The following is a 1,083,431-nucleotide window of genomic DNA, read 5'->3' on the forward strand; positions in this document are numbered from 1 at the left end:
ATTTTGTAAATACCTAAATGATAGAGCATTTAATTTTGCGACAAATGACCTACTTAAATGTAAAAATCGGTGCAGCCGTTTGGCCGCAGTCAGTTGTCAAAATTCGATCATTTCTACAGACTTGGCTAAAAAGGCGGCTCCAACGCCTGTAACTCAAATACGGCTACTCCATATGAAAAATGTCAAGTTATAGAGTTGTAGAGCATGAAATTTCATGTTACAAATTCATCTAGTTTTTCTGTTTTAGACCTATTTAGCGTTCATATACCTGAAAACCAAAGTTTTTTCATTTTTTCATTTTTTTTTTTTAAGTCAGACTTATTCAATGAAACGAAATTTCCAATAGGAAGATATACATCTGTCCCAATTTCGGGTGCTGAGGTATTTCCCACAATTGACATGTCGTAAACAGCCGAAGCTGCCATCCCCTCCGTTATTGTTTCCATTGTTAGCCGCGCCCAGTCTTCCTGTGTTGTGTGAGGGACGCGTTCTTGCAAAATTCTCGTTTCCTCGTTTAGTTTACTTTCGTTGTGCGGCCAGTGCATTTAAAATGACTGCTCCAGATCGTACAGATATGTGTTTTATATGCGACGGCCATTTGGCAGATGATGATGCGGTTAAAGTGAATCAGAAAGGTGTGGAAACGCTACTACAATCCAGAAAGGATGTGAAAATCGCAGCACATCGTTAAGTTATTAACTGGCCTGACTGAAGCTGAAGTACATAAAGTTTGCCAGAAGAAGTACAATAACCCAAAACCGATTAGATCGTTTTTTGACAAGAGGCCCTGCCCTGTCAACATCGAATCTTCGACGTACAAGAAGATACTGGTACTTGATTTTAATAAACAATGCTTTTATAAGCGAAACATTCTTCATGAAGCGATGAAACTTTGAGAGACTGTCATTGGGTTTGCTGAAAGGCGAGGTGATGACTGGGCTCGTGAAACACTGCAACGTATCCGTGATGAGGACCTTTGTGCTAAAGATGCTCAATATCAAATGTCTTGTCAGAGGGATTTTTACCAGCCAATCTGAAGTTGTGGAAAACAAGGAAATCCTGGATCCACACAAACATACGAAGCTATGGGAATTATTTCTTCCTGCATCGAACATTCAGAAGAGTGACAGTTTACTTTGCAAGAGTTAAACGACCAAATCACGAATGGCTGGGAGGCAGATGTAAGGGTCATAGAAACCCGACTCTTCCGGAAGAATGGTGCAGAAATAATGATTGTTGACAAACATAAAAAGAACACAGCTGTGTTTTTCAAAAGTACGGGCTATAAGATACTGCCTGGTAGTTTCTATCACAGCAGGCTATCAGATCCACGAAAACAGCCTCCGAGAATTGTACGCACTGCTGAAGATGTACTTCGTAATGACATCCGTACACAGGTCTATGACACATCGCAATAGCCCCCACCTGACGATTTCCTGTCAGTTGCCAAATCAGTGATCCCTGAGTCATTGCTCCATTTCTTTGAGTGGTTGGTTTTGTGAAACAAACGAGGAACTCTATATATGTATGGGAAAAAAATTGTTGCTTTGTCACGTGCAGTAATTTCTGAGTAAGGCCATGGTCGTTTCTATCTTCACGATTGATTGGTCTCAGTACATCCATATAAAAAGATTCAGATGACGACTTATTGTCGATGCTCTTAGTGCAATTGGATTCGCAGCTCAAGTTATGGAAGCTTCCCCATTTGAGACATCCTCGTTTGCGCGACCTGAGTTTCCTAACATAATCAGTTAAGGATTCATCCAGTTCATCTCTTTGATAACGCCGATTTTAACATCAGCACAATTGACCGTTTGAATACTTTCCATTCCATGGAGAAAATCATGGCACTCACTCCGTACGCAGCTATGGAATTTGCAAGAACACTGATCGAGAAAGAAGACGTTCAACTTCTGAATTTTTGTCTACAGTTGATGTACCTCAGCTGAGCATCGATCAAAAAGCAAATGACGTTGGCTTAAACAAGGATCTAAATTTCGACGACCCTGAGTCATTGAAGGTATCGTTCTCTGAATGTGAGATCCTGTGGCTTTATGGAAAGTGGAAAATATTCCCTGATGTGCAGAGTGGAATGGATTCATGGAAGAAGCCACATATCACCGATAGTCGTTTCGTTCAAAAATAATGTTCCTCCCATTCTTAAATTATCCTCCAACTTTGTACGACCCAAGATATACATCTCTTCTAACAGCATTGAAAAAATCTATAAAACATTGTCAAAGGTGGTGTTTCGTCACTTTCGATTAGCTGCTTAATCTGCAGGCGATGGATATTGTAAGAAGCGAAGGCAGTGACTTGGAACATGTCATTGCACGAGTAGGTAGATTTCACCTTCTAATGTCTTTTTTTGGGTACATTGGTATACTAATGACAGGAAGTGGCTTGAAGACATACAGTCCACAATATTTGCTGAAAACAATTTGGATAAAGTTCTGAGTAGGCTTGCGTAAAGCTCATACACAGGTTCACGTGGTATTGTCGTATTACATGTTTCAGGACACTGAGTTCAAAGAAGATGATATGACAATAACTGCGGAATTGTTGCTTCCCCACTACAGACAGTCAGCATTCAAGTGCCACGAAAACGAAGATTACATGAATGTGATAACCAAGTTTGAAAATGCGGTCTGCAACACTGAAGAAAGAGGAAAAACAGCTAAATGACGTGTGCAATATTACCGCATGGTTACGCTCATTGAACAGTTGGGTTGGGTTGTTTGGGGGGAAGACACCAAACAGCGAGGTCATCGGTCTCATCGGATTAGGGAAGGACGGGGAAGGAAGTCGGCCGTGCCCTTTCAAAGGAACCATCCCGGAATTTGCCTGGAGCGATTTATGGAAATCACGGAAAACCCAAATCATGATGGCCGGACGCGGGATTGAACCGTCGTCCTCCCGAATGCGAGTCCAGTGCCTAACAACTGCGCCACCTCGCTCGGTCATTGAACAGTTCATTGAGGCTAAGCGTTCTGGAAACTGGAATCTTCATTTAAACACCATTAAGAAAATGCTATCATACGTTCATGCTGCTGGTCGTTTCCTGTACGCTAAAAGTGCTCGCCTTAACTTCAAGAGAGGCTCGCATTGGAAGACCGAATGGACGCTGCTGAATTCAACAAATGTACAACTGACGGCTACTTCACCATTAGCAGAAGTGATAACTCTTGGTGTGGCACATGGTCTGACAAGACAACAGAGCAAACTTTAATGACGACAATGAAAGTGAAAAGCGGTTTAACACACGGACGTGGGTTTTCAGAATCTGTGCTCACAAAGTGGACTTTTAGGGATGCCATCTCTGCATGATGTTTGTCAAAAAATTGAAGAATTCTGTGGCATATCATCAGGAAGAAGCAAGCAACATGTGGATTGAAGAGCTTCACGCAGAGATCGAAATGCAGCAGACAGTGACAACAAACTGAATGATTGGCTGTTAAAACATCCACCTTTTCCAAAATGCAACGTGCTTATGTCAATAAGCAGTGGAGTAATTGGTGATGAATCGGTAAATTGTCATGAGGCATTAGTAGAAGGAATCAAGAGGATCGCCAGAATTAAATGAGAAAATTTTAAAAACGTCTCATTTTAACGCAACTCAAGGTAATAACACTTGCGTCCTGCGCTATGGCTCTCAAGATAGAGAAGATGATTATCCCGCCATAAACTAACTAACACTGTTTCACAGACTGTGTGTTATCAAGAAATCTGATAAATATTAGAAGGTCTGGTTCTCATTTGAACTTTCCCCATATCCAATGTCGTTGTTCACAGTAGAAGGTCTCAATAAGGGTACAAAATTGCCTCTTTGTGACGCATTCACACCTCTCCAACAGAATGAAATACCCAACGTAAAAGCATTGTGGTTGATGGTGGTCACTTGCTCCATATTGTTTTTTAACACATCAAAGAAAAGTTTGGAGCGATCTGTATGAAATATGAAACCTGTTTGAGAAAACACTACGTATCATAAATAGCAGTTATATTCGATGGCTATCCAAGTGATTCTCCGCAGAGGGGAACAAAGTCTTCTGAAAGACCTCGTCGTTTAAAGACATCAGTTTCTTCATACGATATCATTTTCGATGTAGATACAAATGCTGCAGGCGCACAGGAGAAGTTTCTCGCATCAACAACCTCTTGATTTTGATGCTCATCCGGAAATTTGAGGATGGGGAGGTATTCGATCATTCCTTCACAAGATGTGATACTGCGTCCTCTTTTATTGGCCAAGGGAAAGGGAAATCACTAAATATTATGGAGCAACAGCCACATCTCAAAGGGCAAGCTGCTGAATTTGTTAACCCTTCAGTCTCTCGAGATGTAATAGTACAGCAGGAGAACAGCTGATGTTACCACTGTATGGGAATTCCAACTGCGCGACTTTGGACGATCTCAGGTACGAGCTTTTTGAAAAGTTTGACCCGAGAAAGTCTTTCAAACCTGAAAGGCTATCGCCAACATCGGACACAGCAAGGTGGCACTCATTGCGATCCTACCGTCAACTGCAATCTATGCCAGTGGGGCTGGAAGAAAAACTAATCATGCTTGTTTCCCGTGACGATAACGAAAGATGCGCCACCTTACACGCTACTGAAGATGGTTTCCTGCTCATATAAAACAAGATGCACAACAGTATGTAGTTGTCGCAAACCTGTACTGCACTGTTCCTCGACGTGCAAACACTGTTGGGCTTATCTTGGGACTCCCCAGAAATTGAGCTCGGCGAGGACGAGGAAGAGATCGAAGATACATTCAGGACTGGAAGTTGGTGAAGGTGTCGCAATGGATCCTGAATGTTGGATGCTGGACAAGGACCTGTCCCAGTATCCTAGACGATCTCGATGGAATTGAAATTTGATAAAATGTGACTCTCAAATATTTAAATTGTGTTTTTTTTAATACTGTCTTGCCCTTTTATTTGTTCAGTTGTACATGTTTTTATATTACTCAAAGGTAAATACATACTGGGCAACCGTGTGTCCTTGGTTTTCATTTTAGCAATCGACTCTTGTCAATTAAGGCACGGATAAAAATGAATAAAAATACATATGAATGAAGAAAATTAAAAAGATATACGTAGAAGCCTGAAACTGAAAAACTTGATGCTTTTGCAACATGAAATTTCTTGCTCTACAACTTCGATAACTTAACATTTTACGTTTAGAGTAGCCGTTCTTGAGTTACAGGCGGTGGAGCCGACTTTTTAGCCAAGTTGGTAAAAATGACCGAGCCTTGAAAACTGATAGTGACCAAACGGCTACACCGATCTTCACATTTAAGTGGGTCATTCGACGCAAAATTTAATGCTCAGTAGGAGTACAATTTCTGAGAAATACGCGTAAACCTGAAACAAGTGCCAAAATGTCTTCGTTCTTTGGCCACAAAAGTTGTCCCAAGCGTTTTGCAGGCATCATTTTATACACGGCCGTGCGTTTGTTACGCCCCAAGGATATAACGACCCTGTAAAGCGAACTCAGTATCGCACATTAAAAAGCGGCGTGAAAAGGTAGACCAGTAGGGAAGGGCGGCAGCCACAACGTCCATGCACGCACTGGCCAACCGACGACATCGCCCCCTTCACGCTCAGCTGTGCTTCGGTGTCAATCATTTTGTTATTCTGATCCGGATATACTTTTATGTGGTCGTTCCACCTAAAAACGCTCCATTCGCATACTCTCAGATATTTAGCTAATGGGCCGTCCGGAGTGGCCGTGCGGTTCTAGGCGCTTCAGTCTGGAACCGCGTGACCGCTACGGTCGCAGGTTCGAATCCTGCCTCGGGCATGGATGTGTGTGATGTCCTTAGGTTAGTTAGATTTAATTAGTTCTAAGTTCTAGGCGACAGATGACCTCAGAAGTTAAGTCGCATAGTGCTCAGAGCCAGCCATTTAGCTAATGGTAGTGACTACTTTCAGTTATTGTTCTGCATTCATGTAAACATACAATAGTAAAGTTGTCTGCTTATTTATGCGCATTGCAGTACATTTGCTTATTCTCGGCTTATAATTAAAACCTCGTATCTTAGAAAAGTTATGTGTGGTTTCCTCACTCAGTATGTTTGCCTAACAATAAATATGGTTTCTTTTTTTCTCACTAGAGCGCACTTAGGTCATTACCTATCACTGGCTTACTAATTGTTGAAATACGTTTTCTACCTAACAAAGCAATAAAAAAATTTTTGTTTCATTTTTTAGATAAGAGGTTCCATTCTAAGCTGACGTTATGTTGAGGATGAACTGCCAATCCCTGCACAATCGTCAATTCTCCAGAGGTTGTCTCAGATTTTGCTACTTTTTTCCGTCGTCCGATATGCTCATATTTTAACATGTTTTTTGGGTCGCTTTCTTGTCTGTGAGTCTGTGAAGTAAAAATTTTGCAACTGATATGAAATTATTATATTAGCCAGTCACACAAAATTTCAAACATAGCTCAGAACTGGATGACAATGCAATATTAACTCATTTTCTTGTTTTTCTGAGCCATCTAGCTCCCACAGAAGTGGGGGTGAAAAGGGTTGATAATGTCTGACATCTCTACTGCCCAGCAGGATTAGTATGTTGTGCTGGTAGCATCGGAATGTGCTCTAGGTGGTATGCATGGAACTCTATGACAGCCACTAGACGGCACTGTTATTTGCAAGCGTTAGCATCGCCTCGGCAGTGCTGGGCGACACCCATTCTTTCTTGCTGTCCTCCTGATCACACACTACTAATCACTGTTGACGGCCACTTTCATGTCAGCCAGACTCCGCTGGTTCTTTGAGTCCTTCCCAACCCTGGTCAGATTCCGGTCACACTATAATTTGCAAATAATAATATCGATAGTGAATAGTGCATTAGTATCAATTTCTTCAATGATCAAGGATACAGCGAATCAACGCAGGCGACGCCTAGAGAAGGTGAAGCTAAAACGACAATAGAAACTTCAACTGGAATCGGAATTAATTAAATTTTTAACAGTGGCCAAACGGCGTAATCGAGCTAAAGGAGTTCCCAAAAGCAGCGCAGTTTTAAACGAGCAAATGCCAAGGATCGAATGGCTCAAGCGAGATCGATCGAGGTGGTGGACGTACATTTCCATCAACTTGCCAATGACGCTCAACGACATGGTCAAGGAAGATAAATAAAACAACCAAAGAGCACATCCCTCACCTTGCCGGACGCATTTCGTCATGCACAAACAAGAGGGACTGAGACTAGTGAAGCGCGTATATCTCGACTGGAATCAGATGTATTGAGACTCTCTGAACTAAGGGCTGTATAGACAAGTCTGGAGCCTGAGGCGAGACTACGACGTCTACGTAAGGCTTGTGCTCAATGGGTAGCTGATGAGGCAGATTTTCAGTCTGCTATAAACATATTTTGTGACAAGTGCCAACACTAAAAAGCAGAAAAAAATTATTTAAATAAACATTAATTTTTAAAAGAACACGTTCTCAAAGCAGACTAAAAACATAAAATAATTTCTCCTAGCCTCATATAGATTCCTAAACCCACACAAATAGTTTTGAAAGTCTGTGAGTATGAATTTTTAATAGCTGTGAACGTACTTATAAGATTTATAACGAAAAACGTGGGACGCATGCAAAACATAATTGATGTATGAATAATTCACCATCTAACTACACTCCTGGAAATGGAAAAAAGAACACATTGACACCGGTGTGTCAGACCCACCATACTTGCTCCGGACACTGCGAGAGGGCTGTACAAGCAATGATCACACGCACGGCACAGTGGACACACCAGGAACCGCGGTGTTGGCCGTCGAATGGCGCTAGCTGCGCAGCATTTGTGCACCGCCGCCGTCAGTGTCAGCCAGTTTGCCGTGGCATACGGAGCTCCATCGCAGTCTTTAACACTGCTAGCATGCCGCGACAGCGTGGACGTGAACCGTATGTGCAGTTGACGGACTTTGAGCGAGGGCGTATAGTGGGCATGCGGGAGGCCGGGTGGACGTACCGCCGAATTGCTCAACACGTGGGGCGTGAGGTCTCCACAGTACATCGATGTTGTCGCCAGTGGTCGGCGGAAGGTGCACGTGCCCGTCGACCTGGGACCGGACCGCAGCGACGCACGGATGCACGCCAAGACCGTAGGATCCTACGCAGTGCCGTAGGGGACCGCACCGCCACTTCCCAGCAAATTAGGGACACTGTTGCTCCTGGGGTATCGGCGAGGACCATTCGCAACCGTCTCCATGAAGCTGGGCTACGGTCCCGCACACCGTTAGGCCGTCTTCCGCTCACGCCCCAACATCGTGCAGCCCGCCTCCAGTGGTGTCGCGACAGGCGTGAATGGAGGGACGAATGGAGACGTGTCGTCTTCAGCGATGAGAGTCGCTTCTGCCTTGGTGCCAGTGATGGTCGTATGCGTGTTTGGCGCCGTGCAGGTGAGCGCCACAATCAGGACTGCATACGACCGAGGCACACAGGGCCAACACCCGGCATCATGGTGTGGGGAGCGATCTCCTACACTGGCCGTACACCACTGGTGATCGTCGAGGGGACACTGAATAGTGCACGGTACATCCAAACCATCATCGAACCCATCGTTCTACCATTCCTAGACCGGCAAGGGAACTTGCTGTTCCAACAGGACAATGCACGTCCGCATGTATCCCGTGCTACCCAACGTGCTCTAGAAGGTGTAAGTCAACTACCCTGGCCAGCAAGATCTCCGGATCTGTCCCCCATTGAGCATGTTTGGGACTGGATGAAGCGTCGTCTCACGCGGTCTGCACGTCCAGCACGAACGCTGGTCCAACTGAGCCGCCAGGTGGAAATGGCATGGCAAGCCGTTCCACAGGACTACATCCAGCATATCTACGATCGTCTCCATGGGAGAATAGCAGCCTGCATTGCTGCGAAAGGTGGATATACATTGTACTAGTGCCGACATTGTGCATGCTCTGTTGCCTGTGTCTATGTGCCTGTGGTTCTGTCAGTGTGATCATGTGATGTATCTGACCCCAGGAATGTGTCAATAAAGTTTCCCCTTCCTGGGACACTGAATTCACGGTGTTCTTATTTCAATTTCCAGGACTGTATTATCAGTTGCACGCCTCCCATGTTTTTCGTTATAAACCTTACAAGTATTTTCATGGCTATTAAAAGCTCACAATCACACCTTTTCAGCACCTTCTATATAGGGTCAAAAATTTGCGTGGGATTACGAGAAATTATTTTAAACTTTATAATACGAGGGTGAGTCAAAGGAAAACCTTAAATATTGTTTAAATATTATTTATTGTCAGAAGTGGTACAAAGCTGCATCACTTTTCAACATAATCTCCCCCAAGCTCAATGCAAGTCCTCCAGCGCTTACAAAGTGCATAAATTCATTTAGAAAAAAATTCTTTTGGTAGTCCGCGCAACCACTCATGCACCGTGTGGCGTACCTCTTAATCAGAACGGAACTTCTTTCCTTCCATTGCGTCTCTGAGTGGTCCAGACATATGGAAATCACTTGGGGCAAGGTCTGGTGAGTATGGTGGATGAGGAAACACTCAAAATGCAAGTGTGTCATTGTTGCAACTGTTGTACGGGCAGTGTGGTGCCTTGCATTGTCATGTTGCTAAAGGACACCTGCTGAAAGCAATCCACGTCGCTTTGATTTGATTGCAGGCCGCAGTTGATTTTATAGGAGATCTGTGTATGATGCACTGGTGACAGTGGTCCCTTTAGGCATGTAATGCTCCAAAATGACGCCTTTTTCGTCCCACAAGAGAGACAGCATAACCTTCCCTGCTGATGGTTCTGTTCGAAACTCCTTTGGTTTTGGTGATGAGGAATGGCGCCATTCCTTGCTCGCTCTCTTCGTTTCCGGTTGGTGGAAGTGAACCCAGGTTTCGCCCCCAGTAACGATTCTTGCAAGGAAGCCATCATCTTATCGTTCAAAGCGCCGAAGAAGTTCTTCACAAGCCTCAACACGTCGTTCTCTCATTTCAGGAGTCAGCTGCCGTGGAACCCATCTTGCAGACACTGTGAAACTGCAGCACATCATGCACAATGTGGTGTCCTGACCCATGACTAATCTGTAAACACGCTGCAGTGTCATTGAGTGTCACTCGGCGGTTTTCTTTCACTATGGCTTCAACTGCTGCAATGTTCTGTGGAGTCACAACTCGTTGTGCCTGACCTGGACGAGGAGTATCTTCCACTGAAGTCACACCATTTCCGAACTTCCTACTCCATTCGTAGACTTGCTGCTGTGACAAACATGCATCACCGTACTGAACCTCCATTCGTCGATGAATTTCGATAGGTTTCACGCCTTCACTACGCAAAAACCGAATAACAGAACGCTCTTCTTCCCTGGTGCAAGTCGCAAGTGGGGCGGCCATCTTTATACTGATACTGCGACGGTAAGTGTGCATCTGCACTATGCTACCACCTACAGGCCATTCTGGACGCTGTTTGTAGCACGCTTACCAACTTACAGGATAAGGGTGCGACGTTTCGATTTGTTATTACAAATTTAAGGTTTCCATTTCACTCACCCTCGTACGATTTAAAAACGTGTCATATTAAGAATTTACTTTATTTTTATTTAAATAATTATTTCTCATTAGGTGACAGTGCGCAACTGTACCGAATTTCAAGAAATTAAGGGAAGTGTCATCCGGCTGGGCGCAGGTGGCTGCTGCTTCGTGCATCTCGTGAACGATCGTGAACGAACAGAGTGGGACTGCGTTCCGCACGATCGGGGTTTGCGAAATCCATATTATAACAGACTGGTGTCAGCGATGTAGGCTTTGTGCGCTTTATAGAGCTCGGAGCTTCTGATGTTGCTCAGTGTCGTCCCATCTGTGTTGCTCCTGACGCAAACTTCCTTGCCGATCTCCTCTCCAATGCGTACGTGCCGTGGCACTGCTTCAGCCTCCCGGGCTCATCCGTTCCGTCCGCTGTCTCCTGACTGCCTAGCTCAAATTGCAGGCGCGGGTCTCGATTCTGCAGACAGCCGGATGTTCCACAATCTCGCAACCACCCGCGGCTGAGACGGACGGGCGCTAATCAGTATAAGGGCGTGCCGCGGACTGCGCCGCCGAGGTTGGCAGCCCTCAGCCCTGAGCCAGCGCTGGCAGCGTGGCGGGTAATGAATGAGTGAGGCGCGCTCCCATCCGGCTAATAGCGCCGCGGCGCAGCCATCACTCCCCTGTCACGGCCCGCGGGCCCTGCCCCTGCGACCGCTCCACCTTACAAGGCTCCCAGATGCTGCTCGAGCCCCAGAAGGCAGTCCATAACGGGTGTCCCTCCTACAGTCGTCAGGCGATCTTCTCTGATATTTCGGCAGATATTTCCAGTTTTGCTTTTGCGATGGGTAGTTGGGATCAGCCCAAACAAATACTGCTCATCACGACCTTCGTGCGTCGGTTTGTTTTCCGCTACGAACAAAATGATTTTTAAGTGGAAATTTCAGTGCCTATTCGATAGAGCGGGCAAACGGCCTTGCCGCAGTGGCAACACCGGTTCCCGTCAGATAAGTTAAGCGCTGTCGGGCTGGGCTAGCACTTGGATGGGTGACCATCCGGTCTGCGGAGCGCTGTTGGAAAGCGGGGTGACCTTGTGAGGCAAACTGAGGAGCTACTTGATTAAAAGTAGCGGCTCCGGTCTCGGAACCTGACATACTGCTGGGAGAGCGGTGTGCTGACCACATGTCCCTCCGTATCTGCATCCAGTGACGCCTATGAGCTGAGGATGACACGGCGGCCGGTCAATACCGTTGGGCCTTCATGGCCTGTTCGGGAGGAGTTAAGTTATTCGACAGAGCGGTCCCAGGTTAGTCCATTGCGATTTTTTTGTTATCGATATGTATTAACGGGGAACGTAAAACAAAAAGAATAACCAACACTATTCCAGCAGCAATTGAGCAGTGCTGCTACATGGCGGTAGCAGTCGGCACGGGACAGGGTGCTGCTGTCCCTGCCGCGTTACTGATTCTTCTCCACGTTTTACTGTCCCTGTTAATACATATCGATAAAACGAATATCGCACTAGACTAATTACCGGTCGCTGTGGCCGAGCGGTTCTAGGGGCTTCAGTACGGAACCGCGCTGCTGCTGCGGTCGCAGGTTCGAATCCTGCCTGGGGCATGGATGTGTGTGATGTCCTTAGGTTAGTTAGGTTTAAGTAGTTCTGAGTCTAGGGGATTGATGACCTCAGATGTTAAGTCCCGTAGTGCTTAGAGTCATGTGAACCATTTGAACTAGACTAATTTGGGAGCGCTCTACCGAATGCGTGCATAAATTTCCGATTTAAAAATAATTTTCTTCGTAGCGGGAAAGAAACCGACGCTTTCCGTCGACACTGGGAGTCGTATGAAAGACGTTGTGAGCGGTATTTGTTTGGGACGACTCCAGCTACACATTGCAAAAGCAAAACTGGAAATACCTGCCGAAGCGCCAGAGAAATGCTCCCGACGTCTCTTAGTGTAAAAAACTTTCGTGTAGTAAACATCCATGCAGAATTTATTCGTCTAGCAAATCATGCGCTTGGGTTAAACTTTTTAGGACTATCTCTAAAACTTACACCTTCATATTTCAAAAAACTAATACTCACCGAGAGTTATAAAAATATTTTGTCACTTCTAGTTCATCTAAGTTTTACGATGCATTGATCACTATTCCCAAAATTATTCACAAAACAAATTTAGTTCTCATCTATAGTTCGCTTATAGACAGAGTTGTATTTGCAGGGGGTGGTGCCCCACAGCTCTTGTATATCTGGAAAGTGTCATATTACCGCCTTGAGCTGCTGGTAAAATACTTTACTTATAAACCGGTTACAGTCTTCTGAACATCATCAGATTCATAAAAGTATTCACCGCGTCGTGTTAGGTGAAATATAATACCTTTTTCTCCAGGTGATAAAACAATGAATAATACACTCTTATCATATCGTAATATAAATTGTAATATAAATTACGTCGTCAGTTTATGAAAACTGAATTAAACGTTCGTTCATGTTCATGTTAAAACCCCCATTACAATTTCGACATGAATGTGTACACTCCCTAGTTCATTATTTATAGACTGATGACGTAGTTTGTATAATAAAAAAATAATTACGTCGTCAATCTATAAGAGCTGTGCTAAGGAGTGTACACATTCATGTTAAAACGTCGGTTACAGTTTCAACACAGCAAATATGGGAACGTGAACGTTAACGAGATTTTTACTGCGAATATAAACGAGATGTTTACTGATTTTAGATGTATCTCGAAATGTAATAAATCAATCGATATTTTTGAAACGTAATCGTTGGATCTTTTTAAGCCCATCAACTTTCTCATTTAACGTTTTTCAGTCGGAGCTAAAGGTTTTTATTTATTTTTAAAAAAAAGTATTTTACAACTTTGCGGCCTTTTTTGGCCACGTTCGGAACACTGAATCGACTTCATGAAAACGAAACTCTATTCAAAATTTAATTTCTCATACGCTCGTATTTTTCGTTTTCAGGTAATAATTTTTGCACATTCCACATTAGGTCGTCTCAGAATGCTTGACCTAATTGTGTTGCCTGTCATTTGTATTATGTGAAGAAATTTCATTCACTTTATGTGCATGATGTAACAAAACGTTATGTTTTAAGCATTTCTTATCAGATAACCATTATTGTAATGATTTTGTATCATAATGGTAAGTTATTTATTACTTTCAATTAACAAAATACACATATGTGAAACAGTAAACTAAAAAGCAAAGAAATTGTGCACTTAAAAATAGAAAGTAACAATTTTAAACGTAAAATAAAAATATGTAAAAGGAATAATTAGAATAATAATGAACATTTAGATATTTGAATTAGGCACGTTGAAAATACTCCGACAGCAAATTGTGTACAGCTTATTTTCCACAAACGGTGTTTTAGAACCCACCTTTATTACACATGAACGGATGTGGCGTGAAAGTTTGTTTAAATTATGGCGTAACAAAAGTTTCCATATTTCGAAGTTAATTAACGGCGGTGGCGTATTCTGCAAAATTTCAAATTATTACAAAAGTTGATTATACATTATTCAAGAAAATTAATTAAATTTCAACTTTTACATGAAATGCATTTTTATATGTCATCGTTTTCAAAATATTTCCTCTACACCTATTATGCTAAATTCTTTTTTGGGTGTGTTTCACTCCTTAAATGTGAAAGTGGGCAAAACCGAAGATATATGTTTTGGATTTTCTGACCCCCCCTACATACCCGCCAAGAATGTTCCATTGTAAGAGAGGTCACGTTTTCACAATATTAAATTGTGTGTGTGTATATAGCTTAAATGCCGCTAATTTGGTTTCTTAGTGTTTTCAAAGAAGTTGCTATCTCATGTACTATGAAACTTAAAACTAATTAGGAAACGAAAATGCTTAAAATTAATAATTTATATACGAAGAGGACAGGAAGACAGGAAAAAGTTTAAATATGTAATCAGCCGTTACCGATGCTGTCCTGGAAGAAGTACCTACGAAAGATGTTAAGTCTCGCGCTAATAGGCAGCCACTGCCCCATCTATTTCTATTCGCTATCCATGAGTGATGACCTCAGCAATACTTTGAGCCTCTCGCCATTCGAAGTCCTAGCTCTATGTATAGGTAAAACTGTATTTTCTCATGTACTCTACAGGGTAGCGTGTGTTGCCCTCTATTTCTACATCAATCTTAAAATATTATCTTACTGTCAAACGTGTCCGCCCCCGGTAGCTGAGTGGTGAGCACGACAGAATATCAATCCTAAGGGCCCGGGTTCGATTTTCAGCTGGGTCGGAGATTTTCTCCGCTCAGAGACTGGGTGTTGTGTTGTCCTAATTATCACCATTTCATCCCCATCGACGCGCTAGTCGCCGAAGTGGCGTCAAATCGAAAGACTTGCACCCGGCGAACGGTCTACCCGACGGGAGGCCCTAGTCACACGACTGTCGAACGTGTACGTTTTCATGACCCTCCGATGACAGTCACCTGCCACATTTAATTATATTCCTATTTATAATTCTCCTATTCTATGTTTATTAAACTTCTACCGTTTCTATTTGGAAACGGTCATATAAAATCGTGATTGGATCCTGTTCCGCACTTTTCGCACAAGCCGCTTTAACCCGAGACCTGGCTGGGAAATTCAAAGCACCATCACATTTTGGATAAAAAGGAAATCAGTGTTCAAGAAATACGAGTGTCGCAGAAAATTCGGATTCAGTATCTCTTAAATTCCGCACTGTGGAACGTGTGCCGACAGGAAAGTTTGAACCAATCCCACTGTCAACTGATAACGAAGTTTCAGTCATACAGAGTGTCTTCATAAATATGAGAATGGCTCGAAGAATTTTCTTGTGATACAGCTTAGCATGGCGAATTGTTACATTGAATATTCCCAGGGAAAGTACCGTACTGACACAAAATGAGCCGCACTTTTTATCCAAACTTCACCTTCGAAAAATTCGGGTGCGGTTTGCATCCGCTACCCTGCCTTTTTACAAACAACTACTGTACAAAAGTTTAGCTCATTTGTAACAACACAACTAGCGGCTATAGCCGAAACTGGCGTCAAGGCATTTTATTACGCAACAATGCAAACTTTTAGCGGTGTTTTGTTGGTGTTAACATTGTGTAGGTGTACCGGTATTGCTTCGTTAGCTTATAATTCAGTTTCAGTTGGATACTGATAAGAAAGCCTGATTTATGACGACCATTTAGAGCTGAAAGTATCATCAAGCTAAGGAACTCGGCGTAGTTAGGAGCCAAGCTTCTACCTGAACAGTGGTACGTTATGCCAGAACCATAACCAAAAGCGAGGCCGGAAGAAAGTACGGGCTGGACCAATCTAATATGCGACGTTAGACTGCTTCGCAAGAAAAATGGAATGCGGCAGTTCCGACGAGAAAATCGTTCAGGTTACCAAAAGGTGGTTAAGTATCCGGATCTTGAAGGTAGAGTTTTCTCCCATTTGCAAGATAAGAGGAAAGATGAGATAAATATCTCGTGAGAAATTATGCAACTAAAGGCTTAGGAAATCGCAAAGGTCTTAAGCGCTCCGCAACGAGAATTTCGTGCGAGTGTTAGTTGGTGTCGTCTGTTTATGCGGAGAAATGGCCTTGCTCTCCGACGAAGTATTACACTAGCACAGAGAATGCCAACATATTTCGAGAAGAAGCTGATCGACTTCCAGCGTTATGTCACCCAGCTGCAGAACCGTCTCTCATGTCCTATTTATCAGACTGGTAATGCTGACGAAACGCCAGTATTTTTGACAACCCGAGTTGTACGACATTAGGCATGAAAGGGGTGAAAAGTATACCATTAAGAAGAACCGGGAATGAAAAAAGTATTAGGTCATTCCGAAGAGAAAAACCATGCCCAAAGACAACTTTCCTATGGACTTAGCGATTCGCTGCCAAGAAAATGGCTGGATGACAACGCAACTGATGGTTGACTGATTGTCTACTGACTCATCGGTCCACTGGCGTCGCGTCGGATAATGTTGTGGAAGCTGCGCAATATTTCGACGAGACAACTGCTCGTCATCCTCATCCTCAGGACCATTATCCGACGCGACGCCCGTGAACCAATGAAGCAGTAACTACGTCGCGAAAGTTGTAAACAACACATCTGGTTGTATACTGTCTGGAAACGCAGATCTGGAGCACTGCTTGCTAAGAGAACCATGCTTTTAAAGGATATCTAACTGCTGAAGCAAAAGCTGAACTTGCTGCACAAAAGGCAGATCTTGTACTACCTGGAGGAATGACTTGGAAACTACAATAAGGTAATACATGTGGCCATAAACAAACCGATTCAAGGGCAACCTTTGAAAAACGTACTCAGATTGGCTCCTGGAAGAAGACCATGTCTTTACACCGTCAGGTAAGCTTAAGAAGCCACCAGTCTCCTTTTTGTGAGAGCGGCTTCTTGATTCATGATCCTAACACTCAGTATCATCAGCGTCGATCATGAAGCGGTTCAAGAAATGTTTAAATTTTTAGACAACATAGTTGTGTGGAGATAACAGCGATTGGTTTACTTATAATTAATTATTCAAAATGACAGTCACAATCGCATTATTTATTTTGCTGCCAATCGGTTTCAACCCGCGATGGGGTCATCTTCAGGGAAATTTACACCATTTGGTGGCTCGCTGGAGTCGTCACCCTGCCTGTGCACGGTTGGTAACTGATAGCTACCAACTGTCCACAGGCAGGGTGACGACTCCAGCGAGCGACCAAATGGTGTAAATTGCCCTGAAGATGACCCCATCACGGGTTGAAACTGGTTGGCAGCAAAATAAATAATGCGATTGTGACTGTCATTTTGAATAATTGATTATTAAGAAATGTTGAATATCGAATGCGCTGGATGGGAGTGATGATGGCATACTGCGGGGAGAGAGTGAAGAAAATGATAGGAGTGAGAGTGATGAAGTGAAGACCGGTGCTGATAGCGATGAGAATAAATAAGACAAAATATGTTGACATTGTGTTGTGTCAAACGTTACAACAAATGTTTACGGTACATGCCTTAGTCTTACATGTAAATGCAAATAAACTGTTGATAATTTTTCTCCTCTACTAGTGTGCGGCTAATTTTCTCGCAAAAGCCTTTTTTTAAATTTCTTTCTCGAAATTTATGCGGTGGTAGATTATTTTCGGGCCCATACGGTAACAGTACCGTTTTCTCAATACATGAAAACAGTACTGGGCTAGATATGCAGCCCGCTGAGATAGTTCACTAGCAAGGCGAGACATAGTGTCCTAGGAGAGTTGTAAGGATATGCAGAACAGCTTATTCGGTACTTCGACTTTATGCACTGTTTACCTGTTGTCCTTTAATGAGGGTAAAAGCAGCGGTATTATATGACTACAATGTCAATGAATCACAACTGAAATCAGTCCACACATGCAACTACATACGTCCAACAATTTGTTGACGTATGAAATGGTGGAAATGATGATCGTTTATTTCAGTCAAATACTCGTGTAAAATTATTAGAAGCGTAACTGATTTTAACTGACTAGCCCAATAAGAAATAAAATATACACACATCAAAAAAAGTTTTGCATCACATAGGTTCGGAGAGTTCCGGAACCTGTACAAAAATTTGGAATAGAAATCAACATAAACATAATTTCCGCCCTTTTTATTGCCCATGAAGACCACACACTGCATATTGTACCATTATACAGCAGGACCTTCAGAGGTGGTGGTCCAGATTTCTGTGCAGTCCAGTACCTCTAATACCCAGTAGCACGTCCTCTTGTACTGATACATGCCCGTACTCGTCATGGCATACTGTCCACAAGTTCATCAGGCCACTGTAGGCCCAGACTGTCCCACTCCTCAACGGCGATTCGGCGTAGATCCCTCAGAGTGGTTGGTGGGTCACATAGTTCATAAACAGCCCTTTTCAATCTATCCCAGGTATGTTCGATAGGGTTCATGTCTAGAGAACATGCTGGCCACTCTAGTCGAGCGATGTCATTATCCTGAAGGAAGTCATTCACAAAATGTGCACGATGGGGGTGCGAATTGTTGTTAATGAAGACTAATGCCTCTTCAATATGCTGCCGATATGGTTACACTATCGGTCGGAAGATGGTATTCACGTATTGTACAGCCGTTATTCTGCCTTCCATGACCACCAGCGGCGTGCGTCGGCCCCACATAATGCCACCCCAAAACAGCAGGGAACCTCCACCTTGCTGCACTCTCTGGACAATGTGTCTTAAGGCGTTCAGCCTGACCAGGCTGCCTCCAAACACGTCTTCGACGATTGTCTGGTTGAAGGCATACGCGACACTCATCGGTGAAGAGAACGTGATGCCAATCCTGAGCAGTCCATTCGGCATGTTGTTGGGCCCATCTGTACCATGGACGTCAGGAGTGATGTTGCGCATCATCCAGTCTATTGCGCACAGCTTGAGTCGTAACATGATATCCTGTGATTGCACGAAAAGCAGTATTCAACATGGTGGCGTTGCTTTCAGGGTTCCTCCGAGCCATAATCCGTAGGTAGCTGTCATCCATTGCAGTATTAGCCCTTGGGCGGCCTGAGCGAGGCATGTCATCGACAGTTCCTGTCTCTCTGTATCTCCTCCATGTCCGAAAAACATCGCTTTGGTTCACTGCGAGAGGCCTGGATGCTTCCCTTGTTTAGAGCCCTTCTTGGTACAAATTATCAATGCGGACGCGATCGAACCGCGCTATTGACCAGCTAGGCATGGTTGAACTACAGACAACACGATCCATGTACCTCCTTCCTGGTGGAGTAACTGGAACTGATCGGCTGTCGGGGCCCCTCCGTCTAAAAATGGTTCAAATGACTCTGAGCACTATGGGACTTAACATCTGAGGTCATCAGTCCCCTAGACTTATAACTACTTAAACCCAGCTAACCTAAGGACATCACACACATCCATGCCCGAGGCAGGTTTCGACCCTGCGACCGTAGCGGTCGCGCGGTTCCAGACTGAAGCGCCTAGAACCTCTCGGCCACTCCAGCCGGCCCCTTCCGTCTAATAGGCGCTGCTGATGCATGGTTGTTTACATATTTGGGCGGGTTTAGTGACACCTCTGAACAGTCAAATCAAATGTGTCTGTGATACAATATCCACAGTCAACGTCTGTCTTCAGGAGTTCTGGGAATCGGGGTGATGCAAAACTTTTTTGGAGTGTATAGTATACAGATAGGCACATAACGACGTTACACTGCCGGCCGCGGTGGCCGAGCGTTTCTGGGCGCTTCAGTCCGGAACCGCGCGACTGCTACGGTCGCAGGTTCGAATCCTGCCTCGAGCATGGATGTGTGTGATGACCTTAGGTTAGTAAGGTTTAAGTAGTTCTAAGTTCTAGGGGACTGATGACCTCAGATGTTAAGTCCCATAGTGCTCAGAGCCATTCGAAGCTTTTTTTTTTTTCGTCGTTACACTACATCCTTTTTTCCCCTCGACATTCCCTTCCATTACCAAATTGACTGTGCCTTGATACCTCAGTATGTGCCCTACCAACCGATCCCTTCTTTTAGTCAATATGTGCCATACAGTCCCGTTTTCGCCAGGTTGATCCAGTACCTTCTCAACGGTTATTCGATTTATCCATCTAATCTTCAGCATTCTCCTACAGCGCCACTTTTCTAATGTTTCAATTCTCATCTTGTCTGGGTTGTTTATCATCGAAGTTTAAATTACGTATGAGGTTACATTACATACAAATACCTTCAGAAAAGACTTCCTAACATTTATAAATTCCTCTTTTTCAGAAATACGTTTCTGGATTTTGCAGTCTACATTTTATATCCTCTGTACTTGGTCTACGTCTCTTCTCTGCTGCCCAATTACCAAAGTCCCCCTCTACTTTTAATATCTCATTTCCTAATCTAACTCTCTCAGCTTATATCATTCGACTATATTCTGTTATCATTGTTTTATATTTACTGATATTTATCTTGACACTATTTATCCAGTTCAACTGTTCTCCATAGCTATTTGCTGTCTCTGGCAGAAATACAATGTCATCGACAAATATCGAAGTTTTTCTTTATTTTCCCTTTAAAAATGTCTCTTTGATTTCCTTTACTATTTGTTCAATGTACAGGTATGTGGGGACGACGGGTAATAATAAACGGACAGTAAACTATCACTGAAGTGCAGGGCGTAGCCTCCTGCCGCTCTAGTAGTGAACAGATGGGAGAAACATAAGGATGAGTAATAATATTAGGACAACAACAACAGAGAGAGGCGACAACCCTGTCTCACTCCTTTCCCAAATAGTTTCTCTTCCAGTCTTGAAATTGCAGCGAGATTACTATACAAGTTGTAGATAATTTTTCGCTCTCTGTGTTTTACTCTTGCTATCTTCAAAATAATTTAATAGAGTATTCCAGTCAACATATCAAAAGCTTTTTCTGAATCAACAAATGCTATTTACGTAGGTTTGCCTTTCTTCAGTGCCACGCGGAATTAGCCGAACGGTCTAGGGTGCTGCAGTCATGGACTGTGCGGCTGGTCCCGGCGGAGGTTCAAGTCCTCCCTCGGGCATGGGTGTGTGTGTTTGTCCTTAGGATAATTTAGGTTAAGTAGTGTGTAAGCTTAGGGACTGATGACCTTAGCAGTTAAGTCCCATAAGATTTCACACACATTTGAACACTTTCTTCAGTCTATCTACTAATAGAAGTCTACGGTCAGTATGCTCTCAGGTGTTCCTACATTTCTCCAGAACCCAAACTGAGGTAAAATAAAACATATTTTAAATCATACATACAAGCCAAACTAAAACGACTCTCACAATCTAGCCTGGCTGTGCAAAGCTAGTACCACTCAAAACTAGATTCAGTTTTTACTTATCTGTTCACCGTTAATCTGCACAGTGCCCAAATATAGCAGAAAGACTGCATGAATTCTATTACTCCAGCTCACCTTTAACGTGAATTCCACTTTTTTTTTTTTTTTGTCATCAGTCTGCTGACTGGTTTGATGCGGCCCGCCACGAATTCCTTTCCTGTGTTAACCTCTTCATCTCAAAGTAGCACTTGCAACCTACGTCCTCAATTATTTGCTTGACGTATTCCAATCTCTGTCTTCCTCTACAGTTTTTGCCCTCTATAGCTCCCTCCAGTACCATGGAAGTCATTCCCTCATGTCTTAGCAGATGTCCTATCATCCTGTCTCTTCTCCTTATCAGTGTTTTCTACATATTTCTTTCCTCTCCGATTCTGCATAGAACCTCCTCATTCGTTACCTTATCAGTCCACCTAATTTTCAACATTCCTCTATAGCACCACATCTCAAATGCTTCGATTCTCTACTGTTCCGGTTTTCCCACAGTCCATGTTTCACTACCATACAATGCTTACTCCAGACGTACATCCTCAGAAATTTCTTCCTCAAATTAAGGCCGGTATTTGATATTAGTAGACTTCTCTTGGCCAGAAATGCCTTTTTTGCCATAGCGAGTCTGCTTTTGATGTCCTCCTTGCTCCGTCCGTCAATGGTTATTTTACTGCCTAGGTAGCAGAATTCCTTAACTTCATTGACTTCATGACCATCAATCCTGATGTTAAGTTTCTCGCTGTTCTCATTTCTACTACTTCTCATTACCTTCGTCTTTCTCCGATTTACTCTCAAACCATACTGTGTACTCATTAGACTGTTCATTCCGTTCAGCAGATCATTTAATTCTTCTTCACTTTCACTCAGGATAGCAATGTCATCAGCGGATCGTATCATTGATATCCTTTCACCTTGTATTTTAATTCCACTCCTGAACCTTTCTTTTATTTCCATCATTGCTTCCTCGATGTACAGATTGAAGAGTAGGGGCGAAAGGCTACAGCCTTGTCTTACACCCTTCTTAATAGGAGCACTTCGTTCTTGATCGTCCACTCTTATTATTCCCTCTTGGTTGTTGTACATATTGTATATGACCCGTCTCTCCCAATAGCTTACCCCTACTTTTTTCAGAATCTCGAACAGCTTGCACCATTTTATACTGTCGAACGCTTTTTCCAGGTCGACAAATCCTATGAAAGTGTCTTGATTTTTCTTTAGCCTTGCTTCCATTATTAGCCGTAACGTCAGAATTGCCTCTCTCGTCCCTTTACTTTTCCTAAAGCCAAACTGATTGTCACCTAGCGCATTCTCAATTTTCTTTTCCAATCTTCTGTATATTATTCTTGTAAGCAGCTTCGATGCATGAGCTGTTAAGCTGACTGTGCGATAATTCTCGCACTTGTCAGCTCTTGCCGTCTTCGTAATTGTGTGGATGATGCTTTTCCGAATGTCAGATGGTATATTGCCAGACTCAAATATTCTACACACCAACGTGAATAGTCGTTTTGTTGCCACTTCCCCCAATGATTTTAGAAATTCTGATGGAATGTTATCTATCCCTTCAGCCTTATTTGACCGTAAGTCCTCCAAAGCTCTTTTAAATTCCGATTCTAATACTGGATCCCCTATCTCTTCTAAATCGACTCCTGTTTCTTCTTCTATCACATCAGACAAATCTTCACCCTCATAGTGGCTTTCAATGTATTCTTTCCACCTATCTGCTCTCTCCTCTGCATTTAACAGTGGAATTCCTGTTGCACTCTTAATGTTACCACCGTTGCTTTTAATGTCACCAAAGGTTGTTTTGACTTTCCTGTATGCTGAGTCTGTCCTTCCGACAATCATATCTTTTTCGATGTCTTCACATTTTTCCTGCAGCCATTTCGTCTTAGCTTCGCTGCACTTCCTATTTATTTCATCCCTCAGCGACTTGTATTTCTGTATTCCTGATTTTCCCGGAACATGTTTGCACTTTCTCCTTTCATTAATCAACGGAAGTATTTCTTCTGTTACCCATGGTTTCTTCGCAGCTACCTTCTTTGTACCTATGTTTTCCTTCCCAACTTCTGTGATGGCCCTTTTTAGAGATGTCCATTCCTCTTCAACTGTACTGCCTACTGCGCTATTCCTTATTGCTGTATCTATAGCGTTAGAGAACTTCAAACGTATCTCGTCATTCCTTAGTACTTCCGTATCCCACTTCTTTGCGTATTGATTCTTCCTGACTAATGTCTTGAACTTCAGCCTACTCTTCATCACTACTATATTGTGATCTGAGTCTATATCTGCTCCTGGGTACGCCTTACAATCCAGTATCTGATTTCGGAATCTCTGTCTGACCATGATGTAATCTAATTGAAATCTTCCCGTATCTCCGGGCATTTTCCAAGTATACCTCCTCCTCTTGTGATTCTTGAACAGGGTATTCGCTATTACTAGCTTAAACTTGCTACAGAAGTCAATTAGTCTTTCTCCTCTTTCATTCCTTGTCCCAAGCCCATAGTCTCCTGTAACCTTTTCTTCTACTCCTTCCCCTACAGCTGCATTCCAGTCGCCCATGACTATTAGATTTTCGTCCCCCTTTACATACTGCATTACCCTTTCAATATCCTCATACACGTTCTCTATCTGTTCATCTTCAGCTTGCGACGTCGGCATGTATACCTGAACTATCGTTGTCGGTGTTGGTCTGCTGTCGATTTTGATTAGAACAACCCGGTCACTGAACTGTTCACAGGAACACACCCTCTGCCCTACCTTCCTATTCATAACGAATCCTACACCTGTTATACCAAGGGAGCGTAACGAGCGCCAGAAAGATATTTTCATTTTTGGAAGTATAGGTGACACAGAAAATATCAGAACATCCACGATGAACAAGATCACTTCTAGTTCCCATAGCCTGTTATTTTGATTGTAACCGATTCTCTTTTTTTTTTCCGACCGTTGTGTTCGAGCGGTTCTAAGCACTTCAGTCCGGAACCGCGCGACCGCTACGGTCGCAGGTTCGAATCCTGCCTCGGGCTTGGATGTGTGTGATGCCCTTAGGTTAGTTACGTTTAAGTAGTTATAAGTTCTAGGCGACTGATGACCTCAGATGTTAAGTCCCATAGTGCTCAGAGCCATTTGAATCATCATACATCGAAGCTTGCAGTCTGTTCTTCGGATTTCCGTTGGTTCACGTTTCATCTCCAAATGCTGAGATCCAGACGTGCATCCACAGTAACTTCGTCATTTTCCTAACAGTATTGGATACCAGCAGAGCTCTTTTCTTGAATAATTCTTCGTCTGTGCCAATCTATTTCTGGTATCTTCCTTGTCTCGGCCATCTCGTGTAATCTCAGCTCTTAGGTAGGATAATTGTTTGACTTCTTCCAGTACTGTGCGGTTTCCAACTTCGTTTATAAGCAAATTATCATCCTCCTTGTTAACTCATGGTCTGTGCTAAGTATTCACTCCATTCTGGTCAACGGGTCTCCTATATTTTCCTAGCATGTGACCAGAATGACTACGTAATGAAGTCTCAATTTTTACCTCGAGAAAGTAAAGTAAGAAATTTATTTTTTGTTTGTTTCTACGTATGACGTTCGCAGTCCTGAAATCCCGCCACCACAGTATCGTAGCGCGCCGCTAGAAAAGCCGAAATAAGACGGCGCAGCCTATTTCCATTTTAGCAATGGGCTGCATAAAATACTAAATAAAACTAGAATGATTTGAAAAAAAAACTCTTAATTTTACTCCCTGGTATACAATATGTTATGGATGTTGACTACACTTCCCTCATCGTAAACTCAATCCTAACGTAAACAAACGCCGGTTCAGCACCCTTAATGACGGGTCCTCTATGTCGGATGTTGTGGCTCCACTGAAAATAATCCCTATTTACACTGAACAGCCAAAACATTAAGAATACCTGCTTGAAAGCAATTTGGTCCACTGTTGCAACGCGATGCACCAGCGATTCTGCGTGCCAAGCATTCGAAAAGTTCTTGCTAGGTTTTGAGAGGCATATGACACGAAATGTCTACGCACAGGTCACGCAATTGCCGTAAATTACGAGCCGGTGGATTTGGGCGCGGAGCTGGCGCCCACAAGCAACCCAGGTGTATTCCATCGGGTTCAGATGAAGCGAATTTGGTCAACAAATTCGCTTGATCAACGTGAGTTCATTATCATGCTGCTCAAACCACGGTACCACTATCCAGCTATCTCGCTAGAAAATATCATTGCCGTCTGGGAAGACATCAAACATAAACGCATAAATATCAATGCAACAATTTTCACGTATCTATAGCCGTCGTGATGCCTTCGATTACCGCCGCAAGTTAAGCGGAAGTCCAAACATGTGTCCCCCACAGCATAATACTACACCTACTGGCCGGCCTCCGTGGCGCGGTGCATGCTTTAACATCCGTCGGTCTGGATGACGGAGTATCTGGACACGACAATCGACCTCGTGTAACAAGGAACGAAACATAATTTATCCCACCAGGTGATCCGTTTCTATCGATCCACGGCCTAAAATAGATGATCCTGTGTTCACTGCAGTCGTAATCGTCCACATTGTTTGTTCAGCTTGTGAACACGCGAAGGTGGTCTGTTGCAGAGCCCCAGGTTAAACAATGAGCGCTGAAGAACGTGCCCCGAAACACTTGTGTCTGCACCAGCACTCTACTCTGTCGTCAGATCTCCCACATATCACTACCTGTCTTGCTTTACAGACCGGGCCAGCCTGAGATGAGACGTTTAGTTCGAAATCTAGATCGTTTTTCGGCCATTTTCCACAGATTCTCACGACAGTAGCACGCGAGCAGCCGACCAACTTAGACTTTTACGAGATGCTCGTTCGCAAGTGCCGGGCCATAACAGGTCTGCCCTCTGTCTGTCCAATATGTCAGTGGATTTCCCCATTTATGGCTCGTAACGTCAGTAGAATGGTTCCCCACTGGTCTCTGCTCTGCTTACATACTTTCCTTCCCGCGTTACGTGGATGCAACGCCACCAGGAGACACGTCACGCGGTGGCCAATAGTCACAATGTTGTGGCGCGTCTGTGTATGTAGTAGGTGTTTTGTTGTTACTATAGCGAAAATGACACAATGAAATTTTCCCACGTTTTGTCATCCAGAATGTTAAAAGTTTGTAACTCACGTATTTCTTGTCTCAAAGCTCCCTGGGCAGTCGCTTTGTCTTTCCCACCAGTCGCGCTGACAGCGGTGTTTTGCTTCGTATACGCTGTGAAAATGAGGGAATTTCTTTCGTCTTCCGCAGTGGAACACGGAAGCGAAAAATTGTTAAAAAAACAGCGAGAAAAGACTTTGCGTACTGTTTTCGAGAGGCCTTGGAAAAAAACGTCGCTACAAGAACGGACGATTTCAGAAATAATATCTGAGTTTACCGGAGTTTCTGTGTCGTGTGTATTACCTGCACGGAACGAAACGACAGAACACAGGTAAACTGTCCACTCCCGGCAAGACGAAAAGTCAACAATCGTCTCGTTAGTAAAAGAAGACGATTTTGTGGAAATAGTTGCAAAGTTACTGTAATAACCGTACCCAACTGCATTCGACGGGGCGTGATTTACGTACCGCGGGAATGAGACTTCAGAGAGCTAAAAACAAACGCGTGTTTATTTCCAGGCTAACTTACAATGTGCAGAGTATAAAAGTAAATATGATCAGAGACATCTATCGTGAAATCACGAAATTATTTCATCATTCTCCGGGATACTAACATAAGTTATCTCACACTGCCTCACCACCCCAAAATCAGACCCAGACACGCTCTTGGTGTTGTTCCTCCAGGCTTTAAGAACACACAGTAGGACCAGGAGTGTATCTAGGATTATGGTAGGGGTCACTGTCTGCACTGTCTGTTACTGTGTTACTATCTCCCCCCTCCCCCCCCCCCCCCCGCCCACAAATTTTAGCTTGCTGTCAGCTCCACTTTTATTGTGTCACATACCCTTATGATGATGATGATAACAATCACGATAAAATATGTAACATGTTTAATATACTAATTATGATAATCTTAATAATTTGTTTACATCAGTGTTTAATTCATCGCTTTAGCATAATAGTCAAGAAATTCCAATTCAGAACAATGCAGCTTTTGGAAAGCGCTCTTCCGAACTTTTTTGAAATAAACTGCCTATTGGCTTCTGTCTCGGGTTCTTCGGCCGACGTAGGTCTGATGATTTTACTGACGTTTCGCCAGCACGAGTGGCTGGCGTTGTCAAAGCTCCACCTTCCATTGCCTGTGGTGAACTGGAGCCGAGCTTGCGGCCGCAGACTATATGTACCCGCCGCGCCAACGTCCGAGGGCTTCTCCACGATCATTTCCGGTGCGGTTCTCCTCTTGCTACCTCCGACGGTCGTCGCTGCAGTACGGGAAGCCATGATCCGTTTACCTTAAGGCTTTGCTATTTCTTGTTGAAGCTCTTCCCGTGTTTGTGTATTTATACAGCTTCTCTGAACAAACGGGTGTGATAGCGCTTCTCTACAGCCAGAACTTCCGTGTCGGTGAATTTTATTACGTGGTCGGTCTCACTTAGCGCGTGCTCTGCCACGGCCGATTTCTCCACCTGCCCCAACCTAAGATCCATAAGAACAACGTTCCACTAAGATCGATTCTAAGCGCTCCTGACTCACCAACGTCTAAACTGGCAAAAATCTTGGCCTCTCTGCCCCAGTCGAACGTGGGGAAGACCGACACATACATAAAGGACTCAGGACGTTTCATTGAGAAGCTGAAGAAACTAAAACTTGCACTAAACGACATCCTAGTCAGATTTGATATTGTTACTTTGTTTACGAAAGTGCCACTCAGTGACGCTCTAGAGCACATCGGTTCCATCTTTCCGCAAGATATCACGAAGCGCGACTGCTACGGTCGCAGGTTCGAATCCTGCCTCGGGCATGGATGTGTGTGATGTCATTATGTTAGTTAGGTTTAAGTAGTTCTAAGTTCTAGGAGACTGATGACCTTAGATGTTAAGTCCCATAGTGCTCAGAGCCATTTGAACCATTTGATATCACGAAGCTCTTCCATGCATGTCTCACCACGAGCTATTTCACGTGGAGTGGCATTTTCTACGGACAGCTGGAAGTCCTCTAGTCCGGTGATGGCCAACTTCTTCATGGAAGATTTTGAAGCAAAGAGTTTGACTCAGGGACTTGTAAACTTAAAGTGTGGTACAGATATGTCAATAAAACTTTCGTTGTGTGGAGCCATGGTGAAGAACAGCTCGGTCATTTCCTGACCCTTGAACAGCCTCCACGTGTAACGCCGGAAATGCATATCCTTCTATTTCCATCTATTGTACTATAGATTTTTCCTTATTTTGTTACCCGAAGATATGACATTTCTGCGTCTTTATATATTGTAATTGTTTTACTATTTGTATATATTTATGCATTTATGTCGATTTATAATTGGTTTGTTTGGTAAATATTATTTGTATTTATACGCTGGGTCTGGCCTAGGGAAACTATGCTATCGAACCATTACATCGATAGGTCGTGTGGAGAACCAAAGTGTTTAGGATCTTTGGTAGTGAACTCTGTCGCGTGGAGCGCGGGCAGAGGGAGGGAGTCTGGCTGGGGTGGTGCAGTGGAGCAGGTGTGTCGTGTGAAGCTCCCGCGAGTTGCCGCGCTTTCGGGGTTTGGCAGCATGTAATTGCGCTCGACTTGCGATGATAGTTTCTGACATGGTGTCGCGGACGGGAAGCATTAGCTGGCGCACATCAAGAGCCCGTTTCGTCTGGTGACCGTGTCGAGAAGAAGGCGCGCCAAAATCCAGCTTCTGCAACAGCGACGGTCGACAATGAGTGACTGTCGCCACCTCCTCGATCGACGGCTTCAAATCTTCAATCAGCCAACAAGGAAGACTGGAAGCACGTAAAGTTTTAGAACTGTATGGCAGACCTCAGCTTTTCAAACTTTTAAAATTGTTGCATCACAAAATTACAGCAACTTAGCATGAACCTTTGTTGCTCATTGTCCCAATTGCATTGCCAAGCAGGGTCCCTTCCTCTTCCGAAATGAGCCCGAGTGTCGTTGAAATTCAAACGCCAGCATCATTCGATTTCACTGCTTTAATTTCAAAGTTCAGTTAAGGTATTCATAGCTGGCTACAATATTTAGATTGCACAAGCACAAATTAAGAGTGCCAGTTTTGTTACCGTATTTTAGTTACCTGTGACTGCAACTCAGCTTGGTACGTACTGAATTTTACTATTGTTAATTGTTCAGAATCATTTAATTCGAGTTCAAAGTTAAATCTCTTATTTCTAAATTGCGTAGATTCAAGTTGCTTTTGAAATGATTGTTGAGGTAGTCCAAGACTAACCGTATTTTACTGAATTTCGATGTGCATCAGAAAGAAAGCTCACTATTAACTTCAGTCACTAAATTAACTTTCGATTTTCCGGTTTTATTAATTCTTTTGCTAAATTAAGTCAGAGTGTAGCGAAATTTATTACTTCTGACAAACTTTCAGTTTTCACACTACACGTGTCAACCTTCAGTTGCCACGCTTCTAATTATATGTGTAATAACCTTTCTTTTTTCAGTTACTATAGTAATTGTCATTAGGACTGGCGACCGTAATTTCCCCCAAATCTCAAATATCTAATTACCGCTAGTTAATTGTTAACGTAACGGCCGCACATTTACTTTCTTTATTAACTTTACCCCTTTTCAAAATTAATTTCCACCAGTTTCATTTGCATTTTTCCTTTCATTTAGGTGTAAACCTTTCCTCCCTCTTTACCGACAAATTGACTTCGGTGACGATTGCTTTTCTCAAATTTCCATTAGGTACACGCGGTTTAATTTTTCACTGTCATTAAGGTCGATAAGTGAGGGGGAGGTTACACACGCCAACATAAAATTGATCATGGAAGTAGAAAAGGACAAAAAACTACAATTTCTAGATGCGCTGTTCACAAGGGATGGCGAAAACCTGGGACATAGCGTGTACTGAAAACCGACACACACGGACCGATACCTTTACAACCTATCAAACCATCACCCGAGCCAGAAAAGAGGCATGATTCATACGCTCGTAACGCGAGCAGGACGAATATGTGAGCCGCAGCACCTCGAACGCGAAATGCAACACCGGGAAAGTGTTCTGAGGAGCAATGGGTACTCCACAAATTATTTTAGAAGTTTAACAGAGCCAAACACTCTGCGAAGGAAGAAATCAGAAAAAGAAATGTCGGGTACGGCCTTTCTGCCATACACTCCCGGAGTGACGGACAGAATCGGCCGTATATTGCACAAACACGGCATAAAGACAATTTTCAAACTGACAAGGAAGATCAAAGAATGTCTTAGATCGACAAAGGATAAAGTGTACCCACTTGCAATGTCGGGAATATAGCGCTTACCATGCGAATGCGGAAAAGTTTATGTCGGAGTGACTGGACGCTCAATCAACACCAGGATCAAAGAACATAAGCGACACTGCAGGTTGGAGCAGGTGGAGGATTCGGCCGTGGAAGAGCACGCACTAAGTGAGACCGACCATGTAATAAAATTCACCGACACGGAAGTTCTGGCTGTAGAGAAGCACTATCACACCCGTTTGTTCAGAGAAGCTGTAGAAACACAAAAACACGCGAATAGCTTCAACAAGAAAGAGGAAAGCCTTAACGTAAACGGATCCTGGCTTCCCGTACTGCAGCGAACGACCGTTGCAGGTAGCAAGAGGAGAACCGCACCGGAAATGACCGTGGAGATACCCTCGGACGTTGGCGCGCCAGGTACATATAGTCTGCGGCCGCGAGCTCGGCTCCAGTTCACCATCGGCAATGAAGGGTGGAGCTTTGACAATGCCAGCCACTCGTGCTGACGAAACGTCAGTAAAATCATTAGATGAACGTCGGCCGAAGGTCCCGAGACAGAAGCAAATGACGGTTTGTCAACAAGGGGCAACAAAAGCCTTAACAATTTTGTTTTTGAAATACACGTGTCATGCAATAGTTTTGAGAACTATAGTAGCAACAGATTCTCGTCATTTTGACAATATCAAAAGTGTGCACTCATCATTATTAGTATTTCAGTTAGCATTACGAATGTGAAGACAAAGGCTGCAGACTATGGTTATGCTAGCGTGTGAATGAGCGTTCGAGGAAGTCAATCTTTCTCTTATACTTTCCGTGTGTGTGTATGAGGTGTGAGGGAGGCGATATCCTATCCCTTCTGTGTTGCTGTACTCAACTTGGTATGGTTTTCCGGACCTGTCCTTGAACTCTCCGAGTCGTGTTTGTTGTTGAAGGCAGAAGTGGTGAGCCTGCGTACAGCTGCTTTTACCTGTTTGGAATGTTCCCCACGATGGTCAAGACGCAAGCCCATCCACGTGGGGAAGAAATTGAAAAGCATCTGGTGTTATACCTAACTTGTGATTCTCTACAATTTTTAGCACTTTCTGAGACTCACGTGACTGTGTAACATTATTTAACTGGATTAGGTCATAATCGAAAACCCGGATAATCAAAAAAGAAAAAAAAACAGAAAAAATAGAATGACGTGAGTTAACTTCTCTAAACATACGCGTTATATTCATTTGCACATACATATGCCATTTATACTACGTTTTCACACAAATGTTTATTAGATATTGAAAAAAAAAACAATTATTTTACACATGGAAAAAATCAATAAATTTCTTTTGAGTCAGATTCGTACATCGTGTATGTGCAGCACGACCGCGTAGGCTTCTGACAAACGTTAGTTCAGCCAAACTTGTTATGCATATGAAGCATTATTTTGTACAAGCGGTGTTGTTGTTGTTGACTATATGTGTCATTCTGTCCTCAACGCCAATTTCGTCAGCTAATTGATTAGCACTATCGTCGTTCTCTGCAGAAGAACGAACGGCGATAATTTCGTATCACAAGTCATACAGTAGCCGGCACCATTGTCATTTTGCACCCAGTTATTTACGTCTGTAACACCTACGTCCCAATGTCCTGGAATCTTTGCAAATGCTTCAACATCAAATTCAGTAGCAATGTTTTTCAACAATTCTCCTTATCCAATGTACACGTGTATCTAACTTTTTGACCATGGACTATCATCTTCTTTCACTTTGATATCATTTTACGCTCGCAACAAACGGGGGAATATAGTAATGTACAACTCAGTATCAACTTGTTAGCTGAAACGTTGGCAGGATCGCATGGTGGATGGCTCAGTTTAATCGTTCTTGTCGTAGATTGTTACTGATAGTACGTATGGAGTATCAAGTACTACTCAGTTACTACACTTTAATAAATAAAGAAATAAAGATTTCTGCGTGCGCAGTTCGGGTCCGCTCAATGGGTTTTTGATGAAAATGTCCTTATAGAATCTAAACTAGTGTTCCGTATCAACATGTCATTTAACTATAGATCTCTTTAATGCAGTTGCTACATGAGGCAGAATAAATTGTAGACTAGACGAATCAGAAGCTTCAGCTGTCACTGAACGCTGTATGGCCGATGGCTCAAACTGTGTAATCGCTTTGCGGCGTTTTCTTTATTTCCTTTTCAACGTCGCCGTAGCTCTCGCATTCACTCAGCATCGGACTTTTTAGAATTTTTGGATTCCTTTCAGCACGATCTAACCTCTGACATGCATTATGTATAAATCCGGGCAAATTTATGAGACACCTTTCACTATTATGTAATTATCAATTTAATACTGATTATTCATTTATATTTCGTCGAATACTTTTATACATGAAGTTGCGAATACCGACAAGCATCAGCTGTATAATGTAATGACGACAACAAAAATTTGTGCCGGACTAGGATTCAAACCCGGATTTCACGCTAGCCGTCGCCTGAAGCGCTTTGTCTATCCGTGCAGCACTCACGGCCAGCCCCAAACTTCTACAACATGTCATCGTTCACTCGTCACAAACTGCACATTTTTATCGTCTGACTTTAGGTGCTAGCAGTGCTCCGCAAGCTCTTCGCAATGTCGCAGCTAAGGGCGTTTCCACGCTACCGCAAATTATAATGTTACACAAAGCTAATTACTAACAAGGACGCGCAAGAGCCTGCACTGGCATGGTGACGCCACAGACAAAACGTATACTGCGTGACAAATACGTACAGACACGATCGACCCGTCGTGGGCTCAACCTTTGTTTAGGCATTATTAGTCTGGTAGGTATTAGCGATTCAAATCCAACGGTATTTTGTCGCACGAGGAAGTTCAAGAGAGAAGGGAATAGCTGTCTTCCCATAAAATAACCGGACAAGTGCGAGTAGGGTTCGCACTCTAGAGGTACCGTACAGACGTTATTATTACGTAGATGGGTCATTCATAGGTTTTGATCAGTGAATTTCGAGGACCAAAATATGAGACATAAACGGCGGTATCTTTTGGTAGCATGATCTAGAGGCTTAAATTTTTTAAACCATGATGGGACGGTAGACGTAATTCTCAAACAGTTCTTGAGAAAAATGTGACTTGACATATGGACAGAAATACGGACAACAAAGTGATCTAACAAGAGTTCTGTTTGTACCGGTTGACGCACGAAACCCCAATTAACGCTCCAGGTGAAACCACAGATCCGGATTATCCAGGGCCAGATGAGCAATGTTCCACTGTACTTGAAATTAATGTAATATGTAAAAACAGAAATACTTTGATTGTAGTTTCCCCATAATGAGAACTGAGGAGGAGCGATCTGTGTGTACTTCAAAGAATTTTTATTATAGCCAAGGTCGCGTTCAAAACCATTTCTTACTGACCAATTTCGACGGGTAAGATTCACATTTTCGCATCTTCAAACACTTTTTTGGTTGCACGTCACGTTCTATTGTGCGTTCGTTACTCGAGACATGGTAACATTTTATTGGAGAGTATATTGCACATGCCACACAGGTTTGTCAAAAATAAAATTAGAAACAGATTTGTTACTAGAGAAAATACACACATCTCAAATCTACCTTATGGAACTTGGCATCTCTACATAAGTACCACTCCTTTATCGCTTGTCAAAAAAAATGGTTCAAATGTCTCTGAGCACTCTGAGACTTAACATTTCAGGTCATCAGTCCCCTATAACTTAGAACTACTTAAACCTAACTAACCTAAGGACATCACACACATCCATGCCCAAGGCAGGATTCGAACCTGCGACCGTAGCAGCGCGGTTCCAGACTGAAGCGCCTAGAACCGCTCGGCCACCTCGACCGGCTGTCGCTTGTCCACAGTAGACTGGGTTTCGGAAATTCCCGTTACCAACTCCTAGGAGTGGTAGAGGAGAATGAGTACATAATATTATGAGTAGGAGCCCTTGTCTGGAAACGTGCCGTTTCCGTTCTACAGCCACTCGAACATGTTTGCTAAGTAGGTATTATTTGGCCACGATAACTTGACGATTGCGATTGTGCTGGCACAAGGAGAAAATCGGCATTACTAGAAAGGTATTCATTTGTCTCCGATAGCTGCCAACGTTAAGCTGCCCATAAACGCGAAGTGGTACTGTACACATTGTTACGGGTAATGGTGCAAGCACTGTTGCAACCGACTGCTTTAATGTGGGAGCAAGGCCGTTCCTACCTGCCACCTCGCGAATCGTCAAGTTATCTTGGCCTTATAGTACGCAACGGAATAGTCATGATGAGGGAGGAGGTTGGTTACGTCGGTCGGATCGGCTGATGTCATTTGACATCTCTGGCCTTCTTCGAATCTCATTAACATGTCTGTGAGTGTTCTAGCAACATGACTGTTTACAGGTTTGCAGAATACACCGACATGATCCTTCTGAATGCCGAAGCTCACGGTAATGGAAGAGCTGCTCGTCGCCTCTTATCTTCCAGAACGTTCGACTCCATCGCATCCTCTTTTCACCAGAATTACACAACGGCTTCGAGAAAGGGGTACGTTCAACGCCAGCAGGCGTGACTGTGGTTCTCGGAGGAGACAACGCATACGCTAATCAGCAGAAACGGCACTGCATCACGTTGACGAAACCCGTCAACGAGTACACAGCAATTTCTTTGGCTATAAGTGAGTGGAACTACAAGCAAAGTGATGTACTGAGTCACGTCTGACCAATTACTTGTAAAAGTGGTCAGGTTAACAACATGTTTTTGCCGGCCGGTGTGGCCGTGCGGTTCTAGGCGCTTCAGTCTGGAACCGCGTGACCGCTACGGTCGCAGGTTCGAATCCTGCCTCGGGCATGGATGTGTGTGATGTCCTTAGGTTAGTTAGGTTTAAGTAGTTCTAAGTTATAGGGGACTGATGACCACAGATGTTAAGTCCCATAGTGCTCAGCGCCATTTGAACCATTTGAACAACATGTTTTCAAATGGTTGTAGCACTGAAACGGTACTTTTCTGGGCACAGGTTCTAATTGAAAATATTATCTACTGACTCCCCTCTACAAGTCCTAGAAGTCTGTAGTGGAAATTTCCGAACAACATGTACAGTGAAAGTCCACGTTTATGCCAATATTTACACTTACGTGACAAGTGAAACACGCCTCGAAACACTTTGTGCTACTCGAGTGAGAAGGTTCCAAGATGTACTTCACTCGTCACGTAAATGTAAACATTGGTGTAAATGTGCCCTTCTACTATATAATGCGGATTTTAAGAAATGACAAGCATCAAAGGAGTGCTACACATATAGGAGACTGCCTACACTACGTTTTTCCGTCCTCTCTCAAAATACTGCTGCGCGGTGTGGGATCCTTACCAGATAGGATTGACGGAGTACATCGAACAAGTTCAAAGAAGGACAGCAAGTTTTGTATTATCTCGAAACAGGGGAGAGAGCGTCACTGAAATGATACAGGATTTGGGGTGGACATCATTAAAACAAAGGCATTTTTAGTTGCGGCAGAATCTTCTCACGAAATTGTAATCACCAACTTTCTCCTCCGAATGCGAAAATATTCTGTTGACACCGACCTACATACGGAGAAACGATCACCATGATAAAATAAGGGAAATCAGAGCTCGTACGCAAAGATATAGGTGTTCGTTCTTCCCGCGCGCTATACGAGATGGGAACGACAGAGAATTGTGAAGGTGGTTCGATGAACTCTCTGCCAGGCACTTAAACGTGATTTGCAGAGTATCCATGTAAAGGTAGACATGCCAGTTCCGCAAGGTGCATTTTAGCTGCATATATTTTTGCAAGTGACAATCCTGTTAGTAATTTTATTCTTGACGAACCTGTGTGGAATGTACAATATACTCTACACTAAAATGTTAGCAGGGCACGAGTAATGAACGCAGAACAGAACATGGCGTACAACCGAAAAAGTTTTGAAGAGCTGAAGATTGGTTGGTTGGTTTGGGGAAGGAGACCAGACAGCGTGGTCATCGGTCTCATCGGATTAGGGAAGGATTGGGAAGGAAGTCGGCCGTGCCCTTTCAGAGGAACCATCCTGGCATTTGCCTGGAGCGATTTAGGGAAATCACGGAAAACCTAAATCAGGATGGCCGGACGCGGGATTGAACCGTCGTCCTCCCACATGCGAGTCCAGTGTCTAACCACTGCGCCACCCCGCTCGGTAAGAGCTGAAGATAAGAGTCTTACGTGTCGATACTGGTCAATAAAAAATAGTTTTGAGCGCCATCTTGGCTATAAAAAATTTCCATAATAAACCCTTTTCTATAATGTTACAATTTACACAGAAACCAGATGGCAGTTATAAGAGTCGAGGGGCACGAAAGGGAAGCAGTGGTTGGGAAGGGAGTGAGACAGGGTTGTAGCCTCTCCCCAATGTTATTCAATCTGTATATTGAGCAAGCAGTAAAGGAAAAAAAGAAAAATTTGGAGTAGGAATTAAAATCCATGGAGCAGAAATAAAAACTTTGAGGTTCGCCGATGACATTGTAATTCTGTCAGAGACAGCAAAAGACTTGGAAGAGCAGTTGAACGGAATGGACTTGTCTTGAAAGGAGGATATAAGATGAACACCAACAAAAGCAAAACGAGGATAATGGAATGTAGTCTAATTAAGTCTGGTGATGCTGAGGGAATTAGATTAGGAAATGAGACACTTAAAGTAGTAAAGGAGTTTTGCTATTTGGGGAGCAAAATAACTGATGATGGTCGAAGTAGAGAGGATGTAAAATGTAGACTGGCAATGGCAAGGAACGCGTTTCTGAAGAAGAGAAATTTGTTAACATCGAGTATAGATTTAAGTGTCAGGAAGTCGTTTCTGAAAGTATTTGTATGGAGTGTAGCCATGTATGGAAGTTAAACATGGACGGTAAATAGTTTAGAGAAGAAGAGAATAGAAGCTTTCGAAATGTGGTGCTGCAGAAGAATGCTGAAGATTAGATGGGTAGATCACATAACTAATGAGGAGGTATTGAATAGAATTAAGGAGAAGCGAAATTTGTGGCACAACTCGACCAGAAGAAGGGATCGGTTAGTAGGACATGTTCTGAGGCATCAAGGGGTCACCAATTTAGTACTGGAGGGCAGCGTGGAGGGTAAAAATCGTAGAGGGAGACCAAGAGATGTATACGCTAAGCAGATTCAGAAGGATGTAGGTTGCAGTAAGTACTGGGAGATGAAGAAGCTTGCGCAGGATAGAGTAGCATGGAGAGCTGCATCAAACCAGTCTCAGGACTGAAGACTACAACAACAACAGCAACAACAACAACAACAACAATGCTGTTAGTTATTTTATTCTTGACGAACCTGTGTGGAATGTACAATATACTCTCCACTAAAATGTTGAAAGGGCACGAGTAACAAACGCACAACAGAACATGACGTACAACCGAAGAAGTTTTGAAGAGCTGAAGATGACAGTCTTACGTGTCGATACCGGTCAATAAAAAATAGTTCGGAGCGCCATCTTGGCTATAAAAAATTTCTTTAATAAACACTTTTACTATAATGTTATCGAGGGTGTTGTGAGTCTGGCGACGCTACCTTCGTCCCCCCCCCCCCCCCCCCCCCCCCCCCCCACGATCCGCGACTGTGAAGAACTGTTTGTAGCGCAGCAGGAGTCGCGGGTAGTGTGAGGTGGATGCTGGGAGAGCGACGGTGGCGCCGGCTGGCGGGCCCTGGAGGCGGCGCTCCTCGGGGCCGAGATTCGGCGGCGCCCCGCGGGGGGCGTAACTCGCGGCGCAGCGCGGCGCGGCGCGCCGCCACTGCCTCCGCCGCAGGCGCCGGCGCTGGTGCACGGCGCCCTCAAGACGCCGGCCCAGCCGGCGGTCGCAGGGCGCGTAACTCCGGCCGGCAGGGCGCCCGGGGGCCTCTAGGCGCGCTAATGTCCCCCGCATCACCTATTCATGCTTACCGGCCCCGCCTTTCCGCCGGTAAGCAGGACGTACGGCCGCCGCCTTTACTGCCGAACCGCGCCGCCACCACGCTCCCTGGACACCGCACCGCGCCGCGCCGCGCCGCACAACGGCCCGCCACGCGAGCTCCGCTACCGGATGCGCGCAATAGTCTTGGCAATACTGGCTTTTTAAAAATCGATGAGTAATTAGAAAAATCTCTCGGCAATATTGACTGGCGTTCACTACCTCACACTATTTTTGAATGTCTTAATTTTATAAACCTGCTTATTCTATGGAACAATCACTATTGCACAACCGGTTTCAGTCTGAAATCGACCGTCATCGTCAGGCTGCAACGTGGTGTCACTCGGTTATGTGGCTTCGTCTTTTCTTTAGCATTGAACCACTTAAACTTACTTGGTCTAACGACTTCTCGCGACGAATAAAACAATAACACCGACTAACATACACCACATTTAACCGTTAAGGACGAAAGTAATTTTCGCATAATATGCCACTGACGAGTAACACACATTGATGAAACTTGGACCTTACATCCCCTACTGGCTATTAAAATTGCTACACCAAGAAGAAATGCAGATGATAAACGGGTATTCATTGGACAAATATATTATACTAGAACTGACGTGTGATTACATTTTCACACAATTTGGGTGCATAGATCCTGAAAAATCAGTACCCAGAACAACCACCTCTGGCCGTAATAACGGCCTTGATACCCCTGGGCATCGAGTCAAACAGAGCTTGGGTGGCGTGTACACGTACAGCTGTCCATGCAGCTTCAGCACGATACCACAGTTCATCAAGAGTAGTGACTGGAGTATTGTGACGAGTCAGTTGCTCGGTCACCATTAACCAGGTGTTTTCAGTCGGTGAGAGATCTGGAGAATGTGCTGGCCAGGGCAGCAGTCGAACATTTACTGCATCCAGAAAGGCCCGTACAGGACCTGCAACATGCGGTCGTACATTATTCTGCAGAAATGTAGGGTTTCGCAGGGATCGAATGAAGGGTAGCGCCACGGGTCGTAACACATCTGAAATGAAACGTCCACTGTTCAAAGTGCCGTCAATGCGAACAAGAGGTGACCGGGACGTGTAACCAATGGCACCCCATACCATCACGCCGGGTGATACGCCAGTATGGCGATGACGAATACACGCTTCCAATGTGCGTTCACCGCGATGTCGCCAAACACGGATGCGAACATCATGATGCTGTAAACAGAACATGGATTCATCCGAAAAAATTACGTTTTGTCATTCGTGCACCCAGGTTCGTCGTTAAGTACACCATCGCAGGCGCTCCTGTCTGTGATGCAGCGTTAAGAGTAACCGCAGTCATGGTCTCCGAGCAGCTAGTCCATGCTGCTGCAGACGTCGTCGAACTGTTCGTGCAGATGGTTTTTGTCTTGCAAATGTCCCCATCTGTTGACTCAGGGATCGAGACGTGGCTGCACGATCCGCTACAGCCATGCGGATAAGATGCCTGTCATCTAGACTGCTAGTGATACGAGGCCGCTGGGTTCCAGCACGGCGTTCCGTATTACCCTCCTGATCCCATCGATTCGATATTCTGCTAACAGTCATTGGATCTCGACCAACGCGAGCAGCAATATCGCGATACGATAAACCGCAATCGCGATAGGCTCTTATCCGACCTTTATCAAAGTCGGAAACGTGATGGTACGCATTTCTCTTCCTTACACGAGGCATCACAACTACGTTTCACCAGGCAATGCCGGTCAACTGCTGTTTGTGTATGAGAAATCGGTTGGAAACTTTCCTCATGTCAGGACGTTGTAGGTGTCGCCACCGGCGCCAACCTTGTGTGAATGCTCTGAAAAGCTAATCATTTGCATATCACAGCATCTTCTTCCTGTCGGTTAAATTTCGCGTCTGTAGCGCGTCATCATTGTGGTGTAGTAATTTTAATGGCTAGTAGTGTAGAAAGAACTGCTATAACATAGGACAGAAAATAGCTCACAGAAAAATGTAACGAAAAGAACAGACATTAAATGAAACAACAAGTTCACTGTTACCAGTCACCGTTGGCTGGTAACAGTGAACTTGTTGTTTCATTTAATGTCAGTAACAGTCACGGTAAAGCCTAACCTAAAAATGTTCGCATTTAAAGAAAAGAACAGAAATGACACTTTTATTCAAAGATAGTAACTACACTGAAGTCACCGCGATTTGTGATGGTCCATAGGACTTACCAGAGGGGGGGACGCGGTTTTTAATGGTGATAGTGTGACCGACACAGACAGCACTGCATGCTCCGCACCTTGTGCCCACGTTGATCACAAGATTGGTAAGGAGTTCTTGTGCCACAGCGTTCCATTGCCCCACCAACGCGGCTGACAACTGCATGCAGGCGTGCTGACACACGTCTCCCCAACGCACCCCACGCGTGTTCGACGGGTTTTAAGCTGGGGGAATCCGCAAGACAGCCAGTTCGCCGAATATTCTATCTTCCCAAGAGCTTTTCCCACTACGCCGTTCGATGGGGCACTGCACTGTCAACCAGAAAACTGATGTCAGAGCCGATTGCACCCATGAAAAGACTTACATGGGGAAGCAGTACAGTGTTAACAATAACTCTGACCGGTGAGTGTATCGCGTTCAAAGATATGGAGGTCAGTGCCGCCATACAGGACTGTGCCATCTCACACCAAAATGATCACGTTCGATAATGTGCCTAGATGTATTACGTGTTCCCACCTCTCACGTCCAGAATCGCTACTCAGACTGAACCTGCTTTCGTTCGAGAAGAGCAGGCGATCCCCTCTCCGTCAGTCGACTCCCTGTGCTGTTGACACTACCGCAGATAGTGCCGTCGACATGCGGGTGTCAGCGGAATACAACGTACTGCTCGTGAGCCAAAGACTCCACCCGATGCAGTCGCCGCTCAATTGTGGAGAGTGAGACTGCGAGGTTTCCAGTTCTGTTAAATGTCGTTGCAATTGCACCCGCTGTCTGACGTCAGCCTCTTCTTGCTGTTGCACAACGTAATGATTATCGTATTTTACGGACTATATGGTAATACGGACTATAAGACGGATCTTAATTTATAAGCAATTTTTTAAATAACGTTTTCACCATTTTTATTATTAGATTGGCCTCCTACGTAATTATTGGTAGTAATAGAAATGTTGTCTATTGCTTTAAAAAACTGCAAGACGCGAACGCCTAAAATAACGCGGCATAAATAATCTATCTCGATGCTGCTGCACGTGCGGCTGCTCGACGACTGACGCTGTCTTTCCAGATTCATTATTATATAGCCGTCAGTTATCAAACCACAACTTCCGGGCTGCGGCGCAGTGGCAGCGGAAGCAGAAGGGCGTTGACCGGAAGTTTTGATTTTAGTGCAGCGTCCGTCTTGTAAAACTAGAGACGGCCTGGCGCGGCAGATAGACAACCAGCTACAACACTTTCGAGACGAGATTTTCGTTAAAAAAATGGTTCAAATGGCTCTGAGCGCTATGGGACTTAACATCTATGGTCATCAGGCCCCTAGAACTTAGAACTACTTAAACCTAACTAACCTAAGGACATCACACAACACCCAGTCATCACGAGGCGGAGAAAATCCCTGACCCCGCCGGGAGATTTTCGCACATATGAACAAATATTAATGAGCATTTAGCATCACAGGGTGCCCCAGAGAGCTACAACATTAAGAATTATCGCTTCTCGGCTTTTGGCAAGATCAATGTGTAATTTTTTTAATAGATAAAGATTAAGGATAAGGAAGGGAACTTTATTTAATTTCTGTAATAATGAGTCAGATCACCAACGAGTGCCATCTTTTTACAGTTGTCAACACCTTTCACCCACACTGAAACAGATTCCGATTCATTTATTTTACGACGATCCCTGGTCCTGAGAACCAAAGGCATAGTCGACATGTAATACGATGAACTCTTATCTCTGTTGTAAACGTCACAAATCTGAAATGTCCGATAAGCGATGACATCAAGTGAATCCCTGAAAATCCCTGAAAATCGTCATCTGAACTTTCTTCTTCTTCGTCGTCGTCGTCATCGTTGTCCTCTTCATATATAAGATGGTCTTCGCTGCCATCGAGAGCGTTACTTACGCCGCACTTCTTTGAAGATTTAACAATAATATCTTCTCTCACTCTTGACCATGACTGTTTTATTCACCGACACACTTATTTGACTTCAGGTCCTTTCAAAACTCCCTTCAGCGTGAATTCATGTTCGGTTTCATCCATCATCCATTTGTTCCATTCCTCTTTCATATACGCTTTAAATGGTTTATTTATGGAGACATCAAGAGATTGCAGTTGTGAAGTAGGTCCCCCAGAAGTAACAGCAAGCTCTGTATTTCCCTGTCTCAATTTCTCTTTCACAGAATTTTTCAAATGACTCCTAAACTGATCTATCACAAGAAAAGAACTCTTCTTCAATAAGGCACTTTTCCTTCCCTCCCGCACTCCGTTATTCCATAATTTCATACCAGCCTCGTCCATCCAACCCTTGTCATGTACGTGAACACCACCTGGTGGTATTTTTTTTTTTTTTTGGCACTGTTTGAAATTGAAACTTATCATTGAATTAAGTTTACGATCATCAGCACAACATGAAAAGACAACAGTGTAGTGCATTTTTTCATGTCCACTTGTTTTTATAGCTACAGTTTTAGCACCTTTCATGGCAATAGGTCTGTTACTCAGCACATGAAATGTCAGAGGAGTTTCGTTCATATACGCTATTTGGCTTAGTCCCATACTGACTTTCTTTCAATGTTGAATAATAAAGCGATGGAAAGATAATACTTGCTCTTCATACTTTTGTGGCATTTTCTAAGATATTTTAGTCTAGGTTCGCGTGCTAAGTCCATGACGGTTCATAAATCTGTAGCATGAACCAACTACAGCCTTAAAGTCTGTTAATTTCCACAGTAGCGCTAGCTAACGAGCGTGTATTTGAATCATTTTTGTATTAATTCTAATGCCCTTTTGACGGTGTCCTTGAATCCATTTCAATACGTCATTTTTCCAGTTATGGGCATTTTACATTTAGTCCTCTATTTGCACATTTGGCCTTCCTCATTTTTTTTCGATTCTTCTTTACTAGCCCGCCAATCGCTAATGGTTTTTTCTCTTGGTGGAGGGCAGAAATGGCACCCAGCTCCTTTGTTTCCACGTTCTTCGGCATATGCCATTACTTTCAATTTATAGCCCGCATTATATAAACATCTTTTATTTTTTCCATTACGAGACTGGCTACTAACAAAATATTGTAATGTTACCGATAACACAAATCACTTTTAATTCAAGTTCATTGGCGCCGTAGACTGTAGTGACGCATCATAGGCTAGACAGTGTTCTGGGTTTGTGATGCCGGGCGGGAGATTCCCGTGGCATCGAATACATGGCCATATTTTAGACTGGTGGGAGTTTTAGATCAAACACTGGATATTTTTATGTTGATTTCGAGTGTAAGATGCATCTGAATATTGAAGGCAATTTTCCAAAGAAAAAATTGCGCCTTCTAGTCCGTGAAACACGGTGTATGCTGGTGTAGTTCACGGTGACCAACCACCTCCTCTCCTTTGGACACCAGTGCCTGGGATTCGGGACGCTCCCCATGCACGTGAAACAATGCCGTGAGCAGTAACAAACTCCTGGGCCACAGTCGTCGCACTCCGTCCTCCTTCTAGTTTCCAGATGATTCTTCCTGTGTAGAGTCCTTCACATGTTGTCTCCGGCCATGTTGTAACGAAGAATACTACCACCGTGCACCGTAACTGTTCGGTTATTGACAAACACTGTCTTTTCCTGTTTCTTCAACTGCCTCCTGTTACGGAAAGAGCCCCATTTGGTGCTATAATCACGCTGACATCACCCCCTATGACGTCCAGCTTTCTATACACGACTGGTAGACCTCTGCCAACATACAAAATTGACAAAATTAATATCCGGCCAATGCTGGATATGTCATTAGTATATTAATAAATACAATCTATGACAAGGTTACAGCACGATTGCTTCCAGACGAAACTCGTCCCTTATTTATCCGTCCTCTAGGTATTCTCGTGCATACACTGCGGAGTGTCGGTGCTCTTCCAGGTCGACGTCTCGCCCTCCAAGCAGACCACTGCTGCAGCTGGTTTCTTATTTCTTTTCGGAGTTCTTTTCTTTATAAATCCATCCCAGCGACAGCCGCCTCATTTTGAAGATGCCCGTTGGTCCCAAATACATCATTCCACATGCATATAAAAATACAAAGGTCGACAATACCTGGGAACTATATTTATCCTATTTCCGCTTCGAGCACCATTCGTCGCTGGCATCTACTGCCTTGCAGTGGTGCCTATCACTACAATATAAAGGTACTAAGTACTTTAATGAGCTGTGCAAATTGAATGTTCTCTTCTGTCGACCTGGAAGAGTCGAACCCAACTGTGGAAAGGCCTCCGTCACTATATCACAGAACTTAATGACATAAAAACCTTAAAAATATGGATGATGACTTACCTACCAAAACAAACATTAAGTCTGCCTTTGTTCTTGTACGCCACCTTTTTCCATACCATAAGTACTCTGCTTTCCCTTCATACCCCAAAGTCCAAAGCTACGGCAGTGTTTCTGAATTTCTCTCTCTTACAAGTCGCTATATCATATTACACTGCCCGACAAAAAGAGTGAAGCACCCAGAAGACATGGTCGTTTGTCAATGTGACGAACATAACATCAGCGAGTATAAATGAGTGGAGTTGCAATTCTCTGTGACAAGTCGAAAGACCATATGGATGTATTAGTGTGGTTCGTGTTTAGTGTTGTTACCGGTCCTGGTAGGGTACGCAAGTGGCACGAACAACGTCAGTCGTCGAATGATCACTGTGAAGGACAAGGAGATGCCACCTAGTGGTGTGAGTCAGCAGTGTCAGAGTTTGGGAAGGGCCTTACTGTGCGTCTCCAGCTGGCCGGCTTGCCAGAGCATGCTGCATCCAGATGTACGGGGGTTTTCGATGTGAGACGGCCATGTTGGAGTGCTGCCGTGGCCGGGAACGTGGACTGCGTGTCTGAAGCCACGGCGGTGGGTGCTGACAGAAGTAGCGAACACTAGCGGCACGTTAACTACAAACTTGAGAGCAGCACTCCAAGTGGGAAAAACAGACATGTCGGAGCTAACAGAGGCTGGTCACGAGTCCCAGCGATCTGAAAAGAACTAACTCCCTCTGAGTACAAAAACATTGGTTCTTAAAGAAACGTGGTGGCGCACTATTTCTCGCTTCCTACAATCGACCCATCAATCCACCGGCACTTAACAAGCTTCTGTCAACCAGGCGAGTCGCTCTCCACCTCCAGGGCGCCTCTGGCCAACCACATTTAGATTTCTCCTTTAGTCCTACTCGGTAGGTAGGGATGCTTCTCGATTTTAGTTAACAGATTCAAAGATTGGTATCAACAGCGTTCAGCTGAGAGCTAAACGTCACTGCCACTCCTATTATGGCCAGCAGCAACAGTGTAACAGTGTTTTACGTCACTTGGCCCCGCCCTCTGTCCTTTTGTAAGAGGGGGCTGCTGTAGTAGCCCTCTAAGCTGTTGCAGTTCTCAGGAGCAAGTATGAAGCTTGTTGCCTCTGCTAAGACGTGCCTTTTCGTAGCCGTCTTCTACTGTGACACCTTACAATAGCGTCTACGCGGTGGATGGAGTTCCTAGTTTATTCTCTCCCGTGGGACAGCTGGCCAGAGCGTCTGCAGTTTGCATGGCCTTGGTGTTACTCGTTAGCTCCGGTAACCTAAACGCTACAAGCTTTACCTGATCTCTGCAGTTTTGCATGGCCTTGGTGTTACTAATTAGCTCCGGTAACCTAAACGCTACAAGCTTTACCTGATCTCTGCATTGCGTCTCTGATTTCCTTGATAGCTCCCAACAGCCTTAGGCGTAACAACGATTTAATGACTAGTACGTTGTTACGTACTAGTCATTATGTCGTCAATATACGACATGCGGATGAATGGCAATACATTGTACTTATATGGATATGGTGTCCATATCCAACACACTCATTACTCGTGGAAGACATTCTTACCAAGTCCCGTACTGCCAGAACTATATACATGTCCGGAAGAACAGGCACCATTGATGACCTGCAGCCGTCTAGAACGTAATTAGAATTATATATTAATACCTTCAGCTGCTAACGGGCGTTGATATATATCAACGGGGACAGGTGAAAATGTGTGCCCTGACCGGGACTCGAACCCGGGATCTCCTGCTTAAATGGCAGACGCTCTATTCATTTGAGCCACCAAGGGCACAGAGGACAGTGCGACTGCAGGGACTATCTCGCGCACGCCTCCCGCCAGACCCACATTCTCACCTTATACGTCCACACACTACATTCGTAGTGTCCCTACCCAACACACTCATTACTCGTGGAAGACATTCTTACTTAGTCCCGTAAGAGTTCGGGGAATATGTGTGCATCCGTACGGAAGAAGGAGGTCATGGCCGGTATTGCCAGAACTATATACTTATATGGATATGGTGTCTGTTCTTTCGGACATGTCCGAAAGAACAGACACCATTGATGACCTGCAGCCGTCTAGAACGAAATTAGAATTACATATTAATACCTTCAGGAGATCCCGGGTTCGAGTCCCGGTCGGGGCACACATTTTCACCTGTCCCCGTTAATATATATCAACGCCCGTCAGCAGCTGAAGGTATTAATATACATTTCTTATTTGGCAGTACATTTTGTTCAGATATGAATTGTCGTTATGCACAACCAAGAATGACCACAGCTGGCGAGTATGGCGACGACCTTGGGAAAAGACCCATTCTTCCAATGTTTTGGAGAGTCACGGTCGTGATACCCTGGCGTCATGGTGTGGGCAGCCATCGAGTATGACTTCAGGTCACGACTCGCAGGGACTCAGGAACGTCTGGCAGGACAACGGTACGTCACGGACACCCTGCATCCTCGCTTGTCACCTCTCAGGCGACTGTGTTGTGGCTCGTCCAAACGTGGTACATCTCTCTATGGACTGTCTGCATTATGTTGAGATACTAACACGACCAGCAAGATCCTCAGGTGTTTCTGGTGCATGCATACAAGGCAGAAGGCGTGGAGCGTGATACTGCCAAGTGGTTTGTAAATTTGACTCGATTTTATAATCACTGAAATAACTTCATCGTGTATCCTCCCAACCCCGGCAGCTTCATTGCGTTTTCTCCTCCATTTCTGGGTCCTTCAATTGCTTGTGAGGCAGTGTATATCACTGTACAAAATACGGCGAACGAAAGGTTATCTACAGCTTGCAGACAAACCACATATGAAAGGAAAGCAATAACAGAGACGGGAACCCAGATGAAGCCATTCGTTGACGATTAGAGCTTTTAGTGATACCAAATTGTAGGGATGTTGATTGTTATGTTCCACCCGCTATTCCAAACAGTCCAAGACACTTTCTACGACATTATGATGAGATGATTCAACAGACCAGTGACTAAGTGTTCGTAAAACTAGGTATGTAAGCGCGCAAACCTGTGAACACTACTGTTGTAGGATTCTGAGTCGAGAGTATTCACAGAATACTCATCACGAAGATGCAGGAGAAACGGTGACTCTTGGTCACCGAGAATGTAGAAATAAATATCTTTCGTTCATGTTCACTGTAATCTGAATTAATGGGTCCAAGTTACTGTACGAAAGACAGTCCTAAAACGATCTGAAAATTAATATTTAAACTCCACATTGGGCCTTCGGTGAACACAACACACCTCCAGTTTCTGTGATGTTCGGTGTGTAGCTTTACGTGCCGCTGTGAGCAATGGTCTTCCGTGTGTTACTCGACTTCAAACGTCCATTGGACGCAGTTCGTTTCAGAATGTTCGATCGGAAACTTGTTGAGATATGCATTCACTGTCGTCGATTTTGAAAGCGACTGTCATTGACGAATTGTGACACTCGTTTCCGGTTATGATCTTTCCATGACCAATCTTCTTAAGCCATATTACATGGCTAGGAGTGGTACACCGCTATTGTAGACATGTTCGCATTGGTACATCACGAAATCTAGGAACTTCATTCGCGGTCAGGCCCCTGACTTGCAAAGACAACTCCCTTCTACTCTTCCCTGACGTCTCCACTTCGATATACCTTGACGTGCTGAAAAACGTACAATGGTCTAGCACACGCTACTACCATGATTTAAGTCTGCGGTGGAAGGTCACATGCCTGTCGGATACATCCTACAGCACTCCAAAGCGACCACTCTGCTCTTTCAAGGGGTGGCTAATATTTTATCCCAGTGGGGTTACGTTTGTTAAGGGCACTCAGGAAGATATAAAGGATTCATATTTGGAATCGATGGCTTTACACACAAATGGTCTGAATCATACTTAACAAACAGAATACAGAAGTTGTGCTTCATAATTCAACCAATGGTACAGGGGTACAAAATTTTTGTGACTGGGAAGAAATCACAACGGTAGTCCTACAGAGTTCAATTTAGGGCCCACTCCTATTCCTTATATATGTGAGTGACCTACCACTTAACGTTCAACAAGCAGAATTGACACGTTTTGCAGGCGATACTAGTGTTATAATAAATCCCATTACAGAGAGAGAGCAGCAGAAAAGATGATGAATGATATTTTCCAAATAATTATGAAGTAGTTCTCAGAAAATGGACTCTCCTGAAATTTTCAAAAAACACGCTATATCTAGTTCTGAACAACAAATGGAGTCCTATTAGCAACTGATGCAACGCATGAGCAGGAGTCAGCAAACAGTGTATAATGCTCCAAATTATTTGGTGTACTTACTGATCAAAACTTGAGCAGGAAGAAGCATATTACTGAGCTTTTCAAACAATTAAGATCAGCTACATTTCCTCTTCGTATAATTACTAGTCTTGGAAACATATGAATCACCTCTCACATATTCGTATATTTCGACTCACTAATCTCTTATGGGATAATTTTAGGGGTAACTCTTCACTTAAAACGAAAGTACTGATTGCACGAAACCGAATAATATGTGGTGTTAAAGCGCGATCGACATGTAGGTACCTCTTCAAGGAGTTTGGTATTTTAAGTGCAAACCGCGCGGAGTGGCCGCGCGGTTTAGGGCGCCATGCCACGGATTGCGCGGCCTCTCCCGCCGGAGGTTCGAGTCCTCCCTCGGGCATGGGTGTGTGTGTTGTTCTTAGCATAAGTTAGTTTAAGGTAGTTTAAGTAGCGAGTAAGTCAAGGGACCGATGACCTCAGCAGTTTGGTCCCTTAGGAATTCACACACATTTGAACTTTTTTTTTTAAGTGTAACGTCACAATACACATATTGGCTCGTAAGATTCTTCATAAATAACCCATTACAGTTTGAGAAGAACAATGATATTGATACCTAGAACACTAGAGGAAAAATGAGCTTTATTACCCATTATTAAAGCCGCCAATGACTCGGAAAGGAGTTCAATATGCAACGACAATTTTTTGTCGTTATTTGCCCATCAACATAAAACGTCTGACAGGTAGCAAAAGAAGTTTTAAATCTAACCTAAAACCATTCTGCTGTTCCATGGCCGAATTTGCATGTGAAAGCTGGTAGCCCGTAAAAAAATACTAGGAACCGAGCTATTAAGTGTAGTTGGATGAGTAAGACTATAGAAAACAACATGTTCATTAATGTCAACACTAATCATGCATACATATCGTGTATACTGACTCGTTCCACATCATTTCGATAAAAGAAACGTTCAAATTATCTATGGAACATGGAGCTAACTAAGTAACCGGCTAATTTGAGGCTTGTGAGTTGGTGAAGCACGATTTATATGTTCATGTTCTTTTAATATTGTGATTCTCTGTACTTCTTTTCATAAAAATGTGTTATGCGTGTAAAATATATAAAGCGTGCAGATGTGCCTTTTTAACTACTCATATATGACATAACTTTCTTCACTTTGCCGTAATTTAGATAAATATTCCAAGTTTTCAGTGGTCCCTTTCGCTTTGCATGGTGCTTGGTGACTCGAGTAAATGAGCAGATCGTTATCATTGACGGGGGCAGAGGCAGAGGCAGAGGCAGAGGCCAGGGCGCACAGCGCGCGGCTTGCGCGACACCAAGAGTGACGCGAGGCGTGACGTCCGCGAGTGCGGGGGTGGAGCCGGCGAGCTGGTGGCGCGGAGGGGCGGGGCGCGCGTGATTGCGCGCCACCGCCGCGACGAATGTGCCCACTATCCCGGAGATCAAACCGTTCAATTTCCCGGCAGAGCCCGACCAAAGCCCTCCCCGACCGCACGTAATTGTTTGAGTATTGCACAGCAAACTACGGCGTCGCGAAGCGCACGTCATTCGAGCCGGAGCGAGCTGAGCCGGCGATTTATAAACAGGCGGATTGCAATCTGCCGCATGTGACGCGCACTCCCCGCTGACCGCTGATCGCTGCCGCGTCGCGTCTGGTCGCCGAGCTCTGCCGACGTCATCGCCCGCCGGCTCGCTGGCCAGCTACACTCCCACTACCGCCGTGCACACTATCGCACACTGTAGCAGTCAGAATTAATCACCACAGTCTTTGACAGTGGCAGTCGAGCGATGCAACAAGAAAGTTCCTCTTCGTTATTCACCTATCTGCCGATAAAAAACAGACAATGAGGATAACCACTTCGAGATGTCAGTGGGGCTCTAGGCTGGATAGCAGGAAGCTGCCCGTAAGAAATGCCCTCAGTTTACCCCTGGGGTAAGGGGAGATAACTCACCGGTTATTATCGCCTCTTATTCCCACTCTCACACCATCCCACCCTCTCTCCCGCCCCCCCCCCCCCCCCCCACACACACACACATTTAACTTGCTGTCGCCCTCACTTTTACAGTGCTACAAATACATACGATTATAATGAAAACTACAATAAAATACATTCGAACGAAAAACATTGAACTCAACATCTCACCTACACTGAAGCGCCAAATAAACTGGTTTAGGTATGCGTATTCAAATGCAATGGTATGTAAACAGGCAGAATACGGCGCTACGGTTGGCAACTCCTATATAAGGTAACAAGTGTCTGGCGCAGTTGTTAGATTGGTTACTGCTGCTACAATGGCAGGTTATCAAGATTTAAATGATTTTGAACGTGGTGTTGTAGTGGGCACACGAGTGATGGGACACACATCTCTGAGGTAGCGATGAAGGGGGGATTTTCCCGTACGACCATTTTCACGAGCGTACGGTGAATATCAGGAATCTGGTAAAACATCAAATCTCCAACATCGCTGCGGCCGAAAGAAGATCCTGTAGGGCGGCACCAACGACGAAGAGAATCGTTCAACGTGACAGAAGTGCAACCCTTCCGCAAATTGCTGCAGATTTCTATGCTAGGCCTTCAACAAGTGTGTCAGCGTGCGAACCACTCAACGAAACGTCATCGACACAGGATTTAGGAGCCGACGGCCCACTCGTGTACCCTTGATGACTGCACGACACAAAGCTTTACGTCTCGCCCGGGCCCGTCAGCACCAACATTGGACTGTTGATGACTGCAAACATGTTGCCTAGTCGGACGTGTCTCGCTTCAAACTGTATCTAGTGGATGGGTGTGTACCGGTATGGAGACAACCAAATGAATCCATGAACCCCGCGTGTCAGCAGGGGACTGTTCAAGCTGGTGGAGGCTCTGTAATAGTGTGGGGCGTGAGCAGTCCATTGTGCATTCCGACGAACTTGCGCAATTCCAGCAGGACAATCCGACACCCCACACGTCCAGAATTGCTACAAAGTGGCTCCAGGAATACTCTTCTGAGTTTAAACGCCTCCGCTGGCCACCAAACTCCGAGACATGAACATATGAGCATATCTAGGATACCCTGCAACGTGCCGTTCAGAAGAGATCTCCACCTCCTCGTACTCTTAAGGATTTATGGACAGCCCTGCAGGATTCATGGTATTAGTTCCCTCCAGCACTACTTCAGACATTAGTCGAGTCCATGCCACGTCGTGTTGCGGCACTTCAGCGTGCTCGCGGTGGCCCTACACGATATTAGGCAGGCGTACCAGTTTCTTTCGCTCTTCAGTGTATAAGGTTAGGAAGAGGAAGCAAAAAGATCGAAATCAACCGCCTTGCACTTGCAGATGATTTTGCTATACTTTCCGAAAATGTGGCACCTGCTGTAACACAGATAAATCTCCTGGAAGAAATAGTCAGCAGAACTGCTTAAGAATTTCTGCAGAAAAAACAAAATTTGTTACTAACGTTAAGGATGCTCCAAAATTTATGTAAACGATATTGACCAAACAGAGAGGGTAAGAAAATTGAAATATCTAGGGAAGATAAATCAAGAAAATGGTTTGGAAAAATCTGCAATAGAGGAAAGGTTGCATAAAACGAGGAGAGCATATGGTATCGCCAAAGACCTCTACAATAAAAAGCGCCTATCCAAAAATACAAAAATAAGGCATTACGTAGTGAAGCCAGAATGCCTATATGCAAGCGAATGCCTAGCATTAAACAATAATTTAGATAAGTTAGAAGTACTACAAAGGCGAATTATAAGGAAAATATTAGGACCACAAAACACAGTGGAAGGCTGGAAATTACGAAGTAATGCTGAAATACATAAAAATACAGAAAATATTTCAAACGTAATCAGAAAAAGAAGACTCGTGTTTTTTTACATCTATTTCGAATGCAAGAGAGTGAATTAACTAATAAGATTTTCAAATGGTTCAAATGGCTCTGAGCACTATGGGACTTAACTTCTCAGGTCATCAGTCCCCTAGAACTTAGAAATACTTAAACCTAACTAACCTAAGGACATCACACACATCCAAGCCCGAGGCAGGACTCGAACCTGCGACCGTAGCGGTCGCGCGATTCCAGACTGTAGCACCTAGAACCGCTCGGCCACCCCTGCCGGCAAGATTTTCAAATATTTGTGGGGTAATAAGTCCACCACAAGCTGGGTCAACGAAGTAAAAAATGGTTCAAATGGCTCTAAACACTATGGGACTTGACATTTGAGGTCATCAGTCCCCTAGACATAGAACCACTTAAACCTAACTAACCTAAGGACATGACACACAACCATGCCCGAGGCAGGATTCGAATCTGTGACCGTAGCTGCAGCGCGGTTCCGGACTGAAGCGCCTAGAATCGCTCGGCCACAGCAGCCGACACGAAGTAAAAAAGGATTTAGAACGAAACAATATAAAAATAGAACACGTAAAAAACAGAGAAGCCTTTCGGGAAAAAGTTTTGATAATAGAAGGATTCCAAGGCAGGCTTGCTAAAAAGACTGGTTCAAAATGGTCTGAAAGCAGAAAGAAGAAACATAGTGAACAGATGGAGGCATACTGTAAGAAAAGAACAAAGAACGAATAACTGAAATTGGAACGTGGTCCTCAGATGGCCTATTCGCAAAAAAAAAAATGTGATTCAAAAGTAACTGTACACAGTTCATGGTTGTAATATATGCATCAAAACAAGAGCAAACCGTTAAATAATGTTTTGTCTGAAACTGCTTTATTTCAGAGTTATGCAAGAGAGCGGGGATCGCACATGCAACACAAACACAAAATTAATTCCTCTCAGAAAGTAACGACACGAAGGGACCCGAAAGACAACTTAGCTCAGGGCCCAGCTTTACACCAGGGCATGTTCAAAATGATGTCCATGTAGACGTAGACAATGAGGTGCTTCACTGTTGGAATGCTGCAGTGTCCATTCATCTCATTCTCCACAGTTGCACAGATATTTTCAGTTCGCTGCTGTAGTTGTGCTACATTCTCAATTGCAACACCAGTTACGAGCTCGTTGAGGCGTCCCCAAAGGTAGAAGTCCGGGGTTAAGATCTGGATATCTGGCGGGCCCAGCAACTGGTCCTGCACGGCCTATCCACTTGTCGGGATCAACAACGCTGAGATACTCTCCGAAATGTGCAGGGGTACCGTCGACCAAGCAACACCAGTCGATATGCAGGCGAACATGACACGCCAAAATCATTTATTGGTCCATGATGTAATGCCTACCATAAATGACATCATGCATCATAACTCGGAAATAAAGCAGATTCAGATAATACTTTATTTAACATTGTACTTTTATTTTGATCCATATATTACGAAGTGTGTACAGTTACTTTTGAATCACCCTGTATTAATTGATTAATACAGTGTGGTAAGAAGCACCCACCAGGTTAGCCGAGAGCGCTAATGCGCTGCTTGCTGGACTCGGGTAGGCGCGCCGGCCCCGGATCGAATCCGCCTGGCGGATTACCGCCGTCGGCCGGTGTGTCGGCCAGCCTGGATGTGGTTTTTAGGCGGTTTTCCACATCCCAATATGTGAATACCGGGCTGGTCCCCACGTTCCGCCTCAGTTACACGACTCGCAGGCATCTGAACACGTTCGCACTATTCCATGGATTACACTAGATGCAGACAGCTGGGGTACACTAATTCCGGGGGTTACGGGGTGGCGGCAGGAAGGGCATCCGGCCACCCCTTATAACTAACCTTGCCAAATCCGTTCCTAGCCGTGCCGAGTCTGCGAAACCGTAGGACAAGGCACCAGCAAAAGAAAGAAAGAAAGAACAGTGTGGTGAGAAACAGTCTAAAATGTTTGTAATAGTGTTGCAGGATACATTCTGCTGAGATATAATTAAGAAAAAAATTCGGTACGTAGTTCCGTTTCCCGTACAACTGTTTCGTTTTCGGTGGCTTGACTACATCACGCTCCGGAGAAAGTGGTCCGAGAGCTCGCAGCGAGCGTTGCGCGAGACGAGCAAGTGTCCGGGCCGGGGAGCGAAGTGCGGACGCAGGGCCCAGCGGACCTGCTCCCACAGCGGCTAGCGGCTCGTTACGGATACAAGCGGACGGCGCGGCCAACGGCAGTCGGAATAATTCATGGCGGCAATCATGGTGCGCGCTAATCAGCCGGAACGTAATCCTTCCGTCCGCTAATCCCAGTCCTCCCGCTGTGTCGCATCCTGCAGCCACTGACGTCTGTATATTTAATATGCGCCTCGACGCGCTGAGCCGCGGCCTGCGACCGGATCGAACGAAATGGCGTGCGCTTGTGCTTAACCAGACTTGGCAGTCGCTACGTGCGCTATGGACGATCGGCTCGGCTAACACAGTCGCGTACGCTTTGTCCTTGAGGGTACTACTACGGTGTGGACTCTCCGGACTTGCACTGACCCGTCCGTCGACCGATACCGCTTTCGTGTCTAGCGTAGGCCTACGTAGACTCTGCTTACAAGGGGTGACACTGGCTCTCCTGTTCTTATTATCTCAGTAAAAACAAAAGCGACAGCTTAATAATCAGCGATAGTTATCGCTTTTGCTAGGAAAAACAGCTAAACGTTTTTGAAAACCAAAGATAATACACTACACCACGAAGATGACGTGCTACAGACGCGAAATTTAACCGACAGGAAGAAGATGCTGTCATATGCAAATGATTAGCTTTTCAGAGCATTCACACAAGGTTGGCGCCGATGGTGACACCTACAACGTGCTGACACGAGGAAACTTTGCAATCGATTTCTCATACACAAACAGCAGTTGACCGGCGTTGCCTGGTGAAACGTTGTTGTGATGCCTCGTGTAAGGAGGCGAATTGCGTACCATCACGTTTCCGACTTTGATAAAGGTCGGATTGTAGCCTATCGCGATTGCGGTTTATCGTATTGCGATATTGCTGCTCGCGTTGGTCGAGATCCAATGACTGTAAGCAGAATATCGAATCGATGGGATCAGGAGGGTAATACGGAACGCCGTGCTGGAACCCAGCGGCCTCGTATCACTAGCAGTCTAGATGACAGGCATCTTATCCGCATGGCTGTAGCGGATCGTGCAGCCACGTCTCGATCCCTGAGTCAACAGATGGGGACATTTGCAAGACAAAAACCATCTGCACGAACAGTTCGACGACGTCTGCAGCAGCATGGACTAGCTGCTCGGAGACCATGGCTGCGGTTACCCTTGACACTGCATCACAGACAGGAGCGCCTGCGATGGTGTACTCAACGACGAACCTGGGTGCACGAATGACAAAACGTCATTTTTTCGGATGAATCCATGTTCTGTTTACAGCATCATGATGTTCGCATCCGTGTTTGGCGACATCGCGGTGAACGCACATTGGAAGCGTGTATTCGTCATCGCCATACTGGCGTATCACCCGGCGTGATGGTATGGGGTGCCATTGGTTACACGTCTCGGTCACCTCTTGTTCGCATTGACGGCACTTTGAACAGTGGACGTTTCATTTCAGATGTGTTACGACCCGTGGCGCTACCCTTCATTCGATCCCTGCGAAACCCTACATTTCGGCAGAATAATGTACGACCGCATGTTGCAGGTCCTGTACGGGCCTTTCTGGATACAGAAAATGTTCGACTGCTGCCCTGGATAGCACATTCTCCAGATCTCTCACCAATTGATACCGTCTGGTCAATGGTGGCCGAGCAACTGGCTCGTCACAATACGCCATTCACTACTCTTGATGAACAGTGGTATCGTGTTGAAGCTTCATGGGTAGCTGTACCTGTACACGCCATCCAAGCTCAGTCTGACTCAATGCCCAGGCGTATCAAGGCCGTTATTACGTCCAGAGTTGGTTGTTCTGGGTACTGATTTCTCAGGATCTATGCACCCAAATTGCGTGAAAATGTAATCACTTGTCAGTTCTAGTATAATATATTTGTCCAATGAATACCCGTTTATCATCTTCATTTCTTCTTGCTGTAGCAACTTTAATGGCCAGTAGTGTAGCTGCTCCACAACATCCGCGTTAGTATGATACAGGGTGGGGCAAATCAAAGTGACGCGAACGAGTGGATACGATTGGACGTAAATATATGCATATAACGACACCAACACCATCTTCCACCAGGAGATGGAGCAACTGCCCGTGCAGCCGATCGAACCCTGGAGCACATTCACGCAATCTTAATGCCTGACTGGCACTATTGATAGCAGAGGTCAGTCTGGTCGCGGCTCTTGCTCACCGCCCAGGTCATCTGATCTGTCAGCATGTGGTTATTTTGTGCGGGGAGCCTTGAGGGCTGAGGTGTATCGCAACAGCCCTCATAGTCTTAAGAACTGCAGCAGAACATTTCGGATGAGACTGCGCCAATTTCAGCAGTCCAGCTTCTATCCACCTTCAGAAGCTTGATGACCAGCACCCTAAACTACCAAGAGGTGAATGGTGGGTACTTTCAACATCTACTGTAGTCAGGTTAGTAGTGTTCTTCCTTTCCTCTGCTGTGTTTCTTCGTACCCAAGAACTCTGTTCTCTGGGCTAGATATGGGCACACTCGTTCATCTTAGGGAACTAGTTCACTAGTGATCGCTCTTTTTTTGGGAACCATTCATTTTTACTCGTTCACCGTTCATTTGTGCATGGTATATGGTTCTTACGAAAAATTGAAAATTTGTAGCATAGATGACTGAAGATGGAAGGCGCCAAGAGAGGGCACTTGCCTCCCCCCTGGAGTATAGAGTTTTTATTCATTACAGAATTTTATTGATTCCGCAAAACCTCTCTTTTAGCCAGCTGTAGCGTTTGCGGCTGATCGCAGAGGAATAATATAAGGTGGTGCACGAAAAACCGGCCCCGAGTACAGACTACTCGCCAACTACGCGCGATTTGTTGACCGCTTCGAGCAGAATAGATAAACATGTAATAACTTGGCAGTAAATAAATAACAAATAAGCTAATGCAAACAACAACTTCGAAACAATAGATGACGATTTGCAGGAGACAATAAGCAGTCTAGTACTCAGGAACGATTTTTCGGGCGCCACCCTGTAACATTGAAATAATACTGTAGAAGTTATTGTATTCTTTTTACAAAATGTGACACCATACACTCGATTATGGAGCGCGGGCTTCATTCGGTTGTTAAGTCGGTGTGCCTTCCATAACAATGAAAATGCTGTTTTACCTTGGGTGAAAAAAAGACGGAAAATGGCCACTCGTGTGTGCCGTGCCGTGCCGACTTCCTTTGCATGTGTAATAACAAGAAAACTTACCTCTTTATGTCTTCTGCTGTTTATTGAAATAGTGGAGTAAGCTGATATGCCCTTTCGTTGCCTGTAAAGATGAATGTATTACGTACCACGTAATTTTTATATAATTTACGTAATTATAAAATACATTTTAATTGCCGGTCGTGGGCTGCATTGAATACGAAAAGAACCAGAAATCCACAGTTCAAAAGAGGTTTGAAACAGATCTAGGGTGGGAGTGCGCAGCGAACGAAACGTAGAACTCGATACTGAACCAACTAGGAGCAGTCGGCAGTGGAACTGCGACGAGTGGCCACCCGAAGAAGAACGAGTACAGCAGGGGGAGACCGAGACAGACAGGAACGGGACCGGGGCTGGAACGAGACCGGCCGACGTGCCGTTCGGAACGAAACCGACAGTTTCCCGTTCCTAGGAACTATAAGTAGAAAGCCGTGACCGAAGTGAACTATGAAAGACCGTTCCTTAGAATTAGTTCCTCGCTCCTTCCGTTCATCTTGGTGAACCGTTCCTTTCGATCCGTTGGTTCGCGAACGACCCATCTCTACTCTGGGCCAATTTTATTCCCCCCCCCCCCCACCCCCCTACCCCCACCCACCTTCCTCATACATATGAGGACGGGCACAAAACCAATACACAAAAGAATTAATTTTTGTTGCTGTAATTTTAAATGCATCACACTTCCCTTTGTAAAATGAAACTAGTTTCATTCAAATCCGATCATTACAGGGTAGATATAATTAAAGTGCAATTACTCACGGAGTAATTGCACTTACAGCGTGGGCTGTAACTATCGTATGGCAGCGGAACTTGGTAGAAATGCTAATGCGATAATACTGAACCGATTTAAGCGGGAAAACAAATTAGTTCCAACTGTGGACACCAGGTGCAAATCTGGCGCTGTGGTACTGCTTCTATGACGGTATGACATCTATTCTGTCATTTGACAAGCCAGAACGTGAGTGAACAGCGTGGCTGTCGTGAAGTGAGACCGTGCGCTGTTAGTGAAACCGTTTTGTGTGAACGCCTACAATTACAGAGAGAAAGAATAGCCGACTGGAAGGTACGAGGAGAGACTCGATGTCGTTACACGATTTAAAGACGATGATAACGAAATTCGAAAACACAGGTGAGCTTGATGTGGCATTTCGAAGAGGAAGACGTCCTATACCGATGGAAGTTGCTGACAAGGTTGCTGCTCTTGTAACTGACCACGCAGCACGTGCCCCAGGTAGTGCCAGTGTCACGAGAATTGTCCATAACCATGATTAACAATACAGAAAGTTTTGCGGTATGTTTTAGACTGGTAGCCGTTGCAGGCTTTCAAAAACAAAAAATGAATGTGGTGGGCCTCAAATATGTACCCTCAGACTCAGAGTTGAAATATTAAATGTTTTGGCTGGTTTCGTTGTCTAGGGGCTGGGATACGTAGTTGCCGCATTACAAGCCAAATACTGCTGAGTCTACAGTATACAATATGCATATACACATGAATCGAATGGTCGAAGGTTCCTATCACTCGGCAATTGCGAATCTTGAATGTGACATAGAAATTCGTAAATGAAAGACTGCAATTAAATAAAATCTGCAGGTACTATTTTAACGGCTTTAAACGATGAGTACAATCGCAGAAGTACCTTCAAGAATGCTATTTATTACTGTAAAACATTTATTGGTGTCGATGGTCCAGAACTAAATAAAATATGAGTTGAATAACAGGGAAACAATAGATTCCTACTTCACGTAATTAATTGTGTACAACAACATAGCTCGCGAGATATTCACGTCTTCACTGCAGAAGCCACGGAAATCTCACAAGTGCACAAGTCGGCTTCTATGTCCCGTGAGCACGCGCAAAACTGCTCCACTCTCCAAGTATCTCCCGCGACCGTCCGTCGCGTCTCCCCGTCCAGTACTCCCTCCGTGTCCTGTGCGACAGTCGACCGTGTGTCGCGCCGTCCTGTGCAGCACTCCCCCGTGTCCTGTGACACCCGATGCTTCTATCCCATCTCCATACAGTCTCTCCATTCTTCAGTAGTCGCCTACCGTAGTAACGAGCACTGTGATTGGCTAGAGTGCTCCCGCCATGTCTCCTAGCCAACGCACACTCACAAACATATTGAAACACATACAGAATACTGGATTTAGATTCAAATAACTTGAAATTAAGTAAATATTCCTAGGGCTGGACGATAAACACGCTCTAACACATATTATTAAATAAATAAACAAATTAAATAAACATATATCAAAGGAATAGAAACAAAAACAGGAGGAGCCTAATGTCTCTCTGCTTCCTAAAAAAAAAAAAACAGTAAATATTTGACCAATTTCTTCATAAATAGTACGTATTGGATATAAATAAAGACATAGACGAATAAATACACTCCTGGAAATTGAAATAAGAACACCGTGAATTCATTGTCCCAGGAAGGGGAAACTTTATTGACACATTCCTGGGGTCAGATACATCACATGATCACACTGACAGAACCACAGGCACATAGACCAAGCAACAGAGCATGCACAATGTCGGCACTAGTACAGTGTATATCCACCTTTCGCAGCAATGCAGGCTGCTGTTCTCCCATGGAGACGATCGTAGAGATGCTGGATGTAGTCCTGTGGAACGGCTTGCCATGCCATTTCCACCTGGCGCCTCAGTTGGACCAGCGTTCGTGCTGGACGTGCAGACCGCGTGAGACGACGCTTCATCCAGTCCCAAACATGCTCAATGGGGGACAGATCCGGAGATCTTGCTGGCCAGGGTAGTTGACTTACACCTTCTAGAGCACATTAAGTGGCACGGGATACATGCGGACGTGCATTGTCCTGTTGGAACAGCAAGTTCCCTTTCCGGTCTAGGAATGGAAGACCGATGGGTTCGATGACAGTTTGGATGTACCGTGCACTATTCAGTGTCCCCTCGACGATCACCAGTGGTGTACGGCCAGTGTAGGAGATCGCTCCCCACACCATGATGCCGGATGTTGGCCCTGTGTGCCTCGGTCGTATGCAGTCCTGATTGTGGCGCTCACCTGCACGGCGCCAAACACGCATACGACCATCATTGGCACCAAGGCAGAAGCGACTCTCATCGCTGAAGACGACACGTCTCCATTCGTCCCTCCATTCACGCCTGTCGCGACACCACTGGAGGCGAGCTGCACGATGTTGGGGCGTGAGCGGAAGACGGCCTAACGGTGTGCGGGACCGTAGCCCAGCTTCATGGGGACGGTTGCGAATGGTCCTCGCCGATACCCCAGGAGCAACAGTGTCCCTAATTTGCTGGGAAGTGGCGGTGCGGTCCCCTACGGCACTGCGTAGGATCCTACGGCCTTGGCGTGCATCCGTGCGTCGCTGCGGTCCGGTCGCAGGTCGACGGGCACGTGCACATTCCGCCGACCACTGGCGACAACATCGATGTACTGTGGAGACCTCACGCCCCACGTGTTGAGCAATTCGGCGGTACGTCCACCCGGCCTCTCGCATGCCCACTATACGCCCTCGCTCAAAGTCCGTCAATCAATAGTAATTGGTCAAAAAAATGGTTCAAATGGCTCTCAGCACTATGGGACTCAACTGCTGAGGTCATTAGTCCCCTAGAACTTAGAACTAGTTAAACCTAACTAACCTAAGGACATCACAAACATCCATGCCCGAGGCAGGATTCGAACCTGCGACCGTAGCGGTCTTGCGGTTCCAGGCTGCAGCTCCTTTAACCGCACGGCCACTTCGGCCGGCATAATTGGTCACTTTCACCTCCAATAACTCATGTACAATTCAAGTTACATGCCTGCAGTTCATACCAATTTAGGTTTACACTAATAGCTTTCCAAAGACATGTCGATCGGCAAAATCGGATGAACCGTTTAGATTTCGGAAATTCACCGGTTGCCGACGAGCCTCGGCTTGCCGAGCGGCCCGTGCGGCCACGCCAACTCCGAACTTAGAATTATTTTCAGGGCGGCTCAACTTGATCATTACCTCACACCGTACAAGATTCAGACGGCACAGCAACGGAAACCTAATTATCCGCACGAACGTTCCGAATTTGCACTTTGGTCTCTGGCCCGCATCGAAGTTGATGATATGTGGCCGGGAAATATTCTGTGGAGTAACGAGACACATTTACACTATAGGTCGACAATGAAAGTTCTCATCAGAATAACACAGGCACTGCAATATCGTATTTATCTGCCAATACCTGGCAAGCGACTTCCAAGCACAACGTCTGATCTGTACGGGAATACACGTAATGGATGTGCGGAGGTTTGGTCCTGGCCATGAGTCGTGCATGGACAGCCAAATGGTAAGGTGGCCGCTCGCGATAAGCGGGACATCCGGGTTCGAGTCCCAGTCCGACATAAATTTTCATTGTCATCATTCCATTCTACAACTAATTGTGGTCATTTCTAGAATGAGATTTTCACTCTGCAGCGGAGTGTGCGCTGATATGAAACTTCCTGGCAGATTAAAACTGTGTGCCCGACCGAGACTCGAACTCGGGACCTTTGCCTTTCGCGGGCAAGTGCTCTACCATCTGAGCTACCGAAGCACGACTCACGCCCGGTACTCACAGCTTTACTTCTGCCAGTATCTCGTCTCCTACTTTCCAAACTTTACAAAGTGAAAATCTCATTCTAGAAACATCTCCCAGGCTGTGGCTAAGCCATGTCTCCGCTGTATCCTTTCTTTCAGGAGTGCTAGTTCTGCAAGGTTCGCAGGAGAACTTCTGTAAAGTTTGGAAAGTAGGAGACGAGATACTGGCAGAAGTAAAGCTGTGAGTACCGGGCGTGAGTCGTGCTTCGGTAGCTCAGATGGTAGAGCACTTGCCCGCGAAAGGCAAAGGTCCCGAGTTCGAGTCTCGGTCGGGCACACAGTTTTAATCTGCCAGGAAGTTTCAATTGTAGTCATAATTCGCACTTGCAAATTCGTCTGATGTATTTCGTAACGGCTGTGGTCGCCGCAGTGCATTGTCATCAGAATAACACAGGCACTGCAATATCGTATGTGACTGTGACATGCGGATTCACAAGCACCTTTATTCTCGATGCCAGAGGGCCTGTCAGGTGTACCGAGACGTGTGCACGTTATCGTGACATCTTTGCACAGCATCTGGTTCCTGCTATGGATGAGTGCAACTGTGTGGAAACCACTGATATCGTGCAACATGGGGCAACATCTCATGTCGCGCGCCCAGGGAAAAATTTGCTTAATGCAACCTTCCACTAACGTGTTATCTTAGTAGTTTTCCAGACGGATGGCCTGCAAGATCACCTGAACTGAAGCCGTGTGACTTTTGGCTCTGTGGTATCCAAGAGAACTTGTTTACTTGATCTGAAGACCAATGTACAGGAACACGTTGCTCAGATTCCACCGGAACTGCTGTTAGCAACTGTTGATCAAGTCGTTTTACAGATGCAGCATCTCGTCTACGTCTCCCGTGCTCATACTGAACGAGTTGTGTAAGCGGATGCTAGTAATAAAATCAACATTATAACTTTGTCACTTTTTTGACCTTTTCTGCCACGTCCCGTTCCTAATCTATTACATACGGAGACATTTCTGTACGTTCTTCTCGTATACACAGCGCCAAATTGGCACCTGTTGGCCAAAATTGGAACAAATTTTTTCCAGCGTAAATCAGTTCCGCATTAACACGTTAGAATACCTACCAAGTTTCGGTCCCTTGTGATAATTACGACCTACGCTGAACCTTTGTTAACAGCTGCACTTTAATTTCAACCACCCCGAATGCAGGGGAAGATGGGGCACAACGAAACATGGCGCATGAAACAAGACCACTCTTATGTTTAGTATTGAGATGTGAGTGGCGGAGCTCGTAATGGCTAGGAGGGGAGCGCTGAAAAGTAATGCCTCCGAATTTTTTATATGAAAACTCTTAAAGCTTTTTAAATAAAACGAACTTTAACATCCTACATCTTTATTCATCATCACTACATATTTATTCAACATAGTCACCCTGGCGACGAACACATTTCTCCCACAGAGAGACCAGTTTGTTGATACCGTCACTCTAGAATGTTTAATTTCGTTGACGAAGCCACAACCTTACCTCTGCTTGCACCGCTTCATTATTGATTATTAAGGCCTCGGAGCTGTTCTTTAAGTTTTGGAAATAAGTGAAAATCGCTTGCGGCCAAGTTGGGGCTATACGGAGGATGATCGGTAGCAGCGAATCCAAGACGTCAGATTGCTGCAGATGTCGCAGTGCTCGTGTCTGTTCTGGCATTATCATGCTGAAGGAGAGGGTGTACCATGTACGGACGAACTCTTCTGCTGTTTTCACCAGTGATCTCTAAACAACCTAGCTGCAGAAGTCTGGTATCTGAGTATAAAACAGCAGTGTGCCTGTACATCCATGTGCTTTGCATCGTCCACCGTGTTGCAGTTTGGCAAACAAATTTCCATCGGTCTGTACGTGACAAAGAATTGCAGACTGATTTCATGTTTTGAGCTTTACGTCAACATCTGATGTAATAGGCTGATGTGGGAGCGGACTCGAAAAATATTTTCTTTTCGTGTTCTAGTGACATTTCCTAACAGCTATGTTTTAGTTTGGCAAGAAACGAAATATGAGTACCTAAGGCAGTTCAAGTTCAACATCCAGGTAGTATAAAGGTCACTGGTTTTCATGCACCGACGTAGTTACATTACACACTGCCACGTTACACGTTACAGTTCGGAGCCCTCTGTTGGCAGAGATTTGCAACTTGCGCCGACAAAGCGGGAAAGTCAACCGAGTAATATACACGACATGTAATATCTCTACCGATACTGAGAACAGAATACAAAATTAGGAGGCATTACTTTAGCTGTTGTGGATCCACTGTCGAAATTCTTGCTTGTTTTAGCAGTGGAAAGTAAATTTTTGACGCGTCTTAATGTTTTCTCCTACGTAATTTTAGTCGTAATTTTAGAACATTTTGTTTCAACATAAACACAGATAAGTAGCGTTAAACTATCTCAATTGGTTATTGTGTTGCAACATAGTCTAGATTGGTCAATGGAACACACTGAAACGTTTCAATCTACGCAACTAGACTAAAAAAGTATGTTCTATACCAGTGACGTAAATTTTTAGACGAAATAAATGATTTGTTATTGTGAGACGTCTACAGACATAGCATCGTTCCCTACAGATGGAATAAAAGTCAACGTCAAATGTGTGCATAATGGAATGAGTATTCGTAAAGCAGCTAAAATGAAAAGAATGAAGCAACCAGACCTCTTCATGCATGTCCATAAACCAAAAATGCATACTGGTGAAAAGGGGCTTACGTTAAGTTACGATTGGTGTCTCAACTGAACGATGTAGAAAACTAGCATATAAATTAGTGACCCTTAATCAAACACCCCATCTCTCAAACTGGAATGAGCAGAAATTTGCATGGATTGAATGGTTCAGGAATTTTATGGCAAGGAATTCTAGGCTAAGCATTCTAAGAATTAAGAGCGAATTTCTTTATTGATAATGACCAATAATTTCGGTAATTCGTTCCTGGGTAAATACTGGAAGGCGATAAGGTCTTTACAGTTAAAAAATAATTTCATTGTGGCCCACCTATGGGACACAGTGAAACGAATGCACATTTACGTTAAAATCAAAATTAAAGGTAGCAAAAACAACTTCTAAACTCTAAAAACGGTCTACTGATACGTGCTACTAAGCACTTAATTAAACAGTGGACTGGCGTACTATGATTATAAATAAATACTGATAAACTTATTTCTTCGTTTCACTGCGCAGTTCTAAAATTTTGAGATGCTTGTCACGAAGTTTACACCTATATCCACGTACATAGTCAGCGAGCCACTGTACAGCGCATGGCGAAGGGTACTTCATAGCAATATTATGGGTATTTATGTCCCATTTCATTCGCGCCTAAGCCATGGAAAAATGACCGTCTATGTGCTTGTACACGAGGCCAGTCTCTCTTCTCTCCTTCTCAGGATATCTATGCTAGATTTATCGTGGTGTTAGCGTAAGGGTTAAACAATCTCCTCCGAATACAGGCTCTGTCAATTTGCCGAACAGTGTTTTGCGAGAACTATGTTGCCTTTCTTACAAGGATTCCGGTTTAATTACCTGAGCATTTTCGTTACATTATCCTATGGCGATAGAACGTAACGACTGATATTTACGTTTTAGAGTCACTTTTATGAAGTGGAAGTATTTAACAAGCCAAAACAAAACAAAAATTGCATCTTAAGTGTGATTTGTACTGAAAACGAAATATAATTAACGAATAATGCGGAAATAGGAAAATAGAAGAAGCGAGTATCAACTAAGTAATTTAAGGATTCTCGTGCAAAACGAATGCGAACATTTATTTATTGCTTTTACATATCAATCAGATACCCGGAGGCATGTTGAAATAGAGTATATGTTCTTATCTAGCGACGTGACAGCATACAGACCTCAAGGGCAAGCTTCATATGCCAAAAACAGTAGTTGAAGGAAACCTAAACTTACTTGTACAGAACGCAGATAATTACAGGTGATTGCTAGTTCTTATAATAGGATTTCTTGGGCTACTGCAACAATGGAAAACTAGATCAATAAAATACGACAAACTGCCAGCGTATGACTTCCTTTTGGCCGGCCGAAGTGGCCGTGCGGTTAAAGGCGCTGCAGTCTGGAACCGCAAGACCGCTACGGTCGCAGGTTCGAATCCTGCCTCGGGCATGGATGTTTGTGATGTCCTTAGGTTAGTTAGGTTTAACTAGTTCTAAGTTCTAGGGGACTAATGACCTCAGCAGTTGAGTCCCATAGTGCTCAGAGCCATTTGAACCATTTTTGAACTTCCTTTTAGGAGTTAATGACGCGACAAGCTACATGCGCATAGTGCCTGACATACGCATTGCCTGACGGATGCATTCGTGCATGACTGAATACAATGCCAAAATTGGGGTACAGGCCCTTGGTCTTGACAAGCCTGAAGCAAATAAATAAAGGGGGAAAAGCATAATAGCCTCTACAGGAAAGCCAATCAAGAGCCACTTAACTTCATTCAGTATCCCTCCTGGAAATCAAACACTTTGTGTGCGAGGCTTGGTTCAAATTCCAAGTGACTGTCACAGTTATATCCGCCAGTTCCCTCGAGAAGACAAGCCAAAGTTGGGTCAACGAAAAAGAGCTGTGCCACAGCTTCCCCTCTCCCGTCAGAAAGATCCCATGACCGACTTAGCACGAGACGGCATAACAGGCTGATGCAAGTAACTACTGTCCAGGGGACGATTAGTTGTTTTTGCATAAGATGCTGCAAGCGTATTACGATGACACCACGGAAACTGTTCCTGAAATGCGAAGTTACCACTTCATTATAGCACAGCCATGGCCGTGAAATCGCTGACATAAGAGAAAGAGAGGCTGTGATGTTGTGGTTGCCCAATGACTATGCCTTACACCTATATTCTGTTGTGACTTAGGAGAGAGAAGTGCTACCGTCTCTGAGACAATACCGGACCGAGTTCGAGTAAACACTACCCATTTTAGACAACCAGTATCAGTCAGCGCCAGGAGCCACTACGAGGGGAAGTCTATGTCCAGAAACAAGGTGCCATCACCATACGCTGTCTTCACTAGCTGCAGATGTGCTGCCCGTGCCAAGACTGATGGCTGCTGACGACGCTTTTCATCCCGCAGGCGACCTGCTGGTTAACTTCAATTAACTGCTGGCCGCCCGCCTTCGGGGACCATGGTTCACCCCGGGGGCACTTAGCTGTCCAGCTGTCATTACCTGTGCGGGCAAGCTCTGTTACTACTACTGCCTTTGTGTGCACACGTAACCACTGCGAGTCACCGTCCATGCTGAGAGCCACAGTTTGATTCCTGAGGCACCAGTACGTTCCAAACTGGACTCTAACAGTCGGCACGGCTGCCTACTCTGGCTGCTCCATATTGTCCTACTTTGTGGCCAGCTTCACTGCCATTTTGCATAAGTGTTGATTGCATCACATAGCTGCCCAGTGCGACCCAGGCTGCTGGCCGTGGAAAGAGACCGCTTGCTGATCCAAGCATGCTTCTCCGACCAAGTCCAGTAAGCATCTTGGAGGGGTTACCACCGCCTAGCACCACTGCAACATGCATTTTGTCTTGGAATTAAAGATCATATGCGATTGCTGCTTTTGTGATGATCCGTCGGGTACCAGCCTACTACCTAACGATCGTCCGCCCCCGGTAGCTGAGTGGTCAGCGCGACAGACTGTCAATCCAAAGGGCCCGGGTTCGATTCCCGGCTGGGTCGGTGATTTTCTCCGCTAAGGGACTGGGTGTTGTGTTGTCCTAATCATCATCATTTCATCCCCATCGACGCGCAAGTCGCCGAAGTGGCGTCAGATCGAAAGACTTGCACCAGGCGAACGGTCTACCCGACGGGAGGCCCTCGTCACACGACATTTCATTTCATTTCACCTAACGATCATACCACTGCAGCCACGCCCAGGTTGGTAAACTGGATATCTTCCTGACATCCAGTAGGTAACCCAGCTCCATCACCCACCGCAGAGGTCATTGATCCACGATCAGAAGTGTTCCTGCCATGGAAGGATGGCCGAGCGGAGACACATCTCTCAACCACAACCACTACTGGGGTAAAATAGAGGTTCGAGGTTTTTAAAATAAATAATTATTAATTATTTAGCACTTAAAATAAATCATTTTAAAGCAACATTTACGTAAACTGGTACTTGTCTTCTCAGTTAAAAATTTGAAAAAAAAAACGTGTTTCATTGTTTTTGGAGATTCTACCCCTAATGGGGTAGGACCGAGGACGAAAGCTCTTATGCAAATATTTCACTGCGAAATCAATTTTAAAACTAAATCCCTGAAAATTTATATTTGGTTTCCCAATTACAAATAAAAAATACAACTTCCACTCTTTTTTGGAAAATCAGCCTCCAAGGGGATGAATTAGGAGATGAAAATTTTTATGAAAATATTTCGTTACCGGTATGTTAAAACATTTTTACAGCAATATCTATGAAAATCCGTATTGGACTTCCAAGTAAATACCTGTTAGGGGTGAGAGTTTCTATGGAAATACCGAATGAGGCCTCCCGGTCAACAATGCCATACAACCATTTTCATTTACCACAAGAACTCAAAAGGCACGATTAACAAAGTCCTCTGACTGCGCTACCAGAATCGCTATTTGGCCAGAAGTACATTCGGAAAAGACCATAATCCTATGGCGTTAATTAGAACGAAAAGCTTAGAAGATGTTGCAAGTTGTAAACAATGTGAAAAATTGTTAAAGATAAACAAAAATCTGTGCAGATCACACAGTCTACACGAGCGAAGCAAGGGGCGCTAAGCTAGTTGTACATATTTCTGTGCGAGGGATGTATTACTTGTATGAATGGAAAAATCTATGTACGTATGTTAATATGTAAGAAGGACAAAGAAACTCATGTATTTATGTACGCATATGTGCACACCAACGTGCCTTGTACAGGAAAGAAGTACAAAAGAAGTGTTGTAAGATTTCAGGGGAAATCTTCCCCCAATGTTGGAGGTTTAATAGGCCGGCCGTGTGGCCGTGCGGTTAAAGGCGCTTCAGTCTGGAACCGCGTGACCGCTACGGTCGTAGGTTCGAATCCTGCCTCGGGCATGGATGTGTGTGATGTCCTTAGGTTAGTTAGGTTTAATTAGTTCTAAGTTCTAGGCGACTGATGACCTCAGAAGTTAAGTCGCATAGTGCTCAGAGCCATTTGGAGGTTTAATAACAGAATAATGAGGGGTTACTAGAAAAAAAGAAAAACAGACTATCGGTGCAAGCCGCTTTCGTCAGTCCGTTAAGTAGTCGCACGCATTGAGAAACAGCTAATTTCACGTTCACTGATTGCGAATTGGAAGTAAAAAGCGACGCAGTCACGTCCCATCTGTAAGCAAATAGCCCCAAATACCGAATATAGAGGCACTCAAATGTAAAGCAAGACACAGTTCCAGGGAGCAGAAGCGTCCAGCGAGCCAAAGAGTTTCAGTGACAAGAAGAAAAAAATGGTTCAAATGGCTCTGAGCACTATGGGACTTAACTGCTGTGGTCATCAGTCCCCTAGATCTTAGAACTACTTAAACCTAACTAACCTAAGGACATCACACATATCCATGCCCGAGGCAGGATTCGAACCTGCGACGGTAGCGGTCGCGCGGTTCCAGACTGTAGCGCCCAGAACCGCTCGGCCACTTCGGCCGGCGTGACAAGAAGAGTTCCAGCAACCTCGGATGAACGAGCGTACAGCAGATACTATGTGAGTGAGCATTATCTTCAGTTACGCTTGTACACTAAGAAGGACTTGCAAAGCGTGTCTGTGCGTACTCCTGGAGTAGGGTTATTGGTTTCCACCGTACATTTCTTTACATGTACCTATGTCTGTACGTCACTTTCATTGTGGCAAGAACGCGAACCTAAGGGCGCGACTCGAACAACGTAATATGGCACTTCCATGGTTCAAATGGCTCTGAGCACTATGCGACTTAACTGCTGAGGTCATCAGTCGCCTAGAACTTAGAACTAATTAAACCTAACTAATCTAAGGACATCACACACATCCATGCCCGAGGCAGGATTCGAACCTGCGACCGTAGCGGTCGCTCGGCTCCAGACTGTAGCGCCTACAGCCGCACGGCCAACTACCATGGTTCGCAATGTGCAGTATCGTACGTTAGTGGTAACTGGCTGGAGAATACAGTAATCCTGATCTATATTTTACACTTACTCAAGTTATAAAGTAGCGTCTATGCTCTTCTGCACATTCACTACAAACAAACGACGAAGCAATAAACAGCAGACCAGTAAGCCAGCCCGGAACCTCATTTCCCTGTCATCATCATATCTACCTCCTTAAGTCAATATCCGAAACACTCTGTACTGTCTCTAGACACAGAGATCTGAAAAATCCCTGCTCGCTGTTTCAGTCCTGTACGCAGCTGCTCGTGTACCAAGAAACGGATGACTTAAAATCCCGCGTCACCTCTAATCTGAGCGTGAGCTTCTAAATAGGTACGTTTCGACCCACGTCGGGGTACGACAGTGGACCCATCTTTCATTTATTATTATTTTCTGCAAGTACGGGAGAAGGTAAAATTCCTTTGTGATAAATTGGCGGGAAGACCGAATATTGTTCGATTACGTGATTCTCGAATACTCACTGGAAACACACTTTCATTAATACGTGAGAGTATGAGTACTGATATACTTCAAGTGGTACGACCACAGAAAACTAATCACAGACAGACGCCAGATTGAGACTCACTCGAAGCACGCCCTGGAAAGTAGTCCACTCGCCCTTCAACCGGTACTTTACTACAGCTCCTCAGTCTGGAATCCTTACCGGGCACCATTGATGCAAGACAAAGAGAAGATGCAAAGAAGAGCAGCACGCGTCCTCACGGGTTTAGTATGCGCGAAAGTATGATAGAGGCGCTCGTCCAACTCCAGTGCCAGCTGGTACGAGCTCTCTGTAGGACGACCCAGTGTGGTTCAAATGGTTCAAATGGCTCTGAGCACTATGGGACTTAACATCTATGGTCATCAGTCCCCTAGAACTTAGAACTACTGAAACCTAACTAACCTAAGGACATCACACAACACCCAGCCATCACGAGGCAGAGAAAATCCCTGACCCCGCCGGGAATGGAACCCGGGAACCCGGGCGTGGGAAGCGAGAACGCTACCGCACGACCACGAGATGCGGGCTGACGACGACCCAGTGTGTTTTACTCTTAAAATTCCGAGACCATACGTCTCTAGACGTCAATCAAACATATTCCTTCCTCCTACATGTATCTCGTGGAAAAGCCAAGAAGATAAAATTACAGAGATTCGAGACGTTACGGAGGCTTACCAACAATTCGCGACTGAAAAGGAAAGGGAGGGTGGTGGTGGGGGGGGGGGGGGGGGGGGGGGTTAGTGGCAATTGTCCACGAAGTAGCCCGTCACATACTGTAAGGTACCTTGCGAGGTGTAGGCGTCAGGTGTGAGTGCAAGGTATGTACACCGGCGTGATTTAGTAGTCGCATTTGCGCTCTTGTTAGAGGTCAGTGTTTCTCAATGTCCGTGTTATGACACATTAGTGTGTTGCGAATACATGTCAGGTGTCGCAATATTTTTAATGTATTATATATGACTATACGCATTTAAAGATGCATCATAATATATATTTGCATTCAGTTCTAAAACGAACGATTCGTCATTCCACAAAAAGGTCTTCGCCAAAAACGGCCCATTTTTTGCGGTGGGCGACTTCCTTTGACCCTTTGTCGGCACGGCTGCCTTTATCTTTGTGTCTTTGTCGTTATAATGGTTACGGCAGTAAATATGCCGGGGGGTAGTCAAAGTGAATTTCTGGATTGTTCCTCTTTCAACTGACATCAAATTCTCAGTCGTTTTGTTTTTTTGTTGATCAGTCAGCACGAGTCCTTTGTTTCGCTGCTCGGTACGACTTTGTACTAGCTTCGGTAGTTTCGTGCATTTGTTATAGGCCTATAGTCGCTACTGCACATTTATAGTGAGGAAAAATAAATCCATATAGGTCGACGGCTCTTCAACGTCTGAGGAGAGCCCAGATGCATATACAGTACTAATATGCGAAAGTGAACATAAGTTGCGCCGTCCTCGTCATCTAATGATCATTAAAGTATGAAAGCGGGTTCACGCAAAGACCACGGTAAGCGTCACTATAAGGAAGAACACACAAATTTCTGATTTACGTGGACAGGCGGGGAGGACAAACCTACACTGCGCGGCACTGTGTTGTCAAACGTGTCTATAGTACGTGACAAGCTGTAAAGGCATTTGGAACTAAACCACCTCGGCTTCTCTCAAAAACCGCGAGAGAATTTTTGGCGTCCGTATACTTCAATTCAAGCTTCTGTCATGATGGGGAAAGGAATAAAGCTCTTAGATAAAATCCTATTGACATTATTCAAAATTCTTGAAACGATTGCCTATAACATAACATCGCCAAGGAGCTTATTTTACCGTTATGTTAAAAAACTTCTAGTATGTTGGAACCGGAAGCAGTTGAACAGATTTCAAAAGTACCTCTGTCAAATGGTATAGTTCATCGGCGCATTCTGGATATGTCGCTTGACATTCACAATAACGTTATAAAAATTTAACAAGCACGCAGTGTGCTCTACATTTAGATGAAAGCACTGACATTCCCGGAAATGCTCAATTATTATCTTTTGTGAGATTTGTTCGCGGATCAGAAATTATTGTAAAATACATGTTTGTCGTGAACTGGAAACAACAACCACTGGAGTTAACACATTTGCTGCTGTTGACAGTTTCTTTCAAGATAGCGGACTCACGTGGACAGATTGCGTTGCTGTATGTATTAATAGCGTTACTGCACTGACAGGAAATATAAAAAGGTTTCTCTTTTGCACGAAATAAAAACCCAGCAGGAATAACTATTCATTGCTTTCTAAGTAGAAAGGCTTTATTGGTGAAGACGAAAAATCATTTGGGTGACGTCATTCAAATGACTGTTTTAGTGATCAGCTATGTAATAACTCGTCCTTTAAAATCTCAAGCGTTTGAGGAACGTTCAAATTTATAATAACTCGTCCTCTAAAATCTTTGTGAAGAAAAGGATTACGATAATGAAAGGTTGTTATTCCAAGGCAAAATTCGTTGGCTTTCAAAGGTTCAAATGGTTTAAATGGTTCTTAGCACTATGGGACTTAACATCTGAGGTCATCAGTCCCCTAGACTTAGAACTACTTAAACCAAACTTACCTACGGACGTCACACACATCCATGCCCGAGGCAGGATTCGAACCTGCGACCGTAGCAGCAGAGCGGTTCCGGACTGAAGCGCCTAGAACCGCTCGGCCACAACGGCCGGCCTTTACAAAGGAAAAATACTTACCAGAATTATAGAACTTAAAAACTAACTATTAGCATTTTCTGAAACTAATGATTATAATTGTGTGCCGGACCGAGACTCGAACTCGAGACCTTTGCCTTTCGCGCGCAAGAGCTCTAAGCAAAGGTCCCGAGTACGAGTCTCGGTCCGGCACACAGTTTTAATTTGCCGAGTAGCTTCATATGAGCGCACACTCCGCTGCAGAGTCAAAATTTCATTCTGGTAATGATTATAAGTCTGATCATTGTGAATATCTCAGAAATCCCGTTTGGTGACTTGAGCTGGCGTCCTTTCCAGTATTTTAAACAAACTTAATATTTTGAATACTAGTATGCAGGGGTAGCATGACATGGTCATATCGTCAAATGACAACAACAGCGCAGTTTCGAAAAAATACGTCCTTTGGATCCTTAGAAGAGAACGATGTAACTGCTTTTTCAGTTACGACTACCGTATTAAATGATTTGAAAACAGAAGAAAAAAGTCCGAAATGGAACTCTCAGAAGGGCACCTATCTGAATTGCAAGAAGGCATATCCAAATACTCTGCGCAACAGAACGGAAGGATCATTTGTTTGAAGCCACGTAATTTCCACTCATAGCGACGCTTAAGTTTGAAATTTAGCTCAAAAGAGCGTACAATCTTTCTCTGTAATGCGCCAAATGCGTGGGCGCCCTGGAACGTCACCTCAGGCTCGGCGACGCTTCAAACAGCAAGGTGTCGACACGTGCAAAAAAAAGGCCAGAGCTCAGGAGTTCACGTGCCGTGTAAGGTGGATTAATGATGCCACATTGGCACCAAATTTCACAACAGTTTTACCGATTGCCACCGAGGGCGTGTCACACGATCGTAAGGAAGTCACACTCACTCTTATACACATTTCACCAATTCTTTTGACGCTTCTGCGATTGAGACCAGAACCGCGACGCCCAATGTTGAAATCACGTGGTTTTCTTATGAGTAGTCGAGAAAAACATTCCAGACACCCCGCCTCTCAGAATCGGCGCGAAACAGCCACAGGGGGTGGCATAAATGGCTTCAAGAGAACAACCCCTTTCCCTGAGGCGTTGATTCCCACATATTTCGCGGTTTAACGCGACAGTTCGCAGTGCGGTGAGCAAAGTAAGACGTCCGTGACAGCCTTTGACGTTGCTGCCACCCTCGAGCGTTTCAGCCTTTCCTTAAGGACATTTATGGGGCTGCATCCCTGTCGTTGTTGTTGTTGTTGTAGTCTTCAGTCCAGAGACTGGTTTGATGCAGCTATCCGTGCTACTCTATCCTGTGTAAGCTTCTTCATCTCCCAGTACCTACTGCAACCTACATTCTTCTGAATCTGCTTAGAGTATTCATCTCTTGGTCTCCCTCTACGATTTTTACCCTCCACGCTCCCCTCCATCACTAAACTGGTGATCCCTTGATGCCACAGAACGTGTCCTACCAACCGATCCGTTCTTCTAGTCAAGTGGTGCCACAAATTCCTCTTCTCCCTGATTCTGTTCAGTACTTCATTAGTTATGTGATCTACCTATCTAATCTTCAGCATTCTCCCGTAGCACCACATTTCGAAAGCTTCTATTCTCATCTTGTCTAAACTATTTATCGTCCATGCTTCACATCCATACAAGGCTACACTTCATACAAATACTTTTAGAAAAGACTTCCTAATACTTAAACCTATACTCGATATTAACAAATTTCTCTTCTTCAGAAACGCCTTTCTTGCCATTGCTAGTCTACATTTTTTACCCTCTCTACTTCGACAATCATCAGTTATTTTGCTCCCCAAAGAGCAGAACTCATCGACTAATTTAAGTGTCTCATTTCCTAATCTAATTCCCTTAGCGTCACCTGATTTAATTAGACTACATTCCATTATCCTCGTTTTGCTGTTGTTGATGTTCATCTTTTATCCGCCTTTCAAGACACTGTCCATTCCATTCAACTGCTCTTGCAAGTCCTTTGCTGTCTGACAGAATTACAATATCATCGGCAAACCTCAAAGTTTTTATTTCTTCTCCATGGATTTTAATTCCTACTCCGAACTTTTCTTTTGTTTCCTTTACTGCTTGCTCAATATACATGTTGAATAACAACTGGGATAATCTATAACCCTGTCTCACTCCCTTCCCAGCCGCTGCTTCCCTTTCATGCCCCTCGATTCTTATAACTGCCATCTGGTTCTCGTACAAATTGTAAATAGCCTTTCGCTCCCTGTATTTGAGCCCTGCCACCTTCAGAACTTGAAAGAGTATTCCAGTCAACCTTGTCAAAAGCTTTCTCTAAGTCTACAAATGCTACAAACGTAGGTTTGCCTTTCCTTAACCTATCTGCATCCCTATTAAACGTTATCTGACTCCTTACGAGCGTAGCGCGACCGTAATTTTAGCTCTCGTGTGCAAGTTGGAACCACTAGAGAACATTCAACACAATTCGACGAAATTTGAAATTGATCCGAAGCAGCAAAGGGTGCTTATTCTTTTAGCTCCCAGCTATTTCGCATCGTCCTGTGGCGGGTAACGGAGGGTGCGACGTTGACACTTTCGTGAATAAAACGGCAAGAGGCCAATCTAAGAGCCCCAAGATAGGCGAAACCACCCGCCTAAAAAATGTACCTCTACATTCTGAATCCGTGACGAGAGCCCCAGGCACCTGGTGCCAGACAGCGCTGCTGCTCTTGCGTCTGGCAGTTGCCCATCTGGAATCGGAGAGTGTCGAGAGGGTTGCCGACCTGCAAGCGCCTAGGACGTCGTCACGGGTTCTGTCCATACAGGCGATTTTTTAAAATTCTCAGTAAAATTGGGAGGATGCCACCGATGGTTTAGCCGAACTGGGAGGGTCTTAAGAGGGACCCTTTGCCGTTTTATGCACGCACGTGTCACTATTTCATCCCGCTATGGTCATGCCGCAGAACACAAAATACACTCCTGGAAATGGAAAAAAGAACACATTGACACCGGTGTGTCAGACCCACCATACTTGCTCCGGACACTGCGAGAGGGCTGTACAAGCAATGATCACACGCACGGCACAGCGGACACACCAGGAACCGCGGTGTTGGCCGTCGAATGGCGCTAGCTGCGCAGCATTTGTGCACCGCCGCCGTCAGTGTCAGCCAGTTTGCCGTGGCATACGGAGCTCCATCGCAGTCTTTAACACTGGTAGCATGCCGCGACAGCGTGGACGTGAACCGTATGTGCAGTTGACGGACTTTGAGCGAGGGCGTATAGTGGGCATGCGGGAGGCCGGGTGGACGTACCGCCGAATTGCTCAACACGTGGGGCGTGAGGTCTCCACAGTACATCGATGTTGTCGCCAGTGGTCGGCGGAAGGTGCACGTGCCCGTCGACCTGGGACCGGACCGCAGCGACGCACGGATGCACGCCAAGACCGTAGGATCCTACGCAGTGCCGTAGGGGACCGCACCGCCACTTCCCAGCAAATTAGGGACACTGTTGCTCCTGGGGTATCGGCGAGGACCATTCGCAACCGTCTCCATGAAGCTGGGCTACGGTCCCGCACACCGTTAGGCCGTCTTCCGCTCACGCCCCAACATCGTGCAGCCCGCCTCCAGTGGTGTCGCGACAGGCGTGAATGGAGGGACGAATGGAGACGTGTCGTCTTCAGCGATGAGAGTCGCTTCTGTCTTGGTGCCAATGATGGTTGTATGCGTGTTTGGCGCCGTGCAGGTGAGCGCCACAATCAGGACTGCATACGACCGAGGCACACAGGGCCAACACCCGGTATCATGGTGTGGGGAGCGATCTCCTACACTGGCCGTACACCACTGGTGATCGTCGAGGGGACACTGAATAGTGCACGGTACATCCAAACCGTCATCGAACCCATCGGCATGTATCCCGTGCCACCCAACGTGCTCTAGAAGGTGTAAGTCAACTACCCTGGCCAGCAAGATCTCCGGATCTGTCCCCCATTGAGCATGTTTGGGACTGGATGAAGCGTCGTCTCACGCGGTCTGCACGTCCAGCACGAACGCTGGTCCAACTGAGGCGCCAGGTGGAAATGGCATGGCAAGCCGTTCCACAGGACTACATCCAGCATCTCTACGATCGTCTCCATGGGAGAATAGCAGCCTGCATTGCTGCGAAAGGTGGATATACACTGTACTAGTGCCGACATTGTGCATGCTCTGTTGCCTGTGTCTATGTGCCTGTGGTTCTGTCAGTGTGATCATGTGATGTATCTGACCCCAGGAATGTGTCAATAAAGTTTCCTCTTCCTGGGGCAATGAATTCACGGTGTTCTTATTTCAATTTCCAGGAGTGTAGAAGCGTTGAAAAAACATAAACACCCTTTGCTGCTTCGTATCACGTTCAAATTTCCTCGAATGGTTTTGAACGGTCCCTAGTGGATCCAAACTGCACACGAGAGCAAAAATTGCGGTCACGCTGCGCTCCGAACGGGTGCGATCACGTTCGATCGGGATGCAGCCCCACAAGGTCCTTAAAAAAAGGCTGAAACGCTCGAAGGTGTCATAAGTCTCAAAAGTTGTCACGAACATCTTCCTGTTCCTCATCGCACTGCGAAGTGTCGTTTCCGACCACGAAATGTAAGGGAATCAACGCCCCAGGAAAAGGGGTGGTTTCATTGACGCCCTATATGCCACTCCCTGCGCCCTATCCGTGCCGATTCTGAGCGGCGGAGTGACGGGAATGTTTCCTCGGTCGTTCATAAGAAAACTGCGTTATTTCAACGTTGGGCGTCGTGGTTCTGACCTCGATCTCACAGGCTTAGAAGGTTGAAATGTGGGCGTAATAGGGGTGTGACGACATTCACATCGTGTGACGCGTCCACCGTGCCACTGAGCATAACTGTAGTGAAATGCAGTGCCCATGTGACATCATTATCCCACCTCACACTTCACATGAACTTCTGAGTTGTGGTCTCTTTTTCGCAGGCTACAACATTACCGTTTGAAGTATCGTGTCCGAAGATAGCGGAGGATGGTGTCGCAGGGCACCACGCTTTTGCATCGTTACGCCCCTTTGAGCCAAAACCTAAGCGTCGCAGTGGATGGGAATAACACGGTTCCGGAAAAATGATCATTTAATTTTGTTCTGTTGTGTACTTTCCCTCTATCTCAGCTACTGGCTGAAGTGGTTGAGTGCACTTGTCAAGCAAAACGTATCTAAAGCGGAATTAAATAGCTCTGAACACGAACAACGCATCGAAATATCATCGAATACAGTCTTGAGGGCGAAATTTAAAGATCAGATTTTTTTGGATCTCAGTCATAAGTGAATAACCGGATATAGAGGATAAAGCAATATCCTTTTTATTGCCCTTCTCAGCGGCCTACTTGCGCAAGTCTAGAGTCTCTACATTTAAGAATATAAAATTTGACTACAAGTCGCGCCTCCTTGATGTGGACGACGTAATGAGGGTGTATCCTTCAAAAGATTGTCCACGCGTAGATTTACTTTGCAAAAATCGCCAGGGCCATGTATCTCATTAGTTTTATGTCTTGCTATGTAAATGATTTACATTTCTGATATTAACGTTTATTTTTTGTGTTCTCCTTAAGAGTCATAAGTTTCTTTTTATGTTTAAATGTTTCTCTTGAAGAGGCTTCGGTAATAAATTTGTAAAGTTTGTATCTCACAGTCGTTTCATTAAGAAATGGATCTACACAAATTATGTGTTTGCATCTAAATGATTGTCTCGAAAGTTTGAAATGCATTTTTGAGTAGGTTGTTAAATGTGATCATAGGTTTCTCAACATGCGCTTTCTCCTGTTTGACATTTTCGTCCCGTACACTTCAGTCACACTCCGCAGGAAGATGTGTTGTCCGTTGATTATCGTGACATTTCACTAGCGTTACGGCGCTCTATCACTCTTTGGTTGAAAACATCGTCAGGGTTACAGTCCAGGGCTGTTGTAATTTAACCCGAACCAAAAAATACCCATGCGGGTAAAATAACGCTAAAAACCAATTATATTTAATTAACATACAAAATGTTAAATAGTTAACCTTAAATAAATTAAAAACCGTCATCATAATTATTGATGATAACTATTTACTGTCACAAGAATTTATTTTATTAATATTGTGAGTTAACGTTTCTTGCAGTATAAGAAACACAGGTAAATACGATAACATTTACACATCCAGGGAAAAATTTTAACTTGATGTAGAATCGTAATGACTGTAATGTACAACTTACTACTTTATGGAAGCATGCAAAAAGTTACATATTTCACTAATTTAGCGGGTCTTTTCTCTCCTAAATTATTTCCTAATTGTGACCAAACAAGCCCGTAGGTGGAGAAACTCTCTAAATTAATGAAATTAATCATAGGAATTTACACTGAACTATTTAATCGTCAATACAAAAAAATAATACCACGCTTTACACACTGGGTGTGTGTGTGTGTGTGTTTTTTTTTTTTTTTTTAATTCCCGCTTTCTCTCAAACATGATTTATGTCATAAGCAGAAGCTTCATCGTGTTTGGAATAGAGTAATTCAGAATTATCATTGAGCCTTATGTTTCCTGATACTCACTGCGCCTTAAGAGCCAAATTCCAGTAAGGTCACTATCAACAAAATACAATCGAGTTACATCATATGGTGACATCTATTCCCGAACACTTACACTAGATGAATTCAGTGGCTGCTCCAAAACAACATGTCCGTTATCACATGGTACAGTTATGAAGGCTTACCTTTCCCGATAGCTCAAAGGTAAGTTTCACCCGACCACAGGATGTTATGAAATAAATTGGCATCTGTCCTGACCTCACGTCGTGTATTGTAAACGGTTGCGGCAACTATAGGCGATCAAACTTATTTCATGTGTACTTGATTTTGCTGTTTCCGTCTGTTTCACTAAATACTGGATCCTTAATAGTAGAAACAGAATCACAATTCCGTTGTAATGGGCGGGCATCGACGATGGCTAGCAGTAAATAACTGGACATAGTGAAAGATTACTTAGCAGGTCATATTTTCTTCCATCCCAATTAACTAGAATAGTGCATACTTTGTTTATAAGAGATAAACTCCTCTATCTGCTTTGTTGTGTAAAACATAGAACGGAAGTAACTTTCACATGATGCGATACCGCTAAGCAACTTAGCTCGATGAAACTTTGCACCGCACGTAGAAATAAATGCTACGGTATAGTACAGAAGGCCACTGAAAAAGATATGCAATGAGTCGAACAGAAATTACACGTTTATGCAGAGACAATATGTACCCCGAAGTAACCTTGATTTATGTTGGTCGCTGGACATCACGAAAGTCGGGACATGGTTCTTAATAGGCAATGCAAGCTTCGCTACGTGCTTGCATGCTGGCCACAGGGTTCATAAAGAGTTCATGTGGTAGTGCGTTCCATTCCTCCACCGGTGGGGTTGACCACTGCTGGAGGGTCGCTTGTACATGTGGACGTCCTGCAGTACGTCTTCCCAACGCATCCCACACGTGCTCGATGGGATTTACACTACTGGCCATTAAAATTGCTACTCCATGAAGATGACGTGCTACAGACGCGAAATTTAACCGACAGGAAGAAGATGCTGTGATATGCAAATGATTAGCTTTTCAGAGCATTCACACAAGGTTGGCGCCGGTGGCGACATCTACAACATGCTGACATGAGGAAAGTTTCCAACTGATTTCTCATACACAAACAGCAGTTGACCGGCGTTGCCTGGTGAAACGTTGTTGTGATACCTCGCGTAAGCAGGAGAAATGCATACCATCACGTTTCCGACTTTGATAAAGGTAGGATTGTAGCCTATCGCGATTGCGGTTTATCGTATCGCGACACTGCTACTCGCGTTCATCGAGATCCAATGACTGTTAGCAGATAATGGAATCGGTGTAGCCGGCCGCGGTGGTCTCGCGGTTCTAGGCGCGCAGTCCGGAACCGCGCGACTGCTACGGTCGCAGGTTCGAATCCTGCCTCGGGCATGGATGTGTGTGATGTCCTTAGGTTAGTTAGGTTTAAGTAGTTCTAAGTTCTAGGGGACTGATGACCACAGCTGTTAAGTCCCATAGTGCTCAGAAACATTTGAACCATTTGGAGCCCGCATCTCGTGGTCGTGCGGTAGCGTTCTCGCTTCCGACGCCCGGGTTCCCGGGTTCGATTCCCGGCGGGGTCAGGGATTTTCTCTGCCTCGTGATGGCTGGGTGTTGTGTGCTGTCCTTAGGTTAGTTAGGTTTAAGTAGTTCTAAGTTCTAGGGGACTGATGACCATAGATGTTAAGTCCCATAGTGCTCAGAGCCATTTAAAGTCTAACCATTTGGAATCGGTGTGTTCAGGAGGGTAAACGGAAAACCGTGCTGGATCCTAACGGCCTCGTATCACTAACAGTCGAGATGAAAGGCATGTTATCCGCATGGCTGTAATGGATCGTGCAGCCACGTCTCGATCTCTGAGTCAACAGATGGGGACGTTTGCAAAACGACAAACATCTGCACGAACAGTTCGACGACGTTTGCTGCAGCATGGACTATCAGCTCGGAGACCGTGGCTCCTGCTACCCTTGACGCTGCATCACAGACAGGAGCGCCTGCGATGGTATACTCAACGACGAACCTGGGTGCACGAATGGCAAAACGTCATTTTTTCGGATGAATCCAGGTTCTGTTCACAGCATCATGATGGTCGCATCCGTGTTTGGCGACAATGCGGTGAACGCACATTGGAAGCGTGTATTCGTAATCGCCGTACTAGCGTATCACCTGGCGTGATGGTGTGGGGTGCCATTGGATACACGTATCGGTCAACCTCTTGTTCGCACTGACGGCACATTGAACAGTGAACGTTACATTTCAGATGTGTTACGACCCGTGGCTCTGCTTTTCATTCGATCCCTGCGAAACCCTACATTTCAGCAGGATAATGCACGACCGCGTGTTGCAGGTCCTGTACGGGCCTTTCTGGATACAGAAAATATTCGGCTGCTGCCCTGGCCAGCACATTCTCCAGATCTCTCACCAATTGAAAACGTCTGGTCAATGGTGGCCGAGCAACTGGCTCGTCATAATACGCCAGTCACTACTCTTGATGAAGTTTGGTATCGAGTTGAAGCTCCATGGGCAGCTGTACCTGTACACGCCATCCAAGCTCAGTCTGACTCAATGCCCAGGCGTATCAAGGGCGTTATTACGTCCAGAGTTGGTTGTTCTGGGTACTGATTTCTCAGAATCTTTACACCCAAATTGCGTGAAAATGTAATCACATTTCAGTTCTAGTATAATATATTTGTCCAATGAATACCCGTTTATCATCTGCATTTCTTCTTGGTGTAGCAATTTTAATGTCCAGTAGTGTAAGTCGAGAGAACAGGCAGACCAGTCCATTCGCCGGTTATCTTCCCGTCCCTAGAGCTCCTGCATCTGCGCTGTTCGATTCGATCGCGCATTGTCAACCATAAAAATGAAGTCAGCACCAAACGCACCCCTGAAAAGACGCATATAGTGAAGGAGTACGGTGTCACAATAACGTTGCCGGTGAGTGTTCCGTGTTCAAACATTTGGACATCAGAACGTCCACGCAACATTATGCATCGCCACACCATAATACATAGACCACCAAAACGATCATGTTCGCCAACGTTCCTGAGAGCATAAACCCATGGAGCAGGTTGGGGAGACGTATCGCAGCACTTCCACGAGTAGCAGCAGCCATTCAGCAATTGTGGGGCGCGCTGGTTGAGGAATGGAATTCCCGGCCACATCAAGTCATTCCCAACCCCGTGGCCAGCTTGGCAGCATGTTGCGCGGCATGTACTGTTCTCCGTGGTGGTATCCTGCATGTTGTAATGTCTAGGAGACCATGGTAAATCGCGGTGACTTCAGGTGTAAGTAGGCTGTTTAGGTTTTTATGTTGGTAACGCCATGGTAGGCTGTTTAGGTTTTTATGTTGGTAACGCCACGTAGCGCTCTGTATGAAAATCACTGGCTGTCCTGTGTGCAGTCTGTGGCTGGTTTGCATTGTTGGAATATTGACCATTGTAGTGTTGGGCAGTTGAATGTGAACAGCGCGTAGCGTTGCTCAGTTGCAGGTAAGCCGCCAGCAGTGGTGGATATGAGGAGAGAGACGGCAGAATTTTGAGACCGGACATCCTGGACGTGTGTCCATCAGAAAGAGTAAATTTGTAATACTGTATATCGTGAACTTATATATATATATATATATATATATATATATATATATATATATATATATATATATGTGTGTGTGTGTGTGTGTGTGTGTGTATGATGACTTTTGAATATTATTAAGGTAAATACATTGTTTGTTCTCTATCAAAATCTTTCATTTGCTAACTATGCCTATCAGTAGTTAGTGCGTTCAGTAGTTAGAATCTTTATTTAGCTGGCAGTATTGGCGCACGCTGTATTGCAGTTTGAGTAACGAAGATGTTTGTGAGGTAAGTGATTCATGAGAGGTATAGGTTATTGTTAGTCAGGGCCATTCTTTTGTAGGGATTATTGAAAGTCAGTTTGCATTGCGCTAAAAAAATATTGTGTGTCAGTTTAGTGATGATAAGAATAAGTAAAGTGAGAAATGTCTGAGTACGTTCAGTTTTGCTCAGCTGTTTAAAATCAAATAACATAAGAGGTTTATCAGCACAGTAAATCATTAATTTTTCTAAGGGGACGTTTCACAGGGTAACTATTGTCATTGAATAAAAGTGTAATTTATATTCGTCTTATTGCGTATTCGTGTCAGTTACCTTTTGTACTATACTGTAGCAGTCCCTTCTATGTTCGCCTGATGTTTCATCGACACATACTATTTAGCAGCCACGCTTCATGCGAAAGTTATTACCGTCCTTAAGTTTTGCCGACCAATGTCTTAGACACGGATTCTCTACTTTTTCGTCAACGCACGACAGACCGACACGGTAACTCCCCACATCAATTTGTACATATATCTCGTAGGACTTACACTTTTTTGTTTTGCTTGTTACAGCACACATCGCTTCCTCAGTCTTCCTTGAATTCTTCTCCCAAATGGCTGAATCTTCTTATCTTTCGATATGTTCGTTCCAGTTTCTCCTATTTCCTTATACTTAATTGAGCATGTTAAATATATTCATTTCTTCCTTAATTTCAGAATATCGATATCTATGTGCCCTTGCGCAATCCCTTACCCCTCTTCGAAAACTCATCTCTGTTTCTGTATGTGACTTTCTTGGTGTTTATTTATAACTCACATTTCACTTCCGCAAACTGCCATTGTCTTTTAAAATTTCAGTCTTGTTTCTTTCCACGTTTTACTTTTTTTAGACACCTCTTTATTGTTCTACACATATTCCAAGACATTGTTAATTTCTTCTATGTGCGTTCTTCATACTCATGTATGATGCTACAAATAAATGTTTAAAAAGTATGACCCGCTAAATTTTTCTCTTACTAATGGTAATTTTTATCTGTACTGAGTGTTTTCCTTTAAAAGTTACTGATTTTGTCTTATTTTCTGAAATCGGCATATGATACTCTCTGATAGCATCATATAAATAAATGTTACAAAGTGTGGGGTGAAATGTTACTCCATTGCCTAACTCCTTTGTTTGTGGTTGTAGGTTGTGTTGGAGTACCATTTACAGACTGTTTAAAACGTTTATTAAGTGTTCCTGGCATCCTTTTTTCCCCAAAATACTCCACAGTTTCTTTCTGTCAGCATTATCGAAGGGCTTAATAAAATCAATAAACACTAAATGGTTTCTCTATTTACGCTGTTTTTTGATTATCTGCTCGCTATCGCTATCAAATATTTGTCTAATCTGAAATAGATCCCATGCAATTCGGTAGCATTGTAGAACAGCTTCAACAATTGTTTTGTACACATGCATACAGTGGCTACACAATATTTACCAACAGAAGAAGCCACACCCTTTGTCCACAAAAGAACATGATACGATCATTCCAATTCACACACTTACATATATTCGCCTGACACGCTTTATTTCAGTTGTTGCTTTATCTTTTAGTCAAGCTTACCACAGTTCCATGGTTTACTGAAGGGAATAGCTTCACAGTTAATCATTATCTTGACGTTAGGAAACAGTCAGAATTGCTGAAAGCAACTGCGGGACGAAATGTGTGGTTTGTGTACGATGACATTTGCGCGAGTTAAGTTTCTACTGATCTCACTGGCGGCGGTACACTAAATGCCACAATTTTAAGTACGGGAACACTGAAAGAAGAGAAGAAAATCGATGGCACAGCAAACACTTACAAATTAATTATGTTTGCAGCTTTGCACCAGTGATTTGCAGAAATTGGGGGCTTTTCTCTTTTCCTTTCAACGTTTTCACAGAAACTATTAATGACATAAATATAAGAGTACCTTTACTTTGCTTTTAAGTTAAGCTTAGTGCTGCAGTTATATTGAGTTTCAGTTATTAGAACAATCAGCAACATTCCAGGTGAGAGAAACGCACGTGGACGAAGAGATAAGCAATGAGTAAGGAAAAACAGGCTATTTTGACGAAGTGCGAAGCCGTAAAAAAGAGTACACTAAAAATACTAAAAAATTTTAGGGTCTACTGCAAATCTTCATCTCTACAAAATTCTCAGGATTCCTTCAGTTTCTATGCTCTAGAAAACAGTTTTGATCTAAGGCATAGTTAAAACATAGTCTCCGAGTATTTGGTAACAAACATCACTGGAAAAAAAAATATCCAGATTTAGTTGCTATGAACCAAACTTGACTGAATGTCGATGTGACAGACACAAAAAACACAGTGTTCGCAATATCGAGCACGTCATATCATATAAGGCGAAAGAGATATTGGAAATATATTGTATGGCTGTAAAAATAAGATGCAACTATCTTAGTTGCATTTAAATAATTTAACTGTATGTTTAGCTTGATCAAAAATATTACATTACTTTCCCAACGTGTTTCCATCAGAGATCATCAGCAAAAGGACATAAATTTATCTCGTCAACTACGAGATGCTTTGTAGCAATCTATTTTATGTCCTTTTGAAGATGATCAGTCATCAAAACGCGTCCCCGAAAATTAATCAAGTATTTGTGGACAAGACAAAAACACAATTAAACTATAAAAGTGAAAGGATTATTGCGGCAAACTTATTACAACGGAAATAATTGCTTGTACCTTCACCCACAGACACATAAGTAAAAACTATACAGGTAGGACAGCAGATTATATGATCCACTAGTACGCTGGTGTGAATTTATGATATCTTAAGTACCTAATAATCCTGCAAATGCTGTGAGCTGTTCATATACTAGCGTCAACAAAACAGCCTTGCTAAGATCTCTTAACAGAGTAGGTGGGTTAGAGAACTTAAAAAGGGAATGGACAAATTAGATACAATGAGAATTAGTGAAGTGCAGTCAGGCGAGTACCAGTTTATAAATACAAAATCAAATACGGGTAACGTAGGAGTAGGTCAAATAACGAATACGAAAATAGGAATGGGTGTAAGCTTCCACGAACAGAATAGTGAACGCATTATCGTAGCCAAGATAGGCACGACGCCGAAATCCACCACAACAGTAAATGTTTGTATGACAACTAGCTCCGCAGACGATGAAGCTGAAATCGAACGTATGATGCGATAAATACTGAAATATTTAAGGGAGACGAAAATTTAATGGTGACGGGGGACTGGAATTCGATAGTAGGAAAGGGAAGAGAAGAAAAATAAGTAAGAGAACATGGACTACAGGAAACGAATGAGAGGGGAAGCCACAGGGTCGAATTTTGCACAGAAGATAATTAATCAGTGCTAATACATTGTTTAAAAATCACGAAAAATAGTTGTACGTGAAGAAGAGACCTGAAGACACAGAATTTCAAATAGATAACATAATTGTAAGACAAGACCTGCGAAGTCAGATTTTAAACTGTAAAATACACTAAGACAAAACCTCATTTTATTGTCCGTCATGATAAGTCATCCTGGTCTTACGTTTCAGCAAGATAATGACTGCTCACATAGGGCGAAAGTTTCTACTGCTTGTCTTCGTGTTTGCCAAACCCTAACTTGGCCAACAAGATCGCCGAGTCTCTCCCCAATTGAGAACGTTCGGAGCATTGTGGACAAGGCCATCCAACCAGCTTGGAATTTTTAAGATCTAACACGCCGATTGGGCAGAATTTGGCACGATATCACCCAGGAGGACATCCAACAGCCCTATCAGGCTATGCCGAACCGAATAACTGCTTGCTTATGGGCCACAGGTGGATCAGTGCGTTACTGACTTGCTCAATCTGTGAAGCTCTTTCTTTTGAATAAATCATCCAATTATTCTTAAATTATAACGATTTAATAACTTGTTTTTCTGTGCTTTTACATCACATCTACCGATTTCTGTCGCATTCGGATAATTACTTCGTGGTACGTCGTTGGTTGCGAACTATAGATTAAAAGTGAAGAAACTGCAAGAAGGTACGAAATTAGGGAGATGTATTTAGATAAGTTGAATGAATCAGAAGTAGTTGAAATTTTCAGGAATACAACAGAAGACGAATGGGTAGCCTTGAAGGATGTAATGGTGCAAACGGAAGAGAATGAGTTAGGTAAAAAGACAAAGCCCAGTAGATATCCTCAGGGTAACGCACGAGGTATCTACAAGGCTAAATGACTAAAAGGCCATCTAGTTCCAGTTGCATGTTGCCTGTCTAACAGCTTCGAGGGGCAACAAAAATTTACTTTGGGTATTTCGTATAGTTATTGAACAAATTTAAAACACTGTCATAATCTACTCATTAAGAGACATGATCTTAAGTTATAGGTCTAACACAATAAGTCAGTTATTAAAATTAGAAACTGTGTACATGTCGTGAGGCAGCGTAACTCACAGTGCGTATATTAGCCACACCACATTCATTCAGTATTTGAGAATGAATGCACTTGGTGACTTCGAACCAATTTTACACATAACCTCAAACCTTTTCGAAACTTCTCCTCGCTGATAACTCGCGCAAAATAAAGAAAGAATCAGAGTTTATCGCTTACTACATTTTTTGCTATTCCTGAAGCAAAAATTCAGCATCAGACATGACATTTAAGTATATTACTTCTTTACTACTAACTCTATTCGCGCTACACTTTGCAGACAGTATCCGCATCTGAATGTATCGGCCAAATTGTGTCATTTCACGATAAATAATTCAGGAGAGGAGACGTCATGATCATTGATATGTGTGAAAATACAGGGTGAAAAGTATTTAAACCGATAAACTTTGGGAGATTGTAGGGTACATCAAAACAAATATTTTTCCCTAATGCAATTTTTTCCTATGAGGATTATTTAAACCGGTAGGGGAAGATTTCTCTGGCGGCAAATTAATTAAACCAACAAACACTTTTCCATTTTTTTATGACCAAGAGACAACATATTAACAAAACACAATTTCAATTACAGTAGATTTTCAAAAATGCCTCCATTGACACGTAAACAAAGGTTACACCGTCGGATCATGTTCTGACTGACAAGGGCAAAAACTCCAGGACTATTCTGAATTGTTCCTGCTGCTGCTACTATCCGGGCAACCAGATTCTCTTCTGATGCAACAGGAGTTGCGTAAACAAGGTTGCGCATCTCTCCCCGCACGAAAAAGTCCAGAGGGGACATATTTGGGGATCGAGCAGGAAATGGTACAGGACCACCTCTGCCAATCCACGTTTCTGGGAACCGTCGGTCCAGGAATCGACGCAAACGACGACTGAAATGTGCCGGTGCCGCGTTATGCTGGAACCACACGCGTTGTCTTGTAGGGAGCGGGACGTCTTCCAGCAATTCTGGCAATGCTCTAGCGAGAAAATTGTAATAGTGCCTGCCATTCAATGGCCTAGGTAGCAGAAACGGCCCAATTAAATAATCCCCGACCCCGCACTAGATGAGCGCTAGTAACTGTGGCATGTGGGTTATCCTCACTCCAATTGTGCATGTTGAGACTCCATCACGCCCCAACGTTGCTTCATCGGTAAACAACACAGAGGATGGAAATGTAGGATGCATTTCACACTATTCCAGGTACCACTGCGAAAACTGTGCTCTGGGTGAATAATCAACTGGTTCCATGTTGTGGACACACTGTCAGTGGAATGGACGTAGCAACTGCTTTCGAAGGACTGTTCTTACATTCGTCTGATTCGTCCCCATGTTACGTGGAATTGCACAAGTGCTGACTGAAGGATCCCGCTCCACATGCTGCAAGACAGCTTCCTCAAATTGCAGCGTTCTTACCGTGCGACGGCGTCCCTGACGAGATAATCTGCTAAATGACCCGGTCTCATGCAGACGTTGGTACACAGCTTCCTCAAATTGCAGCGTTCTTACCGTGCGACGGCGTCCCTGTCCAGGTAATCTGCTAAATGACCCGGTCTCATGCAAACGTTGGTACACAGCAGCAAAGGTCGTATGATACGAGATACGGCGATTAGGATATTGTTGATAAACCCGCTGTGCACCTCGTCCGTTGTGCTCTAACAACTGAAGAGCGTAATACGGCCTCGACCGGTTTAAATAATCCTCATAGGAAAAAATGACATTAGGGAAAAATATTTATTTTGATGTCACCTACAACCTCCCAGAGTTTGTCGGTTTAAATACTTTTCACCCTGTATAACCAGGGTTTTGCGTCTTCAAGCATACGACCGCCCGCGGTGGCCAAGCGGTTCTAGGCGCTTCAGTCCGGAACCGCGCGACTGCTACGGTCGCAGGTTCGAATCCTGTCTCGGGCATGGATCTGTGTGATCTTCTTAGGTTAGTTGGGTTTAAGTAGTTCTAAGTTCTAGGGGACTGATGACCTCAGATGTTAAGTCCCATAGTGCTCAGAGCCATTTGAGCCTTTTTTTTCAACTATACGGGCAACAACGCACTGGCCGCATGCCTTGGCTGCCAGTTTCCGTAGTCTTACACGTAGGAAGGACAAGGACACCGCTGTGGTTCCGCCTGACTGCTCGGTCGACGCTGCCGCCCGCGGAAGACTCGCCAACCGCCGCGCGGGCGACAACGCGCGTCGCCCCATTTCGCGCCAAACTTTTGCCGCGGTCACGCTGAAATGGATAACGACACAGTGAAAATTACTTTCGAAATGGAAAACAGTCCAGCCATCCGGAATGTAAAGGTGAACGAATACAATGAGAGAATTATAACGATTAAAATGCGGCGGGAGACAGTAGACGTATTACGAGGAAACGAATTGTCACAGGATGAAACGAAGAAGCTAGGTGAGTTTTACGGCTTTTATTTTTTCAATATAATTAAATTTCTGCATTTGCTTGAATCTGTTACATCAGATGTTAAGCGAATCGGTCTTACCATTGTAGTGGATTTAAATTTACAAAATAATCTGCTAGTGCATGTCTGTTGCTACGTAATAACTAATACGTTTCCTTTCTGAACTGTTTGTTTATCAGTGTCCCCCAACCCTTCTTGTGGCGTATATAAAGTCTGCTCGAAATTAACACACCGTCTTTCACGTGTAAATTTATGAAGAATACAAGCTTTTACCGTGTCTTTGCCAAAGTTATGTTATCATTTAGAGGGCGATGTAATATCCATCATTTACCCGGCAAAATGTATTCAATGTATCTATGCGGTCTAGTTAACCGATAGTTAAATATTCTTTTGTTTTCATTTGGATTATTTCCTACACATAGCCATAAAAGATCGCCTGATAGGCTGAATGCTTCATCACCAACAATGAAATGAGTAATTTTGTCTTGAATACCTTCTGTTCCTCATCGTTGGGTATTCCTAAATTCCTTTATGTCAGTTGTTTGTACAGGAACGAATATTTAGAAACCGACGAATGCCCCAATATCAACATATATGAATCTATAATTGCTATGACAATATACCATTAAAACTATTGAACAAATGTTACTAATTCTAATAAAATGGTTCCATGTTGCCTGGGTTTATTACAAGGATATGTGTTCCATCTGTTGTTATTGTTATGGTCTTCAGTCCAGAGACTGGTTTGATGCAGCTCTCCATGCTACCCTATCCTGTGCAAGGTTCTTCATCTCCCAGTACCTACTGTAACCTACATCCTTATGAATCTGTTTAGTGTATTCATCTCTTGGTCTCCCTCTACGATTTTTACCCTCCGCACTGCCCTCCATCAATAAATCAGTGATCCCTTGATGCCTCAGAATATGTCCTACCAACCGATTGTGCCACAAATTTCTCTTTTGCCTAATTCTATTCAATACCTCCTCATTAGTTATGTGATTTACCCATTAATCTTCAGCATCCTTCTGTAGCAGCACATTTCGAAAGCTTCTATTCTCTTTTTGGCTAAACTATATATTGTCCACGTTTCACTTCATACATGGCTACACTCCATACAAATACCTTCAGAAAAGACTTCCCGACACCTAAATCTATACTCGATGTTAACAAATTTCTCTTCTTCAGAAACGCTTTCCTTGCCATTGCCAGTCTACATTTTATATCCTCTCTACTTCGACCATCATCAGTTATTTTGCTCCCCAAATAGCAAAACTCATTTACTACTTTAAGCGTCTCGTTTCCTAATCTAATTCCCTCAGCATCGCCCGATTTAATTCGACTACATTCCATTATCCTCGTTTTTCTTTTCTTGATGTTCATCTTATATCCTCCTTTCAAGACACTGTCCATTCCGTTCAGCTGCTCTTCCAAGTCCTTTGCTGTCTCTGACAGAATTACATTGTTATCGGCGAACCTCAAAGTTTTAATTTCTTCTCCACTGATTTTAATTCCTACTCCAAATTTTTCTTTTATTTGCTTTACTGTTTGCTCAGTATACAGATTGACTAACATCGGGGATAGTTTCTCCTGTAACATGACAAAAATTTGCTCTCGGTCAAACTTTTCAGCTCTATCTAAAATTCTGTCGTCGTTTGAGGAAGACATTCTGCTTTCATGTTGATCCATATCGCTTCGCAAACCTGTTGCACAATTTCACAGACTATAGTTTTTCCCAAGTGACACACGTGGTGAACATCAGCAACACAGCATCCAGAAGCCAAGTACCTAAGGCGTAAGACACATTTCTTTTCAGGTCTGTCACTGCAAAAGAAACTGAAAATCTGAGAGATAGTGTTGCGCAAGAGTATCGGAAACTCAGCAGTTTGAAAAACGAATCAGGTGCTAAACGCAAATCCACGAGTCTACTTCATCCAGTTTCTGTTTCTTGTAAATGTAGTTGCAAGTAATAAAACGAATGACAGTTTTTAAAACTGGACGAGGACAGCAGAACACAGACGTTGAAGCTACTTAAGAACCACATGACCTCTCTACCCTGCCGTTGTGGCCGTGCGGTTCTAGGCGCTTCAGTCTGGAACCGCGTGACCGCTACGGTCGCAGGTTCGAATCCTGTCTCGGGCATGGATCTGTGTGATCTTCTTAGGTTAGTTGGGTTTAAGTAGTTCTAAGTTCTAGGGGACTGATGACCTCAGATGTTAAGTCCCATAGTGCTCAGAGCCATTTGAACCATTTTTGAGCCTCTCTACCCTGAAGAACACAAAGGCTAACGACACAGACTCCTAGGACGTAGGAGTACAGCTTGTTTGAAAATTAAAAGAAAGCCTGGCAAAAAATGACGATGACTCTGGCCGTCACTTTCTGAAGTCATTGCTAAACGATTTCAAACAAGTACCTGAGCATCTGAAAGCAATAACCAAAATTAATACGTAATGTTCGTAAATTATCTTTACAGTTTCAGACTTTAATAATTTTAAAACTATAGTAGATATTAACAAATGGTTTTCAACATGTGATAACTCACAAAGGATTTTTTTACGTTCCAGGAACGCGAAATTGAACGCGAAAACCTGATAACATGTGGACACCACAGGAGAAAGCTCAGTGTGTGGCCTGGTTCACACAAAAGCAACGAAACTTTCTAACACCGTATTGAAGGCCACCAGCGTCCCGAACAACTATTCCGGCTTGGCATACATCATTTCATCTTTTTTCAGACGCCCACGTGGACAGGGTACGGCAGGTCTTTGCAAGGAGTCCAACAAAATCGGTGCGTACAGCGGCTAAAGAGTTGGAAATGAGACGATCAACAGTGCACAATGTCTTGCATAAGAGGTTACAGCTATATCGCTACAGGGCGCAGCTGATTCAGGCATTAAAGCCTACGGACAAACCTCAGTGCAAACAGTTTGGAGTGGATATGTTAGGCAAGATTAACGAAAACAATGACTTTTTGGAAAATAATTGTTTCTCCGTGGCTCATCTGCCTGTGCGTAGGTGCTGGAGGCAAAAGTTCATCGTGGTCTAGTGATCGAGCTTGGGGGTGGCGGAATGGATAGCGTGTCTCGCTCGTAGATTGGAGACCCGGGTTCGAATCTAGACATCAGTAAAAATTTTGCCAGCACGGTAGCTCAGCGTGTTCGGTCAGAGAGCCGACTGTCCGCTGTAATAACAAAACTGAGCAAAAGAATCAACGATAAACTTGTACGGGTGTCATGTGACGTCAGTCCAGACCAAACGAAACGAGCAATACCGAACAAAGTGACTAGCGCTCGAGCTTCATAAGTCGAACACGTATGAGGTGACGGTTCGACTCCCGCTCAGACTTCATTATTAATCCATTTTTCCATCACTGTTCATAGTATTTAATTTATATGACACTTGAAAGATAATATAATAAAAAAACCACGTGTTTTTGCATGAAGTATTTCCATGAAATTTCAATTTATGTTTTCCATTTCTGTATGACTAATACCATCCTACAACGTGTGATGTCGAAAGCACATTCGATGAGTAGTTGTACATTACTCTTGTGGTCTGGCACATTGTGACCTACTATATTACTGATTGTGAATAACGCCATACGCATCATTATTTGTCGAGGTTTGACTTGGGCTTTCCAAGCCTGTCGCTCGTCGTTGAAAATTTAATTACAAATATTACATAGTCAAATAATATAAGAAATTCACTACAACTTCATGAAAATGCACTTGGTTTTTTTTTTCCTTATTATCTTCCACAGATATCATTTTGATTTATTATTTCCAACAATCCGAATAAATGAATTCTGTCCGTCCGTCGTATTGCGGTCTAAACGACTGAGAGAGCAAGAACTGCCACGGGAGCGAAGAACAGATTGCAGACCTAGGCCACACACCACGGCTTTCGGCGGGCCATGTGTTGTAACCTGCGGCAATCGCAGAACGGCATGCCGTGTGGCCGGGGCGTTTGTAGTTAGCGGAGGCAGCCGCGCACCGCGGCGAGCCAGTGCGCTGTGGCCCTAAAGGTTGTACTTGCTTAACGTCAAACAATTACCTTAGAAGTGAGTTAATGTGTTAATCAGTCATTTGAAGCAGTTTCATATATGGGAGTTTGTTCCTTTAAAGACTCGGGGGTGAGGGCTACTGATTAACTGGTGAAAGGAGAAAATATAAAAAATGCAGTAAATGAAGCGGGTAGAATTAAATGTGAACGTCTAAGAATGAGAGTGACAGGAAGTGCAAAATGGCAAAGTGGGAATGGCTAGACAAGAAACTAAAGGATGTAGAAGCATGCATAACTATGGGAATGAACAGATGCCACTTGTAAGAAAATTAAACAGACCTTTGGAAAAGGGAAGCAGCTCAGACTGCAAACCTGTGCTACGTAAAGAAAGGAAAGCTGAAAAGTAGAACGAAAATACACGATGTCCCAGGAAGAATGGCCAATATTCAGGGATATGACATGTACGCTCATTTGAAGCAAAAAACTTTCCATGGACGTATGCCCTATTCCGAATGGTTTCCGGGATAGGACGCATTTAATGTACATTTATTTTTGGGCTAGTGCCGCTTACGTGTTTGTCTTACCCATCCAACCTCTTTGATGTTTTATTCCAGCCCAACCAATCCCTTTGCTTACAATCTCTTTTGTCGGGATATCTTTCTGCCATTAAACTAGCACGTTGGACCGGCCGTTGTCCATGGGGTGTTACGAATGAAGTAGAGCAGGGTTTTAGAACGTATCAATGGCGTCAACTCTGTTTGTACATGCGCTGGCTAAAATGCCACACATGGTTCAAATGGCTCTGAGCACTATGCGACTCAACTGCTGAGGTCATCAGTCGCCTAGAACTTAGAACTAATTAAACCTAAGTAACCTAAGGACAGCACACAACACCCAGCCATCACGAGGCAGAGAAAATCCCTGACCCCGCCGGGAATCTAACCCGGGAACCCGGGCGTGGGAAAATGCCACACATCCACACAAATCGAGAATATGCGGATATGGTTTGTGTTTACCCCTTCCTCGACGCTAGTGCCCCTGCTGGTGTCGAAGACTGCCGTCAATGCATTCCGACACGTCGAATTCCTGATCGTAGAGTGTTTACCAGAGTTTTCAGCACATTGCATGCAGCAGTTATTTTTCCGAGTTCCCATTTTTCTTCCGAACATGTACTTCAACAACCTGTATAGGAAAAGCAGCAGTAATACGATCATTGTAGTTAAGTGTTGTAAAATGATTTTTCAGTTTAGTGTTTATTACCTTTTAAATGAAAACTTGATTAAAAAATTGATTATTTCATATTATTAGTAACGTGTTACACACATCAGCTGGTCCTCCTAACCGGTCAAACTTTTTATGGCTTCTGGTAAGTTATTGAAATTGTGTCACCCTGAATAATGGACACCTTTTTGGATAAAAGTACATTACTTTAAATCTTTGTGAAGACTATTCTTATTTCTAGTGCTGATTCAATGAGAGCTGTTGGTTTGAAAAAGTGATATATTTGGGTTGGTGCAACATGTCGATGATTAGATTAGCTGTACTTTCCGTTCCAATTGATCCATAGTGAGGAGATCCTCCAGGGTGTACAAAGTGTTCGAAAAACAAGAACACACAACAATGCAGCGTAGTCCTTGACTTTCAGCACGGATCAGTGCCCCATGAAAACGTGTATGGTGAACGTTACACGCGGAACACTTGGGTGACCCTAATTCACATACAGTGTGTGTACAATTCATATTGGCGATAATGCCACACAGCTGAATTTTGTCACTGAATACGCGGAATGGAATTAATAACACACTTAATAATCGTCGATGGTCAGAAAAATTCACACGATACAGTGGAAAACAATTCCCAGTTCGGTTTTGATCAATGTTTGGTGCCGCATGATCGGTAAGATACTGATGATTAGATTAGATGTACTTTTCTTTCCAATTGATCCACAGTGAGGAGATCCTCCAGGATGTACATGTCAAAAAAACGAGAATACATAAATAAATATTTAAAATGTAAAACAAATATGCTAATGTACTTTCCACAGATCCCAAGTGAAATGATTGTCATTGATATGGAATGAGTCAAGAAGCGTTTAAACATCTTTTCATTTAGAAGGTAATAAATACTAAACTGAAAAATCATTTTACAAAACTTAACTACAATGATCGCATTACTACACTGAATTTGTACAAAAGCCAGATTGTTCTAACACCCGCATTATTTAATATTATTTTTTTTTTTTAGTAACATAATATACACACATCAGTTGGTTCTACAAAGAGATTCAGCAATGGGGTGGGAGTTGGCCAACTACATATCCTTCAGGCTCCTCTTAAAATGAACTTTATTGGTAGTTAAACTTTTTATTGCTGCTGAAAATTTATTAAAAATGTGTATCTTTGAATAATGGACCAAAGTAAGTGACATTAAATCTTTGTGAAGATTATTGTTATTTCTAGTTTTGTTTTCATGAACTGAGCTGTTGGTATGTAAAAGAGATGTATTTTGAACGACAAATTCGATTAGGAAATAAAAATATTGGTAATCAGTAGTTAATATCCCTCATTCCGTAAACGGGCCTCTGCACCATGTTCCTGGGTTCAACGAAAAAAAATTCTTGTCACAGTTTTCTGGACCTGGAAAACTTTAGCTTGGCTTGATGATTTATCTCAAAAAATAATCCCAAAAGTAAGCATAATATGCCACCTTTTTCATTTTTTTTACACCCCATGTCTTACAAAATTCGCATTGCAAACAGAAGTGTTCAGGCGCATCAGGAGTTCTATGGTGTGCTCCTCGTTATTGAATTTACTCTCAAGCTGTAATCCTATAGGTCCCGTCATTTTAGAAGAGCGAACGTTGGGATAGAATTAGTTGCATTTACTTGAAAAGTCGTTTGTTGACCATCTTCAGAACGTTCCTTTGTCCACACGGATGGCAGTGTACTTCCAGCATGACACGGCTCCTCCACATTTTACCAGGCATGTGAGGGTGCATCTCAACCACACTTACCCTAAATGCTGGACTGGTCATGGTAGTACAACTAACTGGCCACCTTATCGCCAGACCTTACGCTATTTAATTTGTGTTTATGGCGTTTGATGAAGACTGTGGTGTACAGGGTTGGATGAGGACTGAGGCGTAAAAACGCGAGAAGAGCAGTTTGTTCGCTTCATGGATGCTGCTGCCCTAACGGATCGTGGGAGACCCTCACACAAGCAACGCATGGTCTCCCAAGAGTGCACAAATGCATTGAAGTAGACGGTGATATATCCGAACATTTATTGTGAACTATACAATAGCTGTAATGTGATGTGAACGATACTTCTTAGAGGTGAAGGGGTTAAAAATACTTGTTTTCCAATAGACATTTGGCAAAACGCGTGTTCACTAACTTGTATGCATATGTAAAACTGACAATGTTTTGAATAATACAGAAAATAAATTACTATAACTGAACTAAACTCCGTCCGAAGAGGCCTCAGAAGGCTATCTCAGCCGTTGTCAGTATTCGTGAAGGAGTCACTACTTCTCTTTCAAGTAGCTTCTTAATATTGGTCTCGTAAGGACTGAGTGCACTGCCCTTACTAACGGCGCTAGGCAGACCTGGACGGTCACCCATCCTCGGTGTCTGGTTGGACCGGAAACTACTCTGGGCGGACGACATTCAACACGTTACCAACAAAGCAAACGCGAGGCTCAAACAACTCCACCCTATGCTTAACAGACGTAGCACACTGAATAGGAGGGTGTCCAGATCCAAGTACACCACACTTATCAGACCTCTGATGACGTATGCTGCTCCCGTCTGGGAATGCGCTGCGCCCACACGCCTGCGTCGTCTGCAGCTCATACAGAACAAAGTACTCAGAATCACAAGCAATGCTCCGCGCTACACACGCACCGCGATCTTCGCCGGGAATATCGGCTAGATACCATCTTGAAGTTATTCCAAAAACTCTCCACACGACTGTACAGAAACACGAGACACTCGCGTAACCCGTTTATCCTTTCTCTGGGGAACTACAACCACAACCGTAGATGGAAACATAATAGACCAAAGACACTATTAGCAAGAAACTAAACATCTATGGTCCATAGCACGCTAACACGACAGTACTGGTGAGCCCCTGCAACACAGCTACTACTAGCAACCCCAGATGCTCGACCCGCCGAAAAACAGGCAATCGCAGGGAAGCCGTACTGTACACAACACGCAAACCAGCCACACACACACACCCTACACTGTGAGCTGATCTATGGTCTATCGCCCACTAATGTATGACGACCTGGAACTGTTACAGGGACGCAGCAGCTGCAGCAGGCCCTACAATGAGCACCCGCAACGACAAAGGTAGCGATACACGATACCTCACACTAACATAACCACATCTTGCATGCAATGTTGCAGCTAGCAAGCCGCTACTGCCCTTACTACCCGTCCTACTGTCGCAGAGGTTTTTTTTCCTCCTCTTGGCGCTTGCCTTGGCACTTTTTCCCTCTGCCCTTACAAACCGCTACCCTTCCATCGCTTTCGTCCACTTTCTGTCTCCTGATGGACCATGTCAATGAGTAATCCTACCCAGACGCATGGACAACATCACAGCCTGCATCCTGTGACTCCTGATTTGAAAACTAACATGTTATACGTACGGAGGTGAAAGTAGAACTTTTGGTTTGGTCACCACGTCGGTGTGGGCGTGGAAGGGCCCCATCCTTAGCAGAAACAAAAACATCCACGCGCTAGCCAAGCCCGGTAGCGCGTAGCTTCGATGATCTGACGGGAGCCGGTGCTATCACTGCGACAAGGCCGTTGGCGAGAATAAATAATAATGTACATTAGATGTGTTCTATCTCCGGAAACCATTAGGAACAGATCATTTATCCATATTAAATTTTCTCTTTCAAACGATCGATCCTGTCATACCCCTAAATTATGACCATTCTTTGGGGACCTTGTATAAAAGGGTTATGCAAGGGAAATGAACTTTAGGGGAATATTATAGGAAAGGAAGAAGATGTAGATAAAGATGAGAAGGGAGATACATTGCGAGAAGAATTCGACAATGCACTGACAGACCTAAGTTGAAAACAAGACCCCTGGCGGTAGACGACATTCCCACAGAATTACTGATGTCCTTGGGAGAGTCAGCTGTAACAAAACTCTACCATCTGAGGAAACTATTCCACCTTGTGTGCAAGATATATGAGATAGGCAAAACACCCTCAGACTTCAAGATGAAATTATAATCCCAATTCCAATGAAAACAAATGCTGTCAGACGTGAATATTATCAAACCGTCAGTCAAATAATTCATGCTTGCAATATACTGACACAACTTTTTGATGGAAGAATGGAAAAACTGGCACAAACTGACATCGGGGAAGATCAGTTTGTACTCCAGACAAATGTTGGAACATGCGGGGCAATACTGACCCAACGACTTACCTTAGAAGATAGGTTAAGCAAACGAAAACCTATGTTTACAGCAATTGTTGATTTTGGAGATAGGTTTTGACAATGTTCACTGCAAAACACTCTTTATATTTATGGCGGTAGCAGGGGAAGATACAGTAAGAGGAAGGTTGTTTACAACTCGTAGAGAAACCATGCGGTTATTAGAAGAGCCGAATGGCGTGAAAAGAAAGCTGTGGTTGAGAAAGGAGTGAGACAGGGTTATAGCGTATCTCCGATATTACTGAATTTGTACACTGAGCAAGCAGTAAGAGAAACCAAGGAGCAATTTGGAAAGGGTGTTAAGGCAAAGAACTTAGAAGAGCAGTTGTATGGAGTGGATTGTGCCTCGTCAAGAGGTTATAAGCTGAACATTGACAAAAGTAAAACGAGGGTACTGGAATGTAGTAGAATTAAATCAGGCGATGCTGAGGGAATAAGATTTGGAAATGAGACACTCACTGAAAGTAGTAGATCAGTTTAGACATTTGGGCAACAGAGTAATTGACTATGGCTGAAGAAGAGAGGATGTATAATGCGGACTGGCTATAGCACGAAAAGCACCGTTTGAAAAAGAGTAGGCTGATTTGTTAGCATCTACTATAAATTTAATTGTTAGAAAGTCTTTTCTGAAGGTATTTGTCTGGTGTGTGGCCTTTTTGGGAAGACAAACGTGCACGATAAGAGGTTCAGATACGAAGAGAATAAGTAGAAGCTTTTGAAAAGTGGTGCTACAGAAGAACGCTGGCCATTAAAAGAGGTAAAACGAGTAACTAATGAGGAGGTACTGAATAGAGCTGGGGAAGAAAAAATTATATGGCACAACTTGACTAAAACACAATGTTGATACGACACGTCGTCCGTTTGGTAATGGAGATGCCCTCGTAGTTATTCCAAGACGAACTGCCTAACAAAGGATGGATAGCGTGGAGAGCTGCACCAAACCAGTTCTCGGATTGAGACACCACCACCAACAACAAGAAGAAACAAAAGAAAACGAACTGTTATTTTCTTATCATTGCCTTGATCAATTCGTGCTCCTTGTACTTTGATCTGGTGCTTGTCGCATTTCAGATATTTTATCCGACGCATGAGAGAAGACCGGTATGGCACCTGAGCGCGAACTGTTGTCACAGTTTCCTTATTGCAACACTTCAACAATTTACATACCGGTATATCAAGAGTTCTGTTAGATTTTACCTACCTACAGGGGCTAAACGCTGTTTCCTTACGATATTAGTGCGTTAAGTCTCAATTTCTGTTTGAAGAAAAAAAAAATCTGTTTCAGTCCATCTCTCCATTTCCTGAAATTTTTTACCAAGGCTTCATCAACTTTTTGATATGTTACACCGTATTCAGCAACGTTCACTTGCACATGCCTACACACATGTTTCACACACACACACCCATTTTTATTACGATTCACGTATCATTATTTGTTGCCTCTAGTTGTGATTGTTACATTCATAAAAAAAGAAAATAATAGGATTCGCAAAAGGGGCCACTTCAGGAATTCTCCCCAAGGTCCCGTATGATAATTACATATTTGTTCGACAACTCTGATTATTTGAAATCAGCAGAAAGTTCAGAAAAAATACCGAGAATCCACCCAGACTTACTGATTTGTGATTTGACCCAATTAGACAAATCGTTTATAATGTTTAGCGGATGGACTACAACAGCCTGTTGTAATGGTTCACGTTTTACCTTAGCATTTGTGTATTGTTCTTTGTCAGAAAGAAGCAAATCATACGCCGATGAGCTTCGATAAGATCTTATTTATGTCTTCTTAGGAAAATGATATTCGCATTCCTTTCACCGAAATGCTGGTACAAGCTAATTGTCAGTTCCATAGACCACAACAGCCCGTTATAACGGTTCACATGTTCCCTTAGCACTTGTTTGTTATTTGGCAGAAAGAAGCAAATCATACGCCGATATGTTTTGATAAGATCTTATGTCTTCTTAAGAAAACAATATTCGCATTCTTCTCACCGAAATCTTGGTACAAGTTAATTTGCCAGTTCCATTCATTCAAATAACCTAGATTTGTTCTTCTGTGTTCAGCTAGATATGAATGTTAATTTCATTAACACTATAACCGCAGAAAAGCAGGACGCGGTCAATTTAATTACGTAAATCCATGAAACTCAGATAGCGTACTAAACTACTGACATTGTTTGAAAAACCATACAGGCTCCGCGATCGGCCAACAATGGGTTACTTCTGATTATACGATCACAAAAGCAATCAAGCGCTTTTCTATGTAGGCATGTTGCCACCATCACGAGGCAAAATACTTAAGAAATGTATCGTTTTCCACAATTCATTAAAACTGCTTCGGCAGTTTCTTGAGCGTCGGCTTTTGAAATCACTCTCCAAGGACAAATTTCCGTGACATTCGAAGAATAGGAAACCATAGTCTAGGACTACTCACTTTTGAGTGACCGTGGCTTGGCTTGTTTGCGACGTGACATCCTGAGGAAATGATGCGTTTCGGCGTCTTCTAATTGATCACAGCATCAGCATGCGAAAATAGCCGACCTGTTGTCACTGACCTGCATCAACTGACATCGCGCAATTCAGATGAAATTAAGGATATAATAAACCACAGTTTCTTTCACTCGCACGTTTTTCAGATGGGCATTTCCGAAATATGAAGATATCGCACTTCAGGTTTTGGTCGCCGCTTATGAAAAAGAATAACATCATTTTTACTGAATAGCATTTACTCATAGGCCATTTCATTTTAGCTCTTGAAAGTATTCATTGTTATTGTCTATTCAAATCGAAATCATACAGCTGTTTTCTCAAACCGAAGCTAGCCAACGCGACGCGAAATAACTGTGTGTACCACATAGGACCTACAGTCTGTCCGGAGCCAGACTGTCTGCTCAACTGATATAACTGAGGACTTTATTGTAGGGGGAGGTGCACACCCCAAGCTTCGCGCGCAGAAGCGAAGTAAGTCTATCGCCGACCGCACCGAACTGTGGAGCCACCCGTCGATGTATACCTTGCAGGCTTCGGTAAGTCGGGTGTTCTCTCGCACGAGAGCCATCTATGGCCGATTAATGCAACTAAATTTAGCCATCTATTGGCGCAAGAAGTAATTACAACGGATCAACTAATCCTGGATGCGCTAAGACTTCCTCGTAATTGTCAGTTAAGCGCTGATAGTGTGGAGAGTATTGTGTTAGGTAGATAGTCAACATAAAGTAAGATTGCTGTTCAAGTCGGACAGCATGGTAGCAGGCGAAAACGGTTAGTAACATTGCTTACTGTATAAGCAGTTGAGTTGTTTATTTTTGTGCGGTAATGAAGTGATGCGGAAGCTGCTACCGATTTTGTTGTGATTTTCTTCCCTAATATCTTTTGAGATTTTGAACAGACAAGGACTCAGGCCAACAATAATGACGAATGGTTTCCAATCCGTCCAGTTTCATCTTCCGATAGAGGTAAATAACAACGACATATTCATTTTAATTTCATGTGTCTTTGTTATATTGTGTGAACTTGATATTGACCTTGAAGTGCGCTATAAAATTACAAGATCTTATTACCACGTATTACTTAACTGATTAGACAAACAATGAGTAAAGTAATGTACAAATTCAAGGTTCCCACGTACTTAGTTTTCTTTATATCTATCGATGTATGTAATTGTGACGTAAAAGCCGAGCGGTGAACAAAGGAAATGCTTAATCATTTGAGTTGTTGGTACTGGCTCTGTAAATATTAATGTTTGCATTCAAACAAAACTATCCTAATATACTATCTAGTACTGTATAATTCTCTATCTTAAGACTATGAGCTGCTTCTGCAGAAAGTCGAGCTTTAATTTTTTCACACTTTGTTTCAGATCGTTATTCATATCATGAAGTACCTGCCACTTGCTGACAGAATATGTGCTAGTCAAGTGTGTCGTTTGTGGTATGAAGCTGCACAAGAATTCGGTCTTCACAAGAATGAAGTTGTTGTCTTGCATGGTGACTTAACTCGCCCACTGGAAGTTCTGGAAAGCAGCAGTGGATCGTTCATGCATTTTGTTTTTAAAGAAGTTGAACTTGGAAATAAGTTAAAGGGGTTTTGGGATAAATTTTGCCCACAAATGAGATCCCTAGCATTGCATAATTGTGATGTTTCTGAAAAAATGTTTGTTGATATACTACTGAAATGTGTTAAGCTCGAAAGCCTAAGCATTAACGGTTGCAGAGAGCTGTTAATGTCTGGGCGAGTGCTAGAAGTTGACACAGACATAAGTAGGCTCATTAAAACATTAAAGAAGCTTCGCAGGCTATGTCTCGCATTTAACAGATACTTGTCTGATGCATTGTTCAATAGGTTTGTAGCTGTAGCTTCAAATTTGGAAGATTTGTCATTGAAGGGTTGCTATATATCTTTTAACAGGGGGCTGTATAAGAAATTTTATCCTGATTTTATGATGAAGTCTGGCAACTGTGTTGCATCAGAGAGTGTCCTTACATTTCATAATATTCTGACTTATGTCACAAAGCAAGCAAAAATGTTACAGAAACTACGGTTTGGTTGTACACTAATTGATAATGCAGCTCTGATGCAATTGGCAACTGTGCCTCATCTTTCTTTGACTACTCTTCACTTACAGTCGTGTGATCAGCTAACTGATGCAGGTATTGTAAGTCTCGCAGAACATCAGAATCAACTGTTAGAATTAGATCTGAGTGCTTGTTCGCGTGTTGGAGATGTAGCAGTAAATTCAATCTCTGATAAACTCGTTCATTTAGAAAGCTTAAATTTAAGAAACTGTAGATCATTGACTGACTCCGGTGTTAGTACTTTAAATAAACTTAAGAAATTAAGGAATCTCAATCTGTCACATTGTGAGCAAGTTACTGGTAAAGGCATTGAAACTGCACTCTGTTGTAGCATAAATCCACGATTCCGAAGACTGTATTTGACAGCACTTGCTGTTGATGAACGTACTGTTTGTAAATTAGCTGAACATCTTCCAGGACTCACACATCTTGACCTGGGGTGGTGTTTTAATGGTGTTACTGACAAGTCATTACAGATGATTTGTAAATATCAGGTTCGCCTTCAGTTTTTGAAACTTGCTGCTTGCAATAAGATAACAGATGCTGGACTTACTGGTATGGGGCTTACAACTGAGCAAGATGGCACAACTGTTATGTCTGATGACAATTCTGAAGCAATGCAGTATCAAGAAATAATTGGAAGTGAACAAGTGATTAATGGTGAAAATGGGCATTATGGTGAAAACGTTGATCCAGGATTTAATATATCACTGAGAACTAAAGCCGAGCAAGAAATCATTAATGACGCCAAGAGAAAAAAAATTGTATCACAGCTATGTGAAGAAAATCTTACTAGTACGGATTCTAGTGGACATTCCCTCATCCATTTAAAAGGTATGTCTTATTTTAGATTATGTTGTTACATTTGTTACCATGTTAATAACTGTTAATCTGTAAAACTGTATAAAATCAATCAGTAATTTTAATGTGGACCTTTCAGCTTACTGGAGTAATCTATCTGAAGGCCCTGTAATTTTAAGAAGTGACCTCCAATCCAGTCATTTCCATGTCATCACATCTGTCTAGCCATCCATGCTTTAGTCAATTATCTGTATACCAGATGTCTTCCAGTTTTCAACATTAGGTATTTATATGACCAATTAATTGTTTGTGAGCCACTTTTCTCGTTCGTCCGTAATGCTCATGTATTTGATGCACATAGGCATTTCTTCTTTTTAAAACTTACTACTTTTAATAATGTAATAGGTTTATTATTTATTGGTATGGGAGCTGTCCTTTAAGAGCTGCTAATTGCTGCTAACAAAAAGTCTTTCTCCTGGTCTCTTCTTAAGGACTCTGGTCAAAGCATATTTAGGAGGCCTTGTCAGGAGCTCTTTGTAGTCTGAATGCCTCATTTTCAACCTTAGTTTTCTTCAGGTAGTTTCAATTGTTATCTTGTCCATCGTTGGTGGTAGTATGGATGGATTTCATATCTGCTGCCTTAATTGTGTTAAGTATTCCTTGCTATATCCAGCCTCATGTGTTCCTTACACATGAAAAATATTTGGTGATGCTGTATTATATAATTTGGAAACTTTTTGTGTGCTGTTATCCGTGCCTTTATTTATGTCATGAAAGTAAACAAAAATAACTTAAAACAAAGTTGCCCGCAATGGTTACTGTTTTTCCACTTCTATATGGAACTGCCGCTCAACACCAAACTTGGCATCATGAATGCTGGTTTTCAAGACTTGACTGTAATAAATTCTCCAAATTTATTTATTTATTACTGTTTGTGAAACTTTAGCCATTGTGATGAAGAGAAATTATGAAAGGTAGGTTCCTTGAATATTTTTTATCCTTATGTGTACTTCAGCACTAGAATACTAAAGGGGGATAATGTTACATTATTACTAAACCTTTTTAAATTTCACTGCTCCATAAGTCATTCAAAAGCAGTCAAAATTTATTGTTTATGCAGTAGTTAATTACAATTATAAGATATCCAATGGTGTCTCATACAAAATAAGTACAGCATGATCTGTTTTACGCGCTATACAGTCAATACCAGATTGGTGGGAACCATGAATTGGTACCATCTGCTATGATAAATTTTACATGGGTGTAATAATCTAAGGCTGAGTAAAGCAGTCATCAACTCTAAGATTGTTTTGGACACCACATCGCTTTGCTGGGCAAGGACCTGTTAGAGGTGGTATGCCTATTCCTTCCTCTGACTTTTGAATTGACTTACCCTGTCATTTACAGGAAACTCACAATTCATCGTGGATTCCGAACCACAGAGCAACTTGGCATTTTTCACACCAGGAAACATTATGTTGATGTAAAGAAGATGAATATTAATAGTAACTAGGTGTGAGGTATGTCCAGAAAGGAAGTACTTTTCTGAAAAAAAACTCATAAAATTGTTTTCTTCAAGCCAAAATTTGTTTCTACGAGAGCATTTCATAAACTGTTTTCTACAAAGTTGCTACCATTGTTCAGACATTTGTCGTAATGAGAAACCAATTTTTTATAAGCTCTTCATAGAAAGATGTCACCAATGAAGAACACTGTTTCTTGTGTTTTTTCTGCTTGTTGAGTTCCTTCCCAGCAGTAGACCTAAATCTCTCACTGTTGTGTGATACTGTGAAACATTGAGAAAACTTCGGTGCACAATTCAAAACAAATTGAGTGGAATGCTCGGTTAAGGCATCTTGTTGCTTCATGACAAAACAAGTACCCATTCAGCGGGTGTCACACAAAACCTTATTCAGCAATTCGGTTGGGAGTAGTTTGATCACTTGTTATCAGCCCTGACTCTGCACCTTCTGGCTACCACTTGTTCTTGACGTATGATTTTATAGGAAGACATTTTGACACATGACAATGCAAAGAAACTGTTCAGCAATGGTTGCCTTCACTGGCAGCATCTTTCTATGAGGGCTTTGAAAAGTTGGCTTCCAGATATGAAAAATGTCTGAACACTGCTGGTAACTATGGCAAATGCTCTTTCTTGGGAAATACAGAAGCGTCAGATCCCACCCGTCTGCTTTGATACATGACGTCACAAATATGGTGGAAACGACCATAAACCATGATTCCAATATCGCGTATACAAAGTTGTTACGTACACATTATGAGGACGAAAATACATCGAAAAACAAACACACACACGTTCCACAAAAAGCCTAAACAAATTTAGAAACCCACCCCCATACAAAACCACGCAAGACGATGAAAAAAACCGACAGCACAAAACTCCCCAAATACCACTAAACACAATATCATCTGGAATCGGACACTTCCCTTGGCCTACATAGCTCAACAGCAGCTCCCGATCTCATAAATTGGGATCGAACACTTCCCTTGACCTGTTATCCTTAAGATATCTCCACATACAGCCGTCTGTGGTGCAAGACGCCGGAAATAATCCTCATTTCTTCACGACATACTGAACACTTCACGACTTCATCCAAAAATCTGAATAGTTGAAGAAATTTTATTAGAGACAACGCACTGTCCCACATTATAGCCGACAACCGAAAACTGTTGACCCTGTCAGTCATATCCAAACCTACCAAAGACATAAAAAAAGCAATTTACCAAAATTCACACACGATGCCACACTCGCAAACTAAACCAAAAGCACCACCTAACACACCACCAGAGAGCACCACCAATCTCATCAAAACGACACCTACAAACACACCACTCTCACAAACTAAATTCCGCGCCGTTGTGACATCACACACCACAACAGCCTTACATCACGGGTCAAAGCCGACAGGTGGGATCGGACGCTTCGGTTGACCCCTTTCTTGTAAAAGTAAATTTTGGTTTTAAGAAAGTATTTAAAGAGTTTTATTTCTCCAAAACTGTAATTAATTATTTGACATGCCCTTTATGATGTTGGGGTTGCAATGTAAATTTTGTAACAAAAGAAACAATTGTTTAAGATACTCCGAATATTATTATAAGAACAGACAATGAAAACTGCTTGTAGCAAGGAATGACTATTATTGCAGAAAATCCTTTGCTGTCCAATCATTTGCCTCGCATAAAGATCATCCGCTTATGTCATAAATAACAATCATATAGGTCAAGATGTAACAGACCTATTTCCTTCCATTCATTAAGTTTTGATGTGGTCCTTAAGAAGACTGCTACATGTTATAAGTTAAGATGCACTCTATTGATGCTGTATCGTATGTGCCACATACAAGTAAATTGGATGGTTACAGTTCAAACAAAAATATGTGATTGTGGTGGTGGTGGTGGTGGTGGTTGTTGTTGTTGTGGTTTCCAGTCAGGAGACTAATTTGATGCAGTTCTCCATGCTACTCAATCCTGTGAAAGCTTCATCATCTCCAAATAACTACTGCAACTGACATACTTCTGAATCTGCTCACTATATTCATCTCTTGTCTCCCTCTATGATTCCTCCCCCCCCCCCCTCCCCCTTTCCTCCAGTACTAAAATGGCGATCCCTTGCTGGCTCAGAATGTTACCTATCAACCAATACCTTCTTCTTGTCAAATTGTGCCATATATTTTTTCTCCTCCCCAGTTCTATTCAGTACCTCCTCATTAGTTACGTGATCTACCCATCTAGTCTTTATCATTCTTCTGTAGCACCACACCTCAGGAGCTACTATCCTCTTTTTGTCTAAACTGTTTTTGTCCATGTCTTGCTTCCATGCGTGGCTACAGTCCATACAATAAGTTCAGAAAAGACTTCTTAACACATAATTTATATTTGATGGTAATAAAATACGTCTTCTTCAGAAACACTTCGCTTGTCATTGCCCTTCTACTTTTTTGATACTTTCTACTTTGACCATCATGAGTTATTTTATTACCCAAATAGCGAAACTCAACTGCTTTTAGTGTCTTGTTTCCTAATCTAATTCCCTCAGCCTCACATTATTTAATTAGACTACATTCCATTGTCCTCATTTTCTGTCTGTTGATGTTCATCTTACATCCTCTTCCAGGTCCATTGCTGTCTCTAACAGAATTACAGTGTCATCAGCAAACCTCAATGTTTTTATTTCTTTTCCAAGAATTTTAATGCCCACTCAAAATTTTTCTTTGGTTTCCTTTATGGCTTGCTCAATGTAGAGACTGAATAACACTGGGGATAGCCTACAACCCTGTTTCACTCCTTTCTCAACCACTGTAACCCTTGCGTGCCCTTCAATTCCAATAACTGACGTCTGGTTTCTGTGTCAAGTTGTAAATAGCCTTTCGCTACCGGTATTTTACCCCTTCAATTTTCAGAAATTCAAAAAGTGAACACTGTCAAAAGCTTTCTGTAAGTCTATAAATGCTATAAACGTGGGTTTGTCATTCCTTAGTCTGTCTTGTGAGATAAGTCGTAGGGTCAGTAGTGCCTCGCTTGTTTCTACATTTTTCCAGAATCCAAATGGATCTTCTCCAAGGTCGGCTTCTATCAGTTTTTCAGTTCTTCTGTATGGAAATTGTGTTAGTTTCTTGCAACCATGACTTGCTCATTATTCAAAACATTCACACCTGTCAGCACCTGCTTTCTTTATATTTGGAATTATATTCTTCTTGAAGGCTGAGGATATTTTGCCTGTCTTACACATCTTGCACACCAGATGGAAATGTTGTCATGTCTGGTTGTCCCATGGCTATCTGTAGTCCTGACAGAATGTTGTGTACTCCTGGGGTCTTGTTTCAACTAAAGCCTTTCAGTGCTTTGTCAAATTCTTCTCACAGCATCATATCTGCCATCTCATCTTCATCTGCACCCTGTTCCATTTCTATAATACAGCTCTGGAGAGTACATCTCCCTTTTATAGGTCCTTTACACTCTTTCCAGCTTTCACTTCTTTGCTAAGCCCTGATTTTCCATCTGAGCTCTTGATATTCATACAGCCGCGTTTTTTTTCTCCAAAGGCCTCTTTAATTTTACTTTAGGCGGTATCTATCTTAACCTTGGTGATATAGCTTCCAAATCACATTTGTTCTGTACATTTAGCCATTTTGCAGTTCCTGTCAATCTCATTTTTTGGATGTTTGTATCCCCTAATGCATTTTTATATTTTCTCCTTTCATCAGTTACATTCAGTGTCTTGTGTTATCCAAAGATTTCCACTGGGTCTTGTCTTTTTACCCATTTGATCATCTGCTGCCTTCACTATCATCTCTCAAAGCTACCAATTTGTCTTCTCTGTTCTCCTTTCTCGTGTTCTAGTCCATCATTGGCTAATGCTCCATCTGAAACCTTCAACAACCTCTGGTTCTTTAAACTTATCCAGGTCCCATTTCCTTAATTTCATATCTTTTTGCTATTTCTTCATTTTTAACCTGCAGTTCACAACCTATAAATTGTGGTCAGAATCCACATCTGCCCTGGAAATGTCTTACTATTTAAAATCTGTTTCTGATTTGAGATCTCTTCCATGTGTATGACCTTCTTTCATGATTCTCAAGGAAACATAAGGGGCTAAATAAAATCAAGCAGTTGCTTCTCTACATTGGTACCTAGAAACTAACTTCTTTGTTTAGTGTGCTACAGTGAACCTACAGTATCTGCTTTGGAAATGTGTGTGATGCAGCTGCACATCTCCTTTTCATAAGAAGAGTGTCCATATTTATTTGTTAAAAAGATTGCACAGTTAACAAAACTGAGCTGAGTGTGGCAATCACAACCTTGTACAATAGCTGACAATAGCTTACAGTAATATTAAGACACCACAGCAGGGAATTTTATTGCGTGTGTGACCATCTTCAGTGCATTCTGGCTTTAATTTTATTGCTGAAATTTTGTGTTTACTTTCAGTATATCAACATTAGAGCTATAATATATAAATATTTATTATTACTTCACTAAAATATCATGACAGCTCAAAAATTGACACAGGCTTTATAAAGGAAAATTGTTTCATATTTGACACAGTTGATTCAAATTGGGGGGGGGGGGGGGGCAGGACTTTTTCACCCTTAAAGAATTGTGCAGCATAGTCCAGAATGTTATGAGTCACCTTAATTTTTGCTTCTGTGTCCATAGCAATCACTTATTCCCACATTGTTAAGTGCTGCTTTAATGTAGATAATTTTTCCAATGTAGATGGCTTTTGGTTACCAGTTAAGTAGAATACATTGTGGTAAATCAAATACAGAGTGGAAAACTTCCTGCTTGCCAGGTAACAGCACACAGCAAGACTGCACAGTACACAGCGAAAATTCACAAACACAAATTCAGAAAAGACGTGCACATGATTATGTTCCAGAAAAGTATGAGAAATTTATCAAAGGCCAAGTGTAGGCACAAATAATAAATATTGAAATGCTAGCAACATTATAAGTGCATTTAGTAAGTAAGAGAGGAGGAAATCATTGAATTGAAATACATGCATTGAAAGTAACCAAAAGAAGAAGAGAAGGAAGAGAAACCACTGAGAAGAATCAGCTGAGGGAAGAAAAGACAGCAAGATATAAGAGAGAATGATTAAGTATGTGAAGTGACAGGAAGAAGTAAGGGAGGAAAGAGGGAGGGGAGAGGTTATTCACAGTGAAAAGAACAACTAGTATATGTTTAGCTAATGCTTACACTGCAGAGTCAGTGCCCCAACAGTGAAGTTCTGAGATACTGTTTCATTCACTCATTCATAATGTCTCAGCCGTATTATAAATGAGAATATGAATGAATCGGGTAGGTGATTGTAAAAGTATGCAATTTTGTTTTTACTACTAAATATTTAAAAGGAACCTGCAACAATATTTTATTAATGATGCACACACGCCTAGTTTGACATCTTGGTGACATTGAGTAAAAATTTCAGTGCCATCCAATAATTATTAGAAGGGTAATAAAAGGTTTCGTAAAAAGTAATTTTGCATACTGTTAACCTACACTGTGGGGTAAAAGTACGCAGGTCTTGAGCAAGACTGCACAGTACAATTTTTATCCCCAGCTACAGAAAATAAAAAAGTTTGCAAACAAAGACATGGAAAAATAAATTAAGAACTCTATTTAAAAAAAAAATCACATAAATGCAATTATATTGTAATTAGGAACAGCCTGTTATGCATTATAATTTCACAAGTCACTGAAACTAGTTTACTAGGAAGGTTTATTGCACCTAACTTTGAATAGAGACATAATTAAAATGGAAATGAAACAAAATACACATTTATCTTGTTGAACAGTGGAAAGTAACAGAAATTAGCCATTTTGAAAGTAAGATTCTTTAACCTGATGAATAGAAAAGGGAAAAGTGTAAAGATCAGAGGTTGCCTATCCTTACCTGCATTTGAATGACAATTCAGTAAATTGGTAAGCTGGACAGATCGTCAGCAAAAGTAACTGTATTCGCAGACCTTCCAGGGCGTTTATAAATTGGTCTTGGTAGCTTTTTAGAAATGTCTTTATTTTTGACATAACCTTCTTTGTCTGTTTCCCGAAATCTGGGTGTTTGTGAGAGACGCTTGTAAAAAAACTCCCTCCTAACCATGACTGAAGCAACAATGCTCTTTCAGTAGGTAAAGACGAAATGAAGTTCTGGTTTTTCCGTGGACCTGTCACTGGTTCAGCTATGTTATACAAGCTCAAGACTTGTGTGGGATGACATACATTCCACGAATCTACGGCCCTGTCGTAAGATGTCTTGTAAGGCTGGAAAAAGTTGCAGTCATGTGGCTGCATCTTATGGCTGCTATGGGGTGGCAAACTGAGCATGTGTATGTTACTATCTTGGACAAACAAAATGACCTCCAGGCTTGTGTGGGTGATAAGGTTATCCAAGATTAATAAAATGGGTTTGACGACTGTGGGATTTGTAAACTTTTAAATGATTAAACCATGTAATAGATGTTATTGTGGTCACGTAGCCTTTATCAGGTACAGCCATATCACATCCCGTTGGACCCCATTTATCAGTGAGGGATTACTTTGCTTCCATGCAAAAAGGAAGGATGGGTATGGTGTCCCACAGCACTCGTGGATTAGACAACGGTGACTGTTTGCCCCTGTTTTGCAGTCATGATTTCCCTACTTCTCTCTTCCCTGTTGGAATGAAATGTTTAGGGAACTTATTAGGACAGTTCAAATGCCTGTCTTGTTAATGTTGTAAATATGGTCGGGAGGAGACCCAAATTTCTTGAAGGCTGCTTCCAAATTGACCACCGAGCGAGGTGGTGCAGTGGTTTGCACACTGGACTCGCATTCGGTAGAACAACGGTTCAATCTCGCGTCCAGTCATCCTGAGTTAGACTTTCCGTGATTTACCTAAATCGCTCAAGGCAAATACTGGGATGGTTCCTTTGAAAGGGCACGGCTGACTTCCTTCCCCATCCTTCCCTAATCTGATGAGACCAATGACCTCGCTGTTTGGTCTCTTCCCCCAAACAACCCAACCCAAATTGTCAAAATATTTGTTTCAGCCTTGTAAACTCCATCATTCATGCCATGCTGGTTTTCCAGGCAATTCCAAGGAGCAATTTATTTCTTTTCGTAAACTTACAGGTGAATTCTCTACCAGCAAGTCGTTTTTCATCTGGGATTTCCCTCCCTCTCCCCTCCCTTCCTCCCTCCTTTTTTCCGCCGAATTCCAAAAGTAAATGTTGTAATGATCTGAGAGTAAACCCAAAAAAAAGGTTTATTGTGGGAGGTGCAATGCTGCACTATTGCTTGTTCTTCCTCCAATGAAAAAGCTTTTGTGAATCGGCCATGGTGCTTAGTACCTTTGCCAGTTGTAAGATGTTTTTGCAAGGCAGCCTCTGAAAACTTAATAGCTTTGAATGCTTGCCATATTGAGTTCCCATTTTTGACAAGACCAACAGTTTGGCGGTAGAGCTGCTCTGTTAAGGGCTGTTGAGTTGATTTTCTTGGTCAGTGTATGGAAAAAGATGCTGTTATGGAAGATGTGGTTGTATTAGAAGTGTATTTGAGAGGTATGTCTTTGAAGGGGGGGGGGGGGGGGGGAAGCACTTCCCAACAAAAGAAAAAGTAGAGAAAAGAAAAATTAATTTAAATTCTCTTAAGTGAATGACGAGGCATCCAAGGTAAATAAACATGGGCGAAATATGCTAGAATGCCCCGAAGGTACTGCACAAGTCAAAGTACTGATTATGAGGCAAAAGTTTGCAGATAGTTTCTTGATGGGTTGAAAGTGTGCACTGCAAACTTCTACCCCCATTACAGCTGCATACTTTTACCCCGTTCTGCTACTTTCTTTTTCAGCAATCTACACAACACATATAACTAAAGTCATGGAAATGAAAGTGGATTTTAGAAGCTAATAGCCACCAGTTCCACTAATCCTTTATCTAATTTTTAAATAGATTTAGGTTCATGTAACTTTCAATGAAAAGTAAACAAATTTTACATCAAAAACATACAAGTGACTTACCACATCTTCTCCAGCTGGTAAGCATCTGACTACCATGTGGTTCCAGATTAGAAATGAGGAAAGGACAACGTTTGCGCTGCCTGGTGGTAAAATAGTGAACTTCTGCTTTAGGGACATGAAAGATTGATGCGTACTCTTGCCCCATGCGTACTTTCACCCCCACCAGTGCTGTGGAGTGAGACAATGAATACATTAAAAAATGTAGAAATGTGTTTCAGAAACCTAATTCTGTATGCTAATTGACTGGTTTTTAATATTTGTAGTATTCTGTTGCAACAAAAAATAAAAATTATGAGAAACACGTCTACTCTGAAACAAGCTTATTCTATAGTTGTATTGAGTGCTAGGAGGAAAAACTGAAATTGCCCATATTGCGAAGAAGATGCCGTAGTCACAGCTGTCATTGCTGTGCCACTCTGTACTTGTTTGTCATCAAAATAGACTTTTTAACACAAAGCTATATCACAGTGATGAATATTTCATGATCAAAATAACAAAAAATGGAGAAAGGCCATCACTCTCCCATGGTTCATTTATGTGTGTCATGTGGTCACATGTAACAAGCTCTACTAGCTTTGAAACTACAATTGTTTCTCTAGCTTAAGTACACTGCCAAAAATGAGAAGATTTGGATGTCTGCATGCTGTTTTCTGGGAAAATTTGTACATAAACTAGGAAAAAAGAGCTGTTTTTAGAAGGTTAGTAAAGTCTGTACTTGTATTGATGTGCTATGTGTGAATAAATTTCAAGTGATTAGCTGCCTTTCCTCATTTTTGTTTATTGTGAGCACAAGCTGTTTCAAACATAATTGTCCCATTGTGTATTTGATGAAGTGTGTCAAGGTATATGTGAAATCAGTGTGGGAAGGAAGTTGAACTTTACACTATTATTTGCATGTGCATCATCCTTAAATCCTTAAATGTGCCCCCCCCCCCCCCCAAAACGTAGGAGAGCATTTGTGGATTTCACTCATGTATAATTTATAAACACTGATTTTTTTTGCAGACTAGTATGCTTTGAAAAAAGGCATCAGTGGATGTAAATGTAGATGGTAAGGTAACTGAAAATTTTGGGATCAATGAAAGCCAGATGTGTCCACCAACTTCTATAAATAGGTTTTTTAATGATAAAATTTGGTAAGAGGCTGGTCTGTTTGCTACTAAAAATACAGTCAGTAAATGCAAGAGTGTATTATGTGAAAACTATAGAATTGTGAGACAATTTTTGGTCCTTATCTACCTTCGGGAGGCAAAATATCTGTTCTGCCACGAGGCACATGTAAAATTACTCGACGCTATTTTAACTTTGAGAAGTAACATTTCCTTCTTTGGTGATTAGAGATGGATAGGTTAACACACTATTTAGCTTGAAGAATACTGCCTAGCAAGGCAGTCATCAGAAATTTGACTCACTTTTTCCAGAGCTGATTGGTATGATATCTGCACAAAATTTGACACAAATTTGCAGTAATCAGACTAGAGTCTCTTCAAATCTCTGGGTGCAGGAAGATTGTTAGTCACTTAAACATGGGCCTCAGACCATATTTGCCCAATATATGGTCAAGATAGTCAATGTTTTGTTGGAGAAAGACTACACTTTCTTAATTTACATTTGATCCAACCAGTTCTTCTTAATTTAATTTGGTCCCACTCACTCTGAAGTCTGTTAAATAGCTGTTATAAATTGAGTTGTGCTCCCAAATAACCTTGCTGACTATAATCTCATCTATATAATTCACAGATTAAGGTAACCCCCCCCCCCCCCCCCCCCCCCTCCATGTAAGATACACAGTTGTCTTAAAAAAATAATCTAAGAGCATTTTCTATGTCAAAAGGTCATCTAGTTTGGCATAAGCCAAAAAGAATATTGATCACCATAAAACATAACTTTGCCAGTAGCTGTTCCAGATATGGAATCAGATAAACCTCTATAATAGGTTGAGCTTCAATAGGTGATTTAAAATCATCACAAATCCAAGTTGTGCTGATCTGCTTTTCAGTTACAACCATAAGTGTCATCCATTGGATGGATATGATTGGTGTCACAAAACCGGATCACCATTAACTATTGAGTTCCACTTTTTCCTCCTTCATAACGAAAAGCATGGGTCTAGTTAGGTTTTACTAATATATGTGCTACAAAGTTTTGTGCACGGCTTCTATAAGATTCAAATAAAGCACAACATTCCTTATATAAAGCATCCAAATCACGAAACAGAATAATATTAGATAATATATTAGCTGAGTCTTGTATTTAAGTCCAAGACTGGTAAAGGCGTCCAGACCAAAAATTTTATTTGCTACTGGCACAAACACTACAAAAAAGTTTGATTGGTCTGCTAACATGTTTGTAGGTAATGGTTTTCTGTTAGTTTGCCTATTAAAGTAATATAATGGTTACTGTGTTTGAGCATATGTTGTTTAATTGCCTCAATAGGTGGTAATGGCTTATCTGTGTGTTTCATTGTTAATTAGGTAAAGTCCACACCCTCAGTGTTGCTGACTAATGGGATCATCAGTTTCAGTGAAATTTTGCTATAGGCTGATGGTTCGTGCCTGATGGTATACGATAGTGCCTTTGACAAGTGGTGGTCACATGGCCACATTTGTTACAAGAAAGATATGTAGGTTTGTGTTGTCTGTGACTACAGAAACACTCAGTGCACATTTCCTTGTTTTTACTACACTTTGTGAACTATAACTATGATAACTACTACTATAGTTTGTATTTATACCACATTACATTTTTCCTAGCACTGATGAGGAGGAATTTCTGACTAACTCATAATCAGCTTGCTTGCACATTCATGTGATGGTGCTGTGGAATCTGTAGATGATGACATTATTTTACCACAAGTTGAATTTAGAAAATAATGCTGTCTGGAATATACTTTTGCCATGTTTAAGTCAATGTAGGATGCACATTATGCAGCTGACACTTTGTGATGACTGAGCTATTTCAAGACCCTCATTTAAATCAGTATCCAACTCCCTAAGATAGATAGCTTGAATTTATTGGTCAGGAGCTAGACACTCAACCACACCGTGCAATAAAAGTTTACCGAGTACATGACTTGGTGCTGAAATAATCATCATTTGGATGTTGTGCATTTTTTTAAAAAGATCTTGCGTTGGACAGTGTCGCACTTTGACAACAAAAAATTGCACTGCAGGCTAATAAACTACAGGTTATACGACCAGGAGATATATAACTAGTCTGGTTTTTTCTGACACTGATGGAAGCTCAGTGTAGCAGCCACTGAATGCATTTGGACAAAAGCCACACAAGACTTTGAACTGCAAGCAGTGAGGATCTGTGAGTGGTCATAAATTGCGGACCAGCTCGTAAATGGGACTACTGAAGACAATAACAAAGCAGGCTTAACTTGAGTATCAGAAATTGTACTAGCCTTCAAAAACAGTGGAAACCATTGGATTAATTAAAAGTTTTCTTCAAATTGTCAAACACCAGAAATGTAGGAATTGACACTGCTTGTGTAGTGCCAATAGTGTTGATCAAAATATTGCCCCGCTTTGTTACACTTTCAACAAGTTGCTCTGCAATTTCTGTTATATCTGAAAAGTTCTGTATCTGAGTTTACTTTTGATGGTGCTGTTACTGTTACAGCATGAGCTGTGGATGTCACAATTAAACAAACTTTCCATTAACAATGCACTAATAACCCTTAAGGCTTTGATTTCACCTACATCTACATCCATACTCTGCAAATCACTGAAGTGCATGGCAGAAGGTACACCTCATTGTGTCAGTTATTCATGTTCTTTTTTTTCCCCATTCCATCACATATGGAGTACACAAAGAATGATTGTTTGAATGCCTCTGTGCATGTTGTAATTATTCAGATCTTGTTCGCATGACCACTATGTGAGCTATACGTAGGAGATTGTAGTATATTCCTAGAGTCATCATTCGAAGCTGTTTCTTGAAACTTTGTTGTTCTTGAAACTTTGATGCCTTGTCTTCAAGAGTCTGCTAGTTCAGTTTCTTCAGCATCACTGTAACAGTCTCCCATGAGTCAAACAAACGTGTGACCATTTGTGCTGCCGTTCTCTGTGTATGTTCAATATCCTCTGTTAGTCCTATTTGGTATGGTTCTCATATACTTGAGCAATATTCTCGAGTGATTTGTAAGCAGTCTCTTTCACAGACTCATTGCACTTCCCCAGTGTTCTACCAATAAACTGAAGTCTACCAACACCTTTATCCACAGCTGAGCCAATAACATAATTCCATTTCATCCATCTATAAAATGTTACACCCAAACATTTGAATGAGTTGGCTAGCTCCGTCTGTGACTCATTGATATTATAGTCATAGGATACTAGATTTTTTATGTTTTTTTAAGTACACAATTTTATATTTCTGAACATTTAGAGCAAGTTGCCAGTCTTTGCATCACTTTGAAATCTTATTGAGATTTGACTGAATATTTATGCAGACAGTATTTCACTGCAGGTAACTGCATCACCTGTAACTATTAATACTGTCTCCAAGGTTGTTAAAGTACTACATGAACAGCAGGTGTCTGAAAAAGCTTCCCTGGGGCACACCTAAAGTTACTACCACATCTGACAATGACTCAAAATCGAAGATAACTTGCTGTGTCCTCCCAACCAAAAAGTCCTCAACCCAGTCAGAAATTTCACTTGATACACCATATCACTGAACTTTCGAGAATAAGCTTAGGCGTAGCACTGAGTCATATGCTATTTGGAAAGCAAGAAATACTGCATCTACCTGATTGCCTAGATCCAAAGCTTTCAGTATGTCATGTGAGGAAAGTACAAATTGGGTTTCACATGATCATAGTTTTCGGAATCCATGCTGATTGGTATGGAGGAGATCATTTTGTTCAAGACACCTCATTATGTTTGAACTAAGGACATTTTTTTAAGATTCTACAACAAATTAATGTCAAGGATATTGGACAGTAGTCTTGTGTATCACTTCTGTTATCCTCCTTGTAGACGCGTGTGATTTGTGCTTTCTTCCAACTAGGGGGCACGGCTTTTTGTTCGAGGGATCTAAGATACATTGTAATTAGAAGAGGGGCTAAATAAACCACATAGTGATTCCATCAGGCCCTGGAGCTTTCTCCGGTTTTAACGATTTCAGATATTTCTCAACACCATTGAGACAAATGTGTATTCCACTCATCTTCTCAGTGGTAAGAGGATTAAATTGGAAGCATTTCAGCTTTTGCTTTGCTACCTCCAGTTTCAATTGCTGTTTCATTTGCTAGGGACTGGACACTTACATTTGTGCCACTAACAACCTTTACATATAACCAGAATTTCTTGGGGTTTTCTGAAATATCATTTGACAATATTATGCTGTGGTGGTCATTGAATGCTCCGTGCATTGCTCTCTTGACAACCAAATGCATTTTATTCATCATCTCCCTATCTGTAGTACTATGCTTTGTTTTAATCTGTTACGCAGCAGTCCTGGTTTTATTACAGTGACTTTATACCGCAGAGGGTCCATTCTATTATGAACTGTTCTACTGGGTTCATGTCTAACCATTGCTTGGTCAACTATTCTTTTATATGTGAGCCATAGTTCCTCTGCATGCTCATGCCCTGCGCTGAAAGTTTGAAGTTCCTCACTGAGACCAGACACTACTGATTTTTTTTAACCTACTTTACTGTATATAATCTTTCTAGTCATTTTAGTTATCCTCTGTATTTTGGTAATCATTATTGCCCATCATCACTTAAATATCATAGCCTGACACTAAATTGAGCAAGTTATTGCAACATGCCAAAGCATTTGGAAACAAGATTGGTGCTAAGTCAATAGTCAGAAATGTCAGAAGCAAATCATACAACTACTGTTCACAAGAGTGCGAATCAGAACCAACGAATGAGATTTGTCTTATCAGTAAACAAAAATATAAACTCCAACAGAGTTCAACACAACAGAGTTCAACACTCAAGCTCCAGGTCCAGAAAGCAAGGTAATAGCTGTATTCAAGAGTCAGTGTAACTAAGCTTTCAGCAATTAATTAAAACTGCTTGCTCTGCCTGCTGTGCCGGATATTTATTTTAGGAATAATGGTCATACCTATGTGATGTGTTTTCTGCAACCCGTAGGTTTGTGGCTGCCGAAGGCTATGAGCTGTACAAATAATATTGCTGGCAGTCTCTGAGCTCATGTCTTTATCATTGGGGAGGCAGGATATTAAGTATGGAATTGTAAATTAATAGGAAGAGAACAAGGTGTAGAATTTTATGCTTTCTGTTTTAACCCATTAGTGCCGGAATTAATTTTTTCGTGATTTTAAAAAAAAATTGCATTATTGTCTGTAAAAGGCATAAATTGCACAACAGATTTGTTTCGACGAAAGTCACTACCGCCATTAGCGAGATATTTGATGTTGCCATATGGCAACGCTAAGCGCTTTCACTACCTAAATTTATATGGATTACAACTTCAAGTAAAATAAGTAGGTTATTGAAATTTCTTATTACATATACAAGTTTTGTGCAGATTTATTATTCAGTCTTCATCGTACAATTGATACTTTATAACATAGTACAATTAATAATCAAAAGTCAAACCTTGAACTCGGCATTATTTTACATGAAATGGTATATAACAGTCAATACACAATCCCACATTACACTTTGAACACATTGTTCTCACAATAGATTTACAGTTCTTGTGTGCACACCTTTTCTTCTTCTTCTTTCCTTCTGTGTGCTGGACGAGGTGGTCAGTCTTATCAAACCTAATTGAATCTGATAAGTGACTGTCAGAACATGCCCTTGATGCAGGTCTCCTGGCTCCTTTTGGTAAAGCTTGGTGTCTTTGCAAGTACACTGTTGCTACTTCTCTCTTGAAATCAAGTTGAGAAATAGTTTGGTTTCTTGCTTTATTATACAAAATCCAACTGTTTTGTATGGCGACATCTAACATCCATGTAAAGAGACACCAGGGCCATTTCTTGCTTCTTATTGCAATGCAATAGCATGCTAGATTCTGATCCATCTGATCAGTACCTCCCATTATGTATTATATTTGGCTACCAGTTTTGGTCTGGGAATCATTATATTTCGCTTTTTTAGTTCCGAGAATCTCTTGACTTGGCCAACTTCTGGTACACCACATGAAGAAGAGATCATTGTGACAAATGAATTGTCCAGCCACAGCCCATACAATAATCCATCGTTCTTCTGTATTCGGATCTGGACACATCACCTTCAATATCGTCATTATAAAGAATCTCCAGCGCCTCAGCAAGCGAGAAAACTCTTCTAAAACAAAAAAGACAAAATTCGTCCTTTTACTGAGTACAAGCGCCTAGCGTTGCCATATGGCAACACCGACGTTCAAACGGCCTAAATGAACGTAATTTATTTCACAGCAAGCAGTAACCTCCAAAGAATATATATTTGAGTATTTAAAGCACAACCACACTAAAAAACCAAATTATATATTGTAAGTTGCTGTGCAAAACATACTTACTCAAACTTATACTCCATTTTTCTTCGTCGTTCAGCAAATGACGACTTCCAATACTGCTTACGTCGCAGAATTTAAATGTATTGTTAAAACTGTTGCATTGTAGTGATCTTTACAGTCTTGCGGAACGGAATCCAGTGCTGCTAACACTCTCGCTTCATTGATGTCATGGAATCAACAATTTTAAAAAAGTGTTACAAATGTTGCCATATGGCAATGCACGGCACTAACGGGTTAAATTGCATTTGATGTGCAGGGTAAGTCACTAGCTATTGCCACCAAGAATAACTCCAAAAGAATGATAGGAGCTGAAAAGTTTGTGGGACAAAAGTTACATGGGATAATGGGGGCCATAATATGACGTTGGATTTTTGTCGCTAGGTGGGGTCACTTCAGAGATATGAAGGCCAACTTTGTTTTTTTTTAATGGGATGCTATAGTTTAGTGCTTACTTCTGATAGTAGTTATCAAGATGCATCCAATGATGTGTAACAGTAAGGTCTTTGAAGGTCAATGGAGGTCACAAAGGTGGCATGAACATCCATTTACAGAAGGTGTTCGAAGTGATGACCGTTGGTATCAATGCAGTCCTGCAATATTCTTATCCTGGGTTGACTGATATTCCTTATCATACTGGCACTTATCGAAGCACGTGCTCTGACAATTCTCTCTCACATATCTTCAGGTGTAGATAGAACATCTTTATAAACAATGTCTTTTATGAATCCCCACAAGTTAAAATCCAGAGGCTTCAAGTCTGGTGAACAAGCTGGCCACAACACATCTCCTCCGCGTCCAATCCAACAATTTGGAAGTTGTCTCTGCAACTCATTTCTAGCCATTAGCAGAAAATGTGCCGGACACCTATTGTGTTGATACCACATTCTCTTCCTTGTTCCTGAAGGTATTTCTTCCAATAACAGACCTAATGTTTCTTGCAGGAATGCAGTGTACTTCCTACCATTAAGATTTCCTTCGGTGAAATAGGGGCTTATATGTCCTTCAGAGTCCCACACCGTACATTCACCGACCACGATTTTTGGTGTGCAACTTGCCGCAGCAAACATGGATTTTCAGTTGCCCAATAATGCAAGTTATGCAAATTAACATTTCCATTCTTCTGTAGCCTCATCAGTAAATAAAATCAAATTAATAAATGTGTCATCCTTCTGAATCTGAAGTTGAACCCATTGGCAGAATTCAGTGTAACGCATACAATCTGTACCAGTTAGTTCTTGGTTGAGACTGATATGGTAAGGATGATATTTATGGTGATGCAGAACACAAACAACACTACTCTGGCTCATGCCAGATTCCCTTGTGATGTGATGCAGACTAACACAAGGATCTCAAACCCCAGTGGCAGGAGTACCAATTTCTGTTTCCTCGTTATTATCTTTCCTTTGCCAGATATATTTCCGATGCGTTAAAAATCCAGTTGTTCACAATTTATCATACACACATTTAAATGTATGACGTTTAGGGTGAGTACATTGAGGATATCTTTCAGCGTATAAGTCCTTAGCTCTCACTGAATTTTGTTGGCATTCTGCTTAAATGAGAAGCATATTGACTTGTTCTTCGAAGGAATACATCATTCACATTCACTTGATTTCATGATACTAGTCTTACTGTTCCTGTTAGTGTTGCATTGTGAAACTGTTGAATGGTATTTACTCGTCAGTGGCACGTTAGATGGATATGCCGTATTCGATGAATATTTACCATTTGCACAATATACGAGAGAGAATAGTCAGAGTATGTGCTTTGATAAGTGCTGAAGTGATAAGGAATACCACTCAATCCACGATAAGAAGATTGCAGCACTGCATTGATACCAATGGTCATCACTTTGAACACCTTCTGTAAATGGGCATTCATGCCACCAAAGACCTTTGTTGACCTTCAAAAACCTTACTGTTACACATCATTGGATTTGTCTCAACAGCCGCGGTCAGAAAATGAGTACCAAACTATAGCATCCCTTAAAAAAAAAAGTTGACCCTCATATCTCTGAGGGGACCCCACCTAGCAACAAAAAAACAAACATCATATTATGGCTCCCATTGTCCCATGCAACATTTGTCCCACAAACTTTTCAGCTACTGTGGTGTCACCACCAGACACCACACTTGCTAGGTGGTAGCCTTTAAATCGGCCGCGGTCCGGTAGTATACGTCGGACCCGCGTGTCGCCACTATCAGTGATTGCAGACCGAGCGCCGCCACACGGCAGGTCTAGAGAGACTTCCTAGCACTCGCCCCAGTTGTACAGCCAACTTTGCTGGCGATGGTTCACTGCCTACGTACGTTCTCATTTGCCGAGACGATAGTTTAGCATAGCCTTCAGCTACGTCATTTGCTACGACCTAGCAAGGCGCCATATTCAGTTACTATTGATATTGTGAATCATACCTCACGCCAGTCTGCGTGAACTAAAACGCGTGCATTTCGGCCTCCTCTAGTAACACGGTGTTGGCTCTCCTGCCAACCACAACAGCTACTATCATACTTTCAGAGTTACTCTAGGTGGCATTATTACTTACCCTGTATACATGTAAGATGTAGAAATATTTTTGTGTGAAACTGATAGTAGCAAAAGTATCTAGACGAATAAAGAATATCCAGTTTCATTATATGCTGAGGTTGCAGAACAAATGCCACTTTTCTAGATTACATTTTTAAGAAGGGTTACAGAACTTAATGTAACCGTGTGGAACAGGTTCTAGTTTATCACTGAAATCAGTTTGATATTAATTTCTAGGACAGTATTTGTGCTGGAACTTGACATTTGCATTGTTGTTAAACAATGCACTGATGGAATTGGCACCAAAATAAACAGCTCTTTCTGTTCAGTGAATATAAATGCTGAATTTAACTTTTATTCTTCAAAGGGCTTTTAACATTCTTCTACATTCTTATCTACATGTTTTTCACTCTTCCATCCATTCTGTTCTCTATTACTCCTCACACATCCCCTGTTCTCTGCCACATGTGTCACTGCAAAAATGTCCAAACCTTCCTCTTCCCCTTTAGTTGTGCTTCTTTTTTGTTCTCTCTGAATTTATTGTTGCCTTTGTCTTGCCCTTACCTCTTTTTCTTTCATCTTTCTTTCTATGGCCACTATTTACTTTATTTCAGATTTGCATCACACATTTGTTTCTTTATTTTGACATTTTTTTTGTCTGCTGCCTTCTATAATATTTGTGTCTCCTACTGCACAGTGCAGTGTTTTCAGTTATTAACTATTTTCATGGGCCCCGAAATAACCATCATCATTTTCGTTTTTCATGTGTGGGCTTCTATCATCTGTCAAGTAGGTATCATAATTATTACTCTTTGTCAGATGTACACTTTACAATTGCCACTGCACCAGTATATCTGAAGTTTATAAAGGGGAATATGCTGTACCAAATTTTTTATCTGTATTGCACAATGCCTTTTTTTCCTCTCCCCAATCCAACATGTCCGGTCACTCAGTTCTAGGGAGTTACACATAAAATTAAGTCCTCTTCTCAGAAGACTTATGAAAAACTGTGTCTTCTCTTTTCCAGGGCTTCAAAGGCTTGATCTAAGTGGTTGCAATCGAATCACAGATGTCAGCCTGAAATATGCCTTTCGTTTCAAGGAGTTGAGGTATTTGGATCTCAGTCAGTGTCAGCAGGTTAGTGTCAACAAACAATTTCTATTTCGTGTATGCTTGTAATTTTATGTTTCTCTCTTGTTAAATATTGTTTTGTTCTGTTGCAGATAACGCATGTTGGTTTGTCCTACTTAGCTGTCCATAACCCCAGCATTGAAACATTGATTCTCAGCCATTGTTATAATATTGCTGATAGTGGTGTCCTCAGTTTTATTAAATGCCTATGCAGACTTAAGCATCTGGAATTAAAGGTATAGAACAATAATTTTGTGAATTAGTGATGAAACTGAATCTCATTTGTATTGCTGTTTGGTGCAGTGGACACTGTAAACAGAAATGATAAGTCTCACATTTCTTTGTCTTGCTTCTATAAGCTATTTCCTTTTTTTATCGTTTTGTACAAAATAATGTGGTGAAAGGTTTGTAAGATGTTAGGTGTGTCTTATCATCTAACTAAGGATATAATATAAGACATATGTTGGAGCAAAATTAAGCTAACAGTAATTTTTTATTGTAAATATGAGTACCTTTAATGTGACACTTTTTTATTGTGAATATTTGTGTTCACTAAAGTAGGCGTTGTTAGCAGATGTAGATATTTGTGTCATGTTTAGAAAAGTAACATTGTGTACATTGTTTCCTGTTGTGTTTGTTACATTAGTTACATGAACAAAGTTGTCTTAAGTATTTGGCTTTCTGTTTCTGTGTTTGTGTTGTGCATGTAACTTGTACTGGATGTGTGTGTGTCTAGAAATATTTTTTTTTTTACTCTGTCCTCCTCCCTGTGTGTTTTTTGTATACTTTGAACAGAACTGTTAAGTAAATAAACTACAAATGTGACTGTGGCTTCCATTTCTTCATATAAAATCCAAAACGGTTATTGAAATAAAGAGCAGGCAGATGACTGTATAGAATATATGCATATAACTTAATTTGTTGCCTCAAAATGTTTATGATGGGTAGTAGGCATTTATTCAACTGTTATGTTTTCCTGGTAGACCTAAGTAACAGCATTGGTAATTCCTTTATCATATCTCTCTCTCTCTCTCTCTCTCTCTCTCTCTCTCTCTCTCTCTCTCTCTCTCTCTCTCTCTCTGACCTCTTATTGTTTCACTTATTAAACTAAATGCTCCATAAGCACAGAGCAGTGTGTTTGCATGCTCATCCTTTGCCATGTTTTGAATGATTACTTTTATTCCACCTTTTGTTTCTGATGTGATCTGCAAGAGTCGTCCAGAAAATAAATTTTTGATTGCATCCAGAGATGGCATGGGTAGTCAGGCAGGGGACACGGGTCTATAATGTGGTGTAGTTTAATTGTTGGGATGGAAATCATTACATGGCATGTTCAGAATATAAATGAACTAAATTTATATATATTTTTTTCTTTAGAAAATGTATATTTGAAAAAAATTACGAGATGTTGTTGATATGCTTCTTAATTATTTTTGCACATAAGCATTAACCCATTTAGTGTATGTGGTGAGCCACGGCACAAGCTTCTTTATTCCCTCCTCATAGGAGGAGGAGGAGGAGGAGGTGGAGGTGGTTGTTTAGAACCTCCCAACTAAATCAGTCCCAAGGGTGCCTTGGTGGCTGTGGTCATGTGGTGTGTGGGAACCTGTGGTGTCATGAAACAAGTATACTTGTCTTGTCAGCACTCCCCTCCTCCTGTTTTGAACGTGCCTTCATGGTATCAAAATATCGTTGTGCATTGATGATGTCCACCTGAGACAGAAATTCGTCCAAAATGATGCCTTTTTGGTCCCAAAACACTGGGGCCATGATTTTTTTGCCCAAAATAGTGATTTTGAATTTTTTGGTAGGTGGGGAATTGATGTTATGCCATTGTGACAACTGTCTTTTTGTCTCAGGCATGTTATGATCCAATCATGTTTCATCTCCAGTCACAATAGAGTTCAGAAAATTGTTACCGTCCAGTTCAAGTCACTCAAGAAACTCACAGGCTCTATTGACCACAATTTTTCTTGTGGTGCTCTGTCAACTGTTTTGGGACCCATCTTGCACACAGTTTCTGGTATTCCAGCATTTCTGTAACTGACTGTCTTGTATAAGAGAGTTCTGGAGAGTAGTGGAAACATTGCAGAAATTTCATCCACAGTCAAACAGTGGTGTTTATGAACAGTTTCCTCCTTTTTTGCACCAACTCATCAGTCAAAATGGAAGGTTTCCCACACCTCTGTTCATCATGGGCATTTGTTCTGCCTCTACTAAACACTCTACACCACTTAAACACACTCATTCTGTTCATATCATATCACCTCCATTGTAAATGATTTTGATTCTTGAAAAAAATTGGGTGTTGTTCCTTCCATGAGTAGCAAGCAGTTCACGGGGATTTCTTACCGACTTCTTTCATGCAACAGGACATAACAACATGAGTTTACATACTACCTTGTTCCTGCGATGGTTGCTCTGACCAGGGGATCGCCCACTACCTGTCAGTGTTGTCACCCCTCAAAGAACAAAAAATCACAGCCCGTTATGGTCACAGTACATTTACTATCTGAACACGCCTTGTATTTCACAGGGCCAGGAGAAAGTGGCAGCACTAATATTGTCTTCCACCAACAGCAAAGCATAGTGATACTTGCAGTTCACTGAAAGTCAAATCAAGGAATGCAGTGAAGACATAGCCACAACATTTTCAAATCTTTGTTAATGTTTAAGTGTACCTGACAATATTAAATTTTTCTTTAATTGCTGTTTTTAGAAAGGTCCAGGTGATTAATTTTTTTCAGTGATGAACATTCATATGTGTTAGGAACACAAAGGAAATGAACTAGAAAAACATACAACAGCAGTATATACAGTATCTAAGATATAATACATCATCTTAGCATACTTAAATATAATGTCCACCTTAAGACACTGCCGTTGTACTTATTTCAAGGTGGTTAACTTTGTTTTAAAGAGATCTTAAGGTGTTCATTGGTGAAAACATTTAAATATCTAGATCTTTTTATTTTAAAAACTAAATAAGATAATAACAAAACAGATCATAGCGGCTGACCACTTCAGATGTTGCTAGAACTGATGAAACTTGTGCAGCAAGCAACTTCAAAATTACAGTACTCTTTGATTAATTTTTCCAGATCTCTTGATAATTACTGCGCAAAATCATCACTTGCTGGCTTGGTTTTCACGGAGTGTGTGCAAGATAGGTACCAATGTTGTTGAAAGTGAATGAAAACCAAACATTTGAGTGCAGCATTGAGATATCTCTGGTGGTATTAAGTGAAGATTATGAGTTTCTTGCTAGTATCGTCACCGTGGACGAAATATGGTTACCACCTTTCACACCAGAAATAAAACAACTATCTGTACATCAGCAGCACAGTGGTTGATCTGGGAGAAGCTAACCCAAGCAGACTGTATTCATTAAAATATTCATGTGCAGTGCCTTCCTGGGCCAATATGGTGTATTCCTGATTAAATTTTTACTGTGAGGAGAGGCTGTAAATGTTGATCAGCATCATAGGTGCCTGAATAGGGGGGCTGGGGGGCAGGCAAATGTGAGAGCATTTGCGCCCTCCTGGAATCTGGGGTACAGAATTCTCTCTCAGGTTGCTCATGGGAAAGTATGCCTTGTCTTTGGTGTAGCAGTGATTGTGGCCTTCTGCTGCAATCAAGATGGCTGCGAAGATTTACACAACATTGCCAAAATAGTTCCCAAACTTTTCTGTCCTTCCTCATATAGTCTCTATTGGGCTTTAGAAAGACTTCATCCCAACATGCTGAGGCACAAATTCTGGAGTGTCCCGGGATAAAATTAACATGGCTGATTGTAAGTGTCCACTATCCATCCCCAATTCCCACAAAGATGACTCCTTCTGCTGCTGCATAACTTAATCACAACATTAGTTAACCATTTGTCTGTGGTCAAGAAAGACACTTCATGACTTGCTGACACCACATTCACTTGTACAATCACAGAGAAATTGGTGTAGACTGTGGTCGTGTGTTCGTCTTTAAGTCCTCTGTTTACCAGAGTACATGAAATAGAAGCTCCTAAAATAAATTTTTTTTTTTTTTTTTTAATGACATCTTGGGTTGTCGGGTATTCTGCCGGATATCAGCGCCGTACTTGCACGATATTTTGGTCACGTAGCTCGTGGCCTTCATCAGGTACGACGCTGATATCCGGCAGAACACCCGACAACCCAAGATGTCATAAGATCACCGGGAAAGCCTGAAGAGTTACAACATTTTTAATGTTTATTTCCTCTTTCTTCATTTTCAGATGTGTTAATCAGAGGCAGGCTTGCTGGTTATTTTTGCTAATAAACAGGACATTCTCAAGTGTTATGATATAAAAATGACAGTTTTAAAATCTTGCCCTTCTAGTGTCAATTTCTGTGAGCATCCGCAATCGGTATTGTCAGGCATCATAAAATGTTTCCAGAATGAAATTTGCACTCTGCAGCAGAGTGTGCACTGATAGAAAACTTCCTGACAGATCAGAACTGTGTGCCAGACTGAGACTTGAACTCGGGACCTTTGCCTTTCGCGGGCAAGTGCTCTACTATCTGAGCTACCCAAGCATGACTCACAACCCATTTGAGTCTCGATCTGGCACACAGTTTTGATCTGCCAGGAAGTTTCATTGTAAAATGTACAAAGTATGACCTGTACAAAGAGAAGTGGAATGATAAATGGTGGCATTACTGTTTTCCTTGCCTTCATGTAACCCAGATTTCACAGAATCAGTTGATTCACTTTTGCTTGCATATCTTCAACCATCCATCCCGAAGTCCTGATCTTGCAGCATGTGACTTGCATTTGTTCCATCTCGTGTACTTTCTGGCAGGAAAAAGATTTCTACAGCTATTCTGTGGTAGAAATAGCAGTGATGTCAGGGCTCTAGGCTTGGCAGTGAAGTGACAAGGGCATATAGTTTTTGGTACACCACTAGTACAAAAAATATGTTAATAAAGGTGATGACTATGTGGTGAATCCCTGTGAATACTGAGCTGAAAGATCTTTAATCATTGATGTTTTTGTTTTCTTTATGAGACTTTCAAAATTAATCTCTGGATGACCTAATACTTAAAAACGAATGTAAAAAGTTAAGTATCAACATTATTTGAGACAGAAGAGAATCATCATAGTTGGATCTTGATGGACAAATACATAAATTAGAAAATACAGCAGAACACTAAGTTTGGTAACTTTTAAGAATGCTCAAAGCACGAGAAAATGATGCATTGGAAATCAGAAAAACAAGGGATAAGAATGGGAAAAGTTTCTGAAAAGAAAAAAAAAAGTTGCTGCATGCCATGGGCCACCCTCAGATGCAGTTTGAGAAGATTTTTCCACACAAGCAACTTATCATTTGGCCTCCCCTGCCCCTCTCTCAATCCCTCCTCCTCCCCCTTTTCCACTGTACAATTTCACACGTGGTGGTTTTCGCTGCAAAATATATACGGATCTTGCATTTGGGTGCCTCTCTCAGCTTGCGCACAAAGTGCCTGCTACTAACTGTGATATGTCCTGTTTAGAAATCTTACAGTTAAGGAGCCTCTGGTACACCTCTGTTTGATTTTGCCATTTATTGCAATATTTGTGTTATGTTTAAGTGTTATATATTGGTACCTGTTTCTTTCTGCTTATCTGTAACATATTGTTTATTCCTTCTATCATATGTTTTGTGTGGCTTTTAGTATGTTCTCAGTTACACATTAAATTTGTCAGATATTGTGAAATCCATTGAAGAAACAGAAAGACAAAGCTGTCCACATATCTGAAAAATAATTACTGCAACCAGTTAGCTCTTCATTTGTACTACATCTACATAGTTTTACTACATATGGTTGAAACATAATTTTTCAGTAGCCTGTTTGTTATGTAGTTAGCATATGTCCTTAATTTATTCTATGGTAAACCTGTTGGCATATTTGTATCAAAGTGATGTCCACTGATAATAGTACTTAGTTTATCTGTGCTTTCAGTAACTGTTGTTGCCAAACATTTCTTTAAATTAGTTCACATGGGTTTTTTGAAATATTGTCTTTTTGGATGCTAATAATTACACTGCTGTTCGGAAATAGATTCTTCATTGCAGTTTCTCATCACAGTTAAGCTGTCTTATGAGGTAAATAGTTCCTTCATTTCAGTTTATTTTCTTTTAGTCCTGCCAGTCAGGAGATTTGTCTTGAATTAGAGAATTACTTTTATTGACTAGATTTCTTGAGTGTTTTTCTCCAACATTTGAGACACAACAAATAATACGATTGGTGTATTCCTGCACTGCTATGCTGTTGCTTCCACACCAGTTGAGTGAAGTAGAAATCTGCCTTTGTCTTAAAAATTTTGTTGGCAGCAAACATTTAAATAGAATGTTGATGATGATACATAAGTAGGCCATGGTGTAAAGAGACAGTGTGTGCAAAGTTATTTCTGTGCTTTCACTTGATGTGGAAACAACTGCTACAACTTAGTTGCCTGCACTTGACTGAGACAATATAATCACCTGACTGAGATGACACAATCAGCTTGTTTTTAAATGAATAATGCTTTCAACAGACAAATTGTCTGTGTTTTTTCATTTAGTGGGTTTTAACTTCAGCCATTGCAATGAACAGCATACATAAAACTGGCAGCAGTTTCATTTTTTTGTTTGTGAAATGATAAAACGTGTCTTATGTATTGTAATACTAATAATCATATTCATCCAGTTCAAGTCATCTCCTCCAACTCTCTTGTGGTGGAACTACATGGGCAGCTGTACTAGGGAGGTGTGTGTGTTTTTCATATATTTGGGTTAATTTTTCTCAAGCTGAGGCAATATGAGGTTGTTGGTCCTCTGTCTATGCATGCTCAAATAAAGATTACTGAAAGTGGCAGTAATATATTGAGTGTTAGTCAGAGCATAGATGGGCATTTTGTTGCAAGATAATGAGGTCAGGTAAAAAAGAACACTCTCATTCTTAATGTGACATAAATTTCAAGGGAGTGAATTGACATTGAGTGAAACGTTAACCAATGTGAAACATTGCACAAGTTATACTTTTCCAACATCTGAGCAGAATTTTATTCCCCAGGCTGTTTTCAAAACTAACATTGACCCGAGAATCAACACTATAGTTGTGAAGTTGCTCTTAACAATTAACAACAAGACTAGTCCTGATCAAATTTCATGAAGAAGAGTACTAGAGTCATAATGCCTTTGTTCCAGTAAAATGGCTAGACGGCTTGTTTGAGAAAGTTCCTTCTAGTGTGTGTGTGTGTGTGTGTGTGTGTGTGTGTGTGTGTGTGTGTGTGTGTGTGAGAGAGAGAGAGAGAGAGAGAGAGAGAGAGAGAGTGTGTGTGTGTGTTACAGATTGAGAAATATGTTGCAGTGTCACATTAATGGTTAATAAAGATTTAAGTTTCATCTGTTGTCATTATACAAAATTGCATGAAAAAGGTTAATACTGCAATACTAATAACAGAAGACTATATATTGATTTTTAATTCACGTTTCTCACTTGTCTGCTTTGAAACACCACAAGTTTACCTTCATTCCTATTAAGTATGTGAATCAGTAAAAATACAGCTATAAACTCTGATTTCTAAAACACTAAAGATTCCTACATAGTGGTGTATGACTTTGCATGAATGAGGTAGAACATTTCAGTCTGCATTAATATTTTAACACAAAGGCTGTGCTGTATTTTTGTGCATGAAAAAGAAATAATTACTTGAGGCTGGGATATAGATGTTCCATGAAGACCAGCCCATACAATTTGCAACTACTTTTGGATCAGCACTGAGGACAACAGCAAAAATTGTGCTGGTGCAATCTACTGATGCACCCATTAACACATGTACATTAAAGCAATGTGCAAATGCCCTTTCTATAAAGTGTTTGTGAAAAATGGGTAATCACTCATATCTTGCTTGCTTGATTCTGGATTCGTGAAAAGGGAAAGCAGGTTTATATATGATGAAGGTTAAGTGTTGCAACAGAAGACATATAGAAGATGGCAACTGTGACTAGTAAATACTATTTAAAAAGATAAAAAGAATTGTAAGAGCATTGCAGATAAGGTACAGTTGTAATAGGGTTTAAAAGAAGAAAACACAATTACCAACTTTTTTGTATTTAATAACACTACTGTAAACTGAATCAGCTGAACCACATACCCCAGCATAGCTTGGACTATCCTGTATTGTACCCTAAAATGAGCGATGTTATCCTCAAAAATCTTGTCATCCATCCCAATTGGTATTCTACTGACTATTTCAAATACATAACCCAACCCATTCTCAAATCACACCAAATTATGCCCAGTGGGTGTAAATCTTGTGAAAGACATACGTGCTCAACACTCTAATGCATCTAGTACTTGTTCTACTTCAGTCTGATCAGTCACATACACTGAAGTCATATACCTACTTGATTAGAATAGATCCACAGTGTTCTGTGTGGATATGAACAGGCAAACCGCCACTTCATATGAATGAATGGGGGAAAATTTTATGGTAAATGATGTAATTAGGTCGCATAAGCTCACAAGAATGATATAGATGTTGTTTGATAAAAAGGAACTTCGTGTAATCTCGGAAGAGTCATAACAAATGCCAGGTATCATTTCAGTGATTAATAACTTGAGCATTGTGTTGTATCAGAAAGTAATATTTTGAGTTGGGACCTTTCAAGTGTGTAGTTAAAGTAGCAAAAAGGTAAGGCAGTTACTGCTCGTGAAAGTAATAGTCTAATTGGGGTTTTATGAGATATTTGGTACCTCTCTCTTGTCTCTCCATATGGAAATGCCATTTTCTGGAACCAAATCAGTTTTAGAACCTTGGCATGAAAACTTTTTCCATGTGACAAAATTTGATTGGACACCACATTCATAAACATTTCAGCTATCAGAGTTACTTGTTTGTACAGTATGTTGTACTTAATGTGGAACATGGAGATCTTCAAAGAACAGGGCCAAGAAATTGCTTCTTTTATACCTTTTTGCAATTTGTGAACATTAGATAAAGAGTTTTGGATATGTGTTACAGAGACAACTTGCAGCACACACATAGTGAATGTTACATGTGAGGCTTATAAACTACCTGACTGATTCATGTTTGCCCATGTGCTGCATTCTGTCACTCAGTTAATATAGGCAATACACATTACTGTCACACTGTAGGGACAACATTTCTCAAGTGACTGGCAAGGGGGTGCAGTGTTCAAGGCATTGGACTCGCACTCAGGAGTAATGGGATTCAAATACCTACACAGCCGTCCTGATTTAGGTTTTTCATAGTTTAATTTACTTGAGATGAAAAAAGGTATGGTCCATTAAAGGGATGAAGCTGTTTTCCTTCCTTGCCGTTATCATAACTGTGCTTGTGCCCTGTCAGTAATGATCTTTACATCCTAATAGTCCTTTCTTTTTTTCTCTTAAGGGCTTCAGCATTCATAAGAAATTTATGGAATAGAACAATGTCAGCAGTAAATCTGCTGTTCACAAAAGGAATATGCTGCTGTTGTCGTTAATTGTGTGTGTGTGTGTGTGTGTGTGTGTGTGTGTGTGTGTGTGTGTGTGTAGGAGGGGGAGGTCACTGGCACCTTTGATGATGACTACTCCTCCCTCTCCCCCTCCTTCCCTACCATCCTCCCTCTTAAAATAATCATCTTTAGTAGCGAAGACACTAGAAGAGTCGTACCTCAAAAACAAATCAACCATAACAATGCTTACAAGTAAAGTCCCCAGTGGCGGGATCAAGTTTTTAAATCATATATACGGTGATGTAGTTTAAGGTCCCAGGTATCGCTACTTGCAGCCATTCACTCTGGTGGACCCTCATTTGTGAGTAATCAATGAACAAATATTTAGCATTTTGCAAGGGGGACTGTAGTTTTATTAGACCAATATGTGACAGACTGGTTGTGTAGCATAATGGTGAAGGCATAGGCATCACAAACAAAAGGTTCTGGATTCAAATCTCATCCAGAGGTTCAAAGACTTTAATTTTTTATTGAAACGAGTTTTTTTCATTATTTATATTGAATTAATTGAGTGAAATGTAATTTTTTGTTTCTGTTCCTATGTCATTATTTTAATCACCATATTATTTTTTTCAGTTTCTCTCATTTTTCTTCCTGTCATTCTTTTCCATTTGGAATCTTTGTACATAGCAACTTAATACTTTTAATTTATCTATTGTAGTATTTAAACATTTGAAACTGCCGATGAACTGGCTGAAAAATAAACAGATTGGAAGGTGTCAGTCAGATTAACAGGTGCAGTAGAGATGGGAGGATAAGAGAACAGCATTGCCACAAAATAATAAAGACTGATGACTTCCAGAACAAAAATAAATACACGAAAACAGAGCAACAAATTGAAGGGCACTGTATTAAGTGATTGGCATTCAGACTTGTCCAGATGTGAGAAAGTAAATAAATTTCTTTTCCATCTATGGTACAAAAAACAGAAGATAATTGACTGAGGCCCTTTCATAGCATATTTAACTTAGATACATTTTCACTAACTCTGGCATTTACTGCGAGATAAAACTGGCTTCTAGACTTTTACACCCATTACAGTATGCAGCTACATGCAGCCAAGATGCCCTTGCTTATTTTCTAATGTTTTATGCCCACCTGTGATTTGTTCCTTGTCTCAGCCGTTTCTTATCTCTTCAAACCCAGCAAAAAGCTTTTTCAGTAATCAACCATGCAATTGATTGGCCCATCTCCATTTAATTTTCATTATGGTCATCATTAACTCTTCTGCCACAGACTGTACCCTTACTGGTTTGTTAGATTTCTTGTCTCTAGTAATTCCCATTATGCATCTCTTCATTGTTTGCCGAGCTTCGCTCTGGAAGTCAAAACCACCGATTATAAATTTCTCTTTCACGCACATCAGAAGCATCGTTTATACCAAAACGTCTCCATGTAAATTTTGCTCATTTGTTTATACCTTTGATGTCTGTTCAGTTATCTTCAGCTGCCATAAATCATCAACAGGTTGTTAAATTGTACACATTTTTTTTCTTTTTGGTGGGTTGATTTTTATATTATGTCAGTCTTGTTGATTTTCAAGCTTACTTTCAAACTTGCTCTATTAATTAAGTTCCTCCATCCCTTGCTGAAGTTCATTTGCACCAGAGATAAGCAGTACAGTGTCATCAGCAAAATAAATTGGTTCAGATATGTCGCACAAACACACATTCCTTCATTGTTTTTCCAGTTAAAGGGTCAGAAAGTTTTCTGAATGAGAATAGCTTTGATGATAAGGAACCTCCACCTCCTTTCCTGACTCCTATTTCAATTCCAGACTTCTTACTATCCCGAAGAAATCTAAGGGAAGCTTTTGCATTTACATGTATACTCTTTAGTATACTCATATATAAAAACAAAGATGAGGTGACTTACCGAACGAAAGCGCTGGCAGGTCGATAGACACACAAACATACACACAAAATTCAAGCTTTCGCAACAAACTGTTGCCTCATCAGGAAAGAGGGAAGGAGAGGGGAAGACGAAAGGAAGTGGGTTTTAAGGGAGAGGGTAAGGAGTCATTCCAATCCCGGGAGCGGAAAGACTTACCTTAGGGGGAAAAAAGGACAGGTATACACTCGCACACACGCACATATCCATCCACACATACAGACACAAGCAGACATATGTCTGCTTGTGTCTGTATGTGTGGATGGATATGTCTGCTTGTGTCTGTATGTGTGGATGGATATGTGCGTGTGTGTGAGTGTATACCTGTCCTTTTTCCCCCCTAAGGTAAGTCTTTCCGCTCCCGGGATTGGAATGACTCCTTACCCTCTCCCTTAAAACCCACTTCCTTTCGTCTTCCCCTCTCCTTCCCTCTTTCCTGATGAGGCAACAGTTTGTTGCGAAAGCTTGAATTTTGTGTGTGTGTTTGTGTTTGTTTGTGTGTCTATCGACCTGCCAGCGCTTTCGTTCGGTAAGTCACCTCATCTTTGTTTTTATATATAATTTTTCCCACGTGGAATGTTTCCTTCTATTATATTGATATCTTTAGTATACTCAAATAGATAGATTTAGTGCCATGTTTCTGTTTGGCTGCTCATTCATAATGAGTCAAAAAATGTTCTCAAAATCTATGGTTATACACTCTGCTAAATATACTTAATACGTCTGGTGAATGACACTTTTCTAATTTCTTAATATGATGTAAAAAAGACATAAAATTTTGCCATCAGTATTTCCTCCTTGAATCCATATTTCATAACAGAAGTTATTGTCCCTATCTTTCCCTATACGAGAATAAAATTTAATTGACCTATGGCTTGTGCAGCAGCTACAGTCGCCTGTTGCCCAATATTTGTAATTCTTGTTTACACATTTAATGTTTCATATTTTTGTAGTCTGTTTACTTTTAATAAGTCAGTAAGCTTTCTATACTCAAAAGTGAATTCATAAGCATTCTGTAAACATTTTGTGCCATTTCCCAAGATATTCTCTTCTTATGTTTTACATTAACTTTTCAAGTAATTACAATACTGATGAATATTGTGTCTCCAGCATGTACATGTGTTCTGTGTATTTACAATATGTGTCATTCTTGTGTTATAAAATCACAAATATACAGAATAGCTTGTCAGTAACTTACCTGTAGAGGTGAAATTCCAAGTACTGCTGATAGACATACTCATACAAAAGAAGAAAAAAAATTATGCTAGCATCTAGAACTGTTAGTTTCTTTCTCAAGGAGAAAAAGAGGACAAGATTGTGAAAGGCTGGAAAGGAGGTGCAGGTCATTCAGACCACAGGCTGAGGGATGCCTATTGTGAGGTTGAGGGGAGCTTGACAGGGTCTGCAGATACAAAAACATTTGTTGCTTGAACAAGGCTTTTAAGCAACACATTGGCTGGCACAAGGCCTCTGTCATTTGACTCTGTGAATATTCACCTGTAGTTTGTTTTTTCTGTTTTTGTTTTTGTGTGTCTATTGGGAGTATTGGGATTTTGCTACTATCGGTAAGACTTGGGTAGCCAAATCTTAAAATGATTTCGACATGAGCTGCACATTCAACTGTGTAGTTATTATAGGAAGTTTTATATACTCAGCAGGTTGTAATCTCTGTACTCTGTAACTCTGATAACATCATTTCAGCTCAGTGGCTGAACTGTATCAAGTGTTGTCAGCGTTTACTTTTATTGACATTACTTTAAGAAGGCCATTTTATGATTGACAAACAAAGCACTTATAAAATGAGTTATGGAATGATTGTCTTTACTGAAACCATATTACGCCATTTTTTCATATATTGTTTTGTACAAACTTGAGATACTTCTTTTGTTATAATTATTGTTTTCAGACTAGTATTATCATTCAAATATCATTAATGCATGCACACATTAATGTATTTCATCATCTTTCATACTTTAGGGCTGCACCCAACTAACAGACATCACTCTAGAAGGCATTGGGAAGCACTGTGACATCCTGAAATACCTAGATGTCAGTCTTTGTAGTACTATGACCACTGAAGCAGCAGAGGCTACAGAGCTGGCATTACCATCCTTGTACACTGTTCATAAGTTGGGATTAATATCAAAGAATAATTCACAGCCTAACACTGAGAAATTTAGTTGCCCTTCACCGCCTCCACCCCCAAGAAGATTTAAGTGTTCGTTAATGTGCTGAATAATGGATGGTACCTTCATCATGCAACGTAATCTGAGAAGAGTTTTCAGTGGCAGTAGTGCAAATTAATTAATAATGTTCTTGTTACTGTTGAAGTTGATTGTTAATTTTTTTTCTCTCGCCGTACCAAGATGACACATCATATTGTGTGTTTTAAATGCTGTTATATTTTAAAAATTGTTTGAGTGTAGTAGTCGTAAATGTTACAGAGTTAAATGATATTCAGTTTTCTTCACTCAGATTCTTGTTCATCTGTTGATTAAAATGCTGGGTATTGTCTGAATGCCAATCAATAAAATCGTGCAGAACAAGTGTTGTTTTAATCTTTTTTTAATTGTTGTTTTCATGGTCATTAAAATGAAAATACATAATTTAATGTCTCCAGTATTACTTGATCCAACATAAGTGTAAAGTGAAGTTATGTGGTAAGTACCAGTTATTGCTGCATGGATTATGCAACAAACAAAATAGGAATAAGCTCCTCTATGGTAATTTTTTAATTGTTGTTTGCGTGTGAGACCCATTTATAACATACATTTTTCTTTCAGATCTAAATAACTTGTTGTAATGTGAAGTAGAATAACGTTTACCTTGAGAAAAAATTAGATAATTTTTGTCCACCGAGTAACTGTGGTTCTGGAATATGTATAAATATAAACAAAGTAGAATATTGATGACAAAAATGATATTTCTTCTATAGAAAAATTGTTATCCATACAGTTCAGGGAGAGTAATTGTCGCAATTACCTTTAATGCCTTGTTGATTGACATGATGCACATGGTACCTGAATTTCAGTACTCTGTGCACTGCAACTGTAGAAAAAAGCATTTTTTCCCCCCATCCTTACATGTGGAATACCTGAAGTTGTGTACTGTAATCTGTACAGTTACCTTGCTTCAGCATATAACATGCAGATTAAAGGAAATTAATTTCTACATATTACAACAACATTATACTGTATATATTTTTGGTATAACAATTGGCCTAGTCACTTTTTAATACTGTTAACTTAATGTACAAACATATAAAAAAATATATATTTATTGGAAAACTTCCTTGTATTTTTTTATGTATCATAAACCATAAATGTTAGAAATTTGATTGATAGTGAAGAAAATAACTGTTTCTGATCTCACGAAGGAACATTGTCAGAGTTTCGAAAACAGTGGTATTAAAGTGTTGATTAAGTGTAGCGCACTCTTTGCAACAGTGTATGGAATTAATCCAAGATAAACAGTGCAAAAATTTTCTCAGAAGTGGTATAGTAGTTTGGTACACTGAGTTATGTATAAGAATGGGCAGTATGATGGTTTCTCACTGTCTGCAATAAATTCATGTATGTGCAGATCTGTGTCTTCATATTACAGCAATTAATTTTGAACGACACACGTAGCAAAAATCCTGTCACTTTACCGTGAGATCTCCAAATAACTGCATTTTATAAATACTAAAACCACATTTTAAATGTCTCATCTGTTTCTTGTTGTTTTAAAGTCCATTACCTTTTAAACCAGTATTAAGTGTTGACTTATTGCTACAACTTGTCTGTCCATCTCACTTTTTCAAGCATTTTTCAATATACATTCATATTCAGACATGGAATATAATGAAACCCTTTTAACAAACATTTTCCTCACAGTTTTGTTTTCTTTGTGCTTTACTAGAGCGCAGCTGGAACTGTACAATACAGTGGAAGCCCAATATACTGCGGATTTGGATACAACTCAATATAAAGTATGTCCCCCAAAATAAAATATCATTTATGAATGATTTTTACATTCTGTGTACTTTATAAACTGTAAAAAAATGTTATTACAGTCTACATGAGGTCTTTCTGCAGTGTAATTTACTGCTGCATTCTACATGCTCCCTAAACAGCAACCAAAACCGATGAACATGATTAAACTCAAGCTTTGGTTTGCCTTATTGACATCAGGATTGTTGCTGGACAGAAGCTTTGAATACATATCTCACAGTTAACATTGTGACACAGTTGATAGTGATTATGTGACAGTGCTGGGTGATAATTGAACACAATCATCATGTGAATCATAAATTATTCGTTGTCTAGATTTCTGTGTCCTTGTTGCGATGTACTAGAAATAGAAAGAGTACTCTGTGACTGATAAATTAAAAATTATTGATTATGTGAAGAAAGATGGAACTAAAGCAGGTTCATCCCATGAGTGTCGTGTATTGCTTTAAGAAGCATTCCATTGAAGAAAGTGCGACATAGATTTCAACAGCTGTGACATCCATTCTGCATGTGATGTTGTATAGTGCACCTTGATATTGAAGACTTGAACTGTTGAGTACTTGTTGACAATGAAGAATTGATTTCAGAGATCATAAATGACAAGGACATTGTTAATGTTGTCCTAAATGAGAGTAGTGTAGCTGTCGAGGATGAGGACGATGAAGTTGAAGAAGAAAGTATAGATGATAATCCCAGTAAATGTGTAATATTGAATGATATAAGTACAACGATAATGTAGATGGAGCAACAAAGTGAACCAAGCCAAAGTGAGTTGTTGCATTTGGTGAGCATAAAGCAATACACACCAAAGAAAATGCATGAAATGACCTGCCAAAGAAAGCTGGCGGATTTCTTTAAAGCAGTAGAAGAATGACTTGCTGCATCTTGTGTGTAAAGTTGTAAATTATCATACTGTATGTGATAGTGTGCTTTATCTACTGTATTGAAACTCATGTTACTGTTTGGTTAACATTCGAGTGAAGTTTGTCTAATTGATGTACCCTGTTTGGTAAATTTCTGAGATGTTTTTACCTCTAATGTCCTTTAAATTTAAATATAGCATAGTACAGTATGCATAATATTACATTATGTGTGCTTCCTAACTTTCCATGCATAGTTTGTCATGGTACATATCACTCGCAATGTACCAGGAGTAAAACATCTCCCCTGACAACTGCATTATATCAGGCTTTCACTGTACTAATAAAGGTATGTTAAATAAATTGCGATCCTATGTCCCATTCATTCCATTAGGAAGCATAGTACTTGCGTATTGTAGCAGACTAGTAATTTTCCATACCAATTTGGCAGCATATGATCTGACATATATGAAGTTAATATTGTGTAACTGAATTTCATACTCAACTTTTTGAAATTCATATTACTTATTTGGATACATACTACAGTTTTTTACATTCTGATGATTTTTGCCGTATAGTACCAACAAGTTTTATTTATTAGTTCTCCTGAGATGTCTTTTAGGAAATACTTTTCTATCTGAATGAGAATTACTAGATGTTCCAAAAAGATTGTCAGTGTTTTAAGGCTTTGCATTAGATATTAACATTGACATGCAATGATAAACAATTCAGAAAATGTTAAATATAGCTCAGTTTGGTCTAAAAATGTTCAACATTAGCATCACCTGTCACACATATACATTTCGATTCTGAGCAATTATCTCATGTCTGTTCACGGATGCTACATTGCGGAAATGATTGACAGTAACCATTAGTGTAAGCCTAAAGTACTGTAATTGCAGTGTTTTGGTCATTATGCAAGATACATGTTCAGGTACTACAACATGAACCATGGACCTTCCTGTTGGTGGGTGGCTTGTGTGCTTCAGCAATACAGGTAGTTATACCGTAGGTGCAACTACATCAGAGGGGTCTCTGTTGAGAGGCTATGCATATGTGTGGTTCCAGGGTCAGCAGTCTTGATGAGTGACTGGTCAGGTCATGTAACATCAACCAAAACAACCTTACTGTGCTGGTACTGCGAACAGCTGAAAGCAAGGGGAAACTACGGTTGCAATTTTCCTCGAGGGCATGCAGTTAAACTGTATGGTTAAATGATGATGGCATCCTCTTGGGCGAAATTTTGCAGAGGTAAAATAGCCCGCATTCGGATCTCCAGAAGGGTGCTACTCAGGAGGATGCTGTCATCACGAGAAACAAAATTTGTGTTCTATGAGTTGGAGTGTGGAATCCCTTAATCAGGTAGATAGGTTAGAAAATTTAACCCTTTTAGTGCCAAATACGATCTGATCGTGATCCAGATTTTCGGCGAAAAATGCCAGTAACGATCTGATCGTGATGCCTTTCTCATTCATTTTTTCCACGCTTGAAGGCAAAGTTGTTAGTATTTCCTAGCAAATGAGAAAGGCATCACGATCAGATCGTTACTGGCATTTTTCGCCGAAAATCTGGATCACGATCAGATCGTATTTGGCACTAAAAGGGTTAAAAAGGAAAATGGTTAAGTAGAAGTTAGCTATAGTGGGAATTCGTGAATTTCAGTGGCAGGAGGACCAAGACATCTAGTCAGGTAAATGATGTTGTTGTTATTGTGGTGCTGGTCTTCAGTCCAGAGATTGGTTTGATGCAGCTCTCCATGCTACTCTATCCTGTGCAAGCTTCGTCTCTGAGTAACTACTGCAAACTGCATCCTTTTGAATCTGCTTAGTGTATTCATCTCTTGGTCTCACTCTATGGTTTTTACCCTCCACGCTTCCCTGCAATACTAAATTGGTGATCCGTTGGTGCCTCAGAACGTGCGCTTCTTTTAGTCAGGTTGCGCCACAAATTCCTCAGCTCTATTCAGTACTATCTCATTAGTTACATGATCTACCCATCTAATATTCAACATTCTTCTGTAGCACCACATTTCAAAAGCTTCTATTCTCTTCTTGTCTAAACTATTTATTGTCCGTGTTTCACTTCCATACACAGCTACACTCCATACAAATACTATCAGAAATGCTTTCTTTGCCATAGCCAGTCTACATTTTATATCCTCTCTACTTGACCATCATCAGTTATTTTGCTGCCCAAGTAACAAAACTCACCTACTACTTTCAGTGTCTCATTTCCTAATCTAATTCCTTCAGCATCACTGATTTAATTCTACTACATTCCATTATCCTCATTTTGCTTTTGTTGATACTCATCTTATATCCTCCTTTCAAGACACTGTCCATTCCGTTCAACTGCTCTTCCAAGTCCTTTGCTGTCCCTGACAGAATTACAATGTCATTGGCGAACCTCCAAGTTTTTATTTCTTCTCCATGGATTTTAATTCTTTCTTCAAAATTTCCTTTACTGCTTGCTCAATACACAGATTGAATAACATCAGGGATAGTTACAACCCTGTCGCACTCCCTTCTCAGGCACTGCTTCCCTTTCGTGCCCCATAATGCTTATAACTACCATCTGGCTTCTGTAAAAATTGTAAATAGCCTTTTGCTCCCTGTATTTGACCCCTGTCACCTTCAGAGTTTGAAAGAGAGTATTCCAGTCAACATTGTCAAAAGCTTTTTCTAAGTCTACAAATGCTATAAACGTATGTTTGCCTTTCCTTAATCTACCTTCGAAGATAAGTCGTAGGGTCAGTATTGCCTAACATTGCCGACATTTCTTCGGAATCCAAACTGATCTTTCCCGAGGTCAGCTTCTGCCAGTTTTCCATTTGCCTATAAAGAATTCGTGTTAGTATTTTGCAGCCATGACTTAATGACTTATTAAACTAATAGTTTGGTAATTTTCACACCTGTCAGCACTTGCTTTCTTTGGGATTCGAATTATTATATTCTTCTTGAAGTCTGAGGGTATTTTGCCCGTCTCATACATCTTGCTCACCAGATAGAAGAGTTTTGTCATGGCTGGCCCTTCCAAGGCTATGAGTACTTCCAATGTAATTGTCTACTAGTGGGGCCTTGTTTTGACTCAGGTCTTTCAGTGCTCTGCCAAATTCTTCACGCAGTATCAAATCTCCCGTTTCATATTCGTCCACATCCTCTTCCGTTTCCATAATGTTGACCTGAAGTACATCGCCCTTATATAGACCCTCTATATACTCCTTCCACCTTTCTGCTTTCCCTTCTGAGCTCTTGGTATTCATACATGTGGTTCTCTTTTCTCCAAAAGTCTCTTCAGTTTTCTTGTAGGCAGTATCTATCTAACTCTTAGTGATTTGTGCCTCTACATCCATACATTTGTCCTCTAGCCATCCCTGCTTAGTCCTTTTGCACTTCCTGTCAATCTCATTTTTGAGATGTTTGTGTTCCTTTTCGTCTGCTTCATTTACAGTAATTTTATATTTTCTCCTTTCGTCGATTAAGTTCAATACCTCTTCTGTTACCCAAGAATTTCTACTAGCCCTCGTCTTTTTACCTACTTGATCCTGCCTTCCCTATTTCATCTTTCGAAGCTACCCATTCTTCTTCTAATGTATTCCATTCCCTTGTAATTGTCGATCATTCTTTAATGCTGTCTCTGAACTTCTCTACAACTTCTGGTTCTTTCAGTTTATCCAGGTTCCATCTCCTTGAATTCCTACCTTTTTGCCATTTTAATCTACAGTTCATAACAAATTGTGGTCAGAGTCCACATCTGCCCCAGGAAATGTCTTACAGTTTAAAACCTGGTTCCTAAATCTCTTATACCATTATATAATCTATCTGAAATATTCCAGTGTCTTCAGACCTCATCCACATATACAACAACCTTCTTTAATAACGGCAACGGCCTTGCCGCAGTGGATACACCAGTTCCCGTGAGATCACCGAAGTTAAGCGCTGTCGGGCGTGGCCGGCACTTGGATGGGTGACCATCCAGCCGCCATGGGCTGTTGCCATTTTTCGGGGTGCACTCAGCCTCGTGATGCCAATTGAGAAGCTACTCGACCGAGTAGTAGCGGCTCCGGTCAAAGAAAACCATCATAACGACCGGGAGAGCGGTGTGCTGACCACTCGCCCCCTCCTATCCGCATCCTCAACTGAGGCTGACACGGCGGTCGGATGGTCCCGATGGGCCACTTGTGGCCTGAAGACAGAGTGCTTTTCTTTAATAACAGCTGTCAGGTAAATAAAGGGTTGTAAATGAAAAGCTCAAATTTTCAAATGTGTGTGAATTCCTAAGGGACCAACTACTGAGCCCATTGGTTCCTAGACTTACACACTACTTAAACTAACTTATGCTAAGAACAACATGCACACCCATGCCCGAGGGAGAACTCGAACCTCCGGCAAGATGGGCCACGCAGTCCGTGACATGGCGCCTCTAACTGCGTGGCAAATAAAAATCAAATAGTGTTACTGCAGGAGTGAACAGCATAATGGACACATTGTAGTAGCCAAGGTAGACACAAAGCCCACATCTACGCAGTAGTGAAAGGTTACGTGCCAACTAGCTTCACAGATGATGAAGAATTGAAGAAATGTATGGTGAGATAAAAGAAATTATTTGGATTGTTAAGGGAGATAAAACTTTATGGGGGGGACTGGAATTTGATAGCAGGAAGAGGAGAAGGAAAATTTGTTGGCGAAAATGGACTGGGGGAAAGAAATGAAAGAGGGGTAGAACTTTTAGACAGAGCATAATTTAATCAGTGTTAGCACTTTGTTTAAGAATCATGAACAAAGGCTGCATATGAAGAAGAGACCTGGAGACTCCGGGAGGTTTCAGATTGATTATATAATGATATGACAGACATTTAGGAACCATACTTTAAATTGTAAGGCGTTTTTAGGGATAGATGTGGACTCTGGCCACAATTTATTGGTCATGAAATGTAGATTAAAAACCGAAGAAATTGCAAAAATTAAGAAGCTGGGACCAGAATAAGTTGAAAGAATCGCAATTTGTTGAGAGTTTGAGGAAGCATTAGGCAATAATTAACAGGAAAGGAATACAGTAGAAGGCGAAGGGGTAATAGCGAAAGCAATCAAGGATCAAATAGGTAAAGAGACAAGGCTTAGTAGAAATCCTTCGCTAACGTAGGAGATATTGTATTTAGTTGATGAAAGGGGAAATTATAAAAAAAGTGGCTAAGTGGGAATGGCTAGGGGACAAATGTAAGGATTTACAAGCACATTTCTCTAGGGGAAAGATAGATGCCTACAGGAAAATTAAAGAGGCAGCTGAACAAGTATCAGAACTCAGATGGAAAACCAGTCCTACACAAAGAGAAAACTGAAAGCTCAAAGGTGAAAGCAATACATAGAGGATCTATAAAGGGGAGAGAAAATTGAAGGAAATATTATAGAAATGGAAGGGATTATAGGTAAAGATGAGATGGAGATATAGTACTGCAAAAAAAAAAAAAAAAAAAAAAAAAAGTGGGGGGGGGGGGGGGGCGCAGAGTACTGAAAGACCTCAGTCGAAATGAGGCCCCAGGAGTAGACACTATTTCGTCAGAACTACTGATTGTCTTGGGAGAGCAAACCATGAGAAAACTCTTCCATCTGGTGTGCAGGATGTGTGAGACAGGTGAAATACCCTGAGACTTCAAGAGGAATACAATAACTGCAATCCCAAAGAAAGGTGTTGTCAGGTGTGGATATTACTGAATTATCAGTTTAATAAGGTGTTGCAAAATGCTGACACACATCCTTTACAGAAGAACGAAAAATCTGGTAGAAGCTGACCTTGCGGAAGATCAGTTTGGATTCTGGAGAAATGTAGAAATGTGTGAGGCAGTACTGAGCCTACAACTTAACTTAGAAGATAGGTTAAGGAAAGGCAAACTTATGTTCATAGCATTTATAGACTTTGAGAAAGCTTTTGACGGTGTTGGCTGTTTGAAATTCTGAAGGTGGCAGGGGCAAAATAGAGAAAGCGAAACACTATTTACAACTTGCACAGAAACCAGATGGCAGTTATAAGAATCAAGGGGCACAAAAGGATGCAGTGTTTGAGGAGGGAATGAGACCGGGTTGAAGGTTATCCCTTATATTAATCAATCTGTACACTGAGCAAGCAGTGAAAGAAACGAAAGAAAAATTTGGAGTAGGAATTAAAATTCAGGGAGAAGAAATAAAAACATTGAGGTTTGCCAATTACATTGAAATTCCGTCAGAGATAGCAAAGGACTTAGAAGAGAGCAGTTGAACAGAATGGACAAGGGGGGATATAAGATGAACATCTACAAAAGGAAAACAAGGATTAGGGAATGTAGTCTAATTAAATCGGTTGATGCTGAGGGAACTAGATTAGGAAACAAGGCACTATACGTAGTAAAAGAGAGTTGCTGTTTGGGCAGAAAAATAACTGATGATGGCTGAAATAGAGAGGATCTAAAATGTAGACTGGCAATGGCAGGAAAAGCGTTTCTGAAGAAGAGTAATCTGTTCACATCAGATATAGATTTGAGTGTTAGGAAATCTTTTCTGAAGGTATTTGTCTGGTGGTCTGTAGCCATGTATGGAAGTGAAACATGGACAATAAACAGTTTTGACAAGAAGAGAATGTAGTGCTACAGAAGAATACTAAAGATTAGAGGGAGTAGATCTTGTACCTAATGAGGAGGTACTGAATAGAATTGGGGACACAAGAAATTGTGACACAACTGGATTAAAAGAAGGGATTGTTTTATAGGAAACATTTTGAGACATCAAGGGATCGACAATTTAGTACTGGAGGGAAGTGTGGGGGTAAAAATTTTAGAGGCAGACCAGGAGATGAATGCAGTAAACAGGTTCAAAACAACGTAGGTTGCAGTAATTACTCGTCTTACACAGGATAGAGTAACATGGAGAGCTGCATCAAACCAGTCTTCGGACTGAAGGCCACGATGATACATGTTGAAGTAAAGAATGATTCTTGAATCATATTGGAATATGAATTCTCAGAAATTTTGAAAAAAAATTTTGTGATTTGTGACACCTTTCGTGTATGCCTCCCACTGGTGTTTAAGAATCATCATGTAGTTCTGCTTTGAATCTTCTTTATTTCTAACATTGACCTAACAATGGAAAGCCCTGGTTGGAATAGCAACAATATTAAGAAAAGGATAGATTGTTACTCACCATACAGGTGGCAGGGGTAAAATACAGGGAGCGAAAGGCTATTTACAATTTGTACAGAAAGCAGATGGCAATTATAAGAGTCGAGAGGCATGAAAGGGAAGCAGTGGTTGGGAAAGGAGTGAGACAGGGTTGTAGCCTCTCCCCGATGTTATTCAATCTGTATATTGAGCAAGCAGTAAAGGAAACAAAAGAAAAATTCGGAGTAGGTATTAAAATCCATGGAGAAGAAGTAAAAACTTTGAGGTTTGCCGATGACATTGTAATTCTGTCAGAGACAGCAAAGGACTTGGAAGAGCAGCTGAATGGAATGGACAGTGTCTTGAAAGGAGGATATAAGATGAACATCAACAAAAGCAAAACAAGGATAATGGAATGTAGTCGAATTAAGTCGGGTGATGCTGAGGGAATTAGATTAGGAAATGAGACACTTAAAGTAGTAAAGGAGTTTTGGTATTTGGGGAGCAAAATAACTGATGATGGTCGAAGTAGAGAGGATATAAAATGAAGACTGGCAATGGCAAGGAAAGCGTTTCTGAAGAAAAGAAATTTGTTAACATCGAGTATAGATTTAAGTGTCAGGAAGTCATTTCTGAAAGTATTTGTATGGAGTGTAGCCATGTATGGAAGTGAAACATGGACGATAAATAGTTTGGACAAGAAGAGAATAGAAGCTTTCGAAATGTGGTGCTACAGAAGAATGTTGAAGATTAGGTGGGTAGATAACGTAACTAATGAGGAGGTATTGAATAGGATTGGGGAGAAGAAAAGTTTGTGGCACAACTTGACTAGAAGAAGGGATCGGTTGGTAGGACATGTCTTGAGGCATCAAGGAATCACAAATTTAGCATTGGAGGGCAGCGTGGAGGGTAAAAATCGTAGAGGGAGACCAAGAGATGAATACACTAAGCAGATTCAGAAGGATGTAGGCTGCAGTTGGTACTGGGAGATGAAGAAGATTGCACAGGATAGAGTAGCATGGAGAGCTGCATCAAACCAGTCTCAGGACTGAAGACCACAACAACAACAACATTGGTGGCAATACCGACAACGTGACGTGGACAGGTATGTAAGATCTTGCCTGCCGTGTGCACAACGAGCACAAAATAGGCATCCGCGAGTGCCGCTGCAAACACTTCCTCAGGCATCTTCACCCTTCGAAATTCTTGCTTTAGGTTTCCAAGGTCCTTTTCCACAGTCGCAACAAGGTAACAAATACATTTTGTCTGTTATTGATCACTTTTCACGTTATCTAATTTTGGTTCCCCTCTCCGACATGACAGCTGAAACTGTGGCGAGAGAGTTTGTAAATCGTGTGATACTACCTTTTGGAAGTCCTGATGCCATTTTAACGGATCAAGGAACCAATTTCATGTATGCTTTATTTGTACAAGTTTGTAAATTGCCAAGAATAAAAAAATGGCGTACAACTCCCTTCCACCCTAAAGCCAAAGGTCGCGTTGAATGCACACCGTACAATTTGTAAAATGTTATCCTATTATGTTGCAAAAACGCACGCTGATTGGGACAGATATGTACCGTATATTTCTTCTGCATACAACACCCGAATACATGAATCCACGGGGTATACCCCTTACGAAGCTGTGTTTGGACGGCCGATGAATTCGCCGTTCGAAATAGACAAACTACCTCAAGGTGTAGAAATAAAGGAAGTAAAAGGTTTAGCCCGCCGGCTAAAAGCGATCTGGTATAAGGTAAAGAGGAATAATATCAAAGCTACTGATAAACAGTTGCACAGGCAGAACAAAAATGCTGTTTTATCGACTTATCAAACAGGTGATTTAGTGTTACTACGAAACCCGGCAATCAAAAAGGGACGAACTAAAAAGTTCTCTCGCCGCTTTGAAGGACCGTATCGGATTGTACGGTTGGCCTCACCAGTCAATGCAGAACTGCAATTAACCGATCGTACGGTGATAGTGCACTTTGACCGCCTGCAACCTTACCACGGTAGGGCTGTCACCACAACAGGTCGCAGCCCCCGATCCGCCTGTGTCACCTCCACCTCAAGTGGAACAAAGACGAAAGAAAAAACGGAGGAGATTACCTCCACAGGGTTGTAGATACCCTTTGCGGAATCGACACCCTTATGGGTTGAGGTCGCGTGATTAATCACGCCTAATTAGAGTTTTATGTTATGTTTTATTGCAGCTTAGTTTAAGTCATTTTCTCCAGGGACTTGGAAGCAAGAAATGCCTGGCCACCACGGAGTTCCCAGCCATTCTCAATTGTCAATTTCCAGTCCTGTCATGTATTTTTGCTCATTTTTATATGTATGATTATGTTTTATGTTTTGCAATCAATGCCACGCATTAGGCGTCACGCAACTAACTTGCTTCAAATGCAACCATTACACTTGGTGTTGGCAGTACCGCAGCTGCTAACTCCGAACAATATTCTTCAATGTCCTCTATTGCCATCTATTTGGCAAACCAGTACATGTGGAGTATTTTTACTCCGAGCTTCTCTTAATACTTGTTACGTTGACGACTAGTGTATTGTATTATATGTCGTGGTTCTGTATTTGCTGCAGCTAATCGTAAGTAATTGGAACAGATAAAGCCAGGACTTGAAATGCACACGCCTCGTATGCTTTGTTTACGGGACCAGCTGTTGGCGGGGCAACACATCAGCAGGCGCCCCCCCTCCTCTCAGCGCTGTCCCATCTCCTCGCCAAGAACCAACACCGACTCAAAGGAAGGCCTCGGCGCTTGTTCGTGACGTCACGTCAGCTAGGCATGGCGAACGCCAGGTCTGTTGCAGGCACACTCATAATGGTGGTGTCTCCCTCTCTGACACAGGAAAATGTGAAACTATTAGCGGTAGTTGACCAACACACTGTTCCGAGAGATTTCTGCAATCAATTAATTGTGCAATTCATTACACTTCTTAACAAATAGTGTACTCCTGAACTTAAATTTCCACCTGTTTTAAGGATTGACATACAAAAACAACTTCATGGTCCAGCAGCAACTGAATTCGTGCTTCTTTACCTTATTTGTAAACCTGAGGAAGTTACGTTTGTACTGGGTTGCTTTTACAAGAAACTGTGAACATATTGGTGCTCTTCTTTAGGTATCTTGGTTGACTATGGGGTGAGGAGCACTGAATGTTAATGAAATATCTTGCGATTGTACGCGTTGGGGGAGGGGGTGGGGGACAGAAGAAGAGGCAGAAGAGAGATACTTGTTTTACCAAATAAAATTTTTTTATGTTATAAAGTTTCTCCTTTCAGTTGCAAGAGGGGAATGTTTACCTTTTCTAATGTGCATGTTAAAAAAGTTTAAGCTCAGTAGTATTTTCGATGTATGAAGTTATTTTGTTTCCTGTTTAGAATTCCTTTCGTTGAAAACGACTGTAATCTAATGATTGGCAACAGTTGGACATTTACACGTCTAAATTAGTTCACATTTCCAGTGACGATGTCAAACGAAAATAAATAAATAAATAAAAGAAACGATTTCACTGTAAGGGGATTGGGTTAAGTTCCGATAACAAAATGGATCAAGTAAATATAGTTACTTGAATGTAACATTTCCAAAGCTTGCAATGGGGTAAAGCATCTTCTGATATTGATCTACGTTTGTTTCGACAGAATTCAGTAATACAGAACTATGATCTTCATTTGTAGCTTTACAATAGTAAGAAAATCTTTCATTTAAATAAAACTGCAGAATCCAAAACAATACCAAACATTTTGTCCAAAAATAAGAGATTTATAGTGATAAGCATGCCCAGGCATTTCTGCCTGCAACAGACCTGGCGTTAGCCGTGCCTAGCTGACGTGACGTCACCAACAAGCGCCAAGGCCTTCAAATGGCTCTGAGCACTATGGGACTCAACTGCTGAGGTCATTAGTCCCCTGGAACTTAGAACTAGTTAAACCTAACTAACCTAAGGACATCACGCACATCCATGCCCGAGGCAGGACTCGAACCTGCGACCGTAGCGGTCTCGCGGTTCCAGACTGCAGCGCCAGAACCGCGCGGCCACTTCGGCCGGCGCCAAGGCCTTCCTTTGAGTCGGTGTTGCAAGAACTGGCCAGCGGCCATCATTTTTTCTCAGCCAGTAACAGCGCTCCGCGCGATGACGTATCTTATCACCACGTGCGCTGCCGCCTCCAGCGTCTCAACACGCGGCGTGTCCGAGTAGTTACAAGAACAAACCGCAAATTACTGCCCTCCGTGTATGACAGACTGCAATGCACTTACCATCATTTTATATAACTAACAGCCTTTTTTTAAAAAAAAACTCTTATTCTAGATAATTAGCAATTTCTAATTCATCGTTATTTCTTGTACACGCTAAGCGCGTGATATTTGTGGCTGCAGTAGCGGCCGGTCTCTCGCGGCTACACGCCGTCTCACATAACCGCTGACGTGCCGGTGCCTACTCCGCACCTACGCGTGCGCTGCGCGCTCGCTAACAGCTCCAAGCTGGTTTCTTTCATGCAGCCGGAAGACACGGCAAACAAAATTCATGCAAACATCCCAATAAATCTTAACATAAATATTAAGTAGATGTGATTCATTGTTTAAATTCTTTTCCTTGTTTTGTTTCACATTAGCTGGATAAATCACACGAAGTTCTTAACGATTTACATTATTCTGCATACCTTAGTCCGTGAAGTTTCACTACTGCTTTGATTCATTGCATAAGCTACAAACTACAGCCCTAACCCTCTTACACATCGAACTATGAGGACATTTAACGTTATCTTCCTTGGACAAGGCCAGATATGGGCAAACCAATGCAATGCCACAGGTACAGTGTGCACCCATCTGCAGGTGGTCGCTCATGTCGGCACTAATGATGTGTGTCGCTATGGATCGGAGGAAATTCTCTCTGGCTTCCGGTGGCTATCTGATTTGGTGAAGACTGCCAGTCTCGCTAGCGGGATGAAAGCAGAGCTCACCATCTGCAGCATCGTCGACAGGACTGATTGCGGACCTTTGGTACAGAGCCGAGTGGAGGGTCTGAATCAGAGGCTGAGACGGTTCTGCGACCGTGTGGGCTGCAGATTCCTCGACTTGCGCCATAGGGTGGTGGGGTTTCGGGTTCCGCTGGATAGGTCAGGAGTCCACTACACGCAACAAGCGGCTACACGGGTAGCAGGGGTTGTGTGGCGTGGGCTGGGCGGTTTTTTAGGTTAGATGACATTGGGCAAGTACAGAAAGGGCAACAGCCTCAACGGGTGCGGGGCAAAGTCAGGACATGCGGGGACCAAGCAGCAATCGGTATTGTAATTGTAAACCGTCGAAGCTGCGTTGGTAAAGTACCGGAACTTCAAGCGCTGATAGAAAGCACCGAAGCTGAAGTCGTTATATGTACAGAAAGCTGGCTGAAGCCAGAGATAAATTCTGCCGAAATTTTTAGAAAGGTACAGACGGTGTTTAGAAAGGATAGATTGCATGCAACCGGTGGTGGAGTGTTCGTCGCTGTTAGTAGTAGTTTATCCTGTAGTGAAGTAGAAGTGGATAGTTTCTGTGAATTATTATGGGTGGAGGTTACACTCAACAACCGAGCTAGGTTAATAATTGGCTCCTTTTACCGACCTCCCGACTCAGCAGCATTAGTGGCAGAACAACTGAGAGAAAATTTGGAATACATTTCACATACTAAAATGTAAACTTTCACGGCCGGAAATATCATGTCCATTATAATTATTCGGGCTGTTATGCCGTGGTCGGTTAATGAATTCTGAGGTGATTCCCAACGTTTCGTCTCCGACTGCGGGAGATATCTTCAAGGGGGTCCGTAGCTTGATGGAAGGTCCAACACACACACTGGCTCGCTACTGACTGCCGCTAAATTCCGTGTCCGCGCGCCCCCGCGCCGCGGCGTGACGTCACGTGTTTTGAAAACGTCAGTACAATTGGCCGCTGTTCGTCGCCGTCGATCGCCGTTGCCATCACCCAGTAGTGGACGAGTGGTATACATCTTCTTTAACACCGGCATCCATATACCGTTTAATTTGACGCCCTCCTCCTTTCGGTTGAAATTATTTGGGTGTTTAGCGATTTCGATTGCCTCCCTGTAGAGCCTTTCGTAGTATCCTCTCGTGGCCGCTAGTACTTGCGTCTCCTCGAAACGAATATTATTGTTCCCTGGCTGGAAAGCATGGCCGGCCGAAGTGGCCGTGCGGTTAAAGGCGCTGCAGTCTGGAACCGCAAGCCCGCTACGGTCGCAGGTTCGAATCCTGCCTCGGGCATGGATGTTTGTGATGTCTTTAGGTTAGTTAGGTTTAACTAGTTCTAAGTTCTAGGGGACTAATGACCTCAGCAGTTGAGTCCCATAGTGCTCAGAGCCATTTGAACCATTTGGAAAGCATGCTCCGCAACAGCTGATCGTTCCGTTTCTCCTCTTCTACAATTTCCCTTGTGTTCTTCCAAACGTTTAGAAACAGTTCTTTTGGTGGTACCCACATAAACATCACCACAGCTGCATGGGATCCTATACACTCCAGATTTTTCCAATGGTTTGCGAGCGTCCTTGGCAGGCCTAAGGTATTCCTGTATCTTCCTGGTGGGCTCGTAAATTACGGTAATATTCCGCTTCGTCAAGATCCTCCCTATTCTTTCCGTAACATTTTTAACAAACGGCAGGAAAACCTTAGATTTTGCAGTAGCCTGTACGTCAGTATGATTTCTGCGTGGCTGCCTCAACACACGTTTTATTTCGGCGGACGAATATCCGTTCTTCGTTAGTGCATTGTGGAGATGTTCCATCTCAGCGTCGAGCAACTCAGGTTCACAAATATTTCTAGCTCTGTCCGCTAACGTCTTGATAACACCCCGCTTCTGTTGTGGGTGGTGGTTCGAATCCCGGTGCAAATAACGGTCCGTGTGCGTGGGTTTGCGGTACACTGAGTGGCCCAAACTACCATTTTCGTTTCTAAACACAAGCACATCGAGGAAATGTAGTTTGCCGTCTACCTCCTCCTCCATAGTAAACTGAATTCTTGAGTTTATACCGTTCAGATGTTCGTGGAACCGGCTTAGTTCCTCCCTACCATGTCTCCACAACACAAACGTGTCATCCACGTATCGGAACCATACATTTGGTTTCTTGCTGGCAGTACCTAAAGCCTGTTCTTCGAATTTCTCCATAAAGAAGTTTGGAATTACGGGACTTAGGGGGCTTCCCATAGCCACTTTATATACGAGTCCGAACGGCCCACATGTGGTTTTAACAGCGTAGTCAAAAACTTGGCTAACGAGTAGGTGGGCGAACCAATGGCACTTAGTATCGGTCTTAACGGAACATTTTCTTTATGAATTTTGGGCAATCCATAAAGCCTCGGTGGTAGCGCAACCGAACTGCAGAGACCTTTCTGTACACTCTCTTCAATGGAGGACTTTTTTATTAACCGCGACACAGTTCTGAGAACGTTGTTAGTGGGGTCCTTATTCAGCTTCCTATATGCTTGCGGATCCAGTAGATCCGTAATTTTTCTCTGATAGTCGGCCACATCCATAACCACCGTTGCGCTTCCTTTGTCAGCTGGGAGAACCAAAATACTATCGTCGTCATTCAGGAGTTTTAAAGCTCTTCTCTCACCCACAGTTATATTACTTTTCGGCGGTTTTGCATTGGCTAATATTCTCACTGTTTCTATACTGATTTCTTCAGCTGTTACAGAATCTACACTGCGAATTCCTGCTTCTACATTGGCTATAATTTCTTCCGTGGGCACAAAACGCGGACTAACAGCAAAATTTCCTCCCTTGGCAAGCACAGATGTCTCATCGTCTGATAACGAACGTTTGGACAAATTGATAACGGTCCGGGAAACGTCTAAATGCCGAACAGTCTGATTAGGTAGCAAATTATCAAACTTCTTCTTCTGTCTACTAGACGTCGTCAACATACGCTTCCCCATGGTACCATGCAGTAGTCTATCAATTTTATCCCAGTCACCGCTGCACAGTTTATTACTGATCGTAATATGGAGAGACATTAACTTACAGTTTGTGCTTGCCAAGTCCCGTCGGGTCTGATGAATGCGCTCTCGTAGTAAGGCCTCCTCAGTCCGTTTGAAAATGCGTTGTGCCTTTCCCGAATAGAACAGTCGCTTTATCTTCAGAAACTTCGGTATAACGCAGACGGCTCTGCAACGAGACAGGAATGTGAGGGAACACAAAAGCTGCACTCTCTTCTTCTGGAGTCCTTCCAGGCGTCGCACTTCTCTTGACATCTCCTCCCCGTAGAGGCGTCTGATACTAAAATGTAAACTTTCACGGCCGGAAATATCATGTCCATTATAATTATCCGGGCTGTTATGCCGTGGTCGGTTGATGAATTCTGAGGTGATTCCCAACGTTTCGTCTCCGACTGCGGGAGACATCTTCAAGGCATAACAGCCCGGATAATTATAATGGACACATTTCACATAAATTTTCTCACCATGTTATAGTCCTAGGTGGAGATTTCAATTTACCAGATATAGACTGGGACACTCAGATGTTTAGGACGGGTGGTAGGGACAGAGCATGGAGTGACATTATGCTGAGTGCACTATCCGAAAATTACCTCGAGCAATTAAACAGAGAACGGACTCGTGGAGATAACATCTTGGACCTACTGATAACAAACAGACCCGAACTTTTCGACTCTGTAACTGCAGAACAGGGAATCAGCGATCATAAGGCCATTGCAGCATCCCTGAATATGGAAGTTAATAGGAATGTAAAAAAGGAAGGAAGGTTTATCTGTTTAGCAAGAGAAATAGAAGGCACATTTCAGACTACCTAACAGATCAAAACGAAAATTTCTGTTCCGACACTGACAATGTTGAGTGTTTATGGAAAAAGTTCAAGGCAATCGTAAAATGCGTTTTAGATAGGTACGTACCGAGTAAAACTGTGAGGGACGGGAAAAACCCACCGCGGTACAACAACAAAGTTAGGAAACTACTGCGAAAGCAAAGAGAGCTTCACTCTAAGTTTAAACGCAGCCAAAACCTCTCAGACAAACAGAAGCTAAACGATGTCAAAGTTAGCGTAAGGAGGGCTATGCGTGAAGCATTCAGTGAATTCGAAAGCAAAATTCTATGTACCGACTTGACAGAAAATCCTAGGAAGTTCTGGTCTTACGTTAAATCAGTAAGTGGCTCGAAACAGCATATCCAGACACTCCGGGATGATGAAGGCATTGAAACAGAGGATGACACGCGTAAAGCTGAAATACTAAACACCTTTTTCCAAAGCTGTTTCACAGAGGAAGACCGCACTGCAGTTCCTTCTCTAAATTCTCGCACAAACGAAAAAATGGCTGACATCGAAATAAGTGTCCAAGGAATAGAAAAGCAACTGGAATCACTCAACAGAGGAAAGTCTACTAGACCTGATGGGATACCAATTCGATTGTACACAGAGTATGCGAAAGAACTTGCCCCCCTTCTAACAGCCGTGTACCGCAAGTCTCTAGAGGAACGGAAGGTTCCAAATGATTGGAAAAGAGCACAGGTAGTCCCAGTCTTCAAGAAGGGTCGTCGAGCAGATGCGCAAAACTATAGACCTATCTCTGACGTCGATCTGTTGTAGAATTTTAGAACATGTTTTTTGCTCGAGTATCATGTCGTTTTTGGAAACGCAGAATCTACTCTGTAGGAATCAACATGGATTCCGGAAACAGCGATCGTGTGAGACCTAACTCGCTTTATTTGTTCATGAGACCCAGAAAATATTAGATACAGGCTCCCAGGTAGATGCTATTTTTCTTGACTTCCGGAAGGCACTGTCGCCTGATAAACAAAGTAAGAGCCTACGGAATATCAGACCAGCTGTGTTCCTGGACTGAAGAGTTTTTAGCAAACAGAACACAGCATGTTGTTATCAATGGAGAGAAGTCTACAGACGTTAAAGTAACCTCTGCCGTGCCACAGGGGACCATTGCTTTTCACAATATATATAAATGACCTAGTAGATAGTGTCGAAAGTTCCATGCGGCTTTTCGCGGATGATGCTGTAGTATACAGAGAAGTTGCAGCATTAGAAAATTGTAGCGAAATGCAGGAAGATCTGCAGCGGATAGGCACTTGGTGCATGGAGTGGCAACTGACCCTTAACATAGACAAATGTAATGTATTGCGAATACATAGAAATAAGGATCCTTTATTGTATGATTATATGATAGCGGAACAAACACTGGTAGCAGTTACTTCTGTAAAATATCTGGGAGTATGCGTGCGGAACGGTTTGAAGTGGATTGATCATATAAAATTAATTGTTGGTAAGGCGGGTACCAGGTTGAGATTCATTGGGAGAGTCCTTAGAAAATGTAGTTCATCAACAAAGGAGGTGGCTTACAAAACACTCGTTCGACCTATACTTGAGTATTGCTCATCAGTGTGGGATCCGTACCAGATCGGGTTGACGGAGGAGATAGAGAAGATCCAAAGAAGAGCGGCGCGTTTCGTCACAGGGTTATTTGGTAACCGTGATAGCGTTACGGAGATGTTTAAGAAACTCAAGTGGCAGACTCTGCAAGAGAGGCGCTCTGCATCGCAGTGTAGCTTGCTCGCCAGGTTTCGAGAGGGTGCGTTTCTGGATGAGGTATCGAATATATTGCTTCCCCCTACTTATACCTCCCGAGGAGATCACAAATGTAAAATTAGAGAGATTCGAGCGCGCACGGAAGCTTTCAGACAGTCGTTCTACCCGCAAACCATACGCAACTGGAACAGGAAAGGGAGGTAATGACAGTGGCACGTAAAGTGCCCTCCGCCACACACCGCTGGGTGGCTTGCGGAGTATAAATGTAGATGTAGATGTTTTTCACGCTATTGACGAGGCACAAACGACCAATCGTCCGGGCTGCCGTATGTCGGTGGGCGATTGTTCCTTGGTTGCTACGCAGTTATTTTTGCCCTCCCCATTTATTTTACTCTACCGCCGTGGTCATTGTTCTATCCTGTTTTCCTTCTTCTGTCGATGAGGAGGCCCCTACAACATGTTAGGTACCCTCTTCCGACAGTACCGGTCTTTTAATCTTACCACCCATTTACACCGAGATATTGCTCTCCCTTGTTGCAGTCTTGCCCCAAAATATCGGCCGATGATCCATTGTGAGATACGTACTTTGCCTCTAATTAGCCGGTGATGTAAGCGCTATGGGAACTGTGCCTAGTTGTCCTTTCGGTTCAATTTGTTATCGTCAGTTTTAAAACTAACACACACGCAGCCTAGCAGCCAGCCCCAGATGGCCAGTGTTACATGTTAACGTTGAGCGTTCCGACTACTTACAGCGTTATTATTATACATCATTGTGTTTTTATTTTCCTGTCAATATATGTCTTTGTGTTTAATTATGTCATTATGCTAGCGCTAGTGATTTATAGTTAATGATTTTCATTTTATGTAGTGTTATGTACTGCGCGCACAAAAAGTGACGCTATTTATGCGTGTATGCTATTCTAGCTTCAGAGCTATTTTTATTGCTTGAACAGTCGACATTTTTCTAGTACAGCAGGTCGCTAATAACGTCGCTGATACTTTTATTCCATGTATCGCAGGAAACCCATGTGCCTACACTAATTCTTATTAAGTCAGACGGACGCCCTTAGGCCCGCTGAACCACGGTATCACAGATAGCTCCAATGCACTGCCTACCCCTCAATTATTAGACAGGTTGCCTTAGCACTGTCAAAAAAATGGCTCTGAGCACTATGCGACTTAACTTCTGAGGTCATCAGTCGCCTTAGAGCTTAGAACTAATTAAACCTAACTAACCTAAGGACTTCACACACATCCATGCCCGAGGCAGGATTCGAACCTGCGACCGTAGCGGACGCTCGGTTCCAGACTGTAGCGCTCAGAACCGCAGGGCCACTCTGGCTGGCTTTAGCACTGTCCGCAGGTTGCTCCAATGCACTGCCTACCCCTCAATTATTAGACAGGTTGCCTTAGCACTGTCAAAAAAGTGGCTCTGAGCACTATGCGACTTAACTTCTGAGGTCATCAGTCGCCTAGAGCTTAGAACTAATTAAACCTAACTAACCTAAGGACATCACACACATCCATGCCCGAGGCAGGATTCGAACCTGCGACCGTAGCGGACGCTCGGTTCCAGACTGTAGCGCTCAGAACCGCAAGGCCACTCTGGCCGGCTTTAGCACTGTCCGCAGGTTGCTCCATTGCCCTGCAAATTATATAATCATCAATCCAAGTCTGCAGATTGCACTAATGCACTGCTGAACTTATTAGTCGAGTCACTCGCAGGTAGCTCATTCGCACCGCGAACTTGTACTTACACATCTCCGAATCCTAGGCTCCTCGGTTGACCACAAAACAATTCATACATCAATTACCGTGAGACAATTTGCGCTCACACTACGCCTTTGGCACTCAACCACAAATGAGCTGAGCCCCAGACGGTCTTTTATTACATTTTATACAACGCCACTTTCTTCTACATGGCAATTCCATTGCAAAATCATCGGATTCTGCCAAAGATTCAGATACTGTTCCCCAAATGGTAGCCTTTTCCGTTGCTGAACGGATTCGTTGCTTTTCACCATCTGACAGTGCAAACTGCACTTTTAAGAACAATGTTGTTATATACACACACTGTCGGATTCTACTGACGTAGTCCCTTATGCACTTCGTCAACCGACTAAAAAACAACATCCCCTGACGGATTTCGTATCCGATTCGGAAGTTTATGTTCGGGAAATATTCCCTTTATTTTATTTCTTGTCAATTATTATTACTTCAATGTCATGCTTTATTGTTATCAATTTATAGTTATGATTAATGTTTGTACACTTTATGGTTATACGTTATTTTTGTGTCATATTCGGCATTCCCTTTTAATTTTCATTGTTTCTCGACTGGAAGTATCTCTGATAGCACCTATTGGCCTTCAATTCGTATCCGCCATCAGCTACCATTAGTCACACATTTACACAACGCTTCATACGCCCAATAACTTACAACACACTAACACTGTTCATATCCACACTACCTTGGTGTAACTTGTTGATGTTACCAGACCTCTATTGTCATATACTAAGTACATGAACAAGGCTTTTATCGTTTATGCCCTTCGCTCTTCGGAAGGGGAAAGGGAAGTACGTACGTATGTACGTTACGTTCAGTAGCAGTTTCTTTTAATCAACAACGTAATCAACTTACCTGTTGAACCCTTAAGTTGTTCTGTTAAAATGGAATCAAACGTCTTTGTGACATCAGCTATTTGTTTATTATTGCTTTGCAATAAACTGTTACTTTTAAGTTGCACTTAACAATGTCTTAGTCTCGGACGCAGAGCCACTAGCGCTCTCCGACGCTGTTATCTGAGCTCAGCACTCTGCCGGCTCAGCGCTGATTAAGCTGCGCTGCGCCGCCTCCACTGCTTCACGCCCAGCCTCTGTATTCACGAGCAACAGACTCGCTCTCGCTAACATTCATTTCCGACTTCAGTACAGTTAATCTCTCTATTGACCACTTCTGTAAGTAAAGATCCTATGATTATTGAGTTGTCCTACCCTCATTCGGGTTTTCTACAGCTGAAAAACCACTCAGTATTATTTCTGAAATTTATGAAGTACTTCACCTGTCTCGCCGTGTCGAGCCTTAGCGGGGTGGGTGCCCCTGTGTAGTGGCCAATGCGTGGGAGGTGCCTAAGCTGTGCAGGTTTACACCGCGATCACAGGATTCCTTCTCATTTTATTCATTAAAAAAAAAAAAAAACTTTCTTCGAACAAAATCTCAAATTAATTAACGACACTTGGCCTTCGTCCTGTAGCAGGTTGAAAATTTTTTCCAACGAGTTACGCTTAGTCTGCGCTGCGTAGTACTGCCTCCACGTTCAGCGTCTTTTTTGCTGACACGTGATTGATCAGCGGATACTCAGTGTTGAATTACACCATTGTCTTGCCGCCTTGTTACCCCCACGGCTGCCAAACTGTTGGTTGCCTGCCGTGATTCTACTTCGTGGCCTTCTTCATCAGTAAGCGTGACTGAACTGGTCCATCGTCGCTACTTGCCAGGTAATTATTGCTACAACGTTGTACCACCTCTGTCATCTCTGAATTACTCATCAAGTAAGCCAGGAAATTTTTACTTGTAGGGTCACTAATACTTTCTCTCGCAGTCGACCGTTATCAACATTGGAAGCTGAAAGCAGCCTCCATTCAAATGGCTGTCAATTTATCATCCGCAATGGGAAGCATGTTAACCTAAATGGTTGTCGTCGTCGCCGTTAAGGCGCCTCCATGTCACGTCTACCCTTCCACATCTGCCGTGCTTTTTGGACGTCGTCATAATCTGGTGCATACTCCACATTATGCTATTGTGTTAGCTGATGTCAACTTAACATTATTAGAAGAGGAAGACCGTGCTTTATTTGATACAGCTCAGCAATTGTCAAAATATGAAACCTTCTTGACGCAGACGAAGGAACACGAGCTTCTCCGATCTTTTTGGGAAGTGACTAGAATTATTTCATCCCTTCGAAGTCAATTGAACAGTATTAGGGATGCAGTACCACGGCCTCATTTCAAACGAGCCTGGTTGCCCGTTGGAGGTACATTATTAAAATCTCTCTTTGGGACTCCTGACGAAACAGACGCAAAACGCTGGGATTTGGACACACAGCAAGCGCTTTCGGAAACACCAGTTAATCACGAAGTGTTGGTACATCAACAGGTGCGCCTGACACATCTTGAGAATAACCTGTTAGCCACAACTAGACAAATAAAGTTGTAGCCAACAGATTAACACGACACTATGGTGCACTTGAACAATCCTTTAACCAAGAGGGGACTCATCTTCGCCCGGGATTACGTAATCTGACTATCACACTGGACATTGTGAAGACCACGCAGATTCTTTTATTTAATATACACACAGCACAGTTACACGTGCACATGTTACACTCGGCCATTCAACTCGGACTGCAAGGAAAGCTCAGTCCACATCTGTTACCCTCAGAGCCCTTCTTGCACATCCTACACCATGTGTCGTTGCAAATTTTGGCCCCTAAACAAATGCTTTATGCCGTGCGGGAAAGCAACCTCTCCTTTTACTATGCTGCGTTGGAGGTCTGACTTACCCGTAATTCGGATGCGAATGAGGTTGCCAATCACGTGCGCAAATTGCGAATACGAGTGCTACCCTTCACCACCATGTTGTTTGGCAGACTCAAGAATTTTTAATAGTTAGTCGGGATCGACAAACTCACGCCACACTTTCTCGCGCTGAACTATCCAGCTGCTTCCATACAACACATTACTTATGCTCCACGCTAATTTTACACACTAACACTACTGAGTGCGAGATGTCACTGTTTTCAGCTGAAACTACTACACCTCCATGTCCTCGTGTTCTAGTCTCACTTCATCAACCAATAATTCAGCCTGTTGGCAACAGTTTTCTGTTCGCTGTTCCACAGACTGTCACCGCCACCCTGGTGTGCCACCGTTCAATGTCAGAGACTGAATCGTACCGGGTAACACTGAATAATAGTGGCCTAGTGTATAATAGTTCAAGATGTGACGTATACGCTGCTTCTATGAGGATATCAGCTCAATTGCGCTCCACCTTTCATGTCACCATTCCCACATTTACCTTATACCTTCCTGAACTCTCTTTTAAACTCCATCACCATGAGAAGCTAAAGAATGTACCGAATACCAATGATTCAGATCTACTCCAATTGATCAATCATCTCCTTACCCAGGAACATAACCAAGTTACTCTTGACCGAGTGGCCTCACATATTGCTGATTGGCACCAAACAAAGTGATTAACCACTGTTGTATTACCCAGCGCTGGTTCGGTAATCATCATTGTAATGATTCTGATTATAGTATCCTGGATACTCTGTAAAAGAGGATTTTGCAAATGTTTCACTTCCTTCCGAGAAGTAGTACCACCCCCACAACCTGAAGGTGAATATCACACCTGAAACTACCTGCCAACCTCAGTGCATGCAATCAGGCATGATTCTCCTCCCCCCCCCCCCCCCCCCCCTTAGAATTAAGTTGTAGTCTAGGTGTCAGGTCAATGAACTAATTTTTTAATGGATTTGTATTTCTATGTAAAGTCTATGGAATCACAATTTAACTGTCGAGTCTTAACCCTCATGTAAGTCATTTTGTTTTCTCTTTAAATTTTTGTCATTTTGTAATGTTCTCATTCACCCACTTGGGCAATTGCTATTGTAATCCTAGATTTAAGAACTCAAAGTAATATTACGGGGAAAACCCCCTTGTGACTGTTAGGCCTGGGAGCATTCTCTCAACCCCACGAGGGTGGAGTGTTTCAGTGTGCTGTGCTCCGGTGCCCCTCATCATCGCCTGGGTACCCACCACCACTGATACCGCTGACACACTCACAGCATGGCGTCGCCCCACTGCCGTCGCACCAACTTCACAAGTTTGTTATTCAAGAGCCTTCCTTCAGGCCACTTTGTAACTTTTGCACTTATTGATATCACTATGTTATGGATGTTAATTTCTGGGACCCTTCATAATGATCATTTATTTTTTAAATGGAATAATCAATTAGAATAAGCTCATTCATTTTCATCCAGAGAGCCTTCTTCAGAAGGGGAAAGGATGTGCAGGGAGGAGACCCCCCAAGAGGGATCATTGCCAACAAAATTTTATTAAATAAATTTTCCATGCATAATGTTCGGCCGTAGCCGGCATGGGCATACTGTGGTGGAAGGTGCTGGCCGGAAGACCATGGTCGGCACATTCCTGCCACGTGCTCCTCGGTCAGACTCAAGTCCCACGGGTTGGTTGCGCTGACGGGGGTACGCTACTAGCATGGCACGTTGGCGGAATCAATCTTCCAATCAGAGACTAATCGTGTGATCACATGGGGACGCGGCCGGGAGGCGAGGGCGGCTTGGAAACAGCTCCGCGCTCTCTTAGCTTCAGACCTCGGCCCCGAGTAGTCGCTCCTCTAGCCTCTGCCTCTCTGACGAGCAGACGGTAAACCCTCTTGGGGCTGCTCAGCCCTACGTAGGCACCAATGTATCATCGTTACAGGAATAAACTGGGTCCATTCCACTTCATTACTTTTCATTTTACAACGCCCTCCGCTCCTGACCTCTATCCTGACGAACAGTTAGCACAAAGGACTCCCGACAGTTCATATCCGCATCCAAAAACCATCTTGATGTAGGTGTTTTGACATTTCCCTGAATCACTCCACGCAAATGCCAATGCAGTTTTTTTCAAAGGACAAGGCCAATTTCCTTCCCCATCCTTGAATCATTCCGAACTAGTGCCCTATCTCTAACGACCCCAGTGTCAACAGGATGTTAAAGCCGAATCTCGTAATCTTCCTTCCTTCCCAAATGAAAAAAACACCTACTCCATGATGTAAGTATGCAAGCAAATGGACAGTACCACACCCCACCAACCAATATGTGGAGCCATGGCTTACTGTAGCACAAGACAACATTATTTGGCAAGCCTCTAAAAGTGTTGGGCCCTGAACTAGCACAATTTTAGAAGTGTCTTAATGTCAGAAGTAATTATTCTAAGAATACATGCATAGGTTGCATAAACCAATATAAACTGAACTAACATAGTTCACGGCCAAGTTTGTTATCCAAAACAACCTGAATGTTCTTACAACTAAATTCTGACTAGGAGACCATGAGATTTTGTACCATTCCAACAAAACCGTTACGATTTCTTAGCAGTATTACAGGAAAGTACAACATTTTTAACTTTTGTTTCAATAATATTCTAATCAAATGCGAAAGACATGTACGATTTGTTGATTCACCTCTGTGGTCATCAGACACATGTTGAGTGGTGTGCTATCAGAGCCCACTAGAAACCATGACATGATCATTCAAACCATCACAGAACCTCCACTATTCTCTACAGATGAAATAAAATAGTATGGATTGGAAGCACTGACGGAATAAAATAGTCTGGCTTGGACGCTTCCCCTGATGCTTTCTAAATGTCAACAATGTAAAAATGACTCGTTCAACCACTTTACAATTTCCATTGATCAATACTCTAGATTTTGTGTTGCTTTCACAACTAAATACTCTTATTTCTATTCAACTGGTTTAATGCATGTCTGGCAAAAGCTAGTTATCCATGGGTGTTGTATACATGCTATAAATACATTAGTTCTAGTCACCTCTAGTATATTTGCTTGTGGGTGGATCACAAGAATGTTATGACGACTGCAGCTTTCATGTTAGATTATGAAACTTCCAGAGATGTTGCAGCCAAAGAGGGTACACAATGTCAGTGCATTATAGGTAAGTCAGGGAATAAACCCCTTGAAAGTATATAGGATGTATCTGAAATGAATGTAGAAAATGTGGGGGGGCTGGTGGAGTGGGTCATAAAAAGCATATTTCACATAAGAACCCATGTCCACATCCATTAGTGCTGGAACACACACACTCAACAGGCTTGTATGTTCAACAGCCACAATCAAAATGTGTGGGCGTAGAAAATCTGCACACTGTCTTTGTTTGTGGTCACCAAGATCGCTTTGCACTCAACATTTGGGCCAGGTTGGTAGGCGATAATTTGGTCAGTCCATCATGTCCCTCCAGTGAAAGAACGTAACCGGATACTTAATCTTTGTATGAGAACTCTGCCAGAGGTTTTGGAACATGTTCCACTCAACATGCAACAACGAATGTGATACCAACGTGATGGTGCTCCTAAGTAATTCGCAGATGCAATTAGAATGCATTTGGATGAAACTTTTGGCGAGTAATGGATAACGTGCAGTGGGCCAGCTACAGGGCCTGCACATTCCCACCCCAACTTGATGCCTATTGATTTTTTCTTCTGGGGCCACCTGATCTGTTGTATATGAAACACCCATTGATACTGATGAAGATAGCATAGTGTGTATTATAGCAGTCTCCCCTATAATTTTTACATTGCCAGGAGTGTTTGAAAGGGTGCAACAGTCACTCCAGTGTCATTGCATGGCACATATTCAAGCAGGAGGGCGTAATCTCAAGCACTTTTTGCAACCGTCTTCAAACAAAGGTTATAAAACTTCACTCCGACTTCTCATTTACCTTGGGGGCCACAAATACATTTGTTATAATCTTTAATCACTACTAAAGTGCGTGGAGATACAAAAGTAGAAACACTAGCGGGTTACATGTTACTAACTCCGTATCTGTCATTCGACTGCCGGGCCGTGACATGCGGCCGGCGCCGTTCATAACCAGGTGGCGCTCCCGCGCTCGGCCGAGCTGCAGAGCGCCTCTATCGCCGTGTTCGCGTACTAACGTAGCGGCACTTTTGAATGTCGTGGCACTGTCACAACACTTTTCCCCCCTTGAAAAAAAAAAACGCTCACTTTCGTGGAGACACGGACAGTGCGGAGACATCCATGGCCTCTTGGGAGGTCCCGAGAAGATCCCGCGGAGAAACACGAGAGTATGGTCGAAAATGTCCAGGACGGAAGCTGGCGCGTGGAACGTGCCTCCTGGACGAGATGATGGGTGAAAACTCCGGAGCAGCATCCATAGGTGTCGTGGACCTGGGGGTGTGCTCCAGCGAGATGGGTCCCGGAGAAGGCGGCGTCGCGACTGGGGCCGGTTCCGGCGTACTCGGAAGCGGTAGCGACGGCGGCGGCAGCAACACGCCCGGAAGATCGGCAGCAGCGACAGGACTGGCTTCTCGGGCTGGTGGAGACGAAAAAAGGGGCGGTGGTACCGGCGTGGCCACCACTCGTGGGCGCATCTGGTCGTAATGGCGAACAACCATGCCGTCGTCCGTACGTATTTCACAAAGCCGGCGGCCGCGAAGAGCCTGGACCACCCCTGGAATCCATTTAGGGCGAGATCCATACCCCCGTGCCCACACGTCGGCGCCCACCTGGTATTTTCCCGCACTAGGGGACACAGTACAAGGCCTGACAGGGTGAAGCAGATGCAGTAAGGTGCGCGGTTGGCGGCCATGCAAGAGTTCAGCAGGGCTGCGATCACCCAGAGGCGTGAAGCGATAAGAACTCAGAAATTGCAACAGAGCGTCATCTGTGGAAAAATCACTAAGGAATTTTTTCAGTTGGCTTTTGAAAGTGCGGACAAGGCGCTCGACCTCCCCATTCGATTGCGGATGGAAGGGCGGTGCTGTAACATGATGAATCCCTTGTCCAGTACAAAAATCACGGAAGGCCTGCGAAGAGAACTGAGGGCCATTGTCCGTGACAATCGTGGATGGAAGACCTTCTAGCGCAAAGATTTTTGACAAAGCCAGCGTCGTCGCCGCAGTGGTGGGCGACGGACAGCGAACAACAAACGGAAACTTCGAGAAGGCGTCAATCAACAGTAGCCAATAAGTGCCGAGGAAGGGGCCGGCAAAATCAGCGTGCACCCGTTCCCACGGCTGCGCCGGATCAGGCCACGGAGAGGGCAGAGTACGAGGCGCAGCCAGTTGTTGAACACACTGATCACACGCAGCGACCATGTGGGCGATGTCCGAATCGATACCGGGCCAATAAACGTGCCTGCGGGCCAGGGACTTAGTCCGAGAAATCCCCCAATGGCCCCCATGCAATAGTTTGAGAACAGCTTTGCGAAGAGAGGCGGGCACCACAACCCGTGGAGATGCGCCATCCGTGGCCAGAAGAACAACACCCTCACGAACAGACAGACGAAGGCGCAAGGCATGGTAGTTGCGAAGGGGATCCGACGCCCGGCCCTTGGTCCTGTCCGGCCAACCACGCTGAACAAAACTGATCACCTGACGCAGGACCGGATCCCGCGCAGTAGCCGACGCGACCTGCGAACCTGTAAGTGGAAAACCCTCGACCGCACGACGTTCTTCCTCATCAATGTGGAAACAGAGGAGTTCATCGCGATCGAAAACCGGGTCGGGGCCCATCGGCAAACGCGACAACGCGTCAGCGTTGGCGTGCTGGGCCGTGGGGCGATAGTGAATCTCATAGTGAAAACGAGACAAGTATAAGGCCCAACGTTGCAGGCGGTGAGCTGCCTTATCCGGAAGCGACGCCGAGGGGCTGAACAGAGAGACCAGCGGCTTGTGGTCGGTGATGAGGTGAAACTTAGAACCATACAAAAAAACGCTGAACTTTTTCAGAGCATAAATGATAGCGAGCGCCTCCTTTTCTATTTGAGAGTAACGCCGTTGGGCGTCGTTGAGGGTCTTGGAAGCGTAGGCGATGGGTCGTTCCGACCCATCCTCATACCGATGGGCGAGAACAGCCCCTAGGCCATACTGTGACGCGTCAGTCGCCAGAACCAAGTGCTGACCCGGACGGAATGTGGCAAGACAAGGCGCCGACTGCAAATGAGCCTTCAGGCGGACAAAAGCCTGCTCACACTCGGCGGTCCAACAGAAAGGAACGTTTTTGCGTAACAGCTGATGCAGAGGATGAGCCACCGCCGCCGCGGAGGGAATGAATTTGTGATAATAAGCAACAATGCCTAGAAACGCCTGAAGTTCTTTGACCGTAGACGGCCGGGGTAGAGCGGTAATGGCCGCAACGTGCTGTCGTAGAGGGCGTATACCCTCACGGGACAAGTGGAAACCAAGATACACAATGGAGGGTTGGAAGAACTGAGACTTGTCCAGATTGCACTTCAACCCTGCGGAATGCAGAACCCGAAACAGTGAACGCAAATTGCGAAGGTGCTCCTCAGTGGAGGCCCCCGTGACAACAATGTCATCCAGGTAGTTGATGCAGCCGGGAACGGAAGCCGTGAGCTGTTCCAAAAACCGCTGAAAAATGGCCGGCGCGCTAGCGACGCCAAATGGTAACCGCTGGTACTGATACAACCCACAAGGAGTGTTGATGACGAGAAATTCCTTGGAAGATGCATCCAACGGCAACTGATGGTACGCCTCCGATAAGTCAAGTTTGGAAAAGAACTGGCCCCCAGCGAGCTTGGTAAATAACTCCTCAGGATGGGGGAGAGGATAAGTGTCAATGAGGCTTTGAGCGTTGACAGTGGCTTTAAAATCACCACACAATCGCAGACTCCCGTTTGGTTTAGAAACCACCACGATGGGCGATGCCCATTCGCTGGAGGTAACAGGAAGGAGAATCCCCGAAGCTGTTAACCCGTCTATCTCAGCTTTGACAGGCGCACGCAACGCCATTGGAATAGGGCGTGCCCGGAAAAACTTAGGGCGAGCCGTAGGTTTAAGAGTAATGTGGGCTTCAAACTCCTTGGCACGACCCAGACCAGCAGAGAACACGGACGAGAATTCAGAACACAAGCCATCCAGCTGTGGATACGGAATGTCCTCAGATATGAGGTGCACATCATCATCAATGGAAAACCCGAACAACTGGAAAGCATCATAACCGAACAGGTTTTCAGTGCCCGCATGATCCACCACATAAAACGTGAGGGGCCTAACAACAGACTTGTAGGCAGTGGAAGCATCAAACTGGCCAACAATAGGAATTTTCTGCTTATTATAAGTTCTTAGATTTCGCGTAACTGGAGACAAGGGAGGAGAGCCCAACTTCAAATACGTGCGAGAATTAATGAGAGTTACTGCAGAGCCAGTGTCCACTTGCATGCGAATGTCTTTATCCAGAACACGAACAGTAACAAACAACTTATTCGTTTGAGAAAGCACACAGTTAACATCCATGTCCGATGCCTCGTCCTCGTCGACAGGAACTTTAGGGGACTGACACACAGAAGCAATGTGGCCTCTTTTCCTACATGAATTACACGTGGCCCAACGTTTTGGACACGCGGCTCTGTCATGCTGTACGAAACAACGTGGACAAGAAGGAAGGGCGGAACGAACCTGCTTCTGTGGTTGCTGTTTTCGCTGCGAGCGTGGCGGCCCAACGCGACGTTGTTGACGCGAGTGCACCGCCGCCACATCGTCGTTTCCCTGTGAAACAGGCACATTGTCTGCGTCGAAAGTGGTCTGGACAGCGTCTACATCACACCACGCGTCTATTTGCGCACCAGCAGCGTGAGACACTTCAAAGGATTGAGCGATGCTGAGAACTTCCGACAACGACGGGTTTGGCAATTGTAAGGCACGTTGCCGAACTTCTTTATCAGGAGCAAGCCGTAAAATAGCGTCCCGAACCATTGAATCAGCGTAAGACTCATGATGAGTGTCCGTGACAAACTGACATTTCCGACTCAGACCGTGGAGTTCCGCCGCCCAAGCCCGGTAAGATTGATGGGGCTGTTTACGACACCGGTAAAAAGCCACGCGGGCGGCAACGACATGGGTGTTTTTTCGGTAATAGTTAGACAATAAGTCACACATTTCTTGGAAGGACAGAGAGGCAGGTTCCCGCAGAGGGGCTAACTGAGATAGCAGCTGATAGATCCGTGGGGAAATCCAAGATAGAAATAACGACTTACACATAGGAGCGTCGACAACGCCGAAAGCCAAGAAGTGTTGCCGCAAACGCTTCTCATAATCCTCCCAGTCTTCAGCGGCCTCGTCATAAGGAGGGAACGGAGGTGGAGAAGATGAAGACAGACGATGAGTAAGCGACGTCGACAACGCCTGAATAGCAGCCGTCAGCTGTGTTTGTTGTTCAATAAGCGCTTGCATAAGCTGTTCCATGTCTGCCCCGACACGAACACACAAGTCCACAACGCAGGAAAAAAAAAATCCGACCTCGTCGCCAAAAAGTGTTATAACCTTTAATCACTACTAAAGTGCGTGGAGATACAAAAGTAGAAACACTAGCGGGTTACATGTTACTAACTCCGTATCTGTCATTCGACTGCCGGGCCGTGACATGCGGCCGGCGCCGTTCATAACCAGGTGGCGCTCCCGCGCTCGGCCGAGCTGCGGAGCGCCTCTATCGCCGTGTTCGCGTACTAACGTAGCGGCACTTTTGAATGTCGTGGCACTGTCACAACAACATTGAAAACGTTACCCTGCAGACCTGATACCACAACAGCTTACTTGGCATGTCTTAAGTCTATCCTCTTGGTGGTATGCAATGCTGTTCAACAATGCCCAGTGCTAAGTGAAATATGCTTGTTATGACCCACTCTATCAGCCCTCTCATTTTCTCCATTCGTTTCAAATACACCTTGTATATTTAGATTAGAATGTTAACATTATTTTATCAAACTGACCTATAGATACATCATATGAATAGTTTACAGTAGCGATAAAACTGTGGAAGTCATGTATGAATATCAGAACAAATCTAAAAAAGAAGGTCCCCCGTGTAACGTCACTGCCTGGTAGAAATAAGGTGTTACACAAAATCCATACAGAGGAGAATATAATCTTCCAAACAAGTTGTCAAAATAGGAAAAGGCAATTGGATATCAGTTCGAATGGCCTCAAAAGAGACATTCTATCTCCTTACACAGAACTCATGTGATTTTAGGTATTGTGAATAATAATATTAAAAGCATTCCCTACTCATACATCTAGTTGTTGTTGTTGGTTTAAAAGGAGAGAGAAAGGGACCGAGCTGCTTGGTCATCAGTCCCATATATCTAGTTCTCTCCATTAAACTTGTGCATGTAAAATGGATGCATTGTGTGTGTGTGTCTGTTGCATGACGAATCTGTCAGGTGTGATGAATTATTACTGCAAAGCTCAGCAAAATAACATCATGTACAGGGAAGTGAGCATCAGGCTGAAGCCCTGACACCATTTGACAAGAAGGCGTATTCAGAACAAAAGAGTGGTTATTCAGGGGTTGATGAAGTGGGAAAAGTTCGCCTACGCCTCTGAATGGTGACGTTAGGCAATAGTACAGCTCCGGCTAGGCTCTTGCAGAAGCTAGCTAAACGAGGAAAGCTGAACCCAATGCTGACACCTGTCTGCTATAGTCTGTTGTCTCTTCCGCAGTGGGGGTGCTACTGTTGGAGAAGTACTGGTCAGCTGACTTCCTATAAATACTCCCTCCCAAATCAGGTACTCATTCACAGATCCTTGCCAACCTGTAGATGACCGTATGAGAGTGGACATGATGCCAACCACCACTATCTTCATAAGCTGCTGCAAAGACTGCTGCAGTGCTAAATGAAGCATCTAGTCACCTTGTGAGGACTTTGTCTTCAGTAGCTGCAGGCAACTGCCTGGGCTGGCGACCACATGCAGACTTGATGCCTTCCACTGCTGCTTGTTCAAGCCTTGGTCAGGGGCTGCCCAGTCTACATTGATTCGTGAGGGCATTCATCACTGCCGACCACTATCCAGTGTGGGCTTGTGTCTTGAACTTTGGTGACGCTGAATGTTACAGTTTAAACATCGTGGTACATGGCAACCGCAAGTTAATCAGGCTGCCAGGAACTGTCTCTGAAATACTTTGGCACCAGTTCCATTGGTGTCAACATCCGGAGCTGCTAATGTGAGTTGTCCTCTGAGCCTGACCTATGAATGGCCAATTTCTCTGCCCTCCACCTCCCCTCCCCACACCCTTCCTGGGTTGTGTCCTAACCACGACACTTCTTTGACGTCAGTTTCCTGGTAAAGACAATGGTGGACATTGTCAAAAGCTTAGTAGTTTAGTAAGAATTAATGCAACAATGCTCTGACAACATTTAATACTACAAATCACATTCCTAAAGCATTTAAGAATACACATTTTTGTGCCTTGCAGATTAGCAGTAAATGTAGTACATTCATGGTACGACTATAACTGTGCATGTAATTTACGAATTCTAAGAACACTACGATTTTATCTTTGAAAACTATTTATTTGTTCATAGACATTCCACAGATTGCATTAGAAGGGATGGCATTTTAGGCTTCATGTACAATTTTAAATACATTAATAGAGAGAAGCACCTAATATATAAGGTTACGTCCAAAAATTAAAATTCTTCAAAGTAGTTACCGTTAGTATATACACATTTTTTTCTAGCACTTCACTCATGATTGGTAAGCCACCAGGAAGGCTTCAACCGGAACCTCATTTAAGATCGTTGTCACAGCCTTTTGGATGTACTCAGTGCTCTCAAAATGGCGTACTTTGAGTGCGGTTTTAGTCCCGGGGAACAGGAAGAAGCCATATTGTAGGGATGGCTGCAGCAGCATTGCCAAGTTATGCTTGGCCAGATACTCGTGTACGTGCAGAGACATGTGGCTGAGCACATGGTTATGATGCAGCTGCCAGGTAGCAGCAACATCTTTTTGCATTAGGAGGACCTTTTTTCTTAATGACGTAGCAAAGAGCATTAATGGTATGTCCTTCGGGTACAAACTCTGTGCTCCACACCCTTGCATTTGAAGAAGACAATCAGCATAGTCTTCACCTAAGATTTGCTCATTCTTGCCTTCTCGGGTTTTTTTAAGGTGTGCTATTCTGATCTTTCGTGTTTTATTTCCAGCTCATATGTGAAAGTCCTTGTCTCCTCACCAGTAACAAAGCTATCCAAATAATCCAGCTCAGTGTCCATACTTTCCAACAGTTCAGTCACAATCAACACTCAATTGGCCTTTTGCTTGTCAGACAAAATTTTTGGAACCAGCTTGGCACACACCTCCCCCATGTGCAACTCCTCCATAACAATGCTGAACACGGAACTTTTTTGAAATGTTCAGTGTGTCAGCTAAAAAGTGAACACTCACTCAGCAGTCAGAGTTCAACAATTCATGCACACGATTAACATTGTCTTCGTTTCTGCTTGTCAATGGTCTTCCAGTGCACGGGTCATCACTCATCCCTTCCTAGCCATCCTTAAACTCTTCACCCACCTTGTAACTTGCTTGTAACTCATCGCAGACTCCCTATAGGCTTGCTTTAAAATTGCGTGAGTCTGAGAAGGCTTTTTATGAAGCTTTGTGCAAAACGTGATGCCCATGTTGTTCAACTGAATCAACCATCATGCATTGTGACAAAGCCGCGAAACAGAGGTACACTTATTCAACTCTGCTGATGCAGACTGAGGTTTGGTGCACTGTAACCCAACTGGTCCAAGCTTGCTGTGATAAATAGCGACACAGCAAACAAATATAGTTCATGACTCTTTTTGAACACACCTTGTACAGTGCTTCACCATAAATTATTCTGGTCCGACCTGCCGGAGATGGCAGTTATGTATGCATGAGGTGTGCTCACTTGTGTGAATGAATTTGTGTGTTTCTTTTCTTGAGAAGGCTTTGACCAAAAGCTAAGTGCGTAACTATCTTTTCATTGTGCCTATCTACAACTTGTCTTCTTTACAGTGAGTAGTAATCTCTTTTTTTCCTTATATTGTTATTTACATTTAAAATACACACAGGATGTATACCTCATTTGGGGAAAAAAAGGACAGTGAACAAACGCTGCTGATTTCCAGATATAACATCCACCATTTTATTGACTATTGGATAATGTATATTTATGTGAATGCAGGGACACTTACTATAAATACAAGAAGCTATTTTTACTATATTACTCTATAAGTAGTAACTGGTCTTCATTCTCTCTGTTTAAATATTCAGATAATTTATAGAAGTCATTGACATAGCAACCTTTTAATTTATTTTTGCAGTATCCCAATTTCATGAGTTATGCCTATTGAAAACTTGTCAAAGGCTTCTGCAACAGAATGTAGAACTCTGCACAACCTTCAACATGAATGCATGAAGAAGGAAAAGAGAGGAGGGATTGACAAGAGCTTAATACAGTGCGTCTGAAAACTATTCTTCCTACAAGTCGCAAATTCTTCTACAGAAAATGTATTGATATTTTGGGTTTAATTACAACAAATGACATAACAACAAGAAAATTGTTTTCATTGTTTTGTGTTGTTGTTGTGCGTTAACAGTTTCCGGACAACTTACAGCAAGGGACAAGATCAAAAAGTATACAGAATGTGGTGGTAAAGGTATCACTTTCACTTTCTCCTTAGCTTTTACTTTCTCAGTGTGCAGTGTCTCATGATTTAGTTAAGTAAACCCATCAGCTAACAAGCCATTACAAACAAGAAACAGCCATGTCCACCAAAAAAGTGTGGAGCTCTTTTATAATAAAAGAAGAGGAGTACTACTACTGAAAGTCACACTGCGAATGTAAGAGGGATATTCATCCGGAAAGATCTGATGTATATGCCTTTCATGCTTAAGCTGCAGCATGCAACATCATAAGAGCCAAAATTAAGATGGCTGCACACTGCAATTTCCTTGAAGAATAAGACAAATGTTTGTTACGATGGTCTCCCCCCCCCCCCCCCCATTCCACGTGAAAAAGTCTTTACTGTGGATGCTATGGAGTGTCACAACAATGGGATTTGTTAGCTCATGATCATGAGGGTGTTCCTGATATGACCAAACCACGTTCCCAAGTAGAGTTTATCTATGCGGAGCTATTTTGAGTAACAGTAACATCATACTGCCTCAGTTTATTTAGAATTAATGAAAAATAATTCAACTGCTCTCTCTTATTAAAATGTAAGAAAAAAATCTACAGGACTGCATGTGACATTGAATTTTAAATGTTGAGAAAAACATATGAACAAATTTATGTATGTATGGATGATGATAAAATAGATTAATGTAATGGATAGAGGCATTTATTACCAGTGTAGCAACACCAAACAGCTCCAAAAATAGAACATGGTATGACATAATTTTGTAAAAAAGGACAACACTTAAGGATGCTAGAGAATAATTTAAGTTTTTTGTGCCTGAATGCAGAATCCTTACTTATATTCATCTGAATTGCAACAGTCATGGTCATTCCTACCGTAATGGATAAGATTTAAGTCGCAATTGAAACATCAAATTAAGTATTATGTTATCAACAGACTTTCAAGCAATAATCACTAAGCAGCTAGAATAAAATTTACTTTTTGGCGCTTTGCAAATATTAACAGCAAATTATAAATCTGAAAATTCCAGGAAAAAAAGGAGGAAAGGCAACCACTAACCTAAAGATGAATGGAAAGTGTCCCACACACTCTTATTAACTGGAGGAAAACACGACAAGCTTTTGTACTGTTTCTAATAACAATGTGCTCTTCATACACTAGTTCAAACATAGAGAAACGCAAATTTACAACTCTGCAGCCATGTGAGCTTCAAAGTGTGATGTGATCTGTGTGTGTGTGTGTGTGTGTGTGTGTGTGTGTGTGTGTGTGTTTGTGTGTGTTAAGAAGGGCGAAGGATCAAAAGCTTATGCAGTTTTCTGACCTATTAAAGTTGTTCATGTGCCACTTGTCATTAATCTGAGGGGTTGGTTAGCTTTCGTGCTTTTTGTTTTACTGAGCAGTATGGAAAAAAAAGGAAGATACATTATTTATAGACATAGGTTTACAGTATGAATATTTAGTCCCTATACAGCTGATTTTATACAGTATATCAATGTATGTTCAGATCCTGAGACATTCAAATTTTATAAGTTAAGGTACTATTTGTTGTTACTTAAATGAACTACGAAGCGAGTCCTAAATGAAATCTGTGAAACATATTTATACCATGATTCAAAATTACTTTTGTTACAAATTATAAAAACAAAATGTTCTAGCAGATTCCATGTAATGAGTGGAAATTAACTGCCAATGCAGTTCTACATAAACGTTGACGCAGCGCATCATGTTGCATAACCTTGCTACATAATGCATGAAACTCATCAATATGCAGAACAAAACTGAAAGAAACTATGTTAGTTTCTTAGTGTATCTTACTTTGTTGCTCTCAAGTGTTCAGTAAACTGTCTGTCATACCAGCTGCAGCAAAACACACACACACACACACACACACACACACACACAGACCTCACCTTCCCCCCCCCCCCCCCCCCCCCAATCCCCCCAACACATAGTAAATACTTTTACAAATATATTAAACAAATACAGGAAATTATATTACATATATTTAGGTACAATAAGGAGATTAGATTACTTAATATTTAACAAATAACAATGTATTCTTATTTCATATGACCCCATTATTCATATAAGCAGCTTCTAAGAACCTGTTAATAACACGTACTACAGCTTGATACTGTCACTTGTAAGAAGAATGAAACGATGACATACCTTGCTCATGACTTTTCTGAACAAGACTTCAGTCATTTAAAAATGAAACACAGAAAAGACGACTAAATGAAGCCTAATGTACCTCATATTTTTTGGAAAGTTAACAGTCTGGGCCAATGAAACACAAAAGAATACTGTTTACTTCACACTCACACATAGTATGATGAATGATTTTTGCTACATTGTAAGTCTCCATTACAAGAAGTAGTCTAGAAACTTCGAATTATTTTCACTTAATTCTCTAAGGAAGGATAACAATATACTGAAGAAATTAATGCTCAAAGTTTGTGCCAATTAGAATTTTATGAAAATAAAAAAGTAATGTGTGTACAAAATTTCATTTTAGTGAAAGCGCATGAACAAGATATGTATTATACAAAAACATCCATGTTTTCACCCATGTAATTGTACATGCTATTGTCATACAACAGCTTTCATAAATACATATGTGCAAGTAGTAGCTCCATTACTTCCAGAAGTATGAGTTTCTTTTTATACAATTATTTTTATTTACACTTTCTATGACCGTATCCAATACCAAAACTAGATTACAACATTAAATGCACATTTAAAAGCACAGAAGTAACACAGTTTCAATAACAGTCCTAGAACACTCAGCTGTTCCAGTAAACATTGTAGCTGGCTGAATATAATCGCTTATTCCAGATGCTTTTACATTTGTGTGTATGTTTACATATAAAACAATATTTGTTAAATGTATAGCAGCTAAGATCACAATCTATAAATAATACCAGGCAGACAAATTTTACAAGCAGAAAGTAAAATTCATTGACATATTTTAGGGGTGTTCAGACTCTGCGGACTAGGCGTTGCTAGATCTGTAGTTGTGTTGGCTGAAGGTGACCCACTATTGAAGTGAAAGTCTGGTGGTGATCCAGGTAAAATCCATTCTTCCTCTGAACTCTGGCACATATCAGAAAAGTCTAAAATGTCCCCAGGATATGTCATTAACTCACTTCCTGAAACGAGTGGATCTGCCATAAGAAAAAATAAATAAATAAATAAATCTTCATTACACAAGTGTATTTAATCACAGTAATGTCAACTCTACTTTGACTGCCTCAAATTCAGTAGTAACCCATTTAAAAATGACTAATAATCAACTAGAAATCAGTGACAGTAATGTCTCTGGAGCATTAATAAATTTCTTATTTGCACAAGAGTTGTTAGCATTACTGCTGATAAAACTGTAAATAATGTAAACATACTAAGATGGAGCAAAGTGATGTACAGAAAGACTTCATTAAAATTAAAATTTTGTCTAAATCCATAAACCCTTAATGGATGCACTGAACAGAGCTTGTGCAAAATGTGTAGTTTCTTACCTCTCAGTATGTTTATACTAACACATACTAATGAAACAATAAAATTTATCTGAATATTATTTGGCACATCCCTTTGAAATACGACACAAATAGCTTCAATTTATGAGATAAGATAGGAACTGAACAGATGACCTCAAAAAGTTATTGCAGGAAAATGGCACCAGTAAGTGACTCATGTTTAGACAATGGAAACAATACCCGACTTGTCTGCAGTACTGTTGAATGCAATGAAACACCATTTTCTCAATGGAACAATACAGAACTGTCAGTGGGTGGTGGTTCTTTCCAAACAGGAAACCATCAAAGTAACAATTAAATGAAAGTTCAGTTGACTACATTAGAAAATATGCAGGACAACCTTGTAAACAAAACAAAATTGCATACACAAAATTTAAAATCATTATGAATGGAGAAGCTTGAAAGAGGCTGAATGCCAAATAGTTGAAGGCGCACAGTACTCATGTATTTAGAAATAGTTCAAAATATTACACGATGATTTCTACTTGTGCCTTTAGTTATCTATTCTCTGGTAGCCCTGTGCCAGGCGAGACATCCGAGTTTTTGTGCTCGTTTTCACTTTCCTTTACGCATTAGTCCATAAAATGCAGAAAAATTGTAAGGTTGGATTGTAATAGTATACCTGTTTATGTCTTGGCGCAATTAACTTGGGGAATCCTGCTTAACTGTTCTGCTTTTCTTTCTGACAATTTAATTTGAGTGTGTCCATTCACTGTTACATTCATATTTCCAGAAATTAGCATAAATCTTAAATTTGCTTGATTTAGAATCTTTCACACTAGTCAGTCATTTACATGCAGTTTGCACACAATAAAGTTATATTCTGTCGTGAGTAACATAATTTAATGGATACTACAGTTGAGTACGACAACTTGTACTTACAGGCATTACTTTGCCCCTGGTGGGGTACAGTCTAAGCTGGGTTGCTGTTCCTGCAGTTAATTTTCTTTTAGGTCCTTTTTTATTCCTGGCTTTATGGATCGGCTTGTGATGTTATGTGGTATGGGTATGTCCTCTGGCTGGTGGGTGTAATTTTCACTCCCTCAACAGATCACACCATCTTGTTGGCCTATGGCGGACTGGATGTCCTAAATCCCTAATCAGCTGATTTGCTGATAGTTCTGACTTGGCATAAAAGGCCCTGGCAGACTGGCAGATGTGATTGTGCAACAGAGAAATGCCTGTATCCTCATGGAATAAATGTGTTGGATATTTGCGTGGAAGGCGTAGGGCAAGCTTGACAGCATGGACTTGTGCCCACTGGAGCATTTTGATATGGGTTGGGGCAGCTTTGCCTCACACCACGACCACATACTCCAGCAGTAGTCTGACCACTACCAGATACAGCGTGATGCTGTGGTGCAAAAGCATAATTGATTCTGGGTTGAGGAGTGGGTACAATGCACGAAGGTGCCCCAATGTCCTACCCCTAATGTGCCTGACATGCGGAAGCTTGGTTAATCTCAAGTCTTGGGTTACCCCAAGGTACTTCCCTGTCTTGCTCCATGGGATGGGGCATCACATAATGGTGACAGGTGTCAAGTCTGGGGGCAGCATCCTCCTTGTAAATACCATGCCTGGGTTTTTGTGGCATTAAATTTTGAACGACATTTTGTTGACCAGGCTCCTAATGCCTCGCACCCTGACTGGAGCCGATGGTGCATTGTTGTTGCATTCATACTCCAGGTATGCAACACAATGTTGTCGGCATATAGTGTCAACGACATGGACACCAATCTCAGAGCGTCAGCTGTGTACAGGGAGTACAGTGCATGGCCAAGGACTGACCCCTGCGGCACACTTACATGTATCAGCTGCCTGGTTGATGTGCTGTCGTTAGTCCTGACATGAAAGGTCCTCCCTATGAGACAGGATCTGACCAGGACCACATGTGCCTTCGGGACCCCGAGTACAAACAATTTGTACATGAGCTGGTGTGCCACATGGAGTTGAAGGCCTTAGACATGTCGAGCAGTACTGTCCCAAGGTGCTCTCAGATCTCCAGGGCTCTCATGGCTTCCTCCACTAGTTATAAGAGCTGGTGGGTGGTGGAGTGGCTGGGACGAAATCCGAACTGTTAATCCTGTAGCTGGTTTTCCTCTGTTATGTGACACATCAGGTGCCGGGCATATAATCTCTTTAAGACTTTAGAGAGAGACGGGAGCAAGCTGGTAAATCGGTAGTTCTCAGCCAGTCGTGGGTCTGTCTTTGTTTTTGAGACTGCTACCATTTCTGCACGTTTCCACGTCGAAGGGTAGATTCCTGAACACACAACCGATTTAAAAATGTCCGCTAAGGGGTGGTAGATCCCCGGCAGTAGAAGGAATAGCAGCATGTTATCGTCACCTCCCACTCTCGTAGGGACGAGCATTTTAATATATGTGCCTACTTCCTCGTTGGTTATAGGTTCAATGACGTCATCATCAGCCCCAGCCACCAGGAAGGTGGGCAGTTCCACAGCGACACGGTGGACGTAGTCAGAGTCGACGACGTCCTCCATTGGCCTGAGTCTACTGTGAAGGAACTGGCCAGGATGTCTGTCTTTGCGTCAGACCCACATAAGTATTCCTGGACTACTTGGGGTAGAGGGATTATCTGTCTGCGGCACAGGAACCGTTTTACTATCTGCCAGGTGCCGCCATCGTCAGGGGAGAGTGTGTCTACAAGGTCAGCCCATTCTCGACAACGGAATTCCTCGACCACTACCTTGATTTCCCACTGCATTGTGTTTAATCAATACTTCGTTTAGGGATGCTGCATTGTTCTCAGCGTGACCACATTGGCAGCTCACAAAATTTGCCGACTGAAGAATGCCATTTACACAGTCACTCACCAGATTGTACAAATACGAGGGTTTAAACTTAAATAGTGGCAACTATTTATTCACAATCGATAAAAGAGTTACATGTTTGCACCTGTTACTGTCCTTCAATGTAGTCACAAGCGTAGTGTAGAACCCGTTGCCAGCGATGTGGAAGGCGTAGTATACTGTTAGCAGAGGCTGTTCTGTTGACGGTGCGAATGGAGTGGTCTACTGCCTGTCGAATCTCTGGAGCAGTTCTAAAGCAAATGCCACCAAGTGGTTCCTTCATCTTCGGAATCAAATCAAAGTAACAAGGACTAAGTCCAGGGAGTATGGTGGATGGTACAGTACTTCCCAGTCCCATCGACTGAACAGAACAGCCACAGCTTGCACTGTATGCACCCGTGCATTGTCATGCAAAACAATGGGTGGGTTGCGCAGAAAGTGTCGGCGCTTCTTTCACAAAGGTGGTCGCAGGTGATGCTCCAAAAACGAACAGTAATACTGTGCACTGATGGTCTGCTGCGGAGGAATGTAATGCGTTAGGATAATGCCACCACAGTCCTACACGACAATCACCGTAACTTTCACCACACTGGGGCTCTGATGCACTTTCGACTTTGGCGTCAACCTGTAATGACGCCATTCATTGGATTGGCGTTTCAATTTTGGCTCGTACAATGTGGCCCATGTCTCATCCAATGTTATGATATGGCGTAAGAAAGCCTCTCCCTCGCACTCATTGCACTCCAAGTGCGTCTGAGCAGCGTCATAATGTATACATTTCTGCATTTACATCAAGTCATGCAGAACCCATCGTGATGCAAATTTTCGCATGCCCAGGCGTTTCTTCAGGATGTGAAGCACAGTCGTATGTGCTAATCTGGTTACATGGGCAAGCTCATGAATCGAATGGTATTGATCTACTAACGTGGCAACAGCATGCACTACTTCTTCAGAGACAATAGGACGACATACCCGATGCATGTCTGCCACAGTTTGCAAACCCTGTGTTGTAGGCTTTTACCCAATGTGCCACTACTCTGTATGCCAATGCTGATTCCCCACATGCCTCTTGAAGACCTAAATGACACTGTCGTGCTGTATGACCTCTGGCGCATTCAATCTTGATCCAACTCTGTTGTTCCTGTTTCAAAAACATAGTGACACCATTAAATTAGACCGCTCGCTCACAAATGACGGCGTTTCCCTCAATTGTGTGCACGCCGGTGTCATGGGACAGGTGAGTCCATTTGCTCGGAGGTAAGGTAGATATGTCAACAACGCGTGCTATCAGTGACAATAGTAGATTCCATTGCGTAGTGTCTGCACAGTAGTGTTGCCACTATTTAAGTTCCAACCTCCGTAAATAATAAAACACTGCTGGCTGGTATTTTCTGCAACTTTTCTAAGACATCTGACACTGTGAATCACAGTATTCTCCTATGCAAAATGAATTTTATGGGTTTGTTGTTACAGTCAATCAAAGGAATATGTCATATCTAATGAAAAGAATGCAGAAAGTCGTACATAATTCAAGCAATATAGTCCATGAACATAATTATGACTCGGGGGAAATCATGTATGGGGTTCCCCAACCCTCAATCTTAGGTCCACTACTGTTCCTCATATATGAAAACGATCTTAGCATACAAGCAGAATTATTTCTTTTTGCAGGTGACACTAGTATTGTAATCAATCCAAGTGTACATACTGAAATGGAAGAAATGGGAAACAAAGCTCTTAAAAGTATCATTGACCGGTTTTCTGGAAACGATTTCACCCTCAATTTTAGAAAGACACAACATTTTAGGTTCTGCACATAGAGGTACTACATCAGTGGTAAGAGTAACATATGGTGAGGAAATAATGAATAAGGTGGGAACTTCAGAATTCTTAGGGATCCATACTAATGAGAATTTAGATTAAAAAAAAAATCTGATCTTCTAAAACAACTTAGTTCAGCCACATTTGCACCTAGAATCATTGCAAATCTTGGGCAGAGACAAACCAGTAAGTTGACATATTCTGCATATTTTCATTCAATAATGTCTTAAGGAATAATGTTCTAGGGTAATTCACCTTTAAGAAAGAAATTCTTCATTGCACAGAAACATGCTGTAAGAATAACGTGTCGTGCTCACCCATCTTGTGGACATCTGTTTTAAGGAGTTGGGCATTCCGACTATTTCTTTACAGTGTATTCGTTCCCTCATGAAGTTTGTTTTAAATAATCCACTACAGTTCAAAAGGAACAATGAGGTGCAATACCAGAAGGAAAAATGACATTCATTACTCCACATTAAGGTTGCCTTTAGCACAAAAAGGGGTGCATAATGCTGCAACAAAAAGTTTTGATCACTTACCCAGTGATATAAAATGTCTGACATATAGCACAATAAAATTTGATAACAAACAGAGAAAGTTTCTCCTGGACAACTACTTCCATTCTGTAGAAGAATTTCTTTCCTTGTAATGTGTGAAAGGTAGTAGGTAGGTGTTACTAACTCACATCTATTTTTACAATATAGAAATGTTCAGAATGTAACCGTATGTACAAATTAATGCAATGCAAATGTAAAATGACTTATTCTACATCATTGTGATCTATCATGCCAAATAATCTCTGGAATATGTAATTAACTAACTAACTAACTAGTAACTAAAGCAGAGAGCACATACAAAAGCAGTCACAGTACTACCATGTACCATAAATGATGAAGTACGTGATCTGTCAAATTCATTCATTCTTCATTATGATTATCATTGAATCTGAAAATACTATGCAAATTAAGCTTACTATTTCAGGTATTTCAGTAATACAACTGATCCAAGTTTACTCATAATCTCATATTAACCCTCTAACAGTGGGTGATTTTCTAATTTTTCCATCCAAACTCAAGGAGCATTTTTATTTGATAATTAGAATGGTTTTAGGGATAGAATTACAGGACTTTACTTTAGATTTGATTTTTAATTAACATTTAACATAAATAATGTTGGAAACAGAAAAAATCATGTTCAACATTGCACAAGCAGAATAAACTTATTGATTAATGTTCTGAGCATTGTACATCTTAAAGCAAGATTCTACACACAAGCCTAGGAATTTGGATATGAATTGCTGCCACAAGAAGGTGTATGTGTAAGTATATAAGTGAAATGGGAGAATGTGTAAAACACAGCTCCCATGGCTTTAGGCAGGAAAATGGCAACCTCCAATGTTTCGGAGAAGAAGAAAAAGATCTGACAGGAAAATAGCAGTCTACAATAACCCAGAGCAACAGAAAAGTATTTGAGCGGAAAACTGCAACTTGCAAATAGAGCAGAAATTACATATGACGTGATAATCGCAGACCACAAAAATTGTCTAGAAAGAGTGGAATGCACACACCCGTGTTGCTTGTGGCTGGAGGGTTAAAGACAGATATACAAATGACTCTACTGTTTCTTCATTATAATGTCTACTGTCATCATCACAACCATTTTCTTTGATTTTCCAGCAATTGATATATCTACCTAGGTTTTGCTGATTTAATCAAATCAACATGAAGGGAACTCGAGTAGTACCGCAATATGAGCCTCCCAGAATATTTTTTACAAAAATGCAATTTAACAGAGATTTACTTAGCACAGTGGTCAATCAGTTATAATCAAGAAATATGACAATTGAAAAAAGGATAGTGGCATTTTGATATAGTTCTATTGAACTCACTGCTCTTTACATAAATCTGATTTCAACTGCGACCACTTGATCTATTTCAAACTGACTGCTTCATATGAAAACTCTTTTGCAAACAATAACCTAAAATTATATGTAATAAAAGTTGGTTCTGATTTAACACAAGACACACTATCAGCTACAACATAAATCTGCTTGAAATTATCCGGCCCTTTCCACATCAATCTTTATATTTGTTTCTACTTTATCAACTTTCTTTGTGTGGTTAAAGTATTTGTATTTGGTTTCTCTTTCAGAAATTATCCCCAGATTTACTTACATGTATTGGGATTCACTACCAGCTCTTATTCACAGTGACATAATAGAGTTTGGTGGTTTGCTACCCAGAACTAATTCTGCAAAGCCTGACACTCTTTTAAAAAAGCCTTTTGAAGCAATTACAGTATTTCAATTGAAGAAAAATATCAAAACACCTAAAATCGGGTGACTAGTTTTCCTTAAATGATGACACTTTAATTACTATCAGTTAGTTAAAAGACAGAGAAAGAATCATTCACATAATTCTTTTCCTAGGCAAAATTTAATTTCAGTTTTCTAATCCTCTGACTGAATGGAATTTTTTGAGATACGCCATGACAACATTCTGTTTGATTTTTGTCCCTGGCATTTTTCTAGTGATTTTTATTTTTGTATTTTTTTTTCCTCCCTTTCAACTCCCATTCAATTTGGTTAAACCAATATACAATAAACATGATTTGCTTGCAAACAGAAATGGCAGTTTGTGAGAGACTCCCAATGTCACCTGGATCTACCGAATTATCTGTATAATTATTCATCAGCATATCTTAAAATTATATTACATTTAAATTGATTCATAAGACACATTGTAATGCTGACAGAGGTCTTGTATGATGCCATGGCAATGATGTCACTAGCTACAACATAAACGTGTAACCTCAGGTGAATGTGGGCAACTGTGGGGACAGTATTCACAAAATCGATGGGTTTAGCAAGCAGACACTTTGATAGCTACATATGTAATATTTCAGTGCATTACAACTGTGTTATTGTTTTTGTACTTAACAATGATAAATGAACATTACACAAAGTTTAGTTGTTTGTTATTTATAAAGTTAAAAAACACTCCAATTGAAATGTGAAGCTGTGGACCTGCGACCCTGGACAACTAATAACCACACAATAAGTAAATCCACATGAGTTGTGGATTTGAGAATTTGCTGATGAAGTTTGTATTTTATAAACTAAACAACAAAACATAGGGAGCTCAGCACACCATTTTGTGGCACAATTTGTATTTAGAGTTCACAGCTGATTCCTGCTTCAACGAAATATCTTGAAGAAGAATGATTTTTTTGTTGTTGTTGCAAGACATTCAAATATTAAAGAATGTGAAGAATTGCTTAAGCCTTGAGGAAGATCTCCTGAATTTCTGCACAATGTTATTGTCATAAATGATTTTATGGCTTCTGCACACATCACTTTGTGAGCTACCTAACAAAATTGAACAAGTATTTTTTTCCATCAGAAAATGGTGAAATATATCATACTTTATCACCTGGGTAGGACTCACTACCAAATTGCAAGTGTATAATTTATTTGTATGTTTCAATATTTTATTTTTTCATAAATTGTATTAAGTTGTTAACATAATGGTTAATACAAACATTAACTTGCATATGTAAGTTATATTTTAACAGTGAATTACAGTCTATTATAATATTATAACTGAAAGAGAGCCACCAGAACAGATTAGCAAATTTAAGTCCATGGGCAGTACTATCACTGCAGAAGAGAAGAAGGAAGAAGGATTTATATTTAAAGCAGACGGAAGGGATATTAAAAGGGACAGATTAGCTGTATATAGATCTTACTACATCCCAAAATTAACCTAAGGATGCAAAAGTTGAACAGTGAGGAAGTGAACAAAAAAAATCTGATCTAAATAGTAGATGTGAAATACCTCTGAAAAATAGAAAATAATATTTGGAAGGGAACAATTAAAAAACAGCCATACAAAAAATTTGTAATGCAAATAAACAGACAAAAGGGACAATTAATAAATACTTCTGTAATTTGACAAGGAAGAATATATTTTTACTATTAATTAAGGGAAAAAAATTAATTTCGTACCCGTCAATTTTGAAAAGGGCTATCAGTAAAACTCAGGCACGACAAAATCTAACAGTTTTCAACATACTCCAGCTTGATAAAAATAATTCTTATGGGCTACAAAATACAATAATTCATGCATTACAAACAGGATACTTCAATGAAAACACATCTACTTAGATCATAGGCCAATGATTTGTAGATGAACAAAACAATCTAGAAGAAATGCATAATAACAGCAGCGGGCGTGGTGAACATTGATTTGGAGCTTTCTTGATGAATTAAGAAGATATGTGATAACTGGAAAAGGCTTTACACAATAAAAGTTGTTTAACATAACACAGACAAGAAATAATATTACACACTACAAATCACATGCTAGTTCAACTTTAAAGTCACACTTGTGGCCTTTTTAACTTCCTGCAAAAAGTCTTGAGAAAATGTTTTGTCATAAAAGGGACCAGAACTCCTGGGCTTCAAAACAGAATCAGAAATTCATTGTACATGGATGAGCTGAACTCTGTTCTATTTTTCTTCACACGGCTGAAAACACAATCACATTCTGCACTGCTATGGGGCATGGTGAGAATAGAGATCATTAATCTAGAAATTCTGTTATACTTAAGAAGCCTATCAGTTACACGAATTCTTGATATTTGTGCCCAACTGGAATCACTTGCAGCATGTTCATTTGCTGCCAAAGTGTCATCTACCTGAACAGCTGTGAACTGCCTCTGAAGCTCATTCACCACCTTAATTGTAGTTTCATTCCCTTCCTTGCATAACATGATACGAAACTATTCCAAGAGAAAAGGAATGGAAGAATACTGTGTATATTACATTTTGTATAATGTAGCAACTTGAGGATGCTTTAACACACCATCCTTGAGTGGAAACTTGTTGATGATGTAGTCACAGGGAGTATAAAAGTAGTTTCCCACTGATGAAAAGAAAAGGGATTGAGTCAACGGAAGTGACTAATTCTGTCTGCTTTGACCTGTGACGTAATGGTGTTGAGGGGTGTGACGTCATTATGGCGCAGAGTTTTTGAGTTGGTTGTGTTTGTAGATGTTGTGTTGTTTGTTTTATGTGCCAAAAGAGAATTATAAGAGCCATAGAAAATGCTGCATCAAGAAGCTCATGCAAGCCGTTATTCAACAAACTACATATTCTTCCGCTACCATGTCCGTACATTTTACAAGTAATCATATTTGTAAGGAAAATCTTAGAAAATAGCAACAATCTTGTGTCAACTAACCAGAGTATCCAACTGTATAACACAAGGAGAAAGCAGGACATACATATTCAACATGCACACACAACACTAAAACAGAATGGACCACTGCAAACAGGAAACAGACTATACAATAAGCTACCTACAAACATTAAAACAATAAAAGACACTTCAAAATTTAAAACTGCTATCCATAAATATTTATTGCAAAAATGTTATTATAGTACAGATGAATATCTTGAAATATAAAAAACATTGAATTACTTGGGTTAAATACAATGTATGGAAGCTGAACCTTCAGCTGTGATAAAATTAAGCCTAAATCAATGTAAATATTATTGTAAATCACAATTACTTGTCCAATATCATATTGTATACCTTGTACAACAAATGACCAAAAGGACCAATAAAAATTTAATGTAATGTAATGTATTTGATGGTACCCTCTGGTGGTGTGTGTGCGTGTGGGGGGGGCGTTTTAATTAGGTTTGATTAGTTTGATGTTTGCAGTGTGGAAAGATGTCTAAATTCTTTTTACTGCTTATCTGTTAGGTACAGATATAACAGTGAAGTTCACAAGTGTATCATTACGTTCTGAGATGGGTGATGATATGATGTCTACCATAAATTTGTATTTATTTATTCACACGTCAAGTCCGTAGGACAAAATTGTGGAGCAAATCTCCAAGGTCATGGAACGTGATTGCACATGAAATTACAATGTAAAAGTAATAACAGATAGAAATAAAATGTTTATGAACCCAAAAAAATTCAAGGTATAAGTAAATACAATCAACAATACGACATAAGAATGAGCTTTATTTTTCAAGGAGCTCCTCGACAGAATGGAAGGACTGACCCATGAGGAAACTCTTCAGTTTCAAATTGAAAGTGCATGGACTACGGCAAAGATTTTTAAATTCTTGTGTTAGCTTATTGAAAATGGATGCAGCAGTATACAGCATGCCTTTCTGCACTTGTGTTAAGGAGATCCAATCCAAATGCAGGTTGGATTTCTATCGAGTATTAACTGAGTGAAAGTTACTTATTCTTGGGAATAAGCTGATATTGTTAACAAGAAACGATAGTGAAGAATATGTATATTGAGAGGCCATTGTGAAAATACCCAGGCCAGTGAAAAGGATCGACAAGAGGTTTGTGAACTTACACCACTTATTGCCTGAACCACCTGTTTCTGAGCCAAAAATATCCTTTTAGAATGGGAAGAGTTACCCCAAAATATATTAACATACGACATAACTGAATGAAAATAAGCAAAGTAGACTAATTTTTGTGTCGAATGATCCCCTACTTCAGATACCATTCGAATAGTAGGCACCATTAAGTCATGGACAAGATCCTGAATGTGAGCTTTCTACGACAGTTTACTATCTACCTGAACACCTAGAAATTTCAACTGTTCAGTTTCACTAATAATATGCAACTGTTCAGCTTCACTAATCGTATGTCTATACCGTGAAATTAAAATGTAGGGTTTTGTTGAATTGTGTGTCAGAAACTGTAAAAACTGAGTTTTATTGTGATTTATCATTAGTTTATTTTCTACAAGCCATGAACTTTATGTCATGAACTGTACTATTTGAAACCGAGCCAACATTGCACACAACATCCTTTACCACCAAGCATGTGTCACCAACAAACAGAAATACTTTAGAGTTACCCATAATACTAAAGGGCGTATCATTTACATAAATAAGGAACAGGAGTAGCCCCAACACTGATCCCTGGGGCACCCTTCACTTGACCGTACCCTACTCGGACCCCACATCACAGCCATTCTCAGCACTGTGAATAATGACCTTTTGCTGTCTGTTGCTAAAGTAAGAAGTTAACCAATTGTGAACTACTCCCAATATTCCGTAATGGTCCAACTTTTGCGATCAACACAATTAAACGCCTTAGTTAAATCAAAAAAATGCCTAGTGTTTGAAACCTTTTGTTTAACCCATCCAGTACCTCACAGAGAAAAAGAGAATATAGCATTTTACGTTGTTAAGCGACTTCTAAAGCCAAACTGTATATTTGATAGCAAATCGAGTGATATAAAATGATCAATTATCCTTATACACACAGCCTTTTCAATAACTTTAGCAAACACTGATGGTATAGAAATAGGCCTAAAATTGTCTAAATTATCCTTTTCTCCCTTTTTACAAAGCAGCTTTACTACTGAGTACTTTAATAGTTCAGGAAACTGACCATTCCTAAAGGAAAAAATTTCAAATATGGTTAAATACAGGGCTAGCATGTGCAGCACAGTAATATTCTGCTAAGCACTCCATCATATCCATGAGAGTCCTTAGTGATTTAATTATTGACTCAATCTACCCCTTGTCTGTATCACTGAGGAGTCTTTCAGGCATCAATCTCGGAAAGACATTTGCCATAATTTGTAATTATATGTGACACTTGTTTGAGTACAAAAGTCTTTTAGTGTTAAAATTTGTGCACCATGGTCTGAAAGGCCATTCACCGTTTTGCTAATAGAATGTGCACCTAGTAATGAAGAACGAATAAAAATATTGTCTATGGCTGTGTTACTGTTGCCCTGCACCCTAGTTGGAAAAAACAGTCTGCATCAGATCGTATTACTTTAGGAGATCTACCAACATCCTTTTTCTTGCACTACATATACAAAATTAATATTGAAGTCACAACATATTATTAAACAACATATTATTAATTTCTGGTACTTTCTATAAAGTGAATCAAGAACCCTCTCTAGCTTGAGCAGAAATGCTCTGAAATCAGAGTTAGGGGACCAATAAACAACAAAAATTAGAAGTTTAGTTTCACTAAATTCAACTGCCCCTTCACAACATTCAAATATCTGTTCAGTGCAGTGCCGTGATACACCTATGGACTCAAATGGAATACTGTTTTTTACATACATGGCCACTTCCCCACTCCACAAGGAAGTCCTTGAAAAACAGCCAGCTAATCTGTATCCTGGTAAAGGAAGCCTCTGAACTGTCAAATTATTTAATTGGTGCTCCGATACACCAATAATTTCAGAGTCAATATCTTCATCTCTAATACTGCTTATATTTTAATGAAATATGCTAATTCCTTCTCTGCTTGGAAACATGACATCCGCTGAAGGCAATTCTTTAGTTAAAGGGACTTTCTTCAAGCACATATTCCTATCAGCTGACTTAATCTAAAAAAGGCGCAGCTCTAACACCAAGTATTACAGGAATTTTTCCGTAAGTGATCCCACCACCACCCATTACACTGTCACCTATAAGCTTTGCCAGCCTCCCCTTCCCATACCTACCGAGGTGCAAGCCATGCAGATGTTCGGTCTTTTGGCTACGTTGAGACTGACGAGAGTTCCGGTGGCTCAGACCATGGACAAGTATATGTGGAGTCATGTGTGTGTGTGTGTGTGTGTGTGTGTGTGTGTGTGTGTGTGTGTGTGTGTGTGTGTGGGGGCTGACATAGGTGGTATTGCCAGAAGCTTTTCTTGGCAAGTAGTTTTGGTTTTATTCTGTAGTAATTGTGAGGTTTTGTGTATATGTATGGTAGGTTGGTGGTTGTGTTTTAACTGATGTACTGAATATGGGATGTATGGGATATTTGAGTTTTTGAGTTGGTGCAGTTTGGCTCCACTTTTCAGAGTTGTAGGTGTTGTTTTTTTGGTATTGACAGCTGCAGTTGAGCTATATCGGTCAAGGTAAATGTCTGGTTCCACTTTTTGGGGTTATTTGTATTGTTTTTTTGATATCAATAGCTGCGGTTGAGCTACACAGGTCAAGGAAAATGTACAGTTCCTGTGGTTTTATTTTTATAGCGGAAAGCTGTAATTTAAACTGTTTTGGGATGGTGCAGTGTTTTTTTTATTGTTGTGTATTTAGCTTGCCCCCATCCTAAACCCCCAATTTTCTGCAATTGTCCTGTTAGTTCCATTTAATTTTTAGAATGAGACGTTACTGTGTCATTTTTATTTTTGTTTGCGTTTGTTGGCACGTGTATGCAGCGACATCATTGTGATTTTGTATATGTTGGAAAAAGCCATTTCCACCATATTGATGATGTCATGTGTCAAAGCAGATGTGTGGAATCAGATGTTGCTGTGATGCCAAGGGATTTATCTGTATCCTGGAGATCATTCACTATGTTCGAAGTCTGAATGCCAATGACTAACTCATCATCACTTCTTTGATTTTGAATCAAGTTGTACTCAACTTCAAGCAATGGGGAGATTTTGACATTTTTGGGCTTAACAAACATGGTGAACAACTGCTTTAGCAAATCTATAAGAAGTTCTACTAAAAAGTGAACTTGTGGGGAAGAAGTCAGAAGGGCAAAATTAAATTTGTCAAATACAGGAATAGTCACATGAAAGAAAGTGCAAAAGGTCTTGTTGAAGTTTGAGGACAGGAACATAGACAATTTTTTTTTTTCACATGTTATAGCAGAAGTCTTATTTTTACGCTGAGTTTTTCACATTTAGGAGAATATGCTGTTTTATTAGGGGCCTGTGTAGTAGCAGTATCAAGAATGCTCTTCTTCTGATACTCTTTGGACCCAGTTTGCTCAACTCTAAGTATTCTGAAAGATGTCATACTTCTGTAAATGTATTGGGTACTTCCTCCTTAAAGAAAGAAAGAAAGAAAGAAGCGGATCCCACTGGTTCAACAGTCTATCCACATATCTGCATAAAGATAACCACCTAATACACACATGCTTCAGAATTTTCTTTGCTTCTTTATTGCCCGAGTTCCGAAATTTATGAAGGCAATCTTTTCTTTTGACACTCTTCTTTAAGAAATAAAATATATCAACAAGTATCTCATCCACTTTAGGTAGTAATCTTCCAGCACCTTTCTCAGCTGCTTGATTATTAATCAGGTAGCAAATGCCACCTACGATAGCAATACCTCGTTGAAATTACTTCAGAACTGCTGAAACCCCAATTTTGGGTCCTATCATAACAGGAGTACTGTCAGAGTAGAAAGCCACACGGTTTTCAGTTAGTATGCTATGAAGATTCAGCTGCAGTAACATCAGGTTACCTATGTTTCGCCCTTTTGAGTCCCTGTCTAATGTTGGTGTGGACAGCACAGTGCTCACTACTTCTTCCTGCAGAATATCATAGAATGTAACAATAGGATACAACTTGCCACTTGTATCGCTGCTTCCATTTGTTGCCAAAGAAAATGGTCCATTCTGAAAGCACTTAACAACTTCAGCTGATGCATTTTTTGCGATTTCATTTACAATTCATGTTGTTTTTGTGTGACCACAGCTATATTTCCTTGCAACTTCTGATGTGGGAAATATCTTCCTAAAAAATGCACCAGCATGATCAGCTGCACTTAAGGGCCTATTGTGTTTCACCAAAAAGGAAGTAAACAGCCACACTGCCCTAATTACTTTACTGACTTGGCAAAAAATATGTTGATTTTCTTGTCATCTTCCTCTGATTTAACATAACTTACATGTTTACTGCACTTCACATGATTACTTAAATTGCTGCTTCCACCACATGCAATATTAATATCACAACCACATACCGTGCATAAGGCACATTTTTCTCCCTTTCTTGATTTTAGTATGCATGGAAAATCAACAGAATATGATCCTTTAAATGTCTGGAGGTACTGTTTCTTGTTGGATTAATTCATGAATCCTACAATAGGAATATAACGTATAAAAATGTCTGAAAACAAATGTCTTGGTATGTACTGAAACATCGAAAGGAACCTAGATCATTGAATGTCACATAAAATTATAACAAATAACCAATAAGTGAACATGATGTTTACCTCATGACAAAGAATATGCACATGGTACAAAACACACACACACACACACACACACAGGTGGAATGAATGTAATTAGCTCACACGTGGTCAAAGAACATGGGTTAGATCACAAGAAGCGAATGGAACGGAACAAAGAATTTGCGGAACAAAGCCTCTTGACACACGAGATTCACATGGAAAAGCTGTTATCCCAGTTTAAACTTCAATTCCAATGACAACATGGACATGATATCAAAGAATGAGTTATTGAGTATTGTACACTGGCCTTCAATCCATGTAAACTATCGACTGTACAGAAGTGGGCTGATTAACAAACGTCAAGGTTTCAAATTTTTGTCCACAAAGTCGTTAAATGACACCGTCCATCCTTAAAACCGTAAAATATAGCAATTACCATAAATTTTACGGATACATCATAAAAGTCGCTACGATAAGTGCCTTAATTTAAATGGCAACTATGTAGAAAAGTAGTATTTAAGTGTGGCTTTCATCTGTATATAATAAAAAAATTTCCAATACTTTATTTATTTTTAATTCCAAAACGTAACGTACTTTGTGGATAGCCCTCGTATTCCAAGAAAGACTGCTTACAAAGTTCCAAGAACCTATTTTAAATGATGACTCAAGGAATATATTATAGCCCTCTATGTATCGCTCCCATAAGCATCGCGAAGGGCAAGATTACACTAGTTCCAGCAAAAACAGAATTCTGTAAACAATAATTCTTCTCACACTCCATATATGAATGGAATGAGAAGAAGCCCATATAAATGGTACAGTGGGGAAGTATCCTCTGTTGTGCACTTTACAGGGCTTTGGAGAGTATGAATGTAGTTATAGGATGTAACCTAGTTGCTTCTCTTAATCTTCAAAAAAATTAGTAATCAAGGGCCCTTTCTCTAGTGGTGATAGTAGTGTGTGTGTGTGTGTGTGTGTGTGTGTGTAGGAGGAGGAATGTGAGGGGACGGGGGGGAGAGGGGTGAGAGAGGGGGGGGAGAGAGGGGTGAGAGAGGGGGGGGAGAGAGGGGGGAGAGAGGGGGGAGAGAGGGGGGAGAGAGGGGGGAGAGAGGGGGGGAGAGAGGGGGGGAGAGAGGGGGGGAGAGAGGGGGGGAGAGAGGGGGGGAGAGAGGGGGGAGAGGAGGGGGGGGGGAAAGGGGGGGAGAGGGGGGGGAGAGGGGGGGAGAGGGGGGGAGAGGGGGGGATATTGAGCCCAAATTTTACCTGGTGGTTTTTTTTACTCTGCTTATAAATATAAACTGTACAGATAAATCACTGATATTACAGCCCTTCCTAGTTTTTTCGGACTCTCTTTGTTTTACTGACGTGAACGCTTCATTCAGGTCAGAAAGAGGAGGGAGTGGGAGGAATGAAGGGAGCGAGTGAAAGGAAGGTCAGTGGAAGAGAGAATATCAATATCAAGGACTAAATGCTGTTATATCTATTATGCACCTTTGTTCACATATGCAATATGTTTATGACATGTTTCCCTCATCAAATGCCATCAAAAGAAGTGGCGAATGTGAAACTACAAATTTCTATCTGATCGATCACTTGGTTGTCACTGCATTTTCATAAAGCTAACACAAAAAGGAATATCTAATTAGGGATATATGTACATCTTTAGATTATTACATATCCCTTGTTTGAATCAATATTACTTATTAAATTTTACCTCTTTAATTAATTATAATTCAAAATAAATTTCTGCATTACACTCATACATTAAGCAAACTGTCTTCATAAATCTTATTTTCACTTACCAGCCACATTGTTATCTTTACGTTTTTGTTCACCTTCTGGTCCTGGAGCTAGATGAATACCATACGAAATAAGGTCATCTCCTCCAAATAGCTGAAAACGTAAATGATCATCAGGTTTGAAGTCTATAAATAAAATGTCTCTATCACATTTAAAAGTACGTTTATCCACTGGCTAAGATGCTACAAAAACACTGTATGATACAAATAATACCAATTATTAAAATATACTTGTTGACTCTTCTGCCAAAAAAGCTTAAGAACATTTATAAGCTCACCATTCACCTTTCTCATATGGGTACTGTACTCTTACGCTCACCTACCATCTCAAAATACTCAACGAATTTCCAAAGGAGAAAAGGCTGACCTAGTAAACACTATTAGAAATAAAACACAATAAAAGAGGTTATGTAGCACAAGATATTATAGTACTGATAGTTCACTTGATAGACAGGGGAAATACCCTCAGACTTCAAGAAGACTTGGGAAAGATCAGTTTGGATTCTGACAAAATGTAGGAATACATGAGGCAATAATGATCCTATGACTTCTCAATATAGGTCAAGGAAAGGCAAACCTATATCTATAGCATTTGTAGACTTAGAGAAAGCTTTTGATAATGCTGACTGGAATACATTCACTGAGTCTGAAGATAGCATGGGTAGAATGCAGGGAGCAAGACATCATTTCCAACTTGTACAGAAACCACACTTCAATTATGGGAGTTGAAGGACATGAAAAGGAAGCAACAGCTGAGAAGGGGGAGCAACATGGTTGTAGTGTATGTCTGATCTTGATGTTATTCCATCTGCATATTGAGCAAGCAGTATAGGAAACCAAACATACATTTCCATAAGGAATTGTAGTTCAGAGAAAAGAAATAAAAGCTTTGAAGTTTGCTGATGACACTGAAATTTTGTCATAGACAGCAAAGGACTTGGAACAGCAGTTGAATGGAATGGAAAGTGCCATGAAAGGAGAATACAAGATGAACATCACAAAAGCAAAATAAGGGTAATGGAATGTAGTAAAAATAAATCAGGCAATGCTGATGGGATCAGATTAGAAAATGAGACACTAAAAGTAATAGATGAATTTTACTATTTGGGCAGTATATAATTTAAGAGGAGGATATAAAATGTAGACTGTCAATGATAAGAAAAGAGAAAAGTGAAACAGAAAAAAAGAGAAATTTTTTACAACCAAATACAAATTTACGTGTTGTTATTGTTGTTGTTGATGTGGTCTTCAGTCTTGAGACTGGTTTGATGCAGCTCTCCATGCTACTCTATCCTGTGCAAGCCTCGTCATCTCCCAATACCTACTGCAGCCTACATCCTTCTGAATCTGCTTAGTGTATTCATCTCTTGGTCTCCCTCTACAATTTTTACCCTCCACGTTGCCCTCCAGCACTAAATTGGTGATCCCTCAATGCCTCAGAACATGTCCTACCAACCGATCCCTTCTTCTAGTCAAGTTGTGCCACAAACTCCTCTTCTCCCCAATTCTATTCAATACCTCCTCATTAGTTATGTGATCTACCGATCTAATCTTCAGCATTCTTCTGTAGCACCACATTTCGAAAGCTTCTATTCTCTTCTTGTCCAAACTATTTATCGTCCATGTTTCACTTCCATACATGGCTACACTCCATACAAATACTTTCAGAAACCACTTCCTGACACTTAAATTTATACTCGATGTTAACAAATTTCTCTTCTTCAGAAACGATTTCCTTGCTATTGCCAGTCTACATTTTATACCCTCTCTACTTCGGCCATCATCAGTTATTTTGCTCCCCAAATAGCAAAACTCCTTTACTACTTAAGTGTCTCATTTCCTAATCCAATTCCCTCAGCAACACCTGACTTATTTCGACTACAGTCCATTATCCTCATTCTGCTTTTGTTGATGTTCATCTTATACCCTCCTTTCAAGACACTGTCCATTCTGTTCAACTGCTCTTCCAAGTCTTTTGCTGTCTCTGACAGAATTACAATGTCATCGGCGAACCTCAAAGTTTTTATTTCTTCTCCATGGATTTTAATACCTACTCCAAGCTTTTCTTTCATTTCCTTTACTGCCTGCTCAATATACAGATAAAATAGCATCGGGGAGAGGCTACAACCCTGTCCGACTCCCTTCCCAACCACTGCTTCCCTTTCATGCCCCTCGACTCTTATCACTGCCATCTGGTTTCTGTACAAATTGTAAATAGCATTTTGCTCCCTGTATTTTACCCCTGCCACCTTCAGGATTTGAAAGAGAGTATTCCAGTCAACATTGTCAAAAGCTTTCTCTAAGTCTACAAATGCTAGAAAGGTAGGTTTGCCCTTCCTTAATCTTTCTTCTAAGATAAGTCGTAGGGTCAGTATTGCTTCACGTGTTCCAACATTTCTACGGAATCCAAACTGATCTTCCCCGAGGTCGGCTTCTACCAGTTTTTCCATTCGTGTTAGTATTTTGCAGCTGTGACTTATTAAACTGATAGTTCGGTAATTTTCACATCTGTCGACACCTGCTTTCTTTGGGATTGGATTTATTATATTCTTCTTGAAGCCTGAGGGAATTTCGCCTGTCTCATACATTTTGCTCATCAGATGGTAGAGTTTTGTCAGGGTTGGCTATCTCAAGGCTGTCAGTGGTTCTAATGGAATGTTGTCTACTCCTGGGGCCTTGTTTCAACTTAGGTCTTTCAGTGCTCTGTCAAACTCTTCACGCAGTATCATATCTCCCACTTCATCTTCATCTACATCCTCTTCGATTTCCATAATATTGTCCTCAAGAACATCGCCCCTGTATAGACCCTCTATATACTCCTTCCACCTTTCTGCTATCCCTTCTTTGCTTAGAACTGGGTTTCCATCTGAGCTCGTGATATTCATGCAAATGGTTCTCTTTTCTCCAAAGGTCTCTTTAATTTTCCAGTAGGTAGTATCTATCTTACCCCTCGTGAGATAAGCCTCTACATCCTTACATTTGTCCTCCAGCCATCCCTGCTTAGCCATTTTGCACTTCCTGTCAATCTCATTTTTGAGACGTTTGTCTTCTTTTTTGCCTGCTTCACTTACTGCATTTTTGTATTTCCTCCTTTCATCAATTAAATTCAGTATCTCTCCTGTTACCCAAGGATTTCTACTAGGCTTCATCTTTTTACCTACTTGATCCTCTGTTGCCTTCACTATTTCATTCCTCAAAGCTACCCATTTAAGTGTTAGGAAGTCTTTTCTGAAGACATTTGAGTGTAGCTTTGCACAGAAGCGAAATATAGGATGCTAAGCCACTGAGAAAAAAAGAAAATTGAGGCTTTTGAAATGTGGTGCTACAGAAGAATGATGACAGTTAAATGGGTAGATTAAGTAACTAATGAGGAGGTACTGAATAGAATCGGAGAGAAAAGAATTTTGTGGCATAATTTGAATAAAAGAAGGCACTTGTCGATAGGGCACATTTGAGTCATCAAGGAATTGTCAATTTACTATTTGAGGGAAGTGTGGATGGGCTACAAATTGTAACAGGAGATCAAGAGATGAGTACAGTGAGCAGCAGGTTCTAATAGATGCGGGCTGCAGCAGTTGTTCAGAAATAAAGAGGCTTGCACAGGATAGACTAGCATGGAGAGCAGCATCAAACCAGTCTTTGGACTGAACTGCAGAACAACAGTTAACCTGCACCTGTAAGAGTTGTGTGAGATTCTAATAATTAATTGAAGCTTACGAGGTTCAATTTCCTATTCCCTACTTCCCATTAAACAGGTGACAAAAAGAAAGCAAAAATTTTTAAGTTAATAGAATAAGGAAAAAGCTGCATACAGGCACAACAAAGAGACACTTACACATTAGCTTTTGGCCAAAACCCTTCATCAGAAAAGGAATTCCGAACACATTCATTCATTCATACAAGCAAGTATATCTCACACATACGAGATGGCCATCTATGGCAGTGCTGACTGGAGCTGCCATAGATGGGGATCATCTTTATGGTAAGCAGCAATCTACCTTCTTCCTTATATTGTTGGTATTCCAATCTGGAGTTTCCACTGTTTTAAATTAAACGAACAAAAACATATCTGCAGAAGAGACTGTTGTATCACAAGCTGCCATATCTTGCAGGTTTTCATCTGCCATTAGTGCAGCGAAGCTGACTGGCACAAGCCACCACTGCCATACACGCACTGATTAAAGTAATCAGTTGATACAGCATTTCACCATCACAGCCAGACTCAGTAGATTTGTAAGGCTACTTGGTTGTCAATCAGCAACGTTACCAAAATTCAGGACACTTCTGCGACAATGCTACAGGAGAGCTACGTGACACCTGAGGTATCTGCATGTCAACAATCTTGATCTTGGCATGTATATCCAGCTGGAAAAAGGGATAGAGTCAATGGCCATTGTGGAGTGGGCGACTGCCATGTGGCCTGGGAAAGCAGCGTCGGTCTACTGTTATCTGCTGGTGCAATCATTAAGTCTGCCATTCTGCAAGACCACTTGCTGTATTGTCCAACATCCTATAGGACATGATTCAAACAAGGATCCTTCCAGTCATTGACCTGCTTTGCGACTACCATTGCCATGTGCCATCAGCCACACATCAGTAGCCACAGTTCACTCCCTGGATGACACTCGCCCTCACTGCAAGTTTCTGCCTGGTTGGCCACAAAGACCAGCAGCGTCAGGTGTTGGTCCAACATGCAAGTACTACTACGAGTCATACTGCACTGCTGTTTACATGCTTGAACCAATATCCTGACAGGCACTGCTTCCAAGGAAGCAAGGAACGTGGGTTCAATCTCCACCACTGAATGTAAGCATTGTATTTCTGACATATATGCTGAACTAGAGACATAAATCAACTTTCACCAACCTGAGTGTGACTGGATATTCTCCTGCTCCAACAAAAAAAAAAAAAAAAAAAAAAAAACCATCCACATGTTCGGTACCACCTAATACCATTACTTTACACTGACTATTTACTGGTGATTACACTCCTCCTTTGTTTAACAACTTCAGACTTAATTTGTTTTTTATTTTCATTTGAGGACTACTAATGAAACATTTCTGTTTAGAATTGCTTATAATTTTTGTTGTACTGCTGACAGATACCGCTGATTACGATGAAGGAATGCTTAGACCTGCCTGTCCTTGGGATACAAATAATTTGCCACCACACTCCAGCAACACACTCCAACATTTTCAATTGTTGCAAATCTTTGTAACTCAATCAATCAATTTCGCAGTGCTGTCCCCAGACACCGAGAAATAATGTAATATTTTTTAGCTTACTCACTTTCAACACTCAGTTCCTGATTTGTCAGTAGTGTGGTAAGTCTCTAAGATGTAAGTTACATTCACCACAGATGTACTCTTCATATTGTGAACAAGCTAACTGCCACACTACTTACTTGTTCTAGCAATGTAAGCTATATGAGCAATTGCCAATATTTCCTCACATGATGTGTTTCTAGCAATCCACAACCACAATACTAGAAATATGATGGACAACCAACAAATGGACTGTGGAATGGTTCAATTCAAAAGTAACTGCCATACATATTAAGGCATTTAACCCCTTGGGGAGATGAGACAATCTATTTCTGTTCTTTAGAATGCAGTCAGCTGCTGATGGATCCACAATAGCACCCATTCTTACACTTCCTTGTCCAACATCCACCCAAATGTCACCAACGATATGAAAATCACACACTGAAAGATCTGGGCTGTACAGAGGATGCTGCAGTGTTTCCATCCAAATTGCTGGAGCGTAGCCTTTGTCAGACTGGCAGTGTGGGGCAGGCATTATTGTGCAACAGGATGACTCTGCCTGACGGAATTCTTGGGCATTTTGTATTTATGGTTTGTTGCAGATTCAGCAAAGTGTCTTTGTAGTGCTGCACACTGACTGTGTTTCCACGCTCAAGAGGCTTGACAACCACAGGGGGCCTTCAGTCAAAGAAGTAGTTCATCATGACCTTATTGGGACTAGTGTGTACAGCTTTTGATTTTTCTGGCAGGGGAGATGTGCAATGTTTCCACTGTTGGCTTGACCATTTGCCTTCAGGCATGAGGCACCACATTTTGTCCTCTGTGACGATATGGGCTAGAAACACATGTCCTTCCTCGTGGTACCACAGCAGATGACTCAGACTTAACACAGTTCTGTCCATCTTTTGTCCCTCTGTCAGGTGATATGAAACCCACTGTGCACAAACTTGTTGGTAATGCATATGGTCTTTGAAGATGGCATGCACAGAGGCATAGCTAATGCTGACCTGAACACAAATTTTATCGTCCGTGATTCATCAGTCTTCCAGATAAGGCCACCAATCCGCCCCATCAAATCAGGGGTAATGGCTTGATGGGCCTGTCCTGGGCTTAGATCATCTTGCAGTGATGTGCACCCTTCCCAGAACCTTCTCCGCCACTCGTGCACCAATGTCAGGGATGTGTAGTGTTCACCATACACAGCACACATATGACTTATGAATATTGTGTTTCCTAGCACTCACAGCCACCAAAAAATGAACCACACCTCAGTGCTGTTCTTGGCTTGCCTCCATGTCAATAGCTGGATGAAAATACTAGACTAGTCCACCAACAACCAAGGTCATAACAACAGTATGCACCTGTGGTGTGGCACTATGCCATTCCCCCTACAACAGCAGTAACAGTATCTAAATGTAACAACAGTGAGGCCACTTGTGCAGGCTGTACTCATATATTATGGTGGGAGTTCAGTTTTCATTCGACCGCCCCTTATAGAAATAATTTTCATATCGACTATGCATCCCTCTCTTGGATTCATAATAGAATTTTATATTATGATGTAGAAGTCTATAACCTGGTTGCCAGTAAACATCAGGCAGGAAACTGACAAGCCCCAAATATTTAAATATGAAGCAAAAGAATACCTCAGTAGCCACACCTTCTACAATACATCAGACTACTTGGACTCAAGAAAGTAAATTCTGTCAAACTCAATTATTTGTGTCGGATACATCCTGATTTTGACAGTACAAAGACAGTTAATAGTCATTTTTGTAAAGTTTTAATACTTCGTTTGAAGCATAAGATAATAATGACAGCTGAGTAGTACAGGAGAAGGAACAGTGGCTTTTTTCCAAAATTATTGTTTTTCTCCTAACAGAGACATATAAAGCAATATAGAAGTAATTATCACAACTATTAGTGTGAACAGATTAGCATCATCCGCATTTGTTGTGTGTATATGTTGCAGAAGTAGCTAGCAGTGATTGCATCTGCATGTTAATATACAACTTTGCTAATTCTATATATCTGAAGGGATGGGATTGACAAACACGATAGTGTGAATAAATGAATTTAAATAGCTTTGTATTATGTAAAATGAACATGATAACTATCTGTGGTGATAGGCCAGCAAATAATTTAGAGCTTCACTAGCTGTATCAATATCCACTACCCTTGTATATTCTATGTCCAACAAACCACTCTTTGAGGCTGCAAGCAACAATGTAAGTGTCCAGGTTCAGGTACGCTAACTGGTAAATACTACAGTTTCAAGGCAAACATCTCATTACCCACCATCTTGTTAATACCGAAACTGACCTACATCGTATAAAGCATTTCACCATTTACACTTTGCATGTGAAGAATTTTCTACCCTCTGCAGTGCAGTTACCAAACTTACACAGCCTGTTTGGTTATAGACCATTTCTATTATGTGAAGTCCCTCTTCCATTTTCTTGTATGCAACAAACTCAAAGTGGTCTTCCTCCCAGATAAAATGGGCGACAGAGCATCTACACAGATATAGATTGGCCTGTGTACTAAATCAGTGAGAGAAATTTGAGTGTTTAACAAAAGCTGTTGAAGCACGTTGCAAAACCATATTGCTTGCACATGAAGCAACTCAAAATAATTTTGCATATAGGATCTAATGGGTCAGAGAGTCAGAGAGAGAGAGAGAGAGAGAGAGAGAGAGAGAGAGAGTTCTCATCAAAACACTCATGGATCTCATGTAAGGAGAAGTTTCCCTTTCTTCTGCAAAGTTTCGTTCTTAACACACTACATTGTAACAAATTCTGCAGTTCTCACGTCTGAATTGCGCAGTCTTTTTACTGTGGCATACCGTAATTGTACAGTGTAATTTGAACAGCCAACTCCCAAAACACTTTAAAGTGACCATATATTGTGAGTTACTGATGATTCTTGATTTTGTTTAGGAGATGTTAAATACATTTGTAAAAAACAAGTATGCAGAAAGTAAATCACACAGACTAGCAAACAACTGCTTAACTAAGGTACCACTATCTAAAGATACTTTTGTTTAGTAGGCCTATCCAAGTTGCTTTATGAAAGGATGATATATTTCAACAGAGTTTCATACTTTCTTCAAACCCTAGGTAACAAAATGATGAGCCTCATTCTTTCAAATAGTTCAGTATCAGATCCTATTATATGAGGTGCTTTCAAATTATCCGTTCAATGTGAAGGCTTGTATCACCTTACTGGGAAGGCCTGTATGTCTGCATGGTGCCACATTTCCCGCTGACATCGGAGCCAATGTCTTGCTGCATCAGTAACCTCTACATCATCCACGTACTGCACGCCACAGAGTGCGTCCTACATTGGGTCAAAGAGATGGAAGTCAGAAGGTGAGAGGATCTAAGCCATAGTGTGGATGAGGAAATACAGTCCAATGACGTTCTGGGAATGCCTATGGGCTGTGCGGACTTGTGTGAGGCCTTGTGTTGTCATCGAGACAAAAATGCTGCAGTCATTTCTTCAGTTTCCTAAGGGTAGCACAAAACACTTCACTTCACAAATTGATCGCTGCACCATGAGGGAGATATAGAATAACCCTTCAGAGTCTCAGAAGATGGTTGCCGTGACTTTACTGCGAGAAGAAATTCCGCACAGACAGTCCTTTGTTGTTGTTTATGGTCTTCTGTTAGGCGGCGAGGAGCCCAGTGGGCATACACCTTAGAGAACCCCAACTGGTGGACAAGAGTGTCAGCACTACCAACAGAAGTGTACAGTTGAGCAGCGAGGTGTCTGACTGTGATCCATCGCTCACCTTGAATGAGAGCATCTGCACATCCCAACATTGCAGGAGTCACAGCCATATGTGCCCTGCCAGCTCATGGGAGATCAGACATGTTTGCGTGACATTTTTATTTTTGTTCGCTGCCACGTCTCCGCAGACATTCTGAAAGTGCCTAGGAATATCTGCAACTCTCTGTTTTTCCATCAAGAAAAACTTAACAACATCTATCTGCTTGGAACACAAATATTTAAAGGTATGTACAGTGCCACCACCTACAGCAGCTGAAGCAGGAATATTCCACGATGTCCCTAAACAAACTCCACATTTTTTCAACTGAAACAGGTTGAGAATAAAAGGTGTCACATTACTTATTGAACACCCCTCGTAGTTATAGGAATTTTCTCTTGCAGTACTGAAAGAATGCCAAAAGATTGCATTAATAAATGTCCTCAACATTAAGTTACAAATATTTACTTTTCAATACCCATGGACCATGGAGCTACTGACGAGGCTTTTGCGACTATGTTGGAGGTGTATCTGTGGAGAGGCCATGCGAGCATATGGTTCCTGAAAAGAGGCAAGTAATTTCCATGGAGTAGAATAACAAGTAATCCACACATCCAATTACTAATCGGTACAGACAATAAGAATGCAATACTGACAGTGAATAAGGCAGTATTTATCGGAGACCAAACGACAACCCTGCAAACGACAAACTCTCCAATAAAGAAAAGACTGCATAAGGTGTCATTGTAGCAGACCATTCGAAGTCACTGTCATTCACCTCACAGTATGTCCGTAGCCCCCACCCCCACCAATATTCTATGCTTTATGAAAACTTCCCAATTTTTAAAACTTTTAAATGTATTATACAAAAATATTGTAAAATATAAACATAAAATTATATGTGGTCTATAGTGTCATGGAGTTTGATTTAGTTTAGTTTATGATCAAGAAACGTTTTTGAACTTGTGCTGCCCTCCCCTCCTCCCCAAAAATGAGACCCCAAATTACACCCATGATCTTTACTGTTTTTCAATAAAATTATTCTTTTCACACAATACAACAAATAGGAGATGACTTTGACAACACAAACTTGCAGCTACAATGTGAACCACCTTTGAAGTATAATCCTTTAAAATAATTTTTATTTATTTAAAGTTTACATTTTAAAAAATACAACATTTATACTTTTGAAACTTCCTGGCAGATTAAAACTGTGTGCCCGACCGAGACTCGAACTCGGGACCTTTGCCTTTCGCGGGCAAGCGCTCTCCGCTGCAGAGTGAAAATCTCATTCTGGAAACATCCCCCAGGCTGTGGCTAAGCCATGTCTCCGCAATATCCTTTCTTTCAGGAGTGCTAGTTCTGCAAGGTTCGCAGGAGAGCTTCTGTAAAGTTTGGAAGGTAGGAGACGAGGTACTGGCAGAAGTAAAGCTGTGAGTACCGGTCGTGAGTCGTGCTTCGGTAGCTCAGTTGGTAGAGCGCTTGCCCGCGAAAGGCAAAGGTCCCGAGTTCGAGTCTCGGTCGGGCACACAGTTTTAATCTGCCAGGAAGTTTCATATCAGCGCACACTCCGCTGCAGACTGAAAATCTCATTCTGGATTTATACTTTTATTAGTAGCTTTTTTCCAGATATGTAGCTTATTTTCATTCTACACCAAATGTTTTTATAACTGACTTCTTTATTCCTGCTAGTTGCTTTCCTATATTGTTGATTAAAGTCCTATATCTCATTTTTTATAGGTAGCCAGCATCGTCCAAATTATGTACACATTCATTACACTTACGTCGATCATTTAGAAGAAAACCACCGATGGCCAGGCCTTGTGTCTCTCTTCTCACTGTAGCATCATATCTTCTAGTTCATGGTGTCACTGCCACCTTCTGTGGCATTGTATGTCATTATAATTTCATGCTTCTTTATTTCTGATAGTGATAACTTTTGTTGGTCATGAACAGAACTATGGACTTTAACAACTTTGTTCATCTTAGGAACGTAGAAGGCTATCATAACATTTGATAGAAGCCTAAACAATAGAGAATGTACTTTATGTCCTTTAGGTGTAATAAATTCGCTAGGCAGTTCACCTTTGTTTTTCAGATTAGTACCAAACAGTGTCAGATCTTTTGACAACAAATAGTGAGCTAAATAAAGCTCTGTAAAAAAATTATGACAGATGATACTATGTCCAGATCTTTCAAGTTCAATCACGTTTCCACAGCATTCTCTCCAAGTCACACAGCTGTGGTTTCTTCCTTCCTTCCCAAATACACTTTCCTATACCAGCAGTAGCTTGTTGCACTGTCACACACTGCCCAGAACTTTATTCGGTATACTCAGGATGAGGCAGAAGGGTTGGACCTTTTTTAGAACAGCTAGTATTCAGGCTCAGGCAGTCGGAGTGGGGCGGAGTGATATGGTAATGTGATCAGTAGCTCCTGCCATTTTGTTTAGTCAAGGTCATGGAGCCGCAATAATGAGTCTATAATTGCAGTGCAGTGCAAGTTTTGTCACCATTTCAATCTTGCTAGACATGATAGAGTTCCCACTCGTAACACTATTTTCTGCTGGGTAGAATCATTTCGAACACGAGGGACAGTTGTGAATAAAAAACCACCAGGAGCTCCTCGCTCAGTTTGGACACAAGAAAATGTGGACAGAGTTCGGCAAGCCATATTCCGTAGTCCTGGTTGATCTGCTAGAAGACACTCGGCTGAGCTGCACCTCAGTAATCACTCGGTAAGGCGTATTTTGCATACTATCCTAAAATTTCATCCCTACAAACAGGCCATTGTACAGAGATTACGAACAGCAGCTAAATTTTGCCCAAGAAATGGAAGCCATATTTGAGCAAAATGACAACATTATTTTGCTTGTTACTGGGCCAGTGAAAACCCAAAACTACTGGATGAGAAACCATTACATAGTCCCAAGGTGACTGTTTGATGTGCTGTCACAGGTACAGATGTTATTGGTCCATACTTTTTCCAAGCCAAGAACAAGAACACTGTAACCGTAACATCTAAACAATATAGAGAGATGATCACTGAATCCTTCCTACCGGAATTAAGAAGAAAACATATTCCTATCCAGCGAATGTGGTTTCAGCAGGATGGAGCTACAGATAAAATGGCAAGTCGACTATGGAAGCAATTAAGACTGTTTTTTGTGGTAGAGTTATTTCCCAGTTCCGGGACCACTCATTGGCCTCCTCGTTCCCCTGACCTATCCATGTGTGACTATTTTTTGTGGGGTTACCTAAAATCACGTGTGTACGTGCATAAGCCACGTACACTTGAAGAATTGAAGGAAGCTGTTTGTGTGGAAATCAGCCAAATAGACAGGGGCATGTCACAGAGAGTTGAAGCCAAGTTCCGAGAACGCCTTGAGCAGCGCATTGCTGAAAATGACCGTCACCTGGGAGATGTTGTTTTCAAGCATTAATTTTGTTAAATATCAACATTATTTGAGTATTATTATGTAGTTAAAATTTTTTTTGAAGCATTACTAACGATGTATTGTTCATTTGAAAACCGTTCATCCTTTATGCCTCACCCTGTACCAGGTCTCGATAGCATGTATTGTCAAAATGGATGACAACCTTGAAATGTGACCAACTGCTCATCCACAGTCATGCACCAACCTGAACACAGGCATCCCTCAGCGTAGTTTCACACATCACTTGACCTATATTAATGTTGGGGTGCTGCAGTGTCAAAGTGCAATGTCTTAGAAGAGCATGGAAGCGGTTGTGAGACATAAATTCACCAAACAGTGATCAGCCATCCTCAACACTCCATAGCTGACTGGTACTTCCATCACTGAACTTGTAAAACCACTCAGGATGAGAACATCAAGAAACTTTTTTATTTTATGCAAATCTATATCTTTTCAGTCTTTGTAAGAGATTTGACCTTCCTTGTTGGTCCACATACACATTTCTCAATGAGGGGAACACAAGAGAACAACAAGAAACAAGACTTTTCATTATCATAGTTCCTAATCAAGTACCTTTTAGATCCCTGGTCGTCTTTCCTGAAGGACTATAGACCATATTTAACTCCCATTACGAGAAAACAATAAGTCACACTCAAATCAATTTGTGCTAAATTGTTCTTTTCCTTCTTTGTAAAGGGATTCGTCATAATTCTCATCATCTTCATGTTGTTCTGAGCTTTCAGTGATGTCTATCTCCTCATTATCATCATCAGTGGAAAATTCAAATTCACTACTTGGGTTTTCAGAATCTTTTCATCTGATAGTACTTTTACCCGTAAGAGTTTCAATTTATAGAACAGACAACTGTTGTGCAGTTAGTTTCTCAGCCTCTGCCACTCCCAACATCATTTGCTGGTTTCAATGTGTCTACAAAAAAGGTGGTAGAATTACCTGTGACAGTTCTTGCTGCACTGCAATGTAAGGCACATCGTCAATCTAATTGATAATACCGCTCTGTTGTTGTCCAGTAGCATGGGTTTATACAAAGTTGTCAAAAATCATAAGACCTCTGCTGAGCCTGACAAGCTTCCCTTTGATAAGCTTTTTATGTTGCTTTTGCTGTACTTTGGACATCAAACCCATGTGATGCTGGCATGGTTGCAGTTATACCAGCACCACATGCTCCCTGGCCAGTCGTATGCGTCATGGATCACTGATTTGTAGAGTCTCTCGTGAAGTGTCAGTTTGAGTATTGCAAATGTGCTATCCCTTATGCAAGTCACTAATCTGGGATGTGATTGTCCTGTTAGCTCCCAATATCAAGGTTCAGACGAAGGAGTTAACCTTGTCCGACCCTTCATTAGTCGACATTGCCCACATTGCAGAATTGCATTAACTCCGTGGTAGCAAGACATGTCCTTTTAGACAATTGGCAGGTGACTGAATTAGGCGCCACTGCTCCACGGGGTACCCCAAGCAACCTCAACTCCTGCAGAGTCACTGTGTGTTGCCACCACTAATGATTCCGGTGCAGTAGCGTCACAGCACTACACACCTCTGCCCTTGTCGAGTTCAGCAGGTTAGTGACAATCACAGCCCTGTAATTCATGTTCACGACAGTTTTTAGGTCCTCAGCATCATTGTCCTTCTGCTTGTTGGGTGAGCCAGTAGTTCTGTCCCAAGTATCATTTGCTGCACGTTTGACATGACTGCCTGCAAATGGACGCCACGTGTGGGGTATGCCATTGTTTGTTACAGGCGGTGGGCTGCAAGTCAGTTGTCAGACACCCCTGTGTTTTCACTGGACTCTGGGGTTGTCTTTGATGCCCCACGTATTGCCCTGGTGTATTTTCCAGATGTTAGTAGTGGATTGGTGACCAGTCAGATTTCAGTTAGACATGGGAGCAACTGTCAGCCTCATTAATTTAGATACGTACAGGCTCTTGGGATGCCCAGAGTAGCAATGGTTGCTTAGTCAGGTTGTCTCTTATAGTAAACAATGGATTCTTCTGCGTAGGCGATTCTCCGTCTCTGTGTGTTACAAGGAAGTGGAATGGCGACTTAGACAGTTAGTGGCCAATTTACTGTTAGTGCAAAATATTTTCTGGCCTGATGCTTTTCCTGTTTTTGACTTCCAGATGGAGGAAGTGCATTTAGTGTCTCAATCTGTACCTTTTCACGATTTGGACTCCTTACTGTGGTCACATATAGTTCACTGTCTGAGAATACTTTGAGATGGGCAGAAAATTTCAAGTGACATGTTTCTCTTAAGCCATTGGCAGTACTTAAATACTGTCGCTCTCCATGCACGAGAAGGTAATGGCCGAGTTGCAGTGTTGGCTGGATCAAGGCATCATTTCTTCTATTTTGTCGAGTCATTGGGCTACCCCTTTGATTGTGACTCAGAAGCTCGATGGTGACATGTGCTAACTTTAAACAGATGGTCACATTATGTAATGTGCATCAGATTCTTATCCAATGCCAAAGCTGGAGAGTTCTTGATGAAACTGTCGGTAGTCAGCATTTTTCACAAATAGACTTGCACTATGCCTACCTGCAGCTGCTACTGGATGCAATTTCTCGGACTTCCTCAGTCTTCAATACTTCCTGTGGGCTCTGCCAGTTTTATAAGTTGCCTGTTGGAAATTTGCCTGCACCATAATTTATCAACAGTATTTAGAGCAGTTGATTCCAGACATTGCCTGCTGCATCAATTACCTGGATGACATCCAGCTAACATTCCAAGCAATTCCAGAACCTCCAGTTACTTTCCCAACGTCTCCTGGAGAATGGCCTTACCTGTGAGCTGGAAATGTGCAGTTTTTTCTCCCCAAGGTGCATTTTTTGGAATATATGCTTCACAAAGGTGACCTCATCCCTATTATTTTTATTATCACAACAAATATATTTATAATTAACAACAAGTTAATGAGCAAATGCATAAAGTTTTCCTGAAAGTGTATGCCTGTAATGGTTTCTGAAATCCCTTATGTCTGCAGTCATGTAAGGTACAAAGAACTGCTTTGCACCTGGATGTTTCGATCTGCACACACAGGTTTCTATGACAAGGGACAGGCTTAGAAAGCCCAAGTCAAACATTGATAAACAAAGGTGTAAATAACTTTATTCAATCATACAATGAGTTACAATCGCAGAACAATCACTGGAAGCAATTACTTCCACAAAATATCTGGGAGTATGCATCAAATTAATCGTAGGGAAGGTAGACGCTAGCCTGAGATTCCTTGGAAGAATAATGAGAAAATGTGATCGGTCAGCAAAGGATGTACCTTATGAAGCCTTCATTCAATCCAACTTGAATATTGCCTGTCACAGTGGTATCCGTATCAGATAGGATTGATAAAGAAAATAGGAAGCTCCAAAGAAGAATAGCGCATTTTGTTACAGTTTCATTCAGTAAGCATGGAAGCATCTCCAGTGGCAGACGCTGCAAGAGAGGCATTCTACATCACTGCATCAAGGTGTGGTCGACTGCTAAAGTTCCAAGAACGTACATTCCTAGAATAGTCAACAAATGTATTGCTTCCTCCTGTGTATATATCACAAAAAGACCATGAGGATAAAGTTACAGACAATTGGGCCCACGAGAAAGCTTACCTGCCCTCATCTTTCTGTGAACCTTTCACAACTTGGAACAGGAAAGGAGGTTAGTGTGAGTGGTAAACCAAGGGCCCTCTACCATACACTACAAAGTGGCTTGTGGAGTATAGATGTAGACTTAGAGAGGGAGGATGAGGTTGGTTGGTTTAAAGGCAGGAAAGCGACCAAACTACGAGGTCATCAGTCACTTATTCCTAATAAAACAATGCCACAAGTGAGAGAATAAAATGGACGAAACATATAACACAAAACAGAAGGAAAGGAAAAGCCTCAAGAACAAAGAGGAGGCAACGAACACTAAAAGTAACAAAAGAGGCCAAGAAAACAACAGAGAGATGCTAGAAACAGAAGAGAGTAAAACATGAAAGCAGATTACAGTGGCTGGCCAACCACGAGAATAAAAAGCGAAAGCCAGCCACTCTGCAACACATTAAAACCTCCACCCTAAAAGCACTAGGATGGAGGACACAGAGGGGCAAAGGACATGTGCTAAAACCTACACAGAAGTATAAAGCCCACTCTCACGGATAAAATGTAAAACTAAAGCTGCTGTGGGAGGCATTGCCGCCCAACACTGAAGGCAGGGTGCTGGGAAAGTTAAAAGTCTGCCACAGAGCGGCTAGAAGTGGGCAGTCCAGCAAGAGGTGGACGACTGTCATTTGGGAGCCATAGCGACACTGAGGTGGGTCCTCGCGAGAGAGTAGGTAACCATGCATTAGCCACTCATGGCCAATGCGGAGCCGGCAGAGGACAACTTATTCCCTGCGAGAGGCCTGCATGGAAGACTTCCACACATTCATAGTCTTCTTAATGACACGCAGTTTGTTGTACGTGCTGTTATGCCATTCCGTCTCCCAAAGCAGGAAAACCCTGCGGTGTAAGACAGAACACAGGTCAGCTTCGGAGATGCTTATCTGCAGAAACGGTTTCCGCATCTCCTGTTTGGCCAGCCTGTCGGCAAGTTCGTTTCTGGGGATTCCGACGTGTCCTGGGGTCCACACCAACACCACGGAACGGCGGGACTGTTCCAGAGCATAGATTGACTCCTGAATGGATGCTACCAGAGTCACAGTGGAGAGCGGCGGGCTTAACAGAGTCCTTAGGGCCATGCAAACGGTCCAGACAAAGCTGCGGCCGAGGTGTACACCATGGAGGCATACGTGAACGGACCGCAAGTAGAGGTGGTAAAAGGGAAGGCCTCCATTTCTGAGAGAAGGGACCGCACACAAACCGTAATCGTTAGCCCCGATCTGGGCTGCTGATGCCAGAGATGGACTGCCTCGGGCGGGAAAAGGAGACAGTTATTCACATGCTCAGGGGTACTATGAACGTGTGCTGCGTAACTGGCGAGCAGTTGCGCATGTCTGATCTGCAGTGGAGGGACACCAGCCTCTACCAGTACACTGGTCACTGGACTTGTCCTAAAAGCTCCTGTCGCTAATTGAACCCCACAGTGGTGCACAGGGTCGAGTAAATACAATGCTGAAGGTGCTGCCGAACCATAAACCGCACTCCCATAGTCAATTCGGGACTGAACAAGGGCTTTGTAGAGCTGCAGCAGTGTACAGCGATCTGCACCCCGATTGGTGTTGCTCAGGCAATGGAGGGAATTGAGGTGCTGCCAGCACTTCTGCTTAAGCTGACAAAGATGAGGGAGCCAAGTCAATCAAGCGTTGAAAACCATTCTGAGAAATTTATGTGTCTCCACTACAGTGAGTGGATCGTCATTAAGGTAAAGTCCGGGTTCCGGATGAACAGAACGATGCTGACAGGAGTGCATGATACGTCTTTGCTGCTGAAAACTGGGACAACGACAGGAAGATGCAGAAGTGGTCACTAAGACACAGTGCACATCCCATGAAGGGTGTTACCGAGGACAGGTATCAAGTCTTACTAATGACGGAGGTTTCGACAGCAGACGACTTCATAAAATGGTGCCAGTACATCGAGACAATGCATCAAAAATGAATTACACGCAAGAAGTTTGATCAGCTTTCAAACGTATCAATGTCTGCGGTGGAGGAAGAAACTGATTTCACAAGTGTTCTTCGTCAGGTAGTGAGAGAGGAAATTCAGAAGGCATTTGGATTGCACAGCGAGCAGAAAACCGAGACGCTTCAAGAGGTCACAAGGGAGGAAGTGGAACAGACATTGAACCCAATCTCTCGTCCTTCATTTCCCTTTAAAACTGTGAAAAAGTTGAGACTCAAGTGAAGTTACGTTCCTACAATGCCACATGAGGAACCTGTTTGGGCACCAAGGAAGACTGACGTTTGGAGGACCCAGGATAACCAACCAGTATGTTTCCATTGTGGACGACCGGGACATGGGGTGTGCTAATGTTGATAAAGGCAGCAGTTATTTGATGATGCCCTCGCCAGAAGACAGCAGACTGATCTTAGCCGACACCAACTCCGGGATGACAAAGATGAACAAGAAGATGTGGGTACAGGACAATGTAGGTCGCCATCACTGCAAGCTAGCCACTGGAGAGGTCGCTCCCCAACACACCGATCAAGGTCTCCATCGCCGTTTAGAAGCTCCAGCTGATCACGTAGCCACCGCAACCTGGAAAACTAAAGGGTGCGACCTTCCTTGGAGGTGCGGCTGCTGAAGAGAAAAATCCTCTGCCATCGGTCACTACAAAAATGATAAGAAACTACATCGATATCCTCATGGATGGCCGACCAGCACAGGCTCTTGTGGACTCTGGAGCATCATATTCAGTCAGTTTGGAGAAGTACCATCACCAGTTGTAGAAAACCACATTCATCAACAACAAAACATCTCTGCTGAAGGTGGCTAATGGGAAATATGTAAAACCTGTGTCATTCGTGTGGGTATAAGTGGTCATACACAGCCCTTAGAATTCATCATCTTATAAGAGTGTAGTCATGACATTCTCAGATGGGACTTTTTGAAAGCTTCTCAGGCAATTATAGATTGTGGTTGCTCGAAGATTATGCTAGATGAGATGACATACTGTGGACAGGAAGATGCGCATCCAAGTGTGTGGAGACTGTGTGTGCTGGATGAACAGATCATTCCTCCAGTGAGTGCTAGAAAGGTAGCTGCCATGTGTGATGCCATGCATCAACCCATGGATCTTATAGTGGAATGTAAGAGAAGCATACCACTGAAGAATAACTTGGTCATCCCAGCCTCTGTCGTCTTGTTTAAGAACGGATTCAGTGAATTGTGGATAGTTAACTGTCGCCGAGAACCACAGATCCTTCCAAGATGCATGTGTGTAGCAAATGCTGAGCCATTAATTGCAGAACAGCTGAGCGTCATAGAAACCTCCCATGCCAAGTCTGTGTGCGAAATTAGTGCTACCACTACGAGACAAGATCTTCTAGCTCGACTATCACCAAATTTCACTAAGGAACAGCAGAAGAAGCTACTTAGCATTCATCAAGAGTTCTCTGAATGCTTCAATCCACAGGTGAAGATCAAATTAGACAAATCAACAGTGAAGCACCGGATTAGCACTGGAGACCATCAACCAATAAGCCAGAAAGCATACTGTGTGTCAGCAATGGAGTGTCGAATAATTCACAGCGAGGAAGAGAAAATGACTAAGAATGACATCATTCAGCCTTCGCAGAGCCCACGGTCATAACGAGTGGTCCTCGTCAGGAAGGAGGATGGCAATTGGTGCTTTTGTGTTGATTACAGGAAGTTTAATAAGATAACTAAAAAGGACGTTTACCCTCTACCACGAATTGACGATACACTAGATTGCCTGAAGGGGGCTAAGTTTTTCTCAACCATTGACATGTACTCGGGATACTGGCAAATCGAAGTAGATGAGGCTGATCGTGAGAAAACTGCATTCATCATCCCTGAGGGCCTGTATGAGTTTAAGGTCATGCCATTTGGTTTGTGTAATGCACCAGCAACTGTTGAACGGATGATGGATAATCTTCTAAGACACCTGAAGTGGACAATGTGTCTTTGTTATTTAGATGACATTATGGTGTTCTCAGAGACATTTGATGAACACATAAAAAGACTGAGGGCCATTCTAAAGTATCACCAACAAGGCAGACTGAAACATAATCCAAGAAAGTGTCTCTCTGGAGCAAAAGAAATCAAAATATTTGCACACCTTGTGTCAAACGAAGGTGTGCGGCCAGACCCACGAAACGTGAGATCTATAACAGAATTTCCTATTCCTAAAAGTATTAGAGATGTGAAAAGCTTCCTCGGATTATGTTCTTATTACTGTTGTATTAGCAAAGACTTTTGTATCAAAGCCAGGCCACTCCAAGAGTTGTTAAAAGCTGATGCTAAATTTATCTGGGATGGTGCTCAACAAGATTCTTTCGATGCGCTGCGAAAAGCTCTGACGACTGACCCTGTACTTGGTCTGTATGATGAAAGAGCACCTACAGAACTACACACAGATGCCAGTGGGTATGGGATTGGGTGCTGTTCTGATGCAGATTTGGGATGGGAGAGAGAAGGTTATAGCCTATGCTTCTAGGGCACTTACAAAAACCGAGAGAAACTACTCAACTACAGAAAGAGAATGTCTTGCTGTGATCTGGGCCATGCGCAAATTTTGTCAGTATCTCTATGGAAGGCCATTCACAGTTTTTACAGACCATCATTCACTTTGTTGATTGGCAGGTCTTAAGGATCCAACAGGACGACTCGCCAGGTGGGCACTACGTCTTCAAGAGTATGACATTACCATAGTGTACAAAAGTGGAAGAAAACACCAAGATGCCGACCGTCTCTCAAGAAACACTGTGCAAGACCATCAAGACTTTGATGAAGATAGTGACTGTCTCGCTGCACTCCAGGATCTCTCTGCTAAGCAAAAGAAGGATGCCAAGATATCTCAAATAATGCTGGCCTTAAATCAGTCAGAGGATGTGAAAGGACAATTTAAGGTAGTTAATGGATTATTTTGCAAGAAAAACTTCGATCCGTTTGGAAAGAGGTGGCTAGCAGTGATTCCTAAACACATGCGCTTAGATGTTCAACAGAAATTCCATGACACACCCGAGGCCGGACGTTTAGGATTTATTAAGACATACGATAGAATATGCAAGAGATTTTTCTGGCCAGGTTTATTTAGGAGTGTCTGTCACATGTGTCGCACTGTTGAGAGTGCTAGAGGAGAAAGGCAGTTCCTCAGAAACCACCTGGCCGACTCATACCAATTCCACTAGCCGAAATGCCTTTCCAGCGTGTTAGGATTGACCTCCTCAGACGGCTTCCAACGTCTGCTGGTGGCAATAGATGGATTATTGTTTTCACTGAGTATCTGACCCGCTATGCCATTACAAAAGCTGTGGAAACAGCTGAAGCATTTGAGGAAACCAAATTCATTGTAGAAGACATTGTATTAAAATATAGTGCCCCAAGGTTGTTAATTACGGATCGAGGGAAAAGTTTTTCAATTGAATCTTGTGACAAACATAAACCGTTGGTGCAACATTACTCATCATATGACGACTGCCTACCATCCACAAACTAACGGGCTTACTGAATGCTGTAATACGACCTTGGCTGACATGCTATCAATGTTCGTCAATGTACAATACCACCAAACAAGACACCACAGGATTTACGCCATTTTACCTGGTGCATGGGCTTGGGGCGACAATGACGACGGACACTGTGTTTCCGTTACATCCTGATGACGTGGACGATGACTACATCAGTCAGGTGTTAACCAGAGCTGAGGAAGCTTGGCAGTTAGCTCAACTCCGCACGCTCAAGGAAACGATCACCGAAGGTATGACGCGAGCCACTGCTCTGTTGTCTACCAGCCTGGTGACCTCGTTTGGATCTTCACTCCTGTTCAGAAGGTTGGTCTTTCTGAGAAGCTTCTCAGGCGCTACTTTAGACGTTATAAAGTTGTAAGACAGTTGTTTGAAGTTACCTATGAAGTTGAAGATTTCGAACCCGACACAAGACAACGAAAGATCAGAGATACGGTCCATGTCCTTCGAATGAAGCCACGTAAGGATCCTGCAACACCGGGTAAATTCAAAGCTCCAGCGACAGGCAACAAGTGGAAAGGTAACGAAGAACGTAGCAGCAAGAGAAGTTCTAACAAGATCACCGTCAGGGCGAACATCAATCATCGGGAGTGGAAGTATGGAGGACCAATGACTCGTTCTCGAACTAGGATGACGTAACACCGAGACACTGTTCTCTTAAGGAGGGAGCAATGTCGCAGAAGAAGCTGAGTAACACAGTCGTTATAGTGTAGTGGTTATGACACTAAACTGTTGCGTGGAGGGTTGTGAGTTCAAACGTCACCTGAACTGAAAAATTTTAATTTCTATATTTGGTTCGAGTTTATTCTATAAGTATAAACACAACTGACAAGAATCATTCATTGGAATGTTTTGTAGCTGTACATACACCGTATGTGTTCTGGCCGGAGGCAGTTCGCTCCGCACTCTTGTATGTGCAAGTGCTGAATAAACCTTTGTTAAGTGAAGTTAGTGTTCATCATTCATCTACTTACACCCTCTTCTACGTGACAATATTATGTTTGCTTCTTTTCGGTCAGTTAGCCATACTGCCTTAATTTTTTTTCTAATCAGATGTGATCATTTGCATAGTGTGATAAAATAAAAATGAAAAGCAACTTTTTCTGTTCTATACCTTTTTTTTCCAAACTGCGTTTCAAAGTAGTTGTTGCTATGTTACTGCTACTACTACCAAGTGAAGTGATGCAGTGTAAGACACTGGTTATTTTTTTGGAAGGACAGCAGGTCAAATCAAAATCTAGGTTTTCTGGTTTCTCTAAATTGCCAAAAGGTTATGCAAGTATAGTTGCATTCAAAAGGACAAGGTCAGTTTCCTTCCCCATTGTTCCACAATTCAAACCTGTGCTTCGTCTGTAACAACTCTGTCATTGATGGAACACCGAATCTTAATATTCATATTAGTTTTTCATTTATTACTACTGCTGTAAACAATACCACTAAAGTACACTCATCAGGTGGTGGTGGTCAGTGAGGAAATTTCCATTCCAAATATTGGTGTTGGAAGAAAAGGGAGGTGAGGTTGTGATGGAATGCTTGTGATCAGTAACATATACACCTACTCTGCATCCCACATTAGTGCAATCACACAGTAATGGTCTCTCCCTCCCCCATATATATACAGCATTTTGACTTCTCTGTATAAAATAGCATCATCCACAAAAAGCCCTAATGAACTTCCAGTGTTGTCTATTACATTCATTTATACATATTGTGAAAAGTTTTTGGACCCATAACATTTCCTGGGGCACGCCCGACATTACTTTTACATCTGAAGACTTCTCTCCATTGAGAATGACATTCTGTATTCTGCTTGCTAGTAATTCTTCAATCCACTCACGCTGTTGGTCGGATATTCGATATGCTCATATTTTGTTCTTTAAGCGGCATTATGGAACAGTATTGAATGCCTTACGGAAGTCGAAGAACACAACATCTACCTGGGAGCTCCTATCTCTCACCTTCTAGGTCTCGTGGATGAACCGACTGAGCTGGATTCTACATGATCATTATTTTTAAAAGCCAATCCATGTTGATTCCTACAGAGTGGACTTTCAGTCTAAGTATAAAATAATGTTCCAAAATTCAACAACAGACTGATGTCAGAGTGGCCTATAGTTTCGTGCATTTGTTCGATGACACTTCTTTAAAAGATCTAGCGGACTTCCCTGTGTTGAGCAATTGCAGCTGCTTTTCTATCCCTTGGTCACTTACTTCAATATAAGTCACTCTGTCATACGTGCAACGATTTTAAGGAGGTATTGCAGTTCATTGTTCTTCTGTGAAACAGTTTTGGAAAAAGATATTAGTATTTCAACATTTTCTGTTTCATCCTCCATTTCAACATCACTGTTATCACTTAGAGCCTGGACAAATTGCTTTGATTTGTTTACTGATTTAATCTAAGATAAAACTTCTTAATATTTTCTGTCAAGTTGGAGGACAGAATTTTACTTTTGAATTCACTGAACACTTCAAACACGGCTTTCCTTACAATAATTTTGGCTTCATTTAATTCTTTTGTCTGTGAAGCTTTGGCTATGTCTAGGTTTGCAATGAAGCTCTCTTTGTTTTCATAGAAGCTTTCTAACATGGCTGTTTAAGCACAATGGGTCTTTTCCATTCCTCACAGCTTTGGGTGGCACATACATGTGTAACAAATATTGTACAACCCTCTTGAACTTTGTCCATTGATACTCAACGTTGTTAGTGCTGGAAACAATCACAGACTCCCTGTGTTGTGCTAATGAAGTGGAAAAGTTCAGGTCTGTTTGCCAACAGCTGATTTAAGATGTTACCTTCACGAATCAGTTCTTTGATCAACTGCTCAAGGTAATTATTGGATACAACATTTAGAACAATTTCACATGATTCCCTGTCACTACCACCTGCCTCCGTCACTTGAGTCTCCAACTCTGTAGCTGCTACATTGTGATCTCCACCTAATGCTACAATATGATCACACAAATATTCTCCACATTTACCCTCAAATGTTCTGTCACTACTGTTCCTGAGGCAGGAGATCTATAAAAGTCTCTCTCTGCGTCCATCTCCTCCTCCCCCTCTGCATGTCCATCTCCTCCCTCCTCTCAATATACATCTCCTCCACCCCCCTCCCTCTGCTCAGTCATGCCCTGAAATGCATGACAATACTAGCCAATCCACATGCCTGTCATGCAGGGCAGTCTACAAGTCAGGGGTGAAAAAACCTTTTCTGCTTGTATCTCCATTCCTATAGGAATTAGGTCTGTGGTCGTCAAACTGCAGCCAAATCAAGTGTTAGTGCAGCCTGAAATTCTCTGTGTATCATAGCAAGTCTAGATTTACTTCATGAGGAAGTTGATCAGTTACTACAACACACAAAAAACATTCGTTCATCTTACTATAACTCTTTAATGTAAAATGCTTAACTTAAATGCTCCTTGCACATTTAATGACAATATCTAATTGCTACTGTTGCAGAGCACAACAAATGGTTTCAACTTGAATAGTACTAAAAGATAGCCAAGGTACATTTAACTTTAAATTATTTAATAGGGTAGATAAAAAATGTACTCATCTAGTGATGGCAGAACACACACATAAAAGACAGTTGTAATTGGCAAGCTTTTGCAGCCAGTGGCACCTTTTCAGGCCGAAGGGGTGAAGGGGAAGGAAAAGAACTGGAGACGTCTAGGAAAAGGGGTAGATTTTGGAACAGTCACTCAGAACCACGAGTAAGGGGAGACTTACCGTATGGGATGAGAAAGAAAGACTGATTGTTGGGGACTGCATCGGATGAGATTTCAAAACCTGAGAGCTTAAAGATGGAACAGGGTAATATGCAGACACTCATTACTGCTTAAACATCATGCAGGAGTTAATAAGAGTGAAAAGGTGTATGTCACAGAGGTGGGGGGCAGTGAAAAATAGATGGGAAAGACAATGAAAGGATGTAGAAAACTACAACAGAGTAAAGCAAAGAGTAGTTACAGTGAAGAAATGCTGAGACGGAAGAAATTACCATACATTAAAGCCAGGAGAGTGGCAAGAACTAAGGACATGTTGCAGTGCTAGTTTCCATCCGCAGAATTCTGGGAAACTAGTGTCTGGGGGAAGAATCCAGATGGCGCTTGTGATGAAATGCATTGAGGTCACGAATGTCATGTTGTACAGCATGCTCTGCAACAGGATATTTTGAGTTGCCAGTATACACCCTCTGCTTATGCCCATTCATCCTAATTGATAATTTGGTGGTAGTCATGCCAATGTAGAACACCAAACAGTGTTTTACATAACAGCTGGTAAGTGACGTGTCGTTTTGCAGGTGGCTCTCCCTTTGATAGTATACGTTTTGCCAGTTACAGGGCTGTTATAGGTGGTGGTAAAAAGGTGCATAGGGCAAGTCTTGCAGCAATGCGATCTCAGGGGTAGGAGCCACAGGGTAGGGAGATGGGTGCAGAAGGAGCATAGGGTATGACAAGAATATTGCAGGGATTGGGAGGGCAATGGAAAGCTATTATGTAGTCTACTCAAAATTACTTTAGTATTGACAGCTGCGACAGAAGTGGTAGGGAGAAGGCCACGCCAGAGGCACCGCTCAGATTCAGCTAATCCTGTGACGCCTGTAGCCTCATCCCAGTGGGCACATGCACCCTGAGTTACCAAATCTCAGTCCACAACACTTTCAATTGTACCACAATTTAGTTGCGGTGAGTGCCTGTGCGATCGCTGCACGTTGTATTTGTTTCATTGCAGTTTAGGAGCTACCATATTGTTTTTGTGACAGTTATTTGTTGTGTCTTATTTGACAGGTCGGAAGAAAGTACACCGAAAGTTAGTAGTGGAAAAGTTCGACGTCATTCTCATGGACAGCGGATTGCTTTATGAGGACAGTGTAGAGAATTGGTTTGTTCGTTAAGAGCTTACGTTGAGAGTGAAAAACTTAATGGTGGCCCACTACTCTCCATTAGCAAGGTAGTAGATAGAATGGCAGCAGCACTGAATATCAACAAAAACACTGTTGTAAAAATTGGGAAGGAACTGTGAGACAGAAAAGGAAGTTGGAGAACTCTCCAAATTTGGTACTCCCGGGAAGAAACGTTCTATGGATAAGCATGTTAAGAATTTAGATTCATTTACAGAGGATGCAATTCATCGACATGTTTACGATTATTATCGCAGAAAGGAACATCCCACACTCTCAAAGTCATTGATGACACTTAAACAACCAGGACTTTTTCAGGGCAGTTGAACATCGTTATTCACAGTTTAGCACAATGTAGGATTTCACTATAGACAATTTTGTGGCCGTAAGCTATTGATGGAAAGGAAGGATATTGCTGCATGGTGATGCCAATTTTTAAGACAAATATTAAACATAAATGTTAATGAAGTGGTTTGGCTCGATGAAACATGGGTTAATTCTGGTCACGTAGTTAATCAGGGGTGGACAGACAACACGATTAAAGGGAAAATGCAGATGCCGTCTGGTAACGTGGGCAGATTGATTCTACTGCATGCAGGCACTTCGCAAGGTTTCGTACCAAACTGTCTCCTTCTCTTTAAATCAAAGAAGATAGAAGATTATGATGAAGATATGAACCACATTACATTCACAAAGTGGTTTGTAGAAGCTCTAATACCCAATCTAGATAAACCGTCAACAATTCTTTTACACAATGCTCCATATCAGTCAGTTGTTGTTGATAAAGCACCTACCATGGCAAAGCGAGAGGAGGAAATGATTAATCGGCTTGAGTGTCTTAACTTAAATGTATCTGATGTCCTTAAGAAGGTTGAGCTTACGGAAAAAATAATTTTCCATAAACCACAATTTCCAAAATATGAAATCGACGAACTGCCAAAAACATATGGGCATACAATCGTCAGGCTGCTACTGTACTACTGCCGCTTCAACCCTATAGAGTTGATATAGGCCTAAATTAAAGGTTACGTTGCCAGCAGAAACCAAAAATTTACGCTCTCCACAGTACAACCATGTACTAAAGAAGCTATTACTCACGTTACCACTGAAGACTGGAAGAAAGCCATACAAGAATGTACTAAAGAAGCTATTACTCACGTTACCGCTGAAGACTGCAAGAAAGCCATACAAGACTGTACTAAAGAAGCTATTACTCACGTTACCGCTGAAGACTGGAAGAAAGCCATCAAACACACACTCAACATTATGGAAAGAGCATGGCAGGATAAAGGTGCTTTGGAGACTTCAGTGGAAGAGATGATTATCTCTTTAAATGATAAGAGTGACAGGGAAACATCAAGTGCCTGTAATAGCGACAAGAGTGATGTCAGTGGAGTTTTACCATTATCCATATAGAGATGCAGCACAAACGGATTCAGCTACACGTATGGAGTGCGCAGTTTGCACTTGTAAGAACTAGCATAACAAAATTAATTCACACCACATTTTGAAATTTTAATATGGCAAGATTATCAAATATTAATTCCAAAGAAAGTACATTTCTAGAATTCAATTTGTGCATACATATTACAGTACACAAAATAATGTATGCAATACAATGACCGTATTTGTATTGTTTTTGTTTTTCAGAATAGATGTTGCCCAATTTAAGGTACCAAACAAGCATTATTTTATTTTTTTTTGTGTTGGAAATAAGGATGCATATCAGAAATATATCAGGTCTTTACAAATATAGATATCTGTTGCCTATCGATACTGTACATGAGCAGAGAATTATGTGTCATATTATTTACAGTCCTGTATCTCGCGTTAGAGATCTTCGACACAGTTAATGTTTGAAACAGATGAAAATTTGATGTTTTCTTGACATTTCATTCTTACTCAAATAACAAAAAACTTTCTCGCATGTCGAAAATTTGATAATGTCGTCGGAAAGTTGTTTCTCAAAAACTGTAGTATGTCTGCTTGTGTCTGTATATGTGTGGATGGATATGTGTGTGTGTGCGCGAGTGTATACCCGTCCTTTTTTCCCCCCTAAGGTAAGTCTTTCCGCTCCCGGGATTGGAATGACTCCTTACCCTCTCCCTTAAAATCCACATCCTTTCGTCTTTCCCTCTCCTTCCCTCTTTCCTGATGAGGCAACAGTTTGTTGCGAAAGCTTGAATTTTGTGTGTATGTTTGTGTGTCTATTGACCTGCCAGCGCTTTCGTTTGGTAAGTCACATCATCTATTATATTAAACTGTAGTTTTATATATAAAAACAAAGATGAGGTGACTTACCGAACAAAAGCGCTGGCAGGTCGATAGACACACAAACAAACACGAACATACACACAAAATTCAAGCTTTCGCAACAAACTGTTGCCTCATCAGGAAAGAGGGAAGGAGAGGGGAAGACGAAAGGAAGTGGGTTTTAAGGGAGAGGTAAGGAGTCATTCCAATCCCGGGAGCGGAAAGAGTTACCTTAGGGGGAAAAAAGGACAGGTATACACTCGCACACACACACATATCCATCCACACATACAGACACAAGCAGACATATTTAAAGACCAACTGTAGTTTTATTGTCACAACTAATTACAGTCGGCTCCACATTTAAAGATCTAATAGTTAGCATGTGTGAGTTAGTTGAATGAAACATGAGATTACGTGCGAGTTCCGTGCGGGACTTGGCAACTCTGTTCCGCACTCACCTATGCTACTTCCGAACTGTCAATCCTTAAGTAATTCTGAATGCACTATAGGTGTGATGGTCAGAATTTCAGACAGAATAGATCTCATTTCAGGACATGATTTTAGGAAGTCATGGCCCTGTTGAAGTAACGGATTAGCACTCTCCAGACCAGGATAGTACTAAGTCACAAATGGTGTGCTCCGAAGTTATTTTTTGGAAGGATCAGCAGTACCAGGATTGAATGTGATGGCCCAGGAAATCTGCTTTTTAACTAGGCAGGTGGGGTAATTATGTGCAGGAAGGCTGAGGTGAGAATGGTGGGGTATTACCGTAAAGAGTCTGCATTCGAACAAATACGTTTGTCTCAGATGCCAAGGCTGTATGGGTGGGAACATTTGACATGGACAGGGTGGCAACTGTCACAATTTAAGTACTTTTGTTTGTTGGTATGTTTAATGTGGATAGAAGTGTGTAGCTGGCCTTCAGTGATGACAAGATCAACATCAAGGAAAGTGGCATGGGATGTGGAATAGGACCAAGTGAAACTTAAATGGGAGAAGATATTTAAAGATTCCAGGAATTTTAGCAGGTTAGCCTCACCATGATGGTCAGGATGTCATCAATGTATATAAACCAAACCAGGGGCTGAAGACTTATGGATCCCAGGAAAGCTCCCTCCAAGCGACCCATGAAAAGGTTGGCACAGGAAGGAGCCATCCTGGTTCCCATGGCTGTAGCCCTGATCTGTTTGTATGTCTGCCCCTCAAAGGTGAAGTAGCTGTTTTTCCTACTCACCTCAATCATCATCTACTTCACCTTTGAGGGGTAGACATACAAACAGATATCAGGGGTACAGCCATGAGAACCAGGATGGCTCCTTACTATGCCAACCTTTTCATGGGTTAGCTGGATGGGGCTTTCTTGGAATCCATAAGTCTTCAGCCACTGATTTGGTTTAGATACACTGATAACATCTTTACCATATGGACTCACTGTGAGACTGACATGCTAAAATTCCTGGAACTCTTAATACCTTCTCTTGATTAAATTTCACATTGATCTATTCCAAATACCATGCTACTTTCCTTGATGTTGATCTTGTCCTCACTGAAGGCCAGCTACAAGTTTCTGTCCACATTAAACCTACAAACTAACAACAGTACTTACATTTTGATAGTTTCCCATCCTTTCCATGTCAAATGTTCCCTCCCATACAGCCTTGGTATCCGAGACAAACATATTTGTTTGGATGCATACTCTTTACAACAACACACCACCATTCTCACCTCAGCCTTCACTGCACATAATTACCCCACCTGCCTAGTTAAAAAGCAGATTTCCTGAGCCATCACATCCAATCCTGGTACTGCTTATCCTTTCAAAAAACTACTTCAGAGCACACCATTGGTGACTCAGTACTATCCCGGTATGGAATGTGTTAATCAGTTACTTCAACAGAGCCATGACATCCTAAAATCATGCCGTGAAATGAGATATATTCTGTCACAAATTTCGGCCACCACACCTAGAATAGCTTTCCGTCACCCTCCCAATCTCCGCAATATTCTTGTCAGACCCTATGCTCATTCTGCACCCATCTCCCTACCCTACGGTTCCTACCCCGGGACCGTCCTTGCTGCACGACTTGTCCTATGCACCCTCCTACCACCACCTGTAACAGCCCTGTAACTGGCAAATCGTATACTATCAAAGGGAGAGCCACCTGCAAAACGACATGTCACTTACCAGCTGTTATGTAAAGACTGTTAGGCTTTCTACACTGGAGTGACTACCACCAAATTATCAATTAGGATGAATGGGAATAAGCAGAGGGTGTATACTGGCAACTCAAAATATCCTGTTGCAGAGCATGCTGTACAACATGACATTCATGACCTCAGTGCATTTCATCACAAGCGCCATCTGGATCCTTACCCCAGACACCAGTTTCCCAGAATTCTGCAGGTGGGAAATAGCACTACAATATGTCCTCGGTTCTCGCCACCCCCTGGGCTTAATTTATGTTAATTTCTTCCGTCTCAGCATTTCTTCACTGTACCTACCCTTTGCTTCACTCCGTTATAGTCTGCTATATCTATCACTGTCTTTCCCGTCTATTTTTCATAACCCCCCTACCATCTGTTATGTACAATGCACTTAGCTTTTTTCTCTTTTTAACTCATGCATGATGTTTAAGCAGTAATCTGTGTCTGCATATTACCCTGTCTTCCACCTTTAAGCTCTCAGGTTTTCAAATCTTGTCCGATGCTGCCCCAACAATCAGCCTTTCCTTCTCATCCCGTGCAATAAGTCTCCCCTGACCCGCAGTCCTGGGTGACTTTCTTGGTATCTACCCCTTTTCCCAGACCTCTCCAGTCCTTTTCCTTCAGCCCTCTTCCTTCCCCCTCAACCCTTCCACCTGAAGAAGAAGCCACTGGCTCCAAAAGCTTGCCAATTACAACCATCTTTTATGTGTATGTTCTGTCGCTGCTTTGTGAATAAACTTTTTGTCTATCCTATTAAATAATTTTGTAAATAATTGATTGTTTTCATTGTTTTAACTTTAAACTATAATACACAGTTCTGACTAATAAACCTTGTGCTGCCATATTAGAGCTAGGTTGATGCTGTAGTCGTTGTTGGCAATCAAGGCGTATGGAACCTCTTGAGGGTTGTCTTCACCAACAAGTCTCATTCATGGCTGCATCTGCCAATGACTGTCTTTAGCTTGTGGTGCCACTATAATGTACCAACTGCAACCTGGAACCTCACTCTTTGGACAAAACCACAATATGTATCTAGCAAGTAACAGCTGAATCAAGTAAAGTCAACACTCTTTAGAGTGCAGCTTTCTTGCTAAGTGAGAAAAAAACATACATACAGGGAGAGTTATATTTTAACAGGTGTTTAATTTTTAATCAACGCTGGTGAAATTGTCCATGAGCTAAGTAAAACTGGCTGCTTACCTCAGGGGCAGAGAGGTAAGCAGTGCAATCACTGCAAGGTTAGCAGATGTGAGAGGAGGAATTATTGTTTGCATTCCAGTTCTGACAACTCAAGGGCTTGTGTGCCTCGTATCGATCAGCTGCTATGGTACAAATTTCAACAGAAACAATACAGATTCATGAATGTGATTACAGAGACAATCAATGTTAGGTGTGGGACATTTATAGCAAAGAAAATTAAACTAAACTAAGACTGTTGTAATACATTATACACTTTGGTGATCATGTTGCATATTATATAATGCATTAAAATGTAAGTACAATTCCTATTATTAATCAATTAACCATCCTTTCACTCAGACAACACAACACTTTGTCATGCAATTACAGTATAAAAACTTTGGGGTTGCTGAGGGTGGTGGCAATCTGAATCAGAGTACAATTGACACAAAGTGTTTTGATCAGTTCTTTGAGGATGGCAACCAAATTATCTTGAGTCTATTGGGGGAACATAACATACTAACTTATGTAGGTAACCAATTATTAATAAGATGCATGACCCAAGGTGCCGCCCCATAATATCCGTATTGGCTCTTGAGCAAAAAAAAGTTGGACAAGCACTGAGCTAGGCAATTCTCTCGCCACAGTGTTGATTCTTACATAGCACAAAGAATATGTACCACATTTGGTTGAAATCAATCCACTGGTTTAGGAGGAGATGCTGGACATACTCATATACATTGCATGCATACTTTTTTTTTGTACACACACACACACACACACACACACACACAACTGCGGTTTGATAAGACTGGTAATAAACCAAGAAAAAAATGCTTGTTTCATAAACAAATCACCTTGTTTCTAGGCATAGTCTCCTTTGAAGGATATATCATTGGACCAGCAATCCTTCAGCTTTTTCATCCCATCAGAAAAAAAGATTCAGTCAAACTTTACAAAAATGTTTGTCGACTTCCTCATTTGATGAAAATTTCTTCCCAGAAAGACAAAGTTTCAAGTTAGGAAACAAAAAGTCACTTGGGGCTAAGCCTTGTGAATAGGGTGGACGAGGAACCAATTCAAAGCCCAGTTCATGCACTTTTGCCATAGTTATCGCAGAGGTGTGGGATGGTGCATTCACTTGGTGAAACAACACCTTTCTGCAAGCTAACCTTGGCCTTTTTACAGCCAACGCAAGTTTCGAACGATTCAACAATGAAGTGTAATAGGATCCAGTTATGCTTCTGCCTTTTTTCAAGTACTCTATGTGGATTGTTACTCGGGAATTCCAAAAAACATTGGCCATCGCCTTAAGAGCTGACAAAATGGTCTTTGCCTTTTATGGTGCACTTCCACCACCCTTTGTCCATTGTTTTGACTGCTGTTCTGACTATCATATGTAATGATGGATCCTGGTTTCATCAACAGTCACAAATTGGTGCAAAACGCCTTATGGATTGTGATTAGTCATCAACAGACATTGTGTTGAAAACTCGTGCCGGAAGTGCTTTTGGCCAACTGTGAGCAATCGCGTTGCCCAACTCGCACATGGCTTCTTCATAGCCAATTCTCCATGTAGGGTATCATGCACTCACTCAGTTGAATGCCGACAGTCTCACACCAATCTCATGAGTTTTTATTTGGTGGTCTTGCATTACCTTATGATTGATTTTGTCAGTGGTTTCCTTTGTGGTGACAAAAGGATAACTGGAGAACACTTTGTCTCCGGTGCTTGTATGACCATGTTTAAAATTTTTATAGAGTTGAGCCTCTATGGACTGCGTGGTAATAACCAATTTCATTTTAGTGTCTAGGTCTTGTTCTTGTTCCAGCTTTGACTTCCTGCCGGTATCTTCTGAGCCCACCAAGAAGTGCCTGTTTATGCTCTTCGGATAAAGGTCCTCTCCGTCTTTTGGATGTTGATGCCATTTTAAAACCTTGGTAGTTGTTCACTAATCTAAATTTGTTCCTGTCAGTAATCTCTCTCTCTCTGAGATACCAATCTGCCTAAGATATTTTTCACATTCTTCGAACCATCTCAGCCTTGTTTTCTTAGATTGGAGGAAACTCCATTTTCTTTTTGTTTGTCGGTCACTGTCCATCCTCATGAGATGACTGTAAAATAACAATCGCCTCTTCTTATTTGACGTGATAGGTTCTGTCTTGCTGTACAAGTCCTTATTTGCTCTCCACCAACCTATCTATTACCTAGGATTTTCCTTAATATGCTCTCGCTTTTCCAGGTCAAAGTTTCAGACACATGTAAGCCCTCAGGTTTTACAACTGTATTATAATGTTGGAACTTGGGCCCTATACTCATAGACTTTTTGTTATAGATATTCTTTGTCAGTTGGTGTGCCTGGTCTAACTTCCACATCCTGACATAAATTGCTGCTTCTTCTAATCCATTTTCCTGGATAACTTCACCGAGATACCTGAAATTCTTAACTCTTCCGATTTTTCCCATATTGGTGATCACCCATCCAGGTCCATCATAGATGTTTGTCATACATTTTGCTTTTTGAACAGAGATCTGGAGTCCAACTTTTTCTGACAGCCTATTGACCTTGTTGACTGCTGACCATGTTGTAAGCAAAAATGGTCAAGTAATCCGCAAAGACCAAGCAGTCCACGTACACCCCTTTGTTCTTAGGACCAAGTCTGAACTGCTCTTCATTTGTTTCTTCTTGGGCTAACAACTACCTCCACTCTCGAATGACCTTTTCCAAGACGCAGTTGAAAAGGAGTGGGGATAGTCCATCTCCTTGTCTTATGCCCATTTAAATTTATTAATTCAAAAGTAAATAGTCTTCAACGATTGTGCAGAGACTGTGTGAACTTACTTTCTGTTTTGATTTGTATAGCAAAACAATGCTTCCAATGAAAATGTTTAATAACACCACAAAAAACTGTTTTCTTAATTTTCAATCACAGTTGACACACTAATCAATTCAGACTGCTATCAACAATGAACTGTACACTGTAAATTGTTGAAATTCTTTATACACAGCTTGGAATAATCAAGCTTATTGACCATGAAAGCACAACAAAAAATGTTCCGTTCTTTCATGGAAATTTACCAGACTTATCAAACCAACCTTGTATAAGGATTCAGACCTATTTTTTACACACCTGCTTAAGAAGGAAACTAAGGGCCAAAGATGGTTTGGAAAACGTGAATTTCAGAATGACTAAACCAACTTCTGTTATAGATTCTCATTGTAATACTTCATCTCAGCTGAAAGTGTGACACTAGATTCGTTTGTAAACACATTTAATTCTGTACATGGGGAAGAAAGGAGAGGGCTAGACACACATTACGAGAGACCTTTGAAGTGTAATCACATCACTGAAAAACCTGGTTAAGAACAACCATTAAGGTACAATGCGCAATTCCTAGGAATAAGGTCTGAATGTTGAATGTTTGTAACACCACCCCGCTCCCCCTCCCCCCAGACAATTATTTCCCCTTTTCTTCCCGGAAAGAAGTAACAAGTGGTAATTAAATGAATCAGAATTTTGAAGCCTCATCTATTTTAACTTGTCATGCAAACAGAGAGTACTTAATTTGTCTGCATCATGTACTGCTGATCACAGTATCATATTATTAAATATTTAAATTCCAGTTCATACGATACTTTCGTTAATAAGGCTTACAATAGAGATGCTAGTGTAAATGATTTTTCAATAATGCTGCATACACTTTGAAAGGTCTGATATCACAGAATTAAAAATTAGTGTAACATAAATAAAGGCATAGATATATTAAAACACTAAAAACACCGCCAGAATCAAGAATACCTACATTAGAAAATGAACCATTACTGTTTGAGCAACATCAGGAATTAAAATATTACCGCTAAAGGTGAAAACTACAACTAACAAAGACACACCATTAACAAAGTGCCATCAAGACAATGTCAAAATTCAACAATTGTAACAAATGGACATAAACAGAGACATCAAACTTTGAATTTCATTATCCAGGGATACATTTTATTCTCTATACTGGTTAATTTGTAAGCAGGTATTATTGTGTCTGGCAGTGCATCTACCTTTAGCATGGCATCTTTTTCAAGGCCAAGCACGGTTTGACGTACCCCCAGAAGGGTGTTGGCATCCAAACTGTAGCCTTCACCTTTCAGTAACTCCTTCAGACCATCCAGATCATTCTGCATTGAATCCAGATGGGAGTCCAGTTCTTCTCTACATAAAACAAAATACCTTTCAACTGTTTGCCACACTATAAAGATGCAGAAGACACTAAAATGAAGTGAGAAACTAAGGAATGAATTCTGAACAGCTATCACGCTGAGGAAAGTGTACTTCAAACTCTGCATTGTTACACCATGAAGGCTGATGTGAAAAAGTACACGTCATCAAGTCACGAAAATGGGGGAAAATGGATGGGCAAGGAAGATAACGGGCATCAAGAGGCATGTTTGTTTGGTGGGACAACAAAAGGCATCCTCTATGGAAGTGAATTGGTTACTTCATTGCTACCATTTCCACTATATTCCTTTTCACAGATTTGTTTGTAACCTATAGTTTGTCAAATTTTTAATCTGTACACTGTGCACAGAAGTTAACAATAACATCACTCTCCAATTAACAAACTGTCACTCCATTCACAGCATGCATGACAAAACAAGTTGAGCTCAGTTTTCTAGAAAAGTGTATCAGAAGAATGGCATAGCTGTGTTAAGGCAATGATCTACAAATGGAAGTAGTTGAAGTAATCTACATGTTGTTGTTGTTGTGGTCTTCAGTCCTGAGACTGGTTTGATGCAGCTCTCCATGCTACTCTATCCTGTGCAAGCTTCTTCATCTCCCAGTACCTACTGCAACCTACATCCTTCTGAATCTGCTTAGGGTATTCATCTCTTGGTCTCCCTCTACAATTTTTACCCTCCACACTGCCCTCCAATGCTAAATTTGTGATCCCTTGATGCCTCAAAACATGTCCTACCAACCGATCCCTTCTTCTAGTCAAGTTGTGCCACAAACTTCTTTTCTCCCCAATCTTATTCAATACCTCCTCATTAGTTATGTGATCTACCCACCTTATCTTCAGCATTCTTCTGTAGCACCACATTTCGAAAGCTTCTATTCTCTTCTTGTCCATACTAGTTATCGTCCATGTTTCACTTCCATACATGGCTACACTCCATACAAATACTTTCAGAAACCACTTCCTGACACTTAAATCTATACTCGATGTTAACAAATTTCTCTTCTTCAGAAACGATTTCCTTGCCATTGCCAGTCTACATTTTATACCCTCTCTACTTCGACCATCATCAGTTATTTTACTCCCTAAACAGCAAAACTCCTTTACTACTTTAAGTGTCTCATTTCTTACTCTAATTCCCTCAGCATCACCCGATTTAATTTGACTACATTCCATTATCCTCGTTTTGCTTTTGTTGATGTTCATCTTATATCCTCCTTTCAAGACACTGTCCAGTCCGTTCAACTGCTCTTCCAAGTCCTTTGCTGTCTCTGACAGAATTACAATGTCATCGGCGAACCTCAACGTTTTTATTTCTTCTCCATGAATTTTAATACCTACTCTGAATTTTTCTTTTGTTTCCTTTACTGCTTGCTCAATATACAGATTGAATAACATCGGGGAGAGGCTACAACCCTGTCTCACTCCTTTCCCAACCACTGCTTCCCTCTCATACCCCTCGACTCTTATAACTGCCATCTGGTTTCTGTACAAATTGTAAATAGCCTTTCGCTACCTGTATTTTACCCCTGCCACCTTTAGAATGTGAAAGAAAGTATTCCAGTCAACATTGTCAAAAGCTTTCTCTAAGTCTACAAATGCTAGAAACGTATGTTTGCCTTTTCTTAATCTTTCTCCTAAGATAAGTCTTAAGGTTAGTATTGCCTCACGTGTTCCAACATTTCTACGGAATCCAAACTGATCTTCCCCGAGGTCCGCTTCTACCAGTTTTTCCATTCGTCTGTAAAGAATTCACGTTAGTATTTTGCAGCTGTGACTTATTAAACTGATAGTTCGGTAATTTTCACATCTGTCAACACCTGCTTTCTTTGGGATTGGAATTATTATATTCTTCTTTAAGTCTGAGGGTATGTCACCTGTCTCATACATCTTGCTCACCAGATGGTAGAGTTTTGTCAGGACTGGCTCTCCCAAGGCCGTCAGTAGTTCTAATGGAATGTTGTCTACTCCCGGGGCCTTGTTTCGACTCAGGTCTTTCAGTGCTCTGTCAAACTCTTCACGCAGTATTGTATCTCCCATTTCATCGTCATCTACATCCTCTTCCATTTCCATAATATTGTCGTCAAGTACATCGCCCTTGTATAAACCCTCTATATACTCCTTCCACCTTTCTGCTTTCCCTTCTTTGCTTAGAACTGGGTTTCCATCTGAGCTCTTGATGTTCATACATGTGGTTCTCTTTTCTCCAAAGGTCTCTTTAATTTTCCTGTAGGCAGTATCTATCTTACCCCTAGTGAGATAAGCCTCTACATCCTTACATTTGTCCTCTAGCCATCCCTGCTTAGCCATTTTGCACTTACTGTCAATCTCATTTTTGAGACGTTTGTATTCCTTTTTGCCTGCTTCATTTACTGCATTTTTATATTTTCTCCTTTCATCAATTAAATTCAATATTTCTTCTGTTACCCAAGGATTTCTATTAGCCCTCGTCTTTTTACCTACTTGATCGTCTGCTGCCTTCACTACTTCATCCCTCAGAGCTACCCATTCTTCTTCTACTGTATTTCTTTCCCCCATTTCTGTCAATTGTTCCCTTATGCTCTCCCTGAAACTCTCTACAACCTCTGGTTCTTTCAGTTTATCCAGGTCCCATCTCCTTAAATTCCCACCTTTTTGCAGTTTCTTCAGTTTCAATCTGCAGTTCTAACCAAGAGATTGTGGTCAGAATCCATATCTGCCCCTGGAAATGTCTTACAATTTAAAACCTAGTTCCTAAATCTCTGTCTTACCATTATATAATCTATCTGATAACTTTTAGTATCTCCAGGATTCTTCCGGGTATACAACCTTCTTTTATGATTCTTGAACCAAGTGTTAGCTATGATTAAGTTATGCTCTGTGCAAAATTCTACAAGGCGGCTTCCTCTTTCATTTCTTCCCCCCAATCCATATTCACCTACTATGTTTCCTTCTCTCCCTTTTCCTACTGACGAATTCCAGTCACCCATGACTATTAAATTTTCGTCTCCCTTCACTACCTGAATAATTTCTTTTATCTCGTCATACATTTCATCAATTTCTTCATCATCTGCAGAGCTAGTTGGCATATAAACTTGCACTACTGTAGTAGGCATGGGCTTTGTGTCTATCTTGGCCACAATAATGCGTTCACTATGCTGTTTGTAGTAGCTAACCCGCACTCCTATTTTTTTATTCATTATTAAACCTACTCCTGCATTACCTCTATTTGATTTTGTATTTAAAACCATGTAATCACCTGACCAGAAGTCTTGTTCCTCCTGCCACCGAACTTCACTAATTCCCACTATATCTAACTTTAACCTATCCATTTCCCTTTTTAAATTTTCTAACCTACCTGCCCGATTAAGGGATCTGACATTCCACGCTCCGATCCGTAGAACGCCAGTTTTCTTTCTCCTGATAACGACATCCTCGAGTAGTCCCCGCCCGGAGATCCGAATGGGGGACTATTTTACCTCCGGAATATTTTACCCAAGAGGACGCCATCATCATTTAATCATACAGTAAAGGTGCATGTCCTCGGGAAAAATTACGGCTGTAGTTTCCCCTTGCTTTCAGCCGTTCGCAGTACCAGCACAGCAAGGCCGTTTTGGTTAATGTTACAAGGCCAGATCAGTCAATCATCCAGACTGTTGCCCCTGCAACTACTGAAAAGGCTGCTGCTCCTCTTCAGGAACCACATGTTTGTCTGGCCTCTCAACAGATACCCCTCCGTTGTGGTTGCACCTACGGTACGACCATCTGTATCGCTGAGGCACGCAAGCCTCCCCACCAACGGCAAGGTCCATGGTTCATGGGGGAGTAATCTACATATGCATAATAAATTTCCATCTCTGTTGCTTGATTTATAACAAGCAGGCATCTTTTACATTGTCCCTTTCCAATGCTTAATTCCTGTAATGATTCCATAGTGAATATGTTGAGCAGTAGTCCACATCGAAAACGCTTCTCCTCTTTCAATTTTACAACCTTCCTGTCTCAGAAAAGTTGCAGGGTGACGGAAGATGTCTTTCAGACTTTTTTTCCCAGGCACACATCTGCACGCACAGATGCATACATAAAGGTACGTGCACGTTCACAGGTGCGCACCCACCCACCCACACACACACACACACACACACACACACACACACACTATTTTTCTCCGCACATTTCAACTATTCTATTTATCATGGCCCTTATATCCTTTCATGAGAACTTTGGAGTATGAAAGAACGTTCCTGCTGCGAATTTTACAATGCCTTACCTCTCCTGAATTACATAATTTATAATTTAGGATACCATCACATTTCCAACATTAAATGATTTATCACAAATTTGAAGTTACTTTCATTGGTATTTACATATTGCCACCAGATTTAACAAAAAGGTTGCATTACCATAAAAAATTATCACTTTCAGCATCTTGAATCTGTGACATATGGTCATCTACCTACAACAAGAATAAAAATAGTCCTAATTTTGGTCCCTGTAATGCAGATATGAGTCATTATGCACACATCCCACACATCTTAATAAAAATGTGTGCATTCTTTTTGTTAATGCAAGATGAAAACCCGTTAGTTAGTTGGCTGCGTGTTCCATTGATCAATCACACGGTACGGTAGCCGTTATGATGTGGAATGTGTCAAAAGCATAAGCAATGCACATATGAAACATGATATATATATATATATATATATTACAATACAGAGTTAAAGATCAATATTTCTATTATTTACCCCATTCCCTTAAATGGCACAAAATGCATATACAATATTTACAGATTTATTTATTCCTATTCAAGAATTCATCCATGGTATAGGAGTTGTCAAGAAGATACGATTTCAATTTATTTTTGATGCTATTACTGTTTCATTTTATTTCAACTGGTAATTTGTCAAAAAATTTTGTAGCAGCATATTTTATCCCTTTCTGTGGCAAAGATAGGTTGAGTAAAGGATAGTGTAAGTCTTTCTTTTTTCTGGTATTATAATCATGAATGTCACTGTTGTTTTTAAACTTGTCCATGTTGTTGAGAACAAATTTCATTAGTGAGTAACTGTGCTGTGAGGCTGTTGTACGAATTCCCAATCTTTTAAAAAGATGCCAACAAGATGTGGGACTATGAACCCCACATATTATTCTAACCACTTTCTTTTGCGCAGTGATTACTTTTTGTCTAAATGTTGAGTTACCCCAAAATATTATTCCGTATGACATCAGAGAGTGAAAGTATGCAAAATATGTTAGCTTACTAATTTCTGTATCCTCAGTATTGGCAATTATTCTGATTGCTGAAGTTGCTGAACCTAGTCACTTTAGAAGATACAAAATATGAATTTTCCAATTAAGATTCTCATCTATATGTACACCTAAAAACTTAGTATGCTCTACCCTGTCTACTGACTTCTGTTGAGTGTTATATTTATTAAGGGAACTGTACTTTTTGCAGCAGAAAATTGGATGTACTGTGTTTTCTCAAAGTTTAGAGCAAGCCCATTTGCAGAAAACCAATTAATGACTTTTCCAAAGACCTTATTTGTATAATATTCAATTGGAGTTTCTTTTACTGGATTAATAATGATGCTTGTATTATCAGCAAACAGTGTCAGTTAAGCTTCCTGTTTCAGATAGGAAGGGAGGTTGTTCACATACATCAAGAACAGAAGGGGACCCATGATTAAACCCTGTGGAACACCTAATGTAATTTCACCCCAGTTAGATGAAGTCACAAATTTATTTAAATCACTTAACTCATATAAAGAAACTTTTTTCTTCCTGTTCTGTAGGTATGACTTAAACCACTCGTATGCAATTCCATTTATACCATAGAATTGTAAATTCTGTAACATGATGTCATGGTTCACACAATCAAATGCTTTGGACAAGTCACAGAAAATCCCTATTGGTGACATTTTACTATTTAAAGACTTTATTATGTGAACAGTGAAATTGTATATTGCTGTCTCAGTGGACCAGCATTTTTGAAATCCGAACTGAGATTTACTAAGTATCCCATTACTGTTGAGATTGCCAACTACACTTGAGTACATTACTTTCTCGAAGATTTTTGAAAATGCTGTAAGCAAGGATACTGGCCAATAATTATTTACATCTGTGGTGTCCTCCTTTTTATAGAGAGGCCTCACAATGGCATATTTTAACCTGTCTGGGAAGATACCTTGAGTAGTTACATAATACATCCCTTATCCTCCAACAAATGACTTGTTAAAAAAAAATTACTGCAAAGCTCAATAAAATCTCTTGATCAATTAAAAGAAAATCTCACTTGATGATATCTTGTATCTTAAATATCAAACAAATTATATCTTAAGTGAAATGTACAGTGGTATATCTTGAGGAAAGACTGAAGTCCCAACTGATAGTGACCGACCAGCTTTAATTTGGCAGAAATGTGCTTGCTGTTGAATATGAATCTTCTTTAGTACTTCATAAAAGGAGATAAACTGTGAGAAAGGCCAGTAATTATAAACATCTATTTTCCTATTTTAAGAAAGGCCCTAAAAATTACATACTTATCTCTGTCTGGAAACATACCACTTGTAACAATGAGTTGCTCATTGAGCAGGGCACACACACACACACACACACACACACACACACACACACACACACACACGATATTATTTATTTGAAATGTCACCGACACTGTGGGAGATTTTACTTTTTATGTTATTGGTCTCTTCGGTATATTAATGGTTAACTATGAAATGTTTGCATGTGTAACAATTTCCTTCTGACATTACTAATCATGAGAGCTACTTTTAAGCAGCAATTATTAATTTTTTTCTAGTAGACTGCAATCACTCATTATCTGCTTTCACAGCCAGCATTTGCATATTTGCTGATATTTGACTTATGGGCATAATTCACCGCCTAATCGTTCATCTTCCACTGCTGAAGACATCATCAGAGACTTTAATGACACAGAAAGCTGTTACAGGCTCAAACAAGAGCATCAAGCTGAACTGTTTATATGTCACCCAACAGTCAGTTCATGATGTCATCAGGCCACATCTTAAGATTGCGGAGTTGTGCCGAGGTGGCAGTGTTTGTTTTATTTGGTACTGAGGTCCACAACTTATCTAATTTCAATCCATCTTCTTTTCAGTTGAAATTGTGAGATTTTGAATTCCTATGGTCTCTCCCTGCATCTTAGTGTAGCCATTATTAGATCTTGTTAAAATCACAGTGTTAGAGAAATGAATTTAGTGGTTTCCTAGTCCTAGTGCATGATCTGGTACTGATGATTTACTACTTTTGCAGTGTTCAAATATACATGCACCTTTCATGGTTTAAACATTGTTAACAATACAGTGTTTTCTGAGTACTTTGCTGATGCAATCTGTGACAGTTCTTACAAATAAAATGAAAAGTTTCCCTTTAGTTGGTTCTTTCCATTAAAAGCTCTAGATCTTTTAGAATGTAGTGCCCTAGTTGTCTCTTTGTCAGAGCAGCCGTTTCTTCTGAAAGCTGTAATGGATCTGGGAGATGTTATTTTTTTACCGTATTTGTCGATACCGAATTGTAAATGTTTTCTTATATTTTTGTCAGAATTTATTATAATTTGTCTTATTATATGTTAATTTACTTCTGTTTTTGAGAGTAAAAGCATATTGGTTACTATTAGAAAATGTATCGAAGAATAGCAAAGAGACTGATTACAAGTGGAAACTTGTGAATTGTGTAAAATATCTTTGACGTTGGAGTCGTCTTTGACTATAGTCAGTCAGCAGCTAACTCTTGGTGTGTGTTGACGGAAGAACAATGTGAAGGTCGCAGTCATAAATAATTTTGAATTACGTTACTATTATTTTTGTATTAACTAAAAAGAAGAAACTACATTTGAAGAAACTGTATTTGAAACACCAAAATGAGAGAAACACGTTGAACCACGTCATTTCTACAGCTGACATAGATGCATTGTGGAATCATACTTAGACAACTGAAGCCAAGACTAATATCGCCTTGCAAACGTCTAACGGAAAAGGTACTGTCACGAAATATGGCAAATTTAAGTAAATAAAAAATAGTGACCATATTTTCAACTTGTGTCTTAGCCGGGAAGCCATATTTCAACTGTGTCTCAGCCGGCATGCCATATTTCAAAGCTGATCTTAAGTGATCGAGCTCGTCTACCAAGTACTGTTGCTGTTGTTGTGGTCCGTGCTACTCTATCCTGCGCAAGCCTCATCATCTCAGAGTAGCTAGTGCAACCGCCATCCTTCTGAATATGCTTAGTGTATTCATCTTTTGGTCTCCCTCTATGATTTTTACCCTCCATGCTTCCCTCCAGTACTAAATTGGTGATCCCTTGATGCCTCTGAATGTATCCTTCCAATTGATTCCTCCTCCTAGTCAAATTGTGCCACAAATCCTCCTTCTCCCCAATTCTATTCAGTACCACCTCATTAGCTACGTGATCTACCCATCAAATCTTCAGCATTCTTCTGTAGCACCACATTTAAAAAGTTTCTATTCTCTTTTTGTCAAAACTGTTTATCGTCCATGTTTCACATCCATACATGGCTACACTCCATACAAATACTTTCAGGAAAGATTTCCTGACACTTAAATCTGTACTCGATATTAACAAATTTCTCTTCTTCAGAAATGCTTTTCTTACCATTGCCAGTCTACATTTCATATCCTCTCTACTTCGACCATCACCACTTAATTTGCTCCCCAAATAGCAAAACCCATCTACTACTTTGAGTGCCTCATTTCCTAATCTAATTCCATCAGCATCACCTGATTTAATTCTACGACATTCCATAATCCTCGTTTTGGTTTTGTTGATGTTCATGTTATATCCACCTTTCAAGACACTGTCCATTCCATTCAACTGTCTTCCAAGTCCTTTGCTGTCTCTGACAGAATTACAATGCCATCGGCGAACCTCTGAGTTTTTATTTCTTCTCCATGGATTTTAATTCCCATTCCAAATTTTTCTTTGATTTCCTTTACTGCCCATTCAATGTACAGATTGAATAACATCAGGGATAGGCTACAACTCTGTCTCACTCCCTTCTCAACCAGTGCTTCCCGTCCATGCCCCTAGATTCTTATAACTGCCGTCTGGTATCTGTACAAATTGTATATAGCCTTTCGCTCCCTGTATTTTACTCCTGCCATCTTCAGAATTTGAAAGAAAGTATTCCAGTCAACACTGTCAAAACTTTCTCTAAGTACAAATGCTAGAAACAGAGGTTTGCCTTTCCTTAACCTAGTTTCTAAGATGAGTCACAAGGTCAATATTGCCTCGTGTGTTCCCACATTTCTATGGAATCCAAACTGATCTTCCCCAAAGTTGGCTTCTACCAGTTTTTTCATTTGTCTGTAAAGAGTTCGTGTTAGTATTTTGCAGCCGTGACTTATTAAACTGATAGTTAGGTAATTTTCGCACCTATCAGCACCTGCTTTCTTTGGAATTGGAATTGTTATATTCTTCTTGAAGTCTGAGGGTATTTCGCCTGTCTTTTACATCTTGCCCAACTTCCATATTCAGGGATGCTGCAATGGCCTTATGATCACTGATTCCTTGTTCTACACTTACAGAGTCGAAAAGTTTGCGTCTGTTTGTTATCAGTAGGTCCAAGATGTTATCTCCACGAGTCGGTTCTTTGTTTAATTGCTCAAGGTAATTTTCGGATAGTGCACTCAGTATAATGTCACTCGATGCTCTGTCCCTACCACCCGCCCTAAACATCTGAGTGTCCCAGTCTATATCTGGTAAATTGAAATCTCAACCTAAGACTATAACATGCTGAGAAAATTTATGTGGAATGTATTCCAAATTTTCTTTCAGTTGTTCTGCCACTAAATGCTGCTGAGTCAGGAGGTCGGTAAAAGGAGCCAATTATTAACCTAGCTCGGTGGTTGAGTGTTGTTCTGCCGAGTTTCATTTGATACACAGTATTTTGATAGCTGACTCAGCCATCTTCTTCAGGTGCAGAGAGTTTTTCTGTTACATGTTCTCGCTGACTCAACACCCACCAGACTGAGAACATCATTGGTTGCATGCTGCTATTTATACCGGAGTTCAATTCCCAACACCCACTACATCCTTTGATAATCTTTTGTTTTTCAGAGCAGGCACTGATATTCTGTGAACTGCAAGTTCTTGCATTATCTGCCAACTGTGCTACAAGTGATGGCCGGCAAGATATTAATAAACTGAGTGCCGGACCTCACGCACTATTTAAATTGGGTCTGAGAACCCTGTTTATTGTTTTTTGATATCTTTGACATCTTTATTTCAATAGATTCCTTAATTATGCTGTCCCAGAACCTTCACTTCTCCACTATGATACCGGTCTCATGGTATTTCATGCCATGACTGTATTCCAGGCAGTGCTCGACGCCATCTGGTTGTCTTAGTTGGATATGTTGCTAATATTCCTTGCATCTCTCTGCAATTGTTCTGATGGTCTCCCCAATGTAAAAGAGGCCACATTTGCATGGAATCCAATGAACACCCAGCTTTCGGAAGCCTGGTGGTTCTTTAACATTACAAAGAATATTTTTTATCATGTTGAAGGGAATAATGCACACCAGATGCTATGTTTCTGTAGGAGTCTACCAGTCTTTTGGCATATTGAGCCAGCATAAGGTAAATAGTGAGTTTTGCCATTTCTTCCATGGTCACAAGTCACAAGTCTCAACCTCTTTGTCAGGTGTTCTTGATTTTGTTTGTATTGCCCATTCAATTTGATAATCTGTGTATCCATTCCTTCAGAAAACTATTTGTAGGTGTTGTAATTCTTTGGTGATCTCTCTTTGTATGAAACTGCTTGAGCTCTATGGACAATAGTCTTTAGCATCAAATTTCTTTGTGACAGATGGTGATGGCTCAAAGCATGGAGACAAGAGATCAGTGTGCGTAGGTTTTCTACATACACCTGTAACCCAAGGATCCATCCGTTGTTCTCTTAACTAACACATCAAAGAAAGGTAGTTGGCCCTCTTTTTCTATTTCCATCATGAATATTACATTATGATGCTGGAGTTTAAATGCTCCAGGAACTCTTGAGGCTTCTTTGCTTAATGTGATCACACTACAAATGTGTCATCCTTGTAACTGATAGAAACACGATGGCTTCAACTTGGCAGATTCTAGAGCCTTTGTGTCAAAATGTTCCAGGTATAGCTTCACCATGACAGGTGATAACTGATTACCCACTGCTACACCATCAGTTTGTTCATAATATTTCCCATCAAGTAGGAAATAAGTAGATGTCAGAAAATGCCTAAAAGGTTCTGTGAAACAATCTTCAAACTTTTCTGTGACTACTTCCATGGAATCAAAAAGTGCAGCTCTTTTAAAGGTGAAGACTATGTCAAAACTGACTGTGATATCCACTTCCTGGAGCCACAACTGACAGAGTTGTGGATGTAGTGAGTGCACTTCCCCACACATTCGCTGAGAGTGTTTTACACGTATTTTGTCAGCTGGTATGTAGGTCCACCAATATTAGTAACTATGGGTCTTAGCAGAATTCTTCCTTGTGTACCTCAATAAGGCCATATAGTCGTGGTGGCACTGCTGATTGTGTTTAAAGAGTATTAACGATATGATGTGGTAAGCCTGACTCATGGAGAAGAGTCATTACCTTCCTCACAATTTTATTTGTAGAATCAACATCCATCTGTCTGTATGCAACATCATCCAAAAGATCGAAAATCATCTTATTGTACCCCACATGTGACAGTAGAACCTTAGCACTGCTCTTTTCCGCTGGCAGAACTACAGTTCTTGTCCTCCCACAGAGTTCTCGGTGTTACTTATTCTCCCTTGGACACGTTTGATCTTAGCATTGGCGACTTTTATTAAGTTCTGCGGTGAACCTCTTCTGCTGTTCCTGGTGGGAGAGAAGCTACAACATGCTACACATACTTGATGTAATCTGTTATTGGTAGCATTTTTGCAGTGAGCACAAAATTAACCTTTTAGTGAGTAACTTCACTTTAACCTCACCCAGAAGTTTGTCATTGAGAATAATTATAGTATGGGTCCCAGTATCTTGTCTTGGCTTTTTGTGCGAATGACAGAATTTTGCTTTCTGGTGTGAAGACATTTTCTCCTTGTGACCGCCCATGCCCAAGAATCAACAGGGTGTTTAGCTGACATGAAAAGATGGGGATGAAAAAGCTCTTTTAAAGTTAGTTAGTTTTAGCATCACAAATCCTCTCTCTCACTAGAGCCAGGCTTGCACGTCACATAATCGTATTCACCACTGGAATGTTACAGTAATGTTTGATTTTAGCACTTGTAGGTACAACTTTTTCATCTCGACACCTTGTTAGGAAGATCAGTGTACTGAGAAATTGACCTTTCTTTCGGTGAATTTTTTCCAACTTCTGTACATTGTGAACATCTTCTCACTATAGAGTGAAGTAATGTCATCTCTTAGGTTTTTTTGGCACGACTGTGTTTCCGGGTGTTCTGCCAAGTTGTTGTTTTGATGCACAATATTTCAACAATCAACACAGCTGCCTTCTTCAAGTGCTGGGAATTTTGCTGTTATGTGTACTCACTGTCTGAACTCCAACCAGATTGTGAACTATGTTGGTCTCATGCCACTATTTATAGCAGATTTCAATTCCCAATGTCCTCTACACCCTTTGCTGCTCTTTTGTTTTTCAGAGCCAGCTTTGACAGTCTGTGATATCATAATTAAGGATTCTACCAAAATAATAATATCAGAAAAACAAACTAACAACAGAGCCAGTGGTTTCAATTTAAATAATGCACGAGGTCTGGCTCTGAATTTATTAAACTCTGATGAAGTGATTCAAGGGACAGAGGCATCAGAGCTGCATGGACACAGCAGATGAACATCTCAGTAGCCGGTCAAAATCATCTGTCAAAAACGCCAATCGACGACATACTGATGAAGTGATTCAAGAGGCACGTTCATCAGGGCTCACAACCAGCTACTTTAAAATCATGAGAGAAATGAATCAAGAAGAAAAACACTGAATTTTTTCCAAACCGACAATTTATGTTGCTAACTGGCTACAGCTGTGAGATATTTACCAGGTGTAAAAGTATGAAAGGCACAGTTTAGACAACAGATGTTGCACTAATGCAGTTTGTGCTATAAAGATTTGACACTTTGCCGTTTTGTTGTGCCATCAACAAGTGTAAGACATGCACGAGTGATAAATTGGAAAACTGTGTGCAGAGTGTTCTTTTGTTGCGTTCAATATGTCGAAATCTATACTGAACAAAGATCATTTGTGGACAGCATTCATTTTTTTTTTAACTGAAGAAAACTGCTGCTGAATCATACTAATTACTAAGAGATGCTTATGGTGAACCTGCTCCATTGCAAGATACACGTGAACGATGGTTTTGGAGTTTCAAAAATGGTAACTTCAATGTTGCAAACAAGGAATGTGGAAAACGGCCAAAACAATGCAAAGATTTGGGATTGGAAATGTTGTTGCATTAAGATGATTCACAAACACAAAAGCAATTGGGCATGAGTCAACAAGCTGTTTCCAAATAGTTACAAAAGATGGAAAAGATTCAGAAGACCAACAGATGGGTACCACATCAGTTGAACGATAGGCAAATGGAAAAGCACAAAAACACACGTGAGATTGTGCTCAATCAGTACAAAAGTCATTTCGCATTGTATAGTTACAGGGGATGAAAAGTGGATTTATTCTGAGAATCCCAAGTGCAAAAGATCATGGGTAGATGCAGGCACATCGACTGCAAGACTGAATCACTTTGGCAGAAAGATGATGTTCTGTGTTTGGTGGTACCAGAGGGGTGTGGTCTATTACGAGCTGTTAAAAACCTGGGGAATGATTAATATTCAAAGCTACCAACAACAATCAACTGATATGAATAGTTTGCTGCTTGAAAAAAAAAAAAAAAAACGGCCACAGTACCGAAAGAGGCAACAGAAAGTCATTTATCTTCATGATAATGCTCCTTCACATACGGAAAAACTAGTTCGCAACATGTTGGAAGCACTACCCCGTGCAGCTTACTCAAGACTTGGCCCCCTCTGATTACCAACTGTTTACATCAATGGGTCACGGACTTGCTGAGCAGCACTTTGTTTCATAAGAAGCTGCGAAAAAATGGCACGATGAATGGTTCACAACAAAAGGGAAAAATGTATAATAAATGATGGAACATACTTTGAATACCGCACTATTTATCATTCTTCTGAATTTAACATTTTTTAAGGAAAAAAAAATCCACATTTCATACTTCGACACCTGATATAGAAGAATGATGATATCACGAAAAGGATAGATCACTATTCGCCATATGATGGACATGCTGGGTCGCAGGCAGGCACAACAGAAAGACTGCTAAACAAATGAGTTTTTGATCAAAGGGCCTTCTTCTCAATTTGGGGGGGGGGGGGGGGGGGGCGCACACGCACACACACACGCGCACACACACGCGCACACACACGCACACACACACACACACACACACACACACACACACACACACACACACACACACACACACCTAACCCCCCACCCCCCCACCCCACACACACACACACACACACACACACACACACACAAAAAAACCCTGTGTGTGGTGAGGTAAGGAGGAGGCTGGGGCGGGGAGGGAGAGGGGATAACCAGACAGGTCTGGGGGACAGTAAAGTACTGCTTGTGGCAGCATACAGCAGTGAAATGGGGAAAGGGTAGGGCATCTAGGTGTACCTGGGATGTTAGATGGGATGAGGAGGGGAGGACGTAAAAGGAGAGAAGTGAAAAGACTGTAGGTGCAGTGGTGGAATAGAAGGCTGTGTAATGCTGGAGTGGAAACAAGGAAGGGAAGAGGGGATGAAGGACAGTAACTAACGAAGGATGTGATCAGGAGGGCTATGGGAACATAGGATGTATTGCAAGGGGAAATCCCACCTGCACAATAAAAAAAGCTGGTGTTGGTAGAAAGGATCCATATGGCACAGGCTGTGAAACAATCACTGAAATCAATAACATTGTATGGGCAGTGTGCTGAGCAACTGGGTGGTCCAGCTGTTTATCTTGGCCACAGTTTGTCGGTGACCATTCATGTGGACAGATAGCTTATTGGTTGTCATGTCCACATAGATCACAGCACAGTGGTTGCAGCTTAGCTTCTGGATCACTTGACTGGTTTCACATGTAGCCCTGTCTTGATGGGATAGGTGATGCTTGTGGCTGGACAAGAGTAGGTGGTGATATGAGGAAAAGCCTTGCATCTAGGTCCACTGCAGGGATACGAGCCATTATGTGTGGGTTTGGGATCAGGGTTTGAGTAGGGACAGACGAGGATATTGTGTGGGTGTTCTGTAGGTGGCAGAAGGTGGAATCCCACTGCGGGATAGTGGGTAAAACATTTGGGTAGGACATTCCTCATTTCAGGGTATGACGAGAGGTAGTCGAAACCTTGGTGGAGAATGTAATTCAATCGCTCTAGTCCTGGGTTGTACTGAGTCACAAGGGGAATGCTCCTCTGTGGCCAGACAACATGGAATTTTGAGAGGTGATGGGTGACTGGAGAGATGAGGCATGGAAGATATGTTTCTGTGCAAGGTTGGGACAGTAATTACAGTCTGTGAAGTCCTCAGTGAGACCCTTGGTGTATTTCGTGATGGACTGCTCGTCACTACAGATGTGACGACTGTGAGTGGCTAGGCTGTATAGAAGGGATTTCTCGGTATGGAATGGGTGCCAGCTGTCAAAGTAGAGGTACTGATGGTGATTGGTATGTATGATATAGATGGAGGTACTCATGTAGCCATCTTTGAGGTGGAGGTCAACTCAAGGAAGGTGACTTTTCATGTTTAGGAGGACCACATGAAGCAAATATGGGAGAAGGTGTAGAGGCTCTGGAGAATGTGGATATGGTGATCTCACCCTTGATCCAAATCATGAAAATGTCAGCAAATCTGTACCAGATGAGGGGTGTGGGATCTGAGAGGTCAGGAAGGATTCCTGTAGATTGATCATGAATAAGCTGGCATACAATGGTGCTGTGTGGATGCTCATTGCCACACCCAGATTTGTTTGTAGGTGACGCCTTGAAAGGAGAAGAGATTGCAGGTGAGGATATAGTAGGTCATGGAGACCAGGGAAGAGGTTGTAGGTTTGGAATCTTTTAGGCACTGGGGAAGGTCATGGACACTAGGGATGTTAAGTGTCCATATCAAACTTACCAACCACCAGCAATACTTCCACTTTAACAGCTGCCACCCATTCCATGCAAATAAATCCCTTGCATACAGCCTAACCAACTGTGGCCATTGCATCTGTAGTGACAAGCAGTCCCTCTCGAAATAAACCAAGGATCTCCCTGAAGCCTTCACAGACAGTAATACCTTTCCAACCCTGTACAGAAACAGATCTCCCGTGCCTTTTCTCTCTTGGCTTTGGGTTGAGTATGACTGGTAGGGTTGGTGGTGAAAAAGTGTTTCCACTGTAACACCTGGGAGAAGGAGAGTCTTTAACAAGTCCATCACGACTGTATTTGAGAGTGGAGCTAGAGATAAGGCCTTTGGAAAGGACTCATACTTCTGTGGAGCTGAGGTTTTTGGAGCAAAGGTTAATGATTGTGTTTCAGGTCTGATTAGATTCTGGATTCTATATGGTGATGGGAGGGAGTTTCTGAAGGAGTGGTAAATGCTGTAGGTGTGTGAGGCATTGTTTGCTGGCTATGAGGAGTCGGGGAGGTTTGGAGGCTGTTGTAAAGGTGGTGGAAGGTGGGAGCAGGAGGTGAACAGGTTGGAAAGTACACTCCTGGAAATGGAAAAAAGAACACATTGACACCGGTGTGTCAGACCCACCATACTTGCTCCGGACACTGCGAGAGGGCTGTACAAGCAATGATCACACGCACGGCACAGCGGACACACCAGGAACCGCGGTGTTGGCCGTCGAATGGCGCTAGCTGCGCAGCATTTGTGCACCGCCGCCGTCAGTGTCAGCCAGTTTGCCGTGGCATACGGAGCTCCATCGCAGTCTTTAACACTGGTAGCATGCCGTGACAGCGTGGACGTGAACCGTATGTGCAGTTGACGGACTTTGAGCGAGGGCGTATAGTGGGCATGCGGGAGGCCGGGTGGACGTACCGCCGAATTGCTCAACACGTGGGGCGTGAGGTCTCCACAGTACATCGATGTTGTCGCCAGTGGTCGGCGGAAGGTGCACGTGCCCGTCGACCTGGGACCGGACCGCAGCGACGCACGGATGCACGCCAAGACCGTAGGATCCTACGCAGTGCCATAGGGGACCGCACCGCCACTTCCCAGCAAATTAGGGACACTGTAGCTCCTGGGGTATCGGCGAGGACCATTCGCAACAGTCTCCATGAAGCTGGGCTACGGTCCCGCACACCATTAGGCCGTCTTCCGCTCACGCCCCAACATTGTGCAGCCCGCCTCCAGTGGTGTCGCGACAGGCGTGAATGGAGGGACGAATGGAGACGTGTCGTCTTCAGCGATGAGAGTCGCTTCTGCCTTGGTGCCAATGATGGTCCTATGCGTGTTTGGCGCCTTGCAGGTGAGCGCCACAATCAGGACTGCATACGACCGAGGCACACTGGGCCAACACCCGGCATCATGGTGTGGGGAGCGATCTCCTACACTGGCCGTACACCACTGGTGATCGTCGAGGGGACACTGAATAGTGCACGGTACATCCAAACCATCATCAAACCCATCGTTCTACCATTCCTAGACCGGCAAGGGTACTTGCTCTTCCAACAGGACAATGCACGTCCGCATTTATCCCGTGCCACCCAACGTGCTCTAGAAGGTGTAAGTCAACTATCCTGGCCAGCAAGATCTCCGGATCTGTCCCCCATTGAGCATGTTTGGGACTGGATGAAGCGTCGTCTCACGCGGTCTGCACGTCCAGCACGAACGCTGGTCCAACTGAGGCGCCAGGTGGAAATGACATGGCAAGCCGTTCCACAGGACTACATCCAGCATCTCTACGATCGTCTCCATGGGAGAATAGCAGCCTGCATTGCTGCGAAAGGTGGATATACACTGTACTAGTGCCGACATTGTGCATGCTCTGTTGCCTGTGTCTATGTGCCTGTGGTTCTGTCAGTGTGATCATGTGATGTATCTGACCCCAGGAATGTGTCAATAAAGTTTCCCCTTCCTGGGACAATGAATTCACGGTGTTCTTATTTCAATATCCAGGAGTGTATTTTGAGGTGGCGTCTGCATACTGCTCTTGTTCCTGGAGGCCAAGTGTTCCAATGTGAGAGATGGGATGCAGGAATTTGGGATTACAGAGCAGGAGAATTTTATGGATGGAGATGAGGAATTAGGATGGCGAGGGCTGACGGAATCTGAACAGATGGAGGTCGCCATGAAAGGACGGGTTGCAGACAGAGATGGGTAATTTGATGGTAAGGTCATTTGGTGATAAGATTCTATGAGCTAGGCAACAATGCAGTAACAATATGTGGGACTGGGTTCTCACGAGGGATGAGGAAACTTTTCTGTATTGGCCCAGATGGAAGGGGCAAGGATCTACAGAAGAAGATAAAAATTGGGTAAAAGTTAAGTAAATTACATAAAAATATGTGGATGAAAACCACGAGACAAACGGAACAGATGAGGTATGAGGAAAAAAAGTGAAAGCTGAGGGAGTAGGCCTGACATTTTGGGGGCGGGGGGGGGGGGGGGGCTGGTGATCGGGAGGTAGGTCGAGGTTCAACAAGTTCATATGGCACAGGAGGAAGGTACAGAAAATAACATGCAAAAATACATGAGAATGAGTGAGGAAGAGTGGCAATTTGAAGGTCTAGGATAAATTATATCACCCACCCAGCAACAAAGGAGCACTCCCTTCATGACTCAGTACCACACAGGACTGAAGCAACTGAATCACATTCTCCACCAGGGTTTCAACTACCTCTCGTTGCACCCTGAAATGAGGAATATTCTACCCACCATCCTCCACACTCCTCCCAGAGTGGTATTCCACCACCCACAGAACCAACACAGTATCATTGCCCAACCCTACACAACACCTGCACCCAATCCCTTGGCTCACAGCTCATATCCCTGTGGCAGACCTACATGCAAGACCAACCCCATACATCCTCCTCCCACCACCACCACCACCACCACCACCACCACCACCACCTACTCCAGGCTGGTAACAGGCACCTCCTATCCTATCAAAGGCTATCTATGAAAGCAGCCATGTGATCTATAAATTAAGGTTGAACCATTGCAATGCTTTCTACTCGGGCATGGCAACCAACAAGCAATCTATCCACATGAATGGTCACCTACAAGTTGCGGCCAAGTGACAACTGGAACACCTCATTGCTGAACATGCTGCCCAACACATTGTACTTCACTTCAATGACTGCTTCACAGCCTGTGTCATCTGGATTTTCCCTACCAACACTAGCTTTACAGAACTGTGCATCTGGGAACTCTCCTTGCAATATATCCTACGTTTCCGTAGCCCCACTGGCCTAAACTTTTTCAAGTCCCTCAACTACACCTATCCATCCCTTTCACAACATACCCACAAGTCTCCATACCCCTCCTTTACTCCGCCCCCGAAGAACCTCCTCACAGCATCTAGCAGCCCTACCCTGTCCCCACCATGTCCCTGAAAGCTCCTGCAGGCAGCACTACACTTTCTTCCACCTTTACCCTGGTACACCTCATCCTCCTGCCTCAGCCTCCTCCTTATTCCTACCAACCACAGATCACTGTCCCATCAGGCACAGTTGCTCTACACAGTTCACCCTCAGCAGCCAGAGATAGTGGCCATGCGTGTGTGAGTTGTGCTTTTGTGGTTGTGTTTGTTTTCTACTTTAGATTAAGGCCTTGTGGCTACAAGCTCAAATGCACCAGTCTTTTTGTTATGCCTGTCTGCAACTCAATGTCTCCTCTACATGATGAGCAATCTATCATTTTCATAATATTGTTGTTTACTAATATAGACTACATTACTCCAAGAAAGATAATTTGTATGCATTTCAGTTCTTTTAAACAAACTGTTACATTAAACTATGCTAAGAACACAAAAAACAAGACTGAGAAGAAGTCCTTCCCTTGCTGTTATTTGAATTCTTGGGCCAAATTAGCTTAATTACAAATTAAAGGGTGTAATAAATTAAGAAGTAATGAGTGCATATCATTCTGATCCTTGGATGCAGAGAAGTATATATAACAGAAACAACAGACAAAAAGAGAACCCAATGCTACATAAATTAAAAAAAAGAGTGAAAAGACAATGATTCAAAGACTGCAAAACCAAAGTATACACGATTACAGAAAACATTAGAAAACGAAGTACATTGGAACCTTCTTTTTCGGACTATTCAACAATAAGTCATCTGGATACTTAAAAATCTGGATACTCCAGGTCACAAAAAACTGAGTAACATGGATTAAATGTTGTGACATATGTTGTATTTATTTTCAGATGAAGAAAAAAATATACATTAGCTATATTATTCAAAGGACATACTGCTATTCACCATGAAGAGGACATACTGAGTTGCAGACTGAAAAGAAAACACACACACATTTACACAAGCAATCACACCTCACGCAGTCATGGTCACTATCCCAGGCCGTTTTTATTTCTGACGAAGGATTTGGCCAAAAGCTCATTGTGTAACAGTCTTTTCACTGTCCCTGTCTGCAACTCAACATGTAATCTTTACTGTGAGTAGCAATCTATCGTTTTCATAATATTTTGATATTACAACCTAGACTTTCTATTGTCAAATTATACATTATTTTCACATAAATACTGACTGGATATTGAAAGGGAAAAAGGAAGTTTTATACACTGAAACAATCAGGAACTTTCTTTTGGGCCATATTTTTATGTCACTTATATGCAGTACCATCACATAGACATTTCACTAGCAACAGTTCAGCTGACATTATTTTCATCTACCATTCTAAATAAGCCATTATTAAGACCATCTGTATTGTTGCCTCTGTACATGCCATAATTGTGGTAAACCCACAGTTACCAGTACCTTTCACCATCTGCCTCACTCCCGATCTGTATGCTGTGCTGGCTGCATGTGCAACTGACTGTGCCAGCAGACCAAAGATGTTGTTCGATGCACTGAGCTAAAGCTTGCTCGCCCTAGATGCAGGGATCGACACCAGAGGCTCCACTGTTGGCCTACTGTGCACAGCTACACCACCAGCTCTGCACACAGACTAAAAAATAGCACCACAACATCAGTGATGTCTACGCTTGTCTATATCTAGGCCAACAAGAGCCTTCCAGCTTCAGTCAACACTGTGCTGTCACCTGTTACTTATCATGCAGCCCCCAAGATTTGGACGATGTTATGTTACTGACCTTCTATCTCCTCCGGCCAGTTTCATGTTATTGTACAGTGTGCCATCATGTGTTTTAGCCTACCAATAAACAGATTCAATAACCAATTTCATTTGCTGTGTGCCACAACAATACTGTCTTCAGATTGAATACTAATTTTGTCAGATAATCCATCATAGTTGGCATCATAGTCATTTCACAGCCACTCGTTCACACCTGTAACTTGTGCCTGACAAGGAGAGGTCCCCAGCAGTGGGACTGACTTTTTGAAATTATCTACATTCTGATTTACGTCAAGGTCCCAGGTCACACCCTGTAGCCATACACTCTGGTCGGCCCTAATTTGCGAGCAATCGGTGAAAAAATATTAGGAATTTTGGGTGAGTGTCTACAAATTTGGAAAAGGCATGCCATTCACTCTGGTGGGCCCTAATTTGCGAGCAATCGGTGGAAAAATATTAGGAATTTCGGGTGAGTGTCTACAAATTTGGAAAAGGGATGTTTAAGAGACTGGATGAGCAGTGTAATGGTCAAGGAGGAAGCCTCACATCCTAAAGGTTGTGGGTTCAAACCTCATCAGGGGGTTGGAAAATTTTTATTTTTTATCTTTATTAAAATGACTTTCATCATTATTTTTAACCAATTAATTGGTTTAAATGTAATTTTTTATTTCCACTGCTTTGTCACGTCAATTAAATTTTTTCGTTTACTCTCATTTTTCTTCCTAACACCCTTTTTCCACTTGGAATCTTTGTTCATGAGATTTTAATTACTATTGTGCATTCACTTACATTAATTTCTACTATTTTAACATCCTATATTTATGTCCTCATTAATGCATTCATTATTTCTGTTCCTCAATTTGCTTGAATTTTGAATTATTTGTCATCCTCTTTTTTGATTAAATCTTCATCTGCATTATTTCATCCATAGAGCAATAGTAATTTATTACAAATGAATTTTTGACACTACTACATAGTCAATATAAACAGGTTTTTTCTTCTTTTATTTTGTAACCAATACTTCGGCAGTTTCAAATGTTTCAGTATCATGACAGATAAATAAAAAAAATTAAATTCAAATGCACAAAGATTCCAAATTGAAAAACAATGATGGAAGAAAAATGAGAGCAGTTGAGAAGGTTAATACAGTGATTAAAATGAACTGACAAAGAAATATAAATAAAAAAATACATTTACCCCAATTAACTGGATAAAAATTGCCACAGTATTAAGATAATGATTTAAAAATACAAAATTTCGAAGTACCTGACAAGATTTGAACACACTACTTTTTCGAAGTGAGGCTTGTACCTTGGCCATTAGGCTGCTTAACCTGGCTGATATGACAAAGAAATAGAAATAAAAAATTACACTCAACCCATTTAATTGGATAAAGAATAGCCAAGCTGAATAAAAAATAGCCAAGGTATTTAGATAATTATTTAAAAATAAAAAAAATTCAAAGTATCTGATGTTATTAGAATCCACTATCTTTTGCATTGATGTCTGTACCTTGACCATTACGCTGCACTACCAGTCTGTTAAACATACCTTTTTTATAAAGTTAAACAGCATCAAAATATTCTGAAATTTATTTAGACAATTACTCGCAAACTAGAACCCACCAGGGCGAATGGCTACAGGGTGTGATACTTGGGACCTTGATTTAATCACCATATAGATGATTTCAAAAAGTTAATCCCACCATTGGGAACCTCTCCTTGTGAGCATCATGGAATCAAAACAATGCTTCAATGTAAAACATGTCAGCAATATTTTTCTACAATTCTTTTTTATCCGTCCTTGGCAGTGCATCTAACTTTTTGTCCATGGACACTACCGCCTTCTTTCTCTTTAATGTCATTTTACACTCACAACAAAAGGGGACAATATAGTACTGTACAGGTAATGCCAACTTGTTAACTGAAAAATTGTCAGAATATGTGTAAGGTGACTGGGTGAACTTAAATTTAATGATTCTGGGCGTATATTGTTGCCACTATTGATCTTGAGTATCAATCAAACACTGTCCAGTTACTGCCCTATTAAGGAAAATGCTATGGGTCAATCAGATCCCGATAAATGAGTTCCCACAATACAACAAAATTAGGCTATAAATAAAGGTCATTAAATATAGATCAGAGGTTCAGGTGGGGAAGGAAATTGACTTTGTGACTTTCTCTCTTCCAAATAAAACATTTAAATATTCAATATAATTAATTTACAGAAACCACATAATCAGAAACCAATAAATCGGATGTTTAGAGGGATTTGAACCCCCACTTCTCCTGAAAGTGACATCTGTGTACTAAACGCTGTGTCATGTCGCTGTCAAAGATATTAGAAATGGATGTAAAGGAATTAACACAAGCAGTTCCAAAACTGTAGACATTGTTGAGGAAAGAGGAATGGTTTGAGCTAACAGAGAAAATTAGTACACATGACGTGAAATGAGGAATATCATCCCCACTATACTCCCCACCCTTCCCATGATGGTCTTCTACTGTCCACACAACCTAAACAATCTCACTGTCTGTCTCTACACTAACCCTGCTTTCAACTCATTGCCTCATGGCTCATATCCCTGTAACAGACCTAGGTGCAAGATCTGTTCCACACATCGTACATACCACCACCACCACCACCACCACCACCACCTTCAGCCCTGACAGGCATCTCCCAGCCCTGTTGCAGGTATCCCACACCCCCTCACAACCAACTAAAGGCAGGGTCATCTGTGAAAGCAGCCATGTGATCTACCAACTTAGCTACAACCACTGTGCTACATTCTACATGGGTATGACAACGAACAAGCTGCCTGTCCACATGAATGGCTATCGTCAAACTGTGGCCAAGAGACGGCTGGACGACCCACCTGCTCAGCATGCCTCTCAACACGTTGTACTTCATGTTAACAACTGCTTCAGACAGCCTGCGCCACCTGAATTTTTCCCACGGACACCAACTCGTCTGAACTGTGCAAGAGGGAACTCTCTCTTCACAATATCATTCATTCCTATAACCAGTTTCAACCTCAGGCATTGTGTGTCCTTCACCTGCTTATTCCCTTCCCTGCTCCCAATCCAGTAACACACATGCCATCTATCCTGCATAGTAGTTCCCCTTCTTTACTTCTCTCCTCTCCTCTCCTCTTTCTCCCTCATCCGATCCCCCCCCCCCCCCCGCTCCCATCAGCACAGTTGCACAGTTGCATCTAACAGCCCTAGTCGATCGCCACTACATCCATAGCCGTTACTACAGGCAGTACCAGCATCTTCCCTCACCACTGCCTATGTATTGTGCTTGTGTGAAAGTGGGCGAGATTTCTGCACCTGATGAAGACTGTGTCATTCTAATCACTCATCCACTACTGCTGCTATTTTGACACTGATAACTCTTAAATGTAGAATCTGTATCAAACAGTCTTTCCTTCTCATCCCACCCAGTAAGTCTCCCCTGACCCGGGGTTCTGGGTGACTTTTCTGAACTGTACCCCTTTCCCTAAACCTCTCCAGTCCTTTTCCTTCACCCCTCTTCCTTCCCTTCCAACTCTTCTTGCCAGAAGAAGGAGCCACTGGCTCCAAAGTTAAATCCTTTTGTGTGCATGTTCCCTTGCCGCCACTTGGTGAGTAGATTTTTTTATCTATATGTTTATATTATATTATCATAATTGATTATTTTCATTGTTAAACATATTCATCTGATGGTTTGGAACAGTTTTAGAGTATGGCCTCTTTCCTATAACAGTTCAAAGTTCCACTACGCACTCTGCCCTAATACTACGCAGAAAATACACAATATCTTAAAGTCAAAATCTTCTACCATCACTTTATAGCTGCCTAAATATCAATTACTATGTCCTCTCACTTGTCAGAAAAACCACTGGTTCATTATTATTTTAATGCTTCTTTGGGACTAAGTGGTGAGCATTAGCTACAGAGTCATGGAAGGTACCAACTGGTAAATAATAGAACGATATCTTTTCAATTAAAGAAGTGGATGCTTTCAAGAGCATTAACATGAAACAAAGAATATTTTTTTCACACAATAGCAAACACATTTTCAGCAGTGCTTTTCACATAAGTTCTTGAAACATCTATTTCCCACTGTCCATTCTGTCCTACCAATTTGTACCTGAAATATATACAAAATTGTGTGTTTCTTTTCAGATTAAAAAAAAAAAAAAAAAAAATGCCTCTTGGACATAAGGTCTTAAGAGCAGAGATGAGTGGAAAGAATCAGTCACAGCCTAAACAAAGGATGCATTCCAGTACTTATGTGTGATGGTTTATATGAAAAAAACTAAATTAGGATGACTGGAAAGATGCAATTCCATAACATAACAACTGTACCAGCTCACACAGTATAAGCTAGAAGAGAGAAACTTTGTATCTACATATTACTTATGCTGAAACTGAATGAAAACTACACTATAGCAATTTTTTAATTAAAAAAGTAAGGAAAAGAATTTATTTACACTGCCACAAATAATTAAAGTAACATAATTGCATTTTCAGTATCTGTAATTACTGGAAGAGGCTAGAATGCTCCTTGTGAATTTACAAATATAAAAAGCTACTGGAAATACAGGAGCTTAACATGAATAAATTACATTAGAAATAAAAAAAAAAAAAAAATTTGCAAGTAACTCAAAATAACCGCACCTGTTAATAAAATTCTCAGATGCATTGTTGCCAGCACATGCAAGAGTCAAGTTCACTTCTCCATTTGAAGCACTGGATGGTGGCACTTTGTCAATATTCAAAGGCTCACTTGGAACAAATGTTTTGCAATCTGATGATCCTAATGTATCAGTCTCAGTCTTTGCTACTGCTGCAGCAGCTGCTGCTGCATTACTAATAGCAGAAATAGCAGCATCATTTGCAGCCACCAAAGATATCTCAATGTCATCTGTTCCACTTTTTGGTATTGTCTTCCCACTATTTTCATATACGTAGGAGTTTACTTTGTCATTAACTCTCTCCAGTGTAATGGACCTGAAGAATAAAATAAACTACGATCACTCTTAAGATAAAGACTAAGGCTAAAAGAAATAATTACCGTAGATAACCACTGAAAAATACACTTCAAAGAAATGAGGCACATTTCTTCAATGCCACCATTCACTGCCTTATAAAACAAAAACTCCAGCTCTGCAGTGTATAAGATTCACACATGACTGGATGCTAGAGTTGGAGAGGAAGAAAACTGATGATCTCTATTGACTAAATTTAAGATCAAATTTTACTGACCCACAGTGGTAATCCAGATGTGGATTTTATTGTTCCCATGGTGTCTGGTGGCAGTTAGGATATGGTCAGTTTCTTGTGTATCTTCCACAGAAGTGTTTGTGGCTACCTCTTGAGCTCAGTGTATTCGTTCACTAGCTACTGCTGGCAGCCACGATAATGGATTCCTTAAACCATCATTGTAGTTAGTGGAGGACTTCACTATTTCAGTCATCTCTCGTACAGTGGTCAAAACCTTTTACAATATTTTACAAGATGAGATGAACTCTGGCCCTGAAAGCCTACAAATTTTCTTGAGACTTTAGCGGACAAGAGAATCCCCTAGCTCTGAACATTTGAACTCATCCCTTCTTCTGTCAGTGTACACTGAGCCTCAACATTCTTGCTACATATCTGAGATGTATGTTGGCTTGTATTTCTCCCTTATTTACGATAGATAGTGTGTGGTCAAATTTCGGTACTAATATGAAGCCTTACTACAAGTTTTTATAACTGCAAGTATTATCAAACATGAAAAACATCATTTTAACAACACTACTTTTACTACTCATGGCACAAAAAAAGACATTCTTTAGAAAAAAAAAAAAAAAAAAAACCTTGTCTGATATTTTCATTTGTGGTGTATTGATGTGCTTACCTGTCAAGTTGATATTTCTTCTGAGGTACAGTTTTATGTTTAAGATTATTCAGCAGTTTACTTTTGCGCTTCTTTGCCTTTGAACTTTCTATTTTCACTTTTGATTTCTGTGTTTTTGATACATTTTCTGTCAAATTATCTGTTTCAGAAACTGATATAAGAATTTCTGGATTTAATGGATATTCTTCAGCCAGTTCTAACAGTACATCAGGATCTTCCAATGTAGAGTTTCTCGTGTTCTGAGTTTTCTCTGCAGGAGATGCTGGACTACGCACTTCACCAATTTCAGCACTGTATAGACTGAAATTATTAGCTTCTATGAAACTCAATATTATATGCAGTCAAAAATATACACAAGTTTGGAAAACTGAACACTTACTTTGATGCTAGGAAATCATTGTTAGGCATCTCTTCTGTAACTGTTCCACAGTCGTCCAGCAGTTCTGTTGGATCTAATTCATGAATGACTGGCCCAGTAGGAGAGTGATTATCCTACATAAAAGAACCATAAGTACTACAAAGATATGCTAGCAGAAGACAGAATTTTTCAGTGGCACACTTACTGTAACAGAATTCATTTCTGAAGTGTCTTCACTCAGCTTGGGTGACTTGCTTGGTCGATTTGTGATATCATTGAGCATAAGGGGGTAATGCCTCTTCACTCCAATGCCTCCATTTCGTGACGACTGCACCATTGATACGAGGAACTGAATTAACTGTAAGCGACAGACACATGTAAGTGTATGTACAAATGACCTTGAGCTTTACGTAAAGCTTACATCCGTAATCTCCAACCTTGTTCACAATTTGTTGCTGTTTCATGTGTTTTTGTCTTAATACAGCCACTTCCCTCCACAGAACTTCATTTTCTCTTTTCATTGCAGCAAGTTGAGAATCCAAAGTGTCCTGACGTCCTTTCATATTTTTTACTTCATTTAAAACCTTATTTACAAGTTCTGGCTTTGTTCCCGAACGGCCATCTTCTGTTTTGTTAACAGGTATCTGTAAATAATATATTGCCAGCCGATAACAATCAATAATTACAGCATTTAAAAAAATTGTAACAAAAATTAAATACACACAGTGAACTTCCAGTTAGTTCCTGTCTGCTCTTCACAGCTTCACACAGTACTTTTAGATTACTACAAAACATTATTATGAATTTCATTCTTTCATTTTGTTGTATATATTGTGTCAAGAAATAATATTCAAACACTCCATTTTTGATGCAAGTTAACAAACCACTCAGAGAAGGAAGTTTCTGTTTATTATGAAAACAATAGTGCCCTGTACTAACAAGCACTTGCACTTTTGAAGTTCTTAATATTTTTGTGAATTACTATGGTAAATAATATAGATTCATTCAAAAGTAACTGCAAAACTCAAACAATAAACACTGGCCAGAGAAATGATAAACACCTTGACGACACTTCTTCAACCACTGTTTATAAAGGTATGTACTATTCTGCAGGTTTTGCTTTCAACATACTTCCAGCAGAAATGAAAAATTTGAATGACAATTGCAGTGACGCATACACTTACTTTTAAATGGTTGCACATTCGGCAGTGCTGTATCCTCCACACATGGCACCTCAGTTTTGTGTGTGTGTGTGTGTGTGTGTGTGTGTGTGTGTGTGTGTGACCACCTTCAGAGCCCGCCCCGGATCCAGGATTTGATCAGAAGGAATTGCTTTGTTTCCACATTGATATTGCAAAACAGCAGATGGTTGACGGTTTTTTTGTAACATCAGCATCATGAGCACTATCGCCAGAGCCGATGTCTGAGGTCAACATGGAAACAACCCAGGTGCCCTGGTGTTGCCATATGATTTGACATGGGAAGATGTGTGCAGAATGTGTCTGCACCCAAAGCACTTCCGGCCATATGCTCCCGTTGCAGCATGCCACCTTAGCCAGGGACCAGCAAATGAGGACAGCATGGATGTCTCAATAACCCATGACCACCCTAACAAAGAAGGAATGCAGTGATGTGTGGGCATACTTTAAAAAAGCCACGCTCCTGTGGAATAAAGTTGTGTCCAGTCTACTGGTTGTCTTCTAATTATACCAAATTCAACACAAATCACATATTTTGAACTATCAAACATGGGAAAATCCAGGATGAAGTGTAACAATATTAAGAAAAGGATAGTTGCTACTCGCCATACAGTGGGGATGCTGAACTACAAATAGGCAAACAAAAAGACTGTCAGAAAGTGAGCATTCAGCCAACAAAACCTTCATAGAAACTGGAAAAAACACACACACACACACACACACACACACACACACACACACACACACACACACAACGACAAGCCAGACTGCAAGTAGCAGTGCATGATGGGAGAGGCAACCAAGTGTTGGGTGTAGGTAGGAGTTGGAGACAATGAAAAACATTTTTCATCTCAATGACTGCTTCACAGCTTGCACCATCTGGATCTTTCCCACCAGCACCAGCTTTTCTAATTTGCACAGGTGGGAACTCTTACTGCAGTAAATCCCATGTTCCCGTAACCCTCCTGGCCTCAACCTCCGTTAGTCATTTTCCTTACCCTTCTACCCCATTCCCTCTTCCCATTCCAGCACTACACAGCCCTCTATTACACCAACACACTCTCAGTCTGTTTACTTCTCTCCTTTTCTGCTACCCCCCCCCCCCCCCCCCCCCCCCTCCGTCTAACCTTCCGAATGCACCCAGCTGTCCCACCCTCGCTCCACCTCATCCCTGTACGCTCCCACAAGCAGCACTACTTTACCATTTCTGCCTCCTCCTCCTCCCTACCCCAGCCTCCCCCCCCCCCCCCCCCCCCCCCAGTTAACTCTCACATCATGTGCTGCTGCTCAGTCTGGCTTTGCCAGCTACAGACTGTGGTCGTGTGTGTGTGTGTGTGTGTGTGTGTGTGTGTGTGTGTGGGGGGGGGGGGGGGGGGCCATGTTACGTTTATGTGAGTGTGTATGTAGTCTATTTTCAATGAAGGCCTTATTGGGTGAAAGCTCACTTTCTGATTGTCTTTTTGTTGTGCCTGTCTGCAACTCAGTATATCTGCTGTATGGTGAGTAGTAACTATTCTTTTCATAATACTGTTATGTTTTGAACTACGTGTAAAGGCCTCCTTTGGCACACTAATTTTATTGTGGACAGGTATTTGTTGCAGTAATTGAGAGCCTTGTATGGTGAAGTACTGCTGTATACAGTACAGTAAATGTTTATTTCTCTAATTTTTATAGTCCTCTCCATTACTTTTAAATTTTATCAGTTTTCCGTGAATCACGTAGTGACTCATTCCACATAACTCTGGCTATCTATGTTCTCACAGAACCTGACGAATTTACGGATAAATAAATGAGAATTTAAATTACACTGTAAGCTGCTGCTACATGAAGAAATGAAAGTGAAACATATGTAAGTGGTTGTTAAACCAATAAAACTGCTACCCTTCCGGAATTCTTGATCAAGACGAGTTCCAAGACTCAGTCTTTCAGGTCACCTTCATATATATCTTTTTTCAAGTGAGGGAGAATGGCCAGAAAATAAAAAAAAATTACATTGCCTTATTTGTAATTCATCAATGTGATTTCTTCACTATGCCTTCAGCTTCTGAATCTACTTCTAATTCATCCATATGCAATTCAGTCACAGAAGAAGCAAGTATAAAGCAAAAGCAGTACAAGCCTTAGTTTTTTTTCAATTCCCGACTCAATTGAGTATAGTGATCTATTCTAAACACAATTATTCTAAAAATAATGTACCTACCTTCCTTTTAATGTGCTCCAACAGGTAAGGATGACCCATTAGGAAACACTGATGTGCAAATTCCATCTCGTCTTTATCAACTTTCAAACCACCACTTTCAATTGACACAACTTTATGGAAACCATCTGTAACAAGAACAAGGTAAGACAGAAAAATAAATTATTTGCTTCTGTTGTTGTAAGTCTTAGATAACTCTTAGACCATAAGGAACATTAGTAACATCACTTCAAGCTAATTTAATTGTGCTTTCAACATCAAAAAGCAAGCAATTTTTGTACATTGGATAATGGGTGTTGATAAATTAAAGCAATTTTGGAAAATGTATTAAATAAATTTTAGTGCAGTGAGAGTGCAAACATTAAGCCATGTCCACGTTACGAGGTGCAGCACCATGCACGATTGCACAGAGCAGATCCACAAAAAATGTAGTCGAGTGGTCGTAGGTACACAAAATAGTTCCAGTATGTGCACATCACATCTGTAAAAATGGAAGATGAAACTCTGAAAATTGTAAGTGTTTTCATAGTTGTTTATCAGCAGCTGGAGTAGGAAAAACATAGAAAATGTCATCTGGGGACGACACCAATGCCAAAAAGTTGAAAGATATTTGGCAGAAGTGAGTGATTTATATATTAGTAATGATTGGTAGTATATCAACGATAAGATTTGCAAATGGCATTTCTATTCTCAGTTAAAGCAATAAAGACTTGCAGGATATACTGAAAGAGAGAGACTGACAAGGGGAGGCCGCCAATTGTGAAATTCAGATCCGATTCATACTGCGCATAATAAAAGCTCATGGCCAGAGGTGTAATGTGGCAAAGCACCAAGATGCACTTCTCAGCCGTTCTCGAGAAAATTGACAGTTCAAAGAAACCGTTGTGGTGAAATACTCTCTACGGTTAGCAATTTTCTACAGCGTGGTGGTGCAGCGGTAAGTGCTTGGGTTCGTAATCCGAAGGTCGCCGGATCGAATCTCGCTCCATGCAACTTTTTTTTTTTTTTTTTTTAGTATTTGTTTTTGTAATTCATATATATAATTCCCGGCAATCAGTTGCAACAATTATGCTTATAATAAGTTGTTGAAAGTCGTTTGTCGTGGAAAAACTGGCGACTTCGAACATCATTATGTTTTCCGCAAACAAAGTTGTATTTCACAAATGTTATTAATTGTCTTCATAATGTTAACCACGTATAGTTAACGGAAGACATAGAAACGAATACGTATAGCGTAAGTCAAACGTTCGAATTACAATAGAGACCCCACGAACACAAACTTGCTGTGGCAGGTATGAAATATAAACTCCGTTACTCGCTCGTTACACTTGAAGGACAGATGTTGAATGGGCCGAAACGAGCCGCCCCATAACAGCGTAGTTGCCTGCTAACTTCGAAAGAAGGTAGATGCGGTCCCTAGTGCAACTTATAACATCGTCGAAAGTCAGTGCGGACGGGACAGCTTTGGTACACCCCGTTAAACAAACGGAAAAATGGAGGCGGTACAATTGGAGAGCGATCCGCCTTCACCAACATGCATAAGCAATTCATTAATATATATATCAACCAGTGCTACCCTCGTCATCCTTTCGTAGTGACCATCCAGGAGTCCATCTATGCCCTGGAATGGTCCGGTCGTTCAGTGGTGTTTGTGTGGACCCCAGGATACATCGGACTCCTAGACAACAAACTTGCTGTGACAGGCTGACCAAACAGACTACACAGAAATCGCTTATGGAGATCAGCATTCCAATAACTGACCTGCGTTCGTTTTTACGTCAACAGGTTTTCAGGCTTTGGGAGACGGAATGGCATAGTCTCAGTACGCACAACAAACTGCGTGCCCTTAAGGAGACTACGAATGTGTGGCAGTCCTCCATGCGGGCCTCTCGCAGGGACTTGGTAGTTCTCTGCTGGCTCCGAATTGGCCACGCTTGGGCGATCCACAGCTACCTCCTGTGCCATGAAGTCCCGCCTCAGTGTTGACGCGGTGCCCGGATGACAGCGGGTGCACTGTCCCACTTTGAGTGCTTTGTTACAAAATCTTTGGTTACCGGACTCATTGACGCAAATTTTATCAGGCAACGTGTCTCGGCTGGTTTAGTTTTACATTTTATTCATGATGATGGGTTTTATCATTTGATCTAAATTTTAGCGCATTTCCTTTGTCTCGCTGTGCCCTCCACCCTAGTGCTTTTAGGGTGGAGGTTTTAATGTGGTGCAGAGTGGCTGGCTTCTCATTTTTATTCTCATGATCAGCCAGCCATGGTAATCTGTTATGTCGTTTTAATCTCTTCTACCTGTTTCTTGCGTTTCTGTGGTTTTCTTCTCCCCTTTTTTCCATGTAAGTGTTTGTTGCCCTTCCATCGCTCTTGTCCTTATGTGTGTGTGTATATATATATATATATATATATATATATATATATATATATATTACAGTTGCATGGAGCGAGATTCGATCCGGCGACCTTCGGATTACGAACCATATATATATATTACAGTTGCATGGAGCGAGATTCGATCCGGCGACCTTCGGATTACGAACCCAAGCACTTACCGCTGCACCACCACGCTGTATATATATATATATATATATATATATATATATATATATATATATACACACACACATAAGGACAAGAGCGATGGAAGGGCAACAAACACTTACATGGAAAAAAGGGGAGAAGAAAACCACAGAAACGCAAGAAACAGGTAGAAGAGATTAAAACGACATAACAGATTACCATGGCTGGCTGATCATGAGAATAAAAATGAGAAGCCAGCCACTCTGCACCACATTAAAACCTCCACCCTAAAAGCACTAGGGTGGAGGGCACAGCGAGACAAAGGAAATGCGCTAAAATTTAGATCAAATGATAAAACCCATCATCATGAATAAAATGTAAAACTAAACCAGCCGAGACACGTTGCCTGATAAAATTTGCGTCAATGAGTCCGGTAACCAAAGATTTTGTAACAAAGCACTCAAAGTGGGACAGTGCACCCGCTGTCATCCGGGCACCGCGTCAACACTGAGGCGGGACTTCATGGCACAGGAGGTAGCTGTGGATCGCCCAAGCGTGGCCAATTCGGAGCCAGCAGAGAACTACCAAGTCCCTGCGAGAGGCCCGCATGGAGGACTGCCACACATTCGTAGTCTCCTTAAGGGCACGCAGTTTGTTGTGCGTACTGAGACTATGCCATTCCGTCTCCCAAAGCCTGAAAACCTGTTGACGTAAAAACGAACGCAGGTCAGTTATTGGAATGCTGATCTCCATAAGCGATTTCTGTGTAGTCTGTTTGGTCAGCCTGTCACAGCAAGTTTGTTGTCTAGGAGTCCGATGTATCCTGGGGTCCACACAAACACCACTGAACGACCGGACCATTCCAGGGCATAGATGGACTCCTGGATGGTCACTACGAAAGGATGACGAGGGTAGCACTGGTTGATAGCTTGTAGGCAGCTCAAGGAGTCATTACACAGAAGAAACGAATCCCCAGGGCATGAATGGATGTGCTCAAGAGCATGAGATATAGCTACCAGTCCTGCAGTGAAAACACTGGAGCCATCAGGCAAGGAATGCTGTCCAATATGTCCTACATGGGCACACGGGAAGCCGACGTGACCATCAGCCATTGAGCCGTCAGTGTAAACCACTTCATGGCCTCAGTACATGTCAAGAATCGAGATGAAGTGACAGCGGAGAGCCGCAGGGTGAACTGAGTCTTTTGGGCTATGTGAAAGGTCCAGGTGAAGTTGCAGCCTAGGTGTACACCATGGAGATGTATGCAACTGGACCTCAAGTATACATGGTAAAGGCAAGGACTCCAGTTCAGATACAAGGGATCGGACGTGAACTGGAATCGTAAGCCCAGACATTGGCTGCCGATGCAGGATATGAACCGCCATGGGTGGGAAAAGGAGACGGTAATTTGTATGCGCAGGAGAACTAAGAATGTGTGCAACGTAACTGGGGAGCAGTTGTGCATGCCTGACCTGCAATGGAGGGACTCCAGCCTCCGCAAGGATACTGGTCACTGGACTCATCCTAAAAGCTCCCGTTGCTAGCCGTCCTGACGGAGCCAGTAAGCCACGTGACTCCAGGACCCAACCCAACTGCCGACATACCATACATTCTAGCAGCATACAAAGAATGTTGGTGACACTGATGGGCCGATAGCTACCCACATCAAGCTGGTTTTTATTGGGTTTGAGCACCAGAATGATGGTGCTCTCCCACCACTGCGATGGAAAGATACCATCGCACCAGATCCAGTTGAAGATGACGAGAAGATGTCGCTTGTAGTCAGATGAGGGATGTTTAATCATCTGGCTGTGGATGTGATCAGGCCCAGGAGCTGTTTCGGGGCAATGTGTAAGGGCACTGAGGAGCTCCCACTCTGTAAATGGGGCGTTATAGGATTCACTGCAGCGTGTAGTGAATGAGAGGATGTTCCCTTCCTGCCGCTGTTTGAGTGTGCAAAAGGCTGGCGAGTTATTCTCTGATGCAGAGGCTCGAGCAAAGTGCTCCGCCAAGTGCTCGGTAATCGCGTTTGAGTCGGTACGTAACTCACCATTTGTGGTAACACTGGGGATAGCTGTTGGGGCATGGTACCTGAAAAGGTGTCTGATCTTTGCCCAAACTTGGGAAGGTGACGTGTGGCACCCAATGGTGGAGACATATCTCTCCCAACACTCCTTCTCCCGTTGTTTCATAAGGTGTCAAACACAGGCACAGAGCCATTTAAAGGCTATAAGGTGCTCCAGGGAAGGGTGCTGCTTATGCCACTGTAGAGCTCGTCCATGCTCCTTAATTTCTTCAGCGACTTCCGGCGACCACGAAGGGACTGCCTTACACCTCGGGCACCCTAAAGAGTGAGGGATCGCATTTTCTGCCGCAGAAAAGATCGTTGTAGTTACCTGCTCAACCACCACATTGATGTTACCATGTGGGGGAGATTCAATAGGAACAGGAGAGGTGAAAATGTCCCAGTCTGCCTTGTTTATAGCCCATCTGATCAGGAATCTGTGGGCCTGATGCCGGGGCAGTGACAGGATGATGGGGAAGTGGTCACTACCACACAGGTCATAATGTGCTCTCCAGAGGATAGATGGGAGAAGGCCAGGACCGCAAACCAAGAGATCACTGGCCGAATATGTGCCATGTGCCACACTGAGATGTGTGGCGGCCCCAGTATTTAAGAGGCAGAGGTCGAGCTGTGACAGTAAATTTTCGACATCTCTGCCTTGGCCAGTAAGAACTGTGCACCCCACGAGAGGTTATGAGCGTTAAAATCTCCCTAAAGTAGGAAAGGTTTAGGAAGTTGATCAATCAGTGCTGCCAATGTGTTCAGGGGTACTGCGCCATCTGGAGGAAGATATATGTTGCAGATAGTTATTTCCTGCGCCGTCCTTATCCTGACAGATACAGCTTCAAGAGGGGTTTGAAGGGGCACAGGTTCACGGCATACTGACTTCAGGACATATACACGAACTCCACCTGACACACTATTATAGTCGCTATGGTTCTTGTAATATCTCCTACAGCTGCGGAGGGCAATGCAGAAAGCAGGAGTAAAGCTTAACAGTTGCCGTACCTCAGCCAGGTGGTGGAAAAAACCGCTACAATTCCACTGGAGGACGAAGTTACTGTGAGGCTGGGAAGGCATGAAGCACGCAAAGAGGCAGGTTATGCTTCAGGGTCACCTGCTGCCTGTGACTGAGTATTTGTAGCCATTTATATGGTGGATGAGGCATCAGTGAGATCCAGGTCCACAGGGGACACTAAGATCTCCACTGTAGCCTCAGATGCAGAATTGATAGTGAGTGGTGGTGTTGGGGCCACCAGAGGGTCCTGTTTCTTAGTAGACTACTACTTAGTTTGCTTGCCCTCACACTTCTCTGTAGGGACTTACTGGGAAGATTTCTCCGAAGCAGCTTCAGGCACGGAGGAAGACTACGAAGCTCTTCGTCCAGCAGCTTTTGGCTACTTGAGCCACTGATGAGTGTCTGTCGTGGCATTAGTGGAGACCTTGGGAGAAAGGGTCCCACCAAGGGACCCCTTCCACATGAGAGGAGCCGGAGGCGATGTCACCTGTGTTGGCGGGGGGGGGGGGCCTTTCTCCTGAGTAGGTGATTTGGGAGCAACGGAGGAAGATTTGCCCCCTACCATCAAGGAGGCAGATGTATTCTGGTTGCCTGGAGGGCCCACTGTTCATGGCACAAAGTGAGGAACCATTGGCACTCGGGACGGTGATGGTGATGTAGCTGCAGCGTATGTCAGCATCAACCGAATGGGGCATAATTTTTCGAATTTACATTTAGCCTCTGAGTAAAGCTTAACAGTTGCCGTATCTCAGCCAGTTGGTGGAAAAAACCGACACAATTCCACTGGAGGATGACGTTACTGTGAGGCTGGGAAAGCATGAAGCATGCAGAGAGGCAGGTTATGCTTCAGGGTCACCTGCTGTCGGTTCAGGGTCTTGTACTCCATCATTTTCTGCTCCTTTTGGGGTACTGAGCAGTCTGGCGAGCAGGGGGAGTGGTGCCCTCCACAGTTGATGCAATTGGGAGGTGGCGCACATGGAGTACCTGGATGCAGTGGACCTGCGCAGTCTCAACATGTGGTACTGAAAGTGCAGCGGGAACACAATATTTTCCCATTTCAGCAGTTGCCAGAGAGCGCAGATAACAGGTGACACCGCACTTGCGCAGCTATCATGACGTAGGAAGCCCATATGTACGTACGTGTAAAACATTGAAAGATCATACATTAGTCATAAAAGAAACAAGACGTCAGAGGATACTCCTAGAGCATCAGAATTTCGTGACCCATACTAAAATGTGCACATTTAGAGTACATATTTAAAGTGCACATTTGTATGTCCAGATTCCCAATGGAGTAGAACTTGACCTGATATTAAGCTTTTCAGTGTGGTTTTCGGGATGTAAATTTTCTTGGAGCACCAGTACAGTATTATGTTATGTTTGGTTCTTTATTATGGCATAATGCCATATGTGCCAGAAGATGAAAACGTGCACTTGAAATGCAGCGAACAGTTTAAACTAGCCAGTACTGTGTCATTAAACATTTCGCTTCAAATACATTGACTGCCTCTGCGGAAATGGTTAATAAAAGTCCAATTTTTAGTTTCAGATTTTATTTTCCAAAATTATGTGAATGTATTTTAATGCACTTGATATCTCCCGGCCACAGATATCCGTTTTGTTTTCATTTGGCGTGAGAGTAAACGAAGAGAAAACAGCACAATCACTAAATGTAAACACTGGTCACATGGAGACTACCCACTATAACTCAAGACTGTTCTGCGTATCAGATCCAGATCTATGGTATTTGCGAACCAGGACAATACTGAAAAAAAATCTAATTTTCAAAAATATCTTCATCTTGTAGCGCACATCTTTCTGAAAAGTGTGAAACATAAAACATATGTGTTCGAGGAAATGTAAGACACATTATTTGGTCTTAAGTGTGCCAAAGTGCAGTGCCACGCCTCTTCATAAAGCATTCTTCTATCACACGTCACTGTATTTCGCTCTGTGGAAATGAAACGTGTATATTTTGTAATGAATGCCATCAAACTATATTCAGGACAGTGGAAATTGAAATGTCCTCTGGTTCCTCTCCTGCTCCCAGTCGGCCGGCTTGACAATCGGGAGAACAAGAACTCTTTCAGAAAATTTGCACTCTTTATTGCCTATTAGATAATAACTTGCTGTTTTGTGTGACATAAAATTAAATATAGGATCCATAAAACCAATAAAGACAAGAGACAAGCAAGAAAGTACACATTTCTTCAATCCTTAGCTCCTAGCATTTTTCTCTCTGTAATCTTGCTACAGCTTTACACGGAGTGCTTTCCTTTCTGCAAAAGAATCTATTACCTCATCAAAGTTCGTCAAACGTTTTGCTACATGAAAAATCAGTATGTCGTTATCTAATACTGAAAAAGCTGTTAACACAAATAATATCCAAGACTGGTGTGGTTTCTTGATCTGATTGCATCTATTTTGTCACTGTCTGCTAGATAAAACAAAATAGCCCTTTCTAATATTGCAGCAATTTTGTATCACACACACCAAATAAACGAGACTGTTTTGGCACAAATGGCCATTCTTATAACATGACAGAATTCACGAAGTACCAATATCAAATGCCTCTTAGGCCTACTACAAGCAAAAAAGCTTTATGTTAGGAAATAGTTTCACATGTCATTCATACACACCAGTTTCTCAAGCATGAGACAGAAAAATAGTATTACGAAATTTTTATATAAGTTTGGAATAATCTTATTCTTCCATAATTTGTGTGATGTCCCCGTTTCTTCCTTCCTCGTTCTAACAAACAATCTTGTCATCACCAATTCTGTAGCTATTCCTGCCATGGTCAAAATTTGTTCGCCGATTAACTCCACTAACCCTGCCAGAATCACAGGTTTATTTTCCGGTTAGGCATTATTACGTGTTCGTACAACATGTTTTCCGCGTTACTTCCAGAATAGAACTTAAGCAGCTGCTAGCCAGGTACTGTGCAACTGGTCCTTACTAGTGTAGTGATCTGGCCAAAAATTTTCTGTCAAAATTTCACTTTCTTGGATACACCGAGAAGATAATAAGTAATCTTTCTCACCTGTTATTCCTGTCAGTCGTTTATTTCCATTCTGGTAGTCTGAATCTATGGATTTTGCTAGTAATTATAAAAACGCTGATCATTCGCAGACCCAAATCAACCACATAATCAGACAGCGATTGGCATTCATCTGTTGGGCTTTACTCTGCTCAGCTCGTATAGCCCCGTCCCCTTTTGTCTGTAGAAAGTTTATTTCCACATGGGATGAGGATTCTCCTGACAGAGACATCACGTACACTATGCACACATTCAGAAATCAACTCACGATTCCTTCAGAAATCAACTTAAAGTGTGTTCAAAAACGAACAGGAAAGTGTTTCAAAATCATATGAATAATCAACAGACAAACGCCGCTGGATGCAAGGCGCTTCCTGAAGAACATGAATTTGGCGCCCCCTTTTCCGGTAGCATCTCGCTGCTTGCTGCTACTGCTTGCACAGCCCAGCCAACAGCCACATTCCTGTAGCCAGAAGCGGGAGAATCTACTACTCAAATGCGACTCAGCTGCGCATGCGCATGAGCCCGCTTGTAACTGCTAAAGCGAGTCTAATGTAAACAGTTGTGACTTCATGCTCATCGGAGGCAATTTGTTGTTATGAAGCATTGCATAGTCTTCTTAAAGCATTTGACACAATTTGCTGTTGCCAGACGCTTGCATGGGCATTGTGTGTCGTCGTATATGCTGCATTTCCTTTACAATTTTAGTTATTTTAGTTTTTTTCTTTCATTTATGTTTTACTGTTGAAGTATTATTCTGCATAACCGGATACAGTAATATCCTTTGTTAGAGCATCGGTTCTTACCATTTAAAAAAATTAACTGAAAACTAAAACAATGAAAAATTCTCGAAATTCTAAAAAATTCCCGGTTTTTTCAGCGTTTTCTCCCAGATGAAAACATTCCCAGGTTTTTCATGGATCTCCCGGTTGTCCCAGCTCGTATACACCCTGCCATTGGTTCTGCTGCAGACTAAAAACCGAGGCGAATATGACTCACTCTGTTCTGTAGCTCTACGTTCCTCCAATGGTGTAACGAGGGAGGGAAATGATTTAGGGTCATACCTGTCGACAGTGTAGTCTATCTTGCCGTTCTTAGAAACTACTGGTGCCATACAGTCACCAGCAAGAGATGACTTAGTCCACTTCATTGCGGTTCATCCGCCCTGATGCCACCAACTCCAATCAGGGGCTCTCCTCAAGGGCGCCACCCAGCCACAGCAATGGCCAACTGGCATGATGGCCGTTGCTGGGAGTCCTGTTGCCCCAGGAAGACAGGCATCTACTCCTTGGCACACGTGGGGAGTTTACAGCTCAGGCATCAGCAGTGTTGTCAGGGCGTTACAACCAAATGGATACATGAAGGCCCCACCACAATGGACGGGCTACCGTGCTGGATATTGGGTGCAGAGAAATCCAATATTGTCATGGGGATGAGGGAGGACAGGAGACAACGGAAGAAGGTGACATACCCCGTAAAGTGTCCTCGCCCAAATAGTTGAATCACAGGTGGGGATGCCAAGCTATGACAAGAGATCGAATCTAAGGGCACTTGGGCATCACGTAAGGCATCCTTCCCCATATGGCCTGCACTTCTGTAGAATTTTGAAAGTGGCAGGTCAAACCATAGAATGGGACCTTAACTCATAGGGCCAGAAAGTGAGAGATCCCTTTTAGTCACCTCTTATGACAGGCAGGAATACCTCGGGCCTATTCTAACCCCTGGACCCGCAGGGGTGTGTGTTGGATGGGGAATGCGGGGTCAGTATGTTACCATAGGTTGAGGCTGGGATAATTACGGGAGTGGAGAATGTGTTATAAGAATAACTCTCCCATCAGCACAGCTCAGAAAAGCTGGTGATGGAGGGAAGGATCCAGATGGCTCTGGCAGTGAAGCAGCCATTGAAATCGAGTGTGTTATGTTCAGCTGCACGTTGTGCATGTCGGCCATAGATGCTGGGAGATGGCAGTTGCGTGTGTGTGTGTGTGTGTGTGTGTGTGTGTGTGTGTGTGTGTGAGGTGTGCTTGCTTGTGTGTGCGAATGGTCTCTCTCCCCCCCTCTCTCTCTCTCTCTCTCTCTCTCTCTCTCCCTCTCTCTCACTGATGAAGGCTGTGGCTGAAAGCTTTATGTAAGTGTGTTTCAATTGTGTCTGTCTGCAACTCGACGTGTCTTCTTTACAGCAAGTAGCAATCTGTATTTTCTTGCACTGCATCAACCTTATGTTTCCACTGTGATTTTTTCCAAACATATGGGAAACATTGACAAGAAGAGACAGGATGATAGAACATGTGTTAATACACCAGAGAATAACTTCCAGGTGTACAATGTATATAAAGTACCTGTAGTCTAGGGGTTGCGTCTTTGATTCATAATCAAAACATCTTCGGTCCCGGGTTCGATCCCCGCCACTGCCTAAATTTTGATAAATAATCAGCATTGGCGGCCGAAGACTTCCGGCATAAGAAGTCAGCCTCATTCTGCCAACGGCCTTGTCAAAGAGGGCAGAGGAGCGGATAGAGGTTCAGGGCACTCTCTTGTCCCAGGGGTGGGAAATTGCCCCTAAAGGCGGAAGAATCAGCAATGATCAACGACATGAGGATGCAGAAGGCAATGGAAACCACTGCATTAAAGACACGTAACGTGTATCCTCAGGAAATGTGACCTGTAATTGAAGAAGGGTCATGATGATCTCTCCATTGGCAAAAGATTCCGGAATAGTCCCCCATTAGGATCTCCGGGAGGGGACTGCCAAGGGGGAGGTTACCATGAGAAAAAGATTGAATAATCAACGAAAGGATAACGTTCTACGAGTCGGGGCATGGAATGTCAGTAGCTTGAACGTGATAGGGAAACTAGAAAATCTGAAAAGGGAAATGCAAAGGCTCAATCTAGATATAGTAGGAGTCAGTGAAGTGAAGTGGAAGGAAGACAAGGATTTCTGGTCAGATGAGTATCGGGTAATATCAACAGCAGCAGAAAATGGTATAACAGGTGTAGGATTCGTTATGAATAGGAAGGTAGGGCAGAGGGTGTGTTACTGTGAACAGTTCAGTGAACGGGTTGTTCTAATCAGAATCGACAGCAGACCAACACCGACAACGATAGTTCAGGTATACACGCCGACGTCGCAAGCTGAAGATGAACAGATAGAGAAAGTGTATGAGGGTATTGAAAGGGTAATGCAGTATGTAAAGGGGGACGAAAATCTAATAGTCATGGGCGACTGGAATGCAGTTGTAGGGGAAGGAGTAGAAGAAAAGGTTACAGGAGAATATGGGCTTGGGACAAGGAATGAAAGAGGAGAAAGTCTAATTGAGTGCTGTAACAAGTTTCAGCTAGTAATAGCGAATACCCTGTTCAAGAATCACAAGAGGAGGTATACTTGGAAAAGGCCGGGAGATACGGGAAGATTTCAATTAGATTACATCATGATCAGACAGATTCCAAAATCAGATACTGGATTGTAAGGCGTACCCAGGAGCAGATATAGACTCAGATCACAATATAGTTGTGATGAAGAGTAGGCTGAAGTTCAAGACATTAGTCAGGAAGAATCAATACGCAAAGAAGTGGGATACGGAAGTACTAAGGAATGACGAGATGCGTTTGAACTTGTCTAGCGCTATAGATACAGCAATAAGGAACAGCGCAGTAGGCAGTACAGTTGAAGAGGAATGGACATCTCTAAAAAGGGCCATCACAGAAGTTGGGAAGGAAAACATAGGTACAAAGAGGGTACCTGCGAAGAAACCATGGGTAACAGAAGAAATACTTCAGTTGATTGATGAAAGGAGGAAGTACAAACATGTTCCGGGAAAATCAGGAATACAGAAACACAAGTCGCTGAGGAATGAAATAAATAGGAAGTGCAGCTAAGCTAAGACGAAATGGCTGCAGGAAAAATGTGAAGACATTGAAAAAGATATGATTGTCGGAAGGACAGACTCAGCATACAGGAAAGTCAAAACAACCTTTGGTGACATTAAAAGCAACGGTGGTAACATTAAGAGTGCAACAGGAATTCCACTGTTAAATGCAGAGGAGAGAGCAGATAGGTGGAAAGAATACATTGAAAGCCACTATGAGGGTGAAGATTTGTCTGATGTGATAGAAGAAGAAACAGGAGTCGATTTAGAAGAGATAGGGGATCCAGTATTAGAATCGGAATTTAAAAGAGCTTTTGAGGACTTACTGTCAAATAAGGCAGAAGGGATAGATAACATTCCATCAGAATTTCTAAAATCATTGGGGAAAGTGGCAACAAAACGACTATTCACGTTGGTCTGTAGAATATATGAGTCTGGCGACATACCATCTGACTTTCGGAAAAGCATCATCCACACAATTCCGAAGACGGCAAGAGCTGACAAGTGTGAGAATTATCGCACAATCAGCTTAACAGCTCATGCATCGAAGCTGCTTACAAGAATAATATACAGAAGAATGCAAAAGAAAATTGAGAATGCGCTAGGTGACAATCAGTTTGGCTTTAGGAAAAGCAAAGGGACGAGAGAGGCAATTCTGACGTTACGGCTAATAATGGAAGCAAGGCTAAAGAAAAATCAAGACACTTTCATAGGATTTGTCGACCTGGAAAAAGCGTTCGACAATATAAAATGGTGCAAGCTGTTCGAGATTCTGAAAAAAGTAGAGGTAAGCTATAGGGAGAGACGGGTCATATACAATATGTACAACAACCAAGAGGGAATAATTAAGAGTGGACGATCAAGAACGAAGTGCTCGTATTAAGAAGGGTGTAAGACAAGGCTGTAGCCTTTCACCCCTACTCTTCAATCTGTACATCGAGGAAGCAATGATGGGAATAAAAGAAAGGTTCAGGAGTGGAATTAAAATACAAGGTGAAAAGATATCAATGATACAATTCGCTGATGACATTACTATCCTGAGTGAAAGTGAAGAAGAATTAAATGATCTGCTGAACGGAATGAACAGTCTAATGAGTACACAGTATGGTTTAAAGTAAATCGGAGAAAGACGAAGGTAATGAGAAGTAGTAGAAATGAGAACAGTGAGAAACTTATCAGGATTGATGGTCACGAAGTCAATGAAGTTAAGGGATTCTGCTACCTAGGCAGTAAAATAACCAATGACGGACGGAGCAAGGAGGACATCAAAAGCAGACTCGCTATGGCAAAAAAGGCATTTCTGGCCAAGATAAGTCTACTAATATCAAATACCGGCCTTAACTTGAGGAAGAAATTTCTGAGGATGTACGTCTGGAGTACAGCATTGTATGGTAGTGAAACATGGACTGTGGGAAAACCGGAACAGAAGAGAATCGAAGCATTTGAGATGTGGTGCTACAGACGAATGTTGAAAATTTGGTGGACTGATATAGACCTATATCTCTGACGTCGATCTGTTGTAGAATTTTAGAACATGTATTTTGCTCGAGTATCATGTCGTTTTTGGAAACCCAGAATCTACTATGTAGGATTCAACATGGATTCCGGAAACAGCGATCGTGTGAGACCCAACTCGCTTTATTTGTTCATGAGACCCAGAAAATATTAGATACAGGCTCCCAGGTAGATGCTATTTTTCTTGACTTCCGGAAGGCGTTCGATACAGTTCCGCACTGTCGCCTGATAAACAAAGTAAGAGCCTACGGAATATCAGACCAGCTGTGTGGCTGGATTGAAGAGTTTTTAGCAAACAGAACACAGCATGTTATCAATGGAGAGACGTCTACAAACGTTCAAGTAACCTCTGGTGTGCCACAGGGGAGTGTAATGGGACCATTGCTTTTCACAATATATATAAATGACCTAGTAGATAGTGTCGGAAGTTCCATGCGGCTTTTCGCAGATGATGCTGTAGTATACAGAGAAGTTGCAGCATTAGAAAATTGTAGCGAAATGCAGGAAGATCTGCAGCGGATAGGCACTTGGTGCAGGGAGTGGCAACTGACCCTTAAAATAGACAAATGTAATGTATTGCGAATACATAGAAAGAAGGATCCTTTATTGTATGATTATATGATAGCGGAACAAACACTGGTAGCAGTTACTTCTGTAAAATATCTGGGAGTATGCGTGCGGAACGATTTGAAAAGGAATGATCATATAAAATTAATTGTTGGTAAAGCGGGTACCAGGCTGAGATTCATTGGGAGTCCTTAGAAAATGTAGTCCATCAACAAAGGAGGTGGCTTACAGAACACTCGTTCGACCTATACTTGAGTATTGCTCATCAGTGTGGGATCCGTACCAGATCGGGTTGACGGAGGAGATAGAGAAGATCCAAAGAAGAGCGGCGCGTTTCGTCACAGGGTTATTTGGTAACCGTAATAGCGTTACGGAGATGTTTAACAAACTCAAGTGGCAGACTCTGCAAGAGAGGCGCTCTGCATCGCAGTGTAGCTTGCTCGCCAGGTTTCGAGAGGGTGCGTTTCTGGATGAGGTATCGAATATATTGCTTCCCCCTACTTATACCTCCCGAGGAGATCACGAATGTAAAATTAGAGAGATTCGAGCACGCACGGAAGCTTTCAGACAGTTGTTCTTCCCGCAAACCATACGCAACTGGAACAGGAAAGGGAGGTAATGACAGTGGCATGTAAAGTGCCCTCCGCCACACACAGTTGGGTGGCTTGCGGAGTATAAATGTAGATGTAGATAAGGTAAGGAATGAGGAGGTTCTACGCAGAATCGGAGAGGAAAGGAATATGTGGGAAACACTGATAAGGAGAAGGGACAGGATGATAGGACATCTGCTAAGACATGAGGGAATGACTTCCATGGTACTAGAGGGAGCTGTAGAGGGCAAAAACTGTAGAGGATTACAGAGATTGGAGTACGTCAAGCAAGTAATTAAGGACGTAGGTTGCAAGTGCTTCTCTGAGATGAAGAGGTTAGCACAGGAAAGGAATTCGTGGCGGGCCGCATCAAACCAGTCAGTAGACTGATGGGAAAAAAAAAAAAAAAAAGAGGGTACTGTAACAGCCTCCATTTTCTGATCCTCCTCCTCCTCCTGAGGCTAGGACATGGAAATGAGGTCCCACAAGATGAACCACCAGTGCTGGTACTTTGGTGTCAGTGAAGATGGTGCGGCTCTTTCCAGATGACGAATGCGCTTTTTTCCAATCAGATCAAGAGAGTTTTACCTAATTGCCTCCTCCTGTGTAGGACCCTTATATACTTCTTTCCAATAAATCATTTTGGTGTCAATTATGCCTTCATTTTGTTACCTCTGAATTCACAGCCTATCCTGTCACCCATTCTCCTATCTTGGCCATTCTGTGCATTGTATGGTGAACTGGGATCTGACCCGTAGCCTTTTAGCCTACTATAGTCCAATCCAAGAACAAAGACGGTTCACGCACGTCGAGACAATGACATGGACTGAATTGTTGGTGGTTCGAAGCAACAGGTTCAGTATGCGGATACACATGCTATGTACTTGTTGAAAGCATGTATCCTGCAAATTATGTCTCTTGTGTCCACATGCAAAATTTGTCACTTACCACCACCATCAACCATGACAACTCACAATAAATGGAATAAAAATTCACTTGAACAATTCGCTGCTATCATGTTAAATGGTCGCACTGCATGCAAATTCACAGCAGGGCGCATGAGTTGTGTACATCTAAAGGATGCTAGTATCTCACTGCCTGGACAGCTGCCTGCCTCTTTGTCATAGCAGAGGGTCATGGGGGTCAGCTCCTGCTCTGCTACACAACTGCGCATCGGCAGCTGGCTGTGCTCCACCGACATCACCACTCTCCTCACAACCAGAAGATGCCAACTGTGAGTGCTGAACTGTTGTTATTCTAGGCCACCTTGGTGACTGTTGATCCAGAAAACATTAAGGAAAGTAAGAAAATCTATTTTGAACTGAATCCTAAAAATTCGTTTGGGGGGGGGATGGGGGGGGGGGGGGGGGATCTGAAGTCCCCGCAATAATTTATGAAAATTATTATTTATATTATGCTTTGTAAAATTAGAAAATTTTGCTGAAATTTTTTATGATGAGTTGATGATACTGCAAGTCAACCTCCAACAATTATTGTATCGTCAATTGCTTCGTCATCTTCAGGCAAGAACCAATCACAGCTGAAAACTGGACAATCCGGTAAGGGAAGATCATTTCAACCGAACACAGCTGAAAACTGGACAATCCGGTAAGGGAAGATCATTTCAGAAGTCTTGGTTGATCAAATGTACATGGCTAGAATATGAAGCATCTACCGAAAAAGTTTTTTACAAAACCTGCAAAGAGGCAGATGATAAAAATCTATTACAATTTTCTTCAAAAAATATGCATTTACTTCCATAGGGTTTTCTAACTGGGAAAAGGTTTTGGAAAATTCCGTCTTCATGAAAATACGTTTGTGCACAAAGAAAGTGTTCTGAAACTAAATTCTGTCACTAACCGAAGTATGGCCTCCCAATTGAATGAACAGTTAGATAGTGATATGAAGAAAGGCCGTTTAGCTCTTGAGACAATGTTTGCTTCCATGCAATTTCTATGCTAACAAGGACTAGCAATTAGAGGGCACGAAGATGTAAACTCAAAGTTTTTTCAATTGTTGGAATGCCAATAAAATGACATACCTGATTTTAAAGATTGGTTAGAGCATTCAGGGTATAGGTGGACGTCCCACAATATTCAAAACAAAATCATTGATCTGCTAGGAAAGTCTGTGCTGAGAAAGGTACTGGCTTCAATCAAGACGACTGAACATTTTTCTATTATGGTTGACGAAACAAGTGATTGTTCAGTTCACGAACAAGTTTAATTTGTATTTGTACTGTCAATGATTCCTTAATCATCGACGAAGACTTCATTGGCTTATACGAGACCCCCAACACTGGTGAAGTGTCAGTGCAGCAGTAGTGCAGCAGCAGTGCAGTAGCGAGTCACATATTTAGCTTTCATATTTGTTTTGTTCTTTGATTCTTAATTTCTTTCTGAGTGTTTGTGCGCTTGCATATTTAATTACATAAAATCCTTGCATATTCTCGTATTTGAGAGGAGTTATATTGCTTATTGATAGCTGTAAGGTATAAATTCGCGGAGTTGTTAGTCAGTTGTTTGTTTTGGACAGCCAGTGCTTTCTGTTTACTTCGTAGAGTCAGTTAGCAGCAGACAGAGGCCAGTGCAGTTTCATCTGTGCTTGCAGAGTGACGTGTGCGAGCAGAACCTAGTCGTATATTCAGTTTTTCGTATTAGTTCCGCAGGTTTAATTCAAATTACTTTGTGTGTTTGTGTGCTTGCGTGCTGAAATATTTCGGATCTTTGCGTATTTTCGAATTAGAAAGGAGTAGTATCAAATTTTAATAACGGTAGAGTGTAACATCGCGTAGACAGTTGTGATTTGTTCTAAGACAGGGGTAATATCTGTACAGTGGCATAATCGTGGTCATTTGATTGCTTAGTTCGTAAGTAATTGTTCATATATCGCAGCTCAATCTGGCGCTGGTGACGCAACTGTGCAATCGCATATTGCTGTTTGATTTGTCGCAACTCTATACATCCAGATATTAGCAGTAGGATGGATAGGGTGTGTGCATGCTGTGTGCGGGCGCAGGAGGAACTGGCCGCAGTTCGTGAACAGCTGAGCATGCTGTTGCCCAAGGTCAGCTGCCTTCAAGCTGCTGCCTCGAGGTGCAGCGACAGCGGAGGGTCTGGCGCGTCACTTGAGACACCCCAGGTGTCACTTGCTGCGTCCGCTGACTCAGCCGCCGATGCACCTTCTAGTGTACTCGGCGAGTTGGGGCCGGCCTCACCTCAGGGTCGGTGGCGGACTGCAACGCGTTCGCGTCGCTCGAGGTGGAGGGTCAATGTGGAGGCTGGCCGGATGGCCTCGCCTGTTCATCCTGTCAGTGGGCAGGTGGCCGCTCGTTCAGCAGGGCCCGAGCAGGTACACGGGGGCAAAGGCTTGCTGGTTACTGGGAGTTCCAACGTTAGGCAGGAAATAGTGTACAGGGCCGAAAAGAATTCCAATGTGCATTCGGTTTGTCTGCCGGGGGGCCTCATCTAAGATGTGCAGGCGGCCTTGCCTGCGGCTGTCGAGCATACGGGGTGCAGTCACCTGCAAGTAGTTGCTCACGTCGGCACCAATGATGCCTGTCGCTTGGGTTCTGAGGCGATCCTCAGTTCGTACAGGCGGCTGGCAGATTTCGTGAAGATCGCTGGCCTCGCACGCGGGTTGCAAGCAGAGCTCTCTATTTGTAGCATCGTTCCCAGAGTGGATCAGGGTCCTTTGGTTTGGAGCCGAGTGGAGGGTCTCAACCAGAGGCTTCGTCGACTCTGTGACGGTCTTCGCTGCGGATTTCTAGACTTGCGCCATTAGGTGGGGAATTGTAGGATGCCCTTAGATAGGTCAGGGGTGCACTACACAAAAGGAAGCGTCTACTCGGGTAGCAGAGTACTTGCGGCATGCACATAGGGTTTTTTTAGGCTAGGCAGTAGAGCGAGGTGTCCTGATGAACACTCACCAGTCGACGTGCAGGCAGGGAAACCAGGATGCGCTCAGTGTAAAGACACTTCAGCTATCAAGATATTAGCAGTAAATTTTCAGAGTGTTCGGAATAAAGTTCCTGAATTTACTGCCCTCCAGGAAGCCATGTGGCATGCAAATTATTCTCAGGACTGAGACCTGGCTGAACCCTGAGATAGGAAGTTCTGAAATATTTAGTGAGCGTTGGAACGTGTATCGGAAAGACAGATTAGACACCGTAGGAGGTGGTGTCTTCACTGCAGTTGACAAAAATATTGTGTCTACTGAGGGCGAAGTAGAGTGTGATTGTGAAGTTATCTGGACACGTTTAACAGGGCTAGGAGAAATAAAGTTAATTATTGGGTGTTATTACCGGCCACCAGATTCCACCGTGACAGTTCTAGAATCATTCAAAGGGAGTCTACACTCTGTATTACAGAAGTACCCGGATCATGCTATATTAGTCGGAGGCGACTTCAACCTACCTAGTATAGACTGGGATGTCTATGGATTCATTACAGGTGGTACAGACAAAGCCGTCGTGTGAATTACTTTTGAACACATTATCCGAAAACTGTCTTGAGCAGCTAAATTGACAGCCAACGCGTAATGGAAATATTTTAGATCTGTTAGCCACAAACAGACCAGACCTCATCGATGGTGTCAGTGTTGAGACAGGGATTAGTGAGCATGATGTTGTCATTACGACTATGGTTACGAAAGTTAAAAAGTTGGTCAAGAAGGCTAGGAGGATATTCTTACTAGAAAGAGCAGATAAGCAGTTGTTAGCATCCCACTTAATAAATGAATCGAATTCATTTACTTCCGGTACGATGGACGTGGAAGAATTATGGGCAAATTTTAAACACACTGTAAATCATGCATTGGAGAAGTATGTGCCGAAAAAGTTGGTTACGGACGGAAAAGACCCACCGTGGTTTAACAGCGCAATTTGGAGAATGTTCAGGAAGCAATGACAGTTGCACTCGCGGTACAAGAAAGATTGGGAGAACGAGGACAGGCAAAAGTTAGTAGAGATTCGTGCTGCTGTAAAAAGAGCAATGCACGGAGTATACAACCACTACCACCGTCATACCTTAGCAAAAGATCTTTCTGAAAACCCAAGGGGAAATTCTGGTCTTACGTAAAATCGGTAAGCGCGTCGAAGGCCTCCATCCAGTCACTCACTGATCAGTCTGGCCTGGCAACAGAAGACAGCATAACGAAAGCTGAAATTTTAAATTTAGCATTTGAGAAATCTTTCACGCAGGAGGATCGTACAAACATACCGCCGTTTGAGTCTCATACAGATTCCCGTATGGAGGACATAGTGATAGACATCCCTGGGGTTGTGAAGCAGCTGAATGGGTTGAAAATAAATAAATCGCCAGATCCTGATGGGATACCAATTCAGTTTTACAGAGAGTACTGCATTGGCTCCTTACTTAGCTTGCATTTATCGCGAATCTCTTGCCCAACATAAAGTCCCGAGTGACTGGAAAAAAGCTCAGGTGACGTCTGTATATAAGAAGGGTAGAAGGATGGATCCTTAAAATTACAGACCAATATCCTTAAAATCGGTTTGTTGCAGGATTCTTGAACATATTCTCAGTTCAAATATAATGAATTTCCTTGAGACAGAGAAGTTGCTGTCCATGCATCAGCATGGCTTTAGAAAGCATCGCTCCTGCGAAACACAACTCGCCCTTTTTTCACATATCTTGCGAACCATGGATGAAGGGTATCAGATGGATGCCATATTCCTTGACTTTCGCAATGTGTTTGACTCGTGTGGGAGCTTCTGGAGGAAAGGAGGCATTCTTTTCATGAATCGCTACTGAGGAAATTTAGACAACCAGCATTTGAGGCTGACTGCAGTACAATTTTACTGCCGCCACCTTATATTTCGCGGAAAGACTACAAAGATATGATAAGAGAGATTAGGGCTCGTACAGAGGCATATAGGCAGTCATTTTTCCCTCGTTCTGTTTGGGAGTGGAACAGGGAGAGAAGATGCTAGTTGTGGTACGAGGTACCCTCCGCCACGCACCGTATGGTGGATTGCGGAGTATGTACGTAAATGTAGAATCACAAACTCTGTTTAGTACTTTAAAAGACTTTTATGCTTGTCTTGATCTGTCAATGGATAACTTAAGAGGACAGTGCTATGACGGTGCCTCGAATATGAGAGGTAAGTTCAAAGGACTAAAAAAGTTAGCTTTGGATATACAACCAAAAGCACGTTATGTGCACTGCACTGCTCACAGTTCAGACTTGGCAGTTGTAGACAGTCTCTGCCATCTTACGTCTATGAGGGATACTATGGCTTGAGCCAAGGACTTAGTAAACACCGTAAGGGAATCCAACAAAAGACTGGGACTTTCCAGAAGCATACGCTGAGAGCGCCAACGACCAAGCTGGTCTACGACCCCTTTGCCCGACTCGATGGACTATGCGAGCTTCTAGTACCTTGGGAATATAGAAAAATTTTGAAGAAGTTTGAGTTTTTTGAAACATTTTCTGCATAGGACGAAACAGAGGCAGGTTACAAATGTGCAGGCTACCTTGAGTCAATGTTACAATTCACGACTTATTTCTTTTTATGTCCTTATTGCCATGCAATGAACCCAGTAGAGGATGTCAATGAAAAAATTGAATGCTTTCATCTAAGTGTTGCTGAATTCGAAAAAATAAATGAGGGCTTGATTTGTATATTAAATGGAAGGCGTGATAGTTTTTAACACTTTTGGGAAAGGTGTTTAAAAGAAAAGCCTTCACAAGTTGATGACCCTTCACTTCCTCGGAATCAAAGTGTACCAAAGAAATATGAAAACAATGAAGCCAGCTCACTGCACACTTTCAAAACCCCAAAGGAATACTACAAAGCTATTTACATTGAAGCTTGTGAAACTGTGCAATTTTGCATTACTAAGCGGTTTGCTTCAACTGGATTCACACAGGTCATTGCAGCTGAACAAGAGTGTTTGCTTTTAGTAAACATGGTGAAAAATTTGGAAAAATCAACTGAGTTTTTCAAAAATGACCTAGACATTGATAGACTGCACTTACACTTGAATATGTTAGCCGATATCGCTAATAAAAAACAATTGGTCTTAAAAAACATGCGTGATGTAAGAAAGTTTACTGCACAAGGGCCTGCAGTTGGTGAAATGTTATGTGAAGTATTGACGTGCATTAAGCTTCCCTTCCAATCATGACAACAACAGCAGAACAGTCATTTAGAGCCCTTAGACGTCTGAAGTCATATCTCAATCATCAATGGGACAGAAGCGATAGAACAACTTGGCTGTTCTTCATGCCCACCGAGATGTTTTGGATGAATTGGATATCTGACTAGTCATCAACGACTTCATATTCAGTAATCCAGTCAGACGGTCAACATTTACACCTTTCTAAAGACGCTCTAGGCCTAATAATAGCATTTAGAGCAATATTAAAAATCTTAATAAAGTAGAGAAGTAAATACGTACATAATGTTAAGTTTTCAAAAAATGGCTCTTAGCACTATGCGACTCAACTGCTGAGGTCATCAGTCGCCTAGAACTTAGAACTAATTAAACCTAACTAACCTAAGGACAGCACACAACACCCAGCCATCACGAGGCAGAGAAAATCCCTGACCCCGCCGGGAATCGAACCCGGGAACCCGGGTGTGGGAAGCGAGAAAGCTACCGCACGACCACGAGATGCGGGCGTTAAGTTTTCAGTTTCGAAATATTAGTACTAGTTTAGTACTGTACTACAGTATTACTATAGTACTGTATTAGTTATTTTCAAATACTTAAATATTTTTGGGTGTAAGACCCAATCAAAACCCGCTATTTACATACTTTCTGACAAAGTATTAGGCTTACTGTATTAACTTTATTAACTGTATTAAAGCATTAACTTTGAGATATTGTTTTTATTTAATGATAGCCTAATGTTTTATTCTTTTGATTATAGTTAAGGATTTATTTAAATATAATTTCAGTCTTTTCAGAGCTACCAGAAATTAAATTAGCTTTTTACAAAAACACTGTGCGTGTTTATGTTTTGTTTCTTTTTTCAAAGCCAAAAAAAGCGTCAGGCTTGTCGATGATGATGATTTGGTTTGGATTTGGGGGCGTTCGACATCATGGCCATCAGTGCCCTGACGAAAAGTCAACATGCAAATCTCATGGGTGGGGACAAAGGCTGTCCCCACATGCAGAGCAGTTTATAACGTATTTAAGTCTGCCGCCCTTCCCCACCAGTTTAGGGATGAGGCCTGACAGTTCACAAAATTTCACCACTCTTGTAACACTGGCATCGGTATCTGCGAGGATAGTGGGCAGATCTCCAGCGAGACCAAGGGCTGCCCTAATACCAGTATACAGAACAAACGTAGCCTCAATATGCTGAACTGAAAGTGGCACGCCACAAACTTCACAGAATGGTGGATCCTCCCACCAGAGGAGGAAGCCATGTGTGTAAGGGATATGCCCAATGCGCAGTCTCGTAAGCAAAACTTCCTTCCAGCGGAGAGGCTAACATAAAGTCCGCCAAGCCTTTGTGGTCGATTTAAGAGACTGCAGTTTGTTGTCTGTCACCTGTGACCATTCAGTCTCCTATTGACCCAAGATGCACCTGTCAGAAAATGAGATAATGGCGTGCAATGGGATGGGACATTGATGGACAGCACCATCCCAACACGCTTCCTTGTCAGCTTTATCAGCCATGTCGTTACCCTGTATCCCAATATGGCCAGGTATCCAGCAAAAGATCACTTCCTTGCCACGGTGTCGGAGCCACTGTAAGGAGTCATGGATTATCTGCATCAGCGGGTCTACCAGACACATTTCGGGAAGCGCCTGCAGTGCATTAAGAGAGTTGGAACAGACAAGAAAACTTGTACAGTGATATCTGTGAACCCTCTCCAGTGCCATCAGAATGCTGTATAACTCTGAATCACAAATTGTAAATTGTTCTGGAAGACACATTTTAAAAACCCTATCAGGGAAAACCACAGAACAACTGAGAGCATTCCCCTGCTGGGATCCATCTGTATAAATAACGATAAAACTGTGGTACATACTTAAAATAAACGAAAACAAAGTTGTAAAAACCAAATCTGAAGTATAACTTTTTGTGTACTGTGTCAAGCTTAAAATCACGTTGGGCCTACGAAGACATCAAGGTGGCAGTGTGTTCCATCCGTGGGTGTGTATTTTCATGCCCGAGAGATCCAGACCCTTGAGACAGTCTGTAGCACGTATACCAAATGGCTGGGTCACTTGGGGCCGATTCCTGAACAGTCGTTCAAAGGTGGGTTGGATCACTGAACTAAATACCAAAAACTGAGGTGATGCTGAGATTTTCAGTGCCTGTCAAACCAAGAGGAGACGTCGCAAATCAAGATTGGTGGTTCACCAGCCTCTGCACACAGACTCTGAACTGGGCCGATTCGAAAGGCTGCAGTCGATATGCAAATGCCCTCATGGTGGACAGCATCTAATATCTGGAGGCAGGAAGGACGGGCCGATTCATAGACCATGTTGCCTTAGTCTAAGCGTGATCAAACAAATTCCCTATAAAACTGCAGGTGGCGAGACCTGTCAACCCCCCATGTTTTTCCGCCAAGGCATTTCAAAATGTTCAACAACCGAAAGCCCTTTGTTCATAGGTCTTTCAGGTGTGTGAGCCATGTTAATTTAGAGTCAAATTATAAACCCAAAAAGCGCACAGTGTTTTGAAAACGTAAAATATGGTCTCCCCATTGTAAGCTCTGGTTGGTTAAAACTCCGACGTCATGATTAAAATGGACACATACAATCTTCTCAGGTGAGAACCGAAAACCAGTTGTCTGGGCCAAGGTTTTCAGCCTCCTGATGCTCAGCTGTAGCTGCCTTGTCGTCATCGTAAGATCAGAGGAAGAGTAGAAGATTGCGAAGTCATCCACAAACAAAGAGCATTTGACAGGGCTCCTGACTATGGAGGAAATGCCATTGCTAACGATGCCAAACAATGTGACACTGAGGACACTGCCCTGGGACACACCAGTCTCCTGATCATAGCAATAAGACATAGCATTGCCAATTCGATAACGAAAACAACGGTCCTCGAGAAAGGACTGGATCAGAAGCGGCAAGCGTCCACATAGTTCCAATTCATGAAGTTGGCGAAGGATGTTGTACATCCAAGTAGTGTCATATGCTTTTTCAAGGTCAAAATAACACCAACTAAATGGTTTTGGCATGACTCCTATATTGCCGTCTCCAGTAGAATGGTAGCACTGGAAGCGGCTAAGGTGACCTCGGGACTTATGCAGCCAGACGAGGCGGCGGTTGACCATGTGTTCAAGAGTCTTACCCATACAACTGGTAAGGGCGACACTCCGATAAATGTTAGGGGCGCCACAGCCCTTGCCTGGTTTTTAGAATGGAATTAATATTGCCTCCTTCCAAGTGGGGTACTGTCCATCAAACCAGATCTGATTGAAACAAGAGAGGACATGACCTTTTGCTTCAGAGCACAGATGATGAAGCATGGTATAATAGATCTCATCAGGTCCTGGAGCAGTGTCTTTGGCTGCAGGTAAATCTGATTCCAGTTCCCAAATGGAGAATGGAAGGTGGTAAACTTCCTCATTACATGAGAAGAAATTGAGCTTCCTCATCTCTGCAGTCCGACGGAATGCCTGAACAGCAGGAGCTTGTCTGGCTGACTTAGTAACGTAAAGAAGTAAAACTTCCTGGCAGATTAAAACTGTGTGCCGGACTGAGACTCGAACTCGGCACCTTTGCCTAGGCAAATGCTCTACCAGGTGAGCTACCCAAGCATGACTCACGCCCGGTCCTCACAGCTTTACTTCTGCCAGTACCTCGTCTCCTACCTTCCAAACTTTACAGAAGCTCTCCTGCGAACCTCGCAGAACTAGCACTCCTGAAAGAAAGGATACTGTGAAGACATGGCTTAGCGACAGCCTGGGGGATGTTTCTAGACTGAAATTTTCACTCTAAAGCGGAGTGTGCGCTGATATGAAACTTCCTGGCGGATTAAAACTGTGTGCCGGACCGAGACTCGAACTCGGGACCTTTGCCTTTCGCGGGCAAGTGCTCTACCAACTGAGCTACCCAAGCACGACTCATGCGCCGTCCTCACAGCTTTACTTCTGCCAGTACCTCGTCTCCTACCTTCCAAACTTTACAGAAGCTCTCCTGCGAAACTTGCAGAACTAGCACTCCTGAAAGAAAGGATATTGCGGAGACATGGCTTAGCCACAGCCTGGTGGATGCTTCCAGAATGAGATTTTTCACTCTGCAGCGGAGTGTGCGCTGATATGAAACTTCCTGGCAGATTAAAACTGTGTGCCAGACCGAGACTAGAACTCTGGCAAAGGTAAAGCTGTGAGGACAGGGTGTGAGTTGTGCTTGGGTAGCTCAGTTGGTAGAGCATTTGCCCGCAAAAGGCAAAGGTCCCGAGTTCGAGTCTCGGTCCAGCACACAGTTTTAATCTGCCAGGAAGTTTCATATCAGCACACGCTCTGCTGCAGAGTGAAAATCTCATTCAGTAAAGAAGTATTCAGCTAAAATGTGAGCCATGTCTTCTGGTGTGTCCACCAAGATCGCATTATTTGACAATGCCGTAAGGGGATGTGGATTACCCTTGCCTGAAATCCGTCTTGTTGATTCCCAAATGTGCGCAGTGGAAGTGGACTGATTAATGGAAGTTGTGAATTCCCTCCAGGGAGCCCTCTTCTGTTCTTTCCTCACTCGCCTTGCATGTGCTCTCGCAGACCTGAAGGCATGAAAATTGTCTGTAGTTGGGCACTGTTTGAAGTGTCTGCAGAGCTGTCTGTCTGGCCCTGATGGCCAATCAACAGTCATCATTCCACCAAACTACAGGCCGTCCGTCGTCGGAGGTGGTTACTAGACCTGGGGATGGATTCTGCAGTAGCCCTTTGGACCTCAGGAGTGATATGGGCCACCACCTCCTGTGCACAATCCATTTGTTCGAAAATAGCCTGATTGTACTGTAACCAATTTGCTCTTTGTATCATCCACTTGCGTGGTCTCCTGTTGGCCACCGTCCTAGTCAGCAGACGGATCCACACTGGAAAGTGGTCACTAGAATGTAAATCTGGAGACACTTCCCACTGAACCGAGTCTGCAATAGCTGGGGAACAACAACAAAGGTCAATAGCTGAAAAAGACTCTGTAGCTGTGGAAAAGTGTGTCATCTGACCCGCATTCAGAAGGCAGATATTCTCAGAATGGATGAGTCGCTCGATCATCCGACCCCTGGAGCAAGTAGGAGCTGAGCCCCACAGCACATTGTGGGCATTGAAGCCCCCCGCAACGAGGAATGGGTGTGGGGGTGCCTGGAAGAGGTCTGCCATTGCGTCTGCATCCAAAGTGTCATGGGGGGGGGGGGGGGGGGCAGGTACAAAGAACACACTGTGATAGTAAAGGATGCGAGAACTTTCACAGCAATTGCTTGCATCATTGTGGTAAGAGGGACAGGAGAGGAGTGGCACCTGTCATCAAGGAAAATAGCCACTCCACCTTTAGCCCTGTCTCCAGTAGTATCGTCCATCCTGTATACATGGTAGCCCCGTAATACAGATGTGTCTGTGACTTTAAGATACATTTCTTGTAAGCAGATGCAGAGAGATTTATCCTGGATCAGCAGCTGCAGTTCTTCCAAATGTGAGTGATATCCATTCAAATTCCTCTGCAAACACAAAAGTCCCTGTGGAAGCCATTGGTTAGCGATGGTGGTTCTTTTCTTTCCCACTCGGAGGAGGTGATTTACAGGGGAGGTCAGGGGGAATGTTAGCCGGTTCCGTGATCTCTGGTTCCTCCGACTGGAAGACCATATCCTCAAGAGCATAGTCTCCATCAGAAAGTGAGAGAGCTCGCCGATCCAAAGGTTTACCTACCGCTTTCTTGGACTTAGAACTAATTTTCAAAGGACGTTTTTCTTTACTGACAGGAGGAGGCAGTTGCCTGGGTTGCGGGGATCTCTTAGTTGGCTTCCGATGTTGGGGAGTGGTATGTGGCTTAGGTGGTAAGCCTTCTGCTGATGGCTTCTGAACCACATAAATTGCAAGCAGAGCATTTCCCCCACAGGTACATCGACAAGTGCATGTGCTCGTACGAATCTGTGGTCTGAGTTTGTGTGGAGGCATCACACTTAGCAATTGGTGTCTTAAGGGCTGATGCAAAAGAAGTAGCAAAAACCGGAGGTTGCATGGCTTTGAAAGCCTTTTAGCTTCACCATAGGGTATGCATCTCTTTACTTTCAACTCTTGAATTTTCCTTTCCTCGTTGTAAACCCCACACTTTCTGCTCCACATTGGGTGATCCCCAGAGCAGTTTACAAACTTCGGAGGAAGTGCACAAGTCTTTGACTCATGAGCGGAGCCTCCACAATTGCCACATGTAGCCATTTACGTCCTATAGTGGTATGGCCAAATCTTTGATGTTTACAGCATCACATGGGGTTAGGAACAAAAGGGCGAACCTTAAAGTGGATATAGCTTGCAAAACATTAGAATAAACGTTGCCGATTTTTCCAATTTGCCACTGACTCTCCTCATATAATTCTGCACCTCCATGACGCCCACATTCTTCCACTCTTCACGTAACTCCGCAGGGCCCACCTCCATTGTATCAGAGCAGGTAACCAAGCCCTTACTAAAGTTAAGGGTGTTATGCAACTCAGCCTCGACTGTGTAGTCACCTAAGGCCTTACATCCCAGAAGCTTAGATATTTGGTTGGAATTAGCAGTTTCAACTAAAGCATTCCATTACAAAGTCGTTAGACATTTTTCAGAGACCCAGCAATACCTTCCAATGCCTTATGAATATAGAAAGGGGATATCTTCTCAAAGCTTCCCCCATTTTGCTTGATTACAGTGAAAGTGTTATGGCACACTAATGCCCTGTACTATTACTCTGAGGCTTTTTTTCAGGAGGACTCACCAACTGAGCTCTCTTTGACGAGTGGGTGTAGGTGCTGCCTAACAGTACACCCATCTTGTCAGGAGTAGTAGTTTCATGAGACAGTTCCATAGGGATCCCATGAGACGCTAGGGAAACAACCGTCAACCCAGGCAGAGGGGGGTCATAAGATGCCCCAGAGGTTGCCCACTAAAGATTGTTTTACCTCAACAGCCATTCACCTCCTCAGCACATAGCACACCTTGAGGTTGAGGTTTTTTTTTATAGCGGTGTGTACCTTCCTCGCAGTTCAGATGGTGAAGCCAAGACCCCCATTCTCCAACACACACAACATTCCACTGCTGCACTGCACGATGGTCGCTGAAGTATGACCAGAGCTTACGGTGACAAGAGGACTGGTGGTGCTTAATAGTACTCAGCTCAGGAACCCTGGGGTCGCCAAGCCCGTACAACGAATGCTGAGCCCCTGAGGGGCTTGTCGAGTTTCCTGGAGTGTCAAGTTATCGAGAGTCCAGTTTTTGGGGTTCCAATGTTGATCATATGACTCTAAAATGCTTAGAAAAACTTAAACACTCATTATTTTCCATCTCATCTAAATTTTAGCAAATTTCCTGGGGGCAAGACCCCTAGTATGGGGTCCCCCAAATATTTTTTACCAGTCAGCACCCCTGAATTGGGGAATGGATCTTGGTCCCAGAGAGCCATTGGGGGTCGTCCCACCTGGCATTTTTGCTATCCCAAAGTACACAACAACACTGTGCATGCAACTGTTTACAATGAATGCAGTTTGCCATAATAGGATGATGGCGAAAAACATGGAGAGCATGTCTCCACGTGCGAATTACGCTGCATCATGCCCCAGTCCACCAAGGGACCAGAACGCGGCGTAGTAAAGAGGAAGTATGGGGAATGGAATGTTCTGCGGCAGTAAGGATAACATTTGTAAGATATTGGATGGTTGGTTTAAAGGGGGGGAGAAGGGACCAAACTAAGAGGTCATCGGTCCTTTCTTCCTAATAAAACAATGCCACATATGTGACGAAACATACAACACAAAAAAACAGAAAGAAAGGAAGACACACAAGAAGAAACGGAAGGCAATGAACACAAACACTAGAAACAACTAAAGAGGACATGAAAACAACAGAGAGACGCTAGGAACAGAAGAGAGTAAAACATGGAAGCAGATTACAGTGGCTGGCCAACCATGAGAATAAAAAGGGAAAGCCAGCCACTTTGCAACACATTAAAACCTCCACCCTAAAAGCATTAGGGTGGAGGACACAGAGGGACAAAGGACATGTGCTAAAACCTGCATAGAAGTATAAAACCCACTCTCACAGATAAAACGTAAAACTAAAGCTGCTGTGGAGGCAATGCTGAAGGCGCTGCCTAACTATAAACCATGGTCCCATAGTCTATATGGGATTGGACAAGGCTCTGTAGAGCTGCAGCAGCGTACAGCGATCTGCACCCCGATTGGTGTTGCTCAGGCAACGGAGGGCATTGAGGTGCTGCCAGAACTTCTGCTTAAGCTGACGAAGATGAGGTAGCCAAGTCAATCAAGCGTCAAAAACCAGTCCGAGGAATTTTTATGTCTCCACTACAATGAGTGGGTCGTCATTAAGGTAAAATGCAGGTTCCAGATGAACAGTATGACGCCGACAGAAGTGCATGACACACCACTTTGCGGTTGAAAACTGGACCCATGGGATACAGCCCATGACTGCGCCTTATGGATGGCTGCCTGGAGGCGCCACTCAGCAACAACAGTACTGGAGCAGCAGTACGAAATGCAAATGCTTCTGCATACAGAGAAGGTGAGATGGAGGGCACGACAGCTGCTGCTAGACCGTTAATGGCCACTAAAAATAAAGAGACACTCAATACAGAGCCTTACGAGACTCCATTCTCCTGGATATGGATGCAACTATGGGTGTCACCAACTTGGACACAGTATGGAGCGATAGGAAGTGTTGGATAAAAATCAGGAGTGGTCTCCGGAGACCCCACTTGTACAATAGGCAAGGATATGGTGTCATCAAATCGTTCGTATGCTTTACATAAGTCAAAAAAGATGGCAATCAGGTGTTGCTGTCCGGAAAAGGCCGTTTGGATGACAGACTCGATGGACACAAGATTATCAGTGGTAGAGCGACCCTGGCGGAAGCCATCCTGACATGGAGCCAGGAAGCCACGTGACTCCAGGACCCAACCCAACTGCCGACATACCATACATTCTAGCAGCTTACAAAGAACGTTGGTGACGCTGATGGGCCGATAGCTATCCACATCAAGCGGGTTTTTATTGGGTTTGAGCACCAGAATGATGGTGCTCTCCCGCCACTGCGATGGAAAGATGCCATCGCACCAGATCCAGTTGAAGATGACGAGAAGATGTCGCTTGTAGTCAGATGAGGGATATTTAATCATCTGGCTGTGGATGTGATCAGGCTCAGGAGCCGTGTCGGGGCGTTATAGGATTCACTGCAGCTTGTAGTGAATGAGAGCATGTTCCCTTCCTGCCGCCGTTTGAGTGTGCGAAAGGCTGGGGGTTTATTCTCTGATGCAGAGGCTCGAGCAAAGAGCTCGGTAATCGCGTTTGAGACGGTACATAACTCACCATTTATGGTAACACTGGGGATAGCTGTTGGGGCCTGGTACCCGAAAAGGCGTCTGATCTTTGCCCAAACTTGGGAAGGTGACGTGTGGCACCCAATGGTGGAGACGTATCTCTCCCAACACTCCTTCTCCCGTTGTTCCATAAGGTGTCAAACACGGGCATGGAGCCGTTTAAAGGTTATGAGGTGCTCCAGGGCAGGGTGCCGCTTATGCCGCTCTAGAGCTCGCCGAGGCTCCTTAATTGCTTCAGCGACTTCTGGTGACCACCAAGGGACTGCCATACGCCTCAGGCACCCAAAAGAGCAAAGGATAGCATTTTCTGCCGCAGAAACAATTGTGCTAGTCACCCACTCAACCATCACATCGATGTTCCCGTGTGGGGGAAATTCAGCGGTGACAACAGTGGTGAAAGTTCCCCAGTCCACCTTGTTTAAAGCCCATCTGGGCAGGCTTCCATGCACCTGACACTGGGGCAATGACAGGAAGATGGGCAAGTGGTCACTACCACACAGGTCGTCATGTGCTCTCCAGTGGATAGATGGGAGAAGTCCTGAGCTGCAAATTGATAAATCAATGCCTGAGTAACTAGCATGAGCCACACTGAAACGTGTGGCGGTCCCAGTACTCAAGAGGCAGAGATCGAATTGGAATTGCGACATTAAAGTTTCAACGTCTCTGCCTCGGCCAGTAACCATGGTACCACCCCACAAGGGGTTATGGGCATTAAAATCTCCCAGAAGTAGGAAAGGTTTATGGAGTTGATCAATCAATGCAGCTAATACATTCAGGGCTACTGCACCATCTGGAGGAAGATATACACTGCAGACAGTTATTTCCTGTGTCGTCCTTATTCTGACAGCCACAACTTCAAGAAGGGTTTGAAGAGGCACAGGCTCACCACAGATTGAGTTAATGCATAAACGTAAGTTCCACCTAACACTCAATTATAGTTGCTATGGTTCCTGTAATATCCCTTATAGCCGCGGAGGGCAGGGGTCCACATTGCTGGGAACCAGGTTTCCTGGAAGGCAGTGCAGGTAACAGGTGTCATGCTTAACAGTTGCTGTAGCTCAGCCAGGTGGTGAAAGGAACCTCCGCAATTCCACTGGAGGATGACGTCTTCGTGAGACTGGGAAGCCATGGAACATTCAATGAGGTAGTTTATGCCTCAGAGTCACCTGCTGCCACCAATTTGTTGCCTGAGCAATCTGTATCCATTATGTCTGAGGGTCTGGTGAGATCTAGGTCTTCAGCGGATGCCAAATTCTCCAGCCCATCCCCAGATGCAGAGCCTGTAGGTAGCGTGGAGTGGAAGACACCGCAATTTCCTTGGTCTTAGGTGTTTTCTTTTTGGATTTCTCTCACTGCTACTTGGGTTTTCCTGGCTGGGAGGACTTCACTGGCTTAGTCTCCGGGACTGACAATGAGCGTGAAGCCCTACGACCAGATGCTTTTTGGCTCTTCAGCCACTGACAGGTGTCATTTTTCCCACTAGCAGAAACCTGGGAAGGGAGTGACCAAGGGACCTCTTCCTAGTGAGAGAAGCCGAAGAAGACTTACGCTTCTCCGTCTTAGAAGTGGGGACGGACATCTCCGATGGTTGGAGGGGTGTTGCTCCTGAAGTAGGTAGTGCAGGAGCAACAGGGAGGGAAATGTCCCCCCATCATCAAGGCGGCAGGTGTAGCCTTCCGGCTCTGAGAGGTGACTGGGGTTGGTGGAGCTGATGGTGGGAGAGCTGTTGTAGCGGCAGCGTAAGACGATGTCATGCGCACAAGATGCAGGCGTTCAAATTTTCTCTTAGCCTCAGTGTAGGTCAGTCGGTCCAGGGCCTTGTACTCCGTGATTTTCCTTTCTTTCTGGAGAATCCTGCAGTCTGGCGAGCAAGGCGAATGGTGCTCTCCGCAGTTGATGCCGATGGAAGGTGGGGCACATGGAGTATTCGGATGTGATGGGCATCCGCAATCTCGACACGTGACGCTGGAAGTACAGCGGGAAGACATATGGCCAAACTTCCAGCACTTAAAGCACCGCTTCGGGGGAGGGACCTAGGGCTTTACATCACAGCGGTAGACCATCACTTTGATCTTCTCGGGCAATTTATCACCCTCGAAGGCCAAGTGAAGACACCGGTGGCAACTTGATTATCCCTCAGACTCCGGTGGACATGCCGGACGAAATGTACACCTCACCACTCTAAACTGGCATGCAGCTCATTGTCAGACTGCAAAAGAAGGCCCCTCTGAAATATGATACCCTTGAACATATTTAAGCTGATATGGGGCGTGATGGTTACAGAAACATCCCCCAGCTTGTCACAAGCGAGTAACACCCGTGACTAGGCTGAGGATGCTGTTTTGATCAAGACTGACCCAGATCTCATTGTGGACAAGCCCTCCACCTCCCCAAATTTGTTCTCTAAATGCTCAACAAAAAACTGGGCTTTGTTGTCATGAAAGATTCCCTTTCAGCTCTTGAACATAGAAGGTACCGGGGTGAATAAGATCTGCTGCCATCCTTTGGCTGACGTTCCTCCCATGGTGTGGCCAGGGAGGGGGAACGATTTGGGGTCTGTGCGTTGAATTGAGCTCATGAACGCTTACAGACTGCTGGTGTTTCACCACCAGCAAGAGATGATGGACTATGCTTCATCACGTGTCATCTGCCCTGATACCACCCACTCTGACCAGTGGCCCTCCCCACAGCCGCCACCCAACCGCAGCATAGGCCACCTGGCAGGATGACCATTGCCAGGAGTTCCGATGCCCCAGGGGGATGGGCATCTATCCCTTGGCATACGTGGGGAGTTAACGGCGCAGGCATCACCAGAGCGATCCTTGTGTGGTCAGGGGCTACAACCAACAGGGTACATGGCGGCCCCAGCACAATGGACTGGCTACCGTGCTGGATATCAGGTGCAAAGATGTCCATGGTCATCGTCGATGCAGAAATCGACACTGCATAGTGCTTGGTGGAAAACGCAGCCAGGAAGGTGTCCTTGCCCATGAGATGGAGAATAGGTGGGATTGCAATGTGACAACAAGAAAGTGGGTTAAAGATCTCAATGCATGATGGACACAATGCACCATGTAAGGCGCCGTTTCCCAATTGGCTCACTCTTCAGGAAAATTTTGAAGAATTGAGGTCAAACCTTACAGAGGACCATCACATAAGGCCGAAACCTGAGAAACTCATTTTAGTCGCCTCTTACGACAGGCAGGATTACCTCGGGCCTATTCTAACCCCCAGACCCACAGGGGGTGAAATGCAGGGCCCACGGCAGAAAAATGGTTGGCGGTGCGGATTGGCGACACGAACGTGGGGTGGGGGTATCACATGGAGACACTGTCAAAGAACATCTCCGTGTCGACAAAGGAGACAACCACTTGCCTTTTTTTTTAATTCATGGAGCCTTTCCGGTTGGCAGATGAAGACTCAGTTGTTTGTTGGCTGGAGGGACATGGGAAGTCCTCGCAGGAATATTCCTTCTGTCCTTTCCAGCCTGCCAGTTGTGTAGCCATTGACTTTGCCCCAGGAGGCAAATGCTTGGTGACTTGTTGCACACATGGACAAGGAGACAGTGATGCTACCATGACGCTGGGTGGTTTCACAACCGCAGTGTTGAATTTGACGTCGCACATCTACGTTGCCATGTCCTTCATGGAATGAGATGTAGCAAGAACACTACTGTAAGTGCCCGACAGTAGAATGAAGGGTTTGCTACTAGCCAATAACTTTCAAGCAACTAGGTGAGGCACTTTCTCATTTACCCAGATCTCCTGGACAGTCTGCTCATCGAGATACAAGGGACAATCTCGAGAGGCAATGACATGGTTGCCACTGCAGTTGATACAGCGGGGAGCAGGAAGTGGACAATCACCATTGTGCGCATCCCTACCACAGGTTACACATTTGGCCGGGTGTCGACAAGACATTCGAAAGTGGCTGAAACAATGAAACTGGCAGCAATGCATTGGGTTAGGAATGTATGGTCGTATTGTGATAACTTTATAGCCTGCTTTGACCTTGCACGGAAGCCCCACTCTATCAAAGGTGAGAAAACAATTTGTGTGGGCACTAAGGATGCAACTACCTTTTTTTGTCACCCGATGGACAGCAGTGACACCCTGGTCAGAGAGGTACGTTTGAATTTCTGCCTCGGTCAGACCATCGAGCAGCCTAGTGTAAATAACACCACAGGAAGATTCAGAGTTCTGTGGGCCTCAACACGAACAGGATAGCTGCAGAGAAGCAAATTGGCAAGCAACTGCTGTGCTTGAGAATCAGAAGTAGTCTCCAAAAGCAAAATGCCAGCAACTGCATCAATACCTTTCTGAATAAGAAACGGATTTACCATTGTGAAAGAGTGACTGTTTTCAGTACGTGAAACACGAGGGACCATGGTGCAGCTGGGAGGATATCTGAATCGGGACCTTCATTCCGTTTAAGGTTGGTAGACATGGACTGCGAAGATCCCTCAGAAGGGGGCGCACCCACCTTAGGTGATTGTTCGCACCTCACAAATACCTGACAGAGGGACCAATTGGCAATTTGAGAAGGTAGCAGCTCAGGCAATCACCCCTCCCTGGGCCTGGCCTGTACCAGGGGGTATGTGCAAACCCTACCTGTCAACCCAGGGCTGGGAATTACGTGTTACCCAGCCACCTGTTACATGTCAGACGCATGGGCCGGACTTCAAGAGCACACAGGCAGGGAGAAGAAAAAGAAGAATCTCGAACACCAAAGTGAAGGAAGGGTAGGAGAAGGCGGACGAAGAAAGGAAAAAAGGAACAAAAAAAAGTAGTGACTCTGGTCTTATGTCAGCTACTGAAAATGCAGAACATATTCCCAAAAACACCACAGCAATGTTCCCTAAGGGAGGGAAAAAGGAATGACAAGAGGTTAGACACACAACATGGAAGGGAAAATGTGCTGCAAAGACTGGGACCCTGTGGTGGCCAAGCACAACCTGCCAAACAGTGGTGAGCCCCCTGAGTGGATAACTGTGTGATGAATTTAGTAAATATGGATCAATTAGATTGGTAGCAGCTGCCAACTGCTGCACTCTTGTTAGAAAAACAACAACTGGAAGAAAGTTTAAACAAGACAGTTGCAGCTGCAGCAGTGTCCAATGGAGACGAAAAGATGCAAACCATTTCTTCAGTGGCAACTGCATCAAAGTTGCTGTGGCTGCACCATCTGTGGCAACAGCACTTAATCTGGTAATACACGTTTTCTTGAGTAATTTTGTACAGTCTTTTTCAGGGAAGCAAAATGAAAACATGCCCATATTTCTTCAGAATAGTCGAGATGTGTGTCATACGTGCACATGGTCATGTTAGTTTCAACTGATAATAACTATTTGAACTGCCTGGTGATGCGAGGGGCTATGTTGAGGCTGTAGATTCATTCAGAAAGGATTCCTCTTTAGAAACATTTGTGTGCAAGTTGATGCAATGTTTCGCAGACAAAAAGTGTTAGCTTTCATCAGCATAAGTTACTCACATTGAGGAAAAAACCTGCCAAAGACGTTGAATAATTTGCAGACAGAATCTGGGCTGTCTTGACAGAATGGTAAGAACACGATACCTGGTAGCAATTGATGTCTTTGTAAGAGGGATCAGTTCAAGAATAGAAAGCAAGATGAAGTTCGCACCCACTGATACCTTACAAGAAGTGATGATACTTGCTCTATGAAGGGAGGAGGTAAACTAATTTGTAACAACTGCAAGCTGTGGGGCTAATGTATGCCCTGTCTTTGTAACTGGCACTCTGTGTAGCTGCTGATAATGACCAGGACACTGTTCACATGAGTGCTGAGCGCTTTGTTGCACACCCTGTCCAGAAATACGTCATATGCAACAGGCACGTCCTTGGCTACGATACCAGCAAAATAGGAATTTCTTGAGTGAAAGAGGTGACCACAGAGGAGATAATAGAGGCCAAAATTTGGGAAACACATTGGAACCTGGAGTAGCCCCACCCTGAGCACACTGTCTCGGATTAACACTGTGATGAGCCGAAGATTAAAACAAGACGGGAAATGTGACGTTGAACAGAGAATTAGACAAAAAACTGAAGATACTTTCTGATCCTGGAGTGGAGGTACGTTTAATATTTGCTCCCCTTAGAGACAGGTGTGGCTCATGGCAGCCTTGCTGTTGTCCGAGTGATTTTCTGCTTTGTACTCACAGTGCAGTTGACTTTGAGCTGTGCACTGTCCAAATCGGTGACCGAGAATTACTATTTGGCAGTGACAGTATTATACAGGCATCGAGGAATGGCAGGAAAGGATCTGTCATACCATTCTTACAAGATCAACACACATAGGTGAAACAAAGTTGAATGAGAAGTATTCTCTGGATCAATGTTGAACCTAAATTCCCCCACGGACTTAGTTGTTCTGGTAGATCCGATTCAGAGAAATGAGTTGCAAGTACACACAAGAAGAATTGTACATCAACCAGTTGCACTGAATGAAGAAATGTTTTTGCCAACTAGTACTGCTAATTTTTACAACACAGATGTCATGATACCCAAGGGAATAGTTTTAGCAACTATATAAGAGTAGTCAGCAAATGAAACTGAGAAACGGGAAGACAAAGGAAAAGGAAAGAACAAGAGGAAATTAAGTTGTGGAAGAGTATTTGTAAATAATGTAGATGTGACAACCCACTTACAATAAAAGTTGATACAGCAGCCTGAGAAGGATATAAATCTGTTGCATTCACTATGTGAAGAATGTAGTACTGTTTTTGAAGAGCGGTAGAATTCACTTACTACAAATCTGATGCATCAGGAGATTCACACTAGAGATGCTAGACTGATCAGTCAACAACTACACAGAATTCCACTTTATTTGCAATCTCTGACTGAACAGAACATCAGAGAACAGTTGGAAGTGGGGATAGTACAGGTGTCATGTAGTCCCTGGTCTTCGCCTATTGTCATGGACAAAAGATGGAGAAAAAGCTTACCGAATATACTTCGAGGTGCAAGCTTTGAATAAAGTAACAACTCCAGATTCATATTCTCTGCCCGCAATAGATGGAATATTGGACCACTTTGGCAACTGCCAATATTTCATAATGCTAGACATGTGTTCTGGCTATCAATAAATACCCCTTGCCTGAGCATACTGTGAGAAGACTGCATTTGTCATACCATCAGGGCACTATGAGTATCAGAGGACAGCTTTTGGATTATGAAACACATCTGCAACATTCCAACGGATTTATTGCTGAGTTGACTGCAATCTTCCATGTGGCTAGTGTACCTAGATGATGTTACTGTGTTTTTCAGTTGCCTAGAAGAAAGTGTACAACTAAGAGCTGTACTTTCATGCATACAAAACACAAATCACAGCCAAAATGCAAATCTACAGAACCACAAGTTAATTATTTGGGCCACATAATATTGGGCAATCAGGATCAACCCAATACACGGTTAACTGACAGTTTAAAAGACTTCTCCCTTGATAACATGAAAGAATTAAATTGGTTTCTCAGTTTAGCAAACTATTACCATCATTTTCTGCCCGAATGTGCCACTATTGCCAAACCTCTTCCAAATTGTTAAAGAAGGGAGTAATATTTACGTGGCCCCTGAGTGTGAAACAGCAGTGTTCAGATTAAAAGAAATTCCAACACAATCAGGTTTTGCAGCCCCAATTTTGAGAAACCATTTATAATCTATGTGGTGCCAGTGATTTAGCAAGTGAGTGTATCCTTAGCCAAGTAAACAGGGAATTTGAACATCCTACTGGATGTGCATCTCGACAATTAATTCACACCGAGCTAGAGTATAGCACAACACAGAAGGAGCTAGTAGCTCTAGTGTAAGCAGTGAAATATTTTAAATGTTACTATGTGGGAGAAAATTCACTGCTGAGCAAGTATGACTACTCAGTAAGGCACAAGCCAGAAAAGCTCCATCAAAATGCTGACACCTTAGGTCGAAGAGTTTGGTATATATGGGCTGGCAAGGTCCTGATTGCCGAACTGGAGAAAAAAACAGCAAGTGGATGAAGAATGCAAGCAATCTGCAGCACCCCTAGACTTCATGGTTGTTGATAAAATCCTTTATCATAAAGTGCCCCAAGGCAATCAGCTGGTTTTCCCAAAATCCCTAAGGTAAAGAATTCTGCGACAGACACAGGACAGTATACAAGCATGCCTTAGTGATAAGAAGGCAACTAATGTACGAACAGCCTTACAGTTTTGGTCGCCTACTCATAAGAAGAACCTTGAATGTTATGTATGGTCTTGCTTACTATGTGTGCAAATGGTACATCATGTAAAACTAAAAATTCTCCTTCAAACTTTTCCAGAAGCCACCAAACCATTTGAACTGGTTGGCTCTTACAATGTGGAACCATTCAATTACTGATCACTTTTCCAGTTTTTTAATTATGACGACTCTGGCAGATATGACTGCAGACAAAGCAGCCAAAGCTTCAGTGACATTTATTTTGCTGCATGGAAGCTCAAAATCATCATAACAGATCAGGGGAGTAAATTCTTGCTCTCTCTTTTCACACAGGTTTGCAAGTTACAAAACAAGAAATGGCAAACTATCCCCTTCCATTCAAAAAGTAATGGCTGTGTAGAGTGTACATAGCTCTCTTCTCAAAACGTTCTCACATTATTTGAATCAAAGCCATACAGATTGGAACTAACTGTTTCAGTTCATCATGTCTTCAAGATGGTATAACGAGGAAAAATGTGTTCGCCATTTGAACTAGACAAGTTGCCCCCAGAAGTTGATGCCTTGTCAGTATAACCGCTGTCCAGATGCTCAAGAGCTGTCTGGAAGCAGGTAGAGAAGTAGAGAAAAGTAATGCAGCTGCTGTTGCTAGGCAAAGTAAACCAACTGAAAAGAATGCAATAATTTCCAATTGTCAGCCTGAGCAGGCAATAAGTCTTGTGCAGAAATTTTGTTGTAAAAATGGGGCAAGACTAAAAAGTTCACACCTCTACGATAAGGCCACTGCCAGATAACATTTCTAACCTTGCCAGTAAATCCAGAATTACAGCTGCCAAATCGAGTAGTTGTGGTGCTCTCTTTGGCCAGCTGCAACTTTACCAGGCATACAATGGCAGTGATCAGTAGAAATTAGCCGACACAATGCTCTAGATTCTTAAAGGCTAGCCATGCACACCAAAACAGTGTCCTAGTAGGGAGCATACCATTACATGCTGGTTAATCTATAATCAGCACTTCCATATCAGCTTTGTTCTAAGGACCGAACAGCTACCAGATATGAGAGTAGAAAGATTTAAGACAGTTATTGCTAGCAGCCAGAACAGCTACTATTTCTACTGTATACAACTAATATATACATAATTAAAGACCGCGGTATTGTTCTCACTTCCCGAGCATGGGGTCCCAGGTTCAATTCCCGGCAGGGTCAGGGATTTTTAACTGACCTGAGATGACTGGGTGGTGTTGTGTCGTCACCACCACCACCACCACCACCACCACCACCACCACCACCATTCATCCCCATTATGGTTGGAGCAAGGCAACGACAAACCACCTCCATTAGGACCTTGCCTAGTACGGCGGTGTGGGTCTCCCGCATTGTTCGGTTACGCTCTGCCAAGATGCATGTTGACTTCATTTACATTTACATGATTAAAATTATGTGTTATTCACTTTGTCCCTTGTTTTGATGTGTACTGAATGAAAAAGTTATACGAATGGTTGACAGCTTCTCAATGATAAAGTAGGTTAAGTATGGTAATGTGTTCTGTTTTATGAATATGTACCTTTTATGTATGATGAATATAAATGAAGAGATAAATAATGTTAGCTTAGGCAGATATTGATTGATATAAGGAATGCCTCTACCTCAGTACTTGTATTAGAGTAGGGTTCAACAGCAAGTAGTACAGATTTGTGGTAATAGACATGTCAGTTTTTTTTTTTTTTTTTTTTTTTTTTTTTTTTTTTTTTTTTTTTTTTTTTTTTTGGACGCAAAACCGCTACGTTCATTAAGGCCCGGTCTGTAACTTACGAAAAGGTAAAAAAATGAAACTGGAAACCAGTAGCAATGGGAACGAAACTCAAAAAATTGGAGAAACTAAAAACAGAAAGAAAGCTTCAAAAACCACTATAGAAGGGAGTTGGTTGTCCCCAAAAAGAGTGTCAAATGACTGACGTCATATCACTGGCATTAATAAACTCGAGAACGCGATCGGCTGAGCGCGTGTCATCTGCTAAAATGGAAGATATATCAGGCCACAGCTGTAGACGGGCGCGTAACGGAGTAAAATAGGGGCACTAAAGTAAAAGGTGTCTTACCGTCCACAGCTGAGAGCAGTGGGGACAGAGTGGGGGAGGATCGCCACTTAAAAGATGTCGATGGCTAAAAAGACAGTGCCCTATCCGGAGTCTAGTTAAAATTACCTCCACCCGACGACGCGTTCGGGAGGAAGAGGTCCAAGCACAGGGAAGAGCTTTCACGTCCCGCAATTTATTATTGGGAAGTGTCGACCAATGTGCATGCCATAAAAGAGCAACACGACGACATAAAACTCTCCATAGATCAGCGAAGGGAATCATGCGAATAGCTGGCTGAAGAAGAGAGACTGCAGCCTTGGCCGCTATATCGGCCGCCTCATTTCCACAGATACCAACGTGTCCTGGGATCCAGAGGAACGCCACAGAGACGATCCCCAAGTGGCGGCAGTCCTGAATCCGGTGGACCAGAGGGTGGACAGGGTAGAGGGCTTGGAGACTGAGGAGAGAGCTGAGAGAATCTGAACAGACAACATACTGTAGCCGCTGATGGCGACGGATGTATTGGACAGCCTGGAGAACAGCGTAAAGCTCCGCAGGAAAAACCGAACACTGGTCGGGAAGCCGAAATCGATTTGGGGTGTCGCCAACAATATAGGCACGCCCTACACCAAACAATGTTTTTGAGCCATCAGTGTATATAAATGTGGCTTCCTTCATTTGTGCACATAGAGCAGCAAATGCCCGACGATAAACAAGTGAAGGGGTACCATCCTTGGGAAACTGACAAAGGTCATGAAACAGGCAGGTCCGGCGACGGAGCCAAGGCGGTGCTGTACCCCAAGTTGTCAAGAAAGTTTTAGGAAAGCAGGAGGAAAGAGAATGGAGCAGCTGACGGAAGCAGACTCCCGGTGGTAGTAGGGAGGAAGGGCGGCCTGCATACCCTAAATCCAAGGAGGTGTTAAAAAAAGTGTCATGGGCCGGATTAGCAGGTATGGAAGACAGATGGCTAGCATAACGACTCAGAAGGACAGCTCGCCGATTGGACAGCGGAGGTTCAGCAGTCTCAGCATAAAGGCTTTCCACAGGGCTCCCGACACTAAACATAGTCCACAGTGGTGGATAGAGTCGAGATGCCGAAGAATAGACGGCCGAGCGGAGTAGTAGACTATGCTTCCATAGTCCAATTTCGAGCGCACTAAGGCACGATAGAGGCGGAGAAGGACCACTCGGTCCGCTCCCCAGGAGGTACCATTCAGGACACAGAGGGTGTTGAGGGATCGCAGACAGCGAGCCGAAAGATAGGAAACGTGGGAGGACCAGCACAGTTTTTTGTCCAACATAAGACCCAAGAATTTAGCGACATCCAAAAACAGAAGGTTGACAAGTCCTAGATGTAAGGAAGGTGGAAGAAACTCCGTACGATGCCAAAAATTAACACAAACGGTCTTACTGGGAGATAAGCGGAAGCCTGTTTCGATGTTCCAAGAGTGGAGGCGATCGAGACATCCTTGAAGACGTCGTTCAAGAAGGCTGGTCCGTTGAGAGCTGTAGTAGATCGCAAAATCATCCACAAAGAGCGAGCCCAAGACATCAGGAAGGAGACAATCCATAATTGGATTTATGGCGATGGCAAACAGTACAACACTTAGCACGGAGCCCTGGAGTACCCCGTTTTCTTGGGAGAAAGTATGGGAGAGAGCAGTGTTCACCCGCACTCTAAATGTGCGCTCTGCCAAAAATTCGCGAAGAAAAAGGGGCAGCCGAACTCGAAAGCCCCAAGAGAACAGTGTGCAGAGGATGCCTGTCCTCCAACAGGTATTGTATGCTCTCTCCAGATCAAAAAATATTGCTACTGTATGGCGTTTCCGGAGAAAATTGTTCATGATATAAGTGGAGAGAGCAACAAGGTGCTCAACTGCAGAACGATGCTTTCGGAAACCGCATTGGGCAGGTGTTAAAAGACTGCGGGACTCCAGCCACCAAGCTAAACGGCAATTCACCATACGCTCCAAAACCTTACACACACTACTCGTGAGAGAAATGGGGCGATAGCTAGAGGGGAGATGTTTGTCCTTTCCAGGTTTCGGAACAGGAACGACGGATAGCTTCCCGCCATCGTCTGGGAAAAGTACTGTCGGTCCAAATTCGATTATAAAGGCGAAGGAGGTAACGCAGACTAGGGTATGATAAATGCAGCAACATTTGGATGTGGATACCATCCGGTCCTGGGACGGAGGAGTGAGAAGAAGAGAGTGCATGTTGGAGTTCCCGCATGGAGAAAACAGTATTGTAGCTTTCGCAATTTTGAGAGGAGAAAGCAAGAGGTTGCACTTCCGCTGCAGGTTTCTTCGAGAGAAACACTGGCGGGTAATTAGAAGAGTTCAAAATCTCAGCAAAGTGTTGACTCAATGGGTTAGAAATTGCGACGGGGTCCACTAATGTATCATGCGCGACAGTGAGCCCAGAGACCGGAGAGAAACTAGGCGCGCCAGATAACCGTCGAATCCGACTCCAGACTTCCGAGGAGGGAGTGAAGGTGTTAAATGAGCTAGTAAACAAGTCCCTTCTTGCTATCACGGATGATGCGACGGCATCGCGCACGGAACTGCTTATAGCGGATACAGTTGGCCAAAGTAGGATGGTGTCTGAAAACGCGAAGAGCAGCCGCCACTCACTCACGTATTGCGTCACGGCATGCCTCGTTCCACCTGATCAAGAAGATGAAGGAGATCAGCTCGTGCCATTGGTGTGGACGATGGAATGTATACAGTACAAAGAGAGAAGGTGTAACCAGAAAGGGAAAGACGGACAGCGACAGCTTGGAAGGAAGTGTTTAAGGGGATTGGGTGATAATGGTGAGTATCATGGAGAAGAATCATGAGTCCTCCATGTGCTGGAGTGCCTGCAACAGAGGGGAGATCAAATCGGACTGACTGAAAATGGGGGAAAACAAAGCGGTCGTGGGGACGCAGCTTTGTTTCCTGAAGACAGAAGATGACCGGCGAGTAGGATTGTAAGAGGATCGACAATTCAGCCCGATTGGCTTGAATGCCGCGTATATTCCAATGGATAATGGATATAGGGTGTACAGAAAATGGATGAATGTGACCAAGGCTGCCCTCATCTCAACGACTGCTCAGAGCTTGCGACTGACAGCGTGGAACGGCAGTCAGCCGAAGACAGAAGATCCTGATCCATAGGTTGTTCAGGAGCAGTTCCTGCCACCAGCAATCAGCCGGTTGATCGGCCACCAGCAGTGCGCCTCGGCGACACAGAAGATGGCCGAGGGCGGCTACCGCCAGGTGGTGCTGTAGATGAGACACGCCGTGGCAGAGGAGGAGAGGAACTGGGTTTCTTATTAGCCTTCTTGGAAACAGAATGTTTAGATGAAGGAGGAACCGATGGTTGTGAAGTTGGGGTACGTAAAAAATCTTCACGAGTAGGCTCTTTTTTGGAAGTCCGGGTGTCTGACTTTTGGGCTCGAGATTTAGCAGAACCCAATGAAGGGTGAGCCACAGAGTGAGCAGACGAAAGTGGCGAGGTTGAACGGGCGATCTTTGCACTGGCCGATCTGACGACTGTGGCACTAAAGGTGAGATCACAAGTCTGCGTGGCCGCCTCCTTTGTTGGCCGAGGAGAGGCAAGGACAGTGCTGTATTTACCTGCTTGAGGCACAGTGGGCTTTCAACTGGCGAATAATTTTTGAGCAGCAAAGGTTGACACCTTTTCCTTCGCTCTGATTTCCTGAATGAGCTTTTTGTCTTTAAAAATGGGGCAATCTCTAGAGGAAGCAGCGTGGTCACCCATACAGTTGACGCAATGAGGGGATGGATGTGGACAAGCACCCTCATGGGCATCCTTGCCACCTGTAACACATTTGGCCGGATTGGAACAGGACTGGCTGGTATGATTGAACTGCTGACACTGACAGCAACACGTAGGGTTTGGGATGTAAGGGCGAATGGAAATTATCTAATAGCCTGCTTTGATTTTCGATGGGAGTTGAACTTTGTCAAATGTCAAGAAGACAGTACGGATTGGAACGATGTTCGTGTCAACCTTTTTCATGACTCTATGAACAGCTGTTACGCCCTGGTCAGACAGGTAGTGTTGAATTCCCTCGTCGGGCAATCCGTCGAGGGAGTGTGTATAAGCGACCCCACGTGAGGAATTTAAAGTGCGGTGCACTTCCACCCAGACAGGGAAGGTGTGTAGCAGTCAAGCACGCAGCAATTTTTGTGCCTGGAGGGCACTGACTGTTCCTAACAACAAGGTGCACTTTCGTAATCTGGAACAAGACTTTACAGGACCTGCAATTGCGTCAACACCTTTCTGAATAATGAAAGGGTTGACAGTGGAGAAGTCGTGACCTTCGTCAGACCAAGAAACAACGAGGAACTGTGGCAATGATGGAAGAACTGACTGTGGCTGAGACTCATTGAACTTACGCTTGTGACCAGACATAGTAGACGATGAGGAAACCATTGCAGAAGTATCCCCCATGATTACCGGCGTCTCCGATGGCACGCTCCTCCCTCGTGGGGGCCCTCTCTGAGGGCACTCCCGCCTTAGGTGATTGTTCACACCTCAGGTCACACCTCCCGAGAAATGGACAGAGGGACCAATCGGCACTTTCGGAAGGTATCAGCTCGGGTTTTCACCCCTCCCTGGGCCTGGCTGTTACCAGGGGGTACGTACGTGTCCTACCTGTCTACCCGGGGCGGGGAATTACGCGTTACCCCGTCACTGGCTACGCATGGAAATGCGTGGGTCAGCCTTCAGACACGCACAGGGAGGAAAAAAGAGAAAGGGAAAAACAAAGAAAGGGAAAGGAAAGGAGAGAGGTCTCAAACGCCGCAGCGGAGAAAACGGTAAACAGAAGAGGTAAGGAAAAGAGAAGGACAAAGGAAGGACGAAGACTTGCAAGCAGAGAAAGCGAAGAATGTGTTACATTTTCGAGCGTCCGTCTCCGGACGTAGGCACAAAACATACTCCCAGAGGGGGAGAAAGGGAAGGAAAGAAGAGGCGGAGGTGGGGGGGTGGGGGTGGGGGGGTGAAGATGGGGGATGGGGAAGGATGCGGAAAAGGAAGGTAAGCAGCCCGGAAAGGAAGGAGGGCCACATTAGCTCGGGGTCCCGTGCTCGCTACGCACGTATCCGTAAAAGAGTTGTGGACCCCTTGGGGGGATCTGGTTTGTGTTGTGATTTGTTAGCAGAAGTAATCTTCCACGAGGATGGTGTGATACAGCCCATTTTGTATTCCTGTGATTTCCTCATACCTTCTGAACCAAAGCCTAGTTTACTACAGTAGCTTCAATGAATCCACCACCCTCTATTTCGTCCAGAGAAGTACACAGATTTCTACTGCACTTCATGACAATGTTGACAGCTTACAGGTATAAGAAAAAGACATAGAATCATGTGCTCCTTTGAGCCAAACCCTGATTCATCATCATCCCTCATAACCAGATAATTCCATTTCATTTCACTATAATGTGATCGTGCATTCTCGATGAAAGAGAAATAGCTTGGATGACCAGAGAGACCATTTTCCTAGCCCGCCATGATTTCATGTATGCATTGGATATCTTTCACAACCGAACAATGTCCTTACTATAGCATGTCTATTCCCTTTTTAAAAAAAATCAGTACCCACAGTTCCTATGTTTATATTCCGTTGATCAGTCCTGCTTATAAATTAATATCAGATCTACAATGGGGCTACTCAAACTAGCATTATGTAGAACCATCCAAGCATGTAATAATGCCACTGAGGTTCTCTTATAACTAGTGATATTTGTTCTATAGTATATAAAAAACCAGCTTATCAAATAACAAAAATCACTGATCATAAACAATAGCCTTTTTGCATCAGAATTTTCATTGCTGAGTTCATTTGCTGTAGGTTTGCCATTCTTACAAGTCAGCTTTACATGATCATAAACTCTGTGCTACTACATAAACTAGCTGACTGCAAACATCCCCACCTACCACACAAGTGTCTCTTATCACATTCACTCTACTGCACCTTGCCCAATCTTAGCTCTTGTGTCGTTCTTAAGCACTATTCTGCTATCACCAGCAGCCATCAGCTGCTATTTTTGCACATTTTCTATCTATCAATTTAACAGTTTTGTTATAACAAAATACTTAACCCAAAGTATCTCATTAATAATCACAACTATATTAATCATGGGAATGTTTGAACCACTGTAGAATGGAAGATCCCCCATTTCCTGCTGACATCCTGCCTAATCCATATACTAAACGAAATCACAGCCGACAAGAATCAACAGGTACTGGTGTGTAACTGTATATGATTAATCTAATATTGGTTATGCTTACACACGTGCAAATCACTATATATGTCAGTTGTAGCATTTGAAATAAAAATTTTTGGTGAAAGCTGTAGTTTAGGACTTTATTCCCTAAAATGTGTTTAGCTTTCTTAAGGGATAGATCGGGATGCATTACCTTGGTGTACCCTTGTCATTTCACTGGTGTACCCACTTTAGAGATCATTCTATTTAAAACAGCATCCACGGAAGAAGTCCAAGCTATCTTATCTATCCCCCCCCCCCTTTTTCATCCTACCTCACCAAAAAGAGTAATCTTATTTCTTGTATATTATATTTACCTTTTGCGACACTGGATGCACATAATTCTTGCATACAGGCACTTACGAATGTTCTACTAATTTCATATTCATGTTAGCATTTTCCTAACTGAAGACTTATGTCTGCATCCATGTGATTTCCTATAAAGCCCCATTGCTGCAGAAATGAAATCTGTGTAATGCCTATGTTGTCCCATTACAGAATTTTTTGAGTAACGGTAACTAGAGGAGGATGTTATTGCTATTATGACATCTACAGAAGAAATCTCTCCCTTTCTTTTAGATAAGTTCTGAAGATGATCTGGATCCTTTTGCTGTACTCAAGTTATACCTAGATGATCAGTGTAATGTCCACATATTTTCTTAGTCTACTTTGAAGTAAATATTTTAAAACCCAATAAACCACTGTGAACATGCAGCTATTTAGATAATTTAGTGTCGCATATTATGACGGATTAATTATATTTAGTTTAAGGCAATCTTTCACGATTCCCAGTAAGAGATACGAATTATTTAACTTTGATTTTTGTCACTGCTCTTCTTAATGCAATAATACGTTGCCATTTCATTAAAAAAATAAAATAAAATAAAAATATAAAACCAACAGGGAGGGAGGGGACGGGGGAGGGGAGGAGAGAGGGAGGGAGGGAGACAAATTACTGTTCATTTCTAATTTCTGTGAATCAACTAAAAGTTTTAAATTCTAATGTTCCACAACCTTCCTTGTAGTATCATAATGTGGTACTTCCCCAGTCACTACATTCATAGAAGCACGTGAGTTCTAGCTCACCTCCACGAACCAAGCAGCCAGTACCAGCCTGGCAACTACTTTACCTTGTCTGCTGCCTTTGTCTGACTGCCACGTCACAGCCATTGCTTGTTGGAAAACCAGTCGCATAAATGTTATTGTTATAGTTGCTTTCATGGCCTTTGACAATTGCATTTAGTAATGTAACCTCTTTAAACTCTTCTCCTTCTTTAATAATCTCTCCCTTAGTTTTAAGCCCCCAATCAGCGAAAAACTAAGTTGTCACATGTACCTTTGTCAAGGGGGAGAAGTGTACAATGTATAACTATTAGTATGTATTGTAACAGTCTAGATATTTATGATCCTCCTCCCGACGCTGAGGCAAAGCAGCGAGCACTCTGATGCCATACCAACAATGTTGAGAGTGCCATGTCCACGCTTCCCAGACGATTAATGAGCTATTTCCCCAACAGGTCATGGAACTTTTACCTATAGTGGAGGTGGGAGGCTGCTCACTCTCTCTGTTACTGGCGTGGAAAACATTGGATTGATCTCGCACAGACTGAAGTTTCTTGCAATGCCTCTCCCTACGTAGGATCTCTGTATCCTTTTTTACCAATAAATCACATTGGTGTTACTGTATTTACTTAATTATAAGATGAGGTTTTTGTCCCAAATTTGCAATTCAAAAACTACGGAGTTGTCTTATTTCTGCATATTAAACTATTAGGCTACTGCTGGAGACACTTTTTTATGTTGTTTAATAGATTGATATAAGGGTCACCTTACATTTACAGATGAAGCTTGGGCTACTGAGGTCCAATGCACATTTATTTTGAAGAATTTGAAAAGTTAGGTAGGAAAAAAGCACTCGAACGGGTCTGAGATTTCCTGATATGCCAAAGCACTCAATAAAATAGCGGCCTAGCTTGAACAATCACATGGCGTTTGACTCATGCAGCACTAGTCCAAGGGATATATGAGGAACTATGGTCTAGCCACCAGCACAGTCTACTGCTCTGCTTAACATTTGACAATTTTGTGTAATATAGCACGACACACAATTCAATGCTATCATCTTACAAACTCTTGTTGTATCTGAACAGGTTTGCAATAAAAGTTCTCACACATGTATTAGAATACCGTGAAAGAAAACCATTACCACCTTTTAATTAGCTTAACAAGATGGTTACATTCAGGTGAATCGATAAAGAAAATTAACGCAAAATTAAATATTTAAGAAACAAAATAAATCATATTAAACTGGTTGTAATTGTTATCATGAAAATAAATTACAGCAGGAAGAGCTGTCCTGGAGATAGCATTAATAGAGGTCACTAGATCGCAGGATGAGTGAAAGATTGAGAATTTTGCGGAATATCAGGAGTTATAGAAAAGATGTCATTACTACTACTTCTACTCGTGATTTTACATTTCATTGCTGAGACTAGGACACACTATCTTCTCTCGAACTCAAAAGCAACATATAGGATGTGTAAGTGAAACTTTCAATGCCACTGAAACATCGAAGTCATATTTTATTTATTTATTTATTAAATAACACATTTCACAAAGCATACTGTTATGATGGTAACACTTAAAACTGTGTACACAAGATATTACTGCAGACATTGTACGGAAAACATTGGCATACTGCAAATAATTTCAGAGTAAAGGTTACTACTCACCAAACAGTAGAAGCATTCGCGTTGTCGACAGGCACACAAAAAAATAACGAAAACTGCAGTTTTCGGATGAGACCTTTCCGAGTCAGATAGTGAAGTTCTCATTTATTTGGTGTTTTGGTAATCTTACCCCTAAATTAATTACACAATTAATTTTTTAACAAAAGGTGGCTATTGTGTGCCACCTTATAACAATGTCTGTTATCCAAAACTAATACCTTCTTGTACTCTCAGAAAGCAATCCTCCTGAGTCCAGCGATATTCAGTCTTTCTAGAAATCAATTCCTGATAAGAGCAAGGGTGCAATGCAGGAACTCCCTAATTCTTAAAAAAAAAAAAAGGGAGAAAGAACTGCAGATATCAATTTAATTGTCTTTTCTTTACATACAGATATATTCAATGTTTTATTTCATTAGGTTCCGAAAACAATATCTTGAAGGTGGCATATGTTCTACTCAGTGCACTCAGAGAGTCAAAATCTGCCCACTTTGTTCAGCACGTCTCTGTCTATGTTGGCAATAGCAGCACAAACATTATTTTACAGTTCACCCAAGGTCCATGGACTTTCACTGCACACCAAGGATTTAAGATAGCCCCCATAAGAAATAGTTGTGGGGGGCTTAATCTGGCAAGTGTGCTGGCAACTGAAGATCCTCCCTCAAAGAGACAAAACAGTTGGAGAAGTGTTCATGAAAGAGTGTCATTGACATTCATGCCATGTAGGCTGTTGGAATCAGACATTCTGTTGGAACCAGACATTCCACATGGCTGTTTCTTCAAACCTGGGAAGAAAAAACTCCTCAATCTTCTGGATACAATGCTAAGAAGTGATCATAACTGCCCTATTGTTCTTCTTAAAAAACCGTGGGCCACTAATGCCAATTCTGACTAATGCTTACCAAATAGTCACACATTCTGCAGGCAGGGGCTGCTCTTTACGTTCTTTGGGATTCATGCCACTCCAATATTGTGTGTCTTGTATGAATCACACTTCCAGACAAATGAAAATGTGACTCATCACTGAAGAACATGAGGACGTAATGAGGTAGGTTCTCGATCAAAGCATCATATGCATTTTTTCATGAAACAAAATTATGTGAATTAAGTGTATGCACCAGTGCCACTTTGCATGGACGAAATTTCAAGTCTTCATGAACAATTTGTCTCACTATGCAATCAGAAATTGCAAGAGCAGCTGCATGTTTGTGGACAGATTGTTTGGGGGAATTCAAAATCGCCGGTCTTACTTTCTTGAGGTTTTCTGGTGTCCTGATGGTTCTCGAGGGTCTCGATTTCCATTTTTGCACACTACCAATACCCATCCCAAACACATGTCCAGCCACATAACAATTTATTTTTTATCAGGAACACTGCAGTGCTTTGAGAATTTCAGCATAAATTCTAGAACCGCTCGTCCTTCAGCCGTCTCGAACACACGGTATTTTAAAAATAAGTGGGAGAGTGGAAACATATCTACTACGCCACCTGTTTCTGTGTGCAGGTTGGAAGTTTGTTCTGAGAAGACTATAAGCATGGAGGTCGAACGATGTCAACAAGTGTTTGCCACTAGCACCACAGAAGCTGTGATGAAAGAACAAGGAGTAATTATGTAGTATTCTTTGCTGTTTTAGTGACTGTGATTATTGTTAAAGAAAAATGAACAATGTAATATAGACTTTGAAGTACTTCACGCATTGGACTCGCTAGAGGCAAGACGGGTTCATAAATTATGTGGTTGTTAATCCAATTTTATTGCAGATGTATTTTATCGAGTCTAACATGAGACGAATCGGTTGACTTGTAAACACTCTAATATTAATGTTAGAAATGGTGAATGTGTTCTTGGTGGAAGTTGAAATATACCGAGACTGAACTAAAAGTATTCTTCAAGTACTAAATTATTTCAAAAGTAGAGAGAGTCTTATAAATTCCTATAACCAGCATTATTCTTAGGGGAAGAAGGTTTTGGAGATCGACGGAGCTGGCAATCCAGAGAAGAAGATCGGCTGTGCAGATCAAGTAACTCAACTGATGTGAGAGAGGTGTGAATTTTCCAATCCAACTTCACATCACTTCGGGCCGTCTAAAGCATTAGAACATGGCAACCAGTGAAAAGAACTAAAAAAAAAAACGGGTATTTTGAAAGGAAATTGAAACAGAATATATGATGCATTGCAATAGCAACTAGGTATAACAAGACAAGGGGACTATTTCGCGTAATTGAATTAAGTCCAAAAATCAAATTAAAAAATTTGTGAATGCAACACAGTGAAAGACGTACGAAAGTGATAACATTAAAAGAATAGAAAGAAGACCTCGATGTATTAGACTAAGAAGAGATACAACGAGAATAATTCAACTAAGAAGATCCGGTGTGGGAAGTGTACAGCTCTCTCATGCATTGCGGGGACGGAGGTGCGGAGACAACATCCAACACCACCGGCACCAGTTGCTAACCAGTGCTGATTCTACATCAGTTCACCGATGCCGACGCGGAAACCAGTAACCGACGCCACCAGCACCAGTTACTGTTCAGCGGTGCTGATTCCACACCTGCTCACCGACGCAGCTTAAAACTCTACGCCAGACGAGAGAAAAACAATAATTGTTCGAGTATTAAGTTGAAAAAACCACTCACTAGACTGTATTAGTGTAGTTATTATGCTCAGTTTTTTAATGATTACTAGATCTAAAGTTGATAAAACCATGGAAAACGTACAGCCAGCTGAAGAGACTTCCGAACCAGGAGTGGCTATGAGAATTGCTAGAGAGGGACCTGACTGGTCTGAGTTAGCAAATTTCATCAAAGCTCAGAGTTTACAGTAAAATTCTAGATTAGATGCATAAAGTAAAGAATTAGGCTTAATGAATGCCCAAAATGTTTCTTTAAAAAAAAGGAACTAAGTGAAGAACTAGGCTTTAAGAAAGGAACTACCTCTTAAATTAGACTCAGTAAATACTCAATTAAATGATAAAATAGATGACCAGGGTGCTTCTTTGAGAAATGAAATAAGTGCGATTTTAAGTGAAAAACTTGGTGCACAGAGTGCTAATTTAAGTAGAGAGTTAGATACAGTTAATACTCAATTAAATAATAAATTGGAAGTTCAGAATAAAAATTTAGGACTGTTAAGTGCTAAGGTAGATTCACAAAGTAAAGACTTTAGTAATTGGTGTGAAGGTATCGGAAATTTGAAGACTGAATTTGATGCTTTAACTATTAAAGTAGAAAATCTTAAAATAGATTTGAAAGGTGAATTAACTAGTTCTTTAAGCAGTCATGTAAATCAACTGTTCACTGACTTTAATCAGAGGCAGAATGATCAATTCCAGAATTTGAAAAAAAGTTAGAATTTGATTTTGAAGATAAATGTAATAGTGTAGAAACTGAACTGAGTGGAAAATTTAGGTCATTTCAAAATGTATGTAATGATACGTTTGATGCTGTAAACTAGAAGTTGCATACCTTAAAAGAAAATGTTGAAAAGCAGGCTAAGTTAATACCATAGTCCAGTCGCAAACTGCAAGCATTAACATTAAAGTAGATAATGTGGAAAGAAAGTTTAAAGAGAAACTAGCAACCTCAGACATAATAAACATAAGCAGTCTGGAGAACAGGTAGAAGACATGATAGACTGAAAAGTTGCCGCGAGAGTAATCTCCGAGAACGTATCTCCTGTTTTATCTTCTGAGCTTAGTAAACCAAGAGAGGTATGGATGAACTATGGAAAGAATTCAAACTTATTCAGGACAAAATAAATAATAGGCTGACGTCTCCTAATGCGGTATTGACTAGTGAGGTAATGACGGATTTACAATGGGGAGCCAATTCTGGATTATCCAGGCAATTCCCTAAGTTTAAGCCGGATGGGGAAGTACATCTTACCCATTTTTTGAAAAGGTTTAACCAAGCCTTGCCCAAGAACTGGGAGGATTAAAAAAAAAGATTGAGTTTGCTGTGGGGTATCTATTAGGGGCAGCCTCAGAGAGGGGTACAGTAAACATTGAGAACTTTTCCTCTTGGAGAGATTTTCAAAAGAAGTTTAAAGAGAAGTATCGGTCAGGAAGTGCCCAGGAAAAATTAATATCGGACTTGTGGGACCCGAAGTATTACAATAATACGTGGGAGACAACGAGAAAGTATTTCGACTGGCATTTAACACAGGCGAAGTACTTAGATAAGGCAATGGAGGAAGAGAGGTTAGTTCGAATTTTAATAAGACGATTACCCATTTACACACGGAAAGATATATTATGTAGTGGGTGGAAAACAGTAGAAGGGTAGTTGTCCTTTATGGACGCACTGGATGCCTCAAATAAAGAGCGCAATGAGAACGTGCACCAAAGTGAAAAATCAGAATTACAAAAGGAATAGTAATAATAATTAAAAAAAAAAAAAAAAAAAAAAAAAAAAAAAAAAAAAAAAAAAAAAAAAAAAAAACCATGAGGCCAACTTAGCCAGAGTACACCAGTGCAATAGAAATAATGGTAATGGTAATGATAATTATCAGAAGCAGCTTCCATCTTCGAATTTAGGTCCAGTAACTTCACAGGAATTCGTGCCAAGTAATAACAGAGCACAAAGTGGTAACGTAGTACCCCGATTTGGTAACCAACCAGTGATTACTAATAATGACGAAAACACCGTGTGATCTGGATCCAGGGTCGCGGTCCAGGTCGTAGACATACACTAGGAGGCCTGGTTCATATTAAGTATGTTAATTTCACGCACAAAATACCTACAAAAGAATGGTTGTTGCTGGAAGAACCAAGCTTGACTACCCAATAATCCATAACCAATAATAGCAGGAACCATTGAGACTTCTGGAGTTATAGATTCAGGAAGTGACGTATCACTCATTTCTAGCATGTTCTTTAGCACATTACAGACTAGACACCAATTACTTCTGTTACCAATAACAGAAGTTTACATAGTTGGTATAACAGCAACGAAGAGCAAAGTTGTGAAACATGAAACCCAGGTGAACTGTCACATTGGAAACAATTTGTTTCGTCAGACATAGTTAATAGTAGAAAGCATCAATAGATGTATTATTTTGGTTAGACTGGCTATTAGAATTTAAAGTCAATTTAAACTTTGAGGAAAATCTTCTATGTTTTGGGAAAGGGGACAGTAGATATTGGGTACCGTTTGTGACAAGACAGCTACATTGGTAAACAAACAACTGAGTATCAATGTCGACGATTAACGGCTACAGCACAATTGTCACCAGAGATTGATAATGTAAATCATGTATCACATCGAGCTGATGTACAAAACAAAGTAAATGAATCTCCACTATTAATCAAGGAACAAAAACTAGATTTATATAGAATTCTAATGGAATATGAAAAAGTATTTTCCAATTGTCCCAGTAATATCAGCGATTACATATGTAAGTTTAAAATCAAAGATGACACTCCATTTTTCTGTAAGTCATATCCAATACCAGTAGGTCTGAAAGAAGCAGTTGAGGAGGAATTGACAAAACGATTGACAACAATATAATAGAACGTAGTTCTAGCATCATGAATAACCCTTTAGTAGTGGTAAAAAAAGTTACAGGAGGTGTGTGATCAGTGCTAGACACATGCACATTGAATAAGCATATAGAGACAGAACGAGACAGACCCATTAACATCGATGAATTGTTATCCAAATTTGAGAAAGCAAGGTTTTTTAGCACAATGGACCTGAATGTGGGATATTGGCAAATTAGGTTACATCCTGAATCACAAAAGTATACTGCGTTTCTGTTTGATGGTAAATCGTATCATTTCAGTGTGTTACCGTTTGGACTTAACATCTCAGTATCAATATTTATACACGCGTGGGACGAGGCATTAGGGAGAGATTTGTCAAAGGATTTAATAATATATGTAGACAATATCCTCATAATCTCAGCTACCTGGGAAGAACATTGCCTAACCCTGATAAAGACCCTGAAAAAATTTAAAGAAGAAGGTATTACAGTGAAATTGTCTAAATTGCACTTTGCATGGCAAGAGCTTAAGTTTTTGGGGCATATTGTAGGGGTGCAGGGGCTTAAGACAGAGACATATACCAGAAAGCAGGTATATATCAGCTACAGTGTAACACCTGTGAAAGCACATACATAGAACAAACAGGTAGAACATTTGATGTCAGATACAAAGAACACACGAGAGCTTGAAAATATGGGACAAAACACTCCACATTTGCAGAACACCTAAGAGAAAATACCCACAAACCAACCACTATAGAAGATGACATGAAAATAATTAGATTCAACAATAAAAAATACCTCCTAACCATGCAAGAAAATTACCACATACCAAAAACCAAAGCAGAGGGGAAAATCCTGTTGAATGACTAAATACACATGCCAAGCAATTCATTATTTACACTAATAGATAAAATAATATAATAACATTTGCAAAAAGTATTAATTTAATAATACTGCCCAATTTAATAATAATAAAACCATAATAATACTGCCCAATTTAATAATAATAAAACCAAACATCTTTACACTCACTCATCCATGAACCCCTCCACAGAATATTGAAACGCAAAGTCAAATCCGCTGTCACCAAAGTTTTCAACCACCCGCTAACAGCTAGTACCCCCCCCCCCCCCCTCTCTCTCACTCATACACACACACGGTATAAACATCATAAATAGAAGGTAGTCTTGAACATGTACTTTGTTAGGTTGGCAACAAATAGGTAAACATAACAAAGAAGATGAAACACGTAATGGACTCGCAATATTTACATTGTGAAAAACAGTTTATTACAAAATAGTTGTATCGAGTGACAAAAGAACAATAGTGCACCACAAAAAAGAGTGAGAAACAAGGTGAACAGTGTGTGGAAGGCGAGAGCACAAAAATGTGATTATACGGCAGTGATAAAAGTGGTAGTGCGACCTCCAGGCCAGATGTGACGAAACGCAGATCACAGCAAATCGTAAGTAATTACTTTTTTTACAAAAAAATCATGAAGTGAACTGTTTAATAATCGAAAACTGACAAAACTTTATTTTTATAGATCCCACTGATGATGCCTTAGAACAGGAGAAGGAGAAACACGTATGGGATAAATAAAGTAACTAGCAGCAGGAAAAGGCAATTTTATTTACAAAACAAGTATAAAAACTTTGAGCTAATTTTAAATGAATTATCACATTTATCAACTGGATTAACACATTTAGAAGTAATAGGCAAACCTTTTGTAGGAGAACGTCTGATTAAATGTTTCAATTGGCCTGAACAACCTACTGTTGATTACTATCTTAATCAGGAAATAGTTTCCAGACATTTAGTTGAAAAGACACAACAAAGAGCGAGTAAATAATGAGAACACAGTTGAACCTCAGTACAAGTTTGATGCCTAGTTCTGGTAAAACAACATCTTCAGAGCTCTGCCCTGAAGAAAGAGACACACAAGTTTATTCAGAAATATGAAGGACCTTACTGAATACAAACAGTAACACATTCCAAATCCTTATTCTTAATAGATCCTACAACTGGATCAGAGAAGTGAAAAAACAATATAAAGGACATAAAGTTGTATATCTCCCAGGGACATTAATGTTCAGTGTTAACGGGCAGAGTGACGACCGTCGGATCGTTGTACATGGTGTTTCTTCTGTAATAAAACTTTCCTGCACCAAATTCTCCAACTTCTTACACTACCCCCCCTACTTCTTACACTATTGTATCATTCCCCACTTACAGTTTATTAGAGAAACATACCAGCGAGAAATTGTTATTACGTCACCCAAAACTGCTCCTGGTAGGTGACTGTGTCATCCTCGGTTGTTAGAGAGTTGCGCCCACTAGGAATTTTGATTGCGTCGTATTCGGTTATTCCAGGGTGTCCCTACCTGTCCTCATGACTCGTCCCGTCTTATTCCAACTTATTCTGACTTGCTAGGTGGCGACATGAGATGGGAATTGGTGCACACATTACCCCTGGGGCAAGACAGACTAAATCTGCCTAGCCAGCCAGTCTCTCCCGCTCTCCACGTATAGTTAGGTTGAATTCTTGCGTGATTTAATCTTTGTAAGTAATCGCTTCATCATCAGTTTCTGTGCAAGTCTGTGGACAGAAGTCTGGGTGAAGTCAATGTCATTAAATCTATTAATATGAATAATTCCAAAAAATGATTTTCTTGAAAGCTGCCTGGTGATCCTAGTCTTAAATAAATAGGAAGAACCATACCTGGCACATAACTTTTGAAGTAATTTCCGAATTCGTGAGAATACCCTTCTCATACTGAATGTAAGGTAATCAAGTTAAAGTCGCTGAAGCATAATTTTCATAGTAAACTGAATGGAATATTATATTTGTGGAAAACATAATATTGTGTGACTAGTTAATGACTGTGATAATGGAATAGAAAATTTTATACTTGGTACAGAATATTTTATACCTTTTATGAGATGTGATTTAGAGGGGAGGGTTTGTATCAATTTTGAAAGGGGGTGAGTATTATAGGTAAAAGTACAATTTAAACTAACAGATAAACCATGACTAACACAAAACACACATCACACCTTTCAAATGACCCTCGCAAACAAGTGTGCCTGATTCTTCATCATTTGCCGTTTCCGTAGCGTTGGTAAGACTTTCACCAGGGACCTCAAAAGCGAAGGTGGGAATGTCCGTTCTGTAGGAGGTGATTTAACACTATACCTCCTCCGGCTTCTCACTCAAGTACCGGTGAAGTACGGGTCCTGGGGAAGGGGGTGGGAAGGGTTTCCCATTTTTGGGGCTGTCTTCTTTCTCTTCTTTGATCTTGGCAACCACATCTATTTTTTTTCCTTTCTTACTTCTCGTTTGAGGACCTATCTATTTCTCCCTCTTTCCATACTCATCTACTTCTATTGCAGAAGTCCTTCCTGGTTTCTGGGGCTTCCTATAACCTGCAACTTATCTTCAGATAAGAAGGTCGAAGCACCAAGCTGCACAAACACACATCAGCATACACACAAAGACACATGGGTACGCAAACAATGGAACTACTGACGAGAAACCTGTCAAAAAATGAGAACCGTCAAGTGTTGTAGGGGGAAGGTATGTGTATATCGGGAAATATGCACACATTGTTGTCTATTGTGATGGATATATATTAAAATAATTAAGGATGCCACGTCGAGTATATAAGAAGGAGGCGTGAGAAAGGAAAGAGAACGTAAGCCAGAGAGGAATCGATTGAGATAATTATTAAGGAATGTCAGTTTAACAAATATTCTGACAATTTGTAGCATAGTGGGACTAAGTAAACATATTATATAAACAGTAAGTATAAGTAAACATATTATATATTAAATAGTGTATAGAGACATAGTATATACCAAGTAAGTAAAAGTTGAAAAGTAGGGGAGGACTCCTGGGTCTAAATGAAGTATCAAGACGTGAGAGTGAAGTGTAAAATAGATTTTTATTTTTACCAGGAAATATCTCATTATAGTGTACATAAATATGTCTACTAGGGCAATGAACCATGAGGCCTACTCACAAAATACAAGGGGGAGGGGGCGTACCTTGCTTTTGCTAAGGATATAGGGCAGGCGTACCTACATAGAGATAGGACAACCTGTGGCCTGATGAATAGGGATGATTTATATGGGGTGTACCTACCAGAACGGAAGGAGGAAGTGCAGTCATAGGGTCAACCCACATGTAAGGTACAGGTACTGATCCTAGGGGAAAAGAACAGTGTGTTGTTGTTGTGGTCTTCAGTCCTGAGACTGGTTTGATGCAGCTCTCCATGCTACTCTATCCTGCGCAAGTTTCTTCATCTCCCAGTACCTACCGCAGCCTACATCCTTCTGAATCTGCTTAGTGTATTCATCTCTTGGTCTCCCTCTACGATTTTTTACCCTCCACGCTGCCCTCCAATACTAAATTGGTGATCCCTCGATGTCTCAGAACATGTCCTACCAACTGATCCCTTCTTCTAGTCAAGTTGTGCCACAAGCTCCTCTTCTCCCAATTCTATTCAATACCTCCTCATTAGTTATGTGATCTACCCATCTATTCTTCAGCATTCTTCTATAGCACCACATTTTGAAAGCTTCTATTCTCTTCATGTCTAAACTATTTATCGTCCACGTTTCACTTACATACATGGCTACACTCCATACAAATACTTTCAGAAACGACTTCCTGATATTTAAATCTATACTCTATGTTAACAAATTTTTCTTCTTCAGAAATGCTTTTCTTGCCATTGCCAGTCTACATTTTATATCCTCTCTACTTCGAACATCATCAGTTATTTTGCTCCCCAAATAGCAAAACTCCTTAACTACTCTGAGTATCTCATTTCCTAATCTAATTCCCTCAGCATCACCTGACTTAATTCGACTACATTCCATTATCCTCGTTTTGCTTTTGTTGATGTTCATCTTATACCCTCCTTTCAAGACACTGTCCATTCCGTTCAACTGCTCTTCCAAGACGTTTGCTGTCTCTGACAGAATTACAATGTTATCGGCGAATCTCATAGTGTTTTTATTCTTCTCTATGGATTTTAATACCTACTCCGAATTTTTCTTTAGTTTCCTTTATTGCTTGCTCAATATACAGATTGAATAACATCGGGGAGAGGCTACAACCCTGTCTCACTCCCTTCCCAACCACTGCTTCCCTTTCATACCCCTCGACTCTTATAATTGCCATCTGGTTTCTGTACAAATTGTAAATAGCCTTTTGCTCGCTGTATTTTACCCCTGCCACCTTCAGAATTTGAAAGAGAGTATTCCAGTCAACATTGTCAAAAGCTTTCTCTAAGTCTACAAATGCTAGAAATGTAGGTTTGCCGTTCCTTAATCTAGCTTCTAAGATAAGTCCTAGTGTCAGTATTGCCTCACATGTTCCAATATTTCTATGGAATGCAAACTGATCTTCCCCAAGGTCAGCTTCTACCAGTTTTTCCATTCATCTGTAAAGAATTCGCGTTAGTATTTTGCATCCGTGACTTATTAAGCTGATTGTTCGGTAATTTTCACATCTGTCAGCACATGCTTTCTTTGGGATTGGAATTATTATATTCTTCTTGAAGTCTGAGGGTATTTCGCCTGTCTCCTACATCTTGCTCACCAGATGGTAGAGTTTTGTCAGGACTGGCTCTCCAAAGGCCGTCAGTAGTTCTAATGGAATGTTGTCTACTCCCGGAGCCTTGTTTCGACTCACGTCTTTCAGTGCTCTATCAAACTCTTCACGCAGTATCACATCTCCCATTTCATCTTCATCTACATCCTCTTCCATTTCCATAATATTGTCCTGAAGTACATCACCCTTGTATAGACCCCCTATATACTCCTTCCACCTTTCTGCTTTCCCTTCTTTGCTTAGAACTGAGTTTCCATCAAAGCTCTTGATATTCATGCAAGTGGTTCTCCTTTCTCCAAAGGTCTCTTTAATTTTCCTGTAGGCAGTATCTATCTTACCCCTAGTGAGATAAGCCTCTACATCCTTACATTTGTCCTCTAGCCATCCCTGCTTAGCCATTTTGCACTTCCTGTCAATCTCATTTTTGAGACGTTTGTATTCCTTTTTGCCTGCTTCATTTCCTGCATTTTTATATTTTCTCCTTTCATCAATTAAATTCAATATTTCTTCTGTTACCCAAGGGTTTCTACTAGCCCTCGTCGTTTTACTTATTTGATCCTCTGCTGTCTTCACTACTTCATCCCTCAAAGCTACCCACTCTTCTTCTACTGTATTTCTTTCCCCTATTCCTGTCAATTGTTCCCTTATGCTCTCCCTGAAACTCTGTACAACCTCTGGTTCTTTCAGTTTATCCAGGTCCCATCTCTTAAATTCCCACCTTTTTGCAGTTTCTTCAGTTTTAATCTACAGTTCATAACCAATAGATTGTGGTCAGAGTCCACATCTGCCTCTGGAAATGTCTTACAATTTAAAACCTGGTTCCTAAATCTCTGTCTTACTATTATATAATCTATTTGATACCTTTTCATATCTCCAGGGTTCTTCCATGTATACAATCTTCCTTCATGATTCTTGAACCAAGTGTTAGCTATGATTAAGTTATGCTCTGGGCAAAATTCTACCATGCGGCTTCCTCTTTCATTTCCTAGCCCCAATCCATATTCATCTACTATGTTTCCTTCTCTCCCTTTTCCTACTACCGAATTCCAGTCACACATGACTATTAAATTTTCGTCTCCCTTCACTATCTGAATAATTTCTTTTATTTCATCATACATTTCTTCAATTTCTTCGTCATCTGCAGAGCTAGTTGGCATATAAACTTGTACTACTGTAGTAGGTGTGGGCTTCGTGTCTATCTTGGCCACAATAATGCGTTCACTATGTTGTTTGCAGTATCTTACCCGCACTCCTATTTTTTTATTCATTATTAAACCTACTCCTGCATTACCCCTATTTGATTTTGTATTTATAACCCTGTATTCACCTGACCAAAAGTCTTGCTCCACCAGCCACCGAACTTCACTAATTCCCACTATATCTAACTTTAACCTATCCATTTCCCTTCTTAAATTTGCTAACCTACCTGCCTGATTAAGGGATCTGACATTCCACACTCCGATCCGTAAAACGCCAGTTTTCTTTCTCCTGATAACAACGTCCTCTTGAGTAGTCCCCGCCCGGAGATCCGAATGGGGGACTATTTTACCTCCAGAATATTTTACCCAAGAGGACACAATCATCATTCAATCATACAGTAAAGCTGCATGCCCTCGGGAAAAATTACAGCTGTAGATTCCCCTTGCTTTCAGCCGTTCACAGTACCAGAACAGCAAGGCCATTTTGGTCAGTGTTACAAGGCCAGATCAGTCAGTCATCCAGACTGTTGCTCCAGCAACTACTGAAAAGGCTGCTGCCGCTCTTCAGGAACCACACGTTTGTCTGGCCTCTCAACAGATACCCCTCCACTGTGGTTGCACCTACGATACAGCTATCTGTATCGTTGAGGCACGTAAGCCTCCCCACCAACGGCAAGGTCCATGGTTCATGAGGGAAGGAAAAGAACAGTATCGTGACAGAAGTCACATTTTATAGGAATTATTCTGGTAAATTTGAATTCTATATACCACTAGCATTATTATGTGTTACGAGTATCGGAAAGAACACTTTCATTTGCCCAGTGTTCCTCCAGACTACAAACTACTGTGAATACTGAAACTAGTACGTGCTCAAGAAGAAATAGTACAAAGAATTAGAATAAAGGATGAAATAATCAAGTGTCTATTACACCTGGAGTTTATGATTGGAAATCAGAAATGTTGTCCGCACGTTTCCTACATACTAAAGAACTGACTGGAGTAATTTTGTAGTATTCTTTGCTGTTTTAATGACTGTGATTATTGTTAATGGAAAATGAACAATGTAATATAGACTTTTAAGTACTTCATGTACTGGACTCACTAGAGGCAAGACGGGTTCATAAATTATGTGGTTGTTAAACCAATTTTATTGCAGATGTATTTTATCGAATCTAACATGAGACCAATCTGTTGACTTGTAAACATTCTAATATTAATGTGAGAAATGGTGAATATTTTATTGATGGAAGCTGAAATATATTGAGACTGAACCAAAAGTATTCTTCGGGTACTAAGTTATTCCAAAAGTAGAGAGAGAGTCTTATAAATTCCTGTAACCAGCATTATTCTTCGGAAAAGAAAGTTTTGGAGATCGACGGAGCTGGCAACCCAGAGAAGAAGATCGGCTGTGCAGATCAAGTAAGTCAACTAATCTGAGAGAGGTGTGAATTTTGCAGTCCCACTTCACATCACTTCGAGTCATCTAAAGTGTTAGAACACGACCTGCAGCTGCAATTATAACTGATCCTTGAATGCATGCATGCTGGGTTACGATGACCAAAGGGCCATTGGAAAAATAAGTCGGCATGGTGAACGTGTGCTCCACTCTCGTCGTTACTAAAAAGAAAACAACACCCTTTCGAAAGTGCTCAACCCCACAGAACAATGAATAACAGCCACTGTGCAGAACACATTTCAAATAAGCAATTAGCAGGTTACCTGTACAATTAATAAATCTAAGAAAAATGATATAAAATGAAATTATTAAGTAAATGAAAGAAAATATCTAGGAATACTGTTATTAGTAAATGCCCACTCTCCAAATGTTGTTAAACAAGATAAGTTGTCCTCCTACATCTGCACCCAACTCTGTAGACTATGTTCTTAAATGGCAAACAGAAAGGAGAATCTACGAGACAGACAGCCATGCACAGATGTGTTAAAATTCTCTATCTTATCACATCTGTCACTGGTGTGGTCATCACAGCGGCTGGCCAAGTGTTTGCTGTGGTTACTGCACCTCTCTTTCCTTCCTGGCACGATTTCTAACAGCCGTAAGGAAACCTTATTTGTTAAATTGTTCAGTTTGCGCCATAACCTTCTTATAGATATTGCTTTTTATACAGGCTGTTTTATTCTGCAAGAAATTCCCATCATTATCTGTCACTACTCCCAAATCACAAGATATTAGGAAGATCCAAAGTTCTTTCACAGCCTCAGCCACATTAACTGCTCAATCTTCAGTTTATTTTCAGATAGTTCAGGCATGGCCTGCAACCAGTCATATAATGAATCATTCCCAAATGGATTCTGTTACTGCTGTGTCCTACGAAAGCTCCCAGAATAGTTCTGTATGCACATGTGATACTAAGAATAATGCTGCTTCATTCCTACATAACTGGGCTTGTGCTAGTTTCACCAGCAGCAACATGTGAGCCCAAACACTAGATATGTAGACTGAAATAGCTGACTGAATGGTCGATATATTTGGCTACTTTGTAACAGGAATTTTGAACCTTGCATGTCTCATAAAAAATAATTTGTTCATTATGTAAAGTCCTTATGTGGCAGACGTTGTATGTGGGAGCAGAAATTTTGTCTTGTCTAACAGCAAATCTAGATGTCTAGTGGCCTCTTGTCATTTTGGCTGTTCTTAAATTATTTTGACTTTAAGATTTTTGCTTTGTGAAAGCTTCTATTTGAGCATTCAGCAGATTGATTTGTGTGCAGGCATTTCAAGTTTATTCTCTGAATACCATTCTTGCAGTGTTTGTAGAATGTGTTTGCACTTGTATTTTAGACTGTGTCTAAAATCAGCTACTAGTACCAATAGTATGAAATCCAAGTGTGCGATGCAATCTCTTGCGTGTCTCATCTTTTTTGCTTTGCCAATGATGACCTAAGGGAAATGTCCCATAAAACAGGCCAAGAAACAGAGCCTTTGTTTAGTTATTTCAAAAATTATTCTACGAGGAAAGTCACTCTGGCTCTTATGACACAGCAGTAGCTCCTGAGAGAATTACTGAGGGCTCCTGGACATCTGATGTCCCCTCCATTGCAAGAACAAAATGGGCACAGGTTATCATTACAAAACACTGCTGCACGATAGTTTCATTGAAAGAGGAGCGTCTGCTGATGCTTAGCGTATGTAGCAAAAAAGGAAGTGTGTTAGTCAGCTAACTTTACAACAGTTAAAATATTTTTCTACGAAACCACATTTTGTTTCAACATTTGCAAACTACACTGTTGAAATAAAAAAGAATTTAAATATATTTTGTAAATGACATCATGATCGCCTTCGACTGTAATTGTTTATTTGTACAAACCCTTGTCGGGTACCTATGTTACACGTTTCTTTTTCTTTTTCTTTTTCTTTTTTTTTTTTTTTTTTTTTTTTTTTTTTTTTTTTTTTTTTTTTTTTTTTTTTTTTAGAACTGAAATGTATTATGGCACACTGTAAATCTTATTGTTTGCATTTTATTTTATTACACAACTGTTATGATGTGAGTCCCAGTTTATTTATACACTGTTTTTGCATTTTCCCTTTTGTAGTATACTACTTGAAATGGTCACACAGTCGAATTTACAACAATGTGTTGCACATATACGCAATTACAGTCAAAGGTGACCATGATGTCATTTACAAAATTGTTCATGATTGTGAACCCCGCTTATGAGAAGTTAATCAATTTAATTACATTTTATGGGCTTTGTGTAAGGAGTTTTTGAAGATCCATACAAAATGTTAAAGGGTAAATACTTACACATGTTCAACTGCCGAACAAAGCTAGCCATATTGTTATGTTTATAGTACAAAGGTAACAGTTCTCGAGCAAATCGAGCCTGGTCGCGTATAAAGAAACTTGTGCCAGTCTGAAACAAAATTCACAGACTCAGCACAATAATAATGAAATGAAAGAGCAGAGTATAGTTTAAAACAATACAATAACATTTTTAAAGATTTTAAATAAATTTTACAGGATATTTAGCAATCTGTCTAACAAACACATACGTAGAATTAAAAGAAATATTTATATGCTAACAATTGGATTCTGTAAAGGAAACTGAAGACAAACTAATGATTTATGCACTGAACAATTATTAAGATTCCAGTCTTCCATCAAACTCAGTTATACAACACAATTTGGAAATTACAACAATTTATCTTTACAATTGTTATCTACTTTCCTTGTTTACTGTACATCCTATTTAGCTGAACTGTTCCTGACAAACTGTGTACTATAACTACCAAGAATACCAGCTGGTAAAATTTTTCTCCAACTACAAGAAAAAGTGCAGGTGTAATACTGTTGTCTGCAAGATATTTTGCATTATATACTTCAAATTCTGCTATATGTACAGAACACTGATCTACAAGAAACACTTATTATTCTAACACTTTGTAATATGAAAATAGCTCATCTTCAAACTAATAACAATGACTGTAATTCCCTGTTGGCTGTGCAAACTGTAATGCTTGGAAAAATATCTACGTAAAAAATTTACAGTACAGGTGTGTTATCTCCAGATAACTGTAATAGAATCATTGTACATGTCATCAAGCACCAGAAACTTCCGAGTTGAACAAGCTTAGATGTAAACAAGACATCACTGCATAAATTTCATCTCTATAGGAATGTGTCTCCAATCTCATCTCAGTTAATCACTACAAAAAGAGTGCATTACAAACAGCAAACAAATTTTAAACATAATGAGATTGCTGGAGCAGTCTACCTAGTCCAAAAACACCATCTGATTGTAATGTAAAAGATATAAATCAGAAGTATGGTGGTCTGGGAGGCAGGTGTGGGTAGGGGGCTGGGGGAGGTCAGTGGTTAATGGATGGTTACATACATCAACAATGCACAACGGGACCTCACAGATGAACAATGGTGCAACTGGTACACTTCTACAGCACCACTGACCTCAACTGGTCAGTAATACCTCATGTTGGTGCTAAAGCACACTAAGAGTTATATTATGGTACTGGTGCCAACTACATCTTTAAAGAATGTAGTCTATTTTGTGTCCATTCCGGAAATTACAAATGACCTTTCATCGTGAGTGACATTTTAAAATCTTGAAATTTATCACACAAGTTACATTTGAAGACGCAAATGGCTCCACAGTCAGGGCAATGGCTTGCTTCACAAATCCGACATGATATGTTTCAATCAAGGAAAATGCAATGTCATTTCTGCACCACTGCACTCAATGGTCTCTCAGAGAATTATCCTTAGACCCAAATTAAACAAACTGTACAAAAGGTCGTATTCTGTGGACAGGGAATATCACAACTTCCTAGTTCCACAATCACCCAATGTGTAGCTGCATGAACATATGAGAAATATGCCAGTCCTGCCCCCAGAGGAGTTCCGTATTTTCCAATCAACTCCATGTTTTGATGCCGTGTAGAAACTTTTGTTAGTCCATTCACTTGGGGGTCTTCATCCACAACCAATTTTGTCAGTGAAAATCCTTGTGTAGTGCTGAAAATGAAATGAAGTATACTTGTGTCACAAGTCAATTTTGGAGTAAATTCTCCTGGTTTCATTATTTCCAGGTGCTGCGATTTTTGCAAACAACACTGTAATGATACACAGTCTGTATACAATAGCACACCTGATTTTAGTTATAGGCCACACTAATAATAATGATGATGACAGAAAACTTAGGAAGACAAATTAAATTATTTTAAAGATAAAGAATCAATCATCTTAAAGATGAAGCCACAAGTAATATAACAGGACAAACTAAAAACAGCTCAAAGTTTATTTGCATTTGAATCCCTACAATATTTTGCACATATTTAAAGCATTTAAAGCATCTAGGTTACGAGTGATGTCATCTACTACCACTCTATTCCTATAGCTGGAAATGACTGTAAGGGGCCCAGTAAGGGCAGCAAGGAATACGAAGTTGGAGCAGCAAGTGCCTCTAGAATTCGGAAGGGGATGATCGATATAAGTAGAAACAAGGTTGCATAAGTATTTTCTGCAAGTGGCTCCTGTTGTTAAAATGTCCCCACAAGCTCACAGGAAACCTGTGCTGGAGGGCTTGTGGATGTTCCAGCCACCTTAGTTTAACACTTAACAAGAGTCCTGAGAATACTAACACAATACCATCTTTACCTTGTCAGCTGAATTTTCTCAGCAAAAAATTCATTTAGGAGTACCTAAGTTAGGAAACTGTCAGGGTCTGCCTCAAGGATGGACTTTATAGTTTAGCAGGGAAGATGAACACCTACACCAATTCTAGAAGATTGTTAATAATAATTCAAATACAACCAATCAGGCAGTTTTACAATACGAACTGGGTAGCAGGTAATCATTCAAGGACAGGGAAAAATGGATTGAGTGATAAGCGAGATACCAGAACAGGAAACTGAAGATGACAATGGCCTAGTGAGTTCAGCAGTGGCAAGAGAATAGGTAGGAGCAGCAGTGAACAAGTGCAGTCGGCAGCAAGTAGCCATCTAACTGACATGAATTTAAGACACTGAACCATTTCATCTGTAATGGCAGTGTGTGGCTGGAAGGAAAACACTGAATCTTCCCAGCAGAAGAATGGATGCAGTGGTAAAGAATTGTACAGCAGAGTTTGCCGTAGCAAACTGGTGAGAAGTGTGCAACCATTTACATGTGTTACCAATGCTAATTTTTTTATCGAAACTGAGAAAGTATTTTTTTGTAGTTGTATTTCAAGTGATCCCCCCCCCCCCCCCCCAAAAAAAAAACAATGAACAATGTACCTTGCCAAGGTGCGATGGCTTGGGGTATCAATCACAGACGTAGTTGAACTGTAAGCAAGTCTGGATGACCAATTTCTTCAACCTTGCAACAATGTCCAACATGGCTTAGCTATGTTGGTATTGCAAACAGTTGAAAATATGGGGAAATTATAGCCATTATTTTTCCCCGTCAGCATGCAGCTCTATTGTGTGGCCTTATGATAATGGTATCCCCTTGTATATAACATTCTAGAGGTATAATAGTCCTCCACTTGGATCTCCGTGCAGGGACTACTCATGAGGACATTACCAGGAAAAATGAAACTGGTGCTGTACTGGTCAGTGCATGAAATGTTAATCACTTAATTAGGTACATAGGGAGAATTTAAAAGGAAAATGGATAGCTTGAAGTTAGATACAGTAGGACTTAGTCAAGTGTGGTGGCAATAAGAACGGGACTTCTGGTCTGAGGAATATAGGTTTGTAAATAGAGAATCAAATAGAGGTAATGCAGGAATGCCTCTTATCATGAATAAGGAAATAAACACATGGGTAAGCTATTACGAACAGCACAGTAAACCCATTATTGTAATCAAAATAGAAACAAAGTCAAACCCACTACATCAGAACACATTTATATATCTACTAGCTCCACAGATGATGAAGAGATTGAAACAATGTATGATGAGATAAAAGATATTATTCAAATGGCTATGGGAAACAAAAATTTAATTATCATGAGCGAGCAGAATTCAATAGTAGGAAAAGGACAAGTAGCAGGAGAAAATGAAATTGGGAGAAAAGAAATGAAAGGGGAAACCATCTGGTATAAAACATCCTGGCAGATTAAAACTGTGTGCCGGACCGAGACTCGAACTCGGGACCTTTGCCTTTCGCGGGCAAGTGCTACGAGCTGAGCTACCCAAGCACAACTCACGCCCTGTCCTCACAGCTTCACTTCTGCCAGTACCTTGTCTCCTACATTCCAAACTTCACAGAAGTTCTCCTGCGAACCTTGCAGAACTAGCACTCCTGAAAGAAAGGATATTGCGGAGACATGGCTTAACCACAGCCTCGGGGACGTTTCCAGAATGAGATTTTCACTCTGCAGCGGAGTGTGCGCTGATATGAAACTTCCTGGCAGATTAAAACTGTGTGCCGGACCAAGACTCGAACTCGGGACCTTTGCCTTTCCTTTAAAGAAGCTCTCCCCCCTCCCCCAAATCACCAGCAGGTGCCAAAAAAAGGGGGACAATTCTCCGGCCAGGTAGGGAGGGTAAGCCCACCTGGAGGAGGTCTTGAGAGCCCCAGGAGAGGGGGTGACGGGACTGGGGTAAGGAGGAGGGACGAGCAGGGAAGAATGTGAGAGAGGCAAAGTTAGATATCATAGACACAGGGTGAAAATGGTCATATATCTGACAAGCCTCAGTGTATAATAAACAATCAAGGGTCATATCCTCCTGTATCTCCTATTCCTTCTTATCGGACAATCTGGCGAGCAAGAAGAGTGATGGTCATGACAATTAACACGCATGGGCGGTGGAACACAGGAGCTCCCCTCATGGAGTGGGTGTAAACATTCACTGCATAAAGGGTCTGCTGTACAGTGGGAAGACATGTGCCCGAAATGCAAACACTAAGAACACATCATGGGTGGCGGGTTGTATGACTTCATATTACACCAATAACACATAACACTTGACTTTCGCTGGGAGGGTATTCCCATCAAATGTCACAATAAAAGCACTGGTGTCAATGCAATTATCCTTATGGCCTTTCTGAACATGCCAAACAAAATGATGCCCCACCTTTTCAGATTGGCCTGGAGTTCCTCTTCAGAATAATGGATGAGATCCCTAGGAAAAATGACTTCTTTAACCACATTCAAAGGCTGGTGTGAAGTAATGGACACAGGGATGTTGCCAGGATGGTCACAGGTATTAAGGGCCACTGTCTGAGTGGTGCAATAAGTTCTGATCAACAGTGAACCCGACTGCATCTTACTCAGTGTGTCCAGTTTGCCAAACTTGTCTTCGATAAATTCCACAAAAAATAATGGTTACTAGAGGTAAAAGTGCCCACTTAAGTCCAAGTGCAGACCAGTTATTGGGGAAAGGGATCCAAAGCTGGCACACTTGGCCCTCCTTCCGAGGTTTAGGCAGGGAACTGAAGGCCACAAAGTTATAAGAAGCAACTTTAAAAGAACCACTGTCAACTAAAGACACTAAGAGGAACAGCCAGCTTGAAACTTAATGCATTTCTTATGTAAAGTGTTTGCCCTGATACCACCCACTCCAATCAGGGGCTCTCCCACTGGGAACCCATCCATCACAGTAGGGGCCACTTGGAACAGCAGTCATTGCTGGGAGTTCTGATGTTCCAGAATAACAAGCAACCACTCCTAGGCATACACAAGGATGTAGCAGCTCATGTATCAGAAACGTGATCCCCACATTGTCAGAGAGCTCAACCAAAAGAGTAGATAATGATTCCACTACACGGACTGGCTACTGTTCTGGCTATCTAGCATTAAAGAAAATTGGTTCTGAGGAAAAGATGGAAGAAGCCATAAAGCGACATGCTGAAGACACTAAATGGTGTTGTCCAGTTAGCTCACAATGCAGAGAGAAAATTTAGAAGGGACTTCAAACTTCGCAGCATGACAAAATATGCTTTAAAAAAACAAACAGGTACAAAAACCTGAAGGAATACTGGAATCCAGCCCGGAGGCTGGCCATGCCGACATAAGCATGGACATCAAGAGAGGGGAAGGAAGGGGCAGAGAGAAGTGAACAAAGACAGGGAGGAAGGAGCATGAGGAAGGGAATATAGCCCAGAGGGAAAAAAGGGCCACAACAGCTCGGAGCCCTAAGTGCGCCATGTATGAACTCGTGTAAGAGCTGTGAGGCCCGGGGGTTATTGGGTTATATTGGGATGGTTTGATAAATTTGCTAAAAACACAAGAAAAAATGTTCGTTTCATAAAGAACTTGCCTCAATTCTCGGCAAATATTCTTTTGAGGGATATACACTCGATAAAGTGATCCCCCAGCTTTCCATCCCATCAGAAAAGCAGGTTCTGTCAAACTTTGCAAAATACTTGTTGACTGCAACCATCACTTCCTCATTTGATGAAAATTTCTTCACAGCAAGCCGAAGTTTCAAGTTAGGAAAGAAACAGGAAGAAGTCAGTTGGGGCCAAGTCTGGTGAACAGGATGTATGAGGAACCAATTCACAGATCAATTCATGCACCATCACCTTTGTTATCACTGATGCGGATGTGGTGCATTATCCTGGTGAAAGAGCCCTTTTTTGCATGCCAATATACACCCAACACAGGTTTCAAACAATTTAACAATGAAGTGTAATAGGCTCCAGTTATGCTTCTGCCTTTTTCTCAAGTAATCTAAGAGGATTATTCCTTTAGAATCCTAAGAAACATTGGCCATTGCCTTAACAGCTGACAAAATGATCTTAGCCTTCTACAGTACACTAAGCCTTTGCCCTTTGTTTTGCTGCCGTTTTGACTTTGGTGTGTAATGATGGATCTAAGTTCCATCAACAGTCACAAATTGGCATAAAAGTCTTGTGGATTGCAATTAAACATTGCCAGACACCGTTTTGAAATAGTGTGATAGATGTACTTTTGGTCATCTGGGAACAATCGTGGCATTCACCTCATATACAGCTTGTTTAAGGCCAATTCTTCGTGCAAAATATTATGCATTCACTCAGTTGAGGTGTCTAGTCTCAGCAATCTCACGAATTTTTATTTGGTAGTCTTGCATTACCACGTGATGGATTTAGCCAATGATTTCCATTGTGGTGACCTCAATTGGACAGCCGGGGTGCACTTTGTCTTCTGTGGTTGTCCTATCATGTTTAAATTCATTAATATAAAAGTAAGTGTCTTCAATGATGGTGCAGATTCCGGATGACCTTCATTCAATTCAGTTTTAATTGAGTTCAACTTTTCAAATTAAAATGTTTAATAAAAGCATGAAATTCAGTTTCCGCCATTTTCAATCACAGTACGAGCTTTTGTAGATGCCAAGATATGCAAACATTTTCATCTGTAAGTTCCAAGAAATTGTAGTAATATGGGTCTTATGAACAATGTGATCCATCAGTGTATTCTTTATTCCTGAAAGCTTACATTGCATACTGATGTCTGTGATGTTTTAATTAGCGTGTTTCAGTTGTAATGTTGTTTGTGTTCTTCATTTAGTTATTATGGGAATAGCTTACATCAACATGTATGCCAGATATACAGGTCCAGTGCATATTGGTGCACCTATTGAAGATCATGTGGCTGCTAATTTGTTTTCATAGTTGTCTTCCTGGGAAGAAAGGGAGTGGGCAGCAGGACGGGGTGGGGGGCAAACAAGAGGGGGCATTTGTTATAGGATTCTCAACCTTTCCTCGAAATGAGTGTCTGTGGTGCTGCTACATTTCAGATTTAGCAATGCTGAGAACAACAACAAATACTGTAGCTTTTAGTAAGCAGTATACAACTTGGGTTTGTTTGATTGTCTGGATGTTCACAGTAAATTTCAGCATTTACCTCAACTGGTTCCCATATCGGCTCATTTTACAGTAATGGCAGATGCAGGTATCATGTTACCAATTGCATGGTCCATGTGACACAACTGCACAACAATGTATCAAACTGAGGAGACGCAGACTATATTCATTCAGTCTTAGGTTGACAAGTCTTGGTTCTACCAGTCAACTCGAGGGTTATGTCAATAGATTTCTCACATTTATCCCATCAAATGCTTACACTAAAAAATTTTGCTTTTGAGATAAATTTTGTTAATACTGTATTACGGCAGTCAACATAACAAAAAGAGTAATAAAATAATGATATAAAACCATTAGAATGTCATCAAAGTTGAATAAGCATGATTTTTATAATTATTTCCTGTGTCTCCACTTAGAGGAGTTTCAAAGAGGGGAATTTTTATGGTTATTTTTGTTAATATTGTGTAGTGTTTCCATTGACATATTAATAAAAATGCAATTTGCAAATATTTTAAGGCTGTAGTTTGTAACATGTATGATTTAATAATGTTACAAAAAATGTACTTTGCAGATACTAATGAAATATGCTCATCTTTTAGATATGAAAACAATCTAATGTTCAGACGCATACCAACGGGATAATTGTGGAACATTTGAGGAACAGTACGTTTTGTGTACATTCGGTCAGCTTAAGTTGGTAGGACACAATTTCTCAAACTCCTCAAATTAGTTATACAAAAAGGGCAATTTTAGAATCTTGCCTTCTCTTGGTAAACTTATGAGTACCCCCATGTTTGTTTAGAATATTTCTTTGGAATTATTTGATGGCAGCTGCAATGACACTTATCTGTAGCATCCAAGACTTACATTAGGTTGGAAGTTGACAAATTAGTTGAGAGTCAGCAAAGTCAGTTAATGTTTCTGGCAATTTTCTTTTTTTTCCCTCCTTATAGGCCTACACTGTGTAGTACCCCTATTCTATTACATGTCTGGTGAAAACCTCTACCTTTTTTTCCACTAGCAAGACTGTACCCATAAAAAACTACTACTGTTGTGGTGCCGTTAATTTGTCGGTTTTGTGTTGCTAACGTTTTTGTTTTGTTTCTTCAGACATGTATCTATGGTATCTTAATTATGCCATCATTCTGTTGAGGCTTTACTGAATCGTTTACTAATTCCTTACAATGGCTAGAGGTGGAAATGTGCCAGACATCATTTATTACAACTAAATTAAATTACATGAATTGTATTTAATGCACCCCACAGTGAGGAATATCTGGACTTTAGGAAGAAGTCAAGGATGTTCATTTTATTTTGAGTGAAATGTGATAAAATTATGCAACTTCAGGACACACACACACACACACACACACACACACACACACACACACACACAACTCTAATACACACATCACAGAGACAGTATGTGTATGTGAGTTGTGCTTGCATGAATGTGTGTGTATGTTTTCTACTTCAGAAGATGGCCTTTTGTCGGCAAGCTCAAATACGTCTTTTTGTTGTGCCTATCTGAGATTCTTTGTTTGACATTAATTTCCGAAGTTTCTGTGAAGATGCTCCTCAACGGAGTAAGAGCTGCACATTAGAAAGTTTTTAATTTGGTCTTAAATTCAACTGCATTATCCATAAAGTAGGCTTTTCCAGGTTGCTTAACACATGCATACCTACACATTCGACTCCTTTCTGCACCAATGTTAAATACTTGAGGTTCTGTAATTGTTGTTTTTGGTCTTATTTTTGAGAAAAGAGAAACACTGGCAATTAGAAGTTTTTATATTCTGAAACTGTTGTCTCTTAAGTTGAATTTCTCCAACAACTGACTTTATAACCCATTAGAGAATGTAAATCTGTAGAATTAATTAAACTCTTGATTTTTCAAGTACCTACAGCTGCACTCGTGCATAGTGCAAATGTAGTTGAAATGAGAAGATTCATTAATTCCAGTGCAACAGTTTGCCAATAACTGTTGTGATCCATTCCTACCTGTAGTTCCATAAAAATTGTGACAAACAATTTCAATCAACTTCCTTCCAAATTCACTGGAAAATTATAGACTAGCAGCTTGTGTAGGACAAACATACTGACTGGGACGTACTGTAAAGATTACTGGAGGGGGGGGGGGGGAAATTGAAGGAAGATAAGGGCTTGATTTCAAACTGAGACCACTACAGAGAGATTGAAAGAGGAAATTACTCGTGTTCTTTTCAGAGGAAATTAACAATTAACATCATGACTTTCGTCTAAGTGATTAATATCAACCAAAGAAAAATCTAAATTAGGATTGTAAATCAAGGAATTGAACTGTCATCATCTTGAAGGCAAGTCCAATCTGGTAACTCATTCATGGGTATGAAGCAAGAAGTCACCTGGAACAGAACTTTTACCACCAGAAATTTGAATGGGTAAGCATACTGATTCCCTTTCTAAGATACTTAGAAAACAGCCTGACACAAGATATATCATTTTATAGTGAAAGCAAATACATTGTGACTCACAAATTTTCTGCTCTAAAAGTTTTGCAAAATTACATTCTGTGGAGGAGGCAAGGAATATATTATTGATTTGCTACATGTTTATGGCATCATTACTACCACAATCAATTAAAATTATGTGATCATACAGAAATATACAAGCAGTCATTTTACATGCACATCATCCACAAATGGGATATAAAAGGGAAGTAATGATACCAATAGGCAACTGATAACTCTAACAAATAAATGGCATGTCACTGTTCATGGAGAACAAATATAAATACAGACACGCACTCATTTATTTGCCTTGCCTGAAAGTAATATTTGGCAATCAACAGCAAGTGGTGCTAATTTTAATGACTATTTCAATAACGCCCAACAAAAACACAGAATATACCAAGAGTAGTTTAAATTTGCACAAGATTCCAACAACATGACAAACAATTCCACAAACAAAAGCGATCTCTGGGAGAAAGCGTTACGGATATGGCAGACATACTAGTCTTGTCAGGTCCACAGCACTGTCTATAATAGTAATAATATTATGGATTATTTTGCGCAACAAAGAAAGGGGGCTGATCAATTCTTAACTGCTCCTTTCCAACTACATGTGATCAATAAAAACAGTAATGATACCCTTCATTCTGCAACGGTATGGTAGTTATCGAATAAGAACTGTTGAAGAAGGTAACATTAAACATAATCTACTCTTTCGAACAGCTCATATCGCGAATACTGCACTTGTCTTTTGCAACCCGAGTTAGGCTTGGCGTGGGTTCAATAGACCATATCAATGAAACCCTTACAATTTCATATAAACACTTCAGAACGAGTTACACGAAAATCATATACTGTTTTCAAAGTTGAAATCTAAGAAAACAACAATTACAACACAAAGCAGACACTTTCGGTAATTCTTTGTATGTGACAACTCATTTCACGTCATTTAAAACTTTTTCACAATAACAGACTTCTCTCTTATTCAAAATAATTAATGTTTCAAAATCCTATTTACATACCGAACTCCAACTTATTAGGTCATTCGTCTGAGGGTCTTCAACCATTTTCCATAATTTTGCTAGGAATGCGGGAACGTTTGTCCCGAGTTCTTCAATAGAATGCATCCTGAATTATGTTTGGAACGAAAATATCAGATCTACTGCCTCTCAACACCTTGACACATCAGATCATAACGTTCAATGGCGAATAAACAACTGAACTAAGTGCGAACAACAAACTTGAAACCATAAATGGCACATATAGACTCTCTGAAATTCTATTAAGTGTAATAATTTTCTTCAGCTATTTTGCTTCGCACTTGCTCTTCAAATGTAAATAATCAACAGCACAACACATTCAACGTCAGAATGTCGGCAACTGCTTCTACAGTTCTTCCAACCAATTACATTGTGACTTTCCTAAGTTGTCACGTTGCAGGCAGCGTGTTACCAGGCTCTGTACAGTACGACTAAAATCTTCTGAAACAATTATGTAAACCCATGGGTACTTATACGCCAAATCTCACGCAGTTTCTCCTATATAAACTAATCAAAGTAAGCACTGTGTTTAAAAATTTCACGAGTGGAAAACAAACGTTTATGACATGCTGGGTACCGTAAAAACAGTTTCTGGTGCAATACTTTTGGAGACTTCGCCATACGGAAAACGTGTTAGTACACGTGACTACGACCAAAGACATACTATGTTGTTGTGGGTCTTTCTACATTTATTTTTGTTTGTCAAATGATGTGTGTTTTTTGATGATATTCTGTTGAAATAGTGAAATCAAGCGTGGAATTATATTAGTCTTACAAATAAACATTTTAACGAAAATAAGTATATAATATGACGGCACCTCTGAAGCGAAGCTATTATCGATTTTGGAACAGTAAATACTTGTGTATCGAACATGCTGTAAAGTCAGCTGATTAAACTATTAAAGATCAGTACTGTTAATCGTAAAGGCTGAGCAATGGTTGCAGTGGAAAACCTCGGACGCGTACTGAGTGATCTTTTTCAGAGAAAAGGAAAAGGTTCTAATTTGTGATCTTCTTGATGATACTTCCCGTTCTTTATTTACATTAAAATAGTATTTTTGTAGAACATTTATGCTTATTACAATATTTAAATACACCGGAATACTGTCAACAAAAGATATCATTACTACTAAAGTGCTGTAGTGATACACAAAAGTATTTTGATATTTCACTTTGTATAATTGATTGTACGCATGCTTTTTTCCGCATGAGCATGTTCCATTACGTAATGTTAACGAAGTTATTGACTGATGCGAAGCGCGAGTTTGTCAGTGTACATAAACAAGTTTGACTACCAATGTTTTTGAATGTTTGAATATTATTGCAAGGAACACAAGATAGATTCTGCAGTCTGTTTTTGTAGAGTCTTATTATTTTTAACGATTCATCATTGCCAGCTTTGTCGTATTTTGATTGCGTATTGTATCGACAGCTTTACAGGATAAATTCAGTGGCATGAAATAGGATTTGTTAGAGCAAAGGGCCACATAAATATAGTTAGTTTATGGTGCAATATTATGCGGTCCTATGATTTCATGTCATTCAGTTGCCTTTAGCGCGTCGTTGTACTATCTGTGGAACTAACTTCGCATTCTGTAACAGAAATTTAGAGTAGAAACTGGAAATGGAAAAAAACTGATCTCTCAAAGGCCTTTGACTGTGTAAATCATGGAATTATTTTAGATAAGGTAAATCATTGTGGTTTGAGGGGGGCATTGCACAAATGGTTTAATTCATACTTAACTGGAAGAATGCAGAAAGTTGAAATAAGTGGTTCATGTAATGTTAAAACAACAGCTGATTCCTCAAACTGGGGGGCTATCAAGTACGGGGTCCCACAGGGTTTGGTCTTACGTCCTTTACTGTTCTTGATATACATTAATGACTTACCATCCCACATTGATGAAGATGCAAAGTTAGTTCTTTTTGCTGATGATACAAGTATAGTAATAACACCCAAAAACCAAGAACTAAGTGATGTAATTGTAAATGATGTTTTTCACAAAATTATTAATTGGTTCTCAGCAAATGGACTCTCTTTAAATTTTGATAAAACACAGTATATACAGTTCCATACAGTAAATGGCACAACTCCAGTAATATATATAGACTTTGAGCAGAAGTCTGTAGCTTAGGTAGAATTTTCAAAATTTTTAGGTGTGTCCATTGATGAGAGGTTAAACTGGAAGCAACACATTGATGGTCTGTTGAAACGTCTGAGCTCAGCTACGTATGCTATTAGGGTTATTGCAAATTTTGGTGATACGAATCTCAGTAAATTAGCTTACTATGCCTACTTTCATTCACTGCTTTCGTATGGCATCATATTCTGGGGTAATTCATCGTTGAGTAGAAAAGTATTCATTGCTCAAAAATGTGTAATCAGAATAATTGCTGGAGCCCACCCACGGTCATCCTGCAGACATATATTTAAGGATCTAGGGATCCTCACAGAATATATATTCACTTATGAAATTTGTTGTTAATAATCCAACCCAGTTCAAAAGTAATAACAGTGTGCATAGCTATAACACCAGGAGAAAGGATGATCTTCACTATGCAGGGTTAAATCTGACTTTGGCACAGAAAGGGGTAAATTATGCCGTCTTTGGTCACCTACCAAACAGCATCAAAAGCCTGACAGATAGCCAACCAACATTTAAAAATAAATTAAAAGAATTTCTAGATGACAACTACTCCTACTCATTGGCTGAATTTTTAGATATAAATTAAGGGGGGGGGGGGGGGGGAACCCTTAAACATTAGTGTCATGCAATATTTTGTGTAATGTAATATCTTGTACAGACATCTTTTATTAAACTGACACGTTCCACATCATTACGAAGTGTCGTATTCATGATCTATGGAATATGTATTAATCTAATCTAATCTACTGTGAATCCGTCATCACATGTCAGTTAAAATATTAATAATAGAATTGAGTACCTTGTGTATAGTTAAAAATTCATCTGTCACCCTGAAAATGAAAGAGTGGACATTTGTTTCTGAATGTTAGATTTTTTTAAATTTTAAATGATTTTTTTGTACTTAGCAGTATTCTGTCATATGATTGAGTACTTTTAGTTGCTGCTGCACATTTGATAGTGTACCGTCAGTTTCCCAAAATTAGTTGGAACAAAGGCTTGAAATGAAGAGGATTACTATGGTTTCTTCATCTTGACAACTATTTTCTAGTGGACCTACCGTGTTGTAATGCAAATTGAGTTAGAGTGAAATGCCTGCATGATGATGGTCATGTTATTTCACAACATATCTACACTCCTTTACATTATTCATAGCAAATGCCCTTCAAACTAACTAACAAAAGACCTTAGAATGTGGTACCTGGTTAATACTTTTACTCTGAAAATTATTTACTCGCTGTACATTCCGAATGTAGATCTGCTATGGGATTACCCACACAAACTTTTTTAAATGACAATGATTTATTCTACCTATTACAAGATTCATAACCATACAATTTGAAACAAAGCCCTTGTTGACAAACATAATTTCAGCAACATTTGTTGTTAGCAGTTTAATGGCAAAGTTCGGTACTTAGTAACACCAGAATTCTAGTACAGTTGCTTCTTGATTTCAATATTTTCTCAATTCTTTTTAAAGTCGTTTAGTACACTTTGTTGCTAGATGGAGGAGAAGACCATGGTAAAAATTACATGTTGGACTCCCCTTGCAAATTTCAATATAGTGCGAACATAAATTTTTGGCTGGTTAATTTGTTACCCCAGTCAGAGTTACTGCCTTTACATTTTTTTGGCTTTGCCAACTAGCAGCCAAACTGTAACCTTTCAACCTAACCACCTAGACCATGGGTTGTGCTACAGATCAGTCTTTTACAGCAACAAAGATTTTTTTTAATTTTTATTTATTTTTATTTTATTTTATTTTTTTTTTTTTTGGGGGAGGGGGGGGGGGCCTGCCCTGTACGTAACTTTTGCTAAAGACAATTAATACTACCATGTAAGGGTAAGGCTTAAGTACCCTCTGACAAATGGATGCATGTAACTGACCATTGGGATAACCATCATACAAAGTTTTCACATGTTTTTAATGGAAAAAAACTGTGTAAGTGATTCTTATCACTTTATAGTGTGGAACAGTATTTGTGAATTAAGTCTACACCCCTTAAATTACATACTAGCAGGTTCTTAGCTATGACACTGAACAGTTCTTCACTTTAGTTACCTGAGTAACTTATCAACAGTAACAAGAGTGACAAATTAATATTTGTACAGGTGTAAGGAATCATTCTTGTAACATATCGCATCAGGTTTTTGCATATATTTATCCATAAATGTATTACTGAATAAATCAGTTGAATTGTTATTGACAGTTTTGTCTTCCTGGGAATAAACCATTTTTTCTTTGTCATCTTTTGCAGCGAATATGCTTCGTAAAATTTCCAATTTTTTCCCCCTGCACTAATGCAGCAGGTTCTGGAATAAGCAAAAAATTTTAGTTTTGATTCAAATTCTGGGAATAGTGGTTTATTGAGGAACTTAATGATATTTTGTAGGTAAAGATGAGTAGTTCTCTATAAATATGTGTGAGCAATTTGAATGTGTTGCACAAATTCAAAATTTTAAGTTATGCTTTATCGTTCTAGAGGTGGATGTATGCAGACTGATAGTGAAAATTATATTATAAAAGCAACCTACTATTTTAAATTCTTAGAAGTTAACCTCGCTGTATTTCTCAAACCTCGCTTCATCATGTGGTGTAAACTCTACTGACATGTCTTGTCTTTCTTAATGTGCTGCTAAGCTACCTATGGCCACTATTAAATGTTTCCAGGAGTGGGGTCCCAGTCCGATGTGAACTTGTGCTCTAGTTTACTACAGTTTTCTTAAATCACCTCAGATGATGATTACTTAAAACAGCTGCTTGGCTGATTTCTACATTATTTTTTTGTAGTGTGATCCAACTCTAATAAGGTCAACTAGATATTGGGCGTAACCTTTGTTTTATCTTGACACACAATGTCAATTTAGAAATGAAGAGCAGTGTCAAAGATTCTATAGCCAAAGAGGCAATGCTCAAGTACAAGTCAGCATTGTTTCGCTTTAAGGAGGAGGAATAAAATTGTATGAATGCAGCATGAAATCTTGGGAACCAGGCTTGCTTTTATGCTGTAGATGTCCTTGTGACTGCATAATTCTGGAAATATTATTGGAATATGGCATTACTAAGAAGTGTAGCCAAGAAAAAGAATTATACCGTGAAATTGAGGGAAAACTCTGAAAAGAAAAAAAAGATGCATTTGAAATATGTTGATTAAAAGTAATTCATGTGGTTTGCACTGCCAAAAATGATTTGTGATGTTTCTCAAGATGGTGCGGTAAATGTATATGAAACACAAAGATGATTAAAGTATATTGTCTGAAAGTTTTTATTTCAAAATACACTTCAATCTTCTTAACAAAACACTGGAAAAATTAATTAAATCATGAGAAAAGTTGAGAATCACTGGATTATTATCAGTGATAATATTTTTAAGAAACTAAGCATTGATCATGAAATAGTTGTGAATCCTATAGATTAGACTGTATTGTAATAACATAGTTCCACTTTGATGGATCATAATTCCTTCTATGAAAAATATGTAACAGAACAAATTTCCATCTTTTTGTGACTGCTTGTTGCAGCTGACAATAACCAAAACATCAGTGACTGTGAGTTGGGGCAGATGGCCTCTTTAGTATGGTCCCTTCAAATCCCACAAACCAACCAACTGTGAGTTGCTTTTGAATCAAACTGTTTCAAAATGGTGCCCTATTGGCATTCTATGAGATTTTACTCCTACAGATGAAAATTTTAGACTAATATCCCATAATAGTAGAGAAGCACAACACTCTTGGCTTCAACAGATATGTTGTAAACTACAGGAACATGAAAGTTATAAATACCACTGAACTGGAGAAAGACTGAGAAGTGGAAGGATTCAAAGAAGTGAAAATTTTATTGAAAAAAGTCCACTGTGACAAAAAAAACTATTGCTCCTCTTTTAACAAACAGTTCTCTGATGGCCTCAGAACTGTGTTTACCTGCCTTATGTATCCTATTTTATGTGTTGCAATAAAATGTGGGAGATATTGTTGTACAATGGCAACCTGGGAAAAATGTGCAGAAATCTTACCTTCCGTGTTCATTCCCAAAAATGTATATAGACTCAGGGTTGCAACAGGTTCTGGAAATCAGGCTTTATCAGGGAATTTCAAACAAGTCAGGGCAATATGAAGGAAGACAAGAAAAAAAAACCTGGAAAAATCTCGTTTTTGTCTCAGTAGATGAAATTGTTTGTTTATTGAAGTGTCGTGCATTGTTGCTGGCTGGTTGCAGCTGAGTACCTGCACCACTTCCCTACTCCCTCATTACTACTGCTTCTCCCCTTCCTACCACTTCCCTCTGCTTGCAGTCAGTGCTGCCACAACTTCATGTCACTAGTCTAGCAGCTGCCGACAAGAGGCAGGGAAGCATGAAATGTCTATTGTTCGTCTATTGTTTGGACACGATTCTCAGAGATTGTAGACGCAGTGGCCAGAGACAGTGGTCAGTGTGCATGAGTTGTGTCTGAATGATTGCGTGAATGTGTGTGTACTCCCATTTTCTGGCAAAAGCTATGGCTGAAAATTTAATTCTGAGAGTCTGATTGCCTTTTGTATGTGCCTGTCTGCGACTCAGCAATCATCTTTACAGTGAGTTGCTTCCTATCCTCATTATTATTGATTCTCAGAGTACTTGAACATTATATTTGTTGCATGGATTGCTCACTGTTATCTCATTTCATCAACATGCTGTCAGTGGCTCATGAATATCTGGCCACACAAGTGGATTTCTGCACCCAGCCAAAACTGAAGGCCATTTTACGGGTGTCTGTAATGGATTGGGCCTGCCAATCTGAAGCCATTTGGTTCCCACTAATGTGCAGGCCCTGCCCATAGGATCTAGTCTCACCAATCAGCCCGTAGGCCGGGTCTGTTGGTGTGTGGCGTAATGCAGCGGATTTTCATGGTTTATCCGTGGACCCAGGACTGCAGTGCTTCTCAGCAGGCGAGAGACCAGGGGCGATGTATTTCAGGAATTGTGACTGTCTCATAAGTATGTTGTACAGTGTGGCGTTTTATAGACATTTTATTTGCCCTAGTACATTCTGGCACTTCAAAAGTACTTTATATCCTAGAAAGTATGGATGATAAAAAGAAGAAAATTGTGTCAGTCGCTGATGGTTTGTATGCTACGTACTCGTGCATTTCTCGAAAGAAAAATCACACATTACCTGTAAAATCATAGATATAGCACAGTGAGTAATTACTAACAATAATGGACATAGTAGAGCCAACATTTTATTGGTTGTCACCCACAGTGTTGGTTTACACATTTCTTCCTTGCCTTATACACTTCTTTCAAGAGGCCTACTTTCTTCTGAGGTTATTTCTGAAATCAGTAAAGGTAGGCTATTTTAAATGTCTTGTGACTCCAAGCAAAGGCGTATTTTTGTCACAAAATGTGTTTCATTTTATTGAAATAAAATAACATCTCTGGTCTTAATGGAACACGTGTACTATTTGGCTTGCTTTCTCCATCTAAATACAGTTCATTACAAAAGATGTTGATTTTAGTACTTAAGTTTTTTGCTCACATCAGGAAATGCCATCTGCTTGCAAGTTCATTTTCTTACATCATAACTTACCGTTCAGATCTCAAAATTTGTCAGGGAAAAATGCTAAAACTTGTATGGAAATCAGGGAAATGTCACGGAATTTCACTTGGGGAAACTTGTGGCAACCCAGAATTACTAAAATACTCACTTCACTAGAAACAGGAACTGTTCAGTATACATAAGCGAGACCCGTAGCTCATGAAGAATTAACCGTGTCAGCTCCTCCCATCTCGGAGACTTCAGAGCTTATGATGGGTCGTGGGGCTCTGCGTACATCTGCTGCAGGGGTCAGTTGGCTGAGGTTTGCTTCTAAACAACTGTACTTTGTTCCAAACACAGAAACAGCAACACACTTACAAGAGCTAGCCATAAAGTTTTAGTTACTATCTTGAAAAACATCTAGCTGTGACCATGAAACATGTTGTTATTGTTGTGGTCTTCAGTCCTGAGACTGGTTTGATGCAGCTCTCCATGCTACTCTATCGTGTCCAAGGTTCTTCATCTCCCAGTACCTACATCCTTCTGTATCTGTTTAGTGTATTCATTTCTTGGTCTCCCTCTACGATTTTTACCCTCCACGCTGCCCTCCAATACTAAATTGGTGATCCCTTGGTGCCTCAGAACATGTCCTACCAACCGATCCCTTCTTCTAGTCAGGTTGTGCCACAAACTAATCTTCTCCCCAATCCTATTCAATACCTCCTCATTAGTTATATAATCTACCTATCTAATCTTCAGCATTCTTCTGTAGCACCACATTTCGAAAGCTTCTATTCTCTTCTTGTCCACACTAGTTATTGTCCATGTTTCACTTCCATACATGGCCACACTCCATACAAATACTTTCAGAAACGACTTCCTGACACTTAAATCTATACTCGATGTTAACAAATTTCTCTTCTTCAGAAACGCTTTCCTTGCCATTGCCAGCCTACATTTTATATCCTCTCTACTTCGAACATCATCAGTTATTTTGCTCCCCAAATAGCAAAACTCCTTTACTACTTTAAGTGTCTCATTTCCTAATCTAATTCCCTCAGCATCACCCGACTTAATTAGACTACATTCCATTATACTCGTTTTGCTTTTGTTGATGTTAATCTTATATCCTCCTTTCAAGACACTGTCCATTCTGTTCAATTGCTCTTCCAAGTCCTTTGCTGTCTCTGACAGAATTACAATGTCATCGGCAAACCTCAAGGTTTTTATTTCTTCTCCATAGATTTTAATACCTACTCCAAATTTTTCTTTTGTTTCCTTCACTGCTTGCTCAATATACAGATTGAATAACATCGGGGAGAGGCTACAACCCTGTCTCACTCCCTTCCCAACCACTGCTTCCCTTCCATACCCCTCAACTCTTATAACTGCCATCTGGTTCCTGTACAAATTGTAAATAGCCTTTCGCTCGATGTATTTTACCCCTGCCACCTTCAGAATTTGATAGAGTATTCCAGTCAACGTTGTCAAAAGCTTTCTCTAAGTCTACAAATGCTAGAAACGTAGGTTTGCCATTCCTTAATCTAGCTTCTAAGATAAGTCCTAGTGTCAGTATTGCCTCACATGTTCCAATATTTCTATGGAATGCAAACTGATCTTCCCCAAGGTCGGCTTCTACCAGTTTTTCCATTCGTCTGTAAAGAATTCGCTGATTGTTCGGTAATTTTCACATCTGTCAGCACATGCTTTCTTTGGGATTGGAATTATTATATTCTTCCTGAAGTCTGAGGGTATTTCGCCTGTTCGTACATCTTGCTCACCAGATGGTAGAGTTTTGTCAGGACTGGCTTTCCAAAGGCCGTCAGCAGCTCAGGAGAGCTTCTGTAAAGTTTGGAAGGTAGGAGACGAGATACTGACAGAAGTAAAGCTGTGAGGACCGGGCGTGAGTCATGCTTTGGTAGCTCAGATGGTAGAGCACTTGCTCGCGAAAGGCAAAGGTCCCGAGATCGAGTCTCGATCGGGCACACAGTTTTAATCTGCCAGGAAGTTTCATATCAGCGCACACTCCGCTGCAGAGTGAAAATCTCATTCTTTCCATTTCCCTTTTTAAATTTTCTAACATACTTGCTCGATTATGAGATCTGACATTCCACACTCCGATCCGTAGAACGCCAGTTTTCTTTCTCCTGATAACGACAACCTCCTGAGTAGTCCCCGCCTGGAGATCCGAATGGGGGACTATTTTACCTCCAGAATATTTTACCCAAGAGGACGCCATCATCATTTAACCATACAGTAAAGCTGCATACCCTCGGGGAAAAATTACGGCTGTAGTTGCCCCTTGCTTTCAGCCGTTCACAGTACCAGCACAACAAGGCCATTTTGGTTAGTGTTACAAGGCCAGATCAGTCAATCATCCAGACTGTTGCCCTTGCAACTACTGAAAAGGCTGCTTGCCCCTCTTCAGGAACCACACGTTTGTCTGGCCTCTCAACAGAGACCCCTCCGTTATGGTTACACCTACGATACGGCTATCTGTGTCACTGAGGCAAGCAAGCCTCCCCACCAACGGCAAGGTCCATGGTTCATGGGGGGGGGGGGGGGGTGATATTAATTCTTCGTTACAGTTCCTTCTTCAGTGGGACACTTTTTCCTTTCCATGTAATGGATGATTTCTAGTTCATCTCCTTGTCATCCTTGTCATTCTGAAAATGCTTGCAACTCAACAGTTTCTTCAACAACAGAGAGTAAGATATTTCTGGGTGCAATTCCAGGAGAAGGGGGGAAGTGGGAGAAGGCAAAATTTTGGAAATTTCGGTAGTATTATCCTGAAACAGTTTGCCCTTATCAAGTACAACCTGTTACCTGTTACTACTACATCATAACAGATGCTCACTTTTGTGGTGAGGATCTGGTCTTTGCCGTTTTTGGTAGTGGGAATTCATATATTTCCACTGCATGCAGTGCTGTTTAATCACAGTGATGCAATCAGCACTCGTCCATGGTGATTAGGTGGCCAAAGAAGTCATCTGAATTAGACTGACACAGCTGCAACATTTCCACTGCTACCTTGGTTTGGCTGGATTTTTGAATGGGTGTGAGCATTTGAAGAACCCAGCTGGTGGCTGCTTTCATCACACTCAAAGTATTGTGCAAGATGTCAAGATGTGTCCTGGACTTGATAGATCAACACTGTGTTTATTGTGAGTTGCTCGATCTTGCACATCTTCATCTTGGGCCATTCACTGTTTCTATTTTACTTCTTCTTTTCCCAGTTCAGTACACCTTGTTCTTGTTTTCGTGCTTGATCTGCACTCAGTTGTTGAGGGGCTATCTGCTTTGTGGGGCTGCAGTGGGGAGTTTTCCTTGTCAGCAGTGCCCTTAGTGAATAATGGTGTTGTCACAGCCACAACACGTGCTGTCAGTCAGATAATGACATGAAACTTACACAGAATAACATGAGAAGCGAGCCTTTCACCTTGTCCCACTGTAATAATCAGTCCTGGGAAAGGGGCACACTAACACAAAAAAGTACTAACCTAATAACACAATACTAAACATCAATATTATGCACCTCTTCAGATCAAAACTTTACAGTGAACAGAGCATGAATTATCTTATGAGGGGGGAAAAAAAATACATTTGTACCAAAGGGAGAACACAAGGATACATGATCATCATCATCAGTTATCTGCTTTATTAACATGTCCTTTGCCTCTCCATTTTCTGCGATCCATTGCTTCCTTCTTAAGGCTGCTGTATGTTGTACCGTCCATCATGTCATCCAGTATCTGGAATCTCTTCCTTCCTCGCTTCCTTTTCCCTTCTACATAACCTTCTAAAACTGTTTTTATCAGTCTGTCATTCTTTCTTAATATATGCCCAATCCAATTTCTTTTTCTTCTTTTTATTACATCTAGTAACTGTCTTTACTATCCCAGTCTTCTCATTACCTCTTCATTTTTTACTCTGTCCATCCAACTTATTCTTTCCATCTTCTGCCATGTCCAGATCTCAAAAGCCCCCACCCTTTCTCTTGTCTTTTTTCCTCATAGTCCACGTTTCAGCGCCATATAGAAGATCACTCCATACAAGACATTTTATGAGTGTCTTTCTGAGTTCTGTGTCCAGACCGCTACAGAAGATTCTCCTTTTCTTATAAAACACCTCTTTTGCCATTGCTATCTTTGTTTTAATTTCTGTAGTGCACTTCCAGTCGGTGTCTATCCTGCTTCCAAGATACTTAAAATTTTGCACCTGTCGTAGTATTTCTCCATTCAGCATAATTTTTATTTCATTATTTCCTCCTAGTGCCAATACTTTTGTTTTATTTGTGTTAATTTTCATTCCATATTTTTTTCCGTTAGTTGCAATGGTGTCCACCAAATCCTGTAATTCTTTTTCCCCTGTGGCTAGAAGGACCATGTCATCAGCAAATCTCAAACACCCTACTCTTCTTCCTCCAATTTCTACTCCTTTGTCATCTAATGAGCATTGCTCAATCATATTTTCCAAGTAGAGGTTGAAAAGAGTAGGTGATAAACAGCATCCTTGTCTTACTCATTTTCCTAGTCTGATCCAGTCTGTACTTTCTCTTCTCACTTTAACTGAAACTTTTTGATTAAGATATAATGAGTTTATAAGTCTTCTGGTTTTCCAGTCCACTCTCTTTTCCCTCATTATAGTCGCCAGCTTGTCCCAAACCACACTGTCAAATGCCTTTTCTAGATCGATGAAGCACATATATAGGTCTCTTCCTTTTTCAATAAACCTTTCTCTCAAGATTCGTAGGAGCCCTATCGCATCTCTGGTGCCCGTATTCTGTCTAAAGCCAAACCGCTCCTCACCAAGATTCTCCTCCATTACTTTTACAAGTCTTTTATTAATTATTCTTAACATCACTTTGGCTGTATGTGAAATGAGGCTGATTGCCCTGTGCTCGCTGCATTTCTTGGTTCCTTGTTTTTTCGGTAATGGAATCATTACTGTTGTCAGAAAGTCCTCAGGCCATTCACCACTGTCATATATTTTATTACATAACCCCAATATTTCTCTTATTCCATCGTGGTTCAAGCACTTTAGTATTTCTCCCGGTATTGTATCTGTACCTACCGCTTTGCCATTTTTCATTGGAACTATGGCAGACTTTACTTCTTCCATTATGATGGTCGGTCCTTTCTCGTCATCACTTACACTGTTGTGCAATTCAAGTTCCAGAGTTTCTGGTTTGCTAATTGTGTCATATAGCTCCTTTATATATTCTTCCCATCTCTGGAGGACACCGCCACGATCTTTGTACACTACCTCTTCATCTTTACTCAAAATTTCCATAGTAGCACTTCCTGCTCTGTTTTGTTCCCATGTCATAGTCTTTACTGTGTTGTATAGCAAGTCGTATCTTCCCTTCTTCAATTTCATCACATTCCTCTTTTAGCCATTTTTCCTAGCCTGCTCTGTTTCTCTTCGCAGTTCATTATTTAACCTTCGGTATATCTTTCTTGCATCTTCAGTGTTCTTGTTTTTCAATTTTCTTCTCTCCTCCAGCTTGGAAATCATTTCTTGTGTGACCCAAGGTTTTTTTGACCTTTTCCCTTTTACATATCTTATATTTTGCTGTCCTGCTTTAATGATTCCTTCTTTCAGCATATTCCAGTACTCGTTGGCATTATCAGGTGCTTCTTGGTCTCGTAATGTATTTAGAAACTCCCGAGACAGCATTTCTGTAGTTTGTTCTTTGTTGGATCTTATCTTCTCTAAATCCCACTTCTTCACCATGGTCGCCTTCTTCAGTTTTTTCATTCTTATTTCTATTTCTGCCATAAGTAAGTTGTGGTCGCTATTAATATCTGCACCTGGTAATTTGTGCACCTTCTTGATTCCATTCCTGTATCTTTCTTCTACCAGTATAAAATCGATTTGGTTTCTGTATTTATCCCCTGGTGATTTCAAAGTGTAGAGCCTTCTCTTGTGGTTCTTGAACCATGTGTTTGCTGCTATCAGCTGCCTTTCCCTGCAGAAGTCAATTAACCATTCGCCTCTGTCATTTCTCTTTCCAAGACCATGACTGCCTACTATGTTTCCCTCTTTCCCTTCTCCCCTAATGGTGTTTCAGTCTCCCATTACTATTTTGCTGCATTTTTTATTTTCATCCGTTATTCTCTCTATTACATTGTATGTTTCCTCTACAATTTGGTGATCATGTTCTGAAGTTGGCATATACACCTGGACAATCAGCAAATCTCTTTGTGCTCCTTTCATCCTTACACCAATAACCTGGTCATTTGCAGTCTACATATTCCACACATTTAGCCAATTCCTTTGTCATAATCATTCCTACTCCACTAATTCCTTTTACTTCTCCTCCTGAGTAGTAGAATACTGTAACTCTCCATGTCCATTCCATCTTACCTCAGCAACTCCTACGAGGTCCATATGATTCTTTTCCATCTCTCTTTTAAGGTCTTCTAGTTTTCCTGCTTGTAGCAGAGTTCTGACATTCCAGGCATCAATTCTCATTTTGATTTTTTGCCTCCTTTCAAGTTGTCCCCCCCCCCCTCCCCGGAGATCCGAATGGGGGACTATTTTACCTCTGGACACTGATTTAACATGAGAGGAAGCCATTTTTTGTGCATAAAATGGAGACTGCATTATGCAGGGAAGATAATCTGTGGTGGTATTCCGTTGCCTTACGCAGTTCTGGAGGCCGCCCCTAACATGGGATACAGAAGCCTTTTGCAGCCACCCGCTCCGGGTTAGACACTGCATGTGAAGTATAGGTTGGAAAATGAAAGACCCCTAGCCCTCGAAACCTAATAGCGTCAGAGTCGGAAAAGAAAAAGAGCTGGCCAAGGGTGGCCAGATAGGAAAGATAAAAGTGAGGAGCCTGGCATAAGTAAGTGGAAGCAATGACAGGACTCAGCTCGGTGCCCCGTGGTCGCCAGCCACGTATCACTAGGTGTGACTCCCTGAGGGAATGATCATACAATACACCTAACCAAGGCTGACACCTTGCGCTGACTCTAGACAGACAACACAAACGGTAGACACAGTTAATAATAAGGCATTAATAATATTTACACCCAGTAGCAAGACAAAGAAAGCAACAGCAATAAAAATCAAAATTCTGCATAGAACACAATTCAGTCGAACTGAGCACTGCTCTGTAATTCCATGGCTAACTGCAACCTCGTTGTGCTTCTGCAACATAAAACTTGCTTCTGCAACATAAACTTGGCATACTTAGGTAGGCCAGCACGTAGGCACAACTGTTTGCACAATAAAATAACACGAGTCACCACAATACACTGTCTTCCAGTGGCCCCCTCTCCCCCCTCTCCCCCCTCTCCCCCCTCTCCCCCCTCTCCCCCCTCTCCCCCCTCTCCCCCCTCTCCCCCCTCTCCCCCCTCTCCCCCCCCTCTCCCCCCTCTCCCCCCTCTCCCCCCTCTCCCCCCTCTCCCCCCTCTCCCCCCTCTCCCCCCTCTCCCCCCTCTCCCCCCTCTCCCCCCTCTCCCCCCTCTCCCCCCTCTCCCCCCTCTCCCCCCTCTCCCCCCTCTCCCCCCTCTCCCCCCCTCTCCCCCCTCTGCCCCCTCTCCCCCCTCTCCCCCCTCTCCCCCCTCTCCCCCCTCTCCCCCCTCTCCCCCCTCTCCCCCCTCTCTCCCCTCTCCCCCCTCTCCCCCCTCTCCCCCCTCTCCCCCCTCTCCCCCCTCTCCCCCCTCTCCCCCCCTCTCCCCCCTCTCCCCCCCTCTCCCACCTCTCCCACCTCTCCCACCTCTCCGCCCTCTCCGCCCTCTCCGCCCTCTCCCCCCTCTCCCCCCTCTCCCCCCTCTCCCCCCTCTCCCCCCTCTCCCCCCTCTCCCCCCTCTCGCCCCTCTCGCCCCTCTCGCCCCTCTCCCCCCTCTCGCCCCTCTCCCCCCTCTCCCCCCTCTCCCCCCTCTCCCCCCTCTCCCCCCCTCTCCCCCCTCTCCCCCCCTCTCCCCCCTCTCCCCCCTCTCCCCCCTCTGCCCCCTCTGCCCCCCTCTGCCCCCCTCTGCCCCCTCTGCCCCCTCTGCCCCCTCTGCCCCCTCTGCCCCCTCTGCCCCCTCTGCCCCCTCTGCCCCCTCTGCCCCCCTCTCCCCCCCTCTCCCGCACCTCCCGCCTCTCCCCCCCCTTCTCTCTCCCCCCCTCTCTCTCTCCCCCCACCTCTCTCTCTGCCCCCCCTCTCTCTCTGCCCCCCCCCTCTACCCCCCAGATTTTCACTCTGCAGCAGAGTGTGCACTGATATGAAACTTCCTGGCAGATTAAAACTGTGTGCCCGACCGAGACTCGAACTCGGGACCTTTGCCTTTCGCTGGCAAGTGCTCTACCATCTGAGCTACCGAAGCACGACTCACGCCCGGTCCTCACAGCTTTACTTCTGCCAGTATCTCGTCTCCTACATTCCAAACTTTACAAAAGCTCTCCTGCGGAGGTCAGGCACACAGTTTAACTAAGGATTCATCACACTCAGAATTTCTGTCTTGATGAGGGAGTCTTGAGCTTTAATACAAACTGAAATCTGAGTCTTTGTAGCACGTAAATTCATATGGAGTAAGCTTTATCAGTGTCAAACATGACAAGTGTTCAGAAGAGACCTGTGGTTGGAGAGACTTTATGTTTTTAACAGAAAAGATTGACAGGCTGCTTAACTTAACCATAAAATTTCAAGTGCATAAATTTTGTTGTGTGACAGTGTTATTGTCATTTAAAAAAATCATTGTATCTACATCTATGTAGCAAAGTAGCTACTCATAATAAATCGCCTGACAGAGGGTTCAATGAACCACCTTCAGGCTGTCTCTCTACCATTCAACTCTTGAATGGCGTGGGGGGAAAAACAAGTACTTACATTTTTTCGTGTCAGCCCTGAGATTTCTCTTATTTTATGATGATTATCATTTCTCCATATGTAGGTGGGGTGCCAGCAGACTGTTTCCACAATCAGAGCATAAAACTGGTGATTGAAATTTCATGAGAAGCTACAGTCGCAACGAAAATGTCTTTGTTCTAATGATTGTCACTCCCATTCACATATCATGTCTGTGGCACTATCTCGATAATACAAAATGAGCTCCCTTCTTTGAATTTTTTCAATAACCGTCAGTCCCACCTCATTCGGATCCCATACTACACAGTAATACCCGAGGATAGGACGGACAAGCATGGTGTAAGCAGTCTCTTTAGTAGACGTGTTGCACCTTCTAGCTGTTCTGCCAATGAATCGCAGCCTTTGATTTGCTCTAGCCCCAACATTATCTATGTGATTGTTCCAATTTCGGTTATTTGTAATTGTAATCCCTAAGTATTTAGTTGAATTTACAGCCTTGAGATTTGTGTGACTTATCGCGTAATCGAAATTTAGTGGATTTCTTTTAGTACTCATATGGATAACTTCACACGTTTCTTTATTCGGGGTCAATTGCCACTTTTTGCATCATACAGATATCTTATCTAAATCATTTTTCAATTCGTTTTGGTCATCTGGTGATGTTACAAGACGGTAAATGACAGCATCATCTGCAAACAATCTAAGAGGGCTACTCAGACTGCCTCATAGGTCGCTAATATGGCTTAAGAACAATAGAGGATCCATAACACTTCCTTGTGGAATGCCAGATATTATTTCTGTTTTGATCAATGACTTTTGCATCTATTACTATGAACTGTGACCTTTCTGACAGGAAATCACAAATCCAGTCACACATCTGAGGTGATATCCCATAGGCACGCAGTTTGGTTAGAAGATGCTTGTGAGGAATGGTGTCGAAAGCCTTCTGGAAATCTAAAAATATGGAATCAATTTGATATCCTTGTCAATAGCATTCATTCCTTCATGAGTATAAAGAGCTACTCATGTTTAACAAGAATGATATTTTCTGAATACGTGCTGACTGTGTGTCAGTAAATTGCTTTCTTTGAGGTAATTATAATGTTCGAACACAGTATATGTTCCAAAACCCTACTGTAAATCGATGTTAGTGATGTGGGCCTATAATTCAATGGATTACTCCTATTTCCCTTTTTGGGTATTGGTGTGACGTGAGCAATTTTCCAGTCCTTAGATATGGATCTTTCTGTGAGCGAGCAGTTGTATATAGTTGCTAAATATGGAGCTATTGTATCAGCATACTCTGAAAGGAACCTAACCAGTATACAGTCTTGACCAGAGGCCTTGCCTATGTTAAGTGATTTAAGCTGCTTTGCTACACTGAAGATATCTGCTTCTATGTTTCTCATCTTGGCAGTTGTTCATGATTGGAATTCAGGAATATTAACTTCGTCTTCTTTGGTGAATATTTTTCAGAAAACTATGTTTAATAACTCTGCTTTAGTGGCACTGTCATCAGTGACTTCACCGTTGTTATCGCCCTCTGAAGGTATTGATTGCGTCTTGCTACTGGTGTGCTTAATGTATGACCAGAATCTCTTTGGGTTTTCTCCCAGATTCTGAGACAAAGTTTTGTTGTGGAAATTATTAAAAGCTTCTCACATTGAAGCATGTGCTATATTTCAAACTTCTGCAAAACTTAGCAAATCTTGGGGATTTTGCTTTCTTTTAAATTTGGTGTGCTTTTTTCGTTGCTTCTGCAACAGTGATCTGACCTGTTATGTGTACCATGGGGGATCAGTACCATCACTTACTAATTTCTGTGGTATATATGTCTCAGTTGCTGTCGATACTATCTCTTTGTAATCATTCCACATCTTTTCTACACTTACTTAATCAGATCAGGAGGAGTGGAGACTGTCTCTTAAAAAGGCATTAAAGAGCATTTTTATCAGCTTTTTTAAATAAATGTACTTTGCATTTATTTTTTATGGTTGTGGGTATTATGATATTCAACCTAGCAGCAACTGCCTTGTGGTCGCCAATCCCTGTATCCATCATGATACTGCCTATTTGTCCAGTATTATTTGTTGCTAAGAGGTCAAGCCCCCCCCCCCCCCACCCCCCCCCCCCCCCCCCCCCCGTGAACCATGGACCTTGCCGTTGGTGGGGAGGCTTGCGTGCCTCAGCGATACAGATAGCCGTACCATAGGTGCAACCACAATGGAGGGGTATCTGTTGAGAGGCCAGACAAACGTGTGGTTCCTGAAGAGGGGCAGCAGCCTTTTCAGTAGTTGCAAGGGCAACAGTCTGGATGATTGACTGATCTGGCCTTGTAACAATAACCAAAACGGCCTTGCTGTGCTGGTACTGCGAATGGCTGAAAGCAAGGGGAAACTACAGCCGTAATTTTTCCCGAGGGCATGCAGCTTTACTGTATGATTAAATGATGATGGCGTCCTCTTGGGTAAAATATTCCGGAGGTAAAATAGTCCCCCATTCGGATCTCCGGGCGGGGACTACTCAAGAGGATGTCGTTATCAGGAGAAAGAAAACTGGCGTTCTATGGATCGGAGCGTGGAATGTCATATCCCTTAATCGGGCAGGTAGGTTAGAAAATTTAAGAAGGGAAATGGATAGGTTAGAGTTAGATATAGTGGGAATTAGTGAAGTTCGCTGGCAGGAGGAACAAGACTTCTGGTCAGGTGACTACAGGGTTATAAACACAAAATCAAATAGGGGTAATGCAGGAGTAGGTTTAATAATGAATAGGAAAATAGGAATGTGGGTAAGCTACTACAAACAGCATAGTGAACGCATTATTGTGGCCAAGATAGATACGAGGCCCACACCTACTACAGTAGTACAAGTTTATATGCCAACTAGCTCTGCAGACGACGAAGAAGTTGAAGAAATGTATGATGAAAGAAAAGAAATTATTCAGATTGTGAAGGGAGACGAAAATTTAATAGTCATGGGTGACTGGAATTCGAGTGTAGGAAAAGGGAGAGAAGGAAACATAGTAGGTGAATATGGATTGGGGCTAAGAAATGAAAGAGAAAGCCGTCTGGTAGAATTTTGCACAGAGCACAACATAATCATAACTAACTCTTGGTTTAAGAATAATGAAAGAAGGTTGTATACATGGAAGAACCCTGGAGATACTAAAAGGTATCAGACAGATTATATAATGGTAAGACAGAGATTTAGGAACCAGGTTTTAAATTGTAAGACATTTCCAGGGGCAGATGTGGACTCTGAACACAATCTATTGGTTATGACCTGTAGATTAAAACTGAAGAAACTGCAAAAAGGTGGGAATTTAAGGATAAACTGAAAGAACCAGAGGTTGTACAGAGTTTCAGGGAGAGCATAAGGGAACAATTGACAGGAATGGGGGAAAGAAATAAGGGTAGAAGAAGAATGGGTAGCTGTGAGGGATGAAGTAGCGAAGGCAGCAGAGGATCAAGTAGGTAAAAAGACGAGGGCTAGTAGAAATCCTTGGGTAACAGAAGAAATATTGAATTTAATTGATGAAAGGAGAAAATATAAAGATGCAGTATATGAATCAGGCAAAAAGGAATACAAATGTCTCAAAAATGAGATCGACAGGAAGTGCAACATGGCTAAGCAGGGATGGCTAGAGGACAAATGTAAGGATGTAGAGACCTATCTCACTAGGCGTAAGATAGATACTGCCTACAGGAAAATTAGAGAGACCTTTGGAGATAAGAGAACGACTTGTATGAATATCAAGAGCTCAGATGGAAACCCAGTTCTAAGCAAAGAAGGGAAAGCAGAAAGGTGGAAGGAGTATATAGAGGGTCTATACAAGGGCGATGTACTTGAGGACAATATTATGGAAATGGAAGAGGATGTAGATGAAGATGAAATGGGAGATATGATACTGCGTGAAGAGTTTGACATAGCACTGAAAGACCTGAGTCGAAACAAGGCCCCCGGAGTAGACAACATTCCATTGGAACTACTGACGGTCTTGGGAGAGCCAGTCCTGACAAAACTCTACCATCTGGTGAGCAAGATGTATGAAACAGGCGAAATACCCTCAGACTTCAAGAAGAATATAATAATTCCAATCCCAAAGAAAGCAGGTGTTGACAGATGTGAAAATTACCGAACTATCAGTTTAATAAGTCACAGCTGCAAAATACTAACACGAGTTATTTACAGACGAATGGAAAAACTAGTAGAAGCCAACCTCGGGGAAGATCAGTTTGGATTCCGTAGAAATGTTGGAACACGTGAGGCAATACTCACCTTACGACTAATCTTAGAAGAAAGATTAAGGAAAGGCAAACCTATGTTTCTAGCATTTGTAGACTTAGAGAAGGCTTTTGACAATGTTGACTGGAATACTCTCTTTCAAATTCTAAAGGTGGCAGGGGTAAAATACAGGGAGCGAAAGGCTATTTACAATTTGTACAGAAACCAGATGGCAGTTATAAGAGTCGAGGGACATGAAAGGGAAGCAGTGGTTGGGAAGGGAGTAAGACAGGGTTGTAGCCTCTCCCCGATGTTGTTCAATCTGTATATTGAGCAAGCAGTAAAGGAAACAAAAGAAAAATTCGGAGTAGGTATTAAAATTCATGGAGAAGAAATAAAAACTTTGAGGTTCGCCGATGACATTGTAATTCTGTCAGAGACAGCAAAGGACTTGGAAGAGCAGTTGAATGGAATGGACAGTGTCTTGAAAGGAGGATATAAGATGAACATCAACAAAAGCAAAACAAGGATAATGGAATGTAATCTAATTAAGTCGGGTGATGCTGAGGGGAATTAGATTAGGAAATGAGACACTTAAAGTAGTAAAGGAGTTTTGCTATTTGGGGAGCAAAATAACTGATGATGGTTGAAGTAGAGAGGATATAAAATGTAGGCTGGCAATGGCAAGGAAAGCGTTTCTGAAGAAGAGAAATTTGTTAACATCCAGTATAGATTTAAGTGTCAGGAAATCATTTCTGAAAGTATTTGTATGGAGTGTAGCCATGTATGGAAGTGAAACATGGACGATAAATAGTTTGAACAAGAAGAGAATAGAAGCTTTCAAAATGTGGTGCTACAGAAGAATGCTGAAGATTAGATGGGTAGATCACATAACTAATGAGGAAGTATTGAATAGGATTGGGGAGAAGAGAAATTTGTGGCACAACTTGACCAGAAGAAGGGATTGGTTGGTAGGACATGTTCTGAGGCATCAAGGTATCACTAATTTAGTACTGGAGGGCAGCGTGGAGGGTAAAAATCGTAGAGGGAGACCAAGAGATGAATACACTGAGCAGATTCAGAAGGATGTAGGTTGCAGTAGGTACTGGGAGATGAAAAAGCTTGCACAGGATAGAGTAGCATGGAGAGCTGCATCAAACCAGTCTCAGGACTGAAGACCAGAAGAACAACAACAAGAGGTCAAGTATGCTTTCGCAACCATTTATACTTGGAGTGGGCTTATGAACTAATTGTTAAAAATAATTTTCTGAGAAAGCATTCACTACAATTTTGAATGATGTTTTATGCTTGACGCAGGCTTTAAACATATATTTTTTCCAGCATATTGAGGGTAGATTGAAGTCACCACTGACTATAATTGTTTGAGTGGGGCACCTATTTGAAATGAGACTCAAGTTTTCTTTGAACTGTTCAGCAACTATATCTTCTGAGTTGGGGAATTGGTAAAAGGCTCCAATTAATATTTTGGTGTGATTGTCAAGTATAACCTCTACCCATACTATGTAACAGGAACTATCTTTCAAGTATAACCTCTACTCATACTATTTAACAGGAACTATCTACTTCAATTTCACTACAAGGTAAACTACTTCTGACAGTAACTGTATTTAATCTTCTTTTGAGAATACTGTTAGGTTGTTTGAAAAACTTTCGGCTGGTCTTATTTCCAGTTTTAGCCAACTTTCCACACCTATAACTATTTGAGTTTCAGTGCTTTCTATTAGGGATTGGAGCTCTGATTCTTTCCCAACAGAGCTATGACAATTTATGACTACAATTCCTATTGTTGCTACAACTACCTTACTGTCTTTTACCTGCCCCCTTTTAGATGGACACCCTCTCTGTAGTTTCCTGATACCCCCTAACCTAATAAACCACGCAGTTCCTTCCACACAGCCCCCACTACCCGTGTAGCCGCTTCTGTGTGTAGTGAACTCCTGACGTATTAAGCTGATCCAGAAACCCACCATCCAATGGTGCAAGTCAGGGAATCTGCAGCCTACATGGTCACAGAACCGCACGAGCCTCTGATTCACACACTCTGCTCCGCTCTGCACCAAAGGACCACAATTAGTTCTATCGATGATGCTGCAGATGGTGGGCTTTACCTTAATCCCACAAGCAAGACTGGCAGTCTACCAGCCGCCCAAAACCAGAGAGAATCTCCTCTGATCCAAAGCGACATGTCATTGGTACTGACATGAGCCACCTCTTGCAATTGGCTGGACCTGTACTCTTCAAGGCATCCGGAAGCAGCCTTTCCAATGAGTACTCCTGGTATGCACACGGAGTGCACACTGGCTTCCTTCCCCTCCTTGGTAGCCATGTTCTTAAGGGGCCCCATTACACGTCTAAGGTTGGAGCTCCCTGCTACCAGCAAACCCACCCTCTGTGAATGCCCTGACTTTGCGGGCCGAGTGGCTTCCTCTGGAACAGGATGGACGACTGCATCCAGATTAGAGACTTCATCAGCCACAATAAACACCCAAAACCTGTTCGTTAAATGTACCAGGGAGGCCCTACGATTGGCCCCTCGGAAAGTCTTTCGCTGCCTGTCAGACTTTTCGAAAGATCTGCCACTTGACCTAGGGTGAGGGGTCACCTCAGTGCAGGCAGTACCCAGGGCGGCCACAGCAGTGGACCATTTGGGGGACACGTGGGATGTATTTGACGCCCCTCTCATCCCTACATCCCTGCGTCCGACCCCCCCCCCCCCCCCCCACACACACACACACAATGATGCCCCTTGGCAGCTGCCCCATGCCGTGTGACGGAAGCAAACATTGCCTGGAACAGTAAGTGAAGGGTCACCAACTCAGCTCGTATCTGTACACTGTAATCACAGTTCCTATCCATTACTGAAGTCGCTACTGTTTGAAGCTTATAAAAATATATAACAAGTGAATGGTGTACTTGGCTTATTAACAGCAGGAACTCGAGGCGCTCTTTCACTGATGGTCTAACCGACACTGGGGTACACTAAACAAAACAAACAAGAGCCTGTGTGACACAAGGGTCAATACAAGCATCGATAACAACGCCGGTACTGTATGCTACACTGTTATTAAAAATTAAAAATAAACTAGTAACTACACAGATAACTGAAAATAAGTCATTCCTGTTTGAAGCTCCAAAAATATATATAACAAACCAATGGTGTACTGACCTTATTAGCAGCAGGAACGCGACATGCTCTTCTCACTGATGGTCTAACCGACACTGAACTATACCAACCAAAAAAGAATAGTCACCGAAGTTGGAAACAATGCAAGACATTCAACATTTTTGAGTTCAGTTGTATCTGAAAGTAAAAGTAAGTATGATTCAATATTTTCTTTCACATTGATGATTCTTTCATGCATTCTAATTGTTTGCTGTTAATAAAAGTATATTTCGACAGATCCCTAACATCATTGTATTCAGCAAATTATCCAAAATATTTTTGCAATAAAACCTGCTTTTGATGTGCTGTTTTCTTTCCAAATTTGAATGACAAAATGTTGTAACATTACTAGTGAGTGTTATAGAAATTCTGTCATAGAAAATTCCCTCAGCAATAAACTGTCAACACTGCAAAGTATGGTGTATAAATCTTTCTAACATTAGATCCTAAATATGGTAGTGACTTCGTGTTTTTTGTCTTTGAAGTTCATAAGATCCAGATGTAGACTATTTTTATGATAATGTCCCTCATCAGTGTTTTTACGGTCATACACTTGTTCCATTTATTGATACTGTAGAAGATGTAATATGATATACAAATAAACAATAAATCATGCAACAAAAATTAAAATTTTATTTTAAGAATATTGTGTGGCATTACGTTCCATTTCCCAGTACTGCTTCCTGTCTTTGAGTGCATAAACTGTATATTTATTTTAAATTTCAAAGAGATCGGCTATCTTTCTGCCTGGCCAGTACTTAACTTCGGAAAGTGAAAATCTGAATACTTGCCAAACGAACCACTTAAAACTAGAAAATACGCATCCTACTTTTAGAACTTTGAGGAATTGAATGGAAAAGGGGGTAAATCGAGGAAGGTTTGGAAGGAGAGACATTTCACTCAGACCACAGATTGTGAGGGGCATGCCTGTAGTGAGGATGAAGAAAAAGTTGTCATTAAGAATAGGTGATAACTGGAAACACTGTTATAATGAGAAATTTTAAAAGTGAAGCCAACATTGTTCTACACTGATGAGCCATATGATTATGACCACTTGCTTAATAGCCTGTAGGCACTTCAGCAGTGATTCTGTGCGGCATGGATGGGCTCGTGATTTGTGGATGTGGAACGTCTTCGATGTGTTCCGACCAGTTCAGCTCAGGCAAAATTGATGGCTAAAACATCAGGACGAGTTTAGTATCATGCCTGTCAAACCACTGTAGCACAATTCTGGGTTTGTGACAGACAGTTATGCTTCTGCAAGATGCAGTTATGATCTGGGAAGACATCGGGCCTGAAGGGATGCAGATGGTCCTCAGTAATGGGCTCATTGTCCACAGGCATCATAAGGCTGAAGATTATTACTACAGGCCGCACAGAAACTGAGGTGAGTATCCCCCCCTTCGTGTAATACTGCCTCCACTGGCCCGCATCCTTGGTGCAGTGAATATTTTGAGCAGTCGTTCTCTTGGATGACAGGGTATATATAGACCTGACCGTTGACGTCGTGTGCCCAGAAATGGGATTCAGACGACCAGATGGCATATTTTCACAGATTCATAATCCAGTCCTGATGATCTTATGCCCATTGCAGTCTTAATTGACACCATCATAGGGTTAATGTGGGTACGTGGAGACTGTCGTGTTGCGAAGCTCTGAACTGAGTGCTCTGAAACACTTGTGCCTGCACTGACATTGTACTGCCTCATCAGGTCTGCCCAACATCAATGTCTATCATGCTTTAGATAGAGCAAATTACTCTGGCTTTATTTTATACACAACTTAATCATGCATCAGCCTGTTTGCTTTGGTGGTATGAGCCTGCTTCTCTCTCTCTCTCTCTCTCTCTCTCTCTCTCTCTCTCTCTCTCTCTCTCTCTCTCTCTATCTGACGTTCAGTGAGTCTGGGATGATAATAGATAATAGGGAGTGTTAACCTCTCTCTTTTTTTTTTTTTTTTTTTTTTTGTAAAACCTGAGAGCCCTTTTCAGGTGATACAAATTGTTTTAATTTTGCAGGTATCCATTTTGGCCTCTACCATGGTGTGGCAGGAAACTGCAACCCTTTTCATATAAAAGTATTATTTCTAAATGAATCATTTTAGTGTAAGTGGCAGTCAAATGAAAACAAGGCAGACTGTATAATGAGCATGGCATGGATGTTAGTAATGCAGGTAAGTTTGTGTACAGAAGTGCCATCTAATGGGAACCAGGAAGGAACAGGGTAAACATTGAGTACTATGTCATTTGTCTGTTAAATGTGCTCGATGTGAGGTCAGTGAGTTTGGTGTGCATCCAACTTCACTGTGGGGGACAGGAAAGAGAAACAGCAAGACCTGGTGTGTTCTTCTTTTTTTTACTGTGGAGGGCATGTCAGAAAGTGAAATTCATGTCCAAATGTCTGCTGTGTATGATGAACACAGTAAATCACATGTATGTGTTTGTGTGGAATAAATGATTTCGAGAAGGTCTGGTGTCATTGAAAGATGACAGTCAGGTAGAACAGACTCATCATGTCATTACCAGATCTGTCAGTGCTGGTGTAGATGCTACCATCAGAAATGACAGGGGTAGACGCTACCATCAGAAATGACAGGGGTAGACGCTACCATCAGAAATGACAGGGGTAGACGCTACCATCAGAAATGACAGGGGTAGACGCTACCATCAGAAATGACAGAAGGTGGACAGTGGGAGACATAAGGCTCATGGGCATCAGTCCCAGTGTTGCTGTCACTATTATGACAGAGCATATAACGTTCCAGGAAATCTGTGCACAGGGGGTTCCACAGAAGTTGAGCAGAATGTCGACATCATTGTAGCAGCTGGAGCAGTATCGTGATGAAGAATATAGTTTTCTGCCCCATATTGTTGCGGGAAATGGAACATGATGTCATCATTTTGAGCCAGTGAGCAAGCATCTGAACAGATAGCGGGAGCACATGGATTCATCCTAAAAAATCCAAAACAGGGCATGCAACCTCTGAGAAAGTCATACTGATATTTTTCTTTGACTCCAAAGGCTCACTTTTCATTGGCTTTTTGGAACATGGTGCCACAATTAATGCACAGTGCTGTGTGGACACTTTTCAGAAATTGACACACGCTATCAAGTGAAAATGCCCAGGAATGTTGACAATCGGCTTCATTCTGTTGTAAGATAAAGCTGACCGACATGTTGGCAAGGTTTTTTAGACTATGCTGCAGATGTTTTGCTCGGGGCCTTTACACATCCTCCATACAGTCCTGATCTCTTCCCATGCAATTTCCATATTTTTTGAACACTGAAGCAAGAAGTTTGTGGCTGTCAATTTGCTTCAAAGAGGCAACTTCTAGGTACAACGATGGTCCATGGTCCCCTAGGCAGCAGAAGGCATTTTTCCATTAAGGCATTGTCTGTCTTGTCCCACAGGTGGATAAATGTATTAATAGTTTTGGTGTTACTTCTGAAATAATAAACAGTTCACTTACTTTTTTCCCAACTGTCTTGTTTTCATTTGACTGTCCCATATACTGTATAATAGAGGGCCTGATAACCAGGCAGTTTAATCCATTAAAATCTCAATGTAATCCAAACCTCATCATCATCAGGGTTATCAGAAAAAAAACTACCAGCAAGGGGAAAGTAAATATAGGCGTTGGCAGTGGCCTTCTAAAATAGCTATACCAACATTTATTTGAAGTGATAGAGGGAAATTGTGACAAACGTAAATCTGCACCTAATATAAACTTTTCATTTTTCTATAATGAGATATCAATTTCTTAAGCCTTGCACTATCACACTTAGTTCACTGGTTGGCTTAGTGATAACTTAATCAGTTTTTCACTGTTAATGACCTTATCTTTCACTATCTATAAAATATTTATGTAAAATTAATGTAGACGACATGATGGTTTATTGTTGTTGACAGTTGATTAAGTTTTTTGTACCATCTGTTTTCCTACTGGTAGTTCGTCTATATCCAGGAGGCGCTCAACTCTTTCTTGAGTGAGAGCATGGCATGGTGCCCCAAGTCATTGCAGTACTTTTTCCTTTTCTGTACTGTAATCTTACTGTCTGACCTTATCTTTTCTCAAACAATGGAAAATCCTGGATGGAATGTAACAATATTGTGAAAAGGATAGTTGCTACTCACCATATAGCAGAGATGCTGAGTCGCAGATAGGCACAACAAAAATACTGTCGCTGAATAAGCATTCGCCCAACAAGATCTTTTGTCAAACATAGGTCCCTCACACACACACACACACACACACACACACACACACACACACACACACAGCTCGCAAACACGTGACCACAGTCTCTAGTAGCTGAAGCTGCTCTATGAGCAGCAGCAGCAGTGCATGATGGGAGAGGCAACTGGGTGGGGGTAAGGAGGAGGCAGGGGCAGGGAGGGGGAGGAATAGCGGGGTAGGGGTGGGGGACAGTGAAGTGCTGCTGGGGAGTGTGCAGGGATGAAATTGATTTGTTACAAGTCACGCAGTGAGACTGAACCGCAGAGAACAGTCTGTTGTGAAATCGTGAATGTGAGAAAAGTCAGAACAGTGCATTGAGTTTTTATAATATTAATTGCTCTGTTAAGGCTGCTTCCAGTATACTTTCTGGCTGCAGGTGTCTGTTATTGCATTTGGCCCCTCAGGTTGGCAGATTTATCTTTTGTTGGAATGTGAGTGCAAAGTGAGTTTCATAATAGTCATATACATACATCAAGAAAAGTTTTGCATCAGCCCAGTTCCCAGAACTCCTGAAGTTAGACGTCGACTGTGGATATTGTATCACAGACACAGTCCCATTGACTGTTCAGAGATGTCACTAAACCTGCCCAAAGATTTAAAAAACCATGCATGAGCAGTACTTATTAGACGGAAGGGGTCCGACAGCCAATCAGTTCCAGTTATTCCACCAGGAAGGAGGTACATGGATTGTGTTGTCTGTAGTTCAACCATGCCTGGACGGTCAATACCACTGTTTGATCCGTCCGCATTGTTACTTTGCACCAGTAAGGGCTCTCAACAAGGTAAGTGTCCATGCATCTCGGCGTGAACTAAAGCGATGTTGTTTGGACATGGAGGAGAACAAAGAGACAGGAACTGTTGATGACATGCCTCGCTCAGGCCGCCCAATGGCTACTACTGCAGTGGATGACCGCTACTTATGGATTTTGGCTCGGAGTAACCCTGACAGCATGTTGAATAATGCTTTTCGTGCAGCCACAGGATATCGTATTATGACTCAAACAGTGCGCAATAGGCTGCATGATGTGCAGCTTCACTCCTGACGTCCTTGGCGAGGTCCATCTTTGCAACCACAACACCATGCAGTGTGGTACAGATGGGCCCAACAACTGCTCAGGATTGGCATCATGTTCTCTTCACTGATTAGTGTTCCATATGCCTTCAACCAGACAATCATCAGAGACGTGTTTGGATCCAACCCAGTCAGGCTGAACACCTTAGACACACGGTCCGGCGAGTGCAGCAAGGTGGAGGTTCCCTGCTGCTTTGGGGTGGCGTTATGTGGGGCCACCATACGTTGCTGGTGGTCATGGAAGGCGCTGTAACAACTGTACGATATGTGAATGCCATCCTCCGGCCGATAGTGCAACCATATTGGCAGCATATTGCCGAGGCATTCATCTTCATGGACGACAATTTGCGTCCCCCATCATGCACATCTTGTGAATCACTTCCTTCATGATAACGACATCACTCAACTAGAGTGGCCAGCATCTTCTCCAGATATGAACCCTGTCGACCATACCTGGGATAGATTGAAAAGGGCTGTTTATGGATGACATGACCCGCCAACCACTCAGGGATGTACGTCGAATCACCATTGAGGAGTGGGATAATCAGGACCAACAATGCTTAGATGAACTTGTGGATAGTATGTGATGACGAATACATACTTGCATGCATCAATGCAAGAGGACATGCTATTGGGATTAGAGGTACTGTTGTGTACAGCAATCTGGACCACCACCTCTGAAGGTTTTGCTGTATGGTGGTACAACATGCAACATGTGGTTTTCAAGAGCAGTAAAAAGGGCGGAAATTTTTATGTTGATCTCTCTTCCAATTTTCTGTACAGTGTTTGGAATTCTCGGAACCGCAGTGATGCAAAACTTTTTTTGGTGTGTGTAGTTGTAATATAAACATTTTCCCAGTCAAAACAGGGGTGGCTATCGTACAGAGGAATTAAGAGCAGGCACAATGTCATTTCAAGCGATGCTTGTCACACAATATTATTTGCCATTAATGCTGCATGTTCCCTAGTGTAATCTCTTACTTGAGAACTTTCCTCTGTTTATTCAAAGATATACAAGGATGAAGAACACTGTATTCTAAATATTCCAGCTATCATATTTTTCCTCTTAAGTTTCATCTACAGATGGTTGGAAAATTCAGATGTGATGCTAAGAGCAAAGACAATCACTCTGCATTCCAAGAAATTCATTGAAAATTGGGAGGAGGACAAACTGAATACAAGAGCTATAAAGTGGTCATCAAGATTGCTGATGATAAAGTGTTAGGTGTTACTCTCATATAATACATTACATGGCATGGTATCTAAATGGGTCGTGTCTGCCATGTATGTAATGATAATGTGAATGTCAACATGGTGGGCCCAATGTACGAACAAGCTGTGACCTCAGAGAATGTGACAGGCAAGCCAAGAACAACTGATTCAGCATTTCAGCAACAATATGGAATAGACAGAATGTGCTTCTGTAATGAAGCTAAATGTAGTAACTTCACTGAGATGTGTCATAAGACCACCCTTCAGGATGCAAACTTCGTGTCCAGGAACTCTCTGATACCCTGAAGTTAGAGATTACAGCAGCCAAGAGAACTGACAGGCTCAGAAAATGAGAGCAAGTTCGCTTACCAGTGTTGTGGGGAGGGGGGGAGGTCATATCATCGCTTACTATAAAACCACCGCCCTCCACAACCTCATTCTCAGTGTTAAGTCATCCCATCTGTATTACAGATACTGATGGAAAACCAGCTGTACTAAGTTGCAAGATGCTCTGGTGAATTCAACAAGTGTGTGTAAGATGCTGCCAACTTTGAGTCCACTGCTTCAAATCCATAGCTGTCTGGGCTTGTAGGGGACTTATGATCTGCCAGCTGCATCCCTGCCAGTCACAGCGGTGACTGAGGATGGGGACCGAGCCTATCTTTCGTGGATGAACAACCAATATGCCCATCTGCAGGCTGATCAACTCAGGTGATGGGCACGTGTGTCACCACTGCCTGGACAATCCTTACCAACTGTACACTGGGTCCTCCACTTGGGCTGTCATTCTGTTGCTGGTGGGTCTTCCACCTACATGCCCTCTCAACAACAGACAACAGGGGTATGCAGATTTCTGGAGCTGAGCAGAAATGCAGCTCCACTCATTGAGAGTGCTGAGGCCCTGATGCCAGGCCAGGCTGCAGGTATGCATGGCTACCACCTCCTCCTGCAACAGAGCTACAGCACTGACAACTCGCAGTGCAGGATCTGTGTTCAGCAATTTCCTTGCGGGGCACTGACATGCCACTTCATGCCTTCAAGCAGTGTAGACTCAGCGTAGTCACAGAATGGTCAATTACAAAATTCTGACCAATGGAAAAAAGTGGAAATGTCATGTGACGAGGGCCTCCCATTGAGTAGACCATTCACCTGGTGCAAGTCTTTCGATTTGACGCCACTTCGGCGACTTGCGTGCCAATGGGGATGAAATGATGATGATTAGGACAACACAACACCCAGTCCCTGAGCGGAGAAAATCTCTGACCCAGCCGGGAATTGAACCCGGGCCCTCTGGATTGACAGTTTCTCACACTGACCACTCAGCTATCGGGGGTGGACACTCTAGCCAATAAATGATTGTTAATTGAATGATGTTTCATTGGTCTCCTAGTGCTTAACAGGATCACTCAACCCCGCTCTTCACACAAAGTCCTGATAGCATGAAGATCCTGGCTTGTATTGTGGCCATACATATTCAAATTAGAAAACGACAACAGCTGTGTCAAAATGATGTATTAATGATGAGTAGTGTCATGACATTATTGTCACATCTTCAGGTAATAAACTGTTGACCAAAAGAAGGTAAAAAAATTGTAATTAGAAGTAGCTTGAAACAGGAACTACTGAATTAATATAATGTTGATTAGCAGGTGAGGTATAGTGAGCTTTCAATACATGTCCTTAAAATCTCCATGAGGCTGAGTGATGGAAGTCCCCTATCTTCCTGCACAGAATTAATGTCATTAAGTACACAGCCTTCAAGACTAAAATAACCAGTATAAATACAGAAAGACATAATCATATCTAAAAACAAAGATGATGTGACTTACCAAACGAAAGCGCTGGCACGTCGATAGACACACAAACAAACACAAACATACACACAAAATTCAAGCTTTCGCAACAAACTGTTGCCTCATCAGGAAAGAGGGAAGGAGAGGGAAAGACGAAAGGATGTGGGTATTAAGGGAGAGGGTAAGGAGTCATTCCAATCCCGGGAGCGGAAAGACTTACCTTAGGGGGAAAAAAGGACGGGTATACACTCGCGCGCACACACACACACATATCCATCCACACATATACAGACACAAGCAGACATATTTAAAGACAAATAGTTTGGGCAGAGATGTCAGTCGAGGCGGAAGTGCAGAGGCAAAGTTGTTGTTGAATGACAGGTGATGTATGAGTGGCGGCAACTTGAAATTAGCGGAGATTGAGGCCTGGTGGGTAACGGGAAGAGAGAATATATTGAAGAGCAAGTTCCCATCTCCGGAGTTCGGGTAGGTTGGTGTTGGTGGGAAGTATCCAGATAACCTGGATGGTGTAACACTGTGCCAAGATGTGCTAGCCGTGCACCAAGGCATGTTTAGCCACAGGGTGATCCTCACTACCAACAAACACTGTCTGCCCGTGTCCATTCATGCGAATGGACAGTTTGTTGCTGGTCATTCCCACATAGAATGCATCACAGTGTAGGCAGGTCAGTTGGTAAACCACGTGGGTGCTTTCACACGTGGCTCTGCCTTTGATCGTGTACACCTTCCGGGTTACAGGACTGGAGTAGGTGGTGGTGGGAGGGTGCATGGGATAGGTTTTACACCGGGGGCAGTTACAAGGATAGGAGCCAGAGGGTAGGGAAGGTGGTTTGGGGATTTCATAGGGATGAACTAACAGGTTACGAAGATTAGGTGGACGGCAGAAAGACACTCTTGGTGGAGTGGGGAGGATTTCATGAAGGATGGATCTCATTTCAGGGCAGGATTTGAGGAAGTCGTATCCCTGCTGGAGAGCCACATTCAGAGTCTGGTCCAGTCCCGGAAAGTATCCTGTCACAAGTGGGGCACTTTTGGGGTTCTTCTGTGGGAGGTACTGGGTTTGAGGGGATGAGGAAGTGGCTCTGGTTATTTGCTTCTGTACCAGGTCGGGAGGGTAGTTACGGGATGCGAAAGCTGTTGTCAGGTTGTTGGTGTAATGGCTTGACGTTGACCTCCATCTGTCCAATGGCCAGCTTCACACGTCCGTCCACATCAAACCCACCAACAAGCAACAGTACCTGCATTATGACAGCTGCCACCCATTCCACATCAAACGGTCCCTTCCCTACAGCCTAAGTCTTCGTGGTAAACGAATCTGTTCCAGTCCGGAATCCCTGAACCTGGTACAGAAGCAAATAACCAGAGCCACTTCCTCATCCCCTCAAACCCAGTACCTCCCACAGAAGAACCCCAAAAGTGCCCCACTTGTGACAGGATACTTTCCGGGACTGGACCAGACTCTGAATGTGGCTCTCCAGCAGGGATACAACTTTCTCAAATCCTGCCCTGAAATGAGATCCATCCTTCATGAAATCCTCCCCACTCCACCAAGAGTGTCTTTCTGCCGTCCACCTAATCTTCGTAACCTGTTAATTCATCCCTATGAAATCCCCAAACCACCTTCCCTACCCTCTGGCTCCTATCCTTGTAACTGCCCCCGGTGTAAAACCTATCCCATGCACCCTCCCACCACCACCTACTCCAGTCCTGTAACCCGGAAGGTGTACACGATCAAAGGCAGAGCCACGTGTGAAAGCACCCACGTGATTTACCAACTGACCTGCCTACACTGTGATGCATTCTATGTGGGAATGACCAGCAACAAACTGTCCATTCGCGTGAATGGACACAGTCAGACAGTGTTTGTTGGTAGTGAGGATCACCCTGTGGCTAAACATGCCTTGGTGCACGGCTAGCACATCTTGGCACAGTGTTACACCATCCAGGTTATCTGGATACTTCCCACCAACACCAACCTACCCGAACTCCGGAGATGGGAACTTGCTCTTCAATATATTCTCTCTTCCCGTTACCCACCAGGCCTCAATCTCCGCTAATTTCAAGTTGCCGCCACTCATACCTCACCTGTTATTCAACAACATCTTTGCCTCTGCACTTCCGCCTCGACTGACATCTCTGCTCAAACTCTTTGTCTTTAAATATGTCTGCTTGTGTCTGTATATGTGTGGATGGATATGTGTGTGTGTGTGTGCGAGTGTATACCAGTCCTTTTTTCCCCCCTAAGGTAAGTCTTTCCGCTCCCGGGATTGGAATGACTCCTTACCCTCTCCCTTAAAACCCACATCCTTTCGTCTTTCCCTCTCCTTCCCTCTTTCCTGATGAGGCAACAGTTTGTTGCGAAAGCTTGAATTTTGTGTGTATGTTTGTGTTTGTTTGTGTGTCTATCGACCTGCCAGCGCTTTCGTTTGGTAAGTCACATCATCTTTGTTTTTAGATATATTTTTCCCACGTGGAATGTTTCCCTCTATTATATTGAAAGACATAATCATAGATTCAAAAATTGTAGTATAAGAACGTGCATAATAAAATATGGAAAAGAATCCCAAGCTAAACAAGCTTACTAGAGACATACAGCATGTCTTCTCAGGTATAGCAGGCAGCACCATTAGTACAACACAGACTAAATAAGCAGGTCTGTTGTAGGAAGAATGCACAGCAACATATGTAGAATCAGTGACATTGACGTAGTGGGCCAGAGGCCACAAACAAATGAAGCTAGGAAGATAGGGAAACCTTTGTACACAACAAAAACCAGAATAGAAGGTCTTAACAGCATTACTATAAACAAGAAGATATTACAGTAACTAATGTAAGGCAGTATGTTAAGCCACAGGAGGAGGATGGAAACAATGCTGGGAAATGCATTGTAAGAGGATAGCATACTTAATGTCTCCCCCCCCCCCCCCCCCCCCCCCCCCAAAGTAGTTTGTATTTTGTGTAACCAGTGAAAAATTTCCAAAAGGAAGTCATGAAGTAATTTGATCTCCCCACAAAGGGTAAATTCAGGAATATTTTTAAGGCATCTCATTATTTCCGCCTCCTCTAAAATGTTAAGCTATCGGCCCTTAGGTCCTTGATATAAAACTTTTAGATTCTTGGAAACATTAGTAATGGAGTGTCCCATAGCATGTGGATGTGCACTGAGTAGCATTTTCAAGTTCAATCTTATCAGAATGTTCTTAAAATCTAGTATTAAAACTTTCCCCGCATCTGACCAACATATTTTACTGGGCAACAGTCACTATTAATATTTGGTTCCTGCGTATGGTTAAGAAATGGAAGGCTGGGTTTATTTGAGCCACATGGTTGGACTGAACTTCCTTTATTCAGATCTTGTAAGAATAGTAGAATGTATGTTGGAGCTTCTGGTACATATTCTTCCTAGCAGATGTAATAGACTCTCATGACAAGGACCAGCAGTGGATTCTGAAACAGAGATCTGTATTAAGTCGCAGGCCCATAATTTGCTGCTCCAACAACAGTTTATTTTCTTGTGCGTGAAATAGAAGGCAGGATAAAGTCATCATCTTAAGACACTGTGATTTACGAACTCTCAGTTGTTTGGCAATGCTTCTCCCTTCAACTTAAAACCACTCACTACCACAATTATGAAACTTCATAATTCTAAACTGACTGAGATATTTAAACCTGAATTTTTTTATTCTAATTAAATTATTACTTCAAAAGTAATTCAATATCAAAAAAATGTTTGGGTAATTTAAAAAGGAAGTCTGTGGCTTGGAGGCATGTAACAACAAGATCATCAGTTACTTTAAATTTATTAAGCCTTGAAACTTGACAAGCAAACCGAATTAGTTATAGGTCACAACTTTTCAAGTATATTGCTTATCACCATTTGCCACAAAGACACATGGCACATTTCCCACGATGTAACACACACGGGGCTACACAGATAAACGGAGAATCAATTACACCAGCACCACTCAACTGATACCTAATATCTAGATGTTACATTTACCAATCTGGCCCACTATAGTTCAATTCATTCATCTTGGCGGCTCACGCATGCGCACCCAGATGCGGGAGACTGCTGCATTGCCAGTTGCATGTGCCAAGAGAAGCAGCGCCATAGTATAGTATAGTTCGCAAACTTAAGTTTTGGGGGGGAGCACGCAGTTCATGAAGTAAAGCCACCACGGCCGCATTAACCCTTTCGCTGCTACAGAGATGTGCACTCCGCATTTTGTCATTACTGCACTGCTCGCCTGTGCAAACACATGGTGTTCAGACTGCTTTGCCACACTTATCATTCGATTTCACAAAAACTATTTGGCCCAAAAATTTGATTTTTACACATCTTCTTGCCTGATACCTTCCCCCCATAAATGACTTAATTTTGTTTCGATGTTGAACGCAGTTATTGTGCAGCATTAAATGTAGTAAACCATTGCACGAAATTTTGAAGAGTTTGCAGAGGTAAATGTCCACAGCGTACACTTTCTGTATGGTCGATTTTAGTTGCCACTAGAAATTTCAAAAAATTACATTCAAACAAAATCATGAAGTAAGACACTTCGATATTGTTTTTAAATAAAGAAAATATGAAGCATAGCATGAGGTTTTAACTCGGAACCTTTTGCTTAGCAGCTAAACACCTTAACCATTACGCTAACGCAACTTGTCATTCAATGGAAATCCTGGAGTACTTTAAACAATCACTCAAAATACCGACAAACACTGTTGGTATGAGTATGAATTACTCACATTTCGTCGAAGTACAATAGGAAATAAACAATTACCACTGTTCTTTATTGCGAAAAAGCATTTAGTGAGAATGAATTTCCTTGCTATCGCCTAAATTAGGAGGCTTATTGCTTGTTTGGTTTAATTAATTAATAGAATATGAAACAGTTGGTATAAAGAATGCTTTTTCCAAACTTTCTTTTATAGAAAGTCTGCTATCAAGACATTGCTTTTGTTCAATTTGTTGTGGATTGGCAAGAGAGCCAACCCGTTTTGGAGAGGAAGCCGAAAGTCACGCATTTTAGCTCACGCAGGCTGGCGTGAGGTCTGGAACAGGTCAAGGAAATTAGACTAGCAAAAAAGGACGTAGCTGTGGAATACTTAACTTTAATACATAAATGGTGAACAGCACTCTTGACGGTACATGTTTTACAGCATCAATAGTAACTGGTAATGGCGCCTTGCTAGGTCGTAGCAAATGACGTAGCTGAAGGCTATGCTAACTATCGTCTCGGCAAATGAGAGCGTATTTTGTCAGTGAACCATCGCTAGCAAAGTCGGCTGTACAACTGGGGCGTGTGCTAGGAAGTCTCTCTAGACCTGCCATGTGGCGGCGCTCGATCTGCAATCACTGATAGTGGCGACACGCGGGTCCAATGTATACTAACGGACCGCGGCCGATTTAAAGGCTACCACCTACCAAGTATGGTGTCTGGCGGTGACACCACACAATTACTTTATTTATGACTGAAAGTTTCTAAAACTGAAGACACTCGTCCATGCTCTGCACTACAGTCGAGCTCTGGCAACGTTATTCTCTGCTCATTGGCTGACTGTGTTTTGTGATGTCAGATGCGCAGAACGAACCTAAACTCTGCCACCGCCGTAAATGACGCGCACTTTAGTAAGTATGCTTTGTCTCATCGTAAAAGCACTACTTATACTGGATAGCACACCTTATGAATAACTTAGTACTAAGCAGCTCTAGGTTTTTAGCACTAGCCTTGGTATTTATAACAACTTATGGCAGAAAAGCTGCAACATGTAATCCCTTAATTAGCAATCAGGGTAGCCTTATTCACCATTCAGATCTTACACTGATAATTAATCTTAGCCTAGAACTGCAGAGCTAACTCAGCGTATTTGATTGTAGCCACCTACTTGTAGCTTACGAAAAGGAACGAGAGAGCTGCACTTTATCACATGTAAACAAATCAACAGCAGTAAGCATGGCTACTAACACTGTCCACACACTGCACTGATGACGTAAACCAACATTTGGGCACATCCACAGTGTAGCCTCCATAGTAACGGCCAACAGAATGTTTTAATAAATTTAATCCATGCACAAGGAACACTGATTTCAATCTTCATAAATGAACACAATAGGTTAAATAACTCATCATTCACCAAATACAGCACCTCAAGCAAGCTGCACCAACAGCCAACTATGGTGAATTGAGCTAAAGCCACTAGCACAGGACCAAGACAATTCTTCGGCATGGGAAAACAGCTTGCCCACAGGAAACTTAACATGGCTAAATGCTCCATACCAACAACATAGTAAGTAATACGCATCCTTATCTGCAGCACCTGTGGTGAGCAGGAATTACTCACTTATCCTGTCACTTTAGTCCGTAGTAATTGTTGTGTGGGTAGGGCAAAGCTTATGCAGAACCATTGATTCTCATAGTTGTCGCATCATTAGCAACCCCATCGTTCACAGCAAGACTACACCACCTTGTAGTAAGAAGGTACCAGCACACGCAGCAAACAACTTAATTATTGTAATAATGCAGAGCCTCATGGCAGTAATGTTCAATAAAAAATCCTCGGGTTTCCAGCTGCATAAAGAAATTAAAATTACAAGAGCTTTCGTCCAAACACTCCTTCACCACTGTCAAGAGATATGACTGCCAGTGGGCTACTGGTGTGCCTCTTCTATACAACAGCTGCCAGCTGTGATGTCACTGGTGCTCATGGCATCACCATACATGGGTGTATGTTGACTCGGCATTTGATATGCCCGCTTCAACTGAGCAGTTGCTAGATCCCAGGCTATGCTGAGCTGCTGGTCACTGTCTCTATTTAGGATGTTATCAGTTATTTTTATTTCAATGGTTTCCTTAATTACACAGTCATAGGAGCCATTAGTATGTTTCATCAAATTTAATTTAGTGATGACTTTCTAAAGCATATTCAGTTACAGCAGATCTCTCATGGTAGCGTGGGAATAAAACCTCCCATGCTCTTCCTGCATTGTTCCAGTGTGTACTGTTTGTCATAAGACTGGCCACAAACAAAAGAAATTTGTAGACCTCAAGTCTTCTGAGACTTGCTACATCTTTAACTGGTCTCAGTAATTGGTGGATTTTCGTCAGAGGCCTGAAGATCAATTTGATCTTGTGTCTTTGCAGTAGGTGGCTTATGTTGCCTAAAACAGAACCACAGAATGGTCAGAAAGCAAGTTTCTCTTCCTTCTCCTCATGGGTGTCTTCTTGTGATTCTTGCTAGAAATCACTTCATTTAATTGATGAACATTATAGCTCATGGGGCAGGGTATCAGTGTCTGATATCATTCTTGTATAATGCATCAATGTTTACACAATACACTTCTGTGGTGTGTGGTGATGGCTGATGGTGTGCAAGTACAGATTGTGTGTGGATTTTCTACAAATGCTGTGGCAGAGGCTTCCATCTCATTTATGGCAGTTGAGGATTTTGAAAAAGGGCAATGGTTTGTCTTTTTCTACCTCCATGGTGAACTGGATGCTACTGTTAATACCATGTAGGTGTTCAAAGAACTTGTCTAGTTTCCCATGTCCATGGGGCCAAATGACAAATGTGTTGTCAATGTATTGAAAGAAACATCTAGGCTTTAATGGCGTCATGTCAAGGGAATATCTTCAAATTTATCCCTGAACAGCTTTGCAACAGCTGGAACTAACAGGCTATCCATTTCCGTGCCGTCCATCTGATCGTAAAATGGGCCATTGTACAGAAAGTACAGTGGCCACTTCATTTACAATGAACTGAGATACTATGTCTGAAGAGGTTTTGATAGTCACATTCATACATTCATAAACAGTGCCACTGTTTCAAAACTGTCCATTATATCACCCTCGCTAAGTCAAAGACAGGTAAATTTGGCTGATATAATCTTCTGACTTTTTAACATGAGGCTCTCGCAGTGTCCAGCATGTTGAGTGAGAAGATTGGCAAGTACTTCACCAGTTTGTATGTTGCTGAACCAGTGATGGGTAAAACGAGGTAGAAATGTGTCTCTTCCTTGTTGTTCTTTGGTAAAGCGTAAGTAATAGGTGGCCTATGTGCCCATGGGAGAAGATTCTTGACCACACTGTCTTCTACCGATGACTGCTTGGGAAGTTCATATGTCTTTCTTATTTATCTATGTTGCATCATCTGAGAGTTTCCTATAAGTATCTTTGTTAAGTAGTGCACAGATCTTCATATTATAGTCGGCATATTCAGTAATTATAGCTGCATTTCCTTTGTCAGCAGGAAGGAGCACAATGCTTATATCATTACATAGTGCTTGCGGGCGAATGCACTCAGCCCTGGACATGTTTGGTGCCGGTAACTGTATTTTTGTGAAAATATGGCTTGTTTCATGTTGTATTTTTTCCGCTGATTCATTAGGGAGTCTGTGAGTCTGCAGACTGCCTGTTTGACATCACTTATTTCACAGACAGGGTAGTCCCTTGCCAAACATACAAAATTGAATCTTTTCTTAAGAACCGTCACTGTAAATGAGTCTGTCTCTTGTCGTCAAGTTGATAATGGGGTATTCTGAAAATCTGTGGACTGCACTGTCTTATTGTCACCAAAGGCGGCTGAACTTTTCAGTGTGAAACAAGCCGTTTTCTCACAAAAGCCAAGTTACCAGCACCAACATGTCCAGGGCTGATGAATGATGAAAGCATTGTGGTCCTTCCTGCTGATAGGAGTAATGCAGCCATAATTATGGAATATGCGGACTGTAATACGAGGATCTGTGCACTACTGGATGAAGACACCTACTGGTAAGCCCATGTGACCCAGCACCACGATTAATAGGAAAGAGGTCATAACTTCTCGAGTGCTTATCGATGGAAGACAGTGTGATCAAGAATCTTGTCTCACAGGCAGACAACCTTCTGCTTATGCTTTACCAAAGATCCACAAGATTGGGACACCATTCTTCCTCATCGTATCCAACATACGAGGGGTGTTTGAAAAGTCCATGCAAAAATAAAAACTGCTTATGTGTTTGGGGTAAACCTTTTTTATTTTTCGACATAGTCTCCTCTTAGGCTTATACACTTCACACAACGCTGTTCTAATTTATTGAGCCCTTCTGAATAATTGTCCAAGTCTGCAAAGTAGCTATTAGTTGCTGCAATCACCATCTCGTTCGAATAAAATCATTGTCCCGCCAGCCATTTCTTCATATTGGGTAACAAATAGTAGTCTGAGGGAGCCAAGTCTGGAGAATAGGGGGGATGTGAAATGAGTTGGAATCCTATTTCCATTAATTTGGCAACCACGACTGCTGAGGTGTGTGCTGGTGCATTTTTGTGATGAAAAAGGACTTTTGCGGTCCAATCACCGGTGTTTTTCTTGCATCTCAGTTTTCAAACGGTCCAATAACGATGAATAATATGCACCTGTAATAGTTTTACCCTTTTCCAGATAGTCAATGAGGATTATCCCTTGCGAATCCAAAAAGACAGTCGCCATAACCTTTCCGGCCGAAGGAATGGTCTTGGCCTTTTTTGGTGCAGATTCTCCCTTGGTAACCCATTGTTTAGATTGTTGTTTGGTCTCAGGAGTATAGTAATGTATCCATGTTTCATCCACAGTGAGAAAACTACGCTTAAAGTCCTGTGGATTCTTCCTGAACAGCTGCAAACTATCCTTGCAACACTTCACACGATTCCGTTTTGGTCAAGCATGAGCAATCGTGGAACCCATCTTGCGGATAGCTTTCTCATGTCCAAATGTTTATGCAAAATATTATGTACCCATTCATTCGAGATGCCCACAGCACTAACAATCTCACACACCTTAACTCTTCTGTCATCCATCACCATATCATGGATTTTATCAGTGATTTCTGGAGTCGTAACCTCCACAGGGCGTCCAGAACATTCAGCATCACTTGTGCCCATATATCCATTCCAAAAATTTGAAAACCACTGATAAACTTTTCTAATCAAAGGTGCAAAGTCACCGTAATGTTTATCAAGCTTCTCTTTAGTTTCCTGAGGCATTTTGTCTTTCAAAAAGTAATGTTGAATCACTACACGAAATTCTTTTTTGTCCATTTTTTGACAGTCACTCGACTTCCTTGATTCACACGAATGCGAACCACAAAGAAATAGACCAATATGGCTGAAACTTGGTATGCATTCTTTCCAAAGGTGCTACCAACTAAACATGACCTCGATACATGCCGGTGGTGCCATCTCTCGGACTTTGCACGGACTTTTCAAATGCCCCTCGTACAAGCTGCTGAAGTACCTAGCCAAGCTCCCTGTGCCACATATGAAACACTGCAAACATCATATTAAAAGCTAATATGATTTTATCAGCCGAATTAACTGTCTTTGACTTAGTGACGATGATATTATGGTCAGTTTTGATGTGATGGTGTTGTTTATGGATGTACCTATTAAAGACTCTTTGGACATCCCAGTTCTTTGTAGCTGACGTGGTCAGGCTATTTAGGCAAACTCTTCCGTCTTCTTGTTTTCTGTACAACAGCCAGTATTATGATCAGGTGGATGGCATTAAATTGGGTAGCCTGTTAGCTCCAGCTGTTGCAAACCTGTTCATGGGGAATTTTGAGGATATCATCTTAGACATGGTGCCATTAAACCTAGCATCAATACTTTGATGACACATTTGTCATTTGTCCCCACAGACATGAGAAACTGAGAAACTTGATGAGTTCTTGGAACATCTGAACAGCATTAACAGTACCATCCTGTTCACCATGGAGGTAGAAAATGACAGTGCATTGCCCTTCCTCGATGTCCTTGTCTCCTGCAAATGAAGCGTGTGCCTTAGCCATGGTTTCTATAGAAAACCCATCAACATGTACTTGCGTGCCATCGGCCATCATCACTCTGCACAGAAGTGTTCCATGTTACAAACATTTGTGTACTGTGCAAGAATATCAGATGCTGATAGCTTGCCCCATTATCTAAGTGACCTGTGCAAGGTCTTCAGAAACAATGGCTATAATGTTTATCAAATAAATGAAGTGATTTCTAACAAGAATCACAATAAACCACTGACAAGGAGCAGGAAAACAACCTTGCTTTCTTGTCATTCTGAGGCTGCATGTTGGGCAAGATAAGCCACATGCTGAAAAGACACAAGATCAAATTGACTTTCAATCCTCTGACAAAAATGTGTCAATTACTGAGACCAGTTAAAGATTCAGCTGGTCTCAGAACACCTGGAGCCTACAGGATACCTTGTAAGTGTGGCTAGTCTTACATCAAACAGCACACATTGTGGAACGATGCAGGAAGGAGCATGAGAGGCTTTATTGCCTATGCTACACCAAGAAATCTGTTTTAGCTAAACATGCTGTAGAAAATGGTCACCAGATAAAATTTGATGAAACATCCGTCATGGCTCGCATTAACAGTTCCTGTGATTGTGTAATTACGGAAGCCTTTGAAATTATAGTAACCAACAACATCCTAAATAGAGGCGGTGGCCAGCAGCTCAGCACAACATGGGATTCAGCTATTGTGCAGTGGAAGCAGGGACGTTGAACGCAGAGTCAATGTATGCCCACATATGGTGACGCCGCAAGCACCAATGATGTCACAGCCGGCAGTTAGTGTATATGAGGGGCATGCCAGCAGCCCATTGGCAGTCATATCACTTGGCAATGGCCAAGGAGTGCTTGGCCAAAAAGCTAGTGTAATTGTAATCACTTGACTTGACTTAAATAAGCCCACAGCAGAAACCGCCTCAGCATGACATCCACAAATTTAGCCAGACATGGTTCCTAAACATGAGCTAGTATAAACCTCGCAACCAAAGCATCAACTCTGATCCCAATTCAACAATGTAATAAGGACAGTAGCAACTACAATGTATCCCACAAAATAAAATGTAAAGAGAAATTGTGTGACTTTGAATGTTAATTATTCAATGTTGAGACACATCACATTGACGACATCAAGAGGATAACAACAACAATAATAACAACAGTAATAATAATAGCTTGGAGCTGTAAACTTTTCAATTTGTAATAAAAATCAAAATCCTCTTGTGTTGCTTTATCTTTAAATAGCAATTTTTGAAAGCATTTTTTATGGAGATAAAACAGCAATCTCAGTAGAATATTTTATTATTGAAATTAAACAGTCTTAGTAGCAATAGAATTGTGATTAAGACTTTTTGTAATGTAGTTTTATAATCTTTAAATACCTGATAGAATTAAAAATTGAAATGGTCAGGCACAGAAGCTGTTTTGGGAAGTGGTAAAGTGTGTAGATAGAGGGCTGTGATGATGATTTGTTTAAATGCAACAAATGATTTGCACAGTAACAACAGTTAAAAGGTATAAACTTAAGGCTGGCCTTGTGAAAACATAACTGTGCACAAGATAGTGCACTAATGACACATGACCATTGCATTATCAAACTGTCCATTTCCAACTGACTCAATAAGCTGAAAGCATATAAAAAGCTTACAACCAGTAGAAATTCATCCACGAAGTCAATGGAAGACCGAAATATCCACCTTGTTCCACAACTGCAGGAATCCAAAAGCCTACGCGACATCTGAACTACAAAGACCTACTGGTCCAACAAAGCTGCCTCTGGCACTCCTTACAACAAAACAGTCACTGTATTGCAGGAGTTACACATCATGTCATATTGGTATAGGCAATATAATGAATGGCTTGTGGTGGAAGATAGGGGGTTTATATTATTGAGCCTTATGGAGATTTTAAGGGCATTATGTGCTGAAAGGTCCATATACCTTACTTACTAATCAACAAATTATTAATTTGGTAGTTCGTGTTTTAAGGTAGTTCTGATAATATCTTCTTTAGGTTAGCAGTTTCTGAATATGAGACTATAATATCATGAAACTAGTTGGGTTTTATAAATCATTTTGATGCAGCTGTCGCAGTTTTCATAATTTGAAATTTACTATCACAACTGTACTTGCCCCTCATACCAAGTGATTCACCTGCTATTTTATTTCATGTTATCTGATGTAGAGCTATTTCTCCAAAAATTTAAGACAAATCATCCAGTTGTTCAATTTCTGCACATTGCCGTGACATTGATTTTCAAAAATTTATTGCAATGGTAGAGCCATAAGCAATGAAGACACCCGCATTGACAACATTTCAAATTGTTTAAAATGACAATAATTTACTTGCAAACTTCTCACATTGTATCTGGTTGCATGTTTAGTTATCTTTTCACTAAAACTGCAAAATATTATTGATTCTGGCATGATTGGAGCTAATCCTTATTTGAGTTAGAAATTCTTGGATGAACTTTATTCATTATGTGTGGAAATGACATTGTGGTTTCATAGTAAAGCTAAATGTGCAACTATAAATTACACAAAAATAATGATTGAGAACATACATCTTTACAGGAAAACATATTAACCATTCCTGAAACAACAGATTTATAAACTAAATTGTGTGTTTGGAAAGCAGTGCTTTCCTGAAAATGCCCGAGTCTGAGAATATGAAGGAAGGAGTTTGTCATCCCATGTCGGCTAGCATATGAAACCATACCATTTCCTCTTTGGAAAAGATATTATAAAATGTCTAAAATTTTCTTCCATAATTTTGCTAGAAATTTTTTTGGCTGGATGTTATTTTTCAAACATTATAAAAATATTAAGTTTCATACAATCTTGTTCTCACTTTTAATTGAACTACGAATACTCACTAACAACATGACAGTTCAAGAAATTCACTCACAGCTAAGATAACTTGTAAAGCAAATCTTTCATGTACAACGAAAACCAGTTTGGGGAAAGCTGGCATTTCCTCTTGCAAATTTTTAATTGGATAAAACTGTTGTGTTTTAATCTTCCACAATCATCACTAACATCACAACAGAAAGGGAAAGGAAAAAAGAGAGAGACTTTTTTGGACATTGTTTCCATTTTCCAGAACATGAGCCACTGAAAACTTAGAACATGAGCCACTGAGAACTTATATGGTGACAATGAGGATATTTTAAATTGACTCTTGCTGCCATTTTTGTTATTACAACACAGATACTTGTGCACTCTCACTGATGCTCCCCTTTCCTTGCCCTGTTCAACTGCCTGTACATCAGTTTCTCATTTGTAAAGACTCATGCTTATTGTTAAAGTAGGTATTCCAACATTCCCCATTACAGGTTATCTCAAAACATACGGTTTCAAGGTCCATAATCTCCAGCTGACTCAAGTTGTTGATTGGAATATCATTGTAATAGATTAGTAAGTTTTGAGTAAATAACAAATCATTACTTTCAGGACTGCTGACTTGTGGCTTTATATTCCTGTATATATGTCTAATTGCAGCCAGTCATTTATTTCGTAAGTTCAACACAGTGTACATGCATGCCACATGTCAAGCCTCTTTACATTGTATGTACAATGATGGTTCATGTTTAGAGTACATGGGAACAGCATAATTAGCAAACATGTTGAGTGTAATAATTTCAACACTAATTGTAGCACTAATAAGTCTGGTAAATGGAAATGAGCGTTTGGCGTCATTGGCCGGGAGGCCCCTTATGGGGCAGGTCCGGCCACCTTGGTGCAGGTCTTATTACATTTGACACCACATTGGGTGACCTGCGCACCGATGGGGATGAAATGATGATGAAGACAACACAACACCCAGTCCCTGAGCGGAGTAAATCCTCGACCTAGTCAGGAATCGAACCCAGGCCCCTTAGGACGGCAGTCCATCATGCTGACCATTCAGCTATAGGAGTTGACAATAAGTCTAGTGAATTGTGAAATGCAAGACTTAACATAGTTTCTGAGGGTAAGCAAATATTGCACACTGTTAAATTCAGTGTCGACATGCATTTAGTTTTGATGGTGGTGTCACTGCAGCCAGTGTCTGGAAGTAATAATGTGTGTTACTAAATGACTAAAATGGTGCAAGTTTCCAATTCCAGTTGCTTGCCTGACGGCTTCGGGGGTAAACAAAAATTAGAGTTTCAGTATTTCAAAAAATTACTGACCAACTTTAAAAATTTAAAATGCTAACATAATTGAATGATTAATGGGTATAATCTGACATTGAAGGTTGAACACAGTAAGTAAAATATGAAAGCTAAAACAGTATATATGCCTTGAGGCAATATAACTCACAATGTGCAAATTATCCAGACTACATTTGTAATAAACCACCTATTACTATACCTACTGCCCACAGTAGGCTTGAGTTGGGTCAACGGCAAGCTTAGTGCACGCTGACATTTAGTCAGTGTGCTCACAGCTATCTGAGGTCGCCAGGAGCAGCCCAGTCGGGGACCGCAGCCACCTGTTCCACTGTGCGCATGCAGCACAACTCCAACAATCTAGATGGAGGCAGTGTTTTTATAATGCCATACAAGGGCCTCGGAGCTCTCGGTTATCAAATTAATTCCTTACTTAACTACAACCAGTGTATCCTTCTTGTTGTCACTCCGTGACCTAATAAATCATATTTGTTTTACAATTTTGTGCTTCCTTGTCTTCTAGTTAGAACACAAGTGACAACAAGTGAGGGGTGGGTTTTCATGTGTTTCGGATGATATTTATGTCGTTCGGCTCTTCATTAGAGGCTCTACTCAAGTCAGTCCTGCAACAACAGCAGATGAACATGACTGTATTGGTATGATTGTTGGCTACGTTGACAAACACATTGTTGGCATCAGGGACAGTGAATGCAATTTCCTTCACGCCCATCTTGATTTGTGCAGCATGCCACAAAGGGTGGATCTCCTGTGGCGGGGCGCGGGGCGGGGGGGGGGGGGGGGGTGTCATGTAGTGGCATGCTGTGCAAACCACCGTGAAGTGCATGGTAGAGGGCACTTCCTATTGTACCAGTTATTAGGGTTTCTTCCTGTTCCATTCACTTATGGAGCATGGGAAGAATGATTGATGGATTGCATATGTGCATCTTGTCCTCATGATCTGTATGTGAGTGATAAGTAGGAGCGCATACTGTATTCCTAGAATCATAATTTAAAGATGGTTTTTGGAACTTTTTTAGTATATTTTCTCTGGATAGTTTACATGTGCCTTCAAGATTGCACTTGTGACTCACTGATATTATAGCCAGAGGAACTATTAATTTTTTTCATTTTGTGAAGTGCATAATTTTATATTTCCGAACATTTAAAGCAAGTTGCTGATGTTTGCACCACTTTGAAGTCTTATCAAGATCTGATTGAATATTTGTAAGCTTCTTTCAAATGGTACTTCATTATAGATAACTGCATCACCTGCTAAAAGTCTGAGGTTACTATTAATATTGTCCACAAATTCATTAATATAAAATTTGGACAGCAAGGATCCCAGCACTTTCCCCTGGGGCCCACCTGAAGTTAGTTGTATACCTGACAGTTATGCTGTATCCTAGATGACACACTGCGACTTCCCTACCAAAAAGGCATCAGTCCTGTCACAGATTTCACTTGATACTTTTGACAAGTGTAAGTGTTGTACTGAGTCAAATGCTCTTTGGAAATCAAGAAAAATTCATTGCATCTACCAGATTCCCTTGATCCAAAGCTCTTATAATCTCTTGTGAGAAAAGAGTGAGTTGGGTTTCACATGATTGATGATTTTTGTTATAAGATTCTACAAGAAATTGATGTCAAGGATATTGGACAGTAGTTCTGTGATCACTTTTGCTACCCTTCTTGTAGATGTGTGTGACCTGCACTTTCTTCCAACTACTGGGCACCTTTTTTTTGAGATGGATCTACAATAGATTATAATTAGAAGAGGGGCTAACTCAGCCACAAATTCGGTATAGCCTCTGACTGGGATTCCATTGAGCCCTGGAGCTTTGTTCTGTTTTAACAATTTCACCTGCATACAAGCATCATTGACACTGATACTTATTTCAGTCATATTTTCAGTGGTACAAGGATTAAATTGGGGCATTTTACTGGGTTTTCCTTTCTAAAAGAACAATTGAAAATGGAGTTAAGCATTTCAGCTTTTGCTTTACTACCCTCAATTTCAGTTCCTTTCTCATTCACTGGGAACTGGACACTAACCTTACTATCACCAATGGCCTTTACATATGGCCGGAACTTCTTTGGGTTCTTTGAAAGATCATTGGACAATATTCTGACATGGTAGTCATTGAAGGCTTCACCCATTGCTCTCTTGACAGACAAATGCATTTCATTCAGCATCTCTCTTCATTACTATTATAAACTCTTCAACTGGGTACATATCCATCTAGTGCATGGTCAATTATTCTTTTAAACTTGAGCCATAGTTCCTCTACATGCACGTGGCCACTGACACCAGTTTTGACATGGATATCATCAAAGATGTCAAGTCTGTCTGTTGTCACTAGATCCATTGTCAATCTCTGTCCCCTCAAGAGTCGTTGCAGGGCTCAATCAACATCGATATTTATATTCCTTGTCATTGTGTTCGCTACTGTCTGCCAGCCACAACAAACTTTTCACTTAAGCACGGGTGGTGGATCAGCTGTTACGCCTACAAATTGACATGAGAACTGCCATGTCCCTATTCAACTCCCAGACTTGGGTACCCACTGTTGGCGTGCATCGAGCACAGGTTGGTAAGGTGTAACAAACAGGAGATTCATATTGGTGTCCAGTTCATGGCTGACAAACCTTACAGGTGAGTTGTCTGTTCCATCACATGCTAAATGGTTAATGATGCGAGTACTGAAACTTTGTTTAGCTTAGATGCTTTTCTACTTTTGGTCTTTCTTTTATGGGTGCAGTGCATTTGGTGTCACAACCTGCCCAATCATGAATTGAGTTTCCTTGTGTTCTGAATTAAGTTGTGCAAATAATTTCACAGTACACATCAAGCTCAAACTCTCTGCCTGTCCGCACTTTTTTCAGGAACGACCAATACCAGTAGATTTAAGTGACCAAGCCATGGCGGAGCTAGATTGCTTAATGTCACTGAGAGTGATTGTATTGGTTTCTTCAAGTGAATGGGTTATGCCCTTAGTGATCATAAAGACACTGTCTAGTAAAATTTAGCTCTGTGGCGACTTCAAGGTCCCTGTTAATGCATGAGCAATCATGGACACCTACCTGCTCCCTGTCCTGGAGGTGTTGCTCACGAAGTTGGCTGGGGATCTGTTCTTTCTGAAAATCGATTGGCTGAAGCCTACCTCCATATTCCATTGGATGAGGCATGAATACAGTTCTTTGTGGTTAATACGCCTTTTGGCCTCTGTCAGTATCAACGGCTAATATTCAGGTGCACCTGCCATCTGTCAACATTTTTTTTTTTAACGGGTTACATAGGTTGTCCCTCAGTGCATTAACTGTCTCGATGATATTATTGTGACAGGTGCTACCACAGAGTATCACCTCTGTAACCTTCATATTTTGTTTATGGTTGTATAAGCTGTGCACTTGAGATTTAGCTTTGCCAAGTCTCGTTTTCTCCAGCCTGTGATTGTTTATTTGGGTCATAAAATTTTCCAGCAGGGCATGTGCTCCTTGTAACAACATACAACCATGATCGCGATTATGGCTTTGCCCTGTCTGTTTATTTGGATCATAAAATTTTCCAGCAGGGCATGTGCTCCTTGTAACAACATACAGCCACCATTATGGCTTTGCGCCATCTATTTAATTTACAAGAATTTAAGGCATTCCTCACCAGTGCCGCATACTATCATGATTTCATTCCCATGGTGGCTACTGTTACCCACCCCTTGCATCTATTGTTGTAGAAATGTGCTTCTTTTTTTGATCTGCAGCTTGTGAGCATACTTTTGTGCAGCTTAAGAATAGTCCTTGCTCTGAGCCATGTCTTGCAACTTTTCAACCTGACAAGCATCTTGTTCTGGCCATGGACACATCTGAGTACAGGGCAGGGGCAGTCCTGGCCCACTACTGCCATTCAGATGTCTCTGAACAGCCTATTGCCTTTGCATTGAAAATGCCCATCTTTTCTCAGCAACAGTATTCCCAGTCAGAAAAAGCAGCTCTTGCTATTGTCTATGCCTTAAAAGATTTTAATGTGTTCTAGTATGGTACAAAGTTTCATTTAATTACTGACCATAATCCTTTGTTTCCATGTTTATCCAATTAGCAATCTTACTGGACAAAGCCGCTCATTATCTTCAGCTTTGGGCTCTGTTCTTGCCCCAGCACAATTATGAAATTTATTTTCTTAGCATGTCATAACATGCTCTGTCCTGACTTCCTATGGGCCCTGACTCCTCATTCGACAAGGAGGATCTGCCTTTTTCAACTGGGTATGGAGGCAAGGCCCATGGTGGTTGGCTTCCCCATCACCAGTTCTCATATTGCTTCTGCTTTGGCATTGGGGTTGGTGCTCTGGCAGGTCGTATGCGTGGTAGAGCAGTGGTGGCCCGACAATATGCTGGGCCAGGCTTCAGAGCTGCTTCACACTGCGCCATCATTTCTCCCTCTTGTATGGTGCTATTCTCCTGCCAATGGAAGAGTGAACTCCCCATGTTGTGGTTCCAGTGGCTTTGCAGCAGGAGGTCCATCAATAATTACATCAAGGTCACAGGGTAATCTCTTGCACAGACTTGTTAGTGCACCTTCATGTGTTTTGGCTGGTATCGATTGGGAAGTGGAATATCCTGTCACGGCCTGCCACAGGTGCTTGTGTCAGCAGGGGGTGCTGCACGCACTTTTTTTCCACCATGCTTGGTCCCTACACAGTCTTGGAAAAGAGTCCACATTCATTTCGATGGTCCATTTATTAGACCCTTTCTGTTTATTGAACATTGGTGCTTTTCATCATTTTTCTTATGTTGTTTATTGTCCATCAATGACAGCAGACACAACTGCCAAGGTATTGTCGAAGATATTCTTCATAGAAGGCTTGTCTTACACTGTGGTTTCTGACAGTGCTCTCCAATTCATGGCACAATCTTTCAAGGACTTTTCTACATGCAATGGCATTCGCCACATCATGGTACCTCCCTTCTATCCACAGTCAAATGACAAGGTGGGACACCTTGTTCAGATGTTTAAGATGCAAATGTGCAAGTACATAGGATATTTCCAGGCCACAGAGTCTGTCACAGCTTTTGAAACTCTTAGAAACTGATGCCAATTGGGACCAAAAATTCCACCGAGCTCTTGCACAGCCGACAGCCACAGATGCCACTCACCCTTCTGCTACCGAGCAGGTATCCCTAAACAACACTGGTTTCATCGAAGTTTGTGCCCAGTGCACCAGTCTGGGCCTTGGGTTTTGGATGTCACCCTCACTAGATTCCAGTTGTCATCCTCAGCCGATGCGATTTTCATTGTTCACACTGAAGATTGACTTATGGCATGCCACCAGAACTAGTTCCATTCCAGGAAGCCCCCCCACCTATGGCAAAGTGTGATATCTCATTCTTCAGTGCCCCTAGCCACTCCCAGTCTCGGGCAGGCCTAATGGTGGCCCCTTTCTGGTGTTCGGGGTTTTGTCAGCACTGATGGAAGGTTTGCTTCTTGCGGCCAGGGCCTCCATCTCACATTGCGCTGAGCTGGTGCTTTGTCAGTGGGGACAGAAGCAGCATCTTTGTTGTTACAGCCTCTTCTCTCCAATCTGCCATTGACGCTCTCTGTAATGACATCCCTTGTGGCGGACTACCAATGTCCAGATGGCTCCTGCCTGCAGTTGCCAGTCCCGTACATCAATCACCCAGGCATCTGTGGGCATTGGGGGTGTCCTTGTACCAGTCACTTTTGTCTATATGTACATGGCTGAGTGGATGAGATACTTCTCACACCTTGACTATCACCACCTGACACTGCCACGCATACATGGATGTCTATGCAGTTACAGCATCATGGATGGTGATGCCTGGTTCTTCCCCATGCAAGGAAGGAGGAGTGTCATCACCTGCCAGTTACTGCACTCCCGCCACAGTAGACGTGAGTTGGGCCATTACAGCTATCGTAGTGCGCGTCAACATTCAAACGGCACACCCACTGCCACTTCAGGTGGCCGCCAGGGGTAGCACAGTCACCGACTGCCGTCACCTGTTCCGCTGTGTGTACACTGAACTACTCCAGCGACACAGTAAAGAGACAGCATCTTTATATGGCCATGCATGGGCCTCTGGGCTCTCAGTTGTCATGTGTATTCGTTACTTGTAATGTCTGCCCCCAGTAGCTGAATGGTCAGCATGACGGATTGTCTATCCTCTGAGCCCGGGTTCGATTCCTGGCTGGGTCGGGGAATTTTCTCCACCCAGGGACTAGGTGTTGTGCTGTCCTCATCATCATCCTAGCATCCTCATTGACTGCAGGTCGCCAAAGTGGCATCAAATTGAAAAACCGGCACCTGGCAAATGGCCTGCCCGACGGGCAGCCCTAGCCATATGATTAAATAATTAAATTACTTGTAACTATATCCAGTGTATTCTTGTTGTTGTCACTCTGTGACCTAATAAACCATAATTGTTTTATGACAGTGTGTTCCCTTGTGTTCTTGGTTAGAACAATATTCATCCAGTATTTGTTAATGAGAGCTCTTAGATACTTCCAGCAAACTTTGAACATGTGTTTCATATGTGTGAATGCAATTTTTAAAGAATTAGGGCTGTTATGTTACTGGTCTTTGACTTGGGGGAACAAGCAATCATGATTCATAATGATCTGAAGGAGTTTCTGTTATCTAGATCCATTGAAGTTAAAAGAGTCAGCAGTTGATGATTATGGAGTCACAGTAACTGCCCAAAAGTGTCATATGCCATTTTGTATGAAATTGTTAGTGAACAGTTTCAGTATTATCGAATCTATGTGTGATGGATACCACAAATGTTTATATGGCTGGCACTGTGTATGTTAAAGTACCAATTTTTTTGAGCATGGTAATATATATTTTTCTGCTACTCTTGGAATATAATAATTCCATTTTCAAACAAGTATTCATAGATAGATAGTTGAAATTAACCTTACCTTTCAATAAAAAGCATTGCTGTAAATTATCCAATTTACAACTATGCTATATTGTATTAAGCTTTTACAAAGATTTTGAGAGTGTAAGCATGCAGATAACACAGTTTTTCAAAATTGTATACAGCCACGCAGGCTAAGCACATGGTCTGAGTCAAGTTGGTTTCTTTTATTTATAATTACTATAACTCTGACTAATTTATTACAACTCTGACTAATTTCCAATGACGTTGTTTACTGATTCTCGTTATTAGTTGCAATTACTTCATCTGTGCCGGTTCTTTTGAAATGAAACAAGTATATTCCGGCACTAGAAGCAAAAGTAAAGATTACCAATTGCAATAAAGGTGGTGCTTTAAAACCACAATCCCGTAATGCTGGTTGAGAAATGTCCATCAGAGGCAAAGATTCTGGGTTGATATCCTGGTCAAGCACACAGTTTTAACCTGGCAGGAAATTTCAAATCAGTGCAGACTGAAAATTCGTTATGGAAACAATCCTTTAAGCTGTGTCTAAGTCATTTCTCTGCTATATTGTTTCTTTTCAGAGTATGAAGCCGACAAGGTATGCTGGAGGACTTTTGTGAAACTTGGAAGGTAAGAGAGAGGAACTAGCGGAAGTAAACTTGTGAGTCGTATCTGAATAGCTCAGTAGCTGGAGGAATTGCCTGTGAAAACCAAAGGTTCTTGTTTCATGTTCTGGATCAACACAAAGTTTTAATCTACCAGGAACTTCATCATCAGTCCCAGATTCAGTCTGCTGCTATAATATGTATTTAAACATGCAGAACGTAATGACTTTTTTAGTTATCTGGAAGAATGACATCTCTGTTATGTGCTTGAGTTATTACATATTATATGGGTATACAGTCATAACTAAATTATCTTACAGGATGTATATGAGCGTCAAATAATATGCGATGCCTTGCAGTGCAACCATTACTTGTACTTGATGATATTTGGATAAGTACCTTTTTATTTACTTTTTCTACACATAATTTTGCTTGATGACACTGGTTGCATGTTGTTGTTGTTGTGGTCTTCAGTCCTGAGACTGGTTTGATGCAGCTCTCCATGCTACTCTATCCTGTGCAAGCTTTTTCATCTCCCAGTACCTACTGCAACCTACATCCTTCTGAATCTGCTTAGTGTATTCATCTCTTGGTCTCCCTCTACAATTTTTACCCTCCACGCTGCCCTCCAATACTAAATTGGTGATACCTTGATGCCTCAGAACATGTCCTACCAACCGATCCCTTCTTCTGGTCAAGTTGTGCCACAAATTTCTCTTCTCCCCAATCCTATTCAATACTTCCTCATTAGTTATGTGATCTACCCATCTAATCTTCAGCATTCTTCTGTAGCACCACATTTCAAAAGCTTCTATTCTCTTCTTGTCCAAACTATTTATCGTCCATGTTTCACTTCCATACATGGCTACACTCCATACAAATACTTTCAGAAATGATTTCCTGACACTTAAATCTATACTGGATGTTAACAAATTTCTCTTCTCCAGAAACGCTTTCCTTGCCATTGCCAGCCTACATTTTATATCCTCTCTACTTCGACCATCATCAGTTATTTTGCTCCCCAAATAGCAAAACTCGTTTACTACTTTAAGTGCCTCATTTCCTAATCTAATTCCCTCAGCATCACCCGACTTAATTAGACTACATTCCATTATCCTTGTTTTGATTGTGTTGATGTTCATCTTATACCCTCATTCCAAGACACTGTCCATTCCGTTCAACTGCTCTTCCAAGTCCTTTGCTGTCTCTGACAGAATTACAATGTCATCGGCGAACCTCAAAGTTTTTATTTCTTCTCCATGAATTTTAATACCTACTCCAAATTTTTCTTTTGTTTCCTTTACTGCTTGCTCAATATACAGATTGAACAACATCGGGGAGAGGCTACAACCCTGTCTTACTCCCTTCCCAACCACTGCTTCCCTTTCATGTCCCTCGACTCTTATAACTGCCATCTGGTTTCTGTACAAATTGTAAATAGCCTTTCGCTCCCTGTATTTTACCCCTGCCACCTTTAGAATTTGAAAGAGAGTATTCCAGTCAACATTGTCAAAAGCTTTCTCTAAGTCTACAAATGCTAGAAACGTAGGTTTGCCTTTCCTTAATCTTTCTTCTAAGATAAGTCGTAGTGTCAGTATTGCCTCACGTGTTCCAACATTTCTACGGAATCCAAACTGATCTTCCCCGAGGTCGGCTTCTACTAGTTTTTCCATTCGTCTGTAAATAACTCGTGTTAGTATTTTGCAGCTGTGACTTATTAAACTGATAGTTCGGTAATTTTCACATCTGTCAACACCTGCTTTCTTTGGGATTGGAATTATTATATTCTTCTTGAAGTCTGAGGGTATTTCGCCTGTTTCATACATCTTGCTCACCAGATGGTAGAGTTTTGTCAGGACTGGCTGTCCCACGGTCGTCAGTAGTTCCAATGGAATATTGTCTACTCTGGGGGCCTTGTTTTGACTCAGGTCTTTCAGTGCTCTGTCAAACTCTTCACGCAGTATCATATCTCCCATTTCATCTTCATCCTCTTCCATTTCCATAACACTGTCCTCAAGTACATCGCCCTTGTATAGACCCTCTATATACTCCTTCCACCTTTCTGCTTTCCCTTCCTTGGTTGCATGTAATGATGCTTGAAGATGATTGAAGCATTTGTATTTAGTTCTAATAGTTATGGATATATATTGGTATTGTCACTGAGATAAGCCACAGAACCATGCTCCCATGTGACAGTTGTTTGTTCATGACAGTGCATGCCTACAGTCTGATATTATGCAGTAGCTTTCACTGTATAACTTATTATTGCCCACACAATCCAAACATGATGCCCTTAGACTAATATTTGTTGTGTGACTGCCAAATAGCTGTGCAGACAGAGACACTTCTTAATTGTGTGGAGAATCCTGATGCCCCTGACTACTTAACAGTTAGCCAACATCACATACCATTATTGCACTCAAGCAATCACACTACCAAAATACCTATGGCAACCCTATCTTTTTAAGATAAAGCCGTAAAAACCACAGCTACATCTATTGTTGCTTTCAGAGTATATTACAAGCAGGGGGCCAGTGAAACAAAAACTTATTCTACAGTTTCAGAAGTGTCATTTATGTATTTTTATAATGTTAATGATCATATTATGTTCATTTTAACTTTTAACAAAAGCTTTCACTTCCAACCCTGATAAACTTTTGGCTGACTCTATAATTTACTACTTCAGGTCTTCCATTGTTTAACTGAGACTTGACTGTTAGTATTGAGAAATACATTGATCAGCCAGAACATTATGACCACTGACCTACTATCAATATAAACCCATCCAAGCAATAGCATCATCACCTGATAAGGAATAACTACTAGTTAGGAACACACACGGTGCACGTTGTATTGGTGAGTGTGCTGTCCATGTGTAGAATGGGGAAGGAGTGTGATCTATCTGAGTGCTGTGGTGTGCATCTATAACATGTGGCGGGGTTGGATGACCACCCTTCATTAAAGATGTCAGACATTGTGAGCTGGGAGACAGGTAAAACAGGGCAGTTGGCAAACTGTGGCAGAACAAATATCAGACTTTAGTACTGGGCAAAGTACAAGTGCGTCTGAAAATGCAGTGCACTGAACACTCCTAAGAATGGGCCTTTGCAATTGATGACCCATGCATGTGCCAATGTTAACACCACGACATCACCAACTACGATTGAAATGGGCACGTGACCATGAGCACTTGACATTGGTGCAGTGACAGAGTGTTGTGAGGTCTGATGAACCCCAATATCTTCTTTGTCATGCCAGTGGGAGGGCACAAATCCTCGTCTTGTAGGGGAACAGCTCCTTGACACCTGCACTGTGGGATAGAGCCAAAATCGGTGGCAGCTCCATTATTCTCTGGGAAACTTGCATGTGGGCATCCATGGGTCTAGGGGAGCTTGTGCAAGGCACCATGACAGCCACAGAGTATTGTACCGTGGTTGCAGACCTTGTACACCCCTTCAGGATGATCATGTTTCCAGATGGCACTGGCATTTTTCGACAAGATGGTGCACCATGTCATAAGGCAAGGAGTGTGATGGAGTGGTTTGAACCCCTTAAAACACATCTGGGATGAGATTGAACGTGGTATCAGAGCTCAACACCCCCTCCCCACAATTTTCAGGAATTAGGTGACTTGTAAAGTAAGGTGTCATGCCAACTCCCTCCAGCCACCTACCAAGACCTCATTACTTCCTTGGCATGATGTGTTGCCCCTGTTATCCTTGCCAAAGTTGGACATACCAGCTATTAGGTCAGTGATCATGATGATGTGGCTGATCATTGTATGACAGATGCGTCTCCTCTCAAAGACCATGATGCAACTGACAGGTATCTATGCTTAATGTTGGACTTCAGAATCTCAATTTCTTATTTCTAAATCTAAACCTACAGAGTGTTTCACAAGTACTTTTACAAACTTTAGGGACAGGTTCCTTACATCAAAAGAAGAAAAAATGTTCACTTGTACACACATCCGAAAAGCCTTTATTTTTTGGTTATTAATGAACATTTACAATTCAGGTTATATGAACTCAACATATAAACTTGTAATAAATGGTATAAATGTATCCTCTACAAATCACAGTGTCGTGAATGGCAGAGGGTACTTCCTATTGCACCTCTTGCTACAGAAAGCTCTGGAGTAACAATAATTTATACCCCATTGTGCATTCTGTTATTTGTCTTGTCTTGTCTTTGCAATTCCTGGGGGAGTGATTGAAGGGGCGTGTAGTATATTCCTGAATTTTTCACTCAAAGCTGATTCTTGTAGGTAATCTTTCATCAGGTGGTTTTTTCAGTTTTTTCAGCATCTCTGATATTTTCCCATGGGTCAAACAAACGTGGGGCCATTTGTTTGCCCTTTTTTGTATACATTCAATATCATCTGTTAGTTCTATTTGGTATGAGTCCCACACATTTGAGCAATATTCCAGGATGGGTTGGTTAAGTGTTTTGTAAGAAATCTCGGTGTTTATACATTCATTCACTCATTTTACTTAGCTCCCAAGTGCTAGCAAATTATAAAGAAGAAAACACCAGCAGAATTTAGTGACATGTTTGTTATACATTGTCTTTGTAAAACATACCAAAATATTCAAATTCTTGCAAAGATTGAGGCTTGGAGGTTTGCAGAATCTATAGAGATGTTGGAAGGAAGATACTATTATCAGTGTAATTAATATAAGTTAGCATGGGGGGGGGGGGGGGGTCCAGTTGGCACAATTTGTGAATCAGCCATTAAAGTCCAACATGTTTTACTCAGCAGCATGTCAGCCACAGGGTGGTCATCCATGCTCTTGACTGTAGTTTGTCAGTGGCCATTCTTTTGGGTGGACAGTTGGTTGGTGGTTCTGCCCACTTGAATGGCAATGCAAAAGTTACAACAAAGCCAGCAAATGATATGACTTCTTTCACAAGGATTCCTGCCTCTGACTGGGTAGAATATGTCTATGACAGAGTGGAATATAGGGATGTGTTGGATGGGTGTGTAGAACAAGTGTTGCAGCTTGGTCTTCCGCAAGGATATGACCCACGTGGCAAGGTGTTCAGAGCTGGTGTGACACAAATATGGCTCAATTATAAAAATAAACTAGTATTTCATTAAACAGTTGGTTGCCACTGTTTGTACCTAAAATTAATTTTTCTGAAGTTTCTTAGAAACTACACTCAATGTCTCAAGGATTGTCTCAAAGATGACTTAGAATGTTGACTTGGTACTTAGTAATTGCTGCAGCAAGAACAAATGCAATTTATGGAATGTATTACTTTATTGAAAAACATGTAAAATACAATGAAGTACAGGTTGTACAATGAACACATCGACCGGATAACAGTAATACATGTTATGGAATAGGCCAAGCACTTGTTTGCAATCACTTAAATAGTATTGTTTCATTGGCAGTCACCAGAGCATGCCAGGAGGCCAACCCAGATAGCCCCTCTGAATGGGCCTGTGAACTGTGGATGTGCGGTCTCTGAAGTTGTGTGCATCATAAGTGGAGGTACATCACCCCTTCCTTCCAGTTGTGGGAAAACCACATACATACATAAAATCACTAGGCAAAAAATTACTGGTACAAAAAAAGCACTGGTACCATGAAAGGAGAAAAAAAGCAAAAGAAAGGGGAAAAAGGCACTTATCTCTCACAAGGCACTGAGACTAAAAGTCATGGGGAACACCAGTGACAACGCTGACGTCCACTTTATCGCCCAACGACAGTGACTGCAGCAGCATGCAGTGGGCAGGCACCAGTGAGTGGGGGTAGAAGTGATGAGGGGCTGGTTTGGTGTGCCATCCCACCTCTTGTGAGAGGTTGTAGGGCCTGGACCTGGGATGACATCTTGATAGCGATGTCCTCTTTGAGGTCAGCAGTTGGCACCAGAGTCATCAGCAGGGTTGTTGGAGATGATGGCTGCATAGGACCCAGCAACAGAGGTGGTGGCAGCTGCGGCATCCATTGCAGAGGGGGCTGTGTCGGCGATGACAGTCAAGGAGTGCAGGAACCCCAGACAGTAATCTTCCAGGCAGCGACCCCCATTTTGGTGCAAACTGACCATCTGTAAACCAGGAACAGGCATTGGCAGCATCGAGAGCAGGGGAGATGGTGGGCCCTCCAGAATAGACAGTGCTGTGCACAGCCACAGCTGGTTGAAGTGACAGGATGACCACCCGTAAGGAGTGCACACAACGCACAGGTGCAAGCCCCGATGACGCTCAATGAAGGCATGAACCCAGTTGAGCCGGTGGCCAAAACCACAAGCCCTGACAGACGCACCTGGCTGGAACTGTTGCAGAACCAGTGTGGTCATTGGATGTGGCATTAGATGAAGTAGGTAAAAGAGGGCCCGTGGGTGACACCTATGTGGCAGCTTTACTGGGCTTTTGTCCTCAACTGGAGTGAAACAGTACCAACTCAAAAAATGGTTTGACACAGCTTCAGGTGACCTGCCAGATACATCTAAGTTTTGAACATCTGAACAAAGTGTTCTTCCTCATCATTAGACTGAGGATGAGATGGGTGAGCTGAGAGATGGCAAACACCACTAGCCTGACAAAAAGATGTAAATCCTTGAAAAACAAGCTGGGGCCATTATCTGTAGCTGTGGTATACAGAAGCCCCTCAATTGCAAAAATTTTAGACAGGGCTGAAATAGTGGCTGCTGTGGATGTGGATAGACAATGCACCATGTAGGGAAACTTGGAATAGATGTCCACTACAATAAGCGAAGACTGATTTAGGAAGGACCCAGCAAAATTGACATGTAGACGCTCCCACGGATGCCATGTCATCAGCCAGGATGAAAAAGTCATCTGCGAGGCCACATGTTGCTGAACACAGTAAGTACAAAGCAATGATAAGCCATGTAATATCCCCCTCTATGCCCGGCCATCCCCCAATGACCAACATGCAGAAGCCATAGTACATTATGGCATTAGGAAGCAGGAATCACAACCTGAGGAGCTGCATCCTCCATAGCTAACAAAAGAACTCTGTCAAACACATAATGGCAGTGCGCAAGGAATCTGAGGCACTAGTCGGGGGTTTTTCCAGCCAACAGTGCTGCACAAAAGAGAGGAACCAGCTAAGTACAGGATCCACAGTGATGACGAATGCTATAGTGGCACTAGTGATGTTAAAACCATTGACCATGTTGTGGTTCTCAATATCTAAATAGAAACAAAGCAACTCATCGTGATCGAACTCATGGTTCAACCAGATCAGAAGGCGAGATAAGGCATCGGCATTGGTGTATTGCACCGTCAGCCAGTAATTGATCTGATAATGATAATGGGAGAGAAAGAGAGTCCACTGCTGCAAACAATGCTCTGCCTGACTGGTACGGATGCCGAAGGGTTAAAAAGAGTAACCAATACCTTGTGCTCTGTGATTAAATGGAACTTTGAACCATACAAGAAGACATAAAATTTCTTGATGGCGAACACAATCACTAAAGCCGCCTTTTCAATCTGAGAATACTGCTGTGAACGGGAGTTAAAGTCTTAGAATCATAAGCAGTGGGTCATTCAGACCCATCTGCGTATTTTTGCACCAACACCAAGACCATGCTGAGAGGCATCTATAGCCAACAAGAAGTGCTGACCCAGCTGAAAAGTGGTCAGACATGTGGCAGATTGAAGCTTAGATTTAAGCAAAGAGAACACTCAGCCACAAGCTGGGGATCACAGAAAAAAGGCACATTTTTACACAGAAGTGTGCATAGTGCCTGAGCAACAGTGGATGCGTCCTGTAAAAAATTATGGTAGTACGCAACTTTATCTAGAAATGCCGACAGTTCCTTAATGGACGTTGGTTGCGACAAATCTGCAGTTGCATCAGCATGGTGATGCAATGGCTTGACCCCTGTGTGGTATACCTCAAAACCTAGGCACTCAGTTGATGATGGCTGGAAAAATTGATATTTTTTGAAATTGCACTTTAGCCCCACAGACAGCAAAACAGAAAACAATGATTGGAGTTTGATAATGTGTTCTTTGGGGGAAGAACCCAAAACAGCGATATTGGCGAGGTAATTGATGTAGCCAGGTGCAGAGGCTGTCAGCTGTTCTAAAAAACTGAAAAATTGTGGGCGTGCTAGTGATGCCGAAAGACAAGTGTTGTTATTGGTATAGCCGAAAGTTGTATTGACAACGAGAAGGTGCCTAGTGGCCTCATCCAAGGGGAGCTAGAAGTCCACTTCTGATAAATTGATCTTGGAAATGTAGTGGCCGCCTGACAATTTTGTGAGCAACTCATTGGGGCAGGTCAGAGAATATATCTATCATGAACTGTGCATTAATTGTGACACTGAAGTCACCGCAGAGGTGAAGCTTAGCCGTCAGCTTTTAACAATGACCTGTGGTGTAGCCGATTCACTGGAGGAAATAAGCCAAATGACATCGACTGATGTCAGATTATCTAATTCGGCCTTGACAGAGTTGCACAACACAACAGCACCTGTTGGCCCTGAAAAAAATGAGGGCGGGCAAACTCTTTCATAGTAATGTGGGCCTGTCAAATGGTAGCACAACTGAGCCCAGGGGAAAATGGAGATGAAAACCCAGAGCAGAGGGACTCCAGTTGCTGATACAGAAACAGATCTGACATTAAATTTAGCTAATTGGCAATGGAGATACAGAAAGCATTAAAAGCGTCTCACCCAAATAGGTTTGCAATATGGAAATGATCCACAACAAAGAAGGTGAAAGGGTAAACAAAAGATTTGTAAGAGACAGGAGCAGAGAACTGACCTATGGTCAGAATCTACTGTTTAATGTAAATAACAAACTTACGTGAAATGTGAGATGAGGGGAGCCCACGTCCATGTTTACTAAAGCTGTGCAGCCCCTGTGTCCACTTGCATTTATAGCGGTTTATTAAACACACACAGGTCAATAAACAGTTTGTTTGGAGAAACAGTCATTGTAGCAACACATTTTATGTCAATCAGTACCACTGTGTTTTGCCACGTTTGAAGAGGAGTTACACACTGATGCAATGTGGTCTTTCTTTCAACACTTACTGCAAACTGCCCAGTGCTTAGTGCACGCAGCATGCTCATATTGAATAAAGCTTTATGGACAAGACAGAAGTAGGGAACGTGGCTGCTGCTGTGTCATGGCCTGTTGCTGCTGTGATCATAACCGACACTGCCTCATGTGACGCTGAGTCGTAGGTTGTACTCCTGCAATGACTTCCCCATTATCCTGAGCACTTACTGCATGCGTAAGAGTGGTTGACTGCAATTTCTGATACCTCTTCACACACTGCAATCTGACTGCCTGTGGTCGGTGTCACTTCAAAGGACTTTGCTGTATCGAGCACATCCATAAGCTTCGGATTCCCACATTGATGTGCTTTTTCACAGACTTCCCTATCCAGGACCAGACAAATAATATCATCATTCACCACATGATTAGTGTAGGATTCATGATGGTTACTAGGGACAAATTTACAATGATGGCTCATCCCATGTACTTCTGCAGCCCAGGCTTTGTAAGATTGGTTTGGGTGTTTCTGACAATGGTCACGTGTCGCAGTGACATGTGTTCTATCACAGTAATAGGTTGAGAGAAGCCTGCATATTTCATCAAATGATGAACTGGCCGGTTGCTGTAAAGGCAAAAGTTGCTACAGCAACTGATAAATGCACGGTGAAAGCAAGCCTGACACAGGTTTACATCATCCATGAGAAAAACCTCAAAATGTTGGTGTAACCTTGTCTTGTAGGGGGGAAAGTAAACCGCCACAAAAATGCTGATGCCACTTGATTTAGAATAGTGGTGAGAGCCTGTTGATGTTCCACAAAGGCTTGCTGCTGGACAATGAGATGTTGGAATATTTCTTCCATTGAGATGTTTGTCAAGTGACTTAGCATTGACACTAAGGTGTAGAGAAAATGTAACCCTCACTTGTTGCCAAGTTCGCTACAGCAAGAACAAATATGATTTATGGAATGTAGTACTTTATAGAGAAATGTGTAAAATACTGTGAAGTATAGGTTGTGCACTGAACACATTGATTGAACAACAGTAATACAGGTTACAGTATAGTCCAACCACTCATTTGTAATTGCTTAAGTAATACAGTTTCTTTGGTGGCTCACTGGAGAGTGCCAAGGGGCTACCCAGGTGGCCTCTTTAAGCGAGTTTGTGAACTGTACGGACAGGCTTGTGTTATGAGTGAAGATACATCAGTAATGAACTGTTTGAAAGTGATTTTAAAATTTTTGTGAATTGTTAAATTATGATGCTAGAATGCAAGTACTAACTGCGAAAGTATGTTTCTGGTAAACATTAGCTTGTGATGTCAGCTTGCACATCACTGCTATTTATATGTCATCCTTGATATTAAAATGCTATTCTATCTAATGTTACATTACAAAGGTATTAGTTCATTACATAATTTTAATTATATTGCAAGTTGATTTTAAATGTGACAGTTTATTTCTTATCTAGACTGTGTTCTGTGAGTGTTCACCAGATTTATTGAAGTACTTATATACAGAAAAATGTATTCTGTGACATATATGTCATTTGAAATAAAAAGAGATTTATTTCTTTATTTTTTAGGTACTGTCAGAGAATGGAAGCCGTTGGGTCAGGAGCAAGATGGGTGCCTAATAATAGGATGGTGGCTGGAACTGCAGACTGAAGATGAGAACTGTCACAAACTTCAGACTTACATTGGAAAATACTATCATGAAGGCAACAGTTTAAAGGTTTGTCACATAATCCATAACTTTTAATTAGAGCACAGCTTGTGGTGATGAACATGAATATCACACAATCAACATAAATGTTTACTGGGTATGGTGCTATGTTGTATTATAAAATTACTGTCACTAACGTTTTGGTCATGGTCATGGTGGTCTTCATCTGTGTGTACTGGTATAATGTGTTGCCCAGTGTCCATTATATTTGTCATGTCCTCCTAGTGATTGTGAAATTGCATCTCATTTTTGGAAACAATTGATATTATTGGTCTCCTGTGGTGGAAGGAGTGGAAACTTTGTTAGATTGCTTTCCATTGGTGGACGGAGTGGGTATGTAGTGTTTGTTGCTTCAGTATAGCATGAACCATGACTGGCAGGCATCAGAGAATGGGGTTTTCCTCCTGGTTGACATTACTCGCTCAGCGGCAGTTTCTCGATTGTAATGCTCATGTTTCAAGTTGTATCTGCAGTCTGTAGGGCTCTGATGGCTGGCAGCCAGTGAGGTATAAGTCTATAGGGAGTCTCTCTGTTCATGTCATTATGACATTTTAATGTTGCAGAGACCTCCTTGGTCTTTCACTTGACCACTTCTTGCTGCTTGGCGAGCACACAGATTTAACTGAATTTCATTTTCCTGCCACAGTTTTTCTGATGTTTGGTCTCCCAATGTGTAGCACTCGTGCTCCCATGTGTGTTTTGCAGCTGGCATGCCAATTTCTCTGCTGGATATGTCTCCACACTCAGAGTCCACATTGCACATATCTGCAGTAGATGGAGCTTCCTTCACATAAGGTAAGCACGCTGCTGGCTGCAGTTGATCTATGTCCTGCCTGTCTTTCATTCTTTTATTGGTTTTTGTAGTTCTGTGTATTAGTTTGGGATGGTAACCATCAGGCAGGGACATTAATGAGTGGGCAGGTGGCTTGAATTTGTCTGTGTTGGGTGATTGTGAGATACAGCATGGAAGTACCTGTCCATATGTGTTGGGTTTTAGTAAGCTCTATGTGATAGTGTCCCATCCAGTGTCATTAATATGTTCACTTGTTTGAATATTGATAAAACATGTATAGTTCTGCCTTACTGGCATGGACCATATGATGAACAGTTTGTCCATTGGAGCTGAACTAAGTGCCACTGCTTCAAATAAAGGCACCTGTTAATATGTCAGCTGCTAATGAGAAGAGGAGAGAACTCAATGCTAAACTGTCTGTCTGTGATATTTTCCTCATGATTTGAAGCAAGTTGATAACAAAAATAGCTCAGTCTGGTCTGGCAGATCAGTTTCATATAGTGACAAGTTTCTAAATAGGGTTTTATGTCGAAGCTAACCATGAGATCCATTGTTAAAATTGTCTCTCTCTTTGTGCGTATTAAACACACTGGACAAAAGGTGTTAGTCCCTCAGAAAACATAATGCTAATATCATGTCAAACTAACTCTAGTATTGATAACACTGTCAATTCACAAGTTTCTTCTGGTATGCCAGAGCCATCTGAAGCCACTCATTGATAATTAGATCCAATAGAGCTACTGAATTACAGAAATATTGACTACTATTTTCAACTAATGTTTCAAATAGTTTTCATTTGATCTGCGTCTGAGTGATTTAACAGGCAAGTTGAGATGTGATAGGATGTCTTACACCCTTGTCAAACAGTGAATGTGGGCATGCAACTGTCATCATGAAGAACAAAGAACGACACTTTGTCACCAAGAATGTTGAAATTAACATCCTTGTCCACATTCGTGGTACCCTGAATGAGTGGACCCAAGTCATTGTATGGAAAATGCCCTCAAAACATTGCAAAACCACTTACAGTGAACCATACCCTCCACACACTGAGGGTTAAATGCCTCATTGGATTGCCAGTCCACTCTAAATCTTACATAATTGGAAAAGTGGCAATCCGCAACTTGTCAAATCACACTACACATGTCCAGTGAGGTACTCTCCAGTTTTTGTGTTGTTTGGTCCATTTAACATGTGTGCTTTATGTGCTGCTGTGAGCAAAGGCCTGTTGCAAGATACTCAATTTTACATGTTCGTTGCATGCAGTTCACTTCAAAATGGTCACTCGGAATGGTTGAGGTGGACCTGCAATTACTGAAAGCAGTAATTTCTACGATTTGATTCCGATTGTCATTGACAAGGCTTGACACTTGCCTCCGCCACTCTCAGTTATGATATTTTTTGTACAACCACCTTGCTTATGTAGGCAACTTCATTCAGAATGTAGTTATGAGCAGGTCCAAACACAATAGCTGCTTTCTGCCATTCTCTTATGTCTTCACATCATTCCATCCTAGTCTGTTGGTTCAAATGGCTGATTGGCATATATACATCATTTAACAGCCATTACTTAAGTCAATGGCGAATGGACACATGGCCACCATGTACCAGTTCTGCACTGTCATTAGCACTACAAAGTAATTAATGTGCTCTTTGAAACAAATAACTAATATTTTGTTTGGGGAGTTTATAAAGTGTGTAGAAGGCTTTATGTAAGAACCTGTTTTGCCAACTAGATATCTTAATTTACAAACTGAATAATGGATGCGTACAACTTAAATATGTTACAGCATTAAAACTAATTAAGATGCTTGTACCATTTTTGGATTATGTAACGCATTATTTCGCAAAGTTTTGTATTATCACAAAATAGGGGAGATAGTGCCACAGACATGATACGTGAATTGGAATGGCAATCATTAAAACAAAGGCATTTTGTGTTGCGACAGGATCTTCTCATGAAATTTCAATCACCAGTTTTCTCCTCCGATTGCAAAAACATTCTGTTGGTGTCCACCTACATAGGGAGAAATTATCATTTAAGAGAAATCAGGGCTCGCACAGAAAAATTTAAGTGATTGTTTTTCCTGTGCACCGTTCAAGAATGGAATGGTAGAGAGACAGCTTGAAGGTGGTTCATTGAACCCTCTTCCAGGAGCTTTATTGTGAATAGCAGAGTAATCACTTAGATGTAGATGCCGCTCAATCAGATTCAATATGTGCATCTTTGGTGAACACACAACAACCATGAAACTTCCTGGCAGATTAAAACTGTGTGCCCGACTGAGACTCGAACTCGGGACCTTTGCCTTTCGCGGGCAAGTGCTCAACCATCTGAGCTACTGAAGCATGACTCACGCCTGGTCCTCACAGCTTTACTTCTGCCAGTATCTTGTCTCCTACCTTCCAAACTTTACAGAAGCTCTCCTGCGGAGAGCTGTGAGGACCAGTCATGAGTCGTGCTTCGGTAGCTCAGATGGTTGAGCACTTGCCCGCGAAAGGCAAAGGTCCTGAGTTCGAGTCTCGGTTGGCCACACAGTTTTAATCTGCCAGGAAGTTTCATATCAGTGCACACTCCACTGCAGAGTGAAAATCTCATTCTGGACTCAACAACCAGTTTGTATTCAAGTTCTATCCACACTCAGTATAACATACCCACATCAACTGTGGCTGTGGCAGCAATGATTCAGTTCTTTAAATCTTCGATGCGGTTGACAGGCATTTGGTAGACTGTGTCTTTGAGGTACCCCCATAGAAAGAAGTCCATCAGTTTAATGTCAGGTGACTTAGGAGGCCAGGGAATTGAGCCATCCCTGCCAATAACGTGATCTGAAAACACCTGATCTACAACATATCACACAATCTCAGCCTAGTGTGATGGTGCATCATCTTGTTGGAAAATGACAGTGTCTTGGTGCTCACTCAGTTATGTTAACACTAACAGCTCTAGTATATCAAGGTAATTGTTAGAGTTAAGTGGGCTTTTTCCGAGAAAAAAATTGTTCCACAATGCATTCAATCATCAAACGGCACCACACATTCATTTTCAGGCTGTCACACGCTTCTTCCAACACATATGCAGATTGGTTGTGCTCCAGATCCAAACATTGTAACTGTTTACTGGACCACACACATAGAATGTTGTCTCATCAGAAAATAATAGATTGTTTAGAAAATTTACACCTTGCTCTAAATGGTAAAGAACATCCACAGTGAACTGCATACCTTATGGTTTGTCATCTGGTTTCAATGCAAGCAATAGCTGCAATTAGTATGGGTACGTCTGTAATTGTTTCCAGAGGACCCGGTGCACGGTCACCTTTGGGGTTTGCAGCACCTGTGTCACTCCAAACAGACTTCTGCAGTGAAAAACCAACCATATCCATTCTGTTTTGGCTTCACTTGGTCCAGATCATCGATTATGATGCTTCATGTCAACGCTTTGTGTCTGTGTAAAATTCCTGTACCACCAGTGTATTGATGTCTGTGAGAATGAGAGCTTCCTATTCCATATTTGGAAGTTCCTTTGAACCTGGGCCTTTTCTTAAAATGTTGTCATTATACTTCACTCATGACAACCTGGAGCACACACAAACAAAACTTTGTGAGTTTGTCACATAAGCCAAACATGGTGTGAATACCTTAATTAGTTTGGGTGATATAAGACACTGAAGTTGTTGCATACCTTTTGAGACACACTGTATGTTGCCAAGTTGTATGCTGTGTAAGTTGATTACATTTACTATCGCACACTATGGCCTTCATTGTGTATTTTTGGTACTCCATAAATTCTAGGCATGAGTGAAATTCTTTGCTTGAGTCCCTTGACTATGTCAGCCTCAGTTCCTTAAGGTCTTTGTCTTTAAAACTATCTCAACCATAGAGTGCTCCCTCGTTTCTTTATAAATGGATTAGGATCAGAGAGGCCATTGAAATATTAAAACAACCTAACAATATGAATAAGAGGATTGCTATAAGCTTGCTCTTTCTTGGTTGCCAGCTATCAGAATGCAATAAGCTGCTTAAGCAATTTGAGACAAGAGCATTACCAGGAAGAAACAGCTATTGCATCACCCATGTCTAGCATGAGGAAAACAGGAATCTACACCCCATTTGCCAATGACTAACTGTCATGACTCATACTATATGGGGAAATAGACATCAGCAGATCCCCACTCCCTCTGGCACAGGAAAACAATCAATTAAAGTTTCTCACATCTTCACCACAGGAGATGAATAAAGTCAGTGGTGTTCTGAAATTGTGATGTAATGTCAAGCTCAATAGAGGGACGTGATGAAATAGCCAGTGTCCTAAAAAGAATATCTGTATTTTGAACTCATATATTTGTTAAGCTGTAAGACAGACAACTATGAAGCCTGGGACACACATTTACGAATCTCTAAAATTTAGGTTACAGATGTTCAATATGCCCTTTAGCAGCAATATGAACAAGATCACATTGGTACTCGAATGCCTCCAGTAATCAAGTAACCATGCCCATCGTCAGTGATGTTATGGCAGTATGAATCCAGCTCTTCAAGTGTTCTAGGCTATGTGGTAGTGTTGGTGCATAAATATTGTCCTTAATGAAAACCCATAGGAAGAAATCACAGAGCATCAAATCCATTGACCAAGGAGGCCAAATGAGAAGTCTGATGACTTTTCCAAGGCTCAGTAGAGTTTCATTCAGATATTCATGCACTTTGTGACTCTAGTGATGGTGTGCCCTGTCTTGTTGAAAAATAATTTTCCCTCATTCAGCCTCGGATACAACTAGTTTTGTTATACAGGGTGAGTCACTAACTATTTCCACCAAGAATAACTCCGAAAGTATGATAGGTGCAACATGAAGAAACGTTTATACTGCTGAATTAAACTTCATAGAGAATAATAGGTAAATGATGATACACAAACAAAAAGGGTTACAGAACTTTAAATGACTGCTAAGTTTGAGAGTTTAATATGGTGTGAATCCCTGTGTACTCTAGTCACAGCCTCTAAATATCATAACACTGTGGCAGCGGGAGGGGGGTAATTATTCTATCTCCTTCCATGTGGTGTGTATTTTAAAAATATAATCTATTTAAGACATAGAATCCATAATGGTTGCTAGAGAACTATGACAGACATGTTTCCTAGTAATTATGTGCCATACACAACTGCTGGGTGATGTATCTTATGATTATACAGGGAATGGGGGAAGTGGTACATATAATTATTTGAAGAAGGTTTGTACATTCCTCGCCACATATGGCTGGGTACTTTCCTGCAATAGTATGACATGTGGAGATACTGTGAAACATTTGTGATTAATTGTTATTGATCAAATTGTCCTCAAAATGTGAAACTCAGTTCGTGTATCACACACTGGCAAGAACAGTGACACAACTCAAAAGTGCAATACTTGAGGAGAATAATCAACTGTGAATACAGAATGACATATTCATATCAATGTTGCATAGAATGTAATGAAATTTACTGTCTAAAATACTTACTTGTAATTAAAACGAAGCTTATACTGTTTCAATATAAGTAGTATTGGTTTCTTTAATTCTATTTTTCTTGGGTATTGCACTTTTGAATTGTGTCACTGTTCTTCCTGGGGTACGTTGTACTCACTACCTGCCTGTCCACCACAATTGTCCCATGTACATTACACAGCTCGCAATAATGCATACTATCAGACTTGCCACTAAGGAGCACTCAAATGAAAAGGTACAAAACCTCGTAACAACCAAACCAGTTGAAGAACATGTGCTGCTGTGGGATAACTTAGCAAGACATCTAGACCCTGGTAGCATGCATTATCACCTCCCCGTAAAACATTCAAACCTTTGCCCTCAGTGGGCAAGGTGGTGCTCATCATCTTTTCAACATCCAAGGTCTGATACTCATTCAGTTCCTGGAGCATGGAAAAACCATTAACAGTGACATGTACTGTGAAGCACTCCATAACCATCAAGAGCAAATGAGATGGGCTGCTCATGAAGGGAATGATTCTGCTACACAATATAAAATGCACATCCAATGTTCCAGTCTCACACAAAATGCAATGGCCAAGCTCAAATGGGAGTAGTTTGACATCTGTCTTACAGCCTGGTACACTAAATAAACATATCAGAGGAAAACACTTCAACTCAGATGACAAACTGAGGCGCACAGTGGGTGACTGGCTCCTGTCACAGTACAGGAATTCTGGGAGCAGGTAATTCTTCAACTCATGGAACTGTGGGATAGTTGTGCTCAGGCCTCTGGTGATTACTTTCAAATAAAGATTTCAGTTGCACCCATAGTGTAGTTTCGTACACCCCTCATATAATGCCATCACTAAAGAACAGGTTAAAGTGGGAGTCACCCAAAAGGACTACATTTGGTTTACCACCTAGCACACCAACAATTCTGTTTGTGTGTCCATTGCAATCTGTGGTGTTTCTGTTTTCTGGACTATAAATAAATGGTATGTGTGCCACCAGTCCAAGCTGCAGCATGTAACTTCAAACTGTTGAAGCAGACATGTTCATACCTGTTGAAGAGCTCCACTATTGTGGCAACAATTTGGACAAAACAGTGGAACATTGCAAATAAGAGGATGGTTATTCCTCATTTTGTTCCAATTGTGTGGTCCAGCACCCACTCATCACTGCATATGACCCTCTTCTGTTCACTGTGTGCATACATAGTTCACTACATTTGCTGTATGCCTTGCACAAGTTGAATCAGAGGTGACAAAAGAATTACACTAGGGATACTACACTTGCTTCAAAATTTCCACTTTTTAATGGACTGTCTTTGACTTAGCTTGAAGTGACTGTGGTCTTTCCAGTTACATAAGACAGGCTGCTGCTAAACCGACATGTACTGGTTGATCAAACAGTCAGTATAAATTTGAAAAATTAATAAACCATGGAATAATGTAGATAGAGAGGTAAAAATTGACACACGTGCTTGGAATGACATGGGGTTTTGTTAGAACCACCCCATATTGCTAGACGCGTGAAGGATCTCTTGTGTGCGTCGTTTGGTGACGATCGTGTGCTTAGCTGCCACTTTCGTCATGCTTGGCCTCCCAGGTCCCCAGACCTCACTCCGTGCGATTATTGGCTTTGGGGTTACCTGAAGTCGCAAGTGTATTGTAATCGACCGACATCTCTAGGGATGCTGAGAGACAACATCCGACGCCAATGCCTCACCATAACTCTGGACATGCTTTACAGTGCTGTTCACAACATTATTCCTCAACTACAGCTATTGTTGAGGAATGATGGTGGACATATTGAGCATTTCCTGTAAAGAACATCATCTTTGCTTTGTCTTACTTTGTTACGCAAATTATTGCTATTCTGATCAGATGAAGTGCCATCTGTCGGACTTTTCTGAACTTTTGTATTTTTTTTTGTCCTAATAAAACCCCATGTCGTTTCAAGCATGTGTGTCAATTTGTACCTCTCTATCTACATTATTCTGTGATTTATTCAGTTTTCAAATTTATACTGACTTTTTGATCACCCGGTATATCATTCATGAAAAGCTTAATCAGATGCATTTAATGAAAAGCTTAATCACATGCTGATACAAGGTTCTACATGCCCTCCATGTTTGGATTCACATGAGCCTTTCTTTCTGGGTAACATTAATGAGTGTTAGCATAGTAAAAAAAAGAAGATAATATAGTGGAAATGAAAATTAATCTTTGTATATAATGAAGATTTCTGACCAGCATAGAGCTCTGTTAAACTGTAACCACAGCATTTATTTTGGCCTTTCAATAAATTCCATAATCTGCACATGACTGTGGAATTTAGTTTCACATACTATTATCAACTAAAACACTTTATTACCAGGATGTATTTTGTTTTGTAAATCCGTAGATTTTCTTTCTGGTCACAGCTGTGCTCAGCTTTTATTGACACAGAACAAGAACAGTTCACACACGTAAATGAATGGAAAGGCAACAGAGTGGCCTAGTGGCTGTTGACTAGCACAAAATGTGATGTGAAAGGTTTCCTCACAAATCAAGTCCATGCAACTTGTAGGTGACCAGTCCAATCCAGAATGCATGATTATATTCATATCCACCTGCAAAGTAGTGGTTCCATCTGCCAGTTCCACCTGTGTTGGTGCCTCGTGCACCATGAGTACACCACCTCCGAGTACCATTGCAGACCAATTTGTTTTTAGTATCAATAAGCAGGGTTGCCACAAGTTATGGAAATCAGGGAATATCAGTAAGTTTCTAACATATCAGGAGAATCAGGGAAATATTGTACATTTTACAGTGCATCGTTTTATAGACATTTTATTTATTCTAGTTCATTTTGTCACTTCGAAAGTAGTTTATATCTTAGAAACCATGGACGATAAGAAGAAGAAAATTGTGGCAGTCACTGGCGGTTAGTACACTGTGTACTCCTGTATTTCTTGATAGAAACATCTGTAGAATCACAGTGGGTAATACCTGACAGTAAAGAACATGGTAGAACCAAAATTTTATTCGATACATTTCTTTCAAGAGGCCTACTTTTTTCTGAGGGTATTTCTGAAAGAAGTGAAGGTATCTTAAATCTGTCTTGTGCCTCCAACAAAATGTGTATTTTTATCGCCAAATGTGTTTCACTGTATTGAAATAAAATAACATTAGTGGTCTTAATGAAACGTATATACTATCTGGCATGCTTTCTCCATCTAAAAGCAGTTCATTATACAAGATGTTGATGTTAGTACTTAAGATTTTTGCCCACTCGTTTAGAAATGCAGAAGTCCTTACAATTTTTGTCAAGTTATGTCTTTACTAACCCTTGAGATCTCAAAATTTGTCAGGGAAAAATGCTAAAACTTGTCTGGAAATCAAGGAAATATCAGGGAATTTCACTTGGGGAAACTTATGGCAACCCTGATAAGTGTTCTGCTGCCTGGACACCTCTACCAAGAAATCCTGCAAAATGTTGCTATTTCACACCAGCATCTGAGCCACAGCTATCTTTGTTTAATAAAAGATCTGGCTTTCCCCCCCTACCCCCCTCAAAACCAGCTGATGTGGCTGGGAAAAGTCTCAGTCTTCGGCAGGAGCTTCACCAGTAGATTGGGAGGGGGTAAAATTTGTGGATATCCTGGGTGTTGGGAGCTGTGTCTCTATATTGGTTGGCAGTTTGACCTTGGTTGGTACTGGGAGCCCAACAGATGCCAACAGTGGCAGCAGTACTGAGTGCTCCTCTCGTGTATGTGTGGTCAGAGTTGATTGGCATGCCCTGTTACTATTCGCCTCACATATATTTGAGCTGAAAACCATGTTGATAATGTTGGGGAAACCATCCTGGGGTCTTCCCCAGGGTGTGTGTCCAAACCACTCAGCTAACTCCATTGGGCTGCATATCTGGTAGTTTGGAGTGCTGGTGCTGAGAGTACAAAATCTAGTAATGTGATGTGGCAGAGGCCATGAAGAAGTACCACTGATGACTTCCCTTTGACTGAATCATGCAGCAAGATGCCAGGAAGCAGTTAAGAATGCCTCATTTGCTAAAAGATGTCACCACTTTTATCATCTGCATTTTAATTTTTCAGATGAAGTGTTTGGATTTGCCATTCGAGGCCAGATGTAATGATGCTGAAGTGAGATGCCATTCCTTTTTCAGAAATCCTGAAACAGGCCATTCATAAACTGAACACCATTATCTGATATGAGGGTGTGTGGGGAGATGAAAATGTTCTCTAAGACTTTGATGGTAGCTGCTGACATCACACTGTTTGCACACATCACATATAGGAAGTATGAGTATGTGTCTTCTACCAAGAGCCGAAAGCTCACATAGGTGTTGCCAAGGTGCCCAAGATAAGAACTTTTGTAGTGGTACCACTTGTGACACATTACAGAGGTGTAGGCTCTTTGCTTGATCTGTGCTGAGATGCCTGGTGAGTAGATGTGGCACAGGGCAAGCATCTTCCATCTCATGATGGTTTAATGACTGAGACATGCGTAAGGTCTGGAAAATGAACTTCCAATAGTCATTTAATTTACTTAAAAAAGAGATTAGTTCATTGATATTTGTAGATGGAGTTAGCTGACGAACTGCTTCAACATAATTCTGAGTTGAATGAAAACATTTTTTGCTAATGATGTGTTCCAGTAGTTTGATTTCAGGTGTGAAGAATTCACACTTCTGAAGATTACAACACAAACCATATGTTTGTAATGTCTGGAATAATTTAAGATTTTTTCCTTTAGAACTACCACTGGCTGTGATATTGCATTAGTAGTTTGCATGATGAGGAATGTCCTGTATTAATTGTTCTAGGTATAGTGGAAAAACACTGGAGTGGTAGCTACACCTAATGGTAACCACTTATAATGATACATACAAAATGACTCTCTAGACTAGTCACCTAACTGTAGCTGAAAATATGCTTTTGACATGCCCATCGTGGAAAAATATTGTCCAGAGGCTAATTTTGGAATGAGCTCTTCATATCATGTAATCGGATGTATGTCAATGACTGACTGAATATATATTGTGGCTTTTAATGTTGTCACATACACAAAGTTGGCCATCTTGTTTTCTTAAAAACAATACAGTCCATCGTGACTAAGAAACTGGTGAGGGAATATGGAATAGTTGTAGGTAAACAACTAGAATTCACTCAGATACAGATTTATTCACACTTAGCTTCTTCACAGATACAAGTCCGGAGGCTCACTGCCGTTAGCATCCCACATCCTGCCCAAAGCCCTCTCCTCAAAGATAGCACACTTACGCACAGAACAAATATCAATATTTATGGCGCTCTGCGCCACATAGCCCCCCCCCCCCCCCCCCTCCCGCACAGTATGGAGTACGTCCCTGTGAATGGAGGGGGGGGGGGTGAGAAGTTAGGAAGGTAACACACAGTTCTTCTGCGTCAGGTGGAAGCGGTCGACTGGTAGGAGACCGGGGGGTGAAACCCGGTACATCGACGGTGAAGTCAGCAAGCGACGCCGGCGGCTGAAGACGACGTCCCGTCCTGGAGTGGAGGTGTAGCACTTCGGCAGCCGGCAGGCAGAGAATCACCTTGCCAGAAGGCCTAACAAAGGCATGCAAATTGCCGCGTGCAGCACTTCTGCTCAATTTAAAGCAGCGCACCACACAAGATTCTGCACTTCCTCCCTCAATATTGTCACACGCGAGTACCACACACACCGTATCGCCATCTACGACAACAGATAATTTATGTATGTCATCAGGGTGCACATATGTTGTGAATTCTTGGATGGCACCTGTACGAGCAATGGTAGGGAGGCAGGGAGGTGTGAGAAAGCCATGTCAGGGGGAAGCATCTGCTAAGACGGGGGTGGCAGGTGCACTGGACTGCGCAGGAGACAACCTCGGGCGATCAGCTGACAGACGAGGGAGTGTGACCGAAGGCAATGAGGAGCCAGCGTGGATTGAACGGTGTGACAAAGAGCTGTCACACGAAGATGGTAACCCAATGGTAGAATCCGAGTGGTTGGCAGTTTGACTGCGAGGGCTGTGAGGAGTGAAGCCCCGAAAAGATTGGCCACTCGAATTAGATGAATGCGGAGAAGGATCAGTGCTCGGCAGAGAAGCACGCTGTGGAGAATCAGTACCCGAATGCATGGTGTGGGAAGATGGATGGCCGCTCGAAGCAGGAGTGGGAGAAATAGGGGCAGAATCAGGGAGGTTCACCTGAGGCTCAATGAAAGCTGGTTTCACTCGGTTGAGTGAGACCGTGATTACAGAGTCTTTTACGAGGAGATCCATGTTATTCTCAGAGTGTTTGACGACCTTGTAAGGACCTGTGTAGGGCGACTGAAGCGGGGCTTTGACTGAGTTGTCTCTGAGAAACACGTACTCACAAGAGTCTAGCGTGCGCGGTACGTACACGCGCGGAGGTGTATGAGCAGCCGGAGGTGGCGGCTGAATTTTGCTGCAGTGCAAGCGCACCCGCTCGAGAAGTGAAGGGAGCTCAGAGGGCCGTGGAAGTGGGGTCGGAGTTAATAATTCTCCAGGCAAAACCAGAGGTTGGCCATACACAAACTCGGCTACGGAACCCTTGGGGTCTTCCTTGAAAGTCGCACGAAGGCCAAGAAGCACGAAGGGCAGTGCCTCTGTCCATAGTGAGTCTTGGCAACGCAGGGCAGACTTTAAGGTGCAATGCCATTGCTCGACAAGCCCATTGCTTTGGGGGTGGTATGCAGAAGTATGAATTTTGACGATACCACACATTTTACATAAGTCAGAAAAAACTGAAGACTGGAATTGTCGCTCCTGGTCAGTGGTGAGGTAAACAGGTGAGCCAAATCTAGAGATCCATGAATCTAAGAATGCTCGACTTACTGTCTCGGAGGTAATGTTCAGAATAGGCACAGCCTCAGCCCACCGAGTCACCCTGTCAATAGCTGTAAACAAGTAACGGAAACCCTCGGAGGGGGGCAAAGGGCCTACGAGGTCGACATGAACATGGTGAAACCGGCCTGGCGGTTGGGCAAAACAGCCAAGGGGTGGAGAAGTGTGCCTGGAAACTTTGTTCTGTTGACACACCATGCATGCCCTTGCCCAAGACTGACAGTAACGGCGCATGTCTCTCCAGACAAACCGTTCAGCTACCACACGGGTGGAAGCTTTGACACCGGGGTGTGCTAATGTTTGTAGTTTGTCAAAGACCTGGCGTTGAAGGGGCTTAGGAATGAATGGCCGCAATGTACCAGTCGATTCATCACACCACACTAAGTCAGATATGCCAGGGAAAGTAGAGTGTACCAGTTGGAGAGAGGAGCTGTGGTCTGAAATTAACTGCATGGTATCGGGGTCTGCCGATTACAGCCGAGGTAGGTCCGTTAAGTCAATTAAGATTGTGACAGCACCAACACGCGAGAGAAAATCAGCAACCACATTGTCCGCTCCTCGGATGTAGCGAATGTCATTTGTAAATTGCAAGATGTAATCGATGTGACGAAAGCGTCATGGGGGCGGATCAGCCGCAGGATTTTTTATGGCAGGAACGAACGGCTTGTGATCAGTGAGCACATAGAAATCTCGTCCCTCAACATCAGTTCTGAAGTGTCTTATGGCCTCGTAAACCACAAGTAATTCTCTGTCGAATGCTGAGTATATCTTCTGCGAGTTGTTTAGCTTTTTTGAGAAAAACTGCAGGGGGGTCGTAACATCGTTGTATGTCTGACTCGGTACTGCGCCGATAGCATTGTCACTAGCGTCAGTAGTGATAAACAGTGTGGCGTCCGCCCATGGGTGAGCAATAGTGACAGCGGAGGCCAACAGCTGTTTGAGTTCATTAAATGCCTTGTCCACGTCTGGTGTCCATGGTACCTGGCGGGTGCCAGAAGTTTGTGGGCCAGTGAGAGCATCTGTGAGAGGAGCCTGCACTGCAGAAGCAGCTGGCAAATGTTTCTGGTAATAATTAACTGTTCTGATGAACCTGCATAATACCCTATAGGTCTGAGGGCGTAGCATCTCGAGAACAGGCTTGATCTTGTCCTGTGGTGGTGTCAGACCGTCCGATGACACAACATAACTTAGGAATGTGACGGATGACTGGTGCAATTGAGTCTTTTTATTGTTCAGTTCAATACCAGCGGCTGCTAAAATATCTGTCACGTCTTGAACACGCTCCTCACTCTGTTCCAAAGTAGAAGCAAAAACCAATATGTCGTCCATGTATACGAAACAAAAGTCTAGATGGGATAAAGTTTGATTGATGATACGCTGCCACGTTTGGGGGGCGTTTTTCAACCCAAACAGCATAAATTTGTATTGGAACAGCCCGAAGGGAGTGGTTATGGCAGTCTTTTCAATATCCTCCGGAGCCATAGGAATCTGATGAAATGCATGCTTACAGTCCAAAACAGAGAAGTACTTTGCACCTGCGAGCGCATGATTGAAGTCTGCAATGTGTGGGACCGGATATTTATCAATGATGGTGTGGGCATTTAAACACCTATAGTCTCCGACCATACGCCAAGTACCGTCTTTCTTTTGGTCAAACAGGATAGGACTAGCCCAGCAACCGGAAGAAGGTTCAATTATTCCCTTTTGTAACAGATCGTCCAATTGTTCTTTTGTTATTTTCATAAATTCCGGCTTGAGGCGGCGTGGGCGTTGCGATATGGGCAGCCCATCAGTTAGACGTAGCCGATGAACTGTGCCATTAGTGACTACTGCAATACGTGGTGCGGCACGACAGTCAGATGTCCGTGAAGCGGAGCAGGCAGTGGCGGACGGGCCAAGCTGTGGCGCTGAGGGCACGGAAGTACAGGTGTGCCACCCGCTCGTAGGCTGCGTAAAGGCCGCACACATGTTAACATGGGCGAGGTTGGTACACTGGTTCTTGGTAGCGGGCCGTGCCACTACGAGCGCTGTAGGCACGAGTGGGTGTGGCCGAACAGCAGATGGCCGTAGTTCATTGCCACGAGCTTGACAAGTTAATTGTCCATTCGGAACGCAAGGAGCATGAGCACTCAGGCATACCCTATCATTACAAAAGGGGGTGCTGACACAGTTTACAGAGTTCACGACATTGTCGTTAACGTGCGCGGGCACGGGAACACCAGATTGGCATGGACTGACCTTGTCTGTAGCCGACGAGTCGTCTGCTTGTAGTGCCGCGAGGCGTTGTTGTGTGGAGGCCAACTCGTGGTGTATGTCGTGGAGATGCAGCAGCATTTCCGTACGTTCCATCCGCAACTTCGAAGACTTGGTACACTCCACTAGCCACTTGTTTGTCCAAGATTGCAGTTCCAAGGATAGGTTTACACACTTCTTAGCACAGCACACATGTTTGGTGTTAGCCGAACTGTCACTCGGCGAAGCAAAAGGAATATGTTTGTTAAGGGGGGGGGGGGGTAAAACACAGTATTTTGCACAAAATCTAGTGACAACTGACAGTGCTTGAGGAAATCAATTCCGAGAATAGGTTCTTCAATTGTTGACACTAGAAACATCCACTCCAGCTTGCACTCGGGCGAAAGTTTCACTGTATACAAAGTGGAACCCGAACACTGTAGGGTAGACAAGTTCACTGCACGAAGTACTGTTTTGTGTGGTTGCACTTTATTGGTTGCTAGACGAACCGGCAACAAAGAGACGTCTGCGCCAGTGTCTACCAGAAAACATACACCTGATCGTAAATCGCGAACATAGACTCGACCACACTTACTGTTATTGTCCGAAACGGAGTGCAACGTAGGATGGTGCCCGTTGTTTACATCGCAGGAGGTGGCACCGTAGCCTACCTGTGGTTGGAGTTTGGGTAAGAACACAGTGACTGGCATTTGCGAGCTTGCTCCCCGAATCTCGCGTGGAAGAAACAGTAAGGTTGGGCGGGCCTGTGCTCCTGTGGGTAGTTGCTAGGTGACGGAGTATGTTCCCCAGAGTCTTCCACAGAGGCTGATGCACTGTCGTTGCGGGGAGTTGAAGGTGCAGGCAGGGCGGCTAGTTTAACAAACTTGTTATTAGCAGCACCAGACAAGGGCGTGGCGTCAGAAAGCGTCTTAGTGCGGTCACGTCCAGAATGCAGTGCATGGAGCTCACGTTGCCTGGCGGAGTATGCTCTGTTGGCGGCGCGTAAACGTTCATTTACTGGCCTACCTTCATACGCAGACATTGCAGTCTGGACAGGCAAAGGCAGCTTTTGAGTCCGGATTTCTGCGAGCGTGTCATCAGGCATAACTTGCTCATCGACGAGAAGATGGGTGCACCGCCACAGCTGGGACAGAGACCTGTCGCTGAGACGCTCTTCGTAGATGAGCTGTCGCACATTTTCTCTCCTGGTTTTAGAGACACGCTCAAGTATCGTCTGTTTCACCACAGCATACTTCCCTGCTAGGGGGGGTGCTTTGACCAGATCGTAAATTAAATCGACGCGGTCGTGAAGATGGTTCATGAGGCAGGCGAAGCGTGCGTCATCGTCCAAAGCACAGACATTGAATGTTTGCTCAACCAGGTTAAACCAGAACTCCGGGTGAGCGGGTTTGAATTCTGGTAATTTCGGCAGATTCGGCACTACAGTCACTGCGGAGGTGCGCCTATTACTTCGGACGGAAGTAGAGCATGCAGAAGATTGCGAGTCCGAATTATTGGCATCCCGTAATGCGGGAATCGCGAAATTCACTTGACGCCGGGGGGACGGCTCAGAAGCGACGGACGCTCGAACGGTGTGAGGATCGTAGTCAAAATGTGCATTCTCATTGACGTTGTAGCTCGGAGAGAAGCCACAAGTGCTTAAGTACGCCGGTGAGTGTCCGTTATGCACACAGTATTCACTCGACCGTGAGTGGTGGGGCTGGTTGCAGATGTCGGAGTAATTACTGTCCAGCACAGAATTGTTGATTTGATTAGAAGCAACACAAGGATCCTACACACATCCACTAGGATGCACACTCGGTGTGATATTTGCTGTTTGGCGAGGATTGAACACCTGTTGACTAGCCGGCACGGAAGGATATACACGTGGCGGGAACTGATTCGAGTTTGAATTTACTACTGGATTTTCCAAAGTAGCAAAACCTAGCTTGACGCCACGAACTGTATTGAATTGTGTGTTCGACACAGGAGTAGGAATGTTCCGACCAACACTCTGTGGAGAACACGTGGGAAGGTCCAGGCTAACAAAGCCAGAGACCGTTGGCGGTTGGAAGAAACTGGCGGCACTCGATGAATTCCATTGCATGTTCTGGCTGAAGGATTCTGAAGATTCTTGCGGCATGCCCACTATGATGGCAGGAGTGCTGGAGAGGTGTTGCTGGAATCTGGGCGGCGGTGATTGCTGAAAGGCCATTGTCTGGAGCTGAACAAAGGCCCTCGCGATCGCAGAGAAGCCCGACGCGGTAGGCGGGTAAATAACCTTCGGGCAGTAACTCGGACGCGTATTACACAAAAACGGGGTCACCAGTGACGGAATATGGAATAGTTGTAGGTAAGCAACTAGAATTCACTCAGATACAGATTTATTCACACTTAGCTTCTTCACAGATACAAGTCTGGAGGCTAACTGCCGTTAGCATCCCACATCCTGCCCAAAGCCCTCTCCTCAAAGATAGCACACTTACGCACAGAACAAATATGGATATTTATGGCGCTCTACGCCACACTGGTATAAGAATACCTTGTGCTATTGATCTAATTCCTTATTGAGAACATTGCGTATTGCTACAGAGATAGGATTGGCTCCTCAGAAATGAGATGTCGTTGATGACTGTAATGAAATGTGGACAGATAAATTCTCAGTACATCTTAGACCTAGCTCTAATAATTTACCCAAAATGAATCAGTATCATGAAAAGGTAATTCTGTCGAAATTGCATGGACTTCATCTAATATTTGAAAGCCATATGCTTGAAGTGCATCTAGACCAAAAAATATTTGGAAGTTGTTCAGATGCCACAACATAAGAAGCTGTATTACTTAATTGTACATGGTATATTTAGAACACAATAACAGTATAAACCTCCCCATGAACCATGGACCTTGCCGTTGGTAGGGAGGCTTGTGTGCCTTAACGATACAGATAGCCGTACTGTAGGTGCAACCACAATGGAGGGGTATCTGTTGAGAGGCCAGACAAACATGTGGTTCCTGAAGAGGGGCAGCAGCTGTTTCAGTAGTTGCAGGGGCAACAGTCTGGATGATTGACTGATCTGGCCTTGTAACATTAACCAAAACGGTCTTGTTACACTGATACTGCCAATGGCTGAAAGCAAGGGGAAACTACGACCGTAATTTTTCCCGAGGGCATGCAGCTTTACTTTACGGTTAAATGATGGCATCCTCTTGGGAAAAATATTCTGGAGGTAAAATAATTTCCCATTTGGTGGCCGTTTTAAACGTTCTGTAGGACATTGTGAGCCTGCATTTCCATCAAAATGGTTTGCAGTCTTTCGGAGCACTGCACGACCTCCATTTTTGCTCATGTGTACAGGATGGTGCCACGAGGGAAGTGATCCGAAGCAGAATGGGTACTTAGGCTTTTTCAGTGTGCAGACTCAGTAGGCATAAATACTACATATAAATGGACAAGTGGAAAGTTCAAGAACAAAAGACGTCATAGTACTAGCAGTGTAGCTGAAAATGAATTTCTCTTAATTGGTGATTCCATGTTGAAAAATGTCATAGTGCCTACCTGTGAATTTGAAGTCTGCCCAGGAATTAGGTGTCATCAGGGAATTAGGTGTCATCAGCTCAGTAATTATTTCAAAAATATTAAAAATTCAAGAGAAAACATCAAAAAGGAATCGAACAAAAATTATAAAGCCATTTTCATCCATGTTGGTACAAATTCCCTCAAAGGATACAGCAAAGAGGAAATTATTAACCGATTAAAAAAATATAATCCGATCATCCAGAAAAATTTACCCTGCTTCGGGATAGTAATCAGCGGAATCATAAACAGGAGGTCGGTGAGTGACAGTTACATCAATCGAATCAATTGCAGAATTAATGAGTGTTGTGGCAGACTAGGTGCAATATTTATAAACTCAAATATGTTTTTGGGCAAGGAATGTCTAGCCAAGGATGGACTGCATCCAAACAGACTAGGATTGATGGCCTTCAGCAAAATGTTTATGGGTGTTTGTAAAATCATTAAAACTAAGGGAAACTAATATTTACTGGAGGGGATGTAAAAGAAAAATGTCTGTTAGCTGAAAAGAAATCTGCTAAAGAGTGTCTACGAAAATGTATGCTTAATACCATTAAAACAAGCAAAAGTTCATATTTGATGCACTGGAATATAAATGGCTTAAGTTCTAAATCTTCCAGCAGCCTAAGCTATAAACTCAACGAGCTACAAATTCTTCTCTCAGAATATAAAAACATAAAAATTTGTTTAAATGACCACTGGCTTAGCTCTAATACAATAAATATTTTAAATAAAATTGAAAACTTCAATGTTGCAACCAGCTATTGCAGGGAGAAAAAATCTCACGGAGGTTGCTGCATACTCCTGGACTCTTGTATAAGCTGTGAAGTGAAAACAGATTTTAATTGTTTAAATGGTGATGCATATTCGAAAGTTGTTGCGTAGAGCTTAAAGACCTTAATATGTTGATCATTTCAATTAATAGAATTCCGGAAAGGGCTTTAGTTGCGCCATTCCTCTCTAAATTCCAGTGCTTGCTAGATAAACTAAAGAAACAAAAGAAGAAGAAAATTGTAATAGCAGCAGATTTTAATATAAACACTGCAAATTACAATAAAGAATCAACAACATTTGTTGATTCAATTAAAAAGTCTGTTTTTAAACTAAATTTTTCGGAGTTCCCCAGAGAAACTATTCACTCAGCAACATGACAACATTGTAACAAATTACTACTTTGATATTGTACATAAATTCTGTCTAGACTTAGGACTTTCTGATCACTCAGCCTTATTTGTCCCACTGCCAAAAACTGATAAACATAATATAAGAAAAACGTATATCAAAAGAAGTTTCAGTAAAACAAATATTGAAATATTCTGTGAGAAACTAAGTAAAGTTAAGTGGTGTTTTGGGGATGGTGATTAAACAAATGTTAACTTTAGTACATTCTTAAACAGTTTTCTTGAAGTATTTAATGAAGCTTTCCCACCAAGATCATATTGCAACAAAACATCAAGTAAGATAAGATGGATCACACCAGGAATAAAAATATCAAGTGAGAGGAAAAGGAAGCTGCACATCAACTGAAGTACAACGAAGATCCTGATTTTGTAAAATATGTTAGAAACTATAAAACTACTTTTGAAAAAGTTGTGAAAGCTTCAAAACAAATGGCAAATAATGAATTCATTCTAGGCCAGAAAAATAAAACAAGGGCAGTATGGTCTGTAGTTAAGCCTGAATTAGGTGTCTGAAATCGTAAACAAGACATTTTAGAAATCAAAATTGAGGAAAAATCGGTTGTAAATCCAGCTCAAATATCTGAGTGCTTCAATGAGTACTTCATAAATGTAGCAAAATCTGATTTAGACATAACAAATTATGAGCAGAAAGTAAATGGTTTTGGGTTAAAAAGCAACACCAGTGAATGTCTCAAAAAATTCAACACAGTCTCAGCAAAATTTGTTGAAAATGTCATACTCTCCTTAAAAGACAAAAACTCTGCTGGCTGGGATTGGATACCCACCAAAATAATTAAAAAAGTTTACAGCATAATAGCTCATCCTCTCTCTCTCATACTAAACAAATCCTTGAAGAAAGTTACTTCTCTGATCTCTTGAAATGTGCGGAAGTAAAACTATTGTTTAAGAAAGGTTCAAAATATGATATGGGAAATTATTGCCCCATCTCTATACTCCATGTCATATCAAAAATATTTGAAAACATTACTGCTTTACAGATACAAAGCTTCATCGCACAGTATGATATCATTTCACATAACCAATTTGGCTTCCAACAAGGCAAGAACACAGTAGATGCGATAAATGAGTTTATCGAAAAAATTACTTCATCACTAGATAGGAAAGCTAAGGTCACAGGAATATTCTGTGATCTTACAAAAGCATTCAACTCTGTAAACCATGCCATGATGCTTTTCAAACTCAACTGGTATGGAATAAGGGATGTTGCTTTGAAATGGTTTGAATCAAATCTTTTGGAGAGGAAACAAATGATAGTAATCACATCAAATGGAGCAGATCACTTCTCTGAGTGGAAAACAGTGTCACAAGGTGTTCCTCAAGGCCCAGTCCTTGGACCCATTTTATTCCTGTTCTGTGTAAATGACCTGCCTCTCAATAGAAATGGTCATTTAACTTTGTTTGCAGACGATACTTCTGCCCTAGCTGAAAATGAAAATTCTGACAACATACCACAGAGTGTAATGAATACGTTAAGTAACCTGGAAACAGGGTTCAGTCAAGTGGTTGTTCCTTGTTACCATAGATAAATCCATAGTTAGTTTCTTCTTTCCATGACAGAGTTTATTGACATAGATCAAGAACAGTTCACATATACAAAACAAAAGTCAGTGGAGTGATCTGGCTGACAAAACTTGTTTCGAAAGTTTCCAGTCAGGTTTATAATCACAAACCAAGTTCATTCACAGGATGCAACTAAACAGTCTGATCCAGACTCCAACACTCGTAAAACTTCACAACACTGGCAGGATCCTAGTGGTGTTCTACTCAAAGTTATAGAAACTACTGATTGAGACACAAACTGCTGGTTTCATCTGGAGTTTCCACTCTTATTGGATTTTCTTTTCTCAGGGTATCACCTCATATAATACAATTGGTGCATCCCCTGCAGGTTCGGGGATTAGAATAGGCCCGAGGTATTTCTGCCTGTTGTAAGACGCGACTAAAAGGACTCTCACACATTTCTGCCTTTATGTGATGGTCCCCTGTAGCGTTTGATCTCCATTTTCAAAATTTTCCTGAAGAGCGAGCCAACTGGCAAAGGGCACCTTACATGGTGCATTGTGTACATCATGCCTTGAGATCTGTAGCGCACTTTCTTGTCATCGTTTTGCAGTCCAGCTCATTCTCCATCTCTTTGGTGAGGATACCTTCCTGGGTGCATTTTCCACCATGCACTATGCAGTGTCACTTTCTGCGCTGACGGTTACCATGGACTTCTTTGCACCTCATATCCAGCATGGTAGCCAGTCCATTTTGGTGGGGCTGCCATGTACTCTGGTGGTTGTAGCTCCCTCACAACACAGGGATTGCTCTGCTGATGCCTGTGCCATTAACTCTCCAAGTATGCCAAGGAGTAGATGCCCGTCATCCTGGGGGGCATCGGGACTCTCGGCAAAGGCCATCCTGCCAGGTGGCGTTTGCTGCGGCTGGTTGGCGCCCATGGGGAGGGCCCCTGGTTGGAGTGGGTGGCATCAGGGCGGATGACACATGATGAAGCGTACCACATCATCACTTGTTGGTGATCAGACACCAGCAGTCTCTAAGCATTCCAAGTCTCAGTACAATGCAAGAAAGTATGACCCTAATCATTCCCCTCCCTGGCCACACCATGGGCGGAATGCCAGGCTAAACCTTATTCACCCCGGTACCTTGTATGTATGAGAACTGATGGGGACTCTTTTGTTTCGATGAAGCCACAGCTTTTGTAGAGCATTTAGAGGATAAGTTTGGGGAGGGGGAGGGCTTGTCCAAAATGCGCTCTGGGTCAGTGTTGATAAAAACAGCACCCTCTGCCCAGTCACAGGCTTTACTCGCTTGTAACATGTTGTGCGATGTTTCTGTTACCATCACGCCACATAAGAACTTAAATATGGTCCAGGGTATTGTATTCCAGAGGGACCTTCTTTTGCAGTCTGATGACGAGCTGTGTGCCAGTTCAGAGTGGCGAGGTGTTAATTTCATGCGGCGCGTCTACCGGGGTCCGAGGGATAATCAGGATGCCACCGGTGCCTTCATCTTGGCCTTTGTGGGTGACACCTTACTCGAGAAGCTCAAGGTGATGGTCTACCACTGTGATGTCAGACCATATATCCCTCCTCCAATGTGGTGCTTTAAGTGCTGGAAGTTCAGCTATATTTCTTCCCCCTGTACTTCCATCATCACATGTCAAGATTGTGGACGTCCATCAAATCCCAATACTCCATGTGCCACCTCACACAAGCGTCAACTGCAGAGAGTATCATTCACCTTGCTCACCAGACTGCAGGATTTTAAAGAAAGAGAGGAAAATCATGGAATACAAGACTGGACCGAATGACCTACACTGAGGCTAAGAGAAAATATGAGTGCCTACATCCTGTGGCTATGACCTCCTCCTAATACGCCACCACTACAAGAACAGTTGTAGCCCCATCAGTTCCGTGAATTCCAGTTGGCCCTCAGAGCCAGAAGGCTACACCTGCCTCCTTGATGGTGGGGGCAATTCCCCCCACCCCCTCCCCTCCCTGTTGCTCCTGGACCACCTACCTTGGGAGCACTGTCCTCCCAACCATTGGGGACATCAGTCCCAACTTCCCATCCAGAGAAGCGTAAGTCTTCTATGGCTGCTCTCGCCAGGAAGGGATCCCTTGGGTCACTCCCTTCCCAGGTCTCTGCTAGTGGGAAACATGACGCCCGCCAGTGACTGAAGTGCCCAAAAGCAGGCCCATAACCCCTTGTGGGGTGGCACCATGCTTACTGGCCGAGGCAGAGATGTTGACACTTTACTGTCTCAGTTAGACCTCTGCCTCCTAAATACTGGAGACACCACACATTTCAGTGGTGCTCATGGTAGTTACTTGGCCATTGATTTACCATATGCAGTCCAGGACTTCTCTCATCCATCCACTGGAGAGCACATGACGACCTGTGTGGTAGCGACCACTTCCCCATCGTCCTGTCACTGCCCAAGCATCATGTCCATGGATGCTTGCTCAGATGGACTTTAATCAATGCTGACTGGGAAACTTTCACCTCTGTGGTCACGGTTGACTCTCCCCCATTTGGTAACTTCGATGTGATAGTTGAGCAGGTGATTACAACAGTCGTTAATGCGGCGGAAAATGTGATCCCTCACTCTTTAGGGTGCCCCCAGTGAAAGGTGGTCCCTTGGTGGTCGCCAGATGTTGCTGAGGCAATTAAAGAGTGTCGGCAAGCTCTACAGTGCCATAAGTGGCACCCTTCCCTGGAGCATCTCATACCCTTTAAGCAGCTCCATGCCCGTGTTTGCCAGCTTATCAAAAGAGTGAAGCAGGAGTGTTGGGAGAGGTACATCTCAACTCAACCATTGGATGCCATATGTCACTTTCCCAAGTCTGGACGAAGATCAGACGTCTCTTTGGGTACCAGACCCCAACGGGTGTCCCTGGCATTAACATCAATGGCGTCTTGTCTACCGACGCTCACACGATTGCTGAGCACTATGCTCAAGCCTTCTTGTCAGAGAACTACCCCCCAGCCTTTTGTACCCTCAAATGGCAGATGGAAAGGAAAGTCCTCTCGTTCACTACATGCCACATTGAACCCTGTAACGCCCCATTTACAGATTGGGAGCTCCTCAGTGCCCTTGCACATTGCCCCGACACAGCTCCTGGGCCAGGTCAGATCCACTCAGATGATTAAACATCTGTCATCTGACTACAAGCGACATCTCCTCGTCGTCTTCAACCGGATCTGGTGCAATGACGTTGTTCCATGACAGTGGCGGGAGAGCACCTTCATGCCGGCGTTTAAACCCGGTAAAAACCCACTTGATGTGGTTAGCTATTGGCCCATCAGCCTCACCAACATTCTTTGTAAGCTGCTGGAATGTACGGTGTGTCGGCAGTTGGGTTTGTTCCTGGAGTCACGTGGCGTACTAGCTCCAGGGCAGCTTCCGCCTGGGTCGCTCTACCACTAATAATCTTGTGTCCCTCATGTCTGCCATCCGAACAGCCTTTTCCAGATGCCCACACCTGGTTGCCATCTTTTTTTATTTATGAAAGACATACGACATGACCTAGCGACCTCATGTCTTTGCTTCATTATACGAGTGGGGTCTCTGAGGCCTGCTCACAATTTTTATCCAAAATTTCCTGTTGCTTCATACTTTCCGTGTCCAAATTGGTGCCTCCCATAGTTCGCCCCATATCCAGAAGAATGGGGTCCCGCAGAGCTCCGTATTGAGTGTATCTCTATTTTTAGTGCCCATTAATGGTCTAGCAGCAGCTGTAGGGCTGTCCATCTCACCGTCTCTGTATGCAGACGACTTCTGCATTTTGTACTGCTCCACCAGTACTGGTGCTGCTGAGCAACGCCTACAGGGAGCCATCCACAAGGTGCAGTCATAGGGTCTAGCCCATGGGTTCCAGTTTTCGGCCACAACGTCATGTGTTATGCACTTCTGTCAGCATCGTACCGTTCATCCGGAACCAGAACTTTACCTTAATGATGATCCATTCACTGTAGTGGAGACATATTGATTCTTAGGACTGGTTTTCGATGCCTGATTGACTTGGCTTCCTCACCTTCGTCAGCTTAAGCGGAAGTACTGGCAGCACCTCAATGCCCTCCACTGCCTGAGCAACACCAACTGGGTTGCAGATCACTCAACACTGCTGCAGCTCTACAGAGCCCTTCTTCAATCTTGCCATGACTATGGGATACTGGTTTGCGGTTTGGCGGCATCCTCAGCATTGCGTTTACTCGACTCGGTGCACCACTGAGGCATTCGCCTAGCGACAGGAGCTTTTAGGACAAGTCCGGTGACGAGTGTCCTGGTGTCAGCTGGAGTTCCTCCATTGCAGGTTAGGCATGTGCAATTGCTCTCCAGTTAGGTTGGACATGTTCGTAGTTCTCCTGTGCATCAGAATTAGCGTCTCCTTTTCCCGCCCACGGCGGTTCATCTCCCTCATCGGCGTCCTAGGTCAGGGCTTACAATTGCAGTTCGTCTGCGATCCCTTCTCTCCAAACTGGAGTCCTTGCCTTTACCACATGTTCTAGAGGTTCATTCATGAACACCCCTATGGTGTACACCTAGGCCACGGCTTCGCCTGGACCTTTCATGTGGGCCTAAGGACTCAGTTAACCCTGCGACTTTTCGCTGTCACTTCCTCTCGATTCTCGACATGTACCAGGGCCATGAAGTGATGTACACTGATGGCTCGATGGCTGATGGTCACGTTGGCTTTGCCTATGTTTATGGAGGACGTATAGAACAGCACTGCTTGCCAGATGGCTGCTGTGTTTTCACTGCAGAGCTGGCGGCCATATCTCATGCTATTGAGCACATCCACTCATGCCCAGGTGAGTCATTTCTCCTGTGTACTGCCCCCTTGAGCAGCCTACAAGCTATTGACTAGTGCTACCCTCATCATCCTTTGGTAATGACCATCCAGGAGTCCATCTATGCCCTGGAACAGTCCAGCGTTCAGTGGTGTTTGTCTGGACCCCAGGTCATGTCGGAATCCCATGCAACAAACTTGCAGAAGGCTGGCCAAACAGGCTATGCAGAAACTGCTTATGGAGATCGGCTTCTCTGCAACTGACCTGCATTCAGTATTACGCCGCAAGGTTTTGTGGCTTTGGGAGATGGAATGGCATAACCTCAATACGCACAATATGCTGGGTGCCATTAAGCAAACCACGAATGTGTGGAAGACCTCTGTGCGTGCCTCTCGCAGAGACTCTGTGGTTCTCTGTCGGCTCCGCATTGGCCATACGCGGCTGGCACATGGTTGCCTCCTGCATCGCGAGGACCCACCTCGGTGTTGCTGTGGCTCACAAATGATGGTCGTCCATCTCTTACTGGACTGGCCACTTTTAGCCGCTCTTCAGCGGACTTTTAACTTTCCCAGCACCCTACCTTTGGTGTTAAGCGACAGTGCCTCAACAGAAGCTTTAGTTTTACATTTTATTCATGAGGGTGAGTTTTATCATTTGCTCTAAGTTTTAGCACATGTCCTTTGTCCCTGTGTGTCCACCAACCTAGTGCTTTCAGTGTGGGGGTTTTAATGTGTTGCAGAGTGGCTGGCTTTTCCTTTTTATCCTCATGGTCATCCAGCCATGGTAACCTGCTTTCTTGTTTTAACCTCTTCTACCTGTTTCTTGCATCTTTGTGGTTTTATTGTCCCCTTTTGTCCATTTAAGAGTTTGTTGCTCTTCAGTCATTGTTGTGGTTTCTCCTTTCATTCTGTTTTGTATTGTCTCATTGCCTTATTCTCACCCCTGTGGCATTGTTTCCTTCGGAACAAGGGAACGATGACCTCATAGTTGGTCCCTTCCCCCCTCTTTTAAACCAACAATTGGTTCACCATTTGGTGATGCCATTACAGATCAATTAGTCCATAGTATTGATAGGTGTTTTGCTGTAGTATTACCTCTGGCTACATGTCTTCTGCCAGAAATCCAGTGAACTTCATCATTTCAAAGTCAGTACCTGAGCTGTTATCTTTAAGGAAAGACTGTTGACAAACTTGCATGTTCTGTAAGGAAGAATTGATACCTAATTCATTCTTCCTGCAAAAGTCATTAAAGCTGAGTCAATGGCTAACCCTTCAAAAGAGACAGTTAAAATTGCATCTTATTTGTGCAGAATTAGTAAATATAGCCAAATTCTTTCACTTATGAGTTTGAGCCTGGTATTGTAATTCATGAAGTTGTTCTTGGTACACTAAATTTTAAGGTAAATGCTTTCCAGTTGCTTGGTAACAATGGTCTCGATATAACTACACCTGTATTCAAGAAGCCATTTTATTGTGTGTGGCAGAAGCTACTATTGGCACTATGTTTTCCTGTTCCATTTGTAGATGGCACATGAGCAGGATGATTGTTGATAAACCTCCGTATTAGTTCCAGTGTCTCTGATTTTCTCTTCATGATGATTTTGCGATACATTTTTTTGAGGAGGTAATCTGTTGGCCAATGGTTCTTGGAACATACACTCTCTAAATTTCAACAGTAAACCTCTGTGTAATGCACAATACATCTTTTGCAGTAGCTGCTACTAGAGTTTATTGAGCATCTTCATAATGCTCTCGCACCAAGTAAATGATCCCGAGATGAAATGTGCCTCTCTTCTGAAACAGTAGGGAACTAGGTTGGTAAGTGGTAAGGTGAAAATCAAATAAATTGATACAGCTTCAATTTGGTGATTTAGCAATTAGATTAAACATAAAAAACAACAAGTAATTTTAGCTCTTTAAATGTTCCAGGCAGACACTTTAGAAAAGCAATTTACACCCTAATAACTTTTTCACTCTGGTAAACACTCAGAATAATGAGGGAACAATCAATAAAAAATGAAAAACAAATGAAACTACACTGACAAATAAATAAATAAATAAAAATCGCAACACCAAGAAGGAGCTGATGTTAGTGAAGAAGCTTTCAAGGCAACAAAGATGCTATTATCAGCACCTCACTGAGTTTGAACAGGATCATGTAATAGGGCTACAAGAAACTGCATGTTCATTCTGCAATACTACAGGGAGGCTTGGCAGGAACATGGCCTCTGTATGCCATTGCTGGCAGTGGTGATCAGGAGACTGTATGGTCGCAAGAAAATCGCTCTCTGGACGGTCATGAGGCTTACCAGAGGTAAGACTATTGTGTTCGGCATATGGCTCTGTCTCATTGTACTGCATCTGCAGCAGCAATTTGAGTAGCAGTTGGTACTACAGTGACACAACAAACTGCTGCAAATCGGTTAAGGACAACTCTGAGCCAGATGTCCCATAGCCTGCATTCCAGTGACCCCAAACCAATGACATATGTGGCTTCAGTGGTGTCAAGCAATAACTCATTGGAGGGTGGTATGGAGGTCTGTTGTGTTTTCTGATGAAAGGTGGTTCTGCCTCAGTGCCAGTGATGGCCTTGGAGTTATGATCTAGGGTGCAATTTTGTATGACAGCAGGAGCACTCTCATGGTTTTCCTAAACACCCTGACTGCAAATTTGTACATCGGTTTAGTGATTTGACCTCTTACATTGCTAGTCATGCACTGCAGACAGTGTTCTCCTACATACCACTGTCATATCCCAACATCTGCTACAGAGTGTCTACACATTCCCTTGACATGCTCAGTCACTAGATCTGTCTCCAATCGAGCACATATGAGACATGATCAGATGACAACTCCAGTGTCATCCATAAACAATATTAACTGTCCGTATATTGACTGACCAAATGCAACAGCCACAGAACTCCATCCCACAAACTGGCATCCTGCACCTGTATAATATAATGCATGCACATCTGCATGCTTGCATTAAACAGTCTATCAGTTACACTGATTATTAATGTACCAGCATTTCACATATGCAGTGGCTTATCCTGCACTTACATTACCCTGTGATCTTGCTATGTTAATTAGTAAAATATGTTACCTAGACAAATTCATTACTCTACATTAATTATTTTTTGGAAAATTCAGGATGGGATGTAACAGTATTATGAGAAGGAAAGTTGCTACTCACCATATAGTGGAGATGCTGAGTCACAGATAGGCACAACAAAAAGACTCTCACAATTAAAGCTATCAGCCATTAAGGCCTTCGTCAACAATACACACACACATACGCACGCGCGTGCACAGATTAATCTGCAGCACCTCCAGCCTCCGTCTTGCTGCCATCATTGGCTTAGAGGTCTTTGGTAACCCTGACTGTGACCTGCGAGAACCCTAAAAACAATTTCAGGTCTTGCTCTCGCATCGCCTCTCCAACCTCCACCACCAGGGTTTGTGCTTCTGGTACAACCTTTTGGTTGATCACTCTCCAGTCTTGTATCAAGACTTTGGGTTCCAAACCCCCATTTTCCCGAGCAGAGTCTTAGGGGAGACATCCTTAATGATCTTAGGTACCCATAGTGATACCTTTGTGGTCCCATATTGATACCTTTGCAATCTTAAGAAGCTCTGCTGCCATCTTGGCCAGGAGCTTCGCATCTTCCCATGGGAATATCATGAGCACCTTGTCCTTAAGCCATTCCACCATGTACACCCCTTCACAGACAAAAATGAGGGCACCACGATCCAGATAGACCCTCTTGAAGTTGGGTCCTAGACCAGTGTCCCCCCCACCCCCACCCCCACCCCAAATCTTTTCAAGGAGGACCATCTGTACAAGTTCCTCCTGCTGCGAAGTGATGGCCACCAGTGGATAGCCTTCCTGGATAACTGCCATCTTAAAAAAGTACTATAGGTCTGTTTCCCTATTTCTTGCTTCAGTTTTTTCTGGGCTCACGTATCCATGGAGGAGGGAGTCTTAGATTCCTCCCTTATCCTATCGCTACCAGTCTTCGATGTTGTGGGGGTTTGCGTATTCCATTCAACCTGAGACAGTTTTTCTTGGGGATCTTAGATTCAAGCCCCTTTAATTCCCTCCACTTGTCTTTAGGAAGCCATTCTTTCCCTTCCTTTTTCCCTGTTCCCTGAGTAGTTTCCTCCTCTGGGCCCCAGACAATTCTTTAATCTTCATCTGGTCCATCTTCTCGGTTACAGTTCCCACTTCTGGCTCAGGTCTAGACCCTGATTCAGTAGTGGGAATGCCTTCTATCGGTCCTGACACCAATGTTTGCATGTCTGAGGTCTCAGTTTGCCCCTCAGTTTGTTTTAATTTATTTTCTTTAGTCATTTCAATGCTGGTGCCATGAGATTTTGGGATCTACCTGGTCCACACCACGAATACCCCGACCGGTGTAAGGCTACTTACTCAGGGAGGTTCTCCGGTATGCCTGAGGCTCCGTTTGCGACATATATTCCCACGTGCCACACACCCCTTGGCATGGATCGCATCACACCTTGGGTTGGAAAAGGGAATTCAGTAAGGCCTAAGAGTGGATAGGGAAGATGGGACATTGTGGGACACTCTTAGTCTGATCCATCAGCTGAGGCCTTTCTGGCAGTAGGTCCTTCTACCTTTGGCACAGCCCTCAGATTCATGCGGATACGCAAGCCTCTCCACCAGCACGGATAGTGCTTTGTCAAGGTGATGTCCCCAGAGAGGAGGTTAAAGTTAGTATTGGATCCATTTTAACACAGCATTTTGATGTTAGGAGGATCACAGCAAAAATTGTGCCAAAGTTACTAACAGCTCAGCAGAAGCAACTTCATTTGGAGATGGCACAGGACATGATGGATACTGTGAAGAGTAGTCCAAATTTCTTAACACTGTGATCACTGGTAATAAGTTCTGGGTTTATGGGTGTGGCCCAGAAACAAAGTTCCAGCCATTGGAATGGAAACATCCATAATCCCAGAGATCCAAAATAGTAATGGAGGTCCGCAGCAATGTGAAAGATTTTTTTTTTTTAATGGCATGGTCCATCACGAGTATGCCCCAGAAGGTATTAATGTCAATAAGAAGTACTACCTAGCTGTTCTGCATTACCTTTGTGAACCAGTGAGGCATGAATAGCAGACTTGCGGCAGCAGACTGTTGGCACATTCGCCATGATTATGCACTCACTAATCATTCTCGATTAATTCAGAGTTTTCTGGTGAAACAGAATATGACTGTGTTTTTTCAGCCTCCCTGTTCCCCAGACCTAGCACTGAGTGGCTTCTGATTTTTCCCTAAACTGAAAAAGATCCTGAAAGGGATCAGATTTCGGAACAGGGAAGACATTATACTGAATTCGGCAGAGCAGCTGCGCACCGTGCTAAAAAAGGATTTTCAATGATGCTTTCAGCAGCAGCAGCAGCAGCATTGGGAGAGGTGTGTAGAAGCTGAAAGGGACTACTTTGAAGGTGACTAGTGCCAAACAATACTCAAGCTAGGTTTCTCATTGTACCAAGTAGCTGCAGGAACATTTCCTTCCTAAGCTGCAGTAGGACTTCTATTTATTAGATATACAGCAGAACCAACAGCTTCTGATCAGAGTGTCTTACGTAATTTGCATTGATGTATCAAACAGTGAGCCTTCTCAGTAAGAGTTCTGTTCATTTGCTCTGAGACACCATTTTTTGTGAGGGGTGCATCTGATTCTAAACTCAAACTGTGTTCCTTGTTTTTCAAAAAATTGCTTCCACTCATTGAATGTAAATTCACGATTATTGTCATGCCACAATCTACTGATCTTCAAGTTGAAATGAGCTGTAGCCATGGCATGAAACATTTTCAGATAGCGAGCTACCGCCGACTTCAGTTCCAGTGCATAGGCCATTGTGAAATATGTAAAGTCGCTTATGGTTGGTTGGTTGGTTTGGGGAAGGAGACCAGACAACGTGGTCATCGGTCTCATCGGATTAGGGAAGGAGGGGGAAGGGAGTCGGCCGTGCCCTTTCAGAGGAACCATCCCGGCATTTGCCTGGAGTGATTTAGGGAAATCATGGAAAACCTAAATCAGGATGGCCGGACGCGGGATTGAACCGTCGTCCTTCCAAATGCGAGTCCAGTGTCTAACCACTGCACCACCTCGCTCGGTAAAGTCGCTTATGAACATGAGCACATATGTCTTACCATCGAATGATTCTCGTGAGATTGGTCCACACAGGTCACTGTGGATCAACTCAAAGAGATCTGTTAGCATGTTTCCTTGTATGATTGTATGGTAGCTGTGATTGTTTTTGTTCAACACAATCTAACCATTGTTCCATGGAGACTGTTCAAGTGTCCAGTTCCATATCATCAACTTGTGACTGAAGGCATTTAATGTTATCATAACTAAAATGGCCTAATCTGTGGTGCTACAGTTTCACATCAGTTTAAGTCGAAGCTGCTGACAAAGCTTTATGTTGCAAAAAATTTAAAACATATAGCTGAGATTCATTTCTATTTGCAATGGCAATTATTTCTTTTCCCTTTTTAATTAAACATTAAGCTTTTTTAAATTTGGTAATAAAACCAATTTTCTAATTGGCAGCATATTATAATTAAGATCAGGTACAGATGAAACATCTTTGATTGTTATCCGAATTTCCTTTCCTCTTATAAGACTATGACTTTAATTTCTCATTTTACTTTAGCCTCAAGAAAATTGCCTGTCTTAGCTACTTTAACTTTAATTCGTTGTTCCAGTTTCTTTAAATGAGTGGGAGGTGTTTTATTGTTGTAGTGGCTACTTTTGCCACTGAATGTATCAGGATGACCAAGTGTAGCGGGAAGAGGTAGTGAGCCAAAAAGTTGCCCGCCGCTGGCTGGCTATGGACCCCGCTTCAGCCTCAGAGAGTCAAACCAGCGACCCGCTGTGGACTGGAACGCTGGCGCCCCATCTGCTGCTGCGTGTAGCTGGTAGTGTGACATGCCCTGCCATCCAGGAGAGCTGCCACACTTGAATGAATCTCGTTAGAAACCTATTTATACGCGACTGTGCGCCTCTGTTTTGCCATACACGTCACTTTGTGTCACGTACTCATAACATGCTAGGTTGGCCAGTGGGCCCCTTCTGCCTGTGATTTGTGACATGCAAAACCACTATGTATACTCTTTCAGCAATTTGACGGCCCTGTGGTCTCTATTCTACTTCACAATTGTTGGTATGCGTAACTCACTGCAATCCGGCTCGCACCTGGCTGTAACTTGTGCTCAGAATATTGCACGAAACTAACTTTTCCTATCCTAGAGTGTGGTGCCGCTACACTGTTAATCAAATGTTCCATTGCTCCAGAGTCCAAGAACCAGTTTATGTTCTTGACTGATTGACTATCACTTGATGCTGCAAAACAAATACCATTTTTCTCTTTAACTTAGCCACAACCACTGAACTGCTGGTCCCTGAGTTCTGGTTTGATAACTTAACCCTGCAGTTAGCCCTTTTGCGACCAGGCTTTCCACAGCAATGATGAGTAAAGTTGAATGAGTTCCCTATTTCTTGTTTTACTGGCACCTGACAAATTTTTTCTGATACCATTGAGTCTGAAAAGCCATCAGTGGTGGTGGTGTGTCTTCATTTTTGTTTTTCCTGATGACTACCTCCCACTTTGACTCTTAATCCAGTAGCCTGTTTTTCATGAAGCTCAGCATAAATCTTTCATTGAGAGCATTTTGACTGCAGTGACCTCTAAATTGTATTCTGCAGGTATTGTTAAAAGTAGATGGCATACAATGTCTCTTTCTTTGACAGTAGCTCCAGTCATATGTAAATCTCAAATAAGTTTGTCAGAGTTAAGATAGTGATTAATTAGCACATCATTTGAAGCATTAGATTTCATAGTTAACAACTGTTTTCTCAACAGAAGTTGACTTGCAATTCCTTTTCTTTCAAACACGTCGCACAGAGATGTGCATAAATCGAAAGAGAGTGCCTTATATTTCCCATATTCCAAGTTACTATTGTCTATGCATTGAATAAGATGAGGATTAAATTTCTGATATTGTTTAGTCAGTTCAGTCAGTTGTGTTTCCTTTGCGACACACTGTGTGTCCACCTCTCCTTCAGCAAAATCCACCTTTGTGAGATAATTCACTTGCACAAATGGTAAAAGTTCCATTCCTCGAGAAGAGTTTCAATTCTGAATTTTCAGTTGCTGACATTTGTTCCATCAAATAAAGGAATACGATATTTTGCCACTTCAGTTGCCATATCAAAAATGAATGTCCACTCATGACAAGGTATTTCATTACAAATTCTATTTTAAAACAAACATGGGCCCTTAACCTGATAAATTTTCAATTTCTCACCCTTAAGTAACACTCATAAAATATTAAATATTATTATCAGTTGGTTTTATTAAAATTAACTGAAGACAACTGAGCACAGAGTAATGACAGCAGCAAATACCTGTTTTATCTTTGGAGTTATTTTACATAAATCACACCTATTATCATTGAAATTGGACTCTCAGAGTCACTGAATTCTTCACAGAAGTAAATATGCTTCCTGCCAATATATGTGTCAAACCTACCTTACCATTATATTTTCCAATCTATATGTAGGATTTTGCTGTTTTTTGCTTCTGGTTTCAGCCAACTTTCTGTTCTCAATACAACGTGAGCATTATCACCTTTAACAAGCAGTGCCAATTCTGGGACCTTGCCATGGATGGTCTTGCAGTTTACTAATCACATTACCATCTTCCCCTTTCAACCTGCAAGGATGAATGTTCTATGAGAGAAATGTGGCTGCAAGGATGAATGTTCTATGAGAGAAATGTGGCTGATTTATCTTTGATTTTGGCCAGCAGTTGATTATTGACCCAAAGGAAAAGTTCCTCTAACCTAAAAAGTGTCCATGTGTATGCCACATCTACTCTACTACCTGATTAACAGCTTACTTTGTTTACTGCAAACCTGGCATTCTGAGGGGGACACTACAATTCTCCACCAGATAGCAGAGGTTTAGAGATCTAGACTCATGTAAGCCTATGTAGTATACCTTCAGTGGCTCTAAACCAGATATCCATAATCAACTATGGTAGGATTCTGCAGAGAGTGAGCCATGCCTGCTTCCCGTATTCTTTGTTTTTTGCCATCACAACCTAGCCGACCACCTAAGAGAACTGACGGTGGCTTCAGAATCATGGCAGCAAGTGTTAATGAGCTATGGTTTGCAGCCTGTAATTTATGTTTTCCTCATAATCATTATAGTGTTGTTGTGAAAAGTACTGGCAGCCATTTTGTATCTTTCTAATTTTACAGAATTATTATGTAAGTAAGATTGACTGTACTATTTTTCCTCTTAATTTATGTTGTTTGTTTAGTTTATTTCATCCTCACTGTAAACATTCCTGGATTCAATTTGATTTCGCTATATGAAGGTCTCTTGATTTATCCTTGATTTAATCATTACTATTATTAACAGAGAGCATATTTTCCTCAATGTCTTTAAAGTTCCTATTGTAGTCTAAATAACCCAACATTAAAAAGTAGGAGGAAGACAACTTTGCTTGAAGGAGAGAGATCAGTTTTGGATGTGGCTGTACAGTCTGTAGTGGTTATTGGAATGTGCCAGTTGCAGCTATTTCTAGAATAGAACTGATTTAAATATTCATGTTGTTACTAGCCATATTAGATAAAAGGAGCATTGGTGGAATTATTAACTGTTTGTGTTTGTACAGAATGTAACTTAGAAACAAATGTCGCTATTAATCAGATGCATTCATTTTATGATCATCATCCGTTTTCAAAGAGAAACGCTAATAATTCCTTTTACTTGATAATATGTGTTTGCTCAGTGCTTTTGTATGATTTTATATTGGTGACCGTACTTCATTATTTACTTCTTCAAGTCAAGTCATGTATTTGTATATTTTAATGACTTGGTAAACTGTTGGAAGGCAATATCTTATGAATCTATTTTTGTTTTTGTTTGTTGCAGGTCTTGTACATCATCAACTCTCTTGTCAATGTTGTTCAGGCATCAGTAAATGCATCAGACACATTACTGGGTAAGTGCAGAATCGAAAATACTGAACTTTCCAAAATGTGTTACTTAATTTTTGCAATATTTGCACTTAAGTTGTTTCTCTTTTACATGTTGTTGTTATTGTAGGTAATAAACATTTCTAATTTTTGTTTTCTGCCTGTCTCATTCCAATAATGATTTCTTCTTCAGCACAATTTCTGTACTTTTATTTTATAGTCAGGGAAGAGCCTACCGTTTGTGCTTGTTACATAATTAGTAACGAGTTCCTTGATTGTGTTACTCTTAATCAGTTAGTGTGCTTCTGCAAAAGCTTCTCAGTAGGTTATTTACCATTTATATATAGATGCTCATGTGTATTTTAATGTCCACCTGTTGGTTGGTCATTCTTGAAGTTTAAATCCGCTTCAAGCAGTGAATGCTAAATATTATAATTGCCTCTGATTGACTGTGAAGGCATCGGTTGTAATCTTCTTCACTGAGTTATGCAGTATATGTTGGAACACCGTGGTTGAGTACAGCATTAAATTACTTGAATAAATATGATGCCACTTCTCATAAACTTGTGTCACATATCTTTTCATTTCAGTACAATAATCTTCCTTTAACAAATACTTAATTCTTCAAGATATGTATTGATAATGAATGTGAAAATCAGTGTGACAATTCTGAGTGACATCTCTGAATACTAATTACAATACAGTCTTTATTTGTCTTCCAAAGTGTATGCAGTCATTGTTTTTGTACGGCATTTACTCTGAGATGACCCGCAACTCCGGCATAGGCCAGTGATACACAGAGCATTGATATTATGTCTATGCAGATATTTCCTGTGACTGCTATCCCACCTTGAAGACACATATTGTTCCTGAACAAGGCTCACAACATGAAAGTAAATAATATATTCTCACAGTAGTTCCACTCTCCTATATAATAATATAATTCTATCATTCATGGGTATCATTTGTCGGGAAGGCAACTATAGGGCTACACATCACTCTTTCAGAGTAATACAGTACACCACAGTATTCTGTTGATTGTATGTGACACCAGAATCCAAACACAGATCCCTCCCCTTTGTGGACAGTATGCTACAAATTATACCACCCAAGATTTCTCCCAGACCAATGCACAGATTCAGCTTCTCATTAGCTCACCCCTTTTCTTTGTTCAGTTCACTTCATCATGAGGTACACTAAGGATTTGGAACAAGTTAAATGAATGTGTAAGTGAACTGAAAAGATTTATAACTTTCTCTATTTGTCAGTGTGAGTTGCTGTGAAGAAAAAATTCTACGTTAGCTCTAATGTAACAGTTAGGCACACCAATCTTCTTCCTTTGGTCATGACGAAATGTTATTGTTATTGAAAGCTACATTTTACTCCAGTCAAAGTTACTGTGTTCCTGACCATGTAGTGCAAATTGAATATGTCAGTTTAAACCACTGAAGTTAGATGAATGTGTAGTATGTTATTGGAGTATTGCTGATACATGTATACAAAAATACAAAGGCCCAAAATTTGGTTTTACCCTACATCAAGGTATTAGCTGAGGAAAATAGAGAGTAAGCAATTGATATGGAAGTTATAGCTGAAATAGGGAATTAACTCAAAACCAAAATTAACAAACACATTTTTGAAGGCTTGGACAAGAAATAAAAGGCAACAGGTAAGATTTAAATTCCAAATTGCTGAAAAAGAAAGAAAACAGTTCTCAGAGATAAGTCAACAAGTCAGAGAGCTCATTATACTGTAGTTTACAGTGTAATTGGCACAAGAAATATGATCTCTCCCAACGTGGTTGGTTAGCCTCTGAAGTGTCTTCATTTACTAGCAATTATTGATACTTTTGTGAGCATTCGTGTTATGAGCATGGAACCCCAAGCCACTGCAAGTATTTTTTCCATTCCTATGTTGTAGTTTCCTCCCTGAAAACATTACTTTCCCTCTGACTTACAGTTTATCTTCTTGATTTGGACTTGGCCTCCCTGTGGACTCTAATTTTACTTGCCCTTTTCCCCTTCTCTTCCTATATTTCACTCCTTCCTATTTTGGATAACTATCATACCAGCTCTTAGCAAGGTAGATGTTCCCCTCCTCCTTTTCATTGAAACTTTGCAGTAGCTCAGGCCATAGGGGAAAGTCTCTCAATATGGCACACATCCCATTCGTTCTGCTCTTCTAACCTAAGTCTAAAGTGCCCAAAACTGCAATCGTCATCGGGGAAGGGGGGGCTCTAAAGTACCTGCACCATATTAACCTCCAGACAATTCAGGGATTTCACTATCAGTGCCAGAGCTGTGAACTCACGATTGATAGTTAGGAACATGTATCTGAGATATGGTAACTCTGTGTAGCAGTTTCCATGAGAGTTGTGTTACTGTAGCAGAATGGCACCAATTAGGAGAGCCCTATTTCAGAGCAGGTGACACCAAGATGGACAGATCACATTGTAAAGACTTGAACCTTGTCAAAAAACTCTCAGTAATCCAGTGGGTAAATTCATCAAAAGCTGCCAATATTTTGGTAGGTAACCGCTGTATTTCCAAGGCACTAACTGCATCCTAATTTGCTGGTACTCAACAATATAAAATCACTGTGAGTGAGGCGGCACAGACACAGACTTCCCCTGCCAAAAATAGACCATGTAATTGACACTAATGTCACTGCCAATGATAATAGAGAACAGGAGTTACATTTTCAGTAGAAAAAGAGCAGCAGCCCATACAGAATCCAAACAAATTTTTCCTTCCTTATTTTGTGGTCACCAACTAATTTAATTTCAATGGATTCTGTTGTAACACAGTTGCAATAGTTGGAGCTGTAGACCAAAATTTTCATACTGTTGTACTCCATGTGCCGGCCAGTATCAGAGCAACGTTATGCAGTCACTGAGTTACTGCTGCAACTGTGTGTAACTGTATTGTTTTGTATGACACAGTTTTTAACAGTCCTGACAGTCTGGCTGATGCAAAGCTACAAATATAATGAACCTGATTGACACCTGCCTTACATAGACCTACATTATCCTTCACGGACCGTGAAAGAGCCCTGATCTTCGAGGGACACTAGAAAGCACACTTAATTCAATACATGGCCAATCTTGTTTTTAAATGATACCTGCACAGGAAAGTTTGAATTTGACTAGACTCCCAGGTGTTTACGCATTGATGATTTTTATTATTTCTGTTGAACAAGCAGTTTAATAATTACTTTGGTACAGTGTTGAGGAGGTCCCTCTTTCTTGGCCTCCCTCATAGTGGAGGGAGAGCAAATTATCCTAATATAAAAACCAGAGAAGATACTTCATTTGATGTACAGTTATAGACTCATCTGCCTTACAAATTTCCTGTACAAGTGATATGCATTACCTCCTGCCCTGCCTGACATCCCCATCATCAACATCTTATTGATATTTTGTCTTTCAAAGAGGCTGGAATACTATATGGCATCATCATTAGTGTTTTGTTACCACTCTACATGAGTAGACATTAGTGGCCCCCTCCCCATTTTCATCTGAAACTTTTTGTGTTATCAGTCCTTTCAAGTTGTAAGTAATCACTTCTTACTATGCTCATGTACAGGAAAATGGGATCCCCCTTCGGTTCTGTTCACAGTGCATCCCCTCTTCTTAATAGTAATCAGTTGACTGTGTGGTTTGTAGTCTGAACAACTTAATATGTTGATGATTCGTGTAGCTGTTATAGTTCTTCATATGAGTGTTGTTGATCACCATCTCCAGGTTGCCATAGTATAAATGGACACTCTTTGGTCCATACTCATGGTTTCTATTTAATCACTATCAGAATGTTGTTACATGCTTCTGTCTGCAAGTGCAGAACTGCTCATCTACACCAAGAGCTCTAACAACACTAAGATATACCTAATTTAGTCAAGAAGTACTTTATGGGGCTAGGTTTTGGCATCAAACTAGCTGTGCTATTTCACATGTATATTATCTCCTACTGAAGTGCTAGTTAAAACTCAAAACCCTATGCTACCTGAGTAGTACCTCCAAGAGTGTGGATTGTTCCATGTTTTTATAGCTCTACAAAGTCCTTATCGTATCCTTCTTCAGTTATGGAAGTCTGGCTTACATAGTGGCTGGTCCATCAGTGCTGTGGCTCGGTCCTGATTTACCAATTTTGGATCAATCTTGATTGGTGCTTTTTAGACAAGCCCTGTTGGCAGCCTGTTGACAGAGCCAAGGGTTACTCTTTATGGATCAGACACCAACAGCTTGTACTTAACTGTGTTTTGCATGTCCATCGTCATCTGGAGTATCCAAATCACTGAATTCTTCCCCCAGCTAGAGGATACAAGTGCCACAAAAGTGAACCCAGTCTACCCTTGCCACTCATTGATGCTGACTTCATGTGTGTGGTAATGGTATATTGATGAGATCCTTATAGACTCCAAGACAGAAGAGATAGAGAAGATCCAATGGAGAGCAGCACGCTTCGTTACAGGATCATTTAGTAATTGCGAAAGCGTTACGGAGATGATAGATAAACTCCAGTGGAAGGCTCTGCAGGAGAGACGCTCAGTAGCTCGGTACGGGCTTTTGTTAAAGTTTCGAGAACATACCTTTACTGAAGAGTCAAGCAGTATATTGCTCCCTCCTACGTATATCTCACGAAGAGACCATGAGAATAAAATCAAAGAGATTAGAGCCCACACAGAAGCATACCGACAATCCTTCTTTCCACGAACAATACGAGACTGGAATAGAAGGGAGAACCAATAGAGGTACTCTCCGCCACACACCGTCAGGTGGCTTGCGGAGCATGGATATAGATGTAGATGTAGAACTCAGAAAAGGCTTACTTGAAGTCCAGTTAGCTAAGGAAGCTACCAAGAAAGACACTGGAAATAAAGATGCCAGGACATGACCTGCAGATGACACTATTGTCAACTCATGGAGGTATGTCATGGCCACCATAAATAAATTATGTACTATAAAAAGCATCCATAATTATATGACAGTATTTCTTTTGAGCATCTCAATAAGAATGTACAATTTTCTTACACCCTCGTTTTGGCCTGTGTTCACATCCTTAGAAAAGTTGCTCCCTCACTGCATTTGTGACATCCACATCAGTTGCACATTTCTTGTTAGTGTATCACAGTTTTGTTGCTACATTGTGAACCATGAAAACAAGCTAACTCACTAAATTTATTCTTAGCTGATGACGGCCAAGCAGCAAATCACTGCAGCTGGTAAACCTGCCTGAATCCATATTGATTGTTTTTTTTAAGCTTTTGAACTTCCTGTTCTTTTTATCAAGGTACTTTTTTAATTCATAATGCAATTTAATAGATTTGACCAACTTATCAGCTGGGGGTTGCCAATTGGATGTGGAAGGTGTGGCTCATGTCGTACTGCAAGCCCTGGGGGGGACTCTGCTGCTTACAGACAACATATCTCGACCACCTCACTGTATTTTATTCTCCTTTCACAGCTGTTTTACTGTTACTCATCTTTTACTTGTTTCATCATTTTAAAAGAACCCATTAAGTGTCAGTTTGGCTGATTGCAGTGTTTCTTCTAAGAGGAACCTTACTTGATATAAAACCATAGGATGAAAGTACCAATGACCCTATAGTTTGTTCCCATTATCTGCATCGATCATATCCAGCTCCTTTCCCTGACTTGCTCTCTGCTCTTTCTCTTACTGCTTTCACAAAACAGGCTGGCTCTTCTTCACTTTAGCATCTTTTATTTTATTCATATTCCCTATACTTTTTCCGCTGATCTCATCTTGTAGAAGGTGCAATACCTAGGTCTTCCTTCAGTTTTCGTCATCTGTCCTGGGATTTTTACCTCAAGGTAATTACTTATCAGCCCATGTTTTTTATGTAAATATAAAATTTTTATGTTTGAATTTCATTTATTCATTAGATTGATAGTCATGGTATTGGTGTAAATTGTTTAGATTTGCAAGTTATGTTATTGGCACTTTTGATTTAATACTGAGAGTGTAGACAAAGCACAGAAGTATGTTCATTACACTACATTTAGTATGCCTACTGTTGCCTTCCATCGACTGCTCCAGGTACTTTTTGTTTTGCACATTTTTTTAATGTCCTCACAGTTCTTAAAATAAAATTCTTTTCCATAACCAACACCAGAATTATCTGAAGACAGTTCATAGATATGTTGATATCTGACAAATCATTTACAAACATGCAGCATGCTGTATGTAAAAACTAGGTCTGCAACTTGTCTTACAACTGAAATAAATGGTTGTAGCTCCATCATAAGTTGCAATGAGAAGTACCTATTTTTTATGTCATGATAGTGACCAGTTTCAGACACCAGTGACCATTTTTGAACCATCCATGCTGTAAGTGTGACAAATACAGGCAGTAGCCCATGTACAGAAACTGCCCACACAGTAATCAAAGCAGAACACACCAAACTTAACAACGGCAAAATATTCCATGTAGGATGGACATTAGAATTCTCTAATATCCATCCTATGCAGTGTATTTTCCTTTTGTTAAATTGGCCATATACCGCTTTGATTACTGCAGGGGCACAATCTTTACATGGGTTGTCATCTGTATTTGTGATGCTTACAGCATGGATGGTTTGAAAATGGTTACAGGTGTCCAAAACTAGTCCCCACCATCAAGAAATAAAAAATAGATCCTTCTCAATCAACTTATGACAGAGCTACAACCATTTATTGCAAATCATGTACGTGTGACAAAGAGCAGCAATTCCATTACACTTCCTTGAGGCATGTCTGATGTTACATTCATGTCTCCACCTAGGACAACAAACAGAATCGGCTAATAATCCTCTGCTATCTCCGCTCATATTTTGAATGCATGTGTCTTGTTTAACCACGAAGTCTCTCGTGGCAGATTTGTTGCAGTAAATATTCTTGGTGTAGTTGTCACATTAATTCTCTATGAAAATACAAAAGTCTGACAATATCCACCTGTGTCTTCACCATGAAAGCAACTGACTGTTGAAGAAATAATGGAATCACACAGATGTAACTGATGCAGTATTTCCCATTGTGCCCGGAAGTTAACATTTGCACCAGTGATGACATGTTACTCACAATGTCTTTGTTTCCATCATGATCTATATGTCAGGACATACCTGAGTGCCTGCTTCCACCGCATAGTGATTGTTTGGTTGATTCATGCAGGGAGACAAAACAACAGTGGGATTGGAAGATTAAATGTGGTGTGGTTTCAACTCCCTCATCACATCATCTGCGTTTAGGGACTTCTTTCTCTGTGCCCATTGTGTGTAGATGTTTCCCATGGCAAGTCATGAGTCCTACCATCAATTTATTCTCTCTCCTGTTCAAGCCCAGGATTACAGAACTTCTCTTGAAACATGGTTTTGGCATCATTAGCTTGCCATATTTCTGTTTTTGGATCTTAGTCCAATATTCTGTGTGCTAGCTCCTAACCCAGCTACATAGGTTTGTTCTTGCCATTACCTTAGTGAATGCATGTAGATGCCACAATCCTTGTGGCACCAATGGAAACTCTCCTCCACTCTTACTGCTACAGCAGATATTTCCACTTGGAGTACCATGGCCAGAGAGCACTATAGAGAGATATCACTCTGTAGCCTAGGCTGTACTCCATATACCCTGACCTCAGCACCTCCATCTGTTTTTGATCCTCCAGTAAGCCAGCCATATTAAGAGCCATTCTTCCACTGCTCCCTGCTTCCATTTAATTCCTTGAAAGGTTTATGAAGCAGCTGGAAGTTATTGTATAGTCAGTTGGTATTTCCCTAACCAGTTGTATATTTATACCACATTCAGTATATTAGTGTGGGATTTTGGGTTTCCTAATGGTTTCCAGTTATTTCAAGTTTTTAACCTGTTTGACCCTGCTGCTGCCTCAAGTGTAACTCAAATGTCAAGCATGGTCTCCATCCCAGCAGTTGGTATGCTGCTAATTCTGCCTGTTATGGTTTTCAGATGGAAAACCAGTTCTAAGTAAAGAAGGGAAAGCAAAAAGGTGGAAGGAGTATATAGAGGGTCTATACAAGGGCGATGTACTTAAGGGCAATATTATGGAAATGGAAGAGAACATACCTCCCACAAGTCCAACCCCTCATCCAAGTCGTGGCAGATGAGCAATGGCATTAGGTAGGGGATTGCCTGTAGGAGCAAGGTACAGTGAGGACTGTGTGTGCCTCGGGACACAGTAGCTGTGAAGGTCCTACAGGAACCCTGTAAAGTGGCAGCTAATGAGGCTCTGGTGAAGCTATGATAGGCCCAGCAAGGCAGTAGTGGATTATGATTTCTGCTTTCAAAAATAGAATGGGCCTCAGAAGGGATAGATTTAATTAACGAAGAGTTGGCTATAAACAAGGACTAAGATTTGGAACATTAAATATACAAACATTGACTGGAAAGGTAGAGGAGATGGTAGACATGATGGAAAGAAGGAAGATAGACCTATTGGGGTTAGCTGAAACGAGATGGAAAGGATAAGGAAGGAGAGAACTGAGGAAAGGCTACCAGCTGTACTGGAGTGGAAATCAGGAGGGAAAGAGAAATGGAGTTTGAATAGTAGTAAGAGATGGATTAAAAGAGGAAGTGAAGAGAATAAGTGATAGGATGATGAAGACCAAAATATCACTCAAGGGGATGACCATAGAGGTAATTCAAGTGTATGCGCTGCAGGTGGGTTGCACTTCTGAGGAGAAGCAAGAGTTTGAAGAGGAAATGCAGAAGCAGATGGGAAGGAAGAATATGATAGTAATGGGGGATTTAAACGCACATGTTGGAGGAGAAAGATAAGGCTGTGAAAGTGTGCTTGGACCAGATGGTTGGGGCTGCTGAAATGAGGAAGGTGAAAGGCTATTGGAGTTCTGTCAAAGGAATGGCTTGCTGATTGGGAACTCTTGGTTCAGGAAAAGAGAGAGCCACAAGATTACCTGGTACAGTCAAGACTTAAAGAGAAAGTCAATAGTTGACTACTTCCTGTACGATAGTGAGATGAATAGGAACATCATTGACATTAAGGTAATACCATCAGAGACCTTGGATACCGACCACCATTTGCTGGTAATGAACTTGAGAGGGACTAAGGGTAATAAAGGGACAGAAAACCAAGAAAGACATATAAGGTTACGGAAGTTGAAGCAGGAAGAAAGCAGGCTACAGTACCTACAAGTAGTAAAGAAAAGCATCCCAAAGGATGAACCAAAAATGGTAGAAGAGGAATGGGGTGGATTTAAGGGAACATTAGTAAGTGCGGCAGAAGCAATATGTAGGGGGCAAGCAAAAAAAGAGATGGAAAGAAACACACTGGTGGAATGATAAAACAAAGGATATAGTATAAAAGAAAAATAGAGCCTTTAGCGTATGGTTCCAGAAGGGAACAGTAGAGACAAGAAAAGAGTATCAGGCTAGAAAGAAAGAAGCAAAAAGAGTGGTGGCAGGGGAAAGAAGAAAGTGGATAGAACAGTGGACCAGAATGATGGAGGAGGATAGTGAAGGTTCAAAAAAGGTGTTATGTGGGATGATTAAAAGTAAGAGGAAGAACGGTATGACAGATTATGCTCGAATGGTGAACAAAAGTGAACAAGATGTGGAGAATAAGGAGGAATTCAAGAAAATGTGGAAGGAGTATTTTGAAGTACTCCTGAACCCAAATGGAGACCTGGATGAAGAGGAACAAGCCGAGGAGAAAAAAGAGGAGGAACAGCAAATAGAAAAAGACCTTACATGGGGAGAAGTGGAAGAGGTATTGGGCAAGATGAAGGGAGGGAAGTCACCAGGTCTGGATGAGATATGTGTAGAGATGGTGAGAGCAGCAGGAGAGGTGGGGATACAATGGGTATATTGAGTAATGAAAATTGTGTGGAAACAGAAGATGATCCCAGAAGACTGGAAGAAGGGAATAATTGTCCTGATATTTGAGAAGGGAAATAGAAAAGAGTGCAAGAACTATTGGGGGATAACATTGATGAGTCATTATACAGTGATTTTTGAGAAAATTTTGGACGCGTTAATTCGGGCAAAATTAGAAGGAAGAATGAGAGAAGATCAAGGTCCACGGTGGATCCAATTTTTGCTAGAAGACAACTGCAGGAGCAGCACTATGAACATGGAATAGATCTACTACTGAACTTCCTGGACATTGAAAAAGCATACGATACTGTACGTAGAAGCAAACTGTGGGAAACCCTGGAGAACAGAGGAGTAGCAAAACAGATTATTTGGAGGATAAGGGAAATGTACCATGGAAATGTGAGCTGTGTGAAAGTGGGAAGAGAGAGACCAGCTTGGATTGATCAGAAGAATGGCTTGAGGCAAGGAAGTACACTTTCACCATTACTCTTCATTGTAGTGATGGATGATATTATGAGTACAGTAGCACAAGTAATTGGTGAAAGGAAGATGAAAGCTATGGCATTTGCAGGTGAAAATGGTTCAAATGGCTCTGAGCACTATGGGACTTAACTACTGAGGTCATCAGTCCCCTAGAACTTAGAACTACTTAAACCTAACTAACCTAAGGACATCACACACATCCATGCCCGAGGCAGGATTCGAACCTGCGACCGTAGCGGTCACGCGGTTCCAAACTGACGCGCTTAGAACCGCACGGCCACACCGGCCGGCTTTGCAGGTGATCCGATGATTTGGGGGAATAAGGAGGAGGAAGTATAAGAGCAGTTGGACGTATGGGAATGAAGAGTACAAGAATATGGGATGACATTTAGTATAAGTAAGAGTGAGATGATTATCACAACAAGAAAGAAGGAGAGAGGGCCAACTGGAATAACAAATGGTGAAATGGTGACAGATGATTGAGGAGAGTAGAGAGTTTCAAATACCTAGGAAGCCTGATACAGGAAGATGGAAAAAATGACAGAGAAATAACGAACGAGCGGGGGAGAAAAGCAGAAGCATTTCGGAAGAGTGTCAGAAGCCTGATATGGAGCAAACATGTACCACAAATCAGTAAAACGGTTATATACCCGATCCTGACAAATGCATCAGAAACCTGGGTTATGAAGGGAAGAGAGTAAAGCAAAGTACAAACTAGTCAGATGAAATTCTTGAGAAACAGTATTGGAGTGACAAAGATAGACAGGTTAAGAAATGAGAGGATCAGAGAGTCAATGAAGGTGGAATCATTACAGGAGGAGATAGAGAAATCAAGGCTGAGATGGTATGGACATGTTAAGAGAATATAGGAGAAGAGGATACCCAGGAGGATACACAAGATGAAACTGGAAGGAAAGAGACCAAGAGGATGACCGAGAGACAGATGGCTAAAAGGAGTAGAGGAATGCATCCAGAAGAAAGGAGAAGACTGGACCAAGACGAAGATGGTGGCAAGACAGAAGACAATGGAGAGGCCTATTTTCCATACAGACCCAGCCAGAGGCTGGAAAATGTCGAAGATGATGATGATGGTGAGGATGTAGGTAAAGATGAAATGGGAGATATGATACTGCATAAAGAATTTGACAGAGCACTGAAAGACCTAAGTTGAAACAAGGGCCCGGGAGTAGACAACATTCCAATAGAACTACTGACAGCCTTTGGAGAGCCAGCCCTGACAAAACTCTACCATCTGGTGAGCAAATTGTATGAGACAGGCGAAATACCCTCATACTTTAAGAAGAATATAATAATTCCAATCCTAAAGAAAGCAGGTGTCGACAGGTGTGAAAATTACCGAACTATCAGCTTAATAAGTCACAGATGCAAAATACTGACACGAATTCTTTAGATACTAATTGAAAAACTGGTAGAAACTGACCTTGGGGAAGATCAGTTCAGATTCTATAGAAATGTTGGAACACGTGAGGTAATACTGACCCTACATCTTACCTTAGAAGATAGATTAAGGAAAGATAAACCTATGTTTCTAGCATTTGTAGACTTACAGAAAGCTATTGACAATAGTGACTGGTATACTCTCTTTCAAATTCTGAAGGTGGCAGGGGTCAAATACAGGGAGCAAAAGGCTATGTACAATTTGTATAGAAACCAGATGGCAGTTATGAGAGCTGAGGGCCATGAAAGGGAAGCAGTGGTTGGGAAGGGAGTGAGACAGGGTTGTAGCCTATCCCTAATGCTATTCAATCTGTATAATGAGCAAGCAGTAAAGGAAACAAAAGAAAAATTTGGAGTAGGAATTAATATCCATGGTGAAGAAATAAAAACCTTGTGGTTTGCCGATGACATCATAATTCGATCAGAGACAGCAAAGGACCTGGAAGAGCAGCTGAATCGAATGGACAGTATCTTGAAAGGAGGATATAAGATGAACATCAACAAAAGCAAAACGAGGATAATGGAATGTAGTCGAATTAAATCAGGTGATGCTGAGGGAATTAGATTAGGAAATGAGACATTTAAAGTAGTAGATGAGTTTTGCTATTTAGGGAACAAAATAACTGATGATGACCGAAGTAGGGAGGATATAAAATGTAGACTGGCAATGGCAAGAAAAGTGTTTCTGAAGAAAAAAAATTTGTTAACATCGAGCATAGATTTAAGTGAAAGGGAGTCTTTTCTGAAAGTATTATTATGGAGTGTAGCCATGTGTGGATGTGAAACATGGACAAAAAATCGTTTAGACAAGAAGAGAATATAAGCTTTCAAAATATGATGCTCCAGAAAAATACTGAAGATTAGATGGGTAGATTATGTAACTAATGAGGAGGTACTGAATAGAATTTGGGAGAAGAGGAATATGTGGCACAACTTGACCAGAAGAAGGGATCGGTTGGTAGGACATGTTCTGAGTCATCCAACGATCACCAATTTAGTATGGGAGGGCAGTGTGGAGGGTAAAAATCACAGATGGGGACCAAGAGATGAATACACTAAACAGATTCAGAAGGATGTAGGGTGCAGTAGTTATTCAGAGATGAAGAAGCCTGCACAAGATAGAGCAGCATGGAGAGCTGCATCAAACCAGTCTCTGGACTGAAGACCACAACAACAACAACAACAACAACATGGCTAAGCAGGCCAGTCTGTGATCTTACCAATCTCCTTAGCTGGTAGCTTCTGTTGTACTTTATTCCACCATACTGGAGCCCCATAACTTATCTTATTACTGTGGTGTATATCTAGTCCAAGGTAGTTGCACATTTAGGATTATGCTTAGATAGTTCACTGTTCCCTCTACTCATAGAGGTTTCTTAAAGAGCTTGAGATTTCAGTGTATTTTCCGGATATGCTTCCTTACAAATGGTACTACAACAGTAATCTTGGGACTGATCCTTAGATCCTGTTTTCTGCACCAGTTCTGCACTGTGCTCAACATTGTACCTTTGTTCTAATTGTACTAGCAGATTTGCCAAACATTACTATGAATAAATTATCTTCATATCACTAGCAAAAGTAACATGTAATAGTTAACTTTTTGATGAGTTTGTTCACTGCTATATTCCTCAGTAATGGGGACAGAACCCCTCCTTGTGGATACCATCTTCTGGTGTTTCTCATTCAATGTGATAGCTTCTACTTTTCATTAACTCAGCATGATCTTACAATCGACCTACTTATGTGGTCTCAAAGTGTAATAACTTCAAGTTGAACAAATATATTTCAAGGAAGACGCAATACATGAAAGTCACAGATCAAGTAAACAGAGTAAGACGTGTGCACACTTTAACAGTCAAATCATAACTGAGTCCAAGCCTAGCGGCCGCTGGCTGGCTGGCCGCTTAGGCGGCGCTGCTGCTGCATGGCTGGCAGACAGCGCCGCATGTAGAGGACGCGCGTAACTGCGCGGCGGCACTTTGAAAGATCGGCGAGTCACAACACTTTTTCCCCCTCTGAAGTTTTTGCACAGGTCTTGATGGAGGTGACCTGTAGATTACTAATGTCCATAAGTGTTGTTTGAATGGCCGTAAAGTCTCAAGGAGGAGGCTTCCCGTAAGGACGGAAGTGTCCCCGATGATAACGGGTCGAGATGACAGGAGACATGGGGGTCGAACCTGCTGGGGCCCCGTGCACCAATCTGCCCGTTGTGGCAAGTCCGGTTGTTACAACAGGAGACATGGGCGATGTGTCCACGTCCATAGGAGAAGGAGGCGAGTAGAATTGCTCCGACAGATGATGGTCATCTGGTTCCTGCATGGGCATGTGTCCTGGTGGCGTCAGTTCTTGTACTGGCACCGATATGATGGTGAGAGGACTGCTTTGTGAGTAATGAGAGATTCCAGTATGCCAAGTGTCAGGTAGAGCCGAAGGTGGTATAGCGTAATCTGGAACAGGCGTTGCCAGCACACGAGGCTGAAACTGGTCCGAATGACGCACTGCAACATCCGTGTCCATCTGGATTTCATACAGGCGTTGGCCACGGTGTCGTAAGATGCGGCCAGGACTCCATTTTGGCCACCTGCCATATCCCCGTACCCAAACAAGGTCTTAGACGGTGAACTGGCCAAGTGAAGGCACCCACGGCCATGAGGTGGAAGGCTGCAGAAGATGAAGTAGCGTGCGGGGCTGTCAGCCATGTAAGAGCTCAGCCCATGGGGGTTAAACGGTAAGAATCCAGAAATTGGAGAAGCACATCTTCAGCAGAAGAAGTCAGGAGCTCCCTCATCTGAGCCTTAAATGTGCGGACCAGTCGTTCAGCCTCACCGTTTGACTGTGGATGGAACGGAGGGGCTGTGACATGCATGACGCCATGACAGGCGCAAAAATCCACAAAATCAGAAGAGGCAAATTGCGGACCATTATCAGTAACAAGAGTAGAGGGAAGGCCTTCCAAAGAGAAAATGCGAGCTAGAGCATTGGTGGTTGCCGCGGTGATAGGCGAAGTGCTACGGACAATGAAAGGAAAGTTAGAGTAGGCATCAACAATGAGAAGCCAATAAGTACCTAAAAAAAGGTCCCGCGAAGTCAGCATGAATACGCTCCCAGGGCTTCTCAGGCGAAGGCCACGGTGACAAAGATGACTTCGGGGCGGCGGCCTGTGACGTACAAGGGCCACAGGCAGCGACCATGTGTGCAGTTTCAGAGTTAATGCCGGGCCAGTACACATGACAGCGCGCCAGAGATTTTGTGCGAGAGGCACCCCAGTGCCCTTGGTGAAGGAGGCGCAAGACCGAAGCACGCAAAGACGCAGGTACCACAACATGCGGAGAAGCATTTTCGGTGGAAAGGAGGATAACACCATCCCTAACCGTGAGGCAGTAACGCAAAGTGTAGTAGTTCCACAACGGATCAGAAGTCTTAGTGGACGGACGATCTGACCAACCCTTCTGAATACAGTGTAAAACCCGGGAGAGGGTAGGGTCAGAACCCGTAGCAGCTGCCAGCTGGTCCCCGGTGATGGGGAACCCATCCACAACCCGCTGCTCGGCAACATCCAGGTGGAAACACAAAAGTTCGTCCATATTGAATGCCAGATCAGGACCCATGAGAAGGTGAGACATTGCATCAGCATTCGCATGTTGAGCCGTCGGCTGGAAATGAATCTCATAATTGAAACGAGACAAGTAAAGAGCCCAACACTGGAGGCAGTGTGCAGCCTTGTCGGGAAGTGAAGTTAATGGATGAAACAAGAAAACAAATGATTTGTGATCCATAACAAGATGAAATTTGGATCCATAGAGAAAAACACCAAACTTATGAAGAGCATAAATAATGGCCAAAGCTTCTTTTTCAGTTTGAGAATACTTTTGTTGGGCACCCATGAGCGTTTTGGAGGCATAAGCAATGAGTTGTTCAGAACCGTCAGAAAAACGGTGCACAAGGACTGCACCTACCCCGTATTGAGAGGCACCCATGGCAATAACAAGATGTTGGCCAGGTCGATAAGTAGCCAGGCACAGGGCCTGTTTCACCACAGTCTTCAATTTCTGGAAAGCCGCATCACATGACATGGACCAGTGAAAAGGCAATTTTTTATGCAACAGGCGATGCAACGGCTGAGCTGCCGAAGCAGCAGATGGTAAAAACTAGTGATAGTATGCTATTTTCCCCAAGAAGGCCTGCAGTTCCTTAACAGATGTAGGGCGAGGAAGGGCATCGATCGCAGCGACAGTTTGCTGAAACAGACGAATACTATCCCGAGAGAGTTGAACCCCGAAGTACGTGATAGATGCCTGAAAAAATTTTGATTTCTGAAGATTACACCTAAGACCGGCAGTCTGTAAGACATGAAAAAGTGTGCGGAGATTTTGAAGATTTTCATCAGTGGTGGAGCCAGTGACAACAGTGTCGTCCTGGTAATTTATACACCCAGGGACAGTGAGCAATAATTGTTCCAAGAATTGCTGAAATAGAGCAGGGGCACTGGCAACCCCGAATGGCAATCGTTGGTATTGATAGAGGCCAAAAGGCGTGTTAAGGACCAGAAACTGCCGGGAAGCAGCATCGAGAGGAAGTTGATGATAAGCTTCTGACAGGTCAAGTTTAGAAAAATACTGGCCTCCAGCAAGTTTAGTGAACAATTCTTCAGGTCTAGGCATAGGGTAAGTGTCGATAAGGCATTGAGCATTTACAGTGGCTTTGAAATCGCCACAGAGACGAATATCTCCATTTGGCTTAGCAACGACAACGACAGGAGAGGACCACTCACTGGAAGCGACATGAAGCAAGACCCTTGAAGCAGTGAGACGATCCAGCTCCCGTTTGACCTGATCACGAAGGGCCACAGGAATTGGCCGAGCCCAAAAAACTTAGGCCGAGGAGTGGATTTGAGCGTGATAGGAACTTCAAAGTCATTTGCATGGCCTTACCCAGGAGAAAAAAGGGACGAAAATGTCGTCGACAAGGAATCCACTTGGGCATAAGGAACAGCATCAGAGATGATATTGACAGAGTCATCTATGGAGAACGCAAAAATGCGAAAGGCATTGAAACCAAAAAGATTCTCCGTGTTACTATGGTCGACCACAAATATAGGAAAAGTGCGAATGACAGATTTGTAAGATACCTCAGCATCAAATTATCCCAGAGAGAAATCTTCTGTTTATTGTAAGTCCGTAATTGCCTAGTGACAGGTGACAGGATTGGAGAACCCAACTGAAGATACGTGTGAGAATTGATGATAGTGGCAGCAGAACCAGTATCCACCTGCATGCGAACCTCTCGACCAAGTATTTGGACAGTGAGGAATAACTTCCCTGAAAGGGAAGAAGTACAATTGACAGACAACACAAAATCAGAATCAGCATCATGTTCATGAACATCATGTATGCGGTCGGATTTGCAAACAGATGACACATGACCCTTTTTTTTGCATTTGTGACACACGGACACCGCGGACATGGAGGAAGTTGCCGTGGGTTTTGCTGCAGTTTCTTAGAGGTTTGTTTACGGTTAGGCTGAGGCTGTGCTCGGGAGTGTACTGCGGCCATGTTGGCTGGCAGGGACACACCACACGCTTCGTCAACATTGCACAGAGGTTGTATTTCCCCAATGTCGCCCCATGCCTCTATTTTCGCTCCAGCAGCGCGAGAAATTTCAAAAGACTGAGCGATGGATAGGACTTCATCTAGAGTCAGATTTGCCAACTGAAGGGCACATTGCCTAACTTCTTTGTCAGGCGCCGATCGGATAATAGCATCCCATACCATGGAATCAGCATAGGATTCTTTGTGAACTTCAGTAACAAATTGACACTTTCTACTGAAGGCGTGAAGTTCAGCAGCCCAAGCTCGATAGGATTGATTCGGTTGTTTTTGACAATGATAAAAGGCAACACGAGAGGCTACCACATGTGTTTGCTTTTGAAAATAGACGGACAGAAGTGAGCACATTTCAGCATAGGACAAAGACGCAGGATCTTTCAAAGGAGCCAATTGCGACAACAACCGATACATTTGAGGTGAAATCCATGAAAGGAACAGAGACTTACATGTTTGTTCATCTGTGACATGAAATGTCAAGAAGTGCTGTTGAAGACGTTTTTCGAATCAGACCAGTCTTCCGCCATCTCGTCGTAATGAGGAAAAGTAGGTAGAGACAATGACGAGAGACGCCTCGCATTTGATGGTGCAATGAAATCACGAATCGCATTTGTGAGAAGCATTTGCTGTTCTATGAGACCTTGCAATAGTTGCTCTAAAGTATCCATGGAAACATGTGGGTCAACTATGGAAAAGAAAAATCCCATCCTCGTCGCCAATTGTAATAACTTCAAGTTGAACAAATATATTTCAAGGAAGATGCAATAAGTGAAAATTACAGATCAAGTAAACAGAGTAAGACGTGTGTACACTTTAACAGTCAAATCATAACTGAGTCCGAGTCTAGCGGCCGCTGGCTGGCTGGCTGCTTAGGTGGCGCTGCTACTGCATGGCTGGCAGACAGCGCCACATGTAGAGGACACGCGTAACTGCGCGGCGGCACTTTGAAAGATTGGTGAGTCACAACAGAAAGTCATGCTCTTTTGCAGCTCTAACCATGGATTTGAAGGTCATGTTGTTAGAAGCCCCTTCAGCATCTAGGAAGGTGCAGAGGGCAATTTCCTGAATGTGTAGTGCTTTTTCCAGCCTCTCAACAAGTTGTGAAGTACTGTTTCACATTATTTTCCTGGCTGATATGCACGGTGGTTTTCATTCAGAGAAACCTTATTTAACCTCCCTTCCCCAAACATGCACGTTAACCAGTTTTTCTAATTCCTTGAGGAGGAGGAGGACAGGCTGATGAACTTTACATCCTCAGCCTTGGTATGATCAAGTCCCCTTGCCTTTTGAATGAAAACAACCTTCACTGTCCTCCTAGCATTAGGAATGACTCCTGCTTATAAGCTGACTCCAAACAGTTTGCATAGGAATATAATTCACCCCTCTCTTGCTTGTTTCAGTACAGTTGGAAAATATCCGTTAGGTCCTGGTGATTTGAACGTTTGAAACATTCCCAAAATCTACTAGATAAAAAAAAAAAATCACATTCGCTGGCATGTTCCCAGTTCTCCAGTTGGCTTCCCGTAAACCAATACCTCAATACCTCCAAGATACTGAATCATGGTCTGTGTTACCTACCAGAGTGCACTGGGTGAAGTGAGTCTTGAGCAGCACATCCAGCATCTCATGCTCTGTCCTTGTCTACTCACAATACTCCTTCCTCAGGGATCCTCATGGATTGTTTGGTATTATAGTGAGGCACATGTATATGTACCTTCCACCTCCTCACAGAATAAATTTCAGGATGGTAACATTGCTTGCTTAATCACAAGGTTGTGTTTGGCTAAGACCTTCCAATAATTTGCCCATCGACCTTTCCATCTTACTGTGTTGGCGGTTTATCTGCATCATTTACGACCACCAACTTACTGCCATGGTCACTTCTGATGTCTTTGTAACCTGATGGTAACCTGCGAGAACCTCAAGTACAAATCCAGGCCTTGTTGTCATGTTGCCCTCATGGACTTGTCACCGACTTCCACTACAAGGCTTTGCTGTCAAGAGCTTCTGGTTCTGTGCCTGTACTCGCTCAAACAGAGTATTTTTAGGAGTAACTGTAAGAAGTTTTGCTATCCAAATTGATATCTTTGTGGTCATGAAGACCTCGGCCACTCTCTGGACCAGCATCTTCATCTCCTCCCATGTTGATATCTTGGGCACCATCGTGTTAAGCCAATCCACTGTCCCCACCCTCAAACAGACAGAGATTGGAGCACTTTTTTCCAGATAGATCCTCCTGCCTTTGCTTCCCACTCAGTTTTGTCAAAGAGAGCGTCTGAATGAGCTCCACCTGCTGCAAGGTGATGTTGACCAGTGGATATCCCTTTTGGATAATTGCCATCCTGAAAACCAAATCTGTAGTGCCATAGGTCTGTTTCTGTACTGTTTTGCCTTGGCTTTTTCTGAATCTGATCATCCTGAGAAGTGGGAGTATTAAACTCCGCCTTTGTTCTCTTATTCCCTGTGTTGACAGTAGACGAGGTCTGTTTATCGCCTTTACTCTGAGACTGTCTTTCTTGGAGGTCTTAGGTTCAAGACCTTTTAATTTCCTCCATTTATGTTTAAGGAACCATTTTTGGCTTCCTTTTTCTCTCTGTTATTTGAGAATTTTCCTTCTCTGAGCCCCAGACAAGGATTTGATCTTGGGCTGGTCCAACTTCTCAGTGATGATTTTTACTTCTTGGTCCAGTTTATTTCCCAATCCAGTTGTGTAAACAGCTTTCATTGGTTCCAACCGCAATGATTTGGCGTTTGAAGTCTCACAAAGTCCCTCAGCTTTTTTTTTGTCTGTTTTTTTTTTGTGTTCTCCATTTTAGTCCCGTGGGAACTGGAGATTTATTCAGTCGACACCACAGAGCCCCATGTGGTGCAAACACCACAGAGCCCCATGTGGTGCAAGTCTCATTACTCAGGGAGGTCACCCAGCATATCTGGGCACCATCCATGACACATCTTCCCACCCGTCACCATGGATTGCATCATATCTTAGCTTGGATACCTGGGATATTGGGGAAGCACTGTGAGAGTGGGTGTGGGAGAGTTGTGGCATTATGGAACACTGAATCTGGTTCATCCCCTGAGGCCAAACTGGCATGGGAGGCCCTGCCAATAGCTGCACTACAGACAGCATAGCCATCAGCTTCAAGAAACGTACAATCCTCTCCTCCCACATGGTCAGTTCTTTGACAAGGTGGTGTCCCCCTGGAGAGTTCCCGCGCATTACTGTGTGGATGTCCCAAATATCTAATAAAAGTGTTGACATACATTCTAATTTCAACAAATAAAGTGTACCTCCAAGTCCTACTTTTAGTACAGTTGGCCCCCAACATATAGATTGGCCAATAAATAATGCACATGTATTGTTGGTCACTTTGATCGATGTATTACAAACTTGTGGATGTTTGCTGACATCACCAAACAAAGAAGAATTGATGCAGATCGCCACAAGGTCAGTAATGTTGTTGTATATCTATTTACAAAAGTGCTTCATACACAGAGTTTACTCCCTGACCACTTCATTCCAATAATCTGCAAATCTTTCAATACAAATTGAATATAATTTTGTGCCGCTGGGAAGTATTATGAAATGACCAATGGGTTCACTTTTGTGGCTAATTTTTTCATAGGTTGTACCTTTGTCATTTGGCCCCAGCGAAAGGAAACATTGGAGTAATTCATTGATCACATCCCACCAAAAAGTTCAACAGAAGTAAAATTACACTTCTGTTGTTGTGCAATGGAAGGTAGATGAACAGCCTGATCACTCAAGGAAATGTGACCTGACCTACACAGACAATTATCTCAACAGGCACAGTTCCCATTATTCCACCCAAAAGAGTGCTGTGCTGAATACTCTGATATATAGAGGGAAATGCTGTACTGGTGCCATAAGAAGATGTTAATAATTTGGATTATTTTGAAGTGTGGGGCTGGCAGGTACTTTTACCATCAGAAACACACGTGTCTAAGTCTGCACCTCCACAGTCTCTTGCTATGATTACCACTGTAAAAGTCTAAATTGATTGATGTATTAACTCTCTTTGGAACAGAGTGATATTTACCTCTTCTTTCTTGAAGAAAAAGATGCAGCATCCAGTTCTGTGATGAAGAAGGCAGTATAGTACAATCACAAATAATGTTGCCATGTTTTCTGAAGTTTGCGGGCTATGATGTATCCAGCTATCATTTTCAAGATGAAGCAGTTTAGAAAAGAAAGAAACTGTCTCCCTTTCCAGAAGATGTATTGTAAAAACTTTACACAAATATATATTATTGTCTGACATATACACAATATGTCCACACAGAATCACAGATGGGAAGAGACCAACAGTTGAAGAATGAAAAATTTGCTATAAACTTTAGAAAACAGTAGAATGCCTCATCTTTATTTCTGTACATATCTCATTTTGGTGTGAGCATGTTTATATTGCATCTCTGCCTGGTACAGTGTTCATATACTTATGAAACAACATATGATATATGGCTAAACCAAAATAAGATCTATCACAACTACCCCCCCCCCCCCCCTTCACTGTACATACATAACATAAATAATAAAATTTCATGTGGAAGCACCACTTAAACTTCTTTATGGCATGGCTGGAGTTTAAATCTCCTTATCTGTGGCCTGTTTATGTTTTATTTATCCCCTGAGTGTGTCAGCTTTGTTTGTGTTGTAATTAATTTACATGAAATTTAATAAACTTTGAAGGTTCAGTTTCTGAGAGATCATGACTTGACAAAGGGTATGTTTGAAATAGTCTTTTGCTTCATTATTGAGGTGTAACCACCACCCATGATTTGCACTGCCACATCTCCACACATTAAGGGGTGTTCATTGTTTGCATACCTTGTGGTGCCATCACTGCAATTATGGAAAACAGTTCTGCGTTAGATTAGATCTGTACCTTTGTAGACAACGACAAATTGCATGTCGTTATAGTGCCCATATGATAGCTCTGTAAGGTAAGTGCACATTGATGTGTGTTTGGTTAAAAAAACTGATTCTGCGACATAGACACTATAAAGTTCTAACCATTGTTGTATAGACCACATCATCTGTCACATATTTCAGTGGCCCAAAGGCCATCCTGTATCATCAGCATCACATTCAGGGTTCACCATATTCCAGGTAAGTCCATAAATTACTTGATTTCATTCCTCCTTCATAGACAAGTTCAGCACCCAACACCACCATGAAGGGCATTTATACCTTTTTTGTCATTGTAGGCATACACAAGTTTGATCACTACTTCACATGAGTGTGTATTCCTCATTCAACACACACACTAAACATATGATATTTAGACACTTTTTCTTAAAGTCTCTTTTCATTTCACATATGCTACGCTTACTTTTCATCAACAGTTTTCCTTACATGTCATTGTACAAGTGCGTAAAATTTTACATGATTTAAATAAAAACATGATGTAAATTTGCTCCTTATAACTACACATAAATCTCATTTTAATATTAGCTGACAAGCAATGTCTAATACATGTTACATATATACAAGTTTATACATGTATTTGTCACATCATTTTCAATGTTTGTATACCAATATTATACAAGCCAATAACATTTAAGAAGTCATTTTCACCTTAAAAATTCATAAGGCAGCATTTCCATGACAAGTTATTTCATGTTAATTCTCACCATTGATAACTCATTTATGTTTACAATTTTTATGATGAGCTAGTACTCTCCTTAACTTTTAAACTCATGGCTCATGATGTAATCTTTATTTACACAAGTAATTTGCAAAACGTATTAAATGTCAGGACAGACTCTATATAGCATTTCCAACATAAGCAAACATAACTATGCTTAGCCATGCCTCTCTCAAATATACCAGGTGGTGGTGTATGAGTGTACAGAGAGTTATGATAAGGAATGGAATGTACCCTTTGTCATCTCCTGCTGAAATCCATCGTTTGCACATCACATAATAATTGAGCAAATTCTCTGTGAACATTTCTTTGTGTTTTGTGACAAACTATTTACTCAGCATTTGCAGCACTTATAGATAAAATTCTAACACCATTGTGTCATGCATGTTTATTAATGTCATTTGCTTAAAAGTACCTATAATAATTGTACTTCAGTGTACTTAATTTATACTTTTCACTGCGGGGTGCAATTCCCATATACTACAATATGTATATATGTAAATACTTTACTACGAAACTTGTGTCAAAAGAAATGTTCATGGGAGGACATTCAGGTAAGCCATAACCATGTGTAATTGTGTTGTGAACACTAATATTCGGCATTCATATCTATTACTTGCATTTTTCAATGTTCGGGTCACACTACCACGTTCATACAAAAATTTATCTATAAATAATCAGTCATATTACATGTGGCCCATTTCTTTTGGGACCAGCTACCTAAATTCTCTTTCTTCTTATTACTGGGATGTGTCCTTGCATCATTCCATGTAAAAAAACCTTAATATTAACTAATAAACTATGTATGTAGTTGCTCCAAGGCCAGTCAGTGTATCATTCACACTTACCACATGTATATTTTCATTCACCACACAAATGTTTTTAGTTCATTATTTTCTGACTGATTCTCAGATTTCAACCCTTTTTTGTAAGAGTGCAAATATTACAGCATGTCCTTTGCTTTGACTTATCATTTCTGTCTCTTCCACATTTACACATGAGTGCACATGAAATGAATAGGTATCTTTCTGGAAGAGGCACCGTGTCATTATCCTCTCTCATAGCTTATTCAGAGTGTGAGGCTATCTCTAGATTTATTCATTCTACCATGGTATATACAGATCTCTTATAGCATAGTGCTTAATTTATTTTGTTTATAGCCATAATGTAATTTTTGTGTGTAAATTGTAAACAGTAACCTTATATGTAGATGTCTTCCTGTAGTTAGTTCATTTTCTTTCCTTCCATGTAAATATTTCCTTATCTTGGTTTTCTTTCTTATATTAGTTTTATTCTTATAGTGTAGAACTCAGTATTTATTTTAGTAATCAATTTATGTTCATAATCTTTCGGGTGTATTCTACTTTATATACAGATACTTACCGTATTTACTCGAATCTAAGCCGCACTTTTTTTCTGGTTTTTGTAATGCAAAAAACCACCTGCGGCTTAGAATCGAGTGCAAAGTAATTGGAAGTTCTGAAAAATGCTGGTAGGTGCCACCACAACTAACTTCTGCCGTCGAATATATGTAGCACTATATAAAAGAAGAAGAAGAAGGGTGGAAGATGAGCTTTTTTTCTCCGCCTCAATTTCTGACCACTGCATTTTCATACATTATCCAATGAAGTAAATACAAATTCCGTATTGTTAATCTATGAATGTAGCAGCATTTCAATGTACTACAAAAATCCGACTGGCAAGACTGTTTGGGACGTTTGTCAATATGGCCAACTCTACATTCTGAATTTTTTCCCACCTATGAGAAGAGATGGTTGCTAGTAGGAACTTTTATGAATTGTGAATCACGTACAGTATTCTCTTCACTATAAGTATAATACGAATATAAACATTTTGCCATATATTCTTTCATATTTGCTGCTATCTCATTTAAATCCTGTCTGCCTAATAAACTACGAAGCTAGAGTGAGACAACAGTAAATGCGGAAAAATATACTTATCATGTCATGTTTATATTCCTATTATTCTTATGCCTGATAGTGATACAGTCAGAAATGAAGCACGACAATTGACTAGATTTTTAAATCTAAGATGACTATTATTTCTGTGCAGAATGTAATGTACTAAAGAGACGTCTGCAAAGATTTTCAAACGGACAAACATTTTTGCTAAACTCTCGTTCCGAACATCATCTATCATACGCAGTCTATTATTTGATTCTTGTTCATCATTATCAAAGAAAGGAGCAGTGTAAGTAACAACAAATCTCTTGCCATTGTTTCGCTAATGAGATGATTCCTCTCTTTTTTTTTTAATTGTAAGCGGCGGTAGTGTGCACAAAAGCAAGCCACGCCACGAGCGGCGACAGGCTGTAAACACTCATTATCAGAATGCGACAAACAATGCATGACACAGTACAGTAATGCATTTTCAGCTTAGAGTGACGTAAACACCTATAACAAAGAGGATGGCACTTACCAGATCAAAGAAAAATAAGCTATCAATTCAAACCAGACAAAGCACGTGAAAAAGGAAGGATAGCCGTATAAATACGGATGGAGCGCCTGACGCATAGCAATGGCCACCTGGTAAAGCTTAACTGCTAAGCTTACGACTCAAACCAAACTACTGTAGCTGTATAGTCATTCATTCGACCTAAATTGTGTCTCATATTACAATGGACCAATTTTTTTTCGATTTGGAGGTGCAGCCTAAAACATTTCTCTCCCCTTGAATTTCGAATCTCAAATTTCAGGTGCGGCTTAAATTCGGGAAATTTTTTTTTCCTTGATTTCGAGTCTCATTTTTCAGGTGCGGCTTAGATTCGAGGGCGGCTTGGATTCGAGTAAATACGGTATGTTAGCTGAGCATCTGGAATGTTAAGCAGCATGTTGGACTCGTTTTGCCTTCTTGCACACACTGAGGTCACTGTCCTGCATTGCAGATATCTGCTGCTCTTGTGCATTGCCTCTTGTTGTAATGCTACATCATTTATTTCTCCCCACCAAATTTATCAAATTGCAGTTGTGAGGCATATGTATTTTAGTAGTGAATTCGCATCATGGCGATTAAATTCAGCTTATTACTTATTTCACAACATCTCTTTGTCAGTGAATAAGATCTTAAATTACTAATTACTTACCTCATATCTTTCTACACACATATAAATAGCAAGAGAGAAACTTATCCTAAAACTAAGTGAACATCTTTTGTAATTTATAGTGAAATGTTTTCATTATACTTAAGCGCAATAACTTCATGAGTTGGCTTAACCTTCTGTCAAACCCATTCCACCTACAAATTCTTTTAGGCCTGTGTGTGGATAAGGCCATTATCCTTTTCACTTATAGGGTAAGGTAGTCTATTTGATCCTGGATGAGGGTCTGGGCCAGTGTATAAGAGTTGCAATTTCCATGTTTGGTAGACTTGGGTTCATTTGCAGAAATACTTTTTGTCTTATCCGGAATTGTCAGTGCACCTTAATCTATTGTCAAAAGACTCTTTTTCTGTGCTCGGCCTTTTCTCCTAGATTAATCAAGGCTCGGCATATTTTTTCCTCAAATGACATACCTCCCTTGGGTAATTAGGCAGTGGTTTTTCCCACTGATCCATACCTCATTTCTTCTATGTTGATGTAAAACCTGTCAAAGTAAGTGGCAGGTTATTAATGATTTACTGAAGTGGTGAGACAAACTTGACCCATTTTGTACTTTTCTGTGGTGTATAGCAACGCATCAATCTATTAAATTCCATAAACCCCCTTCCTATGGGGATTTTTGGGGTGGGGTGGTGATACTTGTATGCGTTTTATTTTATTTGTGATCATGAATTCCTCCCATCTGTTACCTGTGAAGTACGATGCATTATCCCTTAACACTATCTGTGGCTTCCCTACTCTCGGGAGATAATCATATATAATTATTCTAATAATAGAACTAGCAGTCTCTGACCTCACTACATACAATTTAACATGATTGGGAAAAACACCATATAAGGCAATTAGATACTTAACACCCCCTTTTCCTTTTGGATAGGGGCAGCAGCATCCAATGATACTAATTCTAAAGGATTTGTGGGAACTATTGGATGCAGTTCAATTCATTTTGATTTGTGGGAATGTTTGGTCTTCGGACATTTTTGAATTAGTTCAAAAATTTGGTGCAGCACATTGGGGAAGTAGCAGTAAAATTTTATCTTATCAGTGCATTTAGAAATACCTTAATGACCCCATACATTGTGAGTGTAAGATGAATTCATTTACAAGCTTTTCAGGTAAACATACACACCACTGTTCTTAGTTAGGTGTACGTCAGTGAAACAGTACTCCTGTATGAATAGTATAATTTTTTTGAAAGTCATTATTATCGTCTCCTTCACATAGTTTGGGTCTTATCTTTTTCCGGCATGGGTCTTCTTCTTGCAATTGCTTCAGGCCATTCTACATTTTTACATAATAGGGTTGGTGTTTTTCGTCTTGCATAAGCAGGACACAGATTTCAGAATTCTGTTCAGTCAGTTATGAAAATTAATTTAACCTTAGCGATAGCCTTCACAAGGTCTCAGCAGTTATGTTGTGTTTACCTCTGATGAATACTACTTCGAAATTGAATTCCTGCAATTAATGGTACCATCTGGCTATTCTTCTGTGCAGCAATTTGCATATCAAGAGAAAAGAAAATGCTTGGTGGTTACAGTAGACTTAGCCATGTTTTCCACACAAATAATATTCGTATTTCTTAAAAGCCCACGCTATAGAGAGAGCTTCGAGCTCTGTTTCCGAATATAATCACTCACATTCAGTATGAGTTCTGTTTGCAAAACAAATTATCTTGGGAGTTCATTGTCTACCTGTTTCGGTGACTTGGAATAAGCCTGACCCCAGACTTTGTGAAGATATATCAATGCTTAAACAAAACTCTTGTGTCATGTCTGGGTGATGCATTATATTTGCGTTGGGTAGAGCTAGTTTTATGTTTCTCAAATTTGGTTTGACATTGATTGGTGTATATCCATGGGTTATTCTTCTGTAACAAGTTTAACAGGGCATCTCTGTTCAGCAACTAGTCAGGAATAAAATTCTAAAGAAAAACACTAAGCCCAGTTGTCCTGAGTCAGGGGAAAATGTCTGATTGCATCTAGTTTTCCCGGATATGGCAAAATACCTTGTGGAAATATGATGTGTTCTAGGAATTTGGCTGTTTTCTCTGTGGTTTCATATTTATTTAAGTTTGCTGTAATGCCATATTCTGAATATTGATATAGTACTTGTCCCAGAAGTCGCAAATGTTTTTCCTGTGTAGACATTGCTATTTGCAAGTCATCCACATAGACAGTGACTTTATTAAGTAGTTCTGGACTGAAAACTTTGTCTAACAAGGAAATGAAGACTCCTGTGCTCACATTTAAGCTGGAAGGCAAGACATAAAATTCATAGTTTCTGTCCCCACATACAATGGCTGGTTACTTCCTACTGTCTTAATGGAGACCTATCTGCCAATATGATTCCTTTAAACTGAATATGGTAAGATATTTGACTCTATGGAACCTTAGTAACTGTTCTTCTAATTTGAGTACAAGCCTGACCCTACCACTGGGTTCAGCGACAGGTAGAATAGGCCTACAATATGGTGAATATGCGTGTTGTGTGTCACCCCAATCTATCATTCTCTTAATTTCCTTTCTTATTGCCTCCTTCATGGACCAGGTGTGGGGTATGATGAAAACAGAATATTCTGTGTCGGTAAACATCCATTTTGTATGTGTAACCTTTTATTATTCCTGGACATTTTTCGAATACATGCGCATTCCGAAGTATTAATTCCAGTAGCCCTCTTTCTGGTCTTCTGAGAAACAAACTGATTCACTTCACTTTGCTTGTACTAGTGCTAGATCCATACTTGTTTCATGTAGTTGTTCGTCTTTTTGTGCATCATGGTGAAATACGTCTGAGTAAAACAATTTTCTCTTATGTCTGTATTTGGCAGAGTTTTGTTTTCTGTTGTTGTGGTTCTGATTAAATCTACTGATAAACTTTACTCATTAAGTGTAAAGAAACACTTTTCCTGTCCTATGTCAATCTGTATCTTGTACTGTCAGAAGGTATCCACACCAATAAGGTAATCGATAACAACATTTTCCACCACTAGAGAAATGCATTTTAAAGAATTTTTTTATAGTAATGGGTATTGATGCCTGAAGTTTCATCCCTTTAGATTTAGATTCTGCACAGGGAAGTTTGGTATGTGTTTTCACTTTTGTAACTCATTGAATAAACGTTGTGAGGTTACATTTGATGATGCACCTGTATCCAGTACAATGTGCATATCTAAATCAGCTATCCTGGCCTTTTTTAAGGCCTATACAGACTCCTTATTGTTCTTTTCCAAATTGTCCTCATTGTCCTGATAAAAGTTCTCCTTGATATCTACTTCTTTGTTGTATCTCAGAAAATAATTAGGAACTAATTATACGCCCCCATCCTCTTCCTCCGTCTGTGAATGGGAGCCTATTGCTACCTGTTTTAATTTTCCTGATTATTTGGGGAGGTAATCTCTTCTTCCTGGGTAACCTCCACTATATTCACAGTGTGGTCATGACTTTGCCAGTTGTGTCTTGCTATATCCGTGATTTAAATTCTCTTTGACCTTGATCTCCATCTGGTACGTAATTGTTGTAGCACTGGTTGTAGCTACCAGGAGAAGGACTGTTGGGCTGTCTACCACCAGTCAGGTCGTGCCAATAATTATATTGGTTATTACCACCAACTGGTGTTATATTTTGAATCAGCTGTCCGAAACGCCTCTATTGGATATATGCTAGTCCACTGTAATTAGGGTTGTGGTTTCCTTTAGAAGCTTGTTTGTGTTCTTGTTTATCTTGGTTACCATGGTTACTTTTTGTGTGATTGTTATTATGTGGGTGATATGTGTGCCCACTGCGTTGGTTGCTTTTGCAGTTACTACTTTGTGGATCATTATTTAGCAGAGGCTGACTTTGCACATTATTGTTCTGGGGTTGTGACCTTTGGATATTTTTAGTATTACATCCACATGAGAGATTGAATTTGTCCAATACATTGTTTTGTTCAAGTATTTTTCAAAATATTTGCGCAGCCCCCATGTTTACTATTGAATGGTGCTGGGTTAAGTACCATTCCCTGTACTCTCTCATAGGCTGCTGTGGACCAGAATTTGTCCAAGAAGGCACGCTCGAGCTGTTTATAAGCATGGCACCGGTCAGCTGTATCAGTTGCCTATAATAAAGCATCACCTTTGGTGTACCTCACAATGAACCTGATCTTCAGTGCCTCAGTCCAGTTGCATGGTAACACATTTAGGAAGGCTCTGATGAATACCTTATGGTTTGTTCTTTTACCCTCTGTAGTAAAAATCAGAAACTGCTTATGCTGGAACAACACTTTGAAGAGTAGACATGCATCAGGTACCATCTGCTACTGCTGTTGCATTGTTCAGGTGCATACTTGTATACTCCGTGTATGCTGGTGCAACTGATATTGATATTAGCAGTGCCTGTTGCATTTCATACTTCTCTTCCTCTCCACCTGAAGCACTATTGGTAAACGGCAGATAGGTATTGCAGCTCTGTATTCTGCCCGATTGCATGTGGTTGTTAGCTATTATTGGCTCCTTTGTGATATCAGTACCACTAGTGAAACTATTCCACAATTTTTCTTCTGCTGCCTCTAAACCTGACTCAATCCTGGCAATTACTTCATTCTCCTTATCCTTCATTACCTTTTTGACTGCTTCTACATAGGTCTTATGCTCTTGCACTAACTTCTGTGCTAGTGTTGTACCCTTACCTAGTAATACTAATTTGGCTCTCTCCATTAAGTTCTTTACATCCTTATCAATTCTTTCTTGGTTTTATGAACAGACTTAGTTCTCAGTTTTAAATTATTCAGTTGTATGGATAGCTCCTGTTCACCCTCAGGCAAATCTCTACATATAGTTTGCAACTTGGTAATAGTATCGTGCTTCTCCTTTACACTTTTATTAATTTCTGATTGAATCCCCTGCATATTAATCTGTGTGTTGCGTATGTTTTTTAGCTTAACTGCCATTTCTTCCTGTGCCTTATCAACATCTGATGCATTTTTACCTCACTTATCTGTTTCCTGAGACAGATCTGTGAATAACTCCACTTTTAGTTCTTTTCCCATTTTGGGGAACTTTCATGTTATATCATTAACATGTCAGTGCACAACTTTTTACTTAGGTCATCAAATTCATTCCTAATTGGCTTTTTGTGTTAAATTGTTATATTTTCATATCAGTTCATTAAAGTTTTGTGTTTGTTCATTCCTTAAAGTCATTAAGCATTTTCATCATCCCTTCCATAATTGTTGGGCTATCATCTTGAACTCCTACTGAATCATATTTGATTACATTCGGGTCCATTTCACCCAATGCGGAAATTTTAGACATACTAGAATCTGCGGTATTGTGCCTTTCACTAGCTTCATGTGAAAAAATGCTTCCCAGAGATATTTGCAAATTTACTTTATCTACTGTAAGTAAAGTCATGTCATTAATCACAACATTGCTATCCTCAATCATAATTGAGCTTAAATAATACTCACGATTGCATCCGATTCACTGATATGTTCACGCTCACTACCATCTGTCATCACATTAGTTGCAGTGACATTTTGTGCTTGTACATTAATTATTGAATTTTCAACAATGGTTTTATCACATGTATCCATTTCTGTCCTTGTGATTTACTAATTGCAAAATTTAACATAAATATCCCTGTCTTAATAACTCTGATAAAATTTTCTAAATTATCCTGTGCTGTGTTGCGAACATACTGCAACCCATTGTTGTCAATCTTACACTCACTCAAAATTACCAGCCAGCAGTTATTTGTAATAAACATACTATTTTACTACAATTTACAATGCTCCAATTTTTAGGATGGGAGGGCTGATGTACTATTACTATTAGATACAAGTGAGCTGCTACCAAGTGCAGCTATGCAAGCTAGAAGTTCTAATTTTCCTACCTTCTCGATGGGTTTCCCATTTCTTTCTGGTAGATTCCATACAAATTTTATTCTCTGTGGGTCCTTATCCTTATTTGGTGATTCTTCCTCTCTTTATCTTGGGAATATTATTCATTTCATTTAATAAAAAAAGATAATAAATGCAAAATTTTTACAACATGTTTAATATATGTTTATTACTTCAGTTACCTATACCTGTCACTGTGCTGTCATCGTCACTGGTTATACTGTTTTTAAGTCCTGGCTCCATAAAGAGGTGCAAATAACATGGCTTATTTCGAGGTGTGTGGCTGGCAGGTACTTGCACCAGCAGCAATTCATGCATCTATGTTTGCACCTCCACAGTCTCTCACTACGATTGCCACTGAAACAGTCTAAATTGATTGATATCTTAACTCTCCTTTGAACAGAGTGATATTTTTCCCTTCTTTCTTGAAGGAGAAGATACATTGACGAGCTCTATGATAAAGAATGCAGTATAATACAATCATAAACAATGTTGCCATGTTTCCTGAAGTTTGTGGGCTATGGTGTATGCAGGTATCATTTTCAGGATGAAGCAGTTTAGAAATGAAAGAAACTGCCTCCTTTCCAGAAGATATATTGTAAAAACTTTTGCACAAATATATATTGCTGTCTGACAAACACGCAATACGTGCACTCAGTATAATGAACGAGAAGAGACCAATAGTTGAAGAGTGAAACATTAGAATACAGATGTATGTTTATCTGTCTTTTTGTACCTCTTTTTGGTGCCAGCATGTTTATATTGCATCTTCCCCCCATTCGGTGTTCCAATACTTACTAAATGACATATACTTTATGGCTAAATGAAAATAAGATCTATCACAATGCATATGAGAACCACTAGAGCACAAATATAAACCATCTAACCCCTGAGTTCAGACAAAGTAAATGTCGGACACACAAAATTGAGTGAGTTCTCTTTGGAAAATACAAATCTAAATCTAGTCAAGTATTACAAGATCATCACACTGTACCCCCCCCCCCCCCCCCTCCCTCCTGTAGAGCAACATAAAGTAAAATTAGTAAAATCTTAAACAGAATTTAGATTATTAAACAGAATTTAGATTAAAAGCAAGGAAGGAAGGTTAAGGGTTAATGTCCCATCACCGATGATGATGTTAGAAATACCGACTCAGACTATGGAAGGAAATCAACCATGCCTTTTCAAAGGAATTATCCTGGCTCTATCTGTAACCAAAATCATGAAAAACCTAAATCTGGCTCGCCAAAAGTGGATTTGAACCACTGTCCTCTTGAATACCAGTCCAGTGTTCCACTGCGCCACCTCGCTCAATAGGCCATCTTTTAGCCACTTAAGAAAACAGAGTGATGTGTTCTGGGAAGGATAGCTGAGGCCTCAGTGTCCAAGCGTTTATGGTATTCCATGTGAATGTTGTTGTACCTGTATGAAGCAGTCAATTCAGACCCTTTCTCTGCACTGTACAGAATGCCAGCAACATGTCAGGTACAGATCTATAGGAAATTCTGGGGTTGTCAAATAGAGCCTTACAAATGAGCACAGAATGTTGTTTGTGCAAACATAGGTTCCAGCCCACACTTCAAACTGCTAGGACTTACCATCAAAGAGCCTTTGAAAATTAGAAATGTGTGTCAAAAATTTAATAGAGGTGTGGGATACAAACTCAGCAGTTCATAGATGTGTACCTCTGACACAGAGAGACTGCATTGGATTATGTCCAGATTTATAGAACAGGATGGAAACAAAGACACTGCATGTGCTATTTCACCATTGGTACCAATGTAACATCTGATTGCAGTGGCCACTAATACAGGCGTGATTCCATTTCTTCTTTGACAGTCAGATGCTCTACTGACAAATGGTGAATATTTTCTAAAATCTTGGATTTTAAGAATTCAGATGACAAGTGCATTAAGAACATTTAATGCCTGTGCCTTGTCAATTAAAAAATATTGTGATACTGTATCAAACAACAAAAAATCCAGGATGATATAAAGACAATATTATGAAAAGATTAGATTACTACTCACAATGTAGTGGAGATGCTGAGTTGCAGATAGCCACAACAAAAAGACTGTCAAGCAAGTAAGCTTTCAGCCAAAAAGGCCTTTGATGGAATTAGACAACACAGACACACAAAGTCATGCAAATGCAACTCACACACACATGACCACAGTCTGGCAGCCAGAGGCTATGGTTGAGTGTGTGAGTTGCATTATGGTAATGCATGATATGAGTTCAGTTTATAAATTCATCTTTCACAAGAACCTATTTGTCGCAAAAATATGAAACTTCTGTCATTCATTAATGTTATCTTTCTCATTAGGGTGTAGATGATAAATGAATGCTGAAATATTTAGCTCAATTTAAAACCATTTTAATTTTCTGTCATGTATTTTGAGTTGATTGATTCATTATCACACACACTTAACAAACAAGACAAAAAATAAGTCACTATCTATATGGACCACAGTGAAGCCATTTTTATTGTTTGTAAACACTTCATCATGACATTTATTTATATGGAACAGATGATCACATACTAATCGATGTTAACATAATTTTGATTTTTCACTGTACAGCTTTTCTCGAGTGATAACGCTTGTAATAAGTGAAACTGGTTGAGAAATATAGTTGTATGTGTACAGCTGAAGGATCATGATGGTTTACTTCTGATATCTTAATGGCTGTAAGCAGTTACCTTTATAAAGCTCTTAAAAACTAAGTACTGTGATGAAGTGATGTATATTTTGTGTGTGTGTGTGTGTGTGTGTGTGTGTGTGTGTGTGTGTGTGTGTTTTGTCATTTGAGAAATTCGGGGTTGTCTTATATTCACAAATTAAACTATACTCATGCTCATAAATTAAGGATAATTGCAGAATGTGTTGCCACACAACGTGGCACTACAAAAAACTGGTACTAATAGCATATTCACGTAGGGAACACACATGACACAGATTTGTAAGTCCACGGTATTGGTGATAAGTTGATAAAACCATCCCAAAACACATATGCTACAAAATGCCACTGTTTCATGTGCATGTACCCTGACATCAATACGGGATATGATCACCATGCACACATCCACAGGCCACACAATGGGTTGGCATACTCTGGATCAGGTGGTCGAGCAGCTGCTGGGGTATAGCCCCCCATTCTTGCACCAGGGACTGTCGGAGCTCCTGAAGTGTTATAGGGGTTTGAAGACATTCAGCAATACATCGACCGAGAGCATCCCAGACGTGCTCAATGGGGTTTAGGTCTGGAGTACAGGCAGGCCACTCCATTTGCCTGATATATACTGTTTCAAGGTACTCCTCCATGATGGCAGCTCAGTGGGGTCATGTGTTATCATCCATCAGGAGGAAGGTGGGATCCACTGCACCCCTGAAAAGGCGGACATACTGGTGCAAAATGACGTCCCGATACACCTGACCTGTTACAGTTCCTCTGTCAAAGACATGCATGGGTGTATGTGCACCAATCATAATCCCACCCCACACCATCAAACCACGACCTCCATACAGGTCCCTTTCAAGGACATTAAGGAGTTGGTATCTGGTTCCTGGTTCACGCCAGATGAATCCCGGTGAGAATCACTGTTCAGACTATACCTGGACTCATCCGTGAACATAACCGGGGACCACTGTTCCAATGACCATATACTGTGTTCTTGACACCAGGCTCTATGGGATCTCCAGTGACCAGGGTTGTTGGGGTTGTTTTTGGGGAATGAGACCAGACAGCGAGGTCATCGGTCTCATTGGATTAGGGAAGGACGGGGATGGAAATCGACCATGCCCTTTCAAAGGAACCATCGCGGCATTTGCCTGGAGTGATTTAAGGAAATCACAGAAAACCTAAATCAGGATGGCTGGACGCAGGATTGAACCGTCATCCTCCTGAATGTGAGACCAGGGGTCAGTGGAATGCACCTTGCAGGTCTCATGACAAATAAACCATGTGTGTTCAGTCATAAGTAGACTGTGTGTCTGGAGACAACTGTTCCAGTGACTGCGGTAAGGTCCCGAGCAAGGCTACCTGAAGTACTCCGTGGCCGTCTGCAGGCAGTGATGGTGAGGTATCAGTCTTCTTGTGGTGTTGTACACTGTGGTCGTCCCATACTGTAGTGCCTGGACACGTATCCTGTCTGCTGGAATCATTGCAATAATCTTGAGATCACACTTTGTGGCACATGGAGGGCCCCACAGTCACCATTAGATCGTCTGAAAACACCTGCACACTTACTCTCTGCACCGTACGCTGACATGCACCAACACACCTCTGCATATGTGGACTGCTGCCAGCGCCACCATGCGACGACCGCAGGTCAAATGCACCGCATGGTCATACCCTGAGGTGATTTAAACCTGCAGACTGCCCACCAGAGTGTTGTTTCACCATGTATCAGCATTATCCTTAATTTATGAGCATGAGTGTATTTTAAACTGTCATTGCTAAGGTCAATATTTTTACTTTGTGTAATAGACTAATGTAGGTGTCTTTCAACATATACAATTACAGTGACACCAGCTTGGCTGAAAACTAGAACAAATGTGAGGAGGGGGAATGGTGAACAGAAAGTAAATTTCATCATGCTGCCAACCATGCATATTCACACTGCATAGTTTAGTTTTTATTAATGTCTGTCATGTTTAAACTGCATTTTTCATGAATCCATTTGTAATTGGAATTGCATTGACTTTAAGATTGGGCAAATGTACATTTGTTCAGGAGATGGTAAAAGTCTAGATAGGGGCCAGCGTTACATATATGTATTTTGTGCAACAGTGTTGTCAACACTCAACATGAGGTATGGTGCGGAGGAAAGGTTGTGTGTCCACTGCTGGTTCTACACAGCTACTGAGCCAACAGTGGACAGACTGTGTGGAAGCAAGAGACAAAGTAATATTATCACATTACCACGTAAATGCAGATGCAAAATCCACTTTGTTTTACAAACAAAACAGCCAAACATTTGTGACAACCAAGATTAAAAATTCCATTGACACACATTTTATTTAACGTTTGCTATTATGTCCCACCCTAACCTCCCTCTTGGAAATCACTCCATTTCAGAAGAAAGAGCCCAGTATATGTGATAACTGAGATAATAAATTTCATTGCTGTTAATCTCACTTGCAGCAGTTTCAGCTGTGCTATTACGATGATGATGATGATGATGATGATGATGATGATTAAAAGTAGTGATATCACAAATGCCTGGCTTTACATAGTAAGCAAAACAGAAAGTAAAGCTAAAAATTAATGTTAAACAATTCCTTTTTGTTTATTTTATTTCTCCTTGTATTATGAAAATGTAGCAATCAGTGGCGTAAGTTAAGAAAATGTGTACTGTTAACTTTTTTAGGCAGATATTATATGTCAATAAAATAGTTTCTAATTTTGATTAGTCAGATGGTTTTTGTCAAGGAGCCTGTTGATGAAAGGGGGTAATTTTATACTTGAATAAATAGAGAAAGAGAGAGAGAGGGGGGTGGGGGGTTGGGAGGGGATCTGGTTCCACCCACTCAGCTCATAGTGACCTCCTCTGTGCATCTGTGGAATTGCTCAGCTGCCATGGAAGAAAATTGGTGCAACTGATTTTCTTATTCCTTACACTTAAGCCTGGCTTGATACTTCAAGCTGACTGGAAGATCATATCATATCTCTTTGCCAGACATTGGCATTAAATGATACAAAAATTTTATAATTTAGAAATTAAAGACTTGTTTTACCTAATTATTCCATGTTATTTAAAAGATAAACATTTTCTTCTGTCTCTCATGATTTATATTAGTGAAAAGTCAGTTTCTTAGTGGCTCACAGCTGTGACTTGTGGGTACTGCATGAAAATGTATCTAACTAGGTAATTTTACAGATAAATTTGAATGATCCCCATCTGTGAATTACCTCTAGCTAAGCAGCACATAGATATAGCCTGTTCTAACTATTTCTACTAATTCCCTACTTTACCTGCTGTACATACCTGTCAGTTCTCCTTCATTTTAGAATCTGTAGTACTTTATTAGATACCCCAATATTGGTAAAATAATCGACTATATTACTTTAAAGATGTATATTTTCTTTGATGCAGGTTATGTCATAAAAAAGAAAGTTCCTGCATCTGTTGATATTGCTGAACCAGATGGTGGAAATGAGGTTTCAGAACTATATGAACCATTCCTTGTGGAAATTTCAGAGGATGAAGAACGCTATCCAAAAGCAATAGGCAGAGAAGATACTCATCAGACAATGGTACAATTTTTATATCGAAAAAAGGGAGCTACAGCACCTGAAAAACTACTGATGCTTATCCATCAGGATTGTAAGTTTTGCCTTCTGTTGCAAATTACTCTTAAGTTTACAACAAAAAATCAAATGAAGTGACAATCTGGAGTGATTTATTGTGAGACAGTGCATTCTAAAGCAAAGCTTACAAAATTGTTTTGTTAATCTTATTAAAAAGGATTTATCTTCTTCACATTGCATTACTTTTAGGAAATGCATGTAGATTCTACCAACATTCATCACAATATGATAGTTATGTTCCCATATTCAAACGTTTCATTTTCAGGTATGCATTTTCTATTATGAATTACCAAATAACTTTCACTTTTGTACTGCAAATGTACATTAGTGTGAAGAAAGTTCAGGAACTGGAAATAGTACTATCAAATAGCACAGCTTCTTCTTCTTTAAGATTAAAGTAAAACTGTTATCAACTCAACATTTTTTCAACTCCACAGTGGTTTACTGAGCATGAACTCCAAACGAAGGCTCAGCTTGTTTTTTTATATCTTGCCGGATGTTAGAGAATCAGTAAGCGTTAGAAGAAATCCTAGGACTGACTGGGACACACTCTATATCTTTGATTATGTGATGTACCATTTACCAAGAGAACCATCGTGCAAGACAGGTAGAGGATTTGAAATGTATCTTACCTGTCCTTTTGTGTTTACAGCCATAGTTAGTTGACGGCTATGCGTTGTATTGCTAAAATTTAGGTTTATGGCAGATTCTCAAATATTGTACTCAACACAGTATTTAGTTAATTTGACATGTTTCCATTTATTATCACTGATAGCAACATGCTGACCAATCTCATACCTTACATAGAATATTAATCACAAACAGATACTCTCAATAACTTACAAATCAATATGACAGTAACAAAATTTTTCACACCTGACGGCCAAATGTCACAGGGTTCGTTTCTGATACCACAGTCATTGAACACAGTAAACTTTCTGATCATTGACAGAAATAAATAGTTGTCCACATTATTGACACAAAATTACAATTGGAATGGAAGTTACTCGTAGAATGATTTTTGCTACAAAAGTTCACAAAGAGGAAAGACTACATGGTGATTAATAAGTGAGTGAGCATGGTGATTGCTGCACATGGACTTATTACATACAGGGTGTACACAACCCGGGACAACTGGGAAATCTGAGAAAAACCCGGGAATTTTTTCATCCGGGAGAAAACCGGGAAAAACCCGGAAATTTTTCATTATTTTAACTTTCAGTTAAATTTTTGTAATATTGACTGGTAAGAATTGATTGTCTAGCAAAGAATGTTACTGTATCCTGCTACTGGAGAATGATACCGCAGCAAAAAATATAAATGAGAGGGAAAACAAATAAAACTTCTGTGGCAAAGGAAATGCGCCATTTATGACAACAAAACACCATGCACGCACAAGCGTCTGCGAACAGCAAAATTTGTCAAAGGCCATAGGGCGAAGACTATGTAATACGTTGTAACAATAAACTGCTTTCTATGAGCGTCATGTCACAACTGTCTACATTAGGTTCGTTTGACCAATTGCCAACTGGCGCATGCGCAGTTGACTCATGCATGAGCAGTAACTTCTCTCGCTTCCCACTACTTGAAGTGTGGCTGTTAGCTGTATCCACAGAACAAGAAAAAAGAGAAACGCAACTCCCGTGTTAAAAGTGGGAAACACAGACCAACAGCAGCACCTCAAGTGGTATGGAGATGAACTAAAATATGAAAACATTGCGGGTTGCATCTTCCCCTAGTTTACTTACGTTGTAGGTTTTTATTTTTATTTTAATTCTATTACCTTATTTTTCTGGGTGTGCAATGTAATTATTTTGGCTGGCATCATAGTAAAATAATTGAAACACAGCTATAGCACACTGTACTACAGCAGAGAGAAACCTATTCAGTAATATTTTCAGTCTGTTTTTGATGTTTGCATCTGACAGACAAGAAAACGTGATAGGAGCAACGACTGTCAGGCGCAAACATCAAAAAAAGACTTTTAAATTGACATGCTTATATTCTTATCGATCAACATGTAAAAGCTCCAGCATGTTTTATGGCGCATAAGAACTAGATGCAACACTTGAAACTGAGAGTAAGACGAAACAAGCTTGTGGTGTAAATAATTGAAGCAAAAGAAAAATAACATTGTAGCAGCTAAACTGGACTACAAATATTCCTGAATAATGTTATAATTTTTACGTCATACCAGCTGCTGGATCAATGGAGGAAAAAAAAAAAAAAAAAAAAAAGCCTATTATTAAGAGAATAAGCAGCAGTTAAAGAGGTTCAATTAAGAAATATTTATCACAGTATTAATTAATGAAGAATTCTAAAATTTGTTACAACTATGTCTCAGGACTATAAGTTCTGAGTAACTGCCCAGAAAACTTGCACTACTGACCATTAATTTCTTAAAAAGGGTCTTACATCTTACTACTGTAAGTGCTTCAACACAAAAAAGAAAACATCAATACCAAGTACCAAAAGCAGGAAAGGTGGATAAAAACAGTGAAATGAAAACAAAACTTACTTTTTATTTCTCAAGCACACAAGAAAAATTTTCTTTTAACTGTTATAAAGCTTTAAACCATTTACTGAATTTGTCTTTAACGATATCAAGTCTTTTATTACTGATGGTGTGTTTCCAATCTTTCACATACTTGTAAATCAATAGAGGTACACATTGTCTTAAAATACACTGTTCAGAAAAATGGGCCTTGCAAAATGTTATTTCCTCTGGAAACTTAAACAGTAAATAGAATGTATTATCCAATTGTTCCTGGTGTCCACATTTATCTAAGAATGCATACAACTGACTATGAACATTTGCTACAAAGGACATTAAGCTGTCACTAGCATACAATAATTTTGGGTTTAAAGCATCATATTCTTTGAAACTTGTAAATAAATGCTGCTCTGTGGGTGTTGGTGAGAACAGAGTTGTTTTACAGTCACTACAGTTGGTCTCAGGTGCTACACCCATCTTTCGTAGAATGTAACCAGCTACATATGCTAGTGCTTGTCTGTCATTTATTACATCAGCCCCACCACCACCAGCATTATCAGCAAGGGCACAATATAAAGCACTTTGATCCATAATGGAATGGTCTGTTGTGGAGTCAAGAAAGTTGTCATCACTAGCTCCCAAAAATTGCCTTAAATTGCTTAATGTCATGCATCTAACATCCTCACAATTACCTAGTGACTTTGTAGGTAAGGACATGTTATTTACTATAACTGTTTTCAATGCTGCTTTGAACTGAAAGCAAGTTGGGTTGGTGTTTGCAACACCATGCTGCCTCACACAAAAAAATACATGCTCTACTGGGTCTTGATTGAAAGCCCTCATGCTTAAAAAATTAAAGTCATTTTTTTATCTGTTCCAAATGAACATCAGTGATCTTATTGTAGTTTGCCACCCACTTATGAAACTGAACATATTTGTCTTATCTCTCACTGTGCCTAGCTCCAACACTTTCCAATTTTCCATTTACTTTAACAGACTGTACCACATTTCAATATGTGAGGACTCTGCAGAGAGGGCACACTTATAAGACTTGCCATCTTGTGGATAACAATAGGAACTGTTCAGTGAATCAAATAAACAATCCATCTTGTCAACAAATTCTGCAGTGTATATTGCCTCACCAGGTAAGATATTAAATGCAACATAAGTTTCAATAACTGCAGAAACTGTATGACTAAGCTGGGCTGCAGCTACCTTGACTTTCATTTTAGTAAAACAATCCTTTAATTCAAAATGATTCCTATGTAGTTTTGGCAATATCTTAAACATCTTCTGCTGATCCAGAAGAAAAGCCCTGTGAATATATTCAAAACTGGCCTCTTTTTTAAACCCAAACTGTATTTTATTTCCTAGCAGAGCATTTCTAGTATTTTTTAATAGGCGTGGGACATCATAAATGACTGCAATAGGTTCATCTCTGACTTCAAAATGAAATGGACTGGACTCAGAAGAGTCCTCACAGCAGAGTTCCTTCAGTGCTCTCTGGTTGGTTGCACCCTGGTCTCAAACTGTACAAACTACCTTTAGCCCTATTTCTTGCAATTGCCTTATGACATAGGTAATAAGACTTTTTAAAGTGGTACTTGAAACTGAGTTGTGAGTGAAATAATAAGCAACAACCTCCTTCCAGCTTTTATGTATGCCGCTAACCATGAAAGCTAATAAATGATTTCCATGAACATTTGATCTCCCTCAATGCCCCAAATCTTGAAACCCTGAAATTTCTTGTTTGCTTGCATTATAATACAACCCTCTTTCTAAAGACATTTCATCAAACAACAAAGCACAATATTAGTCACTGTCGTTCATTACTTCAACTTCTGCTTTCATTACATTCATGACTGAAGTGTTCAATCCTGGTTCAAAAGGTATAGAAGACAACAGACATTTCAGATACCTCACAGAAGGAAGATAAAAATGAACTGACAAATATTTGTATAGGCGGGGACTTCATTTGTATATGTTGTTGTTGTTGTCTTCAGCTCTCCATGCTACTCTATCCTGTGCTAGCTTCTTCATCTCCCAGTACTTACTGCAACCTACATCCTTCTGAATCTGCTTAGTGTATTCATCTCTTGGTCTCCCTCTACGATTTTTACCCTCCACGCTGCCCTCCAATGCTAAATTTGTGATCCCCTGATGCCTCAGAACATGTCCTACCAACCGGTCCCTTCTACTTGTCAAGTTGTGCCATAACCTCCTCTTCTCCCCAGTCCTATTCAACACCTCCTCATTAGTTATGTGATCTACCCATGTAATCTTCAGCATTCTTCTGTAGCACCACATTTCGAAAGCTTCTACTCTCTTCTTGTCCAAACTGTTTATCGTCCATGTTTCACTTCCATACATGGCCTTCACTCCATACAAATATTTTCAGAAACGACTTCCTGACACTTAAATCTATACTTGATGTTAACAAATTTCTCTTCTTCAGAAACGCTTTCCTTGCCATTGCCAGTCTACATTTTATATCCTCTCTACTTCGACCATCATCAGTTATTTTGCTCCCCAAATAGCAAAACTCCTTTACTACTTAAGTGTCTCAATTCCTAATCTAATTCCCTCAGCATCACCCGACTTAATTCGACTACATTCCATTATCCTCGTTTTGCTTTTGTTGATGTTCATCTTATATCCTCCTTTCAAGATACTGTCCATTCCATTCAACTGCTCTTCCAAGTCCTTTGCTGTCTCTGACAGAATTACAATGTCATCGGCGAACCTCAAAGTTTTTATTTCTTCTCCATGGATTTTAATACCTACTCCGAATTTTTCTTTTGTTTCCTTTACTGCTTGCTCAATATACAGATTTAACAACATTGGGGAGAGGCTACAATCCTGTCTCACTCCCTTCCCAACCACTTCTTCCCTTTCATGCCCCTCCACTCTTATAACTGCCATCTGGTTTCTGTACAAATTGTAAATAGCCTTTTGCTCCCTGTATTTTACCCCTGCCACCTTTAGAATTTGAAAGAGAGTATTCCAGTCAACATTGTCAAAAGCTTTCTCTAAGTCTACAAATGCTGGAAACGTAGGTTTGCCTTTTCTTAATCTACTTTCTAAGATAAGGCATAGGGTCAGTATTGCCTCACGTGTTCCAATATTTCTACAGAATCCAAACTGATATTCCCCGAGGTCAGCTTCTACCAGTTTTTCCATTCGTCTCTAAAGAATTCGCATTAGTATTTTGCAGCTGTGACTTATTAAACTGATAGTTCGGTAATTTTCACACCTGTCAACACCTGCTTTCTTTGGGATTGGAATTATTATATTCTTCTTAAAGTCTGAGGGTATTTCGCCTGTCTCATACAATTTGCTCACTAGATGGTAGAGTTTCGTCAGTGCTGGCTCTCCAAAGGCTATCAGTAGTTCTATTGGAATGTTGTCTACTCCCAGGCCCTTGTTTCGACTTAGGTCTTTCAGTGCTCTGTCGAATTCTTCATGCAGAAGAGGAATTTTGAGCAAGGGCATACACATTCTTCATGACAACGCTCACCCACACGTCGCTCGGCAAACTGTCGCTCTCCTGTAACAGTTTCAGTGGAACATAATCACCCACCCACCTTATCGTCCTGACTTGGAGCCCAGTGACTATCACCTGTTCCCTAGGTTAAAAGAGCTGTTGGCCGGAAAGTCATTCAGTTCCAACGAGGTGAAAGAAGAGGTTCATAACTTTCCGAACGGTATGGCGGTGAGTTGGTATGACATGGGCATACAAAAACTGCCACAGCATCTACAAAAATGCATTGAAAGAAATGGTGATTATGTCGAAAAATAACCATTGTAGAAATAAAATGGTATATATATATATATATATATATATATATATATATATATATATATATATATATAAAAACAAAGATGAGGTGACTTACCGAACGAAAGCGCTGGCAGGTCGATAGACACACAAACATACACACAAAATTCAAGCTTTCGCAACAAACTGTTGCCTCATCAGGAAAGAGGGAAGGAGAGGGGAAGACGAAAGGAAGTGGGTTTTAAGGGAGAGGGTAAGGAGTCATTCCAATCCCGGGAGCGGAAAGATTTACCTTAGGGGGAAAAAAGGACAGGTATACACAGGCACATATCCATCCACACATACAGACACAAGCAGACATTTTTATTATTGTTCTATTATATATATATATATATATATATATATATATATATATATATATATATATATATATATATATATATAAAATTGCGTTACTTTTTAGTCACACGTCATATAGCACTGCAGCTTTCACACATAGTCTTTTATTAGGTTGTAAATGCCTGTGACTGGGCTGTGGTAGGGGGTGGTGGGTGGATGTATGGGACAGGTCTTGGTGTGGGCCAGGGAACGGTCCATGGTGTACAGGATTGTGCATAGGATTGAAACAAGGGTGGCCAAGAAAATTCTGTAGGTTAGGTGGACACTGGAGCACTACTTTGGGAGATGTGAGTAGGATATCCTTGGTCACAGGTCATGACAAGAGGTAGTCAAAGCCATGATGGATGATGTGGTTTAGCTATTCCAGGTCAGGAGTGCTGGTGGATGGTTAACAGGTTTGCTAGTGTAAGAAGAGCAGATGGCATAAGAGGTTTGTTCAACAACTCCACTGCATATGTGACAACCTCAGATAACAAGGCTCCCACAGAGGCTTTTCAACATCTAACATGTGACAGCTGCGAACTGGAGATACTGCTGGTGGTTGTGCACTTAGTATGGACAGACATATGTAGCGACCCATCTGAGAGGTGGAGATTGACATCAAGGAAGGTGACTTGATGAGTTTGAGAAGGATCAGATGAAGCAGATGTGGAAATAGGTGTTGGGATTATGAAGGAATGAGCAAAAGGTTTCCTCACTGTGAGTTCAGATAATGAAAATTTTGTCAGTGAATCTGAACTGGGTAAGAGGTTTTATGTGTTGGCCACATAGGCAAGATTCCTCCAGAAGGTCCATAAAGTACATAAGAAAGTTGGCGTTGAAAGGTGTTATGCGAGTGCCCATGGCAGTACCATGGATTTGTTGGTAGATTTCGCCTTGAAAAGTGAAGTTGACTTGAAGGATTAAAAAAGAGGTGATGGTTTTAGTATGAGAAGGATACTGGTAATGGTAGTGTTCCGTAGGAGTTTGGTGGTGACAGATCAAGAACTGTGGAGGGGCTGTGAAGAAAGTGAGCAGTGTCTTGAATGTAGAGTGAGAGATTATGGACTGTAGTTTGGAGATATTGATCAACAAATGCAGAGGTTCGTTCTGTGGGAGCATTGTACCCGGCCACAATAGGACGACCAGCAGGGAGACCTGTGGGGTCGGAGTTTTGGACTTTGGGGAGTAGGTAAAAGGTTACAGTGCATGAGATTCATGGTATGAGGAGGGAGATGGATTCATGAGTCAGGTTTTGGGGTGGACATAAGGTCTTGAGGAGCTGCTTGAGGTCATGGTGGAATTCTGGGCAGGATCTTCCTAAGAGTGACTACTTTAGTACTGAAAGAGGAGAAAATAGACATACAATGGAAAGAAGAGATAAGATGCTGCACATGCAAGGAGGGAGATCAGTTAGTTACATAACTATCTTCTCCCAATAATTCAGAGAGAGCAATGGGGCCTATCAATGTGCATTTCTACCAGGAAAGTCAACTATAGATCAGATCATAGAGAAGATAATCAAATATGAGATTGGCATGCATTACCTCTTTATAGACTTTAAAGATGCATGTGGTTGTATAGATAGAGAGCAATTATATCCTGCCCTGGCTAAATTGGAGATGTCTAGAAAACTGCTAAGGTCAGTGAGAATAACAATGAGTGAGACACAAAGTAGCGTAAGAATAAGAAGAGTGATGTCTGATACATAAAATATATATTACAAAAATAAAATAAAATAAAATAAAAGAATGGGCTACAACAAGGAGGTGTCCTGGGGTGCCTCCTTTTTAATGCCGCCCTGAAGAAGGTGGTGAAAGATGCGTACCATTTGAGCTGGCAACAATCTTCCAAAAATAAGTGCAGATACTTACTTATGCAGATGACATTGATATTGCAGCAAGAAAGGCAATGGAAGCGACATTCATAGAACTTGAACAGGCTAGCAGGAACAGGGGATGTCAGCCGAAACAAAATACAAGGCTGTCAAAAAAGGACACAAGGAAAACATGTTGGCCTCAATAACAGTGGGAAACTATACCTTTGACAGAGTTGAACAGTTGAAGTATTTGGGTTCAGCAGTCACCTATTTGAACGGCACTTCCCATGAAGTCAAATATAGCTAATAGCAACCAGTAAAGCTTATTTTGCTCGAGCAAAACTTTTATTATCACGGCTGCTGATCTGCACTACCACGTACATCTACAAAATATTTCTAGGACCTGTGCTCACATGCGGACCCTAATACCAACACACATTGAAATGCTGGATGCATTTTAAAGAAAGATTCTTCGAAGAATCATCAGTCCAGTTTCTGAAAGAGGAATGTGGAGGAAAAGATACAATCATATGTTGTGGGACACTTGTAAAGATGCACCTATCAGAACAATAGTGAAACCATCCATATAGAGATCATCCAGACTGAGATGGGCTGGGCATGTGGCACGGATGACTGGTGCTGGAGTACCCAAAAAGTATTGCAAGAAAATCCAGGAGGACAGAGACGGTGTGGTCAGCTAAAATCCAGCTGGGAGGATGGGGTCATTGAGGCTCTCCAGAAAATAGGTTATAGAAATTGGAGAACTGAAGCAACAGGCCAAGATAAAAGGCAGAAAACTGCTGAAAGGGCCAGGGTTGACAATGAGCTGTAGAGTAACAAAAGAAGAAGTTGTTACAATTACTGTAAAGCATTCTGTGTGGGCATGACAAGTAACCAGCTGTCTTCTCTCATAAATGGCCACTGCCAAACTGTAGCAGAATGCGAACTTGACCATACAGTTGCCGAACATGCTGCACACCACAACACAAGTGACTTCAACAGCTGCTCCAATAAGCAGACCATTTGTTTACTCCCTACCAACAGAAGGTCCTCTGAACTACATAGATAGGAAATGTTTTGTCAACACACCCTTTGCTCTCAAATCCACTGGCCTAAATATAACTTACCTCCTCCAACAGCCTCACCTTACTTTTTCCCTTCTCCTTCTATCCTCACCACTCCTTCTCCATCCAGATTGTGCAGTGCTTTCTCACACCACTCTTCCTCCCCCCCCCCCCCCCCCTCTCCCTGTTTTCAACCCCTCTCCCTTCTCTCTCCCCTCTCCCTTCTCTCTCATTCTTCATCTTCACTTCTATGTCTCCTCCCCTCTTTTTCCACCCCCTCTTTTTCCACCCTCTCCCTCTTCCTAAATCTCTATTTTCTCTACCCTCTGTACTCTTTTCATATTGTTGTGCGGCTGTGAAGTGATCTCTCCAGAGACCTGCCTTGTTCTTATTCCCCCTTCCTTGCATTCTTCCCAACCCCCTCCCCCTTTTTCCTCACCTTCAGCTCGGGCAACTGCCTTCAATAATCGAGTATCAAAAATCAGTCTTGCCGTAGCCACAGTAGTGCATGTGTTTGATGTCCGTGTGATTGTGTGTACTTTAGCTAGAAAAAGAGTTATTGCTTGAATGCTGTTTTCTGTTATGTTTTTGTGTGCTCCACACATTGATCTGCTGTAGGTGAGTTGTTGGCTTTCCCTTATTTTATCCTGAACCACCAGTTATAATAAGTCATGGTTGTAAAATTCTGACATGAAATATCTAGTGTGGTGACATACTGATCATACACCTTAACTCAAAAAGTAAGTTGAAAGAGACAAACCAACGTTTATAGAGTTGTATTTGTAGAAAAGCCTTTTGACATTATCGACCAGAATAGAACTTTTCAAATTCTGAAAATGTCTGGGATAAAATGGGGACCAAACATGTTTTTTAGCTTAAATAGAAAGGATGTGAACCACAGACTGGTAATAGCAAGAAACGTATTTCTGAAAAAGAGAAACATGTTAACATCTGCTATATATTTATGTACTTACCTATAGATATATAAAGTTCCGTGCTGCAGTTTCTGACTGTGCGACTGAGCTAATCACAGTTTTGTGTCCATGGCTTGGGAGGGGGTAGTGACTCGATTAGGTGGTGGTGGGAGGATGTATACGACAGATCTTGCATCTAGGTCTATTACAGGGGTTCGAGCCATGAAGTAAGGGGTTGGGATTGGGAGCAGGGGATTTTTTGCACTATTTTGGTGTTTTTTTGCATAATTTTTTGGATGTAGTGCTACGTTATTTATGAAATACACAAGTGCCGTAACTACTGGTTATTACCGATGAAAGGAACAGAATTCAAATGCAGTGTTCATGCATGAATGCCTGCACAACATAAATACAAACAGAAATGTGCCAACATGATGAAATCTGTGAGTGGTAGTAGGTGACAGAGCAGGAGGAGCCAAGGATGATCAGTGGTAGGATCTAGCCTGGCATGTGGAGTGTGCTCTTGAGTACAATGGGCTTCCGGAGCATTGGGCATCTACAAGTTTTGGAGGCATAGCTTGATGACAATAGCTGCCAGTGGGATGATGCAGGACAGAAGGCTGCCTCAACCAGTCCTGAAAACCATAGATTTGAAGGGTCATTGTAGGGAAAGGGAAAGGACACCTGGTCAGGGGAGGGGAGGGGTAGGGACAGTAGGATAGGGTTGGCAGGCAGTGGTGGGCTGTTGGGTAGCACACAGGGACAAGGTTGGAAGAGGGTAGGGCAGCTATGTGCAGTCTCCAATTGGGAGGTTAGAGGGAGGGCAGCGGAGTGGTGGAGGAGGGATAGCAGAAAAGGAGAGAAGTAAAAAGACTGGACATGATGGAGGAATGAGGATTGCGTAGTACTGGAATGAGAACAGAGAAGGGGCTGGATAGGAGAGGGCAATAACTATTGAAGATTGAGACCAGGAGGGCTACAGGAATATAGGATATATTGCAGTGAAAGTTCCCACCCTCACAATTCAGAACAGCTGGTGTTGGTGGGAAGGATCCATATGGCATAGGCTGCGAAGCAGTCATTGAAACGAAGGATTTCGTGTTGGGCAACATGCTCAACAACAGGGTGATCCACTTGTTTCTTGGCCACAGTTTGTTGATGGCCATTCATGCAGACAGCTTGTTGGTTGTCGAGCCCACAAGCTTTAGCTTGTAGATTACATGACTGGTTTCACAGGTAGCCCTGCCTTTGATGGGGTAGGTGATGTTTGTGGCCTGACTTGAGTAGGTGTTGGTGGGAGGATGTATATGACAGATCTTGCATCTAGGTCTATTACAGGGGTACGAGCCATGAAGTAAGGGGTTGGGACCAGGGGATTTTTCACACTATTTTGGTGTATTTTTGCGTAATTTTTTGGATGTAGTGCTACATTATTTATGTAATTTTTCGCATCGTTTCCACCACCATAGATCTTTGCTCCTTCCATCTGCGTCGATACAGAAAAGTTTCCATATCCCTAGCCAGAACCCAGTCCCATATACTGTTCCTACGTTGTTGGATGGCTCATGGAATCCCCCCAAATGGCCTTACCATCAAATTACCCATCTCCAGCTGCCACCCCTCCTTCCACAATGACCTCCATCTGTTCAGATTCTGCCAATCCTTAGACCTCACCAACATGGACCTGCAAAACCATATCAATGAAGCCCAAACCTCCTTGCAGTACCTTCTCTCCATCCGCAAAATTCTTCTGCTATGCAATACCAAATTCCTCTAACCCATAACACATGTTGAGACTCTTATCCTCCAGGAACTCTAGCAACAGGCAAAATGCCACCTCAAAAAACTTTCCACCCTGATCACTTCCTACTCCCATGTTGTAATACTACTATCCACCTCCTCTACAACAACCTCCTAACCTCCTCCATAACAACCTCCTAACCTCCTCCACATCCCCTCATAGCTGACAAACCCTGCCTGCAGACCTACTACATTTACCCCACTGTCCAAAACTCCCTCCTACCACCACACATAATCCAGCACCTAAACAGACCTGAAACACAGTCATTAACCTTTCCTCCAGAAGCCTTAGCCCCACAGAAATATCAGCCCTTTCCAAGGGCCTCACCTTTTGCCCCACTCCCAAATTCAATCATGCAGGACTTGTTAAAGACCTTCTCTCCTTCTCCTGGTCCCTACAGTGGAAACACTTTTTCACCGTAAACCCTACCAATCATTCTCAACCAAAGACCAATGTTGAACCCTGCCTAACTCAGTTCACTCCTCCATTCAACTGTGATCGACCCCCATTGCCTTCCCCCCCTCTTCCCTCCCAAAATCACCCCCTGTTAACTTTCTAGAATCTCTTAACCTTGAAACTTTCCTCACCTTCATTCCCCAAATCCCTCTTCATGTAAACTAACCTTACATCCACAGAAAGAACTGCAGTCCACTATCCAAAACTGATCCCAACCTTATTATCATACCTGCGAATAAAGGCTCCACCACTGTTGTTTTGAACTGCAACGATTATCTAGCAGAAGGACTCTGCCAGCTGTCAGATACATCCATGTACAAACCATGCCACAGTGCCCCCATTCCAGAAATCCAGCAGGATCTCCAGTCAGTCCTCAAATCCTTAGGCCCATCCTAGAACCTCTCCCTGGAGTCCATCTACACACACCTACCACTCCACTCACCCACATGCTTCCTAAAGTCCATAAATCCAACCACACAAGATGCCCCATTGTGGCCAGTTATTGTGCCCCCATTGAGTGAATCTTTGCTCTTGTAGACCAACACCTTCAACCTATTACCCAGAACCTACCCTCCTACATAAAATATACCAACTATTTCCTCCACCAACTCTGCACAGTTCCTGTCCCTTTACCAAATGGTGCCCTGATCATCACTATTGATGCCACCTCCCTTTATACTAACATTCCTAATGCCTATGGCCTTACCACTATTGAACACTACCTTTTCCAACACCCAACAGATTCCAAACCAACAGCCTCCTTTCTAGTCGCCATGATCAACTATGTTCACATCCACAATTACTTCTCCTTTGAAGACATTACCTACAAACAAATATGGGGTATGGCTGTGGACACCCGCATGGCACCATTCTATGCCAACCTATTCATGGGCCATCTAGAGGAATCCTTCATAAACACCCAGAATTCTAAACCCCTCACCTGGTTCAGATTCATTGATAACATCTTTGCGATTTGGATTGACGGTGAGGACACCCTATCAACATTCTTCTAGAACCTCAACAACTTCTCCGCCATTTGCTTCAACTGGTCCAGCTCAACCCAACAAGCCACCTTCCTAGATGTTGATCTCCACCTTGAAGATGGTTACAGCGGTACCTCCATCCGTATCAAACCTACTAACCATCAGCAATACTGCCACTTTGACAGGTGCCACTCAATCTATACCAAGAAATCCCTTCCATACAAACTAGCCACCCATGGCCATTGCATCGGCAGTGATGAGCAGTCCCTCGAAATATACCGAGGGCCTCACTGAAGCCTTCACAAACCGTAATTATCCTCCAGCTTTGTACAAAAACAAATCTCCCGTGCCTTATCTTTCCAGTCTCCCACCACCTCACAAAGTCCCACTGTCTGGACACAGAGGAGCTTACCCCCTCATAACTCAGTACACCCAGGACTGGAGCAACTGAATTACATTCTTCACGATGGTTTTGACTACCTCTCGTCATGCCCTGAAATGAGTGTAGCGGCACCACCGTTTAAGATGGGAAAATGTTAGCTTCAGTGCAATATTTCTGAGCGCACAAGTTACAGCCAGGCTTGGGCCTGTTAACAGTACATTATGCTACCAGCGGTTGCGAAGTAGAATGTAGGCCACAGGGCTGTAGACCCGCTGAAAAGAGTAAACGCAATGGTTTCCATGGCGCAAGTTACAGGCTGAAGGGGCCCACTGGCCTACCTAGGTGTTATGAGTACATGACTCTGAGTGGCACGTTAGCAAAACAGAGGTGCACAGCCGCGTATAAATAGGTGCCGGTTCACTAACAAGGCATTCAAGTGTGGCAGCTCTCCTGGACAGCGGGGCATGTCACACTACTGGCTACACGCAGCAGCAGATGGGGCACCAGCATCCCAGTCCACGGCGGGTTGCTCATTCGACCCTCTGAGGCCAACGCGGGGGGGGTACATAGCCAGCCAGCGGTGGACCACTTGATGGCTTGTAACTGCGGGCAGTCTTGTTGGCTCCCAACACACGCTGGAGGCATTGCGAGGGGAGGGCTGCAGATTTGGCTGTCAGATCCCAGGCAGTTGTTGTCTCCGCGATCCTAACCACGACGGGGAAGAAGCACTTAGCGGGCCACCCTGCAGCTTCCCGCGAGCGGTGCTGAGCCAACAGGGACGGAGATTGTTGAGTCAACTGCTGATGCATCCTGACATCGTCACAACTCCGCGACCATACAAGGCCGACACGTAGCAGGGCATTGCACAGGTCGCTGAGGCAGCCATTCTGCACCATGCCGTTTGCAGACAGTGAAGTGGTGACCTCAACATTGTGGGACCCGGTGATGCAGACCTTGATGACGGGGGGTGGGGCACTGTAGTTGGAAATAATAAATCAATTGGGAAACTCGGATGAGTTTTAATACCGCGCATCCTGACAGTTTCCATCCTCGTCCAACATCCCCTCTACATGAGAAATGTCCTGCCCACTATCCTTCCTACCCCTCCCACACTGTTATTCTGCCGTCCACCGAACCTACACAATATACTCGTCCATAATCTACACAACCGCTGCTCCCAACCCCTTACCTCATGGCTCATACCCCTGTAATAGACCTAGAAGCAAGACCTGTCATATACATCCTCCCACCACCACCACCACCACCACCACCACCACCTACTCGAGTCAGGTCACAAACATCACCTGTCCCAACAAAGGCAGGGCTACCTGTAAAACCAGGCATGTGATCTACAAGCTAATCTGCAACCACTGTGCTGCATTCTATGTGGGCATGACAACCAACAAGCTGTCTCCACATGAATGGCCTCCGACAAATTGTGGCCATGAAACAAGTGGACCACCCTGTTGCTGACCATGCTGCCAAACATGACGTCCTTCCTCTCAATGACTGCTTTACAGCCTGTGCCATATGGATCCTTCCCACCAACACCAGCTTTTCTGAATTGTGCAGGTGGGAACTTCCCCGGTAATATACCCTATGTTCCCATAATTCTCCTGGCTTCCACCATCATTAGTCACTGTCCTCTCCCATCCAGCCCTTCTCTGTTCCCATTCCAGCATTACACAGCCCTCATTCCTCCATCACACCCAGTCTTTTTACTTCTTCTCCGCTATCCCCCCCCCCCCTCCCCCACCCAACCTCTCCGCTGCCCTCTGCCTAACCTACTGACTGCAGACTCCACATAGCTGTCCTACTCTCTTTATTCCTCATCCCTGCATGCTTCCAACAACACGTCACTGCCCGCCACCCCTAACCTACTATCCCTCCCCCTCCCCAGCTTCCCCCTTACCCCTACCCAGTTGCCACTCTCATCATGTACTGGTGCTGCTGCTCGCAGTGTGACCTCAGTTGCCTGAGACTGCAGTTGTGTGTCTGAGTTGCATTTGTGTGTGTGTGTGTGTGTGTGTGTGTGTGTGTGTGTGTGTGTGTGTATGTGTGAGTTTGCCATCTAATTTCAATGAAGGCCTTATTGGCCAAAACCTATATATGTGACAGTAATTTGTTGTGCTTATCTGCGACTCAGCATCTCCATTGTATTGTGAGTAGCAACTTTCTTTTTCACAATATTGTTAAAAACACAAAGCACTATGACGTAGAGGAGCAACCTGCAACCAGTGCAGCCAAAGATAGGAGCAGCATGCAATGGAAGGGAGAAATCACTAGAATGTGAGTGCACAGCAGGTGCAAGACCTGCAGGAAACAAGATGTGAGATAAAATCAAAAATGCCCTATTATGGGTGCTTCAATGTGGTAATGAGGCCAGCTGCCAGATCAGTTGTGGTGGTGGCAGGGACATCGGCAGCAGAACTGGTGGTGTTGGCACCAAGGCCAGCCATGAAGGGCTGGAAGTAGATACAGGGCTGGCTGGCACATGGTTAGTGGCACCTGGGCCAATGACAGAGGGGCTAGTAGTGCAACAAGGCAGTGCCAGAAGATGGAGAGGCTTCACCTCCTTCATCTAGTGTTGGGGGTAAATGTGTCCCCACAGTCACCCAGGCCAACACCGGCACACCAAATGGGGCAGCAGAACAGCAACCAGTGGCATTGGAAGTGATTGCCTCAATAGCTAAGGTGGTGGCAGTGGGTGGAGGATCATCGACACCACTAGCTGGTGTCAGGGGTGGCAGAGTAGAAGGAGTCTATGCAGTCACCTGGGAACACTAGTGCATCAACAGGCATTGGAGCTTGTGTCAATGGTCCCTGGAGTGACAGAGGATGCTGAGGGTTATGGAAATGCAACTGACAAAATGCAGTATAGTAGTCTGTGATCTGGTCCTACAGGTGCACATAGGAAACAGAGGAAAGTTTGACCTCAGGATTAAAAGCTTGAGGGCAACTGTGTGATGAAGCGCCAAATCAGAAGAGGAAAAATGATTGATGATGAGAACCCTCACAGATTGTGGAGACCTTGAAATATTTTTCCAGTTGGAAAAGGAAAACTGGTCACAGCTCCTCAATGTCATTGAAGATCCCTAATGGCAGGTGACAGTGTGGGCACATCAGGATGAGGTAGTGGCCAGGCGAGTGGGCCTCAGCAGAAGAAGCTCTCTGGTGCACTGCATTGACTGTAACAGGAGCAACTATAAAATCAGTGCACCAAAATCAATGTCACCCTTTCAGCACACACAATTACTGAGCCAGTGTTACTCCTTCGCTTATTCCACCTACGCCAGAAGTGTGGCAATGAGGCCCGAATGTAATCTTTGCCATCAGTTTTGTCTGTAAACCCAAACGAAAACAAAAAAGGCACTCTGCTCCAACAAACAAACAGTTACCATCATCCAATGCAAAGAACAGTCTTGACACCAGCTCAGTGTGACAGAAGAGGCTGGGAGACCAGAACAGTACACAGGGTGACTCTGAACACACTGTAACACACCTACAGATGGACATGTAGCTAATTTTATGCCTGTGGCTGAGGGATGCTAAGGACTACCAATGAAGTGTGTAAGTGCAACAACAACTGTATATTATTGATATAAGAAACAGAACTCAAGTATAGCGTCCTTGGACAAATGACCACACAACGTCAATACAAAAAGTAATGTATCTCGTAGATGTTGCCTAGGATGCATCTACATCAGTGGTAGTAAGTGGTAGAGCAGAAGGGGCCAAAGATGATTGATGATATCGTCCTACCTAGCATGCATGAATAGGAAAAACAATACTGTAATATTTTAATACAGCATAACTAGTGGACTGCTTGACACAGTCACATTGATTAAATATCTAGGCATAACACTGCAAAACAGTATGAAATGGAGCAAGCATATAGAGACATTACTAGGGAAGGTGAATGGTTGACTTCAGATTATTGGAAGAGTTATTGGAAAGTGCAGTTCATCTGTAAAGGAGGCTGTTTATAGAACATTAGTGCATCCCATTCTTGAATGCTGTTTCAGTGTGTTTGGGATCCCCAACAGGTTGGATTACAGGAAGACATCGAAGCAATTCAGAGATATGCTGCTAGATTTGTTATCAGTGGGTTCAATCAACATGTGAGTATTACGATGCTTTGTGAACCCAAAGAATCCCAGGAGGGAGGATGACATTTTTGCAAAACACTGCTGAGAAAATTTGGAGAATTGTCATTTGATGTTGACTGTGGAACGATCCTACTGCTGTCATGGCTTAAGGCCATGAAGCTTAAGGCCATTAAGATAATAGGAATTAGGGCATATAGATAGTTGGTTTTCCATCACTCTGTTTGTGAGCGGAACAGGAAAGGTACATTGTGCCATGTGACATGTGCCATGTGGTGGCTTGCAGAGCATGTATGTAGTTGAAGATGTACACCGATGGAAAAAAATTGCAACACCAAAAATATAATTAATGTAGAACGAAATTTTGGGAATATATTTTTCTAGGTACATCTTTAAGTGATTAAAATTGCAAGATCACAGGTTAATATAAGCACAAGATAAGCCATTGCAAACGTGAAATGACAGTGCAGATGTGAAATGGCGGTGCATTAATAACCAGTGTAACTGCCAAAATGCTGAATGCAATCATGTAAATGTGTGTACATTGTGTTGTACAGGTGCCAGATGTCAATTTGTGGGATGGAGTTCTGTGCTTGTAGCACATGGGCAATCAATACAGGAATGGCTAATACTGCTTGTGAGTGATGCTGGAGTTGTCGTCGGATGATGTCCCCTACATAATCAATTGGAGACAGATCTGCTGATTGAGCATGCCGAAGCAAGAAGTTGACACTCTTTAGAGTATATGGGTTACAGCAACTGTATGTGTGCGAGTGTTATTCTGTTGGAAAACACCTCCTGGAATGCTGTTTGTGAATGGCAGCAAAACTGAGGGTTGATTACAAAGTAGTCATGAGATGACATGTTGGTATTACTAGGAGAGGCTGGGAAACAAATACATGGATCAGGAAACACACTGACGTAGATATAAATGTGGTTTTAAGAAATGTGAAGTGGAGTTGGAAGGGACATTTAGTGAGGAAAATGGGCAGTAGACTATAAAATTACAAGGTGACAGAATAGCTGACCAATACTTCCAATACGCACACAGAAAAGTGGAAAACTATTCTGCCTTTCGAAACTATTAATTCATTACTCATGATGGAAAGGAGGACAGACTGGAGAAGGTTAGAAAAGGAGATGCTGGTCAGACAGACCCGTAGTTGATAGATGTTCATATGTCGTGAGAATGATATGTGTGTGTCTTCTAATGGCAGTACTTGGAATTTTTGCCTCATGAAGGTATATAGTGGCCAAACATGTTATCTCTTTGTGATTTTATAACTTTTTCAAGTGAATTTCCTTTTGACATATGGGTATCGTGTTTAATACTGCCTTTCGTAAGATGTGATTCATGATGTCTTCACCTTCTTGTAGCATGTTCTGTTTCCAATATCAAAAATAACAATACTGAATGAAATAATTTTAATTTTAGAACTGGAAAATTGTGCATGGATTTTTGAAGAGAAAAAAAAATTAAAATTTCTGCAGTTTGTGATGTCTGTCCTCTCATGATACTGTCTGTAGAAGTTTCCAGATCACTGCATAAATATCCAAAGATTGATGCTAATTTAAAGATTGGTTCTTAGGCTTATTTTGGTGGCAAAGTATTTAGTTTAATTATTTCAGACACAATTTAATTGTAGCCCTATATTTATTATTAATATATGGTAATAACATTTAGTATGAAAAGTAATTTTATGGTAATACTATGATGATAATTTGTTCATGAAACTGAAGGAAATCATTCTCTTTTTTCTTTTTTTTCCAGCAATATCGCTTCATCATGTTCAGCTAACTCGAAATGACAAAGATCAATGGGTATGTTCCCTGAGTATATTACTGTTTCTTATTGCATCTTCAGTTATTGAGATACAAATGGTTATAAATTTTAAGAACTGGACATACTTATTACAGTGTTTTCTATAGTGATATTTGCTTCCATAGCTTCTGTACTACATTTGCAGAGGCTTCAATTTGTAAGTGCAGGTGGTAATTAATATAACATGCTGCATGGAGTAGATGCTCACTACAGGGTCTGGCTTCAGAAGATTAACTTAACAAGAGGAAAAGTATATATGGTGTCTCTTTGCATGTATTGGTCTTTGTAAAAACAGTTGTGCTGTTCATTTACCACAGATGGTTTTGCTTTTTATCTATTTGTGCTGTAATTATAATACTGGATAATATTCGTGACCCTCCACGAAATTTTGAAGTGATTTTGTTTGTAGGATACACTGAATTTTTCATGATGGTATGTTATAAAGGAACATGTTTACCCAAAAAATTGCATCATGGGTCAAACTGCACATTGATTATGGATAAAGGATCATAACATATCCAGGCAGTTGTGGCAACATCCCTGTTCAAAATTTTATCACTGACTAAGGAACCATACGCAACAAAAATAACAGCAAATGAGTTCAAAGGCAGGTTTCATGGTGCCCAGCCAAAATTCTTGCTTTAACTAAAGACCAGAAGAACAGGAGGGAGAGTACTAATATAAGATGATACTTTGTAAAATGTAAAATATGGAACACCCTGTGTTCTAACTGGAATTTAAGGTTGTCTGGGCAAAAAACAATTAATTTAAATGTCATACAGCCAGGTTTAATATGAGACAATTGTTTCTACACAAATGTGGACTTGAGGGGTATCAAAGAAGCAATGGAGATTTATGAGACCAGTAGTATTTTGTTTTTAAAAATTATGAATTAGTGGAAGTGCTAGCCAGCGTATATTTTTAATATAAACAACATATCAGAGTCGAAGTTGTTAGATCAAACGAAGTATAATATGAAAAGAAATGCCAGTACGTATTATCATCAAAGTTCTTGCATTACACTCTACACATACACCATGCCAAGTGTTTTCCTCTGGGAATGACAATAAAAATATGAAATCTCAACTTTGCACATACAAAATAATAGCATTAACACACATAGTTCCCCACATCACTAACATGTGATGCAACTTGTTATGTTTACCATACCTTGGTGTATGCACTGAGATACAGTGAAACCCCGCTTTTGCACTTTTCAAGGGACTCTTAAAATAGGCGAGGAATTACTTTTTAAGCAGTAAAAGTTGTGTACACAACCCCCCTCCCATCATCATTATTACTCAGATCTGGTAAGTCAGATCCATTTCCTTCATTGAATGAATCCCACTTTTCGAAAGCAGTTTGGGGTGGTGGACTCTTTAACCTCTGTCCATTTCTTAGCTGTATAGTGCAGAGCATCTAAAACTGGCTCTTTAAAGGAGGCTGAGTCTTTCCCAATTTCCATCATACTTAATGCCTTCTGTACAATGGCTTTCCTGTTACCAAGTCTTGAAACCATGGATAATGCGCAAATCCTTTTTTGGACATGTAGGGCAACAATCCATAAACAGGAGAATTCCCTGTTATAGGCTCCTATCAAGGATATGCAATTGCTTCTTTAACAGTTCCAAAGTCATCAGCACTTTGTTATTGTCAGTGCATTTTGTGGGCAATGTTTTTAAATTTTTAAAACAAAGTGGGTTATTTTATTTGCCAATTACAAATGGCTTAATTTTTTCAGAACCATCTGATTTGTGCATAACATTACTGCAGGGTGAACTTCATTGTGTTTCACTCCATTGCAGTTTTTGCCTTTAAAGGCAAGTGTTTTCTTTGGACACATGCTGAAAAAGAGACCAGTTTCATCTATGTAGAAAATACCCTTTTGTTTATGCTACTTTATATTTCTTGTAATCTACCACTCTGCCATTCACTCCCAGGTTTTGTGTTTACACGATTTATTTTGCTATATATACTTCTGTACTTCATGTTATACTGCTTTTTGAACCCATCAATCCGTCCATGATATGTGGTGAAGTCCTCAATTCCAGACATATTGGCCACCCTCAGAACCTTTTGACACACTATCATATCTTTCTTGGGGATGGTGAAAGCATCTTCATAATTTCATCCAGCACTGCATGTTTAAAGAATTGGCATCCTTTTTTAATCTGACCCACAGTTATGTGCACTTTCCAAAATAGTCTTTATTTGTGGCAAAAGTGTTTAGCGTAGATGCAGGTATCCCTAAACTCTGTGCTGATGCAACATGTACTTGATGATACACTTCAACTCTTTAGATAGTCTTTATTTTCTATTCCATCCTAAGGGTTTTGCCGTGTCTTTTCTTAATATTTTCTGTTTTAAAACTGCAACAGTAAACATTAACTTTCTATTTGAAAGAAACAGTTAACAATACAACAGCTCGATCACTTATGCAAGGTTACGACGCTACACAATACACACATTCTACACCTGGCACATTGGCTGATGGGAGTAGCTGTGTTAATTAAATTTCGGTCTAAGGCGCTGCAGTCAAGGACTGTGCGGCTGGTCCCGGTGGAGTTTCGAGTCCTCCCTCGGGCATGGGTGTGTGTGTATGTCCTTAGGATAATTTAGGTTAAGTAGTGTGTAAACTTAGGGACTGATGACCTTAGCAGTTAAGTCCCATAACATTTCACACACAATTAAATTTGACTCACTTCAGTCTATAGTGACAGCTTTGTTGGCACAGCCAACATAGTCAACCTGAGCTGCAAACGATGCTTTGTTTAGTGCTTAAAGAAACCATAAATGGAATTATGTTGTTACTAACAAATACTGGGAAGTGAATTTCCTCTGCATGTGATCTTGATCAAAGGAAGAAACTGACACAGAAACAATATAGCTACAATAATGTCAGCATACTACTTTTTGTAGCGCACACAGTATTGAAAGCTAAGGTTGATAGTGACAAGGAGTGAGTGACTGTTCATCTGAAGTCAGACATTCTTCCAACTTCTATCGAAACAGTTACTTCTGTCAACACCGAGCCAAGTAGAACTGGCAGCACCGGTACCACAAATTGTTCTGAATTTTACCAATTCAGCTCTCCTGAGCAGAGAACCCTATACTAAGGAATGTTATTCACACAATATTTGTAAACACTACTTGAAAGTCAGCACCGCACCAGTGCCACCTTATGTCAGTTATGTCGGTTTGTTCTCCATTAACACCATTTCATAAAACATAAATTGTGGCAAAACTATAAATACGTTAATACAAAAATGGTTATGAATTAACATTTTGGACACAGGAAATTTGATGGGAGTGATGAAAAATATTGCAAATGGCAGGAAAACATTGTTTCTGGGTTTATACCATACTTCAAAATGAATTACTTAACAAACTGACACACAAAAGAAGAAAACTATTGCGTGACTTAATCAAATTTACTGTGTTGTTACACATGCACCTTCAGTTCAACATGGGTTTTGAAGAGACAACTTTTGGTGAATTGCCTTAGACAATGCATCCGTATTAAAAATATGTTACAGAATCACCTGGAAATGTGTAACTGTCCAGAAACTTACAAATTACACATGTAATTGACAGACACGGTTAGATAAAAATTTCTGTTAATGATTTAATGTCACAGAACTAAACTCAGTGCAGTAAAAAGAGACTAGACACTGACTGATCTGAATCAGCCCTTTTAATGTTCAACTGATGCCCCTAGAAATGTGTATTTGTTTGTGTTGTCTGGCAAACATTGATCTCATCCTCATACAGTGAAACCAGTACCATCAAAAATGTAATTAATGATTCTTTAACAAAATAGCAAAACAACTGAATGTTAGTCATAACTAGATATATCATGTGTCATTATGGCAACAACTTACCCAAAAATGCATTTCTAAAATATTAAGGTTAACATAATTGTAGAAATTATATATACATTGTATATGAATGCATGGTTTTGTGCCGATATGTGCTGATAAAATTCTCTTAAGCTCCAGCCATGTCAAGCGGTTGTGGATTTTAAACCACTTGACACAGCTGGAACCTCAAGAGGATTCTATTGGTATATATATGTTATTTCATCAAAAGTTTTAAAAAGTACAGAATTTTCTTTATGCTTAACATGTCACCTTTACAATAAAAGTGTGTGTGTGTGTGTGTGTGTGTGTGTGTGTGTGTGTGTGTGTGTGTGGGCGTTTTCTGTTTCGGAAGCTGGACTTTTGGCCTAAAGCTTACAAGTATTGGCACACACATGAAAAATGCCTTTGGGAACATTTCCAAGCTTTTGGAGCCACTGACCCCAATGTGCATAAGGCTTTCTTTCTGACATATATATACACACTTTTTTTGCTAGTTATTGTAATGATGACATGTTAAGCATAAATAAAATTCTGTACTTTATACATATATTTACTGTAAAGATGAAAGAAACTTATACATTAACTTTTGGTCAAATCCTTCAGCAGAAAAGGAAACACACATGGACATTCAATTACACAAGCAAGCACACCTGACACACACAACTGCCGTCTCTGCCAGCTCAGACCAGAATGCAACTGTCTTGTAGACTGGAAGCGGCAGTCGGGATGGAGGGGGGAAGGGGAATGGATAGCAGGTTATGGATTTGAGGGGGAGGGGGGAGGAGAGCACTATCTGGAAGAGAGTGCAGGGACTAGGTTGCCAACAGGCACATTGTCAGTAGGCTGTGAGGTGAGGAGATGAAGGGGGGGGGGGGGGGGGGGGGGGAGAGAATGGAGAGTGTGAAGAAGGAGAGGAGCAGGGAAGGGGAAAGACGGCAAGCACATTGGCAGAAGACAGAACACAAAGAAAGTGAGGAGAAGAAAGTAAGGAGGATGTGATAGGACAGATGAGATGGTAACAGTGGGGTGGAAGGTGGGAGGACAATAGGTTACTGTAGGTTGAGATTGGTATAATTTCAGGAGTGGAGAAAGTATTGTAAGGTTAACTCCCATCTGTGCATAAGAAAAGCTGGTGGTAGATGGGAGGATCCAGATGTCTCAGGTAATGAAGCAGCCATTGAAATCGAGTATGGTATATTCAGCTGCATGTTGTGCCACAGGGTTGTTTACTTTGCTCTTGGCCACAATTTGGCAGTGACTGTTCATTCTGGTGGACAGCTGGACAGTAGTCATACCAGTGTAAAAAGCTGAGCAGTGATTGCAGCAGAACTGGTAAATGACACGGCTGCTTTCACAGGCACGCCCCCTGATGGAGTGGGATAAGCATGTGACAGGACAGGACATTTTTAATGATTAACTCCGAACTGGAACGAAGTATTATAATACATATTATAAAAATGGATGTATGTGTGCATTTACTTCCTGCATCTCTTCCTAAACCCTGTGACCAATTTCACTCAAACTTGGTAAACATATCCCTTATTTTCATACAACAATCATTGTGGGAGGTTAGAACCACCTACCTATAGTAGTTCAGGAGATATGATGATATAAATTCTGAGATGCGTGAAAAACTGCCGCATTGTGCATGATGATTAAATTTATTACTTATTTGCTACTAATACTATTCACAACACATTTTGCAGCCAATATCCACTTATGCCACTGAGTGTACCTATGGAAATATATCATTGTACAAATTGCAGTTCAAGAGATTTGATGTCATAAACATTGAGATGTGTGAAAAAATGTCACATCATGTATGAAGTTTTAATATATTTATTCTTTACTACCAAGACAGTTGCGTCAACTTAAGGGAATCCCTGACACCTGGCAGCACTTTTCATAGCTTTCAGTTGCATAATGCAAATGGTTGCAAGTGAAAACATTAGCCATCTCTAGAGGAATGAAGGAATATTGTTGTAGTGATGTTTATGAAGTTGCATTGTAGACACATGAAGCAGCTGCACCCAGTGTTGTAGTAGTAGTAGTAGTAGTAGTAGTAGTAGCAGCAGCAGCTTTATTCATCTCTTTTTACAAGGATATGGGACATGTCGAAGTATTTACAAGTTTATGAATATAATAGAGGGAAACATTCCACATGGGAAAAATATATCTAAAAACAAAGATGATGTGACTTACCAAACGAAAGTGCTGGCAGGTTGATAGACACACAAACAAACACAAACATACACACAAAATTCAGCTTTCGCAACCAACGGTTGCTTCGTCAGGAAAGAGGGAAGGAGGAATTTTGTGTGTATGTTTGTGTATGTTTGTGTGTCTATCGACCTGCCAGCACTTTCGTTTGGTAAGTCACATCATCTTTGTTTTTAGATATATTTACAAGTTTAGATCAATTTAAAATAAGCTAATTTGTATACACATATATTTACAGACTTCTGGTTAGAGACAATCATTAGATTTACTCCTGGTATACAATACTTTATTTTACAAATAACTTATTAAATAATGTAATGCCACACTGTTCACTCATATCTCACTATCAGTCACTGCACCCACTATACACACATTGTTTCATAATACTTCACTCACTCACTCTCTCTCTCTCTCTCTCTCTCTCTCTCTCTCTCTCTCTCTCTCACACACACACACACACACACACACACACACTGGTGATCTTTGGGCCATTTTCTGTACCACAACTTCCCATTTGCTACCCTGAAAAACTGAGTCAGCATCAGTCCATAATTGACATTTTTGCAGCAATCAGCACCTTCCTATAGATCTTTTTGTATCTATGATAGAAATTTAAGAATTCTGTGTAAGGATACTGTCCAGGATATTACACGATAAACACAGTTCTGTTTTGTTTTCATTTCTAATAGAAATTTGACAAGATGAATACCCTGGCAATGCCGGTTTTGTCTGCTAGTAGTAATATAAAATTATTTATATTAACTAGCAGCCAATATATGTTATCATTAGTGCCTGCTTTCTTCATCAAGTGGCTGCTAAAGATGTAACTAGTCAAATAACCCAGTGCACTGTACTAGATGTTGCTGTTTACAATGCAATATATTGACACACCTGATAGTTTTATGTGAATTATTCTGGTTGTCGTAACTGATAAGAACGCTGTGGCAGTGTCGTGTCAGGTGAAGGAACTTGTGGAACATTGCCAACTGTAGGTGAGATGCTCACTGATGGCAGTAGCAGGCTGATGTACCCAAAGCTACCGAATTTTCTTAATAAAAACCAATCTTGATGTTATAGTGAAAAACCATTTTGTGTGTATTAATTAGCTATATTAACAACTGCTGCATTTAATGTCAAATAATTACCCCTGATACATTTTTGTGATAGGTTGCTTGTTGATAAACTTGATAACCACTTATTTATTGGTATTGCCGAGCTCATATCACTTGTATTTTGTCATAAATTAATTGCAATTGGTGAAAATATACTTAGGATTCATGTTAAATAACAACACTATTTACTATTTGATGTGGTGATGAAGCTACAAAATAATAGTTTAAAGCTGTACAGGTTCTAATATTATACATGTTTAATAATGCCACACCTTTTGCACGACCATTCATAACTAATTTTTCTCATTGTTATGTTTGGTTCCTCTTCTAAATAATTTGTAAATATTTTTCATGTACAGCAGTTGCTACTTGCAAGGCTGCCACTGTGTGATTTATTATCTTCTCCTTGATGTATTTCAACTGATACATAATTATTGTGTAACATTGCATGTTTAGCCTTGGTTGATAGCAGTTGGAAATTCCTCCTGTTTGAAAGCAGGGTTGTCACTTGCAAGGGATCCCATCTTAAATTTTCTTGAAGTTTACCCTTGTGTGAGTCTGGCAATACCTCCACAAATACCAGAAAATCTTCATAGATTAAAACTCATACCAGGAAGTGAAGACCCAAATGCTGAACAATGTCTGGATTTATTATCTGTAGAATAACTCATTAACAGTAATACATTAGTCTTTACAATCATTTACATTTGTGTAGAGTTATTATGCAAATTGTCTCATATCCTGTACATTAAAGAAATGTTGATTATTGATGGGAAATCAAAACCATGGAACTTCACTAGGAGAGGCTCCATGGCATGGTGCATGGCATTGCAGACACCCAGGAAATACTGGTGGTGATGCAAGTGCATAGAATGGAGACCTTGTATCACCACACAACCGCCAAAGACTACTTAAAATATAAAAATAGGAGCATCTTAAACCGGAATTGTGCTACTATATCACTGATAAACACTAACTTCATTTTTGATGAGTTACAGTTTGAACTGATCATGATTGCTCAATTATAAAAGCCATTGAGAGTACTAATGCCACCCACCATTCACCACTCATTTATTTCACAAAATGCTCTTGTACCCTTACAAAACACTATAATAATTTTAACAGAAAATGAGAATGAGTTAAGTTAAATGAAACATAAATGCAGACTTTTCCCAATGAGATGATAATTGATTACTTGTAATTGAGAATGATGATACCAGCAGATATAATCAAACAACTGACGTTACATGACAAATGGCAGTGTCCTCGATACAGTTTTAAAAATTTGAGGTCCCTCTAATCCTTGATGCAGTGGCCCATTTACCTCTGAAGATGTCTTCCATAGCCAGAAACAAAATGTCTGGGAATTGTTTTATATATTGATGACAGCCTCTCAGTCTGGAAGTTTTAACTGAAGTAAATCTCAGCCATGAAAGCCTGCCTTACGTGATCGATGACTTCAAATCCAAAGGTTCTGTGTGTGAGTCCAGACACACCTAGGATTTTGAATTAAAATTTGATTAGTAGTAATTTTATTCATTTGTTGTTCAGTTTACAAGGATTTTGGACATACCATGGTATTATAGTGTAAGAAAAAGAAGTGATCATTATATGATGGCATTTACATACATACGGGTCTAGTTTGACAAGGATTGGATAAGTAGTTGGTTGTGACTCAGAACTCCGTATTGTCCTTGAATTTGGAACTACCACGAAAAGTGGGAGAAGTAGCAGTGACCAATGCCAACCAAGCACTTGCAAATGCTCTGAACTGGTTCACAGCAAATTCTCTAGAAATAAACCTACGTAAAACAAATTACATGCAGTTCCAATCCAGTTACATAAGCCCAGAAGAGATTAAACTTGCACACGAGAGCCAACAGTTACAAAGTGTTCAGTGCACAAAGTTCCTAGGCGTTCACATAGATAACTGGCTCAACTGGGAATTCCACATACAGCAAACACTAAAAAAGCTTAGCTCAGCAACATTTGCCATCCGAATAATCTCCAAAATTGGAGACATCAACATATCAAAGTCCGCATATTTTGGCTACAAACAGTTAGGTACATTAACCACTACCTCACAATATCTTCTCTCACTCATGGCTTCCACACTTCTCAATTCCTCTGAATATGAAACAAATGAGTCATACCATCATTATAACACAAGATGGAAAGGTGATATGCACTGTGAATGGAAAAATCTCTCTCTGGTACAAAAAGGGGTAAAGTACACAAGTACAAAAATCTTTAACGCTCTCCTGAGTAATATTATCTAAAAGAATGTTGTCTAAAAGAAAATGAAACGCTATTCAAAAAAAGCTAAAGGAATTTCTACTGGAAAAATGTTTCTACTCTTTAGATGAATTCTTCAGCAGAGATAAATAATTTTAGTAGTAATTCAGATTATTTCATTTGTCATTGTATCTGTATTGTTTTTTATCACTATTGTATTTTTGTATTGTATTGTTTATTATCTTTATTATATTATTGTATTGTACCAGTTTTGAATCATTCATCTACCATGTGTAATATACCAGTATGTATTGTATTGTATGATATCTATATTGTATCTGCTTTGGCTCATTCCACATCCATGCATAATCATCAGGTATCTCAAATAAATAAATAAAAATAAGCAAAAAAGATGCAGAGGGCCATAGAAAGCACTGCACTGAAGACACAAAAATCTTCTAAAGTACTGTAATGATGCCTACAACCTTTTTAAAAGTTCCAGTATAAGAGTAAGCTAGTCACTACATGGGTACTGAGTGGTAAAGATGTAGATATAAAAAAATTGACTGTAGATCAAACTAGGTGCATACATAAGATTTAGATCATTACCTAGGGTTATTCAAGAAACTAAAGAATATGGTGAACTCATGAAGTGGAATATCAAAAATTTAAAACTTAATAAAATAAAGCATAAATTCTCTGAATTAGAGGCCAGAATTCTCGGTACAGTTTTAAAGAGTAGTTCAGTAGATTAGCAGGATATAATCAGAACAGAAATAATTAAGTCAGGGTATCTCACTTGGTTTCAGTAAATTAGCAGACACACAAAAGCCATTAATGATGCATAAAATACTCCAGCTTGTTGACCAAAGAAGAAAATATGAAAATGCTAGGAGAAAGGTAGGAAATTAGATGTACAAGTTGCTTAGGAATGAAATAAATTTGCAAACAGACTTATCATAATGGATTAGCAAGACATGTAAATGATTGGTAATGAGATGTTTGTAGGATACAGTGAAATGGTGAATAAGAAGATTAAACATAACGTCATATAACTAACATATAGAAGTGTTGAACTATGAGAAGCAGTTGAGAAACTTCTGTTCAGTGTAGAGAAAAGAACAGGTGAGTGGGCATGTGCACACCGAATACATGTACATTGGCAGAAAGCTGTTAAAAGATGTGATGGAGGAGATGCATAAGGAGTAAGTTAATATGGGGGTAACAAGAGAGCCAATTATGTGATTAGAGTTTGACTGAGTACTGACTGATTATGAGTCCAAACAAATCAATACGGGCAGGCTGTATATGCCTCAGGAGAATGGGGAAAACCCGGGAATTTTTTCATCTGGGAGAAGTCCAGGTAAAACCTGGGAAATTTTTAGAATTCTGGGAATTTACATTGTTTTAGTTTTCAGTTAAATTTTTGTAATTTTGATTGGTAAGAACCGACACTCTAACAAAAATTTTGCTTTAGTCCACTACTGCAGAATAATACTGCAGGGTAAAATATAACTGAGAGAATAACACCAAAATAAAACTGTAGTTGCAAATAAAATATGCCATTTAAAACAACAAAACACAGTGCACACACAAGTGCCTGTTGACAGCAAAATGTGCGAAGGCTTTAGTACCAGGACTATGCAATACTTTGTAACAACAAACTGCTTTTGATGTGTATGACACCACAACTGTTTACATTTCTAACAGACCGCAGGAAAATATTGCGAATGGTGGTTTGAGAAGCGTTACTTCCAATGTAAATTTCCTTTTAAGGAAGATTAATTATGTTGTGTGAGAGAATGTGTGATGAATTACTTAAATCACAAAATGTTAGTCTCTTATTCAAAACTTAACGTGGACGATAAGCCACTTAAAAAAAAATTGGGCCCAGGAGACCAGCTATTTACAACATTATTTACAATTTTACTTGCACATTTGTGTTTGATATGTCTTAAAGGCTAATACAGGCTAAAAAAAGACCAAGTCTCAATGTAAGTTTTTCATATATATTTTAGTTCTTCCACAGATCACAAATTATGCAATAACAATGACAAGAAGTATATTATCTTTAAAAATAAAATCTAAAGTGAGTTCTTGAGCAATTTAACAAGTAATTGGCTTTTCTATAGAAAAGCCCAAATGCTTGATGGAACACGTATTCAGCCAGGGATCCATGAAATGTTTGGTGCACAGCAGTGAAATTTATAATTATGCTTGTCAGAAATATTCAGCTGCTGTGTTTTAAGCTGTGCTCTTAGGACCCTGCCTAACCACACCCTCAGAAAGAAGACCAAAAATTTTTGAGGACCAGTATTATATGTGAAAGCTTAGCTTTTCTTGTAGCTATACTGTATGTGTATTAATTTAAACCATTAACTTTTCCTATTTGTGTCTTCATGCTACTTAACAATGATGTTGCTATTGGTTGATTACATCACGTGTCCTATGCTCTGGATATCTGCTGGCATTGGCTGGTGAGATCACATGACATGCCCCCCTGCGGGTTCGGGGGTTAGAATTCCTGCCTGTCGTAAGAGGCGACTCAAAGGAGTCTCACATGTTTTGGCCTTCTGTGATGGTCCCCTCTCGGGTTTGACCTCCATCTTTCTAAATTGTTCCGAAGAGCGAGCCAATTGGGGAAGGGCGCCTTACATGGTGCGCTGTATCCGTCGTGCAATTAGACCTTTGGCCAGCTTTCTCGTCGTTGCAATGGTGTCCCGCTCGTTTTCAATCTCTTGGGCGAGGATATGTCCCTGAGTGTGATTACCACGCTGCACTCTGCAGTGTTTCTCTTAACTGCGACGACGACCTTGGAGATTTTTGCACCTAAGATCCAGCACGGTAGCCAGTCCGTTGTGGTGGGGCTGCCATGTACCCTCTTGGTTGTAGCCCCCTGACAACACAGGGATCGCTCTACTGATGCCTGCGCCGTTAACTCCCCACATATGCCAAGGAGTAGATGCCTATCCTCCTGGGGTATCGGGACTCCCGGCAACGGCCATCCTGCCAGGTGGCCTTTGCTGTGGCTGGGTGGCGCCCGTGGGGAGGGCCCTTGGTCGGAGTAGGTGGCATCAGGGCGGATGACCCGCAATGAAGCGTGGTACATCATCTCTCGCTGGCGGCCAGCCGCCAGCAGTCTCTAAGCGTTCTCGGGCTCAATTTAATGCTCAGAAGTACGATCCGAAAACGTTCCCCTCCCTGGCCACGCCGTGGGAAGAGCGTAAGTCTCAGGATGGCACGAGAGCTGATGGGGAGTCTTTTCTCTCCACAAAGCCTCAGTTCTTCGTCGAGCATTTAGAGGACAAGTTTGGGGAGGTGGAGGGCTTGTCTAAAATGCGCTCTGGGTCAGTACTGATACAAACGGCATCCTCCGCCCAGTCACGCAGGTTACTTGCTTGTGACAAGTTGGGGGATGTTACCGTTACTATTACACCACATAAGAGTTTAAATATGGTCCAGGGTGTTATTTTCCATAGGGACCTCCTTTTGCAGTCTGATGACGAGCTGCGCGCCAACTTAGAACGTAGAGGTGTTCGTTTCATCCGGCGCGTTCATCGGGGTCCGAGGGACAATCAGGTTGCTACCGGTGCTTTCATCTTGGCCTTCGAGGGTGATACGTTATCGTAAAAGGTCAAGGTGATGGTTTACCGATGTGACGTCAAGCCCTATATCCCTCCCCCGATGCGGTGCTTCAAGTGCTGGAAGTTCGGCCATATGTTGTCCTGCTGCACTTTCAGCCTCACATGTCGAGATTGCGGACGCCCATCTCATCCCGATACTCCATGTGCCCCGCCTCCCGTCTGCGTCAACTGCGGGGAGCACCATTCACCTTGCTCGCCAGACTGCAGAATATTCCAGAAAGAGCGCAAAATCATGGAATATAAGACCCTGGACCGACTGACTTATACTGAGGCCAAAAGGAAATACGACCGATTACATCCAGTGAGAATGACATCTTCCTACGCCGCTGCTACAACACCTGTGCTCGCCCCATCAGTTTCGCGACTTCCGGCCGCATCGACGAGTGGTACAACTCCTCCTGCCCCCTTGCCAGTGGGGGGGCTCTACCCACCGGGTTGCTCCTGTGCCGCCTACCTCAGGAGCAACACCATCCCCTCCATCGGGGACGTCGGTCCCCGCTTCTAAGCCGGAGAAGTGTCCAACTTCTTCGGCTTCTCACGCTCGCAAGGGGTCCCTTGGGTCCCTCCCTTCCCAGGTTTCCACCAGCGGGAAGGCTGACGACCGACAGTGGCGTAAGTGCCCACAATCAGCTGGTCGAAGGCCTTCACGATCCTCCTCCGTCCCGGAGACTGAATCGGTGAAGCCCTCCCAGCCACTTAAACCCAAGGAACAGCATGAGAAATCAAAGAAGAAGAGCTCTAAGCCCAAGGAACTGGCGGTGGCAGCCACCCCACCGCAACCTTCCAGCTCTGCGTCTGAGGACGAGGTGGAGATTCTGGCGTCCGCTGAGGACCTCGATCTCACCGGTCCCTCAGACGCCATGATTAGCACTAGCGCAGGTGCTCAATCGGAGGCAACAGGTGACCCAGCGGCGTAATCTGCCTCCCCAGTCCCTTCACGCCTTTGCCATCCATCGCCAATACCATCCTCCAGTGGAACTGCAGCGGTTTCTTCCACCATCTAGCTGAGCTCCGCCAACTTATCAGCCTTCATCCTTTCCTTTGCATTGCTCTGCAGGAAACTTGGTTTCCAGCAATGCGAACCCCCGCCCTCCGTGGCTATCGGGGTTATTTTAAGAACCGGGCAATTTATGAAAGGGTGTCTAGTGGTGTCTGCATATATATCCTTAACTCTCTTCACAACGAGTTTGTACCTCTACAAACAGCTTTAGAGGCTGTCGCTGTTCGGGTGTGGACGCCACAGGCTATTACCGTCTGCAGTATTTACCTTCCACCGGATGGTGCTGTCGCGCAGCATGTCCTGGCTGCTCTAATCGCCCAACTGCCGCCACCTTTCTTGTTGCTGGGCGATTTCAATGCCCACAACCCTCTATGGGGTGGGACTGTCTCCGATGACCGCGGTAGTGCCGTGGAGCATTTGTTGGCTCAGCTCGACCTTAGCCTCTTGAACACCGGTGCTCCCACGCATTTCAGTGTGGCCCATGGCTCGTTCTCAGCCATCGATCTCTCTCTTTGCACCCCCGGACTTGTCCCATCCCTCCACTGGAGAGTGCATCCTGACCTGTGTGGTAGTGACCATTTTCCCATCTATTTGTCACTGCCCCAGTGTCATTCTTCTGGGCACCTGCCCCGCTGGACTCTCCACAGGGCTGACTGGCCGAGTTTTACTTCCACGGCAACTGTTGAGTCTCCCCCACAGGGTGACATTGACGAGGTGGTCCGTGTCTTAACCACGTCAATCATTTCGGCGGCCGAGGCTGCCATCCCCCGCTCTTCTGGACTCCCTCGGAGGAAGGCTGTACCCTGGTGGTCGCCGGAGATTGCTGAGGCTATTCGCGACTGTAGGCGGGCCCTCCAGCGTCATAGGCGGCACCCGTCTCTCGAGACCCTCATCGCCTTTAAGAGGCTCCGTGCCTTTGCCCGTCGTCTTATTACACGGCGTAAGCAGGAATGCTGGGAGCGGTATGTCTCATCCTTGGGCTCCCGTGTCTCCCCCTCGCTCGTGTGGTCCCGGATACGGCGGCTTTATGGACACCAGACCCCTATGGGTGTCCCTGGGATCTCCTTGGACGGCGCTGTCTGCACGGACGCTGCCGCCATTGCTGAACACCTTGCTGCGCACTTTGCTAAGAGCTCTGTGACTGCTACTTATCCCCCCGCCTTTCGCTCTCTCAAGGAGCGAGCAGAGCAGACGCCGTTATCATTCCGCACGAGTCGTTCTGAAAAATACAATGCTCCTTTCAGCGAGAGGGAATTCCTCGCTGCCCTCGCCGATTGCCCTGATACAGCACCAGGACCGGACTGCATCCACGCACAGATGCTGAAGCATCTCTCCAGGGACTGCCAAAGACACATCCTCACCATCTTTAACCGCATCTGGAGCGAGGGCGTGTTCCCGTCGCAATGGCGAGAGGGTCTTATTGTCCCCATCTTGAAGCCCGGTGCGGACCCACTGGCGGTGGACAGCTATCGTCCCATTACCCTCACCAACGTTTTGTGCAAATTGCTCGAACGTATGGTGGGGCGGTGTTTGTGTTGGGTCCTTCAGTCGCGCGGTCTCCTCACTCCATCCCAGGGTGGCTTCCGTCGGGGCCGGTCTGCCACGGACAATTTGGTGCGGCTGGAATCTGCTATTCGTATGGCCTTTGCCCGACGTCAGCATCTCGTTGCTGTATTTTTCGATCTGCGGAAGGCGTATGACACCACATGGAGGCATCACATCCTCGCCACGTTCTATGAGAGGGGTCTTCATGGTCGACTCCCGGCTTTTCTTCAAACCTTTTTATTGCGCCGCTCTTTCCGGGTGCAAGTCGGTGCCACCTCTAGTTCATCTTATGTGCAGGAAAATGGGGTCCCGCAGGGCTTGGTGTTGAGCGTCTCCTTATTTCTAGTGGCCATTAATGGTCTGGCTGCAGCCGTGGGGTCGTCGGTGTCTCCTTCTTTGTATGCCGACGACTTCTGCATCTCATTTAGCTCCACGACTACGGGAGTCGCCGAACGCAGGCTGCAAGTCACCATTCGCAAAGCAGCATCATGGGCTCTGACTCATGGTTTTCAGTTCTCTGCCGCCAAGACTCGAGTTATGCACTTCTGCAGGCGTCGGACGGTCCACCCTCATCCTGACCTTTACCTCGACGGCCACCTGCTTGAAGTGGTGGACACTTGCCGCTTCTTGGGACTCGTGTTTGATGCCCGGCTCACATGGGTTCCTCATATTACTCAGCTGAAGCAAAAATGCTGGCGGCACCTCAACGCCCTCCGCTGCCTTAGCCACATGTCTTGGGGTGCAGATCGCTGCACACTGCTGCGATTGTACAGAGCCCTTGTGCAGTCCCGGCTTGATTATGGGAGCCTGGCCTATGGGTCTGCATCACCCTCAGTGTTGAAGTTGTTAGACCCCATACACCACTGTGGGGTTCGGCTTGCAACTGGCGCTTTTCATACCAGCCCCGTGGATAGTCTCCTGGTGGAGGACGGGGTTCCCCCACTGCGGATTCGCCGCCATCGACTGCTCGCCGACTATGCTGTCCACGTGCATTGCTCGCCAGGACATCCCAATCATCGCCTGCTTTTCCCTGCCAAGGTCCTCCATCTGCCCGAACGGCGACCTAGGTCTGGGCTTTCAATGGCTCTCCGCGTCCAATCCCTGCTGTCGGAATTGGGGTCATTCCCTCTTCTGCCTCCCTTCCGGGTCCGTGCACCTACGCCTCCCTGGTGTTTGTCCCGGCCGTCCGTCCGTCTGGACTTGGCACAGGGACCCAAGGACTCGGTTCCACCTGTGGCCCTCCGTCGCCGTTTTCTTGCGCTCCTCACCTCATTTTCGGACTGTGAGACTGTCTACACTGATGGTTCCCTGGTTGATGGTCGCACTGCCTACGCTTTTGCTCACGCTGGCCATGTTGAGCAGCGCTCCTTGCCGGCTGGCTGCAGTATTTTTACTGCAGAGCTGGTGGCCATATTGCGCGCTCTTGAGCATATACGTTTCTGCTCAGGTAGGTCCATTGTCATCTGCAGTGACTCCCTGAGCAGCCTTCAGGCCATCGACCGCTGCTATCCCTCTTCTCCTCTGGTGTCCTCTATTCAGGAGTCTGTTTCCGCCATTGCCCCTTCTGGTCGTTCGGTGGTCTTGGTTTGGACACCAGGTCACGTTGGCATACTGGGGAACGAACGGGTTGACAGGCTGGCCAAAGGGGCGATCGACGCCCCAGCTTTGGAGATCGGCCTCACGGCTCGCGATCAGCAGCTGGTGTTGCGCCGTAAGGTGCTTGGGATGTGGTCTGCTGAGTGGGGAGGCATGACAGCGCCTAATAAACTGTGGGCTGTCAAGGAGACGACCGATGTGTGGCGCTCCTCCCTGCGGTCTTCTCGCAGGGACTCTGTTATCCTGTGTCGGCTCCGCATCGGCCATACATACCTGACGCACGGCCATCTTTTGCGTCAGGAGGATCCCCCCCCTGTGTCGGTGTGGGTCCCGGCTGAAGGTCGCCCACATTTTATTGGAGTGTCCCCGACTGCGCACCCTCCGGCAGTCTTTTAATCTCCCGGGCACCTTGCCTTTGATTTTATGTGACGATGCCTCCATGGCTGACTATGTTTTACATTTTATCCGTGCTAGTCCTTTTTATGGATCCATTTAGGGGGTCCTGCACCTTTCCGTTTCTGTGTCTTTTGTCCTCGCGTCTCTCCATATTTGTTGCTGTTTTGGTGTGTCGTCGGATGGTTGACTCTTTCCCTTTTTTTTGTTCTTGTGGTCAGTCAACCAGTCTCCGGCCATCTTCTTTTCTTCTGTTTCTTTCTGTCTGGTGTTCGTCTGTACTCTTCTTTTCTGTAGTGTTCGTTGCCTAATTTGTGTTCTTTAGCGCCTGGGGGAGGGGGGGGGGGAGGGGGGAGGGGGGAGGGAGTCTCCTTCCCCTTGGGGTTTTATCTGCTCTGCGACTTTGTCTCGCCTGTTTTTGGAATGGGGGACTGATGACCTTAGCTGTTTAGTCCCCCTTAAACATCCCAACAACCACCATCACATGACATGAGCTAAGATTTGCTGATGAATGTGCACCACAATCTTGATTTCAGTGCTTTGCACAGAGCATAACTTAATCATAGCTAACACCTGGTTCAAGAATCATGAAAGAAGGTTGTATACATGGAAGAATCCTGGAGATACTAGAAGGTATCAGATAGATTATATAATGGTAAGACAGAGATTTAGGAACCAGGTTTTAAATTGTAAGACATTTCCAGGGGCAGATGTGGACTCTGACCACAATCTATTGGTTATAAACTGTAGATTAAAACTGAAGAAACTTCAAAAAGGTGGGAATTTAAGGAGCTGGGACCTGGATAAACTGAAAGAACCACAGGTTGTACAGAGTTTCAGGGAGAGCATAAGGGAACAATTGACAGGAATGGTGGAAATAAGTACAGTAGAAGAAGAATGGGTAGCTCTGAGGAATGAAGTAGTGAAGGCAGCAGAGGATCAAGTAGGTTAAAAGACGAGGGCTAGTAGAAATCCTTGGGTAACAGAAGAAATATTGAACTTAATTGACAAAAGGAGAAAATGCAAAAATGCAGTAAATGAAGTAGGCAAAAAGGAATACAGACGTCTCAAAAATGAGATTGACAGGAAGTGCAAAATGACTAAGCAAGGATGGCTAGAGGACAAATGTAAGGATGTAGAGGCTTATCTCACTAGGGGTAAGATAGATACTGCCTACAAGAAAATTAAAGAGACCTTTGGACAAAAGCGAACAACTTGTATGAATATCAAGAGCTCAGATGGAAACCCAGTTCTAAGCAAAGAAGTGAAAGCAGGAAGGTGAAAGGAGTATATAGAGGGCCTATACAAGGGCGATGTACTTGAGGATGAAGATGAAATGGGAGACACGGTATTGCGTGAAGAGTTTGACAGAGCACTGAAAGACCTGAGTCGAAACAAGGCCTCGGGGATAGACAACATTCCATTAGAACTACTGATGGCCTTGGGAGAGCCAGTCCTGACAAAACTCTACCATCTGGTGAGCAAAATGTATGAGACAGGCGAAATACCCTCAGACTTCAAGAGGAATATAATAATTCCAATCCCAAAGAAAGCAGGTGTTGACAGATGTGAAAATTACCGAACTATCTGTTTTATAAGTCACAGCTGCAAGACACTAATGCAAATTCTATTACACACAAATGGAAAAACTGGTAGAAGCCGACCTCGGGGAACATCAGTTTGGATTCTGTAGAAATGTTGGAACACGTGAGGCAATACTGACCCTACGACTTATCTTAGAAGCTAGATTAAGGAAGGGCAAACCTACATGTCTAGCATTTGTAGACTTAGAGAAAGCTTTTGACAATGTTGACTGGAATAATCTCTTTCAAATTCTGAAGGTGGCAGGGGTAAAATACAGGGAGCGAAAGGCTATTTACAATTTGTACAGAAACCAGATGGCAGTTATAAGAGTCGAGGGGCATGAAAGGGAAGCAGTGGTTGGGAAGGGAGTGAGACAGGGTTGTAGCCTCTCCCCTATGTTATTCAATCTGTATATTGAGCAAGCAGTAAAGGAAACAAAAGAAAAATTTGGAGTAGGTATTAAAATCCATGGAGAAGAAATAAAAACTTTTAGGTTCACCGATGACATTGTAATTCTGTCAGACACAGCAAAGGACTTGGAAGAGCAGTTGAATGGAATGGACAGTGTCTAGAAAGGAGGATATAAGATGAACATCAACAAAAGCAAAACAAGGATAATGGAATGTAGTGTAATTAAGTCGGGTGATGCTGAGGGAATTAGATTAGGAAATGAGGCACTTAAAGTAGTAAAGGAGTTTTGCTGTTTGGGGAGCAAAATAAATGATGATGGTTGAAGTTGAGAGGATATAAAATGTAGACTGGCAATGGCAAGGAAAGCGTTTCTGAAGAAGAGGAATTTAACATCGAGTATAGATTTAAGTGTCAGGAAGTCGTTTCTGAAAGTATTTGTATATAGTGTAGCCATGTATGGAAGTGAAACGTGGACGATAAATAGTTTGGACAAGAAGAGAATAGAAGCTTTCGAAATGTGGTGCTACAGAAGAATGCTGAAGATTAGATGGGTAGATCACATAACTAATGATGAAGTATTGAGTAGAATTGGGGAGAAGAGGAGTTTGTGGCACAACTTGACAAAAAGAAGGGACCGGTTAGTAGGACATATTCTGAGGCATCAAGGGATCACAATTTAGCATTGGAGGGCAGCGTGGAGGGTAAAAATCGTAGAGGGAGACCAAGAGATGAATACACTAAGCAGATTCAGAAGGTTGTGGGTTGCAGTAAGTACTGGGAGATGAAGAAACTTGCACAAGGTAAGGTAGCATGGAGAGCTGCATCAAACCAGTCTCAGGACTGAAGACCACAACAACCTGTTTATACCTTTGTGATACAAAAATACACAGTGTAAATGTTGTCATGCATCAAAGATCTTTTCAAAAAGCATTGCTTTTTTGGTGGATTTTATTTCCTAAAGTGCCAGGATGTTCCATGTCAATATACACTCCTGGAAATTGAAATAAGAACACCGTGAATCCATTGTCCCAGGAAGGGGAAACTTTATTGACACATTCCTGGGGTCAGATACATCACATGATCACACTGACAGAACCACAGGCACATAGACACAGGCAACAGAGCATGCACAATGTCGGCACTAGTACAGTGTATATCCACCTTTCGCAGCAATGCAGACTGCTATTCTCCCATGGAGACGATCGTAGAGATGATGGATGTAGTCCTGTGGAACGGCTTGCCATGCCATTTCCACCTGGCGCCTCAGTTGGACCAGCGTTCGTGCTGGACGTGCAGACCGCGTGAGACGACGCTTCATCCAGTCCCAAACATGCTCAATGGGGGACAGATCCGGAGATCTTGCTGGCCAGGGTAGTTGACTTACACCTTCTAGAGCACGTTGGGTGGCACGGGATACATGCGCACGTGCATTGTCCTGTTGGAACAGCAAGTTCCCTGGGCGGTCTAGGAATGGTAGAACGATGGGTTCGATGACGGTTTGGATGTACCGTGCACTATTCAGTGTCCCCTCGACGATCACCAGTGGTGTACGGCCAGTGTAGGAGATCGCTCCCCACACCATGATGCCGGGTGTTGGCCCTGTGTGCCTCGGTCGTATGCAGTCCTGATTGTGGCGCTCACCTGCACGGCGCCAAACACGCATACGACCATCATTGGCACCAAGGCAGAAGCGACTCTCATCGCTGAAGACGACACGTCTCCATTCGTCCCTCCATTCACGCCGGTCGCGACACCACTGGAGGCGGGCTGCACGATGTTGGGGCGTGAGCGGAAGACGGCCTAACGGTGTGCGGGACCGTAGCCCAGCTTCATGGAGACGGTTGCGAATGGTCCTCCCCGATACCCCAGGAGCAACAGTGTCCCTAATTTGCTGGGAAGTGGCGGTGCGGTCCCCTACGGCACTGCGTAGGATCCTACGGTCTTGGCGTGCATCCGTGCATCGCTGCGGTCCGGTCCCAGGTCGACGGGCACGTGTACCTTCCGCCGACCACTGGCGACAACATCGATGTACTGTGGAGACCTCACGCCCCACGTGTTGAGCAATTCGGCGGTACGTCCACCCGGCCTCCCGCATGCCCACTATACACCCTCGCTCAAAGTCCGTCAACTGCACATACGGTTCACGTCCACGCTGTCGCGGCATGCTACCAGTGTTAAAGACTGCGATGGAGCTCCGTATGGCACGGCAAACTGGCTGACACTGACGGTGGCGGTGCACAAATGCTACGCAGCTAGCGCCATTCGACGGCCAACACCGCGGTTCCTGGTGTGTCCGCTGTGCCGTGCGTGTGATCATTGGTTGTACAGCCCTCTCGCAGTGTCCGGAGCAAGTATGGTGGGTCTGACACACCGGTGTCAATGTGTTCTTTTTTCCATTTCCAGGAGTGTATATAACCTTCACCATGCAAAGAATTGCTGTTTTACAGCTCGGAGGGAAAGTATATTGTCACTTGACAAGGAGAACTATGTGCTTTCACCAAGGTGTAATCTATGTTCATGTGGAAAAAAGAGTAGTTTTAACAGGGAAATCCAGGAAAAATTCAGTTTTTTGTTCTCCCCCCCCCCCCCCCCCCCATGCTTCCCCTCAATCCACGTATATACCCTGAAAGGCATCAATGAAATATATTTTGCTACAACCAAAATCTGCAGGATAAATAGAAACTAGGAGGGTGTTTCAGCTGGCATAAAAAAATTCTAGTATTGATTAATTACCATTAGAGTTCCTGAAAAGCACTATCTTTTTATTAACAAAGATAAATGTGAAAATTATTGAATGATCAACCAATCTGATGGTGCTTGTAAACTGTAAGAATAATATACAGAAGAACATAAAGAAAAATTTGAAGAGGTCATGGATGAAGATTAATTGTTTCAGAAAAACAAAATGTGTCTGTGAAGTAATTCAGGCTTGGTGCTCATCAAGGAAAGAAAAGATAAAGTCAATAAGGAATCATTCCTAATGTTTTTAGACCAAAAGAAAGCTTTCAGCGATGTAAGGTGGAACAACATATGATCAGTTATAAAATGAGAGGTAGATTATAAAAAAGTGATAGTCTATAAATATGAAAATGTGTAATGAAAGATGGATATCAAGAAACACAAATTTTTGTTAAGGATGGTAAGAAACAGGATTTTTATATATTATCATTGTTATTTAACTTGTACATTGAAACGCAGTGAGAGATGGGAAATAAAATCTCAGAAAAGCGGTAAAAATACAGGAGCAACAGACAGATATGCTAAGGTTTGCAAATGATGTAGCCCTTCTGACAAGAGCTCCTGTATGATAGTCGGGAGGGGGGGGGGGGGGGGGGAGGTAGACTGATGGGAATGGAGTCTTTTTAATATAAGTTGCCCAGTGTGTGACATCAGCTGAAAAGACTGGCAACTTGGTGGCCGATCTTGCTCATGTGGGAATTCCCAGCTGTTAGTGCCATACAATGAATCATTTCATTTCATTTTGGAAGACAAATGGTGAGTTGTAGATAGCTGTTAAAAAGTTCCAGTTCAGATCCTGTTGTCCTTTTACTAAAATACTAGGCCACAGTAAGCATACTTTTTAAAAAAGAATACACATTATCGGAAGAAAAACACTTGATTACACTATATATTTTTTTCTTTCCCTGACAGCTTGGGGAGTGCCCTTGCCATCTGGGCAAAAGAAGTCACTTACAAGACCTGCTGAAAGGATTGATCTGTATATTCATGTAGAATAAGAGCTAAGAATAAAAAAGCTAAGAAAAAGATGGTGCTGAGTAGTGGGAAGGTAAACTGTCATTTGCTTAATTTTGAAATTGATCATAACACACTAGCCCAACAAGTGAAAGAACTCTCCTACCTAGGCAGTAAGATTAAACAGTGTGGCTGAAGCAACGAAGATATCAGGAATAGACTGGTGTAGTGGAAAAACCTTTCTTTCGTAAAAGAACACTAGTGATAGCAAATGTTGATGTGGAATGGGCTAAATAATTTTTCAATGTGCGTATCTGAAGCACAGAATTGAATTTAGCTTAAATATTGTTCTTGGGAAACTCAGAGTAGAAGGAACTGGAAATGGGCTGCTATTGAAAAATCTTGAAAATTAAGTGGACAGATGAACCAAATGAAGAGCTACTAAGATGCAATAGGCTAAAAATGAGTCTGTGGGAAACCCTTACCAAAAGAAGGGCCAGTTATTGGAAATAAACTTGGTGCTGGAAGGATCAGTGGAGAGTAACAAATTATTGAGGTAGACAAAGACTAGGATATACGATATAAATTACAGGGCATGTCGCGCATAACCCTCACATACAGAAGAAGACAGTTATAACAATAAAGAATGCCAAGTCATGGAGGACAGCATCAGAGCTGTCATTTATTTTGTTTCTACAGACAGGATAATTAAAAGGAACAAGTAATAAATGTAACTGAGAGAAAAATGTAGTGAAACTACAGGTGCATGTAACGTTGAAGAACAACTTGTGAGATCACAGGAATGTAAATTATACTCAAAATATCTAAGTACAGAGATAGATGAATTGGTTAGTGAAGTAACATCTCTGTATGCTTTGTTAGTGAGGCAGTTGACAAATTCGTCAATCTTTTTAACTTGTTGTTGTTGTTGTTGTCTTCAGTCCTGAGACTGGTTTGATGCAGCTCTCCATGCTGCTCAATCCTGTGCAAGCTTCTTCATCTTCCAGTGCTTACTGCAACCTACATCCTTCTGAATCTGCTTAGTGTATTCATCTCTTGGTCTCCCTCTATGATTTTTACCCTCCACGCTGCCCTCCAATGCTAAACTTGTGATCCCTTGATGCCTCAGAACATGTCCTACTAACTGATCCCTTCTTCTTGTCAAGTTGTGCCACAAACTCCTCTTCTCCCCAATTCTGTTCAATATCTCCTCATTAGTTATGTGATCTACCCATCTAATCTTCAGCATTCTTCTGTAGCACCACATTTCAAAAGCTTCTATTCTCTTCTCGTACACACTATTTATCGCCCATGTTTCACTTCCATACATGGCTACACTCCATACAAATACTTTCAGAAACGACTTCCTGACACTTAAATCTATACACGATATTAACAAATTTCTCTTCTTCAGAAACGCTTTCCTTGCCATTGCCAGTCTACATTTCATATCCTCCCCAAATAGCAAAACTCCTTTACTAATTTAAGTGTCTCATTTCCTAATCTAATTCCCTCAGTATCACCCGACTTAATTCGACTACATTCCATTATCCTCGTTTTGCTTTTGTTGATGTTCATCTTATACCCTCCTTTCATGACACTGTCCATTCCGTTCAACTGCTCTTCCAAGTCCTTTGCTGTCTCTGACAGAATTACAATGTCATCGGCGAATCTCAAACTTTTTATTTCTTCTCCATGGATTTTAATACCTACTCCGAACTTTTCTTTTGTGTCCTTTACTGCTTGCTCAACATACAGATAAAATACCATCGGGGAGAGGCTACAATCCTGTCTCACTCCCTTCCCAACCACTGCTTCCCTTTCATGTCCCTCGACTCTTATAACTGCCATCTGCTTTCTGTACCAATTGTAAATAGCCTTTCGATCCCTGTATTTTACCCCCGCCATCTTCAGAATTTGAAAGAGTGTATTCCAGTGAATATTGTCAAAAGCTTTCCCTAAGTCTACAAATGCTAGAAACGTAGGTTTGCCTATTTGATTTTGTATTTATAACCCTGTATTCACCTGACCAAAAGTCTTGTCCCTCCTGCCACCGAACTTCACTAATTCCCACTATATTTAACTTTAACCTATCCATTTCCCTTTTTAAATTTTCTGACCTACCTGCCCAATTAAGGGATCTGACATTCCATGCTCCGATCCGTAGAACGGCATTTTTCTTTCTTCTGATAACGACGTCTTCTTGAGTAGTCCCCACCCGGAGATCCGAATGGGGGACTATTTTACGCAAGAGGACACCATCATCATTGATTCATACAGTAAAGCTGCATGCCCTCGGAAAAAATTACGGCTGTAGTTTCCCTTTGCTTTCAGCCGTTCGCAGTACCAGCACAGCAATGCCGTTTTGGTTAGTGTTACAAGGCCAGATCAGTCAATCATCCCGACTGTTGCCCCTGCAACTACTGAAAAAGCTGCTGCCCCTATTCAGGAACCACATGTTTGTCTGGCCTCTCAACAGATACCCCTCCGTAGTGGTTGCACCTACGGTACGGCCATCTGTATCGCTGAGGCACGCAAGCCTCCCCACCAACGGCAAGGTCCGTGGTTCATGGGGTTCTTTTTAACTACAGCCTCCTATTTATCACTTGCACCTGTGCCAGCAGCCATAAAGAGGGCTCAAGTGTTGGTATCTGATTACAGATCACAATACTTGCCATCAGCCCCTCAACACTATAAAGCTAGTGCATAAATCAGCCACCACCATGTGCCACTGTTGTATGTGGTATTTCTGACTTGCTTTCATGAAGCCTTGAGGTAAAAGTACTGAACTGCTGAAACGAAAAAATACTTTCTCTAAAGCAGTATTTGACACACCTGATGGATCTGTTGTGTTACCCATCCTCGCAAGTGTCACATTATGTAGAGACGGTGTTAACAGCAATATGAGAGAAAAAGTATGCAGAGAGAGAGAGAGAGAGAGAGAGAGAGAGAGTCAGAGAGAGAGAGAGAGAGAGAGAGAGAGAGGGGGGGGGGGGGGGGGGGGGGGGGGGGGGGGGGGGGGGGGGGGAGATGCACTAGCTCCCTTACTGACTAAATTAAAATAATTTGTTTGTATGTTATATAACTAATATCTAGAAGTGCATATTTATATATAATTTCGTTGAAAAACTTCACTATTAAATATTGTAGTCCTCCTTCATGTTTCGACTTCTTTTACATGCTGTTATGATTGTATTTTTTCACAGACATTAAATGGAGATCCACCTTATGAGTCTATAGTAAAAACATTCTGTTGGGCTCAGTGGGACTGTGTACACCAGTCACTTTATTACATTCACTACCGAAAACCACAAATCAGTGTTGAAGGGGAAGAAAAAGAAGAAAATCAAGAGGAAGAGATGTCGCCCACTCTGTCATGCTTGCAATTCCATGATGAAATGCCACATGAGACGGTGGTAAGTGTTTCAGTAAAAGTAGAAGTATGGATAAGAGGAATTACTGAAACGTGGCTGTCAGTACTTTTGTGCTCACTGCCTTACAGTAATGTACCAAGCTCAAAACAATTTTTTAAAATTTAATAATGAATTAGTTTTCAGTGCCTGCTCACAGACTACTGAAAGATTGTTCCGCACACCATTGTTTTAGTAAGGAGAGAGAGTTATCAATAGTTTCACGCTGTTAATGCTAATTCTTGCCCTTTTCCCTCACCATTTCCTATTCTTTCCTTTTGCACTTTCTGTTGCCTTTCCTGATCTAATTGAAAGGTTATTGACTTGTTAATTTTGTACAATGTCTTCATTGCATTTCATTTGGTGAATGAAGAGGCTGGCAAAATTTTGTATAAACAAGCTGATATTACCTATATTTAAATTACTATTGATGAAGAAATTGAAGAAATGTATGATGAGATAAAAGAAATTATTCAGGTAGTGAAGGGATATGAAAATTTAATAGTCATGGGTGACTGGAATTCGAGAGTAGGAAAAGGGACAGAAGGAAACATAGTAGGTGAATATGGATTGGGGCTACGAAATGAAAGAGGAAGCTGCCTGGTAGAGTTTTGCACAGAGCATAACTTAATCATAGCTAACACTTGGTTCAAGAATCATGAAAGAAGGTTGTATACATGAAAGAATCCTGGAGATACTAGAAGGTATCAGACAGATTATATAATGGTAAGACAGAGATTTAGGAACCAGGTTTTAAATTGTAAGACATTTCCAGGGGTAGATGTGGACTCTGACCACAATCTATTGGTTATGAACTGTAGATTAAAACTGAAGAAATTGCAAAAAGGTGGGAATTTAAGGAGATGGGACCTGGATGAACTGAAAGAACCACAGGTTGTACAGAGTTTCAGGGAGAGCATACGGGAACAATTGACAGGAATGGTGGAAATAAGTACAGTAGAAGAAGAATGGGTAGCTCTGAGGAATGAAGTAGTGAAGGCAGCAGAGGATCAAGTAGGTAAAGAGACGAGGGCTAGTAGAAATCCTTGGGTAACAGAAGAAATATTGAACTTAATTGATGAACGGATAAAATATAAAAATGCAGTAAATGAAGCAGGCAAAAAGGAATACAGACGTCTCAAAAATGAGATTGACAGGAAGTGTAAAATGGCTAAGCAGGGATGGCTAGAGGACAAATGTAAGGATGTAGAGGCTTATCTCACTAGGGGTAAGATAGATACTGCCTACAGGAAAATTAAAGAGACCTTTGGAGAAGAGAGAACCACTTGTATGAATATCAAGAGCTCAGATGGAAACCCAGTTCTAAGCAAAGAAGGGAAAGCAGAGAGGTGGAAGGAGTATAATAGAGGGTCTATACAAGGGCGATGTACTTGAGGACAATATTATGGAAATGGAAGAGGACGTAGATGAAGATGAAATGGGAGATACAATATTGCGTGAAGAGTTTGACAGAGCACTGAAAGACCTGAGTCGAAACAAGGCCCTGGGAGTAGACAACATTCCATTAGAACTACTGATCTCTTTGGGAGAGCCAGTCTTGACAAAACTCTACCATCTGGTGAGCAAGATGTATGAGACAGGCGAAATACCTACAGACTTCAAGAAGAATATAATAATTCCAATCCCAAGGAAAACAGGTGTTGACAGATGTGAAAATTACCGAACTATCAGTTTAATAAGTCACAGCTGCAAAATACTAACGCGAATTCTTTACAGACGAATGGAAAAACTGGTAGAAGCGGACCTCGGGGAAGATCAGTTTGGATTCCGTAGAAATGTAGGAACACGTGAAGCAATACTAACCTTACGACTTATCTTAGAAGAAAGATTAAGAAAAGGCAAACCTTAGTTTCTAGCATTTGTAGACTTAGAGAAAGCTTTTGACAACGTTAACTGGAATACTCTCTTTCAAATTCTGAAGGTGGCAGGGGTAAAATATAGGGAGCGAAAGGCTATTTACAATTTGTACAGAAACCAGATGGCAGTTATAAGAGTCGAGGGGTGTGAGAGGGAAGCAGTGGTTGGGAGAGGAGTGAGACATGGTTGTAGCCTCTCCCCGATGTTATTAAATCTGTATATTGAGCAAGCAGTAAAGGAAACAAAAGAAAAATTCGGAGTAGGTATTAAAATCCATGGAGAAGAAGTAAAAACTTTGTGGTTCACCGATGACATTGTAATTCTGTCAGAGACAGCAAAGGACTTGGAAGAGCAGTTGAACGGAATGGACAGTGTCTTGAAAGGAGGATATAAGATGAACATCAACAAAAGCAAAACGAGGATAATGGACTGTAGTCGAAATAAGTCAGGTGTTGCTGAGGGAATTAGACTAGGAAATGAGACACTTAAAGTAGTAAAGGAGTTTTGCTATTTGGGGAGCAAAATAAATGATGATGGTCGAAGTAGAGAGGATATAAAATGTAGACTGGCAATGGCAAGGAAAGCGTTTCTGAAGAAGAGAAATTTGTTAACATCGAGTATAGATTTAAGTGTCAGGAAGTTATTTCTGAAAGTACTTGTATGGAGTGTAGCCATGTATGGAAGTGAAACATGGACGATAAATAGTTTGTACAAGAAGAGAATAGAAGCTTTTGAAATGTGGTGCTACAGAAGAATGCTGAAGGTTAGATGGGTCGATCACATAACTAATGAAGAGGTATTGAATAGAATTGGGGAGAAGAGGAGTTTGTGGCACACCTTGACAAAAAGGAGGGACCGGTTAGTAGGACATGTTCTGAGGCATCAAGGGATCACAAATTTAGCATTGGAGGGCAGTGTGGAGGGTAACAATCATAGAGGGAGACCAAGAGATGAATATACTAAGCAGATTCAGAAGGATGTGGGTCGCAGTAAGTACTGGGAGATGAAGAAGCTTGCACAGGATAGGGTAGCATGGAGAGCTGCATCAAACCAGTCTCAGGACTGAAGACCACAACAACAAACATTGATGTACATTTTTTTCACATGCATACAGATGTTGATCAGACTGCAGTTTACATTTTTCGTTGCTCTTGACAAAATTAGGTCACTAACCTACATAGTCTCCACGGAATCTTCTTATTTATATGTGCGGCACTTTATAATAACACTAATATGGCAATTTCATGATATCCGTCAGATTATGATTATGTTTTAGTGATGACTGGCTGTCAATATTTGATCCTAAATGAGACTGCTTTTTGGTGACTTACTTCAACTCTGTCCTAGCATTGATTCAGCACATCTGACTGGCTCTGCTTTGGCTTGGTCATGACCGACTGAAATATTATCCTTTGTGCAAATTAAAAACTAATGTAGAAAAGTCTTAAAGAAAGGTTAAATACAGATCAGCAATATATTTACTAATAATAGAAAAGGCAAGAATTTTAGGCAACACTTACACACATTTGGAAGTGAAATTATTTTATTTAACATTTGGCCAAAAAGTATTCCTTAAGTGGCCTATACTTGTCTCCTAGGGATGAAATGTACAGTACTGCCAAGGAACACAGATGAAAGTAAAAGTGACACACTACCACTGGTAGTGACGATGACAGATGAGGGTGGACAAATATGAAGGGGGAGACTTTAGAGAAAGGAGGACCGACTCAGTGTGGTTCCTCCACCTTTATTAGTCCTTATCCTTGGTTCTCACTGCATCTGGTTGTGTCTCTTTCTGGGGTCTGACTGACTTGCACTCCCTTTTTTAATGTTCATTGACCTATCCATCTCCTCTCTTCAATGAAGAAACTATTAATTCGGAAACCTAGATAGTGTGTTACTTTTGTGTGTGCCTATGGAATGTACTACACATTTTGCTGTCTGAAGGCACATACTAACAGCAAATCTCTCATAGCTTATTAGTTTTCTCGAATTTATTTCCCTTTGTTACAATTATTCTTCAAAGGAATCTGGTAATGAGTTGTGTTTTTACAAGTGGATTATTTGGTGCACAAATTTTACTTTCATTTTCTATGAAAGCCCATTGAGATTATTCTAGCACCCAAAATCTTATATTTAAGACAATTCATTAACTAACATGTTTTCTCAGTAAAATTTTGTATTTTTAGATACAGAAAAATCAGTGCTACAAAATGGTAATGCTGTTTTGTCAAAGGTCTACATTCTACTACAATTTGATCGGTCTATCCTTTTCATAACAACATTATGAAAAGGATAGTTCCTGCTCACCATATAGCAGATGTGCTGAGTCACAGATAGGCACAACAAAAATACTCTCAGAGAGTGAGCTTTTGGCCAACGAGGCTTTCATTGACACACACACACACACACACACACACACACACACACACACACACACACTTCTATGCAAACACAACTCTCACACACATGACCACCATATTTAGCTGCTGTAGGCAGACTGAGAGGAGCAGTGCATGATGAGAGAGGCAACCAGGTGTTGGGGGTAAAGAGGAGGCTGGGGTGGAAGGGGGACGGATAGCTGGGTAGTGGCGGGAGATGTAAAGTGCTGCTGTGGGGAGCATAAAGGGACGAGGCGGAGAGAGGGTAGAGGAGTTAGGTGCAGTCGGGTGGGTAGAAGGAGAAGGATGGTGAGGGGGGGGGGGGGTAGAGGGACGGAAGAGAAGTAAAAAGACAGAGGATGCATTGGTGGAATAAAGAGCTGTACAGTGCTGGAATGGGAAGAGGGAAGGGGCGAGATGGGTAAGGACAATGACTAACGAAGGTTGAGCCCAGAAGGGTTATGAGAATGTGAGATGTAGTGCTAGAGACAGTTCCCTCTGCACAATTCAGAAAATCTGGTGTTGGTGGGAAGGATGCAGATGCACAGGCTGTGAAGCAGTCATTGAAATGAAGAACATTGTGTTGGGTGGCATACTTAGCGACGAGATGGTCCAACTGTTTCCTGGCCACAATTTGTTGCTGGCCATTCATCTGGACAGATAGCTTGTTGGTTGTCATGCTCATGTAGAATGCAGCACAGTGGTTGCATCTTAGCTTGTAGATCACATGACTGATCTCACAGGTAGCCCTGTATTTGATGGAATAGGTGATGCTTGTGACCGGACTGGAGTCATTGATGGTGGGAGTATGTACGGGACAAGTCTTATATCTCGGACTGTTACAGAGATATGAGCCATGAGGCAAGGGGTTTTGAGCAGGGGTTGTGTAGGGATGGATGAGAATATTGTGTATATTCGGAGTGCAGGGGAATACTAGTGTGAGGGGGGGGGGGGGGGGGGGGAGGATAGTGATTAGGACTTTCCTCATTTCAGGGCATGATGAGAGATAGTTGAAACCCTGAACTGTGCAGATGGAAACTGTCCGTGCATTATATATAATATGTTTCCATAACCCTCCTGGCCTCAACCTTCGTTAGTCATTGTCTTTACCCATCCAGCCCCTTACTGTTCCAATTCCAGCACTGTGCAGCCCTCTGTTCCACCAATGCACCCTTGGTCTTTTTTCTTTTCTCCCTTTTGGTTACCACCCCATCCTCACCCTCCATCTAACCTCCCGACTACACCTAGCTGCCCTACCCTCTCTCCACCTCGTCCCTTTATGCTCTCACAAGCAGCACTTTCCATCCCCCACTGCTACCCTGCTATCCTTACCCCTCCCAACCCAGCCTCCTCTTTACCCACACCACCTGGTTGCCTCTCACATCATGCACTGCTGCTCGCAGTCTGGCTACAGCAGCCAGAGACTATGGCCATGTGTGTGTGAGTTTCATTTGCATGAAAGTGTGTGTGTGTGTGTGTGTGTGTGTGTGTGTGTGTGTGTGTGTGTGTGCACGCGTGTGTGTGTGTGTGTTGTATATTTTCAACGAAGGCCTTGTTGGCCAAAGAGTCTTTTTGTTGTGCCTGTCTGCAACTCAGCATCTCAATTATATGGTGAATAGCATCTATCCTTTTCATAATATTGTACATCCCATCCTGGATTTTCCATTGTTATCCTTTTCATAATGTTGTCAATCCATTCTGGATTTTCCATTGTTTAAATGTAACTGGAAATAGAAATAAATCGAATCATAACTAATATGATTTTATGGTATTAAAAATTACTAATAAAAGTAAACTGTACTACAAGGTAATCATTTTAGGCGTTAAACTAATAGTTTGTAAAATATCTGTAGGAAGTAGTGGATAGACAGGATAGAATTTGTAAGAGGAAAGAAAAATTGTGCACCCTAAATGCATCCTTCAAGTTAAAGAAGCTGCAAACAAACTAAAATAGAAAGAATCAAATGGAATGTGACGAATCTAATAATAAAGAAATTGGACCATGTCACTCCCAAAACAATGAAAAACCTAACTTACAACAGTAGAATATGGAGTAATAGTAGAAGCTGTCTAGAAAGAACTTGCAATGTCATAGGCCTCTTTGGATACTTATATCTAGTTTTTTTTCCTTTTTTTAAACTGAAATAAACATTTGTCAGTATTTGGTTTATTTGATTTGATTTTTTTATTGGTCCATATTTATCATAAAGCACAAATTGTACAATTGATATTGGGCAGGTCAAAGATAAGTTACAATAATACATAGTATTAGCAAAATAGCAGGCAAATTAAAAATAGGTACCTATTACAATTAACTTTGTTACGTATTCAGAAATTCTCTGACAGAATAGAAATAGTGCTTTATTAGAAATGCCTTTAGTTTAGCTTTAAATATTGGATGAGTAGCATTTTTTATTTCCTCTGGTGTCTTATTGTGCAGTATTACACCAATGTTAATTATGCTCCTCTGATAGGTGGTGGTTCTGTGATATTTTTGATGTATATTTGATTTCCCTCCAGTAGTATAGTGGTGTACATTTTGGTTCGGTAGCAGTTTGCCTGTTTTCAGGAGGTAGTCCCTAGTGAACAAGATAGTTTCATAAATGAATAAACTTGGAACATTTAGAACACCAAGCTCAGTAAAATGGGATTTACAGGACTCCATCTTTTTAAGTCCATAAATTATTCTTAGAGCTCTTTTTTTGCATTCTAAAAACGTTTACACTGTGAGTTGAGTATCCCCAGAAAACGATCCCATATCGGACTAGTGAGTGGAACTGTGCATAATATGCCTGCAGTACTGTTGTTTTGCTTGTTGTAGCCTTTAAAATTCTTAGGCCATAGCACACAGATGATAGTTTTCTAGACAAGTTATTTATATGTGTGTCCCACTTTAAGTCTTGCTGAACACACAGACCCAAAAATTTTGTGACACTTACGTTTTCTAGGGGATCATTTTTTAATTGTGCTTGAATAGACATTTGATTAGTTGGAGGAATTAAATGAAAATCGACACACACAGTTTTTTCAGTATTTATAATTACTTTGTTTTTGTGAACCACTCAGAAAGTCTTTTCATAGAACATTCTGCTGTGGACTGCAAAGTTTCAGGACTGGATCCAGTGAGCAATATGCTGGTGTCATCGGCAAACAGGTTAGTTTTTGTGGGACTCATATATTCACCTAAGTCATCCACATAAATCAAAAAGAGTAGTGGACCTAAGATTGACCCCTATGGTACACAATATGCTATTGGTAATTTGCTAGAAAGAAAGGAGTTGTTTCTTGTTTTATTCAATTTATTGAATTCTTACTGAAGTGATATTTTCTGCCTGCAGTTTTTATGAATGAACACAACCAGCTATGTGCTACACCTCTTACTCCTCGTCTTTCTAATTTTTCGAGCAGAATGATTTTAAAATGCAGTCTAAGAATTCGAAAATTGCTGTCTGTGTAGATTTAGACGTTCTAAAACCATGTTGTTGTACTGTAAGAGGTGCATATTTATTTATGAAACTTAAAAGCCTGTCATAGAAGAGTTTTTCCAGAATTTTTGAGAAGGAACTTAACTGTGACATGGGTCAGTAGTTTAATATTTTTTCAGAAGAACCTTTTTTAGCAGTGGTGAAACTTTTGCTATTTTAAAAATGTCAGGAAGTACACCAGTTTTTAAAGAGAGGTTGAAAATTTTTGCTAAGGGGTTTGCTATGTGGTGAGCACATGCTTTTAATATGAAATCAGGTACATCATCAGGACCAGTTGATATTTTATTGTTTAATGATTTAATTTTACTTATAATTTCATTGAGATTTGTTTCATAAACATACATAGAAGCAGTCGAGATCACTGACTTGCTGGAGAAACTTGGGACTAGTCCTTGACAGTGTACTTGAATGAGGTCTTCAGCTAGTGAAGTGAAGTATTCATTGAATTTTTCAGCAACTGAATTTGGGTCTGTGACTTTTGAGCCTTCTAGTGTTAATGATACATTCTTTTTCTTTGGCACTGAACTGCAAGTTTCTTTTTTTGTAACTCTCCCCGTGAACTCATTTTGTTAGATGAGTTTCTTATCAAATTGTCATTCCACATAATTTTTGCCTCTTTGACTACTCTACCATAGATTCTTTTGAAGGCTTTTGAATAATCTGCAAATTCTAGGGTTACTCTATATTTCTTACAACAGTACTGCATAAATCTGTTGCTCTCACTTAAAATTTTTATGCCTTTAGTTACCCATTGCTTATTATTTTTAGGTTTTGCTGTTTTTACTACTTTTGGAAATGCTACATTAAAATAGTGAAGAAAGATGCCCGGAAAACTTATGTACATGTTATCAACATTGTACTGAGTGGCGATGCTTTCCCAGTTTTCCTTCACCAGTAAGAGATTAAAAATTCTAATCTTATCCTCAGAAAAGGTTCTTTTTTCAACTACTTTTTCGGAACTGCTACTACTTGTTGGCATTTCTATACACAGCAGCTGTGCCTAATGATCACTATAACCCATGCTCAGTACTCTGCTTGTGAATCTGTAATTTGTTTCTGAGATGACTATTTGGTCAATAATGGAATTTGTACATTCTGTTAATCTTGTTGGGCAGTGTATTGTGGGGATCATATTGAATGTGTTGGTCATATTTATCAAAGCATCTCTGGTGCTGCTGTCTTTTGAAAAATCAATATTGAAATCCTCACAAAGCACTGTCTTCATATTTAGTGTACTGATCCTGTTCAGAAGAACCTCTAGTTATTCATGAACTGGCAGGTTTCCACTTGGTGCTCTATATATGTTAATAACTATGAAATTAAGCTCTGGCAGTTAAATAATGGAAAGTTCAAAGTCTTTTTTCAGTGAGTCAATATAACTTTTACTGATATCACAGAACTTTACTTGTTCTTTCACAAAGATAGCAGAGTCACCATGTCTGCAAAACTCTCGGTTGAAATGACTTGCTAATCTATATCCTGAAATTGAGGTTAATTTTACTTCGTCATTTCGTACACAATGTTCAGTAATGCAAATTATGTCTACATTTAGTGCATACTCTAGTAGTACTTCCAACATGGAAATTTTATTTGTGAGTGACTAAACATTATGGTGTAGCATAGCAAAATCTGGGTATTTAGTAACTTTAGTTGAAACGGTTTCTGATTCTTTATCTAATAGCATTTGTAATACAGCACTTACCCTAAATTTTTTTCGGTATCTTTCTTGTGTGTGGCTTCTGTTTGCTGGTGTCAATCAGCAGGTGAGTTAACTTCTGGAGCTTGTATAAGTTTTGCTTCATCCACATCTGTCCTCTTTGGTTTAAACCATTTCGTAATTTTCGTTTGGCTAATGACTTGATTGTTTGTTTCTCACCTAATCGGTTTAAACCGCTTGGTAATTTGCGTTTGGCTGATGGCACAGCTTGTAACTCATCTAAAGCACTTCTTAATCTCCGTTTGTTTGTCACTTATACTTTCTTCTTCAGTCTTCTTCGAAATGCTAGTGCATATTTTTTCGGCTAGTGACTTCTTTCCTGGCATTTTTAAATGAAGTCCATGGACTGTATGAAACCTTCGCTCCAATCTGTTTATATCTACAATATCGACATTCTTAAAGTTAGTGCATATTTCAGTGATACACTTGTTTGAAACATTAATTTCGTGGTTCACACATGACCGGGGTGGTAAATCGTGACGATGTGGTATGTTCACAATGAGTACATTTGTGTGGGTTAAATTATTTAAACATTTCCTCATTTCTGTAATAAACTTGTATGTCTCATTTCTATAGACATCGTTTGATCCTCCTATTAACACAGCGAAATCGTCTTTATTCAAACTAGCCACGTCAGTTGATGTTGTTAGGTCCGTTATTTCACTCAGTGGAGCCCCTGGCTTTATGAAACCAGATGCCTAGAAACTACATGTTCTCATCAACATTGCAGAAATTTCATGGCCGTGACTATCACCTAAGCCACAAATTGTTTAGTGTTTCACACTTTTCGTAACTGAAGGATTTAAGGTTCTTCGTCTCACCTGACTAGTGTTGTTTCTTTGCAGCATGTATTCTAAAAGTTCTTCAGTTAGCAGTTTCACATACATTTTTTAATGTAGTTTCCTTTGTTGCATTTAAGTCTATGGTAGTGTAGGTGTGGGCACTTATTTTCGGAGTTTTTAGAATATCTCCTGACGCAGTATTTTCTGTGTTTGACCTAATTACAACCAGCAACGGTTCGCCTACTATTTTTTCCAACTTTTCAACACTTTTTGACATGTTCACTGAGTCCACCGCAGAAAGCACTTCAAAAGAGTTTTTTTGCATTAAATTTTGACTGTCTTTCAGATCTTTTACCTTCTGAGTACAACTTCCTTCAGTCATTATCTTCCATTTTTCCCGAGACCGAGTCTACTTTCTTCATTAGCATCTTACGTTTTCCAGATTGTAGTTTACTTATTTCCACCTTTTGAGTATAGATTGTAAACTGTAGACTGGATATACATTCGTTCAGCTTCAGTATTTCATTCTTACAACTTGCACACATTTTCCTTTACTACCAAAATTTACGTTTTTTCGTTCAGACACACATACACTTTCAACTTGGCCGCCATCTTGCGGGGTCACATTAAAGAATAGCCAGAAGGCCTACACACATTATCATGAACACAAAAGCAGCCATGATATGTTTGCCAAATAAAGAATGAGATTGTAAAGTGAGTCCCTTTCTTTGCAGTGCGGTAGAATAAAGTTTATTTATTTTTATTTATCATTTATTTATTTATTCATCTGTAGACAACTTGTGTTGTATGGATGTCATCAACTGTATACATGGAATGAGTATATACATAATAGTACTTCTGGTGCAACTTAATCATTTGTACACAAAACAAATACACACCAATCTTAGTTACAAATAAATATAAATTTACAAATGTATTCTTGCATGGGTTACACAAAACAAATACACACCAATCTTAATTACAGATAAATATAAATTTACAAAGGTACTCTTGCATGAATTGAGGTCAACACATGTCATTTACAGTATTCTTTGACAGTATAGTAACATTTATCTGCTAAATAACTTTTTGCAGCTTTCCTAAAGGCATGCACTCCAGTTTCAGCTTTGATCTCCTCTGGAAGTCTATTATACATTTTTATTCCATTAAATAATAAACTATTTTGGGTTTTTGTTTTGTTTTTTCGTATGAGATGCAAATGGTGGCAGGATCTAGTCCAGTGTTGGTGTATAGATCTGTTTTGTGTGTACTGGTCAATGTGTTTCTTTATATATATCACAGTCTGAAAGATGTATTCACGTGGTAATGTCAAGATTCCCATGGTTTTGAATAAATCAGTACAGTGAGCTCTCTTGCTGCTTTTTGTTACTATTCATACAGCCCTCTTTTGCAGCTTGAAAATTGCTTGTATGTTCTGCACATTTGTACCCCAGAAGGTTATGCCATAACTAATTATTGAATGCACATATGCAAAGTATGTAGTCTTAGCACATGAACTATTACATACTGACATAATTATCCGGAGTGCATAGCAAGCAGTAGCAATTTTCTTTTCTAGTGCTGCAATATGGTCAGTCCAGTTAAGCTGTGAGTCAACATGCATTCCTAGGAATTTTGTGTTTGTGACACAATCTATAAGTTCATCTTTAACTTTTAGGCCTATCCTATTATGTTTTTTATATATGTGGAAATTAATACTGTTTGTTTTTTTAATATTGAGGCTTAATTTGTTGCTTACTACCCACTTGCATACATGATCGAGAGTTTCTTCAGCTTTGTCTCTCAATTTGTCTGGTGACTCATCACTGATAAGGATGCTGCTATCATCTGCAAATAATATTGCTTCCTCGTATTTGACACTCTGGGGAAAATCATTGATATATATTAGGAAGAGTATTGGCCCTAACACACTTCCCTGAGGGACTCCTATGTTAATATGTTCTGGTTTGGAAATGTGTTTTGTCAATCTGCTGAACTTCGTTTGTGAGATCTCTACACACTGTACCCTATTTTCCAAGTATGATTGAAACCAATTATTTACTGTTCCCCTTATTCCTAGTGCCTCCATTTTGTTTAGTAGTATTTTGTGGTCTACCGTGTCAAATGCTTTGCTAAGGTCAAGGAATATGCCTGTTACATGTTCACCTTCGTCAAGTGCTTCTAAGACAAAATTTGTGAAGTGAGCTACCGCTGAACCTGTGCTTCTTCCTGTTCTTTACACAGTAGGTTGTACTTGTTTAGGAAATCCATTAGTCTCTTTTTCATTATATTTTCTATTACCTTGGAAAAGGATGAGAGTAATGAGATGGGCCTATAGTTTTCTATATTTTCTGGATCGCCGTTCTTAAATAGAGGCAGGACTTTTGCACATTTTAAGTATTCTGGGAAGCAGCCTGCAGTGAAAGATTCATTTATGATGTGTGCCAAACGATGTTGTATGCTGTCAATGCAGTCCTTCAGTAAGCACACTGGCACTTCATGTAAACCTGCTGATGTTTTATTCTTTAGATTCTTCACAACCATCCTTACTTCTTCTGTAGAAGTCGGTAACAGTAACATTGAGTTAGCCATATAGTTCAATTTTTGTTCAGGCTGTTTTTTGCCAAACTTTTGCTGTAGCTTGGTAGCAACACTGCTGAAGTACTCATTTACAGTATTTGCTAGTGTATTTGGGTTATGTATAATAGCACCATTATGTTTAATTTGAATGTTTACTGTTTTTAATTTATTACTGTTTGTTTCCTGTTTGGTAACAGTCCAGGCTGCTTTAATTTTATTTTCTGCCTTTTCTATAATGCTGTCATTGTGGGCTTTTTTTGCATCTCGTAATACTCTTCTGTATATTCTTTTGTATGTGTGGTAGTAGTTTAGGAAACCAGGATCACTATGGTAGTTTGTTAACCTGTTCAGTTGTTTGAGTGTTGCAGAGGATTTCCTTATTCCTTTGGTCACCCAGGTATTTCTTTTGTGTGAGTGTACTGCAGTTTGCACCTTTGGGAATGCTTCATCAAATCTGAGTTTAAATAGTGACATGAATTTAGAAAATTTCTTATTTACACTAGTTTCAGCATACACTTCTTCCCAAGTTATACTGTTTATTTGCTTGGCAAATTCTGATCTGTTTGGTTTGGAGAAAACCCTTCTGTATGTGTACGTTTTAGTTGTATTGTCTATATTTATGTTTACTTTTAGGATTTGACAGGAGTGATCAGAAAGGCCAAGGTTATCTACAATAATTTCACAACTTTCTTTATCTATGTCTGTGATGATGTGATCAATTGTTGATGATGAGTTTTTGGCTATCCTCGTGGCTCTGTTAACTAATGGTGATAACTTATAACAGCGCAATATATTCAAGAATGAGTTACAGAACCTATCTGGGTTTTGTGTGTTTATATTTAAGTCTCCACAAATGAGAACCTTCCCTTTAGGATTCGAAGCCATGTCTAGAATCTGGATTAGTTTTGCAGTGAAAGTATCTATATCACCACTGGGTGAACGGTAAATACATATTATAGTTAACCTTTGTGCCTCATCTGTCTTACTTACGTCTATGGCTGATATTTCTATATGTTTTTCCTCACTTACAGAATTAATATCATTTCTAATTTTATAGGCAATTCCTTGCTTAACATATATACATGATCCACCACCTCTAATGGTGGTTCTACTATAATGACATGCTAGTATATATGAGTTTAAATTTATTAATGTTATTTCAGTTCCTCTACACCAATGTTCAGTAATGCATGTGACTGAACTGTTTAAAGTTTGTAGTTCCACTTCTAATTGTTCCACTTTGTTTCTGACAGATTGTATATTTTGATTGAAAGACTGAGAAACGAGCACAGCTTACCTTGCCTGTATCTTTTGTTTGCATTTTGTTGACAGTGACTGATGCTTTGCGCCGGTTTGTCCCAGTTTTTTTCTCCTCTTGGTGCTGAACCATAAAAAATCCTCCTTTGGAGTGATGTAGTTTCTTGTCCTCTGGCTCCTTCTGATGGGGTGTGGTTTAGCTGGTGGCTTCTCCATTGGTACTGTTGTTTCTGGTGCTACTGCTGTTGTTGGCTTTGCTGTTGTCTGTCCCACTGTTGCTGTGTCTCCTGTTCTTATTGTTGGTGGTGGTGGTGAAGGTTATGCTGATGTCAGTTCTGCTGCTGACGAGATGACTGCCTTTGTTGATTTTTCTTGTATTGTGGAATGTTCTGATTGTGGTATAACAGTTGTTTTTGTGTTGAAGGTGTTTTGAAGTAGTTTTAGTTCCTTCATTATCATGTTCGCCAGATATTCTTTCCCAATACTGTTTAAGTGTAGTCCATGTTGTGTATGGAATCTACGACCTATATTATTTATATTAACACATTTAACATTTTTAAAATGTCTACAGATTTTGGCAAACTGATAGTTAGCTTTTTGTATTACTGTATTTACACATGATTGGTTATCCAGATCGTGCCGATGTGGTGTATTCACGATTATCACGTTTGTATGCGTGAGGTTCTTCAGACACTGTTTAAGATAACGTGTAGCATTTGCAGTTTCATTTTTATATACATCATTTGAACCTCCGATGAGTATTACACAGTCTTTATTGTGTAGATTTTTAACCTCTCTAGATTCAGTCGTTTTTATTATTTCTGCTAGTGGGGCTCCCGGTTTTACTATGCTACACAAACTTCTATTAGTTTTCTCTTTAATTTTCTTTGCGAGTCCACGGCCATGACTATCTGAAAGCATGAGTATTATATTATGCGAGTTATCTGTTACAATGTTTTTCGTTTGAGTGTCTGTTTGTATCGGTATTTTGTGACGTACTTCAAGGTCATTTTGTACCAGTATTGTCTCATGAAGTTCATACGACACTTTATCGCTGTTTCGAGATTTTTTTGATGTGTTTAGACTGTTCACTGGTGGTTTTAGGCCTACTATCTTGAATGTTTTTCTTCCCAAGTGACTCATAACGGCTCGTTTTACCCTCGCTGTCTACAATTGCGAGTACTTCAAACGAGTTTTCATGCACGAAATTAACGTTGCGGTCATTGTTCACACGATTTAACACTTCTTGTTTGTTGTTTTTAAACGTAGCTTGGTTGTTTTTAAATGTAGCTTTCGTAGCTTTGTTCCAGTTTTTGGAAGCAGGTGAAATGTGTTGCACTGAGCCCCACATGTAGCATGTACCTTGTTTTGATCGGAGATCATAATTTTCTTTCTTGAGCCATGAAATTTCTTTACGAAGCACTTCGACAATTTTCTGTAGGCTGATAATACGTTCATTTAATTTTGTTGCAACACCATTATCATTCACATAATGACTGTTTTTCACTACGGAGCTGTAATTTTCGCGCACAGGAATATTACGAACACTTGAATCTGTCGCCATGTTTTTAAAGGGAAGCAATGTAAATTACAGTAATTTAAGATTCTGTCTGATGTCAAAAGGCTACATAAAGCCTGAAAATCGAACACGATTGTGGTGATGCTGGTTCATTCTAAAATATGTACATTTCCCAAATACAATGTGATAATGAGCTTGAGATGTAAACACATGAAGCAGCATTATGAGAGGGAGAGGACACACAGTCATAGTAGGAGCTAACACATGGGTCAGCAACATTTGAGGAAAAGTTATTGCAAAATCATTCAGTGACCATTAACTCTGCTCTGACCTCCTGCTCTCCTTGATTGCTATTGCTCGATTACCTATGAAATCAGTGTCTCCTGTATTTTCTTTAGTTAATTGTATTATTATTATTATTATTATTATTACTATTTCAAGTAATTAAAACCACCAACATGAAGTTAAGCATCACCCTCAGTCCTAGTAGAGGATCATTTTTTTATAACTATTCATTAACACTTAAGCTAACTTAAGTCACTACCCCACTCAAAATATCCCATTTCCTGATTATTGCCACAAGCTGTGCTGCATTCAGTGTGTCATAGCTGTTAGCACCATTGGCTGGTGTGCTGCAGGTCATTGGTTCAAACTTGATCACCATAAATTACTTGTTATCTAGTATTTATAATTTCTGTAAAGTTCTTGAAATTGCTTATGTTTGTAATTTTTGTATCTTGTGGCATGTCTGTTGTTCGAATAAATAGCAGCCAGGCATTAAGTTCTGTTCTATCTGTACATTGGTATTCATATGAAATGTTCTTTCAGTGTGAAGTATTGTACTTCATTGATGAACGTGCTATCAGATTTGGACCTAAGTGTGGTTTTGATGTGACATAATATGGTGGAGACACCAGGTACTTCAAAACATCTGCATCACCATGGTTCCAATTAGGCAACATAAAAGCTATATCCTACACTGGCAAGAACTGGAATACAAGCAGTATGTTTTTCCCAAGGCCCATGTATTCAGGAAATTATTGCATTCCAAAACACCAAGAAGCCAGCTACACATCAGGCGTCCATCACTGAGTTCTAGAGACGTTGGTTAGGATTGTACAAAATGGCTGAAAGGATTCGTCCAAGTTGCCAGATACTGCAGGTGGCATGACATGATGTGTGTGGCAAATGTGTACTTTTACATGGATGGGTCAGCCCAGCAATGGTTTCAGAACAATGGAGAGAAGCCCAGTAACAGCAATAAATTCCAGGCCAAAAGCAGACCAACAAATGAAGAACAGGGCCCAACAACATGGAGAAATGACACTGTGCTACATAAGAATGTTTTGGCCCCATGCTACTTAGTGAATCCGAGTGTGACAGAAGCCGACAAAGGTGTTGCTGGAGACATGTACCTTGATCTTCTGCTAAAGGATGTCACAACACCATAGGAATTCATTAAGTGCTGCCAGTGCATTGAGGAAAAGCAACCAAAAAAGAGTCAGATGAAAGAAATATGGTTGGTTGACTCCTGAATGAGGTCCCTGTGGCAGTTTTGGAAGACCACCATGACCTAGCCTCTCATATGCCAGGAAGTAAGAGTAGAAATAGCAGCCATGAACATCAACTCCATATGTTGAGATCTAATAGAGAGTTATATAGAAGAGTTGTACTGATCTTTAGCACCAATCTCCACCACCATTCAAACACACCAGGAAGAACTGACTTGGTCAACTCTGACTTATGACACAACCACCAAAAAACATCCCAACATACAACCAACACAGGTACAACCAGCTCCTCTGCCAAGTATAATGCCTTACAGAAAACAGGCACTTGGTAGACAGAGGACAACATTCTGGTATGTTTCCATTGTGGATGCCATGGACATGTTTTTCCCTACTGCAGAGAAAGAAGGTGATTGTTTGACAGCTACTGTTACTCCAGGCATTAGCCATCACAACAGTTCTAGTCATGTTGGTCAACTGCAAATGAGTGTAGTTGATCTGCAGGGTGAAACCCATCACCATACTCTGGACAGAACTGCTCCCTAATGCACCATAGCATTCCCACTCACTACAGAGAGATACAAACAGCTCACCTAACCACTAAATTAAGGAATACAAAGGTAGATGACCATCTAAGCCGATGTGGCCACCACAGTTGAAAATCCCCCATAGACTACAGTTAGCAAGGTGTGAGGAAATCTCATCGACAGTCAACCTGTCTGGGTGCTAGTCAGCTCAGGCTTCTTTTTTTGTAATGTCGAATGGTTATCATCACCATCCTAAGAAAACTATATTTTGTGATACAAAAGTGATTGTGCTGAAGATCATAAAAAGGGAAATACAACCATATGTCTGCCACACTGGATCATAGTTCCTCTCATACAATTATCCATTTACTCCTTTAGTCAGTTCCTTCTCCTTCAAGACTTCTATCAATTTCAACAATGCTGGATCTTCCTCCTGTTCAGCAGCAATGTTGTTTAATACAGCAATGACTGAGATTTTATCTGTGCCACTGTGTTTTCCAAAGGATGCATTGGAAGGCAGTGGATACTCTTATGTAGTGCCTTTTCTTGTATACCACTGTGGTGTCTTATTCCTGAAGCTGCAGTACCCAACATGCCATTTGACCTGACAGATCCTTCAAACTAGTCAGCGAGCATAGAGATTGATGGTCCATCTTGGTGGTGAATGATTTGCCAGATAAATACAGCCAGAACATGTTGATGACCCAAACAACTGCAAGGCATTCTTTTTCAATTATATAGTAGTTCATCTCAGAAATAGAGAGTACTCTGGAAGCATAAGCTATTACCTTTCCAATACCTTTCTAATTTTGTAGTAGAGCTACATTTATGCCATAATCGCTAGTGTAAGTGTGAAGTTCTGTCTTGACATTCTCATCATTTACTGCCAGGTCTGGAGATGACAATAGCGCCTCCTTAAGGACAAGGAAATGTCATTCTTGCACCTTGTTCCAGAAAATTTGGCCTCCCCCTGCAGTAGTTCTTGCAGGGGATGTGACTTGGTACAAAAGTCTTTTATGGATAACCAATAGTACAGGCACCTTTTGAGAAAACTTCTTACATTAAGAATGTGCTGAGAAATTTTAAAATCTCTGGTTGCTCCTATTCGCTCTATATCAAGATGGAAATCAGCACCCTTAACTATAGTATTGTGTACTTGAATAGATGGGTGTGGGGCAGTGGCAAGGAGCAGTGTACCATGTTATGCTCAGGCCATTCTTGTGCATCTGCCTGTAGAATGTACTTCAGGGGGCTTATAGAAATTTGGCATTAATTTTCATGTTAATTTAGGTATGGTGAGGTTACTTAACCACTGTAGTGTTCACTATGGGTTACATAAAACACATGACATGTATCAAAATGGCATGTAAGTTTTACTTGGAAGAGTCAGAAACAAACAGTGACGCAGTATAGTTCTGATCCCGGCACTGTCAGTCTCCAGGATAGGCTATGTCTAGAGTGTGAAGCATGGGACAGACACTTGCACGCTGGTAATGCTGTAAAGTATTCTTCATCTCTCTCTCTCTCTGTGCAGAATGTGTCTCCCTGCTGTCTTCTTATGTGCAAACCAATATATGTGCCCAATGAAGAAGCACTTTTTTGGGTTCAAGTGGAGGCCTGCAGGCCAAATACACTTCAATATGATTGTCACGCAGCTTAGATGTTCATCAAATGTATTCAAGAAAATGATGCTGTCACCCATTTAAGGTATAGAAGCAAGTTGTCCATCATATGCTTGAAGGTGGCTGGAGCATTACATAGTCAAAGTGACATAGATTTGAACTCATAGACCCCATCAGAAGTTATGAAGGCAGTCTTTTCATTGTCAGTCTCATAAACCTTCATTTACCAGTTCCTGTCTGCGTGTCCATGTTTGAGAAATTATAAGTTGCTCCTTTCAAGCAGTATAAGGTCTCATAAATGAGTGTCAATGGGTAGACATTTTTCGTTGTGATTTTGTTGAGTCATCAGAAGTGCAGAAGTGATGTCGTTCTTTACGAGGATCACAAGAAGGGTTCAAAGACTCTCTGAAGGTTCAATTTTGTCATCCTGCAGCATCTTCTCCACCTCATCCTGAATTATGTGCCATTCAGCCAGAGACGCTCTATATCAGTGCTGGGTAATTGATGGATGATGCCCAGTGTTGGTATGGTATTTTACCATTGGCCACATGGTCTGTCTCTTTGTCACTCTGGATTTGAACACATCCAAACATTGACACTAGTCAGTGTTGTTTCTCAGGCATTCCGGAGCCTATTTGCCCCCTGTATTACCTGTATTGGTAGTGGAGCATGATTCTTTATATATAAAACTGAACTGCCCGTGCTAGACTAGTTTAGCTGTTCCTAAGCAAATATCTTTAGAGATGAGTTCTGGCTGCTCATGAAAGTTAATGATCCAAAATTTTCTTAGTATGTAATTCTTATTATCATCTTTGGTATATAAATCCCTTTTGTGAGCCTGAGTAGCTTTTTGCAATTGACAGGAAGCTTCATAGTTTAACTGAGTATCTAGATAGCTGATGGGAATTTATTTATGATGGTGGAATAACAGTATCTTCAACATAAACAACCCCATAGAGCAATCTTTGTTAATGTGATTCTTGGGATAGCTATGTCAATCTGGAGCCCTGTTTTTCCACAGTTTGTGACATCTTGTGATGCCTATAAGAAGTCTCATCCGAGAATAACATTATGACTACATTCTGTTAAAATGACAAATCATTGACTGTGCCCAGAATAACGGAGAGGCTGTGTTCCCTGCTCATCATAGTGAAGAGTATGTGACTGAAAAACACATGGATCCACAAGTGCTGCCATATGACCACTGACAATATCTAGGTCAAGGTTGCTGTAGTCAGCTCCAATGAGAACTTTTGAAACAGTGAATCATTGTTTCTCCAGGAGAGACAGCAGTGCCATGAGCTGTGCTGCATGCAGTGGGCGTAATGGTTAGTGTCATTGGCTGATGTGCTGCAAGTCACCAGTTTAAGCCTAACCACCTACAGTTATTTAGTACTTATCATTTCTGGAAGGTTCCTGAAATTTCTTATGTGCATAATGTTTGAATATTCTGGAACATTCGATGTCCAGGAGTTGAGTTCTGTTCTAACTGTATGCTGGTGTTTGTTATAAACATGCTTTCAGTGCTAAGTGGTGTACCACATTGATGACCCTGTTTTTGGATTTGAGCTTTATTGTCATTATGAAGTGACATATCAAGGTGACAAATGGCTTGTCCCAGAGAAATGCCATTAGTTATCAGTGCCAAATGACTCCACTTCCTAAAATGCAAAAAACTGTGAAGAGAAATGTCACACATTCACCTTGAAAACTGTGTTTTAAGGTTGTAAGTTTTCAAGTTTAAAAATATTAGTTTGGAAAAATAAATTGGCATGCATGTTCCCTGTGAATTTCAGAGGCCACTTTTACTTTTCATAATGCAGTAAGCTTTAATATATTGTACCCAAGAAAAATAGTGGTAACTGAAGGCTGCTCTCTTGCATTTATGACCACAGATAACTGTATAGTAGATCTCCTCACTTACTCAAAATTTTGAATAATAGCACGTATACTCTCCTTAATAAATTTCGACATGCTACTTACCATGCAGATGATACATTAAGTTGCAGACAGGCACAATTAAAAGACACTTACACATAAGCTACAGCCTTTGTCAGAAAAGAGTGAGAAATACACATCATTAACTCACACGAGGAAGAACACCTCACACACTCACGATCGCCAACTCCGGCAGTTCTTTCACAAACAAAGCCCAGTCTTGATTACATATTTTTATTGCATCTACATCTACATCCATACTCTGCAAGCCACCTGACAGTGTATGGAGGAGGGTACCTTTGAGTAGCTCTATCGGTTCTTCCTTCTATTTCAGTCTCGTATTGTTTGTGGAAAGAAACATTGTCGGTATGCCTCTGTGTGGGCTCTAATCTCTCTGATTTTATCTTCATGCTCTCTTCGCGAGATATACATAGGAGGGAGTAATAGACTGCTTGACTCCTCAGTGAAGGTATCTTCTTGAAACTTCAACAAAAGTCCGTACCGAGCTCCTGAGCACCTCTCTTGCAGAGTCATCCACTGGAGTTTATCTGTTATCTCCGTAATGCTTTTGCAATTACTAAATGATCCTGTAACAAAGCATGCTTCTCTCCATTGGATCTTCTCTATCTCTTCTATCAACCCTATCTGGTTCGGATCCCACACCGGTGAGCAGTATTCAAGCAGGGGGCAAACAAATGTACTGTAACCTATTTCCTTTGTTTTCGGACTGCATTTCCTGACGATTAATTTTATATGGTCATTCCATTTTAAATCACTTCTAATGCCTACTCCCAGACAATTTACGGAATTAACTGCTTCTAGTTGCTGACCTGCTATACTGTAGCTAAATGATAAAGGATCTTTCTTTCTATGTAGTCGCAGCACATTCCACTTGTCTACATTGAGATTCAGTTGCCATTCCCTGCACCATTCGTCAATTCGTTGCAGATCCTCCTGCATTTCAGTACAATTTTCCATTGTTACAACCTCTTGATATATTACAGCATCATCTGCAAAAAGCCTCAGTGAACTCCTGATGTTATCCACAAGGTCATTTATATATATTGTGAATAGCAATGGTCCTACGACAGTAGCCTGCGGCACACCTGAAATCACTCTTACTTCGGAAGACTTCTCTACATTGAGAATGACATGCTGTGTTCTTTTATCCAGGAACTCTTCAATCCAATCACACAATTGGTCTGATAGTCCATATGCTCTTACTTTGTTCAGTAAATGACTGTGGGGAACTGTATCAAACGCCTTGAGAAAGTCAAGAAACATGGCATCTAACTAGGAACCCGTGTCTATGGCCCTCTGAGTCTCGTGGACGAATAGCGCGAGCTAGGTTTCACATGATCATCTTTTTCGAAACCAATGCTGATTCCTACAGAGTAGATTTCTAGTCTCCAGAAAGGTCATTATACTCGAACATAATACATGTTCCAAAATTCTACAACTGATCGATGTTAGAGATATAGGTCTATAGTTCTGCACATCTGTTCGACATCCCTTCTTGAAAACGAGGATGACCTGTGCCCTTTTCCAATCTTTTGGAATGCTATGCTCTTCTAGAGACCTGCGGTACACTGCTGCAAGAAGGGGGGCAAGTTCCTTCGTGTACTCTGTGTAAATTCAACTAAATACCTAGGTATTACAATTATGAACAACTTAAATTGGAAAGAACACAAAGAAAATGTTGTGGGGAAGGTTAACCAAAGGCTACGTTTTATAGGCAGGACACTTAGAAAATGTAACAGACCTACTAAGGAGACTGCCTACACTATGCTTGTCCGTCCTCTTTTAGAATACTGCTGCGTGGTGTGGGATCCTTACTAGATAGGACTGATGGAGTACATTGAAAAAGTTCAAAGAAAGGCAGCACATTTTGTATTATCGCCAAATATGGGAGGGAGTGTCACAGAAATGATACAGGATTTGGGCTGGAAATCATTAAAAGAAAGGCATTTTTTGTCGCGACGGAATCTTCTCACGAAATTCCGATCACCATCTTTCTCCTCCAAATGCGAAAATATTTTGTTGACACCGACCTACATAGGGAGGAACCATCACCATGATAAAATAAGGGAAATCAGAGCTCATACGGAAAGATATAGGTGTTCATTTTTTCTGCGCGCTATACGAGATTGGAATAATAGAGAATTGTGAAGATGGTTCGATGAACCCTCTGCCAGGCACTTAAATGTGATTTGTAGAGTATCCATGTAGATGTAGAAAATCAAACAGGTATCCCATCAGCTCCAGCGTCCTTTCATCTTTTGAGCGATTTGAATTGTTTTTCTATCTCTCTGTCATCTATTTCGATATCTACCATTTTGTCATCTATGTGACAATCTAGAGAAGGAACTACAGTGCAGTCTTCCTCTGTGAAACAGCTTTGGAAAAAGACATTTAGTATTTTGGCGTTTAGTCTGTCATCCTGTATTTCAGTACCATTTTGGTCACAGAGTGTCTGGACACCTACCGCTTTGACATAAGACCAAAATTTCTTAGGATTTTCTGCAATTGCAATGAATAGTTTCACCCAAATTAGCTATCATCAGATCTAAAAATATGGGTGTAATGATCCCTGTTACTGATATCAACTGCTGTTGATGATAGTCATGGTAAACTCCATATTTTAGATCTGAAAATTGCATAATTTGGCTGAAACTGATCGTAGGCTTTATAATGCATCGTGGAGTCTGTGCTTTGTTTATAAAATTATGAAACAAGACCTTTCTTTCCTGCAGGAGATACAGCACCACTTTCTGTGTATTTGTCTCTTCCCATTTTATTTTTTCTGTGATTCATTGTAGTGACTTGGTGGCTTAGTGGGCACATGGCAGACTACAAATCCAAAGGTCTAGATCCAATACCCAGTTGGTCCTAGAATTTTTTTCTGTCACTTATCACTCCTTTCACCTCTGGCAGTGAGTTGTTAATATGAAAACTGCTACACTGCACAGTCATGCAAAGTCCACTTTAATCTGTTGGTCCTATAAATTTTTGTGTAAATCAGTTCAAAGCATGGAGGAAGGCAAAGGCATAACATCTGCCATAAGACTATGCATTGCGTACATTGCTGTTCAGATTGAGAACAGCTATAAATCTAGCTTTATTATTATTATTAGTAGTATTATTATATTGGAAACTGTCTCCTTACCACTGTATGTCAGTCATTACTGGTTATAACTGATGGCTGTGTCTCTCAAACCATAACTTGTGTAGCTAGCAGATGGTCTTTTCTTCTATGTATGATATTACCTTTTGCCATGTGTTATTGGTAACCACTTGCAATGTTAAAGGTAATGGATTTAATTTTCTGCTTTATACTAAACCTCTGGAGTGCAACTGCAATAGGTCCATTGTGTGATTTGAAAAAAGAAAAGAAAAATGAAAAAAGGGAATGTTAATGTAGTTCAAAAACAGAACTGAGTCATAATATTGAATTTATTCAGTCACTCACACATTTAAATAGCTTCAAACAAGAGAGGCACTTGGTCATCTATTCACCAATGAGAAATGTGTAGTATCTAAATTATGAATACCATTTTATAGTAAAACTTATCAAATAAATTATTTTGTTGTGTTGTTCTTTGTGTTTTGCTACATAGTGTTTTAAGCATTCTTTTTGTTTTTTTTGTTTTGGTAGCCCACTGTTTGTGTGTGTGTGTGTGTGTGTGTGTGTGTGTGTGTGTGTGTGTGTGTGTGTGTGTGTGTTTTCAACTTCCAAATGTTTTCTTTAATTATGTGTCCTGTTAAAACTTTTGTGGTTGAAAAATATTATTTAAATTAACAAAAAACTGTGGCAATAATTGCAGCTAAATATTCCACTGAATCTACCTCAGCTTCCGAAGAGTGTGGATTTGCCATGTGACTTCTATGAAGATGACCCAATTCCATTGCGAATTCACGATTGTTCCCTAGACCTGCAAGTCATAACGGACCCAAAGGGCATTATTTGCATTTGCCATCATTACTTGTATCAGGTAAGAGCACATGTATATTGTTTTATTATAAATACAAGAGAAACAGTAAAGGGAACAAACAGGAAATAAAAATAATGTGAATAAGAGTAGAATTTATTAAAATTAGTGAACATTTTTGAAGACATGCACAATATTCATTTTGGAGTCTTATAAAGTCAGCAAAACTACATCTATATAGATACTCCACAATCCCCCTTATGGTGCGTGGCAGAGGGCACCCTGTACCACTACCAGTCATTTCCTTTCCTGTTCCATTCACAAACAGAATGAGGGAAAAATGACTGTCTGTATGCCTCTGCATGAGCCCTAATTTCTCATTTATTGTCTTCCTGGTCCTTATACGCAATGTGTGTTGGTGGCAACAGAATTCTTCTGCAGTCAGCTTCAAATGCCGGTTCTGTAAATTTTCTCAATAGTGTTACCGAAAAGAATGTTGCCTTCCCTCCAGAGAGTCCTGGTTGAGTTCTCAAAGCATCTCTGTAACACTTGTGTGTTGTTCAAACCTACCAATAATAACAAATCTAGCAGCCCACCTCTGAATTACTTCGATGTCTTTCTTTAGTCTGACCTGGTACAGATCCCAAACACTCAAGCAGTACTTAAGAATAGGTCGTGCTACCATCTTATACTGAAGAGCTAAAGAAACTGATATACGTGCCTAATATCATGTAGAGCTCCTGTGAGCATGCAGAAGTGCCATAACACAACGTGGCGGACTCAACTGATGTCTGAAGTAGCACCGGAGGGAATTGACACCATGCATCCTGCAGGGCTGTCCATAAATCCATAAGAGTATGGGGAGATGGAGATCTCTTCTGAACAGCATGTTGCAAGGGTTCCCAGAGATGCTCAGTAATGTTCATGTCTGGGGAGTTTGGTAGCCACTGGAAATGTTTAAACTGAGAAAAATGTTCCTGGAGCCACTCTGTAGCAATTCTGGATGGTTGGGGGGGGGGGGGGGGGGGGATGTCATATTGTTCTGCTGGAATTGACCTATTCTGAAAATGCACAATGGACATGAGTGGATGCAGGTGATCAGATGTGATATTTATGTAGTGTCACCTTTCAGAGCCGTATCTAGACATACACTATGTGATCAAAGGTATCTGGACACCCCCAAAAACATATGTTTTTCATATTAGGTGCATTGTGCTGTCACCTTCTGCATGGTACCCCAAATCAGCAGTCTTGTTAGTCATTAGCCGTCATGACGGAACAGAATGGGGCACTCCGCGGAACTCATGGACTCGGAACATGGTCAGGTGATTGGGTGTCACCTGCATCATACATCTGTACACAAGATTTCCATGCTCTTGAACATCCCCAGGTCCACTGTTTCCAATATGATAGTGAAGTAGATACATGAAGGGACACATACAGCAGAAAACTGTACAGGCTGACCTCATCTGTTGACTGACAGAGACCGCCGACAGTTGAACAGGGGTCGTAATGTGTAATAGGCAGACATCTATCCAGAGCATCACACAGGAATTCCAAACTGCATCAGGATTCACTGCAAGTACTCTGACAGTTAGGCAGGAGGTGAGAAAACTTGGATTTCATGGTTGAGCGGCTGCTCATAAGCCAGCAAATGCCAAACGACACCTCGCTTGGTGTAAGAAGCATAAATAGTGTATGATTGTACAACGGAAAAACATTGTGTGGAGTGACAAATCACAGTACACAATGTGGCGATCTGATGGCAGGGTGTGGGTATGACGAATGCCTGGTGAACGTCACCTGCCATCGTATGTAGTGCCAACAGTAAAATTCGGAGGTGGTGGTGTTATGGTGTGGTCATGTTTTTCATGGAGGGTGCTTGCACCCCTTGTTGTTTTGCATGGCATTGTCACAGCACAGGCCTTCATTGATGTTTTAAGCACCTTCTTGCTTTCCACAGGGATGGCAATTGCATCTTTCAACACGATCGAGCACCTGTTCATAATGCATGGCCTGTGGTGGAATGTTTACATGACAATATCATCTCTGTAATAGACTGGCCTGCACAGAGTCCTGACCCAAATCCTATAGAACACATTTGAGATGTTTTGGAATGCCGACTTCATGCCAGGCATCATCAACCAACATCAATACCTCTCCTCAGTGCAGCACTCCGTGAAGAATGGGCTGCCATCCCCCAAGAAACCTTCCAGCACCTTATTGATGTATGCCTGCAAGAGTGGAAGCTGCCATCAAAGCTAAGGGTGGGACTACAACATAATGAATTCCAGCGTTACTGATGGAGGGTGCCATGAACTTGTAATTCATTTTTAGCCTGGTGTCTGGATACTTTTGATCACATAGTGTATCAGGATTCCCATATCACTCAAACTGCACACGCCCCACACCATTCTAGAGTCTCCACCAACTTGAACAGTTCCCTGTTGACACGCAAAGTCCATGGATCATGAGGTTGTCTCCATACTCACACATTTCCATCTGCTCAGTACAATTTAAAACAAGACTCATCTGACCAGGCAACATGTTTCAATGTTGATGGACCCAGGCAAGATGTAAAGCTTTGTGCTGTGCAGTCATCACTGTACACAAGTGGGCCTTCAGCTCCAAATCTCATATCGATGACGTTTTGTTGAACGGTTCGCACACTGACTCTTGTTGATGGCCCAACATTGAAATCTGCAACAATTAGCATAAGGGCTGCACTTCCATCACATTGAACGGTTCTTTTCAGCTGCCATTCATCCCATCCTTGCAGGATCTTTTTCTGGCCACTGCGAAGTCGGAGATTTGATTTTTTACCAGATTCCTGATATAGATGGTACACTCATGAAATGGTCGTATGGTAAAATCCCCATTTCATTGCTACCTCAGAGATACTGTGTCCCACCGCTCGTGCGCCAACTGTAACACCACGTTAAAATTCAGTTAAATCTTGTAACCTGCAATTGCAGTAGCAGTAACTGACCTAACAAATGCGCAAGCTGCTCATTGTCTTATATATGCATTGCCAACTGCAGCACCATATTCTGCCTGTTTACATATCTCTGTATTTGAATATGTGTGCCCATACCAGTTTCTTTGGCACTTCAGGGTATATGCACTCTCCTTTACAGATGAACCACACTTTCCTAGAATTCTCCCAATATACTGAAGTTGACCATTTGCCTTTCCTACCACAATACTCACATGCTCATTCCATTTCATATCACTTTGCGACAGTATGCCCAGATATTTAAATGACATGACTGTGTCAAGCAGGACACTACTAATGCTGTATCTGAACATTATGGGTTTTTTTGTCGTACTCATCTGCATTAACTTATAGTTTTCTACATTTAGAGCTAGCTCCCATTCATCACACCAACGAGAACTTTTGAATTATTTAGGAATAAAGGAAATGACTCACCTAAAGGCAGAAGCGCTGTGTCCTCAACAGATACGCACACAAAAGGTACAGAGCTTTACTTTGCTACCATTTGGAATGGAATTCCTTTTTTGCACACACACACATGCACACACCTGTCTCTCTGTGGTGCAGGAAGTGATTGGTATCTTTGATGTGGGAGGCTAGGTTTTGGACTGTTGGTTCCTGCACTAACTTTCCATCATCCCTGCACCCTTACCTCCCAGGTTCCTATTCGTCAGTGTAGATGCAATCTCCTTATACACCAACATCCCTCATGCTCATGGCCTCTCCAAATGTCCTGCAGATTCCAAACCCACCACTTCATTCCTCATACACCTAACCAACTACATCCTAATGCATAACTATTTCACCTTTGAAGTGAAGATATACAAACAAATTCATGGCGCAGCCATGGGCACCCAACCTCTTCATGGGCCACCTAGAGGAAACATTCCTAGCGTCCCAGAATCCCAAACCCATGGTCTGGTTCCGGCTTATTGATGATGTCTTTGTAATGTGGACCCAAGGCCAGAACACTTTATCTTCATTCCTCCACAATCCCAACACCTTCTCTCCCATCCATTTCACCTGGTCCTCCACCCATCGTGCCTTCATAGATGCTGATCTCCTCCGCTCAGATGGCTCCATCCACACCTCAGTCAACATCAAACCCACCAATCACAAACACTACCTGCACTTTGACAGCTGCCACTCCTTCCACACCAAAAATCCATGCAGCCCGGCCACCCATGGCAGATGCATCTGCAGTGATGAGAACTCCCTCACACAGTATGCTCAAGTCCTCAAAAAGGTCATCGCAGACAGACCTAATACACAAAAAGATCTCTCATGCCATATCCTCCCCCACACACACCTGATCCTCACATCCATTCAGAACCTCCCTTGTCACCCAATACCACCTGGGACTGGAACAACTTAATCATGTCCTTCATCAGGGCTTTGATTATCTACCATCGTGCCCTGAAATGAGCGACATCCTACATAGTTCTATCCCCTCCCAAAGTTGTGTTCCATCACCTAGACTACCTCCACAACATCCTAGAATGAATGGTCACCTTCAAACTGTTGCCAAAAACAAGGTGGACCACCCAGTGGCACAACATGCAGCAGAGTACGACATGTGAGATTCAATGGCTGCTTCATGACCCGTGCCATCTGGATCCTCCCCACCACCACCTCCACCACCACCACCACCACCACCACCACCACCTTTTCTGAACTGCGCATATGGGTACTATCGCCCCCCCTCTCCCCCAATAGTGCGTGTGTGTGTGTGTGTGTGTGTGTGTGTGTGTGTGTGTGTGTGTGTGTGTATACACTAACCCCTTTCTCATTACCCCCGCCCAATTCATATCAGCTAGCTGTGTGTTGCCATCTCATGCCTTAATCTGTGAAATCTAGAGCTCATCCACCTGCCACATGCCCCCTCTGCCTGCACCCCTAGCTAGCCCACGGACAGCTCCCCACTCTCCCACGAGCTGCTAGACACTTCCCCCCAACCTGCTCCCTGCCTCCTGCCTTCTCTCCAGCCCTCACCCCCATCCCACACTGCACCTCCACCTCACTCCAGTACCCCAGTACTCTTGCCGTGGGCCAGGAAAGAAACTGACAATCAAATGGGCACAATGTAGGGAGACGTGTGTGTGTGTGTGTGTGTGTGTGTGTGTGTGTGTGTGTTCCTGTTTCTCCTACAGCTTGAGAAAGGAATTCCATTCTGAAAGCTAGCAAAGTAAAGCAGTCTACCTTTTGCGAGTGTGTTTGTCGACAACACGGCACTTCTGCCTTTAGGTGGGTCATCTCCTTTATTCCTAAATAATATGTTATTCTCAATGAGAACTTTCTGTACAACTAGAAATTATGTCTGAGTCATCTTTTATGCTCCTACAGTCACTCAGCTTTAACACCTTACCGTACACCTCAGCGTCGTCAGCAAATAACTGCAAATTTTCTCCACCCTGTCTGCCCAATCATTTATGTTTGTGTAGAGAATAATAGCCTTGCTGTCATACTTCTCTGGGGCAATTCTGATGACAACCTTGTTTCCGATGAACATATGCCAACAAGGATAATGTACTAGGTTCTGTAACTTAAGAAGTCTTTGAGGCACTGATATACCTGTGAACCTGTTCTTTCTTTAACAGCCTGCAATGGGGCAACATTTCAAATGCTTTCTTGGAATCTAGAAATATGAAATCTGCCTGTTGCCATCATCCATAATTCACAATATGACATGCGAGGAAAGGGCAAGCTGAGTTTTGCACAAGCAGTGCTCTCTAAAACCCTGCTGATTTGAGGACATACGTTTGTCAGACTCAAGAAAATTTATTAGTATAAGCCCACTTTTACCTTCCCAGAATTAATGTTTTCCTGCTGTTTATGACATGTTTTATTGCTCCCATCAGATTTCCTATTTTCAGAATGTTAATTGGCACCCGATTTTGCGTCAACATATTTATAATTTTCCCACGATTTATACTTTATGAAAAAATGTTTGTGGAGAGAAAACTGACATAAAATGGCAGTGACTTGGCATTGGCCATCAAGCAGTGTTTACAGACGTTACGTGGTTAAGTTTTTGATGCCAGGGCGCTCTATTCAGTGGACTAAACTGATAAACGGGTAAAAGATGGAACAATTTGTGCCATATCTCCTGCTGCTGCCAAACTCTTCTCGGTATGGTGGCTGATGTCTAGGTTTGTTTGAAAAAGAATGTCATGACCAGTCACAACCATTTCCAAACTGTCTCTATTGCACATGCACAGTTTCATGATTGTTGTGACACCTTTGTCAAACTATATTTTGCATGTTCCATCATTTGACCAGTTGCAGCACTATTTCACAGCTTCCCTCACTTTCTGTTGCTCAAATGTATTTGGTTGAAATACAGTGCCAGTTACTTATGTTTTCATGCTTAACAAAATGTATTTTGAGAATTTTTTCTCTTTTACAAGCACATTATTTACGAATATATTTAATGTGATGTTACACAAACGGACAACGTGAGTGATAGTTAGCATGCATGCAGTTTTATACATAACTGAGGAGTCACATTACCTGATAACCTCAAAAAGATGAATACAGTGGAAGAGATGTTAAGAAAACACCACATGAAATACTTATGCAGTATTTGCACTTGACAACAAGGAAAAATTCTTTAAACACATCGTTCTAAGCATAAAAAAATGTGTAACTGTTGCAGTGGTTCATAATTTAACTGATGAATGACAACTTCAGGCTTTCCAATAACATAGATTATGATGTATATAATTGAGTCAAACATTTCTACTTCCCAGACAGTTACCAGTTCCAGTTACATCAGTGGTTTTTATTAGATAATAAGCCTTTATCAGATAATAAAGAACTCCCTGACAAGTATTTTGATGCCTATTATGTACATATTGTTATATTGCTAGCGAAGGCCGAAATGCACGCTATAAGCTCACGCAGGATGGCGTGAGGTCTGAAACAGGATACGTAATGAATGCTATAAAGAAAAGTACATAGCTGCTGGAATACTTAACTTTAATCCATCATTTGTATACATCGTTCTTGATGAGACATGCTTCATACGATAACTATCAATTGCTATGGCGCCTTGCTAGGTCGTAGCAATTGACTTAGCTGAAGGCTATGCTAACTATCGTCTTGGCAAATGAGAGAGTCTTCATCAGTGTCTGTTGCTAGCTACGTCGGCTGTACAACTGGGGCGAGTGCTAGTAAGTCTCTCTAGACCTGCCGTGTGGCGGCGCTCGGTCTGCAATTACTGACAGTGGCGACATGCGGGTCTGTCGTATACTACCGGACCGCGGCCGATTTAAAAGCTACCACCTAGCAAGTGTGGTGTCTGGCAGTGACACCACATTCCTCCCCCACAAATCGGCGAAACGTCGTGTTATAAGGCTTCCGCCCGCCGTGGGGAGGACCCCATGTTGGCGTATGCGATGAGGTGGGGAGCGTAACAAGAGGCGAGGCTGTGCCACCCGCACCTGGCCATTCGGTCCGAGGGGAGCTAGGAAACGTCTGAAAACCTAGTCCAGGGTGCACGCCAACATGAGGTGTATGCGCCCATAGATAGTCAGGAGGGGCCGAAGGGTCGACCTCCATCGCGTCGGGGTACCCGACGCGCGAAGACGCCATGTGGTCCGGAGCGGGCAAGAGTTCCATGACGGAGGACTGCTGGTCACGGGAAGCTATCGGCAGTGCGTGACCCAGGGAGGCGCTTGGCAGCTGCAGCGACGCGTCCACTGCAGGCGGCGCCGGCGGGAGAACAGGCGGCGGTGGCGGCGGCGGCGGCGGCGGCAGCGGCAGTGGCGGCGGCAGCGCGTCGCCATGGGGCAGATTGGAAGGCAGCGTCGGTAACACCTGGGGATGAGGCGAGCCAGTAGATGGGTCCCCAGGGCGCTGACCGGACGGCACCGTCGCTGAAAGCAGACGGGGAGCGGCAGAACCCGTGCGACGACAGAGGCGCAGCTGATTGAGATGCCGACGCACCTCACCAGAGGCCCCCAAAACCAATTACATCGCGCGGCCGAGGCAGCGAGCCAACGCCGTGAACCGCGATAGTTGCGATAGAACACAACGTCGCCTGGAGCAAAAGCAGGAGTCTGCCGCTGCACAGGATCTGATGCGGCGGATGCAGCAAAGACATCGAGGTTCGATGAGGACGACCGTGGAGCAACTCAGCCGGCGAGCGACCATCTCGGGGCTGAGAGCGATACAAAGACAAAAAGAGCAACAACGCGTCCTCCCGAGAATGCGACTGTTTCAACTTCAACATCTGTGACTTGAAAGTCTGGACCAATCGTTCAGTGGCACCGTTTGACTGAGGCGAAAACAGTGCGGACGTCAGATGTTGAATACCATTGGCCTTGCAGAATGACTGAAATTCTACGGACATAAATTGTGGGCCATTGTCGGAATCAATAGTCTGTGGAAGACCTTCAATGCAAAAGATAGTGGATAACGCTTGGATGGTGGCAGATGACGTTGTGGAAGACATCTTGACAACAAAAGGAAAACAAACCAAGATGCATGTTAACCACCAATACGCGCTGGGATTCTTCGTCCACCGGTATTTGCAAGTACGCATCTGCTAGGTCCAACTTCGAAAAATATTTACCCGGGCACAATTTGTCAAAAAGATCTTCCGGGCGGGGTAAAGGAAAAGTTGCAATCACTAGTTGTGGATTCACTGTTGCCTTGAAGTCCACACAAAGTCTCAATTTTCCAGAAGGTTTTGGCAAGATTACTAAGGGTGATGCCCAGAGAGAAGCCTGCACACGTTCACTTACACCTTGTGATTCTAAATCGTTTAATGTTCTTGCGACCTCATCATGCAATGCGTGGGGAACATTGCGCGCTCGGAAAAATTTCGGTTGCGTGTTTACTTTCAGTTCCAAATGTGCTTCATAGTTCTTAGCGCAACCAAGGCCCGGTGCAAAAATGTCTGCAAATTCTTCACATAGACGAGAAACACTGGCTGAAGGCAGAGTCTGGTTCACTGATAGGACCTGATTGACTATAGACAAGTTAAACAACTGAAATAAATCTAAACCAAACAAGTTCACTGCAGAAGAAGAACGAAGGACATAAAATGACACAAGTTTTGTTTGTCCCTTGTATGTTGCAAGAAGGCTGCACTGTCCTAACACAGGGAGTCCGTGACCTGACTATGTAGTTAGCTTAACATTTGTGGCACGCAACGGAGGTGTGCCCAGTTGTTTGTATGTGACTTTATTGCTCAATGAAACTGCAGCTCCGGTATCAAACTGGAATGGGATCACGTCACCATTAATGTCCAAGTCTACAAAAAGTTTATTGTCCTGCTGACGACAAGAGCGACTGTCTCGTGCAATGTGAACAGACACTGGTGCAGACGCGCTCGCGACTTGACGTGATTTCCGTCGAGGTCGACGCACACTTTTTGTGGAATGAACACAGTCACTGTTAGAGGGAGCGGCACTGGGCGGAGTGGAATTAACTACATGAATTTCCATGGGCGAAGGTTCATGAGCCTGAGCATTCTTGGTGCGATTCTGGCGTGAAGCAAAGGCCCGGGAATGGTGTTTTGTGTCCGATCTGAGCTTTTTCTGGCAAACACTCTGAACATGTTCTTTTTTATTACAGAAAAAGCAAATAGCTTGGCGTGATGGGCAATTCTCACGCGAATGTCTAGTAGCACACCGCGGGCATGACTTCACTGCATTTGCGTGCTTGCACGGCACACGTGGCTGTGCGGACGTGCGCGAGGGCTGTTTACAGTTCCGTGTAGCTCGCCCGGCGGGCCGGTGAATGTGACACACAGCTGGCGAAGTTTCAAATGATTCCTGAGCAAAGTCAAGTGTGTCTTGCCTATCCAATATGTCTATCACTTGTTGAAGGGAGGGATTGACTAGTTTCAAAATTTGCTCCCGTATACGAACATCAGAAACGTTCTGTGCAATTGCATCGCGCACCATAGTATCTGAATAAGGGAGTCCACATTCACACTCAAAAGCACAATCCCTTGTAAGGCCTTGCAAAGTTGCAACCCACTCCCGATTAGTTTGACCAGCCGTACGTTTTGTACGAAAGAACGTATACCCTTTTGCAACTACATTAACTGATTCCTTGAAATAGACATCTAAAGCAGACAAAATTTCTTTGTAGGACAGAGTTGCTACGTCGCGTTGGGGAAATAATTTCACTATCACACGGTACGTTTGCACCCCTACACATGCCAATAAATGAGGCTGCCGCTCGTTACCTTGAATTCTGTAGGCGGCGAGATGAAATCCAAACTGGCGTGACCACTCCATCAAGGTTTCCACCTCCGCATCGTAGTGCCGAAACGGGGGTGCAACAGCATGTTGTGGCTGCGGTAGTGGTGGAGCGGCAGCTGCCACATCAGTTTGCATTGCACGTTGACCCTGGACGAGCCGTCCAAGAGCATCCAATAACGCCTGCGTCTGCTGATTCTGCAAGCGATAAAATTCGGACAGTACATCTGGAGATTGTGGTGAAGCCATGACACAAGTAAATTAGAGCAATACGAACGCGAAATCCTCATTTAAGCCTCGTCGCCTCTTGTTATATTGCTAGCGAAGGCCGAAATGCACGCTATAAGCTCACGCAGGATGGCGTGAGGTCTGAAACGGGATATGTAATGAATGCTATAAAGAAAAGTACGTAGCTGCTGGAATACTTAACTTTAATCCATCATTTGTATACATCGTTCTTGATGAGACATGCTTCATACGATAACTATCAATTGCTATGGCGCCTTGCTAGGTCGTAGCAATTGACTTAGCTGAAGGCTATGCTAACTATCGTCTTGGCAAATGAGAGAGTCTTCGTCAGTGTCTGTTGCTAGCTACGTCGGCTGTACAACTGGGGCGAGTGCTAGTAAGTCTCTCTAGACCTGCCGTGTGGCGGCGCTCGGTCTGCAATTACTGACAGTGGCGACATGCGGGTCCGTCGTATACTACCGGAGCGCGGCCGATTTAAAAGCTACCACCTAGCAAGTGTGGTGTCTGGCGGTGACACCACACATATATTATACACACAGTGTGACAATGCAAGGGGGTAATAATGCTGGTATACTGCAAAGCATTTGTATCTGCCATTAGTGCTTGGTGTACTACAATCACATTCACTTCTCTATATTGATTTATTTCTCGATTTTAGTGCATATGGCAAGGAACATACAGCTTGCTCACTTTGTCACAACACTTGTCCTTGCTTGCTCCTTGCCCTGGTTCCACCCCAACTTTTTTTTCTTCTTGGGGGGGGGGGGGGGGGGAGGGGGGGGGGTGCGGTTGCTGCTAATGCTGATAAATCTAAATCTACAGTCCTGACCTGAAAGGTTCAAATGTGTCCAGCATCGACAACTGCTCTTCTGTTGTTTGAGGAGGACATTCTAATTTCACATTTATCAGTAAGGTCTTGACCAATTGGTATAAATTTTGATCAAAATAATTATTAAATTTTCCCTTCAGGGTGTAAGTGTTTGTGGACATTGTCTGTTGCCGTTATATGATTTATAGGCAACATGACATTTCATGTCCCATTTGCTCCTGCCATTCTAGGGCCTTCATTTCACTTCCACACTCAGCTCCATACCATCTGTGGTGTGCCATTTTCCCCCTGCTTGGTGTTTCAGTATCTCAAATGGTGATGGCATCTTCTGCCTGATGATAGACCCATAATCTTTTTTCAAATTTTAAGCAGCCACTATGTAAGTCAATAATTATTATGGTGTCTTGATGTAGTGACTCAACATCTTCCCTGTCGTTCTGTGAATCTGTTTCATTCTTCCAGTTGGTTGCTAGCGTAATGTGCTCATTCTTAATTTATGAATTCATAACAAACAAGAATGTTGCTATATCAGTTCTGACTCAAAGTTAGTACCATGGTCCATAAGCAACACATCTGGAGTACCCAACTTTAATAACCAATTACTAACCATGACTTGCACCACTCTGTTGCCTTATTGATACAGAATAGCCATAATCTTTACATAGAGCAAAAAATGGTCTGTTGTCATTATCACATAACAATTTCCCATCAGTGTCTGCCTCAGGGACCTAAGATGTTCATGCCGATATTATCAAATCAAATTGTTTGCTGGCCTGTGGTAATCTCTGCAACAGAATACACTAATGACTTAATATGGCTCATTGAACGCATGATACACGGGTCCTTACATGTTGCTAATGTGTTCACCACCAGTACTGTTCAAGTACATGGCATTCCAGTGTTCTATGACCCTCACGGCTTGCTAACACACAATCATGCACCTGTTTTAATACTTCATTTCACAGTGTAGCTGGTACAACAAAATGAGCTCTGAGATTTCTTTGTTTACATAACATTCAGTCACACACAACAAATAATGATTGCATTGCAAATAAATTGTGATTTTCATCAGCTTCTTGAGTCCTCTGCCACTCTGCATTTGGGGCACCCATTCATTGCATTGCATGCACTTTCCAGATCAGCCCTTTGGTGGTTCTGTGTGATTTGTCAGGTCACTGAATAACATCAGAAACAAGTTCAATGGGTTTTAGTGCCCAGTGCATTAACCTATTCAATGGATCCCTCAAACCAAATAGCCATTGCAATGCTTCATGATCTGACATGGCTCGAAGTTTCCTCACATGTAAACAATGTCAATAATATATTAGCCATACATGAGATGCTGTATCTCTTTCTACTTTGTCGAGTAGTTGTTTCCTACTCTATTCAGCTGCTGTGAGGCACAGGTAAACAGGTGTTCTGTACTCTCCCTTTTGTGACATAATACACAGCAAAGTGTTGAATTGTTTGTGTTGCATGACAGCACAAATTCCTTCTCATAATTTGTGGAAACTAATACTGGTCCAGCAGGTAGCAATTCTTCAAGTTGACTGAATGCATTCCTCATGCAGCTGAGCAATGCAACTTCACTCCGTTCTTCAGTCGATGAGTATGCAGCCATTGTGTTTCCACAGATTTCGGTATAAGCTTCCAAAAATAATTAGCCAGACCTAAAAAAGACTGCAACTCTTGTTCTGTACATGGTACCAGTAAATCCTGTATGGTTTTCAAACTGGTTAGAATGCGGGGATCCAGGAGTGGTAAGCAGTCAAGCCCCCACTCTGCTAAATAAAATTTCACTGTTTATTTTATACCAACAATTTTACTTTAGGCACACATTGGTAACCTTAGCACACTTATTATTAAATGAAACAGTCATAAGATAATTACTGAATTGTTTCAAATAACCAATAAGTAAATTAGAAACTTTAAACAGCAAAATACTTTGTCTTAAAAGGACCTGTGCTTCAGGTTCCAGTTAATTCAGAATTAATGACTTACAGAATTCCAATAATAAGAGTTAAATTACAGTCTCCATTACCAAAATAGCAAGCCAGCAAAGGAACTCACCCTGAAAAAAATTGTCCGGAAGCTGATACAAGAATTATTTACATTCACCACAGGTCTCAACAGGCTTTCATGTCAGACTTAGACAAGTATAATGAGACAGTTAGGTTTTAGAGCTCTAAAACAGAGAAATTACAATATTACCACACATGCCATAACATTTTAAAACAATTACATATAATGTAAGAGAAGGTACCAGATTTGCAACTTTTCCACTAATCAACAACATAAATCAGTTTATGATATCAGTTTTCCAGCAACACTACATAGATCCTTTGGCCCAGTCGCAAACATTTAAACTGAATACTGGGTAATACCTAGGTGTTAACATGTCAGGTTTGGTGAGGAAGGGAAAGCAGTAGGCACCCATTGAGGTGAAGGAGTTACTCGTTTTTAATAAGAGCATTGTTGTTTGATGTAGTAAAGAAAGGCAGGCCTAGAGAAGTCGCTGAATCTGAATGGGCTGCTGCCCAAGAAAGCAGGAGAGGAGAATATCCTGTCGGGTCGGTAGCTGCCAGCAGAAGATAGCAGACAGTGTGTCCACTCCCGGCAGCTAGCTGCAGTTCCACCCCCATGTGACCACCTCCAACCCTCCCTAATTGACAGCCAAGTTGTAGACGTGCGGTTTGATAGCGTTACCTCGTCAACAATCTGTGAGTTTAGCTGCTGATGGTTCAACATGTGAGTTTCAAAGTGGTTCTGTCCAGTTTTGTGCAATGTGACTGATACGCTGCAACTAGCCATCAGGCAGAAGGCACTGACAAACATTGAGTAAAAAATAAAAATAAAATTTTTATACTATCAAATCCATTCAGTAATGGCCCCCACTGTACACAGGGAACCACGCCTGTGGAGTTCATTCTTAACTGGTGTCATTAAATAAATTCAGCCCATGAAAACACATATCCACAAAAGGTTGTGGTAAAATGCCACGCATAGGGCGCAATATTTACAGATTACATTTAATAATGGGAGTGCATAAGTTGTTGTTGTCAGTCCATTTGAAATCTTAAGTAAGAGGAACACATAAATTGAACATATTGTACCTCAATAGTAGGCACATGATTTCTGAACATCAAACACAGAATCAATTGTCATTAATACATGAAATATGGGGCAGCCAATCTTGCATGAGCGCTATCAGTATTTACCCAAACAAGCAATATATTCACTCCCTTTTGTACAACTAAGCCGTGGTTAGATGTAACTCAGCAGATTGAAGTTCTGTTCTATCATAACGATGACTGCCACAATACTTTCATGCAGGTACACCTCAGTGCATTACTTTTGTCACAGAAATAGAATGTGGGTACACCACATGGAAATATTCCAGGCCAGTGATGGAAATGACATGAAAGAACTAAGGAATTGATATGTGTCTACCCATCACATAGCCAGCTCCAAACTGAAAAATCCATTGCATTTCCAAGTTGGCAAACATCACTGTGTATTGGCTATGTTGTCGTGCTTGCTGCTGCAAGGAGGCTCCATGATCAATGTACTTCCAAAGCCCATCACTCATACCGTGCTTGCACACCATCTTAATACTGGTACATGTGGAACTCACGTCCTCATGCAATGTTGCCTAGAAAGCTCCAGACACTGTAAGATAAAGCGCTATGCTAGCTTACAATGTACCAATACAAATGTAGCAGTTTTTACCATCCTAGGGTTTGCCTGGACTCACCGTGACCAACTGCATGCTCTAATTACCACACTTCTTCCTGCATGGAATGATGCTTTCCTAATCTTGGTGTTAGATGTGCCATGTGCAACTGCTCATCTAAATACACTGTACATTTCCTAGGTTGCAATCCCCACAAAACTCTGTCTAAGAGTAACTGAAATGTTGCTGGTGCATTTTTCAATCCAATCAGTGTATGTTTATACTGGTATGCCCTGATGGGACTGCAAATGCTGTCTTCAGACATTCCCCTGGCACTAATTCTAACTCCAAAGATCAGTGGTAGAAAAAATTTGCATTGTCCCAGATTATCCGAGGTTTCTATTATATTCAGAACTGTATAAGCATCTGGAACTGTATACTTGTTTAGGTACCTGCAGTTACAACAAAACTGATATGCCTTCATTATGTTTGCACCTTTCTTCAGGCTGATCACTGCTGGTGCTCCACAATGATCTGTACTTTCCGTAACAATACAGTCTTGTAAATGCTGGTTAATGAATTTAACCACCAAGAGATTAGATTAGATTAGATTTACTTTCATTCCAATTGATCCATAGTGAGGAGGTCCTCCAGGATGTATAACATCTCAGAAAAACAATAATACATGGCAAATATTTACAACTAAAACAAATAAGCTAATGTACCTTCCACTGGTCCCAATGATCGTCATTTTTTTGCAGGTGATGTGCTATGCAGCATGGTTTATGAAATAGAGGCAGTTCATTCCCAGTTGGGATTCTACACAGTGTCACTGGTGTCAGTGGCAATGTCCCATGAGTATTAAACAGATCCTCATATTCTAAACAGTAACTGCTTCATTGGTTACTTTCTCTCTCCTTCCAAGTTCATTGCCTTCTCCATTAACTTAGCTAAGCTGGTGGCGTACTTAAGCATAGGGTCTGAAATTATTCGATCATAAGTCCTTTGTAAAATTTCATGTCTGCAGTCCCAAAAGTATTTATCTCAACAGATAATGCTTGCTCATTGTCTAACTCCTGTGCATAGAACAACCCTGTGTATGAAACACTAAGCTTTATCTAAATCGTTATTTTCATGTAATGGTCCACTAAACACACTCTACAGACCACAAAATTAATTCCTAAGGTCACCTTCATTAGTTTTCCCATTCCTTGCAATACACTAGTGTGCAAATTGATCCTTAATGGCCATGCCTGCAGTCTAAGTGGCTCCCATTGGACCAGGAATGAACCTTGCAGCAGTGTGGCCTCCCAGCAGTTTCCCCAAGTTCCAACATGCGTCTATCAAAGTCATTTTTAGTGCGAAGTTCAAACAAGAAGTCCAGCCCTAACGTTGTCTAGTAACTATCGCCCTTATAAGAAAAAACTTCCGTACACACACGCAAATCGTACGCTCCACCCTAAAACTCAGCATCGCTAAACCCAGTGAATGCAAGTGATTTTCATCCACTCTGCTTAACCTATATTATGGCGAGCCAAACCTTCTTTTCCCCCATTGGGTGCAAACTTACCATGGACATCTGTAAACTTGTGTCCTATAAAAACTTTTACTTCCTTCCTGCCACTAATCTACCTAAGCAAAACTTCACCACTGCAGATGTTTCGTCTGTTCTTATATTCACTGGGAGTGCCATGCAGCGAATACAGGACACCATTGCCACTTAACAGTGAGTCATTATTCCCACCTTGTGTTTTCTTATCGCATCTCATGTTAGGCTTTTGCCTGCAGTCCCATTGTGGGTGCCCTATTTGCTCATGTTTCTTACATCGCAGTTCACAGAATGCCTGCCATATATGGCATGTTCATCCACCCATGCCCTTGGCATTCAACACACACAGCAAGAATAGTTTACTATCACAAACTGGGCTCATCGTGTCAATTTCTTCTAGTGCCATCACAGTGACTAAAGCTTCAGCTAAGTTCTTAGTGAACTCCACCTGTACTTTTCTTGAAACATTGGGCAGCAACCCCTGCAAAATGTATCCTGTGTACTGCAGAAAGACTCTTTTGGTATCATCATATTTGCTCAACTTGTATGTATTGACATGCAGTTTGCTAATCTTGTCCGCAAAGTCTACAATGTACTCTGCCTGTTCTTGTGACATATAGTTTAATTATTTCCTATAATACCTACATCTATTTTTTCTTCTGTATCACTGTGCTAAGCTTGAATTCATAATATCAAATGTTGGTGGATTCCTTTAACCCTCTTTATGCATCATGTATACTTCAGAATCTCCCATCAAATGTAATTCAGCCATATGCAAAAGCTGTTCCTCTGACTGACATCACAGCTTAGTGGCTGTTAACAGCTTGTGTATGAATGCTAATAAGTCCTCTCCTGCATTACCCAAAAATGGGGATACTAGGATAGGAATAAGTGGCTAGACAGCAACATCTTAATTGTTCTGTTCAATTCTTGGTGGTGTACTGGATGTGACTATTACGAAAGCCTCACTGGCATGATAGAAGGTGCATTCTAATGCCTCTTTGTTGATAGGGTTATGGATGTTTGTGAAGTAGTGGTCAGTGTACTGTGCATGGCAACATTGAAGGAACGTCATTATGGTGAGTAGCTTAGCATTCTTATTCACAGTTTCTCTAGTTGGTGAACACAGCAGAAAGAATTCTCCTTATAGATGTGAGTGATATCAAATGAAGTTTCATGTCGCACATCAGTAAAATAAAATCCTGTCAAGTTTTCTGTCAGTCTGTAGGGCCTTTGTGGTGTCCAGAAGGTATGTTCCCTATATCTATCTTCAGGTGAAATACCAGAGTCTCACAGTTCGTTTCCTAAAACAATGGAAAATCCAGGGTGGAATGTAACAATACCAGAGAAAGAAAGTTGCTACTCACCATATAGCGTAGATGCTGAGTCACGATAAGCACACCAAAAAGATTCACACAATTATAGCTTTCGGCCGTTCAGGCCTTTGTCAGCAGTAGACACACATGCACACACACACACACACACACACACACACACACACACACTCTCACATAAATGCAATTTGCACACACATCTGCAGTCTCAGAGAGCTAGACCACACTGCGAACAACAGCACCAGTGCATGATGGGAGTGGCGACTGGGTGGCGGTAAGGAGGAGGCTGGGGTGGGGAGGGGGAGGGGGAGGGATAGTGATAGTGTGGTGGGAGTGGCAGATAGTGAAGTGTTGCAGTTTAGACGGAGGGCGGGAGAGAAGGTGCCGAGGGGGGAGGGGGAAGTTAGTGGAAAGGAGAGAAATAAAAAGAAATTAAAAGACTGGGTGTGGTGGTGAAATGATGGCTGTGTGGTGCTGGAATGGGAACAGGGAGGGGGCTGGATGGGGGAGTACAGTGACTAACGAAGGTTGAGGCCAGGAGCGTTATGGGAACGTAGGATGTATTGCAGGGAAAGTTCCCACCTGCGCAATTCAGAAAAAGCTGGTGTTGGTGGGAAGGATCCATATGGCACAGGCTATGAAGCAGTCATTGAGATGAGGGATATCATGTTTGGCAGCGTGTTCAGCAACAGGGTGGTCCACTTGTTTTTTGGCCACGGTTTGTCGGTGGCCGTTCATGTGGACATACAGCTTGTTGGTTGTCATGCCTGCATAGAATGCAGCACAGTAGTTGCAGCTTAGCTTGTAAATCACATGACTGGTTTCACAGGTAGCCCTACCTTTGTTGGGATAGGTGATGTTAGTGACCGGACTGGAGTAGGTGGTGGTAGGAGGTTGTATGGGACAGGTCTTGCATCTAGGTCTATTACAGGGGTATGAGCCATGAAGTAAGGGATTGGGAGCAGGAGTTGTGTAAGGATGGATGAGTATATTGTGCAGGTTTGTTGGATGGTGGAATACCACAGTAGGAGGGGTGGGAAGGATAGTGGGCAGGACATTTCTCATTCAGGGCATGATGAGAGGTAATCGAAACCCTGGCAGAGAATGTAAATCAGTGGCTCCAGTCCCGGATGGTACAGAATTCGAGGGGACTGCTCCTCTGTGGCTGGACTGTGGGACTTTGGGAGGTGGTGGGAGACTGGAAAGATAAGGCATGGAAGATTTGTTTTTGTACAAGGATGGGAGGATAATTACAGTCAGTGAAGGCTTCAGTGAGACTCTCGGTATATTTAGAAGTGGACTACTCATCACTGCAGATGCAATGACCACGGGTTGCTGGACTGTACGGAAGGGGCTTCTTGGTATGAAACTGGTGGCAACTGTCAAAGTGGAGGTATTGCTGGTGGTTAGTAGGTTTGATATGGATGGGGGTACTGTTGTTGCCATCTCTGAGGTGGAGGTCAACATCTAGGAAGGTGGCTTGTTGGGTTGAGTAGGACCAGGTGACGCAAATGGGGGAGAAGTTGTTGAGGTTGTGGAGGAATGTGAATGAGGTGTCCTCGCCTTCAATCCAGATAGCAAAGATTTTATCAGTGAATCTGAACCAGGTGAGGGGTTTAGGATTCTGGGATTTTAGGAAGGATTCCTCTAGATGACCCACGAATAGGTTAGCATAGGATGGTGCCAAGCAGGTGCCCGTAGCCGTACCGCGGATTTGTTTGTAGGTAATGCCTTCAAAGGGGAAGTAATTGTGGGTGAGGATGTAGTTGGTCATTGAGACTAGGATGGAGGTTGTTGGTTTGGAATCCATAGGGTGTCTGGAAAGGTAGTGTTCGATAGCAGTAAGGCCATGGGCATTAGGAATGTTAGTGTACAGGGAGGTGGCATCAATAGTGATGAGCAGGGCACCATGCGGTAATGGGACAGGAACTGTGGAGAGTCAGTTGAGGAAATGATTGGTATCTTTTATATAGGAGGATAGGTTTCGGGTAATAGGTTGAAGGTGTTGGTCTACAAGAGCAGAGATTCACTCAGTGAGGGCACAGTAACCGGCCAGAATGGGGTGTCCTGGGTGGTTGGGTTTATGGACTTTAGGAAGCGTGTAGAAGATGGGAGTGCGGGGAGTGGTAGGGGTAAGTAGAGAGATGGACTCTGAGGAGAGGTTCTGGGGTGGGCCTAAGGATTTGAGTAGTGACTAGAGATCTTGCTGGATTATTTGAATGGGATCACTGTGGCTTGGTTTTTAGGTGGAAGTATCTGACAGCTGATGGCGTCCATCTGCCACATAATCCTTGCAGTTCAAAACAACGGAGGTGGAGCCTTTGTCAGCAGGTAGGATTATAAGGTCAGGATCAGTTTTTAGATGGTGGACTGCGGTTCTTTCTGCTGGTGTAAGGTTAGTTTGCATTTTGAGGGATTTGGGGAATGATGTTGAGCCAAGGTTTGAGGTTAAGAAATTCTGGAAAGATAACAGGGGGTGGTTTGGAGGCAGTGGTGGTGGATCACAGTTGGATGGAGGAGTGAACTGAATTAGGCAAAGTCCAATAATGGTCTTAGGTTGAGACTGATTGCTTGGGTTGGTGGCAAAAAAGTGTTTCCACTATAGGTACTGGGAGAAGGAGACAAGGTCTTTAACTAGTCCTGCATGGTTGAATTTGTGAGTGCGGCAAAAGGTGAGGCCTTTGGAAAGGACTGATATTTCTGTGGGACTAAGGCTTCTGGAGGAAAGGTTCATAACTGTGTTGCGGGTCTGTTTAAGCTCTGGGTTGTGTGTGGTGGTGGGAGGGAGCTTTGGAGGGTGGGGTAAGTGTAGTAGGTCTGCGAGACAGGGTTTGTCAGCTATGAGGGGGGGTGTGGGGGAGGTTTTGAGGTTGTTGTAGAAGTGGTGGACAGTGGTACTCCGAGGTGGGAGTCGGAAGTGAGTAGGATGGAGAGCTTTTTGAGATGGCATTGTGCATGTTGCTCAAGTTCCTGCAGGGCAAGAGTTTCAGTGTGTGTTATGGGTTCCAGGAATTTGGGATTACATAGCAGGAGAATTTCGCGGATGGAGAGAAGGTACTGCAAGGAGGAATGGGCTTGGTTGATATGGTTTTGCAGGACTATATTGGTGAGGGCTAAGGATTGGCGGAATCTGAACAGGTGAAGGTCATTGTGGAAGGAGGGGCGGCAACCAGAGATGGGTAATTTGATGAAGGAACAGTATGTGGGACTGGGATCTGGCTAGGGATAAGTAAACTTTTCTGTATTGACACAGATGAAAGGAGCAAGGATCCAAGGTGGTAGAAAAAATGCGAAAAATTGCATAAGAAAGTAGAATTACGTCCGAAAAATTATGCAAAAATACACCCAGATACGTGTGAAAGTACGAAAAGGATGACATGAATGCACAAGGGGGACCGGGGGGGGGGGGGGGGGGGATATTCTGTGGGTAGCAGGTTTGAGGGCAGATAAGCGTAAGGGGGACGTCAGATGTAACTGGATGAGGTGGATTTAGTGTTTGCGAACAGGGATAGAACGGGGAAAGTGTGGGGGGTGGGGAGAGGTTTGTAATTAGAGCTGTAAGATTGAGTGACACCGGAAAAGTGCGGGAGATAACACAGAAAGTACGGCAATTGACACAGGGAGCGTGATCAGTATGAAGGTATAGTCTTCATTATATCAGCAGGAGTAATGTGGGACCGAAGATGCTGCACTAACAATCAGCATGGTCTTGAGGCCGCCTGTTGCGTGTGGCCGAGACGGATGATAAAGTGTGGCTCATAAGTAGAGCGTGCAGTGTAGTTCGTAGGGCAACAAGAGAAACACAGGAAATAAAAGAAAGAAGGAAGGACATTGAGTATAGTGGATGCAAAAGAATGTAGTTACAAAGGAAAACAGCACAGGGTTAGGACCAAAGAAAATCAAACAATGGAAAATCCAGGATGGAATGTAACAATACCAGAGAAGGAAAGTTGCTACTCACCATATAGCGGAGATGCTGAGTCGCGATAGGCACAACAAAAAGATACAAACAATTATAGCTTTCGGCCATTAAGGCCTTTGTCAGCAGTAGACACACATGCACACAAACACACACACACACTCACATAAATGCAATATGCCCACACATCTGCAGTCTCAGAGAGCTAGACCACACTGCGAACAGCAGCACCAGTGCATGATGGGAGTGGCGACTGGGTGGGGGTAAGGAGGAGGCTGGGGCGGGGAGGGGGATGGGGAGGGATTGTGTGGTGGGAGTGGCAGATAGTGAAATGTTGCAGTTTAGATGGAGGGCAGGAGAGAAGTTGCGGAGGGGGGAGGGGGTAAGTAGTGGAAAGGAGAGAAATAAGAAGAAATTAAAAGACTGGGTGTGGTGGTGAAATGACGGCTGTGTGGTGCTGGAATGGGAGCAGGGAGGGAGCTGGATGGGGGAGTATAGTGACTAACGAAGGTTGAGGCCAGGAGGGTTATGGGAACATAGGATGTATTGCAGGGAAAGTTCCCACCTGCGCAATTCAGAAAAAGCTGGTGTTGGTGGGAAGGATCCATATGGCACAGGCTATGAAGCAGTCATTGAGATGAGGGATATCATGTTTGCCAGAGTGTTCAGCAACAGGGTGGTCTACTTGTTTTTTGGCCACAGTTTGTTGGTGGCCGTTCATGTGGACATACAACTTGTTGGTTGGCATGCCTACGTAGAATGCAGCACAGTAGTTGCAGCTTAGCTTGTAAATCACATGACTGGTTTCACAGGTAGCCCTGCCTTTGTTGGGATAGGTGATGTTAGTGACCGGACTGGAGTAGGTGGTGGTAGGAGGATGTATGGGACAGGTCTTGCATCTAGGTCTATTACAGGGGTATGAGCCATGAGGTAAGGGATTGGGAGCAGGAGTTGTGTAAGGATGGATGAGTATATTGTGTAGGTTTGTTGGACGGTGGAATACCACAGTAGGAGGGGTGGAAAGGATAGTGGGCAGGACATTTCTCATTTCAGGGCATGACGAGAGGTAATTGAAACCCTGGCAGAGAATGTAAATCAGTTGCTCCAGTCCCGGATGGTACTGAGTTACGAGGGGAATGCTCCTCTGTGGCCAGACTGTGGGACTTTAGGAGGTGGTGGGAGACTGGAAAGATAAGGCACGGGAGATTTGTTTTTGTACAAGGATGGGAGGATAATTACAGTCAGTGAAGGCTTCATGAAACCCTCGGTATATTTCCTTATATATATTTACCTATGGTGTCAGACACTGCACATGTTGAGGAACCTACCTTTGGAGCTGGATTGTCTGGAAAAGATTTTTGCTCCCAGTAGCTACAAGAGGGAGAATATTAAGAAGGCAACAATAAAAAAAAGAATAAAGAAAGAGATCACAAAATCGCCTTCTTTACGTATGCTGGTGCTACCTCCACAAGAATCAGTCAAACTGTAAACTCTAAACAAAAAAGGAATTAACCCTATCTTCTGACCACCAACAAAAGTAAGAAATCTTCTGTGTAGGGGCAAAAACAGTGTAAACCTTCAAATATCAGGAATGTAGCAAATTCCTTATGAGGCAGCAGTTCATACAGGTGACAGACGTAGCACTGTGTGTCTGATGGACACACTCCAAATTAACACTTCAAGAAACCCAAGTTTTCATGGGTATCAACACGCTATAAGAATCCATATTTGCACTTCATAATATGCAATGCAGGTGACATATGGAGGACGAACTTCTATTCTCGCTTCTTGGAATGGAATCAGCACTACTGGGCAGAGGGTTTATTGTTCTTATATGCTATCCATGTTGATCATAATATACCGAACTGGAAATTCTAGTGAGGGGTGTGGTTCTTCACAGAAAACTGTTCTTTAAAATGTGGCTAAACTAGTATTGGCAGCAACAATTTATTCAACCAACAATAATTTTACTATTTTGCAGGATTTATCATCCTAATACAAGCAAAACACAAGAAACATATACAGGCATATTGATGTACACACATTTTTAATGAGGAGAGAACGGGACTAGACTCTTTGTATTTGGTAGACCATTTTTTGTGTATGGGTTGTCTAGAAGATATGTTGCCCTCTCATGCAGGAGGTGAGTCTGCATTGAATGCTGATGAACTTTTTGGTCTCTCAGGTTATGAAACTATTGCATATAACCTACAATTCTTCATGTACTGTGTCTTGTGAGTAAAAAAAAGAAACAAATCGTGACAGTATCTGGCAGCAACACTTGTGTGACATTTAATGAAAGAATGAAAATTAAAAGTAGACAAAATGTGAGCCCAGAATATATCCACAGGAGACCAAATTCCAGCTCCTTCCTAATATAAATACTTAAAAGTAGGAAAAATGGAACATGTAAAGATAATCACCACTAAATTGGTTGAGCACATAAATGGACACAGAGGAACTGTCTACCTTGGGGTCGTACAGTACCCAGTTGCAGAGCATACTCAGCAACTTGACTCAAGGTATCTGATTGACTGTTACATCACAAGGGCCACTTGGATCCTGTCATCCTGCACTAGTTTCCTTTTTTTGAAACCTACAACAACAAATCATCAAAAAATACACTCCTGGAAATGGAAAAAAGAACACATTGACACCGGTGTGTCAGACCCACCATACTTGCTCCGGACACTGCGAGAGGGCTGTACAAGCAATGATCACACGCACGGCACAGCGGACACACCAGCAACCGCGGTGTTGGCCGTCGAATGGCGCTAGCTGAGCAGCATTTGTGCACCGCCGCCGTCAGTGTCAGCCAGTTTGCCGTGGCATACGGAGCTCCATCGCAGTCTTTAACACTGGTAGCATGCCGCGACAGCGTGGACGTGAACCGTATGTGCAGTTGACGGACTTTGAGCGAGGGCGTATAGTGGGCATGCGTGAGGCCGGGTGGACGTACCGCCGAATTGCTCAACACGTGGGGCGTGAGGTCTCCACAGTACATCGATGTTGTCGCCAGTGGTCGGCGGAAGGTGCACGTGCCCGTCGACCTGGGACCGGACCGCAGCGACGCACGGATGCACGCCAAGACCGTAGGATCCTACGCAGTGCCGTAGGGGACCGCACCGCCACTTCCCAGCAAATTAGGGACACTGTTGCTCCTGGGGTATCGGCGAGGACCATTCGCAACCGTCTCCATGAAGCTGGGCTACGGTCCCGCACACCGTTAGGCCGTCTTCCGCTCACGCCCCAACATCGTGCAGCCCGCCTCCAGTGGTGTCGCGACAGGCGTGAATGGAGGGACGAATGGAGACGTGTCGTCTTCAGCGATGAGAGTCGCTTCTGCCTTGGTGCCAATGATGGTCGTATGCGTGTTTGGCGCCGTGCAGGTGAGCGCCACAATCAGGACTGCATACGACCGAGGCACACAGGGCCAACACCCGGCATCATGGTGTGGGGAGCGATCTCCTACACTGGCCGTACACCACTGGTGATCGTCGAGGGGACACTGAATAGTGCACGGTACATCCAAACCGTCATCGAACCCATCGTTCTACCATTCCTAGACCGGCAAGGGAACTTGCTGTTCCAACAGGACAATGCACGGCCGCATGTATCCCGTGCCACCCAACATGCTCTAGAAGGTGTAAGTCAACTACCCTGGCCAGCAAGATCTCCGGATCTGTCCCCCATTGAGCATGTTTGGGACTGGATGAAGCGTCGTCTCACGCGGTCTGCACGTTCAGCACGAACGCTGGTCCAACTGAGGCGCCAGGTGGAAATGGCATGGCAAGCCGTTCCACAGGACTACATCCAGCATCTCTACGATCGTCTCCATGGGAGAATAGCAGCCTGCATTGCTGCGAAAGGTGGATATACACTGTACTAGTGCCGACATTGTGCATGCTCTGTTGCCTGTGTCTATGTGCCTGTGGTTCTGTCAGTGTGATCATGTGATGTATCTGACCCCAGGAATGGGACAATGAATTCACGGTGTTCTTATTTCAATTTCCAGGAGTGTATGTGTATGTATCAATGTGACTGCTTAAGGTACATATGTACCGTATTTACTTGAATCTAAGTACACTCGAATCTAAGCTGCACCTGAAAAATGAGACTTGAAATCAAGGAAAAAAAAATTTCCCGAATCTAAGCCGCACCTGAAATTTGAGACTCAAAATTCAAGGGGATAGAAAAGTTTTAGGCCGCACCTCCAAATCGAAACAAAGTTGGTCTATTGTAATATGAGACACAATTTAGGTAGGATAAATGACGATACAGCTACAGTAGTTTGGTTCGAGTCGTAAGCTTAGCAGTTAAGCTTTACCAGGTAGCCATTGCTATGCGTCAAGCGTGCTTAGTCTGGTTTGAATCGATTGCTTATTTTTCTTTGATCTGATAAGTGCCGTTCTCTTTGTTATAGGTGTTTACGTCACTCTAGGCTGAAAATGCATTACTGTACTGTGTCATGCATTGTTTGTCGCATTCTGATAATAAGTGTTTACAACCTGTCGCCGCTCGCAGCATGGCTTGCTTTTGTGCGCGTTACCACCGCTTACAATTAAAAAAAAGAGAGGAATTGTCTCATTAGTGAAACAGTGGCAAGAGACTGCTATTTGTTGTTACTTACACTGCTGTTTTCTTTGATAATGATCAACAAGAACCAAATAATAGACTGCGTATGATGGATGTTCTGAACGAGAATTTAGCTAAAATTTTTCTCCGTTTAAAAAATTTTGCAGACATCTCTTTTGTACATTACATTCTGCACAGAAATTAGTCATCTTAGATTTTAAAATCTAGTCAATTGCCGTGCTTCATTTCTGATTGTATCACTATTAGGCATAAGAATAATACGAATATAAACATTACATGATATGTATATTCTTCCGCATTTGCTGCTGTCTCACTCTAGTTTCGTAGGTTATTAGGCAGACAGGATTTAAATGAGATAGCAGCAAACATGAAAGAGTACATGGCAAAATGTTTATATTCGTATTATTCTTATGTTGAAGAGAATACTGCATGTGATTCACAATTCATAAAAGTTCCTATTAGCAACCATCTCTTCTCACAGGTAGGAAAAAATTCAGAACGTAGAGTTGTCCATATTGACAAACATCCAAATAGTCATGCCAGTCGGATTTTCGTAGTACATTGAAATGCTGCTACATTCGAAGATGAACAACACTGAATTTGAAACTTCCTGGCAGATTAAAACTGTGTGCCCGACCGAGACTCGAACTCGGGACCTTTGCCTTTCGCGGGCAAGTGTTTAGAGCACTTGCCCGCGAAAGGCAAAGGTCCCGAGTTCGAGTCTCGGTCAGGCACACAGTTTTAATCTGCCAGGAAGTTTCATATCAGCGCACACTCCGCTGCAGAGTGAAAATCTCATTCTGGGAACATCCCCCAGACTGTGGCTAAGCACCGAGCAAGGTGGCGCAGTGGTTAGCACACTGGACTCGCATTCGGGAGGACGATGGTTCAATCCCGTCTCCGGCCATCCTGATTTAGGTTTTCCGTGATTTCCCTAAATCGCTTCAGGCAAATGCCGGGATGGTTCCTTTGAAAGGGCACGGCCGATTTCCTTCCCCATCCTTACCTCATCCGAGCTTGCGCTCCATCTCTAATGACCTCGTTGTCGACGGGACGTTAAACACTAATCTCCTCCTCCACTGTGGCTAAGCCATGTCTCCGCAATATTTTTTCTTTCAGGAGTGCTAGTTCTGCAAGGTTCGCAGGAGAGCTTCTGTAAAGTTTGGAAGGTAGGAGACGAGGTACTGGCAGAAGTAAAGCTGTGAGTACTGGGCGTGAGTCGTGCTTTGATAGCTCAGATGGTAGAGCACTTGCCCGCGAAAGGCAAAGGTCCCGAGTTCGAGTCTCGGTCGGGCACACAGTTTTAATCTGCCAAGAAATTTCATATCAGCGCACACTCCGCTGCAGAGTGAAAATCTCATTCTGGAAACATCCCCCAGGCTGTGGCTAAGCCATGTCTCCGCAATATCCTTTCTTTCAGGAGTGCTAGTTCTGCAAGGTTCGCAGGAGAGCTTCTGTAAAGTTTGGAAGGTAGGAGACAATGTACTGGCAGAAGTAAAGCTGAGAGTACCGGGCGTGAGTCGTACTTCGGTAGCTCAGATGGTAGAGCACTTGCCCGCGAAAGGCAAAGGTCCCGAGTTCGAGTCTCGGTCGGGCACACAGTTTAATCTGCCAGGAAGTTTCATATCAGTGCACACTCCGCTGCAGAGTGAAAATGTCATTCTGGAAACATCCCCCAGGCTGTGGCTAAGCCATGTCTCCGCAATATCCTTTCTTTCAGGAGTGCTAGTTCTGCAAGTTTCGCAGTAGAGCTTCTGTAAAGTTTGGAAGGTAGGAGACGAGGTACTGGTAGAAGTAAAGCTGTGAGTACCGGGCGTGAGTCGTGCTTCGGTAGCTCAGATGGCAGAGCACTTGCCCGCGAAAGGCAAAGGTCCCGAGTTCGAGTCTCGGTCAGGCACACAGTTTTAATCTGCCAGGAAGTTTCATATCAGCACACACTCCGCTGCAGAGTGAAAATCTCATTCTGGAAACACTGAATTTGTATTTACTTCGTTGGATAATGTATGAAAATACAGTGGTCAAAACTTGGGGAGGAGTAAAAAGCTCGTCTTACACCTTTTTTTTTTTAATTTATTTACTGACGCAGAGGTTTTGGTGCCAGTATTTATCTTTGTGCCAGCAAAGCATGCCTGTGTAGCGCTACATATATTCGACGACAGAAGTTAGTTGTGGCGGCACCTACCAACATTTTTCATAACTCCTGCTTACTTTGCACTCGATTCTAAGCCACAGGTGGTTTTTTGCATTACAAAAACTGGAAAAAAAGTTCAGCTTAGATTCGAGTAAATACGGTACATCTTTTATTATAATACTGTCATACTCAGAAACTTGACTCAAGGGATCTGATTGACTGTTACATCACAAGGGCCACTTGGATCCTATTATCCTGCACTAGTTTCCTTTTTTTGAAACTTACAACAACAAATCATCGAAGAATATGTGTATGTATCAGTGTGACTGCTTAGGTTACATATGTATATCTTTTATTATAATACTGTCATGGAAAACAAATCTACTATTATAGCTAAAGATTATAATAAATCAACATTTTTACTGTTATTCACTGGCTATCAAATAATTAATACACCTTGAATTGCAGGATCCTTGTGCTTAGAAAAAAATAGTCTATAACAAAATAAATGAAGTAGAAGGAACTAACAATTGAAATTCCAGAAGTTAAGTGTCTAACACAGGGTGCAATAAGTAAGACTTTATACTGATGTAAATTCTGTGTGTTCTATATGACATAAAAAGATATATAGAAGAAATGTTTCAAGGTCTATTACTTGTAGTCAGTCACTACTGACTGAGTTAAAAGTCCTATGGCAGTATAGCAGTGTGAGATAATGGATTCAGCAGAGTCCTATAGATCAGAGTGGCATCATACTACGACATTACTCTCAGGGTTTTTCTTCCTGCTCCACATTTTGTGTATCCCATATGATGCAAACAGTTAAGATGCAGTAGTAAGTTTTGCCAGAGTGTGTGCCATTAATGGCCATTAATTTTGAGCATGGCTCACTATAATCAATAGGGGTTGGCTGTACACCATTTTAACTTTAATATAAATTCCTTTTACTTTTCATTGAAGTGCAGCATATGCAAATGGTGACCACATACATTACTCATTGAATTTGGTAACAGTTGAGTACCTCTCAGCAGTGTAAAATATGGAATTAGTATAAGCAACACATAGCATTTACACCTGGCAGCATGCACTAAGTAATTAAGTACAAGTCCTGCTAAATGAAAATAACATCTGTGGCATACAAACCATCCATAACTTTACCAACTCCAGATGAAACAAAGATAAGAATACCACAGCCAAGTTCTGTACACAAGATGACAGACAAAAGGCCACGAGCTCTGCCCTGGTTCGGTCACACGACCACAACCAAGGTTCAGTGCAGATACTTTCATCCTGATCACCATTTCTAGTTTTCACAGTAATTTCATGTAAATACTGATGATAAAACACACAAAAATTTTGCAGTCATTTTACAACTCCTTAATAAACTCACTTATGCATTTTTCCAACAATTTTAAACAAAATCTCAAACATATAAATTGCCATATTGGCACTCAAGTCTAAACGCTAACTTGACCTAGTTTATAAATCAAATCTTTAATTAAATACACATCAAAAGTTATTGGAATGTAAAGTAGGAAACTCATTCTGATAAGATCATTTGTGTCTTTGTGGAGGATTCTATAATTATGGCACTTTTTACATAAATGAACTAAATTGTTTATAACCTTTCTTATATTTGTTTAGTAGAAAAATAATCTGTTCATTATATTGCAGGATTATTCCCTTTCATCTCGTGTATCACAAGTCTGACTTCTGTGATGGGGTTCAGTTGTTAGAATATACCATAAATCATAATGGTAATAATGTTAAAACTATTAAAGCTTCAGACATGGATTTGTGCTCAATGAGCTCATTGCACTGCTGTGGTTCCAAAACTATCGTTCATTTTCTCTAGCATGCATGTAACAAATTTTACATATTTTCATTGCAATTATATTAGTGACAATATTCCAAGTTACAAGTCCCTCCATCTTCGGTCATCCCAGGACCATGCCACCAGACCACACCCCTCTTTCTGCCTGGGAAAACCCAGATGATTGCCAGACCACACCCCTCTTTCTGCCTGGGAAATCCCAGATGACCGTTGGGCCTCATGACATGCTAGTCACCTATATTTGCACTTTGCTCACCGACCACAGACTGTCTGACAGCTGGCCACCCCAACAAACTTTTATCTTGACCCACAGCCAACCTGTCAGATTCAGTCCATCTTGCGACAGTCAAACCAGCTACTTATAATGTTTCAGTACTTAGACTTCATCCAATGGTGGTGATAAGACAGTGACTCAGAGTAGTTGATGCTGACCTGCTTGAGGTGACTACCTGAAAGGAAGTTACTTCCATCTGTTGTACAACCTGTTATACTGCAATTTTTGTAGTTCACCAGATGGCTGTCATCTGGCTGGTGGACATGTACTGGAGTCAGTAAACTTGTAATATCCATACTCTCTGCTGTCAATATATCATTGTCCATTCACACCAAATATATGAGACCCTGAACTAGAGAGACAGGAACTTGCCCCCCTAGATCCTCACATGCCATTACTCTCTTTGTCTTAAACTTTCATAACATTAACAGCCATCCACCCCTACCCCCCTTTTTTAAAAAAAGAAAAAAAAATTTCAGTATATGGAAGTTTCTAAACTGCCCTAATTAAAATTACGACTAATGCTCCTTCCATTCGTATTAGTAACTAGTGAACATATTGGATGTACATTATAAACTACTTTGCCCTCTCTCTTTGCCCGTCTCCTTCTCCTCCCCCCTGTCTTTGTTCATCTCCTCTTGGTCTCTCTCTGTGCATCACCTTACCCCCCCCCCCCCCCCCCCCCCCACACTCTGTCAGTCTCCTCCTCACCCCTCGTTACGTCTATTTTCTCTCTCCGCTGCAGCCTACCCCCCACCCTGTACTCTTATCCCTTTCTCTGAACTTGAGCCATGTTTATCCTCATTACAAATGAAACCTCAATTGGCAATTGAAGTTGCTTAAAATGAATAGATGAATTAGTTTGGGATCATTCATATAGAGGGTGTGAGAGAGAAATCTCCAACTACTGGGTCTGTGAGGATAGTAGCCTCAACAACCATATTTCATGCACTTTTAGTCTGCAAGTGGGTAGAATTAAATAAGTATTGGATGACTGAGATTCTGCAGTAGTACTCCAACCATAAGCCAATAAGCCATAGAAACAACTTTCTTGTCTTTTGTAAAATTGGTGCTGAGGAAGAAAACAAATCATCATAATGTCGTGTATACAGTTTTTGTTTCAAATTATACATAAAGGGAAAAAGTATAAATGGCAAAAACAATTTGTGTAATGGTAATGGTTTACATGCCGTGCTATCGTAGTTGGAACTGACTGCGAGAAAGAAAATGAAACCGCATTTTTTGCCACACAGCACAGTATTTCTTTCCTGCATTCAGTTTTCACTGGAAACCAGTACACTGTCATATAAGAAAGTGCATAGCCTATTTCTGTCTGAATGTTTATGAGTGGCTCGTGTAAAAACATGAAGTAAATCGGTCAAGGATTTTAGAGATTATTGGTAACAATGTTTACCCTTTATGTATAAAATATCTAGCCTGTGCTCTTCCGAATGTTCATTAGAGTATCACGTAAAAACCTGCAGTAAATTGGTAAAGAACTTTTAGAGATTTTTGGTGCAGTGATCCCTCTTTATTTATTACGTATACACCAAAGCGCCAAAGAAACTGGTACAGGCATGTGTATTCAAATACAGAGGAGAGGTACGTAACAGGCAGAATACGGTGCTACAGTTGACAACACCTATACAACAAGTGTCTGGTGCAGTTGTTAGATTGGTTTCTTCATTTCTGCTGCTACACTGGCAGGTTATCAAGATTTACATGAGTTTGAACATGGTGTTAGAGTCAGCACATGAGCAGTGGGACACAGCACCTATGAGGTAGTGATGAAGTGGGGATTTTCCCATATGACCATTTCACAAGTGTACAGTGAATATCAGGAATCCAGAAAAACATCAAACCTCTGACATCACAAAAGATCCTGCAAGAATGGGACCAACAATGACTGAGGAGAATCGTTCAGCGTGACATAAGTACAACCCTTCCACAAAATGCTGCCAATTTCAATGCTGGGCCATCAACAAATGTCAGCGTGCAAACCTTTCAACAAAACATCATTGATAATGGCTTTCGGAGCCGAAGACCCACTCTTGTACCCTTTATGACTGCACGACACAAAGCTTTACACCTTGCCTGGGACCATCAACACAGATATTGGACTATAGATTACTGGAAACATGTTGCCTGGTCAGACAAGTCTCGTTTCAAATTGTATTGAGCGGATGGACATGTATGGGTATGGAGACAACATCATGAATCCATGGACCCTGCATGTCTGCAGGGAACTGTTCAAGCTGATGGAGGCTCCATAATGGTGTGGGCCATCTGCAGTTGGAGTGATATGGGACCACTGACGCATCTAGATAGATCCATTGTGTATTCCGACGGACTTGGGCAATTCCAACAGGACAGTGCAACACCCCACGTGCCCAGAATTGCTACAGAGTGGCACCATGAACACTTTTCTGCATTTAAACACTTCTGCTGGCCACCAAACTCCCCAGAATGAACATTATTGAACATATCTTGGATGCCTTTTAGTGTGCTGTTCAGTAGAGATCTCCACCCCCTCGTACTCTTACGGATTTATGGACAGCCCTGCAGGATTCATGGTGTCAATTCCTTTCAGTACTACTTCAGATATTAGTCAAGTCCACGCGACATTGTTTTTTGTGTTGTGGCACTTCTACGTGTTTGTGGGGGCCCTACATGATATTAGGCAGGTGTACCAGTTTCTTTGGCTCTTAAGTGTGTGTGTGTGTGTGTGTGTGTGTGTGTGTGTGTGTGTGTGTGTGTATGTATATAAATGTGCAGCCTATGACCTTCTGATTGTTCATTAGTGAAAATAATCAATTTTTGAAAATATAGTGTAAATGGATAAATAAAATACCTACTCACCAAGCAGTTGCAGGAGAACACATGTATAAGTTATTAAAGTTTGCAAGCTTTTGGAGCTAGTGACTCCTTCTGCTTTTAGAAGCGTTAAAGAAGGAGGATTGATGAATGAAAAGGGCTGGTGAGGTTTAGGAAAACGGGTAGAATTTGAAAAGTCACCCAGAAACCTGGTCCAGGGGTGACTTATTGATCCAGTAAATCTCCCCTGACCCAGTATTCTTGGTGACTTTTCTGAACTCTGCCCCTTTTCCTAAACCTCACCAGTCCTTTTCTTTCATCCCTCTTCCTTCCTCTTCAAATTTCCTGCCAGAAGAAGGAGTGACTGGCTCCGAAATCTTGTAAACTTTAATACATTCATATGCATGTTCTTCTGCTGCCACTTGGTGAGAAGTTTTTTTTATCTATCCAATTACATTGAATGAGTATCATGTAGAAATTTGATGTAAATCAATCAAAAACGTTTTGATATTTTTCATAATGTAAAAATGTGAAGTAAACTGGTCAAATACTTTTTGAGATTTTAGGCAACAACATTAAATGACGACCTGTCCCTCCCTGCATGTTCGGGGGGGTAGAATAGGCCCAAAGTATTCCTGCCTGTCAGATGAGGTAGTAGAAAGGAGTCTCCCACATTTCAGCTTAATACATTGTGGTCCCCTTTCAGGGTTTGACCTCCCACTTTCAAAATTCTACAGAAGTGTGGGCCATTTGGGGAAGGACGCCTTATGTGATGCACCTTATATCCATCGTGCGATTATACCTTCTGCATCTCTTATCATCATGGCTCTGGAACTCCACTCACAGCCCAGCTCTTTGGGTGAGGACACCTTAAGGGGTACATCATCTACTTCCATTGCTGCTGTCCTCTGTTGCCCCCATGACAATATTGGATTTCTCCACACCCAGTATCCAGCATGGTAGGCAGTCCATCATTGTCAGGTACTCTCTTGGTCATAGCCCCCTGACAACACAGGGATTGCACTGCTGACACCTGAGCTGCAAACTCCCCATATATGCCAAAGAGTAGATGCCCATTTTCTTGGGGCATCAGGACTCCAGGCAATGGCCATTGCACCAGGTGGCCTTTGCTGTGGCTGAGTTTCACCTGTGGGGAGAGTCCCTAATCGGCGTGGGTGGCATCAGGGCAGATGACCTGCAATGAAGCGGACCATGTCATCTCTTGCTGGTGACTGAATGGTGCCAGCAGTCTCTAAGAAGGGCACAGTAGACTATAATGCTGACAGGTCTGACCATCAATTGTTCCCCTCCCTAGCTACACCATGGGAGGAATGGAGGACTATGGAAAAGAGAGAGCCTTATTTGCCAAGATATATAGTCTGCAGCAGAACAGATGGGGACTTATTTTCTGGCTACAAAGCCTCTATTTTTTGTTGAGAACCAGGAGGACAAGTTTGGGGAAGTGGGTGCACTGTCCAAAACGAGAAATGGGTCAGTCTTGATTCAGACAACATCCCCAGCCTAGTCCCAGACAATGCTCACCTGTGACAAGCTGGGTGATATTCCCATTTCTGCAACCCCCCTCCCCATAAGAGCTTAAGCATGGTCCAGGGTATTATTTTCCATCACGACCTTCTCTTACAGTCTCGTGATGAGCTATGTACCAATTTAGAACGACAGGGTGTTCACTTCATCCGGAGCTCTATAGGGTACCAAAAGATAATAGGATTGCCACCAATGTCTACATCTTGGCCTTTGAAGTTGATACATTACCTGAAAAGGTCAAGGTGATGGTATACTGATGTGGCATAAAACCTTACATCCCTCCCCCTATACAGTGCTTTAAGTGCTAGAAATTTGGACACGTCTTCCTGATGCAATTCCAGCACCACATGTAGAGACTGTAGACGTCCACTGCATCTGAATACTCTGTGTACACCTCCTCGCACCTGTTTCATTTGTGGAGAGCACCACTTCCTCTGCCCGCTGGACTGCACAGTACTCGAAAAGTAGTGGAAAATTAGGGAGTACAAGTCCTTGGACTGGCTGACTTACCAAGAGGCTACACGGAAATATGAACGGTTGCACCCCATTCACTTGACATCTTCATATACTGCAAATACATAGGTGTCACCCTCACTAGCGGCGGTAGTTCCCGCTTCTCTGCCTTGTACAGTGGGCCCTCACGGTCACCCAAATACATCTGCCCCCTTGGTGGCTGGGGGCACCTCTTCTTCCATTGCTCTCAAAGCACCTACTTTGGGAGCAATACCACCCCCCCCTCCCCCCCCCCCAAACACTGGGGACATTGGTCCCCTCCCCCAGCCAGGGAAGCAACAGCCTCCTCCAGCTCCTCTCCCATGGAAGGGGTCCCATGGGACTCTCCATTATGAGCTCTCCACCAATGCAAAAGCAGACACTCACCAGTGGCTGAAGGAACCACAAGCTGCTGGACAAAGGGCTTCACAGTCTTCCTCAGTACCTGAAGGCACTTCAGACAAATCCTTCCAGCAAGTTCCTAAAGAGAAGCAAGGGGACAAGCAGACAAAGAAGACACCTCATCAAAAACAGGGAACTCCAGTGGCACCAACACCATCACACCATAGTGTCTGAGAACGAGGTGGAGATTTTAGTGCTGCTCCCTCCCCCCCCCCCCCCCCCCCACACACACACACACACCAAGGACCTGGATCTCACCGATTCATCAGCTGCAATGGAAGTGGATACAAATACTCAACAGGTGGCAAAAGGTGACTCGGAGGCATAAACTGCCTCCTAGGTCTGTTTATGCCTTCCCTGGCTACAGAAAGTGTCATCCTCCAGTGGAACTGGCTGAGTTACAACAACTTATTACAAAAATCATACTGACTGTAACAAGATGTCAGGTAGAGTATGTATCTATGTCCATACCTCTGTACATAGCACACCTGTACCCCTTCAAACACATTTAGAAACTGTGGCTGTCAGGGTGAGGGCAATGCAGGAAATTGCCATCTGCAACATCTACCTTCCTCCAGATGGTGGAGTACCACACCCTGTATTGGTTGAGCTGATTTCCCAACTCCCCCCAACTTTTCTACTTCTGGGTGATTTTAATGTCCATATCCCTTTGTTGGTCAGAAACAAGATTTATGGCTGTGGGAAAGATGTTGATAATCTGCTAACTCGGCTTGACCTATGCCTCTGAAATACAGGCCCCCACCCATTTCATTGTGGCATATAGCACATATTCGACCATTGATCTCCCCATTTACAGTCCTGGCCTTCTACTGTCTATCACTGGAGAGTTCATGATGAGTTGTGTGGTAGTGACTACTTGCCACTCTTCCTGTCCCTCCGCAAGCATCATTCATGTGGGTGCTAGCCCAGATGGGCTCTTAGTGAGGGTGACTGGGATGCTTCCACATCCGCTACCACTACTGAATCTCTGTTGCATGGCAGCATCAATGAGGTGATCTAGACCATCACTATTACCATTGTTGCCACAGCTGAACTGGCAGTCCCTTGTTCCTCAAGTTGTTCCCTGCACAAGTGTCTTTGTGATCGCCGGAAGTCATTGTGGCCATTAGAGACCGCAGGTGGTCCCTCAAATGTCATAAGTACCACCTGTCCCTGGAGCACATCACTGCCTTCAAGCAGCTCTCTACCAAGGTCCATATATTTGTCAAACGATGGAAGCATGAGTGTTGGGAACAATACGTCTCCACCATTGGAATATGAACCTCTCCTACCCAGTTTTGGACCAAGCTCAGACACCTTTATGGATATCAGACCCCTGCAGGTATACCTGGAATTTCCACCCATGGAGCTGTGTTTACCAATCCAGGCATAATCCCAGAGCATCTTGCTGAGAATTATGCTCATACCACTGCATCTCAGAGTTACCACACTGTCTTTCATCTCCTAAAACAGCAGGTGGAATGACAACACCTATCTTCTGCTCCATGCCAACCTGAGCCACATAATGATTCCTTCAGTGAGTGGGAATTTCTCAGTGCCCTTACCGGTTGTCCTGACACATCTCCTGGACTAGACTGCATTCATTTCCAAATGATTAAACAACTGTCAGCATATTACCAGCACCAACTCCTTGCTGTCTTCAACCACATCTGGAGCGATGGTGAATTCCCATCACAATGGCAAGAAAGTATCATTGATCCAATGCTGAAACCTGGTAAGAACCCTCTTGATGTAGATAGCTATTGTCCTAGTAACCTTACCAACATTCTGTGTGAGCTGCTCAAACATATGGTGAGTTGATGGTTGTGTTGGATCCTTGAATCTCAGTGCCTTCTGGCTCCATCCCAGGGCGGTTTTCACCAAGGTTGTCCAGCTTGATCTACCTGGAGTCTGCCATCCAAACAGTCTTTTCCTGGCGTCAACACTTTATTGCCATCTTTTTTTTTGACCTGATGAAAACCTGTGATACCACTTGGTGACACCACATCCTCGCTACTCTGCACAACTCCCTATTTTTATATGGAACTTTTTGTTGCTCCACACTTTCAGAGCTTTTGTCAGTGCTTCCCACAGTTATCCTCACATCCAAGAGAATGGGGTTCCACAGAGCTCTGTACTGAGCATCTCGCTCTTTTTAATTGCCATTAATGGTCTTGCAGCAGCAGTGGGGTCCTCAGTATCCCCTTTCTTATATGCAGATGATTTTTGTATTTCCTTCTACTTGTAATGTCTCTTGCAGCAGTCTCTACACGATATTTTCAGAAATTTTATAAATTATATAACTCAGTACATATCTCGAAATATCTCTACTTATCTTACCGATTATCAATGCAAAGTAGTTTCAAGCCCAATTATTCCTTGGAGCGTCCATTTACTCCATGGAATAGCTTCTCTGCTATCTATGTTTTCTCTTATGAAAAGAATGAAGGACTTCTTGCCGATTAGTCGTGAAAGAAGGAGGATGTATATGTATGTATTGTTGAGCTAGTCGCCATCTTGATGAGATTCTGGATGAGAAGGAATTTAATACATGAACTAAACTAAAGTAAGTGTGTTCGCATATTATTTAACTGATTATTATTGACAGTGTCTGCTTACTACGCTGTGTTTCACGGGATCAGTGGGGAATGTCTGATTTACACTGGACGAACCTGCCGTTTTGTATGCTCAAGATATCCAGTTACTTCAAATAAATAGGCTAACACGGTCTTACCAGCAGATCTCTGGTCTTCCCCATGTGATCACCGAAAGTTAATAATTATTACAAATGTTTCCAGGAGATCGACTGACAATTTTCGTCGCACCAAGACTTCGAAATTGCTTCACTGCCTTATGGAATTTAAGTTAAGCTCAATTTAATCAGGATAGAACAGTATTGAACTGTGTGAATGTGATAAGCCTGCTTTGTGAATGAAAATTCCCTTAACATACGCATGTTTTTACTATCCTGATCAGTGAAGCTAAATCAGGCCGGTGTGAGAGAGGTTTTTAAATTTTAGATCCCACAAAAAATATTCTTATATCTCTCTCTCTCTCTCTCTCTCTCTCTCTCTCTCTCTCTCTCTCTCTCTCTCTCCCTCTCCCCCCCCCCCCCCCTCTCTCTCTCTCTCTCTCTCTTCTATTGCTGTGGCTGAACATCGACTGCACCGAGCCATACAAAAGGCACAGTCTTGGATCCTCTCATGGCTTTCAGTTTTCAGCCACCAGTACCTGCATCATCATGCACTTCTTTTGTCATCATACTGTCCACCTGCATCCAGAACTTTACCTTGATGATCAACTACTTAATATCATGGAGACTTACAGCTTTTTGGGACTGGTCTTCGATGCCTGCTTAACTTGGCTTCCCCATCTTCGTCAGCTTAAGGAAAAGTGTTGGCAGCATCTTAATATTATTCATTGCCTGAGCCACACTGACAGACGTGCTGATTTCCCTACACTGCTGCAGTTGTACAATGCCCTTGTGCATCCCATCTTGACTCTGGGAGCCTGGTGTATGGTTTAGCATCACCCTCAGTATTGTAGCTGCTGGATCATGTACACCACTGTGAAGTTCACTTGCGATGGGAGATTTCTGAACAAGCCTGGTGAATAGCCTCTTCAATGAAGCTGGCGTTGCTCCAGTGCAGATCAGGTGACAACAACTGCTTGTCAGTTATACTGCCCACTTTCGTAGTTCACCTCACCGTTCAAATTACCCCCTACTTTTCACTAACACAGTGATCCATCTCCCGTAACTGCTGCCCAGATTGGGGATTTCAATTGCAGTCCATGTCCAGTTGGCTCTTACTGAACTTGACACTTTCCCTATACCACCTTTCCTGTGGGTCCACTCATGTATGCCTCCTTGGGCCATGCCTTGGCCACACTTTCATCTGGGCCTGTTGCAAGGCCCAAAATGTTCAGTTCCACCTGAGGCCCTCCACCAGCAATTTTTCTGTACTCTCCGTGAGTTCAAGGGCTCAGAAATTGTCTACGCCGATTGTTCGGGTCATGTTGACTTTGCTTATGCTCACATTGGACATACTGAACAGCACTCCTTACTGGATAGCTGCAGTGTTTTCACAGCAGAGTTGATAGCCATCTCTTCTGCTCTTGAGCATATCCGCTTCTGTGCGGGTGAGTCCTTCATCATCTGTAGTGACTCCTTAAACAGTATACAAGCTCTCAACCAGTGCTTCCCTCACCATCCTATGGTAATGGCTATTCAGGAATCTCTTTATGCCTACAGAAGCAGTGCATGTTCAGTGTCCTTCACGTGGATCCCAGGACATGTCAGGATCCTGGGCAATGAACTTGCTGACAGGCTGGCCAAACAGGCTACTAGTAAACCAACTCTGGACACATCAGCCCACCGGAGACTGATCTCCGATCGGTCTTACGCCTTAAAGTTTGCGGACCTGGGATACTGAATGGTGCACGCTCAGTACAACAAATAAACTATGTGTTATCAAGTAGACAATGAATGTGTGGTGGTCATCCATGCGAGCCTTTCACAGGGACTCTGTTGTCCTTTGCCAGCTCCACATCGGCCATACATACCTGACTCATGTTCACCTCGTCCATCACGAGGACCCATCTCAGTGTTGCTGTGGTTCCCACTTGACTGTTGTCCACATCTCACTGAACTGACCAATTTTAGCTGCTCTGTGGTGGACTTTTAACCTTCCCACCACACTGCCAATGGTGTTGGGAGACAATGCCTCAACAGCTGGTACAATTTTACATTTTATTTGTGAGGGGGTTTTTATGACAGAATCAAAGGGTGCGTGTCTGGCCTTCTCTCCCTGGTCTCCCCCTTCCTCCATTTTAACTCTTCCTCACTCTTTCTTTGGTGTTTGTTCACTGTGGTGTTCATCTTTTCCCTATCCATGTTCCTCTAGCCTTGGCTTTTAGGCTGGAGATTTTAGTGTGTTGCTTAGTGGCTGGCTCATCCTGTTTTATTCTTGTAATTAGCCAGCACAGGCCATCTGCAGTGTTATTTTAATTCCTTCTACCACTTTTTTCCTTTCAGTGCATGTTTTCTCCTTTTGTCTTGCTTCTTTCATTTTCTCTTTCAGTGTGTTTCCCAGTTAGATTTCTGTCTTTCTTCCTTCCGAGACTTCTTTGGTTTTACTTCATGACCTGTTTGAATATGGAAAAACGGACTGATGACCATGCAGTTCGGTCCCTCTCTCTCCAAACCAACTAACCGACCAATGACTTGTTTTATATAGTAATATAGATTATGGGACCAACCATGTAAAATCAGTACATAGAATTAAATAAAAGGTCTTTAATAAAAATGGAACATGTAGCTCGTTGAAATGATATTAGATGGTCCAACAACACTGTTTATTAGATTTCAAGAGGTGAAAGAAGGCTGATCCAGTGACTGAATGGAGAATGGCTAGATATGAAGGAGCAGCAGGAATGTTTGTAGCTACAGATATAACGTTTGGAAAAACTGTGATCTACTGTAAGATGTCAGAAGATGATCATGGTTATTAAAATAAAAAAAAAAAAAGAAAATATTGCTGAAGTTACAGATTTGAATTTTTGCAGTATGTCTTGGTATCAATAAAATGATAATTTTGTATATATAGATTCTTTTTTGATTTGCTTCCTCTTCATTCCTCAATGGTGTGTTAAGTGTCTACACATGTGTCTAGCGACAGATACCAGTGCCATGAATGTTAACTTCTAGTAGTGTATTGTCAGTTGTAATGAAAATGTATTTTTGCGGTGACATAAGTTTATTTGTAACAATGTAAGCATCTTTTCTAAAAACTCATTGTGTATACTGTGTTTGTCTGAAGATTTACATTATGAGGCAAAGAGCATCTTTCCTAACTGTGTAATGGGTGAACAGTACCACTTAATAACTGTCTTATCCTTTCCAGCCTGTGAAGGCACCTGTACTGGACACTGGAAGTTCAGAAGAATTAATGGCAACTGTTCACTTTGCATATTCTGTCACACTCCTACATCATGGCAGTGTCATTCATTGTGTTGTACCTGGAATACTTTGGTCTCAGGCCCGCAGTATGAAACCTACTTTTATGTTACATGGGGGTATGTAAATGATTTTATACTTTAGTTCCTAAAAATACAGTTAGTATGTATTGGAGCAAAAGAGATAAGTTCAGGCATATTACCTGTCTGAAAACTTTCTGAGTCAGTTAAATGCCCTTGCATCAATTATAAGAGTACATGTGAGAAAAAAAAGCATCTTTCAAATGGTTCTTATCTCTCTCTCTCTCTCTCTCTCTCTCTCTCTGTCTCTGTCTCTGTCACTCACACACACACACACACACACACACACACACACACATACACCAACACCTACCTTTATCCATATCCATAATTTATTTTATGCTGTATGTCATCATAATAAAGTGTGTGTGAAGTCACTGTAACTATATTATGTATAGTGTAATTAGATAGATAAAAAATTGACTCACCAATCGATGGCAGAAAAAGACATGTACAAAGGCAATTACATTTTCAAGCTTTCGGAGCCAGTGACTCCTTCTTCTGGGAGAAGGGTTTAAGGGGAAGGGCCGGCCGGTGTGGTCGAGCGGTTCTGGGCGCTATAGTCTGGAACCGCGCAACCACTACGGTCGCAGGTTCGAATCCTGCCTCGGGCATGGATGTGTGTGATGTCCTTAGGTTAGTTAGGTAGTAGTTCTAAGTTCTAGGGGACTGATGACCTCAGAAGTTAAGTCCCATAGTGCTCAGAGCTTTATGAACAAAAAGTCAGAAGTTGAAAATATTTTTAATAATCATTTTCTAAATGTTGTGGATATAGTAGGATCCAGGTGTTCATTAGAAGATGCTAGGCTGTTAATGGAAGAGGCCATACCTATGCAATTTGATACAATTGAAATCTCACCCACTTCTCCCTCTGAAATTAGGAAATTAATAAACTTGCTTAAAAGCAAAAACTCACATGGAATTGATGGCATTTCCAGCAAAATACTAAAAGCTTGTTCTCAACAGATAAGTAAGATTCTCAGCCACCTGTGTAATAGCTCTCTGGAACAGGGCATTTTCCCTGATAGACTGAAATATGCTATTGTTATACCTTTGCATAAAAAGGAGGATAGATCTGATGTCAACAATTACCGTCCAATCTCTCTTCTAACAGCTTTATCCAAAATTTTTGAGAAAGTAATGTATTCAAGAATAGCTTCACATATCTGTAAAAATGAAGTACTAACAAAATGTCAGTTTGGTTTCCAGAAAGGTTTTTCAACAGAAAATGCCATATATGCTTTCACCAGTCAAATTTTGAATGATCTGAATAACCGAACACCACCCATTGGGATTTTTTGTGATCTCTCAAAGGCTTTTGATTGTGTAAATCATGAAATTCTGCTAGACAAGCTCAAGTATTGTGGCATGAGTGGGACAGTGCACAAATGGTTTAATTCGTACCTAACTGGAAGAGTGCAGAAAGTTGAAATAAGTAGTTCTCGTAACATGCAAAAATCAGCACATTCCTCAAACTGGGGAACTATCAAGAATGGGGTTCCACAAGGGTCAGTCTTGGGACCTTTGTTGTTCTTATTATATATTAATGACTTGCCATTCTATATTCATGAAGAGGCAAAGTTAGTTCTCTTTGCTGATGATACAAGTATAGTAATCACACCTGAGAAACAAGAATTAACTGATGAAATTGTCAATACTGTCTTTCAGAAAATTACTAAGTGGTTCCTTGTAAACGGACTCTCACTGAATTTTGATAAGACACAGTACATACAGTTCCGTACAGTGAATGGTATGACGCCATTAATAAATATAGACCTTAATCAGAAGCATATAGCTAAGGTAGAATATTCCAAATTTTTAGGTATGTCCATTGATGAGAGATTAAATTGGAAGAAACACATTGATGATCTGCTGAAACGTTTGAGTTCAGCTACTTATGCAATAAGGGTCATTGCAAATTTTGGTGATAAACATCTTAGTAAATTAGCTTACTACGCCTATTTTCACTCATTGCTTTCATATGGCATCATATTTTGGGGTAATTCATCACTGAGGAATAAAGTATTTATTGCACAAAAGCGTGTAATCAGAATAATAGCTGGAGTCCACCCAAGATCATCCTGCAGACATTTATTTAAGGATCTAGGGATATTCACAGTAGCTTCTCAGTATATATACTCTCTTATGAAATTTGTTATTAACAACCAAACCCAATTCAAAAGTAATAGCAGTGTGCATAACTACAATACTAGGAGAAAGGACGATCTTCACTATTCAAGATTAAATCTAACTTTGGCACAGAAAGGGGTGAATTATAAGGGCACTAAAGTCTTCGGTCACTTACCAAATAGTATCAAAAGTCTGACAGATAACCAACAAGTACTTAAGAAGAAATTAAAAGAATTTCTGAATGACAACTCCTTCTACTCCATAGAGGAATTTTTAGATATAAATTAAGAAAAAAAAGAAAAAAAAAAAAACAAAACAAAAATATTAAAAAAATAAAAATAAAAAATAAAGAAAAACAAAAAACACAAAAAAAATAAAGTTGTTATATTAACTTAAGTATGTTGTTAAATTAACCTAATTATGTCATGTATTGGAAAATTCGACTCATTCCACATCATTACGAAATATCGTATTCATGATCCATGGAACTAGTATTAATCTAATCTAATCTAGAGCCATTTGAAGCATTTGAAGGGGAAGGGAGAGTGGTGAAGGAAAGGAACTGGTGAGGTTTATAAAATGAGGAGAGTTCAGAAAAATTACTCAGAATGGTGGGTCAAGGAAGACTTACCAGACGGGATGTAAAGGAAAGACTGATTGTGGGAGACTGCACCGGATGAGATTTTAAAACCTAAGAGCTTAAAGGTGGGAGTTAGGGTAATATACAAGACAGAGATTATTGCCAAAACACTGTGCATAATTTAATAAGAGCAGAAAGATAAGTGCACATGATAGAGTTGGGGGCAAATGGAAAAATAGACAGGTCAGAAAATGAAAGATGTAGAAAATTGAAAGGGAATGAAGAAAGGAGTAGTTACGACTATAATTGCTGAGAGCAAAGAAATTAACCTGAATTAAGTCCAAGTGGTTGGCAAGAACCAAGGACATGTAACACCAGTTCCCACCTCCACAGTTCTGAGAAACTGGTGTCTGGGAGAAGAATGCATATGGCACATGTAGTGAAACAGGCACTGAGGTCATGAGTGTCATGCTGTAGAGCATGCTCTGCAACAGGAATTGTTGTTGCCAGTAAACACTCTCTGCCAATGTCTGCCATCCTAGCTGAAGACTTGATGGTAGTCATGGCAGTGTAAGAGATCAAACAGTGTTTGCATAATAGCTGGTGTAAAACATGTGTTGTTGTACAAGTGGCTCTCACTTTCAAAGAATGTTATGCCAGTTACAGGGCTGGTATACGTGGTGGTAGGAGGGTACATAGGGCAAGTCTTGCAGTGGGGATGGTCATGGGGTAGGAGCCATTGGTATGGAAATGGAGCAGAAGGAGAATAGATTCTGATAAAGATATTGCAGAGATTGGGAGGGTGACAAAAAGCTGTTCTAGGTGTGGTGCGCAAAATGTTGGACAGAGTCCTAGCCTTGTTGAAGTAGCAGATTAATGCATTAGAGACCAGAATAATACTGAGTGACAAGAGGTGTTCTTGTAAGTTATTTTTTGGAGGCACGAGCAGTACCAGGATTAGATGTGATGGCCTGGGAAATCTACTTTTGAGCTAGGCTGGTGAGGTAATTATGTACTGTGAAGGTCAAGATGAGAATTGTGGTATACTGCTGCAAACAGTCTGCATTGTAACAAATATTTTTTCGCATCAAATGCAAGGGCTTTATGGGAGGGAACATACAACGTGCAAAGGATGCCAAAATGTAAGTACTATTGTTGGTTAATAGGTTTAATGTGAACAGAAGTGTGTAGTTAACCTTCGGTGAATATGAGGTCAATATTGAGGAAAGTGACATGGGATTCGAAATAGGACCATATGAAATTTAATGAGTAGAATGTATTTAGAGGGTCCAAGACTTTAACAGGTCAACCTTACCACGAATCCATAATGCAAAGATGTCATCAATATATCTAAACAAAGCCAGTGGGTGAAGGCTTATTCCAGGAAAGCTCTCTGCAAGCAATCCATGAACAGGTTGGCATAGGAAGGAGCCATCATGGTTCCCATGGCTGTGCTCCTAATCTGTTTGTATGTCTACCTCTCAAAGGTAGAGTTGATTACATCTGGACTCTTTGGTGTGACATCATGTGTACTGGACTGCTGTTAAAGTTGCTTGTGAATATTTTGTAAAGTTTTAGTCTTCAGTTACTTATTCTAAAGTTTATTTGTGTTAACATTAGCTGTAAAAGTAGCTTATTAGTGTATTTTCATTTATCTCAGTCTTCCTTTCTTTGTTATTGATTCGAGTGGTCTGGTATTTGTGAGTGTGCTTACATTGTTCATCCAAGTCCCAGGACTCAGTGGTATGCTTACATTTTGTGGTGTGGAGTTGCAGCTGTAGCGGTTCTAAACTTAAGTGCTGTCGAAGTGCTGTATTCGAATATTGAATTTAGTAGTTTTCAATCGTTCATCCAAATATTAGCAGTAACATTTCGCAGTGTGCAGTTGCAGCTGGAATGGTTCTTCATTTAAGTTCTGACAAAGTTGTTTGTGCACTGTTATGTAGTTATTAAATTTAGTAGTTTTCAATGGTTCCTCATGCTGTTTGTGGCAAAATAACAGTTTAATAAACTTTTGGAAATATTTGCCCACTGTGTTTTTTAGTGTTGTCTGTGTGTTGAAGTCATTTAGTAAATTTTGTGTGGTAATTTTCAGCAAATGCTTCTTATTGTTTCTACTGAAATACTTCAGTAAAATTTTCATTCACTATTTTAATTTCATTGAGTCTTCCAGGGGCCATTTGAATTTTAGTTAACAAATTGTATGAAGTTTTGGTGGTATTGGTATTAGTTGGGGTTTAGTAGTTAGATTAGATTAGATTAGATTAGATTAATACTTGTTCCATAGATCATGAATAAGACACTTCGTAATGATGTGGAACGTGTCAGGTTAATAAAAGATGTCTGTACAAGATATTACATTACACAAAATATTGCATGACACTAATGTTTAAGTAGTTTTTTTTCCCTTAATTTATATCTAAAAATTCAGCCAATGAGTAGAAGGAGTTGTCATCTAGAAATTCTTTTAATTTATTTTTAAATGTTGGTTGGCTATCTGTCAGGCTTTTGATGCTGTTTGGTAGGTGACCAAAGACTTTTGTGGCAGCATAATTTACCCCTTTCTGTGCCAAAGTCAGATTTAACCCTGCATAGTGAAGATCATCCTTTCTCCTGGTGTTATAGCTATGCACACTGCTATTACTTTTGAACTAGGTTTGATTATTAACAACAAATTTCATAAGTGAATATATATACTGTGAGGTTACTGTGAAGATCCCTAGGTCCTTAAGTAGATGTCTGCAGGATGACCGTGGGTGGGCTCCAGCAATTATTCTGATTACACGTTTTTGAGCAATGAATACTTTTCTACTCAACGATGAATTACTCCAGAATATGATGCCATACGAAAGCAGTGAATGAAAGTAGGCATAGTAAGCTAATTTACTGAGATTTGTATCACCAAAATTTGCAATAACCCTAATAGCATACGTAGCTGAGCTCAGACGTTTCAACAGACCATCAAAGTGTTGCTTCCAGTTTAACCTTTCATCAATGGGCACACCTAAAAATTTTGAAAATTCTACCTTAGTTACAGACTTCTGTTCAAAGTCTATATTTATTACTGGAGTTGTGCCATTTACTGTACGGAACTGTATATATTGTGTTTTATCAAAATTTAAAGAGAGTCCATTTGCTGAGAACCACTTAATAATTTTGTGAAAAACATCATTTACAATTACATCACTTAGTTCTTGGTTTTTGGATGGTATTACTATACTTGTATCATCAGCAAAAAGAACTAACTTTGCATCTTCATCAATGTGGAATGGTAAGTCATTAATGTATATCAAGAACAGTAAAGGACCTAAGACTGAACCCTGTGGGACCCTGTACTTGATAACCCCCCAGTTTGAGGAAGCAGCTGTTGTTTTAACATTACATAAACCACTTATTTCAACTTTCTGCATTCTTCCAGTTAAGTATGAATTAAACCATTTGTGCACTGCCCCCCTCAAACCATAATGATGTAGCTTATCTAAAAGAATTCCATGATTTACACAGTCAGAGGCCTTTGAGAGATCACAAAAAATACCAATGGGTAGTATTAATAAAAGTTGTTGCTTTCTTAGTAGAGAGAGAATTTGGAGATCACTATTGTTAGTTCTTTAAATAGCTGTTGTAATTGAATGTAGGTAACACAGATGTTTAGTTTTTTCAGTAACTGTTAAAATTTTACTATTAGTGAGAAGTGTGGACTTTATCGTACGCTTGCGAGTAGTGGGTTACAGTGTGGTATTTGTTCAAAGTATTTTCATTATGGGGAATACAGTGGGGAGGCCAGTGGGCACTCTAGTGAGGTCCTCTCCTGAGAATGCAGAATCTGTAGCCGAAATAAGCTGATAGAGGAGCAGGAGCTTAAGATCTGTGCCATTCAGGTGCAGCTACAAGATGCAAAGGAGGAATTAGATAGGTTGAAGAGGGTGAAGGGTGCTGGAGAATGGGAACTGGCAGTTGGTAAGAATGCAGCTAGGAGAAGGAGATATTCAAACAGTTGTACTTTGCGTGTATGCAACGGATAGGAAACCTAAGTCAGTTGCAAATGCTAACAGAAAGAAGAAGGTTCTGCTGCAAGGTAGTTCGCTTGGTAGAGGTGTGGGCCAGCAGTTGCAGGAAGTATTGAGGACTGAGTACCAGGTCACCAGCATTGTGAAGCCTAGTGCAGAGTTGGCTCAGGTGACTGACAGCATAGGAGAGTTATGTAGGAATTTTCCAAAAGAGGATCAGGTAGTGATAGTGGGTGGAGCAGGGAACGGTCTTGGTAGGGACAGGGAATATGATGTAGATGGTGACCTGGTAAAGATAGCTACTCACACTGGTGGCACTAATGTGCACTTCATGCAATTGTTTCAACACCATGAGCCCTCATCTAACTGCTGCTGGTAGGCCTGTTAACAGGGGGATGGAGAAGGGAGGAGGAGGAGATAAGTGTTTAACATCCCGTCGACAATGAGGTCATTATAGATGGAGCACAAGTCGGATGAGAGAAGGATGGGGAAGGAAATCGGCCATGCCCTTTCAAAGGAACCATCCCGGCATTTGCCTGAAATAATTTATGAGAATCATGGAAACTCTTAATCAGGATGGCCAGAGACGGCTTTGAACTGCCGTCCTGAATGCGAGTCCAGTGTGCTAACCACTGCACCACCTCGCTTGGTATGGGGCTGGAGAAGGCACTGATGGCAGAGGGCATGGCTGACATTGTGGTGATGTCAGTTGACTCTATCAATACATTGGGTTTCACTAGGTATGGCCTGCACTTCAATAGGTATGGGAAGGAGAGGCTGGAAAAGCTTATAGGCGACATTGTAGTGGGTGGTGGTTTCATCACTCATGGGAAAATTCCTGCAGTAGTTGGTGTTAGAGCTGCACCTTTTTTAGACCGAAGTCAGCTGATAGGTATACCTGTGTAAAGGAAGTCCCTCTAACAAAGGAATCACTTTCAGAGGTGGTCAGTTACCCAAGAAGAGAAGGAATTAGCATATTTCAGCAATATATAAAAGGTATAAGAGATAAAGTTAGTGAACTGCTTATAGATGTTGACTTTGACCTTATTGGTTTATTGGAGCACCACTTAAATAATTTGACAATTCAGAGGCTTCCTTTACCAGGATACATATTACCTGGCTGTTTTTGAAGGAGTTCTTTGCGGAGTGGGGGAGTGGCCATTTACGAAAAAACAGTATTCCATTTGAGTCTGTAGACATATCACGACACTGCACTGAACAGGTATTTGAATCTTGTGCAGGGGCAGTTGAATTTAGTGAAACTAAACTTCTAATTGTTGTTGGTAATAGGTCCCGTAACTCTGACTTCAGAGCATTTCTGCTCAAGCTAGAGAGGGTTCTTGGTTCACTTTATAGGAAGACCAAAAATTAGTTATATTTGGTGACTTCAGTATTAATTTTGTATGTGATTGTGCAAGGAAACATATGTTGGTAGATCTCCTAATCTCATATGATCTGATGCATACTGTGTTTTTTATCCAACCAGGGTGCAGGGGAACAGTAGCACAACTATAGACAATATTTTTATTCATTCTTCATTACTAGGTGGGCATTCCGTTAATAAATGGGTGAATGACCTTTCAGACCATGATGCACAAATTTTAACACAAAAAGGCTTTTGTACTCAAACAAATGTTATATGTAGTTACAAAATATGTAGAACAACTAATCCAATAACAATAGAGAGTATTTTAAACCTCACTAAAGAACAAGAGTGGCAGGATTTTTATAGTTCTGATGAAATAGAAGGCAAATATAATGCTTTCCACAACACATTTCTCATGCTCTTTGAGAGTTTATTTCTTTTAGAACATTCTAAACAGGGTACTAGTAGTAAAAGGCAGTGTGGGTGGGTGACTAGTGGGATAAGGATATCACGTAGAACAAAGTGGAGATTATATCAAAATGTTTGAAGTAGTCAAATCAATCTACAGTAGCCCATTACAAACTATGTTGTAAGGTGCTTAAAATGATATTAGGAAGGCAAAATGTAAGTGGTATGCAAATAGAATAGCTAATTCACAGGATAAAATTAAAACTGTATGGTCAGTTGTGAAGGAAGTGTCTGGTCAACAGCACAAGGTGATTGATATAAAGTCAGTTCGCAGCAAAAATATTGCTGTTACTGATAAGTCAGATATATGTACAGTATTTAACAATCATTTTTGAGCATTGCTGGTGAATGAAATAATAGCTTAGTTTCTACAGGGAATCATGTAACACCGTTTCCTGAATGATTTAATTACTCAGTAGTAAAACTGCTTTATAAAAATGGAGGAAGGGGTACTATAGACAATTTGGACCTATTTCTATGCCATCAGTGCTAAAGTTATTGAAAAGGCTTTGTATGTAAGGGTAATTGTTCATTTTGTATCACATAATTTGCTATCAAATGCACAGTTCAGCTTCGGAAGTGGTTTAACAACTGAAAATGCTATATTCTCTTTTCTCTGTGAGGTACTGGATGGATTAAACAAAAGGTTTTTGCTTTAACTAAGGCATTTGATTGTGTTGATCACAAAATATTTCTCCAAAAGTAGGACCATTATGGAATACGGAGAGTAACTCGCAATTACTTTATCTTTTACTTTAACCACAGACAGCAAAAGGTCATTATTCACAGGATTGAGAATGGCTGTGGTGTGGGGGATATTTCTGGCTCAGAATGGGCAGTTTGGGCAATAAGTGTGTGTGTGTGTGTGTGTGTGTGTGTGTGTGTGTGTGTGTGTGTGTTCTTTACTGTTGTTTCTTGTTATTAATATGAGTAGCAGCTTACACTCTATTAATGTTGTTGTTGTTGTTGCTGTTGTGGTCTTCAGTCCAGAGACTGGTTTGATGCAGCTCTTCATGCTACTCTATCCTGTGAAAGCTGCTTCATCTCCCAGTACCTACTGCAACCTACATCCTTCTGAATCTTATTAGTGTATTCATCTCTTGGTCTCCCTCTACGATTCTTACCCTCCATGCTGCCGTCCAATACTAAATTGGTGATCCCTTGATGCCTCAGAACATGTCCAACTAATCGATCCCTTCTTCTAGTCAAATTGTGCTACAAATTTCTCTTCTCCCCAGTTCTATTCAATGCCTCCTCATTAGTTATGTGATCTACCAATCTAATCTTCAACATACTTGTGTAGCACCACATTTCGAAAGCTTCTATTCTCTTCTTGTCCAAACTATTTATCATCCATGTTTCACTTCCATACATGGCTACACTCCATACAAATACTTTCAGAAACGTCTTCCTTAAATGTATGTTAACAAATTTCTCTTCTTCAGAAACGCTTTCCTTGCCATTGCTAGTCTACATTTTATATCCTCTCTACTTCGACCGTCATCAGTTATTTTGCTCCCCAAATAGCAAAACTCCTTTACTACTTTAAGTGTCTCATTTCCTAATATAATTCCCTCAGCATCACCTGACTTAATTCGACTACATTCCATTATCTTCATTTGCTTTTGTTGATGTTCATCTTATATCCTCCTTTCAAGACACTGTCCATTCCATTCAACTGTTCTTCCACATCCTTTGCAGTCTCTGATAGAATTACAATGTCATCAGTGAACCTCAACATTTTTATTTCTTTCCATGGATTTTAATGCCTACTGTGAATTTTTCTTTTGTTTCTTTTACTGCTTGCTCAATATACAGATTGAATAACATTGGGGATAGGCTACAACCCTGTCTCACTCCCTTCCCAACTACTGCTTCCCTGTCATGCCCTTTGACTCTTATAACTGCCACCTGGTTTCTGTACAAACTGTAAATAGCTTTTCACTCCCTGTATTTGGCCCCTGCCACCTTCAGAATTTGAAAGAGAGTGTTCCAGTCAACATTGTCAAAAGCTTTCTCTAAGTCTACAAATGCTAAAAACGTAGGTTTGCCTTTCCTTAATCTATCTTTGAAGATAAAGTCATAGGTTCGGTATTGCCTCATGTGTTTCAACATTTCTACGGAATCCAGACTGATCTTCCCTAAGGTCGGTTACTACCAGTATTTCCATTTGTCTGTAAATAATTTGTGGTAGTATTTTGCAGCTGTGACTTATTAAACTGATAGCTCAGTAATTTTCACATCTGTCAACACCTGCTTTCTTTGGGATTGGAATTATTATATTCTTCTTGTAGCCTGAGGGTATTTCACTTGTCTCATACATTTTGCTCACAAGATGGTAGAGTTTTTTCGGGGCTGGTTCTCCCAAGGCTGTCAGTAGTTCTAATGGAATGTTGTCTACTCCAGGGACCTTGTTTTGACTTAGTCTTTCAGCGCTCTGCCAAACTCTTCACACAGTATCATATCTCCCATTTCATCTTCATCTACATCCTCTTCGATTCCATAATATTGTCCTTAAGTACATTGCCCTTGTATAGACCCTCTACAGGGTGTTACAAAAAGGTACGGCCAAACTTTCAGGAAACATTCCTGACACACAAAGAAAGAAAATATGTTATGTGGACATGTGCCCATAAACGCTTACTTTCCATGTTAGAGCTCATTTTATTAATTCTCTTCAAATGACCTTAATCATGGAATGGAAACACGCAGCAACAGAACGTACCAGCGTGACTTCAAACACTTTGATACAGGAAATGTTCAAAATGTCCTCCGCTAGCGAGGATACATGCATCCACCCTCCGTCGCATGGAATCCCTGATGCCCTGGAGAATGGTGTATTGTATCACAGCCATCCACAATACGAGCACGAAGAGTCTCTACATTTGGTACTGGGGTTGCGTAGACAAGAGCTTTCAAATGCCCACATAAATGAAAGTCAAGAGGGTTGAGGTCAGGAGAGCGTGGAGGCCATGGAATTGGTCCGCCTCTACCAATCCATCAGTCACCGAATCTGTTGTTGAGAAGTGTATAAACACTTTGACTGAAATGTGCAGGAGCTCCATCGTGCATGAACCACATGTTGTGTCGTACTTGTAAAGGCACATGTTCTAGCAGCACAGGTAGAGTATCCCGTATGAAATCATGATAACGTGGTCCATTGAACGTAGGTGGAAGAACATGGGGCCCAATCAAGACATCACCAACAATGTCTGCCCAAACGCTCACAGAAAATCTGTGTTGATGACGTGATTGCACAATTGCGTGCGGATTCTCATCAGCCCACACATGTTGATTGTGAAAATTTACAATTTGATCACGTTGTAATGAAGCCTCATCCGTAAAGAGAACATTTGCACTGAAATGAGGATTGACACATTGTTGGATGAACCATTCGCCGAAGTGTACCCGTGGAGGCCAATCAGCTGCTGATCGTGCCTGCACACCCTGTACATGGTACGGAAACAACTGGTTCTCCCGTAGCACTCTCCATACAGTGACGTGGTCAACGTTACCTTGTACAGCAGCAACTTCTCTGACGCTCACATTTGGGTTATCGTCAACTGCACGAAGAATTGCCTCATCCATTGCAGGTGTCCTCGTCGTTCTAGGTCTTCCCCAGTCGCGAGTCATAGGCTGGAATGTTCCGTGCTCCCTAAGACGCCATTCAATTGCTTCGAACGTCTTCCTGTCGGGACACCTTCGTTCTGGAAATCCGTCTCGATACAAACGTACCGCGCCACAGCTATTCTCCCGTGCTAATCCATACATCAAATGGGCATCTGCCAACTCCACATTTGTAAACATTGCACTGACTGCAAAACCACGTTCGTGATGAACACTAATCTGTTGATGCTACGTACTGATGTGCTTGATGCTAATACTGTAGAGCAATGAGTCGCATGTCAACACAAGCACCAAAGTCAACATTACCTTCCTTCAATTGGGCCAACTGGCGGTGAATCGAGGAAGTACAGTACATACCGACGAAATTAAAATCAGCTCTAACATGGAAATTAAGCATTTCCGGACACATATTCACATAACATCTTTTCTTTATTTGTGTGTGAGGAATGTTTCCTGAAAGTTTGGCTGTACCTTTTTATAACACCCTGTATATACTCCTTCCACCTTTCTGCTTTCCCTTCTTTGCTTAGAACTGGGTTTCCATCTGAGATCTTGATATTCATACAAGGGTTCTCTTTTCTCCAAAGGTCTCTTTAATTTTCCTGTAGGCATTATCTATCTTACCCCTACTGAGAAATGCCTCTACATCCTTACATTTGTCCTCCAGCCATCCCTGCTTAGCCATTTTGCACTTCCTGTCAATCTCATTTTTGAGACGTCTGTATTCCTTTTGGCCTGCTTCATTTACTGCATTTTTGTATTTTCTCCTTTCGTCAATTAAGTTCAATATTTCTTCTGTTACCCAAGGATTTCTACTAGCCCTCGTCTTTTTACCTACTTGATCCTCTGCTGCCTTCACTACTTCATTCCTCAGAGCTACCCATTCTTCTTCTACTGTACTTCTTTCCACCATTCCTGTCAATTGTTCCCTTATGCTCTCCCTGAAACTCTGTACAACCTCTGGTTCTTTTAGTTTATCCAGGTCCCATCTCCTTAAATTCCCACCTTTTTGCAGTTTCTTCAGTTTTAATCTACAGTTCATAACCAATAGATTGTGGTCAGAGTCCACATCTGCCTCTGGAAATGTCTTAAAATTTAAAACCTGGTTCCTAAATCTCTGTCTTACCATTATATAAACTATTTTATACCTTTTAGTATCTCCAGGGTTCTCCCATGTATACAACCTTCTTTCATGATTCTTGAACCAAGTGTTAGCTATGATTAAGTTATGCTCTGTGCAAAATTCTACCAGACAGCTTCATCTTTCCTTTATTACCCCCATTCCTTGTTCACCTATTACGTTTCCTTCTCTTCCTTTTGCTACTATCGAATTCCAGTCACCCATGACTATTAAATTTTCGTCTCCCTTCACTATCTGAATAATTTCTTTTATCTCATCATACATTTCATCAATCTCTTCATCATCTGCGGAGCTACTAGGCATATAAACTTGAACTACTGTGGTAGGTGTGGGCTTCATGTCTATATTGGCCACAATAATGCATTCACTATGCTGTTTGCAGTAGCTTACCCTCATTCCTATTTTTTATTCATTATTAAACCTACTCCTGCATTATCCCTACTTGATATTGCATTTATAACCCTGTAGTCACCTGACTAGAAGTCTTGTTCCTCCCGTCACTGAACTTCACTAATTGACACAATATCTAACTTTAACCTATCCATTTCCCTTTTTAAATTTTTAACCTCCCCCCATGAACCATGGACCTTGTCGTTGGTGGGGAGGCTCGCGTGCCTCAGCGATACAGGTGGCCGTACCGTAGGTGCAACCACAACGGAGGGGTATCTGTTGAGAGGTCAGACAAACATGTGGTTCCTGAAGAGGGGCAGCAGCCTTTTCAGTAGTTGCAGGGGCAACAGTCTGGATGATTGACTGATCTGGCCTTGTAACATTAACCAAATCGGCATTGCTGTGCTGGTACTGCGAACGGATGAAAGCAAGGGGAAACTACAGCCGTAATTTTTCCCGAGGACATGCAGCTTTACTGTATGATTAAATGATGATGGCGTCCTCTTGGGTAAAATATTCCGGAGGTAAAATAGTCCCCCATTTGGATCTCAGGGCGGGGACTACTCAAGAGGACGTCGTTATAAGGAGATAGAAACCTGGCATTCTACGGATCGGAGCGTGGAATGTCAGATCCCTTAATCAGGCAGGTAGGTTAGAAAATTTAAAAAGGGAAATGGATAGGTTAAAGTTAGATATAGTGGGAATTAGTGAAGTTCGGTGGCAGGAGGAACAAGACTTTTGGTCAGGTGGTTACAGGGTTATAAATACAAAATCAAATAGGGGTAATGCAGGAGTAGGTTTAATAATGAATAAAAAAAATAGGAGTGCAGGTTAGCCACTACAAACAGCATAGTGAATGCATTATTGTGGCCAAGATAGACACAAAGCCCATGCCTACTACAGTAGTACAAGTTTATATGCCAACTAGCTCTGCAGATGACGAAGAAATTGATGAAGTGTATGACGAGATAAAAGAAATTATTCAGGTAGTGAAGGGAGACGAAAATTTAATAGTCATAGGTGACTGGAATTCGTCAGTAGGAAAAGGGAGAGAAGGAAACATAGTAGTTGAATATGGATTGGGTGGAAGAAATGAAAGAGGAAGCCGCCTTGTAGAATTTTGCACAGAGCATAACTTAATCGTAGCTAACACTTGGTTCAAGAATCATGAAAGAAGGTTGTATACCTGGAAGAATCCTGGAGATACTAAAAGGTATCAGATAGATTACATAATGGTAAGACAGAGATTTAGGAACCAAGTTTTAAATTGTAAGACATTTCCAGGGGCAGATGTGGATTCTGACCACAATCTATTGGTTATGAACTGCAGATTGAAACTGAAGAAACTGCAAAAAGGCGGGAATTTAAGGAGATGGGACCTGGATAGACTGACTAAACCAGAGGTTGTAGAGAGTTTCAGGGAGAGCATAAGGGAACAATTGACAGGAATGGGGGAAAGAAATACAGTAGAAGAAGAATGGGTAGCTCTGAGGGATGAAGTAGGGAATGCAGCAGAGGATCAAGTAGGTAAAAAGACGAGGGCTAATAGAAATCCTTGGGTAACAGAAGAAATACTGAATTTAATTGATGAAAGGAGAAAATATAAAAATGCAGTAAATGAAGCAGGCAAAAAGGAATTCAAACGTCTCAAAAATGAGATCGACAGGAAGTGCAAAATGGCTAAGCAGGGATAGCTAGAGGACAAATGTAAGGATGTAGAGGCTTGTCTCACTAGGGGTAAGATAGATACTGCCTACAGGAAAATTAAAGAGACCTTTGGAGAGAAGGGAACCACTTGTATGAATATCAAGAGCTCAGATGGCAACCCAGTTCTAAGCAAAGAAGGGAAGGCAGAGAGGTGGAAGGAGTATATAGAGGGTTTGTACAAGGGCGATGTACTTGAGGACAATATTATGGAAATGGAAGAGGATGTAGATGAAGATGAAATGGGAGATAAGATACTGAGTGAAGAGTTTGACAGATCACTGAAAGACCTGAGTCGAAACAAGGCCCTGGGAGTAGACAACATTCCATTAGAACTACTGATCTCTTTGGGAGAGCCAGTCTTGACAAAACTCTACCATCTGGTGAGCAAGATGTATGAGACAGGCGAAATACCCACAGACTTCAAGAAGAATATAATAATTCCAATCCCAAAGAAAACAGGTGTTGACAGATGTGAAAATTACCGAACTATCAGTTTAATAAGTTACAGCTGCAAAATACTAACGCGAATTCTTTACAGACGAATGAAAAAACTGGTAGAAGCGGACCTCGGGGAAGATCAGTTTGGATTCCGTAGAAATGTAGGAACACGTGAAGCAATACTAACCTTACGACTTATCTTAGAAGAAAGATTAAGAAAAGGCAAACCTTAGTTTCTAGCATTTGTAGACTTAGAGAAAGCTTTTGACAACGTTAACTGGAATACTCTCTTTCAAATTCTGAAGGTGGCAGGGGTAAAATATCTACATCTACATCTATACTCCGCGAGCCACCTTACGGTGTGTGGCGGAGGGTACTTATTGTACCACTATCTGATCCCCCCTTCCCTGTTCCATTCACGAATTGTGCGTGGGAAGAACGACTGCTTGTAAGTCTCCGTATTTGCTCTAATTTCTCGGATCTTTTCGTTGTGATCATTACGCGAGATATATGTGGGCGGTAGTAATATGTTGCCCATCTCTTCCCGGAATGTGCTCTCTCGTAATTTCGATAATAAACCTCTCCGTATTGCGTAACGCCTTTCTTGAAGTGTCCGCCACTGGAGCTTGTTCAGCATCTCCGTAACACTCTCGCGCTGACTAAATGTCCCCATGACGAATCGCGCTGGTTTTCGCTGAATCATGTCTATCCCTTCTATTAATCCAACCTGGTAAGGGTCCCATACTGATGAGCAATACTCAAGAATCGGACGAACAAGCGTTTTGTAAGCTACTTCTTTCGTCGATGAGTCACATTTTCTTAGAATTCTTCCTATGAATCTCAACCTGGCGCCTGCTTTTCCCACTATTTGTTTTATGTGATCATTCCACTTCAGATCGCTCCGGATAGTAACTCCTAAGTATTTTACGGTCGTTACCGCTTCCAATGATTTACCACCTATGGCATAATCGTACTGGAATGGATTTCTGCCCCTATGTATGCGCATTATATTACATTTATCTATGTTTAGGGAAAGCTGCCAGCTGTCGCACCATGCATTAATCCTCTGCAGGTCCTCCTGGAGTACGTACGAGTCTTCTGATGTTGCTACTTTCTTGTAGACAACCGTGTCATCTGCAAATAGCCTCACGGAGCTACCGATGTTGTCAACTAAGTCATTTATGTATATTGTAAACAATAAAGGTCCTATCATGCTTCCCTGCGGTACTCCCGAAATTACCTCTACATCTGCAGATTTTGAACCGTTAAGAATGACATGTTGTGTTCTTTCTTCTAGGAAATCCTGAATCCAATCACAAACCTGGTCCGATATTCCGTAAGCTCGTATTTTTTTCACTAAACGTAAGTGCGGAACCGTATCAAATGCCTTCCTGAAGTCCAGAAATACGGCATCAATCTGCTCGCCAGTGTCTACGGCACTGTGAATTTCTTGGGCAAATAGGGCGAGCTGAGTTTCACATGATCTCTGTTTGCGGAATCCATGTTGGTTATGATGAAGGAGATTTGTATTATCTAAGAACGTCATAATACGAGAACACAAAACATGTTCCATTATTCTACAACAGATTGACGTAAGCGAAATAGGCCTATAATTATTCGCATCTGATTTATGACCCTTCTTGAAAATGGGAACGACCTGCGCTTTCTTCCAGTCGCTAGGTACTTTACGTTCTTATAGCGATCTACGATAAATTGCTGATAGAAAGGGGGCAAGTTCTTTAGCATAATCACTGTAGAATCTTAAGGGTATCTCGTCTGGTCTGGATGCTTTTCCGCTACTAAGTGATAGCAGTTGTTTTTCAATTCCGATATCGTTTATTTCAATATTTTCCATTTTGGCGTCCGTGCGACGGCTGAAGTCAGGGACCGTGTTACGATTTTCCGCAGTGAAACAGTTTCGGAACACTGAATTCAGTATTTCTGCCTTTCTTCGGTCGTCCTCTGTTTCGGTGCCATCGTGGTCAACGAGTGACTGAATAGGGGATTTAGATCCGCTTACCGATTTTACATATGACCAAAACTTTTTAGGGTTCTTGTTTAGATTGTTTGCCAATGTTTTATGTTCGAATTCGTTGAATGCTTCTCTCATTGCTCTCTTTACGCTCTTTTTCGCTTCGTTCAGCTTTTCCTTATCAGCTATGATTCGACTACTCTTAAACCTATGATGAAGCTTTCTTTGTTTCCGTAGTACCTTTCGTACATGATTGTTATACCACGGTGGATCTTTCCCCTCGCTTTGGACCTTAGTCGGTACGAACTTATCTAAGGCGTACTGGACGATGTTTCTGAATTTTTCCCATTTTTGTTCCACATCCTCTTCCTCAGAAATGAACGTTTGATGGTGGTCACTCAGATATTCTGCGATTTGTGCCCTATCACTCTTGTTAAGCAAATATATTTTCCTTCCTTTCTTGGCATTTCTTATTACACTTGTAGTCATTGATGCAACCACTGACTTATGATCACTGATACCCTCTTCTACATTCACGGAGTCGAAAAGTTCCGGTCTATTTGTTGCTATGAGGTCTAAAACGTTAGCTTCACGAGTTGGTTCTCTAACTATCTGCTCGAAGTAATTCTCGGACAAGGCAGTCAGGATAATGTCACAAGAGTCTCTGTCCCTGGCTCCAGTTCTGATTGTGTGACTATCCCATTCTATACCTGGTAGATTGAAGTCTCCCCCTATTACAATAGTATGATCGCGAAACTTCTTCACGACGTTCTGCAGGTTCTCTCTGAGGCGCTCAACTACTACGGTTGCTGATGCAGGTGGTCTATAGAAGCATCCGACTATCATATCTGACCCACCTTTGATACTTAACTTAACCCAGATTATTTCACATTCGCATTCGCTAATAACTTCACTGGATATTATTGAATTCTTTACTGCTATAAATACTCCTCCACCATTGGCGTTTATCCTATCCTTGCGGTATATATTCCATTCTGTGTCTAGGATTTCGTTACTGTTCACTTCCGGTTTTAACCAACTTTCCGTTCCTAATACTATATGCGCACTATTTCCTTCAATAAGAGATACAATATAGGGAGCGAAAGGCTATTTACAATTTGTACAGAAACCATATGGCAGTTATAAGAGTCGAGGGGTATGAGAGGGAAGCAGTGGTTGGGAAAGGAGTGAGACATGGTTGTAGCCTCTCCCCGATGTTATTAAATCTGTATGTTGAGCAAGCAGTAAAGGAAACAAAAGAAAAATTTGGAGTAGGTATTAAAATTCATGGAGAAGAAGTAAAAACTTGGAGGTTCGCCGATGACATTGTAATTCTGTCAGAGACAGCAAAGGACTTGGAAGAGCAGTTGAACGGAATGGACAGTGTCTTGAAAGGAGGATATAAGATGAACATCAACAAAAGCAAAACGAGGATAATGGAATGTAGTCAAATTAAATCGGGTGATGCTGAGGGGATTGGATTAGGAAATGAGACACTTAAAGTAGTAAAGGAGTTTTGCTATTTAGGCAGTAAAATAACTGATGATGGTCGAAGTAGAGAGGATATAAAATGTAGACTGGCAATGGCAAGGAAATCGTTTCTGAAGAAGAGAAATTTGTTAACATCGAGTATAGATTTAAGTGTCAGGAAGTCGTTTCTGAAGTATTTGTATGGAGTGTAGCCATGTATGGAAGTGAAACATGGACGATAACCAGTTTGGACAAGAAGAGAATAGAAGCTTTTGAAATGTGGTGCTACAGAAGAATGCCGAAGATAAGGTGGGTAGATCACGTAACTAATGAGGAGGTATTGAATAGGATTGGGGAGAAAAGAAGTTTGTGGCACAACTTGACTAGAAGAAAGGATCGGTTGGTAGGACATGTTTTGAGGCATCAAGAGATCACAAATTTAGCATTGGAGGGCAGCGTGGAGGGTAAAAATCGTAGAGGGAGACTACGAGATGAATACACTAAGCAGAAGGATGTAGGTTGCAGTAGGTACTGGAAGATGAAGAAGCTTGCACAGGATAGAGTTGCATGGAGAGCTGCATCAAACCAGTCTCAGGACTGAAGACCACAACAACAACAACAACAACAACCTACGTGCCCGATTTAGGGATCTGACATTCCACATTTCTGATAACGACGTCCTCCTGAGTAGTTCCCACCCAGAGATCTGAGTGGGGGACTATTTTACCTCCGGAATATTTTACCCAAGAGGATGCCATCATCATTTAACCATACAGTAAAGCTGCATGCCCTCAGGAAAAATTACGTCTGTAGTCCCCTTTGCTTTCAGCCATTCGCAGTAGCAGCACAGCAAGGACGTTTTGGTTAGTGTTACAAGGCCAGATCAGTCAATCATCCAGACTGTTGACCCTATAACTACTGAAAAGGCTGCTGCCCCTTTTCAGGAACCCCATGTTTGTCTGGCCTCTCAACAAATACCCCTCTGTTGTGGTTGCACCTACAATACAGCTATCTGTATTGCTGAGGCACGCAAGCCTCCCCACCAGTGGCAAGGTTGATGGTTCATGGGGGGCACTCAGTTAATACTATGCAGAAATCCGGTCTGCATTTAGATTGCACTTCCTTGACTCTTGTGCAGAAAGGTGTGCAGTATACTTTTGCATCCATTTTCAGTAAGATGCCACAAGGGTTCAAAAACCTTAGTAGTAATCCATGCACTTTTAAATTGAAACTGAAGAAACTTCCTGGCAGATTAAAACTGTGTGCCAGACCAAGACTCGAACTTGGGACCTTTGCCTTTCACGGGCAACTGCTGTAGCAACTGAGCAACCCAAGCATGACACATGCCCCGTCCTCACAGCTTTACTTCTGTCAGTACCTCATCTCCTACCTTCCAAACTTCTTGAAACTGAAGTGTTTCCTCGTGGGTCACTCCTCCTCTTCTGTTGAGGAGTTCCCTGAAAAATGAAGTTGATTCCTGTGTTATATTGTTGATTGCGTTTACTTAAACTTATGGCGTGTTTTTTGGGTTTATATACATTTTATTTTGTCTGTTATTAGTTTTATGTTGTAATTTCATGTACTGACACATTCCATGACCTTGGAAATTTGCTCCTCGATTTGGTCCTACAGAACTAGAAATGTAAAATAAATAAAAAATAATTAAATATTAAGATGAGCAGAAATGTTGTCATAGGTTTTGGAATCAGATGGGCACTGACTGAGGAAATGTTCAACTGCATACAGACCAAGTACATGGGGGCTGTTGTTATAGAGGGATGTGGCATCTATGGTGACGAGCATCATGTGTGGTGGGAATGGGACAGGCACATATTTCAGACAATCTAGGAAATGGGAGGTGTCTTTAGTGTAGGAGGGAAGTGTTTGTACTGTAGGTTGCAGGTATTGATCAACTTAGGCAGATATATATTCGGTGTGTGCTTTGAAGCCAGAGACTGTGGGGTGGCTAGAGTGATTTGGTTTGTGAATCTTAGGAAGAAGGTGAAAGGTGGGGATATGTGGTTTGAGTGAGTAAGAAGTTCTGTTGATTGAGGTGTTAGTCCTTGTGAGGGGACTGAGGTTTTAAGGAGTGGCTGCAGGTTAGTTTTTATCACGGGGATGAGATCTTGATGCCAGATGCTGTAGGTAGAAGCGTCATACAGCTGGCGTAGACCTTTGTTTACATACTCCCATCAGTCAGGTACCACAGTCGGGCTGCTTGAAGGATAAGGAAGCAGTCATCAGTTTTTATGAAACAAAGAGTGTGGAGTTCTGCAGAGTACAGATTGGGATCATGTTGTCAGTACCTAAGGAAGGGTTCTGATGCAATGCTGGATGTAAGGAATTCTTGGAGTGTTTGTATGGTATGATTTTGTAGTGGCGGTGGGTTCTGGGTGACTTTATGAATACTCCCCATTTTCAAAACCTCACCAGTCCTTTTGCTTCACCACTCTTCTACCAGAAGAAGGAGCCAATGCCTCCAAAAGCTTGCAAATTTAATTACCATTGTATGTGTGTTCTCCTGCCACCACTTGGTGAGTAGATATTTTATCCATCCAGTTACATTATATTTTTAAAAATTGATTATTTTTGTTGATATAACTATATGTTGTTTCAAAACACATTGAAGTTGCCACAGTTTAGTTTAGTTTAGTTAATTTCCAAATACAAAGCCTGTAGACAAACCTTCAGAGAAGCGTTTGAGACATTAAAAGCACAGATGTATGTAGAACACATGAGGCAATCTAGCAATATTAGCAAAATAGCATGGAGTTTAGTAATAAGGAAAGCAGGGGAAGCGAGAATACTGTATGCAATAACATAATAATAAGAGACAATGAAAAATTGCTGAGTTACCCAAAGTAAGCATGTGAGAGAGTCATAGACCAATTTAGTAAGATGAGTAGGGAGGATGTGATTGATCCACCACAGGTGCTAAATCCCACTAATGTCAGTAATTCATTCTTCCAGAGGTGAGTTACAGAACTGGAAATCCTGAAAACCTTTTCCAACTTAAAAGCAAGTTCATCCAGTGGCTGGGGTGACATCACACCCAAATTTATGAGAGAAAGCAGTAATGAATTAATAAAGCCACTACAACATTTAATAAACAGCTCTTTCAGTCAGTGGTCATTTCCTGACTTGTTAATATTCACTAAAATAAGAACAGTACACAAAAGGGAATAAATACCGATGGGCAAAATTATAGGCCTATTTCATTGACATCAGTACTCAGTAAGTTGTTGGAAAAGCTACTTCTTGATCAATTTGAGTCATTTTTCTGCAAGTATGATCTACTAAAAAGCTCTCAGCATGGTTTCAGGAAGGTCTACAATAACAGCTGTAGCTACATTTTTCAAGTGGTGCTGGATAGCCTCAATGATGTAAACAAAGTTATTAGCACCTTTTTAGAACTATCCAAGGCCTTTGACTATGTAAATCATTCCATTCTTCTACATAAATTAGAAACTTACGGAGTCAGAGAAGTGGCATTAGACTTGTTAAGATCATAACTTACCGATGGGAGACAATGTGTTAAAGCTGTATCATATAGCTGGGGGACATACACAAACAGTAAAATCAATAAAATTCTCAACTGTGTCCCTCAGGAAAGCATTATTGGGCCTTTTTTTTGTAGAGTACAAGTAGCGACTGAACCCCAGAGGGGTGGCTACAGGCAGCATCTGACTCATGATGAACGGCTGACTTTAGGCTGGGCATCCTACTGCCTATGTGGAAACTACCACATTACATTCCCAACCAGTACGTGGTATGTCTGTCCATGTGAAAGACTCCGAAGTTAAAACTTCCCCTCATTCGGATCTCCAGGAGGGGAACACATTGAGAGTAGACACATTTGAAAGGAAGAAAGGAACAGTGAAGGGAGGAAAGATACGGATTGGAACATGGAATGTGAGGACACTTCTGCAAGCAGGAAGGCTAGAGAATGCAAAACAGGAGATGAAAAGGAACAGATTAGATGCCCTCGGTTTGTGTGAAATGAGATGGGGAGAGAATGGAGAGATAGAAAGTGGAGATTATAAACTCTTTTACTCAGAGTAAATCAAGAGTGGTGAAAACGGAGTAGGAATATTGATAGGGCAAAAGTTGAAAAATAAGGTAATGAAGGTACAATATATTGATGGAAGACTGATGATGATTCGACTAAAGGGTAGTTCAAAAGATTTGGTATTAATACAGGTATATATGCCAACCAGCCAGCACAGAGATGAGGAAGTGGAAGAATATTATGAGAAAATACAAGAACTCATTGAGAAAGAAAATAGAAATGCCTGCATTATCATCATGGGGGACTGCAATGCAGTGGTGGGTGAAGGAAGAGATGAAGATACAGTAGGAAAATTTGGATTAGGAATAAGAAATGAGAGAGGTGAATGACTAATTAGTTTTTGTAAATAAAATTCATTAGCAGTGGGTAACACATTATTTGAACACCACAAAAGGAGACGTTACACATGGATATCAAATTTGAATAGGGAAAGATATCAGCTGGACTACATCCTGATACAAAAAAGGTTTAGGAACTGTTTGAAGAATGCTAAAGCTTATCCAGGAGTGGATATAAATTCAGACCACAACCTAGTGATGGGAGAAATACAAGTGAAGTTGAAAAAAGTCTGGAGAGGTAAAGCAAAGGAAAGACTAAATATAGAAAGACTCAAAGAGGTAGGAAAGGCATCAGATTTGGAGAACAGATTTATGGAAAAATGGCGAAAAGGTAGTGTTGATGAAAGTGTTAATGACAAGTGGATAAAAATGAGGGAAGGACTCATGGACTCTGCCAAAGAAGTACTAGGAATTAGAGTATCCCAAAGCACTAGGAAAGAATGGATAACAGAAAACATGTTGAAAAAGATGGAAGAGTGCAGAAAGTGGAAAAGTGTAGAAACTGAAGAAGGCAAAAAGAGGTACAGGAAACTGAATAATGAATTAAGAAGAGAAACTGAAGAAGCAAGAGAAAAATGGATGAAACAGAAATGCGACAAAATAGAGAAAATGGAGAGAGAGGGAAAGTATGAAATGATGTATAGACTGGCTAGTGAAATAGTTTTTGAACGTAAAAGTAAGAGGAATAACATGGAAATAGAAAGAGCAGAAGAACCACAGGAGGTTTTGAACAGATGGCAAGAATATATTGAATGTCTGTATAAGGGGGATGAAATGCAAAGCGAAATTAAGGTTGAAGTGGAGCAATATGTGCCGGAAGATGGAAAGGGATTTACCATCTTGGAAGCAGAAGTAGAAAAGGCACTGAAGGAGATGAAGAATAGGAAGGCATGTGGAATAGATGATTTGCCAGCAGAACTGTTGAAGAGTCTGGGAAACAAAGAAAGAAAAGAAATAGTCTACCTCTGTAATGAGATATATGACAAAGGGGAATGGCCTGAGGACTTTGCTGCAACAGTTATGATACGAATAGAGAAAAAGAGAAACGCTAAAAAATTTGAAGAGCACCGGACCATCAGTCTAATTTCTCATGCAGCTAAAGTCTTGCTGAGAGTGTTGGATAGAAGGTTATACAGCAAGCTGGAGAGAGGGATTGCAGAGGAGCAGTTTGGATTTAGATGAGGGAAAGGAACAAGAGATGCTTTGGCCTGCTAAGAACTATAGGGGAAAGATATATGGAATAGGGTATAGAAATCTTTGCTGTTTTTATAGATTTAGAAAAGGCTTTTGATAGAGTTCAGTGGAACTTGAAGAGGAATGGAGTAGATTGGAAAGAACGACGACTGATATAGAATCTATATTTACACCAGAAAGTAAGGATAAGGATTGGAAATGAAATGTCAGAAGGAAGCAGCATTGGACGAGGTTGTTTAACGTATACCTTGAAGAGATTATTGCGAAAAGCTTAGATGGGAAAAGAGGAATATTTATTGGTGGAGAGAGAATAGAATGTATAAGATTTGCTGATGACATGGTATTAGTGGCAGAAAGTGAGCAGACAGTGAATAACATGCTCAAAGATCTGAATGAAGCTTGTGTGGAATATGGGATGCAAATAAACACAGCAAAAACAAAGAGTATGGTCATCAGTACAAGACGCAGACTGTCCAATATTAAAATAGGACAATCTACCATTAGCCAAGTAAGTGAATTAAATATCTCAGAAGCACAATAACTGAAGACTTGAGATGTCACCAGGAGGTGAAAACTCGAATTGCCATAGCGAAGAGGCATTCAACAGAAAGAGGAGACTCTTATGTGGCAATTAGATAAAGAACTAAGGAAAAGGCTTGGCAAATGTTTTGTCTGGAGTGTGTCACCATATGGGGCAGAAACATGGACACTGAGACGAGAGGATCAAAAAGGTTAGAAGCATTTGAGATGTGGATGTGGAGGAGAATGGAGAGAATAAGCTGGATGGAAAGAGTGAGTAATGAAAGAGTATTGGAAATGGTTGGTGAGAGAAGATGTCTGCTGAAGGTTGTAAGGGAAAGGAAAAAGAACTGGTTGGGACATTCATTGAGAAGGGAGTACTTGCTAGTAGATGCTTTGGAAGGATTGGTTTGTGGGAGAAGACTGAGAGGAAGAAGGAGATACAAGGTGATAGATGACATAAAGGGAAGAGGAAATTATGCAGACCTGAAGAGGATGGCAGAAGACCGGACAGACTGGAGAACTACCATGTGAAAACCTGTATTTAGGCAGAACACTGATGATGATGATGATGATTTGTTTATTGTGTACATCAATGATACGATAATTCCACAAAATTCAGACCTAGTAAATTATGCCTATGATACTTCCTTCATAAGCTGGGGCTCTAAAAAACAGTTAGCAATGCAAAATAATACATTAGCCTCATCACAGAATATCTCACCAAAAACAAATTGGCACTAAATAAGGACAAGACAATTCTGATGGAGTTTCTGCTAAATTATAAATCAGGACAAATGGATACAAAGCTAGAGTATTCAGTTGAAACAACTGATAAATGTAAATTCTATGGTATTATAGTAGATAAACATCGTACATGGAAGGAGCACATCAGCTATATTTGTAAAAAAAAAATCACCTGTAACACATACCTGCTAAAACACCTTTCTAGCGTAATAGAGCCACCTGTCTTAAGATAAATCTATTTTGGGATCATACATTCCCACCTACAATATGGTATCGAAATTTGGGGTGGGGCACCAGTGGTATACATGGGTAGGGTTTTCAGAGCCCAGAAAAGAGCAATTAGGATAATAGCTAATATTAGGAAATGTCAGTCCTATAGAAAATACTTCATTATGTATAACATACTAACAATGTATTCATTGTATGCTCTCAGGACTATACTGTTTGTAAAAGAAAATATGGAACATAGTATAACCGATAGTGAAATCCATGATTATAATACAAGAAAAAGAGGATTACCACATAAAATGTAGTAATAAAAGAGCAATAGATCATAGTCCATTTTCTGCTGGAAGACATTTTCATAACAGACTGCCAAATAATATAAAACTGTTAAATGGAAACATATTTAAGAGAGAATTAAAGCAACTGTTAATTGCTAAATGCTTGTACTCTATCAAGGATTTTTAATGTATGTTGTGTATAATTTATCTTTATTTCTAAACTCTCATTAATGTTCATATGTTTATAAACAACAGACTATGTCCATGACTGTAAAAGTTATCGTGGACAAATAAATCATTAATTATCATTAATATTATTATTATCATTTTGTATGATAAATTGTAATGATATGGATGAGTCATTTTACATCCACATTGCAAATTAATTTGCAAAAATGGCTACATGCTGAACATTTAGAAGGTCTCTTTTTATAAAATGTACAGATATGAGTTAGTAATTCATACCCACCACCTTTGACACATTACAATAACATAAATCTTCTACCGAATAGGGACTGTCAAGGAATAACTTTAGTTTGTTTTCAAATTTTATTTTTCTGTGAGTCAGATCATTTTATATCATTAGGTAAGTGATCAAAAATTTTTGTTGCATCATTGTGCATCCCTTTTTCTGCTATACAACCTTAATGTGGAGCAATGAATGTCTTTTTACTTCTGGTATTGTAATTATGTACATCATTGTTCCTTTTGAACTGCATTGGACTATTTACAACAAACTTCAAGAGGAAATAAATATTACTGTGAAGCAGTATTCAGAATACCCAACTCCTTAAACAGATGTCTACAAAATGATTGGGGGTGAGCACCACATATTATTCTTACAGTACATTTTTGACCAATGAAGACTTTCTGTCTTGAATATGAGTTACACCAGCACATTATTCCATATGACATTATTGACTGAAAATATGCAAAATATGTCAACTTACTGATTTTTCTCTTCCCAAGAGTTGCAATGATTCTAAGTGTAAATGTGGCTCAGCTAAGTCATTAATGTAATAAAAAAGCATATGTTAAATCTTAGGGCTGTATGAGTAGTTGAAACTAACAGGGTCATTAACTCAGGTAAACTGTAATTCTTCATTTGCATTTACTGTAGACAGTCACAGCAGGTGCTATACGACATAAGATTTACAGTTACAACACAGTGTCACAAAAAAAAAAAAAGAAAGAAGGTTGGTACCCCCATATTCTCAACATGCTTGCTCAAGGTGAATAGAGTACACAAAAATATCAGATGTGATGTTAGGATTTTGCATGTGTTGTTTACATGTGCATCTCACTGTCGATTTAATCTGGGTCATTGTGTTTGCAGTAGGCTATAGCTTCATTTGACCACAATGGTAGGAGAATTTCTGTGTCCAGAGGGCTTTGGGCATGTTGTAAAGCTATCCAGAGTTCAGAGAATAGAACTACCTCATAAATCACAATCTATATCCAGGACAGCTCTGTTCTTCAGAACAACCAAAGTAGGAGGTGTCAGTGGGATCTTCCAACCAAATCAGAGTAGAGTAGGCCTCTGTAATGCATATTGGCTCTAGTTACATCTCAGTTATGCCCCTCCAAGTTGGTTCTCTGTGACCGGGCTAATTTCTTGTGAGCCGTGCGGTTTGAGGCGCCATATCACTGATTGCACTGCCCCTCCTGCCGGAGGTTCAAATCCTCCCTCGGGCATGGGTGTGTGTGTTAGCATAAGTTAGTTTAAGTAGTGTCTAAGTCTAGGGTCTGATGACCTCAGCAATTTGGACTCTCAGAAATTCACACACATTTGAACATTTTTTTTTTCCCTTGTGAAGCGTTGTGGACTTGTTCTTTTACCACCAATGAGAGATTCTTGCACAGCACTGTACTTGCTCTCCTAGCTTTACTTCAGTGTTGATCAGATCAAAAACATGGTTATTTGATTTGGCTTCATCTTTGTGGATTCTTTTCACAGCTACTGGGTTAGCTGTGTCAGTAGATAGCTTCAATATCGTGCTGATCATATCAGAATCATGATTATTTGCTTTGGCTTGACCTGTGTGGGTTCTTTTCACAGCTACTGGGTTAGCTTTCTCAGTAGCAAGACACTGCGGTGCTGAGATGCTCCCCTTAGTACTGACCAAAGTGATGTATTGGTTAAGACAAGGGACTCTGTCAGGAATGTCAGTGTTAAACCCACATCTGGCCATCCAGAGTTAGATTTTCTGTGTCTTACCGAAATCACTTGAGGCAAATGCTGTGATGAGTTCTTTGGTTACGTACACATCCCATTTCCTTCCTGATGCTTGTCCTACCCGAGTAGGGGCTCCATCTGTAAAAATTTTCTTGTCAGAGAATGATATGATTATAATTGTTTTTCACCTTTTTTCCACCTTTTGACACTCTTAAGCCTTAAGATAGCTATTGTGGCTGTAGCTCTAAGGAATGGGTATTTCCAATGTAATTGCAAGTGGCTTTGGAGAAACCTTGAGGATGTAGTTGGAGTACAGTAGGTATTGAGTGAGCATTGGAGGATGTAGTATGAGTCTGCATTTGGTGTCACAGTCAGTTCACTACAAGTAAATACACACTTATTGCTTGCTGACATGGAAGCTGCCTCAACAGGGTTGACAGATTTGGAAGTATAGAGAACAGGCACAGGATGTTTAAGGACTTTAAATAATACATTTTTTGTGAGGGAAAGTGTATGTTCTTATTGCTTATCTTCCATTTCTCCTGATATCATGAGTATATGTCGATGTTACCAAAGATTTTCATTCTTATATGCTTGTTGTTGTTGTTGTTGTTGTTGTTGTCTTCAGTCCTGAGACTGGTTTGATGCAGCTTTCCATCCTACTCTATCTTGTGCAAGCTTCTTCATCTCCCAGTACTTACTGCAACCTACATCCTTCTGAATCTGCTTAGTGTATTCACCTCTTGGTCTCCCTCTACGATTTTTACCCTCCACACTGCCTTCAAATACTAAGTTGGTGATCCCTTGATGCCTCAGGACATGTCCTACCAACGTATCCCTTCTTCTAGTCAAGTTGTACCACAAACTCCTCTTCTCCCCAATTCTATGCAATACCTCCTCATTAGTTATGTCATCTACCCATCTAATCTTCAGCATTCTTGTTTAGCACCACATTTTGAAAGCTTCTATTCTCTTCTTGTCCAAACTATTTATCGTCCATGTTTCACTTCCATACATGGGTACACTCCATACAAGTACTTTCAGAAATAACTTCCTGACACTTAAATCTATACTCGATGTTAACAAATTTCTCTTCTTCAGAATGCTTTCCTTGCCATAGCCAATCCACATTTTATATCCTCCCTACTTCGACAGTCATCAGTTATTTTGTTTCCCAAATAGCAAAACTCATTTACTACTATAAGTGTCTCATTTCCTAATCTAATTCCATCAGCATCACCCGAGTTAACTCGACTACATTCCATTATCCTCATTTTGCTTTTGTTGGTGTTCATCTTATATCCTCCTTTCAAGACACTGTCCATTCTGTTCAACTGCTCTTCCAAGTCCTTTGCTGTCTCTGACAGAATTACAATGTCATCGGCGAACCTCAACGTATTTATTTCTTCTCCATGGATTTTAATACCTACTCCAAATGTTTCTTTTGTTCCCTTTACTGCTTGCTCAATGTGCAGATTGAATAACATCGGGGATAGGCTACAACCCTGTCTCACTCCCTTCCCAACTACTGCTTCCCTTTCATGTCCCTCGACTCTTATAACTGCCATCTGGTTTCTGTACAAATTGTAAATAGCCTTTCGCTCCCTGTATTTTACCCCTGCCACCTTTAGAATTTGAAAGAGAGTATTCCAGTCAACATTGTCAAAAGCTTTCTCTAAGTCTACAAATGCTAGAAATGTAGGTTTGCCTTTCCTTGATCTATTTTCTAAGATAAGTCGTAGGGTCAGTATTGCCTCACGTGTTCCAACATTTCTACGGAATCCAACCTGATCTTCGCCGAGGTCGGCTTCTACCAGTTTTTCCATTCGCCTGTAAAGAATGCTTCTATGCTTACTCGCTAATAATAAGAATTTATGATACATTACTTGGCTGTTACTACCTTTATCGTAGTCTTGGGCTCACTATTGTTTCTCATAAGCTAGAGATGATCTAAACCATTAATTATGTGTAATAGACTACAACATTCAAATTCCAACCAGATAATGGGTTCAAGAAACCTATTCAGTATTTAATAGGTTTCACATAGGCCGTGGAGTATGCTGAAACCAGTGAAATAGAGTTTGCTTTACTGTAGTGATATTTTCAAAGTATTTTATAAGGTTAAGGGAATCACTTTGAATTTTGATTTATTTAAAGTTTATTGAAGATTTGAAATACCCTTCAACAAATGAGAGTTCATATTAAAAATAGAATTTGAAAAAAAATATATATATTTTCCAAGGCACTGTCATTTCCAATATGTGGAATCTAGAACACAGGACTCCTGATAATATTAGATAATGATGCTAGTTCCATTAACATCACAATAATAGCTCTTTCTTCTTGTTAAAGTAGTTTTCTTCCAAGCAGCAATGTGTGTATACAGTGGCAGTAGATGCTACTGTCACTGAATTTTGAAACACGAACAGCTCATAATAAAAATAATAATAATATTATGAAAATGATACATTGCTACTCACTATACAGGGGAAACATTGAGTTGCAGACAGGCACAACTAAAAGACTGCTATATATTTAAGCTTTCAGCTAAAAGGCCTTATTCTGATGTAGTAAACACACACACACACACACACACACACACACACAAGTGCAAGTCACACACACGCATGCCCACTGTCTCTGGCTGCTGGAGCCAGACTGCAACTGCACCTGGTGGGAACAGCAATCTGACGTGTGTGGTAAGGGTAAGGAGGTGGCATTGGTCAGGGAGAAGGGGTCTGTAGGTTTCTCTTTTCTTTTCCTTTTTTTCCCCCTTTTTTCCCCTTTTTTGGTGGGGATGGGGGAGACAGAAAAGCAGAAGTAGAGAAGGGGGAAAAGACTAGCAAGTGCAGTGGTAGAATATAAGGTTGAGATGTGCTCGAGTGGGAGCAGGGAAGGACGTGCCAGTGAGGTTATGGGAATGGAGAAAATATTGTAGGGCGAGTTCCCATCTGCAAGATTCAGAAAAGTGGGTATCGATAGGAAAGATGTAGATGGCACAGGCTGTGAAGCAGTCATTAAAGTGAATCACATAATGTTGGGAAGCGTGTTCAGCTACTGGGTGGTCCAGCCATCTCCTGACCATGGTTTTTTGATGGCCATTCATGAGAACAGACATCTTGTTATTTGTCATGTTCACATTTAAAGCAGCACTGTGGTTGCAGCTTAGTTGGTAGATCTCACGGCTTCTGTCACAGGTAGCTCTGCCTTTTCTGTGAAACCAGCCATGTGTTCTACAAACTAAGCTGCAGTCACTGCTCAGTTTTCTATGTGCATATGACAATTAACATGCTGCCTTTCTGCATGAAGGTTCACCAACAAAATGTGGCCAAGAGACAGCTGCACCACCCAATTACTGAATAATTTGCCCAACTCAATGTGCTTCATTCACTTCAGTGACTGCTTTACACCCTTTGCCATCCAGATCCTTCCTACTAACACCACATCTTCTGTATTGCACTGGTGGGAAGACTCCCTGTAATACTTCCTATGTTCCCATAACCCTGTGGCCTCCTCCTCACTAGTCCTTGAGCTCCACCTACCTATCCCCTCCCCTGCACCCACTCCAGCACTACACAGCCTTGTATTCCACCAACTCACCACTTGATCATTTTCCCAAACCTCTAATTCTCTCCTCCCCCCTCCCCCCACCATCTCTCCCAACCTCCTGACAGCCCCAAGCAGCCATACTCTGCCCCCACAAAGTCCCTGCACACTCACACAAGCAGCACTACACCTACCCCCACCCCAGCCCTGAGATCCCTCCTCCTCCCTGCCCCTTGCTACCTCCTTACCCCCACTACCCATGCCAGATTACTGCTCGCAGCAGATGCAATTGCAGTCCGTGGTGTGGTCACAGTGGCCAGAGACAGTGATGATGTTTGTGTGAGTTGCACTTGTGTGTGTGTGTGTGTGTGTGTGTGTGTGTGTGTATGTGTGTTTTCTACTTCAAAAATGGTTCAAATGGCTCTGAGCACTATGGGACTCAACATTTGTGGTCATCAGTCCCCTAGAACTTAGAACTACTTAAACCTAGCTAACCTAAGGACATCACACACATCCATGCCTGAGGCAGGATTCAGACCTGCGGCCGTAGCGGTCACGCGGTTCCAGACTGACGTGCCTAGAACCGCACGGCCACACCGGCCGGCGTTTTCTACTTCAGAGGAAGATGTTTTGACCAAAAGATCAAATATATAGCAGTCTTTTAGTTGTGCCTTTCTATGGCTCAACATCTCCTCTATATGGTGAGTAGCAATTTGTCCTTTACATAATGTTGTTGTTATTCAATCTTGGACTCACAGAATGAAACTAAAATATTTGCAGTAGATATGCTAAAAAGATTGTGTAATTTGTCTTCTGTGCACTAAGAACACAATGATGTCAGTAAAAGCAGCCAAGAACTCTCTTGAAATTGTCTATAAATGTTTGTTTAAGTAAATGTGTAACAATCCGTTCAATGTCAAGAAGTCTCATCCTTATTGCCTTGCCTTCCATGAAATACACCAATAATCTTACCAGAACCTTACAATATCCTATCCATTTCATTCATTAAAAGAAAGCTCCTTGCCATCTGCTCTTATGACACTAGTAAACCTGTTAGCCAGCCATCAGCCAGCACTCTTATCCAGTATCACCCTGGCATTGAAAATTTCAACCACATCCTCCACCAGAGCTGTGCCCTAAGATGAAGGATATCCTACCCAGAACCCTACCTACATCCCATAAAGTAGCGTTCTGCCACCCATCCAATCTACAGAATATCCTTGTCCATCCCTATTCCCTTTCTTTTCCCAACCCTGCACCCCATGGGTTCTTCCCGTGTGGTCAGCCCAGGAACAAGACCTGTCCCATACTCTCACCAACCACCTGCCACCACTATCCAGTCACAGGCATTGCGTAGCCAATAACAGGCAGGGCCATGTGTGAAAGCAATGAGCTACGCTGCAATAACTATACAGCAATGTATGTGGGAGTGACAAGTAACCAGCTGTCTCCTCTCGAAAATGTAACCACCTAACTGTGGTAAACCACAAACTTGACCATCCAGTTGCCAAACTTGCTGCTCACCACAGCATAAATGACTTTAACACCTGCTACACGATGCAGGCCATTTGGATACTTCCTTCCATCACGTTTCTCTAAACTATGCAGATGTGAATTGTCTATCCACTATATCCTGCACTCTCACAGTCCCCCCTGGCCTAAACCTCCACTAACCTGAGTATGTGTTCTTCCTCCTCATGCACTCATCTTCAGATTTCTCTGTTTTTCTCCCCTCCCATTTTGCCCTCAGCATTCCTCCCCCCCCCCCCCCCCCCTCCTTTTTCCTCTATCTCTTTATTCTGCATCCTCTGTACTCTTTTTGTTTTGTTGTGTGGCCACGGAGTCATTTGTCCAAAGTCCAGCCTCTTTCTCGCTATTCCCTCCTTGCATCCTTCCCTACACTGTCTTCCCTTCCATGAGCATGGGCAACTGCTTTCAGTAATTAAGTATCAATTATCAGTCTTTCCATGACCACAGGAGGTTGTGTTTGGATGTCTTGTGTGTGTGTGTGTGTGTGTGTGTGTGTGTGTGTGTGTGTACTTTAGCTAGAGAAAAAGTTAGTGTTCAAAAACTAGTGTGAATGCTGTTTTCTGTTATGTGTTTCTATGCTCCACATATCAATCCACTATACAGTAGTGGTGATCTTTCCCTTATTTTATGTATTTAAATAATTTGATGTACATGAAATTTCTTAGAGGTCAACTTTTTTTGAAACGGTTTCTGAACTGAGACCTTAAAACTATTTCTGAAGTCTTTGCTTGTTCATTCTCCATGACTTCTTCTGATTTTCTGCATTTTTCTAGTCCACGCTTTTGATGTTAATTATGTGCAATGGGTTTTGGTTGAGTGGACAGCATACTTCAAACATGGTGTACAAAAAAGTTGACAAAGCATTTGTTTTGTTATACTCAGTGACACCATCCATCCAGAAAGTTGTGAGACTGATTTTATTCCTGGTGTATAAGCTACATCGGGTGGTAGTGTTAAGTAGTGGACGTGCAGTCATAGTGTGTCAACTGTCATGAATCACAATAGAGGAAAACCTCTAAATCAAGTATTCAAGACATCCTCCAGAATGTTTCGAAGAAGAGAATGACATGTGCGAAGTTTGTAGGCCAGAATGTCATCAATATCAGTGAAGCAAAGGATTAGCCCTTGCAGCATGGAGTCAATGAACCTTTGCCATGTTTGCACTGTGTTTTGTAGGCCAAACATCAGGAACTGACACTCAAAAAGGCCAAAAGGAGTGATAAATGCTGTCATTTACAAATCTGCTTCTGCCACCAGAATCTGCGTATATGGCTGTGCACAGTCTAAAACACTGAATACAGTCACACTACATAATGCATAATTATAGTCCCAAAGTAATGGTATGGGATAATGATTCAGGACGGTTCTAGCGATTAGGGCCTGATAACCAACACAAGGGGGCCACACGCCATTCTTCTTTGGTACCATGTATAGTGGAGTGACAAGGGGTTATTCAACAGACGCATCACACCTTCATGAATCATGCTGTCAAATTTCACTGTCGCTATGGCAAGTCAGTCTGGTACGAAGCGCCAAGGTTGGCAGCAGTCTGGTGGGCCTTCGGTAGACTGTATGTGATGCACCATGTCAGGGCATATCTCCTTCAGTGCTCCCAGAGGTCTTGTCAGTGTTGGGAATCTCGTCAATAATCCTCACTGCTAGTGACTTCATAAGTTAAGCCTTGTACAATGTCTCATCTCAACGAAAACCTGCAGCTGTTAACCCATTGATACCATTGACAACCCACTTATTCACCACGTCAGGAAGCAGCTGTGCCAAAAAATGCACACCTGTTGTAGGTTCTGAAATGTCTGCAACCGTGAAATCCCACATAAAGTCGCATCGTAATTTGAGGTCCAGGCTGATTCACGGTGTTCTGTATGTCAGTGTAGTTGAGTTGTTGGCAGCAGTCAGACAGAATGGGGTGCATTGCCATTTGCTGTGCAACTTCGTCACAGAAACACACGTAAGTCACAACCAGTATCTACGAGATATTTCTGCTCAGACTTACAGTAACTGATGAACAGATGCTGAGATGACACCCTGAAATGGGCTGATGTGCCTACATCCAATTGCTGCTGACATTTGGGAGTGAGCAGGGCATTGTACACTTGCTTGCCTGGTCCCCAAATCTCCTGTGATACCAACAAATGGGGCTTGTCAGTACCTGATGTTGAGGAAGGGGTAAATAAGTGGCTCCTTGATAGATTGTGATAATGATCCCTATCTCTGCTGTGGCCATGCCAAGAAAATAATTCTTCCTTCTTCTTGGCCAGTAAATCCACTTTGGTGGACAGCATGTAATCAGCCCATGCCACCCTGTGTGACAACAAGCTGTTGCACACCGCCGTCACTGTACTCACTGGTGCAGGCATTATAGCATCAAATATTTTGTCAGCTAGTTCTGCTACAGCATCTAAGGGCATGACCATTTGTGACACAATAATGGCTTTCACCTGAGGTGGCAAGTGATTACTCTACAGCACGTGCCTAAGACTATCAGGCACAGTTCCTGTATCAACCTTACTCCACAAGTGTGGTAAATATTGTGAGGATCTTCTGTCACCAAAGTCTTCTTGTGTTAGGACTTGTCTGATGCATTCTTCCTGTGAAGCAGAAACCCATCGTATCCGTTCTGTTTTTAACTTTTCTTATGTGACCATCTTAGGCAGAGAGATGATCACATCTTCGTTCTCCGCTATGTATTTGCGATCTAGCTGGTTCACTACAACTGAAAATTTAGTTGTATCCACATAATTCCAGCATGAAGAAAGCTAGTTTCCAACTGCACAAACCATGACACCAGGTTATGTGGCCAAATTGATAGGAAATGCACGACAATTCATGAGACTGAAGGCACAGGCTCTGTTGATGAATCCATCGTGGCAAAAGCAGGTCCTTTCAGTGATATAATGCAGCTAATTCTCTCATGGTGAGGTCACTTGTGTACTGTTAGCTTTCAGTGCAGTGAAAGAGGCTCTTCACATCAGAATCAGTAAACACTTTATTGAATTGCTCAATGTCTTGGTTAACTATGAATACTAGGTCAAGGCATTTTACATGGACGTAGAACAGACTAGACAACTAGAACATTCAGTAGTCAAATATAACTCTACCCTATTAACAATGGAATGAGAAACTATTCTATGAGTAAACTTAGAAGTGCCATAGAATGCAGCGCTCTTAAAGCTGGCACTGGCACAGAAGCACTTTGACAGCATTACAAAATTATGTACAAAAATGACACAACTTGCACTGCACTGTAGTGTCACTTCTGTCTGCTACAAGAATGCTTTCCATCCTATAGAGGAATATTTGACTGTGCAAAAGAAGCTCTAAAATTTGAACTTATACGCATTATACATTTGTGTGCAAATCAACATTATTTAACTGTTTTCTTTATTATTGCATATGCCATTATGTGTTATTCAATTTGTACAAACCATTAACATCAATAACATGTGAAATGCTCAAACATGAAAATAAAGACATAAATAAATACTGGAAAATCCAGTATGGAATAATGACAGTATTACGAAAAAGATAAATTGCTACTCACCATATTTTGGAGATGTTGACTTGCTGACAGGTGCAACAAAAAGACATGTAAGCTTGTAGTCAAAAGGCCTTGTTCTGGAGTAGACAACGCACACATACACACATTCACAATTCACACACTCAGGTCGACTGCCTTGTGCTGAGGGTTTGGCAGCTAGAGACAGTGGTCATGTGTGTGTGAGTTGTGTTTATGTAAATGTGTGTTGTCTACTTCAGAATAAGGCATCTCAGCTGGATGCTTACTCGCTTAGCAGTCTTTTTATTGTGCTTGTCTGCAACTCAGCACTTGTTGATATTTCTACCTGTATTTTCCATTGTTTGCTTTTTATAAAATTGACAATAAATAAATAAACGGACCTCCTTTAGTTTGAGAATTTCTGCTGAGAGACCATCTTCATCCACTGTTTTTTTGTGCTTTAATTGTTTGATGTAATTTTTTATCCTGTCAATGCTTGTTGGTTTTGAATTTTCATTTGGAATATTATCATGGAATTCCAGTTGTTTGGCCAGTTTTGCACAGTTCAATAGCTTTTCGAAATATGCTGCCAATAACTTATAATTTTCTTTATTGTTAAGTGCAAGTTTTCCATATTCTTTCCTGAAGCATAGTGACTGCTTAATGTATCCAGACATACAGGTCTCGGCTGTTTTGTAATAGCCTCTTGTATCATATTTTTGAAAATTTTCATCTATATTTTCAAGTTGTTTCTTTTCAAAGCACCTCTTTTATGCCCTAATTATTTTATCTATTTTTTCTTCTCAAAGTAACAGATTTTCCAATTGATGCTCATTCTCATGCCATACCAATAGATCCAAACTTGCTTTTTTTGTGTATGTGCTTCTTCACATTTACTATTCCACCATCTGTGCTTCCTTTGCTTGTTCTCTGAGGCTATTACAAATGCAATATGTTTAGTTGTTTCTGTAAAGTTTTTGGCATCAATATTCACTTCCTTCAGTATCTTTAGAAAATTGCCTTCCTTTTTTCCCTCAAAATTTCATTATAATTCTCTTAGTCATATTAGTTTGTTTCATCATTTTGCACTTTAGAACAAATCTCAAGTGGGTCTTACAAGGGGAGGCCGCCAATTGTGAAATTCAGCTTCGATTCATACTACGCATAATAAAAGCTCATGGCCAGAGGTGTAATGTGGCAAAGCACCAAGATGCACTTCTCAGCCGTTTTCGAGAAAATCGACAGTTCAAAGAAACTGTTGCGGTGAAATACTCTCTACCATTAATAATGTTCCACAGCGTCGTGGCGCAGCGGTAAGCGCTCTGGTTTGTAATCCGAAGGTCGCTGGGTCGAATCTCGCACCATGCAACATTTTTTTTTTTTTAGTATTTGTTTTTTGTAATTCAAATGTGTACACACACACACACACACACACACACACACACACACATATATATATATATATATATATATAAAAAACAAAGATGAGGTGACTTACCGAACAAAAGCGCTGGCAGGTCGATAGACACACAAACAAACACAAACATACACACAAAATTCAAGCTTTCGCAACAAACTGTTGCCTCATCAGGAAAGAGGGAAGGAGAGGGGAAGACGAAAGGAAGTGGGTTTTAAAGGAGAGGGTAAGGAGTCATTCCAATCCCGGGAGCGGAAAGACTTACCTTAGGGGGAAAAAAGGACAGGTATACACTCGCGCACACACACACATATCCATCCACACATACAGACACAAGCAGACATATTTAAAGACAAAGAGTTTGGGCAGAGATGTCAGTCGAGGCAGAAGTGTAGAGGCAAAGAAGTTGTTGAAAGACAGTTGAGGTATGAGTGGCGGCAACTTGAAATTAGTGGAGATTGAGGCCTGGCGGATGACGAGAAGAGAGGATATACTGAAGGGCAAGTTCCCATCTCTGGAGTTCAGATAGGTTGGTGTTGGTGGGAAGTATCCAGATAACCCGGACGGTGTAACACTGTGCCAAGATGTGCTGGCCGTGCACCAAGGCATGTTTAGCCACAGGGTGATCCTCATTACCAACAAACACTGTCTGCCTGTGTACATTCATGCGAATGGACAGTTTGTTGCTGGTCATTCCCACATAGAATGCGTCACAGTGTAGGCAGGTCAGTTGGTAAATCACGTGGGTGCTTTCACACGTGGCTCTGCCTTTGATCGTGTACACCTTCCGGGTTACAGGACTGGAGTAGGTGGTGGTGGGAGGGTGCATGGGACAGGTTTTGCATCGGGGGCGGTTACAAGGATAGGAGCCAGAGGGTAGGGAAGGTGGTTTGGGGATTTCATAGGGATGAACTAACAGGTTACGAAGGTTAGGTGGACGGCGGAAAGACACTCTTGGCGGAGTGGGGAGGATTTCATGAAGGATGGATCTCATTTCAGGGCAGGATTTGAGGAAGTCGTATCCCTGCTGGAGAGCCACATTCAGAGTCTGGTCCAGTCCCGGAAAGTGTCCTGTCACAAGTGGGGCACTTTTGTGGTTCTTCTGTGGGGGATTCTGGGTTTGAGGGGACGAGGAAGTGGCTCTGGTTATTTGCTTCTGTACCAGGTCGGGAGGGTAGTTGCGGGATGCGAAAGCTGTTTTCAGGTTGTTGGTGTAATGATTCAGGGATTCCGGACTGGAGCAGATTCGTTTGCCACGAAGACCTAGGCTGTAGGGAAGGGACCGTTTGATGTGGAATGGGTGGCAGCTGTCATAATGGAGGTACTGTTGCTTGTTGGTGGGTTTGATGTGGACGGATGTGTGAAGTTGGCCTTTGGACAGGTGGAGGTCAACATCAAGGAAAGTGGCATGGGATTTGGAGTAGGACCAGGTGAAACTGATGGAACCAAAGGAGTTGAGGTTGGAGAGGAAATTCTGGAGTTCTTCTTCACTGTGAGTCCAGATCATGAAGATGTCATCAATAAATCTGTACCAAACTTTGGGTTGGCAGACTTGGGTAACCAAGAAGGCTTCCTCTAAGCGACCCATGAATAGGTTGGCGTACGAGGGGGCCATCCTGGTACCCATGGCTGTTCCCTTTAATTTTTGGTATGTCTGGCCTTCAAAAGTGAAGAAGTTGTGGGTCAGGATGAAGCTGGCTAAGGTGATGAGGAAAGAGGTTTTAGGTAGGGTGGCAGGTGATCGGCGTGAAAGGAAATGCTCCATCGCAGCGAGGCCCTGGACGTGCGGAATATTTGTGTATAAGGACGTGGCATCAATGGTTACAAGGATGGTTTCCGGGGGTAACAGATTGGGTAAGGATTCCAGGCGTTCAAGGAAGTGGTTGGTATCCTTGATGAAGGATGGGAGACTGCATGTAATGGGTTGAAGGTGTTGATCTACGTAGGCAGAGATACGTTCTGTGGGGGCTTGGTAACTAGCTACAATGGGGCGGCCGGGATGATTGGGTTTGTGGATTTTAGGAAGAAGGTAGAAGGTAGGGGTACGGGGTGTCGGTGGGGTCAGGAGGTTGATGGAGTCAGGTGAAAGGTTTTGTAGGGGGCCTAAGGTTCTGAGGATTCCTTGAAGCTCCGCCTGGACATCGGGAATGGGGTTACCTCGGCAAACTTTGTATGTGGTGTTGTCTGAAAGCTGACGCAGTCCCTCAGCCACATACTCCCGACGATCAAGTACCACGGTCGTGGAACCCTTGTCCGCCGGAAGAATGACGATGGATCGGTCAGCCTTCAGATCACGGATAGCCTGGGCTTCAGCAGTGGTGATGTTGGGTGTAGGATTAAGGATTGAGATGCAAGGCTGGAAGTCAGAAATTCCTGGAAGGTTTGGAGAGGGTGATTTTGAGGAAGAGGAGGTGGGTCCCGCTGTGACGGAGGACGGAACTGTTCCAGGCAGGGTTCAATTTGGATGGTGTCTTGAGGAGTCGGATCATTAGGAGTAGGATTAGGATCATTTTTCTTCGTGGCAAAGTGATATTTCCAGCAGAGAGTACGAGTGTAGGACAGTAAATCTTTGACGAGGGCTGTTTGGTTGAATCTGGGAGTGGGGCTGAAGGTGAGGCCTTTGGATAGGACAGAGGTTTCGGATTGGGAGAGAGGTTTGGAGGAAAGGTTAACTACTGAATTAGGGTGTTGTGGTTCCAGATTGTGTTGATCGGAATTTTGAGGTTTTGGAGGGAGTGGAGCTGGAAGTGGGAGGTTGAGTAGATGGGAGAGACTGGGTTTGTGTGCAATGAGAGGAGGTTGAGGTTTGCTGGAAAGGTTGTGAAGGGTGAGTGAGTTGCCTTTCCGGAGGTGGGAAACCAGGAGATTGGATAGTTTTTTGAGGTGGAGGGTGGCATGCTGTTCCAATTTACGGTTGGCCTGTAGGAGGATGCTCTGAACAGCCGGTGTGGATGTGGGAGAGGAAAGATTAAGGACTTTTATTAAGGATAGGAGTTGACGGGTGTGTTCATTGGCTGAGTTGATGTGTAGGTGAAGGATTAGGTGGGTGAGGGCAATGGATTGTTCAGTTTGGAACTGGTATAGGGACTGATGGAAGGAAGGGTTGCAGCCAGAGATGGGAACTTTAAGTGTGAGGCCTTTGGGGGTGATGCCAAATGTCAGACAAGCCTGAGAAAATAGAATATGGGAGTGTAATCTGGCTAGGTGTTTGCGGAGGGAATGTAAATAAAACTTAATGGGGTCATTGTGGGGGTGTTGTGAGGGTGACATGGTATTAGAAGGTGGAAAGTGTAACATGAGGTGAAATGAAAATGAAAATAAAAATATATGGGGAGAGATAAAGGTGAACCGGAAAGAAACTGGAGATCTGGAATGAAAAAAGGCGAATAGGTGTTGGTTACAGCTGGGCTATGTTGGACTTGGGTTGGTAGACAACGATATGCATAAAGGTTAGGTGGTTGTGTTGCCGCCAAAACACGTTAAAGGACGGAGAAATTCGGGAAAATTTCGAAAAAACTGCGTGTGGTATAATAAAAGGAGTGGTATTGTAGTGGCAGATTATGAAAATGAGGCTAACAATTGTCTGACGAAGAAATAATCGCGTTAAAACCTGTGGGAAGCGGCTAAAAATGATCAGTGGTGTGGGAAAAACGGAAATGGAAATAAAGCGAAAGTTATTAGAACTGGCCGAAATGGTTGTTTAAAAGGTGAAAGGAGCTGTTTGTGAACTAGAAACGGTGGATATTATAGCGGCGGTACTGCTGAAAGCGGCAAAAAAATTTTTTTGGTTATGGTTTGGAAGTGGGTTACGTATTATTGAGTATATATATAGGCGGGATAAAATAGTATAGCAGATTACGGTAAAAAGGAGAAGGTGAATACAAAGTGAGAAGGTATGTTTGTGTGTCTATCGACCTGCCAGCGCTTTGGTTCGGTAAGTCACCTCATCTTTGTTTTTTTTTTATATATATATATATATATATATATATATATATATATATATATATATATATATATATATATGGATAGGTTAAGGTGGGTAGATCACGTAACTAATGAGGAGGTATTGAATAGGATTGGGGAGAAGAGAAGTTTGTGGCACAACTTGACTAGAAGAAGGGATCGGTTGGTAGGACATGTTTTGAGGCATCAAGGGATCACAAATTTAGCATTGGAGTGCAGCGTGGAGGGTAAAAATCGTAGAGGGAGACCAAGAGATGAATACACTAAGCAGATTCAGAAGGATGTAGGTTGCAGTAGGTACTGGGAGATGAAGAAGCTTGCACAGGATAGAGTAGCATGGAGAGCTGCATCAAACCAGTCTCAGGACTGAAGACCACAACAACAACAACAATATATATAATTTCCCGGCAATCAGTTGCAACAATTATGCATATAATAAGTTGTTGAATGTCGTTTGTCGTGGAAAAACTGGCGACTTCGAACATCATTATGTTTTCCGCAAACAAAGTTGTATTTCACAAACGTTATTAATTGTGTTCATAATGTTAACCACGTATAGTTAACGGAAGACGTAGAAATGATATTCCGAAACGAATACGTATAGCGTAAGTCAAACGTTCGAATTAGAATAGAGACCCCACGAACACAAATTCGCTGTGGCAGGTATGAAATATAAACTCCGTTACTCGCTCGTCACACTTGAAGGACAGATGTTGAATGGGCCGAAACGAGCCGCCGCATAACAGCGTAGTTGCCTGCTAACTTTGAAAGAAGGTAGATGCGGTCCCTAGCGCAACTTATAACATCGTCGAAAATCAGTGCGGACGGGAGAGCTTTGGTACACCCTGTTAAAAAAACGGAAAAATGGAGGCGGTACAATTGGAGAGCGATCCGCCTTCACCAACATGCATAAGCAATTCATTTATATATATATATTTGAATTACAAAAAACTAATAATAAAAAAAATTGCATTGCGCGAGATTCGATCCGGCGACCTTCGGGTTACGAATCCAAGCGCTTACCGCTGCGCCACGACGCTGTGGAAAGCTATTAATAGTAGTGAGTATTTCACCGCAACAGTTTCTTTTAACTGTCGATTTTCTCGACAACGGCTGAGAAGTGCATCTTGGTGCTTTGCCACATTACACCTCTGGCCATGAGCTTTTATTATGCGCAGTATCAATCGAATCTGAATTTCACAATTGGCGGCCTCCCCTTGTTAGTTGGATAGTGGTCTGAATGAACTGGACTTGAATGTTCTGGATTTCTGGAAAATTACATCTGGAGATGGTGACATGGTTATTTGAAACGCTTCCAAGTTAGAATTTGTTGATATGCATGTTTTTTGCTTTCTAGGTAGTTTTTAAAATATGTTGTTTTGATTTTAAGCTTGAATGAATTGCATATACAGGGTGAGTCAAAAGTCCTTGGACACCTTCATAAGTTGAAAGATTAAAGGGGGAATTGAAATGTGGTGATGAGAACAAAGGTTTTATGTGGGGCCGCAACTTTTGGAGTGAATATCGTTTATGGCCGCCATCTTGAAATCCGCCATTTTGGATTCAAGTCATTTTTTAAAAATGGGAATGGGGGTGTATGACACATCAAACAACACTCACTTGAGCTCTGGAATTTAGTGGTGTAATTTGTTTTTGTCTATCTTGTACAGTTTAGAGGTTATTAATGTTCAAATTTTGGAAATTATCTTCATACCAACTGCTGCAACACATGTTCTACGTGTTGTCCATCCCATGCAATGCACAACTGTAGTCGGCAAAACCACTCTGACTGCATACGGAGGAGTGTGTATCCTGCAATGTGGTCACAGGCGTGTTGTATGCGCTCCTCCAGGTGTCTCAAATCACGGATGCCCTCAGCATACACTATCTGCTTAAGATGTCCCCATAGATAAAAATCAAGGGGCATTAAGTCAGGGGACCTGGGCAGCCACTCCACGGGACCATGGCGACCAATCCCCTTCCCTGGCAGTTGTTCCTCCAACCATTCACGGACACCAATGCCATGGTGTGGAGGGGCTCCATCATGCTGAAAATAAGGTGGGAAAATGCCGTCAGCATTCAGTGTGGAAGGGAACACAATGTCCTGCAGCAGCATCAGATACTGTGGTGCAGTTAAGGTGTTGTAAATGAAAAATGGCCCAATAATGCAGGTGTCCCATATGCCACTCCACACCATCACCTTTGCTGGACTATGTTCCCGAATTGGGGCAATCCAGTGCGGATTTGTGTCACTCCAGTATCGACAATTATCTCAATTAACCTCCCCATTCAAAGTGAAATATGCCTTGTCACTGAACAGTATGCCCTTGGCAAACGAAGGAACCAGTTCGTGTTGTTCAGTAGCCCACAGGCAGAACTCCAACCAGTGATCAGGGTCATCCTCGTTAAGTCGATGTTGCATCTGCAGCTTGTAAGTATGCCACTTATTGGTGTGCAATATCCGGACAATGGAGGTTCGGCTTATTCCACATGCTAGGGCCACACAAAAGGTACTTCGTTTAGGACTTTTCACAAATTATGCAACAACCGCAGTTGCAGTTTCCTCATTGGTGGCAGTCCTTGGTCACCCACTATGTGCCCCATCGTGAACAGAGCCTGTCTCCCGGAATTTGGTGATCACGTGAGCCACCGTGCTGTGCGATACCGGTTCTCTTTCTGAATGCTGTCTGTTGGGCTAAGCTGCTATTGTTCGGTAGCTGCGTTCCCCAGATATTAGGATGATTTCGATCTTCTGTTCATGTGTCAGACCCATTTTAGATCACCTGGAACAAAGAGAGACATTAGTCAGTATCGAGGTAACTTTGAACATTAATAACTTCTAAACTGTACAAGGTAGACAAAAACAAATTACACCACTCAATTCCAGAGCACAAGCGAGTGTTATTTGATGTGTCATACACCCTTCTTCCCATTTAAAAAAAAAAAAAAGAGTTGAATCCAAATATTTAATATTTAATCATGCATTTAACTGTTAAATCAGAGATTCTGTTGTACCGGATGAAAGTACACTAGTTGGTGCAGCAGTGGATTCTTGCTTGGCTCCAGGAGCAGACCTAGTGCGTACTATAACACAAAAAGTATTACATGAAAATAATAAATTTTTGAAAATATATTGTAACATTAATTGGACAGCTAAAAAATATACTCACCAAGCAGCAGCAGGAGAACACGCATATAAAAGTTATTGAAGTTTGCAAGCTTTCAGAGCCAGTGACAGAAAGGTTGAAGGGGAAGAAAGAGGGATGAAGAAAAAGGACTGTTGAGGTTTAGGAGAAAGGATAGAGTTCAGAAAAATCAACCAGAACCCCAGGTCAGGCGATACTTACTTAACTTTATACAGTCCTTTTAAGTAGAAGAGTGGATGCATTTGCATAGTGAAATGTTCGTGAGCAAGGCTATGCCTGCGTCACTCGTTTGTTACTGCATCTTGCAGCGACTATCATTTCTTGTGTCTGCATTGCAAGGTATCAACCTTGTGTTGGCAACTTCTCTCCAGATGACACCACAGAGTCTCCCATTGACTAATTCAAAATCAACTACGTTTTGAATTATACTTTTGTGAAATGTGAAGGTTGTGCCTAAAATTCAGAGCTTTGAGGTAGGAAGTCTAATTGCTGGCTTACCTATAAAAGTTTTATAGTTTTCACACATTGTTAGGTCATCTCCATGCTATGTTTCTTGAATGGCTTCTAGCTGGATGTTGTTAGTGCTGAAATGGTCTATCATGTGACTGAGTTTCCCAGCTTTGCAGAGGCAGTTAATATTTATGGCTGTAATTTTGTTTCCTTTTAAATTTAAATTTCAGATTACAAAGATTTTTTCACAATTCCCCAACTGTTGCTTGGGTGATGGTGCAGAAACTCCAGAATCCGAACACATGCTTGTATTACTTTCAGGAGTGGTGTATTGGCTATCTGGAGTAATTTTGTAGCTATCCTGTTTTTGCATTGTGGGTAGACATTTGTTTACCAGAGTTAAAACTAAGATTGTTAGTCTTAGAGTGTTCTTTTCCACCTGCCATAACATGGGATACAGATGCTGACGAAACACCACACAATCTGGGAACAGACATGTTTGGATTTTGATTTCTAGCTTTTATGTTAACATTCAGAGTATGGCTGCTTCTTCCATCAGTTCTGGCATAATGATAATCTTCATCACTACCTTCTATGTTCTTGAGGATTGGCCCCCAGGCTTGGGACAATACATTATGGTAAACATTTTTGTACAAACAATTTCTCAAATATGTTTTTATTGTCCCTAAAAATTTATCCAAAAGCTATTGAAACAGTATGTACCTTCTGTTTATGAGCGTATATTAATTCTGGGTGGAGATTTTAATTTGCCGGATATAGACTGGGAGACTCAAACGTTCATAACGGGTGGCAGGGACAAAGAATCCAGTGAAATTTCTTTAAGTGCTTTATCCGAAAACTACCTTGAGCAGTTACACAGAGAACCGACTTGTGGCGATAACATATTAGACCTTCTGGTGACAAACAGACCCGAACTATTTGAAACAGTTAACGCGGCACAGGGAATCAGCGATCATAAAGCGATTACGGCATCAATGATTTCGGCCGTAAATAGAAATATTAAAAAAGGTAGGAAGATTTTCCTGTTTAGCAAAAGTGACAAAAAGCAGATTTCAGAGTACCTGATGGCTCAACACAAAAGTTTTGTCTCAAGTACAGACAGTGTTGAGGATCAGTGGACAAAGTTCAAAACCATCGTACAATATGCGTTAGATGAGTATGTGCCAAGCAAGATCGTAAGAGATGGAAAAGAGCCACCGTGGTACAACAACCGAGTTAGAAAACTGCTACGGAAGCAAAGGGAACTTCACAGCAAACACAAACATAGCCAAAGCCTTGCAGACAAACAAAAATTACACGAAGCGAAATGTAGTGTGAGGAGGGCTATGCAAGAGGCGTTCAATGAATTCGAAAGTAAAGTTATATGTACTGACTTGGCTGAAAATCCTAAGAAATTTTGGTCTTACGTCAAAGCGATAGGTGGATCAAAACAAAATGTCCAGACACTCTGTGACCAAAATGGTACTGAAACAGAGGATGACAGACTAAAGGCCGAAATACTAAATGTCTTTTTCCAAAGCTGTTTCACAGAGGAAGACTGCACTGCAGTTCCTTCCCTAGATTGTCGCACAGATGACAAAATGGTAGATATCGAAATAGATGACAGAGGGATAGAGAAACAATTAAAATCGCTCAAAAGAGGATAGGCCGCTGGACCTGATGGGATACCAGTTCGATTTTACACAGAGTACGCGAAGGAACTTGCCCCCCTTCTTGCAGCGGTGTACCGTAGGTCTCTAGAAGAGCGTAGCGTTCCAAAGGATTGGAAAAGGGCACAGGTCATCCCCGTTTTTAAGAAGGGACGTCGAACAGATGTGCAAAACTAAAGACCTACATCTCTAACGTCGATCAGTTGTAGAATTTTGGAACACGTATTATGTTCGAGTATAATGACTTTTCTGGAGACTAGAAGTCTACTCTGTAGGAATCAGCATGGGTTTCAAAAAAGACGGTCGTGTGAAACCCAGCTCGCGCTATTCGTCCACGAGACTCAGAGGGCCATAGACATGGGTTCACAGGTAGATGCCATGTTTCTTGACTTCCGCAAGGCGTTCGATACAGTTCCCCACAGTTGTTTAATGAACAAAGTAAGAGCATATGGACTATCAGACCAATTGTGTGATTGGATTGAGGAGTTCCTAGATAACAGAACGCAGCATGTCATTCTCAATGGAGAGAAGTCTTCCGAAGTAAGAGTGATTTCATGTGTGCCGCAGGGGAGTGTCATAGGACCGTTGCTATTCACAATATACATAAATGACCTGGTGGATGACATCGGAAGTTCACTGAGACTTTTTGCAGATGATGCTGTGGTGTATCAAGAGGTTGTAACAATGGAAAATTGTACTGAAATGCAGGAGGATCTGCAGCGAATTGACGCATGGTGCAGGGAATGGCAATAGAATCTCAATGTACACAAGTGTAATGTGCTGCGAATACATAGAAAGATAGATCCCTTATCATTTAGCTACAAAATAGCAGGTCAGCAACTGGAAGCAGTTAATTCCATAAATTGTCTAGGAGTACGCGTTAGGAGTGATTTAAAATGGAATGATCATATAAAGTTGATTGTCGGTAAAGCAGATGCCAGACTGAGATTCATTGGAAGAATCCTAAGGAAATGCAATCCGAAAACAAAGGACGTAGGGTACAGTACGCTTGTTCGCCCACTGCTTGAATACTGCTCAGCAGTGTGGGATCCGTACCAGATAGGGTTGATAGAAGAGATAGAGAAGATCCAACGGAGAGCAGCGCGCTTCGTTACAGGATCATTTAGTAATTGCAAAAGCATTACGGAGATAATAGATAAACTCCAGTGGAAGACTCTGCAGGAGAGACGCTCAGTAGCTCGGTACGGGCTTTTGTTAAAGTTTCGAGAACATACCTTCACCGAAGAGTCAAGCAGTATATTGCTCCCTCCTACGTAAATCTCGTGAAGAGACCATGAGGATAAAATCAGAGAGATTAGAGCCCACACAGAAGCATACCAACAATTCTTCTTTCCACGAACAATACGAGACTGGAATAGAAGGGAGAACCGATAGAGGTACTCAGGGTACCCTCGCCACACACCGTCAGGTGGCTTGCGGAGTATGGATGTAGATGTAGATGTACAAATAAAGTGTTATAAAAACTGTAATTAATACAAAATAAATGTAAAACAGGCAGAAAACATTTAATTACAGCTTAACATAGTGGAATTGAACATTTTCAATGATGTAACTATGAAAAAATACATCAGATATAATTACCGTAAGTACTCTGAATGTTGCATAGGCTGGGAGAAACTCAGGTTTCATATTGTTTACCTCTACAGGAAAGAAATATACTATTGTTTGAGATTGGATAAACTTCAGTAGAGTAAGAATGCAGTGTGCATTGTCGTTGTTGCTGACATATCATGATCAAATATTGTTCCAACATTTGCCAAAGTTGTGTACCATATTAAGTCTCCTTCCACCAGTCACTGGTTTACTGAATGTGAAAGTGAGTTGCGTCCATATATAGACAAGAAACGTAATGCTCATATACAGATTATGAATAATCCTAAAGACCAACGAGCAATAGCTGAATACAAGGCCTGCAAAGCAGATCTACAACGAGTTTCTCACCATTGCGCAAATAGATATTGGACCAACCTTTGTAAAACTATTCAGATCTGCCGAGACATAGGAGATTATAGTGGCATGTATCAAGGTACCAAAAAGGCCATTGGACCAACAAGCAGAAAGTTCGCTGCAATAAAAGATCTAAATGGAGACCCAATCAACAATAAAAACCGGCAGCTAGATAAATGGGTGCAGCACTATGCTAAACTATACTCAGAAGAAGTCAACATTTCTTCAGAAGCTCTGGGTACTTTACCAACTTACCCAGTTATGTCTGAGCTTGATGATCCTCCCACTGTTGACGAATTAAAACTGGCACTTAAAAGTCTAAAGCTAGGCAAGAGTACAGGCCGTGATAACTTACGAGCAGAAATCATCAAACTTGACTGCGTTTTGCCAATATTGTATCAAATCCTACTGCAGTGCTGGGAAGAAGGCACAGTACCTCAAGACATGCGAGATGCAAGTATATTAACAATCTATAAGGGAAAAGGCGACAGAGGTAATTGTATCAACTATAGAGGAATATCTCTCTTGAGCATTGCTGGAAAGGCATATGCAAGGATAATCCTGAAGAGACTGGAAACCTTGGCTGCTCGGATCTACCCTGAGTCACAGTGTGGATTTCGAACTGGCAGACCCACAAGTGACATGATATTCACCTTGCGCCAACTACAAGAGGGGTTGACCTCAACAAAGCCTTTGACACCGTCAGTATGGAGGGACTCTACAGCATACTGGAAAAAATTGGATGGCCCTCAACTTTGCTGTCTTTAATAAGATCTTTTCATGACAATATGTGTGGCTCTGTAATCTTCGATGGCAGTACATCTAAACCATTCAGTATGAACTGTGGCGTAAGACAAGGCTGTGTGTTGGCACCCACACTTTTTGGATTTTTCCTCTCGGGTCTGCTCCAAGTGGCTTTCGAGAATTGCAATGCTGGAGTACATCTGCATACTAGGAAAGATGGAAGGCTTTTCAATGTCAGTCTTCTGAAGAGTAAGACAAAGCACTACGAGATAGTCGCTCGTGAACTCCTGTATGCTGATGAAGCTACAATTGTTGCGAACTCCGCAGAAGAGCTGCAAGAGCTAGTATCAAGATTTAGTCACGCATGACACCTATTCTCGATGAGTGTAAACAGCAGTAAGACCGTAATTATGGTTCAGGGTACTAACACAAAGCCGAATATCACACTAGATGGCACTACTCTGCAAATCGTAGATAACTTCTGCTATCTTGGATCTACTACAGAATCAAACATGACTGTTGACAAGGAAATTGATGCTCGCATTGGAAGAGCTACGACAACTTTTGGCAAACTCTCTACACGTGTTTGGAAAAACAACAAACTCTCTTTGACCACCAGAATTCTTGTATATCAAACTTGCGTCCTCAGCATCCTTCTGTATGCATCAGAAACATGGACTACCTATGCCAAATAAGAACGTCGCCTTTCCACATGCAGTGCCTGAGATCCATCCTCACAGTAACGTGGAAGGACCGAGTGGCCAACGAAGCAGTGCTATCTAAAACTAACTGCAACAGTATTTCAGATATCTTGAAGCAGAGATGACTCCGCTGGCTGGGACATGTCCACCGTATGGATCCTGACAGATTACCACGTGAGGTGATGCTTGGAGAGATCTCTATAGCCAAAAGACCTGTAGGACGTCCTGTATTGAGGTTCAAGGACTCCTGTAAACGAGATATGGAGAGCTTTGGAATCGACACAAACAGGTGGGAGGCACGGGCTAGCATGAGACCAGAGTGGCGTGATGATATATCATCTGGAATGTCGAAGCATGATGAAGGCTTGTGAGACAGATTAAGGCAGAAAAAGCTTCGCAATGCTACCACTGCTCCTGCCTCAGCAGCCAGATACACTTGTGACAATTGCGGCAAGAGATGCCGTGCTGCCATTGGCTTGACAAGTCATATGAAAAAATGCAACCCATAAACACACAGACACTGCAACAATCATCTACCAAGATGTCGTGGCTAATAATAACGGTCACATCAACAATGGAATAGCCTAGCTCTTGTCCATGAAAGACTTCATTACATTCATCAACAACTGGATTTTGTTTCCAAGGAATTGTTTTGGCTTTGTTTGATGAGTGCTTAAAAAAGGTTTGCTTTTTCTTGCGATTGACTGGTCAGTGCTTCATGGCCACAGTGTGACTGGTAATTTCCAACTGCCCAGCATTTGGTGAAGTTCGAATGTTCCTGCAGCTTTGGGTGTAACACTGTATCTTGACATTCTGTGATAAATCTCATGTAGAAAGCTTCTGATGGCACAACTTTACCAGTGCTAGAAAAACCTTTAAATTTTGCACCGACACCCGAGTGTTTGCCAGTGGTTGATTTTAATTCTGTTGAACAGGCTGTTTTTAAACTACCTCCTGATGTTGCAGAGGAGGCTAGGAGGGAGGTATATCGTCTGTTAACTGGGGCATGTCCACCCTAGTGTCATATCGAAGTAGCTGAGAGGGCTGCTTTATGTTCACATAGAGTTGATCTGGATATTATTTTACCTGTTGGCAGCCTAATGAAATTTACTGCATGCTGACTACTCCCTTCCCCACATTTGCATTAGTTCTCAGCAAAACAGCCCTTTTGATTCAAAATAAATTTGCACATGGCCTCAATTGCCAGAGCTTCATCTGCAAGTGTAAGGTGACACTTATATTAATCTATTGCATGATGTAAAAATGTTGACATCAGCAGCAATCATTTAATGTGCAAATATGAGATGACCTTGCGTTTTACAAACATTGACTCTGGGGGAAGAAACCTTATCAATTGGGTAAATGTTGTACCTTAGATTGCTCAAACAGTGAACTGCTATGCCAAGTAGATAGGGAAAAGCACAAGTCACACAATCTACAAGAAGTGTAGCAGAAGTGATCCTAAAAATTACCAGTCTATATTACTGACATCCATCTGTCATAGAATTTTAGTATATATTCTGAGTTCAAACATTAAGAGGCATCTCAAACAGAGTGACCTCCTGCATACCATCCAACAGGAAAATTCAGTTACGTGAAATTCACCTTGCACAATCTTCACATGACATACTTAGAGCCATGGGTCAAGGTAATCAGGTAGACACAGTATTTCTAGACTTGCAGAGAACATTTGGCTCTGTAAAATGTTTACATTTATCAGTGACAGTTTGATCATATTGAGTATGAAAGGAAATTTTTGACTGAATTGATGAGTTGGGTAGGCAGCATGTTATCATGGATAGAGGGTCGTTCTTAACAGTAAACTCAAAATTGTTGCAGATGATGCAGTTATCTTCAATAAATTCTGTGTGAAAAATTTACATAAGTATTCAGTCATATCGTGACAACACTTCAGAGTGGTTCAAAGGTTGACAACTTACTTTAAATGTACAGAAATGTAAAATTATGCACTTCAAAAGTGCAAAAACTTTGACTACAATGTTATTGTTTCACATTTGGATAAAGTCAACTCATCCAAACACCTGAATGTAATACATTATTGGAGTATGAAATGGAATGAAGACATAGGTTCAGTCTTGGTTAAACCTGATAGAACATTCAATTCATAGGAATGTTACTGGGAGAATGCAATCAGTTTACAAAGGAGATTGTTTACAAAACACTTGAACATTCTAGAATATTGTTCAAGTGTGTTGAATCCATAACAGACAGGACCAACAAAATATGTCAATGTTTACAAAGTAGAGCAACATGAATGGTCACTGGTTTGTTAGATCGTTGGGAGAAAGATTGTGAGATGCAGAAAAACATAAATTGGCAGCCAGTCCAATATTGATACCTAGTATCATGTGAAATCCTACTTACAAATTTTCAAAAAGTCAGTATTAAGTGAGGAATTTAATAATGTACTATCACCCCCTACATATTGTTACCGTAGGGAGCACAAAGATAAGATTAAAATAATTTCAGTATGCACAGAAGCTTTTAAACCATCATTCATCCTTCACTTCATACACAAGGGGAATGAGAGGAAATACTAATTCGTAATGTAACAGGAAATTACCTCTTCCAGCGATATGCAGAATGTTGATATGGTTATAGAATGTGCAACTCATAGACTTCAATGTTTTTGCAAATGACAGCAATTTCTGATCAAAATATTTTAAGTTGACAGGAACATGTATTATCAAAGCAAAAAGGGTGATGTTAAAAGTGGAGCAACTCCATTAGAGTCAATTGAAAAGGTAAACTACTTAAATTAATTAAGCACATGAGCTGAGTAGTTTTCAAGGTTTATATATGTTTGACAGTTGTTTAAATGGATCTTTGTGCTATGTTATATTCATTAAATTATTACTAGTAGAAGCCAACCTCGGGGAAGATCAGTTTGGATTCCGTAGAAACACTGGAACACGTGAGGCAATACTGACCTTATGACTTATCTTAGAAGAAAGATTAAGGAAAGGCAAACCTACGTTTCTAGCATTTGTAGACTTAGAGAAAGCTTTTGACAATGTTGACTGGAATACTCTCTTTCAAATTCTAAAGGTGGCAGGGGTAAAATACAGGGAGCGAAAGGCTATTTACAATTTGTACAGAAACCAAATGGCAGTTATAAGAGTCGAGGGACATGAAAGGGAAGCAGTGGTTGGGAAGGGAGTAAGACAGGGTTGTAGCCTCTCCCCGATGTTGTTCAATCTGTATATTGAGCAAGCAGTAAAGGAAACAAAAGAAAAATTCGGAGTAGGTATTAAAATTCATGGAGAAGAAATAAAAACTTTGAGGTTCGCTGATGACATTGTAATTCTGTCAGAGACAGCAAAGGACTTGGAAGAGCAGTTGAATGGAATGGACAGTGTCTAGAAAGGAGGATATAAGATGAACATCAACAAAAGCAAAACAAGGATAATGGAATGTAGTGTAATTAAGTCGGGTGATGCTGAGGGAATTAGATTAGGAAATGAGGCACTTAAAGTAGTAAAGGAGTTTTGCTGTTTGGGGAGCAAAATAAATGATGATGGTTGAAGTAGAGAGGATATAAAATGTAGGCTGGCAATGGCAAGGAAAGCGTTTCTGAAGAAGAGAAATTTGTTAACATCGAGTATAGATTTAAGTGTCAGGAAGTCATTTCTGAAAGTATTCGTATGGAGTGTAGCCATGTATGGAAGTGAAACATGGACGATAAATAGTTTGGACAAGAAGAGAATAGAAGCTTTTGAAATGTGGTGCTACAGAAGAATGCTGAAGGTTAGATGGGTAGATCACATAACTAATGAGGAAGTATTGAATAGGATTGGGGAGAAGAGAAATTTGTGGCACAACTTGACCAGAAGAAGGGATCGGTTGGTAGGACATGTTCTGAGGCATCAAGGGATCACCAATTTAGTATTGGAGGGCAGCGTGGAGGGTAAAAATCGTAGAGGGAGACCAAGAGATGAATACACTAAGCAGATTCAGAAGGATGTAGGTTGCAGTAGGTACTGGGAGATGAAAAAGCTTGCACAGGATAGAGTAGGATGGAAAGCTGCATCAAACCAGTCTCAGGACTGAAGACCACAACAACAACAACAGTTATTGCATGGGAGAACACAATTTAAAAATGTATTTGACTTGGTTCACTTCCCCCGTGAAAATATTTGAAACAAGATGTATTGTCAGTATTGGTTGTTGTTGTGGTCTTCAGTCCTGAGACTGGCTTGATGCAGCTCTCCATGCTACTCTATCTGTGCAAGCTGCTTCATCTCCCAGTATATACTGCAGCCTACATCCTTCTGAATCTGCTTATTGTATTCATCTCTTGGTCTCCCTCTACGATTTTTACCCTCCATGCTGCCTTCAAATACTAAGTTGGTGATCCCTTGATGCCTCAGGACATGTCCTACCAACGTTTCCCTTCTTCTAGTCAAGTTGTACCACAAACTCCTCTTCTCCCCAATTCTGTGCAATACCTCCTCATTAGTTATGTCATCTACCCATCTAATCTTCAGCATTCTTGTTTAGCACCACATTTTGAAAGCTTCTATTCTCTTCTTGTCCAAACTATTTATCGTCCATGTTTCACTTCCATACATGGCTACACTCCATACAAGTACTTTCAGAAATAACTTCCTGACACTTAAATCTATACTCAATGTTAACAAATTTCTCTTCTTCAGAATGCTTTCCTTGCCATAGCCAATCCGCATTTTATATCCTCCCTACTTCGACAGTCATCAGTTATTTTGTTTCCCAAATAGCAAAACTCATTTACTACTATAAGTGTCTCATTTCCTAATCTAATTCCCTCAGCATCACCCGAGTTAACTCGACTACATTCCATTATCCTCATTTTGCTTTTGTTGGTGTTCATCTTACATCCTCCTTTCAAGACACTGTCCATTCTGTTCAACTGCTCTTCCAAGTCCTTTGCTGTCTCTGACAGAATTACAATGTCATCAGCGAACCTTAAAGTTTTTATTTCTTCTCCATGGATTTTAATACCTACTCCAAATGTTTCTTTTGTTCCCTTTACTGCTTGCTCAATATGCAGATTGAATAACATCGGGGATAGGCTACTACCCTGTCTCACTCCCTTCCCAACCACTGCTTCACTTTCAAGTCCCTCGACTCTTATAATTGCCATCTGGTTTCTGTACAAATTGTAAATAGACATTTGCTCCCTGCATTTTACCCCAGCCACGTTCAGAATTCCAGTCAACATTGTCAAAAGCTTTCTCTAAGACTACAAATGCTAGAAATGTAGGTTTGCCTTTTCTTAATCTAGCTTCTAAGATAAGCCGTAGGGTCAGTATTGCCTCACGTGTTCCAACATTTCTACGGAATCCAAACTGATCTTCCCCGAGGTCGGCTTCTACCACTTTTTCCATTCATCTGTAAAGAATTTGTGTTAGTATTTTCCAGCCGAGACTTATTAAACTGATAGTTTGGTAATTTTCACATCTGTCAACACCTGCTTTCTTTGGGATTGGAATTATTATATTCTTCTTGTAGTCTGAGGGTATTTCACCTGTCTCATACATTTTGCTCACCAGATGGTAGAGTTTTGTCAGGACTTGCTCTCCCAAGGCTGTCGGTAGTTCTAATGGAATGTTGTCTACTCCCGGGGCCTTGTTTCGACTTAGGTCTTTCAGTGCTCTGTCAAACTCTTCACGCAGTATCGTATCTCCCATTTCATCTTCATCTACATCCTCTTCCATTTCCATAATATTGCCCTCAAGTGCATCGCCCTTGTATAGACCCTCTATGTATATACTCCTTCCACCTTTCTGCTTTCCATTCTTTGCTTAGAACTGGGTTTCCATCAGAGATCTTGATATTCATACAAGTGGTTCTCTTTTCTCCAAAGGTCTCTTTAATTTTCCTGTAGGCAGTATCTATCTTACCCCTAGTGAGATAAGCCTCTACATCCTCAAATTTGTCCTCTAGCCATCTCTGCTTAGCCATTTTGCACTTCCTGTCAATCTCATTTTTGAGACGTCTGTATTCCTTTTTGCCTACTTCATTTACTGCATTTTTATATTGTCTCCTTTCATCAATTAAATTCAATATTTCTTCTGTTACCCAAGGATTTCTACTAGCCCTCGTCCTTTTACCTACTTGATCCTCTGCTGCCTTCACTGTTTCATCCCTCAAAGCTATCCATTCTTCTTTTACTGTATTTCTTTCCCCCATTCTTGTCAATTGTTCCCTTATGCTCTCCCTGAAACTGTGTACAACCTCTGGTTAAGTCAGTTTATCCAGGTCCCATTTCCTTAAATTCCCACGATTTTGCAGTTTCTTCAGTTTTAATCTACAGTTCATAACCAATAAATTGTGGTCAGAGTCCACATCTGCCCCTGGAAATGTCTTACAATTTCAAACCTGGTTCCAAAATCTCTGTCTTACCATTATGTAATCTATCTGAAACCTGTCAGTATCTCCAGGTCTCTTCCATGTATACAGCCTTCTTTTATGATTCTTGAACCAAGTGTTACCTATGATTAAGTTATGCTCTGTGCAAAATTCTACTAGGCAGCTTCCTCTTTCATTTCTTACTCCCAATCTATATTCACCTACTATGTTTCCTTCTCTTCCTTTTTGTACTGTCGAATTCCAGTCACCCATGACTATTAAATTTTCGTCTCCCTTCACTATCTGAATAATTTCTTTTATCTCATCATACATTTCATCAATTTCTTCGGCATCTGCAGAGCTAGTTGGCATATAAACTTGTACTACTGTGGTAGGCGTGGGCTTTGTGTCTATCTTGGCCACAATAAGGTGTTCACTATGCTGTTTGTAGTAGCTTACCCACACTCCTATTTTTTTATTCATTATTAAACCTACTCCTGCATTACCCCTATTTGATTTTGTATTTATAACCCTGTATTCACCTGACGTGAATTGGTACCTGGAATGTCAGAACTCTGCTACAAGCAGGAAAACTAGAAAACCTTAAAAGAGAGATGGAAAAGAATCATATGGACCTCGTAGGAGTTGCTGAAGTAAGATGGAATGGACATGGAGAGTTGCAGTCAGATGAATATGTATTCTACTACTCAGGAGGAGAAGTAAAAGGAATTAATGGAGTAGGAATGATTATGACAAAGGAATTGGCTAAATGTGTGGAATATGTAGACTATGCAAATGACCGGGTTATTGGTGTAAGGCTGAAAGGAGCACAAAAAGATTTACTGATTGTCCAGGTGTGTATGCCAACTTCAGAACATGATGACCAAATTGTAGAGGAAACGTACAATGTAATAGAGAGAATAATGGACGGAAATAAAAAATGCTGCAAAATAGTAATGGGAGACTGGAACGCCATTGTGGGAGAAGGGAAAGAGGGAAACATAGTAGGCAGTCTTGGAAAGAGAAATGACAGAGGTGAATGGTTAATTGACTTCTGTAGGGAAAGGCAGCTGATAGTGGCAAACACATGGTTCAAGAACCATAAGAGGAGGCTCTACACTTGGAAATCACCAGGGGATAAATATAGAAACCAAATCGATTTTATACTGGTAGAAGAAAGATACAGGAATGGAATCAAGAAGGTGCACACATTACCAGGTGCAGATATTAATAGTGACCACAACTTACTTATGGCAGAAATAGAAATAAGAATGAAAAAAACTGAAAAAGGCGACAATGGTGAAGAAATGGGATCTAGAGAAGACAAGGTCCAACAAAGAACAAATTACAGAAATGCTGTCTCGGGACTTTCTAAACACATTACGAGACAAAGAAGCACCTGATAATGCCAACGAGTACTGGAATATGCTGAAAGAAGGAATCATTAAAGCAGGACAGCAAAATATAGGATATGTAAAAGGGAAAAGGTCAAAAGAACCATGGGTCACACAAGAAATGATTTCCAAGCTGGAGGAGAGAAGAAAGTTGAAAAACAAGAACACTGAAGATGCAAGAAAGACATACCGAAGGTTAAATAATGAACTGCGAAGAGAAACAGAGCAGGCTAGGAAAAATGGCTAAAAGAGGAATGTGATGAAATTGAAGAAGGGAAGATTGGTTGGTTGGTTTGGGGGGATTAAAGGGACCAGACTGCCATGGTCATCGGTCCCTAAGAAGGGAAGATACGACTTACTATACAACAGAGTAAAGACTATGACATGGGAACAAAACAGAGCAGGAAGTGCTACTATGGAAATTTTGAGTAAAGACGAAGAGGTAGTGTATAAAGATCGTGACGATGTCCTCCAGAGATGGGAAGAATATATAAAAGAGCTATATGACACAAATAGCAAACCAGAAACTCTGGAAGTTGAATCACACAACAGTGTAAGTGATGAAGAGAAAGGACCGACCATCATAATGGAAGAAGTAAAGTCTGCTATTGCTGCAATGAAAAATGGCAAAGCAGTAGGTACAGATACAATACCGGGAGAAATACTAAAATGCTTGAACCACAATGGAATAAGAGAAATATTGAGGTTATGTAATAAAATATATGACAGTGGTGAATGGCCTGAGGACTTTTTGACAACAGTAATGATTCCATTGCCGAAAAAACAAGGAACCAAGAAATGCAGCGAGCACAGGACAATCAGCCTCATTTCACATGCAGCCAAAGTGATGTTAAGAATAATTAATAAAAGACTTGAAAAAGTAATAGAGGAGAATCTCGGCGAGGAGCAGTTTGGCTTTAGACGGAATACGGGCACCAGAGATGCAATAGGGCTCCTACGAATCTTAGGAGAAAGGTTTATTGAAAAAGGAAGAGACCTATATATGTGCTTCATCGATTTAGAAAAGGCATTTGACAATGTGGTTTGGGACAAGCTGGCGACTATTATGAGGGAAAAGAGAGTGGACTGGAAAACCAGAAGACTTATAAACTCGTTGTACCTTAATCAAAAAGTTTCAGTTAAAGTGATAGGAGAAAGTACGAACTGGATCAGACTAGGGAAGGAGTAAGACAAGGATGCTGTTTATCACCTACTCTTTTCAGCCTGTACTTGGAAAATATGATTGACCAATGCTCATTAGATGACAAAGGAGTAGAAATTGGAGGAAGAAGAGTAGGGTGCTTGAGATTTGCTGATGACATGGTCCTTCTAGCCACAGGGGAAAAAGAATTACAGGATTTGGTGGACACCATTGCAACTAACGGAAAAAAATATGGAATGAAAATTAACACAAATAAAACAAAAGTATTGGCAATAGGAGGAAATAAGGAACTAAAAATTGTGCTGAATGGAGAAAAACTAGAACAGGTGCAAAATTTTAAGTATCTTGGAAGCAGGATAGACACCGACTGGAAGTGCACCACAGAAATTAAAACAAGGATAGCAATGGCAAAAGAGGCGTTTTATAAGAAAAGGAGAATCTTCTGCAGCGGTATGGACAGAGAACTCAGAAAGAGACTCATAAAATGTCTTGTATGGAGTGTTCTTCTATATGGCGCTGAAACATGGACTATGAGGAAAAAAGACAGAGAAAGGCTGGAGGCTTTTGAGATCTGGACATGGCGGAAGATGGAAGGAATAAGTTGGATGGACAGAGTAAAAAATGAAGAGGTACTGAGAAGAGTGGGAGAGAAAAGGCAGTTACTAGATGTAATAAAGAGAAGAAAAAGAAATTGGATTGGGCATATATTAAGAAAGAATGACGGACTGATAAAAACAGTTTTAGAAGGTTATGTAGAAGGGAAAAGGAAGCGAGGAAGGAAGAGATTCCAGATACTGGATGACATGATGGACGGTACAACATACAGCAGCCTTAAGAAGGAAGCAATGGATCGCAGAAAATGGAGAGGCAAAGGACCTGCTAATATAGCAGATAACTGATGATGATGATGATGATTCACCTGACCAAAACTCTTGTTCTTCCTGCCACCGAACTTGGTATACATGTCCATGTAAGTATTGGTTATAGATACAAAACATCCTCAGTTTCCACTGAAGTGGTGGTTATAAAACCTAATAACTTACGTTATGTTGTTACAGTTGTCACAACTGTGTGTTGAAGTGTTTCTTAACATTCTAGTCACAAACAATGTCATTGTCACCCATGTACTGCAAAATTACATTGCTGGAGTATGTGTTCTGCTGTAATGACATTATATTCTTAGAGGGACATGCAGAACTGTTACTTCGATTGTTCATAGTTAATAAAATCCGCTACAGTTATAATACTTGCATAAATGCATCTGCACTGGCTGTGTGGGATCCTCTCCAGTTGCCTCTTATAGGGTGCCTAGGAAGCTGTTTTCTCAGATAGCTAGACAACATACAAGCAAATCATTTTAATTGAGTTTATTACAGAAACTGAATTGGCAGTACTAAACTTTCATTTCTACATGATGGGTCGCAAGTGTGGGCTTTTGCCCACTCGTCTCGTACAGGGTGCCTAAAGGATGCTGTATTGTCGGAATGCTATGCAGTAATTCAAGCGAATCACATTAACAATTTTTATTACAAATAAGAAGGTTGACAAAACTTAAGTTTGAATTTACAATGGTGTCGCAAGCGATGGGCAACATGCAAACAAGTAATGATCATCATTATAGACAATGTCCATGTAAGCAGTTGATATGGATCACTACTAACTGCTATTGTAGCACTCTCTGCTAGGCTGTGCTAATACTGTCTGGCAGAGGCTGGCAGGAGTGGCGCTTATATTCTCTTTGGCTAGAAGGTGCTCCTGTCGGGTTGCGGTCCTTGTCATTGCGCTATTGGCTGACGTCATCTCGCTGCCCTCTTTGCTCTTGGAATCTTTGTCTTTGTGCTGGTGCTTGTCCATATGCTGTAACATTCCCCAAAGCAATGGACCGTCATCATGTAGGGAGTGCGACCATGGCGGGGGAGGCAGGAGTGTTGGCGCAATGTCGGGCTGGAAGCTGTTGCTGCAGCGGATGTTAAGCTTCCAGCCAAACCCTGCTTTCTGTGCCTGCACTCTGCGGAAACATTCCCTGGAAAATGACCAGAAGGGTATGTGTCCTCCTCCTGCTGTCAGGAACCAGATGAAGAAGACAGTGACTGCTGCTGTTTGGACCGGTCCAGCTCCATCGGTAGGATAAGAGGAGGCGGAGGAGGCGAAGGCTCTGTCTCCATGAGGTCATCCTGCAGTGTCCTGATGATGCCCTCTGGCAGCTGCTGTGGCTACGCTGTCCTCTGGATCCATGAATCTGGGAGAAGAGACACTGAAATATCATTTTGCACATAACAGAGGCGAAGTTGATTTTGGGAGTGGTGCTGCAAGCCATCAGGACCTGAAATAAGATACATGCAAGTGACAAGTCGATGGATGATCTCACCTCACACCCACCATCTGCTCCCATTAAAAACCCTGAGGAGGGTGGAGCATGTGGAGCAGTGTCCGATGGTGGTGGCTGTGAAGCAGTTCCGCCGGCGATGGACCATCTTGGAGGTGCAAACGATATGACACGAGAAACAGAAACACTGCTTGATCCCTGGTGTTTGCGGAGCGAAGTTTTCCATCTGCTGCTTGAAGGTTCTGACAAAATGTTCCTCTTCGCCGTTTGACTGAGTATGGAACAGTGCACTAGTTAGATGCTGTATGCCATTGCATTCACAAAATGTTTGAAGTTCATGTGATGTGAACTGAGGGCTGTTGCCATCTAGGCAAAAAATTGATGATAACACCTGAATTGCGCTATGTGACATTGTTGAATTCATTGGCACAGCAAATGGAAACTTGCTATTTGAGTGAACCACAATCAACGAGCAAGTATTCCAAAAAGGTTCTGCAAAGTCTACATGCAGACGTTGCAATGACGATTGTGACTTACACCAAGCAGAGAGTTTTTGTGGCGGAGTGGAGTGATTTTCCGCACATGCGTGACACTATGAAGTCGTCTGTTCTATTTGTGCATCCATACCCTGCCAAGCACAGTGGCGATGCACACCTCCCCCAGTATCCTTGGTGAAGTAACTGCAAAACTTATTTTTTAAAAGCTTTAGGGATTAACACACGTGACTGTCCACTGTCATTTTGAACAAAGATCACACCTTTCTGTACAGCTAGGCTATGCCGACATGCAAAGTATCGGCATTCTGCAGAGTTCTGTATTCTGTTCAAGGAACAAGGCCAAGATGTGCGAACGTACTTTAGCAAAATGTTCAAATCTGAATTAGTTTCCATGGCCTGTGAAATTTTCCTATAGTTCAGCAGAAAAGATTGAAGCATTTCAGAATCCTGAGCATCGATGTGATAACAAGACACAGCAGAAGTGTCAAACTCTGTATCAGGGCCGATCGGAAGACTTGATGAAAGTATGCCCACATTACCATGTTGAGCTGTCAGATGATTCACAATGTCATTCAGGTACTGAGAAAACAGCCCATCTTTGCAATTTTTGGGTAGTTCTTACTGGAACCAGTTTCGCTGGATGACACAAGAACTGCAAAGGCTTGTGATCTGTTACTAAGTAGAATTTTCTGCCATACAAATACTGGTGAAATTTGGTGACACCATACACAATAGCCGAAGCCTCTTTCCAAATTTTGAATTGTTGCACTGAACTTTGGACAACACTTTTGATGCGAAAGTGGTAGGCCTGTCTTTTATCACCAGCTCTGTGTGAAAGCACTGCACCAGTTCCATAAGAGGAAGCCTCAACTTGCAGTACAACTGATTTGTCAGGATCAAAGTGAACTAAGCATCAATCATGGAGCAATGCATCTTGCACTTTCTTAAAAGCAACTTGGCACTCATCTGTCCAAACAAAGGGGACATTCTTGGGGTGCAAGCAATGCAATGGAGCCACTATTTGTGCAGCATTTGGTAGGAACTGAATATAATAGTTCGTTTTCCCTAAAACAGACTACAATTCTGTAATATTGTGAGGAACTGGCAAATCCCATATAGCTAACAAATGCGACTGAAGAGTATGTACAACTTAACTGTTTGTGACATAACCAAGATACTGCAACTCAAGTTTTAAAAAATCACACTTGTCCAATCTACACTTAAGTCCTGTATCAGACAACACACAAAACAAAGCACACAAATTTGCAGTATGTTCTTCAAGTGTATAAGTAGCCACGACAATATTGTCTAAACAGTTTGAACAGTTTGGTACTTGCGCAGTCAGCTGTTTCAAATACAGTTGTAAAATGAAGGGCGTGGTAGCACTGCCAAAAGGCAAACACAAATATTTAAACAAGCCCAAATAAGTATTTACAACATGCACTTTTTGAGATTCTTCATCGAGTGGTATTTGAAGATAGGTGTCACGCAAATAAGTTTTTGAAAAGTAGTGTCCAGTGCCTAATTTGTCCATGAGATCATCTGGGCGTGGGAATGGGTAAGTAAGTATCAATGACAGTTTGCGGGTTGAATGTAGACTTAGAGTCAACACAGAGGCAAATGAGACCTGAAGGTTTGGGTAGCAAAACCATTGAACTAGCTGATATGGGCACAATAACTCCGCTATCTTGCAATTCTTTAAGTTCAGCAGTGACTTTGTCCTGTAATGCAATGAGAACACTTTTGGGCCGGCAAAATTTCGGCTGATTATTGTCTTTCTGAGTAATATGTGCAACAAAATTGATAGCTTTGCCTAAACCTTCAGGAAAGAGTTCCAGGAATTCCTTTACCAAGCTAGCTACTATGTGTTTTGCATGGAATGTAGACACTGACAACACATTTTCCTGAATGTTAAAGCCAAACAAATCAAGGAATCAAGACCTAATATATTCTCACACTTATGTGATTGTGGCACCATAAAAGTCATCTTTTGCATTTGTGAGTGATACATGGCAGACAAAGTACAAGTTACCAGAACGTGAATGACTTGTTTAGTTGGCTTGTTTAGTGCAAGCTGCCGCTGAATGGGCCAATCGCAACCAAGGGGCTCAGCCTTGATATACAAAGTTATGCAAGTGTTTTCTTGCAAACAAGTGAAATTTCCAAAGATTCAGTTACATGCCTTGTAATTGCTAACAGCAGACCAACAGTGAAAGAGAAAGAGTACATTAATTATTATACATGTCTCCATCTATAAAGTAACTATTTAAATAAAATGTAGAAAGAAAGGAAAAGCTACATCTTCTTACATGCACTTAATTTCTTTGTTAGGCTCAGTTTATTCAGTATACTACTTTGTTTAATACAAATTAATTGTGTCCTTTGATTTCCTTCACAGACCACCACATGCTGGTCTTTGCACCAGGGTTATTTGCACATCTTCTGGATATTGGACTTTCACATGAACCGTGCTGCCATGTTTTGGCAGGGCCTGCATTGCCTGGGGTACCTGGGCATGTTGCACAGCTCGTCCCCTTGTTGCCACACTGTGAGAGTGCTATCACACTTGACTTACCCTCACTAGATTTAGTACCACTATCAATGCCACCTTCTCATCTCTTTGAAGCATTTAGGGATGCTGCAGCTGCTGAATCAACTGATGACTGCCTAGCTATTTTGCACTACTTCCTTGTCCATGTTGGGGATTCAGATGCTGTTTCTCAGGTATTGTTCCAGTATTCTACATTTATTAACTTTTCATTGTATGATATTTAAAAAAATGTGCAGAAATCCCATTCACATAGTCTTTCATAGTAGCAGGCATGCCTTTTTGGTATATTTTGACACATATAGGTAAGCAAATTTCGAAAATATAAGGATTCTGTGACACAAATTGGAGTAAATTATAGTGAAATTATTCCCAAGCATGGAACTCGCTATCTTTTGTTGATAATTCAATGAATATCTTTCATGTTTTTATTTTCTAGTATCTATTATTAAAAAGGAACGAAAAGTAAAAATCACGTAGTAGAAAAATATGGTGTACATTTTTGCAATTTTAAGGTGATCTTTTCTGTTCGCTACTTGAAATTTATGTGCATAATAACCCCTTTAACAATTATTCTGAACTGCCTTGGTTTTGACAATTTTCTCACTGTATATTATCCCAAGGAAGCTTTTGTGGCTCTCTATATTTTCCCTGGTTTTGAAGATTAGCTTGTCTTATTGATTTTCAAAGTTAACTTCCCTATATATAATTTTTGTTACTTAAAAAAATCGAAAAGTTTACACAAATGTCTATGAAGGACAGGCAAAATTCATTGATGTTCATCTGCACTATTCTTCTTCAATTAATTAACAGGTTCTTCCAAAAATATGTAATGAATTAACATCACAGCACAGTAAAGTTAAACTGTTTGAAATTTATTGTTATAAACGGGCAATGATCAGCTTTTTGTTAATAACGTTTACTGTTAATGTCACACAAATTAGCAACTCACTGACTAATAGTTGGCAGTATGTCAGATCATGTGCTGTTTTTGTATATCACACAAAAAGTGTTCATGACATGCTTATAAATGTGGAAAATAGCAGCCACAACAAACAGACTAGAAAGGCAGTTACAGCATCCAGAATGCAGTCAATGTTTTTAACGATGTGCTAATTGAATATTTAAATATGTTTTATACCAATTGAAGCTGGCCAATAGCCCAAAAGCCATATTGGTATTAATAAAAATATGTAAAATGTTTTGGTTGCTGAATTTCTTAAAGCAAACTATTAGTGGGTTTGAATTTTGAATAGTGCATTGTTTTAGTAAACTGTGAATTTGGAATATTTTCTCAAAGAAACTGTTTCCACAAAAACTAATTATGTTAGTATAATCTGTGATCTGAAAACTGTACATTGAATGATAAAGTTGAGTGAAATACAGCATGGATAAGAATTTAACAATTTCATGTACTCATGGTATACCTATTATGTTTGTTAAAGAAAACAGAAACAATTTTTGAAAAATATTTAAGGAGTGGAATTGTAGCAAATGGCACTGGCGTTACTATGTTTCAAAAACAATAAGTGTCTGCGATAAAATCTAATGGCAAAGAGGAGGCTGAATGTTATCAACTATTCATGGTAATGATGCAAGAGAGTTTACAGAGAGATGGAAAATTATCAAGAAGTTTGGAGTGCTTGAATATAATCACCCAATGATGAGATGTGCATTGAGTAGACCAATGTAATACAATGCAGCCAGTACTACTTCACAAGTTGATGAGGAGGTAATTGGGAGATGTGAATGGCAATATATTCTTAGTTGATTGGAGTGCTGCATTAGGAAAGAGTTTGAAAAACCAAAAAAATTGAATATGTGGGATGGGTGGGAGGGGGGGGGGGGGCGCATGTGATGACAAAAAGGCATCTAGAGTACTACTCAGGGTTTTAGGAAGTTCTAATAAACATTTTGTTCCAGAATTGAAAGAGAAGAAGGCATGCTTGGAAAAGACCAGAAATCGTGGAGTGACATCAAACATCAACTATGAAACATACTCTGGTATGCACATGGCTTTAAATCAGAACTTAGTAATGAGGAATAGCTGGCTGCAATTCAAGCAGATAAATAAAATGGAAAATACTATGAGTCAGACTAATGAAATATAGAATTTAATGACATAAAATGTACATTCTCTGAGGCAAATGGTCAAAGCCAATACTAATATTATAACAATTGTTCAGCATAAAATGAGCAGAATATAATAGAACTGAAATGAATAACACAAACCAGAATACCCTATGTACTTTGATAGCAGAACCACAGAAGCCTTGAATACTTCAAAAAATACTCCATCTAACAGAAGAAAATAGAAAATATAACCATGAAAAGGGAACACACAATACAGATTGTTTAAAAATGAAATAAACAGGATCTGCAAACAGTCAATAAATTATGTGTACAGGCTGTTGCTTCCATATAGGTTATTGTAATACTCCTTGACTAGATTTCAGTACAACTAGGGATATCTTCTTCAGAAGGAATGAAATCACATATTTAGTCTATGCGTGTCCAAATGTTTATTAGACTACCACATAAGCATTTGAAGAAAATCAGTCAAGAACTCTCGAGTTTTTTGACAACAGTGTTAAACAAAACACTATGCAATCAAAAGTATCCCGACACCTGGCTGAAAATGGCTTACAAGTTGATGGTGCACTCCATCGGTAATGCTGGAATTCAATATGGTGTTGACCCAACCTTTGCTTTGATGACAGCTTCCAGTCTCACAGGCATATGTTCAATCAGGTTCTGGAAGGTTTCTTGGGGAATGGCAGCCCATTCTTCATGGAGTGCTGCAGTGAGGAGAGGTATCGATGTTGGTTGGTGAGGCATGGCACGAAGTCAGCGTTCCAAAGCATCCCAAAGGTGTTCTATAGGATTCAGATCAGGACTCTTTGCAGGCCAGTCCATTACAGGGATGTAATTTTCATGTAACCACTCCACCACAGGCTGTACATTATGAACATTTGCTCGATCATGTTGAAATATGCAATTGCCATCTCTGAATTGCTCTTCAACAGTGGGAAGCAAGAAGGTGCGTAAGACATCAATATAGGCCTGTGCTGTGATAGTGCCATGCAAAACAACAAGGGGTGCAAGCCCCCTCCATGAAAAACATGACCACACCATAACTCCACCACCTCCAAATTTTACTGTTGGCACTACACACACCGGTAGATGTTGTTCACCAGGCATTCGCCATACCCACACCCTGCTATCAGATTGCCACGTTGTGTACTGAGAGTCATCACTCCACATAACGTTTTTCCATTGTTCAATCATCCAATGTTTATGCTCCTTAAACCAAGCAAGGCATCGTTTGGCATTTACCGATGTGTGACTTATGAGCAGCCGCTCGACCATGAAATCCCCTTTTTCTCACTTCTGAACTAACTGTCATAGTACTTACAGTGGATCCTGAAGCAGTGTGGACTTCCTGTGTGATGGTCTGGATAGATGTCTGCCTATTACACATTATGACCCCTCTTCAACTGTCAGCAGTCTCTGTCAGTCAACAGACAAGGTCAGCCTGTACACTTTTTTGCTGTATGTGTCCCTTCATGTTTCCGTTTCACTATCACATTGGAAACAGTGGACCTACAGATGTTTAGCAGTGTACAATCTCATGTACAGACGTATGACATAAGTGACACCCAATCACCTGACCATGTTTGAAGTCTGTGAGTCCCGATAGTGCCCCATTCTGATCTCTCATGATGTCTAATGAGTACTGAGGTTGCTGATATGGAGTACCTGGCAGCAGGTGGCAGCACAGTGCACCTAATATAAAAAACTTATGTTTTTGGGGTGTGTCCGGATACTTATGATTACATAGTTTAGCTTCTCTTTAGTAGTAGTATTCTATTGGTGTGATAAGTTCATTTCAGTTTAAAGTGTAGGGCATTTTGTTTTTGCATAGTTCACGGTTTATATGGAACATATGTGTACTGATGAAAAATTGTATCAATGTGTTGCTAGGGACCATGTTGGCTTAACCACTTTAGTTTCTTTTTAAGTGAAAAAACCAGCATCTCCATGCCTGATACCTGTGCAACCGCAGCCACAAGCGGGTTTCTTTACTACAAGATGCCAAGCCAGATAAGGGTTTCTTCATACAGGATCACAAGTCTGTTAAGGGTTTGTTTTCACAGGGTTCCAAGTGTGATGAAACATTTCTTTAAGCATCCAGGCCAAAGTAAGAGATTTCTTTTAGGATCCTATGCTTATGTTTACTTTAAAATACTTGAATTTTTTAGGGGTTTCATTAACTTTCTATTGAATATCAGGAGGAAAACTATACTATATTTTTGACAAAATCCATTATGATAATATCCACATCTACATCTACACTTTGAAAACGATGCCATTTCCTACTGTACCAGATACTAGGGTTTTCTCCCATTCCATTCATGTATGGAGCATGGGAAGAATGGCTATTAAATGCCTCCGTGCATGCTGTAACTAATCTAATTTTGTCCGCACAATCCCTGTGGGGGCTGTACATGCAGTGTTGTAGCATATTTCTTGAGTCATTATTTAAAGTCATTTCTTGAAACTTTTGTATGTAGCTTTCTCAAGATAGTTTGCATCTGTCTTCATGTGTCTGCCAATTCAGCATCCTTGTGACACTCCTCCACAGGTCAGAAAACCTGTGACCATTAATACTGCTGTTCTCTGTATGTGTTCAGTATCCCCTGTTTGCCTCATTTTGTAAGGATCCCTTGAGCTATAGTCTAGGATAGGTCACATGTGTGATTTGTAAACCATCTCATTTGTACATCGATTGTATTTCTGTAGTATTCTACCATTAAATTGAACTGTGCAATCTACTCCAATACATTGAACTCTGTGGCTTACAAAACACTCGTTCGACCTATACTTGAGTATTGCTCATCAGTGTGGGATCCGTACCAGGTCGGGTTGACGGAGGAGATAGAGAAGATCCAAAGAAGAGCGGCGCGTTTCGTCACTGGGTTATTTGGTAACCGTGATAGCGTTACGGAGATGTTTAATAAACTCAAGTGGCAGACTCTGCAAGAGAGGCGCTCTGCATCGCGGTGTAGCTTGCTCGCCAGGTTTCGAGAGGGTGCGTTTCTGGATGAGGTATCGAATATATTGCTTCCCCCTACTTATACTTCCCGAGGAGATCACGAATGTAAAATTAGAGAGATTAGAGCGCGCACGGAGGCTTTCAGACAGTCGTTCTTCCCGCGAACCATACGCGACTGGAACAGGAAAGGGAGGTAATGACAGTGGCACGTAAAGTGCCCTCCGCCACACACCGTTGGGTGGCTTGCGGAGTATCAATGTAGATGTAGATGTACTTGGCCTACAACTGAGCCTGTCTGATCAATCCATTTCATATCTCTCCAAAGGGATTTGTACGAGATGGTGGGATCCCAACTTTGATATTGTAGTAATAGGATACAACTTTTTTTTTTTCTTTGTGAAGTGTGGAGTTTTACATTTCTGGGCATCTAAAGCAACTTGCCAATCTTAGCACCACTTTGAAGTCTTATCAAGATCTGACTGAATATTTGCAATGTGGGAAAAGACAGATTGCTTCTTACCATAAAGAAGACATGTCAAGTTACAGACAGACACAATTAAAAGACATTTGATTGTGCCTGTCTGCAACTTGACGGTAAGTAGCAATCTGTCTTTTCCTACCCTGCTGATGTTCCTACCTGGAGTTTCCATTATTTGACTGAATATCTGAATATTTATGCAGCTTCTTTTAGACAGTATTTCATTTTAGATAATTGCATCATCTTCAAAAAAAGTCTGAAAGTCTGAGGTTGGTGTTAATATCATCTGCAAGAGCATTAATATACAACATGAGCAGCAAGGGTCCCAACACACTTTCCTCGGACATACCCAAAGTTACTTCTACATCTGTCAATGACTATCCATCCAAGAAAAATTGCTGCATTCTCCATACCAAGAATTCCTCAGCCTAGTCACAAATTTTGCTGATACCCCACATGACTGTACTTTTGCTAATAAGTATAGTCATTGCACTGAATAAAATACTTTTCAGAAATAGAGACTCACTGCATTCACCTGACTGGCTTGTTCGATCGTTTTCAGGATGTCGTGTGAGAAAAGTGCAGTTTGAGTCTCACTTTATAGATTTTTTTTATCGTGGATCACTTCTGCTACCCTTCATGTAGAAGGGTGTGATCTGTACTTTCTTCCAACTACTGGACACAGTATTTGGTTCAATTGATGTATGACAGATAATAGTTAACAGAGAAGCTAACTCAGCTGCAAATTCAGAATAGAATGTGGTAGAGATTCCATCACACCCTGGAATGTTTAAATAGGTGAAATTGAAGCTTTATCAATGTTCCTGCGGAACATGTGCAAATGTTAACACAAAATTTCATCAAAATCCATGGTCAAGAGACTTTTTTTCTAAAAGAAGACCACTTGACATGCAGTGACCCGTATAGTACATTGTTTTGGATGTATAATGGAATATTAATAATGTAGCAAGCCAACAGGTATCTGCCTGACAGAAATTAGGTGTGAATAAGTTTGATTATACCGCTTTAGTGCTATGGCTAAAATAATGTCTTTCCATCTTCGTGATCTCTTGGACATGCCTTGCCATGTTATTCAGTTTTGATTCTGTCTTATGCATATGTTAACACAGGGCTCATTCAAAGAACTGTGGAAGTGTTCATTTAACCCTCACTGAACTGAGGATCCAGAATTTTGGTGGGTCGCAAAACACATGTCTGAAAAATTTAGTGTTTGGTGCTTGCACTGTAAAATTAACTACTCGCTCAGCATTATGGACAAGCAGCCATCATCAAGACATCCGTGCTAATTTTTGCAAACAGCGACGGCCTCAATGCTACTGCATCAGACTAGATCCTGCAGTGCTGCCTACCACTACTGAATGTAGCCAACTGATCATAACTTCCAACAATTGTGACAGTGTCCTTGCGTCAGTAAGTGCACTCAGAAATAAAACTATCAGTTTCAGTAAAGAAAAGTGGTACTTCTAAGTAGTCTCCAGGTATTTTTAGTGAGCTATGGTGCAGGGAAGGAGTCCCTCGTGTTGTCTTGTACAGGAACTTCTGGATGATAGCCAATAATGCTGGATAACAAGCAGAAGGGTGCTGTGACAAAGAAAGAGATCTGTTTGCATCTGTTGGGTGCAGTGAGGCATCACTCTCCTAGGGACATTGGTAACTTTGTTAATCTCTTACCAGATATGTTCCCAGACACTGCGATTACCTCCAAACTGTAACTTCAGAAGTCAAAAGTAAATTATGACGTTATGTTCAGACTGAGGCCATTTGTCACTCAAAAACTACAGGATACTCGTGATGCATGTGTCCTGGGCACACTTGGGTTTGATGAGAGTTTGAATAAAGTAGCCATAAGGAGTAGATTGACCTGTTTGTACATTTCTGGGATAGTGCATTGGGGCAGATTTTGAGCAGGCACTTCACTTTATTGTTTTTGGGAAGAAGTGCTATAAAAACTTTAATTGAATGATTTGAGGTAATTGCATCCCACTCTTAAGGTAAATCTGAAGCAGAAAGGTGTCCATGGATGACCAACTGTTAATAAGGCATTTCTGAGAGAACTGAAATAGCTGTAGGACTTTGGGACATGTGGCTTAGATAAAGTGGTTTCTGATAGCTTTGCATAATCTATTTAAAAATGTTCCCTCTTGCTGATTTCACCGACATTGCAGACATCTCTGTTTTCCCAAAGAGGTTTACAGCCATTTAGTCAGTGGAAAATAAAATGATGGCTGTCAAGGCTCAGTAAACATTAATGGCTGTTGAAAAGTATTTGAAGGAAGTAGAAAGGATAAAGAAGGAGAGGAGGAGGTGAAACGAAACCATGTTTAGACCTAGAACTGGTAATTAATGCTGACTTTGTGAAGAATATATCTAAAAACAAAGATGATGAGACTTACCAAACAAAAGTGCTGGCAGGTCGATAGACACACAAACAAACACAAACATACACACAAAATTCTAGCTTTCGCAACCAACGGTTGCTTCGTCAGGAAAGAGGGGGGGAGAGGGAAAGACGAAAGGATGTGGGTTTTAAGGGAGAGGGTAAGGAGTCATTCCAATCCCGGGAGTGGAAAGACTTACCTTATGGGGAAAAAAGGATGGGTATACACTCGCGCACACACACACACACACACACACACACACACACACACACACACACATATCCATCCACACATACACAGACACTAGCAGACATTTGTAAAGGCAAAGAGTTTGGGCAGAGATGTCAGTCGAGGCGGAAGTAAAGAGGCAAAGATGTTGTTGAAAGACAGGTGAGGTGTGAGCGGTGGCAACTTGAAATTAGCGGAGGTTGAGGCCTGGCGGATAACGAGAAGAGAGGATATACTGAAGGGCAAGTTCCCATCTCCGGAGTTCTGACAGGTTGGTGTTAGTGGGAAGTATCCAGATAACCCGGACGGTGTAACACTGTGCCAAGATGTGCTGGCCGTGCACCAAGGCATGTTTAGCCACAGGGTGATCCTCATTACCAACACACACTGTCTGCCTGTGTCCATTCATGTGAATGGACAGTTTGTTGCTGGTCATTCCCACATAGAAAGCTTCACAGTGTAGGCAGGTTAGTTGGTAAATCACGTGGGTGCTTTCACACGTGGCTCTGCCTTTGATCGTGTACACCTTCCGGGTTACAGGACTGGAGTAGGTGGTGGTGGGAGGGTGCATGGGACAGGTTTTACACCGGGGGCAGTTACAAGGGTAGGAGCCAGAGGGTAGGGAAGGTGGTTTGGGGATTTCATAGGGATGAACTAAGAGGTTACGAAGGTTAGGTGGACGGCGGAAAGACACTCTTGGTGGAGTGGGGAGGATTTCATGAAGGATGGATCTCATTTCAGGGCAGGATTTGAGGAAGTCGTATCCCTGCTGGAGAGCCACATTCAGAGTCTGATCCAGTCCCGGAAAGTATCCTGTCACAAGTGGGGCACTTTTGTGGTTTGGGAGGTTCTGGGTTTGAGGGGATGAGGAAGTGGCTCTGGTTATTTGCTTCTGTACCAGGTCGGGAGGGTAGTTGCGGGATGCGAAAGCTGTTTTCAGGTTGTTGGTGTAATGGTTCAGGGATTCCGGACTGGAGCAGATTCGTTTGCCACGAAGACCTTGACTGTAGGGAAGGGACCGTTTGATGTGGAATGGGTGGCAGCTGTCATAATGGAGGTACTGTTGCTTGTTGGTGGGTTTGATGTGGACGGACGTGTGAAGCTGGCCATTGGACAGATGGAGGTCAACGTCAAGGAAAGTGGCATGGGATTTGGAGTAGGACCAGGTGAATCTGATGGAACCAAAGGAGTTGAGGTTGGAGAGGAAATTCTGGAGTTCTTCTTCACTGTGAGTCCAGATCATGAAGATGTCATCAATAAATCTGTACCAAACTTTGGGTTGGCAGGCCTGGGTGACCAAGAAGGCTTCCTTTAAGCAACCCATGAATAGGTTGGCGTATGAGGGGGCCATCCTGGTACCCATGGCTGTTCCCTTTAATTGTTGGTATGTCTGGCCTTCAAAAGTGAAGAAGTTGTGGGTCAGGATGAAGCTGGCTAAGGTAATGATTAAAGAGGTTTTAGGTAGGGTGGCAGGTGATCGGTGTGAAAGGAAGTGCTCCATCGCAGCAAGGCCCTGGATGTGCAGAATATTTGTGTATAAAGAAGTAGCATCAATGGTTACAAGGATGGTTTCCGGGGGTAACAGACTGGGTAAGGATTCCAGGCATTCGAGAAAGTGGTTGGTGTCTTTGATGAAGGATGGGAGACTGCATGTAATGGGTTGAAGGTGTTGATCTACGTAGGCAGAAATACAGAAATACATTCTGTGGGGGCTTGGTAACCAGCTACAATGGGACGGCCGGGATGATTGGGTTTGTGAATTTTAGGAAGAAGGTAGAAGGTAGGGGTGCGGGGTGTCGGTGGGGTCAGGAGGTTGATGCAGTCAGGTGAAAGGTTTTGTAGGGGGCCTAAGGTTCTGAGGATTCCTTGAAGCTCTGCCTGGACATCAGGAATGGGATTACCTTGGCAAACTTTGTATGTGGTGTTGTATGAAAGCTGACGCAGTCCCTCAGCCACATACTTCCGACGATCAAGTACCACGGTCCAAGGGTTCCACGACCGTGTATGTTTGTGCTTCTTTGTGTGTCTATTGACCTGCCAGCGCTTTTGTTTGGTAAGTCTCATCATCTTTGTTTTTAGATATATTTTTCTCACGTGGAACTTTTCCATCTATTATATTCATATCATTGACTTTGTGAAGAGGAATTTAAGTGTAGCATTGATGCATCTCACTACCTTAGACTGATATTGTTATCATGAGGCTGATGCTATTGCTCATGTGTTCCAAAAGTGATCCGGTCAGTAAAGGAATTTCTCAAAGAATTTGATTGAGATCGTGATTGCATTGATCAGTTCTGAATTATGGTGATTGGGGATGAGAGGGGACATGAAAATTTGAAGACATTTATAAGGCTTATTTGCATTCTCTTCTATGTCGATGCCAGCCTTGAAGAAGTAGTTCTGTCAGTAAATAATACCTGTCAGTGATTTCACTTAATGTTTATTAAAGAATCCTTACTTTGTTTTTAATTTGTATATTATTTATTTGTTGTCCATATAATAAACAGTTTTCAGACATTGCCACAGCTAAGTTCACACATATGTTGAGATACATTGTTGTACTAATTGTACTTCTTTTATCAATGAAAGGTAAATGGATAAATTGATACAAAAAGTGAAAATGTGAAGCTATCTGTTTTTGTTACACAAACAACCTTATGGCTATGCACAGTATCACTTTCACAAGGAGACATTACAGTTTGAAATCTTCTATTGAAAAACAGCAATTCTCTCTTTATAAATGCTTCAGTTTATTCTGTAAGGTGTTTAAATTGACTGTCTTAAGATCAGATGGTAATCTGTTATAAAAAATTGTTCCTATTGTATGTGGACTGCAGTGTGTAGCTTTTATATTAGCCATAAACCTGTGAAAGTTTTCCCTCTTCTGTGTCTTGGAACAGTACATTGCTGTTCATTACATTATGTTCTGATTTAGTTTAACAAACTTGATTCCCTGCGGGATGGACATAGAGCAGATGATGAGTGTTTTATATTTTCTGAAAATTTGTGCAAAAGTTTCTCTCTTTTTTTACCTTAGCTACCACTCTTATTGTCTTTGTTTCAGTCAAAAAAGCCTGTCTGTATAGACTGCTGGTGCCCCACCACCAATTTCACTACCATGCTAAAGATACAGATGTCTCAGTTCGATACACATTTGCATGAAGGAATCATGGTCCAGGAAGACTAAGACCATTTTCAGTAAATGCACATTTGTACTGACTTCCTTACAAATATGACCTATATCCTCTTTGCATGACAGGTGTTCAACCACAATAATACCAAAAAAAATTTGTTTATTTGTATATAGAAGAGCTAGTGGAGGTGTAAATGGAGTAACATTTATGTTTATATTGTAGCTTAGCAGGAAATGTGTTGTCACTATTATCTTTTTATTTACCAGTAGCTTATTTGCAATAAAGTAAATTGACAGGATATGTAATTAATTGATTTCAATACTGATGACAGCAGTTCTCAACAAGTCCTTTACTATTCCTTCCATAATTGTTTTGTTTTTCTTTGTAAGTGTCTACGTTTCACCTATACATTTTAGAATAGGAGTAGCCATTACTTTCCAAAATTTTAACTTTATATCCTGTCCTGCCTTGCCACCCATTGTTCTGTGTATTGTGCTACATACCATTTGAAGCTTATTTACTTTATTAGTGACATCATTGCCATGTTCACTACTAATACTGAAGCCTAACAAATGATAAGTGACACCTGTTCTATTGACTGTTTATACAGTACTATTTTGGAGTGAACTGGAAATTTCCCTTTGAAGGCCTTAACTTCAGTTTTTTTTACTGAAATTCTGAGCTGGCAGATCTTCATATTTAATTTAGGTGACATATTGCAAACTTTCAGCCTGTTTTGTCTTTACTGAAGCTCTCTGTTCCTCAGTCCTCATATATATCTATTTCCTATTGGTTTAAAATTGTTTTGCTTACTTTTCTGTCTTATGAATAATTATTTGCTCAATACTAAGAAGCAGAATATTTATGTTTGTGTGTCCTATGTTAATCTCACACCTTGTTTAACTCCGGTTTCCAGTATCTAAAACTGTTGTCTAATCATGGTTTTCCAAACTGTGTTCCTTAGAATACTGGTGTTCCATCGGAAGTGCTCCATGAAAATTATTAATAACTTGGCTTTTTTGCATTTCAACTATACTGATTATTTTTTAAAAGTTTTATTATGATTTCTGCGTTATTAGTTAGAATTTAAAATTGAAATAATCGTTGAACAAAACAAGTTTTCTCATTAAATAAACTTTATTAACAGGATTTTCTTTGTTTGAAAAACTTTATTAACCTTCAAAATAAACAAGGTGTTCCATCAGAGTACCTGGATTCTTGAAGTGTTCTATCAGAGGAAATGTTTGGGAAGCCCAGGTCCTAGTATATATAGAATACATTAAGTCAAAGGCTACACCCCTGTCTCACTTCTCTGTTGATCTTAATTGGTCCTGTTTTCTCTTTCTCTGAATTTGTTTATAATTTCTGTTCGCAGATGTGAACCCTTTATTATCTGTGTTAAATACCTTGGTAATCCTAGTTTCTTCAATGATGTTCCAAGGCTGCTTCTGTTCACATTGTTGAAAGCTTTTTCATTATCTATGATATGATCTGAGTATTGAGGTTGCGTTCTTGTCTTTTTCAGTTAAATGTCATGCAATAGTAAATTCTCACTACAAAATCAACCCTTTCTAAAGTAATTTTGTTCCTCCATTAGGAGGTCATCAAAAACATTTCTCACCCTATTTTTAGTACTTCTTGTGTAGAGTTTGTAAGAAATATGTACAGTGAAAATGAAATGTCGTGTGGCTAGGGCCTCCCGTCAGGTAGACCGTTCGCCTGGTGCAGGTCTTTCGATTTGACACCACTTCGGCGACATGCGCGTCGATGGGGATGAAATGATGACGATTAGGACAACACAACACCCAGTCCCTGAGCAGAGAAAATCTCCGACCCAGCCGGGAATCGAACCCGGGCCCTTTGGATTGACAGTCTGTCACACTGACCACTCAGCTACCGGGAGTGGAATATGTACAGTAATAGGCTTATACCTCTGTAGCTCTCACAGGCATTTCTTCCTCCCTTTTTGTAAAGTGATATCACCTCCACTGTCTTCCATGATTCAAGTACCATTCTTGTCTTGGAGCATTCATTTGAGATGTATAAGAGCCTCAATTGTAACTAAAAGCATCCTTTCCTTTTATGACTTCCAGTTCTGTCATGTTTATATTGATAAGATGAAATGTGCTTGCTATTGAGAGTTTACATGTTACAGAGGGATGAAACAAATTTTTGCTGTATGTCAATTATAATATTCATGGCCTTGTGTGATAAATTCTGTCTTCCTTGTCTGTGTTCTCAATTACACATCCTACAGTTCTTGTCTTTGCATCTTTTTATCTTTTGTAAATCTCTTGATTATACTAAGATTAATTATTTATCATTTTCTTTTAACCCTTCTGTTCAGCAGATACGACATGGCTGACCTCTTCAGTCCATATTCTTAGAGATTTTTGTCTGTGATACCTTATTTTTATCCCATAAGGTTCATAAACAGTGTCCTTTAGATACATTGATGACTAAATTGGGAATTTTACCTTCTAAGTGGTATTTAAATTCTAGTTCTCCCACCAAGTAAACATTGTTCTTGTTTTCATTCGCAAATCAGTTTTCTTCACTATGTTTTTGTAATTTAGTTACATGTAAATAGTGTTCCTAAGCAGATGCACAGCTTCTAAATGTCTGGTGTCTCTGATATGAGCCCATAACCTTTCCTTTTCATGATGTAATGTGTACTGATGCTGAACCTCATACTAATGATGCCATGCTCCCTGAAAAAGATGTTGGTAATTTTATAGTAGTTGTAGGTAGCAAATTCTCAAAGTATTTCTCAATTGCTAATAACCATATTTTTCCAACAATTCCTACTCAACTGTTTGGGAGTAGATTGAGTGCAAGAGTTAAATATTATATACAACTGCTTGCAGAAAATGTAGCAAAGACTCCCATTAATTTAGAGGAAGCCACTATCAGCTTTCTGCCAAGTATATATGATAAATTCATTCAAATGGTTGTGGTCTATTTATTGTGAATAATCAGTGTGTTTACAACCCATTTTCAGTTGTCTGTGTTCTTGAAGTGTAAGGCTGTCCAGGCTATGAGTGTGTTTTTGGCACTATGAGTAACTAGACCTTTAGTGTTTATGAGCTGCTTACTCCCGCACAGCCCTATTTCTGGTGATTTTATGTCAGTGATTCCCCTTAGTTTAAAAGGTCTAGTTGATTTAAGCTAACAACATCTAAACTCTGAAAGGAGTGCATTGCCTAGGTACCACACATCTGCTGCCTTTGGGAAATTGATAATAGGATTTTTTGGAATAGCTGCTAAGAAAGCACAATAGCATTTATTAATGCTGACAAAAGTTGGGACATTAGAGATTATGCTAGCTAGCATTTGGTCTCCGACAACAACAACTACTACTACAACAATGAAAATAATAATAATAATAATAATAAAATATATTGGAGTAGGAGATTAATGATTGTAGGGAACAGTACTAACTGTAAATTAAAGCATGAGAAAATTAACATCTGCAAGAAAATAAAGAAACCAAGAGGAAGAAATTTCAACACATTAAGGACAAGTTCATGGTGTATGGTGAACTGCTATGCTAGTTCTGATCCCCAAAATTATGAGTCATTGTTATTGGGGGGGGGGGGGGGGGGCGGCAATTTTGAAACAAAACCCTTATTCATGAATTTTTAACAACATTACTATGAAAAGGATAGATTGCTACTCGCCTTATAGAGAGGAGAGCTCGAGTCACAGACAGACACAATGAATATTCTGCTATACACTTACGCTTTGAGCCAAAAGGCCTTCTTTTAAAATAGAGAATGCACTCACATGTACATAAGCACAATTCACGCTCGACCACTGTCTCCTCCCACTGTGGCCAGACTGCAGACTGCAACTATGCATGATCAGAGCAGCAATCTGACATGGATGGTGGGGCTAAGGAGGAGGTCTGGGGTGGGGAGGGTGATGGATAGCAGGGAGGTGTAGGGTGTAGTGCTGATTGTGTGTGCATACAGGGACATGGTGGGAACAAGGAGGGCTGCTAGGTGCAGTCGTAAGGTTGGGGGGAATGGGATTGGGATAGGAGAGAACTAGAGAAGAGGGAGAAAACTAGTAGGTTCTTTGGCAGAACTGAAGCACATAATGTTTGGCAGCAAATTGAGCAGCTGGGTAGTCCAATTGTATGTCGGCACAGTTTGTTGGCACAAATTGTTGGTGGCCATTCATGCAGACAGGCAGCTCATTGGTTGTCGTGCGTTTAGAAAGCAGCACAATGGTGGCAGCTTAGTTTGTAGTTCACATTGCTGCTTTCACAGCAAAGGCAGGGTTACCGGTGAAAGCAGCCATGTGATCTACAAACTAAGCTGCAACCACTGTGCTGCTTTCTACATGGGCATGACAACAAACAAGGTGTCTGTTATCATAAATGGCCACCGACAAGCTATGCCCAAGACGCAGGTGGACCACCCAGTTGCTGAAAATGCTGCCCAACTTAGTGTGCTTTACTTCAGTGACTGTTTCACAGCCAGCACCATATAGATTTCACAACCTTCTATTCCACCAACACTCCCACTAGGTTTTTTCCATTTTCTACTTATCTCTTTTTCCAGTCATCCCCCAACCACACTGCACATAGCAGCCTACCCTTTTCCCACAATGCCCCAGTATCGTCCCACAAGCAGCACTACACTTTCCCCCTCCCCCACCCTTCTCCCTTCTATCCCTCCCCTTCCCCGCAGCATGCCTCCACCATACCCCCACCACTCAAGCCAGATTGCTGATACCCTTAGTGCATTGGCAATTCCCAATGCAGCCACAGCAGTCAGAGACAATGGTTGTGTGTGTGAGTTGTGCTACTGTGACTGTGTGTGTGTGTGTGTGTGTGTGTGTGTGTGTGTGTGTGTGTGTGTGTGTGTGTGTTCTGCTTCACACTTAGCAACATGATATTGGGTGTTTCTGGTTTGTGCACATCTTCATTCAGATGTGATAGTAAATCACTTCTCCAAAATTTGTCTTGCATCTCTTTTGTCTTGTATTTATATGATAATTAACTATCATTTAATAATTAAAAATACTTATCTGTAATGGTGTAATAAACCTTCACATCACTGCAGATTCTATTACTTTGCATGGTTTTATATTTTTTATTTGACTTAATTTGCTTATAACTGCATGATTTGGAAGTTGGGCCTCTCATCCGTCTTTGCTCTTCTTGCAGTTGCTTAAAACTTTTCTTGAGAAGCCACTGAGATTGAATGTATCACAAATTCTACAGGAAATGCTAGTTGGTGGTGCTTATGCTTCCTCCTACAGAACAATAACTTCCGATGCACTGCCTTTGTTAGGATTATTGCCACTAACTACCATTTCACGAATCACTAATATTGAAGTAAAAGTAAGTACTGTCATTTATACAGAGATTATAGTCATAAAAGTAATATACATTATACAGAGCAGTAATTTGTTTTGGGAAAAATTTATCAGCTGGAAAATGTAATATCCATTTGAAATATATCACTTTGTATTTCAGATCAACCGTCTCACAATGTCCATATCACAAGAAACGCTGTGGAATACTGCTATGATGCTGCTGTCACCCCAGCAGAGACTTGTTCCATATCGTGTTGATTTGTGGACCAAGTTGTGGGATCATTTAGCAAAGAGAAATGAAAAAGATAAAAGACGTTTTAGCTCCAGTCAGGTGGCAGAAAAGCTTATGGTGTCACTAGTTTGCTATCAGGTAAAGAGATCTTGCTTTTCACCTGTAACAGATCCATTATTTTCTAATCTGGTTGAATGCGACCCTAGAGTTCTAGACTATACTTGCAATAAATTGCAACACTCTGAGAGAGAATATCTCTCTAAATCTCTCATTTCAATGGTCATTCAAGTTATTTCATCTCTGCCTATAGACACAAAAAACTACTTTTTTCTGAAATAGAGAAGAGTATAGAAACAGAAAATGGCAACTGGGTAATAGTGACTCCTAGCTGCACAGGGTATTGCAGTAGCAAAAGTTGAAAATGTCTGGTGAACCAAGAGTTGAACCTGGATGCTCTACTTCTCTTGGACAATTGCCTTAACCGTCTCGGCACCAGTACATACCTTCCGTCGGACTCAAATTCTCAACTTGTCGCATACTACATTGCAGCATCCCTCGTCCTCTACACCTCCTACACGCAAATTCTTGATTCCCTTAGGTGTCTGAACAATATGTGTGCCTCCACACTGAAACTTATGTCATACAACCACTGTGCTTGTTTATGTTTGTGTAACTGAGTATTGTCAGTTCTTTCGAACTTTCAAAGGTGGTTAAGGCAACCATTCTAGAGATATGGAGCATTCAGGATTGAGTCCCAGTCTAACACCAATTTTCAACTTCCGCTATTGCAACACCACATTTCACTGTGCATCTGGAATTCATGATTTCCCGACTACCCCTCTCTCTTTCTTCCCCCTTCCTCCATTTTAGAAAATGAAGTACAGGCTGCATAATCCTGAGTGTTGTCTGTTCTGTTGGACATGTACGACAAAACAGACAACACTCATTTACATAAATAGAAAAACTCTACCTAACTTTAAGAACTGTTAGTCCCTCAGTTAGGGAAAAAAGTAGTTGGAAAGGAAAAAATGTCTCTGTCCTCCACTGCTAGATATCTCTGTAGCAAGTTCAATAATTTGCCCATGCCATGTACCTACATTCATGAAACTGCCACTTCATTTATGAAAATTTGCATATTTACACAAAAATAAAGATGTCCACCATCATCAAACACATAATTCAATGATGTATTCACTCAAGAAACTGTAAAACTTGATCTGTAAGTATGTAAATGCCTATATGTAAGCATTTTGTTATTTTTGTTCTTAAACTGTAATACTGGTACATGTCCAGTATCCATGTAAAAGTGATCCAGGGATGAAACTACTACTTCTGCTGCTGCTGCTCCTCCTCTTCCTCCTCCTCCTCCTAAAACTACTACTACTATCATCTGATCCTTCAGCTCATTTTTGTCAAGGCTGCTGTGGACTAAATGAATGACGCTTTATATCATACATCTTTGACTACAATAATCATATATGTATTCAGAATACAGGTTGTGGCAAAATCATTGTGGAACATATGGATTGATAGGCTAGGATGTTAACCCCTAGACCATGGTGTTTTAGTTTTATAGAACCAGAAAATGTTCTCAGATTTATTTAACTTTTTGTGTCATCTAGAACTGTGTCAAAAATTAACTTAACATAAAAATTTAATAGCTTTAACCAGGACAGAGGTTATATTTCTGTTTTCCGTTTTTGATTTCACCTAGCACTAACATTTCTAGATAAGTTATGAACTTGTATCATTCTTCACAATGTTCCAAAGTAGTGTAATGGAAACCATTATAATATCTCAAAATTAATGTGCAGTTAAACTTGTCATTCCAGTTTATAATTAGTTTCATCCTTTTTCCTTGTCTTTCATTGGCTGTTGCTCTTTTTGCCACAAGGTATAAAATGTCTACTTTCATTGATCTGCTAACAATAATCATCATTAGATCTGCTGGTGCTAATCATCACTAAATTTGTTATTTGCTTCTCCTGTTATCACAAGACATAAAATTTCTCATTGCATTGATCTGCTACTGCTAGTCATAATTGAGATACGAATCTTCATTGTAGATTCAAAACTCACATAATCACATGTCACTCCTTTGACACAGGCAAAAGAGTGTTCAGAAAAGTTCGTTGTAAATGTCATACATAGACTGCCAAAACTGCATTATGACTAGTTCTTTGTTGGAAAAACAGTTATGACTTTAACAGAAACTGTTTATGATCAGCACTGTTTCAAATTATGAAGATGAATGAAATAAAAAAATGCAAAAGAATGGGAAAATGTTATTTGCATCTTCAGCAGAAACTACTCCACATTATTTGGCTTCTCTATTTTGTCACTTGCCCACTGGCAGGAAAACTTTCACATCCCTCATCCAAATCCTACATTAACAGTAGACAAAGCTATTCTCTTATATGTCTACCTCTACTGTACACCATTACCTGGCATATACAAACACAAAAACTCTGGTTTGATGTGATCTATATTGATACCTGGTATTGTACAGTGTGTTGTTACACATAGACATGTGACAAGTCAGAGAAAATCTATATACTCAGTGTGATCAAAAGTATCAGGACACCCCCAAAAAACATAAGTTTTTTATATGAGGTGCTCTGTGTTACCACCTACTGCCAGGTACTCCATATCATCAACCTCAATAGTCATTAGACATTGTGAGAGAGTAGACTGGGGCACTCCGCGGAACTCACGGACTTCGAATGTGGTCAGGTAATTGGGTGTTACTTATATCATATGTCTATAGGCGAGATTTCCACTCTCCTAAACATCTGTAGGTCCATGGTTTCTGGTGTGATAGTGAAGTGGAAATGCTAAGGGACACGTACAGCACAAAAGCGTACAGGCTGACCTTGTCAGTTGACTGACAGAGGCCGTCGACAGTTGAAGAAGGTCGTAATGTGTAATAGGCAGACGTCTATCTAGACCATAACACAGAAATTCCAAACTGCTTCACGATCCACTGCAAGTACTATGACAGTTAGCAAGAGGTGAGAAAACTTGGATTTCATGGCCGAGTGGCTGCTCGTAAGCCACACATCAGGCCAGTAAATGCCAAACGATGCCTCGCTTGGTGTAAAGAGTGTAAACATTGGATGACTGAACAGTGGAAAAACATGGTGTGGAGTAATGAATCATGGTATGCAATGTGGTGATCCAATGGCAGGATTTGCTTATGGTGAATCCCCGGTGAACATCATCTACCAACATGTGTAGTGCCAACAGTAAAATTCGGAAGTGGTGGTGTTATGGTGTGGTCATGTTTTTCATGGAGGGGGCCTGCACCCCTTGTTGTTTTGCATGGCACTATCACAGCACAGGCTTGCATTGATGTTTTAAGCACCTTCTTACTTCCCACTGCTGAAGAGCAATTCGGGGATGGCGATAGCATCTTTCAACATGATCGAGCACTTATTCATAATGCAGGGCCTGTTGTGGAGTGGTTACATTACAGTAACATCCCTGTAATGGACTGACCTGCACAGAGTTCTGACTTGAACCCTTGGGATGTTTTGGAAGGCTGACTTCGTGCCAGGCCTCACTGACTGACATTGATATCTCTCCTCGGTGCAGCACTTCATGAAGAATGGGCTGCCATTCCCCAAGAAAACTTCCAGTACCTGGTTGAATGTATGCCAGCGAGAGTGGAAGCTGTCATCAAGGCTAAGGGTGGACCAACAGCATGTTGAATTCCAGCATTACCGATGGAGGTTGCCATGAACTTGTAAGTCATTTTCAGCCAGGTGTCCGGATACTTTTGATCCCATAGTGCACATTATAGTTACAAACATATACTTTTGAATTATTGAATAATATGAGTCACGCATTGTTAACAGCAAATCATAGCTCTTACAATATTTTTTAACACAAAGCTATCAGTTATGCCGGGTGAACTATTACTGTGTGATACACAGTGCACCTACACACCAATTACACTAGGTTATCATGTTTGTAAATAAGGTATAACAAAAATCAGGAGCTACATGTAAACATAAACATATAATGACAATATTAAGAAAAGGATAGATTCAAAATTGTTAAGGCTTTCGTGGCCACTTGTTGACAAACTGCCTATTGGCTTCTGTATCGGGTTCTTCGGCCGACGTTCATCTAACGATTTCACTGATGTTTCGCCAGCACGAGTGGCTGGCATTGTCAAAGCTTCACCCTCCATTGCCGGTGGTGAACTGGAGCTGAGCTTGCGGCCACAGACTATATGTACCTGGCACCCCAACATCCGAGGACTTCTCCTCAGTCATTTCTGGTGCGGTTCTCCTCTTGCTACCTGTGACGGTTGTTCGTTGCAGTACGGGAAGCCAGGATCCATTTATCTTAAGGCTTTCCTCTTTCTTGTTGAAACTGTTCGCATGTTTTTGTATTTCTTCAGCTTCTCTGAACAAGTGCGTGTGATTGTGCTTCTCTACAGCCAGAACTTCCATGTTGGCGAATTTTGTTACATGGTTTGTCGCTCTCAGTGCGTGCTCTGGCAAAACACTTGGCCTCTCTGCTCCAGCCACACGTGGGGAAGAATGAAACATACATAAAGGACTCAGGACATTTCATTGAGCAGCTGAAGAATCTGAAACTTGCACCAAACGACATTGGTCAGCCTCGATGTTGTTTCTCTGTTTATGAAAGTGCCACTCAGTGATGCTCTGGAGCACATCGGTTCCATTTTCCTGCAAGACATCACAAAGCTCTTCCATGCCTGTCTCACCATGAGCTATTTCATGTGGAATTGCGATTTCTACCAACAGCTGGAAGGCGCCACCGTGGGTAGTCCTCTTAGCCCAGTAGTGGCCAACTTCTTCATGGAACAATTCGAAGCACAGGCACTGGACTTGGTGACTTGCAAATATAAGGTGTGGTACAGGTACGTCGATGATACTTTTGTCATGTGTAGTCATGGTGAAGAACAGCTCGGTAACTTCCTAAGACACTTGAACGGCCTCCATGTGAACATAAAATTTACCATGGAAGTAGAAAAGGACAAAAAACTGCCATTTCTAGATGCGCTGGTCACAAGGGGTGGTGAAAACCTGGGACACAGCGTGTATCAAAAACCAACACACATGGACCGATACCAGCACAAACTATCAACCACCACCTGAGCCAGAAAAGAGGCATGATTAATATGCTCGTAACGTGAGCAAGACGAATATGTGAGCCGCAGCACCTCATACACGAAATGCAACACCTGGACAGTGTTCAGCCTCTTAATCACAACCTATGCTCCTGTATAAAAGACACCACCATTCCATCCACTGACTACCTACAGGTCCTGTTCCTTTACCACATGGTGCCCTGCTCATCACTATTGATGCTACCCCTCTTTACACTAACATTTCTAATCCCCATGGCCTTGCTGATATTGAAGACTATCTTTCCCAACGTCTGATAGATTACAAACCTACAACCTCCTTCCTTGTCACCATGACCAACTATGTCCTCACCAACAGTTAATTCACTTTTGAAGGCTTTAACTACAAACAGATCTTTGGTACAGCAGTGGGCATCTGCATAGCCGTATCCTATGCAAACCTGTCATTGAGCCATCTGGAAGAATCCTTCCTAATCACCAAGGATCACAAACCACTTACTTGTTTCAGGTTCATTGATGACATCTTCGTGATCTGGATTGAAGTTGTGGACACCCTATCCACATTCCTCCAGAACATCAACACCTTCTACCCCATTCACTTCACCTGGTCCTCCTCAACCCAACAAACCATCTTCCTCAGTGTTGACCTCCACCTAAAAGATAGTTACCTCAGTACCTCTGTCCATATCACACCTACCAACCACCAGCAGTACCTCCACTTTGACAGCTGCCACCCTTTCCATACCAAGAAATCAAGCAATGTGGTGCAGTGGTCAGCACATAGGACTCGCACTCAGGAGGATGACAGTTCAAACTTGCATCCAGCCACCCAGATTTAGCTTTTCCATTATTTCCCTAAATCACTCCAGGTAAATAATGCGATGATTGCTTTGAAAGGGCGTGGCTGATTTCCTTCCACGTCCTTGAAATAATCTGAGCTTGTGACCTGACTCTAATGACCCTGATGTAGATAGAATGTTAAACCTAATCTTCCTTCCTTCCTTCTTCTATACCAGGAAGTCCCTTCCATACAGTGCAGCTGCCTGTGGCCATCACATCTGTAGTGAGGAGCAGTCCCTCTCCAAATATACCAAGGGTTTCACTGAGGCTTTCACTAAAAAAATTACCCTTCCAAGCTTTCACATAAACAGATCTCCTGTGCCTTATTTCTCCAGCCACCCACCCAAAAGCAAAAGTCCCACCATCTGGCTGCAAAAGAGCATTCCCCTGAAATGAGGAATATCCTACCCATGATTGTCCCTGCCACCCAGTAAACCTACACATTATCCTTGTCCATTCCTATTCCACCCTTGCTCCCAAACCCTTGCCTCATGGCTCATATCCCTGTAGTTGATCTGGATGCAAGATCTGTCCCATACATCATACCACCACCACCACCACCTACTTCAGTCATCACAAGCATCACCTATCCCATCAAAGGCAGAGCTACCTGTGAAAACAGTCATGTGATCTACAAGGTCAGTTGCAACAACTGTGCTGCATTCTGTGTGGGCATGACAACCAACAAGCCATCTGGCCGCATGAATGGGGACCAACAGACTTTGGCCAAGAGACATGTGGACAGTTTCTGATCATGCTGTTCACCACAACATTCTTCATTTTGGTGACTGTTTCACAGCCTGCACTGACTGAATCCTCCCTACCTTCCTTTAACCCCCCTGACCTCAGCCTTTCTTAGTCACTGTCCATCACCCACCTACCCCCTTACCTGCTCCCACTCTAACACTAAACAGCCTTCTATCCCACTAATGCAGCCACTGCCTCTGTGCTTCTCTCCTTTTCTGCTTCCTTTCCCATACACCCCTACCTACCTGATGACTAACATCTTAACTGCACCTAGCTGCACTACCCTGTCCCCACAAAGATCCTGTATGCTCCCACAAACAACGCTATACCGCTCCTATCCCTACACTGCTACCCTCCCCCTTCCTGCACTAGCCTCCTCCTGACCCACACCAGTCAGACTGCTTCTCCCGCCATGTGCAGTTGCTTGCAGTCTGGCCATAGTGGCTAGAGATAGTAGTTGTGTGTGTGTGTGTGTGTGTGTGTGTGTGTGTGAGTTGTGCTTGCATGAACGTGTGTGTGTGTGTGTGTGTGTGTCATCTAATTTAGAAGAAGAAGGCCTTTTGGCCAAAAGCTCATTTGTTTAGCAGTCTCATTGTGTCTGTCTGCAACTCAATATTTCTACTTTATGGTGAGTAGCTATCTGTCATTATTGCATCCTGAATTTTCCACTGACTGATGTTGTACAAACATTTTGTACATAACACAAACATTTTGCACATAAATATTAAAAAGATACATACACATTCATAAGGGAGACTAAACTTCATTATTTATATTGGGATTCATAAATTCTTGAACAGAATAAAAAGAGTGTTGCTGTAGCACTAATTTTATTTTATCCCTGGAACTTTTCTCCCACACAGCTTCTTGTATAGAAGTACTGTCATCTACTTAATCCTGCTGTCACCTATAGCTGTTGAGCACCTATAAACATGTCATTGAGATGGTGGGTATGATATTGGTGATCATATTTATTTTTGGTTAAATATGCAAATTCTCATGCATAAAGTACACAGTTTCATAAATATAGGAACATAGCACTGGCAAGATAGTGACCTCATTAAAGAGATATGTAGTAGCAGAAGAAGAGAGAGACCCTTGTTCCATTATCTTAATTATTCGTTGTTGCTTAATATATATCTTTTTGTGAAATATGCCCCAAAATGGAATGCTGTATGGGGTTAGATGTCACAGACTTTACTGAGAACACAAAAACTGTAGCCCAAACTTCTCAGTCTGGTTCATGGGTCCTCTATGAACCATGGTACAGTATCATCTATCCACACTCTGAGGATGTGTAGGCTCTGTCATATCTGTCACTGATGATATCCACTTTAATGAGGAGAAATTTATGTATTTAGTTTTGTCTGTATACAGTAGCAGCTTGCAGTATTTAAACAATTTCTGAATTTGCAGTTGGCATCATGTAATCTTACCCTGCCACACATCACTATTAAATTTTTCTTAGTGTCTTCATTAGTTTCAAAAGCTTTGAGAGGCATAAGATATACAAAAGAAAAACTTTTTACTTATCTTCATTATCTCTTGTTGTTGGCTCCAAGGCTTATGTCTAGGGGTACATTCTTGCAGCTGAAATTTTGATTTAACGTTGTGTGTTCCTGCTAACTAAATAACTGATGAAGATCTGCCTGTATATTTCTTGAATTTTATTTTTTATCACATTATTAAATATGACACTGTCTTTACATTTTCCACAAACAAAAAACCAATAACTACATTGTTGTTACAGGAGGACTGGTTAAGGAAGAAAATTGGTCACCAATGTTTGTGAAGTGATTGTTAAATATTTTCTACAGTTGGTTAAGGTCAAACAGTGGAAACTCCTTGTAGAAATATCAACAATATTGGAAAAGACAGATTGTTACTTAGTGTAAAGAAGGCACAGCCTTCGTCAGTAAAGCGTGCACACACTCGTGCACGCGTGCCTGTCCACACACACACACACACACACACACACACACACACACACACACACACACACAAACAAGCAAGCAGGCAAACCTCATGCACACGTGACCACCAACTCCAGCATCACCTGAGATGCTGGAGTTCGCGGTCATGTGTGCATGAAGTGTGCTGGCTAGTGTGTGTGTGTGTGTGTGTTTTATTGATGAAGGCTGCAGCTGAAAGTTCCTACATTGTTGCTTGTCTGAGGTCAGAAATAACACCATCTTCGTTCTTAATTCATGGTTGAGTAACTGTTATCTTTCATTCCAGCTGTATCATTTGTAATTTTCTACAGGGATTTTGATTTATTATCTGAGTTGATTATAAACTGCTAATTATATATTCTCTTGACTTCAGGGATGACCTTTTTAGTACCCAAAGAAGGCTAGGAGAACACTGTGATCTGTCACTGTTGGCAAAATGTAAACTAGATGAGCTGATGGTAGCTTGTCAACAACCCAGAAGAGTGAATGAATCTCAGTGTATGAATCAGTCTACAGAGGAGCAGAGAGTCCATATAATGCAAAGAGTCAAAGCACTGAGATAAACCCAAACTCAATCAAAGTGAATGACTCTTACTAGCATGTGGAAAACTGCATGTGGCATGTGGCAATGGACTGGTCCACAATAGTTGTAATCAGCATAAGAACTGGTAGGACAGGTCTCTTGCCACCAATGAGTAAATAACTGAATTAGTGGTAGTGGCCCTGTCTATGCCTTGCTTCACATGCACCCTCCATGGCAGCATTCTGTACCATTCTACTTCAGTACCACGCCAGCTCATATGAATTCATCTACATGTTTGCTAGAGGGAATAGTAAGTGTCCCCCCCCCCCAAAAAAAAAAAAGGCCACAAAGGGCCAAAAATGGCCTGGCTTCTGCCACAACCTGTGATACCAGCAATGGCAAGAGATCCCCCATTAGTGGACCAGCGACCAAAGAAGGCAATGCTGATGCTGCCAACACCACTGGAGGAATGGAAGATAGCAGAGGCTAGGGTGATGGTTGGTTCAGTTGTCAGTGACAGGGGCAGAGACTCAACCTCTGATGAATGAGGGGGTAGAGGGGCACCGGGGCAAATTCCATGGGCTCCACATCAGCAGTTGTGGCACCAATTGCCTCTAGTGCCCTAATCCACAGTCAAAGACAGAAGGCATGGAGGGGCAGGTGCAGGCAGACATACTCCCACAATTGGGAGTCATCCACCATACCAGTGCCATTGCCAACTTCATCGCATTTCTGACTTAGAGACATCAACTGGGCAGGCCCATGCATGTGCTCTGCCAAACTGCTCCCATTTGTCGATCAAACTCAGGATACATATGAGGCAGCAACCATGATAGTTCATCTGCATTAACATGCTGGGCAGTGGACTATTAACAAATGTCGTACTGAAATTACTGAGGGACCTCCTCAGTAACTGGTGGGCAGTCTGATCCAGTAGCTTAGAGCGAGTGCCAAATAAGGAAACCAGGTGCTTATAGTTGGTGATGAGTCCAAACTTCGATCCATACAAGAAAATGTGAAACTTTTTATGTGGTAAATGATAGCCAGCACCCCCTTTTCCACGTTTAAGTAGTTATGTTGTACCAGAGAAAGCATCTTTTTTGCATAAGTGAAGGGCTGCTTGATGCCATCTGGGTGCAGTGGGAAAAACTGCATTACCATTATACTGGGAGGCATCAGCAGCCATGGTTAACAGTTTACCTGCATAAAGAAAGTGAGGCCGAGAATGGAGCACAAAAACTGCTTGAGAGACTGAAAAGCCCATTGTCAGTCCACAAACCACACAAACATTGTTGCCCTTTTGGTGAAGCCTTACCCAAAAAGTACTGGATCTTCTTAATGTTCTTGGACACTAGCAAGTTGAGAAGGCTTTGATGTGCTCATCAACAGGAATAAGACTATCTATGCTGAACACATGTCCCAAAAAATGCAACTTTGTGGTGAAAAACCTGCATTTTTATAGCTTGCAATGAAGGCCGTTTTCTAGAATGCACTGAAAACCACCTGCAGATTTCATAAATGCTCCTCTCATGTAGAGTCCATTACCCAGATGGCACAGGTGTAGTTTGTGGAACAGAGAAGCGCTGACTGAGTTAACTGTTCCAAATATTGGTGATAATGTCCTGGAGCAGGCAAGATTCCTAAAGGCAAGCAATTAAACTGGTGAGTCCCAAAGGGGTATTGACCACCAAGAATTTCTGAGAAGTTGCATCCAATAACAGAAGTGTGTTGTGCAATTTGATGCATGAAAAATGCTGCCACCTTGGCAATGTGGCTGACAGCTCCTCTGGCCATGAAAGTGGTTACAAATCCATCACACATTGCACATTGGCTGTCTGTTTAAAATTGCCACAAAGACTTATGGCACTGTCTGCTGTGTGAATCCCCTCCAATGAGGTAGCCCACTGACTTGATGAAATAGGAGAAACAATGCTGAGGTCCTGCCGATGTTGTAACTTGATGTTGACCTTGTAACACATGGCTAAGGGAATGTGGCAGGAGTGATAAAATTTAGGTATTGCTGATGGCTTAAGGGAGATATGTGCCTGGAAATTTTCTGCCTGCCCCAAGGTATTCTCAAACAGCTGGTTGTATGGCCGTAGCAAACAGTCCAAAATCTTGAAAGGGACTGATTGAGCCACTAAGTGTACTTTGTTAACCATCTGGAAACAAAAAATTGAAAAGATATCCAACCCAAAAACAGTTTGCATCAATGATGAATATACCACTACAACTTAAGCTGGCATTCCACAATGTTCATAGATGGATGATTACCCCTCAATGGAGCAGACTGTTTACTATAAGACACAATTTGATGTAGTGGCCATTGCAACACAGGGAAGCCCAAGAGTCTCTCGTATCTCCCTGACTCTCAATTGGGCAACCTTTAATTACCATTTGCAACAGAATACATCAGAGTGATGCTTGCAGGGCATTGGAGGCAGCATCAGAGTATAGTGAAAATGCTGTGGCCTCTGACGACCATTCCGCAGCACACCTACTGTGACATCACAAACTGTGTCAAATGGGCTTTTTTTGAGGTAGACCACACACATGGCCTCAATGTGCAGACAATCCTATTGAAATTGCATCAAATGACAGTTGGGACAGGACACTGGATTGCCCGTTGACCGGAAACAGGTGTAGAACAAGAGCGAACTCAAAAAACTATGTTAGAGGGGTGACGATACTTTGACCGACATGTACCCATAGAGCCCAATGCAGCCAAAGATGGGCAGTGCAGTCATTGCACCCTCATCATCAATGACACCCAGCCACAGTGGCCCAGCAGCAGGCAAGGCCACCTGGCTCACCCTACAGGATACTGGGGACTGTTTGGTTTACCATACACTCTTAGCAGGTCGACGGGGACTGTTTGGTTTACCATACACTCTTAGCAGGTCGACGATCCACACCACATACAACTACCTGGATGCTTGTGGGTTGGTTGAACTGTAATCATGCTGCCACCTCATGGGTTTGATGACAACAATACTGCATGAGCAACTGACGAAGTTCATGAAAGTTAAGTTTCTCAAGGTCGGTAGAGGGCTTCAAATTCTGCATGATTTTTTATAATCCCACACTGCTGGTCAGTAACAAGACAGGCTTATCAACTGGATTGACAATCCATCTTACTTGGCAGTGCACCAGGAACCTTTTCCATAGCCTCGTTGAAACCAGCAAATGGCATTGGGGGTGGCAGGGGAGAAAGCACTGTTCCTTCCAGTATTGCAAAACTGCTGGGTCCATAGAGACTGCACTTTAACACCATGGAAAAAAGAAGAGTATCAAACATGTAAAAACATTCAACATCACCACTTTAATATCTGCACAAGGCATGACAATGCCGCAAATTGTCACTGTCAGTACAAATCTAAACTATATGGGCCAATGGTGGCTTAACAACAAGCTGCAAGCTGAACCCCAGAGGGAATGAAACTCGAAGGTTGAGTCAATCAATATGAAGCAGAGGGTATGAACACTGCTTAGAGATGAAGCTCAGAGACAAACACAAAGTTGAACAATGCAAATGACTGTCACTAGCATGCAGAAAACAGAGTACAGCCTGAGGCGAAAGACTGGTCCACAACAGTTGCAATCACGGTAAGAACTACCAGGCCAGGCCTGTTGCTGTTGACAGATAAACAACTGAGTCCAGCATTCTGTACAATTCCACTTTGATAACCACACCAGCTCATATGCATCCATCTTGATGTCCACTGACGAGGAAACTAAAATCTTATTTGGATGTTTTTCCCCCCCTATTTGAAACAGTTATGGAATAACTTGATGACAATAGTTTCACTTAAGCATCATCATTGTCTTGCTCTAGTGCAGGTCTTCACTTGTAGCTCTCCATGCAGTCCTGTTGTTTGCTACCATCTTCATTTTCTCATAATTGTTTTCTATCCATATACTGTTTACCATCTGGTATCTTCTCCTCCTCCTCCTTCTTCTTCTTCTTCTTCTTCCTATTTTTCTTTTCCTTCTGTTCATTGTTCCTTCCATAGCATCCATCAGTAAACAATCTCTTCTCATCCATTGTCCAAGCTAATTGTGTTGCCTCCGCCTGATTAGCTGTAAAATTTCTCTCTCTTCTCTCACTTTGTCTACCCATTTTATCCCTTCTATCTTCATCTAATCCACATCTCAAATGTTTGAATTCTTTTTCCTTTCTCTTTCCTCAGTGCCCATGTCTCTGCTCTTTATCATGCAATGCACCATATACTGCACCCATATAGAAGCTTCCTCTTCTTATTAAATGCCTTCTCAGGAATTTCTATACACTTTTTCACCTCCTTATTGCAGCTCATGTCTTCAGTAATTATGCTTCTGAGTTATTTGAAAGCACTAACTTATTCTGTATCTTCCTCCCCTAACTTTATAGTTGTTCTTATTTTTCTAGCACTTATCACCATACATTTTGTCTTTTTCTTATAGATTCTCATAGTGAATTGCTCACAGGTCTTTTTTAATTATTTTAACATTCCAATCATAGTTCTTTCTCTCTCTGCCAATAACTCTGTATTATCCGCAAATCGAATACATTCTATCCTTCTACCACCAATGCGCATTTCTCTTTTTTGTTTCAAACATTTCTGAATATGCACTAAATATATACTGGGGAGAGACAGGAGCCTTGCCTCACTCATCTTCCAGTTGTACTTTCCTCTGTCATCTCATTCCCAGTCTGTACTCATATTTTGTGTTGTAGGTACAGATTCGTAGTCAGCCTTCTATCTCTTTTGACAGCTTTACTCTTCCTTAGAATGTCCATTAATTTATTTCACTGTACTCTGTCAAAGGCTTTCTACAAGTCAATGAAAACAATATCAACTTCTTTTCTTCTTTCAGTGTATCTCTCACCTATAATTCTCAACAGTCAAATTGCATCCCTTGTACCTCCTTTCTTTTAAATCCATACTGTTCCTCTGCAGTACTTTTTCCAGTCTACCATGAAATCTTCTATTTATCATCCTTAGTAGAACTTTTCCTGCATGAAAAATCAAACTTAAGATTCTCAAATCCTCACATTTCTTAGCATTGCTTTTATTCTCAATCAGTATCATTATTTCTAGCTAAAGTCCTTCAGCCTTCTGTGTTTTTCATATATCTTCTTATATAGATAAGTTACCTCTTTCACACCTCTACTCCAAGGCTCTTAAGCAACTCTGCTGGTAATACATCAATTCCACATGCTTTATGATTCTTCATCTCTTGTAAAGCTGTTTCTACTTCTCCATCCAAGATGTAGCACCCTTTGTCCTCCTCTATAACTCTCATCCACTCTCTTGTATTTCAAAAAGGGGTTTTATATTCCTGATGTTAGCATTTTGTACTATACTTAGATGTAAGTTTGATTAGAAAAGCTGCATTATAACAGTGCAGTGTTCCTTGTAGTGTTAACTTAGCTGTTCATTCACATTGTACTTTATAGGCATACAATAAAACTCTACAAATGTGAATATATTTCGTTTTTGTGGCAATAGTGTAAAATAAATCACAGTAATATTGCTCTTTTTTGTGGAAGGTGATCTACACTCTCAAACAGTGTTCTTATTGATAGCAATAGAGATTATATGAGGTACTACTAAAAGCAGTGCAACCTGTCTTAAGTTTGTATTCCCAAGCGAAGACCAAGCCTAGTGATATCATAGTTCTGTTTGTTACAAATAGAGTCCACCAGAACAGCACCATAAGCAATATGATAACACTCATGGCATACAGTCTACTGCTCGCATCCTCACTGGCTGGGGCTGACCTTGTGTCAGATTATACGCTGGAGACTGGCGGGATCCCAACACAGGGCAAGCCTGACGATCATCGCCATCTGAGTAGTGATGCCACAGCAGTTGATAGTAAACTTACACCAGCTGCTCATTTCCATGGCAACATCAGGTGCTACCACTAGAGTGTGTAGGCAGGTTCATGATATGATTCAATATAGAAAATAGGAAAATGTTTTATGATTCATTATTTTCACCTTTAAAAGTCTCCTAGCAAATTACTACTGTCAGTAATGATGAGCGTCAAGTAAGGCTGTATCTTTGAATAATATGTGTGTTCACTTTGATGGTTTTTAAATATTTTCAAGTTCAAGGATGTCAGTTATTTCATGCTCTTGGCAGAAAAACATGGAATTCTCTAACATTTATTTCCTAAAAACCTTTTCTCATTGCCATTTATTAAATGTTTATATACAGATTATTTCTCTGACCCTCTGCTACTACTAACATAATATGGCATTAATGGACTATGACCATTGGCTGTCAGGCTCGAATCAGAACTGCTCATTTACACTACAGAATACAATGCTGTAGACTTCCTTTTTTAAAAGTATTGTATGATCTATGATGTAGTTAAATTAGGAGGTAACTTGGCTGCAAAGTTCTGTATGGAATCTGACAGAGATTCCATTGGGCCCTGAAGCTTTGTTTAGTTCTAACAACTTCAGCTGTTCTCAAACACTCATCTTCACAGTGGTTTGAGAGTTAAACTGGCCAGTACTTCTTTATCTTCCTTTGTAAAGAAACATTTGGAAATGGAATTCAGCATTTCTACTTTTGACTTACTACCCTCAATTTCTGTTTCTCTGTCCTGAGTGATTGGACACTAACTTTGGTGCCACTGAAAACCTTTACATGTAACCAAAGTTTCTTTGGGTTTAGTGAGAGATCATGTAGTAAAATTTTGCTACAGTACTCAATGAAGGCTTCACGCATTATCGTTTTGACAGCCAAATGTGTATCATTCAGCATCTATTTACAGGGTGCGTCCCCTAAGAGTTGTTAGGTGCATTTTCTCTGATGTATAGTAGATATTTTCAATTTCATTTTTACATTCTGTAGCTGGAGTCAGTCTAAACAAATGGCACTTTTGATTGTATGCTCAAATACAGATTTCGTCCCTGTATATATAATTTATAAGCTGGGTTCTATTTGTAGTGCTAGTTACATTAGTGAATAAGAAGCAAAGAGTAATCAAAGAAAGAGAAATGTCAAACAATACATAACGGAAAAGAAGACACACAGAATATTTATGTACATCGTATCACTGTGTTTGCATATTTACACAAGTAGGATGAGTCACTACATGATTTCCCCCTCTCCCCCCCCCCCCTCCCCCAGTGTCAACAATATTTCATGCTGAATCTGACATGATGCTCAGAATGTATTGTCACAGCACTCTTGAATACAGGGACATCAGGTTAAGAGTGGGTAAGCTTGGCATAATCTTATGCACGGTAACATCTGGTGTCTGTTGTTGCATGTCAGCAAGACAGCACATAAAGGGTTTTCAGTTATGACATTTTCACTTTTTGCAACTGATGTTACTGGCTTTGTAGTGGTGTATTGCACATCAAGAAATGCATGCTTGATCTGGTCAAGGGCAACTGTAGTCGGCACATCATGAATGTCAACTCTGAACGTGTTTCTGCTTTTACTTAACACTGAGTATGGCCCATCATGCAGTGGCTGAAGTGGTTTGTGAACAGAATCATTGTGGAAAAGTACATGTATGCAGCTGTCTAAATCTTTGAAAATGAATGGATATCATCCAGTTTACTCTCTGGAGACAACAGGTTGAAGCTGGCGTGTATCCACTGAGCAAAATTTAATGTGCTACATTGTCATGTGTACCATCTTGCATTAATTCTGCCAGCAGTCATAATGTTTAAGTGTAGACAAGTTTGGCTTCTGTGGCCATAAGATCACTCTTGAAAGATGTTCACAACCCAAGGAGCACAATAGGCAGTGCCTAAGTCCACTTCTGTGTGGTGTGACACCATAGAGCTGACTTGAGCTACTGATTTAGGGAGTCGATCATGTCGTTCATCGTAGGGTGGTAGGTCGTGGTGCATATGTGTTTAATACCTAGTACATTGCCAGTACCTTGAAAAGATATGCTTTCAGTTGATGTCCTTGTTCAATATTGATGTGTAAAGGCACACCAAATCGAGTGATCCAGCCTCAAAAGAATGTCTGCACTACTGTCTCTACCACGATATCTCTTATTGGAAACATTCCCGGCCACCTACTCCTGGCCACCTGGTAAATCAGTCCACTATTGTGTGGCAGTAGTTGTAGCCTTCAGAAATTGTGAGAGGTCCTGCAGTGTTGACATGGGCAAGTTCAGATCGTTGGTTAGGGGATACAAATGTGCCCAATGGTGCTATGACGTGTCATGAGATTTTATTCCTTTGACATTCCATGCAGCTCTTGGCAAATGCTTTTGCAAGTCCATATTCACTGGAATGTATAAAACTTTCCTTGACTAAGTAAATGGTGCCTTGAACTCCAGGATGTGATAGACGGTGTGTAGCTGTGATCACCTGAGTTTGAAATTTTTATGGTACAAATGGTCGTGGTCTTGTTTCAGAAATGCCACAGTAAAGTCTGACATTCGTTTCAGGTGTGATTAGCTGACATAGTTTTGGCCCTGACTGATTGCTGCATGAGCAGTCTACATAATTCCTCATCATACTGTTGTCCATCCATAAGAGCACCAAAATCATTGGCTGTAGCTTTAGTTTCAATCTATGCTGTTGTATGCTCTGGTGTGGTCAAGACTGCAACATTGGATAATAACACTGAAGTTGCCTTGTGCATAAAAAAAGACTTGAAAATTGGCTAATGTAGTCTAAGTCCTTCAACTGTCTTGGAGATGCCTTGCTTGGTTTCACTTTAAAGGCGTAAGTCAAAGGCTCGTGGTCTGTGTAAATACTAAATTGTCGACCTTCTACCTGATGATGTTTGAATTTTTTGATAGCAGCATATGCAGCATACAATTCACAGTCATATGTTGCCCAAGGTGACAGCTTGTGGCTGTAAAACAGGTCCGATTGCCAGCAATGGTCCACTGACTGTTGCAGTACAGCTCCAGTAGCAGAGGTGTCAACCATTAATGCAAGCAGAGCTTGCGGTATAGGATGTGCCAGCCCTGTAGCTAACATCTGATATTGCTATGTGTATGCCTGGGAAGCATAGTCTGTTTCATTTGTCCACTGTAAACTGTCATAAGGTTTTGGTGCTCCCTTAAGAAGTTTGTTTAATGGAGCTGCGATCAGAGTATGATAGGAAATGAAGTGCTGGTAAAAATTTATAACACTAAGAAACTGACAAAGCTTTATAATTGTGACTGGATAAGCATATGTGATTGTGGCTTGTACTTTATCTTGAGAAGGGGGCATGCATTTATGTTCACAGTATATCCCAGGAAATGAACTTCTGTTGCCCCAAAAATACATTTTGAAGGGTTTATTACTAGTCTGTGCATGCATAAATGTTGAACAACAGAGTTAAATACTATAAATGTTCCTCCTCAGGGAACAACATTACAAGAACATCATCTGTGTAGGTGTAGCAGAAATTGAATTCCTGGATGACCTCATCCATAAAACACTGGAACATGTGTGCTGTGTTACAGAGACTGAATGGCACTCTCGTGAACTGAAACAGTCCAAAAGGAGTAGTGACAGCTGTTTTAGGACATCCTCCATGGCTACAGGTATCTGGTAATATGCAAGCACTAAGTTGATTGTGGAAAAAGATTGTCTTACAGAGCACATCGGACAGGAAACCCTGTATATGCAGTATGGAATACTGGTCCAGAATGGTCTTTGCCTATAGCTGGTGAGAATCACTTCATGAACATCAGCCATTGTATTTCTTTGCAATGACGTGCAATGGGGCTGCCTCTGCTACTTGAAGTTCGACATATGGCTTCTGCTAATAAACTACGAAATTTTTGCTGGACTATTTTTAGCTTTTCAGGTGCCATACACTTATGATGAGCATAGATAGGCAGGCCTGGTGTGGTGAGAATGTAGTGCACTGTCGTAAACTTAACTGGCAGTGATATAGGTGACTGCCTCATAAATTCAATGGCCATGTGTATTGCATTTGCATGGCAGTTAAACGTACTGTCATGGGGGCTGTGTAGCTAACCTTTCCTTGAGCATTTAGATTTACTGTTGTCTCGTTCAAATGCTGCTGTCACATGTTAGGAACCTAATCACAGAAAGACAGGAAGTCTATCCCAAGATCAGTTGTGAGACATTGACCACTATGAACTGCCATTTGTACATTCAACAGAGACCAAGACTGAGTATTAATGTAACTCATCCATAGGTCTTGATCTTCGAGTCATTGGCATCATAAGCATTACTAGTGGAAATAGCTGTAGCTGCCACAGACTCTGTGTTGTGTATCCATTTGCATCATGTTGTGCATTTTCATGTGCTCTTACCAAATTTTTTATGGTACCAGCAGCTGTTTGACACTGCAGGTGAATGGTTATGACTTTTTGACAAATGTGGATGTGGCCATTGTTTGGTGTGTGCTTTTTGCAGTGTGGCAACCTGTGTAATTAGTTCTGCTAAATGAGAGAGCAAAGATGCTAAAGTCATTGCAGCTGTGCTATCCTGTTGCATCATCAGTGTTGCAATGCTTGTTGAGGAATACATCTCCACGGTCTTGTCTACTGTTTGTGCTAATGCATACAGATCTACTGGACACACCATTAGAATTCTCCATATATTGGCAGATAACCTTGAAAAACAAATATATCATAACACATCATCACTGACTGTGTGCTGGCTGGTATGTGTAGGCACTGTAGGAGCTGCGATGGAGTGCGGTCTTTTTCCTTCCATCCATAGAGGTTTCTCAAGGAGCTTTTCTTCTGCCTGAGGCAGGTGTATAATCAGAGCATTCTTTATTGCAGCATACCATTGCACTTCTGTCAATGTCACGAGGATATCTTGCACCTGAGGAGCAAAGTCTTTTGTTAGTGCTGCAACCATGTAACTAAACTTCATTTCATATGACAAAATTTGCACTAAAATTAACTGGATCTCTAGTTGCGCAAACCATAGTACTTCACTATGCTACCAGAAGGGCAGTGGTTTTATCATGACTCTTCCATTCATCCTGCTACTCTGACCTGGCTTGGTAACAGTTGTTGAAATATTCATTTGGATGCATAAATAAACCGCATACAGCTGGCATGGCCGTAACATGCATGTATGTCCTGACACGACTCGGAACGTCGAAGCTGGCGCAGTAATACTAACATATTTTAACCTCTTCTGGGTCACCAAATATGTGGTGGCCTGCTCAAATACAAATTTATTCCACATATATATTCATTGCAAGGGGCATGCTGTTCATAGTGCTAGTTACATTACTGAACAAGAAGCAAGGAGTAATCAGAGAAGTAACCAGTACTCTAGCAGTGACAGCATCGCCCTCGTCCGCACTGACTGCTACCACCAAGCAAGCAGCACTACTGAGTTAGCTGCTGTAGTGCTGATTATGCATCTTGATGTACTGTCCTTGCAAATAAATATAGATAAAACAAATACAGCACTAGACTAATCTGGGACCACTCTATCAAATGGACACATAAAATTCCACTTTAAAAATCATTTTGTTTGTATTGGGTAACAAATCAATGCTTTACATCAATACTGGGCATTTCATGAAGGATGTGACAAACACTGTTTGTCTGTGCTGACTCCGGCTACACAATGCAAAAACTAAATGAGAAGTATCCACTGAAATACTGTAGAAAATGCTCCTGATCACTCTTAGGAGAGACACCCAGTTTAGCCGTATGCTTTGTTTTACATCTGTGATGCAATAGTCACCATTTTTTTCTAAGTTTCTTTACAGTGACTGTATACAAATACATGTCTCACATTTGCTGCTGAATCACATTGCACAAGTCCCACAGTATTTCATTGAAACAGCTGTCTGACATGTTCAGGTGGTAGTAGTCTGTGTCATTACTGCTGCAAGGTGCGACTGATGGTACTCAATCAGAGGTGAAGAAATTTATTGGCACTAGCATCAGAAATTATATATTCACTGAGTGATACTTACAGTTGGAGGAAAATAGTGCTCACAATGCTCCTGCTGGAAGCCGATGAGAGCCCTTTCATGTTCACACACAAGGCAGTCACTGTGCTGCAGGATGATGCTGTGGTTAAAAGCTAAATGAACTCTCTGCAGCACATTGTGTTGGGTCATAAATCAGAAGTGCTTGTTCCTCCTGCTTTATGAGGGTGGTTTGAAAAGTTCTCAGAACAGAATGGGAAAAAAGTACTTAGATCACTGAAACATTTTTTTTATTTTTCCATGCAGTCTCCTTGTAGATTAATGCACTTGGTCCAACGATGTTCCAGTGCCTTGATCCCATCTCGAAAATGAGTTTCCTCTAGGCCTGCAAAATAGTTATTGACTCCGGCTATCAATTCTTTGTTTGAAGTGAATCTTGGTCCACCAAGAAAAATTTTCAGTTTTGGGAAGAGATGGAAGTCTGACGGAGCCATATCAGGTGAATAAGGTAGGTGTGGCAACAATTCATACCTTAACTTGTGTAATTTTTCCATGGAGATGGCACAGATGTGTGGGCACACATTGTCTTGATGTAAGATGATTTCTTCCTTGATAAACTTGGCCTTTTTTGTGTATCTTTTGATGCAATTTGGCGAGAAGGTTAGCATAGTATTCTCCACAAATTGTTTTCCCATTGGGGTGATAATCTACAAACAGAATCCCCTTCGCATCCCAGAACACTGATGCCATGACCTTTCCCACCGAAGGAATTGGCTTTACTTTCTTTGGTGGCAGAGAATCAGTATGTTTCCACTGTTGTTTTGTCTCCGGGGTATAGTAGGGCACCCAAGTTTCATCTGTGGTCCTCTAGTCACAGACTGGCACAAACAATCTTTTCTCCTAAAATGGGCCAAATGTTGTTCCGAAATGTCAATTCTCATGCGTTTTTGATCCAGCGTCAAGAGTCAAGCCACCCATCGTGCAGATAATTTTTTCATTTCTAATGCTTCAGTTAAAATGTGATACACCCTTTTGATGACATCTGGCAAGTGTGACCAATTTGATGCACTTTCAATCAGCGATCCTCCATGACCATTTTGTGCACTATTGCAATGATTTCTGGAATAGCGACACATCTTGGTCGACCACTGCATGGACCATCATCTAAGCTCTCCCGACCAAATTTAAATTCATTTGTCGACTTGGCAAAAGTTGAATGTGAAGGAGCAGAGTCCCCCAGTGTATTCTGTAAATTGACAAGAATGTCCTTTGCTTTCATACCTTTCTTTACGAAGTACTTAATCACTGCTCGAATCTCGATTTTTTTCCATCTTCACAAATCACTACAGAGGAACAACAACGGAGCCACGTCATGGCCACAACTATCTTCCAAGAGCACTGATGTGGCACGTGTTTACAGGCATATGGGCAACAGTCCAATGAATATCACGTGAACAACTCATTGCGCTAGCGCTGACCCCTCGTGGTGATTCCGATTCCGGTCAAATAGGACAGAAGAGATGGCTGAAATCCCATCAGAATTTCTACAATCATTGGGGGGAGTGACAACAAAATTACTATTCATGTTGGTGTGTAGGACATACGAGCCTGTCGATATACTGTCTGACTTTCAAAAAAAATATCATCCACACAGTTTTGAAGACTGAAAGAGCTGACAAGTGTGAGTATTATTGCTCAGTCATCTTAACAGCTTATGGATCCAAGTTGCTGACAAGAATAATATACAGAAGAATGGAAAAGCAAATTGAGAACGTGTTAGATAATGATCAGTTTGGCTTTAGGAAAGGAAAAGGCACCAGAGAGGCAATTCTGAAATTGCAGTTGATAATGGAAGCAAGACCAAAGAAAAACCGAGACACATTGTTCAAAATTATGAGGTAAATAGGGGTAAGCTATAGAAAAAACTGAATAGCATACAACAAGTACAAGAGCCATGAGGGAATAATAAGAGCGGAAGACCAAAAACGAAATGCTCAGATTAAAAAGAGTGTAAGACAGGGATGTAGTCTTTTGCCCTACTGTTCAGTCTATATATTGAAGAGAGAATGGTGGAAATAAAAGAAAGGTTCAAGAGTAGAATTAAAATTCAAGATGAAAGGATATCAATGATAAGATTTGCTGATGACATTGCTATCCTCAATGAAAGTGAAAAAGAATTACAATGATCTTTTTTAAGGGAATCAACAGTCTAACAAGTACAGACTATGGACTGAGAGTAAATCAAAGGAAGACAAAAGTAATGAGAAGTAGCAGAAACGAGAACAATGAGAAACACAACATCAGGATTATTGGTAATAAAGTAGATGAAGTTAAGGAATTCTGGTACCTAGGCAGCAAAATAACCCATGGTGTATGGAGCAAGGAGGACAAAAAAAAAGCAGACTAGCACTGTCAGAAAAAGGCATTCCTGGCTAAGAAAAGTCTGCTGGTATTAAATATGGGCCTTAATTCAAGGAACAAATTTCTGAGAATGTACACTTGGAGCATGGAGCACAGCATTGCATGGTGGCGAAACATGGACTGCGGGAAAAGCAGAACAGAAGAGAATTGAACCATTTGAGAGTGGTTCTACAGACAAATGTCAAAAATTAGTGGGGATAAGGTAAAGAATGTGGTAGTTCTGCGTGGAATCGGAGAGGCAAGGAATATGTGGAAAACACTAACAAGAAGAAGGGACAGGATGATAGGACATCTGTTAAGACATCAGGGAAGAACATCCATGGTTCTAGAGGGAGCTGTAGACAGTAAAAACTGTAGAGGAAGACAGCGACTGGAATACATCCAGCAGATAATTGAGGATGTAGGTTGCAAGTGCTGCTCTGAGATGAAGATTCTTTATTTGCCGTTGACTACATGCAGTGAAATAGGCATTACAATTATGTCAAGATACATAAGAAGTTATTACATTAGTTAGTGTTCACATTAAGTGTACAAATTATTTATGCTACATTAATCAATTTTACAGCATTACAGTAATAGACTTAAAACTCAATTTCTATGTTACTAATAGCCAAGAATTCTGTGAGACTGTAGAATGGATTGTCTATTAACCATTTGTACAGTTTCCTTCTAAAATTATGGAAAGGTGTATTGAGTACAGTATGTGGCAATTTGTTAAATAATTTCAAAGAGTTCACTTAGTGAGAGTTGCCTGTTTTTGTCAGCCTATGTCTAGGTATGTCAATACTCTAACAATGGAAAATCCAGGATGGAATGTAACAATACCAGAGAAGGAAAGCTGCTACTCACCATATAGCAGAGATGCTGAGTCGCAATAGGCACAGTAAAAAGATTCACACAATTAAAGCTTTCGGGCCTTAAGGCCTTTGTCAGCAGTAGTCACACACACACACACACACACACACACACACACACACACACACACACATAAACGCAATTTGCACACACATCTGCAGTCTCAGAGAGCTGAGACCACACTGCGAACAGCAGCACCAGTGCAGGATGGGAGTGACGACTGGGTGTGGGTAAGGAGGCGGCTGGGTTGGGGAGGGGGAGGGATAGTACGGTGGGAGTGGCGGACAGTCGAGTGTTGCAGTTTAGATAGAGGGCAGGAGAGAAGGTACGGAGGGGGGAGGGGGTAAGTAGCAGAAAGGAGAGAAAATAAAAGACTGGGTGTGGTGGTGAAATGACAGCTGTGTAGTGCTGGAATGGGAACAGGGAGGGGGATGGATGGGTGAGGACAGTGACTAACGAAAGTTGAGGCTAGGAGGGTTACGGGAATGTAGGATGTATTGCAGGGAAAGTTCCCACCTGTGCAGTTCAGAAAAGCTGGCATTGGTGGAAAGGATCTATATGGCACAGACTGTGAAGCAGTCATTAAGATGAGGAATATCATCTTTGGCAGCACGTTCAGCAACAGGATGGTCCACTTGTGTCTTGGCCACAGTTTGTCGATGGCCATTCATGAGGACAGACAGCTTGTTGGTTGTTATGGCTACATAGAATGCAGCACAAAGGTTGCAGCTTAGCTTGTAAATCACATGACTGGTTTCACAGGTAGCCTGCCTTGGATGGAATAGGTGATTTTAGTGACTGGACTGGAATAGGTGGTGGTAGGAGGATGTATGGGACAGGTCTTGCATCTATGTCTGTTACAGTGGTATGAGCCATGATGTAAGAGATTGGGAGCAGGGTTGTGTAAGGATGGATGAGTATATTGTGTAGGTTCAGTGGACGGCGGAATACCACAGTAGGAGGGGTGGGAAGGATAGTGAACAGGACATTCCTCATTTCAGGGCATGATGAGAGGTAATTGAAACCCTGGCAGAGAATGTAATTCAGTTGCTCCAGTCCCGGATGGTACTGAAGTACGAGGGGAGTGCTCCTCTGTGGCCGAACTGTGGGAGGTGCTGGGAGACTGGAAAGATAAGGCATGGGAGATTTGTTTTTGTACAAGGATGGGAGGATAATTACGGTCAGTGAAGGCTTCAGTGAGACCCTTGGTATATTCTGAGAGGGACTGCTCTCACTGCAGATGCGATGACCATGGGTGGCTAGGCTGTACGGAAGGGACTTCTTGGTATGGAATGGGTGGCATCTGTCGAAGTAGAGGTATTGCTGGTGGTTAGTAGGTTTGATATGGACGGAGGTACTGATGTAGCCATCTCTGAGACGAAGGTCAACATGTAGGAAGGTGGCTTGTTGGGTTGAGTAGGACCAGGTGAAGCAAATGGAGGAGAAGGTGTTGAGGTTCTGGAGGAATGTGAATAAGGTGTCCTCACCTTCAATCCAGATAGCAAAGATGTCATCAATGAATCTGAACCAGGTGAGGGGTTTAGGATTCTCAGTTTTTAGGAAGTATTTCTCTAGATGGCCCATAAATAGGTTAGCATAGGATGGTGCCATGCGGGTGCCCATAGCCGTACCGCAGATTTGTTTGTAAGTAATGCCTTCAAAGGAGAAGTAATTGTGGGTGAGGATATAGTTGGTCATGGAGACTAGGAAGGAGGTTGTTGGTTTGGAATCCATAGGGCATCTGGAAAGGTAGTGTTCGACAGCAGTAAGGCCATGGGCATTAGGAATGTTAGTGTACAGGGAGGTGGCATCAATAGTGATGAGCAGGGCACCGTGTGGTAAAGGGACAGGAACTGTGGAGAGTCAGTTGAGGAAATGATTGGTATCTTTTATATAGGAGGATAAGTACCGGGTAATAGGTTGAAGGTGTTGGTCTACAAGAGCAGAGATTCTCTTAGTGGGGGCACAGTAACCGGCCACAATGGGGCATCCTCATCTTAATGACTGCTTCACAGCCTGTGCCATATGGATCCTTCCTACCAACACCAGCTTTTCTGAATTGCGCAGGTGGGAACTTTCCCTGCAATACATCCTACGTTCCCGTAACCCTCCTGGCCTCAACCTTCGTTAGTCAGTGTCCTCACCCATCCATCCCCCTCCTTGTTCCCATTCCAGCACTACACAGCCATCATTTCACTGCCATACCCGGTCTTTTATTTTCTCTCCTTTCTGCTACTTACCCCCTCCCCCCTCCGCACCTTCTCTCCCGCCCTCCGTCTAAACTGCAACACTTGACTGTCCGCCACTCCCACCATACTATCCCTCCCCCTCCCCGCCCCAGCCTCCTCCTTACCCCCACCCAGTCGTCACTCCCATCATGCGCTGCTGCTGCTGCTGTTCGCAGGGTGGTCTCAGCTCTCTGAGACTGCAGATGTGTGTGCAAATTGCGTTTATGTGTGTGTGTGTGTGTGTGTGTGTGTGTGTGTGTGTGTGTGTGTGTGTGTGTGCGTGTGCGTGTGCGTGTGTGTACGCATGTGTGTGTCTACTGCTGACAAAGGCCTTAATGGCCGAAAGCTTTAATTGTGTGAATCTTTTTATTGTGCCTATTGCGATTCAGCATCTCCGCTATATGGTGAGTAGCAACTTTCCTTCTCCGGTATTGTTACAATGTCAATACTCTCTTTGTTTCTGGTGTCATGTAAGTGTATGTTCTCTCTGGTGTTAACTTTTGTTCTGTTCTTTTTAGCATATATCAGTGATGATGGATAAATATAAAGATTTATCACTTTCATTATCTCCATTTTGATGAATAAGGGATGGCAGTGTTCCCTTGGACCAACCTTGTACATTATTCATAGCACCTTTTTTCTGCATCAGTAGTACATCATTGACATGACATGAGCCATCCCATAGTAACAGCCCATAAGATATATGAGACTGCAAAAGTCCAAAGTAAGCTGTTCTGAGAAATTTGTTACTCACTAGATCAGTCAGTTTCCAGATGAGGCAGGACACCCTCGATAACTTTTTGCAGACCTGATTGATATGAGGTTGCCAGTAAAGTTTGGAATCAATGTGTATTCCAAGCAGTTTTACGGATTTTGGTTCTACCTCCTTAGCCAATCCCAACTGCAGATGCTGAGTTTTCTCTGGATTACATAGGAGTTTGTTAGCTGAGAACCAGTTTAGTGTTATGGTGAGAGTGTCCTGTTGAGACTGGCACAGGAGAGAAATTCATGGTGGGCAACATCAACCCAGTTGGAAGACTCATTAAAAAAATAAAATAAACTGTCTGCTATGCGAATATGCATGGCTTTCTTAAAAACACAATCCCAGAATGATGATACTGAGGATAAAACTTCAATCTTATAATAAAACATGATGGTCCATGCTCAGGCAATGCTCCATTACCACTGATTTATCATATTGGCACAGGCCTGAATGTCGATGGTGTCAACACAACATTCTTGCATGCCTGCCCCATATAAGTTTCCCACACTGAAATGGAATCTTATTTACAATGCATTTTCTAAGTCCAAGATCATCTGACCAAACACAATTCTTGAAGACATGTCAATAAAACATGGCAAGAAGGCCATTTGCAAAGTGTCCCTACATTGAACTCACTTTTTTCAGAACACATTGCATATATGTTTATCAGAATTACCATTGAGCACTCTTCTAAGGTGTTGCAGCTCACCTGTCAGGCTGTCAGAATCTGAGACCACATGTACTCTGAGTACCAGGGAAAGTAAGATCCTACTTCACTGTGCAGGGTGATGATAGCTTTTCTCCCTGGAATTATAAGTCTGTGTAAGTGAGTTTGCAGTAGACACTGTGTCCCATCATTCTGTTGGATTTTCTACTGCTCATGACACTGAGAAGTGGTAAGCTGCTATCTTTTACCACCTGCATGGTGAACTAAACATTCAGATGGATTGATTTCAAATGTTGAAGAAATACAGGTAGTGTTTCTATTCCATAAGGCCACATCACAGATACTCCATTAAGATACCATCACAAGTAGGAGGGTTGAACTCGCTGCTAATAAGCTGTAATGAGTCCTTTAATCACTCTTTTGTAAATAATGGGTACCACATCAAAGCTAACCAAAAGAGCCAACAGTTGTAGTTTATGCATCTTCAAGCCTCATATGAAATCCTCTGAATTCTGAATATAAAGACCCCATTTTCCTACAACAAGTCTCAATAGGGATGTAAGATGTTAACAAAGAAACAAGTAGGTGCTCCATTGGTTCTTACTATGGGATGAAATGAGGTCCCATCCTTGTGAAACTTCAGTAGGCCATATGGTCTTGGGGGAACTGCAGCCTGTTGGTGTATGGCCTTGATGATGTTATCTGGAATAGAACTCTCCTTGAGGAGGTCTAGTGTTTTTCTCTGAGTCTTGCCAGTCGAGTCATCTCTTAACTTGCGATATGCAGGTTCATTGAGTACTGTCTCTGTCTTGCTGCTGTGTTCAGTTCATGAGAATAGAATGATGGTGTTACTTTATCAGCAGGTAAAAGGGTCTTTATCTACTCTCAAATCTCACAGAGCCTACCTTTCTTCTGGAGGAATATTGATCTGTTTTGGTGGATCCAGGATTAAAATTCAGCTGTTGTCCCATCAGTTCCGTAATCTCAGTAGGGGGGTTCAAAAGTGCCTATTCTATCCTTATCAGTATCTCAGATTGGAGCTGTCCAGATAGTTGGTGCAAGTTTAGACCCTTCTCGAAGACATGCCATGTTTAATCTCATGGACAAGTTTTTGAATGAGGCAATGGCTTCAGTGCACAAGAGGGATCTGAACTTTTCACTAACACCTGGGACAGCCCTAATCCGAGATGCGATAGCTGGGATGAAGAGTGCTATTTGAGTAGAATGATTATTCTGATAAGCAGATATGTAATGCTTTCTGGTCACAATGAGTTCAATTTAGGGATATAAATGAAGATGCAGAGGCACTCACTGCAATGGCCTTCTCATCATATTTTTACAACATGTCTTTCAAAATCAAAAGGACACTCAGAAACATGACATTAAGAGTAGTTTTTGTCCACTGGCAAATTGAGGAACCTGCTATGTTTGGTCAAAGATAACTTTGGGCTCAGAAAATGGAGCATGTATGTAAGACCCCATGTCAGTGTGGGAAATCGTATATTGGGCAGATACATCACACTGTGCAAGAACATTTTGCTGAACACCATCAGCATACATGCCTGATCTAGCCTGTCAAATCAGCTGTGATGCTGTTCTGCTTGAAGACAGAGCACTGTATATTTTACAAGTTAAGTTGTATCCTCAGCATGGTCGTTCTGGGATTGTGTTTTTAAGGAGGTCATACATATCTGTACACAGATAATCTTAGCAAGAGGGCCATGGGATTTCAGCTAAGTGCTGCCTGAAAGCCAACAGTGACTGCCATTAAACTAAAACCAGAGGAACAAGGACCCATAATTCGTGAACCAACATACCAGATTGCAGATAGTTAATTCATCTGTTAACCACATTGGTGTCCTAGAGCACATTCCCCAATGCACACACACAGAATGCTTCTCCTTGGCTTCCAGCAAGGGGCACTTTGAGCACCATTTTCCTCCAACTGTGAACATCTCTTTGCAAATGGATAATTCATGCTCATGGCGCCAATACATTTCATCTCCTCTGTGACAGTGTTGCAAGTCACATCTTGCAGCAGGATGTTAGTGGCTACTACCACCTGCATATGTTGAATAGTTGTCTCGATGAAATATTGTGAGACTTGCACAGTGTTATCCAGTGGCAAACCTTAGTAGTGTTTTTGCAACAGGTCTATTGGGAAAGCTTGAAAAGTCTCGGTTCTGTCAGAAAAGTATCCAAACATGAGGCAATGTGTAGTGCTCATGTCGGTTTTTCATTGTAAGAGATATGATGGAACAACTGGAGTAGCATTACTGCATCAAATTTTGCCAGGTGGAAACCATTCAGAAGATTTAGATGACCTTTGGTGATTATACTATGGGTACCACACAGATTAAGGAGTGGTACAACCAATTTAAAGATGGCTGCGTATCACTGGAGAGTGAGCCATGCTCAGGTCAGCATCGGCATGCCAAAATGACCAGCTCATTGCCAAAGTGAACACTGTGATAATGCGATACTGTCCTGTGACTATCAGAGAAATTGTGGAAAAGGTGGACATCAGCACTTTTTTGACACACTCCATTGTGGTTGAAGATTTGGCCATGAAGAGAATGTCTGTGTAATATGTGCCGAAGCTGCTGAAGGTGGAGCAAATGCAACTTTGTGTCGAAATCTCACAGGATGACGCCACAAACAGTGACCCCTACTTCGTGAACACCATAATCACTGGTGACAAGTCCCTGGAAACCAAATCCCTGTTGTCACAGTGGAAGCATTCCTCATCACCAAGACCAGAGAAGGCTCACCAAGTGTGCAGCAACATCAGAGCAATGCTGACTGCTTACTTTGTCTCCTGCAGTGTGGTAAACCATGAGTACACATCACAGGTTGAAATGTTCACCAAAGAGTACTGCAGGGATGTTGTCTGTCACCTACATGGTGCAGTGTAGTGTTGTGACTCGCTGATCTATCAAAGTGCTGCCGCGCAGTTACGTGCATCCTCTACATGCGGCGCTGTCTGTCAGCCATGCATCAGCAGTGCCACCTAAGCGGCCAGCCAGCCAGCGGCCTCTAGACTCGGACTCAGTTATGATTTGACTGTTAAAGTGTACACACGTCTTACTCTGTTTACTTGATCTGTGACTTTCATGTATTGCGTCTTCCTTGAAATATATTTGTTCAACTTGAAGTTATAACAATTGGCGACGAGGTAGTGATTTTTCTTTTCCATCGTTGACCCACAAGTTTCCATGGCTACTTTAAAGCAACTATTGCAAGGTCTCATAGAACAGCAAACGCTTCTCACAAATGCGATTCGAGATTTCGTCGTGGCATCAAATTCGGGGCGTCTCTCATCGTTGTCTCTACCTCCTTTTCCTCCTTACGACGAGATGGTGGAAGACTGGTCTGATTACGAAAAATGTCTTCGACAGCACTTCTTGGCATTTCATGTCATGGATGAACAAACATGTAAGTCTCTGTTCCTTTCATGGATTTCACCTCAAATGTATCGGTTGTTGTCGCAATTGGCTCCTTTGAAAGATCCTGCATCTTTGTCCTTTGCTGAAGTGTGCTCACTTCTGTTCGTCTACTTTCAAAAGCAAACACATGTGGTATCCTCTCGTGTTGCCTTTTATCATTTTCAAAAACAACCAAATCAATCCTATCACGCTTGGGCTGCTGAACTTCACGGGCTCAGTAGTAAGTGCCAATTTGTTACTGAAGTTCACAAAGAATCCTACGCCGATTCCATGGTACGGGATGCTATTATCTGATTGGCGCCCGACAAAGAAGTTAGGCAACATGCCCTTCAGTTGGCAAATCCGACTCTAGATGAAATTCTATCCATCCCTCAGTCTTTTGAAATTTCTTGCACCACTGGAGCGCAAATAGAGGCATGGGTGACGTTGCGGAAATACAACTTCTGTGCGATGTTGACGAAGCGTGTGGTGAGTCCTCGCCAGACGACGTGGCCGCAGTACGCTCCCAAGTGCAGCCTCGGCCTAACCTTAAACAGACCTCTAAGAAACTGCAGCAGAACCCACAGCAACTTCCTTCCTGTCCGCTGTGTTTTACAAAACATTCACGAGAAGATTGTCCACAACGTTGGGCCGTGTGTCACAACTGCAAAAAAAAGGGTCATGTGTCATCCGTTTGCAAATCCGACCGCATAAATGATGTTCATGAACATGACGCTGATTCTGATTCTGTGTTGTCTGTCAATTGTACTTCTTCCCTTTCACGGAAGTTATTCCTCACTGTCCAAATACTTGTTCGAGATGTTCGCATGCAGGTGGATACTGGTTCTGCTGCCACTATCATCAATTCTCAGACGTATCTTCAGTTGGGTTCTCCAATCCTGTCACCTGTCACTAGGCAATTACGGACTTACAATAAACAGATTTCTCTCTTGGGACAATTTGATGCTGAGGTATCTTACAAATTTTTCGTTCGCACTGTTCCCATATTTGTGGTCGACCGTAGTAACGTGGAGAATCTTTTTGGTTTCGATGCCTTTTGCGTTTTTGGGTTCTCCATAGATGACTCTGTCAATATCGTCTCTGATGCTATTCCTTATGCTCAATTGGATTCCTTGTTGACAACATTTTCGTCCCTTTTTTCTCCTGGGTTAGGCCGTGCAAACGACTTTGAAGCTCATATCATGCTCAAACCCACTGCTCGGCCTAAGTTTTTTCGGGCTCTGCCCATTCCTGTGGCCCTTCGTGATCAGGTCAAACGGGAGCTGGATTGTCTCACTGCTTCAGGGGTCTTGCTTCCTGTCACTTCCAGTGAGTGGTCCTCTCCTGTCATTGTCGTTGCTAATCCAAATGGTGACATTCGTCTCTGTGGTGATTTCAAAGCCACTGTAAATGCTCAATGCCTTATCGACACCTGCCCTATGCCTCGACCTGAAGAATTGTTCCCTAAACTTGCTGGAGGCCAGTATTTTTCTAAACTTGATCTGTCAGAAGCTTATCAGCAACTTCCTCTCAACGCTGCTTCCCGGCAGTTTCTGGTCCATAACATGCCTTTTGGCCTCTATCAATACCAAGGATTGCCATTCGGGGTTGCCAGCACCCCTGCTCGCTTTCAGTGATTCTTGGAACAATTATTGCTCACTGTCCCTGGGTGTATAAATTACCAGGACGACATTGTTGTCACTGGCTCCACCACTGATGAACATCTTCAAAATCTCCACACACTTTTTCATGTCTTTCAGACTGCTGGTCTTAAGTGCAATTTTCAGAAATCAAAATTTTTTCAGGCGTCTATCACGTACTTGGGGTTTCAACTCTCTCAGGATGGTATTCGTCCGCTTCAGCAAACTGTCACTGCGATCGATGCCCTTCCTCGCCCTACATCTGTTAAGGAACTGCAGGCCTTCTTGGGGAAAATAGCATACTATCACAAGTTTTTACCATCTGCTGCTTCGGTGGCTCAGCCGTTGCATTGCCTGATGCATAAAAACATGCCTTTTCACTGGTCCGCGTCATGTGATGCAGCTTTCCAGAAATTGAGGACTATGCTGAAACAGGCCCCGTGCCTGGCTACTTATTGACCTGGCCAACATCTTGTTCTTGCCATGGACGCCTCTCAATACAGGGTCGGTGCAGCCTTGTGCATCGTTTTTCTGACAGTTCTGAACAACCCATTGCTTATGCCTCCAAAACACTCACGGATGCCCAACAAAAGTATTCTCAAATTGAAAAAGAAGCTTTGGCCATTATTTATGCTCTTCATAAGTTTGGTGTTTTTCTCTATGTATCCAAATTTCATCTTGTTACGGATCACAAACCACTTGTTTCCTTGTTTCATCCATCAACGCCACTTCCCAACAAGGCTGCACACCGCCTCCAGCATTGGGCTCTTTACTTGTCTCGTTTCAATTATGAGATTCATTTCCGGCTGACGGCTCAACATGAACATTGATGCACTGACTCGCCTTCCCATGGGTCCTGATCTGGCATTCGATAGGGGCGAACTTTTGTGTTTCCACCTGGATATTGCCAAGCAGCGGGTTGTGGACGGGTTCCCCATCACCGGGGATCGGCTGGCGGCTGCTACGGGTTCTGACCCTGTCCTCTCCCAGGTTTTACGTTGTATTCAGAAGGGTTGGCCAGATCGTCCGTCCGCTAAGACTTCTGATGCGTTGCGGAACTACTACGCTTTGCGTTACCGCCTCATGGCTAGGGATGGTGTTATCCTCCTTTCCACCGAAAATGCTTCACGGCGTGTTGTGGTACCTGGGTCTTTGTGTGCTTCGGTCTTGCGCCTCCTTCACCAAGGGTACTGGGGTGTCTCTTGCACAAAATCTCTGGCAAGGCGTCATGTGTACTGGCCGAGCATTGACTCTGAAATCACACACATGGTCGCTGCCTGCGGCCCTTGTGTGTCACAGGCTGCCACCCCGAAGTCATCTTTGTAACCGTGGCCTTCGCCTGAGAAGCCCTGGGAGCATATTCATGCTGACTTCGCGGGACCTTTTTTAGGTACTTATTGGCTTCTCGTTATTGACGCCTACTCTAACTTTCCTTTCATTGTCTGTTGCACATTGCCTACCGCCGCGGCAACCACCAATGCTCTAGCTCGCATTTTCTCTTTGGAAGGCCTTCCCTATACTCTTGTTACTGATAATGGTCCACAATTTGCCTCTTCCGATTTTGTGGATGTTTGTGTCCGTCATGGCGTCATGTATGTCACGGCCCCTCCATTCCATACACAGTCAAACGGTGAGGCTGAATGACTGGTCCGCACATTTAAGGCTCAGATGAGGAAACTCCCTTACTTCTTCTGCTGCTGATGATGCTCTTCTCCAGTTTCTGGCCTCTTACCGTTTCACCCCCATGGGCGACCACAGCCCAGCTGAGCTCTTACTAGGCCGACAGCCCTGCACACTACTTCATTTTCTGCGGCCTTCCACCTCATGGCCGTGGGTGCCTTCACTTGGCCAGTTCACCGTCTAAGACCTTGTATGGGTACGGGGATATGGCAGGCGGCCAAACTGGAGTCCTGGCCGCATCTTACGACACCGTGGCCAACGCCTGTATGAAATCCAGATGGACACGGATGTTGCAGTGTGTCATTCGGACAAGCTTCAGCCTCGTGTGCTGGCAACGCCTGTTCCAGATTACGCTATACCACCTTCGGCTCTACCTGACACTTAGCATACTGGAATCTCTCATTACTCACAGCGCAGTCCTCTCACCATCATATCGGTGCCAGCACAAGTACTGACGCCACCAGGACACATGCCCATGCAGGAACCAGATGACCATCATCTGTCGGAGCAATTCTACTCGCCTCCTTCTCCTATGGACGTGGACACATCGCCCATGTCTCCTGTTATAACAACCGGACTTGCCGCAACGGGCAGATTGGTGCACGGGGCCCCAGCAGGTTCGACCCCCATGTCTCCTGTCATCTCGACCCGTTATCATCGGGGACACTTCCGTCCTTATGGGAAGCCTCCTCCTTGAGACTTTACGGCCATTCAAACAACACTTATGGACATTAGTAATCTACAGGTCACCTCCATCAAGACCTGTGCAAAAACTTCAGAGGGGGAAAGAGTGTTGTGACTCGCCGATCTTTCAAAGTGCCGCCGCGCAGTTACGCGCGTCCTCTACATGAGGCGCTGTCTGCCAGCCATGCAGCAGCAGCGCCACCTAAGCAGCCGGCCAGCCTGCGGCCGCTAGACTCGGACTCAGTTATGATTTGACTTTAAAGTGTACACACGTCTTACTCTGTTTACTTGATCTGTGATTTTCATGTATTGTGTCTTCCTTGAAATATATTTGTTCAACTTGAAGTTATAACATGTAGCACAAGAGATTGGACTTACAGTCAACAGGAAATTGGCGGCTCCATCATGACAATGCTCTGGTACATTCCTCACACTACATTCTGACTTTTTTTTTTTACAAAAAAACCAGATTCCTGTGCTTCAAGAAGCTCCTTACACTCCTGATTTGGCTGCTGCAACTTCTGGCTATTTCCCAAACTTAAGACACCATTAAATGAATGCGATTTCAGACAAAAGAAGACATTATGACACCAATAATAGCTGACCTAAACTCCATTCCAAAAGAGGCTTTTTTGGCATTCTTGCAGCAATAGTGGCACCACTGGGAGAAATGTGTGGAGTCCCAAGGGAACTACTTTCAGGGTGATTAGCAGTCCAATGCTCCAGGTAAGCCAGGTTCCCCCCGCCCCCAGCCAAAAGTTGGATACTGTTCTAACAGACATCGTATACTACGTAATTTCTAAACGTTCAAAGTTCCTACTTGAGATATGACACTACTGCCTCTTTATGTAGTTTACTGAACACCTAATTCCTCCTACTTGTTTTAGTTACCCTTTGTACTTCATAATCATTGTTGCTTCAATGGCCTTATGTTTGCTGATGCCAGCCAGGTCTAATGTTGCCATTGGATATAATTTATTTCCATCATGAGTGAGCATCTAAACTATTTATGGTTTGCAGGTAAAGCATTTAGTGTTTTTCTGCAGGATGTCTTGTTTTGTCCACCATTTACAAAACTCTTATGATCCAAATTCAAATAATGATGATATGATTGGGGAACATAGGCATTAGTGAGTTGAAGTTTTCTCTGAATTTTTTGCTTGCATCTGGGATTGTGAGTCTGTTGGTCTGCAGAATGACCTCATTATAAGTTTATGTCCACCCTTGATATTGAATCTTAGCTAAACAATCTCAATCAAAGCTCCAGTTTCTATTTTAGTGAATTTGATTTTGTTATGTACTGCAAAATCACACTACATCTCCATATTTTGTTGATTTGTTAGCAGCACAGTGATACTCATTCAACTCTAGAGGCAACACTACACGTAAGATTATGTACTGCACAGAGGCTTATTGTTACAATTCCATGAATACACATTTCAAATGAGTGCTCCCGCATATACTCTATGAAATAACCAATGATTAACAATAAATAACAGATATCACCACATTCCAACTATCACATTCATGCATTGTTACTGTTATTTGCTTTCATTGCATCTCCAAAGAGCCAATAACTCATGTTGTTGAATTATTGTGTGATTGTTTTTTGCACATAAAGATTATGCCTGCTTTCCCCCTTTTTATAAAGGTCTCATTGGGGATGCGCATTTTTGAGGATATGTTTGAATTCAAACAAACCTGTGTATTAACATCTTACAGTGTGAATGACACTCTCATTTAAAAGGCAGCTCTGAAACTGTATTTATCCTTGTTATGATGTATTGCAGCCGGAAGCATTATCACGTTCCAGTACACCACTATCTCCTGGTGCTAGCTTGGTTGGCTCAGGTGCAATTGCAGATATGGCTGCAATAGCAGGCAATAGAAAAGGTGGTTTTGCTGACATGCTGCCCTTCTGTGAAGTAGAAAGCTGCACAGCGAGTAAACAGGAACACGTAATTTCTGTTGTAAGTATTTGCTTTAATTTAAATTCATAGATATTACCATACATTCTGTCTTCCCATTTATAACATCCTTTTAATTCCTGTAGTATTTTATGATCATAGATACCATTAACAAGCTCTCTAATTAAAGAATTGGCTTTGTCACATCACACTATCAAGGCTTACCTTTTTGTTTATTCTGTGATGCGTAAAAACTATAAACAGGTCTGCACACTACCATGTAAGACCACTACAGCCCACATTTTTCTGTTATACATATTCTGCAGCAAATTATGTTTACCAACACAGTTTGGCTGGATGACAGTCAAAAAGTCTTGCATTCGGCTGTCTTCTCTAGTGGAAAGAAGTTAAACTCACAAGGTTAAGATCAGAGCTATAGTGACTGCATTTAAGATTTTAATACTTAATTGTGTCAGTGCATGTGGTGTATAATAGTAACCCTTCTCAGAGGTGAAAGGGGGAGGGGAGAAGTTAATAAACTGTGACCTCCTTTCCCCTTCCTAGAACTGAACCATGGATCTGTGCCTGCTAGAAAGGGAGGAGAAAGATAGGAAGGATTATGGATAAATGCTATACATCAACAAACAGTTTAAATTTTGTAGCTACTCATTTATGTGGTTTGTTGCGCGTGCGCGCGCACACACACACACACACACACACACACACACACACACACACACATATACACACACACACACACACACACACATATATCCATCCGCTTGACAAAGTTCTACTCCATACAAGATTATATATATAGAGTAGGACTTTGTCAAGCAGATATCTTTTGGGTTTGTGTTTGAAGTTAATAAGTTAATTTTACCATGTATTAAATTCTTGGGAAGATGGGCAAAGATTTTTTATGACTGAATACCGGAATCGCGCGCGCGCGCGAGTGTATACCTGTCCTTGTTTCTCCCTAAGGTAAGTCTTTCCGCTCCCGGGATTGGAATGACTCCTTACCCTCTCCCTTAAAACCCACATCCTTTCGTCTTTCCCTTTCCCTCTCCTTCCCTCTTTGGGTTGTGAAAGCTTGAAATTTGTGTGTGTGTGTTTGTGTTTTTTATTGTGTCTATCTACCAGCACTTTCTCGTTTGGTAAGTCACAACATCTTTGTTTTTTTTTTTTTTTTTTTCATGTGTGTCTGCTTGTGTCTGTATATGTGCAGATGGATATGTGTGTGTGTGCGAGTGTATACCTGTCCCTTTTCCCCCCAAGGTAAGTCTTTCCACTCCCGGGATTGGAATGACTCCTTACCCTCTCCCTTAAAACCCACATCCTTTCGTCTTTCCCTCTCTTTCCCTCTTTCTTGATGAAGCGACCTTGTGTTGCGAAAGCTCAAAATTTGTGTGTGTGTTTGTGTTTGTTATTGTTTCTCTCAACGTACAACGTACCAATGCTTTCGTTTGGCAAGTTACAGAATCTTTGTTTTCAGATGATGAGACTTACCAAACAAAAGAGCTGGCAGGTCGATAGACACACAAACTAACACAAACATACACACAAAATTCTAGCTTTTGCAACCAACGGTTGCTTCGTCAGGAAAGAGGGAAGGAGAGGGAAAGACGAAAGGATGTGGATTTTAAGGGAGAGGGTAAGGAGTCATTCCAATCCCGGGAGCGGAAAGACTTACCTTAGGGGGAAAAAAGGACGGGTATACACTCGCGCGCACACACACATATCCATCCGCACATACACAGACACAAGCAGACATTTGTAAAGGCAAAGAGTTTGGGCAGAGATGTCAGTCGAGGCGGAAGTAAAGAGGCAAAGATGTTGTTGAAAGACAGGTGAGGTATGAGTGGCGGCAACTTGAAATTAGCTGAGGTTGAGGCCTGGCAGATAACGAGAAGAGAGGATATACTGAAGGGCAAGTTCCCATCTCCGGAGTTCTGACAGGTTGGTGTTAGTGGGAAGTATCCAGATAACCCGGACGGTGTAACACTGTGCCACTGAACCATTACACCAACAACCTGAAAACAGCTTTCGCATCCCGCAACTACCCTCCCGACCTGGTACAGAAGCAAATAACTAGAGCCACTTCCTCAACCTCTCAAACCCAGAAACTCCCACAGAAGAACCACAAAAGTGCCCCACTTGTGACAGGATACTTTCCGGGACTGGATCAGACTCTGAATGTGGCTCTCCAGCAGGGATACGACTTCCTCAAATCCTGCCCTGAAATGAGATCCATCCTTCATGAAATCCTCCCCACTCCACCAAGAGTGTCTTTCTGCCGTCCACCTAACCTTCGTAACCTCTTAGTTCATCCCTATGAAATCCCCAAACCTTCTTCCCTACCCTCTGGCTCCTACCCTTGTAACCGCCCCCGGTGTAAAACCTGTCCGATGCACCCTCCCACCACCACCTACTCCAGTCCTGTAACCCAGAAGGTGTACACGATCAAAGGCAGAGCCACGTGTGAAAGCACCCACGTGATTTACCAACTGACCTGCCTACACTGTGACGCATTCTATGTGGGAATGACCAGCAACAAACTGTCCATTCGCATGAATGGACACAGGCAGACAGTGTTTGTTGGTAATGAGGATCACCCTGTGGCTAAACATGCCTTGGTGCACGGCCAGCACATCTTGGCACTGTGTTACACCGTCCGGGTTATCTGGATACTTCCCACTAACACCAACCTATCTGAACTCCGGAGATGGGAACTTGCTCTTCAATATATCCTCTCTTCCCGTTATCCACCAGGCCTCAATCTCTGCTAATTTCAAGTTGCCACCACTCATACCTCACCTGTCATTCAACAACATCTTTTCCTCTGCACTTCCGCCTCGACTGACATCTCTGCCCAAACTCTTTGCCTTTACAAATGTCTGCTAGTGTCTGTGTATGTGTGGATGGATATGTGTGTGTGTGTGCGAGTGTATACCCATCCTTTTTTCCCCATAAGGTAAGTCTTTCCACTCCCGGGTTGGAATGACTCCTTACCCTCTCCCTTAAAACCCACATCCTTTCGTCTTTCCCTCTGCCCCCCTCTTTCCTGATGAGGCAACAGTTTGTTGCAAAAGCTTGAATTTCATGTGTATGTTTGTGTTTGTTTGTGTGTCTATTGACCTGCCAGCACTTTCGTTCGGTAAGTCACATCATCTGTGTTTTTAGATATATTTTTCCCACGTGGAATGTTTCCCTATCAAACATGAAGAGATGCTAGTGGCTTGCAGCTGTCAGTGTATCTTCGATTACTATGACAGGTCCCATGCAAGCATAGGAGAATGTTTCCCATAGTATAATACTTCTCCCACCAGCTTGCATCCATGATGTGCTGCATGTTTTGAGCCAGCATTCACCTCAATTGTGGTGTTAATGGAGGTGACCAGTAACCTAATGTAGGAAAAATGTGACTCACCCAAAGAGCTAACATGTTTTCATTGATCGACAGTTGGATCCCAAAGGCTCCTTGCCCATTGCAATCATAATTGACAATGCCTTATGTAGGGGTGGTCCACTGTGGAGCTCCATGTTCTACAATGTATGGTGAACAGTGTGCCCCGAAACAGTTGTGCGTGCTCCAGTATTGCACTCTTTCAGCAGAGATGCTACAAATCATCATCTGTCCTACTTTACAGAGCAGACACTCCTCTTAACCCCATGTTCTGTGAAGAGCCATGGACATCCAACCATTTAGCACCTAGTGGCAGTCTCACTGTCCTCTTACCTCTTTCCGTAGATGCTCACGAGAGAAGCATGTGTATATTTGACCAGCTTTGCTGTTTTCTCTGTAATAACAATCTGCCCTTTGTAAAAATTGCGTATTGCCAAGGATTTCCTCAGTTGCAGCCCATAGAGTGATCCACCATTCGCGTGTGCTCTGCTTATGTACTTTTGTTACCATGTCATGTGCCCACAATGCCACCAGGCAGCATCCAATGCTGGAGTGGGTGGTGGTCATAATGTTTTGGCTTATCAGTATATGCCCTTTTGGGTCGTAATGATCCTAATTACATTTAGAGCATCATACTGATAAATTATTAAAAGCTACTATAATTTTAAATTTAGGTTATGTTTCCTTGGTTGTGGCTATATTTGCTCCAGGATTATACAGTTTCAACAGTATTTCCACTTACTTTTCCAACAGAACTCTTATAGGTGGTAGCTTGTCATTTGCTCTTTGATCAGATTTGTGATAGAAGTGTTTCACATGCAAGTTGCAACAGAATTGTTTTTATGACATTACAGCAGGAAAAATGGCTCTACCTGCTTCTGGTTTCCATAGACTGTTTGTTGATTCACTATACAATTTATACACACCAGACAGTAACAACAAACCAGTGTGGGCTTCAAATGTAATTTGATCTAATTTGCCCTAGATGTCACCATAAACCTTTTGACACTCAATATTAGTATTTTCCACCACATTACCCTGAACATCATTTTTATTTATTTATTTATTTATTTATATACTTGTTCCATAGATCTGTACATGTGAGCAAGTCACTCAGATGTGGAACGTGTCAATATACATAATAAAATACATAGAATAAAGACAGTGTTATAGTATTAATAACAGTGCACAAAAGTCATACTTATTAGCTTAAAAACTAGTCAACATAAATGTGAAGATAGCAGTTTCATATTTAGGGCATTATTGCATTTATTTTAACCTTGAACAGTTATCAAAACTTCCCACTTTGGGTTTAAAAGTGACCCAAAAATGGAAATGAGAAAAACAGGAATTTTTACATTAGGGCATTATTACATTAGTTTAACAGTAAACAGTGTCAAAAAATTTAAAAACATCTTTCCAATCTGGGTTTTACTTATTTCTCTGAAAGAATTCCTCTAGTGAATAAAGTAAATAATTTTTCAAGCTATGTTTAAATACTGATGTACTACTCCTTATACTTTTGATGCTGTTGGGTAGGGAATTGAAAATTTTCGTTCCAGCGTTTCTGAATAAGTGTCAAGTTCTTTAACTCACAGTGGAAATCCTCTTTTCTTCTGGTGTTATGTTCATGATGCAGGCAATTTGTTTCGTACAGAGTGGGGTTATTTATTATGAAGCACATCAGTGAATATATGTACTGAGATGTTGCTGTCAGTATTTCAAGTCGTTTAAAAAGATTTCGACATGAGGTTCGTGGGGGTACACCAAAAATGATTCTTATTGCTCTTTTTTGTGCTGTGAGGATTTTCTTTGCGGCAGGTGTATTGCCCCAGAAGATGATGCCATAACACATGACTGAATGAAAATAGCCAAAGTAAGCTGACTTTGAGATGGTAATGTCATTGAAGCGTGACAAAATTCGTAAAGCAAATGTTGCAGACGTCAGCCATTTTAGTGTTTGTAGAACGTGATGTTCCCAGTTCAGCCTACTGTCCACATATACGCCTAGGAATTTTTATAAGTACACTTGCTTTATCATCTGATCATTCTGTGTGATAACTATTTCTTTTGGTTTTTTGTGGGTTGTCTGGAACTGGATAAAATCGTTTTTAGATTTATTGAAAGGGAGTTAATACTAAACCAACCCAGAACTTCTTTAAGGATATCATTGACCTCGGATTCTAAGTCAGTAGTTGATACATTATCCACCACAATGCTCGTATCATCAGCGAACATTGTAAATTTACACTGCTTATTGATGGATAAAGGCAGGTCATTAACATATATGAGGAACAGCAAGGGCCCAACCACTGATCCCTGTGGCACTCCATGCTGCACAATTCCCCACTCAGAGTCCACTATATATTGTGATACACTATCTGAAACATCTAGAATAATCTTCTGCTTCCTATTTTCGAGGTACGATTTTAACCAGTTCCCTACAGGTCCTGTAATTCCATAATGACAGGCCTTCTTGAAGAGTATCTGGTAATCTACACAGTTGAACGCCTTTGATAGGTTGCATAAGACACCAATTGGCAGCCTCTTGCTGTTTGTAGACTCTAGAACATCATTTGTGAATGAGAAAATTGCGTTATCTATTGAAACTCCCTTTTGAAAACCAAACTGCTGACTGTTAATGATGTTCAGGTCACCAAGGTGTGCCACAATCCTGTTGTACAGAGCTTTTTCTAGGACTTTTGAAAATGTTGTTAATAGAGAGATAGGGCGATAGTTTGACACATTTGTAGCATCCCCTGCTTTGTACAGGGGCCTGACAACAGAGTATTTCATTCTGTCTGGAAACACTCCTTGTTGCATGGATGTGTTCCAGATGTGAGACAAAACTTCGGCCACTTCACTACAGCAAGCCTTCAACAGCTTGCTTGAAATATCGTCGATACCAGCAGAATGTTTATTTTTCAAAGACTGTATGATTTTTTTGATTTCATTGGCAGTAATGGGAAGCACATTTATTTGACTGAAAGGTTCTGGAAAATTATTTTTCATTATACAGGCAGCTTTACCTACAGAACCATGGCAACCTATCTGTGTTGGGACAGTTAAAAAATGTTGGTTAAAGATTTCAGCAATTTCCTCACTATTAGTTATCTCTGAGTTGTCAACAGTTAAAACAATATTTTTGTCTTTGGTGTAGTTTACAGTCCCTGTTTCTCCCTTTATCACATTCCAGATTGTTTTAATTTTATTTTCAGAATTAGTAATTTCAGATGCTATACACATACTTTCAGAGTTTTTAATTACTTTGGCAAGAATTTTACAGTAGAGTTTATAATGTTTTAGCTGAGCAGGGTCTTTGATGCTATGTAGAGTTATCTTTTTCTCTGACAGGAAGCTATGATGCCCTTAGTGAGCCATGGTTTTTTTGCAGACCTAGCAGGTTGTACACTGTATGACTTTTTTGGAAATACACTTTCAAAGGTACCTGCTATCTCATTTGTGAATAAATTGTATTTTGAATTAGCAGTTTCTGCTAAATAAACAGGTGTCCAGTCAGTATGCTGAAGACATGATCTGAACGTTTGAATAGCTTCCTCACTTATTTTCCTTACTGTTTTCCATCTAAGTGAGGTGTCACTCAGAGGAATTCCCAAGCTGTTGAAAGTAACTCGTTGTCCGTCATGGTCAGACAGACCATTTATAACCATTTCAATATTAATATGGTTGACTTCACTCTGATCAACAAAAACGTTATCAATGAGAGTACTGGAAGAGGTTGTGGTTCTGGTGGGCGAGCTAACCACGGGAACAAGGTTGTATGTGCCCATGAGATTTTCAAACTCCACCTTGCAGGGAGAATTAACCAAGAAATCTATGTTAAAATCCCCAACAACTTCCATGCCCCTATTTTTTCTACTTAAGTACAACAAAAGAGTATCTAATTGTTTAACAAACACTTTAAAATTTCCAGATGGTGCCCTGTAAACTGCCACAACTGTTAATCTGGAGACAGTGTCTGGCACCTCTATAGCACATACTTCAAAATGTAGCTCAAAGCAGAATCTTTGTACATCTATTGCCGTGAACAAGACATTGTTTTTTACATATACAGCTACTCCTCCTTTGTCCATATAGTTCCTGCAATAAGACGTTGCCGAAACATAGTTGGGAATAGGGACGACTTCAATACCAGCAGTGATGTGGTGTTCTGTTAGACACAGAATGTGGGCACTGTTTATACCTTTTGTGTCTTCTATATTTGCTGTGAACTGATCCAGCTTGCAGTATAGGCCTCTTATGTTCTGATGAAACACTGTTAACTTTTGTTTGTCTTTAATTGTATTGCTGTTTGAGTGAACTTTCGTTTGTGTATTAATTACTTGTTGCAGATTTTTGTTACTAGACCAAATCCTGCTAGAGTTGGCCCAGCTCACTAGTTTCCCTCGTTAGTTAGGGCTATGACTGGTCTGCTTTCATGATCATTATTGTTTAGGCCTATTATTTCATGAAAAGCTTTTCCAATCTCTGCTACTAGTTTATTTTTGCCAAACTGATTTAGATGTAGTCCATGCTTTGTGAAGCAGTTTCTCTCATACCTGTCTGTATCCAGTAGTGTCACATTCGTAAACTTAGTGCAAAAGTGTTTCAGTTTACTATTCGTTAGGCGAATTTCTCTGTTCACACAAGACCAGTCTGCCAGGTCATATCTCGTGGGCACAGTTGTTAGTATTATGTTTGTATGCTGTAATAACTGCAGCAATACGAGTAGCTTTTTCCATAAGAGGTTAAAAAGAGGATTTTATATCACTTACTCCAGGTACAAAATATCTTGTTGGACCAGGAATCATTTTTTATAACATTTGAACTGGATGGTCTTCTAGTTTGTGGGTAAGGTTCTAAGTTCCACAGATTTTTTTGTCTTTTGACCAAACCACTTGTGCTGGTTGCATGTTGCCATGTGAGGTATAAGTGTCTGAAGTGTCTTCTGACTTAAATGTAGGATGAATACTGTCATCACTGGTGTGATTTTCTTCTTCAGAAATATTCTTATTGCTGTCAGATGTATTTACTGATAATTTCAAGATATGCAAACTTGTGCCTTTTTTGGAGCGTGATAACTAGGATAAAGGGGTCCTGGTGTGGTAAGCGATTGAATGATGAACTAATTTTAATATTTAAATACATTCATAGAATAAAAATGCATACATTGGTACTTGAGCAATATACAGCTTCAACAAGTAGTAAGCAACTCTTGTCACTGAAGCTTTTTAAAATGCTGGCAGTTAATGCTCAAAGCCCCTGGCAGTTAATTTACTTGATTGACGCAGATGGTAACAGTAAAATTACCTAAGACAAGTTGTAACCATTAGTCTTTCCCTACATGGAAACCCAAGACAGGAAATATAATCAATAAAGATTGGGAACTAGCTCCTTAAAATGTCAAAATGATTCGAATATAATGAAGATAAACAGACGATAGTCACTGTAAGAAGTTAAAGAAAATTTAGATATCGATGTCGGACACTAGTCCCCACAAGTATTAAACAAATTTCCATATAGAAAAGATAAGTTGGACGTTAGCCCTTATTTGATTTGAAGTGATTTTGAAACAATTAACTGGTCTATAGAATATCACTTGCGTTTCAGTGTCTTTTACTTTCACTTTTAACAACCCCCCATTTACACATTTATATGGCCAGTGCACTATTGTTTAACTTTTGATAAGCCTCATTAATAGTTTGCCAGTGAACCTCCACATACTGCTACAATAGTTTTCTGTTGAACATCTACGAGCAGTAAAAACATAACCACATAGTTTCTAATGGTTTTTGGACGACAGGAGACAGTGTGACACAGGGGTGCAAGACTCACACATGGTTCGCAGTTGACACACGTATTGTGTGCAGCCGATCTTCTTCTCAGGTCAGACGGCTGCGTCGATCTTCACAAACTCTTCTTCTCAGAAGATTATAGCTGGTTAAGGAAATTTCAAAATAGACTTCTTTTCTACTCTTGAAATGGTTCTGTACTCTCAGGATACTTTTGTTCAACTCTGTTATATTTTTGTCTCCACAATAAAACAACTACAAAAGTTTCACACAAGTGTTCACCTCTTGCGAATCAACCCCATCTTGGACCATTAGATACTAACAGTTACAATTACAATATGTGTGGTTTAATAACCACTACAAAACCAGTTCTTGCTTCTCGCAAGTCCAACACCAGAAAATCCAATGTAAATGTCTTTAGTTCAATACATAATTCATTTGTTCACAACAATACAATCATTACACCATCAAAGAATAGAGCATGCTTGCTCCTTGTACTGGACATACAGCTTCTATGGAGCATGCTGCAAACACTTGTCCATGCCAATCGACCGTCACTATTGCAGTATTCTCCCAATACACGTCCATCCAGCACACACAGAAATCAGCAGCCTCTCTTTATCTTTTAACACTGTTCTCTTTCTACTAATAACCGTGCATATTTTACCACAATTATAATACATGACCCTTTCAATCCATGTAGGAATTAGCTCTTTTCAATCTCCAAAAAATTTGTGGGTACCAAACCTCTGTTTTTTATTCCTCTCCCAGTCCTAAATTACAGGTGCACATAACTCATGAATACTATACTGCTCATTACTTATTGTAATCTGGAGGAACTCTGAGTAGAATAAAGTGGTCCCTTCTTCTGACACTTATAAATCTAAAATGTATAAATGCTAGTGCTGCATAGAATTCAAACTTACCAGATTCATCCCTTTAAACGTGTGACTTCTGTCATGATATGTCCTTTTTACCTTTAGGAACAGTACCTACATCTTACATGGGTTGATCCTAGGAGTATCATTTCTCCTTCTGTTTTGGTAGGTACACCCCTTTCTTATTCCTATCCTCCTGTGGTACAGGTCAATCCCCTTCTTGGTGCCCCTGTCCACTCAGTATAGGTCAGCCTTTCATAGGTCTGTTTATCCACCCTTTTTCTTATCCAATAAATGTCAAGTGCACCCTCCGTATCCTTCTTGAGTAGGCCTCCTGGTTCATTGCCCTAGCATACATCTTTATGAATTCTATTCTTAAATATTCTCTGGTGAAATTACAAATCCACTTTACATTTCTATTCCACTTTCTAATACTTCATCTAATACCCTAGAGTCCTCTTTCACTCCTCACTTTTACCATATAAACAGATATGATGTCCACACATAGTAGATGCTATGTCTACCTGTAGTTACCAACTCCCAGTAGATACTATGCCTTTTGTCAAAGGACGAGCACGGCACATGTAAATATTTATTTGAAAAATAACGATGCAGAACAGTCACATATCAACAATGTAATATGTACATCGAATCAGATGTACATATATTTTTATTCCCCTACATCCCTTGGCAGTTCTGGCATCACTTCAGGTTCCTAATTCATAATTCCTCTTTTTGTGCTTAAGTATATCTTCGTGTGTATGTAGATGTGTGTTTACATATCCTGATTCTTCGGCCTACTTACATGAAATAAGTTGAAGGTTATTGGAAACCATGGAAAATGAGGACTTCAGCTATAGAAATATATGCATATGGAAAGAGGGAAAGATAGACCGGTACTCAGATGAGAAGTATGAAAGGAAAAAGTAGAACTGGTTTCTAAGATCGAAGAAGAGAAAGAAGGTAGCTACAAAGACAGGAAAACCCTTCCCACCCCCCCCTTCCCCAGGATCCCTACTTTGCTGGTAATTTATTGAGATGCCATAGGAGGTATGATGTTAAACGTCTCCTACAGAACGGACATTCTCACCTTCACCTTTGAAGCCTCTGAAGAAAAATCGTAGTAACCCCTATGGGACAGCAGATGGTGAAGAATCAGTCACACTTGTCTGCGAGGGTTGTCTGAAAGGTATGATGTGTGTGTAGTGTTAGTCATGCTTTTACTTACACTAACTACCCCTTTCAAAATCGATAAAAACCCTCCCTTTGACATTACATCTCACAAAATTATACAATACAATAATATAGCTGTTTAGTCATTCACTTTACACTATATTTCATACACACATATAGTACTCTGTTCAGTTTATCATGTCTATATATCACTTTGTTTGAATAATACCATGATGATATACATTTCACTCAATATTTTATTCATTTCAGTTCATGTCTAGAGATCACTGTTCATCTGTGATTCTCTTAAATTGGTCCTAATCTTGTAGTCATATCTGGTTTCCTATGTATTAAAATTATAGGATAGTTTAGCAATTTAAGAATTGATTACAGAATAGTTTAAGATTTGAAGGGAATTTGGTGCAGGAAAAAATAGTACAGAAGAAACAATGAGAACAACTAGGGATCCAACAGTTGTCACTCCGCCTGTTTACACAGAATGTTAACGTCCCTGGGGGATATACAACCTTATGTCATTTACATTGTATTTTCCTTTTTCTGATCCCATTAAAGGATCCATTAAAACTAAGGCTTTGAGATGTACCACCGTTTGCACTCGGTAAGGTCCCTCATACTGTTGAAAAAATTTATGTGTTTCTTTCTTCAGAGCAGAGCCCTGGAGATGCTGTTTTACTAAGACTAGGTATATTAGCACTATACTTAGGTTAGTATTTGTATGGAGTGTAGCCATGTATGGAAGTGAAACATGGACGATAACTAGTTTGGACAAGAAGAGAATAGAAGCTTTCGAAATGTGGTGCTACAGAAGAATGCTGAAGATTAGATGGGTAGATCACATAACTAATGAGGAAGTATTGAATAGGATTGGGGAGAAGAGAAGTTTGTGGCACAACTTGACCAGAAGAAGGGATCGGTTGGTAGGACATGTTCTGAGACATCAAGGGATCACCAATTTAGTATTGGAGGGCAGCGTGGAGGGTAAAAATCGTAGAGGGAGACCAAGAGATGAATACACTAAGCAGATTCAGAAGGATGTAGGTTGCAGTAGGTACTGGGAGATGAAAAAGCTTGCACAGGATAGAGTAGCATGGAGAGCTGCATCAAACCAGTCTCAGGACTGAAGACCACAACAACAACAACTTAGGTTTGACAGCCTTCTCATTATATTTACTCACTTGTTGTTGTGCTCTTTCAACCAAGTTCTTAGAAGCTATTGTTTCATTAAGTTGGTAATCAACAGTAGGTTGTTCCAGCCAAGTAAAATATTTAATAAGGGGTTCTCCCACAAAGGGTTTACCTATTTCTTCCAAAGGAGTTAATCCAGTTGATAAATGTGGTAATTCATTTAAAATAAGCTCAAAGTCTTTAACTTTTGCTGCCCATGACATATGTTTTTCTTGGCAGTATGTACGGCATAATTTCCCACTTTATTTCATAACCCTTTCACCTTGGTTAGCAGGTGGATTATAGTTGGAGATTGATTCCTGAAGAATATCTTCCCACCCTAAGAATTCCTTAAAGTTGTTGCTAACAAATTGTGGTCCATTATCGGAGAGGAATCGTTTTGGTTTACCCACCTTGAGAAAATATTGTTGCAGACAGTGTATCACTGTTGGTGTATTTGCTTTCTTAATAGGATACAACTTAACATACTTATATCAACACTCTATGAGAACAAAAATGCATGCCACTCCTCCTTTTCCTATCGGAATTGGTCTGAAGACGTCCACTGCTGTAAGATCGTGTAATGTCTCAGGGATGATTGGATACATTTTGTATCTAACATGAGTGTTACTCTCTTTTACTTTCTGACAGGTTTCACAAGTTCTAATTAAAGATGCTACCTTATGTCCCAACTTGTGGGCTATACACTTATTTATTCCGAAGTGTCCGTACCCTCTATGGACATACCACACAAATTCGTCCTCCATCAACTTCGGGATGCATAAATGCCACCATCAAGATGTTATACTGTCTCTCCAAAATAGATTTTGCCCTATAATTGTCCATTTCTCTGCTTGATTAGGAGGAAAAGATTTTCTATTACACATAGCATATATTTCTATAAAGTAGGAATCATGATGGATACTGCAGGTTATTCTTTGAGCCATTTCTTGTACCCTGTTGTGCGGATATTCTGTTGTCATAAAATTAATTGCAAAATTTACGCCAGGTCCTTCTGTACATTTTAAGTCTTTCATATCTACAGGTAATCTCAGGTACAGTATTTTCAGTCGCCTTTACATACTGTATTTTAATGTCATATTCCTGTAGGAACAACATCCACTGCATTAATCTATTAAGTAATAAGCGACTACTCATAAAAAAAGATAGAGCTTGATGATTTGTATATACATGGATCTCTAATCCCCATACAGTAGAGTCTTGATTATCTGACCTAAACCGGCTGCGGCAAGGTCGGATAAGTGGGGAGGTAAGATATCATGGAAAATAATACAAAAAAACACAAAAATTAAACTAAAGTAGGCCAAATGAGTTTATACATTTAATACAATACAAATCAAATTAGACTGAATAGATATTTACTGTGTGAAGAAGTTAGTAATTGTCTTTTATTTGCCTGCTGTTTGCCGTTTTTTTGCCACTAAATCACGTAGTCTCTTAAGAAGTAAAACCTCGGTAGACGATGTTTCCTCCAGTTGCTCTACATATTTTAAAGCAGTTTCTAAGGCATTGTGTCCTTCGTTGTGAGAAATCTTGGGCGCACTTTCCTCCACTATATCTGATTCTTTGTCTTCTTCCTTTTCGTTTACCATCTTGACTATTTCTTCATCTGTCACTTCAAATTCTTCATCTTGGACAATCCATTCATTTATGTCATCTTCTGTGGCGTCAGCACATCCCAGAACTTTTTGTAACAGTGAAAGCAGGGTATTATTTACTGGTTCGGTCTGCTACTGTAGATTTTCATCACCTGGAGAATTTTCTTGATTTTCCTGTAGCAAAATTTTCTAGAATTTTGCAATTGCATTTGCTGCAACACTCTCCCAAGATTGGGCCACATCATAAGCTACATCTTTCAAATTAATACGACACAACTGCTCTAGCATGTCTTCTCCCTTGTCCATAGCATTAATTAAAGAGAAAAGCAAGTTTCTGCAGTAGTTTCTCTTCAGTGTCTCAAAGGTCCCTTGGTCCATAGGCTGACATAAGGACATAAGGATGTGACAGGTGGAGGCAAAAACATGGACTTTATATCTTGATCTTGAAGTTCATCTTCATTAGGATGGCAAGTGGCATTGTCTAGAAGCAACAGTGCTTTGCAAGGAAAATTGTTGGCATTCAAAAACTTTTCAGTTTGTGGCACAAACTCATTAAAAAACCATTTTTTAAAAATGTCTGAGCTCATCCAAGCATTTTTTGGTTGTAATATTTCACTGGTAAAGCATTTTTAGATACATTTTTAAATGCTCTCAGTTTTTTTGTCTTACCTGTCATAGACAGTTTCATTTTAAAATTTGCTGTGGCATTACTGCATGCAAGAATTGTCACTCTTTCTTTGCTATGTTTGTAGCCTGGCGCTGCCTTTGATGCTAATGTTTTTTCTGGTAACATTTTGTAATTGAGACCAGTCTCACCACAGTTAAAAATTTGGTCGCCTGTTACGTTTTCCTTGTCCAATACCTTGTGAAGTTTATTCCTTAACAATTGAACAGCTTCAAAATTTGCTGAAAGCTTTTCACCACAGTTGCTGAATTCCATATCTTTTCTTCCACCTGTTGAGCCAGCCTACACTAGCTGTGAAATCAGGTTCACCTTCCTTTAGTTCATTACGAAACTATAAAGCTTTTTTCCTGCCAAATAGGTCCCGACATGGGTACACCTTTATCTCTATGTTGAGTAAACCATAGGAACAAAGCTTCACTTAGTTTTTCATAATCACATTTTTTCATTGTTTTCCGATCTTCCAAAATGGCCGAAGTTGTTCGCTGAGAACACCACTTCTCAATTTCATTGCGGTTCCTTTTCCAGTCTCCAACTGTTGTTTTCCCGACGTTATAATCTTGCGCCACTTTTAATGAAGTTTCACCATTGTCTATTCTTTTTAAAGCTTTAAATTTTTCTTCCATTGAAAGACCGCCTTTTTCCATTTTGACGCCATCACCACAAATTTTTAAAATAAACAATGTGCAACACGTCCATTCCACTACAGATCTAAGTTAGCACTGAGGAGTGAGGAGTAGCAGATGGTGACAATGAACTGAGTATCAACAAACAACACATTAGTCACTGACCTGTCATCGGCTGGCACACGGCCGGTGCGGTGAAAGGGTCGGATAACACAGAAGGTCAGATAACCAAAGATCGGGTAATCGAGACTCTACTGTACTAACATTTGGAATTTTTGGATACTCCATACTACTGCTAATAGTTCTTTCTCTGTAGCTGTATAGTTTAATTAATGTTTGTTGAGACTTCGGCTAACAAAAGCTTTTTTACCACTACTAAAGGGTTATTCATAACACTCGTACTACATTCTATTATTTTATTTTCAATCATTTTATCTATTTCTTCCTTAACCGCTTCTTTCAGGCTTACCGGTATCTGATAGGGCTACAAAAAAATGGAGTATTATCTTTGATCTTAAATTTACATACATAGTCACTAATACTACCCGGACTATCAGAAAATACCATTTCATATTCCAATAGAATTTAAGTTAAATCCAATTTTTGGTTGTTGGTTAATATTGAGGATTCACTTACTTTATTTTGTATGTCAGCTCGGTGTGATGCATGACTCAAGTTTTCAATCTCTGGTGGCATTTGCACTGTCGCTGTTAATTGTAAATGCTGATTCTCCGTTATTTGTTTACTATTATAAGGGTCAGTCACAAACTTTACACAATATTTATCATCACCTAGTCCAGAATAAAGATAACTGTCCTCAAAATTCAATGTTAAATTCTGATAGCCAGTCTGGTCCCAATAACATATCTCTAGTGATGTTTTCCTTTACTAAAAGTGTCTGATGAACTGGGACATTCCCAATGTTGCAGTTGACCTGAGTTTCGTGTTTCACAACTTTACTTTTGGTTCCAGTAATGCCTACCATATACACCCCTGTTACCGGCAATAGCGGTAAGTTATGTTTAGTTTGTAAAGTGTTAAAGAAACCATTAGAAATAATTGACACTTCACTACCAGAATCAATAAATATGTCAACTTCAAAATCTTCTACCTTTCCAACTATAATTGGTTGTGGATTAACTGTAGTTAAGCTAGGTTCTTCTAGTAACAACCATTCTTTGGTCAGTACTTTGTGCATAAAGCTGACATATTTATTATAAGCTAGGCCTCCTAATGTATTTCTACGATCTGGGCCCCGGTCCTGGATCCAGATCCCATAACGTTTTCCTCATTGTTTGTAATCACAGGCTAGTTACCAAATCGGGGTATTACATTTCCACTTTTTACTCTATTGTTACTTGATACAAAGTCCTGCAATGTTACTGGACCTATATTTGAAGGTGGATGTTTCTTTTGATAATTTTCATTACCACTATTCTGTCTACATTGGTGTACTCTAGCTAGATTAGCTTCATGTCTCTTGTAATGACTATTACTACTATTGTTATTTCTTTGGAAATTCTGACTTTCACTTTGATGTACATTCTCATTCCTGTCTTTGTTTTGGGCATCCAGTTCATCTACAAAGGATAACAATTCTTCTATGGTCTTCCACCCAATCCATAATATATCTTTCCTAGCATAATAGGTAATCGCCTTATTAAGATCCTAACCAACCCTTCTTCCTCCAATCGTTTATCTAAGTACTTTGCCTGTGTCAAATGCCAGTCAAAATATCTTCTCATTGTTCCCCACATACTGTTATAATATTTTGGGTCCCACAAATCAGATAATAATTTTTCTTGGGCACTTGCTGACCAATACTTTTCCTTAAACTTTTTCTGAAAGTCTTCCCAAGACAAAAAATTCTCAGTGTTCACAGTGCCCCGTTCTGAAGCCTCTCCTAAAAGGTACCCTAGCGTGAATTCTATCTTTTTGAGTCTTCCCAGTTTTTCTGCAAGGCTTGGTTAAACAGTTTCAAGAAATGAGTTGGGTGTACGTCCCCATCTGGTATAAATTTTGGATACTGCCTGGATAGTCCTGAATTTGCTCCCCATTGTAGGTTGGTTATTGCCTCACTGGTTAACACCACGTTAGAAGAAGTCCCATTTTTGTCTACCTTATCCTGGATAAGTTTGAATTCTTTCCATAAACTATCTGTGCCTTTCTTCGTATCATTAATTTACGAAGCTAAATCTGAAGAAACGTTGTTAGGAATTAAACTATCGGCCACTTTTCTGTCTATTAACCCTTCTACATGTTCCTCCAGATTGCTTATATTTAAGGTATCTGATGTTGCTAGTTTCTCTTTAAAATCCCTTTCCACAGTATCAACTCGATTGTTGACACCTGCAATTTGGGATTGGACAAAAGGAATTAGCTTGTCTTGTTTCTCAATATTCTCCTTCAGGATGTGCAACCTCTGGTTTACAACATCGAAGGTAACATTGATTATGCTTTGAAATGATCCTAATTTTTTGACAAGTCCCATTTCTACATTATTACATTCACCTTCAGTGTCAAGTTCTAATTTTTTAGTTAAATCTTGAAGTTGCTCATCCTGTTTCTGGTTAAATTCAGTAAATAGTTGATTAACATGAGTGTTCAAAGAACTAGTGGGTTCACTCTTTAAATCTAACTTCTGATTTTCTACCTTATTATTGTCCGCCCCCTGGTAGCTGAGTGGTTTGCGCAACAGAATGTCAATCCTAAGGGTTTGATTCCAAGCTGGGTTGGAGATTTTCTCCACTCAGGGACTGGGTGTTGTGTTGTCCGAAACATCATCATTTCATCACCATCAACGCGCAAGTCGCCGAAGTGACCTCAAATCGAAAGACTTGAACCCCGCGAACTGTCTACCTGACGGGGGCCCTAGTCACACGACATTTACATTTACCTTATTATTTAAATAATCAAATTCAGTCTTTAATAAAACTATATTTACTGCTTGACTGTTCAAGCTTTCACTTTGATTACTTAAAATTTATCTCTGAGCATCTAATTTACTGTTTAATTGGGTATTCACTGAATCTAACTTAAGGCTTAAATTCATACTCAGTTCATCTCTCAGTGAAGCATTTTGAGCATTCAGTTCATCTCTCAATGAAGCATTTTCAGCATTTGACTCTGTTCTCTGGTCATCTAATTTAGCATCTAATCTAGAATGTACTAAACCTATTTCTCTCCTTAGAGTTTCATTCTGCACTTTAATTAAATTCACTAATTCAGACAAGTCTGGCATTTCCCTGGTCACTCTAATCGCTGTGACTGGTTCTGCTAGTTGTTGTTCTTGATCAATATTTTTATTGAACTTAGACCTAGTAATCATCTAAAGAAAATTCACCACTGAGTGCAATAGCTATAATAATAGTTTTTCATTCCTCCGTCCCCTCAACTTTTGTCAAATAATAATTGGTTTTCGCTCACCCAGCTTAGAGTTCTGGCTACTTTGGTGAGCAGATGTGTAATCAGCGCTGGTGAGCAGCAGGTGGTGCAGTCGGTGTCGGTGGCTGATTACTGCATCGGTTTCCTTTAATTTACGTCTATGGTCACAATTTTTTCTGACCATAGACGTAAATTAAAGGAAACTTATTACATATACGGGTCACTGTGTTTTTTTGCGATGATGTCGCAGCTTGTGATACTGCATTGGTATCGGCACAATGTACGTGTGTGAAGACTGCTTACTGTCTACACCCAATCTTCTTAGTCGAAAAGTTGAGGTCTTCTCTCCAGTTTTCTCTGCTATTACTTTCACATTTCTTTTACAGCATTGCACTTGCAACTTTCTTCCGTTTGTTTATTGGACTAAATACGATTACTGGAAACAGTTCTCATATGTTGTTAGGCTAGGTTGCTATGGCAATGCCTAATATCTTGTTCCCATTTCTGTCTTTAACTTCCCGCTTTCTTCGAGTCCTGTTGCTTAGGTCGCCATGTTCTAACAGTTAGCAGATGACAGGAGACAGTGTGGTACTGGGGTGCAAGACTCACATGTCTCTCACAGTTACTCATGTATTGTGTGCAGCCGATCTTCTTCTCAGGTCAGACGGCTTCATCGATCTTCACAAACTCTTCTTCTCCGAAGACTATAGCTGGTTAAGGGAATTTCAAAATAGACTTCTTTTCTACTCTTGAAATGATTCTTTACTCTCAAGATACTTTGGTTCAACTCTGTTATATTTTCATCTCCACAATAAAACAATTTCACAAGTTTCACACAAGCGTTCACCTCCCGCGAGTCAACCCCATCTTGGACCAATAGATACTGAAAGATACAATTATAATATGTGTGGTTTAATAACCACTACAAAACCAGTTCTTGCTTCTCGCAAGTCCGACACCAGAAAATCCAATGTAAATGTCTTTAGTTCAATACATAATTCATTTGTTCACAACAATACAGTTGTTACACCATCAAAGAATAGACCATGCTTGCTCCTTGTACTGGACATGCAGCTTCTATGGCGCATCCTGCAAACACTTGTCCATGCCAATCGACCATCACTATTGCAGTATTCTCCCAATACACGTCCATCCAGCACACACAGAAATCGGCGGCGAGGTATACACATCTCTACTCTCTCACACTCGTACTTAAAATATTGGGTGTTCTAGATGGTGGAAAGCTGAGTGTCTCTAGAACTTACACCAAAATTCTTGAGGCACTACAAGTTCACAGTCCTTCAGATAAATTGAATAGTCACTGTCATTGTTTTAACACATGGTCTATTGCTGTAACATTTATTTCACTGTTCAGTTGACACAGTGTTGTCATTCTAAGCAACACAAGTTCCTCGTCTAAAACTCGGCCGTGGATTGACTGACTCGTGACCCAAAATCGGGCCCTTATATATCATCACAATAATATGTGCTGAAACTACACTTACTTCAGAGTGTAATTTACAGAAATTACAATTAAAACTTAACTCATTAAAATAACTGTATACATCAAAAAATTGTGTCTTTTTAACAGTTTCTTCTACTACGAGGGTTAAGCGGAATTATTTGTTTAAATCATGAAATTAACATATATACAAGTGCGAGTCAAATGAAAACCTTAAATTTGTAATAACAAATTGAAATTTCACGCCGTTATCCTGTAAGTTGGTAAGTGTGCTACAAAAAGTGTGCAGAATGGCCTGTAAGTGGCAGCATAGTGCAGATGCACTCATTCGGTCACAGTATCAGTATAAAGATGGCCACCCCACTTGCTACTTGCACCAGGGAAGAACAGCGTTCTGTTATTCGGTTTTTACATAGTGAAGGTGTGAAACCTATTGAAATTCATTGACGAATGAAGGTTCAGTACGGTGATGCATGTTTGTCACAGCAGCAAGTCTACGAATGGAGTAGGAAGTTTGGAAATGGTGTGACTTCAGTGGAAGATGCTTCTCATCCAGGTGAGGCACAACGAGTTGTGACTCCACAGAACATTGCAGCAGTTGAAGCCATGGTGAAGGAAAACCGCCGATTGACACTGAATGACACTGCAGCACATTTACAGATTAGTCATGGGTCAGCACACTACATTGTGCATGGTGTGCTCCAGTTTCACAAAATGTCTGCAAGATGGGTGCCACGGCAGTTGACTCCTGAAATGAGAGAACGATGTGTTGATGCTTGTGAAGAACTTCTTCGGCACTTTGAATGAGAAGGTGATGGCTTCCTTGCAAGAATCGTTACTGGGGATGAAACCTCGGTTCACTTCCACCAACCACTTCCTCATCCACCATATTCACCAGACCTTGCCCCAAGTGATTTCCATATGTCTGGACCACTCAAAGATGGAATGGGAGGAAAGAAGTTCCGTTCTGATGAAGAGGTATGCCATGCGGTGCATGAGTGGTTGCATGGACTAGCAAAAGAATTTTTTTCTAAAGGAATTTATGCACTTTGTAAGCACTGAAGGACTTGCATTGAGCGTTGGGGAGATTATGCTGAAAAGTGATGCAGCTTTGTATCACTTCTACACAATAAATAATATTTAAAAAACTATTTAAGATTTTCATTTGACTCACCCTTGTAGTTATGCAAACAATGCTTTTGACAAAACTCTTAATTAATTTGGAATCAATTAGGGGCTGGCTTTGCTAATATGTTTTTGAATAGATCCAAATGGATCCTTTAAAATGTCTGCTAGTTGTTCCTCCAAATGCTTATTCTTGGTGCAGAATTTGCATTTGTTTATATGTCAACAATAGAATTTAAGTTACAAAACAATTATTAATTTTGCCCTATAATGAAAGATACTAACTAGTAATAGTCAAAATAAATTAGAAAACCAATTACATACATAAAACTAAGCACAAAATTATATCTGGTGTTATATTCTTTAAAACTAAGGGCCAATCTTCCTCTTTTATGAAAATACAGATTATGCTCTCGTATGCTAATGTTAATTAAGTCAAAATGAAAAAATGAATGTTAAGGAGGCAGATAACAAAACAAGAGGGTAATTAAAATTATCCCAGCTTGCTTCTTCACAGCCTTATCCTTATTACACACTTCTGCTCAACTAACACTTTTTCCTTATGATGAGTTGTCCCAGAATATGATGCTATAAGACATTAGTGAATGAAAATAGGAAAAGAAGTCAACACTTTTACATTTTCACATTCAGAATCTGGTATTGTCCGTAACACAAAAGTTTCAGAGCCAAGACATTTAAGGTGACCTATAACATGTTACTGTCAGTTCAGGTCCTTATCAGTGTGAACATCTAAGAATTTAGAATATTCTGTTCTTTTTATTGATTTCACTTGTACCTTATTTCTAAAGGAGCAGTCCTTCAACTAGCAGATAACTATGATCTAAGCTGCTAAGTTATTTAGATGGGCAATACATCAGTTTTAACTTACCAGTTGATTTAATAAATAAAAATTTGTGATGTAACTATTAATGTACACTATCAAATGAACAAGGTGTGAGATTTATAGGATGTCAAGAAGTAATAATGATACTGACTAATCCTTGGCTAACATATGAAAGTACAGCCCTCACACATCGGCAAAATTGATTTTTGCTCCTGCATCATTAATAGTGATTTGACCATGGACTCTTTTGCTTAAGTTTTCTTGGCAGTATGCCAAAGGTACCACAAGATTTCTTTAATGGTTAATTCCTTATACAACTTGACATTTTGTGGATTTTTCAGTTTGAAAATAACAGAAACCCTTTCATAAGTAAGAAGACCACATACTCCCAAGCTGTTCTTATGTGAAAACAGAATAAGATTTTGAGTGTTGGATTGTGTTTCTTTCTGTGGATATGATTTTGGTTTCCATATTGACAGATTTGGGGGATGATGATGAGGTAAGCTTCGAAGTCAGGAAATTCTGGGAAGTTGCTGGGGATGATTTGTGGTCAGTAGGGGTGATCACAGTTAGAAGGAGGAGTAAATTGAGTTAGATAGGGTTCGAGATTAGTTTTGAATTGAGTCTGGTTGAGAAGGCTAGGGGAAAATAGTGTTTCCACTGTAGGAACTGCAAAAAGGAGAGAAGGTCATTAATAAGTCTAGCACACCAGAATTTGGAAGTGGGGCAAAAGAAGCTCTCCTGTGAACCATGCAGAACTAGCACTCCTGAAAGAAAGGATACTACAGAGACATGGCTTAGCCACAGCCTGGAGGATGTTTCCAGAATGAGATTTTCACTCTGCAGCGGAGTGTGCACTGATGTCAAACTCCCTGGCAGATTAAAACTGTGTGCCCGACCAAGACTTGAACTCGGGACCTTTGCCTTTCGCGGGCAAGTGCTCTACCATCTGAGCTACCGAAGCACGACTCACACCCGGTCCTCACAGCTTTGGTAGAGCACTTGCCCACGAAAGGCAAAGGTCCCGAGTTCAAGTCTTGGTCGGGCACACAGTTTTAATCTGCTAGGAAGTTTCATCCCTTTTGATGTTGCAAATGTGATGAACCTGATGTCTCTGTCATTGCTTTGTTCATGCAAACTGTATCTTCTAGATGTTGAATGGAATACGAGGCCTGTCTAAAAAGTAACCGACCTTTGGGCAGAAAAAATATTTTTAGTGCCTGACGGGGTTGGGACCCTAATCCCCTTCAAAGCAGGCCCCTTGTGCTTGCACACACTTAGCCCACCGATTCTTCGAATGCTGGAAACCCCTCTGGAAGTCTTCTTTTGGAATGGTGTTCAGCTCCATTGTTGTGCTACGCATTATCTCTTTTCTAGTCTCAAAATGGGATCCTTTCAGTGGCATCTTCAATTTGGAAACGACCAGAAGTTGCAGGGAGCCATGTCAGGAGAGTAAGGAGGTTGGTGAACGGCTGTAATTCCATGTTTGGCCAAGAAATTTTGGATCAAGTGGGATGAATGTGCAGGGGTGTTGTCTTGATGCAGTTGCCAGTTTTTTGCCTTCTACATGTCTGGTCTTTTGCACCAAACTGCATCACAGAGTTGCCAGAGAACATCAAAGAAGACAGTCAGCATCGCCTCGGATTTGCTTTGCACCTGCCACACTTTCTTTGGCCTTGGAGACTCAGGATACTTCCATTGTGACAACTGTCTTTTTGTTTCTGGATTGTACCTGTATACCCATGACTCATCTCCAGTAATCACGGTGTTCTGAAATGCAGGATCAGTGTTGGTGGTGTCCAGAAGGTCCTGTGCGACATCAAAACAGAGGCCTTTTTGTTCCAGCGACAACAACTTGGGCAAGAATTTCGCAGCCACTCAGTGTATGCTCAAATCATCATGCAAAATTGCACCTGCAGAATCTTTACTCACTCCAACCTCTTGGGCAATGTCCCGCATGGTCAAACAATGATCTGCCATCACCAAATTTTGCACCCTCTCAACAACAGATGCACTCGAGCAGTTTGGGGCCTGCCAGAACGCTGGTCACTCTTCACTGATGTGCGGCCATTTTTGAATCCACTCCTTAATTTGTGTTACACCCATCACATCTTTTCCAAACACTATTTTTAATCTTATGAATTGTTTCGCTTTGAGAATCACCAAGCTTTTGGCAAAATATGATGCAGTATCTTTGCTCAACACATTCAGTCACCTTGAGAGAATCGGTAATTCGACAAACACATTGTGTAGCACCTCATTCAGCAGCTGACAGGCAGCGACTGACACGCTGGAAGGTGGCGACAAAATTCACACATGCGCATAAAGGTCTCTTCCTTTACTGCGTACAGCGGTGCCACACTATCGGCTCTATTTTGTGTGGGAAAATCAAAGGTTGGATACTTTTTAGACAGACCTCATTCAACTTTCCTTCCCACTTCAGCATTCACATTAACAAGTAGAATTTTACAATTGCTTTTTAGAATGACATCCACTATATCCAGCACCACATAGAATTCATTCTCCCCTTGAGGTGTACTTTCTGCTGTGAGCACATAGCAGTTCACAAATGACACTTTACATCTCTTCGTGTCAGTTGTTAGTACTTTTGTTCTAGGGAGCTCTGATAAAAGCCCAAGCATTTTAGCAGCTGGAGCCTTACTCACACAAAATCCTGTACATAATTTGTGTCTTGAATCACAGCTCCCATAAAATATTGTATAGTTCTTAACATCAAGGATACCAATATCCTCGCAGCAAACTCCATGTGATGTGGCTAAAGCCATCCAAATCTTTTGATCTCCTTGAGTAGACTACCTGAGGCATCTGTTTATGTAAACTTAAAATATTCTATGTTCCAACTCATTTACTTTTTCTGCACACTTTTAATCTATTTTGTATTATGGAAATCCAAGATTTCATTGCACTCTGTTCACAGTTGCCAAGTTTTCTGTGATGGGATGGTAACCCGTTGCCAACTTTCAGCCTGGAGGACCAGGATTTCTCATTTTGGGGTAACCTTCCTCTAGGTGAACTGTTCCCCTAGAACTGTTGAGGTTCATTTCTCCTTTCTTTAAAAATCTGAAGGGTTTAAGAATAGGGAGTGAGAAAATAGGGTACTTTGAGGCATCATTGACGAGGACCTGTCCAGCTTGGAAGATCCTGCCAGTTGCTACACTACTGCTGGCATTGCTCTTAGTGTTGTATCAACACAGAAACCTTTCTGCATGCCTTGACAGTGCTACTTAAAAACACTGTCTTGTGGAGAGTGAGCTACTGTTTTTACTAGTAATTCAGAAAAGTTTCATTTGAAGTATGACTTACTCAACTACAATGAAAGATGCAAAAATAACCTCCCTATATATTTTGCTGCCTCTTGTATGGTCAGCTTAAGTGCCTCGCCTATCTGTAAATGCTTCCTATCTAACCTCAATTTCCAACTTGTCACATCCTAGTACCAACTGCTTCCCAACCCCATTTGCTCGTAGCTTTTGGCTGAATCCCAAAAAGGTTCAGTCATACTATGCATCTGCACTGAAATTACTGTGAGCTGTCTAAGCTAATAGACAATACTAAGTGGTTAAGACTATTACTTGTGTAAAGCAGGAAATCCAGGTTTGAGTCGTGGTCTGGCACAAATTTTCACTTGTCACCACTGAATTTAATTTAGTGCCCAATTGTGGCAAATGTCTTTTTGCATCACAAATTAGTGTCTGTTCTGTCAGACAAGAAAGTTCCTTGCCATGCCAGGTTGCCATGAGCAGCATACACACTATGCCAAAGAGGGTGCCAGAAAATCTGTGCAACCAGCAATGAGAACAGTACCTACCAAGAGAATACAAACATATACCTGTAGTAGAAAATCCCAGTTGATTGTTGCCTGGCAGATATAAAATCAGCACACATCAACACCAGACTTCCAGTAGTGTCAGTCAACTGACACAAATGTTTACATCCTGTTGTGCTAACTAAAACTTGTGAAGTGCCAGTGGTGTGATACCGACAGACACAAATAGATGCCATGATGTTTGGAGGGATTTCCAAATTACTGCAATAGTTTCTGCCAACAAGGATACCAAAGCATGACCAATACCTGCTTAAAAGAATAGATAGGAAAAGCTGGCTAACATATTTCATTTCAGAAAACCAAATCCAAGGCAAACATTAAATGATGATGATGATGAGGATGATTATGATTATGATGATGATCATTTTGCGGGGCACTTAACTGTGCAGTCATCAGTACCCATACAAAGTCCAAATTTTTTCGCAGTCCAATCTGCCACTGTCACAAATTATGATGATGAAATAATGAGGACAACACAAACACCCAGACCCCGGGCAGAGAAAATCCCCAACCCGACCAGAAACCAATCCCAGGACCCCATGATTCAGAGGCAGCAATGCTAGCCACTAGACGACGAGCTGAGGATGCAAACATTAAAGCACTACAGACTGCTTAGGGACCGGCCTTGGTAGCATTGTAAGTTTTGATAGCTTTATGTGCTATGGAGAAGTTGTACATCTGAAAAACTATATGGTGAGTTGTTACCTTTTTTCCTTGCATTATTTATATTCTTCCCATGAATTTATAAAAATGTTTGAAAAAATGTTACAATCATATAAGATCTACTTTCTCCAAGGTATTCATAGTTTACAATCTTTATATTTTGTTATAAACCATATTTAATGGTCATCATAAATAGCAGCACTCATCTTCTTGTGTATGTATGTTGGAAATATCAAACACCATTTTTATTCCAGTCCACAAACTGTGGCATCATGTCTAACTAGATTTGAAATGGGGATAGTAGTATTTTATTGTGATCAAGAGGAGGCTGGTGCTTCATATTATTTTCACCATCTTGAAATGTGTCCCTGGCAGACAATTCTTTTCCTATCCAATGTTCTTTCTTTGCATGATGTGACATGGATATTCCATATAGCCTCTTTTCTGACTGAGTGGTTTGAATATCACCATTAGGTTGTAAGTAGCATGAATAAAAGGTCGCTATGTGTAAGAAGTGTGAAGTGCACTTTGAATGTATCCTGATGGCTAAAAGAGCCATGCGCACTTTGAATAAGAAAATACTATCTGACACTGAAATCAACATAAAATATTGGGTCACCACCAACTCTAGCCACACGACAAATAAGAGGTTGTACTGAGTTGTAAAATTACTTAAGTTATTCATAAGAAAAACTCACAAAAGAACATTCATTGTAAAGTCACTGATAAAGAATGGGATGTAATCCAAGCATTGTTCCCATGAATGAAATATTGAGTAAAGTAAAGAGTGCGCGAACACTGTGCATAAGTGCAGCTTGCAGCAACATTCCAGAAAACAAGATCTATTCCAGAGCATGTGTTTTAAATAAAAAAAGGACACTAATTGTTGTGACAGTGCCATGACATTTAACAGTGCCACCAAGACAGTACGCGCAAACGGCGATAGAGGCGCTCCGCAACTCGGCTGAGCGCGGGAGCGCCACCTAACTACGAACGGCACCGGCCGCATGTCACGGCACGGCAGTCGAATAAGAGATACTGAGTTGTTATCATGTAACCAGCTATTGTTTCTAAGTGAGTGTGTTTGAATATCCACGCAATTATTGGTGATCAAAGGTTATAACACTTTTTGGCGACGAGGATGGGATATTTTCACTGCGTTGTGGATTTGTGTGTTCGTGATGGGGCAGACATGGAACAGCTTATGCAAGCGCTCATTGAACAACAAACACAGCTGACGGCTGCTATTCAGGCATTGTCGAGGTCGCTTACTCATCGTCTGACTTCCTCTTCTCCGCCTCCATTCCCTCCTTACGACGAGGCCACTGAAGACTGGAAGGATTATGAGAAGCGTTTACGGCAACACTTCTTGGCTTTCGGCATTGTCGATGCTCCTATGTGTAAGTCGTTATTTCTATCTTGGATTTCCCCACGGATCTATCAGCTGCTATCTCAGTTAGCCCCTCTGTGGGAACCTGCCTCTCTGTCCTTCCAAGAAATGTGTGACTTATTGTCTAATTATTACCGAAAAACACCCACGTCGTTGCCGCCTGCGTGGCGTTCTACCGGTGTCATAAACAGCACCATCAATCTTACCGGGCTTGGGCGGCGGAACTACACGGTCTGAGTAGGAAATGTCAGTTTGTCACGGACACTCATCATGAGTTTTATGCTTATTCAATGGTTAGGGATGCTATTCTATGGGTTGCTCATGGTAAAGAAGTTCAGCAACGTGCCCTACAACTGCCAAACCCGTCGTTGTCGGAAGTTCTAAGCATCGCTCAATCCTTTGAAGTGTCTCACACTGCTGGCACGCAAATAGACGCATGGTGTGATGTGGGCGCTGTACAGTCAACTTTCAACACGGACAATTTGCCTGTTTCACAGGAGAACGAAGATGTGGTGGCGGTTCACTCGCGTAAACAACATCGAGTTGGGCCGCAACGCTCGCAGCGAACACAGCAACCACAGAAGCAGGTTCGTTCCGCACTTCCTTCATGTCCACGTTGTTTCGTACAGCATGACAGGGCCGCGTGTCCAAAACGTTGGGCCACGTGTAATTCATGTAGGAAAACAGGCAACATTACTTCTGTGTGTCAGTCCCCTAAAGTTCCTGTCGACGAGGACGAAGCATCGGACATGGATGTTAACTGTGTGCTTTCTCAACCAAATAAGTTGTTTGTTACTGTTCGTGTTCTGGATAAAGACATTTTCATGCAAGTGGACACTGGCTCTGCAGTAACTCTCATTAATTCTCGCACGTATTTGGAGTTGGGCTCCCCTCCCTTGTCTCCAGTTATGCGAAATCTGAGAACTTATAATAAACAGAAAATTCCTATCATTGGCCAGTTTGATGCTTCCACTGCCTACAAGTCTGTTGTTAGGCCCCTCACGTTTTATGTGGTGGATCATGCGGGCACTGAAAACCTGTTCGGCTATGATGCTTTCCAGTTGTTCGGGTTCTCCATTGATGATGATGTGCACCTCATATCTGAGGATATTCCGTATCAACAGCTGGATGGATTGTGTTCTGAATTTTCGTCCGTGTTCTCTGCTGGTCTAGGTCGTGCCAAGGATTTTGAAGCCCACATTACTCTTAAACCTACAGCTCGCCCTAAGTTTTTCTGGGCACACCCTATTCCGGTGGCGTTGCGTGCGTCTGTCAAGGCTGAGATAGACAGGTTAACAGCTTCAGGGATTCTCCTTCCTGTTACCTCCAGCGAATGGGCATCGCCAATTGTGGTGGTTTCTAAACCAAACGTGAGTCTGTGATTGTGTGGTGATTTTAAAGCCACTGTCAACACTCAGAGCCTCATTGACACTTATCCTCTCCCCCATCCTGAGGAGTTATTTACCAAGCTCGCTGGGGGCCAGTTCTTTTCCAAACTTGACTTGTTGGAGGCGTACCATCAGTTGCCGTTGGATGCTTCTTCCAAGGAATTTCTCGTCATCAACACTCCTTGTGGGTTGTATCAGTACCAGCAGTTACCATTTGGCGTCGCTAGCGCGCCGGCCATTTTTTAGTGGTTTTTGGAACAGCTCACGGCTTCCGTTCCCGGCTGCATAAACTATCTGGATGACATTGTTGTCACGGGGGCCTCCACTGAGGAGCACCTTCGCAATTTGCGTTCACTGTTTCAGGTTTTGCATTCGGCTGGGTTGAGGTGTAATCTGGACAAGTCACAGTTCTTCCAACCCTCCATTGTGTATCTTGGTTTCCACTTGTCACGTGAGGGTATACGTCCTCTACGTCAGCACATTGCGGCCATTAACGCTCTACCCCGGCTGTCTAAGGTCAAAGAACTTCAGGCGTTTCTAGGCAAGATTGCTTATTATCACAAATTCATTCCATCCGCGGTGGCGGTAGCTCATCCTCTGCATCAGCTGTTACACAAAAATGTCCCATTCTGTTGGTCCGTCGAGTGTGAGCAGGCTTTTGTCCGCCTGAAGGCTCGCTCATTTGCAGTCAGTGCCTTGTCTTGCCACATTCCGTCCGGGTCAGCACTTGGTTCTGGTGACTGACGCGTCACAGTATGGCCTAGGGGCTGTTCTCGCCCATCGGTATGAGGATGGGTCGGAACGACCCATCACCTATGCTTCCAAGACCCTCAATGATGCCCAACGGCGTTACTCTCAAATCGAAAAGGAGGCGCTCGCTATCATTTATGCTCTAAAAAAGTTCAGCGTTTTTTTGTATGGTTCTAAGTTTCACCTCATCACCGACCACAAGCTGCTGGTCTCTCTGTTCACCCCATTGGCGTCGCTTCCGGATAAGGCAGCTCACCACCTGCAACGTTGGGCCTTATATTTGTCTCGTTTTCACTATGAGATTCACTATCACACCACGGCCCAGCACGCCAACGCTGACGCATTGGCACGATTGCCGATGGGCCCCGACCCGGTTTTCGATCGTGATGAACTACTCTGTTTCCACATTGATGAGGAAGAACGTCATGCGGTCAAGAGTTTTCCACTTACAGGTTCGCAGGTCGCGTCGCCTACTGCGCGGGACCCGGTTCTGCGTCAGGTGATCGATTTTGTTCAACGGGGTTGGCCAGACAGGACCAAGGGCCGGGCATCGGATCCCCTTCGCAACTACCATGCCTTGCACCTTCGTCCGTCTGTTCGTGATGGTGTTGTTCTTCTGGCCACGGATGGCGCATCTCCACGGGTCGTGGTGCCAGCCTCTCTTCGCAAAGATGTTCTCAAACTGTTGCATGAAGGCCATTGGGGTATTTCTCGGACTAAGTCCCTTGCCCGCAGGCACGTTTATTGGCCCGGTATTGATTCGAACATCGCCCACATGGTTGCTGCGTGTGGTCAGTGTGTTCAGCAACTGGCTGCACCTTGTACAATGCCCTCTCCGTGGCCTGATCCAGCGCAGCCACTGGAACGGGTGCACGCTGACTTTGCCGGCCCCTTCCTCGGTACTTATTGGCTACTGTTGATTGACGCCTTCTCGAAGTTTCCGTTTGTTGTTCGATGTCCGTCACCCACCACTGCGGCGACGATGCTGGCTTTGTCCAAAATCTTTGTGCTAGAAGGACTTCCATCCACGATCGTCACAGACAATGGCCCTCAGTTCTCTTCACAGGCCTTCCATGATTTTTGTACTGGACAAGGGATTCGTCATGTTACAGCACCGCCCTTCCATCCGCAATCGAATGGGGAGGTCGAGCGCCTTGTCCGCATTTTCAAAAACCAGATGAAAAATTCCTTAGTGATTTTTCCACAGATGATGCTCTGCTGCAATTTCTGAGTTCTTATCGCTTCACGCCTCTGGGTGATCGCAGCCCTGCTGAACTCTTGCATGGCCGCCAACCGCGCACTCTACTGCACCTGCTTCACCCTGTCAGGCCTTGTGCTGTGTCCCCTAGTGCGGGAAAATACTCGGTGGGCGCCGACGTGTGGGCACGAGGGTATAGATCTCGCCCTAAATGGGTTCCAGGGCTGGTCAAGGCTCTTTGCGGCCGCCGGCTTTGTGAAATACGTACGGACGACGGCATGGTTGTTCCCCATTACGACCAGATGCGCCCACGAGTGGTGGCCACGCCGGTGCCACCGCCCCTTCCTTCACCTCCACCAGCCCGAAAGCCAGTCCTGTCGCTGCTGCCGATCTACCGTACGTGTTGATGCAGCCGACGTCGCTACCACTTCAGAGTTCGCCGGAACTGGCCCCAGTCGCAACGCCGCCTTCTCCGGGACCCATCTCGCTGGAGCACACCCCCAGGTCCACGACACCTATGGATGCTGCTCCGGAGTTTTCACTCATCATCTCGTCCAGGAGGCACGTTCCATGCACGAGCTTCCGTCCTGGACATTTTTGACCATACTCTCGTGTCTCTCCGCGGGGTCTTCTCAGGGCCTCACAAGAGGCCATGGATGTCTCCGCACTGTTCATGTCTCCAAGGAAGAGAGTGTTTTTCTTTTTTTTTTTCAAGGGGGGAAAAGTGTTGTGACAGTGCCACGACATTTAACAGTACGCCCAAACGGCGATAGAGGCGCTCCGCAAATTGGCTGAGGGCGGGAGCGCCACCTAGCTATGAATGGCGCCAGCCGCATGTCCCGGCATGGCTGTCGAATAAGAGATACTGAGTTGTTATCATGTAACCAGCTATTGTTTCTAAGTGAATGTGTTTGAATATCCACACAATTATTGGTGATTAAAGGTAATAACGCTAATTAGTGGACCTTTGCGCATAGAAACGCTATGGATGGGCTAACAAGGAAAACTACAAGGTAAATGGCATAGGTAATGGAGACATAACACCGGTACACTGGATAAGATTGGAGGCAAAATTATTTATTCCTTAAAACATTGATGTAATGCATCTATAGACTGCTGTTGGCTGGTAACTAAGTACAATTGCTTGTGAAATGCTATACGTTTCACAACAGACTTGTGTGCCCTCGTGGTTCATGGAGACACAATTTCTGCGTACCGTGACCAAATTTTAGTAACATCAAACCACGCAGTTGTGAACAATTAACATCTTACAGAGGACACATTTGAATAGACAAAGGATAATGGCAGAGGGCCAACAAACTCTAATATACTGGACAAAAGTAATGAGACAAAGAAAATTCATAAAGAAGCAAAAATTACAAAGATTTGGAGAATATTAGACTGCATACACATGTAGTTGCAGGCGCACAAACATTCACACTGAACCAAGAGCACTTCAACATATGCAACACCTTTGTGCTACGTTCTTCTTATGGATCAAAGACAAGTCTGCATTAGGAATCAAACTTAAAGTCCGCAAAAGCCTTGCATTCGTTGCTGCAACCCAGCAAATCAGTCTTTATAAGATGAAACAGGAGACCAAAAGGTAAAAGCTCGCCTCTTCGTATGAGACAATGCACCACACGGTTAAATCAACTCACCCTTCTTCGAAGAGACTTTGGCTGCAGACCCTCGGCGAGCTGGAAGCAGACTGATCATCTCACACACTCCAACATCTCCCACACAACCCCCTGGCCAGGAAAACCCAGAGACAAGGCTTCCGCCACCAACCTAGCACTGGTAACTTTCACACAAAGGGAGCAAACCTCTTTGCCTACCTGAAAACTACAAGGGTTGGCCATTCTGCATGACTACTGCTGATTCTCTGCAGCAAACTAAACCACTGTACAGAAAAATGAAACACACCCACATTCATTCGTTCATTCATTCCCTCACGCATGCCAGAGAGTTCAGTATCATTGGGAAGCAAATAAAATGATGATGAACGGAGACTACAGGACACTTTCAAGTTCACCACAACAGTCTAATAATGACCAACGTAAATAGACATGATTCAACCAAACACACTTCAAACTTATCTTTGATTTGCTTAAAGAACAGCCACTATTCCATTGTAAGGTACTGTTATCCCATAGCTTCATTGATCCTTTAACATTGCAGTTCTTCACCCATTTCAAAATATTTCGCCACACACTTCTCATTTTGTCTATAAATGATAGTTGTTCCAGGGGATAGCACATTCCTCTCCGTAAGTCTGAAATGTAATAATTCTTATGACACTTTTAGGTGGATCAAGGTCATGCACAAAATTATTTAATTCACTTTGAGTGAAATGCTTGTATAGAATGAGTGCACCAGACAATATGAAGTCATAGCATCAGTATTTGGTTTTGTCAAAATGCTTGAGTCGTAACTGGAATTGAACTGAAAGTTGAAAATACTTAGAAAGAAGGAGCAGTGGCATCATGATTTCATAGTACGTGTCTTAAAATCAACTGCAAAAATTAGGATACTGACTGGAATCAGAACCAGAAGCCAATTGTTTCATAACATACAAGTTAAGTCAATGATTTATTGCAGTCTAATTATAATACACAATTTAATTTCACACACTATATGAAAATGGATAATTGAAAGCTCCTTTTGCTGTATCCTAATCAGTCAACAATACTGCCGTACAAGAGTTCCTCTACTGACATGTTCCACATCCTGGAGGATCTCCTCACTACGGATCAATTGGAATGAAAGTAAATCTAATCTAATCTCATCTAATCTAAAAAGACTACTAACACTTTTGGACTAGTGTTCTGTACAGTTTTCTCTTCAGAAAACTACTCTTTTAATTTATTAAAAATCTTCTTTCCCATGTACCATGGAATTTGGGCAAAGAACTATAGGCAGTAGGTAGGAAGTGTGAATCTTTTTTATTCCTTGTTCTGTACATACATTGGAAATTATTACTAGGATAGATCATGGTAGTTATGCATAAAAAGATTTAAATCAAATACAAACAGGGAAGGAGCACTTGATATATTCAGACCTCTTAATGGTGGACAACAAGGCACTCTTGGCCTTTCTTTGCACATATTTCTGACAATTTCTGTTTGCAAGTTCAGTATTCTTTTCATGTTTCCAGTGTTTCCTCTAAAGATAATCCCATACTTCACCACAGATTCAAAATAACTGTGGTACAATATATTTTGTGTGGATATCAGTTGTGTTGGCTAAGTTTGTTGTAGCAAATGCCAGGATGTTTAATTTGTTTGCGAAGTGTGCCATATGTAACAACCTTGACAGGTTTTCATCCAGATGCATTCCTAAGAATTTTACACAGTCTGCTTCCATTAGTTCTTAATTTTTATTGATTATCTGAAGATCATTAGATATTTAAAATATTTAATTTTAATCTATTTACATTAAATGGAACTAGGTATGAAGTTTTCTAGTCCACCTATGATATTTTCAGGAACTTTGCATTATTATTTTCAACCAGAACTGGTGTATCACCTGAAAATTGTAATGAATAGGAATTTATGTTGAATGATATGTCATTTATATCAAAAAGGAATAGGATTGGCCTTAATATGGAGCATTGTGAAACTCCATTTAAAATATTTTTTGCTGAGCGATTTTCTATCTTTTAGGTATGAGTTGAAGCATTTTAAAATGTAGCTATCCGTTCCATATTTTTAACATTTGTGCAGGAATAAAGGTTGGTTTACACTGTCAAAGGCTTTAGTAAAGTTTCAGAAAATTCCTGTAGATTTCTGAGACTTGTAAATACATGAATTATTATTTTTCACAGAATTGTCAATAGCATAAATTTTGCTTCTGCTGTTTTGCTAACCAGTTTAATTTATTGAGAGTGTATTATTGTATCTTTTATTGTAATTTACAACTTGTATTGTAATAAGTTTCTCAAAGATTTTAGAAAACACGGGAAGAAGAGAGATGGGACAGTAGTGTCTCATGTCTTCTTTGGAGCCATTTTTTAGTTAGGGTTGGACCTGGGTTCAGTTTAGCATCTAAAAAGTATGCCTCTTCCAGTCATTGATTTATGACCATGGAAAGTGGTCCTTCTATTATACTGGAAGCTGCTTTAAGGACCTCAGTGGGGAGATCATCCCATCCCTCTTTTTTAAGGGTAATGTTCCTTTTTCTACCTCGTTGTGGGCCACTTTATCAACTTTACTTAAACATTCAGTCATATTTTAATTAAAAAGAAGTAACTGTTTATTTTCTAGGTAATGTTCTTCATTTACATATTTTGCTGCATTTATAACAAAATCGGTTACATATTCTGGTACTAAACAGTTGCAATTAATGTATATTGTATCTTATTTTTTGATATTTCCTGATTGTTGACTTTAATTCCAGGTTGTGATTTAACAACTGCCTAAACTGCATTTGATTTTTTTATTTGTTTCTGAATGAATTTATTTTTTGCTGTTCGTTTCTTCTCTTTACAACATTCTTAAATGTGTTTATAGGTTTTAACATAATTTACAAACTCAGGACTTAATTGTTTTTAAATTCTGAATGTATTTTTTTGCCACTAGATTTTATTCGACACTGAATCTTCTTTAACCTACAACAAAAGAAAATTATGTTTTACTCACTGTGTTTTATTTTGTGAAGATTTTTCTGATATTTTGTACATTAATTTTTGGCAATTTGATCTGAAATTCATGGTTTGAAGTAGAATTTAGCAATTTTACTGTTCCCACCACACCATTGGAACTCAAAACTTCACCTTTTTCTCTGTCCTCTATTTGACTATCTGAAGTTTTGACAGATATTCAACATTTTATATGTCGTGCAGAGCATTTAACCCCAAAATATGCCTAATGAGCATAAGATAAAAAGTCTGACTTATTTATCCTCTCTTTGGGTGTCATGACAGTAGCAAAATATGGACTTTTTAAAAATGGCGGCCAGTTCTTACATACATCTATAATGAAGAAAAATGCATAAACTTAGTATGTTTTCAAACAACACATAAAATTCATGGCATTTCTGTTTTTTGAAACAAACTTGGTGTGATGGTGCAAAATTGTTCTTAATGCTTGATCTATCCAACAATGATTAATACAGAAATATGTGATGCAGGAAAATTTATAACTTCTAATTTGTGAAGAAAAAATGGGTAGAAAACTTGACATCATGGTGAAACTTGGATAGATGCATCAATTTCGGACCGTGGAAAATATATATCAGCTGTTAGCTTACTGAAGTAAAACTGATGAAGACAAGTATTATTAGTATCTTAAACTTTGTTGAAATTTGATGAACTCTAAATGAGCTAGCAATAATCAGATATAGAATGAAATTCTTTGTTTCACTCGTTGCAGAATCTACGAGAACTGAGCATGCATTTGTTAAAGAATGGGAGCAGGCAAACTCCAATGAATGTCCATGTTGTAGCAACACGCTATGTTGCAGCTCAACTAGAAGTTTCAAAACATTTGTGTGCTATGTTATGCCAGTGTGCTGGCATTGATTCGTACAAAGAGCAAGAGAAAGGATTTGCTCTCATGTAAGTAGAATAGAAGAAAATCTTAGATCAGTTGCCATTGGTCCCCCTTTCTCCTTATTTCTCAGTAATTGCTGTGTAAAATCTTTTGAACTAACACTGATATACTACAGTTTCCCTGTTAACCCTTTCAGTCAGTTTTTTCATTTCTGGGATGAAAATTTTCTAATTTGGTACCCAAGAAGAACTTATTTCTAGAACATTTTTCATATAGCAGAAACCAAAATTGGTCTATCCAAACCCAAATTGTGGATGATCCAGTACAAAGGACCTGTGAGTTACATGCATATTTAATGGCAAAACTTATTGTGACCTTTTTTAAAAAATGGAACATTTAGGTAATACTGAAATATGGCATCCCGGCTAAGACACAAGTTGAAAATATGGTCACTATTTTTTATTTACTTAAATTTGCCATATTTCGTGACAGTACCTTTTCCGTTAGACGTTTGCAAGGCGATATTAGTCTTGGCTTCAGTTGTCTAAGTATGATTCCACAATGCATCTTTGTCGGCTGCAGAAAAGACGTGGTTCAACGTGTTTGCCTCATTTTGGTGTTTCAAATACCATTTCTTCAAATGTAATTTCTTTTTTATAGTTAATACAAAACAAATAGTAACGTAATTCAAAATTATTTATGACGGCGACCTTCACATTGTTCTTCCATCAACACACACCAAGAGTTAGCTGCCGACTGACTATAGTCAAAGACGACTCCAACGTCAAAGATATTTTACACAACACACAAGCTTCCAGTTGTAATCAGTCTCTTTGCTATTCTTCGATACATTTTCTAATAGTAATCAATATGCTTTCACTCTCAAAAACACAAGTAAATTAACATATAATAAGACAAATTATAATAAATTCTGACAAAAAATATAAGAAAACATTTACAATTCAGTATCGACAAATACGGTAAAAAAATAACATCTCCCAGATCCATTACAACTGCTCCCCAGGGCTTTTGTTGTTATGGACATATACAACAAAATCCCGACCACACTCAGTAATGGATCTGTATTACACAATTAGTACATTAATGATGCAGTCTGATAACCTCTTCCAAATTTGGACTCTTTGAATCTGTGGACATGTTACTGGCTGTTGTTGCAATGATACTTCCCCATCAATCTCATACAAAAAAATTTCAAGTAAAGAAATTATTTGACATGACAAATATACATGGTATAAAACATACATGAGAAATATTCTAACATACAGCATACAGATTGAAAATAATAGGAAGATAAAACTCATTTCCTAGAATAAGATTTAAATATATATATATTTGCCTTATATATTTTCTTTTACTTTGACTTTTTTTACTCATGTTTTTTTTCTTTTGTATATTTTTTTGTTTATGATTTTCTTTTTAAAATTTTCCACAACATCATTATAAACAACAATAAACTGCTCATATATCATGAGGCTTTATCTAAAATTGGTTTTGAAACTTATACCTTTGCATGCATGTCCTCACATGCATGCCTTCACCCACAGGGAAGACTTAGCTTCCAAAAACTAAAAAAATTCGGAAATGCTCACTACGGAGACCTTTTTTTTGTAAAAAAGTAAAAATAAATCGTTCTCTCATTTTTTGTTACAACAGTGTTTTTTCATCAGTTTCAATTAACATGTGACTTCAAATTATTAATTTATACATGCAAATATACATACTTGTTTGTGCAGGTAGTTTTGTTCTAACAAGCATATTCCAGTGGAGGACTTTTGTTTTAGATGATAATAGGTTATTTAAATTTTGAAATTATGATTTCTGTTTATACAGTTTTAAAGAGACAACATTCCTGAGACCAAATAATTTCTTTGGCTTAGGATACACCAAACGATAAGCATTAGGGTGTGGATTTTCTATGACTTCAAAAGGCCCAATATAGATATCAAAGAATTTTTTAATTTCTGAAGTTAACATTTTTTATTTTTCATGAGATTTGACCAGAACAAGATCCCCAATTTTGAAAGTGGTTAATTTTATCATATTGTTATGTCTTTTATTCCTCTTTTCCCCTTGTTTCCTCATAGTTTCCCTAACAATATCTTCTCTCTCTGGCATAGTTAAAGGTGTACATTTAGGAAATTCAATAAGTTCTGATATAAGATTTGGAGGTCTAATATTAAACATACTCTCATACGTTGAAAATCCTGTGGAACTATGTTGTAGGCTATTCATAATATCTTCAAAATTTCGAATGTGCTCAAACCAAGTTGGATGTTTATGGCTACAATAGGTTCTACAAAGTCTCCCAATTTCGCTCATATATCTTTCTGCAGGATTGGTCGACGGAGAATAAACAGATATAAGTATACGCTTCAATTTTGATCTTTCAATAAACTTTTTCCAAATTTTAGAGGTGAACTGTGAACCATTATCTGATAATATAGCTTTTGGTTTACCCACCTGTGCGAAATAATCTCTTTCAATTTTTATTATAATTTCATGGCTAGTAGCTTTTTTTCACTGGATATAGTTTAATTAATTCTGAAAATACATCTACCATAACAAATATGTAACAGTGACCACCTTTACTCTTTGGTAACATTCCATATAAGTCCACTGCGATAAGATCTAAAGGTTTTTCGGGAATAATGTTTTGCATTTCTCCACCACATCTTTGATTGCTCACTTTAACTCTCTGACATTTGTCACAGGTTGCCAATTCTTTTCTTACCTTCTTTCCAATATTGAAAAAATAAACATTTTCTTGTATCTTTTGAATGCACTTCTGTATCCCACAATGACCAAAACTTTCATGTATGTAAATGATCAGCTTATCAGCATCTGCCTCTGGCCAACACAGTTTCCAATTATCAGAATCTACATCTGTTCTCCGAAATAAAATCCCCTTATGTAATTTGTAAAATTTATCAAGTTTCTCATACCCCTTCTTGCCTAAACATTCTTTGATTAATTTCCAACTCTGATCTAAATTTTGATTTTTTTCTAATTTTGTTACACATAGCTCTAATTGTTTTTTCATTTTCCACCCCTTTCAAGTATCTAATTTTAAATTGCTTTTCCTCCTCTTGTTCAAAAATCTCCTTTTCTCCCCCAATTGGTAACCTTGAAAGTGAATCAGCTACTACATTCTCAGAACCTTTAATGTGTTTGATTTCAAAGTCAAACTGTTGCAGAAATATTGCCCATCTGGTCAATCTACTGTGGTATAATTTGCACTCTTGTAAGTAACTCAAACCTTTGTGATCCGAAAATACTATGGTTTTATGTCCAATAAGGTAAATTCTAAATTTTGTAAAAGCCCAATGAATTGCCAAAAGTTCCTTCTCTGTGACTGTATAATTTTTTTCATGCTTGAGCAACATTCTGCTTGCAAATGCTATGGTACAATGTATCTTAACTCCATTCTCTACTCTTTCTTGAAATAACTCTGCTCCAAGCCCATAATTACTGCTATCAGTGTTCAAACAAAATGATAAATTAAAATCAGGTTGCTTCCTCAACTCTTGCTTAATTTTATCAAACTCTTCCTGACAACTTTTATCCCAAACCCAAACAGTGTTTTTCTTAAGTGATTGACTTAAACATGGTGCATTCAGACTCTGATCACTTATATGTTTTCGGTAATAACCGCATAACCCAAAGAACGACTTTAATTGTTTTTTAGTCTTAGGAATAGGAATTTCTGAAATTGCTTTAATTTTTTTCTGGATCTGCCAAAATTCCCTTGTCTGTGACAACATGACCCAAAAATTTTAATTCAGAAACTGCAAATGTACATTTCTCTAATTTCAATGTCATCCCCCCTTTTCTAAGTTTTTCACAAACTGACTTCAAAATCGAAAAATGTTCCTCCCAATTTTGCCCTGTAACCAAAATGTCATCTACATAAATTATCAGTTTAGACGCAAGTTCTTGCCCCAGTACATGATCCAAAGCTCTTATAAATTCGGAAACAGAAGAATTTAACCCAAATGGCAAAACACAATATTGGTAACTCTTACCATTGTACAAGAAAGCAGTATATTTCCTAGAATTAACCGAAAGTGGTACCTGATGAAAACCCGAAGTTAGATCCAAACTTGACATATATTTTATATCTGTAAATTTATAGAGTAACTCATCAATATTTTCGGGATGGTCTGTCTGTCTGAAAAAAATTTTGTTTAAGTGTCTAGAGTCCAAAACCAATCTTACTCCACCATCTTTTTTCGTAACTACTACTAGAGGATTATTATATGCACTGATACTCCTTTCAATTGTATTACATCCATCCATCTTTTTCAGCTCTTTCTCAACCGTAGGTCTTTTTGATATTGCAATACTGTATGGTTTTTTGAAAAATGGTTCATGAGGTTTTACCTGAAGCTCACACTGATAACCCTTTACCCTACCAGGTATGTCACCGAAAACATCACTGTATTCCCACAGCAGATTTTCTAATTGTTGTTTTTGCTCCCCAGATAAATTTTGTTTTTCTGAAATTTTCAAATTTACTAAATTCCTAAATTCAACTTCATCAGTATCAAATCTATGAGTTTCAATATTCTCCAATCTATTTTCTTTTAGTAAATTGATACTGTCAAAATTTCCATTACTCTGATCACCAAGTGTGTTCACAAAATTTGTCTGAATGTATTCCCTTTCACTAGTTTCTATCAAAAGTTTTCTTCCAACCCAATCAAATGCTGTATTTACTTTTACTATCCAATTCATACCCAAAAGAAAATCCTCATTAAATTCCTAAATTACAAAACATCCATATGTGAACAACTTGCCTTCAATTAAAAATGTCACTAAAGCCTGGCTTTTTACCAATTTACTGCTCTTCCCAGTAGCACCTTTTATCTTTACCCCAACAACTGGCATTTCAACGTAATCTTTCCCCACTTTCAGTTTCTTGCTTAACTTTTCAGATATTCCCGAGATCTCACTTCCTGTATCAATTAAACATTTACCAATCCATGACCCAATTTGAACTTTTATATAAGGACTGCAAAATTGATCACTTTTCTCAGAACCAGTATCCTCATGTAATTAATCACTTTCAATTTCCCCGAACCTATACTTATCAGAATCATATGGTATATCATTACATGTATTATTTGTCACAGTTATAAAATTTGCACAAGATACAAAATTGTCATTAGTACTCTCTATTATCTCAAATAGCCAAGAATTTTCATCCAAATCACATTGTATACTATTGAAGTACTTATCCTTCAGCTTTTCAAAAATAAAATATCTCATCTTTTTCCACCACTCAGGACATACAGTTTCACATACATTAATAAGCATCTTTCTAAAGTTCTTGTCAAAAGAAATAGTTTCACTGTTCAACCATATATTCATAAGAAATGTGTGTGTATCATTACTATCTGTAAAAGTTTCACTCAGGCTAGAAGTTATACATATGTCATCGTTATTTGTGTAGTCAAATTCTTTACCAACATCATCAAAATTCACACTTTCACCTACACCCAGCTTGTGAGCCTTATTCATCCTGGTAACATCCCTGGGAATTTCTATAATATTCTCACTATTTAATCCATTTTCAACCATGTGTATACCCAACTCCCTATTTAAACCAATGAAATACCTTTCCTCAACATCATCATCAATACCATTACCATCATTATCAACTTTATCATCAACATCATTATCATTACACATATTCAGGTCATACACATTCAAATTATCCCCCAAAATATTATTTCCCCTTTCTAAAGTTACCAGATCCCTTTCACCAACATTTTCATTCTCACAGCATGCATTCTCTCTTTCATTCACACACATCTCTGAACTACTACAAATTACATCATCTGACAAAGTGTTGTTCTTTTCTGCCCAAGTGTAAAACTCTGTTAAATTAAATGAATCACAATTACTTTTATCTACTGTATGTTCTTGTGTACTGAAAATTTTATCTTTATCAATATCATCATTATTTTCCTCTTGAAATTTTTTCAATAAGTAACAACTAATGACCTCATGTGATAGCTTAGGTTTGGAACTGTCATGTTTGGGTTTGTGATAGTCACATCCATTGGTCCTTTCATCATGCTCACCTTCTGCCTCAACCTTGCGGACCTTCAAGGGGGCGTCTACTCGTTTTTTTTATTTCCTGAATTACAACTGGTTCCTGTTTGAACTGCTGATTGTGGTTCTGCCAATGCATCTGATCCACATTCCTGTTCCCATTCCTATGCCAAACATTACCTGATTGTTGGTAGTTTCTATTGTACTGATCTCTATCAAAATTTCTGTGATTTTGATCCCTAAAGTGTTCTCTATTTTGTTGATTATTTCCGCGAAAATGTTGTTCTTGTTTTGGATAAAAATTATGGTCCTTCTTTTGAAAATTGTTATATCCCCCTGAATTTTGACTGACACCATGATAATTGTTTTGTTCCCTTTTTTGAAAGTTGTCATTTCCCCAATTTTGACCATTACCTTTCTGAGTAAATCCACTATGTGTTCTTGTTGTTACTCTATCCAACTTTTCAATATAATTGAGAAACTGCTCTACATTACTATCAGGACAATGAACTAAACTCAACTGCATTGCTGATGGCAATCTTCTCTTTAAGGTATCAATTTTGATCAAGTCATCCAAAGGTTTTGTTAAATGAATAAGTTTTTGAAGTTCACTTTTGCAAAATTGTTTCATGCTCCCATCTGATTCTCTATAGTTTCTCCCATTCAAAAATTCACTTTTTATTCTAGTTTGTTTAAGATCATCCCAAAATTTTTCCAGAAATTTTGATTCAAATTCTGAAAAGGTCATCCCCAAAGTTACAATGTGGTTTGCCCAAGTCAAAGCTTCCCCTTCCAAGAATTTTTTCACAAATTTAATTTTCATATCATCTGGTGAGTGAGGTAAAAAACAATCCTTACAATACTGTATAAAATCAACGGGATGTAGGGGTCCATCTACCGAAAAGTGCTTCACTGGAATATTAGATACAAGATTGCATGTGTTGACATTGTGATTTTTGCTTTGAAATTCAATGTCAAAAGTTTCAATTTTTTCGCTAAGTTCTTTGACAGATTTTTTGTTTTCTAAATCATTGCACTCTATTTTTTTTTCTAGAGTAACCAAACGATTGTCAGTTTCTTGTTGTACATTTTTTACTAAAACTTTTGTGTTCTCATCCAAATTTTTAACTTCCCCTTTTATCTCATTAAAATCAATTAAATTTCTTTCCCTATCTGCCATTAACTCATTTTTTACAGTATTAATTTCACCGCTCAATTTAGCATCAATTTCATTTACTTTTGCTTCCACAGATTCAATTTTTTCCTCAACACTGCCAACTCTGTTCGAAAGATCACCCACTTGGGTATTGACTGCTTGGACTTGCAACAAAATGTTATCAATTTTTTTCATCCCAGTAAGTCTTATTGTCGTCAACTGATTGTTTAATTTCTTTCGTGAAATTTACAAGAAAACTTTTTAAATCAAATTGATCGGTTCTTTCTGTTTCATTTGACCTGTCCTGATGTTCAAAGTCTATTAAATTACTACTTTCTACTTGAGGCACAATACTCTTGAAAATCTCATAAGTCATTGTGAAGAACAAAAATTTATACACAACATTGCAAAACAAGAAAAAATATTGTTTTAACAAAATACGAGGGTTTTGTGACTTATCTGGAACACTCTTCTACCGTTGCAAAACCACGTTTTCCATCCATGTGATTGTTGACCAAAATTCTTGAAGTATTTCCTTCTGTCGAAAATTATATTTTTTGCCGAAACATTTGTTCTCAAAACTTTTACTTCCCGATGAACACAAATACTGTAACACACATTCTGAAGAAACTGGTATTAACACACAAAAATTTTCTTCCTCGTAGCACTGTTGAGGATCTTGTGAACACAATATCCCGGCTGAGCCCCCAGTTGAAATATGGCATCCCGGCTAAGACACAAGTTGAAAATATGGTCACTATTTTTTATTTACTTAAATTTGCCATATTTCGTGACAGTACCTTTTCCGTTAGACGTTTGCAAGACAATATTAGTCTTGGCTTCAGTTGTCTAAGTATGATTCCACAATGCATCTTTGTCGGCTGCAGAAAAGACGTGGTTCAACGTGTTTGCCTCATTTTGGTGTTTCAAATACCATTCCTTCAAATGTAATTTCTTTTTTATAGTTAATACAAAAAAAATAGTAACATAATTCAAAATTATTTATGACGGCGACCTTCACATTGTTCTTCCATCAACACACACCAAGAGTTAGCTGCCGACTGACTATAGTCAAAGACGACTCCAACGTCAAAGATATTTTACACAACACACAAGCTTCCACTTGTAATCAGTCTCTTTGCTATTCTTCGATACATTTTCTAATAGTAATCAATATGCTTTCACTCTCAAAAACAGAAGTAAATTAACACATAATAAGAGAAATTATAATAAATTCTGACGAAAAATATAAGAAAACATTTACAATTCGGTATCGACAAATACAGTAAAAAAAATAACATCTCCCAGATCCATTACAATACGCTCATAAAATAGTTGCGCGAAATTGTTAAAGAAAGCTTTATGAACGTTAAATGATGCTGGTGACATACAAAGTTTATTTTGCATGGAATTGTAGAAAGCAGTTGTGTTGATTTTATTTTATTTCATTTTATTTCATTTCATTTCATGTTCCATAGGTCCAACTGTGTTGGGTTCACAAGGTTCTGGAACAAGTCAGTTTTTTACAAAAACAATATGCTAATCTTATAGCATATACAGACATTTGAGTACATAATTATATAAAAATTTATACAGTACATTCTTTGAGCAGCAATACAGAAAAAAGATGATACATATTTTCTTAGAATCATTAAAGCACTATGGCAAAACAGATACAGAGCACACACAGATACAGAGCTCAAGTTAAATAATGTTCTTAGTGGCATTATGTCAACTTGTATTATGTTGTTGTTGTTGTGGTCTTCAGTCCTGAGACTGGTTTGATGCAGCTCTCCATGCTACTCTATCCTGTGCAAGCTTCTTCATCTCCCAGTACCTACTGCAACCTACATCCTTCAGAATCTGCTTAGTGTATTCATCTCTTGGTCTCCCCCTACGATTTTTACCCTCCACGCTGCCCTCCAATACTAAATTGGTGATCCCTTGATGCCTCAGAACATGTCCTACCAACCGATCCCTTCTTCTTGTCAAGTTGTGCCACAAACTTCTCTTCTCCCCAATCCTATTCAATACCTCCTCATTAGTTATGTGATCTACCCATCTAATCTTCAGTATTCTTCTGTAGCACCACATTTCGAAAGCTTATATTCTCTTCTTGTCCAAACTATTTACCGTCCATGTTTCACTTCCATACATGGCTACACTCCATACAAATACTTTCAGAAATGACTTCCTGACACTTAAATCTATACTCGATGTTAACAAATTTCTCTTCTTCAGAAACGCTTTCCTTGCCATTGCCAGTCTACATTTTATATCCTCTCTACTTCGACCATCATCAGTTATTTTGCTCCCCAAATAGCAAAACTCCTTTACTACTTTAAGTGTCTCATTTCCTAATCTAATTCCCTCAGCATCACCCGACTTAATCCCACTACATTCCATTATCCTCGTTTTGCTTTTGTTGATGTTCAACTTATATCCTCCCTTCAAGATACCATCCATTCCTTTCAACTGCTCTTCCAAGTCGTTTGCTGTCTCTGACAGAATTACAATGTCATCGGCAAATCTCAAAGTTTTTATTTCTTCTCCATGGATTTTAATACCTACTCCAAATTTTTCTTTTGTTTCCTTTACTGCTTGCTCAATATACAGATTGAATAATATCGGGGAGAGGCTACAACCCTGTCTTACTCCCTTCCCCACCGCTGCTTCTCTTTCATGTCCCTCGACTCTTATAACTGCCATCTGGTTTCTGTACAAATTGTAAATAGCCTTTCGCTCCCTGTATTTTACCCCTGCCACCTTTAGAATTTGAAAGAGAGTATTCCAGTCAACATTATCAAAAGCTTTCTCTAAGTCTACAAATGCTAGAAACGTAGGTTTGCCTTTCCTTAATCTTTCTTCTAAGATAAGTCGTAAGGTCAGTATTGCCTCACGTGTTCCAGTATTTCTACGGAATCCAAACTGATCTTCCCCGAGGTTGGCTTCTACTAGTTTTTCTATTCGTCTGTAAAGAATTCGTGTTAGTATTTTGCAGCTGTGGCTTATTAAACTGATAGTTCGGTAATTTTCACATCTGTCAACACCTGCTTTCTTTGGGATTGGAATTATTATATTCTTCTTGAAGTCTGAGGGTATTTCACCTGTTTCATACATCTTGCTCACCAGATGGTAGAGTTTTGTCAGGACTGGCTCTCCCAAGGCCGTTAGTAGTTCCAATGGAATGTTGTCTACTCCGGGGGCCTTGTTTCGACTCAGGTCTTTCAGTGCTCTGTCAAACTCTTCACGCAGTATTGTATCTCCCATTTCATCTTCATCTACATCCTCTCCCATTTCCATAATATTGTCCTTAAGTACATCGCCCTTGTATAGACCCTCTATATACTCCTTCCACCTTTCTGCTTTCCCTTCTTTGCTTAGAACTGGGTTTCCATCTGAGCTCTTGATGTTCATACAAGTGGTTCTCTTATCTCCAAAGGTCTCTTTAATTTTCCTGTAGGCAGTATCTATCTTACCTCTAGTGAGATAAGCCTCTACATCCTTACATTTGTCCTCTAGCCATCCCTGCTTAGCCATTTTGCACTTCCTATCGATCTCATTTTTGAGACGTTTGTATTCCTTTTTGCCTGCTTCATTTACTGCATTTTTATATTTTCTCCTTTCATCAATTAAATTCAATATTTCTTCTGTTACCCAAGGATTTCTACTAGCCCTCGTCTTTTTACCTACTTGATCCTCTGCTGCCTTCACTACTTCATCCCTCAAAGCTACCCATTCCTCTTCTACTGTATTTCTTTCCCCCATTCCTGTCAATTGTTCCCTTATGCTTTCCCTGAAACTCTGTACAACCTCTGGTTCTTTCAGTTTATCCAGGTCCCATCTCCTTAAATTCCCACCTTTTTGCAGTTTCTTCAGTTTTAATCTACAGGTCATAACCAATAGATTGTGGTCAGAGTCCACATCTGCCCCTGGAAATGTCTTACAATTTAAAACCTGGTTCCTAAATCTCTGTCTTACCATTATATAATCTATCTGATACCTTTTAGTATCTCCAGGGTTCTTCCATGTATACAACCTTCTATCATGATTCTTAAACCAAGTGTTAGCTATGATTAAGTTGTGCTCTGTGCAAAATTCTACCAGGCGGTTTCCTCTTTCATTTCTTAGCCCCAATCCATATTCACCTACTACGTTTCCTTCTCTCCCTTTTCCTACACTCGAATTCCAGTCACCAATGACTATTAAATTTTCGTCTCCCTTCACAATCTGAATAATTTCTTTTATTTCATCATACATTTCTTCAATTTCTTCGTCATCTGCAGAGCTAGTTGGCATATAAACTTGTACTACTGTAGTAGGTGTGGGCTTTGTATGTATCTTGGCCACAATAATGCGTTCACTATGCTGTTTGTAGTAGCTTACCCGCATTCCTATTTTCCTATTCATTATTAAACCTACTCCTGCATTACCCCTATTTGACTTTGTGTTTATAGCCCTGTAGTCACCTGACCAGAAGTCTTGTTCCTCCTGCCACCGAACTTCACTAATTCCCACTATATCTAACTTTAATCTATCCATTTCCCTTTTTAAATTTTCTAACCTACCTGCCCGATTAAGGGATCTGACATTCCACGCTCCGATCCGTAGAACGCCAGTTTTCTTTCTCCTGATAACGACATCCTCTTGAGTAGTCCCCGCCCGGAGATCCGAATGGGGGACTATTTTACCTCCGGAATATTTTACCCAAGAGGACGCCATCATCATTTAATCATACAGTAAAGCTGCATGCCCTCGGGAAAAATTACGGCCGTAGTTTCCCCTTGCTTTCAGCCGTTTGCAGTACCAGCACAGCAAGGCCGTTTTGGTTATTGTTACAAGGCCAGATCAGTCAATCATCGAGACTGTTGCCCTTGCAACTACTGAAAAGGCTGCTGCCGCTCTTCAGGAACCACACGGTTTGTCTGGCCTCTCAACAGATACCCCTCCGTTGTGGTTGTACCTACGGTACGGCTATCTGTATCGCTGAGGCACGCAAGCCTCCCCACCAACGGCAAGGTCCATGGTTCATGGGGGGGAACTTGTATTATATAATATTAAAATTTTACAATTTATTTGTTTAAGAATTCATCTAGACCGTAAAAAAAGCTTTTTCTAGCAGAAATATTTTTAGTGCTTTCTTAAACTTACTCTTGTTATGAATCTCTGTATTTATTTCAGGAGGAAGAGCATTGAAGAGTTTTGTTCCAGTGTAGTGGACACCGTTTCGCGCCAAGCTCAAATTTCTGTGCCCGCTGTGTATGTCATTCTTCCTCCTTGTGTTATGCTCATGATAATTACTGTTTGGGTGACATATCTTTATATTTTTACAGACAAAACACATGAGAGAAAAAATATATTCGCTTGTAGTTATGTATATTTTAAGTTTTCAAAAGCTATTTCTACAGGAGTCTCTTGAGCACAGTCACATATAACTCTTAAAGCTCACTTCTGAGCGTTGAACACTTTCCTTGCTAATAGCCGGTTGCCCTAAAAATAATGCCGTATTCAACGATTGAGTGAAAATAGCCATAGTATGCCACATTGCAGTGTTAGGTTCATTCCATGTAGTGAGAACCCGTAAAGCATATGTAGCAGAGCTAAGCCTCTTACAAAGATCTGTAATATAGGAAGACGAGATCATTTTCTTGTCAATGTGCACTCCAAGAAATTTGGTTGTTTCCATTCTTTCTATTGGCTGATTACCACATGTCACACTTATCTCTCTCTCTTTTACTGTTTTTATACAGTACTGAATAAATCTGGTCTTACTGGAATTTAATGAAAGACCACCATTCACCTTGAATCAGTTAACCACATCTGAGAGTATGTGATCAATGAACTCCTCAAGATTACTATCTGTTGTACCGCTCATAAAAATTGTGGTATCATCAGCAAATAATGTAAATTTACACGGCAGGCTTGTACATGATGGTAGAACATTTATAAAAATCAGGAATAATAGTGGCCCAAGAATTGAGCCCCGAGGCTCTCCACATGTAATGGAACTCCCTTCAGAATGTGAAGAAACATCACATTCTCCACCTGAGCTATTCAAGAAAACTTTTTGTTTTCTGTCTTTGAGATATGACTGGAGCCAATTGCCTGCAACACCACTTATTCCTACTAATTTTGGTTTTTGCAAGAGAGTCTGGTGATCAACACTGTCAAATGCTTTAGACAAATCACAGAAGACACCAAGTGCTAGCATTTTTTCATTAAGGGTTTCTAGGATTTCATTTGCAAGTGCATAGATTGCATCTTCTGTTGAACGGCCCTTTTGAAAGCCAAATTGGCTCTTGCTGAGAACTCCATTCTTCATGAGATGATGAATAATTCTTATATGTATTAGCTTTTCTAGAATTTTAGAGAAAGTTGTCAGCAAGGAAACAGGTCGATAGTTAGTTAGTTCAGTTTTATCACCCTTTTTGTACAGGGGCTTCACAGTGGCAATTTTAGAAAAAGCTGCCAGCAAAGAGATAGGTCGATAGTTAGTTTGTTAGTTCTGTTTTATCACCCTTTTTGTACAGGGGCTTCACAATGGCATACATAAGTCTACTCGGAACAACACCTTTCTGAAGGGAAACATGGAAAATATGACAGAGAATGTCCCTTATGGTCTCTTGTTTGGCGGTGTTGTAGGCAAACGTAGAAGAAGTTGTAATTAGATGGATGACGAACACTAACTTCACGTAATGAAGGTTTATTCAGCACTTGAACATACAAGACTGTAGAGTGAACTGCCTCCGCCCCGTACAGTATATATACAGCTACAGAACATTCCAGTACAATGATTCTTGCCATTTGTGGATACTTCTAAAAATGTACTCAAACTGAATATAGAAATTAAAATTCTACAGTCCAGGTGAGTTTTGAACTCACGACTCTCCATGCAACAGTTTAGTATCATATCCACTACACCACGGTGCTACTCAGCTTCTTTTGTGACATTGCTCCATCCTTAAGAGAGCAGTGCCTCGGTGTTACGTCCTCCTAATCTAGGAACGAGTCATCGGTCCTGCATACTCCGGCTCCTGATGACTGATTTTTGCCCTGTTGATGATCTTCTTAGAACTTCTTTTGCCGCTATGCTCTTCATCAGCTTTCTGCTTGTTGCCTGTCGCTGGAGCTTCGAATTTACCCTGGGTTGTAGGATCCTTATAGGGCTTCATTCAAAGGATGTGGACCGTATCTCTCATCTTTTGTCGTCTTGTGTTGGGGACACAAACTTCAGCTTCATAAGTAACATCAGACAACTGTCTTATAACCTTATAAGGTCCAAAGTAGAGCCTGAGGAGCTTCTTAGAGGTACCAACCTTCCGAATAGGAGTGAAGATCCAGACGAGGTCACCAGGCTGATAGACAACAGAGCGGTGGCTCGTGTCATACCTTTGGCGATCGTTTTCTTGAGCCTGCAGCATGCAGAGTTGAGCTAACTACTGAGCTTCCTCAGCTCTGGTTAACACCTGGCCAATGTAGCCGTCGTCCATGTCATCAGGATGTAACAGAAACACAGTGTCCATCATCAGAGTTGCCTCATGCCCATGCACCAGGAAAGATGGTGTAAATCCTGCGGTATCTCGTTTAGCAGTGTTGTAGGCAAACATCATGAAAGGTAGTACCTCATCCCAGTTCCTCTGTGCAACATTGATGAACATTGAAAGCATATGCGCCAAGGTCGTATTAAGGCGTTCAGTAATCCCATTAGTTAGTGGATTGTAGGCAGTCGTCATGTGATGAGTAATGTTGCACCGATGGTTTATCTCTGTCACAAGATTCGATTAAAAACTTTCCCTTGATCCGTAATTAATGACATGGGGGAAACCGTGTTTTAATACAATGTCTTCCACAATGAATTTGGCTACCTTGGGTGCTTCGGCTGTTTTCACGGCTTTTGTAATGGCATAGCATGTCAGATAATCAGTGCAAACAATAATCCATCTATTGCCACTACCAGACGTTGGAAATCGTCTAAGGAGGTCAACCCCAAAATGCTGGAGAGGTGTTTCGGCTGGTGGAATTGGTATGAGTCGGCCAGGTGGTTTCTGAGGAACTGCCTTTCTCCTCTAGCACTCTCAACAGTGCGACACATAGTGACAGACACTCCTAAATAAACCTGGCAAGAAAAATCTCTTGTGGATTCTAGCGTATGTCTTAATAAATGCTAAACTTCCGGCCTTGGGTGTGTCATGGAATTTCTGTTGAACATCTAAGCGCACGTGTTTAGGAATCACTGCTAGCCACCTCTTTCCAAATGGATGAAAGTTTTTCTTGCAAAGTAATCCATAATTTGAGATATCTTTGTATCCTTCTTCTGCTCAGCAGAGAGATCCTGGAGTGCAGCGAGACAGTCACTATCTTCATCAAAGTCTTGATGGTCTAGCACAGGGTTTCTTGAGACACAGTCGGCATCATGGTGTTTTCTTCCACTTTTGTATACTATGGTAATGTTATACTCTTGAAGACGTAGTGCCCACCTGGTGAGTCATACTCTTAGATCCTTCAGACCTGTCAACCAACAAAGTGAATGATGGTCTGTAACAACTGTGAATGGCCTTCCATAGAGATACTGTCGAAATTTGCACATGACCCAGATCGCAGCAAGACATTCTCTTTCTGTAGTTGAGTAGTTTCTGTCAGTTTTTGTAAGTGCCCTAGAAGCATAGGCTTCTCTTTTCCATCCCTAATCTGCACCAGAACAGCACCCAATCCCATACCCACTGGCGTCTGTCTGTAGTTCTGTAGATGCTCTCTCATCATACAGACCAAGTACAGGCTCAGTCATCCGAGCTTTTCCCAGAACATGGAAAGAATCTTGTAGAGCACCACCCCAGATAAATTTAGCATCAGCTTTTAACAACTCTTGGAGTGTCCTGGCTTTGATACAAAAGTCTTTGATAAAACGAAGGTAATAAGAACATAATCCAAGAAAGCTTCTCACATCTCAAATACATTTGGGAATAAGAAATTCCGTTGTAGATCTCACATTTTCTGGGTCTGGCCGCACACCTTCGTTTGACACAAGGTGTCGAAGTATTTTGATTTCTTTTGCTCCAAAGAGACACTTTCTTGGATTAAGTTTCAGTCCGCCTTGTTGGAGACACTTAAGAACAGCCCTCAGTCTTTTTATATGTTCATCAAATGTCTCTGAGAACACTATAGTGTCATCTAAATAACAAAGACACATTGTCCACTTCAGGTGCCTTAGAAGATTATCCATCATCTGTTCAAAAGTTGCTGGTGCATTACACAAATCAAACAGCATTACCTTAAACTCATACAGGCCCTCAGGGGTGATGAATGCAGTTTTCTCATGATCCGCCTCATCTACTTCGATTTGCCACTATCCCAAGTACATGTCCATGGTTGAGAAAAACTCAGCCCCATTCAGACAATCTAGTGTATTGTCAGTTTGTGGAAGAGGGTAAATGTCCTTTTTAGTTATCTTATTAAGCTTCCTATAACCAACACAAAAGCACCAACTGCCTTCCTTCTTCCTGACGAGGACCACTGGTGACGACCATGGGCTCTGCGAAGGCTGAATGATGTCATTCTTCATCATTCTCTACCTCATCGCGAATTATTCAACATTCCGTTTCTGACACACAGTATGCTCTCTGGCTTATTGGTTGATGGTCTCCAGTGCTAATCCGGTGCTTCACTGTTGATTTGTCTAATTTGCTCTTCACCCTGTGGATTGCAGCATTCAGAGAACTCTTGAAGAATGCTAAGTAGCTTCTTCTGTTGTTTCTTAGTGAGATCTGGTGATAGTCGAGCTAGAAGATCTTGTCTCGTAGTGATACCGCTAATTTTGCCCCCAGACTTGGCTTGGGAGATTTCTGTGACGCTCAGCGCTGTTCTTCAATTAATGGCTCAGCATTTGCTATGCACATGCGTCTTGGAAGGATCAACAGTTCTCAGTGATAGTTAACTATCCACACTTCACTGAGTCCGTTCTTAAATGAGATGACTGAGGCTGGGATGACTAAGTCATTCTTCAGTGGTATGCTTCTCTTACATTCCACACAAAATCCATGGGTCGATGCATGGCTTGACATGTGACAGCTACCTTTCTAGTGCTGACTGCAAGAATGATCACTTAATCCACCACACAGTCTCCACACACACGGATGCACATCTTCCTGTCCATAGTATCTCATCTCATCTAGCATAATCTTTGAGCGACCACAATCTGTAACCGCTTGAGAAGCTTTCAAAAAGTCCCATGCAGAATGATGTCATGACTACACTCTTGTAAGACAATGAATTCTGAGGTTTGTGTATGGCCACTTATACCCACACCAATGGTACATCTCCCTGTGGATGTTACATATTTCCCATTAGCCACCTTCAGCAGAGATGTTTTGTTGTCTATGAATACAGTTTTCTGCAACTGCCAACGGTACTTCTCCAAAATGACTTAATATGGTGCTCCAGAGTCCACAAGAGCTTGGGCTGGTTGGCCATCCATGAGGATATCGATGTAGTTTCCTATTCTTTTTGTAGTGATCGACGGCGGAGGATTTTTCTCTTCGGCAGCTTCACCTCCAAGGAAAGTTGCACCCTTTAGTTTTCCAGGTTGCAGCAGCTATGTGATCAGCTGGAACTTCTAAACGGCGATGGAGGCCTTGATCAGCATGTTGGGGAGCGTCCTCTCCAGTGGCTAGGTTGTGGCGATGGCGACCTACGTCGTCCTGTAGCCACATCTTCTTGTTCATCTTTGTCAGCCTGGAGTTGGTGTCAGCTAAGATCGGTCTGCTGTCTTCTGGCGTGGACATCATCAAATATCTGCTGCCTTTCCTGACAGTAGCGCACCACATGTCCCGGTTGTCCACAGTGAGAACATATTGGTTGGTTATTGGTTATCCGGGTCCTCCAGACGTCACTCTTCCTCATGCGGCATTGTAGGAACGTAACTCCACCTGGGTCTTGCCGACTTTTTCACTGTTTTAAAGGGACGAGAGACTGGGTTCAATGTCTTTTCCACTTCCTCCCTTATGGCCTCTTGAAGTGTCTCGGTTTTTTGCTCACTGTACAATCCAAGTGCCATCTGAACTTCCTCTCTCACTATCTGATGAAGAACACTTGTGAAATCAGTTGCTTCCTCCATCACAGACATCGATACGATGTTTGAAAGCCATTCAAACTTCTTGTGTGTAATTCTTTTTTGATTCATTGTCTCGATATATTGGCACCATTTTATGAAGTCGTCTGCTGTCGAAACCTCTTTCATGAGTAGGGCTTGATACATGTCCTCAGCAACACCCTTCATGAGAGGTGCAACCTTATCTTCCTCCTTCATTCTAGGATCCACTATTTTACACAGCTCCAAGACATCTTGAAGGTAGGATGCTGAGTTTCTCCTGGATGCTGTGCCCTGCACTTTAATTTATCTTCAGCGTTGCACTTCTGTCGTTGTGTGTTGCCAAAATGCTTGGGCAGTTTTGCCTGGAATACTTCCCAGCTTGTGAACTTCTCCTCATTGTTCTCATACTGTAGCTTGGCAGTGCCCTCCAAGTACAAAAATATGTTAGCCAAACACACGGTGTCATCCCATTTATTAAATTTGGCTATATGCTCATATACCTTCAGCCACTTGTTTGGATCTTGGCAATCATCACCAGAGAACTCGGAAGGATGTCTCGTGTGGTGGCACGCCATTGCTGTCATCGTATCGTCCTCTTCTTCTGTTTCCGGTAGATTGTGATCTGTTGAATATGGCTTGAACTCAGGTTTCTCTCCACATAAACGGCAACTCTGTCATGGCCTGATGGGAGCCACTGTATCGTCGATAATGTACAATATCACAAATTCCAATACCCAGCGTCTCCACCAGAATAATGTCACGTAGAAGAAGGTGTAATTAGATGAATGACGAACACTAATTTCACTTAATGAAGGTTTATTCAGCACTTGCACATACAAGAGCGCGTAGCGAACTGCCTCCGGCCCGAACATATACAGTACATACCCGGCTGCAGAACATTGCAGTACAGTGATTTTTGTCATTTTTTGATACTTCTAGAATGTACTCGAACTGAATGAGAAATTAAAATTTTACAGTCCAGGTGAGTTTTGAACTCACAATCCCCAATGCAACAGTTTAGTATCATATCCATTACACCACGGTGCTACTTAGCTTCTTCTGTGACAATATTTCAATACATTACTAGAAATATTATCAACCCCTGCAGAGTTCTTACTTTTTAGAGAAATAATGATTTTTTGAATTTCATCTATAGTGACAGGATTAAGGTGCATTTCTGAAATTGTGTTTGAATATACAGCTTGACAAAGAGTTACAGCTTCATCAACATTGGGCTTGCAACCAATCTGTTGAGTTACTGACAGGAAGTGTGTATTACAAATCTCAGCCACACTTTTGGGTTTATCTACTAGGGTACCTTCATATCTTATTTTATTTACATCTTCTTTGCTTGTTGTATCTCTTCCTGTTTCTTTTTTTTACAATGCTCCAAATTGTTTTTATTTTATTATTAGAATTATCTATTTTCTTCTCATAATAAAGGGCTTTCGATTTCTGAATTAGTTTCTTTAAAATTTTAGAGTATAATTTATAGTATTTCCATTTTTCTACATATGCAGATAATCTTATTGCAGCATAAGTTTCCCTTTTGGTTTTACATGACTGTTTTATACCATTTGTAATCCAAGGCTTACTTACAGAATTGGGAGCACTGTTTCTGACCCATTTCTTTGGAAATATTTCTTCAAAAAGAGCATAGAATTCATTTAAAAAACATTTAAATTAAGTTACAACATTATCAAGGCTACATGCTAAAGACAAATCCATTTGCTGCAACCGTTTCTTTTGCCTCTTCGTTCATTACTCTTATGAATTTCCATTGAGGAAATTGTTTTTTTGAACAGATTAACATCATAAAGAGTGAGAATTTGTCCATCATGATCTGATAGCACACTTATAACCTGCCTGACAGTATAATTCCGATGTCTACTTACATCTAAAAAAATGTTATCTATCATAGTTTGGGACTCAGATGTACTTCTTGTTGGGAAGTTTCCTGTTGCTTTACAAAGATGGAACTTGCATTTTGGACACTGCGTGTGCATTATAGCTTTTCACTCATGACTTTTACATCTGGATGCTGATTTACACTAATGCATGGCAATGGTCTATAGTATCATATCCAGTATCCTCTACCATTTTCAGTTCATTTTTATGCTTTGTAGGCACATGTAATGGGGTAGCTTCATTTGAAGGTCTGCCTCTCTTCTTCATAGTCCAATTTCATGTCATAATCTGTGATTCTACAGTAGACTGACAAAAATGATGTAGATTCAAAGTTTTCTTTCCAGGAAGCCCAAGACAGTTTGCTCAAGCACATACTCCAGCCATGAATTGGTTAATGTTACAGCCATATCAATGGCCAGAGCATTGTGTCTGCTTTCATATTTTAATAAATGTTCCATGAACTGAAATAAAAGTGTCATAGCTGTCAATACCATCCATGGTAATGTTATACAGTTTCACAACTTCAAGTCTCAGAACATCAAGGTAAAATATTTCCCTCTTATCCCAACAACTACAGCCTTGTTTGATTCCGGTGCCTTTGAAGTTTGAGCTCAAAGTGACTGAGCTGTTGTCAAACCACTTTGTGAGGATTACAGAACCATCATTGCTGGTAAGCTCTTGAATAAATCACCGTAGTTCATTTTGCCTTCTGGCTGGATCAGTATATCAAAATCAGTCTAAATCTTCTTCCTTGAGATAATCCAGTTTCTGGTAAAATTCATCATTGCTGTCAGCCACTGAAGAAAAATCATCATCATATTCAAGTTCTTCAGTATCAGATACATCACTATTTTCGAGAAGTTCTAAAGTCTCTTCCATGCTGAGTTTTTTCTTTATAATTCCTGATCATTATTGAAAACATTTCAACTAATTACTAACAACAAACTATTGTAAAAAAAGTACAAACACTTAGAACTGGCACACAAACAAAATGTGAATTTTTGTAGTAAACCAAAGATAAGGACTAATGATTTTTTGAAACTTTTCCATGGCATCTGCAATTCTGCTGACTTATAGTTGTAACTAGTTTTGAAATTATGGAAACCTCTTTCAACAAGAAATACATATCAGAACATTACTGAACTTTTACTGAGCTCTTAGCCACAAACTTTTTCACGGCCGACACTTTGTGCGTGTATGGAAGTTCAAACATAGGTCAACAGATGGCACTGGCATGCTTACTAGTAGAAGAGAATGTCCAGTACAAAGTACACTATGTCGGTTGCAAAGCCTTTAGAATGCATATATTGGCTGAAAATGAAATAAGCATATTCAATATATGCTCTACATCAAATATGTCTAGATCTGCATGATTAAGATTAAACATTTTGAAAATGAGTTTAGCTTCATTCCATTGTGTGCTAGGAACATCATGGTAAGTCTAGAAGCAGCTAATTCAAAACACCCCATAGGTTTTATAATTTCAACTAAAATAATATGACAACTGGTTTAATTTGGTCCAAATTTTGATTGCAGTACAGCACCAATTCTGCCCGACATGGATTTGACCAGTTCTTGGTAGGTTTCCAGAGGTGTGTGACACCAGATGTCTATGCACAGATCACACAACTCACATAAATTGCTGGCTGGTAGTTTGCGAGTGCAAAGGGTGCACTCAATCATGCTCTTCAAGCCATTGTAGCATCATTCTGGCCTTGTGGCATGGACAGTTACCCTGGTGGAACATGCCACTGCTACTGGGGAAGACATCCAGCATAAATGGATGCAGGTGGTCCGAAATAATGTTCATATAGTTCACAGCCATTATAATTCTTCAATTGCTACCACAAGTCGCATGGAAGCCCATGTGAATGTCACCTTTAGCATAATACTGCCTCCACTGGCCAGCATCTGTGGTGCAGTGTATGTTTTGAGCAGCCAGTGTATCCAAACACAACCACCAACTTGAAGTAACAACAAACATGATTCACCCAATCAAGCGACACGTTTCCATTAATCCAATGTTGAATGTTAATGATCCAATGTTCACTGCGGTCATAACTGATGTTGAATCAACATGACAACATGCACCGTATTTACTCAAATCTAAGCCACACTTTTTTTGTGGTTTTTGTAACCCAAAAACCCACCTGCAGCTTAAAATCAAGTGCAAAGTAAGCTGAAGTTCTGAAAAACGTTGGTAGGTGCCACCACAACTAACTTCTGCCATCGAATATATGTAGCACTACACAGGCATGCTTTGCAGGCACAAAGATAAATACTGGCGCCAAACCCTCTGTGTCAGTAAATAATTTTTTTTAAAAAAAAGGTAGAACACGAGGTTTTTTCTCCGCCCTGAGTTTTGACCACTGCATTTTCATACATTATCCAATGAAGTAAATAGAAATTCCATATTGTTCATCTTCGAATGTAGCAGCCATTCAAATATTTGTAGAAACAAAAATAAATTTCTCTAGACAAAAATACCAACAATGCACAAGGCTTTAAGATTGTTGCACGAGTTCATACACTGGGGCTCATTAAGATTTCACGTAGCAGCACCTATTGCTTCGTGGAATTTTGTGAAGTGCTTGTTGGTGTTAATGAACCATAATGAAGCGCTTTCATTATAGTGCCAAATTCAAGGGGGGAGTTATTTCTTCTGCGGAACAAAGTGCTAATCGTGCTGCAGGTCTGCGATACGGGACTGATGAGAGCAATGTCAGGCAATGGCGACTGCAGAGAGACAAATTATTTGAATGTTCAAGTAGCAGAAAAGCATTTAGTGGCCCAAAGTGTGGCCGCTATCATGCACTAGAAGTGATTTTAAATGAATTTGTTAAGGAACAGTGTCAGACATTCCTGCCTGTGAATGCCAAAATTTTAAAAATTAAGGCACCTGAAATTGCTAGAGAGCAAAAAATTGAAAATTTTAAGGCTAGTCGCAGCTGGATTGATCTGTTTATGAAGCGCTGGGGTTTTTCACTTCGGAGGCATACTTCAGTTGCACAGAAGCTGCCCAAAAATTATGAAGAAAGCATTGTGAATTTCAGTGCTTCATAATTAGGCGATGCACAGAAAAGCAATACCTTCTTGGTCAGATAGGAATTGCTGACCAGACTCCCGTATATTTTGAAATGCCGTCAAATTATATGGTTGATGGCAAAGGAAAGAAAGACAAAAGTGTTCTTACATCAGGGGGTGAAGAACAGCGGATGTCCATCATGGTTGCTTGCGCAGCAGATGGAAATAAATTACCCCCATTTATAGTTTTCAAGAGAAAGACTTTACTGAAATTGGAAGTGTTTCCAAAAACTGTAATTGTACGAGCAAATAAAACTGGGTGGTTTTCGGAGGACATGGTGCTGGAATGGATTGGGCATGTGTGGTATCGTCGTCCTGGTGCAATGCTTGGTTAACGCAGTCTGTTGGTTTTAGATGCATATGCAGGCCATATAACAACTGCAGTAAAAGGAAAATTAGAGGAAAGCAAAATGGACATGAGAATAATTCCAGGTGGGATGACGTCAATTCTGCAACCACTTGACATCTGTTTGAATAAACCATTTAAGGACGAGCTTAAACCCATGTACACAGACTGGCTTTTGAAAAGCGACAGACAACTGACACCAACAAGACGTGTAAAACACGCAAGTTTGTCACAAGTGTGCCAATGGATTTACGATGCATGGAAGTGTGTTCCAAATCAGACTGTGCAACAAGCATTTAAAAAAGTTTGATATCCAATGCACTAGATGGTATGGAGGACAATGCTCTGTATCAAGAAATGAGCAACAAAGAATTGAGTGATAGTGATTCAGAATCATGACTGATATTTTAAACATTTCATTTAACTTGACTTTAGGTTCTGCCTTACAGCAGGTCTTGTCTTGGGGGAAGTCTCGTCAGAGAGGTCCACCGCATGAGCGTCTAGGGAAGTGATTCCAGTGGTGGTTTCACGTTGTCTTCCACCGATGATGATGAAAAGATAATGAGGACAACACAACACCCAGTCCCTGAGCGAGAAAATCTCCGACCCAGACAGGAATCGAATCCGGGCCCCTTGGTGTGACAGACTGCCACACTGACCACTCAGCTATCGGGGCGGACATTTTGTATACGATGTATTACAAACCTAATAAAATTTTGTTTTAAATTTCAGTGTTTAATTTCTAAATTATTTTATAAGTGTTGCTACTCTGCATTGCATAGGATACAAAAGCGTGGAGAGCTGCATCAAACAAGTCTACAGACTGAAGACAACAACAACGCACTCTGCATTTGAAGTCCTCACTCAAAATCTACTACAAAAATCTGACTGGCAGGACTGTTTGGGATATATGTCAATATGGCCAACTCTAAGTTTTGTATTTTTTCCTACCTGTGACAAGAGATGGTTGCTAATAGGAACTTTTATGAACTGTGAATATCATGCTGTATTCTCTTCAGCATAAGAATAATAAATAATATGAATGTAAACATTATGCCATGTATTCTTTCATGTTTGCTGCTATCTCATTTAAATCCTGTCTGCCTAGTAAACTGTGAAACTAGAGTGAGACAACAGCAAACACAGAAGAATATACATATGTCACATTTATATTCATATTATTCTTATGCTGAGTAGTGATACAGTCAGAAATGAAGCATGGCAACTGAATAGATTTTTAAATCTAAGATGACTCTTAATTCCTGTGCAGAATGTAATGTACTAAAGAAGCGTCTCCAAAGATTTTCAAACGAAGAAAAATTATCACTAAACTTGTTGATAATTATCAAAGAAAGCAGCAGTGTAAGTAACAACAACTAGCAGTCTCTTGCCATTGTTTCACTAATGAGACAGTTCCTCTTTTTTTTTATAGTGAGTGGCGGTAGCACGCACAAAAGCAAGCCATGCCGCGAGCGGCGACAGGTCGTAAACACTCATTATCAGAATGCAACAAACAAAACGTGACACAGTACAATAATGCATTTTCAGCTTAGAGTGGCGTAAACACTTATAACAAAGTGAACAGCACTTATCAGATGAAAGCAAAATAAGCATTGATTCAAACTATACAAATCATGTGAAAAAGGAAGGGTACCCGTATAAATACGGACGAAGCGCTTGATACATAGCAATGGCTACCTGGTAAAGCTTAACTGCTAAATTTATGACTCGAACCAAACTACTGTAGCTGTATCTTCATCCATTCGACCTAAATTGTGTCTCATGTTACAATGGACCAACTTTGTTTCTATTTGGAGGTGCGATCTAAAACTTTTCTCTCCCTTTGAATTTCAAGTCTTGAATTTCAGGTGCAGCTTAGATTCGGGAAATTTTTTTTTCCTTGATTTCTAGTCTCATTTTGCAGGTGCGGCTTAGATTTGAGTAAATACGGTAGGAGTCATCTGCTATGGAGTCTCAGCAAAAAAATTCCTGGGGGTTCAGACTGTGTCAAAAACTGTGTTTAATCTGTTAAATATTGTTTCAATATTAACACTAGATGATCAGTACACACAAAGATAATTAAATTTCTTTGTAAATGCCAGTAATATCTCTTAGTTCAATACCAGATGTTACAAAATGTTTATGATTACTAACTGTGATGTCAAACTGTATTTCCTGGTGAGTATAGTCGCTGTGTCTTTCATTATTCTTGTTTATAATTTTTATATTTTTGACATGTTGAAAAATGAATGATGCTTATCCTGTCTTGCATTTTGGATTTAACACATTGAATTGCTTACCCTTAATATTTTTGTTGCTTTTGTTTTCCAAATACAAGTTTTGTATTGTCTACAGAATTGTGCTGATGTTAGTTAAAATTTTTCAGAGACCAGCTAGATGAAGACCGGCGCAATGTAATGTTTGTCCTCTTGGAGCGTTATTACTATGCCATAGAATCATTAGCTTTTCCTCTGCCTCAAGGATTTACCTCCTTTTTTACGTATCTTGGATACAGGACGTTGTCTTTCTCTATGTTTTTGCAATACCTTCAGCGCAGCGTTTTTGAACTGCAGATTGATGTCATGAAGGCTATTATGGCAGGTAATTGTAACTTCCTTGAGTGTAGCAAATTAAATAATATCTAATTAAGTTAAAAATGTGTAAAATTTTGAGAATCAATTTCTGACTGTCATGTAAAATGTCTGAGTGTCTGCTCTATTTCATATCTGTTCCATTTCATAGGAAATGAAATAATGTTGTGAGCTCGAGAACATACTTTGAACGTATGGCCAATGTTGTAGGAGTACAATATAAGTACACAGCTATAACTGTGTACTTAAGAGAAGAAAAAAGAGAAGTTAAGCTACCATCCCAGGGCTAAAAGCAATGAGAAACCACAGTCGCTAATTTTCCCATGGACAACAGCTCTACTGTATGGTTAAATGGTGATGGCATCCTCTTTGGTAACATATTCTGGAGTAAAATAATCCCCCATTAAGATCTTCACACAGAGATTACTCAGGAGGATGTCATCACCAAGAAAACAAAACTGGCATACAGTAGGGTGGAGCTTGGGATGTCAAATCCCTTAATCAGATTAGTAGGTTATAAAATTTAGAAAGGAAGATGGGTAGTTTGAAGTTAGAAATAGTGGGAACTAGTGAAGTACAGTCAGGACTTCTGGTCAGTTGAGTACAGGGTAATAAACACATTATCAAATAGGTATAATGCAGGAGAAGGCCTAATGGTGAATAAGACAATAGGAGCGTGAGTAAGCTTCTATGAACAGCATAGTGAATGCATTAGCACAGCCAAGACAGACATGAACTAAACACTCATCACAGTTGTATCCTTAGATGCCGACTACCACTGCACCTGATAATTTATTTGCCACTGACACTTAGTTTAAGAATCATGAAAGAATGCTGTATATGTGGAAGAGACTGGAAGATACTGGAAGGTTTTTTATTGATTATATAATGGTGAAACAGAGATTTCAAAACCAGATTTCAAACCATAAGTCCTTCTCAGAGGCAGATGTGAATATTGACCATAATTGGTTGGTTGTGAACTGTAGATTAAAACTGAAGAAACTGCAAAAAGGTGGGTAATGAAGGAGATGGGACCTAAATAAGTTGGAAGAACCAGAAATTTTTGAGAATTTCAAATGAGCAATGATTGAAACAGGAGATAGTTTACAGAAATAGAAGAGGAAATAAATGAAGTTGAAATGGGAGGTATGATACTGTGAGAAGAATTTTACAGAGCAGTAAAAGATCTTAATTGAAACAAGCCCCTTGGAGTAGATGACATTGCCTCAGAATTACTGATATCCTTGGGAGAGCCAGCCATGACAAAATTATTCCACCTTCTGTCCAAGATATATGAGACACATGAAATACCCTCAGATTTCAACAAGAACATAACAATTCCAATTCCATAGGAAGTAGATGCTGTCAAGTGTGAATGTTACTGAACTCTCATTTTAATGTGCTATGGTTGCAAAATACCAACACCAATTATTTACAGAAGAATGGCTAAACTGGTAGAAGCTGATCTGGAGCTTGATAAGTTTTGGGTTCTGGAGTAATGTAGGAACATACGACGCAGTGCTGACCATACTACTACTCTTAGAACATTGGTAAAGGAAAGGAAGAAAGGTTGAACAGAATGGACAGTATCTTGAAAGGAGTATACAAAATGAACATCAACAAAAGCAAAACAAGGATAATGGAATATAGACGAATTAAATCAGGTGCTGTTGAGGGAATTAGATTAGGAAATGAGACTCTGAAAGCAGTGGACGAGTATTGATGTTTGGACAACAATATAACCAATGATGACAAAAGTAGAGAGGATATAAAATGTATACAGGAAATAGTTAGAAAAGTGTTTACGAAGAACAGAAATTTCTTACCATTGGATTTAAATTTAAGTGTTGGGATGCCTTTTCTGAAAGTATTTATCTGCGGTGTAGCCTTGTAGGGAAGTGAAATGTGGATGATAAACAGTTTAGACAGGAAGAGAACAGAAAATTTTAAAATGTAGTGCAACAGAAGAATGCTAGAAATTAGATGGGTAGATCATGCAATTCTATGATACTGAAACATAGACCATGAGGAATTTGAAGAGGAAGAAATTGGAACCATTTAGAATGAGATGTTACTGAAAAAGATACAAGTTTAGTGTACTGGCAAGTTACAAAATAATGTGTGACTGTACTGGAATGACAGGTTGGCAGGGAAAATTTTAAGGCCAGGAAAGTAGTATAATTTGCGAACCATATTGTATATGATTGTCACAGATGACAGACATGCACACACGCTCACACAAAAGCAACTCACACATGACTGCAGTCTCTGACAACTGAAGCCACACTGTGAGCAGCATCCCCAGTGCATGACGCGATTGGCACTGGGTGGGGGTAAGGAGGAGGCTGGGGCAGGAAGTAGGGGGGGGGGGGGGGGAGGGATAGTAAGGTAGAGATGGGAGACAATGAAGTGCTGCTGGTGAACATGCAGGAATGAGGTGGAAAGTGGGTAGGGTAACTATGTGCAGTCTGGAGGCTAGGCACAGGGCAGGGGAGAGGTGGGGGTGGGGGTGGTGGAAAAGGAGAGAAGGAAAAAAACTGTGAGCAATGGTGGAATGAGGGCTGTGTAGCACTGGAATCGGAACAGGGAATGGGCTGGGTAGGTGAGGCCAATGACAACTGAAGGTTGAGGCCAGGAGGATTATGGAAACATAGGATATATTGCAGGGAAAGCTCCCAGCTGCACAATTCAGAAAAGCTGATTTTGGTGGGAAGGATCCATATGGCACAGGCTGTGAAGCAGTCATTGAAATGAAGGATGTCATGTTGAACAGCATGATCAGCAACAGGGTGGTCCACTTGTTTCTTGGCCACAGTTTCATTCATGCTGACAGGCAGCTTGTTGGTTGTCATGCCAACATAGAATGCAGCACAGTGGTTGCAGCTTAGCTTGTAGATCACATGATTGGTTTCACAGGTAGCCCCCAAATCACCCCGTGTCAACTTTCCAGAACTTCTTAACCTTGGATTTGCCTCACCATTGTTCCCCAAATCCTTCAACATGCAAACTAACCTTACATCTGCAGCCCACCATCTAAAAACTGATCCCAACCTATCTGCAGACAAAGGCTCCACCACTGTTGTTTTGAACCGCGAGGATTATCTGGCAGAATGACCTCTGCCAGCTGTCAGATACATCCACCTACAGATCTTTCCACAGTGACCCCATTCCAGAAATCCAGCACGATCTCCAGTGACTCCCCAAATCCTTAGGCCCATCCCAGAACCTCTCCTTGGAGTCCATCTCTCTACTCCCCCTTACCACTTCCTGCACTCCTACCTTCTCCATGATTCCTAAAGACCCTAAATCCAACTACCCAGGATACCTCATTGTGGCCAGTTACTGTGCCCCAACTAAGAAAATCTCTGCTCTCATAGACCAACACCTTCAACCTATTACCCAGAACCTACTCTCCTACACAAAAGATACCAAGCATTTCCTCTACTGACTCTCCACAATTCCTGTCCCTTTGCCACACAGTGCCTTGCTTGTCACTATTGATGCCACCTCCCTTTACATGAACATCCCTAATGCCCATAGCCTTATCGCTATTGAACACTACCTTTCCCAACACCCGACGGATTCCAAACCAGCAGCCTCCTTCCTAATCGCCATAACCAACTGAATCCTCACCCACAATTCCTTCTCCTTTGAAGGCATTTCCTACAAACAAATCCAGGGTACACCTATGGACAGCCATATGGCACCATCCTATGCCAACCTGTTACGGGCCATCTAGAGGAATCCCTCCTAAACACCAAGAAACCTAAACCCCTTACCTTGTCCAGATTCATTAACAACAGCGTTGTGACCTGGATCGAGGGTGGGGGCACTCTATCCACATTCCTCCAGAACCATAACAGCTTCTCTGCCATTTGCTTCACCTGGTCCTACTCAACCCAACAAGCCACCTTCCTAGATGTTGACCTCCACCTCAAAAATGGCTACATCAGTACCTCTGTCCATATCAAACCTACCAGCCGTTCCATACCAAGAAGTTCCTTCCATACAGCTTAGCCACCTGTGGCCGCCGCATCTGCAGTGACAAGCGGTCCTTTTCAAAATATACCAAGGGTCTCACAGAAGCTTTCTCAGACCACAATTATCTCCCAAATTTGTACATAAACAAATCTCTTGTGCCTTATCTTTCCAGTCTCTCACTACCTCCCAAAGTGTCATCATATGGCCACTAGGAGCATTCCCCTTGTAACTCAGTACCACCCAGGACTGTAGCAACTGAATTACATTCTCCGTCAGGGTTTCAACTACCTCTCATCATGCCCTGAAATGAGAAATGTCCTGCCCACTATACTATCTTCCCACCCCTCCCACTGCGGTATTCCACTGTCCACTGAACTTGCGTAATATATTCATCCATCCTTACACAACCCCTGCTCCCAACCCCTTACCTCATGGCTCGTACCCTGTAACACACCTAGATGCAAGACATGTCCCATACATCATCCCACCACCACCTACTTCAGCCTGGTCACAAACATCACCTTTCCTGTCAAAGGCAGGGCTACCTGTGAAACCAGTCATGTGATCTACAAGTAAGCTGCAATCACTGTGCTGCATTCTATGTGGGCTTGACAAACAACAAGCTGTCTGTCCACATGAATGGCTGCTGACAAACTGTGGCCAAGAAACAAATGGACCACCCTGTTGTTGAGCACACTGCCCAACACGACATCCTTCATTTCAATGGCTGCTTCACAGCCTGCGTCATATGGATCCTCACCACCAACATCAGCATTTCTGAATTGCACAGTTGGGAACTTTCCCTGCAATATACCCTACATTCCCATAACCTTCCTGGCCTCAACCTTCATTCGTCTTTGTCCTCATCCATTCCAGCAGTACTCAGCCCTCATTCCACCATTGCAGACAGTCTTTTTACTTCTCTCCATTTCCGTTACTTCCCACCCCGACCTCTTTCGTGCCCTCCATCTAACCAACTGCACATAGCTGCCTTACCCTCTCTCCATCTCATCCCTGCATGCTCACCTGCAACACTTCACTGTCCCCCACACCCACCCTACTATCCCTACCCCTCCCCGCCCCAGCCTCCTCCTTACCCTCACCCAGTCGCCACTCCCATCATGCATGGGTGCTGCTGCTTACAGTGTGGCTTCAGCTGCCAGAGACTGCAGTCATGAGTGTGTGAGTTGCTTTTGTGTGTGTGTGTGTGTGTGTGTGTGTGTGTGTGTGAGAGAGAGAGAGAGAGAGAGAGAGAGAGAGAGAGAGAGAGAGAGAGAGGGGGGGGGGGCTATTTTTGATGAAGGCCTTGCTGATCGAAAGCTTATTTGTAACAGTCTTTTGTTTGTGCCTATATTTGACTCAGCATCTCCACTATATGGTGAGTTGCAACTTTTGTTTTCATAAAATTGTTACATTTCATCCTGGATTTTCCATTGTTTGATATTCTGTATGATGTTAAATGTAATTATTGGTACATGTTGTAAGAAATCTCATACCACAAAGTAAAGAAAAATAATCTTTTAGTTTCATAAGGAAATAATAAACATTTCTTCCTGGCAGTTGAAAACTGTAGTGGTTATGAATGGTCATTTTTGAAGTACCACATTTATTGTAAAATCTGTACAGTACAGTGTTCTCTAACATTGAGGTCTCACTATCATGTTGAAATTAAAAATTGTAAAAGCATAACTTGTTTATAAATGTGAGGAAAGCACCATAGGGGTTCACATACCCACTTCTCTTGAACTACCTCAAGTTGGATGATAAAGAAGAGGAAAAGAAATTTGCTAAAGCATATTTCCATTGTTTCTTATCTGCCAAGAGTTATGTTTGAGTATGTCTACTGAACAGGGACACAAGCACTAATGTTTATTATAAAAAAAATTGTATGTATTAGTATTTCAATTGTTAATTCAGCTTGCTAATACTCGACCATTTTAACCAATGAAGACACAGATGATTCCAAGGAAGGTGTGAAAAGGAAGTTGCGACTGCTGCTTTTTCTGCCAAGATCTAGAGCAAAGCGTTTGTTGAATCAGTGGACACATCCAGCAAGCTTAATGTTGCGGGCTCGAGAACATGCTTTAAACATATTGTCTGGTGTTGAAGGAGCACAAGCTCGAGGTCATCCTTCACAGAGGACAAAGAACATTCAGTTGGGTTCAAAAGGTATGTTACAAAAATTCTTTAGAAGAAATAGTTTAACATCTCTTCTACACGGAAGAGGCAAAGGAACTGGTAAGTCTGCCTAATATTGTGTAGGGCCCCCACAAGCATGCAGAAGTGCTACAACATGACTTGGCATGGACTCGACTAATATCTGAACCAGTGCTGGAGTGAATTGGTACCTTGAATCCTTCAGGGCGAACCATAAATCCGTAAGAGTAGATGGGGGTGGAGATGTCTTCTGAACAGTGCATTGCAAGGCATCCCAGATATGTTCAATAATGTTCATGTCTGGGGAGTCTGGTGGGCAGCGGAAGTGTTTAAACTAAGAAAAATGTTCCTGGAGCCACTCTATAGTAGTTCTGAATGTATGGGGTGTTGCACTGTCCTTCTGGAATTGCCCAAGTCCATCAGAATGCACAGTGGACATGAATGGACGCAGATGATCAGACAGGATGCTTATGTATGTGTCACCTGTCATAGTTGTATCTAGACTTATAAGGGGTTCCATATCACTTCAACTTCACACACCCCACCAGCCTGAACAGTCCCCTGCTGACATGCAGGGCTCACAAATTCATGAGGTAGTCTCCATACCCATACACATCCATCTGCTTGATACAATTTGAAACAAGACTCGTCTGGCCAGGCAACATGTTTCCAGTCATCAACAGTCAAATGTCAGTGTTGACAGGCCCAGGCAAGGCATAAAGATTTGTATCATGCAGTCATCAAGGGTACATGATTGGCTTTTGGCTCCAAAAGCCCATATTGATTATGTTTTGTTGAATGGTTCACATGCTGGCACTTGTTGATGGCCCAGCATTGAAATCTGCAGCACTTCTGTCATGTTGAACGATTCTCTTCAGTCATCATTGGTCCCGTTCTTGCAGGATCTTTTTCCGGCCACAGTGATGTCAGAGATTCGATGTTTTACCACATTCTTGATATTCACGTTGAAATGTTCATATGGGAAAATCCCCATTTCATCGCTACCTCGAAGATGCTGTGTCCCATCGGTCAAGCACTGACTATAACACCAAGTTCAAACTCACATAAATCTTGATAATTTGCCATTGTAGCAGCAGTAACCACTCTAACAACGTGGGCCAGACTCTTGTTGTCTTGTATAGGCATTGCTGATGCAGTGCCGTATTCGGCCTGTTTACATATCACTGTATTTAAATACGCTTGCCTATATGAGGTCTTTGGCACTTCAGTGTATTTTGCACCATAATTGAGAGGCTGCCTTTAGAGTAAGTTTGCAATTAACTAATGTAGAGAAGCATCATTGTACTTATTAATAACAATAATTTTTAATGAAATGTGTTGTAATTTTCACTTTAGAGCCAACAATGGATATTGAACACAAATCAGCTCCTGTAGCAACAGATTAAAATTGTCTATTATTACATGAAACCAAACAACAATAGTTCTGATGAAATTTAACATAAGCCATAGTTTCAGATAGAAATTTAATATGCAGTAGTTCACAACTGATACTGATACACATCAAGCACTTCTGACTCACTGTGCACACACATTGCAAGTATGATATTAAGCAAAGTTCCGTTAAGCCTATCAAAACACTATGCAATATGTCTAAATCAATCCAAGTAACCAGCCGTAGCAGTCATTGCTCACTTTGGACAATATAACTGAAAGATTGTGTACTGCCAGCCTGCTATAGTAGTTTATGTCACCAGCCTTTGATACTGACAGTGTTCCACCACCTGCACCCTTGTTAGATGTGGGAAATGTTACACATATCAGTACATCCATATCTTCCATTTGCACATCAGGTGGGATGTGAGAGGTTTGGTGATTCAACTGTCTGTGAAGCTGTATCATTGTCCAAGGGTGTGCTCATCAGCTTGCAGGAAAGGAGGACCAGGCAGCTATCCTGTGTTACCCGGGAGTAGACAGGGCTACAATGTGGTTGCAACTGTGAAGACGGTGGGCTCCTCAGTGAGGGAGGTCGCTGACCAGGGTGCCAAAACTAGTACTGATTGATATTTAATGAGGGACCATTGTCAGCCACCGGCATGTGGGGTGCACCCTGTATTGTGAATCAACCATTTTTGTCTGCCGGAGGCAAATGACATGAGAGCAGCTGGCGGAGTAGTCCGCATTGATTAACTTCACAACCTCAAGAAAAGGCCCACAGAGATGGCATGAACTCTGGCTGACAGCACTATCCAGTACCATAATGACTAGTGTGAGTCTGGCTAGTGTGCCTGGAAGATGGCACACTGTCAGACCGCTTGTGCAACTTTGTTGTCCATATGAGGCCGGTAGACGTAGTGGTGTGCCAGTTACTTCATCTGCAGCGAAGAACTTGGTAAACTGCACAATAAAAATTACCCCATTCACATTTTTCATGTTTGTGAAACACTTTGGTTGTGTTTATCATAAAATTCTGCCAGGGAAATTCAAATCTTACAGTGCAAAAGGCTTCTCGATCCATTCATTACCAATAGAAAACAAATTTTCACATTAAGAAATGATACCACAGGACAAGACAAAATTTGGCTGAGGAAACATTAAGTCTGATATCCCACTACATTTATGCATTGCCCAGCCCTGTTTTTGACATACACGATTTGCCTGCAACACAGGAGGACTCTTGAAAATCCGTGATGTTTAATTGTTATATGGTAACATGAGTAAACTGATAAAGGGCCCAAACATCCATAACAGACACAGCCAGGAGAATAGTGGAATGAGCTTATAGCAGGTTGATGGCAAACAGCTTAACCCTCTATCTTACAGGGAATCTATATATTGGCCACGACATCTTGGTAGATGATTGTTGCAGTGTCTGTGTGTTTATGGGTTGCATTTTTTCATATGACTTGTCAAGCCAATGGTAGCACGGCATCTCTTGCCACAATTGTCACAAGTGTATCTGGCTGCTGAGGCAGGAGCAGTGGTAGCATTGTGAAGCTTTTTCTGCCTTCATCTGTCTCACAAGCCTTCATCATGCTTCGACATTCCAGATGATATATCATCACGCCACTCTGGTCTCATGCTAGCCCGTGCCTCCCATCTGTTTGTGTCGATTCCAGAGCTCTGCATATTTCGTTTACAGGAGTCCTTGAACCTCAATACAGGACATCCTACAGGTCTTTTGGCTATAGAGATCTCTCCAAGCATCACCTCATATGGTAATCTGTCAGGATCCATACAGTGGACATGTCCCAGCCAGCGGAGTCGTCTCTGCTTCAAGATAGCTAAAATACTGTTGCAGTTAGTTTTAGATAGCACTGCTTCTTTGGTCACTCGGTCCTTCCACGTTACTCTGAGGATGGATCTCAGGCACCGCCATGTGGAAAGCATTAAGGCGACGTTCTTGTTTGGCATAGGTAGTCCATGTTTCCGATGCATACAAAAGGATGCTGAGGATGCAAGTTTGATATACAAGAATTTTGGTGGTCAAAGAGAGTTTGTTGTTTTTCCAAACACGTGTAGAGAGTTTGCCAAAAGTTGTCGCAGCTCTTCCAATGCGAGCATCAATTTCCTTGTCAACAGTCATGTTTGATTCTATAGTAGATCCTAGATAGCAGAAGTTATCTACGACTTGCAGAGTAGTGCCATCTAGTGTGATATTCGGCTTTGTGTTAGTACCCTGAACCAGATCATGAAGATGTCATCAATAAATCTGTACCAAACTTTGGGTTGGCAGGCCTGGGTAACCAAGAAGGCGTCCTCTAAGCGACCCGTGAATAGGTTGGCGTACGAGGGGGCCATCCTGGTACCCATGGCTGTTCCCTTTAATTGTTGGTATGTCTGGCCTTCAAAAGTGAAGAAGTTGTGGGTCAGGATGAAGCTGGCTAAGGTAATGAGGAAAGAGGTTTTAGGTAGGGTGGCAGGTGATCAGCATGAAAGGAAGTGCTCCATCGCAGCGAGGCCCTGAACGTGCGGGATATTTGTGTATAAGGAAGTGGCATCAATGGTTACAAGGATGGTTTCCGGGGGTAACAGATTGGGTAAGGATTCCAGGCATTCGAGAAAGTGGTTGGTGTGTTTGATTAAGGATGGGAGACTGCATGTAATGGGTTGAAGGTGTTGATCTACGTAGGCACAGATACGTTCTGTGGGGGCTTGGTAACCAGCTACAATGGGGCGGCTGGGATGATTGGGTTTGTGAATTTTAGGAAGAAGGTAGAAGGTAGGGGTGCGTGGTGTTGGTGGGGTCAGGAGGTTGATGGAGTCAGGTGAAAGGTTTTGTAGGGGGCCTAAGGTTCTGAGGATTCCTTGAAGCTCCACCTGGACATCAGGAATGGGATTACCTTGGCAAACTTTGTATGTGGTCTTGTCTGAAAGCTGACGCAGTCCCTCAGCCACATACTCCCGACGATCAAGTACCATGGTCGTGGAACCCTTGTCCGCCGGAAGAATGACGATGGATCGGTCAGCCTTCAGATCACGGTAGCCTGGGCTTCAGCAGTGGTGATGTTGGGAGTAGGATTAAGGTTTTTTAAGAAGGATTGAGAGGCAAGGCTGGAAGTCAGAAATTCCTGGAAGATTTGGAGAGGGTGATTTTGAGGAAGAGGAGGTGGGTCCCGCTGTGATGGAGGACGGAACTGTTCCAGGCAGGGTTCAATTTGGATAGTGTCTTGGGGAGTTGGATCATTAGGAGTAGGATTAGGATCATTTTTCTTCGTGGCAAAGTGATATTTCCAGCAGAGAGTACGAGTGTAGGACAATAAATCTTTGACGAGGGCTGTTTAGTTGAATCTGGGAGTGGGGCTGAAGGTGAGGCCTTTGGATAGGACAGAGGTTTCGGATTGGGAAGGAGATTGGATAGTTTTTTGAGGTGAAGGGTGGCATGCTGTTCTAATTTGCGGTTGGCCTGTAGGAGGATGCTCTGAACAGCCGGTGTGGGTGTGGGAGAGGAAAGATTGAGGACTTTTATTAAGGGTAGGAGTTGACGGGTGTGTTCATTGGCTGAGTTGATGTGTAGGAGAAGGATTAGGTGGGTGAGGGCAATGGATTGTTCAGTTTGGAACTGGTATAGGGACTGATGGAAAGAAGGGTTGGAGCCAGAGATGGGAACTTTAAGTGTGAGGCCTTTGGGGGTAATGCCAAATGTCAGACAACCCTGATAAAATAAAATATGCGAGCGTAATCTGGCTAGGGTGAAGGCATGTTTGCGGAGGGAATGTAAATAAAACTTAATGGGGTCGTTGTGGGGGTGTTGTGAGGGTGACATGGTATTAGAAGGTGGAAAGTGTAACATGAGGCTGAAATGAAAATAAAAATATAAGGGGAGAGATAAAGGTGAACTAGAAAGTAACTGGAGATCTGTTGTGAAAAAAGGCGAAAAAGTGTTGGTTAAAGCTGGGCTATGTTGATCCTGTGGTGAACTTGGGTTGGTAGACAATGATGTGCACAAAGGTTAGGTGGTTGTGTTGCCGCCAAAACACGTTAAAGGATGGAGAAATTCGGGAAAATTTCGAAAAAACTGCGTGTAAATGTATTAAAAGGGGTGGTTTTGTGATTATGAAAATGAGGCTAACAATTGTCTGGCGCAGAAATAATGACGTTAAAACCTGTGGGAAGCGGCTAAAAATTATCAATGATGTGGGAAAAACGGAAATAAAGCGAAAGTTATGAGAACTAGCCGAAATGGTTGTTAAATAGGTGAAAGGAATTGTTTGTGAACCAGAAACGGTGGATTTTATAGCAGCAGTAGTGTTGAAAGCGGGGAAAAAAAATTGCTTTGGTTATGGTTTGGAAGTGGGTGACGTATTATTGAGTATATATAGGCGGGATAAAATTGTATAGTAGATTACGGTAAAAAGGAGAAGGTGAATACAAAGTGAAACTACTGGCAAAAACAGAAAGAGAAAATAAGACGACAGAAAAGATTTCGAAATGCAACAGTGACAATAACAAACGTACTTGTTGGGTTCAAATTAATGATATGAATATAATAGAGGGAAACGTTCCACGCGGGAAAAATATATCTAAAAACAAAGATGATGTGACTTACCAAATGAAAGCGCTGGCACGTCGATAGACACACAAACAAACACAAATATACACACAAAATTCTAGCTTTCGCAACCAACGGTTGCTTCATCAGGAAAGAGGGAAGGAGAGGGAAAGATGAAAGGATGTGGGTTTTAAAGGAGAGGGTAAGGAGTCATTCCAATCCCGGGAGCAGAAAGACTTACCTTAGGGGGAAAAAGGACAGGTATACACTCGCACACACACACATATCCATCCACACATATACAGACACAAGCAGACATATTATAAGGCAAAGAGTTTGGGCAGAGATGTCAGTCTAGGCGGAAGTGCAGAGGCAAAGATGTTGTTGAATGACAGGTGAGGTATGAGTGACGGCAACTTGAAATTAGTGGAGATTGAGGCCTGGTGGATAACGGGAAGAGAGGATATATTGAAGAGCAAGTTCCCATCTCCGGAGTTCAGATAGGTTGGTGTTAGTGGGAAGTATCCAGATAACCCGGACGGTGTAACACTGTGCCAAGATGTGCTGGCCGTGCGCCAAGGCATGTTTAGCCACAAGGTGATCCTCATTACCAACAAACACTGTCTGCCTGTGTCCATTCGTGCGAATGGACAGTTTGTTGCTGGTCATTCCCACAGTGTAGGCAGGTCAGTTGGTAAATCACGTGGGTGCTTTCACAGTTTTTTTGTTTGTTGACTTTCACCACTTATTGCCCGAACTGCCCATTTCTGAGCCAAACATATCCTTTTAGAATGGGGAGAGTTACCCCATAATACAATACCATACAACACAAGCATATGAAAATAAGCAAAGTAGATTAATTTTCGCATTGAATGATCACTCACTTCAGATACCATTAAAATAGTAAAAATGTCAGCATTAAGTCTTCGAACAAGATCCTGAATGTGGGCTTTCCATGACAGTACACTATCTGTCTGACCACTAAAAATTTGAATTGTTCAGTTTCACTAATCATATGCCCATTCCATGAAATCAGAATGGCAGGTTTTATTGAATTGTGTGATATAAACTGTAAAAACTATGTCTTACTGTGATTTAGTATTAGTTTATTTTCTCCAAGCCATGAACGTAGGTCATGAACTGCACCATTTGAAACCGAGCCAATGTTGCACACAACATTCTTTACTACCAAGCTAATGTCATCAGCAAACAGAAATATTTTAGACTTACTTGGCATACTAAAGGGCATATTATTTATATAAATAAGGAACAGGAGTGTCTCCAACACTGATCCCTGGGGCACCACCCACTTGACCATACCCCACTCAGGCCCCCACATCACAGCCATTCCCAACACCGTGAATCTTATGCTGTCTGTTGCTGAAGTAAGAGGTGAACCAATTGTGAACTACTCCCCGTATTCGATAATGGTCCAACTTCTGGAACAATATTTTGTGATCAGTACAATCAAGTGCCTTAGTTAAATCAAAAAATATGCCTAGTGTTCTAAACCTTTTTTTTAACCCATCCAGTACCTCACATGAGAAAAGAGAATATAGCATATTCAGTTATTAAATGACTTCTAAAGCTGAACTCTATATCTGATAGCAAATTTTGTGATATAAGATACTTACATACACAGCCTTTTCAACAACTTAAGCAAACATTGATGGCATCGAAATAGGTCTAAAATTGCCTACATTATCCCTTTCTCTCTTTTTATAAAGTGGATTTACTACTGAGTACTTTAATTGTTCAGGAAACTGACCATTCATAAAGGAAAAAATACAAATATGGCTAAATACAGGGGTAACATGTGCAGCACAGTACTTAAATATTCTGCTAGTGACTCCATCATAACCATGAGAGTTCTTAACCTTCAGTGATTTAATTATTGACCCAATCTCCCCCTTGTCTTTATCATAGAGGAGTATTTCAGGCATCAATCTCGGAAAGACATTTGCCGAGAGAGTTATATGATTCCCTGTAGAAACTAAATTTTTATTTGATTCACCAGCAATGCTCAGAAAATGATTGTTAAATACAGTAGACATATCTGATTTATCAGTGACAGAAATATTTTTCCTCTGATCTGCCTTTATATCGTTGGTAGCCCTGCGCCTGCTATATGGAAGTCTGAGTCACAGCTCTCGAACAAGATAAGTAATTTAAGTAGTAATAAGCTGTTTTTAACACTTTAAACTAATTTATTACATTAATTATAGTGCTCTTCAAGCATACCATTAAAGGTTTTTGTCTTACTCGCGTATTTTCACAGTAATCACATAAAGTTCGTTTTGTTTACATATCGCGGTCAGGCCGAACTTTTGAGCTTTCAGATTAAACTTCATACCGCAATTTTAAGTGCATTTACTGATAGTTTAGTGTGCTAAATACGTTTGCTGACCCTTTCTATCTGTAGAGTATCGTCATCTCTTAAGTAATTTCCAGTAATAAACTTCTGAACCACTGTTTACATTGTCGCGAATAGGCCTAATTTTTCGTACACGTATTTTCATTGTTTTCCGGTAACTTAATTGTCTTTCTGTCACTAAGATCGATTTGTACCATGAGTGTAAAGTGCCTGACGTGCCGTAGAATTGTTAGCTCCGGGGTCTGGTGTGATGGATGTAGTAACTTTTTTCATTGGGGCGATTGTAGTGGTGTGGGAATTGGGAAAATGAGCGAGACTCATCAGTGGTTCTGTAGGCTATGCAGTAGAGATAGAAAGATTGTGGAACAGGAGGGGGAAATTGCTGCCCTTCAGGCTGAGTTAGATGAGGCTAGGCCAGAACTGGGCAGGTTAAGGGGGGAGAAGGGTAAACAGGGGTGGGAAGTGGCAACAGGCATAAGGAACAGGCCAAGAAATTCTTCTGACAGCTTTGTTATTAATGTAAAAAATAGGTTTGACCTGTTGCCTCAGTCAGAAACTGATGAGCCTCTCACAGAAGTAGATGTAGACAGGGCTCAACAAGCTTTCAGAAGCAAATTGAATAAGAATGTAAGGAAGTCTGCAAAGACTTGTTGCTAGGTAGTTCGCATGCTAGGGGTGTGGGCCAACTTCTGCAGGATGAATTAGGGTCAGAATACCAGGTCACAAGTTTTTTCAAACCTAGTGCTGGACTGGGGCAGGTTACAGAGGATTTAGGTTCACTATGTAGAGGTTTTACTAAGGAAGATACTGTGGTTATTGTGGGTGGGCCAGGCAACAGTATTGACAGAGATCCGGGGTACAGCATAGAGTGTGACCTGGCAAAGATTGCATCAACATCGAGTCATACCAGTATTGGGTTTGCGTCAGTTCTGGAGCGCCACAACCGACCTCATTTGAGCTCTTCTGTCAGGAGAGTTAATTTGGAGTTGGAACAGCTACTTGGATCTGGTGCAGGGTCACACATTGGTGTGGTTCCTGTTGATTCACTCCATAGGTGGGACTATACTAGACATGGCCTACACCTCAACAAGAAAGGGAAGGGTAAACTGGCTGGGCTGATAGCAGGATATTTAAAGGGGGGAGGAACTACATCTCATGGTGGAAACTCTTTTTTATGTGTCAGATCAGTGTCCAGTGGGAAACTCAGCCAGGCAAGTACTAAAGATGTTAAAAAAGTTCAAGATACTCACAAAAGTAAAGTGAAAAATAATGTTAGTATACTTCATCAAAATATGGGGGGATTGAAGAATAAAATGGCTGCTTTGTTTAGAAGATATAGAAACTGAGAATGTGATAGACGTACTATGCCTGTCTGAGCATCAAATTGTCACTGATATGCAAGAGGTTAGCATCAATGGGTACAAATTAGCTGCACATGTAAGTAGAGATAATATGATGAGAGGAGGAGTTGCCATATATGTCAAAAGCTTCCACAGTGTAAAAAATTTAGAAACTAAAAAATTTTGTGTAGAGCAACATATGGAAGCGTGTGCCACTGAACTAAAACTAAATGATGGCACTTTCATAATTGTAACAGTGTATAGGTCCCCCTCAGGGAATTTCCAGCTATTTCTAGAAAACTTGGATGCTTCGTTGTGCTATCTGTCAGACAGGGGGAAGCAAATTATCATTTGTGGGGATTTCAATGTTGATTCCCTGAAAGAGTGTAATAGGAAGATTGACCTTGTAGTATTACTCAGTTCTTTCAATTTGAGCTCCGTCATTGATTTTCCTACTCGGATAACAAAGAACAGCAGGACATTGATAGATAACTTTTTTATAGACCAAGATAAGTTTAAGGACATAAATGCTTATCCTGTTGAGAATGGTCTTTCAGATCATGGTGCACAGCTAGTTACAGTACATGACATAGCTCCATGCCGTAAATATTGCAAACTTTAGGGAAAGCCTACAGCAGCTAGACTGGGATGAAGTGTATAAGGAACCCGATGCAAACTTGAAATATAACTTATTTCATGATACATTTTTAAGGGTATTTGAAAATTGTTTTCCCAAGAAAATAGTTAAACATAATTCCAAGAAAACATATAAAAAACCTTGGCTAACTTAAGGAATAAGAATATCTTGCAACCAAAAAAGAGAACTGTATCTAACAGCAAGAGGGAGTACTGACCCCGAAATTGTTCAATATTATAAAAACTATTGTGCGGTACTAAGAAAAGTTATTAAAAAGTCCAGAAGCATGTGTATCATGTCTGAGATCAGTAACTCTGATAATAAAATTAAAGCAATTTGGAATATTCTTGAAAGGGAAACAGGGCAACCAAGAGCACAGGAAGACTTTAGTGCCATAAAACTGAATGACAAGTGTACTAACAAACAATCAGAAATTGAAAATATTTTCAATAATCATTTTTTAAACGTTGTGGAGAAAATAGGATCTACATCTTCACTAGAAGAGGCAAGGCTACTAATAGAAGAGGCCATACCTGTGCAGTTTGAAACAACTGTATTTCCACCAGCCTCTCCCTCTGAAATCAGTAAAATAATAAACTCACTGAAAAGTAAAAGCTCTTACGGAATTGATGGCATTTCCAGCAAGGTACTTAAAGCTTGTTCCCACAGATAAGTAGGATTCTCAGCCACGTATGTAATAGCTCTTTGGAGCAGGGTGTTTTCCCCGATAGATTGAAATATGCCATTGTAAGACCATTGCATAAAAAGGGGGATACGTTGGATGTCAACAACTACCGCCCAATCTCTCTTCTGACAGCTCTATCAAAAATTTTTGAGTAAGTAATGCATTCAAGAGTAGCCTCCCATATTTGTAAAAATAAAGTACTAACAAAATGTCAGTTTGGTTTTCAGAAAGGCTTTTCAACAGAAAATGCTATATACGCTTTCACTGATCAAATATTAAATGCTCTGAATAACCGGACATCACCCATTGGTATTTTTTGTGATCTCTCAAAGCCCTTTGAGTGTGTAAATCATGGAATTCTTTTAGATAAGCTAAATCATTATGGTTTGAGGGGGGGCAGTGCGCAAATGGTTTAATTCATACTTAACTGGAAGAACGCAGAAAGCTGATTCCTCAAACTGGGGGGCTATCAGGTACGGGGTCCCACAGGGTTCGGTCTTAGTTCCTTTACTGTTCTTGATATACATTAATGACTTACCATTCCACATTGATGAAGATGCAAAGTTAGTTCTTTTTGCTGATGATACAAATATAGTAATAACATCCAAAAACCAAGAACTAAGTGATGTAATTGTAAATGATGTTTTTCACAAAATTATTAAGTGGTTCTCAGCAAACGGACTCTCTTTAAATTTTGATAAAACACAGTATATACAGTTCTGTACAGTAAATGGCACAACTCCAATAATAAATATAGACTTTGAACAGAAGTCTGTAGCTAAGGTAGAATTTTCAAAATTTTTAGGTGTGTCCATTGATGAGAGGTTAAACTGGAAGCAACACATTGATGGTCTGCTGAAACGTCCGAGTTCAGCTACGTATGCTATTAGGGTTATTGCAAATTTTCGTGATAAGAATCTCAGTAAATTAGCTTACTATGCCTACTTTCATTCACTGCTTTCGTATGGCATCATATTCTGGAGTAATTCATCGTTGAGTAGAAAAGTATTCATCGCTCAAAAACGTGTAATCAGAATAATTGCTGGAGCCCACCCACGGTCATCCTGCAGACATCTACTTAAGGATCTAGGGATCTTCACAGTAACCTCACAGTATATATATTCACTTATGAAATTTGTTGTTAGTAATCCAACCCAGTTCAAAAGTAATAGCAGTGTGCATAGCTATAACACCAGGAGAAAGGATGATCTTCACTACTCAAGGCGAAATCTAACTTTGGCTCAGAAGGGGGTAAATTATGCTGCCACAAAAGTCTTTGGTCACCTACCAAACACCATCAAAAGCCTGACAGATAGCCATCCAACATTTAAAACTAAATTAAAAGAATTTCTAGATGACAACTCCTTCTACTCATTGGCTGAATGTTTAGATATAAATTAAGGGAGGGGGAAAAAAACCAACTTAAACATTAGTGTCATGCAATATTTTGTGTAATGTAATATCTTGTACAGACATCTTTTATTAACCTGACACGTTCCACATCACTACGAAGTGTCGTATTCATGATCTATGGAACAAGTATTAATCTAATCTAATCTAATCGACCTTGTACTGCTGACCACACACTTCCTTCACAACTGGCACTATGGTTTTAATTGTATCCTGTAAATTAGCTATTCTATTTACATACCCCATACTCTTTGCCTCTTTAATAACATTTTTAAGCACCTTACAGTTGTTGTTGTTGTTGTTGTTGTTGTTGTTGTGGTCTTCAGTCCTGAGACTGGATTGATGCAGCTCTCCATGCTACTCTATCCTGTGCAAGCTTCATCATCTCCCAGTACCTACGGCAACCTGCATCCTTCTGAATCTGTTTAGTGTATTCATCTCTTGGCCTCCCTCTACAATTTTTACCCTCCACACTGCCCTCCAATACTGAATTGGTGACGCCTTGATCCCTCAGAACATGTCCTACCAACCAATTCCTTCTTCTAGTCAAGTTGTGCCACAAACTTCTCGTCTCCCCAATCCTATTTCATACCTCCTCATTAGTTATATGATCTACCCATCTAATCTTCGGCATTCTTCTGTAGCACCACATTTTGAAAGCTTCTATTCTCTTCTTGTCCAAACTAGTTATCGTCCATGTTTCACTTCCGTACATGGCTACGCTCCGTACAAATACTTTCAGAAACGACTTCCTGACACTTAAATCTATACTCGATGTTAACAAATTTCTCTTCTTCAGAATTGTTTTCCTTGCCATTGCCAGTCTACATTTGATATCCTCTCTACTTCCACCATCATTAGTTATTTTGCTCCCCAAATACCAATACTCCTTTACTACTTTAAGTGTCTCATTTCTTACTCTAATTCCCTCAGCGTCACCCGATTTAACTCGACTACATTCCATTATCCTCGTTTTGCTTTTGTTGATGTTCATCTTATACCCTCCTTTCATGACACTGTCCATTCCGTTCAACTGCTCTTCCTAGTCCTCTGAAGTCTCTGACAGAATTAAAATGTCATCGGCGAACCTCAAAATTTTTATTTTTCTCCATGGATTTTAATACCTACTCCGAATTTTTCTTTTGTTTCCTTCACTGCTTGTTCAATATACAGATTGAATAACTTCGGGGATAGGCTACAACCCTGTCTCACTCCCTTCCCAACCACTGCTTCCCTTTTATGCCCCCTCGACTCTTATAACTGCCATCTGGTTTCTGTACAAATTGTAAATAGCCTTTCGCTCCCTGTATTTTACCCATGCCACCTTCAGAATTTCAAAGAGAGTATTCCAGTCAACATTGTCAAAAGCTTTCTCTAAGTCTAAAAATGCTAGAAACGTAGGCGTTATAACCTTTAATCACTAATAAATTGCGTGGATACACAAAAGTAGAAACAATAGCAGGTTACATGCTATTAACTCCGTATCTGTCATTCGACTGGCGTGCCGTGACATGCGGCTGGCGCCGTTCATAGCTAGGTGGCGCTCCAGCGCTCGGCCGAGCTGCGGAGCGCCTCTATCGCCGTGTTCGCGTACTGACATAGCGGCACTTTTAAATCTCGTGGCACTGTCATAACACTTTTCCCCCCTTGAAAAAAACACTCACTTCCTTGGAGACACGGACAGTGCGGAGACATCCATGGCCTCTTGGGAGGCCCCGAGAAGATCCCGCGGAGAAACACGAGCGTATGGTCAAAAATGTCCAGGATGGAAGCTTGCGCATGGAACGCGCCTCCTGGACAAGACGATGGGTGAAAGCTCCGGAGCAGCATCCATAGGTGTCGTGGACCTGGGGGTGTGCCCCAGCGAGATGGGTCCCGGAGAAGGCGGCGTCGCGACTGGGGCCGGTTCCGGCATACTCGGAAGCGGTAGCAACGTCGGCTGCAGCAACACGCCCGGAAGATCGGTAGCAGCGACAGGACCGGCTTCTCAGGCTGGTGGAGACGAAAGAAGGGGCGGTGGCACTGCCATGGCCACCACTCGTGGGTGCATCTGGTCGTAATGGCGACCAACCATGCTGTCGTCCGTACGTATTTCAGATAGCCGGCAGCCGCGAAGAGCCTGGCCACCCCTGGAATCCATTTAGGGCAAGATCCATACTGTCGTGCCCACACGTTGGCGCCCACCGAGTATGTTCCCGCACTAGGGGACACAGTACAAGGCCTGACAGGGTGAAGCAGGTGCAGTAGAGTGCGCGGTTGGCAGCCATGCAAGAGTTCAGCAGCACTGCGATCACCCAGAAGCGTGAAGCGATAAGAACTCAGAAATTGCAACAGAGCGTCATCTGTGGAAAAATCACCAAGGAATTTTTTCATCTGGCTTTTGAAAGTGCGGACAAGGTGCTCGACCTCCCCATTCGATTGCGGATGGAAGGGCGGTGCTGTAACATGATGAATCCCTTGTCCAGTACAAAAATCACGGAAGGCCTGCAAAGAGAACTGAGGGCCGTTGTCTGTGACAATCGTGGATGGAAGACCTTCTAGCGCAAAGATTTTGGACAAAGCCAGCGTCGTCGCCGCAGTGGTGGGCGACGGACATCGAACAACAAACAGAAACTACGAGAAAGCGTCAATCAACAGTAGCCAATAAGTGCCGAGGACGGGGCCGGCAAAGTCAGCGTGCACCCGTTCCCATGGCTGCGCCGGATCAGGCCACGGAGAGGGCATAGTACGAGGTGCAGCCAGTATTGGGCACACTGACCACATGCAACGACCATGTGGGCGATGTCCGAATCAATACCGGGCCAATAAACGTGCCTGCTGGCAAGGGACTTAGTCCGAGAAATCCCCCAATGGCCTTCATGCAATAGTTTGAGAACATCTTTGCGAAGAGAGGCTGGCACCATGACCCGTGGAGATGCGCCATCCGTGGCCAGAAGAACAACACCCTCACGAACAGACAGACGAAGGTGCAAGGCATGGTAGTTGCGAAGGGGATCCGATGCCCGGCCCTTGGTCCTGTCCGGCCAACCCCGTTGAACAAAACCGATCACCTGATGCAGGACCGGGTCCCGTGCAGTAGCCAACGCGACCTGCGAACCTGTAAGTGGAAAACCCTCGACTGCACCGACGTTCTTCCCCATCAATGTGGAAACAGAGTAGTTCATCACGATTGAAAACCGGGTCGGGGCCCATCGGCAAACGCGACAACGCGTCAGCGTTGGAGTGCTGGGCCGTGGGGCGATAGTGAATCTCATAGTGAATCTCATAGTGAAAACGAGACAAGTATAAGGCCCAACATTGCAGGCGGTGAGCTGCCTTATCTGGAAGCGACGCCGAGGGGCTGAACAGAGAGACCAGCGGCTTGTGGTCGGTGATGAGGTGAAACTTAGAACCATACAAAAAAACGCTGAACTTTCTTAGAGCATAAATGATAGTGAGCGCCTCTTTTTCAATTTGAGAGTAACGCCGTTGGGCATCATTGAGGGTCTTGGAAGCATAGGCGATGGGTTGTTCCAACCCATCCTCACACCGATGGGCGAGAATAGCCCCTAGGCCATACTGTGACGCGTCAGTCGCCAGAACCAAGTGCTGACCCGGACGGAATGTGGCAAGACAAGGCGCTGACTGCAAATGAGCCTTCAGGCGGACAAAAGCCTGCTCACACTCGTCGGACCAGCAGAAAGGAACGTTTTGCGTAACAGCTGATGCAGAGGATGAGCCACCGCCGCCGCGGAGAGAATGAATTTGTGATAATAAGCAATCTTGCCTAGAAATGCCTGAAGTTCTTTGACCATAGACGGCCAGGGTAGAGCGGTAATGGCCGCTATGTGCTGTCGTAGAGGACGTATACCCTCACGGGACAAGTGGAAACCAAGATAAACAATGGAGGGTTGGAAGAACTGGGACTTGTCCAGATTGCACTTCAACCCAGCCGAATGCAGAACCCGAAACAGTGAACGCAAATTGCGAAGGTGCTCCTCAGCAGAGGCCCCTGTGACAACAATGTCATCCACGTAGTTGATGCAGCCGGGAATGGAAGCCGTGAGCTGTTCCAAAAACCACTGAAAAATGGCTGGCGCGCTAGCGATGCCAAATGGTAACCGCTGGTACTGGTACAACCCACAAGGAGTGTTGATGACGAGAAATTCCTTGGAAGATGCATCCAACGGCAACTGATGGTACGCCTCCGATTAGTCAAGTTTGGAAAAGAACTGGCTCCCAGCGAGCTTGGTAAATAACTCCTCAGGACGGGGAAGAGGATAAGTGTCAATGAGGCTCTGAGTGTTGACAGTGCCTTTAAAATCACCGCACAAGCGCAGACTCCCGTTTGGTTTAGAAAACACCACAATTGGCGATGCCCATTCGCTGGAGGTAACAGGAAGGAGAATCCCTGAAGCTGTTAACCTGTCTATCTCAGCCTTGACAGGCGCACGCAACGCCATCGGAATAGGGCGTGCCCAGAAAAACTTAGGGCGAGCTGTAGGTTTAAGAGTAATGTGGGCTTCAAAATCCTTGGCCCGACCCAGACCAGCAGAGAACACGGACGAGAATTTAGAACACAATCCATCCAGCTGTTGATACGGAATATCCTCGGATATGAGGTGCACATCATCATCAACCCAAACAACTGGAAAGCATCATAACCAAACAGGTTTTCCGTGCCCGCATGATCCACCACATAAAACGTGAGGGGCCTAACAACAGACTTGTAGTTCGCAGATTTCACGTAACGGGAGACAAGGGAGGGGAGCCCAACTCCAAATACGTGCGAGAATTAATGAGAGTTACTGCAGAGCCCGTGTCCACTTGCATGCGAATGTCTTTATCCAGAACACAAACAGTAACAAACAACTTATTTGGTTGAGAAAGCACACAGTTAACATCCATGTCCGATGCCTCGTCCTCATCGACAGGAACTTTAGGGGACTGACACACAGAAGCAATGTTGCCTTTTTTCCTACATGAATTACACGTGGCCCAACGTTTTGGACACGCAGCCCTGTCATGCTGTACGAAACAACGTGGACAAGAAGGAAGTGCGGAACGAACCTGCTTCTGTGGTTGCTGTTTTCGCTGCGAGCTTGGTGGCCCAACGCAACGTTGTTGACGCGAGTGAACTGCCGCCACATCATCGTTCCCCTGTGAAACAGGCAAAATGTCCGCGTCAAAAGTGGTCTGTACAGCGCCCACATCACACCACGCATCTATTTGCACACCAGCAGCGTGAGACACTTCAAAGGATTGAGCGATGCTGAGAACTTCTGACGACGACGGGTTTGGCAGTTGTAAGGCATGTTGCCGAACTTCTTTATCAGGAGCAAGCTGTAGAATAGCGTCCCAAACCATTGAATCAGCATAAGACTCATGATGAGTGTCCGTGACAAACTGACATTTCCTACTCAGACCGTGTAGTTCCTCTGCCCAAGCCCGGTAAGGTTGATGGGGCTGTTTACGACACCAGTAGAACGCCACGCGGGCGGCAACAACGTGGGTGTTTTTTTGGTAATAGTTAGACAATAATTCACACATTTCTTGGAAGGACAGAGAGGCAGGTTTCCGTAGAGGGGCTAACTGAGGTAGCAGCTGATAGATCCGTGGGGAAATCCAAGATAGAAATAACGACTTACACATAGGAGCGTCGACAATGCCGAAAGCCAAGAAGTGTTGCGGCAAATGCTTCTCATAATCCTCCCAGTCTTCAGCGGCCTCATCGTAAGGAGGGAACGGAGGCGGAAAAGAGGAAGACAGATGATGAGTAAGCGACGTCGACAACGCCTGAAAAGCAGCCGTCAGCTGTGTTTGTTGTGCCTGAATAGCAGCCGTCAGCTATGTTTGTTGTTCAATGAGCGCTTGCATAAGCTGTTCCATGTCTGCCCCGACACGAACACACAATTCCACAACGCAGGAAAAAAAATATCTGACCTCGTCCCCAAAAAGTGTTATAACCTTTAATCACTAATAAATTGCGTGGATATACAAAAGTAGAAACAATAGCGGGTTACATGCTATTAACTCTGTATCTGTCATTCGACTGCCATGCCGTGACATTCATAGCCAGGTGGCGCTCCCGTGCTCGGCTGAGCTGCGTAGCACCTCTAGCGCCATGTTCGCGTACTGACGTAGCAGCACTTTTAAATCTCGTGGCACTGTCATAACAGTAGGTTTGCCTTTCCTTAATCTAGCTTCTAAGGTAAGTCACAGGGTCAGTATTGCCTCACGTGTTCCAATATTTCTACGGATCCCAAACTGATCTTTCCCGATGTCGGCTTCTACCAATTTTTCCATTCGTCTGTAAAGAATTCACGTGAGTATTTTGCATCCGTGACTTATTAAACTGATTGTTCAGTAATTTTCACATCTGTCAGCACCTGCTTTCTTTCATATTGGAATTATTATATTCTTCTTGAAGTCTGAGGGTATTACGCCTGTCTCATACATCTGCCTCACCAGATGGTAGAGTTTTGTCAGGACTGGCTCTTCCAAGGCCGTCAGTAGTTCCAATGGAATGTTGTCTAGTCCTGGGGCCTTGTTTCGACTCAGGTCTTTCAGTGCTCTGTCAAACTCTTCACGCAGTATCGTATCTCCCATTTCATCTTCATCTACATCCTCTTCCATTTCCATAATATTGTCCTCAAGTACATTGCCCTTGTATATACCCTCTATATACTCCCTACACGTTTCTGCTTTCCCTTCCTTGCTTAGAACTGGGTTTCCATCTGAGCTCTTGATATTCATACAAGTGGTTCTCTTTTCTCCAAAGGTCTCTTTAATTTTCCTGTAGGCAGTATCTATCTTACCTCTAGTGAGATAAGCCTCTACATCCTTACATTTGTCCTCTAGCCATCCCTGATTAGCCATTTTGCACTTCCTGTCTATCTCATTTTTGAGACGTTTGCCTGCTTCATTTACTGTATTTTTATATTTTCTCCTTTCATGAATTAAATTCAATATTTCTTCTGTTACCCAAGGATTTCTACTAGCCCTCTTCTTTTTACCTACTAGATCCTCTGCTGCCTTCACTACTTCATCTCTCATAGCTACCCATTCTTCTTCTACTGTATTTCTTTCCCCCTTTCCTGTCAGTTGTTCCCTTATGCTCTCCCTGAAACTCTGTACAACCTCTGGTTTAGTCAGTTTATCCGGGTCCCATCTCCTTAAATTCTCACCTTTTTGCAGTCTCTTCAGTTTTAATCTACAGTTCATAACCAATAGATTGTGGTCAGAGTCCACATCTGTTCCTGGAAATGTCTTACAGTTTAAAACCTGGTTCCTAAAACTCTCTCTTACCATTATATAATCTATCTGAAACCTTCTAGTATCTCCAGGCTTCTTCCATGTATACAACCTTCTTTTATGATTCTTGAACCAAGTGTTAGCTATGATTAAGATGTGCTCTGTGCAAAATTCTATCAGGCAGCTTCCTCTTTCATTTCTTAGCCCCAATCCATATTCACCTGCTACATTTCCTTCTCTCCCTTTTCCTAGTACCGAATTCAAGTCACCCATGACTATTAAATTTTTGTCTCCCTTGACTATCTGAATAATTTCTTTTGTTTTATCATACATTTTATCAATTTCTTCCGCATCTGCAGAGCTAGTTGGCATATAAACTTGTACTACTGTAGTAGGTGTGGGCTTCATGTCTGTCTTGGCCACAATAATGCGTTCACTATGCTGTTTGTAGTAGCTTACCCACACTCCTATTTTTTTTTATTCATTATTAAACCGACTCCTGCATTACCCCTATTTGATTTTGAATTTATAACCCTGTATTCACCTGACCAAAAGTCTTGTTCCTCCTGCCACCGAACTTCACTAATTTCTACTATATCTAACTTTAATCTATCCATTTCCCTTTTTAAATTTTCTAACCTACCTGCTCGATTAAGGGATCTCTGACATTCCATGCTCCGATCCGTAGAACGCCAGTTTTCATTCTCCTGATAACGACATCCTCCTGAGTAGTCTCTGCCCGGAGATCCGAATGGGGGACTATTTTACCTCCGGAATATTTTTCCCAAGAGGACGCCATCATCATTTAACCATACAGTAAAGCTGCATGCCCTTGGGAAAAATTACAACTGTAGTTTCCCCTTGCTTTCAGCCGTTCGCAGTACCAGCACAGCAAGGCTGTTTTGGTTAGTGTTACAAGGCCAGATCAGTCAATCATCCCGACTGTTGCCCCTGCAACTACTGAAAAGTCTGCTGCCCCTCTTCAGGAACCACACGTTTGTCTGGCCTCTCAACAGATACCCTTCCGTTGTGGTTGCACCTATGGTACGGCTATCTCTATCGCTGAGGCACGCAAGCCTCCCCACCAACGGCAAGGTCCATGGTTCTTGTGGGGGGGGGGGGGGTTTCACCTTACAGTAGCCCATTATTACAAACAGCACCTTACAGTACTGTTTGTAATAATGGGCTACTGTAGCTTGATTGTGACTACTTCTAACATTTTGATATAATTCCTGCTTTGTTCTATATGACATCCTTATCCCACTAGTCAGCCACCCGGGCTGCCTTTTACTGCTAGTACCCTGTTTAGAACGTTCTAATGGAAAGCAACTCTCAAAGAGCATGAGAAATGTGTTAAGGAAAGCATTATATTTATCATCTATGTTATCAGCAGTATAAACATCCTGCCACTCTTGTTCCTTAACAAAGTTTAAAACATCCTTTTTATTGCACCATCGTGCACAAAATTTATATTGATGTTATCACATATATCTAATTTCTTCCATTTCCTATAAAGTGAATGAAGAGCCCTCTCTATCTTGAGCGGAAATGCTCTGAAATCAGAGCACTTTCGTTCAATCAGTATTTTCTCTCTAAATAATGAATTACCCCAGAAAATTATTTTGTAAGACTGAGTGGAAATATGCAGAATATATCATTAGGTTGATTCATTTGTTTCCAAGCCTAGCAGTTACACAAAGAACAAAAGTAGCTGAACGTAATTGTTGCAGCATTTCTGAAATATGCTTCTTCCTCTTCAAGTTTTCAGCAATATGTATGTATACCCAAAATTTTTAAGCCTTCTACCTGTTTACTGACTCTTGTTCATGCGCTACATCAGTTGTTGGTGAGGCTCTATTTGCTGTTCAGAACTGAATATAGCGTGTTTTCTCAAACTTAAGGAAGTCTGTTTTCAGAGAAACACTTAATAATTCTTTGAAAAACATTGTTAACAATCTCTTCTGTTGCATTCTCTCTATTGGATTTATTTTAACACTAGTATCATCTGCAGAAAGTACCAGTTCTGCTTGATCAGTATTAAGTAGAAGGACATTCACATATAAGGAATAGGGAATGGACTCAAAATTGAACCATTTTGGACTCTCTCTATGATTTCTCTCCCCAGCCACTAAAATTTTCTCTCTTTAACAGATTTTAAATTATTCATAACAATTTTTTGCAACTGTTTGCATTTATTCAGATCAGCTGCATGCAAAGCCTCAGTTGTGTTAAATTTAAGTTTTTCTATGAGAGTAACATGGTCTCTATAATTAACCACCTTGGATAGATCATAAAAAATACCAACTGATGGGGTTTTTTTAATTCTGGCTTTAATATTTGGTGAGTCAATGTATGAGGTCTCTTCAAAAAATTCCAGAATGTTGTCCATAAAATTTTTCTGTGTTTACCTTTTACTTATTGTGCATGGTCTCCTCTGACAAACTGTCCTCCACAATGGATACACTGCTCCCAATGCCATTTCCACTTCCAGAAGCAGTCTTCATTTGCCTTTTGCAACCTATGAATTTTCTTTTATCTCACCTATCATTGCAAATCTTCATCCTTTCAACTGATTTTTCAACTTTAGAAGTGAAGAAAAGAAAAGACCAAAGGGGGCAGATCTTGTATGGATGATATTGCAACACGGTGATTTAGTTTTTTGTGTAATAGTCACGCACCAACAAGGGTGAATGTGGGAGGGTGTTATCATGACGCAAAAACCGTGAATTGTTTTGCCACATTTCAGGCTGTTTCCTTCTCATATTTTCTATGAGGCATCACATGTTTCTATAGTACCATCGATTAACAGTAACACGTGCTGGACTGCTGTCGAAGTTGCTCATCAATATTTTATAAAGTTTTAGTCTTCACTTACTTATTTTAAAGTTTATTTCTGTTAATATTTGCTGTAAAAGTAACTTATTAGTGGATTTTCATTAATCTCGGTCTTTCTTCCTGTGTTATTGACTTGAGTAGTCTGTTATTCATGAGTGTGCGTATGTCGTTCATCCAAGACACTCGCCTCAATAGTGTATTTACATTTTGCGGTGTGCAGTTGCAGCTGTAACGGGTATAAAGCTAAGTACTGGCAAAGTTATTTGCGCGCACTGTTATACAGTTATTAAATTTAATAGTTTTCAACGGTGTTTCATGCTGTTTGTGGTGAAATAAAAGTTTAATAAACTTTTAGAAATGTTCACTTTTTAGAGTTTTCTGTGCATACAAGTCATTTTGTAAATCTTGTGCTTCAGTTTTCAGCTGACGTTTCTTATTGTTTCCAGTGAAATATTTCAGTAAAATTTTCATTCAGTGTTGTAACTTTATTGAGTGTTCCAGTGGCTGCTTGAATTTTTGGTTTTAGCTAATAATTTTGTGAAGTTTTGCTGGTATTGATATTAGCTGTGGTGTAGTAGTATTAGTACAAGTAGTTGCTTTCTTAGTAGACAGAGAATTTTCAGACCGCTATTGTTAGTTTTATAAATAGTTCTGCTGGTGTAACTGAACTTAGGTAACATATATGTATAGTTTTTTTCAGTAACTGTAAAATTTTATCATGAGTGAGAAGTGTAGGCTCTGTCATAGGTATATGAGTAGTGGATTACAGTGTGGGATTTGTTCAAAGTTTTTCATTGGAGGGAATGCAGTGGGGAAACTAGTGGGCATTCTAGTGAGATCCTTTCCTGGGAATGCAGAATCTGTAGTAGAAATAAATTGATAGAGGAGTAGGAGCATAAGATCTGTGCCCTTCAGGTGCAAAGGAGGAACTAGATAGGTTGAGGAGGGTGAAGGGTAGTGGGGAATGGGAAGTGGCAGTTGGCAAGAAGGCAGCTAGGAGGAGGAGGAGGAGGTATTCAGACAGTTATACTTTGTGTATATGCAATAGATTTGGCTAACTGTCAGAGTTGAGTGGATAGGACCCTCTTGTAGCTGTAGATGTAGGGAACATGCAGCAGTCCCCAGCAGTTAGGAGGCCTAGGCTAGTTGCAAAGTCAAACAGAAAGAATATGGTTCTGCTGCTAGGTAGTTCGCACAGTAGAGGTGTAGGCCAGCAGTTGCAGGAAGTGTTGGGGAGTGAGTACCAGGTCACCAGCATTGTGAAGCCTAGTGCAGGTTTGGCTCAGATGACTGACAGCACAGGGAACTTATGTAGTAATTTTACAAACGAGGATCAGGTAGTGATAGTGGGTGGAGCAGGGAACAGTCTTGATCAGGACAGGGAATATGATATAGGTGGTGACATGGTAAAGATAGCTACTCAAACTGGTGGCACTAATGTGCATTTCATGCAGCTGTTTCAGCGTCATGATCGGCCTCATCTTAATGTGGTTGTTAGGTACATTAACATGGGACTGGAGAGGGTGCTGATAGCAGAGGGCGTGGGTCACATTGCAGTGGTGCCAGTTGCGTCTATCAGCAGATCAGGTTTCACTAGGCCTGCACCTCAATAGGTATGGGAAGGGGTGGCTGGCAAAGCTTCTAGGTGACAGTGTAGTGGGTGGTGGTGGGATCACTCATTGAAAAATGCCTATAGCAGTTGGTGTTAGAGCTGCATCTTTTTTAGATTGAAGTCAGCTGATAGGTATACCAGCTTAAAGGAAGTCCCTCTACCTAAGGACACACCTTCAGAGGATGTCATGGTTACAAGTAGAGAAGGAATTAGCATATTTCATCAGAGGTATTAGAGATAAAATTAGTGAACTGCTTACAGATGTTGACTTTGAAATATTGGTATGTCAGAGCACCACTTAAATAATTTGATAATTCAGAGGCTTCCTTTACCAGGATACAGATTAGCTGGCTGTTTTTCAAGGAGTTCCTTGTGGGGTGGCGGAGTGGCTATGTACATAAAAATCGGTATTCCATTTGAGTCCATATATGCATCACGATACTGCACTGAACATATATTTGAATGAAACTTCCTGGCAGATTAAAACTGTGTGCCCGACCGAGACTCGAACTCGGGACCTTTGCCTTTCGCGGGCAAGTGCTCTACCATCTGAGCTACTGAAGCACGACTCACGGCCGGTACTCACAGCTTTACTTCTGCCAGTACCTCGTCTCCTACCTTCCAAACTTTACAGAAGCGAGTTCGAGTCTCGGTCGGGCACACAGTTTTAATCTGCCAGGAAGTTTCATATCAGCGCACACTCCACTGCAGAGTGAAAATCTCATTCTGGAAACATCCCCCAGGCTGTGGCTAAGCCATGTCTCCGCAATATCCTTTCTTTCAGGAGTGCTAGTTCTGCAAGGTTCGCAGAAGAGCTTCTGTAAAGTTTGGAAGGTAGGAGACGAGGTACTGGCAGAAGTAAAGCTGTGAGTACCGGCCGTGAGTCGTGCTTCGGTAGCTCAGATGGTAGAGCACTTGCCCAGGAAAGGCAAAGGTCTCGAGTTCGAGTCTCGGTCGGGCACACAGTTTTAATCTGCCAGGAAGTTTCATATCAGCGCACACTCCACTGCAGAGTGAAAATCTCATTCTGGATATATTTGAATGTTGTGCAGCAGCAGTTGAATTTAGTGAAATTAAACTTCTAATTGTTGTTGTTTACAGGTCTCCTAACTCCAACTTCAGAGCATTTCTGCTCAAGCTAGAGAGGGTTCTTGATTCACTTTGTAGAAAGCACCAGAAACTAGTTATATGTGGTGACCTCCATATAAATTTTGTGTATGTTGGTGCAAGAAAAAGCATGTTGGTAGAACTTCTAAATACATATGATCTGATGCATACTGTATTTTTTCCATCTAGGGTGCAAGTGGAACAGTAGTACAGCCATAGACAATATTTTTATTCATTCTTCATTACTAGATGGGCATTCTGTTAGTAAAAGGGTGAATGACATTTCAGACCATGATGCACAAATTTTAACACGAAAAGGCTTTTGTACCCAAACGTATGTCACATATAATTACAATCTATGTAGGAAAGTTAACCCAATGGCAATAGAGAGCTTTTTAAACCTTGTCAAGGAACAATAGTGGCAGGATGTTTATAGTGCCGATACCATAGATGATAAATATAATGCTTTCTTTAACATATTTCTCATGCTCTTTGACAGTTGCTTTCCATTATAATGTTCTAAACAAGGTACTAGCAGTAAAAGGCAGCCTGGGTGGCTGACTATTGGGATAAGGATATCATGTAGAACAAAGTGGGAAATATATCAAAATGTTAGAAGTAGTCACAATCAAGCTGCAGTATCCCATTACAAACAGTATTGTAAGGTGCTTAAAAATGTTATTAGGGAGGCAAAGAATATTTCGTATGCAAATAGAATAGTTAATTCACAGGATAAAATTAAAATCATATGGTCAGTTGTGAAGGAAGTGTCTGGTCAGCAGTACAAGGTCGACGATATAAAGTCAGATCGCAGCAAAAATACTTCTGTCACTGATAAATCAGACATATCTACAGTATTTAACAATCATTTTATGAGCATTTCTGGTGAATTAAATAAAAATTTAGTTTCTACAGGGAATCGTATAACTCTCTTGGCAAATGTCGTTCTGAGATTGATGCCTGAAATACTCCTCTGTGATACAGACAAGAGGGAGATTGAGTCAATAATTAAATCACTGAAGGCTAAGGGCTCTCATGGATATGACGGAGTAGCTAGCAGAATATTAAAGTACTGTGCTGCACATGTTAGCCCTGTATTTAGCCATATTTATAATTTTTCCTTTAGGAATGGTCAGTTTCCTGAACAATTAAAGTACTCAGTAGTAAAGCCACTTTATAAAAAGGGAGAAAGGGATAATGTAGGCAATTTTAGACCTATTTCTATGCCATCAATGTTGCTAAAGTTATTGAAAAGGCTGTGCATGTAAGGATAATTGATCATTTTATATCACAAAGTTTGCTATCAAATATGGAATTCGGCTTTAGAAGTCGTTTAATAACTGAACAAGCTATATTCTCTTTTCTCTGTGAGGTACTGGATGGGTTAAAAGAAAACGGTTTAGAACACTAGGCATATTTTTTTATTTAACTAAGGCGTTTGATTGTGTTGATCCCAAAATATTGCTCCAGAAGTTGGACCATTACGGAATATGGGGAGTAGCTCACAATTGGTTCATCTCTTACTTTAGCAACAGACAGCAAAAGGTCATTATTCCCAATGTTGGGAATGGCTGTGATGTGGGGTCTGAGTGGGGTACAGTCAAGTGGGGTGTGCCCCAGGGATCAGTGTTGGGGCCACTCCTGTTCCTCTAGTATTACGGGTAACTCTACGATATTTCTTTTTGCTGATGACACTAGCTTGGTAGTGAAGGATGTTGTGTGCAACATTGGCTTGGTTTCAAATGGCACAGTTCATGACCTAAGTTCATGGCTTGTAGAAAATAAACTAACATTAAATCACAGTAAGACATAGTTTTTACAGTTTCTAACACACAATTCAATGAAACCTGACATTTTGATTTCACAGAATGTGCATATGATTAGTGAAACTGAACAGTTCAAATTTCTAGTGGTCAGATAGATAGTGAACTGTCATGGAAAGCCCATGTTCAGGATCTTGTTCAAAGACTTAATGCTGCCATTTTTATTATTTTAACGGTATCTGAAGTGAGTGATAGTTCGTCACGAAAATTAGTCTACTTTGCTTATTTTCATACGTTTATGTTGTATGGTATTGTATTCATGTTGTAATTTCATGTAATGACACGTTCCATGATCTTGAAGATTTGCTCATAGAGAAGTTTACGTGTAGATAAATAAAATAAAATTTGTCCCTGTGTTACAAATTGATGATGAACTATTCCTTCAAAGTTGAAGAAAATCTCAGAATGGATTTGACATTTTGCCTGACTGACAAGCTGTTTTTGGTCTTGGAGAACCTTTTCCAACCTATTGTGAAGATTGTACCTTGGTCTCAACATCATAACTCTAGACCCACATCTCATCACCAGTTACGATTCTCTTAACACTTTGTCATCCGGCAACACCACAGTGGTGTCGTGAGCATAGTATCTCACAGTGGCTGGTGACAGCATTCTGTTGATGTTTTGTTTAGGTAACAATAAGTTACACACGTCAACAAGTTTGTTGTTTTTATAAGTACTTGTGCACTTTCATCATGGCAGACAAAAGAGACGATACAATTATTTACGATGAATGCGCGAAATTCATGTCTGATGTTCCAGATGACTTGGGCGATTGGGAAGAAGATATTGGATGAAAAAAATTAAAGTGAAGCAGAATTGTCAGAAGATAGTGAAATACATCCAAGGAGAATTTGGCGAACGCTACGGTTGCCAACTGATTCAGATGAAGAAGAAAGACTATGATTTACTGAGGACCAATAATAAATTTGAAGAATCTCTGGGTCCACACATATTTCCCAAAGATACACAGAGCATTGTGGATAAAGTAGAATTATATCTTGGGAATGATCTATTTGAATTTATTAGCAATGAAACCAACAAGTATTACAGTCAAAATTGCAATAGAAGGAAACTGGATTTAAAAAAATGCCAAATATGTCGATGCTACGGGACCCGAACTTAGAAAATGGTTTGGGCTTGCTATCCTTATGGGAATTGTAAAAAAAGCAAGGGTCAATGATTACTGGTCAACGAAACCGTTGATAGTCACACCAATATTTCGCAAAACAATGTCCCGCAACTGATTCAGACAAATATTCTCATTTTTACATTTTTCTGACAACAACAATAAACCAGATAATGCTGAACAGATTTTCAAAGTGCAATTCATAAGTGATTATTTTTCCAGAAAGTTGAAAGAATCATTTAATCTAAGTCAAAACAACTCAATTGATGAAGGAATGATACCATGGCATGGACAGTTAAATTTTAAAGTTTACAATCCATCGAAAATTACGAAATATGGCATACTCATTCAGATGCTGTGTGATTCGAGTACAGGATACATTTCCTCATTCAAGATATATTCTGGCGCTGAACAACCTGTAGCAAAAACAGTGATGGAACTATTGACACCTTCTTATGGAAAGTGGCATCACCTCTGCATGGATAATTATTATAACAGTGTAGAACTTGCAGAGAAGGTACTTGAAAAGAAAATTTGAGTTTGTGAAATGATACGGCAAAATGGAGGATTTCTGGAAAAATTAAAGTGCGCAAAAGTCAATGTGTTTGAAGCTTGTCAGCAACGGAAAGGTGACAAGCATCCGGTGACAAGCCAAGTAATCCGAATTAGCACTGCCGGCACCAAGCAAATAAATTTGTATGAGATGTGTGGATGGCAAAGTGTCAAGGATTATCTTGTTCTCATTCTCATTTGTGTGATCCAACAGCTCTTCACAGACTGCGAGGTGAAGGTCTTTGTGGTCTTGACTCAAGAGGCATGGGACAAACTTTGGGGGGGGGGGGGGGGGGGGGGCGGCAACACGATGTATTTGAGATGCTATGTCAGGATTTTGTGACATGATCCAGCTGAGAAGTTATACTCTTCTGCAGTCTCTTGGACAGTCAGTCTTCGATTGGCATTTACAACTTTGTTGATATTCGTGAGATGAGCATCGTCCTTATCGTCCTTAGATGTTGAAGTGCGTCCTGAACAAGGATCATCTTTAACTTACCTCCGGCCATATTTAAACCATGTGAACCATTTGTAACACCAAGTAAGGGTTAAGAACTCATCATGGTAGCCTTCTTGCATCATTTGGTGTGTCTCTGGAAGGTTCTCTTGAGTTTCATGCAAAATTTAATGCCGACGCGTTGCTCCTCTAACTTTGCCATCACGAAATTCACAAACTGTGCAACACAGCATTCTACTCGATACAGAGCTGAACAGTAACTAACAGATATACAACAGTGAAAGTTGTGACTGTTACACATTGAACACAGGCATGTGCAGGGATACCAACCACATTTCACTCCAACACATCATTGGCATAAAATTACGAATCTCCCAGAATTTTTTGAGCAGAACTTGTACAAACAGTGTTCTCAGCAGCCCTTCTTGAATTCAAACTTTGATGTGTAAAGAAAATGTTTTTATTTGAATGTGCGACTACTCTTGAGTATGTTACTTTTCAGACATTTTGGAAAAAAGATGTCACTAAGGAAACTGATTGATAATTATTTAATTCTTTATTGCTAACTTTCTTTTAAAGAGGTTTAACAATATCATATTTCAATCTGTCTGCAAAAATTTCTTGTAGCAGTGATGTATTACATATGTCACTAAGCACATTTCTGTTGTAACATTGTACAAACACAATATCAGAATTCCAACCAATAACTTAACTTTTATTCCATTTCCAGATGCAGGGATATACTTAAGGCATTGAGTGAAGTAATACTTTGCACAAACACACATAATCAAGACTTACATTAACAAGAAGTTAAGCCAGTGCACTGGCTTGTATAAGGCTGTTCAGCATATGGGGTAGCACGTATTTTGCCATCTGTGCCACTGCACAGAGGCCTCTTCAGGGTGGCTGTGGAGGCACACACTGTTTAATTATGTGCATTCACTGTATAGGGTTACAAAGTTCCTTCCCCTTTGGGGAAAAATGTTCACTGTGGAGATGTCCATGTCATTCTCTGAAGGGGATGACTGTTGGAGCAGTTGTCATGTTGTCACAGGTGAATAAAATCTGATACGGCGTGGGCATGGACAGGTGTGGTGCCCACTCTACTTTAAGGATGTACCAGTGATGGAGGCATTGTGTCCATATCCTCATCCAGGCAGGCACTCAATGATGAAAGCAGCAGAGAAGACAAAGGCGGCATCAGGGGCTGCGGAGATGGAGGCAGCCCAGCACTAACCATCCTGGCTTGTGGCAGCGGCAACCAGAACAAAGATGGCGCAGGAGCCAGAGTGGGCGCAGACTGCACTATGGGGTCCAGTGTGGACGGTGGAGGCAGCCTTGGGAGCAGCAAGGACTCTGGCACATGGTCAATCAGAGTGGAGATGATCATAGTGTCGTGACACAAAGCCATTGGAAATGGGCACAACACAGAGGCATTGGCTCGACTGTGATGGACAACCCCTAGTATCCACTTAGGATGCTGGCCAAACCCCCAGGCCCAGATGACGTAGTCTGAACAGAACTGCTGCGAGGTGGACACTGATGGGTGGCCTGATGGGTGGCCGGGCATCAGCCAGAGCAGATGGAGCAGTATATAGAGCTGGAGGGCTTGAAGCTACTCCACCAGCTATGGGCACCAACTAGAGTGAACCTATGACAGCTCAAGAACCTATTGAAGCCTCCTCAGGAGATTGTGTGATATATTTTTTCATCTGAGTTTTGAAAGTACAGTGCAGCTGCTGTGCCCCACCATTAGACAGAGGGTGAAATGGAGAGGATACAACATGCTGGATGCCACTCTTTGTGCAGAAATCTTCAAAATCCTGAACCAAAAACTGTGGCCTGTTGTCTGTCACAAGTGTATATGGCAATCCTTCCAATAAAAAATTTATTGCGAGGGCCATGAACATAGCCATCATGGATGTGGGTCAGCAATGAACCAAATAAGGAAATTTTGAGAAAGCTTCAACTACTACCAACCAAAAGGAGTTAAGGAAGAGACCCGCAAAATCACCATGAATACTCACAGGGGCACTGGGTGATGGGCCACAGGGAACAAGAGACACATTGTGTTGCATGATGAGGAGCAGGCTTAAAAAATACATATAATATCATTGTCAATACCTGGCCAAAACACATGGTGGTGGGTCAGCAATTTTGTACGAAAAACTCCCCAGTGGGCAGGTGGAGAAAGCACATGATGTCCTGCCACTGTGTGGGCAGGATCACAACCCTGGGCAATGATTCTGCAGTAGCCAAAAGTAGCACACCATCAAGAATGGATAGGCAGTGTCTAATAGCATAATAATTATGCAAGGGATCTGATGCTCGGCCCAGTGGTTTGTCCAGCCAGTTGTGGTGGACAAATTGAACAACTTGGTGTAAGACAAGATCACTTGCAACAGTGCCGAAATCCAAGAACTTGTAACAGGAAAACCATTTATAGTGTTTTTGGCTTTGATATAAAAATGGAAACACAACAGTTCATCCTGATCAGATGCTGGATCAGGGCCAATCAACAATCAGGAAAGAGCATCTGCATTAGCATGTTGCAGTGTGTCGCAAAAATGAATCTTGTAATTATAGCATGACAAAAACATAACCCAGCATTGCAGGTGATAGGTCGCTTTGTCCGGTAGGGATACCAAAGGATGGGACAGAGAAACCAGAGGTTTATGATTAGTAACCAAATAAAATTTAGAACTGCAGAGGAAAACATGAGACTTTTTTTTTTTTCTTTTAGTGCATATGTAGTAGCAAGGGCTTCTTTTTCTATCTGCAAGTAGTGCTGTTGTGCCTTGTTCATGGTTTTGGAAGCATAAAAAATAGAGCATTTGTAACTATCTGTGTATTTATGTTCAAGAATGGCCCCAAGGCTGTACTGGGAGGCATCTGTGGCCAAAACAAGGTGTTTGCCCAGTTAGAAGGTAACCAAGTAAGTTACCAAGTGTAATTTTGACTTCAAAAGGGTAAAAGCATGATTGCAGGTGAGCAACCAGTGAAATGAAACACCTTTAGGTAAGAGAGTGTGCAGGGGCTGAGCCACAGTGCCCGCAACCGGAAGAAATTTATGGTAGTATGGAATCTTTCCAAGAAAGACCTGCAACTCTTTGACTTTGGTAGAACATGGCAAAGTCATGATGGCATTGACATGGTGGTGTAAAGGCCTGATGCTACCAAATGATACTTCAGAACCCAGATAGACATAGGTGACTGGGAAAAAAATGCAATTTTTTTTAGTTTTATTTCAGTTTGGTAGCCTGGAGCACCATGAACAAGGCTCAAAGGTCCCACAAGGGTTCTTCAGTTGAGGAACCAGAGATCATGATATTATCCAGGTAGTTAATGCACCCCGACTCAGAGGCCATGAGTTTCTCCAGAAATCATTGGAAAATAGCAGGAGCACTAGCTATGCTGAATGGCAGGTGCTAGTATTCACTACAACGATACACTAGCGATCATCATCCAGAGGCAGTTGCATGTAGGCCTTCAACAAATCTATTTTGGAAAAATATTTGCCCCCAGAAAGCCATGCTAAGAGTTCATTCTGATGTCGAAAGGGATAGGTATTAATAATAGATAGCGAATTTACAGACTTTCTAAAATCGCCACAGAGCCAAAGGTTATCCTTTGGTTTTACAACTATCACCAGGGGAGTAGAGGAGACAGGCGTGATAACACTCAAAGACATAAGTCTGTCAAGTGCTAATTTGACCTGCTCCTGTAAAGACATTGAGATTGCGTGGGCATGAAAAAAATGAGTGCATACGATTGGCTTTATTGTGACGTGAGCCTTGAAATTGCTAGCATATTCTAGACCTTCTGAAAACGGAGAGAAATATTCTGAGCATAGTCCATCCAGTTACTGGTGCAGAACTTGATCTGATACCAAATGCACTACCATAAATAGAGAAACCAAAAATTTTGAAGGCATCTAATCGAAATAAATTTTTAGTGTTGGCATCATCCATTACTAGAAGATCAAAGGCCAAACAACTGATTTATACGCTACGGGAGCAGAAAACTTACCCAATATGTGTATTTGATGATTGCAGTAACTCACCAATGAATGAGAGACAAGGAACAGTGTTGGTGGTCCAAAGTCCACATGTTGTTGTTGTTGTTGTTGTTGTTGTTGTTGTTGTCTTCAGTCCTGAGACTGGTTTGATGCAGCTCTCCATGCTACTCTATCCTGTGCAAGCTTTTTCATCTCCCAGTACCTACTGCAACCTACATCCTTCTGAATCTGCTTAGTGTATTCATCTCTTGGTCTCCCTCTACGATTTTTACCCTCCACGCTGCCCTCCAATACTAAATTGGTGATCCCTTGATGCCTCAGAACATGTCCTACCAACCGATCCCTTCTTCTGGTCAAGTTGTGCCACAAACTTCTCTTCTCCCCAATCCTATTCAATACTTCCTCATTAGTTATGTGATCTACCCATCTGATCTTCAGCATTCTTCTGTAGCACCACATTTCGAAAGCTTCTATTCTCTTCTTGTCCAAACTATTTATCGTCCATGTTTCACTTCCATACATGGCTACACTCCATACAAATACTTTCAGAAATGACTTCCTGACACTTAAATCTATACTCGATGTTAACTAATTTCTCTTCTTCAGAAACGCTTTCCTTGCCATTGCCAGTCTACATTTTATATCCTCTCTACTTCAACCATCATCAGTTATATTGCTCCGCAAATAGCAAAACTCCTTTACTACTTTAAGTGTCTCATTTCCTAATCTAATTCCCTCAGCATCACCCGACTTAATTAGATTACATTCCATTATCCTTGTTTTGCTTTTGTTGATGTTCATCTTATATCCTCCTTTCAAGACACTGTCCATTTCGTTCAGCTGCTCTTCCAAGTCCTTTGCTGTCTCTGACAGAATTACAATGTCATCGGCGAACCTCAAAGTTTTTATTTCTTCTCCATGAATTTTAATACCTACTCCAAATGTTTCTTTTGTTTCCTTTACTGCTTGCTCAATATACAGATTGAACAATATCGGGGAGAGGCTACAACCCTGTCTTACTCCCTTCCCAACCACTGCTTCCCTTTCATGTCCCTCAACTCTTATAACTGCCATCTGGTTTCTGTACAAATTGTAAATAGCCTTTCGCTCCCTGTATTTTACCCCTGCCACCTTTAGAATTTGAAAGAGACTATTCCAGTCAACATTGTCAAAAGCTTTCTCTAAGTCTACAAATGCTAGAAACATAGGTTTGCCTTTCCTTAATCTTTCTTCTAAGATTAGTGGTAAGGTGAGTATTGCCTCACGTGTTCCAGTGTTTCTACGGAATCCAAACTGATATTCCCCGAGGTCGGGTTCTACTAGTTTTTCCATTCGTCTGTAAATAATTCGTGTTAGTATTTTGCAGCTGTGACTTATTAAACTGATAGTTCGGTAATTTTCACATCTGTCAACACCTGCTTTCTTTGGGATTGGAATTATTATATTCTTCTTGAAGTCTGAGGGTATTTCGCCTGTTTCATACATCTTGCTCACCAGATGGTAGAGTTTTCTCAGGACTGGCTCTCCCAAGACCGTCAGTAGTTCCAATGGAATGTTGTCTACTCCGGGGGCCTTGTTTCGACTCAGGTCTTTCAGTGCTCTGTCAAACTCTTCACACAGTATCATATCTCCCATTTCATCTTCATCTACATCCTCTTCCATTTCCATAATATTGTCCTCAAGTACATCGCCCTTGTATACTCCTTCCACTTTTCTGCTTTCCCTTCTTTGCTTAGAACTGGGTTTCCATCTGAGCTCTTGATATTCATACAAGTCGTTCTCTTATCTCCAAAGGTCTCTCTAATTTTCCTGTAGGCAGTATCTATCTTACCCCTAGTGAGATAGGCCTCTACATCCTTACATTTGTCCTCTAGCCATCCCTGCTTAGCCATTTTGCACTTCCTGTCGATCTCATTTTTGAGACGTTTGTATTCCTTTTTGCCTGCTTCATTTACTGCATTTTTATATTTTCTCCTTTCATCAATTAAATTCAATATTTCTTGTGTTACCCAAGGATTTCTACTAGCCCTCATCTTTTTACCTACTTGATCCTCTGCTGCCTTCGCTACTTCATCCCTCAAAGCTACCCATTCTTCTTCTACTGTATTTCTTTCCCCCATTCCTGTCAGGTGTTCCCTTATGCTCTCCCTGAAACTCTGTACAACCTCTGGTTCTTTCAGTTTATCCAGGTCCCATCTCCTTAAATTCCCACCTTTTTGCAGTTTCTTCAGTTTTAATCTACAGTTCATAACCAATAGATTGTGGTCAGAGTCCACATCTGCCCCTGGAAATGTCTTACAATTTAAAACCTGGTTCCTAAATCTCTGTCTTACCATTATATAATCTATCTGATACATTTTAGTATCTCCAGGGTTCTTCCATGTCCAAGTCCACATAGGTTTGAGAATTTAACAGCCACTGTTGCACCCAAGCCCCTTGCATTTTTAGCATCTTGTCCATAACATATATTTCAATATTTAGTTTTTTTGGGACTACTATCACTTGAGAAACACTGTTCACATCTCTGTTTATGTCTGATGAAGGAGACTGAGAGTTGCACACTGATGCAATATATTCCTTTTTATTTTTTTGTTTTTATTTATTTATTACTTTTTTTACAGTGGTTAAACATCCCCCAACACTTTGGGCATGTGGCTCACTCATGTTGAACAAAACAATACATGCATGGTGGGAGAGGAGAATGCAGTTGCTGCTGTGATGCTGACTGCTGTTGCTGTTTAGCATGGCACTGCCCCATGCATCATGAAGATCGTGGTTGCTCAGCAACAACATTGTCTTCCACCCAGGAGCTAACCAATGGTGGCTGAGTAGAAGAAGCAATGACAGCTACGTCACACTGAGCTTCTATCTGATTTCCAGTGTCTCTAGATACCTCAAAAGATTGGGAGACGTCAAAACTGCTGTGAGAGAGAGATTTTCAGATTGTTGAGCAAGTTCACAAACTGCCCTATTGGGGGCCAAGCATTGTGAAACATCAAATCAGCATATGAATCCCAGTGAGCTTGAGTAACAAACTCGCAATGATGGCTAAGCCTGTGAAGCTCCACTGAGAAAGCTCTGTATGACTGATGTAGCTGCTTTTGACAAAGCTCAATGAGAGCAGCAATAACATGAGTACATTTGCAGTGATAAATAGAGTAACTGATACATTTCATCAAAAGGGAGACTGGCAGGTTCCTGGAGAGGAGCTAGCTGACACAAAAGGTGATTAACACAAGGACAGAGCCATGTCAGAAAGAAATCCTTATGCACATTGGGGTCAGTGACTCCAAAAGCTTGGAAATGTTTCGAAGGCGTTTTTCATGTGTGAGCCAGTACTTGTAAGCTTTAGGCCAAAAGTCCAGCATCCAAAACGGACAACACTCACACACTCACACACACACACACACACACACACACACACACACACACACACACACACACACACAACTCACTCACTCACTCATTCTACTCCATAAACTACTAACTATTTCTTCTTGTCTGACGGGTAGTTAAATAAATGCATATAAATTTCTCACAAATAACTTGAAGTTTTGTAGAGGGGCTCTCTAACCTGATAAAAGAGAAGTATTCTGCAGTAACAACTCACAAGCACCTCCTTCTAAGTTCTAATCCACATGAAAACTGCTTGTTTCAATATTTTTGACTTTGCATCCAACTTTTACAAGTGTCACAGCTCCCCTTTTTTTTTCATGTTAACTCTACATGAAATTTATGAATGAACACCGTCCAAACAGGCCTTAAAGGCCCAACAGTACTGACTAAAATTATGCTAGTCTATAATCCCTTATATATATTTACCGTAACTTCTCTGTCCACGTGGTTACATGGTGTTCAGAGAGGCACAGAACATAAATCAATCCAGAATTTTCCACATTTTGTAGATATACAAGCAGCATGTCTACCTTATCTTGCACCCCAAATGTTCTGATGAAACAAACTGGGAGCTAAAATTGTGTGTGGCAGACAGAATGGTCACCAGAATGCATTAATGTTGTGTGTCTTTATTGGTGTTATCAGCCCTGGCAGGGTGTATAAGAGGCATGAACAGCGGTATATGTTGAGTGATTATTGTGAAGGACACGGAGATTGTGTTATCAGTACCTTACAGAGATTCACTTTGTAAACCCTTCACATCCATGCCTGCCATCCATGAACAGTGAGTATGGTGGCAACCTGGTGATAAGTCTCATTCTCCCACTGTTTTAGAGAGGCAAAGTGGTGTTACGCCTGGTGTCATTATGTGGGGGGCCATTGTGTGTGACTTCAGGTCACAGCTGATAGTGACAGGGTGAACTCTGACTGCACAACTGTGCATCAAAGGCATCCTGCATTCTCATGCGTTACCTCTCATGTGACACTATCGTAGTGCCATTTTTCATCAGAGCCATGATTGTTCATACACAGTACATATCCCTGCAAATTGTCTGCATGATGTTGAGGTACTCCAGTGGCCAGCAAGACTCCAAGATCTGTCCCCAATAGAACATGTATGGAACCAGCCCTGTGTCAACTCTGTTCCATTATCTGTATCCAGGATATCAAAGACCAGTTACAACAGATGTGGACCAGTTTGCCTCAGGAGGGAATACCACAGCTTTATCAGATCCTTCCCATTCAAATCATTACATGCATCCAGGCCAGGGAGAGTGCAACACTGTATTGAAAAATGGGCTCATACTGCCAAGTTCTCTGTAAAATGGAATCAGTTCTAATAACATAAATAACATCAAATACCCTCTCAACCCATCAAGATTCATTCTGTCTTCTCCTCCCATTCTGGTTTTTTCACTTTCTTGTCAGGTAGTGTATTTTGTTCTTAAGAGAATTTTTTTTTATACTAGAAGTGAAAATATTAACAGAATTTTCCAATGAGGGTTGAAAGCATGTTTGTTTTTAATGATAGAAATAAAAATAGTTTTGCTATAGATCGGGCATCCCTAGTCTTTTAATCAGTTGGTCCTGAGAAGGTTTATTTTTAAGGCTTTTTGATTTTGATTTGTCTGCTTGTTTGTAGCCAGGAAATTCAATATTTGGTATGGCTGCTGATTGATTCTAGCTCATTTAGCATTACCCAGAGTGCACATGTGTAGAATGACATGGGGAGCTTCAGCAGGTACCTTGCGCAAATCGTCCATTGCACTGGTCTTCTGAGCAGCTGAGCATTATGCTATGGTTTAGCTAAACAGCTGCCACACCAACTTGATTGACATCCAGTTAAACCACACTATGCAGTTAATAACTGGAACAATCCAACGAACACTCATTTATTGGCTTCCTCTGCTGAGCAACATTTATCCACCCACAATCCATAGAATCAAGGCCTTCCTTAGAGAATACCACAAGCTATGGGAGAACCTGGGCTTACTCATACAGGAAGACATACCAAGTGTATGACAAAATAGACTCCATTCAAGAAACCCACTATTATGGCAAGCAGAACAGCTAGATGCCAGGGATATCGAGGTGAAAGACCTGTGGGATCAGAACTGTCGGCTTATTGAAAATACCAAAGAGCATTAATGGTTCTGAAAGCTTAGCTGTGATACTGCTGCCACAGAACTCAACAGGAAACTATGGGTCAAATTGAACAGAGCTTGCACTGAGCATGGTTTATGTGAGACTCATTTTTTAAATGGGGTGCTACAGAGTCTTCGGTTTGTGACTGTGGCGCTCCGAACCAGACAATCAAGCACATTCGAGATTAATGCCCCTTACATTCCTATCAGGGGAGTTGGAGCGACATCACGAAAGCTGACAATACAACTCCTATATATGGATTAGAAACTTGGATATTGACATTTAGGTAGTTTTGTATATAGATTTGTCTTGTTATATTCATATACTAATGTTATATACCTATAGTTGTACACTGCATGTGAGCCATATGAATAAATAAATGAATATGCATCCCTTATGAATTCTGAAAATGAAGTTTTAGGTACAAAAGTCTTTAAGTGGTTATTTGTAGACATCAGGCAGGAAACAGAAAATCCACAGCCATTCAAAAACAAAATGGAAGAGTACCTTATTGTCCATTCCTGTGCCTTATCAGAATACCTGTATTTGGACTCTAGGATACAAATTTAATTTAAAATAATGTACGTATTGAGCTGGTTTTTAACTTTTCCCATATGTAGGTAGGTGGTAGTGTTCTCTGGAAGTAGTAATAGATAAATGTGGCAGCTGCTTGATGTGAGTGGAGGAACAGTAGAGTTTTTTCAAGCTAGGTACTTGTTTCCCTAATGTAGATTTATATATATAAATATATCAATGTGAATAAATTAGCATTCCTCACAGTTTGTTCATAGGATACTTGTGGAAGTTCCATGCAGTGGTTGCTTCTGCCGTTTTATATAAAATTTTATTTATTTATTTATACACATATTCCATAGAACATTTTATGCATGTGAGGTACTAGGCTGTGGAATGAGTTATAAATGTATGAATGCAAATTACATGGAACATCCTACAGCTAATTTACAAATGAATAAATAAATAAATATGCATTTCCAATGAATTTTGGAAATGAAGTTTTATATTTTGGTGCAAAAGTCCGTTATTGGTTATTTGCAGACACCAGGCAGGATTCACAAAATCCCCAGACATTTGAAAACAAAACAGAAGAGCACCTTATTAACCATTCCTATGCCTTATCAGAGTATTTGGACTCTAGCATACAAATTTCGTTTAAAATAATGTTCGTATTGAACTGGTTTTTAACTTTTCAACTAGGTAGGCAGTTGATTGTGTCCTCTGGAAATAGTAGTAGATAAATGTGCCAGCTGAGTAATGTGAGTGGAGGAACAGAAGATTTTTTTCAAGTTAGGTACTTGTTTTCATAATATAGAAGTACATATATAAATATATCAATATTAATAAACAATAATTCATCACAATTTGTGATTACAATAAAAACATAAAACTAAAACAAAGCAGACGCAAAGTGAAAAAAATAGATCATACAAGCATTAGCCTATGTTGTACAATACCTCTCAAACAAACAGCAGAAATACATGGTGAACATTAATAAAACTGGCAAACTGCGGGGACAGATTCCTGACTGGAACTGGAGAAAAAAAGGTCCTTCGAAAATGCGCACAGAAATGCATTGTTGCCTTGGTAAACGGTGCTGACAAATGAAAGTTCTTCTGACCATGTGCCGTCTGTAACCCACAAATGGTGATTATGAAGATTGATGATGCCAGTTCTGGTAAAGTTTGCTTCATCGGTAAAGAGGACTGATGACAGAAATCTCATAATTGTGATGGTATGGTGCAAAAACCATCGACAAAATCCTTCTTATAGAAGAAAATCCGCTGCTGATACTCCTTGCACTTGTTGCAAGTGATAGGGTTAGTTGTGGTTTTCATGTAGGACATACATAATCATACTTTTACTTTACATGCCACTTGCTTGGAGCTTGTACTAGGGTTTGTCTCAATATCCAATAGAACCCAATCTTCCAAACCTGGTGTATGTACAGTCACTGCCTCCCTGCACTTTCATCTGTCTCAAAGGACCCATGATCGCACAGCCGCCCAAAACGAGCTTAAAATATTGTGTGATGTCGTTGGTGTCTGTGAGGGTACTTGTTTTGGTATAGTTGTGCTGCCTCTCGACCATTTCCATCTGGCTTGTTCCCGACATCAATACCCCAGACCATTCTGCTGCTTACTGTATGCTGCATCAATCACCCACCCTGCAATGCATAAGGAACACATGGCATGTAGTCATAAGAACTTTCATTCATTAGTGCCGTTTACTGTGGCAATAACACTTTTCCAGACACATGTTTGTAGGACCTTTTTTCCTCCATTTTCAATCAGGGATCCATCCCTGTCGTTTGTCGGTTTTATGATTACTCACCCTGTATATGCATAAAAAATCTCTACTTCTGTGTTGAAAAATTTATCAGATGAATAAAATACTTTACCTAGTAAGTATATCTTTACTTTATTTTTAAATATGCACTGTTCCTACATAGGCCTTTGATGTAGCTTGGTGGGGAATTAAATATTTTAATGCTGGAGTACTGTAACTTTGACTTGTTTTGTACCCCTGAATGCTCTCCTTCATGATTGGATTTAAGGTATACAGTGTGTAAATGAACGAATAAAAATTAAACAGCAAAGTGCAGTTCTGATGTTAAGTTTGTAATTTTCTGATTCTGTGATTAATTGTCAGATAATAAATCAAAAGATGTATGCTTTTATCACATTTGATGTTAGGCTTCATTCTGTCACGTAATTTAATCTTCACTTCTGGTACAACTAGCCTAAAAAATGCAAACTTACAGATATGAAAGAAAACACATGAGAAACCACAATATAAAAACAAGAAAATAAATAGAAAGAAATTGAGGACACTGATGTACCGAGGCTTGTGCGTACGAACACAGATGTAAATGAGAGGCAGACAGCAACATATGTCATTGCTTGAACATTTTTTGGTTGATGAGATAGATAAACTGAACGATAGTGAGTGAAGGGTACCTTAAGGAATATCCACAGAACATGCACAAGCAAATTTTACTTTCAAACTCAATGTAGAAATCAGTAGCCACAAAAGTGAAGAAAGCTGCTGAATGAAGAAAGAAGGTAAAATAAACTGGATGGAGGTAGAGCTATCAGAAACAGAAAAGTTGTATAGAGTGCAGAAATTTATGCAGTGGAGTAATTCACCCTGTCTAGATATGACTAAAATTGCAAAACTGAAAAAGAAGAGAATGGGAGTTAAAATAAAGAAAGGTAAGAGTTGGTGCATCAGAGAAGAATTTGGAGGGTCTGTAATGCAAAGTTGTGAGCATATGATAGTGACGGTGGTCGTGGTGGTGATGGTGGAGGTGGTGGTGGAGGTGATGGTGGATACATTTTATGGAGACGGTAAGATGATGATGATGATGATGATGATGATGATGTTGTTTTAAATTGTAATTATATTCATTGTTTTTCTTTGTGCTTGTGTATTGTATTTACGAAGTCTGCATGACTCTCTGTAGTAATAGTGTTTGTATTTCATATCATCAGGTCTCGCTGCCTTTCCTTCTGCAGATAGGTTATCACCTCTAGACACATTCCTTAACTTACTAACTGCGAAAGGTAAGTAATAAATAATATTGTCTGTTGCTAACTTAAATTGTTTAATTGATGGATTGATTTAGAACAGAACTGAAAAGCTTATTGCATCTCCACATTCATTGAGCAATTGTCAAGAGGACAATAATAATTATTCACTGACTGTCTCAACCAAATGAATATGGATATTTTTGTCCTGTTATATTTATTTCTGGAAATCATTATTCCTTTTTATACTCAAAATAAAAACAATTGTTGAATTTAGAATACAGATATATGCATCAAATTAATTTTAGTGTCTGAATAAAAATTATTCATTGAGAGCCCATGGTAAATATGGGGAAATATTGTATTTTACAGAGAACACTCTTTCAGTGGTAGTTCTAGGAAATGAAAAATCTTCTTCTAATCTGAGATTATCCTGACTATCTCACATTACCCAAAAAGTCTAAAACTGTGCATCCTAATTATAGCATGCCTTATTTGTTGTGACAGAACCAATAAGTTAGACAAGAACATAGTATAGCCTAGAATATTTATATGCAAAGGTTACTGCCAAAGGAAGAACAGACATCTGTGTTAGAATCAGAAAGAGGATCCATGTGTTTTTGTTGTTGCTATTATTCACATGTTCGTTTAGTTAGCAAACAGCTACTATAAGAATCACTCTTTTTAGAACTTCTTCCTTCAGTTAATAACAGAGAATAGTCTGTTATAAAATTGAACTTCTCATAAGTTAGTGAGCAGAGTCATCCTGATCCAGAAAATAATGGAGATAAAGTGAAATGGGATAAGATAGAGCATAATGAGCATGAGATTTGATAATTAGAAATGTTAAGAGCACAATGTTAGGTAGATCAGTGAAGACAATGTGAGCATGCATAAAACAGAGAGGGTAGAACAGAAAAAAAGAGAAACAGTAACAGATGGGAAACAAAACAGAGCTGCAAAAACAAGTGCAGGCTAAAAAAGAAAAGAAACGTAGACAGAAAGTGGGAGAAAGAGTAAGTCTGGGAGATGACTGTATTCATTGTTCAAGACTTAACCTCATTTAATCAGGTTAAACATAAATGACAGAAATAGGGGACTGTACTCCCAGGCACGCTGACAAAATTGACACCAAAGTAATGGCCTCAAATAGTGCCAATCTTGTGCATCATTTAAGGAAGAGCTTTATGTGCCAAAAGATTGATTACACAATGGCTCATTCACTATGTTGAAACCTGTTGAGACAATGAAACTGCTTTTGCGGGCAATGATCTTATTGACTGATCTATACAGTCTTCATAGCGTCATCTGTACCAGTACCTCCCTCTTATGTTTCAAACCCACAAGAATTTTTTTCTACATATCGCATTGGACTAGTACTATTGAAAAACAGACTGTCATGAAGAAAAGGCTTCATCTTCACATAGGGTTTGATTACTGAAAGAGTCTTTCATATATCTCAACCATCAAATGTTGTGACTCTTCAATACAATTTTTTTTGATAATTTATGATAACTTCTGCTTTGAAAAAATAAATTGCGTATTGTTTACAGAAGCTGTTTAAATCAAACACACAATTTTAAAAATCTTGTTTTGAGATAGCAAATTCAAACTCAAAAACATTTTATCAAAGCTTTGAGTCTTAACATCTGCAAAAAAACAGCAGAGAAAGATTTTCTAGACTTTTGTTGGTGTAAAATATTGTATTATGAGAATCTGACATCAGTAGGCAAATGGGCCTGCCAAAGGCATAAAAGCATTATTATGTACCACATAAAAAAAGGTATTGCATCACCTCAGTTCCCAGAACTCCTGAAGGTGGACATTGACTGTGGATATTGTATCACAGACACAGTCCCTTTGACTGTTCAGAGATGTGACTAAACCTGCCCAAAGATGTAAACAACCATGCATGAGCAGCACCTATTAGATGGAGGGGGCCCAACAGCTGATCAGTTCCAGTCTCAGTACCGCAGTTCAATCATGGCCGCATTGTTACTTTGTGCCAGGAAGGGCTCTCAACAAGTGAATTGTCCAGGCATCTCGGAGTGAACAAAAGTGATGTTGTTCAGACATGGAGGAGATACAGAGACACAGGAACTGTTGATGACATGCCTGTCTCAGGCCGCCCAAGTGCTAATAATGCAGTGGATGACCATTACCTACGGATTATGGCTTGGAGAAACCCTCACAACAATGCCACCATGTTGAATAATGCTTTTCGTGCAGCCACAGGACGTCATGTTATGACTCAAACTGTGCGCTACAGGCTGCATGATACACAACTTCACTCACGACGTCCATGGCGAGGTCCATCTTTGCAACCACGACACCATGCAGCGTGGTACAGATGGGCCCAACAACATGCCAAATGGACTGCTCAAGATTTACATCATGTTCTCTTCACCGATGGGCATTGCATATGCCGTCAACCAGACAATCATCGGATATGTGTTTGGAGGCAACCTGTTCAGGCTGAACCCCTTAGACACACTGAGCAGCGAGTGCAGCAAGATGGAGGTTCCCTGATGTTTTGGGGTGGCATTACGTGGGGTCAACGAACGCCATTGGTTGTCATGGAAGGCACCATAATGGCTATACGATACGTGAATGCCAGCCTCCGACTGATTGTGCAACCATATTGGCAGCATATTGGTGAGGCATTCGTCTTCATGGATGACAATTCTTGCTCCCATCATGCACATCTTGTGAATGACTTCCTTGAGGATAATGACATCACTTGACTAGAGTGACCAGCATGTTCTCCAGACATGAGCCGTATCAAACATGGCTGGGATTAATTGAAAAAGGCTGTTTATGGATGAGTGACCCACCAACCAGTCTGAGGGCATACTCTCTCTTTCATTATTGCATCTTTTTCTCATGGTCACCTCCCCTTTGGCAGTGCCCTCCTGGAGATATGAATCTGGGACTAATCTGGAATCTTTTGTCCATGAAGACATCATCAGGATACTTTTCTCAGTTTACAGGCCACATTTCCTGTGGATACATCTTATGTGTCTTTAATGCACTGGTTTTCATTGTCTTCTGCATCCTGATGCCATTTTTCATTGCTGATTCCCTCACCTTTTAGGTACAGTTTCCTACACTGAACATCAGTCCACTCCTCGACCCCCTTTGAAAATGCCATTGGCAGAACAAGTGTTACTTCTTACGTCTGTGGCTATGATTGCTGATGATTTTATTCATAATTTAAGTAGTGGCTAGGTTCAAACCTGGGATCCAAGACGTTTTGCTTATTATTCAAGTACATTACCCCAAGACCAAGGGGCCGTCACACAAAGCACATTCCACGTGGGAAAAATATATCTAAAAACAAAGATGATGTAACTTACCAAATAAAAGTGTTGGTATGTTGATAGACACACAAACAAACACACACACACACACACACACACAAAATTCAAGCTTTCGCAACCCACGGTTGCTTCATCAGGAAAGAGGGAAGGAGAGGGAAAGACGAAAGGATGTGGGTTTTAAGGGAGAGGGTGAGGAGTCATTCCAATCCCGGGAGCGGAAAGACTTACCTTAGGGGGAAAAAAGGACACACACACACACACACACATATATATATATATCCATCTGCACATATGCAGACACAAGCAGACGCATGTTTGGTAATTGTGACTAATGCTTTCTACAAAATAGTGTTGAACACTACTATAGATGTGGGAGGAGGAGACGGTCAGTGAGTGGGGATGGAGGGTGGGAGGTGAGGGGTGTATGAGGAGATAGTGAGAAATGGGGGACGACGAGTAGAAGAGAGGAGGGGGGAGGTAAGGAGAAGTGTGCAATTTATGTGAAATATGTGGTGGTGGTTGTTGGGATGTTTAAGGGGGGCTAAACAGCTAAGGTCATCAGTCCCCCATTCCAAAAACAGGCGAGACGTAAATTTGCAGAGCAGGTAAAACCCCAAGGGGAAGGAGACTCCCCCCCCCCCCCCCCCCCAGGCACTGAAAGAACACAAATGCGGCAACAAACACTACAGACAAGAAGAGTACAGATGAACACCAGACAGAAAGAAACAGAAGAAAAGAAGATGGACGGAGACTGGTTGACTGACCACGAGAACAAAAAAAGGGAAAGAGTGAACCATCCGACTACACACTAAAATCTGCAACCAAAGATGAGAGACTCGAGGACAAGAGACACAGAAAGGGAAAGGTGCAGGACCTCCCGAAATGGAACCATAAAAAGGACTACCACAGATAAAATTTAAAACGTCATCAGCCATGGAGGCATCGTCGCATAAAACCAAAGGCAAAGTGCCCGGGAGATTAAAAGACTGCTGGAGGGTGCGCAGTCGGGGACACTCCAACAAAATGTGGGCGACTGTCAGCCGGGACCCACACCGACACAGGGGGGGATCCTTCTGATGCAAAAGATGGCCGTGCATCAGGTAGGTATGGCCGATGCGGAGCCGACACAGGACGACAGAGTCCCTCCGAGAAGCCCGTAGGGAGGAGCGCCACACATCGGTCGTCTCCTTAACAGCTCGCAGTTTATTCGGGGATGTCAGGCCACGCCACTCATCAGTCCACATCCCAAGCACCTTACGGCGCAACACCAACTGCTGATCACGAGCCGGGAGGCCGATCTCCAAAGCTGGGGCGTCGATTGCCCCTTTGGCCAGCTTGTCGACATGTTCATTCCCCGGGATGCCAACGTGACCTAGCGTCCAAACAAAGACCACCAAACGACCAGACCGGGTAATGGTGGAAACAGACTCCTGAATAGAGGATACCAGAGGAGAAGAGGTATAGCAGCAGTCGATGGCCTGGAGGCTGCTCAGGGAGTCGCTGCAGATGACGGATGGACGTACCTGAGCAGGAACGCATATGCTCAAGAGCGCACAATATGGCCACCAGCTCTGCAGTAAAAATACTGCAGCCAGCCGGCAAGGAGCGCTGTTCAACATGGGGAGCGTGAGCAAAAGCGTAGGCAGTGCGACCATCAACCAGGGAACCATCAGTGTAGACAGTCTCACAGCCCGAAAATGAGGCGAGGAGCGCAAGAAAACGGCGACTGAGGGCCACAGGCGGAACCGAGTCCTTGGGTCCCTGTGCCAAGTCCAGACGGATGGACGGCCGGGGCATACACCAGGGAGGCGTAGGTGCACTGACCCGAAAGGGAGGCAGAAGAGGGAATGACCCCAGTTCTGACAGCAGGGACTGGATGCGAACAGCTATGGAAAGCCCAGACCGAGGTCGCCGTTCGGGCAGATGTAGGACCATGGCAGGGAAAAGCAGGCGATGGTTGGGATGGCCCGGCGAGCAATGCACAAAACAGCATAGTCAGCGAGCAGCCGTTGGCGGCGAATCCACAGCGGAGGAACCCCGGCCTCCACCAGTAGATTATCCACGGGGCTTGTACGAAAATCGCCAGTTGCAAGCCGAACCCCACAGTGGTGTATGGGGTCCAACAACGTCAACACTGAGGGTGATGCAGACCCATAGGCCAGGCTCCCATAACCAAGCCTGGACTGCACAAGGGCTCTGTACAATCTCAACAGCGTGCAGCGATTGGCACCCCAAGACATATGGCTCAGGCAGCGGAAGGCGTTGAGGTGCTGCCAGCACTTTTGCTTCAGCTGAGTAATATGAGGAACCCATGTGAGCCGGGCATCAAAGATGAGTCCTAAGAAGCGGCTAGTGTCTACCACTTCAAGGAAGTGGCCATCGAGGTAAAGTTCAGGATGAGGGTGGACTGTCCGACGCCTGCAGAAGTGCATAACTCGAGTCTTGGCTGCAGAGAACTGAAAACCATGAGTCAGAGCCCATGATGCTGCCTTGTGAACGGCTACTTGCAGCCTGCGTTCGGCGACTCCCGTAATCGTGGAGCTAAATGAGATGCAGAAATCGTCGGCATACAAAGAAGGAGACACCGACGACCCCATGGCTGCAGCCAGACCATTAATGGCCACTAGAAATAGGGAGACGCTCAACACCGAGCCCTGCGGGACCCCATTTTCCTGTGTATGAGATGAACTAGAGGCAGCACCGACTTGCACCCGGAAAGAGCGGCGCAATAAAAAGGTTTGAAGAAAAGCCGGGAGCTGACCACGAAGACCCCACTCATGCAACGTAGCAAGGATGAGATGCCTCCATGTGGTGTCATACGCCTTCCGCAGATCAAAAAATACAGCAACGAGATGCTGACGTCGGGCAAAGGCCGTATGGATAGCAGATTCCAGCCGCACCAAATTGTCCGCAGCAGACCGGCCCCGACGGAAGCCACCCTGGGATGGAGCGAGGAGACTGTGCGACTCAAAGACTCAACACAAACGCCGCCCCACCATACATTCGAGCAATTTGCACAAAACGTTGGTGAGGGTAACGGGACAAGAGCTGTCCACCACCAGTGGGTCCGCACCGGGCTTCAAGATGGGTACAATAACATCCTCTCGCCATTGCGATGGGAACACGCCCTCACTCCAAATGCGGTTAAAGATGGTGGGGATGTGTCTCTGGCAGTCCCTGGAGAGATGCTTCTGCATCTGCGCGTGGATGCAGTCTGGTCCTGGTGCTGTATCAGGGCAATCGGCGAGGACAGCGAGGAATTCCCTCTCGCTGAAAGGAGCATTGTATTTTTCAGAACGACGCGTGTGGAATGATAACGGCGTCTGCTCGGCTCGCTCCTTTAGAGAGCGAAAGGTGGGGGGGGTAAGTTGCAGTCGCAGAACTCGTAGCAAGCTGCGCGGCAAGGTGTTCAGCAATGGCGGCAGCATCCGCGCAGACAGCGCCATCCAGGAAGATCCCAGGGACACCCATAGGGGTCTGGTATCCATAAATCCGCCGGATCCAGGACCACGCGAGCGAGGGGGAGACACGGGAGCCCAAGGATGAGACATTCCTCTCCCAGCGCACCTGCTTACCCTGTGCAATAAGACAACGGGCCAAGGCACAGAGCCTCTTAAAGGCGATGAGGGTCTCCAGAGACGGGTGCTGCCTATGACGCTCGAGAGCCCGCCTACGGTCGCGAATAGCCTCAGCAATCTCCGGCGACCACCAGGGTACAGCCTCCCTCCGAGGGAGTCCAGAAGAGTGGGGGATGGCCGCCTCGGCTGCAGAAATGATTGATGTGGTCAAGACACGGACCACCGTGTCAGTGTCACCCTGTGGGGGAGACTCAATGGTTGCAGCGGAAGTAAAAGCTGGCCAGTCAGCCCTGTTGAGAGCCCAGGGGGGCAGGCGCCCAGAAGAATGACACTGGGGCAGTGACAAATAGATGGGAAAATGGTCACTACCACGCAGGTCAGGATGCACTCTCCAGTGGAGGGATGGGACAAGTCCGGGGCTGCAAAGAGAGAGATCGATGGCCGAGAACGAGCCATGGGCCACACTGAAATGCGTGGGAGCACCGGTGTTCAAGAGGCTAAGGTCGAGCTGAGCCAACACATGCTCCACGGCACGACCGCGGTCATCGGAGACAGTCCCACCCCATAGAGGGTTGTGGGCATTGAAATCGCCCAGAAGCAGCAATGGTGGCGGGAGTTGAGCCAGCAGCGCAGCCAAGACATGTCGGGGGAGCTCCCCATCTGGAGGAATGTAAACAGAGCAAACAGTAATAGCCGGCGAGAGCTCAACCCTGACAGCGACTGCCTCTAAAGGCATCAGAAGGGGTACTGGCGAGCTACAGACAGTGGTGAACAAAGAGGCAAACTCCACCTGACGCTCGTTGGCAGGCAGCTCGGTTCTTATAGTATACCCGATAACTGCGAAGGGTGGGGGTCTGCATTGCTGGAAACCAAGTTTCCTGCAGAGCAATGCAGAGAACAGGGGAAACACTCAGAAGCATCCGGAGCTCAGGCAGGTGGCGGAAATAACTACCCTAATTCCACTGGAGAATGGAAGCAGTAAGAGACTGGGAGGGCGTGAAGGCGATGAAGAGGCAGATGGCACCACAGAGCCAATTGCCGCCACCGGGGGAGAGTCAGCTGTGTCCATAGGAAAGGCCCCCGAGGGTTCCGTGAGGGCGAGATCTGCGTCAGAAGCGAGGATCTCCACCTCATCCCTGGAGCCAGAACTATGTACAGCAGGCGGTACTGAAACCACCGGAACGTCCTTCTTCTTGGACACGTTCCGTTCCTTCTTCTCGCATCTGTCCTTAGGGTTAGAGGGCTGGGAGAGCTTCTCTGAAGGAGTGTAGGAGGCTGACGACAACGCCGAAGCCCTACGACCAGCAGGTGGCGGAACCTTCAGCCACTGGCTGACATCCAGCTGCGAAGGAGAAGAAACAGAGGAAGGGAGAGCCCCGAGGGACCCCTTCCGCGAGAGAGTAACCGGCAGAGGCAACGCCGGCGGAGAAGGAGGGGGAGGGATCGAGCCCCCCGGTTTTTGAGCAGATGTCACTCCCGAAGTAAGCGTGGGGGAAGCGACAGAAGAGCGTTTGCCCCTAACTGCTAAGGGGGCAACAGAGGAAGACTTGCCCCCAGACACTAGGGGGGCAGACAGAGATGCGCGGCCCCGAGGGCCCACTGAAGGCGGCACAGATGAGGTGACAACTGTCGCTCGCGAGGGCGATGATAACGTGGCTGCAGCATCAGATGTTCGAAGGGAAACAGGATACAACCTTTCAAATTTCAGTTTTGCCTCTTGATAAGTGAGCCCGTCCAGGGTCTTAAATTCCATTATCTCCCGCTCCTTATGAAGAACGGGGCAATCCGGCGAGCATGGAGACTGGTACTCCCCACAGTTGACACATACAGGTGGAGGTGCACATGGAGAATCGGGATGAGAGGGGCGTCCACAATCTCGACATGTGGCGCTGAATGGGCAATGGGAGGACATATGCCCAAACTTCCAGCACTGGAAACACCGCATCGGGGGAGGGACGTATGGCTTGACGTCACAACGGTAAACCATTACCTTGACCTTCTCAGGCAATACAGCACCCTCGAAGGCCAAGATAAAGGCACCGGTGGCCACCCTGTTAGTCTTGGGTCCTCTATGTACACGACGGACAAAATGTACACCACATTGTTCCAAGTCGGCTCTCAGCTCGTCATCGGATTGTAACAATAGGTCACGATGGTAAATAATCCCCTGGACCATATTTAAGCTACTGTGGGGAGTGACAGTAACAGGGACGTCACCCAGCTTATCACACAAGAGCGACGCTCGTGACTGGCTGGGCTGGGGAGGACGTCTTGAGGAGGATGGACCCATTCCTCATTTTAGACAACCCCGCCACTTCCCCAAACTTATCCTCCAGGTGTTCCACAAAAAACAGAGGCTTTGTCATAAGAAAGGAGTCACCATCAGTCCTGCTGCAGACAAGGTATTGTGGGACGTAAGGCTCCCGCTTGGCACTAGATCTGCGTTCCTCCCACGGCGTAACCAACGAGGGGAATGACTGACGGTCATATTGCGCAGCATCAAAGTCAACTCTGCCTCACTTAGAGATGCTGGTGGCCGTGCGACCACCAGCTTAGTGTGATTTATTGCGCTTCATTGCGCCACATCCGCCCAGATGCCACCTACTCCGAATGAGGGCTCTCCCCAAGGGCGCCACCCAGCCAAAGCAACGGGTACCTGGCCGGTATCCCTTTGCCCGGAGTCCCCGTGCCCCAGACAAGATGGGCACATACTCCTTGGCATGCATGGGGAGGAAACAGCTCTGGCATCTGTAGTGCGATCCCTGCGTGGTCAGGGGGCTACCACCAAGAGGGTACATGACGACCCCACCACAACGGACTGGCTACCGTGCTGGATTTTAGGTGTTGAAAGGGTCCACAGTTGTCGTGGGCGCTAAGATGGGGATTGCGCACAAGACGAGAAGGAGGCAACCCAGAAGACGTTGGGTGTAAATCCCGCCACACGACAATAGGTAGCATGCAAGATGGTGATGGATGATGGACCAACAGAAAAACACCACATAAGGCGCCCTTTCCCAAATGGCACGCACTAACAATGGAAATTTGGAAAAATGGAGGTCAAACCCAAGAGGGGACCATCACAGAAGGCCGAAAAGTTTGAGACTCCTTATAGTCGCCTCTTACGACAGGCAGGAATACCGCGGGCCTATTCTAACCCCCGAACCTGCAGGGGGTTGTGAAATATGTGCACGTGGGAAAAGCCATCAGTAAAAAGCTAGAAAACAATTAATAAGGAAATATAGTAAAACTATTTAGGAGTACAGGAGACCACTCACTAAATATTAGAAGCATTGATTTGTCAACAGGCACACAAAATAGAATGACATAGAATACACACACACACACCATGCACAAAATGTAGGTGCATGCGTGGGTAGTGGGAGGGGGGAGAGGGGGAGGGGGGGGGGGGGACTGGATGGGTAGGTTCACTTGCTTATATTTGTCCTCTAGCTTGTTGTGTGCATGTCAATGACTTATCGCTTCTGCTATCCGATGAGTCATATCCTTTACTGCGAAAAAGTTTTTTTTACAGTAAATAAATAAAATTTTGACGAATGGTGACATAGTTTTCAAGAATTCTGAAATATTAGTATTTAAGTTATTTTCCTATACAGTATTTGCATACATTAATATGATACTTACATGTATTGTTATGAACTGTCCATCAGTAATGAAAACATGATTATTGCCTAATAATGTTTCTTGACTTTCAGATATGACAATGAAAGCCAGCCTGCCTGTGTGTGTGTGTGTGTGTGTGTGTGTGTGTGTGTGTGTGTGTGTGTGTGTCAGAGAGAGATAGAGTGCAAGCTTATACCTGTGATCTAATTGTCTTATGACTGAGCACTGAATCATCTTTATCACTCCTTATAGCAGTAAATCTTTAATGTCAACAATCTTTGTTTCAGCCAATCTGAATGAACTTGATTTTGGACTCCTTGTTGAAGCAACTGTAACATCGACAGAAGACTTTCTGTAGTCATTCAGTCTTCAGTCTTGCCTCAGTGGAAAACCATATTAACTGTGGAAAAGCCTAAACAGTACACATACTTACAAAGTGGATTCCCATTCACTTTGAACATGAAAGTACAAAGAAGCAATGCAAAACTCTAACTGCCATGGTCATCTCTTCCACTTAGAAATTTAATATGCTTATCAAAAATTGTGTAGGTGATACTATAGCCAAAAAGAATATTACATGATGTTTGTCTTTGGTAAAAGTTGTGTGTAATTTAAAACCAAGATAGACTCATTTTGTTTTGTGCTATTTATTGTTTGTGAGATCACAAACATAGTAGGTAATAATATGTCCTTCATATAGTTATTGCTCACACCAAAGATATGGTAAAATATTTACTTGTCAAAGAATAGTGTGTATGATAAGAGTGTATATAAATACTGGACATAGTCTGACTATAAGGTCTGTTAACATTTATTGTGAGAGTGGTCATTTTGTACTTGATATAGGCTATGTGGAGCTTCCAGGTTACATGTATTTTTTCATGTGCTTTTACAGTATAATTAGCACCATGCCACCAACTCTCTGCTGACTGTACTGATATTATTTTCTATCTTGCAACAATCCTTTTTTATGTATGATAATCTCTACACTCCACTCATTGCCTGCTGTTACCCTGTGAAGTTAAAGCATTTACCACATTCACTGCTTCTTTGTATAAGCTCAGCAATGGCTTTGTAAGCCAGAACTAGCTGTGTTTCACAGAAGTAGTCTAATAAATACAATGTGAGTGTAAAAATGTTGCCAACAAGTGGAATTATTAAAGCAACACAGATTTCATTAACTGACTTTAAAATATGCATTTTTATGAGGTTTTGTCACCATTTAAATATATTGTTTTTGCAGTTTATTTTATTAGAATGTTGAATTCTTGTTCCATATCACTGCCACCGCTGCCCCCTCTCAGTTTTGCTAATATTGTAACTGTCGGTTTCCAGCATGTATAATATTCACTGTGCTGCTGTTGAAGTGAAAATGATAAATATCTATACTCAAATTTGTGTGGCAGGCAGTCAGTGATGTAAAAGTTTCAGCATCAATTTTATTTTAAGGCCACTGCATGATGCTCTTATGGGCCTGTGCACTTCTCATTTTCTTCTTATTAAGTGATACCAATGTCTGCAGATGAGAAGACCAGAAGAGATTGCCTCTAGTTGTGGTAGCAAACTATTACTATGCTGTCTGCTCAAGAGGATTTGTGTTACTTTGGTATTTGTGGAAATGATAGTTGATAATGGACACTTTGTAGAAATGATGGTTGATAATGAACGCAGTAACAGGAAACAACTTTTATTGGAACTGAGTTTTCAGACAATGGATAAAATAATGAGGATGGAGTAAGTGAACAACAGTATTGCTATTTCGTTTTGGACACAGCGCTTTCTTTCTTCCTCAACCTCCCTGTACCCATCTGAATGAGGCTGTATGTTGACACAGCATTTCAAAAGAGTAAGCAAGGATCAAAGGGTACAGTTTACTTGGTGGACAGAGTAGAGTCAGGAGAAATGAGAAAATAGGAAGGTTTGACAATTATGATGCTGAAAATGAGAGAGAGAGAGAGAGAGAGAGAGAGAGAGAGAGAGAGAGAAGGAGCAATTTAGAGACAAATTATAGGATGAAATAAGGAAAAGCAGTATAGAGAGGAAGGAAGTGAGGGCTGTTTATGTGTGTTGCTTCTGTAAGGGGACAACAAAACTGCTTTCATATAGCAGCAACTACCACAACCAGCAGTTTAACTGCTTAAGACTCTTCCATGAGTGCTGCAGTTGACTTATTTTCCACTTCTTTCCTGTTCTTTGTACTGCACCAGCACAGTAAGTTTTTCATCGCATAGTTAACTATACCAACATAATGCTTTTGTATGGCTCCTACTAATGTGTAAACTTTTCATTAATCTCATTCTTCGCCAGCACATATTTCTATCCCCTATATGTATTTTGATAAAATAATATTTAAAAGCTACATTTATATGCTGATTGTGGTGCAGTCAGCCAGCTGATAGCTGCCCGAATCAGCCAACCAATAATAATAGTATCTAATTATTTTGTAAGAACAAACTAGAAATTTTGCTATTGAATTGATTTCATTTTAATTACAGAAGGTTTCCTACCTTCCTAGTCAACATTACTAGATGCCGTACATCAGTATTTCTGGAAATTACAATGTAATGATGTAATTGCTTCATCAGCTTTGAATGGTTATACACTGTCATGTTTAGGTTTTCTTTAAACTGTAATATATGAGAATTGCCATGTACAGTAATATTGATTAATAGAAGTGAAGATAGTTGAAACTGGTTTTCTTAATAGAGGGACATGGTAATATACTCAATGTGCTCCTAGAAAGCATAAAATGTTTGGAGCTTTCGAACATGTTTCATAAGGATGTAAGAGAAAGGTTGAGAAATATGTGTGAAAGATGAAACAGAGTAGTTGGAGCTATGGAGAAAAGAGTGAAAAAAGTCCTATTGTGAAATGGAAAGAGAACTCAAACAATCTAAGACAACAGGTGGGTCTTCAGATTTCAGTCCTCTAGCACAGACATCATTTTAAACAATTTTTACTTGTCAAGACTTTTATGTATTGTTTCATTCTGGATAATTATAGTATGTTATGCACATTCCAGTAAATTACGATCATCTTTCCTTTTCCTTTATTTTATCCAGTTTTAAACAGCACAAAGTAGTACTTATATTTTGCTTATATGTTTATTTTTGAAATGTAATGTTTAACTCTATTTATGTGATACTAGTCAGGAAAGTCAATAAAATTATTATGTTACGTTATGCAATAAGGAGTTCTTCTTGTACAAAAACAGATATAAAGTAATGCTAGACCTTTTTCACGTATACATCACTACTCAGCAATTCACATCCAGGTATTTGGCAGAGGGTTCACAGAACCACTTTAAGTTTATTTCTCGGCCATTCCAATCTTGAATAACACACGGGAAAAGTGAACACCTATACCTTACCATGTGAGCTCTAATTTCCCTCATTTTATTACCTGGTGATTTTTTTTATGTAGGTAGGAGTCAACAAAATATTATCACATTTGAAGGAGAAAGTTGGTGATTAAAATTTTGTGAAAAGCTTGCTGCAGCGACAGACACCTTTTTTTAATGATTGCTGCCCCTACTCATGTATCATATCTGTGAAACACACACTCCTTTATTTTGCAATAATACAAAAACAAGCTGCCCTTCTCTGAACTTTTTCAATGTCCTCTGTTCATCCTGTCTGGTAAGCATTCCTTATCACATGTCTTGGTACTTTTTGCCGAGGATACAAGTATAGCTATCACACCCAACAGACAAGAATTAACTGGTGAAATTGTTAACAATGTTTTTCAAAAAATCATTAAGTGGTTCTCTGCAAATGGGCTCTCATTAAACTTTGACAAAACACAGTACATACAGTTCCACACAGTAAATGGAATGACACCATTGATAAATATAGACTTCGATCAGAAATCGGCAGCTAAGGTAGAATATTCAAAATTTCTAGGTGTATGCATTGATGAGGGGTTGAACTGGAAAAAACACACTGAGGATCTGCTGAAACGTTTTAGTTCAGCTACTTATGCTATTATGGTCATTGCAAATTTTGGTGATATAAATCTGAGTAAATTAGCTTACCATGCCTATTTTCATTCTCTGCTTTCCTACGGCATCATATTCTGGGGTAACTTATCATTGAGTAAAAGAGTGTTCATTGCACAAAAGCGTGTAATCAGAATAATTGCTGGAGCTCATCCAAGATTATCCTGCAGACTCTTATTTAAAGAGCTAGAGATCTTCACTGTAGCCTCACAATATATATATTCACTTATGAAATTTGTTATTAACAATCCGAACAGATTCAAAAGTAATAGCAGTGTACATGGCTACAACACTAGGAGAAAGGATGATCTTCACTACTCAAGGCGAAATCTAACTTTGGCTCAGAAGGGGGTAAATTATGCTGCCATGAAAGTCTTTGGTCACTTACCTAATAGCATCAAAAGGCTGACAGATAGCCATATAGCATTTAAAAGGAAATTAAAAAGATTTCTTAATGGCAACTGCTTCTGCTCATTAGATGAATTTTTGGATATAATAAGTGGGTAATTTCCCCAACCCCCACAAAAAAGAAAAAAAAAAAAAATCAAGTGTCATGTAATATTTTGTGTAATGTAATATCTTGTATAGACACCTTTTATTAACCTGACATTCCACATCATTACAAAGTGTCGTATTCATGATCCATTGGAACAAGTACTAATCTAATCTAATCTCTTGCACAGCCAGTCTCTTTAGTAGATTTGTTGCATCTTCAGGTGTTCTGTGAATGAAATGCAGTCCTTGGTTCTTAGCTGAATTGGCAACCTTCAGCTTTTTGCTATTTGTCATGTAACTGAGATTTAACAGATAATTTTTAGTACTCAGACTTTCTATTGTTCAGGGTCAACTGCTACTTTTCACATCATGCAGATATTTTGTGTAAACCATTTTGTAATTTTTATTGATCTTCTGATGACTTTATTAGACAGTAAATTACAGTACCATCTGCAAATACTCTAAGAGGGCTATTCACATTGTCTCCCAAATTGTTTATGTGGATTAGAAACAGTAAAAGTCCATAACATTTCCTTGGGGAATGCCAGATATATTATGAACTGTGTCCTTTCTGACAGGAAATCACAAATCCTATGACACAGTTGTGACACAGGCACACAATTTTATTAGATTGCTGCCTGTGAGGAATGGTGTCAAAAGTGTTCTGGTAATCTAAAAATATGAAAACAACTGGAGGTCCCCTGTCAATAGCACTCACTACTCTGTGTGGAAAAAAGCCCAGTTGTGTTTCATTAGAATTGTTTATTTAGAATCCACATTAAAAGAGCATTTTCTTCCAGGTATTTCATAACATTCAAACACAAAACATGTTCCAAAATCTTACTGCAGTTGATTCAGTGATATGGGTTTATGATTCTATTTCCTTTCTTATTTATTCATGAGACCTGTGCAGCTTACCAGTCCTTAGGTATGAATCATCCGTTTAGCGAGCAGTTGATTGTTAAATGTGGACATATTACATCAGCATACTCTGAAGTGAATCTAATTGGTAAACAACCTGGGCCAGAAGATACCTTTATTAAGTAACTTAAATTGGTTTGCTACTCTGAGGTACCTATACTTCTTTTTAAAAAACAGGAACTTAGGACCCAGAGCAAAAAGGTCACAGCAAAATTTGCCCAATTTGTAGTACTGATTCTCAATTAACTGAAGCTAATCACTGAAATGAAACTACAATGAAGTAAGAAAAGTATCAAATTCCAGCAGATATCCACACAAACAAACTAATGAAGCAGAAGTTTTGGATCTAGTAGGACATTCCATCTAGTTTGATTTTAGAAATAAACAATGTTTACTGATTGCAATCACTGTAGAAATACATAACAAGCAAACCTCATCACAAATACTCCTCTGGGCAGCCTCATAAGTAGATTTCACATGAGCATGAACACAAAGATTCAGTATTGGCAACACATAATGTCCAGTCACAGAACATACAGTTCAACACAAGGCTAGACCTGGGTGCCTGATTCAGTACATAGACAATTTGGACTCATCCCAACTTTATCAGTACCTCGAACTTGGTCTTCAACATTTAGCTTATTTCTGTAGTCCAATAAGCTCTGTAACTTTTACATTACAAATAATGGGTGACTTTGGAGATAAAAATGTCAAAGAAGTTCTTTTGCTATTCCTGTTGTTTTTGTTAACTTGTTTTATGGCATAATATTCAGGGGCAACTCACCATCAATGAAAAATCATTTCTTGCATAGAAGCATGTAATAAATACAGTGCACATTTCCACTCTAGAACATACACTCATAATATTTACTACTTCATGAGCTTTGTTGTTAACAATCAATCACAATTCAAAAACAAATCGCTTTCATGTGTATAATACTAGAAAGAGAAATTATATCTTTTAAAATTATCCATCTCCTCCTTTCTGCCTGTTATATTTGTCCAGTCATTGTCCTACTGAGTCATATTCATTTGTCCATATATTTATATAATGGAAGGAAACATTCCACGTGGGAAAAATTATATATAAAAGAAGATGAGGTGACTTACCGAACAAAAGCGCTGGCAGGTCGATAGACACACAAACAAACACAAACATACACACAAAATTCAAGCTTTCGCAACAAACTGTTGCCTCATCAGGAAAGAGGGAAGGAGAGGGGAAGACGAAAGGAAGTGGGTTTTAAAGGAGAGGGTAAGGAGTCATTCCAATCCCGGGAGCGGAAAGACTTACCTTAGGGGGAAAAAAGGACAGGTATACACTCGCACACACGCACATATCCATCCACACATACAGACACAAGCAGAATATGTCTGCTTGTGTCTGTATGTGTGGATGGATATGTGCGTGTGTGCGAGTGTATACCTGTCCTTTTTTCCCCCTAAGGTAAGTCTTTCCGCTCCCGGGATTGGAATGACTCCTTACCCTCTCCTTTAAAACCCACTTCCTTTCGTCTTCCCCTCTCCTTCCCTCTTTCCTGATGAGGCAACAGTTTGTTGCGAAAGCTTGAATTTTGTGTGTATGTTTGTGTTTGTTTGTGTGTCTATCGACCTGCCAGCGCTTTTGTTCGGTAAGTCACCTCATCTTTTTTTATATATAATTTGTCCATATATTTACCTTTTCAACTTTCTTTTGTTTCCTGGGGCGAGCGGTTCTAGGTGCTTCAGTCCAGAACCGTGCGACTGCTACAGTCGCAGGTTCAAATGCTGCCTTCGACATGGATGTGTGTGATGTCCTTAGGTTAATTAGGTTTAAGTAGTTCTAAGTTCTAGGGGACTGATGACCTCCAATGTTAAGTCCCATAGTGCTCAGAGCCGTTTGAACCTTTTTTTTGTTTTTGTTTCCTGTTGGTTCTTATATTTTCTCCTTCGACTTCTTTCCTATTGTTCATTCCTAATTCTGTTTCCTCTGTGGCTGCTCATCTTTGTCTGTTGGGGTCATAGTTCATCTGTCCTTTTCTTATCGACGGTTTTAGACTGCACTGTCTACCTCTTCTCACCTCTCATATCTATAAAATTTCCTGTTGTTGGCATTTCATTAATTATTGCCCTCTCACTAGAGATTGGCAAAACCGTTATTTTCAGAGATTAGATCAGAACTGCTCACTCACTGGAATGAGCTCTTTTTCACAACCCAACACTCATCATTCACTCCCACAAATAAATAAACCTGACTTGTAAATGTACACCCGAAGATGTGATTCGAAATCTTGAAATCGGTCATCTTCCTGTAAAAGTTCATAGACAGCTGAAAGCCATTTATTTCAGAAACATAAATAATAGGTAGACATCTTGCCTTTTTAATTCATGTCATTGTACCAGTATTTTTATCTGATTAGTCCGAAATAAAACAACCCTTTTGTTTTACATTCCTGTTTTGAAAGTTCCGTAATTACAATGGTATGTGGCACTGATCCACGGATCGATAGACCAAAACATCACACGTGTATTATGTCTTCGAGTTGATTGTTTTTGTATACTTCCGGGACCTAAGTTCCCGCCTAGTCTTCAACCTGTATGTTTGTTGTGTAATAAAAGTATTGATGATTAGAAGAGAGAACCGTGGTCATTAACTTACCACCTTGATATCTCCTTCAGCGGTGACTCCGAAGTTTGAATAATCTGTCAAACTGAGTACAAAGTGACTATCACGCCGGCTTCCGCGTTCCGCGTGGACCTTTGTCCGCTTCACAATGGCCTTCTACAACACGCCGCTGCCGCCTGGTTTTCGCCAGCAACAACAACTAAATTCAAGCACGCCAACTGTAGTCGGTGCCCGACGTGAATTTCCGCAGTCCTATAGCCTCGAGAACCCAGGCACCTCGTCAGGTGAAGTGGTTTTGAACATGACGCCAGAGATCTCCGACTCCGACTATGTTAGCTCTGAAGTGCTTCAATTTTCACCGAACAGCAGTACAAGAAACCACTACACACTGATACCGAACTTTAATGCAAGCACTGTAAATAGTGTGGAGCATAGTTTTCATAATTTGCCACAACAGGATGCCTTTTTGAATGTGCAAGCTCCACGTGTGTATCACTCCATGCCGGTTGCACACTATGTGAATGACATTCGCCAGTCTGTTACTCCGAGTGTTCATCAGTGCAGTAATTTGAGTGCGTCAGGTTCCACCAAGCTCATCAGTGACTCTGTGATGGACAATTTCGCTGCAGATGTGGAGGACCAATTGCATAATAACCTGTCGAGCAACCGCCGTGGCCACTTTGACCTTCCGCCGCAACAACCGGTCCCGCTTCGCTCCACGCCGGGCTTCCTGCTAACAGATTTCACTTCCCCTCCAGCTACTATGACACTGGTTCAACCTGGCTGAGCAAACTTTCAGTGTCTGTGCACTTGATGACAACACTCGTTTCACATGCCTCATGAACCACCTCCACGACTTTGTCGACTTAATTTATGACCTGGTTAAATCACCTCCTCCGAACGAGAAGTACGCTACAGCTAAACAAGCAATACTGGAACGTGTCTCCAAGACAAGAAGAAAAAATGTTCGACAGCTCGTCTGTGAAGAATGCCTCAGCGACAGATCTCCGTCCCAGCTGTGGCGATGCCTTCGACTTCTCGTCGGTGAATGCGACATGCCAGACGCCACACTCACTGAGATTTGGACGGAAAAGCTGCCTCTGTCTTTCCAAACGGCCATCTCCGCCTACAAAGATAGACCATATAGCAAACGCTTGCGCACTGCCGACCGAGCTTACTCAGCTCTACTACGTGAACGCCATGCCCAGCAGTCCGGCAGCTACACCAGTTTCCAACCACAACCAGGGCCCCAACGTGGATGCCCCACTAAACCTAAGTCTGTCAAGCTCGCCGTACTACATGCACCTTCACATCCACACAACAGCAGCACATCTGACTCCGCGGAAGATTCCGGGCCACCGCCGTCCGACCACTCACAGGAGCAGACATCCGCCCATAAATACTGTTTCTCCCATGCAAAACTCGGGGAACAAATACACAATTGTAAACTGCTGTGCTCCTACCCAAACTTCAACCGCAGGTAGGCAGCGGCGCCACCTCCTGCGACGTAAACAACAGGCGCCGTCCCACGCTCCATTCAGTGTCCAACACTAATGCTTCGAATGGACGAGTCTATGTCCACAACTTGAACTCTGGCACAAAGTTTCTCATTGACATGGGCGCAGATGTTTCCCTACTTCCATCTCATCTTGCTACCAAAAACATCCGACTACAGAAAACTGTCCTACGTGCTTTAAACTCATCTAGTTTGCCGTGCTTAGGTTCTACTTCATATGCAATGTCTCTCTCACCTGAGTGCAACCTGAAGTGGTCCTTCCTGGTGGCTGACATTGACGATCCCATTTTTGGCATTGACTTTTTATGACACCACAAACTGTGGCCTGACCTCATCAAGAATACAGTGTTCTACCACCATACACAGGAACACATCCTGTGTGCTTCATCGAGTGTCAATAGTACCGCTAAACAGGTCCACCTGGCTAGGAAGTGTAGTAACCCCTCCTCCGAGCTCTTCTCATGGGCCAATAAGTGGCTCACGGAGCCTGTTGAGTCTACACGCCTGTGCTTGGAAAACTTGAGCTACGCCGTCACCTCAACAACTTAAGTAATGAGTTATCTTCAGCACGGCAGCAGCTTGCAGCAGATGACGCCTCGGCAACACACAAGGTTAGTCGGTGCCACAACAGTGTTCTCGCGTCCGAGTGCATTTGTGACTGTGTGCCACATAAACTATACAGTGTCCCCGCTCCCACCAGCTCTAACTGTGTTAATTCGAGTGCACATTCATCCCCCTCCTCGCTTGGGCAGATAACTTCCGTGGTGCAAGTTAATGTTTTTGATTTACTGCCATCAGCTGTTCATTCGCACCCACTACCACCACCAAGCTCGACAGCGGCGCCTTCGGTTACTAATAAACAGTGTACCAACCTTGTTTCACGTAGCTCACTTGTTTGTCACTCCCAGCCACCCAACAGTTGGCACTTATGCAAACTATCACCGTCCGCGCCACAACCCAGCCTAGCGGCCGCCATGCACACTATACCACAGACAGTCGCCTCGTGTACCGCGTCGCGCATTTCCGTGGTTGCAGACGGCACCGCCCACAAACTTCGCTTGCAAGACGGACTGCCTGTCTCTTGCTGACCACACCGTCTCAAGCCAGAACTCATGGAAGTGGCTCGCAAACAAATAGACGATCTCTTAACAGCCAGCATCATTGATCCATCTGCTGGATGCTGGGCCTCGCCTATCCACTTCATCACAAAAAGCGACGGCACCAGGCATATGGTTGGCGACTATACTAAGTTGAACTCTCGTACTATCATAGACAAGTACCTGGTTCCTAACATCACGGATTTTAACCATGCTCTTGCAGGCACCAAATATTTCTCGGTAGTGGACTGTAGGAGGGCCTATCATCAAATTCCATTGGCACCAGAGGATATTGAAAAGACAGCTGTTACAAAACCTTTCGGCCTTTTCATGTACTGGTTCATGCCCTTTGGCCTCCGCAACGCTTCACGAACTTGGCAGAGATTCATAAACAAGGTGTTGTTTCATCTGGATTTTTGTTTCGTTCTTGGACAACATTCTTATTTTCAGTCCTACTTTGCAAAAGAACAAGGAACATTTGCAGATTGTTAAAGACACTCTTACCACTGCCGGTGTTGAACTGAATAATAGGAAGCTGCAGTTGCACCAGACTTCAGTAAGTTTCTTAGGCTACATCGTGTCAGCTAAGGGCCTCACTCCTCCCGAGGATAAAATCAAACCTGTTTTGGTTTTGCCACGCCCTCACTCGTTTAAGGAGCTGCGCAGATTCATTGGAACAGTTAGCTATTATAGGAAGCACTTGCCTGCCACAGCCGAGGTTCAGGCTCGCCTAACAGACGCCCTTGCTGGCAAAAATACGACCGGTATCTGCCCGGTCCCCTGGAATGGAACAAGCTTTTGACAAACTGAAGCACCTACTAGCAAACACAGTGACTTGCCCACCCACATCCGGACACTATATTTTTTATTACCGCGGATGCCAGTGATACCGCAGTAGGTACTGTCCTCACCCAAACCGTCAGAGATACTACCTCTCCTTTGCAGTTCTTTTCTAAGAAGCTCAACGACACTCAAAAAAAGTACTCAGCCTTTGATAGGGAGCTCTTGGGAGTTTACGAGGCTGTGAAACACTTTCGCACCAAGGTTGAGGGTAGGGACTTCTACATTTTAACCAACCATAAACCTTTGGTTGCTGCTGTAAAGAACGCCCCGACTGACCCTCCACCTAGACACTTCCGTCATTTGGACTTTATATTGCAATTTACCTCTGACATACGATACATCAAGGGTGAAGATAATGTGGTTGCAGATTTTTTGTCTAGTGTCGGCACTCTCACAACTCTGATAGACCTCTCTAACTTGCCTCAGCTGCAATCTGTTGACACGGACACTATGGACCTTATTTCCGATCACAACTCGTCACTCAAACCTGTGCAATCCACCCTTCCCGGTGTCATAGGCGAGGTTTGGTGTGACGAATCAACTGGTACGCTGCGTCCCTTCATACCCAAACCTCTACAGAGACAAGTGTTCGACAAATTACACAACCTTGCTCATCTAGGTGTGAGAGCCTCTACCAGACTTATTTCAGAGCACTTCGTTTGGTGCGACATGCGTCACGACTTCCAAGCCTGGGCCCATGCCTGCATTCTGTGCCAACAAAATAAAGTTTCGCGGCACACATCGCCGCCACTAGGCAGCTTCACCGCTCCTCCCAGTTGCTTCCAGCATGTTCACATCGACTTGGTGGGCCCCCTCTCACCCCTCTGAGGGTTACAGATACGTGCTATCTATATAGACAGAACCTCTCGTTGAGTGGAAGCTACCCCACTACCCAATATTACATCCGAATCAGTGGCACAATCCTTCATAGACACTTGGATTTCACACTTTGGCTGCCCTGTTTACTTGACGACTGACCAAGGACGTCAATTGGAGTCTGCCTTGTTTTCTGAACTATGTAGGCTATGTGGCATCGAGAAAATTCATTCAACAGCATACCACCCCCAAAGAAACGACCTCGTGGAACGTTGGCATAGGATGCTTAAGACGGCACTACATTGCCATGGCCTCCTTTGGAGGGAAGCCCTACCATTTGTCTTACTCGGTTTGCAGGCCACTTTCGAGGAAGACCTTGAAGGCTCAGGGGCTGAGTTCATCTACGGCCAGTCCCTTACACTGTCTGGCGAATGTGTTATTCCTAGTCCAGTTGCCAAACCGTTCGAACTGCCATCCTTGGTAGAACGGGTGGGGTTATACTGTAACAAGCTTCAACCCCTGCCCCCTTCCAGCCACACTCCGCCGCAGACATATGTTCCCAAGGCACTCGACACCTGCAAATTTGTGTTCCTTCGCAATGACACTGTAAAAGCCCCGTTACAGCCCCCTTACATGGGCATGTACAGAGTCGTTCCCGCCTAGTCTTCAACCTGTACGTTTGTCGTGTAATAAAAGCATTGATGATTAGAAGAGAGAACCGTGGTCATTACCTAACCAACTTGATATCTCCTTCAGGTATCTAGTAATTACATATCTGTTTTGAAAGTTCCGTAATTCCAAAGGTATCTAATAACTGAAAATTTATTATTCCATTTGTTTACTAGTAGGTCATGCTTGTCCAATATATGTTCACAATATTTTGCGTGTACAAATGAAGCCATAATTAAGAAAATTTAGGTTAGCATTGTTATCTTTCTGTATTTTAGATAATACGATGTATATCCTATGCGTCTTTTCTATTGTATACACCGGTCTCAGCATAAAATAAGAAGGTTTTGTGGATAGTTACTCATGAAAAAGTTAAACTTTTAATTGTTAATTTAATAAATATGCACTGTAGTTTTGTTTACTTGATTGTTAAAAAAATGTGTAAATAGGAGGAGCACAAGGCTTAAGAAAGGTCAGTTGGAGACAGTTTTGAGATGCAACCACTATGTCGTGTGTTTGTGCAATAATCTAATTGTAATACAGTATTGTGACTATGTAGCCTGTTATGTGGAGCAGGCTCCCACTAAGAAGAAATGGTGCAGCTTGTCATAAATAAACCACTATAAAATGACTTGGTACCTGAATTATTTCATGGAATTCAAATAACTTGACCCAGTTAGCAGGTGAAATGGATTTAGGCAACAACTACTTCAGCAGCAGCAGGAAGCAGATTACTCCGAGTTACCCTGAACTAAGATACGTATAAGAAATCAACTGAACTATATAAGTGTCACTGCAGAACTAATTACTAAAGTGTAATGTTTTGGAAACTGTTCTTGCAGTAAACATTTGCATTTGTCTCAAAGTAATTCCTTGAGTGGTGGAGGCCAATGTGATCAGTAAGAAACACCCCCATGATCACACATTTCTTGATGTCTGTGGAACACAAGAGTAACAACAAATTTTTGAGGTTTTTTGTTTAAATCAAATTATTCTTTTCTATGTTGAAAATTTTCACCCCAGTAAAATTTCACTGTCTCCCTAAGTAACAATAGTTTCGTTACAGGTCCTATTTTGAAATATTATAGAATGCAAAGTAATATGTTTATGTTACATCCCTAGTAAGTTACAGATTTTAATGTTCGACATTTTGTCTACTGTAAAAATTAAACATATACACAAAATCTTAAATTTTTTTATCAAGTGGAAAATTTTAAAGTTAAGACTGATTCTTGTAATGTTTTCATAGTTTTATTGGAGACAACATACAATATAAGGATGATAGCATAATTTGAATTAATTTAAGTAGCAGCAGTCATCATTTACTCTCAGCATTACAGTATATGTATCCAAGAAGGGAAAAATGCTCAATATTATGATTTATAAATAAAATTTGATTTATTTTAATTGTAGTGAGTCAGTTTCCTTTCTCATTGAGTAGTTGTCCTGCTCACAGGTCACTGATGTAGCTGGGATAAGTAACATTTTCAGAACTAATTGGTAGAGCATTGGGTACAGCAATTTTCTGGTTTCTACCAGTTTAAGTGATTTCTGTTTCCAGACAGAAACCCCTCAGACAGATATTTGTCTGGTTCTAAAATTGCTGCACATATTGCATCATGAGTTACTTGGAGCTGAGAAAATACTGCAAACAGCTATTAATGTTTTATCCTCAACAGCTAAGGTATGTAATCTGTTTGTCTCTTCTAAGAAAATGGAAGTAGTGGCTTTCAGGGGCCAGAAGCCAATTCTCAGCAAAATAATAATAAATTATCAGAAAAATAGAAAGAGTACACTTGTCCAACGTCTTAATAAATACCATCTCGTGCATGACAGAAATGAACATATCAAAGAAAGTAGAAAGATTTAAATAAAATAGAAAGAAACATTCCACATGGGAAAAATATATTAAAAACAAAGATTCCATGGCTTACCAAACGGGAAAGCTCTGGTAGATAGGCACAATAAAAAAACACACAAACACACACACAAAATTTCAAGCTTTCGCAACCCACGGTTGCTTTGTCAGGAAAGAGGGAAGGAGAGGGAAAGATGAAAGGATGTGGGTTTTAAGGGAGAGGGTAAGGAGTCATTCCAATCCCGGGAGCAGAAAGACTTACCTTAGGAGGAAAAAAGGACAGGTATACACACACACACACACACACACACACACACACACACACACACACACACATATCCGGATGGAAAAACACACAAACACACACACAAAATTTCAAGCTTTCGCAACCCACGGTTGCTTCGTCAGGAAAGAGGGAAGGAGAGGGAAAGATGAAAGGATGTGGGTTTTAAGGGAGAGGGTAAGGAGTCATTCCAATCCCGGGAGTGGAAAGACTTACCTTAGGGGGAAAAAAGGACAGGTATACACTCGCACACACACACATATCCATCCGGATTAAATGCACTGCAGAATGCCACACAAACCGTATCAATTATTTTCCTAATTTTAAACAAACTGTCATCTCCACGATTGGCTGAGTTGTCACTAAAATACAACATTCTCAAAAGTAACATAAAACCTTAACGGAACATAACTTCGCCAAAAATTGGAGTACTCAGAAGTACATCTCTGGACCAATATTCCTTTTTCTCAACTTTTTAACGCAAGCCATGAGAAGCCAAATACCAATGTATATTTCCTGAAAATCTGTTTCTTACCAGGTGGATATTTGAGAACAAACTGATTCCGACCTATTTGCCATGGTGAAAGAAAAAAATCGGTTCGTTTCAAGTGTTGTAAACTTCAACAGATCTTCTGATAGAAATAGCATGAAAAAGGACAGAACGCATGAATCAGGCGCTAGTTGGCAATGGGGTATGTCCTGAAGATGAGTCATCACATGCATGAAGTGCTGGACTGAAATCACGTTTTTGCCAATCAAATTTCTCATTCTCACTATGGCATGGCCTTTTACGGATTGGTTCGTCTTCACTTTCAGAATCTGAAGAAGAACTGTCCGGGCGAGCTCTACTAGGTGAAGTATTTGGAGGTGTATTACTAGGAGATTCTTCTGATGAATCTTTGTCACTAGATTCATTGAAGATGCTACACTCACTGTCACTGTCACTCCTTGTCAGTATCTCTTCGTCAGTGCAATGATGCCGATGTGCCATTTGTCTGTGGAACTCAAAAGTGACAGCACTCTAAAAATCCTGATGAAACAGCAGATAGCTAAACGACACCACACAAGCAGAATACAGAAGTTCACATGAACCAGCTAGCATGAATGTCGAACAGCAACTACGAAATCTGTAGCAGAGTATTTCCCAGATAGCAGGGACAGCGGTACAGTACAATAAATAGGGTACATCCATCCCAGGGAGAGCACGGGACAAAAGAACTTGCGACGGTCCTGCAAGCAGCCCTGAGCGGCTATTGACGTCCACAGGCCCACGGGCAGTGGAACTGGCTGCGGTATAAGCCGTCATTAGCACTCAAGTACCGGCCAGGCCACGCGGCGAATGCCTTCTGCAGGTCCCATGGGAAAGCCCACTTCAGCAGCAAACAAAGTCCGCAGGCCCCGCGCAAGGTGGAGTGCCGCAGCATATCACGTCTGCAGTACTCAAAGAGTTAAAGCTTTGGCTTGTTGCATCTAAAATTTTAAAACTGCCCTATCTTTAATTGAGGAAAACATATTATTGCTTGAGTCTGGTGAATCTATTGCTAACCAACTGCATAACCAGGAGTTCTTTATATTTTTTACACAAATCCCAAGGAGTGCTGGTCTATGTACTGGGTTCTGTCTCATCTTTTCTGTTCACAGACATGTAACAGAACTCAGAAAAGCTATGTTTCACTGGATTATGAGAAAACTTTTTATGTCCTCATATTTATCTTTATTTATTCGCCATTGATCTTTTATGTGAAATAGAATTCATAGTTAGTCTCAGGGCTACTCATAAAATTCTAATTATAATCTAAATAAATAAATCAAGCTGAGTTCGTGAAACTTGATGATGGCTTTATTCCTTATCTTCATATTTACCCCTAAATGTAACACATATTTACACAATGATGAATGACTTGGCAGAGACCTTGGTGGTAAAAGTCTGCATTCTGGCTGTTCAGGAAACATTCCGCCTCAAAATTCACCTCATTGTCGTTCCAGAAATCCTCGACAAAAAATACTTTCTTCATCTGAGGAAAGAGTAAGAATTCACTGGCTGCCTGCCAGGGGTGTGAGGAGGGGGAGGGGGCTCATGAAGCAGCATGTGTGGCTGTGTCTTCTGCAGAATGAGTTGGGACATTGGCACGGAGCAAAAATAACCTCTTGGGCATCTTCCCACAATGCTTTGTCCTGACAACCTTCCATAACCTCATTAGGAGATTTCAATACTATGCTTCTGTGACAGTTTTCCCCTTCCACTCATACTTCGTTAACACCACAACATGGCAGTTGCACAAGATACTCAAGTGTAACGTTGGATGTTGATGGATCCCCACTATTTTCAGTGGTGGTGAATCCATTTACTTCTTCTGCTAGCTTTGGTACTTCATCTTGAGGTTGTAGTGATACAAAACAACTCATCCATGGTGACAGGACTGTCTGGACACAGCTGCAAATTTCTGCAATTGCCTCACTTCAGCTGGTTTTGTAAATGAATGTGAACAGTCACAGATCCCAACAGGTAGCAAGCTTTGTCATGTTCAAAAAGATGTACAAGATATTGAAAACTAAACCATGACTGTTTTTCACTTTCTTTTTCCACTGTCACTTCGATTGTGGTATGTTGGTCTTTAAGCGCCAGGGCCTCCACTTCTCTTGCGATTCCAGGTTCTTCTCAGAGATAGTGTTTGCCACTTTGTTATTCACTGTTCAGACTTATTTGACCACACTGGAAATGTGTGCACCATATAACCATAGTGTCATATGATTGCACTGTCATATCATTGCACCGAAATTCCACCAACTCAGAATGGATTATTGCAGCATTGTTCCTCTTCAAATGCAGGAAACTAGTTACTGCATGATACTACACTTTATAAGTGGGTTGTTCCATTTTGGTTTTCAATGTGTATCAGGGCTGTAAGCATGTACTGGCATACAACTAAAAGGAATTAAGTAACTATATTCTCTTGAGGTAATAATTAAAACTCTGTGATTACCCACTGCACATTTTTCAGGATATGACAAATGGTGATTTGTCCTTAATAATTTCAGTTTTAGTAGAGATATTATCCTGTCTGGCATGAATATTTATGGTGGGCTTCAGTTTACCATCATAATATTATTGGCAGTTCCTCTTTAATTATGTCCGCAGCTCGTGGTCGTGCGGTAGCGTTCTCGCTTCCCACGCCCGGGTTCGATTCCCGGCGGGGTCAGGGATTTTCTCTGCCTCGTGATGACTGGGTGTTGTGTGATGTCCTTAGGTTAGTTAGGTTTAAGTAGCTCTAAGTTCTAGGGGACTGATGACCATAGATGTTAAGTCCCATAGTGCTCAGAGCCAGCCAGCCTCTTTAATTATTATTATAGTTGATGTTGTTGCATAACAGCTAATTTTGTGTTTGGGTTGTGGTTATGCCTCTCTGTGCCCCCTACACTCTTTGTTCCAATAATCTTTGTTGCAAAGATATCCACATGCTACAAAGGTAGCTCATCTGATGTACCTAACTCACAGGAAACCATAATAGTGGCTACATTGATTTTGCTAACTTTTATGTCAAGTACAATTGTGTTTCATGAGTACTGTTGAGGTGTCATATGAAGTGTTATCCTGTATAGTATGGATGTAGAAACCTTTAGCTCTCTTGACTATATGTATCATAATTTCCTCACTATTATTAAGATCTTGGCGGAATACAAATAATACAATGAATAAAGGTAACTACTCAACATACAGTAGAGCCATTCAGAAGTGAATAAACAACACAGAAATTGTCACTCAATTTTTGAACAATGGAGGTAACAGTTGTAAAGGGACTGGAATTACATTTTCTACACAAGTAGGCTATACCAAAACATATTCACGAATTTTCAAACAGGTTAATATTATCTCAACTGTTGCTGCTGATTTTAACATAGATACAGAAAGCAAAATAAGCATGTCAACTAAGTTTATTGATGTAATTCAAGAATATGGCTTTAGACTAAATTTCACTGACTTCACCAGAATAAATGAGTGAACAGCAACATGTATAGACAATATCTTAACAAATTATATATTTGAGGACACTGCTAAATTCTCTTTAAACCTAGGTATCTCAGACCACTTCTCTGCTTATAGAATTAAACTTACAAAAAATAAATAGAAAAAAATGGGAGGGGATGCTTCATGAAAAGACAGTTCAGTGAAGAAAACATAAACTTGTTCTGTTATAGATTAAATGAGGTAGACTGGTCATTACAACAAGAAAACTCATGTTCAGAAAATTTTGATAAATTTTTAAACAGGTTTTTACATGTCTTCAATGAAACATTTTCACCCATAGCCTGCCCAAGAAGGGCAACAAATAAACGAAAGTGGATTACCACTGGCATAAAAATAGCTAGTAATAGAGAGAGAGCTACATGCTGAGCTGAAATCAAATAAGAGTCCTGAATTCATAAACTATGTTAAAGCATATAAAAAAAACTATTTAAGACGGTTGCAAAAGCAGCAAAGGAAAAAGCAGACACTAAATTCATTGAAAAACACACAAATAAATCTAAGGCAGTACGGACAGTAGTCAAATCTGAACTTGGAATCAAACCTAGAAACCAGGAAATCTGTGAAATAAAGGTACAAGACAAAATAATTGTACATCCTGCTCAGATATCAAAACATTTTAATAAACTCCACATAAATGTAGCAAAATCTGATGTTGATGTACACTCTTATCAAGATAATTTACATTTTTTTGGCTCAAGTCAGAGCAAGAAAGAGAGCCTTATTGAATTTTACAAAGTAACAGAAAAAATGTAGAAAACACTATGCTAAACCTAAAAAATAAAAAATCTGTAAGACGGGATGAAATACCTGCGAAAGTCATTAAAGCAGCTACAAATTTAATAGCACACCCACTACACAAAATAATTAATCACTCACTTGAAGAAGGATACTTTCCAGAATTTGTAAAATATGCAGAAGTCAAACCAGTATTTACGAAAGTCTCCAAAGATGATATGGGAAATTACCACCCAATTTCCCTTCTTCCTGTGTTTTCTAAGATGTTTGAAATGATTGTTGCAATTCAAATTCAAAATTTCTACTACAAGAACAATGTAATCACAAAAAATCAATTTGGATTCCAGAAAGGCAAAAGTACAATTCATGCAATGAATGAATTTGTAACTAAACTTAGTTCCGCTTTGGACAAGTCACAAAAAGCTGCAGGAATGTTCTGTGACTTATCCAAAGCATTCAACTTCGTGAATTACTCCTTGTTATTATATAAAATAAAAAAATATGGAATTATGGGTAGCACCTTACAGTGGTGTAAGTCATATCTAACGGAGAGAAAGCAAAGGGTTGTCATAACATCAAACAAAGGGAAATACTCCTCGAAGTGTAGAATCATCTCACAGGGACTACCACAGGGCTCAATTCTCATTCTTTTTAATGTACACTCATGCTCATAAATTAAGGATAATTGCAGAATGTGGTGCCACACAACGTGGCACTACACAAAACTGGCACTAATAGCATAGGTTCATAGGGAACCCACACGACACCGATCTGTAAGTCCACGGTATTGGTGATAAGTTGAGAAAACCATACCGAAACACATGTGCCACAAAAAGCCACTGTTTCCTGCGCATGTACCCTGACATCAATGTGGGATATGATCACCATGCACACATACAAATGCCGCACAATGGGTTGGCCTACTCTGGATCAGGTGGTCGAGCAGCTGCTGGGATATAGCCTCCCATTCTTGCACCAGAGCCTGCCGTAGCTCCTGAAGCGTCATAAGGGTTTGAAGACGTGCAGCAATACGTCAAATGAGAGCATCTCAGACGTGCTCGATGGGGGTTTAGGTCTGGAGAAGAGGCAGACCACCCCATTCGCCTGATATCTTCTGTTTCAAGGTACTCCTCCATGATGGCAGTTCAGTGGGGCCATGCGTTACCATCCATCAGGAGAAAGGTGTGATCCACTGCACCCCTGAAAAGGTGGACATACTGGTGCAAAATGACGTCCCGTTACACCTGACCTGTGTCCCTTTCAAGGACATAAAGGGGTATCTGGCTCCTGGTTCATGCCAGATGAAAACCCGGCAAGAATTCACTGTTCAGACTATGCCTGGACTTGTCCGTGAACATAACCTGGGACCACTATTCCAATGACAATGTACTGTGTTCTTGACACCAGGCTTTACGGGCTCTCCTGTGACCAGGGGTCAGTGGAACGCACATTGCCCGTCTCCGGGCAAATAAACCATGCCTGTTCAGTCGACTGTAGACTGTGTGTCTGGAAACAACTGTTCCAGTGGCTGCGGTAAGGTCCCGAGCGAGGCTACCTGCAGTACTCCGTGGCCGTCTGCAGGCACTGATGGTGAGATATCGGTCTTCTTGTGGTGTTGTATACTGTGGACGTCCCATACTGTAGCACCTGGACATGTTTCCTGTCTGCTGGAATCATTGCTATAATCTTGAGATCACACTTTTTGGCACACGGAGGGCCCGTGCTATGACCTGCTGTGTTTGACCAGCCTCCAGTTGCCCTAGTATTCTACCCCTCATAACATCATCTATATGTGTTCTTTGAGTCATTCTCAACACACAATTGCCATTAGCACGTCTGAAAACGTCTGCACACTTACTCGCTGTGCTGTACTCTGACATGCACCAACACACCTCTGTATATGTGGACTGCTGCCCGAGCCACCGTGCAATGACCGCAGGTCAAATGCACCGCACGATCATACCCCGCGATAATTTTAACCCGCAAACCACCCATGAGAGTGTTGTTTCACCATGTATCAGCATTATCCTTGATTTATGAGCATGAGTGTAAATGACTTACCTATAAATATAAATTATCATTCAGGTTTATTTGCTGATGAATCATCAGTAGTGGTGGAAAATAAAAACACAGAAGAAATTCCTAAAAGTGTCACAGAAACTCTAGAAAACCTAGCTGTTTGGTTCCATCTAAATGGCCTAAAGCTAAATATTTCAAAAACACAGCTGATTCAATTTAAGACATAACAGTCTCGAATAAATGATATTCACATTATGCACAGAAGCAAGGAGCTAAATGTAGCAGAACATGTTAAATTCTTAGGAATGCAATTGGACAGAAACCTATCATGATCCTCACACGTAGATTCTCTAAAAAATAAACGTAACAGCTTGGTGTTTGCTATGACAATCTTAGCCAAAGTCACTAGTATAGACACAAAAAAAGTAGTATACCATAGTTACTACTGAGTGAGATACAGTTTTGTCTTCTGGGGGAATGCTAGCAACATGACAAAAATATTAACCTTGCAGAAAAAACTATGAGAAACATATGCAGTGCAAAGCCAAGAAAATCTTGTTTGCCATTATTAAGAGATCTTAAGATACAAAGCATTCCCTCATTGTACCTGTATGAAATAATTATTTTCACAAGTAATAACCCTAAACTCTTTTTGTCAAATAATTTCCAGCATAGTCACGAAACTAGAAACAAAGAAAACTTATGCTGCCTACACAGAGGCTTAATCTTTTTGCACACACTCCACAATATATGGGAATGAAGGAATACAATAACCTGAAAGAGACAAATTTTAGAAAGGTCCAAACTGAGGCAGTAAAAAGAGAATTGTATAGCACCCTGGTGCAGAAATGTTATTACTTTGTTGATGAATTTCTTAATAATCTGAGCAGGATAAAAACAATAATAATAAATAATATTCAGATTTTATTGTGATTTACTTAAGAAATATTGTATTCCATGTATTATTTATCATAGTTATAAGCTGTTAAGTCTCCTTACATAAAATCAATGATTTAACTTGTACGTTATGAGACAATAAAATTCTGATTCTGTTTCTGATACTGAAACAACTGCATATGATTTTGTATATGATGTGGTATATTTCAGGCTAAAATGTGTAAAAAGAAATTACGTTATTTTCGTTGTTACAATCGAAATGTACTAGCTCTGTATGTACACTTGACAGCAAAAAAATGGGTCACTGCCGAATACAACCAACATAAAGTAGCTGTGTTGCAGGTCCTCTAAACACCAAAACCCCGTGGGGTACAATCGTTTGACTATACACAATGGATACTGCAAGAGACTACCAAGAGACCAAAGGTCTTTATGGCAGTCAGTCTAAGCGTCAACTAATATCGTCATACAAAACATATTAGAAAACACGTTCTTAGCGATGAGACACCCCATAACACTCATAAACCAACCTCAATTACAACAAGTGACATTCCAAAAGTTCTGAGAAAACTGATTATTTTACATATATCGTACAGTAACCATTAGTCAAAATTAAATACTTGAGACAATATATGGAGTTACAAAGCTGTACGACAATTGGAAAAAAGTTTTTCGCTCTCTAAAAGGTTTTCCATCTACGTGCTGAAGGTCGCTCAACGGCGAGTGGCTGTGGAAACTGGATATTGGATGAACCGGTAGAAAAACGCGATTATCGGCAACAAGCACTCTAAGGAAATCTCAACATTAACAGCGAATCACCAGTAGTATCATTGTTCTCGTAACACATAAACAGCTACGTGTACACAAATTTGAGCTTTAAATGGCATGAACAACGTCGTCCTTCTGGACCTGGATTCAAACCCAGGACCTATAGCCATTGCTAACTAAGCTAAGCTTTGTTTGTGCCTTATTGAGACCGAATCACTAGGCATAAAGAGACATGAAGTATAGACGTTTGCACCAGTATCGGTTATCAATTCAGATCCTGAAAATAAATGACGAAAATGTTTGTACTGAACTTTGAATCCTCTCATAACAGTTACCGTCCTGGGAACTACCCCCTGTTGTGGCGTAACAAGCTAGTTACACCACTCTGAGAAGGGAGCCGAAAGGCACGCGTACACACATGCCGACTGGCGTAAAGTCTGGAACAGGATAACTATTGAATGGTAGCAAGAAAAGTACGTAGCTGGAATATACTTAACTTTTAATCACTCCTTGTGATACATCTCTCTTGACTATACCAATGAGACTCGTAAGATACATGCACTGTTACAATTGGCGCCTTGCTAGGTCGTAGCCATGGACTTAGCAGAAGGCTATTCTAACTGTCTCTCGGCAAATGAGAGGAAAGGCTTCGTCCGTATTGTCGCTAGCAATGTCGTCCGTACAACTGGGGCGAGTGCTCTATCGTATCTCGAGACCTGCCTTGTGGTGGCGCTCGGTCTGCGATCACACAGTGGCAACACGCGGGTCCGACATGTACTAAATGGACCGCGGCCGATTTAAGCTACCACCTAGCAAGTGTGGTGTCTGGCAGTGACACCACATTCCTCCCCCGCAAATCGGCGAACGGTCGTGTGATAAGGCTTCCGCCCGCCGTGGGGAGGATCCCATGTTGACGTATGCGATGAGGTGGGGAGCCTAACAACAGGCGAGGCTGTGCCACCCGCACCCGGCCATTCGGTCCGAGGGGAGCTAGGAAACGCCTGAAAACCTAGTCCAGGGTGCACGTCAACATGCGGTGTATGCGCCCGTAAAGAGACAGGAGGGGCCGAAGGGTCGACCTCCATTGCGTCGGGGTATCCGACGCGCGATGACGTCATGTGGTCCGGAGCGGGCAAGAGTTCCATGGCGGAGGACGGCTGGTCACGGGAAGCGATCGGCGGCGCGTGACCCAGGGAGGCGCTTGGCGGCTGCAGCGAAGCGTCCACTGCGGGCGGCGCCGGCGGGAGAACAGGCGGCTGCAGCGGCGCGTCGCCATGGGGCAAAATGGAAGGCAGCATCAGTAACACCTGGGGATGAGGCGAGCCAGTAGATGGGTCCCCAGGGCGCTGACCGGACGGCACCGTCGCTGAAAGCAGACGGGGAGCGGCAGAACCCGTGCGACGACAGAGGCGCAGCTGATTGAGATGCCTACGCACCTCACCAGAGGCCCCCAAAACCAAATACATTGCGCGGCCGAGGCAGCGAAGAATGCGCCCTGCGAGCCAACGCCATGAACTGCGATAGTTGCGATAGAATACAACGTCGCCTGGAGCAAAAGCAGGAGTCTGCCGCTGCACAGGAACCTGATGCGGCGGATGCAGCAAAGACATCAAGGTTCGATGAGGACGACCGTGGAGCAATTCAGCCGGCGAGCGACCATCTCAGGGCTGAGAGCGATACGAAGACAAAAAGAGCAACAATGCGTCCTCCCGAGAATGCGACTCTTTCAATTTCAACATCTGTGACTTGAAAGTCCGGACCAATCGTTCAGCGGCACCGTTTGACTGAGGCGAAAACGGCGTGGATGTCAGATGTTGAATACCATTGGCCTTGCAGAAAGACTGAAATTCGGCGGACATGAATTGTGGGCCATTGTCGGAAACAATAGTCTGCGGAAGACCTTCAATGCAAAAGATAGCAGACAACGCTTGGATGGTGGCAGAGGACGTCGTGGAAGACATCCGGACAACAAAAGGAAAATTACTGAAGGCATTGACCAGAACCAACCATCGAGCATTCCAGAATGGACCAGCAAAATCAATGTGCAAGCGTTGCCAAGGGGAAGTGGCTTTTGGCCATGCAAAGACTTTCCGCGGCGGTGCGGATTGTTGTTCGGCACACGCCATGCAAGAAGAACACATATTCGTAATCGCAGCATCGATTCCGAACCAAGTACAGTGCTGATGAGCAAGTTGTTTCATTCGCACTATACCCCAATGTCCTTGGTGAAGAAGCCGTAAAACAGAGGACTGTAACGAACGTGGGACCACGACTCTGGACTGATCATTATCAGAACGCAACAACAAAACACCACATCAAACAAAAAGTCTCTCCTTGTGAGCAAAAAATTGGCGAACCAACGGATCATCGATCCGATACTTTGACAAAGGCCATTGCGTAGCAACAAAACGCAAAACGGTAGCAAGGACAGGGTCAGCAGCTGTGGCTGTAGCTACACGACGAAAATCAATCGGAAACGATTCGACCACTTCATCGGTTTCCGAATCAATGAACAGGCAAGCAAGTTCGGAAGAATCGAATGCTTTATCCTCAGCAACAGGCAAACGGGACAACGCATCGGCGTTTCCGTGCTTAGCAGTGGACCGATACAAGATATCGTAGCGGTACTGCGAGAGGAAAATAGACCAGCGAATGAATTTCTGCGCTGTACGTGGAGGTACAGGCTTGGTCGGATGAAAAAGCGATGTCAAAGGTTTGTGGTCTGTGATGATGGTAAAGTGACGACCATACAAGAAATCATGGAACTTAGTAACACGAAACACGAGAGCCAAAACTTCTTTCTCTATCTGGGAATAATTTCTTTGCGCAGACGAGAGCAATTTGGACGCAAAGACAATAGGGCGATCATGCAAGCCAACTTTCTGCGCAAGCACAGCACCGATCCCAAAATCCGATGCATCTACCATCAACAAAAGGGGTTTCCGGGGATCGAACAGCGTGAGGCAAGTATTAGAAAGCAACGCCGATTTCAACTGGCGAAAGGCGCATTCGCATTCCGTCGTCCAGACGAACGGAACACCTTTACGGTGTAAGCGATGAAGCGGAGCTGAAATCGAAAAGGCATTGCGCACATTCACTCACACCTTGTGATGCTAAATCGTGCAATGTTCGTGCGACCGCATCACGCAATGCGTGAGTAACATTGCGCGCTCTGAAAAATTTCGGTTGCGCGTTTACTTTGAGTTCCAAATGTGCTTCATAATTTTTAGCGCAACCTAAGCCCGGTGCAAAAATGTCTGCAAATTCTTCACAAACACTAGAAACACTGTCTGTAGGCACAGTCTGATTCACTGATAGGACCTGATTTACTATAGACATGTTAAACAACTGAAATAAATCTAAGCCAAACAAATTCACTGCAGAAGAAGAACGAAGAACGTAAAATGACACAAGTTTTGTGTGTCCCTTGTATGTTGCAAGAAGAGTGCACTGTCCTAACACAGGGATATTCTGACCTGAATAACTATGTAACTTAACATTTGCGGCACGCAACGGAGGTGCGCCCAGTTGTTTGTACGTGTCGTGATTGAGCAGTGAAACTGCAGCTCCGGTATCGAGCTGGAATGGTAGGACCTTGCCATTAAAGTCCAAATCTACAAAAAGTTTATTGTCCTGCTGATGACAAGAGCGACTGTTGTGTGCAATTTGAACAGACACTTGTACAGAATCACTTGCTAATTGACGTGATTTCCGGCGACGTCGACGCACAGTTTTTGTGGGACGAACACAGTCACTGTTAGAGAAAGTGGCACTGGACGAAGCGGAATTAACTACATGAATGTCCATGGGCGAAGGTCCACGATCCTGAGTGTCCTTGGTCCGATTCCGGCGCGAAGCAAAGGGCCTGGAATGATTGTGATTGTCTGATCTGACCTTTTTCTGGCAAACACTTTGAACATGTCCTTTCTTATTACAGAAAAGCAAATAGCTTGGCGTGACGGGCAATGTTCACACGAATGTCTAGTAGCACACCGCGGGCATGATTTCACTGCATTTGTGTGCTGGCGCGGCACACCTGGTTTAGAGCGCGGCGGCAGCTGCGTCGAAGTGCGCGAGGGCAGGTTACCGGGCTGCGCAGCGTGTCCAGCGGGCCGATTATGTTACACACTGCTGGCGAAGTTTCAAAAGATTCCTGAGCACAGTCAAGTGTGTCTTGTCTATCCAATATGTCTATCACTTGTTGAAGGGAGGGATTAACTAGTTTCAAAATTTGCTCCCGTATTCGAACATCAGAAACGTTCTGTGCAATTGCATCACGTACCATTGTATCTGAATAAGAAAGGCCACAGTCACATTCAAAGGCACAGTCCCTTGTAAGGCCTTGCAAAGTTGCAACCCACTCCCTATTAGTTTGACCGGCCGTACGTTTTGTACGAAAAAACGTATACCGTTTTGCAACCACATTAACTGTTTCTTTAAAATAGGCATCTAAAGCAGACAAAATTTCTTCGTAGGACAGAGTTGCTACATCGCGTCGGGGAAACAATTTCACTATCACACGGTAGGTGGACACACCGACACAAGAAAGCAAAAACGGCTGCCGCTCATTACCTTGAATTCTGTAGGCGGCTAGATGAAAGCCGAACTGTCGGGACCATTCTGGCCACGATTCTTGCGCTGGATCGTAGTGCCTAAAAGGCGGTGCTACTGCGAGTTGTGGCTGCGGTAGCGGTGAAGCGGCGGCTGCCGCATCGGTTTGAATGGCACGTTGACCCTGGACGAGCTGTCCAAGGGCATCCAATAACGCCTGCGTCTGCTGATTCTGCAAGCGATAAAATTCGGACAGTACATCTGGCGAAGCCATGACACAAGTAAATGTAAGCAATCAGAAAGAACACTTCTCTCGTTGCCAATCTGTTGTTGCGTAACAAGCTAGTTACGCCACTCTGAGAAGGGAGCCGAAAGGCACACGTACACACACGCCGACTGGCGTCAAGTCTGGAACAGGATAACTATTGAATGGTAGCAAGAAAAGTACGTAGCTGGAATCTACTTAGCTTTTAATCACTCCTTGTGATACATCTCTCTTGACTATACCAATGAGACTCGTAAGATACATGCACTGTTACAATTGGCGCCTTGCTAGGTCGTAGCCATGGACTTAGCAGAAGGCTATTCTAACTGTCTCTCGGCAAATGAGAGGAAAGGCTTCGTCCGTATTGTCGCTAGCAATGTCGTCCGTACAACTGGGGCGAGTGCTCTATCGTATCTCGAGACCTGCCTTGTGGTGGCGCTCGGTCTGCGATCACACAGTGGCGACACGCGGGTCGGACATGTACTAAATGGACCGCGGCCGATTTAAGCTACCACCTAGCAAGTGTGGTGTCTGGCGGTGACACCACACCCCCAACGACGTTTAATATGGTATAATTCACAAGGAACAAGGTATGCTCATGTTTAAAATTGAAATGCCATCATATAAGGCTTTTGACAGGGATGCGAACCCAGCACCTAATCGGATTGTAAACGAAGCACAGTCATGCTCAAAAGTATCCGAACGACCTGGATTGCATTACGCTTGATTCCCATGCAACCCACATAACGCAGCTGTCTAGCAGGTCCTCTAATCGCTCCTTCATACAGTCGTTTGACTATTGAAAATGGTTCCAACATGTCACCACTAGAAAACACTGCTCTGTGTCGCAATAACTCAGGATGCAAAGTAATACCACGATACCAAAAATATCAAGGAACACCTCATCACAGATAAGAATGTCCTAAAGGCTTGTAAGCTCGCATTTATTGCAATGACTGACATACCTGAAATGTTAGCACTCTCATTATTACGTCAGATAGGTAATGCACGTAGTAAGTTCGTTGTATTCATGAGTTCCTCTTCAAAGTAACATACCATACTTGTTATTTAACACAAAATGTCATTAAAAACTTACGTTATTCACGGGCAGCTAGTTGAGAATATGTATGAATTTCAATTGACATGACGAACCGACTCGTTCTGCATATGGATTCAAACCCAGGTCATGCAAACTAAGATTTCGTGACTGCCGGAAATTTACAGTCATTCCTGACTACGCATAGAGAGAGTGATATACCTCGATTTTAGACAGTGTCAGTTAACAAATATCACCTTTAAATTACATAACGTAAACATTTTTAACGGTCGCGAATTCCTACCCAAAATCTATTGTCCCTCTTAACGAACTACGAGAGATGTTAAATACTGCTTCTTCACAAGTAACTTACTTGAAATGCAGTGAGGTAAAGCTTTGTTGGACAGGGATACGAACCCTGAACCTAATCGGATTGTTATCGAAGCACAATCAACTTTGACATATCGGATTTTCTCGGCAGTAACTAAATGTATTAACTGAAATGACGAGACGAAACATTAATTTTTTCCTTCCCAGGACTCCAACCCGGCACGTATCGCTGTTATATTCTAGAGAAAAGGAACGTTAAGTATGTGTTTGTTACACCAGTAGCGACATGTGAGCATGTTTGAACTAGAAATAATATGTCGAAGTGTTCAATGCAGACTGAGAATCGGACCCCAAACATATCGTTGTTGACTACACACAAAGACACGTCAACTACCGAATTTTTTTCCACCAGCAGCTTGGAATAACATCCTTGAACTTACAGTGATCTCGCTAATGCCGGCCGAAGTGGCCGTGCGGTTAAAGGCGCTGCAGTCTGGAACCGCAGGACCGCTACGGTCGCAGGTTCGAATCCTGCCTCGGGCATGGATGTTTGTGATGTCCTTAGGTTAGTTAGGTTTAACTAGTTCTAAGTTCTAGGGGACTAATGACCTCAGCAGTTGAGTCCCATAGTGCTCAGAGCCATTTGAACCATTTTGATCTCGCTAATAGTTCTGTGTCTCACTGGGAGTCAAAAACGTCAGATATCGTTAGTGTTGACAACGAATGAAAATGCATTAAAAATACAAATTATTATCCACCAGCAGATAGGGGTTCTCATGCTAGAGCTTGATAATACATAGTGAAAAGTTTAGTGCTGGGCCAGGATTCCAATCCATTCGTGCGCAATATGTGGAGATGTTGAGGAATCTGCAGTTTTGAACAAACAAGTTGTAGTCGAGCTGTATTGTCACGAAGGGATCAAATTTCGCGTTAAGGGCGGTCTGAGTTGCATTTCCAGTTCAGAACCAATTTTATCGACATACAGAAGCTCAAATAAAACATGGAATAAGTGTCCTGTGACCATACACAGGGTTTGTTTCGTCACTAGAAATAAGTAACTAGTATAAGAAAGGTTACTGGTGATAGAGTTTCTACATGTCGCCACTCCTTACTTTATTGTGGTTCCACCTAACGTCTACTTAGTAGAGAAGGAATACCATGTTTAATGTGATATTCAGACTACAATGCCATTATACCTTCTTCACTTGGCGTAGCCAGAAGAGAATAGAATCTGCCTCTCCCTATCAAAAAACATCGGCAGAAGTCGGAACCGAACCGAGACCAACATCGTATGAAACTAACATCATTCCAACAGACCACCAAACCCTCTTCTCTACTACTCATTTCTCTATCATAACACCGTTGCGGCACACACGATGAGAATTTTGACACACAGGCTCCCTGCAATGGTTTGCAGGACGTTCAGTACATTCATTTACTTGGTTGACCGAATCGCCATGAACTAGCTGCCTTGGCTACCCAGTGCATACATTCGACTCTGTTTTGTAATCACCGAAACAAAATAACGTAACTGCCACCTACACAGAACTGCCACCAGTGTAGGACTCAGAAATTTAAATAGGAAGTGTTCCTTTCCATTTGAGCTACTCTATTGCGCTATCTGTTTGTTGAAACCATCGTGCAGTGCAAAAGAAATGCTGTAACTGTCTGTCTCTCAGAAGTCTAGATCCGGCCATATGCATTATCTCACAGCACTGTGGAATGCCGAAGTTCTGGAGGAGCTGTCATTCACTTCCAGAGGTGCTGTAGCTACGTCACACCTAGTAGCGTAACGGTAAGCGTTGCGCACCGTTGATAAGACGTCGCGTGTTCTATTACATTCGCTACTACATTTTTTTTAAACGCAATTCTGCTGTCTGCTGAAGTTATCAATTTAATGGAACTTTGAACATAATTATCTTCATTTCTCAACCCAGAATAGTCGCACGTGGAAAAAAGGCTAACTTCTGCGTCATTTTGTTCTTTTCAGGTTTAATAGACGGCCAGACAGCAGATGCGCTCGAAGCTTTTGTATTATGTATGGGGAGAGCGCATCGTGCCAAGATAGTCAGAAAAGTATTTTCTACATTAGCTGTCGTCTGGTAGTGGCATTTTATTCTTCTTCAAACCTTGTTTGACAGCTTTAACTCAGAACAAGTTTTCTACATGCATGTAATCAATAAACTGCATGTGCTCTGTCTGACTGTTATAGATAACATCAGAGAATTCGCATATATCGTTGATGATTAATTTCTCTCTCATGTTTAGTATTGTTTTAACAACACTAAAAGAAACCTTACGAAAACTGTGCACTGTATTGTAAGAAATGAAATAAAATTACCCACGATAACCTCACGACGAAAGTAAGTCTGTTTTAACAAAACTGAGTATCTGTACACAAGCGTGCCTCTATCTGCACGAATTGGTAAAACACTGCTCACTTAGATTTCGATTGGGTATGTGTTTAAATGGTATGCTTTGTCATACTCAACAGGTATGCGAACGTGGCATTTCATAAATAAAGTTACGTATTCCTAGAAACCCAAAATTTGCTTGTCAGCAGCGGAAAGAGGCGTTACCTGTTGTGCAGCATTGTAAGTTTTTCATCATTGCACTGTGAGCTGAAAGTACTTTCTTACGATTTGCTTATCGATGTTTGCTCTGACTGCTTGCAGCTCTTACACAGAAGGGATAAAAACGTTGCATTCAGCAAGGCTAGAACCGCGAACCATAACAGTCATGTTTTTACAGGTCAGCACGTCTACACAGAGCTAGCGAATAGAAATGGTTTACGCCTTCCTCTTACGAGGGCAATAGTGGCTAGAACTCGTAAACCGCTATTTACAGGACGAGATTAGTTGCGATTGCCACGTTCAGTGACTTTGCTGGGCTGAAAACTGCAAATTTACAATCTTCTGTTACAACTCAAGCGATAATAACTCAGGTTATTCAATGGAAATGACACGAGAAATCAAGTGACTTTGACGCTTAATTCCGTGCGCACCAGGAAGTAACTCGTCGATCACAGAGTTGTCAAACATACCTTGCGTTGTTGCCAAATCTCAGTTACATTACCAGCAGGAAGAAGACCGATGTGATCCTACAGCGGGCTGGAAAGTGACCATAGCTGGCGCCTCAAAGACACGGCTGCTACGGCCTGGAATACGTAATGCGTCTGATTCGCATTTCTGTAACTAGGTTTAGGGACTGGAGCTTAGTTGCTAATAATAGTCAGAACTGACTGCTACTAAGCATCATAAATCAGTAACTCTCATAGTTGTTTTTATATTTCTTTCGTAACTGTACTCAAAACTAAGAAACTCATTCACGGTCGTTTTCGTGCCTCGCCGATAGTCGAGCACACCAAACAAATAAAAATAAAAAGAGAATGTGGGTGTTTGTGTGTGTGTGTGTGAGGGAGAGAGAGAGAGAGAGTGAGTGAGTGCGAGAGAGGGAGAGGGGTGGGAGAGAGAGAGAGAGAGAGAGAGAGAGAGAGAGAGAGGGGGGGGGGGCTTAAAATTGTTGTAAAGAAATTGAATACTGGTATGTAAAGAAATCTTTCATTAAAATGACTCGTTCCACATCATTACGAAATGTCGTATTCATGATCTATGGAACAAGCATTAATCTAATCTAATCATATCATGTTGCTGACTATCCATGAAGAGTCATGAAGTACCGAAATTTTCGCCTATATCAGTAACCAAATCTAAACTTGAAAATAAAAGACGACAGGTTTTGTAGTAAACCGGGACTCCTATCAAGACCCTTTCATCCCTGTTAACTAACCATGAAAGATGTCTGATATACCTCAATTCAGAAATAACGAAGTGTGTATGAAGCCCATGATGTGAAGTTCTGCGACAGAGATACGAACCCAAGGCGAAATCGGATTGTTAACTAAGTAAAATAAAATGTTAGGTATTGGTTTTTCTTGCCAGCTGCTAGGTGTTTAAAATAAGGACACAAATTTTTGTGCCTGAGCGACATTCGAATCGCACTCCTATCGTTCTCCTTTATTGTCCACGAATATTGGTTAAGTATCAATTGTTTACTCACCAACAGTAAGATGTATGCGTGTTTGTCCAGAAATTGTTGGCAACATGATCATCATCACCAGTTATCTGCTATATTAGCAGGTCCTTTGCCTCTCCATTTTCTGCGATCCATTGCTTCCTTCTTAAGGCTGCTGTATGTTGTACCGTCCATCAAGTCATCCAGTATCTGGAATCTCTTCCTTCCTCGCTTCCTTTTCCCTTCTACATAACCTTCTAAAACTGTTTTTATCAGTCCGTCAATCTTTCTTAATATATGCCCAATCCAATTTCTTTTTCTTCTCTTTATTACATATAGTAACTGCCTTTTCTCTCCCACTCTTCTCAGTACCTCTTCATTTTTTACTCTGTCCATCCAACTTATTCCTTCCATCTTCCGCCATGTCCAGATCTCAAAAGCCTCCAGCCTTTCTCTGTCTTTTTTCCTCATAGTCCATGTTTCAGCGCCATATAGAAGAACACTCCATACAAGACATTTTATGAGTCTCTTTCTGAGTTCTCTGTCCATACCGCTGCAGAAGATTCTCCTTTTCTTATAAAACGCCTCTTTTGCCATTGCTATCCTTGTTTTAATTTCTGTGGTGCACTTCCAGTCGGTGTCTATCCTGCTTCCAAGATACTTAAAATTTTGCACCTGTTCTAGTTTTTCTCCATTCAGCACAATTTTTAGTTCCTTATTTCCTCCTATTGCCAATACTTTTGTTTTATTTGTGTTAATTTTCATTCCATATTTTTTTCCATTAGTTGCAATGGTGTCCACCAAATCCTGTAATTCTTTTTCCCCTGTGGCTAGAAGGACCATGTCATCAGCAAATCTCAAGCACCCTACTCTTCTTCCTCCAATTTCTACTCCTTTGTCATCTAATGAGCATTGGTCAATCATATTTTCCAAGTACAGGTTGAAAAGAGTAGGTGATAAACAGCATCCTTGTCTTACTCCTTTCCCTAGTCTGATCCAGTTTGTACTTTCTCCTCTCACTTTAACTGAAACTTTTTGATTAAGGTACAATGAGTTTATAAGTCTCCTGGTTTTCCAGTCCACTGGCAACATGAGCAGACATTAAAAATGCACGTTAATTTTCACTAGCAGGCCGGTGTGCACGTGATAGGGCTTGAAATGAAAATATGAATATTTTTGTACTGGATCAGGATTCGGACCCACATATTTACCTTTGGAGGAGACCTAGAGAAGACTGCAGTCTTGGGAAAAGGAATGAAATGATTGAACTATACTGTTCCGAGAGATTCAGATCCTCGAAAGAGGAGATACGAATTCGAATCACGGTCCAGCACCAAATTTTTCAACGTCTCTAGTTCAATCAAGTACGAGTAAGGTAAGAGCCCAGTTCCTTTAGACGGCTATCAGTTCATCAAATAAAATAAAATTTTCTAATGTAAGTAAGTTTACTGGTGACAGTATTTCTGTTTACCCTGACCTCCACCTATGTCATTTTCCAACGTAAACCGGCGCTGCCCAGTTTGGAATGAAGGAACGTGATGTTTAATGCGGATTCTGGATTATAACAGCTTTCTCTTGAAGTTATCAGAGGTAAAGTAAATCTGTTTGTGCCTCTTAAAAGTAAATGCCTGAACCCACGCATTGCACTTGTGATAGTTCGTTCCTCCAGACCATTGTGGCCACATTTCCCAGCCCCAGGAGTGTGCTGTAATGGATGATGTGCTTAGCTTACTAAACTAGTCACGGTGGAAAAAAACGCGAGTCTATTAAATGATTAAGTAGAAGCAAGCTTCTGACGTGGAGATTATGCTATTCTCATGTCAGCAGGATGTAAAGACTCTTCTAGGCGTCATAGCCTCGATTTGAAGCCATTTTGAAATTTTCACTAATTCAGGAAATTTCTTAGTTCGAGAAAATCCACTGTGAAGCGTGAAGTTACCGGATAATTCGATTATCACCGTCATTATTACTATCATTTTCTTCATACCGCTGCTGGAACACATGTGCTTGAAGATCATTTAAGTCCATTTGGTCATTATAGAAGTAGTTGCCCAAGAACAAGTTCTTTCCCTGTCTACGGAATCCTTTTCATGTTAATATCAAATATCAGCAATTACTCGTAGATCACATTAAAACTAAAGTAATTGATGAAGACGTCACTTGATAACGAAAACGCGCTTTCTTCATTTACTTGTGCCTAGAAATGGCTGTCGGATGCTGCCAAACCAAAATCCAAGGGATCTTCCTGTCTTCCAATATCCGTCGCTGTCGGTTCTTCCATATGATTTGGTCGACGTGACCCGTTTCAAGTTGTGTATGACACAGAATGTTTTAGAAAATCAATTTTTTTCCTTTGCAATAAACAGAAAGATTTTCATTCTAAGCTATCCAAGTCCAAACTTTTCGCAACATTAGTTCAAATTTAACATTCTCTTCCATAATGTAAGGAAAGTATTTCACAGTTGCAAAACCCGCATCCGACTCACTGTCCTTACACTTAGTCGCTGGCCGTAAATTCTAGCTGAAAGTCACGCCAGTTTAAGTAACCTAATGTAGCGAATACTGTTTGCCAGCGCTGTTTCTCACCGGAAAATATGCAATTCACTCATTGGGTTCCATAAGTACACTGTAACAGTCAGTTCGGTGTGTATGTAATGCATACGGATTGTAGAATTTAGTGGTGCCCTCTCTTCCACTTCTGTATACAATATGCCTGACCTAAATCGGGCCCTTTATTATTACAGGCCCTGGGCGCTGCAACATCATATTGACAACAGTAATGTGCTTATACTGACAAACTCATTGTTCATTTTACCCGATTTTGTAATCATTTAAGTAAAACAACATGACCTTCGAGTGGGAGACATTTCGTCCCTCTTTTCCTTCCTTGAAATTTGTCAGTAAGCTTTTTGCCTTCGAACCAGCGAAATGTGGCAGAGTACGGCTGGTAAACGATTTACATTACAAACCACGATTTAGTGCCGTTAACACGATTTCTTTAAACATTGGCGTAGCTGAAGGAATTTAGTTTCTTCTTAAATCGTCTTATGCAGCAACGTTCACAGATATCTCAAATAGGAAAAGCTCTTTATTCAGGTACGAAGGTTGTAAAACAAACTTCCCACAGTTTGTGTCAGGTTGATCTTTTCGTCTGAGAGCACTGCGTAAGTGTTTTGTGTAAGAGGTATTGAAGTAGTGTTCCTGTAGCTGTGGGAATCATTGGTAGAAAACGAGTTTCACACCAATGGGTACAGTACCGATAAATATTCAAAATGATTATCAACCTAAGTCTGCGTTCATCCACAAACATAGGCGTATTTGTAATATTGAAGCTAGACTAGGTATCCTTGTCTTTCTTGAGTGGGCATTGGAAGGCGTTTACACACACGTATACGAGGGTAATCCCAAAGGTAAGGTCTCCTAAGGAACACGCAAGTGCCAACGCAGGCACAAACGAGAGATCCTTAATTTTAATGGCAAGCAGAAACCCCAGTGTTGGCTGTATGGTGGCAAGGTGGTAAAGAGCAAGACTATGGATACGAAGGTCTCAGGTTCGATTCCTCACCAGTCCCACGATTTTTATGTGCCGTTTTACACAAATTTCCCCTGGGGCAGTGTTTGTTGATGTGAAAAATGCCGAGTTGCACTGTGGTCCGAAAGCCACGTAAAATTGTAGGTTCCCCTAGTAACTGGCTAGGTAAGTCAACTCTAAGGTCGGATGAAAGCAACAGCATACCACCTCCAACAAGTCCGTGCCTATTAAAGCACTGTGGTGTTCAAACCACTCTTGCGCTTGATGACTGCATTACTTTCTATGGATTCCAGAACTAATGATCTTCGGGTTATTAACATTTTTGTTTTTTCATGCTGTAGCTTTGATACCAGTAAACGTAAGTAACCGGCCGAGCACTGTCACCGTTCGAGTTGTCAAGGTGGTAGACGACGATGCTGTTGACCCCAGTTAGAATTTTGGTCATGACTATGTTTCAATCGAATACCTCTATGGGCCTTTCCCCGTGTTTCAAGATATACTTTTATACACTTGGTACGCTTCCAAATTGATATCTGATAGAGGTGTATTTAGCAACATGAATCAGTTATGTTTTCTGTGCAATATATCGGACAACACGTAAGTGCAGCGAGATTTCGTTTATGTGTTGCGCATGGTGCAAGAAATAATTGTGTTTTGCTTGCTTCTGTGATAGGTTTCACCCCACTAAATGCGAGCAAGCTCACGAATAGACTGTCAATAACTGGAATTACCCAATAACATACTTAAAAGTTTATATTTTTGCATTATGTATCCCGATGAAAATAACTGTAAACAGGTTATATGCCTACTTGCTTATTATAGCGCTTTTCGATGCTTTCCTCAAAAAATTAAAATAAAAATAAAAAGAGAGAGAGAGAAAACAGAAATGTATTTCAAATATCATCTCAGTGACGCCATATTCGTCTCGTGATTAAAGCAAGGATATTTGATAGGTAATATCTCGTTGTACTAGCGTATGGCTACAGAGTTCTTTGTTTTCTCTCGGCAAACAACTAGAACAGAATTCAGTAACAAAGTGGTAAGAACACCTACTCAGTGCGCCAATTAAACACTCAGCCATTCTTGGTTATTTTGTTAATCGACTGTAATGCAGTAAACATCCTTGATTATTGATTTATAATTACTACCATTGTTATTGTTATTCGTCACCCCACAACAGCTTTCCTATCACTCATTGCCGCCGATGCACGTAACGAATGGATCAGGATGAATGGAATGTGGGATGTTTCGTCACGGAGAATATACACATTTATCTCGGCATCTTGTGTCAGGGTAATATGAAAATCTCAATAAGAAAAGACGACAATAACACCAGACTATTTCTGTCCACTTAACACCATGACGACAGACAAATTGGCGTCTCACTGTATTTTGATTATAATTCGCTAGCCTTTTTGCGACCTCATTTTAATACCTCGTGGGAGCAGGCACAATATTTTGCTTTTTGAACACCAAACAATAACACACAAAGATAGTAGATGGAAGGATACAAAGAAAAAATCAGACTCATGGGTATGGATCCAGTTCATCATAAGAAGACTAAACAAGAGGGAAACATTACGAAAGCAATGAATACGCTGGTTAGTATACATTATTTGTATAGATCTGAAGATGAAAAAGCGCAGATCTGCACAGTGCCCGCATCTGCACTTTAGTTTCTGTCTTAATGGGCATCATTTTTAGTTTCTTCTCTTCTGAATTATCAAATGAATTGATTATTACGTGGTACAGAATAATTAGGTAACTGTGTTTCTTACAGCTTCCATTCGCACCAACAGTTTTCTACATTCTCGTGCAATTCATGAAATTCTACTTGTATGATCACAAGACTGCACATAGATGCAATCGATTTCGATGTGCAAAGTGTTTGTTATCTTACGTTTCGTGACAGGTTGGCAAAGTTGATTTCCAAAGACTTTTTATTGTACTGAAATATTCTTTTGTAACAAAGTAACAAGGGAAGTGTTTTATTCGTATATATTTTGTGGAAAACTCTAATCGTGATGGAAGATTACACACCTGAATGTTTGACACAGCTGGTAGGAGAAAACGCTGCATAATAACCAAACCCCGCGCCTCCTCTCCGTGTCCTCCTATGACACGAGCACAGGATTCTCCTCCTATAACGCTACAGAGCTGTTCCTACCACAGCTGAGAATTGGCAACATCGTCACAAACATTTGGCAACACTGTGACAGTGTAATCACTTCCGCGTATGGTACTGAACTGACTCGCTAAATTCACTTGATATTCCCTTTCCATTTGAATGACTCGTGGTATATAATTCTCACGTAAACTAAGACACTGAGACCGAAATTTCAATTTTTTGGCTAAAGAAATGCTGTTCTTCACATAAGTGACAACTTTTAATATCTTTCACGATGCGTTATAAGGCTGAGCGACAAATACCATGACGAGAGTTGCGTGCTGGCAGCAGTGTGTCAGTAGCCCCGTGGTACCGCCCGTGTCTCGTGTTCCAACGGTTAAGAGAATCGTTAGTTCTAACCGTGGCAGGGGCAGCGAGTGCGAGCTTTTTTTGTGTATTATTTCATGGAGCTGCGAATTCCCAGAAAAAATTCTGTAACAAAATCAGAAGAAAACCTTCACACATCAAATCCTCTTGGCAACTCGACTCAGTAAGTTGTGTTAATGGTCGTAGATCTCGGCTTTCTGACTGCCTAGCTGCTATACAATACAAGCGTCTCTGAAGAAATTCGAATCGACCGTCAACGATACAAAATGCAGTAATGTTCTTCACTTAAGACTCCCATGCCAGGGTGATAAGTATAAAGGAAATAAATTGATTAGCAAATCGCAAGAAAATACTTTCAGCGCTAAGTGCAATGGTGAAAAACTTAGTGCTGCACAACAGGTAACGCCTCTTTCCGCTGCTGACAAGCAAATTTTGGGTTTCTAGGAATACGTAACTTTATTTATGAAATGCCACGTTTGCATACCTGTTGAGTATGACACAGCATACCATTTAAACACATACCCAATCGAAATCTAAGTGAGCAGTGTTTTATTCGTGCAGATAGGCTTGTGTACAGATACTCAGTTTTGTTAAAACAGACTTACTTTCGTCGTAAGGTTATCGTGGGTAGTTTTATTTCATTTCTTACAATACAGTGCACAGTTTTCGTAAGGTTTCTTTTAGTGTTGTTAAAACAATACTAAACATGAGAGAGAAATCAATCATCAACGATATATGCGAATTCTCTGATGTTATCTATAACAGTCAGACAGAGCACATGCAGTTTATTGATTACATGCATGTAGAAAACTTGTTCTGAGTTAAAGCTGTCAAACAAGGTTTGAAGAAGAATAAAATGCCACTACCAGACGACAGCTAATGTAGAAAATACTTTTCTGACTATCTTGGCACGATGCGCTCTCCCCATACATAATACAAAAGCTTCGAGCGCATCTGCTGTCTAGCCGTCTATTAAACCTGAAAAGAACAAAATGACGCAGAAGTTAGCCTTTTTTCCACGTGCGACTATTTTGGGTTGAGAAATGAAGAGAATTATGTTCAAAGTTCCATTAAATTGATAACTTCAGCAGACAGCAGAATTGCGTTTAAAAAATGTAGTAGCGAATGTAATAGAACACGCGACGTCTTATCAACGGTGCGCGACGCTTACCGTTACGCTACTAGGTGTGACGTAGCTACAGCACCTCTGGAAGTGAATGACAGCTCCTCCAGAACTTCGGCATTCCACAGTGCTGTGAGATAATGCATATGGCCGGATCTAGACTTCTGAGAGACAGACAGTTACAGCATTTCTTTTGTACTGCACGATGGTTTCAACAAACAGATAGCGCAATAGAGTAGCTCAAATGGAAAGGAACACTTCCTATTTAAATTTCTGAGTCCTACACTGGTGGCAGTTCTGTGTAGGTGGCAGTTACGTTATTTTGTTTCGGTGATTACAAAACAGAGTCGAAAGTATGCACTGGATAGCCAAGGCAGCTAGTTCATGGCGATTCGGTCAACCAAGTAAATGAATGTACTGAACATCCTGCAAACCATTGCAGGGAGCCTGTGTGTCAGAATTCACATCGTGTGTGCCGCAACGGTGTTATGATTGAGAGATGAGTAGTAGAGAAGAGGGTTTGGTGGTCTGTTGGAATGATGTTAGTTTCATACGATGTTGGTCTCGGTTCGGTTCCGATTTCTGCCGATGTTTTTTGATAGGGAGAGGCAGATTCTATTCTCTTCTGGCTACGCCAAGTGAAGAAGATATAATGGCATTGTAGTCTGAATATCACATTAAACATGGTATTCCTTCTCTACTAAGTAGACGTTAGGTGGAACCACAATAAAGTAAGGAGTGGCGACATGTAGAAACTCTATCACCAGTAACCTTTCTTATACTAGTTACTTATTTCTAGTGACGAAACAAACCCTGTGTATGGTCACAGGACACTTATTCCATGTTTTATTTGAGCTTCTGTATGTCGATAAAATTGGTTCTGAACTGGAAATGCAACTCAGACCGCCCTTAACGCGAAATTTGATCCCTTCGTGACAATACAGCTCGACTACAACTTGTTGTATGTTCAAAACTGCAGATTCCTCAACATCTGCACATATTGCGCATGAATGGGTTGGAATCCTGGCCCAGCACTAAACTTTTCACTATGTATTATCAAGCTCTAGCATGAGAACACCTATCTGCTGGTGGATAATAATTTGTATTTTTAATGCATTTTCACTCGTTGTCAACACTAACGATATCTGACGTTTTTGACTCCCAGTGAGACACAGAACTATTAGCGAGATCACTGTAAGTTCAAGGGTGTTATTCCGAGCTGCTGGTGGAGAAAAATCAGTAAGTGTCGTCTCTTTGAGTGTAGTCAACAACGATATGTTTGGGGTTCGATTATCAGTCAGCACTGAACACTTCGTCACATTATTTCCAATTCAAACATGATCACATGTCGCTGCTGGTGTAACAAACCCATACTTAAGATTCCATTTCTCTAGAATATAACAGCGATACGTGCCGGGTTGGAGTCCTGCGAAGGAAAAATTAATGTTTCATCTCGTCATTTCATTTAATACATCTAGCTACTGCCGAGAAAATCCGATATGTCCAAGTTGATTGTGCTTCGATAACAATCCGATTAGGTTCAGGGTTCGAATCCCTGTCCAACACAAAGTTTTACCTCACTGCATTTCAAGTAAGTTACTTGTGAAGTAGCAATATTTAACATCTCTCGTAGTTCGTTAACAGGGACAATAGATGTTGGGTAGGAATTCGAGTCCGTTAAAAATGTTACGTTATGTAATTTAAAGTTGATATTTGCTAACTGATACTGTCCAAAAATGAGGTATATCACTCTCTTTATGCCTAGTCAGGAATGACTGTTAATTTCCGTGAGCCACGAAATCTTAGACTGCATGATTGGTTCAAATGGCTCTGAGCACTATGGGACTCAACATCTGAGGTCATCAGTCCCCTAGAACCTAGAACTACTTAAACCTAACTAACCTAAGGACATCACACATATCCATGCCCGAGGCAGGATTCGAACCTGCGACCGTAGCAGTCACGCGGTTCCAGACTGAAGTGCCTAGAATGGCACGGCCACCGCGGCCTAGCCTGCATGACCTGGGTTTGAATCCATATGCAGAACGAGTCGGTTCGTCGTGTCATTTGAAATTCATACATATTCTTATATAGCTGCTCGTGAATAACATAAATTTTTAATGACATTTCGTGTTAAATAACAAGTATGGTGTGTCACTTTGAAGAGGAAATCATGAATACGACGAACTTACTACGTGCATTTCCTATCTGACGTAATAATGAGAGTGCTAACATTTCAGGTATGTCATTTATTGCAATAAATGTGAGCTTACAAGCCTTAAGGACAGTCTTATCTGTGATAAGATGTTCCCTGATATTTGTAGTATCGTGGTATTACTTTACATCTTGAGTTATTGCGATACAGAGTAGTGTTTTCTAGTGGTGATTTGTTCGAACCATTTTCAATAGTCAAACGACTGTACCAAGGAGCGATTAGAGGACCTGCTAGACATCTGCGTTATATAGGTCGCATGAGAATCAGGTGAAATGCAATTCAGGTCGTTCAGATACTTTTGAGCGCGACTGTACATAAAATCAGAAGTTAAATATCAAATGTTTTCGCCAATAGCGAAATGCTGGAACCTTAATTGACGATAGAATTGTTTTTGCCTGACTGGGATTCGGACCCAGCATCTAGCACCGTCGTTTTGTAGCCAGGAACAGACGATAAATAGCTGTTGTTAGTTCACCAGTAGCGAGATGGGCGCATGTTTAGCTAGACATCAGGCGACGAAAAGTTCTGTGCTGAATAGAATTCAAACCCCGCACACGTGGTCATAAAGAAACTTAAACTATCAAATTCTTTTCCAATAACAGCTAGGAATGGCATGTTTGTGGTGGTGGTGGTGGTTGTTGGGATGTTTAAGGGGGACTAAACAGCTAAGGTCATCAGTCCCCACATGTTTGTACTTTCGATGATGTGATGGAAAGTACTCTGCTGGCTCGAAGTTGAATCCACAACATGTCGTCGTTGGTGATCGCAACGAACACAACGTCTAACCCAAATCCGTTTTCACCAGTAGGATAGAGAGGAATGTTTGAACTTGAAAAGATGTAAGGAAACGTTTGACCTTGTAATGTTGTGATAAAAAGCGCATCATGTGGCTGTGAGTTGAAACGAACAAGTTACAGCTGACAACGCACGACGAGACGTTGAAATGCAACTATTTTTCACCAGTAGTTCGGAGTGCACATGCTAGGGCTTGAAATGAAGTACTGAATATTTTGTGCTGCTCAGGATTCTAAACCAGATAGGTGCCTTTCTAGGACGCCTAGCAGAGTTTGCAATCTTCGGGAACTCAGTGAAATCGAATTCTAATCCCAGTCCAGCACCACAATTTTCAACGTCTCAGTTTCAAATAAAGTAAGAGCCTTGCGAACTTACATAGCCATTGGTACATTAAATGAAATACGTTTTCTAGTTTACGACGGCTTGCTGGTGACAGAGTCTCTGCCTTTCGGGGTTTCTCCATCTGTCACAGCTCAAACGAATGCCCAGTCGGCAGCGAAGGGATGTTATCTTTAATGCGGATATTGAACTACGGAGCTTACTGGCGTTCTGCACTTGGCGTTACTTGGGGTGAAGGAGAGCTACTTGTGTGTGTTAAAAATCTACGCCTGACGTGATATGTGAACCTACACGTTTTACACATCAATACAAGATTAATCCACCAGACCACAGAACCCCATGCCAAGCACATCATCATGATTTGGAGAGTATTCATTTAGATGTAGAAGCAGATGTCAAGGGACGCGTAACAGGAAGGAGGGCGGGATCTGGGAATGGATAGAAGTACAGAAGTGCAAAATATAAGCGTGAAATGCTTGCAAAGTATTTCTTACTTAGATGTGTGCCACAGTTCGTTTTATCTTAGGACCGAGAGATAAGGAAGGACTCTTCTCAAAATGGCTCTGAGCAGTATGGGACTTAACATCTGTGGTCATCAGTCCCCCAGAACTTAGAACTACTTAAACCTAACTAACCTAAGGACATCAAACACATCCATGCCCGAGGCAGGATTCGAACCTGCGACCGTAGCAGTCGCGCGGTTCCTGACTGAGCGCCTAGAACCGCTAGACCACCGCGGCCGGCGACTCTTCTCAGAACGAAGAATGAGTTATAGGGAAGGGGAGATCAAAGAATAAGGTTTCATAAGTGGTGAGAGGAATGATAGAGAGTAAAAACAGCAGCAATTAAAAGAGAAAATGTAGCGTCATCGGAAACCGCCAGATTTGTTTACAAAGTTTTGGGGGAGTGTAATAGAAGGGCGTTTGCGGCGATAGTGTCAGAGAGAGAGAGTGTGAGAGAGAATAGAAGAGATATTAACAACGAGTAAACATAAATGTTCAAATGTGTGTCAAATCTTATGGGACTTAACTGCTAAGGTCATCAGTCCCTAATCTTACACACTACTTAATCTAAATTCTCCTAAGGACAAACATACACACCCATGCCCGAGAGAGGTCTCGAACCTCCGCCGGGACCAGCCTCACAGTCCATGACTGCGGCGCCGAGACCGCTCGGCTAATGCCGGGCGGCGAATAAACATAATATGAAATCGTTGGCGTAATGTGTAGAGGACGGAGGGTGTATTCATGGATGGAGGGGAAGAGAGAGACGTATTTGAAATAACAAAACCTACTGTGACAGAGTCCATCTACGCTGATTAGTTTGTAAGTATGTAGACAGGGTATAAATGAAATGAAAATAGAATACTTAACAAACAGTATATTCAAAAGAAACCCACTTAAATTAAAAGGGCAACTCAAAGGGAAGCTAACCCATATTGTATCTTTTCTGTTGCCACGCGATCTTCCACTAGCTCCCAATGAGGAAACATGACGAAAAAGAAGACATAACAAAACATTTTAAGAACTCTAATATTTTATCCACAATCCTTCATTTTGTACTTCTATCACGCGTCTTGGCATAGAATGCATAAGCCGTCGGACGTAACAGCCTGAAGAAGTAACTTCCCCCTAGGCTTCCAGGACGCAGTCCGAAAGAGCATCCGCAGTAGTTGGTTAGTTTCGTGGCCAGTTCTCTGTTAATGTTCTGGCGACCTCAGCCCACACGTTTTCCATAGAGTCCATATCAGCCGCCCGTGGCGGCCAGTCCATGACGTTGACGCCAATCGTGGAGAGCAGCTGCTGAACAAATGCAACCTTGTGAATGGGAGAATGGTCCTCTTCCATTGTGACGTCCCCTTCTGCATACAGCATTCGCACTGACGGAAGCATCACATTTTCCAATATGTGGGCATACTGCGCGCTGTCCAGAGTTCCTTCTATCCTGTGAAGAATTCCCGCCCCTCTCGCAGAATTCCAACCCCAGCAGGTAACAGATAGCCGGCCACTTCTTCTCGTCGTGATTACATATTCGCGTCGATGGCGAGTCCCTTGCGGCCTGAAAACGATTCGTGGACCGTCGTTATTGGTGGAAAACATCTTCTCATAAGTAAAAATGAAGTTGTCCCACGATGCCCTCAGATGGAGCTCCGCAAATGGTAGCCGGTATAAAACGTTGTCTTCGCTGAGCTCTTGTTTCACGGCGGATCGTCGTGCATGCAGTCCAGCGTCCCTCAGCCTTCGGCGAATCGTGTCACTGGAGCCGGGGAAGTTGGTCTCCCGCCGCAACTTCTTCGCGTTCAGAAAGGGATTTTCTCTGCTCCTAGACACTAGGTCCCTGTCTTCCTGCTGTGAGATCACTCTCTTCCTGCCTGAGCCAGGAGCCCTGTTGGTGGTGCCTCTTTCAAGGCAGATCCTCCATCATCTCGTTGCAGTGGTATGTGGTATGCCGTACCATCTGCCAGCTTCTCTGATGGAACATCCTCCTTCCTCAGTGAGAGCGGCGACTCTACCTCGACCGGCCGCAGTGGCCGAGCGGTTCTAGGCGCTTTAGTCTGAAACCGCGCGACCGCTAGGGTCGCAGGTTCGAATCCTGCTTCGGGCATGGATGTGTGTGATGTCCTTAGGTTAGTTAGGTTTAAGTAGTTCTAGGTTCTAGGGGACTGATGACCTCAGATGTTAAGTCCCTTAGCGCTCAGAGCCATTTGAACCATTTTTTGACTCTACCTCGAATAGACCTCTCCCAGTGAGCCATTACGGCAGACAGCCTGATGTGTATTTTTTTTTTTTTTTTACTTTATTGTTATTTTAAAACCTGTACAACAGGCAGGCTGTCAGCAGCACACTACGCTGCTCTTCAGCCATAGAATATACAAGGACCAAAAACAGTGAGAAGACACGTAAGTCACAGAACGGTGGGCAATAAAACAGGAGACACATAGAGACAAACACGGAGCCGTTCACACTCGTCGATAATCCACACTCCTAGCTGATGAGACGACGCACAAACACTGAAGATGACGATGGCACTGGTGAACGATGGAGTGGACGGTGAACACTGAACACTAAACACAACGGCACACACACAAAACACTGATGGCGGTGATCTCCAGCGCGCGAATGTCCACGTAACGTGTGTGAGTCCGGGGACCTGCCAAGAGGGGAACAGGGGTGAGGTGGGGGAGAGCGGAGAAAAAGGATGCCAATGGCTGAGGAGTCAGGGGCAGGAGGAGAGGAACAGGGGAGGGGAGGCCCGGGGGAGGAGGGGGGAGAAAAGGAGGAGGGAGGGAAAAGGGAGAGGAGGGAGGGAGGGTGCCCAGAGGAGTAAGTACAGGAGGAGGGCGGGAGGATCAAAGTTGGTAGGAGGGGTAGATGGAGGGGAGGAGGGCATCATCAGGGAGGGGGAGCTGGCGGAAGCCACCTTGGGAGAGGGTAAGGAGGGTGGAGAGATGGAGACCGGGTGGGACGTGCGAATACAGGCGCGGCAGCGGGCGGGGGTGGGAGAGGATCGGGGAGACGAGCAGGTGAGGAGGATCAAGTTTGCGGGAGGTGTACAGGATCCGTATCCTTTCAAGGAAAAGGAGGAGGTGGGGGAAGGGGATGAGATCGTAGAGGATCCACGTGGGGGAGGGGAGACGGATGCGATAGGCGAGGCGGAGAGCATGGCATTCAAGGATTTGGAGGGATTTATAAAGGTAGGGGGAGCGGAGATCCATGCGGGATGGGCATAACAAAGGATAGGGCGGATGAGGGATTTATAGGTGTGGAGGATGGTGGAGGGGTCCAGACCCCACGTACGGCCGGAAAGGAGCTTGAGGAGACGGAGGCGGGAACGTGCCTTGGCTTGGATTGTCTGGAGATGGGGAGTCCAGGAGAGGCGACGGTCGAGGGTGACGCCAAGGTACTTAAGGGTGGGAGTGAGGGCGATGGGACGGCCATAGACGGTGAGATAGAAATCAAGGAGGCGGAAGGAAGGGGTAGTTTTGCCTACAATGATCGCCTGGGTTTTGGAAGGACTGACCTTGAGCAACCACTGGTTGCACCAAGCGGTGAACCGGTCAAGATGGTATTGGAGAAGGCGTTGGGAGCGCTGTAGGGTGGGGGCAAGGGCAAGGAAGGCGGTGTCATCGGCAAACTGGAGAAGGTGGACAGGGGGTGACGGCGGCGGCATGTCCGCCGTGTACAACAGGTACAGAAGGGGGGAGAGGACGGAGCTTTGGGGCACACCGGCGGAGGGGAAAAAGGTGTAGGAATCGGTGTTATGGATGGTGACATAGGAAGGACGGCGGGAGAGAAAGGAGCCGATCAGACGGACATAGTTAATGGGAAGGGCGAAGGTTTGGAGCTTGAAGAGGAGACCGAAATTCCATACGCGGTCATATGCACGTTCGAGGTCCAGGGAGAGGAAGATTGTGGAGCGACGGGAATCAAGCTGTTCGGAAAGGAGATGAGTGAGGTGAAGGAGAAGGTCGTCGGAAGAGAAGGACGGCCGAAAGCCACACTGGGTAACGGGAAGGAGGCGGTGCTGGCGGAGATGCTGGTGGATGCGGTGGGTGAGGATAGATTCCAGGACCTTGCTGAAGACCGAGGTAAGGCTGATGGGACGGTAGGAGGAGACGGCGGACGGCGGTTTGCCAGGTTTAAGGAACATGAGGATACGGGAGGTTTTCCACAGGTTGGGGTAGTAACCGGTGGACAGGACTACATTGTAGAGCCTGGCCAGGGTGGAGAGGAAAGAGACAGGAGCTTCACGAAGGTGACGGTAGGTGACACGATCGTGACCAGGAGCGGTGTTGCGTTTGGTGCGAAGTGTAACAATGAGATCCTGTGTAGTGATAGGGGCATTGAGTTCCGTGTGTGCAATGTTGCCCAAGTACTGGAAACCAGGGGCGAGGGGAGGGACGGAGGTGTCAGTCCGATCGCGGATATCCGGGAAGAGGGAGTAATTAAACTGGGGATCATCGGGGATGGAAAATACATCGGAGAGGTAGGAGGCAAAGTGATTGGCATTACTAAGGGTGTCAGGGAAAGGGTGATCATCATGGAGAAGAGGATAATAGGGGGAGGGTTTAGTTCCGGTAAGGCGACGGAAGGCTGACCAGAACTTGGACGAGTTGAGTGGTAGGGTAGTATTTAAACGGGTGCATGTCTGTCGCCAGTCCCGGCGTTTCTTAGCCGCGAGCAGATTACGAATGTGTCGCTGGAGTTGCCGGTGGCGTCGTAGTGCGTCTGGGTCACGCGTGTGGAGGAAGGCACGGTAGAGACGACGGGATTCACGGAGGAGGAGAACGGCCTGTGGGGGTAAGGTAGGACGGTGGGGGTGGATGGCGACAGTAGGGACGTGGGACTCCACGGCCTCAGACAAGGTCTGCTGGAGAAAGGAGGCGGCATGGGTGACATCGTCAGGGTGGTGGTAGGTGAAGGGGTGGCTATCGACCTGGGTGGAGAGGGTATCCCAGTAGGCATTCCAGTCGGCAAGGGAATAGTCATGGACAAACTTAGGGGGAGGGTCAGTTCGAGGGTCGGGTCGGGGGCGACGTCCGTCTGAAACGGTGATGAGGACAGGGAGATGGTCACTACCAATAGGCTCTAGGACATCCACCGTTATGCGACCAAGGAGGTTGGGGGAGGAGAGAATAACATCGGGAGTGGAGTTGGATTCGGGACGGGTGTGCGAGGTGATGGGGATGAGATCGCCTTGAAGGGTGGAGAGGAACCGATGCCACCGCTGTAACTAGGCAGCGGAACGACTATGGATGTTGAGGTCAGCGGCGATCACGTAGGAGGAGAAGTACGGTCGATGTGGGAGAGGAAGTCGAAGGGAAGAGGAGCGTTGGGGCGAACATAGATGGTGGCGCAGGTAACAGTAAGGCCGGGGAAGAAGAGACTAAGGATCAGGTGTTCGGTGGGGTCGGGAAGGAGAGGTTGGAGCCGAACGGAGATCTGGCGGCGGTGACCAATAGCAACTCCACCACGCGCAATTGGGAGGGGATGATCGGAGCGGTGGAGGAGATAGGGCGAAGTGTGGATGGTGTGGTGGGGTTGGAGGAAGGTTTCATTAAGGAGGAAGGCATCCACGCGGTGGGTGGCAAGGGTGTGCAGGAAGAGGTTCTTGTTGGCGGTAAGGGAGCGGAAGTTGTTGAAAAGGATACGTTGCTGTCGTGCCATGACAGGGATTTAGATGAGGGTGTCAAAGCGGGAGAAGGTGAAATGGGCCTGGTTGCCTGATGTGTATTTTTGCTTGCCGCTCTTATACTGATTCCAGGAGAGGAGGTAAACATATTTACGTCAAACGGAGCGGCAGAGGCAGAGGCGTGCGGCGCAGCCGTGCTGGCTCGTCCCGGGCTGTTGGCCCACCAACGCCACCGCCAGCTCGCTCACTTGCGTCTCGGCGTCTCGCCTCGGCCAGCCTGGCTGGCCCGTAGCTCGCGAGCCGCGGCTAGTACAGACCCGGGCCGCATGGCCACGATCACCGCTTGAAGGATCAAAAGTTACACCTAACCTACCCAAGCCTGTAGTATAAACTACAGCTACAGCTATTATGCTATAACATGTGCAGGCACACCTACAGTTGACGATTTATTCAAATATTTGACAAACAATACTTTCAAAAATACATTCATTTTAAACATAGCTACCACAAAATATTTCACCTAGCTAGCAATAGCATGACGCAGGAAATTTTCTTTCTTGTAAGCGCTGTGCATTTGATGTAGCCTTAAGAAACCCTTTATTCAACCACGACAACTAAGCGTAATGTAAAAGTAAACAGGTTTGGCGGTAGCTTCCCAAAATAATAGTGTATACTTATTATATAATACACGTTTTGTGCACTTATAACATGTACTCTGTGTCTCTGAAACAATACGTGCTGCACGACGGAAATTACTTTCTGCTGAGGCACTTCATTTACATCTGAATGATACACGACTACTAGAGAACATTGCTCTTTACGGCAGTCATTCCACTTGTAAATTAACATCATGATGAGTAGGGCCTTAAGGTTTGCAACTAAACATGCTACTCCTAGCTACTACTGAATATGAAGTTGATTATGACGTGTCTTCATAACCATGTGTTCAGCGTTCGACTCTCAGTCAACATAAACGTTGTCACCTTATTTCTAGTTAAACGTGTGCACATCTCGCTGATGGTGGACCAACAATGGACATTTCTCGTCTGTTCCTGGTTAGACAACGGCGGCGATAGGCGCCGGGTTCGAATCCCGGTCAGGCAATACAACTTCAGGCGTCATTTAAGGTTCCAACCCCACTACTGGTGACAAACTGTGATATCTACATTCTGATCAATCCGATTAGGTGCTGGGTTCGCATCCTTGTCCCCATCATTACATGATGTCATTTCAATTTTAAACATGTGCATCCTTTATTCCTTGACAATGCAACACTATACAACGTCTTTCGAGGTTAGTTACCAAGAAGGTAACTGTCATGTTAGGGTTCCTGCTTTCGTACAAACATTATCGTCATTTACGTTCAAGTTGAGAATTGATAGCTGATACTGGTGCAAACGTCAATATTTGACGTCTCTTTCTGGCTAGTGATCGAGTCTCGATAAGGCACAAAGCTTTGCTTGGTTAGCAATGGCTTTACGTTCTGGGTTTGCATCCGGATCCAGAACGAAGACGTTGGTCATACCATTTAAAGTGCAACTTCGTGTACAAGTAACTGTTAATGAGTAATGTGAAAAATGATATTACTTGTGCTTCGCTGTTAATGTTTGGATTTCCATAGAGTGGTTGCCGCCATTAATCACGTTTTCTTTTAAGTGCTTAGTATTACATAAAGTCGATGCGAAACCACTCCCTGTTGAACGTTGAACGGCGTTCAGCATGTGTTGGGTAAACCTTTTAGACAGCAAAGAACTTGTTTCCAGTTTCCATACAACTTTATAAATCCATATACTGTCTCAAATATTTAATTGTGCCTAAGGATTACCGAACAATTTATGTGACGAAACTAGTTGTCCCATAACATTTGAAATGTCACTTATTGTAATTAAGTTTAGTTTACAAACGTTAAGGATTGTCTGATCTCTTCTGTACTATTGTGGTGTTACTTTACATCTGGGCAGACTGTCATAAAGACCGGAGTTCTGTGGTAGTCTCTAGCGGTACCCATTCTGTGTCTTACAACGACTGTATTGTGGAGGGTTGCGACTATCTGCAACACAGACATGCAATGTTGGTTGCTAACATTCAGGTGCAGTCTACATGTTGGAATTCAGGCGTGACCCACTCTTTTTGCTGTCGAATGTACAGCTAAAATTACTTTCTTCAGAAATATTTGAGGTTATGAAATATCTGGCACACTTAAAATTCCTATCATAAATTGCACAATCTGATGATATTTATTACGTTTACTTCTGGATTCATTTGAAAAATAATGATATAAATTGGTGAAGATTCATTTGTCAAGAAAATTTGTAAACTCTTTGGAATATTTCTATAGTTTTCAGTTTGAAGTGGAAATTGTAAGGACAGTGTGATATAGCAAGATGTGAGAGAATAAAATTAACTATTCAGGCAATTCTTCAGAAGTTATTGGATCAATTGGAACCACAAGAACCAATGATATATAAATTTCAGCTTTAAGAATCAGTCAGTAGACTTGAAGAACTGGAGCCAACTACGAGAAAAGAAAATAAGTAAAAAAGTTTATTGTAAATCTTATTCATCTTCAAGCTTATTAAAAGACTTTATTATGAAGTCAGTGACAGTCAACAAATGAGAGAGGGGTAGATTACAAGTGGTGGCATCATCCGGGATCAGTTGACTGATAATGAAGCTTTGTCTGTTGCAGAAGAAGGGAGAGTGATTTGTGTCATTTGTAGTTTATGTATGGACAGATTTCCATTCACTTGAAGAAAGAAAGCCAAGAACTGCCCAACAAAGTCGTATCAACAGTGACCATTTTCTACAAACAATGACAGACTTTACAACTACAATGAGGGACATCAAAAAGGAAAGATAAGTAACAACTATTTGTGAAATTAATTTATTTGTGGACTCCTGTGCTTGTTAAAAAAATTAAGAAAGACAAGGGTAGTGATGATATAGAAATGAAAACTATAGGACATAGCCAAGACATGTTTGAACCGAATGAAATCGTAGTCAGCAAAGAAACAGTAAAAACTGACATTTTGCAGTTAATTTTGGCAATACTAGAAGACAGATAACAATAGCAAATTTAGTGCAATTAATGATCAGTTAACAAAAAAATTTACTTCACTACAGGGACAAATAAACGACCTGAAAAATCAAGACAGTACTAAAATGGATAGGGTACAATACCAAATAGGCCAATTTAGTAATCAGGTTTCGGAGCTAAAAAACGGGTTGTCAGAAGGGGTTAAAAATGCGAATGAAAAAGTTGATGTCCTAGAAAATAAATTTATTGTTTTGGAAAATGAGTTAATTGTCAAATTGGCAAGACAGTTGATGAATGTTAATGATGTCAGCATTGAAAAGAAGGCTGTAACAGAAAAAATGGAACAAGACATTATCGGTTTAGACCAAAAAATTTTAAATGTTGAAAACAATATACAAACTAATGTAAATGTTGGATCAAAAATTTTCAGCAATTCAGTAAAATTGCATTCACAAAAATCTGTATTCGAACATCAGTATTACATGGTCCAACACTCCAATCAAAAGTTTTCCTTCAGAAAATTTACATCCAGTGGATTTTCTGCACCTCTGTAGAGATAGTTTTGTGTCAGGCATGAGTGACAATCAAAAAATTAAATTTGTTAAAAGATGTCTTGAAGGTGAAGTTCTGTCTTGGATAAATTTAAATTGAAGTCAGTGGGAATCATATCAAAGTTTGGAAAAAAGTTTTTTAAATAAATCTTGCACAAATTAAAAGTGGCTTTCTGAATGGTCCTAATTGCAGAAATAGGATCGGTACTCTGAATGAGTTTTGTAAGAACCAACTTAAGAAATTAACACAGTTTGACAAAGCATTTGACGAAATGACATTGATTGATGCACTTAAAAGGAGATTACCAGAATGGTAGCAGTGGGATTTAGTATATGGACGTAATAATTGTCTTGAGCAGGTTTTACAATATGTTGACAGACTGGATATGGCAGTAGAAAGAAGTATGTACCATAACAATCGGAATGATAGAGATCAAAATGGGAATAACTACAGAAACAAAGATAATGGTAACTTCTATCAGTTTCACAATGTTAATAGAAATTTTAAACATCAGCAGGATAGGAATACAGGGGATAACCACGGACAATTTAATAGATGAAACAATGATAGAGGTAACTACTTGGGAAATGGCAGACCACCTCAATAAAGTTCCACAGTTTTGGAGTGAGGAAAAACAAGCACAGGACCCCCAGTTTACACTCGCAATTAGACAATGATAACAGTGTTAATTAATGGCACAGCTATCTGAAGTTGAACAGAGGGAATTTCAGATTTCTCATTTATGTTTTGATCAAAATTTTTGGGATATTATGTTTAATTATGTTGATGTAGGAGCTAAACACGAACCAGAATGTGACAGTAGTGAGAATTTTGATGTAGTATGTACAGTACTAATGATTTCTTCTCTTGGGAGGAAAAGAGTGTTATTGATGTATGTAAATCAGGTGATGACTGTATTGGATCTGAACTAGGTGGTATTTTTGACGTAGATGTGAATGAGAGCTGTGAAAAAACTAAGGTTGGTAAGTCTGAGACTGGTTGAGACTGGTAACTTATTGCAAATGAATGTAGTTGAGGTAAGTAACTTTGATGGAGATGAGACTTTTGTTGTTAATGATGTTGCTGATGAAGTCATTTTGGAAGAATATTATGATGATGATAAGGTATTCGTGGAATTTAAGAACAGTGAAGTTTCAGAGTAATTTGTGAATGATGTTGACAATACAAATAAGGTAATGTATGATGAGATAAACGAAATTATTCAGGTAGTGAAGGGAGACGAAAATTTAATAGTCATGGGTGATTGGAATTCGAGAGTAGGAAAAGGGAGAGAAGGAAACATAATAGGTGAATATGGACTGGGGCTCAGAAATGAAAGAGGAAGCCGCCTGGTAGAATTTTGCGCAGAGCATAACTTAATCATAGCTAACTCTTGGTTCAAGAATCATGAAAGAAGGTTGTATACATGGTACATGGAAGAACCCTGGAGATACTAGAAGATATCAGATAGATTATTATAATGGTAAGACAAAGATTTAGGAACCAGGTTTTAAATTGTAAGACATTTCCAGTGGCAGATGTGAACTCTGACCGCAATCTATTGGTTATGAACTGTAGATTAAAACTGAAGAAACTGCAAAAAGGTAGGAATTTAAGGAGGTGGGACGTGGATAAACTGAAAGAACCAAAGGTTGTACAGGGTTTCAGGGAGAGCATAAGGGAACAATTGACAGTAATGGGGGAAAGAAATACAGTAGAAGAAGAATGGGTAGCTTTGAGGGATTAAATAGTTAAGGCAGCAAAGGATCAAATAGGTAAAAAGACGAGGGCTAGTAGAAACGCTTCTGTAACAGAAGAAATATTGAATTCAATTGATGAAATGAGAAAATATAAAAATGCAGTGAATGAAGCAGGCAAAAAGGAACACATACATCTCAAAAATGAGATCGACAGGATGTGCAAAATGGCTAAGCAGGGATAGCTAGAGGACAAATGTAAGGATGTAGAGGCTTATCTCACTAGGGGTAAGATAGATACTGCCTACAGGAAAATTAAAGAGATCTTTGGAGAAAAGAGAACCAGTTGCATGAATATCAAGAGCGTTGACGGAAACCCAGTTCTAAGCAAAGAAGGGAAAGCAGAAAGGTGGAAGGAGTACGTAGAGGGTCTATACAAGGGCGATGTACTTGAAGACAATATTATGGAAATGGAAGAGGATGTAGATGAAGATGAAATGGGAGATATGATACTGCGTGAAGAGTTTGACAGAGCACTGAAAGACCTGAGTCGAAACAAGGCACCCGGAATAGACAACATTCCATTAGAACAAATGACAGCCTTGGGAGAGCCAGTCCTGACAAAACTCTACCATCTGGTGAGCAATACCCTCCGAAGAAGGGTAAATATAATAATTCCAATCCCAAAGAAAGCAGGTGTTGACAGTTGTGAAAATTACCGAACTATCAGTTTAATAAGTCACAGTTGCCAAATATTAACGCGAATTTTTTACAGACGAATGGTAAAACTGATAGTAGCCAACCTCGGGGAAGATCAGTTTGGATTCCGTAGAAATATTGGAACAAGTGAGGCAATACTGACCCTACGACTTATCTTAGAAGAAAGATTAAGGAAAGGCAAACCTACGTTTCTAGCATTTGTAGACTTAGAGAAAGCGTTTGACAGTGTTGATTGGAATACTTTCTTTAAAATTCTGAAAGTGTCAGGGGTAAAATACAGGGAGGGAAAGGCTATTTACAATTTGTACAGAAACCAGATGGCAGTTATAAGAGTCGAGGGGTATGAAAGGGAAGCAGTGGTTGGGAAGGGAGTGAGACAGGGTTGTAGCCTATCCCCGATGTTATTCAATCTGTATATTGAGGAAGCAGTAAAGGAAACAAAAGAAAAGTTCGGAGTAGGTATTAAAATCCATGGAGAAGAAATAAAAACTTGGGGATTCGCCGATATATTTCTGTCAGGGACAGCAAAGGACTTGGAAGAGCAGTTGAACGGAATGGACAGTGTCTTGAAAGGAGGGTATAAGATGAACATCAACAAAAGCAAAACAAGGATAATGGAATGTAGTCGAATTAAGTCGGGTGATGCTGAGGGAATTAGATTAGGAAATGAGACACTTAAAGTAGTAAAGGAGTTTTGCTATTTGGGGAGCAAAATAACTGATGATGGTCGAAGTAGAGAGGATATAAAATGTAGACTGACAATGGCAAGGAAAGCGTTTCTGAAGAGGAGACGTTTGTTAACATTGAGTATAGATTTAAGTGTCAGGAAGTCGTTTCTGAAAGTATTTGTGTGGAGTGTAGCCATGTATGGAAGTGAAACATGAACGATAAATAGTTTGGACAAGAAGAGAATAGAAGCTTTCGAAATGTGGTGCTACAGAAGAACGCTGAAGATTAGATGGGTAGATCACATAACTAATGAGGTGGTATTGAATAGAATTGAGGAGAAGAGAAGTTTGTGGCACAACTTGACTAGAAGAAGGGATCAGTTGTAGGACATGTTCTGAGACATCGAGGGATCACCAATTTAGTATTGGAGGGCAGCGTTGAGGGTAAAAATCGAAGAGGGAGACCAAGAGATGAATACACTGGACAGATGCAGAAGGATGTAGAATGCAGTAGGTACTGGGAGATGATGAAGCTTGCACAGGATAGAGTTGCATGGAGAGCTGCATCAGTCCAGTCTCAGGACTGAAGACCACAACAACAACAAGAAGTGATGTACATGATGATGTAAGTGAGAGTTATGGAATACCTGTTCAGTCAAAGGAGTTTTTCATTAATGTCATGCAGAGCCAGAGAGTAATGGTGAAAACCTTTTGAAGTTTTTTTGGGACAAGATTGACAGTAACATAGATAAATGTGCATTCTGGAATAAGTTAGCTTTGGTTAGTCAAAATTTGTATCCAGATTGGTGGAATGAAGTGAAAGAAGATCTAAGTATTGAATAAATTGGATTGAATTGAATGAAATTTTATTGTCGTTTAGCTATTACAGCAATTGACAAAGTCAGGTTACATATATACAAGTTATACAGCATATATACATGGGTTGAAGATCAATATGTCACTATTGATTTTCCATAAAATACAATATTTAAAATAAAATAATATGAAAAACATTGCATCTTAAATTACTGTTAAAGAAATTATGCTGTACTCTCCAAACCGGTACCACTACAATATTTTACAGTCATAAAATTCCTGAAATGAGTAACAAGGATTTGCAGCTAACCAACTGAATAATTTGTCTTTAAATAAATCAAATATAGCTTCTACCCATTCTAATGGCAGTTTGTTAAACATCTTCATACCCACCACTTCGTATCTGTTCACTGACTTGGATAATCTGTAGTAAGGTATGTCAAGATGGCTACTACTTCTGGTCCTATGAGACTGTACATCTCTTCTACGCTGGTATTCTGATAAGTTGCTCATTATATGCAGTAGGGCAGTGTAAATATAGATGTTTATAATAGTTAATATTTTTAAGTTGATAAACAGTGGTTTGCAGTGGCCCAGTTTATAACTGTTCGTGATAATTCGAATTACTTTCTTCTGAAGTACCAAAATGTCCTAAAGGTGTGAGCTATTGCTCCATATTGAAAGCTCAAAAGATATAATGCTTTGAAAAAAAGCAAAGTAGGCCGATCTTTCATAGGCCGCAGGTACATAGTTGTTTAAATTCCTTAATGAAACACCGCTATAGACAGCCTTGCACTAATGTATTTAATATGTGGCTCCCAAGTTAATTTACTGTCTATAACTATACCTTAAGAACTTAACACTATCCATGAAGTCTGCTACTGGCAGATCTCTTAAACTACATACAATCTTTTGAGTTTTACTCTCATTAAGCAGGAACCCATTAGCTCGAAACTAGACCGATGCTTGTGATATTGTGTCATTTTCCACAGTTTGGAGCATATCCATGTCTGAGCTGATACTGAAAACGATGGTAGATCGTTTGTCATTAGGATAAATAGCAGACTTCCTAATATTGGGCCTTGCGGCACACCGCACTTAACTTTAGCTAGCTTTGATTTCTGTTTACCAATACAAACAATTTGTTTACAGTTGCTGAGGAAAGATCTGAATATGTTGTCAACTTCACTGTTTGTAATTCCACAATAAACTAGTTTGATGAGGAGTGAAATATGCTCCACACAATCAAAAGCTTTGCTGAGATCATGAAAGGTAGCTTTAAGCACTATTGTAATAAGGGAGTCAATGACATGGAGTGTGGATTTGCCCTTCCTAAAGCCAAATTGTACTGCAGTAATAATGTTATTACATGTCAGATAATCACCCAACTGGGAGTTGATGATGGACTCCAAAACTTTAGATAAAATAGGTGTCAGAGATATTGGGCAATAGCTAGATGGGCAATTTTTGTATCCTTTCTTGTAAATGGGCACTACCATGGATAATTTTAATACATCTGGGAATACTCCTTCACTTAGACATCTGTTTATAGATTTAGTAAGAGGATATACTATGGGCCCAATTATCTTTTTTAACATATTAGAAGAAATACCATATACGTTTTCACTATCAGAGGGCCTAAAATTATTTACAATAGTTAAAACAACATCTGGTGTGACCTCTGTTAAAAGGAATTTATCTTTCAGAGTGTAGTCTACATTATGATATTCAATGAGATCAGCTACAGTTTCTTGCAGCTCCTAATGCTTTCCCTAATTTGGTTAACAGATTTTATACAGTAGTTATTAAATCCATCTGCTGAAATTTCTACGTCAGCTTTCTGCTTGCTTTTGGCCACTGAATTTATTATAGTCCATGCTTTTTTGCATTTATTTTTTGATGACTCAACGCTGACTAGGTTATGTTGTTTTTTGGCCTCATTTAAAGCATACTTATATCCCTTTTGTGCTCTTGAGTACCATTGTTTAGCCATACCAGTTTTCTGAAGTCTGTAAAAATCTCTATACAACAACAACCTCCTTTTCATATTGGCTAGTTGAGCAGTATACCATGGATTCTTATCCCTATGTCTATTACTGTTACTTTTAGGGTTAATTTTACATCTGTATTGAGGGCAGTTGGTCTCGAATATATTTAAGAAAGAATGAAAAAAATCTACCGAACAATGTATTGGCAGAGCCCTGGGCATTAATGTTAAATATATGTGACCAGTCTTAATCACTGAGTGAGACCATGAAATTAGATAATTTTTCTTGCGTTGCTGTTTCTTGTGATGACTATTTTAGGCTCTTTAAACTCCTTATAGTCTGTATTAGGCCTTTCTGTACCTATTTTTACTCAAACTGAGACATGGTCCGATTAATCGAAGATAGCTACATCTGAAGATAGTAACTCTCTATTGACATTTGTAAGGATGTTGTCGAGACAAGCGGACTGTCTTGTGGGTTTGCAGTTCGTAAAAATGAAGTTGAACTGTCATAACAGATTTTTAAATTCATTTACAGTGTGCACATCTTTGTTTACATCAAATTTGGCATTGATGTCACCACCAATCACTATACTGTATTTCTTCCACTGAGAACTAAGAAATAAATTTATTAAAGTCTCAAGTTTTTCTAAAAATATTAGTGGACTTCTGTCTGGTGATCTATAAAGAGATACAACAGCAATTTTTAAATGATACAGCTTTACACCTATGGATTCAAAATGTATCTCACTGTACAGAAATCCTAGATCTAGTTCATTACTACAATTTATTAATTCTTTATTAATTTGTTTGTTTGTTTGTTTGTTTGTTTATTGAGCACCCGTTTTATCATGTACAATGATATGGGATTTGTCATATGTTACATACAGAAAAAATATGAATAACAACATATTATGTAAAAACTATCAGTGAACAATCTGAATTAAATATATGGGCAAAACAATTATAGCTTACACGATATAAATTTGTAACAATATAGGACACAAATAAGTTACATATATTCTGTGTATAATGGACACCAACAAGAAACAATGATTATAACACTCTATATTGACAGATTAATTAATTTTTGTGTGTACATAAAACAGTCTACCCCACGACACAAGTTTGTATATGAGTAACTTATAAGATAGGTGAAGGTACGCTATCTTTCTGAAGAATTCATATATTCACTAACACTGTAAAAACTATTACTGACTAACATTCTTTTGAGTTCACTTTTAAAACTACTCAGCTGCTGAATCCTTTTTATTTTTAAGGGAAGAGCCCTATAGAGAATTTTTGGGTGGTATATTGCACTCTTGTTGTAATGGGCTTTCTTATGCACTTCTCTGTGAAATTCATTACTCTGTCTTGTTGTATAGTCATGGAACTCACTGTTTAAAGAAGAAAACTGGGGGTGAGACTTCAGGAAGCATATACTTTCATAGATGTGAATGGATGGAAGAGTCATGATTTTATATTCCTTGAAAATTTCCCTACTTGGATCTCTAGGTGCAGCTCCTTTTATGATTCTTATCGCTCGTTTTTGAATAATAAAGGAGCGTTTTGCCTGACTTGAATTGCCCCAAAATATGACACCATATCGCAAAAGACTATGCATAAATGCATAATATGTACACAATACTGTTTGATCACTGCAGCAATTTTTGAGCATTCTAAATACATAGCAACATTTACTTAACTTTTTATTGAGCACATCTATATGGTTGTCCCATTTTAGATGCTCATCTAACCAAATTCCTAAGAATTTTGTATTTGGCGTTTGTAGTATATTCTGTTGGCCTAGCTTCACAGTTGTATTGAGCTTCATATTATTTGAAACATGTCTGTAATTGATCCATAATGTTTTTTTCTCATTCACAAATAAACTGTTGTCCCTGAACCATTTACTTGCTTCAACTGCTGTTGTTTCAATTTTGCAGTTAAGGTCAGTCTCATTCTGAGCTTTAATAAAGAGACTTGTATCATCAGCAAAAAGTACACAATCAGCTTGTGTTAAATAGTTTGGCAAGTCATTTATAAAGATCAAGAACAACAGGGGTCCCAACACCGAACCTGGGGGCACCCCATAACTAACTTCCTTATAACCAGAAAAGTATGACTTTCCATCATGAACTATTTCTACTTTCTGGCATCTGCCAGATAAATATGACTTAAACCATGCATGAGCAGTACCACGGAGTCCATAGCAACTAAGTTTTTCGAGCAGTAGTTTATGATCAATAACGTCAAAGGCCTTTGATAAATCCAAAAAGACCCCACAATTTACTTCATTATTATCAATGGAATTTAGGACAAGTTTTAGAAAGTTGTATATAACTGTTTCAGTTGATCTATTCTTTCGAAAGCCATTTTGTTCATTGACCAATATTCCACTTTTTTTTTAGGAAAGTAGAGAGTCTTCCATACATTACTCTTTCTATAATTTTAGAAAAACAAGATAACATTGATAAAGGCCTGTAGTCATAATGATCCCCATTTTTGTATAATGGTTTTCTAATTGATTGTTTCAGCTTTCTAGGGAAAGTGCCAGTACTGAAAGATGCATTAATTATATCTACAAGAAGGGGAGAAATATATCTGCTGTGTTTAATGATTTTGTCTGGAATGCCATCGGTGCCACAGGATAATTTATTTTTTAGTTTGCTGATGGCATTCTCTACCTCATGTACTGTTACAGGATACAAAAACATAGTTTCGGAATTCAATGTGATGTTATGACTGATGTCTGTACTACTTTGGGTTTGTATGAGGTTTTGAACTACACTTGTAAAATGACAGTTGAATATATTGGCAATTTGTAATGGATCATTTGTAGTTTTGTCCTCAGTTTTAATAACAATGTTGTTTCTCGCTTTGCTTCTTCCTAAGTTACTATTGATCACTTTCCAAACTGATTTCATTTTTTTGTTACCATTATTTCTACTGATATATGAATCATTATTTAACTTTTTTGCTGCAGTGATTACTTTCTTGTATAATTTCCTATAACACTTAACACATTTCTTCAAAGCAGGATTATGCCTTGCTGATTTACTTAACACTCTGAGTTGCTCTCCAGATTTTCTTATGCCCTGTGTTATCCATGTGTTAATTTTGCCTTTTACTCTCATTTTCTTAAGGGGAAAAGCAATTTCAAGGTTATGTTTGTAATCAGCTAGAAATGACTCAAACTTCATGTCTATACTATCATGTTTGTCTAGATCCCAACTTGTATTTTTTAACAAGGAATTAAAAATCCTAATGTTGTCCTCATTAATACATCTCCTGTGGATGTGTTTCTCACTTGGCCAAGAGTTTTTACAGAGTACATTATTTACACTAAGTTTTAGTGCTTTATGATCAGAGAATCCAGTGCCAATCACTTCTACAACATTGTCTAGTTTATGTAAGTCAAGAAATATTTGGTCTATTATTGATTCAGAGTTCTTTCCATGTCTAGTGTATTCAAAGATAGTTGGTGCTAAATTATGCGAACGAAAGACATTGGTCAATTTTGTAACATTTAAACAGTTGATTTTAAAGTTGACATTGAAATCTCCAAGTACAATAATGCTTTCTGTAGAATGTCTTAACTCACTAAAAAGACTTTGATACAACCCCATGAATACGCTGCTCTCTGCTAAAGCTGTTTGCTAAGTGGAAATCATCTAGTACATAAAAGATATTTCATTTCCTTTACACCAGTGCTCACTTAAGCATAATGCATCAAATAAGTTCTCATTTGCAAATTCGTTTAAAATTACGTGTTTTCCACTTATACTTTCAATATTGAGATAACTTATCTCGAGAGACAAAGTTGGTGAGATTTTTTTTTTTTAGGGCAATCGTCATTGCTGCTATATTTCTCTCTAGTGTCACCGACGTTTATTATATTATCTTTATATTTAATCTGGGGGTAGCATTCATCTCACTCTACGTTAGGAGAGCCCTACGTCATAGTGACGTAGGCACGCGTCATCATGAGTTCACGAGTTGTCCTATCGACTGTTGTGTGCATTCTGTATATGTCGACCGTTGTGTGCGTCTTGAATCTGCATTCTTATTTGTTTATGTGCTTTCATTGTCCTATTGTCCGGTGTAGCTAGCGTATATGTCGTTCTGAACATGGGCTCTAACGGAGATGTGAACTTTCGAGCAGATCCATGAAGAAAGTCTGAAAGATTTCACTGTCTTTCTTAGTAGATTTACAACACGAAGGCAAAATTAAATGGAACTAGCTGGTTTAATGTTTCTAGCAACATTCGGAATTATCTTCAGAACCACTTCAATTTCTCAGTTTAGCGTTTATGCCCACATGAATTATGTACAATTCATTGAATTTTATAAAAATACGAAACACATTAATTTCTTCCTATTTCACGTTTTTATCCACATGATTTATTCAATATTAATCGGATTGAAAACATGACTAGACAGTTTTTTAACTGTCGTTATGGTTATGATTCCTTCATTTGGATATTCGCTACGTTCACGAAACACACAATAACATCCCACATTCTTTGGATTGCAGCTTAATAATTAATTAATTCGCTTTTCTGTCCACATGATTTATGCAATATTCATCGGATTTAAAATGAATGACAAGCTTTTTTTATTTCGTTATGGCTCCTTCGCTCAGACATTATTGGGACTACATTTAACAACTCATTCAGCTGGGATGAGCATATCACACAACTCCTACAACTTCGTTTGCACAGCTAGTTACAATATATGACATAGCTCCATTCAGCAGTACTAAACAGTCCTCCAAAGTATTACGTTCAGTCAACGATTTAACAATTGCAAATTTCAGGGAAAGCTTACAGCAGTTAGACTGGAATGAGGTGTACTGTGAACCTGATGCCAATTTAAAATATAATTTATTTCATGACACTTTTGTAAATGCATTTGAAAACTGCTTCCCCAAGAAAATAGTTAAATATACTCGTAAGAAACCATGTAACAAACCATGGCTGACTAAGGGTGTAAAAATATCTTGTAACCGGAAAAGGGAAATGTATCTGACAGCAAGAAAGAGTAGTGGCCCAGAAACATTATGAAAACTACTGTGCTATATTAAGAAAGGTTACTAAAAAATCCAGAAGTATGTGTATCATGTCTGAAATCAGCAACTCTGATAATAAAATTAAAACAATTTGGAATATTATTAAAAGAGAAACAGGTCAACCAAGAGCACAGGAAGACAGTATTACCATCAAATTGAATGAAAACTTTACGAACAAAAAGTCAGAAGTTGAAAATATTTTTAATAATCATTTTCTAAATGTTGTGGATATAGTAAGGTCCAGGTGTTCATTAGAAGATGCTAGGCAGTTAATGGAAGAGGCCATAGCTATGCAATTTGATACAATTGAAATCTCACCCACTTCTTCCTCTGAAATTAGGAAAATAATAAAAAGCAAAAACTCACATGGAATTGATGGCATTTCCAGCAACATACTAAAAGCTTGTTCTCAACAGATAAGTAAGATTCTCAGCCACCTGTGTAATTTCTCTCTGGAACAGGGCATTTTCCCTGATAGACTGAAATATGCTATTGTCATACCTTTGCATAAAAAAGGGGATAGGTCTGATGTCAACATTTACCGTCCAATCTCTCTTCTAACAGCTTTATCCAAAATTTTTGAGAAAGTAATGGATTCAAGAGTAGCTTCACATATCTGTAAAAATGAAGTACTAACAAAACGTCAGTTTGGTTTCCAGAAAGGTTTTTCAACAGAAAATGCCATATATGCTTTCACCAATCAAATTTTGAATGATCTGAATAACCGAACACCACCCATTGGGATTTTTTGTGATCTCTCAAATCTCTCAAAGGTTTTTGACTGTGTAAATCATGAAATTCTGCTCGACAAGCTCAAGTATTATGGCATGAGTAGGACAGTGCCCAAATGCTTTAATTCGTACCTAACTGGAAGAGTGCAGAAAGTTGAAATAAGCAGTTCTCATAATATGCAAAGATCAGCACATTCCTCAGACTGGGGAACTATCAAGAATGGGGTTCCACAAGAGTCAGTCTTGGGTCCTTTGTTGTTCTTAATATATAATAATGACTTGCCATTCTATACTCATGAAGAGGCAAAGTTAGTTCTCTTTGCTGATGATACAAGTATAGTAATCACACCTGACAAACAAGAATTAACTGATGAAATTGTCAATAATCTCTTTCAGAAAATTACTAAGTAGTTCCTTGTAATCGGACTCTCACTGAATTTTGATAAGACACAGTACATACACTTCCTTACAGTAAATGGTATGACGCCATTAATAAATATAGACCTTAATCAGAGGCATATATATAAGGTATGTTGGAATTATGTAATACATTTATATCGGATATGAGAAAGTTCCAGAACATCGTTCTAGAATAAGTTATATCGAGTATGTTCGAGAAGTATCGATTGTGGTGACAGCTATGTTTGTGTATATATGCGTGAGTGATGAGGCGCAATAGATAGTCTTCGTGTGTCTTTTGTAAAGTGAACATATGAATATTTTAATAAAGTATTTTATAAGTAAAAGTGTGAACGTGATTCAAAACATGGTAGCAGAGCGTGGTTGTTGAAAAGAAAAGTAGAAGTTAAATATTATATTGTGGCCGTCGCGTGTTATTCAGAAAGTTCGACATGGCTGATATAACTATTCCTGTATTTGATGGCGAGGACTATGGGAACTGGAAGCAGTGGATAATCATGTACCTAAAAATGAAGAAATGCCATACAGTGACTACGAGGGCAAAAGTGAGCTCAGGCAACGAAACGTGGGATGAAGAGGACTTGAAGGCTATCAACTATATTTATGGTGCAATCACAAATAAGCAACTAGAATTCGTGAGTGACAGAGAAAGTGCTTTCGAGATCATGAAGAAATTTGATGAATTATATTCGAAAGAGTCTATAGCCCTTCAAATATTATGCAGAAACAAGTTGGACAAATAAAGGTTAAGTGATTACAGTGATACGGGGACATTTTTCAGTGCATTTGAAAAAACTGTAAATGAGCTGAAATCTGCAGGCGCTAAAGCAACGGAAAAGGAGAAGTTAAATTATATGCTGCGAACGTTACCAGAGTCAATGAGCTATATTGGGGACTTAGTGGACGTCTTGAAGGAAGAGGACCAGACAGTTGAATACGTTAAAAGTAAGATTCAATTATTGAATGCAAAAACTGGAAATGAAGAGGTAAAATCAAATGCATTTCACACAGAAAGAAAATTGAATTAAAGAAATCAGGAGCAAGTATGTTATCGATGCGGCAAAGCAGGTCACTTCAAACGTGATTGTAACCAGGGAAGAACAAGTAACAGAGGCACATGGCATCGTGGAGTACATTTTCAAAGTAGCGACAGAGGTAATGGAAATATGCAGCGTGGAGGCTATAGCAATGTACAGCGTGGAAATTACGGCAACATGCAGTGTGGAGGTTATGGCAGCAGGCAACGTGGTCGAGGAGAGCAGCATGGTTTTAGCAGCGGTCGTCATCACAGCAAGCAAGGTTACCATCAGAGTGATCATGGTATGAGTAGTTTTATAACAGAGGTTAATTCTATGATAGGTCAAAATAGATCAGTAGTGTCAAGTAACAACAATCAAATTCAAATCAATTGGTTATTAGACAGTGGCTGTACTGATCATGTTATTAATAATGAGGAATATTTTTCTAAGAGTATAACTTAAAACAACCTATAAATGTAAAAATTGCTGATGGAAAAATTTTGCAAGCTACTAAAGTTGGTAATGTAATTAGTGATTTTCCTGTCTATGATCAAATGGTTCCAATTAATATGCGAGATGTATTCTTTGTAAAAGACATAGACAAAAACTTGATCAGTTATGCCAAAATTACAGATAATCACAAAATTGTATTGGTAGGGAATAATGCTAAAATTTTTGATAAAGCTAATGGATTGATTGCGATTGCATGAAAAGAGAGTCGGTTGCATAAAATGAGTAGTACTATTAATAAAGGGGAAGTTAATGTTAATGTTATGAGTAAAGGCAATAATATGACAACAAAGGAAAAATGACACCGCATTTTGGGACATGTTAATTTCAATTATCTAAATACTTTATGTAAACATCAATTGTTAGATGGGGTTCCTTCAGAACTAGAATCAGAATTTATGAAATGTAAAATCTGTATCGAAAACAAAATGCATAATGTTCCTTTTAAAAATAATAGAACCAAAGCAAAAGAAATCTTAGAAATTGTTCACACAGATCTAAATGGGCCTCACTCAACTACTGGAATGCATGGGGAAAGATATTTTCTTTCTTTCATTGATGATTACAGTAAGGCAGCTCGTGTTTACACCATAAAATCTAAAGATCAAGTATACAATTGTTTTGTAGAGTATATTAATGAAGTTGAGAATCTCACTGGGAAAACTGTTAAAAAGATAAGATGTGACAATAGGAAGGAATATTTAAATGAAAATGTCTATGAATTTGTGAGACAAAAAGGAATTGTATTGAATGCTTGTCCACCTTACGTGCATGAGCTTAATGGTACTGCTGAAAGGTATAACAGATCCATCATGGACATGTCTTGGTGTCTGCAAGCCGAAGCGCGAGTAGACACAAGATTTTGGCCTGAAGTGGTTTGTGCAGCAGCATACCTCAAAAACAGAACTTTAGCTAACACCATTGAAAAGAAAACTCCTTATGAGATATTACTGGGGAAAAGACCTAATGTAAATCATTTGAAGTTGTATGGGAGTAGAGTTTTTGTAAGAGTACCTGAGCAACTGAGGAAGTCGAAATGGGATAGGAAAGCCGATTTGTGGGTTTTAATGGGTTATTGTGAAGTAGGCTACAGAGTGCTAATAATAATAAGATAGTTGTTGCTCGACATGTGGACATTGTTGAAAGTGGTTTTAAATGTATTGGTTTAAAGATTATGATTCAGTAAGTGAATATTCTAGTGATTCTGAACACGAAAGTATAGAAAATGAAACTGAACTAATAGAAAAACAGAAGGAAATTGAGAAAAATGAAAAGCTTTCTGATAATCATGAACCAGAGAAAGTACTTGAGTTGAGGAGATCATCTAGAGAAAGAAAACCAAAAATATTAAGTGATTATGTTTACAGCAATTTTATCTACACTCCTGGAAATGGAAAAAAGAACACATTGACACCGGTGTGTCAGACCCACCATACTTGCTCCGGACACTGCGAGAGAGCTGTACAAGCAATGATCACACGCACGGCACAGCGGACACACCAGGAACCGCGGTGTTGGCCGTCGAATGGCACTAGCTGCGCAGCATTTGTGCACCGCCGCCGTCAGTGTCAGCCAGTTTGCCGTGGCATACGGAGCTCCATCGCAGTCTTTAACACTGGTAGCATGCCACGACAGCGTGGACGTGAACCGTATGTGCAGTTGACGGACTTTGAGCGAGGGCGTATAGTGGGCATGCGGGAGGCCGGGTGGACGTACCGCCGAATTGCTCAACACGTGGGGCGTGAGGTCTCCACAGTACATCGATGTTGTCGCCAGTGGTCGGCGGAAGGTGCACGTGCCCGTCGACCTGGGACCGGACCGCAGCAACGCACGGATGCACGCCCAGACCGTAGGATCCTACGCAGTGCCGTAGGGGACCGCACCGCCACTTCCCAGCAAATTAGGGACACTGTTGCTCCTGGGGTATCGGCGAGGACCATTCGCAACCGTTTCCATGAAGCTGGGCTACGGTCCCGCACACCGTTAGGCCGTCTTCCGCTCACGCCCCAACATCGTGCAGCCCGCCTCCAGTGGTGTCGCGACAGGCGTGAATGGAGGGACGAATGGAGACGTGTCGTCTTCAGCGATGAGAGTCGCTTCTGCCTTGGTGCCAATGATGGTCGTATGCGTGTTTGGCGCCGTGCAGGTGAGCGCCACAATCAGGACTGCATACGACCGAGGCACACAGGGCCAACACCTGGCATCATGGTGGGGGAGCGATCTCCTACACTGGCCGTACACCACTGGTGATCGTCGAGGGGACACTGAATAGTGCACGGTACATCCAAACCGTCATCGAACCCATCGTTCTACCATTCCTAGACCGGCAAGGGAACTTGCTGTTCCAACAGGACAATGCACGGCCGCATGTATCCCGTGCCACCCAACGTGCTCTAGAAGGTGTAAGTCAACTACCCTGGCCAGCAAGATCTCCGGATCTGTCCCCCATTGAGCATGTTTGGGACTGGATGAAGCGTCGTCTCACGCGGTCTGCACGTCCAGCACGAACGCTGGTCCAACTGAGGCGCCAGGTGGAAATGGCATGACAAGCCGTTCCACAGGACTACATCCAGCATCTCTACGATCGTCTCCATGGGAGAATAGCAGCCTGCATTGCTGCGAAAGGTGGATATTCACTGTACTAGTACCGACATTGTGCATGCTCTGTTGCCTGTGTCTATGTGCCTGTGGTTCTGTCAGTGTGATCATGTGATGTATCTGACCCCAGGAATGTGTCAATAAAGTTTCCCCTTCCTGGGACAATGAATTCACGGTGTTCTTATTTCAGTTTCCAGGAGTGTATGTAAACTTTTGCAGTGCAAATAGTCCGGAAAGCTTTGAGGAGGCGATTAACAGCGCCGAAACAAATTATTGGGAAAAAGCGATGAAAAAGGAAATTGATTGTTTGAACAAAAACAAAACATGGGAATTAGTAGATAAACCAGTTGATATCGAGTGGGTTTTCACAAAGAAATCAGAAAGTGTTTACAAAGCAAGATTAGTTGTCAGGGGGTTTCAACAAAAAGAAGTCGTTGAGGATAATTATTCTCCAGTAACCAATATGCAAACATTAAAGATTTTGTTGTCATAGTGTTGTCAAGAAGGTTTGGTTATAGAACAAATGGATGTAGAGACTGCGTTTCTAAATTGTAAAGTTTTATCTGAAGTTTATGTAAAGCAGCCAAGAGGATATGATGATGGTACAGATAGAGTCTGTAAATTGTATAAAGCATTGTATGGTTTGCGAGAAAGCTCACGAGCTTGGTACAATTGTCTTGACGAGTTTTTAAGAAGTTTAGGTTTTAAAAGGAGTAAATATGATTATTGTCTTTATGTATTGCGAGATGGAGATGTCCTGATTTATTTGATTATTTTTGTCGACGATTTGCTCATTTGCTGTGTGAGAAAAGAAAAAATTGTTAAGATTAAGAACTTATTGTCAAAACGATTTAATATGAAAGATTTAGGTGAGGTAACAAGATATCTTGGCATCGATATTAATTATGATTGTGAAACAAGAGTTATGAGTTTGAGTCAAGAAAAATATATAGATTCGTTAGCTGCGAAATATAAAATTGAAGATTCGATCTTGTACAAAACTCCAATGGAAGTAAATTTAAAGTTAGAACCAGCGTATGAAGATTGTAATGACGTTAGATATAGAAACTTGATAGATGCACTCTTGTACGTAAGTTCGGGTACTAGATCAGATATTAGCTATAGTGTGAATTACTTGAGGAGATTCCAAAGTTGTTACAGTAGTACTCATTTTAAATATGCTTTGAGAATTTTGAAATATTTATATTTAACTGAAGATTTGAAATTAAACTATTGTAGGAATGAAAGTGCTGAGATATTAGATTGTTTTGTGGATTCAGATTGGGCAGGTAATAGTGTGGATAGAAAGTCAACTTCTGGTTATGTAATTAGATTATTTGGTAATGTTGTATTTTGGAAGTCAAGAAAACAAGCGAGTGTTACAAAGGCTTCAACCTTCGCAGAATATGTAGCATTGTCTGAAGCTGTAAGCGAGGTGAAACTTGTACATGATATTTTACACATTTTTAATGTTAAATTTGAAAAACCTATTGTCATATATGAAGATAATTCAGGAGCATTAAATATAGCAAAGTTTGGTAATTTTACAAAGAATTCAAAATACATAGAAGTGCATTACCATTTTGTGAATGAGTATTATTTACAGGGACTCATTGATATTGTTAAAGTAGATTCAAATGAAAATGTTGCAGATATATTCACAAAGTCGTTATGTAAAGAAAAATTCATTAAAATTAGGAATATGTTAAACATCGCGATATAAATGTAAGGAGGTGTGTTGGAATTATGTAATACATTCATATCGGATATGAGAAAGTTCCAGAACATCGTTCTAGAATAAGTTATATTTTCGAGAAGTATCGATTGTGGTGACAGCTATGTTTGTGTATATATGCATGAGTGATGAGGCGCAATAGATAGTCTTCGTGTGTCTTTTGTAAAGTGAACATATGAATATTTTAATAAAGTATTTTATAAGTAAAAGTGTGAACGTGATTCAAAACAAGGTAGAATATTCTAAATTTTTAGGTGTGTCCATTGATGAGAGATTAAATTGGAAGAAACACGTTGATGATCTGCGGAAATGTTTGAGTTCAGCTACTTATGCAGTAAGGGTCACTGCAAATTTTGGTGATAAACATCTTTGTAAATTAGCTTACTACGCCTATTTTCACTCATTACTTGCATATGGCATCATATTTTGGGGTAATTCATCACTGAGGAATAAAGTATTTATTGCACAAAAGCGTGTAATCAGAATAATAGCTGGAGTACATCCAAGATCGTCCTGCAGACATTTGTTTAAGGATCTAGGGATATTCACAGTAGCTTCTCAGTATATATACTCTCTTATGAAATTTGTTATTAACAACAAAACCCAATTCAAAAGTAATAGCAGTGTGCATAACTACAATACTAGGAGAAAGGATGGTCTTTACTACTCACGATTAAATCTAACTTTGGCACAGAAAGGGGTGAATTATACTGCCACTAAAGTCTTTGGTCACTTACCAAATAGTATCAAAAGTCTGACAGATAACCAACAAGTATTTAAGAAGAAATTAAAAGAATTTCTGAATGACAACTCCTCCTACTCCATAGAGGACTTTTTAGATATAAAATAAGAAAAAAAGAAAAAACAAACAAAAATTATAAAGAAATTTTAAAAAATAAAAAAAATAAAAAGTTGTTATATTAATTTAATTATGTTGTTAAATTAACTTAATTATGTCATGTATTGGAAAATTTGACTCGTTCCACATCATTACAATATATCGTATTCATGATCCATGGAACTTGTATTAATTTAATCTAATCTAGTCTAATATAATGTATTCACATTTAGCTTTGACGTTATCGGTACAACTGCAAAGATCGATATACGTACTCATTTAGTCGATTTAGGTTATTTACGTCACGATGACGTAGCGTTACGTCATTATGACGTAGGGTTCTCCTCACCTAGCGTGAGATGAATGCCACCCTTAATCTGGTCGTCCAGTGTGAATCTGAGCACATCTGTTAGTCTCGGCCCTTCTTTGCTACCTCTAAAAAAGAGTTTTCCCTAAATCTAAGTGGTATTGACTCAGAGCTATCGATTTTTGCTATGCCTAACTCATTGGCTACTCTTTATGATTTCATTACCCACATACTTCTTTCCAATATGACTCAGATGGCGACCATGAGCAGTGTGGAATCTTGTACCTAAGTTAGTTATGTTTACAAAACAGACATTTTTAAAGTATTTACAATTTTTCTTCATTTTTTCATTTACTCTTCTCACTTCAACATTCACACAAGATCAGGATGGAAGATCATGCCGACATGGTATTGAAAAGATGAGGATTTTAGTATTGTGTAGTTCCTGCAGTTTCTTCTTTAATGATAACAAGAAGTCTTTTCCTTCATTTCTCACTACGTCACTTGATCCAGCCAGAAAAACTGCCAGTTCAGTAGCTTCTGCTGATGAAGAACCTGCTACAACATCTTTAAATTTTGCACTAGGTTTTATTGTAGCTGAGATATGTTGGCTTGAATTGTTCTCAACTATATCCCTTAATTTTCTTCCTCGACTGTCTGCATATAAACGTATTGCCATAGGCCTAGGTCTGCAATTGTGGCTTGCTTTCTTGGGGTTTTCAGTTTCATTACTTCTATTGACAGTTGGGAAATACAGAAGCGTCCGATCTTACCCGTCGGCTTTGACCCATGACGTCACAAATACCGCGGAAACGACTATAAACAATTCCAATATGGCGGATATAAAAACATCGCATACGTATTGTAAACACTGAAATACACAAGTTTCACAAAAAGCCTAATGACTGTAACGGGACAAGCGTGGGAAATTAGGGGTTTTTGGGTGCGGAGAAACTAAATATACAGAAATGTAGCCACCGACCGCCATTCAAAACCACGCAAAACAACGAAATAAATCAACATCACAAAACTGACCAAATACCAAAAAACACATTCCTATCCATAATCGGACACTTCCCTTAACCTATATAGCTCAACAGAACCTACCGATCACATCCCCCAATAGAAAACTAAGAAACGAAAGCTTCCCTTACACCTACATACATCGGCACTTATGCAGTTTATCAGGTACGGAAAAAATTTTTCATTTTTTTTCAAAATTTGATCTTCATGTGTCGTTATGCGGTGGGGGGAGTCTGCAGTGCCCCCCCATCCCCCCACAGGCTTCATTAGTGTCAAATCAATGTTTTCGAATCATAGGCGGCCGCTGCCGCGGCCGCATTCCAAAAAAAAACTCCCAACCTAACCTCAAGTGGGCTACGCTACAGATCAATATGTTCATCAAATTACTTCATATTACGTATACATGTTCATTAGTGTCAAATCAATATTTTCGAATCATAGGCGGCCGCTGCCGCGGCCGCATTCCAAAAAAAAACTCCCAACCTAACCTCGTATTCAGGGCTACGCTACAGATCAATGTGTAGGTCCCTTACGTCACGGGTCAAAGCCGACGCGTGAGATCGGATGTTTCCAACCTATACCCAATACACAAAACATACATAAATAACCAAGAAAAAAAACGGAACTTACCTCAAAAAAGTTCCAGCTCCACAAACTAGATTGGCCACCACAATCACACACAAATGTACACACGCACGCACGCACACACACACACACACACACACACACATACAAAAACACACACACACACACCAACGAAAAAATACTGAACTAAAATAAAAACCCAACCCACCCAAACGTCAACCCCCTCCCCCACAACTCCAAAATACAACACACAAACACTATACAACAAAATAAACCACCCACCCACCTACCCAGCCCACCCTAACTAACCACTTTCGGTCTATACATTTTACCCACAGCCCTTAAAAAAACCCGAAGAATGCAATAGCCCTCTGGGACACTCTTCCGCCAACAGTACTCATCTAAATGAGACTGAAGGTTGGAAGAGCGCCTCTTCCCCCTCCCAAGAACTGACTTAACCGCTCCCCACATCCCCTCAATTGTGTTAGTGCAAGCCCCAGTATCATAATTCTTAAACTCTAGACTGTGGTTCACTACTAAATGATTAAATCTCCTCTCACCCAACCCCCTATATGAAGAAAACGCATCTGAAACTACTGTGGACCCCGGCTCTACATACTCCTCAATTAACCCCACTAATTCAGGCTTCGACCTCCCCTCCACAACCCTAAAAACACATTCAGTACCCCCACCCCCCTGAACAACGGCCCCCCACACCCAAAGACCAGCCACAGACTTCCCCCTCCCATACTTCCTTTTACCAAACTGCGACTCATCCACCTCCACAAGCACCCCATGCCCACCCAACTTACCCCTGTACTTAATAAATTCGGAACACACCTCACGACAAAAGGAATACCAGTCTAAAACAGTCCTCTCACTCACACCAGTCTCAAACGCGCAAAAACTCTGCCCGCAACTATAACAAAAATAATACGTAATAAGCACAATCTCACGCATGGCCAATCTAGACTTCTCGAACCAGGTACCACGCCTTACAGAACGCCATACGCCATCTTTCCGGCAACACCACATGTATCCGTCCCTGGTCCGAGAGTCCGGAACTTTAACCAATTTCATAGGTTCACCGCACACACCGCACTTCACGACCTCGGCAATTAAGCCAAATAGCTGAAGAAATTTAATCAGCTCTAAAGCTGTCTCCCCCATCATCGCCCTCAACCGAACACTGTTAAGGCGGTCTTTCATATCCATTCCTGAACAAAAAACCACAACCAAATACACTCAATAACAAACTCACCCGACGTACAGCAATGAGCATTAAATTAACCATTAACTCACTAATAGAAATTCCGCTTCAAATCCAACACCTGAGCAACAGAAAACTGACCCCGCCACACGAAACAAACGAAAACCATGAACACACCACCAGAGAGCACGACAAACAAAAACAAGACATCTACAAACACGCCACAATCGCAAATCAAACTCCGCGCCGTAATGACGTCACACACCACAACACGCTTACGTCACGGGTCAAAGCCGACGGGTAAGATCGGACGCTTCTGTTGACCCGACAGTTGACATAATATTTTTTTGCACCCATTATTCACTTCACTTCTATTGACAGTTGATGTAATATTATTGCTACACCTATTACTCACTTCACTTTCATTAACCTTACTTGTGAGTCTACTTTAATGTTTTTTCCTGTAGCATCAACATGTTAAAGGACACTAAATCTGTTTTCCAAGGGTGGAAAGTTTATGTTTTGTGACAGGAACAGCTTGCCATTGTCTTTGTAGGCGGTCTATTGGCCTACATTGATTGCTTCATACTTGGTTCTGTGTACAGGACGCTATCCTCTTCTTGGGAAATTTGTTTACTGGTTTTCGGAACAGGAACAGCAGCATCACACGGAATTTGAGGATCTCCTTGTTGAAGTTCAGAAGCGGTAGTGCTTTCAGGAAGAGTTACTGTAGCAGTCGATGATTGAGAATGTTCTGTGTGAGCTTCAAGAGCATCATCGTTACTATCTACATCAAGCACTTCAAATCTTTTTGTTAGCGGGATATTTGCGGCCCTTCTTAGTATATCGGTAGGCCTACACGTTTTACACTCATTCCTTTCAATGAGCAGTCCACCTTTGCGCATCGAAAGTGAAATCTTGTTTACATTTTAGTCATGCTATACCACTTTTAGCGGTTTTCCTGCATTTTTTACAGTTGGTAACATATTTGTTACCGCTGGTTCTAGTATCATTATCAATTACAAGATCACTGTCTGTTTTATACTTACGCTGATTGTTATTGGTTTATTTGTATTTCAAGGCGTGTACCTCTTCTAACAGCATAACAATTATTTCGACTTTGCAGTCGCTCTTCTGTAGTGCTTTGTCTAGGCCATATTCATTACACCTTCTGCAACAGCAGCAACATCATAATTTTCGTCTTGGGTCTGCCTTTACACACGCAAAATGGTATACAGCTTCACGGTTTATGCACGTTATGCCCTTAATGGCGCGCGATTTGCAGTAGCAAAGTCTTTGTATTGGCTCTCGCGATTTGTAAGATGAGATACTAGCTCCATGTGGGATTTCAGTTTCGCAATTTTGGGCCACCCCATGTCTTCCTTCCAAACCTTTTTTAATAAAAAAAACATGCGATACACATATCATCACAATATGCATCAAAGTTTTTACATGTTAAACACTTTTTTACGTTTATGTTGAGTTTTATCTGGTAACTAACCTAACCACAATTTATACTCAGCGTCATCTTATAAAACTTAGGAAGTTTAATTTTGACAGTAATATATTTTGTGTTTATTCTCTAATAAGTGATGTTAGTTGTGCTATGGAATCTATTCATTGTGTTCAATCTTTACCCGAAAGCATGCATAACCAAAGTTATGCTATGATACCAGTAAAGTTGATAAAACCCTGTATAACAGTGTGGATGTAGCATTTGATGAAACTAAAAGTAATCTTTTATATCAAGTTTCTAATAACGGAGATGATGATTAAGATTAAGACTGATCAGTGGGAGGGAACTGTTTGATTGATACAGGTACCCAAATTTGCGGTATATCTGAACAATTTAAAAACGATGTAAAAAAAGCGATCGACCAGTGCCCCAAAAAATGATACACAGTGAAAACAAGAGACAGAACATGTTAATTCTTTCTGACAGTCATGGTCGTCACTGTGCAAAAATTATGATCAGTTCTCAAAATTAAAAACACTACATTTCTTCTTTAATAAAACCTAATGCACAGTTAAAGGACATGGTTTGTAACATAGACGGGAAGACGAAAGAATTTACGAAAAATGACAGTGTCATCATCTATGTGGGACAAACGACATCCTAATTAAATCTCAGGATTTCAAATATGCCTTAACAGATTCTCTTCATAAGACAATCCACACAAAAGTTATCTTGTGCACAATTCCGTACAGATACGATGAACCAAAAGTGAACAACATAATCTATGCTACAAACGAATTCTCAATTAGGACTGCAAAAAATTTTGAGCATGTAATGGTAATGGATGTCAATACATTCCTCAGTAGAAGCGGTTATACAAAGCATGGACTTCACTTGCGAATGTAAGGCAAAGAGAAATTATGTAGATATTTACAGCTAGCAGTAGGTGGTAATCTGCAAATACCAGCTCTAACATACATACAATGTGAAGACCTTTCAGCAAATATGATGGTGAGAACACAAGAAAAATCGGCAGCAAAAACGGACTTATCCAACTCAATAGTTATGGAAGATAAACGAGAAGCCGCAAAAAGAACTATACTACACCTTCATCACTCACAGAAGACACAGCGAAACAAAACTACCATCGACTAATCTAGGCTGTGATACTGGCAAAAGCATCTAACCCAAAAAAAGCATCAGAATCAAGTTCCACACCCGAAGATATTCAAGATACAACAAGAAGAACTGGGCACTGGAAACCAGAAATAGTACTCAAAGGAGAACCACTAAGGATATCAACAGATCCAGTCTCAGTGAACACCAACAATCAACTACTACCACCCCAGCAACAAGAGGAAGTTCAGCAATTCCATTGAGAAGAAATGTAAGGCGACCATGTCATCTACAAGATTTTTTATTCCCAAAAAGCCTCAAAACCAAATTAGGATAACTAGTGCACCTATCAACACCACCTCCAGTAGCAGTCCTTGCAGCAAAAACAGAAACCACCTCAACATCGACCACACAAGTGAAATGACCAGAGAGATGGAGAACTGCACCATATCACCATCAGGACATTTTCTTATGACCAATGGAAAAAATCAACTCACGCTTCTAGATGAGAATGAAGATTTCCCACATAATTTAAATTCAGGAATAAAGGTAAGTGGTCAACCAAGTACAATCAGAACAAACCTAAAATCTTACCAGGTTATTCTTCTTCATCAGAATATACAGTCACTTAGGAATAAAGTAAGAGAGCTTGAAATCTTGCTATCAAGTGAACTCAGATATGTTAATATACTTTGCTTAACGGAACACTGGCAGAAAGAAAATGAGTTAAAGACAGTGAAAATAACGGATTATGTGTTAGCAGCACAAATTTGTTGAAATCAGTTTACACGTTGAGGTAACTGCATATACATAAATAAAGATATCAAATTCAATAACTTAGACAATACTGAATCCTCAAACACCGAGAAAGATTTTGAAATATCATGCATAGAAATTCAAGCATTCAAGTTAATTGTAATATGTTTATATAGATCTCCAGATACCTACCTAAAAAATTCAAAACTAGGCTTGATACTTTACTAAATAAAGTAGTAACAAATCAAAAAACAGTTCTTATATGTGAAGACCTAAATGTAGACTTTAATAAGCGAAGCAATTCAAAATCTGAGATGATGAACATATTAGCAGCCAATAATTTGGAGATTACAATCCACTCCCCTACACATGAAACAAATCGTTCTAGTATTAATATAGACCAAATAATAATTAGCTCCAAAACAAAATATAAATCAGTTGTAATTAAAGCTGGACTGGCAGACCATCATGCACAGGCTATAAGCTTTTGTGTAAGCAGCAATCCATCCTATAATTACACTCCTGGAAATTGAAATAAGAACACCGTGAATTCATTGTCCCAGGAAGGGGAAACTTTATTGACACATTCCTGGGGTCAGATACATCACATGATCACACTGACAGAACCACAGGCACATAGACACAGGCAACAGAGCATGCACAATGTCGGTACTAGTACAGTGAATATCCACCTTTCGCAGCAATGCAGGCTGCTATTCTCCCATGGAGACGATCGTAGAGATGCTGGATGTAATCCTGTGGAACGGCTTGCCATGCCATTTCCACCTGGCGCCTCAGTTGGACCAGCGTTCGTGCTGGACGTGCAGACCGCGTGAGACGACGCTTCATCCAGTCCCAAACATGCTCAATGGGGGACAGATCCGGAGATCTTGCTGGCCAGGGTAGTTGACTTACACCTTCTAGAGCACGTTGGGTGGCACGGGATACATGCGGCCGTGCATTGTCCTGTTGGAACAGCAAGTTCCCTTGCCGGTCTAGGAATGGTAGAACGATGGGTTCGATGACGGTTTGGATGTACCGTGCACTATTCAGTGTCCCCTCGACGATCACCAGTGGTGTACGGCCAGTGTAGGAGATCGCTCCCCACACCATGATGCCGGGTGTTGGCCCTGTGTGCCTCGGTCGTATGCAGTCCTGATTGTGGCGTTCACCTGTATGGCGCCAAACACGCATACGACCATCATTGGCACCAAGGCAGAAGCGACTCTCATCGCTGAAGACGACACGTCTCCATTCGTCCCTCCATTCACGCCTGTCGCGACACCACTGGAGGCGGGCTGCACGATGTTGGGGCGTGAGCGGAAGACGGCCTAACGGTGTGCGGGACCGTAGCCCAGCTTCATGGAGACGGTTGCGAATGGTCCTCGCCAATACCCCAGGAGCAACAGTGTCCCTAATTTGCTGGGAAGTGGCGGTGCGGTCCCCTACGGCACAGCGTAGGATCTTACGGTCTGGGCGTGCATCCGTGCGTCGCTGCGGTCCGGTCCCAGGTCGACAGGCACGTGCACCTTCCGCCGAGCACTGGCGACAACATCGATGTACTGTGGAGACCTCACGCCCCACGTGTTGAGCAATTCGGCGGTACGTCCACCCGGCCTCCCGCATGCCCACTATACGCCCTCGCTCAAAGTCCATCAACTGCACATACGGTTCACGTCCACGCAGCCGCAGCATGCTACCAGTGTTAAAGACTGCGATGGAGCTCCGTATGCCACGGCAAACTGGCTGACACTGACGGCGGCGGAGCACAAATGCTGCGCAGCTAGCGCCATTCGACGGTCAACACCGCGGTTCCTCGTGTGTCCGCTGTGCCGTGCGTGTGATCATTGCTTGTACACCCCTCTCGCAGTGTCCGGAGCAAGTATGGTGGGTCTGACACACCGGTGTCAATGTGTTCTTTTTTCCATTTCCAGGAGTGTATATGAGGAAGACTACACACATGGGCAGAACTTTCAGTAACACTGCAGGACAGACATTCCAGAATTATCTCCAACAAGAATCATGGGAGCTAGTGTATAGTACAGAAAATATTTCTGATAAGTTTCAGACATTCATGAATATTTTTAAATACTATTTTGATCTTGCGTTTATATTGAAAGCCAAAACAACCCAAACCACTAAAAGCAACAAGTGGATTACTAGTGGTATAAGGAAATCTTGTGCTGGAAAACAGTACCTTCACAATATTGCAAGAAGCTACATCACAACTCAGGAGTTTGATAGTTACTTTAAAAAATATAAATCTATCTTAAATAAAATAATAAACGAGGCAAAGAAACGAGACAATGACAAATACACAGAAGATGCTTCAAACAGAACCAAAGCAATATGGCAAGTTGTAAAGCAAGAAACCAAATCTTACAAAAACAGGAAGTAGCTAATATGTTTAATATTTACTTTATAATTGTAACAGAGAAACCACTACAACAGACCTCTAATAGAAAATAGCATACAGAAACAGGAAAAAAGTCTCAAGCAGATCAATGTTACTGTACCCAACAAATGTAGAAGAAGTACAGCTTACAATAAAAAGTCTCAAAATGAAACACTCTGCAGGTGTAGGTGATATACCTGATTTCATTATAAAGAAGTGTGGGGACTTGATTACTGAGCCCTTAACCCACCTGTGTAACCTATCTTTTGCTACAGGAACTTTTCCTTCATGTTTGAAAATGGCAAAAGTAAAGCCATTATACAAGAAAGGAAACAAAGACGATATTTCCAACTACAGACCACTGGCACTTCTGTTTGTTTTCTCAGAAAATTTTAGAAAGGCTTTTCAATAAGAGCAAACAGACTTCTTAGAGGATAATGGCATTCTGTCAGAATCTCATCATGGATTTAGAGCAAACCGTTCAACGGAATCAGCAGTGCACTCCTTTCTGTTAGAGGCACTGATAGCATTAGACAACAAAAACACTTACAATGGGCATATTGTTAGATTTTTTCAAAGGCATTTGACACCATAAATCATGACAAATTGCTACACAAGCTAGAAAATCTTGGCATTAGGGGAACAGCTAACAACTGGCTCAGCTCTTATCTTAAGATCAGGGAACAATATGTGGAAATAGTTCAAGAAAGGGACAATGCCATTAGGAAATATAATTCCAAGCTACTGACTGTTAAATATGGAGAGCCACAGGGATCAGTAATGTGTCCTGTCCTGTTCTTACTCTATGTAAATGACCTAAACATAAGCTATGACAACAGTAAAATATTTCAATTTGCTGATGATATGAGTGTTCTAATTACAGGAAACTCAGAAGAAACTCTTATTAAAAAAACATAAAAGAAGCCACTGGAGGGTAACATGTTACTTTGATGACAATGACTTAATAATAAACACTGAAAAACTGTAGCTATGGATATACACACAGCACAAACAAAAAATCTGATATCACTCAATCTAGAGCTATATGGACAGACAATTGCCAAACCAGCCTGTACCAAATTTCTTGGACTTCATCTACAAGACAACTTGAAATGGAAAGCACATATTGAGCAAATGAACAAAAAACGAAGTACTTCATATTTTGTGAATTGTGATTTATTCATCTCATCATGTACATTTGGTTTGCGTATAGGAGACATGTCAAAAATTTATAAAACAATTAAAATGATTTTTACAATAATAAATAGTAGCACTATAATAAATAACACTATAAGGATAAAACATTCTACCCAGCTCAAATTTCCAGTTTGTCCTGCATGAATTCATCCACTGAGTAATAACACTTCAATGTCAGTTCCTCATATAGCTTTCTTTTAAGTGAACCTAAATTCATCTGCATCAACTTTTTCCCTTTTAATTTATTACAAATTTTCATTCCCATGTATTCCCTGGGCATACAGTCTGAGGTGGTGGGTGGGGAGCATAAAATTTTCTTTGTTTCTGGTATCATGTGAATGGTTAAAATGGTTTCCCTCAAATAATTCATGTGTTGGTGAACAAAAATATAATAATTTCATATATGTATAAGGATGGCAGAGTTAATATTTTAAGTTTTCTAAATAATGGTCGACATGGTTCTTTGTGATTTGCAGTGCACATATTTCATATGATTTTTTTCTGTATTTTTAGTATCCGCACTATGTTTGTTGAGTTACCCCAAAGACAATAGCATAGCTAATAATGGACTCAAAGTAGCTTGTATATGCTACTTTTTGTGTGTCCATGTCAGTTGCAGTTAACAATATTTGCATTGCAAATGCAAAGCTGCTCAGTTTGTTTGCCAGGTATTCAATGTGTGCCTGCCAGCTCAAATTTTTATCTACATTGAAACCTAAGAATTTGACTGAGTCATCTTTTTCTATGCCTTGGTTTTTGTGTATAATCTTAATCTGCTCACGTTTTGACTGTTTGGTTCTGAACTGCATCATATGAGTCTTAGATATGTTTAGATTCAACCCATATAGCTGAAATCAAGTCTCTAAGGCACTGATCACAGGTTTGGGAATTTTTTCCGAGTCCTGATCTTCAACTAAGACAGAAGTATCATCTGCAAACACAACTGATGGGGAGCTGATATTTAATGGTAAGTCATTAACATAAAAGAGTAATAGGACTGGGCCTAATATGGAGCCTTGTGGAACACCCTGAGATATTTCTTTCCAATCAGAAAAATAATATATGCCATTTGAAGAAATGCTAACTCTTTGCTTTCTGATGGATAAGTAGGATTTAAGCCATTGAAGGGCACTGCCACTAATGCCACACTTTTCAAGTTTGTAAACAAGCAATACATGGTTTACGGAATCAAACGCCTTTGTGAGGTCGCAGAAAATTCCTGCCACCTTATTTCTCTTGTCTTATGGTGTGCTTATTTTCTCAATGAAACTGTTTACTGCATCAACGGTGTTTTTACCCTGCTGAAAACCAAATTGGTCATTTAGAATACCACAACAGAATGTTTTGCAATGAAGGTTTGGATTTGTGCAACAGCAAGTTTTTGAAATATTTTAGATAGAACTGGGAAATCGAGATGAGACGATTATTTCCCATGATCTCTCTTGATCCCTTCTTGAAGAGTGGTTGACTTCAGCATATTTCAGTACCTCTGGGGAACAGCTCTCTTCAAAACACTAATTTATTATCTGAGCTAGTGGGTTTGCAATTCTACTGTGCACCACTTTAATAACTTTGGTGGGTATTCCACCCCAACCTGCAGATTTTTTGTTTCTTAATGTTAGAATAGCATTTTCTACATCCTCCACAGAAACATTTTTAGAATTTTGTAAAGTTTTCTGAGTTTTCGGCTAGGCCAAAGGGATTTACTTAGTTGTGATAACCTGTTACATCTACATCAGACTTTGCTACATTTATAAAGAATTCATTAAAGTACTCTGGTATCTGAGTTGGATTTACAATAGTATTTCCTTCAATGTCAACTTTTGAAATTTCTTGGTTACAGGCTTTAACACCTAGCTCAGATTTAATGAGAGACCACACAGCCTTTGTCTTATGTTTATGATTTAAAATTAGCCTGTTATTTGCCAGTTGTTTTGCTGCCTTGACAACTCTTTTAAATATGGTTTTATAGAGTCTAACATATGTAATGAAACCAAATCTTGATTATTTTTTAGTTCTCTGTGCAGTTGCCTTTTCCTTACACTGGAAATTTTTATGACCTGGGTAATCCACTTTACTGTGCTTGTTATTTTACTGCTGCAGAGTCTAGGTGGAAATAGTTTAAGAATTTCTCAAAGTTTTCGTCATTTGAGTTACAATAATCAAAAAGTCATATTTTATCTCTTGTTATATTTGTTTGGTTCTTCAGTTTCTTTTTCTTTCGTAATGGTGGCTGAATTTTTTCGTTGTTTGTCAGTTGTATCACTCCGCGTATTTACCGAAGTACCTTCATCTAATACTGAAGTTTTTTTCACATGCACAACACTTTTCACGTTTCAATGTAATATTTTCTTGCTTTAGTAACGTCAGTTCTGCTTTCAGAGCATCAATGCCACTTTGAAGTACACGAATAATTTTGTCCTTAGAACTTGGTGCGGATGTTAGTCGCGCATTTTCGTCACTAGTAGAGTCGAGGCGTGTCTACTGAATATCGTCATTTATAAATTTCAGACACACGTTTGCGCACTTCTCATGTAACCAAAAGTTTCACTTAATGCACAGAATTACTTTGACTACACGTTTTTTACACTTTATGCACGAACAACAACTTAATTTCAACTTATTTGGGAGCATCGTAACACCAGACAATTCTACCGGCGCCATCTTGTTCTTCTGAAAAAACGTGTTACATACGTTAAAAAATTCTACCAGCTACACCACACCACCCATCAGTGTGTACGGTATATTATGCAGCTGTACACTCTCACCTCCGGTATGGGATTATGTTCTGGGGAAATTCAGGAGATGCCATCAAAACATTCAAAATTAAAAAAATTGTAAGAATAATGGAAGGGGTAGATAATCGCAAATCATGTAGACCATTGTTTCAAAAAAGGATGAACCTGCTACTTTCTTGCAGATATATACTTGAAAATATAATGTATTTAAAGCAAAACTTACATACAAAAAGACCACTCATCACTCAAAATCACACAATACACAGGTATGATACAAAACAAAAATTGGATGTACATGTTCAAAGCGCCAACACAAAATTATTTCAAAACGGCCTTATCCAACCTAGTATCAAACCATACAATGCCTTACCAGATACCATGAAACACATACAAAACATTGGTCACTTCAAATCTAAATTGAAGTCATACTTGGTTGATCACTGCTTTTACACAGTAAATGAATACCTACAAAACTAAATTTTTCTATGTTAACCCAATTTCTATGTTAACCTTATTCAGAAGAACATTTGTATTTTATCTCTCTGTATATAGTGTAACAACATTTATTTAAGTATACATCATTAATTGATATATTAATGTTTGTTATTATGTACAAAGGTATATTATATGTAAAATTGTTAATATTATCATAAAAATCCACATATCTCTTGCACATTGTGCAGCTGTAGATGAAAATGAATCAATAAATCAATTTAGAGACAAGATCCAGTATGGTAAGAATTGTGTGGAAATGTCCATTGTATGTATAAAGATAAGAGGAGCTACTGGTAAGCAAAGCAGGTATGTAAAATGTCTATTACTGTTAATGTTGAGTATAAAAGACAAGTTCTTTGGACATGTATGCATAATTACTCTTAATTCGGAAGAAAATATACACTATGTTTGCATGTAAGATGATGTGATTTCTGAGGTTCTGTCTTATCTATTGGCTATTGACTAAGTTTAAATCTATGATACACTGATACACTATATTAACTATATATATGCCATGAGACTAAATGAGTAGATCATTTTACAGTTTTGAAATGAGACAATGTTCATAATTTGAACTGTAAAAATTAGTTATAGTATCTTAATATATCTGTGTGTCACCTTGTTAGTTCATTTTTTTTTCATTGCATTTAGCTCTGTTTATTAAAGTTTCATATGTGAACACTTTTTAAGCTCATCTTACGTAAATCGTTTATACTTGCTTTTGCAATAGAAATAGGGAGAGCAGGTGCCATGTGATGTTGAACAGCATCTTTAGTATACAAAACAATGTTTCAGGATTTGATGCGAATACTAGACAGGAAGCTACCCATCCAATGGAGCATGTGATGAGAAATCTAGGGAAGAAGCTGAGAAATGTGGGTAGATACAGTCCCACATTGCTGTATGGCTGTACCCTGCTAGACCAGTAGACTTACAAGAGATCATAGGTGCTGGGTAATTTACTCAAGCATCTGTCAACTACATCAGTGTTCTGGCTGAGATTTGTAAATTGTTACCCAAGACTGCCAAAGACACTGCTATTCCAAATAAATGTATGTTTTTACAAGTAAGGAGATTGACTTCCCAATACATTATATAACTTGATATCAGTATTTTTTAAAATCAATTGTAAATGACTCTTCTAGGCTTTATGTATGTACATTACTTTGTATGGACATATAGCAAATAGTGTGGAAGATGTTCACTATTTTAGACAATATAACAAGATGCATACGTGTCTGCTTTCATACACTGCTTGTGGTCCTCAGGCTACTTAATTAAGTCATCATTCAAAGCTATTTATGACTCTGTTTTGGGTACCCCTGGTCATCGTGACTGCGTGTTTGTACTTGAGGAGAGCATACAACTGTTGATTGAGGCTAAATGCTTTTTACAGTTACTGTTTACATATGACTGAACTTACTGATATGATTATGAACTTTATTCATTTTGTTGTGTCAAAGCATTTTTTGATGGTTTGTACCCGGTGTGGTTTGGATTGACCCATCAGTCTCCACATTGTAAGCTTAGGCTCTTATATTATTTCATTATTTTGCCCTTTCATGAGTCAACATATCCTTAAATACTCTGATTTATGTGACTGATTGATTTTGTTCTATAATCCTAGTCTTTATTGAGTATATTCTTGTGGTCTGCACCCATCATTGTGAGTTTATCGAGTTGGCTCACTCGTTGTATTCTTAGGCTCTGTATTTCCCTCCCCCCCCCCCCCCCCCCCCCCTTTCTCTCTCTTCTCTTTTAAAGATTTTGATGATGTAATTCTACAGCTGTAAACTTGCAATTTATAAATCTAGTAATTTACATTTTCTCTATATTTATTTCTATAGTTTACTGTTGCAATGTTGTAGTTTTGACTTTGTATCAATTGTCTTGTGAGAGAATGTTCCACAGACCTGAAAATCTGAATGCCATGTCCTGATATATGTACAAATTATGACTTGTATAGTAGATATTTTTCTTATGTTTCTTGTAATGTGTTATGTATCAGAGACTTCTATATATTTTTATTCTATCTTTTGGCATCATTTTGTACACTGTTTGGCTAACCTTATAGTCTGTCACAAAATATTGTAAACATATTGTTTTCTAATTTTCTCTCTCTGTGTGTCTGTGTGTGTGTGTGTGGGGGGGGGGGGGGGTGATATTGTAAAGAGACACCCTCCTCTAGCATTACTTTTCTTGTACAAAAGTAGACAACACCAAAATGATATTCACGATTTTTCAAATTGGTTAATATTATCTCAACTGTTTTTTTTAAAAAAAGAATTGCTTCTGATTTTGTATACAATGTGGTATATTTCAGCCTAAAATGTATAAGAAGAAATTACTTTATTTTCGATGTTACAACTGATATGTACTAGCTCTGTATGTACAGTTAAAATTACTTTTTTAGAAGTATTTGAAATTATGAAATGCCTGGCACACTTAAAATTGCTATTAATAACTGTGCAGTCTGATAATATTTATTATGTTTACTTCTGGATTCATTTATAAAATAATAATATAAACTGGTGAAGATTCATTTGTCAAGAAAATTTGTAAACACTTTGGAATATTGTCAATACTACAGAATGGATTAGTAGTGGGCAAGCCTTTGATGCAATCAGACATGTTTTTATTTCTGGCAATAACAATGTAGTTGTCAGTTTTGAAGTGGAAATTGTACAGACAGTGTGATTTAGAAAAATGTGAGAGAATAAATGTAATTATTCAGGCAAACCTTTAGAATTTGTTACATCAATTGCAACCTTGAGAACCAATGATATCAAACATTTCAGCTTCAAGACTCAACCCATAGACATGAAGAACTGGATCCAACAATGAGAAAAGAAGATTTGTAAAAAAAGTTTATTGTAAATCTTACTCCTCTCAAAGCTTATTAAAAGAGTTTATTATGAAGTCAGTGACAACCAACAAATGAGGGAGGGGTAGATTTCAAGATCAACAAAGCACTCACATACATTCTGAACAGTTACGTTACTCCAAAGCTTAATTCAAATAGTCCCATTCTTCTCTAGATTTCGAGTTGGCTATGAAACAGTTCATTCTTGATGGTTTTCTCTACATATAAAAATGTCCACACTACAGTGGTACCTGGCTAACTGTTTTCTTCTTTCCATTATTGTCACTTAATCAGAAAGACTTTTATTCACCTTTTCTGAAACATCACTGCCTCTTACTTTTTTCACCATTTTCTTCTACGTTCTTTAGATGCCTATAAAAACTTAAAAGTTTATATACTTAAAAGTTTATATACTTATTTATTTATTTATTTATTCATCCGTGGAACAATAAATATTGTATGGATGTCGTCAGATTACAACACATGAGCTCACATTTACATTTACAATTAAACAGGTTTCTCATATTTTGTGTATATATACTATATACTATATACTAACTTAAAAGTTTATATACTATTAACATTTCCTCAAGCTCTGCTACAGCTATTGATTATAATACACAAGCAAGCCCATTTATTTAAAACCAGTAAAATCTTTCTCAAAAGATTTCTTTTCTTGTTTCATTTAATAATAATACTTCTTAATATTATTTATCTTTCATCTTTTATCATACATACTAGACAATGACATGCAAGGAGAGAGGCAATAATGAAATATGACTGAATTATCTGATTTAATGCAGATGAGTTATAAATAGTACATTTATTACATTACATTGAACTCAGTGCTGTCAGAACACTCCCACTACACTAAATAAAAGACCAAACACATTGTCACACACAGAGGCATGCTCCGAGTCTGCACGGCCCACCCAGGACTGTAGTCTTGACTACTGGGTGAGCCTCAACTCGTGCTGCCCGGTCAGCCAGTTGACCTGCATTGGGACCTACCAGGCCGTGCAGTGCCCCACCAGAACCCGAGTCCACCAGGGTGCCCATGAGGCTCGGCTGCTTGTCAAGTCGCATGCCCACCAGGCGTCATATTGTTGGGGGGAGTGAAACGAAACCTCTGTGGCCGATTTGCAAGCAGTATTCTACTTCGCACAATGTTTACCAACACAGTACTTCACCTCCAGTCTTATATATAAATAACTGATGACTGTAACATCAGCAGTAAGATGATTACTTAAATCTCCACTGTTGCTTGTAATTATTAAATCAACTTATTGTCAGGTGCATGTGAAAAACCTCTGTACCTTACACTTCTGAGAAATAATTACACTACTGGCCATTAAAATTGCTACACCAAGAAGAAATGTAGATGATAGATGGGTATTCATTGGACAAATATATTATACTAGAACTAACATGTGATTACATTTTCACGCAATTTGGGTGCATAGATCCTGAGAAATCAGTACCCAGAACAACCACCTCTGGCTGTAATAATGGCATTGATACGCCTGGGCATTGATTCAAACAGAGCTTGGATGGTGTGTACAGGTACAGCTGCCCATGCAGCTTCAACACGATACCACAGTTCATCAAGTGTAGTGACTGGCGTATTGTGACGAGCAAGTTGCTCGGCCACCATTGACCAGACGTTTTCAATTGGTGAGAGATCTGGGGAATGTGCTGTCCAGGGCAGCAGTCTAACATTTTCTGTTTCCAGAAAGGCCCGTGCAGGACCTGCAACGTGCGGTCGTGCATTATCCTGCTGAAATGTAGGGTTTCGCAGGGATCGAATGAAGGGTAGAGCCACAGGTCGTAACACATCTGAAACATAGCATCCACTGTTCAATGTGCTGTCAATGCGAACAAGAGGTGACCGAGATGTGTAATCAATGGCACCCCATACCATCACGCCGGGTGATATGCCAGTATGGCGATGACGAATATACGCTTCCAATGTGCATTCACCGTGATATCACCAAACATGAATGCGACCATCATAATGCTGTAAACAGAACCTGGATTCATACGAAAAAATGGCGTTTTGCCATTCGTGCACCCAGGTTCGTCATTGAGTACACCATTGCAGGCGCTCCTGTCTTTGATGCAGCGTCAAGGGTAACTGCAGCCATGGTCTCCAAGCTGATAGTCCATGCTGCTGCAAATGTAGTCGAACTGTTCATGCAGATGGTTGTTGTCTTGCAAGCATCCCCATCTGTTGACTCAGGGATCGAGCCGTGGCTGCATGATCCATTAAAGCCATGCGGATAATATACCTGTCATCTCAACTGCTAGTGATACGAGGCCGTTGGGATCCGGCACGGCGTTCCATATTACCCTCTTGAACCCACCAATTCCATATTCTGCTAACAGTCATTGGATCTCGACCAACGCAAGCAGCAATGTCGCGATACGATAAACTGCAATCACGATAGGCTACAATCTGACCTTTATCAAAGTCGGAAACGTGATGGTACGCATTTCTCCTCCTTACACAAGGCATCACAACAATGATTCACCAGGCAATGCCAGTCAACTGCTATTTCTGTGTGAGAAATCGATTGGAAACTTTCCTCATGTCAGCACATTGTAGGTGTCACCACCGGCACCAACCTTGTGTGAATGCTCTGAAAAGCTAATCATTTGCGTATCACAGCATCTTCTTCCTGTTGGTTAAATTTTGCATCTGTAGCATGTCATCTTCATGGTGTAGTAATTTTAATGGCCAGTAGTGTAATTTTATTAATGGTCATGCTACTAACTAGTGCATTTTTTTAATACTAATGTAAATATTTAAAAGTTTGTGTTTACCAACATGGATGTAAGATGGTTATATCACAGCAGAACTGTTTTCATATTGTATGAGATTTATCTTTTTAATCCCAAATACACTTTATCTCCCTTTCCCTAGGTAAAGCCTGGCTTTCAACTGTAGCTTATTTGACAGAAATTTTGTTAAAAAATCAGCAGTTGAAATTCATTACTTGAAGGACCAAACAAAAACCTGTGTAATGTGCAAGACCATATGAACAGTCATTAAAGGTCTTGAAGTCTGGGAAATCTGTCTAAATTCCAATCAAATTGAGTGCTTCGATACCCTCTGCAATTTTCTAGTACAAATTCATCTTACTTCAGACGAGAATATCAAGAATAAAATTAAGGAACATTGGGATATGAAAAAAATTTAAACACTGTTTCCTTGCTCTATCTAGTAATAACAACTGGATTCACTATCACTTGGAAAAGACAATGAGTTTGAAATCCATATTGAATGTAAATTGAAATGAGCAGCTACTCAAAACTTCCAGTGACTAAGTTACAGAAAATAAATCTTTTTCACCAACAACTTCTTGGTTAAGTTTAAAGAATTTCCAGTGCTGTCAGATAAAGTGGTATCAAATTTATTACCTGTCTAATCCACATGTATGTGCAAAAAGGCTTTTCCTTCCTTCATATATATAAAACATAAATCTAGAAATAAACTTCATAGTGGATGTAATTTGAACTGTATTTACTTTCTGTGGTTCCTGATTTCTAAGTTATGTCACATGCAAAGCAGGCAGGCCCTCCTCAATAAATTTCGAGGGATGGCCAAGCCATTCAGTTCCATAATGAAAATTTTTAGATTAACAGAAAAGTGTAAAATACTGAAATGCCACCTACTAGACCTACCCATTGTGCAAAAGCTTCATCAGTCCTTTTGATGTCGTCCAGATGAAATCTAAATCATTATATAAATGTTAAGTCTATTAAATCATTTGCAGTGATTCAATTACTTTTTTGTGTTAAATCCATCATTTTACATTACATGTAATTTTTTTGTAAAGGATCAGGAATACCCTGTTCCTAGCATATCAAACCTTCACTATTCTCAAAGGACTGCAGACAGTTAGGAAGTAATTCCACATGTGTGTGGCGAGTCAGTCTTGCCTTCCCAGCAATGTCTGTTTACTGGTTGGCAGGCCTCGATGGCACATCATGACTCACGCACTCCATTGCTGGTACAGTTCAGTTCAACTACCCATGGTGCAGGTAACTGACTGCAGTCAGGCTTGGGGCGGGTAAATGTGTAGTGATGCATGGCTCTGGTCACGAACCACGTACTTTGAAAAAACATTTCCATACATTCAAAAAATACTAAGACAACACCTCTTCACCATGTGAAGTGTTGAGCCCAGAAGAAGTAGGAAATCATCAATAAGGAGAATGCTGGACACCTCAGTAAAGAAATGATAACATTTTGCGTCTGGACATTATAGTCAGAAATGTTGCCATTTATAAAATAATACAAGATTGTGGGTGGAAGTAAACCAGTTATTATTTATATTACAATAATGGAAATTCCAGAATGGAAACAACAACTAAAAATGAGAAAAGGAAATCACTTATCTTCAAACAATTTATGGGTGGCACTTAAACATATAATACCCAGTAAAATTGCACTGACTGTTGAGCTTTCACAAGTAATATGTGCAGATGTGAGTGTGGACCCATCCACCTGCCCGCCCACCTGCCCACTCACTCACGCATCCACCCACCTACACACCCACCCACCTACACACACACACACACACACACACACACACACACACACAGAGAGAGAGAGAGAGGGGCGGGCGGGGGGGGGGGGTTTGGGTGAGGGGGGGGGGGGGGGAAGTATTGTAACTTCTGGAAACGAGAAAATGAGTAGGCCAAGAAGCTGGATGATATAATTACATGGGACGAAAGTTAGGATTAAGGACTGATGCAAAATCAAAAGTCAAAGTACAGGAGAAACAGAACACAAATGATATAAGTGCCATGGTTGAAAGACCAGGAGGTTTGCAGTACAACAATCACTCTGTCTCAATTGACCATTACAACAAAAAGTTTCAAATTGTGCAATACTGGATGACCTTTATGGGTTCAAACAACCGATACAGTGAAATGAGGTGTTGTAATGACACGTCAGAAAACTGCACTACCTTTTCAGCAACTGACCTTTTGCAGTTAAAATATACGAACACTCAAATAAACACATTCACAGCCATAGCAGTAATTATATTTTACAGATAATTGCTCACGTTGTTGGTTCGCTACATCATCTGCACCTGCCTGTGCTGCATCTGCAATTAGCAGGCCTGACGCAAGCAATTTTCTATGTGACACCATTTCAGCATGTAAAGTATGTTAAATATAACTGTTTCATTTGGTGACTATATTGTTCATAATTGTGTTGTTGTTATTGTGGTGGTAGTGGTGGCGGAGGAGGAGGAGGAGGAGGTAGAAGAGGGTGAAACCCATTGTCATCAGCTAGCCAACTCCTTTTGAATAGCAAATGGTCTCCAATAGGGCTGATCAGTAGGTCTGGCTAACTGTCAAGTAAGTCACAGTTCCAATTACGTGTGCTTCCTCTAATTATATCTGGTACTACTGTAGGAGCCAACAAATATTCAGAGCCCATTCAAAGTGTACAGAGTGGCATTCATTTGATTGGAATGTAGCAAATTAATGGTTCTGGTTAACTGATGAGTAAACTGGAGCTTCTGACTAGTATACTCCCACTGTTTATCTATAATGCTACCAAGCATATAATATGATGAGGAAATATGTCTCCTACAGAGAAGCATATGCATGGAAGTTTGTATAGTGTCAGGGAATATTCTTAAGAAAGTGCTCTATCTTTGTTCAGAGCAAAATTATGACTCCCCAGAAAATACATAATGGATTTTTGTCTGAATTTTCATAGCCAAATGAAGAATAAGAAACGGATGGACGGGGTTCAAGTTCTCCGAAAAAAATTTAATTGCTTGGAAGTAATCTACACAATTAAGAAAAACTTAATCAGTGATTTGAAGAAAAATTGAAATGTTTGATGAACTGCTGCAACTAGCTGTTTAAATAAAGTGTCAAAAAGTTTTCTGCATAAAATGTTACACTGGTGTAAAAGTTGTGGAATTCTTTCTTCCTTGTTTAAAAAATAAAGTAAATATCAAATTATAATAAAATAAATATCAAATTATAGCATGTATTGAAACTTCTCTTCTTTCCCTTGACCAATATACTCTTAACAACAATATAATGCTGACTGATATTTAAATATGTTGTATTTCATATTTTGTAAACAAAACTGGAAAACAAAATAAAATTAGAAAAAAATACCATCAAATATTATGTGAAATAATTTGTCTAAAAGTAACATTATTCAAAGAAATGTCTAATGTTTCTGTAATCTATTTTACTTCTTACTCTTAGAAAAATCATTTCACAAAACACTTGACAATGTCTCTAAATTTTTTAAATTCTATTTGTAACTAAAAAATAACGGCAAATCTAATCACAACAATCATGTATACTGATGCCACATAGATTATTATAGCTGTGAATGCCCAAGAAATAAGGAATTTTTACAGTACAAAAAGGGAAGCACGTACATGAAAATTTCTGAAGATAATAGTGTGTAAACGTATTGAAAACTATTAAAAAACAGGAATGGGGGGCATATCCACACACACAAAGGTGTGCACTTCTGCGTGTGCGTGTGAGTGTGAGGGGCAGGGGGAGGGGGTATCTGGGTGTGAATACAGGTACAAATAAATATATACCTCCTTGTGTGTGTGTGTGTGTGTGTGTGTGTGTGAAAACGCGCGCTCGCATGCGTGATGTAATTCAGTGATATAACAATTCTGTAGGTCTGGGAAAAACTTATGTTGTAAAAATGTGGATTGAATCTATATCAACATCTATAATCTGCAAATGATCATGAGATGCAAGGCAGAGGGTGTGTCCCATTGTACCAGTTATTATGGCTTCTTCCTGTTCCATTCACATATGGAGTATGGGAAGAATGATTGTTTGAAAGCCTCTGTACACATAGTAATTATTCTAATCTAACACTCACTATCACTATGTGAGCAGTATGTAGAGGGCTTGCAGTATATTCCTAGAGTAATCATTTAAAGCCGTTTCTTGATACTTTGTTAATAGACTCTCTGGGGATAGTTTACATCACTATGTGAGCAGTATGTAGAGGGCTTGCAGTATATTCCTAGAGTAATCATTTAAAGCCGTTTCTTGATACTTTGTTAATAGATTCTCTGGGGATAGTTTACATCTATCTTCAAGAGTATTCCAGGTCAGTTCCTTCAGTATCTCTGTGACACTCTCCCATGGATTAAACAAACCTGTGACCATTCGTGCTAGCCTTCTCTGTATACGTTCAATATCCCCTGTTAGTCCTATCTGGTATGGGTCCACACACTTCAGCAATATTCGAGAACTGATTTGTAAGCAGTCTCCTTTGTTGGCTGATTGCACTTCCCCTGTGTTCTACCAATAAACCAAAGTCTACCAGCTAGTTTACCCACAGTTGAACCTATGTGATCATATCATATTATATCCTTACAATGTGATACACCCAGGTGTTTGTATGAGTTGCCCAATTCAAACTGTGACTCATTGATATTGTAGTCATAGGATACTACATTGTTTCGTTTTGTGAAGTGCAAAATGTTATCTTTCCAAACATTTAGAGCAAGTTGCCAATCTCTGCACCACATTGAAATCTTATCAAGATCAGAGTGAATACTTATGCACCTTCTTTCACATAGTACTGCTTCATCTGCAAAATTCTTGATTTTACTAATACTGCCTGCAAGGTCATTAATGTACAACATGAACAGGGTCCCAAATACTTGACTGGGGCACACTCGAAGTTACTTCTACATCTAATGATGACTCTCCATCCAAGGTAACATGCTGTGTCCTCCCTACCAAAAAGTGCTCAAACCAGTCACAAATTTCAATTGATACTGCATATGATCATTTTTCCCGAGGACATGCAGCTTTACTGTATGATTAAATGATGATGGCGTCCTCTTGGGTAAAATATTCCAGAGGTAAAATAGTCCCCCATTCGGATCTCCGGGCGGGGACTACTCAAGAGGACGTCATTATCAGGAGAAAGAAAACTGGCATTCTACGGATCGGAGCGTGGAATGTCAGATCCCTTAATCAGGCAGGTAGGTTAGAAAATTTAAAAAGGGAAACGGATAGGTTAAAGTTAGATATAGTGGGAATTAGTGAAGTTCGGTGGCAGGAAGAACAAGACGTTTGGTCAGGTGATTACAGGGTTATAAATACAAAATCAAATAGGGGTAATGCAGGAGTAGGTTTAATAATGAATAAAAAAATAGGACTGCAGGTAAGCTACTACAAACAGCGTAGTGAACGCATTATTGTGGCCAAGATAGACACAAAGCCCATGCCTACTACAGTAGTACAAGTTTATATGCCAACTAGCTCTGCAGATGATGAAGAAATTGATGAAATGTATGACGAGATAAAAGAAATTATTCAGGTAGTGAAGGGAGACGAAAATTTAATAGTCATGGGTGACTGGAATTCGTCAGTAGGAAAAGGGAGAGAAGGAAACATAGTAGGTGGATATGGATTGGGGGGAAGAAATGAAAGAGGAAGCCGCCTTGTAGAATTTTGCACAGAGCATAACTTAATCATAGCTAACACTTGGTTCAAGAATCATGAATGAAGGTTGTATACCTGGAAGAATCCCGGAGATACTAAAAGGTATCAGATAGATTACATAATGGTAAAACAGAGATTTAGGAACCAGGTTTTAAATGGTAAGACATTTCCAGGGGCAGATGTGGATTCTGACCACAATCTATTGGTTATGAACTGCAGATTGAAACTGAAGAAACTGCAAAAAGGCGGGAATTTAAGGAGATGGGACCTGGATAAACTGAAAGAACCAGAGGTTGTAGAGAGTTTCAGGGAGAGCATAAGGGAACAATTGACAGGAATGGGGGAAAGAAATACAGTAGAAGAAGAATGGGTAGCTCTGAGGGATGAAGTAGTGAAGGCAGCAGAGGATCAAGTAGGTAAAAAGACGAGGGCTAATAGAAATCCTTGGGTAACAGAAGAAATATTGAATTTAATTGATGAAAGGAGAAAATATAAAAATGCAGTAAATGAAGCAGGCAAAAAGGAATACAAACGTCTCAAAAATGAGATCGACAGGAAGTGCAACATGGCTAAGCAGGGACGGCTAGAGGACAAATGTAAGGATGTAGAGGCTTGTCTCACTAGGGGTAAGATAGATACTGCCTACAGGAAAATTAAAGAGACCTTTGGAGAGAAGAGAACCACTTGTATGAATATCAAGAGCTCAGATGGCAACCCAGTTCTAAGCAAAGAAGGGAAGGCAGAAAGGTGGAAGGAGTATATAGAGGGTTTATACAAGGGCGATGTACTTGAGGACAATATTATGGAAACAGAAGAGGATGAAGATGAAGATGGAATGGGAGATAAGATAATGCGTGAAGAGTTTGACAGAGCACTGAAAGACCTGAGTCGAAACAAGGCCCCGGGAGTAGACAACATTCCATTAGAACTACTGATGGCCTTGGGAGAGCCAGTCATGACAAAACTCTACCATCTGGTGAGCAAGATGTATGAGACAGGCGAAATACCCACAGACTTAAAGAAGAATATAATAATTCCAATCCCAAAGAAAGCAGGTGTTGACAGATGTGAAAATTACCGAACTATCAGCTTAATAAGTCACAGCTGCAAAATACTAACGCGAATTCTTTACAGACGAATGGAAAAACTGGTAGAAGAGGACCTCGGGGAAGATCAGTTTGGATTCCGTAGAAATGTTGGAACACGTGAGGCAATACTAACCTTACGACTTATCTTAGAAGAAAGATTAAGAAAAGGCAAACCTACGTTTCTAGCATTTGTAGACTTAGAGAAAGCTTTTGACAATGTTAACTGGAATACTCTCTTTCAAATTCTGAAGGTGGCAGGGGTAAAATACAGGGAGCGAAAGGCTATTTACAATTTGTACAGAAACCAGATGGCACTTATAAGAGTCAAGGGGCATGAAAGGGAAGCAGTGGTTGGGAAAGGAGTGAGACAGGGTTGTAGCCTGTCCCCGATGTTATTCAATCTGTATATTGAGCAAGCAGTAAAGGAAACAAAAGAAAAATTCGGAGTAGGTATTAAAATTCATGGAGAAGAAGTAAAAACTTTGAGGTTCGCCGATGACATTGTAATTCTGTCAGAGACAGCAAAGGACTTGAAAGAGCAGTTGAACGGAATGGACAGTGTCTTGAAAGGAGGATATAAGATGAACATCAACAAAAGCAAAACGAGGATAATGGAATGTAGTCAATTTAAATCGGGTGATGCTGAGGGGATTAGATTAGGAAATGAGACACTTAAAGTAGTAAAGGAGTTTTGCTATTTAGGGAGTAAAATAACTGATGATGGTCGAAGTAGAGAGGATATAAAATGTAGACTGGCAATGGCAAGGAAATCGTTGCTGAAGAAGAGAAATTTGTTAACATCGAGTATAGATTTAAGTGTCAGAAATTCGTTTCTGAAAGTATTTGTATGGAGTGTAGCCATGTATGGAAGTGAAACATGGACGATAACCAGTTTGGACAAGAAGAGAATAGAAGCTTTCGAAATGTGGTGCTACAGAAGAATGCTGAAGATAAGGTGGTTAGATCACGTAACTAATGAGGAGGTATTGAATAGGATTGTGGAGAAGAGAAGTTTGTGGCACAACTTGAAGAAGAGATCGGTTGGTAGGACATGTTTTGAGGCATCAAGGGATCACAAATTTAGCATTGGAGGGCAGAGTGGAGGGTAAAAATCGTAGAGGGAGACCAAGAGATCAATACACTAAGCAGATTCAGAAAGATGTAGGTTGCAGTAGGTACTGGGAGATGAAGAAGCTTGCACAGGATAGAGTAGCATGGAGAGCTGCATCAAACCAGTCTCAGGACTGAAGACCACAACAACAACATGATCATACTTTTGACAATAAGCAGAGGTGCCTACTGAGTAAAATGCTTTTAGAAAATCAAGAAATACTGCATCTACCTGGTTGCCTTGATCCAAAGCTTTCAGTATGTTATGTGAGAAAAATGTGTGTTGGTTGTCACATGATTGATGTTCTCCAAATCCATGCTGGTCAGCATTGAGGAGGTCATTCTGTTCAAGATACCTCATTACATCTCATCTCAGAATATGTTCTAAGATTCTACAACAAATCGGTGTCAAGGATACTGAATGGCAGTTTTATGTATCACTTCTTGTGGGTGGGTGTGACCTGTGCCTTTTTTGAAGAACTGATCACAGTTTTCTGTTAGAGGGATCTACAATAGAATATAGTTAGAAGAGGGTCTAACTCAGCCACAAAATCAGTATAGAGCATGATGGACTGCATTGGAGCGTGCAGCTTCGTTCAATTTTAAGAATTTCAACTGCTTCTCAACACCATTGACACTAATGCTTATTTAACTCATCTTTTCAATGGTACAAGGATTTAATTGGGGCAATTCTCCATGGTTTTCCTTTGAAAAGCAACGTTTGAAAATGGAGTTAAACATTTCAGCTTGTGCTTTGCTACCTCCAATTTCAGTTCCTTTCTCATTTGCAACAGACTGGACACTAACTTCAGTGCCCTCAACAGCCTTTTATATGACAAGAATTTCTTTGAGTTCTGTGAAAGATCACTTGACAATATCCTGCAATGGTAGTCATTGAAGGCATCATACATTGCTGTCATGGTGGTCAAACACATTTCATTCAGCATATCTCTATCTTTAGCCCTTTGTTTTGTTTTACACCCATTACACAGTAATCTCTGTTTCTTTAGTAGTTTCTTTACAGTGACTGTATACCATGGAGGTTTGCTTCTACCATGAACTGTTCTACTGGGTACACATCTATCCAGTGCATCATCAATTATTATTTTAAACTTGAACAAGAGTCCCTGCACATGCCCTTGCCCTGTGCTGAAAGTTTCAAGTTCCTCATTGAGATACAACATGATTTTTTATCTAGTTTACTGAATGTATATGTCATTCTGCTTGCTTTAAATGTCCTTTATACTTTGATAATAATTGTTGCTACAACTGCACCATAGTCACTGATAGCAGTTTCAGTGTGGACATCCTCAAAGAGGTCAGGTATATTTGTTGCCATTAGATCCAATATATTACCATCATGAGTGGCTCCGAACTATCTGTTCTAGGTAGTTTTCAGAAAAGGCATTTTGTGAAGTTTCACTGGATGTATTATCATGCCCAACACTAACAAAAGTGCAATTTTCCCAATTGATTGTTGGATAATTACAGTCTCCACAGATTATTACAGTACGATTGGGCAACTTGCATACAAGTGAGCTGAAGCTTTCTGTAAAGTTTTTGGTTACACCAGGAGAAGAATCTGCTGGTTGACAGAAGTATCCATTTGGTTATGCCCACCCCTGATACTGAGTCTTGCCCAAACAATCTCACATGCAGCTTCAGTTTCTATCTTGATGGATTTGAGCTTTTTGTCTACTGTGACAAATACACCACTCCCATTTCCCATTAGCCTATCCTTACAAAATACACTTATACTTTCCCCAAAAATCTCACTACTATCAGTTTGTAGCAACCAGCTTCTTGTACCTAATATTATGTGAGCATCACGCTTTTCATGAGTGCTTCAAATTCTGGCACTCAGTTGTGAATGCTTCAGCAGCTCACCACTAGGATTTTAACACTCTCACCTGTTGGAAGCATTTATTTCAATCTTACAATGGTAGTTCTGAGTTTCCTACAGCTGTTGTTATTCTGCAATGGATGGAGAGTCACCTAATCTAAAAACAATCCTTATGTATACCCCACACACTGTAAGCTACCTGAGTAGCAAACTCTGATATGTAGCACACATCTGACCTATTTAGGGGGACCCTACAGTTCTTAACCTTATGGTGCCAAGTCCAGGAAGTTGTAGCCTAGCTTGTCACAGAACCTTCAGAGTCTCTGGTTCAGTCCTTCCACTACTCAGAACAAAAGGGCCGCAATCAGTCCTTGGGCTTGTGAACTTCATTGAAACTCCATGTACAAGACTGGTCTTCTCAACCTTCTCTGTTATTCACTGAAATGACCAAAGAATGACCTTGGAGCCCAGATGACAGGCATCATTTGTTCCAGCATGCACCACAATCTGCAGTTGGTTGCAACCTGTTCACTCAATGGCCACCTGAATAGCCTCATCAACATGTTAAATGAGGCCCCAAGGTATACACAATGTGTGCAACTGATAGCAGTGAGTGCAATTGGTATCCTTTCCCATCCCTTGCTGCTATTTCCCTAAGGGGAACCACCATTCTCCACACGTTTCAACTGCCGATGATTTGTAGGACCCTCCTCCTGACACCTGACAAAACAGATTTCACCGAAAGAGATGAAATGAGTCTCACTGGCTCAGTTTCAGTGAACGACAGCACTTCAGACTTTTTGGTGAGGGGGGTCAGTACAACGACCTGGTCCCTGCCCACCCTGTACAGCATGCCCAGATCTGCCATTGACACACCACTTGCCCTCAAGTGGGTAGGTAACAACAGATTTTCTACTTTCTGCAGAGGAGACAGGATCCATAGGCAAGGATAGTACTTGAGGTACCTCTGGTACAGGTATCACAGATACATGACTCTCAGGAGCTCCTCCAACACTCCAATTTGCAGCAGCTGACAGTAGTCAGGACGATTTGCAGCTGCTTAGGAACGTCAACGAACTCATCCCGTGTTTGAAAACAAGATTCACAGTGGGGATGCATTTTGGCTGGTGCAATGTATTACAAGGCAGTAAACAAATAACTTTAAATTAATCCCATTGATTATCTTTTAGTCTATTGAGCCAAGAAGCCGCTAATTACCTGTAAGATTGGAAGCAAATACACAAAACAAGATTTCTATTAAGGCAACACAAAAATCTGTGGTAAAAATTACTAGTTTCCTAACACATTTTGATGCTATAATTGTTAGTATACTTGAAAACAGAGTTAATTTATGATAAATGCATATAATATATAGGTCTACTCCTCTTTAAGGGAAAACAAGATTTAACAGAATATGTTAGAAAATTTGCCACAGTAACTAAATCAAAACACCAGTTGCTACATATTGCTAATAGATTATGCAAAGGACAATGGTAGCTTCCAAAAATTCTCAAAAATGCCGTTTGTTTGAGTTGATATACAATGAAATTCAGGAACTGTGAACCACAAACACTGATTTTCTACAAAACAAGTTATGTATCCAAAACACTTGTACCGGTAACTTATGGAAATACAGCTTCTTAAGCGTCCAAAAATCCTTAAGATAACCTTTTTCTCATGTAATTGTGCAATGAAGTTAGAAGGTGATATTTTGTACAAGGATATTCCTACTGTTCTCAAAAATTTTTAAAGAGCACCATCTACTTTAAGTCTGCAGTTGACAGTAGCAGTACAAGTTTATCGCGGCACACGTGAATGTTCAAAATTTCACAGTATACCACAATACAAACAGTATTGACACAATAAACAAAAGATTATACAGATGCAATGCAAATAGAAAAATATGTGAATCTAGAACTTTAAAACAGCACATGACCTTGTACATGCTGTCTCACACAAGGGAAAAGTCAGTTTTTATGTATAAATAAACATGCATATTTCACGGATCTTTTGCTAGCTAAGTCTGTTTACAACTCTACACTCGTGTGCCAAAGGAGAACTTTGTAGCATGAGTTTATCTCGATTAAAACAACTAAAATGTGCAGTACCATCATACATGTCTACTGCCTGTTGCAGCTAACAATGCAGCACCTGGAATCTTATGCTTCTCTCAAGAATCTTTACTGATACAGGAGTTGCTGTACTAACTGCATATTGATCTTCTGAAGACGTGAATGTAGTACAGTGGAATCAAAGTTGTTGTGGATCAAGAATATTGGAAATGTGACAAACGTTTTTATTTATACTACCCATAAAATATCAGTCTTAGCATTTTTAGTTAGTAAATGATTTTTAGGTTCACAATACCTTTTGGTTATGAGGAATCAGCAACTATTGCACTAACTTACAGAGAGTGCATAAAAAGCAGCAGAACTCATGTAGAACTACTGTCCTAAACCAAAAAAACCACTTGTTAGTTTCATTTGAAGAAACGAATTTGTTAGCTGTATCTTGATGGTTAATAAAATAACAACAATACTCTGCCAACTGTTTTTTGAAGCCATATTGTCTATACATCAAAATGAAAAAAGATTATCAACCTCACTAGCATGTCTAAAGTAAAACAGATGATTCACCCTATATGTGGAATTCAAGGAAGTGACAGTACTCAAGAGCTTGGAGTCCAATTGTGTGAAATTCCTTTACTCCCTATTCAACAGAGCAACTCAGAGGCTCCAATTGAAATAGCATGAAAGCTCAGCGTCCAAAAAAAACACTCCATGACCATCGTAAGTCACCAAGATTAATGCCCCATCCAGACAGGAACAAAATCTGGAATTTTACACCACTGACTCTCTCTTCCCTTGCCAGTCAAATATTGACTCTGTTTTGCACAAGCATTTTAATTGACTACTGGCACTTACGAGCCTAGCACGCAAACACAGGTGTCCTTTAACAACCATGGCTATGAAGTTGAATGACTATGCTGATAACCTTGCAGAACCATTACAGACAGTATACCTCATGCCCAACTGACAGGAACTAAGTGCCTGTCCTTTCCCATGACACCAACAAACCACTTGTCACTGCAAACCAGTCACCGAACAGTGCCGTCTGTAGCATAAAATAATATCCAGATCTTAAACCACTCAATAACATCCTTTGCCAGATCTATGACTACCTCTTATCATGCCCTGAAACATGTAATAGTTTATCCAGAACACTGCCGTCATCCTCCAAAGTAGCATTTCAGCCCACTCAGCCTCCACAATAACCTAGTCCATCCCCATGTGTTCAGGTAACATGTGTGTGACCTCTGACACTGATGACTACCGAACTTCTTACCAGGTACAAAAATCAGTGTTTATGTATGAAACAGATACAACTGAAGTAGAGGGAATCATAAATAAAATGCAAAACAAATTCTCTACAGGATGGGATGAAATCTCCTCCATTATATTAAAATGATGCAAACATTCACTCAAACATGTTCTGGTCCACCTCTTCAATGAAAGTTTGAATAAAGGTGTGTTTCCTTCTGAATTAAAATAAACAATAGTCAAGCCATTGCACAAATCAAAAACTACCAACCCATTAGCGTAATTCCAATCCTCAGCAAAGTATTAGAAAAGATTATTTCACTACAGTTAGAAAATTTTCTTGTCAAAGGAAAAGTGCTACAAGAAACCCAACATGGTTTTAGGAAAGGCTACTCAACATCATCTGCCATATGTGATGTAGTACATATGATACTTAAGAAATTAGATGAAAAAGAAAGGGTGGCATGTTGGTTCCTAGATTTATCATATGCATTTGACACAGTATCTCATGAGCTGCTACTTGAGAAACTGGAAACTTATGGTATCAGAGGAACAGCAAAAAGTCCCATACAGTCATACCTACAAGACAGATATCAGGTCACACAAGTCACACACAAAGTGGGCAACATTATTAAGAAGTACAGCTCCAGTACAGCTATAGTAAAGTATGGTGTGCCCAAAGGGTCAGTTCTGGGTCCTTTATTGTTCATACTATATGTTAATGATCTGCCCACAAAACTCAACAGAAAGTTACTTAACTATGCAGGTGACACAACTGTTGTTAACTGGGGAACCAACAAGAATGATTTGGCCCAAAATTGTTCTGGTGTCTTATTTGGATTGAAGAATTATTTCCAAAACAATCACTTAAGCTTAAAAATCAATAAAACAAATCTAATGGAATTTCAAACACACCACAAACAAGATTAAATGCAATGGATTGTTGTGTCTGATGAGGGTTCAGAAATAAAATTTAAAGATAAAACTTCCCTCCTTGGTGTAATGTTAGATCAGCATCTCTCTTGGTAGCATTGTATCGATTTCTTATGGCAAAAGCTAAGCAAATCAATTTATACAATGAGGACAATGTCACAATTTCTTAAATATGAGCAGATGAGTATAATCTACTATGCTTTAGAGTGTCCATACCTCACATATGGAACTGAAGTATGGGGATGTGCTGCTGCCAAGCATGTAAATAGGGTATTCATCCTTCAAAAAAAGACAGTTAGGATCATGTGTAAGCTTAGATATAATGAGTCCTGCAAAGCAGTTTTCAAAATTAAGAAACTACTAACACTCTAATCACTATATATTTATAAAACTGTTCAGCTGGTGCTAAAATACAAGCAGTACAATCATCTAAATAGAGATGTGCATATGTACAATACTAGGAGGCATGATGATTATCACCTGGAAAGAAATAATACAAAAAGTGCAGACAAGAGCCTCTATTACATGGGGATCAAATTTTATAACAAACTTCCAAAGAAATTAAAAAGTTTAAGTGGAAGCTGCTTTGAAATTTCCTTGAAGGAGTTCCTCAGCAATAAGTGTTTTTATAGTATTAAGAAATTCTCTCAGAGGAGTAGAATACTTCCATTTGTATAAATAGTATTTACATGTACCAAAAGAAGCAAAATAATTTTTTATCTGTAGGCCTATTGTATATAATTGTTTCCCACAATATTATAAGGGGAAATGATCAATATATAAACTATCCAAAACAAATCCTTGTATTTGTCCACGGAGAATAAATAAATAAATAAATTGCTGCAGATTGTGCACCCCTCCAATTTTTCCCTTGTTGGTGACACAGATACAGGACCTCCCACAGCAGTCCATTCACAGTCACAGCCCATTCAATCAAAGGTAGGGACTTCTGTGAAATCACTCACACCATATTATACTAGCTGTGTTGCAATCACAATAACTATTTGATATGAACACGATGACTAACCAGCTCTGCATGCATGAGTGACCACTGCCAATAGTTATGGCTGACAGCAACTTAGACTTCTTAGTTGCTGAACATGCTGCATATGGCATTTATTACTGATAAATTGAACAGCTGTCAGCTGCTATAATACCAGTACCATCTGGATATTTCACCCCCCCCCCCCCCCTCCCCCTCCTCCTGATAAAAAAAAAAATCATATCACAAATTCCTCTTGCACATACAGGTAGGAATTGTCCCTCCAGAACACCCTCACAGTCCCACTAGCTTAAACCCCCACTAGTTTCCATCTTAAGCTATTCTCTCTCCCCTTTCTTGCTCTGAATCTATTGTCTCCTGTCATTTTCCCTCACATAGCTCTCCAGCAACTGTTTGCTTTCGTAGCATACCTAAGCTACACATGTCCCCTGGTTAGTGCTCAAGAACAGTCATTTTGAGGCAGTCAAACAATCCTTGATTTTGAGTGTTGAGCTCCTGGCTAATTGTACATCGACTAACCCCGATGTGAGACACACCAACATACCTGACTATAGAAAAGGCGTTTCTCAGAGCCCATGGATGAGGCCCCTTGGACCTATCATCAAGATGTGCCAGATTAACAAAGAAGGAATAAGTTAGGCTAAACACCAAGTATTAAGTAACATTTTATATGATGACAACATCTATCTGGTTGCAGTTCAGGAAACATTCACTGAAGATGAAGATTAACTTAAACAGAGAGGCAAGATCCCAGGTTACAATGTACTTGTTTGATCTATGACTGGAAAGGCACACCTGTGCTCAGCGACAGGGCACGACAGCATACATGAAGCTGTTGTCAAGATAAGACAATTGTCAGTGAGAAATGTGTACAAATAACCTGCCTCAATAAGTCCATAAGTCCTTCCCTACCGAGCGAGGTGGCGCAGTGGTTAGCACACTGGACTCGCATTCGGGAGGACGACGGTTCAATCCCGTCTACGGCCATCCTGATTTAGGTTTTCCGTGATTTCCCTAAATCGTTTCAGGCAAATGCCGGGATGGTTCCTTTGAAAGGGCACGGCCGATTTCCTTCCCAATCCCTCCCTAACACGAGCTTGCGCTCCGTCTATAATGACCTCATTGTCGACGGGACGTTAAACACTAACCACCACCACCACCTTCCCTACCCACCACACCCAGCCATATAAGTTTGATATTTTAATAGCCCCCCCCCCCCCCCCCCCCACTCCCATGGAAATACAGAGCAGCTGATGGACATGGTGAGGCCTTTATTAACTGGGCAGATGATAACAACTTATTCTCAGTTTTCGTTTTCGATCCCAAGGACCAAGGTCAGCAGCTTGGAGGAAGGAATACAACCCATATCTCTGCTTTTTGCTGACTAGCAAAAACCAAACACAAGTAAATTCTACAAGACATGAATTAACAGACTTTCCTCACAGCCAACACCATTCATTCCTGATTGAAACTGGAACTATACCACTAATAACAACCATGTGATGGCCAAGGTGGAATTTCAGACAAAATGGAATATATACACAGAGAAACTTGATAAATTCTTGGGATGGATCCATCCAACAGCTAATAACTATCACGGATTCATAGGTGACATTAAAAGTGCAGCGAAAGCAACTGTCCCAAGGGGGTTCTGCAAACAATATGTACCAGGCTGGGACAAAAAGTGTGAAAGCAAGTATCAAAGATGCCTTGACAGTGGAGACCTTGAGATTACAGACAATCTGCTGAACGCCTTAGACAATGGGTCAGAATTGTAGAGTTGCTTGATTTCAAAACATCTGTTAGAAAGGCCTGGTCTTTCCTCTGAAAACTAGGTGGAGCTAACAAAATACATTGAACTCTACAGATATTTCTGCAAATTGGATTGAAGCTCCCACACAAGCTACATCCAGAGCTACAAAGGACAAAAACCATACAAGAACAATATGCTATGAAAGTTGGAGCACCCTTAAGACAAGTAGCACTTCTTTGAATCAATATTCTCCTAAATTTACCATTATTGAAATCAAAGACGCGCTGAAGAACGTCAAGGCAGGAAAAGCATCTGGACAGGATGGAATACACCCAGAATTCCTTATTCACTGTGGGAAGCATGCCAAAAAATGGCTTGCAGAGTTTTATACAAATGTAATTATAACAGGAAGCAAACGACAGAAAATGAAGAACTCAAAGGTCATTGCACTGCTTAAGCCAGGAAAACCAAGTCATCAGCCAAAGGGCTAGAGACCAGACACACTGCTCAATTTCATATAAGCTGCTGAAGAGTTTCCTATATAACAGACTGAGCCCAAAGATACTGGAATCAATCCCAAATGAACAAGCAGGATTTTGACCTAAGAGAAGCAGCACTTACCAAGAGCTTTCCCTGAAAACCTATACAGAGGTAGGCTATCAGAAAAGCAAAAAACATCAACTGCATTCATAGATCTGAGAAAAGGCTATGAGACTCTCTGGAGACAAGGGCTATTGTACAAGCTAACACAAATAATGTCATGCTGGGAGAGATTTAAAGTTTTTGCTGAAGCAAGAAAGAGCTCCACCAAGGTACTCGAGAACAGGCTACCACAGGGGTCAGTCCTAGCCCCATCATTCTTCAATGCTTACATCTGCAACATTTCAAACACATAATTTAGGAAATTTGGCCACGTAGACAACTGGGCCCTAGCTGCACAACATGGCTACTTTTGCAAAAGAAGACTGCAGCAAAACTCAAACAAGACTGAAGTATGATGCTTCCACCTTTGCAATCACTCAGCAAGAAGAGACCTCAGTGTTATCTTTGACGAGAAGTGTGTTAACCATAACAGGTACCCCAAACATCTAGGAATTACACTAGACAGGAGACTGTCTTACAAGCACCACCTGACAAAGACTGCAGGCAAAATGAGGACAAGAAACGTCATCACCTATAAACTGTGTGGCACTACTTGGTGTTCCACAGAAAACATGCACTCTGTACATCAGTGTTTGGGCTTGTTTGCTTAGTAGCCTGTACACAAATAGGATTGATGTGGTATTAAATGATACCATGTGCATCATCACGGTACAGTAAAGTCTACCCCTACCTTATGGGGGTCAACCATGAATCATATACCACCATAAGAGCTATGGTGAAAAAAATGCTCTCTGGAGAGGATACAACATGGTAATTCATAACTCTCAGCTGTCCATATATAATGATACAGCTGACCTGAAGCACAGAATACTCAAATTGAGAAGACCACCACTATTCACTGCTAAAGAGATGACAAACTCCAACTCCGACATCCGCAATCTCTGGATACAACAGTGGCAAGAACACTGCCCACCAAAATTCCAAAGCTTCATGACAAATGAGAAACTGCTCAGCTTTACTCAGTCACACAAAGTGTGGAAAACTTTAAATCACATATGCACTGGCCACAGAAGAAGTGCTGATGCCCTCCACAAACCGGAAAAGATACCAACTCCAAATTGTGAGTGCATGCTGAACAACAAACAATCCAGCACATAGTGGAAGAATCCCAATTCAAGCTTACAAGGGAACCTTCATTGACTTCCTAGCTGCAACAGAGGGGGCTATCAATTATATTCAGGGTCTGGATGTCAATTTGTAATTAAATTGTGTGTAAAGTGTATAAGAATAGTGATGTGTGTCATATGATTAATAAATAAATGAGCTCTCCAGTGCTGAGAATCTACTCCATATTCTCTTCTTCTCTACTCTACCCCACATCCCCCCCCTCCCCCCCCCCCTCTCTCTCTCTCTCTCTCTCTCTCTCTCTCTCTCTCTCTCTCTCTCTCTCTCTGTCTATCCCTCCTCCACCCTCTGTGACATATGATTATGTGATTGCTATCATAATTAATTCTCATGTTTACATTGCTGCTCAGAGAGCCAGCTATCTTCCTCTCTCCTGCCTCCCAAATACTTTCCTTCTTCTCAGCATGTCTTCCCCAATCCAGTTGCTACAATACCCTACACCCATATGCCCTGACAACTCCTCATTAAACAGTATGCTACACCCATAAGAATATGCATTTGAGTGTCTATTTAAACTAGAAGAAGAATACGATTTCAAAATGTAGTTCTACTGTTTTAGGAAGCTAGAAAAGCATTTATCTCTGACAGTTTAAAGAAAAGAATTTCAAGAATAAATATAAATAGAAGATGTTTGTAAACTGAACTGTTTAAAACAGTTAATACACTTAATAGATCTGTATCAAAGTGAATAACTAGTATACTGGTCAGTACTGCAGGATCTACTACGTGCTTCTTTTTTAATCACCCAAAAAAGTGCACAACATAATTACTGTATAATGATATTATGTAACTGACAGTAACAATTGGTTTTCTATGAGCTGCATTTTTCACAACTATGGACTGAGACACAAAAACAATATAGATTTTTACCTCTTTGTCTAGGGTTCTGGGTGTGATGCTGTATTTTGGTGCAAAGACCTGTCGCAGACTTTGTACAGACAAGGGGAAAAATATTAGGAACCCCAGTCAATTTTAAAATGTGTTGGTAAATGCTGAATATTTAGATTTGAGAATTGTAAGTTTCTATCAGCAGAATGTCATATCAAGTAATAATTTCCATTTTAATATGCTAGTATTCTTACAGATATAGGTAATTTCTGGCAATTATGAGTGTACTCACGTAAATACTGAGAAGTTGAACAGCACGTTCTTAGTATAAAAAGAAGGTATTATCATTTCTCCAACTATAGATTTTTAAGATTATTGTCTTATGTTCTTTTATAGACTTTTTAAGCACAAATAAAAGTTAACAGATTAATTAATTTTTTAATGCCTCCCACAGAAGAACTTTCTAACTACTACTTTTCTCTGTTAATATTGTACCTTGACTCATTCCATATCTCTGAAGATTCTCTCTCATGATTAGAGCTACAGAATATATTCTAAGAATAAAGCAATGAATGGATTTTTAACAAGTTTATTAAAAGTCTCTGTTGTTTCTTTTATAACATTGTGAATGTTTCAGAGCCATTATCATCTTCATCAATAAATATTTAAATAAGGCAGACTTGGATAACATGCTTTAATTTGCACCTCAAATCCATTCTGTATGCCATATTGAAGGAATGCAAGTGATTATTGCCTGATATATCATGCAAGTAGAATCATTTACTTCTTTTTAGATTTTGTAATCCTTGTCACAATACACTGCTGTGATAATTATTCTGTTTAGTACTGAAAGGCTCTAGTCTGTGAGTACTCAAAACCCCTGCATACAGAGCTGATTTTATTTGTGATACTGCTAATACTCCATTTATGGACATAAGGCCATGGTCCAAGTCATAATTTTCTACATGTTTCATCTTCCACTGTTGGAGAGTTCATTGGAACCTTAATTGACTTGGAAGGCTGTTACAGACTCAAAACAATCTCAGCAAGCCAAACTATTTATTTGTTTAAAACAAGGCTTTACATACTGGATTAACAATGATGCATTTCTACTAGTGTTGCTCTATTCACATTGATAATTATGGGAATGAGTGCTATTTGACTACCATAATCATACAAACCACTTTTTATGGAGCTTAAAGCTATTTCATAAAATACAGTTGAGTTTAGTAATAAATTATCAGTTGCTATTGTGGTGTATCCTAGTCTTGTTGTGGATATTACTGTGGGGAATAGACAAAAACTGGGAATCAGTAAGTCTGCTCCCCTTCATCACTACCATCTGAGAGTGAAGTTGGTTGGAACTGAAGTCTTTCCTGGTGGACATTTTGAAAGAAAAAATTCTAGAGTTTCACACCTGATGTATTTTGACATCAAACTGAGATTCCCTCTTCTGGTAAGCATTGTGCTAAGGTACTAGCACAATAACCACTGCATATGTATTTGTTAAAGGTACTGCCATCACTAGTGTGTGTATATGGAAGCTTTGCCCATTCAACATGTCCAGTGGCAGCTGGCATTCAGAACAGTGCTGTTGCAAGGTAATTAGCAATTTCATTGCAATGTCCCATGCTTCTCCTGATGTAACCATTATCCTTGCTCATGAGATTTCATGGAAGATAGGTTTCACAGCCTCCTTTATGATACTTTCATAACAGAGTAATATATGACACTATTCAAGAATGAGGGTTTACAATTAAAACCATTCCTGTTTTTCCCCTTATTCATAATAAAGAATTGCTTACCTTGGGACACAGGGGTCTACTGTTCCATTAGTATTTGTGTTCCTCTGGTGTGTATGTAATTCACAACTAACATTGGCAGAGATACAAAATTTTTCCCCATTCTAAAATGGGACTGTATGATGATGTGTGCACTCTGAGAACTTGATAAAGACCGTGTATGGTGTAACTGTGTCATATTTTTGGCTTTTATGTATGGTATAAAAGAGGAAATAAAAATGCGATTGTTAAAGCAGTTAACTTGTCTCCCTTAGTGTTATCTCAAGTGAATCATCATCAGACACCTAGCAAGACTGAACTCAATATGTGAGTTGTGGTAAACTGTTCATTTCATACCCTATGAGTAATTTTCGTGCTTTTAACACTATTATCACTGAAATTATCTACAGTTTCTTCACTACATAAATCAGTGAAATTCTATTTCAAGAAATAAGTTTGTATTTATAAAAGGAGTTTGTTTGTATAATATAAGAGTTTATCTTAATTTCTTTGAGTTCCTTTTGATAACATATCTAGACACAAGTGAAGTAGCAACACTTCTGAAAATATGTGAAGCTTGGTGTGAAAACATTGCCCATCAACATGAATAAAATGCTGTCCAGACTGACAAGATATGAAATGGATATCTGATAAGAAAGTAGCATTGATCAATTATGTATTACAATTCAGAGCAAATTATAAAAGAGTTTAGTAACTACTCATCATCAGCAAATTTGAGTGATAATGTTACAGCCGTAAATTACTATTATTCTTACATAAATAATTTATAGAAAAAGTAACTAAATAGTATTAATCATAACACAGCGAAAATAAGCCTAAAGTAAAAAGAATCTAATGTTAAAATAACACAGTTGAAATCTATTATTGTGTCTTACACAGTCAGTTACGTTCTTTCTCTCTTTCTTTCTTTTCCTTTAAGCATTTTCAGATTTATAGATTAATGTAGAATATTAAACAATATTCTCAGGCATTCAAATAAGATATTTTTGTTCACACATGACAATATTAAATAAAAAATATGGGGCTATTTTGCATTGTGAGGACTGGTTTTTAGTGCCAGTGTAGTCTTGATTTTTTTTAGGCTATAAATACTGCATTTGTATACATTTCAAAATAATGGCTAATGAAACCTTATGCTTCTAGAGTATAAGAAAATATTTGCTGGTTGCCAATTTTAAGAAATAAAGATAATTCATGTAATTCTTGTTTTACTTCTTTGAGCTTAAATCTCAATCATTAATTTCTTCTTCACTTCCTGAGTACAGGTTATTTGAAATAATAGCTGGTATAATTTCCTGGGATGACAAAAATCTTTGCTGTATGTAGACTGTTCCATTGTGGAAAGTTAAACACACAACCTGAGGATTGCAAAACACTGCATGATCTGATCTATGTCAAGCTGACCTCTGCTTCTCCTCTCTTGCTGATAGTACATTAGATCTACAAGGCTATGTGGAGAGATTATGAAGCATGTTTCAGGTCCCAAAATCTTATTACTGGCATACACTGATCCATTAAAACATATGTCCATATTTCTGAGCTGTACAGAACTGCAGATATTGATCATAATTTAAAAATTAAATAACTTATTTTTCAAATGGAACTGTGTTCATGTCTTATAACTTTGATCCCTGGTGCTATCATTACAGATAACATCTTGCCCCACATTATTACTTCCTCATATTATACAATAATGACACATTTATAATTTTTCTTCTTGCTATTAATGCCTGCACAAAATATGCTACAGATATCTATCAGAGTCTAACTGTAAAGCAGCTGGAGAATTCAGGCAATTTCAGTGCTAAATGGACAAAATCCATAGGTGAAAGTGCCCCACTTTGAGAAATGTCTGCTTCCTTCAAAACCTGAAATAAAAGAAAAGTATTGAATAGTAATGAACCTTTGTGCACATTACTGAAATTGATGACTGTTAGGCTATCCTTCAGGACTCTAACAGCAAGATCTTAAGGCTTGTGAAACGACTTTAGTATGTAAGTGATGCACCAGATTTGTAACTGTATGCTGTGGATGGCTACTATAAGTGCTATATAAGGATTTTAGTTGTTATGGGTAAAGGGAAGAAAGCCAGCATAGAGTCTGCCCCTCTGGAATAGTACCAAAGGGGGAGCACTGAATTTAACATTCCCATTATTTATTACAGTACAAATTATTATAACTTTAATGTAAATTCCTGACATGTCTTCTGTGTGAAAAATTAAATGGATTTCAAAAAAAGTTACGAGAAGAATAAATCACAATTCACTCATCCAGCAAAGAGTCATAATCATCAATAGCATCATATGTCCATGCTCACCAAAACATTTACTAATTTTTTAGACTATTCTGGATGAATACAGACTTCACTAAGAAAATTTTAGTGTTTTTTCAGGCATATTTTCTTAGTGTTTTCATATAAGGGATCACTGGTCTCTAAGGGCTTGTTAGAGAGTAATAACCTAACTATGATTAATTTGGTTTGTTACACCAATTCTTTTTTTCCCCTGTGAAAACCCTTTTCAACAGTGAGAAAGAATGTTACAGTATATGCTAATATCTTCCATTCTAACATTTGAGGGCCTGGTTTTTTGACAGGCATCAAAACACAGATGATAAACTATTGTGATATGGTTCTCATCACTGCAGAAAAAGTCCAGCACAGTGTCATTGTACCACTGGTCCATCACATGTCAGTCAATTCTTCATCAGTAAACCTAACTATACTGCTGTGCATCATTGTTGATGTACAACTAATACTGACAGAAAAATAAAACTCAAGACAGAATCGAGCAGTACCGAATGCAAGCTTGAGGGCAAAGAGTTAAATGGATATCATTGTTGTCAACAGCAAGTACCATGAGTAAAAGGACAAAGTTTGTTCCCGAACAAGACACAGTTACAAACAATTTACATTTGTCCCCTGCTTCAGATAATATCAGTGCAATACAGATACATAGCATTAGCTTACAATGAAATCTCGAATCTCAGGAAAGTTATGCATGATTTTCTCACTTAACAGGATTGACTAACAATATAAATGGTTTCTTTTTTCCTCACTAGAGCATAGCACATAGGTCATTACATCTCATTGGCTTACTAACGGTTGGGATATGAAGTTTTCTGATTAGTAAAACAATACAAAGATTTTAGTTTTATGTAAATTGAAGGCAGAGGGCAGAGAAAGGGAAGAATGATACACTATGTGATCAAAATTATCCAGACACCCCCAAAAACATATGTTTTTCATATTAGGTGCATTGTGCTGCTACCTACCGCCAGGTACTCTATAACAGCGACCTCAGTGGTCATTAGACATCGTGAGAGAGAAGACTGGAGTGCTCCGCAAAACTCACGGACTTCGAAAGTGGTCAGATGATTGAGTGTCACTTGTGTCATACATCTGTATGTGAGATTTCCACATTCCTAAACATCCCTAGATCCACTGTTTCCAATCAGTTGAAGAGGGCTGTAATGTGTAATAGGCAGACATATATCCAGACCATCACATACGAATTCTAAACTGCATCAGGATCCACTGCAAGTACTATGACAGTTAGCCGGGAGTGAGAAAATGTGGATTTCATGGTCGAATGGTTGCTCATAAGCCACACATCATGCCAGTAAATGCCAAACATCAACTTGCTTGGTGTAAGGAGCTAAACACTGGATGAGTGAACAGTGGAAAAGTGTTGTGTGGAGTGACAAATCATGGTACACAGTGTGGTGATCCGATGGCAGGGTGTGGGTATGGCGAAAGTCCAGCATGTGTAGTGCCAACAGTAAAATTCGGAAGCAGTGGTGTTATGGTGTGGTTGTGTTTTTCATGGAGGGGGCTTGCACCCCTTGTTGTTTTGTGTGCCACTATCACAATACAGGCCTACATTGAAGTTTTAAGCAGCTTCTTGCTTCCCACTGTTGAAGAGCAATTCGAGGTTGGCGATTGGATTTTTCAACATGATTGAGCACCTGTTCATAATGCACGGCCTGTGGCAGAGTCGTTACATGACAATTATTACATCCCTGTAATGGACTGGCCTGCACAGAGTCCTGACCTGAATCCTATAGAACACCTTTGGGATGTTTTGGAATGCCGACTTTGTGCCAAGCCTCACCAACTGACATCAAGACCTCTCTTCAGCGCAGCACTCCATGAAGAATGGGCTGCCATTCCTGAAGAAACCTTCCAGCACCTGACTGAACATATGTCTGTGAGAGTGGATGCTGTCATCAAGGCTAACTGTGGGCCAACACAATACTGAATTCCAGAATTACCGATGGAGGGTGCCACAAACTTGTAAGTCATTTTCAGCCAGGTGTCCAGATACTTTTGATCACAGGAGGTACATGGTGTATCAGCTGCATCAAGACTTTGACCAGCATGTTTCACAGCTGCAGATTCTGCATGGAGTCTGTTCTTTTTGATATGTCCAAAAGAAGAGACGTCACGCATTTATATAATTTTAGTTTTAGTTTTGAGATACGAGGCTTGCATTCCAAGACAATGATAGATAAATGAAATAAACCGAACAAAATGTAATTACTCTATAACAAGCCACTGGAGTCCACAAGTAAGTTATACCAAAATACTCCAAAAATATTGTAGAACAACCTCCAAAATGTAATTGTTGGGATTCAGTTTCAACCTGTATATGGCATTAATTTAGAGAGACAAATTGTAAATAATATTATTTACTAATAACTCACTTTGCCTGCTAAAATTTTATTTAAATCTTAACATCAGCAGTGTTCAGGAAGTAGTCATCCTCTACATTCTTATAAATATGAACCCTGCACATGAATCAAAATATTGTTTTAATAAGTGCTTAGTTATGAAAGAAGACAATTGTCGTATATGTGTGTGAATGTATTAAAACAGAAAGAAAATTATTTTTAATATTTTCCCCCTTTGCCCATTACATCCCTTTTATGAGTGGGCTGAGTATGACATTTATAACAAATTTTACAAACTCCAAACAATACTAATTTCATGGTAAATTAGGCAATATTTGCTACAATACTTGCACATAAATAAGTTTATGATCAGTAAACATTTTTTGTATAGCACAGGATCTGACAAAAAAGAAACAACATTGCTCAGGAACTGTATATCACACTATATTAGTGTAAAGTGGCTATTCTAACTTGAACTATTTCATTATGCTGCAACAAATTTCAGTTTAATAAAGTCAGCAGATGAGCATTGCATTACAGATGTGTCCTTGCACTGGAAGGCTGAAACTGCCCAGCTCCTACATAACTTCAGAGAAAATGAAACACAGAAATTTTTGGAACAATAGAGATAACAAAAGCAGAAGTTTGAACTCAAATGACTCTGTTTTGAAGGTGAATACTGCTAACTGAACATACACTGCCTGACAAAAAAAGTGAAGCATCAAAACAAGGAGAAAACAAAATGAAACATCATGGATTGGGAGGGTACATGATGTTATTTTAGTGATTATAAAGTTGAGTCAAATTTACAAAGACCTTCACAGTGTGAGCACACTTATCAGTATGATGCTGCACACCCTCTGGCCTGGATGTCTGCACTGATTCAGTTGGGAAAGAAATCACAAAATCATTGTACCCTTTCCTGAGGCAAACTAGCCCATAACTGTTGTAACTGGTCCTTGATCTCCTGGATACTGGTACTGAGACAAAGCTGTCATCCAAGCTGGTTCCATGCATTCACAAAAGTTCTATTGGGGACAGATATGGAGACCTTGCTGGCCACAGGTGTACCTCAAGATCATGCTGATAGTTAACAGAAACTTAAAATGTGTGGATGAGCATTGTCTTGTTGAAAAATGGTACCATGATATTATCGCATGAGAGGTTAACACATGAGGAAGCATGATGTCTGTGACTTGAAGTCACAACTGTGGCTTTACACTCTAAGATGCCAGGAATAACACTGTTGTGTCCCTCCAAAACAATGGAAGCATGGGACCTCTACCCTGATCACAACCATACAAGCCAATGATGGTCATTTGGGGTAGCACAGAATTGTGATTCATTACTGAACACAATGTGACACCATTCATCAGCAGTCCCTGGTTCCTGGTCATGACAGTACTCAAAATGAGGCTGTTTCTGTTGTGTTGTTGATGTCAGCCTACACATGGGATGATGCTTTCCTAGCCTGGCTTCTGTTTGTCTCCAATCAATGATCACTCATGCAAAATGCAGTTTGTCCTTTGATATCCCGTCAACCATGAAGGAAGGACAATAAGCAGATTCCATATTCATAGAGTTCCAGAAAACATTTCACATGGTGCCATACTGAAGACTGGCATGACATGTGCATTGTGTGGGAATAGTATTGACCTGCTTTGCAGGGCACTTACAAGTTACAAGAAAGAAATGATTCTCCAGCCTCCAATGTTTAGGCTATCCGGCACAACAGGCATGTAGTAGAAAAGCATTTCACATGGTGCCACACTGCAGATTGGGATGACATGTGTGTTGTGTGGGAACAGTATTGACTCGCTTTGTAGGGCACTTAAAAGTTAGGAGAAATAAATGATTTTCCAGCCTCCATTGTTTAGGCTGTCTGGCACAACAGGCATGTAGTAGTACTAGCTCATTTTGTCAGCCTGCTTTGAATGACATCATGGGAATAAAGGATTTACAAACCCTTGGCAAATAGGCTGTGCAGCATGAGACACATGTTGTGTGACTAGTAGCAGCCTGCTTTATTGACCTTGTTTTTGCAGGGGCTACACATGTAGATGAGCATTCCTAGGAGAAAGGTGAGATGGATACAACAGGAGGTGGTGAGAGGGTGGGAACAGGAGGGGATGGATAGGGAGAAAGGGGACAGGAAGTGATGTGTAGGGAGAGAAGTGTGTAGAGGGGATTTACAGAGAAGGAGGGGGTGCATGAGATGAACAAAGAGAGAGGGGAGGAGAAGGTGGACCAAGAGATGTGTGCATTAAATGCAACATACATGCATGAAACCAAAGCCATGGGGAAAAGGCTAGTCTTAGTTATATAAAGCTGATAATTTGTGTGTGTGTTCAAGAACTCCTTCCAGGCCCTTGGATGAAACTGGACCAAACCTAAGTAGGGGTGGGGGGGAGTAGGGGGGGGGGGGGGGTCTGTAATAATGTTATAATGTTCTTGCACCAATACTAATGGAAATAAAGACATGGAATATTTTTAAGGCCCTGCCATGAAGGCTATCCTGCATGACAGGTATGCTGTGTGGGAATAGCAGCGACCAGCCTTATCTATCTTCCTTGCATGACAGCCTATACGGCTCCTGACATGTAGACTGTCAGGCACAACAGGTGTGTTGTGGTGTAGTAGTATTAGCCTTCTTTATCAGACTGCTTTGCATGGCAGCCTATACATTATGGGAAAAAAAGGGATCTAGACCCTTGAAATATGAGCTCTGCTGCACAAGACATATTGTGGGAGTAGTAGCTGTCAGGTTTATTGGCCTCATTTGCAAGGGTTTCATGTGCAGATGGGCCTTCCTGGGGGAACAACTGAGATAGACAAAAGAGCAGATCATGAGAGAGATGGGCAGAATGGTTTGGATAGAGAGAGAGGGGACAGGAGGTGTTGGTTAGAGAGAGAGGTGTGTAGGAGGGGAAGTACAGAGTGGGAGGGGGTGGTTGAGAAGGACAGAGAGAGATTGGGAGGAACAGACAGACCAAGAGACGTGCACATTATATAGACACAAAAACCAATGCTGAAACACCCATATTAGTACGTGTGTAGCCTCCATGGGTGGCAATGCAAGTACTGACTCTGGAATACAGTTGACTGCACAGATGGCAAATACCATCTGCATGTGTTATGCCACACCTCCTCAACCTGTTCTGGTAGTTCTGTAAGAGTTGTTGGTTGACGAGTAACACAAGTCACTTCTTGTCCCATCATATCCCATGCATGCTCAACTGGAGACATATCCAGAGAGTGCGCTGGCCAGGGAAGTTGCTGCACGTCTTCCAGGGCACATTGAGTTTCATGGGCAGTGATTGGGCAAGCATTATCATGCTGGAACTACACATTAATAAAAATAGATATCCAAGCAAAATCAAAAAGAAAAGACTGAACTGGTTTACAGAAGAGTAAACAAAAATTAAAGGAAACGTGCATACGCTGTACCACGTACATAAGCAAGCTGCTACCCAAGGGCAGACCAGAGTGTGAACATTCATAGGTCATAACTGAAATGCGAAAATTTCTACAAAGCTAAACTTCTTCTGGCAAAAAAGCAAGCAGTGGAAAACCATATAGAAAGGACTCCCAAAATGTAAGGCAGAATGGCAAATAAGAAAACAAAGAAATACGTCAAAATGCACAGAAATAGCTCTGCTTGAACCTGAGGAATTAAATCACTACTTTTTAAACTCAGTTAAAGAAATAAGTACAGTATTAAGTAACAAATTCATCTGCAATGGACCTTGCTGGAACACCACTGCCTGTTAACCTGGTATTTCAATAGAGGGCTGCCATACCTGCTGATATTATAAAAGCTGTATCCAAATTTTCAGGTTCTACAAGTATGGACTGTTATTGGTTATTGAATAACATCATTAAAAAGACAATACACTCAATCACCAAACCATTAGATTTTATTTTTAATAAATGTATGGAATTTGGAGTTTTTCAGGATGCACTTAAGGTATCAAAAGTTGTCCCAGTTTTAAAAAAACGGGACAAACATCTTCCCCAAAGCTACAGGCCAATTTCCACTGTCCCAATATTCTCAAAGATATTTGAGGCATTGATACACACACAAATAAGCAGCTTCTTTCAAAAACACAATATCCTATGCAGCAATCAGTTTGGTTTTTGCAAGGGAAAAACACAACAGGGGCCATCTTGGAAATCATTGACCAAACCTCAACAGCTTTTGAAAACAATAACATCGTATCACTGGTAATATGTGACCTAAGCAAAGCTTTTGATTGCATTCTTGTTGATGTACTACTGAGGAAACTAGAGTTTTATGGTGTGAGAGGGAGCACTTTAGCTGTGATAAGTTCTTATTTAAGTAACAGAAAACAATTTGTCTCAGTCATAAATCTAAATTCTTCAGCAATGGAAATCAGCACAGGTGTATCACAAGGGTCTATCCTTGGGCCCTTCTTCTTCATTGTAGCTATCAATGATTTACCTAATAACATAGCCCACCCTGTCGTATGTTATGCTGATGATAAAACACTGCTTACCACACATCAGAACATTTCAGATCTGAATAGCGTAACAAAAGAAACACTTGACGAGGCCATGGACTGGTTTGTACTGCAATCCCAATAAAACCCAACAACTATTAATGGGAATATCAAATGAAGTAGGCAATAAGTCAATAATCTCTTAGGTATTTGCATTGACTCAAAACTCTATTGGGAGGAACATCTCAATCACATATGTGAAAAAATATTGCAGGTGGCATACCTTATCCTGAAACTAAAGGAGGTAGTGAGCTTGGAGCACCTTAAGATGACATGTTTTGGGCTATTACAGTCACATATTTCATATGATCTGATCATATGGGGGCACTCCCCTCACACCAAGAACATCTTGAAATTACAAAAAAGAGTCTTATGCATAATATATGAAAGAGGTCATAGGGAACACTGTCGTCCTTTTTTTTCCAGACTCACAATTATAAATTTGTACATTTATGTGTCTGTACTCTATACTAAAAATAATATTTCAGAATTTATTGCCAGAGGGGATATACATGAAGACAGCACCAGAGCTAAGGGTAATTTAGACATACCATGCCACAGATTAGCAAGAACAGGAAATTCCCACAAAGTAAACCCACTCAAAATGTTCAGTAAACTGCAATTCATGTTTAGTCTATGGATATAACTTTTTTATTATGTGGTACAGCTGGTTGCCAGAACATCCATTTTATGACATTAAAGAATTCTTTGAGATGCCTGAGGAGGATATTAGTATTTAAACATTTTCTATAGTTAAACTTATAATTGTGTGATGTGGTTAATCATGTGTAATTACATAGTGTATACAATACACAAAACACTATGTACAGAGTATACTATACTATACTATACTAGCCTATATTATATTATAGCTTATTGCATTAAGTTTTATTTATTTATTTATTTACATTTTCTTTGCGTGGAGCCATCGTAATGATGGCTTTTGCAAATGTCAGACTTATTACTATGGTTATATTTATACTTATAAAGTACACTATATTCTGTAGCTGTTGCTTCTTACGTCTATTTTTACATTTATCACATTACAACTGATATGCTAATGCCTCTCTCGTGGTCGTGCGGTAGCGTTCTCGCTTCCCACGCACGGGTTCCCGGGTTCGATTCCCGGTGGGGTCAGGGATTTTCTCTGCCTCATGATGGCTGGGTGTTGTGTGATGTCCTTAGGTTAGTTAGGTTTAAGTAGTTCTAAGTTCTAGGGGACTGATGACCATAGATGTTAAGTCCCATAGTGCTCAGAGCCATTTGAACCATTTTTTTGCTAATGCCTCATGTTACAATCACTATCTTAAAATCAATTGAAAGAATATAAACATTTTTCTATTAGTAAAGATTTTAATTTTGTTTTAAAAACATTTCCCGTGTACATTCTTAGAGAGTTTGGTAGCTTGTTATACCAAATCAAACCACTGATATATGGAATTCTATCAGTCATTTTTAACGTTGTTCTGTTACAGAAATAGTTACACTTTGTTTTAGTGTTGTGATCATGTACATCACTGCCCTTGATAGCTTCTGTTGGTTGACTTATAAAAAATACAACTATTTTGAAGACGTACAGAGAATACATTGTCAGATATTCGTGCTGCACAAACACTCCATGACATGAATCTCTATGTCCCATCCCATGTATAAGTCTTATTGCTCTTTTCTGTAGTAGTAGTATTCTTTTTAAATGCACATCAGCTGCACAGCCCCATAGTTCAATTCCGTAATTGAGAAAAGGGGAAAGTGTTCCATAATATACTAATTTTAGTGCTTGGCTAGGAACTATCTTTGTGAGCTGGCTGAGGAGATATATGGCATTACTGACTTTTCCGCATACGAAAGTAACATGGTATGTCCACCGCAACTTTTCATCAACATATACACCCAGGAATTTACAGTTACCATTTCTGTTGCAGAGATATTACACACACTATTCATATTGTTGTGATGAGAACTGCCTGTTTTAAATGTCAGTAGTTGAGAATTGGTGACTTTCACCTTGAGTCCCTGATCATTGAAGTATTTTGTTACTTCTGTTACACCACTAGAAGCAAGAGATTCTAGTTCTTTAGATTCACTCCCATAGAATAAGATAGATGTGTCATCTGCATAGCTTACAATATGGGAGTTAATGGGTTGTACAATGTTGTTAATATATATAAGGAAGAGAAAGGGTCGCAGGATTGAGCCCTGTGGCACACCTCGTAATACAGGTTCACTGGTGGACTGGGTGTTCATGATTTCAATATCTAGTTTGTTTGACAATTTAGTGCTTTGCTTACGATTCAACAGGTACGTGGTTAGAGGATTCATCACTTGATCCCCAACACTATAAGATTTCAGCTTTTTAAGAAGTACGCTATGGTTTACCATATCAAATGCTCTTGTCAGGTCCAAAAATATACCTGCAGTCTGCATCTTCTGGTCCAACAGACAGTAAACTTCATGGATGAATTGTGTAATTGCTGTGGTTGTACTTAGCTCTTTTCTGAAGCCATCCTGCGAATCTACAAGCAGTTTATGTTTTGTGAAAAAGGCACTTAGTTGAGAAAGGATAATGCTTTCGAATATCTTACTAAAAGTGGGAATTAATGATATTGGTCTATAGTTGGAGACTTCTTCCTTACTTCCCTTTTTATACACCGGTTTCACTACACTCATTTTTAGAACCGTTGGATACATGTTTTCTCTAATGCTGCAGTTAATCAGGTGAGTAAGAGGTTTAGAAATTTCTTTTGAGCATGCTTTAGTAATAGCACTGGATACGCCATCCCATCCAGATGAAAATTTTTTTTCTTTAGCGTGTATATTGCCTTGCGAACCTCCTGCTCATTCACTTCCACAAATTCAAATTCGGTACACTGGGTGAGATGGCATCAGATCTCTATCTGTGAATCTGTAATATGCGTTGATTGTCCACCAGAAATGTAGTAGTTATTAAAAATATTACATATGGTATTTGGGTTTTTTATAATGTTACCATCATGTCTTATGCTGAGTGGTTCCATGTTCATCTTGTTGGGAACTTTTCGGTATTTGTCAATCAGCTTCCAAGATGCTTTGCTTATGTTGTCAGACTGTTCTATTGTTTTCCTGTTAATCTACTTCCTTAGATTGACAATTTCAGTTTTAATAGTTTGCTTGGCCCTATTGTATTTTTCCTTGAAAACCTGCATAGTAGTAGCTGTATAAAGCTGGTTTAGATCATGTACTTGCTGCCTGAGCCTAATCAGATTTGCTGGGAGTTTTAGTCTAGGATTACTTCCATTTTGACAGTGTTTAATTACCTTCTGGATTTCTCTGACTGGACAACTATATTCATAATGATGCAATAGGGTTGAGTAGAATTCATCCCATTTCTCATCCGACCCTTTTACCTGGTACACAGAATCCCATTTCTCATTCGCTAGTTTGTCTTTAAGAGCATTAATATTTGAGGTATTCAGCATTCGTTTATGTAGCACAATTTTTGTTATTTTAGGCACAACTGAATTTTTGTATTCTATCACCTGACAGAAGTGGTCAGAATAAAGAAAATCTAAGTTACTGTAATTTACCTTATCTATAACATCTTTGTTTCCAGAATGAGATTTTCACTCTGCAGCGGAGTGTGCGCTGATATGAAACTTCCTGGCAGATTAAAACTGTGATCCGGACCGAGACTCGAACTCGGGACCTTTGTCTTTCGTGGGCAAGTGCTCTACCAACTGAGCTACGCAAGAATGACTCACACCCCGTCCTCACAGCCCTACTTCCACCAGTACCTCGCCTCCTACCTTCCAAACTTTACAGAAGCTCTCCTGCGAACCTTGCAGAACTAGCACTCCTGAAAGAAAGGATAATGCGGAGAAATGGCTCAGCCATAGCCTGGGGGATGTTTCCAGAATGAGATTTTCACTCTGCAGTGGAGTGTGCGCTGATATGAAACTTCCTGGCAGATTAAAACTGTGTGCCAGACCGAGACTCGAACTCGGGACCTTTGCCTTTTGCGAGCAAGTGCTCTACCAACTGAGCTACCCGAGCATGACTCACGCCCCGTCCTCACAGCCCTACTTCCACCAGTACCTCGCCTCCTACCTTCCAAACTTTACAGAAGCTCTCCTGCGAACCTTGCAGAACTATCACTTGCCCTTGAAAGGCAAAAGTCCCGAGTTCGAGTCTTGGTCCGGCACACAGTTTTAATCTGCCAGGAAGTTTCAACATCTTTGTTGATTATAGCATAATCTATTCTAGTGGAACATGTGTCCGTCACTCTGGTGTCAGAGTTCACTATATTTACAACGTTGTATGAGGTCAGTACATCACTGAGTTTCAAGTTTACTATATTATTTGAGTTTGCATCTATATTAAAGTCACCTAATGTAGTAAGGTTATTAGAACCAGCCTGACCAGCAACGCTACTAAGTTTATCCATAAACAGCATTACATCAGCATTTGGTGGCCTATACACTCCAATCACTTTATGCTTTGGTAACTTAAGATCATTACTCTGGAGTACAATACCTGTCATTTCAACTGATCCTTCTTTGGTGTGGTGTTCAAGAAAGGAAATTTTTTTAGCTTCTACATTCTTATTAACATACATTGCCACACCACCACCTTTATGGTTTTGCCTACAATAACTACTTGCTAGTAAGTAACCTTCTAATCTATAGTATATTATTTCACTGCATTTTAGCCCATGTTCCATTATTATAATACATGTGGCAAGTGTTCCTCTATGAATATTTGTAGAATGTCTAGTTTGTTTCTGAGATATTGCACATATAAGTGCATTAACTTTAAGGGTGTTATCCCTTCTTGTTTATTTACCATTTTGCACGAATCAAAATTGTTTGAGTTACACTTTTTACGACATTTTGCATACACTGGATTTTTGGAACTGACCTGCAATGACTGAGCACTTACTACACAGCCTGGCTTTTCTTTGCACACACGGGACTCAGTCATATCCGAAATACATCCCTGAAAACTATTATTATGGTCCTTTATTCTAAAAAAAGTCTCACTGTTGTAGCCCAGAGCAATTGGAGGTTTCTCCACACTGTCTTTCTCCCACAGTTTGCTAATGTGGGAAACTAGCTTGGCCTTCCCTTTCCTGTTTAAGTGGAATCCGTGTTTTGTATGTTCATCATGACTCATCTTATTTAAGTCTATCAAATGTACATTGCTAAATTTATCACACACTTTCTTTAGCTCGGAATTGTAGTGTCGAATCTCTTTGTTTACACAAGACCGCAGTGGTAAATCATGTCGCACTGGCACGTTTGTGATGACAATGTTCGTTTGAAATAGTTTTGTTAATATGTTACGGAAGCCTCGCAGGGCTGTCTTGCTTTCATTTTTGTATACGTTTTTGCCGCCGCCAATAATCACAACGTGAGCGTCTTTGTCCAACTGACCTGTTTCTGTAGTAATATTCTCCACCACTGCATTTAATATTGCCCCAGGCTTGATTTTCGTGAAAACTGAACGCTTTGAAGGCATACTTTCGCAAAAACATTTGGATAGATCTTTTCCATGACTGTTGGCATACAGAAGAAGCCCTTTGGTGCATCTTAAGGTTGGCAAGTTCTCTTTTGGTTCTTTAGCGGGAGTTTTGTGATTACTTTCTGGTTTGTTTATGTCTATTGTGTTAACACAATCTGCTACAAGTGCTGAGAATTTGTTTGATAATGGTATCACTGGGGCTGTACTTACATGTAGTTCTTGCCTGTTTGTTTTTTTCGGCACATGCCACATTTTCTGCGTGGAATGACTATTAACAACGGCGTTGTCTTGAGTTAGGCGATAATTCCGATCCACTGCTTTATATTTAGTTTCCAGCTCTTGATAGTTTCTCAGAAGTTCTTGATATTTTGTATTGGTTGATACTAAATCATCTGTTAACACGGTTATTATTTTTTCTTTTGTCTTTAGTGTGTTCGTTATTTCATTTTCTGTGGCTCTTACGAAGCACTGTCGGCATGTCCAGTCATGTTTGTCTTCTATATATTTCAAATTGACTTTGACACATTTATCGTGGTACCAGTACTTGCAGTCGGCACACGGGATATCTCTTTTGACCTTCTTCACGCAAATTTTGCAAATCTCATTATCACTTTTTAAAGACACTAGGACATCACTACATGAAAAATGTTCACTCGACGCCATCTTACATTTGACTCCTGCTGTAATTTGGTACACTGCTGTGCTTAATATGTATACTATAATGTAGTGACACTAGTTTATTTTACTATTATGTCTGCACTACTACATCCTGTATGACGAAGCCAATATCATTGTAAAATGATCTACAGTGGATAAAATTCTTGAACTTGATTCTCAATTCTTGATCACCTTCCTCTTGCAAGAATGGCAAAAGAACAGGTCTAACAACATCTGCATATGGTTAGGATCCCCTCCAGAAAAACCAAAGATGAATGAGAATTGCTGCTTATTGCATCCCAGATCATAAAGGCAGGGGTGGATCCAGGGTTTCTAGGATGAATGCACTCTACGACACTATGCTCACCAAATCTATGTGGTACATGCAAACAATCATCACTTGTGTGCAGGCAGAATCTGGTATTATCATTGAAGATCACAGCATGCTATTCCATCTTCCAAGTGATTCTCTGATGGCACCAGTCAAACCATGTACATCGATCCTTTGGTGTTAGTGGCAAATGGCCTAATGGTGTGCATGACTATAGTCCCACTGCTAATAATTGGTTTGCAACACTTCACACAGATGTTTCTGGGCTCAAGCCTCTTATCTGTGCTGTGGTAGCTGTACAATCTGCCACTAGTGCCCTTACAATATGGCGATCCTGGCAGGTGCCAGAGCTGCGTGACCCCTGGCACCAGCATCGTTACCCAGCTGCCTTAGCATTTTCTCTGAAAGGACCATACCACCACTCAGAAGGCCACAATTTGACCGCTTTCAAACTCACTCAATTGACTGAAGGAAGCACAAGTGCATCTCCATGGCATAGTTGCCTGCTTACTTCACACATTTGCAACACATTGAGCCTTATAGCTGTGAGCATTCCCTATCAACGGGTAGAAACAGATAGCACTCTGGCAGTATGTCACTACGCTATCTGTTGGCAGATGGCATTGGAACCATCATCACTACATCTACTACCCCCCAGGTACCATATGCTGTCATTAGATCAAAATCAACATCGTTTTTCCAGGTGTACTAATTTTTTCCCGGGACTTATATAGGTAGAGAGAAGAAGAGGACAAGGAAGAGGGGAGGGAGGGAGGGAGGGACGGAGGGAGGGAGGGAGGAAGAGAGGGAAAGAGAGAGAGGGAGAGGCAGGAGGGAATGGATAGGGAGAGACGGGGCAAGAGGAAATGTACAGAAAGGGCAGTGTGGGGGGTATAACAATGCATTGTCCAGGCCCCTGGACCAAATGCCACACACACAAACTCCTTGCCCTGAGAGGACCAAGATACAGATATGCATTTTCTTTAATCACTTGCTGTATGGGCTGCCCTGCACATCAGGTGTGTGGTGTGGGACCAGTAGTGACCTATTGTCAGGGCAGACTACACATCGGGCAAGAAATGGTTTTCCAGCCCCCGGCATGTAGGCTGTCTGGCACAGCATGCTGTGTTGGAGTCATATTAGCCTGCTTTGCACTGTGTTTCCAAGCCCTTGGCATATATAGACTGTGTTGCTTGAGAGGTGTGTTGTGAGAGTAGTAACAGTCTGCTTTATCAACTTCTTTTGCAGGGTCTACATATGCAGATGGTGATGCCTAAGGGAAAGCTGAGATGGACAGATGAGGAGATGGAGAGAGAGAGAGGGTAGGAAAGGATGGATAGGGAGAGAGGGGCAATAGGGGTGGGTAGGGTGAGAGGGGGCAGGAGGAGATGTAAAGACAGAGAGGGAGGGGGATGAGGAGATGGACAGAGGGAGAGGGTGCAGGACGTGATTGACAGATTGAGGGTATGGGTTGGAGGAGAGAGATGTGGAAGGATGAGATGAACTGATACCAGGGTGAGGTGATGATGGGTGCAGAGGGAGAAGAGGAGAAGATAGACCAAGAGATGTGTGCATTATAAGTGACATACATGTATGCAAGTGAAGCTGCAGGGAAAGGTCTACTATATATAAAGCTGAGTGTGTGTATGTACATATGTGTAAGAATTTCTCCCAGGCCCCTCGACTGAAGTGAACCAAATTTGACACACAATCTTCTTGTGCTGAAAAGGGAGGCTTATTAACACTGTAGCACTAATATTTGTGGAGATGCAGATAAATGTGTCTTTAGGGACGAGGAGATGGGCTGATAGCGGGTGTAGACATCACTGCGAAATGTAAATGTTGATGTGCGGTGGAGGAATGTTGGACGTGGATGGAAACTGTCAGGCTGTGCCATATTAAAAATCAGTGGTGATCTCCAAGTATTTTCCTAGTACCCTCCACCGCGGAAGTCGAACACGCGCCAGAACAAATGGACGTGATTAGCCCATAGAGGCCGCCGCCTCCGCGGCGGCTATTCTACGCAGCGGCTCTCGTGCAACGAGGGCGCCACCACTATGCCATGTGCAGACAGCAGCCAATAGCCGCTCCCTCTGGTTTTGTATATAGGGACCTGCTCTGCCCTAGTCCAGTCAGTCTGGTACTCGCTCTGGATTGCGTTTCTATCTCGGCGGTACAGCATTCTGTTCATTGCTCGGTGTTGACATTTGCCTGGCTCTGGTTCTGAGTGGATTTCCTGTTGGTGTTTGGTGTTTGGTGTTGTGGTTTCCACAAGCCTCCATTGTTTATCTCTTCCTTGTTGTGTCGGTCATAGTTGGTCGTGGTCGGTTGTTGTCAGTTGTCGTTGATCTGTCGTCCAACTTGTCCTTGTGTTTACCCGGTGGTGGGTGCTCCACCGCTGGCAGCTTCCCTGCCTGGCGGCTCCGATCCCCAGCCCAACGCATTCCTGCGGTTGTTTTTGGTTACTACAATTTTATTATTCCCAGCTACAGTGCAGTGTCCCTCTCTGTCTGCGTCACAGGGTCCTGTGATGCCGAGGATGCCACTTCACTGTCTGCAAAACAGCTGGGCACAGAAGGGCTACCTCAGCAAACCATGCAATGTACTAAGGTGTGCCAGCCTTGTACAGCCGCAGAGTTTTGACGATGTCAGGATACATCGGCAGCCGACTCAGCAGCCTCCGTCCCCGTTGTCTCAGTGCTGCTCGCGGGAAGCTGCAGGGCGGCCCGCTGCATGCTTCTTTGGTGTCGTGGTTAAGGTCACGGTGACAACAAGTGCCTGCAATCTGACAGCCAAATCTGTAGCCCTCACCTCGGGATGCCTCTGGCATGTGTTGGGAGCCAACAAGACTGCCCATGGTAGTGAGCCATCGAGTGGCCTGACGCTGGCTGGCTATGGACCTCGCTTTGGCCTCAGAGGGGTGAACCAGCAACCCGCCTTGGACTGGAATGCTGATGCCCTATCTGCTGCTGCGTGTAGCCGGTGGTGTGACATGCCCTGCCATCCAGGAGAGCTTCCACACTTGAATTCCCTTGTTAGAAAACCGTCACTTATTTATACGCAGCTATGTGACTCTGTTTTGCAATGCGGCGCTCCAAGTCATGTACTCATAACACCTAGGTAGGCCAGTGGGCCCCTACCGCCGGTAACTTGCACCATTCAAACTGCTGCATTTACTCTTTTCGGTGGTTCTACAGCCCTGTGGCCTCCTCCTAATTCACAACTGCTGGTAAGTGTAACTTACTGTCAACAGGCCCACACCTGGCTGTAACTTGTGCACTCAGAAATATTGCACTGAATCTAACTTTTTCCTATCTTAATGGTGGTGCTGCAACATTATTCCCCACTTCGGAAAGACCTGGTCCCCAGGTCGACCTCTAACTACTCTTAAAATTGTGTGGGTTGGCACATACTTATGACATATTTACTGCTACTATTAGAAAACTTAAGATGTGGTCTAGTCCTCTTAAAACACATGACATGAGACAAAATGTAAAAATTCCTTACTGGATGACCACTCCACTTAATGTTCGATCAACCCATTACCTACCCGTCTTACACCCTCTGTATCCAATCCACTGGGATTTGGACTACTGTCGGCTCCCTCTTGGAATTGGCACTCCGCCTGATCAGAATGAAAACAACACACAACAAAGTTAAGGCTGCGATAGCACTTGGCACAGAGGTGCTCAAAACAATCATTACTTGTCATTGCCTTTCCCTCTATTGAGCAACATGCTGCACAAGCTGATCAGCTGATATGAGCCCCTCTTGCTCTGAAATGAACTGGTTTATGGATCTCAACAGACCAGACTCCAGAGTTTGATTTATCAAGGTCAGATTCTGCCCTGGCCAAAATTCTCAAGTTGCTTCTGGCCAGTACAGCTGTGGCTGTGTAACATTCAATTGCGTGATTCCTGAAATTGGCACTGGCAAATGGAAGGTTGGTCCAATTATGTTACACACAGTTCCATTGATTAAAATTCCACTCCCCTTGAACTCTATACATTTAGCTTCTGCAAATACTCCTTGCCCAAAACAACTTGCTACTACTATCAAATTTCCATAGGTGAAGAAGATCCAGAGCATCCTGACCCATTGCAAGCTCAATTTTGGCTCCATAGTGTCCCTTGGACAGTCTATTTCTTTCCTCCTGGCTAAAAATAACTGTACCATGCACGTGTCCAAATTGGTGCTTATCATCCTGGCTGGACAAACCATTACCTTCCCTCTTTGGCAGTTCCATAATTCCTCCCTTGTCATCTCGGTGTACCAGGCTGTTGACTGCCGAGATCAGCAATATACCTTCTCAGTTTTTTACTTCTACCACTTGCTCAACACTCCCCTTTTCAGTGACCTGAGGACAGTCATCACCATCACCCTTCCTCCCTCTTCAAAAAGACTGCTGTGCCCAGCAGGCTCACAATACTCGAAAACACATACCCAATGATACATAACAAGAAAACAAAAAAACTACAAATACTCTACTACTTTCTGGATCACAAAGCATACAGTACATCATGCTGTACTCTATCTTCCTGGTTTTCCCTGCGCTTAACACCTCTCTCCACTCTCTCTTTCTTCTTGCTCTTCCCTTCCTGTGACATGCCTGGAATCACATCTGGACAACCCTTAAATGGCCGCAACCACCCAATGTGTACTATCATTGTTCTAGTTGGCAGCTGAAGCTTAACATAAATGGGGGTACTTCAAGGTATGGCCCTTGACACCTTGTGACGAACTTCTTCGTTTTCCCTTTTGGCATATAGGGGCTGGATAGCATTACCCATTGCCCTACTCTATACTGCAGCAAACTTCCTTTCTGCTTCACTTCATCTTCCTGCCTTTCCAAAGCCTTCATATTTGCCTTTTGTACCCATTTCCAAACATCCCAAATTGTCCTTGTGAACTGACATACAGATTCACTGGTCCTTCCTTTCTGTAGCTTCAGTAAATCAAATGGAGATGGCATTTTTCACCCATACACTACCTCAAATGGAGACAAACCAGTATTGGTATGGACTTTTGCATTGTATGCACATACAATATGCTGCAAATACTCGTCCCACTGACAGTGAGGAGAATCCACATAAATACTCAGCATCTTCCCGATTGTTCTGTGTACTCGTTCTGTCCTTCCATTGGCCTATAGATGCAACATGCTCATCCTCAGCTTCTTTATTGTCAACAATTTACACATTTCTTTAATTAAATCTGACATGAAGTTCGTCCCTTGGTCAGTAATTATTGTCTCCAGTACACCAAACTAAAAAATCCAGTTGTTTATTAATGCTTGCGTGACCATTGCTGCCTGTTGATTTGGCATAGCCACCATCTCCACATACCTCAAAAAATGGTTTATTTTTGTCAGAACAAATCTGTTCCCCAATGGTGTTCGACTGAAAGGTCCCAAGACATCAATTTCCAACACAGAAAATGGACATGTCGCTTCCGGCAATCGTTGTAGCTGTATCTGTTTCTGACTCAAATCTGCTTTCTGTGCACATGGTATACAATTCTTGACACACTGATCCACATCTACTTTCCTACCTCTCCACCAATGCCTCTCCGCCACTCTCCTATTCATTGCTCTACTCCCACCATGACCAGATAACACGTGATCATGTGCTTCTTTTAAAAACTCATCTCTCAGCTTCACTGACAATACTATCCTTGGCCCTAACTTCGTTTCCCTGCACAGAAGACCATTGTACATATTAAATTGTGGCTGTGTCCGATACAATTTACAATCATTGTTAGCATCCTGTAATTCTTGCCATACTGCTAGGTCATAACCTATGACTTCTACTTTTGCCACCTTTCTACTCAGTGCATCTGCATTACCATGCTTCTTCCCAGGCTTGTGCACCACCTTGCAGTCAAATTCACTAAGCCTCACAGCCCACCTAGCGAGTCTAGTGGACGGATCCTTCAACACCAACAACAACTTCAATGCAGCATGATCTGTCATTACCTGAAATCTTCTCCCATGTAAATAACATTTAAAATATGTGATTCCATAGATTACGCTAAGCAACTCCCTCTCTGTTGTTGAGTAATTCCTCTCTGCTGCATTCAAGTGCCTAGACGCATAGGCTACAGGATGTTCTTTCCCATCAATTTCCTGACTAAGAACACACCACAATGCTTGATTCAATGCATCACATGCTAGAATAAATTCCTTTTAAAAATCCGGAAACACAAGAACCTGACTTGATGTTAACACTTCTGTCAGTTTGTCAAACACCTTCTGACATGCTTCTGTCCACTCAAATTTCACACCCTTCTGTAACAATCATGTCAATGGCTGTGCTACATCTGCAAAACCCTCCATGAACTTTCGATAGAAATTGCAAATTATGACGAATGATTGCACTTCCTTAGCTGTTGTTGGCTCCTGAAAATCCCTTACAACCTGTACGAACGTTGGTTCTGTTTGCACTCCATCCTTACTGATGATATGACCTAAATATTTCACTTCTTCCAGTGCAAAATGACACTTCTCCAGCCTCAACGTCAAACATGCTGCTCTTAACCTCATAAAGACTTCCCTTAACTGCTGTCTATGCTACTCCATACTACTTTAAAACACTATAATGCCATCCAAATAGACAAGACACTGCCGTGGTTTCAAACCCCTTAACACACTGTCTAGCAACCTCTGAAATGTTGCCAGAGCGTTTTTCAAACCGAATGGCACTCTGATGTACTGGTAATGGCCTCCAGGAGTAGAAAAAGCAGTTTTTGGACAATCCTCTGGAGCCACCTCTAACTGGTGATAACCACTTGTCAAATCCATCGTAGATGGCACCATCCTAAGTGATCCAAAGTCTCCGATATGTTTGGAATGGGGTATGTGTCCATTACTGTCTTATTATTGAGGTATCAGTAGTCACAACAGTTCCATCCATAGATTTTTTTAGGCACAACAACAATGCCCACTCCCCAGCAACTATTACTATGCTCTATAATACCATCCACAAGCTGCTGATCAATGAAATCCTCCACAATTGGCTGCAAATACCTCAGTATTCTGTATGGTTTATGGTAAACAGATGCTTTGTTCCCTGTTGGTATCCTATGCTGAACTAATGGAATTGCTGGTAAGAGCCCTCACGGAAAAAGCAAATCCTTAAATTCCCACAACAATTCTTCCACATGCTCCTTTATTCCTCCTTTCAAATGCTTTACTTTGTTACACAATGCAGTTGCATTGGGAGTTAGTGGTTGGTTGCTATGCCTACCTCTCAAACACCAGTCTTCATCATCTGGTACATCCAAATTCACTACTAAAACTCCTTTTCCCAAATTTGTGTCTACTGCGATAAAATTATCCACGTTCATGGGGACTACTCATCCGTCACTTCCCTTTTGAATGTGTACAATACTACGATTCACAAAACAACCTAATGGATCCAAAACTTAATTATCCTCCAATGGTTCAATAACACATACCGTACCCACAGGTAGATTTGAATCTACACTTACCCAAAGCGGCTTGCCGGAGCCACTAGACATACACTCATGTGAATTAAGCCTTAATGCTATTGTACATGGCTCAATTCGTTTGTTCATTATGCTAAATGCCCCTCGTAACAGCTCTGAATTGACAACAGTTTCCCCTAGCTCAAATAACATTCCACCAAGTTCCACAGTCCGTTGTCCAAGGTCAATTTTGGCATGATGTTGATGCAAGAAATCTTCTACTAGGATCATGTCATAGCCCTCACTTACCCATGGTACTACCTCCAAACATGCATCAAACTGGACTTTCCCTATGCAAAAGTCAACTGTCACTGATCCCAAAGGTGTGAGCTCCTTATCCCCCACTCCACGCAACCTATAATGTGGTGGTTCTACCTTCCTTCGTGCCATTGAAATCTTAGTAACCACTGACACTTGCACCACTGTGTCCAACAAATCCCTAAACTTTTTAGTTCCTATGGATCCTACCACTGAACATTCCACCTCTGCATACATATTTGTAACATTGAAATTAAACAGGAGCTCCATTAGGTGGGTCTTGGGCCCTCACTGCCATTTAACAATAGTTCACCTCTACTAACTCCACTTCTCCATCCTCCATGCTGCTGATTTCCACCCCCTTCCTCTATTCATTGGTGACTGGGTACATTGCCTCTGCACATTTCCCGTACGACCACACTGATAACATTTTATACCTACTGTAAACACTGTTTGTCTATCACATATCCCCGTTGTCACATCTATTTCCTCACAATAAATTGCCAGCTGAATGGCCGAATACAAGTCTTTCAGAGTCCCTCCACACACACTTTCCGCACCATATGTGCTGGTAACCCCCTCAAAAATACATCAAGTGCCCTTTGCTTGGCCTCCTGCAACAGAATACAATTCGCTTCAACGCTCTGACCCAACTTGTAAGTTTGTTGTTGTTGTGGTCTTCAGTCCTGAGACTGGTTTGATGCAGCTCTCCATGCTACTCTATCCTGCGCAAGCTTCTTCATCTCCCAGTACCTACTGCAACCTACATCCTTCTGAATCTGCTTAGTGTATTCATCTCTTGGTCTCCCTCTACGATTTTTACCCTCCACGCTGCCCTCCAATGCTAAATTTGTGATCCCTTGATGCCTCAAAACATGTCCTACCAACCGATCCCTTCTTCTAGTCAAGTTGTGCCACAAACTTCTCTTCTCCCCAATCCTATTCAATACCTCCTCATTAGTTACGTGATCTACCCACCTTATCTTCAGCATTCTTCTGTAGCACCACATTTCAAAAGCTTCTATTCTCTTCTTGTCCAGACTAGTTATCGTCCATGTTTCACTTCCATACATGGCTACACTCCATACAAATATTTTCAGAAACGACTTCCTGACACTTAAATCTATACTCGATGTTAACAAATTTCTCTTCTTCAGAAACAATTTTCTTGCCATTGCCAGTCTACATTTTATATCCTCTCTACTTCGACCATCATCAGTTATTTTACTCCCTAAATAGCAAAATTCCTTTACTACTTTAAGTGTCTCATTTCCTAATCTAATTCCCTCAGCATCACCCGATTTTATTTGACTACATTCCATTATCCTTGTTTTGCTTTTGTTGATGATCATCTTATATCCTCCTTTCAAGACACTGTCCATTCCGTTCAACTGTTCTTCCAAGTCCTTTGCTGTCTCTGACAGAATTACAATGTCATCGGCGAACCTCAAAGTTTTTACTTCTTCTCCATGAATTTTAATACCTACTCCGAATTTTTCTTTTGTTTCCTTTACTGCTTGCTCAATATACAGATTGAATAACATCGGGGACAGGCTACAACCCTGTCTCACTCCTTTCCCAACCACTGCTTCCCTTTCATGCCCCTCGACTCTTATAAGTGCCATCTGGTTTCTGTACAAATTGTAAATAGCCTTTCGCTCCCTGTATTTTACCCCTGCCACCTTCAGAATTTGAAAGAGAGTATTCCAGTTAACATTGTCAAAAGCTTTCTCTAAGTCTACAAATGCTAGAAACGTAGGTTTGCCTTTTCTTAATCTTTCTTCTAAGATAAGTCGTAAGGTTAGTATTGCCTCACGTGTTCCAACATTTCTATGGAATCCAAACTGATCTTCCCTGAGGTCCGCTTCTACCAGTTTTTCCATTCGTCTGTAAAGAATTCGTGTTAGTATTTTGCAGCTGTGACTTATTAAACTGATAGTTCGGTAATTTTCACATCTGTCAACACCTGCTTTCTTTGGGATTGGAATTATTATATTCTTCTTGAAGTCTGAGGGTATTTCGCCTGTCTCATACATCTTGCTCACCAGATGGTAGAGTTTTGCCATGACTGGCTCTCCCAAGGCCATCAGTAGTTCTAATGGAATGTTGTATATTCCCGGGGCCTTGTTTCGACTCAGGTCTTTCAGTGCTCTGTCAAATTCTTCATGCAGTATCTTATCTCCCATTTTGTCTTCATCTACATCCTCTTCCATTTCCATAATATTGTCCTCAAGTACATCGCCCTTGTATAAACCCTCTATATACTCCTTCCACCTTTCTGCTTTCCCTTCTTTGCTTAGAACTGGGTTGCCATCTGAGCTCTTGATATTCATACTTGTAAGTATACTCATTAATTTCTCTTATTCTGTCTGCAAATTTCTCTACTGTCTCCCCCTGTCTCTTCGTCATTGTACTCAACATCTCCCTAAAGTACCAAATGCTATTCTATTTCTTGTACCTGTGTAAAAGCCCCCCCATTCAACTGCCTAAACTGTCCTGTCTTCCTTAAGGCCTGAGAACACCTTACATATGTCTTCGCTTCACCCATTAATCTAATCTTGGCTACATGTAAGAACTGTCCATCAGACCAGCCATTCATCACAGCTGAAGTTTCCAAGTCTTCCACAAATGAATGCACATCCTCAGGTACCTTGCCAGAAAATGGAATAATCAAACTCATGGCAGCTGGATCAATTTTCTGCTGCGGCACCCTAGGCAACAGTGACTGATCAGATGAAGTTTCCCACTCACTCCTATATGTTAATTCACTTCTCAACTGTGTATTGTCTGCTGTTAATTGTGCTACCTTTTCTAACAAAATCCAAACCACTTCTGGTTCTGACACACCTTGCGTCCTTGACACTGCCATTGTGTTGCTTTTGTTCCCAGTTAGCCCCATTTCAACCTATAAAATCCCACAGAAACAAAACATTTAACTACAAAAATAAACTGATTTCCTACAGCTCAGTATCTCATCTTACATTTTAGGAGGAGATAAATAAAACACTATACTCAGCCCAATACAAAAGTAATTAAATGCCATGAAAAAAAAGTATATTACTGCCCCAAGTGCTCTAACACTTACTCTGACAACACAAAGAAAGAAAACATCCAACACTCAAAAAGATAAATTGGTCAACACATTTTGTGGCTGTAATGCAGGCGGTGGGCTCAAATGTCATATGTACAGATGACGCCCACTATTTTGATACCAAATGTAGCCATCACTGCCAAATGTAGAAGTTGACATGTGGTGGAGGAATGTCGGACATGGATGGAAACTGTCAGGATGCGCCGTATTAAAAATTGTCCATGATCTCCAAGTACGAGGGTAATCCCAAAAGTAAAGTCTTCTATTTTTTTATAAGCACAGAACTCTGTTTGTGTGGCAGTAGGTCACATTGTTATGAAGAATGCTTCATGCGCTGTGTGTAAACATGTGCACGCCACGCTGAGGCACTCAGTCTAGGATTGGCAGCTGTTGAGAATGGAGCTCCCATTGAATGTTACCGCCAAGTGCAAATTGCACAAAGTTATTCAGTTTTTGAATGCAAAGGGCACTGTGCCAATTGAAATCCCTCGCTAATTGACAGAAGTATATGGTGAGTCATCCATGGATGTCAAAAATGTTCATAAGTGGTGTAGAGAGTTTGCAGCTGGTAGGACCGAAATTCATGACAAACAAAGGAGCAGGAGACCATCAATTTCTGAGGAGACAGTGTTGAAGGTTGAGCAAAGCATGCATGAAGATCAGTGGATCACCCTGGATGATGATCTCTGCATGTTGGTTCCTGAGGTTTCCCGAAGCACCGCTCACAAAATTTTAATGGAAACATTGAACTACTCAAAATGGGGGCCACGCATGCTGACTGAGGACCACATGTGGCAACGAGTCGATGCTTCCCACACATTTCTTCACTGCCTTGCAGTCAAACAGGACAACTTTCTGGACTCAATTGTCATGGGTGACGAAACCTGGGCATACTACTTTACACCTGAGAACAAGCAACAATCACGCCAGTGGCAGCATCCTTCTTTGCCAGTGCCGCAGAGCTGGTGGTGAGCTGGTATGACATGGGCATACAAAAACTTCCACAGCATCTACAAAAATGAATCAACAGAAATGGTGATTATGTCAAAAAGTATCTAAATGTTCAAGCTGTAAACTGATGTAAACCCCTGTAGAAATAAACCGGTCTATGTACTTATAAAAAAAACAGGAGACCTTACTTTTGGGATTACCCTCATATTTTAGTATTCCCAGCTACAGTGCTGTGTTCCTCTCTGTCTGTGTCACAGGGACCTGCGATGCTGAGGACGCCACTTTGCTGTTTGCAAAACAGCTTGGTGTGGAAGGGCTACCTCAGCAACCCATGCAACATACTACGGCGTGCCAGCCGTGTACAGCTGTGGAGTTTCGACAGCTTCAGGATGCATCGGCAGCCGACTCAGCAGCCTCCATCCCCGTTGCCTCAGCGCCGCTCACGGGGAGCCACAGGGTGATCCGCTGTGTGCTTCTTCACCGTTGCAGTTAAGGCTATGTTGACAATAAGTGCCTGTGATCCAACAGCCAAATCTGTGGCCATCACCTCAGGATGCCTCTGGCATGTGTTGAGAGCCAACAAGACTGCCCGCAGTAGCAAGCTGTCAAGTGGCCTGCTGCTGGCTGGCTACGGACTCAGAGGGGTGAACCAGCAACCTGCCATTGACTGGAACACTGGTGCCCTATCTGCTGCTGCGTGTAGCAAGTGGTTTGACATGCCCCACCACCCAAGAGAGCTGCCACACTCAAATCCCCTTGTTAGAAAACTGTCACCTATTTATACGCGGCTGTGCACCTCTGTTTTGCTAACGTGCTGCTCCGAGTCATGTACTCATAACACATAGGTAGGCCAGTGGGCCCCTTCTGCCTGTAACTTGCGCCATGCAAACTGCTGTGTTTACTCTTTTCATTGGTTCTACAGCACTTTGGCCTCCATTCTACTTCGCAACTGCTGGTAAGTGTAACCTACTGTCAACAGTCCCATGCCTGACTGTAACTTGTGCACCCAGAAATATTGCACTGAATCTAACTTTTTCCTATCTTAATGGGAGCAGGAGATGGCCACCAGATGGGAGGCAAGGAGGTGATGAGGTGATGGGCAGAAAGGGGGAGAGGAGGTTATGGAAATAGAGCAATCGATGTGTGCGTTATATGTGATGTACATGTAAGCAGGCAATGTCAAAGAGGAAAGGCTAGCATATGATATTTTCCAGTGGAGTGCTACAACAATTTAGTTAACTGCTCTTTCACTGCTACTGAATTGATCATGCAAGAAACTTGTTACAGCATAAGGACACAGTTCAGAGTAAACAAGCAGTCTTGGCATACTATCATATTCTAAAATGTTAGGGCTGTTAGTTCGCTTCTAATACAAGCAGCCTTGTTACTTTTTTGTCAGACATTGCCCTTAAATTCAACTGAATAAACATAAAGTTTACCCTTTTAACTCTAATATCAATGCCCTTGATGGCCTTACATGCTCTCCATTTCCAAATATTTTATTGTGCTCAGTCACAATACAAGGTTAGCACTTTCCTGTTCACCATGGGCTAACTCTTACAGTAGCAAGACAAAAACTGCTCGGTGTGACACAGTAACAGTAATTGTGCCGCAAGCTGTGGTGCATGCAGTATGGTCTAGTGGTTAGTGTCACATGCCAAAATTCAATGAGTCATTTCTTCAAAATTAATCACTAAAAATTACTTGTTATTTAGTATTTATAATTTTTGGAAATAACTTAAAATGTCTTATGTTTGTGAGGATTGTATACTCTAGAATATTAAATGTTTGTGTAAATACCATCATGCTGAAATATTCAGTGTTGTTTAAATATTTGCATCTCTGTCCCGGAATTCAGTTTCATTCTGGCTATATGTTGGCATTCACAGTAACTTTGTTTTCAGTGCTAAGTGTTGTATGTCAGCAGTGACCCTCCTTTTGGACTTGGAATTGACTATGGTTCAACACAACATTGGTTGATGAAGACGCCAAGTACATCAAAACACTTAAAGCCTGTGGCTCCAAATTAGCAACATAAAAGCTATCACTTACATGGCCAGTTAGCGGAATACAAGCAGTACATCATTCCTAATGTCTGTATATTCTTGAAACCAGTGAGTTTGAGACATCAGTAAGTCAGCTGCACAGCAGGCACACATTAGTGTTCTCTGGAGAATTTGCTCCAGAACCAATGGAATGGCTGAAAAGATTCAATCAAGTCACAAAATACAACAGATGGGGTAACATGATGCATAGTTTTACTCGGATGGCTGAGTGGTTCATGGACAATGAAGAGAAGCTCAATAGCTGGCACTAATTACAGACCAAACTGAAGAAACTGTTTGGTGACAATCAGCAGCAAGTTCACTTAATGGAAGAACAGTTGAAGAACAAGACCCAATATCATGGGGTAAATAACTGAATCATACATACAGAACATTTTGGTCCTGTACCACTTTCTGCATCCAGATATGACAGAAGATGATAAAATCTCATGCTTGATTAAAGGAGTCACAGAAGACATGTACCAAGCTCTTTTGGTAAAGGACATCAAAATGGCAGAAGAATTTATCAAGTGGTGCCAGGAAATGTAACAGAAAAGAGGTGGATGAATGAGGTACAACTGACTGCCACATGTGGTCCCTTTGAGAGCTGTGGAAGACCACTATGAGCTCACCTCTCTTATGTGCCAAATAGTAACAGGAGAAATGTAGCAGAGCAGTGTATGGCAGCCATAAATGTCAGACCAAATACACAAGAGATAGGAGCCACATAAGTCCGCCCCATACCTCAAGATGTAATAGAGAAGTCAAAGAAGAAATTTGTTGATATTTAGAACCAATCTGCAATGCTAGTTGAATCTGCAATGGAGAATGTACTCTGCCAGCCTGGACATATGCCACAATCATCAGATGATAACACAGCATCAAACCAATGCGGGTATGACCAACTGCTCTGACAAGTACAATGTCCTGCAGAAGAACGCATTTATAAGGCAGAGAAAATGTACTAGTATGCTTCCACTGAGGATACCCTGGACAATTTGTACGCAGATGTTGAGGGAGAGAAGAAAAGTGTTTGATGACTATTACAACACAATACATCAACCATCACAACAGGCCTATTCCCACCAGTCAATTGAAGTTATTACAGTTGACTTATTGGATGAAGCCCATCACAATACCTGGGTCGAGATCATTCTCCAGCCTGCTGTAGCCATTCTCATCTCTGTACAGATGTACTAGTCACTTGCCTAGCTGCTGACTTCACCAAAACTCCGTAGACAATAGTCAGATGTCAGGAAATCTCACTGGCATCATCATAGATGGTCAACCTCCCAGGGCCCTAGTTCACTCAAGGGCTTTCCTTTTCTGTGATCTTGGATATTCATCATAATCAGCTAAAGAAGACTATTTTCTCTGATACAAAAGCAGTTGTGCTGAAAGTCATAAATGGGGAACATGTCCAGTGACAGGTACATGTATTCCAAGTACAAATATCAGTGTCAGAACATAGCCTTTCGAATTTGTCATTTTAACAGTATGTAGTCATAATGTTATTTTCAGATGGGACTTCTTACAGACATCACAAGCAGTCATAGACTGTGGAAGGTCAGAGCTCCATACTGAAGAAGCTGTTCCAATAAGCACACAGAACAAAAATTACTCTGGGCTGTTGTCTGGCAAGTGCATAGGTACAGCTACACCAGTCCAGGAATGGCAGCTTAGTGTCATGGATGAAGAACTGTGCTCCACTACCACAACAGATAAAGCTACTGTCGAACTGCCAATAGGGTGTGGCCTGACCAAGGAACTTTGGCGAGTGATAGCCATTATGCATCAATTTTCTGATGCTTTCAAATGCAGAATGGATAAATGGCAGACCATGTGGCCCATGGTGAAACACAGCACCAACACTGGTGATCATCCACCAATTATCCAACACTGATATAGAGTATCATCAGCTGAGCAATAGACAGTCAGGAAGAAAGTGGAGAAGATGCTGCAAGATGGCATCATTAACCTTGAGAGAGTCTTGCATCATCTTTTGTGGTCCTTGTGAAGAAGAAGGATAGTAGTGTTGTTTTTATATTGACTGTTGATGACTGAACAAATTCATGAAGAAAGAAGTCTATCCAACATTGTGGATTGATGACATCATAGGCTGCTTGAAAGGAGCAAAGTATATATCAATTATGGATATGAAGATAGGCTGTGTAACATTCACACCACCTTCAGATATATGGTGGACAACCTTCTTTGATATCTTAAATTGCTATTTGGATGACACTGTCATTTTTCAAAGACATTTGGAAGACATCTGAGTGAATTGACAATTTTATTGAAATGTGTTCAGACTGCAGGTCTCTGCCTGAATCAAAAAAAGTGTCCTTTTGCCACCCACAAAGTAAAAATCTGAGGCCACCTACTGAAAGGAGATGGCATCAGTCTTGATCCAGAGAAGGTACAGGCAGTCACAGAGTTTTCAACTCCTCAGCACATGTGAGAAGTTTTCTTAGAATGTGCTTGTACTACTGGCAATTCAGACTGAACTTCTGTCCTGATGTTTGTCCCTTGTGAGAATTATAGCAGGGAGATGCCAAATGTTCATAGAAGAAAGCACAAGAAAAGTCATTCTATGTCTTTAAAGAAGTGCCAATAACTTCTCCAGTCCTAGCACTGTATGAGGAGAATACCAAGACAGAACTCCATACCAATGCTTGTGGTCGTGCGATAGGTGCAGTTCTAGCTCAAATTCAGCAAGATGCTGAAAAGATGTTAGTTTATACTACCAGAGAGCTATTCAAGACTGAGATGAACTAGTCTATACAACTGAGAGAGTTCTTGCAGTTGTTTGGACCATTAGGAAGTTCCACCCATATTTATTTGGCAAACCATCACTATTGTGACAGATCACCATTTCCTGTGCTGGCTGATAGTACCGCTGGGTTGACTGGCAAGATGGGTGCTAAAGCTTCAGGAGTTTGATGACACAGTGGTATACAAAAGTTAATGCAGACACAAGGACATCAACTGTCTTTTGAGTAATCCCCTGGCAGAACACAGCAGCATAGATGAAATCTGTGTTATCAACCCATTAAATGACATAGCTGCTGATGCGAAGGAAGATCCAGCACTGCTGAAAACTATGGAAGCCTTGAAGGAGAAGTAACCACTGAAAGGAGAATTCCAATTAATAATGGTTCCAGCTCATCTATAGTCTGCTATCACGAAGTATTTCTGTGATACTACAACATCTCGTCACTTGGGATTCGTGAAGACTCTAAACAGGATGAGAAATAGGTATCACTCTGGCCACCTCTGCCTATCTGTTAGACACTATGTGACCCACTGTAAGTAATGCCAACAATGGAAGCCCAGGCTGCAATTAACTCTAGGGCATCTAGTACAAATCCCACCTGCAGCAGTCCCATTGAATCAAATTGGAATTGACCTCTTGGTGAGGTTCCTGAAGTCTACAAAGAGGATACACTGGAAATGGGTAATAGTCTGTACTGATTACCTCACCTGCTATGCTGTCACCAAAGCTTTGCTGATTCTCAAAACTCCAGAAGTTGCAAAGTTCCTTGTAGACATCATTTTGAAGCACAGAGCACCCTGTGTGATGATTTCTGATCATGAAAAAGTTTTTTTTTCAGTTGAGACTAGTATGAGAAGTAATTTCATGTTGTAATATCATCCTCAGGATGACAACTGCCTACCATCCTTAGACAAATGGCCTCACAGAATGCTTTAATGAGACAACAGCAGATATGCTCTTGATGTACATTGACGCCAAACAGAGAGATGGGATACAGTACTACCATTTGTGGCCTTCACATGTAACACAGTGAAGCAAGACACTAGCGGCTTCATGCCATTCTTTCTGCTCCACAACCATATGGCCAAAATGACATTGGATACATTGTTCCTGTTTCAGCCAGATGGTACTCAGAGTGATTACATGAATTATATCATTAACAGGATGAAAACGTATGGGAACTGACTCACATACAGACACTGGACATGCAGGAGAAAGAAATAGAGTACTGTAACACCAAGCACCATCCAGTGAGATACAGCCTATGCAAATTAGTACAGATTTTTACACCTATGCAGAACGTTGGACTGTCGGGAAAAGTAAGTTATTTTGGGCTGTATCATATCCTTTGTTGCTTACTGAATGTCACATGTGAAGTCTAAGGTTAGATCCTTGATCAAGAAGACAAAAATGCAGAAATGTTATGTGTATCCTCTGTGTGCAACCCTACTACAGTCCAGATGTGTAGATTGATGATGGGAGATTCAAAGAAACTGAAGATCCACTCAATAATTGTGAAGCTTCGACAAGAAGAGCTACCTCTAATGGCCATCATAGTCAAAGGCATGAAGAACATGGCCTTAGTGTAAGGTTCTGACAGTGCCACCGTACGGAGAACCATTGATGAGATCTAGGTCCAGGATCCTGTAGTCAGTTCCACTCAGAACTTCTGAAACAAGATGTTGTAGTTTCTCCAGAAGAGTGAGCCAATTTGGTGTAGTGGTCAGTGTCACTGGTTGATGTGCTGCAGGTCACCAGTTCAAACTCAACCACCAGCTATTTCTTGTAATTTAGTATTTATCATGATGGAAGGTTCTTGAAATATCATGTTTGTAATGCTTGTGAATTATGGAACTTTAAATGTTTGTGTAATCATCAGCATTCTGGAATATTTGAAATTTTTTATTTCTGAATATTTAGAGCAAGTTGCCAATATCTGTGCCACATTGAAGTCTTTTCAAGATCTGGCTGAATATTTATGCAGATTTTTTTCAGATAGCATTTCATTGAGATAACTGCATCATCTACAAAAAGTTTGATGTTATTATTAATTTTGTCTGCAAGGTCATTAATATACAATATAAACAGCAATGGTCCCAACACAATTCCCCCTGGTGCATACTCGAAGTTACTTCTACATCTGAAAATAACTTTCCATCCAAGATAACATGCTGTGTACTCTCTACCAAAAAGTCCTCAATCCAGTCACAAATTTTGCTTGATACCCCATATGATCATACTTTTGACAATAAGCGTACATGCAGTACTGAGTCAAATGCTTTTCAGAAATCGAGAAATACTGCATCTACCTGATAGCCTCGATCCAAAGCATTCACTAGGTTTCATGTGATTAATGTTTTCAAAATTCTTGCTGGTTGGCATTGAGAAGCTCATTCTATTCAAGATACCTCATTATGTTTCAGCTCATTCTACAACAAATCAATATTCGATGGTAGTTTTGTAGATCACTTCTATTATCCTTCTTGTAGAAGGATGTGACCTGTGCTTTTTTCCAAGAACTGGGCATGGTTTTTTTTCTCCCCAAGGGATCTGCAATAGATTATAATTAGAAGAGGGGCTAACTCAGCTGCAAATTCAGTATAGAATCTGGAAGGGATTCCATTGGGGGCTGGAGCTTTGTTCAGTTTTGATGATTTCAGCTGTTTCCCAACACCATTGACACTAATACATATTTCATTGATATTTTGAGTGGTACAAGGTTTAAACTGGGGCTATTCTCTTGGGTTTTCCTTTGTATAGTAACATTTGAAAATGTAGTTAATCTCTTCAGCTTTTGCTTTGCTACCCTCAGTTTCAGTTCCTGTCTCATTCACTGGATACTGGCCACTGATGCTGGTGCCGCTAACAGCCCTTACATATTAACAGAATTTGTTTAGGTGGTAGTCATTAAGGCTTCAGTTATTGCTCTCTTGACAGCTGACAGCCAAACTCATTTTGCTCAGCATCCCTCTCTCTCTCTCTCTCTCTCTCTCTCTCTCTCTCTCTCTCTCTCTCTCTCTCTCTCTCTCAAGCCCTATGTTTTATTGTACACCTGTTGTGCAGCAATCTCTGTTTCTGTAGAAGGTTCTTTACGGTGATTATATACAATGTCCATTTAGACCCTCACACTGTATGCCTCTCCTAATATCCTTTGACCTCTAATCAATTTTTGTTGTATTTCTATGAACAAAAGACATATTCAAAGTACTGATATTTGAAAAACAGTTTATAAACAATTCTTTCTGTCAGCTCTGTGATTAGTATTTTTCACACCTTGGAAACTGCTTGTAATCAGCTACTTCACAACCATATAAGATGTTTACAATCTTAGAAAATCAAGAGTGAAGTACAGAGGAAGACTAATAATCTACAAAACCCAATCAGAACTAATAAAATTTGAAGAACCATTTCATTTCACAAAGAGCACATGGAAGGGTTACAGCTTGTGACTGCAAATCAAAGACAAGATGAAGAGTAGCAGAAAGAAGAATGACAAAGAAGAATGACTTGTTTAATATTGAACTGTGGAATGACACAACAGTGGAAGAACTGAAAGAATTCTCGCATCTATGAAGCACAATTACACAGGTTGGCTGAAGCAAGGAAGACATTAGAAGTAGATTGTCACAGGAAAAGAAAGCTTTCTTCAACAAAAGAGCTCTGCTGATGAGGAAGTGAGAAAGAAGTTCCAGAAACAGTGTGTATGGAGCACAACACTATTGGGAGTGAAACATCGACTATGAAGAATCAAGAGCAAAAGAAACCAGAAAGAAGGAAAATTAATGTTCAACATTCTATCAACAATGAGGCCATTAGGAATGGAGCACAAGCTCAGTTTAGGTAAGTGTCGGGAAGTAAATTGGTCATTCAAAGGAACCAACTGGCATTTGTCTTAAGTGGCTTTGTGAAACCATGGAAAACATAAATCTGGATGGCCAGATGGGGATTTGAACCACCGTCGTCCTGAAAGTGAGTCCAGAGTGCTAACCACAGAGCCATCTTGTTCGCTAATGAAATTGGAAGCATTTTAAATGTGGTACTACCAAAGAATGTTAAAAATTAAGTGGGCTGAAAAAGTATAAAATCAAGGAATACTAAAAATATTAGTTGAGGGAAAAAGTATATTGAAGATTCTTTCCAGAAGAAGTTCTGTAACAAATCAATAATGAACTAACAGGCAGATGCAACATATTTTGTGAAATTTGCTAACAAGTTATAGCTAGTCTTAACCTACTGAAAGTGATAATTATAGTTAAACAATGGAAAGTCCAAGTTGGAATATAAACAATATTTTGTAAAGGATGAATTGCTACTCACTGTAAATATGACAGATTGAGCTGCAGACAGACATGATGAAAAGACTATTACATATAAGCTTCATCCAAAGCCTTCTTCAGAACAGAAAAACAAGCACACATTCATGCAAGCAACCACATCTCACATGCACATTGCTGCTATCTCAGGCCTGTCTGGCTGGAGCAACAGCTGTTGCACGTGTGTGTGTGTGTGTGCTTTTCTTTTCTGTAGAAGGCTTTAGCCAAAAGCAGATATATAACAGTCTTCTTGTCATGCCTATCTGCAACTCATCGTGTCATCTTTAAGGTGAGTTGTTACTTCTAGATTGCTTTGTACATGTATGTTATGAGGAAACAGCTACTTTGACAAAAGGCACTGTTTTGATTGTACTAGATACTGCTAATTAGCTGTGCAAGTATCATCTGACTATAAGCATTTAGACACAAACAATGTCACTTATGATGTGATTGAATGAGGAGTCAGTTATGAACAAAAGTTCTGAAGTAGTGGTGGTGGGAAGAAGAGTCCAGATGGAAGGAATCGTAGAAGTGACAATAAACTATTGTGCTGCATAATATGCTCTGCAAAAGGATATTATGATTCACCAGTAGTCATTCTCTGCCTGTAATTTTCCATCACTCTATTCAAGATGCTGATATAAAAGTTAAGTAGTGATTAGATTGTTCTTGGAAATTCTTGATGTTTATGTTTCATTTCTGTAAATCATCATCTCTTGGAACCATTTAGATATTTCCTTCTCAATCTTTGGATTATGTTTTGACACCAGTAAATTTTTTTGCAGGAGAAAACTTTCTTTGGTTGTGGTAGTCCATTTCATATGCCTCCATTTCATCAGGCATCATCTGTAATGTTTCTGATTAAATAATAAAATACCTTCACTACTTCTATTTTAGGAATACAATGTTTAGCACATCAAAGCATTAACATCTGTTGCATGCTGTTAAGCTTTCTTTTGTTCCCCATCTGGCAAAACTGTGTGCTAAATTTCCAGTTAGTACTCATCTAATCTAATTTCAGTTAATAAAGGAATCTTTCAAGTAGCTTAAAGCAAGAAAACCCAGTAACAAATGCTCTCAGTGATCATGGTGCTCAGTTATTTAGGATAAACAAGATTACATTCTCCACGGTGGCATTCAGAATAATTAATGTCTCCAGGAAAATCACTTTTAAGAATAAGCTATAGGAGACAATCTGGGTTAAGAATAGTTTACAATAGACAACCTGAGTTGAAAATTTTAGTGGACTAAACTCTGACAAAAAGTTTAATTTATTCCATGCTAAATTAATACCATTATTTGAAAATAGCTTTCCTCATAAACTAATCAGAAAGGGACACCAAACAGTCATCACTAAAGGGATTAAATCACCTCATGAAAGTAAAACGGAATTGCATCTGTTGACAAGAACAAGTAAGGTGCCAGAAAGGTATTACAAATGAAAGAATATGCACATTATGTCAGAAATATGTAAGCCAACAACAGACGTAAGTCTGTATAGGCTGCAGTGAAATGAGAGACAGGACAACAAGCTACAGAACAGGATAACATCACTTTTGACTTAAATGGAAGGGCTATAAATGATCTGTCACAGGTAGCAGGTATGTTTAATAATAATTTCTCAAATGTGGGGGAAAATATAAGGGCAATCAGTTCAAGAGCAAAATCAAAGTAGGATGTCAAAAAATGTGACTCACATAAAATTCAGTAGTATGGATGTTTCACCTATTTCTTCTGAAATTAAGAAAATTATATATTCTCTCAAAAATGAAAGCTCTTCTGAATTTTGTTGTGTTCCAAAGACTTGTTCCCATAAAATAAGCAATGTCCTTTCTGAAACAGATAATGCATCACTAGCTAAGAGTATTTTTTTCAAAGAGACTGAAATATTCCATTGTTATACACCTCCATAAGAAAGTAATAGAAGAGATGTCAGTAACTACTGACCAATTTCACTGTGGTATCGTGTTCCAAACTTTTTGACAAGTTAATGTGTTTTAGAATATTACACCACCTAAGCAACAATAATATGCTAAGTAAATCACAGTTTGGACTCCAGAAGAGCTAAACAACTGAGGAATGTCATTTACATGTATACACACCAATTTTTTCATGCATTAATTAGGAAAATAGCTTCAGTTGGCATTTTCTGTGGTGTATCTAAGTCATCTGATTAAGTGAATCACACTATTCTCCTAGAAAAACTGATAGTATAGTCAATGAATGGATATTAGGTCCATTATTGTTTCCTACATGTAAATGACATTCAGGCTAATATACAACAAGCATAAATGAGTTCTTTTTGCATATGACACTAGTATTGTAATTAGTCCAGAAATGTGCAACAATAAAAGAAACAGTAAATAATGTTCTTAAAAATATTATTGAGTGATTTTCTGCAAATGATTTCACTCAAAAATGTAACAAAGGAAATAAAATCTACTGTTGTGGAATTGCAACATTCATACTCTTTAGGTACCGCACTCCATGACTCCTTCTTATTTCTGGAGCTACACAGAACAATGGAAGGACAATGTGGCATTCACATGGAAAAGACAAAGAATCAGTAAAGATCTAAACAAAATATTGTTTGTTCATGAATGATTGTGACACAGAAGTGCATCAAAGATTGAAAATATACTGTCACAAAAGTATTTTCTTTGATGAGTGCTAGCCTGAAGTGGAGAAATTTAATATCAATGAACAAAGCTGAATTTTTACATAAAGATGAAAATTCTATGTATTTTTTGATCAGACTTTGTACATATCAGTAATCTGCTCATTATATGATAATGATAATGGAAAATTCTGCATGTCATTCAAACAATAGGATGAGTGAAGACAACTACACACAGTGTTGAGGATACACTGGGCAGCAGACAGCCACATAAATCAGAAGTTTAACATGTTAACAAAATCTTCCGTCGGTTCTTGGTAGAACAAGCACCAGTTTTCTTTTCATTTATTATAAGAAGTTTAACATAGTACACTGCACATAGTTGCAGAGCTCCCTCCACCCCCCCCCCCCCCCCCTCCCACAACCCCCACCCACCACCCCCTTGAACACACCTGTACAGGTATAATTTTTAACTTCTTGCTTACAAATATATGCCTATATACTACTCAGTTCTATTTAAATCTACTGTTCTGTTTACATACACCAAAATTCATTGAGTGCTCTCAGTTGATTGTGTTTGATGGGATTAATACATCAAACGTTCAGCACCTGATGTTAAGTAAATAAAACAGTACTTACATTATTTGCTACGGTTTCCAAATCTCTGAATTCCAGAGTATTGATACCTGTTAATCTTCTTATGACATTGATAAGATCTGATTTCTTGAGGAAAGTGTCACCATCAAAGTCTGAAATGAACATTGGTGTGATTTAAAAACCAAAATATAAGGGACAATCAAAAAGTTTCAGTTTGAAGGCTATAATAGGACATCCTCCTCTAGCATTACTTTTCCTCAACCATAGTTGTCGATACCAGTAATATTTTTCATATTCTGGACGGGTCAATATTATCTCAGCTGCTTTTCTGAAATATCTCAAATAATTTTATATACAATATGTTATATTTCAAGCTAAAATTTATGAAAAGGAATTACTTTATTTTCGATGTTACAATCAGTAAGTACTAGCTCTGAATGTACAGTTAAAGTTGTTCTTTTTAGGAACATTTGAAATTATGAATTATCTGGCACACTTAAAATTTATACCATTAATTACACAATCTAGTGTTGTTTACCATGTTTATTTCTGGATTCATTTATGAAATAATAATTGAAATTAACAGAAATTCATTTGTCAAGAAAAACTGTAAACCCTCTGGGATACGGTTATTACCCCAGAGTGAAGTAGTAGTAAGCATGCCTCTGAGGTGATTGGATGTATTTTTGTATTTTGGGTGAAAAATGTAATTTCAGCCTTGTTGATGTGAAAATTCAAAAGACTATCATATACTAAAATGTGACAAAATATATTAATATAAAAACAAAAATTACTTAGATCAGTTCCACCATTAGGACATAAAATGTAAGAATTTCCGCTTCATGAATCAGACCCCTAGACAAGAAGAACTGGAGACAACTCTACAAGAAAAGATAATTAAACTAAAAAAGTTTGTTGAAATCTTACTCTTCTCAAATCTTTGGAGAAGACTTTGCTTAGCGTAGACATAGCTGGAATTAGGAAGGAAGGGGGAGATTACAAACGGGGGCTCATCCAGGATTAATTGACTAATAATGAAGTTTTGTCTGTTGCAGAAAGTAATTTATTTTTTTGATTTTTGAAATTTATGTACGAATAAATTTTTGGTCACATGGTGTAAAAAGTGACGATTTACTACCAATAATGATGGACTGGATAGAATGAAAGTGAAGAGGACTTTACAACTGCAACCATGGGCATCAAAAGGAAAGGTAAGTACAAACTATGTGTGAAGTTAATTTGTTTGTGGACTCATGTGCTTGTTCACAAAATAAATAAGGATGAAAGCAAAAGTGTGGTAGAAATGAAAGCTGCAGTGAAATCACAGTCTGTAAAGAAATAGTAAAAACTGATATTTTGCAATTAATTTTAGCAAAACTAGAGGAAATGAAGACAGATAACAATAGCAAATTTAGGGCAGTTAATGATCAGTTAACTGAAATAAGAACTGAAAACAACAGCAAAATGGACAGAGCACAAGATCAGACAGATCAACTTATTAATCAAGTTTCAGAGTTAAAAAATGGGTTGTCAGCGGGGCTAAAAAGTGTGAATGAAAAACTTGATATTTTAGAAAATAAATTTATTGTTCTGGAAAATGAGTTTGTAGCTGGGTCAGTGAAACAATCAAAGAATGATGATGACATCAGAGTTTAACAGAAGTCCATAGTGGAAAAAAACCAACAAAATATTGTCAGTTTAAAACAAAAAATTTTAAATGTAGAAAAAACATGCAAACTAATGTAACTATTTTAGATCAAAAAATTTCAGCAGTTCAGGAAATTTGTATTCACAAAAATATGTGTGCAAACAATGGTATTGTGTGGTCCAACATGCCTATCAAAAGTTTGCCATCAGATAATTTACATCCAGTGGATTTTCTGCACCACTGTAGACAGCTTTGTGTCACACATGAATGACAATCAAAAAATAGAATTTGTTCAAAGATTTCTTGAAGGCAAAGCTTTGTCATGGGTAAACTTAAATTTAAGTCAGTGGGAAACATATCATAGTTTCAAGAAAAGTTTTTTAAATAAATTTTGGTCGGAAGCTGAACAGGGGAGAATCAAAACTGAATTTTTGAATTGTCCTAATTAAAGGAATAGGGATGGCACTTTGAAAGAGTTTTGTAAGAACCAACTTAAAAATTAGCACTTCTTGACAAACCATTTGACGAAATGACCTTGACTGATGCACTCGACAGATTACCAGAAAAGTTGCAGTGAGATTTTGTAAATGGACCTGACAATTGTCTTGAACAATTTTTACAATATGTTGACAGGCTGGATAGAGCAGTAGAAAGAAGCATGCACCACAATAATAGGCATGATAGAAATCACAATGGGAGTAATCACAGAAACAAATATAATGGTAACTTCTGTTGTTGTGTGGCCTTCAGTCCTGAGACTGGTTTGATGCAGCTCTCCATGCTACTCTATCCTGTGCAAGCTTCTTCATCTCCCAGTACCTACTGCAACCTACATCCTTCTGAATCTGCTTAGTGTATTGATCTCTTGGTCTCCCTCTACAATTTTTACCCTCCACGCTGCCCTCCAATGCTAAATTTGTGATCCCTTGATGTCTCAAAACATGTCCTACCAACCGATCCCTTCTTCTAGTCAAGTTGTGCCACAAACTTCTCTTCTCCCCAATCCTATTCAATACCTCCTCTTCTATCCAGATCATAAGTGTGAATAAAGGTAGAAATTTTGAACATTAGCAGGATAGGAATAATGGGGACAACCATGGGCATTTTAATAGAAGAAACAATCATAGAAATAACTACTTGGGAAATGGCAGTTCACCTCAATGAATGGCCACAGTTTTGGGTGAGGAAACATAACAAGAACAGGACATCAAGTTACATTTGCAATTAGACAATAATAGCATTGTTAATGATATCGTACATGTATCTGAAGTTGAACAGAAGGAATATCAGATTTTTCATTTTATGTTTCGATCAAAAATTGTGGGATATTATGTTAATTATATTGATGTAGGTGCTAATCACAAACCAGAATGTGAGAGTAGTGAGAATTTTGATGTAGTATATACTAATGATTTCTTCTCTTGGGCAGAAAACAGTGTAATTCATGTATGGAAATCAGATGATGATTGTATTGGATCTGAACTAGGTCAGCTTATTGTAAATTAATGTAGGTGAAGTAACTTTGATGGAGATGAGACTTGGGTTGTCAGTGATGTCATTGATGAAGTAATTTTGGATGATGATGATGATGATGATGATGATGATGATGATGAGTATCAGGTATTTGTGGAGTTTAAGAATAATGAAGTTACAGAATTAGTTGTAAATGATGTTGACAATACCGCTAAGGTAAGTGATGTACGTGGTGTCGTAAGTGAGGGTCATGGAGTACCAGTCCAGTCAAAACAGTTTTTATTTAATGTCATACAGAGTAAAGATCCAAACAGTAAAGGTGAGGTATCTGTGAGTCTGGAGAATAAAGGTGAAAACTTTTTGAAGTTTGTTTGGGACCAGATTGATGACAACATGGATAAAGGCACATTCTGGAATAAGTTAGCTATGGTTAGTCGGAACTTGTATCCCAATTGGTGGAATTAAAGGAAAGAGGTTCTAAGCAGGAAGTGCAATTTTGAAAGCAATGTGTTTTGTGTTCCTTCTGTAACAAGTGATATTAGTTGTGCTATGGAATCTGGTCATTGTGTTCAATATTTACCCACTACATGAGTGATCCAGGTAATGTTATGATACCTATAAAGTTGATAAAACCTTGTGAAGACAGTGTGCATGGAGCATTTGATGAAATTGAAGTGTCTGACAACAGAGAGGATGATTTAGATTTCGGGTGTCCTTACATTAAAATTAAGACAGATCAGTGGAAGGGATCTGTTTGATTGATACAGGTAGCCCAGTTAATGGTACATCTCAAAAACTTAGAGACAAGATCAATTATAGTAAGAATTTTGTGGAAATGTCCATTGTTGGTGTAAAGATACGAGGATCTACAGGTAAACAAAGCAAATTGGTAAAATCTGAGGTACTTTTAACTTTAAGTAGAGAAGACAAGACCTTTGAATATGAGTGCTCAGTGCTCCCTAGTCTGGAAGAAAATATACACTATATTTACAGGTTCATACAACTTTGTAATTGTTATGTAATAGATTTGTGCTTTAGAATTTGATATGTATATGCCTTGTGACTGAATGAGTAGATCCTTTTACAGGTTTGGAATGGAACAATGCCATTAAATGTCTAGTAATAAATTTCTTATTTTAGAATGCTATTGGTGTTATTACTATTATTATTATTATTATTATTATTACTGTGTACTCTGCAGAGAACAATTAAATTTAATTGTCATGAACTCTTTTGGGAAAAGTCATGGTGTTGTGGTAAATTGAGTGAAAACTCATTTTATTCATGTATAATGTAAATATTAGGAATAGTATCTTAAAGTTTCATATGTGCAAACTAAACCCATATATATGTTAAACACAGAATTCTTATGTCAGTACATTGTGGATTATGGTCCATATCTCATTTTGTAGGCATTTGTTGAATGCTGCCTCAGTACAGTCCAACTTGTCTTGCTTTTGTAGATAATTTCTTCTAATCTGCTAATTGCTAAGTAAATGTTACTTTGAGACATCTTTAGTGGTGGTGGTGGTTAGTGTTTAACGTCCCGTCGACAACGAGGTCATTAGAGACGGAGCGCAAGCTCGGGTTAGGGAAGGATTGGGAAGGAAATCGGCCGTGCCCTTTCAAAGGAACCATCCCGGCATTTGCCTGAAACGATTTAGGGAAATCACGGAAAACCTAAATCTGGATGGCCGGAGACGGGATTGAACCGTCGTCCTCCCGAATGCGAGTCCAGTGTGCTAACCACTGCGCCACCTCGCTCGGTCATCTTTAGTATATCTGTGAATATTACCTTACTAGTTCTTTTTTCCATTGCATTTAGCACTGTTTATTAACGTACCATATATGTGAACACTTTTTAATCCCTTTTGACATGAACCCTGTATACTTATTTTTTCAAAATAGATAGGCAAAACATATGCCAAGTGGTGTGAGGGAGGTATTGAACAACATACTTAGTACACAAAACAATATTTCAAGATTTGATGTGAATGCTAGATAGGAAGTAACCTATGTGTTGGAGCATGTGATGAGAAATCTAGGGAGGAAACTGAAAGATGTTGATGGATCCACTCCCATACTCCTGTATGGCTGCACCCTTGTTGGTCCAGTCAACTTACAAGAGATCATAGGTGCTGGGTAATGCACTCAAGCATCCATCAACTACATCAGTCTCGTGACTGAAATTTGTAAATTGTTAGCTAAGAAATTTTCTTATATGAAGAATTCGTGGAACTATTTAGAAAAGTAGTCATTGCTATGGACAGTGTTATTCCACATAAATATATGTTTTTTTCAAGTAGGGCATTTAATTTCCCAATACATTATGATTACTGTTGATTTGTTACGTTCGACACAGAAATGTGAAAACTTAAAAAGTTCAAGAGTACATTTTACGAACCATGTTGTACATAATTATCAGAATCTGATAAATTTAGGTACTGTTAGGTTTATTTATTTATTTAGTGCTTCAAATCCTATATGTATAGAATATATGCAAGGATATTGGACATGGTTAGGTATTTACAAGATAAAATGCAGTTTGTATTGCAATCCTAAGGATTAGATATTGAAGTAATTTGGCACAGATTCATAAATACAACAAATATTACAGGCAGCATACAAAGTAGAATATTATTATGCATCTTTATTTTTGTTGTTTGGCTTTTATATATTCTGTAAGACTGCAAAAGCAATGATCAATTAAATATGCCTTTACTTCAGCCTTAAAACTACAGAGTTTACCTATTGATTTAATATGTTTAGGTAGATTATTGAAAATCTTTATCCCAGTATGTAGTGTGCCTTTTTGGCACAATGATGTTCTCACCTGTTTCATATGAAGGTCAGATTTTTGCCTTGTATTGTGTGTATATATATATTCAATTTTTAATAAGATATCTGGGTGTCTATTGATATATTGTTTGATGAAAACTGATGTTTCATAGATAGTCATCTCATTTTTTCATCGATTGTAAATGATTCTTCTAGACTTCTATTTACATAGGTTAGTTTGTGTGAACAGTTAGCAAATGGTGTGGGAGACATTTACGATTGTAATCATACATCGAGTATAGACTGATAACAGGATGAATACATTTCTGATTTCACATACTGATTTTGGTCCTCAAGCTACTTGATTATGTTATCATTCAAAGCTATTTATGACTCTGATTACCTTGTGACAAAGCAAGCTGGGATATGTTTATATCCCTTCTTGTTTTGCCATTTGCCTCCTTAAAATTAATTTTTTCATGTCTGACTAATTGTGATTAACATACATGAGTAGAATCTGGATTTTCACGAAAGAGAAAGGTTGGCCCTCAGTTTTAAAGAATATAACAACAGATCTAATTGTGTGCTTAGTTTTATCTATGTAATGAATTTCCTAATTTATTTTGACTATTACTAGTTAGTATCTTTCATTATAGGGTGAAATCAGTAATTGTTAACTTATAAACAAATATAAATTCTGTGCTAATTATAAACATTTGGGAGACAAAACAATAGCATTCTTTAAGCCATTATTTGGATCTATTCAAAAACATGTTAGCAAAGCCAGCCCTTAATTAAATCCAAAATAATTAACAGTTTTGTCAAAAGTATTGTTTACATAATGATATCTGTTAATTTCATCATTTAAACAAATATTCGGCCTAATTCTTGTAGTAGAAGAAACTGTTAAAAAGACAGAATTTTTCGATGAATTCAGTTAATTGAATGAGTTATGTTTTAATTGTAATTTCTGTAACTTTAACTTCGAACAGTATATAGTTTTAGTATCTGTTATTGTGTGGATATATAAAGGCCCAATTATTGAGCCCACAACAGTCAGTCCCCAGCCGAGTTTCAGACAAGAAACCTGTATTGGTTATAACAACAACAATGCATCAGCTTAACTGTGAAATAAGTGTAACACAATTAGGAGATGTGTTAAAACAATGACAGTGTCTGTTGAATTTATTTGGAAGACTGTTAAATGTGTGGTTAGGTTTTTACTGCTCATAGATATTCAACAGTAAACTATTGTAGCAGTGTGTGGATGTTTGCCTGCAACCTATTAATGAGGCTTATCGAAAGTGAAACAATAGTGCACTGCCCATATAACTGTGTATTATTGGCGGGTTGTGAACAATGAAAGTAAAGAACTGTGAAATGCAAATGTGCACCTGTCGGCTACATCATTTAAAGTAGTCAGTGCTGAACTTCTACCCCCATGATTCAGCCAGTGTACCAATACAGTACGTCGACACCAAGGACAAGCAATGATGAAATAAAGAATGTGAACATCACAACTTGTATTTATCCTGAGTATCTTATTGGAACTTGAATTGTGTGCAAACTCATGCTTAATTCCTGGGTATTCCTGGTCATCATGACTGTGAGTGTGTACTCATGGAGAGTGCACAACTATTGATTGAGGCTAGATGCTTCCTCTAATTATTCTTTACATATGATTGAACTTGTTTGTATATGATTATGAACTTGATTCATTTTATTGTGTTGAAACATTTCTGCTGGTGTTTACCCATTGTATTTTGGATTCCTGGATTGGTCCCCACATTGTAAGCATAGGGCGTAATATTTTTTTCATTATTTTCTCCTTGCATGAGCCGACATATCCTTATCTATTGTGGTTTATGTGACAAATTGATTTTGTGCTATACTCCTACTCATGATTGAGTATATTCTTCTAGTCTGTACCCATCGTCGTGAGTTTTTTGAGTTGGCTCACTCATTGTACACTTAGTATTTGAAATTTTTTTCTTCTCTTTTCATGTTTTTGAAGGTGTGACTTTATAGACATAAACCTGCAATCTGTAATTCTAGTAATTTGCATTGCCCCTGCACTTGTGTTGTAAAGTGTAGTTTTGACTTTGTATCATTTGTCTTGAGACAGAATGTTCCACAGATCTGAGTATCTGAATGCCATGTCCTCACACATTTATAGATTGTGACTTGTATAGTAGATATTTTTCCTCCAATGTATACTTCTATACATCTATATTCTATCTTTTGGAATCCTTTGTACCCCATTTGGCAAACCTTATAGTAGGTCACAAAATATTGTAAACACATTGTTTCCACATTATGTGAGAGGGATATTGTAATGAGACATCCTCATCTAGCATTACTTTTCTTCAACAGTAGTTGTTGATACCAGTAATATTTTTTGAATTTTGGACAGGTCAATATGATCTCAGTTGCTTTTCTGAAATATTTCATATAATTTTATACACAGTATGTTATATTTCAAGCTAAAATTTATGAAAAGGAATTACTTTATTTTAAATGTTACAATCGACAAGTACTAGCTCTGAATATACAGTTAAAATTGTGTTTTTTTAAAGAAATATTTGAAATTACAAATTATTTGGCACATTTAAAATTTCTATCATTAATTACACAATATAGTATTGTTTACCATGTTTATTTCTGGATTAATTTATGAAATAATAATTGAAATTAATAGAAATTCATTAGTCAAGAAAAATTGTAAACCCTTTGGAATATGGTTATTACCCCAGAGTGAAGTAGTAGTAAGCATGCCTCTGAGATGATCAGATGTATTTTTGTGTTTTTGGTGAACAATGTAATTTTGGGTCTGTTAATGTGTAATTCAAAAGACTGTATGATATACTAAATGATACAAAATATACTAAGTAAAAACAAAAATTCTGCAGCAACAATCTTCAAAATTATTTAGATCAGTTCAGCTATGAGGACCAAAAATGTGACAATTTCAGCTTCATGAATTAGATCCTTGGGCAAGAAGAACTCGAGCCAACTCTACAAGAAAAGATAAGTAAACTAAAAAGTTTATTGTAATCTTACTCCTCCCCAATCTTCAGAAAAGACTTTGCTTATTTTAGACAATAGCAGGAATTGGAAGGAGGGGGAGATTACAAGGCCTGAAAGACCAGAGTCAGTATGCCAATCAGGCAAAATTGCCATGAACATTGAGGTAATCATCCGACTGATGCACCAGGTTGGAAATACCCAGTGGTAAATCACTGTGTCCTGCTGCATGAAGAAGTTCTAGATACATGCTGCACATCCTCCTCCAACAGCAATCATCAAACCTTAAAGGCTTTGTCTAAGGAACTAAAGGCATGGTAATTGCATGGGGAGAGATCAGGACTATAAGGTAGGTGCTTAAGTGTATCCCACTTGAGTTGGTGCAACTTCTGCATTACGACATTTGCAGTAAGGGGATGTATGTTATTGTGAAGCACCAGCAACCATTGGCACACCATTCCACAATGGTGGTTTTCGACAGACATACTAGCCATACACATCCTTCATTCTCCAATGGATATCTAGCAGAGCTTGTCCTTCAGAGCCAAGAAGATAACAGCACATTGGTCCTGTTTGGACACATTTTGTAATAACATCACCATATTTCACTTTTGCACAATTACCACTTGCATGTCAGAAAGATACAAATACCACACCAACCCCTTGCCTGCATGCTGGTGCTTTATACTGGAATCAGAGTCATGTTTCGTCACACATATGGGGTGATTTTTTCCATGGTGTACAAACACTAGCAATTGATCGATGAGAGGATACAGAACAAAAAAGGTCTAATGAACTTATGTCTGGAGGTGTATGGTTTTCTTGCCAGAGACCGTATATTCAGTCAAACATCATTACAGAGACTTCAGTCTAATATGCACTCTACCATGCAGCCACAGTTACAGTATGTGTTGAAAATGGTTTCCATGTGCCTCAGCGCATGTGTGTATGTGCTGTAGCATGTTCCATTTCCAATGTTCGATTTGGCCAGGCTGCATCCGAACAGTTTCAAAGGCAGCATGAATGCTCCAGTGTTTCCACATCTGGAATGGGCTCTGCACACATGATACTTTTGAGATGGCCCTGTAACCAGAAATTGCACAGGTAGAGATCCAGTGAATTGGGAGGCCATGCAACTGGAGCCCCTTGTCCAATCCATTATCAGTGAAGACATGATTGAGATGTGTCCAGAATTAATGGTGAAGGGTGCTGGAGCGCCATTATGTAGCCACCACATAAGCCTTTGAATCATCAGTGACACTTATTCAAACAGAGGAGGCAAAGTCACTTGCATAAAACAATGATAGTTCTGGTTAGGCAGCATGGAAGGAAGACTGGTCCCAAAATACAGTCCAAATTATCCCAGCACACACATTCTGACTGCACCAATCCTAATAATTCACTGTTCCCATACCATGGGGGTTCTGCATGCTCTCTGACAGATGACTGTTATGGAAGTTGAAGATACCACTCCGTGTAAAGGTGGCATCATCTGTGAATGGGATGGATGACACAAATCCCAGAATCATCATTGCCTGTTGAAGAAATCTGTGACAAAACTGCTCCTGATGTGGAAAGTCTGTCACTAGTAAGCCCTGTACATGCTGTAAGTGGTAAGGTTGTTAACTATTGTCATGGAGAATGTTCCATACAGTCGGCTGACTTTACCCTATATTAGTGGGTCAGCTGCCCGGTACTGACATGGTGGTCACCTTCCACAGTGTTAAATACATTTTCCTCCAAGTCTGGTGTCCGAACATTTCAGGTATGTCCTTCATGATTTCCTGCTTCCTGAAATAACCCTGCCTGAGACAAACAGTGAAACATTGTTGCAAACATGGAATGTTTTGGTTTTTGTTGTTGGTGAGGATAGGTCTCCTAAAACAACCTTGCTGCCCGCTGCCTGTTGCCATCTGGCTTTCTGTAAGTAAACACCATGTCGGCAAGCTCTCAATTCGAATATGGAACCATTGTGGACAATGCTACATCACATCCACTACAAGGTGAATAAGGAATAGAGGTGAATTGTACATGGCATTACCAGTTACTATGACAGGAGAGGGCACTAGAGCATGACGTATGAGGAACACGAGGAAACCATGCATACTGTAACTGTGGCTGCATGGTACAGTGCGTATTAGACTGCAATGTCTGTAATGTAGCGCAATTGAATAAATGGTCTCTAGCATGGAAACCATGCATTTCTGGACATAAATTTAAAGATCTGTTTTGTTCCATATCCTCTCATCAATCAATCCCAATAGTTTATACATAGTGGAAAAATGACTCTGTATGCTGCAGCAACACCCTCAAATGTTTCATTGTTTCAAAATGATTTAAGCTGTTATCAATTCATTTTATGAAATTAATCAGTGATCTTTTTATGTAACTGCCCATGCCCATAAAAACTCATTCTTCTACTTTCAGCTGAGTTGTGAATGTTGGAGCTATCTCTCTCTCTCTCTCTCTCTCTCTCTCTCTCTCTCTCTCTCTCTCTCTCTCTCTCTCTCTCTCTCTGCTCTCAGGAGTACTAGGTCCTCAGCAACATGAGAAAGTTTCTAACGTTTCTGCAGAGTTTGAGGGTGTAGAGAAGTCTAACAGTAAGTTGAAGCTTTGAGTCAGTATGCACCGTGAGCTGTAATAACACAATTGATAACACACTGCTTGGAAAAGACATGGATAAGTGTTTGAGCCCTCATGCCACACACAAAAAACTTTTAGTACATTATCTCATCAACTTCCTATTTGCAAAATTATTCATGTACAATACTAATAAAACCAGTTTCCTTTATTTGCGATAATGGTATTTATACATAAAGATACAAAATTTTAATATTTGATCTTTTTTCCATCACATGCCATCAGTTTCCAATCTATGGGTGTGGTGTCCATAATGACTTAAGGTTGCAGAAGGATGTGGACTGCATGTATATATAGACCAAATAAATACCAAATAAATCCTCTGCATGTTGGTATTACACATCAGCTATTTTTCAGTGAGTTCTGTAGTGCATCAACATCATCTTTGATAACTGTTAAAAGAGATCATTGTGCATCCATTAGGATGAAATTACCTCTTCAAAATTCTCTAAGGCATCTAAATTTGAGTCCAGATTTTTTAAGCACTGGAGACATCTTCTCAAAGCAATACACCTCTGGCACCATCTGAGAAAATTTGCATTACAAAACTAATTGTTACTCTGCTTCCTTCCATCATAATACCTGTTGATTCTAATAGATAATAATTTCAGCAAAATTTGTAAATGAAGCTGCAATATCCCTCTAGAGTGCAGATACAAGCATGTCCCAACAAGTACTTTACCACATTGCAAAACTTCTGTGATACTGTTTATGATTCTAGTTCTTACCTCTTTATACATTTGTACTATAAACACAATATTACGAGGTGTGATTGGAAAGTTTTAAGAATGGGCTTGTATCTGTACAATGGTGGGACGTACATGCTACTCACCTCACTCCAATGGTGTTTCCACTTTTGGAAACATTTCTGGAAACTTTTTCCTGAAGTTTGTTAAGGACACTCTCCATATTTGCCTGGATGTCTTCAGTCAAGTCAAATCACTTCCCTTTCAGTGAAAATTTCAGTTTAGGAAACAGGTAGAAGTCCACAGGGGCCAAATCAGGGGAATATGGCAGTCGTGGAAGCACAGGAATTTTGAATTTGGTCCAGTGCAGGCCTTTTCTTCCACCATTTCACGCAAACGCTCAAGGACACATTTGTAGTATACCTGGTTAATTGTCTGTTCTCCAGGGGTAAATCCATGATGCACAATTCGGTAGAATAAAAAAAAAATCACCAACATTGTCTTCACCTTCAACTGACTTTGCCATGCTTCTTTCGGTAGTGGTGAACCTGGAGTCTTCCACTGCGAAGACTGCACTTTGGCTTCAAGATCATATCCATATACCCATGAACTGTCACTTGTAATTACCCTATTTAACAAATCTGGGTCATTTTTAGTCTGATTAATCAGTTCTTGGCACACTTCAAGTTGGTATTGTCTCTGGCCACTTGACAACACTTTTGGAATGAATTTTGCGGACACTTGATGCATGTTAAGATCTTCAGTTAATATTGACTGAACTGCTGAGAAACTTAAATTAAGTTCAACAGCCATCTCCCTAATTGTAAGTCTATGATCAGAGCGCACTAAGTCATAAACTTTCACAACATTTTCATTCGTTTTTGAGGTGGAAGGATGGCTGGACAATGGTTCATCTTCAAATTATTCATGGCCATTTTTAAATCTGTTGAACCAGACAAAAACATTTGGCTGGCTCATACAGTTATCTCCAAAAACTGTTTTTGACAGTTCGTAAGTCTCAGTATCTGATTTCCTGGTTTTAAAACAAAATTTCACACAAACTCATTGCTCCATTTTTACATCCATTTTCACCCAGACAAAATCTGGGAACAAGCCCTAACAGACCCACATTCAGCCGGCTCCCACTACAAACTGAATAAAGGAAATGCAGTTTCCTGTCAGAGGGCATTCAAGGACAAGGAAATGACTCACTCCCCACCCTCCATGTACCTGCCCGCCAAACCAGTAAGCAGTAGCAGATCCATTCTTAAAACTTTCCAATCACACCTTGTATATGCCAACAAAACTTAACCCTTGAAATTCCAAAGGGGGTGGGGGCGGAGGAGGGAGGTACTTTATACTTACCTTTTGTAAAGTATTGTAATCTAGTCAGTTACGTTAAATTTTAAAATTTTGAAAATTTTTTATAATTTTTAATTAATTCTTCTACCAGGCTGCATAAATGTTTTAAAATTTTTAGTTAAACTTAGGCTAAAACTTTAAATGGATGTCCATTTTCCCAGTGAATGTCATATTCAATATTTTCTGTTTCAAGACCTTACACATCAATATCCCTTTAAAAAATGTGAGTGTGTGACAACATCAATTAATGAAATATACATTTTTTTGTTATTTTATTTTATTTTATTTTATTTTATTTTATTTATTTTTTTTTTTTTTTTGGGTGGATATAAACTCCCCCTCAGTGCCTTGGTAATGTACATTATGGAAAATAAGCTGAAGGGTTAATTAAGAAGTTCTGGCTATTGTCAAAATGTTTGTGAATAAAATACATAATATGACTATTGATTTACATCACTATCTCTCATTACATATTGATTTTTGAAATGTGATTAAACAACATTTACCATATATTTTAAAGATCCACAGTGCTTTCACTCTGTCAGGGCAGTTTTCTGAGAGTACTGAAAACATGTCCAGCAAATCCTCAAAAGACAAATGGTTGTCATTTTGAGAAGAAAATACTTCTATTATGCGATCTGCAAAAGGATTTGCCTGTGAATAAATAACACACAACAAATTAGTACTTCTCCTCCAAGTAGTAATATTGTTTACTTCATGCACCATACATTAGTAATTAATCACAGTTCTTGTAGGAGTTATTTATAGCTATTTCTTAGTTTAAGTACATAGTAGTATATTTCTGCTGCTGCTAATATTGTGTCCTTTCAGTGGTCTCACACTTACGAATTTACTGCATTTCTCTGATTAATTACTGTCATTAGGACTATATTTTGGCCTTGTGTCATCATTGTAAACTAACAAAAATTCTGTTTCTGAAGCAATAAACCTTATTACACATCAACCAATAGCCAGAATCAAAGTTTTTACTCAAAACAAGTTGCCTTTGTTAATAGGTTTAATATTATTTCCTGTAAATAGTTTCATTGCTTCTGAAATACATGAAGGAATAAATATATGTAGGAATAAAAATAGTATATAAAATAATGTAGTGTTATCACATTAAAAAAGTTCCCATGAATTAGCAATTTTTGCCAAATTATCGTAGTTAGAGTTTCAGTAATAGTTATCTCTAATTGAACAATCTTCTTTGACGGCACAATTAGCACAAAATTGTGCTATCAAAAGGAGTAACTATGTAAGCTGTCACAGAATCATCAGGAATATAAATTAGTGTTATAGCCGTCACAATTATTTTCATTAAGTATGTTGTGTTACAATCCAATGGAGAAGTGATACTGATCATTTTTGCTGCAGCTGTATTTGCCAATATCACCATATTATAAGGAAAAATGAGCATCAATTTTGAAACTTCAAGTTGATTTGGCAGTTGGGCAGGAAGGGTTAATATGGTCACAAGATGCAGTGCATAACAGTTTGGACCATAACCTCAACTACATAGGTGCAGCACTAAGAATGTTTTTTATACTAAAATCAGGATTCACTCAGTAAAATGGGAGAAATGGTGTTGTAACTGATGTAAACCAAGTATTGGCCACACTGCATCTGGAGTTTTGGAATATTTACAAAATTAGTTTGAAATGAACAAGTTAACTTTAAATATTTCAAAAACTAATGCATCCATTACAAAACGACCTGGGCGTCAGAACACAAAATAAAGAAGTTAAGAGAGCAGCTGACACAAAATTTTTAGGTGCCCATGCAGATGAAAATTTAGATTGGAAAGCCCATATCCACCATCTCACTAGCAAGTTAAGATCTGCTTGCTTTGCACTATGTGTAATTAGTAATGTGTACATACATACATGCATGCATTAATCCTTGTTCCTTAGATCATGAATACTACATTTCATAATGACATGAAACGTGTCACTTTAACATAAGTTTTCTTTATACAAAATAATTATTTATTTTAACAGTTACTACTTCATATCCAAGAAGTCATCTATTGAGTAGATGGTGCTGTCATTCATAAATTATTTTAATTTGCTTTTAAATGTTGGTTGGCTACCTGTCAGACTTTTAATATTATTTGGCAAATGATCAAAGATTTTTGTGGCAGCATAATTAACCGTTTTCTGTGCCAAAGTGAGATTTATTCCAGAATAGTGAATATCAACCTTCTTCTAGTGTTGTAGGTATGCACTTTGCTGTTATTTTTGAATTAGGATGGGTTATTAATGACAAATTTCAAAAAAGAATATATGTATTGTGAAGGTACTGTGAATATCCCGAGTTCCTTAAATAAATGTCTGCAAGGTGATCTTGGGTAGGCTCGAGCTATTATTCTGATTACACGCTTTTGTGCAATGAATACTTTCTCTCTTAATGACGAATTGCCCCAAAATATGATGCCATATGTAAGCAGTGAATGAAAACAGGCATAGTAGGCTAATTTGCTGATATGTTTATCACCAAAATTTGAAATAACCCTAATAGCATAAGTAGCTGAACCTAACCATTTCAGCAGATCATCAATGTGTTTCTTCCAATTCAATTTCTCATCAATGGACACACCCAGAAATTTTGAGTATTCTCCCTTAGCAGCACACTTCTGTTCATAGTCTATATTTATCAATGGTGTTATGCCATTTACTGTACAGAATTGTATAAACTGTGTTTTCTCAAAATTTAGTGAGAGTCTATAATGAAATGGCCTCCCCCAAAAGTCATAGGAAATATCTGATACCACCCTTTTGTATGCATCCGGGTGGTTGTCGGGCGATTTGATATTTCCTAGGATGTTATAGAGATAAACATGCAAGTGTCATTTGACTCAGTTTGCTATAAAGCTGAATATTTTGTGAAGACTTTTTGGAGGAACATATATTGTCATCATTATCAAGAGATTGTTGTCATTAACAAAATTATGTACATATGCTAGATTGAGTGTATAATAAAGAATTTGAAAAGACAAATATTTGGTGGAAAATATTAAAATTCTGTGGAAATGTTGGCATAGGTGGCCAGCACCTCTAATTACCATAATTACAATCGAGTAACAAGTGAACACAAAGAGCCTCATTATCTTGAGAAACAGCTTGAAAGGTATTAGCAAGCAATGTATTTACATTTCTTATCTATTTTTATGTCCTGTTCTGTAACTGATATTCCTTGTAAATACTTTTCTGATTGGCTATCCACTTGTTTACATTACACAGTTTTCCGATTTCTATAATTTGAAGTCTCGTTTGAGCACTTTATGCATGTAACTGGATAAAGCATGAGTTCTGTACCACTATTAAATATTAGTATCCAAAACTGAACTGTAATTAATTACATAACTAAAATAATACAAGAGACATTACTGTAATTAAAGTTTAGATCGATTTTCATATTTGAAACTAGTGATGATACTATAAAAATTACACCAATTAATTTTGTAATTTTTTCTTTATTCGGCTGTAACTTCAGTTTACCTACATTTTGTAAATTTTAATTGTAGCATTGAAATTGTACAAAATTAACAATGGAATATTTTGGAAATGATTGTTAAAATTCATATACAAAGCGATGCAGCAAGACTGCAAGTCATTTGTTGCTGAGTCTGCTTGAGAGTCTGTTTGAAAGTCAAACTGTGAGGTCAGTTTGTCAAAGAGATCAGTGATGTCCACGAAGTGCTTTGTTTAAACATGCCGAGAATGTCAATAAATAATGAGAAGTTTCAAATTTATGTTCTTACATCAAAAAGAACTCCAGGAAAAAGTTAAGTAATTTTAAGTAACGATCAAGCAGAATGTAGCATTGTTATAAGTCCATTTGTGGCGCACCACTTAATAATTTTTTGAAAGATATTATTTGCAATTTCCTCAGCTGATTCTTGCTTCTTGGGTGTGATTACTATACTTATATCGTCACCAAAAGAACTAGCTTTACATCTTCATATACATAGAGTGGCAAATCATTAATATATATTAAGAACAATAAGAGACCCAAGACTGATCCCTATGCGACACCATTCTTGACACCTTCCCAGTGAGAGGATTCTGCTGGTTTTGCAGACTATCTGTACTGTTGATTTCAACCTTCTGCATTCTTCCAGTTAAGTATGAATTAAACTATTTGTACACTGTCCCACTCATACCACAATACTTAAGCTTATCTAGAAGAATTTCATGATTCACACAATCAAAATCCTTTGAGAGATCACAAAATATCCCAATGGGTGATGTTTGGTTATTCAATGCATTTAACATTTGATCGGTGAAAGCATATATAGAATTTTCTGTTGAAAAGCCTTTCTGAAAACCAAATTGACATTTTGTTTGTACTTCATTTTTACAAATATGTGATGCTACTCTTGAATACATTACTTTTTCAGGAATTTTGGATTAAGTTTTCAGAAGTGAGATTGGGCGGTAGTTGTTAGCATCAGATATATCCCCTTTTTTATGCAATGGTTTAACAATAATGTATTTCAGTCTATCTGGGAAAATGCCCTTTTTCAGTGAGCTACTACATATGTGGCTGAGAATCCTACTTATTTGTTGGGAACAAGTTTTTAGTAGACTCTGTTGGAAATGCCATCAATTCCATGTGAGCTTTTATTTTTGAGTGAATTTATTATTTTCCTAATTTCAGTAGGAGGGGTGGGTTGAATTTCAATTTTATCAAATTGCTTAGGTACTGCCTCTTCCATATATTGCCTTGCATTTTCCAATGAATAGCTGGATCCACTTTTCTCTACAGCACTTAAAAAATGATTATTAAACATGTTTTCTGCTTCTCACTCCTTGTTAACACACTTTTCATTGTGTTTGATAGAAATACATTCTTCCTGTGCTCTCAGTTCCGGTGTTTCCCATTTAACAATATTCCAAATTGTTTTAATTTTATTATCAGATGTACTAATCTCAGACACAATGCACATACTTCTGTCCTTTTTAATAACTTGTCTTAGTACAGTGCAGTAGTTTCTATAACGTTTCACTGTTTTGGGATCATTACTCCTCCTAGCTATAAGATACATTTCCCTTTTCTGTTTGCAAGATATTTTTATCCCTTTAGTAAGCCATGGATTTTTAGATGGTTTCTTACAATTATATGTTCCTGTTTTATAGGGAAACTGTTTTCAAATATACTCACAAAGGTATCGTGAAATAGGTTAAATTTTACATTAGCATCATGATCCCTGTACATCTCATCCCAGTCTATCTGTTGCAAGGTTTCTCTAAAATTTTAAATTGTTAATTGAATGCACTATTTTGGAGGACTGTTATGCATTACTGTATGGAACTATATCATATACTGTAACTAACTGTGCATGATGATCAGACAGACAATTCTTAACAGGAAAAGTTTTTATTTGATTAAATTTATCTTGGTCTAAGAATACATTACCTATCAGTGTGCTGCTTTCCTCTACTACTCAAGCAGGAAAATCAATAACTCATGTTAAACTGAAAGAAACAAGTAACACTTCAAGATCAAGCTTTCTATCAGACTCTTTCAGAAAATCTACACTGAAATCCCCACAAACAATAGTTTGATTTCCTCTGTCTGACAGATAGCACAATAAAGAATCCAAGTTTTTCAGAAATAATTGAAAATTTTCCAATTGGGACCTAGACATAGCTACAATTATAGAAGTGCCATTACTTAGTTTAAGCTCACATGCCATATGTTGCTCTATGCAAAAAATTTTAGTTTACAAATTTTTTGCACTCTGACAGATTTTAACATATATGGCAACTCCTCCTCTCTCCATAGTGTCCCTACTTACATGTGCTGAAAGCTTATATCCACCTACATTTACCATTTCCATACCTGTGACCATGTGATGTTCAGACAAGCATTGTGCATCTATTCCACCCACAGTTTTTAAATCTTCTAAACAAACAAAAAGCTCATCTAATTTGTTTTTTAATCACCTGATATTCTGATGCAATATATTAACATTATTTTTCACTGTGCTTTTATGTGAATTTTGTGACATACTAACATTATTTTCCGGTGTACTGTTATGAGAACCTTGTGATTTTTTCACATCTCTAGTACCTGCCTGTCTGAACTTCTCATTAAGCTTAATTTCAACCAATGTAGGATGATTTGACAGTGATCTTTGCCTAAAAACATTCCTGTACATACAAAAAAATGTAACTAACATAAATAGGTGCATTGAAAATTTCAAAACCAACTCAGATCTGCATTCATAAAATATAAGTATGTGCAATGAAAAAAGAATAAACAAGGCTATTACACAGAAACAAACAAACATTCAAGGTACAAAATTGTGTAACAAACTTCTAGCATGTGTAAAAAAATGTAAAAATTACCTACATTTAAGGAAGAAGTGTTCAATTTATTAATGACCAAATTACAGTGTAAACAAGTACCTTCAATAACCTAGCAGCAAGTAATTATATTAATGTACTACACTGAGACTATATGCCATAGTCAATGTCAATAATATTTTCAGTCAAATGTTTGCTATGATCTGAATTAGTATTTTGAACAGAAGTATTGCAACTATTATTTGTTTTTACTTAAATCTTAAAAATAAAACATGACAAATATCTTTTATGTAGGCGACCGTGCATTCTTGCATTTGTGTGTGTGTGTGTGTGTGTGTGTGTGTGTGTGTAAGTTTATTTTTATATCTTATGTATTTTCTGATGAATCCATGCATTGTAAATTGTCTCTGGATGAATGAATTACTACTACTACTACTACTACTACTACTATTATTATTATTATTATTATTATTATTATTATTATGGACACACGAAGTGGCTGATTCATGGCCTTTGATCTACATCTGAAAGCTCCTGGTAAGAGGTTACTTGCACAACTAATTTCTAGAACATTTCATGCAACACAAAGTACTGTCTATCCAGTACCTGTGATTTCCAAAATTTTCAGTAAGTCCCTTTTGGGTAAATGCACACAGTGGCAGCATTTAGTGAACAAATAAAATATGGACATTTCGTCAGCACAAAGGGTGACAGTCATTACACATTTAGACTTTTCCATCAAATCTGAAGAAGCATGTTAAATAAATGAGATGATCATATAATATTATTACATGAAACTGAAAAATCTGAAGGTATTTCTACAGATGAGGTATGCAAAACATAACTTCTAAATGAAGCCGCAGAAGCTGACCAGATGCACTCAGATAGATACAAGTTAATGTATGATTACTACATTACAAAAGAGGAATAATGATCCAGGCTATAATGATAAATAATTACTGCATTGAACGGCTCACTAAGTGTTGTGCTTTGGTAACAAGCTTGGAAATATACAAGATAGGAAACATTTTAAACTTCATTAATTAGAGAGGATACTAAAAACCCTTAGTGTAAATAACTGGGATGTCATGCATGTCAAGATTTCAATACTGATTTCATTTCAGGGACCACTAATCGAAAGCATTCAGAGCTGCTGATGTTCAGTATTTGTTTATTCCACACAGTAACATTCCAACAAGAACAGGACACAGTGGAACAGCAGTCACTAATTTATTTTTAAATCCAATTGTCTTTCATAAAATAGATGTGAGGCACAATAAATGGTTTGTCCAACCATAAAGGTCAAATTGCAGTAATAAAGCACATCCATTAAATCAGGTTTAGGTAAGAAAGTAAAAGTACCTTTTCATAGATTTAGAAATGCAAATTCAAAGAGAATGTACAGGATGAGCAATGGAAAGAAGTTTACTGAGATCATGTGTTAGACAGGACATTTAATTTTTTCTTTAAAATGTTCTTACAACACTATGATTCAGTTTTTACTTCTACTTTCTACATCTACATGGATACTCTGCAAATCACATTTAAGTGCCTGTCGGTAATGATTACAGCAGATGCCAAGAGAAAGGTTGTTATGAATCTGGGATCAAAGTATCTAGAGATGGGAAGAAGCAGCTTTATTTAATGCATAGGACTAACTGTAATCGAGAATAGGACATACACTACAAGCAGTGCTACAAAATTTGTACAACACACATTACTGTTTTAAGATTGACCAAAATTTGTAGCATGCATCTGGTAAGGCAGAATGCTATCAAAGATAAGGACACAGTTTTCTGAGGTCCAGCACATCACCATACTTCTCCCAAGTAAATTATGATTTATAATATTGCTCTCCTATTCCAGATTTTCCACTGTAAGTTTAGTTTACTTCTAAGTTATCTCAATACTTTGTCATTTGGGTTAAAAATTCATATATTTATCCTGTAAATAGGACAGTGAAGTAGAAATTGCCTTAGAAACTGTCTGTAATTAAGTCAGCAAGAATGTTTTGATGATATCTTCCAAAGCCTTAATTAACTTATTCTTTAGCTGTACTAACCTGTATTTGAGGGAATGTATCTTTTATCAAAGAAGCAGGAAACCTGTGCTGTAAACTTACTTTATGCCCATCTGCCATTGCATAAAATATCTTTTCAATCCTGCAGCAGAATCAAAAATTAGTTACATTAATGTGAGTATTAAGTACAATAAATTATTTTGAGATGAATTGCAGAAAATTGTTTCACAGGTGATATAGCAGAATCAGTGTTACATTTCACTCTGTACCTGGACACAAAACTTAGTAACATAGACCCTATTGTACTGAGTTATAAATAAATAAATAAATTTTCACCAGTAAAACTGCACAGTTGTTTCACTGTATGTTGTTAAATTACCAAATGAGGACGGTATCCATGCACAAAATAGTGCTCTTTAGTGGTGTTCATAATGTTAACAAAACAAAAAATTATACTCACATTTTAATTTCTCCCATATTTAAGTATGACAGATCAATATAATCTTCCATATCTTCTTTCAAAATTGTTGAATTTTTACCTCCCATTATGAAAAAGTAATCTGAACCCTTGAGCAGCTCAGATATGAAATGGAAGTATCAGTGTCCACTGAAAACTTGAAATATTCCAGATGTGCTCTTTCCGCATTTGTGTTGCTGCTTTTGTTTGCCAGAAATGACATTGGTCCCACAAAACTGTGATAAAAATGCTTATCTATATTTATTATCAGAATACCTGAGATAAATGCTGAAAGCTTATCTTCCTTGACAGCACTGCCAGTTACTACCATTGACTACATGTTCCATAGATGTAGACAGTACTATTAATCACTGTTCTATTTCTTCAGGTCTAATGTTTGTATGACTTCATGTGTTACTAATGTGAACTTGTGCGAAGTGTTATTGTGACTGTGGCTGTTTAGGAAACTGAATTGAATCAATATCATAGCGTGAAGAAATGATATGTAAAATGAATCTTTCACTCACTTTGAAGCTTCCTTGTAGATTAAAACTATGTGTCTGACTAGAACTCAGACTGAGAATGTTGTCTTCTCCAGAAATGCCCCCATCATCTGAGATACCCATAACTCAAAACTCAACCTCAAATCTTCAGTCCTAACACTACCTCTCTCTTGATGTATCTCCATCTACTTTCCAAATTTCACAGTAGCTTATCTGAAACGCTTACTTGAATTTTCTGCAAGAAAGTAATGCTAGTATAGCAGTTTACGACAATAAACTTCTGTGAAATTTGGAAAGTAGTCAAGGTGTAAACCAATGCCCCTGTTATTAGGCTAGTTCCATAGTGGCACAGCAAACATTTTTTTTAAGTGAATGTCTTGTTGAATCATAAGCAACAGATCCCTAGTCAATGTGAGATTTGAGAAATGCCTTGGAGAGTTGTAAGAGGAATGCTTGGTCACTTCCCGAGATTTCTTATTTAGGTCATATTTTCAATTTCCTTAAGTGTGATAATCAGATCAAACCTGATAAAAAGAAAGAAGGCCTACAACTTTCACAATTTTTCTTTTTTGGGTTAAGAACTTTGTCCCATTTTTGTAACTCTGATACACTGAAAAAGTGATATTCAGCCATCAAAAATCTGTAACGAGTGCTCTCAGGCCCAGTTTTGCAGTATGCTAACATACATTGCTACTGGTTAGTTATTGTGAGAAAACTTGGAATGCAACAGAAAATAGAAGAGGCACAAAAACCAATTTATGGGGCTCCTTGCTGTTGATATTGCTGAATTTCTGGTTTTGTTAATGAGCAGACTTTTTGGGGCAAGAGGCAGGGAGAAGGACCATATACTCGTTCAAACAAACCTGAGTGTATTTGTGGCATGATACATGAGTTGTTTCACATTTTTTTTGATCAACTCCCTAAGGTAATGAAGTAGCAGAATGATACAGAGGGATATTTCAGAATATTATTTATGAATTTTCTTAACATTCTTTAGCAATAGTGGAGACTTCGACTTGTTGCCTATTGATTGGGAAACTCACATGATTAAAATAGGTGGTGGCACAGTGGCTCATCTGAGATTCTCTTAAACAACATTCCTGAAAATTACACTGAGTAGTTAAGAGTACCCACTCATGCAGGCAATGCCTTAGATGTGTTTGTTACTAACAGACTTGAAATTTTCCACTCAGAATTAGAAGGAATTGAGTGACAACAAGACTGTTATGCTGAAACAGATTGCAGATTATAAGAACATCAACCAATGTAATGAAACACTCTGGTATGAGGAAAGTAAGCGGTCATTTTCAGATATTTTTGTAATATTTTTGTCATTTTCCTATACTCTTTCATTGCAGTATGTATTTACTTTTCTTTTCTAGTGCATTAGATTATCACTTCAACAAACAGCTAACATTTTTGGATCAGTCATTTTAACATTTGTTGGACTTAATAAATTTATATGAAGTAAACAAGAGCAAAGTTCAGACACTGAAATTTGTTTCAATATCTTGCTAAGGGAAAGAAAATTTAAATTTTTTATTATTTCTTTATTTTCCTTTCTTTCTGTATCTGTGTTTACATAGATTCAAAGTCTGTGGCTTTAGATTTCAGTGAAATATTGCTAGAGATGAAGCAGACAAGAAATATTGATGTATAAAAGACTTCTGTCTCAAAACAAATTTGCAATCAGGGTAGAGCAGAAGAGATCACACACTTGACAGGTTCCAGCTGATAGGTTTCTACTTACTGTGTGGTTCCTGATATTGTGATTCGTGGTACCAATATCAGATATTCATCTCTGGGAATGGAGATGTGGAGTAACAATGGATAAAACTCAACAGGATTGACCCTACGTTGCAAAAGTCCACTCACTTATTACTTCTTGACTCCTGTTCTGAGGACTACAGTTCTGTGTTAATCTCCATCCAGGAACCTTGTGCAGATTCCTTAAGCATAGGTGCAGTCAAACTGAATACTTTGATTTAAATACCAATAATTATCAACACATCCTTCACATGTATTCACTTTTTATTATAATATTCAGATAGCTTTTTTGAGCTCTGCTTACTGCAACACACACACCCACACACATATCAGTACATTCCGATTCCAATCCTTCATATTCCCATTAGCTTCCTTAATATTTTTATTATTATGTCTTAGTCCTATTTGTTCCCTACTTTTAAGAGCATTATTACAGAGCCTCCATCTGACCACCCACCAGCGGCTGGCACCTGTGGCCTTCATCTGAACTCTGCAAGTGATTGTCACAGGATGCATGCCAATGCCCTGTGACTTGGAGCAAACTCTGAGACTCACTATGTATCATAATAAATAGTAACATACCATGGCTCTGTAGATGAACACATTCCAACTCATTTTCCATCTTACTTAAATAGGATAGATGATAAATGTGGCACCTCCAAAATTAGGCCATTGTTTGAAACAGTAAACTTACCAATTGATAAGCTGTCTGTCCACATGAATGGCCACCAAAAAACTGTGGCCAAAAAACAGCTGGACCACCCTATTGCTGAGCATGCAACCCAACAAGGCATTCTTCATTTCAATGACTGCTTCACATCCAGTGCCATCTGCATCCTTCCCACCAACACCAGTTTTTCTGAATTGTGCAGGTGGGAACTCTCCCTAAAACATATCCTACATTCCTGTAACCCTCCAGGCCTTGAGCTTTGTTAGTCATTGCCCTTACCCATCTATCCCCTTCCCTGATCCCATTCCAACACTGCACAGCACTCTATTCCACCACCACAACCAGTCTTCCTACTTCTCTTCTTTTCCGCTAGCCCCCTCCCTCTCCCCTGCCCACTGACGTACCTCCCAAATGCACTTAGCTTCCGTACCCTCTTTCCACCTCATCCCTGCACATTCCCATAAGAAGCACACACGCGAGCGCATGTGCATGTCAGTCTCTTCCTTTTGTCTGTGCATCTAGCATATGGTATAACACTATGCTTCTTGGAGGGTCCCTTTCTAAACCTTGAATTTTGTATTGGAACTTACACTGGTTTTCCTATATGGGTTCATGTTTTATTTTTCTGTGTTAATTTTTAGTCATTAATTTGTCTAAGTAGTTTATGGCAAAGATTAAAATGCAGTATGCCCATACAATAAAGCCTGTGAAGATAACGAGGAAAATGGAGAATATTTATTTTCTTATGTTTTGTAAAAACTCCTATCGGATGTTTCATCAGTCTTGCACTGTTTGTTTTTTCCCATCCGTGATAGGGAGAGGACATGAATTTCTGTTTGGTTCACTATTAAGGTGAAATATATTGATTCTTATAGTATTAAGCAAAAGTTACATATTAGTTCTTTATTTCACCTGATCTATCTATCTGTGTCACTGGTACCTAGAAGCAAGAAATTTAAGCAGAGCAATCTGTACAGCATAACATCGCCTTGAAAGAAGAAGAGGAGAAAAATAACTTCAAGGCTAGAAGAAATATCATCTAATAATCTAGCATTATATGTTACATATTTTTTGCATATACAAAAAACCATGATCCTGGCTGGCTGCAGTGTGCGTTCCTCTGCAGAAATTAACTGCAACACACGCTCCCGAGTGAACTCACTATTGTTGCACCTCTTGCATGACATCAGAAATTTTTCATCATAATTATTATTCTTAAAATTATTAATTAATCAGTAAAACTTGCGACCAACCCCTGGACGGTGCCAGATTGATGAAAAGGTGCAGTAATTACATAATATAAAACATGTTGTGTAGCATTCTATTGCACTATTTTTTTATTTATTTACTTCGTTTCATGATGGGCAAACACCACATGGTATGCATAAATTACAAATGGTTAACTGGAGTATTTGTACCAACAACATTTAAGAAGTTTGTCTACAACATAGGACAGAACTCCTACTTATAGCTCCCATGATTGCATTTGGTAATGCCTCGATCAAAAGTATTATCAGTATCTTATCCTCTACAATCATAAATCTGAATCATTTTTCTTAAGCAGTAGAGTTTTGGGTTGAAATTATTTTGACTGTTTGGAATGTGGATACAAAAACGGTAAACGGCAACAATAAGCTGCAATACTGGCATGGGATAAATCATGTACTGATCAGGAAAGTTCTCACAATCAATTTCAAGTTTAAAATACAATTTTATTTCATATTTAAAACTTGAAAAAAGATTTATGAAATAATACTGTTTACAAAGGTTGTGCCAACTAGTGAAAATAGTGTACAGATACAAAATGTGACTGCTGTGGGTGTGATGACAAATGATCACGACACCAAAAATTGCCGATCATATCGATGGCAGCCAGCAATATTACACTTATTAAGTTTTTTGTTGTTGTGGTCTTCAGTCCTGAGACTGGTTTGGTGCAGCTCTCCATGCTACTCTATCCTGTGCAAGCTTCATCATCTCCCAGTACCTACTGCAACCTACATCCTTCTGAATCTGTTTAGTGTATTCATCTCTTGGTCTCCCTCTATGATTTTTACCCTCCACACTGCCCTCCAGTACTAAATTGGTGATCCCTTGATGCCTCAGAATATGTCCTACCAATCGATCCCTTCTTCTAGTCAAGCTGTGCCACAGATTTCTCTTCTCCCCAATTCTATTCGGTAGCTCCTCATTTTCTACCCATCTAATCTTCAGCATTCTTCTGTAGCACCACATTTCAAAAGCTTCTATTCTCTTCTTGTCTAAACTATTTATCATCCACATTTCACTTCAATACATGGCTACACTCCATACAAATACTTTCAGAAACGACTCACTGACACTTAAATCTATACTCGATGTTAACAAATTTCTCTTCTTCAGAAACACTTTCCTTGTCATTGCCAGTCTACATTTTATATCCTCTCTATTTCTACCATCATCAGTTATTTTGCTCCCCAAGTATCAAAACTCATTTACTACTTTGAGATTCTCATTTCCTAATCTAATTCCCTCAGCATCACTCGATTTAATTCGCCTACATTCCATTATCATTGTTTTGCTTTTGTTGATGTTCATCATATATCTTCCTTTCAAGACACTGTCCATTCCATTCAGCTGCTCTTCCAGGTCCTTTGCTGTCTCTGACAGAATTACCATGTCATCTGCAAACCTCAAAGTTTTTATTTCTTCTCCATGGATTTTAATTCCTATTCTGAATTTTTCTTTTGTTTCCTCACTTGATTGAATAACATCGGGGATAGCCTACAACCCTGTCTCACACCCTTCCCAATCACTGCATCCCTTTCATGCCCCTCTACTCTTATAACTGCCACCTGGTTTCTGTACAAATTGTAAAGAGCCTTTCGCTCCCTGTATTTTACCACTGCAACCTTCAGAATTTGAAAGAGAGTATTCCAGTCAACATGTCAAAAGGTTCTCTAAGTCTACAAATGCTAGACACGTAGGTTTGCCTTTCCTTAAACTATTTTCTAACGTATGTCATAGGGTCAGTATTGCCTCACGTGTACCAACATTTCTACGGAATCCAAATTGATCTTCCCCGAGGCCGGCTTCTACCAGTTTTTCCATTTATCTGTAAAGAATTTGTGTTAGTATTTTGCAGCCATTGCTTATTAAACTGATAGTTCAGTAATTTTCACATCTGTCAACATCTGCTTTCTTTGGATTGGAATTGTTATTGATGATAATAGCATCTTACCTCATGATGCAATCATGCTCATGGCAGACAAGACTAATTCTCAGATCTCACCAAGAACCATTTTCTTGAATGAAGCCCTTGTAGCAGGGGCTGGTGTGGAATCAGTAAATTTCAGTTTCTCCATGTGAAAAGGATTTGTTTCGAATGTGACACGACAAGACATGGTAGGTACACAGTATGCTAATATATTGTCAATACATGTAGGACATGTATGTCAGCCTAACTGACCTAATGAAGACTTATTTAACAAATCTTCTACATAACAAAATGAGAAACTTGATGAAAAATTTCATGATTTTACAAATGACCATTCACAGATGTTTGATAATTTAACCCAAAATCTATGCACTGACATTTCTAATGATTTAACGTGCAGATTTGTCAACATGGGGAACAAATTGAAGGTGGAATTATTAACTGATCTGCATTGTTTATCTTGCACAGATAAACAACCTAGATCAAAAAGTGTCATCTATAGACAAAGCACAGGAAGAAGTGGCAGGTAACCTAAAGATTGTGAGTGACGTGCAGACTCAGGTGCAAGAGGCTCACTCAAAAATTTGCAGAAATGTAGAAACTATGACAGGTACTGTTAATGAGTTGCAGTCTTTATGTACAGATTTACAGGAATAAGTATGTGTGCTCTCATTAAAATTGAATAATTTAGATTTAGGCACTAAGTTCATAAAGAAAGCACAAGAAAAACTGAAAAGGAGGTAAAGAATTTAAAGGACAGAGCTGAAGCAGGAATGTTAGATAGGGGTACGACCCTTGCACAGAAGGTCATACAAAATGTAATCTGCCCCCTCCTTCCTTCTTCCAGCTATTGTCCACATTAAACAGAGCCCAGTGCAAGTACTTAATAAACAAATTCTTTATCAAGATTTTGAGAGGAATGAAGATTACAATAATCTTTCAAGTTTACTTAGCTTGTCATGTTGAGATGACTCCAGTTGTTCTTGTCTAAGGGTCTGATTCTTGAAGCTGAAAATCTCATATCAGGTCCTCATGGTTGGTTAAAACTAAATAATTTTAAGATTGTGCATTTTCAACTTCTCGTGGCATAATGAATAGTCCATTAAATTTCAGGCATGCAGCCACGCAAATAATATTTTGTCCACTGATATTTCAGCTGCGTATCACCCGGCCATCCTCAGAGTGAGTCACAAGAATGACAGAAAGATGCCAAGTGTGGCCTTATGTGCTCCACTGTGGCAGTACTGTGCATGCAGGTCACAGATGCTGGTCAGTAGTAAAGAAATACGCTTACACATGCGCCGCCTGTGGTGAAGGCGTACAGACATTTGATTTGCTTATTGATGTATGATCGGTGGCAGTGACACCATCAGGACTTCTCTGCAGTTTAATTACCCCAAGAGCTCTATTTATTAAATTATTACCTAATCTAATCTCTATAGTTTCCTTGAAGACGGATTCCCAAAAGGAAGAGGTGGATGTTAAAATTTTCACGTAACTGTAACTCATGGAATGCTCTGTATCAATACAATGTTCGGCCACAGCTGACTTGTCTGGCCGTAATAAGTGTGTGTATCTTCGATGCTCCACACACCTCTCATGAACAGTGCAAGTTGTTTGACCTATGTACAACTTCTCACAATTTCCGCAAGGAGTCTGATACACACCTGCTTTATGAAGCTGTAAATCACCCTTCACAGAGCCGAGTAAAGCTGCAATCTTTGTGGGGGGCCAGAAGGTCACCTTAACACAGTGTTTCTCAAGAATACGGCCTATCTTCGAGGAAAGAGCACCCACATAGGGCAAACACACACAAGATCTGTAGGAATTACTATCTTCTTCACATACCTGCATTCTAGGTTTTGCATTGAATGCTCTTAGAATCTGTTCTCGAGGAAAACCATTCGATTTAAAAATGCTCTTGAGGTATGAGAGCTCTTCTTGCAAATTGTCTTTATCATATATACAGTGCACCTTATGCACTAAGGTCTTAAGGACACCTATGGTCTGTGAAGTGTAATGGCAGATACTGGCATGAAGATATAGATTTGTGTGTGTTGGTTTCCAATATACGGCATGTCATAATGTGCCATCAACTTTACGGTGAATGACAACATCCAAAAAGGGGAGGCAGACATATTTTTATATTTCCATAGAAAATTTGATGTTAGCATGGATGGAATTCAAATGCTCAAGAAATCGACGTAATTCATCCATCCCTTGTGGCCATACCCCAGATGTGTCATCCATGTACCTCCAGAAGACTGTTGGTTTAAAACTTGCTGAGTCCAGTGTCTTGTCCTTGAAGTCTTCCACGAATAAATTAGCTACCAGAGGGGAGAGGGGGCTTCCCATAGCAACGCCATCAATCTGCTCATAAAGTTCACCATTAAACTGAAAATAAGATGATAAAAGCACATGTTCAAATAAGGCCGTAATGTTCTAATCAAAATGTTGGCCAATAAGAGATAAAGAGTCCTTTAAAGGTACCTTGGTGTATAATGATACCATGTCAAAACTAACAAGCACATCCATACTATTTCGCCTGACATTGCTAAGTCTCTGAATAAAATCCATGGAATTACAAATGTAGTAACTACATTTTCCTACCAATGGTTTTATTAAGGAAGCTAAATATTTGACAGAAAAATACATTGGTGAACCAACAGTGCTCATTATAGGTCTCATAGACAAGTCCTCTAGACAATCATCCTTACCCATCTTGTGAACTTTAGGAAGACCATAAAATCTCAGTGGTTCTCCACCTCATACTTTTAAACTCCTTATGACTTCCCTCGGTATTGATGAAGCATTCAGCAATGCAGCAGTCTTTGTTGTCACCTTGTTAGTAGGATCTTTGTTAATCTTCTGGTATGCACCAGTACTAAGTAGACCACATATCATTTCCTTGTAGACTTCCTGAGGCAAAATAACGGTAGCATTACCTTTATCAGCATGCAGGGCAACTGTGTCAGTATCCTCATGCAGCTTTCATATCGCACATCTTTCTTCGTTGGAAGCATTGCTTCTTTGTGGACAATGCTTCATAATTGCTCAACAGGTTTCTCATCTGATTTCTTCAGCAGAATCCTCTGATAGTGGTCGGACAGCTTCTTCAATGGCATTGATGAAAGATGATATCAGTCTTTGGAGTAAGGGCAAAATTTAATCCTTTACTTAAGACAGACAACGTAGCTTTGTCCAGATCCTTACCTGTCAAATTTATGACAGGACGTTGAATAACAGAGTCCACCTGAGAAGGCTGGTCCAATCGGCTGTACTTGGTAATCTGTCTTTTTGTGGCCACTTCACGAACCCAGTCAGACTTAGCCCATGTCATGCCATCAGTCCAGCCCCATGAGTCAGGAGATAAAACAACTGCTACCTCCAAAATGCAGATGATACAGGTATTCAGAAACAATGTCCAACTTCCAATGAGTAAAACGAATTCTTTCCCTGGCATAGCAGAACCAGCCCTATGTAAAATTCTATTTACTGCAGGGTTCTTAACAAAGTGAACCAACCTTGCAAATTTTGGGACAACTCCATGGTAACGGCACTTCAGTAAGAAACTTAAGGAGCTCAATAGTTTTGCTCTCTGGTGTCATAATTTGTCCAAACTATGAACCCATGAAACCATCTCCTCCCCGAAGAGATACTTGATGTGCATTTTCAACTTCTTGCAGCTTAATGAATAGTCCATTAAATTTTGGGCATGCAGCTGCACAAGTAATATTTCGTCCAATGATATTTCGGCTGCATATCATCTGGCCATCCTCAGAGTGAGTCACAAGACTGACGACAAGATGCCAAGCTCGTCCTTATATGCTCCACTGCAGCAGTACTGCGCATGCTGGTCACAGATGCTGGTCAGCGGCAAAGAAATACCCTTACACATGTGTTGCCTGTGGCGAAGGCATAAAAACATTCAATTCGCTTACAGATGTATGATCAGCGGTCATGACACCATGATGACTTCTGTGCAGTTTAATTATCCCAAGACCTGGATTCCATGCTTTGGAAAGCAGGTGTGTATCAGATTCCTTGCGGAAATTGTGAGAAGTCGTACATAGGTCAAACAACATGCACTGTTCATGCAATTGAAGAGGTAGTAAAGGTAAGGGAAAATGAATTGATTGCTGTGATTGAGTAGACTGAAAGGCAGTGGAAGAGAAGTTGCAGAACAATCTAATTAAGGTTGTGGGTATCACGAGAGAGATGCCAATAGTAAGCAATTAGGTGCAGTTGGACAGGATAGACAGTAGTATTACTTACCAACCATTTGCTACCAGCCCTTCTGGTGGAGAAGAAAAGGAATACAAAATGCAACAAGGCACTGCCAATGTCAGTACTAGTTGAGCAAACATATACAGAGTATAACCAGGTGCATCCAAATGATGCCAAGGCACAACAGACAATACTGCATATTTATCTGTTTTATTAGCAGCATATGCATAGGAAATTTCTGAATTTTTCAACTGAGGTAAGAAAACAAACCCCACAGTGTATATTAGAGCTATTTGCAACATGTTACCCCTAACTGGACATAAGCACAGGTGATCTGAGATACATACAGGGCAATGTTTGATCAGGGCAACAGATATGGCTGAGAGATGCCGTAGCTATGAGCAATTTTAATGGGCTTTCTTGAACAAATATTGGTCTATAACAGTCCAAGAGAGACTACATCAAGAGGTTTTCAGCACATTGCCATTCAGTAGTGGATACGGGGGACGGAAGGAGTATTTTGAAAAACATTTAAACAAAACCATGTGTTGGAGACACCCAGTTTTCCACATGGGCATATTGAAAATACTGAAAAATCACCTGCTCACCTATATCAGGGACAAGCTGATCACTACACCAGAAAATGATATAGAGTATTTCTTATCCATACTTGAAATATTGAAAATACTGAAAAGTTGCCTGCCACACTTTTCCTTGAAAAGCTGATCACTACTCCTGAAAATGTTATAGAGTATTTCTTATCCCTACTTGACTTGATTGACCTACTATATGAAGAGAGGCCATCACAACCACAGAACATTAATATGCAGTTGCATCTCTGCAAAACTGTCAGCAGCAGAATGGCAACAGTGGCAATAACTAACATGGTTGGCACCCATCAGCCCCATGCGACAACAATAATACAAGAAATAATTATGGTAATGTGAGAAATCAAAAGTACTAATGAGGTTTCAAAGGAATTCACAAACATTATTACAATAGGATGGTTTATGACCAACAGAGAGGTTGTGGTCAACAAGTTCACAACACACACACCCCTCCCCTTCCCTTCCCCCACTGGTGGCAATAATGAAAACAGTAATTGGCAGGAACTGACCACAAACAGACCATCTGGCAATCCTCCACCTGGCAATTACAATCAATGAAATACCAATTATATAACCAATGGGGGTCAAGGTCAAGGAGAATTTAATTCCAGGGCTATACAGGATATGAACTGGTGAGATAAAACCCACAATATGCAGATAATTGAAGTTAATCACAATGAAGAAGTTAACCCCCAACCAATTAGGAAAACTCAAACAGTTCATAACAAGCCCCCATCACAGACCAACAAAGAAGTGAGGGCATGCAGTTTATTCCAGATAACTTTCTCAAGTATGGCCAAGGGGTAGATGTGAAAGAAGAACTGTGCCACGAGGGTGTAAACGACTTACATAAGGATAAGGAGGAGTCAGTGCAAGCCGTAATTAACACCTGGATATTTAATTTAAATGTAACTGTGTCAAGTGCCATAGGTACATCAAAAAATATAATATCACAAGGTCTGTTTAATGAGCTTCAGAGACGATGTTTTATGCCAACCTTTCCAGTGCAGAATTGTATTCTGACTGCAGTGTGCAGCAAGTCAAAAGGAGTGAAACTTCAGACATTGATACCCATTATCGTCAGCAATTTTTCTCTAAAGTGTATCTTTCTGGTAAAAGAAAAACTTGTAGTAAACTGTCTTATTGCATTGGATGCCTTTAGACAACACAAAGTACAGAATGACTTAAGGCAAGAAAAATGTTTCTTTACGGTCAACAAACAGAGGTTATCAGTAAATTTAATTTAAACCAGCACAACTGAAAATATACACAAAGTGAGTACTAATATGAGAGTGCAATTCTCATATACAAATTTACTGACTCATGATACACAAAAAGGTGAGCAGCTGTTGAAAGAAAACATGAACCCAGAGACACAGGTAAGTGAATCTGCTTGTTTGTCAGAGTATCAGAAGGAGGAGTTACAAGAAGTAATACTAGGGTATGTGTGAGTATTCAGAAGGCCTCCCAGGGTAATAAAGGGTTATGAGTAGAAAATGAGACATTCTACTTTTCTTCATATCCAATTCCTTTGGCAAAAAGAGAAGCTTTGAGGAAAGGAATTGAAAGGACGCTAAATTGGAAAATCATACAACCCTCCTATTCTGCATGCCCAATGGTAGTGTCAGGCTTGTGCTTGATGCCCAAGTATAAATGAAATCATTGTTCCTGTCAGATCATGCCCTGACAACCTCGAAGAACGGTTATTGAAATTTCACAATGTTAAATACCTGACTACCATAGATTTAAAGGTGTTATATTGGACAATAGCATTACATGCAGATAGTAAGATGTACACGGCCTATGTGTGGAGGAGGAGGAGGAGGAGGAGGAGGAGTTTAGTGTTTAACGTCCCGTCGACAACGAGGTCATTAGAGACGGAGTGCAAGCTCGGGTGAGGGAAGGATGTGGAAGGAAATCGGCCGTGCCCTTTCAAAGGAACCATCCCGGCATTTGCCTGAAGCGATTTAGGGAAATCACAGAAAACCTAAATCAGGATGGCCAGAGACGGGATTGAACCGTCGTCCTCCCGAATGCGGCCTATGTGTGTGGGGGCAGTAGCTATGAATTTTGTGTTTTGTTGTTTGGCTTGAATGTTAGTATGGTTGTTTTAATTTCTGCATTGGACAAAGTTTTGGGACCAGAACTCCTCAGTAGAGTTCCTCTCCATGTTGATGACCTGTTAACAGCTATTCCCACATGGGAAGAACATGTGAGGCTTTTGGCACAAGTTTTATACCAATTTACGGAATATGGGGTCACAATAAATTTAAAGAAGTCGTCATTTGGAATACAAAAGGTCAAATTCCTGGATCATATTATTTCACAACAGGGTACGTATTAAAATAAGTTTGGCTGTCAACAAAGGTATTTTAAACCCTGGTCCGGTCAAAGAACAATACAAGTTATGACTTAAAATAAATTTTAATATGTTTTTTTGATTGATTTCTTTATTAAACCATGTAACAACTTACATTGTGTGGATTTCATCAGCAAAATCATATACAATACAATACAATATACCTACAATTTATACACATAAAATTAATATTTACACACATTTTTAAAGTATCTTACATTAGTTTTATATCCTTATTTAATTTTCTTATAGTACTGTACAATTCTGGATTTCATATTATTATATATTATATTAACATCATGTATTACAGTGCAGGCTACTTTAATTACACTACATGTTTTAATTCAGATAGTCTGTTACTGCGTAATAACTTTTATTTAATAAAATATTTTTTAGTTTTGTTTTGAACTGTCCAATTGTGTCAATATCTTTTATATTTTGGGGTAATTTATTATATAATTTAATGGCATTGTACAACAAGCTCTGCTGAGTTTTAACTTTACGTAATACTTTGAAAAATGTATTCACAGGGGACAGTTAGAATTTCCAGCTTTTGGAAATGTTCAAGGCAGTGAGCCCTTCTGCCAGTCTTGGTTATTATATGAATTGCTCCTTTCTGTAATTTGAAAACTGTTTGAATATTTTTACTGTTGATTCCCCAAAATATTATTTCATAGGTAATAACAGAGTGGATATGAGAAAAATATACAGATCTGACACATGTAGTATTACACACTGCAGTCAGAATTCTAAGAGCATAGCATGCTGTAGTGATTCTGTTACTAAGTATTTTAATACGTTGTTCCCACTTTAACTGACTGTCAACATGCATACCAAGAAATTTTGTGTAGACTACACATTCCATAGTTTCATCGTTTAACTTAAAGTTGTTATAGTGTGGTTTTGCAGACATAGAAAATAACAGCATTTGCTTTTTTTTTTTTTTTTTTTTAAATTTAGTGTTAGTTTATTATTGGATGCCCACTCACGTACACTGTTAAGTGTTTGTTCGGCTTTTTCTTTCAGTGTATCTGGTGATTTGTCACTGATTAGAACATCTGAATCATCTGCAAACAATATTGTTTGTCCATGCTTGATGCTCTGTGGGAAGTCATTTATGTAAATGAGGAATAGTATTAGGCCAAGGACACTACCCTGTGGGACAACTATATTTACATAATTTGAGTCTGGAGTATACTTTGCAATATAGTTTGAGCAACTTGAAGTATGTGAGATTTCAGTTAACTGTTTCTCTTATCGCATGTTTCTCTGTGATCTGATGGCTCCAAATGTCCATTACAAACTTCTTTAAATCTTGTTAACTACATAAGCCACATTTTCTGTCACTATTGGGGTGAACGAAAACAGCTGGTTTTGGGTGGGGAATGGCTCTGATATGGAGTGGTTCTTCAGAGAAACAAGTTTTTTAGTTTGCTTATCAGGTTTGGAACTCAGCTGATGATTTGAAACAACACCAAATCCCCCACAGTGAGTGTGACAGTATACTCCTGTTCCCTCATTTCTTTCTGATTCCCAACTTCCTGCAGCTGACTGTGAATATTTTTCCTGGTTTCTTTTTCTGATGTAGTTTCTTTTTATGGCCAATACAGCCACTGCTACAACAGTTCCTCCTGCTCACTTGCCCAGCTATTGGGTACCATTAGTAGTGTCGAATACAGCAGTTCGTTCAGTACTTTTCAAATTCTGCAACTAGTCAATGTAATTCATTTGCCTTTTGAACAATCAGTTCACAACAAACTTCCTTAATCTTTTATCACTCTTTCCACTGGTTTCAAAAAATGGTTCAAATGGCTCTGAGCACTATGCGACTTACCTTCTGAGGTCAAGAGTTGCCTAGAACATAGAACTAATTAAATCTAACTAACCTAAGGACATCACACACATCCATGCCCGAGGCAGGATTCGAACCTGCGACCGTAGCAGTCGCTCGGCTCCAGACTGTAGCACCCAGAGCCACACGGGCACTCCAGCTGGTCCCACTGGTTTCACCTGAAGAAGGTAACTGGATACCAAGACATGTTTAATCACTCCTTCCAAGACTAAAAATTTAATGAAGGCATTTGACACAAATTGTTAACCATCATCAGACAAAAACCTTCTTGGCCTACAATTGTGTTTCAAATAATGATCTCTCAGGCATCTTACCTCTGAATAATGGCAATGCCTTGTTGGATATAACTTCACTGATCTAGACCAATATTCCAGTGGTAGAGATATATATGCTAGACCTCCCTGGCCATAAGGCAGTGGACCAAGAAATGCACAGCCACTAAGTCCCATAAAGCAATAGGTATTATAGGATACAATTCAGTATGTTGGTATTTCTGTTTATTTTTGTTTTGTGCAGACACTGCACCAACATACCACTCCCAACAGCTCCTATCTCTCTTCAAAGTCCTCCACCTCTCAAACCCTTGCTTGGAGAACACACTGAGGAACATCATCCTAGAAGCCAGCTGCAAACTTGAGTTCCATGCCACACAACACCTGAAAAAACTATCCACAGTGCTAGTGCAACACCTAAGAAGTGGGGTCCCTCTCCCTATCCCTCACAAACACCAACCACAACAGAACCTTCAACAAACCCCCCTCATAGCCAACAAACCTAGCCTAGCCACCCTACTCAATCTCCCCATCCCAGCACATACCCCACACAGACCAAATCTCAACTATAACCACAGTCAAATGCCACATATCACCAGTCCCAATTCAGTCCTAAACCTCTCATCCAGATCCCTCTCTCCTCCAGAGACATCTGTTCTATCAAAAGGCTTAACCTTTAGCCTCACACCTAAATTCTACCACACTGCCCTGGTTAAAGATCTCCTCTCATTCACCCGGAACCTCAACTGGAAATATCACTTCACTACCCAAACACAGCCCCCAAGTACTAGACCCAGTGTTGAACCCTGTCTAGAACAGTTTCGACTGCCTTCTCAAAGGGATCCTCCTCCCCTCCCCCAAAACCATTCCTTGCAGACATTTCAGGAATTCCTCACATCCAGTGTTGCCTCCCAGTCCTTCTTGAAGAACATCCCGACAACCCCCAACATCACCCCAGCTGAACCCCGTGCCATTAAAGAGCTGAAAATAGACCACTCTATTGTCATCCTCCCGGCGGATAAAGGCTCCACAACTGTCGTACTTGACCGTGTGGAGTATGTGGCTGAAGGACTGCGTCAACTCTCTGACACCTCAACCTACAAAGCTGTTACCCAGGATCCCATTCCCTCCATCCAGACTGAGCTGCAAAAAATCCTAAAAATCCAAGGTCCCTCACAAGGCCTCACAACGGCTTCCATAGACTTACTCACTCCACCTGAGCCACGTACCCCTACCTTCTACCTATTACCCAAAATCCACAAAGAGAACCATCCTGGCCGTCCCATTGTAGCAGGCTTCAAATCCCCAACCGAATGTATCTCAGCTCTGGTAGACTCCCATCCTACATCAAAGACACAAACCACTTCCTAGAATGCCTCAAATCCATTCCCACTCCTCTCCCACCTGAAACCTTTCTTGTCACCATAGATGCTACATCCCTTTACACAAACATCCCACATACCCATGGTCTCTCTGCCCTTGAGCATTACCTCTCCCAACGCCCACCCGAAGATCTTCCAAAAACCTCGTTCCTTATCACACTTACCAACTTCATCCTCACCCATAATTACTTCACTTTTGAAGGCCAGACCTACAAACAAATCAGGGGAACGGCCATGGGAACCAGGATGGCTCCCTCCTATGCCAACCTCTTCATGGGCCGCATGGAGGAGGCTTTTCTGAAGACCCAACAGCTGCTTCCCCTGGCCTGGTATAGGTTTATGGATGACATCTTTGTGGTCTGGACTCATGGTGAAGAAACACTCCTTAATTTCCTCCATAACCTCAACTCCTTTTCGAATCTGAATTTCACCTGGTCCTTCTCCAAAACCCAAGCCACCTTCCTGGATGTTGACCTTCATCTTGTTGAAGCTCACATCCACACCTCTGTCCATATCAAACCCACAAAGAAACAACAGTACCTTCACTTTGATAGCTGCCATCCTTTCCACATCAAACACTCCCTTCCCTACAGCCTAGGTATTCGTGGCAAACGTATCTGCTCCAGTGACGAATCCCTCAATAACTACACCAATAACCTGACCAGTGCTTTCCTCTCCCGCAACTATCCTGCAGACCTTGTCCACAAACAGATTTCCCGAGCAATACATTTCTCCCCGTCCAACAACAATGTTCCTACCCCCAGACCACACAGAAGCATCCCCCTTGTCACCCAATATTATCCTGGCCTCGAAAACATCAACAAATTACTCCACCAGGGATATGACTTTCTCAAGTCAACCCCTGAAATGAGATCATCCCTTGACAAAATTCTCCCCACACCACCCAGAGTTGCCTTTCGTCGCCCCCCTAACCTCCGTAACATCCTTGTTAAACCCTACAATATTCCCAGACTACCTTCTCTACCCAGCGGTTCCTACCCCTGTAACCGACCCCGCTGCAAAACCTGCCCCATGCATCCGCCCACAACCACCTACTCCAGCCCCGCTACTGGTAAAACATACGCAATTCAAGGCAGGGCTACGTGTGAAACTACACATGTCATTTATCAACTGACGTGCCTGCACTGCACAGCCTTTTACATCGGCATGACAACAACCAAACTGGCTGAGCGAATGAACGGACACAGACGAACTGTCCGCCTAGGAGATGCGCAATACCCAGTAGCGGAGCATGCCCTCCAGCATAATTCTAGGGACCTAGGAACCTGCTACACCGTATGTGCCATTTGGCTTCTCCCACCCAACACCAGTCCCTCTGAACTGCGGAGATGGGAACTTGCACTCCAACACATCCTTTCATCCCGCCATCCCCCTGGACTGAACCTACGTTAAACAACCTCACTCCCATTCACTCTTCAGTCTTCTCCTCTTTCCCTTTCCTCTTTAGCCATTCACGCATCTTTTCATCCTACATAGTTGTGTTTATCTTTATACTTTACTTCTGTATGCATCCTCTTTGGTTTGAAGCTGGCACAGTACTTACAGTAGAATATCTTTGGCTTCCCTCTGACAACCATGCCTCCATCCTTGCTACCCTCCCTGTTTACCTTTCCCTGTTACTTCATAACCTGGGTTGTGAGTAACTGAATCCACTTTCCCTTCTTCCCTTTTTTCCCCTCTCTCCTCCCTGATGAAGGAACAAAGTTCCGAAAGCTAGGAATGTAAATTTTCAGTTCTGTTTTATGTGTATCTATCGGCTGTACTGAGCTGAGGTAAGTACTGGCCAGCCCCTCTATCTCTTTGTTAGTATTTGTTTGAACCTCTTAGTTTCTTATAACTTGAAAATCACAACACATTCTCCAACATGAGAAACTCGTTCTACAAAATTGACAATAGACCAAATAATAAATAAGTGTGATCAGCAACATTACAGAGCACAAATGATAAAGACTGGACTTGGAGACCACTATGGAAAAACTATAAGCTTTAATACTGAATGTGATAAGTCCTACAAACCAACAAGTACATATGAGACCAAATCTTACAACAATCAGAATATAGAAATATTTAGAAATCATTTTAAAAAAAGAATCATGGGAGCAAATTTATGGTGCTAGAAATATATCTGACAAATTACATATATTTATGGATACAATTAAATATCATTTTGATGTAGCATTTCCACTTACAATTAGGATCTCAAAACTCACTCACACAAACAAATGGATCACCACAGGTATCAGAAAATCATTTGCAGGGAAACGATTCCTCTACATAGTTACAAAAACATGTCCCACAACATGAGAAATTGATAGGTATTTTAAAAACTACAAAATAATTCTCAGGAAAGTAATAAAAAGTTCCAAAATGATGGAAAATGACAGATACATAAGAAATGAATCCAATAAAATGAAAGCTGTTTGCATTATTGTAAAGAAAGAAACAGGAAGTAACAAAACAAAAACTAATGATATATAGTTGAATGAAAATTAGCAGACTATCTGCAAACCAAACAAGGTATCTAATACATTTAACAGTTAGTTTTTAAATGTAGCAGAAAACCGTATTGAGCAAAACGTCACCCATAAACATCCCTCACAAATAACATCAAAAATTGAACAAGTAGAAAACACAATATTTCTCATGCCAACAAATACACAAGAAGTACAGCAAGAAATCAAGCTTCTAAAAGCAAAACATTAATCAGGGATAGATAACATACATACACAAAAAAGGAAACCCAGACGAGGTGTCAAACTATAGACCAGTTTCTATACTATCTGTGTTTTCTAAAAGTCTGGAGAAATTCTTTTACAAAAGAATATCAAATTTCATAAATAAATATAATATACTAAAGGCATCTCAACATGGTTTTAGGAGAAATCACTCTACTGAAACAGTAATCTTTTCTTTTTTCCACAGGTCCTAGATAGGCAGGAACATATCTCAAGTATATTCCTAGTCTTGTCGAAAGCGTTTTATACCATCCATCATGATAAATTACTGGGTAAGATTCAGAACTGGGGTATTAGGGAAGCTGCGCATAACTGGATTAAATCATATCTCCATGAAAGAAAACAGCTCATATAGATAATACATGAAGTAAATGGGACAATCAGAACTCATAAGTCAGATTTATTGGTGGTCAAACATGGAGTTCCCCAAGGTTCCATATTGGGTCCAATTCTGTTCTTACTACAAGTAAACAATTTACATATAAACAATAGAACAGTAAGCTGTATCAATTTGAAGATGACACCAGATCTTAATTACAGGAAGTAGCAAAGTAAACTTCGAAAACAACATTAAGACAGAGAAGTAATACAGTACTCTGATGCAAACAATTTGATTATAAATCTGGAAAAAATTGTTGCAATGGATATTTTCAACACCCAGAATAGGACACTAGCTAATCCTCCTGTAGAAATAAGTGAACAAAAAATTGGAAAAAAACAGAGTGTACAAAATTTCTCAGTATATGCATTCAACAAAACATGAAATGGGATACACACACATGGTCTATGTGACCAAAAAATTGAGCAAAACATGTTTTGTAATGAGAGTAATAAGACTGCATATCACATGAGAATCTCAGGACCATATATGTTGCTTGTTGTTGTTGTGGTCTTCAGTCCTGAGACTGGTTTGATGCAGCTCTCCATGCTACTCTATCTTGTGCAAGTTTCTCCATCTCCCAGTACTTACTGCAACCTACATCCTTCTGAATCTGCTTAGTGTATTCATCCCTTGGTCTCCCTCTATGATTTTTACCCTCCATATGTTGCTTATGTTCATTCAATATTGAAATATGGTGTAGTGTTTCAGTAAATTGTGAAGCTGGTCAAAAATCATTTAGATTGCAGAAAAAGATAAATAGATAGTGGAAGGGTTAGATCAAAGATCATCATACAAGCCACTATTTAGGAAAAATAAAACGCTACCAGTTCCATGTATTTATATACTTGAAAATGTATTTACTATAAAAGAAAACCAAACAGCAGCAGTCCAAGCATCACCTGTAATGAATCTGTACATAGCTACCACACAAGACAAATAAATGATGTACACGTACAACAGACAAACACAGTGCTGTTACAGAAAGACATACTCCACCCTGGCATCAGATTGTACAATGCACTACCCAAATCCACAAAAACAATAATGGACTTAAACAAGTTCAAATCAACTGTGAAGGATTACTTGGTCGAGCACTGCTTCTACACAGTAAGGGAATGCCTAGAAAAACAAAACTGCCTCACTGATTAAGAGTGTTTATATAAAATGTGAAGAGTAAGAAAATACTGTATAATTTTATCTTTTGTTAAAATGATGTCTGAAAAAAAGAAAAAATCAAGGAATGTGTGTTGTAATTAATGAATGGTTCAATATCTTTTGTACACTGTACAGTCCTAGATTCACAGGACCAATAAATAAATAAATAAAATAATATTTACTTAGATGTAACATGCTCTTCTTAGCTCCAAAATGGGTGTACCCCATACGTAAGTAACATATTAAAGACTCTATTCTTGTTACTAGAACACATAAGAGGCATGTATTATTGTTATAAGCTTCCTTAAACATAATATTGTGTATACATCTGTATACATCTCCAAACTAGAGGTGAGTGGTGTTGTCCAATTTCTACGGAAATACTTACCCCCCTTCATGTAGCAATATTTCTTTAAAAAATAAAATAAATAAATAAACTAGCAAACATCCTTAAGGTACAGGTAGTCAAGGCACTACATCAGATACTATATTTTCAAATCTTTCAATACCTAATTTGGAAGCAAAATTCTTGTAAGTACAAAGCCCATCTAGTAAGTCATGAATCTAATAATTCGCTGCTCCTTAAAAATGTCAGAACTCTGTGATCAGTAAGAACTGTAGTTTCATTATTGCACGTTGATATCTAATTTTCTTAAAACTCCCTACAACACACACAGCTTCCTTTTTGGTACCTAATATCCATAATTTAATGGATTTCTAGTTAGAAATTTGCTGGCAAATGCAGTTGTGCAGTGACCATCAAACCTTGCCATTTAATAATTTGAAAAACAGTGCATCCCAGTCAGTTATCTGATACATCTGCTTACATCCAGAAAGGATGCTCAAAATTTGGATGAAGTAATAATGGTGCATTTAAAAAATACTGAATTGTATCAAATGGTTTTTGTGAACATATGTCAATCTCCAATTTCTTTTAGCTTTAGTTGAGTCCCACAACTCTGGAGCATTCAAATTTTGATCTTTTACAAACTTATGATAAAAGCTTACAGCACCTAAAAAATTGTTTAACTGACTCTCATTTTGTAGCTCTGGACATTTACTTATAGCTAATAGTTTCCCTGGGTCATGTGTAGTACCACTCCTATTAAAACTTCGTTGCAGATTAAAAATGTGTGCCGGACCGAGACTCGAACTCAGGACCTTTGCCTTTCACGGGCAAGTGCTCTACCAACTGAGCTAGCCAAGCATGACTCACGACCCAGCTTCATAGATTCAGTTCTGCCAGTACATTGTCTCCTACCTTCCAAACTTCACAGAAGCTCTTCTGCAAAACTTGCACATCTAGCACTCCTGAAAGAAAGGATATTGTGGAGACATGGCTTAGCCCAGCCTGGAGGATGTTTCCAGAATGAGATTTTCATTCTGCAGTGGAGTGTGCAATGATACAAAACTTCCTGGCAGATTAAAACTGTGTGCCGGACCAAGACTCAAACTTGGGACCTTTGCCTTTCACAGGCAAGTGCTCTATCAACTGAGCTACCCAAGCATGACTCATGACGTGAACACTCAGCTGCAGAGTGAAACTCTCTTTCTGGAAAAGCCCCCATGCTGTGGCTAAGCCATGTCTCTGCAATATCCTTTCTTCCAGAAGTGCTAGTTCTGCAAGTTTTGCAGAAGAGCTTCTGTGAAGTTTGGAAGGTAGGAGATGAGATACTGGCAGAATTGAATCTGTGAAGATGGGTTGTGTGAGTCATGCTCGGGTAGCTCAGTGGTAGAGCACTTGCCCCCATAAGGCAAAGGTCCCAAGTTTGAGTCTCGGTCTGGCACACAGTTTTAATCTGCCAGGAAGTTTTGTATCAGTGCACATTCCACTGCAGAGTGAAAATCTCAGTCTGGAATCATTCCTATTAATAATATGACCTAAAAATTTCAGTTCCCAATCCTTAAATTGTGACATTGTTGTTCACAGTGGCCCTCCCTTGTAGAATTAACTCTTTTGCTGCTGCAGGCATGTATAAATGTCCTGCTCTGAAATTATCTGGGTCCTGTAGATGTGTATACGTGCACCACTTTGGTTTTCTTACAGTGTTATAGACATCTGTATGCGTCCTGAGCTGTCAAATTCTCACTGCCACAGATGAGTTACCTCCACATCTCATGGAATAAAAAAGTTTCAAGTATTTATCATATAACATATGTGCCTCATTGTGTGCTATGATTTGCAAAAAGCCTTGCCGCAGTACCTTAAACCATTTATGAAACATAACAATTGTTATAACCACATGACTTATGATGTGCAAGTATGTGAATGGGCACGTCGCGCAGTTCTATCCATCAGATATAAAACCCAATAACTACAGAACAAAATGAGATATTGTTCTCCTCTCAGTTTTAAATAAAATTTCTATATCTTATTACATTTCATTCAGTGCAATGTATGATCAAAAACTGACCATATGCAAAGTTAATGTAATGCGTTTTTACCTCTGCAAAACCTTTAAAATTTCATGCAATGTTTCACTGATTTTGATGCAGTGCAGTAACTATAGCATATAACAAAAAGAAAGTATTTCATATCAGCTGGCAAGTCTGCAGGGACAGAACCAGTTGCATTGTGAATGACCATCTGTTGGATAGAAAACCCAATAACTCAAGACCAAAATGAGATATCATTCAGATCTCAATTTTAAATAAAATTTTGATATCTTATCTATATTTCATTCACTGCAATGTGTGAACTAAAATCAATCAAACTCTTTAAACTTTCATGCAATGTATTACTTAATTTGATGCAGCACAGTAATATGACAGATAATGAAATGAAATTTAGTTCTTTATTAAGGGAAGGTATAAAACTGTAACATATACTGCTGTCTCGCAGTATAGGCACTAGCATTTGGCAAGCAGTACAGTCATAAAAAAGCCCCCTTCAGCACAGAACACAGAGAACACATCTGTAGCAGTGAAAGGGTAAGGATAATATCATTTACACATGTCAAAATCCTATCACGTAGTTTGTTATTAGGTACTCATTTTAAAGTTCTAATAAAAACTTTAAATTGGTGACTCATTCTTTCAAAGAGGGAAGCAATGTACTGCCTGGATTCCTTAACTAATAGCACTGCTGTATTATATATACTGGTAGTACTAATATACTAAGCTCCTGTAAATCAAGTCAAGAGTCCAACAATGGGTGGTCAGGGCCACTTTTAGTGAATCATGAACTTTGTTTACAGTTATTAAAAGGCTGTTGTAACTACATTCTATTTCTTTCTGTACAACAATTTTAGCTGCTTCCTGGATAGGAATAGTTTAACAAAAAGAGTGTGATTTTTATCTTTAATTCATAAACAAAACCCTTTATAATCTTAGGATTTGGTGAACACATATCACTATATCGTCTCAAGCACAGAGCATTTGTGACTATTTCTGTTTGTTTAACATTGTTTTATTGCCAATATTTATTTATTTATTTATTCATCCGTGGAACAATAAATATTGTATGGATGTCGTCAGTTTACAACACATGAGCACACATTTACATTTACAATGAAACAGGTTTCTCATATTTTGTGTAGTTTTTATAACTAGTCATACACACATTTATAATTACATAATATTTTGGTGATAGTGTCATATGTTGCTAATAATCTACATCTATGTTAAATATTCTTTTACAGTATAACAACTTTTACTTACTAGAAAGGTTTTAAGCTTTTGTCTGAAAGTGAGGGGCTCATTTATTTCTTTAATTTCTTGTGGTTATTTGTTATACAGTTTTATCCCATTATAAAATATACTTTTTTGCATCTTTGCCTTGTTCTTTCTATCTAGACAGAAGTGGTGACAAGCTCTTGTTTCATGGTCGTGTATTAGGCTGTTTGTGTTGTACATGTTGAGAGTTTTCTTAATGAACATTATGTTCTGAAAGATATACTCACAAGAAACAGTTAGAATGCCTAGCTTTCTAAATAATTCTAGACAGTGGGCCCTGTTGTTGCTGTTTGTTGTTATCCTTATGGCTCTTTTTTGTACTTTGAACACAGTTTGTATGTTACTGGCACTTGTTCCCCAAAACATGATCCCATAGCTGAGGACTGAGTGTAGATATCCTTAATATGTTATTTTAAGACAGGTATTATTGCATACCGGTGCAAGGATTCTAAGAGCATAGCATGCTGTGGATAATTTCTTTGCCAAAATGTTGACATGGTTTGTCCATTTCAGTTGGCTGTCTACATTCATCCCCAAGAATTTGGTACTTGTTACACATTCTAATTCATTGTTATTGACTTTTATTCTAGTGGCATTGTGTTTTTTGTTCAATTGGAAGTTAATATAGTTAGTTTTCTTTACATTTAGGGTTACTTTATTTTTTAATGACCAGTTGTGGACAACATTAAGAGCCTTGTTTGCTCTTTCTGACAGTTGTGTTGGATTTTCACCTGTTATTACTATGTTGCTGTCATCAGCAAAAAGTATTTTTTCTCCATGTCTGATACTTTGTGGGAAGTCGTTAATGTGTATAAGAAACAACATTGGGCCTAATACACTTCCCTGTGGGACGCCTATATTCACATTTTCTGGGTCAGATGGGTGTTTTATAAGGGAATTGTTTGAAACTTGTGATATCTCAACTCATTGAACTCTGTTTTCCAAGTATGATTTGAACCACTTCTTTGTCACACCTCTTATTCCTATTTGCCCTAATTTATAAAGTAAGATTTCGTGGTCAACTGTATCAAAGGCCTTGGACAAGTCTAAAAAGATACCACTTACATTTTCACCTTTGTCCAGTGCTTCTAAAATTACTTTAGTGAACTGTGCTATAGCAGATTGTGTGCCTTTTCCGGGCCTAAAACCAAATTGGTCATTGGAAAGAAGATTATATTTATTCAGGTAATTTAGCAGTCTCTTTTTGACTAGTGTTTCTATTATTTTAGAAATGATAGACAGTATAGAGATTGGCCTGTAGTTCTCTACATTTTCCACATCTCCGTTTTTAAGGATAGGTATAACTTTTGCTTATTTTAGGTACTCTGGAAAGTATCCAGATTCGAAAGATTCATTAATTATGTCTGTTAAAGTGCCCTTTATGGAGTCTATACAATCTTTAATTACGCCGACTGGGATTGAATCAAGTCCTACTGAAGTTTTATTTTTTAGTTGGTGTACTACTAGTGCCACTTCCCTTTCTGTAGTTGGCAAGAGCACCATTGAGTTTGTTGGCTGATTCTGAGTAGGTAAATCATACGTATCTGGAAATTTCTGCTGTAATTTTTTTGCAATACTACTGAAATATGAGTTTACAAAATCGGCTAATTTTTTAGGGTTACCTACTGGTACATCTTTGTTTTTAATATGTGAGTTGAGGTACTTTTTAGCAGAGTTAGATGTTTCCTGTTTGACGATGTTCCAGGCTGCTTTGCTCTTGTTTTCAGCTTCAAGTAATATAGCTTTAGAATAGTTGTCCTCTCCTGCCACACCTCCCTTATCATTCTGCCTCTCTTATTTTCTTTGTTCTGTTTCAGATATCATTAAGAATATGTCAGCTAAGCTTGTTTTAAGGTATTATAGCCTAGAATAAAATAAGGATATCTCATTAGCTCATTTTCTATTAACTTTAATTCCTTGCATTCCCTTACATGTATCAAACGTCCACTGCTCAAATCAATGACTGCATGACAACTCATCATCCACTTAACATACAAAATTAACGATATATTCATAGAGTTCAGCCGAAGCATATGTTGCTCAGATTCTAATCCTTCTATTTTAAAACTATCTGCCACTTTCTTTGTTACAACTTTCCCATAGTCCCTGCTAATTCAGATATGTTAACACCAGATACCAGTAAAGTATGGAAACTACTTACACACAATTCATTTTCAAAATAATATTTGTTAATAATACTTAACATTACTACACTAGTTGAGTACAATATTAATATTTTTCTGTGCTATTTGTCCAGCCATGTGTTTTCCCTTGGTGGTTCTTCCAACAACTCACGTCACAATTTTTGCCGATCATGGAACCAAGCATTTCTATTATTCTTTGTTATGTTTAGTTTGACTGTCACTATATTTTGTTTTATAATTAAAGTCACTAATATTGTTGTGATAACCCTGTGAATTCTGATTATTTATTTATTTATTATCATCCCAATGATCACATTTGTGATGTGGGATTTGTCAGGATACACTTCAACAACTATGTAATATCTTTACAAAATTCTGAATTCATATGAATCTATCTTATGTTTAACATAATATACAACTAATAAGCATTTTTATAACATAATTTCTTAAGTGCTTGACAGACCTATTCCTTGATGTTATGATTTCATTTGTCATATTTATGATGTCATATATTCTTATACAGTTAAGGAGAGCTATTCACTTATACTGTAGTGACATTTGTTTAGCATGTGGTTCTTAATCTTCTTATGTGCTTGACAGACATATTCATTGATGTAATTTCATTTGTCACACTAATTTAAACATATATTATTATACAGTTGCGCAGAGATATTCACTTCTGCTGTAATAACATTTGTCAAGCACATGGTTCTTTATATTCTAATATAGTTGAGCATAGAAATTCACTTACACTGTAATAACATTTGTCAACCATGTGATGCTTTATAACAGTTTTAAATTTATCCTCATTTTCCAGCTCTTTGATATGTTTTGGTAGTGCATTAAAAAGTTTGATGCCTTGAGTACATACATGTTTCTGACTTGGGGTCCTTGTTACTGCTTGTAAGTGGAGATCTTTACATTACCGTGTATCATAATTATGGTAGTCTGTATTGGCTTTCGTTTTGTCCTGATTTCTTTTGATCACCAACAGACATTTCAGAATGTATAATTATGGAATTGTTAAAATTTTCAATGCTTTAAAAAGGGGCCTACAATGTGTCTGAGGTGGTCTCTGGGTCATTATCCGAATAGCGCACTTTTGTAATTTGAAAATCTCATTTAGATGACAACTTGTTTTTCCCCAGAATACTATCCCATAGGATGCAATGGACTGAAAATAGCCAAAATATACTAATTTGGTACAGTCATTACTACAAACTCCAGAAATTATTCTAAGTACAAAACACGCTGAATTTAGTTTTAGTGCTAAGCTCACCACATGGTCCATCCAGTTTATCTTCTCATCAATGTGCATACACAGGAATTTTGCACACTGTACTCTTTCAAGTTGTTTGCCCTCCATGGTGGGATTTAGGTCATCATGTTCACTTATTTTTCCATATTGCACATAACTAGTTTTTTTTGCATTCAGTGTTAGCTTGTTTGCACTAAACCATTTTTGTATATCTTGTAGGACATGGTCCACAGTACTGAGCAATAACTGCTTCATATCACTAACTATTAAATTAGTATCATCAGCAAATAACATGATTCTAGCTTTTCTCTCTGACACCTGCAGATCATTAATGTAAATGAGGAACAGCAAGGGGCCTAATACACTTCCTTGGGGTACTCCTACTGTGACCTCCCTTGGATCTGATCTTAGTTTAATTTTTTGATTAATATTTGGTGCTGTAATTTCAACCACCTGCATCCTCTTATCCAGATATGACTCAAACCACTTTTTTACCGGTCCTCTGATCTATAGTTTCAAGCTTTTCCAAAAATATGCTGTGGTCAAAAGTGTCAAAGGCTTTTGACAGATCCAGATTTATCCTGACTACACTTTTTCCCTCTTCCAATTTACTGATTATTTCTTTTGTGTCCATGCACAAGATAGGCAACATCAAGGAGAGTGTGGGCTCAGTAGCGCCGTGGTCCCATGGTTAGCGGGAGCAGCTGTGGAACGAGAAGTCCTTGGTTCAAGTCTTCCCTCGAGTGAAAAGTTTAATTTTTTATTTTCAGACAATTATCAAATTTCAGGTGTTCACACATAATCAACTTTGCTCTCCAAAATTCCAGGACATGTTCAGTTTTGCTTGGACATATGCAGGATTTGACAATCTACACACGGAAAAATTTGAAAACGTTAAAAACGTATGTTTTGACAGAGCACAGGGAAAACTGTGTGACTGTGGAACTGTTGCATTCATTTGTTGCAGTTTATGTGACAAACTCTTATGTTTTCATCACTTTTTTGGGAGTGATTATGACATCCACAAGAAAACCTAAATCGGGCAAGGTAGAAAAATCTTTTCACCCATTCTCCAAGTGTAGAAGTTAGGTGGGACGACAACATATTCCTGTCATGTGACGCACATGCTGTCACCAGTGTCGTATAGAATATACCAGACGTGTTTTCCTGTGGAGGAATCGGTTGACCTATAACCTTGCGATCAGATGTTTTCGGTTCCCATTGGAGAGGCACATCCTTTCGTCTACTAATCGCACGGTTTTGCGGTGCAGCCGCAAAACACAGACACTAAACTTATTACAGTGAACAGAGACGCCAATGAACGAATGGACAGATCATAACTTTGCAAAAATATAGAAAGTAAAAATTTTCACTTGAGGGAAAACTTTAACCTAGGACCTCTCGTTCCGTAGCTGCTCACACTAACCACAGGACCACGGCGCTCCTCAACCTGTATCATCCTTGATGTTGCCTATGTTACGCATGGACTAATCAGTTTGTATATTTTGATTTTTTTTTTCATAGTTCCACACAACTTCTTCCTGTTTTCTTGATTGATCTGTGTTCAGTTTCTCAAGGCCTATCCACTGTGCCAACTTATAACTAAATCTGAGGGGGGTACGATGGGAAGGTTTCCTTGTTAGTAACTTTGTATTTACAATTACTCTGCAGTATATTTTCCTATATCTTTTTACATATTCTATAAAATCAGTATCTACACATTCCCTCAACTCTGAATGAGTTTTTTCATGTTTTCACATGATTTCTTAATGCCAAGAGTCATCCAAGAACTTGACTTTATGTATCCAGTAGACTTGATTCTGGTCAGTTTCTATGGAAAACCCATCTAAAAATTCATCATATAATTCAATGCAAATACACTATATGCCTCATCTGTACTTGTTTCTTTCATAACATCTAACCAATTTTCATTTTCTAATATGATTCTTCTTAGTAGAATTTCTATTCTGCAATGAAAGGGAACACACTATCAAATTTTCTGTCACATGTGTTTCATTTTCATTTAGGAATTCAGTGCTGATTGGAGTCCCATCACTTTCCTCCTCCCACCATAACGTTTGGGAGACACTATATATATATATATAATGTGTGTATCTGTTCCATACATAATCCTACAATGCCAACATTTTAGTGCTTTCTTTTCCTAACAGAGTTCCCTTTAGAAAACTGGTAAGCACTTCCACTAAATTACCTTCCCTTACTGGCTCATCTAAATATTTTGAATTGATGAAATCTTAAACAAGCTGGATGAAAGAGATGAGGTAAGGGGCACTTTGTTGGATGTGGGTAAGGCTTCTGATATCGTGAATCATACCACTGTAGTGCATAAATTAGAAGAATACAGAATGAGAGTAGTAGTCTCACAACAACTTACCTCCTATTTGAAAGACAGGAAACAGTATGTTATGCTAAATTATAAAAGGAGTGAACAGTTGCTAACAACTAAATCAACCCTAGGGGTATCATCAATGGAGTGTGCCTCAAGGAAGTATATTTGGGTCTTTTATGTTCCTTGTGTAGTGAAATCAATCACAGTATTCTGTCAACTTACCTTACTAAAAAAAACATTGTCCAAACAGGCCTTGAAGGTCCAGTGGTACCAACTGGCTGTTATGTCATCCTCTGTCCTTAGACAGTACCATATGCATATACAGAGGGGGTATGTGGTCAGCACACCACTCTTCCAGGTGTTGTCAGTTTTCGTGACCACTGTTGCTGCTTATCAATCAAGTAGCTCCTCAATTGGCCCCATAAGAGCTCAGTGCATCCCACTTGTCAACAGCATTCACAGACCTAGACAGTGACCCATCCAAGTGCTAGCCAAGCCTGACAGCACTTAACTTTGGTGATCTGATGGGAACCGGTGTTACCACTGTGCCAAGGCTGTTGGCTTACTGTAAATAAGCTACTTATAAACAAAGAGAAGATGGTGACACTGAATTCATGCTTAGCTATAATCTCAATTTAAATGATACTCCATTTCATTTACACCTCAGCTGGCACTTTGTTATAAAAATAAACACAAATTTTTGGACATTATTATAGATAAACACCTGTTGTGGAAAGAGCACATAGATCATTTTTATAAGAAAATTGGGTCAAATGTGTATCTACTGAAATGGGCCTCAGACTGCCTGGGCCATGATACCTTAAGGCAGATATACTGATGGAAAAAACATTCAGCACCAAAAAATAATTAATGTAGAGTAATGAAATTTTGGAAATATATTTGTCTAGGTAACATATTTAAGCGATTAACATTGCAAGGTCACAGGTTAATGTAAGCATGAGATAAGCTATTGCAGATGTGAAATGCCCATACATTAATAACCAGTATCACTGCCAGAATGTTCAATGCAAGCATGCAAATTGTACAGGTACCAGATGTCAGTTTTTGGTATGTAGTTCCAGGCCTGTTCCATTTGGCTGGTCAATACAGGAACATGAATGCTGCTTGTGGATGATGCTGGAGTTGTCATCCGATGATGTCCTAAACACGCTCAATGGAGACTGATTGGATGACTGAGCAGGCCAAGGTAACGAGTTGACACTCTGTGGAGCATGTTGGGTTACAATAGCAATATATGGGTGAGCACTATCCTGTTTGAAAACACTCCCTGGAATGCTGTACATGAATGGCAGTGCATCAGGTCAAATCACCAGTCTGACACACAATTTTGCAGTCTGGGTGTGTGGAATAACCATGAGAGAGTTCCTGCTGTCATACAAAATTGCACTCCAAACCATAACTCCCAGCGTAGGTCCATTTGTGTCTATCATGCAGAAAGGTTAGCTGTAGACCCTCAACAAGCCTCCTCCTAACCAACAAATGGCCATCACTGGCACTGAGACAGAACCAGCTTTCATCAGAAAACACAACAGACCTCCACCCTGCCATCCAGTGAGCTCTCATTTGACACCACTGAAGTTGCAAATGGTGGTGGTTTGAGGTCAGTGGAATACATGCTACAAGGCATCTGGCTCCTTGAAGTAACCGATCAGTATGAGTTTGTTGTGTCATTGTGGTGCCAATGGCTACTCATATTGCTGCTGCAGATGTAGTACTATACAGCATAGCCGTATGCAAAACATAATGGTCTTCCCTCTTGGTAATGCCATGTGGCATTACCATCTGGTGACTGTACAGACTTGTGACCTCTGTTACCCACAGTCATGTACAGTGGTTACATTACTACCAAGTCTTTCTGCAATATTACAGGAGGAACATCCAGCTTCTCATAGCCCTATTACATGATCGCATTCAGACTAGAGTGAGATGTTGATAATGGTATCTTTGTTACCTTTAAGGCACTCTTGATTTACATTGTCACCACATCCAATCTCAAAGGTAACTACAGCTCATGACTGTTACAGTGCATATTTAAAGCAAACTTGATCCGTATCTTTGCAGTGGTGCTACTGGAGTCACTCTTATGCGACTGGTGCAAAATTCGAATAGACATCATCTTTCAAACGTAGAAACACGCTACCAACTGTCGTTAATGTCATGCAACTTCTTCTTGGTGAAGACTTTTATTTTCAGTCTATATTTTGGACTGATACATCCACATCTTCAGTGTGGTGTTGAGATAAAGGATGGGGCACAAGCAGTTTATACAGACAGGGTTTTTAGACTGCAAAAAGGGCAATAAGATTGGTAGCTAAGAGAAAGCTTATAGAGAAATTTTCAGAAAATATAAAATACTTACCATCCACTCTATGTACATCCCGCAGGCATTCATCTTTGTGGAACTAAATCCAGAACATAATTTAATAAATGGTAATGTACAAAACTACAATATACAGGGAAGGGAAAACTTTCATAGAATTGAAAGTAAAAAAAGGCTGCAGATTGTAGACCATAGGCAACAAGAACAATCTTTTTACAATAGACTACCATCTGATCTCAAGATAGCTAAATTAAACACCTTACAGAATAAACTGAAGCATTTATTAACAGAGAAAAGCTGTTATTCAGTAGAAGGTTTCAGTTTGTAATGTCTCTTCATAAAACAGTGCATATAGCCATAAGTTTGTTTTTGCAACAAAAAACTGATAATTTTTTACCCTCACACTTTATATTGATGTATGCATTTATATATGTGTGAACTAAACCTTTGTATATGTGAGCTAAATCTATGACAATGTCCAAAAACTGATAGATACTGTTGTTGTTGTGATCTTCAGTCCAAGGACTGGTTTGATGCAGTTCTCCATGCTACTGTATCTCGTGCAAGTTTCTTCATCTACAAGTAACTACTGCAACCTACATCCTTCTGAATCTGCTTAGTGTATGAGGTGGAAACCAAAATTTTCAGGACTGGTGCTGCCATCTGGAAAATAGGAGTAGTAGATCTTTGCACCACTAGGTGGCGAGAGCTGCATATCTGATGAGTCAGTGTGCAGAGTGGCATTCAGCTGGGAGGACATGTTGTGTGTCCACAGTGATTTCCATACTACTCTGTGTTTGGTGTGTGGCAATTTTACAATGGATCCGTGAACAGAACAATGCGTGTGTAACACATTCTGTGCGAATCTCAGAAAAAGTGCTACGGAGACCCTTGCAATGATTCAACAACTGTTTGGGGGACAGAGCATGAGCCGTATGCGTGTGTTTGAGTGGCATACTTGTTTCAGGGACAGCCATACAGACGTCGAAGATTATGTTCACACAGGAAGGCCGGTTAGCTGCACAACACCAGACATTGTTGCCAAACTTCAACAATTGGTTCATGCAGATCGATGTCGAACCATTTAAGATCTTGTGGATGAAGTGAGTATTGGTTATGAGACATGTCAACGAATGTTGACTAATGAATTGGGCATGCATTGTGTCGCTGCAAAATTTGTGCCAAGGATCTTGACTGCTGATCTGTGCACGGACCTTTGTCACACCACATCTGATGAACCAACCTTCTTGCCATGGGATAACGTTGGTGACGAGAGCTGGATTTACGGTTATGATCCAGAGACAAAGCAACAATTCTCCCAGTGGAAGAGCCTGGGCTCTCCAAGACCCAAAAAAGTAAGACAAGTGAAGAGCAAAGTGAAGAGTATGATCATTGTTTTCTTTAATACCAAGGGAATTGTGCACAAAGAATTAGTCCCACCCAACCAGACAGTGAATTCTGCTTACTACTGTGAAGTTTTGCGATGGCTCCATGAAAACTTGCAGTGACAATGGCCCGAACTTTGGTGTCAAGGGAACTGGCAGTTGCATCATGGCAACGAGCCCTATCACACATCCTTGCTCACCAGGACCTTTTTGGCAAAAAACAACATGCGGTTGTACCCCACCCACCGTACTCACCAAATTTGACACCTTGCAACTTCGTGCTATTACCAAAACTGAAACTCAGGTTGAAAGGCCATCAGCTTGACACTCTAGAGACGATTTAAGAAGCATTGCTGGTGGTGATAAACACCCTCAAAGAACAGGACTTCAAGAAGATATTTGACAGTGGCAGCAGCGCTGGGACCAGTGTGTATGTGCAGATGGGAACTACGTTAAGAGTGATGGTGACCATTAGTCCAAAGGTAAGGTTTTCAACAGATGGCAGCACCAGTCCCAAAAATTTTGGATAACATCTCGTATTCATCTCTTGGTCTCCCTATATCAGTTTTACCCTCCACGCTTCCCTCTAATACTAAATTGGTGATCCCTTGATGCCTCAGAACATGTGCTACCAACAGATCTCTTCTTCTAGACAAGTTGTGCCACAAATTCCTCTTCTCCCCAATTCTATTCAGTACCTCCTCATTAGTTATGTGATTTACCCATCTAATCTTTGGCATTCTTCTGTAGCACCACATTTCGAAAGCTTCTATTCGCTTCTTGTTTAAACTATTTACCATCCATGTTTCACATCTATAAATGGCAATACTACATACAAATACCTTGAGAAAAGACTTCCTGACCCTTAAATCTATAATCAATGTTAACAAATTTCTCTTCTTCAGAAATGCTTTCATTACCATAACCAGTCTACATTTTATATCCTCCCCACTTCGACCATTATCAGTTACGTTGTTCCCCAAATAGTAGAACTCGTCTACTACTTTAAGTGTACCATTTCCTAATCTAATTCCCTTGGCATCACCTGATTTAATTAGACTACATGCCATTATTCCCATTTTGCTTTTTTTTATTTTATCTTATAGCCTCCTTTTAAGACACAATCCATTCCGTTCAACTGCTATTCCAGGCCTTTGCTGTCTCTGACAGAATTACAGTTTCATTGGCAGACCTCAAGGTATTTATTTCTTTTCCATGGATTTTAATTCCTACTCCAAATTTTTCTTTACTCCTTTACTGCTTGCTCAATGTGCAGATTGAATAACATTGGAGACAGGCTACAACCCTGTCTCACTCCCTTCTCAACTACTGCTTTCCTTTTGTGCCCCTCGACTGTTATAACTGCTTTCACTCTCTGTATTTTACCCCTGCCACCTTCAGAATTTGAAAGAGAGTATTCCAGTCAACATTATCAAAAGCTTTCTCTAAGTCTACAAATGCTACAAATGGAAGTTTACCTCCCCTTAATGTATCTTCTAAGGTAAGTTGTAGAGTCAGTATTGGCTCATGCATTCCTACATTTCCACGGAATCCAAACTGATCTTTCCCAAGGTTGGCTTCTACCAGTTTTTCCTTGTATCTGTAAAGAATTTGTGTCAGAATTTTGCAGCCATGATGTATTAAATGGATAGTTCAATAATTTTCACACCTGTCAACACCTGCTTTCTTTAGGATTGGAGTTGTTATATTCTTCTTGAAGTCTGAGGGTATTTTGCCTGTCTCATACATCTCACTAGATGGTAGTCTTCCCAGGGCTGGCTCTCCCAAGGCTATCTGTAGTTCTAATGGAATGTTGTCTACTCCCGGGGCCCTGTTTCGACTTAGGTCTTTCAGTGCTCTACCAAATTCTTCACACAGTACCGTATCTCCCATTTCATCTTCACCTACACCCTCTTGCATTTCAACAATATTGCCTTCAAGTACACCACCCTTGTATAAACCCTCTAAATATTCCTTCCACTTTTCTGCTTTCCCTTCTTTGCTTAGAACTGGTTTTCCATCTGAGCTCTTGATATTCATACAGGTGGTTTTCTTTTCTCCTAAGATCTCTTTAATTTTCCTCTAGGCAGTATCTATCTTACCCCTAGTGATATATGCCTCGACATCTTTAAATTTGTCCTCTAGTCATCCCTGCTTAGCCATTTTGCACTTCCTATCAATCTCATTTTTGAGATGTTTGTATTCCTTTTTGCTTGCTTCCTATACTACATTTTTATATTTTCTTCTTTCATCAATTAAATTCAATATCTCTTCTGTTGCCCAAGGATTTCTACTAGCCCTCACATTTTTACCTGCTTGGTCCTCTGCCGCTTTCACTATTTCATATCTCAAAGCTACCCATTCTTCTTCTACTGTATTTCTTCCTCCATTCTTATCAATCATTCCCTAATGCTCTCTGTGAAACTCTCTACAGTCTCTGGTTCTTTCGGTTTATCCAGGTCCCATCTCCTTAAATTCCCACCTTTTTGCAGTTTCTTCAGTTTTAATCTACAGTTCATAACCAATAGATTGTGATCAGAATCCACATCTGCCCCTGGAAATGTCTTACAATTCAAAACCTGGTTCCTAAATCGCTGTCTTACCATTATATAATCTATCTGAAACCTTCCAGTGTCTCCAGACCTCTTCCATGTACACTACTGGCGACTAAAATTGTTACACCAAGAAGAAATGCAGATCATAAACAGGTATTCATTGTACAAATACATTATACTAGAACTGACATGTGATTACATTTTCACGCAATTTGGGTGCATAGATCCTGAGAAATCAGTACCGAGAACAACCACCTCTGGCCGTAATAAGGGCCTTGATACGCTTGGCCATTGAGTCAAACAGAGCTTGGATGGTGTGTACAGGTACAGCTGCCCATGCAGCTTCAACACGATACCACAGTTCATCAAGAGTAGTGACTGGCGTATTGTGACGAGCCAGTTGCTTGGCCACAATTGACCAGACGTTTTCATTTGGTGAGAGATCTGGAGAATGTGCTGGCCAAGGCAGCAGTCTAACATTTTCTGATGTTTCCTAAATTAACGGAAAGACAGGTAACTAATACTACCTGATAGGGATGAAAAGTCAGGTGTGCCAGCCAAAAGAGTAAAATATAAACACCATCTAAAAGAGACCAAACTGCACAATATGCTTTCAGAAAGCAGTCCATGACACAAATGCCAGTAAAATGAAAATTACATAAACGTAATACAAAAGGGTTTAAATTAGAAGTACTTCTAAATGAAATGAAACCAAAACTTCTATTTATCAGTAAATGTTATCATCTTTAGAACATCATTGATCAGGGGACATGGGACTGAAATTTCCCAGGCACAGAAAGTAAATGAAAAGTTTGGTTAATTTATTACTACAATCACATATCATTTTAATGTAGCATTCCGCAAAATAAAGAGTTAACTAAAGCTGAAGGCTGTAGTGCACTGCATTGTCAGTGAAATATTAAAACACCACACAAAGCTTCAGAATGGGTGAAGCTGAAAACTTAACTGTATTACAAAAGATATACAAGAAAATAATGAAAGAGACAAAGGCACGATAAAATACCACCACCACAGTGACATCAAAAATTAAAATGAATGCAGCTTGGAATATTTTCATTGCTAGACTAAAGAGAAAAAGGTAGATCAAACAAAGAAATAGAGATAATGTCAAAAAAATGTACAACACAATGTTATGGGCAGCCTACCCAATGATGTCCGCCCCGGTAGCTGAGTGGTCAGCGTGACAGACTGTCAATCCTAAGGGCCCGGGTTCGATTCCCGGCTGGGTCGGAAATTTTCTCCGCACAGGGGCTGGGTGTTGTGTTGTCCTAATCATCATCATTTCATCCCCATCGACACGCAGGTCGCCGAAGTGGCGTCAAATCGAAAGACCTGCACCAGGCGAACGGTCTACCCCACGGGAGGCCCTAGCCGCACGACATTTCCATTTACCCAATGATCATCATCATCTTACCATTAACCCCAAGTAGTATGGAGTCTGCTGTATCAAGATTCAGTAAATTTGTTTTATTTGACTTTGCGACCGGATGCCCTTCCTCTCATTGCAGTCAGTAGTTGCCTAACACTATGCCCATGCACCACACAGGCACGTATGTATCAGCCATGTGAACTGCACACACATATCCTGTATGGGTGCAGCTTTTCCATTTGCAGAAATGTTTTCTTCCACATACTACATGCTGGCTGTAGGATAGCCACAGTAGTTCATACACTGAAGCGCCAAAGAAACTGATATAGGCATGCGTATTCAAATACAGAGGTAGGTTATCAAGATTTAAGTGAGTTCAAACATGGTGTTATAATCAGTGCATGAGTGATGGGACACAGCATCACTGAGGAAGTGATGAAGTGGGGATTTTCCCATACAACTATTTCACGAGTTTACCACGGATATCAGAAATCAAGTAAAACATCAAATCTCCAACATCGCTGCGACTGGAAAAAGATTCTGCAAGAGCAGGACCAACAATGACTGAAGAGAATTGTTCAACATGACAGAAGTGCAACCCTCCCACAAATTACTGCAGATTTCAATGCTGGGCTGTCAACAAGTGTCAGCATGCAAACCATTCAATAAAACATCATTGATACGGGCTTTCAAAGCCGAAGGCCTACTCATGTACCCTTGAAAACTGGACAACACAAAGCTTTACACCTTGCTTGGGCCTGTCAACACCAACACTGGACTGTTTGATGACTGGAAACATGTTGCCTGGTTGGACGAGTCTCATTTCAAATTGTATCGAGCAGATGGACATGTACGGGTATGGAGATAACCTCATGAATCTATGGACTCCGCATGTCAGCAGGGAACTGTTCAAGCTGGTGGAGGCTCTGTAATGGTATGGGGCATGTGCAGTTGGAGTGATATGGGACCCCTGATACCTCTAGATACAACTCTGACAGGTAACACATACATAAGCAACCTGTCTGATCAGCTGCATCCATTCCTGTTCATTGTGCATTCTGATGGACTTGGGAAATTCCAGCACAACAGTTGGTTCAAATGGCTCTGAGCACTATGGGACTTAACTTCTGAGGTCATCAGTCACCTAGACTTAGAACTACTTAAACCTAACTAACCTAAGGACATCATAAACATCCATGCCCGAGGCAGGATTCGAACCTGCGACCGTTGCGGTCGTGCGGTTCCAGAGTGTAGCGCCTACAACCGCTCGGCCACTCCGGCCAGCCGCACAGCAATTCTGGGCCACCAAACTCCCCAGACATGAGCATTATTGAGCATATCTGGGATGCCTTGCAATGTGATGTTTAGAAGAGATCTCCACCCCCTCATACTCTTATGGATTTATGGACAGCCCTGCAGCATTCATGGTGTCACTTCTCTCCAGCACTAATTCAAACATTAGTCGAGTCCATGCCACATTGTGGAGTGGCACTTCTGTGTGCTCATGTGGGCTCTACATGTTAGACAGGTGTACCACTTTCTTTGGCTCTTCAGTATATTTTGTCTGCTAGATACAGTAAGAGTTGATTTACAAGTGTATCTTTACTGAACATGTTGTAGGTACATCAGAAGACACTCTCTCTCAGAACTTCATGAAGAACCCAAAGTGCTTACCAACAATGAAGCTGAAGCAGAGTGATTTTTTTTCCTTTCCTTTTTTTTTTTCCTTTCCTCAAAGAGAGGCTCTTAGTCTAGCACTCAAAAGGACAAATAAATTTAATGTACATTGCTTCCTATAAAACATCAGGCAACCAACAAAGATGTTTCTGTATGTTCAAAAGAATGTTTTACAAAGGCAATAAAGCCAAAAATTATCATAATATAACATGAACAAGACTGCTGTAGGCCACGTCAATCAGCTCTACAGCTACTGCCCATTCACAAGAAAAACAATGACGTGATGGAAAGAACTTCTCTTCCATATTTCTTCAATGTCTACTTTGAATGGTTTTATTTTGTACAAAGGTGTTACCAAGTAAAAAGATATATCTCGTGGAGCCTGTAAAAAAAAAAAAAAAAAGCAATGGCCTTGGTAGCTGCAGGAGGAGACGCTCAGTCAGTCGAACCTACACCAAACTTTCCAGAAAAGGTACCACCCAATGCCGAGAAAGTAAATGCCACTTGCAACAATAAAGTTTACTCTGACAAAGAAAAGAAAGAGGCTGGCAAGCGAATAAGGAAATAAAGTGGATGGGGGTTACAAAGATTGTAGTGTTAAATAAATATGGACTTGTCAAGTTATTATTTTGTTATTGTATGCGAGCAAACGTAAATCTTTTTTCATGTTCTTGGCAACACTAATACACCAGTAGGAAATGTATTTCCTAATCTGTCATCTATGGGGTTTAAAATGATGATAGATGTGAGCCTCTAAGATGCTTCATTACTCTTTAAATCTGGCAGAAAATTACCAGTTCACTTACGGAATCAAAAAGGAGAGAGAGAGCAGTATTGAATGTGCTAATGAAACTTGCCTGTGAATTGTGTAAACTCCTGGCTGCAAGTAAGTGTATTTTAACTGTTTGTGTATCATAATTTTACAAAGCGGAAAAGTAATGGCTGGCACAGCATTTGCCTAAATGAACATGAGGAAATACCTAAAAACCACACTCAGGCTGGCCACTTCACCAGCCACAGTTGTTGATCTCCCGCACCTCTGACTCACTTTGCTATCTTGCAAACTAGTGAACAGTACATTATGCTAAGTGAACAGGTCAGAACTGATACAATGATAATTATATAAATGTTAAGTAAAACTTAAAACATGAAAGAAACAGTCCAAAAAAGAAGATTGCAGATAAAATTTTTGAGCTACAGTCTACTCATCAACAAAGTTGCAGTGTGCCATTGTATTTTGATGGTGCAAAGCCACGATAATCATTAGTCTCTTAATTAGGGGCTGAAATAAATAGGTTGACAAAATATCTGTTGGATCTTATTGTGTAAGAGCATTTAACTTTCAAGTGAAAAGGGAAAGCATTGTAATGACTTGAGTAAGCATAATATCCTTCCCTAGTTTCAGGAGGATTATGGAATCACTTCCCTCCACAGGTCATGATGCTGACATAAGATTAGATTAGATTCAGCTGAAGTCTGCAAGAGTTCTAATTTGCAAGATGAAATGTTGTAGCAAGCTGCACTAAATCTTATCAATGCTAGACGAAATACAATTGGACAGTGACAGCTGATTCCAGTTTGTGTGTTGAGCATATGTAGTTGTCTATTGAAATAATTGTTCATATACATGGTGTCTCTGAGTTTTGCCCCATCTAAAATAAAACCATGTATGTTTCACACATACTCTGCCATGATAAAGGCTGTTTCTGGTGTACAGGGCTTACCAGATCCTTCCAGGCCGACTCTGGAAGTTTCCGATGTGTAGGTCATAAAAAATTAAGATTACATAGCTGATCTTGTCACATAAATTTATGCAATGTTATTTTTACACTGGACAGTTTTAAAACCATTAAGGAGATCTGAGAGGTGTGAAACTTCCCTCCACAATATCTCATCCCTCCACACATAGTATTGCCCAAAACTCTACAAAATACACCAATAATTCATGCAATAGATGAAACCTGATGGCGTGACAACAGAAAATAATGGAATAGATAAGTCCACAGTCCATGGTAACCTATAAATGTAAAATTCATAAATATGTGCTGGAATAAACACTATTTCCATTTGAACAACATATTCATTCCAAAGTGCTTGACAGTGAATACACTTTCTATACTTAAGTAACACAAAATTCTCAGGTTTCCAGTCAAGTGAGTTCATCAAAATGGTGGGACATTTCAGTGCGTGTCACTCCCCTTATCTTATGATGAGAAGATTAGGAAAATGACTCGTAGAAATATAGTGCCATTTCAGTTAACTCCCTCACTGGGTTCAAAAGGTTCAAATGGCTCTGAGCACTATGGGACTTAACTGCTGTGGTCATCAGTCCCCTAGAACGTAGAACTACTTAAACCTAACTAACCTAAGGACATCACACACATCCATGCCCGAGGCAGGATTCGAACTTGCGACCGTAGCGGTCGCGCGGATCCAGACTGTAGTGCCTAGAACTGCTCGGCCACCCCAGCCGGCCCCTCACTGGGAATCCAAGAAGTTTATGTTAGTTAAAGTCAACTTAAAATACAATGAAAAACATTTCAAATGGTCAGTACTTTAATATTAGATTGGCGAATATGTTCATGGTGTTTTTCTTTTGCATGGTGGTATTCCAGATGCTATATATTTATTTATTGATTGTCTTTTTTACTTGTAGTTCACTGTTGCTATTTGCGTTTACATGTCATTTTGACATCTGGAGATAGTGAGTGGGGCTGTGGATGCTAGAAATGGAGTGCCAAGTGGAGAAATTGGAACATTACTGACATATTCTTCTGTTTAAGTTCAGCAGAGGGGTGAGAGCAGTGGAAGTGGCCAGAAACGTTTGTGTATTGTATGGAAAAAATGCTATTGGACAGAGCATGGCAAGAAAATGGTTTTCTCATTTTAAGGAGGATTGTTTTGTCATTAGTGACTCACCACATTCAGGAAGACATTTGGGGGTTTAATGAAGACCATTTAAACACATTCATGTCAGTGTACTTGAGAACGGGCAAATGTGATGAACTGTGATCACTCCACCATTGAGTAACATTTGCATGCAGTGGGAAAGGTTCAAAAATTGGATGTATGGGTACAACACGCTCTACGCCAAAATCATAAAATTACATGCACCTCTGCTTGGTCGTCATCAGTTGGTTCTTGAACAACACTGACTATTCCTATCTTATATCATTACTGGTGATGAGAGTTAGCTAGTTAGTTATGTACTCCACTGATCAATGTCACAATAACCATTATGATGTGGAACATGTCAAGTGCATAAGAAGTGCACACGTGAATCAAGAGTTTCTTTTTTTTACAAAAAAAAAAAAGACTAACATAAGGAAAAGAATGGACTGGTTGGGCCTAAACAAAGCAACAACTCCCTTACAAAGAGCTGCATGCATTCACAAAAGATAATGTTTAGCATCTGGTGGAACAGTGACAGTGTGGTGTACTATGAATTGCTTCCCCGAGGTGTAATCACCACTGCTGACATTTCTTGTCAACAACTGAGATGTTTTGCAGATGCAGTACAAGAACATTGACCAGGAAGAATGTGGAAGTGCCGCTACTCCACAACACCACCCATCTGCATCCTGCTACAATGACAAAAAATACTATACGGAAGCTGGGTTGGGAAGTCATTCTATGCCCACCTTATTCACCTGATCCTTTACTCTCAGATTTTCACCTTTTCTGCCCCCTGTTGAACAACCTTCAATGAACTTCCTATCCATATGAAAATGTGCTCCAAATATGGCTCAATGAGTTCTTTATTTCAGGCACAGGCACAGGAATGAAAAGTTAACCCAGCATCAGCAGACTCTTGTAAACAGTGAAGTAGAATATATTATAGATGACTAAAGTTCTGTCATGTGTATCTGCTGTGTTTATTAAATTTATGGAAAAACACTATAAACCTATGCACCAACCCAACTTAGCCCACCTTTAGATTCCTAAGGTGAGGTACTGATTTCAATCCCAGATTAATCTCTCCTACTTACCACCACCCAGTTGTCACTCCCCTCATGCACTGGTGCTGCTAATTGCAGTGTGGTTTCAGTTGCCTGAGACTGCAGTCATGCTTGTGAGTTCTATTTGCATGAGTGTGTATGCATATGTCTGTCATCTATTGTCGACAAAGGCCTAACTGGCCAAAAGCTTTATTTGTAACAATTTTTTGTTGTGCCTATCTGTGTCTCAGCATCTCCACTATATGGTGAGTAGCAACTTTCATTTTCATAATATTGCCAGATAAAATGTAACATTCACTGAGTTTCTAAAGCTAACAACAGTTTCTCGTAACACCAATTTGAACATATTAAAAACAAGGTTAAAATTAACTCATGGAAAATCATGGATGCAGTTGTTGTTGTGTTGTTCAGTCTGTAGACTGGTTTGATGCCACTCTCCATGCTGCTCTAACCTGTGCAAGACCCTTCATCTCCAAGTACCTACAGCAACCTACATATGTTTGAACTTGCTTGCCATATGCATCTCTTGGTCATCCCTGGCAGGGTTGTTAGCAAAATCCATAAGGGGGGGACACTAGTACTCACCAACTAGGAGAAAGGATGATCTTCACTACTCAAGGTTAAATCTAACTTTGGCTCAGAAGGGGGTAAATTATGCTGCCACAAAAGTCGTTGGTCACTTACCTAATTGCATCAAAAGTCTGACAGATTGTCATATAGCATTTAAAAGGAAATTAAAGAATTTCTTAATGGCAACTCCTTCTACTCATTAGATGAATTTTTGGATGTATTAAGTGGGTAATTTCCCCAACCTACACAAAAAATTGAGTGTCATGCAATATTTTGTGTAATGTAATATCTTGTATAGACACCTTTTATTAACCTGACACGTTCTACATTATTAAGAAGTGTCATATTCATGATCTAATGGAACAAGTACTAATCTAATCTAATCTCTCTACCCTCCTAACTTCCTTCCAGTACTAAATTGGTGGTCCCTTGATGCCTCAGAATGTGTCCTACCAACCAATCCCTTCTTCTAGTCAAGTTGTGCCACAAATTCCTCTTCTCCCCAATTCTATCCAAAACCTCCTGATTAGTTATGTGATCTACCCATCTAATCTTCAGCATTCTTCTGTAGCACCACATTTTGAAAGATTCTATTCCCTTCTTGTCTAAAACATTTATTGTCCGTCACATTCATACATGGCTGCACTCCATACAAATACTTTCAGAAATGACTTCCTGACACTTAAATCTATACTCGATGTTAACAAATTTCTCTTCTTCAGAAATGCTTTCCTTGCCATAACCAGTCTACATTTTATATCCACTCTTCTTTGACCATCATCAGCTATTTTGCTTCCCAAATAGCAAAACTCATTTACTACTTTAAGTGTCTCATTTCCTAATCTAATTCCCTCAGCATCACCTGATTTAATTTGAGTACATTCCATTATTCTCATTTTGCTTTTGTTGATGCTCATCTTAAATCCTCATTTTGCTTTTGTTGATATTCATCTTATATCTTCCTTTCAAGATACTGTCTATTCTGTTCAAGTGTTCTTCCAGATCCTTTGCTGTCTCTGACAGAAATACAGTGCCATTGACAAACCCTGCAGTTTTTATTTCTTCTCCATGGATTTTAATTCCTACTCCAAATTTTTATTTTGCTTCCTTTACTGCTTGCTCAATACACAGCTTGATTAACATCAGGGATAGGCTACAACACTGTCTCATTCCCTTCTCAGCCACTGCTTCCCATACATGCCCCTCAACCCTTATAACAGCCATCTGGTATCTGTACAAATTGTATATAACCTTTCACTCCCTGTATTTTACCACTGCCACCTTCAGAATTTGAAAGAGAGTCTTCCAGTCAACATTGTCAAAAGCTTTCTCCAAGTCTACAAATGCTAGAAACACAGGTTTACCTTTCCTTAATCTATCTTCCAAGATAAGTCGTAGGGTCACTATTTCCGTGCATGTTCCAATTTTTCTATGGAAACCAAACTGATCATCCCTGAGGCCGGCTTCTGCCAGTTTCTCTGTTTGTCTGTAAGGAATTCATGTTAGTATTTAGCAGCCATGACTTATTAAACCGATAGTTTGTTAATTTTCATACCTGTCAACACCTACTTTATTTGGGATTCAAATTATTAAATTGTTCTTCAGGTCTGGAGGCATTTTGCCTGTCTCATAAATCTTGCTCACCAGATGGTAGAGTTTTGTCATGGCTGGCTGTCCCAAGGCTATCACTAGCTCCAATGCAATGTCGTCTAATCCCGGGGCCCTGTTTCGACTTAGGTCTTCCAGTGCTCTATTAAATTCTTCACGCCATATTGTATCTCCCATTTTATCTTCACCTACGTCCTCTTCCATTTCCACAATATTGTCTTCAAGAACATCGCCCTTGTATAACCCCTCTAAATACTCCTTCCACCTTTCTGCTTTCCCTTTGCTTAGAACTGGTTTTCCATCTGAGCTCTTGATATTCATACAGGTGGTTCTCTTTTCTCCTAAGATCTCTTTAATTTTCCTCTAGGGAGTATCTATCTTACCCCTAGTGATATATGCCTCTACATCTTTACGTTCTGTTACCCAAGGATTTCTACTAGCACTCGTGTTTTTACCTACTTGGCCCTTCTGCTGCCTTCACTATTTCATCTCTCAAAACTACCCATTCTTCTTCTACTGCATTTCTTTCCCCCGTTCTTGTCCATCATTCTCTAATGCTCTCTCTGAAACTCTCTACAACCTCTGGTTCTTTCAGTTTATCCATTTCGCATCTCCTTAAATTCCCACCTTTTTGCAGTTTCTTCAGTTTTAATCCACAGTTCATAACCAATAAATTGTGCTGAGAGTCCACATCTGCGCCTGGAAATGTCTTACAATTTAAAACCTGGTTCCTGAATCTCTCTCTTATCATTATATAATCAGTCAGAAACTTTCCAGTGTCTCCAGGCCTCATCCACGTATACAATCTTCTTTCATGGTTCTTAAGCCGCGAAGTGTTAGCTATGATTAAGTTGTGCTCTGTGCAGAATTCTACCAGGCAGCTTCCTCTTTCATTCTTTATGCCCAGTCCATATTCACCTACTTTTTCTTCTCTTCCATTCCATACTATCAAAATCCAGTCCACCTTGACTATAAAATTTTTGTCTCCCTTCACTATCTGAATAATTTCTTTTATCACGTCATACATTTCTACAATCTCTTCATCATCTGTGGGACTAGTTGGCATATAAACCTGTACTACTGTGATAGGTGTGGGCAAAAAAATGTTGTGAATTTTCATTACAATTGAAAAAAAATTATCTTTAATAACTGAACTAAAATTTTGTAAAATCCCGGTGTTAAATTGTAGCCCATATTCCAATAAATAATCTGTAAAAAGCTCAACTTCCTACCTCAAATACTTTGTGAGGAAAGATGTAAGCGTTATTTTAACATTGCAAGTATAGGGCGTTCCGGAGCCCCTTAAGGGGTCTGACATTCCATGCTCCAATCCATAGAATGCCAGTTTTCTTTCTGCTGATAACAATATCCTCCTGAGTCGTCCCCACCTGGGGATCCAAATGTGGGACTACTTTACCTCTGGAATAATTTACCCAAGAGGATGCCATCATCATTTAACCACACAGTAAAGCTGCAAGCCCTCGGGAAAAATTACGGCTGTAGTTTCCCCTTGCTTTCAACTGTTCACAGTACCAGCAGAGCAAGGCCATTTTGGTTAATGTTGCAAGGCCAAATCAGTCAATCATCGAGACTGTTGGCCCTGCAACTACTGAAAAGGTTGCTGCCCCTCTTCAGCAACCACACATTTGTCTGGCCTCTCAATAGATACCCCTCAATTGTAGTTGCACCTATCGCTGAGGCATGGAAGCCTGCCTACCAATGGCAAGGTCCAGAGTTCATGGCGGTGGGGCTTTATCATTCACATTTCACTTTCACAAGGCTACTGCAGTGTAACAGACAAGTCTTGTAACTGGACTAACCCAAAATGAAGTGTTACATTCCAAATGATTTGATACACTGATGCTAACTGTGATACCCTCTTCCCTCAGTTATATTTTTTTTCCAGTCACCATTCTCAAGAGTTCTTTATGCAGTAGACCTCCTATGCAGTACCACAGAATCTTGCTGTGTGACTTCTTCACCTTCTGCAGAGGGCTGAGGGCTCTAAGAGAGCTTCAAACTATGCAAGCTACTACATGACACAAATGTCTTTCAGTAACTCTTCTCTGTATTTTGTATCCAGTGTATAAGAACATTTACAACTGTGGGTGGACAGATCTCTTTCCAATTCGTCAATTGCATTAATCATTATATATAATAATTTCTGTACAGAATTCATAACAGAATGACATTTTTGTTAAACTTCCTTCAACTGTTTCTGAGCATTGTCATTATCACCAGTATCTCTTGCTCTATGCCTTCCAAGACACTGCCATGTTGTGACATCAAAGTATAAGTGAGCTCACCACCCCAGGTGGAGACGCTCGATTGCCATCGCATCTTGACTATATTCTGTGCTCACGGTCCTCTCCCCACATCTGCACATACATCAAACCACAGCACACACAGTGGGAAGTTCACTACTTAAATACTACGTAAATAACACTTTTTTAAGTGCACATCTTTCATCAACTTGAGAGGAAGAAGTGTATCATGTTGTTCTTCATCAATAACATGTCACACCACAGTTCAGCCCCCATCCACTATGATACAAGATATCATGTCAAACAACTTACGTAACTGTGTACAATCATTTTATAACCTTTAACTTTTGTTAAATTGTTATTATTAAACTTAAGGTCTCTTACGAACTCCACCATTGCCAGTCCCAAGCCCGGGGCCCCATCTCGCAAGTCATGGGGAAGGAGGAGGGAGAGGAGCAACAACCTCATTAAAAAATCTGTGTCCATCTGGCTCTGGATGGTAGCACCCAGTTAGGGCCCCTACCTAGGGTTGCAGGCAAAGCCCGGCCAACAGTCTCGAAGGTGGAGGAGGAACATCACTTCCCAATGGCAGAGAGAGCGGAAGAGCCACTGAAACATATCAGATAGCAGCTGTACTCCATGTTAGGGGTGGCTACCAAAGACGTCTGTCTCCCCATGTCAGGGGCGGCCTGAACACTTCTTCTGGCTCTAACAACTTCAGTTGTATAACTGGATGGACATGAGCCGTCCCATCAAAAAAATTTTTTAGCTCATGGAATGGATCACACTATGGAATTGAGATTACCCCAGGGGGACAATCCCCCCCGTTCACCAAGGTTGACGCAAGCAGGCATTCGGATTCTGGGGGACCTGCCAAAAAGTGCATAAAGAAAGAGTCGGAGCTCCCAAGAACCTCAAAGAAAATTAAAACTAAAATGACTTCCAGAATTGGAACCATAAATGTACAGACAATGATTAAGACTGGTAAACTTAAACAGGTAATAGATGAGATGAAAGAGAGAAGCATTGGAATATTAGCGATGCAAGAAACAAGACACACTGACGAAGATACATTGGAGTCAGAAGGCTTCATAATACTGAAGGGGACACCAGGAGTTAAAGTGGGAAAGGAAAGACATGCACCTAGATGCTTTGGTACAGAGTTCATAGTAGACAAAAGATAAGAGGATGGAATAACTGAAATGAGTAGCAGGTCAGAAAGGATATCAACACTGACATTTCAAGCAGGGAACAAAAAGTACACAATAATAAATGGACATGCACCTACAAATGACAAGAACAGGAAAGACAAGAAAGTTGCAGATAGTTTCTGGGAAGAGCTAGATGATACACTGAAAAACATACCAAATAGATATGTAAAGATACTCGTAGGAGATTATAATGCACAGATTGGAAGAGAGAAGCAACATAAAGGAGTAGTGGGCGAGTACCTTGCACACCAGCAGACAAACAAAAATGGAGAAAGACTAATTGAACTGTGTCGAGAACACAAAATGAGATTGATGACAACACACTTCAAGGGCAAACCGTATAAGAAAAAGACATGGGCAAACCCATGCACCGGCCTTGGGGAATTCCAAATTGACCACATAGCAATCAGCTGGACAAACGCTAAAGAGATCATGAACACAAAGGTCAGGAAGAACACAAGAATAGAATCGCATCACTATCTTACAGAAGTTAAGTGTCTTTGGATTCCAAACAGGACAGACTGCCACAGACGAATAGAAGAACAGAAAACATAAAGGTAGACAGAGACAAATTAAGACACAATCGATCAAGATATGAGGAAGGAATTGAATCATTCAATGAATGGGATGACATGAAGCAAAATATGGCAAAACAGGCAGAACTATCGGGAAAGGAAGAAAAGAAATGGAAGCACTGGTGGTGGAACAAGGAATGTGAGGAAGCGGTAGAGACTCGTAGGAAAGCCTGGAGAGACTGGAGCAGCAAGAAAGACCCGGAAAAATGGGAAGTTTTCTTAGGAGCAAGAAACGAAGTGGCCCAAACAATAAGATGGACCAAAAGACAGAAGACGAAGCAGGAACTGGACGAGATTGAGACCAAATTCAAGAAAAACAACAGCAGACACTTTTTCGGGAAATTCAAAAAGAATCTGATTGGATACAAGGGTAGAGAACTGTTTATAAGAGATAAGAAAGGGGAGCTGGCTGTCAGTGCAAAGGAGAACTATCGGATTTTTGCAGAGTACTTTCATGACCTGCTGAACTGTGAACCACCTGAAGAAGAGCTGGAACTGGGGACTGACACAGAAGAGAGAGAGCCACGCCCTCCAACCAGGGATGAAGTCGCACATGACATAAGTGATCTAAAGAATAATAAGGCAACTGGAGAAGATGGTATAGCAGCCGAGATGATAAAATGGGGAGGCAACAAAGCAATAGACAATATGACCAACATAATTCACCAGATTTGGAGAACAAAGAAGTTGCCAGAAGGATGGAAGAATGCAATTGTAGTACCAATACATAAGAAGGGGGACAAGAGAGATGCAAACAACTACAGAGGAATATCGCTACTAGAGGTTGGATACAAGGTGCTGTCAAAACTATTGCTCAAGAGAGTAGAAGAACAGGTAGAAAGTACAGTTGGCGACTACCAAGCAGGATTCAGGAAGGGAACAGGTTGTATAGAACAGATATTTATCCTGAAGCAACTGATAGAACATAGGGCCTTAAAAAAAAGACAGTAATAACCTTCGTGGACTTCACAAAGGCTTATGACCCCATCGACAGACAGACTCTTGTTAGGATCCTGAAGAACAGAGGACTTGATGGAACTACAAAAGAGCTCATAAAAGAAATTCTGACAGATACAACAGCAAGGGTGAGATTCAGAGGAGCACTGTCAGAAGAATTTGAGATCAAGACTGGTGTTAAACAGGGAGATGGATTGTCACCATTGTTGTTCAATATAGCACTGGATGAAGTGATCAGGCAGTGGAGAGCAATGGACGAGGAAATGGGAATACCAAAGACCCATATGGGGGACAAAAAAGACAACAGGGCTCAAGTGGACTCCCTAGCCTTTGCAGATGACGTAGCAATAGTAAGTGAGACAGAAGAAGACATAAAGACATAACTCGACAACTTAAGGAAGGTAGCCAGAAAGGTGTGACTGAGGATCGCCAATAACAAGGCAAAGACATTAAATACCACTGCAGACAGGGAAACATCAGAAGGCACTGTGCAAATGGTGGGCAAATTTAAATACCTGGGAGAATTTATAACAGGAAGGAACATGAGCAAGGAGGGAATAACAGAGAGGATAAAGAAGATGAGGTCAGCCTTCTGCATGACGAGAGAGATATACAATAAAAAGAATATATCCACAGAGGCAAAGATAAGCCACTACAAGGCAACGATGAGGAATGCAGTATTATATGCTGCTGAGACGATGACTCTAGGAAGAAATAGGGCAGTACAACTAGAGAAAGAAGAGAGGAAAAAAAAACTGAGAAAAATACTAGGTCCCAAAAGAGGTGGAGAGAGGTGGATGCGAAGACCTAGAGAAGAATTGTACCAGAACATGAGAACAATATCCGGGAAATCAGACTCAAAAGGGCAAGGTTTGCTGGACATCTAGTTAGGATGAGTATGGACAGAATGACAAAGAGAGTGTGGGAAACAACAGGGAGGACAAGGGGAAAGACAGGAACCAAGTGGGTTGTTGAACTTCAGAAGGACTGGTTGGAATTGGGGATCAAGGTCGAAGGAAAGGAAAATTGGAGGAACAAATGTACACTGACCAATATGCCGGAGATCAATGACAGAGAAGAATACAGGAAAAGATTAGAGTGTCACCAGTGGAACCGACAGGAGAAACGGAAACTGAAGATCTTGGAAGAAGAGTGGGAGAGAAGAAGAAAAAGAATGAAGAGGTTCTGGAAGACGAAGAGGAAAATGCAGTCCACGATGGGGCTACCTGTGGTCCTACAGAGGCTGTAACGCAAGAAGAAGAAGAAGAAGAAGAAGAAGAAGGTCTCTTAAGACTGAATTCCTTTCCAGTTACACAATAAAACACATCCAAGCATATTTCTTATCTCATTTCTTTCAATTAACAATTATCTAGTTTACCAATACTAAATATCATAGTACAGTATTTCCATTTTAGACAAGTATTACCTAATTCAGATTCCTTGAGAAAAAGGTATTGTGTTGTTTCAATGTCCTCATTTATTTCTTAACATTACTTGTTCAAATTTCTGGCAAATACTGTACTTTCCATGAGGTTATTTCGCATATTCCAATCTAGTAAATGACTTTCCTGTTTCACATTTTACTCTACTATTTTCACCCTTCATCTCCCTTGCTTATACATTGCTGCAGTGTCTTAAAAACTCATGAGAGGTATATTCCATTTGATCAGGTTCTATCATGTTTTCAGTATCCTTACTCAAAGGCAGCCCCATTTGAATAGCTTGTAAGAGCATAAGATTCACAAATTTATTGAGATGTACAAAGTTTATGTCTTTATTTACCTTTAGAAGTTACATACTGATATTCTAGTCTCCTCTACTTTCCAAGATTTCAAATCTCAGTTCTCTATTTAGTCAAACATGCACAGAAATGAATATTGAAAGACTTATCATTGGTCAGGAAGTCTATTTGCTTATTTTGGAGAATACTTCATTAGTGTGACTCATAGTCACTTTCCATCTTCCTGTCACTGTAAGAGCCACACCTACACCTTATCCTGCAGACAGATACTGTGGAAATACATTGTTGCCTTGCAATGTGAGTGCTCCTTTTTTTAATCTTTCCATACAAAAATGGTTCAGATCATTCCTTCTATAGACTCACCTGAACAAGTATTAGATCATGCCTTCCTTTGGTTTGCCTACCATTCCTCTCTCCTGTACCTACATAAAACTGGGTACACCTCATCTTAAATATTTTAACAGTGTGCCCGGCCTCTGATCCTAACCCTTATTCCCTGCAATGATGAAGTTTCTCTGCAGCATAGCAACATTATCCAGTTATTTTAAATGTGTGTCTCCTCATTCCTCCTCCTGTTCTCCTTTTTCTATGCTTCTTGCAATTCTATAACTCATATACATAGTTTTGAACTATGTAATAAAAAGCCTTCTCTCATGTTATTTAGCCAATTTTTCACCAATCAACTGCAAGAAATCTTCAAAGGAACAGAGACACAACATCAAAACTAACAAGCAAATCCGTGGGACTGAGACACAAACACTTCAAACACTGAATAAAAACCAGAAATTTGGAAATACGGTGTTCGAATTTTCAGACATGGGGACTGAGAATGGACAGTAAATACTTGGCTAAGTTGTAAGTAGGAGTGCCCAAATTGCTGACAATAGGCCAAAGGGGTACTCCCTGCTTGTGTACCTTAGGTAAGCTGTACAATCTTGGTGGGACTGCAGCACCAAATTGAAGTTTTTACGGAGCCACATCAAGAGCCTCTATGGGGAGGAGATGTTTGAACTTGTAAGGAAGTTTGATAAACTTCATGAGAAGAAGGGGAAGTTGCTGAGTGCCCTTGCTTTTCTGCCAAGATGCCGGAATGAAGGTATAATATCTAAATTTGCCAGAATTGTTCATTACATTGGGACAAGAATGGCCAACAACATTGAGAAGTGTGCTGGTTTTGCCTTAGTAAGGGAGCACATTCATTTTAAACGTAGACAACTGGATTTCATATCCAAGGATTTATTTTATTTGCATTTGAAAGCTTCAGCATTGCTGTCTGCTACATCCTGGGACTGGGTTGACAGTTCATCCTGGGCAATATCAGACTAGGTCCATGCAAACACCGTCAGTAGGCAATCTTCAAAGTTTCAACGGCTTTCTTCTCAGTCTACAATAACGGATGATGACACCCATCGACCTGTTGTGATCAATCTCACAACCAAACAACTGGACGATGCTATGCTAGCAGTATTGGAAAAGGGATTGAATTTTGTCCCTACACCCAGGAATACTCCCATTATGGAATTCATTTCTGACATTGTACAAGCGGTGTCCAGGCTACCAAACGATCTAGCTGATGAGATTAGGCAAGAGGTCTCTCATACATTGCATCGGGTGCCACCCGCATGATGTAACATCTCCTCGCTTGAAAGAGCCACGATCCATTCCATCAGAGAAGACCAGGATTTAGTAATTCTTCCAGCAGACAAGGGCAATGCAACAGTTCTTCTTTTGCTGGATGATTATGTGGATAAGATGGATCTTTGGCTTGTAGACTCGGCATTCCAAAGGTTGAAGAACAATCCAACTGAACGTATAAAATGCAAGACACTTTCACTTTTGAAGAAAAGTTCATTACACTAGTCAACAGTGATTTTAGTACAGACAAGGTACATATAAAACTTAATTCTATCTTTTAATGTGAGATAAAATGTGAAATCAGAAAGTATCTGTCGAGTCAGGATTAAAAGTTATGACCTACAAGTTATCTAACATAGCTGAATTTACTGTATAATTTTTAAGTCCTTTGTGTTTGAAAGGAGTGTAATAAAAGTTAGCACAGTGACCTTTTTTGTTCTTAACTTTAATGTGAACTAATTTTTAACTGGAAATGGCCTGTAACTAGAGAGGTACTTTTTGTTTTGGAAAAGTGGATGAAATAATGAAGATATAACCCCTCAAAATGATTAAGTAAAAGACGTATTACTCAGTGTTACAGCTGGTCGACGCTGATGAATTTTTGATAAATATTCTACTAGTGCAGTCGCTGACATTCTGACACTCCAATATACCTAACAAAAACATTGGCCTTCTCTTTGGCAACAAAACATCACTAAATTTTGTTCATGCTTATTACTTTTTTTTACATATTAAATAAAAAGTTACACTACCCTGATTTGTTGTTATTTTTGTCCCTCTAATACCAAAAACTACATAAATGTTGTTTTACTATGAGCCTATAAAGTAACAAAATGAATTTTAAAGAGGGTAACATTGCCTCAAGCTATTATCCTGTCTTAAATAATGTTTATATTAAGTGGAGCCAAGTAACCCACTCCAGGACCTACTTTGCTCCAATTTTTTAAACATTATAAAATCCCTAAATAACGCTTCAATAGCATGAATCTGAACACAACTGTCCCTAACTAGTGAAATATCTTTCAGTAACATTTTACACACTATACTACGGAAAAGGATTTCAGTTCTGGGCTGTTTACAGCTCACCTGATAGGTCGTACTGCTGACTGCCCTGCACTACTGATACGTCACTTGAGGGCAAAGCGATGAGCTGCTGTGGAGTTGTGTAGTCAGCTGAGTGTCTGTGTAGTCAGCCAAGTGACCGCTGCACTGAGAAGTGAAGCTGCGCTATTGTCACACTGACCAACACTGAGACACCGTTGAATGTTGAAATTCTTCTATATAGTCGACATAATTATTCTAGGCTCATGTGCAAAAAGTTTTTAATCAAGCACATGAACATGTCTTGCTGTTGACCTGATTGCTATTGTCAACTATTTTAGTTTATCCAATTCCTTGGTTTTCACCAAATGAAAATTACTTCTTCTTAAACCACACATACACACACACCAAACGCAAATTGCACACACGTCTGCTGTCTCAGAGAGCTGAAACTACACTGCGAGCAGCAGCACCAGTGCATGATAGGAGTAGCAACTGGGTGGGGATAAGGAGGAGGCTGGGGCAGGGAGGGGGAGGGATAGTACGGTGGGAGTGGCGGACAGTGAAATGTTGCAGAGGGGGGAGGGGGTAAGTAGCGGGAAGGAGAGAAATAAAAATTAATTAATAGACTGGGTGTGGCATTGAAATGACAGCTGTGTAGTGCTGGAATGTGAACAGAGAGGGGCCTGGGTGGGTGAGGACAGTGACTAATGAAGGTTGAGGCCAGGAAGGTTACGGGAATGTAGGATGTATTGCTGGGAAAGTTCCCAACTGCGCAATTTAGAAAAGCTGGTGTTGGTGGGAAAGATCCATATGGAACAGGCTGTGAGCAGTCATTGAGATGAGGGGTATCATGTTTGGCAGCATGTTCAGCAACAGGGTGCTCCACTTGTTTTTTGGCCACAGTTTGTTGGTGGCCGTTCATGCGGACAGACAGCTTCTTGGTCGTCATGCCTACATAGAATGCAGCACTGTGTTTGCAGCTTAGCTTGTAAATCACATGACTGGTTTCACAGGTAGCCCTGCCTTTGACAGGATAGGTGATGTTAGTGTGCGGACTGGCGTAGGTGGTGGTAGGAGGATGTATGGGACAGGTCTTGCATCTAGGTCTATCACAGGGGTATGAGCCATGAGGTAAGGGATTGAGAACAGGGGTTGTGTAAGGATGGACAAGTATATTGTGTAGGTTCGGTGGACAGTGGAATACCATGGTAGGAGGAATGGGAAGGATAGTGAGTAGGACATTCTTAATTTCAGGGCACGACGAGAGGTAATCGAAACCCTGGCGGATAATGTAATTCAGTTGCTCCAGTCCCGGATGGTACTGAGTTATGAGGGGAATGCTCCTCTGTGGCCGGACTGTGGGATTTTGGGAGGTGGTAGGAGATTGGAAAGATAAGGCATGGGAGATTCATTTTTGTACAAGGATGGGAGGATAATTATGATCAGTGAAGGCTTCAGTGAGACCCTCGGTACATTTAGAGAAGGACCACTCGTCACTGCAGTCCCACAGTCTGGCCACAGAGGAGCATTCCCCTTGTAACTCAGTACCATCCGGGACTGGAGCAACTGAATTACATTATCCACCAGGGTTTCGATTACCTCTCTTCGTGGCCCAAAATGAGAAATGTCCTACTCACTATCCTTCCCACCCCTCCTACCGTGGTATTCCGCCGTCCACCGATCCTGCACAATACTCTCATCCATCCTTACACAACCCCTGTTCCCAATCCCTTACCTCATGGCTCATACCACTGTAATAGACCTAGATGCAAGACCTGTCCCATACGTCCTCCTACCACCACCTACTCCAGTCTGCTCACTAACATCACCTATCCCATCAAAGGCAGGCTACCTGTGAAACCAGTCATGTGATTTACAAGCTAAGCCGCAACCACTGTGCCGCATTCTATGTAGGCATGACAAGCCACAAGCTGTCTGTCTGTGTGAACGGCCACTGACAAACTGTGGCCAAAAAACAAGTGGACCACCCTGTTGCTGAACACACTGCCAAACACGATATTTTCATCTCAATAACTGTGCCTGTGCCATATGGATCCTTCCCACCAACACCAGCTTTTCTGAATTGCGCAGTTGGGAACTTTCCCTGCAATACATCCTACATTCCCGTAACCTTCCTGGCCTCAACCTTCGTTAGTCACTGTCCTCACCCACCCAGCCCCCTCCCTGTTCCCATTCCAGCACTGCACAGCCGTTATTTCACCGCCACACCCAGTATTTTAATTTATTTTTATTTCTCTCGATTCTGCTACTTATCCCCTCCCCCCTCCGCGCCCTCTCTCCTGCCCTCCGTCTTAACTGCAACCCTTCACTGTCCGCCATTCCCATCATACTATCCCTCCCCCTCCCCGCCCAGCCTTCTCCTTACCCCCACCCAGTCGCCACTCCCATTACGCACTGGTGCTGCTGCTCGCAGTGTAGTTTCAGCTCTCTGAGACTGCAGACGTGTGTGCAAGTTGCGTTTGCCTGAGTGTGTGTGTGTGCGCGTGTGTACCTACTGCTGACAAAGGTCTTAATGGCCGAAAGCTATGAGTGTGTTAATCTTTTTACTGTGCTTATCGCGATTCAGCATCTCCGCTATATGGTGAGTAGCAACTTTCCTTCTCTGGTATTGTTACATTCTTTTTAAACATTTTACCTACTTGGGCAACACTATAGACAGTGCTCACCTACATCTCCTTCACTGTTTAATTAGGTTACTCTGGGCAAAGTTGTATTTTCTACCCTTATTTCTTGAAAATTCCTCTTATTTTCAATAAAGTTCTCCTTTTTGTGCCTCTTATTTGCATCTTGAACTCCGGAGTGGTACAGCTGGACTAAGCCAAAATGAAGTGTTACCCTTCAAATGCTCTGACACCTTGAAGCTATTCATGATAACTTTTACTTCAAGTATATCTTATTTTTTAATGGCCATCTTTCTCTGCAGAGGATTGAGGGCTGTAAGAGAGCTCTGAACTATGCAAGCTACTAAATGGTGTAAATGTTTTTCAATGGTTCTTCTGTATTTTGTGGCCAGTGTATAAGAACGCTTACAACTGTGGATGGACAGATCACTTCTCAGTTCATAACTTCACATAAACTGTTACAAATAATCATTTCAATAGAGAACCTCAGAACAGAATGATATTTTTAAAAAGCTTTCTTCAATTGTTCCCAGGTGGTGGTGTTATCACACAGCTTCTTACGCCTTGCCCTCTAAGACATAACTAAGCTGCAATGCCAAAGTATAAGAGATACTGCCACTTCAGGTGGAGACGCTCATCGCAATTACACCTTGATGACGTTCAGTACTCCACTTCTCACACCACACCTGCACATACCTCAAACTACAGCACACACAGTGCGAAGTTCTCGACTTAAATACTACATAAACAACATTTTTTCTACATGCACATCCTTCATCGGCTTGAGAGGAAAAAGTTTAACATATTGTTCTGAACGAACAACCTGTCAAACGACACTACACTCCAGAAATATGCCTTCAGGAAAAGACTTGCTAATACTTAAATTCATGTTCAGTGTTAACAAATTTCACTTCTTCATAAATGATTTTCTTGTCATTGCTCCTCTTTTTGTACATCTCCTTCTCTTCCCTTTTTCTGTCCATTCCTCTCCTTTTCTCCATGTCATCAATGATATAAATTTGTAGGTATATTCAGCAGCATATATGAATACTGTCTGTTAAACATGCTGCAAGTAAGGTTAATAGCAATGAAGTAATAAAGTTAAGCATCATGATGTCATGCCTGATGCAACAGTTTTAATTAATGAACGGCAAAAATGTAGTAACTTATTTCCTTTCATCATTTTGTGGGAGCTGCAAGTGAAAAAAAGTTAAGCAAATGTCTGAAATTATGTGTGAAGTTTGCTGCAAGTCACTTTGGGTTCGCATTCTCAAATACTTGATAGCATGCATGATAGCTATACATTATACAATGGGTACATTATGTGGCAAATATTGTGTAATTATGGGTTAAACATATTGAAGTTGAATCATATCATGTAGCACATATCAACCAATAAAAACATTTTCACAAATAGGAGAAAGTTCAAAAGTCTAAGAGTAAATAGCATTTCTAAAGCATAACTATTTTCCAATCCATGTAATATTCTTCAAATCAAGTATTTTGTGCTACACACTTTCTAAAGTAGCTTACTCCTCAGTGTTCAAGCTATTTTGTTACCAAATCAATTCAGTGTGTGAGTTCTGATAATACACTCCTGGAAATGGAAAAAAGAACATATTGACACCGGTGTGTCAGACCCACCATACTTGCTCCGGACACTGCGAGAGGGCTGTACAAGCAATGATCACACGCACGGCACAGCGGACACACCAGGAACCGCGGTGTTGGCCGTCGAATGGCGCTAGCTGCGCAGCATTTGTGCACCGCCGCCGTCAGTGTCAGCCAGTTTGCCGTGGCATACGGAGCTCCATCGCAGTCTTTAACACTGGTAGCATGCCGAGACAGCGTGGACGTGAACTGTATGTGCAGTTGACAGACTTTGAGCGAGGGCGTATAGTGGGCATGCGGGAGGCCGGGTGGACGTACCGCCGAATTGGTCAACACGTGGGGCGTGAGGTCTCCACAGTACATCGATGTGGTCGCCAGTGGTCGGCGGAAGGTGCACGTGCCCGTCGACCTGGGACCGGACCGCAGCGACGCACGGATGCACGCCAAGACCGTAGGATCCTACGCAGTGCCGTAGGGGACCGCACCGCCACTTCCCAGCAAATTAGGGACACTGTTGCTCCTGGGGTATCGGCGAGGACCATTCGCAACCGTCTCCATGAAGCTGGGCTACGGTCCCGCACACCGTTAGGCCGTCTTCCGCTCACGCCCCAACATCGTGCAGCCCGCCTCCAGTGGTGTCGCGACAGGCGTGAATGGAGGGACGAATGGAGACGTGTCGTCTTCAGCGATGAGAGTCGCTTCTGCCTTGGTGCCAATGATGGTCGTATGCGTGTTTGGCGCCGTGCAGGTGAGCGCCACAATCAGGACTGCATACGACCGAGGCACACAGGGCCAACACCCGGCATCATGGTGTGGGGAGCGATCTCCTACACTGGCCGTACACCACTGGTGATCGTCGAGGGGACACTGAATAGTGCACGGTACATCCAAACCGTCATCGAACCCATCGTTCTACCATTCCTAGACCGGCAAGGGAACTTGCTGTTCCAACAGGACAATGCACGGCCGCATGTATCCCGTGCCACCCAACATGCTCTAGAAGGTGTAAGTCAACTACCCTGGCCAGCAAGATCTCCGGATCTGTCCCCCATTGAGCATGTTTGGGACTGGATGAAGCGTCGTCTCACGCGGTCTGCACGTTCAGCACGAACGCTGGTCCAACTGAGGCGCCAGGTGGAAATGGCATGGCAAGCCGTTCCACAGGACTACATCCAGCATCTCTACGATCGTCTCCATGGGAGAATAGCAGCCTGCATTGCTGCGAAAGGTGGATATACACTGTACTAGTGCCGACATTGTGCATGCTCTGTTGCCTGTGTCTATGTGCCTGTGGTTCTGTCAGTGTGATCATGTGATGTATCTGACCCCAGGAATGTGTCAATAAAGTTTCCCCTTCCTGGGACAATGAATTCACGGTGTTCTTATTTCAATTTCCAGGAGTGTACATGTAAATGTTATACATGATGCAGCAGTTTTTCACACAAGTTGGTGTTTATAACATCATATATCCTGAACTGCGTGTTATACAATTATATAATTTTGCAGGTACATTCTGTGGTATATGTGAACACTGTCTACAACATGTGTCATGAAAACAGCAAGTAGTGAAGAAGTAATAAATTACAAATCAAGACTCATGCAAAAATGAACAGCGAAAATGTAGTAAGTGATAAACTTTTTGTTTTTGTCATTTTGTGAAGGGCGTCTACAACAAGAAGTTTCATAAATGTTTGAAATTATGTGTAAAGTTTATTGCAAGTTGCTAAGTGCTATTGTTCTCGAATACTGGATGAATGAAATATGGGTATTCTTGCATTGTGGCCTACACTTCTTTTCACTCCCACCCACATCCCTTTGATAGATAGGTTATTCTTACACCCAAAATACTTCTATTCAGAGAGTAAGTAACAGACGTACCGAGTTTGGTTGAAATCAGTTCAATGGTTTAAACAGTGATATGGAACATAATACAGTTTTATAATATGTACTGGTATGTGTATCTTTTTTCCCATTATAGGATTTCTATGACAATAAGCCTATAACAGTGCCTAAAGCAATACTCAAGTTATCAGTAAAAACCTCATGAAAATTCATCTAATAGTTTTGGAGAATAGCGGGCTCAGACAGAAAGAAAAAAAAATTACTACAACTTTAAATTATGATTCTTTAACCTGGTTTTGATAAAATAAAGGCTGTACGTTGTCCCCAGCTGTGCTGAAATTACCAGTGAAAACCTCATACAAATCCATCTAGTAGTTTTGGTGATTAACATGTTCAAAGACAAACAAACAGACAACATTTTTACAGTTCTATTACTAGTATCTATTGTTTGTAGATTGCTGCTTTTTAATAATGATTACAAAAATAATGTTTTCATCATCTGCAGTGCAGTCTTTGTGATGAAATAAACCAGAGTAGACCCTGCCCAGAGTTCCCAATGGGTACTATTTTACTTCCCAATATTTTACACAACGGAATGTTATCATCATTTAACAATAAAGAGAGCTGCACAACCCCAGAAAAAACAACAGCTGTAGTTTGCCCTTGCACAGCCATTCTCAGTACCAGCAGAGCAAGGCCATGTTAGCTAACATTACAAAATCACATTAGTCCCTAATCCAAACAACACACACACACACACACACACACACACACACAGAGAGAGAGAGAGAGAGAGAGAGAGAGAGAGAGAGCACCACTGATAGTTCCAGTACTGCAACTCAATTGGAGTGAGCACTAACCTTGGCTGGAATATGTGGGAGATTTATGACACTGGGTGAAGTTGTGAATCATAGCCATGCAGAACATTTAGTGCACTCAAGATGGGAGTATGGCAATGGCCCAACCATAGTAGATACACCGGTTCCCGTCAGATCACCAACGTTAAGGGCTGTTGGGCGTGGCCGGCACTTGGATGGGTGACCATCTGGGCAGCCATGTGCTGTTACCATTTTTCGGGGTGCACTCAGCCTTGTGAAGCCAATTGAGGAGCTACTTGAACGAATGGTAGCAGCTCCGGTCACAGAAAACCATCATAACAACCAAGAGAGCGGCGTGCTGACCACACGCTCTAACGTTTCCAACAAAGTGTGAGTGTGAATCTGGGTTATTTCGGTTTATTCCCCCAACCCCCCTTCCACTTCTTCACGAAGTGACTTACTTGGAATTTGCAGCCACTCTTCTTTACTGGATAGCCGGCTGCTGGAAACCCTCTTGACTTCTTCTCCGTTGAATAACACTAGGTACAGGAATTTTTAGACTCTTTCTACTTACAAAATAAGTAGACATACAAACTACGCTTATCGTCAATTAATGATGTATTTGACTTTCATACACAATAAAACTCTCACTTTTAACATAAATATATAACTTCCAGTAAGTCTCTAGCACAGCCGACCGTCAGAAGCAAACTGAGTTACAGTCAAAACAAAGTTGGCTTAGATACCATAGCTTTTCTTAACTTGAATCAGAAAAATAAGTCTTGCCTATAGCAAGCTTACACCAAGAGTATTCAAGAGTTCTTTTACAACTGTCCTTATTTTAATAACAATAGTCAATGACACAGTAAGCACAGAGCTGCATATAAACTCCATGTTTGTTCCTTACACACTCACTTAAACATCTATGGATTGCCGGACAGGTACTTGTTGGTGCCGTTCGTCCGCCGTGTCTACTTTCTTCCCGCGACTGATTTTAAACCTGCACACACAAACATGTGACACGCAGTAGGTAGGATTATACCACCCCACACTCATATCCAGAATATCGTGTGTTCGAGATGGTAGAAGGCTGAGTGGTTCTAGAATTTACACAGCAATTCTTGAATCACTACATAACCCCCTCTCAGATCGAACATACAATATTTTATACATTATCATTATGCAAATAATATCACTCATAATAACATTTCTTATCTTAATGGTATACATTTCTTACATATGTTTATATACATGTCTTTCTTTCAATAACAATTCTCTGTCCTCTCTTGAACAATATTTCGCTAATTGTTTCCTTACTCTTTTCTTATTTTACTTTGTTATTAAGACCTGAGGATTTACTCATGGTTTTAGTCAGCTTTACTAATATTTAGGAATTGTGAGGACTCTTTTTTTCTTTTCTTTATTTCTTTTTTTTTCCAATCGTAAACTTCAGGTGTTTATGACACGAGTAACCTATTTTCTATTCTTATTTTTCGGACTTCATTTTTCCTAGTATGTACTATTGCCATTATTTGTAGCTTGGAGGAACTCTGGATGAAATGAAAGTGTTCTTTTGACACTCATTTGTTTCCGTGAAACCTAATAATCCTAGATGTTTGTAGAATTTACACTTCCCAGTATAATCCCTATAAAATTTGTGACTTCTGTCACAATACTGTCCCCTTCTCCTAGGATCAGCACCTATTCCTTGCTTGTGGGTTGATCTTATGAGAGCACTTCCTCTTTCCATTCTGGTAGGTATGCCCCTTACAGAACATCTCTATTTTTTAGGCCACACATCGTCCTATCTCCATGTAGGTACACCTGCCCTTTATGCTTAGTGAATGCCGGGTACACCCCCCTTATCCTTTCTAAAGTAGGCTTAAAGGTTCATTACCCTAGTATATTTCTATGTATACCGTAATTAAGTATCTTCTGGTAAAGATATAAATCTATTTTAAACTTCGCATTCATTCTTTAGTATATCATTTACTCCCTAGAGTCCTCCTCTACTTATCAACTACTATATTTTCAATATATACTATGTCTAAATATACTATTTACATCCCACTATCCTTCAATTCATCACAGTACTTATTACAATGACGTTTTGATGATCAACATGACTAAGTCCTTTCCTACTTTAATTTTCTTTCTTTGCTCACGCCTCTTTCTTATTTATCCATTACTCATTACTACTTTATAGTTCTTCATTATGTAGCATATTTGTTCCATAAACTCATATGCTTTTGTCTCTTGTTATGCATGAGTTCATTGTGACTATTTTAATCTCTATTTAGAACTGCCACTGTGCTTTGTTTATGTGCACCTCTTCTTATGTACATTCGATGTAGAACCGACATAGCTTCCTATATGTAGGTGCATATTTCCATACGTACACACATTTTCCCCTACAACACTTGGCGGTTCTGACATCGTGACAGGCTTTGTCTTATGTAATTTAATGTTTGTGTAGAAGTGTATATTTGTGTATATGTGGATGTGTGTTCGCATAGTCTGATTTTTCGGCCTTCTCATCTAAAGATAAGATTTACGTTTCTAGTAAACATGGAAATAAGGAAGGACTTCAGCGATAGAAGTTTGTGAATATGAAAAGAGGGAAAAATAGGCAGGTCCTCAAATTAGAAGTAAGAAAATAAAAAATAGATGTGGATGCTAGGATCAAAGACGAGAAAGAAAATAGCTCCAAAGACAGGAAACTCTTCCAACCCCCCTTTGCTAGGATCCCTACCCTTCAGGTACTTAAGTGAGACGCCGGAGGTGGTCTGGCATTAAATCGTCCCCTACAGAACAGACTTGTCCCACTTTCACCCTTTGAAGTCCCTGAAGGTAATCCAAGCAAGCCTATGGAAACAGCAAATGACGAAAACCAAGGCACACTTGTTTATGAGGGTTGTTTGAAAGGCATGATGTGTGTTTTGTGTTAGTCATGATTTATCTTGTAAATCATGCTTTTAGCTACAATGCCCACTTCTTTCTTTTGAATGTCTCCCCAAGAGGAAAAATTCTCAGTATTTGCTGTTCCCCATTCTGAGGCTTCCCCTATAAGGTACCCAAAAACAAATTTGATCTTCTTGGAGTCTTCTCAATTTTTTGGTAAAGCTTGGTTAAATCTTTTTAAGAAATGGGTCGGATGTACATCTCCGTCCGGTTTAAATTTAGGGAATTGTCTAGATAACCCTGAATTAGCTATCTATTTCAAATCAGTCACTGCCTCACTAGTTAACACAACATTAGATGAAGTTACCCTTTTTTCTACTTTATCTCGGATAAGCTTAAATTCTCTCCAGGTCGTCCACACCCTTCCTGGTATCATTGACTTCAGAAGAAGGAATACGCGATACGTTTCCGAATGTTATTCTCTGGGTAACCTTTCAACCTATAATTTCTCCAAATTGTTCCTCCAAACTAATTACATTTATATCATCAGAGTTAGCTATTTTCTCTTTGAAAATTCTTTCTACATTATCTACCCGTGTATTGACATCTGTAATTTGCGACTGAATGATCGGCATTAATTCATTACTCTTCTCTACACTCTCTTTCAAGTATTCATTCCCTGTCTTACACAATTATATTTAATATTGTACACGTTTCAAAAAGATCCTAACTTTTCAATAAACTCATATTCTATATTATTACATTTGTTCTCAATGTTAAGTTGTAACCTTTTTGATAAATCTTGAAAAGTGTCATTCTGTTTCTGACTAAGGTCAGTAAACATACGATTTATATGAGTGGTCAAAGAATTTGTCAGCTTGTTCATTAAATCTACTTTTAAATTATCTACTTTATTACTTATATCATCAAACTCAATCTTCAAAGCACCCATGCCTTCACATAGATTACTAAATTCTTTGCTTTGCGAGTCGGCTTTGGCATTTAACAAACCTAAATTTGTCGTCTGAAAATTTAGAGTTTCACTCTGAGCACTTAAAGCTTCACTCTGGGTATTTAATTGAGAACTTAAGACTCTGAGCTTTGATTAAATTTATCAACTCAGCCCAGTCAGGCCATTATTTGCTAATTTTCATAGCCATAGCTGGATCTTGAGTTTCCCCAACCTGTTGTATATTTTCAATACTTTCATATGCCTCAGCTCTTGTAAGCATTTAAAACTAACTTTAAATATGATAATTACACAATAAAAGTTCACTCAACAGTATATTGTACCACTTCGTACTATAGTAATCAAGCTCTGTTTCACACTCACCCGGTGTATAATTCGCGTTGCGTAGGAGAGCGGATGTGGAGGCAGGTCAGCACCGGTGAACAGCAGCTGGTGCCGGCGGCATTGGATGTATGTTGGTTTCCGCGTCTGCATCTACGTCCCCGTGATGTGTGTGAGAGCTGTATACTCCCCGCACTGGATCTTCTTGGTTGAAGCATTCTATGTGTATTTCTTCTTAGACAAATACATTGAAATCTTCTTTGCTGTTTTATTGTTGTGAATTTTTCATTTCTTCACCATTTTTCCATTTAAATTTTGCTCCATTATATACTTGAACATATTCCAATTTTTCGAAGTAATTCCCTTGTCTTCTTGTGCTTGGTTGCTATGGCAACACATAACAGCTTCTTTCTCGTTATTGACTTAAAATTCCTGTTTTCTCGGTCCTTTCACACAGGTCGCAACGTTCTAATGTTCTAACAACTTAAAGTGTGAGTCTGAATCTGGGTTATTTCAGTTTATTCCCCCAAACCACCTTCCACTTCATCACGAGGTGACTTACTTGGAATTTGCAGCCACTCTTCTTTACTGGATAGCCGGTTGCTGGAAACCCTCTTGACTTCTTCTCCGTCGAATAACGCTAGGTACAGGAATTTTTCCACTCTTTCTACTTATGAAATAAGTAGACATACATACTTTGCTTTTCGTCAATTAACGATGTATTTGACTTTCATACACAATAAAACTCTCACTTTCAACATAAGTATATAACTTCCAGTAAGTCTCTCGTACAGCCGAACATCAGAAGCAAACTAAGTTACAGTTAAAAGAAAGTTTGCTTAGATACCACGGCTTTTCTTAACATGAATCAGAAAAATAAGTCTTGCCTGCAGCAAGCTTACGTCAAGAGTTTTCGAGAGTTCTTTTTCAACTGTCCTTGTTTTAATAACAATAGTCAATGACACAATAAGCACAGAGCTGCATATAAACTCCATGGTTCTTCCTTACACACTCACTAAAACATCTACGGATTGCCTTGTTGGTGCTGTTCATCCGCTGTGTCTACTTTCTTCCCGCGACTGATTTTAAACTTGCACACACAAACATGCGACGCACAGTAGATAGGACTCTACCATCCCACACTCATATCCAGAATATTGTGTGTTCAAGATGGTAGAAGGCTGGA

At 41.1% G+C, this 1,083,431-nt stretch overlaps 4 protein-coding genes and 3 non-coding genes across 15 annotated transcripts; 4 read left to right on the forward strand and 3 right to left on the reverse strand.

Annotated features, from left to right (window-relative positions):
* Window positions 1-46,832: 46,832 nt before the first annotated feature.
* Window positions 46,833-46,907, reverse strand: Trnak-uuu. Its single transcript has one exon. It is a non-coding gene; the product is annotated as a tRNA-Lys (tRNA).
* A 57,386-nt stretch (window positions 46,908-104,293) lies between these two features.
* LOC124605253 (F-box/LRR-repeat protein 14) lies at window positions 104,294-141,168 on the forward strand. Its single transcript, XM_047136810.1, has 5 exons — window positions 104,294-104,648; window positions 105,053-106,601; window positions 127,130-127,239; window positions 127,326-127,469; window positions 140,600-141,168. Exons 1-5 carry the CDS (start codon window positions 104,604-104,606, stop codon window positions 140,855-140,857), a joined length of 2,106 nt encoding a protein of 701 aa, XP_046992766.1. The 5' UTR covers window positions 104,294-104,603; the 3' UTR covers window positions 140,858-141,168.
* Window positions 141,169-180,352: 39,184 nt separating this feature from the next.
* LOC124607461 (heat shock factor protein) lies at window positions 180,353-345,151 on the reverse strand. Of its 5 annotated transcripts, none has more exons than XM_047139802.1 (11): window positions 344,722-345,151; window positions 333,721-333,829; window positions 266,680-266,804; window positions 263,718-263,924; window positions 263,486-263,638; window positions 263,302-263,414; window positions 262,923-263,222; window positions 261,701-262,033; window positions 235,580-235,685; window positions 199,331-199,421; window positions 180,353-181,545 (listed from the first exon to the last, which is right to left on the reverse strand). In XM_047139802.1, the coding sequence occupies exons 1-11, from the start codon at window positions 344,824-344,826 to the stop codon at window positions 181,352-181,354; spliced, it is 1,836 nt and encodes a 611-aa protein (XP_046995758.1). In that variant the 5' UTR covers window positions 344,827-345,151; the 3' UTR covers window positions 180,353-181,351. The 5 variants fall into 5 exon arrangements, with proteins under 5 accessions (XP_046995758.1, XP_046995756.1, XP_046995757.1 ...); XM_047139800.1 differs by having other exon boundaries at window positions 235,535-235,685; XM_047139801.1 differs by having other exon boundaries at window positions 180,353-181,560; window positions 344,722-345,150.
* Window positions 209,815-209,889, forward strand: Trnas-cga. The gene has a single exon. It is a non-coding gene; the product is annotated as a tRNA-Ser (tRNA).
* On the forward strand, window positions 293,202-293,276 carry Trnal-caa. Its single transcript has one exon. It is a non-coding gene; the product is annotated as a tRNA-Leu (tRNA).
* Window positions 345,152-345,423: 272 nt separating the features above from the next.
* On the forward strand, window positions 345,424-843,710 carry LOC124605465 (protein pigeon). 5 transcript variants are annotated; one of them, XM_047137161.1, is made up of 17 exons: window positions 345,426-345,735; window positions 409,965-410,113; window positions 446,514-446,583; window positions 484,705-484,935; window positions 504,866-504,915; window positions 531,416-531,625; window positions 556,638-556,805; window positions 598,496-598,667; window positions 664,248-664,573; window positions 680,869-681,045; window positions 681,181-681,390; window positions 718,433-718,612; window positions 755,334-755,518; window positions 781,498-781,712; window positions 787,634-787,852; window positions 830,053-830,124; window positions 840,895-843,710. In XM_047137161.1, the coding sequence occupies exons 1-17, from the start codon at window positions 345,675-345,677 to the stop codon at window positions 840,963-840,965; spliced, it is 2,766 nt and encodes a 921-aa protein (XP_046993117.1). In that variant the 5' UTR covers window positions 345,426-345,674; the 3' UTR covers window positions 840,966-843,710. The 5 variants fall into 5 exon arrangements, with proteins under 5 accessions (XP_046993119.1, XP_046993120.1, XP_046993117.1 ...); XM_047137162.1 differs by lacking the exon at window positions 345,426-345,735 and adding an exon at window positions 370,747-370,782; XM_047137163.1 differs by lacking the exon at window positions 830,053-830,124 and having other exon boundaries at window positions 345,424-345,735.
* A 108,600-nt stretch (window positions 843,711-952,310) lies between these two features.
* LOC124607001 (calcium and integrin-binding family member 2-like) lies at window positions 952,311-1,015,871 on the reverse strand. The gene is made up of 5 exons (XM_047139149.1): window positions 1,015,676-1,015,871; window positions 1,015,258-1,015,357; window positions 1,007,388-1,007,535; window positions 993,313-993,422; window positions 952,311-955,330 (listed from the first exon to the last, which is right to left on the reverse strand). The coding sequence occupies exons 1-5, from the start codon at window positions 1,015,759-1,015,761 to the stop codon at window positions 955,220-955,222; spliced, it is 555 nt and encodes a 184-aa protein (XP_046995105.1). The 5' UTR covers window positions 1,015,762-1,015,871; the 3' UTR covers window positions 952,311-955,219.
* Window positions 1,015,872-1,083,431: the final 67,560 nt, after the last annotated feature.

Source organism: Schistocerca americana, chromosome 3 (assembly GCF_021461395.2).
Source record: "Schistocerca americana isolate TAMUIC-IGC-003095 chromosome 3, iqSchAmer2.1, whole genome shotgun sequence".
NCBI classification, from domain to species: Eukaryota; Metazoa; Arthropoda; class Insecta; order Orthoptera; family Acrididae; genus Schistocerca; species Schistocerca americana.

What these genes read in the sequence shown, in the direction of transcription:
- LOC124605253 (XM_047136810.1), top strand. Translation starts at nt 104,604, where the DNA reads ATGACGAATGGTTTCCAATCCGTCCAGTTTCATCTTCCGATAGAG. An exon ending in TTCCCTCATCCATTTAAAAG is followed by an intron (nt 106,602 to 127,129) that starts GTATGTCTTATT and finishes TCTCTTTTCCAG; the next exon opens with GGCTTCAAAGGCTTGATCTA. An exon ending in TTAAGCATCTGGAATTAAAG is followed by an intron (nt 127,470 to 140,599) that starts GTATAGAACAAT and finishes TTCATACTTTAG; the next exon opens with GGCTGCACCCAACTAACAGA.
- LOC124607461 (XM_047139798.1), bottom strand. Translation starts at nt 344,826, where the DNA reads ATGCATTCTATTGAAGAACTCGGGACAAACGTTCCCGCATTCCTAGCA. An exon ending in AAAAAGATGCCATGCTAAAG is followed by an intron (nt 199,422 to 235,534) that starts GTAGATGCACTG and finishes TTACGTTTTCAG; the next exon opens with CTATTTGGAGGAGATGACCT. An exon ending in TAAAGATAACAATGTGGCTG is followed by an intron (nt 181,561 to 199,330) that starts GTAAGTGAAAAT and finishes TTCTTATGGCAG; the next exon opens with ATCCACTCGTTTCAGGAAGT.
- LOC124605465 (XM_047137161.1), top strand. Translation starts at nt 345,675, where the DNA reads ATGGTTGCAGTGGAAAACCTCGGACGCGTACTGAGTGATCTTTTTCAG. An exon ending in ATGAAGGCAACAGTTTAAAG is followed by an intron (nt 410,114 to 446,513) that starts GTTTGTCACATA and finishes TGTTTGTTGCAG; the next exon opens with GTCTTGTACATCATCAACTC. An exon ending in GAGAAAGGATTTGCTCTCAT is followed by an intron (nt 755,519 to 781,497) that starts GTAAGTAGAATA and finishes AAAATTTTTCAG; the next exon opens with AGACCAGCTAGATGAAGACC.
- LOC124607001 (XM_047139149.1), bottom strand. Translation starts at nt 1,015,761, where the DNA reads ATGGGAGGTAAAAATTCAACAATTTTGAAAGAAGATATGGAAGATTAT. An exon ending in AATATGGGAGAAATTAAAAT is followed by an intron (nt 1,015,358 to 1,015,675) that starts GTGAGTATAATT and finishes ATTCTGCTGCAG; the next exon opens with GATTGAAAAGATATTTTATG. An exon ending in ATACATTCCCTCAAATACAG is followed by an intron (nt 1,007,536 to 1,015,257) that starts GTTAGTACAGCT and finishes ATTTATTCACAG; the next exon opens with GCAAATCCTTTTGCAGATCG.